At 36.9% G+C, this 1,153,433-nt stretch overlaps 4 protein-coding genes and 6 pseudogenes across 4 annotated transcripts; 2 read left to right on the top strand and 8 right to left on the bottom strand.

Annotated features, from left to right (window-relative positions):
• The first annotated feature begins 251,125 nt into the window (after positions 1-251,125).
• On the top strand, positions 251,126-257,246 carry LOC149218688 (caffeic acid 3-O-methyltransferase 1-like). Its single transcript, XM_089382449.1, has 5 exons — positions 251,126-251,855; positions 251,955-252,017; positions 252,099-252,208; position 252,618; positions 257,056-257,246. The coding sequence occupies exons 1-5, from the start codon at positions 251,126-251,128 to the stop codon at positions 257,244-257,246; spliced, it is 1,095 nt and encodes a 364-aa protein (XP_089238575.1).
• A 116,103-nt stretch (positions 257,247-373,349) lies between these two features.
• On the bottom strand, positions 373,350-373,956 carry LOC149218687 (isoflavone 3'-O-methyltransferase 4 pseudogene; annotated as a pseudogene).
• Positions 373,957-465,826: 91,870 nt separating this feature from the next.
• Positions 465,827-466,132, bottom strand: LOC149218686 (isoflavone 3'-O-methyltransferase 4 pseudogene; annotated as a pseudogene).
• A 387-nt stretch (positions 466,133-466,519) lies between these two features.
• LOC149218685 (caffeic acid 3-O-methyltransferase 1 pseudogene) lies at positions 466,520-467,086 on the bottom strand (annotated as a pseudogene).
• Positions 467,087-517,634: 50,548 nt separating this feature from the next.
• On the bottom strand, positions 517,635-519,483 carry LOC149218684 (caffeic acid 3-O-methyltransferase-like). The gene is made up of 3 exons (XM_089384113.1): positions 518,413-519,483; positions 518,262-518,326; positions 517,635-518,164 (listed from the first exon to the last, which is right to left on the bottom strand). The coding sequence occupies exons 1-3, from the start codon at positions 519,113-519,115 to the stop codon at positions 517,865-517,867; spliced, it is 1,068 nt and encodes a 355-aa protein (XP_089240239.1). The 5' UTR covers positions 519,116-519,483; the 3' UTR covers positions 517,635-517,864.
• Positions 519,484-768,275: 248,792 nt separating this feature from the next.
• On the bottom strand, positions 768,276-768,806 carry LOC149218683 (uncharacterized). Its single transcript, XM_089386612.1, has one exon. It carries the CDS (start codon positions 768,804-768,806, stop codon positions 768,276-768,278), a length of 531 nt encoding a protein of 176 aa, XP_089242738.1.
• Positions 768,807-775,240: 6,434 nt separating this feature from the next.
• LOC149218682 (caffeic acid 3-O-methyltransferase 1 pseudogene) lies at positions 775,241-775,813 on the top strand (annotated as a pseudogene).
• Positions 775,814-834,855: 59,042 nt separating this feature from the next.
• Positions 834,856-842,465, bottom strand: LOC149218681 (caffeic acid 3-O-methyltransferase-like; annotated as a pseudogene).
• Positions 842,466-943,837: 101,372 nt separating this feature from the next.
• LOC149218680 (caffeic acid 3-O-methyltransferase-like) lies at positions 943,838-945,112 on the bottom strand (annotated as a pseudogene).
• Positions 945,113-1,022,649: 77,537 nt separating this feature from the next.
• Positions 1,022,650-1,024,368, bottom strand: LOC149218679 (caffeic acid 3-O-methyltransferase 1-like). The gene is made up of 3 exons (XM_089382448.1): positions 1,023,415-1,024,368; positions 1,023,264-1,023,328; positions 1,022,650-1,023,167 (listed from the first exon to the last, which is right to left on the bottom strand). Exons 1-3 carry the CDS (start codon positions 1,024,142-1,024,144, stop codon positions 1,022,868-1,022,870), a joined length of 1,095 nt encoding a protein of 364 aa, XP_089238574.1. The 5' UTR covers positions 1,024,145-1,024,368; the 3' UTR covers positions 1,022,650-1,022,867.
• Between the last annotated feature and the right edge of the window lie 129,065 nt (positions 1,024,369-1,153,433).

The following is a 1,153,433-nucleotide window of genomic DNA, read 5'->3' as shown; positions in this document are numbered from 1 at the left end:
TGCTGCCTCAGCAAAGAAACAAAAAGAAAAACAGAGTGCACAAAAAGAAAAACAGAGTTCCCAGAAAGAGAGCACTAGTCCACATGTGAGGAGGAGCAGTAGGCTCAAAGGAAAGAAAGTGACCCAAGAAAAACAATCACACTTTATTGACTTAGGTGAAGGAACACCTGAAAAAGGTCCAGCTCAGCAAGACATTGAGGCAAGTCCTCCACGTGAGGAAAGTCCTTTTCAGCTGGAAAGAGAAAACAGTCCTCCTTTACAAGAATTTGAGTTCAGGCCGAGACAAACACCTGAGGTAGATTCCACCCAACAAGAAGCATATAACTACTTAGAGTCCTTGGAACGATCAGCTGCAGGACCAAGCACTACCTTGCCACTTGATGCACAAGTACAGTCTTTAAAACAGGAAGTGTTTGAGCTAGAAGTCTTAAACAGGCACATTAAATAAGAAAATGAAGCATTAAAAGAGAAAATTAAGATGGACAAGATTGTCCATGACAATACCATGCTTCACTTAGGACTGTGGCAGAAGAAGAATAGAAAGTTGAAGAAAAAGTGTAAGAAGCTGAGCAGGGCATTGATTAATTTGAAGTTTAGGTGTCTAGTCAAGAAACCAAGGACCATTTTGGCATCAAGGAGAAAGAGAAGAAGGCTGGATGTTCTTGCAGAAGCATCAGAGCACATGGATTGAGGAAAAGAACTAAGTTTTGGTTGCATGAGGACATGCAACACCTTCACAGTGGGGGTATGTAGAGCCTTGAACCTGTACCTCCTTACACACCCTCTCAGCCTTCTTTTCCCATTCATTTCCTCCTTTTCCCACTCATTTCATCCACCAAGTTGATTAAATCATTGTATTTTAGGACTTTTTACATGGTTTTCTAACTATGCTAAGTGACTGTCGTTTGGTTTATAATTTTGGTTCAGTGTGCTGCGTTTCCGCAGCCAACACAGGTTTCCGTAGCTGATCCAGGTTTCTGCAGCCAACACAGGAGTCCGCAGCTGTTTTATTAAACGATATGTTACAGGTGTCTTCCGAGAAGATGAGCCACATGGGCAAGTTCCAGGGGTCAAGGACATGGTACGTGTCCCTCCAGATCACCCAGAACAGCCATAAAAGCCCGCGGTCAACGAGGAGGCAAATACCGGTCAACAGAAGTGTTCAGCGGTGGCACGACTCTGCGTTGCTCTGTTTTTGGGCACGAAAAGCTAGGTGGCATCATCCTCAGCCACGTAGACAATCTAGAAGCACGAATCCAACAGCCATATTCCCCAGATTGAATGAACACGATGACAGTTACCTAGATCCGTGGACGCAGAGGATTCACGTGTTTTTAACAGCTGGTTGAATAGCATAGATCTCGTTAAAGTAGATTGCTTTCTCCTTATAAATAAAGCATCCTTGAACGCTGTAGAGTTAATCGTTGTTGTAATCATTTTGTATGTAATTTTGAACTCCCCACTGTACTTTACATTTGTTGTCAATACATGAGAAGACTGTTCTACATTTAAGCGTATAATTGTTCCTTGAACCGACTGAAGTAGGCAGAGGGCCCCTGTTTGCTGAAGCCTTGTACAGTAACCTTTAATTTCCTGCATTTATTTTTCTTGCTTCATGTATATTAGCTGTACAGATGTTTTTTAATTGCTGCGTTTTTATTTATTTTCAACATGTATATTAGCTGTACATAAACTTTGATTTCTGTTGATTTACATTTCTGCACTTTTATGTTCATGACTGATCAGTGTGTTATGCAGGTTTCTTAGGCAAGCCCGGGACAATTTTCCTTCTTTTCTTTTCAGAACTAGTGGCATGCGTGATCATCTTGTCTATGTTGCTGACCTTTATTGTTTTGCAGTTCTGATTTTCCTTACTGTCATTTCTTTTACTTCCTGCTCTTAGATATCAAGTTGTTCATCATCTATTGATGGTTCCTTTTCCATAATCAAATAACTTTATTGGGAGCCAAAATATCATTTAGTATAGCTTGATTTAGTTTGCTTTAGAACTCACATTACTTGACTTATTCATAACTGTTTCTTACATGATAAATGCAGCTGAAAGGCAAAAGGTTAAGAGAAAGTTAAAGTATTGTGACTACTCTCTTTTATGCACTTTCACTTAGATTTCACATTGCTTAACATTTCATGATATCTTTTCATAGAGAAGATTAAGTTGAAGAGTTGAAATAGTGTGAGATAGTTGTTCTTACTTTTAGTTGGATTTAATATAGATTTCATTTTCATTTTCATTTTCATTCAGCAGCAGAGATATTGGGCCGATGTCATTAGTCTTTTATTTGATGTCTTTATTTTCCTTTAAGAGTTGATTTTATCGCAGTTGTTGTTCAAGCTTTCTTGTAGAATACTTTTTAAGTTTAGAGAAATCATTTAGAGATCATCACAATCATCCACATTCCACTTGCTTTATTACACTTCCATCACATCACAGTAGGAAAGAAACACTCGAAAACAAACTTAAAAAAAACTAAAAACGACAAAAGATTAAGAAAACGGTTATCTAAGTACATATAGTACACCTCACTTCATCAGCTTACGAGCCCCGGGTTGACATTTAAAAGTTGCAATTTAGACTTCACTAAATTGACCAAACACAGACATGGGAGCTCATGGGTAAGCCTGCATTGAAATGGTACCCTATTAAATTGAGAATGGAAAATCAACAAATGGTCCTATCAATGGGGAGACTACAAGGAGTAACTGTGGATATTGAAGGTGTGAGCGCGCTAGTCGATTTTGAAGTTATAGAGATTGTCGATGACAAAAATCCCTATCCCGTGCTACTGGGAATAGATTGGGCCACTGATATGAATAGAGTCATAAATCTAAAGAAGCACAAAATGATTTTTGAGAAAAAATCACTACGCATAGTAGTACCGCTAGATCCTACCGAAGGAGCGCAATACACTGAATCGGTGCTTGGTGATGATAGTGATGACGATCTCGATTGCATTTGTAAGATAACCACACGAGAACAAGATTGGGTGAATCAAACAGTAGATGGTAGGATTTCATGGGAGCACGAAAGCTCTTGCACTTCAGATTTAGACAAAGAAATAGAACAATGGCAGAATCAGCTACACGAAGTAACCATAATCAATTGCAACATGATGGTAAGATCATTGTGCTATGTGACAACAAAGATGAGGGATTTGCCTAGGTATGACGGGTTGACATCGATGGATGAATTTCTAAACAAATTTGAGAGCGAAGTACCAGAATAGCAGGGTTTTGATGCTCTGAAATGGGCATTGTGTGCTACGCTCGCAAGATGGTGGGGGTTCACACCAGTGGAGTTTCAGGGATTGGTGAAAATGTAGAAGGATGATGCACCTATGATTTGGGAAACCACAGATGTAGCTAGCAAACAAGTATTATAAATGAGATGATCCACATACAAACCTCGCAAAATGGACCAAGGCCTACGGAAACGATCCACAGGATGAATGGGTGCATTTGTTTTGTCATACCTTAGATATCATACCCATGAATTGGTATACTGAGACAGAGCTTCGCCATGGTACAAGCGAATGGGATATCTTTTGCGACGGATTTCTGTTAACTTTCACGTTTGAAGATTGTTGGTGGGATACTATTGATGATGTGCTACAAGCAGTAAAAGAAGTTATCCTAAAAATACCCCAGGAACCAATAGAAGTACTTCAGCCAGAATGGGCGACATAGTTGAGTTGTGCGCTCGAGTGTTACAATGTAAATGTTATGGAGGATGAGGAGGACCCACAAAATATTAACATCCCAAAAACGAAAGGATTTTGCGAGGTTCGTGGACCATTGATTAAGGACCCTGACATAATTGCGCCGCTAAAAATAAAGCAAGTAAACATTGGAACAGAGGCAGAACCAAAGTATGCAACAATTGGAGACTATTGGGGTGATGCCACGGTAGATAAGGTCGTGAAGTTACTTCGCGAATATCAAGACTTATTCCCGACCAAAATTACAGACTTAAAAGGGATCAATGACAACTTAGGAATGATGAAGATCACCCTAAAACCCGATATGAAGCCAGTCAAGTAGAGGCCTTACCACTTGAATCTTAAGTACAAGGAAAAGGTTCGTGTAGAATTAGACAAAGTGCTCGTCGTAGGAATTATTGAACCAGTGGAAGAATCCGGCTAGGTGAGTCCTATGGTAGTACAGGAGAAAAAGCAAAAGGGCGAAATAAGAATATGCGTGGACCTCAGGAAGTTGAATGATGCCTGTGTACACGATCCATTCCCAACACCATTCACAGATGAGGTGTCGGAAAATGTTGGTGGATAAGAAGCCTACTTATTCATGGATGGGTTCTCGGGGTATCACCAGATCAAGATCGTGCCGAAGGATAGGAGCAAAACAACCTTCACAATAGAATGGGGATGATTTCAATACACCGTCATGCCGTTTGGATTAAAGAATGCGCCAGCCATATTTTCGTGCATCTTTGTTGCCGCATTCAAACAATACATCCACAAATTCTTGGAGGTCTATCTAGATGACTAGACTGTCTTTGGATTGGTTAAGCACTAGGTAGCTAGCTTACACTTGATGCTAGATACTTGCTAACGACACTAGATTGCACTGAACCTTAAGAAGTGCACATTTTTGGTTCCCTTTGGGAACTTGTTGGGACATGTGGTCTACAAACAGGGGCTAATGGTCAACCCTGCGAAGATTTCTGTTATTCTAAATTTGGAAGCACCGTGAAGTGTTAAATAGTTACGCGCTACCTTGGGACATACAGGTTACTATAAGAAGTTCATCAAAATCTATGCCTAAATAACAACTTCGATGGAAAAGATATTGAAAAAGGATGTTACATTTTGTTGGAATGATGATTGCATGAAGAGTTTGGATGTCCTAAAGGGGAAATTGGCCTCTGCTCTAATTCTGGTCTTCCCAAAATGGGATGTGGAGTTTCATGTACATGTTGATGCGTTGTGTATTGCGGTGGGAGTAGTACTCACACAGGAGGGTGTAGAGGGCGTGGATCACCTGATCACATTTGCAAGTCTAATATTATCTAAGGCCGAGAAGAACTATTCCACCATAGAGCGCAAGGAGTTGGCATTGGTGTATGCTCTCCAGAAGTACCGACATTATTTGTTAGGAGGACATTTCAAGATGTATACCGACCATTCTGTGCTGAAATACCTGGTTAATAAGCATGTGTTAGGGGGGCGCATATGCAGGTTGTTTTTATTGTTCCAGGAATATGATTTTGAGGTCATAGTCAAGCTGGGATTCTTGAATGTAGGACCGAATCATTTATCACACATTGAGACAGGAGAGGAAACCACTAATCTGGAGGAAGGATTACCGGATGCACAACTCTTTGTGGTGTACGTCGCGGATAGGCACTTCAAAGATATAATCCATTTTCTAACAACATGGATTGTGCCAAAGAATATTCCATCCAACAAAAGAAGGAATTGGTGGTGCACGCGGTGGATTTTTTTGTCATTGCAGGGCACCTATACAAAATGGGAAATGATGAGATATTATGAAGATACATACCTAAATTTAAAAGAAGTCAGATCCTCGAGGAAGCACATGGGGGCACTGCAGGAGGACACTATGTAGGACGAACAACTACACAACAGATTCTCCCCATAGGGTTGTGGTGGCCAACCCTGCACCAAGATTCAAAAATCCACTGTAAGACCTGCGATATATATCAAAGGACTGGAAAACCATCACGGAGGGACGAGATGCCATTAAATCCACAGATGACACTACAACCATTTGAGAAATGGGCAATCTACTTTGTAGGACTGATCAAACCTTAGGGAAAGACAGGCGCGTGCTACATCATCACTGCAATAGAGTATTTGACATGATGGGCGGAAGTGCAATTGATCAAAGACTACACGACTGCTATGGCTGCGAAGTTTTTGTTCGAAAATGTATTAACTTACTTTGGTTGTTCGAAAATTTTAATGAGTGATTGCGGAACACATTTCTTGAATGAAACCATGAGCGTGCTCAGGGAAGAATTCCAGGTATATCACTAGAAGAGTACACCATATCACCCACAAGCGAATGGGACAGTAGAGGCATTCAAAAAAAACTGGAAACCACACTGAACAAAGGATGCAACGCTTAGCAAAGCGATTGGGACCTGTGCATCCCTACAATATTGTGGCCTTATAGAACAACGTGCAAAAAGCTAACGGGACAAACCCCTTTCCGGCGAGTCTATGGTGTAGAAGCTGTCATGCTAATGGAATATGTCATACCTAGTCTACGAATAACAACACTCATAGGGATGACAGACTGCAAAGCTCTGGAAGAAAGACTCACCCAATTTGAAGAACTTGAGGAGGAACAGTTCTTGGCAGGTTTTCATCAGCAGGTTCAAAAACAACATGAAAATGCTTGGCATGATCACCATATTAAGTTGCACACATTCAAAGTAAATGACTTAGTACTGTTATATGACAGTAAGTTTGAAAAATTTCTGGGCAAATTCAAGATGCATTGGCTAGGACCATACGTGGTTAAGGAAATCACAGACGGAGGCGAGATCTAGCTCGTCAAATTAAATGTAGAACCCTTCCTAGGCAAAGTGAATGAAAACCGCTTGAAGCCTTACACAGGTGGGCCGGCTATTTGACTAGCCGACAATAGTATAATATTCGTGCTTCAGAAAGCCAAACAAGGGCTCGGGACTATAAATACATATCGGTACAACTGTATGAGAACAGTTTAGTTATAGAGGTCTCAGAAGACAAAGTGCAACAGGTTTAGCAAACAACATCTCAATGCGTTGCAGATATCAAGATCGTTTGGGACCAGTTGAAGGGACTCCATGCCAAGATCGCTACATCAATAGAGTGACTTGAGGATGAGTCACGATGTTTGTGTTGGGGGATTTCTGGGCATGGAATCCCCCCACATCATGTTTTGGGGCTCAAAGCCCAAGTTTTGAGTAATATTGTTGTAAAGACTCTGTGAATTGCGGGCGCGGAGCATGAATTGTATGTCAGAGTCATAGGGCTGTTTGCCCTAAGCTTTGAATGTAGTGTCATCCTACCCATGGTCCACGGACCATGGGATTGTATAAATAAGAGTGAGGCTCTAAGTTGTAAGAATAAGGAATAACGGATGGAATCAGGTAGATAGAATGAGATGATGAGCATAGAGAAAAGGTCTAAGTGTCTTGGGGTGTAGTAGGAAGAGGCTTTGCAGCTGAGTGCTCAGATGCCTAGTAGAGTCCATAGCTAAGTGCGCAGACCTCTGTAGCTGAGTGTGCAGGGCAGAGTCAAGTTTGTAACCAAGGAAGAAGAAAAATAAAGAGAAGTTTTATCTGAATTCCGTGTATCTGTTCTTGTGTTATTTCCTGTTTGATATCATTTGCAATTATACTATTTATTTATTGCACGCACTTGTATGAATGGTGAATACAGTTAAATATAAATAAACACATGCAAATAAGCTAAGGTAAGTAACTAATAATGGGTTACTAATAAGGACTTGGGTAATAATGTTGTTCGGCCCCCGAGTAGGGCTGCGTAAGGGCAACATCGTAGGATGCGAGGTACTGATAGGTGTGCATGGTGACATGCGCACAGGGTCAAACCGTGGACCCCTGAAACACATCAAGACATCCCCAGTGTGTAGCACCCTCCCATACTACTTCGGGTTGCCAAAAGGGCTAGTAGTACCAGGATTTGTTTGGTTAAATCATCTCCGAACCTGGGTCAAGCCCCACTAAGCCAACAAGTGGGTTCTGTTGTTCCACTACCAGTTGGATGAGGTGGAACTGCCATTGCCATGAGACTCACGGATGGTCCGTTGGAGTGTGTTGATGCCCAGGTTTACCAGGGGCCAACATATATCCTATAAGCCTGCCTTCTTCATGTGGTTGTGATGAAGACTTATCGTAGTGGAGGATTGGTCTTACAGTGGTACCAAGTTCCGTGATGATCCAGATATGTGCTCCCAGAGGGGAGGATTATGATGATGGAGGTAAGAAAAAAACTATTTTAATTTTTAATTTTTTATTGTTTTTGAGATATATGTGTTTATGAAATTTTGATTTTATGAATACGGATAGTTGACCAGAACGCCCTGTCGGGATTTCCCCGATTGCCAGGTGTGTTGCTCAGTAGTTTGATGTCACTCCTTATTAGGAAGGAAGCGACAATGAGGAGTAGATCGCATGGAACCTTGAGGGATTGACCCATGGTATCCTAGAGTATGCCCGGATGGGTGATGTCCCACGCCAGTATCAGAGGCATATGGTGGGGGTATCAAATCAGATCTGTTGACTGCTAACTCATGTAGTGTGAGAAGTTACATGCTACCATGAGGATCATTAGTGCATAGGTCTAGAATTCCACATTTTTTAGGCCTGTGAGCCACAGATGTATAAGGCCTATGAGCCACCGATGTATTTTGAAACAAACATATTATTTTTTGGGGTTTTGATGTATGAAAAACATTATTCACACACACAAACACATACAAACACACACACACACACACACACATACATACATACATACATACATACATATATATATATATATATATATATATATATATATATATATATATATATATATATATATATATGCTATTTTTCCTTGCTTACTATGGTACAAATGTTTTGTACTTTTATTTTCACATGTTTCGTGAATGCCTATCTAACACATAATTAGCTAATGCATCTGTTAGTGTATTCATGTGTCTAGGAATATGATGATATGTAATGTATTCAAAATTTCTCTCCAATAGACAAATACATAGATATATTCTTAATATCTGAGGGTTTCTTGCAGAATATTTCCTGTTGAGTTGAAGGACGACAAGCAATGAATCAAGGTTGACAACCAATTCCCAAGGTCAAGAGAGATATTCTATGACAACAATTCGATAACTGCGTTATACTCAGTGATGTTATTAGTTGTTCGACCTAGAAAAATACCTTAAAGATCAATCAAGTCACCATGGGGGTCATAAATGGCCCAAGCAACAAATGATAGATTCTAGGTACTATAGCAAGCACCATCAGTGAAACCAATGTGAGGAGACACTGACATCTACAAAGAAGGAAGAAACATAATAAGCAAGAAAGATTATTGCAAAACAACACACCAAACCACACTGTAAAGAAATGAATAACACACTATGGTACAAAAGCAGCCATGGAAGATGACCTAAGGATATTACCTTTTGAGATAAAGCCCATTAAGGGGTTTGTCTAAGGGATTGCCCTCATAATCAATAAGCTCATAGGCCCCTTTCTATAACACATGTTTAACAATGTAGGGCCCATGCCACATGGGTTCAAACTTGCTTTGCCCCAACTTATCATTAGCCTGATCATACAGAAGAACCAAATCGCCTTCGAAAAAAGTTCGAGGAGAGATAGACTGATCAAAATGGCATTTGACCCGCTTTTTGTATGCTTTTATGACCAAAGCAACAAGATGGAGAGTCTCATCTAGTTGTTCTAGGTACAAGAGGTGCTCTTCCTGAGGTGAAGTTTCAGGGAGAAGTTTGACAGCTAGCTTGAGGGATGGAATTTTGCACTTAATCAGTAAAGTTGCTTCCAGATCGTAGACTAGATGGAACAGTGTGAATCTAGTTGTGTCCTCAGTCAAGGTTTGATAAGCCCACATAGTTGAAAATAGCCACAGAGCTGAAAATAGCATGAGATGCCAGTTTTACTTGTGCATCCCAATAGTGCACTGAAGAATTGTAACAAAGATGTTTTTCACAACTTCAACTTGGCCATTGGCCTGAGGGTAATACGAGGTTGAGCCATCGTGGCACAAACCCAATCTGGAAGTCAGCTCAGCCATCATGTAATCTTGAAAATGGAAGCCATGGTTGATGAAAATGGCCTGAGGCACTCCAAACCTAGAAATAACGAGATTGAATAGAAATTGAGCTGTCGTTTTACCGTCCATATAGTATGTAGGCATTGCTTCAGCCCATTTGGTGAAATAGTCCACAGCAATGATAATATACCCACTCCCCCCAACTAAACGAGGGTTACAAGTCATATATTCGATGACCCATTTTGAAAAAGGACCAATGGTAATAACGGGGTGTAGGTGGGGCAGGTATCTTGTGCTGATAAATTTGGCACTCATGGCACTTGTGAAGAACAAGGATGCAATCCTTGAAGATAGAGGGCCAAAAATAACTAGTGCGAAGGATTCTTTGAGGAGTAGCATATCTAGATAGGTGACCGCCACATGCACCAGAATGGAAATCATTCAAGACTCTCTCAGCCTCCTCGAGAGTGAGACAATGACAAAGAATTGAATCGACATCGATGTGGTATAAAGTGTCTCCAATGATACAGTAGGGTTGGGATTGATGCCGAATGTGTTAGCGATCATCCTTGGTCAATGCAGACTGGAAAGTAGAAGTGTGGAGATATATTATGATATCACCATACCAGGGGTCGAGAGTGCTAATTAAGAAAAGAGGCTCGTTCAGGAGTTGCTCATCGGCACCAAAAGGAAGAGAAGCAGAGGGAAGGAGAAAATTAACTCAGTGAAGATGTGTGATTTATTAGAGTTGGCAGTAGTGAACACCAAATCGAATTCTTGGAGGATGAAAATCCACTTCGAATACTTGCCCCCTAGCAACTAATGAGTCAGGATGTAGGCCATGGGGTTGCATTTCAAAATCATGGTGGTAGTGCAGAGTAGAATGTAATGCCGAATGCGTTGAACAACTTGTATGATAGCCAAAGACAAATTCTCGACATGAGCATAACGCGCTTTAGTGTTGAGGAGGTTGCGACTGAGGTAATAAATAACATGTTCATTGCCTTCATCATGGTCCTTTACCAGCACCATAGCGATGGTACTAGAGGTTGCAACTAGATAAAGGAAGTAATCACGATGATAGTTCGGGGGGTGTAGCAAAGGAGCATTGATGAGGATAGCCTTCAAGTCATCAAAATACTTTTGGGAAACCTCATCCCAAACAAACGGGGTTCCTTGCTTTAGGAACCAAGTAAACCCTGAAGCGAGCTCAAAATAGTTTGGTATGAAACGACAAAGGAAATTTACTTTTCCCTGCAGACTCTGCAGTTGATGCAATGCAGATGGAGGGGGTAAATTAACTATGGCCTCGACTTTAAGAGGATCAAGGTGAATTCCTTCTTTCGAAATGATAAAGCTGAGGAGTCATCCGGATTCAATGCAAAAGACACATTTATGCGGATTCAACTGAATGTTGTAGTGTCTACAGTGAAGAATTTTTTTCAAAAGATGATCAAGGTGATCATGGCATTTACGAAAATGAGTGAGGAGATTATCCAAGTAAGATTTAATGATGTTTCAAATGTCATGTAACGCATAAGACATCTCTCTCTAAAATGTGGCCCCAACATTATTAAGGCCAAAAAGGAGCTTTCTATATGCGAAGGTGCCCCACAGACAGATAAAGTTTGTCTTATCTTGATCAACCAACGCAATGTTAATATGGTTGTAACTAGAAAAACTGTCCATAAAGGAAAAGAATTCACTCCCAGCACATTCATCAATGATCTGGTCAATGAAGGGAGTGGGGTAATTATCCTTAGGACAGGCATGATTGAGATCATGATAATCGACGCAAACGTGAATAATACCTTGTTTCTTTGTCACTGGTATGATATTCGACACCCAATCTGTAAGAGCGATTGGATAAATAAATCCAGCTTTCAGAAGTTTTTCAAACTCACCCTTAATGGCGGCTACTTTTCTAGGGTGCACTCGATGAAGCCATTGGAAAATGGGCTTCGCATTAGGATAAGTTGGAATCTCATGCATGACTATACTTGGGTCAATGCCGGGCATTTCTTCATATGACCATGCAAAAACATCCCAGAACTCTTGGAACAAATGATTATAGATCTTGATCTCTTCTGCAGAACAAGTTACCTCGGTATGGATATTTTCAACGACACCAGGTTTGACAGAAACATCAATTGGCATCATTTGGGTAATGTTATCCATGTTCCCTTCTGACCAAACTTCATGATTCATGATAGGCGTCTGAAGTGGTAGGGACGAGAGCTAATAAGAAAACTCCTTGAGGCAAGTAGACATGACCATCAGTCTAGGCAAGAATGAGGAATGATGATAAGTGTCATTCCAAGGTACTTCCTCCAAAGACATTACTTCCATGATACTCTCATTAGAAAGAAAAGTCTCCGCTAAGGGATTAGGGGATTCTGAAGAACCAAGCCATGAGGATTGAGAATACGCATTGAGGTATGTTCTTGAAACATGATGATCAGAGGATACTAAAGGCAAAGATGAAACAATTTCCACATAATCAATTTCGACGGGACTTAACAACAGATTCTTGCCCCATGTATCAATAAGATCTAACGAAGGAATGACCCAAGGATTAGACTTGACCGAAATCATGTTGACAGAGGAAAAATGAGGAGGTGGGAGCAGAAAAATTCCCATCAAGGCAGGATCTTTAAAGAGTATTGCCCTCTGTTATACAAAATTTATGTCTACGGATAAGTATATCTTCCCTAAGTGGGTAGTTTCACTTAGAACAACTAAAGTAAATATGTTTAACCTTTTCCTACAATAAACAGATAAGCTAAAGAACCTACTTGTGATCCTTTACTTCCTTTTATCTCCTTTGAGTTTCTCCTGTCGCTCCCACTCAAACTGAATTCGCTCAATTGGTACTTGCCAACATAAAGAGAAGATGACAACAATCAAAGCATATGATCTATTTATTGTAAACAAATCGAATTGACAACATTTGAATATATAGTCATCATAGATATAGACACAAGTATTGGAAAAGGAATAAACAAATTTATTGATTGATAGAAGGAGAAGTTACACCCAATGTGGTTCGATCTTGTGTCACTCATCTAGCTTAGTCCAAGCCCTCATCACACTAATAAAAACATCAATCCAGTAGCATAGCATTACTTTGACATTGATTTCAAGTCTCTAAAGTAACAATATTTCTGTATAATATCCAAGCTCCTTGGTTCTATGATGGGAGGCCAATTTATAGATGAATGCAAGTGGTTTTATCATTAATATGGAATTGAATGGTTTTCTATAATTGGATGATTACTTTCCATGTTCAAAGGGATGAGAGGATAGAGGATTAGATGATCCAAGGCTATCCTAAATCAAGCTCATATTGATAGGATAAGAGATGGTTCCTTCTAGAAGGCTCTAGAAAGGAGGAATATACTCATGATCCAATGAACATTTCAAGGATTCTTGCCCAGTGTAGGCTTGAGTGGGATTAGGTGCTCTAGAAAGGAGGAATATACTCAAGATCCAATGAACATTTCAAGGATTCTCGCCTAGCATAGGCTTGAGTAAGCTTAGGAGCTTTGCAATGCAGCCTTGAATGGGGCTACCTGCTCTACAGAGCACTTACCCCTAACCAGGGGTGTGCTGGTGACCCAAGGAAGTAATTTAGCAAGGTTTGAAGTCAGGAAACTCTCATGGATGAAAGCACTCAATGAGGTGGGATGTTTAGGGCATGTAGCAACTAAATTAGGGTTTGATAGACCCTGTTTACACTGATCTGATCATTGAGAGTGATGTGCCCAAATAGACTTGTAAGAGCTGCCCCCTAAAGCATGAAGTCAAAAATGATAATGTTGAGTGATATGCTTTATGATGTGATGAGGAGGATTTGAAGCAGATGGTGACCTGCATCAATTACAATACATAATATCATGATATCTTTGAATTTTTCATGAATTGTTAGGGGAAGGCATACCCATGCTCAACATATAAAATTTTCATCACATGTACATAAATCAGATAGTCGTCTACAGATATATACCCATGATAAGATGACCATCTCTATAAAGACATCGTACAGATGATTTAGTACTCTCTTGAAGTCATAGCCTGAATGGATGAAACTAGATCCATGGTCCTCTATCTCATCCAATAGTTTTCTCAAGTACGAGTCTAACCATGTAAAAATTTGATCTGAAGTCAAACATGGGAAGACACTTTCTGATTACCAACCAATGATGTAAGCTATTAACAAACACAAGAGAAATCACCAATAATGATAATGATTATCAAGGCACTATAGTACATTTTGCATGGTGTGAATAGATGTTTTGATGGTGAACACCATACAACGTCTTTCGGTTGAAGGCCTATGGTGTCAACCTATCGTCAGAAGTGAGAAACTTGCCACTGATGTATGCAAGACTCAAGGTACTAGAAGGGTGTTTCTAAGTCATCTCCATGGATAATGTGTTGATGTCATCAAGAAGTGACTCATCGTAGGAGGACCTTGATGTATCCACCATCAATGACATGAAACAAGTGTAATTATTTTAAAGACAAAATATGACTGATGACACAATTTTTAGGAATGGTGGTCATGAAAATGAAGGTTTATGAGTATTGCAAAGGATGAGGTTTACTGAGTGACCTCTCTTGAACATGTCGGCGACACTGAATGAATTGGTAGCATTGACCCAAAACCAAAGTGATGGATGGTGTGATAGACCATAGGTATGATAACCATCAAGAAAATAACCTAACCCAAATAATCACAGAGATGAAGTGAAAGTGTCATGTTCAAGAGCGACTTGCTACCATAAAGTGATTTATCCCTTTTCCCACTTTCCCTAGTCATTGCTGACTAGTACCTATTTATTTTTTAACAGCTTGAGGAGGATAACATATGCTTGATGTATACTTCTACCCTTCGGGTGAATCCATCGCTATGTGATGTTTTAATGAGTCTAGCGAAGGTGAAACTCAGTCTTGTCATGATGGACAATTTTTTCGCTATTTGATGCTTTAACGAGTTTAACAACAATGAGAACTTGGTCCTTTTCATGTTTAGAGAGTTTGAAAAGGGACAAAAAGAAAACTCCACAAGTTATTTTTCGTAAATTTGTCTCTCAAGTCCGAAAAAGCATAAAATAATACAAGAGAGAACGTATTGACCATGTCTAATCAACATATTCCTTTTTCGTAAGTAATCTATCTCAGTCCAGAAAAGGGTTAGACTTATATAGAGTGGATGTCATTTCCAATCCATTTATGAGCTGAAAAGGACAAGCACTCGACAATCGTTTCATATTTTGAGTCTGAAAAGAGCTGAAAGAGGACTCTAGGGGGCTTCCTTTTTTGATGTTTAACAGAGCTTGAAAAGGAGATAAAAGTATGCTCTCTGGTAAAAAGTACATCTTACAATCATGCAAATCAAATTCACTATGTTAGTTGTAAACATGCTCAAGGAACCACCAAATGGATTAAACATACCTATTTAATTGGTACAATAGGTAAAAACTATAGTTTATTCATTTAATGAACATGGAATAACCATAAAACAAGAATTTACCAATTCATTTTACCATTTAACATTTACCATTTAGTTTTGTGCTCTGAACTAGTTTTTTACTTCAAACTTCAGTAGTTGATTGCAGGAGATTTTGTGGATAATTTTTCGTGCCATCAGGACCAGATAGGAGATATACCTCTTCTCTTTCATTTAAGGTCATTATTTTTCAATTTTAGGCAAAAATTTTAGGGTTTTGGGGTCCCTAGGGTAAATATATCACGCCCTCGGATCAGCACACCCTTATGCATCGAAAACGACACTGCAAAGTAGTCAAACAGAAGGAAAACTGCTCTGCATTGTACTGTCTAAGGATTAGGGGTGTGTTGGGCACAGTTTAGAAATTTGATTCATCATTTATACCCAAAAAATCTTCAGTTTTTTTCATGAAATGGATCCTAACTAAGCATATGGTGTGATTTCAGACTTTGATCAGATTAGAATGGCTATCACATGGTGTGAAAGAGAACATGAAGAATAGGATATGGTTGCCCTAAATGATCCTAGTATTGTTGAGGCCCTTAGAGATTGTGGGTTACTCAAATGTTTCAGGTTATCTGGGATGAGGCAATAGTTAGAACTATTTCGGTTCTTAGATAATTCATGGGATCCAGTGGAATAGGTTTTTCACATAGGGGACAAAGTGCTCCCCTATATTGATCAATGATATTTACTTTCTCACAGGATTACCAAGACACAGTGCCCCCATTTCTCTTTCAGGTTCTGCCCATGGAGGTGAATCACTGAGGGACTGCATTCAACAATTCTGCCAGCTAGGTACATAGCCCAGCAAAGATGGAAAGATAAACATCAGGGATGTTTGTGATTTGCCCTTGCGAACAATCATTTTCACTATCGTAAAGTTGGCAGGTAGTGTGACACTTCATGTCACAAATAGATCATACATGCAGTATGTGCTCAAGTGTGTCGAGCCAACTATGTTCAACTAGTGTGAGGCAATATTGTCTTTGATGAAAGGGCAACTGACTAAAGTAAAAATGGGTAAGGGGAACAATTTCAGCTATGGATCGATCTTGATCACTTTTACCTTGGAGAGAATTCCATTGATGCAACCTCAGCATGTGACACTAAGTTTAGCTGGTCCTAGATATCCACGGATGCAAAGATGGGTAGAGTTGATGGCTAGACATGTTGGTCAGTCATCAATCTCATTTTCTACTGCATTATTCAATTGGCTCCATCAACAACATATTGTCATAGAGGAGCATCCATATGTAGGGATGAATTTCCTTAGAGATCCAGATTTGAGATTACCAGTGGGTGCTCAATGGGGTGCTATAGGTAAATTTTTTTGACCATGTATTTTTTATTTTTTTAGTTTTTACATGTGTTTTGTGTTTTTTGATGTTTCCAAGACTAAACTAAAAATGTTCTCATGTATACAGATGTTGGTATTATTTGACCAATGGGTCATCAACAGGAGGTGGGTGAACCAACAGGGAGAAATGTCGGAAGAGAAGTTCTCTAGGATTTAGATATGATCGAGACATTGGCGGAGTTGCAGCATCATATAGAGTGTTTAACCCTCAGTATACTAGATGTTCAGATCGAGGAGTTACTAATGAGACTACAACGTCATTCTATTGGTGTACCTAGTCGTTGAATGAGGCTATTGTGCATGATAGCTCAGGAAGTGACCTGTTATCATGAGCATCATTAGATCTACTTAGGATGATTTACTGTATGCATTTTTAGGTTTTGAGGTCAGATGAAAAACATGTCTTTGACACAAATTTTGAAAAAAATTTGAACATCAATCTATTCTACTTTCAGTGTTTTTGTATGGTTATGTGTAATCCTATTCAACTATTGATGTGAATTGAAAATTTACTCTTTATATATGTCGTAAATGTCTGTTTAACACATAATTTGCTAACGAATCATTCGATGTGTTAGAGTTTGTGGAAATGTGTTGCTATTGAATGTAATCGAAATGTATTTCCAAGAGATGAACTCTAAGAAATATACGATGAATAGTTGGATTCCAGATGGTATAAACATTTGTAAGTTGTAGTACGACAAGTTTTCAATCTAGCCTAATGATGATTCGGTGAATTCCAAGTGAAATGGCATCAAAGAGGGGTTCGATCAATGCATTATACTTAGTGATATTGTTTGTAGAACAACCAATACAAATCAAAGCATATATACAGTGTTTTTACTATGCACAATCAAGCATAGTAACGTTTAGGATACAACTCATTTCGGGGCTGTGACAATGGAATTCCATCATAATCAACCAAATCGTAAGCGCCTTTTGCCAAAAAACACTTGATAATGTAGGGGCCCATCCATAGTGGTTCAAATTTTCTTGTTCCTAATTTATCGTCTTCCTGGTCATAAAGCAAGACCAGGTCTTCTTCTGAGAATATGCGAGGCTTGACATTGCAGTCATATTGCACCTTATTTCATTTCTTATGTGCTTCATTGGCCAATGCAGCTTCACGACATGTTTCATCTAGATGGATGAGTTCTAAGAAACGTGCTTCTTCATCAGAAGTGTTAGGTAAGAAGTCAATTGTGAGTTTTAGTGATGAAATCTCACATTGTATTAGCAATATTTCCTCAAGACCATATACCAATTGGAAAGGTGTGAATCCGGTTGTGTTTCTTACCGAGGTTCACTAAGCCCACAAAGCTAAGTACAGGATCAAATGCCAGTTTCATTTGTGAACTCATATCATTCGTTGAGGCATTATCTTAAGGACTTTGTTGATGGCTTCAACTTGTCCATTATCCTATGGATAATAAGGAGTAGAACTATCATTTGAGAGTCCTAACTTGGTAGTTAATTTAGTCATCATGTGATTGTGAAAATGTGAATCAAGATCTGTAACTATAGCTTGTGGTAAACCAAACCGTGCAACCACATGGTTGAAGGAAAAAATTGCAGCTGTCTCACCGCTGTTGTTTAACATAGGCATCGCCTCAGACCATTTCATAAAAGAGTCAACAACGACAATAATATACCCATGCACCTGACCGAGTGAGGGTTACATGTCATGAAATCAGTGCCCCTTTTTGCAAATGGTCCAACAACGACAACAGGATGTAGTGGTGTAAGTGGTAATCGAGTTTTACGGTAAAAAATCTGGCATTCATGACAACTTTTGACAGCGGTAATGTAATCGTTAAATATGGTAGGCCAAAAGTAACCAGCATGAAAATTTTTCTATGTGGTAGCATAATCAGATGATTGTACACCGCAAGCACTAGAATGGTAATCATTAGAACTTTCTCAGCTTCCTCATGTGTGAGGCACCTATGAAAAATCATATCGATACCGTGACGGTAAAGGGTGTCACCAATGATTAGATAATCTTTGGCTTGATATCGAATACGTTGCTGTTGCAAGCGAGAGGTATTAGACCATAAATTTTGGGTTTGGAGATAGATCAGTATATCTCCATACCAAGGGTCATATTACAAGATCAGAAACAGAGGCTCATCCGAAATTGATGGTTCCATTATTGAGTCGATGGCGGTAGAGGGAAGGTCGCAAAGAATCTCGGAAAAAACTAAAGAATTCTTTGACTTGGATTTGATGAATTCCAAATCAAATTCCTGCAAAATGATGATCCATTTTGAATATTTGCCCCCCAACAATTGACATGACAAGATGCATGTCATAGGGTTGCAATTCGAAATGACTGTGGTCTTTCGGAGCAGAATATAATGGCGAAATCTCTGTATAGCTTGAACAGAGGCCAAAACTAGCTTCTACACGTAAGAATACTTAACTTCCGTATCATTGAGATTACAACTAAAATAATAGATCGAATGTTTAATCCCGTATTCTTATTGGACTAAGACCATAACAATGGTTGTATCTACAGTGGTGAGATAAAGGAAATAGTCATTCTGATAATTAGGGAAATACATTAATGACACTCGAATCAGGGTATCTTTGAGAGCATCAAAGGAAGCTTGTGCAGCCTGGTCCCAATGGAAGGCAATTCCCTTTTTCAAAAGATGAGTAAATCCTTAAGCCATTTCAACATAGTTGGGAATGAATCTCCTTAGAAAGTTAGCTTTCCCTTGGAGTCTCTGTAACTGAAGTAAATTGGAAGGTGTTGGCAGATCAAGAATTGCCTTAACCTTCAAGGGGTCAAATCGAAGTCCTTATTTTGACACTACGAAACCAAGAAAATGACCAGAACCAACATAAAGCACACATTTATGTGGATTGAGTCGAATTTTATAGTGTCGGAACCATAAAAAGATGGCCCTCAAATGTTACGGGTTATCATCCCGTTTCCACGAATGAGAGGGTAAGTCATCTAGATAGGGTTGAATGATGTGTTTGATGTCATGGAAGGCATAATTCATTTCCCTATGAAAAGTTACCCTAGCGTTCTTGAAACCAAAAGGGAGTTTCCTATATGCGAATGTGCCCTAGGGACAAATAAAGGCAGTTTTAGATTAGTCTTCTGGGTGGATATTGATCTGATTATAGCTAGAAAATACATCCATAAATGAAAATATTTCACATCTGGCACATTCATAAATTATCTGGTTGATAAATGGAGTGGGATAGTTGTCTTTTGGACAAGCATGATTAACATCCCTATAATCAACACACACTCGTATTGTTACTTGTTTCTTTATGACAGGAATAATATTGGAAACCTAATTGGTAAGAGGAACGGGGTATATGAAACCAGCATGCAAAAGTTTTTCAACCTCTACTTTTATGGCAAGAACCTTCTTCGGATGAACAGGATGGAGGCGTTGTCATACTGGCTTGACATCACGATACATTTTAATCTCGTGTTCAATTATACTAAAATCAATACTTGGCAATTCCTCACTTGACAAAGAAAATATATCATGTAATTCATGAAAAAGAGCACAGTAAGTTTCAAGTTCTGATGGAGAACAAGATTTGCCAACATCTATGTTTTCTACAATTCCAGGTTTGGTCGAAATATTGATAGAAATTGTTTCTTCGGTATTCGATAAGTTTCGTTCAGAATCGATTGTGTCTATAAATACAGAATTTGAAAGGAAATCAATGCTTGAAGGGTGATTTAGTTCATTTGGAATATCTTTATGTGAAGTGGAAGATGGGATCGATGATGATAATCTTCCCATGGTTCTTCTTCTATCATCTTTGATTGGATGATTCCTTCATCAGTATAAAATGTACATGAAAAAGGATTATAGGAAGTACCATATTCTAACGAACAATCAACCCATACAATCGGTGATGATGGATTTGGATTTGCTGTGCAAGGAAAAAATATTGATTTCTATGTGAGCTTAATTGAGCTTAGTGGCATGGTTTCTTTGCACATATCAACTTCAGAATTATTGGAAATATTCCATGAGTTAGATGAAGTGGAAGATATCATGTTATAGGTTTCAACTTTTGCAACTTCCGCCATTTGTGATGGTGACGGTAGTGAAAAGGTTGATCCAGGTGGATGTTGGTGGCCACCCACCTATCCCACTTGGACCCCCACAACTGTCTCTTTCAGTTTTTCAGTTTCCTTAATTATAGCGCAGTTTACTACTTTTAGCTGTTTTTCGGGTCCTAAACTTCCGGAGCCATTTTGAGGCCCTAAACGACGTTTTTTGGAACATATACCGCTAGCAATTTTTTGAAAAAAATCATCTTTTTCGTCGTAGTCCTCGGAGAGATCTTTCCAACGGGCAATCATGCATGTCAAACGGAGATAATACGACCAATTCGCGACCCTGGGAAGTTGGCTGTCCAACCCACCCCAAAATGGGGCCCACAATTTGGCGTTTCATCTTCTAGGGTTAGGTTTTGGAATGTGAAGGGTTTCCCATTGTTTCTCAATAATAAATAGGCCTTCGAGCCTCATTGTAAACACAGTTCGGAACAGTTCAGAGGCATGTAGCTAACACATCTCTTCTCAGAGATAAGCTACCATCGCCCTAGTTGGGTTATTTCTATTTCTATTTGTAAGCATATTTCAGTATTTCCCATTAATGAAATGAAGTATTATTTCCGCTGCATATCTATCTTTATGGTTATCTCTATATTTTATTGCGTTCCTATTTAAATCCAGATCAGTGGTATCAGAGCGGCCTGCTTTTTTCTCTGTTTTTCTTTGCATGTCCCCAACGAGGTCGGGATATAAGCAGTTAGGGCTTGAATTGGTCGAACCTTTGCAAGACCAGCCTCACAAATCTCGACGACCTCCCATGGTGGATGAGAAGAAAGACGAGGTGGCAGGAGATCCTATCAGAATCTTGCTCGAAGAAGCCCTTGAGTGGCAAAGGAACGTGATGATGGATAGCTTTGCGCAGATCCTTCAGCGGCTACCCAGAGGTGACGCATCGGCTTCCAACAGCTAATCTGAAAATGCCACACCGTTTAAGGTACAAGTTAATTTTGAAATCCCCATCTTCGAGGGTCAAATAGATGCAGATGGTGTAGATAAATGGTTAAATCTGCTAGATGGGTATTTTTCTGTTCATGAATTTTCAAGTCGGGAAAAGATTGTTTTCGCTCTTCTCAAAGCAGCCCCCCACGTCAAGGACTGGCGGGAAACATACTATGAGTAGAAGGATGAAAGTACAGGCTCACTGTTTTTAGCCGCCCCCACTTGGAATGACTTCCGGGATGCCATCAAGGAGCAGTACTACCCTGTCAAAAGCTATGAGGACAAATACATCAAATGGACCACACTGTGGTAGGGACGAGACTTAGATGTGCCAGAGTTCACAAATATTTTTCATACCCTTCGCACCCAGTTGGGTATCAAAGATTCTGAGCTGCATCTGGTACTCAAATACCGCGGCTTCCTACACAGATACATCTGGGAAGAGATGGAGTTCTTGAACATCTCCTCACTCGACACAACGTACCGATACACTGTCAAAATCGAGCAAAAGTTCAAACAGAAGAAGTGAGACTTTGGATCTGCAAATCCGAAGCCCAAAGGACAAAGCTAAGGTGGGGTGATCCAAGACAACCCCTCGAGGCTGCAAGAAAATAACAACACCACAAAGCCGAGGAAGGACACAGGAAAGTGGTGTGAGTTCCACAAGAGTCCCACTCATAACACAAGTGAGTGTCAGACCAAGCAGTTGCTGGTGGCCGAGTTGAAGGCTTCGGAATCAGATGCATGTTCCGACTCTAAGCCAGAACCCGACAAGGGGGACGACAAAGGGAAGCAAATAATTGATGCGGATCCTAGTGCCACTGTTGCCACTGGCAAGATCAAGAAGAATGAGCCTGAAGAGCCAGAGGAGGGGGAACGTCTTTTCCACTCACAGATGTGGGTGAAGGGTTTTCCGCTGCAATTCATTGTCGATAGTGGCAGCCAAAAGAACCTCATTTCAGCAGAGGCCGTGAAGCGGTTGGGCCTACCAACTATGCCACACAACCAACCGTACGGTATCGGGTGGATTCACGAAGGACGAGATCAAAAAATGTTCGCCAGCAGTGTCGCCTTCCCTACAGCATCAAGCTCTTCACAGATGAGGTATTGTGTGATGTTACACCTCTGGATGTTTGTGATGTACTATTAGGCCAGCCATACTTGTGGAGGCGACATGCTGTGTATGAGTCAAGGCCTCGCGCTATCATTATTTCTTTGGATAATTCATTATACAGGATACCAGAGGTAGCTCCACCTACCGCCACCTCTTTGATCACTGCTAAGAAAGGCAGCAAGCTCATCGCACAGACTAGGAAATTTATTTTATATTTGGTTCACTCCCGAAGTAAGGGGAAGATTGTTGCTACATCCATGACCCCTGCAAAGGGTTCCTCCACGCAGCAGCAACAACATAGGGATACAGTCATGACATAACACAGGAACAACTTCTCCTTACCCAAAGGGGTACCACACAAGTTTCGGGTGGGCAACAAAGTTTGGTTACATCTGTAGAGAGAACGCCTTACCAGAACCCATCAGAAACTCAGACCACTTCGACATGGTCCTCACACCAGTAACAAGGCTGTGGGCAACAATGCTTTGAAGCACATCATTCCTCCATTCCTTCGCTTGCACCAATTGTTCAATGTGGACCATCGCCGACCATGTTTCCCACCATTTCTGGACACATCAGAGATTGCAAAACAGCTCACCAGAGACCCAGCTCAGCAGAAGCTTCCTCATCTGAAGGAGGAACTCAACGTAATGGGGACCATTGCTTCCTAAGGGGGGAGGAATTATCCATGTGGGTGTTGGTGGCCACCCACCTATCCCACTTGGACCCCCACAACTATCTCTTTCAGTTTTTCAGTTTCCTTAATTATATCGCAGTTTACTATTTTTAGCAGTTTTTTGGGTCCTAAACTTCCGGAGCCGTTTTGAGGCCCTAAACGACTTTTTTTGGGAAATCTACCGCCAACGATTGTTTTTATAAAAGTAATATTTTTCGTCATAGTCTACTAAGATATCTTTCCAATGGGCTATCATGCGCCTCAAACGGAGATAATACGACGAATTCGTGAACCCGGGAAGTTGGCTGTCCAACTCACCCTAAAACGGGGCCCACAATTTGGCGTTTCATCTTCTAGGGTTAGGTATTGGAATGTGAAGGGTTTTCCATTGTTTCTCAATAATAAATAGGCATTCGAGCCTATTGTAAACACAGTTCAGAACAGTTCAGAGGCATGTAGCCGACACATCTCTTCTCAGAGATAAGCTACCATCGCCCTAGCTGGGTTATTTCTATTTCTATTTGTAAGCATATTTCAGTATTTCCCATTAATGAAATGAAGTATTATTTCTGCTGCATATCTGTCTTTATGGTTATCTCTATATTTTATTGCGTTCCTATTTAAATCTATATAAGTGGTATCAGAGCGGTCTGCTTTTTTCTCTGTTTTTCTTTGCACGTCCCCAACGAGGTCGAGATATAAGGAGTTAGGGCTTGAATTGGTCGAACCTTTGCAAGACCAGCCTCGCAAATCTCGACGACCTCCCATGGCGGATGAAAAGAAAGATGAGGGGGCAGGAGATCCTATCAGAATCTTGCTCGAAGAAGCCCTCGAGCAGCAAAGGAACGCGATGATGGATAACTTTGCGCAGATCCTTCAGCGGCTACCCATAGGCGACGCATCGGCTTCCAACAGCTGATATGGAAACGCCACACCGTTTAAGGTACAAGTTAATTTTGAAATCCCCATCTTTGAGGGTCAAATAGACGCAGATGCCGTAGATAAATGGTTAAATCTGCTAGATGGGTATTTTTCTGTTCATAAATTTTCAAGTCGAGAAAAGATTGTTTTCGCTCTTCTCAAAGCAGCCCCCCACATCAAGGACTGGTGGGAAACATACTGCGAGCAGAAGGATGAAAGTACAGGCTCACTATTTTCAGCCGCCCCCACTTGGAATGACTTTCGGGATGCCATCAAGGAGCAGTACTACCATGTCAAAAACTATGAGGACAAATATATCAAATGGACCACACTGCGGCAGGGACGAGACTAAGATGTGCCAAAGTTCACAAATATTTTTCATACCCTTCACACACAGTTGGGTATCAAAGATTCTGAGCTGCATCTAGTACTCAAATACCGCGGCTGCCTACACAGATACATCCAGGAAGAGACGGAGGTCTTGAACATCTCCTCACTCGGCACAGCATACCGATACGCTGTCAAAATCGAGCAAAAGTTCAAACAGAAGAAGCGAGACTTTGGATCTGCGAATCTGAAGCCCAAAGGACAAAGCCAAGGTGGGGTGACCCAAGACAACCCCTCGAGGTTGCAAGAAAATAACAACACCACGAAACCGAAGAAGGACACAGGAAAGTGGTGTGAGTTCCACAAGAGTCCCACTCATAACACAAGTGAGTGTCGGACCAAGCAGTCGCTGGTGGCCGAGTTGAAGGCTTCCGAATCAGGTGCATGTTCCGACTCTGAGCCAGAACCCGATAAGGGGGACGGAAAAGGGAAGCAAATCATTGATGCGGATCCTAGTGCCACTGTTGCCACTGCCAAGATCCAGAAGAATGAGCCCGACGAGCCAGAGGAGGGGGAACGTCTTTTCCACTCACAGATGTGGGTGAAGGGTTTGCCGCTGCAATTCATTGTCGACATTGGCAGCCAAAAGAACCTCGTTTCAGCAGAGGCCGTGAAGCAGTTGGGCCTACCAACTACGCCACACCCACAACCGTACGGTATCGGGTGGCTTCATGAAGGACGAGATCTCAAAGTTCGCCAGCAGTGCCGCCTTCCCTATAGCATCAAGCCCTTCACAGATGAGGTATTGTGTGATGTTACACCTCTGGATGTTTGTGATGTACTATTAGGCCAGCCATACTTGTGGAGGCGACATGATGTGTATGAGTCAAGGCCTCGTGCTGTCATTATTTCTTTGGATAATTCATTATACAGGATACCAGAGGTAGCTCCACCTACCGCCACCTCTTTGATCACTGCTAAGAAAGGCAGCAAGCTCATCTCAAAGACTAGGAAATTTATTTTCTATTTGGTTCGCTCCCGAAGTAAGGGGAAGATCGTTGCTACATCCATGACCCCCGCAAAGGGTTCCTCCACACAGAAACAACAACATAGGAATATAGTCATGACAGAAAACAAGAACAACTTCTCCTTACCCAAAGGGGTAGCACACAAGTTTCAGGTGGGCGACAAAGTTTGGTTACATCTACAGAGAGAACGCCTTACTAGAACCCATCAGAAACTCAGACCACTTCGACATGGTCCTTACACCAGTAACAAGGTTGTGGGCAACAATGCTTTGAAGCACAACATTCCTCCATTCCTTCACTTGCACCAATTGTTCAATGTGGACCAGTGCCGACCATGCTTCCCATCATTTCTGGACACATCAAAGATTGCAGAACAGCTCACTAGAGACCCAGCTCAGTGGAAGCTTCCTCATATCAAGGAGTAACTCAACGCAATGGGGACCATTGTTTCCTAAGTGGGGAGGAATGATCCAGGTGGATGTTGGTGGCCACCCACCTATCCCACTTGGACCCCCACAACTGTCTCTTTCAGTTTTTCAGTTTCCTTAATTATAGCACAGTTTACTATTTTTAGCAGTTTTTCGGGTCCTAAACTTCCGGAGCCGTTTTGAGGCCCTAAAAGACGTTTTTCGGGAAATCTACCACCAGCGATTAATTTGATAAAAATCGTCTTTTTCGTCGTAGTCCACGGAGAGATATTTCCAACGGGCTATCATGCGCGTCAAACGAAGATAATATGACCAACTCGTGACCCCGGGAAGTTGGCTGTCCAACTCACCCCAAAACGGGGCCCACAATTTGGTGTTTCATCTTCTAGGGTTAGGTTTTGGAATGTGAAGGGTTTTCCATTGTTTCTCAATAATAAATGGGCCTTCGAGCCTCATTGTAAGCACAGTTCAGAACAGTTCAGAGGCATGTAGCCGACACATCTCTTCTCAGAGAGAAGCTACCATCGCCCTAGCTGGGTTATTTCTATTTCTATTTGTAAGCATATTACAGTATTTCCCATTAATGAAATGAAGTATTATTTCCGCTGCATATCTGTCTTTATGGTTATCTCTATATTTTATTGCATTCCTATTTAAATCCGGCTCAGTGGTATTAGAGTGGTCTTCTTTTTTCTCTGTTTTTCTTTGCATGTCCCCAACGAGGTCGGGATATAAGGAGTTAGGGCTTGATTTGGTCGAACCTTTGCAAGACCAGCCTCACAAATCTCGACGACCTCCCATGGCGAATGAGAAGAAAGACGAGGGGGCAGGAGATCCTATCAGAATCTTTCTCGAAGAAGCCCTCGAGCGGCAAAGGAACGCGATGATGGATAGCTTGGAGTAGATCCTTCAGCGGCTACCCAGAGGTGACGCATCGACTTCCAATAGCTAATCTGGAAATGCCACAACGTTTAAGGTACAAGTTAATTTTGAAATCCCCATCTTCGAGGGTCAAATAGACGCAGATGGCGTAGATAAATGGTTAAATCTGCTAGATGGGTATTTTTCTGTTCAAGAATTCTCAAGTCGGGAAAAGATTGTCTTCGCTCTTCTCAATGTAGCCCCCCACGTCAAGGACTGGTGGGGAACATACTGCGAGCAGAAGGATGAAAGTACAGGCTCACTGTTTTCAGCTGCCCCCACTTGGAATGACTTTCGGGATGCCATCAAGGAGCAGTACTACCTTGTCAAAAGCTATGAGGACAAATACATCAAATGGACCAAACTGCGGTAGGGACGAGACTAAGATGTGCCAGAGTTCACAAATATTTTCCATACCCTTCACACACAGTTGGGTATCAAATATTTTGAGCTGCATCTGGTACTCAAATACCGTGGCTGCCTACACAGATACATCCAGGAAGAGATGGAGTTCTTGAACATCTCTTCATTCGGCACAACATACCGATACGCTCTCAAAATCGAGCAAAAGTTCAAACAGAAGAAGCGAAACTTCGGATCTGCAAATCTGAAGCCCAAAGGACAAAGCGAAGGTGGGGTGACCCAAGACAACCCCTCGAAGCTGGAATAAAAGAACAACACCACAAAGCCAAAGAAGGACACAGGAAAGTGATGTGAGTTCCACAAGAGTCCCACTCATAACACAAGTGAGTGTCGGACCAAGCAGTCGCTAGTGGCCGAGTTGAAGGCTTCCGAATTAGATGCATGTTACGACTCTGAGCGAGAACCCGACAAGGGGAATGGCAAAGGGAAGAAAATCATTGATGCAGATCCTAGTGCCACTATTGCCACTGCCAAGATCCAGAAGAATGAGCCCGAAGAGCCAGAGGAGGGGGAATGTACTTTCCACTCAAAGATGTGGGTGAAGGGTTCGCCGCTGCAATTCATTGTCGACAGTGGCAGCCAAAAGAACCTCGTTTCAGCAGAGGCCGTGAAGCGGTTGGGCCTACCAACTACGCCACACCCACAACCGTATGGTATTGGGTGGCTTCACGAAGGATGAGTGTTATAGACATTTTTGTGCCTTACAGCATGAAGCATGAAATGTCGATAATCTAAGGGATCCAAAGTCCCTAAACATGTTGTTCCTACCCCTAGAGGAACAAGGTTAGCAAACCACAGCATTGAATATCAGTTCTCCACCTGAAAAAACTCAAAAACAAGCTAATTCTGGATCATGTCAGCTGCTCCACTGAGCATCTGCGCTGAATGTCAACTGCTCCACTCTGTACCTGCGCTGAATGTCAACAGTAATGAAGTCTACCTGCGCTGGGCGAGATTGGCCAAGTGGCACAATCATTCTGCAAGGTGTCAAATGCCCAGGAAGCTTCCAAAATGACACTTGGGTCAGGGAATTCACCTTGTGATGAGTAAGAGGATCTAGATCTCCAAGTGGAAGCAAGAAACTCCAAGTGGACTCAAGAATTGAAGTATAACTGAAGTGGGAGAGGACACTAGTCAGCTTCATGCCAGCCTCAAGCTGACTCATCCTTTCTCCAAAACTCCTATATATAGAGCTCTCTCATGAGGTCTAGGGAGGCTGGAATCTTGTGAATGTAAGGAAGTGCTGTTGGTTTGAGTATAGAACTATTGGGTGATTGCTTTGAAGGAGGTGAAGAGGAGATTTCTTTCTGCTGGGAGGTGTTGCTGGATTGGGCCTCTTATGGTTGTAACACTCTCAGAACTTTACTTCTTCCATTAATAAAGTATTTGAGGTTCTTCTATATGCATGTGTCTCTGTGGCGTATTGATGCTTGTATATTTGATTTATTCTAATCCTTGAATCAATTATGGGTGTATGCTTCTTGTAGTTTCCTTTTCTTGTGCTTTTGCAGGATCTTTGTGTAGCTGGGCCGGTGAAAGAGCAAGGAGCTGGGAGCAAGCAACAAAGAGGGAAGATTGGATCAATCATTAGCGGAAGATAACGATTAGTGGATCTCTTCCTCCTCTCTCTTACATCTCATAAAGAAGTAATCTTGAGCTTTTCATTCGGTTGTTGCTGAGGTACTATCACCCTTAGAGTGGGATAGGGTCATTCCGTATTGGATACTTTTCCCAACAACAATGAGATCTCAAAGTTCGCCAGAAGTGCATCCTTCCCTACAGCATCAAGCCCTTCACAGATGAGGTATTGTGTGATGTTACACCTCTGGATGTTTGTGATGTACTATTAGGCCAGCCATACTTGTGGAGGCGACATGCTGTGTATGAGTCAAGGCCTCGTGCTGTCATTATTTCTTTGGATAATTCATTATACAGGATACCAGAGGTAGCTCCACCTACCGCCCCCTCTTTGATCACTGCTAAGAAAGGCAGCAAGCGCATCTCATAGACTAGGAAATTTATTTTCTATCTGGTTCGCTCCCGAGGTAAGGGGAAGATCGTTGCTACATCCATGAACCCCGCAAAGGGTTCCTCCACGCAGCAGCGACAACATAGGGATACAGTCATGACAGAACACAAGAACAACTTCTCCGTACGCAAAGGGGTACCACAGAAGTTTCATGTGGCGACAAAGTTTGGTTACATCTGCAGAGAGAACGCCTTACCAAAACCCATCAGAAAGTCAGACCACTTCGACATGGTCCTTACACTAGTAACAAGGCTGTGGGCAACAATGCTTTGAAGCACAACATTCCTCCATTCCTTCGCTTGCACCAATTTTTCAATGTGCACCATCGCCGACCATGCTTCCCACCATTTCTGGACACATCAGAGATTGCAGAACAGCTCACCAGAGACCTAGCTCAGCAGAAGCTTCCTCATCTCAAGGAGGAACTCAACGCAATGGGGACCATTGCTTCCTAAGGGGGGAGGAATGATCCAGGTGGATGTTGGTGGCCACCCACCTATCCCACTTGGACCCCACAACTGTCTCATTTAGTTTTTCCGTTTCCTTAATTATAGAGCAGTTTACTATTTTTAGTAGTTTTTCGGGTCCTAAACTTCCGGAGCCGTTTTGAGGCCCTAAACGACGTTTTTTGGGAAATCTACTACTAGCGATTTTTTTGATAAAAATCGTCTCTTTCGTAATAGTCCACGGAGAGATCTTTCCAACGAGCTATCATGTGCGTCAAACGGAGATAATACGACCAATTCGCGACCCCGGGAAGTTGGTTGTCCAACTCACCCCAAAACTAGGCCCATAATACGACTTTTCATCTTCTAGGGTTAGGTTTTGGAATGTGAAGGGTTTTCCATTGTTTCTCAATAATAAATAGGCCTTCGAGCCTCATTGTAAACATAGTTCGGAACAGTTCAGAGGCATGTAGCTGACACATCTCTTCTCAGAGATAAGCTACCATCGCCCTAGCTGGGTTATTTCTATTTCTATTTGTAAGCATATTTCAGTATTTCCCAGTAATGAAATGAAGTATTATTTCCACTGCATATCTATCTTTATGGTTATCTCTATATTTTATTGGGTTCCTATTTAAATCCGGATCAGTGGTATCAGAGCAGTCTACTTTTTTCTCTGTTTTTCTTTGCATGTCCCCAACGAGGTTGGGATATAAGGAGTTAGGGCTTGAATTGGTCGACCCTTTGCAAGACCAGCCTCGCAAATCTCGACGACCTCCCATGGCGGATGAGAAGAAAGACGAAGGGGCAGGAGATCCTATCAGAATCTTGCTCGAAGAAGCCCTCGAGCGGCAAAGGAACGCGATGATGGAAAGCTTTGCGCAGATCCTTCAGCGGCTACCCAAAGGTGACGCATTGACTTCCAACAACTAATCTGGAACCGCCACACCGTTTAAGGTACAAGTTAATTTTGAAATGCCCATCTTCGAGGGTCAAATAGACGTAGATGGCGTAGATAAATGGTTAAATCTGCTAGATGGGTATTTTTCTGTTCATGAATTTTCAAGTCAGGAAAAGATTGTTTTCGCTCTAATCAAAGCAGCCCCCCATGTCAAGGACTGGTTGGAAACATACTTCAAGCAGAAGGATGAAAGTACAGGGTCACTGTTTTCAGCCGCCCCCACTTGGAATGACTTCCGGGATGCCATTAAGGAGTAGTACTACCCTGTCAAAAGCTATGAGGCCAAATACATAAAATGGACCAAACTGCGGCAGGGACGAGACTAAGATGTGCCAGAGTTCACAAATATTTTTCGTACCCTTCGCACACAGTTGGGCATCAAAGATTCTGAGCTGCATCTGGTACTCAAATACCAAGGCTTCCTACACAGATACATCCAGGAAGAGATGGAGTTCTTGAACATCTCCTCACTCGGCACAGCATACCAATACGCTGTCAAAATCGAGCAAAAGTTCAAACAGAAGAGGCGAGACTTTGGATCTGCAAATCCGAAGCCCAAAGGACAAAGGCAAGGTGGGGTGACCCAAGACAACCCCTCGAAGCTGTAAGAAAAGAGCAACAATACGAAGCCGAAGAAGGACACAGGAAAGTGGTGTGAGTTCCACAAGAGTCCCACTCATAACACAAGTGAGTGTCGGACCAAGCAGTCGCTGGTGGCCAAGTTGAAGGCTTCCGAATCAGATGCATGTTCCGACTCTGAGTGAGAACCTAACAAGGGGGACGACAAAGGGAAGCAAATCATTGATGCAGATCCTAGTGCCACTGTTGCCACTGCCAAGATCCAGAAGAATGAACCCGACGAGCCAGAGGAGGGGGAACGTCTTTTCCACTAAAAGATGTGGGTGAAGGGTTTGCCACTGCAATTCATTGTCGATAGTGGCAGCCAAAAGAACCTCGTTTCAGCAGAGGCCGTGAAGCAGTTGGGCCTACAAACTACGCCACACCCACAACCGTACGGTATCGGGTGGCTTCACGAAGGACGAGATCTCAAAGTTCGCCAGCAGTGCCGCCTGTCCTACAGCATCAAGCCCTTCACAGATGAGGTATTGTGTGATGTTACACCTCTAGATGTTTGTGATGTACTATTAGGCCAGCCATACTTGTGGAGGCGACATGCTGTGTATGAGTCAAGGCCTCGCGCTGTCATTATTTCTTTGGATAATTCATTATACAGGATACCAGAGGTAGCTCCACCTACCGCCACCTCTTTGATCACTGCTAAGAAAGGCAGCAAGCTCATCTCACATACTAGGAAATTTATTTTCTATCTGGTTCGCTCCCGAAGTAAGGGGAAGATCGTTGCTACATCCATGACCCCCGTAAAGGGTTCCTCCACACAGCAGTAGCAACATAGGGATACAGTCATGACAGAAAACAGGAAAAACTTCTCCTTACCCAAAGGGGTACCACACAAGTTTCAGGTGGGCAACAAAGTTTGGTTACATCTGTAGAGAGAACGCCTTACCAGAACCCATCAGAAACTCAGACCACTTCGACATGGTCGTTACACCAGTAACAAGGCTGTGGGCAACAATGCTTTGAAGCACAACATTCCTCCATTCCTTTGCTTGCACCAATTGTTCAATGTGGACCAGCGCCGACCATGCTTCCCACCATTTCTGGACACATCAGAGATTGCAGAACAACTCACCAGAGACCCAACTCAGTAGAAGCTTCCTCATCTCAAGGAGGAACTCAACAAAATGGGGACCATTGCTTTCCTAAGGAGGGAGGAATGGTCCAGGTGGATGTTGGTGGCCACCCACCTATCCCACTTGGACCCCCACAATTGTCTCTTTCAGATTTTCAGTTTCCTTAATTATAGCACAGTTTACTATTTTTAGCAGTTTTTTCGGGTCGTAAACTTCCAGAGACGTTTTGAGGCCCTAAACAACGTTTTTTGTGAAATCTACCCGCCAACGATTTTTTTGATAAAAATTGTCTCTTTCGTCGTAGTCCACGGAAAGATATTACCAACGGGCTATCATGCGCATCAAACAGAGATAATACAACCAATTCGTGACCCCGGGAAGTTGGCTGTCCAACTCATCCCAAAACGGGGCCCAAAATTTGGTGTTTCATCTTCTAGGGTTAGGTTTTGGAATGTGAAGGGTTTTCCATTGTTTCTCAATAATAAATGGGCCTTCAAGCCTCATTGTAAACACAGTTTGGAACAGTTCAGAGGCATGTAGCCAACACATCTCTTCTCAGAGATAAGCTACCATCGCCCTTGCTGGGTTATTTCAATTTCTATTTGTAAGCATATTTCAGTATTTCCCATTAATGAAATGAAGTATTATTTCCGCTGCATATCTGTCTTTATGGTTATCTCTATATTTTATTGCATTCCTATTTAAATCCAGATTAGTGGTATCAGAGCGGTCTTCTTTTTTCTCTATTTTTCTTTGCATGTCCCCAACGAGGTCAGGATATAAGGATTTAGGGCTTGAATTGGTCGAAACTTTGCAAGACCAGCCTCGCAAATCTCGATGACCTCCCATGGCAGATGAGAAGAAAGACGAGGAGGCAGGAGATCCTATCAGAATCTTAATCGAAGAAGCCCTCGAGCGGCAAAGGAACGCGATGATGGATAGCTTTGCGTAGATCCTTTAGCGGCTACCCAGAGGTGACGCATCGACTTCCAACAGCTAATCTGAAAACACCACAACGTTTAAGGTACAAGTTAATTTTGAAATCCCCATCTTCGAGGGTCAAATAGACGCAGATGGTGTAGATAAATGGTTAAATCTGCTAGATGGGTATTTTTCTGTTCATGAATTTTCAAGTCGGGAAAAGATTGTTTTCGCTCTTCTCAAAGCAGCCCCCCACGTCAAGGACTGGTGGGAAACATACTCCGAGCAGAAGGATGAAATTGCAGGTTCACTGTTTTTAGCCGCCCCCACTTGGAATGACTTTCGGGATGCCATCAAGGAGCAGTACTACCCTGTCAAAAGCTATGAGAACAAATACATCAAATGGACCACACTGCGGCAGGGACGAGACTAAGATGTGTCAGAGTTCACAAATATTTTTCATACCCTTCACACGCAGTTGGGTATCAAATATTTTGAGCGGCATCTGGTACTCAAATACCATGGCTGCCTACACAGATACATCCAGGAAGAGATGGAGTTCTTGAACATCTCCTCACTCAGCACAGCATACCGATACGCTGTCAAAATCGAGCAAAAGTTCAAATAGAAGGAGCGAGACTTTGGATCTGCAAATCCAAAGCCCCAAGACAACCCCTCGAAGCTGCAAGAAAGGAACAACACCACGAATCCGAAGAAGGACACAGGAAAGTTGTGTGAGTTCCACAAGAGTCCCACTCATAACACAAGTGAGTGTCGGACCAAGCAGTCGCTGGTGGCCGAGTTGAAGGCTTCCGAATCAGATGCATGTTCCGACTCTGAGCGAGAACCCGACAAGGGGGACGACAAAGGGAAGCAAATCATTGATGCAGATCCTAGTGCCACTGTTGCCACTACCAAGATCCAGAAGAATGAGCCCGAAGAGCTAGAGGAGGGGGAACGTCCTTTCCACTCACAGATGTGGGTGAAGGGTTTGCCGCTGCAATTCATTGTCGATAGTGGTAGCCAAAGAACCTCGTTTCAGTAGAGGCCGGGAAGCGGTTGGGCCTACCAACTACGCCACACCCACAACCGTACGGTATCGGGTGGCTTCATGAAGGATGAGATCTCAAAGTTCGCCAGAAGAGCCACCTTCCCTACAGCATCAAGCCCTTCACAGATGAGGTATTGTGTGATGTTACACCTCTGGATGTTTGTGATGTACTATTAGGCCAACCATACTTGTGGAGGCGACATGCTGTGTATGAGTCAAGGCCTCGTGCTGTCATTATTTCTTTGGATAATTCATTATACAGGATACCAGAGGTAGCTCCACCTACCGCCACCTCTTTGATCACTGCTAAGAAAGGCAACAAGCTCATCTCATAGACTAGGAAATTTATTTTCTATCTGGTTCGCTCCCGGAGTAAGGGGAAGATCGTTGCTACATCCATGAACCCCGCAAATCGTTCCTCCACGCAGCAACAGCAACATAGGGATACTTTCATGACAGAACACAAGAACAACTTATCCTTACCCAAAGGGGTACCACAGAAGTTTCATGTGGGCGACAAAGTTTGGTTACATCTGCAGAGAGAACGCCTTACCAGAACCCATCAGTAACTCAGACCACTTCGACATGGTCCTTACACTAGTAACAAGGCTGTGGGTAATAATGATTTCAAGCACAACATTCCTCCATTCCTTTGCTTGCACCAATTGTTCAATGTGGACCATCGCCGGCCATACTTCCCACCATTTCTGGACACATCAGAGATTGCAGAACAGCTCACCAGAGACCTAGCTCAGTAGAAGCTTCCTCATCTCAAGGAGGAACTCAACGCAATGGGGACCATTGCTTCCTAAGGGGGGAGGAATGATCCAGGTGGATTTTGGTGGCCACCCACCTATCCCACTTGGACCCCACAACTGTCTCTTTTAGTTTTTCAGTTTCCTTAATTATAGAGCAGTTTACTATTTTTAGCAGTTTTTCGGGTCCTAAACTTCCGGAGCCGTTTTGAGGCCCTGAACGACGTTTTTTGGGAAATCTACTGCCAGCGGAGCTTTTGATAAAAGTTGTATCTTTCGTAATAGTCCATGGAGAGATCTTTCCAACGGGCTATCATGTGCGTCAAATGGAGATAATACGACCAATTCGCGACCCCGGGATGTTGGCTGTCCAACTCACCCCAAAACGAGGCCCACAATATGGCTTTTCATCTTCTAAGGTTAGGTTTTGGAATGTGAAGGGCTTTCCATTGTTTCTCAATAATAAATAGGCCTTTGAGCCTCATTGTAAACATAGTTCAGAACAGTTCAGAGGCATGTAGCCGACACATCTCTTCTCAGAGATAAGCTACCATCACCCTAGCTGGGTTATTTCTATTTCTATTTGTAAGCATATTTCAGTATTTCCCATTAATGAAATGAAGTATTATTTCCGCTGCATATCTATCTTTATGGTTATCTCTATATTTTATTGGGTTCCTATTTAAAACCGGATCAGTGGTATCAGAGCGGTCTACTTTTTTCTCTGTTTTTCTTTGCATGTCCCCAATGAGGTCGGGATATAAGGAGTTAGGGCTTGAATTGGTCGAACCTTTGCAATACCAGCCTCGCAAATCTTGACGACCTCCCATGGCGGACGAGAAGAAAAACGAGGGGGCAGGAGATCCTATCAGAATCTTTCTCGAGGAAGCCCTCGAGCGGCAAAGGAACGCGATGATGGATAGCTTTGCGCAGATCCTTCAACGGCTACCCAAAGGTGACGCATCGGCTTCCAACAACTAATCTGGAAACACCACACAGTTTAAGGTACAACTTAATTTTAAAATCCCCATCTTCGAGGGTCAAATAGACGCAGATGGCGTAGATAAATGGTTAAATCTGCTAGATGGGTATTTTTCTGTTCATGAATTTTCAAGTCAGGAAAAGATTGTTTTCGCTTTAATCAAAGCAGCCCCCCACGTCAAGGACTGGTGGGAAACATACTTCGAGCAGAAGGATGAAAGTACAGGCTCACTATTTTCAGCCGCCCCCACTTGGAATGACTTCCGGGATGCCATCAAGGAGCAGTACTACCCTGTTAAAAGATATGAGGCCAAATACATAAAATGGACCAAACTGTGGTAGGGATGAGACTAAGATGTGCCAGAGTTCACAAATATTTTTCGTACCCTTCGCACACAGTTCTGAATCAAAGATTCTGAGCTGCATCTGGTACTCAAATACCGAGGCTGCTTACACAGATACATCCAGGAATAGATGGAGTTCTTGAACATCTCCTCACTCGGCACAGCATACCGATACACTGTCAAAATCGAGCAAAAGTTCAAACAGAAGAAGCAAGACTTTGGATATGAAAATCCAAAGCCCAAAGTACAAAGGCAAGGTGGGGTGACCCAAGACAACCCCTCGAAGCTGCAAGAAAAGAGAAATAACACAAAGCCGAAGAAGGATACAGGAAAGTGGTGTGAGTTCCACAAGAGTCCCACTCATAACACAAGTGAGTGTCAGACCAAGCAATCGCTGGTGGCCGAGTTGAAGGCTTCCGAATCAGATGCATGTTCCGACTCTGAGTGAGAACCTGACAAGGGGGACGACAAAGGGAAGCAAATCATTGATGCAGATCCTAGTGCCACTGTTGCCACTGCCAAGATCTAGAAGAATGAGCCCGACGAGCCAGAGGAGGGGGAACGTCTTTTCCACTAAAAGATGTGGGTGAAGGGTTTGCCACTGCAATTCATTGTCGACAGTGGCAGCCACAAGAACCTCGTTTAAGCAGAGGCCGTGAAGCAGTTGGGCCTAACAACTACGCCACACCCACAATCGTACGGTATCGGGTGGCTTCATGAAGGACGAGATCTCAAAGTTCGCCAGCAGTGCCGCCTTCCCTACAGCATCAAGCCCTTCACAGATGAGGTATTGTGTGATGTTACACCTCTGGATGTTTGTGATGTACTATTAGGCCAACCATACTTGTGGAGGCGACATGCTGTGTATGAGTCAAGGCCTCGCGCTGTCATTATTTCTTTGGATAATTCATTATACAGGATACCAGAGGTATCTCCACCTACCGCCACCTCTTTGATCACTGCTAAGAAAGGCAGCAAGCTCATCTCACAGACTAGGAAATTTATTTTCTATCTGGTTCGCTCCCGAACTAAGGGGAAGATCGTTGCTACATCCATGACCCCCGCAAAGGGTTCCTCCACACAGCAGCAGCAACATAGGGATACAGTCATGACAGAAAACAGGAACAACTTCTCCTTACCCAAAGGGGTACCACACAAGTTTCAGGTGGGAAAAAAAGTTTGGTTACATCTGTAGAGAGAACGCCTTACCAGAACCCATCAGAAACTCAGACCACTTCGACATGGTCGTTACACCAGTAACAAGGCTGTGGGCAACAATGCTTTGAAGCACAACATTCCTCCAGTCCTTTGCTTGCACCAATTGTTCAATGTGGACCAGCGCCGACCATGCTTCCCACCATTTCTGGACACATCAGAGATTGCAGAACAACTCACCAGAGACCCAGCTCAGTAGAAGCTTCCTCATCTCAAGGTGGAACTCAACGCAATGGGGACCATTACTTCCTAATGAGGGAGGAATGGTCTAGGTGGATGTTGGTGGCCACCCACCTATCCCACTTGGACCCCCACAATTGTCTCTTTCAATTTTTTATGTTTCCTTAATTATAGAGAAGTTTACTATTTTTCGCAGTTTTTCGGGTCCTAAACTTCCGGAGCCGTTTTGAGGCCCTAAACGACGTTTTTTGTGAAATCTACCAACCAGCGTTTTTTTTGATAAAAATCGTCTCTTTCATCGTAGTCCACGGAAAGATATTTCCAGCGGGCTATCATGCGTGTCAAACGGAGATAATACGACCAATTCGTGACCTCGGGAAGTTGGCTGTCCAACTCACCCCAAAACGGGGCCCACAATTTGGTGTTTCATCTTCTAGGGTTAGGTTTTGGAATGTGAAGGGTTTTCCATTATTTCTCAATAATAAATGGGCCTTCAAGCCTCATTGTAAACACAGTTTGGAACAGTTCAGCGGCATGTAGCCGACACATCTCTTCTCAGAGATAAGCTACCATCGCCCTTGCTAGGTTATTTCTATTCCTATTTGTAAGCATATTTCAGTATTTCCCATTAATGAAATGAAGTATTATTTCCGCTGCATATCTATCTTTATGTTTATCTCTATATTTTATTGCGTTCCTATTTAAATCCGGATTAGTGGTATCAGAGCGGTCTTCTTTTTTCTCTGTTTTTCTTTGCATGTCCCGAACGAGGTCGGGATATAAGGAGTTAGGGCTTGAATTGGTCATACCTTTGCAAGACCAGCCTCGCAAATCTCAACGACCTCCCATGGCAGATGAGAAGAAAGATGAGGGGGCAGGAGATCCTATCAGAATCTTGCTCGAAGAAGCCCTCGAGCGGCAAAGGAACGAGATGATGGATAGCTTTGCGCAGATCCTTTAGCAGCTACCCGGAGGTGATGCATCGGCTTCCAATAGCTAATCTGGAAATGCCACACCGTTTAAGGTACAAGTTAATTTTGAAATCCCCATCTTCAAGGGTCAAATAGACGCAGATGGCGTAGATAAATGGTTAAATCTGCTAGATGGGTATTTTTCTGTTCATGAATTTTCATGTCGGGAAAAGATTGTTTTCGCTCTTCTCAAAGCAGCCCCCCACGTCAAGGACTGGTGGGAAACATACTGCGAGCAGAACGATGAAAGTACAGGTTCACTGTTTTTAGCTGCCCCCACTTGGAATGACTTCCAGGATGTCAGCAAGGAGCAGTACTACGCTGTCAAAAGCTATGAGGAAAAATACATCAAATGGACCACACTGCGGCAGGGACGAGACTAAGATGTGCCACAGTTCACCAATATTTTTCATACCCTTCGCACACAGTTGGGCATCAAATATTTTGAGCAACATCTGGTACTCAAATACCGCAGCTGCCTACACAGATACATCCAGGAAGAGATGGAGTTCTTGAACATCTCCTCACTCGGAATAGCATACTGATACGCTCTCAAAATCGAGAAAAAGTTCAAACAGAAGAAGCGAGACTTTGGATCTGCAAATTCGAAGCCCAAAGCACAAAGGCAAGGTGGAGTGACCCAAGACAACCCCTCGAAGCTGCAAGAAAAGAGAAACACCATGAAGCCGAAGAAGGACACAGGAAAGTGGTGTGAGTTCCACATGAGTCCCACTCATAACACAAGTGAGTGTCGGACCAAGCAGTCGCTGGTGGCCGAGTTGAAGGCTTCCGAATCAGATGCATGTTCCGACTCTGAGCCAGAACCCGACAAGGGGGATGGCAAAGGGAAGCAAATCATTGATGCGGATCTTAGTGCCACTATTGCCACTGCCAAGATCCAGAAGAATGAGCCCGACGAGCAAGAGGAGGGGGAACGTCTTTTCCACTCACAGATGTGGGTGAAGGGTTTGCCGCTGCAATTCATTGTCGACATTGGCAGCTAAAAGAACCTCATTTCAGCAGAGGCCGTGAAGCGGTTGGGCCTACCGACTATGCCACACCCACAACCGTACATTATCGGGTGGCTTCACGAAGGACGAGATCTCAAAGTTCGCCAGCAGTGCCGCCTTACCTAAAGCATCAAGCCCTTGACAGATGAGGTATTGTGTGATGTTACACCTCTGGATGTTTGTGATGTGCTATTAGGCCAACCATACTTGTGGAGGTGACATGTTGTGTATGATTCAAGGCCTCGCGCTGTCATTATTTCTTTGGATAATTCACTATACAGGATACCAGAGGTAGCTCCACCTACCGCCACCTCTTTGATCACTGCTAAGAAAGGCAACAAGCTCATCTCACAGACTAGGAAATTTATTTTCTATCTGGTTCGCTCCCGAAGTAAGGGGAAGATCGTTGCTACATCCATGACCCCCGCAAAGGGTTCCTCCACACAGCAGCAACAACATAGGGATACAGTCACGACAGAAACAGGAACAACTTCTCCTTAACCAAAGGGGTACCACACAAGTTTCAGGTGGGCAACAAAGTTTGGTTACATCTGCAGAGAGAACGCCTTACCAGAACCCATCAAAAACTCAGACCACTTCGACATGGTCCTTACACCAGTAACAGGGCTGTGGGCAACAATTCTTTGAAGCACAACATTCCTCCATTCCTTCGCTTGCACCAATTGTTCAATGTGGACCATCGCCGACCATGCTTCCCACCATTTCTGGACACATCAGAGATTGTAGAACAGCTCACCAGAGACCCAGCTCAACAGAAGCTTCCTCATCTCAAGGAGGAACTCAATGCAATGGGGACCATTGCTTCCTAAGGAGGGAGGAATGATCCAGGTGGATGTTGGTTGCCACCCACCTATCCCACTTGGACCCCCACAACTGTCTCTTTTAGTTTTTCAGTTTCCTTAATTATATCGCAATTTACTATCTTTAGCAGTTTTTCGGGTCCTAAACTTCCAGAGCCGTTTTGAGGCCGTAAACGACGTTTTTTGTGAAATCTACACGCTAGCGATTTTTTTGATAAAAATCGTCTCTTTCGTCATAGTCCACGGAGAGATATTTCCAACGGGCTATCATGCGCGTCAAACGGAGATAATACGACCAATTCGCGACCTCGGGAAGTTGGCTGTCCAACTCACCCCAAAACGGGGCCCAAAATTTGGTGTTTCATCTTCTAGGGTTAGGTTTTGGAATGTGAAGGGTTTTCCATTGTTTCTCAATAATAAATGGGCCTTCATGCCTCATTGTAAGCACAATTTGGAACAGTTCAGAGGCATGTAGCCGACACATCACTTCTCAGAGATAAGCTACCATCGCCCTAGCTCGGTTATTTCTATTTCTATTTGTAAGCATATTTCAGTATTTCCCATTAATGAAATGAAGTATTATTTCCGCTGCATATCTGTATTTATGGTTATCTCTATATTTTATTGCGTTCCTATTTAAATCCGGATCAGTGGTATCAGAGCGGTCTGCTTTTTTCTCTGTTTTTCTTTGCATGTCCCCAACAAGGTCGGGATATAAGGAGTTAGGGCTTGAATTGGTCGAAACTTTGCAAGACCAGCCTCGCAAATCTCGACGACCTCCAATGGCGGATGAAAAGAAAGACGAGGGGGCAGGAGATCCTATCAAAATCTTTCTCGAAGAAGCCCTCGAGCAGCAAAGGAATGCGATGATGGATAGCTTTGCGTAGATCCTTCAGCGGCTACCCAGAGGTGATGCATCGACTTCCAACAGCTAATCTGGAAACGCCACAACGTTTAAGGTACAAGTTAATTTTGAAATCCCCATCTTCAAGGGTCAAATAGACGCAGATGGTGTAGATAAATGGTTAAATCTGCTAGATGGGTATTTTTCTGTTCATGAATTTTCAAGTCGGGAAAAGATTGTTTTCGCTCTTCTCAAAGCAGCCCCCCACATCAAGGACTGATGGGAAACATACTGCGAGCAGAAGGATGAAAGTACAGGTTCACTGTTTTCAGCCGCCCCCACTTGGAATGACTTTCGGGATGCCATCAAGGAGCAGTACTACCCTGTCAAAAGCTATGAGGACAAATACATCAAATGGACCACACTGCGGCAGGGACGAGACTAAGATGTGCCAGAGTTAACAAATATTTTTCATACCCTTCACACACAGTTGGGTATCAAATATTTTGAGCGGCATCTGGAACTCAAATACCGTGGCTGCCTACAGAGATACATCCAGGAAGAGATGGAGTTCTTGAACATCTCTTCACTCAGCACAGCATACCGATACACTGTCAAAATCGAGCAAAAGTTCAAACAGAAGAAGTGAGACTTTGGATCTGCAAATCCAAAGCCCAAAGGACAAAGCGAAGGTGGGGTGACCCAAGACAACCCCTCGAAGCTGCAAGAAAGGAACAACACCACGAAGCCGAAGGACACAGGAAAGTTGTGTGAGTTCCACAAGAGTCCCACTCATAACACAAGTGAGTTTCGGACCAAGCAGTCGCTGGTGGCCGAGTTGAAGGCTTCCGAATCAGATGCATGTTCCGAATCTAAGCGAGAACCCGACAAGGGGGACGGCAAAGGGAAGCAAATCATCGATGCGGATCCTAGTGCCACTGTTGCCACTACCAAGATCCAGAAGAATGAGCCCGAAGAGCCAGAGGAGGGGGAACGTCCTTTCCACTCACAGATGTGGGTGAAGGGTTCGCCGCTGCAATTCATTGTCGACAGTGGCAGCCAAAGAACCTCGTTTCAGCAGAGGCCGTGAAGCGGTTGGGCCTACCAACTACGCCACACCCACAACCGTATCGTATCGGGTGGCTTCACGAAGGATGAGATCTCAAAGTTCGCCAAAAGAGCCACCTTCCCTATAGCATCAAGCCCTTCACAGATGAGGTATTGTGTGATGTTACACCTCTGGATGTTTGTGATGTACTATTAGGTCAGCCATACTTGTGGAGGAGACATGCTGTGTATGAGTCAAGGCCTCGTGCTGTCATTATTTCTTTGGATAATTCATTATACAGGATACCAGAGGTAGCTCCACCTACCGCCACCTCTTTGATCACTGCTAAGAAAGGCAGCAAGCTCATCTCATAGACTAGGAAATTTATTTTCTATCTGGTTCACTCCCGAAGTAAGGGGAAGATCGTTGCTACATCCATGAACCTCGCAAAGGGTTCCTCCACGCAGCAGTAGCAACATAGGGATACTGTCATGACAGAACACAAGAACAACTTCTCCTTACCCAAAGGGGTACCACAGAAGTTTCATGTGGGCGACAAAGTTTGGTTACATCTGCAGAGAGAATGCCTTACCAGAACCCATCAGAAACTCAGACCACTTCGACATGGTCCTTACACTAGTAACAAGGCTGTGGGCAATAATGCTTTGAAGCACAACATTCCTCCATTCCTTTGCTTGCACCAATTTTTCAATGTGGACCATCGCCGGCCATGCTTCCAACCATTTCTGGACACATCAGAGATTGCAGAACAGCTCACCAGAGACCCAGCTCAGTAGAAGCTTCCTCATCTCAAGGAGGAACTCAACGCAATGGGGACCATTGCTTCCTAAGGGGGGAGGAATGATCCAGGTGGATGTTGGTGGCCACCCACCTATCCCACTTGGACCCCACAACTGTCTCTTTTAGTTTTTCAGTTTCCTTAATTATAGAGCAGTTTACTATTTTTAGCAGTTTTTCGGGTCCTAAACTTCCGGAGCCGTTTTGAGGCCCTAAACGACGTTTTTTGGGAAATCTACTGCCAGCGTTTTTTTGATAAAAATTGTCTCTTTCGTAATAGTCCACGGAGAGATATTTCCAACGGGCTATCATGTGCATCAAACGGAGATAATACGACCAATTCGCGACCCCGGGAAGTTGGCTGTCCAACTCACCCCAAAACGGGGTCCACAATATGGATTTTCATTTTCTAGGGTTAGGTTTTGGAATGTGAAGGGTTTTCCATTGTTTCTCAATAATAAATAGGCCTTCGAGCCTCATTGTAAACATAGTTCAGAACAGTTTAGAGGCATGTAGCTGACACATCTCTTCTCAGAGATAAGCTACCATCACCCTAGCTGGGTTATTTCTATTTCTATTTGTAAGCATATTTCAGTATTTCCCATTAATGAAATGAAGTATTATTTCCGCTGCATATCTATCTTTATGGTTATCTCTATATTTTATTGGGTTCCTATTTAAATCCAGATCAGTGGTATCAGAGCGGTCTACTTTTTTCTCTGTTTTTCTTTGCATGTCCTCAACGAGGTCGGGATATAGGGAGTTAGGGCTTGAATTGGTCGAACCTTTGCAAGACCAGCCTCGCAAATCTCGACGACCTCCCATGGCAGACGAGAAGAAAGGCGAGGGGGAAGGAGATCCTATCAGAATCTTGCTCGAAGAAGCCCTTGAGCGGCGAAGGAACGCGATGATGGATAGCTTTGCGCAGATCCTTCAGCGGCTACCCAAAGGTGACGCATCGGCTTCCAACAACTAATCTGGAAACGTCACACCGTTTAAGGTACAATTTAATTTTGAAATCCCCATCTTCGAGGGTCAAATAGACGCAGATGGCGTAGATAAATGGTTAAATATTCTAGATGGGTATTTTTCTGTTCATGAATTTTCAAGTCAGGAAAAGATTGTTTTCGCTCTAATCAAAGCAGCCCCCCACATCAAGGACTGGTGGGAAACATACTTCGAGCAGAAGGATGAAAGTACAGGCTCACTGTTTTCAGCCGCCCCTACTTGGAATGACTTCCGGGATGCCATCAAGGAGAAGTACTACCCTGTCAAAAGCTATGAGGCCAAATACATAAAATGGACGAAACTGCGGCAGTGACGAGACTAAGATGTGCCAGAGTTCACAAATATTTTTCGTACCCTTCGCACACAGTTGGGCATCAAAGATTCTGAGTTGCATCTGGTACTCAAATACCGAGGCTGCCTACACAGATACATCCAGGAATAGATGGAGGTTTTGAACATCTCCTCACTCGGCACAGCATACCGATACGCTGTCAAAATCGAGCAAAGTTCAAGCAGAAGAAGCAAGACTTTGGATATGCAAATCCGAAGCCCAAAGGACAAAGGCAAGGTGGGGTGACCCAATACAACCCCTCGAAGCTGCAAGAAAAGAGAAATAACACGAAGCCGAAGAAGGACACAGGAAAGTGGTGTGAGTTCCACAAGAGTCCCACTCATAACACAAGTGAGTGTGGGACCAGGCAGTCGCTGGTGGCCAAGTTGAAGGCTTCCGAATCAGATGCATGTTCCGACTCTGAGCGAGAACCTGACAAGGGGGACGACAAAGGGAAGCAAATCATTGATGCAGATCCTAGTGCCACTCTTGCCACTGCCAAGATCTAGAAGAATGAGCCCGACGAGCCAGATGAGAGGGAACGTCTTTTCCACTCACAGATTTGGGTGAAGAGTTTGCCACTGCAATTCATTGTCGACAGTGGCAACCAAAAGAACCTCGTTTTAGCAGAGGCCGTGAAGCGGTTGGGCCTACCAACTACGCCACACCCACAATCGTACGGTATCGGGTGGCTTCACGGAGGATGAGATCTCAAATTTCGCCAGCAGTGCCGCCTTCCCTACACATCAAGCCCTTCACAGATGAGGTATTGTGTGATGTTACACCTCTGGATGTTTGTGATGTAATATTAGGCCAGCCATACTTGTGGAGGTGACATGCTGTGTATGAGTCAAGGCCTCGCGCTATCATTATTTCTTTGGATAATTCATTATACAGGATACCAAAGGAAGCTCCACATACCGCCACCTCTTTGATCACTGCTAAGAAAGGCAACAAGCTCATCTCACAGACTAGGAAATTTATTTTCTATCTGGTTCGCTCCCGAAGTAAGGGGAAGATCGTTGCTACATCCATGACCCCCACAAAGGGTTCCTCCACACAGCAGCAGCAACATAGGGATACAGTCATGACAGAAAACAGGAACAACTTCTCCTTACCCAAAGGGGTACCACACAAGTTTCAGGTGGGCAACAAAGTTTGGTTACATCTGTAGAGAGAACGCCTTACCAGAACCCATCAGAAACTCAGACCACTTCGACATGGTCCTTACACCAGTAACAAGGCTGTGGGCAACAATGCTTTGAAGCACAACATTCCTCCATTCCTTCGCTTGCACCAATTTTTCAATATGGACCAGCACCGACCATGCTTCCCACCATTTCTGGACACATCAGAGATTGCAGAACAGCTCACCAGAGACCCAGCTCAGCAGAAGCTTCCTCATCTCAAGGAGGAACTCAACGCAATGGGGACCATTGCTTCCTAAGGAGGGAGGAGTAGTCCAGGTGGATGTTGGTGGCCACCCACCTATCCCACTTGGACCCCCACAACTGTCTCTTTCAGTTTTTCAGTTTCCTTAATTATAGCGCAGTTTACTATTTTTAGCAGTTTTTCGGGTCCTAAACTTCCGGAGCCATTTTGAGGCCCTAAACGACGTTTTTTGTGAAATCTACCCTCCAGCGATATTTTATGATAAAAATCGTCTCTTTCATCGTAGTCCACGGAGAGATATTTCCAACGGGCTATCATGCACGTCAAACGGAGATAATACGACCAATTCGCGACCTCGGGAAGTTGGCTGTCCAACTCACCCCAAAACGGGGCCCACAATTTGGTGTTTCATCTTCTACGGTTAGGTTTTGGAATGTGAAGGGTTTTCCATTGTTTCTCAATAATAAATGGACCTTCAAGCCTCATTGTAAACACAGTTTGGAATAGTTCAGAGGCATGTAGCCGACACATCTCTTCTCAGAGATAAGCTACCATCGCCCTTGCTGGGTTATTTCTATTTCTATTTGTAAGCATATTTCAGTATTTCCCATTAATGAAATGAAGTATTATTTCCGCTGCATATCTGTCTTTATGGTTATCTCTATATTTTATTGCATTCCTATTTAAATCCGGATTAGTGGTATCAGAGCGGTCTGCTTTTTTCTCTGTTTTTCTTTGCATGTCCCCAACGAGGTCGGGATATAAGGAGTTAGGGCTTGAATTGGTCGAACCTTTGCAAGACCAGCCTCGCAAATCTCGACGACCTCCCATGGCAGATGAGAAGAAAGAAGAGGGGGCAGGAGATTCTATCAGAATCTTGCTCGAAGAAGCCCTCGAGCGGCAAAGGAACGCGATGATGGATAGCTTTGCGCAGATCCTTTAGTGGCTACCCAGAGGTGATGCATCGGCTCCCAACAGCTAATCTGGAAACGCCATACCGTTTAAGGTAGAAGTTAATTTTGAAATCCCCATCTTCAAGGGTCAAATAGACGCAGATGGCGTAGATAAATGGTTAAATCTGGTAGATGGATATTTTTCTGTTCATGATTTTTCAAGTCGGGAAAAGATTATTTTCGCTCTTCTCAAAGCAGCCCCCCACGTCAAGGACTGGTGGGAAACATACTGCGAGCAGAAGGATGAAAGTACAGGCTCAATGTTTTTAGCCGCCCCCACTTGGAATGACTTCCGGGATGTCATCAAGGAGCAGTACTACCCTGTCAAAAGCTATGAGGACAAATACATCAGATGGACCACACTGCGGCAGGGACGAGACTAAGATGTGCCAGAGTTCACCAATATTTTTCATACCCTTCGCACACAGTTGCGCATCAAAGATTTTGAGCAACGTCTAGTACTCAAATACCGCAGCTGCCTACACAGATACATCCAGGAAGAGATGGAGTTCTTGAACATCTCCTCACTCAGCACAGCATACCGATACGCTGTCAAAATCGAGAAAAAGTTCAAATAGAAGAAGCGAGACTTTGGATCTGCAAATCTGAAGCCTAAAGCACAAAGCCAAGGTGGGGTGACCCAAGACAACCCCTCAAAGCTGCAAGAAAAGAGAAACACCACGAAGCCGAAGAAGGACACAGGAAAGTGGTGTGAGTTCCACTCATAACACAAGTGAGTGTCGGACCAAGCAGTCGCTGGTGGCCGAGTTGAAGGCTTCCAAATCAGATGCATGTTCTGACTCTGAGCCAGAACCCGACAAGGGGGACGACAAAGGGAAGAAAATCATTGATGCGGATCATAGTGCCACTGTTGCCACTCCCAAGATCCAGAAGAATGAGCCCGAAGAGCCAGAGGAGGGGGAACGTCTTTTCCACTCATAGATTTGGGTGAAGGGTTCACCGCTGCAATTCATTGTCGACAGTGGCAGCCAAAAGAACCTCGTTTCAGCAGAGGCTGTGAAGCGGTTGGGCCTACCAGCTACGCCACACCCACAACCGTACGGTATCGGGTGGCTTCACGAAGGACGAGATCTCAAAGTTCGCCAGTAGTGTCGCCTTCCCTACAGCATCAAGCCCTTCACAGATGAGTTATTGTGTGATGTTACACCTCTGGATGTTTGTAATGTACTATTAGGCCAGCCATACTTGTGGAGGCGACATGCTGTGTATGAGTCATGGCCTCGTGTTGTCATTATTTCTTTGGATAATTCATTATACAGGATACCAGAGGTAGCTCCACCTATCGCCACCTCTTTGATCACTGCTAAGAAAGGCAGCAAGCTCATCTCACAGACTAGGAAATTTATTTTCTATCTGGTTCGCTCCCGAAGTAAGGGGAAGATCGTTGCTACATCCATGACCCCCACAAAGGGTTCCTCCACACAGCAACAGCAACATAGGGATACAATCATGACAGAAAACAGGAACAACTTCTCCTTACCCAAAGGGGTACCACACAAGTTTCAGGTGGGCGAGAAAGTTTGGTTACATCTGCAGAGAGAACGCCTTACCAGAACCCATCAGAAACTCAGACCACTTCGACATGGTCCTTACACCAATAACAAGGTTGTGGGCAACAATACTTTGAAGCACAACATTCCTCCATTCCTTCGCTTGCACCAATTGTTCAATGTGGACCAGCGCTAACCATGCTTCCCACCATTTATGGACACATCAGAGATTGCATAACAGCTCACTAGAGACAGAGCTCAGCAGAAGCTTCGTCATCTCAAGGAGGAACTCAACGCAATGGGGACCATTGCTTCCTGAGGGGGGAGGAATGATCCAAGTGGATGTTGGTGGCCACCCACCTATCCCACTTTGACCCCACAACTGTCTCTTTCAGTTATTCAGTTTCCTTAATTATAGCGCAGTTTACTATTTTTAGTAGTTTTTAGGGTCCTAAACTTCCAGAGCCGTTTTGAGGCCCTAAACGACATTTTTTTGGAAATCTACCACCATTGATTTTTGTGATAAAAATCGTCTCTTTCGTCGTAGTCCATGGAGAGATCTTTCCAACGGGCTATCATGTGCGTCAAATGGAGTTAATACGACCAATTCGTGACCCCGGGAAGTTGGTTGTCCAACTCACACCAAAACGGGGCCCACAATTTGGCATTTCATCTTCTAGGGTTAGGTTTTGGAATGTGAAGGGTTTCCATTGTTTCTCAATAATAAATAGGCATTCGAGCCTATTGTAAACACAATTCGGAACAGTTCAGAGGCATGTAGCCGACACATCTCTTCTCAGAGATAAGCTACCATCGCCCTTGCTGGGTTATTTCTATTTCTATTTGTAAGCATATTTCAGTATTTCCCATTAATGAAATGAAGTATTATTTCCGTTGCATATCTGTCTTTATGGTTATCTCTATATTTTATTGCATTCCTATTTAAATCTGTATCAGTGGTATCAGAGCAGTCTGCTTTTTTCTTTGTTTTTCTTTGCATGTCCCCAACGAGGTCGGGATATAAGGAGTTAGGGCTTGAATTGGTCGAACCTTTGCAAGACCAACCTCGCAAATCTCAACGACCTCCCATGGCGGATGAGAAGAAAGACGAGGGGGCAAGAGATCCTATCAGAATCTTTCTCGAAGAAGCCCTCGAGCGGAAAAGGAACGCGATGATGGATAGCTTTGCGCAGATCCTTCAGCGGCTACCCAAAGGTGACGCATCGGCTTCCAACATCTAATCTGGAAACGCCACACCGTTTAAGGTACAAGTTAATTTTGAAATCCCCATCTTCGAGGGTCAAATAGACGCAGATGGCATAGATAAATGGTTAAATCTGCTCGATGGGTATTTTTCTGTTCATGAATTTTCAAGTCGGGAAAAAATTGTTTTCGTTCTTCTCAAAGCAGCCCCCGACGTCAAGGACTGGTGGGAAACATACTGCGAGCAGAAGGATGAAAGTACAGGATCATTGTTTTCAGCCGCCCCCACTTGGAATGACTTCCAGGATGCCATCAAGGAGCAGTACTACCCTGTCAAAAGCTATGAGGACAAATACATCAAATGGACCACACTGCGGCAGGGACGAGACTAAGATGTGCCAGAGTTCACCAATATTTTTCATACACTTCGCACACAGTTGGGCATCAAAGATTCTGAGCTGCATCTGGTACTCAAATACTGCGGCTGCCTACACAGATACATCCAGGAAGAGATGGAGTTCTTGAACATCTCCTCACTCGGCACAGCATACCGATACGCTGTCAAAATCGAGCAAAAGTTCAAACAGAAGAAGCGAGACCTTGGATCTGCAAATTCGAAGCCCAAAGGACAAAGCCAAGGTGGGGTGACCCAAGACAACCCCTCAAAGCTACAAGAAAAGAGCAACACCACGAAGCCAAAGAAGGACAAAGGAAAGTGGTGTGAGTTCCATAAGAGTCCCACTCATAACACAAGTGAGTGTCGGACCAAGCAGTCGCTGGTGGCCGAGTTGAAGGCTTCCGAATCAAATGCATGTTCCGACTCTAAGCCAGAACCCAATAAGGGGGACGGCAAAGGGAAGCAAATCATTGATGCGGATCCTAGTGCCACTATTGCCACTGCCAAGATCCAGAAGAATGAGCCCGACGAGCCAAAGGAGGGGGAACGTCTTTTCCACTCACAGATGTGGGTGAAGGGTTTTCCGCTGCAATTCATTGTCGACATTGGCAGCCAAAAGAACCTCCTTTCTGCAGAGGCCGTGAAGCAGTTGGTCCTACCAACTACACCACACCCACAACCGTACGGTATCGGGTGGCTTCACGAAGGACGAGATCTCAAAGTTCACCAGCAGTGCCGCCTTCCCTACAGCATCAAGCCCTTCACAGATGAGGTATTGTGTGATGTTACACCTCTGGATGTTTGTGATGTACTATTAGGCCAGCCATACTTGTGGAGGCGACATGATGTGTATGAGTCAAGGCCTCGCGCTGTCATTATTTCTTTGGATAATTCATTATACAGGATACCAGAGGTAGCTCCACCTATCGCCACCTCTTTGATCACTACTAAGAAAGGCAGCAAGCTCATCTCACAGACTAGGAAATTTATTTTCTATCCGGTTCGCTCCAAAAGTAAGGGGAAGATTGTTGCTACATCCATGACCCCCGCAAAGGGTTCCTCCACACAGCAACAACAACATAGGGATACAGTCATGACAGAAAACAGGAACAACTTCTCCTTACCCAAAGGGGTACCACACAAGTTTCAGGTGGGCGACAAAGTTTGGTTACATCTACAGAGAGAACGCCTTACCAGAACCCATCAGAAACTCAGACCACTTCGACATGGTCCTTACACCAGTAACAAGGTTGTGGGCAACAATGCTTTGAAGCACAACATTCCTCCATTCCTTCGCTTGCACCAATTGTTCAATGTGGACCAGCACCAACCATGCTTCCCACCATTTCTGGACACATCAGAGATTGCAGAACAGCTCACCAGAGACCCAGCTCAGCAGAAGCTTCCTCATCTCAAGGAGGAACTCAACGCAATGGGGACCATTGCTTCCTAAGGGGGGAGGAATGATCCAGGTGGATGTTGGTGGCCACCCACCTATCCCACTTGGACCCCCACAACTGTCTCTTTTAGTTTTTCAGTTTCCTTAATTATATCGCAGTTTACTATTTTTAGTAGTTTTTTCGGGTCCTAAACTTCCGGAGCCGTTTTGAGGCCCTAAACTACGTTTTCTGGGAAATGTACCGCCAACAATTATTTTCAATAAAAATTGTCTCTTTCGTCGTAATCCACGGAGAGATCTTTCCAATGGGCTATCATGCGCATCAAACGGAGATAATACGACCAATTCGCGACCCCGGGAAGTTGGCTGTCCAACTCACCCCAAAATGGGGCCCACAATTTGGCGTTTCATCTTCTAGGGTTAGGTTTTGGAATGTGAAGGGTTTTCCATTGTTTCTCAATAATAAATAGACCTTCGAGCCTCATTGTAAACACAGTTCAGAACAGTTCAGAGGCATGTAGCCGACACATCTCGTCTCAGAGATAAGCTACCATCGCCCTAGTTGGGTTATTTCTATTTCTATTTGTAAGCATATTTCAGTATTTCCCATTAATGAAATGAAGTATTATTTCTGCTTCATATCTGTCTTTATGATTATCTCTATATTTTATTGCGTTCCTATTTAAATCCGGATCAAAGGTGCCCATCAGGGAAGAATCTTTTAAGAGACCTACTCCAACGTTCTGAAGAGATATTGGAGATCCATGAATTAACAGAATGCTTCTAGTTTCCTGTGAACTAGAGGAGAAGAAGGCAAGTTAATCAATTACTGTGATTCCGCCTTGATGAAAGAAAGCGATCATACGAAAGTATGTTGAAACCACATCAGCCATAGTGTGAACCCACGGTCTTCCTAGTAAAATATTATAGTCAAGGGGTCTGTCAATGACCTCAACCTCAATAGTTATAGTTTTTCCCCCTAGTTCTATCTGTAGGTTACTTAAAATTCCACAAGGTGTATATGTGCGATCGTCAAAATATTTTAACGTCATAGTTGATTTTGACAAAGGTGGTGAGCCAAGTGTTTTACAGTAATTCATTGCCATGATACAAGTAGATGCATCTTCTTCAATACTAGTTCGGTGAATGTGATGATTCAAAGAATTTACTTGGATCAAGAATGCTAATTGTGCTAGTAATTGTGGCGTATAACGTGCATGATCAAAAACTACAAGATTGGAATCTGTTGGATAAATTCCACCAATTGCTGACAATAAAGCATGCTTTTGGGAGGGACAATTTTGAAGCACTTCAAGTATCAACATAGCAAAAGGTGATTGAGGCAAATCTTCTACTATGTTATAATTTTGTGCTTCTCGAGCTTGAGGGTTGAATGTAGATTTATGAATTAGGTGGTTTTATTGTTAACTTTGGTCCAATGGGTGGTGGAATGGAGTCAGAAGAAGTCGGAGTCAAAGTATTGGGTTGATCTATAACCTGTTTTTTTGATGACCACTATGGATTACTATAATCTTTACTTCGTGTAGTCACCAAAACATCAGTCTTAGGCTTAGTGGCAGAGAGCATAAGCACTTGTGAAGTGGAAGCATGACCAGTAGCAACCAAATGAGTCTCTGGGTTTGAAACGGGTATGTCGATGCAACGGATGTACTAGAAGTCTTAGGAAGTGTTGAGACTTCAGAGCAGTGAGGACAATCTCACGTAATGTGCTCCTCATTACAAATTAAGCATGGGTAACAAGGTTTCCTAGTCGGAGAACAAGAATTAGATGATTTCCCTTGAGGGGGAGAATTTTGTTTTCTTTTAGTTTTCCCGTTTTTCTTTCTTCCAAGTTACTTTTCATTTTTACCTTTGTCAGATGACACGACATTTATTTCGGAAGCAAGTGTATTATCAGGTGTATTAGAGGTTTGATTTGAAATAACAACTGTTTGACTAGATTGTCTACTTACTGTTTGAGTGCTTCATGAACCTATCACACCGTCACCAACATGAGAGTCCTTACTGGATGGAGGTGGTGGAATAGTAAAATATAGTCTAGGTGCATTTGGAATCTTATCATAGAGTGTGCCAGACTGGGTGTAAAACAAGTCTAAGTATTGGGCATGAGAAATTACTTGCTCTTTAGTAACAACTATTCCTTTAGCCATATCCTCGATGATATATGGCAACAAGGATTTAATAAACAACTCAGCTAAAAGTTGATCAGGAACAAAAGTTTTGACCATTCGACGACAACAATGCCACTCATGAATATGATCATAAATGCGAGTAGTAGTGGTCTGTTTAAAGTTGGTCAATAGTTCCATTCTAGTTTCATATCTGATGGGTAACAAGAAATGGGTTAAAAATTGTAGTGGCTAAGGTTGTGAAGTTGTCAAATGAAGCTCGTGGTAATTAAATATACCACTTCACAGCAGGACTAGTGAGAATTCGCTGGAAAAGACCTAGTCTTACTGAATCATCATTTAGGGAGTTGGATGAACACCATAAATGAAAAGTCATAACGTGATTGGACGGACCTTCTCCAGGGTTTCCATTGAACTTAGGAATATCAGAAGGCAATTTGTGTGGAATCACCGACCACCAAGCTGAATAAGGAATGGGATCATTGGTAAGCCGATTTAAATCCAGTAATTCAAGTGTTGCGACAAAAAGAAACTATCGGTTTAGGTTGAGTTGATCATAACCAAAGTAATATGGAATTGCCTAGGCAATAGACCTTTGCATACCAACATAAGGAATCTTTTGCCAGTAACCTTGATAGGGGTAGGTTTGTTGAGCATATCCAGTATAAGGTTGTTGTTGTGAACCAGGATAAATTTTCTATTGACCAAAATCAACATAGGCTTGTTGACTAGAACCTGGGTCAGTTTGTTGTTGACCAAACGTAGCATATGCTTGCTGACCAAGTCCAGGATAAGTTTGGTACTATTAGAATTGATGTTGTTGGTATTGTGCTGCCACAGTTGTTGATACAACGGTGGTTGCCCACTAGTATAAGTTTGACCACGTTGTGGATAAATTGGACCAGTATAAGTATGAGTCATCCTAGTTAATGGTAAAATGGCTTGAGGTTGTTGGATTTTAGACACAAATGGTTGTTCTAAAATGGCCTGAGAAGATTGAGTCTGTAGACCTGTAACTTCAGGATAAGAGGTTGAAGGATCAACTTGAAAAGGTTGACATACAATCAACTGAGCTTGCAACTCTAGTAAAGTCGTAACGACAAGCGTAGTAGGTATGGATGAAACAGGTTGTATTGATTGTGATGGATACACAAGCCTTGGTTAAATATGCATTCTAGGCTACCATTGACAAACAATCATTCTAGAATATGTTGGACCTAAAGATGGCAGTGTACTGTCATATGGTGGCCCTCCAAAGTATGGAGAATAAGAATATTGGGAATATTGTTCTCCATATGGAGGTAATCTAGTGTTAAGTGGATACATTGGATGGTAACTAGATGGAACAACTTGATATTGACTTGATGGATTAAACTATTCAGTATCCATAAGTGAAGAAGTAGGTAAAATTATTGTGGACGACATGGGTGAAGACCATGGATTAGAAGAAACACCGGAGTGAGTTCCAGATAATGATTGGTAAACCAATGGGATGGACAGACCGTAATACATATGTGAAATAGGTGTTGTGGTAAACATCAAATAAGTAGCGACAGTAGATGTTGTCACAATTGTAACAGATGATATAGTCTGGGGTGTTGTTTCAGCCATAGTCAAGTGACCCAATAAATGTCCTAATGAATCTACAGTAGTTTGAAAGTAAACAGGATCAAGAGGAGAAGTATAAGTTAACCGAGGAAAAGAAGGATAAAGATAAAACCCTGGTCCAAAATGAGTTGGAGTCCTAGGTGAAGTTTCTTCTTCAAATTCCTCTTCAATAGCAATCAAACCAGGTGGAAGGATGTCACCGTCAGGTCCGTAATAAATTTTTAGTGTTTGAATTTGTGGTAAAGGAGAAGTTTCAATAGTTACAGATGTCTGAGGATAAACTGGTCAATCATCTTCTGGTACAGAAACAACTTATCATTGTTCAACTTATCCAAGTGTTTTGGTAAAAGAACAACGGGTTCAGGATCAAATTCTTGAACAACTTCTAGTTGAGGATCAACTTCTTGTTGGAAAAATTTAGTTACTATTTCACTAAGTTCACTTTCAATGTCATCAGGTAATTGTAAAGGTTCCACTTTAGTAGCAGATAAACTAGTAATAGTAGGAGTACATGGAATAGAAGTACATACTAGTATAGGTGACTTTAGTAAATTAGATGAAGAACCAAAAGGTTGTGATGTACTGGACTTAATTAAATGAGACCGCTTTCATTGATTAGGTGTAGCTTCAGGCAGTAAAGGTGTTTTACTCGCTGTCCTACACGAATGATGGGGTAAAGGTTGATTTTATTATAAAAAGAAATAGAAAAAAAGGGTAATCTAGGCAAAAGAATTACCAAGTAACTGTGAACTACAATATACCATGTCGGAGGAGCCAAGGACTTAACATACGTGCAGGTAATGTCCCTGAATGTTGTTTTCTGTGTATCATAGTATACAAGGCGGTTGACTCATTTACCTATGGATGGATAGAAACCAAAAGTAGTCCTCCCAAATATACCCAAAAGTACGTGGAGGCCCAATCCGTGTTAGCAATGTCTAATGTGAAACCGCATAGTGAGAGCATTCCCTTATACGTTTCGTACTATAACACTGCTCGATATACCCAAAAGTACGTGGAAGAGCTACGATATTCTTACGTATGTGAAATGAGGTATCACACTCAGAATGTATCACAGACTGTTAGCAACAACTGCTATGTTTAACGACGTTAGAACACATATCTAGCATAGACCTCTAAATGTTATGCTTTAAGTTACAATGCTCCATTAGGTTAATTGAGATAAGTTTTAGTTGATCTTGTTCAAAAGTTTGCATTTGAGGTTCACTATGTGATGTTTATGAAACTCCTAGAATGCAACTAAGATGGGAAACATTCTTTCATTTGATTTAAACAATGAAAACTATAACTAAAAGGGATAGAGAAATCAAAATCTCTAAACAAAGAGAATATAGCACATCTAATGCAACCTTCCCTATACCATTCCTACTAGCACACACAAAATTCTAAATGCATTATGCATGCTTTTCTTTTCATTCCTTTAATGTTTAGATGAACATAATGAAACTAAATGCACAAACAATCAATCAATGCTTTTCATAAAAAATGAAGATTTTACGACAATTTCTTTTTCGAAGAAATGAAGACTTTATGACAATTCTTTTTTCTGAAAAGTAAAGACTAATCAATGTAAGCTAACTTTGGGATTGATTCAATAATGATAAAGAAAACACAAAGAAATATTCAAAAAACAAAGCTAAAGTGGGCATGGAAAAGGAATACTAATTTGGACTTCAGAGATAGAGAAACATTGACCATTCAACAAACAAGATGTGAAACAGTTTGGAAAAAATCAAGAAACAAATGTGTTTTTGACTTGACAGGGACCAACACAGCCCTGAGTGGGAGACATTGCATTGCAGAGCACTGTCTCTAGGCTAAGGCTGCTCTACAGAGCACTGTGTCAAGAAAAATAATGCATTGATGCCAGAGAGCACTATCAGCACAAAAATAAGCACACATTTTGACCAAACAAGGTTCAAAATGACTGAATATAGGTAAATTAACTCAAGAAAAGTCTTTTGGCACTGCTAAGACAAGGGATAACTACCAAGAACGATGGTCGTCCCCAGTATGGTTGCTAATTTGTTATACGAAATTTATACCTACAAATAAGTATATCTTCCCTAAGTGTGTAGTTACACTTAGAACAATTGAGTAAAGAAGTTTAATCTTTTCCTATAATAAATAGATAAGATAAAAGAACCTACTTGTGATCCTTCACTTCCTTTGATCTCCTTTGAGTTGCTCCCATTACTCCCGCTCAAACTGAATTTTCTCAATTGGTACTTGCCAACATAAACAAAATACGAAAAAAATCAAATCATATGATCTATTTATCGTAAAAAAATGGAATCAACATTTGAACATACATTCATCACAGATATATACAAAAGTATTTGAAAAGGAACAAACAACTTTATTGATTGATAGAAGGAGAAGTTACACCCAATGTGGTTCGATCTCGTGTCACTCATCCAGCTTAGCCTAGGCCCTTATCACTCTAATAAAAACATCAATCCAGTAGCATAACATTACTTTCACAATGATTTCAAGTCTCTAAACCAAAAATATTTCTCTATAATGTTCAAGCTCCTTGGCTCTATGATGGAAGGCCAATTTATAGATGAATGCAAGTGGTTTTGTCATTAATATGGCATTGAATGGTTTTCCATAATTGGATTATTAGTTTCCATGTGCAAAGGGATGAGAGGATAGAGGATTAGATGATCCAAGTCTATCCTAGGTCGAGCTCATCTTGATATGATATGAGCTAGGTTCCTTCTAGAAGGCTCTAGAAAGCAGGAATATACTCAGGATCCAATGAACATTTCGAGGATTCTCACCCAACACAGGCTTGATTGGGCTTAGGTTCTCTGCAACATAGCCTTGAATAGGGATACCTGCTCTACATAGCACTTACCCATGACCAGGGGTGCGCTGGTGACCCAAGGAAGCACTTCAGTAGGGTTTGAAGTCAGGAAACACTCATGGATGAAAGCACTCAATGAGGTGGCATGTTGTGGTGAAGTATAGTTATAAGTGTGGACACGAATGAATTCCTGAAGCCCGATAATGGGTCTAGCCGCAACAGATACATTCTATGGAAGGTTTCCTTAGGTTAGAATCAATCAAGAGGGCCTACCTCTTGGTCACTTATCCTGCTTGATGATGTCCTCTCTTACTCACTCTAGCAATCTTTCGCTTCCTTCTTCAAGCTCCTGAAACACGTAATCAATAATAGCACACAAACATAATAATAAACAAATTTCAATTCAACATACTTAATGAGTCAAGAAGCATCAAGAGATGACTATGCAATATTGCAAAACATGTAGGAAATCAATTGATAGTTGCATATATTAATATCAAAGAGAGATTAGAACCATTCGTCTTGACGTTGCAGTCTTCCGCTGACAAGACCAGGTTCCCACACACTTCTGCTAGCATTCCATGATGGCTTCAAACAACAATAGTTTAAAAGCTCTTCCCTTTAGATTTCACTCCAAACCAAACAAAATTCTCCCTCACACAACTAGAAGGCTACAACTAGTAATAGCTTGCTTGTATAATCAAAATAGTATACTCATACTTAGTGAACACTCTAACTATGACTATCCCACTAGTTTGTGTTTGGGAAGAAGGGAGGTTTATATAGGAAATATGGATGGGAGATGGATCCTCTTCTAATAGGAGGACTTATCCCTTGAGGTAGTTCCATCATTATAGGGGAAAGGAACCCAAACTATCATCCTTGACCCCATCTGGCCAAACCATTTACCAAACTTCCATTACAAAGCTTCTAGAGCTAGAAGCTTCGACTCTAATTTAAAAAAATTTCCATAATAAGACCAACATGACTGGAACAAAGCTCAGTCGCACCAGTTGGCATGGGGAATAGTGCTAATCTCTACACATCGGCATAGGGGAGACAAAGGTCATTAGCACTGGCCTTGTAAATTGGGAAAAACTTAAGTTTCAGGGGAAATGGTGCAAAAGGGATTTTATTTGCTCATGAAGAAGGACACAATGGGAGTTTCTTCATGAAGGCAAAGCATGCAAGGTTCACTGTAGAGGTCCTCCAGGATCAAGGAATGGGAGTACATGGATAGTGACAAAATGCTGTGTAACAGATGCCCCCTAAAGCGTGAAGGCCGAACTGGAGTGAGGGATGAAATGATTTATAAACCAATGTGGGAAACTGGTCTGCCATCAGAAAGCCTGCAAGAAAGTATAGATACATATACATAAACTAAGATCTCTATCAAATGATACATGAATCGTGGCATGGATGCAGCCATCCAAAGAATGATCACGTAAATGGATCTAGGTATGGGCGCAGCCATCCGTCTAAGAGGATCATAATGAAACCAAGGTGTGGTCGAAGCCATCCAATAATGAGAAGGATCACATATGATAACTCATGGTTTGGTCGTAGCTATCCATCTGATAAAGACATGCATATCATCATGATCATGTCACATCGCTTCACAACTTGGAATTTTGTGATTTGAGTCCAGGGTCTTGTGCTCCAACACAACCCAATCAAAGTATAGATTCTAACATGCGAATGGATGTGTTGACATCGAACATGCTACAAAGTTGCTTGATTACCAGTCAATGATGTAAACTGTTAACAAGCATGAGAGGAACCACCAATAATGACAATGGCCCTCAAGGTACTATCAACACAATTCACAGAATGTGAATACAGGAACTAAAGTCGAACACATGTGAAATCACCCGATTGAAAGCCAATGATGTGAACTTATCATCGAGTGCGAAGAACTTGCCATTAGGGTGTTATGAAATCAACTCACAAAAAGATAGAAAAGATAGATCAACACCTTATAAATAAGCCTCTTTAAGGGGGAAACCTCCTTTACATTACACAAATGAACAATTCTTGGATGATACAAATGACAAGACCTCCTTTCTATATATAGGAGTCTAAGGGGTCATAATATAATCAAAGCTGACATAACAATAATAATGTAAGGGCACAATAATAACAATAGTGGGTTTCTATGGGGCACAATAATAACAATATGGGGACTACATGGGCACAACAATATAATAAGGGGGTTGTACTAATAACAATAAGTCGTTACACTAGTAGTATAGGGACCTAACATGCCCCTCTCCTTCAAAAAGTGTTGTCATCGATGCTTGAGTAGTTCTTGATGCTTTTGTATAAAATTATTGTCCTCCCGTGTGGAATATTCAGAAGGTAAGTTCTTCCACTTGATGAGATACTCTAAAATTGATCAATTTCGTAGATGTCAGGTTACAAAATGATTTTTCCTTCCTCATCAAGTTCTGGTAATATTGTTTGAACTGGGATCTTCTGCAACTTTTGAATGAGTGGCCACTCTTCTTCATCCTTCTTCCATTCATCCCTGGCTTTGTTTATCCAATCTGGTTAGATAATAGAAATAACACAAAATAATGCTTGCACATCCTCATCCTTTCTTGAGAGTGCATCTGCAACAACATTTTGCTTCCCTTTTTTGTAGATGATTTCAAAGTTGTAACCCAACATATTTGTGACCCATTTTTGCTGCTCTTCTAAAGATAATCTTTGTTCTAAAAAGTATTTAAGACTATCATTATCTGTTTTTACCTTGAAGTGTCTTCCCATTAGGTAGGGTTTCCATTTCTTAAGTGCATGTAGTATTGCCAACGTTTCCTTCTCATAAATATCTTGCTTGAGATGTAGCCGTAAAAATACCCAATCTCCTACATCAAAACTTCTTTCACTACAATGTTGATCTGCCTATTGTTTCATTTGATTCTGTAGCAAAGTGACATTATCCTTTAAAAGTTGGAGAACTTATCATTGATGCTCGATGTGATATTTCACTTCTTGAATCTTTTTCTTCTTGTTATGTCCTTCTATCTTGAAAGTTTGAGGAGTGGTAATTTCTTCCAATGCATTACAAGATATGGTCGGATTCATTTCTTGATGCTCGATGTGATCTTTCACTTCTTGAACATTTTTCTTCTTGATATGTCCTTCTATCTTGATAGTCTGAGGAGTGGTAATTCCGACCAAAGCATTATAAGATATGGTTGGATTCATTTCTTCTTTCTTGATGTGATCTTTCACTTCTTGAACCTTTTTATTCTTGATATGTCCTTCTATCATTAGAGTTATCCTCTTCTTATGATGTTTCTTAATCCTTTTCTTCCTCCTCTTCATAATCTATGTAAAATAATTTCTTCTCAGCACACTTATGAAATTTAATGTATTTGTTATCACAATTGTAACAAAGCCCTTTTTCTCTTTTTTCTTCCAATTGTTGTGGTGTAACCCTTGTAGGTTGTTGAAGGCTAGGAAAAACAACACTTCCATATTTATAGTTGTAAGGGGTAGACTTCGTTGTTGCCATAATTTTGCTTTCAACTTTGTAAGAAAGCCCTTTTTCTCTTTTTTCTTCCAATTGTTGTGGTGTTGCTCTAAAGAAGGTTCTTCTCTTTGTATCCTCATAACGTGCTATCATTTCCTCTGTGAAAATTGACCACATAACAAGTTATTTACGAGAACAAAGCCCTTTATACCATAAAAATTGGTTTGGTTCTAAATATGAAGATGAAACACATACCTTTTGTAATAGTGGTACACCATGTAGATCAAAATATTGTTCCATCTGTAGTATCCAATTTACCGGATCCTTGCCATCAAACTTCCTCATATCGCCTTTTCTTGATTTTAGGAGCTCGATCTTGAAATTACCGTAACTCTGTAATTTTAGATCTCAAAGTTCTAAAATTTCTTCCTGCGGTACCTATCTACGTCCTCTTTCCAATGCCACCAGTCTGATCGAATTTGGATTCTCCAAGAAAGAGTTATGCATAATCTCCCAAGATGACCCGATTATATATCTTTTTAGAAGAGCGAAATTGTATGAAGTGCCATGTATCACTATTTTGACCTTCAGATCTAAAAAATATAAACCGGAAACTACAATCTGTCCTCTTTCTGTAACTTCTTACGAAATTTCCATTTGATGCTCAAAACAAAAGTTATGATGATTTTCCCCAATTCACCTATTTGTAATGTAATTCGAGAGTCTGCAACAATGCAAAATTCCTCAAATAATATCTCCACAAATATAGCGAGACAAGATCTGATATTTGGAATTGAAGTTTAGAATGATTTCATCCCAAATGGGTTTTTGTTTTAGCTTCTGAGACATCATAGAAAACAATTTATAGCGAAAATACCACGATGACCTGTTTGGAGCAGTGAAAACCTAGAATCCAAAGCTCTGATACCAAATGTTATGAAATTAGCTCGCAAAAAGATAGAAAATATAGATCAACGCCTTATAAATAAGCATCTATGAGGAGGAAACCTCCTTTATATTACACAAATGAACAATTCTTGGATGATACAAATGACAAGACCTCCTTTCTATATAGGAGTCTAAGGGGTCATAATATAATCAGTGCCGACATAATAATAATAATGTAAGGGCACAATAATAACAATATGGGGACTACATGGGCACAACAATATAATAAGGGGGTTATACTAATAACAATAAGGGGTTACATTATTAGTATAGGGACCTAACATAGGGCATGCAAGCTCTAAGGTACTAGAAGGGAGTCTCTCGATCAATTTCCAAGATAATGAGTTGAAGTAGACAAAAAGTGACCGTGTCAAAGGAGGGCCATAATGAATTCCACATCATCGATGCAAAACAAGAGGATGTAAAATGATTTTGGATGATACAGAGAATCATAAGTAAGTGTAGCAGCAGAAGGATAACTCTTGAACACATCGGTGATACAACTGGAAATTTGGCAGCTTTTGGGTCCACGGGATCGATGGTCATAATGACATGGTAGAGATCAAGTGGAAGGAAAAAATGAATGGCCCAAACCCAGAAAGGTCAACGATGTAAAGGAGGATGTCCCAACTTGACACGAAGCAAAGAGTGTCATGTTCAAGAGTGAGCTGTCGACACGACTGATAGATTTCCAATTTTTCCCCCACCATTTCTGGCAAGTATTCCAATTATTTTTTAATCACAAGCTTGAAGGGGATAGCATATGCTTGCACTCTAAGTTCATGCTTTAGATGAATCTGACCTAGTATGTTTAAAGAGCCCTAGTAAGGAGAAGCTCGTGTTCATCATGGTGACGAATCCAATGTCGTTTAATAGTTTAACAAGTCCAAAAAAGGTGTAACTCTGTATCTTTTCATGTTTAGAGAGTTTGAAAAAGACACGTAAAAGAAAAATCCACACGGTCCCTTTTTGTATGTTTGTGTCTCTCTAACCCGAAAAGGTAGAAAACAATACTTGATAGAACCACTTGAACATTTCAGTCCAGGAGTACATTTTTTGTAAATAGTGCCTCCCAACCCAAAAAAGGGGTAAACCTATACTGGGCGCATGACATTTTGCATCTGTTAACGAGTTCGAAATGACAAGGGCTCATCCATATTTTCACTTTTAAAGGGTCAGAAAAGAGCTGAAAGTGGAGCCCCATTTTTATTCTCTTTAACGAGTCAAAAAGGGAAAAATACTCAGCAATCTTTTCATATGAGTTTAACGAATCGAGAAAAGAGCTAAAATGTGACTCATCGCTATCGTCTAACATCCATCACCTGTTGCTACACAAGTAAGGCAAAGTGTATTATTGAGTCCTTGAGGTAAAATAGGTCAAAAATATTTATAAAACCTGATATTTTCATGAAAGATGAATAAAAAGGGGGAAAATTAAATATATTTTTACCATTTACCATTTCACCTTTGCAGTGAAGACGTTTTACCCACTTTTTCCTTAGTTTTCCAAAGCAGATTACGGGAGATCTAGGAGGTCAATCGATGAACTGCCAGTTCTAGGTAACAACTGAAGCCCTGAGCTCCATTTTCATGCCATTCATTTCTATTTTTAGCCATTTTTTAGGATCTTAAGGGAGGGTTTTGAAAAAAAAATCGCCCTTGGTCGGCATAATTTCCAGGCATAGAATCGCATCGACCGAGGGTTATTTGCATAACCATCCACGCCAATTGGTGCGACTATTTATAAAACAGGCACACCAATGCCGTGGATAGGGAAAAATCATCTTTCTTAAAAAACTGACCATTAGAACTTGAATTTGATGTGCCAAAATTGATGATTGAGTCAAATAAATGGCTTTTACAGGAGAGAAATTGCTAAAAATGGTGGATTGGAAGGAAAGAGAACACGAAGATGTTGACACCCAGACATTGAATGATCAAAATTTCCTATAAGCTTTGAGGGCTTCTAGGATCCTCAAATTTCTCCTTACACCAGTGATGCGGGCTCAGCCCATGTTGCTTCGATACTTGATAAGCCTTTGGGACATCAATCACGAGATTTCTGTCATTAGGGACCAAGAGTTGGAGTTGAAAATTCAGATATCTACTTCATCACTGGACTATCTCACAGAGGTGAGCCAGTGAACTTGTATGGGTCACGTCCAGTCGGGGCAAGCATATCTTCCCTGCTTGCTGAACATTGTCCTGAGGCCCTGAAATCCAAGAGTGGGAAGATAGAAATTTCCAGTGTGTAGGATTTGACACTGAGGGTGCTTCTATTGACTATCAATAGAGTGGCGGGGTCCTAGGTGGAATATGAGACTAACAAGTCGAAGTTCCTTTATGCTATTGACTGCACAACTCCTACAGTCTTCAACTAGGTAGAGACCATGAAGATGAATATTAAGCACCAGTTGTCCAAGGCGAAGGTGGGGAATCTGAAGCAATTTGGCTTCAGATCAGTACTTGTGACTTTCTTCTTGGAATGAGTACCACTATTCCAACATGAGTTGACTGAGGTTGATCCTCCTGCACCACGTGATTCGCGGATGGCCTGCTAGAGTCGTTTGATGCCCAGGATCACTGGGGGTCAGCATATGTGATATCGATTGACATTCTTCTCATGGATACCACAACAAAAGATCATCATGGAGGACTGACCGTACAATGACACTGATTTCCCTAGAGACCCAAATATGCCCTTACCCGATGGAGAGGACTTCGATGATGAAGGTTCAAATCAAATTTTTGATTTTGATGTTTTTTAATTATTTTTGGTATACGCATGCTTATAACATTTCTCTTGTCTGTGAAGATGTTGGACCAGAGGGGCTAGCCGAGATGTCCCCGATAGCCAGGCGCATACCTCACCCCATTGATTCTGTTGTCCCTTATCAGGAAGGGAGCGATAACAAGGAGGAGATCGCAAGGAACCTCGAGGGGTTGACTCATGGTATCCAGAGTATGCTCAGATAGGAGACATGCCTCGATGGTACCAGAGGCACATAGTAGAAGTCTCAGATTGGATCCACCAACTATTGAGTAGTGTTGCATGAGCTGTCTCGTGATATCATGGCCACCATGCTAAGTAGTTCCTAGGTCCAGTACTTACATATTTTTTGAGGCCTGCATACCACGGATGTACGAGGCCTGCAAGTCACCGATGGTATTATAGACATACATATTATTTTTTTGGTTTTGATGTATCAAACATCTCTCTCTCTCTCTCTCTCTCTCTCTATCACACAAACACACACACACACACACACACACATATATGTTGTATTTTCCTGTCTATTATGGTACAAATGGTTTGTCTTATCTTTCACATGTTTCGTAAATGTTTATCCAACATGTAATTAGCTAATGCATTTGTCAATGTATTCATGCATTTAGGAATATGATGATATGTAATATAATCAAAATGTATTTCCAATAGATGGATACGGAGATACATTCATAATATTCGAGGGTTCTTGATGGAATATTTCCTGTTGAGTTGAAGGATGATAAGCTGTGAATCCAGGTTGACAACCAATTCTCTCATGCCCAGAGCGATGGCTTCTGACAACAGTTCAATGACCGCACTGTATTCAACAATGTTGTTGGTTGTACAACCTAGGAAGATACCTTAGAGGTCAATCAACTCACCGTTAGGGTTGTAGATAGCCCATGCCATGAATGATAAGTTCCAGGTACTTCGGCAAGCACCATCGGTGAAACCAACATGAGGAGTTGCAGACATCTGGAAAGCAGGAAAAGCATAGTAAACAAGAAAGTTGTTCGAAAACTATCACACAAAACTACACTGTATAAAAGTGAATCACACACTAATGTACATAAGTATCCATGCAAGATGACCTAAGCATAGTAATTTGTGAGGGAGTCCATGCTGGGACTCGGGTAATCAATCAACATAGATGAAAGCCAGAATTTTACCATTTCCATGATGAGTAAGCATCAAATCGGCCAAATAATAGAGTAGAACTCATATAAGGCTCTTCCCTCATGCCCCATGGGTGAGGGAGGGTTACGAGTCAGAGGACAATTGATGAAAACTCAAGGAGGGTGAAAAATCCTGAATCCATGAAGGGATAAATGTGCCTTAGTTCAAAGATCTTGATCGTGTCAGGATGAACTGACACATCTATAAGCAATGGAGAAGAGGACTCTTCGAAATTGGTAGACATGACTGTCGAGTGAGGCAGGAATGAGGAGTGATGATGAGTATCGATCCATGGTGGTTCTTCGAGGGACATGATTTCCATTATACCTTCATCAGTGAGGAAGGTCTCAGCTAAGGGATCAGATGATTCCAAAGTGCCAAGTCAGGGGGATTGAGAATAAATATTGAGAGAGGTATTCTGTATATGAGAATCAGAGGATGCAAAGTTCAAAGTCGAGTAGAAGATTATAATTAAGATTTTCATCACTAATCTCTACTTCGACGTGCACTGTCTTGCCTTCTAGGATGATGGCAAGGTTAGGTAAGACATCGAAGGGTCACAAATCCTGCCCATAGAAAGCTTCCAAAGCGTTTGGAGATTTCTTTAGTGTAGAGGAACCAATAGCCTTCCAACATGAAGTTGACATGATGCAGGTGGAAGCACCTTCATCTATGACAGTGCGGTGGATGGTATTCTTGTTAATGATTACCTGAATAAGAAAGGTAATCTGATGAAGGAGCTGCGGAACATGGTTCTCTAGATCGAAATAGTTCAAATTAGAATCGGTTGAATCGATGCCCCCGATAGCCAACAACAAAGATTTCTGATATGATGGGTAGCTTTGGAGTACCTTGAGAGCTGACATGGATGACGGAGCTTGAGCCAAATCCTCAACAATATTATAGTGTTGAGCGGCTCAGGTGTTGTGATTATATGAGGATTTTCACAGCACACCTCGAGAGGGCAGCTGAGTAGTGGAATCAGGGTTAGGTTGCTCAATTTGCAGTGGGCCCGAATTCGTGGTGGAAGAAGAAGGAGAAAATTCTTTTTTCTTTCCCAATTTCCAGAGCTAGAGTTTGTTAATATTTCGATCGAGTAGCAACATTAATGGGAATGCTCATCATGAACACTTGAGATCCAGAGGAAGCAGATTAGGGTTGGTATACCATTTGAGTCTGCTGAGATAGAAATGGATCTTTAAGGACGTCAGGGGTCCCTTTGAGTAGGCGACTAACTTCGGATTGTCATGGACAATCCTTAGTATGGTGATCCTCCTCAAAAATGAGGCAGGGATAATTAGGTTTCCGTTGCGAAGATTTTCCACTAGATGATTTGGGAGGATCCTATTTTGGGGCATCGACTTTAGCTTTGCCTTTGCCTTTCTTTTTTCCTTTCGAGGATTTGTTTTCAGTGGTAGACTAGATAGTGTGGACCTCTGAGGTTTTACCAGGGCTTAGCGGATTTTGAGATGAATTACTAGAAGAAGCATTCAAGACTGACTTTTGTTTGGAAGAAGTTTTAGTGGGGGTCTGGGATACTAAACCAATAACTCCATCAATGGGAGGAACAACTAGTGACTTTGATGTTGCGAGATTGGATGATGGTTGTGGAGCATTGGATCACAATTTGTATAAGGTTCCAGACTAAGAGAAAACTAGATCCACGTATTGGGCACAGGAAATGGCTTGCTCTTCAGTGACACATCCACCCATAGCTATATTGTGAGTATTTGGGGCTACGAATGATTTGGTAAACCATTCAGTGAGTAACTGATCAACTATCTCAAACTTGATCAGGCGATGTCTACATCTCCATTCATGGATATGATCAGAGATGTGTGTCGCATTGTCTTTCTTAAGCGATGTGAGCAAATAGGTGCCAATTTCATAACAAACCAACAACTAAAAATGTGTGAGGAAATCCATGGCTAATGAATTGAAGTCATGGAAATTACTTCGAGGTAGCTCGATGTACCATTTCGCTGTAGCACCCGTGAGGTTTCATTGGAAAGGACAAAGATGAATGGATTCATCCATGTATGAGTTCGACGAGCACCAGAGGTGATATATCATCACATGGGCCTGAGGATCTTATTTATCTTTTCCATAGAACTTTGGGCAATCACTTGGTATCTTGGATATCATTGGAGGCCAGTACGACGAATGAAGAATCAGATCATTTGTAAGATGTGATAGATCTAGCAACTCAAGTGTAGACAAGAAAGGTAATTTAGTGTTAAAAGGCATAGGAGGTCGGTAGGTGGGCCCATAAGGAGTAGCCCATCCTCGCTAGTAAGGATTTTGATCACACAATGGGGGATTTTGGCCATATGGCATCTGAGGATGACCCCATTGCAGATTACCTTGATGAAAGGGAGGATTCAGACCAATACCTTGAAACTATCCATGCATAGGTCGCTGATAGGCAACGTATGGGTTAAAAGGGTGCTGAGCTTCTTGACCTTGGACATATGGGTATGGGACTTGTTGTCCTGGAACATAGGGCTGTTGAGCCTGTTGTCCCTGAACAAGAGGGTTTTATACCTGCAGTCCCTAGGCATAAGGTTGATACACTTGTTGCCTTTGGATGTAGGGGTTTTGTGCTTAGTGCCCTTGGCCAGTAGGATTCTGAACCTGTTGACCATGGACAAGAGGATTTTGCACCTGCTGCTACAGGATTTGTCCTTGACCTTGTCCCTGCAAGGGTTGACCTTGCTGATATGTATACAAGGGTTGCTGCTACCTTAGTTGGTTTTGTTGTTGCAAGGGCTGACCTTGCAGTTGCAAAATTTGTCCCTGGGGCTGCAGAGGTTGGCCTTGCAAGGGCACGGGTTGAGAGGTATGTATAGCATATTACATCTGCTGCTGTGCAGCCTTTTGCAACTGTTGAAAGGACTGACCTTGTGGTTGTTGTAGGTGACTTTACTGTGGCATAATCTGCCCTTACTGTTGCGCGGAAAGACCTTGCTACAAAAAACGTTTCCCTTGCGGTAACAAAGGCTACCCTGGTTGGTGCAAACGCTGTCCTTATTGTTGCAAGGGTACTTGAATAGTGCCTGGGAAATTACCAAACTGAATCTGGCCGTAGCCAGGATGGAAGTAATGCCCAGGTTGGCGGGTGTAAGGTTGATTAACCAATCCTTGAGAACCATATGGAACATAAGGATTTTGGAATTAGACTTGAGCCCCACAGGGTTTCTCATACTGAACATTACTCGATCCAGACGGACCACCAGGATTCTGAACCTATTGGTACTGGACATTGCTTGATCCAGTAGGGTCAACAAGGTTGTAAATAATACCAGAAGAGGGCTAGTTTATACCAAGCATGTGAGCTTGTGAGTCGCTCACATTAGTGGCACTTGACACAATAGAGAAATTTAGGTTCTCCCCCCCAGGCAGTGGCACAATCTGGCCACTGACTAATGGGATAGAAGAACTGGCAAAGACAATCTTTGAAACCGTCAGTTGAGACTGACATGTAATTGGGATCGATGATACAAGAGTGTTTGAGATGGTGGGTTGCATTGGGACTGAAGTAACAATTGGTTTGGAAGTTGTGTTCGTGACGAAGGACCTGACATAGGCCTGACATCTGACTCGTAAATAGGATTATGGTAGAGTGATGAGGCACTAGTTGTGCTTGAAAATAAGTGTCGCAAAGACACATAGCTGGGTGGAAAATTGGCAGGAATACCTTCTAAATAAGGGTAGCTGTCGAGCAGGAACTGCAACTACAATAATCCCCCTCAACAATGTGTGGAGTAGAAACTTCAGACTCATCCAGAGAAGTGACTGGGGCATCGCCTTCGGGTTCCATGTCTGAAAACAAATGATGCCGAATGGCCGAACGTGTGTTGGGGGATAGTTCCAAAGGAACACTCGGTTGGTTGTATGGACTGTAAGGACGCTGCCGTGATATCTCAACGATGTCAAACAGAGGTTTTGGAGGATAGATAACCAGTCCAAGATGATCGTCAGTGGTCGGTAAGTTCTCTAGAGTTCGAATGGGATTATCCGGAGATTTCGGGCCAAGATCAACAGATGACCTTGAGCCAAAAGTAGGCAGAGGACGAGATGACAATGGTTGAACACTCAAAACAATTGTGAGTTCAACATTTTGGTACTCAAGTGACTCTGGTAGCTCAGGAAACAACTACTCAGACAATATTTTAGATGGAGGAGAGGAAGAGGAATTGGTTGAACCAGATGGTTCAGCGACAATGACCTTGTCTTAGTCGATAGAAAAAATAACTTCAAGGTTTTTTAAAATGTCCTTTTAAGGGAACTCACGATTTGGTTAAAAAATACTAACAGGATGTTTTAGATTATGGGAAATCAATTATTAAGACCCATAAAAGACTGATGTTCTTTCATTTTTAAAGAGTTGAGAAAGAAATAAAGATGACTCTATCACTTTTGATTAGAAACGATCTCGAAAGGACACGTGTTGGAATGATCTTTTAAGTTTAATGAGTCAAAAAGATCAAATGACTACTCTGTATGACCTAGGTAAATAGGATTACTAGGCAACTGTGAACTGCAGAATACCTCTTGGTGAACCAAGAAGTACGAGCAGGAAATCTCCCCAAATGCTGTGTTCGGTGTATCACACTCGCAAGGTAGTCGACTCAGCTTCCTAAGGATGAAAGGATTGCGGCCTAGTGGGGTCTCCCATTATATACTTGATGATATGGGGAGCACAAATCTGTGCTAGCACTATCTAATGCTGAAGCTAATGACAGCTATTAGGTTTACAGACATTGAAACATGTCTCTAGCCTAAACCGTCTATATATGATCATTAATGTCAAATGTGCCTTAGGTTAATTGAATTCATTTTAGAGTTGATCTTGAGTTAAGTTTCAGTTTTAAGGTCCTAGAGATGCTACTCAAAAAACCTAAGATGCAACTAAATGGGACAAGACCTTTTCAATTCGATGAAATGCCTACACTAGAGAGGGTAGAAACTACTCAATCAAATGCAAATAATCAAGCAACCAAAAATGAAATTATCTTTCACTACTTCACTTTCTCGAAAAATAAACTAATGAAAAATGCATTCCAGTTCCTAATTTCTTGACAAGCTCTTATCTATCAGTCCTTTGAAAATGAAAACATTTCTCTTCTTATTTCAAATATTGATGCAATTCTAGTTTTTTAAGAGATGCAAATCATAATGATGTAACAAGCTAAAACTTCATATTTTATCATGAAACAATGAAACAAAATTTTCAGCATAAAATCTTTCAATGAAATTTTTTTCGAGACTATGAGCTCTTTAAGAAGATGCAAACATGAAAAGAGAAATTCATTTAGATCAATGAAACACTAACTCTACCAAACAAAAGACTGACAATGTAATCTATGCCAGAAAAAGACGTTTAAACCAGTAAACAAAACTTTTTCAAACTTGTGCAAAAAGAGGTCAAAGTCATAATGGGGACCAAAAGCAAATTCAAGGAGCAAACACACCCACAACCGGACTTGATGAGTCCACAAGCTGATGAATGGGTGACTAGCTAGATGCCCTAGCGTCGCTAGCCATCAATGAACTGATCATTCAAACAACAAGATGACAATCCACAAGAAAGAAAAACCAAATGAAAAGTGGTTCCTAATCAGGGAGAAAACAATCAAAAGGGTTCATGAGGTCAAAAACACAAGAGCAGAACACACTGGCCAAGATTGGGGTCTAGCCCTAATCTTCACTTACAGAGATCAGCGCAACCGCCTAACTGAAACCAAGCACCGGAGGCAGGTCAACGTGACTAATCCTTCGCAATTAACGCTGGTCAGAGCAAATGTCAGCTGATTAAATGCGTTTTCTGAGGGAACTAAGGAAAAAAAAAAAAAATTCAAAATAGGGACCATATCTGCTACTATGAATTATAGACATAGGCCAGTATGTAGGAGAAAAGAAATAGAATGAAAGGGAAAATATGAAGCTAGCAAAGTTCTCATGAAACCATGAAATCCAGAACAAACAAAAGATGGGATCTCCCCAGTGGAGTCGCCAATTTGTGGTGAAGTAAAATTATAAGTGCAGGCACGAACGAATTCATCTAGCCCGATAATGGGTCTAGACAAAACAGATACATTCTATGGAATATTTCCTTAGGTTAGAATCAATCAAGAGGGCCTACCTCTTGGTCTCTTATCTTGCTTGATGATGTCCTCACTTGCTCGCTCTAGCAATCTCTCACTTCCTTCTTCAAGCTCCTGAAACAAGTAAACAACAACAACACACAAACATAATAATAGACAAATTGCAATTCAACCTACTTAATGAGTTAATAAGCTTCAAGACATGAATATGTAATATTACAAAACATGTAGGAAATCAATCGATAGTTGCATATATTAATATCAAAGAGATATTACAACCATTCGTCTTGACGTCACAACCTTCCTCTTACAAGACTAGGTTCCCACACACTTCTGCTAGCATTCCATGATGGCTTCAAACAACAATAGTTTAAAGGCTCTTCCCTTTAGACTTCACTCCAAACCAAACACATTTCTCCCTTACACAACCAGATGGCCACAACCAGTAATAGCTTGCTTGTCTAATCAAAATAGTATACTCACACTCAGCCAACACTATAACTATGTCTATCCCACCAGTTTGTGCTAGGGAAGAAGGGAGGTTTATATAAGAAATATTGATTGGAGATGGATCCTCTTTTCATGGGAGAAGGACTTATCCCTTGAGGTAGTTCCATCATTATAGGGGAAAGGAACCCAAACTGTCATCCATGACCCCATCCAGCCAAACCATTTACCAGAATTCTGTTACGAAGCTTCTAGAGTTAGAAGCATCGACTCTAATTTAAAAAACTTTCCATAATAGGACCGATGCGACTGGAACATAGCTCAGTCACATCGGTCGACATAGGGAATAGCGCTAATCTCTTCAAATCAGCACGGGGGAGACAAAGGTCATTAGTTCCAGCCTTGTAAACTTGACAAAATAAAAGTTTCAGGGGAAATGGTGCAAAAGGGATTTTATCTGCTTATGAAGAAGAACACAATGGGAGTTTCTTCATGAAGGAAAAGCATGCGAGGTTCACTGTAGAGGTCCTCCAGGATCAAGGAATGGGGAGTATAGGGATAATGACAAAATGTTGTGTAACACATGTCTAGGGCATGTAGCAACTGAATTAGGGTTTGATAGACCCTGTTTAGACTGATCTGATTGTCAGGAGTGATGTGCCCAAATAGACCTGTAACACCCCCACACTCTCATAAGGAGCACCAGTGTGCTTGACATACAAAACATTGCCATCCATGGATGAAGAGGCAAAGAAGGATAGTTGGTCGATTGTGACTATCCTCCCTTGATGGCGAAAATGAATAACACAGAAAATGGAGGAGGCTACAACATGCATGGCATGGGTCCAGCTCCATCCGAGTAGAATATTTTAGTTAAGATTAGCATCAATGATCTCTACTTCAACGTGTATTGGCTTTCCCTCCAAAGTAATGGAAAGGTTGGGAAGGACACCGAATGGTCACAAGTCATGTCCATCAAAAGCTTCCAGAGTGTTATGGGACTGGTTCAAAGTAGGAGAACTAATTTCCTTCCAACAATTAACAAACATGATGCAGGTAGAAGCACCTTCATCGATGACGGTCCTATGAATGGTTTTCTCAGTTATGATTACTTGAATGAGAAAGGAAATCTGATGAGGTAAACGTGGAATGTGGTTTTCCATGTCAAAACAGATGAGATTAGAGTCAACTAGATCAATACCCCCAATAGCCGATGTTAATGATTTTTGTTGAGAAGGATAGCTTTGAAGGACCTCGAGAGCAAACATAGCTGATGGTGCATGAGCCAAATATTCAACAAGTTTATAATGTTGAGCAGCTCGTGCATTGGGATTGTATGAGGACTTTTGAAGCACACCTTGAGAAGGTGGTCAGATGCTAGAATCAGGATTAGTTCACTCTATATGAAGAGGACTGGAACTGGATGGGGCAGAAGAAGAAGGGGTACCGTCTTTCTCTTTCCCTACTATTGGGGTAGGAGTTTGATAATATTTTGACCTAGTAGCCACGTTAATCGGGGTACTCATCATGAACACTTGCAAATCTCAGGAAGTGGATGACTGAGGTTGGTCTACCATTTGAGTCTGCTGGGATGGAAAGGGCTCTTTCAAGATAGCTCAGGTCCCTTTGCGAAAATGACTAAATTTAGACTATCTGGGACAATCTTTGGTATAGTGATCCTCCTCATAGATGAGGCATGGATATTTGGGCATCTGTTGGGAAGCATCACCAGCAAATGACTTAGGAGGACCCTGTTTTAGGGCATCGACTTTACCCTTTCCTTTCCCTTTCTTCTTACCTTTAGAGGATTTATTCGCTGCAGTAGACTAGATAGCATGAACCTTTGAGGTTTTGCCAGGGATGGATGAATTGCGAGATGAATCACTGGGAGCAGTGTTGGAGACTGACCTCTGTTTGGAAGAATATTTTGCAGGGGTCTGAGTCACTGAACTAATTAATCCATCAACAAGAGGTGTATCCAGAGATTTAAATGTCGTCAGATTAGATTATGGTCGGGATGCATTGGGTAAAACATCATATAACGTGCAAGATTGTGAATAGACGAGGTCTAGATACTCAACACGCGTGATGGCTTGTTCCTCAGTGACACATCCAACCATAGCAATGTCCTCAACAGTTTTAATGGAAAATGATTTGGTGAACCACTCGGTCAACAACTGATTAGAAATCTTGAATTTAATCAGACGGTGCCTACGTCTCCATTCATGGATGTGATCAGAGATGTAGGTAGTAGTGCCTTGCTTGAGCAAAGTTAGCAGATGGGTGTCTGTTTCATAGTGAACTAGTAGCTGGAAATGTGTGAAAAGGGCCTTGGCAAGAGTGTTAAAGTCGTGATAGGTATTTTGAGGTAACTCGATATACCACTTGGCTATAGCACCTATAAGATTTTGTTGAAAAAGTCAAATATGAATGGAATCATCAATGTAGGAATTCAAGGAGCACCAAAGGTGATATGTCATCACGTGGGCTTGCAGATCCTCTTTTTTTGTTTCCTTAAAAATTTAGACAATCGCTCGGAAGATTGGATGGAATTGGAGGCCAGTAAGGCGAATGAAGAATTAGGTCATTCGTGAGTCTAGACACATCTGGTGATTCCAGTGTAGCCAAGAATGGAAATTGGGTATTGAAAGGAATTTGAGGTCGATAAGGGGGCCTAATTGGTGGGGCCCATCCATGTTGCTAAGGATTTTGTCCCCATAGTGGAGGATTTTGCCCATATGGCATTTGATTTTGCCCCCAGTGTAGGTTACCTTGCCCGTAGGGAGGATTCTAACCTTGAAAGCCTTGAAACTGTCTAGCCATAGGCTATTGATAAGCAACGTACAGGTTACAAGGTTGTTGAGCCTGCTCACCCTGGACATATGGATTTTGTACCTGATGTCCCTGAGCATAAGGGTTTTGGACCCGCTGCCCCTGGACGAAAGGGTTTTGGACCTGTTACCCTTGGACATAAGGATTCTTCACTTTCTACCCTTGGACATAAGGATTTTCGACTTGCTATCCTTAGACAAAAGGAGGCTGAGCCTGTTTCCCTTAAACATAAGGATTTTTCACCTGTTGTTGTAGGACTTGACCCTGGCCTTTCCATTGGAAGGGTTGACCCTATTTATATGAGTATAAGGGTTGTTGCCGCCTAGGTTGACCTTGTTGCTACACTGGCTAAGATTGCGGCTGTAAAGGTTGTCCTTGCGGCTGCAGAGGTTGATCTTGTGAAGGAATAGGCTGGGAGGATTACAGCGCATACTGCAGTTACGACTGCATGGTTTGCTACAACTGTTGCGAGGGTTACCCCTATGGTTTTTACAACCATCCTTGCTGTGGAATCATCTAGCCTTGCAGCAGACAGACTAGGCTGGACATAAGGTCTAGGTTGAGGGATGTAGGGCAGATAACCATCGCTTGTGAACCATATGGAACATAAGGAGTTTGGTAGTGAACCTGAGCCATATTAGGCTACTGGTACTAGAGGTTACTTGACCCAGACGGACCAACATCATTTGGCTATTGGTATTGGACATTGCTCGATCCAGCAGGACCAATAGGGTTTAGAATGGCACCCAAAGAGGGCGGGTTCATTCCAACCATGTGAGATTTGAACCACTCACATTGGTTGTAACCAGATCATACAAACATTTAGACTTTTCCCCCTAGGTGGTTACATAGCCTGTCCACTCACCAGAGGGATCGAAGAACTGACAGAGACATGACTGGAGATCGTTGGTTGAATTAGATGAGTTACTTGGACTGACGAGACAAGAGGATTTGGAATGGTAGGTTACACTGGGACTGAAGTAACTGTGGAAAGCACCGTCTGTTGAGAGGTCGGGTTCTGAATGAATGAACCTGAGGTAGGTATAGTGCGAGATGCCCAAATAGGATTGTGATATAGCAATGAGGCAGTAGGTATGCCTGAAACCAACTAAGCTAATGTCACTTAATTACACGGTAACTCAAGATCAACACTGGTCAGAAGGCTTCTCGTGTAAGGGAAACCTTGGGGAGGGAAAGGATACTCCTTCTCATCGACTATGCATGGAGTGCAAACCTCTGAGTGACCGAGAGAGGAGACTTGGATTTCGCCTTCTGATTCCATGGGTGAAAACAGGTGACAATGGAATACCGAAGATGTTCAAGTGGATAATTCCAAAGGAATATCTAATTGATTGTAAGAAATGTATGAACATTGTGGTGATATCATAACAAGGTCGAACAAAGGATTTGGAGGATAAAAAGCCGATCCAAGCTGACCTTCAGAAGTCGACGGACTCTCAGGAGTCTGGATAGGATTATCTAGAGATTCCAGGCCAATTTTAGAAAGTGACCTAGTATCTGAAGGGGGAGGATGAGATGACAAAGTTTGAATACTCAGAACAATTCCAAGCTCAACACCTTCGTCCTTAAGGGACTGCGGCAATTCAGGAAAAGGCTCCTCAGACAATATTTTAGATAGAGGAGAGTAAGAGGAACTAGGCAAACCAGTTGGTTCAACCACAATGATTTTTTCTCAAATAACCATAAGAGAGATTAATTTGAAGGCTTTAAAATGTATTTCAAGGTATACTCACGATGTGGTCTAGAAAAAGACTAGCAAGAATGTTATAAGATTGTGGGCATCAATTTTTAAGATGCAAAAACAAACTGGTGATCTTTCATGTTTTAAGATTCGAGAAAGAAGAAAAGGTGAATCTATCACTTTCAGTTTGAAACGATCTCGAAATGACAAGTGCTCAGGTGATATTCTATATTTATGGAGTCAAAAATATCAAAATGACTACTCGGGATGATCTAGGCAAAAAGGATTACCAAGTAACCATAAACTGTAGAATACCTCCCGATGAACCGAGAAGTATGGGCAAGCAATATCGCCGAATGCTGTGTTTGGTGTATCACATTTACAAGGTGGCAGACTCGGCTTCCTATGGATAATTGATTACAACCTAGTGGGGTCTCCCTTTATATACGAGATAGTATGGGGAGCATAAGTCTGTAGTAGCTCTGTCTAGTGCTAGAGTGAACTATAGCTTCTAGGTTTAAAGACGTCAGAACATGTCTCTAGCCTAGACCTTCTAAATGTGATCATTATGTTTCAAATGCACCTTAGATTAATTGAATACATTTTAGAGTTTATCTTGAAATTATGTCTCGATTTTCAGGCCTTATGGATATGACTCGAAAAAACACCTATATGCAGCTAAATGAGACAAGACCCTTTCAATTCGATGAATTGTCTACACTAATGAGAGTAGAAAACACACTCAAATGAAATAAAACAAGGAATTGAAAGAAAAATTACCTTTTCACTATTTCACTTTTGAAAACAAAGTGATGAAAAAACTCTTTCCAATTCCTATCTTTCCTATCAAACACACTTCAAGTAGTCCTTTAACTAGTAAAGATAATTCATTTCTTTTCCAATGCAAATGACAATGCAACTCTAGCCTTCAATGATGCTAATTAATGTAACATATTGATTTAGCAAACTAGAATTATGCATTTTTCAATGAAATGACGGAATGAATATTTCATAAACAATTCACACTTCAATGAAACATTTTCAATACAATCAATCACAAGCAGATGCAAAGCACAAAAGAGAATTCCTTTCAAACCAGTGAAGCTAAAACTCAACCAATAACAAGATGAGAAATGTGATCTATGCTTGAACAGACATGCTCAAATGACAAACAAAAATTTTCAAATTTTTTAAATGGAAATCAAAGCAAAAAAAGGACTAATCAAACGAAATGCAAGGAGCAACTTTAAGTATCTACTTGACTTGCTGAGCACACAAACAAGTGAATGGATGATGACCTAGATGGCCTAGGGTTATGAATCATCCAAGAACTCAAGTAACCAAGTGAAGAAAATGCAAATCAAACAATCATATAAACCAAGCTAAAAGATCTTTCCAGTCGGGGAGAACACAGTCAAAACAAGCTGAGAGACAAAAATCAGAAGGGAAAGACACACTGGCTATGATCTAGGGTAAACACTGATCTTCACCTATAGGAATCAGTGCGACTTCCTAACTAACAACAAGCACTAGAAGGGGGTTGGCGCAACTGTTTTTGAGACTCTCGTGCTAATCGGCGCGACTGTCAGAAAAATAAATGCGATGACCAACGATGCAAGGAAAAAAATAAAAAATTTCAAAGGCTAAAACCAGACTTGCCACTATAAATTTTAGGCTCATAGTAGTATACCTAGAAAATAAGAGAACACTAAAGGGAAATGGTGATACTAGAAAATTTCACACAAAACCATAAAATGAAAATCAATCAAATAGAAGGATTGGCTCCCTAGCGGAGTCACCAAGTTGTGGTGCAGGTAAATTCTCAGTGCGGACACAAAAAATTGCTCTAGCTCGAGAGAGCAAGTCTAGCCACAAAAAAACAATCTATGGAAAATCTCCTTAAGATAGAATCAATTAAGTGGGCCTACCTTTTATAAAGCTATTCCACTTGGTGATGATCCTGCTTCCTCACTCCAGCTATCTTCTGTTTCCTTTCTTCAAATACCTGAAACAAGCAAACAAACAACAACAACAAACGTGATAACATACAATATTGTATTCAACCTAATTAATAGGTCAAGGAACATTGAGCCATAAATATGTAAAAAACACTTCATGTAGGAAATCAATAAATAGTTGTATTCATGTAAATCATAAAGAGATTACAACCAATGCCTTGACGTTGCTGGTCTCCTTCGACATATCCAGGTTCCCACACTTCTTCTAGCATCTCATGGATAGCCCCAACAATGGAAGTTTTAAGGCCTCTTCCCTCTAGTCTCAAACCAAACCAAAACACACTATTCTCCCTCAAACATACACTAGAAAGCTACAAGCTATAGATGTCTTGCTGATCATTCAAACTCACTCCAAAACTAGTTTAGCTTGGGAAATGGGAGGTTTATATAGCTTGCTTGGATGGGAGATGGTTCCTATCATGATGGGAGAAGGTCTTATATATTGATTTTGTTCCATCCTAATAGGGGAAAGGAGCCCAAACTGACTTCCTTGGCTCCATCCAACCCAACCATCTACTAGACTTATGTTACGAAGCTTCTAGAGCTAGAAGCTTCGACTCCATATTTAAAAAACTTGCTAAAAGAGGACCGGCATGACTCGAAAAGGGCTCAGTCACTTCATAAGCCACTAGGGCTATTTTTAATCTTTGCAAATAGGCATGAGGAGGAAACTGGGTAGTAGTGCTGGTCTTGTGAACTGGGATAAAAGGAAGATTCTTGGGAAATGATGCAAAGGGGAATTATTTTTCTCATGAAGAGCGACATACTGGGAGTTTCCAAATGATGGGAAAGCATGTTGGGTTCACTCTAGAGGTCCTCCTGGATTGTGGATGGGGAGCACAGGGACAGTGAAAAAATGTTGTGTAACAATGCATATGTTGCTTTTCACGTGTTAGATATGTAGGGGCTGTGCATAGATGATGCTATGTAAATTTTGGATATGCAGTGCTATGTACATGTGGTTTTGCATGCATGTTGCACATGTGGTGCTATGTACATATGGTGTGGTGTGCATGATTGTAAAATGGTGATGTGTGCATGTGGTGTTGTGTACATGTTTTACAAGTGGCGCTGTATGTAGGTGGTGTTGTGTACATGTTGTGCATGTGACGTTGTATACATGTAGTGTCACACACATGTCCTGCATGTGGTACTATGTACATGTGGTATTTTGTACACATTCTACAAGTGGTGTAGTGTACATGTGGTGTTGTGTACATGTTGTGCAGGTGGCACCGTGTACATGTGATGTTGTGCACACATTGTGTAGGTGTTGTGGTGTATAGGTGGTACTGTGTACATGTTTTACATATGGTACTAGTACACGTGTGGTATTTTATGCATGTCATACATGCTGTGTTGAGGGCATGTTGTACTATGTATGTGCATTGTGTAGGTGCATGTATTGTGCGGTGTTGTACATTGGGTGTATATGTATTGTGTTGTGTTGTATGCTAGGTGTAGGTGTATGTATTATGTTATGCACTAGATGTAGGCATATGTATTGTATTATATACATTGGGAGTAGGTGTATGTGTTGTATGTCAAGTGTAGGTGCATGTATTACATGGAGTTTTATGTCATGTGTACTCGTATGTGTGTGATGCACACTATGTATGTGTGAAATTGGTTGAGGAGAAGGCACTGGGTTATTGTTGGGTGTTCCAACCGATCTGGTGTGCATAGGAAATAAGAACAAAGGAAGAATTAAGGATCGATTAAAGGATAAGTATCAACATATAATTTCATTTTTACTATGCATGCGATTTATGATTATGGTATATGATGACTACATGTGAATTATGATTCTAGTTTATGATGGTGACATGTGATTTATGACATTGATCTATGATGGTTATGTTTTGAGCTAACGTGATGAGATATTTTTATACATGTTGATTTGGTCAAATATGCTAGTTTAACTTCTTGTGATAAGAAGTGAAAAAGATTGAAAATGTACCTTATTGACAAGATAAAAATGAGGTATGATGTGAAGTTATTTCAATTTATTTTAAATCTAATGGAAGCTATGTTCTCGGTACAGGAATGCATGAATTTCTTGGTTGGGTGATTGAAAACAACTGCAAGAATTACAAGAACGAAAGGAATTGGAAAATACAACAGTATGCTAGTAAAGTATTCAAGAACAGGGCTATTGTGGGACACTGGTACCCAATAGTCTCCATTGATTTCCATGAGCATGTTATGATTGGTATGATGGTTTTGAGACAGAGATATGCCTTGGATTTTGTATCTTTCGATGCAACGAAGCCTTGCCAAGGGATGGACTTCCCAAGAGGGGGGTGCCAACAGAACTTGGAAGGCAACTAACTGCACGGAATGGGTTGACCTAATTGCTAGAGGGATTGTGTAATAGAGAAGGGAAGATTAGGATAGATTTTTTTTTGGTCATTTGCATTTCCAAATGGAATCAGATGCACATTTGGGAGTGCGCTATGGAACAATGAGCCGATAAATGTTCACTGAGAGGACAAGTGGCATAAGATTATAGCACTAGACATTGCATGCAGTTTGATTGTGGCAATGGATTCTGGACTTCCTGGGAAGGAGGTGAATGTTAGTATTACATGAGGGTGGAGGTGTGAGCCTATGGATTCCCTTGGTGTAGATGCAAACATTTTATCTTTTTATTTTTCTATTGAGAAAATGTGTATATGCATATATTATTATAAATATTGTGTCGAGCTAGATTTATAAAGCTCCATAAACAATATGGTAATTTCTTGGTTGAAGAAAATGTGTATGTGTATATGTGGTTATTGTAAATACTGTACTGAGCTATGTTATAAATGTCCAGTAAAGGGTATGTTTGTCATGTTTCAGCAATGGTCATTGTAAATACTGCAACAAGCTATGTTATAAAGCTCCATGGGAAGTATATTTTGTTTTCGGTAGGTTTTTTGGTTACAAGTGTCATTGAAAACCAATGATGGTGCTCCCCAAGGGGGAGGGTTCTGTAACATCTCTGCTGAAAATTCCATATAAAAAATATATAAGGCCATGATCGATGGGACACATATTCCAAGCTTAATGGTGGGGTAAATATCCTAATGGGTGTTGATTCTGTTTATTATGGCTAAGGAAATTGGCAAAGGCAATGCCTAAGGATTTGAAAAGGAATGAGGCATTAATTGGCATTTTATTTATGAAAATAATGGAAATTAGGAGAAAAGGAAGGTGAAAGGTCACAGGTTTCACATAAGGATGAAAATGAAGTAAAATAATGGAAAATGAAGAAAATAGAGGCCTCATTAATAAAAAGGCTTTTGAGGATCAGTGGGCATGACTTCATGGGAAAGACTTGATCAGTTCAGTTTTGGAGCTCTCTCATTATTCTCTCTATCTCTCATACTCTTAATGGATACTTAGAATTTTCTAGGAGCACTCTTGGAGGGTGTCGCATACTTGAGTTTTGGAGAAAGAAGGAAATAGAAGAGAAAGAAAGTGCAATAGGGCATCGAGATCAAAAGCTACAAATTTTTTTCTTACAGGTACCAATTTTCATGTATGTTTTCCTCAATAGTTTTGGTATGCATGACACATGCAAGTGGTTTCTTGGTTATGATCTGTCACTAGCATGGAGGATTTCCTGGACTGAAAATGGATTTGCCTAGCCTTGCCAATTCCTGGATAGCCATGGAGATTGTGGTTTATTTTCATTGTTTTTCTTTGGTTGGTTCTCATGTTCCTTAGCGTGGGTTGTGTTATTAGTTCCTGAAGCCTTGGTTGGAAAAACACTCTGGAAGCCCTATAATGGCTTGGGTTGAGTTACTAGTCCCATAGCCTTGGTTGGACAAATGCTCTAGTTCCCTCAAACTACTTGGGTTTAGTTACTAGTCCTGGTTGGAAAAATGCTTTGGAGCTCTTGGTGGGTTGAGTTACTAGTCTTGGAGCCTTAGTTGGACAAATGCTCTAGATCCTGGCAATAGTTATGGGTTGAGTTATTAGTCCTGGAAGTCGGGTCAGAGAAAATGCTCTCGAGCCTTGGATGGCTTAGATAGAGACCGATTTGATGATGGTTTTGTGATGTCCGATGATGAGTTGGAATCACTTTTTGATGGATTGAGGTGGATGACGTCTGGAAGCCCTGGATGGTTTTTGATTGATGTGCTCTATGAGATCCCACATTCATGCTTGGAATATGGCATGGGAGTGAATGGTTAAAGAGAGATTTGGCTCAACCATTCTACAATTGGGTGGAACGTGGAAGTCCCATCCCGTGTTTGGATTTTGCATCATTAATGAAAGGTCATCTCTCCTGGTATTATATGAGTATTATGGTGGATTATTTGTGGTGTATATGGTTGTGGTTTCATTGATATTTTTTCTGCTATTATGCTGGTTATGTATATGTTTTATGACAACAACCATGTGTGGCTTTCATCATGTTTTTACTTGTCATTTAACAATAAATCTATCTATGAGCTAATGGATGGAATGGTAGTTGATGTGTTGAGGCATAAATGGTTCTTAGCGATTATCAGCTAAGTATGATACCCCTATGCTCAGAACTGTTAATTACACTTGTAGATTACAAATTTGCGATATGTTTGACGAAATTCCTATCATGGCTAGTAGGGGTCCAGTCAAGGTATTAAACAAGTATTTTTTTTAGTGGTGTCATTTTCATGTGATTTTACTGATCTGAACAGATGGTTCAATTATGGGTAGTGACCTAGGCTCTGGGCCTAAAAAAGTGGCCCAAATCTCGGATTCGCTGGCATAGGATTGACAACTTTGGTCTCTGGTCACTGGCTAGAAATCCTATGAAAGAGACTTTGGGTTTCTAGTCGCCCTCATGCCTATAGCATGGGGGAAATTGAGGCTTAAGTTGTCCAAAAGTTCACTGGGACCCAAAGGTGATCTATCTAAAGTATTGGATTGGTTCTTGAGGGTACTGTAGCTGATGATTAATGTCTGTATGGTCTGTTTCCATTGGTTCGACTTCCTTAATGTGACTTAGGAGGTCTAATCATATAATCATGGCCTCTCGCCACATGTTTACCTTAGCTGTGTGGTTTCTTGGGTAGATGTGGGAGGAGGGTGTTATAGTCGATGACCCTGAACACATCTTCCATCCACATTTGAGGAGGAAGGTCTTGGAGTATTACTCGTATTGTAACTTCCTCCTATTTTTCTCAGCTCACATTTAATAAAGGGTTCCAACTTTCATAAGGAAAAGGTATGCATCGATACTCCAGTTCCTCTTGAAAACCCATCAGACAACATCCGTAGTGTCAAACAACAACATAAACCAACTATGAACCAAAACTATAACTTCAACCTCTTTAACCAGGGAATTGACCCAATATTGTTTAACCCATTTAATGATAACATCTCCGTTCAAATATCTCCCTTTTTCCCCTCTGACCACAATATGTTTAGTCACCCATATTACAGAATCTAGAGAAATGTATCACCAAAAACTGAATTATAGTCTTTAAATTTTGGGAGAATGCACTTAATGTTCTTTCGCTTCAAGCCAACTTATCAAATCTCCCCACCTTCAATTTTTGTAGCATGATCAGTCAGTCTATGGCTCCAATTAGAATTTTGAAGATCCTCAACCAAGGTCTCTTAAGAAAAAATTTCTTTGTTCCGCTAGACTCCCACCCGCTCCTTTGCACCTAGAGGGATCCCACCTCCAACATGTAGACCAGACTTCTGTAGTGGGTATCCTTCAGACCGAAAACCCAAAAACCCTAAATTGTGATTACTTCTTGCATTAGAGTTTTCCCTTGACTAAATAGAGTTACCCTCTCTCATATATTCCCGAAGCCCATCATAACTGCCGGAGACAAGGGTTTCAACCTAACTACACACTTCCCCTTCAAAGTTAATGTCTCCATTGCCTGATTTCCCTCATCCAACCACCGAGTCCAAACCATATTCTAGGTTTAGGGTTTCTGGCTAATATCCAACCAGTAAACTCAACTCCCAAGGCTAGATTTACAAGCTTGAAATCACACATACAAGATGCGTTGAAACCCCATAATATAGGGACAAATGATGGTTGCTAAAAGACCTAAACCTATTGCTATTTACTATATCTTCGATGCTGCCAATAAAATAATCTCTTGGGTGGCTAAGAGATATTGTCTAGAATGTTAAGGAACAAGCTGGATCAATCCCCCTCCTATCGAAGCACTATTCTAGTCTTCTCCTGCTATCGACACAACTATGCTTTCCTCCCAAGTCTAAACCACATTTCGAAGCTCCCACCATGCATGATCCACCAATGCTAGGTTTGGGCTAGAAAAGAGCCCTCCATCCTCGAAGCTGAAGATTCAACCATTTTGACAGGTGGAAAGCTAGCTGGAAGTGACACAATTTCTACATTTTGTTTATTTGGCTCTGAACCCCACACCACTAATATGTCTAATAGCCCCAAACTTAATTCAACATAGAATTCCATTTTCAATATAGTAAAAAAAAAAGTAGAAAACATTGTCGTAATGCACAATTCACCTATTAACCACACAATCTACAGCCCTACCTTTAGAAGGAATAGAGAATAGCTACTTGTGCTATAGAGAAATTGGAAAAGTGAGGATAAAGGTATTTTGAGGGAGTGAAAAGGACTGCAAGCCCACAGTCTTACATGTCGGTTGATCATCATGATAACTTCTGAGAACCTATAGGAGACCCTCACATATGTGTGAAAACCCTAGACCCGTATCATCCATTTTGTAAATGTTGTCATTTGAATCTGTCCCTATTTGACATACATAATGAGGCACTTAGTTTTAAAAATATTATTTGTAAACGATTTTTTTTTAATAAAGATAATTTTTTTTTAATCATGCATATTTCCAAAACCAATAATCATGTTAATAAGATTATGAATAAATGTTGTGTGCATTTTTCATGATGTCATATGTTTCGAGTGGTATCACCACCCATCATCAGGGAATTAAAGAAACTTATCGACATCGTCATTTATTTTAAGTACAATTTTTGATAAGATTTTGAATTTTCATTATTTAAAATGTATTTTTTAATGCATAAATGTATTTAGCATCTTGAAAATTCTTTGGAGCATTGAGATTGTGTAGACTTCCCAATTCAAATTTGTAATTCCAACAAATCCTACCAAATTTCAAACAAAATTGATTAAAAAATATGTCCAAAAGGAGCGAAACCATAGAATAATTGAACTCTAGAATTATAATTTAATATCAAATATAAATTAAGTAATACGAAATGCAAAACGAGTTTTAGCATTACTTCTAATTTTTTGTAAAAGTTTCTCAAGACTTAAAAAATGATGATATAATAACATTTTTTTTTACTAGATCACCAAAGACATTAAGAAAAACACACTTTTCAAAATATGGATAATATTGAATGCATTATTTTTACTATTCATTTAAAGAGAGTTAACATCAAATATAAATTAGGTAATTGTTAGAATCAGAATAATACTTAGAAGGGGGGTGAATCAATATTATGTAAATTTTAACAATTATTAATTATCCAAACAAATTCAACAGTGCAATAGAGTATCAATCACATAAAGCTTTGAACACGGGATGTTAATGCCGAAATCCATAAAGCAAGAAAACCATAATACTTCTTGATTTTTAAGGTAAACACAAGAAACAAATTCATTTTACAATAGATTTTGTAGGCACTAACCTACAGGAGGTATCAACTCGACTTCTCTACAAGCACCTACTTATTGTAAGTTACCACTTCCACTAGTTGTAGGCACCAACTTGTTGAGGCACCAACCTCCTAAGATTTTCAAGCACTAATTTGAAGGAGACTACATTCCCCTACACTGCAAGCACCTACTTTCTCAATCAGTTTGATCCCCTTTTCATTAATTTTCAAGGTCAGACCAATGACTCCACTTAAACAGATTCATACACATAACATAGTTCAAATATTTTAATCAACATATACTCTCACACACACACAGACACACACAACAATACTATATTTTTGACCTCTTGTGACATATATACTCTACATCGCTCAACATTTTTCCATCACTTAGTTCACACAAGTTTGACGCTCTACTGTAATTATCATAAAGTAACTCCGCTTCCTCTCCTTATTTTTACAAACTGTAATGTTTTTATCCCTTTATAGGCATTACAACCACTGATTATGCATCCATGCCAACCATTCTTGCATAGTTATCTTCTTCTTTTATGTTTTTAGCCATTTGTTTACCATGGGTATCAATCCATGGTATTTATCCATGGAAATTCTTACTTGACTGTATTAGCAAATCATGCCATGTCAACCACTGAATTTTTCAATTACACTGGAATGCTTAAAATCCGTTTCCTTTAGCTCTTTTCTCCATATAACTATAGACTGATACCATGGGTTAATTTTTTATTGGAAACAAAATCTATTATCTGAGATTTTTTCGTAGCCTTACACTTTACTAAGAAGATCCTGAATGCCCAAAGGTTGCTCTGTAGTTTTTCTTTGGCATCAATCATTGAGACCCTCTCTTCATGCAACTTGGAGATGGAACTATGCCCTCATGACTAGTAATTTAACCATTTTAACGTTCGATCACAACTTCGTAAGAGTTGGAAGTTGTGACACCTAGCCTTTGTGACCATGTACTATAACCATGTGCTAACTCAGAATCCAGGGATTCAACAATGTCACAATGCCAAACTTTTTCAAAGGCCCAGATTGATCCAATCCCGAGTAGCTTCTGATGGTCACTCCTCAACTTAACCTTGAATATGAAGAAATTTGATATAGACCTAGGTGAGTTCAGCTAACCTAGATGTATTTTTTCAGTGTGCACCAAATATCAAACTCTAGAAAAAATCATTAATAAAGAAAAAAATTGCAAAAAAATAATATTTCCAAGGATCATGATGCCTACCAAATCATCTGCCACCTTTCATGCCACATCACTACCATGTCACTTCCATATTTCACTCAAAAAGGGACACTTGGCCACACAAAGTACTAAAAATGGGTGCCATGTGTCATGTCCTCTAGTTGCCACATCATCATCGAACGTGTCCTATCCTTCGACTACCACATCATCAATTTGAGCCATGTCAACCACTCTGTCACTACCAACCATCAGTAGGTGTGCTTCCATGTCATACTGAGGTCCAGCAATTGTTTGGCATTGGGAGATCCATATTCAGTCCATTTCTTAAGTCGTTTCCTTAGGAAACACCAAATATTCAAATGCTCGGATATCATCATAGTAGCCAGATTTCATCAAAGCCTGGATGTATTTGGATAATATGGAATCTACCCATTTCAACTGTGCACTAAGTGAATGCCCCCAAATTCCTTGAATCTTTATCAAATATCGTAATTCAAAATGGTTTTACTCTTCACTCCATATTTGAAATAGTTACCTAACCAAGAATTTTCATGCTCTTTCAAATAAAGAAACTGTAGGAAAAAGCACCACAAATATAAACTAATAAGGCTACACATCCAACACTAAACAAAAAAACTAAGCTTCCAACACTCAGGAATAAAAAACAACTTCAGGTATACAACAATGAAATTAACAAAATCATAAGCTTAGCACACTCCTAAGAAATGCAATATGATCCCCTTAACTTGAAATTAATGATAGATATTGACATCAATGACAACAACTACCAATAGACTCAAAAATCTACCCCTTTGGTATTGATAGAAACCTCACCAAACATTGTTTTTCATTGATGGCCTTATGCACAACCCCCCCCCCCCCACTATAAATGTAATCATTCTCCATCTCCATGGTTTCTCACTGTCCATCTTTAATGTTCTATTTTTCTGCTCACATTTCATATCCAATGTTTTCTTGCTACCCCACATTGGCGTCAATGGAAACAATTTCTTGGTGATCAAACAAAATTGTCTGCTTATTCTCCCCTTTGATACTAATTTACTCCATTTCTAATATAAAATTAAAAAATTCATAGTAACGGTTTTTTCAAGATCCAAATTCCCCCCCTTGTCCAATATAACAAGCTATTTGAAATGAGATAAATATCAAATCAATCCCTTAAACAAAAGCTTCACTTCTTAATCTAGCAGCTCCCCCCGAGCTTATTTTGTTTTTTGTTCTTTTACCTCTTGGAATACAACAGTATCAAATTGAATTGGATAATCTCCTTTATTCTTTGTGAAGGAAAATATTGAATATATGAAATGAGACATCACTCCCAACTTTTTCCTCAAATACTTAAAGGGCTCTCCAATAAGAGGCTTGGTGAATATATCACCAACTTGTTCCCTTGTTGATATATACTCTAACCTCATGATATGGTCAACCACTTGTTCTCTAAGAAAATCATATTTTATGGCTATGTTCTTGGTTTATGAATGAAGAACATGATTATTAGACATAATTATAACATTTGTATTATTCCGAACAATAGGAATCAACCCATCATATATTACCTTCATGTCTTACAATGTCTACTTCATCCATAAAATATGAGTGCAACATGCAATGACTACTATGTACTCTGCTTCAATTGTGGACAATGAGATTGATGTTTTCTTTTTGTTGAACCAAGCCACCAAATAGTCTCCTAGGAAGAAAGTGCCACCACTTGTGCTCTTCCAATCATCTACACTGCCAACCCAATTAGCACCTGTGTATGTAGTTAAGGAAAAATTCTCACCTTGAGATACCATAAACCAAATTCCATTGTGGCCTTTAAATATCTGAAGATCCCTTTTGCAACTAATAGATGATTCTTTTTAGATATTGATTGAAACTTTGAAACTACACTAATAGATTGCATGATCTCTTGCCTTGAGGCTATTAGGTACATGAGGCAATCAATCATTGATCCAAACATCTTTTGATTAACCTCAAGTGATTCATGATATTTTCTCAACTTACAACTAGTGACCGTGGGAGTGCTGATAGGTGAACTTTCTCCTATGCCAAACTTCTTTAGCATTTCATTGAGATATTTGATTTGAGAAATAAACATTCTTGCTTCTACTTGTGCAATCTACAAACCAAGATGTTGTCGCTAAATTTTACCCCTTTAAACTAGGCTACTTCTGTGGGTCTTGCCTTACATTTCCCTTATCATATGACTTTCTCTCATATTCCTATGATCAAAATCACATACTCAAATCTTCATAGCAGAATATGCATGTCTGCTCTGCATTAGGTTTATTATTATTATGGTCATTATAGCTTATAAAAATCATTATTACACTAAATGAAAAATTAGATTAACAAAAAAATTATAACTATAAGTTATAATTATTATTATAATAATTTAAAAATAAAAGATAAAATTAGTTTTTTAAAAATAAATATAAAAAATAAAAATTAAATATAATATAAATAAAACATAATATAATATAATATAATAAAAATCAAATAGGACAAATATAAATCAAATAAAAATAAAATAAAATAAAATAATAAACAAATAAATAAAACAAACAAATAAATAACAAATAAAAAAATCATAAAATAAAAAATATCAACCTAACTACCTTATAGACTACCCTAGCTCATATGTTACCTTATTCATCCACATTTTAAATTATAAGGAACGAATATGCAGTATATTAACATACACCCTTTTAATGTCCCCATGTAATAAACCAATGACACAACAAGTGCTCATATCAAGTTTTATCGAGTCTCTCCAAGAGGATTAAACACTTACCATTTCACCATCCGAAAAGGACCATAGCCATCCATCACATGTGCCTCAACCATTGGATTTCTTTGGGCCTCACATGCCCATCACTTTCTCTCCCCTCCAACGAACCTGAATGGGCATTAATTTAATTTTATTTACTTAATTAAAACCTTATTATGGTTAGGGTTTTTTTTTTTCAAACTGATCTACATGAGCTACACTCCAAGGGTTTTATTAAATCTTGTTGATTTATTTGGTTGGGGATTTGTTCCAAATAAAATTCACCCATACGAGAACAATTCATAACTTAAGGATAGAGAAGATGTACTAGAATTTATTGTGAGAGATCGAAAATAATTTTTTTATTTAGGGTTTTGATATATTTTGAAGAGATTAACCAGAGTTTACCGCAGGGATGAAATTAAGAAAAAAGTTAAATAACTTGTCAAGAGATGAGGTTGTATATTATATGTTTATTTGAATTACTTTACCGAGAATCATTATGGAAAGTCATTAAAAGAGAGAAGTAAGAAATTCACTTATAATATTTTACTTGTGACTTTTATATAGGGAAACAAATGAGGAATTGGTTGTAAATTTGGGCATAATTAAGTACGACAAGATTAAAAAGTTCATTAGGGAATTTTTGAGGTCTAAAATGGGCCTCAAAATAAAAAGGTACAACCAAAGTAAACTTTATAAGGACCAATAAGATTCAATATCATGATGTGAACCATGGGGGATGATTCATCATTTTTGGAGTAAAAAAGTAAAAAGGTTAAAAAATAAAAAGTTAACCTTTTCAACTTGAATTTCAACTTATCGCGCTACGCTTTTACTCAAATTTTAAGTGGGAGCACTTGTTGGATGCATAATTTAAGTCCTCATCCAAGGCGTACCCATGTTGCATACTTTCAATGGACCCTGCTACATGAAAAATGAGAAATACAAGAAAAAACGTGATTGCAATCACTTTTTTTCATGTATTTCTCATTTTTCATGTAGCAGGGTCCATCGAAAGCATGCACATGGGTACTCCTTGGATGAGGAATTAAATTATGCATCCAATGAATTCTCCTTCTCAAAATTTGTGTAAAATCATTGGGTTATAAGTTTAAAATACAAGTTGAACAAATAGTATTTTTCTTTTTCCCTTTAAAATTTGATGATGAAATATAATATTATTTTATTATTTCTACTATTATTTTATAATATTCCCTAGGAAGCCCATTTTATACCTCAAAATTTGTCCAATGAGGAAAACAACTCAATAGATAATTAAACAAAACAAATCAATATATTTTTAGAAGGTTCAAGAGTATATACGAAGGTTATCCAACAATTTTTGAAAGGGTAAAACAAGCTTGAAAGCTTATTTTCGATTTCATTTGAATGATATAAATGGTTATTAAAAATAAATTATCAAATATTTTTTGTATAAAATCCTTGATTGGTTCAAATGGGGGATTGGCTTCATAAGTTATGAGACTTACATTTTAGGGTATGATTACACTTGTTGTACAAACCGATCTGTAGAGAATTAGGAAGTTATGTAATATGCATTATTAAATAAATATATAATTATATGTTCCTCTTTTCTTTCATTTTTGTTATGTGTCTTGATTTAAACCAGTGCACTATTCATTGACTTGATCAATTAATATTTTGCCAAAGGTTCATTTGACTCATACATTCTCACTGATATATATAATATCTAGGGTGTACGAATTAATTTATTTAATTGAATTGCTAGTTAATTTGACTTGCTAGTGTGTGGCGCTTCTGGTTTGATTTTAATAATTCTTTTAAGTATTATATACCATCAGTACATGTGTTTTTATTTTATCTTTATTTTCATTAGTCATCAACACTGGTTTATTTTGAGAAAATTAACAAACTAGCAACTAACTTGAGCATTGTTGGTTTGTTATTATAGTTAATGAATTCATTCCCTATCAATATATATTATTTTTAGATTGCATGATTCCTACTATTTTTTTATATGCCACTGAGAAGTGGTACAATACATGATATTGATTTTTATCTCATTGGTATTACAATGAATAGTACGATACTCGAAGTGTTGGAGTATTTTATGTTGGTTTTTATTTATTTGTTTTAATTTTTATTTTTGTTCTATGTCATGTTTGTGGTATTGGTAATTATTCAAATTATGTATTTGAATTTTTCTTTTGACTCACATGTCTTTGTTATTATAAGTATCTTTTCCATCTAAAGCTAGAACACCTTTTCTTTTAAAACTCTTTCATATCAATAACCCGGCCATATTAGATGTGGAATTAGCAAATCTATTTAAATTATAATAAATACAGTGAATACCCCATGAGGGGAAGAGAGCCTAGTTGTATTACCCTAAAGTAGGAGGGTTCTAAACCCTCATTTAATTTCTTTCTAGGTTTTCCTACATCACTGGGACAATTTGTGAACCAACATTCTTCTGGAGCCATTATCGATGAACTTATTGTCAAGGTTTTGTTTTCCTAGTAACTAAATTAACGGTTAAATCTATGACCCATTGGTGGATAGGGTTATAGTTGTAGGTACCTTATAGGGTTTCAAGTAAATATTTATTATTTATTGTTCACCTAGCGGCTCGTTGGTTTATTTTTATTGTTAATTTTTGTTTCAATGGCTTCCTCATGGGTTTCTCCATGCTTTGCTCTAAATATTTCTAACATTACAAGTTTTGCATATGAGTTATCAGACGTAGACATATGGGATGCTTACCTTCTCCGCTTTATAAATAATGAAGGTTTTGATCTAGCTCAAGACCTAATTTAATTCCATGACTACATTCCCAACATGGGGGTTCACCATGAGGATGTACTCATGAAACCATTCATGATGTTGTTGGAGGGCGCTATTCAGAAATTGTACATAAGACTTCCTCCTAGCGAAATTTATTCTTTAAATAATTTTCATACAAGCTTTCGTGAGTGTTATAAATGTATGTATCTTTTAGGGTTACTTGATTTTTATTGTTGTAAGAATTGTAATGATAATAATCATGAAAACCAATATGATGATAATGGTAAAGAACCTGAAATGCATAAGGAATTTGAAGTAGAAAGTAATATTGATGAATCTAACTCTAAACATCTTAAAATACCATATTATATCTTAGGTATTGATGAAGAAGATGTATCAAATTCCAAAAATCATAAATAAGACACTTCTGCTTCTTTAACTAAAGATCATATAATGCATTCATGTTTTGAGAAATTTCAAGATTCTATCTCTCCTACTAATTCTAACTTATCTTTGGTGTTATTTTTAGAAGATAATAATGATAATAATTATAAAGGAGAAGCTACATCTCAAATATTTGATTCTATATCTAACCAATTTGAAATTATGTTATATATTCCTAAAGGTTCTCAACAACGACTAATCGATAAATATATTCTTCAATCAATTGATCCAATTTTTTAATGATTTTGTAATACAATAGGGAAACTAATATGTGAACTAATATTTTAAAATTCTAATTCTATTCAATATAGTTCTCATGTTGACTATTCTCAGCTGCCCACTTATGATGATTATGGAGATGAATTGAATCATGAACAAGGTCTAGATTTTAATTCTTGTATTAAACACATTCTAAATACTTCTAATATTGAAAAAAATAAGGATTATAAGAACATAAATCAATTAACATCTTTCCAATATACTTCACAACAACATATCTATGATAACTTTGAGGAAGATGGGTTTTTTTAATGAAAATGAAATTGATAATATCAATTATTATCTTTTACCGCTTCCTAGTTTTCATAACTATAATCAATCTAATAGTTTGGAAGATGATAATGGTTCTAATTCATAATTTTCAGGTTATAAAACTTATAAACAAGAAAATCTAGTTTCCCCTGAATCTAATAATGAGATTTTTAGTGAAAATCTTATGATTGTTGCATCATATAATGATAAGGATACTTTGCATATTCCAAAGCATATCTTACCATTTCTTTTGAAGCATATTGAGAAATTGAATTGTGATACAATAGGCTTTAATTCAAATATGAAAATTATTTTGGAGAATAGTCTTTACCAGTTTCTAAGAAGGAATTATTTAGAGAATGTTATGAGGATTTGAATTTCCATGGGACTAACTTTGTTACCATTTCAGAAAATGGTGAGCAAGAAATCTACATAACTCTTATGAAATCATTGCAAAATGTTTTATGTTTGAAGGGATCAATAATTTGAACTTGCATATATAACACTATGACTTCATGGAATGCTAGATGGATGAGGTATTTCAAAGAACATCAAAGTATTGTTATCCATATATCTACTTAATTTTGGGAGACAAGTTAGTAAAGATAATTCATTCATTCTCAAATTTACTATTTTGGATATGTGTGAAGCCAACAATTAGAAGGTATTCCATTCATAAGTTTTTGACTTGGTTGCATTATATTTTCGATTTCTTTGATAAATATTGTTATCGAGACATGTTGTATATTGTAGGTTTTAACCCCATACATATATTACCAGCATATGAATTCTAAAACAAAGAAAATAGACAATGCCAGAGCATAACACATAAAACACATATACATAGAGATTTCCCCCTAGATCTCGAAACCGGGACTACTAGCTTGATTTTTCATTATATTCCTTTCAATGTTACAATACATATTTATACATGCCGAAGCATCCAATACCATGGACCGAAAACCATCGCGTCCAAAACCATGGACCAAAAACCATAGGTAGGTCCGCCCAACCTAATATAGGGTCCAAAAAAAAATTTCCTGGGGCATTGCCCCAACCTCGTAGAGGGGGGCTACCCACCCCCCTTAAACCCCCCGGACAGGGAGGCCTGCCATGCCCTCACTACGCAATCGGTGCAACGAAGGGGGGGCTCCTCCCCCCTCCAACCCCTCAGTTCACTACGTAGCTTAGTCATGGAAAGAATATAACACAACCCAACATTCTCTCACTTGTTGTTTTCTTTCCACTAGGGGCCATAGGAGAGCTTAGTCATTTTTCTAGCCCTGAAACACCCATTGTTTCTCTAAACTAAGATAACTTCTCAGATCTCACATACTTTTTCAATGCACTTGTAATATTCTTCAAAGTGTCCACCTTTACCAGCAACACCTTTTTGTTTTCTATCATATCCCTCACAAAGTGATACTGAACATCAACGTGCTTTGTCCTTGAATGATAAGTAGGGTTCTTTGAAAAGAAACTTGCACTTTGGTTGTCACAGTCTATCCTTATAGCTCCCTATACTAACCCCATACTTGAACAAAATCTCTAAAAACAAACTGCTTCCTTGCTTGTGTGAGTGGCTGCCATGTATTCTGCCTCTATAGTTGATAGTGCCACTACAAATTGTTTCTTACTCATCCAACTGGTTGCACCTACAATTAGGTTAAACACATACCCACTTGTAGATTTTCTCTGATCCAGATCTCTAGCCCAGTCTGCATCAACAAAGCCATGGATATCCAAAACTCTGTCCAATCCTAGTCTTCCTTGGTAGCACAAACCATAATCACTAGTGCCACGCAAATACCTAAAAACCCGCTTCACTTTTGTCCAATGCTCCTTCCCTGGTTTTGACATAAACCTGCTCAATACTCCCATTGCATGTGCAATGTCTGGTATAGTATAGACCATTGCATACATCAGGCTACCGACTGCACTTGCATATGTAACACGGGACACATCCTCTTCCTCTTCTTGTGTCTTGGGACACTTTTCAGTAGATAACTTTACACCTACAGGAATAGGAACCTTCACCAGTTTACTATCCTACATATTAAACCTTTGCAATATTGTCTCGACATACTTCCTCTGGTTTAACTAGAGATTCCTCTTTGCCCAATCTCTTTTAATTTCCATGCCCAAAATATAGTTTGCAGCACCAAGATCTTTCATGTCGAATTTGGAGGACAATTGGGTCTTTAAATCCTGGATAATTTCTTTATCATTTCCAACTAGCAACATACCATCCACATAAAAGACCAGATAAATAACACAGTCACTAATTAATTTTAAATACACACGGTGATCTGCTTTTCTTTTGGTGAAGCCATGTCCCCATATAAATGTATCAAATTTCTGGTACCACATCCTTGGTGATTGTTTTAACCCATACATAGACTTCTTTAACTTGCATACCCGTTCTTTCTTACCCTTCACTGCAAAGCCTTTAGGTTGCTTCATGTATATCTCCTCTTCCAGATCCCCATGAAGAAATGTTGTCTTCACATCCATTTGTTCTACCTCAAAATCAAAACTAGCTACAACAGATAAAAGTAATCTAATAGAAGTTACCTTGGCAACAAGAGAAAAACTATCACCAAAATCAACTCCCGGCACTTGGGAATAAGCTTTTGCTACCAACCGAGCTTTGTATTTCTCCACCTTTCCTTTTGCATTTGTCTTCTTATTGAACACCCATTTTTTGCCAATGGGTTTCCTTCCAGCCGACAACTCCACCAGATCCCAAGCCTCATTTTTGTGCAAAGATGCCATTTCATCAACCATAGCCTCTTTCCAGAGTTTTCCATCCTATGAATCTACTGCATCCTTCATAGTTCTGGGATCATCATCAGCAACAGATAAGGCAAAATTTGAACAGAAAGCAAATTGACTATACCTTTCTGGCCGCCTTCTTTCTTGAACTGATCTTCTTACACCCGGAGTTTGTGGCTCTTCATCTTCTGATTCCTCCTCTGCTGTAGTGTTTGATTCTTCCTCCTTTAGCTCAAAATCTATCTTCTCAGGTTCCTTTGGTTGGACTTCATGTTTAATAACATCTTCACCTCTATGAACACCACATCTTGGCTATACACAACCTTCCTTGTTGCTGGGTTCTAAAGCTTATAACCCTTTAAACCATCCTTATACCATTAAAGATGCACTTTTCAGATTTACTATCCAACTTGGTTCGTTTCTCCTTTGGAACATGTAATATGCATCACATCCAAATACCCTCAGATGTGAAATAGAGGGTTTCTTACTAGTCCATACCTCTTGTGGAGTCTTATCCTCCAACAATGATGAAGGTGATCTGTTGACCAGATTACATGTTGTCTCCATCGCCTCTGCCCAGAATTCCTGTCCTAACCCGGCACCACTGAGCATGCTTCTTGCCCTTTCCATCAACGTCTTGTTCATTCCTTCTGCAACACCATTTTGTTAAGGTGTATATGGAGTAGTCTTCTGTCATGCTATACCACACTTCTTACAGAATTCTTCAAAGTCCTTACTACAAAAATCTCCATCATTATCTGTCCTTAGCACCTTTATCTTCTTCTCTGTTTGGTTTTCCACTAGAGCCTTAAATTCTTTAAACCTGTCAAAGACTTCATATTTCTTCTTAAGGAAATATATCCATGTATTCCATGAGAAGTCATCTATAAATGATACATAGTACATAGACTTACCTAGTGATGGAACCTTCAAAGGTCCAAACACATCACTGTGCACAAGCTCTAATATCTGTTTCACCCTCTTACCACCAGAGGGGAAAATCACTCTATTCTGCTTCCCATATACACAATTTTCATAGAAATCAAAATCTAGAGAGCTATTACTCATACCTTCTATGATACCTTTACCATGAAGTATTCAAAGGCCCTTCTCTCCAATATTTCCAAGCCTTTGATGCCACAACATGGTGTTCTCTCCAGAGACCACTAGATTTTCTGCTCCACTTTCAGGAACCACAGAACTATTGCACCCATCAACAATTGGGCTACCTTGTAGCTTGTACAGAGTTCCAGTCTGAACACCCTGCATCAATACCAGTGATCCTTGAACCATCTTGCAAGTATCCTTCTCGAACGTTGTTTTTACACCTACATTATCTAGCTTTCTTACAAAAATCAAATTTCTAGCTAATGCAGGAATATGTAGAACACCCGAAAGTTTTCTAACCCTTCCACCTTGTAACTTCAAATTTACTTTTCTACAACCAATGATTCTAGCCTTCCTATCATCCCATAAGAAGACATCACCACCATCATATTTATCATACTCGCGGAATCACTCTCTATGGGGAGTGAGGTGAAAGGATGTACCTGAGTCAATCAACCATGCCTCATGATCTACATGTGTACTTGAAGAAGCCAAGTACACATCCCCACCTTCATCTGAGGTGGTTTTCACCTCTGCAGAAGAAGCATCATCAGATCCCTTTCCTTTGTCAGGAGCTTTAGATTTATAGTCCCTTTTGTAGTGCCTTTCCTTTCCGCATTTTTAGCACACCACCTTTACAAGATTTCCTAAAGATTTATATCTCCCTTTAGATTTAGATATCCCACTCGATGACTTTTTTTTTTGTTTCTGTTCTGGGACTGTCCTCCTACAGACAAGGCATCACCATTCTAGCTCTCCATATTTTTCCATCTCATCTCCTCCATCAGCAAGGATGAGACTATTTCATCAAACTGCAAGTCAGTTGCATTGCTACCTATTGCAATAACCTGACTATCCCACGAATCTGGTAGAGAACACAACAAACTGATGCACTTATCTTCATCTAAAATTTTAATATCAACAAATAATAACTAACTTACCACAGTATTAAATGCGTTTATATGCTCTATCACTGAGTCTCGATCTTTCATCCTCAAGTTATACATCTTTTTTTGTAGGAATAGTTTATTCACCAGAGACTTAGATTGGTACAAAGTCCCTAAGTTGTCCCACAAAGCCTTCGCTGTAGCTTCCCCTGATACATTCAGCAATACTGAATCTAAGACACACAATCGTATTGTGCTCTTTTCCTTTCGATCCAACTTCTTTCATTCTTCCTCGGATACTCCCGTTGGTTTAGTACCTAGATCTACTGCGATCCACTAATCTTTATCCACAAACATATCCTCCATCTTGAGTTTCCATAACTCAAAACTCTAACCATTAAATTTATCGATCTCTATCTTTCCATTGCTCGCCATCTTCTTTCACCACCAAAATCATCCTGTAGATCTCCCACTGAACAGGGTATACCAAAGGCTCGAGTGAAACCCCTCAGCAACGAAGGCGTCCCCTTGAAGCCAAAATAGCTATGATAACAAATGTAGGTTTTAACCCCGTACATAAATTACTTGCATATGAATTCTAAAACATAGAAAATAGACAATGCGAGAGCATAACACATAAAACACATATACACAGTGATTTTCTCTTGGATCCCAAAACCGGAACTACCAGCTTGATTTTTCATTATATTCCTTTCAATGTTACAATACATATTTATACATGCCAAAGCATCGAATACCATGGACCGAAAACAATCGTGTCCAAAACCATGGACCGAAAACCATCGTGTCCAAAACCATGGATAGAAAAGCATAAGTAGGTCCGCCCAACCTAATATAGGGTCCAATTTTTTTTTCCCATGGCACTACCCTGGACCCCGTAGAGGGGGGCTACCCGCCCCCTCAAACCCCCCGGATAGGGGGGCTGCCGCCCCCCATGGTCCCCTTGCTGTGCAATTGACGCAATGAAGGGTGGGCTCCACCCGCCCTCTAACCCCCCGGTTCACTACGTAGGTTAGTCGTGGAAAGAATATAACACAACCCAACATATATAAACTATGTACATAAATTATTTTTTTCTTACTTATGCTTCTTACATATAGACGAAATAAATATGAAACCTTTGCATCTTAGAGGATATTTACTCATAATTAATCATAGATTCATGATCCCTTAATATATTCTATATTGATGAGTTTAGAGTACGCCTTTAAAGACTTTGTTCATGTATGAGGGATGATGGGTAATTGTTTTTCCAAAAGTGCTCAGACTTGATCTTTTAACGATTTCAAACTTTATGATTGAATTATTTTCTTTGACTACAACTTTATTACACTACTTACAATAAATATCATGATGAATTGCATTACATTATGGGTACTAAACCTATAAATACAAACTTTCACTTTCACAAAATCAAATACTGAAACTATTGTTTTACTAGTTACTCACATTCATACTCCATGCATGAGACCTTCCATAATGACTATACAGTTCTTGACTACTTGAAACTAATCATTTTTCACAATGGGGGATGAAAATGACTCTGTTGGGTCTATGGACGCTTGTTTACAGTGGAGAAATATCTGTTGTACTGGTTCACCCAAACGCATAATTATCCCATTAGTTGCTTCAAAATGGGGACTGATCACATCTCCATTAGGGCTACAGACATTCACTGGAAGTGGGCAAGGTTAGTGGTATTGGGTCTAATCCCTGTGTGTGATCACCCCAAGTTAATTAATAAATGAAATAAAAATGAAGCTTTTGCATTTCATACTTATATTTGAACGGAAAGAAGGGAATTTCTTTATTCTTGATAGTAGATGACTCTGATAGGGTCATGGATTGTCATTGGAAGCAGAGCGATGTCCGATTTTGGAAATTGATGTACTAGAAATAAAAAGGGTAAATAAAATCATTGATAAATAGTCTCATGATTCCAATTGAGCTTTATTTTAAAATTATTTCCATCCTTGTGATCTTAAACTAGTACCATAATTTATGAAATCTTGCAATCAATAACTATAACAGTGCAATTATTTTCATATTGTTTTGAAATAGTCTTATGAAAGTTGAGAGACATATATCAAAATATGGTTGTTATTCCCTATTTCACTGGTGTAATTACCCTAATAGACTAAAAATATGAAAAAATGTCTTACATGTGAATAATCACAAAAATCACCAGTCTTTACTTCCTAGGATCTCATGTGATCAATATTTGTTTCATTCTTTCCCTTGATTAATTAAAACTTTAAAATGCAAAGATTTTTATTTTCTTTCCGAGGATAGAATAGAACTTATGTTCTTACATTTGAAATCTCTTTTTATCCTCCAATTAACAATGAAGGGTTTATTATTAATGTAAATGGATTCCATGCCCAATGTGAAGTCACTGGTTTTGTAGTTATTAATGCTTCACAAGGAGGCATCATCCCTAGTAGGAGCCAAATTTTGTTGCTAAATTCAACCCCCTTAAAACTAGGTTTCCTCTATGGGTCTTGACTTACATTTCCCTCATTATATGGCTTCCTCTCATATTCTTAAGATCAAAATAACATACTCAAATCTTCATGGAATAATATTGTAACAATCCACCTCACGTTTACCTACTTTTACAAGCTCACTAGGGTAGATATGTGTTGCGAGTTACTATGCATGACCCAACGTCCAAGATTCAGTTATGGAATGGGTCATTTGCTAGCTTACTCAAACCATACAGAGACACATCATCACACTTTTATCAGCCTAACTTGATCCAAAACTATTTCATTTCAGTTTTGATTCCTTAAATTTATCACCATTTTCTATTTTTGGTAGTTTTTTCAGGTCCTAAAATTGTGAGGTTGTTTTGAGGGAATAAACAACATTTTTAGGGACATTTGAGAGTCTAGAAGAATGTTATAATGTTCTACATAGATTCTCTTTTGACATCCTCATGGAGATACTTGAAACGAGGTATTATGATAGTCAAACTAAGTTCGTATGCCAAAGTTATGATCTGAGAAGTTGGTTGTCCAAAATATTCATTTATGCAAACACTTTGTGACTATGGTATCTATAGGTCATGAAGGCATAGTTTGTTCACTGTTTTCATTATTCCATCAAATATTCATCAAGAAGGCTTGTTACCCTCTCATACTAGCTACACTAAAACATAGATTAGCACATGCATTCATATAAATAAACCACGAGCCATCAAACCATGACTTAGATCTAGATCATGAGAAAATAATATAATACAAAATATAGCATGCATGTAACCATGATTTAACCATAATGAAGCCATGAAAAACCAATCATATAATCATGATTAAATCAAAACTTATGCTTATTGATCACCAATAATAAATAACACATATTAACTTATGCATAGTACCAACCAATGAGGGGATTCCAAGTACCACTTGACCATAAATTGGGCTGAACCAAATTTCATTTAACCAATCACCCCCATGCCATATTCCAAGCATTAATGTGGGATCACATGGGATAAACCAAAGTAGAGCCAACTAGGGCTTTCATAGGCTAAACCACCTCAAACCTCAACCACAATGATTTCACCTAAACCGGTCCAAAAATCACCAAAATCAAACAAGCTTGGATGCATCTGACTTTCTTCCCCATACCCAAAGGATTTTTCTATCTCCACAAGTCCATCAAGAGTTCTAGGAGAATTCTCATGTCCACCCTCGACCCTTGGGAATTTTCATGAGAGAACCTCACCAAGATACAAAATATACCGACCATCCAAAGCTAACTGAAACAAGTAATCCACTACATCATGGTTATCTAAAGAATGGCAAGGAAAAGATGAAACCACTGTCAATCTAGGAAAATCCCATGCCAATGACAACAAAGTAACCAAATGCATGTACCATGCATTCAAATCTCAACAAGGAAATAACACATGCACCCTTTTACATGCAATGTTCTCTTGTTGTAGCTACTTTTCCCACATTCTTCTTCCCTGCCTCGTTTTCCTTGCTTTCTTGCTTGCTTATGTCCAACTTCTCTCTCTCTCTCCAAACCCAAGTGGGAATGCCTCAATGTCTAAGTGAATAGTAGAATGATCCAAGAGTAACCATGAAGTGATCAAGTAAGTAAGAGTGACTAAGAAAGGCATAGAATGTTCTCCCCCTCCTTTTGTTTCCTTTTTACTTTTATTTTCCTTCAATTTCCTTCATTTTACCTTGCATGCATATTTTTGTCTCTTCATATTCCTTTTCTCCTATTTTCCTTTATTTATTTGATTAATTGTCATTTATTGCCTTTTTGTCTTTGCAGTGCCAATGTTAATTTCCGTAGCCAATAATAAACCATAAGTGATTCCCATTATAATGTTTTTCCCTTACATTCAACTTGGAATACGTGTCCCATGACCTTAGTTTAATTTATTTACATAGAAAACAAACCTGAGGTTGTTACAAATATTCATGTCCACTCTATGTTAGGTTTATTATTATAATGGTCATTATAGCTTATAAAAATCATTATTATACTTAATGAAAAATTAGATTAAAAAATAATAAAATAATAAGTTATAATTATTGTAGCAAATTTTGAAAATAAAAACTTTTAAATAATTATAAAAATAAAAAATATAAATAAAACAAAATTAAAACTAATATAAATCAAGTAAAAATAAAATAAAATAATATAAATAAAACAAATAAATAAGAAATAAATTAAACATAAAAGAAATAAACATAAGGCTAACTCCCTTATAGTCTACCCTACCTCATACGTTACCTTATTCGTCCATGTTTTAATGTTACCTTATAGTCTACCCTACCTCATAGGCCCTTTTAATGTACCCCCATAATAAATCAATGACACAACAAATGCTGATATCAAGTGTTATTGGGTCCATCCAAGAGGATTAAACACTTAGCATTTCATCTCCCAAAAAGGATCACTATCGTCCATCACACACACCTCCGCTGTTGGATTTCTTCGAGCCTCACATGCCCATTGCTTTCTCTCCCCTCCAACGGACTTGAAAGGGAATGTTAGGCCCCTATACTACTAGTGTAACCCCTTATTGTTATTAGTACAACCCACTTATTATAGTGATGTACCCATGTAGTGCCCATATTGTTTCTATTGTGCCACATAGAAGCCCACTATTGTTATTGTTGTGCCCTACAATATTATTGTTATGTAAGCTTTGATTGTATTGGGACCACTTAGACTCCTATATATAGAAAGGAGGTATTTTCATTTGTATCATCCAAGAATTGTTCATTTATTTAATGTAAAGGAGGTTGCCCCCTCGAAGAGGCTGAATTCTAAGGCGTGGATTTATCTTTTCTATCTTTTCTTGAGCTGGTTTCATAACATTTGGTATCAGAGCTTTGGATTCTAGGGTTTCGCTGCTCCAAACAGGTCATCGTGGAATTTTCGCTATAACTTTTTTTTCTGTGACGTTTAAGAAGTCGCATAAAAAACCCATTTGAGAAGAAGTGGCGCTGAACCTTGGGTCTGAATTTCAGAGCTTTTCGCGCGATATTTTCGGAGATATGATCTGAGGAAGTTGGCATTTTTGAAGACTCCTGAATTACATTCAAAACAGATGACCTGGGGAAAATCGTCATAACTTTCTTTCTAAGCATCGGATTGAAATTTCGTAAGAAGTTACAGAAAGAGGACGGACGGTAGTTTCTGTTTATATATTTTTCAGAGTCAAAGGTTGAAACAGTGACACGTGGCACTTCATACAAGTTCGCTCTACTGAACTAGTCTATAATCAGGTCACTGCGGGAGATTGTGCATAACTCTTTCTTGGAGAATCTAATTTGGATCATACTTGTGGCATTAGAAAGAGGACATAGAGGGTTACTACAGGTCACAATTTCAGAACTTAAAGATCCGAAAGTACCAAGTTACAGTCGTTTCAAGGTAGAGCTCCTAAAATCAAGATGAGGAAGTTTGATGGCAAGGATCTGGTAAATTGGATACTTCAGATGGAGCAATATTTTGATATACATGGTGTACAACTGTTACAAAAGGTATGTATTGCATCTTCATATTTAGAACCAGATCAATTTTTATGGTACAAAGGGCTTTTTTCTCGTAAAAAACTTGTTACGTGGTCAATTTTCACGGAGGAAATGATAGCACATTATGAGGATACAAAGAGCAACACCTTCTTTAGAGCAACACCACAACAATTGGAAAGAGTAAAGGGCTTTTTGACATAATGGAAAGAAAAATTATGGAAACTAGGAAGCATACCCCTCACAACTATAAAGATGGAAGTGTTGTTTCTCCCAGCCTTCCACAACCTACAAGGGTTACACCACAACAATTGGAAGAAAAAAGAGAAAAAGGGCTTTGTTACAATTGTGATAGAAAATGCACTAAAGGTCATAGGTGTGCTGAGAAGAAATTATTTTACATAGAATATGAAGAGGAGGAAGAAAAGGATCAAGAAACATCAAAAGAAGAGGATATACGTCAGGACACCACCCCAGAGAAAGAAGAAATGAATCAGACCATATCTTGTAAAGCATTGGCAAGAATTACCACTTCTCAAGCTCTCAAGATAGAAGGACATATCAAGAAGAAAAAGGTGCAAGAAGTGAAAGATCACATCGAGAAAGAAGAAATGAATCCAACCATATATTGTAATTCAATGGATGAAATTACCACTCCTCAAACTATCAAGATAGAAGGACACATCAAGAAGAAAAATGTTCAAGAAGTGAAAGATCACATCGAGCATCAAGAAATGAATCCGACCATATCTTGTAAAGGACTGGAAGAAATTACCACTCCTCAAAAGATAGAAGGACATATCAAGAAGAAAAAGGTTCAAGCAGAGAAAGATCATATCGAGCATCAACAGCAAGTTCTCCAACTTTTAAAGGATAACGCCACTTCGGTGAAAAATCAAATGAAACAACAGGTAGATCAACATCGTAGTGAAAAATGTTTTGATGTAAGTGATTGGGTATTTTTACTGCTACATCTCAAGCAAGCTATTTATGAGAAGGAAATGTTGGCAATACTACATGCACTTAAAAAATGGCGACCTTACCGAATGGGAAGACGCTTCAAGGATGAGGATGTGGAAGCATTGTTTTGTGCTATTTATATTATCCAACCAAATTGGATAAACGAAGCAACGGATGAATGGAAGAAGAATGAAGAAGTATGGCCATTTATTCAAAAGTTGCAAAAGATCCCAATTCAAGCAATATTTCCAGAAATTGAAGAGGAAGGAAAAATCATATTGGAACCTAGAGCAGTCACAGAAACAAGAACCCGACAACTACGAAATCGATCAATTTCAGAGTATCTCATCAAGTGGAAGAACTTACCCGCTGAATATTCCACATGGGAGGACAAGAATTTTATATAGAAGCATCAAGAACTACTCAAGCATTGAGGACAACGCTTTTTGAAGGAGAGGGGCATGTTAGGCCCCTATACTACTAGTGTAACCCCTTATTGTTATTAGTACAACCCACTTATTATATTTATGTACCCATCTAGTGCCCATATTGTTACTATTGTGCCACATAGAAGCCCACTATTGTTATTTTTGTGCCCTATAATATTATTGTTATGTAGGCTTTGATTGTATTGGGACCACTTAGACTCTTATATATAGAAAGGAGGTATTTTCATTTGTATCATCCAAGAATTGTTCATTTATGTAATGTAAAGGAGGTTGCCCCCTCGAAGAGGCTGAATTCTAAGGCGTGGATTTATCTTTTCTATCCTTTCTTGAGCTGGTTTCATAACAGGGAATTAATTTCATATTAAGAAGCTTTATTTAAAACCTTAATTTTCTTTGTATCCGCATTATCGTTAGGTTTTTTTTTTCAAATTGATCTACATGAAATGCACTGTAGGATTGAGGATTTATTAAATGTCATTGATTTCTTTGGCTGATGATTTCAAATAAAATTCACCTATGCGAGAACATTCCATAACTGAAGGATGGAGAAGATTTACTAGAATTTATTGTGAGGGATCGAAAAGAAATTTTCAATTTAGGGTTTTGATATATTTTTAAGAGATTAACTAGAGTTTATCACAGGGATGAAATTAGGAAAATAGCTAAATCAGTTGTGAAAGAGACCATGTTGTAAATGATATTTATTTGAATTATTATATTGAGAATCATTCTGGAAAGTCATTAAAAGAGTGAGGTAAGAAATTTGCGTATAATATTTTACTTGTGACCTTTAAATTATTTTAGGGATAATTTTTATTACTTAGTGTAGGGAAGCAAATGAGGAATTGGTTGCAAACTGAGGTGAAATCAATTACAAGAAAATAAAAAACTTGGGAAAAAAATCAATGTGGAATTACACAAAACATATCATTATACATTTTGAAGGTTCAAGAATATATGCGAAGGTAATCGAACATATTTTGAAAAGGGAAAATGAGTTTTGAATTTAATTTTCACTCTCATTTGAATTACGTAAATTATTATAAAGAAAATAATTATCAATTGTTTTGTATAACAATCTTGATTGCCCATATGTGGGGGGTTTTGGCTTCATATGTTATGAGACTTACATTTTAGGGTTTGATTACACTCATTGTACAGACCGATCTATAGAGAATTAGGAAGTTCAGTAATATGCATTCTTGGATAAATATATAATTATGTGTTTTTATTTTCTTTCATTTTTGTTACATGTCATGATTCAAATTAGTGTGTTATTCATTGACTTGATGATTTTTATAGTTTTCTGAAGCTTCGTTTGACTCATACATTCTCACTAATACACATACTAGTTGGGGTGTATGAATCAAAGTATTTAATTGAATTGTTCGTTAATTGAATTTGCTAATATGTGATGCTTCTTTTCTGATTTCAATAATTCTTTTAATTATTATATACCACAAATACACACATTTTATTTTATATTTTTTTAATCAGTGATTAGCATGAGTTTATTTCAATAATATTAGTAAACCAATAATTGACTTGAGCATTGCTGGTTTGTTATTAAAGTTAATGAATTCATTCCCTGACAATACATACTATTGTCATATTGCGTAATTCCTACTATTTGTTTATGCACTTGTGAAAAGTAATACAATACATGATATTGGCTTTTGTCTCATCCATATTACAACAAATAGTACGATACTCAAAGCACTAGAGTATTTTATGTTGGTTTTTATTTCTTTTGTTTTAATTTTAATTTATATTTTATGCCATGTTTGTGGTATTGTTAATTATTCAAATTATGTATTTGATTTTTTCTTTTAACTCATGGGTCTTTATTATTATAAGTCTCTTCTCCAAGTAAAACTAGATTACCTATTCTTTTAAAACTCTTTTATATCAATAGCTTGGCCATTTTTATTTGTGGAATTAGAAATCTATTTAAATTACATTAAATATAGGGAATACCCCTGAGGTAAAGGGAGGCCATCCCTATTCACCTAAAGTAAGAGGGTTTTAAACCCTCAATTAATGTCTTTGTATGTTTTCCTTCTTTATGAGGACAATCTCGGAACCAACATAGGAAAAAATAAAGTTCTCCTAACATAGACATTTCAAAGTCAGCTTGCATTTTAGCTACAATTTTTTGGCTCAATAAATTTGAAACACTTCCAAAGATCATGTCATCGATATAAACACCAATAATTAGAAAATTTTCATTTTCATATTTGGCATATAAATTACTATGAGTTTCCCTTGTTTGAAGCCTTGTTGTTGTACGCATTTTTCCAATTTGGAATACCATGCTCTTAATGCTTGCTTTAGTCCACACAAGGCCTTTTTGAGTTTGCATACATCATCTAGATTAACTAAAAATTAAATCCCTTCAGGATGCTCTATGTATTATTCCTCTTCAAGATATCCATTTAGAAAGGCCGATTTTATGTCCATTTGATGGAAATTGAACTTGTTGTGATAGGAAACTGATGGAAGCATTCTTATCATCTCCAATCTAGCGATATGTGCAAAGGTTTCTTCAAAGTCTTCTCATTCAACCTAGGAATACCCTTTTCACACTGATTTAGTCTTCCTCCTTATAACTTTTCCATCCTCATTTAATTTGTTCCTAAATATCCATTTTGTGCCAATGACATTTTTATTTATTTGTCTTGGGAATAATTCTTAAGTTATATTTTTCTCAATCTAATCTAATTTCTCATTCATGGAAATTAATATATGCTTATGTTGGCTTGCCTAAGAAAAATATTTGGGTTTAATAATATATAGCATGGAAATGTGTGCTTGATTATAAGTACCTATCTTCTTTCTTCTATTTTGAACTCCTACTTCCTTATCACCAACAATTTGATTTTCTAGGTGATTCTTTTGTACATACCTTCAACACATTTTTGAATGAGGGTATGTTACCTCTTCTTCTTCTTTTGCTTCTAACTCCTCATGTTGTTCATCCTCATATTAACTACTAATTTGTCTAGCTAGATTGGTATATATTGGTTGCTTCTTATTGAGAGGTAAATTTTCGTGCACCTTCACATCAATGCCATCAAGAATCTTTCACAATATTTTTTTATAACATCTATAACCTTTGCTCTTAGTTGAATATCCTAGAAATATGGCTTCATCAAATTTGGCATCAAACTTGTTAATTTGGCATCTCAGGGACAAATTACCTCCTTTGGAAAATATTCCTTATTAAGAAAGACCCCTCCTAGCCCTTAGAATAATTTAATTTGATTAAGAAAAAATGTATTTTTAATATGGAAGCTCACAGGTGCACAAAAGTACAGGTCGATTTTAAAGAGAAATTGGCAACCCTTGGAAGCATATATATACAAGCCAAGTGACCCTCATTTGGACATCATCATTAAGCATCTTATTCTTCTCTCTTCTTTATTTTGGTTCACATAGGTCTGAGGTTGTTTGTTGGATTTGGTTCGTATAGGTCTGAAATTAGAGGGTCTGAGTGAACACATGTGAATAAGTGATTTTGATCTCAAGCCGCAAGGTTGGAACTAGGAAATCATAGTTGTAGTTGCATGCATACAGAGTGTTTCATGCTGCTGGAGAGATTTAGTCACACACATGATCACTAGCTCTGTGCCACTATCCTAAGCTATTGTTGACAGTTTACCAAAAACGTTGACCATTGAGTGCAGCCTTTGGAACCTTGATTTTGATCAGTATTGTTGTTGGGTTCATTTCTTGGATAGTTTTTTTATAGGTTTTGTTAGATATCCTTGTGTATATTGAATTGGAACATTGTACTCTCTCTTTTTCATGAGTGGACTCTAGACATTTCTATAGGTACAAGGAAGTCCTCTATAGCCCAGTTAAGAGGGAGACAAGTTTGAAAATCATTCTCAGAGATAAATCTACTCATCTTGTGAAGGGTTTTGGTTCTGTCAAATTTCATTTGAACTATAGAAAATCCATTATTATTCATGAAGTGATTTATGTTCTAGCTTTAAAGAAGACATGGTATCTACTTCTTCTTTGGAAGACAAGGGTATGAGAGTAGCATTCATCAAAGGAAAAGTCATCATTGGTGAATCTTTCTTGAGAGATGATTTCACCTTGGGATATAGAGTTTAAGGACTCTATAGAGTCAAGGGAATACCTCTTATAACAATAGTCCATGACATAAATCAACAAATTGAGCTCTTGCACCGAAGGTTATCACATTTACATTATGAAGCCCTACTGAAATTGAAGAAGTTAGTCTTTGGGATTCCTAATGTTCAAGCCAATCATGATTAAGTTTGTGTGAGGTGTGCTATTGGTAAGAAGATAAGGGGACCATTCCCCTATAGTAGGAACAAGACTGATGATATTCTTCAACTTATTCATTGTGACCTATGTAGACCCATGCATGTGCACTCTATTAGTGGACATATCTACTAAATAATATTCATTGATGGATTCTTTAGGAATATGTGGCTATAGTAATTAAAGAACAAGGATGAGGATTTTGATATGATCAAGGATTTAAAGGAACTGCTAGAGAATCAAACAAGGAAGAAGATCAACTTCTTCCGATCTAAAAATGGTGGAGAATACATTTCAAGTGAGTTCATTGCCTTTTGCAAGTAGGATGGAATCAAGAAGGAAGATATTGTACTTTAAAACCCTGAGTAAAATGTAGTGGTCAAAATAAATAAAAATTCCATCGTAGAAGCTACTTGATCTATGTTAAATGATACAAAATTACCAAAATTCCTCCGAGGAAAAGCTACAAATACAATGGTATATGCTCAAAACAGGTTTCCTCATCAAGAATTGTACAACAAGACCCCTAAAGAAGTATTCATAGGTGTGAAGCCTGGATTGGAAATCTCAAGGTATTTGGTTTCCCCATATACTTTCATGTGCCGAAGGACAAAAGGAAAAATTGGAAGCTACAAGAAATAAAGGTACGTTTTCTTGTTATTGTGAAAATTATGAAGCATTTAGAATATGCATATTGGATCAAAGGAAATTCGATTTTAGTAGAGATGTAACTTTTGATGATGATGCCACTCTTGAAAAATAAAGGGACCTTCCTCCTTGAACTGAGAAGAAAGATGATTATGACATTCTAGAAGGTCCGTCTATACCTAAATTTGACAAGGATGCAATTGATTATCCCATGGAGCCTATGGACCCAGTGGATCCTCCTCTAAGTCATACACTTTCAAGAAAGAGACCTATACGACTTCATGATACTTTACAAGATGCTAAAAGACATGTTCTTTCTAGAAGGACCTTTAGAGACAATAAGAATCCATCTATATATCAAGGATACATTGCAGCTATGAGCACTATGATCCAGGATGAGCCTTCTACTTCTGAAGAAGCTGTAAAAGATAGGTACGGAAGGATTCCACGGATGAATAATATGAATCGATTATGAATAATGATGTATGGGATGTTATGTCGATACCTAAGCGAACATCCGTCATAACTTCAAAATGGCTATATAAGATCAAACACGAAGATGATGGAAGCATTGAAAGGTATAAAGTGAGGTTCATGGCCTGAGGTTTATCCCAAAAAGAGGGAGAAGAAAATGATGATATATTTTCTCCCATTTCCTATTACACTATGATTAGATTAATTGTTTCTCTTGCCGCCAGCTGCGGATAGAAACTTAAGTAGGTGGATGTAAAGACAACATTTCTTCATGGAATACTACGGAAAGAAGTATATGTTGAGAAACCTCAGGGATTTGAAGTGAGGGATAGGAATAATCACATTTTTAGGTTGAATAAAGAATTATATGGTTTGAAGAAAGCTCCTTGAGAGTGGTATGCTCGTATTTGTAGTTACCTAGTGAAGCTTGTATTCACAAGAAGCAGTGATGACCACAACCTCTACTTCAGATTTGTCTAAGGTATGTTGTATTTTTTGGTTTTATATGTTGAAGATATATTTTTTATAGGTAGTGAGCCCCTAATAATAGAATGTAAGAGGGATATGACACCTAAATTTGAAATGAAGGATCTTGGTATGATGCATTACTTTTTGGGACTAGATGTTTATCATAGACCTAGAGAGATTTTTCTTTCTCAAGGAAAGTATGTTGTGAAGCTATTGAAAATATTTGGAATGATTGATTACGAGTCCCTATCCACACCAATGGAAATTAATTTCAAGAATTTATGCAGAGATGCTACTGAACCTGATTTGGCGAATCCTTTTGTGTAATGGAAATTTATTTGGGCATTGATGTTACTTGTGAGCACTCATTTGAATATATGATTTGCAACAAACACTTTCAATGAATTCATGAATGAGCCCCTTCATGCACATTGGATTGTTTCCAAGCAAATTCTCAGATATTTCCATGGGATGATCAATCTTGGTTTGAGATATACTTCTATAGATATAGGAATACATGGATACGTTGATGTTGATTGAGATTAAAATTTTATTAATAGGAAGAGCACATCTGGGTGATACTTTAGCTTGGGATATGTGATGATATCTTAGATGAGTAGGAAACAAAAGTATGTGGCTTTGAATACAACAAAGGAAGAATGTATTACTGCTAGCATGGCTAGTTGTGAGGCAGCTTGATAGAGGGAGCTCTTTGGAGAGTTGTTTGAGTAGGTCCTAGATATGAAAATGATATATTGTGACAAGAAGAGTGGGATCTGATTGCCAGATAATCCAATGTTTCATGGCAAGTGCAAGCACATCGATATCAAATATTATTACATACATGACATGGTTCAGAGAGGATTTGTGAGACTATGTCATATTTTGACTAATAATCAAATTATATACATACTCACCAAGGCTTTGGAAAAAGGGAAGTTATTGGTATTCAGATAGTAGATTGGACTGATGGATGTGACCCTGAGCAATGCTCTTCCCCCTTGCCTGAGCACCCAGGGCGGGGAATTGAGATAAAGATCTCAAGGCATCCTAATATGCATCCTAGTAGCGAGGGAACTCACGAAAAATAAGTTCTTTTGCTCCTTACCTCACATTAAGTGTGTATCTCCCCTATTTTCATCCCAGGGCATGTCTGACCCTTACCAAATGGTAAGTGTGTATCTCCCCATGCTAATTATTATCTAGTATTCATCCTACCCACAAGTTGGGCTTGTTGGGATTGTTCCTCCCCATTTGATGAATAGATAGAGATGATGACTTAGGAATGTCTAATCCTTACCTTGTAGGGTAAGTGTGTATCTCTCCCAAGTGTGTTGGGTTGTGTTTGATCCTTACCTTGTAGAATCAGTGTGTATCTCCTACCAAGGTTATGGATGTAGGTGTTCTACGACTTGAGTCTCGAGGGTCATGATTGGAATATTAATAGATAATAAGATAGTTGTGATATTTACCTCCTATGTAAGTCATATCTTTCCTATTTCCCATGGATGGTGGGCTAAGGTCATCTCCCCTATGATGTAGGCTCAATTGAAACTCCCCTATGAAAATTATTGGATAGAGGTGGTAGCTTGAGATATCCTCTCATGTCAAATTATTCTTTTAGATTCGAGATTGTTCAACATATGAGTAGAGATGAGTAGAGATGACATTTTATTTTATATTTATGATAGGTCACATGTTACAATTGGTAATTTATTCTTAGCTGAGAGGGAGCATTAAATTGGTAGCTTGGCGACAAATTCCCTCCTCTAGGAAATCTTCCTCATTAAGAAATACCCCTCCTAGCCCTTGGATGAATTTAATGTGATTAAGGAAAAATGTAGTTTTAATATGGAACCCCACATGTGCACAAAACTATAGGTCAAATTTAAATATAAATCAGGAACCATTTGAAGCGTATAAATACAAGCCAAGTGACCATCATTTGGACATCATCATAAAGCATATTATTCTTCTCTCTTCTTTGTTTTGGCTCATGCAGATCTGAGGTTGGGTTAGGAATTTGGTTCGTATAGGTAAAAAATTGCAGGGCCCAAGCTCACACTTGTAAAGAAGGGATTTTGATCTCTAGCTTTAGGGTTGGAATATGGAACTCATGGTTGTAGCTGCATGCATACAAGGTTCTCCCAGTGGATGGAGAGATTAAGCCACATGCATGATCATTAGCTCCATGTGATTGTGACCTAGGGTATTATTGATAGTTGACCACAAACTTTGACCATTGACTATAGGCTTGGGAACCTTGATTCTAATCAATATTGTTGTTGGGACTCATCTCTTGGATATTTTTTGGATGGTCTTGCTGGACATTCTTGTGTATTTTGAATTGGAACATTGTACTCTCTCTTTGCTGAACATTTTATGATAATCTAATAAGAAGAAGAATTTGAAAGGTTTTCCCCCTTGTGGGGTTTTTCCATGGTCTTTAATCAAACCTGGCGTCTCTTATTTGTCTCTTATTATTCATTAAATTTACTGTTCTATCTACAAATTCAATTTATCATTGGAAGATTAAATTTTGTTTAAAGATTTCTAATCAAATATAAGAATTGGGCTAAAGTGATTGCAACAATATAGAACACCTAAAACTTAACAAAACTTACCCAAATTATCATCATTAATATTGATGTATTAGTTGCTACCAAAAAATTTGAAGTGTTTGATTGAGTTTGGTTTTCCATACCTCAACTCGTAGGGAGTCTTGTCACTATTTGGCCTAAGGTTTGCGTTATTTAAAATATGAATTTCTCTATGAAAAACTTCATCCAAAAATGCATTTGGATGGTTTTTTTTTCCATTTAACATTACTCTAACCATTTATTTTACTATTTTGTTTTACCTCTCCACCGCACCATTTCATTGCGGGGTGTTTAGAATTGTGAATTGTCTTCTTATTCCATGTTATTCACAATCATCAACAATCGACATAAAATATCATTCTCCACTCAAAGTTTTAGTTTTTGAAGGTCCATATAAGTCAGTATGAACAATATTTAGAGGCATGGTTGATGATGTTTCCTTGTCTTAAAGGGTACTAGAATTTGTTTACCAATTTGACATGGTTTTCAAATTGTATTGCTTGCCTTTGAAATCTTTGGAAAATCCATTATAGCTTTGGTTTTTGTTGATTTTCACCATATGATCAAAGATAAGTATCCCAACCTTCTGTGCCACAACCAAATTTCATCAAGTGTCCCCAAACAACACGTCTCGTTTTCCTCATTGAGTATGTACACATTATTCAAAGTTATTATAATCTTTGCTACTGCCGACCATGTGTTTTTTGTCTTTATCTCCCAAAAATTGGAGTTAAAAGTAACATCATACCCTTAGTGACACATATAACTCACAGTTAACAAATTAAGTTTCATCCATCCACAAAAAGAACATTATTACCCTTGCCTCCTCCATTGTCCAAGATAAATGTGCCTTTTCCCTTGAATTTTCATGGAGAATTATTACCAAAGGCAACACTACCTAAATTATATTCTCTTAGTGACAAGAATTTTGTCTTACCACAAGTCAAATTTTTGGAGCATAAATTATCCAAATACCAATGGCTTCCTTGGTTTTGAGCATACAAGACAATGCCACATTCTTATTTCCTTTCTATTTTTTTTCTTCTTCCATGTCTTAGGTTCTTCTTGTGATTTGTTGATTTGAGGAGCTTATATGACTTTTATAGTTCTATAATTACTTTATTTATGTCCATAGTTATTAAAATTATAGAATTTAATATAATAAAATAAAGTAGAAAAAGGATTGCTATCTTGGGGATCATTCCTATGTGGATTTAAAATTATGATATCTCTACTTCTTGTTGGATGAAAAAAAATAGTTATTTTATTTATGATCTGATTATTTCTAAGATAGGCTCTAAAATTTACAACCTTATGACCAAAATTCATGCATGGATAATAGTAACCATATAATATATTTTGGTACCTAGGAGCACTTTTCCTTTGAGGATATGATCTTCTGATTCTCTGATGGTTTTCTCTTTGAGGGGAATAAGCTTTCTATTGATTTCTCGATTGATATTTTTGGTTGTTCGAATTGCTATTATTTTCCCTCCTATCTTATTGGTAAGTTTTATTAATGCTTGTTATTGCCTTGTTTCCATTTTCTTCTCTTTGCTATTGTTGAATTTAACCATTGTTGTCCTTAGTTGCCTTTATGTCATTCACTTTTCTTTGTTGTTTTTTATTGTTATGACTGTTATGTGCTTTAAGTGCTTCAAGGTAGTTGTTAGGTTATTTTCCTTCAACTTTCTTGGTGCGTGTATCTCCTCCATAATCAAAACCATTTTAAATGAGGGGAGATCTCTAAACACTCTCGATTTTGTTTAATTTATAAGATCCTTTAACAAATCTCAGATTCTGGTTGAGATGACATTAGGTGATTTTTGACGTCTAAAATGGGCCTCTTGCTATAACATATTTTTCGACTCTTATTCATCAAATGATCTTGACTTTCCTAGGAAGATTCCTTTTCCCTTGCATGCTTTTCCTTATCTTAAATAAAATAATTTAAAATATATATGCAATCTACCCAATGTAAAATCGCCTATGTATGTAGCTCTTATGAAATATTGCCATGGATAGATTTTTAAATTGAAAAAGTATACAAAATACCTATTTTTTAGGTGGGGTTTATGAGTTAGACCAGAAACCTACCAACAAGAGCCCATGGCCTAACTAAACTATATGGTTTTTGGTGGTATAAATACACCCTATGGCTTGGCCTAAAATAATTATTATGATTGGCACCCTTAATATACCAAATTATCCTCACGAACCCCTGCAGCAGATGAGCATCACCACTGCTGCTGCTGCTATTGTCATAGGCGAGCCCGGGCGACCCAGCTCCCCATTAGACAATTCGTGGAGGTCGGGAGTTCCAGCGAAGGGAAGCCGGCGCTTCCTTCCTTCGGCTCTGTGGTATTCACCCTGCGAAGCTCTGAGGACAATGCAGGAGTTAATGCCCACATTTCAGTCCTATTCACCAAAATTCCGGAAGGAATTGAGGATGAAAATCCTCAGGGCACGCTGGAGATGCCACTGGAAGGCTCTGGAAAGGAAATTGAGACTGGAGAAGAAGCGGCTGCGGAAAAGGTCATTGCTACGGTGCTTCCAACGTCTGAAGCTGGAAGCATGGGGGAAAAAAGCACGCAAGACCTCTTTCCTCCATTGGGGCCAGCCCCTCCAGGCGTTGACGAGGAGAAATGGAAGAAAATGTGGGAAGGACGTGAAGAAGGTGACGGTTGGGCGTTCGTGGTCGAAGACAAGAGCCTCTGCGAAGAGGCGGATGCACATCTCGCGGCCCTCCCTCCATCTTCAGCCCGTCTCCAGGACTAATGCAGCTGCGGGTATTTTGATTTTGTTATTCGGTTATGTTTGCTGGCAATTGATACTTGTATCTCTGCCTTGTTTAAATCTGTCGAGTCTATGGTTAAGTCTCAATTCTGGGTGGTCTAAGCTGACAGCTGACACTCGTGACTCTGTCATGCTTCAATCTGTCTGGTATATGGGTCAGTCAATCTTAGCAGTAAGCCCCTGCGTGGGCAGTCATGTGTCTGGTCTATACAATGTTGCTCCTCGGGGATTCTGATAGATTTTGCTATTGTTTTGAGAATTCAGTCCGGTGCTGCCCCTGTGTGGGAGCTTTTGTTGTCATGGAAAGTTTTGGGTTGTTTTGGCGATGCTGCCCCTGCGAGGGAGCTTTTCGGTCTATAGTCAAGATTCCCAGGGTGCTACTGCAGGCCCTGGAAGGCATGTCTTTCTGTGTGTAAAGTTATCTTGTACATATAATATAAAAGTTTAGCTAGTTTTTACCGAGAAAAAAAAAATATACCAAATTATCCCCAGATAAATTCTGTATTATCCTATGTTCGATATACTTCCCTATCTCAAGGAAACCCTTCTTGCCATGCATATATGATGAGCCTCATTTATATCACATCATATTGCCTCTATTGGAGAGGAGGTCTTTTCTAACATGGGTGGGAAGGATCTGAAGGAATATTTCATCAGTTCCCAATAATGAGGATGAAGTTATAGCTTAACCACCTCTTTCTACTCTCATTTAAATGAAGAAACACATGTTCCACTCTAACTTGCATTGTTTATCTTTATGAATGTGGATTTGTAATGTATATGCTTATGATCTACTTTTTTATATGTATATGTATTTTGAATGTTGTGATCCATTTGTGTTTTATTATCCATCTTGTAGGTCTAAAACTTCTAGAGGAATAATTAGGGTATGGACCCTGCAAGATCTTAAACAAATGTAAGACCTATGAGTATTCCTTCTTTGCATACCAATGCCAATTTAAGTATTGTGCATGTCTGATTAAATATTTTTAATTGAATTATGTGTTTTCTCTATTGGCACTTTTAACCCTATCCCTAGGGAATATTTACAATGAACACCTCCTAAGTAAAATAATAAAATAATAGTTAAAATAATAAATTAAGATTTATAAATTTTTAAATAAAAAGAAAGGAAACTATTTTTTCAATTGCATTTTTGGCTTATATCCTTATGGGTTTACTCAAATGTCAAGTGTACACACCCATTGGATGTGGAGTTAAATACCACATTGAGTGAGTACCCACTTTGCATACTTTAGAGTATACCCACATTAAAAAAATGGAAATACATGAAAATAGTGTCAATCAAAAAGGGCCACTTGGCAACCGAAAAATGCTAAAAATGGGTGCCACGTGTACTATACTTTGGGAGGTTGTGGAACCAGGTTTTTGCAGCCAGAGTGATATTCGCGCTATGGCGCCTGTGTTTACTTATGTCTTAGACCTATATACAACTTCACATGCATAAATAAATTTTGGTGGCTTAAAGAGCTTCGACCCAGGTTCAAAGTGTATTGCGCACCAACAAAACCCTCAACCACTGGCCCTTTCAGAAATGACCTGCAAGAATATCATAGTCTCATCTGAAGTCATTATGGGAGGTTGCAGAACCAGGTTTTTGCAGCCAAATTGATATTCACAATTTGGCGCCTGTGTTTACTTATGTCTTAGACCTACATACAACTTCACATGTATAAATAAATTCACACTAATGATTTACTTTCCATATTTTCACTTATTGCATAAACATATCAGAAAATAGTATAACATGTATTCTGTCACATAATTTAGTAAAAAGAATGCACAAAAATATATATAAACAACGATAATAAATACAGATACATAATCTTTTGCTGAAGCTTCTTCTTATTTTATTAAGATAGATATTCAATACATACAAATTCTTTGACCTGCACACCCAGCTGTAGGTGCTTTGCACACTCAGCTGTAGACTCTTCAAGGCCTCAACACACTCACATGCAGATCCTTCTCCTAAATGCCAAAATATAGAATAAAGACAGAAGATATCAATGACTCATCTATGAATTCCCTACTATATTCCTATGTTCTACGAAGTATTACATCCCCTTAAATAGACTTCATTACTACAATACCATGGTCCACATACCATAGATCTAAAAAAAGTATGAACTAAAACCTAATACAAATTACAAAATGAGAGGCTTTGACCTACCCAAAAGCCCCAGAACATTGTGCAGGAAATATAACTTTGCAGACTCTACTCCTTAGAATGTAGAGTCTTTGACCGAAACTGGACCAAGTTGGGCTGCACCCAAGAGGCCCCCAACAGTCACATATGACTCATCCCGAGTCACTCAACTACAATTCCCTTGATCTTCACTACAATACCATTATAGACTGCATTGACCTGCTGGACTTTTTTTGCTACTTGTTTCTCCTCTTAACACACCCCCTCCAACAATGCCTCAGTAGTTAGACCAACAACCTTCTACAATATTTCTTTCTCCCTCTCCTTTAACTTCTTGAGCCTTCCATCCACCATGTGTGAAAGTTGGAGGGCCTCATCCTACCACGACTGAATCCTCGATTTCAAGATCTTCTCCTTCCTCTGAATATCTTCTATTTGTTTCTGGAGGTTCTTTGAGTAATGTTGGCAAGCCTCTGCAAGACTGGTAGGGTCTTTGTAGTTGTTAGGATCTCTTCCTTCTACTTTTTCTTCACCTATATCTCCTCCTCGATCTTCTGAACATTTGGATCCTCTTGTAGTGAGGTCAAAATTTGCATAGTGTCATCTAGTAATTTTCCACAGTTCGCCACTGTGTCGAAGATTCCTTTCAAAGCTCATTTTAAGTCCTCTTCCCTCTTCTTTCACACTTCGGGTGGCATGGCTAGCTACAATATTATTTGCAGCTCCAAAATATGCACATCACAGTCATATTTCATCTTCTCGGTCATGTTATTTGATTCTTTTATTGCAAGGGTGAGCTTCACAACCTTCTCAGATGGTGGCTCTGCTTCATGGACCTTTATGCCCAGAATTATGCTACAAGTGTATGCAATGAATTTTTCCAATTGCTACTGTTGCTACCATACTAAATCCCTTTTCTTAGCCAACTTCTCTAGCTCCTTTTTTAGCGAAACTTTCTCCTTTTCCACTTGACTGGTCCATAGTGAAGTTCATTGTTCCCCCTCCTGCAGCTCAGTTGTTATACTCTGGTGGAATTCATGCAGTACCTAAATCGACAATGTGGATATGTTCATGTTGAAGTTGCTCTAGGATTTAGCTCATTCCCTATCCTCTAGTTCTTTGAACTGTAGTGTTCCAGTTGGCACCCTCAAAATCCTAACATTGAATGTTGTCTCTATTCGTCACTCTGCCTGTAGTGGTTGAATTATCTTCTTTGGTTATTGCACTGTTTGTGGTAGTGCCTTCAACTCTGTGATTCCCTTCTTAACCTTCCACGAATTCTATAATGATCATCAATTCTATCCCAAGTTTTTGTTGTTACCTCCTAGACCTTTTCCCTGATCTTATCGATGTCCCCATCAGTGAGAACAAGTGGTATAACACCCCTAGATTTGTCCACCTCCTACTTTTTCCTCATGCATGGTGTGGTTCTTGTAGGTACCCTCCTTCTAATGATGAATGGTGACTCCTCTGATACTCCTTCATCACTGAGGGGTTCCTGAGTACCATGTTCTTGTTATGGCTCTATCTCTTCCATGCCTTGTTCGTTTTCAATATCCTTTCTAGTCGGTCCTACATCCTGCATAGTACCCTTCTCTAATACAACATCTTCTCTGAATGGAGTCATCCACTTTGCTGACCAATGATGTACTATTGCTAGTAAGTCATCCTTGGTCACTAAATATCGAAATGGGTGTAATGTCCTTGCCAAGTCCTTCCTTACCTTCACATAAACTCGATGGAAGTCTACTTTAAAGTCTGCGATGTTGTAGTATTGCCTACACCAAGTGGGTGATAGCCTTGGGTGTTGATTTACAACCATGTATAAATCCATCGATAGTATTACAAAAAAAATCTTATTTTCCATCACATGTGACAACTCCTTAGTATACAAAGAGAGACATACTTCGCTACTTCGCAAAAATCTAGTTTGATAGGAGGAAACTACGAGTCCTCTCGCTCCTCCCATGCAGTTAGCGCGATGACGATGATTAACCATGCATAATGAAATGTCCTCCATTCCTCTTGCATCTCCTTGCAGTCTCCCAAAAATTCTTTACATAAATAGGCGGACCAATTAAGTTGGACCCTAGCAATACACTGTGTAGACAAAGAAACCATGACTGCAGGGACCTAATTTTCCTTGCACTTCTGCATGATATTTCCTGCCAAGATGTGCATGGAAAAGTTCACCCCTTAGTCACTAATAGAGATGATATTGTATTTGCACAATTTCTTGACAATTTTGAGCTTATCCTTCATCATCTATGCCATCGCCTTGTCTTGATTATTTCCCACAAATTCTTCTAGGGGGTCTTTTCCTAGGTGATGTAGCCCTGTAATTCTTCTGATCAAAATTTTGTCGACCTGGATCTTCATCCCTAGCCAAAGGTATCCATCATTTACTAATGCAAGAATTTGTCTCACATGGGTTGTATTGGACGTGCTTCTATCAAAGTGTGGCACAAGTACCATATTTAACATGCCTTCTCTCTGCAATCCTATAGCCCACCTATGTGGCTCCAAACTTGTGACTCCACTTTCTGAGTAACATACATGTTGTAAGTATCTTCTCAGCTGAAACTGTGGGTATTTGCTTCAATCATTGTGATGGGCCTCTAAATTAGACATAAATTAAGGCCCATGCCTCTAAATTAAACATAAATTAAGGCCCATCTAACCATCTTTCAGAATATTAAACCTTTCTTTTTGCATTAGATAATGTATTTTTAACTTTAATATGTTCATTAGGAAGGCTTATGAATAATTTCATATTTGTGCCTAATATTATTTATTTTTGTGGAATATTATGAGAATATTAGGGAGATTATGAAGATTTAGAGGAGGAGAAAGTTAGGGTCTTTATCCATACTACAGGAGGATCAATATTAAATAATAAATCAACAAGATATTATGGAATTATGGCATAGATTGTGGAACTCCAATGATTGAGAAAATATAGGAATGTGTTCCTTGCCATTTAATGCAGATTCCTAGTATTGGGAACCAGATCAACTAATCAAGAAATTTTGGTGGGGAAAGCTTCCTACTTTCATAGGGAATGGTTCCTAATCATTTTGTATAAGTACCAAGTTGAATTTTCCTCTAGGGGTGGATTTTGATTAGTGTTCTTGTGGAGAGAACTCACATTTTTGCAGCTCCAATGTATTTTCTTGCAAGGATGTAATTGTATTAATGAAAATAATGAAGATTGGTATCATGGTAAACTTCTAAAACTTGTCCTCCTCCATAGGAATCTCATTTTCCTTGGGCTTGGCCATCCCAAGAGCCTCATAGCCCTTTTGTATTATTCATTTTTATTCTTTTCCCTTCTTATTCACATGCATCTCTTGTTGTTGTTTCTTTCTATTTATACATTTAGTATTAATGATTTCTTGTTGTAGGATTGGGTTAAATGGTTGATATAAGTTCTTTTACAGGATCACAAGAATAATTTCATAATTAGAAAATATTTGGAAGGTCATAGTAATCATTGATCTACTTGGATTAGTTTTCTTATTCCCAAATCTAGATTTCTCGAACTCCTTTGTAGCAAAGAAAAATAAAGTTCTTGTATTTTTTAGATCATGCTAGCGAGCTTCAATCCAGTTGATTCCGCTTTCATTAGATCAAAAAATCATTCTATTTAATAAAAAAAATCACCCCATTTCATTTTCACTTGATTAGGTTAGGCATTTGATAGATTTACTTGCTCACTAGCTTTCAAATTTCTCGATTTTAGACTAGTAATTTTCTGTTATTTAATAAATCTTTCCCATGTATAGATGAATTTGTGGATAGATGCATACAATAATGTTTGTTGTTTTAGGAGCTTCTACATTGAAGGGAGATCTCATCTCGTTCACCTCATTCAAGCCTGATCCACCCATGTCGCCAAAATCCACTAAAATCTCAATCCGAATTCTTGTTTTATAAGCAAAAATTGCCATTTCCATTAAGAAAGTCCACCCATATGGAAGCCCTTGCTTGATTTCTGGGTAGTGTCCACCACCTCCATGCGTTATTCTTTCATTACCCACCTTTCGCAAGCTCCTTTCCACCTTCTATACCATGTCCTAAACTTTCGTCCTATTCATGTAATAAAACAAACGATCCTATAGGAAAACTAGTACATCGTGTAAAGATCCTGTATAAATCCTGTAGGAAATCTAGTAGCAGCCTGTTTTGAGCTCGAATTGAGAAAAATCATCATTAAAGCTGGGATTATGCCTCTACTTGATATACATGACATCACAACCATTGTACCCCTCTTCCTCCACACTTGTCTCCCCTGCCAAAGAACAAGGAAAGATTAGCATTTGCATTTACAAAATTGAAAGATAAAGAAAAGTAGTTCTTTTTATTTATTAATTAACACGTGCATGGAATAGTTAATACTCCCTAGATTAGATTCCATGCTTAGCTAGTTTAAATCATCAAATGTGATAAATAGGGTTAAGTTAGGTTTCTTTTGCATTTAGTTCATGATCTTTATGCAATTAGAATATGTTTCTTTCCTTGTACTTTATTTCTTGCAATAAGTTAGGCTTTCCATTTCGAGCAGTTCATTTTACGCAATTAGTTTAGGATTTTATTTTAGTACATGCACTCCATTACATCATAGCAGCAAAGGAAGGACACATTGTATGCTACACATATAGTGCCGATGCCTCTTAAGTTTTTACAAACCCTGGGTTGATAATTAAAGTCGATAGCCTTGGGAGTTGCAATGTTCTTGTTGCAACACAAGGCTCATTAGTTTTTGGCACCATTGCTGGGGAGGTGTCAAAGTGCGCATTTTTCTCTTCCCTAGTTGATTTATTTATTTTTACTTTTTTCAAAAGCAAAAAAATATTTGCATTAGGCATATTTCACTTCAAAAATAGAAAAGTGCATTGCATTAGTGTTTTCATTCAATCATAAAAACAAAAAATTCTCCAACACCAACCCATCCCCCATTTGATCACGTGGTGTAGTAAGAGCCACATCACCATCCACTTTTGCAAGTAAAAGAACAAGAGATGGCAAATAATGTAGAAGAAATGGAGGGAGGTGATGAAAATGAGGAAGATCATATCGGATTTCCCATTCAAGATACTAATGTTAGTGTGAACATGAAGAACATCACTCCATATTTTCTTCCAAAATTTGATGGTCTAAGGTTAGAGGATATGGAAACATTTCTCTTTGAATTTTAAATCCTTTGTAGATCTTATGGTTAATTATTGAACACTCAAAAATTGATATTCTTTCCAGCAACATTGAAGGATAGAGCTCTTAAATGGTTCATGAGTTTAGGGACTAATTCAATAATATCATGGAGTGAGATGCAGAAGATATTTCTAGAAAACTATAAATAGCATGATTTTAAAGAAGAAATCTTTAGAATGAATTAAAAGGAATATGAGAGCCCTGAGGATCTAATAGAGAGGTTCATGTATAACGTTAAGAGGGAAACACTACATCATTTAGGATCCGACACACTAAAAACCCTCTTACTTATAACAATTAAGGACGAGTTGATTGATCTCCTTGATCTCATGAGTGGAGATGACGTAGACCAACTATCATTTGAAGAAATTTGTAAAACATGCAAACACATATCAAGAGAAAGGGCAAGAGTAAGTAAATCAACATCAAGATCAGTAAGTCAAGCTAAACTTGGAAATTTTCTTGATAACTTTAAAACATAAATTCTTAGCAATCTAAGTGAACAAGTAGAAATGTTAAGAATTCAAAATGAGAAAAAAGAAGATGCTGATATTTGTGTCATCCATGTAGAATGACATGATGTTAAATATTGCCCCTCATTACCAAGGTTGAAGGAAGTTTACCAAGAGGACAATGGAGCAAGTGAATTGCCAATGCAGCAATGTTATGTAGCTCCAAGAGGACCATGGCAGCCTATTCAACCTAGTATGATGCAGGAACCTAATTCACAATTTCAATCTTATGCACATCCATCTCAAATTAATTGGAACACACCATTTCCTTGGAAACATTGGCCAACTCAACCCTAAAACCAATCTTGGTAACAAGGTTTGCAAGGAACTTATGGGAGCTATCCACAATATCCTCAATATTTTCCTCAATATCCTCCATACACAACTCCATGTTATCACTACCATTCACCTCCACCACAACCACAACCCCAACCACAAACCCAACCACAACAATCTAAAATATCTACTCCCACTCAACTACCTGTACCACCATTTCCAGACCCACACATTGAAGTAGCTCAGCCCACTTACAATGATGAGGTACAACACTTCCAAACATCTCTTATTGAGCTCAATGGTATTCACCATAGCTCAGGAAGAGTATTGAAAAATAGAGTTTATCTTGATATCATTAAAGGACCACATCCAGAAGAAGAAGATTCAAATGAGAAGAATAAAGAATCATGGGCTGCACTTGATGAAGACCAAACATCAAAAACAAAGATTGAGAAATCTCCCTCATGGTTACCATCAAATCCTCAATGTATTCAAGAGAACAATCAACAAAAAGAGGAATATTTCAAGGTCATTGTAGAAGAAGACATGAAGAATGATCAATATAAGTAAGAAAACCAAGGACATAAAAGTTATATTGAGGTTTGGTTCCGGAAAATCAACAATATGGAGCATCACTCTCATCTTCAACTATGCTTGATCCTTTCAAAGTCAAATCATTTGGTCTCTGAAATCTAGGTACATGTCAAATCATATATTACAAGCCTGCACATTAGTTTGTCTGTTATATTGATGTGCTCATGGTTCCATTGGAAGTATTGTTATACTTGAAAGTGATTTCGTTTTTCAATTAGAGTAGGGTAGAAAAAAAATGAAAAATAAGAGAAAAATTTAAAATCCTAGGTGAAAACCTCCTTTGAGGCGCTTGAGATTGGCTCATTGATTGAAAACCTCCATGATGCAGATAATGGGTTGAAAAAAAAAAGAGAAAAAAAGAAAAGATCCTAGGTGAACACCTCCTTTGAGGCGCTTGGGCAGACCTACTAGTTGAAAACCTCATTGAGCCGGATAGTAGGCCTAGAAAAAAGAAAAGAAAAGAAAAAATAATAAATATTTTCTCCATGTATCTATTTGATGAATGTAGGTGCTCTCGAACATCTGCAAGAAACAAAAACAAGCTGGCACCAAAGAAAAGAAAAAATAGGTCAAACCTAGTCAGCAATCAAATTTTGACTTTCCCCCTTTGCTCAAATGCTCCAACAGGACTAAGGCCACACCAATCCATCACCCTTGTCTATTTCCACCATACACTCATCATTCCCAAGATTCTACCACTCATTTTCCTTGCTGTCCCAAAATACTATAGGAAGGCTCAATTTGACTACAAGAAACAAAAATACATAGAGAAGAAAACTGTTTTTTCCATACCTTGCAAACCATGCATCCATTTGCCAAGTTTTTTCATTGGGAGATGCATATGGATGACATTAACATGTTCAAGCAATTTCAGCAAATTCCAGTGCACAATTTTCGAGAAATCAACCTCCATCACATACAACCATTTTTGAATTTTCTCAATATCCGTGCATCCATTTAAAAAGTTGTTTCATGGGGAGATGCATATGGATGGTTTTAACATGCCCAAGAAATTTCCAAAAATTCCAGTGTAAGGTTTCTAATAAATCAGCCTCCATCACCTTTAGCCATTGTTATTTTTTCTCAAGATTCGTGAATCCATTGGCCAAGATTGTTTTATGGGGAGGTGCATAATGATGATGACAACATGCTTAGAAAATTTCAGGTCATTCATTTTTTTTTTTTTGGGATATATGGACAAAACAAGTCTGCTACAAGAGGTTATCTTGAATTACTACAAGATCTCTATAGGAAGGTCGAGAAGAAGCTACAAGAGGCAATATGATGGAGAAATGGATCAAAAGGTCAGGTATTCTTTAGGGAAGGTTGATGTAGGTCCCCCAACACTTGCACATCAACAAGAAGACAACCCATCAGCAAAATGATATCAACAAAAAAGAAAAGTGTAGTCAAGAAGATGTACCTGAGTCCTTAGCAGCACAACAACATCAACTCAACAGTAGCATGCATGTCTCTCCAACAACCATCAGGTAGGTACACGTATGCAAATATTCTTGACCTCTTCTCTTGAGCATATTATAGTTAGAAATTTCTTGTCAATGCATGAGAGATGAGGTTTGATAAGCTAAGGATGTGTCAGCAGTCTTGACCACCTTGAACTAGTTAATTTCAGCTCACCCATTCACTCATGCAATGTGGAAAAGTAAAATTATGAAGGGTGGTGATTTCAAGGAATGAGGAAAACATTTAAAAGAAGAAGTTTTTGCAAAGGCCAAGTCACCATAGCACTCCAAGACCTCCATCCACTTCATATTCACTATCTATCCATCATTCATCCATCCCATTTCATAATTTCAAGAACAAACCCTACACTCTGTCTCACCCTAAATTTCTTGAAAAAGAACAAACAAAGCATCCTCTCCATTTTCAAAAACCTACACTACTCCCTCTAAGCCCTAGCATCATCCTACAAACCCTCTAAATCATTTCTCATTACTCCCATCCAGTTAAAAGACTCTGAAAGAGAAGGAATGGCTACTACAGGAAGACAGAATGTTGCTACAAAAAGGAAGAAAGGAAAAAATGGTGCTCAAACAAAAAAAAAAGGCAGTGCCTAAGAGAGACCAAATCAAAATAAAAAAATCCAAGGCCATTAGGCAATCATCTAGGCCACAAGAGAAAAGAAGAAGGAAAGCTAATGGTTTCAAGAAATAACGATTTTTCTATGCACAAATATATTTTTGGGCTTGTCCTTGTAGAACTTACAACCAAGATTCTTAAGAGAAAGGATTGAGGAATGCATAAGAGAGAGGCCACCACGGCCACAAATGAGGAACAATGTGGTCACTAAGTTTCTCAGAGGATTGATGCAGCAGCATTGGCTCTCAAAGATCAAGCTCGAAGTATCTAGTCAAACCTAAAGGTCTAGACGTCAACCCAAGAAGGGGCCATTGCAAAATTTCATGTAAAAAAAATGTTTATTTCTTAGCAAGTGTAGATAGGGAATCTATTTAGTTGTTAGGTGTCAGTTAATGATATCCCTGAAGAAATGGGATGACTCGAAAGAGTAGTTGTTGTTTGTAGTTAGTAGTTGAATGAGTCATAAGTTAGAGATAAGGGTACTTTTATTAAAATAGAAGTTGTTGCATTAGTCTAGGAACTAATTACAGGTTTGTAGGAGTTGGTTGTGGGAGTTGGATAAGATCAGATTGGTAGTAGAAAAATAAGGAAATGAGATCAATGAGAAAAAAATGATCCTTAGATAGGATTAGAGAGGGTTGGATTGTATCCTATGGGCAGTAAGAAGAGAGAGGCCACTGATATAGAAAATCAGGTCGAGAATAGACTAATTACTGTAAATAATTGTAATTTAATATAAAATTCAATTCTGAGTTCGCGTGGGATATTGAAGTCGATTTGTGTTATCTTAGAATGAGATTAAGATTTATTGATTTAGGCATGAATATACATTGGTTTTAATTAATTAAAATATATAATGCCTATGTGAATGTTATATTGTATTGAGATATACAGGGATCCAAGAGCTAAGCCATAGTCACAAATCTAGAGCATTCGAAAAAGTCGACTGTTAATCATAGGAGAAATCGACAATGAATCCATAGGTGAGCCAGATTACTGTGTGAGAACTGACAGTTGAGTTTGTTTGACTAAAAATTGTGGAAAGTCAGATTTGTTCAAACTTTGTGTGGAATGTATTGAAGCCCAATCCAAATTTGTGGCTATTGAGAATTGATTAAGCTTGGTACATTGGATAAGTAATTGACAACATTGGGCTACGTTATTTGACAAAGGGAAGACTCTCGTTCATCGCTAGAATAGAATATTATAAGAGATCCACTTGAGGAGATTAATTTTCATATATAAGAAAGGATCGATATTCAATTAAGGAACCAGAGCTAGTTAGAACCCATCTCTGTAACCTGATAATTGTCCTTAAGATGGTTGGCAGTATTACTGGTGTTTACAATTGGAAGACATTTAATCAGACCGAAATCTAGCCTGAGATGTTTGACCATTATCTGGTCGAGTTTTCTATTTCTGTTCAGGCCGTTCAACCCCCATGACTCTGCGTGAATATGGTTAACACTACTTCTAGTAAAGGATCATGTGCGGAGACTACGTGAATGAGAACTTTTCCTGTTTAAGGTGTTGGAATTGTCTAAGGAAAATGCGTTGAAGTACTGTTGCAGAATTGAAAAGTGGTGCAATGGGAGTGTTAAATGTTGAAAGTTCTGCATCATTTATTTGTTTATTAATGTGAAGTGGAGGAGCAAGTTGTGGGTAGTGCAATGGATGGTTTATTTGGTGTTGGCAGCCATATTGGCTGCATCAAGTATGAGCAACACTTTCAGCACAGGGATATGATGGGCATCTAAATTAGACATAAACTAAGGCCCATGCCTCTAAATTAAACATAAATTGAGGTCCATCTAACCATCCTTTAGCATATTAAACCTCTCTTTTCATAATGTATTTTTCACTTTAATATGTTCATTAGGAAGTTTTATTAATAATTGCATATTTGTGCCTAATATTATTTATTTTATGGAATATTATAAGAATATTGGGAAGATTATGAAGATTTGGAGGATGAGATAATTTAGGGACTTTCTCCATACTAGAGGAGGATCAATATTAAGTAATAAATCGACAAGATATTATGGAATTATGGCACAGATTTTGGAACTCCAATGATTGAGAAAATCTAGGAAAGTGTTCCCTGCGAATTAATGCAGTTTCCTAGTATTGGGAACTAGATCCACTAATCAAGGGATTTTGGTGGGGAAATATTCCTCCTTTCATGGGGAATGATTCCTAATCATTTTTTTTAAGTGCCAAGTCTAATTTTCCTCTAGGGGTGGATTTTGATTAGTCTTCTTGTGGAGAGAACTCACACTTTTGCAGCTGCATTGTATTTTCTTGCAAGTATGTAATTGTATTGATGAAAATAATGAATATTGGTGTCATGTTCAACTTCTAAATATTTTTATCCTCCATAGGACTCTAAGTTTCCTTAGGCTTGGGCTTCCCAGAAGCCTCAGAGCCATTTTATATCGTTTGTTTTTATTCTTTTCACTTCTTATTCACATGCATCTCTTGTTCTTGTTTCTTTCTATTTTTGCATTTGTTATTAATGATTTCTTGTTGTGAGATTAGGTTAAATGGTTGATGCCAATTCCTTTGTAGGATCACAAGCATCATTTCATCCTTGGAAAATCTTTGGAAAGTCATAATAATAATTGAGATACTTGGATTAGTTTTTGTTATGAAACCAGCTCAAGAAAAGATAGAAAAGATAGATCAACGCCTTAGAATTCAGCCTCTTCGAGGGGGCAACCTCCTTTACATTACATAAATGAAAAATTCTTGGATGATAATAAATGACAAAACCTCCTTTCTATATATAGGAGTCTAAGGAGTCACAATATAATCCAGCCGACCTAACAATAATAATATAAAGCCACAAAAATAACAATAGAGGGATTCTATGGGGCACAGAAATAACAATATGGGGGTAATAGGGGCACAACAATATAAATAAGGGGTATAACTACAATAGTAATCGGGTAATCACTAGTATTATAGGGACCCAACATGCCCCTCTCCTTCAAAAAAGTGTTGTCCTCAATGCTTGAGTAGTTCAAGATACTTCTGCATAAAATTCTCATCGTCCCATGTGGAATCTTCAGCGGATAAGTTCTTCCACTTGATAAGATACTCTGAAATTGATCGATTTCGTAGCTGTCGAATTCTTGTTTCTATGACTGCTTCTGGTTCCAATATAATTTTTCCTTCCTCGTCAAGTTCTGGCAATATTGTTTGAATTGGGAGCTTGTCACCTATAACCTTCTTTAAACATGAAACATGGAAAACTGGGTGCAATCGAGAAGCTGCAGGAAGCTCCAATTTGTATGCCACAGTACCAATCTTTTGCAACACCTTGTACGGACCATAATACTTTGGTGATAATTTATTATCCTTCTTAGCTTGCTTTAGGGACATTTGCTTATATGGTTGTAGCCGTAGGAATACCCAATCACCTACATCAAAACTTCTTTCACTGCAATGTTGATCTGCCTGTTGTTTCATTCTATTTTGTGCCAACACGAGGTTATCCTTTAAGAGTTGGAGGACTTGTTGTTGATGTTCGATGTGATGTTCCACTGCCTGAACCTTAGAATTTTCTCTTAAATATGATGTGATGGATGGTGGTTGATACCCATAAAGTGCCATAAATGGGGTCATTTTTGTTGTTGTATGGAAGGAAGTGTTATACCACCATTCAGCCAGAGGCAACCATTTGATCCATTGTGTATGTTTATCATATACAAAGCAACGAAGATATCCTTCCAAACATTTGTTTACTATCTCAGTTTTCCCATCAGATTGAGGATGATAAGATGAGCTATGAGCTAATTGAGTACCAAGACAAGAAAATAATTCTGTCCAAAAATTTCCAGTGAAAATGGGATCTCTGTCACTTACAATAATCTTTGGGTTTCCATGTAGCTTTTGAACTGTTTCCATAAATGCAGTAGAAACTGTACTGGCTTTAATTGGATGTGATAATGCACAAAAGTGTGCATACTTGGTAAGTCTGTCAACTACCACCATGATGACACTCTTTCCCTCAGACTTGGGCAAACATGTGATAAAATCCATTGAAACATCCTCCCAACGTTGGCTTGGAATGGATAAAGGTTGTAATAGACCCGGTGTCTTAATTGTTTCAACTTTATTTTGCTGGCAAACCAAACATTCTGCCACAAACTTTTGAATATCTGATTTAAGGCCATCCCAAAAAAATTCCTTCTTAACCCTGTGGTAAGTTTTTAAAAATCCTGAGTGCCCTCCTAAGGGAGAAGTGTGCAATTCCATAAGAATCTTTTGTTTTAGCTGGGAATTCTTACAGAGGTATAAGCGATCTTTGTACCATAACGAATCATTTTGCCAGCTAAATGTATCAGATGTACTGGAATCTTGTTGTAGCTTTCGAATAAGTGCCCACACTTCTTCGTCGTTCTTCCATTCCTCCCTTGCTTCGTTTATCCAATCTGGTTGGATAATAGAAATGGCACACAACAATGCTTCCACATCCTCATCCTTTCATGAGAGTGCATCTGCCACCACATTTTGCTTCCATTTTTTGTAGATGATTTCAAAGTCATAACCCAACATCTTTGTGACCCACTTTTGTTGCTCTTTAGAGGATAATCTTTGTTCTAAAAAGTATTTAAGGCTATCATGATCCGTTTTTACCTTGAAGTGTCTTCCCATTAGGTAGGGTCGCCATTTCTTAAGTGCATGGAGTATTGCCAACATTTCCTTCTCATAAATAGCTTTTCTTAAAAACTTTCACTTGATTGGACGACTTTCAAAAGCAATGGGTCTTTCATCTTGCATTAGAACAACACCAATTCCATTTCTTGAAGCATCACATTCCACAATAAAGGTTTTTGTGAAGTCCGGCGTAGCTAAGACCGGTGCTTGGCACATTACCTCTTTAAGATGTTCAAAGGCCTTTGTTGCTTCCGGAGTCCATGAAAATGAATCTTTCTTCAATAATGTTGTTAGAGGTGCTGCTATTCTCCCATAATTCTTAACAAACTTGCGATAATACCCTGTCAACCCAAGGAATCCTCGCAGATGCTTTATGTATGTAGGGATTTTCCATTCCTTAATGGCCTTAATTTTGCTAGGGTCTACCTTAACTCCTTCATGAGATACAATATGACCCAAATATTCCACCTCCTGGACTCCAAAGAAACATTTGGATCTTTTTGCATATAATTGTTTCTCCTCCAATAGTTGTAGCACCCTGTCAACATGTTCAAAATGATCCTTCGAAGACTTGCTGTAGATTAGTATATCATCAAAAAGTACTAACACAATTTTTCTAAGGAATGGTTTGAAAATTGAATTCATCAAACCTTGAAATGTTGAAGGTGCACTGGTAAGGCCAAAAGGCATGACCAAAAATTCATAATGACCCTCATGAGTTCTAAATGCCGTTTCGGAATGTCTTCAATCTTCATTCTGATTTGATGATATCCCGAACGAAGATCCAACTTGGTGAAGTAAATTGATCCATGCAATTCATCCAATAATTCATCAATAACAGGAATGGGGAACTTATCTTTAATAGTGAGCTTGTTGAGCTCCCTATAATCCAGACACATGCGCCATGATCCATCCTTCTTGTGCACCAATACTACTAGAGCTGAGAAAGAACTTTGACTTGGTTGAATTATACCAGCCTCTAGCATTTCTGCAACCATACGTTCAATTTCACTTTTTTGGGCATAGGGATATCTGTACGACCTGATGTTTGGAGGAACACTTCCTGGAATCATATGAATAGCATGATCATGATCACTCATAGGTGGGAGACCTTTGGGAGTCTCAAATACCTTGGAATGATTGTCCAGGACATTTTGGAGATCTGGAGAAATAGATGATTCTAATGTGGAAACATCTAGCGAACATAATTGTGCAATTATACCTCTTTGCTCCTTTTTAAGAAGCTTAGTCATGCCATTAGAGCTGATTATCTTTCCTGGTTTCCCTGCAATACCCCTTAATTCAACTTCCTTTCCTTCCATAGAAAATTTGATGAAAATTTCTTGAAAATTAAAAGCTATTATATCCAAGGATTGTAGCCATTGGACTCCTAGTACAACATCAGCACCTCCCATTGGAATGGAAAGCATTGGGCTAGTCAATACATATTCTCCCATGGATAGCTTGATATTATGGCACTTTCCAGAGAAATTTATTGTTCCTCCATTTGCAATCATCACTTGACACTCTGGTGTTGGATATAGGAAGCAATTCAATTCTTTTGCTACCCTACAATGAATAAAATTGTGGGTGCTTCCTGAATCAATCAACACTATTACCTTTTTCTTCTTGATTTGTCCTTCTATCTTGATGGTTTGAGGAGTGGTAATTCCCGCCAATGCATTACAAGATATGGTCGGATTTATTTGTTCTTCATCTAGGCTTTGTTCCTGGAGTATATCTTCTTCTTTTGACCTTTCTTGCTCCTTTTCTTCTTCCTCTTCAGAATCTATGTAGAATAATTTCTTCTCAGCACACTTATGACCTTTAGTGTATTTGCTATCACAACTATAACAAAGCCCTTTTGCTCTTTTTTCTTCCAATTGTTGTGGTTTCAACCTTATAGGTTGTGGAAGACTAGGGGCAACAACACTTCCGTCTTTATAGTTGTGAGCGATATGCTTCCTGGTTGCCATAATTTTGCTTTCCATTTTTCTTGCTAACCTGAATGCCTTCTCTAATGAATCAGGTTCCCAAAGGCGAACATCATGTTGGATATTATCCTTTAAAGACCCCATGAACACATCAATCCTATGCTCCTCTGGAATATCTTTTACCCTTATGTTCAATTTTTGGAACTCCTCAATATGCTCCATTACTAAACCCTTTTGTTTGAGACTTATCAATTGGCTAAAAAAAGTGTTGCTTTTTGTATCTTAATAATGTGCTATCAATTCTTCCGTAAAAATTGCCCAAGTGATAAATTGTTTACGAGAGCAAAGCCATTGATACCATACAAACTGATTTGGTTCCAAATATATAGTTGCCATACGTACCTTTTGTGCATTTTGCACATTATTGAGATCGAAGAATTGCTCCATCTGTAATATCCATGTGGTGGGATCCTTGCCATCAAACTTCCTCATATCGATTTTTGGAATATGGTGATTCTTCAATCCAACATTAGCATCTATGGAATCATGATTAACATTTCTTTTGTTCTCATCATGAGTTTCCTTTACTACCTTTTCACCATCAGTGACCCTTTATTGTAGCAACTTCTTCAATTCTTCCATGCCTGTCTTCAAGTCTATCTTCAAATCTGCCATCGAATCCTCCATCTTAGATTCCATGCCCTTTATCTTAGATTCCACGCCATTTATCTTAGATTCCACGCCACTTATCTTAGCTTCTGTTAGCTTTTGTGAGTGTGACATTTCTTGTACTTGTTCTTGTAATTTTGATATATCATGTAGCATTTCTTCCTCTTCTTCATGAGTCATGCTAGAGCTTTCAGGTTCCTTACTAGGTGTTTGCATTTTCTTTCCTCGGGGCATCAGTTACTGATAATAATGCTTTACTATGCCCTTTGAATTCCATTAAACCAAGCTTACACAAAAATAAAAATAAAACTACACACCTTTTTTTCACTTTATAGAAGCCTGATATTGAATCTGATGTATCTCTGTAATTTCAGATCATCCAGTTCTGAAATTTCTACCTGTAGTAGCCTTCTGTGTCCTATTTCCAATGCCAGAAGTCTGAGCCAAATTGGATTCTCCAAGAAAGAGTTATGTGAAATCTCCCACAGTGACTTGCTTTTAGACTAGTTCAGTAGAGCGAACTTGTATGACGTGCCACGAGTCACTGTTTCAACCATTGAATCTGAAACACACACCCAAGAAACTACAGTCCGTCCTATTTCTGTACCTTCTTACGAAATTTCAATCCGATCCTCAGAGAGAAAGTTATGATGATTTTCCCTAGGTCACATGTTTTGAATGTAATTCAGGAGTCTGCAAAAAGACCAACTTCCTCAGATCATATCTCCGCCAATATCGCGCGAAAAGCTCTGAAATTTGGACCCAAGGTTCAGCGCGATTCCTTCTCAAATGAGTTTTTTTTGCGACTTCTGAAACGTCACAGAAACAAAGTTATAGGGAAAATTCCACGATGACCTGTTTGGAGCAGCAAAACCCTAGAATCCAAAGCTCTGATACCAAATGTTATGAAACCAGCTCAAGAAAAGATAGAAAAGATAGATCAACACCTTAGAATTCAGCCTCTTCGAGGGGGCAGCCTCCTTTACATTACATAAATTAACAATTCTTGGATGATAATAAATGACAAAACCTCCTTTCTATATATAGGAGTCTAAGGAGTCACAATATAATCCAGCCGACCTAACAATAATAATATAAAGCCACAAAAATAACAATAGAGTGATTCTATGGGGCACATAAATAAAAATATGGGGGTAATAGGTGCACAACAATATAAATAAGGGGTATAACTACAATAGTAATGGGGTAATCACTAGTATTATAGGGACCCAACAGTTTTCTTATTCCCAAATTAGATTTTTGGAACTCCTTTGTAGCAAAGAACAATAAATTTTATTCTATTTTTTAGAGCATACTAATGAGCTTCAATCTATTTGATTCCACTTTCATTAGATAAAAAAAACATTCTATTTAATAAAAACACTTACCCCATTTCATTTTCACTTGATTAGGTTAGGCATTTGATAGATTTACTAGTTCACTAGTTCTCGAATTTCTAGATTTTAGACTGGTAATTTTCCGCTATTTAATAAATCTTTCCCATGTATAGATGAATTTGTGGATAGATTCAGACAATAATGTGTGTTGTTGTAGGAGATTCTACATTTCAGGGAGACCTCATGTCGCTAAAATCCACTAAAATCTCAATCCAAATTCTTGTTTTATAAGCACAAATTGTCATTTCCATTAAGAAAATCCACCCATCTTAAAGCCCTTCCTTGAGTTCTGGGTAGTGTCCATAACCTCCATGCCTTATTATTCCATTATTCACCTTTCCCAAGCTCAATTCCATTTTCTAGACCACTTCCTAAGCTTTCGACCTGTTCTTGTAATAAAACAGAGGACCCTGTAGGAAAACTAGTACATTCTATAGGAAATCTTGTAGCAGCCTATTTTGAGCCCGAATTGAGAAAAAACATCATTGAAACTGGGATTAGGCATCTACTTGATTGCCATGCCATCAAACCGGTGTACTCATCTTCCTCCACACCTGCCTCCCATGCCAAAGAATAAGGAAAGATTAGCATTTGCATTTATAAATTGAAAAGATAAAGAAAAATAGTTCTTTTTATTTCTTAATTAGAAAATCCAAGCAGCAGTTAATACTCCCTAGATCATATTCCATGATCAGTTAGTTCAAATCATCACATGTGATAAATATGTTTAAGTTAGGTTTCTTTTACATTTATTTCATGATCTTTATGGAATTAGAATATGTTTCTTTCCTTGTACTTTATTTTTGCAATAGGTTCGGGTTTCCATTTCGAGCAGTTCATTTTCTGAAATTAGTTTAGGATTTGATTTCAGTACATGCACTCCATTACATCATGACATCAAAGGAAGGACACATTATATGAGGCACATATAGTGCCGATACCTCTTAATTTTGTATGAACCCCAGGTTGATAATTACAGTCGGTAGCCTTGGGAGTTGCAAAATTCTTGTTGCAATACCGAGGCTCATCACATTGACATCCCAGTCCTTCATCTCCATATTTTGGATCTTCCCCAACACTTCACTGTCAAATGGAACTTCTTTTAGTATAAATTTAGTGAATGTGCCAAACTTTGCATATTTTGGATCCTTGAATGGCTTGGTGATAGGTTTCCCTAGTGGCATGTAAGGTGGGAGAACAAAGGGAATTTTTGCACCCTCTGTCTCCATCCAGTGCACCTCAACCTCTTTCTCACTATCATGAATCCCTTGTGGTTCGTTCTACTAGATTTGTTTCTTTCCCTTCTGTGTAGGTTTCTTCCTCTTTTCCTCCATGTTCTTTTTTAGTACTTTCTTCTATGTCTTCTTCCTTGGAGATGTCTTGATTTCTATCCCAGAGGCCTCAACTAGCCTCTTTCACTATTTCTTTTGTGGCTGTGCTTATATGGGTACTTGCTTACACGATGACCTTGCATACCTTGGGGACATGGGTACATTCGCTGCTGTAGTTTGACCACCTTGGGATTCCAAGATTCCTACTAGCCCTTTCTTTCTAAATTCTCTAGCAAGTTCTTCAAAACTTCTATCCGAAATACAATAGCTTACTTCTCTCACACTTAGTTGCAAGTTCTCAAAATGAATTCTCCAAACAACAAAGTATAAAATGTGGCGTGAGATATGGTGTTTATAACGATTTGAATTTCCATCCCCATGTTTGGCTAATATCTTTCTCATTTAATACAGGTATGGTTCTAGATTCTGCGAGCTGTGCTTCATAAATGCGTTTCTCCCTTTCCCTTTAATGGCAACTTCCTTTTGATGGTAGTTTTTTCCTTCCAACAGTCATATTTCCGGCCAACTTCAGTGAACCTTCCCTTATGATGCAGTCATCCTTTCTTCATCGCAGTTCCTTTGGATTTCATCATACTCTTGAGTGTCGTGCACTAATATTCCTTCAGTGAAGTCCCATTCTGCAGAGTATTTTATAGTCCCATGCCCACTTTCAATTGCAGGTGGTACTATGTTGGGTCCCTATAATACTAGTAATTACCCCATTACTACTGTAGTTGCATCCCTTATTAATATTGTTGTCCTCCTATTATCCCCATATTGTTATTACTGTGCCCCATAGAATCCTGCTATTGTTATTTTTGTGGCTTTATATTATTATTGTTAGGTCGGTTGGGTTATATTGTGACTCCTTAGACTCCTATATATAGAAATGAGGTTTTTTCATTTGAATCATCGAAGAATTGTTCATTTATGTAATGTAAAGGAGGTTTCCCCCCTCGAAGAGGCTAAATTCTAAGGCGTTGATATATCTTTTCTATCTTTTCTTGAGCTGGTTTCATAACATTTGGTATCAGAGCTTTGGATTCTAGGGTTTTCGCTGCTCCAAACAGATCATTGTGGAGTTTTCGATATAATTTTTTTTATGCGATGCTTCAGAAATTGCAAAACAAACCCATTTGAGAAAGAATCGCACTGAACCCCGGGTCCAAATTTCAGAGCTTTTCGCGCTATATTTGTGGAGATATGATCTAAGGAAGTTGGTATTTTTGCAGACTCCTGAATTACATTCCAAACAGGTGACTTGGGGTCATAACTTTCTCTCTGGGGATCAAATTGAAATTTAGCAAGAAGGTATAGAAAGAGGACGGACTGTAGTTTCTTGTATGCATTTTTTAGATCCAAAGGTCGAAACACTGACTCATGGCATGTCGTAGAAGTTCGCTCTACTGAACTAGTCTATAATCAAGTCACTGTGGGAGATTTCACATAAATATTCCTTGGAGAATCAAATTTGGGTCAGACTTGTGGCATTGGAAAGAGGACATGGTGGGCTACTGCAGGTCACAAATTTAGAACTAGATGATCAGAAAGTACAGAGATACATCAGAGGCAATATTGAGCTCCTATAAAGTGAAAAAAGGTGTAGATTTTCTTAAATTTTTGCTTAAGCTTGGTTTGAAAATTTATTTTGAAGGAATTCAAAGGGAATTGTAGAGAATTATTATCGGTAACTGATTCCCCGAGGAAATAAAATGCAAACACCTAGTAAGGAACCTGAAAGCTCTAGCATGACTCATGAAGAAGAGGAAGAAATGCTACATGATATATCAAAATTACAGGAACAAGTGCAACAAATGTCACTGTCACAAAAGCTGACAGAAGCCAATATAAATGGCATGGAAGCTAAGATGAATGGCATTGAAGCTCATATGTACAACTTGAAGATAGATTTGAACATAAATTTGAAGACATGCATGGCAGATTTGAAGATAGATTTGACAAAGTTTTTACAAGAAATACTTACCAATGGTGAAAAGGTAGTAAAGGAAACTCATGATGTGAACAAAAGAAATGTTAATCATGATTTCTTAGACTATAATGTGGGATCAAAAACCCACCATATTTCAAAAATCGATATGAGGAAGTTTGATGCCAAGGATCCCGTAACATGGATATTACAAATGGAGCAATTTTTCGATCTCAATAATGTGCAAAACACACAAAAGGTACGTATTGCAACTTTATATTTGGAACAAAATCAGTTTGTATGGTATCAATGGCTTTGCTCTCATAAACAAATTATCACTTGGGCAATTTTTAAGGAAGAATTGATAGCACATTATGAGGATACAAAAAGCAACACTTTTTTTAGCCAATTGATAAGTCTCAAACAAAAGGGTTCAATAATGGAGCACATTGAGGAGTTCCAAAAATTGAACATAAGGGTAAAAGATATTCCAGAGGAGCATAGGATTAATGTGTTCATAGGGACTTTAAAGGATAATATCCAACATGATGTTCGTCTTTGGGAACCTGATTCATTAGAGAAGGCATTCAGGTTAGCAAGAAAAATGGAAAGCAAAATTATGGCAACTAGGAAGAATACCACTCACAACTATAAAGATGGAAGTGTGGTTGCTGCTAGTCTTCCACAACCTATAAGGTTGACACCACAAAAATTGGAAGAAAAAAGAGAAAAAGGGCTTTGTTACAGTTGTGATAGCAAATACACTAAAGGTCATAAGTGTGCTGAGAAGAAATTATTCTACATAGATTGTGAAGAGGAAGAAGAAAAGGAGCAAGAAAGGTCAAAAGAAGAGGATATACTCCAGGAACAAAGCCTAGATAAAGAAGAAATGAATATGACCATATCTTGTAATGCATTGGCAGGAATTACCACTCCTCAAACCATCAAGATAGAAGGACAAATAAAGAAGAAAAAGGTACTAGTGTTGATTGATTTAGGAAGTACCCACAATTTTATTCATTGTAAGGTAGCAAAAGAATTGAATTGCTTCTTATACCCAGCACCAGAGTGTCAAGTGATGGTTGCAAATGGAGGAACAATAAATTGCTCTGGAAAGTGCCTTAATATCAAGCTATCGATGGGAGAATATATATTGACTAGCCCAATTCTTTCCATTCCAATGGTAGGTGCTGATGTTGTACTAGGAGTACAATGGCTACAATCCTTGGGTACAATAGCTTTCAATTTTCAAGAACTTTTCATGAAATTTTCCGTGGAAGGAAAGGAAGTTGAATTAAGGGGTATTGCAGGGAAACGAGGAAATATAATTAGCTCTAATGGTATGACAAAGCTTCTAAAAAAGGAACAAAGGGGTGTGATTGCACAATTATGTTCGCTAGATGTTTCCACCTTACAATCATCTATTTCTCCAGATCTCCAAAAAGTCTTGGACAATCATTCCAAGGTATTTGAGACTCCCAAAGGTCTCCTACCTATTCATGATCATGATCATGCTATTCATTTGATTCCAGGAAGTGTTCCTCCAAACATCAGGCCGTACAGATATCCCTATGCCCAAAAGAGTGAAATTGAACATATGGTTGCAGAAATGCTAGAGGCTGGTATAATTCAACCGAGTCAAAGTTCTTTCTCTGCTCCAGTAGTATCAGTGCACAAGAAGGATCGATCATGGTGCATGTGTCCGGATTATAGGGAGCTCAATAAGCTCACTATTAAAGATAAGTTTCCCATTCCCGTCATTGATGAATTACTGGATGAATTGCATGGATCAATTTACTTCACCAAGTTGGATCTTCGTTCAGGATATCATCAAATTAGAATGAAGACTGAAGACATTCCAAAAACAACATTTAGAACTCATGAGGGTCATTATGAATTTTTGGTCATGCCTTTTGGCCTTACCAATGCACCTTCAACATTTCAAGGTTTGATGAATTCCATTTTCAAACCATTCCTTAGAAAATTTGTGTTAGTATTTTTTGATGATATACTAATCTACAGCAAGTCTTGGAAAGATAACGTTGAACATGTTGATAGGGTGCTACAACTATTGGAGGAGAAACAATTATATGAAAAAAGATCCAAATGTTTCTTTGGAGTACAAGAGGTGGAATATCTGGGTCATATTGTATCTCATGAAGGAGTTAAGGTAGACCCTAGAAAAATTAAAGCCATTAAGGAATGGAAAATCCCCACATCCATAAAGCATCTGCGAGGATTTCTTGGGTTGACAGGGTATTATCGCAAGTTTGTTAAGAATTATGGGAGAATAGCAGCACCTCTAACAAAATTATTGAAGAAAGATGAATTTTCTTGGACTCCAGAAGCAACAAAGGCCTTCAAACATCTTAAAGAGACAATGTGCCAAGCACCGGTCTTAGCTACACCAGACTTCACAAAAACCTTTATTATGGAATGCGATGCTTCAGGAAATGGAATTGGTGCTATTTTAATGCAAGATGAAAGACCCATTGCTTTTGAAAGGTGTCCAATCAAGGGAAAGTTTTTACACAAAGCTATTTATGAGAAGGAAATGTTGGCAATACTCCATGTACTTAAGAAATGGCGACCCTACCTAATGGGAAGACACTTCAAGGTAAAAACGAATCATGATAGCCTTAAATACTTTTTAGAACAAAGATTATCCTCTAAAGAGCAACAAAAGTGCGTCACAAAGATGTTGGGTTATGACTTTGTAATCATCTACAAAAAAGGGAATCAAAATGTGGTGGCAGATGCACTCTCAAGAAAGGATGAGGATGTGGAAGCATTGTTGTGTGCCATTTCTATTATCCAACCAGATTGGATAAACGAAGCAAGGGAGGAATGGAAGAATGACGAAGAAGTATGGGCACTTATTTGAAAGTTACAAGATTCTAGTACGTCTGATACATTTAGCTGGAAAAATGATTCTTTATGGTACAAAGATCACTTATACCTCTGTAAGAATTCCCAACTAAAACAAAAGATTCTTATGGAATTGCACACTTCACCCTTAGGAGGGCACTCAGGATTTTAAAAACTTACCACAGGGTTAAGAAGGAATTTTTTTGGGATGGCCTTAAATCGGATATTCAAAAAAATTTGTGGCGAAATGTTTGGTTTGCCAACAAAATAAAGTTGAAACAATTAAGACACCGGGGCTATTACAACCTTTATCCATTCCGAGCCAATGTTGGGAGGAGGTTTCAATGGATTTTACCATAGGTTTACCCAAGTCTGAGGGAAATAGTGTCATCATGGTGGTAGTTGACAGACTTACCAAGTATGCACACTTTTGTGCATTATCACATCCATTTAAAGCTAGTATGGTTTCTACTGCATTTATGGAAACAATTCAAAAGCTACATGGAAACCCAAATATTATTGTATGTGACAGAGATCCCATTTTCACTAGAAATTTTTGGACAGAATTATTTTCTTGTCTTGGTACTCAGTTATCTTATAACTCGCCTTATCATCCTTAATTTGATGGGCAAACTGAGATAGTAAACAAATGTTTTGAAGGATATCTTCGTTGCTTTGTATCTGATAAACAGACACAATGGGTCAAATGGTTGCCTCTGGCTGAATGGTGGTATAACACTTCCTTCCATACAACAACAAAAATGACCCCATTTATGGCACTTTATGGATATCAGCCACCATTCATCACATCATATTTAAGAGAAAATTCTAAGGTTCAAGCAGTGGAACATCACATCGAACATCAACAAAAAGTCCTCCAACTCTTAAAGGATAACCTCGTGTTGGCACATAATAGAATGAAACAACAGGCAGATCAACATCGCAGCAAAAGAAGTTTTGATGTAGGTGATTGGGTATTCCTACGGCTACAACCATATAAGCAAAGGTCCCTCATGCAAGCTAAGAAGGATAATAAATTATCACCAAAGTATTATGGTCTGTACAAGGTGTTGCAAAAGATTGGTACTATGGCATACAAATTTGAGCTTCCTGCAACTTCTCGATTGCACCCAGTTTTCCATGTTTAATGTTTAAAGAAGGTTATATGTGACAAGCTCCCAGTTCAAACAATATTGCCAGAACTTGACAAGGAAGGAAAAATTATATTTGAACCGGAAGCAGTCACAGAAACAAGAACTCGACAGCTACGAAATTGATCAATTTCAGAGTATCTTATCAAGTGGAAGAGCTTATCTGATGAATATTCCACATGGGAGGATGAGAATTTTATACAGAAGCATCCAGAACTACTCAAGTGTTGAGGACAACACTTTTTTTGAAGGAGAGGGGCATGTTGGGTCCCTATAACACTAGTAATTACCCCATTACTATTGTAGTTGCATCCCTTATTAATATTGTTGTGCCCCTATTATCCCCATATTGTTATTACTGTGCCCCATAGAATCCCACTATTGTTATTTTTGTGGCTTTATATTATTATTGTTAGGTCTGTTGGGTTATATTGTGACTCCTTAGACTCCTGTATATAGAAAGGAGGTTTTGTCATTTGAATCATCGAGAATTGTTCATTTATGTAATGTAAAGGAGGTTGCCCCCTTGAAGAGGCTAAATTCCAAGGTGTTGATCTATCTTTTAAATCTTTTCTTGAGCTGGTTTCATAACACACTAAGACTTTCTTCCCTTCATTTTTTGGTACGAATTTCTAGGGACATAATCATCCCTGTATAATTTCAATATGCTACCATTCACTCAACTTGGAATCAACTAACCATTTAACTTCACAAGATGAATTGTACCACCATCAAAGATGCCCTTGATGATATATGGCCCTAACCAATGTGTTTTAAATTTTCCCGGGAACTTCAGGAATTTGTTGTCATATAATAGTACAAGTTCTCCTTCCCAGAATGTCTTCTTCTTAATGTTCCTGTCATGCCAATCCTTCTTCCTTTCCTTTTTCACTTGTTGATGGAACCTTGCTATGAGCTTGTCTTCTTCTAGAGCCAGTAACTACGACATACTTTCCTTTATAATGTTAGGGCCTACCATATCTATGAACGTTGCAATCCTCAAGCTTCACATAATGTACTCCATAGGCATAATTGCCTCTTATCCATATACCAACCTAAAAGGTGTCTGCCCTGTCAATTTTTTTCATGTTTTCCTATATGCCCATAATACCACTGGAATCCTGATATCCCCATCATCTTTGTTCACATTGCACACCTTGGTGAATGCATTCTCCAAAATATTATTGAAATCTTACATTGTTCCATTTTCTTGAGCATGATAGGGAGTGATCTTTTGATGGTAAACCTGAAATGAGTGCTAAGTGAACTATTCAAATCATGAGAAATTAGTCACTTATGACTACCTCTCATGGAAATGGTCATACGTGAATGACTTAATTGACGCTATGTGATTTATTTCACCAGTTTCAATCCCACTTCTTCACCCCTGTGAGCGTCACCCGATGCAATGAGTGCTAAGTGAACTATTCAAATCATGAGAAATTAGTCACTTACGACTACCTCTCATGGAAATGGTCATACGTTGTTGTTGGGAAAAGTATCCAATACGGAATGACCCTATCCCACTCTAAGGGTGATAGTACCTCAGCAACAATCAAGGCAAAGCTATCTAAGATTTCTTCTTTATGAAAGTAAAATAGGGGAGAAAGGGATCCACTAACCGATGTCTTTTGCTAATGGTTGATCCAATATTTTCTCCTTGCTGCTTGCCCCCAGCTCCTTGCTCTTTCACTGGCCCAGCTACACCAAGATCCTGCAAAATGGCAAGAGAGGGAAACTACAAGAAGCATACATTCATAATTGATTCAAGGATTAGAATAAATCAAATACACAAGTATAACATTACATCATTGAGACACATGCATATAGAAGAACCTCAAATGCTTTATTAATGGAAGAAGTAAAGTTGAGGAAGTGATACAACCATAAGAGGCCCAATCCAGCATCACCTTCTCAGCAGAAAGAAATCTCCTCTTCACCTCCTTCAAAGCAAATCACCCAATAGTTCTAAACTCAAACCAACAGCAATTCTTTACATTCACAAGATTCCAGCCTCCTTAGACCTCATGAGAGAGATCTATATATAGGAGTGTTGGAGAAAGGATGAGTTAGCTTGAGGTTGGCATGAAGCTGACTAGTGTCCTCTCCCACTTCAGTTCTTCTTCAGTTCTTGAGTCCACTTGGAGGTTCTTGCTTCCACTTGGAGATCTAGAACCTCTTACTCATCACCAGTCGAATTCCCTGATCCAAGTGTCATTTTGGAAGCTTCCTGGGCATTGACACCTTGAGGAATGACTGTGCCACATGTCCAAACTCGCCCAGCCCAGGTAGCGTTCTTTGCAGTTGACATTCAACGCAGGTAGAGAGTGGAGCAGTTGACATTCAGCGCAGATGCTCAGTGGAGCAGTTGACATGATCCAAAATTGCCTTGTTTTTGAGTTTTTTCAGGTGGAGAACTTTTGTTCAGTGCTGTGGTTTGCTGACCTTGTTCGTCTAGGGGTAGGAACAACATGTTTAGGGACTTTGGATCCCTTAGATTATGGACATTTCATGCTTCATGTTGTAAGGCACAAAAATGTCTATAACAGTTGTCCCCTAAAGTATGAGGTCGTTTATTGGGTGAAATGCTTTATCAGGAGGATCCGAAGTTCATTCAATCGCTGAGAGGTGACCTGTAATAAGATACAATACAATACATTATTTTTCATACTGCTTTCATGATCTAGCTAAGGCGGGCATTCCCATGCTCAGCTTTATAAATACATTTTGGTACATAGAACAGACGATCGTCTGATGGTAGACTGATAATTTTGGTGAAAATTATCATCCTTTGAGTAGGATGATCATCTGTTGCAATGATGTACATGTCAAATGTCTTTATATTTCCTGAATATATATCGCAGCCCAGATGGATGAAACTAGATCCGGGGTCTTCAAACTCGTTCGATCTTCACTCTAAGTACAAGTCGATCCATGTGAGAATTGCGCTGAAGTCGAACATGGAAAGACATCGCTTGATTACTGGTCAATGACGTAAACCGTTAACAAGCGCGAGAGGAATCACCGATCATGGTAATGACCCTCAAGGTACTGCAGTACAATTCACGTGGTGTGAATATAGGACTTGGCGTCGAACACCACGCAAAATCTTCTGGTCGAAGGTCATTGATGTATACCTATCGCCGGAAGTGAGAAACTTGCCATTAAGGCATGCAAGCTTCAAAGTACTGAGGGGGTTGTCCCTAGATCTACTTCTTGGATAATGAGCTGAAGTCGACAAGAAGCGATCCGTCAAAGGAGGGCCTTAATGAATCCCACATCAGTGACACGGAACGGAGCTAATGATTTTAGTGGAGGTGAAAACAATCTGTGAAATATGATTCAGGGTGGCGGTCATGAAAGGATGAAAGATGATGTATGGTAGTGGATGGGACACGGTTGACTCTTTCTGAACAACATCTCTTGAACATATAACGACACTGATGTGATGGATCGGTAGCATTACCCCAAATGTGGATGGTTTGGCGAGACCATGGTGATGAGACCGGTGAATGAAGCAACCCAACCCGATGTGGTACGGAGGAAAAGTGTCATGTTCAAGAGCGACTTGCTACCATTAAAGCTTTGAGGTTATCCCAATTTTTCCCCAGTCATTTCTAACCAGTACCTCTTTATTTTTGTCAAGCTTGAGGAGGATAACATATGCTTGTTCTATAACCTTCCCTTCGGGCAAGCCCATCGCTATGTTTTAACGAGCCTAGCGATAGGGAAACTCGTTCTCGTCTAAAGACAAGTTTGTCACTATTTAATCATTTTAACGAGTCTAACGACAAGGAAAACTCGGTCCTTTTCATTTTTAGAGAGTCTGAAAAGGTACATAAAGTCAACTCCAAAATTCCTTTTTCGTCATCTAATCCCTTAAGTCCGAAAAAGTATAAAACAATACAGAAGGGATGAGTTTTCGATAACTTTAACGAGCCGAATAAAACAAGCGCTCGACCTTTTTGTGCAATAATCCCTCAGGTCCAAAAAGATTAAAATCTAGAGGAGGGATAGCTCTTCCAGTCCTTTAACGAGCTGGAAGGCCAAAACTCGGCAATCTTTTCATATTTTACGAGTCATATGAAAAGAGCTTAAAGAAGACTCGTCTTTTGAGGAACGAGTGATAAACAGGGATAGCAACTGATTCCAGGTACAGGTTGGAATTTTCCAATCACGGCAGTGTCACAAGGAGGGCTAGGTGAAATCACTCTTTGCAGTTGTTCCTCAAAATGGGTAAACAATCATATGGAGGTGAACGATCGGCCAAATGAAAGTGGAGGTGGCAGGTGCAAACACGGCCAAGGCTTTTTATGGCTGATAAATTTACGATCACAGTGGTTATTTACCGGGATAGGTTTATTTTTTAGTTAAAAATGAGCTTAAACTCTGGAGGAAACATTGCTCACTGCTTATATTTATTTTTTAACGAGCATGAAGACCGCGTTAAAACTGCTCGGATCTTGCGTTTATTTTTTAACGAGCATGAACTTTATGCTAAAACTGCTCGATATACCAGTCATAAGATAAGAAATGTCTCCTGTGAGATCTCTATTTTTTAAGGAGTTTCATCTTCACTAAGCTTTACTCCATATCCTTTCTTTATGCAAGTTCAGAAACGGCTAATCCTAAAAACAGATAAATAACCGCTCTTAGCTTGCACTCCAAAAGGTTTGCATGCCCCCAGGTATAAAATACAATTTCAAGGTTGCCCCTCCTCTCTCCCACCTCTGCCTTTCTTTGGGTGTTCACAGCTACTTGTCATCTTGCTAGTCTAATGTTAACGATACTTGTCTTCTCGTTATTTTTAACGGGTCTATACGATACTTGTCTTCTCGTTAGCCCATCTTTTAACAGATCTTTCGCAAGATCGCAAGAGAAAAACTACTTGCGACAAGAGAGCAGCTACTTGCGACAAGAGAAGAACACTACTCAAAGACAAAACATTTGTGTTATTGAGGGAGGCTTACCTCTTTCTAGTTACCCAAAGATTGTCTCGTTAATCTTTCAAACAAAACACTTCCTCGGCAATGCCCACCGAAATAGACAAGGGTGAATGACTGGTGTCAAACACGTAACTTTGACAAAAGAATCCTATTCTAGAGCAACCCCTCTTCCATCCACGGATGGGGTACGGACTAGTCATATTCTCTCGCGGAAATTCTACCTTATACCCAAGGTTTTCTGTGCCTAAAGCAGACCAGGATGCATGCCCCCTGGGTTCCAGTCCCATCTTTCCGAATCACTCGCACTCATCAGGAAGGAGGACTAGGGGTGGAGACATTTCTTGATTGAATAGACCATTCAGGGTTGGTATGTGACTATTTGCGATGCGTGATCCCGGAAATGAAAGTTGGTCTACGAGCTTGACCATCCTTCCTTCGTGTGGAAACCACATTACTCTAAAGAGTGAGGAGACTATTGCTCCCATGCAATATATATAGTCTCGTCCAAGGAGTAGGTTATAATCCAAGGGTCCTTGAATGACCATCACGTTCATTTGAACGGCCTTCCCTTTCAATGTAATAGGCACATTGGAGAGGATCCCTACTGGTCGACTTGTTCCTTTATCGAAACCCGAGAGATTTCTTATCTCAAGCAAAAGCGCCGGGGAACCCAGTGCTTTCCAAGCAACAGAGGAAAGGATACTCACAGATGCCCCTTCATCAATGATAGTGCCAGCCATTACCATTCTGTATATTTGGACCATGATTCTGAATGGTATACTGGCTGGCAACCGGGGTCTGCCTAGTTGGTTCCAATCAAAGGACACAACCAGGTTGCTTGGTGGTGGGACCGAATACACGGCCGGATATGACCCTGACGATGTTCCTTCCTGCGATAAAGGAATGGGCACATTGCCCTGACGCTCGTCAGAGTCTGTGTTGATGAAAAGAATCTGGATGGTGTCATCCTTATTATCTTCAGTGAGGGTGTCATTTGAAGATGAATCTTCAGTGACGGTGTCATTTGAAGATGAAACTTCTGAAGGGAGAACCGGGTCAACTGCCGTTTCGACCTTTGGACTTTCGTTCGGTTTGGATTCAGTAGGTTCATTTTCAATCACTGACGCTTCAGCTAACCACTTGATCGGGCCAGCTGTATTCTCAACTAACGAAGGACTTGGCACGAGTTTTTTTTATCCAGGAGGAAGTCTCAACAGTGAAACCGGACGATCTTCCAAAACTCTCTTCGCTTCGTCTAAGAAGGGACAACGGTGGATGGCGTGATCGCCTTCACACAGTCTGCAGGGAGATCTTGCTCCCCCTCTTTGTCTTGAACCTTCACTTTCGCTGGTTGACGGTAAGCATTCAACATGGCTATCAGAGGTTGATGCTCCCGAACTGTGCAAGCGAGGGGACCAGTCCCTTAGTATCCGGGGAATACAGGGACAATCTCTATGGAAGTGGTCTCCTCTACATATGACACATGGCGATTTAGACCCGGTCTGTGCTGTGTGTGGATTTTTGTCAGATGTCTTTTGCTTGCCCCCAGTCGCCTTAGGCTCCTTCTTCTTCTTCTCTCTCTTCTTCTTCTCCTTCTTCTCCATCGGAGCTTGGATTTTGCCGGCTCTACCTTGCGAAGATGAAGGATTGGAGGAAGAGTTATAGGAAGTAGAAGGCTGGTGGGCAGCTCTAGACTGATCTAACTGTTGACTCGACTGTTCAGGAACCATGGTGTTCTGAACTACATTGGTTGAGAGTAGCCATATTGGCAGGCCAATTTTCAGTCCTGGAAGCGACAATGTGGCCATGTGGGGCGCACCAACTTCTCCCCAAGAGGAGAAAGGACTAGGATTTCCATCATGGGGAATTCCTTGGTTGGTGCGTTCCATGTTCTCAACCTACAGATCAACGCAGGAATAGGAGGTGATTATGTTCCGTTTAAAATAAATTTTATAACGACGCTTTAGACACAACTTGCTTTTTCACTTTTTAAGAGTCGAGAAAAAGCTAAAGATGACTCTAGTCTCCTACGATGTTTTAACGAGCCCGAAGTGACAAATGCTCGGATGGACTTTTTCAGTTATAGAGTTTGAAAAAGGCCAACATAAACTACTCTGGAGATCTAGGCAGAGGGTGTGCCAAACTTTTCGCAAAACCACAGAATATGTTTTACGGTACGGGTGGTCGATCTTCGTGAATGCTGTGTTCACTGCATTGCGATCAGTAGGGCAGCCGACACGGCTTCCTATGGATAAAGGCTTTGTTCCTATAGGGGTCTCCCAATATATACGCGACGGTACGTGGGAGCACAAGTTCGTATTGATACTTATCGCTTCACTGTGGAGGAATCACCCAACCACTCAACGCTAAGATATCACGTTTAACGACGCCGGAACACGTCTCTAGCTTAGACCTCTATGTGTTTGCGTTATGTTTCAAAGTGTTGTTATGTAAATTCAATTTATTTTAGGTTGATCTTGTTTAGTAGTTTGCCTTTATGGATCACCACGAGATGTATGGTACAACTCCTAAATGCAGTCTAAAGATGAGAAGCAAGCTTTTTCAATCTTTTCAACTTATGAAAATCTTAACTATTGAGGGAAAAGAAAGACACCATCTTTTCACACAGATCATAGAGCACACACTAATGCACTTTTTCCTAAATCAACATGCAAGCTGTCAAAATGCACATGCAAAATGCAGGTATTTCTTTTCTCTTTCTTAATGTTGATGTACTACAAAAAGAAAGTTGTTGTATAACTTTGAATTCAATTTCAAGTGAAAGCAAACAAGCTTTTGTCCAAAATCAAAAGACACCTTAAGATTTACTTGTTTCGACACTAGAAATACATAAATTCAAACCATATGACGAAAGCAAAAGCTCAATCAGCTATGAACAACAAACAAACTAACTCTTAAGATCAGAACGACACTTATCACAGGTCTAGATCTAAGAGGCCACAACAAGACTAGTTCACTTTTGTTATGGGAAACTGCAAATGATGTAAGAAATACACAAAGAACAAATACATTTTCTTTATACAACCGAGGCGGAATAGTGGCAAAGAAAGGTGGTTTCAGATAGGTACATTGACTGATAACAGGCTGCAAAAACAGGGATGAAAACAAGGCAACAAAAAGCAGAGAACCCCAGTTGCACAAGGCCACACTGGTTCAGCGCAGGTAGAACACTGTCAGTTTGACATTCAGCGCAGGTAGCCCCTTCGGGACCTGCGATGAAATGCAGACTGCCTTCACAGTACCTGCAATGAAGAGAGAAACTCTCGTTTTTCTCAGGTTCTGGGTCACAGATTGCTCAAAAATCAACAGTTTTTGGCCAAATCAAAGCTATCAATCAAGTACACACTAAAGGATGAAAAGGAGGATGAAAAGCTATCACTAAGAGCTATTCAGAGTCCTTGTGGATCAGCTCTTCAAATCATAAACATGCCCAGAAACTGAGCTAGAGTAGCTGCCCTCTACTTTGCATTTGAAAGATCCAAATGCAGTTCGATTCGGTACTCCCTGTGTTTAGGAAATGAATAGCAAAAACACAAACAACCAACAAGATACGGTCCCCAGTGAAGTCGCCAATTTGTTGTTGGGAAAAGTATCCAATACGGAATGACCCTATCCCACTCTAAGGGTGATAGTACCTCAGCAACAATCAAAGCAAAGCTATCTAAGATTTCTTCTTTATGAAATTAAAATAGGGGAGAAAGGGATCCACTAACCGATGTCTTTCGCTAATGGTTGATCCAATCTTTTCTCCTTGCTGCTTGCCCCCAGGTCCTTGCTCTTTCACTGGCCCAGCTACACCAAGATCCTGCAAAATGGCAAGAGAGGGAAACTACAAGAAGCATACATTCATAATTGATTCAAGGATTAGAATAAATCAAATACACAAGTATAACAATACATCATTGAGACACATGCATATAGAAGAACCTCAAATGCTTTATTAATGGAAGAAGTAAAGTTCAGGAAGTGATACAACCATAAGAGTCCCAATCCAGCATCACCTTCCCAGCAGAAAGAAATCTCCTCTTCACCTCCTTCAAAGAAAATCACCCAATAGTTCTAAACTCAAACCAACAGCAATTCTTTACATTCACAAGATTCCAGCCTCCTTAGACCTCATGAGAGAGATCTATATATAGGAGTTTTGGAGAAAGGATGAGTTAGCTTGAGGCTGGCATGAAGCTGACTAGTGTCCTCTCCCACTTCAGTTCTTCTTCAGTTCTTGAGTCCACTTGGAGGTTCTTGCTTCCACTTGGAGATCTAGAACCTCTTACTCATCACCAGTCGAATTCCCTGATCCAAGTGTCATTTTGGAAGCGTCCTGGGAATTGACACCTTGAGGAATGACTGTGCCACATGTCCAAACTCGCCCAGCACAGGTAGCCTTCTTTGCAGTTGACATTCAATGCAAGTAGACAGTGGAGCAGTTGACATTCAGTGCAGATGCTCAGTGGAGCAGTTGACATGATCCAGAATTGCCTTGTTTTTGAGTATTTTCAAGTGGAGAACTTTTGTTCAGTGCTGTGGTTTGCTGACCATGTTCCTCTAGGGGTAGGAACAACATGTTTAGGGACTTTGGATCCCTTAGATTATGGACATTTCATGCTTCATGCTGTAAGGCACAAAAATGTCTATAACATACGTGAATGACTTACTTAACGTAGTTGAATCCCAAAAATGATATCTAATATAATGCACTGCGTAAACCCCCTATACTTAAATTCAAGAAGGGTGAAGGGATCTCTACTTGAATGGTTCATGAGGCACAATACTTGCTAAGGTTTTGCAAATGGGGTAGCAAGCTAAGTGGGCTTGATTGTGGGGAAAACTCCACAGTTAAGCGCGCTTGAGCCAGAGGAGATCTGGGATGGGTGACCTCCCGGGAAGTCCTGGTTACTGGGTGCAAGCCCCGGAAGTGAGGATTGACGATATGTGATTTATTTCACCAGTTTCAATCGCACTTCTTCACCCCTGTGAGCATCACCCGATGCAATGAGTGCTAAGTGAACTATTCAAATCATGAGAAATTATTCACTTACGACTACCTCTCATGGAAATGGTCATACGTGAATGACTTACTTAACACAGTTGAATCCCAAAAATGATATCTAATATAATGCACTGCGTAAACCCCCTATACTTAAAAACCTAAAATTCCTCTATTAATGCTTCAATGGTATTATTCAAGAAGTGTGTTCCTTGGTCACTCATCAAAATCTTTGGGTAGCCAAATCTGGATAGTGTATATTGAAAGATGAACATCGTCGTAGTTTCTACGCTATAATCCTTCACTGGTTGTGCTTCGACCCACATTGTCAAATAATCAGTTGCAATGATTATATACCTAGCACAATTTCTTTTCCTTGGTGGATTGATAGGTCCAACAAAGTCAATAACCCATTTGTCAAAAACCTGCAAATTTACCTATGGTACTAGTGGCATCTCATCTCTCTTAGATGACTTTTCTATTCTTTGACATACATCACTTGCTTGGAAGAATTATTTTTCATCTGTTGTGTTCAGGAATGTATCTGCATAGTATTTCATGCAACCCCATTTTGTACAAGCATTTGGAAATCAACAAGAAATCAACTACTCTAACTACCAATTCATTCTTTTTGCTTCATAATGTACTATGCGAGTGCCATTCTTGGCCAAAAACTGAATAATATCCATGAAGTGATCATCTGTGACTCTTTTTGAAAAGAACTATGCATCAGGTAGGTTATCTCCAATACTTCTAGCTTCTTCTCTTGTCTTTATCCTTGATAGATGATCAGGCTTGACATTCAATCTTCTTGGCTCCATTATAACCTCAAAGTCATACTCCTAAGAAAATAACAACCATTGACATAATTTTCCTCCTAAAAAAGGCTTATTCACCAAATATTTTAGCGTGGAGTGATAAGTGAACATCTTGAAATGCACTCACAACAAATAGTGCCTAAAATTGTGTAATGAATATACCATAGCTAACCCTTCTCTTTCTTGTGCTATAGTTGTTCTCTGCCTTGGAGAGTTTTCTCCTTGCAAATTCTATGGGGTGATCAATTTCTCCTGCTCCTGGTTGTGCTAGTACTATACCCAATGCTATGCAAGCTGCATCAACATGCACATGAAACTCCTTATTCCATTCTGGAAAAACCAGAATAGCCATAATCACCATCTTCTCTTTTAGTACATACAAACTTTTATGGCACTCTTCGCTCCATTGAAAATTCACATCTTTCTTTAGAAATTTCTCCATTGATGTAGCTACCTGTGCATACCCCTTTATAAACTTTTTGTAATATCTAGTGTGTCCCAGTGTCGTGCATAGTTGTATTACTATTTTCGGTGCTGGAAAGTTCACAATAACTACAATCTTCACGAGATCCACAAATAGTCCGTTCTTACAAACTACATGTCCCAAAAATATACCAAATCGTGCACAGAGGATACACTTTTTCAAGTTCATTGATATCTAGTATTGTCTATATGTATCCATCATCAATGTCAAGCTCGGCACATGCTTCTTCAACATCCCAAAGAATGTCCAATTGTTGAAGTAAACTTCCAATTTTTTTTGTATATTCGCTACAACTACAACTCTGGAAAAGCTGGCAGGAGAATTCTTCAAACGAAAAGGAATCACTGTGTACTAGTAAGAGCCCCATTTTATAGAAAAGGTTGTCTTATGTTTATCCTCCAGTGTAATTATGATCTGATGGTACCCTGAAAATTCATCTATGAATGAATAGACCTCCTTTCCTCCTACATTTTCCAATACTTCATCTATAAATAGTGTAGGGAAGGGGTCATGCAGACATGCATCATTCAATTTTCTCAAGTCCACACAAATTCTAATTCCCCTTTTTCCTTCTTTTCCTGAACAAGCATGGTACTTACCCATTCAAAATCTTCGATAGGTTCGATGATCCCAACTGCTATCATATTGTCTAATTATTCCTTCACCTTTTACTTATATTTTGGATTTAGTCTATAAGGTCTCTTCTTGACAGGATTCATGTCGGGTTTCAGAGGAATATTCATAACTCCCAAGTCTCCTACTATGGCCTTCATATATGAGAACTTAGTGGGAAAAAACTATTGGTACTCATGAAAAAGAGACGTTGTCTTGCTAACTGTGTCGTCATCCCACTAATCTCCTCTTGTTGCAAACTTCAGCGCATCCTCTAATCCTATATTCACCCTCTTCGTCTTTAGTGTCCTCTATATAAAGCTTGAAGGAAACTAATTATTAATGACATTTGATTCCCATTGTTCTATGAAAACTCCATAATGTGTATATAATCCTCCTACTTGGATGGGATATCCATCACATACATGTGAAGCACGTCTTCAATAACTTGATTTACTCTTTCAATGTAACCATTTGTTTCTGGATAATAAGTTGTACCCAAATTTAGTTTTGTCCCTAACCCTTTGAATATACTATTCAAAACCTTTGATGTAAACTTTGTTTCCTTGTCTAAAATAATCATTATGGACATCCCATGCAATCTAAACATTTATCTCAGTAAAATTTTTGCAAGGTGCACGACATTGTGAGTAGACTTTATGGGAATATAATGGGCTACTTTCATCAATTTATAAAATACAACCATTAAGGAATCTTGCTAATTCACTTTATTTGGTACTTTATTTATGAAATCTATTTTTATTAATTCTCATTTCCATTTTGATAATGGAAAAGACTGTAAAAATGTACTAGGTGTTGATGCCTAACTTTGATTGCAAACATTAAATACATATAAAAATGTATTTGACACCAAATTTTTTCAGGGCCAACAACATTTATTCCTTGTTGTAGTAATCATTTTTGATATCATGGATGGCAAAAATATGGTTTCTTGTAGTTTTCATACTAGAGCATTGTTCTCAAATCTATCACATTGGGAATATACATCATATTTCTGTAAACAAGAAGTATTCCATCACTTATCTAGTAGTGGTGGCCAGATAAATTGATGTTGCAGACAAGACCGATCTCCCTAGTATCAGAAGATAGTCTAGCAACAAAAAAAAAAACAAACCTATCTTTCTCTAGACATATGCGATTTATAAGTAAATACTACAAAGGTGTTAAGATCCTACCTTAGATCCAGTGCTTGTTCGTAGTAGTCGTCCTCCAGTAGTTCGAAAGAGTTATCTTTGAAGACCTACAATCACAAACAAGAAAACATTAAATAGCACCTGCATAGCAAATATTATAAATCATGCCTATTAAGTTGATCAAGGAATCCATAAAATAAACCATGAATTAATAGCTTATTGATAAAAATAAATATATTTGTATTAACTTTGAATAGTAGATGAACTTTACAACCTTTTCAACCTTGATGTTGAACAAGTTCTTCCTGGGGTCTAAAACATGAATTTCCTTTATTTTGACAAGTCTTGCACTCTTCCAAATGAGATTCATAGAGGTATGTAATCTCTCCTCATAAAAACGCAACTAAAGAAGACTAAGTTCCAATAGAATTTTCCCTCAAAAGAATAGTAAGCTTCTAACTCTAACAAGTTAACCAGCTCAATGCTTCTTTTTATAGTGTAGAGGAGGAGGTTATAGGTCCACCTATGAAGGGATAGAATCCTCTTTCAAAGGAACAAGATCCTCACATCAAGGAGTAGCTCCTTAAGGTATGGAATACATGAACCTTAAAAGAGTGAACTTTCCACCTCAAGATTCCTTCCAGAAGCTTCTAGAAATAACTAAAAGTGAGTTTTTCAGAATATATTTGCGCCTTTCTAACTTTTACAGGGGTCCACACCTTTAACACAGAGACAGTGCAGTCAAGTGCGTTGGAGATAGACCATTAGGTGCGGAATTGCAGGTAAGACAAAGAGAAAGTGCGGAACTAGAGTTTTAAAAACTTTTGAGAGCTTTTCTCTTATTTTCAAGGCTTGATATGAGGAACTGATGTTTTAGACTTACAAAGGAGGAAAGTATGAGTGGTAATGAACTCACACAGATAGAAGAATGTCAAGGTGACAATTTTTAGTGCAACAAGTAGCTATTATACTTCTTCTCTAGGTTCTCTTATTTGTGTCCATCCATCATTTAGATATAATGCTTGAATTCAATAAGGGACTCGATGACTCTTTTCTTTAAATCGAATTTCCACATACTGGCAACTACCACGTTCAATTTCGTTCTAAGTATGTATGCAAGCCTATTTTATTTCTCAATTATGTGTTTAATTTCAAATTAAAATTCACAGAGAAATTCCAACCATCTTTCTTACTTTGCGGTGAATTTGGGTTTCTCAAATAAATACTTCAACCCATTATGGTCCATCAACAATACAATTTTTTTTCCGATCAAATAACATTGCCACATTTTCAATTCAAATACCACAATAACAAGTTCAAAGTAATAAGAAACAAAGTTTTTATTATGTTCCTTTAGTTTCTATAACTTACAATAGACAACATGTTTATCTTGCATGAGTACTCTATGAATTCCATATTTGAAGGGTTTTATGAACACAATAAAATATTTATTTAGGTCTATGATTTTTAGAGTTTGTGTGCAAGTAAATAGGTTTTTCAACTGCTGAAAATTTTCCTTATATTATTAGGACCATTTCAACTAATATCATCATTTCCTTTGCTAGGAGATGATGATATATGTGCCAATTCTATAAAATCCCTTAAGAATCCTTTGCTAATAACCAACATTATTGATAAATTTATTTCATATATAAAATTGTGTCGAGTGGCCAAAACATTATGTTCTTGATATTTCTTTGATCCATTGTATTATTGCTTCTAAAACAATGTGACCCAAATATTGAATTTATATTTGATAAAAATTACATTGGCTAAGTTTTACATACAACTTGTACTCTCTTAACACTTTAAATTCACAAATAATCCTGAAATGTACTCTTTAACTTGATGTCGACAAATGTATGACAATATATTGTTGGATGAGTCTCTTCTAGCTCTAGATATTATGACGATTCCACTTCTTGATCTTATTCATATTCACAACCTAAGTAGAATAATTTCTTCTCACTACATTTATACTCTTCATTGTAGTTTCTATCACAATTGAAACATAGTCCCTTTTCTCATCTTTCATCCAATATTACTGAGGTTTCAATGTTGTTGGTTTAGGAGAGGGAGCATTTTTTTCTATGGTTGTTAGTAACTAGTTTTATAATGGACATAGTTTTAATTTCACCTTTTCTTGCTAGACTAAATTAATGCTATAGATATTTAGGCTTAGAGAGATGAGCCTCATTTTAGATGTGTTCATTTAAATTTCTTACAAATAGGTCTAACAAATTCTCTCTGAAATATTCTTTACCCTGAGAAATTTTTTGGAATTCTTGAATGTGCTCTGTAAGTAGACCCTTTTGTTGAATATTTAACAATTGATTAAAGAATTTATTCCTCTTAATATTTCCATAATGTGCTATCAATTCATATATAAAAATGGACCAAGAAATAATAGAATCATTTTTCCTTTAACAAAGCCATTGATACCATACATATTGATTTTGCTCTAAAATCATGGTTGTAATATTAAATTTAGTAAGAATGCCACTTGGTGTAGATTGAATTATTTCTTCATCTGGAATATCCTTGTTAAATGATTGTTAACATAAATATTTGAAATGTATTAGTTCCTTGGTACTGACTTTACACCCCGACGATGAGGATCTTAGAGTGAAAGATCATGATTATGCTTGTGGGATTCACCAATTGTATTATCCAGTTGTGAGTAAGTATTCCCCATAAGTGATTGAGTTCTAGTGAAATTATTCTCCTTATTTCCATGATTTCCTTGGATCTCAATATCCCTTTTTGGAAGCCTCTTCAAGAGAAGCTTTTCCATGGTACTCATGGATTTTTGTATTTCTTTTCCATTTCATCCATGATTTCTCTTTTAAGGTTTTTTTGAAAACATGAGGAATCCACCTTATTGAACAAAGTAAAATCCATTTAATTAAATTTATTCTCTAATTGGAAGAACCTAAATTATAAGCCTTCACTTCCTTCATGAGTCTTGGATGAGCCTTCAAAAGGTTTAGTTGGTGTAGTAGCTTTTTTTGGAAGAATTTTGGAAAATAATAATAGTACTCTTTATTAGAACATTCAATCATAAAAAAAATTGGATCTTCTAATCAAAAGTTATGTAACTTATAAGTTGTCCACCTTTAAAATCTTAATTTGGAAAGTATTTGAATTGTTTTCCTTTTTCCTTATATATATAAATTTTTAATAAAATTTTAAACTTGTGTTCCTTCAGATCTCTCCTTAATATCCTCAGAGTTTCACCATTAGAACTGTTCCCAAAAAAATCTATAGTGAAAATGCCATGATGAAACATTTGAATCAACAAAACCATAGTTTTATGTGCTATGATACCAAAGGTTATGAAACTTGTGCCTTAAAAACAAAAACAAACTAATACTTTTACTCCAAACAACGTAACATATCAAATAGGAACTATATCAAGTTCTCTCTTTTTAGAGGTAGTAAAAAACCATTTGATTTTGAAAAGTGTTGATTCAGAATACAATTTTCTTTGGAGCATATTATTGACATTTTAAATTTTGTTCTATATCTACTATAAACAATTTTCTTTTTAAATGTTAGTGATTTTCATGCTGATTTCGAAAAGCATTAATGCAACATCAACCCCCTTTTTTTTTTTTGGGGGGGGGGGGTGGTGTTACTTTTGACAATTTAAATTTTCTAATGCATTAAGTGTAGATAATTATTTTTTAAATTTAACAATTTTTCAAGTTGTCATCATCTTCTTCTTCCCTGAGATACTTGTTTTTATTTTCAATTTTTTTCATAATTAAATCTTCATTTTTTTGCATAGTTAAAAAAAGGCCAATATTTTAAAGTTATGATTTTCTATATATTTATGTATCGTTAATTAATATTTCAATGTACAAAAAACAATTGTCACTAAAAAAACAATAATTTTAAACATTTTACAAAAGAATACACATTTTGAATATAGATATAATAAAAAAATTACACATTCTCAAACTTTTTTGCTAAAAATGACATGTCAAATAAATTATTTTTATGGGAAGTTTTTAACAATTTTTTTTGAAGAATAGCATATTTTTATGAATTTTACATAAAAGAATAATAATATTCACAATTTGTTTTAGAAAAAATGATTCACATAAAAATTAAAGTGAAAATCAGTTAATACAAATATTAAACATATAACAACAATAATTGAATATTTATTTTTCTCATAAAATCTCGAAGTCAAAACATTACAAGTATAATTAATGAATAGTCCTCAAAATTGAGCTTGATTTGCAAGCATAACTTAAATTTAATCAACAATATCATATAATCCATGCTCAACGTCTTCTAAAGCTTCATTATTGTCTTCTTCCACAATATATCATGCTTTGGTTTGGTCATTTTCCTCTTCTAAATGATATTTGATGTCTGAAAATCTCACAAAGTATCCCTTTCCAATCTTTCCATCTAACGGTGGTCGATGTTATTTTCCCTTCTTTTCCACTTGCGATTCTTTAAAATACCCTTTTCTCAAACCAACTTATTGCATTGCGTTTTGAATAAATTGAATAGCATTAATTCTTTGTTGAATAAAACTGCATTATAGTGAGTCTCTTTTAGTGGCTATGCAATTTCTTCATTTTTGCAGGCAACATGCTAATGTTGTACCTAATCATCATATAGAAAAGAAACAATTAAGTAAATTAGTATAAACACATAAAAACTAAAAAAGAAAATATTGAAATTCAATGTTATATACTAAAACTTACATTAACTTTAGAATAAATCCAAACCCCAATTTCCATCATTTGAACATAATTTTATAAGATAGTTGATCAATGACTATGGATTTTAATAAATGTTAACCGTCTCTCCTTTTGCAGCTTTATATTCATATGTTAGTTTTCTTACAACAATATAATGCTTTGTACTTGACTATGACTCTTTATCTACTAGATTCAAAAGAATAGGCTTATAGCTATCACCTTTTGTCCAAGATTTCACATTAATGAACTCATAATTACTTATATTTGGTTGATCTATGCAACCAATAACATTTAAATTTTTCCTATAATATGACATAGTAAAAGTTAAATTAACTTGTACATATGTAGTTTTTTTAACATTAATCAAACATACAATTTCAATGTCTTACGATGTATGTTGAATCCTTTAGTTCGTTTTTCCCTTGAAGCTTTATAATATCATTGCAAATTCCGTGTCTGAATGAAATGTCACAAATATCCAAAGTGGTGATGTTATGACTTCTTGAAATCATATAACCACTTTATTAAAAGCTTGATAACAACAATGTTCACTATCATACCCGACGTTTATGAAATTGAAACCATGAGGAATATTTTCAATAACTGGGGAATATTCCCTTTTAGGTAAGAGATTGGCATTGTCTACAAAATCATATTTTATTATTTGATATTGGATAGTGACGATTCATTCCAAATGTAATGATTAAGACAAGGACCAATTTCAACATTATTAAGACGTTTCTTTCTAAGTCTTTCCAACTTAATTATTACAATAAAGGTTTTGAAATTATTCAATACTCCATTTGCATCCTTCTTCGACATCTTTAATCAAATAAAAAACTATATTTATAAGTACTATAGTAAAAATAATTTACGTACAAATAAAATGAATGTACAAATCAACATACATTTTTCGATGCAAGATAAAAATCTCTTAGTGTTGTTGTAGAACTGGAATGAGGGTAGTTGCGTGCAACATCATTCCAACTCTCTTCATTCAACATTTTAACCATTTGTTCTTGCATTTACATAAACCTTATGACTAATTAAATAAAGTAAAAAATGTTAATATAGTGATATGTATAACAAATACTACCAACAACAATATGTTATATTTAAAAGAAAATTATAATAAAAAAATAAGTAAAAATAATTCAACAAACTTACTTTGAAATTCCTCGCACATTTCATCCAAGTATAATTCCCTTGACTTCACATGAGATAATTTTGATTTGACAAGTATTTCATCCTTCACTCCTTGTGTTTCTCTCGAAGGCGCAATAGTCACATCCTATAGAATATTCTTGATTTCAAGACTTGTCTTACTGTTGGTACATATTAAGGGTTTAGACATTTTAACCTTTTGATTTTTTACGCCAATATTCTCCTACATGTTGAAAATATTATCAGTCAATTCCCACATCTCTCTAGTTCTAAATGTTATCCATACCTATGAATAAATTTGAACTTAATTTTCCACCTTTTGCATTGATTTTTTCCTCAATTTGATAACTTTTTTCCATACAACGTTCCTTCTGAAAGCTTAGAGTAACATTTTCCTTATCTCCACCACATTTTTCTTCCAATTCATTATGAATAAATATGACCCTTTGGATGAAATTCATAGACGTACTATACTCATTATCTATATTATGATCCCATTCTAATAACTTTTCTGGTAAACCAACATAAATGATACATTTCACTATTTCAAAAAGAAATTTATTATTATATTCCTCCTTCTATCATTTGCAAAATGGTTCACCCCAATTACATAATATTTGTATTCAAAACATCTTAACCTGACAAATTCATCTTTGTTGGGAACTTAAATTGGATCAATGAGAACAACATCATTAACCACATGTGAGTGTACCTAATCAATGTTTTCAAGTTATGAACATATAGGTGGTGTGGCCTTCTAATTTGATATTTATATTGTCCTTCATTTGGCTTATAGAATGGGCTAACATTAAGTTGAAATGTATGTCCGCCATTTTTTAAGTTTCAATTTTTCAACTGATTTCAAATGGAATTTCATTTTTTTTTTAATGATTCCATCCTCTAAATAAACAACTGGTGTTATGATTTCCCTACTACCTTTAGAGATTTCACTACGATATTCACTAGTGCCCATCATTTTTTCAAAATGACCAACTATTGATTTCTTCCTCGTATTTTTTAATCTATTTTCTTCTAAATAATCAATCTCCTCATCATCAACTAGAAGAGAGACATCCGTGGAATTTTTTTTTTTTCTTTTGTATATTTTCTCATTTTCAACAACAATTCTAATCTCATTGTCACTAATAGAAACATATTCTTTAACTTCAGCTTCCACATCTTCAAAAGTAAAATGTCTAGCTTTACTAGATTGATGCACTTTAGCCATTCTTTGTTGATCCCCTATATATACTCTTGTAGTTTCATGAAAAATTATATTTTTTTTCTTTCTCCTATCTTCTTCTATCTTTATGTGGAAATTGTTGATCACAATAATAATATTTGGATCTATATAATAAATTCCCTCCAACATTACTGAAAGGAACTTAGAAAAATCGTATCAAACAAAATATAATATGTTAATTATAAATAAGTTATGAAGAATATAATGATACTTACAATAATGAATAGCATATAAATATAAATAAGAAAACTTAACATGTTTTTTTCAATGTTTATTTTTATTTCTTCACAAATCTTTGTAGAATCTTCATCCATGTCATACTTGATATTTAAGAGATGATATCTAGTCTTATCACGTGTCTTGGAAAATTTTGAAAGAGCATAAACAGTATTTGTATTCGACACTAAACATATTTCTCGTACTTTGTCCACCACCTCATAATTTTCACCATATTAAACTATACCATAATATAGATATATTTGTACACCTTCGTTGCTTTCTCTATCTTTAACATGTCATGGAAATTTTGTTTTATTTATTTCTCATGCCATCTTCCATTCTGAAATAATTTTCAATGGATTTGATGACCTACTTGCTTGAATTTTACCATGTGTTCGAATTTGGTTTTGTTCAATAGTATTCATAGAGGGTGTAACTGCAACTTTTGATGATGTAATTACTACCCTTGTTCTAGAAACATTCACATATACCTTCTTTGATGTCATTTTTCTAATAAAAAAATAGAAAAATATAAGTTAATACTTTATTGTCATAGGAAATTCTACTACTGTTGTTAGGATATTCTGACACGTAGAAAATAGTTAAGTATAACTTGGTCTAGTGTAGATTTAGGTAAAGTGTGTTTCTTTACTATGTACTTTTGTAACATGCAATCCAACGGTCACGATATGTAGTGATTCGACGGTTCATTCTCTCCTCGATATTACTGACAGTTGATCTGTGGCTTAACACCTGAGTGGTCCATGCTATATATTTAAAAAGCATGGAGGGTAATTTGTAGGGTAATCATTCATGAGAGAAGCTTATGTAAATTTTCATTCTTTTACTAATAAATTTCCTGAAGTGGCCACATTTGCTCAAGTCATGGACTGTTTCCTTCTTTCAGGGTTTTAACCATGTCAAGAATATTGGTGTATTGATATGTGATCTGTTTGTGAGCGGTGTCCTTTGGTGTTATATCTGAGGAACTTACCCTGTAAATTCCTACCTCGTATCAAAGCTATTTGAGGGCCGCATCTATTGGTGATCCAAATCTGAAGCTGATAGAACTACATCTGACTGTCATTTCCTAGATCTATTGTTTGTGATTGCTTTCAAGCTGAGAGGACTACTCTATTGTGTTAGGAGCATTTGTCGAGTGAGGAACCCCTTTATTTTGACGTGAAAACGTTTTTGGTAGCCCTAGCTACATCATTTTTAAGATATGGAGGTATATAGTGTTTATTTGCAGTTTTTAGTTATTTTCTCTCTGTTTATTTCAATTTATTTAGCTCTCTGTTTCTTTTATTACTGGACCTATACCTTTCATTTATGCTTATTCTCTTTACCTCGTGCCCTGTGCGATCTGGGCAAATCAGAAACAAAAAGGAGGCATTTTTCTCATGGGTATGCTCTTTTTCGTCGCGTCTTAGTGTGATCTTGGAAAATCAATAAATTTGAGGAAAATATTTATTTTCCAGGTAAAGCTAACTTCAAGCCAGAAGGTTTGATTTTTTTGTATGTCCGTGTTGGCTTTTGTGTTTTTTGTTTTTCAGGAAAAAAGAGCTTCTCAAGTAAGCACACACCCCAAAGCTTCAATGACTAAAAAAAAAACCCTTCCTCCTTTCTAAAAATTACTAACCTTTTAAACTAGCTCACTTGGTCCAAAGTTACTTTATGAGAATAGAGGTCTTGGGTTCAAGTCTTTCTTTTTGTTGAGTTACTTTTTCAAAAAGCACATGTAGCTTATGTTTTAAAGTTATTTTATGTAAAAGTGTTCTCACCCATTATAAAAAGTGAGTCACTGATAATTCTAGAGTATCTTTATCTTTTATTTAAGTTACAATTTAGTGGGTAGCTCATAAAGTACCATTGTAAAAGTGACTTTCACCTATCTATAAAAGTGAGTCACATAAATTTCTTTTAAGAGTGAGTTAATTAGATTTATGTTTGGAAAAGGGGTGAGATTTTATTATAAATATAACATTATCATTCATTTCCACACATTCACGCACTTCGTTAGCATCTTCAACAACTTTTCTTCAAAAAGCCATAACGTCTTCATGCGGAAGCCATTTTCAGAGCCATTTTTTTAATCAACCTAATTTTTTGAGATATTTCCATTAGAACACTTATTTTCAACATATACAACTTCAATTTTTGTTAAAATGGAAAGTCCATGCCAAGTTATTCTTGACATCACCAACTACTTCCAATGGTGGTCGTACATTGTGGATTTACTTAGAAGTAAAGGTTTTTACAGAATAGCCTCAGGCCAAGAAACCAAACCTCAAGATGAAGATAAGACAACCAAATGGGAAAATAGTGAAGATCAAACACATGGGTTGATAGGGATGTCTATTTCTCCAGATCTTAGATTCCATATCACATAACTTGATACCCCTAATGAGGAAATGAAACAACTCACCAAAAGTTTTTGGAATTAAAATGAAATTAGAGCCCATCAACTCGAAAATGAGTTACTTACATTGGATCCCAATAATTCTTCTTCCATTGAAGATTTTTTGTCTAAGTTCAAGACCCTTAGACTTCTCTTGGAAGGTGTTAAAGTTAAAAATAAGATGGTAGCCATATGTATTCCATTCTTACTAAGTTGGGACCACCATACTCTGTGTTTGTTTCCACCTTCCATTCTACAAGAGAAGCCTTGATTTCTCAAGGACAAGACTACAAGTCCCCTTCCTTTGATGCCTTTTATGATTCTTTAATAAGTGAACAACAAAAAATCTTACATCTTGGTCTTCATAATCTTGGAAACTCTTCTAAGAAAGTCATAGCCACCCAACAACAACCAAATTCAAAGAATCCTAAGAAGTTGTATCCTAAAAAGAATGATCCTAAACCAAGCAAGGGTCCTAAGCAATTTCAGTCTCAAAATCAAAAATCATTTCAACAAAATGATAAGGTAAACAAAAACAAAGGGAAGAACATTGCCACTTTTATAATAGAGATGGCCACTTAGAATCCAAATGCTTTAAGAAGATGGAAGCCTTGGAAGTAGCAATGAAGAAGCATAACATCCATTTGGAGCACTCTTCAACTTCAACTTCATCTTTAGGAATAACACTTTCTGCTTGTGGTTGTCAAGCATCTCGGTCTGGATATGCACTAAATGTATCTTATTCTTTTCATTGTCATGAGTGGCTCATTGGTACTGGAGCTTCTTATCACATGGCCAAAAACAAAGCCATGTTTTCTTCTTTAAATGATTATAACACCAAAAGTATATATGTTGGTGATGATAGATCTCTTAGTGTTGTAGGGACTGGAACTGTTCATATAGACAATGGTAAATTTAATGATGTATTATGTGTTCCAACCTTATCTTGCATCCTTCTATCTGTATATCAGATAACTCATTCAGGTGAAGGTAAAATTGTTGAATTTTTGCCTCACAATGTTGTAATTAAGGACCTAAGAGATCCTAGACAAATTTTAGCTACTAGTATTGCGGATGATTCTACAAGGTTGTATAAGTTTAACAAATTTGGGTCATCAAATCTTCCCTCGGTGTTTGTTGCTCATAATGATGAAGTGAGCAAACTTTGGCATGAGTGATTTGGTCACTTAAACTATCACTCCCTTCAGAATCTATGTAAATAAAATATGGTGACGGGTCTTCCAATGGTATCTTGTAGAGATGGTTTTTGTTACGGATGTGTACTCGAAAAAAATCATCAGGATAGTTTTGAAAAACATGCCTCTTGGCACGCCTCGGCCCCTTTACATCTTGTGCATAGTGATTTATGTGGTCCACTTCGAGTTGTTTCATTCTCTAGCTACAAGTATTTCTTAACTTTCATTGATGATTTCTCCAGACGCACTTGGGTATACTTCTTAAAACTCAAGAGTGAAGAATTAACATGTTCTTGGCCTTTAAGGCCTTTGTTGAAAAACGATATGGACATCAAATTTTTAAGCTAAGATCTGATAATGGCAGAGAATATGTTAACAAAAAATTCATCAACTTTTGCACTGAGAATGGAATTCAAATGCAACATACTATTTCATATACTCCACAAAAAAATGGTGTAGTTGAAAGGAAGAATCGCACCTTAAAGAAAATGGCTAATTGTATGCTTCAATCTAAAGGACTTAGTCTTAATTTTTGGGCAGGAGCAATTAACTGTGCAAATTACATAGTAAATCGTACTCCTACTAAGGTTTTAAAGAATATCACTCTAGAAGAAGCATGGAGCTCAAGTAAATCAAAAGTAAGTCACTTTCATGTTTTTGGAAGTGAAGCATAGGCCCATATTCCAGATGAAAAACATAAATCTTTAGAACCTAAGAGTGAAAAATGCATTTTTGTTGGATATTTTGAAGATGTCAAAGGATAGAGATTATTCCACTTAATTCAATAAACGTTATCATTAGAAGAGATGTAAAGTTTGCTGAAAATATATCGACCTATGAACCTAGTTCAGTGGATGTGCCACCTCTCTCTATCCCTTATACTTTTGAAAATATTTATTCTTCAGATGATGACAGAGAGGATGACAATCCTCCCCCACCTTCTCAGGATCCTCCTTCAGCTCCTCAACTTCCAAAATGGGTCCATGCTACTCGGGATGCAGCCAGTGCTCTTTCTAGTGATCATATAGATCAGCAACGTACACATTCTCAGTTCGATAGAGCCTCTTCATTACCAGCTCAAGCTTCAGTGAATTATGATCCTGACACCTTTGCAGAAGCTTCTAGCCATCCAGATTGGGACGCATCTATGAATGGAGAATATCATTCATTATTGGAAAATGATACATGGGATCTTGTTCCTCTACCAAAGGGACACAAACTTGTTAGATGCAAATGGGTTTACAGAACCAAGTATGGACCAGATGGAAAAGTTGATAAACATAAAGCTCCTCTTGTTGCGAAGGGTTTTTCACAAGTATAAGGCATTGACTATATTGAAACCTTCTCCCCTATTTCCAAAATGAACTCTATCGACATTGTTCTTTCCCTTGTTGCCTGCTTCAAATGGGAAGTCCATCAGATGGATGTTAAATCTGCCTTCTTGCATGGGGAATTTCATGAAGAAATCTATATGGAACAACCTACTGGATTTATACAAATAGACTCCAGCCTTGTATGCTGGCTTAAGAAATCCCTTTATGGTCTCAAGCAAGCCCCTCAAGCTTGGTATGCCAAAATTGATAGCTTTCTTTTAGAAACTGGCTTTCTAGGTGTCATTCTGACAATACTGTCTACACCAAGAAAGTGGGGAAGTTTCTTATCATTCTTTTTCTTTATGCTCATGATATTATCCTTACTGGTAGTGATCCAAACTTATAAACCATGTGAAGTATAGCCTTAAAAAGAAGTTTGAAATGACAGACTTAGGACACTTGCATTACTTTTTTGGTCTTCAAGTCTTATAATCCAAGGAAGGTATTTCCCTTTCCGAGTCCAAGTATGCCTGTGGTCTTGTACACCATTTTCAATGGAAGACTGTAAGCCAGCCCCTTCTCCCTTTCAGTATGGAGCCAAAATTTCAGTCACTTGTACTTCCCCTGAAGCTGCTACTACCTTATACTGTTAACTTGTAGGAAAACTTTTGTATTTGATCCATACTCGTCCTGAACTTTCCTTTGTTGTTGGCCTTATTGCTCAATTTATGCGAAACCCACATGAAAGTCATTGGAAAGTAGCTAAAAGAATACTTCATTATGTTCGAGGTACAATTAAATTTGGGATTCATTATAGTGCAGTAGGATCTCCTCTATTGGTTTGTTTCACTGATTCCAATTGGGCTAGTGACCCTGTTGATCGAAAGTCTACTTGCGGTTATGTGTTCACTCTTGATTCAAGGCCTATTACATGATCTTGTAAGAAAAAAAGTGCCATTTCTCTTTCTTTAGCAGAAGCAAAGTATCATGGTGCCATAGAAGCTAGTAAGGAAGCCCTGTGGCTTTGTCAGATCCTATCAGAGTTTTGCTTTCAGAAACAACATCCGACTACACTTTGGTGTGGTAATCGAAGTGCCATTCAACTATGCAAAGATCTAGCCCAACATTAGCACAGAAAACACATTGAACTTCACATGCACTTCATCAAAAAGCTCATTCATGACCATGTTCTTGAAGTGCAATATTATTCAACAGATGATCAAGTTGCAGACATCTTTACAAAGGCTCTCATAGAGGCAAAGTTTACGAAACTTTAAGTTATTGTTGGAGTTTAGGAAACTGTCACTAAGGGGGGATAGGCTTTAATGCCTCCTTCCCTCTCTTATTGTGTCATATTTGTACATCCTTCAATCCTATCCCAAGTTGTTCTTAAGGGGGGATGTTAGGATATTCCGACACATAGGAAATAGTTAAGTATAACTTGGTCTAGTGTAGATTTAGGTAAAGTGTGTTTCTTTACTATGTACTTTTGTAACTTGCAATCCGACGGTCATGATATGTAGTGATCTGACAGTTCATTCTTTCCTCGGTATTACCAACACTTGATCCATGGATTAACACCGTATTGGTGCATGATCTCTATTTAAAGAGCATGGAGGGTCGCTTGTAGGGTAACCATTCATGAGAGAAGCTTATGTAAATTTTCATTCTTTTATTAATAAATTGCTTGAAGTGGCCACATTGGCTCAAGCCATGGATTGTTTCCCTCATTGAGGGTTTTAACCACATCAAGGATACTGGTGTATTGATCTGTGATCTATTTGTGAGCGGTGTCCTTTGTTGTTATATCTAAGGAACTTGGCCTATAAATTCCTACAATTGTTATATTAAAAAATAAAGAAATAAATACATAATTATCTTAACTACACAAGGAAAAAACAAAACAAAATAAAAAATTTAAATATTTAAACTACAATTTAATTAAAAGAAAAAACTAGAAAACTCCATATATCAAAAAATAAAAAACAAAAACAAATAAACAATTAAAAGAAGATTAAAAATAAAATAAAATATAATTTTAAAATTTTGAAATACAAAACTACAAAAAAAAAATAATTAAAATATGATTTTAAAATTTGAAAATGAAAAATTACAAAAAAAAACAATAAAAATAAATTTAAAGAAAAAAATTAAATAAATTGTTCGATCGATGACCTTTTCGTCCTGACTGGATGGAAAGCCAAAATGCATGCCTGTTTGTGGCCTTTCAACCTTTGGATGGGTGAATGGTCGATTACTAGAATGAACCCTCCACCTAGCTAGGGACCAAAAGGCCTCGAGCGGTTAGTGCACAGGCCTGTCCATGACCTTCTGACTCTGAGCTCGGTATAGGGTTGATTCTTGGAATCAAACCTCCGCCTAGCAGGGGGCTGAAAGGCTGCTAGTGGCACAAGTTTTTAAAATTTTTTAATTTACAAAAAATGATTCTCTATTTTTTTTCACAAGTGTAAAAAAAGGAAATTCAAGTAACATGTTTTTTTTTTTTTTTAATATCTTGGAGGAACCAAAAAACCTAGTTGACATATAACTACAAGAAAACTTCTAGGGGTTTACAACCTGTCATCCTTTCCATAAACCAGCTAACCTTAGGGGGATTTGAACCTTGGTCAACCTTGTTTCAATGGTTTCATAAATTTTGAATTAATGAATTAAGCTACCCCCCAAGACGAATAATTTTTTGTTTTGTTTAAGATGATTTAAAAAAATAAATAAACACTAGTTTTTACATTTGAAGGGCCTTAAAAATAGGTTTCTTCTTATTTTCTCTCTTAAAACACCTAAAAATATGAGTTGTTTTTGCATATTTCCCTATAAAAATCTAAAAAATGTGTTATTTTTATGTGTTTTTTCCCCTATATTATATTAACAAAAAAATGATTTGAAAGAAAAGAAAAACAATAAAAAAGTATTATTTTTCTGACACAAAAACAATAAAGCAACTTTTTTCCCCAAATTCCTCTTTAAATGGTCAAAATAGAAGGAAAACTAATCTTTGAATTGCGAAAATCTCGAGTTGAATGTCTTCTCGATAACAATGTAGCTCCTCTGCAAAATTGCTCGAAGATTTTTATCAAATTCTCCATAAGACTTGATGTGATGTAAGGAATAAAAACAATGAAAGTTATTATATAGTGAAAATTATGGGATTACTTTAATGTTTCTTGAATGTGTGATTAAAATTAAAATTAAGAAACATATATATATATATATATATATATATATATATATATATATATATATATATATATATATATATATATATATATATATATAAGAAAAGAAAAATAATAAAAAAGTATTATTTTAAGGAATTTAGACTTCTGTGATCCATAACATTGTTTAGAATCTTCGGCAAAATCACATAATCAATCTTTTGTCGACGCGTTTCGAACCAACCAATGTGGTTCATCGTCAGGACAAGTTGAAGAACTGATCCGGCTCAGCTTGAATAAATAGAGTGTGCAGAGACCCCAACGGCTATATTGCAACGGCTAATTTTGACCTGATGATCAAAGTCAAACTAATAATTTTATTATTAACAGAAACATACTATTGTTAGTTAATTGAAAATAATAAATATAATGTTTAAATATAATGGTCATTATATTTAATAAAAACCTATATTTATTATTATTCCTAAATTAATTAATTATAAATAAAAAGTATTAAATTACTATTAATATTTAGAATTTAGTTACAATGGTAACTTTGTATTTATTTAATAATAATTGTTTATATCTGAGGATCCAATGGTAAAGATATAATGGTTATTAATGAATTATGGTAAATTAGTCATGGTAAACTACATATAATGGTCATTAATAAATTATATCTTTATAAAACCTATATTTATTAATATTCCCAAATTATTTAACTATAACTAAATGGTAATAAATTGCTAATGTTCTTAGAGTTTAGTTACAATAGGTAAAGGTATAAATCCAATAAATTATTATAAATTAATTTTTTTTTAATTGTAAAGGCCCATTCGAAATTAAAATAATAAGTAATAAACAATAATCTATATTTTCTTAATGATTTATAGTTCTAATATTCTTAAAGAACAATAAATAGTATTCTAGTTAAATCCCTAAAATTCTAGAATATAGTTACCTAAGGTAAATGCCATAATTAATGTACATGTTTATTAATAATAGTATATTCATTTAATGTTATTGGTATAACCTATATTTCTAATAACTTCTTGTTTATCATTTAAACTTGAGGGTCATTTGGTAGAATTGGATAATAATTTATATCATTAATTAACCAATAATTATTTACTCAATTTTTTTAAAACTTAACTATGTTATTAGTTAATTATCTTATCACTTATAAGGTTTAGAAAAGGAAGGCCTTTATTAATACGATATAAGGAAATTAGCTAAAAGTAAAAATCAATGAAACAAACTAATTAAATTCTAAAAATAATACCCCCTCGAATAAGGTTAATACCAACATATTAATACCTCAAGCACTCCAAAATAATAAGACAATTCCGCCAAAACCAGAACTTGAGGAGAGGGAAGACAGAAACCCAAAGATGGAACAAAGAGGGAGGGAGGAGGCTAGGAAGACAAGGCTGGGACCCAGCAACTGCTAATCTTCCAGCTATCATCCCTATTAAGACTGTTCGGCCTTTTCTCAATCTCCAGGGCCTCTCTAAATTTACGATGGTGAAACTGTGCAACTTTGGCAATGACTTGAGCATCTTATATACAAACATGATGCATAGTCTTCTGGGCATGCTCAGTCAAGGCTGAGGACTTGGTCCTACCATGTCTTAAGTCAGCCGAATGCTCGCTAATTCGTTGATTGATAGAGCGACCAGTCTCACCAATATAAGGGGTCCCACAGGAACAGGGAATGACATAGACGCCTTTCATGTCCTTAGGGTCAATAGGGTCTTTCACAGACCTAAGGGAGCTACAGATAGTGCGGAGGGGTCTAAACGTTGCGGGCACATCGTACCTCCTCAGAACCCTCGCAATCTTATCTGTGGTCCCTTGGATGTAAGGAAGGTTCACACCCAAGACATGGTCTTTGGGAACTTTCCGGATTGAAGGCTCCTTCTTGGCCCTGAGGAAGGCTTTTTGACCAAGGTGCCTATTATAAACATTCTTCTCAAAGACATCAAGGAGATGAGCCTTCTCCGCTTCCAGGCTCTCCTCATCCGAAATTATTACGGCACGGGTGGCAAGCGTGCTAAGGACCCCTAACTTCTGAGCGGGGAAATGATGCGACGATGCATGCAAGTATTGCTCAGTATGCGTCTTCTTTCTAAACACCTGATGAGAAAAGGAACCATCCACCTTCTTAGAGATGAGAACATCTAAGAATGGAAGACAACCATTATCTTCTTTTTCCTTCGTGAATTTAATGGCGGTGGACTGGTTATTGAGGTGACTGAAGAAACGATCCAGCTCGACCGGACCATGAGACCAGACAACACCAGTGTCATCGACAAATATTTTCCAAAGCTTCGGTAAGAGACGAGAGGAGGCCAAAGCCTTAGACTCAAACTCCTCCATGAAGAGATTAGCGACAACAGGGGACAAGGGGGAGCCCATGGCAACTCCGCAAGTCTGCTCATAGAATTCTCCCTCGAAGCTGAAAAAGGTGGAGGTAAGGCAAAGCTCAACTAACTTAGTCGTATCAGGGTCAGTCAGCTTATTAATTACCTTCATGGCCTCATTTATAGGAATACAAGTATAAAGAGAGACCACGTCGAAACTTACCAGAATGTCCTCAGGCTCAAGTTTAATTTTCTTAAGATCCTCAATAAAGGAAGCTGAGTCTTTGACAAAGGACTCAGTCTGTCCTACCAAGGGTCTCAATTTAGCAGCGAGGAACTTGGCCAGGAGGTAAGTCGGACCACCAATGGTATTGACAATGGGTCTAGAATTTTCTTAGAAGAATTTAAAAAACTATTAGAGATACATATGAGTACTTTGATGTTGTCTATTCTGTTTGGTGGGAGTATTTTTTCAATAATCAAAGTGATATCATTTCAAGATCAAGAAATTAAGATATATTTTGAAGACTCCATTTATTTAGCCACAAAATATTCCAAATGAACATGAGGAAAGAAACATTGTTGAAAAACAACAATCTCAAGGTATTATTAATACCTTGAGAATTTTAGCCACAAAATATTCCAAATGAACATGAGGAAAGAAACATTGTTGAAAAACAACAATCTCAAGGTATTATTAATACCTTGAGAATTTTCTTAGAAGAATTTAAAAAACTATTAGAGATACATATGAGTACTTTGATGTTGTCTATTTTGTTTGGTGGGAGTATTTTTTCAATAATCAAAGTGATATCATTTCAAGATCAAGAAATTAAGATACATTTTGAAGACTCCATTTATTTAGCCACAAAATATTCCAAATGAACATGAGGAAAGAAACATTGTTGAAAAACAACAATCTCAAGGTATTATTAATCCTTCATAGGTAGAGGAAAGAGATATGTATATTGTTTTTAGAAGATACGGTGCATAAAGTGAAGCCATGGAAGACCTTTATAGAGGTTTTGTGTAGGATGTCAAGGAGGGTTGTGTGATCAAAGTATTAGCAGATGGAGATCCACATGGCTATCCATTATATATTTCCAAGGTTCTAAAGGTAATTAAAGAAAATGAATTTGTTACAATTGTTGAATTACATTGGTATGCCATAAATACACACCCATTCAATAGTTTGTACAATCTAGAAATGATAGTAAATAAACAAATTGGCAGAAAGAGAAAGAGAAAGGGTACAATATAAATCATTGCTCCACAAACATCTTAAAATTGGAGGATGTTGTCATACTTGTTTATCACTTCAATTTAAAAAACAGAGGAACTCTTCACTTCAAAAACATAGATATTATGAAGAGGGTGCTACCAAAAGAACCAATGTTAAGATGGGAGTCTGTTGAACCCAGTCATAGATCTAGAAGACTTTTGAAGCCTAAAAGGGTGGAATTGCATGTTGGCTCAGATGGGGAACTAGTTGATGAAAGAGAAGAATATGGGTCATCTTCATTTGCATCCAATCATTCATCTGACGATGTTGTAGATTTTAATGGTGTGCCAGAACCTATAAGTGACTTTGAGTAATTGTCTAATACATTTTATGTAAATTATATTTGCATGGTAAGTTGAAATAAATATTTTAACCTCCATATGATCTTACATGAAGATATGTTTCATTTCTATGTTTGTTGGATTATATGTTTTAATTATGAATAATTCATTTGTTTAGAATATCCACAATGCAACAATAGTTTAGAGAAGTAATTTATGTTTTATTCAATCTACCACTATTGATATTTTGATTAAAACTAAAAAAATATTAGAAATGAATTTTGAATTTTTAAATTATATAGTGATATTGCGTATTATTTCCAAGATATTATTTATTTTTATCATTTGATATATGATAGTTAAAAAAATGTTACAATTTGAATGCCTCATTAAAAGGGGATTCTTCATTTCCATGGTTGATTTTAAGGTTTTTGTTGCAATGGGATAAGTTGTCTTACACTAAGATTTGAAAAGACCTATGATTTATCCTTTAAAATAAAAATCACTTTTGGAATACTAACATTTTAATTCAGGTGTTCATTTTTAAAGATTTTTTTAGTCATATAATTTGTCCATAATGTCATGGTTGAAATATGTTGAAAACTTAAGGGTTTTAATTACATGGTTAAAAAACTGTCAAAATTTTAAGGTTTTTTCTGGGTTATGATATTTTATTTTAAATGTTATGGTTGAAATTAGTTATAATTTTAAGGTTTTTTGGAGTCACAATATTTTATCTTTAACGACGTGGATGAATTTTTTTGGAATTTTAAGGATTTTCAGAGATGCGATATTTTATCTTTAATGTCATGCCAAAAAATTGTTGGAATTTTAAATTTTTTCAGAGTCCTAATATTTTATTTAAAATTTCATTACTAAAAAATGTTGAAATTGCACTGTGATTTTTTGTTGATAATGTTGGAATAGCATCAACAATTTTTGTTTTCAGGGTGTTTTTCATCCATTTTGCACAAAAAAAAATGGTTTTTACTACAAATTTTAAAAAATGTTAAAAAGTTACCCTTAAAAAAATTCATTCCGACATACACACTTTTCGTTTTTGGGCTATTTTTTCATGTTCTTTTGGGTTTCTTGGCTAGAGTTCTCATTTTGAGGATACAGTTCCCATTTTATAGGTTACTTTGTTTCCAATTTGAGGGGAAAACCTCCTATTACAAGAATGCAATGTACACAACATGATTTGATTATCCTACGGCTAAGTTTCCTTAGTGTATATATAGGAGACAAAAATCATAATTATAATAATATGGGACCATGAAAAGTCCTATGTTAGGTCCCTATACTACTAGTGTAACCCATTATTGTTATTAGTGCAACCCCATTATTGTATTATTGTGCCCATGTAGTCCCCATTTCATTATTATTGTGCCCTATAGAAGTCCAATATTGTTATTGTTGTGCCCTTACTATATTATCGCTATGTAGGCTCTGATTGTATTGAGACCCCTTAGACTCCTATATATAGAAATGAGGACTTGTCATTTGTATCATCCAAGAATTCTTCATTTGCGTAATGTAAGGGAGATTTCCCCGGGGAAGAGGCTAATTTTGAAGTCGTTGATCTATATTTTCTTCTATTTTGTGAGCTAGTTGCATAACATTTGGTATGAGAGATTTGGATTCCAGGGTTTCCCTGCTTCAAAGAGATCATTGTGGAATTTTTTCTATAACTTCCTTTCTACGAAGTTTCAAAAGATAAAATGAAAACCCATTTGAGTGGAAATCTTAATGAACCTTGGGTACAAATTTCAGAACTTTTCTAGATATATTTCAGAGATACGATCCAAGGAAGTTAGGGTTTTTGTAGACTATCGAATCATGTATCAAACATGTGACCTTTGGAAAATCGTCATAACTTTATCTCTAAGAATTAGATTTAAATTTCTTAAATAGTTACTGAAAGGGGATGGACTTTAGTTTTCTACATATTGTTTCCAGGTCTGAAGGTTGAAACCGTGACACGTGGCACTTTGTACAAGTTTGCTCTACTGAGCTAGTCTATAATCTGGTCATCTTGGGATATTTGGAATAACTCTTTCTTGGAGAATCCAATATTGATCAGACTTGTAGGGTTGGAAAGAGGAATCAGAGGGCTACCACATGACTAAATTTCAAACAATGGAGATTGATGGGTGTAGGCGTTTTGCATATTTTGGACACCTTTCCCCCCCATCCTTGATCATTTCACCTCTGAACCTGTGGGCTTTATATCACAATTACTTTTTCATGTTTATAAAAATCCAGTTTTGTTATGACATATTGTTTTGCCATTTTTGTTAAATATGAATGAGGTGATATATGTTTTATGGCTAACCAAGGCAAATATGGGAAAAGTTCTCTAGCTTTGGTTCTTTCAAGTGATGCTCCAAAGTCCTTGGCCAAAGGATGAACAACAGTGTGATAATTCAAAAATGGGTTTTGAGTACTTGATGTTTAAGTCCATTGATGTTACATCCCGAATTATTGTTACACCTCAAGCATTGTTACACCTCGAATTGCTATAACACCATGGGATGTTGACTACACCACAACTGTGTAGGACCGTGGGTACTATTCCACAGGACAACTATCGCAAAGATTGTATTATCTATCAGTGGCTAAGGAGTCAAGGAAGTTGTGATTTCTAGAAATTATGTAACAAAAATAGTCCTTATATTTATAACTTGTTGTAAAGATTTATATTCTCTCTCGATATTGATCACCATGAGAATCATGAGATTATCATGACTGATCTGTTTCTTATTTATGACATGTAAATCGTATAAAGGGGACTCAGTTCCATGTAAACAGGATGGACAATATCATCATTTTTCTTCTGTAATTCATAACCATTTTAATACAAAGAATAACATTGCTGATGTTTTTATAGATGTGGTGTTGAGACTTTAGTAATTCACATTTAATCCCCGTGCCCTGCTAGGGAGGAAGGGCCCTCCACTTTAGTAGGGATTGCAGCAACAACAATAGCATAATAGTAGACTAATTATTGTTCCTTTCATTAAGTGTGAATTTATTTATGTCACCATGTAATTTTCATAATGGGTTTATTTTTGTTTCCATATTTTTTATATGTTGTCACACAGGATTGATTTGAACATAATATTTAGCCAACTGCCTTAGTTAGTGGTGTGGCATGTGGTGCACATTTTCCCTGATAACATGAAGTGTGGTTTCATTTTTGTAGAATTTTTTTGATTGCCACATGAGTGTTACCTTTTGCAATTAAATTGAGTGACATTTGTTATGTCTTTTATTTTTACTCTTGGCTGAAGTGTATCGACACAGATAATGCATACTCCTTTGAAATAAATAGACCTACCCTGGGTTGATAAATAATTATTACGATTCAATAATATTAACAATGATTAATTCAACTAGACATTTTGGTTCTGTTGCCGAGGAAGGCAGTCGATGGTGCAATCAACCAAGTGTGTTTTGCTAACAAAGTGTTTCTAGTGAACAGGTGTTGGGCAGTGAGACGAGAGGTAAGAACAGGTGCATCACTCTAATATATCTGGGTGGGGTCACCACTGTGGTCACTAAAACACTTAGGTTGTATGAATTCATTAATTCTTTAGATGAGTTCTTAGCTGTACATCTGTTGGGCGGTAAGACGAGAGGTAAGAACCTGTGCATCGCTTTAATATACATGAGCGAGCTCACTACTATATAAGATGAGACACTTAGGGCATGAATAAATATGCATAGGGTCCATGTGTAAAGTGTAGGAATAATGGAAATCCCAAAGTACAACCACTCTAATAAATCATAGGAAAAACAGGTCATAAAATAAATAAGAAGAGCACATATTTGGGGAGGATAACATTTATTCATGAGCTGATCTCAAAAGTAGAAAAAGAACAATAAAATTCTCAGAGGGACACAAGGAAAATAGGGCCATAAAAAGTTGTTACTCCCTTAATAAGAACAAAAGAATCTGGTTTCTTTGTCTCTGGACCGTATCATCCTAAAACTAGTGTAGCCACTCATAAAACTAAGTATCCAAATCAGGAGCAACAATGGAAGGCTCGTGATCAAGACCTTAGGGCTCAGGGTCAAGGGGAAACCGATGTGTAACATTAGGAGCATGATATGGAAAAGAATTTATTGACTTATCAATATCCCGATTCGGGTAGCGTAGTGGAACAACCAGACCTGAAACAACCTAAGCTATTAATTAACAAATCTTCACCCACAAGATAATCACTAAAACAGTCTAAAGAAGACCCATCACAGTAATGATTAGGAGGATTAGCAATGGGGGACAACAATAAAAACAACACTAAAGAAAATTCCACCATTACCACCTTTGAGTTTCCAATAAGGGATATCAGAGGAGAGGCTCCCATGAAAAACATTCCTTTGTCACCTCTCCCATCTTTTCAAGGAATGATTATCCAAGACCCTGACACCTCCTTTTTTGAATTTGATGTCTTGTGTAGGAGATATTATTATATTTCATATGCTTAGAAGCTGAAATTATTCCTTGATACTCTAAAAGGAGCAGAATTGAGATGGTTCATGGGATTAGGCTCTACTGCCTTTCGAACGTGGAATGACATGAAAGAGGCTTTCCTATCTAAGTATCAGGATTATTGCAGAACTAGGGATTTGAGGGAAGAAATATTTAGGATGACACAAAAAGAGGAAGAAGGCTTGGCGGACTATGTGGAGTGATTCCATTACAATTTGTAGAGATCAAATCACAGTGACTTAGATCAAGAAATCTTGAGGACCATATTCATAAGGGAAATGAGAGATGACTGCCTTGATACCCTAAAGCTACTAGGGAAGGGGGACATATCTCAAGAACCATTTGCCGAGATAATAAAGATTTGTTTCAGATTATCTAGAGGATCATCGAAGGGGAGAAGCATGGTATGAGATGCCTCTGCTGAGATATAAAAATCTACAAATGGTTGTGTGACTAGGGTGGATATCAGAAATTTGTTCGAGAATCTTAAAACTAATCTTCTCAACACCTTGTTTTCTCAAATAACGACAAAACAAGTGAAGAAATCATAGGATGAGGTTGATTCAAATTTAGTCGTGTTTTTCCCAATATGCAAAGACAAGCATTCCTGGAAGGAATGTAGGATAAACAAGATCACCCCATGCAACATTTGTGATCTAGAGAATTCCACAAGTCATTTCTCGAAGCTTCCCAGATTGAAATCCATGCTTAAGGAATCAAGGGAGGAGATTCAATCTTCCTACTTCATTGGATCTAGGAAACCATGGAAACCACAACCCCCCAGTTATGTCTCAAGACTTCTCTTATTTCAATCCATGGAATAATACATATAATGTTCAACAATTTCCATGGTAGTACTCTGCCCCTCCTCTGCCACAGTATCCTTCACCTTGGAATCAATGGTCTCCCTCATCAACTTTCCAATTCCCTCCATCAGAACCTTATCCTTGGACTCAGAATCAGAGAGGAAATTCCCTAGGTCTAGTTCCCCCTATAATACCAGTACAACAACAGTTATAACTACCACCTCTTCAAACACTTGTTGCTACATCGTCTATACAACCCTAATTACATTTGCAACCTAATCCTAGCCTGAACAATAAGGCAACCCAGAACATTGAACCTTCGACTACCTTTTAGAATTATTGTATCACTCATGTAGGGTATAATGAAATCCATGTTCGGTCAGGGAAAGTGGTTAACCCAAAACTCTCCTTTTTTATAACTAAAGAAGAATGTGAGTAACCCTAGGGGGTCCTACAAATTTTGAATCTATTGTCACACCTGTAACAACTTATTCAGAAAGGGTTATTACGCCTGCAACAGCCAATTTGAGTAAATCAGATACACCTGTAACAACTGATTTGACTATAACAACTAAAGACCCTCCATATCCTCGAAGGCTAGCAGAAACTAGTGTGACTTCACAAATGGAATAAGATTTTATAAAGGAGTTGAGGAAATTACACATATAAATTCCTCTACTACAGGATATCAAAGATGTGCCTATTTATGCAAAAAACAGTAAGGGATCTGTGTGTTAAAAAACCTGGAAGGAAGCCTAAGGAGCCTACTACTATTCATGCGATGGGAAAGTTGTCCGCGTTAATGATTGATCAACCCCTTTTAACCAAATAAAATGATCCAGGGAATCCTACTATCACTGTTTACATCAATGACAAGCCCATTACCAATACATTGATTGATTTAGGAGCAACAGTTAATGTAATGATGAAAGAGCTCTTCATCACCTTAGAGTTACACGAGGTAAGACACACACCTACGGTGTTGTAATTGGTAGATAGGTCCCATGTCAAACCTGAGGGGATGTTAGAAGATGTAGTGATTACAGTATATTATTGGTGATATCCTACTGGTTTACTTATTTTACAAACTAAATCAAACATGGGGGGGCATCCTTTAATCTTAGGAAGCCCGTGGCTAGCCACTGTGGATGCATTCATAGGATACAGGTCTGGATCTACGATGATTTCTGATGGCCAGGCCACCAAGAATCTTAGCCTTTATCCCCCAACGAAACCAGATATGGATTCATGAAACCCTTTGTGGGATGAATTTGAACCCAAGTTAGATCAGTCACATCCACTTCTCAACCTCGGGAAGGCACAATACTTTAAGAATGAAATGAAAGATGATATCGTAAGTGGTTTTAGTAGTAATTCAATTTTTATTACTTCCATTGAAGACTTGGGGGAGGAAGATGTTATAGAATATTTGAGCCTTGAACAGATGAAGGCCCCTCCAAGTATTAACAACAGTCCTATTGAAATAGAACTAGGAAAATATATTTATGTTAATCTAAACTTAACTGTTGATCAGAACAGATTGTTGTTACAATTGTTATAGAAATACAAAAAGGAATTTGCATGGGATTATACAGATATGAAGGCTATCAATCCCATACTATGCACTCACCACATCTATTTGAACGATGGTTGCAATCCAGTGAGACAACCACAACGACACATGAACCCCACATTAAAGGAGGTAGTAAAAGAAGAATTATAGAATTTCTTGAATGCCAACTTCATTTATCCCATTTCTGATAGTCAATCGGTATCTCTTCTTATCATTTTCCCCAAAAAGAATGGAAAGTGGAGGTTCTGTGTGGATTATAGAGAACTTAACAAAGGCACTCAAAAGGACCATTTCCCCTTTCCATTTAGAGACCATGTCCTTGATACCCTGTCCGGAAAGAAATGTTTCTCATTCTTAGATAGATTTAGTGGGTACAACTAAATACAGATTGCCCCATAAGGCCAAGATAAAATGTCCTTTACCTACCCTTGGGGAACTTTCGCATACAGGTTTCTTCCTTTTCGACTCTATAATGCACCAGTAACTTTCTAAAGGGAGATACTGGAAATTTTCTCGGATCTGTTGAATGATTGTCTATAAGTTTTCATGGATGAATTTACACCCTATGGGGATGCCTTCGAAACAACATTAGTTAATTTGGAAAAAGTATTAGAACGATGTGAATAGACTAATGTTTCTTTCAGTAAAGATAAATTTCACATGATGATGAATGAAGGGATTGTGCTTAGACATCTTATTTCAATTGATGAGATTAAAGTGGACCATGCTAAGATAAAGGTAATCATGAAAATCCCAATCCCTAAGACACAAAAATAGGTATGTAGCTTCTTCGATCATGTAGGGTACTATAGGAGGTTTATAGAAAAAATGTCAAAGATTGCATCTCCTTTATTTTATTTACTTATGAAAGATGAAGAGTTTGTATGCACAGGAAAATGTGAGCAGGCCTTTCCGAAATTAAAAGACTTTGTATCAGCAGCTCCTGTTTTGCGAGGTCTGAACTAGAATATGTCGTTCCATATAGTTACAGACGCATCTAATACTGCTATGGGAGCTATTTTGGGCTAGATAGAGGACATGAGACCATATGCCATTTATTATATAAGCAAAAACTTGACTCCAACTAAACACAATTACATAGTGATTGAGAAGGAATTCCTTGCAGTAGTGCATGCCATCAAAAATGTTAGCACTATGTCATTGAATATCAAGTGTTTGTACACACTGACCACTTTGTCATTCTTTTTTTTATGAACAAACCAGTCACATATGGTAGGATTACATGGTGGTTATTGTTGTTACAGGAATTTGATATAATTATCCTAGATAAACCTAGGAAAGATAATGTGGTGGTTGATTTTTGTTCTAGGATGAATGTTGGTAGTGAAATCATGCCTACTGTAGATTCTTTTCCGGATGAATATATTTTTACTATTTCAGTTCACTCACCATGGTATGCAGACATAGCTAATTATCTCATTGCATGAAAAATTCCCCAACACCTATCCTACAAGGAAAAGAAAATGATTGTCCAGGAAAGTGCTAGATACTCATGGATAGAAGGAAATCTCTATCACACTGGGCCAGCTCATCAGATCAGACATTTTGTAAGGGATGATGAAATTTTTGATATCCTTCGAGCTTATAATGAGGAACCTTACAGAGGACACTTTGTAGATAAGAGAACATAATATAAAGTTCTCTCAATAGGGTACTACTGGCCCACAATATTCCAGGATGATAAGAAATTTGTGAAGGTATGTGATAGCTGCTAGAGAATGGGTCAACCAATCCAATTAGATGAGATGTCGTTGCAACCTCAAATAGTCTTAGAACCATTTGAGAAATGGGCCCTAGATTTTGTAGGACCAATTAACCCACCATCTCAATAGATATCCTACATTTTGGTATGCACAGACTATGTCACAAAATGGGTTGAAGTGAAAGCATTAACAAGAGCTATAGAGCATGTTATTTCATACTCCTTGTTTGAAGATATTTTTTCCTCTTTGGAGTACCCAGAGAAATAGTGACAGATGGAGGATCCCAATTTACATCTCATTTGATTCAGAACCTAGTTGAGAAATACAAAATAGAATCATTTTGCCTTATCATCTGCAAGAAAGTGGCCAAGTAGAAAACACAAACAAGGTTATTAAGGGAATTCTTACCAATATCTTAGCTAGTCATCGAAGAAATTGGGCTGATAAACTTCGAAAACAGCTATGGGCATATTAGATTACATGGAGGAATAGTACAGGGTGATCATCATATGAATTAGTGTATGGTAAAAATCCTCTGGTTCCTATAGAATTTGAAATTAATACATTAATAACAACACTACAAATAAATTTGGATCTCGCAACAACATAGAAACAACGGTGGAATAAGATTAATGAACTATATGAGAAGCATTTAGCTTCCATTCAACAAACAAACATTGTCCAGCAACAAAGAACTAAGTGGCATGAAAAATTCATTAAAAAGAAGAAATTTCGAAAAGGATATTGGGCTCTATTATATGATTCAAGATTTAAGGATTTTAAAGGGAAGCTCTACACTAGGTGGCTTGGTCCTTGTGAAGTTGACACACTCTTCGACAATGGAACTATAAATTTAGTAACCATTGATAGTGATAGGACACCATTGTTTGCTAATGGGCACCATCTTTGGCTATATCACAAACCTACTTCAAAGGAATCATTCATCAACACTGCCACAGATTCTAACCTTCAGATTATGAAGGCAGGGAATGATTCCCCTATGCTACCAATTTCTTAATCCTCCAATAAGTTTAACAATTGAAAACTAGCTTCTGTTGGCAGCTGTTACACCCATCAGTAAAAAAAAAGGAAAAAGAAAAAAGAGAAATAATAATATATAGATAAAAGTTTGACTGTGAAAACTATTCTGGGGCACAGAAACACTGATTGTGACAGCTAAAAACCACTATGTGGTAGTTGTTTCCCATTTATTTTTCCTCTGTAACAACATTATGTAACTCATTCATATTCTATTTTTTATGTTGTTATAGGTTCTATTAGAATAGGTTTGTAGATTCTTTTTTGTAAGTATTTTAAAGAATCACGTAAATAAGAAATGACTGTAGAAATAACATGGAAATTGGGTCTGCTGTTACATGTGTAATAACTATCAACCTGTAAGCAATCACATTAGTGAAATCATTAGCCACAATATAGAAAGAGAGGGTATTCATCAGCACTATGCCGCAGGAGCAATTCATACAACTAGCACATCATCGTTGGAATTAATTATATCATTGATCCTTGTTGCCAGTCCTTTCTTGCCACATCATATCAGGTACGTCATACAAAGGTATATCACTTCTTCCCTCTATTTAACAATCATGGCAATTAATATGGTACCTCTTCAGATGGTCGAGGATGAATGTCACATTAAACTCGGGGGAGAGGATGAATCATTTCGTAATCTATGATATCGAATTTTAAGCAGTAATCATTATTAAAAATGTCGTGATTATCCCTTTATTTCGATCATGCCAAGAATTAAAACACATTTAATGCGATATCTCCATGATCCAGACCAATAATGAGACTATATTGTGTGTAGTACGATCCTCCCTAACCCAAAATCCTCGTTTTATTTCTTATTTCACTTCCATAACATAAACCTCAATGAAGAATTGCACCTTCATTCCAAAATTCTTAAAGCAAGAGCAGAATACAGAGTGTTGGGATAGAGATGGGAGAAGCAACAGTCCAAGAAGGGCCCAATTCAAATGAAGCATTGGAGAATTTCTGTGAGGCATTCTAGGTCTTTAAGGAAGCAGGTTGGTTCGATTTTTTCGAACAGCTCAAGGGATCAGAGGACTTGATGGCCATGGAATTAGCTCAGAATCTCCATAGAAACTAGACAAAAGTTCAGGGGTTAAAGCTAGAAGTGACAAAAGAAGCGATTTCCCATGTGACGTCCCTATAGACAGTGGGGAAATGGTCGTTCGGCAAAAAAAGCAATGACCCTTCTCTTAAGGCAAAATTCGTTCAAGGAGAGGAACAACTAGAGAACAAGAGTAGGGGAATTGATAGATTGTCACTTCCTCGGCCATGGGGAGATGTTTCCCTATACATTATCAAGTACATTACCTGTGAAGGAAGGGAAACGATCATGTTTAACTACCATTTTTCACTACTAAACCACCTGTGGCACAGACATCTGGTTAACCTTCCATATTTCTAGTTAGAAAACATTAGGCACATGTTTGCAGCTGTAAAAAATGTTGCACGCCTAGAAACTAGTGTCACTAGTCACGGTCTTATTAAATTGATCATACTGGATGCATTGGAATGACAAGGCAGAAGATGGAAAGAATTCATGAGTAGAAAGACAAGGACCAACGGCAAGAGGCAAACTAAAATCCCTATTGCCCCATAGGAAGCAAGGGAGACTAAAGAATGAGAGAAAACTTCAAAGGGTATGATCAAGAAAAGATCACTGAAGAAGATGATAAATGGTAGGATACCGAAGAAAATGGTAAAAGTTAGTTCATGGCAGGAACCTTCACCTCCATCTAGCAAAGAACCAAGCAAGGAAATGAGGAAGCAGAAAGAAGGAGAACAACCCCATCCAGAAGAAGACCCTATGCCAGGTAAGGATGAAACTCTATTTGCTGCTTAAAGTGAAAAATTTAGAAGAAGAAAATGAAAAAATTAAGGCAACAATTAGAAGGAATTAGAGCAAAAGAAAGGGTCCCATGCTTCGATACCTTGGCATAAGCAATGGAGAAAATGAGGGCAGATTATACACGAGGTCCTGTGTGTGCAGTTTGCACCATAAACCTAGTAGAAATTAGATACAAAGTCTATGTTGCAAGAACCATCTCGATGGAAACTCAGACTGAACCCTAGGAAGCTGTTACACAAGAACCTGTTGACGACGTGACTGATACAAAAGAACTGACAACTGAAATAGAGCATCCCATGGGTAGCACCCTAGGAGATGATACAGAAGAAATTGCCGATGACACTATTGTTACACAAGAACAAATAGTAGAGGAAGAAGATACCGAAGGAAGAAAAGAAGAGGTTGTTGCATAAGAACTCGTTAATGACGCTACTATTACACAAGAACCAGCAACCAAAATAGAGCATCTCAACCCTTGGGATGTTGTTAGACGCCCAAGTGATATTGCATGTGAGGGAACAATGGGTCCTGAATCATGATGGTGTTGAGAGAAAATTTTATTGATATCAAAGTTATAAAAATTGAAACAACAGGCACTCTTGTTGTAGGAAGTAGTGATATCACTAGCGGCACACTAGAAAGTAGTAAAACCACTCAAGGAGAAATGGGATAAGAAGGAATTGGTAGAGAAATGGGAAAGATGGGGAAAATAGGCAATTATGAAGAAGAAATAAGAGAAGTTATAGTTGTTGCAGCAGTAGTTTCGAGATTTAACAAATGATAAACACAAGCTACATGAACTCACCCAAAATATGTTAGGGTGTAGAAGACCCTCTTCGTCCTACCCAGTTTTTTTGTGGGAATGATTTATCTTGTTTCAGTTGAAGACTATCAATGAAAATAGATAGTATTTGGGTAAATTCTATGCAAACCGTTTTGAATGTTTGTCATGCCTATGATTTCGATGATCAAAGCTTGCTTTGTGAGATTTTCCTCCATATTATAATTTGTGAGCATACTAGTATGCACATGGTTGTGTGTGTTCATTCTTACATGGGTGATTTGTAGTTGTGTTCCTTTATTTATTTTATGAAAATTTAGATAGAATGGCACATGGCCATGAATTCAGTGGATGCAAATTAAGATAAAGCAACATTAATGATCTAGTATGAACTAGGTATGACCACAAAATTAAGATGACTTTTTAGGAAATTTTTGGGTGTTATGGAATAGGCAACCATCTACAGGAGAGGAATTGTGAAGCTCTACCTCAACCTTTTTGTGTAGATGAAGATTTGTGTACTAACAGTGTGCCATAAATGCACATAGGTTAGTAGTGCAATACTAGAGGAGAGCGACCCATTTGGATTTCAAAATTTTGTGGTTGCTATTGTATGGTTCCCAAAGTATGCCTAGATTGTGGATCTATTGGGCGCCTTTTGGATAGGACTTAGGTTTAAGTATCCTTTGATTTGACAACTAGTGGAAGAGTACCAACCTCAGTATCAACTATGTGATTAGTAGGAGGAATCTTGGCCACATCAGATGATGGCCACTCAAGACTACAAAACTACTAAGGAGGACACTGTGAATGCCTATAATATGATAGAACTACTTATGAACTATAGCAGTAGGCTCTGAAGTATTTTTGCATGAGGACATACAATTGCTTCAACTTGGGGGAGACATTGGGTGCAGGTTTTGTGCATTTTTTGGACACCTTTCCCCCTCATCCTTGACCATTTCACCTACGAATTTGTGGAATTTATATCATAATTACCTTTTTCCTGGTTATAAGAATCCATTTTTGTTATGACATATTATTTTTTCCATTTTTGTTAAATATGAATGAGGTGATATCTTTTTTATGGCTAACCGAGGAAAATACGGAAAAGGTTCTCTGGCTCTATTTCTTTTAGGTGATTCTCCAAAGTCCATGGCCAAAGGATGAACAGTGGTGTATTATTCAAAAAGGGGTTTTGAGTACTTGATGTTTCAGAACATTGTTGTTACAGCCCGAATTGTTGTTACACCTCAAGAATTGTCGTTACACTATGAATTATTGTTACACCATGGGATGTTCACTACACGACAATTGTCTAGGACAGTGGGTACTATTCCATAATACAACTATCATAAAGATTGTATTATCTATGGGCGGCTAAGGAGTCAAGGCAGTTGTGACTTTAAGAAATTATGTAATGACAATAGGCCTTGTATTTAGAACCTGTTGTAACGATTTCTATTCTCTCTCGATATTGATCAACATGGGAATCGAGAGATTATCATGACTGATATATTTCTTATTTTGAACATGTAAATCTTATAAAGAGGACTTAGTTCTGTGTAAACATGATGAACATTATCATCATTTTTCTTCTGTAATTCATAACCTTTTTAATACAAATAATAGCATTACTAATGTTTTTACAGATGTGGTGTTCAGACTTTACTAAATCACATTTCATCCCTACACCCTACTAAGGAGGAAGGGCCCTCCTCTTTAGTAGGGATTTTAGTAGAAAAAGTATTGTTGCGTTGTGTTATATTCTTTCCATGACTAGCCCACATAGTTAACTAGGGGGTTAGAGGGGAGGCGGAGCCCCCCTTCGTTGGGCCGATTGTGTAGCGGGGGGCTGGGGGCGGGGGGGGGTTCACAGGGGGTTTGAGGTGTTACACTAAAAAATGTCCCCATGGCTATTTACAGTCAGTATGGCTCAATCAACAGTCATACTACCCTTTTGAGCAAGTCTTAGGCCTCTGCTATTCATGTCAAAATCCAAGAAAGAGAGAAAGTCCTTGTAAAATATGTTTATCTCTGGGTACGCAGGTTCTCTCAAGCCTTGCCTGCGGGCACGCACCTTTTGTTCACAAGGTCTGCGTCCAAGGACGCTCTGTATCTTAAGGGGCAGGTGCGTCCCTCTGAAAAGGTTAAAATGCGCGAGTTTCATCTTCAAAAACTTACTTGTGGTCACTTCTAGAGCTTTCTAGAAGATTCTTGGATGAATATTGAGCGCCTCCAGATGGTTCATGCACCCCTATCAAAGAGGAACTTATCCCATCAATAAGGGAGTGATCCCATCCAAAGAGGGGACTATCCCATTGATGGTGGACCTGATTAACTTCCTCTTGAGCACTATAAAAAGAGGCATTGAGCCAGAAGGAAGAAGGTTGAAAGCTATAGATTTATAAGGGTAAATGCTGCAGGAATTAGGACTCCCATTTAGAAGTTTGTGAGGAGAGATTGTCACCCTTACTTGTTCTACTTGGAAGTGGGTGAGCTTTGTCAAAGTAGAGGAAGACTCTTGTGGACCCTGGAAGGAGCTTGCACAACACCAAGGCTCAGGTTGTAATGGTTCCTTTTGATTACCTTTAATGCAAATTGGTCCATTCTTCTCAATAGCTTATTGTTAATGGGTTATTTCATGTACTCCTTGGTCTATATGTTGAATATGCTTTGTTTTATGTTATAATCAGGTGCTATTTAATTGTTTGAACTGTTGGTGATTGCAGGTTTTGGAGAACGGGAGGAGCTCATCCGGATCAACAAAGCTTGGACTTCTACAATAGCGTTTGGACAGAGGTAAGAACGAAACACCTTGATTTCTCATATCATAATGTATGTTTAGAGAAGGATAGCTCCAGTTTGTTTTGTTTGTCATTAGAATGTCTTAGACTTCTAGGAAGGTCAGCTGTGTCCGCACCCTTGACTGATTCCGTGTGACAAATTGGCGACTCCACTGGGGATAGTTTCCATTAATGAAAAGAGTCCTTTCTTTTATTTGAACTTTGCTTTGAGAAAATTGATTTCTTTTTCTGGTTTTGGCTCTGTGATCTTGTCTCTGGGTGGGTTAGCTTAGGATTAGTTTGATTTTTGGTTTCTTGAGTTTTTCAGTAGGACGCACCCTCTGAGCGCTGCACAGTGCGTCCCTGGACGCACTTTTGCTGTGTACACAGAGCGGGCCCGCACCTGTGCTAACGGGTTGCCTGCGTCCCCTGCCAAAATTTAAGAAAATTCCATTTTTTGCCTTTTTTGCTCTTAGATTTTGTTTTTGCTTAGTTTTTTCTACCCAGATTCATCAGTCCCTTGTCCAGAATCTTCACCTGAACTGGTTTCATTAGTATTAAGTGTTTTAGTGGATTTCGTCGAAGTGTAAGCCCCAGGGTTTGATTTTGAGTAGGTCTTGTAGTGACTTTAGCGGTAGGAATTGTCAAAGCCTTAGATCTCTCTGGTTTTGTCAACTTTCTAAGAAGTCAGACCTGTTCTAAAAGCCTACCTATAGAAGTAACTTACCATCAAGTTGTCTTTTGGGCCATTTTCGAAGTGCTTGTTATTTAAGTCTTGAATTCCATTTTACGAAAAGAACAAAAAGATTTGAATTTTGTTTTGGCTAGTCTTTTGATTCTGCATTAGCTAGCCCTTGATTTGTTTTTGATCAAGTAAAACATCCTAGAATCGCCTTTATGAGCTTTTGCCTTGTTAGGTTTATTTAGAGTAATCTCTTTTTTGGTTTGCTTGTGAGTTAAAATTTCATAGTTTTATAGCTTTCGAGATTGTTTTTGTTAAAGGTAGGTTTACATGCTTTATTGAAAGTAGAAAATACAAAAATATCTCCTTTGAATAGTTTTGTTTCAAGTAGCTTTAAAAGTTTTTGAAAGAAAAAGAGTTTTTCGTGCAAGTAAAGAGTGGTTATGTTTGTATGCTCGAAAAGAAAGAGAATTGTTTCTTTGATTGTCTTTTCTAAAGAAGTTGTTTTCTTTAAAAATTGCATTCTCTCAACTCTTTTAGTTAAAGACTTTCATTGAAAAAGCAAAAGTAGTCTAGATCATCTTAGGTGCATCTTTATAGTGGTTGGAGTCGAGTCTATACACCATCGGTTTCACTTCCATCACCTTGTGACTTTAAAGAACAACCTTAAAAGTAACGCTTAAAGTAAAATTGAACTAGTAACTTTTATTTTCTAGGGCTCTAAAGCACCAACATAGCTTAGGCTAGTGTCTTGGAATAGGTGAGTACTTAACTCTCCAAGGCAGTAAAACAAACAAGTAGTCGATCTTGTGATAGAATCAAATCCAATTGTTACATTTACACTCTGGGAAAGCTCCTCTTAAAGGAGAAGCACGAGCTCGTGTCCGAACCAGTGAGGGGATCATTCCCCCCTCGTTGGGAACGACGCCAGGCAGTACGTATTACAAACGGTAAACCTCGGATTAACCATTGTCGAGGAGCCAGGGGTCACTTATCGGTAAACCTTGGATTACTATCAAGGAGCCGGTAAGGGGATTGAGCTTGCTACTCTGCCCTTGCGTGCTGTCGGAGTTTAGACTGTTCCCCCAGGTGTACTTGTGGCCGTTGGTAACCTTAGTGACCATAATCTCTAGGATTCTACCCAAGGTGACGGTGGAGGGAAGGTCCCACTGTACCTAGAGCAGACGTCGGCTATACTCACTTGGATTTTCTGGGGGGTTCACTTCACTTCGAGACGGTTAAAGTGGAGGAACTTGGTCCAGTCTATTCATTAAGCAGGTTGTCGGCGTAACTGTTCCACCCGCCATTTCTGTACTGAATCCTGCGAGGTTGGACCTAATCACCAACTAGCGCTTTCGGTCCGGAAGATACTGTTTGTGTTTGGTTTGACGCTCTAGATTCTTTAGGCGTGTGATTCAATTTGTTTGGTTCTTTAGAGGCTTTAGGTGGTTTGATTTGAAATTTTATTTTGTTTTCGTGTGTAGTAGTTAAAAGTTTTAGCTGTGGCGGAATTACCGAGACAGTCCCGTAGAATTCGGGGCAAGTCTCCTGAGATTGTTACCGGAATAGATTTGTTAAGAAAACTCCGTAAATCGCGGGGTGAATCTCCTGAAGACATTCCGGGTCAGTACGAAGGGTTAAAGGTCCTTGTAACTCCTCCTAGTGACAGTAGAGTAGGTTCACCTGAAGAAGGAGAATCTTCCTTGGTAGTCCATCCAGATTACCAAAGTTTAGAAACAGGTTACAATCCCGAAACTGTTACAGTTTCCGAGCTTGCTGGTAGTTTTTCATCTGCCAGTGAAACAGGCGAAGAACCTGAAATATCCGAACCTGTTACTCCAACTCCTAGTGTTCCTGATTCACCGAGAATAGAAAGAATTATCACCGAAAATCTTCCTGTTGGTTTAATTGCTATAGAAGAACTTGTTCCAGAGGAAGAAATAGGCGTCTCTGATCCTGAAGATCAAATTACCCTTGATCTAAGGGAGTGTGAATCCATCTTTTACAGTCCTCCTAGAAGTACTACTTGGTACCTCTCATTGACCAATTATTTAGACAACTTTGGTTTTTCCACACCTCGAACTCCTTTTCCACCTAGAGGAATTCATACTCCTGTAAATATGTCTGGTCAGTCATCTGTGTTTACACAAAGTCCTGAATCTTTTTTACATGGCGGTCCTTCTGTTCCTACTGGGTATCAATCTCTTTCTGGTACCTTTGCGGGAGCATCTCCTCAACCCATTGATCATGGGTTATTAGTTGGAAACAGTGGTAATGTACCATTGAGTATAGGTGACATTTACATGATGTCAGGTTCAGTTCCCGTTACCCAACCTCAAGGTGGCCAATTACCGCCTGGGGGGCAACCTTCGTTAATGCCTGCGGGGCAACCTCAAGGTACTTCATTCGTGTCTGGGGGGCAACCTCAAGGTCAGTACGCTCCTATGGGGCAATACATACCTCAAGGTCAACCCCAGCCTCAATATGTACCCCAAAGTCAACCTCAGTATCAATATCAACCTCAAGGATGGCAACCTCAAGGATGGCAACCCCAAGGGTATCAACCCCAAGGGTATCAACCTCAAGGATACCAACCTCAAGGTCAAGGTCAACCCCAGTACCCGTATTTACCTCAAGGTTATCAACCTCAGGGTCAATACTCTGGTCAAAGTTATCAACCACCTCAAGGGCAATCATATGGGACTGCACCTTACAATTATCAACCCTATCCTCAATCCGGCTATGGATCTCAGTATCCTCAACCTGTTATGGGTCAATACCCTGGAATGTTAGTGTGGGATCCGTCACAGGGTCAACAGATGTTGCAACCAAGTATACAGTCGGTACCTCAAGCAGGACAACCTGTAGTTCCTGGTCCACCCCAGCAACCGCAACCTGTCCAGTCAAGTGTTCAGACCCCTGTAACTTCGGCAGTTACTCAGCCGCCAGTTGCACCTGGGACTCCATCTCAAACGGCTGCAGCAACTACCGCCACATCTACCATACTTACTTCTGGAGTATCGGCAGCTCCGGTTTCTACTGTCCCTGTAACCACCCCTCAGACATCTATACCGTTGTCTAGATCTACGATTCAAACTACAGTCCAGATGCCTGTAGGCCAACCTGGTATAAGTACGGTTGTTACTACTCAACCTCAATTTGTTCAACCTCCGTACCAGGGACAGTATCAACCTGGGCAAGCTGCCCAACAACCGGTTTACCAGTATCAACCGTATCCTGGGTACACTTATCAACAACCTCAGCAACCCCAGTACGGTCCGGTTAATCCTGGTTTTCCAGGAGGATATAATATCCCAAATGCGACTCCTGTTCCTAGTTATCCTGGATATCCTCCTCCTAGGGCCGGTATTGTGACCCAGAGTTTTAGAGATCCTAACCGGCAGTTACCGTTTATCGCAACTTTAGATTTACCAGACTTGACGCGCCTAACGAACGATCCAATTCAATATCTTCCGTTCTGGCCGTCAATGCCAAATAAGTTGCCCAGCGATATACCCAAGTTCGAAGGTAAGTCTGGAGAGGATCCGTCCAATCACGTGATGACTTACCACCTCTGGTGTGCTTCAAATTCCATCTCGGATGATTCGATCCGTTTACGTCTTTTTCAGCGTACGCTCATTGGTCTCGCGGCCAAGTGGTACATTGAGTTACCACGGGCCTCTTTTTACAATTTTAGCCAGTTAGCTACTTCGTTCTTAACTCATTTTCAGTTACCAGTCAGATACGATAACGGTACAGAGTTATTAACTTCACTAAAACAATCGACCTCCACGTATATTTCAGATCACATCCATGAGTGGAGACGTCGAAGAAGACTAGTGAAAGTTTTTATCCCGGACCAAATCTTAGCTGAATGGTTTGTTAAATCACTATTACCAAGAATTACTGAAGATGTAGCTAAGGCCGGAGTAGTTACTGAGGAGCAAGTCATTGCTCAGGCACAATACCTAGACTTAGTTTACACGCAGTCGGGTACATTACACGAGAAGATTCCGGATCTTCCAAAGGCGAACCAAATCGCTGCTGCTCCTTCGGGATCTCATGCCGCTGATGGTATGATTGGTATCGTGACTACAAAGAGCAAGAAGAAGTCTTCCAAGGCTTCAACTACTCCTATTATCACTTTGCCCGATTCCCCGACAGGAGAGTCTTCTCCTGAACTTACCGCCGATATTCACGCTGTAGAGTCATCTACGGCCAAATCAAAAAATGGTGGGAAGAAGAAAGGAAAGAAGAAGGCTAAAGCAGACAAGGCTCCAAAGGAGAAAACTGAAAAGTCGGAAACCAATGACGAAAAGCGCAAACCTCGATATCCTTGTCTCATTTGTGAAGAGGATCATTTTACGAGAGACTGCCCTCATCGGGCCGAGGTAGTGAAAATAGTCAAAGGTTCTCCCACTCCTGCTGTGTTAAAAAATCCATTTCCGGAGCAGGAAAATAAGATGATAGGTTCTTCCTCGAATGCCAGTGAAGAACCCATTTTGATGATGTCTCATGTGAGGATTGCGACTCGATCGCAAGATTATGGTAGTAAGAATCCTGTTGATGGCAAAGAAGCAGAATCTTCTCACTCTAACCCATCAACCTCAGCTCCTGGTTCCGATCCACTACAGATCGAGAAACCTAACCCAGACTTAGTAATTAAACCGCCCGCCAAGGGTGTACTTCGAAGGTCTGCTTTTAATCCACATGCGAGAGCGGCCCAGAATTACAACATTGTTGAGGACTTAGCTGTTTCACCCTCAGCAATGTCGGCGTTAGAAGTGCTGCAATCATGTCCAGCACAACGAAAATTGCTTTTGTCGGCTATAAGAGCTGTTGACGTTCAGGATCCGAATCTAATGATCTTCGATTTAGAAAATAGTACACCACGACTCCCCCATCAAATGGCTTTCCAAATTCCAGTGATAGTCAAAAACAGGCCTATTCATCGCACTGTGATTGATGAGGGAGCTTCTACGTGTATTATGTCCATTCAATGTTGGAGATCCCTTGGTTCTCCTTCGTTGAACCAATCCCCCACCATCCTTAAGGCCTTTGATGGCCGTGGGTTCCGTCCGTTTGGTATTCTACAGGAATTGCCTATAGGGGTAGAAGGTAAAACCGTTAGTCTGGATGTGGAAGTGGTTGATGCCCCTCTAGACTACAACCTTCTTTTGGGTCGAAGTTGGTCATATGCTATGACAACGGTCGTTTCATCGGTCTTCAGAGTAATTAAATTCCCACACAACGGTAAGATCGTGACAATTGATCAGCTGACATACTTTTCATCCGACCCAGCCTCTTCAGAGAGTATCCAGAATGTCGGTAAGACAACAATCCCTTATAAGGACGTTGGTGTAGGTTTAGTTAAGGATTCCGGTTTACTGGGAACTTTTCCTCTCCCTCCACTCAGCGTAGAACCTTCGTTTGCAACAATTCATATGATCACGTCAGAAAACATTATTTATGATGATCCTTGGTATGTTCCATCTGACTCTGAGTTAGACTCGTTCGGTGATGTTATGCCGTTGAGTCCGTATGAAATTGCTTATGAAGCTCTTATGTCTTTTACCGACTTTCATTCAACCGAAGTCGACCAAATGAATGTGGTCAGTGAAGAATCACTTTTCACCTCAAACTTAGAACGGATGACGTTTCCCGAAGTCGTGTCATCTGACGAACAACTTCGCGAAATCCTAAATGTAGACAATCTACCATGGGAGGATCTCCATCACAGATCTTCGTTTTTACCTAAGGATGATGCATTTGAAAATGATTTTTCATCTATCTTTACCGCTGAATATGTCAAAGACGCTCAGGATCCAACGAAACATTCTGATTCAGAGCTGAATTTAGGGAATATTTCTCGTACTATTCCCATTGATATTTCAGTGAAACCCGGAATTGAGGAGAACATTCATATAGGTGCCTCATGTACAGAAGAAGAAATCCAAACTTACAAGGCCCTATTCCAAGAATTCCGCGATGTGTTTGCATGGTCTTACGAGGAAATGCCGGGAATCGATCCTGCCATTGTTGTTCATGAAATCAAAACCTACTCGGATGCTAAACCCATTCGGCAACGGTTGCGTCAGATTCACCCTCGAAAAGCGGCTGCGATTAAAGCAGAAGTCGAAAAGCTGTTGAAAGCAGGTTTCATTTATCCGATCCCGTTAACGGATTGGGTATCGAATATTGTTCCCGTCAATAAGAAACAAGGAACAATAAGAATCTGTATCGACTATAGGGATATCAATCGAGCTTGTCCAAAAGACAACTATCCTACGCCTTATATCGATCAAATTATTGATGATTGTGCCGGAAGTGAAATGTTTTCCTTCATGGATGGTTTTTCGGGCTATAATCAAATCAATATTCTACCTGCCGACCAACCAAAAACGGCATTCATTTGTCCATGGGGGACATTTGCTTATTGCAAATTACCTTTTGGGCTTAAGAATGCCGGAGCCACTTTTCAACGGGCAATGTCTTACGCATTTCACGACATCAAGCACATTGTGCAACCGTATCTCGATGATTTACCTGCTCATTCTTTACGACGAGCTGATCACCTTGACCACCTACGAGCAATCTTTATGAGGTGTAGGCATTATCGAATTCGGTTGAATCCCCACAAGTGTGTTTTCTGTATAGAAACAGGTCGATTGCTGGGATTTGTTGTTTCAAAAACCGGCATTCGCGTCGATCCCTCGAAAGTCGAAGTGATCATCAAATTGCCTCCTCCTTCGAGTTTGCGCCAACTCCAAAGTTTGCAAGGGAAAGCGAACTTTTTACGTCGATTCATCCCAAACTACGCCGAGGTCACTAAAGGTTTTACACGGTTGTTGAAACAGAACGTTCAATTCTTTTGGGACGAGATTGCCCAACAATCTTTTGATGCACTTAAACACGCGTTGACCCATGCACCGTTATTGCATCCTCCCAACTACAACCAGGACTACTTCTTATACCTCGCAGCTTCACATTCCACTATTGGGATGGTGTTAGTTCAAGAAGATGAATTCGGAGCTGAACATGTGATATATTATCTTAGTCAAACCTTAAATCCCACTGAGTTAAAATATTCACATGTGGAGAAATTGGCCCTGGCAGCCGTTCAAGCTGTCCAGCGTTTTCGTCACTACATTCTTCTCCGTAAAACTACAGTCATTTCGGATTGCAACCCTATGATTTACATTTTGACAAGACAATTGCTAGGGGGCAAGTACTCTAAATGGATAGTTATCCTGCAAGAGTTCGACTTGGAGTTCGAGAAGTCCAAGTCTAAGAAATCTTTAGTTTTTGCGGAATTGATGTGTGATTTCCCGCGTACTGACACAGAGACTGTGGCAGAAGAGTCCATTGCGGACGAATCTTTGTTTCTTATCAGTACTTTAGATCCGTGGTTCGGGGATATAATCATCTATCTCCAAACCCAAACCTTTCGGCCTGAAGCTTCCAAAGAGGAACGACGAAAAATTAGGTTTCAATCCCAGCAATACAAAATTATTGGAGATACACTTTATCGCCGGGGGGCAGACTTAGTTTTTCGACGTTGTCTAACTCACGAAGAGGCTGAGAGAGTTTTGAATGATTGTCACTCTGGAGCATGTGGCGGTCATATGTCTGGGTATGCCACAGCTCAGAAGGTGTTGCGCGCTGGTTACTTCTGGCCATCTATGTTTAAAGATTGTATCATTGCAGTCCGGAAGTGCCACAACTGCCAAGTGTTTGATCGAAAGATGCGCGCACCACCTGCTCCTCTCCACCCTATAATTGCCGTTGGTCCATTCGCCAAATGGGGTATCAACTTTATTACTTGTAACCCTCACTCGGCCGGGGGGCATGTGTATATCATCCTCGCGGTTGATTATTTCACTAAATGGGCCGAGGCGATGCCTACATTCGACGCAAGCGGCAAAACAGCTGCAGTTTTCATATTCAATCATATAATAACTAGGTTTGGTGTCCCACAAGCAATTATTACTGACCATGGAAGCCATTTTCGAAACACCATGATGACTGAACTTACAAGCCAGCTTGGTTTGCGCCATGACAGCTCTACTCCTTATTATCCGCAAGCCAACGGTTTAGTTGAGTCTATCAACAAAGTTCTGGTTATCATGATCCGACGAACCATTGGTATTCATCGGTCAAATTGGCATAACATGTTATTTTCGGCGCTATGGGCATACCGAACCTCAGTAAAAAACTCAACAGGGTTCACTCCTTTCCAGCTAGTTTATGGCTTAGAAGCAGTGTTACCCATTGAATGTGAAATCCCATCACTTCAAATGGCTGTCGAATTACTTCCAGCTACTTCCGAAGAGGAGAAACGTTTATTGTACTTAGCTAAATTAGATGAGACTCGACGTGACGCTACATTGGCAATCGAGACTCACGCAAAGCGAATGAAAGCTCAGTATGATAGAAATGTAACCCCTCGAAATTTTTTAGAGGGAGACCTAGTGCTCTTATATGATCAAGCTAACGATAAGCTAGGTGCTGGAAAATTCGTTCCTATGTGGCATGGACCCTATATTGTAAAGCGAAAGCTAGCAAAAGGGGCTTATGAGCTAGTAGATTTTGATGGGGACTCTTTGGATAAACCTAGAAATGGGCTTTACCTAAAGAGGTATTATGCTTAAATGGTGGGTATGGAGATTTTTAGTTAGGTTAGGTTTTCTTTCTAGCTAGTTTGATTGTTAGTTAGTCAGTGTGCTTAGTTTAGTGAGTGTGTTTCGTCGTTATTATGGCTTATCTTGGTTTTGCTCTTGATATTGTAGATGTCGACGCCCCTCCAAACATACATTGGATTCGCTGATGGTGCTTGTCGTAATACACGGAATATCTCTTCCGCAGCTTGGGTTATCTATTCACCCTCTGACGAGTTAGTTTCTATGCATGGGGTAAGCCTCGGTCAAACAACGAATAACATTGCAGAATACAGTGCAGTGGTTGAATTATTATCCGAATCTATTTCATTTGGAATTCGACGTTTGATAGTGAGGTTAGATTCTGAACTTGTTGTATTACAGCTTAATAGAGTTTATGCCATTAGAAATCCTGTGTTATTAAGGTTGTTTTTGAGAGTGCGTCTCTTGGAACGTGAATTTGATTACATTGAATATCAGCATATTCCAAGGTCCTTGAATACATTAGCAGATGCAATTGCTTCTCGAGTGTTGGACAGACATTTACGATAATCATGCAAGTAAATTTAAAAAAAAACATTTCATCATACATGTTAAACAAGATAAGCCGGTAATAATGATATATATATAGATAGGAGTGTGTCAAAAAATATACATCGTCTTCGATCATAGGTTGAAAAACACCTTATGATCGGCAAAATGATAAGTACAAAAAGTCAAAATGTCACATGTGTCCACAAGTGACTAGCTAATCACTGGTGGTGCTCCCTGTACGACACCACTGCACGAGCTACCTTGCGCAAAAATCTCCTCAACGGTCCAGGGACCGCGACTACGTAGCGCTGTAGTCTGATAGGAATGTCATCCATAGATGTCTCTGGTATATCTGCCGTCAGACGCTGTAGATCATGCTCCAACTCAGTCAGTACCTCCGCAGCCGCCGCGTCCTGTGGGGCCGGTAGCGGTGCAACTGGATGTCGCCTCTCAAAAAGCCGGAGATTGGCTGGACGTTGTGGACCAACATCTGCATTTTGAAAATTTTACTGTCAGTTTGAGACGATATATATAAAAAACAAAAAAAAAAAATACATAATTTGAAAACTCGTGAAAAATAAAGTACCTCTGTCATCCCATTGTTCTCCCTGTGGAAGAACCATGTCCGGATCACCTCGAAAATCTATTCCGGCATACGGAAAATCCTGGATCGCAAACACCTGGTCCTCTAACCAGTGAAAATAACTGTCAGTGAATCGAACAACTGCCGCACCCTCATCCGGATGCCGGGCCATCACAGCAACCCATCGTACCAGCTTTGGCTCCTGAGGACCCGAAATATCAACAGTGAGATGCTGAGGGATCAGCATTGGTACCCTCTCTAAGGCAAAGCTCACGACTATAGGCCCATATCCAAAGGTCTTTAGTCTGCCGGTCTTTGCCTTGGTCAGTTGGACTTTCAAGTTAGCCAACAGTGCATCACACCAGTTGAAAATGGTGCCTTGGAGACAATCAATTGCCATCCGAAATTGAGACCCAGTAGCAATATGTAAAGTGGCTGAGCCACAAATTCTGGTCACAGTGAAAGCCAAGACCATGAGTTCACGTTGAGAGACATATTTGATCTCTATGCCTTTCTTGTGCTCTCGATCAGGTACGCACCAATCTGCTCGGAGACTATCAAGGGATTGGCCACCCGGTCTAGTCCCAGCCAGATTGAGTTGCTCACCTCTGTTCGGGAAGCCAGTAAGAAAGTAAATGTCAGCAGGCTCTATCTCGAGTTTTTGCCCGCCGATATAAAAGCATTGTTCCTGAACGTTCCATCTCTCAACCAGCCACTCCAAGAACCTTACCTGAGCTCTCATACCGGGAATGGACCAGTATTTATATAAACCACATCCTCTTAGGGCATCGAGGGAGGGTTGATGATTGATTGCAGCTTCATCAACCTCCTCATGCTCTCTTTCTCTCCAATCCAGCATGATAAAGTGCCCTATACATGATAACACAGGCATTAAAATTAGTTTTGAGAAATTTCATTGGGTGATTTGGGAGTTTGGGGTTTCAAAACCCGCGTTTTGCGGGGGACGCACCCCGCGTTTGGCACACAGTGCGCCGGGACGCAGGTGGACTGAAGGCAACCTGCGTCCCCCGACCTTTTCCCTGTGTAGGAAAAAGTCGGGGGACGCAGGTCAGCCTTTAGGAAAGCTGCGTCCCCCGCAAGGCGGTTTCCAAAACCCAAAACCCCCTAAAAATAAAAAATGAAACTTGAAACAAAATTCTAAACGGATGAAATTGACAAGGAGGATGTTGTGAAATACCTGGAAGAGACGGCGTTCAATTCTAACGGTCAGATTTTCCGCAGCGACAACGGGAAGTTTCTTGTCAAAAGCTCTTTTTTCAACCTCAACAGTCAAACGGTAAAAATGACATGGTAAAAAGTCTTTTTATAGGTTTTTTGGATGAATTTGTTCATTTTTCACCATGAAAAGATGTTTTTCGATGAATTTTTGCCTATCTTAAACAGGTATGAGTAATGTGTCGCTTTTGTGCAGGACAAAGGGACTTATAGGGAAAATTGTAATTTTTCACAAACAAAATATCAGAGTCATCTTTTAAGCCCTTTTCTGACTCCTAAAACATGAAAAGATTGCCGAGCGTTTCTTTTACACTCGTTAAAACGTAATTAAAAGACGGTCCCCTTATAGCTCTTTTCTGACCGTAAAATCAGGAAAAGATTGCCGTGTTTTTGTCGTTTCAAACTCGATACGGAAATAAAACGACGTGTCCTTGATCGCTTTTTACTTTTTAGGTCATTGACACTAACTATGAAAGTATTCCTTGGTCGTAAGATCAAGCGGTTCCCCCAGGTATTATTTTATACTTTTTCGGGCTTGAGGGACACAAATTTACGAAAAAGTTCAACTTGGAGTTTCCTTAAGTTTTTCAGACTCTCTAAAATTGAAAAACGCCGAGTTTCTCCTATACTGGGCTCGTTAAACATTTCACAGTAAAGGACCTGTTCAATTACAAACAGGAACGAACCACTCCTTCCTAGGGTTCGAATCAAAACTAGGTTGGACTCATCCGAAGGATGAGCTTATAATCAAGCATATGTTATCCTCCTCAAGCTTGTTAAAAATAAAGAGGTACTTGCCAGAAATGGTGGGGGAAAAGAGAGAAGAATGAGCCTATTTGTTACCTTTTGTCTCAAAAGAAACTTTATTACCACTCTTGGACACGACACTTTTCATTCACCTGGGTTGGGAAATCTTTTACCTCACAGTCAATCAAACCACTTTTGAAAGTCTTTAACCGGGTTCTGGGGATTAACTTTGAGTTATTTAGCACCAAACCATCTGTCGTGTCGTTATGTGTTCAAGAGGCCTGCAAACAAAACCTTCATCTGCAAAATACTTGTCATCCATTTGACCATCCCTGAGTCAGTCCTTAAAGCAATATTTCTTCAACTTGAACAATGATTTCGTGTTGTGGGCTTGCCTGCAACGAGTCTCTTTCTATCGACATCAACACATTATCTAGAGAGATGACTCAGAAATCATCAGTGCCTTGAAGTCTGCATGCATCAATGGCAGGTTTCTCGCCTTTGACGTCAGTTTACATCATTGACTTTCGATCGAAGGATTCCGTGAAATGTTCGACACCAACTCATTCATTCACATCTCATGGATTGTACTGGGTACTTTGAGAACCATTGACATTACTGGTGGTCTCTCTCACGCTTGTTAACAGTTCACATCATCGACTGGTAATCAAGTGGTTTCTACCATGTTCGACATCGACTCATTTATTCGCATGGCTAGAATCGTACCAATTCGAGAAGTAGGAATGAAGACCCTGGATCAAATCTTTACCGTCCAGGCTGCGAGGAGTTTTGTATTCATTATCTGAGTAGACTAATCATAAACAGATGGCTGCGCCCATACTGTGTCTACAAAAGTCTATGATTGTGATGTACTACAAAATCATTTCTGTATCAGAGTAGTTTAGTCTGTTAGTTAAAGTTTTTATCTGAGTATGGGAATGCCTACCTCAGTGATGATATAATCTTATCCATGTATTTTGTGTTGAAAATTGCAGGTTCCAACCAGGTTCTCCACGAGATAATCCTCGAAATGATAAAGCGCTTCACCCTTCCTAGATAATACAAAACCCTAATCTATTCAGGCTTCGCACTTTAGGGGGCAATCTGTTACACTAAAAAATGTCACCATGGCTATTTACAGTCAGTATGGCTCAATCAACAGTCATACTACCCTTTTGAGCAAGTCTTAGGCCTCTGCTATTCATGTCAAAATCCAAGAAAGAGAGAAAGTCCTTGTAAAATATGTTTATCTCTGGGTACGCAGGTTCTCTCAAGCCTTGCCTGCGGGTACGCACCTTTTGTTCACAAGGTCTGCGTCCAAGGACGCTCTGTATCTTAAGGGGCAGGTGTGTCCCTCTGAAAAGGTTAAAATGCGCGAGTTTCATCTTCAAAAACTTACTTGTGGTCACTTCTAGAGCTTTCTAGAAGATTCTTGGATGAATATTGAGCGCCTCCAGATGGTTCATGCACCCCTATCAAAGAGGAACTTATCCCATCAATAAGAGAGTGATCCCATCCAAAGAGGGGACTATCCCATTGATGGTGGACCTGATTAACTTCCTCTTGAGCACTATAAAAAGAGGCATTGAGCCAGAAGGAAGAAGGTTGAAAGCTATAGATTTCTAAGGGTAAATGCTGCGGGAATTAGGACTCCCATTTAGAAGTTTGTGAGGAGAGATTGTCACCCTTACTTGTTCTACTTGGAAGTGGGTGAGCTTTGTCAAAGTAGAGGAAGACTCTTGTGGACCTTGGAAGGAGCTTGCACAACACCAAGGCTCAGGTTGTAATGGTTCCTTTTGATTACCTTTAATGCAAATTGGTCCATTCTTCTCAATAGCTTATTGTTAATGGGTTATTTCATGTACTCCTTGGTCTATATGTTGAATATGCTTTGTTTTATGTTATAATCAGGTGCTATTTAATTGTTTGAACTGTTGGTGATTGCAGGTTTTGGAGAACGGGAGGAGCTCATCCGGATCAACAAAGCTTGGACTTCTACAATAGCGTTTGGACAGAGGTAAGAACAAAACACCTTGATTTCTCATATCATAATGTATGTTTAGAGAAGGATAGCTCCAGTTTGTTTTGTTTGTCATTAGAATGTCTTAGACTTCTAGGAAGGTCAGCTGTGTCCGCACCCTTGACTGATTCCGTGTGACATGAGGTGTACCCATAACCCCAAATTATCGAGTCTGGGGCATTGCCCCAGAAAATTTTTGTTTTCGATGCGATGGTTTTCGGTCCATGGTAGTGGATGCTTCGACATGTATAAATATGTGTTTTATGTGTTATGCTCTCGCATTCTTTATTTTCAATATTTTAGAATTTGTATGCAAGTAATTTCTGTAAAGGGTTAAAACCTACATTTGGTATCGAGGCTGTTTTGCCTTTAAGGGGATGCCTTTGTTGCTGAGGGGTTTCACTCGGGCCTATGGTAGACCCTATTCAGTGGGAGATCTATGAGATCAATTCTGGTGGTGAAGGAGGATGGCGAGCAGTGGAAAGATAGAGATAAAAAAGTTTAATGGTCAGAGTTTTGAGTTGTGGAAACTCAAGATGGAGGATTTGTTGGTGGATAAATATTAGTGGATCGTGGTAGATCTGGGTACTAAACCAACGGGAGTGACCGATGAAGAATGGAAGAAGTTGGATCGGAAGCCAAAGATCACAATGTGATTGTGTCTCTTAGATTCAGTATTGCTGAATGTATCAAGGAAAGCAACAGTGAAGGATTAGGGAATTTTTACCAATCTAAGTCTCTGGTGAACAAGCTATTCCTACAGAAAAAGCTATATAACTTGAGGATGAAAGATAGAGACTCGGTGACAGAGCATCTGAATGCATTTAATACTGTGGTAAGTGAGTTAGCATCTATTGATATCAAAATTTCAGATGAAGATAAGTGCATTAGTTTGTTGTGTTCTCTACCAGATTCGTGGGATAGTCTAGTTATTGCAATAGGTAGTAATGCAATTGCCTTGCATTTTGATGAAATAGTCTCATCCTTGCTGATGGAGGAGATGAGATGGAAAAATATGGAGAGCTAGAATGGTGATGCCTTATCTGTACGAGGACGGTCCTAGAACAGAAACAAAAATAAGTCATCGAGTGGGAGATCTAAATCTAGAGGGAGATCTAAATCTCTAGGAAAACATGTAAAGGTGGTGTTCTAGAAATGTGGAAAGGATGGGTACTTCTAAAGGGACTGTAAATCTAAAGCTCCTGATAAAGGAAAGGGATCTGATGATGCTCCTTCTGTAGAGGTGAAAACCACCTCAAATTAAGGTGGGTATGTGTACTTGGCTTCTTCAAGTACACATGTAGATCGTGAGGCATGGTTGATTGACTTAGGTGCACCCTTTCACTTCACCCCCCATAGAGAGTGGTTCTGCGAGTATGATAAACACAATGACGATGATGTCTTCTTAGGGGATGATAGGAAGGCTAGAATCGTTGGTCGCAGGAAAGTAAAGTTGAAGTTGCAATTTGGAAGGGTTAGAACACTTCCGGGTGTTCTGCATATTCCTGCATTAGCAAGAAATTTGATTTTTGTAAGCAAGCTGGATGATGCAGGTGTAAAAAAAGTGTTCGAGAAGGATACCTACAAGATGGTTCAGGGAGCACTGGTATTGATGTGGGGAATTCAGACTGGAACTATATACCAGCTGCAAGGTAGCACTGTTGTTGATGGGTGCAAAATTTCTATGGTTCCTGAAAGTGGAGCAAAAAATCTAGTGGTATCTGGAGAGAAGGCCATGTTGTGGCATCAAAGGCTTGGACATATTGGAGAGAAGGGCCTTCAAATACTTCGTGGTAAAGGTATGGTAGAAGGTATGAGTAATAGCTCTCTGGATTTTGATTTTTGTGAAAATTGTGTATATGGGAAGCAGAATCGGGTGAGTTTCCCCTCTAGTGGTAAGAGGGTGAAACAAATATTAGAGCTTGTGCACAGTGATGTGTTTGGACCTGTGAAGGTTCCATCAGTAGGTAAGTCTATGTACTATGTATCATTTATAGATGACTTCTCAAGGAATACATCAATATATTTCCTTAAGAAGAAATCTGAAGTCTTTGATAGGTTTAAAGAATTTAAGGCTCTAGTGCAAAACCAGACAGAGAAGAAGATAAAGGTGTTGAGGACAGATAACGGTGGAGATTTTTGCAGTAAGGAATTTGAGGAATTCTATAAGAAGTGTGGTATAACACAGCAGAAGACTACTCCATATACATCTCAACAAAATGGAGTTGCAGAAAGAATGAACAAGATGTTGATGGAAAGGGAAAGAAGCATGCTCAATGGTGCTGGGTTAGGACAGGAATTCTCGGCGGAGGCGGTGGATACTGCATGTTACCTAATCAACAGGTCACCTTCATCAGCGTTGGAGGATAGGACTCCACAAGAGGTATGGACTAGTAAGAAAGCCTCTCTTTCACATCTGAGGGTATTTGGATGTGATGCATATGTACATGTTCCAAAGGAGAAATGAACCAAGTTGGATAGTAAATTTGAAAAGTGCATCTTTATTGGGTAGAAGGATGGTTTAAAGGGTTATAAGCTTTGGTACCCAGTCACACGGAAGGTTATGTACAACTGAGATGTGGTTTTCAGAGAGATAAAAGATGTTATTAAATATGAAGTCCAACCAAAGGAACCTGAGAAGATAGAGTTTGAGCTTAAGGAGGAAGAATCACACTACATCAAAGGATGAATCAGAAGATGAAGAGCCACAAAATTCGGGTGTGAGAAGATCAGTTCGAGAAAGAAGGCAGCCATAAAGGTATAGTCCATCTACTTTCTATTCAAATTTTTCTTTATCTATTACTGAAGATGATCCTAGAACTGTGAAGGAAGCAATAGATCCAGAGGATGGCAAACTTTGGAAAGAGGCAATGGTTGATGAAATGGCATCTTTGCACAAAAATGAGGCTTAGGATCTGGTGGAGTTGCCGGCTGGAAGGAAACCCATTGGTAGCAAATGGGTGTTTAAGAAGAAGACAAATGCAGAAGGAAAGGTGGAGAAATATAAAGCTCGGTTGGTAGCAAAAGGTTATTCCCAGGTACTAGGAATTGATTTTAGTGATATTTTTTCTCGTGATGCCAAGGTAACTTCTATTATATTGCTTTTATTTTTTGCTGCTACTTTTGATTTTGAGGTAGAACAGATGGATGTGAAGACAAAATTTCTTCATGGGGATATGGAAGAGGAAATATACATGAAACAACCTGAAGGCTTTATGGTGAAGGGTAAGAAAGAACTTGTATGTAAGTTAAATAAGTCTCTGTATGGGTTAAAATAGTCACCAAGGATGTGGTATCATAAATTTGATACATTTATACGGGGACTTGGCTTCATTAGAAGAAAAGCAGATCACTATGTGTATTTTAAATTAATTGGTGACTGTGTTATTTATCTGGTCTTGTATGTGGATGATATGTTGTTGGTTGGAAATGACAAAGAGATTATCCAAGATTTGAAGACCCAGTTGTCCTCCGAATTCGACATGAAATATGTTGGTGCTGCAAACTATATTTTGGGCATGGAAATTAAAAGAGATCGGACAAAGAGGAAGCTCTGGTTAAACCAGAGGAAGTATGTCGAGACAATACTGCAGAGGTTTAATATGCAAGATAGTAAACCAGTGAAGGTTCCTATTCATGTAGGTGTGAGGTTATCTGCTAAACAGTGTCCCAAGACATAAGAAGAGGAATTGAATATGTCCCGTGTTCCTTATGCAAGTGCAGTCGGTAGCCTGATGTATGAAATGGTCTGTACTAGACCAGACATTGCACATGCAGTGGGAGTGCTAAGCAGGTTTATGTCAAAACTAGGAAAGGAGAATTGGACAATAGTGAAGCAGGTTTTCAGGTATTTGTGTGGCACTAGTGATTATGGTTTGTGCTACCAAGGAAGACCAGGATTGGACAAAATGTTGGATATTCATGGCTTTGTTGATGCAAACTATGCTGGAGATCTGGATCAGAGAAGATGTACAAGCAGGTATGTGTTTAAACTATTTGGAGGTGTAGTCAGTTGGATGAGTAAGAAACAATCTATAGTGGCACTATCAACTATAGAGGTAGAATACATGGCAACCGCTCATGCAAGCAAGGAAGCAGTTTGGTTGTAGAGATTGTGTTCAAGAATGGGGTTAGTGCAGGGAGCTATAAGGATAGACTGTGACAGCCAAAATGCAATTTTCTTGGCAAAGAACCCCGCATATCATTCAAAGACAAAGCACATTGATGTTCAGTATCACTTTGTGAGGGATATCATAGAAGACAAATAGGTGTTGCTAGTAAAGGTGGACACTTTGAATAATATTGTAGATGCATTGACAAAATTTGTGAGCTCTGAGAATTTATGTTGGTGTAGAGAGACAATGGGCATTTCAAGGCTACAAAAATGACTAATCTCTCTTGTGGTCCCCTGTGGAAAGAAAACAACAAGTGGGAGAATGTTGGGTTGTATTATATTCTTTCCACGACTAGCCCACATAGTTAATCGGGGGGTTTGAGGGGGGGCAGAGCCCCCCTTCATTGGGCCAATTATGTACTAGGCGGGGGGTCACAGGGGGTTTGAGGTGTACCTGTAACCCCACTTCATGGAGTCCAGGGCAGTGCCTCGGAAAATTTTGGTTTTGGACACAATGGCTTTTGGCCCATGGTAGTGGATGCTTTGGCATGTATAAATAGGTATTGTAACATTGAAAGGAACATAATGAAAAATCAAGCTGGTGGTTCCGGTTTTGGGATCCAAGGGAAAATCTCTGTGTATATATGTTTTATGTGTTATGCTCTCGCATTCTTTATTTTCTATGTTTTAGAATTCGTATGCAGGTAATTTCTGTACGGGGTTGAAACCTACAAGTAGCATAGTGGTAGACTAATTATTGTTCCTTCTAGTAAGTGTGAAGTTATTTATGTATCTGTGTATTTTCTAGAATGAGTTTATTTATGTTTCCATATTTCTGATATGTTGTCACACAGAATTGATTTGAACATAATATTTAGCAAGCTAGCTTAGTTAGTGGTGTGGAGTATGGCACACCTTTTACTTGGTAACATGAAGTGTGGTTTCATTTCTGGAGAATTTTTTTGATTGTTGCATGAGTGCTCCTTTCTAAAATTTGTTCTGTCTTTTATTTTTACTCTTGGCTGAAGCATATCGGCAGAGACAGTACATACTCCTTTGAAATAAGCAGACCTACAGTGGGTTAAAAATTAATGGTTGCGTTTCACCCATATTAAATGCGATGAAATTTACTCAACATAGATCTGAAATTATAGATATACAACAGATTTAACATCGAGCTCCGATAAAGCGAAAAAATGGTGTGTAGTATTTTAAAAAAATTGCGTAAGTTTGGTTTGAAAAATTAGTTTGAAGTAATTCAAAGGGCATAATGAAGCATAATTATCATTAATTGATTCCCAAAAGAACAAAAATGGAGACACCTAGTAAGTAACCTGAAAGATTTATCATGATTCATGAAGAAGAGGAAGAAATGCAACATGATATATCAAAATTAGGAGACCAAGTGCAACAAATTTCACTCTCCCAAAAAGTAACAGAAGCTAAGATGGATGGTTTAAAGAAAAGAATGGAAGCTAAGATGAATGGATTGGAAGATAATATGGATGGCATGGAAGATAAGATGGATGGTGTGGAATCTAAGATGGATCGGTTAGAAGTAAACATTAAAGATTTGAAGAAGGACATGGAAGGTTTGAAAGGAGGTTTGTCAAGATTGTTTCAAGAAATGCTTCCTAATGGAGAAAAAGTAGTAGAGGAAACTCATGATGACAAAAAAAGAAATGTTAATCATGATTCCATAGAATCTAATTTTGGATTGAAGACCCACCATGTTCCAAAGATCAATATGAGGATGGCGAGGATCCCATAACATGGATACTAGAGATGGAGCAATATTTAGATCTCCATAATGTGAAAAACACAGAAACGATACATATTACAACTTTATATTTAGAACCCTATCAGTTGGTATGGTATTGATGGATTTTCTCTTGTAAACATATTTTCATATGGTCCATTTTTATGGAGGAAATGATAGAAGATTATGAGAATACAAAGAGAAACACCTTCTTTAGCCAATTGATAAATATCAAACAAAATGGTTCAATGGTGGAGCACATTGAGGAATTCCAAAAATTGAATATAAGGGTAAAAGATATTCCGGAGGAGCATAGAATTGATATGGTCATAGGAACTTTAAAGGATAAAATCCAACATGAGGTTCGCCTTTGGGAACTTGATTCATTGGAGAAGGCATTCAGGTTGGAAAGAAAAATTGAAAGGAAAATTATGGCAACAAGGAAGCCTACCACTCATAACCATAAAGATGGAAGCATTTCTACCCCTACCCTTCCACAACCTACAAGGTTGAAACCACAAAAATTGGAAGAAAAAAGAGAAAAATGGCTTTTTTACAGTTGTGATAGCAAATACACTAAAGGTCATAAGTGTGCTGAGAAGAAGTTATTTTACATAGATTATGAAGAGGAGGAAGAAGAGGAACATGAAATGTAAAAAGAAGAGGATATACACTAGGGACCAACCCTAGAGAAAGAAGAAATGAATCTTACCATATCTTGTAATTCATTGGTAGGAATTACCACTCCTCAAACTCTCAAGATAGAAGGACATATCAAGAAGAAAAAGGTAATAGTGTTGATTGATTTAGGTAGTACCCATAATTTTATTCATTGTAAGATAACCAAGGAATTGAATTGCTTCCTATATCCAACAACAGAGTGTCAAGTGATGGTTGCAAATGGAGGAACCATAAATTTCTCCCAAAAGTGCCATAATATCAAGCTATCCGTGGGAGAATATGTAATGAATAGTTCAATGCTTTCCATTCCAATGGGTGGTGCTGATGTTGTACTAGGAGTCCAATGGCGAAAATCTTTGGGTACGATAGATTTTAATTTTCAAGAACTTTTCTTGAGTTTTTTGGGGAAGGAAAGGAAGTTGAATTAAGGGATATCATAGGGAAACCAAGAAAAATAATTATCTCTAACAGTATGACAAATATTCTAAATAAAGAATAATGTGGCATAATTGCATAATTATGTTCACTAGAGGTTCCCACATTGAAATCATCTATTTCTCCATATCTCCAAAAGGTTTTGTATAATCATTTCAAGGTATTTGAGGCTCCCAAAGGCCTACCACCTATTCATGATCATGATCAAGCTATTCATTTGATTCCAAGAAGTGTCCCCCCCAAACATCAAGCCTTACAGATATCCATATGCCCAGAAGAGTGAAATTAAACATATGATTGTAGAAATGATAGAGGCTAGTATAATTCAACCTAGTCAAATTTCTTTCTTTACTCCAGTAGTATTGGTACACAAGAAGGATGGATGATGGAGCATGTGTCCAGATTATAGGGAGCTCAAAAAGCTCACTATTAAAGATAAATTTCCCATTCCTGTCATTGATGAATTATTGGATGAATTACATAGAGAAATTTGCTTCACCCTGTTGGATCTTCGTTCAGGATATCATTGAGAATGAACTCTGAAAACATTCCAAAAAAACATTTACAACTGACGAGGGTCATTATGATTTTTTGGTCATGTCTTTTGGCCTTACCAATGCACCTTCTACAATTCAAGGTTTGATGAATTCCATTTTCAAAAACTTCCTTAGAAAATGTGTTTTAGTATTTTTTTCATGATTTACTAATCTACAACAAGTCTTGGAAGGATCATGTTCAACATGTTGACATGGTGCTCAAACTATTGGAGAAGAAACAATTATATGAAAAAACCTCCAAATGTTTCTTTGGAGTACAAGAGGTGGAATATTTGGGTCATATTGTATCTCTTGAAGGTGTTGAGGTAGACCCTAGCAAAATTAAAGCCATTAAGGAAAATCCCCACATCCATAAAGCATCTGCAAGGATTTATCGGGTTGATAGGGTATTATCGCAAGTTTGTTAAGAATTATGGGAGAATATCAGCACCTCTAACAACATTGCTAAAGAAAGATGCATTTTCTTTGACTCCTAAATAAAAAAATTCCTTTGAACATCTTAAAGAGGTAATGTGCCAAGCACCGGCCTTAGCTAATTGTGACTTCACAAAAAACTTTATTATGGAATGTGATGCCTCGGGAAATGGAATTGGTGTTGTTTTAATGCAAGAAGAAAGACCCATTTCTTTCAAAAGTCATCCAATCAAAGGAAATTATTTACACAAAGCTATTTTTTAGAAATAAACGTTGGAAATACTACATGTACTTAAGAAATGGCAACCTTAACTAATGGGAAGACACTTCGAGGTAAAAACAGATCATGATAGTCTTAAATACTTTTCAGAACAAAGATTATCTTCAGAAGAGTAGAAAAAATGGTCCACAAAGATGTTGGGTTATGAATTTGAAATCATCTGCAAAAGAGGGAAGAAAAATGTTATTGCAGATGCACTCTAAAGAAAAATGAGAATGTGGAAGCAGTGTTTTGTGCCATTTCTATTATCCAACCAGATTGGATAAAAGAAACAAGGGATGAATGGAAGAATGATGAAGAAGTGTGGGCACTCATTCAAAAGTTATAGCAAGATCCTAGTAAATATGATACATTTAGATGGAAAAATGATTTGTTATGGTACATAGATCGCTTATACCTCTGTAATAATTATAAGCTCAAACAAAATATTCTTCTGGAATTGCACACCTCTCCCTGAGGAGGGAACTCAGGATTTTTAAAAACATACCACGGGGTTTAGAAATATTATTTTTGCGATGGAATTAAATCTGATATTCAAAAGTTTGTGGCGGAATGTTTGTTTTTCCAAAAAAATAAAGTTTATACAATTAAGACCTGAGGTCTATTACAACCTTTCTCCATTCCAAGTCAATGTTTGGAGGAGTTTTCAATGGATTTTATCACAATTTTACCCAAGTTCGAAGGAAAGAGTGTCATCATGGTAGTCATTGATAGACTTACTAAGTATGCACACTTTTGTGCATTATCTCATCCGTTTAAAGCCAATACAATTGCTACTTCATTTATGGAAATAGTTCAAAAGCTTCATGTGAAGCCAAAGGTTATTGTAGGCGACAAATATCCCATTTTCACTAGAAATTTTTGGACATAATTATTTTCTTGTATGGGTACTCAATTAACTCATAACTCATCTTATCATCCTCAATCTGATGGGAAAAATGAGAATGGGAATAAATGTTTGGAAGGATAACTTTGTTGCTTTGTTTCTAATAAACGGACACAATGGGTCAAGTGGTTTCCTTTTGGTTGAATGGCAATAGAACACTTCCTTCCATACTGCAACAAAAATGACCCCATTTATGGCACTTTATGGATATCATCCACCCTCCATCACTTCATATTTAAAATAAATTTCTAAGGTTAAATCAGTGGAAAATCACATCGAGCATCAACAAAAATTTCCCAAACTCTTAAAGGATAGCCTCACTTTGGCACATAATAGAATGAAACAACATGCAGATCAACATTGCAACAAAAGAAGTCTTGATGTAGGTTACTGGGTATTTCTACGACTATAACCATATAAATAAATGTACCTCAAGAAAGCTAAGAAGGATAATAAATTATCACTAAAGTATTATGGTCTGTACAAGGTGTTACAAAATATTGGTACTATGGCATACAAATTGGAGCTTCCTACATCTTCCCGAGTGCGCCCAGTTTTCCATGTTTCATGCTTAGATAAGGTTATAGGTGAGAAGATCCAAGTTCAAACAATACTGCGAGAACTTGATGAGCAAGGAAATATCATATTGGAACTTGAAGTAGTCACAGAAACAAGAAATCGACAGCTACAAAATCGATCAATTTCATAGTATCTCATCAAGTGGAAGAACTCACCCGCTAAAGATTTTACATGGGAGGATGAGAATTATATACAAAAGCATCCAGAACTACTCAAGCATTGACAACAACAATTTTTGAAGGAGAGGGGCAGGTTAGGTCCCTATTCTACTAGTGTAACCCCTTATTGTTATTAGTGCAACCCCATTATTGTATTATTGTGCCCATGTAGTCCCCATGTTGTTATTATGGAGCCCCATAGAGGCCACTATTGTTATTGTTGTGCCCCTACAATATGATTGTTATGTAGGATTTGATTGTATTGGGACCCCTTAGACTCCTATATATAAAACAAAGGCGTTGACATTTGTATCATCCAATAATTGTTCATTTGTGTAATGTAAAGGAGGTTCCCCCATCGAAGAAGCTGATTTTGAAGTGATTCATCTATCTTTTCTTCTATTTTGTGAGATAGTTGCAACATAATAACCTAAATATAAATATAAAAATAGACATGTAATCTAATATCTAGGAATTAATAATGTGTTTTATTGTTAACATGGGGCTTATATAGGCCTTAATAAAATATCCTTCTCCTAACCCTAGCAAGGCAAAATTCATTGCTCAATCACTCCAAATCTCTTACAATGGAGTGATGCATCACCCTATTGCAATTAACATTGATAGATGAATTTTCCTCCATTATTCCAAACACTTTACAATAGAGAAAAGGAGGGTCAATATTCTGGAAAAGTGTTTTTCCAAGGACATATTTGACTTAGGAGGTGATGAAATGTTAAAAATCTAATAATTAATTCCTAATGCTAAGTTCTCCTAGCCATAGGTATCTAAATAGATCCCCCCTTCTCCTTGAGAGGCCTACATAAGAAGTACTTTCCTACAGGAGAATGAGAGATAAAGAGGCATATTATAGGAAATTGTTGGAAAATTTCTCAAGGGGCCTCCATGCATGTCCAAGTGAGCCTGGATTTGAATTATCAACTAAGGAGGGGAAAAGAATAAGGAGCTGAAAGGGAGTTCTTGCATCCAAGATAAATATTGTAAGAATTCTATATTATTTACTATGGATTTTAGTATATTTACCCAAAAATTTGTTTCACTTGGAGGAATTTGATTGTATTTGGATTTACATGGAAGGTATAAATTATACCTAGTGAATTACTCTAATATATATTTGGTAGGAGAGAAATTATAGGTTCGTTGTTTATGATGCATGCATGATACAAGTGTGATAAACAAGGATGAGTTGTCTAGGAGATAGAGTGGGATTCTTAGCCGCTACAATATTTAATATCTACATAAAACGTTAGGGGTAAACACATGCAAGATAATTCTATCTCCTCTTAGTTATCAATGCTTAATAGAGTCTAGATCTATGGAAATGTATTAAATGTCCCAATAATATTTCTATACAGATATTATGTATATTTGTAAACTATGAACGCTTACCTAATGGGAGGAAACATTGCGATGAAGCTAGCTTAATCTCTCATTGTCCAATGTAGCAAAGCAATGCATCACTCCATTAAAATCAAACTAGAGTGATGAATTAATGAATGTTTTTTTAATATGGTTGGGAGAAGGATATTCAAACCCTCCAATTGTAGTAATTTTAGTTAGGATTTCTCCTCCATTTCTAGGGTTTCAAACAAAATACAACACCAATATTTCTAACTAGACAAATGAATCTAATTAAGGATGCAATACATTCCATCAATGGCATAGATGTAGTTGGTGCATTACATAAACCAAAATATATTATCCTCGATTCATATAGACCATGTATTTATTGAATGTAGTCATCCAAGTGTCTTATTCCTTAAATTGTACATGGTGGTATCTTTATTTGAGGTCCCGTTGAAGTACTTGACATGTTTCAATTGATCTAAGAAATCATCAATCTTATTCAAAGGCTATTAATTCTTAAGTTTGACCTTGTTCAAAGCTTTGTAGTCAATACTCTTCCATTAAGTTCCATCCTTTTTGGTTATTGTGATGATAAGTGGCCCACAAGGTGAGCTGCTTGGTAAAATTAATTCCTAAGCTAACAATAGGTACAACTATTTCATCACTTTGTCCACTTCTAGAACAAACTATTTATACAATGCAATATTTAGTAATGAGGAGTCAAGCAACAACTATATCTTGTGTTCCACTTCCTTCTTACGTGGAAACCCTTTAGGATTTTGGAACATTTCTCTATATGCTTGCAAAAAATCCTACATATATTATTTCTACTTTTTGCTACATCCCTTTAGGGATTCCTTTACTATTATTGGTTCATCCCATGACTAATTATCTCTTACAAAAAGGAACACAAATTTCTACTAAAAATGATCACCTTTTTTGGTTTCATTAGCACTTACTAGAGATATATTTGGTTTACTTTTAGATGCTTTAATGATGGAATACATATGGCACTAGTTTTATCTCCTCATTAATATCACATCCCTCATACACATGCAATGGATTTCAAACAACACAATGCACACATCAAGGGGTACTACATCTAAATCCATTTCATCAGTAATATATATGCACCTACAAAAAAAATTATTTTAAAATATTTAGTGAATTTGAATTTTGCATACTTATTCACCCATCCCAATGGATGCACTCAAACGAATGGAATTCAACCCTAAGGTTGTTGACAATATCGTTTCATATGAATTTGATCTATGAACTAGAATAACACATAGTATCCACCCAAGTATTTTTGACCTAGAATTTAGTGTGGAAGTGTTTATCCATCTCCTTCTCTTCCTTGTGTTGAAGGCTACTTGGATTCCCCTCCTTCTACACTAAGGTGCATAAAATATTTTCATCCACATCTAAGTTACTCTCTACTAGGTTGTTTAAATTCATTCCTAGTAGGTACATCTTCTCAACATCCTTCTTTTGGTTCTTTGTATTTATATCTAGATGTATTTTCCACCACTTATATTTGGTGTGACCATTGATATTAAAATGGTTCCATTGGTTGTTTGGATATTTTCATTGATGTGTAGTGTCTATCATTTTCATGTATTTTCTTTCCACTTCTTCTTCCACTCCTTGGAAGAACCTTGGTGGTATTTCTATTTAGAACTACTTGCGTATCCTTCGTTATGGCCTATGTTCTCTAGTTACTGTTATTACACATAGAACTCATCAACATTCCTATGTTTGATGATATTGACTTGTTTTTGTAGATGGATACATAGACTCACATAGTGGAGGGAAACCAATAGTTAATTTTGGCAATATTGCAAGTAAAGTACTCATAATGAGAATATAACTTACACATTAACTTTCAATATGATATATATGTAATAAAAGGGTAAAATCTAAAAAAATAAAATACCAATTCAAAAACATAGTACAAAATAAATAACATGGAAAACAATAGTCTTCCTAAATTTCTTTAGAATTTAGCCGAAACCACCTTTTACTAAAGTACGGATGGCATATGGATGTGTGACATCAGCTATACCATTGGGGAATAAAGGAAGATATAATTTTGTGGAATAACGATAGTATTAAAAATATTATTATCTCAAATTTTAAGGAGAAATTATGATGTAATAATGAGTTAGATGGAGAAAGGGAATTAAGATTTATAAGGAGTTGATAAACCAAAATATTTAAAATCAAAAGTATCGCTCTATCTTGATTATTGTAAAAAAAAATGTGCGTTAAAATAAAAACAAATTCTCATGAGCCCCACAACAAAGCACGATGTTGATTAGTTCCATAATCCCATTTGGATGTCAGAGTTTGACACATTTGTGACACTAAGGGGGTTTAAGATGAAAAACACTTTATCTTAGATTTCCAATAATGTACTCAGATTAAATCTATATTTCAAAATATTTGTCATACTATCAACCTTATTTACCTTTCAACTCAACAAAACTATGATGATCTTGGAACAGTTTTCTTAATGTTTTTTTAGCATAGAAATAAATTTCTAAAGAATTCCACATAATATCTTACCTTCTTAAGGTCCGACAAAAATTTTTTAATTTAAGTTGACATTAATCATCATCATCATTATTATGTTAGTTGTATTATGTGGGATACTTGGGTTTCGATTTCACATTAGTGTGCACATGCGTTCATGAATTATGAGTTATTTCATTTAATTAAAAATTATATCATATATGATATTAACTTGATTAATATATGTTTACTCATAATGTGTAGGATACATGGATTGAGTCCATATATTATATCAATTTAATTAATATATGAATTACATGGTATACCACTCACCATATATTAATTACTTCAATATACGTGCCTATTTTGGAATAGGGTTTCCAAAATTTTAATTTAATTACTAATAATTATTAGTGAGATGGTAGGGATTTAACCTCCAAGAAATACACATGGAATTTTTTTAGTAGTATTTGGGATAGAGGGTTGGGATTTATCTCAGTGATAGCTATGCCCTTTTTTATTTTGTGTTTAATTTAAAAAATTACATGTGTACAAGTGTTAAATTATGTTATAATGGCATTGGACCCTTATTTCTTATTGTTTCATTATTTGTTACATGTTTTCTTTAATATCTATATGTTTAGTTAATGTATTACTTCTATTTAATAATAATAATAATAATAATAAGAATAATAATCCGATGATCAAGGTGCGAGCTTGAAGGATCAAGTCCCATACATGTCAGTCGATCATGATGAAGGTTGAAAAGCGAAATTGTACCACCCTCCACATGCACGAGGAACATGGAGCGATGGCCTCAGGCATGCAACCATTTAATTTTAATAAGGAAGGTGGCATGACAATAATAGTGGTGAGGTTCTCTGGCTTTTTCGTTGGTGAGGTAAGGAAGTTTCATGTATTCAAAGGTAATTCAGAATGAGTTTGGTTTGCGACAAATTGCGACTCTAGGGAGGCACTCCTCGTGGTCCTTCACCTAGTATTGGTCGACTTACAACCTGCTCTGGTCACTTTTTTTAGGTATGTTCTTCATCTTAGTTCTTGTTACCCTCATCCCATGCTTAGCTACTTAATATTGCTTGATTATTGGAAGAACGACTATGTTTTGAAATGGAAAGTTTGGTAGAAGCACCACTGGATTTTAGAATGGAAATTAAGGATTTATATGATGGTTTTTTTGTCTTCTATAATCTTGTCTCTTTTTACTATGGTATTTTGTTGTCTCACATGGGAAGTATCTGGGTATGGAAGATATGTTATTCGCGATCTTCTTTTTGTTATTGTCCCTGGTGCCATGGCTTTGGTTATTTTATGACTGTCTATTGTTATAGCCCCGCGCTTACATGGTTTTGGAATGTGTGTGGTTTGTTGCAATCCTCTGCCATCAACCATTCATGGTAGGGGTGAGAATTTTTTTTTAGGGATTTGGGACTGGCTTCATTCCCAGTCTTCTGTTTAGAACAAGGTAAGATGATGGTCTATTTATAGGTTTTGGCCCTTATACATTGATAATTTGGCAAGTCCTTTTGTCCGATGTGGTCTGGCGAAGCATACAACTCTCGGGTATAGGCTTACCTTGGGTTTGCTATCGGTGAGTGAGTCAGATATCGCTATCATTTTTAGTCATTCTCAAGCCATGGATCATGCTTCCTCTGGGAAGGGAAATCTCACCTAGGATTCTCATGGCCATGGTAAGCAATAAATGACATCTCCTAATATTTGTCAAATCAATTCTCAAACTAGTAAAGCTTGTGGTCAAAAATATCCTCACACATCATAAAAGCGGTTTCCACTACATATCACGAGGGAAACTCCACCGAGGTTCATCAACTTATAGTCGGGTGGGAAGTAAGACTCAATCAACAAGATGGTGTTATGGAAATTGACTTGGGATATTAGTAGGCCCTGGTGCCTAACCCCAGTCAATCTCGAGGTTAGTATAATCAGTATAAGAAAACTATCCATTTGTATTGGATGACGAAGTACCTTCTAGCTAAAGCATTGGTGCACATCCCTTCTGGCTCACCCTTGTCCTCTCAAGGGCTCCCACATTTTAGCAAGGTTCTACATCATATTTAGTTTTAGCTTCAAATGTATAATGGTTGCCTCTTCCACATCGAGCAACATATTCCTTTCATCCTGCAAAGTAAGCTTCCAAGCTCTAGTGTGAAGGATCCTACTCGCATGGACTCAACTGATGATTAGATTTGATGGTTTAATCTATGTTTTGTATTTTATTGTATGAGGCATTTACAAAATTTATAGTATGTTTATAGTTATTTAGAGTATTGGAAGTATAACGACTCTAAAACTCATTTAGTGTGGCTTGACAGGCTTATAACATTTTATTTTTGGATGGCTTATCATATAGTTAGGTAGCCAACATATTTAGTTTCCCTCTAGGTAGGTTGAGGCCACCTAACCATTTGATTCTAGTTATAACTTTCCTTTTTTGAAAGATAATGGATACAAAGGTACTTAGTCTCACATACCAAGAAGCTCTCTGTAAGGGCTTAGTGTCATAATTCTATCGACAACTATGTTGAGGAATTTTGGACCAATAATTTTTAAAAACTGCATAACGTCATTGTTACCACCAATGGGATGCCAATGATAGACTAAAATAGGGATTTTCTCCTTCAACCTTGTCCATGATTTTGAAACCCATTCATAATGGTAAAAACCTAAAAAATTCCACTAGGTTAATAAAAGTATTCCTAATCAAATAATCAATTCTAAATTCAAATAGATTTTACCATCTACTTTATAATTGTAATAAATTAAAAATGATTTTCTTTAAATATTTATTAAAAATAATTTGATAATGAAAAAAAAACTATTGTGCTGTGAGGCATTATATATCATATTAGAGATGAGATGTTGTCCCATACATACTTTTACATTAAGAAATAAAATTTGACCCTAAGACAAGTAAACAAATGTAAAAATATCAAACAATTGGAATTAAATTCATATTAAAACAATTGCTCAATCTTTATTAATCTATAGACATAATAAAAGAAAGAAGTCATTTTGGTAATCTGAATCCATACATGATGGTAAGAACATCTGGGAATCCCTTTGATTAAATTCAAAAATATGCTTTCCACTTCCATGAAGTCTTATGAGGACATACGAAGGCCATCGAATTGCTCCATTGGCCAACAAGAAGAAATTTTTTGGTTATCCATAAGACCTACACCATTAGAACAACATGGGTAGTAGAACTTACTAGTGCCATTCTAGTCACAACCACATAAAAGAGATATATTTCCCCATAATTTTTATTCTCACTTTTATTTCAAGTGGACTAATCCAAAATGGAAGGCGGTATATCATGAATAATAAAAGAATTGGATAAAGGGTTTATGTTTATAGATATATATATATATATATATATATATATATATATATATATATATATATATATATATATATATATATATATATATATATATATATCATCCACATGCTCCTCACAATACTGCCTTCTTTCCTTATGCAGGCAAGGATAATAAAGGTATTGCATTTTCCTTTCGATGCAATTGCATTCATATCTATCCTACTATTAACATTGAACCTAACCCTAGCTCTCTCTGACCATATTATCCACAACTCGACTCTCTTCTCTTATACCAATTACTTATAACCCTAGCCCACATTTCCATCCCGATGATATTCCACTTTCTTTGCTCCTATAATTAACTTTATCTCTTGGGAAAATTTTAAGGATGAAGATTTATTGGAAATTTTAGAAATCTTGGTGAATATTTGTAGTCCTTAATATGCAAATCGTAAAATATTTGGCGATAGTTTAGTAAAATAATCAAATTCTTAATGATTTTTTATAGTCTCTATAAATCTTTTGGCAATTATTAAGGTAAAATAATTTTATACTACAAAATTTGGATGAATCATTTTTATAAAAAATCGAAAGCGGGGAATATTTCTTTTGGAAACACCATGGAAAATTATCCCACCTGCAAATATTAGCCCATAAAATTTCCCCTTTATAGCTCTTATCTCAATCCACAATGGTACAAAAATGATAATCATATGATGTCTTTGGAAAGTTTAGTGCATGCATTTTTAGGATCTATATCTTAAATTCATATTAATCTCCATCTAGACTATATTAAAAGATTTAACTATCCAAATTATCTATATCATGCATCTTAGATCCATCCAATGTACCATTATATTTTAGTAAAGGACTTGTTGTGGTAAAACATTATAGAAAATAAATTGTAATGTTATTCAATGCAATTATACATAAAATATAATTAAATATAGAAATAGAAATAAAATAGAAATGAAATAGAAGTTGACATTGAATAAAAATAGAAAATAATATGTACACTAAAATCAATATGTTAGAAATTGACATGTACATTGAAAATAACAATTATATAGATGCATATTAAGTAGAAATATGAATCAACATATACATTGAAATCAATGTGATGCACACTAAAGCCAATGCATTAGAAATTGAATAAAAATATAAATAGAAATATAAATATAAGCTCACATGTACATTGAAATCAATATGTTAGAAATTGAATGGAAATTGAAATAATAATAAAATTTGACATTGACATTGGATAGGATTTAAATAGAAATTGAAATTAATTTGTACACTAAAATTAATGCAGGTATACATAACACATACACTAAGATAAATGTGTTAGAAATAGGAATAAAAATATAAATTGAAATTGAAAGAGAAAGAGAAAGTGCAATAGAAATAGATATTAAAATTGAAATTGACATTTAATTGAAATTGAAATTGTCATGTACACTGAAGTCATTATAAATTGACATGTATAATGGAATCATTATTTTAAAAACTATATAGAAATAGACATGTACACTAAAATCAATGCATCTATAATTGATATGTGTATTGAAATCATAGCATATGGCAATTGACATGTATGCCAAAATAAACACATTGATTTCAGTATACATGCATTTTTCATCATTCAACATTGTTACATTCTTTCCATTCAACTTATTTCTCATAGAACTCTTGAAGCATACTTCTAAATAATACTCTATAATTTAAAGAAACTAAGTAAATTTAAAATGACCAGATTCATCTCAAACATATACTTAATTTTGATCATCTAAAAATTATGTTATTATATTAACAAATGAAAATAGAACACTAACATTGATTCTTCTCATTAATACTCTCTATACATTCAACTCGTTGAGGAAAGTTAGTAAAATTTAAGTGATCAAATTAATCATAAACATATACATATGCATAATTTTGTTAATTTACAAATTGTATCACTATAAGAGAAATTGAAAGATGTAGTTTGATAATGAAGCTTCTCAATAATACTTTGTATATTTTGAATCAACTAAAAAGAGTGAATAAATTTTAAATGGTCATTTTGATTTTAAATCTATACATAATGTTGATTATCTGTAAATTTTGTGCACCTTTTGGTTAAATATAGCCTAAATCCACCTTAATCCTAAATTTATCAAGCATTAAAAGGGATCAAACCTTTTGGGTTGCAACCATTTCCTCAAAATAAGAATTTATTTATTTAAGTTGAAAATAAACATAAAAAAATAATAATAATTTAATTTGATAAATTTCAAACTAGATATCTTTATAATGTATCGACGAATACTTAATTTTTTGAATAATATAAAATAAAAAGTTCTTGTTTGTTTAAGTAACTTAAAAAATAAATGTCTATTGGGGTTATCTCAGGTGGTTGGGCGGAATGTCTATTATCTTCCCCACCTAGGTTGAAATCCTTGTTAATGACACAATGAACTATAATTCCTTGAGCCCTAATTTGATTAGGCTTCAAAAACTATAAGGCTTTAGATCATGAGATAGATTGATTCAACTGGGACTGGGAAATAGGACTCGGACTAGCAACTAGTAATAGGAATATACTGATTGGACTGGAAAGGGGAGGTGATTCCACTTGCATATATTCCACTTTCCTCTACTGTATAGAGTTGTAGGCTCAATATCCTCATCAATAATTAATTTTCCACTATCTAGAAGAAGCTTAGAGTGACCATCATTGACTAAAGCATGTGAGGGTATCATCTACAAACTATAGATGGGTGAGATGACTGAAGAGGAGAGACTAGCCCGCAACCTTGAATGATCTTCCCCTCCAAAATAGATGTAGTGTGTTTTGCCAGAATAGAGGTAGGGCCAACCCACCTACGCAAGCCCAACCCAGTTCTCTCCATTTCCCCAATGGTATATTCATGTTGATTACCCAACTCCCCATTAGAGAGTAGGGGGAATCGATAAGGGAAAGCTCTGGTCAAGTTCTCCCCTCTATTATGGTTTGGGCTATGACTATATGGTATTGTCAAGTTCCTATCCCAGATAAGATAAGGGGTGATTCACGTGTGTCTAGCGCAATGCACACGTGGCATGCTACAATTATTTGCGAAGAAAGGTATGGGGAGCTCTTGCCTTGAATCGCTTGTATGACTAAGGTATAATGGTTGGGTTTCTGCATATAATTAGTTAGAAGGAAGAAAATCCTAAGTAATTTGGATAGGCATAAAGTGAAATATTTTCAGTCAATTGTTACCCACATCTCTCAAGGTGGTAGATCTACCACTATAGCTATTAATATAGGTACCCATGCTTCTAGGCGTGGTGATTCTAGCTCTAGATTTTCCCTTGGATATGCTAATGCTATAGATGTTTCTCCCTTCTTACTGTGGTGCTTCTTAACCTCCTGTTATGGATGCTTCTAATGATCTTGCTAGTAGTTCTACTATATTTACTTCTACTGGTGGTGTTGGATCGACTTCTTAACCGAATGGATCAACTAGCTCTACTTCTGGCTCTATCACTAATTGTATTACTGGATTTAGTTATGAAACTGAGTCAAGGCCAATAACATAATATACTACTGAGTCACCTAAACCACCTTTTTCTACCCTTTCTTCTGTTTCTATTTTATTTATAGATGATGCTGGCTTGGTTGCCTTCATTGTTGTTGGTGATGGAGGTAGTGGTAGAGAAGTTGTTGGTCTTGAGTCATTTTCTGGGTCTAGATATCAAGATCTATGGGTTCTATAAAGACTGAAGGCTAGGTGGCTGGATTGGAGGAATGGAGTGGCTTGTGTGTTTTGGTGCTTCAATTGGATATGATGTGTTTAACTAGTGTTTGATCGAGCCAGTAAATAGATGCATGTAACCGTAAGAGAAGAATGAAATGTGCATATATAGGTGTGAGATGATAATAGAATATACACTAAGAAAGAGCATTAAAAACCCACTGAGAGCCAATAAGAAAATGAAAATCAATTATGGTAATCTGGTGATAAATTAGAAACTAATGACAGGGTAGGTAGTGAGAACATGTGCTCATTGTATGATTTAAAGGTATATGCTCTACGAGATCTCAGTTGGATAATGTGAAGTCGTGATAGATGCGTATGGGGGTTATAGGTTAAAAGAGAATGTGATTACTTGATGGATGTGTATAAGACTATTTACTAACTTTATGAACCATGTAAGGGAAGAATTATCTAGGGTGAGCATTCCCTTACCATAAAATTGTACCAAAGATAAGGATTTTAGCTTCTACTAGAAACTCTCTTATGGGCTATGCTACACTCATCGGCTTCAGGATTCCTTCATTCAAGATAGACAGGGCCTTAAATAAATAATTGTTATCAATGGTAGGGTAAATATAAATTCATGTTCCTGCAATTTGAGGAAAGGAAGAAGGGGAATAAGTTTCCAATAATTGCATGAAAAGGGGGGTAGACATTGTCTCTTATTAGAGGATTTGACCTTAACCATTGAGTGATTGGGTGGTTGTGCTCATTCATTGTGATAGGATGGAGAGGAGTCATAGCCCTAAAGTGAAGACAAACCAATCCCATCTAAAACAACAATGTCACAAAATCATTATCTTTCCACGAAGTGGGTAGGCTATACCACCTTATAAGTGGTTAAGTTTCCCTTCAATTGAAAAATATAGTACGTTACCATAGATAAGGCTTTTAGTAGCAGTTCAACTAGAAGGAGTACTTCATGGATATAAGTTAGTTTCCACAAAATTCCTTAACTCAAGGAACTTGGATCCAAGAACTACCTTCAGAGATCAAACACTCTTTCCTTCTTAATTGAGCTTGGTTATAGGCCCTATCTAAGAGAGATATGGGAACATGACATGTACCTTGGCCATGTACCTTGACCATTGAATCTAATTCTTTGAGGTCTTTTATTGATTAAATTCAATACATATATATATATATATATATATATATATATATATATATATATATATATATATATATATATATATATATATATATATATATATATATATATATATATATATATATATATATATATATATAAGTCCACCTTCTCCCTCTTCAAGGAAGTATTCTATGACCTTCGTCTTTGGTCAAACACTTTCCCCGCTCCATGAAGGTTTGCCTATAAATAAAGTAAAATATGCACTCAAAAATTAAGTGTTTGTGCCAGGATATTTGAGTTCAAATCTCCTCATCTTACTTGTGTATGTGGAAGGAGAATACATAGGCACCTAAGGGTTATAGTCGAAATAGAACTTGGAATCGACACCATGTCATAAAAGTACAAAACTGACTGGGTTGTTGATTCCTCTAGTCAGAAAACAAAACACAAAAATAAATAATTGAGTTGAGTTATTTAGAAAATAGTTATTTATAAATTTATTGAAATTGTGTACATTTATTATTTTACTACAACCCTTTCTAATACCATTAACAAGTTCTCTATTGAGGTGTCATATAAAAGAATATTAGAACTTCCAACGCTTGGTATGATAATGATTATAAAAGTGCTAGGAAAGCCATTAGAGATGCTCCTAAAGAAATTGCAAAGATTGAAAAAATAAGTATGTACAATGCTCTTATCAAAAGAAAGAAAAGGTCCTATATAAATAAGAGGAAAGAGCATCATTTTTACCTTTCTAAAGTTCAGTGTAGAAAGTTTTGGAGGAATCTGATTGTTTGTAAAATGAAAGAAAATTATTGAATCCCGTTAAAGAACTCAGATATCTATCTTAAGAATATGTATGATTTCGTGTACACCATGGGAAATATCTTAAAAACGCCTATAGAGGAGGATATATTTTCTTTGGAAGATGTGGGGTTCAGGATTACGAAGCTCTCTAATGTGAAAGCTAGGGATATTGAAGGCTACCAAGATGAAATTCTAAAAATGGGAAGGTCAATCCTCTTCTCTCATATAAACAAACTCCTCAATTTGGTAGTGAAACATGACTTCCCTAAGAGTTGGATGCAAAGCCTTATTGTGCCTATCTTTAAAAGTGGGGATAAAAACTTTCCCTCTAAGTATAAGACCATTATGATTAGCCACATTTTAGCCAATATGTGTGGGCTCATTTTGGAAAATAATATTAGCCTTTGAATTAAAATCCATTGTAAAAGAGCTCAAGGGAAAGCTATTTTTATGAAAGATCACTCAACTATTAACCATCTCGTTACTCTTAGGATCATTACGAAGCATATATATATATATATATATATATATATATATATATATATATATATATATATATATATATATATATACATGTGTGTGTGTGTGTGGCTTAAGAAAATATTTTGACACAATTCCTGAGGATAAGCTATGACAAAGACTTCAAGGAATAATGGTTCCTCTTGAGTTGAGGGTTTTTTTTATTAGGCGCTATGAGAATGTTATTACCAAGATTATTGAGGGTTGGTTTGAAGGAATGAAATGCATTATTGGGGTTAAGTAAGGGTGTCCCCTATATCCTACCCTTTTTAGCATTTATATTGAAAAACTAGAAGAGTATTTCGAAGTTGTTGAATGTGATGGTCCTAAGCTCATTAGTATGGAAATTATTCTTCTCATTTATATTGATGAGATTGTTATTCTATCGAGAATCTATGATGATCTTGACAAGTAGCTTAACATCCTTGATGATTTAGGCTCCAAGATGGGTATGATTGTTAATATTGATAAGACTAAAGTCATGATAATTAAATTCAAAGAGACTAATTGTGATAATTTTAATTATGATAACAATTACTTGGAGAAGGTTTCTTCATACAAATATTTAGGTATTTACATTTATCAAAAACTCAAATAGAATTATAGCATTGAAAAAAGGATTATAGGAGGCTGGAAAGGTTATTATGAGATTGAAAAAACTTGTAGGTGAACTGATGTTTGGGTATGGAGTAAAAAGAAGTTCCTCTTTGAGAATTTCACCACCCTTGTTGTTTTATATGGATATGAGGTTTGGGGTAGCAATATCTATAGAAAATCTTAGAGGAATATAAAGCTAATCCAAAAGAAATTTATAACCTGCAACCTCAAGATTAAAGGAAATATGCCCTACCTTATCTTTTTGATTGAAGCCAACCCTTTCCCCATTGAAATCATGGCAATGTTTAGGTATCTAATGTATAATAAGAAACTCTACAACATGGAAGCCAAGAGTTCCTCAAAATAGCTTCTAACACTAGCGAAAATCCACACCTCTGGCACAAGTGGAGTTGGCATAACGATGCCCAATATTGGCTTCACAATTGGGGGATAAAGGAGGAGAACATCTTGGAAAGTAAGGATAATATTAAATATACAATTATTTCTAAATTTATGGATAAGTCGTGGGATGATAAGGAATTAGAGGGAAAAATGAAGATAAGGTATTATAAGGAAGTGATCGACCTAAATCTTGCTAACCAGAAGTATCTTTCTATATTGACCAATGCCAAGAAGAAAACAAACATTACAAAGATAAGAACTAATTCTCCTAAGCATCGAAGTGAAACTAGATGTTGATGTATTCTAGAAACACCTTATGAGGAAATGGTTTGTTACCTTTGTGATACTAAGAGGGTTGAAGATAAAAAACACTCTTGTGAAATGCTCGACTCGTAATCACATCCGATCTCATTTCCAAAACCTTTGCCACACTACCAACCTTGCTGACTTGTTAAGTCAACAAAAATACCAGGAGTGCTTCTCTCCCTTCTTTTTAATTATAAAAATAAAATCTTAAAGAGTCTCAATTAATCTCTTACTTTCTTAAGGTTCAATAGGCCATATTAGTTTTAGGGGATGTTAATCATCATCATCATCATTCTTTTCTACAAAATAAACAATTAAAATTAATTATTTACAAAATAATTATTAGTAAATTTGGATCATTTATGGTGCCAAACTTCATATATAAATAATACAAATATATGTATCTAAATAATATAAAAAATAAACATTTAAACTAAATTATTTACAAATCAAATGTTAATAATATATAAAAAAAAACTATAATACATCAAGTTCCACTAGCACAAGTGGTTGAGGATGGGTCTCGTTAGCAAGGGGACCGAGGACCAAACCTCACGGAGGCTGCTTTTCCTGTGCTAGGGGGAGGAGACATTCTAAAATCCAATGACCTTAGGGCTAGTGTGGCCCACGTCGGGTGCGATCCCTGAGTGATTTTGATATCTTAGATGTCCCTTAGTCGCACTTTCTCAAGCCACAGGTCAAGCTTATTTCAATAATAAAAAAATAATAAAATTGAATTATTTACAAAATAATATTTTGAATAATATAAAAACAAATAATAAAATTGGATTTTTTGTTTGTTTGTGAAGTTGTCTATGATCTGGCATTGACTTGTGGCTTGAGGACAAGTGACCCAGGGGCATTTACACCATCGTTAATGTCACCGGGGATCACACTCGATCTTAGTGACATGGATTTTTTAGCATGTCTTCTCCTCCTAGCAAAGGGCACAACCACCCCGGTGAGGTTTGATTCTCGGACTCATAAAGCCCATCCTCAACGAGTTGTGCTAATCCAATTTGACAAATAATAAAATTGAAATATTTACAAAATAATAATTTATTAATTATATTTGTGAATATTTATTCTTAAAAAATCAATTTAAATTTTTTGTTAAATAATTAGTCATGAAATTATAATATCGAACTCACTAAACATTTAATATTTAAATAAAGTAAAAAATAAATATTTAAATTAAGATTTAATCTTTACATTTACCTAAATATTAATAAATGTTGCCACCATTTTGACATTATGGTTTAAACATCTCCACTTTAACACCACAAAAAAATGTAGGTGGTGTTAATATTATCACTTTAAAATAGTACGGTGGGTTATATAGAGTATTGTCCATTTAATATTGCTGGGTGCTTTCGATCGAGTGTTTTCTATTAGAAATTAGCCATGACGCTGCCATTAGTATTACTCTTGACCCGATCCTGAGAGTGCAGGCCAGCCATTTGGTTCTCAGTCGCCATACATGTATCCAATACAGGTATCGTGCAAGCATACTTCTTATGGTGAACACCTTAAATTATAGAAGTAATTGGTATGGTCCTATAATGGCGAAAAAGGCCAATATAAGTTGATCAATAAGTAAGTATAATCTAAAACTACATAAGGTGTAGCATTGAATAGTATATAACCCATAATGAAGTGTAAGTGCATGTGAACCACAATAAAATAATATTAACTTATATGTTTACTATCCATTCATGGGAGAAACAATAAAAAATACAATTATGGATTGAGAAATTTGACATATGACAATTGTATACTTGCCTATTAATCAAAGAGAAGCATGCACGTAAATTGTAAGGTCTAGAAGAAGCTAGTCATTCAAAATTAAATAAGTGCATTTCCACAAGGCCCTCGGTCGTGTAAACATTATACATGAAATAAACATAGTAGTGTTCTAAGTATAAAAAGTCCTCAAGGAATAGACATCTCTAATTATAAAATGTCATTAAGGAATAGACTTCTGTTCATGATAAAGTAAGTCATAATACACCAACTTTATGTATTTGTTAGACACCATTCACAACACTTCTCATTTACATAGATGAGAGGTAGTCATTGAAGTGATTATGGCCAACCTATAAGAGTCAGTGAATGGAGTTGAATTAGTTTTGGATGTTGGGGAAAATTGCCCAAAACGAATAGAGCACAGTGCAAGCGTACTCCAATTAAATCCATTCCTAGGTCAAACAAAAATGTAAAAATCAAATTTAAATATAAAATTGATGATGAATCATATGTTAAGGGAATCAAAATTAAAACATATAATGACTTAAATTTAAATATAAAATTGATGATGAATCATATGTTAAGGGAATCAAAATTAAAACATATAATGACTTGAATAAAAGAATAATGAACTTTATAGAAAATAGAATAAAAGAATAATAACCTTTATAGAATATAAAAAAAGAATAATGGCCTTCATAATGACCCGTATAATGGCTTGAATAAAAGAATAATGACCTTTATACAATATAGAACCCTAACGATTTAGTGAAACGAGAAATCGATATATAACCCTAAGCAATTCTATATTCAATTAAAAGAGTTAAAAAAATAATAACTATGAATCTCGGTTTCTGAATCTAGGCTTAGTAAATAAGAAACTTAGATTTTTGTTAGATGTTTTTACTAAGTCTGGGTTCTCGTCTCCAAGTACCGGATTCGGGTTCGGGTGCTTCTGAGAAGAACCCATAAAATTGGGATCTTATGTCTTGACGGGTATGGAGAACCCTGATGATGGGTACTTGGAACCCCAAAATCATGTTCTTTTGGGTTCTTTGGGGTTCATTTTAGCATTTATTTTTTATTTTTTAATTAATTTAATGGGCTTTCCCTAATATTCTGGGTAGCTAGTTCTTCATCTTGGCAGAGGAATTGGAGTAGTTATACCTTTATCCATTTAGTAAAAAGAAATATGTTGGGCTCAAAGAAAGAAGAGAACTTAGTGTACGTTCATAGCACTCTTTGTCTCATATCTCGAAAAGACCGAGGGTCCTTTCAAGAGATGGGACCAATACACAAACGATGCTATGTGTGTGGACGAACCAGATGGCCTATTAAGCTACGTCTAATTGCTATGGATGAACTAGAGCCTCAAGATGAGAGTCATCCCTACCTGGAGAGCATGCTAACTAAAAATTTGAGTGATGTTGATGACATCGCTTGAGGAAACCATTGTTCACCATTAGATATTGTTATTTTAGTATTTTAAAATTTGCCAGTTCTTGTTTGGAGATGCCTTAAGACAAATTTTGAATGTAGTATGACAATGGACATATATCATGATTCTTATTAATATGTAAACTCCAATTTGCACTTGATATCAAACTAGAAATTTTGAAATTTCATTGTGAATGTTGAATGTTCAATGATGTGCATGTTTAAATATTTAAAGTTTAAATCATAAATATTTTAGTTTTCTTATTTAAAGTTGAAAAATATACAAATTCATATATATTATAATTTATAAAATACAATATATATATACCCACGAACCCGCACCCTGTTTCGAAAAATAACATACCCGTATCCGTACCCGTCCACATACCCATACCCGTACCCGTCCCCGTCCCCGTCCCCGCACCCGAGTTTCCTGGCAACATAGTGTAATGCCAATCAGCTTATTTTTTAACACAGATCTATGCAGTTCTGCCACTATGATACAATAGCCATACCACATAATCATCAAGCAATGGTGCACGCTGAGGCAATAATGGAACTTGGGAAACTAGTCAACAAATGGTACACGTCTTACCACCCCAGCATTATCACGAGCAGGTTTCCCAGGCCACTGTCTCGTGGACCACGAGAGTTCTGAGAGGGTACCGATGCTTTTTAACATGATCTGCGTTCATTCAAACTTGAACTTGTTTTTCCAATAGCAGCCTTGAATTTTTTGTCTGCATTCTCCCACAGCGACAGCAAAAAGGTGGCGGCCCAGATGCGAAGAAGTCATCGGTCAACATCCTTTACCATTTGGTACAACATATGGGATGACATGTGGGAAGAAGCCGAGATTGAGTGTTTTGAGTGGCCTTCACGCACAGTGCCAATTTCTACGCCTCCTGATTATCATGATCCCACAGGAGCAAATGTCGATCCAAGGACCAAGTGCACAATATTTTTCTTTAGATCAGATTAGCAAGGCCCACAGTCATTAGAATTAATTCGGGCAGAGAAGATGGAACTAGATCTTCAGACTACACAGATCCAGAAGTTTCGACAGCGACCACTTAACATTAGACAAAAACCAAGGAGGCACTTGAATTGTCCCTTGCGAATGTTTTAATACATATTCGTCAGATTGGCATCCTGGACGACAAATAACCAACCATTAAAATAGTGCACCAGACTGTCTTGCCTGTGATATTGCTGGACTGATTGTTGAAAGGAATAATAAACCTGATCCGCATATAGGGCTATCTTCTTGCAAGGAAGTTTATTTTCATAAAATTGGTGGCCACAGTAAATAAATCTTAAAAAAAAAAAAATTGCTCACTCACACCAACAATATATATCGACACTCTCTTACCCTATTTATTTACATAGAAATAAACCAAGGTTCTCTGACATTTTCCTGGTCCTCCTTTGAGGGAGTCAAACCAGTATAGTGTTCGAAAATTGAGAGATTAAAGAGACGTTGATTGTACACAACAAATCATAATATATTTATTGATTACTATAGATCATAATATATTTATTGATCACCATAAGTATAAATACTTAATTTCTATAATATATTTATTGATCACCATAAGTATTTACTATAGATCATAATATATTTATTGATCACCATAAGTATAAATACTTACGATATAAATTAAGGAACAAATAAATCATGATTATGACTCATATATGAGAAACAACAATTTCTAAATTAACTCTCTGTCGTTTTTAATAAAAACTACATGAAAATATTAATTCCAAACACCACATCTCCTGCGTTATTTCCAAGAGGAACAAACGCATGAGTTACGTGAGAAACCATATAAAGGAAGCAGTGAAAGAATAAATAGATACAGTGCAAACTATAGAGTTAGTAAATCTCACCCCCAATGGAAAGAAGTATCTCCTCTATGTAGGCACGTCAACAGCCTAAACAAACAAGCATGTTAGTGGTAAAAGGGACGGATGGTGACTAGAATAACCACTGAAACTCGACACAGAGCCGAGCAGTGCTTTGACCACATAACACCAAGCGAAATGAACCAAATGATCATTAGTTTGGTGTTTTTAGACTATTAAAAACCTATAAGATATCAACTATTCGATTTCTAGACTAACATCAAACCGTCGATATGGAAAGGGCGCTTGACAAGTGAAAACATGTGTAGTCACATGGTCTGGCAATACGTGGCCTATCCGTGATGCACCATATGTATTGGAGGGCCCATTGGCCTATCCATGATGGACCATATGTATTGGAGGGCCCGTTTTATTACCTTATGAACCAAGTGAATGAAATCTTATTTTCATAGGTTTGAGGCCTTGGTAATGAAATACTACATGTGGTTCAATGAATTATGTTGGAGGGCATGACACTATAATGATTTTGTGATTGTGAAAAGGTCATTATATCGTATGTATATAGGAATAGAGTGGCATTAATAGGTCGAATCATTAAATTAAATAATATACCTTTTATTTTTGTGGATAAATGATTATAAGATATGATTTAGTCATAAGACTTGTTCCATACAAAGAAAGTAAACATGTATATATGGCCAATGGCTATGTAAAGAAAACTTTGTGGATTAGAGTAAATATGAGATTGCATATACGGGAGTACTAAGACCATATTGAGGATCAATAAGAGAGATATTGTTAATCACATTATAAGTACAATATCAAATATTGCTCATGATATTATAAGTACAATAAATTGAGAATTTAAAGAAAGTGCCTTGATAGAAAAAATGTAATTGAGAATTTAAAGAAAGTGATTAGGATGACGATATTGGAAATATTTAGAAAATATTTTCATAGTTAATTATAGCTATATTCTTTTTTTCTTTTGTAAATGAAGTATGTTACAATTTTTGAATAAGTGCAATCTTATAAACACTTAAAATTCAATTTTCAATTAGCATCTCAACTTGAATAGTAGTATCTAGAAAAACATAGTGACTCCAAAGCTTATTATCATTTTGAAAGTAAATAAAGAAATGCTGAATTTTATGAGAAAAGTTAAAAGGATTTTTTTTTTTAAACACTTATTATTTAATTGATTATTTTTTATCTGTGTGAAGCTTGAGCTTGTAATAACTTTATTGATACTTAGTATAAAATTGAGAAAACCCCAAGCCCCAAGGGATAACTCAGCTGGTTGGTTGAGTTCTCGTTGCTAGGTACTTTTATTTCTAGTCCTATTATAAGAATATTTTTTTAGTAATTTCTTTTTTGTGAATAAGATAGATTATATTACTACACAAAAGATGTATTTACAAAAAGTTGGGTTGTGTGAGGAAAACGCTCCAACACTAGAGCCACCAATACAGGACTTCCAAGCTTCAGATGGAGAAATTTTACATTGAAGCTTACAAAAATCAATTTCTAAGATTTTCTGAGAAAAAAAAAAAAAAGACATGCAGATACTATCTCCCGTGATGCAGAAGGGAGGGGTGACAGTGATGAAGGCATGACTGTGCAAAAGTTCCTTATTGTTGATACTTTGCCTGCCGATGAGATCAACCCTTCGACAAATGAGAGCCAGAGAGTAACATAGCAGAAAGGAAGTTCGACCTGGGTGCTAAGGATTTCCCTCCACAGGGTCGTTATCAAGTTGATGGGTAGCTCTTGGGCATTGCCTTCTTGCCCAAGGGAGGCCATTGGATGACTACAAGAAGCGCCTAATACCTCCTTTTTTACGCTAGAAGATGCATCGACTGGCAAGCAAACACACATGGAAAAAGATTTCTTGAACATTGTGTAGTGCGGAGATTCCCTTGTGACAAAGAGACAATAGTGCACTGATTCCACATAGACAACAAGCTTGTCCACAAGAATATCATTTTTTTCTTCCACAACCTTTGCCATTTCTTCCTACTCCTGCATCGCAAGATCTACGATCATTTTAAGCTGTGAGGAGAGGTCAATTTCTCGAGTATACAAATTCTCCCTAGCCCCAGTGGGACTCGAGTCAGGGATCCACTCAAATTCCGCTGCCACCTCTTCCGAAGACACCTTGTGTCTAAGGACCCTCAATTGAGATTCGAGGTTAGAAATCCTTTCCTGCATCTTTGGGTTAACAAAAATGACATAATTCAGGGTCACTTCCCGATCAGGAGATTTGACTCTAGAGGTAGGCGGAGTATTGAGGTTGTTCCAGCGAGAGGGGTCACAACCATGGTCTCTACCACACCAGGGATCCAGGATAAAACCTCGTTTGGGCACCATGAGAGGGGGAGAGGGGATCAATAGGTAGACAATGAAATGGGGGCAGGAGAAACAAGATGCAGTAGTAGTCAGGGTGACAGGGAGGAGAAGGTGGGAGGAGGTATACATAGGGGCTGGAGAGCATTGAGGGGCAGGATGTCCTAAGGTGGGTAATGAATGCGGGCCATGGGAGGTACGAAAGGATGGTGAGGGAGGATGTACCAGAGAGGGTTGATAGGATGGATATACGATACCCTTAACAGGATGCATAGTTTCTATTTGCATCCGTAGCAAGGCTAGCATTGGGATTGCAACACGTTGTATATTTCCTTTAGCAATGCCTCTGACCGAGCAACTATTATCATTATTATTGAGACTAGAGGTCTCAAAGTAGTTGGAGATCGTTATTATGATTTTCCTTTTCATTTATGGTCTCGCATTGCTGACACAACATACCATTCTCCAAGTCAATCCAAGCCAATGATCGAAGATGATAGTTGATCACCGTACCCTCATTTGCTAGCCTGTCAGTGAGGTCATTCCCTTTACGCATGAAAACTTGAAAATGCAGTCCCCTAACCCTCTCTATGTGGCCTTTTATCAATTGAAGGATTATGTTTAGGCGCTAGTTGTTTGACACCTGAGCAACTTTGATGCCTTGTTCTAATTTGTGGCTAGCGTGAGTTGCTAGTGTTGAATCCCCTTCAATGATCAGAGGCCCAAAATTGTGGAGTTTGGTTATGGCCAACCCATGTTCCAGGGCCTATAATTTCGTTGTGTTGTTGGTAGTGTTTCCAAGGTCTCCCACATAGATCCATTTTATTTCCCCTTAAGAGTTCCGCGAAACACCCCTGAATCCTTCTCTGCTCAAGTTTCCTTTCGCTTCCACGTCATAGTTTAATTTGAGAGTGCTTGTCTATGGGGGAGACCAATGGTCTACATTTCCTAGATTCTCTGAAATCCTTGAGGCCTTGGAGTAATGGGTAAGATGAAGATCCAGGAGGGTTAGAATATGTTGTTCCAAACAACTGGGAGGTTCGTTGGAGCTCTCAAGAGAGGAAGAAGCCACAATTTCCCTAATAGTTTGCTTGACTATGGACAGAACAACCTCTTCTGGATTGTGGATTCCCCTGAAAATTCTTGCATTCCTCTCCTTCCACAGAGCCCAGCAAATGATACCTGGTATAAGGTTCCAAGCTCTATTGACCAACGGATTAGGGGATAAGGAGGATCTCCAATTCTCAATGGTATTGAAGATGGAGGAGATATCCCTATCTGAAACTTTGAAAACTAAATAGACCCAATTCCACAACTTGTTTGCAAAGGGGCAATCGTTCAACAAATGGTTAGTTGTTTCTTCACTTTGCTCACAAAGATTGCATCTAGAGGGGCCAGTGAACCCTTTCTTCCTTAAGTTATCCTAGGTTAAAAAAAAAAATTGTGCATGATGAGCGATAAAAATAGGGTGATTTTAGGCCAGTGATTTCTCTCCCATAGAGTCTTCCATTTTCTCTCTAGTTGACACTAGTCTTGGAGCGCAATGTAGTTGTAAGCCTCCTTTAGGTTGAAGTGCCCAACCAGATTCTTCTCCCATCTAACCTTATCCTCATCGGTTTCAAATTGAATTTGTCTTTCCTAGAGTTCGAGCGAGAGCTCCTACCGCTCTGAAGGGTTTGGTGGGGGCTCCAAGTCTTTTTCATCCAACCATTCCCTCTAGTTGTCACTACCATTGCTTGGCTTCCTGTAGTGGTTGACCATGTTCTTGCCCCTGTTTTTCATGTTTATCTGGATCTGTCTGAATTGATCTTCATTTATATCTAGCCTTTTTCACTAAGCGTCTTCCCAAAACAGAGCTTTATCCCTATTGCCAACCTCCCAAAAATTGTGATTTTGTATTACTACTCTATTGTCCCAAGACTGGTTCCAAATGGTAAAACCCTTGATGGTCCCATTAAGCTTGATGAGATGCTCGTGCGAGTGGGTAGGAACATATTTCACTTTCCAAATGATTCCTTAGGGGGATTTTGGGTTTGAAATCCATCTCCACCATGTTTTGGCTCCAAGGGTTTGCCCTAAGAGTTCATGGTCCCCCAACTGAGACCTTATGCTTTTTTGGGTTTACACAACTTGTCCCAAGCCACCTGCGCCCACTTCAATTTTTTCTGAGCCCCTCCACAAGAAATTAATCTGGAGGTTTCTAAGAGTGTTGGAGATAGATTTGGCACCCGCAAGGGAGGAGTACAAATATTGGGAATGACCTGTAGCATAGACTTGACTAAAGCTATATGACCTGCCAAATTGAGAGATCTGAAGGTCCAGTTGGCTAATCATTTTTCCATTTTGGTGATAATATCTTCCCATATTGAATGAGCGAGGGGCACGTTTGTAAGAGAGAATCCAAGATATTTAGAAGGGAGGTTGCATATTTGAAATTCCATAATTCTAGCAATGTTTCTTTGGATAGCTCGAGGGGTGTTAAAGAAAAATAATTTAGACCTTTCATGGTTTATGGAGGTGTTAGAATAATTAGAAAACTTGGAGAGGATGGATTTGAAGGATATGGCTTCTTTGATAGTGGGGAGGCCCATTAACAAGGTATCATTAGCAAATTTCTAATGTATGGAGGGAGGAGCAGAGGCATAAATCTTGAGGGAAGATAGGGCATTGTTGGTAGAGGAAGCCATGATGGATCTATTGAGGCCCTTGGTCATAATGACAAAAATGAAGGGAGAAATGGGATCCCCCTATTGGATACCTCTGGAGGGGAAGAAGTGTTGAGAAGGGGATACATTAATTCAAATCGAGAAGAAAACCCCACATACCATTGACATTATCCATTTATTGTAGTCATTGTGACAGCCAAAAGCTGTTAGGATGTCTTTCACGTAGTCCCAACTGATTTTATCGAATGCTTTGGACATGTCCAACTGTATCATCATTCCAAGATTTCTCCGAAATTTAAGGGAATGAATCAATTCATGGGAAAGAATGATGTTATCCATGATTTTCCTTCCTTCCACGTAACCAGCTTGGTGGAGGGAAATCAATAGAGGCGGGATGGTTTTTATTTTATTAGCCAAGATTTTTGAGATGATCTTGTATATGACGTTGCAGAGGGCCATAGGGAGAAATTTATCTAGGGACTTATCACTCTCATCCTTGGGAATAAAGGTTATAGAGGTGGCATTTAGATATTTTAGAACAATTTTTTGCATTCTAAACTCCTCCACTAAGGCGTGAACCTCATCTTTTATCGAGGGCCAAGAGGCTTTGTAGAAGTCTATGGTGAACCCATCCAAACCCGGTACATTACCATTGGACATAGTCATAACTACTTCCTCCACCTCTTGCATTCATATTGCTGTCAAGAGCATTTTATTGTGATCCTCGGTGAGGATAACTGGAATGTTGTTGGTTAGTTCCTGAATAGCCCTTGTCCTCACTGTTCTAGGCTTAGTTAGTAGATTGTTGAAGAACTAATTTAGTTCGACGACCATGTCCTCATGAGAGTGGATAAGGTTTCCCTCTCTATTTTTTAGGGCCAAAACCCTATTGTGTCTTCTGTGTTGTATCATCGAATGGTGAAAGAAGGCCGAATTTCTTTCCCCACAATTAAGCTAGTTTATGCGCGATTTCAGATGTTAAAGTTTCTCTTCTTGAGAGACCCTTTCCTCCCAACTTTTTTGAATATTAAGCTATTCCTACTTACTTTGTTTCGTGATGCCCTCACTAATGATTTGTTGCTGGAGGATTTCCATTCTAAGTTCCAGGTTCCTTTTGTCAGTGACAATGTTGCCAAAAGTTTCCTTGTTCCAAAATTGATCTCATTTTTTATGAATTTCAGTCTATGTTGGAATTCATATATCTTGTTTCCAGTTTGAGGCATTGGGTTACTCCACCATTATTTCATTTTTTCCATGAAATCCATATGTTCCATCCAGAAGGATTCAAATTTGAACAGTCTATTCTTTGGGCCAGTCTAGGAAATGTGAACCTTGAAGGATATTGGCCAATGGTCAGATCCTAATTGAGGAAGAATTCTGGCCTCCATTTCCTAGGAGGTGAGATAGATCTCTTCTGAAAGAAGGAAATGATTAAGCCTAGAAGAAATTTTCCAATCTCTCCCTTGTTTGTTATTCCAACTAAAGATTCCATTGTTCATAGGGATGTCAATTAGACTAAGGGCCTTGATGGTGGGCTAGAAAGCTTCAGAGTCCTTGTCTAGTTTTATGATGCTTCCCTTCTTTTCGCCAAGGTTTAGTTCCATCTTAAAGTCACCTTCAACAATATTGAAATGCTAGTGGATAGAATCAAGGAGCTTACTTATGCTCTACAACATCTTTATTCTTTCAACTGCTCTGTGTGGAGCATAGATGTTTATGACACAAATGCTATCATTGGTGCCAATGATTTTCAAAACAGTTGTGATCGAGTGTTTTGTGGAAACTAAGGAGGTTAGATCATACTGAGAGCTTTTCCACATAGTCATGATCCCCCTACAGATCCTGTGGTCAAGTTCTCTATATAGTTGTAATGCCTGAAACCATTTTTTTGAAGGAGGGTGAGGTTAGCCATGTCAAGTTTGGTTTATTGAATTAATAGGAGATTCGGTTTATCAGTTATAAGTCTTTTTTTCAAGATTCTCTTCTTTCTAGGACCATTGAGTCCTCTAATATTCCAAGAGATGCAATTCATTAATAAAGAGTGGGAGTTAGGGCTATGGCCTTTACCTTTCTTTCATTAATGAGTCTGGCCTTGAGTTCCTGAAGAAGTTAACTGGTTGTTCTCCTTGCTCTTTCCCTACTTGGGCCTTTTGGCTTATATTTTCCTACTGCCATATTTTCCAGAATGTTGTTAGCAGTGATCTTTCCACGTGGTGTTTGGCTTGAGATTGTTTTAATTCCTCCTCTAAGAGGTAAGCTACTTCAATTTTTTTGATTTGGTCTTCAGAATCACTGCAAGATCATTTTTCTTCCATTCCTCTGCCACTGATATGAGGTCGACTCCTTACAGCGCCTCTTCTTTTGTGTTTTCCTCCACGGTAGAGTCCACCAGAACTTGTTCCATTTCTATGTCTTCTTGTATATTCTCATCTTCAGTGTTGTTGTGTTCCATGTATTGATCCTCTTGCCTATGGTTTGTTGCGTTTTGTTTACCTATTTGGCCTCCTCGTCATTTGAGCAGTATGAGAGAGGTTGTTCTTGCATTTTTTTCAGAGCTTCAAATTTATTCAGGTTGGCTGCCTCATGCTACTCTTTCTTTGTGTGTGTCTTCATGGTATTTTTGTTCCTTGTGCTTACTCTGGTGAAACGTTGTTGATCATTTTTCTTGTTGACATGCTCACTGCTTTGAGGCGTTTTATTTTTTGGACAGTCCCTAAAGAGGTATCCATGTTTGTGGCATTTTTTACATTGGAATGGGATGTGTTCATAATCAATGCTCTAGAGCCAGACGTCATCCTTGAATATTAGTTTTATGGCCTCCAAAAATTCTCCTGAGATGTCGATATAAATGCATATATTGTTATATGAAACATAGTGTCTATTTCATGTGCCCTCAGACATTTTTATATATTCAACTAGCTGGTCTCCAATGCCTTTAAGGACTGATGAAGCCCAATAATCCATTTGCAGGGAGTAGATGTGAACCCATACCGAGACCCTAGTGAAGTACGCTTTCTCTGGAGTGAATTTTTCTTTCCAGAATCTCATATAAAGTCCTGTAGAGTTGAAGAAGTAGGGTCCTCCCTCAAATATCCTGTCTCTGTCTTCTAAGAGATCAAATAAGACTGTAAAAACCCCCTTTGAGCCTATTTGTAGTCTGATTTCTCCCTTTGGTTTCCATTTGGATTGAATCCACCAGTTTAGTGATTTCTATGTGGGCCAGATTCCCATAAATGTACATATTATTGTGTGTTCTTTCATATAGTCTCTATATGCAGCTACCCCCGGGTCTTGAATTTCCAACTCCTGAATTTTTGTGGCTTTTAGGTTGCAAATGCTTCTTAGTTTTGTTCCTTCCTTATGCATTTCTTCCTTTGTGGTTCCTACCTCCAACATTGTTAATGCATTTGCAAAGGCCTATAGTTGGTTGATCCTATACATTTTTCCCTTTTTCCTTCCGTTTTTACCTTGCTTTAGGGCTTGTTTTGGAGGAGTGAAAAGTTGTGCATGAAGCTAGCTTGGTGAAAAATAAGACTCCTAGTTCTTTGGTTGACCAGTGACCATATCACGAAAGGAGGGGACCTCAAGGCCATCATTCGACTGCTCCATGGAATTAGTAGAGGTGAGGGTTAATCCCTGGTAGTCGAGCACTGCAACACTCTGAGGGGAGCTATTGGGAGAGCACAAAGGAGGCTAGACCTAATGTGCCTGCATGTCATATCTCCTGTCAAGCCCGCCCGAAGTTGAATTCAACCATTCTTTTATACTAATTTTATTCCTAAACATTTTTTCAATTTAACTTAACCATACTTACATAAATTTGTAAAAATACATTTCCCACAATATTACTAACTCGTAAGAAGATATAGTGCATGAGGCTATCTGTGTAAATAATATGACACATACGTAACAATGGACCGCCTAATGCTCAAACTATTATAGTGACACACATATTTCCACTTGGAAGATAAGGATTCCCTTGAATAGTTTGTCTTTTCTCTTAGACCTATATGCCAAGAAGCTTTCTTTGTGGACATAGTCTCATGATTATACCCACAACTATGTTGAGGGATTTGGGACCCATAACTAGTGCTGAAAATTATTTGAGTTTATGAAGGGAATGCCATGAAATACAAATTACTAACCAAAAATAAGGAGATACATACAAAATAGACTTCAATTAAATGATGAAAAATGTAGAAAATTGTCTACATGTAGAAGGAAAGCAAACTAGCTTGAACGATGGTAGCTTATCTCTGAGAATAGATGTGATAGTTATATGTCTTCCTCAAATCCATTACAATGAGTCACTAAGACCTTCTTATCATGAATAAGAAAAAAGAAAAACCCCAAACCTCCAAAATCCTTTCCCTCGGAGATGAAGCACCAAAGACTAATTGGCCCCGATGGGGTTAGATGAAATTTCAACTTTCTAGGGTCATAAGTTTGGCATATGATCTTTAGTTGGTGTGCATGATAGATCGTTGGAAATTTTTATATGAGTAGTCAAAGTTATGATTTTCGATATATTGCATGGATATTATTAGTCCATTTCCCCAAAAAAATGTTGTTTGGGGCCTTAAAACGACTTCATAAGTTTAGGACTTGAAAACTACCAAAATAGGAAATTATGCTGCAAAATAGGAAATGGTTCTATGAGCCATGTGGAATAGGTGGAAATGGTGCTATGAGCCATGTGGAATAGGTGGGTGGCCACAAATGTCCACTCGGACCAATCCCCCCTGCTTTTTAGGAAACAATGGTCTCTGTTGCATTGAATGCCTTCATTAGACAGGGAGCTCATGTTGAACTTGGCCCCTAGTGAGTCACTTGCCTTGGTGCAAAAGCTAATGTGCTTTAACAATTTGATATAGTTGGATCCTATGCTGGCAAGTGCTATTAAGTTATGTGCCCACAATCTAATCAACTATGGCACACTCAATGCAATCTGGGTTGAGCTATATCTATGCCAGCTACTTTGTGAATGTGTCCAACAGTGTAGTTAATATGGCCAAAAGTGGTCCACATTGAACACTGGGTGTAGGCCAAGGAAAGGGGGATACTTACATCGAAATAATTATCCCTCATAGCCTTGGTGATGGTGTAAGGTCCATAGTAAAATGGTTGAAGCTTTCGATTGGCCCTTATAAGACATTCCTTCTGAAAATGTAACTAGACCTTATTTCCCACCTAAAACTTATGTGGCACCAATGTTGATGATGGCATTGTTTTTACCTAGTGTTGGACTTTTCCAAGATATGATGGAATTACTAGTGGATGTGTTGAATTTTTTCAATAAACATGGTAACTTTGTTGGCTCCACATTGAAGATTTGTAGATTCTTCCTATGTACTTTCAAAGGGAAATGCGACATCGATGGGACCCAATCGTTGAAATCCCATGCACACTTAAAAGGGGTTGTGGTCAATTGAGCCATGGAGAGCTCTATTGTAGTTGCGCTAAACATAAAGGAGGATATGACCCATGTGCATGTATTCTTGGAGTTATACATGTGAAAAATGTGCAATACCATCCTTTTAACGACCTCTATTTGTCCATCTGTCTCGGGGTGGAAGGAAGTTGATTTGGTGATTTGGGTGTCCAATAATGGCTCAAGGCTCGACTAGAATGTGATTAGGAAGATTTTTTTCTAATATGATATGATGGTATGTGGGATTCCAAAAGGTACTCATATCCATTCGAAGAAAATCTTGGAAGTGGCTTCTCATGTGACACTCTTCTTATATGTATTCATAATGGCTATTTTAGAAAATCCACCAATGACCACAAACACATAGTCATTACCATGCTTGGTAGTAGTAGAATGGCTAGGCATATAATCCATCAAGATGTATTCCCAAGGTCAGCTAGGATTAGGTAGAGGGGTGTACATGCCTTGCTTCTTAATGGTTAGTTTGGGAATAACATAGGTAGTGCATGACTTGATATGCTTGTCAATAAAAATACTTCTATAGTATCGTCATTATTTTCTCCACACCAAAGTGTCATGTTATTCGACTATAATATGTGTCCAAAATCAAATTGGCACACTCGCTTGAAGGAACACAAAGGCATCCTAGGTAGCATAACAATGCATCCTTGAGGTGAAAGTCTAGAAGCTTCTTTCCTTCCATCAACATCTGATATGTGGTAACAAATTACAGGTCACTATCTTATAACTATGGCTAGCTAGAGATCTAGTGCCCACAAGAGTTGAGAACTATAGTTACTGCCACAACAGGGGGTTGAAAAAGGCAATCTACAACATGATTGTTGCTACACTTCTTTTCTCTCATGCTCACATGAAATTAAAGAGGCTTGGGATTGGTGAGGATGTACATCTCCTTCCCTAGAATACAATGTTTCAATTGGTTCTTCTATGAAGGTTTTGTATATCTAAAGTCTCAATTCTTTTGTTTAAATTTTTACTTAATTTTGACAATGTATCAATAACGTTGCACCAAGTGAGGAGATGTCTAGGGACTCCATTTCCATCTAGATGTACTTGTGCATACAACCATGGTACTTGAGCACCAGATGTCACTCAGAGCCTTTGATAGGTAACTTGGTGTACAAGGTATGAAAGACATTTTTGAAATCTAGTACTACATGGCCCCTTTCCTACCGTAGTGTAGTGAATCTCATGTATTGGCCTTCATTGCTTCCAACAAGGTAATATTGTTCCTTAAGAACATATCTAAAGGAATCCCAAGTGTGTGTGACTGCAAATACTGAGGTTTACTCTATGGTCTTTTGTTCATGGTGTGTTTTCCACCAATCTGTGACATGGGGAATGGCCTTTAAGGAGTGCCAAGGTAGAATTTTCTTTGTTAGCAACTTATGGACTCGAAAATACCCATTTAGTATATTTAACCATTTTTCTAGAGCATCTATATCAATTTCAAATTCAAATGTAGGAATATTAAAATTAACTTGTACCTTAAAGGGGGTGGTTCCTCCTAGATGGCGACTTGATGAAGATGCATCATCTACTAGCACTTGACGAAAGATATGGGAAAAATTAAACAACATCTTGTTCCTTTGTTGGTTAAGGGCTTCTTCAAGCAATAGTTTAATATGATCTCTTACTCCCTAATATTTCTCTTCTTCCACGATTGGAGGTAATTGGGGTTGTAGAGGATGGCCTTGCAAGGGCTCAAGTACTTCAAGTCCCCACACATTATATCTCAATCTCATTGGGGTCATGCACAAAAAAATGGAGGAAGATCAGATTGCTATGATACCAATGATGACAATTTATGAAGGGAATGAAATGAAATATATAGTACTAGCGAAAAACACATAGATAAAATAAAACTTGACTTGAACTAAATAGTGGAAAATGTTGAAAATTGTATACAGGTAGGATGAAAGAAAACTAGTTTGAATGATGACATCTTATCTCTGAGAAGAGATGTGATAGCTACACGCCTTCCTCAACTCTATTACAATGAGGCTTCAAGGTATTTTTATCATGAAGAAGCAATACGGAAACTCTAAACATCCAAAGACCTTACCTTTGGAGGTGAAATGCCAAAGGCTTATGGGCCAAGATGGGGTAAGCTAGAATGCCAACTTCCCGACATGGTAACTTTGTCATATGAACTACTTTTGGTGCACATGATAGCCCATTGGAAAGGTTTATATGAGGAGTACAAATTTTCAACTACTGAAAGAGTCAATGACTATCCTTGGTGTGTTTCCCCAAAGGAAAGTCGTCAAGGGCCTTAATACAGTTTTGGAAGATCATAACCAAAAACCTCGGAAATTTGAAAGTTGCCAAAATAGAAAATTATGCTACATAATAGGAAATTATGTTGTGAGCTAGGTGGAATAGGTCGGTGGCCATCGATATCCATGTTGATAAAAAAAGCCTCATCATGTCATTGATATTAGAACTGGGATGCCAATGATGCCTTATATAACGATTTTCTCCTTCAACTTTGTCCATGATTATAAAACCTATTCATAATACTAAAAACATAATAAATTATGTTGGATTAATAAAGGTATTCTTAATCAAATAATAAATTTTAAATTCAAATAACTTTTATATTCTACTTTTTAACTGTAATAAATTAATATTTATAAAAAATAATTTAATAACAAAAATTTATTATATAACATATCATTAAGAGATGCCATCACATACATCATATTACATTAAGAAATAATAAAAACACAAGTGGAATCTTATAAACCACATACATAATTGACTAATCTTACAAACACACATATTTCAAATAGACTTATCCTAGAAAAAAAGAAGAAGAGATGAAACATAAATAATATAGACATTAAGTACAAAAACGATAATAGTTATATATATATATATATATATATATATATATATATATAAATATAAAATCCACATCATCCTCACAATATTTAGTTTCTTCATTGTGAAGAGTATTATTAAAAACCATGAAATTAATTTTTTAAATAATAAAAAATAAATATTTAAATTTAATTATTTATAAATTTATAATATGAAACTCACTGAATATTTGTTTATTTAAATAATAACATTTTAATTTAATTATTTATAACTTCATAATATCAAAATCACTCAACTTTTATTTATTTAAATAATATAGAAAATAAACATTTATGTAGGAAACCATTAATTATAATTTTTTGTGCTTATTTTTTTTTTTTCTTACCGTGCATGGTGAGTTGTAACATTGACATTGCGTGTGATGCTGAGTTATAATATTTACATTAAGAATGATAAATATCCCCGCCACTTTGACTTAAACATCACCACTTACTTTAACACAAAAGAAAATGTAGGTGGTGTTAATATTATAACTTTAAAATAGTATGGCCGGTTAAGTAGAGTCTCGTCCATTTAATATAGGTAGCTTGGTCGATTCGATCGAGTTTTGTCCCTTTGCAATTACTCTGAAAAATGAAGAGCATAAAAGAGACCTTGCCTTAGACTGTGATCATCCCCGACCCAACAAGAAGCGTGTCCAAATGGCGTCAATAGCTGCTGAAAACTCAGAATCCATTATGAAGATTTTGAATGAGGATGAATGGCTTCTGGGCACGGAGCTCGCATATTTCTCATGCCTTCCCATGGCGATGACGACAGCCGTCGAACTCGATGTTCTCCAAATCATAGCAAATGCCGGCAATGGCGTCCAACTCTCGTCCAGACAAATCGTTGCCTACATTGCCACGACGAACCCCGACACCGCCATTACTCTTGATCGGATCCTCAGAGTGCTCGCCAGCCATTCGGTTCTGAGCTGCTCTGTCACCACGAACGAGAACGGGAAGGCCGAGAGGTTCTATGGTCTCACTCCCCTCTGTAAATATCTTGTCAAGAACCGGGATGGAGTTTCTCTGGCTCCATTTTTCTGGATGAGTAAACCGTTGATAGAGTCCTTGCATTACCTCAAGGACGCTGTTTATGAAGAACGCTCGCAGCCATTCACCAAAGGCCATGGAATGAATCTGTTTGAGTACCACGCCATCGACCCAAGATTCAACACGCTTTTCAACAGGGCTATGTCTGCGCATTCTACCATGTTGATGAACAAGCTTTTGGATACTTACGAGGGTTTTAAGGAGGTTCAGGAATTGGTGGATGTCGGAGGAGGAGTTGGGTCGACTCTCAATCTCATAGTCTCTAGGTATCCCCACATCTCAGCAATCAACTTTGACATGTCCCATGTGGTGGCCGATGCTCCTCATTATCCAGGTAAAACTGAATCCCCATTTTTCAACCATTGAAAAACATTAGAATCTAATATTTGTGTAGGTGACCGAATCTAAATCTGGTTAATGTGTCTTTTTTCAGCTGTGAAACATGTGCGTGGAGACATGTTTGATAGCGTACCAAGTGGCCAAGCTATTTTAATGAAGGTATGGCTATGGCTTTCGATTGTTGAGTAGTTTTAATTATATTGGTTGAATGCTTATATATCTATTAATTATTTTTTTCAATGGATTCTGCATGATTGGAATGACGATGATTGCGTAGAGCTATTGAAGAATTGCCACATGGCATTGCCAGAGAAGGGGAAGGTGATTGTGGTAGATACCATTCTCCCTGTCACACCCCCAAGCCTACGGTGGTTTTTCAACCGTGTCGGCGAGGTGCGGCACCGTCGTGCACTTTCTTTTCACCAATACTCGTACACATGGACTACGCCTAATTCACTTGTCCTTACTTAGTTTGTGTTTCGCAACCAAGTAAAATGCATTTATCCTTTATACTTAATGAAGCCCATACTCATTCATTATCCAAAGGCAATTAAACCGAGAACAATAACAATTGCACACAAGTATAAAAGGAGGGGCAACTCCCGAACAAGTCTGCCCAACAATAATATATTATAACAGTTCTTCAATAATACATCATACAAGTGTGCTTGACAAACTTCAAGCCAACACTTAAAATAATTTACAATCAAGGCAAGACAGCCTTTACAACATATGTGCCAACCTCATATGGTAGGAGGGTGCTCACCCGAGACACCAAGAACTCCTTCTTTCAGTTCTGCACATAAATCCACCTTAAAACCGCACTCTATCAACCTACGACTGCTCCCGGTAAATATGCGCACTTCCTCTTTGAGCGCATGAGTTATGCGCACAAATCTACGCCCTTTTACCGCTGCTCGATGTGTAGAAGAGATAGCGAGTTCGATGGATGAACTTCGATGCTCCAAATGAGCTCTGTGTTCATGTATATATACGCTAGCCTGCTCATATGTGATGGGGTGTCCAGCCTTAAGGCCGACCCCATAAACTGTGTTATAGCGCCCACACTTTAACCAAAGTGTAAGTCGGCTTGCCCATATGTAAGTCTCTCCAAATCGTGGTATAAAGCCTTTTGCTCCACTTCATTATTTCGCACTAAGTGTTATATCGTCGCACTTAGCTCCAAACGTCGCATATTATCGTCGCATGAGGTTCGGATGACCGTCGCATAACCGCACCCGCCCATCGCATCGTCCGCCCGCTCGTCGTGCACGGAGCACCCGCTCGTCGTGCAAGGGCGCCCGCCTGTCGCGTGCCTGCCCGAATCGCGAAGGCCTTACATCCTCCTCCACCTGAAATCGTTGTCGTCCTCGACAACATACCATCCTGGTAGCTCTCCACCAAGATCATCATCAACCATGATGTCAACTCCTCCACATAAGGCAAACATCCCTGCAACATATGTAGAATCTCATCTCCATCATGCTCCACCTTAGCAACCAACTGTCACCAAGATACTCCATACTAATGTATGTTATATATCAGATGTCCATGACCACCTTGTCACAATCTCCCCATGCTGCTCTCCACCATGGAAGGTTGATCCCTCCAACTCAAGCTACATGTCTACCGCAACAATGTGTCAAGCTCCATCATATCACCATCACCATGTGCAAAACTGCCCATGCTATGCCAACAAGAAGTCATCTCAATCCATGATGATCAATCATCATGTGTCGTCCCCACGTGAATTGCTGCCATGATACTTCCAACACAATGCCAACATACCTCTGTACACTACTAGTCCCCATGTTTGAACTAGTCGGGTGATCAGTCCAACTGTCATGCTCAAACTATGAGAATGCACATCCTCATGTCACCATCAGTCAGTTCTCAAAACATACTGCCACATCCTGAACTCGATCAAGAATCCATCCATGTAAGTAATCCCATGCTCAGGTCCATGAAGTAGTCTTCATCTCATGTGTAACATGTCATCCATGATGTTTGGTGTTAATGTGCTACACGAAGTCAGCCACATCCTCTTCAACATCATCCATATGTGTGTCTCCTCCATATGAAGAGACCAACTCTCCATGTCACATCAGCAACTCCATCTGCACAACATCTTTGCCTTGGCACTCCTCATTGGATGCCTATAAGTGACACCTCTACAAGTGCTCCACATAATGTCCCTGCATAAGACTGCCATGCTCCATGTCTCCAACCTGATGTCCATGACTCTAGTTGTCCATGATGCCCAACCCATGTAGACTCCATCTCAACCTCTGGTCATCTGTATCCAAGTTCTCACTTGTCATAAAGAAGCCTCCTCCAAGGCCCCTTGTAAAGTTGATGTGGTTCCTCCCTACCAAGGCCTCCACACCAACCTTCCTCCAAGGTTATCTATAGAGAAAGGAGGGCCAGGAAGTTTCCTCCCTGACTCTCATCCACCCATGTGTCAGATTGATGTTGTGTCCTCAAGTATCTATGCACAGCTTCAATCTCTTCACATGTACATCCAAGCTCACCTAGCTTGTTCTTTGTCAATTGAAAGTCATATATGCCCATAGCATACCTGCAAAAGTCCACTATCCCAGCAGGATCTCTACCCTCATAACCCTCATCAACCACTGCTTCTGAAGTAGCACTCGGGCTCCCTTCATTTGTAGCTCCATTGTGAAGATCATCAGTATAAGATGCTCCTACTAAGTGCCTCCATGTTCGTGAGGTTTCCCTCTCACTTCCTTCATTCTTCTTTCCGGCTCTTGCAACGAAGTCAACAAGCTTCCTTTCCTTCGTTGTTTGAACCACACTCCCAAGTCCTCTTTGCTCCACATCCTCATGTTTTACATTCGGATCTTTGGGATACAAAGTCATAGAAGCCATCCTTGGTCTATACCCCAAGCAACTTCTTCTATTCATCGGTACCATCATGTTCTTCCCTTCAGCTGTGATCAAGAGAATGTCCCGGGTCACCATTGGTATGGCTTGTGCAAGCTCCATAAAGTCCAGCCCCAACACCATAGAATGATCATCCATGTCCACAACTCTCAAGTCCAACTTCCGGAACCATGATCCTACTTTCACCTGAGTGTCCTTCAACACACCATCAACACCTCTAATGGAAGAGTTAACTGCTTTGAAAGCACTACATTCCCTCTCCATCTTTGCTTTCTTCCCAAAAGACTTTGCTGCCTTCCTGCTCACGAAGCTATGAGTAGCCCCCGTATCTACCAAAGCTGCAAATCTCTTGCCCTTCACGGTCACCTGCACAAAACTTAACTTCAAGGAACCATCTTCCTCTATCGGTTTTGTCTTGCACCTTATCTCAGCAACCTTCTTCAAGAATTCGGCCTCAGAAGTGTGAATAGGCTTATGCTCCTTCTTGACATTCCTCTTAAGATACCTTACTTCCTTGCTTGGCCCTTCTAGGGAACTTGGCCCTGGTCTAGCTTGACTTACTTCAAGCTTTCCTTCCACCGTATTCTGCTCAAGTGCACCAACCAAGTGTCCATCGACCAAGTTCATGGAACTAAAATTCCGAACGTCCTCTGGATGCTCTCAGTAGTGAGTCACCAACTTGTCAATGTAATCGAGCTCCTCCTGCTCAATCACAACAACCTTCTTACCAAGAAGTTTCTTCTTTATTTCTTCCTCAATTTGCTTGATTTCGGCTTCCACTTTGGCACTTTCCTTCCTCAACCGGGCTGTTTCATCAAAGAGCTCTTGAAGACCAAGTCCACTTCGTTGGATCTCCTCATCAAGTTCATTGAGTTCAACATCTGTCGTACTTCCGCATTGGCTCCTAAGTTCTTCAAGTTCTCTCCTTAGTTCCGAACAGCTCTCTCGAATCTTCATGTTCTCAGCTTGCATCGCAACCCAGTTAGAACTCCATCGACTCATGTGTTCCAATACTTCGTACCGGAGAGCCTTAACCGCATTATGGCTGGATTCACCATCATCCACCATCACTGCCTTTTCAGCCTTCTCCATATTTACCAAGTCACCTGCAATTAGAACCAATCCTTGTTCCACTTGTGTGAAACGATTTCCTTCACCTGCAAGTACCTGTCACGGGCAACCCTGCTCAAACCGAGTCCTGAAACCACCTTCAAGGTGTGTATCAGCTTCAATGCTTCAACACCTGAACCTTGTTCAAGTCTCAACCAGGATATCTGCTCTGATACCACCTGTCACGCCCCCAAGCCTACGGTGGTCTTTCAACCGTGCCGGCGAGGTGCGGCACCACCGTGCACTTTCTTTTCACCAATACTCGTACACATGGACTACGTTTAATTCACTTGTCCTTACTTAGTTTTTGTTTCGCAACCAAGTAAAATGCATTTATCCTTTATACTTAATGAAGCCCATACTCATTCATTATCCAAATGCAATTAAACCGAGAACAATAACAATTGCACACAAGTATAAAGGGAGGGGCAACTCCCGAACAAGTCTGCCCAACAATAATATATTATAATAGTTCTTCAATAATACATCATACAAGTGTGCTTGACAAACTTCAAGCCAACACTTAGAATAATTTACAATCAAGGCAAGACAGCCTTTACAACATATGTGCCAACCTCATATGGTAGGAGGGTGCTCACCCGAGACACCAAGAACTCCTCCTTTCGGTTCTGCACATAAATCCACCTTAAAACCGCACTCTATCAACCTACGACTGCTCCCGGTAAATATGCACACTTCCTCTTTGAGCGCATGAGTTATGCGCACAAATCTGCGCCCTTTTACCCCTGCTCGATGTGTAGAAGAGATAGCAAGTTCGATGGATGAACTTCGATGCTCCAAATGAGCTCTGCGTTCATGTATATATACGCTAGCCTGCTCATATGTGAAGGGGTGTCCAGCCTTAAAGCCAACCCCATAAACTGTGTTATAGCGCCCACACTTTAACCAAAGTGTAAGTTGGCTTGCCCATATGCAAGTCTCTCCAAATCGTGGTATAAAGCCTTTCGCTCCACTTCATTATTTCGCACTAAGTGTTATATCATCGCACTTAGCTCCAAACATCGCATATTATCGTCGCATGAGGTTCGGATGACCGTCGCATAACCGCGCCCGCCCGTCGCATCATTGACCCGCTCGTCGTGCACGGAGCGCCCGCTCGTCGTGCAAGGGCACCCGCTTGTCGCGTGCCTGCCCGAATCGCGAAGGCCTTACACTCCCAGTGGCTGCGGAGACATCTCCGTATGCTCGACAGGCATTTTATTCAGATTTAGTGATGTTGGCATACTGTCCGGGGGGCAACGAGCGGACTGAGCAAGAATTTCAAGAGTTGGCTCATGCATCAGGATTCGTAGGAGGTGTTAAGCCCATTTGTTGTGTCAATGGATCGTGGGTGATGGAGTTCCACAAGTAACTTTGATGTGATTCCATATCACTTTGTTTATCTCCATCAAGTTTGGTCGAATGTGCAGTTTGAAGACAAAATAAAATCTCAGTGAAACTTTTACCTATTTTATTGTGCACGGATAAAAGTGATTTTATTATCCGTTGCCAAAGAATAAAAATAATGATAATATACGTTGTTCTGCTGATTTTTAAAATACCTTTCTCATTATCTTGAAAGTTGATAGTTGATAGCTAACTATTGTATTTTATTATTTTTTTATTATATTTAAATTTTAAAGTGTTAGAATAATGTAGAAATGATATGTTTAAATAGAGTTGATGAGTTGTGTTGTAGTAGTTAATATTTGAATTTATCTCTCATGAGTTGTGTTTTTTCGTAATTTGTGCTGTGAGTTGGTGATCTGAATTATTTGGATCTGGATAGTTTGTGATGTGAGTTGGTGATCTGAATTATTTGGATCTATATTGTCCAAAAAGTTTGATTAATGAAATTTGATTTCATTAGTTAGTGAATTGAATTATTTGGATCTAAATTGTCCAAAAAAATTGATTAATGAGATTTGATTTCATTATTGTGCATCTCTATTTTGTAATATGTAATATGGTAGAGCGACAAAGCTACCTAGATCTGTGAGGGTTGTGAAATAAAAGGCTGTGACATCCTATTAGTGCTACTCCCAATTTTTTTTATGTTATTTGGTTGAGGAATATTGCGAAACGGTGTTGTGAATAATGTATTGGTCAAAGTCACATTGTGGTGGAGGATGTGGATTACAATTAATTGGAAAGTGAATATTTTATTCACCATCATTCGTGCTCGTGGTGCCTAAGTTTAAAAGCATGATTTCATTTTTTAGATCAAGCGAAGCCATAAGTTTGATGTTAATATCTCGTGGAGGAGTAAATTGGAGTAATAAGGATTACAATTAACTCGAACTTGAATATTTTATTCATCCTGGTGGTGCCTAAGTTGAAAAGTATGATTTGATTTTATAAATCAAGCCAAGTAGTAAGTTTGAGGTTAATTTCTCATGGAGGAGTAAATTGGAGTAATAAGGAGCTATCTAAAAAACGTGAATTCTTATCCAGTATTCACTTATTTCAATTTTTTTTATTTTTTGTTTTGAGAGAAAATTGCGGATGACGTATGGAGGCATGAGTTTAAAATTGGGTGAAAATTTTGTTTTTATTTATTGGTGAAAATTATTTTTATTTTTGGTGAGGAGAGTTAAACAGGGATTGAGCTTTTTTTGTTTGGGTGGAAGAATTTATTTGAAATTTTTTTTGGGAGGTTAAATTGTGTTGGGTGAAAAGGAGAAACAAAGAGTATTTTTTGGCTTTGTTTATTATAAACAATATAGAGTCTTGTTTTTTTTAGATCCTTTGGTGAAAATTTTGTTTTTATTTATGGGTGAAAATTATTTTTATTTTTGGTGAAGAGAGTTAAAAAGGGATTGGGTGTTTTTTTGTTTGGGTTAAAGAATTTATTTGAAAGTTTTTTTTGCGAGCTTAAATTGTGTTGGGTGAAAATGAGAAATAAGGAGTATTTTCGCCTTTGTTTTTTTAAGCAATATAGAGTCTTGTTTTTTTAGATCCTATGCACTTGGTTGTGGATCTTGTGAATTTGGGTGCATTTTGTTGATTCGAGACAATTGCAAAAACTTATTTGAATGAGTCCACAAGGCTTCATGGAGGAAATTATGGAAATTGGAAAGTCAAGGTATTAACAATTTTAGAGGGAAATAATTTGTGGTCCATAATGAGTGGGGTGGAGCACAAACCCATTGTTGCTACAACTATTCCACTTTGGGAAAAAAGGGAAATGAAAGAAAGGTGTTGCTATGAATTTAAGTTAAGAACAACATCATTCCTCATATTAGGGATTGTAAAACATCCAAAAAAATATGGAATGTTGTCAAAAGTTTGTATGAAAATCTAATATTAACCGGATTTTGTTCTTGAAGACCAATATTTTGTCAATTAAAATGGAGGCCAATGAAAGTATAAGAAATTTCATTTCCCGTGTTAAAGATCTAAGTGATAAGTTATGAGACATTGGTGAAAATGTGTCCAACACTAACTTGGTCGCCATCACATTAAATGGTTTAGTGCAAGATTATCAAAATTTTGTTTCAAGTCTTTCTGCTAGAGAGAAGCCTCCTATTACATATATTCTTCTACAAGAGGAAGAGAGGATGAAGAACTTCAATTTGAGCTCAGACGATCCAAATTTGGCATTGGTAGCCAAGGGTTTTAAAAGCATGCTACTATGTCTCATTATATGGCAAAAGCAAAAAAGTACTCAAATGAAAAAAGATAAAAAAAATAATATAAAAATATCAATTAAATGAGTTGAGTTTCATACTTGTTAATTATAAAAAATAAATGTTAAATTTGTAACAAAGCTAACTCACAATAAATTTTAATAAAAGCTATAGTGAACCATTTAATGGGTCTAGAAAATATAAATAATGTTATAAAAAGTAAATACTAAATTTGCAAATAAGTCAACTGATAGTAAATATTGGTAAAAATTATGGTTAGTCACTCACAAAATATAAATAACTTTATGTAAAGTTAAATGAAATGCTAAAACTCTTTAAAAATATATATAAAAATAGAATTAGAATTTCTAAACAAATAATTTTATATATTATATTTTGAATAATATAAAATATGTTATTATAATCACAATTAAAAAATTTATTATAAAAAATTTAAAATATATTTTAAAAATTTTCAAAAAATAATTTTAACATTTTGTTATATCTTATTTTCAAATTTATATTAAAAAAAATTGATTTTATAAACTTGAAAGGGTAGTTTCTTGGGTCGCGGTTTTATATATATGAAAAGATGATCATTTTTACTAGTATTTTAATAACAATTAAAAAATATGCTTAATTTTTATTTTTAAATTTGTTTAGGAATCTTTAGAATGTTTACAACATATCTCTTAAAGAAATTGGAATTGAAAAACATAAATCAATAGAGAAATGGGGGGTCGCAGTTTTGTCACTACTTAAAAAATTATGTAAAATATTAATGATATCTTTTAAAGAAAACGAATAAATTAGATTAAAAGTATATTTTAAATTTTAGAAAAAATATGACATGAAATTGAATTTAAATTGACATGTTTTGTCTTCTTTTACCACCACCTAATTTTTGATGATTTTTTAAATTTAAGAGTAAACTTTCCAACTCCATTTATTTTTATAAAACTTCTTTGCCAGAAAAAGGGAGAAAGTGATACAACAAGAATAAATTGAAGTTTGAAGCCATGGAACAAGAGAAAATGAGGAAAGTTTCAAACAAAGCAAAAAGGTATGGCACAATCCAAATTTCCAGTTCATGATAAAATAAATGATGATTGTTATTATTGTGGAAAACCTCGACATCATGCTAAAGATTGTTATAAAAGAAAATATAACGAGTCTAAACAAAGAAACATAAGGCATAATGGAAATTTTGTGGACAAAGAAACCTCAACGAATGATGGATTTAAAAATCTCAAAATGTTTGTTTTTTATGTTACATTAGTTGCTAAAACTCATGATGTGAATGCTTGGTTCATTAATTCTAGTGCATCATTCCATATGTCTTGTAATAAGGATTGGTTTGATGAATATCCTCACAACATTGGTGAAACATGTTGTTAGGTTTGGTAGCATCAGAAGTTCTTTAGCCTTGAAAATTGGTGGAGAGGCTAAGGTATATGATTTCTAAAGAACCCGGAAACTGTTTGGTGAAATTTCACCATAATTATCTTTTATTAAAATAATTAATATTTTTAATGGGGTTCCTAAGTCTAAAAGTAGAGAAATTAAAATATTAATTGGTATTAATCAAAATATGGGTGAAGATGATCTAGAAGGCGGATCAAGTCATTATTTAATCTTAGACATTGCTTAGAGACTTAATCTTGGCGTTGAAGACTCAACAGGAAAAGTGTAAAATGGAGGCTTGGGGTTCATTTGGAAACACACACAAAGATATTGAGGAAATAGATTTTCTAAGGTGAGAAGTTCTCAGGAGAAATATATTGCAAATGAGAGGTAGTGAGAATCCATAAGGAATTTCCAAAGAATATTGACAGAGAAGTGGAGAGAACTTGTAGAGAGGCAGCGCAGAAATTGGGAAAGTTGACGTAGAGAAACTTCCTATCACGTAGAATCTGGAACCGTTGAAACTGCCGAAATAGCCTAGAGAGCTGACGTAGAGGGCAGAGAAGGTGATGCAGGACTAACACAGAGCCAATGCAGAATTAGACGAGGTTAGCTAGTCTTGTGCTGGATCAGCTAAAATTCTGCCAAGTGAAGTGAGGTAAAACTAACTCAGATTTATGCCAGTATTTTCTTTTTAAAGGATTGCTAGATGATCCTAGATTTGTATTCATATATTTCTCTTGCATCATAATAAACCCTCAGAGCTGCTGCACTTGTTTTCCCGAATTAAGGTTTTCCAAGGACCATTGGGTCCAAAAATAAGCATCTCCTATGTATGTTGTTCTTTTCTTTGTGTTCAGTTTCATGAGATCAAATATTTAATTAGTGTAGTGTGCAGAAGTATTTTACTTCAATATTTAGAAGAATAACTTGATCAATATAATTTAAAAATTAGGTAGGTGAAGTAGATTCAAATTTGTTGTGGTAGGGATTCCTTTGAGTCTAGGAATTTTCACATGGTATCAGAGCATTGATTTTGAAACAGGAAGAGAAAATCAAGTGCTAAGTAATGAGGTTGAAAGTTGCACTTGGAAATAATTTGAATCTCGTTGAAGGGATTGCGCTATCCTTGCCGAGAAGCAAAACTGAGGAAATCTCTCTCTCAGAGAGACGACAGAGAGGTATGATTTCCAGTTCATGAGTTTGCAAAGGTAGAGGGAGTGATGCAAAGCCTCAACACAGTGCTTGAAGGGTGCAAGTTTCTACCGAGACAGAAATCCACTGGAAAAGAAAGAAGACACGTAGAAGGGGAATTTTCTCCTCAGAGAACTTTCAACCAGAAATTTCGAATTTCTCACTTACGGAGTAGCTAAGTAGTGCTAAACACTGATTAGTGGAGTCAGTTTGACAGTTGGGTGAGATGGCATCACATGGGCTTAGAGATCAAGACAGGTTGGAAGGTGCTTCGAATTACATCATATGGAAGACCAAAATCTTATCTGTTCTAGAGGAATATGATCTCAAGGCCTATGTCAGAAGTGTTGTAGTTGTTCCTACTGATAACGATCAAAAGAAGAAGTACAAGGCCGAGCAGGGGAAGGAAAAGAGGCTCATTATTGATGAAATTCGAGATAATGTGGTCTCACACTTGCAGGGTAAGGATACAAACCGAGATATGTGGGCAACTTTGTCTTCTCTATATGAAGGCCCTTCAGAACAGCGAGAGATGTATTTGGAGTAGAAATTGCAACAAAATTTGATGCAGAAAGGAGAAGGGGTGAACCTCTATCTTCAACGTCTTCAGGACACTAGAGACCAACTTGCTGCAGTGGGGTCCACTCCTTAGCCAACTACAACAGTGAGGATAGCCTTGAATGGAGTCTCACATGAATGACAAGTTTTCATCCAAAGCATATTGGGCAGAGAAAAACTACTTGCATGGGAGGAGATGTTGACAACTCTTCAACAGGAAGAGTTAAGAAGGGACCTAGCAAAGGTCAACCTTAATGGAAACAGTGCGAGTGGCACAAAGCTGAATGAGGGGGAGGAGAATGTAGCTCCATCATCGAAGCGAAGGAAGGAGGTTTCAAAGCTGAAATGTTTTAGTTGTGGTGTGATGGGCCACTATGCATCACAGTGTCCCTTGAAGAAAAAGGACAACCATGAGAAACATGATCCTAAGGCTTCTTCATCAAATATTGATGAGGAAGAGTATGCCTTGGGTTCCCACGCATCTCCAGGAGGGAGATGGGGCAATATTCAGCTATAGTCAAGAGGACTACATGTGGGAAGGATCCTTGTGGTGTCCACCTCTTTGATCAATTCCTTACTATGGGAGCCCAAGATTCAATAGTGGCAAGATGAACTTAGTGTCAGATGATGCAATGGAGAGTTTGGAGGACATATACAACAGTTGGGGACGAGAGACTGATCAGTGTAGAGCAAGGTTGGCAGCAATGCAGTTGGCATAGTGCAGGAGTCAACAAAAATGCAAAAGATTCAGAGGGTTAGAATAAATGACAGTCAGATTCCAACATTCATTGTATTATGTTGAACACCATTAAGTTCAACTAATTTTGGATGTTTATTACTTGCTTCTCTCAGTGACTGAGTTGTAGTACGGATGCAATATTAGCAGTGGTAGTGCTAGCAATATATCATATCAAGCGTTTGAGAGGGAGATGGAGTACAGATGCAGCATTGGCAGTGGAAGTGTCATGGGTAGTAGTACAGTAGGAGCAATAACACAATTTTGGTGGTAGTAACAATGCAGAAAGGAGGTGTTTCAGAAATAGAGTAGCATGCAGGTGACCATTGTTGCTAGAGAACTTTCCTCGCGAAGAGGGAGTGTTAGTTTCTAGTAGCATCTGAAGTGATCTAGCATTGAAAATTGGTGGATATACTAATGCGTATGATTCCTAAATAACCCATAAACCGTTTGGTGAAATTACACCAAGATTGTATTTTATTAAAATATTTAATGTTTTTAATGGGGTGCCTAAGTCTAAACTTAGGGAAATTAAAATATTAATGGGTATTAATCAAAATATGGGTGAGAATGATCTAAAAGGTGGATCGAGTCATATTTTAATCTTAAATGTTGATTAGAGACTTAATCTCGGTCGTTGAAGAGTCAACAAGAAAATTATAAAATGGAGGCTTGGGGTTCATTTGGAAACACATAGGGGGGAGATTGAGGAAATCAATTTTCTGAGGTGAGTTCTTAGCAGGAAAATCAATTGGAGACAACTTGCAGCTGAGGGGCATTGAGAATTCAGAAGGACTTTCTGGAGAAAATTAATAGAGAGGCATAGAGAGGTTACAGAGAGGCGGTGTAGAAGGCGGGAAAGCTGACGCATAAAAGTTGTGTGTCATGCATAATCTAGAACTGCCGGAATAAACGAAACTACTGAGAACTATTGGAAGAGCTAGAAGAGCTGACGTAGAGGCAATGCAGTAGCAGGATAGCTAACACAGAAAAGTTGACTTTCACATAGAATCCAGAACTGTCGGAACTGTTGAGAACTGTTGGAATAGCTGGGAGAGATGACACAGCGGGCAAAGAAGGTGACACGTGGCTCACACAGAGACAATGCAAAAATAGCTAGGGTTAGCCAATCTTGTGTCGGATCAACTGAAATTCTTCTAGGTGAAGTGAGGTAAAACTCACTCAGATTTTCCGCCAGTATTTTCTCTGTAAAGGATTGCTAGATGATAATTCTAGATTTGTATTCAGATATTTCTCTTGCATAATAATAAACCCTTAGAGTTGCTACACTGGTTTTCCCACATTGGGTTTTTCTGGGGACTATTGGGTCCAAAAATAAGTGTGTCATATGTATCTTGTTTTTTGCTCTGTTTTCTGTTTCATGAGATTAAATATTTAATTAGTGTAGGTTGTAGAAGTAATTTTCTTTAATATTTAGAAAAATAACTTGATGAATATAATTTAAAATTCAAGTAGGTGAAGTAGATTCAGATTTGCTGTAGTAGGGGTTCCTTTGACCCTAGGAATTTTCACATGTTTTTATCTAGGAGAGAACGTATCCCTTCAAGTTCAATTTTATGGAACGATAGGTGTGATTTTACCTAAAGGAAAAGAGAGACAAATCCAGGATGAGATGAATGTTCCTCGTATAAAAAATAATTTATTTTTCATTAATACTATTATTGATCAAGATCTAAAGGTGGAATTTGTCAAATCAGAGTGTGTTATTAAAGATATCCAGGATCACTACAAGGTTATTGCCATAGGTACCAGATTTGGAGGGTTGTATAAGCTGAATGTGACAAAGATAGGGCATCAAGAATTGACAACTACAACAATGTCAACATAAAATTTGTGGCATCAAAGGTATGGGCATTTAAATCACAATGATTTAACATTACTTCAAAGAAAAACAATGGTTGTAGGTCTTCGTGTTATGAATAATAATCATGTTGAATGTGAAGCATGTGCACTTGGAAAGCAACATAGAGAGGAATTTTATATACATGAAGAAAAGAGGCAAAGGGAAATACTTGAATTAATTCATAGTGATGTATGCGGACCTATGAAAACTAGATCTCTTGGAGGAGCATTGCACTTTCTTATTTTTCTTGATGATAGATCTAGATACACTTGGGTCTATTTTATAAGAAAGAAAAATGATGTTTTTGAGTAATTTAAGGAATTCAAAAACATGGTGGAAAAAAAAACTGGGAAATACATCAAAATTATCATATCTGATCATGGGGAGAATAGAAATCAAGAGTTTTTAATCAATACTGTAAAAGTCATGGGATTCTACAACAATTTGCAGTGCCTCATACACCTCAACATAATGGAGTTTCTGAGAGGAAAAATAGAACACTAGTGGAATGTGCATGGTGCATGCTTCAAGGTTAAAATATCTCTAATGGTTTTTGCACTGAAGCCATTAATACAGTTGTTTATTTTCAAAATAGGAGTCCAACCAAAAGTTTAAATCTGGAAATAACTTTTAAACCATTTTATGGATATAAACCAAAAGTGAATCATTTAGGAGTTTTTGGATGAAAGGCATTTGCACATATTCCAAAAGATGAAAGAAGAAAATTTCATGCAAAATCAATTAAGTACAAATTTATTGGTTATTGTGATGATCGAAAGACATAAAAGTTGTTTCATCCTAGTTCACATAGATTTCTTGCAAGTAAGGATGTGGTGTTTAATGAAAATGTAGATGAAGGTGATAAAATGAATAACATAGGTGTATGGCATGATATTGGTGATTATGTCAAAGTAGAAGCAAGTTTAGAACATGAACAAGAGTAGGTACAACAACATGTATAGGAACAAGTACAGGTTCAAGAGTAGGAATAATCCAATAGTCGTGACACTCCAAGAAGAGAACAAGAGACTCCACAAAGCAAAAAGAAGGATGAAAGCAATACAACTCTAATGAGGTCATCATATAAAATTCAACCACCTATAAGGTATAACGATTATGAATTTATGTCTCATGTAATGAATGTTGTAGAACATTCAAGTTATGAAGAAGCTAAAGAAAATAAAGAATAGAGAGATGGAATGAATGAAGAATATAGCTCCATAATGAAGAATGAAACATGGGAATTAACAAAATTTCCCAAAGAAAAAGTTCCCATAGGATGCAAATGGTTGTTCAAACCAAAGTTTAATGTTGATGGTAGTATTCATAAGAATAAAGCTAGATTGGTTTCAAAAGGATATTCGCAAAAAAAGGCATTGATTATGAAGATACTTTTGCACATGTAGCTAAACTTAATACAATTAGAATCATGATTGCATTAACTAAAAAACAAAATTGGAAAATCCATTAGTTAGATGTCAAATGCTCTTTCTTGAATGGTGAAATAAAATAAGAAGTTTATTTGGTTTAGCCTAAAGTGTTTGTAAAGTAGGGACAAGAGCATCTTGCTTGCAGGTTAAAGAAAGCTTTGGATGGTTTGAAACAAGCACCAAGATCTTGGTATGTGAAAATTGATTCATTATTGTATGAAAAAGGTTTTGTGAGAAGTGAAAGTGAACCTAAATTGTACATAAAGAGAGATGAAGATGGGAATATTGCCTTGATATCTTTGTATGTTGATTATCTTATCATAACAGACAATGCACTCAGATTGATTGAAGAAATTAAAATTCAGTTGTCACAGGTATTTGAAATGAAGGATCTTGGTGAATTTAATTATTTTTTGGGTCTTGAAATTTGGAGGGAACATGATAAGACAATAATTGCACAAAGAAAATATGAAGTGACAACCTTGAAAGATTCCATATGTTTGAATGTAAAGCAATGTCTACTCCTTTGGAATAGAACGCCAAGTTATACAATGATGATGGATCTAAAGAAGTGAATGGAACTTTGTATCCTCAATTGGTGGGAAGTTTGAACTACCTCACCACTACCAAGCTAGATATAGTATATTATGTCAACATCCTTAGTAATTTTATGGCTAAGCCTTGTGAAATCCATTAGAAAGCAGCAAAGAAAGTCCTTCGATATCTCAAAGGAACACTTTATTTTGGTATTTTGTATATTGATGAATTTGTGTTAGGTCCCTATAATACTAGTGTATTCCCTTATTATTATTGTCATTGTAGCCCCTTGTTATTTTTGTCCCCATAAGCCCACTATTACTATTGTTGTGCCCTTACATTATTATTGTTATGTCGCCTTTGACTATATTGTGACCCCTTAGACTCTTATATATAGAAAGGAGGTCTTATCATTTGTATAATACAAGAATTGTTCATTTGTGTAATGTAAAGAAGGTTTCCCCCTTGAAGAGGCTTATTTTGAATTCGTTTCTCTATCTTTTCTTCTATTTTGTAAGCTAGTTGCATAAAAAAAGGTATCAGAGCTTTGGATACTAGGGTTTTGTGCTTCAAACAGGTCATTGTGGAATTTTCACTATAAATTTGTTTCTACGATGTTGCAGAAGCTAAAATAAAAAATAATTTGAGCATAAATATTTATGAACCTTGGGTCTGAATTTCTGATCCTTTCTTGCTATATTTGTGGAGATATGATCCAAGGAAGTTAGGGTTTTTGTAGGCTCCCAAGGTATATCTCAAAATAGGTGAGCTAGGGAAAATCATCATAACTTTCTCTCTGAGTATCATATTGAAATTGCATAAAAAGGTATAGAAAGAGGAAGGATTTTAGTTTTTTGTGTATTGAATTTAGGTTTGAACGTCGAATCTGTGATATGTGGCACTTTGTACAAGTTTTCTCTACTGAACTATTCTATAATTAGGCCATCATGGGAAATTTGGAATCGCTATTTCCTGGAGAATGGAATCATGATAAGACTTGCATGGTTGGAACGAGGATGTACAGGGCTACCAGAGGATGAAATTTAAGACCTTAGTGATCCAAAATTACAAAGATATAACAGATTCAATATCAAGCTCCTACAAAGCAAAAAAAGGTGTGTAGTCTTTTTAAAATCTTGCATAAGTTTGGTTTCAAAAATTAGTTTGAAAGAATTCAAAGGACATAGTGAAGCATAATCATTAATAGTGGATGCCCTGAAGAAAGTAAATGGAAATACCTAGTAAGAAACCTAAAATTTCTAGCATGACTCATGAACAAGAGGAAGAGGATTACAAGACCAAGTGCAACAAATTTCACTCACAAAAAGTAATAGAAGCTAAGATGGATGGTTTAAAGAAACGCATGGAAGCTAAGATGGATGGTTTAAAGAATGGAATGGAGGCTAAGATGGATGGAATGGAAGTTAAGATGGTGGTTTATAAGTAAACATTGAAGATTTGAAGAAAGACATGGAAGGTTTGAAAGGGGATTTGGCAAAGTTGCTACAAGAAATGCTTCTTAATGGCGAAAAGGTAGTAGTGGAAACTCACGATGAGAACAAAAGAAATGTTAGTAATGATTTCATATACTCTAACATTGGATTGAAGACCCACCATGTTCCAAATATCTATATGAGGATTTTTGATGACAAGGATCCCGCAACATGGATACTACAGATGGAGTAATATTTCGATCTCCATAATTTGCAAAACACACAAAAGGTATGCATTGCGACTTTATATTTGGAAGCCAATCAACTTGTATGGTATCGATGGATTTGATCTCGTAAAAAAAAATGTCACTTATGCAATTTTTACGGAAGAAATAATAGCACATTATGAGGTTACAAAAAGCAACACCTTTTTTAGGCAATTGATAAATCTCAAACAAAAAGGTTCAATGGTTGAGCACATTGAGGACTTCCAAAAATTGAATATAAGGGTAAAAAATATTCCAGAGGACCATAGTATTGATGTGTTCACATGGATATTAAAGAATAACATCCAACATGAGGTTCGCCTTTTGGAACCTGGTTCATTGGACAAGGCATTCAGGGTGGCAGGAAAATTGAAAGAAAAATTATGGCAACAAGGAAACCTACCAATCACAACTATAAAGATGGAATTCTTGTTGCTCCTAGCCTTCCAAAACCTACAAGGTTAACACACAAGAATTGGAAGAAAAAAGATCAAAAGGGCATTGTTATAGTTGTGATAGAAAATACACTGAAGGTCATAAGTGTGTTGAGAAGAAATTATTTTACATAGATTATGAAGAGGAAGAATAAAAGGAACAAGAAACATCAAAAGAAGAGGATACACACCAGGAAAAATGCCTAGAGAAAGAAGAAATGAATCTGATCATATCTTGTAATGCATTGGTCAGAATAACCACTCCTTAAACTATCAAGATAGAAGGACATATCACGAAGAAAAAGGTAATAGTATTGATTGATTCAGGTAGTACCCATAGTTTTATTGATTGTAAGATAGTGAAGGAATTGAATTGATTCTTATATCCAACACCGGAGTGTAAAGTGCTAGTTGCAAATGGAAGAACCATAATTTTCTCTCGAAAGTGCCATAATATCAAGCTATCCATGGGAGAATATGTGTTGAAAAGTCCAATGATTTCCATTCCAATGGGTGGTGTTGATGTTGTATTATGAGTCCAATGGCTACAATCTTTGGGTATGATGGCTTTTAATTTTCAAGAACTTTTCTTGTATTTTTTTTCATAAGGAAAGGAAGTTGAATTAAGGGGTATCATAGGGAAACCATGAAATATAATTAACTCTAATGGAATGATAAAGCTTCTAAGGAAATAAAAAAGTGGTGTAATTGCACAATTATGTTCACTAGAGGCTCCCACATTGAAATCATCTATTTCTTGAGATCTCCAAAAAGTCTTGGATAATCATTCCAAGGTATTAAAGACTCCTAAAGGCATCCCAAAGGCCTCCCACCTATTCATGATCATGATCATTCTATTCATTTGATGAAGTTTTCATCCAAACATCACGCCTTAGAGATATCCCTATGCGCAAAAGAGTGAAATTGAACATATGGTTGCAGAAACGCTAGAACCTGGTATAATCCAACCTAGTCAAAGTTCTTTCTCTGCTCTAGTAGTATTGGTGCACAATAAGGATGGATCATGGCACATGTGTCTGGATTATAGGGAGCTCAACAAGCTCACTATTAACGATAAATTTCCCATTCCTGTCATTGATGAATTATTGGATGAATTACATGGAGCAATTTACTTCACCAAGTTGGACCTTTGTTTAGGATATCATCAAATCAAAATGAAAACTGAAAACATTTTGAAAAAAACATTTATAACTCACGAGGGTCATTATGAAGTTTTGGTCATGCCTTTTGGCTTTACCAATGCACCTTCTACATTTCAAGGTTTGATGAATTCCATTTTCAAACCCTTCCTTAGAGAAATTGTGTTAATATTTTTTGATGATATACTAATCTAAAACAAGTATTGGAAGGACCATGTTCAATATGTTGATAGAGTACTCAAACTATTGGAGGAGAAACAATTATATGCAAAATCCTGCAAATATTTATTTGGAGTACAAGAGGTGGAATAGTTGGGTCATATTGTATTCTCGTGAAGGTGTTAAGTTATAGCCTATAAAAATTAAATTCATTAAGAAATGGAAAATCTCCACATCCATAAAGCATCTGCGAGGATTTCTTGGGTTGACAGGGTATTACCGCAAGTTTGTTAAGAACTATGGGAGAATAGCATCACCTCTAACAACATTACTAAAGAAAGATGCATTTTCTTAGATTCCAAAATCAACGAAAGCCTTTGAACATCTTGAAAAGGCAATGTGCCGAGCACCGATCTTAGCTACACAAGACTTCACAAAAAAAAATTCTGTGGAATGTGATGCCTCAGGAAATCAAATTGCTCCTTTTTTAATGCAAGAAGAAAGACCAATTTTTTTTTAGAAAAGCGTCCGATCAAAGAAAATTATTTACAAAAAGCTATTTATGAGAAGAAAATGTTGGAAATACTACATGCACTTAAGAAATGACAACCTTACTTAATGGGAAGACAATTCAAGGTAAAAGAAAATCATGATAGTCTTAAATACTTTTTAGGAAAATATTATCTTAAAAAGAGTAGAAAAAATGGATCAAAAAGATGTTGGGTTATGACTTTGAAATCATCTATAAAAAAGGGAAGAAAAATGTTGTTGCATATGCACTCTCAAGAAAGGATAAGGATGTGGAAGCATTTCTTAGCTCCATTTCTATTATCCAACCGAATCAAGGGATGAATGGAACAATGACGAGGAAGTGTGGGCACTCATACCAAAGCCACAACAAGGCCCCATGACATCTGATACATTTAGCTACAAAAATGATTCATTATAGTACATAGATCGCTTATACCTCTGTAAGAATTCCCAACTTAAACAAAATATTATTATGGAATTGCACACCTCTCCCCTAGGAGGGCACATTGGATTTTAAATACTTACCATAGGGTTAATAAGGCATTTTTTGGGATGGCCTTAAATCTAATATTCAAAAGTTTGTGGCAAAATGTTTGGTTTGCCAACAAAATAAAGTTGAAAAAATTAAGGCCTAGGTCTATTAGAACCTTTATCCATTCCAAGTCAATGTTGGGAGGATGTTTCAATGGATTTTATCATAGGTTTAACCAATTCTGAAGGAAACAATGTCATCACGGTGGTTGTTGATAGAATTACTAGGTATGCTACTGCATTTATGTAATCAATTCAAAAGGTACATGCAAAGCCAAAGATTATTGTACGTGACAGAGATCCCATTTTCACTGGAATTTTTTGGACAAAATTATTTTCTTCTCTAGGTATTTAGTTAGCTCATAGCTCTTCTTATCATCCTCAATCTGATGGGCAAAATGAGATAGTGAATTTTTTTTTTGGAAGAATGTATTCATTGCTTTGTATCTAATAAATAGACACAATGGGTCAAATGGTTGCCTCTGGTTGAATGGTGCTATAATACTTCCTTCCATACTGTAGCAAAAATGACCCCATTTATGGCACTTTATGGATATCATCCACCATCCATCACATAATATTTAAGAGAAAATTCTAAGCTTCAAGTAGTGGAAGATCATATCAAGCATAAAAAACAAGTTCTCCAACTCTTAAAGGATAACCTTAATTTGGCACAAAATAAAATGAAACAACACGTAGATCAACATTGCATCGAAAGAAATTTCGATGTAGGTGACTGGGTATTTATATGGCTACAACTATACAAACAAATGTCCCTCAAGCAAGCTAAGAAGGATAATAAATTATCACCAAAGTATTATTGTCTGTACAAGGTGTTGCAAAAGATTGGTACTATGTCATATAAATTCAAGGTTCCTACAACTTCTCGAGTGCACCCAATTTTCTACGTTTCATGCTTAAACAAGGTTATATGTGACAAGCTCCCAGTTCAAACAATATTGCTAAGACTTGAGGAGGAAGGAAAAATCATATTAGAACTTGAAGGAGTCACAGAAACAAGAACTGAACAACTACAAAATTAATCAATTTGAGAGTATATCATAAAGTGGAAGAACTTACTTGTTAAAGATTTCACATGTGAGGATGATAATTTTATACAGAAGCATCGAGAACTACTCAAACATTGAGGAAAACACTTTTCTGAAGGAGAGGGGCATGTTAGGTCACTACAATACTAGTTTATTCCCTCATTATTATTGTCATTATAACCCCTTATTGTTATTGTTGTGCCCATGTTGTCCCCATATTGTTATTATTGTGCCCCATATACACCCACTATTGTTATTGTTGTGCCCTTACATTATTATTATTATGTCGTCTTTGACTATATTATTAACCCATAGACTCTTATATATAGAAAGGAGGTCTTGTCATTAGTATCATCCAAGAATTGTTCATTTGTGTAATGTAAAGGAGGTTTCCCCCTGAAAGAGGTTGATTTTGAAGTCGTTTCTCTATCTTTTCTTCTATTTTGTGAGCTGGTTGCATAACAATATAATGTTGAGTTGATTGGTTTTTATGATTCAGATTGGGTAGCAAATCTTAATGATAGAAGATCAACCTCTAGATATGCATTCAATTTAGGATCGGGTGCCATATCATGCAACAGCAAGAAAAAACCAACTGTTTCTTTGTCATCCACAGAAGTTGAACACAAATCCTCCACCCATGCAACTTGTGAAGCTATTTGGTTAAGGAGGATTCCTAAAGATGTTGCAAAAAAACAAACAGGACCAACAAGCATCAAATGTGACAACCAGAATTCCATGAAGCTAGAAAATAATCTAATTTGTCATGCCATAACTAAACATATTGAAGTCCAACATCATTTTGTAAGAGAAAAGATACAATCAAATGAGATTCATTTAGTCTATTGTAATACAAGTGAGAATGTAGTTTCCATCTTTACCAAGCCTCTTGGAAAGATGAACTTCGAAATATGTGGACAACAACTAGGCATTGTTGAAAATCCATTTCTCTATTGAGGGGGGATGTTGGAATAATGTAGAAATTATATGTCTAGATAGAGTTGATGAGTTTTGTTCTCGTAGTTAGTGTTTGAGGCTATCTATCATGAGTTGTGTCTTTGTAGTTTGTGCTGTGAGTTGGTGATCTGAATTATATCGATCTAGATTGTCTTAGAGGTTGTGTATGTGTGCCTATATATTTTACTAGTTGTCCAAGAAGTTGTATTAATGAGATTTGATTTCATTATCTTGCATATCTCTATTTTTCTAATATAGAGTTGAGCTAGTTACTATATTTTACTGCATTATTGTGATTCTTGAGCTATTCCGTTTCAGTTAAGCTAGTTACCATATTTTACTACATTATTATGATGCTTGAATTATGCCCTTCAAAAGGTAAAAAAAATATTTGCTATTTTTATTGGTTGTTATTATATTTTAATAAATGTTTAGGATGCATTATAATAATGAGTAATTTATTAGTGTATATTGAGTTTTTCTTTTTATTCTTTTCTATATTTATTTATTTTATTTTTTTTAAGATAAAATTGAAAAATATTTAGAAAAATTATTCATTAATATCAATATATTTATTTTCGTACAAAAATTATTAAAAATTTTCATTATCACTTTAATTTTCTTTTTTAATTTAATGAAAATTTTAGAATTTACTAAACTCAAAATAATAATAATTAAATTTGAAAGAAAAAAATAAATAAATCATCTCCTAATTTTTATATTGATAACATTTTGAGGAAATGCAACCTTAAAAATACATAATTTAATTTTCAAGTGAGGAAACCAAAAAATCCTAGTCCATTCACTTTTGTGAAGTCTAAAGACATGAATGATTATCAATTCAAATGGTTGAATATGGGGAAGATCAACTCTCTAATATTTCTTTCTATAAGGAAAGTATTTGTCACAATTTTAAAAAGACCTAGCTCGAGATTTTGAAATAATTGAAAATTAAAAAAAAAACCAAATAACAATATTTACCACAAGGTTAATAAAGGTTAGGTCATATATTAAAAAGAATAGGTTAAATACTGGAATGTGAAATAAGAAAATCAAATTGATAATATCTATAATACTAAATAATGAGATCAACATAATGAAATATCATAGCAAATCATAGCAAACCATATTTACATGATAAAGTGGGGTGAATCTTTATATTTAAGAGTCTTGTCACATATTTTTTAAAATGTATATATATTTAAACCATATATTAATTATTTTTATAATCAATAATAATAACATTATATACATTTAAATCATAAATTAATAACTTTTATAACCAATAACAATAATATTTTAAAACAAAATTATAATTTAAATGGTTATACTTGTTTTCTTTTTAAAGTTTTGTAATCTGAGATGTATCACGAGCTCTAATGTCTATGGACCTTTTTCAACCTATTTAATTTATATATATTTGTTAATTATTTTTCTCTCTGTAATTACAAATTGTATAATTTGTTAAGATGAATTTTGAAAACTTATTTTAATCTGTTGTATGTGTGAGAATAAGATATCTCAGTATATATATATATATATATATATATATATATATATATATAATTTTTGTCTTTGTTTACTCATAATTTTTTTGTTTTTGTTTTAATTTTAGTTTATTAATATTATTAATGATAATGATTATTATAGAATCAATGATCATTTTAATCTATACATTTAAATTCACCACCTTCACTCATTAATTTATTCTTTTGACTAAATGTTTCATCATAATTATGAGGAACAAATTATTAGATACAAACATTTCCATAAATTGTGATATCTCTTAGTACATTATAGACATGGAATTCTAATAGATTTTCAATAGTCTTTAACATGGCATATTTCATCTATCTTTTGTTGAGCATATGCTCTGAATTAAACATCCCCTCGTACATAGCAATAAAACATTTAATTATTTTAAACATCATGTAATGTGATATATCAAATCCCTAGAAATACTAACACATAATCAAATGTTCATTTTTAGATACCTTATAGATTAGGAGTTCAAATGAGTTGAAGTGGGTTCCTAAAATTCCATGTAGAAATCCCATACTAATCACAAAAGGGATTACAAATCTGAAATCTCCCTCATGGTGAGTAACACATGTTAAATTTCTTTATCGATGAGAGTTTTGTACTTTTACATGATGTTTATGTGTAAATCTCCCTCATGGTGAGTAACACATGATCAAATTTTATATCATTTTTGAACTTTTACATGATATTTGTGTATATATTGTGGTTTATCTCGTATGGATTAAATAATTTCTATGAAGTTTGGTTGAATGTTTGAAGAGTATAATCGAATCTTATAATCTCAAGTTGAAATTGTTTAGTGAAATTTTGTCTATTTTTATCATCCATAATCTAAGAATGCATAAATGAAAATGATTCTATTAATCTTCTCTCAAATAATAATAAATTTTGTGGTTTTGCTCATGTTTAAAAGACCTTTCTCATTATATATAAAATTGAGCTGTTCAAAACCTCACGAAAATTTAGTATTCTCATAAATTGTTACTATATTTGACTAAATTATTATGGTGCAAATAATAATAAAATTTGTGTTTTTGCTCAGGTTTAGAAAACCTTTCTCATTATATTCGAAGTTGAGCTATTCAAAACCTCACGAAAATTTAGTATTCTCATAAATTGTTACTATATTTTACCAAATTATTATGATGCTTGAGTTATTCAAAAGATAAGGAGAATTTTGCGATTCTCATTCATTGTAATTATACATCACTAAATTATTATGATTCATCACAATAATGATTGATTTATTAAAATTAATAAATTATTATGATCCATTACCATAATGAGTGATTTATTAAAATTAATTATAATATTTATAGTGTTCTCGTTTCCATATATATATAAAATAAAATTGAGCAATATTTAGAAAAATCATTCATTAATATCAATATAATTGGGTTAGTTGTCATATTTATTTTAATATAAAATATTTTGTTTTCTTTACAAAAATTATTAGTGATATCTATGATCACTCATAAAATCAAAATAAAAATAATTAAATTTAAAGAAAAAATAAATATATCTTCTTCTAATTTCTATATTAATGGAATTTTTGAAAAAATTTCACCTTAAAAATACTTAAAATTTAATTTTAAATTAGCAGAATCTTATTGTAGTATCTAAAAAATAAGCATACTCACTATAAAGCTTATTATAATTTTAAAAGAAAACAAATAAATGATGAACTTTACAATTGAGGAAAGTTTAAGCCTTTTTTTTAAAGAACATTTAAGTTAATTCATTAATTACTCTTTATTTTTGTGAAGCTTGAACTTGCAATAACTCGGTTGATATTTATATTTGATTTAAAATTGGGAAAATCCAAAAATTATTCCTAAACTATAATTTTAGAATTGAAAGTAGTATTTTTTCATTCATTCACATTTGTGAAGACTACTCATTCACATTTGTGATGTCTAAATTCATGAATGATAATCAACTCAAATATTTGAATACAAGAGAATATTAGCTCTCTAATATTTCTTTTAGTAAGAAAAGTATTTGTGGCAATTTTTAAAAAGATTGAGTTAGAAAATTTGAATTTGAATTAAAAATTGAAATATAACAGAGGAAAATGAAATAAATAATAACAACAATTTTAAATGATGGAAAAATATTTATGAAAACGCTAATAAAGGTTGGGTCAACTCAAATTTATGAGAGACATAATATGGAGGAAATAAGCATCTCACAATTGCGTCTAGCTCAACCTGAAGAGTGCCTCACATGACACTATCATACAATCAATTCAAATGTTCATACATATATAAGATAACTGATATATTGAGGATTTAGAAAAACTTCCTCATAAATAGGATACAAGAACTATATATGACCCATAATCTCAATGAATAGCTAATCTATAACACCTTATATTTCTCAATTATTTCCAAGTCTCCCCCTTAATGGAGAAATGGATCAAAGAATAACATGAATAACATGCCCGCTGGTCTCGATCTCAGCTAGGCTTACAACGATACATAAAAAGAAACTTGACAACAAAGCTTTAATTTTTTCCTTCTTGCTAAAGGGGCCATGGTTATTCATTTTCTTGTGCTATTTCATATTCACCTTTCTTTCCATTAGATAGTGGTGGAGCTTCTCCTATTTTTTATGTTTTTTGCGCCAAAGGTGGAACACTTGAACTCTTAATCTCCTCTTTCTTAAGCTTGATTGATTTTTATTCAACATTGTTACAGGTTTTTGGGACTTATACTTGTCCTTAATGCTTGCAATTTCTTCAAGTTTTGTTTCTTTCCTTTCTTCATTTTTCTCTGCTATCATAGTTGATTGTTTCATGCCTTCAACCTCTTTAATAAACTCCATTGTTTCAAACATGTTTCCCTACATTTTATTTGTGTATGGAGATATTCATATCGTCTAACCAAAAAATAACTCATCAATAAGATGATTTTTATGCATTAGATTAAACCACCCTTCATGAGATACATAATTCTCATCAAATTTGACTTCATACATCTCTGCATCAGAGAGACTTCATAAAAATATTCAGAGTCTACATCAATGGTTGTTTTTACATCATCACATGTTTCAATATTAATTATAGGAACACATTCATCATCCATCATTGTAGCTTCAAGTTTTCCATATTTAGTTTCACAATAAGCCAAGCTTGGCCTCCTCAAACTTTCGTTGAGTAGCTCCACACTACACCAGTCAGACATGCTCAACAATTCCATGCAGTTGGCCACAAATTTAAAGCCAAGTTGGCCAATGAGAAATCAACACCATCATGCATACCACTCCACATGCTTCTCATTCACCACAAGTGTCTCTAGCTCCAATAAGAAGCCACCTATTGGTCCGCTCTCCTTCACAGTATACACAACTTCACACCAACTACATGCAGCGAAAGACTGTTCAGAGTCACAATAGCCCACACCCTTTCTGAACACTTCGTTGGAAAACAAGGTATCAACACACATGTTTCAAATTATCCTTCAAATAAATCTTCTACCATCACTGGATTCCACTCTGATGTACAAAGAAACCCATAATAATCACTGACCTCCCCCTTCAACAATAATACTAGACACTCACTGCACCAGTCACTAATAACAACAACACGCCTTGTACATAGGTCCATAGGATTCCACACACTATTCTCTATCCCATAGAATCCTCCCACAGATTGTCAGTAGGGAATTTTAAAGCACAATAGTAAACACACAGACCATTTCTGGTTTCCACACTAGACAAAAATTGTTGGGTCCCTTACAATAAAAAATGCACGACAAAGTCAACCTCTGCACAAAATCACCTATGTTTCACTTGACATGCTAAGTGGTGTTGGAAATAATACTAAGGGGGGGGGGGTGAATCAGTATTATCAAATCAATAAAGCTTTTTCATTTCCATACTTAGATACATATACGCTACTTCAGTTAATGGAACCCGCGTGTATACGCAACTGTGTCTAATGAAACTAGCGTATATCCAGAATACTTATGATTTAGTTAATCCATTAAATGTTGATCTTTAGGTAGTGCATCAAAACTTCATTAACCATATGTATAGTAACAAGTGCAGTAAAATAGAACAAATCATTACATAAAAGAAGCACACATGAACACCATGACATAAGGTGGAAACCCAATGTGGGTGAAAACCACCTGCTGCAATATGTCTCTATCTTCTTTCAATTAGAAACTTCTTTTTACACTGATCCTGTACTGGTGTAGTCCTTTACCAGCACGCGGGCTACAACCTGCAGAGGGCTACAACCCTCTCTCGTTTTCCAGACTCTCCTGGATGGGAGCTACAACCCCCTTAGCTCTTGTACTAGCTAATGTACTAGTACATAGGCGCCGGCCTACAATATCCTTTCATCCTCAAGGGATCACATTTCATACATTTTCAGACTGGATACTCCTGAAGCACAACACTATAATTTGAAGGCCACGTTTCATCCAATTTTCATACTGGACCCATCAATATCATTGAAGCACAAAATCAATCAATACTAGCATCATCAATCTCTGAATCACTAAAACACTAAAACCCTATCAACAACACAGTCACTAGAACACAGAGCAGACAACAGAACTCTGCAATAACAATCAGACCCAACTGCAACTTCAAATATCATACTTCATAATGTATATGCTACTACGATGAACCAAACCTGCGTATATACGCGCTTTCACCAATGCCAAACCGTGAACAGATCTATAAATATTCAATCATGACTTTGCGGCTGTTTCAGACATCAGTCATACCCAGATCATAACATTCGTACAATAAAACATGTGTCAATAATTCAGATCTAGTCTATCCATAATCAAACCATATAAAGATGATTCATTCCAAACCATTTGATCCCGATCTATCCTTAGATCTTGTTCTCCATCAATCAGTGAGATTCCTCCTTAGCTCAGATCAAGCAATGCATCATGAACCCGTAACCTGCATACTGGATCTCATACTTCATCAGATATTCAAGACTTTCTCCATACCTTTGCCTAATGATCTTCTTCTCCTTTTATAGTCTTAGGCCTTACTCAATACCATGGTCCAAAACCATGGAGAACTAATACTAGGGACCCAATACTTGGGTTCAATGCTTCGACGCAATACTAAGGACCAAAACCATAGGTCTAAATACCACGGACCCAAAAATAAGCTTTCCCACATGTACACGTTTTTCTGTGCATGAAAGTGCATGCATACGCGACTTTTGATTGGCAATCCTGTGTGTATACGCGCCTTTGTACTAGTGAAGCTGCGTGTATAACCTACTTGTATACCCTACTTGTTATATAGAAAACCTCGGTATATACGCGACTTGGTACATAGTGAACCTGCATATAACCTGCTTGTATACCCTACTTGGTATATAGTGAACCTGCGTATGTACTCTGAACCTGCATATATACTCTCTTTTCATCATTCTTTGTGGTATAATCATCAAATCTTTGCTACTGATCTGCTGCAATATGATCTGTCATCTATGTGAGTTGCAATCAAGGAAAACACTTGTATCATAATGCCAACAATCTCCCCCTTTGGACTTGATGGCAAAGCTAATTTGTCATTCTGAGAACTGTCATCTGATTCCTTAGAGCTGTCCTGCTTCCCATGTATTCTGTCACATGTAATATCTCTTCTGTAGATTCATCTGGTTATGTATAAGTGAGATGTTCTTCTACAAGTGGGTTGCCATCAAGTACAACACATGCATCATAATGGAAGCAAGTGGAAGCACAACAAACATCTACTGAAAAATGTTGTCTCCGCATGCAGTTCGCAAGTCAAATAAATGTTAATCTCTCCATCCCCTCACAGGTGTCACACGCTCCTTAACCCATCCATTCACTCCTCAAACATTCACATTAGCTTTCGATTAACGGAAACACTGTCGCAAATACTCCTTTTTGAGGATCCAAATGCACATTGATGATAAGAAACCTAAATCACAGCAAAAATCACCCACTTTCTCAGACACTACAGTCTTTAGCTCCAACCGATGCTCTGGTACCAACTAAACTTTAGTAGAGACATAATATGGAGGAAATAAGCATCTCTTAGGTGAGAATAACTCAACTTGAAGAGTGCCTACACATGACACTACCATCCAATCAACCTAAATGCTCATACATTTATATGATTACAGATCTATTAAGGAGTTATATAAAATTCCAAATAAATATGATCTAAGAACTAATTATGACCCAGAATCTCAACCAACAGGTAATCTAGAACACCCTATATTTCTCCATTATTTCCATGTGGTCATATATTAAAATCTTAGGTTAAATATTGGAATGTAAAAGAAGAAGATCTAATAAAGAATATATATAATTAAGAAAAGTCTTTCGGTAGAAATCACATAAGGTGACTTCAACTTTTAGGCTTTAAATACCACGAGGAGCCCCCTTAGATCTGTAAAATACCTAGTGGACCCCAATAACATGAAGGGTGTTTACATTATCCCATGCTCTTATGGGACTCCCTACATTGGTGAGACTGGTTGCTCGATTAATCAAAGGATTTGTGAGCATGCCGCTGACACCAAGCATTGCAACGCCCTCTCCTCTACTTTAGCACAACATGGAGATAAGTCTAAGCATCAGATCTACATTGAGGAGGCCCAATTCGTTACTAGGGTTAGTCATTTCCATGATCGTAAATTGAGGGAGGCCCTAGAAATTGAAAAAATACCTAATAAGTTGAATAATGAGGATGGTTGGATTATTAGTAGAAGTTGGGTCGGTGTCCTGTCCTCCTAGTTTTTAGGTTTCTTTTTGGGATTTATTTTGTTTGTTTATTTATCTATGTAGGTATTGGTGTCTTTTTTATAGTATTTTTTGTTAATTTATTCATCATTAGAGTTTATATTCTTGATTATTCGTGTTTTCTTAAGTATTTTATCATCCTATTTTGTTCTTAACTCATTTTAGTAGATTTGTTATTTGTTTAATGGGCCTCAGTCCCATATTTTATTATTGACCCTGTTTTATTTATCGATTAGTTTTCTTTGTATATATATATATATATATATATATATATATATATATATATATATATATATATATTGATTTGTGTATATTTTTGTTTTCTTTTATTTATTTTCCATTAATTATTTTTATTTTAGTTTATTTTATTTCCATTAATTATTCTTATTAATTAAATGATCTTGTCTCGATTAGTGTCTTGACTCCGTTTTATAATTTTTGAGTCCTCTCCTTGTTTGGAGTTTGAATTTGACTTTTTGATTCTTAAGCAAAGTATTTCAGTAGAAATCATGTAAGAGAAGTTTTTGGCTGAATGTTTCGAACCAACAAGTGTGGTTTATCATCAGGACCATATGAAGAGGAAGACCGCATCAAAGGCTTAAATAGAGAGCAATGTAGAGACATAATTTCAAGTAATGATTATATTTGAACAATAATATTTAAATTATGATATTAATTTATTAATATATTAGAGAAAAATATTATTAAGTAACGGATATATTAAACGACTAGTTTTTGAAAAATAATATTTAAATAATGATATTAGTTTATTAATTTATTAAAAAATATTAATAGGGAACGATTATATTAAATGAATAGTTTTGTTTTGTTTTTTTGGATTATTTGTGAGCAATTGAATTTTTTTAATAATATTTGATTTTAATAAATTAATTTAAATATTATTTTTCAAAAACTAGCTGTTTAATATAGAAATTACTTGTTAATATCTATTTTTAATAAATTAATACCATAATTTAAATATTAATTTTCAAAAATAGCCGTTTGATATGACCATTAATAATATTTGTTTTTAAAGCCCACGGGGCTTTGGATTGACGGTGAATGGGTGTGCTGTTAAGGCACTCCTTGCGATAGGTCACCGGTTCAAATCCCCCGTGGGTACTTAGGTTAGTCTTAACTAGAAAAAAAAAATAATATTTGTTTTTAATATATTGATAAATTAATATCATAATTTAAATATTAATGTTCAAATATAGGCATTACTTGAAATTATGGTCTCTACATTGCTCTCTATTTAAGCCTTTGTTATGGTCTTCCTCTTTATCTAGCCCTGATGATGAACCACATTTGTTGGTTTGAAATGCATTAGCCAAAAATGTTTCTTATGTGATTTCTACCGAAATACTTTTCCTAATTCATTACGAATCACAAAAGCCCAAATTTAAAAAATATCTACAATATTAAATATTAAAATCATTAATAAGTGTACAATGAAATATTATAAAGACTTTTTAAATTTTAATTTGTTTTAATTAAAATTAATTACTCAATTAATTTTTGGTTTGTATAGGGTAACAAATCTTATTTACATGATAAGGTGGGTGACTCTTTATGGTTAATAATATTATTACCTGTTGTTGGACATTGGATAAACCAATTCTCCCCATGTGTTTCACATGATGGACTAGTTGCCTCTCGTGGATCCCTATCTCTCATGATACGATCATTAACTAACACCTAGGGATTTGGTCTAACCACAATCATCGTTCCTTAGAAGTGGTATCAGAGCCAAGTTATGAGTTTGATACACACTCGACTCGCATTGGGGGGGAGATTGTTGTACATTGGATAAGCCAACGCTCCTCTTGTTTTTTGCGACATGGACTGATTGCCTCTCATGGATCCTTATCCATGGCAATGCGATCATTGACTAGCACCTACTGATTTTGTTCTAATGACAATCGTGATTCCCAACGCCTGCTTATATATATATATATATATATATATATATATATATATATATATATATATAATAACAATAAGTTAAAATAAAATTGTATTTTAACAAATTTTTATAATTTTTTAAACTTTAATAATGTGAGATGTATCATGAAGTAAAACTATTGATGTATATGAACATTTACTAAAATATTTAATTTATGTAGATGTGATAATTGTGTTTCTTTCAAATTTGTAAATCATAAGAGATCAATGATTATATTTTCTATTTGTAAAGATGAATTTATAGAATTTATTTAAATTTGTTGTATGTGTGACATTGAGATATCACTATGATTCATAATGATGAAATTAGAAAGCTTAAGTTAGTTTGTGAGAGTAAAATATCAAAATATAGGTCATTGTTATTATATTTTCCTTTCTATATAGTTCTTATTTTTGTTTATTCATAAAAAAAAATCATTTACTTTATTAACGATAAATTTTATTATATGTGAACTTAAATGCACTATGTTGATTTATTATTTTTTGGACTAAAAATTTTATACTAATTATGATGGATTAAATCACTGAAGGTAAATAATTCCTTAATTTTTGATGTATCTTAGCACGTGATAAACATGGAGTTAGGATGGATTAGAAATCATTCTTAATGTGGCATGTTTCATTTATATGTTGAGCATAAGAGGAATTAAACATACTCTTGTAATTACTAACCAATATTTGAATTGTTTTAAACAACCTGCAATGAAATTGATCAAATCCTTAGAAATGCTAACATTTCATAAAATTTGAATTTCTTTTAGTGCATGATATATTGGGATTTCAAATCGATTTGGATTGGTTCCTAAAATGCCATGTGGAAAATCCCTATTTATCTTGAAGTAGATTACAAATCTAGCTCAATGTGAATAACACGTATTCAAATTTTTTATCCTTACGATTTTTTTAAATTTTAACTAATGTGCTAATGTGTATGTGTTGTGTTCGTGTTATATGGATAAATAATTTTTATGGAGCTTGGTCAAATGTTGGAAGGCTATAATCAAATATCATAACTTCAAGATAAAATGAATTAATGAAAAGTTTACCTATTTCAGTATTCATTACCGAAGATTTTATGGATTAAAATAGTTTTTTCCATTGCGAAAGATAAAGAATAATGATAATATATGTAGTTTTGTTGATTTTTAAAAAACATTTCTCGTTATGTTTAAAGTTGAGCTATTCAAAGCTTTCAACATGACCAATTAGTAGGCCAAATTCTCGATCAAGGTGCAAGTTGATGGATCACCTCATTAAGGCGATGATAATGGAATGCACTGCAAGCTAACACGCTCAAGGCGATGGGTGCGGTGGCCCTTTGCATGATGATGGACAATGTATTAAGGAAAGGTGCCAACGAGAGGAGGGGAAGAGTTTTAGCCTATAATATCCCTTGAGACAATTGTTGTGAGCACCAGAATGACCTAATGCAAGGAGATTGGAGTGACGGGCTAGTACAATGGGGCCACGAGTAGCAGAGAACCCACCATCTACAAGTGAAGGAAATCAGGTATGTTATTGTCAATCTCTCTCATCTCATTATGCTACCCTCTTTCTAGTTTCATTTCAAGGAGATGGAAATAATATTGGGGAAGGAGTGTAAGGATGTTAGAGGTTAGGGGTGTAGGCTAGTGGCGATACTATGCTTTTTCCTTTGTAATCCATCGTACATCCTTACCATCTCACTCTACTTTGAGAGACTCCTATCCCGTATGGGAATTATGTTGGTTTTGGGTAGGAAGCATAGTGTAGGAGCATGCAGTTGCCTCATTGGAAAATCCAGACGGTTGGGCTATGGGGATAATTTCTGCTTGTACACTCGCATTCTAGGAGGAAACCTCTCTCTTGTGACCATGCACAGCCAGAGGGGAGATTATAGGGATCTAGGAATTAGGGAGAAAGAGGAGACTCGAAACGGGCATGAAACCTGACAGGGAATTGAGACTGCTATGGAATAATGGGAAGGAGGGTAGATGATAGCTCTCTTATGGGGCTCAGGGATGGCTGGGTGCCTGTGTTGGGCTCCCATTTTTCTTTTCGGGCTAGTAGCAAAGGGCAAGTCAATCAGGTTGGGCCAATGGCCAAAAGGCAGTTGGCTCTCTCTAACTAGGACTGGAGGGATATTGAATGCATGAGCGATGCTAAGGGGGGGATTCAATTGGAAGTTGGAACCACTTGTGGAAGGTATGGGTAGGGCCTCTCAGTGGAACCCACCTACAACCATGAGGCAAATGCAACTGAAAACGTCACAGGGGGCGGGGGGGGGGGGGGGAGGGGGTGGGTGTGAAGTTGGGGGGATGGAGCAACACGGTCTTACCACTCATATACATGAATTCTACAATAACACAATGCATATTAATTGGTTAATTGAACCTTTTGTATGTAAACCAGGTCTGCCGCGTGGTAAATCCACCTTGACACAATGAAATTCCAGGATAGAAAAAGTTACAGTTTGTCGCATTGCAAAGGAATAGGTTGGTGAGACCATGGCTCGACTGGCAAAGACCCAAGGCCGAGGTAAGAGGCCTGGAGAGACCAAGCACAACATGGAACCTGGTTCTTCAGGTGATCGACGAGGTCAGAAGTCTGTTGAACATTTAATCAGTGAAGTGGCAACCGCCTACAGGGGGGAACCAATGAAGAAATTAGAAAATTGTTAGAAGAATGGGAGGCAGAAGTTAAACAGGAGAGTGAGAAGGATACGGAGCTGGAGGCCTAGAGAGTCCTCCTCCCGAATCCTGGGAACACAAGAGGGAGAATCACCAAGTTCAAACAAGATCTCTACTTGTATTGGTTGATGAAAAACCTATTGGGAAAGGTGATGGAGAAGATCTTGGTAGGCATGGTAGTCACGGTTAAGGGAATGCCAAACTACAAGCAGGAATTTTAGAAGGTGTATTTTCAACTGCAAAAACATGACATCCACCTTGGTCAAATTGAGCAACACTTGCCATACATTTTGGTTCAGACAGAGTTGCCCAGAAGGAATGCGAAAGATCCAACACCGGTGGAATTAGCATCAATTGAACAACATGATTAACATGCCAACTTTTTGATAATTTTGTTAATATGAGGCTAGCTTTTAAATTTTTCTGTGCATTTACATATGTATGTAGAACTCTAGAGTATGCAAGTGGACAAGAAGCTGAAACTTATATATTTTGGATAGAGAGACTTAAGATTTTTTTTCTACTGGATGGCATATAATGTGGATAGGTGGCCAACAAACTTGGTTTCCTATTGGGCAAGTCAAAGCCACCTAGACAATTCTACATGGTGTTAATTTGCTTTATATTAATTAAAAAAGAGGATCTACCAATTTTAACCAAAAAAAGGTTGAACTATGAAAAGCATTAATGTTAATATAAGTTATTATATTTTATTAAATTATTACAATGTATAAGTTATTGAAAAGGTTAAAAATAAATTACTATTTTTACTCGTTGTTATTATACATTATGATGCATTATAATATAGTGTTCTTGTTTTTTTCTTATACATGTTTTACTATTTTAGGAAAATATAAGTAGCATTTAAAAATGGCTTATTTGAGCTAATTTTCATATTTGTTTTAATTTAGCATGTATTCTTTTATTTTTAAAAAATATTGGATTTATGCTGACCTTAAAATTCTGTAACTTTGTAAAAATAAATAAAATTTACTAAAATCAAAATAATAATAATTAAATTTCAAAGAAAAAATAAATCGTCTTTTGATTTTTTATTAATACTATTTTTCAATATATTCATTCTCACAAATACTCAAAATTCAATTTTCAAGTTATATCCAAGTATCTAATAAACAAAACTTATTTTTGTTTTTTCCTTTTTGAACACTTGAGTTAATTCATTAATTACTCTTTATTCGCTTATTCTCTGGATACCTGGTAACTTATTCTCTGGATACTAGGTATAAAATTGAGAAACCCCAATAACCATTCATAAACTATAATTTTAAAATCCATTCACATTTGTGAAGTCTAAATCCATGTATCATTATAAACTCAAACAGTTGAATATGAGCGAAGATTATCTCTCTAATATAAGAAAATATTTGTGCCTATTAAAAAAAATTTGAGGTAGAGATTTTGAATCTTAAATAAAAAATTGAAATATAATATAAGAAAATTAAATAAATAATATCAAAACTATTAAATCATGAAACGATATTTATGACAAGATTAATCATGATTTAGTCCTATATTATAAACTTAGATTAAATATAGAAATGTAAAAGGTAAAAAATCAAATAGATAATATCGTCAATGTTAAATAATGAAATTATTAAGAAATGTACAGCATAATGTTATAAATATTTTGTAAATTTTAATTTATTTAATTAAATCTAATTTTTCATTTTTTTAACTAGTATATGGTAATAAATCTAATTTATATGATAAAATGAGAAATGAATTTTTATATTAAAAAATCTGCTTACATATTTGTATATATATAACTCATATATTAATTTTTTTTATAATTAATAATAAAATAAATAAATATTTTAATTTATATAGAAATGTTAATTATGCTTTTTTCAAGATTATAAATTACAAAGGATAACAAAGATCATTAAAATTTGTAAAGATGAATTTATAAAATTTATTTTAATTGGTTGTTTGTGAACTTGAGATATGCCTATGATTTATAACGATGGAAATATGAAGTTTATTTGTAGTTTGATTTTTGATTAAAACAAAAGGTTTGAGTTGGTGGATTAACAGACTGCTGCCATTGTAAAACAACCGGGAATAAGGAGGGGGAGGATTATCTAAAGGCTGGTGCTCGGTGGAAGATTAACCAAGGTGTTAATATTATTGGAGTTGTATAAAGAAAAAAAGCACCACAGAAGGTGCAGCATGTTAGAAAAATAGAAAAATAGGAAAGCTGAAAAATAAGGCTTTAGCAGTTGGTCATGGGAAAAACCAAGTCGCTCTAGCATTGAAGAAAGAATTTGCTTCGGCTAGTTTCAATGATCAATTTATATATATATATATATAGTGAGATAGAAATTCAAATTTCTAGAAATGATATAATCTGTTTTAATACATGATAAATGGTATAGTGAGATAGATCAAATTTCTAGAAATGATATAATCTGTTTTAATACATGATAAATTGAGAGTTAAAATACATTTAAATTGATTCCTGAAATGCTATGTAGAAAATCCATATTAGTCATGAAAATGATTCAAAATCCCTTTCATGGTGGGTCACCCATATTCAAGAAAATCCATATTAGTCATGAAAAGGATAAGAAATCTTTCTCATGGTGAGTCACCCATATTCAATTTTTTTATCGATAATTTTTCTGAGCTTTTAATTGATGTTTGTGCGTATATTGTGGTTCATGTTATATGGACTAAATAATTTCTATGAAGTTTGTTGAAACTTTAGAAGACTAAAATCAAATCTCATAACTTTAAGTTGAAATATCATAGTAAAACTTTTACTTGTTTTAAAATATCATAGTGGAACTTTTACTTGTTTTATTATCCATGATCAAAGATTGTATAGATAAAATGATTTTATTATCCATTGTGAGGGGACAAAAATAATGATGATATATGTAGTTGTGTTGATTTTTAAAAAACCTTTCTAATTATGTTTAAAGTGAAGCTATTGAAAAGGTTATGAAAAATTGATTTTTCTTATAAGTAGATACTATTTTACTTTATGATGTTTGAACTATTTAAAAAGTTAGGAAAATTTTACTATTCTTATTATTTGTTATTATACTTTATTAAATTATAACGTTATAATAGTAATTAATATATTAATATTCATAATAATATGGACAATATTTTATTTATTTATTTTCAATATTACTTTTCTATTTTATTAAAATTCAGTGATATTTGATAAATGACACATTAATATTTTTATAATTGGGGTATTTTTCATGTTTATTTTACTATAGTATATATTGTTTTCTTTTTAAAAATTAGTAAATATATGCACGGTGAACAAAGTCAAAATAATAATAATTAAATTTGAAGGGACGAAAAAAACATCTCCAAATTTCTATATTGATAACATTTATGTGACACCACTATGTTTTGTTTTTTGAAGAAATGACTAATTTTAGACTATTGAATTATTGTTTGAACGTAATGGCTATGGAAGCTAGGATTGAAATTATTTGATGATATAAATACCATTTTTCTGAAGCTAGGGTTTGCAGGTCTCGCTAGGATTCTGAGAAACCTGACCTTGTAGGCTTGTACACCATAAGATAACAAAGATCAACTGTCACAAATGACAACACTGACGGAAGAGATGAATTCCACAGCAAGCGGGCGAGATCCCCTCCTACCAAAATATAGTAACTGACGAAGGAGGTGCACAGGGCACATAGGCAACCAACAGAAAAAACAAACATGGAAAAGGCCCTTCTATCCTTGGTGCTCAATGGTAGAACCGGACGCACAACTAGTGCCTTCCAAGGGCTACGAAGAACCCTTAGTTTGTCATACATAGAAATCAACTTGAAGACTACAGGAAATATATGAAAGACTACTCAATGATTTGCAAATTTATAGGAGTTTGGAAACATGAAAGGGATCTAGTGAAGTGGATCCAGCATAAATGGAAACCAAAGGGGCACATCAAGCAAAAAATAGGCATGAGGGGATTCTTCACAGTGATTTTTTCCATCCTGGTGGATAAAGAAAAGGTGTTTGATGGTGGGTCATACTTTTTTAACAAAAAAGGGTTATTTATGACACACTGGGAGGAGTGTTATAAGCCAAATATGGAAAAATTCATAGCAACTCTGGTATGGGTACACCTCTTCGGCCTCCCAATGGACTTTTGGGATCCTGACATCTTGGAAGGTATCAGAAACTCCATTGGAACTTTCATGAAAGTTGCAGACTCGACAAGAAAAGGAAGGTAAACTTCCTACACTCATCTCTATGTTTATATGAATATAATTGAACCCCTGCTAGAGTCCATTAAATTAGAATACCAAGAGGAGGTTTGGCAGCAACCCATTGATTAGAACATATACCCTTCTGATGCCAGCACTACCATGGATATGGGCATCTATTCCAGGAATGACCGCTGAACCAACCCAAAACTCAATAGTCATCCAAAAGAAATAATGCTGGGAAAAAGAAAGAAGGCGAGGAGGAGGGTTTCGAAGAAGTCGAGAGGAGGAGGCAGAACCAAAAAACCCACCGTAATCCATCCCAGTTACATCCAAACAAAGGATTGCAAGTTAATAACTAATTTTACATCCAACAGGAACAACAAGAGATAAGAGAAGTGTGAACAGAACTATCAAACAACCATCCAACTTCGAAAAGGGGTGGTAACAGTGCCAAAAGAAAAGTGAAAGAGGTAATAATGGAAAAGGAGACTATGGAATAGCCAGTACAACATTCCAAGATTAAGATCGATAGCCAAAGAGAAGAGATAAGCAATGAGGAGCAGGTCTTACGCAGACTGTTAAGTGAGTGGAGGCATTTGGATTAACGATTGATACTAGAACATTTGAAGCAAATCTACAAAGAAACATTCCAATAGTACAATGAAAAATAGGGCACAAGGGCATCAATTCAATTAGAACAAATAGGATGTCAAAACAGTTGGGGGGGACTAGGGACCCCCAAGAAAACGAGGGAAGAAACAAGGCTGGAGAAACTTAAAAGTGACCATCCAAATGATAGGAGAAGCATTTGTGAACTCTAGAAGGGTAATACCGCTATCTGTCGTCTTCCAACAACACAAAACGTCTAAATGATAATCACATCTTGGAATATTAGAGCCCTTAATAGCAAAGGCAAACAACACTATTTGAAAGAGAGACTCAAGAAAGATAAGCCTAGCATCATGGTGGTTCAGGAAACCAAAATCTTGGAAGCCAAATATAAATACATTCTAAAGACCTTTAAACTGTAGTATGAAATGGTAGCGCAGGATGCCTGGGGTAGTTCAGGTGGACTAGCTATCATATGGAACCTGACAGAGGTAGTTTTTGAGGATTGGGTTAGTAGGCCTAGAATCCTTTCAGGGATATTTAGGCATATAGGATCTTGAAACTGGGTCTTACTCACAGGAGTTTATGGACCGCATATTCTAGGAGAAAGAGGGGTTTTTTTTACAAAATCTAGAAAATATGAGAGGATATTATCGAGACGACCTATGGATCATTGCAGGAGATTTCAATATGATCACATCCCAGAGGAGAAAAATGGAGGAAACTGAATCTAGGACATAGACATGGAAAGGTTCATGGACATGATCACTTAGTCGACATGGAGACCAACAATGGAATCAACACTTGGAATAATAGAAGGGGGGACCTCATCAGATCGCTTCTAGGCTAGATCAATTCCTAGTACCTGAGCAGATAGTCAGCTGTGACATATTCTTTGAAGCTTGCAACCAACGTGGGATGGGTTATGATCACTAGCCAATCCGTTTGGAAATAGACCTGAAAAGAGGCCCCAAAACCATACCCTTTAGATTCGAATCCTTTTAGATCAGAGAGCCGTAGTCGATGCAGAATGTGGAAACCTGGTGGAAGGACAACAAGGAAGTGGGAAGAAATCATATGCACGTGTTCCAATTGAAAATCAAGGAAATGAAAAGAAAGATTAAGAAATGTAATAAGGAAGACTTTGAGTATATTATGAGAGACTTGCATCAACTGAGCAAGAAGATGGAAAAGATCCAACAACAAATCATAAGCCAAGGTAGGGATGAACATCTAGTGGAGGAATAAGGGAGGATCATCAACCGGTTGGAAGAACAAAGATAACAGGAAGAGATCTTATGGAAACAGAAATCAAGGATTAATTGGCTAAGAGAAGGGGAAAAAAGATTCAGTTCTTCAATAAAGAAATGGTACAACACTGTCATCGCAACCAGTTATTCTTTGTAAAGGACGAGGGTGGAAACATAATTGTCAAGCATGAGGAAATTAAGGACCTGGTCATTAACCATTTCCACAATCTTGTTATGGAACAAATACAATGACAGGTCAGAGGCAATTCAAAGAATTACCTAAAACATACCCCACTTAGTTCTAGAGATCCGAACCTAGGGCTTAAGAGGGTGGTCCCTTTGGAGGAAGTGGAAGAGGTGGTTAAAGGAATGATGAAGAAGAAATCCTGTAACGTTGGTGGATTCATAATGGAGTTCTTCCAAGCTACCTGGACCTTTACTCGAAAATATGTACTGGTAGTGGTGGATGAATCAATATGCAACCAAAAGGTATTTCCAAGCTTGAATTATACTTTTATCGTTGTAATCCCTAAAACAACCAAATATGAGGACCCACAAAGGTTTATACCTATAGCCTTGTGTAATGTGATATACAAAATCATAGCCATTGTAATAGTGAAGCGCCTCAACCCCTGCTCCCTAATCTCTTCTCACTAAAACAAACAGGATTTGTCAAGGGCCGTCAAATTTTGCGTGTCTTCATAACTTTGCAAGAGGAAATCCATTCTTTAAATCAACTCAAAGCATTGAGTATGATGATCAAGCTCAAAATTTCCAAAGCTTACAACCGTATTAGATGGACTTTCCTCAACAACATCCTTAAATCCTATGGCTTTGATCAGAGATGGATCAGTTGGATCTCAAGAATGGTGTTCTCTCCTATTTACTGTATCCTCTTAAATGGTTCCTTAACTAGAAATTTCAACCCATATAAAGGTTTGAGGCAAGGTGATACTCTCTTGTCATTCCTCTTCATCTTAGCTGCTAAACAATTGGGTCAATATTTGAAAAAGGAAGCCCAATCCCTTAAAATTTGAGGTCTCAGACTTTGTGGAAATGACCTACCGATCACCCACCAGTAATTTGTTGAGGATATTATGCTCTCTTTCCACATATCCATGAAAGAAGCTTGACGTATCAAATCAATTCTCAAAGAATTCATGGACGCCTTAGAGACCCTGATAAAAAGGGATAAATCCTGCATCTTCTTCTTCTTCTTCAATATACCTATAAATATCCAAACCTTTTTAGCACGTGTGCTAGGGTTTGGAATCAGCTCCCTACCCTCCAAATAGTTGGGAATGCCCCTGTCGTTGAATTCTTTAAGAACCTCCTACTGGATATATCTCCTTCAGAAAATTTAGAAGAGGTTCAGTAACTGGACTTTTCAAAATCTCAACTTGGCTAGTCAAACTATCCTCCTCAAAGTTGTTTTGCAGAACATCCCAATATAATAGCTATTAGGTATTTCTAATTCCAAAATATATTATTCTAAAATGGTTGAGACTTTCAAGAAATTCCTTTGGGGAGGAGCTCAACAACTCAAGAAATGGGCTCTAATCTCATGGCCCAATTTATCGAAGCACAAAATGGAAGGGGGATGGGGGTTGCATGATCCTCTCATATTAAACCAAGGCATGGGAGCTAAATTATGGTGGAGATGGATAAGAGGAGGTGCATATCTATGGAAACAAATTTGGACCCAGAAATACACTATGCCAATCTGCACCGAAGATATCCTTAGGTATTGGGATTAGCCTAAAGGATCGTCAATCTGGAACTTGGCTGCTCAAAACAAAGACCTTATTCACCAACATTTCATCTGGGAAACCAGATATGGGGCTACTGCTCAATTCCAGTAAGAATCATGGAAATGAAGGGGAAATATTTTTGCTAGACAGGACCTGAGTGACCTATTCCTCTACGCCTGAGAAAAAAACTATCAAATAGTAAACCAATACTGGAAATAAGGCTTGGGAATTGAAGAATGGAGAAAATGGAAAACTCGAGAGGATTGGCCTCAACCACCAGACTCAAACCAATGAATGCAGTTAGAAAAAGAGATGGAATCCAGAAGAATAACCAGATAGTAAGGGCCAAACATCTTAAGATGGGTATACACAAAAAAAGGCACATACATGATCTAGGAGGCCTACAGATTAAAGCCATGTTGGGTCATGAGAAGCAAAAAACAATTTGGAAAATAATATAGGGAGGAAAATGGTGGCCAAAAGTGGCTACCTCTTTATGGCTAGTGTGCAGAGGCGAAATTTTAACATGGGATCAACTTCAAAAGAGAGGCTTCTATGGACCCTCCTACTACATCCTATGTGGACACCACACTAAGGAGTTGGAACATCTAAATACATGCTCGTTTGCCACACAAAAATGGGATCAAGTAGAGGATCTTTTCGATCGAATGGACCAGGATCCCCAAAGCATTAGATAATCCATCCTTTTGTGGCAACAAGGCCTATACTCCAACTCGATACTCAACCGAGCCTAGAATTTAGTCCTTAGCCTTACACTTTGGGCTATTTGGAAGGAGCGAAACCATAGGATATTGAAGAACAGAGCTCAGACCTAAGAGCTAGTTTGGGAATGCATTGCCCAAAATATATGTGAAACTATACTGGCATAGAAATTGTCACCAAATGATTGGAAAGATAGGCCCCAACAAGCTAGAATTCTTAAACGTCTTAAGCTGGCATTGAACATGATAGCCCCCAACTCTTGGAAATTATTCTCAGGGTGAGCGGAATCAACTCAAACCTTGACCACTCCACCTGAGGGATTCATTACAATAAGTTTTTATGGTGCTTCGAAAGGAAACCCAGGCCCTGTGCGGTTTGACAGGTTATTCAAGAATCACGGAGTTGAGACTAGGTTTATATATGTGGATTACTGTGGACAGGCAAGCAACAATGAATAGGAATTCACATGAGCTTGTAAAGGTTTAATCCTAGCTACTACAATGGGACATAGAAAGATAATAGTGGAGGGGGAATCCTAACTTTTAATCATCACTCTCAGGAATCTAAGCCAGGGGACTAAATGGGATAAGCTTAGTCATGGTTGGAGAACTTCCAGGGTGGTGCAGGAGCTGGGGGAGATAATAAAGAATTTCAACTATATAATCACAAATAATGTAAAGAGGGAAGGAAATTGTTCAATTGGTTTCCTGGAAAATTGGGGTTGTTCTCACTAAACTGAACCCCTTGAATTCATATGGCCTCCCCAATAGAAGGAAGGTAGGTTGAAACCAATGGATCAAATTCTCAACCAAGATAAGGCAAACAACTCATGTAGTATATTAGCACTGGAATAGAATCCCTGATCAGGGTCAAATGTTTTAATGGGAAGGGCCTCGAAAGATATACCCACCACCCTCCACATGCATGCAAATTCTAGCAGGGTCCCGTCAAGTAGATGGAAGAGAAATATGTCTGTTGGTGGTGGAAGGAGGCGTATTCAATTTCACTATGTGGTATTGGGTGATTGCATGAGGTTAGAAGGTTGGAGGTTGCAAGGATTTCGTACTTGCAGAGAGAGGATGGAACACGGGCGAGCTCAACTAGCCATTGCATGTGTGAATCAATATGTTGTCCACTCCATATCCATTTTTGTAATGTTGAAAGTATATTGGATTTACATTCTGCGTTGGCCGGGCATAATTCAGTGGGGTTCTCAGAGTCCAGGTCTTGCACTGTCTGGGTTTATGTCAAGTCGATGGGCATATATATGGAATTGGTTGGGAGGCGCCACAATTTCTACGTAATTTGGCATATGGTTGTCCCGCTAGGATATTTTATTAGCTTGGAATGCAGGGAGGGTTGGAAGGGTTAGGTAATTGCATGCATGCAACCTGTTGGGCTTTTAGCCAAGTGGCCTTGGGAAATGGTTTATGCTAGAGGAACGGGTGTGTTAGGCCCCTATACTACTAGTGTAACCCCTTATTGTTATTAGTACAACCCACTTATTATATTGATGTACCCATGTAGTGCCCATATTGTTACTAATGTGCCCCATAGAAGCCCACTATTGTTATTATTGTGTTCTTACATTATTATTGTTATGTCTGCTCTGGTTATGTTATGACCCCTTAGACTCCTATATATAGAAAGGAGGTCTTTTCATTTGTATCATCCAAGAATTGTTCATTTATGTAATGCAAAGGAGGTTGCCCCCTCGAAGAGGCTGAATTATAAGGCGTTGATCTATCTTTTATATCTTTTCTTGAGCTAGTTTCGTAACATTTGGTATCAGAGCTTTGGATTCTAGGGTTTCGCTGCTCCAAACAGGTCATCGTGGCATTTTCGCTATAACTTTGTTTCTGTGACGTTTCAGAAGTCGCAAAAAAAACCCTTTTGAGAATAAATCACGCTGAAACTTGGGTCCTAATTTCAGATATTTTGGCGCGATATTTGCGGAGATATGATCTGACGAAGTTGGTCTTTTTGCAGACTCCTGAATTACATTCAAAACAGGCGACCTGGGGAAAATTGTCATAACTTTCTCTCTGAGCATTGGATTGAAATTTTGTAAGAAGGTACAGAAAGAGGACAGACTGTAGTTTCTTTTATGCATTTTTCAGATCCATAGGTCGAAAAATTGACACGTGGCACTTCATACAAGTTCGCTCTTCTGGAAAGGTCTATAATCAGGTCATCTTGGGATATTGTCCATAACTCGTTTTTGGGGAATCCAATTTGGATCAGACTGGTGGCATTGGAAAGAGGACACAGAGGGCTACTGTAGGTAGCAATTTCAGAACTTAAATATCCACAAGTGCAGAGTTACAGCTGTTTCAAGTTCGAGGTCCTAAAATCAAGAAAAAGCAAGATGAGGAAGTTTGATGGCAAGGATCCGGTAAATTGGATACTTCAGATGGAGCAATATTTTGATCTACATGGTGTACCACTGTTACAAAAGGTATGTATTGCATCTTCATATTTAGAACCAGATCAATTTTTATGGTATAAAGGGCTTTGTTCTCGTAAAAAACTTGTTACGTGGTCAATTCTCATGGAGGAAATGATAGCACATTATGAGGATACAAAGAGCAACACCTTCTTTAGAGCAACACCACAACAATTGGAAAGAGTAAAAGGGCTTTGTGACATATTTGAAAGTAAAATTATGGCAACAAGGAAGTCTACCCCTCACAACTATAAATATGGACGTGTTGTTCCTCCTAGCCTTCCACAACCTACAAGGGTTACACCACAACAATTGGAAGAAAAAAGAGAAAAAGGGCTTTGTTACAATTGTGATAGCAAATGCACTAAAGGTCATAAGTGTGCTGAGAAGAAATTATTTTACAGAGAGTATGAAGAGGAGGAAGAAAAGGATCAAGAAACATCAAAAGAAGAGGATATATGCCAGGACCTGACCCCAGAGGAAGAAGAAATGAATCAAAACATATCTTGTAAACTATTGGCAAGAATGACCACTCCTCAAACTCTCAAGATAGAAGGAAATATCAAGAAGAAAAAGGTGCAAGAAGTGAAAGATCACATCAAGAAAGAAGAAATGAATCCAACCATATCTTGTAATTCACTGGTCAGAATTACCACTCCTCAAACTAGCGAGACAGAAGGACATATCAAGAAGAAAAATGTTCAAGAAGTGAAAGATCACATCGAGCGTCAAGAAATGAATCCGACCATATCTTGTAAAGGATTGGAAGAAATTACCACTCCTCAAAATCTAAATATAGAAGGACATATCAAGAAGAAAAAGGTTCAAGCAGTGAAAGATCACATCGAGCATCAACAACAAGTTCTCCAACTTTTAAAGGATAGCGCCACTTCGGTGCAAAATCAAATGAAACAGCAGGTGGATCAACATCATAGTGAAAAATGTTTTGATGTAGGCGATTGGGTATTTTTACTGCTACATCTAAAGTAAGCTATTTATGAGAAGGAAATGTTGGCAATACTACATGCACTTAAAAAATGGCGACCTTACCGAATGGGAAGACTCTTCAAGGATGAGGATGTGGAAGCATTGTTTTGTGCTATTTCTATTATCCAAACAGATTGGATAAACGAAGCAAGGGATGAATGGAAGAAGGACAAAGAAGTATGGCCACTTATTCAAAACTTGCAAAATATCCCAATTCAAACAATATTTCCAGATATTGAAAAGGAAGGAAAAATCATATTGGAACCTGGAGCAGTCACAAAAACAAGAACCCGACAGCTATGAAATCGATCAATTTCAGAGTATCTCATCAAGTGGAAGAACTTACCCGCTGAAGATTCCACATGGGAGGACAAGAATTTTATACAGAAGCATCAAGAACTACTCAAGCGTTGAGGACAACGCTTTTTGAAGGAGAGGGGCATGTTAGGCCCCTATACTACTAGTGTAATCCCTTATTGTAATTAGTACAACCCACTTATTATATTGATGTACCCATGTAGTGCCCATATTGTTACTAATGTGCCCCATAGAAGCCCACTATTGTTATTATTGTGCCCTTACATTATTATTGTTATGTCGGCTCTGGTTATGTTATGACCCCTTAGACTCCTATATATAGAAAGGAGGTCTTTTCATTTGTATCATCCAAGAATTGTTCATTTATGTAATGTAAAGGAGGTTGCCCCCTCGAAGAGGCTGAATTCTAAGGCGTTGATCTATCTTTTCTATCTTTTCTTGAGCTGGTTTCATAACAGGGTGAATCCCCGTAACCATAAAGAATAGATTACTCATTAAAACTGTGGCCTCGACTCTGGAACTAAGTGGGAATGACTCGATAAAGAACTGGGTAATTATAGCGAATCCTATGTATGACTCATGTTGAAATTCTGTGGGAAATTAGGTCGAGGGAGAGCAAGGTAACCGAGTGCATGGGGATATTTTTGTGGCTGTAACCTCCTGTTAGCATGGGTAGGTTATTCCCTTGAGTCACACTCAAGCGAGGTGGAATACATGGAGCCAGGTGCCTAGCAACCACAATTCTAAGACTGAATTTGCATGTGTCACTTCTAGAAGTTAAATTAAAATATATTCTGAGCCTCAGATGGTTGGTAAGAAATTATTTCAAGTTTTATGTATGCTTGTTTCTCTCTGTATAGGTAAGCAGGTTGGAAATATTTCTTGGTATTCTAAAGGTTGGGGACTCACTCCTCCGGAGAGCATCCACCACCATAGAACACCTTGCAGGAAGTGGGATAAGATGGCTTGTGTGAAAACTAACTCTCACATCCCAACCTTGTGTCGCTTTGGCCAATGATGAGCCTCATCATTTAGTAATTATATGGGCCTTAATTCACCTCCTAGCTTATTCAAACCAACTCTTCTCACAACTTATTACATGTTTTGATTATATTTTGTTTAATGATATGAGTTAAAGTGAGATATTATGCCTAATGAACTAATATGCATTGAATGCATGTTTGAAAGAGAAAATGAAGGAATTTTGGCAAGACTAAGGTTTGAAACTCGAATGGGACAAGGGGGAGAGATTGTAGGAGGTAAATCCTCCTCATTTACTCCTCCTCCACTTGAATATTCCTCCATCAATAACACCAGCTCGGAGTGCAAGGAGCCAAGTCATGAAGATCAAAAGGCAACTGAGCAAGTTAGAGACAAAGAGTTAGTTCATCTCGAGTTTGGGAGCTGAGCCTCCATAGATTTAAGGAAGTCGTTGGATACTTTAGTTGTAAAAGTAGAGAGGCCCAGAGCCTCATTAGGATTCAAAATTTTATTGAAAAAATACTGGTTATTTTTGAGCTCCAGACTTGTGGAAGAATTCGATGTAATTTTTTGTTTTGGTAATAAGAATGAGCTTTTTCTTGATCTAGTACTGAGTTGAACTCAAAGGGATGAATATCTTGGGTTAGGGCCCAACCCTAGAAGAAAAGGCTCCTCTTCTTGTATCTTTATGCTTAGCTTAGTTTCATAGATTCATGGTTAAACTCTTTTTAGAAGTATTGGCTTTGGAAGAGCGAATGCATCAAATTCAACAAACAATAGATCAATGCGATGTGGACCTCCAAGCAGCTCAAGGACAGTTGGTGGTACTCTGCGCAAATATTGCCGCACTGACAGAGTGACTCAAGGGCGAGTCATGATGCTTGTGTTGGGGGCTTGTTGGGCATGGAATACCCCCAAGGCATTTTTTGGGGCTTAAAGCCCAAGTTTTGATCGGATTTTGTTGTAAAGCTCCGCGAATTGTGGGCAAAAGGCGTGAAATTATGGTAGAGTCATAGGGTTGTCCACCCTTACTTTTGTAATGTAATGTTAGCCTACCCATGATCTGCGGACCATGGGATTGTATAAATAGATCAAGGCTCTCGGTTGTAAGAAATAACTGGAGGATAATGGATATAATGAGGGCATAAGGTCGAGTCTAAGTTCGTAAGTGTATTTCTGGGTCATAGAGTAGGAAAACGCTCTGCAACTGAGTATGCAGGGCAAAGTCAAGTATGTAACTGAAGAGGGAAATAATAAAGAGAAGCTTTATTCTAATTTTGTGTACGTGTTCTTCGGTTAATGCTTGATTTTTATTATTGCAATTATATGGTTTATTTACTGCATGCATCTGTATGAATGGTTTATGCTGTTAAATATAACTTAAGGCACTTAACGAACTAATATTGGAACATACACATAAGATCTTGGTTAATAACATAGAGTGCAGTGTTCAGCCCTGAGTAAGGGCTATGCAAGGGTTGAATATGAGGGAAGTATGCGAGACAAGTTGAGCACATACTAGTTGACCTCATCAGAAATCTCCAGGTTGTGGAAACCTGGTTCTATTACCCTCCCATACTACTGACAGTGAGACCTCAGTCCGCGCTCTACGGACTATTGCCGAAAGGGCCGATCGTAATGACATTTGTTTGGATAATTAACTCTAAACTTGGGTCAGGCCCCAACAAGCTAGCAATGGGTATTTTTGATCTTCCTTCTTATGTTGCTCGAATAAATGCCATTTCATCATCCAAGACTCCTTCTAAAAGAGTCTTTTAGAACTCATTAGTTTTTGGATCCTTGACCATTACCCTGTTCTACCACCACATTAGAAGTAGGGAAAGTGTGTGGAATGTCACATCCTATGTCTGTAGCTAAAATTTCTTATCAATTTATTGTCAATACTGGAGATTCTGATCCTGCTCCTTTTTCATCAGAGTAATTGGATGAAGATGTAGCTCCGGCATGGAATGTTGACTCTACTTATTCTATGGACTAACTTGATATTGTTTTACCATCTGACGAAGAAATCCTAGAACCATGACGAGTATAGAGAGAGCATGTGAGGGTTTGCAACATCAACCATACCTTCTCCCAGACTGGCATGAAGCAGAATCATGTTTTTCTAATCCTTCATTGACTGGTGATGTTCACACAGTTTTAAACCGTTTGACTCTAACAATGTTTTCTTTCGAAGGTAACATGTCTATTATTTCAAAAACTATTATGGTGAACATCTCCAAGAATCCTAATATAATCGAGAATTTTTTCATCGGAGCAGAATGCTCCCCTAAAGAAATTCAAATATTTAATGATATTTTTAAACAATTATGTGACGATTTTACTTGAGCTTATGAGGAAATTCCTGGAATTTATCCATCAATAATCTAACATGAGATCAATACTTACGCAAATGCGAAACCTATATGAAAAAATATTTGGTTGGTAAGCCCTAGGAAAGTGACACCTATCAAAGCTAAGGTTGAGAAGTTGCTCATGGTGGTTTTTATGTACCCTGTTCCATTGACTGAGTGGGTCTTGAATCTAGTTTTGGTTGATAAGGAACAAGGAATTATACGTGTACTCATAGACTTTAGGGATTTAAATAAGGCTTGTCCTAAAGATAATTTCCCCACACCGTTTATTGATCAGATTATCGATGGATGTGCGGGAAATGAGATTTTCTCCTTCATGCATGATTTTTCAAGTAATAATCAGATTACTATTTGTCCTGAAGATCAACATACAAAAATTTTTATCGGCTCTTGGGTTATTTTGCATACAAAAATATGTCTCTTGGCCTTAAAAATAATAGATCTACTTTTCAGTGGGCCACGTCTTACATTGTCCATGATATCAAACATATCATCGAAGATTATTTGGATGACCTATCTACTCTTTCATGAAAGATAATTGATCATCCTCATCATCTTCAATTGGTTTTTGAGCTATGTCATTTTTACAAAATCTAATTGAATCCAAAAAAATGAATTTTCACTATCACGTCCAGTTGATTATTGGGACTCATCATATCTACTGAAGGGATTTGTGTAGATCCTTTCAAGGTTGAGGAAACACTTCAGTTGCCTCCCCTATCCACCATCCATCAACTTCTAAGTCTCCAATTTTTATTCCAATTCCTTGAGTTGATATACCATCAATTACGGCGAGATTACAAAAGGATTTATGTGATTTTTGAAGAAAGGAGTTATGTTTCTATGGGATGATTTTGCACAGTTCTCATTCGATGCTTTGAAAATAGCATTGACCTCTGCTCCATTACTGAGTCCAACCGATTATAGTAGGGATTTTCTCTTATATCTCGTTGCATAAGAATCAACAATTGGTATGGTTTTGGTTTGGGAAGATGATGCTCTCCATGAGCATGTAATTTATTATCCGAGTCAAGCCTTAGTAGGTCCTGAACTACGATATTCTCCTGTAGATAAATTAGCTTTGACAATAGTTCATGTTACCCAGCGACTTAGACTGTTTATTCTTCTTAGGAAAACTTTTTTCTTGGTGGTTATCAATCCATTTTAGTTTGTTCTTAGTAGACGAGTGATTGGGGGAAAATATAATAGCTAGATTGTTATTTTACAAGAGTTTGATCTTGAGTTCTTATCAATAAAATCTAATGAGTCATTAGTATCTGCAAAATTAATCTCAGAGTTGCCTTGTGAAGAATAAATAGTTTATGAGGAATCATTCCCTAATGAACATATTTTTCTTATTTATTCAAGCTGGGTTAGCGTTGAATGATTTCCATATTGGAGCTTGTGGTGGTCATCTATATGGGCTTGCTACAACCCAAAAAATCTCGCGTGCAAGGTGATAAGCCCCTAAAATGGGTAACTATATGGGCTCATTTTGTATTATTCTCATTTAATCAACCATTCTCCATAGTTTTATGTTGAGTGAATGGGAATAGTCACTTGACCACAAAGTCTAATACGTGCTTATTGCATATTTTTGAACATTTTTGGACCAAGATTAGGCATTTATGAGTAGATTCGCAGCCAAATTTGAAGAAACAAGGCTGAGGATTTATAGGAGAGGTTTCTCCTACTCTAAATGACCCATTCCTTGAGTTCTCCACCATCAACTCGGAGTTCAACAGCCCACCAAAGATGATTTCAAGGGGCAGCCGAGCAGGTCTAGTGAAGTGGCTGTTAACTACAGGTTTGGGCAGTCAAGCTCCTAAAGTTAAGGAGGAATGTTGGGAGTTCTTGTGGGCATAAATAGGAAGGCTTCAAGCCTTAGTATTTTAGCCATTTGATAGTCTATTTTCGCACTTTAGTGTAGCCCTGTATCAGCAAATTTTCTAGCTTCTTCTTGCAGACAGTTTTTGTGATATAACTATTATTTTTTGATCAATGAAGATGAATTGAGCTTTGCACCAGCTCTGATATTTCTTAGGAGGCTGTAGCCCTTGGGGTTGGGCCCAGACCAAGTCCCCAATACCTCCTTTGTGTACTTTTATGTGCTTTTCTTGCATTCATAGAATAATTTCTGTTATTTAGGTTAAATATTGCTTTGTTACTTAGGTTGTTTTTGCTGATTAAGATAGTTGTTCTTGCTTTAGGTTCATTTGATAGTTTGGTAATAGAAAAGATCCACAAAATGGCTACCAAGTATTCCTTGATCTCCTTTCTCCCTCCTAGGGACCATGAATTGAGACCAAGGCACACTTGTTGCCACAAAAACACTATTTTTGTCTTCCAATGCAATTCCTAGTGTTAGATTTTGAGTTGGCAAAGTTGATATCAATTGTGTATTCATGCTTAGATCTATTCTTGATTAGTTTCTGTAGCTTTCTTTCATGATTTCCTGTCTACAAACTTTTGTTCATCATGCTTCTGGTTCTTAGGTCAGATTAGGTCAAAATAAATAAATCTCTCCTTTTTAGTCTTTGCTTGGATCAGTTTTGAAAAGTAGTGTGCAGAACACTTGTAAGACTCTCCAGCCTATCATTCCTCCATCTTACAATCTACTGCAGTCCCTCGCTCAATATTTCTTTCCCTCATTCGCCACACTTTCCCAACTTTCCATAATTTCTACATTTTTGTGCAACATTGCTTTCTTCACCCTTGAACAAATCTAACCATATTCATCACTCCTGAGCTTGATGTACTAGGTCCTAGATCCATTAACATCATATCCACTCTTAATTTCCACTTTCCCACCATTTTTCCACCTTCAACCCTCTAAAAACCACTTTCAGCCTCTTCCTGTAGAACTTCCTATAGAATTTGTTGTAGATCCCCTGCAGCCTCCTGTAGAAGATCATGTGAAAAGTTTTTCGAAGTGTGATCGTGGTGGAAATCTCCAGAAGGGTGCTAGGGACTCCTTAGGTCCTCTCCACACCTTCCCAACCTCCTACAAATGCCCACTCCATTTCCTTTCACCTATAAACCTCTGCAGAGTCAAAAATAGTTAAAACACATGCATAGTAATTCTGCATAAATTGCTCAAAAATACAAAAAGATGAGTTTTCCATATTTTCATTCAGAAGTAGCTTAAACACATGCATTTTACCTTTTCAATAGTCAATGGAATCCATTTCAGTAACTTACATCTCTTTTCTTGCTTAAGTAGGGTTAGTCAGTAAAACTAGGGTTTTCTAGGGTTTGCATTTCCTTTCAACTTTCATCTTCTTTTTGCAAGTAGACTAGCCTCTTTTGAGTTAGCTTTCATCCATCACAGTTAAAAGCTTCTTTTGAGGACTCATAGAAGTTGGCTTAAGCTCCTAGCGAACTTGTGCTAGCTAATCAAGTGATAGCCTGCAGTAAGAGCAAGTACTTGTGCATATAGCGCCGTCAATTCCAAGTTTGTTACGAACTACCAGCTTGATAAAAGTAAAGTGGGGAGTCCCAGGAGTTGTAGCATCACTGCTGCAATACTGGAGATCACCATATTTTTGGCACCATTTCCATGGAAGCGTCAGAGTATTTTGTGATTACTCCTTTTCTTTTATTTTCTACTACAACCTTCTGCTAGAGTAGTTTATTTTAGCAAAAGTAGAATAGTTGTTTCATTTCAATTCTACAAAAGTAGATTAGACCATTTTTTGCTTTCATTTCAATTCCATAATTTCATTTTAGCAAGCGTAGATTAGCATTTCCTACTTTCATTTCAATTCCGCAATTTCATTTCAGCAAGCGTAGATTAGTATTTCCTACTTTCATTTCAATTTTGCAATTTCATTTCAACAAAATAGATTAGTCCTTTCCTGCTTTCATTTCAATTCTGCAATTTCATTTCAGCAAGATAGATTTTAGTTAGTTTCATTTTGCAGTTCAATCTATTTTAGCTTTTATAGGTACAAGCAGAAAAAAGAAACAAAAATCACCCAAAAAAGAGATTTCATTTCATGCCTTGTAGGAATAAATACAATTCAAGAAAATTCCTACCCAACACCCCCCCACATCACCGAGTCACCCTTCTCTCTTCTTTGGTGGCAGTGATCCAGAAGAACTGATAGGTGAACCTCCAGAGATATATGAAGATCCTATAACAAAATAAGAGCAAGAAATCATTCCTCCTGAGACCATGGTTGAAAACAGAAATGGTAGAGGAAATGGGGAGAGAGTAGAAGGTGCCCTTCCCATATGAGAGACCAATGGGGACACAAAAATGAAAAACATATGTCCCTCAGTGTTACCTCACTTCCATGGATTGACTACTAAAGACCCTGATACCTTCTTGTTAGAGTTTGCTATCCTTTGTCGAACTTATCACTATGTAGAAGACGAGAAAAAGTTGAAACTCTTTCCTTCTACCCTCAAGGATGCAGCACTACGCTGGTTCATGGGGCTACCTAGAAACAATATCACAAGTTGGGATCAGATGCAGCAAGCCTTTAACAAAAAATACCAGGACTATTGTAGGTCAAAAGATACAAAGGAAGAAATCTTTCGAATGACTATGGGAAGTGATGAATCTTTAGAAGACTATGAAGAGAGGTTTCAACTGAGTTATAAAAGGGCCAGGTGCACACTTGACCCCAAATCTCTGAAGTTGGTTCTGATCAGAGGAGTGCCTGAAGACGTTCTAGATACCCTCCATTTGCTAGCCAGGGGAGACATCTACAAGCTATCTTATGATGACATGAAGACTGTGTTTAGAAACCATTCTAGGGCAGCCAAAAAGAGAGGTAGGGGAAGTCAAATCTTAGCTAGTACCCCCTTATCTAGTTCATTCCTTAAAAATGAGTTTGCAAATAAGATGGAAGATTTCAAAAGTGAGATGAGACAGACCATTTCCATGCAAATGGATACCTTGCGAATCCAAAAGAAACAAGAGGAAGTCGAGAGGGCTTTGGCCATCTTTTGTCCTAGGTGCATGAGAAAGCATCCTAGGAATGGATGCCGATTGCACTCTATAGAAGTTTGTTTTTTCTGTGAAGAAGACCATCCTACAAATCAGTGCCCTTCCTTGCCCGAATTTAAATCTATGTACCAAGGGCCTGAAGGAGCCACTAAACAACCCTACTTCATGAACTAAAGGAGGCCACATGGACCCAGACCTTACTAGCATGGAATGCAAGGGGCATCCTAGACTTATTACAACCCCAATCAAGCCACTTCCATGTCTTCTTAAGGCCCCCATGCTCATCCTTCCTTGTCCACACCCCCTCCTTGATCATATCCTCATCAATACCATACTCAACCAGCGGCTCACTCATTTCATTCTCACTCTCAGCCACAACCTCAATGGAATGCACCTCATCAGGGGTGGATGCGCCAATACAACTCTCCTCCCACTATTTTGCCTCCACCACATGATAAACCACAACCATTACCTCCTGCTCCTCCATGACAACCCCAGATACCTGCTCAACCGAACCTGAACCCCAATAACGGACAGGCCCAACAAGTATATACTGGAGAAACCACATGCCCTACCAATGTTGTGGAGATTCAGGAGATCAACCTATGATCTGGGAAGGTCCTCCTAGATATCCAACCTCCTCTTAAGGAGGATGGGGAAGAGAAATAAGAAAGTGAACCCAAAGCCATTCCACCCTTTCCTGAGAGACTGACTGGAACCACGCAACCAAACCCAAAAGAAACTGAACTTCTGGGAGAACTTAAATAGTTATGTTTGAAAATCCCACTTCTCCAGGCCATAGAAGATGTACAAATCTACAACAAATTGATCAAAGAGAAGTGTTTCAGGCACCCAGGCACGCACAAGAGAGATGCCCCAACTATCACTGTCATAGGACAACTATCTGACCTGACGTTGGGACAGGTAAGCTGTCCAAAATATCTGGACCGTGGTAGTCCTGTAGTCGATGTCCACATTAATGGCACCATAATCCCCCACACCTTGATTGATTTAGGGGCTACCATTAACGTAATGACCAGGGACACTATGCTTAAACTCAACCTTCAGAGTTCCCTAAGAAATACCTCAACAGTACTGTAGTTGGTAGACCGTTCCATTGTGACTCCTAAGGGGATTGTGGAAGATGTCATGGTCTTCGTTGATTCGTGGGAGTACCCTGCTGACTTCTTAGTCCTTCAGCAAAAGGCAAAGCTCACTGTGTATCCCCTCATCTTGGGAAGGCCTTGGTTAGCTACTGCAGATTCTTACATCAGTTGTCAAGCTAGGAGCATGACAATCAAGAATGGGCATATGCCCAAACAGCTAGTCCTATATCCTCCTACACAACCTCTGCTAGAACATGAATTACCTCTCTGGTTGGAGGAGGAAGATGGGGATGAAGTCTACTCTACACCATTGTGCATAGTGGAAGCCACTAGGGGAGGTCCTCAAACCGGGGATGATCTTATTGAGAATTTGATTCAAAATCCACCCCTAGTGTGTTGCCATTAGAAGAATTGGTGGAAGAAACCCAAGCCAGTGATTTATTTAATCTCTGTGTGGCTAATCCGACCTCTCTCTGAGTTAAGAATGTTGAATTTGGCCCTGAAAGAACCTTGAATATCAACTAATGCCTATCCAACTCTTAGGAGAAAGAGTTGTGTAGCTTATTGAACAACCATTTGGATGCTTTTTCTTGGAGCTATAAGGAGATGAAACGAGTCCACCCTTCAGTCTGTACCCATCACATTTACATTAAGGAGGATTGTCAACCAGTCAAGCAACCTCAAACGAGGATGAATCCAGCCCTTAAGAACATTGTCAAAGAAGAACTGCAAAAGTTGCTAGATGCAGGATTCATCTACCCCATCTCTAACAGTGAGTGGGTTTCTCCTTTGGTGCTTGTATCCAAGAGAAATGGGAAGTGGAGAATCTATGTAGATTATCGAGAACTTAACAAAGCCACCAAGAAGGACCATTTCCCTTTGCCTTTCATAGATCAAGTGCTAGATGGCATGGCAAGGAAGAAGTTCTTTTCCTTCCTAGATGGCTTTAGCAGGTACAATCAGATCCAAATCAGCCCCGAAGACCAAGATAAGACTACTTTTACTTGTCGATGGGGTACCTTTGCCTACCGGATCCTTCCCTTTAGGTTATGCAATGCTCTTTCCACTTTCTAGATAGCAGTATTGAGTATATTCACTGAGCTAGTTCATGATTCAGTGGAAATCTATATGGATGACTTTACCCCATATGGTTCTAACTTCCAAGAAGCTCTAACTAACCTGAGGAAAGTTTTAGCCAAGTGTATTGAAATGAACCTGTCCCTCAGTCCCGATAAATGTGAATTCCTAATGACTAAAGGGACCATGCTAGGTCATACAATTTCTCAGCAAGGTTTATAGGTGAATCCCAATAGGATTGCTATCATCGAAAGGGTCTCGCCTCCTCAAAAAGTAAGAGATATTCAGAGTTTTCTAGGCTTAGCAGGATATTATAGAAGATTCATTAAATATTTCAGTAAGCTAGCCTCTCCATTGTTTGGCATTTTGGGAAAAGATGTTGAGTTCATATGGACTAACAACTGTCAAGAGGCACTGGATGCTTTGGAAGGTAAGCTAATAACTGCCGCAATCTTGAAAGGTCCAAACTAGGCCCTACATTTCCACATTCACATAGATGCCTTGAACAAATCCATAAGATCAGCCTTAGGACAAGTTGATGAGAATCTACCGTATGCCATATATTTTGTCAATAAAACTTGTCCAAGGCAGAGTTAAACTATACTGTAACCGAGAAAGAGCTCCTAGCTATAGTCCATTCCCTAAACAAGTTCAGACACTACATCACTGGCTATCAAACATTCGTGCACACTGATCATGCTGGAATTAGGTATTTGATGAATAAACCTTATGTAAATGCTTGTATCATTAGATGGTTACTGTTATTGAAGCAATTTGATTTGACCATTGTTGATAAGCCAGGTAAGGAAAATGTTGTTGCTGATTTTCTGTCTAGACTAGATTTGCCTACAAGTGAAGAAGGGATGGTGGATGATCAAATTCTAGATGAACACCTATTTGCTATTTTAGTACTCTCTCCTTGGTTTACTAATATAGCAAATTATTTGGTTTCAACACAGTTTCCGCCATACCTGTCCTCAAATGAGAAGATAAACATCGTGAGGAAAAGTGCTCTGTTCACTTGGATTGGGGGTAATCTTCTTAAACTTGGCCTAGATCAGATTTTGAGGTAGTGTGTCAAGGAGGAAGAAGTTTTTGACATCCTCCTAACCTATCATGATAGGCCCTGTGGAGGCCACTTTGCAGCAAAGAGAACCGCCTTCAAAATTCTACAAGCAGGGTACTATTGGCCCACTCTTCATCAAGATGTCAGGAGATACATCAGCCAATGTGATAGATGTCAAAGGATGGGAAACCTACTCCAAAGGATGAGATGCCCTTGCAGCCTCAAGTGACTTTCAAGCCATTTGAGAAGTGGGGCATGTACTTTTTGGGTCCTATCAACCCTCCTTCAAAATAGAAATCCTACATCATTGTGTGCACGCATTACCAGACAAAGTGGGTAGAAACAAAGGCAATCAAAGTAGCAACAAGAAAAGGTGGCTAAGATTTTGAGGGAAAATATCTTCTTCAAGTTTGGCTACCCAAGAGAATTAGTCACAGATCAAGGAAGTCAGTTTACATTTAACCTGGTTGAAGACCTGCTCACTCATCACAAGATTAAGCACAGAACTTCCACCCCTTATCATCCACAAGCAAATGGAAAAGTGGAAGTTACTAACAGAGCTTTGGAAGGGATTTTGACTAAGGTAGTGAGCAGAAACATAAAAGATTGGGCAGATCACTTGGTTGAGGCCACCTGGGGCTATAACACTACTTGGAAAACTACAACAGGTTTCACATCCTATGAGCTGGTCTACCGAAAGAAGGCTTTGCTATCCATAGAATTTGAATATAACGCATTGATGTTGGCAGCTCAGCTGGACCTAGATCTCAGTCATGCACAACAGGAAATATTGCTTCAACTGAATGGATTAGATCAACAGAGAATGCAAGCCCTTCTCCACTTAGAGGTACTCCAACTTCAAAGAAAGATATGGCATGACTGGAACCTCAAACAAAAGTAGTTTCAACCAGGAGATTGGGCGTTGCTATATGATTCAAGATACAAGGATTTCAAGGGTAACCTGAGAAGAAGATCGTTGGACCATATACAGTGGAAACATGCAATGAAAATGGTTCAGTCCTTATTTATACCATTGATGAAGAAGCCATCCCCATGCTCGTCAATGGGCATAGATTGAAGATCTACAGGAAGCCCCTTTCCAAGTAGGAGTTCAATAAGACTCTTGGTAAATCAGTATTGGCAGTGGAGCAGGTCCCTGTCTCCACTCCACCTACACCATGAGAAAAAAAAAAAAACAGAAAAAAAGAAAAAAAGGAATAAAAGATCCTTGGGTGAAAACCTCTTAGAGGTGCCCAGGGTAGATAGTGAGGGTGATAACCTCCTGGAGGCACCCCATCTGTCTTAGACAAAAAAAAAAGAAAAAAAAAATAAACCTAATTTCTGTTGAATAAATTGCAGGTTGCAGGAAGGTCATTACAGGTTTTAGGACGATCGCACAAGACAAAGACAAAGGACATGACCAGGTTGCATGCATCCCTCATAGTCCAGTACCCCATCACTGTTACCCTTTCCTGAGATTTGGTCTCATTTGGTTTGAAATTTCACCACCTACGGGAAGTACTGTATCTTCTACAGGAGGATCCTGTAAAAACTACAAAAAAGCCAAAATCGATCTCAGAGGAGGGCCTGAGGGTTTGAAATCTATCTATGAGGCCTATGAACGTCCCTACCTCCATCCATCACCATATGTTGCCCTTTTCCATCTCTGTACACCTTCATTGCACTCGTTTTTATGTCCCTACACAATCACACACAAAAATTATGTTTCCTTCATGTTGCAAACAAAAAATTAATGAAAAAGAAAAGCAGTAGCTTTTTTGCTCACCATACCTGATACCTTCCATCTATGATTCCTTATCAGTCGAGACCCTCATCAGTAGTTGTAGCCCTAATCAGTTATTAGCTTGAATTTCAGAAGGAGAAGCAATTACAGGAAATCCTACAGGATTCCTGTAGCAGCTGATCCCTCTGAAAGACATACTCCAGAGACAGGGACAACAAAGTATGGCATACAAAACATGCATGGAGATTTGTTTGAACATGAGAACATCAACAAAAGCCTGAGGCTGAGCATGTAGAGTGCAAGCAGCAACAACAATGAAGAAATGGTTTCCAAAATCCGAAATATGCATAACACGGCCGCGACTGCACAAGTAAGTGCCTAAACCTATTCCTCAATTACATGAATCATATTCCAAGGCTGCATGACTATGGGAATGGTTTGGATTGAATGGAATCAGTGCCCAGTTAACTGGCCACCTTCGTTCAGTTACACATCCTCGTGGAATTGACACGAACCCTTTCAAATTCAAAACTTTCGATCAAATACGCAGCCAACACGTGTGGTATGTACATTTAGGAAGAAATATTTGGGACTGGTAGTGGTGGCAGCGGATAATGGGAGTAAGGGAGGTGATGGCAGTCAAACAACATGCAGAAAAATTATGACCATGATGTAGGTTCAATAGTCCACTCCGGCCACCTTATCTCCCCACCATGAATCATGCCAACAATTAAAAGAAAACTCCGTTGGAACATTCACCACCCTTTGTTCATTTTGCATTCACGATGTTCTCGACTGAAGTACACACCTACAACTTCCAAAGTAGCTAACCAGTCATCCTCTGCCACTTTTCTGCTTGTTTTTAAAAAATCTCCTGGCTATCGGGCTCTACAGGAGCAGTTTCATTCTATAGGAGCTGGGTGACTTCTACAGGAAGGTTTCTATAGGAAAGGCATAGAACAACTTTGCAGAAAGAAAACCTGGGATTTTAGTCGAATTTCAAGCTCAAAATGAGGTAGGCTCGGGAAAACTTCTCTGTGCATGATATGTTTGAGTAAGGTGGTGAATTGAACACGACATTAGGTTGAAAAAGAGAGTAAAAGTCTGCCTGCATATTTCACTATCTACACAGTTTCTTTTTTTTCTCTGCATCTGGAATCTCCTCATCATTTTTCAAATTCTCCTATAAGGGAGATACATGCAACAGTAGAGGCTAGTCTGTATGTTTGAAAAAAACCGAATTTGCATATCTATCTATGTGCTGAGAAAAGACCCTGTGTCCTTATACTCTGTTTTGTAGATTTTTTTTTTTGCATAAACAGATAGTCAAATTTAGGGTGACAGCGGTTTAAAACAGGGGAATTATTGCCATTTGATGTTGTAAGGAAGCACACAGGAAACTGATTCTTGGGTTCAAAAAAAAAACCGAATTCAACTATCCTCTGTTTCAGTGATTGACTGGTTTTTTTTCCCACCTAAGCATTTTTTTTTCTAGTTAAAACACAAAAATAAGCACTCAACACCATGCCAGGAGAATTCACGAGAAAAGAACCCTTAAACTCTATCAAATTGTATGAGCACCCTGAGGTGGTGGACCTTTTCACTAGGGCAAACTAGATATCCTTCTTTGACAGAATTCAGGGTTATGATGAGGAGGTAACTGAAGAGTTTTTAATGTCCCTAAGACCACATTCGAAGACACATGCCACAGTTAGTTTTAGGGATTTGACCCTAGAACTTACACATGATTTCATCCGTAGAATTACCGGTCTCCCATTGGGGATCCCTTGGAGCAAAGAGGAGAAATCATTGGGACAAGTTGCCAAGAAGACATTTTTTCTACCTGAGGAGCATCCTGTAGAAGATAAAAATGGGGTCAAGAGGACAAGCTTGCCTCCTCTCTGGAGTGAAGTCAGTTACCAAATAAGGAAGTATATCACATGTGAAGGGAGGTTTAGCATCAATTATGGTTATCATTTCAGGTTGTTACATGAATTGAGGTATGGAATGGACTTTCCTCTAGCTAGAAAACTGAGTATCACATATTTCCTCCTTCAGTCTTTAATTGAATGTGGTACAAAGCTAAATGCAGGAGTCCTAGATCAGTTAGCCCACCATGGTCCCATCAAACCATTAGTGGAATATGCTTTACACACCTATACTGTCCCCATAGCTTGGGAAATCTTCAGATATATGTCCACAGATGATAACATCAGAACTTTGACTGAGAACATCAACCCATCCAGGAGTGATGAGGGGGAGAAAACTAAAGAATTTGAGAAGAACAAAGATGAGGGAGTACAAGACATTCAAGTTGAGGGAAAAACAGAGGAAGAACAGAAGGAAAAAGAGGAATTTGACAAGACTACTGAGCTGAAGGCAGAAAAGGAGACAACAACAAAAACAGAGAAGGGAAAAAGGACAAGGATTGGAAAGAAAAAGGGCAAGAAAGCCCAAAAGAAGACTGCATAGCCAAGGTAGGGACCCAATAGGAGAAAGAAAAGACGCACCTTGAGATATCAGTGACTCAAGAAGAAGCAGTGGGCATAGAGATTTCTACAGGAAGTGAAGGAAAAGAACAACAGAAAGAAAAATCCCCTGAGATGTTGGCAAGGGAAGCAGCAACTATGCTTGCTGCATTAAGCACACCTACAAAACAAAAAGGAAAAAGAAAATGGAAAACCTCCATGTACTTTAAAGCTAGAAAAAGTACAAGGATCAAAGTGGGAAAACCCCAGCCACCATCCAAGGAACCAATTGTCATTGAGGACTCACCCACTAAAAATAAGGAAGAGTCTCCTTCCAGGATATCTATCACCTATGAAAGAGGAAGCCCATAAACCTCCACATGGAAAGAGAAAATTAAGTTGATGGACTCAAAGGTAGTTCTACAGGAAGCTGAAATATCTCTACAGGAAACTCTATCCAAGTTAAAAGAGATTGAGAAATTGGAGGAGAAGGTAGCCAAAGGGTCACAGGGGGAGAGAAAGGCCAAAAAAATACTTAAACCAACCCCTCAGCCTAATTTGGGCTCATATTACAATCTGTTAAAGGGTGGGAAAATCATCCCATAGAAATTTGTTGTACTTTTATTCTTCGAATTAGAAAAAGAGAGGGTGAGAACCCACACATGTATGAAAATCACCAAATCTAAAGGATTTGAGGGCATAGGCCACATGGAGGACAAGCTAAAGGAATTAAGAGGGGAGTTGGCCATGGTGAGGCACATAGAAAGCAATAAAAGAAACCAGCTATAGGAGGAGAATGAACTGCTAAAAAAGCAGTTACAGGGAGTTCATAAGGGAGATAGGCTGTCCATTTTGGGAGAGCAGTAGCAGCAAGAAAATCCCCTAATAGACAACAAAACAATAGAGAAACAACAGTAAGAGGGAGAGCCACAAGCTGATGTTGAAATGATAATGAAACTGCTACGAGAAAAGGAGTCCCAGGCAGCAGAATAAGTGCAAGTTTTAAATAGTAGTTACAAGAAAAAGAAGCCCAAATGGCCTGCATGGCTAGCTGGGCAATCAAAGCCTTACAATGTAGGCAACCTGCTAAATATTATGCATTATATCTTAAAGACCAACCATTGCAATTTCAAATTAACACATTGGCCGAAAGGGGCATAATCCCATTCCATAATTACAATCATTTTATGCATTTGTGTGACAGTAGCTCAGCTAAAGATAAGGCCAAGTTAGCAGAATTCTATTTACACAACTTGGCGCTTCCTAACATGAATCTATGGGACCCAAACACTGCATTATGATATCTACAACTCATGGCCATGGCTTCTTGGTTAAGCCATGAGGAAAAGAGGGCAGTAGAGATTCAAAAGATTATGGCCAGGGAGCTAAGTGAGCCACTTATGATAAGAGTAGAACCAGAAGACCCCTCGACTCTTATATATTCCCATCAGCACCTTGCAGACAACTCTCACATTGCTCTTGACTATGTTGAAAGGCAAGCTCAGGCCATTGCTCACTTTGTGGATATGGATAGACTGTTTGGTAATAATTGCATTCATCCTTGCACAAGGAGATGGAACACATTGTTTCATAGTTTGAAAATAAGAGAGTACCACTCCCCAACCAGAATGAGGGAGAATATGAGAAGAGTGCCCCTATACAAATGATCAATGCAGAACTTGCAAGCCAATTGGATTGGCCTTAAGTTTAACCCTCCACTACTGCTAGGGCTGTTGGAAGGGGTCAAGGAAGAAGAGGAACATAGAAAATGGGAGGAAGTAGACAGAAAGGTAGGTTTTCATGATAGAGAAGAGGGAATCACCTCAGAGGCTTGGGATGTCAAAGAGGCCGTCAAAGCAATCAAAGATAATCAACTGGATTAGTTTCTCAGAGGATGAGCAACACATTCAGCAGGGGGTGATAATGAGCCCAGATAAAGGGTAACTACATGGGTTCATTTTTCCAATTATTCTCATTTAATCCACCATTCTCCATAGTTTTATGCATGCTTTTGAATATATTTATGTTAATTGAGTGAATGGGAATAGTCCCTTGACCACAAAGTCTAATACGTGCTTATTGCATATTTTTGGACATTTTAGACCAAGATCAGGCATTTATGAGCAGATTGGTAGCCAAATTCGAAGAAACAAGGCTGAGGATTTATAGGAGGGGTGTCTCCTATAATAAATGAACCCTTCCTTGAGTTCTCCACCATCATCTTGGAGTTCAACAGCCCACCAACGATGATTATGCATTCTAGCCTCCACATTGTGATATATTGACTTGGGGTTGACCGCATTATGTTATGATTCTTAAAACCATTTTCACACGCCGACTTATAAAATCATTACACGATGGTAGAGCCTTCATCTACATGGGATTCCTAGTTAGATCCTCGTTGACATATGTGGCCCATGTTGCAAAGATTGAATAGGCCCGGGAGTCCTCTTTTTTCCCACCATGACTTTTTGTGATGACGCTTCATTATCCTTCTTCTTCGTTGTCTTTCTGGCTTTATACCATAGAGGATACTACATGTTGGTTGTAATTTTTCATTTCATGTTGACTATTTGTACATTTTCGAGTTAAGCTAGCTTCACTTAGACTCGTATACAAGCCACTTTTCAACCATGTATTTTTGATAAATAAACCTTGCAATCACTTAGCCTCTACATCTTGGCACCTTTTACCCATGGAAAGAACATTCCCTTGAGTGTCAATGACTAGTTTCGTGACCTTGCATTCAACATAGGAACTAGCGCATTTAATTTGAAGACTCTTTCTTTCCATTGTAGCATATGCATTATTTTATTAATTTTCAAGCTTTCCAGATATGAAAAAGACAAAAAAATAATATATTCCAAAAAAGAGTGGGATCAAAACTTTACTTTCATCATTGTTGGCAGCAAGAATCAGTTGTGTCACCCTTGAACAAAGCACTTGAAACGAGTCTTTCCTCCATTGGGATAGGCTTTAGTCTGACCTAGAAGAGCCATATCCTTGTTATTGAGTTAGTACTCCTATTTGGGTCAATTATAGACTTATAATTTGATAGACATAAATCATCAACCAAGGGTAGGTAAGCTTATGAGACGTTGCACAAAATATATGTAGCCTAATAACTTGAATGATTTTCTGATTAAACCACTCATACACACATCTCTAATATCTCTTTCTTGCATCAACACTTGGTAACAAAGGCTATTGAGTGGATCCAATCATCCCTCTACGGCTCTTGATATTGTTGATGTTGATCAGAAAATATAAAAGACCAAACAAACAGTCATAAAAATAAAGAAGCTAAAACCTAATTAAATGATTCCAATGCATTTATCAAATAAAATTCTTCATCCAACCATTCCACATATGCTACTAAAATTCAGAAAACAGAAACACTAGCTATGCAAATAAGTTATTGATGCATAAAAATAATCAACAAAAATACAAATACTATAGCTAATGGAGTTGTGAGAAAAGGGGGTCCTCCCTGAGTCACAACCCCTATACTATTGAAGGATTTCACACCAGGAGAGCAACAGAACAAATAACTTTCTATTAGTTTGAAAAGTATTACAAAGATGTACGGGTCTGATATGTTTGACCAACCAGCTCCTTTGCAAATGAAACATATTGAAGCTTATACAAGTTCAAAGGCATATGTTTGCCTGAATTAGGAAAACTACTATGTTGTAGTTACTTGCTATCAATAACTAAATAAAATGACAAAATAGCTATGATGTGTTTAATTCATGATTGAAATCACGGATCAAACTAATTTCACTACATCGTTGGAGCTTTTTCCCAATACGACCATCGAGAAGAGGACTGAATATCTGGGTAGTTTCAATGATGAATTTGAGGCAACTAATAGGACAATGCCCATGTAAGTGGATTTCATCATAAAACACATGTTCCTGTTCTTCTTGAAACTAAGTGGAACATATCCAACCACTGATTCTTCTGCAAGAAATCTAGGCAGTTACAAGAAATCAAGGAGTGTCTGTAGGAAATCATGGAGCTACTTCAAATCTTGACTAATCTGCATAATATTTTGATCAGTCAATCTTCATAATTCGATTAGGAAATGATTAACTTTAGGAAATACTTAAGAACAAGGTAAAATAACAAATTTTAAGATAATTTGCATACCATGATCACATAACACCCTTGTGGTCAAAACTTAGGTGATATAGGAAAAATAGGATTAGTTAGGAATATAAAATAGTCCAAAAAGGGGGCAACAAGGTCTTATGAGGCTATAAAAAAGTGAGAAAAATGGGACTCAACATCTCCCCCACACTTATTTTCTTGCATGTCCCTTATGTAAGAAAAGCATGTTGCATCCTCAGGAAAAAATAAGTCAATGCCCTGTGCTATAGCTACTCCAGCCAAGTGGTCTAATTGGGCTCTACTAGACTCTTCCCTCATTCTTTTTCTGCAAGTGCTCAATTTGGACCTGTTTCTTCTTCATAATCCGAGCTTCTTTATGATGTCAGTCATCGTACTCCTTCTGCATGCATAGCCTATTTTCCCTTAGGGTTTTGTTCTCCTTTCGAATGACCCTCTCATACAAAGTAATGTCAACAATGGCTTCCTCCAATTCCTTCCGATATTGTTTCTTCTTAGAAGCTCCCTCTCCATCATGTTGTCCTTGAGAGCACTCGGGCAAACTTGGTTCCTCTCCAACTATTTCCTCTCTACTTTCCTACAGTAGTGAATTCTGAAGAGACGTGTCCTCGACTTCTTCTCTATTAATAAATTTAGCCGACTCCACCTTCCCTTTCCTTTTGCACAGGTCTCAGGACCTGCTACTCTTTTTATTAGTTTTAATTTCTAGTACCCCTTCCTCTGCATTTTCCTCTGTTTCCAGCTTCACAGCCTAGCTTCTTTTAAAGTGCTTGGTAGGGGTAGAAGGGCCCTTCAACTTGGAATTTTCCCCTAAGTTCTCCCCAATCACCACCATTTCCTCTTTTGTCAACGGACCATGGGTTCGAGGTTTCGTTTCTAGCTTTTCTGTTGGCTCTTCCTCCTTATATTTTGATCGAATAGGGTCCTTCTCATCCCCCACAAAGTAATTCTCTAACAAGAATTCTTCCCATGTTTTATTCTTCTTCCACAGAACCTCTGTCATGATACCTTTTATTAACCCATTGTGATAGAGGTTTTTCTCTATCTGGGTATCCCTTTCCCTAGCATCAATGGACATTTTCATTGAGAACATTCTGAAATAGTAGGGAAAATCAAAAGGCCTGTCTTGGAAGTGGCCGAGAAGATGCATATGAAACAAAAATGATAGCTGAAAGCGGCCTTTACAGGTTATGTATTTCTGCAGACAAAAAAGGGTTTTCATACATACTTCTAAGGAAATCATGTGGGATTCCCTTGCTCCAATCAGGATTCGCATGTTCTTTCTGGAGGAAGCATGCAAAAATTTATTTGTTAAACCATTGATTCTTGAACCAATGCTCCCCTTCCTATGGGATACCGCAAGCTTGAGCTATTAGCTCCTCTTTCAACCTGAATTGAACATTCCCCACTTGTGCTTTGTCGCCATTTAGATTCAGGGAAAAGGACTTTGTTACCTCTGAATTATGCCCAATAAATCTTAGAAATAGAGGAAGTCCCCCTACCTTCTCCATTCTTACTTTACTTTAGTGGTCAATGTCCAAAATTGCGGGACCCTGAGGTTCAAACTTGACAGTAGAACACATGTTTTACATAGCTAGGGACATGAGAGAATATAGTTGATTTATCTCAAAGAGAGGCCTCTAAGGCTTAGCGCAATAAAAAAACTTGACAACGATAGTTTAAATTTGGAAGTATTTAGGAAATATGGCATTTTTTGAAAAATGAAGGATGTGATCATGATTGCCATTATGATCTGTCCCGCAAGATAAATCTTGAGAAAATAGCTAAGGGACATGTCAGAGCAATGATGGTCAGGAATGGAACTCGACTTATGACATAATGCCTTGTAGCCACCTTCTCTCGCAAGGGTTACCATGAATTACATTCATGCAAATTTTAAGAATTAAAGTATTAATACCTTTTACCTTAAGCATCTTGTCGCTAATTGTACCTTACTGACCTTACCTTTCGATGGTATGGTACTTATATGATGACTGATGTTGGTCTTTAAATGATAAGCCACCTTGAAATCACATCATATGCACAATTGTATAGCTCATGGTCTCAATTAATAATAAAAATGACTACTACTTTTCGGATTCTATAAAATATGCTCTGTTTGTTCTTTGTTCTTCAGGAATTTAGTGTTGTTTCAACAACAGATAGAACCATAATTGTTGAAATTCTATAGGAAATTGTTTCTTCCCCTTTTTGTATAGTTCATTGCACATGAATGGAGGTGTTGATGTCGAATGTGCAATGATCTCACTGGATTACCAACTATTTGTTCAGTTGTTAACTAATGCGAGGCCCATCACCATTAATGAGAACGAGGACCATGGTACATCTAATGCATCCTATTAGGTATGAATTTATGTTTTTTTGTCAAACACCCTATAGAATCTAACAGTCAAGGAGCCATAACGAATCCCCATTACTACTGGTGAGATAGCATGTCATTAGGGCATATAATCCTCAAGGCATCACAAGACTTTGATCTTGCACCCAGATAATTTGTTGATGTTGATAGGTCAAGATTATTGGAAGGAAGGCCTCAAAAAATCCCACATCAATCCAACATGAGAAAGCCAAAAAATTAACTGAAGACATAATTTATTGAGAGGATCCCAAAGGATCTACTGACCTATGATTTTAACAAGCCCAAGGCAGTCCATGCTAGTGAGATTTCAATTTTAGAGAGTGTAAAATACTGAAAAAGAAGACTCCAAGGGGCTCATTTTCTGTAAATATTTCATTGGGCCCGAAAAAAGGAATAAACTTGTACCCAATAGACATTCCTCTCATAGTATATTGAGCACGAGAAGGAACAAAGTAAGCTCAATTTATTATGGTAGAAAATCAAGAAGAGGTAGTGAAAGGAATTACTTCCTTCTCCACCATTTCCAACTCCTTATTCTTCACAATCTCTTCCACAAATTCCTCAGATTAGGGTTGTTGATATAGCTTGAGTCTGTGCCCATTCACCAAGAAGGTAACATTTCCATCATCAGTTGTTTTAACCCAAATAGATCCATTATCAAAAAATTTCTCAACTTCATATGGAGCCAGCCAATGTGTGTTGAATTTCCATTTAAAATTCTTAAATTTCAAATCAAACAACAATGCCTAGTCTCCCTCCTTGAACCACTTTTTATTAATGTATCTATCATCCCATTTAGCCTGTTTTTGTCTAATCATATGGGTATGCTTAAAATTATCTTGCCTAATTTCATCCAACTCATTGGGTTGGAGGATTCTCTGTTGTTGTGCCTCATTAAGTTCTATACCCAAATTTGTTGCCATCATGAAAGTCTTGATTTGAAATTAAATGGGCAGTAACACTTGTTTTCCATACACTAATTCATACAGAGAGAAGCCAATGGTATTCCTCCATGTAATCTGATAGGTCCATAATGCCTCAAGAAGTCTATTAGCCCAACCCTTCTTATGTAATTACACCGACTTAGTGAGGATTGTCTCCAGCACCTTATTTGTTGATTCCACCTTCCCATTGGACTGTGGATGGTAATGGGTGGACTACCAACGAGTAATATGATATTTCTATACAATTCCTTGCATAATATTTGACACAAACTGAGTACCCTAATTAGTAACAATTTCTTAGGGTACCCAAAATCTTATAAAAACACTAGGAAAAATAAATTATACCACTTCTTACTTTGTTTCTCTAGGTAGTGCTCTTTCTTCCACCCACTTTGTCTCATAATCAGTACAAACTAAAATATACTCCTTACCTTTCGACATAGGATTGATGGGACCTACAAAATAAAGATCCCACCTCTTAAAGGGTTCTATGAGAACTTGTGGCTGTAAAGGCATTTCATACGATTGGATAGGTCACCATATTCTCTAGCAGCTATCACATTTATGCACATACTCATTTGAATCTTTAAAAGGACTCGACCAATAGTACTTGAAATGGAGGATCTTATAGAATTTCTGCTTATCTGAAAAATGTCCTCCATAGGGTTAATCATGACAAGCTCTCGAGATATGATACATCTCATCCTCCCTGACACACATGTGAATAATCAGGTTAGGTCTGGTGCAAAAGAGGTCTCTTTTTATCCAAGAGTAATTAACACTCTTCCTAATAATTATTTTCATCTAACTAGATGAAAAGTAGAGGGGTAACTTTCTTGCAGCAAGGTATTTTGCCATATCTACAAACCAAGTTTTTTTAATAGAGATAGTAAACAAATTTTCACTAGGAAAGTTATCATTAACAGGAACATCCTCACCTACTTGGTTGAGCCTATATAGGAAATCAGCTACCTAAATTTGTTTTCCGAGCCTGTCCAATACCGTGACATCAAATTCCTGCAATAGAAAAATCCACCTAGTAATCCTCCCATTAGTGACTGGGTTGTTCATGAGATATCAAATAGCAGCATGATTAGTATGTAAAAAAAATTCATAAGAAGTGTAATCAATAAACGTATTTATAGCATAAATTACAACAAGAAATGCTTTCTCAGTTACGGAGTAATTCAATTTTGCAGGAGTTAAATTTTTACTAACATAATAAATACCATAGGTTACAAGATTTTCCTTTTGGCCCAATACCACTCCTATAGCTGAATTAGAGGCATCAGTGGAAATATGAAAGGGAAATATCCAATCTGGACCTCTCAAGACAGGTGTTGAAGAAGGTTTTTCCTTGAGTGTATCAGATGCATCTTGACACTCATCACTCCAATGAAATTTAGATTCTTTGGTCAAAAACTTAAACAATGGCAAGGATATCTTTGTAAAATTTTCAACAAACCTTCTCTAGTAACCTGCATGTGCGAGGAAACTTTGAACTCCCATTTGATTAGTTGGTGGAGACAACTTTTCAATTACTTCAAATCTTAGCCGGATCAACTTTAATTCCTGCAGCAAAGACATGATGACCCAAAACAATAACTTCAGTCATAATCATGAAACATTTTTCATTACTCAATGAAAGATTAGTTTCTCTACATCTATGCAAAAATCCCTTAAGCTTATGTAGAGTTTCTTCAAAAGTATCACCCATTACTGTAAAATTGTTCATGTAAACCTCTACACATGATGCAAAAGATCAAAGAACATACCAAGTATCACCCTTTCAAATGTGGATGGTGTGTTGCACAAACCAAATGGTAGTACATTATATGCATAGGTTCCCTAGGGACTTGTGAATTTTTTCTTCTCCTGGTCCTCTGGAGCTATCCTAATTTGGTTGTACCCACTGAACCCATTTAGGAAAGAAAAATACCTCTTTCCTGCTAGAGCATCTAACACTTGGTCTATAAAAGGGAAAAGAAAGTAATCTTTTAATTTATCTTTGTTTAGTTCCTTGTAATCCACACACACTCTCCATTTACCACTTTTTAGGGACGATAACCAGTAGGGATACCCACTGGCTGTCCAAAATAGGATAAATGAACCCTACATTTAACATTTTCTGCAACTCATTTTTTACAATTTCTCCAAAAGTGGGGTTCATTCTCCTTTGTGGTTGTCTCGCAGTCTTGGAAATTCCCTCTATGTAGATATGATGAATGCATGTATCCAAGTGAATACCCCTCATGTCTATGTATTCCCAAGAAAATCTATCCGAAAATTCTTTCAATTTTTGAATTCGTTGCTCCTCATGTTCAGGAGTGAAGGAAGAATTGATATTTAGGGTTTTTCCATATGAAATTTGAATTATCTTACCTCCACATTCAATCATTGAATATGCAGGAAATGTAGATAAGAGGGCCAAATGTAATTCAATTGTTGTATTATATTTATAAGATTTTTTCAAGTTAGTAATGATATCTAGATTAGGACTACACTGCCCCTCTAAATGCTGTGAAAAATCATGATTAGAAATATGACAATTTATCAAATTTTCCTCCAAATTTTTCTTAAGGCTCATGGCTTGAGCTATTGTCAATACTGGGTGAGTAGTTTTTGAATCATGTTCTTCATCATCCCAATAGTTATTTTTTGACTTTAGGAGATTTTCTTCAGGGAGTATAGGTTGATATGTTTAGTTGCAGCCCCATGAGAAATGGTCATGTTTACAAACCTAAACCCTATGTAGTCATCAATGGTAGCCATCCAAGGTCTCCCCAAGATCCGATCATGCTCTCCTAAGTTGGTCCTAGGTTGAAGAACATACAAATATGTAGGGTATTCTGAGGAATCCAATGAAATGACAATGTCTTTTAATACACCCTCTCGCTTTACCTTAGACTTATCTGCAATTCTAACATGGTAGGAGTAGGAAGTAAGTCGAAGGATCCTATGTGAGAGAATTTTTCCATGTTCATCACATTGATGGTTGCACCTAAATTGATTAGAGTGTTTCTTATTCGATACCCATTGATAAAGGTGGTAACCACATGGATCCCATGTTCTGCATATTTCTCAGTAACAAATCGGTGGACACAAGACTTGCAAGTTTTCCACCTACTTGAATTGTAGAAGGTTCCTTATGCTATCTCCATAGTTTCCTAGTACATAACTCTCTCACTGTTTTGGCATAAATAGGGATATCCTTAATTTCTTGCAGTAATAGTATCTTAATGCATACATTTCTTAGTTCAGACAAAAAATCGAACTCGAGATATTTTATTTTCATCTCCATGAACCATTTGAGAGTTGCATCCTTTAATGTGGTAGGAAACAACTTGAACTTTTTAGGATTTGAAGAGTAATTGTAGCTCCTACACAACACACCAAAGTTTAATAAGAAAGCATTGGTATCTTCCCTAGAGGTAGCACGAAAATTAGGGAAAGAAGAGGGAGGATTTTTTTTCATTTGACCAGTCCCAAAATAATATTTGATAGGAAATTTGAATGTAAAAGGTTCCCCTTCCTTCCCATGATAGTCCCCATCTGTAGTACCAATACCCTCTAACTGAGCCATATTAAACCAAAAAGGAGTGGGACCCTAGTAAACTATAGATTCTTCAAAGTCGGCTACCTGAAACTCTGGTTCTTGAATATGATTGAAAAGGAATTCTTCTTTAGGTCGACCACTAAACAATGATGATGTACTCCTGGTAAGAGGAGATTCTTGATGAGAAGAAATAGATGATTCTCTGTCAGAAAGATTCCTCTACACTATCGAGGTATTTCTCTTCTTCGGATTAGTTTTCGACCCATGTTCAGAACTATCAGTCCTTGGTTCAGATTCCCCCTTATTCTTTGCAAGCTTTTTTCTCCCTGCTAGTTTATTAGTTAATGAAGTGGTGCTCACGACACCACCAAAACTTCTTGAAAATTTATATTGGCCCCTATACAAAATTCAAAACTTATACTTACCAAACAATTAGGATGTGGCTTTGGCAAATTCTAATCTCTGTAGGTTCGTAAGCCTTACCCCATGTCTTACCACTTCGACTCCCCCAGTCTTGAAAATGTAAAACAAAAAGAAATCATACTAAAACACTTTTAGTATCATCATTTAGCACCTCCCCAACAATGATGCCACAATGTTTGGGAAAATTATAGAATTATAATTTGATAGACATAAATCATTAACCAAGGGTAGGTAATCTTATGAGATGCTGCGAAAAATATATGCATGCTAATAGCTTAAGTTATTTTCTGATTAAACCATTCATACACACATCTCTAATGTCTCTTTTCTACATCTACACTTGGCAATAAAGACTATTGAGTGGATCCAATCATCCCTCTACAACTCTTGATATTGTTGATGTTGCTAAGAATAGATAAAAGACCAAACAAACAATAAGAAAAATCAAGGCGCTAAAACCTAATTAAATTATTCCAATGAATTTATCAAATAAACTTCTTCATCCTACCATTTCACATATGTTGCTAAAATTCGGAAAAGAGAAATAGTGGTTGCACAAATAACTTACTGGTGCATAAAATAATCAACATAAATACAAATACTATAGCTATTGGAGTTGTTAGCAAATGGGGACCTCCCTTACTCACAACCCCTTTACTATTAAACAAGTTTAAACTAGGAGATAACTAGAACACATAACTTTCTATTAATCTAAAATGTATTACAGAGATGTACAATTCTAATATGTTCAACCAACCAACCCATTTGCAAATGAAACATACTGAAATTTATACAAGTTCAAAGGCATATCTTAGCCTGAATTAGGAAAACTACTATGATGCAACTACTTGCTATAAATAACAAAAAAACATGACAAAATAACTTTGTTGAGTTTGATCCATGACTAAAAACATGGATCAAACTAATTTCGTTACATCACTGGAGCTTTCTCCCAATACGGCCATCGAGAAGAGGACTGGATATTTGGGCTGTTTCAATGATGAAGTTGAGGTAGCCAATAAGACCACGTCCATGTAGGTGGATTTCCTCATAAAGAAAATGTTCTTGTTCCTCTTGAAACTAAGTGGAACATATCCAACCACCAATTATGCTACAGAAAATCTGGGCAGTTACAAGAAATCCGCATCTACAGGAAATCATGGAGTGTTTGTAGGAAATTGGCGACAATGGTTGTCTACAGGAAATCACAGAGCTTCTTCAAATCATGACTGATTTGTATAAGATTTTGATCAGTCAAGCTTGATAATTCAATTAGAAAATGATTAACTTAGAGAAATACTTAAGAACAAGGTAAAATAATCTTTTTAAGATAATTTCCATATTGTGAGCACACAACACCCTTGTGGTAAAAAATTAGGTAATATAGGCAAAATAGGAGTATTTAGTAATAAAAAAGAGTTCAAAAAGGGGGGAGAAAGGTCTTAGGAGGCTATCAAAAAGTGAGAAAAATGGGACTTAACAACTCCTTCAATTAGTTATCTCTTCCAATCATATGGAGAGTTTGTTTATGCCTCCTGCATGATAAACTTATACAAAGTTATCATATGCTGTCATATAGTCACAGTTGAGTCATGCTTTTGTGCAAGGGAAGTTAACCTGAGTCGACCTTTTTACAATGTCTCTGGACTCATATTTAGTCTTCCATATCGAGTCTGTCATAGTTATCTTCAATATCACATCAACTATTTGGTCTTTCCCTCATACTAGTTTGGGAAGGTGTCCATTGACTTCTTGCTGACATGTCTGATCTTATTGACATCGACATATTTCTCCCAGAGTAGGCCTACATACGCACCCTCACCCTATTGCGATCATTAATAGGTGACCTTCTTCTCAACATTGATTAGTATTATGGGTCTTTGAATGAGTAGTTTCCCTTATGTTTGACGTCAGCTTATATTATAACACATTGGCATTTATGCAGTACCTTGGTTTCCATTTGACCCTATTGGTGGATTCCTCACCCGTTTGTCAGCTTTCATTATTGGTTGGTTTATAGGGTTGATGCCATGCACTTGCCACTTCTTGTGTACACCGAAAACGTGCTTTCCTTTGGTTACTTAATCATTATTCATCCAATTCCCTCCACATTATTGGACTATGGGTTACACTCGCGCTGGATTGATGTAGAATTCCTTAATGCCTACCTTCCAGCAGATCGTTTCCCATTGACCCCAACTCATTTCTCTGGGAATGAGATCTAGATTCATTTTTTCGGTACCCTAGGATTTGTAGTCATTAGTGGGAGACTCCTTCTCTATTGACAGTGAGAATACATCAATTTCTCCTGATCGATAAATTCACTCAAGTGTTGGAATTCAACTCATTTATTCACACTTGTTAGATTGTACTAGGGTACCTTGAATCTCATCATCATTATCACTGATTTGTCTCATGTTTATTAACAATATACATCATTGAACGACAATCAAATTATTTCTCACATGGTCAACTTTAGCTCATTTATTCCCATAGTGTAGAAATGTACCATGGTATTCGGTGAAGACCTCAGGTTGCATCAGCATTTCATGGTTCACTTGTCAATCCCTTTAGCTTATTGCGAGTGACACCATCTACCTTATATGTTGCATTTCATCACAACGACATCCTATATGTTGGCACTTGAGTTTCATGCAGTACCATTATTCCACTTTTTGATTTGGTCCTTTTGAGGTTCATTTATGTGGCTTCAATGAACATATATCTACTTCAACATCGTTGATAAGTTCTTCTATATGTGATATTGTGACATGGCCTTGATATGTGCTTTTCTGGTTGTGATTAGATTATCCACTATGCATTTCTGAGTGTCCTTTGTAGTTGTATACATATTGGATCTAATCTACACTTGATATGAGGACATGATTTACTATCTATGAGCAAGGGTATGCTCACCTCAGACATGAGCTCTCTTTTTGATCTCTTCTTCTAGTTTGGCAGGCTAGAATCTAGTGATCTCCTCCCAAGTCCTCGCATGATTATTTCTATATAATTAATACATTTCGGTCATCATGTACCCCTTCTGACCTCATATATTAGGGGGAATCTATTATAGAATCATTTACCACCTTTGTATACTTGATGCTATGAGTCACGACCTTTGGCATCCCTTTCCCTTCAGATTTGGTCCAAATATTACATAATGTTATTTTAAGTTCCATATGCGACATTGCCCTATAAAAAGTGTGTGCACACGCAGGTTCAACCATACCCAACCCACATATATGATTTAAAATATGAAAATAGTATAAAATCCCTATTTTTTTGGCGAGGTTTACGGGTTACACCAGAATCCTACCTACAAGATCTCATGGCCTAACTATTTCTCAACTGAAAAAACCATTTTGAGGTCATATAAATACAGCTCATGGGAAAGGCCTAAGGGGAGAGAGAGATAGGATATTGATATTATATCCAACTTATCCCTAATTAAGTCTGATTTTATCCCTATACCTCTTACACTCCCAGCTATAGGAAACTCATCCTTCCTCATTGTGATGTCCATCTCCTTTATATGGCATCCATGTGTATGTGTTTGAAAGAGGATTGTTAACGCTAAGGCTGGATGGATCTAGAGGAAGGTTTCGCTTGGAGCCAGAGAAGGATCAAGTTGTATTCTTCCATATTATTTTGTTTTCATCAATAAATAAGCATTTCTTGTTCCTGATGATTAGATCTTAATGCTTTAATTCAAGTTTTAATCTAGCTGATTTATGATTTCATGTTTTATACTTATATGCTTATATGATCTAACACTTACATCATGAACATGCTTTCTGTTATGAAACCAGCTCAAGAAAAGATAGAAAAGATAGATCAACGCCTTAGAATTCAGCCTCTTCGAGGGGGCAACCTCCTTCACATTACATAAATGAACAATTCTTGGATGATACAAATGACAAAACCTCCTTTCTATATATAGGAGTCTAAGGAGTCACAATATAATCCAGCCGACCTAACAATAATAATATAAAGCCACAAAAATAACAATAGAGGGATTCTATGGGGCACAGAAATAACAATATGAGGGTAATAGGGGCACAACAATATAAATAAGGGGTATAACTACAATAGTAATGGGGTAATCACTAGTATTATAGGGACCCAACATGCCCCTCTCCTTCAAAAAAGTGTTGTCATCAACGCTTGAGTAGTTCTGGATACTTCTGCATAAAATTCTCATCCTCCCATGTGGAATCTTCAGCGGATAAGTTCTTCCACTTGATAAGATACTCTCAAATTGATCGATTTCGTAGCTGTCAAGTTCTTGTTTCTGTGACTTCTTCCGGTTCCAATATAATTTTTCCTTCCTCATCAAGTTCTGGCAATATTGTTTGAATTGGGAGCTTGTCACCTATAACCTTCTTTAAACATGAAACATGGAAAACTCGGTGCAATCGAGAAGCTGCAGGAAGCTCCAATTTGTATGCCATAGTACCAATATTTTGCAACACCTTGTACGGACCATAATACTTTGGTGATAATTTATTATCCTTCTTAGCTTCCTTTAGGGACATTTGCTTATATGGTTGTAGCTGTAGGAATACCCAATCACCTACATCAAAACTTCTTTCACTGCGATGTTGATCTGCCTGTTGTTTCATTCTATTTTGTGCCAACACAAGGTTATCCTTTAAGAGTTGGAGGACTTGTTGTTGATGTTCGATGTGATGTTCCACTGCCTGAACCTTAGAATTTTCTCTTAAATATGATGTGATGGATGGTGGTTGATACCCATAAAGTGCCATAAATGGGGTCATTTTTGTTGCAGTATGGAAGGAAGTGTTATACCACCATTCAGCCATAGGCAACCATTTGACCCATTGTGTCTGTTTATTAGATACAAAGCAACGAAGATATCCTTCCAAACATTTGTTTACTATCTCAGTTTTCCCATCAGATTGAGGATGATAAGATGAGCTATGAGCTAACTGAGTACCAAGACAAGAAAATAATTCTGTCCAAAAGTTTCCAATGAAAATGGGATCTCTGTCACCTACAATAATCTTTGGGTTTCCATGTAGCTTTTGAACTGTTTCCATAAATGCAGTAGAAACTGTACTGGCTTTAAATGGATGTGATAATGCACAAAAGCGTGCATACTTGGTAAGTCTTTCAACTACGACCATGATGACACTCTTTCCCTCAGACTTGGGTAAACCTATGATAAAATCCATTGAAACCTCCTCCCAACGTTGGCTTGGAATGGGTAAAGGTTGTAATAGACCCGGTGTCTTAATTGTTTCAACTTTATTTTGTTGCCAAACCAAACATTCCGCCACAAACTTTTGAATATCTGATTTAAGACCATCCCAAAAAAATTCCTTCTTAACCCTGTGGTAAGTTTTTAAAAATCTTGAGTGCCCTCCTAAGGGAGAAGTGTGCAATTCCATAAGAATCTTTTGTTTTAGCTGGGAATTCTTACAGAGGTATAAGCGATCTTTGTACCATAATGAATCATTTTGCCAGCTAAATGTATCAGAAGTACTGGAATCTTGTTGTAGCTTTTGAATAAGTGCCCACACTTCTTCGTCATTCTTCCATTCCTCCCTTGCTTCGTTTATCCAATCTGGTTGGATAATAGAAATGGCACACAACAATGCTTCCACATCCTCATCCCTCCTTGAGAGTGCATCTGCCACCACATTTTTCTTCCCTTTTTTGTAGATGATTTCAAAGTCATAACCCAACATCTTTGTGACCCACTTTTGTTGGTCTTCAGAGGATAATCTTTGTTCTAAAAAGTATTTAAGGCTATCATGATCCGTTTTTACCTTGAAGTGTCTTCCCATTAGGTAGGGTCACCATTTCTTAAGTGCATGGAGTATTGCCAACATTTCCTTCTCATAAATAGCTTTGCTTAAAAACTTTCCCTTGATTGGACGACTTTCAAAAGCAATCGGTCATTCATCTTGCATTAGAACAGCACCAATTCCATTTCCTAAAGCATCACATTCCACAATAAAGGTTTTTGTGAAGTCTGATGTAGCTAAGATCGGTGCTTGGCACATTGCCCCTTTAAGATGTTCAAAGGCCTTTGTTGCTTCGGGAGTCCATGAAAATGAATCTTTCTTCAATAATGTTGTTAGAGGTGTTGCTATTCTCCCATAATTCTTAACAAACTTGCGATAATACCCTGTCAACCCAAGAAATCCTCGCAGATGCTTTATGGATGTGGGGATTTTCCATTCCTTAATGGCTTTAATTTTGCTAGGGTCTACCTTAACTCCTTCATGAGATACAATATCACCCAAATATTCCACCTCCCGGACTCCAAAGAAACATTTGGATCTTTTTGCATATAATTGTTTCTCCTCCAATAGTTGTAGCACCCTGTCAACATGTTCAACATGATCCTTCCAAGACTTGTTGTAGATTAGTATATCATCAAAAAATACTAACACAAATTTTCTAAGGAATGGTTTGAAAATTGAATTCATCAAACCTTGAAATGTTGAAGGTGCATTGGTAAGGCCAAAAGGCATGACCAAAAATTCATAATGACCCTCATGAGTTCTAAATTCCGTTTTCGGAATGTATTCAATCTTCATTCTGATTTGATGATATCCTGAATGAAGATCCAACTTGGTGAAGTAAATTGATCCATGCAATTCATACAGTAATTCATCAATAACAGGAATGGGGAACTTATATTTAATAGTGAGCTTGTTGAGCTCCCTATAATCTGGACACATGCGCCATGATCCATCCTTCTTGTGCACCAATACTTCTGGAGCTAAGAAAGAACTTTGACTTGGTTGAATTATACCAGCCTCTAGCATTTCTGCAACCATATGTTCAATTTCAATTTTTTGGACATACGGATATCTGTACGGCCTGATGTTTGGAGGAACACTTCCTGGAATCAGATGAATAGCATGATCATGATCACGCATAGGTGGGACACCCTTGGGAGTCTCAAATACCTTGGAATGATTGTCCAGGACTTTTTGGAGATCTGGAGAAATAGATGATTCCAATGTGGAAACATCTAGCGAGCATAATTGTGCAATTACACCTCTTTGCTCCTTTTTTAGAAGCTTTGTCATACCATGAGAGCTGATTATCTTTCCTGGTTTCCCTGCAATACCCCTTAATTCAACTTCCTTTCCTTCCGTAGAAAATTTGATGAAAATTTCTTGAAAATTAAAAGTTATTGTACCCAAGGATTGTAGCTATTGTACCCAAGGATTGTAGCCATTGGACTCCTAGTACAACATCCGCACCTCCCATTGGAATGGAAAGCATTGGGCTAGTCAATACATATTCTCCCATTGATAGCTTGATATTATGGCACTTTCCAAAGCAATTTATTGTTCCTCCATTTGCAATCATCACTTAACACTCTGGTGCTGGATATAGGAAGCAATTCAATTCTTTTGCTACCCTACAATGAATAAAATTGTGGGTGCTTCCTGAATCAATCAACACTATTACCTTTTTCTTCTTGATTTGTCCTTCTATCTTGATGGTTTGAGGAGTGGTAATTCCCGCCAATGCATTACAAGATATGGTCGGATTTATTTGTTCTTCATCTAGGCTTTGTTCCTGGAGTATATCTTCTTCTTTTGACCTTTCTTGCTCCTTTTCTTCTTCCTCTTCACAATCTATGTAGAATAATTTCTTCTCAACACACTTATGACCTTTAGTGTATTTGCTATCACAACTGTAACAAAGCCCTTTTGCTCTTTTTTCTTCCAATTGTTGTGGTGTAAACCTTATAGGTTGTGGAAGACTAGGGGAAACAACACTTCCGTCTTTATAGTTGTGAGTGGTATGCTTCTTGGTTGCCATAATTTTGCTTTCCATTTTTCTTGCTAACCTGAATGCCTTCTCTAATGAATCAGGTTCCCAAAGGTGAACATCATGTTTGATATTATCCTTTAAAGACCCTATGAACACATCAATCCTATGCTCCTCTAGAATATCTTTTACCCTTATGTTCAATTTTTGGAACTCCTCAATGTGCTCCATTACTGAACCCTTTTGTTTGAGACTTATCAATTGCCTAAAAAAAGTGCTGCTTTTTGTATCTTCATAATGTGCTATCAATTCTTCCGTAAAAATTGCCCAAGTGATAAATTGTTTACGAGAGCAAAGCCATTGATACCATACAAACTGATTTGGTTCCAAATATACAGTTGCCATACGTACCTTTTGTGCATTTTGCACATTATTGAGATCGAAGAATTGCTCCATCTGTAATATCCATGTAGCGGGATCCTTGCCATCAAACTTCCTCATATTGATTTTTGGAATATGGTGATTCTTCGATCCAACATTAGTGTCTATGGAATCATGATTAACATTTATTTTGTTCTCATCATGAGTTTCCTTTACTACCTTTTCACCATTAGTGACCCTTTCTTGTAGCAACTTCTTCAATTCTTCCATGTCTGTCTTCAAATCTATCTTCAAATCTGCCATGTCTCTCTTCAAATCTGTCTTCGAATCATCCATCTTAGATTCCATGCCCTTTATCTTAGATTCCACGCCACTTATCTTAGCTTCTGTTAACTTTTGTGAGCGTGACATTTGTTGCACTTGTTCTTGTAATTTTGATATATCATGTAGCATTTCTTCCTCTTCTTCATGAGTCATGCTAGAGCTTTCAGGTTCCTTACTAGGTGTTTGCATTTTCTTTCCTCGGGGCATCAGTTATCGATAATAATGCTTTACTATGCCTTTTGAATTCCGTTAAACCAAGCTTACACAAAAGTAAAATAAAAAACTACACACCTTTTTTTCACTTTATAGAAGCCTGATATTGAATCTGACGTATCTCTGTAATTTCAAATCATCCAGTTCTAAAATTGCTACCTATAGTAGCCTTCTGCGTCCTCTTTCCAATGCCACAAGTCTGAGCCAAATTGGATTCTCCAAGGAAGAGTTATGTGGAATCTCCCACAGTGACTTGCTTTTAGACTCGTTCAGTAGAGCTAACTTGTACGACGTGCCACGAGTCACTCTTTCAACCTTTGAATCCGAAACACACACACAAGAAACTACAGTCCGTCCTCTTTCTGTACCTTCTTACGAAATTTTAATCCGATCCCAGAGAAAAAGTTATGACGATTTTCCCCAGGTCACCTGTTTTGAATGTAATTCAGGAGTCTGCAAAAATACCAACTTCCTCAGATCATATCTCCGAAAATATCGTGCTAAATTCTCTGAAATTCGGACCGAAGGTTTAGCACGATTTCTTCTCAAATGGGATTTTTTTGCGACTTCTGAAACGTCACCGAAAAATCGTTATAGTGAAAATGCCACGATGACCTGTTTGGAGCAGCGAAACCCTAGAATCCAAAGCTCTGATACCAAATGTTATGAAACCAGCTCAAGAAAAGATAGAAAAGATAGATCAACGCCTTAGAATTCAGCCTCTTCGAGGGGGCAACCTCCTTTAAATTACATAAATGAACAATTCTTGGATGATACAAATGACAAAACCTCCTTTCTATATATAGGAGTCTAAGGAGTCACAATATAATCCAGCCGACCTAACAATAATAATATAAAGCCACAAAAATAACAATAGAGGGATTCTATGGGGCACAGAAGTAACAATATGAGGGTAATAGGGGCACAACAATATAAATAAGGGGTATAACTACAATAGTAATGGGGTAATCACTAGTATTATAGGGACCCAACACTTTCAGTTACCATTTTTGTATATGATTTTCTTAAATGAGTTGTAGGTTTTAAGGCATTGGACAAAGCAGAGGGCTTGGACCCTACGAGAATGACCTCAAACCTAGGACCTTTGAGTAATACTTTTTCTTCCTACTTTACTAGTTTAAGTATTAAGGCTGCTTGTTTGTCTGCTTCTTGTTGGTGTATTTCCTCTACTCTGTTGGGGTGCTCAACCCATACCGTATGGTGTATTATTCATGTAACATGCATCAAATGGAGCACCACCTACATCTAAAGGTAATCATGCCATAATTGCGTTGGTTCGAGGTGACACGCCAAGGGGTGGTGAACATAGAATTCATACACGATGATCAAATTAGAGATATGAACAAAATATTTTCAATCTACCTGAAATATGTCCATAACATGGATAATACAATGGGGTAGGAAAATGAAGATCTGACAAAATTAACAAAATACAAGGTTAGAGAGGTAATTGGAGCCAATAGTAAGAAATCGATAACGTCGAGAGCGGGGACAATTGATTCAACAACTCCAGTAGAGAAAACTACACCTTTGTCTAGATCAAATGTGGTGGAGGCTCCATCATTGTCCTTGGATAAGTGATCACGTTTCTGTGTCTAATTTTGTTATATTTTGTCAAATGGATGTGTATACCAAATCATAGTAACAGGATAGTAGGGATGTCCAGGTCTTGAACAAAATGTTAGAGATTCACACACACCTCCTACAAGTCATAAATGGTTAAGTAGAAGTAGAAAAGTTATTTTTTCTTATATGCCTAGGAAATACCATAGACATGAAGTTCTTTGGGAAATTTTAGTTAAGTTATGGAACAAGGCTATATTTTATTGAAACTCATCTTGTTTCATGTCTGAAAGACCAACAAAACTATGATTAATGTTTTTTCTATCGTAATATAAGGTTTTTACTCACACTTAAAAAAAATATATATTTTAAATTCAAATTAATTTATATTTTAAATATTTTTTAATAATAAATATAGCGTATGATTAACTTTAATGAATTGCTTACATAAATAAAATATTATCTTTAAAGTTAAAAATCCAAAAATTGAAAATTTTGTTATTTAATTAACAATATATAGTTCTTGAGATTAACATGATGAATATGGTTTGTTATGGTGAACCTAAAATTTTATCCCATTTAAATATTTTAAACTTAAATTAATTTCTATTTTCAATTATTTTTTATAATAAATATAGTGTACGATAAATTTTTAAAAATTAATTAAAGTTAAAATTCCAAAAAAGAAAATTGAGCAATTTAGTTAATTATATATAGATATATATATATATATATATATATATATATAACTTAACTTAACTTAACTTAACTGTAGCTATAGTTCATAACATAACTATATAAATATATAATTGTATAACTATATACATTATAATTAGAACATCACATAGCTATATATTATAGTTCTATTTATATAACATGTAACATAACATAGTTCTATAACTATTTAATGTGCGTACACACACACACACACACACACACATATGACTATAAATAACTATAAATTATGTAGAACATAACATTACAACTATAACATAATATAGTGGAACATGTACATAATATCTATAAGATCATATAACTATAACTATGACATTTCATAGAGCATAAGTATTTAAAACATTAACACGCACATGCACATATATATGGAATTAGATAATCCATCAATTACTTTATTCATGGTTCCAGGAATGGTAGATCTATTGGAACGAGAATGGATATGATCGAACATGTTCTTCACATATTTTTATTTTGTACCATATTCAATTCCAAGTATATCAAGTCTATTTTCTATAGAATCATAGTAGTAGTAGTCAAAAGAAAGTATCAGGATAAACCCTCATTCAATAAATTCATTATGAAATCTATGACCAAGATGAATGAGGGTTGATACAATGAGGGACCAATCAATGTGAGGACCAATCTTACCCTCAAATAAATAGGTCAATATCTCTCACTCCCCCTATTACATGGGAATCAGTCCCTATATGCATCTGGTTAGTGGTGGTAATTGACCCAATTACGATTGCCACATCCGTTGGCACGTGACTTTTGGACATAGATTTGAGTCCTTGTAAATGGGTAGAGAAAACTGCTCTTATTCTACTTATATATAAAATTTATCGTTTAACTAATATATAGGTTCAAGTTTCAATAATGCATCAGTGGTAGATACATTAAATCCATCATGAAAACTGCACTTAAAGTGAATAAAACCATTTTGACTCTTTTCTAATTTGTATCATCTTGATATTGTAGGTTATGAATTTCTTTTGAATCATCACAATCTTTCTCCATGACTTTGTGGATATACTACAACTCTAGACTTCACAACCGTATAGGCCAACAAGCTTGATGAGGGTCTTGAAGAGGAACCTTTTTTTAACTCCAAATACAAATATCGATAGCCTTACAATTGTTTTCAAGATCATAATAAGCTTTCTAGCCTCCAATAATCATTTTCTCAATGTTGTAATTCCAATTAAGCTGATTAGGAATCTTAATACCGAAATATTTATAGGAAGAGATCTATTCCGAACAACTATTATCATAAACGAAATTTCCATGGGTGATCTTTTTATATTTAATTATCATGATTTTAGTCTTGTCGGTATTAAGTGTCATACCCATCTTGGATAAAGAGTCATGAAGAGCCTTAGTTTTTCCTGTCCAAGTCCTCATGAAATCTAGAAAGAAGAGCGATATCATCAACATAGAGGAGAAGACTAATGATAATACCAACAAGCTTGGTCCCCTTGTACCCCATGATTTCCAAACTCTCCTCTAGCTTATCGATGCAAATACCAAAAAGGGTATGGGAAAGCGGACACCCTTACTTAAATCCAATATTGCATTTAATATCTTTAGACCACATTTCAGTGGTCTTAAGCTTCGAAATAATTATCTCGTAGAGGCAAATCATAACAATGTTCAACCTAGGATGAATCGTTATTTCATCAATTATCTTCCAAAGCTTATCCTGAGAAGCAATGTCAAAGGCTTTTCTAAAGTCCACAAAGCAACAAAATGGATCATCTTCACTATTTTGACATTCCTCGGTAATGATCCTGAGAGTGATAAGATGGTCGATATTCTAGTGGTATCTCCTAAATCCTACTTTCCCTTTAACTCTTTTACCGTGGATTTCAAGCCAATAGATAATCTTCTTTTCCAAAACGAGACCTTAAATATTGGCTAAGATATGGCTAACCATAACAGTCATGTATTTAGAAGGAATAATTCTATCCCCATTTTTAAAGATAGGCCCAATAAGGCTTTGCATCCAAGGCTTAGGGAAACCATGCTTTACAGCCAAATTGAAAATATTGTGTAGATGGGAAATGAGGGTAGATCTTCTTATCTTTAAGATTTTATCTTGGTATCCTTCAATATATTTAGCTTTCTAGTGATCTTAATTATCCCAGACTCAATGTCTTCAAAAGAAACTATATCTTCCTTAATAAGAGTGCTAACGATCTTGTCCATGGTGTTTGGGGAGTCATACAACTTCTTAAGATAGATGTCGCACTTTTCTAAGGGGATCAAATGATTACCACTATATTTACGTATAAGCACATTCCCCCAAAAAAATTTGGGTGAAACTATAAAAAGGTGAATAGGATGCTCTTGTCTCTTATTAATCTATGAATTCTCTGTATCTTTAATGAGGGATTTGTATATACTAATATTTTGGAGCATTACAATATCGTTAGGAGCCTCTCAAATATTTTTCCTGACACTTTTACAGTCTTTTTCATACCAAGGGTTAGAATTATATTAACCTTCTTATATGAAACCTCTTGTTATTTGTAGTGAAAAGGGTAGTAGTAAAATAGTGATAAATTCGGTCAATAGTTTTATTATAAGTCAAGCAACTTAAATCCATTTTTAACTCCTTTAAGTAAAGGTCTATATTACTCAAATGAAACAGGTGTGCCTTTGGATTTCACTACTAACTTGCATGTGGATGGTATGCATAAGATAATTGAGGCTTGAACACAAATTTATGTGGTCAGAGTGAGGCTTGAAATATTTAAGAAGCTCAAAGTCGATAATTTGGTTAAGGAAATGGGTATCCAAAATCGCATATTCTATAAGACTACTACCCAACCCATGTAAAAATGTCATCTAACTAGAGGAATCCTAGTTGCTAATACCATTACAGATAATCATGTGTTGGGACTTGAAAACCCTGAGGATCTTGGTGCTAAATAATTTCTCATTTATGTCATCAGAGGATCTCTTGAATCTATTAGGTAAGTCGTCATCTTCATCAAACCACAAGGCATCAGGGTTAGAGTTCTTACTTAACATAATATCTTGGTCGGTAGAAATTCCAGCATTGAAGTCCCCAATAAAAAGGATATTACCTTCATTCGTCGGGTTGTGAATGTCTTTTTCTAAGGTAGTGAAAGGACAATTCTTATCTAAGTTATTTTTGTCTTACAAGAGGTAGAGTTCATAGGAGTGAATTAGCCGATTGCAAGAAAGCTCCTATTGGAGGAAGAATCATAGCCCTTGATCCAAATGTACTTATTGAAGTGGTGGATACTATGAAGTTGGATGTGAGAAGAAACAATGCTCTTAATATAACAAGATATACCACCAAGGCCCCTTCGAGAGGATTTCTTGTTCTAGGAAGACCAAAGAATGAGTTCGTCATGCTGAGGAATCCTAGATTCGTCTTGTTCCCAAGTTTGAAATAGAGAAAAGGGTCAATATCACTTGGGATCCAACTTAACTTAGGACCTCTAAACAATTGAAAACAAAAGTAGTTCCAGAAGAGCGTCCTCTGTGATACTGATCCCTATTTATCAATCATATATTGGACTCTATCTTAAATACTAGCTTTCCTATTCCTAATGATGGCACATTTGCCTTCTTTTCTTGCCTCCTTGACCTTTTAGACTTCCTTCCTTAGTTCAACATGGTCTTATGGAATTAGATCTTCAGTTCTAAAGATTATGGTTCCCTTTAGGCTCACGGATTTTTTGAGTATATAATTTGTGGCCATTGGAACTTACCTTAATACAAATTAGTCTATGTTTATTCTCAAGTAACTTTCCTACCTGGATTGCTTCTATGATATAAGTTGTTTGAATTAGAAATTTTGTTTTTAATTATTCTTTTACTATTTCTAATGTGTCATCATTGTTTGTTATTCTATACCAACAACTATGAGGTGCAAGGATCCTTTATGGTTCTCATGGTCAAGTTCAATTAATTTGTTAATTTCCTCTTTTATGGGATTATTATTTAAATTAGTCTTTGTGTTATTTAGGATTGATTTATTATCTAGTTGTTCTTTTAGACTTTTAATCTCACTTTTCAAGGCATCATTTTCTTCAATCATTCATCGTTTACTATGTTCTATCTTGAATCCTCATTCTCAAGTGAGATTATTCTATTTTATAGCAATTTGTGATTATTTTCAAGCAATGTGTTTTATTCTATTTTAAATTAGTTTTGTCTCTCTTCTCTTCATCTACCTAAATATTAAATGTACTCATAAAGACTATATAGAATAATTTTATTTGGTTGCTCTTCACTAGATGGGTGAATAGATATACTCATAATGTAAGAAAGAAAAACTTAACAAAATATGGTGAGAGGGGACATATGCGTCTTTCAAAGTCTGAGTAATTGAGGTCACCCATAGAAATATGTAGAGTGCACTGTAGAGATTATTTTCACCGAATCGAGGAAGCTTCAATTAGTCCATGAGTTCTTCATCAGAGATCCTTAAAACTTAAACGATTATATAATGACGATTTATTAATTAATTCGTAGATATATGAGGTTAGGTAATATCATATTTAGGGCTTCATTGTATTCGACTGCTTCCAAAAGGAAACACAACCATTCTTTTGATGTCTTAGAGGACCAAAAGCTTCATCTCAATTTTAAGAACTTGATGTGCCCTAGTGGTAATTATTGGATCAATTTTAGACATGAGATTATGAAATTAGGTCTTCTAGCCTAGGTAATCAAACATTGAGACCTAAGATTTTTAAGTCTATATGTATTGCAAAGAACCCTTAAGTTGTTTAAAATTGCATTGTCGTGGGGATCAAGTATAATGTATATTTCCATAGAGATCACTGAAGTTTATATGGTCATAGAGTCACCAAGGTAGTAAAAGTCCCAAGTTGCTGAAGTTTATATGGCCACAGGGATCACCCAAGTTGTGAAACTTTATATGAACCATATATAACTTTTAATTCATTTCAAATTGCATTGATTTGAAGATCAATATAATGAATTCATCGAAGTTTATATGCACCACAAAGATCACCAAAGTTTATATGCATCACATAAACTCTGAGTTCAGTGAATAAATTACACTCCAGACCCGCACCACAAAGACCCGTAGTGTGTTGTCATAAACATTGCCTTTATGTGCTTGCACCTAGTACATGTCATGCGTCAAATTGAAACATTATAAGATGTTATAGTCTATTGGTGTAATTAATTCGCATGAAATTTTATTAGTTTTACAAGTAGTTTTATTTCAAATTTTAAAACATATATTTACATATTATTCCCTAAGAACAAAATGTATTATTTGGAAATGGGAAAAAATATGAAGGTAGACTTTATATCTTCTTTCAATTGTTAATACATGGAACTCAATACTTTGGTTGATAAGTTATCAAAATATGGACCCTAAGTTTTAGGACTCTAGGCTAAAATATTCTAGTTGAGTTTAGAAATATCTTTCTTATCAACCTTCTTTCTAAGTCAAAAAATTTCATGGATTTGTTTATAGGTATTGTATGTAAAAGTTTTGTATTATACGTAATACTTTAGTCAACATTTTTTTTGAACTCGGTTATATGTATTAAATATGAATTATATGTAATATGCAGGCCCATATCCTCTATGCCCCCCAACCATAGGCCATTGGAGTGTGGGGGATTTGTTATACATGTTCGGGCTCATGATAAATCATGTATCCAAACCAAAGTGTAAGTCCACTTGTATATCGCACCTCTGACACTAGTAGGAGTGTCAGAAGTAGTGTTTTTGTCTGTGTTGACAATCATGTTATAGATAGTTGACCATCTTCACCTGCTACAAGTGCATTTCTAAATACTCTTTAAATTTTATATGTTTATTTCTTTAAATTCTATTTAATTTTTAAATCATGTTCAACTAATTTGTTTGAATTTAATGTATCATAGTTATTATGCTTCTAGTTTGTTAAATGTATATGTTAAAGTATGTTTATGATTTGCAAATCCTCAATAGGGTGAAGCTGAGGATCACAATTCAACATTGATCACTCTGTTGGATGATGCTAGAACTAGTATCATAATGGAGGATGGTATGACCCAACATAAATGGATCACACGAGAACTGACTAAAATCCCTTCTAGTTCACCTAAAGGACATAGTTCGTCTTTGATCTTGGATAAGCATGAATAGGTTGATCAAGACATACCAGAGGTCAGGGTTATAGAACCACCTCCTACACTAAATACATGAGATTAGGAGGTAGAAGGTTATATTCTCACATACTCAACTGTTGGGTGTGGAGCCTGATTATCTTCTGTATTCAAAGGTATCGCTGCATTGGACCCCAGTTTGTAATGGGGTAGCAACGCCACCCATAATATATTCATTGTAGGGGGGGTTGGGGGGTGGGGCGCAGTTGCGACCTTTGGGAGGCCCCCCTTGGTGGGGGTATTGGGGGCAGCACCCCTGAAGCTAAAAGTAGATGTAAAATTGCTTTGTAAAATGTTGTAGTTTTGTAGTCAGTCTAGGCTGTTCATTAGGCAGAGATCTGACAGTAGAATTTATGTTTAATTTAGTGTTTTTTACCCTAGAAGGCAACTCCTCGCTATATATGAGGGAATTTTATTGTGTCTATGTAGATTTGTATTTTGAGTTAGGAAGAGAGAGGAGATTGAGAGTAAAAAGGGAATTACAACGAATCTGCTGTAGGTTGTATCTCTTCAGTTTGCTAGATAATATAAAAGGGAAGGACTGGTTGTTTCTCCGTGGACATAGGCCAAACTGAGTGAACAACGCATATCTGTGTCTCTCTTGTTTTATTCATTTTCTATGTTTATATTTTTTCAATATTTTATGTGTTCCATTGCTACGTAATATATAATTTTCTAACAACTAGTATAAGAGTCAAAGGTCTATTTAGCTGATAAACTCGAAGGAGAAAAGGGTTCCTCATTTGAGTGGGAGCAATGGTGGAATATGGTAGGTTTAGGGTCGAAAATTTAACGACCAAAACTACCATCTGTGGAAGATCAAGATGGAATATTATCTGTATTAAAGAGATCTATACCAACCATTGAGAAGAAAGGAAAAGAAGTCAACGAGTATGACAAATAGAGAATGGGATATTCTGGGTAGAAAGGCACATGGAACAATACGACTGTGCCTAGCGGCGTCGGTAGCATTTAATATTTCAAAGGAAATGACAACGGATGGTTTAATGTTGACATTGGACAAACTATATGAAAAACCCTCGGCCTCAAATAAGGTATTTCTTATGAAGCATTTATTTAATATGAAAATTTCAGAAGGTGGATCTGTCACTGTTCATTTAAATAAATTTAATACAGTTACCAGCCAGTTAAGTTCTGTAGGGTTAACTTTTAATGATGAAGTTAGGGATTTGTTATTTTTGTGCTCATTGCTAGAAAGTTGGAATGGTTTATCTATGGCCATTAGTAACTCTATCTCTGGATCTAGTACTTTAAAGTTTCATGATGTTGTCGGTGCAATCCTTAGCAAGGAAATGCGATGGAAAAAGCTCTGGTGAGACATCAGGTAATGCTTTGACTGCAGAGATTAGGCGAAAGAAATGGAAAAGGAAAGAGCTATGGATATCATAGTAAGTCAAGAAAAGGTAGATCTAATTCCATATTAGGGATAGTGTGATGGAAATAAGGGAAGAAAGGTCACCTAAAAAAAGACTGCAAGTCCCATAAGGGAAAAGGAGGAGACATGCAACAAGAAAATAATCATGAAGCGAATGTAATAGGTGATGTGTTGCAAGATGCTTTGATTCTTTCTCTAGAAAATATTATTGATGCCTGGGTGGTAGATTCAGGGGCCTCATTCCATGCCATAGTTGATAGGAAACATTTTCATGATTATGTTCAAGGAGATTTTGGACAAGTTTGATTGGGTGATGTTAAACCCTGTAAAATCATTGGAATGGGTATAGAGTTCATAAAACAATAGAATGGAAATCAATGGCTATTGAAGGAGGTAAGGCGTGTTCTAGATCTGAAGAAACATATGATTTCAATAGGGCAGTTGGGAGGTGAATGCTGTGTGACTACTTTTACAGATAAAACTTGGAAGGTCACTAAAGGATCCCTAGTAATAACAAAGGGAGAAAAGGTTGGTACATTGTATTTTAAAAATGGTATTTCTAATTCTATTAATGCTTTAACCTCTAGAGGAGAAGATATGACATTGTGGCATCATAGGCTCGAGCACATGAGTGAGAAGGGGATGCAGATTATTCACACAAGAAATTTATTGCCAAGTTTGAAGCATGTTGATTTAAGATTCAGTGAGAATTGTGCTCATGGAAAATAAAAGAGAGTCAGATTGCTTAGAGTTGGGAAAGAAAAAAAGAGCGAAAAATTAGAGCTTGTGCATACAAATGTATGGGGACCTGCTCAGGTATCATCTCTTGGTGGATCTTATTATTATGTTACTCTTATTTATGATGCAACCAAAAAAACCTGGATTTATTGTATTCGAAATAAATCTAATGTATTTGATACTTCTAAGAAATGGAAAGGTTTAGCTGAAAATGAGACAGGAAAAAGGTTGAAATGTCTCATATCAAATAATGGAGGTGACTATTGTAGCAAAGAGTTTGATATATATTTTTTAGAGAATGGAATTTACATGGAGAATATAGTTCCATAACACCACAAGGAAATGGTGTGTCAGAAGGGATGAACAGGACAATCACGAAGCGTGCAAGGTGCATGAGATTGTATGCAGGATTGCATTTACAATTCTAGGCATATGCTATATATACTGTTTTTTATCTAATAAATAGAGGGCCTTCAAATTCCTTAGATGGTGGTTTTCCACAGGAGGCATGGACAGGTAAAAAGGTAAACTACTCTTTTTCAAAGACTTTTGGTTGTGCAACCTTTGTCCACATTAATAAAGAAAATAGAACAAAGCTTGAGGCAAAATCAAAGAAATGTACCTCTATTGGACATGGTGTTAATGATTTTGGTTATCTCTTTTATGAATGTGAAAAACACAAAATCATTGGGAGCAGAGATGTCATATTCAATGAAAAGGTTTTGTATAAGTATCATCTCCAGGAAAAGAAACAGGAAAAAGAGAACAAAGAATGCATAGTGCTTGACGAGATCGTAGAAAATGTGATGGTGCCTAAAAATCATAACGATCAACATCCAGATCAATAACCACAACAGCAAAAAGCACCTCAAACACCTGAAAGTGGTGTTAGAAGATCTACCAGGATAAGTATACCCCCTGAATGATACTCTCCTTCATTATATTATGTATTTTTGACTGATTCTGGTGAACCAAAATGTTATGAAGAAGCATTATAGGTAGAAACCAGGAAGAAGTGGAAGCAAGCCATGAAAGAAGATATGGACTCCTTAGCACATAACCAGACTTGGGACTTAGTTAGGGTCCCTACAGGTAAAACAACGTTGCAGAATAAATGGGTTTACAAGTTGAACAAAGAAGATGGAGGTAGAAAAAGGTATAAAGCTAGACTTGTGGTGAAAGGGTTTGCAGAGAAAAAGGATATAGACTTTCATGAGATATTTTTTCCTGTTGTTAAAATGACTTCAATCAAAACTATTTTAAGTCTAGTAGCAGCTGAAGATTTTCATCTTGAGCAGTTAGATGTAAAGACAACCATTCTCCATGGAGATTTGGAGGAAGATATATATATGCAATAGTCATAAGGATATGAGGTAAAAGGAGAGGAGAAGCTAGTGTGCAGGTTGAAGAAGAGATTGTATGGCTTAAAACACGCTCCAAGGAAATGGTATCTAAAATTTGACAGGCCTATGTTTGAACAAGGTTATACTAGATGTCACTCTCATCATTGTGTTTATCTCAAAAGTCAAAATGATGGAAGCTATATTATATTGTTATTGTATGTAGATGACATGCTTGTTGTAGGTTCTAACATGCAAGAAATAAATGTGCTCAAAAGAAAATTGGTGAACTCATTTGCAATGAAGGATTTGGGTGCTGCAAAACCAATCCCTTGTATGAGAATAACTAGAGACAGGAATAATTGAAAATTAACATTATCTCAAAGTGAGTACATAAAAAAGGTGTTGAAAAGGTTTAATATGCAGAATGCAAAATGGTTAGTATACCTTTGGCTAGTCATTTAAAATTAAGTAAGGAGGAGTGTCCCAAGACTCAGGAAGAAATGTCTCATATGTCTAAAGTTCCATATGCATCAGTAGTTGGAAGCTTAATGTATGCAATGGTCTGCACAATGCATGCTATTGCACATGTAGTGGGAGTTGTAAGCAGGTACATGAATAATCCAGGAAAAGAACATTGGATGGTGGTGAAGGGGATTCTCAGGTATTTGAGAGGTACCACAAATCAAGCATTATGCTTTGGTGGTTCAAACATTTCTCTACAGGGATATGCTAATGCGAATATGGTGGGTGATAGAGATAACAGGAGGAGCACAACAAGGTATGTATATACTGTAGGTGGAACAGCTGTCAGTTGGGTCTCAAAGTTGCAAAGTGTTGTTGCACTCTCAACGACAAAAGAAGAGTATGTTGGTACCATAGAGGTTAGTAAAGAAATGATTTGGTTACAAAGGTTTCTGGATGAATTGGGTAAGAAGCCGGATTTGGGCAGGTTATATAGTGAAATCCAAAGTGCCATACATCTTGCAAAAAAATCTGCATTTCATTCCAAGACTAAACATATACAGCTCGAGTACAATTTCATACGGCCAACGTTGGAAGATGGACAGTTGACACGGGAAAATATAAACACTAGCCATAATCCAGCAGATATGTTAGCAAAAGTTGTAACCATAGAGAAACAGAGAATCTACTCAGTTTCAATTGGTCTTCAAGTACAAAGAATAAGATGAGAAACAACTAGGTCCAAAGTCAAGTCATTGTCCAGCAAATGAAGCAGCAGCGGAGTTGCTATAATCAGTCTCCAAGTGGGAGATTGTTGGGTGTGGAGCCTAATTATCTTCTGTATTCAAAGGTATCACCGGATCAGACCCCAGTTTGTAATGGGGTAGCAACACTGCCCATAATATATTTGCTACAGGGGGGGTGCAGGGGGGAGACTTCGACCTTTGCGAGCCCCCCCCTCCCAGCGGCGGGATCGAGGGCAATGCCCTCGAAGCTAAAAATAGATGTAAATTTGCCTTCTAAAATGTTGTAATTTTGTAGTCAATCTGGGTCATTCATTAGGAGGAGATCTAACGGTAGAGGTTATTTTTAATTTAGGTTTTTTTCCCTGGAAGGCAACCCCTCACTATATATGATGGAATTGTATTGTGTCTATGTAGATCTGTATTTTGAGTGAGGAAGAGAGAGGAGATTGAGAGCGAAGAGGGAATTATAGCAGATCTACTGTGGGTTGTATCTCTTCAGTTTGCTAGATAATATAAAAAGGAAGGACTTGTTGTTTCTCCTTGGACGTAGCCCAAACTCGGTGAAGCACATATACCTGTGTCTCTCTTATTTTATGCATTTTTGTGTTTATATTTCTGCAATATTTTATGTGTTCCATTGCTCCATATTATATAATTTTCTAACAACTAGCATCAAAGCCGAAGGTCTATTTGGCTGATAAACTCACAGGAGAAAAGGGTTACTGGTTTGAGTAGGAGAAATGATGGAAGATGGTAGGTTTAGCGTAAAAAATTTAACAACCAAAACTATCAGCTGTGGAAGATGTAGATGGAAGATTATTTGTATTAGAGAGATCTGTACCAGTCATTGAGCATAAAGGAAAAGAAGTGGATGAGTATGACAAACACAAAATGGGATATTCTCGATAGAAAGTCACTTGGAACAATACGGCTGTGCCTAGTAGCGTCGGTAGCATTTAATATTTCAGAGGAAAGACAACAAAGGGTTTAATGTCGACATTGGCCAAACTATATTAAAAACCCTCAGCCTCAAATAATTTATTTATTATTAAGCGTTTATTCAATATGAAAATGTCAGAAGGTGGATCTGTTGCTAATCATTTAAATGAATCTAATACAGTTACTAGTCAGTTAAGTTATGTAGGGGTAAATTTTGATGGTGAAGTTAGGGCTCTGTTATTTCTGTGCTCATTGCTAGAAAGTTAGAATGGTTTAGTAATGGCCATTAGTAACTCTATCTCTAGATCTAGTACTTTAAAATTTGATGATGTTGTTGGTGCAATCCTTATCAAGGAAATGTGACCGGAAAGCTCTGGTGAGACATGAGGTAATGCTTTGACTATAGAGACTAGGGAAAGAAAAATGGAAAGAGGAAAGAGCTCTAGATATTGCAGTAAATCAAGAAAAGGAAGATTGAAGTCTAGATTGTGGATAGTGTGTTGGAAATGTGGGAAGAAAGGACACCTGAAGAAAGACTTCAAGTCTCGGAAGGGAAAAGGAGACACGCATCAAGAAAATAATCATGAAGCGAATGTAACAGGTGATGTGTTGTAATATGCTTTGATTATTTCTTTAGAAAATATTATTGGTGCCTAGGTGATAGATTCAAGGGCCTCATTCCATGCGACACCTGATAGGAAAAAATTTCATGATTATGTTCAAGGAGATTTTGGATATGTTCAATTGGGTGATGATAAACCCTGTAAAATAATTGGAATGGGTACAGTTTTCATAAAACATTAGAATGGAACTGAATGGCTATTGAAGGAGGTAAGGAATGTTCCAGATTTGAAGAAAAATATGATTTCACAAGCGTAGTTGGGAGGTGAAGGTTGTGTTACTACTTTTATACATAAAACCTGGAAAGTCACTAAGGGATCCCCGGTAATAGAAAAGGGAGAAAATGTTGGTACATTGTATCTATGCAATGGTATTTCTAATTATGTTAATGCTTTAACCTCTACATGAGAAGATATGACATTGTGGCATCATAGGATCGGGTACATGAGTGAGAAGGGGATGCAGATTCTTCACTCAAGAAATTTGTTACCAAGTTTGAAGCATGTTGACTTAAAAAATTTTGAGAATTGTGTTTATGGAAAATAGAAGAGAGTCAGATTCCTAAGAGTTCAAAAAGAAAAGAAGAGAGAAAAATTAGAGCTTATGCATATATATATGTATGGGGACCTGCTCAGGTATCATCTCTTGGTGGCTCTCATTATTATGTTACTTTTATTGGTGTTGCAACTAGAAAAACATGGATTTATTGTATTCGAAATAAATATGATGTATTTTATACTTTCTAGAAATGGAAATCTTTGGCTGAAAATGAGACAGGAAAAAGGTTCAAGTGTCTCAGATCAGAAAATGGAGATGAATATTGCAACAAAGAGTTTGATAGGTACTATTAAGAGAATGGAATTCATAGACATAAGATAATTCCAAGAACACCACAAGAAAATGGCGTGTCACAAAGGATTAATAGGACAATCATGGAGCGTGCAAGGTGCGCGAGATTGTATGTATGATTGCCTTTACAATTTTGGGTAGATGTTGTAGATATTTGTGTTTATCTAATAAAAAAAGGCCTTCAAGTTCCTTGGATGGTGGTATTCCAGAGTAGGCATGGACAGGTAAAAAGGTAAGCTACTCTTTTTTAAAAGCTTTTGGTTATGCAGCATTTTTCCACATTAATAAAGAAAATAGAACAAAGCTTGAGGTAAAATCAAAGAAATGTACCTTTATTGGATATGGTGTTAATGATTTTGGCTATCTCTTTTATGATTATGAAAAAAACAAAATCATTAGGAGCAGAGATGTCATATTCAATGAAAAGGTTTTGTATAAGGATCAGCTACAGGAAAAGAAACAAGAAAAATAAGACAAAGTATACATAGTGCTTGATGATCACAAAAAAATTGATGGTGCCTAAAACTCATTATGATCAACATCTAGAACAACAACCACAATAGTAACAAGCACCTAAAACACCTGAAAGTGGTGTTAGAAGATATACCAAGATAAGTAGACCCCTTAAACGATACTCTCCTTCATTATATTATGTATTTTTGACTGATTCTGGTGAACGAGAATGTTATGAAGAAGTAGTACAGGTAGAAACTAGGAAGAATCAGCGCAAACCATGAAAGAAGAGATGGACTCCTTAGCACATAACCAGACTTGGGACATAGTTAGGTTGCATGCAGGTAAAACAACATTGCAGAATAAATGGGTTTTGCAAGTTGAAGGAAGAAGATGGAGGTATAAAAAGGTATAAAGTTAGACTTGTGGTGAAAGGGTTTGCACAGAAAAAGGGTATATACTTTGATGAGATATTTTGTCCTGTTGTTAAAAAGACTTCAATCAGAACTATTTTAAGTCTAGTAGCAGCTGAAGATTTGCATCTTGAGCAGTTAGACGTAAAGGCAACCTTTCTCCATATGGATTTGGAGGAAGAGATATATATGCAGCAACCACAACTAGATGAGGTAAAAGGGAAGGAGAAATTAGTGTCTAGGATGAAGGAGAGCTTGTATGGCTTAAAACAGGTTTTAGGGCATTGGTATCTAAAATTTTACAGGTTTATGTCTGAACAAGGTTATACTAGATGTCACTCTGATCATTGTGTTTATCTTAAAAGGAAAAATCATGGCAACTATATTATATTATTATTGTATGTATATGACATGCTTGTTGCAAGTTCTAACATGCAGGAAATAAATGTGCTCAAAAGCAAATTGGTGAACTCATTTGCAATGAAGGATTTGGGTGTTGCAAAACAAATCCTTGGTATGAGAATAACTAGAGACAAGAAGAATCACAACTTAACATTGTCTCAAAGTGAGTACATAGAAAAGGTTTTGAAAAGGTTTAATATGCAAAATGCAGAACCTGTTAGTATATCTTTGGCTAGCCATTTCAATTTAAGTAAGGAGTCGTGTCCCAAGAATCAGGAAGAAATGGCTCATATGTCTAAATTTCGATATGCATCAATAGTTGGAAGCTTAATGTATGCAATGGTCTGCACAAGCCCTGATATTGCACATGCAATGGGAGTTGTAAGCAGGTACATGAATAATCAAGGAAAAGAACATTGGATGGCAATGAAATGGATTCTCAGGTATTTGAGAGGTACAAAAAATTAATCATTATGATTTGGTGGTTCAAACATTGATCTACAGGGATATGTTGATGCATATATGGTGGGTGACAAAGATAATAGTAGAAGCACAATAAGGTATGTGTACACTACAGGTGGAACAAATGTTAGTTTGGTCTCAAAACTGCAAAGTGTTGTTGCACTCTCAACAATAGAAGCAGAGTATGTTGTTGCTACAGAGGCTAGTAAAGAAATGATTTGGTTACAAATATTTCTAGATGAATTGGGTATGAAGCAGGAGTTGGGAAGGTTATACAGTGAAAACTAGAGTGCCATACATCTTGCAAAGAACTTTGCATTTCATTCCAAGACTAAACATATACAACTCAAGTACCATTTCATACAGCCAAGGTTAGAAGATGGACAGTTGAAGCTGGAAAAGATACACACTAGCCAGAATCATGCAGATATGTTAGCAAAAGTTGTAACCACATAGAAAATGAAAATCTTCTCAATTTCAATTGGTCTTCAAGTACGATGAATAAGATGAGAAATAGCCAGGTCCAAAGTGGAGTCATTGTCCAACAAATGAAGCAGCAGTGGAGTTGCTATAATCAATCTCCAAGTGGGAGATTTTTGGGTGTGGAGGTTGATTAGCTTCTGTATTCAAAGGTATCGCCGCATTGGACCCTAGTTCATAATGTGGCAGCAACACTGCTCATTATATATTCACTACAGGGGAGGTGCAGTGGGGCGGTTACGACCTTTGGGAGCCCCACCCCTCGAGGGGGATCGGGGGCAACGCCCCCGAAGCTAAAAATAGATGTAAATTTTCCTTATAAAATGTTGTAATTTCGTATTCAATCTACGTCGTTCATTAGGTGGAGTTTGACAGTAGAAGTTATGTTTAGAAGGCAACCCCTCGCTATATATATGAGGGAATTGTATTATGTCTATGTATATCTATATTCTAAGTGAGGAAGAGAGAGGAGATTAAGAGCAAAGAGGGAATTACAACGGACCTGTTGTAGGTTGCATATATTTAGTTTTCTAGATAATATAAGAAGGAAGGACTGGCTATTTCTCAGTGGACGTAGCTCAAATTGGGTGAACCTTGTATATATTTGTCTCTCTTATTTTATGTGTTTTCTGTGTTTATATTTCTACAATATTTTATGTGTTCTATTGCTCTGTAATATATAATTTTATAACAACTGGTAACAGAGCCAAAGTTCTATTTTGCTAATAAACTCACAAGAGAAAAAGGTTCCTAGTTCGAGTGGGAGCAATGGCGGAAGATGGTAAGTTTAGGGTAAAAAATTTAACAGCCAAAACTACCAGTTGTGGAATATGTAGATGGAAGATTATCTGTATTAGAGAGATTTGTACCAACCATTGAGTGGAAAGGCAAAGAAACCGATGAGTATGATAGACACAGAATGGGATATTTTGGATAGAAAGGCACTTGGAACAATACGACTATGCCTAGCGACATCGGTAGCATTTAATATTTCGAAGGAAATGACAACAGAGGGTTTAATGGCGACATTGGCCAACCTATATGAAAAAACCTCAGCCTCAAATAAGGTATTTCTTATGAAGCATTTACTTAATATGAAAATGTCAGAAGGTGGATCTGTTGCTGATCATTTAAATTAATTTAATACAGTTACCAGTCAGTTAAGTTCTGTTTGGGTAACTTTTGATGATGAAGTTAGGGCTCTGTTATTTCTATGGTCATTGCTAGAAAGTTGGAATGTTTTAGTTATGGGCATTAGTATCTTTGTCTTTGGATCTAGTACTTTAAAGTTTGATGATGTTGTCGGTGCAATCCTTAGCGAGGAAATCGGATGGAAAAGCTCTAGTGAGAGATCAGGTAATGGTTTGACTATAGAGACTAGGGAAAGAATAATGGAAAGAGGAAATAGCTGTGGATATCATAGTAAGTCAGGGAAAGGTAGATCCAAGTCCAGATTGGGGATAGTGTGCTAGAAATGTGGGAATAAAAGACACCTGAAGAAAGACTGCAAGTCTCGGAAGGGAAAATAAGGAGACGAGCAACAAGAAAATAATCATGAAGAGAATGTAACAGGTGATGTGATGCAAGATACTTTTATTCTTTCTTTAGAAAATATTATTGATGCCTGGGTGGTAGATTCAGGGACCTCATTCCATGACACACCTGATAGGAAACATTTTCATGATTATGTTCAAGGATATTTTGGACAGGTTCGATTGGGTGATGTTAAACCCTGTAAAATCATTTGAATGGGTACAGTTTTCATAAAACAACATAATGGAAATCAATGGCTATTGAAGGTGGTAAGGCATGTTCTAGATCTATAAAAAATCTAATTTCAACAGGGAAATTCAGAGGTGAAGGCTAAGTGACTGCTTTTACAGATAAAACTTGGAAGGTCACTAAAGGATCCCTGGTAATAGAAAATGGAGAAAAGGTTGGTACATTTTATTTATGAAATGGTATTTCTAATTTTGCTAATGCTTTAACCTCTACATGAGAAGATACGGCCTTGTGTCATCATAGGCTTGGGTAAATGAGTGACAAGGGGATGCAGATTCTTCACTCAAGGAATTTGTTGCCAGGTTTGAAACATGTTAATTTAAAATTACGTGAGAATTACATTTGTGGAAAATAGAAGAGAGTTAGATTTCTCAGAGTTGGGAAATAAAAGAAGAGCGAAAAACTAGAGCTTGTGCATACAGATGTATGGGGAATTACTCAAATATCATCTCTTGGTGGCTCTCGTTATTATGTTACTTTTTTTGATGATGCAAACAAAAAAGATTGGATTTATTGTATTCGAAATAAATCTTATGTATTTGATACTTTCAAAAAATGGAAATCTTTGGTTGAAAATGAGACAGGAAAATGGTTGAAGTGTCTCAGATTAGACAATGGAGGTGAATATTGTAGCTTAGAGTTTGATAGGCACTGTTCAAACAATGGAATTCACAGAGAGAAGACAGTTCCAAGAACACCACAACAAAATGGTGTGTCAGAAAGGATGAACAAGACAATCATGGAGCGTGCAAGGTGCAAGAGATTGCATGCAGGATTTTCTTTACAATTTTGGATAGATGTTGTAGATATTTCTCTTTATCTAATAAACAAAGGGCCTTCAAGTTCATTGGATGGTGGTATTCCAGAGGAGGCATGGATAGGTAAAAAGGTAAACTACTCTTTTTTAAAGACTTTTGGTTGTGTAGCCTTTGTCCACATTAATAAAGAAAATATAACAAAGATTGAGGAAAAATAAAAGAAATGTACCTTTATTGGATATGGTGTTAATGATTTTGGTTATCACTTTTATGATTATGAAAAACAAAAAATCATTAGGAGCAGAGATGTCATATTCAATGAATCATAAATTAACATTTTGTCAAAGTGAGTACATAGAAAAGGTGTTGAAAAGGTTTAATATGTAGAATGCAAAACCGGTTAGTATACCTTTGGCTAACCATTTCAAATTAAGTAAGGAGTAGTGTCCCAAGACTCAGGAAGAAATGGCTCATATGTCTAAAGTTCTATATGCATCAGTAGTTGGAAGCTTAATCTATGCAATGGTTTGCAGAAGGCCTGATAATGCACATGCAGTGGGAGTTCTAAGCAGGTACATGAATAATCTAGGAAAATAACATTGGATGGTAGTGAAGTGGATTCTCAGGTATTTGAGAGGTACCATAAATCGAGAATTATGCTTTGGTATTTCAAACATTTCTCTAAAAGGATATGTTCATGCCGATATGGTGGGTGATAGATATAACATGAGGAGCACAATAGGGTATGTGTATATTGTAGGTGGAATAGCTGTCAGTTGGGTCTCAAAACTGTAAAGTGTTGTTGCACTCTCAACGACAGAAGCAGAGTATGTTGCTGCTACAGAGGCTGGTAATGAAATGATTTGGTTACAAAGGTTTCTAGATGAATTGGCTAAGAAGCAAGATTTTGTTAGGTTATACAGTGACAACTAGAGTGCCATACATCTTACAAAGAACTCTGCATTTCATTCCAGATTAAATATATAAATCTCAAGTACCATTTCATATGGTCAACATTAGAAGATGGAGAGTTGAAACTGGAAAAGATACTCACCAGCCAAAATCCTGCAGATATGTTAAGAAAAGTTGTAGCCAGGGAGAAGCTAAGAATCTGATTAGTTTCAATTGATCTTCAAGTATGATGAAGAAGATGAGAAATAACCAGGTCCAAAGTGGATTCATTGTCCAACAAATGAAGCAGCAATGGAGTTGCTATAATAAGTCTCCAAGTGGGAGATTGTTGGGTGTGGAGCCTGATTATCTTCTATATTCAAAGGTATCGCCGCATTGGACCCCAATTCGTAATGGGGTGGCAATGCCACCTGTAATATATTCACTACAGGGGGGGTCCAGGGGGGTAGATGCGACCTTTGGGAGCCCCCCTTGGTGGGGGAATCGGGCGCAGCGCTCTCGAAATTAAAAATAGATGTAAAATTGCCTTGTAAAATTTTGTAATTTCGTAGTCAATCTGGGTCATTCATTAGGAAAAGATCCGAAAGTATAAGTTATGCTTAATTTAGGGTTTTTTGCCATACAAGGCAACCCCTCACTATATATGAGGGAATTGTATTGCGTCTATGTAGATCTGTATTCTAAGTGAGAAAGAGTGAGGAGATTGAGAGCGAAGAGGGGATTACAATGGATCTATTGTAGGTTTTATCTCTTAAGTTTGTTGGATAATATAAAAGCGAAGGACTGATTGCTTCTCTGTGGATGTAGCCCAAAGTGGATGAACCACCTATATCTATGTCTCTCTTGTTTTATGTGTTTTCTGTGTTTATATTTCTGCAATATTTTATGTGTTCCATTGCTCGTAATATATAACTTTCTAACATTAAGAGGTGGTGAAAGAGGCCACCAAGAAAGACAATGTATGTGGGGAGTTGTTAAACATCCCTCCAAAGTGCCCTGTTAGACGTAACGATATAATTCCACTCAAATACTTTAAGAATGTTAATGAAACCCATTTTGTTTATGATCTCTTCATTGGAACTTTGGGCTAGTTCCTCGAGAATGACCAAGTCTTTACTTTGTAAAGCATGCAAGGTCCATGGTACATATGAGACCATATTACACCAACACAAGATCCTTGACATGTATCACCACGTCCGAGGTTATTTCCACTATCGTATCAAAGCATGGTATTTCTGACAAAGCTAGAGGAAAGGTATTAACATGCACACAATCCATGTGTCAACATGCCAACTTTTATTTATTTGTTTTATGTTTTATTTTTATTAATTTAACTCTTTCTTATTTTATTCTTTTTTACTGTTTTTCAACTTTACTCATTCTTATTATTTTTATATTTTATTTATATATATATTTATTTGGAACTTCAATTTATTATTTACTAGTTTATTTATTTACTATCGTTATCTTTTCTTTATTATTTATTTACTTATATGTTTTTTTTTTGTAAGCTGAGGTGGTACTCTTTCTATTACTATATAGAAAATAAAACATTACATAGTATCAAAAACATTGTAAACTCGCCCGCATGGGGAAACCAAGTATTTAAGCCATCTATAGTTTTTAATGGTCGACCAAAAATAAAAGGCCCAAAGTCTGATAATCCTAGCAAGATAAACAAGACAGTCTTGAGATCTGCTAATTCTACTAGTCTGCAAGAAATAAACTTCTCTATCTAAAACATGCAAAAAACTATAATTGATAATACTATGAGCTTTCCTAAACATATCTCTTTTCAAACATCGCCCATTGCTGGTGGCTGATTTGCTCCTTTATCTGCACCCTGGTGAACTCCCTTCAACAGCTGTTGTATTTCATCTAATTTCTCCTCTTGCCTCTCCAGAGCAATGCAAATGAAACTCAATTCTCTGCGCATATCAGGGCCACCCTGCGCAATCTCCACCATCTCTGTAGCAACTTGCTCTAGAACCTTTGCCAGCAGCCTTTTCATAACCCAGTAAATATGCAGAGATTGTTTAAACAGGGACATTCTTCCCCTGGTGTGGCCTGGATCATGCCACAGGAATTCCCAGTCCTCCATTTCTTCATCAGATTGGTCTTGGAGAGACTCCTCCTCCAGGTGTTGCATGATTCTTCTAACTTCTGGATTGGTGTTATGCTGATAAGCCCTCTCTGCCCAACGAACTCTCTGATTCACCGTCCTTCTTGTTTTTTTGGCAGGTCCTACGTCCTGCCTGGAGTTCTCACCTTCCTCATGCGTCTTCCTGCTCTGTCCCCGACCTCTTTTCCTGCCCGAATCGAAACCGCTGCCAAGACCCCTGTCTCTTCTTCTCATGCCGTAACGCCTAACCTTCGCTTCTTGCAGAGCAGGGTGGTCGTCCTTCATCTGCTGCTGCTCCTCGTCTGCTAATCCATCCTGAGAGTAAGACCTCTTGCTCCCCTCGCCTCGGGGCGCCTCCTCCTCGGACTCCTCCTCAATCTCCCAAATCTCAGTTGGGTGGTCCTCGTTCATAATTTCCTTGCCTTTCCGACTTTTATTCCTGACAGTTGCATTATGCTGCTCCTCTGTCATCCTGGTTTTCAGCCGGGTTTCCATGTTACCACCGGTTCTGCCGCAGGGAATACTCTGGTGCCAGGTAAACTCTATCCTATATTGTTGTCTCTCAGCGGTGTTGTCCGCTCCTCGCCAAATTGGGAAACAACTAAATAACTGCTCTTCCTTCCCCGTTTGGATATATATCGGATCTCTGCCCTCATCGTACGCCTTTGAATCAAATTTTCCTTGCCGCCGATTGCTTTCCGGGGTGACGTCTCCTTTGGCCATCATTCTTTGATTAATTTCAGCTGTCGGGAGATCTGCCATGCCGCTCCACCCTCCTCTCCGATCGCGAGCATTTATTGTTTCACATTGGGGATGATCCTGTGCCATTCTCCACACACGCTGCCAATGTACTACTCTGTACCCTGTCATCATAACGCCTCTCTGTCCAGACTGACCTATGTTCATTACGCGGGATCTCCACGCCCTCTCATCATTCCAGCTCATTGATCCCCGCATTCTCGCTCGTAGCTTGATCATGGTCTTCATTAATGATTTTTGCCAAGTCCGCCCACTCCCTGCAACCGCACACCGCTCACCATTGGTTGTCTACCGTGCTGCCACGACCTTTGCATCCCCAATTCGCCATGAAATCGGCCGCGCGATTCCCTTTCCTTCTGACGTGATTTATTAGTTTGTATTCAATCCTTTTCAATAAATCCGCTATCTCCTAGACAATTCCAGCCGTTTGCCAGCTGCTTGTGATCTTCTCCCAATCTCTTCCATTGCTGAGCTTCTTCAGCATTTCAACCGCAATCTAGGAATCCCCAACAATTTCTGAATTGGTGTATCCATTTCTTATAGAAATTCGCAATCCCTGGTGAATTGCCCAAAATTCAGCCTCATTGTTCGTCATTTTTCCACCCCAATCTGCGTAAATCCACCTTACCTGCTTATCACTGTCCCGGAAAATGCCTCCAAAACCAGCTTCGCCCGGGTTCCCTTTCGAAGCTCTGTCGAAGTTTAATTTGATGAATTTTTCTCTGGGATAGCTAAATTTATCAGGGCTTTGGGTGCGCGCATTATGTCTGGAGTTCTGTTTATGATGAACCATCTCAAATTTTAGGTTTAAATTGTTCAAGATTCCCTCCTCAAACTGTTTTGCCTTCCAATCCTCCACGTCCCACTTCTCAACCAGGATTGTTTCCCTCATTAGTTTGGCTGCTCGTCCCAAAATTATTTCCGAATCCTTTAATTTATTCTAGAACACTCTGCGATTCCTCTCTTTCCATATCATCCATAGCACGAACCCTGAGATGAGATTCCAAGCTCTGCTGACAACTTTACATTGAAATTCATCTTTATTCCACTGGAAAACAATTTCATTGAAATCTCTGGGGCCTATCTCAGATTTACCGAATATTCTTCTAGTATCCATCCAAAGTTTCTTTGCGAACGAGCAGTTAATTAGTAGGTGATTTCTGGTCTCCCCTTCAGTGTTACAGAGACAACATCTAGACGGGCCACTAAAGCCTTTTTTTTGAATTTTGTCCCAAGTTAAGATCTTATTCTTAGTTGCAAGCCATATGAATAGGGATACTTTCGGCCACCAGTTGCTTTCCCATATAATCTTCCAATCTAGATTCTCCTCAGCTATGGCTTGCGTATCTGTTAAGTAGTATGCCTCTTTGGTGGTGAAAGATCCTTTCATGGAGTTCCCCCACCTAAGGAGATCCTTTCCAGTGTGGGCTCTAATTTTCTTGGAATCCACCTCTTTCATGTAAGCTTCTTGTTGATCTTGACTAAGCTCCCTGTCCCACTCGGTCGGTTCGGTCCATTTTCTCCAGATTCCATCCAGATCATTTGCTTTCCAATAGTCTCTGACACATTTTCGATCTCCTTCTATTCTTTCCTGAAGTTGTTGTACCCTCTGAATTCTACTCATTCTTTCTTTCTACTGCCACTTATCATCCCAGAAATTGTGTTCCTCTCCACCTCGAATCTGCCAGAATGTATGATTCTCAACCAAATCTCTGTTTTGACGAGCTAGGTCCCAGATTGCTGAACCTTTGGGGGCTTCTCTCTGTCTTAAAATATCAACTGTTGAGTCAGGCATATTGTATTTAGTTTTCCATATGGCTTTCCACAGATCATTGCCCTCCCTTAACCAGCGCCACCAGAGCTTTGCTCCTAACACTTTGTTGAGTTTTTCCGGGTCCCTTAAACCCAATCCTCCTTTTTCCTTTCTCTCTGTTAAATGATTCCAAGAAACTAGGGCCCATTTTTTCTGTTAGTTTGTCCCTCCCCAAATAAAATTTCTTATGATCTCTCTAATCTTCGCACAGACTCCTAAAGGGGCCGCCATTATCGACAAGGGGTAAATGGGGATATCTTGGAGGACTGATTTTGCCAGAACCACCCTTCCTGCTATGTTTAATACTCGAAAGGCCCAGTTTGCCACTTTGTTTCTCAGCTTATCTAGGACTCCTTGCAAATTTTTCATCTTTTTGGAAGTAAAGTCCAATAAATTTCCCAAGTATTTCGTAGGCAGCTCTCCTCTCTTAAAGCCCAACAATCTTATAAGGTGAGTTTTGACCTGTTCCACTGTATTAAAAATGAAGATACATGACTTATCTCTATTAATTGCCAGTCCAGAAGCTTCAGCAAATAAATCCATGATTCTTTTAAGGTGTCTCACTTCCTTAACAGTTGGTTCCCCAAATAACATGATATCATCAACGAATTGCTGATGAGTTAAGGGCAAATTATTTCCCCAAAGCTGTAAACCTTTGATTCTGTTCGCTGCTCGTTCTTTTTAATAAATCGACTCAGACCTTCAGCTGCTAGAATGAAAAGAAACAGAGATAATGGGTCTCCCTGTCTAATTCCTCTAGACACATTAAAGGTTTTCGAGGTAGTTCCATTAAAAAGAATGGAAAAATTCGGAGAAGAAATCAAACTATGAATCCACTTAATCCACCTCCTGTTGAAGCCAAAACTTTCCAGGACTTCTTCCAAATAGTTCCAGTTCAGTCTGTCATAAGCTTTCGACAAATCTAATTTAATCATCATACCCTTTTGCTTTTTCATTTTTAGAGAGTGAATAACTTCTTGAGTTACTACAAGGCCATCTAGAATTTGTCTACCTTCAACAAAACCCGTTTGTTCAGCAGATATTAACTTATCCAGAAGGGGTTTTAATCTTTTGGCGATCAAGGATGTTATGATCTTGTAAATAACATTACACAAAGCTATGGGTATAAAACCATTGGCATCTTCTAAATTATCGCCCTTAGGAATCAGAGCATAGAAAGTAGAGTTAATGGCAGGCCATACCTTTTGGTTCATCCGGGATTCTTCTATCAGATCTAGGATCTCTTTTCCCAGAAAGTGCCATCCCGCCTGATAGAAATCAACTGTGAAGCCATCCAGACCTGGAGCAGTACCTTTCTTCATTGATTTTACAGTTTCCTCTACCTCTTCTAAGTTAGCAGCTCTCATCAGTGCCTTATTTTGGTCTTCTGTAACTAAACGAGGAATGGCCGAACATATTTCCTTTATTGCTCCCATTCTATCAGCTTGAGGTTCTGTTAGGATACCTTTATGATGATCCACCAGAACTTGCTCAATCTCAGCTTGCTCCACTACTCTATCACCATTTTTATCTTTGATGGATAGAATCCTATTTCTTTGTCTGTGTTTGATCATAGCCTGATGAAAGAATTTTGTGTTCCTTTCTCCCTCCCTTAACCACTTTATTCTTGATTTTTGCCGCCATAGAACTTCTTCCTGCTTTCGTCTTTCTTCTAGTTTTCCAAGAATTATCCCTTCTTCTCTAATGCTCTCCTATGTTCGGCCTTCCATTATCATCTTTTGTTGAAGAGATTCCATTTCCCCCTCTAGTTTTTGTTTGTCTTCCATAATGTTACCAAATTCTTCCTTGTTCCATTTCTTAATTCTCCCTTTCAACTCCTTCAGTTTCAATTGGAACGTATGCATCTTTCCTTTTCCCTGCACAGTACTTTGCGTCCACCATTCTTCCACTTTCTTTATGAATCCTGGGTCCCTTAACCAGAAGGCTTCAAATCTGAATGGTCTCCTTCCACGATTTCTTTTAATATCCACCTCTAGTCTAATAGTCCAATGATCAGATCCAAGGGATGGTATGATCTTTTCTTCGACGAAAACATCCTTGTTCATAATAGCTTCTGATACTAGGAAGCGATCAAGTCTTGATGCTATTTGGTTCTTGCCTCCCCTCCTGTTGTTCTAGGTGCATATCCCATTAATAGTCTGGATGTCTACTAATCTTAAATCTTCTATCATTTCATTGAACATATCCATGAAGTGGTCTAACTTCCTTATCCCTCCTTTTTTCTCCTCTAGGGATCTGATTAAATTGAAATCGCCTCCTATGATCCAAGTAGCCTCTGGATATATTCTACGGATTATTTTCATGTTATTTATAAAACTTTCTTTTTCCCCTGGGGAAGGAGGGCCATAAACCCCTGAAATGACAACCTTTTCCTTTGTTCCTACTATCCTACCAATGCCTGTAAGGATTCTATTCATGCTGGTCCAGCCTTCTAGGATGATATCGTTTGGATTCCACAAAATTGCAATACCTCCCGCAGAGCCAATAGCGTCTTGCCCCATAACTTCGTATTGCAGTTTATTTTTGTCGATTATTCCTTCCAGCTGCTGTACTGTAATTTTTGTCTCTTGTAAAATCATAATACTGGGCTTCTCTTTTTTCAATTTCTCTTTCATATATCTCTGTTTACCTTTACTATTCAAGCCCCTAATATTCCAACTGATGACAATCATTTAAAACTTTTGATAGGAGGGGAAGAATACCTCTGATAGAGGTATCACTTTGCCTGAGTTTATCAACGTTTCTCCCACGGTCTGAATGGGTTCGCTCATTGTTTTCCGACCTCTTTTCCTACTGTTCTTGCCAGAGCCGTCCATTCCCACCTGTCCATTCCCCTATCCATTTCCTATAGTTATCTGCTTATCCATGTTCTCCCTTTTTTTTTTCCTTGTACTTCTGAAATGCTTCTTTATATAGTTGTTTCTGCTTCTCAGGTATGAATCTACTATCTAGATATTTCCATTCCTGAATTAACTGTTTCATGATTCTCTCCTCCTCCACCTCACTTTCTAACTGGTTTTCCACTTCCATCTGGGATTGCATTGTTGCATTTTCTGCCTTTCCTTCAGCCGGTTCTTCAATTGTTTTCCCCAAATTTGCGTCTTTTCCTTTATTTTCACTTACAATTTCCATTGGTGTGTTTCCAGGGTCTTCATCATCCTCCAGATTTACTTCGTAGTCCACGTTCTCGTTCTGTAGAATTTGAAACTTGTTTTGACTTGTTGTATGGATGGGCTTTTCTTGTGGCTAGGATTTGGGTCCCTCCTTGCTCTGTTTCTTTCTTCTTGTGACCTGTTGAAAACCCCTATCTGCCTCCTCTATTTTCTAGAATTTCTCTGATATTCCTCTTGATTTCTCTTTGACTCCTCTTCCTTATTCAGAGGGCATTGCCGATATAGATGACCATACTCATGGCATTTGTGGCACCTGAACGAAATATGTTCATAATCTATTGGTTGTTGCCAGATTTCGTCATGATATTCCAGCTCGATATTCTTCGGGAGGGGTTTTGCTAAATTCATGTATACACAGATCCTTGCGTATGAAGTATATTTGCCTCGTTTTGTAGCTTCTGCAATTTTAACAAAACCCCCAATTGTGTTCCCGATTCCCTCTAGAATTTCAGGGTCCCAGAATTCATCTGGGAGCCCGAACAGTCTAACCCAGATTGGGGTGTCAAGAATTTTTTCCTTTTCTGGGTTATATCTTTCTTCCCAGTATTTCATGAACAGGCCCGCATTATTCATGAAGTACGGTCCTTCTTCGAAAACCCTATCCTTGTCCTCCAGATTCGTGAAGATGGCTGTGAAAAACCTTTTGCTCCCAGTTTCAGATCTATATGGCCTTTTGGTCTCCAACTTTGGTCAATCCATCTGTATAACTCCTTCTCAGTTGGGCAGTAGCCTATGAATTTACATATCAGGGCATGGTCCCTCATATAGCAGTTGTATTCCTCAAGTTTGTTGCAGGGAATGACATATCTAGGTTGTTTTTGTGCCCTTGGTAGGAATTTTCCTCCCATCCTTTTCTGCCATAGGTTACCCATCACGGGTGCATAGCTTTCCTTCTGGTTATGCTGCATTCCGCTTGCATTGGTCTCTCCTGCTACCACATTTTTAAATGAGGGGATCTCTCCTCTCCCTTGTGGGTTTTCCATTTTCCCTTCAGCTCTTGTCTCTTATTATTTACCCTCACTTCGCTGCTGAAAAACTGTTTGCTTGAGACGCGGGTGTTTCGAAATTACCTTTCTCAATCTACCTTCTTTTCCTTCCTTCGCCCTCTGTCCCGCGATTTTCGCCTGTCAATCCCGTCTGCTGCGCCGTCTGCAAACCCTAGCTGCGCGCGTCCGCATCTTCTTCCGAGATCGAGAGCCCAATTAAAAAACAATTCATTTATTTACTTATATGTTAATATTATCTTATTTATTTATTTATTTATTATTATTATTATTATTATTATTATTATTATTATTATTACTACTACACAACATTACATACTTCCCCCTCTTTAAAGAACTTTGTCTTGAAGTTAATTTGAATCATTTAACTTCATATTTTATTTTAGTTTAGTTATTTATTACTTCACATTTTCCCTAGATCCTCTGATGAACTAGTATACCAAAAGGCATAAAAATTTTGCACATTATGAGGGAAATCCTTTGTCCTTTTTCCGAATGTTTAGATCCAAGAATAAAGCCTCATTAGTCTATACCATATCCAAAGGCTGGCTACAAGGCTTGTATCTCATCTTCCCCAAGACATGCATCTAGTCCTGGTACTCATTGAATTTGGGTATCTCGCAAGGCTGACCCACTCCCTCCACACTCACTAAGGTGCACAACCCTAGGAATTGAAATTGTCATGCCCCCTTAGTACTTCAACATCCCAATCCAATATCAGCCACTCAGCCTCCTTAAGATGGCCCCATATCTTTACAAGAGCTATCCATCAAGAGAAATACAAGACAAGGAACCACTACAATATGTAGTGTTGATCGACTGTATTATATTTTCTTTATTATTTGTTATCTATTTAATATTATTATCTTTTATTTATTATTTATTTACTTGTATATTAATGTTATTTTATTTATTTATTATTATTATTATTAATACGAGGTATTACATTATAGCCCAACATATATTTATCAGACAAGACCTGAATAAAATTGTTTCTAGTTCACCTACTAGGCATAGATTTCCTTCGATCTTCGATAACATCAAAAGGTTGATCGAGACACACCATAGGTCTAGCACATAAAACCACCTCCGAAAATCCATACAGAGGATTAGGAGGCACAAGGTTAGAGTCCCACATACTTAGTAGGTGATGAAAGAGGCCACCAAGAACATTGATGTTCATGGGGAGTTGTTCGACATCCCTCTGGAGTGTCCAGCTAGACATAGAAGTCTGATTCCACTGATATATTTTGAATGTTGATGCAAGCTCTTTTGTTTATGATTGATTCATTGGAGCTTAAGGTTATTTCCCATGGCATGACTAGGCCCCCCTTTACTTCTTAAAGCATATATATTCATGGCTCATGTGACATATGAGGTCAGATTACACTAGCACAAGATCTTAGTTTTATGGATTCGACAAGGGATGTAACTATGATTATGAAGGGGCTTGTAGGGACCCTGGTCATGTAACACCACCTCCAAGTTTGTTTCCACTATCATCTCAGAGAGTGGTATTTCTAAAAAATTTAGAGGAGTTGTTGTAACTAGGCATTGAGACCAGGGATACCATTGCATCTGAAATGAAAACGACATTCACCAGTGCACATGTCACATTGAATGGAGATATGAGCATACCACTACCATTTCCCTTTGGCCTACTAGTTCCTTTATATGATGATTAATGTGAGTCTATCCATTGACTAGTTTCTTTCATATGCATCTATGTGTTGTGATGGCATCCTTCACACTTGGAGGGTGCACGACCTACATGACACTTTTGACTTTTATCATAAAATTATGAATAATTATTTCAATTATTTAGTTTGTATTATATTTCACTTATAATAATGAGTTCGTGATAACATGTATAGACGACCTAACTACATGAGTGAGCTTATGAGGTCATTTGATGGGTAGTCGATCATCCAACCCATCCTCTACTAGTGTATGTTTCCATGGATTCTCCTCCACCTCAACCTCATAACACTCATGCGGAGGAGAGTCACTATGTACAACCACATGGGCCAGTAATTCAGGTAAACAATATTTTTCCTAAGATTTCAACTTATTCTTTCTTCAAGTTACATGCATTCTAATTAAATCGTAGACTGATTATAATTTTTCCTTATGACTATGTACACAGGCCCATATGCAGAGTGTTATCGATGTCATAGTTATGTGGATGCTTGAGTGGGATGTTTTGTATAGATCCCTTGATAATGCAGTTCCATTTGTGTGGGTCGTAATATATAAGCCACATGCAAGGGAGCACCAATCCTAGGTTCATTAGACCCCCATCCTAGATGACTTGCATTTGGACACAAGTTATGCTAGTAGATTCTTATATGTAATTAAAATTTTGGTTCAAAATTGTTTATTTCCATATTGTTTATTTTGTACAAATAATGATCTAATTAGTTTGAATTTGAATGTATTGCAGTACTGGATTATGGGTGCTTAGTTTGTGCAATATAACTCACATAAGAGTTTTGGTGGTACTTAGAGTCAATAGTTTGCATATTTTTAGGCCCATTTCATACCTTTCACATTTACATGTGATACATACTTAGTATATTTTCATACATGGACAATTTATGGAATATTATGAACATCAGTTTAGTTTATGGATGTTCATGTAACATTTATAATTTCTATATATTTTCATATGGACAATTTATTAACACATTCATTATTTCATTTTATGGATTGTTATTAATCTTGTTTAGGGATGTTCATTATTTTTTTAAGTTTATGGATATGTTAAAATGATTTCGCTAGTTTCAATTTTATTCCATATAGTATAAATTTATTAAAAAATATAACAATTTTGGTTTCTAGTTTCATAGACTAAGAAAATAAGTACAATCTATAGTTATGATGCCAGTCACTTTGATACTTACAATGAACTAAAATATATGATGGTTGAAATAAAAAACACAAATAGAATTGAAATAATTTTTAAATTCAATTTTAAAAGATGTCTCGTAAACAACAAATAAGTTATATTCAATTTTTTATTTGAGGTCATATACAAGAGCTTAGTTATAACTTGATACTTAAGCCATATGTATTGGAATTTAATATACCAAAATATAATTAATGATATATGTTTCTATTATTTTATAAATAATTAAATATGAACTTTCCTAAATTTACTTGGCTATCTCAGTGTCCAATTAAAAATCAAAAATGAAATAGAAATAAGTTTTATCCAATTTTATAATATGTCTTGAAAACAAGAAATAAGTTTTATTGAATTTTATTTCTTTTGAGGTCAATTACAAGAGCTTAGTTATAACATGATATAATTATAATCTTAATATGATGCAAGTCACTTTGATACATAAAATGAACTAAAATATATTGTGTATCAATTTAATATTGAGCATAGAAATAATTACAAATATGCTCTATATTGGCTTGTATGAAGTCCCTTTTAACGAAATAAGCATGTATGTTAATAGAATGGTTTTAAAAATTAATTACTTAAATTCTAAAGTCATCTGTATTATATATATATATATATATATATATATATATATATATATATATATATATATATATATATATATATATATATATATATAATTATAATTTTGTAATGCACCCAAATGTAATTGCATGGCCAACACTTTTAAGTATCTCTCAATAAATTCCTTATGATTGAAATATTTTTTATTTAATTTTAAAAGATGTGGAGATGTAAAAGTTACAAATAAGTTTTATTCAATTTTATTTCATTTGAGATTATCTACAAGAGCTTATGTGTGTGTGTGTGTGTTCTATTTGTTGCAATTTTTACAATCCAATATGAATCATGGAAAATGAGAATAATAGTAATGTAGTTAATTACAAATTGTTTATATTTTGAAGAAGCAAACATTTCAATTAAGTGAACATTTTATTTGAGATGAAAGTTGAATTATTTAATTTATGGCTAAATTACTGTAACATAGAAATGCATCATCAATAATTTTTTTGTTCTTACACTAAAATCAATGCACAATGTTAATCTAATTACCTTGAAATTAATGTACAACATACATCTAGCTACATCAAGTAAGAAATTAATATATTCACTAAAATCAATGCATCTAATGCAAGAAATCAAATAGGATGAGAAATCAACATCTACATTGTAATAAATGCGTCTAACGTAAAAAATATAGGATTAGAAATAAACATCTACATTGAAAACAATACATATAATCCTTGTAATCAAATAGGATTAGAAATAAACATCTACATTGAAATCAATGCATCTAGTGCTAGCAATAAAATAGAATTAGGAATCAAAATATATAGTAATGCATTAATTCAAGCATTAAAATAGGATTATAAATTAACATATTTACTCAAATCAATGCACCTAAAGAAAGAAATCAAATACAATTACAAATCAATGACTACAAGGAAAACAATGCATCTTGTGCAAGAAATCAGGTAGGATTAGAAATCAACATCTACACTAAAATCAGCGCATCTAGTGCAAGCAATATTCTTCCCTTTCTCTTCTCCCTTCATCTATATCTATATCTTATTCCAACTCTCCTTCTTTGTCTCCCTATATCACCCGCCGAAACAAACACTTTCTCTCTTCTTTCATCCCTCCCTCTCTCTCTCTCTCTCTCTCTTCTTCCCTCTATCCCATTTCCATCTATATTTCTATACACCTTTTCCTCTCCTTATTTGTCTCTCTATATCACCCCAAAAACATACACATTGTTTCTCCATATCTATATAAATTTCCCTCCCGCTTCCTCTCTCTCTCTCTCTTCTTCCCTCTATCCCATTTCCATCTATATTTCTATCCACCTTCTCCTCTCCTTATTTGTCTCTCTATATCACCCCAAAAACATACACATTGTTTCTCCATATCTATATAAATTTCCCTCCCTCTTCCTCTCTCTCTCTCTCTTCAACTCTCTTTGTCTCCCCTTCTATATATCCTTCTTCCTACTCTCCTCTCTCCATCTCTGTCCATCTCCCTTGTTGCTCCCTCTCTCGGTCTCTCCACCTTTCTCTCCCTATGTATTTCTTATTACCTCAATCTCTCTCCTTCCATCTCTCCTTATCTCTCTCAAGTCCTCTCTCTCTTACTTCATCTCTCTCCTGTTCTCTCGCACCTCCCTTTGTCTCCCCTCCCTCTCTCTCTTTGTCCTCCAACTTTTTCACTATCTCACTCCATATATTATTCTCTCTCCCTCTTCTCTTTATCTATCCTTCTTTCTATTTCTATCTCACCCATACACACTCTCTCTCCATCTCTCCCTTGTAAATCCCTCTCTGTCTCTCCACCTTATCTCTTTATACCTCTTTCGTCTTCCCTGCCTATCTCTTTATTCAAAACCATCTCTATGTACCTCTCTTTCTTCTCCACTCTCTCCTCCTCACCCTTTTAAAATTTTTGTGTCTCACTCTCTCTCCCCTCCCCTTCTCTCCCTCTCTCTCTCCTCTCCTTATCTTTTTCTTCACTCTTCTTCTCTCTCTCTCACTTTATCTGAATCTCCTCCATGTCACTCTGTGTATGTCTCCACCTCTATCACGCTAGGTATTTTTTATTCCCTCCCATATATATTTGGAGCTAATATACATCCTAATATATTAATATAATTATAATGTAACAAATTTAATATTATATTAAAGTTAATATTATATTAATGAAAATGTATTAACTTTAATAATATTAATATTAAAATTTTAATATTAATATCGGATTTAATAATAATAATGGCATATTTAATGATTTTTTCACATGAGACGATGACAAAAATTATAATAAAGTTACATCATATTAATATTTCAAATATGAAAACTTTTATGCACGGGGTCTTAGATAGACACTCATCGAGTGGTTTGGTAAGGAACTCCTTGATGTGAAGTCACTGGTTCAATTCCCCACCCTGATAAAGCTGTTATGTTAGACATGATGAAGATGTAGTCCTGTGAAGCTTACCAAAAAAATATAAAATGACAAATTTTATAACAACTTTTACCTAGAAATATTTTGTCTTTAAAAGTTCTAATATATCGATAAAAGATGGGTTTTAGTTTTAAAGATCCAATTTATAAATATTTAACTAGAATAAATATTAAAAGGCTTTGGAGCCATTTTATATAAAAAAATTTAAGGATTTTTTATTCTTTGTGTTAAATTAACCTTTTTCCTCTGATTTAAGAAACAATATTGAGTTTAATAAAGAGAAAAGATGTTTGGAATTTTTCATGTGGTATAAACATTTGTGAAAGGAAAATTGATGATCCATTCAAATTCAAGGTATATGATAAGTTATATTTTGAGCACAAAGATACATACTTACACATTTCCCCCATATCGAGTTGTAGAATATCCCTTTCGATGCAATAACATAAAAATTTTCTAATGTTGTTCATAACCTAGATCTAGTAGAATTTTATTTTTTAGTAAAATAATATCCTATCAATTTAGTTAAATTATTAATTGACTAAATTTTAGATCTTTCTTGATTCTAAATATATGGTGTTGACATAAGTATTATATCCTCAAAATATTATTTTGAAAATACTTGATCAAGCTGAATATCTCAATCGAGCCATATAGCTCAATTGAGCCACATATCTTGATTGAGCCATATAGCTCAATCGAGCCATATACCTCGATTGAGCCATATATTTTTATTGAGCCATATAGCATAATTAAGCCCATATTTAACCATGTAAGGTTGAGATATTTGAATTTATAATTTAAGCGCTCAATCGAGTGTTTTAAACACTCCATTGAGCTTTGAGGTTCTAAAAGCCACAATTTTAGCACCCCTTGTGCAAATTTCCCTGCAACACCATTTTGTACATCATTAAGTTGTGGAGTTGGTCATGTTGGTCTCCTGAAGGAATCCTCTATACAATGGCACATGAGTTTAACATTTTTCAATTCATATGATATTTTTCATCTAATTTATTTTAAACATAATGTTTGAATTTTTTTTGGATATTTAAAAAGAGGTTCAATAAAAAATCAATAACATAAAATATACACAATGAAAAGTTTTCAAAAAATACCACTATCTTTGTTTACAAGTCCTCCTCAAAACGATACTCTCTCTTTCTCAATTTAATTAAATAGCTGAAAAAAATTATGTGAAAATATGTGTATGAAAAATGCAATCGAAATATTACTTTTACCTCTTCCAAAAATAATAAAACATATAATTTTGCGTTAAAAATTAATTTTCGAATATAAAAAACTTAACACTCTCCATGTAAATCATGGTCATATCTATATATTCTAAAAAGTTACACATTTTAGACTAAATTATGCTACACAAACACACCCATACGTCTTAAGATGTGAAAAAATATGCAAGGACAATCATTTCATTTATTGGAAAATTTACATATTATGTGATACTAATTTAAAAAAAAAAAATACCATTAGGACAAGAACATAATTTTCCACAAATTGTCTTTTTACTCTAAATCAAATATTATATAATTTTCAATGTCTAAAATGAGCCTCCTAGGGAATATTATAAAGCAAAAGTGGAAATAATAAAACAAGATTATATTAGATCATAAAATTTTAGGGGAAAAAGAAAAAACTAGTTTTTCAGCTCATATTTTCAACTTACCTCCATATGGTTTAACTCGAATTTCAAGTGAGAAGACTCTTTGAATGCAAAATTTGATTCCTCATCCAAGGAGTAGCCATTTCACATACTTTCAGTGGATCCCACTACACAAAAAATGAGAAATACATTATTACAATCAATTTTTTCATGTATTTATCATTTTTCATGTAGAAGGGTGGATCAAAAGTATGAAACATGGGTACTTCTTATATGAGGAATTAATTTTGCATCTAACAAGTTCTCCCTCTTGAAAATTTTCTAAAACCGTAGGGAGATAAGTTAAAAATATGAGTTGAAAAACTTGTTTTTTATCTATTTTTTATTTTTTTATATTTTTTCTATTTTACTCTAAAAATGGTAAATCACTCCCCATAGTTTACATCATCATATTGAATCCTATTATGTATTATAAGTTTGATTTTGGTTATACAATTTTGTTTTAAGTCCCATTTTATAGCTCAAAATTTCTCTAATGATTCACACCGCTTATATGAATTTTGTGGGCTCCAGTTTGATATAGGAGTAAAATTTTGAAATATCATCACAAAATTTGGCCAAAACTTGTAACCAATATTCATGCTTTCACCCTAGATGTTGATGTGATTTACATTGAATTGGACCATTGGCCTCCTAGAATAACTTGGCCTCATTGTGTGAATACTCCCCTCTCCTTCAAAGACCTCTTCATTCTACCTCTTCTCTTACAATTATAAAAAAGCATTTTGAAAACAAAATCTAGTCCAAATGGACTAGTCACTCAAGAAGCCCCTATCTCTAGACCCGTCCACTGGCAAGGCCTTGTGGTAGTTCTTCAAAAGCCCTATGCAATCATCATCACTCCAATCATGCATAATCCACTGAAAATATAATAATCGATAGATATATAATCATTCATCCAATATAAAGCTACCCAACAAAAGAAAACCATAGCCATAGCCATTCCTTGATTAAAATAGCTTGGCAACTTGGTACTCTATCAAACATGTCTCCACTCACATGTTTCACAGCTGAACAAACACACAGTAACCAGATTTTGTCAACTGCATAGATATTACATTCTAATCATGTTTTTCAATGGTTGAAAAATGGCGATTCAGACTTACCTAGATAGTGAGGAGCGTCGGCCACCACATGGGGCATGCTGAAGTTGATTCCTGAGATGTGGGGATACCTAGAGACTATGAGATTGAGAGTCGACCAAACTCCTCCTCCCACATCCACCAATTCCTGAACCTCCTTAAAACCCTCGTAACTACACAAAAGCTTGTTCATGAACATGGTAGAAGGCTCAGACATAGACCTGTTGAAAAGCCTATTGAATCTTGGGTCGATGGCCAGGTACTCGAACGCATTCATTCCATGGGCTTTGGTGAATGGTTGCAGAGCCTTCAAGCACAACGTCCTTAAGATAATACCAGGACTTCATCAACACCTTATCTTGATTCATCAACACCAGTGGAGCCACAGAGACTCCATCCTGGTTATTCACAAGATAAGTTTATGGATATGTTAAAATTATTTCGCTAGTTTCAATTTCTTTCTATATAGTATATATTTTATTAAAAAATATAACAATTTTGGTTTCTGGTTTCATAGACTAAAAAAATAAGTACAATTTAAATTTATGATGCTAGTCACTTTGATACTCAAAATGAACTAAAATATATGATGGTTGAATTAAAAAACATAAATATAATTGAAATAAGTTTTAGATTCAATTTTAAAATATGTCTCGTAAACGAAAAAAAAGTTATATTCAAATTTTTCTTTGAGGTCATATACAAGAGCATAGTTATAACATGATATTTAGGTCATATGTATTGGAATTTAATATACCAAAAATCAATTAATGATATATGTTTCTATAATTTTGTATATGGTTAAATATGAAATTTCCCAAATTTACTTGGTTATCTTAAGGTTCAATTAAAAAACAAAAATGAAATTGAAATACTTTTAGTCAATTTTAAAATATTTCTTGTAAACAACGAATAAGTTTTATTCAATTTTATTTATTTTGAGGTAGTCTACAAGAGCTGAGTCATAACATGATATCTAAGTCATATGTATTGGAATTTAATATACCAAAAAAAATTAATGATATATGTTTTTATTATTTTATAAATAATTAAATATGGACTTTCCTAAATTTACTTGGCTATCTCAAGGTCCATTTAAAAAATACAAATTAAATAGAAATTAGTTTTATCTAATTTTATAATATTGCTTGTAAACAAGAAATAAGTTTTATTCGATTTTATTTATTTTGAGGTCACTTACAAGAGCTTAGTTATAACATGACATAATTATAATCTTGTATGATGCAAGTCACTTTGATACTTAAAATGAACTAAAATATATTGTGTATCAATTTAATATTGAGCATGGAAATAATTACAAATATGCTTTATATTGGCTTGTAGGAAGTCCCTTTTAATGAAATAAGCATGTGTGTTACTAGAATGGTTTTAAAAATTAATCACTTTAATTCTAAAGTCATATGTATTATACTTCAATATATATATATATATATATATATATATAGATATATGGAAAATTTTGTAATCCACCCATATGCAATTGCATGGCCAACACTTTTAAGTATGTTTCAACCAATTCCTTATGTGAAGGTCCAGTTTAAAAAACACAGATAGGATTGAGATAAATTTTATTGAGTTTTAAAATATGTTTTGTGAACAATAATATATGATAACATTTCTATAATTTTATAATGTTATCAACTTTCCTAAATTTACTTAGTTATCCAAGTATATCAATAATTTCCTTATGATTGAAATATTTTTTATTTAATTTTAAAAGATGCAGAGATGTAAAAGTTACAAGGGAGTTTTATTCAATTTTTTTTCATTTGAGATTATGTACAAGAGCTTCTCTGTGTGTGTGTGTGTGTGCGTGTGTGTGTGTTCTATTTGTTACACTTTTTACAATCCAATATGAAGCATGGAAAATGAGAATAATAGTAATGTAGTTAATTACAAATAGTTTACATTTTGAAGAAGCAAACATTTCGATTAAGTGGACATTTTATTTGAGATGAAAATTGAAGTATTTAATTTATGGCTAAATTACTGTAACAAAGAAATGCATCATCAATAAATTGTTTGTTCTTACACTAAAATCAATGCACAATGTTAATCTAATTACCTTGAAATTAATGTACAACATACATCTAGCTACATCGAATAAGAAATTAATATATTCACTAAAATCAATGCATCTAATGCAAGAATTCAAATAGGATGAGAAATGAACATCTACATTGTAATAAATGCATCTAATGTAAAAAATAAAGTAGGATTAGAAACAAACATGTACATTCAAAACAATGCATATAACGAAAGCAATCAAATAGGATGAGAAATCAACATCTACATTGAAATCAATGCATCTAGTGCTATCAATAAAATAGGATTAGGAATCAAAATATATAGGTAAATAAATGCATTAATGCAAGAACTAAAATAGGATTATAAATTAGCATCTTTACTCAAATCAATGCACCTAAAGAAAGAAATCAAATATAATTGAAAATCAACATCTACAAGGAAATCAATGTACCTTGTTCAAGAAATCAAGTAGGATTAGAATTCAACATATACACTAAAATTAATGCATCTAATGCAAGAAATATTCTTCCCTTTCTCTTCTCCCTCCATCTATATCTATATCTTATTCCAAGTCTCCTTCTTTGCCTCCCTATATCACCACCCGAAACAAACACTCTCTCTCTTCTTTAATCCCTCTCTCTCTCTCTCTCTCTCTCTCTCTCTCTCTCTCTCTCTTATTCCCTCTCTCCCATTTCCATGTATATTTCTATCTACGTTTACCTCTCCTTCTTTGTCTCTCTATGTCACCCCAAAAACATACACATTGTTCCTCCATATCTATATGTATATATATATATATATATATGTTTCTCTCTCTCTCTCTCTCTCTCTCTCTCTTCAAATTCTCTCTCTTTTTCTACCCTTTTATACCTCCTTTGTCCTACTCTCCTCTCTCCCTCTCTGTCTCTCCACTTTATCTCTTTATAGGCCTTTTGTCTCCACTACCTATCTTTTCATACAAACCGATCTCTTTGTACCTATCTTTATCCTCCACTCTCTCCTCCTCTCCCTTTTTCAATCTTTGTGTCTCACTCTCTCTCCCATACCCTATCTCCCTCTCTCTCGTCTTCTTCTCTTTTTCTTCACTCTTCTTCTCTCTCCCTCACTTTATCTCCATGTCCCCCATGTCACTTTGTGTATGTCTCCACCTCTATCACTCTAGGTATTTTTTATTCCCTCCCATATATATTTGGAGCTAATCTACATCCTAATATATTAGTATAATTATAATATAACAAATTTAATATTATATTAATGCAAAAGTATTAAAGTTTTAATATTAATATCAGATTGAATAATAATAATAGGATATTTAAAGAGGCTTTCACATGAAATTATAATAGAGATTATAATAAAGTTACATCGGATTAATGTTCCAAATATGACAACTTTTATCCATTGGGTCTTAGATACACACCGATCGGGTGGTTTGGTAAGGAACTCCTTGATGTGAAGTCACTGGTTCAATTCCCCACCCTGATAAAGGTGTTATATTGGACATGATGAAGATGTAGTCCTATGAAGCTTACAAAAAAAATAAAAAAATGACAACTTTTATAACAACTTTGACCTAGAAATATTTTTTCTTTAAAAGTTTTAATATATCCATTAAAGATGGGTTTTCCTTTTAGAGATTCAATTTATAAATATTTAACTAGAATAAATATTAAAAAGCTTTGGAGCCCTTTTATATATAAAAAAAATTAAGTATCTTTTATTCTGTGTTAAATTAACCCTTTTCCTTTGATTTAAGAAATAATATTGATGTTAGTAAAGCGTAAAGGTGTTTGAAATTTTACATAATTTGGAATTTTTCATGTGGTATAAACATTTGTGAAAGGAAATTGATGATCCATTCAAATTCAAGGTATATGATAAGTTATTTTTGAGCAAAAACATACATACTTACACATTTCCCCCATACTGAGTTACAAAATACACCTCTCGGCGCAATAACATAAAAAATTTCTAATGTTGTTCATAACCTAGATCTAGTGGAATTTTATTTTTTAGTAAAATAATATCCTATCAACTTGGTTAAATTATTAATTGATTAAATTTTAGATCTTTCTTGATTCTAAGTCTATGGGGTTGAAATAAGAATTATATCCTCAAAATATTATTTTGAAAATACTTGATCGAGCTCAATAGCTCAATCGAGCCATATAGCTTAATTGAGCCATATATCTCAACTGACCCATATAGCTCAATTGAGCCGCTATTTAAAAATGTAAGGTTGATATATTTGAATTTATAACTTAAGTGCTCAATCGAGTGTTTTAAACACTTGATTGAGCTTTGAGGTCCTAAAAGCCACAATTTTAGCACCCCTTGTGCAAATTTCTCTGCGACACCATTTTGTACATCCTTAAGCTGTGGAGTTGGTCATGTTGGTCTCCTGAAGGAATCCTCTATCCAATGACATATGAGTTTGACATTTTTCGATTGATATGATATTTTTCATCTAATTTATTTTAAACATAGTGCTTGAATTTTTTTTGGATAGTTCCAAAGAGATTCATTAAAAAAATCAATAACATAAAATATACACAATGAAAATTTTTCCAAAAATACCACTATATGTTCTTACAAGTCCTCCTCAAAACAGTACTCGTTCCTTTTCAATTTATTTAAATAGTTGAAAAAAACTTACATGAAATTATGTGTATGAAAAATGCAATTGAAATATTACTTTTCCATCTTCAAAAATAATAAAACATAAAATTTTTCATTAAAAATTAATTTTCGAATATAAAAAACTTAGCACTCTCCATGTAAATCATGCTCATATATATATATAATAAAATGTTACACATTTTAGACTAAATTATGCTACACAAACACACCCATATGTCTTAAGATGTGAAAACATTTGCAAGGACAATCATTTCATTTATTGGAAAATTTATATATTATGTGACACTAAATTCTTTTACAAAAAATACTGTTAGGACAAGAACATAATTTTCCACAAATTGTCTTTTTACCCTAAAGAAAATATTATATCACTTTTGAGGTCTAAAATGAGCCTCCTAGGGAACATTATAAAAACAAAAGTGGAAATAATAAAACAAGATTAGATTAGATCATAAAATTTTAGGGAAAAAGAGAAAACTAGTTTTTCAACTCGTATTTTCAACTTATCTCCATACAGTTTTACTCGAAATTCAAGTGAGAATGCTCTTTAAATGCAAAATTTAATTCATCATTTAAGGAGTAGCCATTTCACATACTTTCAATGGACCCTGCTACACAAAAAATGAGAAATACATGGAAATACATGATTATAATCAAATTTTTCATGTATTTATCATTTTTCATGTAGAAGGGTGGATCGAAAGTATGCAACATGGGTACTTCTTATATGACGAATTAATTTTGCATCGAACAAGTTCTAGCACTTGAAAATTTATTAAAACCATAGGGCGATAAGTTAAAAATATGAACTGAAAAACTTGCTTTTTTATCTGTTTTTTATTTTTTAATCCTTTTACTATTTTACTCTAAAAATGGTAAATCATTCACCATAGTTGACATCATCATCTTAAATCATATTATTTATTATAAAGTTGATTTTGGTTATACAATTTTGTTTTAAGTCCCATTTTAGACCTCAAAATTTCTCTAATGATTCACACTGATTATATGAATTTTGAGTGCTTCATTTCGATAATGGAGTAAAATTTTGAAATATCATCACAACATTTGGCCAAACATTGTAACCAATATTCATGCATTCACCCTAGATCTTGACATGATTTACATTGAATTGTCCCATTGGCCTCGTGGAATCACTTGACCTCACTGTGCGAATACTCGTCTCTCGTTCAAACACCTCTTCATTCTACCTCTTCTCTTACAAATATAAAAAGGATTTTGAAACCAAAATCTAGTTCAAATGGACTATTCACTCAAGAAGCCCCTATCTCTAGACCCTCTAGATTCACATTCCTCTGAAGAGATCTAACGAATACTCTAATCTCTCTAACTCACTCAAACATTCTTGAGATATAATCTAATTAGTAGATCTTATTAAAACATATTCAGTCCTATACAATTCTTCTAGAATTATAAGGAAACATAGGAAACTAAATTTAATCTAAAGAATTAAACTCAATTAGGGAACTAACTCCCTTAGTAAATGAAAACCCCTAGATCTAGTCAAATGTGCTTGAATTGGAGGTTAGATGTTCTTTAATCATTCTAGCATGGGAGGCCTTCATAGTTGGTAGGGATGGACTTCCAAGGGTTGAAATAATTCAAGTCCCAACTCCCTATACCTCAACCTCATTAAGGACATGCACGGAAAAATAAAGACTAGACCATTCTGATATAACTAATCCAAGTTTATGAAGGGAACAAAATGAAAGACATATTACTAAAAAAAAACATAGATATACAAAATAACTTGAATTCAACTAAATATTGGAAAATGTTCGAAAATTGTATACGGGTAGACTGAAAGAAAACTAACTTGAATGATGGTAGCTTATCTCTGATAAGAGATGTGATAGCTACACACTTTCCTCAACTCTAATGTAACAATGATTATGTGAGGCATTTTTTTCATAAATAAGCAATATAAAACCCTAAACATCAAAAAGCCTAACTCTAGGAGATGAAGTGCCAAAGTCCTATGTGCCCCGATGGGGTAAGTTTGAATGTTAACCTCCCAAGGCCGTAACTTTGGCATTTGATCTCTATTTTGGGCACATGATAACACATTAGAAAGGTCTATATATGGAGTAATTGTTTCAACTAATGAAAAATTCTATGACTTTCATCAAATCATTCCCCCAAAGCAACCATTTAGGACCTCAAGGTGACTCTAGAAGTTTAGGACCAAAAAACTGCCAAAATAGGAAACTATGCTCTCAAATAGGAAAATGTGTTATGGAATAGGTGGTATAGGTGGGTGGACACTAATATCCACAAAGATTGTAAAGCCTCATAATATCATATATATCACCACTTGGATGCCAATTATGCCTAATATAGGGATTAAATTAAAAATGGATTTCTTTACATACTTACTAAAGCTATTTTTTTAACAAAAAAATATTGTATAGCATATCATGAGGGATATGTTATGAGGGATATGTTGTAACACACATAATGTTACATTAAAAAATTATAAAAAAAAAAGTCTACTCTTACACACACATAATTGATGGAATTCAAAAATATTACACAATTACTTTATCTCTATTCATTTAGTCGTATAATAGAAAAAGGAAGTCATTTTGGATAGGGTGATGTGAATGCATACATGATTATAAGCACATTTGTGATTGCCTTGAATTAACTTCAAAAACATGCTTCCCACTTGAGTACATAAGAGGGACATCAAATTGCTCCACCTACCAACAAGAACGAAATATTTGGCTACTCAAATGACCTAAACCATTAGAACATCATGGATAATAAAACTTACTAGTACCATTCTCATTAAAAAATAAATAAAACATCATGGATAATAAAACTTACTAGTACCATTCTCATTAAAAAATTCATTAAAAAATAAATAAAAGACGTAGCTTTCCCCATAATTTTTATGCTTGCCATTATATAAAGTAGACTAACACAAAATGGAAAATAATATAGGAATTAGATAAGGGGTTTACATAGAAGAGGATAGTAGAATTTATATATATTGTCAACATGCTCCTCGCAATATCTCCTTTATTCCTCGTGAAAATAATTATACTAGAGGTATCGCATTTACCTTTCCATGTAATTACAATCACATCAATCCCTACCATTAACACTCACGCTAACCTTATCTTGCTTGCATCACTTTCTCACAACGTTATGCACAATTCCACTCTCTTCTCTCCTACTAATTACCTGTAACTCTAACATTAGCCTGCATTACCATCTTGGATCATATTACACTTTCATTGTTCCTGTGATTAACTCAAGCTTTAATGTCAATATACAATAATTATAATCATATCATGTCTTTAGAAAGTTGATCATTTATGATCTACATCTTAAATTAATTTTAATCATCAAATTGTACTAAAAGTCTTAACTATCTAAATGGTTTGCACCATACATCCTACATTACATTTTAGTGAAGGACTTGTTGTAGGAAAATAGTCTAGAAAATCAATGGTAATGTTATTTTGTAAAATTACATAAATAAAATAACTAAAACATAGATGTATAAATAAAAATAGAAATTATAGAGAATATTGTATTGAATAAAAAATGAAGTTAATTTGTACACTCAAATCAATATGTTAGAAATTGACATGTACATTGAAAACAACAATTATGTATATGAATATTGAATAGAAATAAAAACTAACATTTGTTTTGAAATCAATGTGATACACATGGGAATCAATACATTAGACATTGAATATAATTGAAATAGAAATATATATTGACATTTACTCTAAATTAATGCTTTGGAAATTGAGTAAAAATAGAAATAACAATAAAAATTGAAATTGGAATATATATATATATATATATATATATATATATGGGGAAATGCACAATAAAATCAGGTATTATGTATATTTATATTCTGTAAAAGTAGAAGTTGTTAGTTACATTAAAATCAATGTAAGGAGAAATTAACACATACACTAAAATAAATGTCCTAGAAATTGAATATGAATATAAATATAAATTGATATTGAAATAGAAATGAAAATTGTTACTTACATTGAGATCGATGCATTATTAATTGATATGTATACTAGAGCCAATTTACACTAAAAATTGAATAGAAATAAACATTTACACTAAAATCAATGCATTTATAATTAACGTGTGCACTACAATCATATCATATGGAAATTGACATGTATGCTAAAATCAAGACATTGATTTCAATATATACCCATTGATTTGAGTGTACATTTTTCTTTTTAAAATCAAGACACTAATTTCAATATATATCCATTGATTTTAGTGTACATTGTTAAATTGTTAAATTTTTTTACATTGTTACATTTTTTCATAATTCTCTATATACATTCAGCCAAGGAAAATAGACGACTTTCAATTGATGCAATTAATCTTAGACATCTACATATACTTAATATTAATGATTTACAAATTGTGTCACTATAAGAAAAAATCAAGAAAGTAGATAGGTAATGGTTCTTCTCAATAATATTTTGTACACTTTCAATCAACTAAAAAAAGTGAATACATTTCAAATGATTATATATTAATTTTAAATACATACATAATCATCTTAGTCTACAAATTTTGTAGTCACTCACAACTAAAGCTAACCTATATCCAAAATATGGTGGCACTGGATCACCAATCCAGAAAAACCCTGGGCAAAAATTTGGACAGCAAAATATGCTAATAATTGACCTCAGGAGGAGCTAGTCTGGTTTACCCCCACGGAAAAAGGATCGCTAATTTGGAACGCAGCCAAACAACACTTTCAGTTAATACAACAGCACAGTTTTTGGGAGGTCAGAAATGGCAAAATGGCTAGATTTTGGACAGATGCATGGAACCAGCAGCCAAAGCTTACCCACATTCTTCATTCTCCTCTGGACCTGGCAAGGCTGGAGCAGCAGCAAGAAAAGATCCATCACTTCTGGATGCAAGAATCGGAGCACGGATTCAGGAAATGGAAACAGGGTAATCAGCTAATCAACTTCACAAACCTTCAGGATACAGGGGAACTGGAGAAGGAGCTTGGAAAAAGAAGAATCAGACACGACGAAGGCAATGACATCCTAAGATGGGGATACAGACCAAAAGGGGACTTCTCCACTTCAAACGCCTACAAGTTAGTTTGCAACAGCAATAACCCCTCTGATCCTATCTGGAGCAAAATATGGGGTCTTGGTTCCTGGCCCAAAGTCTCTTACTTCCTATGGCTGGTCAGTCACAAAAGAATCCTCACTTGGGACAAACTAAGAAGAAGAAATTTTCATGGTCCATCGATGTGCCCAAACTGCAATCAAAATGAGGAAACGCTCCAACACCTCTTGGACTCCTGCACCCTAGCCAATCTACTCTGGGAAAAGGCTAGCTTCAGATGTCAAAAAAGATGCAGAACAAAGAACGATATAACCGACTCCCTAAGACATTGGCCGCAGAATCCTTACAAGAGCGAGCTTCTCAACTGCTTGTGGAACCTGCTCCCTGGATTCATCTTATGGGGGATATGGAAGGAAAGGAATAAACGTATATTCAAAAATCAAAGCTCAAGGATTGAAGACATATGGACCAGACTATGTGGGAACCTCAATGAGACGCTGCTGCTCCACTCTTGGACCCCGAAAGATCTACCATCCCTAGATGTCGAAAAAGGTATTCTAAGCAACTGGCAATTGCGCCTACCTCAGACCCAACACAAGAACAGCTCCTCCACAAGTAGCAGTACAATCAGAGACTCTTGGATCACCCCTCCTAAACACTCCTATAAGCTCAACTTCGACGGGGCTTCCAAAGGTAATCCTGGAAAGGCAGGCTTTGGAGGAATTCTTAGGAATCACGAAGGCACTCCCCTGCAGATATACTTCGGATCCTTGGGTTGGGACACCAACAACTCGGCGGAGATTGAAGGACTATGGCAAGGACTCCTTCTCGCTTGGAACCTCAATCTTCAACCCTTGATTGTGGAAGGAGACTCCCAGATTCTAATAAACATGGCCAAGAGACTGCAGAATGGCTCAGAAGCGAAAAATATCACAAACAGCTAGAGACTCGCAGCTAGACTAGAAGCCATTGAACAAGCTCTCCGCAGCAATAGGGCCATCACCTTCATCCATACAAAAAGAGAAGGAAACAAGGTCGCTGACCTCTTAGCTAACATAGGAGCAGATAAGGATCACAATCTCCTCACAGGAACTTCGGCCATTATACCAGATAATGCCCAGGCTCAGGACTTTGATAGGCTGGTCCAAAGCGATGCTGCCTCCCCAGATGCGGGTGACACAACAGCGGAGAAGGCGGTGCCACATGGTCACCATGGGCAGCTCCATGCATAAGCCGCGCATTAACTGCGAACCGCCGCAAGGGTACTCAAGCGTGGGTGCAGAGGCGATTAGGGACGGCAATTCATTGTTGCGTCCGCGGTTCAATCGAGCATTCAGTGAGCAGTTATGGCTTGTGGAGATCGAGGAAGAGCAGAGGCGCATAAGAATGGTGCGGCTTGGGAAGGTCAGGTGTTCGGTCGAGTTCAGATCTCGGGAGTGGGCTTATGGTCGACGGCTCTCAGAGCTGGAGCTCACGTCGTCCCTTTGGAAATTGATAGAGGTTTCAGGTCTGAGAAGGGAGTTCCAGGTCTCAATTTCTCTGTTAACTCTTGTCCTGCTCTGTCTCGTTTTCCTGCTAACAGTGGCATCATGGTCAAGCCCCGTCAGCGCCTCCTCAGCTGGCGAGGCTCTGGCAGAGGCGGGTCCTCTCGTCCCTCAGTGGCAGCTCCCCCCTCCCGCTGCTGTAGATGTCTATGCCACCAAGTGGCCGAGGCTAATCCAATCCAGTCGAGCCACTTCCTGGACACCAGCGATCCCAATCCGGATTCAGCTCCGCTACTTGCATTTGGAACCGCAGTCTTCTCCTTCAACAATTCTCAGGGCAATTCTCGCATCAATGCCCATATCTCAGTCCTTTTTCTGGAAGAACCGAAGGAAGAGGGCGAGGAACAACCCAGCTCAAAGCCGCACCAAGCTGGAAGATCTGGGGTCGCTGAGGGTTTGCCAGAGGACCGCCCAGAGCATGCTGACATACCACCTTCGACCCAGGCAGCACCCTCACCATCGACTCAGGCAGCACCTCCGCCTGAGAAGGATAAAGCCGCATGGGACCTTCTCCCGGAAGGAATGTGCTGGATCATCGAGGAGGAACCGGACGAATAGGGCTCCTTTCGCTCCGGTCTTCCCCTTCAGGCGCTGCTCAGGTTCTCTTTTGTTCTGCTTCGTTTGTTATCATGGACCTCTGTTCACTGTCGTTATTCCTGTGTGGTTCGAGAATTTTCATGTTCAATGTTTGTTAATGCCCATGCAAGGGCTCCATATGATAGTTTTCTTTCTCCTTTTTGTGCCCCTGTGTGGGATGTCAATTATCGTTTTTGCTGCTCCTAATCGGTTTACCGCCCCTGTGTGGGTGTTCTGTATCAATGGTGGCGCCCCTGCATGGGTGGTTTTGTTCAATGGTGATACCCCTGTGTGGGCGATTTATCTTAGTGGTGATGCCCCTGCGTGGGTGAATTGTCTACGTGTTAGGGCCCCTGCATGGGTGATATGTCCTGAAGCTATGGCACAGGTGTGGGAGGTTTTTCTGATTACTGTCAGTCCAGAATGCCATTCTTGGCTTCTGGCAACATGACCGCATGACTGTAAATGTTTTCCTGTTTATGTACATAATAGAATAGCATAGTCTTAACGAGAAAAAAAAAAACTAACCTATATCCATCTTAATCTTAAATATATCAAACATTGAGATAGATAACATACAAAAGCATTTTAATCTTAAATTTATGAAGCGTCCAAAAAGATCACATATTTTATGGTGGGAACATTCCCTCAAAATAAGCATTTATTTACTTAAAGTGTAAATAATAATAATAATAATAAAGATAATTAAAGTGGATCGTTTCCCAACTAGATATTTTTAAAATAGTGTAAAATAATTTCTCTCTTTTTTGCATAACTTAAAAAAAAAAAAAAATTGAGTTTAAATGACATAAAAAAATAAATTTTGAAATATAGTCCATCAAGAGGTGGACAAATATTAACATTGGACATATTTTGATGGAGCACCTTCATAAAATGGAGATTTTGGGGGCAATGGTTGGGGTTGTCCTTTACATCCATGAAAATCATTTTTTAAATCTTCCGAAGAGTCTCTGGAGGGGAACAAATAATTTTGCAAAACTTCTTGGCCTTAAACTAATTCTCCATTTTGCAACTGAAAAATATTGTCATTCTCTACAAATATTCGGTGATTCTATGTTTATTATTAATTGGTTTAATGAGTTTCAATGTTGTCACATTCACATAGTTAGTCCGAATCTTGAGGTTTTACAACTTGGACAATGTTTTGATATGTTTTCCTATCCCTATATTTATAGGGAGCACAACCATTTTTCACATGTATACTCTAATGCTATTTCTTCAAAGGCTTTGTGGGTTGGGAAAGTCATGGAGCACCTGAATGGGATATTCATAGAATATTATCATATACCCTTCATTATGGGGCTTCACATTGACACCCATGGTGATCTGATAAATATTTTTGGATATCTTATGTTTTTGTTGCAGGTTGATCCCTTTATGGCACTTTCCGTTTTTAGTGGAAACTAAAAAGGTCTTAGCCCAATTAAGTATTTAGCATAACAATAATTTGTTGGTCCTTTATTTCTGGTTTTATGGTCTGGCTTTTGGCTCAACCAACCAATTATAAACCTTTTTGGATATGGGAAAACATTATGTTAATTTAGAGTGCTTTATGCACTTATATAATTTACTTTTTTTACTGAAGCAAGAGACTATCCTTCTATTCCGATAAACCAAAAATAATGTTACGATATATAAAAAACTAGACTTAATCATGGACTCCGAGAAAATCAAGGCCATTTTGCGATGAAAATAACCCTCCAAACTAAGTAAAGGACAAGCTAACCTCAAAAATGGGACCCACAGTTAACTATTAACCCAAAGTCAAACTCCACAATCCTTCCAAAATTAACTCACAAAGTTTGATCATACGAGTGGCCCCATAAAATTGCACGACCAAATCAGAACATTGAAACCATTTACACAAACGAACGGCTCAAAGAAATATCAGAGAGCCAAGATGCTCAAGCCTTATGGCGTGATGGACGGTGGTAATTCGTACCCCACCCTTACCACGTGTTGAGAGCCTAGTGGAATCGCTATACAAAATTCCCAAACCACTTACCATTCCAAAGCCCAACGATCGCCTGGATACCACCTGGAAACTGCTTTAAAGCCTGGTTATCCAACCTGTAATAGGAATGCCTGAGAATTTCCATCGCTGGGAAGATCCAGCCGTCCATCCCGCGATAGCTTACATCAGGACTCACAACTAATGCAACCATTGTCTGTACATTAAACCCTGTGTTGCAATACGAAGGAAGAAGGAAACTGGAAAACTTACGCCAAAGGATAATGAATCCACTCGGAGTTTTCCCTTCTGCCAGGTACTGACCAAAGAACTGTGTTTGAACTTGCATACTAAGCTTCATATTGTGCCTATCCTTCTTGCCAAATGTCTAAAAATTTCTCTGTCCTCTACTACTTGTTCATAGCAGAGAGTTTTTAATCTACTCTGCAACGCATCTTGCCACTTCATCTCAATCCTGCTTTCTGAATTAATCACTCCATGGTTGGCCAGTAAATTCGCTAGTTTATTGGCTTTCTGGAAAACATGATTGAAGCTAATAGTTTGAAGACTCAGGATATGTTTTTGAATTCTTTGTTACACTTGTAGTAGTCTCCATTGTTTTGAGACCCTTTCTGGCACTTTTCCACAACTGATTCTCTTAACCGCATTTATAGAGATCTCTGAGTCTGCTTCGATAATTACATTTGAGCTGTGATTTAGTTTAAGAAGCTCTAGACATTGTTCCAAAGCCATTAATTTAGCCATATTATTGGTCGGCCTAAATTGCAGTGGAATGTAAAGATTGTATTTCCTTCTTCATCTCTTAACACCCCTCCATAGCCTACTGTTCCAGGGTTGCTTTTTGAAGCACCATCAATATTGCATTTCAGATCACCTTTCGGTGGAGGCTGTGAGACCTCCTTATCCATTTCCAAATCTCTTTCGTTTCTGTTAAGTCCATGGTAAATGATCTCCTGCATGCCCAGATTCTTGAGGGATCTCAATTCATTCGAAGTGGGGGGGTTCTTGGGATAACTGTGTATAGTGGTGGAAATTGTCTCCTTAATATGTTTCAAGATCAGATCCAATGGTGAAGAGGAGCAGTTTTTTCTTCCTTGAAAATTATCTTATTCCTTTCTTTCCAAACATTCCAGATAATGAAACTTGGCGTAATGGTCCAGGCCAAATTAAGGATCTCATACTCCGAAAAGTTTTTCTCCACTTGTTCAAGGTATTAATGATACTATCCTTATCTCTGTTTGTCTGTTGGAAAATGGTGTAAAAAGAATCCCACAGCTAGGTGGTATAGGTGCAGCTGTTGAGAATGTGCTCCATAGTCTCCTCTTGAGCTTCACATAACTGACATTTAGAAGGACCAATAACCCCCCTCTTCCGCATACTGTCCCAAGTTAATATTTTCTTGTGAAGAACTAACCACATGAAGAGCTTGATCTTCATCCACCCTTGGTGACTCCAAAGTTGTTGCCAAGATTTCACCAAAACACATGGATCAAGGTTCAGGATAAATCTCTTTGCTTCCTTAATATTAAATGTACCTTCTTTGTTAAGGCCCCATCTTAACTGATACTGCCCATCTGTAACCAAGATTTTCCTTTTTCTTAACATGCTCATGAGTTCCTCTGCTTTTGTTTTTGTGGGGTTGTCGTCTCTGCATTCTATATTTCTCTAGTTTCTCCACTTTTCTGAGCGATGAGGAAGATTCCAGAAATCTTTAACTTTTATTAATCCTTGGGACTCTGTTTCTTGCTTGAGGCTTATAAAGTCCTCTCTTATCAGTGTTGGTTCTTGTTGCCATTTGTCTTCCCAGAAGAGAGCTAGATCCTCCGCTATGATTTCCCAGAAGCTATTGTTTCATACTAGGTTTTTGTTTTCCCAGGCTTTATTCCAGATGTGAGATCATTTTATGTTTCCAGACATTTTTATAAGATCATTTGTTTGCGAGGAGCTTGCATATTTGTCTTTCCCGATTTTAGCCCATTAAGCTTCTAGTTCTTTAACCCACCTCCACCATAGCTTAGCACCTAAAAAATTACTTAGAATCTCCTGATCATCTAATCCTAGACCTCTGTGACTCTTGGGTTTATAGATTTTATCCCAAGAAACAAGGGCCCATTTCTTCCTTGTTTCCTCCTTGCCCCAGAGGAAATCTCTCTGGATATTCCAAAATTGTTGTAAGACCCCTTTGGGAGCTGTAAGGGCTGTTAAAAAGAAAACAAGGATAGATTGTAGAATGGCCTTTGTCAAAATCAACCTACCAGCAAGGTTCAATGATCTGGAAGTCCATTTTTTGACTTTGTCTTGCATCTTGTTGATCACCAGTTCCCAAATAATTTTGTGAAATGGTTTAGCTGTAAGAGGAATTCCCAAATACTTTGAAAGGAGGGAATCCCTTTGAAAACCCAAAATTATGGAGATGTTCATCTGAATTGAAATGTTAGTATTTAAGAAAAAAAAATTATTTGGAGAGATTAACTTCCATACCTGAAGCCAAGGAAAAGTCATTTAGGATTTGTTTGTATGCTGAAGCTTCTTTGACTGTGGGGATACCCTGTAGCATGGTGTCATCCACAAATTGTTTGTGAGTCATTGCTTGACCATTCTCCGTTAATTGAAGTCCCTTGATCTTTCCTCAAACTTTGGCTTGTTTAATGGATCTGCCCAATCCTTCCATCATGAGGATAAAGAGAAATGGAGAGATTGGGTCTCCCTGCCTGAGGCCTCTGGAAGGAGAGAAGATCTCTGAGGGCGAGCCATTCACCAGAATTGAAAAGCTGGAAGAAGTAACTAGAGCCATAACCCATCTGACCTGATTGTGATCAAACCCAAAAGCAATAAGGACCTTCTTGATGTAAATCCAATTCACCTTGTCATACGCTTTTGCGATATCTAATTGCATGACCATATTGGCCTACCTTTTGCTGGTAAGCAATTGAACTACCTCGTGGGCTTGTTTAGGATTTTTCTTCCTTCCACATAACCGAATTTTCCCCTGAAATTAAAGAAGGAAGAAGAGGTTTGAGTCTGTTAGCCAAAATCTTGAATATGATTTTATACACCACATTGAATAAAGCAATGGGTCTGAACTTATCAGGAGTCAGGGCTGAATCCTCTTTGGGGATCAGGGTGATGAAGGAGTTGTTGAGGGCTTCCAGAATGGTGCTTTGTTGGGTCCCTATAATACTAGTGATTACCCCATTACTATTGTAGTTATACCCCTTATTTATATTGTTGTGCCCCTATTACCCCCATATTGTTATTTCTGTGCCCCATAGAATCCCTCTATTGTTATTTTTGTGGCTTTATAGTATTATTGTTAAGTCAGCTGGATTATATTGTGACTCCTTAGACTCCTATATATAGAAAGGAGGTTTTGTCATTTGCATCATCCAAGAATTGTTCATTTATGTAATATAAAGGAGGTTTCCCCCTCGAAGAGGCTGAATTCTAAGGCGTTGATCTTTCTTTTCTATCTTTTCTTGAGTTGGTTTCATAACATTTGGTATCAGAGCTTTGGATTCTAGGGTTTCGCTGCTCCAAACAGGTCATCGTGCCATTTTCACTATAACTTTTTTTCTATGACGTTTCAGAAGTTGCAAAAAAAACCCATTTGAGAAGAATTGGCTCTGAACCTTGGGTCCGATTTCAGAGCTTTTAGCGCGATATTTTCGGAGATATGATCTGAGGAAGTTGGGTTTTCGCAGACTCCTGAATTACATTCAAAACAGGTGACCTGGGAAAAATCGTCATAACTTTCTCTACAAGGATCGGATTGAAATTTTGTAAAAAGGTACAGAAAGAGGACGGACTGTAGTTTCTTGTATATGTGTTTCAGATCCAAAGGTTGAAACAGTGACTCGTGGCACGTCGTACAAGTTCGCTCTACTGAACTAGTCTATAAGAAAGTCACTGTGGGAGATTTCACATAACTCTTCCTTGGAGAATCCAATTTGGGTCAGACTTGTGGCATTCGAAAGAGGACACAGAGGGATACTACAGCTCACAAATTTAGAATTATATGATTGGAAAGTACAGAGATACATCAGAGGCAATATCGAGCTCCTACAATGTGAAAAAAGGTGTGTAGATTTTCTTAAATTTTTGCTTAAGCTTGGTTTGAAAATTTATTTTGAAGGAATTCAAAGGGAATAGTAGAGAATTATTATCGGTAACTGATGCCCCGAGGAAAGAAAATGAAAACACCTAGTAAGGAACCTGAAAGCTCTAGCATGACTCATGAAGAAGAGGAAGAAATGCAACATGATATATCAAAATTACAAGACCAAGTGCAACAATTGTCCCTTGCACAAAAAGGAACAGAATCTAAGATGGATGGTTAAAAGAAAGATGTAGAAGCTAAGATGGATGGTTTAAAGAAAGGTGTAGAAGCTAAGATGGACTGTTTAAAGAAAGGCGTAGAAGCTAAGATAATTGACGTGGAAGCTAAGATGGATGATTTGAAGATAGATTTGAAGACAGACATGGACGAATTGAAGATAAATATGAATAAGTTGCTACAAGAAATGGTCACTAAGGGCGAAAGAGTACTAAAGGAAACTCATGATGAGAACAAAATAAATGTTAATCATGATTCCATAGACTCTAATGTTGGATCGAAGACTCACCATGTTCCAAAAATCGATATGAGGAAGTTTGATGGCAAGGATCCCGCCACATGGATATTACAGATGGAGCAATTCTTCGATCTCAATAATGTGCAAAACACACAAAAGGTACGTATGGCAACTTTATATTTGGAACCAAATCAGTTTGTATGGTATCAATGGCTTTGTTCTCGTAAACAGTTTATCACTTGGGCAATTTTTACGGAAGAATTGATAGCACATTATGAGGATACAAAAAGCAACACTTTTTTTAGCCAATTGATAAGTCTCAAACAAAAGGGTTCAATAATGGAGCACATTGAGGATTTCCAAAAATTGAACATAAGGGTAAAAGATATTCCAAAGGAGCATGATGTGCGCCTTTGGGAACCTGATTAATTAGAGAAGGCATTCAGGTTAGCAAGAAAAATGGAAAGCAAAATTATGGCAACTAGGAAGCATACCATTCACAACTATAAAGACGGAAGTGTTGTTGCCCATAGTCTTCCACAACCTACAAGGTTGACACCACAACAATTGGAAGAAAAAAGAGCAAAAGGGCTTTGTTACAATTGTGATAGCAAATACACAAAAGGTCATAAGTGTGCTGAGAAGAAATTATTCTACATAGATTGTGAAGAGGAAGAAGAAAAGGAGAAAGAAAGGTCAAAAGAAGAGGATATATTTCAGGAACAAAGCCTAGATGAAGAACAAATAAATCCGACCATATCTTGTAATGCATTGGCGGGAATTACCACTCCTCAAACCATCAAGATAGAAGGACAAATCAAGAAGAAAAAGGTAATAGTGTTGATTGATTCAGGAAGCACCCACAATTTTATTCATTGTAGGGTAGCAAAAGAATTGAATTGCTTCCTATATCCAGCACCAGAGTGTCAAGTAATGATTGCAAATGGAGGAACAATAAATTGTTCTGGAAAGTGCCATAATATCAAGCTATCCATGGGAGAATATGTATTGACTAGCCCAATGCTTTCCATTCCAATGGGAGGTGCTGATGTTGTACTAGGAGTCCAATGGCTACAATCCTTGGGTACAATAGCTTTTAATTTTCAAGAACTTTTCATGAAATTTTCTATGGAAGGAAAGGAAGTTGAATTAAGGGGTATTGCAGGGAAACCAGGAAAGATAATCAGCTCTAATGGCATGACAAAGCTTCTAAAAAAGGAGCAAAGAGGTGTAATTGCACAATTATGTTCGCTAGATGTTTCCACATTGGAATCATCTATTTCTCCAGATCTCCAAAAAGTCCTAGACAATCATTCCAAGGTATTTGAGACTCCCAAAGGTCTCCCACCTATGCGTGATCATGATCATGCTATTCATTTGATTCTAGGAAGTGTTCCTCCAAACATCAGGCCGTACAGATATCCATATGTCAAAAAAAGTGAAATTGAACGTACGGTTGCAAAAATGCTAGAGGCTGGTATAATTCAACCAAGTCAAAGTTCTTTCTCAGCTCCAATTGTATTGGTGCACAAGAAGGATGGATCATGGCGCATGTGTCCAGATTATAGGGAGCTCAACAAGATCACTATTAAAGATAAGTTCCCCATTCCTGTCATTGATGAATTACTGGATGAATTGCATGGATCAATTTACTTCACCAAGTTGGATCTTTGTTTGGGATATCATCAAATCATAATGAAGATTGAAGACATTCCGAAAACGGCATTTAGAACTCATGAGGGTCATTATGAATTTTTGGTCATGCCTTTTGGCCTTACCAATGCACCTTCAACATTTCAAGGTTTGATGAATTCAATTTTCAAACCATTCCTTAGAAAATTTGTGTTAGTATTTTTTGATGATATACTAATCTACAGCAAGTCTTGGAAGGATCATGTTGAACATGTTGACAAGGTGCTACAACTATTGGAGGAGAAACAATTATATGCAAAAAGATCCAATTGTTTCTTTGGAGTCCAGGAGGTGGAATATATGGGCCATATTGTATCTCATGAAGGAGTTAAGGTAGACCCTAGCAAAATTAAAGCCATTAAGGAATGGAAAATCCCCACATCCATAAAGCATCTGCGAGGATTTTTTGGGTTGACAGGGTATTATCGCAAGTTCGTTAAGAATTATGTGAGAATAGCAGCACCTCTAACAACATTATTGAAGAAAGATTCATTTTCATGGACTCAGGAAGCAACAAAGGCCTTTAAACATCTTAAAGAGGCAATGTGCCAAGCACCGGTCTTAGCTACACCGGACTTCACAAAAACCTTTATTGTGGAATGTGATGCTTCAAGAAATGGAATTGGTGTTGTTCTAATGCAAGATGAAAGACCCATTGCTTTTGAAAGTCGTCCAATCAAGGGAAAGTTTTTAAGCAAAGCTATTTATGAGAAGGAAATGTTGGCAATACTCCATGCACTTAAGAAATGGCGACCCTACCTAATGGGAAGACACTTCAAGGTAAAAACGGATCATGATAGCCTTAAATACTTTTTAGAACAAAGATTATCCTCTGAAGAGCAACAAAAGTGGGTCACAAAGATGTTGGGTTATGACTTTGAAATCATCTACAAAAAAGGGAAGCAAAATGTGGTGGCAGATGCACTCTCAAGAAAGGATGAGGATATTGAAGCATTGTTGTGTGCCATTTCTATTATCCAACCAGATTGGATAAACGAAGCAAAGGAAGAATGGAAGAATGACGAAGAAGTGTGGGCACTTATTCGAAAGCTACAACAAGATTCCAGTACTTCTGATACATTTAGCTGGAAAAATGATTCGTTATGGTACAAAGATCGCTTATACCTCTGTAAGAATTCCCAGCCAAAACAAAAGATTCTTATCGAATTGCACACTTCTCCCTTAGGAGGGCACTGAGGATTTTTAAAAACTTACCACAGGGTTAAGAAGGACTTTTTTTGGGATGGCCTTAAATCAGATATTCAAAATTTTGTGGCGGAATGTTTGGTTTGCCAACAAAATAAAGTTGAAACAATTAAGACACCGGGTCTATTACAACCTTTATCCATTCCAAGTCAACGTTGGGAGGAGGTTTCAATGGATTCTTTCACAGGTTTACCCAAGTCTGAGGGAAAGAGTGTCATCATGGTGGTAGTTGACAGACTTACCAAGTATGCACACTTTTGTGCATTATCACATCCATTTAAAGCCAGTACAGTTTCTACTGCATTTATGGAAACAGTTCCAAAGCTACATGGAAACCCAAAGATTATTGTAAGTGATAGAGATCCCATTTTCACTGGAAATTTTTGGACAGAATTATTTTCTTAGCTTGGTACTCAGTTAGCTCATAGCTCATCTTATCATCCTCAATCTGATGGGCAAACTGAGATAGTAAAAAAATGTTTGGAAGGATATCTTCGTTGCTTTGTATCTGATAAATAGACACAATGGGTCAAATGGTTGCCTCTGGCTGAATGGTGGTATAACACTTCCTTCCATACAACAACAAAAATGACCCCATTTATGGCACTTTATGGGTACCAACCACCATCAATCACATCATATTTAAGAAAATTCTAAGGTTCAGGCAGTGGAACATCACATCGAACATCAACAACAAGTCTTCCACTCTTAAAGTTTAACCTCGTGTTGGCACAAAATAGAATGAAACAACAGGCAGATCAACATCGCAGTGAAAGAAGTTTTGATGTAGCTGATTGGGTATTCCTACGGCTACAACGATATAAGCAAATGTCGCTAAAGCAAGCTAAGAAGGATAATAAATTATCAGCAAAGTATTATGGTCCGTACAAGCTGTTGGAAAAGATTGGTACTATGGCATACAAATTGGAGCTTCCTGCAGCTTCTCGATTGCACCCAGTTTTCCATGTTTCATGTTTAAAGAAGGTTATAGGCGACAAGCTCCCAGTTCAAACAATATTGCCAGAACTTGACGAGGAAGGAAAAATGATATTGGAACCGGAAGCAGTCACAGAAACAAGAACTCGACAGCTACGAAATCGATCAATTTCAGAGTATCTTATCAAGTGGAAGAACTTATCCACTGAAGATTCCACATGTGAGGATGAGAATTTTATGCAGAAGTATCCAGAACTGCTCAAGCGTTGAGGACAACACTTTTTTGAAGGAGAGGGGCATGTTGGGTCCCTATAATACTAGTGATTAACCCATTACTATTGTAGTTATACCCCTTATATATATTGTTGTGCCCCTATTACCCCCATATTGTTATTTTTGTGCCCCATAGAATCCCTCTATTGTTATTTTTGTGGCTTTATATTATTATTGTTAAGTCGGCTGGATTATATTGTGACTCCTTAGACTCCTATATATAGAAAGGAGGTTTTGTCATTTGTATCATCCAAGAATTGTTCATTTATGTAATATAAAGGAGGTTGCTCCCTCGAAGAGGCTAAATTCTAAGGTGTTGATCTTTCTTTTCTATCTTTTCTTGAGCTGGTTTCATAACATCCTTCTTTTGGAATCCTCTACAACATTCAAAATATCCTGTTTCAAAACATTCTAGCAGGCCTTGAAAAAATCTACATTAAAACCATCTCGACCTGGAGCTTTGCCATTCTGCATGTCTTTTATAACCTCACTGATTTCTTCTTCGATTATTGGTTTATTCAGGTTAAAATTGTCCTCTCTAGACACCATTTTAGGGATATTTTTTGTAATTTCCTTGATGCATTATTCTCTGACTAGATTATTTTCCTTTATGATGCCTCTGAAATGTTGAACCAGCACAACTTCGATATTCTTATGAGTGGTCTAAAGCTCCCCATTCTCATTCAATATCGAAGAGATTCTATTGTGTGCTCTATTGGCCATGGTAGATCTATGGAAAATTTTGGTATTTCGTTCACCTTCTTTGAGCCATTGCGCTCTAGACTTTTGTCTCCAAAAGATTTCCTCTTGTTTTCATAAATTCCCCCATTCTTGGTCATATTTATTAACTTTCTCACTTTTGACTTTATCAAAACCCTCTATGACCAATGCTTGGTTTAGTTCCTGTAGTTTAATTTCCACTGATTTTTTGTCTACGAAAATGTTGCCAGAATCGTTCTTGTTTCATTCTTTGAGTCTGAGTTTTATGTGCTTCAGTCTTTTATGAAGGAGGAACATTCTGGTGCCCTGGATTTGCAGATCTTCGGACCACCATTTTTTATGTTGCTAGTGAAATCTGGATGGGAGAGCCAGATATTCTCAAATCCGAAGGGTCTATTCCTGGGAGAATCAATCCCCTTGATTTCTAGTTGAATCGCCAGTGATTAGAGCCTCCAAAGGGGAGAACTCTAGCAGTTATTTCTTTATTAGTGAGCATCATCTCCTCTGAGATAATGTTTTTATCTAACTTGGAGGAAACCTAGGCGTCACCTCCTCTTTTGTTATTCCAAGTAAAAAGGTCATTGTTCATTTCAGAGTCAACTTGTTTCATCTCTTCAGTGAAGGATTGAAACGCTACTAAATCTTTACTTAGCATTCTGGTAACTCATTTTTTCCGAAAGAGATTTAATCATGTTAAAATATCCTCCCATGACCCAAGGTATTTCTACATGTCTACTTCTAAGATCTACCAAGGAATCAAGAAATCTTAGTTTCTCATCTATTCGTTGAGGACCATAAACATTCCTAACCAGGAAGGTCTCTGACACCCCCACTGGTTGAATGATAACTGATAAATAATTCCTCAATGCCTCCGCATCTATTATGATGACTTTTTGGGGATTCCGTAGAGTGAGAATGCCTCCAGTTGTGTTCTCTACTTTAATTTCTAGAAACTCAAATCTGTTAAGCCATTTGCTATGTATTTGTTTTAGTTTTTGAATGGAGCATTTTGTTTCTTGAATGAAGATTATGTGTGGTGTTGCTAGTTTCATTCTGTTAATTAGCATTCTTTGTTTCCTTTTACTACCTAGACCTCTGATATTCCAAGATATGAACTTCATGATTAAATATTTGTAAAGGAGTAACTGGTTAGATCTTTCATCTTACCCAAATCTATCATTAGCTTTCCAAACTGCATCAAGAGCTCATTGTGTTTTTTCCTACCCCTCTTTTTTCCTAGATTTCTAGTAGCCAATCCTGGAGTTGATTTCATTGTTTTCAACACTCCGTTATCCTATTTGTGAATGTTTTTACCTTTTTCTGGCTCTGGTTCCTGATTTTTCCATAAAAACAGTTGTTGTATTCTATTGCATTCTTCTTTAGGTAGTGAATCTATACCTCCTTTGGTTCCCTGCATCAAGAATACTTCCAAATCTAGGTTTTCCTTGTCGAGAATTTCTTGTAGTTCATGTTCTTTCGGATCTGTTTCACTTTGGGTCATTTCCTGGTCCATCTCCATTTTTGTTTCACTTATCATCGCTTCTTTTTTAGAATCAATATCTTGCGATTGTTTTTTGTCCTCTTCTTTGTCTTTTTCATTAGTGCCTTCCTCCTGATATTGGTTCTCTCTTGTGATTTCTTCATTCTCTTCCAGCACTTGAAACTTGTTCTGACTGGCCTTCTGCCCCTCGTTATGTTGTTGCTTAAGCCCCTTTTTTCCTCCTTTTCCTTTACTTGCCACTTTCTGAAAGTTTTCTGAGTCCTTCGTTGTATTAAGTTTATCTTTGTTGTCTACTTTACTAAGAGGGCAGTCTCTGAACAGATGTCCATGTTCATGGCATCTACGACATCTGAAAGGGATATGCTCGTAGTCCACTGTCTGTACCCGTTCCTCATCAAAAACTTCCAGGATGACTTCATCTGGAAGCGCACCTGATAGATCCATTTCCACGCATATCCTAACAAATGAGGTATATTTTCCTCTTCTTATGGCTTAAGAAGCTTTGACAAAACGTCCTAGTTTATTTCCAATGGCAGCTAGCGATTCAGTTTGCCAATAATCAAGAGGTAGAGAATAGAGCCTTACCCACAGAAAAACCGAAGAGAACATTTCTCGCTCTAGGACAAAGTTCATCCTCCAAGGCCTCATGTGGAGACCGTCTGCTGCAAAAAAGTAGGGTCCTCCTTTGAATATTCTATCTTTATCTTCGATGTTTGAGAACACCACTGTGAAGAATCTCTTTGACCCAAGATGTAGGTCAATGCTTCCTTTGGGTTTCCAGTGATACTTGATCCACGTTTGTAACGCTTTTTCCGTGGGCCATAGTCCCATGAATTTACAGATAACGGCGTAGGTCCCCATATGTTACCTGTGTGCCTGCCGAGCGGGATCATTTAATATTACTCTAGGAGTGATTTCTGCTTTTGGTTTGCAAGGTCCTTTTTTTTTGTCTCTTGTACCCTGACTTTTGTCTTCTTCCTCTTTGTCCTTTGTGATACTGTTTTCCTTGGTTTTTGTCCCATCTTTTTCCTTTTCATTATCCCTGATCATTTCATTCGTACAATCTTTGTTATTCCCCATCGGTAATTTACTTCTATTAGCAACAGCTTCTTTGTACGAGGGAGCCAAGCTCCCTCCTCTACCGCCCACCATTAGAGACTAACTCTGTTGTTTTGAGAAACCTTGGTCACTTCGGCTCTCCCGCGTTCTGCCTCCGCAAAAAACTTCTCTACATTGTGTAAGTTATCATTCCTAGAGATCTATGGTTTCTCGCACTTATATAAATTTTATTTTCTTAATAAAAGAATATAATTTTTTCAAAAAAAACACAATTTTTCCACACTAGAAAAAATTAATTCAATTATGTTATTTAAAAAAATAGTAATAAAATTATAATGATTGTATAAATTTTTTTTTTCAATAAATAAATAATTAAATTTAATTATTTAAAAAATGTATTTATAAATTTATTTTATATATATAACAATTCTCTTTATCTTAAATATTCACCCCACTTGTGTAAAGAGGATATGCTAGGACGTACATACCAAAAAGAAATAAGAGTATTTACAATAATGGTTGGTTGATATATTAAAAGCTTAGATTAAATGTGGTACTTTTATAGTTTATAAAGAGTGTTTGAGCTTATAACGTATAGTTATTATATTGGTATGTTAGAAATGCTAAGGTAAAATTTAATTTTATGAATGTGTGAGATTGTATGTTTTGAAAAATATATTAATATAAAAATTAGGAGAGATTTGTTTTTATTTTTTTTTAAATTTAATTATTATAATTCAGATTTTGATAAAATTTAAAGAAATTTAGAAACTTGAAAGAGAACTTTAAAGTGGTAGTTTAATAATGTTTGCAAAGAAATTTATGTATGCTAAAAAAAATAAACATCACTATTAATCTAATTATATTGATATTAATGAGTCTTTTATTAAATATTTGTCAATTTTATCTAAATAACAAAATATATATATAAAGGAAAAAAAAAAACAATGGTTAAGAGCATATATATACCTTGAACGAGGTTAATGGGTAAGACCATGTGTTTATTCTTAAGAGGTCATGGGTACAAAACTAGAGGGAGTAGAGCATGTATGTCTTCCTAGACTTAAGAATCAAAATCACTAAAAAAAAGTGGGTCTCTTGTCCCGCAAACAAAGGTTCTTATACACCAATATAATGTCTAGCTTAAGTATAAGTTTTAAATTAAATAATAATAATATAATTAATAATAAACAATCACATCATAATTATTTAATAAAATATAATAAAAAATAACAAAAATATTAAATTTTTTTTATAACCTTTGAAATAACTTAATCATCGTAAGAATATTAATTTAGAGAAATCATACCATAACAGCTTTTAAAAATACTAAAATTTTCCTTGCCTTTTGAATAGCTCAAGGTTAAGAATAATCAGAAACGCTTTTTAAAAGTCGGCAAAACCGGATATATTATTATTATTGTTATTCTTTCACAACGGATAGTAAAATCAGTTTTGTCCGTGCAATCGTCGGTAACATTTTGTGGATAATAAAATGTAAAAGTTTCACTAAGCCATTTTGACTTGAAGTTGTGAGATTGGATTTGATCTTGAAAGAGAACGTTCTGCCAAACTTGACGGAAATTATTTAACCAATACAGCATGAGAGGAAGAAATCAAATTAAAGATGAACCATATGAATCATAGGAAAGTTACTTGTGGAACTTCATTACACATGATCCATTTATACAGTAAATGGGCTTAACGTCTCGTACACTCTGTTCGTTTCAAAAGTCTCACTAAAGACAATTCCTAAATAAAGTCACTAACACAAACTGTTGAGAATAAACATTATCCACAAGGCAACCTAGGATCAAATGTTACCACACATACTAAAGAAATAAATATAAACAATTATTAAATATTTAAATAATTATTTTAAAAATAACTCAATTCAATTATTTATTTTTTATGTTACTTCGTTTAATAAATGTTTTTCATTTTTATATTATGTAAAAATGGTGAGTATTAAAGATAGTATTATAAAAAATAACTATTTGGGAAATTATCTAATCTAATTGTTTATTCTAACATTTTTGGTCACCTTAAATAAAGAAACACTTAGTTTGAGTAAATCTTTGCAACTTGAAAGATGTGATAAATTTAACATTACGATGGATTTAAGATGTCATCCTTTTCCACTCTTGATAAATTGAAAATAAAGAATGATTTAGGCTAGCTTTAATCATGGGGTACTACTATTATTTATGAATATTATTATGTATGTACTTAAATTTGATATAATCATTTAAAGTTTATCCATTTTTCATAGTTGATTGAAAGTATTACTTTCTTTAATTATTTTGAAACTAACACAATTCGAAAATCATCAAAATTATGTCTATTTAATTCAGTGATTTAAATTTTACTTATTTTCCTAGATTGAATATAGACCATTATTTAGAAGAATGAATTTTAGTGTATCTTTTTCATTTTTGATATATAACAAAATTTTTAGAATAAAATTATGTACAATTTTGAGATGAATCTCATAATTTTAAGTTTACTTATTTTTCTTTGACTAATTCAAATGTATGTATCAAGAAATATATGACAAATAAATTGAATATAGAATGCAACAATATTGAATGATGAAAATTATACACTAAAATTAATGCATATATATTAAAATTGGTGCGTTGATTTCAGTATACATTTCAATTTTGGCATGCTATGATTGTAGGTCACATGCTAATTATAAATTCATTGATTTTAGTGTACATGTTTATTTCTATTAATTTTTAAAAATTTTAACACGTTAATTCTAGTATCTATGTCAATTTATAATGCATTGGTTTTAGTGGAAATGGCAATTTTATTTTCCTTTATTTCAATTAAATCATTTTCTATTTTTATTCAATATGATATACATAATCAATATATATATATATATATATATAATCATTGATTTTCTTTTTATAAGCTTAGGTAGATCCTCCTTTTCTATTTATGTATAAACAAACTGAAACCACATATAATTAATAGGTGGCCTCAACTTGCCCAGTGGGAAACGAAGTCTATTGGCCACCAATGCATATTGTAAGCCATCCAAAAACAATAAGTTATCAGTATTTCTACCCAAGAAATATATACATAACTATTTAGGAAATATTCTATAGCATTAGATACCATAAGCATGCATGTAAAAGAAAGCTAGCTGCTAAAAAATGAAAACTTGAGCTATCCTTGTGCTCAGCTTTTCTTTGAGCTCTTCCAGTTCTGACTCAATTGTCGCTGGATCTTCAGCTAAATCTCCAGGAGCTGGTGTCATTTCGATAATGCATGGAATGTGTTGTTGGATATGATTCAGTCTAATGTCATGCGTACAAAGTTGGAACTAGATAGTTTGCAGGTCCTTTTTGTAGTCTGGCATGTCTCTAATGATCAGAGCCATCCCCATGGACACCTATTCTATTGCTTGTCCTAGCAATCTTTTCATGAGCCAATATAGATGCAAGGTCTGTTTGAATTGGGATAGTCTCCCTCTGGTGTTCCTAGGATCTGGAATATGTTCTTTCCATTTCTCCATTTCGTCCTCGAAGTCCTTTTCCATAATTTGGTCCTCCATTTCCTCTATAGTTTTTCAAATCCCTGCATCTGTTCCTTCCTTATATGCTTTCATTGCCTCCCAATCTCGTCTATGGATCTTCTCCCTTTCCTCTATTATGAGGTTCCTAGGTCCTTTGAATAAGGACTAGATTTTCCTCATCCTCCGCAGCCTCTTCCTTTGGCTAGATGCACCATGTCACAGTTGTCTACTACATGTTCACAGTGATCACAGTTCAATGTCAGGATAATAAAACCATTACCAGTCCAAATGTTGATTGCCTCATGGACTTCTGTTCTCCATCACTAACTCCCCTCTGCCAGCACTCTGTTTCTCCCAAGCATTCAGGTGAAACAGGGGTGGGCTTGACTTTCTCCCTGTGCAACCCATCCTGTCCCTTAGCCAAACCCAACATGGTCTTGGTCAATCCCCCACTGTCCCTTCCTTCTGCATTGAGTCCCTCATGCTAACCCATTCCCTGTTCGACCCCGGTAAAGCGTGCAAAGGTATCTTCGCACTGAGACTCTCCTCCCTCCCCCTGCCTTGCATGGCATCGCCACTCCCTACCCTCACAGCGCTACCACCTCTGTATGCCACCCATTCCTTACATAGCTTCCTGCATAGTTGCCCCTCCTAGGCTTGCTCTTCTCTGCTACCATATGTCCCCCTATGTACCTAGAAATTTGGCCTGAAGAAATTTGTTGGACCCTCAATCCTCCATTCCACCCGGATAAAATCCTCTCTAGCCTCACTAGCCTTTTCCCTGAGCAAAATGTGCCACTCCCTATTAGCTTCTATGCCCTCAAACCTAACTAGCAGTGATGCAGAGCTAAAGGGCCACTCTTTCTTACTATTTCTATGATGCAGGAGCATCCAGATAAGGGCATCATGACCGGGTGTTGGTCTCAGCGAAGAAGGACAGGTTCAAAAACTTTTAATTTCATTTATGTTTGATGAATAAAATATTGTCTAGGAATTAGTTTGTTTTATTATTAATTAGTTAAGAAACATTAGAAAGAGTACAGTTAGGGTAGTGTCACAATAGTTGCATTGTTTTGTCGTTTTCTTAGTCCATCTTATAGGTGTATGTTCATAAATAAAAAAATGTGATATTGTAACTCCTACAGTACAAGAAAACCCAACAAGATTACCAACTATGTAACTATAAAGGTTAACTGTATAGAACCGAGAACTGTTTGAGTAACTGTTCCAGCACAATATAAAATCAGATGTAATACAATCATGGAGGGGTTCAGCATATGAGAACATATATACAATACAGAGAATAATTTATTTCATTCAAGTCCTTCGGTAACAGTTATTGAAATATTTACTTATTTTTCCCTTAACCATTGAGTAAGCTAAACTAAGAAAATACTGCACATTCCTATACTTTTTAGTTATTTCCTTTCTTAAAGAACAGAACGCAGACAAAGGAAATCACACAAATATTTCCAGTACGAAGGCTAGCAATCAACATACCGAGTTCATGAACAAAAGCAAAGCACATTACGAACAGTTCGACCAAGAACAAGATTACAAATGCTAAGCAACAATACCCAGGACAGAGGTAACGAAACATAACCAAATACACTGTTATTTCCTTTCATTCCAACAAAAAAAACATTTGTATACATATAACAGTCTAGGGATAACCCTTTGAACAGATGAAGAACCAAACGAACCAGCGGAACCCTAAGGGCGAGGGTTTTGGTCGACCACCCTCTTAAAAAAAGGGTTACAATTACAAAATTTCCAGAGCAAAGATGAGGGTTTGTACAAGACTAACTCAGGTCGCATAGCAACAATAGAGAAGTTCAAGTGGACAAGGACTGGGACTCTTCCCAGCAACTTGATAGTGACCAACTATTAAAAGCAAATTGATAACAGTAGCAGAGCCTATCAGGACAAAGCCATAGCGTTTACATTAACCACGCCAAAGAACGAACTCCCAACCTGCGCAATCAAAACAAGGCAACATTGTGAGCCCAAATGTTTGCATAGTAAAGGGCAAGAAGCAAGCAAAGAGTAAGGAATTGTCTGTATAGTGAATGAATTGTTTACCTGGAGGTTTGGTCGCGTAGAAAGAATGCAAACCCACTGAGCCAAAATCCATGGTGACAATCTAAGATGAAGGAGACATTCTTGTTAGAACCAGAGGAAGGCAGAAATGGAAAACAAATCATGGAGAGATAGCATACCCGAAGAGAATTGCGAGCAGAAGGAGGCCACCATGACTGTGACTTGTAGCATGAAAACCCATTAATCAAATTTAACAAGCAGAAGAACCTCAATAAAATGAGAACGGTGGAGCAAAAACAAGTTTAGCAACCGAACAAACAAAGACAGTAGCCATTCTCTTACACAGACAAGGGGAACCATCACACTGTGCCCCAAGAACCAAAAAATGAAGCCACTAGAACAAACGAGGGTGCCATACCAAGAAGTAGCACAACCCATAGCTAGGTGCATGCAGAGCCCGTGGCTCACCTCCATACATTTGAAGCACGAAACCTCACTTCCAGACCAAACCCTCAACATAGCAAAGTCACAAGAACAAAATGAAGAAATGACATAGAAGGCAGGCTTTTGGCATAAACCAAAGAGCGAGAAAGGTAACCGAGGCAAGTACTATGAGCACTGCAGAATTAAAGTCTAACATAAATGCCATCCAATGCAATCTAGAGCCATCCTACGATTAAACCCTAATCACAAATGTTAAGTCCCAAATCATTCCTCAAATCATTTAATTGTTGATTAGCACAATCAAATATTATTGTCAACCATTATAGTGTGGCATTGTGGGATGGTCCCACCATAGTGGTATCAGAGTAGGATTTAGTGTTTTTTTCCTAAGAAATGGAAGTTGGAAGACAAGGACATGGAAGAGGTGCTCGGAGAGCAGTAGATGAAGGATTGCGAGAAAAAATCAGGATCCTTACTGCCCGTTTGGAGGCAGTTGAAGCAGGAAGGAGAAGGGATCCAGAGGTAGGAGATGACAGCAAAAAAGAAGCCATAATGACTGCAAATGGCTCAGATTAAGAAGGGCCAGAAATTAGATTGTTGAGGTCGGTCTTCTTGGCAAGTAGCAAGCCTAAACCATAAATCCCAAATTATGACGACAGCTTGTCCACAAAGGTTTTGTTGGATTGGATTAGCGAACTGGACAAATATTTTGAGTGTGAAGAGGTCAGTTAAGATTAGAGAGTTAAGTTCACTGCAACAAAGCTGAAGGGACACACAGCACTATGGTGGGACAGTGTCCAAACAGAGAGAAGGAGGATGAACAAGTTGCCAATCAAGAAATGGTCAAGGATGGTAGCCAAGTTGAAAGGTAGATTTCTTCCTAATGATTACCATGTTGCACTACATCGACAAGTGTAGAACCTAAAGTAGAAAGGGATGACAGTAAGAGAGTACACTAAAGAGTTCTACTAGGTAAATTTAAGAGTCGGTTATACAGAGGACACCCTGGAGAAAACAACAAGGTATGTAAATGGTTTAAGGTTAGATATATTAGATGAAATCAACATTCTTTCCCTGAAGAACATAGAAGAAGCATATCAGAGTGCTATGAAAGCAGAGGAGAAGATCACCAGAAAACAAAATGCGAGGAGAGGACGGGGAACCGGCAGAGGAAGAGGATAGTCTTATGGCAGAGGGCAAACTGCCAGTAATAGTGAAGAAGGTAGCATTTCCAAAGCTTCTGGAAGAGAAGAGAAAGGTGACAACATGAGAGGTGACAGGCCTTATCAGCAACAAAGAGGAAATGGCTGAGACAGAGGAGCCAATTATCAATGCTACAGGTGCCACAAGTGGGGGCACAGATCTTTTGAGTGTCCTGAGGCAGAACAAGTTGCACAGAGGGGTGCGTATGTTGCACATCCAGAGGAAGCAGAGGCACCTCCCCAAGAAGCCAAAAATGTGCTGGAAATAGGGGAAACCTTAGTTTTGAACAACGTGTTACTAAAACCAGCCAAGGAAACAACTGAACAAACTCAAAGGAAAGCCTTGTTCCGAACAGTTTGTAAGTCACACGGTAAATGTTGAAAGTTGATTATCGATAGTGGGAGGATAGATAATCTGGTTGCCATGGAGATGGTGCAGAAGTTGGGGTTGAAGTGGTTGAAGCACCCGACTCCTTATAAGGTATCATGGCTGCAAAAAGGCCATCAGCTGTTGGTGGATGAGCAATGCGAAGTGGAGTTCCATATTAGCAAATATAAGGATAAGGTAATTTGTGATATAATGCCGATGGATGTATGTCACATACTACTAGGTAGGCCCTAGTAGTCTAACGGGAAGGTAGTACATGACAGGAAGGAAAATTGTTATAAGTTTATCAAATATGGGATTGAGCGCATGTTTATGCCTATCAAGGAAGAAGAGACAGCAGAAACAAGCAGAACAAGAGTGTTACTAATGGGCGAAATTTTTTTTTGAAGCAAATTGAAGATAGTGAAGTAGGCTATGCTATTGTAAGAAGAGAAAAGATGGTGCTACTACACACAGAGGTGTCAGATTTTCCCACGGAAATTTAGCAGATGCTACAGGAGTTCAGCGATATAGTAGTGGATGACTTTCCAAATAAATTACCTACCAAGAGAAGTATAAGTCCTCATATTGGCTTTATACCCGGAGCAAGTCTACCAAATAAGGAAACGTATCGGATGAACCCCAAAGATAATGAGGAGATCAGAAAATAGGTATAGGAATTGCTAGATAAAGTGTTGATAAGGGAGAGTTTGAGCCCCTACACAGTTCCAACAGTTCTTGCTCCCAAGAAAGGAGGAGAATGGTGAATGTGCACAGATTCGAGGGCCATCAACAAGATTACCATCCGGTACAGGTTTCCACTGCCATGGATGGACGACATGATGGGCTGCCTGAGAGGAGTAGCATATTTTTCAAAGATTGATCTAAAGAGTGGGTATCATCAGATTCGAATCCGAGAAGGGAATGAGTGGAAGATAACCTTCAAAACTAATGAAGTACTATATGAGTGGCTGGTAATGCCATTCGGAATGAGCAATGCACCTAGTACCTTTATGCAATTAATGAATTAAATGCTGAAAGAATTCATTGGGAAGTTTGTAATAGTGTACCTGGATGATATATTAATTTTCAGCTAGACGAGGGAGGAACAATTTTGACATGTTTGCAAAGTGCTGGAAAAATTGCAGCAAAATAAGCTATTGATAAATCTTAAAAAATGTATTTTTCTGTAAAAAGAATTAGTTTATCTAGGTTTTGTGATTACAGAAAAACGAGTTGAAGATGGCCCCAGAGAAGATTGCAGCAATTGTCAACTGGCCATCCTTGAAAATTCTATTTGATGTACATATTTTTCATGGGCTGGCAAGTTTTTACCGAAAATTTATAAGAAATTTCAGTGAAATCTGCGCGCCTATGTTGGATACTATAAAGAAGGCAAGTCAGCCTTTTCGTTGGACCGAGGTAGTAGAAAGGAGTTTTCAGCTACTGAAGAAGAAGATCACAGAGAGACCAATCTTGAGATTGCCAGATTTTAAAAAGATTTTTCAGGTTCGCTGTGATGCAAGCAATATGGCCATTGGAGCTGTACTTAGCCAAGAAGACAAACCTATTGCATTTTTTAGTGAAAAGTTAAATGAAAGCAGGCAGAAGTATTCATCCTACGACAAGGAATTCTATGTTTTCGTCCAAGCACTGAAGCATTGGAGACACTATCTACTGGGGAATGAGTTTGTTTTATTCTCGGATAATTCCGCACTGCAATATGTGATGCAACAGCACAAGCTGAATCACAAGCATGCTAAGTGGTTCGAATATTTGAAGAGTTTCACCTTTGTGTTGAAACACATCAGTGGACAGGCCAACAAGGTGGTGGATGCGTTGAGCAGAATAGCCTTAATTTTAGAGGAGAGTATGATATAAGTGTTGGGCTTTGAGCATTTGAAAGACTTGTATAAGACTGACAGGGATTTCAAGGAGGCTTATGAAGCTTGTGAGAATCATTTGGTAAGAATCAATAGTCCATGGTTGGACTATAATTTACAGGAGAAGCTGTTGTTTAGAGGGGGAAAGTTATTCATCCTCGACTGCTCAATGAGAGAGAATATCATTCGGGAGAAACATAGTGGAGGTCTAGCCAGACATTTCAGCATAGACAAAACATTTGAGCAGCTCAACCATTTTTATTATTGGACAAAAACGTGAAGGGATGTGCAGAGATTTGTGACCAGATGTAAAGTGTGTCAGTTGGAAAAAGGACACAGTTAGAATATGGGACTTTACACGCCATTGCCCATTCAAGTAGACCATGGGACTCAGTCAGCTTGGACTTTGTCTTGGGTCTACCAAGGACACAATGGGGTTATGATTCAGTGATGGTAGTGGTGGACCAGTTTTCGAAGATGGCACATTTCATCCCTTGCAGAAAAACCAACGATTCCACTCATGTGGCCCACTTGTTCTTTACAGAGATCATCAGTCTACATGGTCTACCTAAGTCCATTCTCTCTAACAGGGACGTGAAGTTTACAGGGCACTTTTGGCACACCTTATGGAAGAAGATGGACACATAGTTAAGTTTTAGCTCTGCTTATCACCCGTAGACCAACGGGCAAACAGAGGTGGTAAACAGAAGTCTCGGAAACCTGCTACGAAGTTTGATCAGTGAAAATTCGTGGATGTGGGATCGAGTACTTGCACAGGCGGAGTTTTCTTACAATGAGCTGCCTAATCATAGGAGAGGTTACAGTCCTTTTCAGATCTTATATGGTATGCATCCTTGCGGAGTACACAAATTACGAGATCTAGGATAGCAGGAAAGACAGAGTGCTGATGGAGAGGATTTCACTAAAGCGATGAATGCTTTACACAAGCAGGTGAAAATAGAGTTGCAAGATAGTAGTCAAAAATATAAGCAGCGAGTAGATTTGAAATGGAGAGAGGTGCAGTTTAATGTAGGGGATGAAGTCCTTGCACATTTGCACAAGGATTGTTTTCCTAGAGGTGCATATAACAAGTTGAAGTACAAAAAGATAGGCCCTTGCAAAGTTCTCCAGAAATTTTTAGAAAACGCTTATGAATTAAAGTTGCCACAAGGAATAGGCATCTCGCCCATCTTTAATGTAGTATACTTGCTTCCATACACTGCTGATCCAGAAGAAGATAGTACCACATGGCCTACATGGAACACACAGGATGGAAGTGATACTTGGATGAGACAAATGCCTTACGCTCAGCCCTTCGAGATAGAGAGGATCCTCAATACTCAGTGTTAGCCTCCTGCTGCGGCAGGTTAATCATCTTTCATGATCGATATTTTTACATGCCAAATATGTCATACTTTGCTTGCTGCAATGCTCCATATTTGCTACAGATGACCAGAGAAGTATCCGTGAAAGTGAGCTAATCTAAATGCCACTTCTTTGTTCCAGTCTTGATGAGTAATCCATTTTGATCAATTTTCAAGTATGGGAAGGCCAAACAGCTTAATCTTGGCTTCCCTGGGTTTCAATTTCATGTTGTAGAATATAGAGAATGAACATCTGTCCAAACAGCTTAACCTTGGCATATTTGTAGTTAGGTAGAGAAACAAGGGTGCTCAATAGCTTAATCTGAGCCCCTGGCTGAAATAAGTGTAGAAGTAGATAGGAGCACAAGCAACAAGGAAAAAATGAAAAGCTGGGTATGCTAGTTCAAGTGCACCCAAACCAAAAGAAGAGAAAATGCTAGGTGAGTAGGTCGGGTAGGTAGATTTGTGGTTGCAGAATCATGGCTTGTGATCCATTTCATATTGTCAAGTGTCATATCTATCATATCACAAGTTGAAGGCAGTTGTTCAGTTGGAGGACTTCAAGAAATGCATGACTAACTTCCCCTTCTTCCTTTTTCCCCAAATCACTCACTAACTTCCCCTAAAGAGGTCAAGATCTGCTTGATACCTCTTAGATTCATCATTCTCCATATCATTTGCCTTGGTGGAGATCTGCTTCACTCAAGGAATGTTCACACTTCTTCTATCAGTCATTTTCCCCCATTGATAGCCTAAGACATCATTCTTAGCGCTTTTTCTCATCATTATCATATTAACTATTAACTTTACTACGTAGCTCCCTATCTATTTCCCCTTCCCCTACTAAAACTATGTATATAACTCCCCTATATATTTATCCCTCCCCTTGGTTGAAAAATAACCATATATATCCTCGGGAATTGCTAAGTTTATCTTAAACTCAACAAAAACCCTCATTGACCCCTCTAACCATCTTCCAAATGAAAAAGGAATCATTCCTTTGCATAGTTTACCTTCATATGTATAAAAATCATCCCTTTGGCCTTGGTTTGCCTTTATAAGGCATGAAACCCTCTTTGGCCACTAAACCCTCTAAAAACACATCACATTCCTCTTAAATGCCTTTGGACTCCTTCCAAGGCATGAAAGTTGCCAAAAACCATGCAAAAATCATTAAAAACCTTCTACAAATGAAAAAATCCTCCCTTTTTTTGGCCATCAGACCCCTTCCGATGCCTTAGAATCCATCCAAAACACCAAAGGCTACCCCTCCGAATTCATTTTTCCTTTTCATTTTAATAAAATGCGTGGTCTGATGAGAAAGAGGTCTTTTTGGTCCCGCTCTGATCCGATATCGCTATCGGGAGGGGGCAGTGGCATGTTACAAGCCATATGTGCATCTTTCCGAAGGCAGGTGCCCTCCCTCCGACGCGATATCATTGTCAGAGGTCGGGCGATTTTATGTGTTAGCATTATTTTGTATTGCTGACGGGCTCCAAGCCGATGACCCATCGCCGATCGCAAGTCGGCGATCGGGTTTCACAGTGTTTTATTGCATATATATATATATATGTATATATATATATATATATATATATATATATATATATATATATATATATATATATATATATATATATATATATATATATATATATATATATATATATATATATATATATATATATGACCCTCCGCCCCGCCGATTAGCGAAATGCCGATTGGATCGCAGCGGCCCATTTTGGGCCCCCAGATCAACAGCTAATGTTTTATCGCAGCGTCTGTTATAGACATTTTTGTGCCTTACAGCATGAAGCATGAAATGTCAATAATCTGAGGGATCCAAAGTCCCTAAACATGTTGTTCCTACCCCTAGAGGAACAAGGTCAGCAAACCACAACACTAAATATCAGTTCTCCACCTGAAAACACTCAAAAACAAGCAAAGTCTGGATCATGTCAACTGCTCCACTGAGCATCTGCACTGAATGTCAACTGCTCCACTCTGTACCTGCACTGAATGTCAACTCTAATGAAGGCTACCTGCGCTGGGCGAGATTGGCCAAGTGGCACAGTCATTCCTCAATGTGTCAGTGCCCAGGAAGCTTCCAAAATGACACTTGGATCAGGGAATTCGCCTTGTGATGAGTAAGAGGATCTAGATCTCCAAGTGGAAGCAAGAAACTCCAAGTGGACTCAAGAACTGAAGAATAACTGAAGTGGGAGAGGACACTAGTCAGCTCCATGCCAAGCTCAAGCTGACTCATCCTTTCTCCAAATCTCCTATATATAGAGCTCTCTCATGAGGTCTAGGGAGGCTGGAATCTGGTGAATGTAAGGAAGTGCTGTTGGTTTGAGTATAGAACTATTGGGTGATTTGCTTGAAGGAGGTGAAGAGGATATTTCTTTCTGCTGGGAGGTGTTGCTGGATTGGGCCTTTTATGGTTGTAACACTCTCAGAACCTTACTTCTTCCATTAATAAAGCATTTGAGGTTCTTCTATATGCATGTGTCTCAATGGCGTATTGATGCTTGTATATTTGATTTATTCTAATCCTTGAATCAATTATGGATGTATGCTTCTTGTAGTTTCCCTTTCTTGTGCTTTTGCAGGATCTTTGTGTAGCTGGGCCAGTGAAAGAGCAAGGAGCTAGGAGCAAGCAGCAAAGAGGGAAGATTGGATCAATCATTAGCGGAAGACAACGGTTAGTGGATCCCTTTCTCCTCTCTCTTACATCTCATAAAGAAGTAATCTTGAATAGCTTTACATTCGATTATTGCTGAGGTACTATCACCCTTAGAATGGGATAGGGTCATTCCGTATTGGATACTTTTCCCAACAACAAATTGGCGACTCCGCTAGGGAGCGTATCTTGTTGGTTGTTTGTGTTTTTGCTATTCATTTCATAAACACAGGGAGTACCGAATCGAACTGCATTTGGATCTTTCAAATCCAAAGTAGAGGGCAGCTACTCTAGCTCAGTTTCTGGGCAAGTTTATGATTTGAAGAGCTGATCCAAAAGGACTCTAAATAGCTCTTAGTGATAGCTTTTCATCTTCCTTTTCATCCCTTAGTGTGTACTTGACTGATAGCTTCTGATTTGGCCAAAAACTGTGAATTTTTGAGCAATCTGTGACCCGGAAACCAAGAGAAACGAAAGTTTCGTTCTTCAGTGCAGGCTGTGTGAAGGCTGTCTGCATTTCAGCGCAGTTCCCGAAGGGGCTACCTGCGCTGAAGGTCAAACTGCCTGTGTACTACCTGCGCTGGACCAGTTTTGCCTAGTGCTACTTGGGTTTCCTGCTGTTTCTTGCCCTGTTTCACTCTTGTTTTTGCAGCCTGTTACCAGTCAATGTACCTATCTGAAACCAACTTTCCTTGCCACTATTCCGCCTCGGTTGTATAAAGAAACTGTATTTGTTCTTTGTGTATTTCTTGTGTCATTTGCAGTTTCCCATAACGAAAGTGAACTAGTCTTGTTGTGGCCTCTTAGATCTAGACCTGTGATAAAGTGTCGTTTTGATCTTAAGAGTTAGTTTGTTTGCTGTTCATAGCTGATTGAGCTTTTTCTTTCGTCATATGGTTTGAATTTATATATTTCTAGTGTCGAAACAAGTAAATCTTAAGGTGTCTTTTGATTTTGGACAAGCTTGTCTGCTTTCACTTGAAATTGAATTCAAAGTTATACAACAGCTTTCTTTTTGTATCGCACAAACATTAAGAAAGAGAAAAGAAATACTTGCATTGTGCATGTGCATTATGACAACTTGCATGTTGATTTAGGAAAAAGTGCATTAGTGTGTGCTCTATGATCTGTGTGAAAAGATGTTGTCTTTCTTTTCCCTCAGTAGTTAAGATTTTCAAAGTTGAAAGATTGAAAAGCTTGCTTATCATCTTAGGCTGCATTTAGGAGTGTTACTATACATCTCGTGGTGATCCATAAAGGCAAACTGCTAAACAAGATCAACCTTAAAATAAATTGAATTTACATAACAACGCATTGAAACATAACGCAAACACATAGAGGTCTAAGCTAGAGACGTGTTCCGGCGTCGTTAAACGTGATATCTTAGCGTTGAGTGGTTGGGTGATTCCTCCACGATGAAGCGATAAGTATCAATACGGACTTGTGCTCCCACGTACCGTCGCGTATATATTGGGAGACCCCTATAGGAACAAAGCCTTTATCCATAGGAAACCGTGTCGGCCGCCCTACTGATCGCAATGCAGTGAACACAGCATTCACGAAGATCGACCACTCGTACCGTAAAACGTATTCTGTGGTTTTGCGAAAAGTTTGGCACACCCTCTGCCTAGAACTCCAGAGCAGTTTCTTTTGGCCTTTTCCAAACTCTATAATTGAAAAAGTCCATCCGAGCATTTGTCACTTCGGGCTCGTTAAAACATCGAAGGAGACTAGAGTCATCTTTAGCTTTTTCTCGACTCTTAAAAAGTGAAAAAGCAAGTTGTGTCTAAAGCATCGTTATAAAATTTATTTTAAACGGAACATAATCACCTCCTATTCCTGCGTTGATCTTTAGGTTGAGAACATGGAACGCCCCAACCAAGGAATTCCACAGGATGGAAATCCTAGTCCTTTCTCCTCTTGGGGAGAAGTTGGTGCGCCCCACATGGCCACATTGTCGCTTCCAAGACTGACAATCGGCCTGCCTATTTGGCTATTCTCAACCAATGTAGTTCAGAACACCATGGTTCCTGAACAGTCGAGTCAACAGTTAGATCAGTCTAGAGCTGCCCACCAGCCTTCAACTTCCTATAACTCTTCCTCCAATCCTTCATCTTCGCAAGGTAGAGCCGGCAAAAGCCAAGCTCCCATGAAGAAGAAGGAGAAGAAGGAGAGAGAGAAGAAGAAGAAGGAGCTTAAGGCGACTGGGGGCAAGCAAAAGGCATCTGACAAAAATCCACACACAGCACAGACCGGGCCTAAATCGCCATGTGTCATATGTAGAGGAGACCATTTCCATAGAGATTGTCCCTGTATTCCCCGGATACTAAAGGACTGGTCCCCTCGGTTGCACAATTCGGGAGCATCAACCTCTGATAGCCATGTTGAATGCTTACCGTCAACCAGCGAAAGTGAAGGTTCAAGACAAAGAGGGGGAGCAAGATCCCCCTGCAAACTGTGTGAAGGCGATCACGCCATCCACCGTTGTCCCTTCTTAGATGAAGCGAAGAGAGTTTTGGAAGATTGTCCGGTTTCACCGTTGAGACTTCCTCCTGGATACAAAAAACTCGTGCCAAGTCCTTCGTTGGTTGAAAATACAGCTGGCCCACTCAAGTGGTCAGCTGAAGCGTCAGTCATTGAAAATGAACCTACTGAATCCAGACCAGACGCAAGTCTAAAGGTCGATATGGCAGTTGACCCGGTTCTTCCTTCAGAGGTTTCATCGTCAAATGACACCCTCACTGAAGAGAATAAGGATGACACCATCCAGATTCTTTTCATCAACACCGACTCTGATGAGCATCAGGGCAATGCGCCCATTCCTTTATCGCAGGAAGGAACATCGTCAGGGTCATATCCGGCTATGTATTCGGTCCCACCACCAAGCAACCTGGTTGTCTCCTTTGATTGGAACCAACTAGGCAGACCCCGGTTACCAGCCAGTATACCATTCAGAATCATGGTCCTGCGAGAGCAAGAGTTTCCTCCAGAGTTTCCAACTCCTTTTTAACGAGCAGTTTTACCGCGGAATTTATGCTCGTTAAAAAATAGAAAAGCGTGAGCAAGAGTTTCCTCCAGAGTTTAAGCTCATTAAAAAATGAACCTATTCCGGTAAATAACCATTGTGATCGTAAATTTATTAGCCATAAAAAGCCTTGGTCGTGTTTGCGCCTACCACCTCCATTTCATTTGGCCGATCGTTCACCCCCATATGATTGTTTACCCATTTTGAGGAAGAGCTGCGAAGAGTGATTTCACCTAGCCATCCTTGTGACACTTTCGTGATTGGAAAATTCCAACCTGTACCTGGAATCTGCTGCTATCCCTGTTTATCACTCGTTCCTCAAAAGACGAGTCTTCTTTGAGCTCTTTTCTCCTGACTCGTAAAATATGAAAAGTTTGCCGAGTTTTGGCCTTCCAGCTCGTTAAAGTGACTGGAAGAGCTATCCCTCCTCTAGATTTTAATCTTTTTGGACCTGAGGGATTATTACACAAAAAGGTCGAGCACTTGTGTTATTCGGCTCGTTAAAGTTATCGAAAACTCATCCCTTCTGTATTGTTTTATACTTTTTCGGACTTAAGGGATTAGATGACGAAAAAGGAATTTTGGAGTTAAATTTCTGTACCTTTTCAGACTCTCTAAAAATGAAAAGGACCGAGTTTTCCTTGTCGTTAGACTCGTTAAAATGATTAAATAGCGACAAACTTGTCTTTAGACGAGAACGAGTTTCCCTATCGCTAGGCTCGTTAAAACATAGCGATGGGCTTGCCCGAAGGGCAGGTTATAGAACAAGCATATGTTATCCTCCTCAAGCTTGACAAAAATAAAGAGGTACTGGTCAGAAATGACTGGGGAAAAATTGGGAGAACCTCAAAGCTTTAATGGTAGCATGTCGCTCTTGAACATGACACTTTGTCCTCCGTATCACATCGGGTTGGGTTGTTTCATTCACCGGTCTCATCACCATGGTCCTCGCCAAACCATCCACATTTGGGGTAATGCTACCGATCCATCACATCAGTGTCGTTATATGTTCAAGAGATGTTGTTCAGAAAGAGTCAACCGTGTCCCATCCACTGCCATACATTATCCTTCATCCACCCATGATCACCACCCTGAATCATATCTCACAGACTGTTTTCACCTCCACTAAAATCATTAGCTCCGTTCCATGTCACTGATGTGGGATTCATTAAGGCCCTCCTTTGACGGATCGCTTCTTGTCGACTTCAGCTCATTATCCAAGAAGTTGATCTAGGAACACCCCCCTCAGTACTTTGAAGCTTGCATGCCTCAATGGCAAGTTTCTCACTTCCGACGACAGGTATACATCAATGACCTTCGACCAGAAGATTTTGCGTGGTGTTCGACACCAAGTCCTTTATTCACACCACGTGAATTGCACTGCAGTACCTTGAGGGTCATTATCATTATCGGTGATTCCTCTCACGCTTGTTAATGGTTTACATTATTGACCGGTAATCAAGCGATGTCTTTCCATGTTCGACTTCAGCGCAATTCTCACATGGATCGACTTGTACTTAGAGTGAAGATCGAACGAGTTTGAAGACCCCGGATCTAGTTTCATCCATCCGGGTTGCGATATATATTCAGGAAATATAAAGACATTTGATATGTACATTATTACAGCAGATGATCATCCTACTCAAAGGATGATAATTTCAGCAGAGAATTATCAGTCTACCATCAGACGATCGTCTGTTCTATGTACCAAAATGAATTTATAAAGCTGAGCATGGGAATGCCCACCTCAGCTAGATCATGAAAGAAGAATGAAAAATAATGTATTGTATTGTATTTTATTACAGGGCACCTCTCAACGATTGAATGAACTTCGATCCTCCTGATAAAGCTTTTTCACCCGATAAATGACCTCATACTTTAGGGGGCAACTGTTATAGACATTTTTGTGCCTTACAGCATGAAGCATGAAATGTCAATAATCTGAGGGATCCAAAGTCCCTAAACATGTTGTTCCTACCCCTAGAGGAACAAGGTCAGCAAACCACAGCACTAAATATCAGTTCTCCACCTGAAAACTCTCAAAAACAAGCAAAGTCTGGATCATGTCAACTGCTCCATTGAGGATCTGCGCTGAATGTCAACTACTCCACTCTGTACCTGCACTGAATGTCAACTCTAATGAAGGCTACCTGCGCTGGGCGAGATTGGCCAAGTGGCACAGTCATTCCTCAATGTGTCAGTGCCCAGGAAGCTTCCAAAATGACACTTGGATCAGGGAATTCGCCTTGTGATGAGTAAGAGGATCTAGATCTCCAAGTGGAAGCAAGAAACTCCAAGTGGACTCAATAACTAAAGAATAACTGAAGTGGGAGAGGACACTAGTCGACTCCATGCCAAGCTCATGCTGACTCATCCTTTCTCCAAATCTCCTATATATAGAGCTCTCTCATGAGGTCTAGGGAGGCTGGAATCTGGTGAATGTAAGGAAGTGATGTTGGTTTGAGTATAGAACTATTGGGTGATTTGCTTGAAGGAGGTGAAGAGGAGATTTCTTTCTGCTGGGAGGTGTTGCTGGATTGGGCCTTTTATGGTTGTAACACTCTCAGAACCTTACTTCTTCCATTAATAAAGCATTTGAGGTTCTTCTATATGCATGTGTCTCAATGGCGTATTGATGCTTGTATATTTGATTTATTCTAATCCTTGAATCAATTATGGATGTATGCTTCTTGTAGTTTCCCTTTCTTGTGCTTTTGCAGGATCTTTGTGTAGTTGGGCCAGTGAAAGAGCAAGGAGCTAGGAGCAAGCAGCAAAGAGGGAAGATTGGATCAATCATTAGCGGAAGACAACAGTTAGTGGATCCCTTTCTCCTCTCTCTTACATCTCATAAAGAAGTATTCTTGAATAGCTTTACATTCGGTTGTTGCTGAGGTACTATCACCCTTAGAGTGGGATAGGGTCATTCCGTATTGGATACTTTTCCCAACAACAGCATCCACATATGGCTCCAACTAGCGGAGTTGAAATAACAAAAAGAAGGGGCCAATAAAGCATTTCGGGTCTGGTGGCGTTTCGGCGATTTTATGTGGCCATCCCCATGACCCCGCCGATAGCGAATTGCCGAGTTAATCTCAGTCGCCCATTCAGGCCCAGAGATCAACGGCCCATATTTAATCGGCGATCACCCCTTGTATATGGCTCCGACCGGCGGAGCCGAAATATTATAAAGGCACAACTTATGAGGTTTTTGGGTCCGTAAGGGCCCCTTGTGCAGCGAAAGGAAGGCTCCTCACGAGCCGGAGCCGAAATGGTATGTAAATGCAGTGTTAAGGGTTTCGGGTCTGGAGACCCGTTTTAATTGAAAATCCGCCGATATGCGGGTCCCGATGGGTTGGACCCGGAAAGAGATAAAGTGGGCCTGTAATGCATTTTGGGTCTGCCATATTTCGGCGATCACATATATGTTACCCCCCGGTCCCTCCGACTGCCGATCCACCGACGGATCTAGGACCGTTGGATCGGGCCCCAGATCTGACAGTCCAGATCTTATCGCACAGCCCCCCACTTCGCATTGCCCCATATATTGCTCCGACTGGCGGAGCCGAAAAGTTATAAAGCACAGTGTAAAGGGATATCGGGACCTCTAACTAATTTTTTGCAAATCCGCCGATTGGGTTCCGCCGATGGGCCGGACCCGATTTCAAATGAAAAGGGCCTCAATGCATTTTCGGGTCCGCTTGTTTCATCGCTCGTCGGAGATGTTATGTGTTGGGACCGCTGGTCCGCCGATTTGCGATTTAGCACCAGCCGTTGGATCGGCCCGCGCCGGATCCAACGACCAGCGTTTAATGTTATGAATAGTGATTCGCTAAGCGCCATTTTTCATCAAAATTTGCAGTTTTAAAGGTATTTTGCCTGTTTCAAAGGGAGGGTTGGTTTATGCAGGTTTCTATGCAGCGCCTCCACCCGCTCAAATCTAAGGCAAGCACGAATTTTCTCGGCCCATTGTACATTGCTTGTGGCTCTATTTGTGCCAAAATTCATGATTTTGCCTTGGCAAATCTGTGGGCGATCCCTTTTTCATCACTTTGCAACATTTTATCATTTTAAAGAATATTTTCTGATCGGAAAAGACTGATGACGACTCCAAAGGCGGCAGAAGGCCAATCAGCGGCCATAAATGGGTGATTGGACAGTTCAAAGGCATTCGGAGGTTAAGAAAGGACCAGGTGCATGCCAAAGAGTATCAGGAAAATGCCGAAGAGTATCAGTATTGCGGTTTAAAGCACATGAATTCAAAATGGCCCCAGTAGTTATAGCAAAGCATCATTGAGCTGTAATGGCTCACCAACTCACAGATTTTGGCCATTTAAGGCAACAGGACCACTTGAAGGCAGATTAAAGGATTTCAATGCAGATTTATGACAAGTGCAATGGTCCCAGTCACATTTTGGAGTAGCGCTGCTTCCTTAATTGTGCAGTTATCACACAGAGGACAGCGCATGGCTCAAGGCACTCTTTCAGTCCATTTTTGAAGATGCAGGACCCTATGCAGCCCTAAAAGATCCATTTTGATGAGGTTGTTCCCTCATGCGCAGCTGTTTTAAGTTATTTTATGCATTCATTTCCAACAGAACTTAGCATTAGAAGCAGTTATTGCACATATATTTTTTGATCTATTTTGATAGATATTTTGTAGACATTTCCTCTATATATACCACCCTTTGCACTGTTTTAAGGTTGGTTGGTTGTATGACTCCTCTAGAGACTCGCTCTGTATCTGATATGATTTCTTTAATCAAAGACTACTTAAAGCTTGGAGGATGGACTGTTTGAAGTTTTTTTTTAATGTTTGAAGAGTGAATGATGGAATTCATGTGCTGCTATATGGATCAATAAGTGTTTCTCACCTCTGTTGTTTCAATTTCATACATGCTCAAGTCACAGAACAAAAGATTGGTCTAGAATTTGCTTAGCTGCACTCTATGCTCAGTTTCTGTGGCTTCTTAATGTTTTCCTCTTGATTTAGGCATAAATATGAATTCCTTTATGGCTCATGTTTGATCTATTTCACATATGAATGACTGTTGTTTAAGAATTCTTAGCTGCTCCTAGATAGAGCTCATTCATCTTCCCTCTGTTAAGCTGAGTGAGAGATTCTTTGTTGCCTCTCATTCCTTAGCCCTCATTCTATCCTTTTAAACTTAAGTGTTGTTTCACGAGCAGCTACCTTTCTCCTCATTCCTCTTGTGACCAAGAAAACGCACCAGCAGTCCTACTCCATGACTCCATGCCCAATGGTTTGAAACTTACCACACTATGCATTGCCTCTCTACTTGAAAACATCCTCCTTCCAACCAAACATAAACAAAACCCCTTGAACTCAATAACTAGCCTAATATCATCTTCAACAAAGCTAAATCATAAAGAGAGAGCCCTCTCTGACTGTAGGTAGGCTAGGACCTGCAGTCCAAAGATTGGTTTGTGGTTACCTTGGCCATATCCCTTTAAGGAGCTTTAGGGACATCCTGAGTGATAACATAATGGCGACTCCACTGGGGACATCCTCAGATAATTTCGTAAATCAAGTTGGAAAGCTCCACTGGGAAAGAACCAGACCTTCAAAAGTTTCTTTCTAACCCATACATTCTTAGAAAATCCCCAAAAAAACAAGCCAGAAGCTGGCTCCCAGGAAGAATTCACGCTATAGAAGGTCAAATCCAGACCCAAATCCCACAGCTGCCTTTGAAAATCTGAATTTGATCCAAAGAAACCTCAAAAAATTAGAACTAAAGGAGGATTTTGTTGATTCTACTCCTGTGATAATTCAGCCAAACTATGGCCCAACCCCTGTCAAAGTGCTATTTCATTCAACCCCTAGTTCCCCTTGTTCATCATCTACGTCTCAAAGCACTCCTTCCACACCTCCATTCACTGCACATACTACCACTACTACTCCTATTATCCCAGTTGTTCCTATTGTCCCTCTTATCCCTGTGAATATGGCTAACAAATATGCACCTTTGCAATTACCTGCTAATCCTGGAGCTATGCCTCAGGATTACCAAACTAAAATCACATATTTTGATGGCACAAGTGCCTACACAGCCCTTCAGCATACAAAGAAAATGCAGCATTATTTTGAAAGCTATGAGATTGACGATGATAGTGTGAGAATGAAGATTGTTGTCCAGAGTTTGACAGGCGATGTCAGGACTTGGTTTAGAGAACTCCCAGCTAATTCCGTAGCAGACCCAGAAGCCTTATACTAGTCATTTATCAACAGATGGGAGAAAAATAAAGACCCCTTGCACATACTAGCTGAATATGATACAATCAAAAGAGGTCCACAAGAAACAGTCTTGGACTATTGTGCAAGGTTCAATAGCATTTATAATGCTATCCCACAAAACTTAAGGCCCCCACCTGACCTTGCCTTATATAAATTCCCTGATGGATTCGACCCAGATATGGCCTACCAGTTAAAAGAAAGAGCCCCTAACAGCCCTGCAGACATGCAAAACGTGGCTGTCACTGTGGAGGCCAATTTAATTGCAAAAAGAAACAGAGCTAGAACTGAGAGAAGAACCACTTTCAAGGAAGAGCCCTCAGCCTTAGATAAAAAGCTAAATGCTATTATCAATGGCATGCACAGGCTGGGAGACAGAGTAGAGAGTGTTGAGAGGAAATCATCATGGGTCGGGCAGCAAGCTAACACTGTCAGGAACCCGAATTTCAGGAAAAATCAAAATCCAAATGCTGGTAGGTCTAGCCTAGACCATGATATAAGACCTCCTTTTCAAGAAAACTACGCAGAGGCATCCACTTCTAATGAACCCATAGAAGACACTCACATGAACTTAATGGATTTGAAGGGTGAGCAACAAATTTTTCTAACCCAAGAAGACCAAGATGACCATGAGATAAATCAATTTCAGACTAACTTTGGTGAGTCTTTTGACTTTAAACAAGGTTATGATTCAGCTATTTATGAAGTCCACAAACAGTATAAGCTGAGGACAAGAACCATAGATGTGCCCAAAAAAGTTAAACCAAAGGAGGGCAAACAGCCCAACCAGATTATAGGCAAGGCTATTATAACAGAAACAACTGATATAACTGTCCCAAACCCGCACCAAGTGACTGTAGAGGACATAACAGACATACAACCTTCTGTTGATCAGCCTCTGCCACCTTCTTCCTCAAAAGAGGACTTGAACAGCGTTCCAAAAATCCCTCTTAAAACTGAAAAACCGCAAGCAATCAATTCCCATAACGTTGATATACAAGAGCAAATTGCTGATAATTCAAATGAAAAAGAAAAAACTGCCGTCATCAACACCAAGACTCCATTGGAAAAGCCATTTAATTTAGAGGAAGAGATTGGAAAACTTAAAATATCCATCCCCCTCTCAGAACTTGCCAAACATGATGTGTATAGGCAACAAATTCAAAGATCACTTCAAATGCCAGAGGTCAAGGATGATGTAAATGTTTTAGATGATACCCCTGAGCTGCTGTTCCGTCCTGAAGTTAATGGAAAATCAACATATGGATCTGTTCCACCCTTTTATGTCAACTTGCACATTCATGACAAAGTCTTGCACAATTCTATGTTTGACTAAGGTGCCTCACACAATCTTATGCCCAAAGCTGTAATGGAGAAACTAAACCTTGATGTCACAAGACCCTACAAAGATCTATTCTCCTTTGACTCAAGTCAGGTCAAGTGTTTAGGCTTAATCAAAGACTTATGTGTCTCCTTAGTCCAATTTCCCAACAAGAAAATACTAATGGATGTGGTGGTTTCTGACATCCCACCAAAGTATGGCATGCTCTTGTCAAGATCTTGGGGGGAAAAACTCCAAGGATCTCTCCAATTAGACCTCTCCTATGCCACTATTTCAGTCTTTGGGAAACCAAAGAGACTATATAGAGAAACATTGATGAAGTATGTGGTAAGTAGTGAGGTAAAGCCCCAGAATTTCCCTATCTATTCAATCCATTCTGATATGGATTCTTTTATTTTGTTTAATGATGAAACAAGTCCTCCAACTGATGATAAGCCTATGGCTTTAGTACAACAAGTGCACATCAATGAAGAATCGGTTGCACATACCCATGAGACTGTTACAACAGCCAATGCAACCAGCACACAAGAAAAACCTCCCGAAACACAAGACTCAGGTCTGCCCAATCCTAAAATGACTGAAACTCTTAATACTAACCACAAGCAAGAAATCACATGGTATTTAGAGTTTGATGGCTCTATTAACAAGTTAGGAGTAGGGGCAGGAATATGGATTCACAATACACATAACAACCATGCAGAGGGTCATGCTTATAGACTGAATTTCAAATGCACCAACAACATGGCTGAGTATGAGGCACTCCTCTTAGGCCTTAAGCTGCTCAAAGCTTTAGGAGCTGCCAAAGTTTCCATTCTAGGTGACTCAGACCTAGTAATCCAACAAATTAAAGGCAACTTTGTTACCAATGATAGAAGGCTAAGAGCTTATAGGACTGCTGCCACTGCAATACTTGATACATTCACTGAATCCAAGCTTGCCAAGATTTCAAGAAATCATAACATTCATGCTCACAGCCTAGCCACTTTCGGTAGTACATGCAAACTTCTCTTTGAGCCAAATCACCATTTCACTGCTGAAATAAAACATAGGCATGCTGTCCCAAATAACATTAAATACTGGCAAGTGTTCGAGGATGATGCTCAAATATACAATTTTCTTACCTTACAACATGAATTTGCAGGCCTAAACATTGATGAGGATACTATGGAGGACCCACAACAACAAGCATTAAACGAAAATCAGCAAGCTGTAACAGTTGTAACAGCCAGACAGATCCTAAGCCCAACAGTCTTTGACAATGCAAACATCAAAGAGCTGAAACAAATGCATTTGGAGGAAATAGATAAAACAGAGGCCGAGATCATTGATCTAAAAGACAATTTTCTCCTGGTTGGCCTCACTCCACTAGAAGACATGTTTGATGCAAATGATGTGCCCAAAAAGCCAAAAATGCAGCCTATAAACACTGCCATAGAAGAATACAACATTGGAACAACAGAGAAGCCCAAAATGATCAAACTGTCTAAATCTTTGCCTCCTGATAAAAAACCAAAGTATGTGGATTCGTTCAAAGAATTCCAAGATGTCTTTGCTTGGTGTTATGAGGACTTGAAGCCCTAGGATACATCAGTAATCCAACACACCATTCCCTTAAAACCAAATCAAAAGCCTTTCAAACAAAAACATAGAAGAATCAACCCCGTGCTCCTTCCCTTGGTTGAGAAGGAGGTAAAGAGGATGTATGAGGCAGGAATCATAGCACCAATCAGATTTTCCGAATGGGTGTCAAACTTAGTTCCCACAAGAAAGAAAATAAATGAGATCAGACTTTGTGTAGATCTCAAAAATCTAAATCAAGTCTCCCTAAAGGACCACTATCCTTTGGCCAAAATGGATCACATTCTACAAAGAGTAGTGGGGTCATCACGAATTTCCCTGCTCGATGGCTTTTCAGGTTTCAACCAAATACTTGTTCACCCGGATGACCAAGACAAGACAGCATTTACCACACCGTGGGGAACATTCAAGTATGTTAAAACGCCTTTCGGCCTAAAGAACGCTGGTGCCACCTTTCAAAGGGCAATGGACATTGCATTCGCCAAGGAAATCCATGATTTCCTAGTTGTCTACCTTGATGACTTAACCCCTTTCTCCAAATCTGATAAAGAGAACCTCAAACACCTAAGGCAAATATTCATCACATGTAGGAAATATGGCATTTCCTTTAATCCCAAGAAGTCTCTCTTTGGCCTTGAAGAAGGCAAATTACTTGGACATATCATCTCAAAGGATGGTATTAGAGTTGATCCGGAAAGGATCCAAGCCATATTGCAGATACCATATCCTAGAAATATAAAAGAATTGCAAGCGTTCCTTGGGAAAATCAATTTCCTAAGGAGGTTTATTCCAAACTTGGCTGAGCTAATAAGAATGCTAAACAACATGCTCAAGAAAGACGCCAAGGTAAAGTGGTCTCTAGAGGCCAAGCAAGCATTTGAGGATATTAAATCAGCCTTAACTCAAGCCCCAGTCCTCACAAGTCCAAAATTTGATAGGGACTTTATCATATTTTCATTTGCATCTGATAATACTATAGCTGTTGTCCTTTTGCAAAAGGATGATCAAGGAACTAAAAAGCCAATTGCATTTTTCAGCCGAGCCTTAAGAGATGCACCCCTGAAATACCCAATCATGGAGAAGCAAGCCTATGCCCTTGTTAAAGCAATCAAGGAATTCCGAATTTATATTTTATATTCACATGTGATTGCTTATGTGCCAAATGCTATTGTAAAAGACATATTAACCTAAGAGGTGTTAGAAGGCAAAAGAGGCAAGTGGATTGCTAACATTCTTGAGTATGACATAGAAATAAAACCAAACAAGCTAATAAAGGGACAAGGTTTAGCTAAACTAATGTCCGAAACAAACTTTCCAGCCTTAGACATCAACCAACTGGACAATGAACAGGAGCTGGCGACTCCACAGATCAGTGACACCTTTTTGAAATCCCCATGGTATGCTGATATTTGCTTTGTATTGTTAAACCTGTGTGCTCCTCCAGGATTGTCCAGGACCAAGAAGAGATTTTTAAGAATGAAGGCTTTGAAATTTTGTGTCTTAGATGGTGCATTATTTTGGAAAAATCACGAAGGTATATTGCTTAACTGCTTGATTGTGAATGAAACTAACAATGTCATGAAAGAATTCCATGCAGGGGACTGTGGAGGACATCTATACTAGAAGTCCACTACTGATAAAATTCTAAGGGCTGGTTTCTATTGGCCCACTTTGTTTGCAGATGTAAAGAAGTTTGCCACGTCATGCCACAATTGCCAAATCTTTGAGGGCAAGAGAAAGCTGCTCCCTCTGCCTCTTAAACCCATCTCAACCGAGAAGCCTTTTCAACAATGGGGTCTTGACTTCATTAGAGAAATCCATCCCTCTTCCTCAGGCCAGCATAAGTGGATCTTAACAGCTACCGACTATTTCACTAAATGGATTGAGGCCATCCCATGTAAGCAAGCCAATGACCACCATTATCCAATTCCTTGAGTGCAATATCCTTTCTAGATTTGGCTGCCCTGAGAAGATCATCACTGACAATGCCACTGCTTTCAAATCCAAAAATATGATCATTTTTTGCCATAAATTCCATATCACTTTAGGCCATTCCACAGCCTATTACCCTCAAGGTAATGGCTTAGCCAAGTCATCCAACAAAAGCATGATCAATATTATCAAGAAGACCTTAGAAGAAAACAAGAAGAAATGGCATAAAAAGCTCACCAATGCCCTATGGGCAGACAACCTTTCAACAAAGAGATCCATTGGAATGAGCCCTTTTGAGCTAGTATATGGCATGGAAGCAAGATTTCCATCTTCTTTAGGCATTCCTGTTATCAAGCTGCTGCAGGAGGTTCAAGCTGAACCAAATGATATTCAACGAAGGATCAATCAGACCATTCATCTTCAGCAAACCAGAGAGCAGGTGTATGACAGAGCTCAAATGTTACAAGAAAGGCTAAAGAAGGCATTTGACCAGAGGGCTAAAGCTGAGGATTTCTTTATTGGCGACAAGGTTCTAAAGTGGGACTCACGAAGAGAAGACAAGGGAAAGCATGCAAAGTTTGACTTTCTGTGGAAAGGCCCATTTGTCATCAGCGCTATTCAAGGCAACAATACATATTTTCTCAAAACTCTAGATGCCTGCGCAGCTGAAGAGGGCCCTGTGAATGGCCGCATGCTGAAGCATTACCTTGATCCAGTGATCTAAGGGATACAGGGTTCTGATGTATATATTTGTATATTAATGCGTGTACATATAAGCGTTTTCTTTTATGTTTTTATAAGCAATCTGATTGCTTGGAACCAAGCAGCGAAGTTATGGAGGCAGAGCAGCGCAAGTCCCCCATTTCAAAGCTCTCTCATTGCATTGATTTTGGGAAAAGAGCGCAGTCCTGAAGAAAAGACCCAAAGGAACGTGACATTCGAAGCCTCTGTTCTTTTGAAGTGAAGTTCGAAGAGAAGCACATCAATTTTTGCCCACGGCTATGAACTTACTTCAAAGGGTGCACAAGGCAGGTTTTGATATACTTTAAATGCTCTCAATGGTAAAAGGGGCAGCGCTGTTATTTATAACAGCGAGTTCAAATAAAAATGCTGCATTCATGCTTCCAGCTCTTCAGTCAGTAGTATCAAAATAGAGGAATGTTTGTCTTTTTTAGTGTTACATCTACAGCCTGTTCAAAGACAAAATTAAGAGGAGTTTCTCCAGTTGGTTCCCTTTTTGTGTTTACTTCAAAAATGCAGTTCTCAAACAAAAGTGGATGCAATATCAAGAATGTTGGAAATAATACTGAGAGGGGGGGGTGAATCAATATTATCTAATTCTTTTAATAAATCTTCCTTATTTGTTCTTTGAATTAGTTTTGCATGTCAGTACCATAAAATAATGAGCATGAACAAAAAAAAACAGATAGTCACACCAAAGAACACAAGATGTAAGGTGGAAACCCAATGTGGGTGAAAACCACCTGCTGCAATATGTCTCTATCTTCTTTCAAATTAGAAACTCCTTTTACAATGGTTTTGTACTGGTGCATTCCTTTACCAGTACGCAGGCTGCAACCTGCAGAGAGCTACAACTCTCTCTCGTTTTCCAGTCTCTCCTGGAAGGGAGCTACAACCCCCTATTTCTTTTCTTACAAGGACCACTTTTCATAAATTTTCAAACTGGATCCATAAGCATCAAATGATCATCAAGTACAAGAGAATCACCCAATCAACTATAGTAACCAGATCAACAATAATAGGACCAAATCCAGAACACAGCAATGATAAACAAAGATTTTAAGAGAAGTAAGCACCCTGTTCAACTGCTCGCCTGCTTACGTAAGCACCCTGCTCAACTGCTTGCCTTCTTACAGTACTCACCCTGCTCAACTGCTTGCCTGCTTACAGTACGCACCCTGCTCAACTGCTTGCCTGCTTACAGTATGCACCCTGCTCAACTGTTCGCCTGCGTACCTCGCTCTGAGTCCATTGAACTGCCTGCAGACCTCCGCACCTGCAACCCTTCTGTGCCTGCGTACCGGCGCACCTAAAACCCTTCTGTGCCTGTGTACCGACGCACCTGAAACCCTTCTGTGCCTGCGTACCGACGCACCTGAAACCCTTCTGTGCCTGCGTACCGGCGCACCTAAAACCCTTCTGTGCCTGCGTACCGGCGCACCTGAAACCCTTTTGTGCCTGCGTACCGGCGCACCTGAAACGCTTCATTCCTGCGTATGCACGCACTTTTCTTTCACTGTACCTGCGTACCTTCGGGCATAGATGATTTCAAGACTTCAGAAATAACCCAAACAGTCAGATCTACAGATCTGAACATGCGCCGAAGAGATCTCAGTCCATCAATAGATTCACCTTATTTAGATGTAGACCAGATCTAGCCCTCATAAGATATTCAACCCAAAACATACACAAGCCAAATGATCTCCTTTGCTTTATATAGGAAAGCTCTTCCTTAAAACATGGATCAATACCATAAGCCGACACCATAATAACCCAATACCGTCGGCTAAATACCAAGAGTAAAACATAAGGAAACCCCACATGTGAATTTATTTACCTTGAAATGTGTGCACTGGGGGTACGCACCTCCTGAACGGGATAACTGCGGGTATGTACACACTTTATGTAACAGTGACCTGCGTGTACGCACCTTATGTAAGGTGTACCTGTGTACCCCTTATTTTCTTCAATATTTGATAGCTGATCATCACTCTCTGCTACTGACTTGAAGTATTGTGATCTATCACCTGAATGGGTTGACATCAAGGACAACACTTTAGCCATAATGCCAACAATCTCCCCCTTTGGACTTGATGGCAACCTCAAAACTTCAGCTTCATTCTCCCCCTTTGACATCAAGGGCAAAGGGTTATGCCCCCCTAAGAACATGCTCCCCCTGAATATGAACCAGATCTGCAACGAAGAACCATAATCCACCATGAAAGAGATAGAGACATATTGCAGCTACTTCCAAGATCTCCTTCTGCACATCCTCCATAATGCCAACAATGCATTATATGCTCCCCCTGAACCTGTACCATCAATGAGAAGAGGTTCAGCAATAAGATGATGCATCAACAACCCCCAGCTTTTGCCTGAGGTATTCAAAAGTGTCCCTGGGCAATGGTTTGGTGAGAATATCAGCAACTTGTTCCTTGGAAGGAACATACTCCAACTTGACCTTCTGTTCAAGCACTTGTTCCCAGAGAAAATGATACTTGATTGGTATGTGCTTGGGTTTTGAATGCATAACTGGATTCTTTGAGATGTTGATTGCACTTGTGTTATCACATAAGATGGGGATAGGTGGCGTACAAGTGATTTGAAAATCCTGCAAAGTCTGCATCATCCAAAGGAGTTGGGTGCAACAAGATGCAGCAGCAACATATTCCGCTTCAGCTGTAGACAAGGCAATCGAACTCTGTTTCTTGCTGAACCAAGATACCAGTCTGGAACCCATAAAGAACGCACCACCACTTGTGCGTTTCCTATCATCCACGCTTCCGGCCCAATCTGCATCTGTATAAGCATGAAGTGTAAGATCTGTATCTCTAGGATACCATAAGCCATAATTTTGAGTCCCTTGAAGATATTTTAAAATTCTCTTCACTGCCTGAAGATGAGTCTCCTTCGGATTTGCCTGAAATCTTCCAACTATTCCAACTGCATGCATGATGTCCAGTCGGGTACCTGTCAAATAAAGTAAACTTCCAATCATAGATCTGAAGGTTGGTTGATGTACTGCTGCAGATTCATCATTTGCACTGAGGCTACATCCTGTGACCATGGGTGTACATACTGGTTTTGCATTTTCCATACCATATTTCTTCAAAATCTGTTTGAGATACTTGGTTTGAGATAAAAAGATTCCTCCTTCTTTTTGTTGGATTTGCAAACCAAGGAAATATGTCAGTTCTCCTAGCAAGGACATTTCAAATTCTTTCTGCATGACCAAGGCAAAATTTTGACTCATAGCTTCTTTATTGCTCCCAAAAATAATGTCATCTACATACACAACAAGTATTAGCAATTTGTCATTTTCAACTTTTATATAAAGATTGCTATCTGCTGATCCTTTTGAAAAGCCTTGTTGATGAAGATATTTGTCCAAACGGTAGTACCAAGCCCTTGGAGCTTGTTTGAGACCATAGCGAGCCTTCTTCAATCTGCATATAAGATTTGGATCATTTCCAAGAATGAACCCATCTGGCTGTTCAATGTACACTTCTTCTTCCAAGTCTCCATTCAGAAAGGTTGATTTCACATCCATTTGAAATACTTTGAAGTTTTGAAAACTTGAGAGAGCAAGGAACATTCAGATGGCCTCAAGTCTTGCAATAGGAGCAAAGGTTTCTTCAAAGTCTATTCCTTCTTGCTACACATACCCTTTACAAACAAGTCTGGCTTTGTTTCTAATTACTTCTCCATCTTCATTCAATTTATTTTTGAAGACCCATTTTGTTCCGATAACATTCTTATCTTTTGGTCTAGGAACCATCTCCCAAGTGTTGTTCTTTTCGATCTGCTCAAGTTCTTCATCCATTGCTTTCACCCAACATTCATCTTCGCATGCCTCTTTCACATTTTGTGGTTCAGTAGAGAAGAGTAATGCCAAATAGCTTGAAGCTTCTGCAACTGTTCTTCTTGTTTGTACACCTGCTTCTTTCTGCCCCATAATCTGAGATTCTGGATGATTCTTCTGAACATATCTGGATGGAGTCTTTTCTTCTATTCTTGTTTGCTCCTCTGGTTCTTCTTGAGGTTCTTCTTCTTCATCATTTTTTCGTTGGGGGTAGCCTTCATCTTCTTCGATGTCTTCATGATGTACTTTCCTAGGAATGTATCCCTTCTCATCAACCACTACATCAAAGCTGTCAACAATTCCGCCAAGTCTTTTATTGTAGCATTTGTATGCTTTGCTATGTGGAGAGTAACCAAGAAGAATGCCTTCATCTTCTCTAGGTTCAAGTTTGCCAAGCTGCTCATCAGTATTCTTGATATAGCATTTGCTCCCAAAGATTTTGAAGTGCTTTACCGAAGGAGTCCTACCACTCCAGAGCTCATGAGGAGTTTGAGTGCTATTCACCTGGACATTTGTTTTGTTGAGAATAACAACCGCAACATGTGCAGCTTCACCCCAGAAAGTTGCGGGAGTTCCTGACTCATCAAGCATAGCACGAGCCATTTGTTGGACTGTTCTGTTCATTCTTTCCACAACTCCATTTTGATGAGGGGTTCTTGCTGTAGAGAATTCTCTTCTTATCCCATGTTCTTCACAGAAATCGAAAAATTCATTTGAAGTAAATTCCCCACCTCTGTCGGATCTGAGGCACTTAATTTTGTGACCTGATTCATTTTCAACCAAGGCTTTGAAGGATTTGAATTTTTCGAATGCTTCATCTTTGTGCTTCATAAGTCCTAACCAAACAAGCCTGGAGAAATTGTCAATGAATAATATCAAGTATTCTTCTCCTCGAGGTGTTCTTTTCCTGAAAGGACCACATGTATCTGTATGTACTAGCTCAAGAGGCATGCTAGCTGAACCTTATTTCTCTGGAAAGTTAGTTCTGGTTTGTTTTCCAAACTGACATGATTTGCATATGGTGTTGTCAGGAATTTTGATATCTGGAAGATCGTGAACTGCCTGATATTTGCATGCTTTCCTTATTTGTGAAAAGCTTAGATGTCCCAACCTCCGATGCCATAACCAGTGCTCATCATCCTTGCTCAGATAGCATTGTTGTTGTCCTTCTTCAAATATGTACAGATTATTTGGAGTTCTTTTGCCTTTGATCATTGTTTTACCTGTATCAAGATCACGAACAAGACATCCATTTGATCTGAATATAACCTCGGTTCTTTGATCACACATCTGGCTGACACTTAGAAGATTATGCTTCAATCCATCAACATACAAAACATTTCCAGCCTTGACCTTTTCTTTTAACTGAGCAATGCCTTTTCCTTTTATAATTGCAGGAGTATCATTTCCAAAAGAGACTTTCTTTCCTTTTTCTAGAGCAGAAAATGACTCAAGTTTTTCTTTATCACCTGTCATATGCTTCGAACATCCACTGTTAATGTACCATAGATTTTCTTGTCCCTCTGCATAAAATGCTATCCCACATCTTTTTGTTTGTGGTTCCTTTATTCTCCATGTTTTGGTGCTTGAGGCTTGTTCCTTTTTCTGCTGAAACCTTCTCCTGCATTCAGAGTCTTCATGACCAAAGTTATTGCAAATAGAACATTCAACTTCATTTTCAAGAACCGAAAAGTTGTTATAGGTCCTTTTTGTGATCCCGGTCATACTTCTTTGTTTTTGAGCTTCCCTGGTCATGATTGTTTTATATGCAACACATTGAGCTGCTTTGTGACCAAAGTTATGGCAAGAAAAGCATTGTCCATTGAAGAAACTTCTGCGGTTATCGAATCTACCAGCCAATTGATTGTAATTTCTATTGTCATCTATTCTTGAACCAAATTGAGAAGATTTTACCTGTGGCTGGTTGTAGCTCTTGTTCACCCTTAAGATGGATTGCCCCTGATATTTTTTGTTTGTAATTCATCCCTGCTTTGTTGCATCAAGATAACTTTTTGAGGTGGATGCTTGAGAAGTTTCTCCATTATAGCCCAGACCTGTCTTGTTTAGTGGAGACCGCTGCACATTGATAATCTCATCCAAAGTTTCAGATCCTTTGACAAACTTGAGATTAATAGCTTTTGTTTTCTCAATCTCTTTTCTAAGACCAACAATTTCACCTTCTAATTTTTCAAGATGTTTTTCCTTTTCATCAATTTGAAATTGTAGAGTATCAATGATCATGTTCTTTTCTTCTATACATCTCTTGAGTCTAGTAATTTCATCATAAAGGTTATCCACATCTATAGCATCCATATAATCATCATCTTCAAATGCCATTAACAACTTATATTCGTTACCTTGTTCATCTTCATCATTGTTTGATAGACCATCACTATCTTCATGAGTGTAGTAGCTTTTCTTATTTGCGTTATGTTTCTTGTTCCATCTAGCAGGTTCCTTTCCTTTATCCTTATAAGGACATTTTGCAGCATAATGACCTACTCTTCCACAAGCAAAGCATTTAAAAGGTAACTTACCTCTGAACCTTCCAGAACCCCTTTGAAGATTTCTGACAAAATTTGATTCTTCTTCCTCTTCTTCTGGGACGTGGCTTGCTTCATAATAATCTCCTTTTCCTGATGCCTTGAAAGCAGCTTCTCTTCTGTCTGATGGACCTCCCTTTCTCATTTCATAAGCAGTTAGAATTCCATGTAGCTGAGACATAGTAAGAATTCGTAGATTTTCCTTTTCTTCTATTGCAGATACTTTAGATTCAAACTTGGGGGACAATGATCTTAGAACCTTTTCAACCACAATAGCCTCTTTTATTTCTTCACCCAAATTTTTCATACAATTAACAACCTCATCTACCCGAAGAAAATAGTTGGCCACACTTTCATCGTTATACATTTTGAGAGTCTCATACTGAATTCTGAGAGTTTGAAGTTTAGCACGCTTTACCTGTTCATCTCCTTCATAGCTCGTGACAATTTTGTCCCATATTTCTTTTGCGGATTTATAGTGCATTACCTTCATGAATTCTGATTGAGATATACATCCTAATAGAGTACTGACTGCTTTCGCATTTGTTTCATACTTCTTTTTCTCGGCTGCATCTGTAGGAGTAGCTGAAGGAAAAGCGTAGCCTGTCTCTACGATGTCCCAAACTTCTGTACCAAGAGATTGAAGATAGGCAGTAACTCTTACCTTCCAATAATTGAAGTTTGTCCCATCAAAAACCGGTGGCCTGATTAATGCTTCTCTCTCATAGTTGCTCATGATGAACGATCTACCTTCAAGCGATCAAGCTTCTTTGAAGGACCTGCTCTGATACCAATTGTTGGAAATAATACTGAGAGGGGGGGTGAATCAGTATTATCTAATTCTTTTAATAAATCTTCCTTATTTGTTCTTTGAATTAGTTTTGCATGTCAGTACCATAAAATAATGAGCATGAACAAAGAAAACAGATAGTCACACCAAAGAACACAAGATGTAAGGTGGAAACCCAATGTGGGTGAAAACCACCTGCTGCAATATGTCTCTATCTTCTTTCAAATTAGAAACTCCTTTTACAATGGTTTTGTACTGGTGCAGTCCTTTACCAGTACGCAGGCTGCAACCTGCAGAGAGCTACAACTCTCTCTCGTTTTCCAGTCTCTCCTGGAAGGGAGCTACAACCCCCTATTTCTTTTCTTACAAGGACCACTTTTCATAAATTTTCAAACTGGATCCATAAGCATCAAATGATCATCAAGTACAAGAGAATCACCCAATCAACTGTAGTAACCAGATCAACGATAATAGGACCAAATCCAGAACACAGCAATGATAAACAAAGATTTTAAGAGAAGTAAGCACCCTGTTCAACTGCTCGCCTGCTTACGTAAGCACCCTGCTCAACTGCTTGCCTGCTTACAGTACTCACCCTGCTCAACTGCTTGCCTGCTTACAGTACGCAACCTGCTCAAGTGCTTGCCTGCTTACAATACGCACCCTGCTCAACTGTTCGCCTACGTACCGGCACACCTAAAACCCTTCTGTGCCTGCGTATTGGCGCACCTGAAACCCTTCTGTGCCTGCATACCAGTGCACCTGAAACCCTTCTGTGCCTGCGTACCAGCGCACCTGAAACCCTTCTGTGCCTGCGTACCGGCGCACCTGAAACCCTTCTGTACCTGCGTACCGGCGCACCTGAAACGCTTCTTTCCTACGTATGCACGCACTTTTCTTTCACTGTACCTGCGTACCTTCAGGCATAGATGATTTCAAGACTTCAGAAATAACCTAGACAGTCAGATCTACAGATCTGAACATGCGCCGAAGAGATCTCAGTCCATCAATAGATTCGCCTTATTTAGATCTAGACCAGATCTAGCCCTCATAAGATATTCAACCCAAAACATACACAAGCCAAATGATCTCCTTTGCTTTATATAGGAAAGCTCTTCCTTAAAACATGGATCAATACCACAAGCCGACACCATAATAACCCAATACCGTCGGCTAAATACCAAGAGTAAAACATAAGGAAACCCCACATGTGAATTTATTTACCTTGAAATGTGTGCACTGGGGGTACGCACCTCCTGAACAGGATAACTGCGGGTATGTACGCACTTTATGTAACACTGACCTGCGTGTATGCACCTTATGTAAGGTGTACCTGCGTACCCCTTATTTTCTTCAATATTTGATAGCTGATCATCACTCTCTGCTACTGACTTGAAGTACTGTGATCTATCTCCTGAATGGGTTGCCATCAAGGACAACACTTTAGCCATAGTGCCAACAAAGCACGCATAAGAAAGCAGTCGATGCTTTATTTTTCACAGTGTTTCAGTTAAGGAGGAGTGTTGCATTCAGAAGTTAAGGTTCTAGTCATTCATCAGTTAGCACAGAAGAAATTTTCAATTAACAGCAACTACAGAGGATCAAGGCATTATGACCTGCTGTACTTGGCTTGTCACAAGGAAAAGCCATCCCCAAGTAGAGCCACTGTTAGCCTCCTACTGCGGCAGGTTAATCATCTTTCATGATCGACATTTTTACATGCCAAATATGTCATACTTTGCTTGTTGCAATGCTCCATATTTGCTACAGATGACCAGAGAAGTATCCGTGAAAGTGAGCTAATCTAAATTCCACTGCTTTGTTCCAGTCTTGATGAGTTATCCATTTTGATAAATTTTCAAGTATGGGAAGGCCAAACACCTTAATGTTGGCTTCCCTGGGTTTCAATTTCATGTTGTAGAATATAGAGAATGAACATCTGTCCAAATAGCTTAATCTTGGCAGATTTGTAGTTAGGTAGAGAAACAAGCATGCTCAACAGCTTAATCTGAGCCCTTGGCTGAAATAAGTGTAGAAGTAGATAGGAGCACAAGCAACAAGAAAAAATGAAAAGCTGGGTATGCTAGTTCAAGTGCACCCAAACCAAAAGAAGAGAAAATGCTAGGTGAGTAGGTCGGGTAGGTAGCTTTGTGGTTGCAGAATCATGGCTTGTGATCCATTTCATATTGTCAAGTGTTATATCTATCATATCACAAGTTGAAGGAAATTGTTCAGTTGGAGGACTTCAAGAAATGCATGAATAACTTCCCCTTATTCCTCTTTCCCCAAATCACTCACTAACTTCCCCTAAAGAGGTCAAGATCTGCTTGATACCTCTTAGATTCATCATTCTCCATATCATTTGCCTTGGTGGAGATCTGCTTCACTCAAGGAATGTTCACACTTCTTCTATCAGTCATTTTCCCCCATTGATAGCCTAAGACATCATTCTTAGCACTTTTTCTCATCATTATCATATTAACTATTAACTTTACTACGTAGCTCCCTATCTATTTCCCCTTCCCCTACTAAAACTATGTATATAACTCCCCTATATATTTATCCCTCCCCTTGGTTGAAAAATAACCATATATATCCTCAGGAATTGCTAAGTTTATCTAAAACTCGGCAAGAACCCTCATTGACCCCTCTAACCATCTTCCAAATGCAAAAGGACTCATTCCTTTGCATAGTTTACCTTCATATGTATAAAAATCATCCCTTTGGTCTTGGTTTGCCTTTATAATGCATGAAACCCTCTTTGGCCACTAAAACCTCTCAAAACACATCACATTCCTCCTAAATGCCTTTGGACTCCTTCCAAGGCATGAAAGTTGCCAAAAACCATGCAAAAATCATTAAAAACCTTCTACAAATGAAAAAATCCTCCCCTTTTTTGGCCATCGAACCCCTTCTGATGCCTTAGAATCCATCCAAAACACCAAAGGCTACCCCTCTGAATTCATTTTTCCTTTGCATTTTAATAAACTGCGTGCTCCGATGAGAAAGAGGTCTTTTTGGTCCCCCTCCGATGCGATATCACTATCGGGAGGGGGCAGTGGCATGTTACAAGCCATATGTGCAGCTTTCCGAAGGCAGGTGCCCTCCCTCTGACGCGATATCACTGTCGGAGGTCGGGCGATTTTATGTGTTAGCATTATTTTGTATTGACGACGGGCTTCGAGCAAATGGCCCATCGCTGATCGCAAGTCGGCGATCGGGTTTTGCAGTGTTTTATTGCACATATATATATATATATATATGGCCCTCCGCCCCGCCGATTAGCGAAATGCCGATTGGATCGCAGCCGCCCATTTTGGGCCCCCAGATCAATGGCTAATGTTTTATCGCAGCACTCCCATATGGCTCCAACTAGCGGCGCCGAAATAACAAAAAGAAGTGGCCAATAAAGCATTTCGGGTCCGGTGGTGTTTCGGTGATTTTATGTGGCCATCCCCATGACCCCACCAATAGCGAATTGCCGAGTTAATCTCAGCCGCCCATTCAGGCCCAGAGATCAACGGCCCATATTTAATCGGCGATCACCCCTTGTATATGGCTCTAACCAACGGAGCCGAAATATTATAAAGGCGCAGCTTATGAGGTTTTCGGGTCCGTAAGGGCCCCTTGTGCAGCGAAAGGAAGGCTCCTGACGAGCCGGAGCCGAAATGGTATGTAAATGCAGTGTTAAGGGTTTCGGGTCCGCGGACCTGTTTCAATTGAAAATCCGCCGATATGCGGGTCCCGATGGGTCGGACCCGAAAAGACATAAAGTGGGCTTGTAATGCATTTCGGGTCTGCCATATTTCGGTGATCACATATATGCTGCCCCCGGTCCCTCCGACTGCTGATCCGCTGACGGATCCAGGACCGTTGGATCGAGCCCCAGATCTGACGGTCCAGATATTGTCGCGTGGGCCCCCACTTCGCATTGCCCAATATATTGCTCCGACTGGCGGAGCCAAAAAGTTATAAAGCACAGTGTAAAGGGATATCGGGACCGCTAACCAAATTTTTGCAAATCCGCTGATTGGGTTCCGTCGATGGGCCGGACCCGATTTCAAATGAAAAGGGCCTCAACGCACTTCGGGTCTGCTTGGTTCATCGCTCGTCGGAGATGTTATGTGTTGGGACCGTTGGTCCGCCGATTTGCGATTTAGCGCCAGCTGTTGGATCGGCCCGCGCCGGATCCAACGGCCAGCATTTAATGTTATGAACAGTGATTCGCTAAGCGCCATTTTTCATCAAAATTTGCAGTTTTAAAGGTATTTTGCCTGTTTCAAAGGGAGGGTTGGTTTATATAGGTTTCTATGCGGCGCCTCCACCTGCTCAAATCTAAGGCAAGAACGAATTTTCTCGACCCATTGTACATTGCTTGTGGCTCTATTTGTGCCAAAATTCATGATTTTGCCTCGGCAAATCTGTGGGTGATCCCTTTTTCATCACTTTGCAACATTTTATCCTTTTAAAGAATATTTTCTGATCGACAAAGACTGATGACGACTCCAAAGGTGGCAGAAGGCCAAGCAGCGGCCATAAATGGGTGATTGGACAGTTCAAAGGCATTCGGAGGTCAAGAAAGGACCAGGTGCATGCCAAAGAGTATCAGGAAAATGCCAAAGAGTATCAGTATTGCGGTTCAAAGCATATGAATTCAAAATGGCCCCAGTAGTTATAGCAAAGCATCATTGAGCTGTAATGGCTCACCAACTCATAGATTTTGGCCATTTAAGGCAACAGGACCACTTGAAGACAGATTAAAGGATTTCAATGCAGATTTATGACAAGTGCAATGGTACTAGTCACATTTTGGAGCAGTGCTACTTCCTTAATTGTGTAGTTATCAAACATAGGACAACGCGTGGCTCAAGGCACTCTTTCAGTCCATTTTTGAAGCTGCAAGACCCTGTGCAGCCCTAAAAGAGCCATTTTGATGAGGCTGCTCCCTCATGTGCAGCTGTTTTAAGTTATTTTATGCATTCATTTCCAGCAGAAATTAGCATTAGAAGTTGTTATTTCACAGATCTTTTTTGATCTATTTTGATAGATATTTTGTAGACATTTCGTCTATATATACCACCCTCTGCACTGTTTTAAGGGTGGTTGGTTGTATGACTCCTCTAGAGACTCGCTCTGTATCTGATATGATTTGTTTAATCAAAGACTGCTTAAAGCTTGGAGGATGGACTGTTTGAATTTTTTTTTAATGGTTGAAGAGTGAATGATGGAATTCATGTGCTGCTATATGGATCAATAAGTGTTTCTCACCTTTGTTATTTCAATTTCATACATGCTCAAGTCACAGAACAAAAGATTGGTCTAGAATTTTCTTAGCTGCACTCTATGCTTAGTTTCTGTGGCTTCTTAATGTTTTCCTCTTGATTTAGACATAAATATGAATTCCTTTATGGCTCATGTTTGATCTATTTCACATATGAATAATTGTTGTTTAAGAATTCTTAGCTGCTCCTAGATAGAGCTCATTCATCTTCCCTATATTAAGCTAAGTGAGAGATTCTTTGTTGCCTCTCATTCCTTAACCCTCATTCTATCCTTTTAAACTTAAGTGTTGTTTCATGAGCATCTACCTTGCTCCTCATTCCTCTTGTGACCAAGAAAACGCACCAGAAGTCCTACTCCATGACTCCATGCCCAATGGTTTGAAGCTTACCACACTATGCATTGCCTCTCTACTTGAAAACATCCTCCTTCCCACCAAACATAAACAAAACCCCTTGAACTCAATAACTAGCCTAATATCATCTTCAACAAAGCTAAATCATAAGCAGAGAGCCCTCTCTGACTGCAGGTAGGCTAGGACATGCAGTCCAAAGATTGGTTTGTGGTTACCTTGGCCGTATCCATTTAAGGAGCTTTAGGGACAACCTGAGTGATCACACTCAGGTGGCCAAGCGAACTCAGTGGAAAGAGTATTTGTAATATCTAGTCAATTGGAAGAACCATCCTATTAAGGACAGTTCATGGCTTAACGCTAAACATATAGAGTAGGCGGGTTATTCAGTCGAGAAGCTCATGGACCAAAGTCATGAATTTTTCTTACCCCGGGAGCTTGATGTAGGAGGATCTAGTTAGGGGCATCATGACCAGGTGTTGGTCTCAGCCAAGAAGGACAGGTTCAAAAACTTTTAATTTCATTTACGTTTTAGGGTAGTGTCACAACAATTTTAGGGTACAATTAGGGCAGTGTCACAACAGTTGCATTGTTTTGTCGTTTTCTTAGTCCATCTTATAGGTGTCTATTCATAAATAAAAAAATGTAATAGTGTAACTCCTACAGTACTTTTGTAACTCCTACCACATAAGAAAACCCAACAAGATTACCAACTATGTAACTATAAAGGGTAACTATATGGAACCTAGAACAATCTGAATAACTGTTCCGGCACAATATAAAAATCAATGTAATACAATCATCGAGGGGTTCACCATATGAGAATAAAAATATAATACAGAGAATAATTTATTTCATTTGAGTCCATCTGTAACACTTACTGTAATATTTACTTACTTTTCCCTTAACCATTGAGCAAGCTAAACTAAGAAAATACTGTGCATTCCTATACTTTTCAGTTATTTTCTTTCTTAAAGAACAGAATGCAGGCAAAGAAAATCGCATGACTATTTCCAGCACGAAGGATGGAAATCAACATACCGAGTTCACGAACGAAATCCAAGCGCAATTATGAATAGTTCAACCAAGAACAAGATTATAAATGCTAAGCAACAAAACCCAGGACAGAGGTAACGAAGCATAACCAAATACACTATTATTTCCTTTCATTCCAACAAAAAAAGAAATATTTATATACATATAATAATCCAGGGATAACCCTTTGATTAGTGGAAGAACCAAATGAACCAGTAGAACCCTAAGGGAGAGGGTTTTGGTCGGCCACCCTCTAAAAAAAAGGGTTACAACTACAAAATTGCTAGACCACAGACGACGGTTTGTACAAGACTAACCCAGGTGCATAGTGACAACAGAGAAGTTCAAGTGGACGAGGACTGGGACTCTGCCCAATAACCTGACAAAGACCACCTATTAAAAGCAAATTGATAACAGTAGCAGAGTCTACCGGGACAAAGCCGTAGTGCTTACATTAACCATTCCAAAGAACGAACCCCCAACCTGTGCAATCAAAATAGGGCAATATTGCTAGCCCAAATGTCAGCAGAGTAAAATGCGAGAAGCCAACAAAGAGTAAGGAATTATCTGTATAGTGAACGAACTATTTACTTGGAGGTTTGGTCGCGCGAAAAGAATGCAAACCCACTGAGACACAATCCATGGTGACAACCTTGGCCCAAGGAGTCATTCTTGTTAGAACCGGAGGAAGACAGAGAGGGAAAATGAATCATGGAGAGATAGCATAACTAAAGAGAATTGCGAGTAGAAGGAGGCCACCGTGACTGTGACCTGTAGCATGCAAACCTATTAATCAAATTTAACAAGCAGAATAACCTCAAAAAATGAGAACAATGGAGCAAAAACAAGTTTAGCAACCGAGCAGACAAAGACAGTAGACATTCTCTTACACAGACAAGCAGAACTGTCACACTGTGCCCCAGGAACCGAGCAACGAAGCCACTAGAACAAATGAGGGTGCCATACCAACAAGCAACACAATCCATAGTTGGGTGCACGCAGAGCCCATGGCTCATCTCCATACATTTGCAGCACGAAACCTCACTTCCAAACCAAACCCTCAATGCAGTAAAGTCACAATAACAAAGTGAAGAAATGACATAGAAGGTAGGGTTTTGGCATAAAACAAAGAGCAGGAAACAGTAACTGAGGCAAGTACTACCAGCATTGCAGAATTAAAGTCGAACATAAATGCCATCCAACACAATCCAAAATCATCCTAAGATTAAACCCTAGTCACAAATGTTAAGTCCCAAATCATTTAATTTTTTATTAGCACAATCATATATTATTGTCAACCATTATAGTCTGGCATTGCGGGCTGGTCCCGTCATTCTGCTCTTTTTGCTCAACATAATCTATCCCCATGGTATTTCCTTACCGACAAGGCACAATTCTCTTCCCCCAGCTAGCATGCTAGACTTTCCTTTACTAATTACAAAAAAAAACAGTTAATGTACCCATGGTTGCTATGCTTGCTTGCTGAATGCGAGTATGGCTAGTCCTCCACTCTCATTCTCTCGCTACCCTACAATCTATCCATCCTCCCTTCTCTATGCTCCCTCTCATAATTTTCCTTACCTACCTGCCATCCCATCCACCTTACGCAGCCGTCCTTACCACCTCTTCTCTTACCTGCATACCAAATGCCACTTCTCCCTTTTGACATCGCTATAGACATGCGGGATGCCACCACGCCCCGTGGTATAAGAGTGTGGGTACTGGTAGGTAGTCCTCTCACCTCCTGGCCCATGACATCCATTATTACATTGATTACCCACTCCGTCACCTCGAGCGGGGGATATATAATCATTGATTTTATTGGACATGTTAATTTCTATTTCTATTCAATACACATATACATAATTGTTTTCATCAATCCATATGTCAATTTATAACATATTGACTTCAATGTACATATTAGCTTCAATTTTTATTCAATATCACCTTTATTAATTTCTATTTTATTTTGTTTCCATGAGTATTTATATTTTTCTATAATTACACCAAGTAAGATTACTATTGATTTTCTGTATTTTTTTGACAGGATAAGTCCTTCACTAAAATATAATGTAGGATGTATAGTGTAGATAATTTAAATAATAATTTTTTTTAGTACAACAAAGATGACCATTAAAATCAATTTGGGATGCGATCCTAAATGTATGGACTCAAATTCCCAAAAACAAGTTATGATCATCAATATTGTACTACTTTGAATTTAGATTAAAGCTAGAGTTAATCATAGAAACAATGAAAGTGTAATATTACCCAAAATGTTAATGCAAGCTAGGTTTATAAGTAACTAGTAGGAGAGAGGAGAGTGAAGTTGTGGGTAATGTCACTACTACATTAAAGAGGGGGTTTTTAAGATATTAGTTTGAGAAGAAATCACAATTTCATCTCAACTTACCTTTTTAATCTTTCTTATTTATTTTAATTAATATCTATCAACTCTGTAGTGACGTAACAGAAATCAATAATGGTAGCCTACTTCCTTCAAAACTTATTTTCGTTATGTAAATAAAAAAAAATTATTCGAACTTGCTGATGCAGAAAGGGCAAAAAACAAAGCAATTTCAAACTTGTGGATAGAGAAAGAGGGAGAAACAAAGCAATTTCAATAGATTAAATCCGTTTCTTAACATTGGGAAAAGCTCTACCTTTTTCATCTTGTGCCAAGTGCAATGTTATTCACTTTCTTCTACTACATGCTCATTCTCGTGAACCTTTGTTTCCAGAGTTCCTAGCACCCTTACCGAGAGAAGAAAAACATAGTTTCCTCCCGCAACCTGTGAAAATGAAGTAGCCAAGCAGTGCATAAGAAAGAGAAATTGCGCATTTACATTTACTGTGGAAATTTTAGCGTGTTTGAAAGGAAAAATGTTCATGGAACAATGTACAATTAAGGCCCTTGCTCTGTCTCAGTCAAGGTTTTGAAACTCTAGCATTTTGTCTCAGTAAGGACGATGAAAAATGATGCTACTATATTCCATACTATCCATTACTAGGGATTCCAACTATGAGCTATCACGGATGGGGTCATACTAAAAAAAGTCGAACCTAACTTGGGGAGCATGATGATAGTGTGAAAATAGGCAAGTAGCAGAAAGGGCACCATCTGCCCTCCAACCAAACTACAAAGGTTCCATAAAATCTCTTGCAATGATGCAACATCAAACACGGAGGAACTAAATAGCACCAAAAACCTCGCAAATAACCCAAGTCCAAAAGGATGAGGGTATCAACTCCAAAAAGGCACATAAGTGTCGAAAAACCCCAGTGCAATAGGTTTGACACCAAGTAATTGGGAGCAACGACGAGAGACATGGTTCAATAGCAGCTAGATCTCCCCGTATGCCTACCCCATCTTAGAGAACCAACTCAAAGTATTTCCGTGATCAAATTTGAACACGTCAGAGCCCTTTAAAGGCCTTCTCGCATGTCGCAAAAGTAGGGAGAAAATTTTACTTTTCAAAAAAAATAAAATTGAATTTTGTCATTTAAAAGTAAACTATAATAATATTATAAAAAAATTTAAGAACGACTCTTAAGTTGTGAACTTGTCCATTTTTTTAATTTCATTTTTTTTGAAATCTAGGCTTTGAGAATTCTAATTTCCAAACTGTCAGTGCACTGTGCGCCTATCACAAATTACAATGGTTGAAGTTGTGAATTTCCTTTCTCAACTAATGTTAAATCCCATTTCAAAAACAACAGTTTCCAAATTCTTAGTTTCTCGCATTTCAAAAAGAACAATTTACTTTTGAATTACCTTTTCTAGATGTAAATTGTGCATATGATGCAAGTTAGCAGTTGTGCTTGCAGGTTGCCCCTAAAGCAAAGTTTGGCTACGATTTACGTTAGATGGGAGCATAGATTCATCATTTAGTAAATGCATGTCAAGCAAGGTTTGAGCACTACTTATGCTTGGAGAGGAGCGCATTCAACAGACTTCATAAATTCATAACATACTGGATTTCACAAAATTTCACATTATGCTCCAATATATATATATGTGGGTCATGTTGTTTATGCGGTGTGAAGGAGCAAGACTGAATACAAATAGATCTGTAAGTTAGTCACTCTGCTTTGATATCTATATTTTTCACTTATTATGATCTGTGTAGAAAGCGTTGGGGTTTTTCAGATGAATTTATAGATTCTATAATAGCCAATAGTTCTTTTATGGGGTTCTTCCATGATCTAAAGTATTTAAATTGTGTTTGGACTATTTCCAAGTGATTTTCCTTTCCCTGCTTCAACACCCACATTTCATTTTTTCTTTTTGCTATGATCCATGACAGAAAATAACATATAAAATAGCGGAACCATTTTCCCTGCAATTACTTCAATACCAACATAGGGAACCTTTGTCTTCTCATATTTTGGTAATTAAATGATGAATTTCATATTATGGATTTTGAAATTATTTTAAAAAATTAGATTGTCCATGGAAGCCCGTCACTTACATATTTGATTTTTTTGGCTCTTTTTCCATACTTTCTTCGATGGTTCAGGCCTAAAACTTCTAATTTTATAATCAGGTTGACTTAAACCTTAATGTATAGAGAGAGACATAGTACACTAATTGCTTCCTATTAATAATATTCTCTCCAACTAAACTCTCTTGGTTGTTTTAGAGCATTCCAAGATTTGGCCTTTCTGTGTATACTTTTAATCTTTTTCTGCCCAGACTTCATGGCTTGTGCTGGTCTGCGTCCATCCTGAAATTTCATAACAAAATATGCATGCATTATAGAGTGACATGCAGTAAATTTCATGGCTGACACTGCAAAGGCTTGGTATTCAAAACTGCTAGCTATACCCTTGTTGAATCCTACAAAACATATCCTAGGCAATGTGCATTCTTACGCTCTGAATCCTCAAAAATAACATGCTCCCAATTTCCTTTGCCATCTCTTTTCGAGGTAGTTAATATGGACATTACTTTCCTCCAGCCTCCCCCACCCCAACGGTGGTCAATGTGGGACTCGTAATCTAGATCGGGGGATAATTTTTTATTTGATATATCATCAGTGATAATACAGATAGAAGTTGACCACTTGTGAATCACACATGTCTGCTCCACCATGATATTATAGAATGAAACTTATGTTCTATGCCTCATTCTCAAATACGTAGTTGGCACATTTCTCTCTTCGATTTTCTAAAGATCCACATTTAAATACCCCATAACAACCCTACTTGGATTGATGGACATTCAAATCCCTAACCAAATGCATGAAGTTAATGTTAGATCATCGGAACTAAATCTTATTCTTTTCCTCTGGTAAAATTGGATCTGAGATATTGGGTAGTCCCGTAATTCCCATTTTAGATGGGATCACAATGCTTGTGGATCATCATTGTTGTTCTTGCTCGCCTCTATTTCTGCATATATCTTCTCCGTTTTCTTCCTCAAATTGGTTCTTCTCATTTCTAAGAAGTCCTTGCCCTTGGGCCCAATCCCAGTAATTTATAATTTGGCACTTCTAGTGATTCGAGTCGCCATTTTTGTGGGCCGCTTGGTGGCAAATGCTATGGAAATAAAGGAGACGAGGTGGATATGGAGGAAATCCATGAGTTCTGCAGAGTGGGTGTTCTATTTTTCTCTAGGTACTCATTATGCTCGACAAGTATTCTCGTGGTCATATCTCTTCTATCTCACCAAATACTGTGAATTCATAATTAATTTTATCTGAATTTTGAGTGATGAGCCTGTTGATTTTGTTCACATTTTTGACCACTTGATTCGGGTTTTTGTGTGCTTTTCCTAGCTATAATTCTCACAATCTCTTCAGGTTTTAGGGATTCTGACCAACACCTTAATGAAGCCAATTGTGTGAAGTTAGGAATTTTTGCGACTGGCCTATCAAACAAATCTGGCATCCATGTTTCAATTGGTTGAGTCCTTCATAATGGTTGCAGGTCTATTTGGAAGTTAAGATTGAATTTCACGAGGGAGGGATGCAATGGCATGGGCTCCTAGAGTTTCAATGCCTGTGCATATTTTCTTCTCTTTTTAGTTCTCTGGAATTCAAATCGCAAACAAAATTTCAAAGCTCCTACTAGGTTCAATCAATTAGTTTAGCAAAGTGAAGCAAAACAAAATTAAATTGAAAGACTAAATACCCGAGGGAATGAATAAGACTGAACTCCATCATTTGAGGAATTCAAGGAAGCATTTGTAGACATTGAAATATACCATTCATTTAGGTACTTTGGATATTGAAAAACGTTGGTAATATGGTTCACTTAAATTTTTTATTTTTCCACCATGTCCCTCAGTAAGGAGATGATGTATAATACAATTTTATTTCTTCTTGCTTGGCCTTCTACAATAACTTTGAACAATTATCCCTCTGGAGTGCCTAGCTAGACATATAGGTCCGATTCCACTCATATATTTTAAGAATGTTGATGCAAGCTCTTTTGTTTACGATCGATTCATTGGAGCTTGGGGCTATTTCCTATAGCATGACTAGGTCCCCATTTACTTCGTAAAGAATATATATTCATGGCTCGTGTGACATATGAGGCTAGATTATACTATAATAAGATCTTATTTTTATGGATTCGATAAGGGACGTAACTATGATTATGAAGGGGCTCGTAGGGACCCTGGCACGTACCACCACCTACAAGTTTATTGCCACTATCATCTAAGAGAGTGGTATTTCTAAAAAATTAGAGGAGTTGTTGCAACTTGGCATTGAGACCAGGGATACCATTTCATATAGCATGCAAACGACATTCTCCAGTGTACATGTCACATTGAATGGAGATATGAGCATACCACCACCATTTCCTTCTAACCTTCCAGTTCTTTTATATGATGATTCATTTATCATGAGTCTAACCATTGAATAATTTCTTTCATATGCATGTATGTGTTGTGATGGCATCCTTCACACTTGGAGGGTGCACGACTTGCATGACACTTTTGGTTCTTATCATCAAATTATGCATAATTATTTATATTAATTTAGTTCGTATTAGATTTCACTTATAATAATGAGTTCATGATAACATGTAGAAATAAAATAACTACATGTGTGAGCTTATGAGGTCATCTGAGGGGCAGTCAATCATCTAGCCCATCCTCTACCATTGTATGTTTCTATGGATTCTCCTCCACATCAACCTCATAACACTCACGCGAAGGAGAGTCACTATGTACAACCACATGGACGAGTAGCCCAAGTAAACAATTTTTTTCCTAAGATTTCCACATTTTCTCTCTTCAAGTTACATGCATGTTAATTAAATCATAGACTAATTATAATTTTTCCTTACGATTATGTACATGGGCCCATATGTGGATTTTTATCGATGTCATAGATATGTGAATGCATGAGTGGGATGTTTGGTATAGATCCATTTATGTTGTAGGTCCATTTGTGTGGGCCGTAATATTTAAGCCACAAGCAAGCGAGCACCAGTCCTAGATTCATTAGACCCCCATCCTAGATGAATTGCATTTGGACTCAAGTTATATTAGTAGATTCTTATATGTAATTAAATGTTTTGTCTAAAATTGTTTATTTCCATATTGCTTATTTTGTACAAATAGTGATCTAATTAGTTTGAATTTGAATGTATTGCAGTACCAAATTATGGGTGCATACTTTGTGTAACATAACTCAAATAAGAGTTTTGGTGGTACTTAGAGTGAATAGTTTGAATATTTTTAGGCCCATTTCATACTTTTCACATTCACATGTGATACAGACTTAGTATATTTTCATACATAGACAATTTATGGATGCATATGAACATCATTTCAGTTTATGGACGTTCATGTAACATTTATAATTTCTATATATTTTCATATGGACAATTTATTGACACATTCATTATTTCATTTCATGGATTTCTATTAATCTTGTTTATGAACATTCATTAATTCTTTATGTTTTTGGATATGTTAAAATTATTTCGCTAGTTTCAATGTTTTTGTATATAGTATATCTTTTATTAAAATATATATCAATTTTGGTTTCTAGCTTCATAGACTAAGAAAATAAGTACAATCTAAATTTATGATGCTAGTCACTTTGATACTTAAAATGAACTAAAATATATGATGGTTGAATTAAAAAACACAAATAGAATTGAAATAAGTTTTAAATTCAATTTTAAAAGATGTCTGGTAAACGAAAAATAAGTCATATTCAAATTTTTCTTTGAGATCATATACAAGAGCTTAGTTATAACATGATATTTAAGTCATATGTATTGGAATTTAATATACCAAAAAACAATTAACGATTTATGTTTCTATAATTTTATATATGGTTAAATACAAACTTTCCTAAATTTACTTGGTTATCTTAATGTTTAATTCAAAACAAAAATGAAATTGAAATATTTTTTATTCAATTTTAAAATATTTCTTGTAAGCAATGAATACGTTTTATTCAATTTTATTTATTTTGAGGTAATCTCCGGGAGCTAAGTCATAACATGATATCTAAGTCATATGTATTGGAATTTAATATACCAAAAAATAATTAATGATATATGTTTCTATTATTTTATAAATAATTAAATATGAACTTTCCTAAATTTACTTGGCTATCTCAAGGTCCAATTAAAAAACACAAATTAAATAGAAATAAGTTTTATCCAATTTTATAATATGGCTTGTAAACAAGAAAAAAGTTTTATTCCATTTTATTTCTTTTGAGGTTAATTACAAGAGCTTAGTTATAACATGATATAACTATAATCTTCTATGATGCAAGTCACTTTGATACTTCAAATGAACTAAAATATATTGTGTATCAATTTAATAGTGAGCATGGAAATAAGTACAAAAATTATTTTTATTGGCTTGTAGGAAGTCCCTTTTAATGAAATAAGCATGTATGTTACTAGAATGGTTTTAAAAATTAATCACTTGAATTCTAAAGTCATATATATATATATATATATATATATATATATATATATATATATATATATATATATATATATATATATATATATATATATATATATATATATATATATATAGATATATATGGAAAATTTTGTAATCCGCCCATATACAATTGCATGGCCAACACTTTTAAGTATCTTTCAACCAATTCCTTATCTGAAGGTACAATTTAAAAAACACAGATAGGACTGAGATAAATTTTATTCAGTTTTAAGATATGTTTTGTAAACAATAATATATGATACCATTGCTATAATTTTATAATGTTATCAACTTTCATAAATTTACTTAGTTATCCAAGTATATCAATAAATTCCTTATGATTAAAATACTTTTTATTTAATTTTAAAAGATGCGGAGATGTAAAAGTTACAAATAAGTTTTATTCAATTTTATTTCATTTGAGATTATCTAAAAGAGCTTGTGTGTGTGTGTGTTCTATTTGTTGCACTTTTTACAATCCAACATGAAGCATGAAAATGAGAATAATAGTAATGTAGTTAATTACAAATAGTTTACATTTTGAAGAAGCAAACATTTCAATTAAGTGAACATTTTATTTGAGATGAAAATTGAAGTATTTAATTTATGGCTAAATAATTATAACATAGAAATGCATCGCCAATAATTTTTTCGTTCTTACACTAAAATCAATGCACAATGTTAATCTAATTACCTTAAAATTAATGTACACAATACATCTAGCTACATCGAATAAGAAATTAACATCTTCACTAAAATCAATGCATCTAATTCAAGCAATCAAATAGCATGAGAAATCAACATCTACATTGTAATAAATGCATCTAATGTAAAAAATAAAGTAGGATTAGAAATAAACATCTACATCGAAAACAATCCATATAATGAAAGCAATCAAATAGGATTAGAAATCGACATCTACATTGAAATCAATGCATCTAGTGCTATCAATAAAATAGGATTAGGAATCAAAATATATAGGAAAATAAATGCATTAATGCAAGCATTAAAATAGGATTACAAATTAACGTCTTTACTCAAATCAATGCACCTAAAGAAAGAAATCAAATAGAATTGCGAATGAACATCTACAAGGAAATCAATGTACCTTGTGCAAGAAATCAAGTAGGATTAGAACTCAACATATACACTAAAATTAATGCATCTAATGCACGAAATATTCTTCCCTTTCTCTTCTCCCTCCATCTATATGTATATCTTATTCCAAGTCTCCTTCTTTGTCTCCCTATATCACCCCCCGAAACAAACACTCTCTCCCTTCTTTAATCCCTCCCTCTCTCTCTCTCTTATTCCCTCTCTCCCCTTTCCATCTATATTTCTATCTACATTTTCCTCTCCTTCTTTGTCTCTCTATAACACCCCAAAATCATACACGTTGGTTCTCCATATATATATATATATATATATATATATATATATCTTCCTCTCCTCTCTCTCTCTCTCTCTCTCTCTCTCTCTCTCTCTCTCTCTCTCTATATATATATATCTTCAACTTCTCTCTCTTTTTCCACCCTTTTATATCTCCTTCATCCTACTCTCCTCTCTCCCTATATATCCATCTCCCTTGTCACTCCCTCTATCACTCTCTCCACCTTTCTTTCCCTATGTATTTCTTATTACCTCAATCTCTCTCCCCCTCTAACTCCATCTCTCTCTCTCTCCCTCCCTCTCTCCTTATCTCTCTCAAGTCCTCTCTCTCTTCCTTCATCTCTCTCCCTTTCTCTCACACCTTCCTTTGTCTCCCCCCACTCTTTCTCTCTTCGTCCTCCAACTCTTTCACTATCTCCCTCCATATATTATTCTCTCTCCCTCTTCTCTTTATCTGTCCTTTTTTGCATTTCTATCTCACCCACAAACATACACGCTTTCTCTCCATCTCTCCCTTCTAACTCCCTCTCTATCTCTCCACCTTATTTCTTTATACGTCTTTCGTCTTCCCTACCTATCTTTTCATACAAACCCATCTCTCTGTACCTATCCTCATCCTCCACTCTCTCCTCCTCTCCCTTTTTCAATCTTTGTGTCCCACTCTTTCTCCTACCCCTCTCTCCCTCTCTCTCCTCTTCTTGTCTTTTTCTTCTCTTCTTCTCTCTCCCTCACTTTATCTGCATCTCCCCCATGTCACTTCATGTATGTCTCCACCCCTATCACTATAGGTATTTTTTATTCCCTCCCATATATAGTTGGAGCTAATATACATCCTAATATATTAATATAATTATAATATAACAAATTTGATATTATATTAAAGTTAATATTACATTAATGCAAAAGTATTAAATTTTTAATATTAATATCGGATTGAATAATAATAACAGGAGATTTAATGAGGTTTTCACATGACATGATAACAAATATTATAATAAAGTCACATAAGATTAATGTTTCAAATATGACAGCTTTTATCCATGGGGTCTTAGATAGACACCGATCGGGTGGTTTGGTAAGGAACTCCTTGATGTGTAGTCACTGGTTAAATTCCCCACCCTGATAAAGGTGTTATATTGGACATGATGAAGATGTAGTCCTACGAAGCTTACAAAAAAATTTAAAAAAATGACAACTTTTATAACAACTTTGACCTAGAAATGTTTTGTCTTTAAAAGTTTTAATATATCCATAAAAGATGGGTTTCCCTTTTAAAGATTCAATTTATAAATATTTAACTAGAATAAATATTAAAAGGCTTTGGAGCCATTTTTTATAATAAAAAATTAAGTATTTTTTATTCTTTGTGTTAAATTAACCTTTTTCCTTTGATTTAAGAAATGATATTGACTTTAGTAAATAGTAAATGTGTTTGAAATTTTACATAATTTGGATTTTTTCGTGTGGTATAAACATTTGTGAAAGGAAAATTGATGATCCATTCAAATTAAAGGTACATGATAAGTTATATTTTGAGCACAAACATACATACTTACACATTTCCCCCATACTGAGTTGTAGAATACGCCTCTCGGCGCAATAACATAAAAAATTTCTAATGTTGTTCATAACCTAGATCTAGTGGAATTTTATTTTTTAGTGAAATAATATCCTGTCAACTTAGTTAAATTCTTAATTGATTAAATTTTAGGTCTTTATTGATTCTAAGTCTATGGGGTTGCCATAAGAATTATACCCTCAAAGTATTATTTTGAAAATACTTGATCAAGCTCGACAGGTCAATCGAGCCATATAGCTTAATTGAGACATATATCTCGATTGACCCATATAGTCAATCATGTGTTTTAAACACTTGATTGAGCTTTGATGTCCTAAAGCCACAATTTTAGCACCCCCTGTGGAAATTTCTCTGCAACACCATTTTGTACATCCTTAAGCAGTGGAATTGGTCATGTTGGTCTCCTAAAGGAATCCTCTATCCAATGACATATGAGTTCGACATTTTTCAATTCATATGATATTTTTCATCTAATTTATTTTAAACATAATCTTTGAATTTTTTTTCGATAGTTCCAAAGAGGTTCAATAAAAAATCAATAAAATAAAATATACCCAATGAAAAGTTTTCAAAAATTACCACTATCTTTGCTTACAAGTCCTCCTCAAAACGATACTCATTCTTTTTCATTTTATTTAAATAGTTGAAAAAAACATACATGAAAATATGTATATGAAAAATGCAATTGAAATATTACTTTTCCGTCTTCAAAAAATAATAAAACATATAATTTTGCATTAAAAAATAATTTTCGAGTATAAAAAACTTAGTGCTCTCCATGTAAATCATGCTCATATATATATATATATATATATATATATATATATATATATATATATATATATATATATATATATACGTCTTAAGATGTGAAAAAAATTGCAAGGATAGTCATTTCAATTATTGGAAAATTTATATATTATCTGACACTAATTTTTTTTTACAAAAAATACCATTAGGACAAGAACATAATCTTCCACAAATTGTATTTTTACTCTAAATCAAATATTAGATCATTTTTGAGGTCTAAAATGAGCCCCCTAGTGAACAATATATATATATAAAAAAAAGTGGAACTAATAAAACAAGATTAGATTAGATCATAAAATTTAAGGGAAAAAGAGAAAACTAGTTTTTCAACTCCTATTTTCAAATTATCTCCATGTGGTTTTACTCAATATTCAAGTGAGAACACTCTTTGAATGCAAAATTTAATTCCTCATCTAAGGAGTAGCCATTTCACATACTTTCAATGGACCCTGCTACCCAAAAAATGAGAAATACATGGAAATACATGATTATGCAACATGGATACTTCTTATATGAGGAATTAATGCTGCATCGAACAAGTTCTCCCACTTGAAAATGTATGAAAACCATAGGGAGATAAGTTAAAAATATGAGTTGAAAAACTTGTTTTTTAATCTATTTTTTATTTCTTAATCCTTTTACTATTTTACTCTAAAAATGATAAATCATTCCCCTCAAAATTTCTCTAATGATTCACACTGCTTATATGAATTTTGAGGGCTTCATTTCGATAAAGGAGTAAAATTTTGAAATATCATCACAACATTTGGCCAAACATTGTAACCAATATTCATGCACTCGCCCGAGATCTTAACGAGATTTAAATTGAATTGGCCCATTAGCCTCATGGAATCACTTGGCCTCACTATGCAAATAATCCCCTCTCGTTCAAAGACATCTTCATTCTACCTCTTCTCTTACAATTATAAAAAAACATTTTGAAACCAAAATCTAGTTCAAATGGACTAATCACTCAAGAAGCCCTTATATCTAGACCCTCTAGATCCACATTCCTTTGAAGAGATCTAACTAATCCTCTAATCTCCTTAACTCACTCAAACATTCTTGAGATATAATCTAAGAAGTAGATCTTATTAAAATATATTCAGTCATGTACAATTCTTCTAGAGTTATAAGGAAACAGAGGAAACTACATTTAATCTAAAGAATTAAACTCAATTAGGGAACTAACTCCCTTGGTAAATAAAAACCCCTAGATTTAGTCAAATGTGCTTAACTTGGAGGTTAGATGTTCTTGAATCATTCTAGTATGGGAGGCCTTCACATTTGGCAAGGATGGACTTCCAAGAGTTGAAGTAGTTCAAGTCCCAACTCCTTATACCTCAACCTCATTAGGGACATGCACAGAATACTAAAGAGTAGACCATTTTGATATAACTAATCCAAGTTTATGAAGGGAACAAAATGAAAGACATATTACTAAAAAGAAACATAGATATACAAAATAACTTGAATTCAACTAAATATTGGAAAATGTTCAAAAATTGTGTACAAGTAGAGTGAAAGAAAACTAACTTGAATGATGGTAGCTTATCTCTGAGAAGAGATGTGATAGCTACATGCGTTCATCAACTCTAATGTTACAATGATTATGTGAGGCATTTTTTCATGAACAAGAAATATAAAACCATAAACATCAAAAAGCCTAACTCTAGGAGATGCAGTGCCAAAGTCCTATGTGCCCCAATGGGGTAAATTTGAATGTTAACTTCCCAAGGCCTAACTTTGGCATTTGATCTCTATTTTGGGCACATGATAACACATTAGAAAGGTCTATATATGGAGTAATTTTTTCAAATAATGAAAAATTCTATGATTTTCATCGAATCATTCCTCCAAAGGAACCGTTTAGGGCCTCAAGTTGACTCGAGATGTTTAGGACCAAAAAAATGCCAAAATAGGAAACTATGCTCTCAAATATGAAAATATGTTATGGACTAGGTGGTATAGGTGGGTGGACACTGATATCCACCTAGATTGTAAAGTCTCATAATATCATATATATTGCCACTTGGATGCTAATGATGCCTCATATAGGGGTTTTCTTCGTCAACCTTATCCATGATTATGAAACCCATTCATAATGATCAAAGCCTAATAAATTCCACTATATTAATAAAAGTATTCAAATTAAATAATAAATCCTTGATTCAAATAAATTTTATCATCTACTTTATAATTGTATTAAATTAAAAATGAATTTCTTTACATATTTACTAAAACTATTTTTTTAACAAAGAAATATTTTATAGCATATCATGGGGGACATGTTATAACACACACAATGTTACATTAAAAAATTATAAAAAAAACAAGTCTACTCTTACACACACATAATTGATGGAATTCGAAAATATCACACAATTGCTTTATCTCTATTCATTTAGTTATATAATAGAAAAAGGAAGTCATTTTGGATAGGGTGATGTGAATGCATACATGATTATAAGGACATTTTTGATTCCCTTGAATTAACTTCAAAAAAGTGCTTTCCACTTGAGTACATAAGAGGGCCATCAAATTGCTCCACCTACCAACAAGAACAAAATATTTGGCTACTCAAATGACTTAAACCATTAGAACATCATGGATAATAAAACTTACTAGTACCATTGTCATTAAAAACTAAATAAAAGATGTAGCTTTCCCCATAATTTTTATGCTTTCCATTATTTAAAGTAGACTAATACAAAATGGAAAATAATATGGGAATTAGATAAGGGGTTTACATAGAAGAGGATGGTAGAATTTATATATTTTGTCAACATGCTCCTCACAATATCTCCTTTCTTCCTCGTGAAGAAAAGGGTACTAGAGGTATCACATTTACCTTTCCATGTAATTACAATCATATCAATCCCTACCATTAACACTAATGCTAACCTTATCTTGCTTGCATCACTTGCTGACAACGTTATGCACAATTCCACTCTCTTCTCTCCTACTAATTACTTGTAACTCTAACATTAACTTGCATTACCATCCTGGATCATATTACACCTTCATTGTTCCTGCGATTAACTCAAGCTTTAATGTCAATATACAATAATTATAACCATATCATGTCTTTAGAAAGTTTAGGATTTATGATAATACATCTTAAATTCATTTTAATCGTCAAATTGTACTAAAAGTCTTAACTATCTAAATGACTTGCACCATACATCCTGCATGTTATGCTCTTAACCTGCAAAGCAATACCCAAACATAGAATTTGCGAAGAAAAGATACCGAGAACACTAAATATGCGAAGAAAATATACCTAGAGCACAAAATAGCAATGATTTTATTATTCAGAGAGAAATGTTCACAGGCCTCTTCGAGGGGGCAACCTCCAATAGAGCAGAGCTCGATTACAAAACAAGACACAATGCCCTCGCAGGGAGTCTCTATCCTTTATATATGACTCATACATGCAATACCACGAGCCAATATCGTGGGTTTTATTAATATCATCTATCTAATACTACCGCCCATTTACCATCTATCTAATACTACCGCCCATTTGCAACTAACTATGGTCCCGTCATTAATTGCGGGTTAACCACTTACAAATATTAATATGGGCTTTATTGACTCTTGACTATGACGTGATCCCATGACATAAATAAGGGGGTTAGGGTGGGACCCTAACATGCCCTCCCCCTTAAGACTAGCCTTGTCCTCAAGGCTGAAGCCGCGGAAACTGCTGAAGAATAGTGGCTGGTTCCCAAGTTGCATCTTCCGGCGAGGTGTCTTTCCATTTGACGAGGACCTCCTTCATCATGCGGCCGCGCAGGTGCTTGTCTCGTGTGTCTAGAACCTATTCAGGTTGAAGCCAGATTGACCCTTCTTCGTCTAATTCAGGTAGACTGGTTTGAACTCGGCAATTGTTCCCAATCGCTTTCTTGAGGCACGATACATGGAAAACTGGGTGGATTTTTGTTGTAGGTGGAAAAGCCAACTTGTAAGCCACTTCTCCAATGCGCTGAAGTACTTGATATGGTCCGTAGAATTTTGGAGAGAGCTTTTGACAACCCTTTTCTTTGAGTGATGTTTGCTTATATGGTTGCAACCTCAAAAAGACTTGATCCCCTTCTTGAAATTGGCACTCTGAGCGATGTTGGTCGGCCTGTTGCTTCATACGGTTCTGAGCTTGATGAAGATTCTCGCGCAGGTGGACAAGCATGGTTGCACGGTGTTGTAGGAGTTGATCCACGGCTTGTACTTTGGAGCACCCCGTGAGATAAGAAGTAGGGGAAGGCGGAAGTTGTCCATAGACGGCTTCATAGGGAGTCATTTTGGTGGTGGCATGATAGTTGGTGTTATACCACCATTCCGCCAGAGGTAACCACTGTACCCAAAGGTGTTGTTTTTTTGAAGTGAAACACCTAAGGTAGGTTTCTAGACATTTGTTGACGGCTTCGGTTTGACCATCTGTTTGCGGATGATATGAAGTATTGAGTTTGAGTTGAGTGCCTTGTATTCTGAAGAGCTCCTGCAAAAAATTACTGGTGAAGATTGGGTCGCGGTCGGACACAATAGAAGTGGGCATGCCATGCAATTTGAAGATCTGATCCATGAAAGTTTGAGCAACCAAAGTGGGTGTGAATGGTTGGGTTAGGGCGCAGAAATGAGCATACTTCGACAGTCGGTCCACAACCACCATGATGACTGATTTGTTTCCAGACTTTGGAAGACCTATAATGAAATCCATGGAGACCTCTGTCCAAATTGACGCCGGAATGGGCAATGGTTGTAATGTGCCTGGTGTGTTGACGGTTTCCCCTTTATGGCGTTGACAGACGTCACATTCTGCTACGAAAGTAAGGATGTCCTGTTTCATGCCAACCCAAAAAAATGATCTTCTGGTGCGAGCATATGTCTTCTGAAAGCCCGAATGTCCTGCAATGGGAGATGAGTGCAATTCTGCCAAAATGCGACTTTTGAGGGTGGATGTTGGTGATATTACGACTCTGTCCTTGTAGCGAAGAATATCATTCTGCCACGAGTAGCCCTTGCTGGAATTAGGATCTGTCTGCAATTGAGAAATGAGTTGGGAGAGCCTGGGATGTGAAAACCATTCCCTGCGAGCCTCTTCAATCCAGTCTGGAATGGGGAGGGATATTGCGAGCAGAGTACTTTCCTCCTCAAATTGGCACGACAATGCATCTGCTACCCTGTTGTCTTTCCCTTTCTTGTAAATGATCTCATAATCATATCCCAGCATTTTGGCAGAATTGCAAATCGGCGGACCAACGGTCCCAACACATAACATCTCCGACGAGCGATGAACCAAGCAGACCCGAAAATGCATTGAGGCCCTTTTCATTTGAAATCGGGTCCGGCCCATCGACGGAACCCAATCTTCTTTGATCGCCTCTGGTTCCTCAAGTGGTGGATCTTCCTCGGTGGAGCTGTAGTCAGTGGCATCTATTTGAAAAAACTTGTGCTCTTTGCATTTATGACCCGGGGAATATTTTTCGTCACAGTAGTAACATAGTCCTTGCTTCCTTCTTTCGGCCATTTCCGCAGGTGACACCTTTTGAATCTTAAGTGTTTGAGTCATATTGGGAGCCTGTGAGGGACGACCTTTAGCGGGGAAGTTGGGGCGGCTGGATTGGGCTGTTAATGCACGTTCCACCTTACGGGCTACCTGGCAAGCCTCGGTCCATGTGGGAGGGTGGTGGAGTAGAACCTGAGCTTTGATGGCTTCTTTAAGACCACTGATAAAGCATTCCATGTAGAACTCATCTGTGAGACCCTTAGTGCGGAAGGCTAAAGCTTCAAAAGCAGTCATATATTCCTCCACTGTACCCGTCTGTCGAAGCTTAGTGAGACGCCCCAAAAAAGAGTCTTCCTGTTCAAAGCGACTGCGAAGAGTTTTGGCAAATTGGGCCCAATTCTGAAAATGTCCATTGCAACGTTGATGCCATTCCTTCCATTGCCATCTTTCATTGTCCAAGTACATGGTGCCCACCATAAGCTTAGTCCCCTCATCTGTGATATGATTCAATTGGAAATACTGCTCCATTTGTGCTAGCCATGCTGGCGTGTGACAACCGTCAAATTTCTGCATATCCAACTTAGGAGTACGTTGATTGGGTGGTGGACAGGAGTGCCAAACGTGAGGAGAGTGGCTAGACTCACCCTCATGGTAGTCATGGCCATTATACTCCTCCTCGTGGGCTGGCTCCTTGCCTTTTGGGAGTGCCTGCTGTATCTGGTTACTCATTCCTTGAAGCTCATGTTCGATCTTGTTCATCGCAGTTTGGAGGGACTGCATATGGTTTTCAATTTTGTCGATCCTTTCATTGGCCATCGCTTGGGCACGAGTTTCTACCATACACCAACCTGATGAAAAATTGGGACCGCCGAAAATTTTTTACTAAGAGATTGAATGGTACCACCTTGGTCAGCTCGTCGTCCTGATATTGATGGGCTAGGTCACCAATAAGAGTCCCGGAAGAGCTCAGACTTTTTTTTTTTTTTGGAAAACTCCAAACGGAGTTTTACTCCTTCCTGATCAATACTGCAGTCGCCAAATCCTCAAAATGTTAATGCCGCAAAAAGTCCTGCGAAAATTATATCCAGGTACAGGAACCCTTCACAACTACTCCGATCTGGTGCGGTTGCTGATCTGGAATATCCGATCTGGTGGATCTGAGAGATTTGTATGGTGGAACAACTGCGGCTGCTGATCTAGAATAGATGATGTGTGATCCCCCGATAGAAAGGGAACTATGGTCTTGGGGAGTGTCAGGTGCTACAGATCGCAATATACATAAGGGTCTGACAGTAGTACTCGGCCCAATGTTTCAGGGCTCTAACTAAGGAGGATCGACCGTACCCTTAGCCGTACAACCCGACTACCCTATCGTACGGGCGAGTAATCTCTCCGAGTGCTGTTCTCGGTGTATTGTAGCCACAAGACGGCCGAAGGTTTATCTATGGCGAGGTTTCAAGGGAGCTAGGGGGCTTCCTATATACCCAGAAGGTACGTGGAAGACAGTCCGTGCGCGGTTCTGTCTAATGCGCTACTACTCGAAGGGGTACCCACAGGGGTTACAAGAGAGTCCAATAGACGTGACCACCTCTTGTATTTCCTGCGTGCATGCCTCCCCAAATCCGCAGTTTATGCGCTTAACGACAGATCCCGTGGTTTAAAGACGTCGGAACACGTCTCTAGCCTAAAAAAAAAATTGCTAAAATTTGGAGATCCCACCAAGCCCTGGAAAGTGCTCTGATACCACTTGTTATGCTCTTAACCTGCAAAGCAATACCCAAACATAGAATTTGCGAAGAAAAGATACCGAGAACACAGAATATGCGAAGAAAATATACCCAAAGCATAGAATAGCAATGATTTTATTATTCAGAGAGAAATGTTAACAGGCCTCTTCGAGGGGGCAACCTCCAATAGAGCAGAGCTCGATTACAAAACAAGACACAATGCCCTCGCAGGGAGTCTCTATCCTTTATATATGACTCATACATGCAATACCACGAGCCAATATCGTGGGTTTTATTAATATCATCTATCTAATACTACCGCCCATTTACCATCTATCTAATACTACCGCCCATTTGCAACTAACTGTGGTCCCGTCATTAATTGCGGGTTAACCACTTACAAATATTAATATGGGCTTTATTGACTCTTGACTATGACGTGATCCCATGACATAAATAAGGGGGTTAGGGTGGGACCCTAACACTGCATTACATTTTAGTGAAGGATTTGTTGCAAGAAAACACTATAAAAAATCAATGGTAATGTTATTCCATGAAATTACATAAATAAAATAACTAAAACATAGATGTATAAAAAAATAGAAATTAAATAGTATATTATATTGGATAAAAATTGAAGTTAATTTGTACACTGAAATCAATATGTTAGAAATTGACATGTACATTGAAAACAACAATTATGTATATGAATATTGAATATAAATAAAACTTAATATGTGTTTTGAAATCAATGTGATAGACATGGAAATCAATTCATTAGAAATTGAATATAATTGAAACAGAAATATATATTGACATTTACTCTATTAATGCTTTAGAAATTGAGTAAAAATAGAAATAACGATAAAAATTGAAATTAGAATATATATATATATATATATATATATGGAAATGCACAATAAAATCAAGGATTATGTATATTTGTATTCAATAAAAGTAGAAGTGGTTAGTTATATTAAAATCAATGCAAGAAGAAGTTAACACATACACTAAAATAAATGTGTTAGAAATGGAATATGAATATAAATGTAAATTGATATTGAAATAGAAATTAAAATTGTTATTTACATTGAGATCGATGCATTATTAAGTGATATATATACTAGAACCAATTTACATTTCAAATTGAATAGAAATAAACATTTAGACTAAAATCAATGCATTTATAATTAACATGTGCACTACAATCGTATCATATGGAAATTGACATGTATGCTAAAATCAAGACATTGATTTCAATATATATCCATTGATTTTAGTGTACATTGTTAAATTGTTACATTTTTTTACATTGTTACATTTTTTCATAATACTCTATATACATTCAGCCAAGGAAAATAGGCGACTTTCAATTGATGCAGTTAATCTTAGACATCTAGATATACTTAATATTAATGATTTACGAATTATGTCACTATAAGAAAAAAATCAAGAAAGTAGATAGGTAATGGTTCTTCTCAATAATACTTTCTACACCTTCAATCAACTAAAAAAAAGTGAATACATTTCAAATGATTATATATTAATTTTAAATACATACATAATCATCTTAGTCTACGAATTTTGTAGTCACTCACGAACTAAAGCTAACCTATATCCATCTTAATCTTAAATTTATGAAGCGTCCAAAAATATCACATATTTTATGGTGGGAACATTCCCTCGAAATAAGCATTTATTTATTTAAGTGTAAAAATAATAATAATAAAGATAATTGAAGTGGATCATTTCCCAACTAGATATTTTTAAAATATAGTGTAAGATTTTATTTTATTTTGTAATATAAAAACAAAAATTCTTGTTTTAGTGTAAATAACATAAAAAATAAATTTTAAAATATAGTGTGTCATTAGGTGGACAAATATCAATATTGGACTTATTTTGAAGGAGCATCTTCAAAAAATGGAGATTGTGGTGGCAATGGTTGGGTTGTTGTTTACATCCATGAAAATCATTTTTTAAACTTCGGAGGAGTCTCAGGAGGGGAACAAAATTTTTTGCAAAACTTCTCGGCCTTAAACTAATTCTCCATTTTGCAATTGAAAAATATTGTCATTCTCTACAAATATTTGGTGGTTCTATGTTTATTATTAATTGGCTTAATGAATTTCAATGTTGTCACATTCACGCACATAGTCTGAATCTTGAGGTTTTACAAATTAGACAATCTTTTGATATGGTTTCTTATCCCTATATTTATAGGGAACATAACCATTTTTCACATGGATACTCTAATGTTGTTTCTCCCAAGGCTTTGTGGATTGGGAAAGTCACGGAGCACCTGAATGGGATATTCATAGAATATTGTCATACACCCTTCATTATGGGGCTTCACATTGACACCCACAGTGATCTCATAAATATTCTTGGATATCTTATGTTTTTGTTGCAGGTTCATCCCTTTATGGCACTTTCCTTTTTTTTGTGGAAACTAAAAATGTTTTAGCCCTATTAAGAGTTTATCATAACTATAACTGGTTGATCCTTTATTTCTGGTTTTATGGTCTAGCTTTTGGCTCAGCCAACCAATTATAAACCTTTTTGGATATTGGAAAACATTATGTTAGTTTAGAGTGCTTTATGCACTTATATAATTTTTATTTTCTTAAGAAAAGAATACAATTTTTTCTTTAAAAAACACAAATGTTTTAGACAAAAAAAAATAATTCAATTATGTTATTTAAAAAAATAGTAATAAAATTATTATAATTGTATAATTTTTTCTTCAATAAATAAATAATTTAATTTAATTATTTAAAAATGTATTTATAAATTTATTTTATATATATATAAATTTTCTTTATCTTAAATATTCACCCAACTTATGTAAATAGGATTTGTTAGGACCTACATACGAAAAAGAAATAAGAGTATTTACAATAATGGTCTGTTGATATATTAAAAGCTTAGATTAAATGTTGTACTTTATAGTTTATAAAGAGTGTTTGAGTTTATAATGTATAGTTATTATATTTGTATGTTAGATACCAAACTATACAGAGTGTTTGAGTTTATAATGTTTATAATGTATAGTTATTATATTTCTATGTTAGATAGAAATGTTAAGTGAAAATTTAATTTTAAGTATTTGTGGGATTGTATTTTTTAAAAATATATTGATATAGAAATTGGGAGGGATTTATTTTTTTTTTTTTTTTTTAAATTTAATTATTATGATTCAGATTTTGGTAAAATCTAAAAAAAATTACAAACTTGGAAGAGAACTTTAAAGTGGTAGTGAAGATCTTTAATAATGTTTGCAAAGAAAATGATGTATGCTACAATAAAATAAACATTACTGTTAATCTAATTATATTGATATTAATGAGTCATTTTTTTAAATATTTGTCAAATTTATCTAAATAGAAAAATATATATAAAGGAAAAAAACACAATGGTTAAGAGCATATATATACCCTGAGTGACGTTAATCGGTAGGAGCATGTGTTTCTTCTTAAGAGGTCATGGCTTCAAAAGTAGAGGGAGTAGAGTTTGTATTCCTTCCTAGACTTAAGAATCAAATCACTAAAAGGAAATAGATCTCATATCCCACAAGGAAAGATTCTTATACACCAATATAGTGTCTAGCTTAAGTGTGACCTTAAAATTAGATAATAATAATAATGTTATAATTAATATTAACAAATCACATCACAATTATTTAATAAAATATAATAACAACCCACTAAAATTGTAAAAAATTTATAACCTTTTAAATAACTCAAGCATCGTAATAATATTAATTTAGAGGAAAAAATTTATAACCTTTTAAATAACTCAAGCATCGTAATAATATTAATTTAGAGATATCATAGCATAACAGCTTATAAAAATACTAAAATTTTCCTAGCCTTTTGAATAGCTCAATGTTAAGCATAGGTTTTTTCAAAATCGGCATAACCTATATATTATTATTATTGTTGTTATTCTTTCACCACGGATAGTAAACTCATTTGATCTTCAAAGAGGACGTTCCGCCGAACTTGACGGAAATTATTTAAGCGATAAAGCATGAGAGGAAGAAATGAAATTAAAGATGAACCATACCATATGATAAACAAAGTGCTATGGAATCATATCAAAGATACTTGTGGAACTCCATTACCCACGATCCATTGACACAGAAAATGGGCTTAACTCCTCCCACGAATCCTGCCGCACGGCCTAACTCTTGAAATTCCTTCTCTGTCCCTTCCTTGGCCCCCTGAAAGTATGCCAACATCAATAAATCTAAATGAAATGCCTGTCGAGCAGACGGAGATGTCTCTGCAGCCACTGGGAGGATGGTATCTATCACAACCACCTTCCCGTCCACTGGCAAGGCCTTGTGGCAATTCTTCAAAAGCCTTACGCAATCATCGTCACTCCAATCATGCATAATCCACTAAAAAATAATAATAGATAGATATATAATCATTCATCCAATATAAAGCTACCCAACAACAGAAAAGCATAGCCATAGCCATACCTTGATTAAGATAGCTTGGCCACTTGGTACGCTATCAAACATGTCTCCACTCACATGTTTCACAGCTGAACAAACACACATTAACCATATTTCGTCAACTGCACAGATATTGCATTCTAATCATGTTTTTCAATGGTTGAAAAATGGGGATTCGGACTTACCTAGATAGTGAGGAGCGTCGGCCACCACATGGGGCATGTCGAATTTGATTCCTGAGATGTGGGGATACCTAGAGACTATGAGATTGAGAGTCGACCCAACTCCTCCCACATCCACCAATTCCTGAACCTCCTTAAAACCCTCTTAACTATCCAGAATCTTGTTCATCAACATGGCAGAAGGCTCAGACATAGCCCTGTTGAAAAGCCACTCGAACGCATTCATTCCATGGGCTTTGGGGAATGGTTGGGAGCCTTCAAGCAGAGCGTCCTTGAGAAAATACCAGGACTTCATCAACACCTTATCTTGATTCATCAACACCAGTGGAGCCAGAGAGACTCCATGCTGGTTCTTCACAAGATATTTACAGAGAGGAGTGAGACCATAGAACCTCTCGGCCTTCGCGTTCTCGTTCGTGGTCACAGAGCAGCTCAGAACGGAATGGCTGGCCACCACTCTGAGGATCCGATCAAGAGTAATTGCGGCGTCGGGATTCGTCGTCGGAATATGGGAAACGATTTGTGTGGTCGATAGTTGGACGCCATTGCCGGAATTTGCTATGATTTGGAGAACGTCGAGTTCGACGGCTGCCTTCATCGCCATTGGGAGGCATGAGAAATGTGCGGGCTCCATGCCGAGAAGCCATTCATCTTCATTCACAATCTTCATATTCATAATCGATTCAGAGTTTTTGGCAGCTGTGGACGCCATTTCCATACACTTCTTGCTGGGTCGGGGATGACCACACCCTAAAGCAAGGCCTCTTTATCCTCTGCATTTTTCACAGCAATTCTAAGCGACCAGACTATCGAATCTACCCAGCTATATTAAATGGACGAGAATCTATATATTAAATTGTACCATACTATATGATAAGACTCTATGTAACCTATTCTAAAGTTATAATATTAACACCGCGTACATTTTCTTGAGCTCTTTAAGTGGTCATCTTTAATACATAATGTCAAAGTGGCGGTGATATTTATCAATCGGAATGTAAATGTTATAACTTCCCATGCACAGTGGTAAAGATAATTTAAACACAATAAATTATAATCAATGGATTGATCAATTTGAATGTTCATTTTTTATATTATTTGAATAAATAAATGTCTAGTGACTTTGATACTATAAATTTATAAATAATTAAAGGGGAGAAATAATTTAACCACAATAAATGATAAATAATTTCATTTATAAATTTATAAATAATTAAATTTTAATATTTGTTTTCTAATATTTTAAATTTATAATTAAATTTTATTTTTTCTCTTAAAAAAATAATTGTCCAAGACTATAATAATTTTATAAATGATTATATTATTAATAATTGAATTGAATTATTTATTTTTAACATTAATCAAATATGCTGATATTTGACATATGTAAAAGTAGATTATAATTTTTTTTAAGATTATTAATAATTTATTTGTAAATAATTTAATTTAGATGTTTATTTTTTATATTATTTAAAGAATCGTATTTGACTTATTTATATATAAAGTTTATAATTTAAAGTTTATGATTATAAATAATAGAAATTTACAAATAATTTTTAAATTTAGATATTTTTTAGAAAGGAATAAATATACAGAGTTGTCTTTATCAGAAAGTCTAAAAAGTTGCACTAAAGACAACTTCTAAAGTATTACTTTCTTCAGTTTTTTAAAAACTAACACAATTAGAAAATCATCAAAATCATGCATATTTAATTCGATCATTTAAAATTTACTCATTTTCCTAGATTGAATATATAGAGCACTACTCACAATAATTAATTTTAGTGTATCTTTTCATTTTTGATATCTAACAAACTTTTTAGAATAAGATTGTGTACATGTTTGAGATGAATTTCATAATTTGAAGTTTACTTATTTTTCTTACACTACAATGTATAATTCAAACATATGCATCAAGGCATATATGAGAAATAACTTGAATATAGAATGCAACAATATTGAATGATGAAAAATATACACTAAAGTTAATGCATATATACTAAAATCGGTGGGTTCATTTTAGTATGCATCTCAATTTTGATATGCTATGATTGTAGGACACATGTTAATTTTAAATTCATTGATTTTAGTGTACATGTCCATTCCTATTAAATTTTTAAATTTTTAACACATTTATTCTAGTGCCTCTGTCCATTTATAATGCATTGCTTTAGTGTAAATGACAATTTTGTTTTTTTATTTCAATTAAATACAAATTTTAATTTTAATTTCTATTTCTATTTATATTTAAATAGAAACCTATTTAATTTCTAATTTGTATGATAATTTCTATTTTTATTCAATATAAATATACATAACCAATAATTGATCTATATATAATCATTGATTTCATTGGACAAGTTAATTTCCATTTCTATTCAATACAGACGTACATAATTGTTACCCTTCCATACATATGTCAATTTCTAACATATCGACTTCAATGTATATATTAGCTTGAATTTTTATTCAATGTCAACCTTTATTAATTTCTATTTCCATGGTTATTTATATTTTTCTATAATTACACCAAGTAACATTATTATTGATTTGGTATATTGTTTTCCCACGATAAATCCTTCACTAAAATATAATGTAGGATAAATCCTTCACTAAAATATAATGTAGGATGTATGGTGTAGATAATTTAAATAATAATTTTTTTTTAGTACAACCAAGATGACCCTTAGAATGAATTTAGGATATAGATCCTAAATGTATGGACTAAAATTTCCAAAAACAAGTTATGATCATCAATATTGTACTAGTTTGAATTCATATTAAAGCTAGACTTAATCATGCGAGCAATGAAAGTGTAATATTATCCAAGATGGTAATGCAAGTTAGGGTTATAAGTAACTAGTAAGAGAGAAGATAGTGGATTTGTGGGTAATTTGACTACTACATAAAAAGGGGGCTTTTTAAGATATTAGTGTGAGAAGAAATCACATTTTCATCTTTACTTAATATTTACTCTTTCTTATTTATTTTAATTAATATTTATCATTTGTGTAGTGACATAACAAAAACCAATAATGGTACTCTACCTCCTTCAAAACTTATTTCCATTATGTAACTCAAAAAAAATTTATTGGAACTCACTGATGCGGAAAGGGGCAAAAAAAGAAATTTCAAACTCGTGGATAGAGAAAGAGGGAAAAACAAAGCAATTTCAAAAGATTAAATCTGTTGCTCAACAATGGGCGAAGCTCAACATTTTTCATCTTGTGCCAAGTGCAATGTTATGCACTTTCTTCTACTATGTGCTCATTCTCGTGAACCTTTGTTTCAAGAGTTCCTAGCACCCTTATCGAGAGAAGAAAAACTTAGTTTCCTCCCTCTCCCTATGAAAATGAAGTAGCCAAGCAGCGCATAAGAAAGAGAAATTGTGTTTTTACCTTTACTATTCAAATTTCAATGTGTTCGAAGGGAAAAATGTTCACAGAACGATGTACAATAGAGGCCCTCACTCTGTCTCGGTCGAGGTTTTGAAACTCCAACATTTTGTCTCAATGGGGAGGATGAGAAATGATGCTACTATATTCCATAGTAGCCATTACTAGGGATTCCAACTATGAGCTATCAGAGATGGGGTCATACTTTAAAAACTCAAACCTAACTTGGGGAACATGATGATAGTGTGAAAATAGGGAAGTAGCAGCAAGGGCACCATACACCCTCCAACCAAACTGTAAAAGTTCAATAAAATCTCCTGGAATGACGCAACATCAAACACGGAGGAACTAAACACCACCAAAAACCTCGCAGATAACCCAAGTCGAAAAGGTTGAGGGTATCAACTCCAACAGGGAACATATGCAAAAGTGTTAGGTCCCTATAATATTAGTGATCCCCCGATTACTATTGCCGTTGTATCCCTTATTGTTATTATTGTGCCCCTATTGTCCCCATATTGTTATTATTGTGCCCATAAAATCTCTCTATTGTTATTTTTGTGCTTTTATATTATTATAGTTAGGACGGCTTGGTTATATTGTGACCCCGTAGACTCCTATGTATACCTAAGAATTGTTCATTTCTGTAATGTAAAGGAGGCTTCCCCGTCGAAGAGGCTTATTTATAAGGCATTGATCTATCTTTTCTATCTTTTTGTGAGCTGGTTTCATAACATTTGGTATCAGAGTTTTGGATTCTAGGATCTCACTGCTCCAAAGAGGTCATCGTGCCATTTTCGCTATAATTTTTTTTCTACGACGTTTCAGAAGATAAAACAAAAAAACCATTTGGGCCGAAATAGTTATGTACTTCGAGTCCAAATTTTAGAGCTTTTCTTGCTATATTTACAGAGATATGATCTGAGGAAGTTGATTTTTTTGCAGACTCCCAAATTACATTCCAAACAGGTGACATGGGGAAAATCTTCATAACTTTTATTTTCATCATAAAATTGAAATATCATAAGAAGTTTTAGAAAGAGGACAACCTCTAGTTTTTTGTGTATCAGTTTCAGGTATTAAGGTCGAAACAGTGACACGTGGCACGTGGTCACCATGGGAGATTTGGCTTAGCTCTTCCTTGGAGAATCCAATTTTGATCAGACTAGTGGCATTGGAAAGAGGATGCAGAGGGCTACTATATGTCATGATTTCAAAACTGGGAGATCCAAAATTACAGAGGTACATCAGATTCAATATTGAGCTCCTACAAGTGAAAAAATGTGTTTTTTTATTTTTTTATTTTTGCATAAGCTTGGTCTGAAAAATTAGTTTGAAGGAATTCAAAGGGCATAGTGGAGCATTATTATCGGTAATTGATGCCCTAAAGAAAGAAAATGGAAAATGGTAGTAAGCAACCTGAAAGCTCTAGCATTACTCATGAAGAAGAGGAATAAATGAGACATGATATATCAATATTACAAAATCAACTACAACAAATTTCACTCACACAAAAGGTAACAGAAAATAAGATGGATGATTTAAAGAAAGACATAGAAGCTCAGATGGATGGTTTATAGAAAGGCATAGAAGCTAAGATGAATGACTTGGAAACTAAGATGGATGGCGTAGAAACTAAGATGGATGGCGTGGAAGCTAAGATGGATGGCATGGATGCTAAGATGGAAGCTAAGATGAATGGCATGGATGCTAAGATGAATTTCATGGGTGATAAGATGGAAGAATTGAAGATAAATTTGAATAATTTGCTACAAGAAATCATCACTAATGCTGAATGGGTAGTAAAGGAAACTCATGATGAGAAAAAAATAAATGTTAATCATAACAGAATGGCTGGATAGCACTTTGAGGATCCAATCAAGAGTAATGGTGGTGTCAGGGTTCATCATCAGAATATGGGAAATGATCTGTGTTGGCAAGAGTTGGACACCATTGCCGACATTTGGTATGATTTGGAGAACGTTGAGTTCGATGGCTGCCTTCATCGCCATGGGGAGGCATGAGAAATGTGTGAACTTGATACGATTAGCTGCTAGCTGTGGATGATCATCATTGGTCTCCTGTTGTACGTGTCCCAGATAGTTCTAGGCATGCTCCAGACGGTTCCATACATGCTCCGAATGCTCCTTGGCCTTATGGTTATGAAAGGGTGACGGCTCCTGCTCTCTAGGCTTTAGGCTGCTGACCAGTAGATGAAACTTCTGGTTCCTTTCCCCTCCTCCTATTAAGGTATTATATTCTCTTAGCAGGGTCATATCTTGTCTTAATTTTTATTTATTAGGCCCTCATATTACTCTCTAGGTCTTTGACATAACTCAACAACCAAAGACCAACAAGCTTGACTCAACCAATAGAAGCTCCGAAGTGGGTATGGCTTGACCAATACTGCTTCATCATAGGCGGGTTTCTATCTCCCATCCTAACATGGCGAGAATCCATTCATCTTCATTCACAATCTTCATATTCTTAATCGATTGAGAGTTTTTAGCAACTATTGATTCCATTTCCATACACTTCTCGCTAAGTCAGGAATGACCACACTCTAAAGCAAGGCCTCTTTATCTTCTTCATTTCTCACAATAACTGCTAAGGGACAAGACTATCGAATCTACAAACCTATATTAAATGGACGAGACTCTGTCTATTAAATGGACCATACCATATGATAAGACACTATCTAACCTATTCTAAAGTTATAATACTAACACGCGTACATTTTCTTGTGCTCGTTAAGTGGTCATCTTTAATCCGTAATGTCAAAGTGGCGATGATATTTATCAATCGTAGGGTAAATGTTATAACTCCCCATGCACAATGGTAAAGATAATTTAAACGCAATAAATTATAATAATGGATTGATCAATAATTTCATTTCAATGTTCATTTTTTATATTGTTTAAATAAATAAATGTCTAATGACTTTTATACTATAAATTTATAAATAATTAAAGGAGAAAAATAATTTAAACACAGTAAATTATAACCAATGAATTGATCAATAATTTCATTTGAATGTTCATTTTCCATATTATTTAAATAAATAAATGTATGGTGACTTTCATAGTATAAATTTATAAATAATTAAATTTTATATTTGCTTTATATTATTTTAAAAGTATAATATTTTTTTTATTAAAAAAATAACTGTCCACTACTCTAATAATTTTATAAATGATTGTTTTAGAAATAATTCAATTGAATTACTTATTTTTAACATTAATCAAATAGGCTGATATTTTACATATTTAAAAGTAGATTATAATTTTTTTTAAGATTATTCCTAATTTATTTGTAAATAAGGTAATTTAGATGTACTATACAAATAATTATATTTACATTATTAATATATAAATTTTATAATTTTAAATAATGCAAATTTACAAATTATTTTTTTAAATAATTAGATTTAATTATTTTTTTAAAAAAAGAATAAATATAAGTTTCACTAAGGATCAGCCCTATTAACAAGGCAACCTAGGATCAAGTGTTACCTTTGATCAAGTGTTACCTCACATTCCAAAGGAATAAAAATAACCAATTACATTAAATTTTTACGCAACTAGTTTGAAAATAACTCAATTCAATTATTTACTAGTGTTACTTAGCTTAATACATATTTTTTATTTTTATATTAATTAAAAAAGTGAGTATTCAAGGTAGTATTATAAAGAATATCTATTTGGGAAATGATCTAATTTAATGGTTTATTTTAACATTTTTTGTCACTTTAAATAAAGATTTAGTTTGAGTAAATCTTTGTAGCTTAAAAGATGTGATAAATATAACATAAACATTAAGATGGATTTAGTATGTGATCCTTCTTGACTCTGGACAAATTTAAGATAAAGAATGATTTAGGATAGCTTTCAACATGGGCCACTACTATTATGTATGAATACTATTATGTATGTACTTAAAATTGATATTATTATGTATGTGCTTAAAAGTGATATAATCATTTAAAGTCTACCCATTTCTCTTAGTTGACACAAAGCATTACTTTCTTCAAATTTTTTTAAAACTAACACAATTGGAAAATAGTCAAAATTATGTATATTTAATTCGATCATTTAAAATTTTCTCATTTTCGTACATTGAATATATAGAGCATTATTCGAAGAATCAATTTTAGTATATCTTTTTTCATTTTTCATATATAACACAATTTTTAGAATAAAATTATATACATGTTTGAGATGAATCTCATAATTTTAAGTTTACTTATTTTTCTTAGACTACAATGTATAATTCAAACGTATGCATGAGGCCCTATATGGGAAATAAATTTAATATAGAATGCAACAATATTGAATGATGAAAAACATATACTAAAATTAATGCATATATATGTTAAAATCCATGTGTTGATTTTATTATGCATCTCAATTTTGATATGCTATGATTGTAGGACACATGTTAATTATAAATTCATTGATTTTAGTGTACATGTCTATTCCTATTAAATTTTTAAATTTTTAGGGATTTCTCTTTAGTGCGACTTTTTGGAGATTCCGGTGACGGAATCCGGTGGAAAAAATTGAGGTTAAATCTTGATTTGTATTATTTAAAATGGTTTTTTAACTGCATATCTGGATTCAACACCCTGAAAAACCATTGGGATGCTTTGATTCTACAGAAATTAGCTATCAAACTTGCGATTACAATAAATTGCTACCACATTTTGACCGGAAAAACCAACCGGAAAAGATTTCAAAAATTCTCTTTAAAGACAACTCCATTTTTAACACATTGATTCTAGTGTTTATCTCAATTTATAATGCATTGGTTTTAGTGTAAATGACAATTTTATTTTTTTATTTCTATTAATTACATTTTAATTTTAATTTCCATTTCTATTTAAATAGAAACCTATTTAATTTCTAATTTGCATGACAATTTCTATTTTTATTCAATATAAATATACATAATCAATCATTGGTCTCTCTCTCTCTCTCTCTTTCTATATATATATATATATATATATATATATATATATATATATATATATATATATAATCATTGATTTTGTTGGACATGTTAATTTCTATTTCCTTCACTAAAATATAATGTAGGATGTAGTTCATTTAAATAATAAAAATATTTTAGTACAACCAAGATGACCATTAAAATGAATTTAGGATATAGATCCTAAATGTATGGACTGAAATTTCTAAAAACAAGTTATGATCATCAATATTGTACTACATTGAATTCAGATTAAAGCTAGGGTTAATCATAAGAGCAATGAAAGTTTAACATTATCCAAAATGGTAATGCAAGCTAGGGTTATAAGTAAGTAGTAGGAGAGAAGAGATTGGAGTTGTGGGTAATGTCACTACTACATAAAAGGGGTTATTAAGATATTATTTTGAGGCTAAATCACAATTTCATCTCAACTTACCTTTTCTCTCTTTCTTATTTATTTTAATTAATATTTGTCATTTCTTTAGTGACATAATAGAAATCAATAATGGTACCCTACTTCCTTCAAAACTTATTTTTGTCGTGTAACTCAAAAAAAATTATTGGAACTCGCAAATGTGAAGAGACAAAAAAATAAAGAAATTTCAAACTCGTGGATAGAGAAAGAGGGAAAAACAAAGCAATTTCAATAGACTAAATGCATTACTCAACATTGGGAAAAGCTATATCTTTTGCACCTTTTGCCAAGTGCAATGCTATGGACCTTCTTCTACTACGCACTCATTCTTGTGAACCTTTGTTTCAAGAGTTCATAACACCCTTATCGAGAGAATAAAAACTTAGTTTCCTCCCTCTCCCCATGAAAATGAAGTAGCAAAGCAGTGCATAAGAAATAGAAATTGTCCGCTTACCTTTACTGTGAAAATTTTAGCGTGTTTGAAGGGAAAAATGTTCATGGAACGATGTACAATTGAGGCCCTTGCTCTGTGTCAGTCAAGGTTTTAAAACTCTAGCGTTTTGTCTCAGTAAGGATGATGAGAAATGATGCTACAATATTCCATACCAGCCATTATTATACTATCCATTACTAGCAATTCCAACTATGAGCTATCAGAGATGGGGTCATACAAAACACGATATGCTGCTCTTCTATTAATCACACAAAACATGATGATTATAATGAACTCGGTTAAGGATATTTAAATGTTTTCCAACTAGATAATTGCCTAAAATATCTTGACATGCAACTACATGGAATCACACACTCAAAGTCATCTATCACTTGACTTCACTCAACACTCAACCACTCAATCATTCAGTTAATTGACTCTCTATGTTTAACTAACTCCTTATACCAGAGTAGTTATCTTATTTTAACACTCCCCCTTAATTACGACTACTAAACCAAAACATGACCCATGACAATGCAAACATGCTTGCTGGTCTGTGTCTCAACCAGGCTTACAACACCCAAGTTTCCTCTATGAAACTTGAACACATATTGTGCTAATGACTTAGTAAATATATCAGCCAATTGATCACTAGATTTACAAGGCTTCAAGTGAACTTCTCCATTGCTCATAGGTTCTCTAATAAAGTGATATCTAGTATCAATATGTTGCTCTTCTCATGAAACACACTACTTGGATAATGTAATCGCTAATGTGTTGTCACAATATATTATTGTTGATCCTTGTTCTTTCTTCTTGAGTCCATCAAATACTCTTCTTAACCACATTGCTTGACATGTTGCTCATCTTGTTGCTACATATTATGCTTATGCTGACGAAAGTGTCACAATGGGCTCCTTCTTAGATGCCCATGAAATGACGCGTGAACCAAGATGGAACACAAAACTAGAAGTGCTCTTCCTATCATCCAAACTTCCTACAAAATCACTATCTGTGTATCCAATAAAATCTTTCCTTTCTTTGCTTGCATACATTATGCCACAATCTCTAGTTCCTATTATGTACCTTAGAATTCTTTTTCTTGCACTCCAATGTGTGTCTTTTGGAGTCTCCATAAATCTGGATATCAAACTCACTCCTTGCATGATATCCTGCCTTGTAGTTGTGAGATACATGAGGCAACCAACTAACCTTTTGAATAAATTTGGATTGACATATGATCCTTCATCATCCTTGCTTAACTTTGTACCTGTTGCAACTGGTGTAGGGACATGTTTGCAATTTTCCATCCTAAATATTTTCAGGAAATGTTTGGAATATTTATTTTGACAAATAAAAATTCTTTTTTCAGATTGCTCAACTTCTATTCCAAGAAAATATTTCATGAGACCAAGTTTTTTGATCTCAAATTCTTTCATCATGGCTTGTTTAAATTCATCTATGTCAAAATCACCTGTAAAAATCATGTCATCAACTTATAAGCAAACAATCAAAATTTGTCCATGCTCATTTACCTTTGTGTATATGGTAGGCTCAATGTTGCTTCTGCGAAATTCATTCTTATTCATGTAGTTGTCAATTCTGTTGTACCAAGCTCTAGGCACTTGCTTCAGTCTATAGAGCGCTTTCTTCAACTTGGAAAATTTCTCTTCATTACTCTCAAGTTCATATCCTCGAGGCTGATGCACATAAATTTCTTCTTCTAGAATTCCATTCAAGAACATTGATTTCACATCCATTTGATATACTTTCCACTTGTTCTGAGCTAGTGTGGCTAGAACTGCTCCTACAGTATCTAATCTCGCTACCGAAGCAAACATTTCTCCAAAGTTTATTCCGAGTTGCTGCAAGAATCCTTTTGCTACAAGTCTAGCTTTGAATCTATCAATTTCACCTTTCTCATTCAACTTTTTCTTGTACACCCACTTCATACCATTGAGATTTTTGTTCTTTGTTAAATCAACCAAATCCCATGTATCATTATTTTCAATAGCTTCAATTTATTCATCCATGGCTTGCACCCAATTTTTATCTTTGATTACTTCTTCAAACGAAGAAGGCTGGAATGACGACAATGAAAAAATTGAACTAAAATCCAAATCATCATAAATATCTTTCAAACTTCTCATCTTTCTCTTACCATTGCTTGATTCATCACCTGATTGATTGCTGGGAGAATCTTGATCTGTTGATCTGTTTCAGGATCCATGCTGCTCTGAAAATCTTGGAGTCCTTATTAGTGTGTCTTTCTTTGGTGTATTTACCTGTGATTCTTGTTGCTCCTTTTCTACTACATCATCTTCTTCCATCACTGGCACTTGTTCATCAACTATTTTGTTTATAGTTCCATTCCATGACTCTTGTTCCTTGAACACAACATCTCTACTAGTTATGGTCTTGTTTGTGACAAGGTTATACAATTTGTAAGCTTTTGATTGCTCACTATAACCAATGAATATGCATTTTTCACTTTTATCATCCAATTTGCTTCTTCGTTCATTAGGCACATGTGCATAAGCTACACATCCAAATACTCTAAGAAGAGATATGTTGCAATACATACTTGACCATGCTTGTTCTGGTACATTGTTCATTACATTCTTTCTAGGAGATCTATTGATCACATAAATAGCACATGCAACTGCTTCTGCCCAATACTCATTAGACAAGTTTTTGCCTTTCAACATGCTTCTTACCATGTTCATAATTGTGTAGTTCTTTCTCTCTGCTTCACCATTATGCTGCAGTGTGTACCTGGTTGTAAACTGTCTTTTGATCCCATGTCATTTGCAGTAATCATGGAATGCCTTTGAGTCATATTCTCCACCAAGATCTGACCTCAATACCTTGATATGTTGATCACTTTGGTTCTCTGTTAAGGCTTTGAATTCTTCAAACTTCGTAAAAGTTTTAGACTTTTGCTTCTAGAAGTAAACCCAAGTCTTTCTGTTGTAATGATCAATGAAAGTGAGGAAGTAACAACTTCCACCAATTGACTGTGTCCTCATAGGTTCACACAAGTCTCTATGCACTAGCTCAAGAGGTTGCTTTGCTCTATATGCAACTACCTTTGGAAAACATTCACGGTGTTGCTTTCCCAAGATGCAACACTCACAAGTACTAGCAAGTTCTTTGATGGGAGGTAATCCTTTGACCATTTGCCTCTGCTGCAACAATCTTAAACCAAAAAGTGCAAGTGTCCAAATTGTAAGTTCCATAACCAATAATCATCAGAACATGGAACTGTAAAAGAACTCACATGACAACTGTAATTCACAATTAGAGGAAAGAGTATGTTCCTCGTCATCTGCAACTTTGCTATCAGTTTCTTTCTTGGGGGCTTGTCATATGTAACAACTTCTTGACCTTGAAAGATAACTTTGTATCCTTTCTGTGTCAATTGACCAACAATTAACAAAGTATGTTTGAGACTAGGAACATAATATACCTCAAAGATTGTCTTCGGCTCCCCCTACTTGGTCAAAATGTTGATCACTCCTTTTCCTTCTACTTCCACAGTCTTGTCCGTCCCCAACTTTACATCTGTTTTCACAGATTGATCGAAATTTGTGACCAAATCCTTGTTGCCTGTCATGTGCTTACTGCAGCCACTATCTAACAACGACACACTAACAGAAGGTTCATCCATGGTATGGCAATGTAGGAACATGGAGTTATTACTCTTGGCAGTGACATTAGCTCTTTGGATCCCTTGATCAGCTATCTTCTTCCTGTAATCACTAGCATAGTGACCAACTTTATTACAATAATAACATCTCACCTTTGATTTGTCAACTCTTTTATTATTGTTGAAGCTTTTTTAGTTGCTTCCACTTGCATGTTCATGCTCTTCTCGGCCATGTTTCTGACCACCATATCTTCAACTTCATCCTCTGCCTCTCGATCTAGTTCTGTCTCGACCTCTATATCTTGAAATAGAAACTTGACTTTTCAAAGTGGTCTCTAAAGTGGAATCTTGATTTCTTTCTATCCTTGCCTCATGTGATAGAATTGATCCCATCAACTCATCAACTTTCAATGATGCCAAATCCTTGGCTTCTTCTATGGCTCCTACCACAATATCAAATTTGGTAGACAAAGATCAGAGGACCCTTCTCAACCACTCTTTGATCTTTTATATCTTCACCATAAATATTTAACGCATTTATGACAGTTATGACCTGATTCATGAAAGAATCGATGTCCTCTGTCTCCTTCATCTGCAGATTTCCCAAATCTCTCCTAGTATTCTAAAACTTAACAATATTGACTTTGGCCATACATTTATAGTTTGTCACCAAAGTATCCCATGCTACTTTTGCTGAAGATGTAATCATAATCTTTTTGAACACTTCTCAATCCACTCCCTACTGAATAAGATACAACGCATGTGCATTCTTCTTCTTGTCTTTTTTTCCATTGTTCCCTCTTTGTATTACTAAGACTCTGTTCTTCTTCTTCATTCTTAGGTTCTGAAAACCCAAACTTGACATAATCCCAAACATCATGTGCCTACAACGTGGTCACCATCTTAATGGCCCACACATCATAATCTTGTAAATGATAGGAACTGGGGCTATAAATTTGAGAAAACCACATTTCTCTAAAAAAATAAATTAACTTCAAAAAACCTTTATTATTTTTTAATATAAAAAATTCTTTATATAAAAAATATTCATATAAAAAGACATCTTTATAAAAAAATATTCTTTATAATCACTCTTTGAAAAATCACTACTTCATAAAACATTTTAAAAAATATACCATTCACCATACACCTTTTAATAAAACTTAAATAAACTCTTTCCATTAAAAAAAACCTCACTTCACATATTCCACCCCCACGTTTATGTGAAATATTTAAAAATAAAATTGAAACCTTCTATAACTTTGACTTTGCTAACGCCCGTGAAAGGTAGTTAGGGCGTGTGATAACACTATCCACGGTGATAACGACAAGAGTTGGTGTTCTAACCTTCAGGTGTAGCCAAAAAACCTGCAAGCTTCTATTCACTTCTTCGATAGCACTTCGCGATGGGTGTTCATGGCAGCTGCGACTGCTTTTTCAAAACACACGAGTTTTCTACGTTGTATGTGGACTAAACGGGCTCGGCCACTGAGAAAATTTAGATTCTTTTATAACTCACACAATACTGCTTTTAAAGCTGTAGCTGTAGATTTTCTCTGTCCCACACCTTGCTCTAAAACTAATTTGTTGGAAATGTGGAGGAAATAAAGCATGAATTCACACAAAACAAGAGTGGTTATTTTTTTATTGATCACACAAAACATGATAATTACAATGAATCCGATGAAGAGTTTTTCAACGTTTTCTAACTATAATTGGCTAAAATATCTTAACATGCAACATGCAATCACACACTCAAAGTCATCTATCACTTAACTGGACATAAGTCAACACTCAACCACTCAATCACTCAATTCCCTGACTCTATATTTAGCAATAATTATATTATTTTAACCATACTGAAAGAAACTCGAACCTAACTCGGGAAATGGGGGAGTAGCAGCCAGGGCACCATCCTCCCTCCAACCAAACCGCAAAAGTTCCATAAAATCTCTTGCAATGACGCAACATCAAACACAGAGGAACTAAGCACCATCAAAAAGCTCGAAAATAAGCCAAGTCGAAAAGGTTGAGTGTATCCACTCCAACAAGGAACATATGTAAAAGTGTCAAAAAAACCCCAGTGCAATAGATTTGTCACCGAGTAATCGGGACCGACGACCAGAGACATGGTTCAGCGGTGGCTAGGTTTCCCCATATGCCTACCCCATCTTAGATAACCAACTCAGAGTATCTCTGATGGTAATTTATATCGATGGAAAGAAACTTATTTGTTACATACTAAAACTAATTTTATCTTCAAGGATTTGGTGAGAATTGGTAAAACCCCTTGGGAATTTATTCTATTTTAGTTTGATGCATATTTTATTTATAGGCATAATTCTACTTTGCGTTGATATTATCAATTATTTATTGTAAGAGGTCAAGCTTAGTGTAACTGTGAAGTATAATGAAATTGCAGTTTTTGAGGCCAGTTTGACTGGAAATCTTCTATTTCTTGATGAAACCGTGCAAATTTTTTGATTTACTTGAGATATGCTTGAACTTTTGATGGTGAACTTTTGATGGTGAAGGGGTCTGAGCTCGAGTAATTCAACATGTAAACGAAGAAAAGGAGCTTGGACGCGGTGAGTGAAAATAACCATCTTAGAAAGTGCTTGATTTGAACTTTTTTGTTATATGAAATGAATTTTGAAAAGGTTTGAAGTATCTTTGTTTTAAGAAAAATATGTTTCTTCCAACTCTCTGGTCAGCATGGAATGTTAAATATTTTATGTGACGTTATCGTTGCTTTGAGGTCATCTGTGAATTTGATTGAAATCTAAAGATTTTTTCTTTTATAAGAACATTTGTGATTTAGTTATTTGTAATATAAAGCCTCCAATAACATGGAAAGTGATTTCGCATTATAAATTTAGTTATTTTCAATTTAGGATTCTCCTTAAAATCATCTACATAACTCTCATTTGCTTCTCCATGTTATTTCTCTTTTTGGTAATGAGTAAATTTTCTATTTAGATTATTAAAAGGGGAGGATTGTGGTAGCAAAGTATAGGCTTAGACCAAGCATTAGAAAAATAATGAAAGCCATTTTGCTGGAGCAGATTTCAATGAAGCTTGTTAGTTTAATTAGAATATCAAAAGTGGGCGATAAAGTCAGCAAAATGCTCCATAATTTTGAAGAGGGACTGTATTATTTCATTCTTTCGTTACACACAGTCTTAACCATTTTCTCATGGAATAGGTAACACACTCTGAATCATAGTTTACAAAAACTATTACATGGAGTGATCACTCTTGAAAAGATAAAAAATGAAAATGTTGATTCAAGGATATTTCTCTACACAAGGAGGTATTTTAAAAGTCAACCATATACATATTTTTAATAAAAACAAAAGCTAAAAATGAACCTTTAAAACTTAGCATGTCATTGGAAATTGATATATAACAATAATACATTACATATTGTGGATTATTTGGAGTCTTGAATGGGTTTTCAGTTCCGTGAATCAAATTATGTGCATAGAATGAATTGTATGGCATGGAGGGGAATAATTTATTTGTCTGGAAACCCTCTTGACTCTGTTTCTTGTTTCATCGTTGTCTCATGCTTCATTTTCCTATTTTTATTTCTGGTAACATAGATCCAAAAATTATTTCAGAAAATCTCTACCAGATAGGATTGAAATGCCAAGGCCATGCAATTTAGTGGAAAGCATGAACGTTATGAGTTGTAGAGAGAGAATGTTTTTTCTTTCTAAACAAATGCAGGTGCTACATTGTCTTGTTTCTCTCTCCCACTCACATGTTTCTTATGTTTTTCCATGAATGCTTACTATTGGTAAACACAGAATTACTACTTTTTTATTTGTTTTATTAATCTACTAAGATCCAATGACAATAATTTAAGATTTCATACATGTAAAATTTCCTATATAGTTTGAATCCAAAATCATTATGGATAATATTTCTCACTCCAGTGAAGTTATAGTTTTGATTGTTTTCTAAGGAGGGTCACCATATGGTCTTAATTTATACTTTTGCATCTTTAATCCACATCTTTCAGTTTTTGTTGATTCATTTAGAATTAACTTATATTGAATGATTCTTAATTCTATAAGAATGTATTTTCTATCAAAATAAGACTATTTACCAAAGTTATTTCAATACTAGACAAGGCACCATCTGACCTTGGATAGTAAAATATAATTCATCTTCTTCACTCTTTATACAAAAATATGTTAAGCGTTTTCTTCAAACAATAGTGTTGCTAACAAATATCCACAACATGACTATTAAATAACATATATTTTGATATATGTCATAATTTATAAGTCTAATGAAGCTAATAATAGTGGTGTGACCTCATAGAATCCTCATTCATTCAGTGAGGTCGGTGTGGGGCAACCCTTATACTTGCTGAGATAAGATACTTAATGCACTCCATACAATTAACTATCAATTTGAACAATTGAAAAGTTCATCAACACTCTATCAGGTGCATTTCAGTGTAATGCATAATTCAAATTAATTTTGTTGACAAATTATCACCGTACCTGTTAGGTTAATGTACAAGTAATTTGTATATCAAATTTACCCTCTTAGCATTTCATTACAATAGAAATGTCCACCAAATAGACAAGTTTATCTTTGTGTTTATGGTGGTGTTTATAAGAGACAAGAAAATAATCAAACTAGAAAACGCGTAGATTTACTCTGTTGTGTTTCTCAATACACCAGTCAAGGAAAGAAAACACTAAATTGTGAAATAGGAAAAAATACTCAATTTTTGATGTAGTGTTCGATTGCTATAATTTCAAATAGTGAGATAGAGATGCTTGGCCTTGAAAATGGTCATATATTCCTCATGAGATAATAACAGGTACCTGTATTATAAGATTAGTAAATGAACAACAAATTATTCAAATGAATACTTGTAGCTTGACCTTGATGTGCCTTTATAAATTCAGGAGGATCAAAAATGGTGCGACTATATTGTAGAATTGACATTACCAAGGATTCCAACTATTAGCTATGAGAGGTGGGGTCATACTAAAGAAAATCGAACCTAAGTTGGGGAACACAACAACAATATGAAAATAGTGGAGTAGCAAAAAGGGTATCATTTGCCCTCGAACCAAACCACAAAAGTTTCATAAAGGCTCCCGCAATGGTGTAACATCAAAAACAGAGGAACTAAACACCAGTAAGAACCTCGCAAATAACCCAAGTCGAAAATGTTGAGGGTATCAAGTCCAACAAAGCACAAATAAAAAACTGTTGAAAAACACCAGTGCAATACATTCGACACCCAGTAAATGGGAGAAATGATTAGAGATAGGGTTCAGCAGTGGCTACGGTTCCCATGCCCCTACCCCATCTTAAAGCACCAACTCCGAGTATCTTTTATGGTGAATTATATCAATGAAAATAAACTTTATTTGTTACTGACTAGAATTGATTTTATCTTCAAAGATTCTGTGAGAATTGGTAAAACCCCTTGTGCATTTCTTCTATTTGTTGGAAATAATACTGAGAGGGGGGGTGAATCAGTATTATCAAGTCAAATATTCCCTTTTTCAAATTCAGATGATATACGCTACTTCAACTAATTAAACCCGCGTATATACGCAACTATGTCGAAATAAAACCGTGTATACAATGCAAACTTATAATTTACTTTATCTCTCAGATTTTGATTGTTAATCTGTGTATCAGAATCAATTAACTAATAACCAGGAACAGTAAAAACAGAGCAAAAGACATTCACACACAAGAACACAAGATATAAGGTGGAAACCCAATGTGGGTGAAAACCACCTGCTGCAATTCGTCTCTATCTTCTCTTTAATTAGAAACTTCTTTTTTTACAATTGTACTGGTGCAGTCCTTTACCAATACGCAGGCTACAACCTGCAGAGAGCTACATACCTCTCTCGTTTTCTAGCTTCTCCTGGAAGGGAGCTACAACCCCCTTAGCTCTTGCACTAGCCAAGATTCTAGTAAGTAGGTGCTGGCCTACAGAAGGCTACAACCTTCTCTTTCTTTCAAGGACCACGTTTCATAAATTTTCAGACTGGATCCACAAATAACATCAATCAAACATCAAGAATTTCTGCATCAACCAATCACGTTTTCACCAATCAAAACTGAATCAACATAAACACTTTTCTGATGACTGTACCCAGATCACAGTAACAGTACCAAACACCAAATCTGAACCCAGAACACTGTAGCAATAAACAGAAGCAGCAAGATCACAACTTAAAATATATACACTACTTTAATAACCTGAAACCTGTGTGCATACGCTTCTGCGTATGGAACAACCTGCGTATATATGCGCCTTTGCTTCTCTGAACCTGCGTACAGATCTATAAAGGATAATTCGCTCTTTTAGATATAAATAACCCAGATTATTAGTTTTATAGATCAAGCCACAAATACCAGATCAAAATCATACAAAGATACTATCATTCAAGCTTAAAGATTACGATCCATCAATAGAACTTATCCTTCTCTTTGCGCTAAGGTTCCTCCTTCATCCAGATCTGCACCATAACCCAATTTCTAGTATTCCAGATCTAGCACTTTATCAGATATTCAATAATAATTCAGATGATACCTTGCCACATGATCTCCTTCCTCTTTTATATTTTTAGGCCTTCCACAAAACCACGGTCCAAAACCATAATAAACCAATACCACGGACCCAATACTTGGGATCAACATGTCTGACGAGGTATCATGGTCCAAAACCATAGGTTCAAATACCAAGGACTAACTACCACGGACCAAAGGTAAGTTTTCCAACATATACGTGCTTTTCCTTGCATGAAAGTGCGTGTATACACACACGCACCTTTGAAACGTCTAACCCGCGTGTATAAGTGACTTCGCCTAGATGAACCTGCGTATATGTCTTTTCCTTCATTCTGAAAGCCTAAACTGAGATCTGTTACCAAAGAGAGTTTCCATCAAGGACAACACATGTGCCATAGCTCCAAACCAGTGTCATAATGCCAACAATCTCCCCCTTTGGACTTGATGGCAACCCAAAATCCTCAAAGTCATTCTCCCCCTTTGTCATCAAGGGCAAAGGGTTGTGCTCCTCCTGAGAGCATGCTGAACTTTCTGCCCTGCTATGCTGACCATGCTCCCCCTGACTGTAGGCAAGATCTACAAAAGATATTCTTTAAGAAGAACCATGACTTATACATCATAAAAGACCTTCCTATCACCAAAAGACTCAATACATACATCCATCACCCAACCAAGTGGGGATCATCCACCCAACCATGTGGGGATACATAAGAAATTTACATATGACAACCAAGTTCATTACATGTTCATCCCAGGCATAGTGGGGAAACCAAAATAGGTCGTTACATGACCTTGACACCATAAAAGAGATACCACAAAAAGAGATACATGACATAGAGACGAATTATCTAGAACAAGACTTATGAAAGTCACAAGCAGCAGCATCTGTCCATCATTATTCAGATCAGCAACCAAGATTTCCTTCTGTTCACCCGCTGCCTCTGTTCCACCAACAACAGCTGTGAACTAGAACCAAAAGCTTCTAAGATAATGCCAACAATGCATTATTAGAAGATTATCTGCTCCCCCTGAACCTGTGCCAGATGGTCTCCATTAGACCCATATCAGACTCTCTTCAACCAAAGTCTGTCCTTGCTGATTTTCTTTAGAACTCCATATATGCGACTGCACCTACATAAATCGGCGTATGTATGCGGATCTTCCTCATTCAACTCGCGTACACCCATTTTTCTCTGAAACAGACAAGTTTTAACAGCAAGATGATGCATCAACTACTCCCAGCTTCTGTTTGAGGTATTCAAATGCCTCTCTGGGCAGTGGTTTGGTGAGAATATCAGCAACTTGTTCCTTAGAAGGAACATACTCCAATTTGACCTTTTGTTCCAACACTTGTTCCCGGAGAAAGTGATACTTGATCAGTATGTGCTTGGTCTTTGAATGCATGACTGGGTTCTTTGAAATGTTGATTGCACTTGTATTATCACATAACATGGAGATCAGTGGTGTACAAGTGATTTGAAAATCATGCAAGGTTTGCATCTTCCAAAGAAATTGAGTGCAGCAAGATGCAGCAGCCACATATTCCGCTTCAGTTGTAGATAAAGCAATCGAACTCTATTTTTTGCTGAACCAAGATACTAATCTGGAACCCATAAAGAATGCACCACCACTTGTGCTCTTCCTGTCATCCACCCTTCCGACCCAATCTGCATCTGTGTAAGCATGAAGTGTGAGATCTGTATCTCTAGGATACCATAAGCCATAGTTTTGAGTTCCTTGAAGGTACTTGAAGATTCTCTTGAATTCCTGAAGATGAGTTTCCTTTGGATTTTCCTGCAATCTTCCAACTATTCCCACTGCATGCATGATGTCTGGTCGGGCACCTGTCAAATAAAGTAGACTTCCAATCATAGATCTGTAGGTTGGTTGATGCACTGCTGCTGATTCATCATTTCCACTGAGGCTACATCCTGTGACCATGGGGGTACATATTGGTTTTGCATCATCCATGCCATATTTCTTCAAAATCTGCTTGAGATACTTGGTTTGAGACAAGAAGATACCGCCTTCATTTTGTTGGATTTGCAAACCAAGAAAATATGTCAGTTCTCCAAGCAAAGACATTTCGAATTCTTTCTGCATCAAAAAGGCAAAGCTTTGACTCATAGCTTCTTCATTGCTGCCAAAGATAATATCATCTACATACACAACAAGTATTAGCAATTTGTCATTTTCAATTTTTATGTAAATATTGCTATCTGCTGATCCCTTTGAAAAACCTTGTTGATGAAGATATTTGTCCAAACGGTAGTACCAAGCCCTTGGAGCCTGTTTAAGACCATAGGGAGCCTTTTTTAGTCTACATACAAGATTTGGATCATTCCCAAGGATGAAACCATCTCGTTGCTCAATGTGCACTTCTTCTTCTAAGTCCCCATTCAGAATGGCTGATTTCACGTCCATTTGAAAAACTTTGAACTTATGAAAGCTTGAGAGAGCAAGGAACATTCGGATGGCCTCATGTCTAGCAACGGGAGCAAAAGTTTCTTCGAAGTCTATTCCTTCTTGTTGAGCATACCCTTTACACACAAGTCTGACCTTGTTTCTAATTACTTCCCCATTTTCGTTCAACTTATTTTTGAAGTCCATTTTGTCCCTATGACATTCTTATCTTTTGGTCTAGGAACCAACTCCCAAGTGTTGCTCTTTTCGATCTGCTCAAGTTCTTCATCCATCACCTTGACCCAGCATTCATCTTTGGATGCGTCTCTTACATTTTGTGGTTCAGTGGAGGAGAGCAATGCCAAATAGCTTGAGGCTTCTGCAATTGTTCTTCTTGTTTGTACACCTACTTCTTTCTGTCCCCAAATCTGAGATTCTGGATGATTCTTTTGAATGTACCTGGATGGAGTCTTCTCTTCTATCCTTATTTGCTCCTCAGGTGCCTCTTGAGGTTCTTCTTCATCATCTGTCTGATTTGGAGAGTAGTCTTCATCCTCTTCGATATTTTCATGATTTACTTGCCTAGGGATGTATCCTTTTTCGTCAACCACTACATCAATGCTGTCAACAATTCTTCCAAGTCTTTTATTGTAACACTTATATGCTTTGTTGTGGGGAGAATAACCAAGGAGAATGCCTTCATCTGCTCTAGGTTCAAGTTTGCCAAGCTGTTCATCAGTGTTGTTAATATAGCATTTGCTCCCAAAAATTTTGAAATGCTTTACCGAAGGAGTCTCACCATACTAGAGCTCATGAGGAGTTTGAGTGCTGTTCACTCGGACATTTGTTTTGTTGAGAATAACAACCGCAGAAAATGCAGCTTCACCCCAGAAGGTTGCGGGAGTCCCAGACTCATCAAGCATAGCACGAGCCATTTGTTAGACCGTTCTGTTCATCCTTTCCACCACTCCATTTTGCTGAGGAGTTCTAGCTGTAGAGAATTCCATTCTTATTCCATGTTCTTCACAGAAATTGAAAAATTCGTTTGAGGTAAACTCCCCACCTCTGTCGGACCTGAGGCACTTAATTTTGTGATCTGATTCGTTTTCGGCCAAGGCTTTGAAAGATTTTAATTTTTCGAATGCTTTGTCCTTGTGTTTCATAAGTCCCAACCAAACCATCGTCAATGAATAATATAAAGTTATCTTCTCCTCGAGGTGACCTTGTCCTAAATGGACCACATACATCTTTATGGACTAGTGCAAGAGGCTTGCTGATCCTTCCTTCTCAGGGAAGTTAGTTCTGGTTTGCTTACCAAACTGACATGATTTGCATATGGTGTTGTCTGGAATTTTGATATCTGGATGACCACGAACTGCCTGGTATTTGCATGCTTTCCTTATTTGTGAAAAGCTTAGATGCCCAACCTCCGGTGCCATAACCAATGTTCATCATCCTTGCTCAAATAGCATTTTTGTTGTCCTTCTTCAAATATGTATAGATTATTTGGAGTTCTTCTGCCTTTAATCATTGTTTTTCCTGTATCAAGATCATGAACACTACATCCATTTGATCGAAATATTACCTCTACTCCTTGATCGCACATCTGACTGACACTTAGTAGATTATGCTTCGAGCCATCAACATACAAAACATTTCTAGCTTTGACCTTTTCTTTCAACTGAGCAGTGCCTTTTCCTTTTATGGCTACAGGGGTATCATTTCCAAAAGAAACTTTCTTACCCTTTTCTAAAGCAGTATATGATTCAAGTTTTTCTTTATCACCTGTCATATGCTTCGAACATCCGCTGTTGATGTACCATAGATTTTCCTGTCCTTCTGCATAAAAAACTATCCCACATCTTTCTCGTTGTGGTTCCTTTATTCTCCATGATCGAGTGCTTGAGGGTTGTTCCTTTGTCTGTTGAAACCTGCTCCTGCATTCAGAATCTTCATGACGAAAGTTATTACAAATAGAACATTCAATTTCATTTTCAAGAGCCGAAAAGTTGTTATAGGTCCTTTTTCGTAATCCCGGTCATACTTCTTTGTTTTTGAGCTTCTCTAGTCATGATTGTCTTATAGGCAACACATTGAGCTGCTTTGTGAACAAAGTTATGGCAAGAGAAACATTGGCCATTGAAGAAACTTCTGCGATTATCAAATCTACCAGCCAAATGATTGTAATTTCTATTGTCATCCATTCTTGAAGCAAATTGAGAAGTTTTTACCTATGGCTGGTTGTAGCTTTTGTTCACCCTTATGATCGATTGCCCCTGGTTTACCTGGTAGTCTCTGTTTTTAGTTCGTCCTTGCTTTACCTGATGATCTCCATTGGGCTTTTTCTCATTCCTCCTTGCTGCATCAAGATAACTCTTTGAGGTGGATGCTTGAGATGTTTCTCCATTATAACCCAGACCTGTCTTGATTAGTGGAGAACGTTGTACATTGATAATCTCATCCAGAGTTTCAGATCCTTTAACAAACTTAAGATTAAGAACCTTTGTTTTCTCAATTTCTTTTCTAAGGCCAATAATTTCACATTCTAACTTCTCAAGAGATTTTTCTTTTTCATCAAGTTGAAATTGCAGAGTATCAATGATCACATTCTTTTCTTCTAAACATGTATTGAGTCTAGAAATCTCTTCATAAAAGTCATCCACATCTATAGCATCCCTGTAATCATCATCTTCAAAAGCCATTAAAAGTTTATAATCATTACGTCGTTCATCTTCGTCACTATTTGATAGGCCATCACTGTCTTCATGAGTGTAGTAACTTTTCTTAGTTGCATTCCATCTAACAGGTTCCTTCCCTTTGTCAATCTTATCCTTGTGAGGACATTTGGCAGCATAGTGACCGACTCTTCCACAAGCAAAGCATTTGAAGGGTAACTTACCTCGGAACCGTCCAGTACGCCATTGAGGATTTCTGAAAAAAATTGATTCTTCTTCTTCTTCTGACACGTGTCCTGACTCGTAGTACTCGCCTTTGCCTGAAACCTTGAACGCAGCTTCTCTCTTGTCTGATGGACCTCCTTTCCTCATTTCATAAGCAGTTAGAATTCCGTGCAGCTGTGACATTTTAAGGCTTTGTAGATTCTCTTTTTCTTCTATTGTAGAAACTTTAGATTCAAACCTAGGGGACAAAGATCTTAGAACTTTTTCAACCACAACAGCCTCTTTTATTTCTTCACCCAAATTTTTCATACAATTAACAATCTCATCTACACGAAGAAAATAGTTAGCCACACTTTCATCATTATACATCCTGAGATTTTCATACTGAACCTTGAGGGTTTGAACTTTTGCTCATTTTACCTGATCATCTCCTTCATAGCTCAGAACAATCTTGTCCCATATCTCTTTTGTTGATTTAAACTGCATTACCTTGACAAATTCTTATTGAGATAGGCATCCTAATAGAGTATTGACCGCCTTTACATTTGTTTCATATTTCTTCTTTTCAGCCGGATCTATAGGAGTTGCTGATGGAAAAGTATACCCTGTATCTATGATATCCTAGACTTTTGTACCAAGAGATTGAAGATAGGCAGTAACTCTTACCTTCCAATAAACGAAGTTTGTCCCATCAAAAATCGGTGGCCTGATTGATGCTTCCCTCTCGTAGTTGCTGATGATGCAAGATTTTTCTTCAAGTGATCAAGCTTCTTCTAAAGAACCTGCTCTGATACCAATTGTTGGAAATAATACTGAGAGGGTGGGTGAATCAGTATTATCAAGTAAAATATTCCCTTTTTCAAATTCAGATGATATACGCTACTTCAACTAATTAAACCCGCGTATATACGCAACTATGTCGAAACAAAACCGCGTATACAATGCAAACTTATAATTTACTTTATCTGTCAGATGTTGATTGTTAATCTGTGTATCAGAATCAATTAACCAGTAACCAGGAACAGTAAAAACAGAGCAGAAGACATTCACACACAAGAACACAAGATATAATGTGGAAACCCAATGTGGGTGAAAACCACCTGCTGCAATTCGTCTCTATCTTCTCTTTAATTAGAAACATATTTTTTTTAAATTGTACTGGTGCAGTCCTTTACCAGTACGCAGGCTGCAACCTGCAGAGAGCTACATCCCTCTCTCATTTTCCAGCTTCTCCTGGAAGGGAGCTACAACCCCCTTAGCTCTTGCACTAGACAAGATACTAGTGCGTAGGTGCTGGCCTACAGAAGGCTACAACCTTCTCTTTCTTTCAGGGACCACTTTTAATAAATTTTCAGACTGGATCCACAAATAACATCAATCAAACATCAAGAATTTCTGCATCAACCAATCACCTTTTCACCAATCAAAACTGAATCAACATAAACACTTTTCTGATGACTGCGCCCAGATCACAATAATAGTACCACACACCAAATCTGAACCCAGAACACTGCAGCAATAAACAGAAGCAGCAAGATCACAACTTAAAATATATACGCTACTTTAATAGCCTGAAACCTGCGTGCATATGCTTCTGCATATGGAACAACCTACGTATACGTTGTTTTCTTTCAATGAACCTACGTATGTATGCGCCTTCGCTTCTCTAAACCTGCGTACATATATATAAAGGATAATTTGCTCTTTCAGATATAAATAACCCAGATTGTTAGTTTTATAGATCAAGAAAGCGCCACAAATACCAGATCAAAATCATACAAAGATACTATCATTCAAGCTTAAAGATTATGATCGATCAATAGAACTTATCCTTCTCTTTGCGCTAAGGTTCCTCCTTCATCCAGATCTGCACCATAACCCAATTTCTAGTATTCCAGATCTAGCACTTTATCAGATATTCAATAATAATTCAGATGATACCTTGCCACATGATCTCCTTCCTCTTTTATAGTTTTAGGCCTTCCACAATACCACGATAAAAAACCATAATAAACCAATACCACAGACCCAATACTTGGGATCAACATGTCTGACGAGGTATCATGGTCCAAAACCATAGGTTCAAATACCAAGGACTAACTACCACGGACCAAAGGTAAGTTTTCCAACATATACGCGCTTTTCCTTGCATGAAAGTGCGTGTATATGCACACGCGCCTTTGAAACGTCTAACCCGCGTGTATAAGTGACTTCACCTAGATGAACCTGCGTATATGTCTTTTCCTTCATTCTGAAAGCCTGAACTGAGATCTATTACCAAAGAGAGTTGCCATCAAGGACAACACCTGTGCCATAGCTCCAAACCAGTGTCATAATGCCAACACTATTTTAGTTTGAGGCAACTGTTAGTCATAGGAATAATTCTATTTTACATTGATATTGTCATTATTTATTGTATGAGGTCAAGATGAGTGTAATTGTGAAGTGTAATGAAATTGCAGTTTTTGTGGCCAGTTTGAGTGGTTATCTTCTATTGATAGATGAAACCGTCTAGATTTTTGAATTTACCTGAGATTTGCTTGAACTTTTGACAGTGACGGGGATTGAGATCAAGTAATTCACCATGTAAATGAACAAGAGAAGGGGCTTGGAGGAGGTTAGTGAAAATAACCAGCTTAGAAAGTGCTTGATTTGAAATTTGTTGTTATATGAAATCAATTTTGAGAAGGATTGAAGCATCTTTGTCTAAAAAAAAATGTTAGAAGAAAATGGTATGTTATGGGTATGTAACTGGTTTTTTTTTTTAATGAAGAACATGATTCTTATAGATACTTATAGCATTTGTATTATTACGGACAATAGAATTGACCCATCATATATTACCTTCATGTCTTGCAATGTCTACATCATCCACAAAATATGAGTGCAACATGCAATGATTACTACGTACTCGGCTTCACCTTCACCTGTGGACAATGAGATTGATGTTTTCTTTTTCTTGAACCAATCCACCAAATAGTCTCCCAGGAAGAAAGTTCCACCACTTGTGCTCTTCCAACGATCTTCATTTCCAACCCAATTAGCATATGTGTATGCAATTAAGCAAAAATTCTCACCTTTGGGATACCATAAACCAAAGTCCATTGTGGTGTTTAAATATCTGAAGATCCTTTTTGTAGCTAGTAAACAATTAGTTTTAGATGTTGATTGAAAGCGTACTACTACACCAATAACTTGCATGATATGTATCCTTGATATTGTTAGGCACATGAGGAAACCAATCATTGATCTAAACATCTTTTGATTGACCTCCACTGATTCATCACCTTTGCTCAACTTAGAACTAGTGACCATAGGAGCGCTTCGAGGTGAAAATTCTTCCATTCCAAACTTCTTTAACATTTCTTTGAGATATTTGATTTGAGAAATAAAAATCCGCCTTTCTACTTGTGCAATCTAAAAACCAAAATCTTGTCATTAAATTCGACCCCCTTTAAACTAGGCTACTTTTGTGGGTGTTGCCTTACATTTCCCTTGGCATATGACTTCCTCTCAGATTTCTAAGATCAAAATCACATACTCGAATCTTCATAGGAGAATATTGATGCCTCCTCTACATTAGGTTTATTATTATAATTGTTATTATACCTTATAAAAATCATTATTACACTAAATAAAAAATTAGATTAACAAAAACAAAATTATCTCTTATATGATTTTTACCAAAAGATACTATTATAGGAAACTCTATAATGATAAGTTATAATTATTATCATAATAATTTGAAAATAAAAAATAAAAATATTGTTTTAAGATAATTATAAAAATTAAAAATTAAATATAATATAAATAATACGTAAGAAAAAAACAAAATTAGAATAAATATAAATCAAATATAAATAAAACGAACAAATAAATAATAAACACATAAATCATAAAATAAATAAGCATCAACGTAACTACCTTATACACTACCGTACCTCATATGTTACCTTATTCATCCAAATTTTAAATTTTATAAAGAACGAATATGAAGTATATTAATATACACCCTTTTAACCTCCCCACATAATAAACCAATGAAACAACATCTGCTCATATCAAGTGTTATCGGGTATGTTATCAGGTATGTCCAAGAGGATTAAACAGTTATCATTTCATCGCCCGAAAAGGACCATAGTCATTCATCACACATGCCTCGATAATTGGATTCCTTTGGGCCTCATATGCCCACCCCTTTCTCTCCCCTAATCTGAGAGAGCATTAATTTCATTTTATTTATTTTTAATCAAAACCTTATTTTGTATCTATATTATGGCTAGGGTTTTGTTTTTGTAAATTGGCTTGCATGAAATACACTCTAGGATTATGGGTTTATTAAATCTCATTGATTTCATTTTGTGGGGTTTTGTTCCAAATAGAATTCACCCTTCAAGGAACATTTCATCACTTAAGGATGGAGAAAATTTACTAAAATTTATTGTGAGGGGTTGAGAATAATTTTTCAATTTAGGGTTTTGATATATTTTGAAGAGATTAACCAAAGTTTATTTTAAGGGTGAAATTAAGAAAAATGTTAAATAATTCATGAAGAGACCATGTTGTAAATTATATATTTATTTGAATTATTTTACCAAGAATTATTATTGAAAGCCTTTAAAAGATTGAGGTAAGAAATTAACTTACAATATTTTACTTGTGAATTTTATGTAACTATTTTAGGGTTATTTCTTGTTAGTTAATACATGGAAACAAATGAGGAATTCATTGCAAATCTTGGCCAGATTAATTATGGAAGATTAAAAACTTCATGAGAGAAATTTTGAGGTCTAAATTGGGTCTCAAAATAAAAATGTACAACCAAAATAGATTTTATAACAAAAAATGAGATTCAATAAGATGAGGTCAGCCATGGGGGATGATTTACCATTTTTGTAGTAAAAGTGAAAAAGGTTGAAAAAAAAAAAACAACTTTTCAACTTGTATTTTCAACTTATGTCCCTACATTTTTACTAAAATTTCGAGCGAGAACACTCGTTGGATGCATAATTTAGTTCTTCACCCAAGGAGTACCCGTTTTTCATACTTTTGATGGACTCTTCTACATGAAAAATGAGAAATACATGAGAAAATGTGATTGCAATAATGTTTTTTCATGTATTTCTCATTTTCCACGGAGCAGGGTCCCTCGAAAGTATGCAAAATGGGTACTCCTTGGATGAGAATTAAATTACGCATCCAATGAGTTCTCCTACTTGAAATCTGAGTAAAATCGTTGGGGGATAATTTGAAAAAGTGAGTTCAAAAAGTAGTTTTTTCTTTTCTCCCTTAAAAATTTGATGATGTAATCTAATCTTATTTTGTTATTTCTACTCTTTTTTAATAATATTAATTAGGAGGCCCATTTTAGACCTCAAATTTTCTCTATTAGGGAAAACAACTCAACAGAGAATTACATAGAACAAATCATTATATTTTTTGAAGGTTCAACAGTATATGCAAAGGTCATCTAACAAATTCTGAAAAGGGAAAACAATGTTCATAATTTATTTTTACTTTCATTTGAATTATGTAAATGGTTATTAAAAAACTTATATATATATATATATATATATATATAGAAAATCCTTGATTGCTTCAAATGGCGGGTTGGCTTCATAAGTTAGGAAACTTACATTTTAGGTTTTGATTACAGTTGCTCTACAAATAGATTTGTAAAGAATTAGGAAGTTATGTAATATGCATTATTAAATACATAGATATTTATCTATTTTTGTTTTCTTTCATTTTTCTTATGCACCCTTATTTAAATCAATGCACTATTCATTGACTTCATCAATTTATAGTTAACTAAAGGTTAATTTGACTCATACATTCTCACTCATAAACATACTATCTATGATGCATGAAGCAAAGTATTTAATTGAATTGCTAGTTAATTGGACTTACTAGTGTGTGAATATTTTTGTGTGATTTCAATAATTATTTCAAGTATTATATATCATCGGTACATCTATTTTGTTTTATCTTTATTTTCATCAGTCATCAACACTAGTTTATTTTGAGAAAATTAACAAAGAAATAACTAACTTGAGAATTGTTGGTTTGTCATTACAGTTATTGAATTCCTTCCATGTCAATATATACTATTGTCAAATTGCATGATTCCTACTATTTTTTTATGCACAACTGAGAAGTACTTCAATACATGATAATGGTTTACGTTTCACTGGTATTACACTGAATAGTATAATATGCGAAGTGCTAGAGTATTTTATGTTGGTTTTATTTATTTTGTTTTAGTTTTTATTTTTGTTCTATGTCATGTTTGTGGTATTGTTAATTATTCAGATTATGTATTTGAATTTTTATTTTGACTCGCATGTTTTTGTTATGATAAGTCTCTTTTCAATCTAAAGTGAGATCACCAATTATTTTAAAATCTTTCATATAAATAACCTAGCCATATCGATTTGTGGAATTAGAAAATATATTTAAATTACATTAAGTACAATGAATACCCTGTGAGGTGAACAAAGGATAGGTATATTCACCTAATGTGGGAGGGTTTTACACCCTCATTTAATGTATTTCTAGGTTATCCTTCGTCGTTGGGATAAGTTGGGAACCAACATTATTCTGATGCCATTGTCGAGGAACTTATTTTCAAGGTTTTAGTTTCTTAGTAACTAAATTAATGGTTAAATCTATGACCCATTGGTGGATAGGGTTATAGTTATACATGCCTTATAGGGTTTGAAGTAAATATTTCTTATTTATTGTTCACCTAGTGGGTCCTTGGTTTATTTTTATTTCTAATTTTTATTTCAATGGCTTCTTCATGGGTTTCTTCATGCTTTTTTCCTTTAAATTTTTCTGACATTACAAGTTTTCCACATGAGTTAGCAGACATAGACATATGGGATGCTTACCTTCCTTGCTTTAGAAATGATGAAGGTGATGATCCAAGTTAACATCTCATTGTACTCCATGATTGCATTCCCAAGATGGGGGTTCACCATGAGGATGTACTCATGAAACTATTCATGGTGTTGTTGGAGGGTGATGTTTAGAAATGGTATAGAAGAGTTCGTCATAGTGCAATTTATTCTTTAAATATTTTTCATACAAGATTTTGTGATTATTTTAAATGTATGTATCTTGTAGGGTTACTTGATTTTGATTGTTGTAAGGATTGTAATGATAATAATCTTGAAAACCAATATGATAATAATGGTAAAGAATCTCGAATGCATAATGAATTTGAAATAGAAAGTAATATTGATGAACCTAACTCTTAACATATTCAAAGACCACATTCTATCTAAGGTATTGATGAACAAGATATATCAAATTCCGAAAATCATAAAGAAGACACTTCTCTTTATTCAATTGAAGAGCATACAATGCATTTCTATTTTGAGAAATTTAAAGATTAATTAGTACAAAATGACTAATTAGTTACTAAAAAAATGCCTACAATTTTCATATAAATGAATACTTTTCAGTAGGTGGCCAATAGTAGCTATTTTATAGTATATTCTAATGTGATCTACTTTTAGTCATGTTTAGGCTACTCATTAATTGGTTGTCTCAATTTTATCATCTAGTATTATATTTAGTCATAAATTTGTTCATTAATTTAATCATTGACTTAGATATAATTGCTACAATTAATGACGAAATATACAACAAAATATATTACTATGTAAGCACCCAAGAAAAGTAATTAATGACGAGAGAAATATGACCAAAATGTTGGTCGTGTTATAAGATACTATAAATTAGCTACTTATAGTCATATGTATGCAAATTTTAGTCATCGTTTGAAACAAATTAATGACAAGAGAAATATGACTAAATTTTGTTTATGTTATAAGAAATTGTAAATTAGTTACTAATAGTCGTATATATGCAAAATTTAGTCGTCATTTATAATAAAAAATTTATTATTTGCAGTAGTAATTTTAGATTGATTTTATGTGTTCATTATTAATCAACATAAATTAATTAGTATGATTTTGTGACTAAATTAAAAAAATGTCATACAATGTGCATGTTTATATAATATGAAAACACAAAGTTACATATTTTAATTGATTACCAAATAATATTAAGTGCAACTACAAATAATCTCAACCACAAATTATATTATATCAAATGTGAGGTATTACAATATGAGTTTCCAACTTAATATTGGTTGGATTACAACTTAGACATGAAATATCACTTCAAAACATTATCATTATGTTGCTGAGGAAATGACCTAAAAGCATCATACTATAGTTGATCACATGATCCAGGTGGCTCCAGACACATGCAATGGCCAAGAGAGGCTTAGAAATGGTCAAAATTTAAAGTGTTTATAATTCAACAAACTCAACATCAGATCAAAGTGCTCGTCGCCCTAATTCCAACAGCATGAACGACACCGATATCTGAGTTCGTGTGAGGGAGATAGAACTCTTTAAATAATGGCACAACATGGGAAAAGAGGGGCCCACAGTGTGCCACATGGCATCCTAGTGAGCAAGTGGGACTCACATGGAATCCCATCAGCCATTGACACATGTCACCCTTACATTGACCTCTTTACTCTTGCAAAAAGACAAAAAAAAATATAATATTAAAATATCTCATATAAAAAAAATCACTTAATATATAGTTGTTAATATAACTATATAAAAACCAAAAAACCAAAAAAAAAAAGAATCCATATGAGACAAATATTAAAATTAATAATTATGGAGACAAAATATTAAAATTCATATGAATCCAATGCATGTATTAAAAATTTGTATGGTTATGGTTATTATATAACTATAATGTCAATATGTATCATTTACTAAAGTTTGAAAACCATATAAATATGGTATATGGTATATGTCACATTCAAAAGGATTGGGAAAGGGCCTCGTGGAGTGGACCCCATCCACCAATTACGTACCATGCATATCATCAAAACATCTGCCAAAATAACATGCGCAATAACAAATTTAATGACCAAATATTCTGGGCAGCTACGAGGGTTAGAACCCAGGTGGCGCCTAGCTCATTTTGGGCATCAGGCAACACACCCATAGCAGAAGATTTTGGAACTCTACCGAGGGTTTAATATTTAACCTTGGCCATTCATTTGCACAAAAAATGAAATCGTGATGTGAAACGAAGGTGGATTGGAGGCTGAGTTTGGCGAGCAGAACGCTGAGTGACAGAACGTTGATCCAGGTGGAACCATGATTTATAGGTCAGAGGTAGAACCGCGATGGCACATTTTCTGAGAGGGATATATTTTGCAGAGAATATTCATTCATGCCTCAAATATTCCATGAGGAGGTAAATTTTCATTTTGTGAGAATGATATGAAGTTTACAGTCGTTTTAACCAGAATTTTGCAGGGAATGTGATGGTGAAATCAGAATCATCATTTAAGAAGAATATTTGCAGATTCCCATTAGAGAAAAATCTTTGAAGAATATTGAGGGAATATTTTAGATTCCTTAGAGGCTTGAAATTGACCACAATCATAATGCAACCAACATTATACTCGAAAGTCTCAAAATCTTGCAAGGATCATCATGGCGAGATCATATTTTTGATCTGAGTTGCAGATCTCTAGTAAAGCTAAAGAACAGAATCTTTGGAGAATCACAAGGAATCTAAAAGATTTCCATAGGCCTAGATTTTGACGGTGTCAAAATTCGACAAATGGATACAAATTCAGTTGTGTAGTCATATCTTCCAGCTAATCCTTCCATTTTTTGGCCAACTTTAGAGGAGAAGGTACATGAATCAATCATGTCATGTTTTCCTTCATAATTGTTGAGATGATGTATTATCATTTGAGATCATTTTTTCCACATTAATTGAGATGTATTTAGCTTTGCATGATATGTATTGTTGTTGAGATGCCTATGTAACTATGTTGAAGGGATACTCATTACCACATTGTGTGAGATCATGTGATTTTGTTATGCTGAGAGGAATCCTTCTTGAGTGAGAATTCTTGTAAGCGGAATATTTCATGGAGAGACAAGCCACTCTGGTTTGAGGGTAGATGTCCTTGTTATGACATAAAGTATTCCATGTACATCTTCATCTTTTTCCAACATTATATGAAGCGGCCAACACCACCTTAACACCGGTCCCAGAGACGTAGTCCACGCTAGATGAACTTCGTTATCAAATTTCTCCTGTTTTGACTTGTTGATCATTGTGATGATTCCTCTTGTTTAGCAATGCACATATGTTCTTCCATTCTCTTTATAAATGAAATTCTAAGAACATCACAAAAGTAAAAGTTCTTGGATGATTCTGATAGCTGAAGGAGCCCGAATCAAGTTTGGTATCAGAGTGATCTTCTCGCTGACGTGAATTGTGAGCATGAACAATTGAATGTGCAACAATGGAGGACAAGAAAGACATGTATGATACCATGCTCAGGATGTCCAAATTTATTATATTATTAGATTATGCAGTCTCTTAAAGATAGAACCTTTAGGAAATAAAACAAGAAATATTAATATTGAAGGCATATATTATCCTACAACACCGTTGGTAGAGAAATTGAGAAATGAGAATGACACTTACCTTTTTGTAAATGTTCATCGTTGTTTTTACTAACCTACATGGAGGAAAATGCATAAAGATTAGCTTAACTTTGCTTAAGCTAAGGAATCCTCCAATTGTCCATCTAGTGTACTTATTATAGACTCGTCTAATAGTAATATGCTCAGATTCTTTATGATTCCCTCCCAATAATTGGACTTCTCTATCTCCATAGTTGTTTTTGCAACCCACAATTGCATAGTTTGTAACCCACAGCTGCATAGTTTGTTTTGCAACCAACAATCAAGGAAGAAGGCTAAATAAATGGCATGTGCCCAAGAATTTTTATTTTATGGGTTCTTTTAAGTGAGTAAATTTTAGGGATGTGGTCTAATAATAATATATAAAATTCTCATTTCAATCTTAAAAAATATAAAAATATAAAAGTTATAGAAACTTCGCACATATCAATTTTTTGTGTGTTCAATTTGACAAGATTAATGGTGCAAGCCAAAAAAAAATAGTCTCTTTTGTAGGAAGGGACTAAAAAAATATCTACTAAATGCGTCTAAAACATTTTATAGATAAGAAACAAAGGAATCTCTCGTTATAACCAAATCTCAAGTTTGGAGTTCTTGAAACAAAATAGCAAAATTGATATCTTTTATTTCTTAATATTCAACCATATTCCTTCACAATCTTCATGGAAATAATCCACGTTCATGTCAATGTTGACATCGACATCATTAATATGTTCTTCACTTACACATTTTATTTCTTGAAAGTCTACAATCTGTGACAAATTTGCATACTAAGGTTCATATGATGTATTATTTCTGAATCCTTTTTTAGGACATGTTAACACTACATACCAGTTAGCCTCAACTAGATCTTGTACATAGAATACTTGTTTATCTTGCAATGCTGGAATAATGGATCATCTTGCCAATGATTTTGACTTAAGAATTTCTTCATATGCAACATTATAAAACCCAAATCATCAGTCTCGATCCCTCTCTTATTATATACATCAATCCAATTACATTTGAGCAATGTGTTCTCCATACAAAAATAGTCCAATGTAATTATTTTTCTATCACTCCATAAAATGTTGTGTTTTGAAGTACATGGCTTGCATCTTTGGATATTAACCTCATCATTGTTTGAGCTTCCATACACATGCCACTATTTTGGGTGGTTCTCTCATTATCTATGATTTTTCTATGGAGTCTATAACCATTGAATAGGAATCCCTTGTACTTATTCATGAATTTCCAGGGGCCACGTCGTAGCCATTTAAGTGTTTTTGAGAAATTTGCAAAAAAGAGGCCAAAAACCACCTTTTTTCGCCTCTTTTTCTATTTTGTTGTGCACATGGAGACACCTTGAGAGAATGTCCATATCTTAGCCAAACATGGGTCATTTTGAGTGCAAAAATAATCTAAAGGCATCTACACTCTCCCATATTTCCAAAAAAGGCTTCATATCTAGATTTGGACTTGATAAACGAACTCACAAATGGCCTCCAATAACGCGTTGCACACTTGGAAATTTGTGAGATTTTTGTAAAATTTTCACTGTGTAATTTTTTGTAATTCCTAGTTTGACTTTGGTAAAAGTCAAAAGGGTGAAGTAGATGAATGTGAGGGGTAAAATTGAATGTAAATAATGGTTGGTTAGCCTTTGTAAGCTATTTTGATGTTAATTTGACCTCATTTATGAGATAGGTTGGAGTCAAAGTTAATTGTAGAAGTTGTCTTTAACATCCCTAGACATTAGGGTTTGGTTAGAACACCTCATGGAATAGTTCCTAGAGTCATGGATTCAACCCTTGGGAATGGGGAGATGTTTGTTTTGGTCTTATGTATCAGTTTCTTAGTGATAGAAAGGGTTGGATTTCAGAGGAGAGAACTATTGTAGCTTGTAATTGGACATTTTCTGGAAAACAAAGGACACAGTTTGCAACTATTATCTAGGAATTCATGTGTAGTAAGTTTGTGATTTTATTTTTTCTCTGTTATAGCTTTATATGAAATATATTCATCTTCTCTTTCCATTCATCAATTCTTCAATGGTTTTCCTTACAACTTATAAACAAAATTCTTTGCATAAAGCTCTGTTTTGATGGAAAAACCATTATGTGTTACTTTAATCTTTCCTTTTGAATGAATTCATGTTTCATGCTCATCAAGACCTTATTCTTCTTCCAAACACTACACTACACTACACCGAAAAACCCTAAGATCCATCACAAAAGTAATGCTACATTTCTCCTTTATATCTTTTCTATTGTAACCCTTTCATTCTCTGACATAGCTACCTGGTTTTCCTCCCTTATCCACCAACAAAACCCTAAATTTTCCAGAAACCGACCTAGGCCTAGCTATCTATCCTAAAATCCTTTATATTCCAGTCATTTGTTAGTTATAATTTCATAGAGAGAGCCCTTTATGGTTTGTTATGGCTAGTTACCAAACTAAAAGATTGATTTGTGGTTACCTTCGTTAATCTCCTCATCAACCTGAGACATTATGAAGGATAATAGAGGGTATGACAACTAGGGAGTGCCAAGGTGTTCTACTAAATGTAAGGTTCCCAACTAATGGAAAAATATAATGTTATTTGTGAGGTCATGACTGCTAAGGTATGTTAGCGAATTCTATGGCATGCTAACATGTGCCAGATAGTATGAAGACATGTCAAACAAGTTAAGATGTGCCAAGTGCTAAGGCATGCCAAGATGTATAAGGGTAGCACAATGCATGCCAGGGACCATCAAGGCAACAAAAGGGAGGAGCAAGTTAAACTACAAGGAAATGAGCACTCAATATGGTTAATAACTCATCAATTTACCATTTCCATGAGGGGCATGCTAGGCATACCAACACTAGGTGCCAATAGGTGCTAAGTGCCAAGTGTCAATGCATTCTAACTGTGAAATATTCCTTAGTTTCTTCTAATCTAGTTTCCGATAATTTATCTCAAGTAACTTTAATATTTAACCATGCCAAAGCATACCAAGTCATATCAACGCATGCCAAACATGCTAAGACTTGCCAAGTGCCAACACGTGCCAAGCTCCAATATGCGTAAGGGAGTGTGATGCATGCTATGAAGTGGTAGAGCATATTTAAGAGTGCTAAGGTGTGCTAGAGAGTGCCAATGCATGATTAGGAGTGTTAGGGAGTACTAGGACAACACAAGGGAGCACCAGGTCAAAATGCATGGAAGTGAATGAATATGAGGGTTTGTTGGGGAGTGTCAATGAGTGCTAGCTGTCATGCCAAGGAGGGAGTGATAAGGTATGCTAAGCACGGGTAAGCCATGCCAGGAAATACCAGGGAATGTCAAGAAGTGCTCAAGTGTGTTAGGTAGTTCTGGGATGTACTAACATGTGCCAAATAGTGCCAAGGCATGCTAGGATGTGTAGGGTGCCAAAGTATGCCAATATGCATCAAGGAGTTTCAAGGCAACAAAAGGAATAACCAAGCTAATATTCAAGGAAATGAACACACAAGAGAGTTAATAAGTTAGGACTTTATCTTTTTCAAAAGGGCCATGCTAGGCACACTAATAATATGTTCCAATACATGCCAAGTGCCAATGTGTCCCAAGTGCTAATGTTTTTCAGTGCAATATTATGACAAGGTGTTCCAGGGCATGTTAGGGACTACAAGGCATGCCAACACATGATAGGGGAGTGGTATGCTATGCTAGGCCATGCCAAAATGTGCTTGGGTGTCCTACTCATGGCAAGATGTTCTAGGTACAAAGATCCTCCAAGAAATGCGAGGTGCCAAGGAATGTCAGTGTATTGTTTCAAAGCATGTTAAGGTGTGCCATGAGTGTTGAGGAGTGCTAGGTCTCTCTCATTAATAGAATTGACAGAGCTTGATTATGTATTAAATAATATAGTTCCTACACACACTAGTGGAACTTTATTTAAAGGAAATTTGCTAGATAATAAGCCTAATAGAGATGAATCATGTGTTGACTCATAGGAAAACTATATTCTTATGACTTGGGGGAAATGATACACACTAATTACTTCTTAAAAAATTGACTGACTATTATAACCACTATGACCTTGGACACATAATGAAAACGACTCCACAACAATAGTCTTAAATCGTTATCTTTTGAAAAAAATAAGTAGCAGGTACATAGCATCATCAAAAACTCATTAGAATGATCAATGATGATGAAAATTTTCTTACCATCACGAAAAGTAACCAAAACAAGCATTGGTGAGGGTCAATAAAACATCGTCACTAGAAGTGTCACCAAAGAGAGAGCCTTTAACGACCCTCACCAAAAGTGTCACCAACGAGAGACTTAGTGATGGGAATTTAATGAACCTTACCAAAAGTTTCATTGAAAATGGATTTGGTAACTAACCTTAAAGGACCATCACTATATACACTTACAACAATGATTTTTTAAAGACCATCACCATATGCGACATTGGTGATGGACCTTAAAGGTCTGTTATAGGCATGAAGCATCATAAAAAGGAGTGTCACCAAAGAGAGAAATAGTGATGGGCATTTTATGACCCTCACTAAAAGTGTCACTAAAGAGAGAATTAGTGACGAACCTTTAACGAACCTAACCAAAAGTGTCATTCAAAATCGCTTTGGTGACAAACCTTAAAGGACCATCACTATGTACACTTACAATAACGTTTTTTAAAGACCGTCACCGTATGAGACATTGGTGACAGACCTTGAAGGCCTGTCACAGGAATGACCGTCACCAATGACATTTTCTCTTGTAGTGTTAAGATCTCATGCATCATTTATCAATTTCACACTTGCATATTAAGTAATTTCCAAATCTATGATCAAGGAACTAATGTTATTTTCTTTTGAAGTAAAGGAAAGGAAAGGAAGTGAATGGCCTAGGTGGCATCTCTAATCATGGAGTCCAAGATGGGGCATTAACCTACTCCTAAACTAACCTACACTAGTATTACAAGTCAAAAAAAGGGAAAAATAGGCTACTACAAGTGTGCTACAGGAAGTTTCTATAGGGTTCCTATATTGCTACAAGAAGTCCTGAAATGCTATAGGAAGTTTCCTGATAGGGTTTGGAGTTTAAGGATGATGGGATAAAGTGATTGAAACATGGGTGAAGTTTGTGGGAAACGTATGGAACGTGACCAAAACCCCTAGCCAAAACCAACACTCCAAGAAGGTCAACTTTGGGTTATGAGGGCTTCTCATGGTGACCTAAAAATAGAGATCAAGAAAATTGGTTGGAATTAATCAAAAGAGAGTGGAGAAGTCGTAGATGGGGGTGGTGAAAATATCCCTTGCTTACAGATCCAACATTCCTCCAACATCACATGCAATTATTCTTCTTTTCATTGGAAAAATATTAAATCAGTGGTTGAAAAGATGTGTTGAATATGGAAACTATCTAACCAATCCTAAGAATTTTATCTATGCAATGAATTAAATTCTAAGCTACAACAATCATATCTAAAACAAGATACGAAATGTAGACTTTTCCAAGAAATCATAAACAAGAAACCATAGAATGTTTTTGGGTTGTGATGGTGGAGTCCTCTAATCATGCTCCCATGAGAGAGATGAGATAGAGGCCACAACCACAAACGTTTTGAGGAACTATACTCTACTAAAATGCAACAACTAATAAAAAAATCTAAACTAAAATAAGTATAAATACATAAGAGGGACTTAAGCTACAGGGGTTGGTCCTAAATCGAAGATATTCAAACCTCTGCACTAACTCAGTGATGGATCAAAAAGAAACTTCTCATTATCATTGTAGAAATGTCAAAAACATCATCAAAAATAGTGGTCACAAGTGCTTGAGATCAATAGCCTCTTATCTACAACACAAATTAAAATCCTAATCAGTTCCTTAGCATTTTTATTTATACAAAATTGTAGCTACCAACATCTCCCTAGAAAATAGATATGTTTGTTTCCCAAACTCGAGAATGGTGGATCTAGATCTTCCTTGAGCCGCCAATGACCTCGATTTGGTGAGATATAGAGTAGTGATGTTTGACAGATTGGAGGAGTCAAGGAGGTGGAAAAACTCCTATAATCTCTAATTGTTGTTTACTCCAACCTCCTACACTCAAATTATCTCAAAACTACTCCAATTCGTACATTTAAGACAGATCAGGTCACATGACATAGAAACACATATTTTACTCCTCACACTAAGCATAATATAATAGAATTGGTAAATAAATGTGAGAAAGAGATGATTTTAAATATAGAGAAAGAAATTGTGATCCTTATGATACACCTATTGATGAGCCTCATCACTTGTACTAGACATGGTGAAGGAAATGGAGAAAGAACTGCTCCATATTAGGCAAGAATTGAAGGAAAACCGGGATAGGAAAATGAGTTATGCGGATCAATAGAGAATGCATAAATAATTCTGAGTATAAGAGCATGTATTTCTCTACATCGGACCAAGGAAGAGTTGATTAAAAGTGGGGTCCTGTGCTAAGTTGGGACCCATATTTTGTGGACCATTTCATATTTTAGAAAAGGTGGGGCCAGTGGCTTGTTGATTAACCTTACCATCCATATTGAAGGAACATAATCCTTTAACATTTATTTTTTTAAGAAGTATGTACATGACACTAATCATATTTTCCATTGGTATGTGATACTTGTGGAACTCGAGGGATATTTCTAACTAGAACCATTGTGCATCTTGGAATAAAGGTGGGACATGCTCCAATATCGAGTAATAAAGCGAATCAAAGTGTAATGGAAATGCTTTGGACTATATGAAGCAATTTGGGAAATGATAGATTAAATGAGGAGATTCTACCCATTTTTGTTTAGTGTATAAGCAAATGTGTCAATTCATAAAGTGGAGTAAATGATTTAACGTTTATTTTTTCAACCTATGTAGGTAACTATGAGGTGAAACACAAGATGTGTATACTCAGTATTTAAATACTTTCTTATGAAAAAAATGAAGCACAAACCAAATACAAGTAGATCTTATAGTTGATTTCAACTTACAATAGTTTTTATACTTCTAAATTCAAATCTAAATTGATTGAAACAAGTTTGAAGATTCACATAGATGTATCAAAGTTTCTTACCAGATACTCTTCTTGAAACTAATTTTTAGCCAAAATTGGTTTAAGATTGTAATAGAAAATAATCCTATGTGAAATTAGTGTTTAGATTTTATAAACTAATTCACTCAAATACAATAATAATTCCTTTTAATCTGAAATGAAAAATACTTTAATTTATGTTCCTAATCATTCATTAGGCATAATGAATATGATTATTTCCAATGATTTAAAATTTAAAAACACAATGAATACTAATTAGAGAAACCAATATAACCTAACTTTGTTCACTAGCTATGTTTCTTTATTAGACCAAACTAATATATTTACATAAATTATGTGTGATCATAGGATCACTACATGAAAATACAACAAGAATTACAGGAATTCTTGTGTGAGTAAAGGATCACTACAAGAAAATACAACAATCATTACACAAAAGTATGGTATGCTTATTTTTTAGTTATATAATAAAAATAATGAACAAAAACTACTCGAAAAAATAATAGAACTAGTAAAATACATAAAAAAAAAAGATATGAAACACATACCATGGGACCCTCATGCTGTATGTTTCCAATGAAACACTCAAATACTACAACAAATTATCATGATGGCTTCACTCAGTGAACCTATGACATAGCACATTGTTCGTGGAATACTAAAACAATACTATTAATTTGATTACATACTGGAAAATACCTCTAAAAATAACTTCATTTAAGCCCTACCAATATGAACCTAATACACCTTCCGAATTTAAAAACCCTCTATTTTCACTAGATATTGTGCTATCCAGTTTTTCAATAACATTTTTTATACCCCTTTATATTTTTCATAAATTTTGAGCTTCATTTCTTATACACAACATATACAAACACTTTACTCCCTATTATATGCTCAATATATTATGTCATATTTTCCTCAATAGATATCCCCCCATATGAATGCAAGTGGTATGGTATTTCTCCCGTAGTGAAGCCCCCGTGCAACTTGTCCACAATATCGGAGAAATCATCCTTATATTAACGAAAATTAGAAAAATAATACAAAAGAGATACTTTGTTCATGTAAAATAACTATAAAATAAGTCTCTCTAAAACATATTATTCCTTATACATTAACTTTTATAAATTTGCAATGTTAAACTGACTTGCAAAAAAATAGGGTCATTTCTTCATTTCAAGCTAAAAATACAAAAATACAAAGGAAAGATAGTGATTCCTTCATAGTCTCCTTGATCTGTCATAACTCATATGTTGTCTTCTTGGTACAACAGACTCATTTCCAAGTATTGGAGAAGATTTCGGAAATTTCCCAAAATGGCCTACACGATTTGTCGATTAGATATGGCTCGTTGGCCATGCTTTGAGTCATGGGTTGCGAGCAACTACAAAATAGTTAAATAGTTATTCTTCGATAGATGAACGTGTTGATCATTCTCCATGTCTCAGGATCATATTTGCTAATTTGGACCTCCACAAAACTTTGACAAATTACAGGAATTTTGTGTTGGTTAAATTCTTGTGATTACAAGAATTTATGTAATTGACTATTTTACCCATTATTTCATGAGATAAATGCATTTTATAAATATTTATTAATTAACAAGAAAATATAATTTCCATAAAAGACCGTTACCTTTAATTCTATCCTTTTACACCATTTCCTTCATCAAATTGACTAAAATATAAGGATTAAGGTGCAATATGGAGGATATGAGATCAAAAACAAAGTGGCCAGGGATATCAAAACTTAAACCAAACATCTCCCCCAAGATTAGATTTTTGCAAGACCCTTACACAACAAAAAATGAATTTTTCTTTTCACTATCTCATAAAAGCTAGTCAAAATTACACTTTTCTACCTCACAAAACATGGTCAAAATTGCAAAACATGTTGCCTTATATATCTCTTCCTGCTTGAGTGAATATATTTAAATTAGTGTTTAAAGGTTCAGGTGTTTCTCTCAACTATTCCTTTAACCCTTTTATCCTTACTATTAAACTCTTCTTGATTTTAATGTTCTTTATGTTCTCATCATACATGACTACGTATTTTTGTTTTAGAGCCTTGTGCTTTTCATTTTTCTTATGATATTGATCTATAGTCTTTCATTATTTTCTTTTACCATGGGGTCTTCACTCAATGAACCTCTAACACATCACATGCATCGTAACACATTAAAAAATACCCTTATTTTGACTACATATTGGAAAATACCTCTAAAAACACATTTTTAAACCCCTACTAATATGAATCCAATACACTTTCTCAATTTAAAAATCCCCTATTTTCACTAGAGATTGTAGGTATCCTATTTTTCATTAACATTTTTATAGCCTTTTATATTCTTTCATTAACTTTGAGCTCAATTTCTTATAGCTGCCAATATAAAATCCCTTTACCCCTATATATCCCCTAATATATTATGTCATTTTTACCTCAATATATATCCCCGAATATGAAGCCATGTGGTACTATATTTCTCCCCCGATGAAGGCCCCGTGGATTTTACTAACTCAATCACTATTTCAATCTCATGGAATTCCTGCTTCAACTTTTTAACATTTTGTCATTTTTCTTCAATTTTGTGAATGAAGTGTTGATTTATTGATCCTTACAATCCATTTCTTCTTGAGTTTCTTTTGGTGGTTAATGTTTTTCATAGAATTCTTGTTCTTACTGAAATGGATGACTTTGTTCAATGTATACCTCCTTAGTGTAACCCTCTCCAATATCAATTCCGTGTTCTTTTTTAATTTCTTCAGATTTTTTAACATGCACCTCTTGCAGTGCCTCCTCGTAAAAAATATGAGCTTTGGCTTTAGGTTTCTTATCCTAGTTCTTATCGTTGAGTATGATTGTAATTATCTCCATAGGACTCTTTGAATAATTGTTCCATTCATGTTGTTAACCTACTATAGGTTGTGGATGTGACTCTAGTACTGCTTTTCTTTTATTTTTAGAAGGAAGTTGAACCTACAATTTCTATAGAAGGTGGGGATTATTTTTCTTGCTCTAATTTCTCTCCCTAATCCTCTCCATAATTTTGTTCAAGTTGATGTTTGATTGAGGACACTACTCAAGTTCTACATTTTCTTTCACTTCAAGTGTAGGTTTATTGGTGTTTTGGAGATGTTTTGTTTAATATTCATTCTCTTATGTGTTGGTTTCATATTTGAACTATTATGAATGTTTAATGAAAAATTTCCCTTTCATACCTTTTTGTTGGATACCTAATCTACTAAGGGATATGGTGTGGAAGTTGAAGAATCAAGGGAAGTCCCGAAGACCTTGGAAGATGAATCCAAGAGTCACTTCAATGTATTATACATGTATATCATGTGAATAATATCTGGCATTCAATGCTTATCTTTCACACTCTTTTCTTCCCCATGGTTGTGTTTAACATGGTATTGGAGCGAGTTCATTCGTAACCTACTCAATCTTGGGTGAGCCACTTGTTTTGTAGCTTGTATGAATCTGTGCTTCTATGTCTCAATGAAGCTTGTGGGTTTGCATCTTTCTAAGTATTTGTCAATATGGAGGTAATGTTTCTCAGCTCCATCATTCCTTTGTCTCCAACAGACCTACACTAAGATTATAGAGAGGAATATTACCAACTCAGTCTCTCTTCTTCCCTAATGATTATCGCTTTAATGACTATCCCTTCGCTTGCGTTGTTACCAATATAATGGCTCATCTCCATGAGAAGTTTCAATTTACTGGTGCATTGGTTCTTTTCAGTTTGAGCCACCTATTTTATGACCTCTCTCTTTGCATGTCATTTCTGATTTTGTTCTTGTGAGAAATGCAATTATTATGTATTTATCATGGTGTTGTTCATAACCTGCTTCTAGTCATTGAAACTTTATGTGTCTTGAAGTTTGAGTGCCAGTGTATTCTTGGTATGTGTGTTACTCATTATATTACTTATTTGCATTGAATGGCATATGATTGAACGATGATTCATTGTGCCTCCATTCTCTGCATTGAAGCTTGTAAGAATTCCATATGCACTTCTAACTCACAGGTTCAGTCTCTATAATATTGCACTGTAATAGGCATTTCTTTCCTTTTCTAATGTTCATGAAGGCCCATTAATATATTTGTGGATATAAGACATAACCATTTCTATATATCTATATGTTCTTGCATGCATTCTTTACATTTCTCCATTTAGAGTGAATAAACGCCTTTGAAACCGTTCATTGTCCTATAGAAAATACAATTTTACTAGTGGTACTTTCTAAAGGTTGTGACCTAGTATGTTTTCTATTTATCTGAGCATTGAATGTCATAATCTATGCATTGGCTATGGTATACATAATTTTTTGTATAATGGAGGGGTGAAATTTTTTTATATGTATTGGTGTTAATATATTTCCTCTGTGTTGGCCATTTTACTTCAATGCATGAATACCGTGTGTTCTTTCTTAAGGCTAGTGTATATTGATTGTTTGTGCTAAAATATGATTAAAGCTCTATGTCAAAATCCATTGAATATTGTGAGTGTTGGTTGGAACATAGAATGTATGGTGAAGCTTATGTTCAGAGCTCTACGTTGAAGTAGTTATGTATTATGTACATTAAATGGAGTGAGTCTATGTGTCGTATGCGTTGAAGGGAGTAGCATCATGTCTATTGTGTTGATCGTCTACATTAAGCATTGAAGTCAAGTTTGTGGTATTGAAGTAGACTAACATGGACTAAGGATGAGAGTTTGTGCCTATGGTTGGAGTCAAAACTTTGTATTTGACCTCGATGTTGTGTTATATTCTTGGCCTTGAGTGTGGAGTGAGTTGGCTATTTCTCCTGCCTTCGTTAAACTATATGATGCCTTCTACTTTCATTGAAAATGCCAACAAAACATTTTGCATTACGCTGGGAATATAAATAACATGTATATCTTGAGGTCAAAGGGATACAAACATTTTATTTTGTATGAGGTGGTGAGTTTTTCCATTTGAAGGTGTGGTCTATACAAAATAGAGTTATTATCGGTCACGATGAAGTATATGCATGGGTATTATTTGTATGTGCATTATTCAAAACGTGAAGTGGAAGCATCTTCCACCATCAAAAGCTGAAGTGAAATAACATCAATGCTAGTTGTTTTCCTTTTGAGTCGAACCAATTAACATTTATGTGGGGCATGATCACTACTTGCTCATCAATACCACTATCAACACATACATATTGACTACTAAGATTCCCTGAGAATTTTGTGCCACTATCTATGTGCTCCTTCAATTTCGTGCTAGTGTGAGAGTGTTTTGCAATATCTATGAGGAGCATATTTAGGTGAAGAGATTTGTTGGAGAAGAAACCTTTTCACAAAACGGAGCTTGAATCTCAACTTCAGCAAAGTGAATTAAAATAGAAGAGTTGTCATTCTAAACTTGTTTTTGTTCAGAACATTGAGACAAACACCCATGAGCAACAAATCAATAATGTTAAAGGTTATTTAGATCTAGTGCCCAATTAAGGAGCAAATTTTCAAAAAGAAGTAGAAATCCATCATACACTTCCCAAGCCCATCCTCAGACCTTGGGAAGAGCTTGTCCATAACAAGCATAGAAATGGTCTTAGATATGACAAGGATGTGTCCTTTCATATTCCATATTACTCAAAGCCCATCAAGTTCCATAGTGTTGGGTTTCTTCATGACAGTTCACCTTTAGTTGTTCCAGATTCTACTCCTATTTCGCACAACTAGAATAGATTAGTAAATGAAAATATTGTGACAGTGTCGACCATATGAAAGATCACTGTTTTGATATTCATCCATGTGAGAATTGTCATAAAAGCACTTATTCTTCAAACATATGCTTTAAAAACAAGCCTCCTGCAAGAACAAAGATTCACCTTGGTTGGATCTCTTCTTGGCAATGAGATTCAACGGCCAAGAAGATATTTTAGTCATATGTCAGAATTTGTTCTAAAGTACTGAAAAGTTTTGCAGTTGAGTTTTCTCCATCATCTCACCTTGTATCCGACGGGAGGATAAGTGATGCTCATTTACAAGCTTCAAAGCCATATGAAGCGAGCCTGAGCCATAACCTGAACCTACTACCTAATTCAGAGTTGTATCTAGAGACAAAAAAATTCAAGAAAGCCTGAGCCACAACTTGCCATACCAGATTCAAAGTTGTAGCCAGAGACAAAGATTCCTCTAAGCATGCATTTGGTTGGTAGTCAGCCTTAAACCATCTATGCAGGATTGAGAACTCCCTTTTCAAGTTGAGCTTCTCCCTCTTTAAAGAATTGGGGACACTTCCTCTAGCAGAAGACTTCATATTCTTTCTAGTTCTAGAAGAGCTCTATGAATTGCATAAAGAATTCTAGAGTTGGTCGGAATCCTTAAACCATCGTAGGTTGTAGACCTCCATTTTCTAGTTTGAAGGTCTCCCTCTTGAAAGAGTTAGGGACAGTTCCTCTAGCAGAAGATTTTAGCTTCTTGCCAAATTTGGAAGAGTTTCGGGAACTGCACCAAGCGTTCTAGTGTCAGTGATCATATTTAAACCACCACCTTATACCAACATTTCAGAAAGCACATTCAACCTAGTGATGCCATGCATTTTTTCACATTTTGTATTACAACTCTCTTCTTGGACTCACACATACCTCTTCAGATTAAGATAGAGAATATTAGACATCTAATCTACTAAGGTTTATGGTGTGGAAGTCGAATAGTTAAAGGAAGTCCAAGAGACCTTGGAAGATGAATCCAAGAGTCACTTCAACGTATTATAAATGTATATCATGTGAATAATATATGACATTCAATGATTATATTTTACACTCTTGTCTTCCCCATGGTTGTGTTTAACACTTTTTTTCAACTAGAAAGAGTGTATTATGTAATTTTGAGTGGTTCACAATAAATACATTAGGTATTATAGAGTTAATTCATCAATTTTTTCCAATTGTTTTCTCCTTTCCAATAAGAATACATGGTTTTCTTGAGGAGAATAAATCTAAGCAACAAGAAAGAGGGGTTTATAGGTGAATACCTTACAAAAATACCCCAAGAAAATGCACAACTTACAACACATAACACTATTAATTGATTATGAAATATTTCATAACTATGAACCTATTGTTTTCCTCAAGAGGTTCATTTAAGCCCATGTAATAAACAATTGTTTGAGTGTAAGGCTTCATCCGCCATTAGGGAATTCTCGGAGTGAAAGAATCCATCTTCTATTAAGGAATTCTAACATGCCTAATTTGGCCATTAGTATTTAATTCACCTATCCTCAATTTTTATCCCTTGTTAGCATACTTGGTTGCTTCTCTATTCAATTCTCTTAGGACAAGGAAATATGATTTATATGGATTATCTTTCACAACTTTCCTAATTCTTTTCATGATGATTTCCATATATTTCACTTTTGTAAGGGAGCATTTGACTAGATGGTGCAAGATTGGGAGAGAATCTCACATAATCATAAGTGTTTCCACCTCATGTTCTTTGACTAACAAAAGTTCTTGGTAGAGACCATATATCTATACTTTATTATTTGTCATGCGACCAAGACCCCATGAGTATGTGAGCACTTTATCCTTCTTGGAGCCATTGAGCACCTTTTCCCCTCCTGCCACCCCTATCTTTCCCTTTCATACTAGGTAGAACACAAATGAATAAGAAATATTACTATTTCTAAATCCAACTTTCCTTTCATAGTTCACCCTAATGTGCTGAGTTTATTTTTGAATTATGATGAATGTACATTGAAAACAATCATTTTCATACCAAAAATAATATGAATGAACAAAATAAAATGGCATGGAAATATTACTATTGATAACTCCAAGTTTCCTTTTACAATTCACCTTTATGTATTGTATTCATCTTTGAATTTGGATGAATGTATAATGCAAATTTCCCTTTCATACTAGATAGAATCCAAATGACTATAATAAAATGAAGAGATAACACTACTATTCATAACTCAACTTTCCTTTAACAACTTATTCTTTCAACTATGATCAATGTATAATAGAAATTCTCCATTTCATATTGGACCCAAATAACTATACTAAAATAATTACACAACATTCAAAATACTAAATGAAATGTTTAAGAATTATGTAATTATTAAGTTATTAAAAAATAATAATACAATAATAGATCTCATGGCCATCACTATCACTATCACCACCTCTAATTCAAGAGTTTTTATGCCTTAAATCATTCATATTATTCTTAATACAAATTGAGTTGATGATTCAATGTATGAATAATTATTATCAAACATTAAATTTAAACATGTTTACATTATTTACATTATTTTGTAGTGTTTTATTCATTTTCTAGGTCTATTTGTTAGAGAAAGGGACAAGGGACAATGTTAGCGCCATGTAATAAGTCTATGGTTGTTTCATTGTTTTTCCATCTTATTAATTGAATATCACACTATTCTCATTTAATGAACAAAATGGAAAAATAATGAAACAATCCTCAAATAACAACACAATGCTTAATATTTAACATATTAAATAGCTTCATATATATTTTAAATATTTTAGAATTCTCTTATTGTAACTTTAAATATAAACATAACTATAACATTTCTAAATGATATCTGCGAATGTATAATATTTTTCCCAAAAAGAATGCTTACTACTAATATTGTAGTAATATTTAGAAACGCCCCTATGATAGCCTGACAAACATGAACTTATTCAATATATGATACTAATAGGAATTAACTTAAAAAAATGAGAGAGCATTGTTCACACACCAAAACAAATCCCACTATATTATAGAAGTTATATATATTTTATAGGTTACCAATTTCTAGCAATCTAGATTTAAAGATAATAGCCTATAAACTCATAATTACAACTTATAATACACTTCTAACTCATACAAACTTTACTTCCAAATAATTATTCAAAAAATAACAAGCAATCTATAAAGTTTTCCAAATTGTGATTCCAATATCAATAATCCAAATCTGCCCATGTACCCACCAGTTATTTGTACATGTTTTAACTACTTTGCATTTAGAAAACCAAAAAACAATCCCGATCAGCCGGAAAACCATAATTGTAGTCGGGACTTGACTAACTATCAATCTATCTTATTCAAATCATTGCTTTAACAGACGTTGAAGAAAATCCAACTGACATCTAATGAAGAGTTACTTGTGGAATTCCATTACCCAAAATCCATTCACACAACATATGGGCTTAATACCTCCTACGAATCCTGTTGCATCGGCCAACTCTTGAAATTCTTGCTCTGTCCGCTCCTTGCCCCCCGGAGTGATTGTCAACATAGTCAAATCTAAATCAAATCCGTGTCGAGCATGGCGAGACGTGTCTGCAACCAATGGGAGAATGCTGTCCACCACAATCAGCTTCCCTTTCTCTGGCAACGCCTTATGACAATTCGTCAAAATCTTCCTGCAATGATCATCGCTCCAATCATGCAGAATCGTCTGCAATCAAACAACATTGATACAACCAATCCCAAGTCAAATTTCAATTTCCATATCAAACTACATAGTACCCAACAGCAAAAACCTATTACAATACCTTAATAAAAATAGCTTGGCCACTTGGTACACTATCAAACATGTCTCCACCCACATGTTTCACAGCTGAACAAGCACACATTAATCAGATTCGGTCATATACACAGATGACAAAATTATTTCAATAGTCAAAGTTGGGGATTCGGACATACCTGGATAGTGAGGAGCTTCGGCCACCACATGGGGCATGTCGAAGTTGATTCCTGACATGTGGGGATACCTAGAAACTATGAGATTGAGAGTGGCCCCAACTCCTCCTCCCACATCCACCAATTCCTGAACTTCCTTAAAACCCTCGTAAGTATCCAGAATCTTGTTCATCAACATGGTAGAATGCTCAGACATTGCCCTGTTGAAAAGCGTGTTGAATCCTTGGTCGATGGCGGCGTAGTCGAAGGCGTTCATTCCATGGGCTTTGGTGAATGGCTGGGAGCCTTCAAGCACAGCGTCCTTCAGATAAAGCCAGGACTCCATGAACAACTTCTCCTGATTCATCAACGCCAGTGGAGCCAGAGAGACTCCATCCTGGTTATTGACAAGATATTTACACATAGGAGTGATACCATAGAACCTCTCGGCCTTCCCGTTCTCGTTTGTGGTGACAGAGCAGCTCAGAACCGAATGGCTGGCAAGCACTCTGAGGATCCGATCAAGAGTAATGGCGGCGTCAGGGTTCGTGGTCGGAATATGGGCAACGATTTGTGTGGGCGAGAGTTGGACGCCATTCCCGGCATTTGCGATGATTTGGAGAACATCGAGTTCCACTGCTGCCTTCACCGCCATGAGAAGGCATGAAAGATTTGCGAGCTCCATTCCCAGAAGCCATTCATCTTCGTTCACAATCTTCGAATTCATCTCTGTTTTTTCAAAACCCTACCCCATTTAGAATCTGCGGGTTTACTGCTGAAATTCTGAGAGGAGGAGAAAATTGTAAGAATGAAAAGATTTTGGGGGATGGGGCTTTTATAATGTCTTGTTGGGAAGCAAAGTCCTTCAGACCTATTACTCAAAGAAAACGTTTTGAGAAAGTTATTCTTCATTCCCAGGACTTTGTTGGGTTTGCGGGAGATGGGCAGGATGTAGATTACAGCAGGGGAGCGCACCAATATGAATGGAGTTGTTTATAATGTGATTTTTGGAGATTTTGGTGATGGAATTCAGTGGAAAAAATTAAGGTTAAATCTTGATTTGTTGCAGTTAAAATGGTTTTTTAATTGCATATTTGGATTCAGCACCCTCGAAAATCCCTAGGACGGTTTGATTGTGCAGAAACTAGCTATCAAACTTGCGATTCCAATAAATTGCTACCAGATTTTGACCCAAAAAACCCACCGAAAAAAATTCCAAAAAATTATATTATATACAACTACAATATGAATGACATATAAATATAATTTTTTCTCTTTAAGTCTCAAATTAAATATCTATGTCCACTCAGATATGACAAATTTTCCGATTGGTTCCAAAAACACTCCAAGTATTTGATACGTCAAAAAGAAGAGTCAGTCTCAAATTAAATATCTATGTCCCACTTAGATATGACAAATCTTCCGATTGGTTCCAAAAACACTCCAAGTATTTCGTAAGTCAAAAAGAAGAGTCGAAAAAGTATCAAACACTCCAAGTATTTGATACGTCAAAAAGAAGAGTCAGTCTCAAATTAAATATCTATGTCCCACTTAGATATGACAAATCTTCCGATTGGTTCCAAAAACACTCCAAGTATTTCCTAAGTCAAAAAGAAGAGTCGAAAAAGTATCATTCTATCGATAAAAAACGACAAGTACAATATTCGTGGTTGAGTTCAAAAATTCACTAAAAAGATATTTAATTATGATCCAAATTATAAAAATATTTAACTATAATCTAAATTATGAAAAGATATGAAAAGATATTTAACTATGATGTAAAGTAGTTAGGGTGTAGTTTAATTTATAGACGAAATGGTTTTTTCATTATTATTATTAAAAGTTTACAATACAATTTTAAGATTTTTAGTTATTTTTGAATAACTAAAAAGGATAATAATAATAATAAGATATATTCCTTAATAGATAAATAAAATTAATAAATTAAAGTGTATAATATATAAAATAATAATATATATAAAAAATTAGTTACTAAAAACTAATCAAATAAATAATAATAATAAGAAATAAGTAAATAAATATTTGTTATAACAATAATAACTAGAGAAAAGAGGACGACTCAACAATAAAAATAAGCAAATGAAATAATAATAATAATAATAATAATATATAAATAATATATATATATATATATATATATATTAGCTAAGATAATAGATACCAATAGCACCCAGGGAAAAAAGGAGCGACACAAAATAAAGAGGAGACGGACTGGAAAGAGTCTAGAGCCAAAAAGGATAAACCCTAGGAGATAGGAAGGCTCCATGGGAATGACGAAAGCGAAACAGATGAAAGAGGGGGGGGAGACTAAGCTGAAAGGGCAGGGATCCAACATCTACTGATCTTCCAACTGTCATCTCTCTTGAGATTGTTAGGCCTTCTTTCAATCTCAATAGCTTCCCTGAGTTTCCGATGATGGAACTGGGCAACCTTGGCAACAACCTTAGCCTCCTCAACACAAACGTGATGCTTGGTCTTATCCACATGCTCTGATAGCGCTGAAGACTTGGTTCTCCCATGTCTTAGGTCAGCTGCATGTTCGCTAATCCTCTGATGGATGGAGCGCCCTGTTTCCTCTATGTAGAAGGTCCCATAAGAACAAGGGATCAAGTAGACACCCTTCATGTCCTTGGGGTTAACGATCCCGATCTGTTAAAGATCCCGATTGGCCATAACATCCCCTAATTCATCAACTATAATTTATAAATTTATATTTGTTTCTAATAAAACATATATAGTGGATAAAACCCCGGATTCATTTACTATATTTCAGGTATTTTGAATAACTTTATATTTATAAAACAATGTGATTATAATATTTTCCTCTCATAATACAATTTAAAACTTAAAGTTAAATTCATAACTTAGATTGCGAGAGATTTTCGTGCTTTATATATGGATTCAATTTCAATTTCATGTGTTGTTTTTAATTAAAACCTAACCTTAAATTATAAGGATTGAATTTTATGTCTTGCTTTTAATTAATTCTGACTTCATTTTGAATGATCGACAAATAATCAATAAAAATATTTTTAGGTTTTTTAAATTAGAATAATAATAATAGTAAATATGGTTAATATATATTTATTGGTGTTATTTTTATAAATTTATTGACATATAAAAATAGAAAATATGTTATTTTTATAAACTAATTAATATTTAAAATGCATCATACTTTTTCTTTTGATAGATAAGTACTCACTGCAAAAAATACTTTTAACAGTGCACCTATTCACTGTCAATCCAAAATTCTATAGACATATGTATCAATCATATTTATTAATATAATTATACTAATATTATTTAAAAAATAAAAAAATCAAACAATTTTACATATATCAACTACATTTATTTTTTTTGTAAGCTGGGGTGGGACTCTCCCATTTACATGTCCATTATGTACCCCTCTACGGGGGAAGGGTAGCCCAAGATTTGAACCCAAGACTTCCGGTTCGGTGAGACTTCATTTCCACGGCCCTTGCCGCTTGAGCTACCCCATGTGGACCATATATCAACTACATTTAACCATATAATTATAATAAATAAAAAATAAAACAATCCTCCATATATGAACTACATTTAACAATATAATTATAATATTATTATTTATATCACCATTGAGGAAAAATTTACACACTGCACCATCAATCGATAACTATCGCTCTTCCGATATAAATGATGATTCGGTTCCTCTCTCTTTCTGGACAACCCGCGTTTGACAAATAATATATATTTTGTGGATCATATGGATTTCACTTTTCATTAACAATGACAATTTATAGGCCGTCAATTACATCATTATTTTAAAAAAGATTTCGACAATGGTTAGATCATTAAATAATGCAGTTCATGGATCATAAATTTATATACATGTAAGACAATAGGCAATTATATCATCACTTAATAATGTCAATTTATATACATGTACGTCAATGGTCAATTATATCAAGATTTGAAATTTAATACTGACAATTTATATACATGTAAGTGAATAGTCAATTATATCAAGATTTGAAAAAGCCTTCGAACAATGGACTTGATTTGAAGTCATTAAATATAAACTTGCTGGATCATATCGATTTGACACCTTTTATGGATGGCATTTAAGTCAATTATATCAATATTTAAAAAGGCTTTCGAACAATGGACTTGATTTGAAGTAATTAAATATATATTTGGTGGATCATATCGATTTCAGGACTTTTCGAACTTATAAAGTTGTGTAAGTTATTGTTTTAGGAGTAGTTATAAAGTTGTGTAAGTTAATGTTTAAGAAGTAGTTTTTAGTGTTAAGTTTTTGGATGGTTAGTTATTAAAATTAAGTAGATAAATTTGAAATGAAATTTTGATTTGTGTTATTTAAATTAAATTTTTTTATTGTATATATGAATTCAATATCTTCAAAAATATTTAAAGTATTTAGATTATATCAAAATTTACTTATCAAATATGTAATATTAATAAATTTCTGAAAAGTATTAGAAAAATTAGACAAGGAAAAAAAAATACTTAAAATAAACCTTAAAATAAATATGACGAGAAATAACTTAATTGTTTTAAAATAGACTTTACGCTACAAATTTCGTAGACAACATTTTTGATATGTTTTGATTTTAGTTTATAGAAAATTTTCTTAACCCACCTAAGACATATTTAAAGGTGAAATCGATATGTTTTGATTTTAGTTTATAGAAAAATTTCTTAACCCACCTCTTACATATTTACTAGAAAGGCGAAATTGGATTTGGAAAATGTGCATATCGTTGACTTAAACTCAATATCATGAGTTTTGCGGGAGGATGGATTGAATTCATTCATTTTTTTAGTGCACTTGGAAGATTGAATGACATGGAGCAATGTGACACAACGTTGTTCCTTGTTTTCCTTTTCTTCTTTCTTCCTTTGCTTCCGTACTTCCAAGCGGCTATGTGGAACTATTATTTTAGTGTGAGCTCACTAAGCTCAAGGATCAGATCTAATTTCATCCCTCTTAGGCAACTGGCAACTGCATTCTCAAGCGTTGAGTGGGAGGTTTGCATAGCGTTGAGTGGGAGGTCTGCATATAGCAAGACCCTCTGAGCGTGAAAGTAACATAGAACAATGTTGAAATATTAATTTCAACCTGGTGTGCAACAGCATTAAACGATAATCGAAAACCATTCCTGAAAACTGCTGAGCCTTATCGCACTGCCTTTTGGCAAAGGTTGTTTTTCCCTGGAGGCCTCCGACACAATCCGCTACTGCCACGCGTCTTCAGTACGAACCGAAAACCACCGATCTCCCGGGCATTAAACTTCGATTAGGTTGTGTGGCTGAAGGATGCGAAATGCGTCCGATCAGGTCAACGCACATGGATTTCCTTCAACCTGCCAGAACGTTTCCTATTTATTTTACCGCCGGCTTTTATTAAATGCATTTATTGAACTGTCATAGTCTTAGGTAAAGTATTTAAAGTTTTTACGGCATGTAATTTTTTTTTATTGTTAACCCATATGGTATGTAGGCAATATAGTTTTGGTTGTATGCGTTGACTTTGTATTGTTATTGCACACGGGAGGAGAAGGAACTGGGGTTCGCAGCAGCGAGGAATGAAAAACTAGAGGTTTGCACAGCAGTGCAAGGGTGAAGGTAAATAAAACGCAGACAAAGACTTTGTAATGTAATGAAATTGTGTTTAAAGCACAACAGTGCGAAACATAAAAAAACCGAGGGTTGAAATTTGATTTTTGTGTATTGCTCAAACGAAGGGAAGCAAGAGCTAATGAAGAATGACCGTGTGAGTTTTATTTTTGAGATTGAAATGTAATGTTTTTACAGCATATGTAAGAATTTTTTTACAGTTGTAAATGTAAAAGCCCTTTTTACAGCAATAAATGTGAATGAAAATTTTACACAGCACTGTAAAAATCATTTGTAAAAGAGGCAAAGTATTTAGCTTTTGGTAAAAGTTTGAGAGAGAGGAAGAAAATTGTATTAGGCTGTTTATAAATTAATACAAGTTTGTTTTGGCTGAGAAACTCTGCTTTGCTCAGAATTTTTTTTTTGGGCTTCCCGGTGCAAAAGATCCTGTGGCAGAAAAAACAGAGCATTGCTCTGTATTCAGTTAATTTGTGTTTGAAATTGCCAGAAATTTCCAACAGTGGTATCAGAGCAGATCCAGGCTCTTTGAATGTGATAAAGAAGCTGAAGGAAGGTTCCTTTTGTTGCAGCAGTAAATCCTCTCTAGCAAAGTGAAGTTTCAGGCAAAAGAATCCAGGCATTCCTCAAAGTTTTTTTGTTACTGCTGAAAAAACAATTAGTATTTTAAATATACAGTCAAGGATTTAGAGGCATAGTTGAGAATGCAAGGAATGGCTAGCACAAGCATTGGCATGGGCATGTTTAATACTTAGCTCCCACAATTTAATGGGAAAAACTATGACTATTGGGCAATAACCATGAGAGCCTTGTTTGTCTCACAAGATCTATGGGAACTTGTTGAATATGGGTTTGAAGAACCAACATATGAAAATCAGTTTAACAACTTAACTCAGGGAGAGAAGGATCCGTTGAAGAGCAATAGGAAGAAGGATTCAAAATCCCTTGTGTTTTTGTATCAAGCAATAGACCAGAGTGTGTTTCCAAGAATAGCAACAGCTAAGACATCCAAAGAAGCATGGAAAACCCTCAAGACAGCCTATCAAGGCATGGAGAAAGTGAAGACTGCAAAACTACAATTGCTGAGGAAAGATTTTGAGAATCTGTGCATGAAAGAGTCAGACAATATTGACTCTTTCTTCACACATGTAATTGGTCTGGTCACACAGATAAGGACTTATGGAGAGACTCTTGAAGAAAGGAGGATTGTGGAGAAAATATTGAGAGTCCTACCCTCAAGGTTCCATGTGATTGTCACCACCATAGAAGAGACAAATGATCTCTCAAACTTTTCAGTTGATGAGCTACATGAATCACTGATAATACATGAACAGAGGTTGAGTAGAAATGAAAACTCATCTCTAGAGCAAGCATTCAAGACCCAGATGTCCTTTGGAAGAGGAAGAGGTCAAGGCAGAGGAAACAAGAGAGGAAGAGGCAGAAGCCAAAATAGAGGTGGAAGGAACAGTCCAGTGAATGCTCAAAGAAGAAACAACGATCCAAATCAGAACCAAGGCCAAGGCAACAACCAACAAAGAGGACAACATCATGCTCAAGGACAAAGGTATGAAAAATCCAATGTCCAATGTTATTACTGTAAAAAATATGGGCATTATGCAAATGAATGTAGGAAAAAGCAGCATGATATGAGTAATAGACCAAATGCAAATATCACTAGAGAAAATATCAGCCAAGATAATGTGTTTTTAGCTTGTAACATGGCTGAAACAAACAGTGATGATATATGGTTTTTAGATTCCGGCTGTAGTAACCATATGACAGGAAACATAGCCCTGCTTTCAAACTTAGATCAGAGTGTGAAATCACAAGTCACACTTGGGACTGATAGCAAAATTTCTGTTATGGGAAAAGGAGAAGTAAAAATATTTACAAAGAAAGGTGAGAAGAAAACCATAGCAGATGTCTACTATGTCCCTGGAATGAGATGTAACCTCTTGAGTATTGGACAACTTGTTCAGAAGGGGTACAATGTTTTCTTTGAGAATGATGTATGCACCATCATGGATAGAACACCCAGCAAACGATGCATTGCTGAAGTGAAGATGACAAGGAACAGGATGTTCCCTCTCAGAATAAGGGCAGATTTGAAAAACAAAGAAGTAACTGTAGCAGTTACCCAAGAGGCTTTCCAAAGTGTACCAAAGGATGACAATTGGTTGTGGCACTTGAGATTTGGACATCTCAACTTTGGATGTCTTAACGTGTTGAGAAGAAAAGGAATGGTAAGAGGATTACCATTGATAGAAAAACCGGACAACCTTTGTGAAGGGTGTATCTTGGGAAAACAACACAGATAAAGTTTTCCATCAAGGAAAAGCATAAGGGCAAAGACACCCTTAGAGATTGTCCACTTAGATTTATGTGGACCGATGCAAAGTCCATCACTAGCAGGCAGCTAATATTTTATAACATTCATTGATGACTTCACCAGAAAAACTTGGGTCTATTTCCTTAAGAACAAAAGTGAAGAGTTTGAAAAATTTCGAAATTTTAAGGCACTTGTAGAAAATCAAAGCGGGCTACATATCAAAGTTTTGAGAACTGACAGAGGAGGTGAGTACATCTCCAAGGAATTCCTACGGTTTTGTAGAGAAAATGGAATACACAAACAGTTTACAACTAGGTACACCCCGCAGCAAAATGGAGTTGCTGAAAGGAAGAACAGGACCATCATGGATATGGCGAGCAGCATGTTGAAGGCAAAGCATTTGCCAAATGATTATTGGGCTGAATCTATACATTGTGTAGTATATATCTTGAATAGGTGTCCTAAAAAAGCAGTGATGAACAAAGTGCCGGAAGAAGCATGGAGTGGGAGAAGGCAAGGAGTCACCCACATGAAAATTTTTGGGTGTGGCCTATGCACACATTCCGGATCAGCTAAGGAGGAAGTTGGACAGCAAAGGGGAGAAATGTATTTTCATTAGATACAGTGAGGAATCCAAAGCTTACAGGTTGTATATCCCATCCACCAAGAATTCTTTTGTGAGCAGAGATGTTCAGTTCATTAAAGAGGAAGCTTGGGATGGAAGCATAGAGAAAACAGTGAATGTTAAAAATTGTTTGTCTCATGATGAAGATGATGAGGAGTTGGCTGAAATACATCCCCAAACAGAAGTGCCAACACAAGGACAGCAAGGAACACCCTTGAGGATAAATGGAAGTGCTTCTCCAAGCACACCACAAGGAGGAAATTCAAGTGCATCTTCAAGCACTTGCACACCAAATGAAAGAGGTAAGAAGTTCAGAAATTTAAGTGACATTTATGATGAAGGTATGAATTCCTTGTTTGGTTTGTATTGTCATGTTGATGACCCTATTCATTTCGAAGATGCAATTAAGGATAGGAAATGGATAGAAGCTATAGATGAGGAGATGAATGCCATAGAGAGAAACAAGACTTGGGATTTGGTTGAGCTACCAAAAGGTAAAGAAGTCATTGGAGTCAAATGGGTCTACAAGACCAAGTATAATGCTGAAGGCAAGATAGAAAGGCACAAGGCAAGACTTATTGTCAAGGGATACAAGCAGCAGTATGGGAGAGATTATGAGAAGACTTTCGCACCGATTGTAAGAATGGAAACCTTGAGAGCAGTGCTATCCATAGCAGCTCAAAACAAGTGGAAAGTTTATCAGATGGATGCGAAATCAGCATTCCTAAATGGAGTGTTGATGGAAGAGGTTTACATTGAACAACCTCTAGGCTATGAAAAGAAAGGCGAAGAGCACAAAGTGTGCAAATTGAAGAAAGCTCTTTATGGGTTGAAGCAAGCGCCAATAGCATGGTACAATAGGATAGATTCCTATCTACTGGAGAATGGATTTGACAAATGTGAGGGAGAACCCACTGCCTACGTCAAAGAAAAGGATGGTAAATTGCTAATTGTTGTGTTATATGTTGATGATGTGACTTTTACAGGTAGTGATGAGTACCTCATTGAACAGTTCAAAACAGTCATGAAAGAAGAATTTGAAATGACTGACATGGGTTTGCTGAGATACTTCTTAGGAATAGAAGTAGATCAAAATGAAAATGGAATTTTTATCTCACAGGCAAAATATGTAAATGAAGTGTTTGAAAGATTCCATATGCCAGAGTGCAAGGCAGCAATCACTCCCATAATAATGGGATTAAAACTCAGCAAAGAGGACAACAACAAGGACTTTGATCCTAGTTTGTACAAGAGTATAGTTGGCACCCTAATGTATTTGACTGCAACTAGGCCTAACATAATGTTTGTTGTTAGTTTAATTTCCAAATTCATGGAGGGGCCAAAAGAAGCACATTGGCAGGCAGCAAAAAGAATTCTGAGGTATGTTAAAGGTACTAAAAGGTTTGACATTTTATATACAATCTCAGAATGTTCAAATTTGGTTGGATACACTGATAGTGATTGGGCTGGAAGTGTAGATGATCGGAAAAGCACTTCCGGTTATGTTTTTGACATGGGTTCAGGAGCCATTTCATGGGTTTCTAAGAAGCAGTCCATTGTAGCATTGTCTACAGCAGAGGCAGAATATGTGGCAGCTACAGCAACGGCATGTCAAGCAGTTTGGATGAGAAGGATGTTGAGGAGCTTAGGCCAAGAGCAGGCAAAAGCAACAATGATTTTTTGTAACAATAGCTCAGCTATTGCATTATCCAAGAATTTGGTGTTTCATAAGAGAACGAAACACATTGACACAAGATTTCATTACATCAGGGAATTGGTAAGCAATGGAGAAATTGTTCTACAACATTGCAGGACTCAGGAACAGGTTGCAGACATTTTGACAAAGCCATTGGACCAGAAACGCTTTGAATTTTTGCGGAAGTGTTTGGGTATGACTGAATGCCCAGCAGTTACAATTAAAGGGGAGTGTTGAATTATTAATTTCAACCTGCCGTGCAGCAGAATTAAACAGAAACCAAAAACCATTCTCGAAAACCGCTGAGCCTTATCGCACTGCCTTTTGGCAAAGGTTGTTTATCCCTGGAGGCCTCCGACACAATCCCCTGCTGACACGCGTCCTCAGTACGAACCGAAAACTGCCCATCTCCCAGAAATTAAACTTCGATTAGGTTGTGTGGCTGAAGGATGTGAAATGTGTCCGATGAGGTCAACGCACATGGATTTCCTTCAACCTACCAGAACGTTTCCTATTTATTTTACCGTCGGCTTTTATTAAATGCATTTATTGAACTGTCATAGTCTTGGGTAAAGTATTTAAAGTTTTTACGGCATGTAATTTTTTTTATTGTTAACCCATATGGTATGTACGCAATATAGTTTTGGTTGTATTCATTGACTTTGTATTGTTATTGCACACGGGAGGAGAAGGAACTGGGGTTTGCAACAGCAAGGAATGAAGAACTAGAGGTTTGCACAACACTGCAAGGGTGAAGGTAAATAAAACGCAAACAAAGACTTTGTAATGTAATGAAATGGTGTATAACGCACAACAGTGCGAAACATAAAAAAAACCCAGGGTTGAAATGTAATTTTTGTGTATTGCTCAAACGAAGGGAAGCAAGAGCGAATGAAGAATGACTGTGTGAGTTTTATTTTTGAGATTGAAATGTAATGTCAGAAATTTTTATAGCATATGTAAGAATTTTTTTTACAGTTGTAAATGTAAAAGCACTTTTTACAGCAGTAAATGTGAATGAAGATTTTACACGACAGTGTAAAAATCATTTGTAAAAGAGACAAAGTATTTAGTTTTTGGTAAAAGTTTTTGGTGAATCCCTCTGAGAGAGAGAGGAATAAAATTGTATTAGGCAGTTTATAAATTAATACAAGTTTGTTTCAGTTGAGAAACTCTGCTTTACTCAGAAATTTTTTTTTGGGCTTCCCTGTGCAAAAGATCTTGTAGCAAAAAAAAACAGAACATTGCTCTGTATTCATTTAATTTGTGTTTGAAATTATCATAAATTTCCTACAAACAACACAACAATATGAACCAAAAAAAACAAAAACAAGAAACCATAATGATAACATAATTTTGGATTGGATATTGTTATCTGTAATGAATATATTCCTAGTCATAAAAACCATACAAAACTAACATAATTACGAACATAATTACGTTTTAGGTTTCGATTCCATACATTAGATTTTGATGTTGTTTGATATTCATTTCCATATTTTGTTCTCAACCTGGAATTTTTCTAAGCGCTAAATTTAGTCAAGCGGCTAATTTTTTTATATATTATATATGAAAAGAGTGATTTGGTTAACCATATTATATATATACATATACATATAGATAAAAGAATGATTAAATTAATAATATTTGTTAAAAATTTATTACTTTTAATTTGACTTAATATATATTTAAGTTTTAATATATTTTTTTCTTGTTTATAGAAAAAATCTTCTTAGCTGCCATTCTGTACAGTTCTTTAGCATTTGATGAAGTGTGAGACGATTGAAAAATGTTAACCATTAGATCCTACTTCAATTGTGAACCAACTGCTTGTGTCAATTATCAACCTACTTCTTCTGTTTACTTGTGCTTAGGGTTTATCAACTAACTCCATGCTCCTCTGGTTTTCCAACTTCTCTGGTTTTCCATCTTCATCGACAGACAAGGTTCTTCAACAGGAGGCTCAACCGTGCTTAGAATATGCCAAAGCCAAATAAGATATGGACGTCACCCTCTGAATATTGCTTTCCAGTAAATTTTGATATCAGGCCAGCTGTAAACAAAACATTTAATAAGTAATTCCGCTGCAACAGGAGCAATATGTGTACATAATTAATTCGGCATATAATACTTCTTAGCCCGCTCATGGATCTCCAACCCAAAAGAAAAATCAGTGTATCGGAACATGGTGTCAACTGAACATGTGGAGACGATGATGTTCCAGCCCAAAAGAAAATCAGTGTATTGGAACCTAGTGTCAACTGAACATGTGGAGACGATGATGTTCCAGGTCAGAGAAAGAAAATGAAACTGTTAGCATTTCTCTTGTATGGCATTAACATGCTTACATTGCCAGCCAGATAAGTAAAATCAATGTACAATAATAAATTATAGATATGAATGTGTTGTATTACATTTCGCCTTAGTATTAAGACATTATGACATGCTTATAAAATCAGGCTCATGCATCTTAAACTGGAATCTTTCAATTACATATGGTAGGGTTTCACGTTCTACTCATCCCATCATTTTTTTATACATATTATATGAAGCTTCAAAATGTTTGCCTGTCATCTTGTGGTCCTTTTCCTTTTAACAACGCACCCAATACATCCTTCACTTCATTTCGTTTTGTGATATTGAATTTAACAAGTTTGTATATGTTAAACTTATTTTTAGTATAATTTTAATTTATATTTAAAAAAATAAAAGGAAAGATATTAATGGGCCATGGTCATGCTTATATTAAGATTAAATTTCATCAATCAGCAAAGTTAAATATTAAATTTTAGTTATTAAATTTTTGAGATATTTTAAAAAAATTAAGATTTAAATAATTTTATGATTAATTTTTGAAATTTTTATTAACCATTACTTTTTTAACTCATGAAATATATTTGCCAGATAAAAACCTCGAATTCGTTAATCACAATTTATAATTTTATATTTGTTTCAAATGAGATATATTTGGCTGATAACATCCTCTTTATCTTTGGTTTCAAATGAAACATATTTGGCCCATAACATTCTCTTTATCTTTATTTCAAATGAAACATATTTGGCCATAACATCCCCTAATTCATCAACTATAATTAGTCCCTGCCATCTGGCAATGGCCAGGGACTATAGGAATCAGTTTTGTTTGATTTAGCATTAATTCGAAGCACTGTTTCATCGAATGCGTTGGTTAGATCAAGGTTTTAGAATGGTATGTGCCCTCCGTGCTAGGATGACCAAGGTGCTCTACACTGCCATCTTATTTGGCCTCTTCCCGAGGCGGGAGAGGCCAGACCTTAGGATAAGGGAAATAGGCCTGTATATTATTGCTGATCGTCAAAGGAATTCGGGTATTAATGTTAGCATTTCTTAGCATTAGTTTGGAGTGTTTGGAATTTTAATTGAGTCTTTGTAATTTTAATTGATACCAATTTTGATTCGAGCGTATTTTCGCGCAGGTGTTCTGCATGTAGGGGCTAAAGCTGTGCAGTTGTCCGTGCATGGAGCTTAATCTGGATCAGGTAGGGTATAACCTCACGGGCGGTTTCACCTTGCTCTCCCGATGGTCTTCGTGCAGGTCAAGTTATCCGGCGTTCCTTCGATTGCCCTTACAAGATATTGGATATTGGAACTGATTCTATAGGGGGGTGCCCGTGCTATAACCACCACGAAGACAGGCAGATGCGTGCCTATGAGAAATCTTTTCCAACACTTGCAAATACTGTTCAGCCAAATACTGTTCAGCCAAATCCATGTACAGTGGGCACAGAAAGCAGGGATTGCGCCGAGATGCACAATGGCTGAACAAGACAAAGGCAGAGCATCGCAGAGGTGAGTTAAAACCCTCGTTGTGAGAAGCATCACGTCTGGAAAGGCACAAAAGACTCGATGGAGAAGCCGGCGAGACTATTCTCGATCGCCATGGACAAAACACTGCACAATTCAATAAGTGAGATTTCTTGGACGAAAATTTGGAGTTCCTGAGGATCGAAAGGAGAACTGCGAAGAGGTATGGGATTCTGTTAAGAGGCACGGCCACGGCCATACCCTACCATTCTCATTCCCGGATGGATTATAGTGAAGAGAGGGTATGCACATTGCTGGAGCAGCAGCAGTTCTCTGATACCAAGCTCCAACACCTAGTGGACAATATCTGGATCAGGTAGGGTATAACCTTGCGGGCGGTTCGACAAAAACCTAACAGATGCAGCTACGCGGTTATTCTCTTATATATATGTTGTTGCGGTACAATAGAATTTCCCTAAATGGTCTAGTATTTGTTGGCCGGGGTGTTTTTAGCCTGACGCTCCCGCTCTTTGCCTGAATACAGATATCTGAGCGCGTCGAGGCCGGCATAATAGGGCACAAACACAACGTCGGGCTGAGTCGGGTCGGGCGTTAAGCAGCGTTGAAATCTGACTATCTGTTGATGCGAGCTAAGCTGATGCCTTGTTCAAGTAACAGATCTGGTTGCCCTGGTCCCATAGCCCGCTACTTCCCTTTGTACGGCTCCAGATTCACCACCATCACTTACAGCATATCCAGGCGCAGATAAAGATCCATATGCATATCCTACAAGGACATATCCTGTCCCGGTTGTGGTTGACAGGTCAGACTGGGATGACAAAGTACCTGTTGTTCTTGTTGCAAAATCAATTTCCATTATGAAACAAAAAACTCACCCTTGTGCAGGTTGTGCAGGCTGGCTAGATTGATGGCTTGAAGAACATGGTCCTTGCTCCTTCCACCATGAATTATCAGTACTTTCACCTGAAACCTCTTCCTTTCATACCTACGTTGGTTCACGGGCAATATTGCACACTTTGCATGCACTGCTCCACTTGTCCTCACTTCAAGGCAATATTCCACTATTCTTCACTCAGTAAGCAGTAATAGAGCTTAACATTCCCATCATTGAACGCATTGCAAAACTGTAATTTCTTGATTTAATGGTCGCAGGTCAGTCATCGGCAGGTATCGCTCTGATTTTGCAGTCGAAAGAAGCTGTTTATGGTATCACTGCTCGCAATCCAGATTACGATGCGCAGAAATCAGATGGTTACATGACGCATCAAGTGCCTGTGACATGTAAGCATCCCAATCGATCTTAGTATCTGTTAAAAAATGAACGTCTGGGTTAAACTTAGACGCCGCTCCCATCTGGTTTTATTTTGACATTGCTGCAGCTGATGACACCTTCGGGGCGCGTACTGAGCCTCCATGGGCGTGGCTGGTGCAGCAGACGACACCTTCGTTGCGGGTACTGAGGCTTCAAGGCCACACGTCTTCCTTCTCATTTTCGAAGTTCAGGAAGTGGGAGGTCGTTCCCTGGAGTACAAGCTGAGCGTCAAGAGCAAGCAAGACAACATCTGTCAAAATGCATGTAAGCGAAGTTGTTATTATAAATAATTGAAACTTATTTTTATATTATATATTAAATTGTTTATAAAATTTTGTTTTCCCCTTTTTCATATATTTTCATTGTTCGAGCGTTATAATGCTACTCCTTGCATCCTTTCTCATAACAGGTTTACGCACGATTTCTTCCCTTCTAAAAGGCCTCTTCCTCCTTTACTAAATCGGGTGTGGTTTCATCAATTTTCTGCACAAAATCCCTGAGGTTCTCTTAATTTTTTCGAGGGTTGGCTTTTTATAGTGTTATATACGGTTAATATCAGGGAAGGGCCAGAGGAAGATTTGTCCTATATTAAATTTATGCCAAATTGTTTTCACGAGGCTCCTTCAGGCACTATGCAAGGTAATGCAGGTCGACATTTTATTTAGTTTTTGCTGAGACCTTACGTTTTCCAATTTCATTAACTAGCAACTTTGCCTGTCTTGGTTGCAAACAGGGTTGTTGCGGCTCTCATGTCGTTCTTGGTGATGCCCAATATGATGCTAAGTGCCTCCTCTGAGGTATTGGTTTCTAATGTCATATGTTCCATACTGATTCTATAAAATCTTATCTCTGATCGGGTTCTTGTTTTGAGCAAGGCTTACATCGAGGTAATGATTCGCGCTTCCTGCTTACTCAGCTTCTAGTTCCGCCGTTGGTTTTTCCTATTGTCCGGATGCCATGGCACCCCAAACTCCAGGTGCTGAACATTTCTTGAGCTTTGTGGCGAGGTTTAGACTTAAATGATTGTTGTAATCTATTTTTTCATGACGACAACCTCATCACGTTCTGTAACAATTGGGGTTTTGTTTTTAGTTAATAGTTTCCACTTATTGTAAGAGTCTGAACCGGATTTGGGCCATGACCCTCTTGGAAACATTCGTTTCCTGAACACCCATTTTGGGTTCTTCTTTTCAGCTTCTAAAACGTTTTTAGTTTATATTATAATGCTCAGATTTCCCAGTTTGCTACTTGTTTACTTAAGATAACAAAAGAAAGTCTTCTCAAGCTGTCGAATGGTGTTTCTGAACATATTATAATAGTCCTAAAAGTGTAAATATTTATTTCCTTTTAGCAGTGCAAGTATTTCCGCCAAGAAATTTGTCTCCTAATTTATTCTAGTTCTTTTATGTATCAGAAGATTGTGTTAAAAGCATCTTTGCAAGTTCTCTCTGCCTCTCTATCATTATTCTCCAAAAATTCCTTTTGGATTGTCACTACCCCTCAGCTAAAAGTTCTCCCCAATCTATTTTCCTCGTTGGAACCTCTCACCTCAAAAAATCAATTTCCTCAATCTCTGTATGAGCATTTCAAAATGAACCCCAAACCTCCATTTCATACTTTTCTTGTTAAGCATTAAACGATCAATATTAAGTCTCTAATCCACAACTAAGATTAGAACATGAATTGATCCACCTTCTAGATCATTCTCACCCATATTTTGATTAATACCAATCAATATTTTAATCTCCCTAAGTTTAGACTTAGGAACCCCATTAAAAACATTAATTATTTTAATAAAATACAATCCGGGTGGAATTTCACTAAAAGATTTCTAGGTTCTTTATAAATCATGTGCCTTAACCTCTCCACCAATTTTCAAGGCTAGAGCACTTTGGATGATACCAAAAACTAACACTCCCCATTAGCGAGGAAAGTGCTCTAGCAACAATGTGCACCTACATGCTGCTCTATTTCTGAAACACCTCATTTCTGCACTATTGTTGCCACCAAAATTGTGTTATTGCTTCTATTGTATTGTTTCTCATGACACTGCCACAGCCATTACTACATCTGTACTCCATCTCCCTCTCAAATGTTGCATCTGCTATGCTGTTAGCATTGCCACTACTGACACAACATCCATACTGCAACTCAGTTGTTGAGAGAAAAAACTGAAAAAAAAATCCAAAATTAGTTGAACATAATTGTGTTCAACATAATATAATGAATGTTGGAATCTAACTACTATTGATTCTTACCCTCTGAATCTTATGCATTGCTGTTGACTCCTGCACTATGCCAACTACACTATTGCCAACCTTTCTCTATGTTGATCAGTCTCTAGTCCCCAGCTACTTCGTCTATCCTCCAAACACTTCACTTTATCATTTGACACTAACTTCATCTCACTATTGTTGAATCTTGGGCTCCCATAACAAGGAATTAATCTAAGAGGCAGACTCCTCAGGGATCCTACCCACATGTAGTCCTCCCGACTAACACTGAATATCAGCCCATCTCCCTCCTGGAGATGCGTGGCAAATCAAGGCATACTTTTCCTCGTTAATATTTGATGATAGGATCATGTTTTCCATCCTTGTCCTTTTTCTTCAAGGGACACTGGGATGCATAGTGGCCCATCTCCCAACAATTGAAACATTTCACCTTTGAAATGTCCTTATTTCACTATGGCTTCTGTTATCCCTTCGATGCTAGAGCTACATTCTCCTCGTCCTCCTTCATCTTTGTGCTACTACCACTACTGCCATTGAGGTTGACCTTCACTAGGTCCATCCTTAATTCCTCTTGTTGAAGAGTCGTCCACATCTCCTCCCATGAAGGTAGTTTTTCTCTTTGCAATATTCTTTGGAGGAAAACTTGCCACTCATTTGAGACTCTATTCAGGGCTATCCTCACCATCGTGGTTGGCTACGGAGTGGACCCCACTACAAAAAGGTGGTCTCTAGTTTCTTGAAGACATTGAAGATAGAGGTTCACCTGTTATGAAACCAGCTCAAGAAAAGATAGAAAAGATAGATCAACGCCATAGAATTCAGCCTCTTCGAGGGGGAAACCTCCTTTACATTACATAAATGAACAATTCTTCGATGATACAATTGAAAAGACCTCCTTTCTATATATAGGAGTCTAAGGGGTTATAACATAATGAGAGCCGACATAACAATAATAATGTAAGGGCACAATAATAACAATAGTGGGCTTCTATGGGGCACAATAGTAACAATATGGGCACTACATGGGTACATCAATATAATAAGTGGGTTGTACTAATAACAATAAGGGGTTAGAATAGTAGTATAGGGGCCTAACATGCCCCTCTCCTTCAAAAAGCATTGTCCTCAACGCTTGAGTAGTTCTTGATGCTTCTGTATAAAATTCTTGTCCTCCCATGTGGAATCTTCAGTGGGTAAGTTCTTCCACTTGATGAAATACTTTGAAATTGATCGATTTTGTAGCTGTCGGGTTCTTGTTTCTGTGACTTCTCCAGGTTCCAAATTGATTTTTCCTTCCTTTTCAATATCTGGCAATATTGTTTGAATTGGGATCTTTTGCAACTTTTGAATAAGTGGCCATACTTCTTTGTCCTTCTTCCATTCATCCCTTGCTTCGTTTATCCAATCTGGTTGGATAATAGAAATAGCAAAAAACAATGCTTCCACATCCCCATCCTTGAAGAGTCTTCCCATTCGGTAAGGTCGCCATTTTTTAAGTGCATGTAGTATTGCCAACATTTCCTTCTCATAAATAACTTGCTTTAGATGTAGCAGTAAAAATACCCAATCGCCTACATCAAAACATTTTTCACTATGATGTTGATCTACCTGTTGTTTCATTTGATTTTGCACTGAAGTGGTGCTATCCTTTAAAAGTTGGAGAACTTGTTGTTGATGCTCGATGTGATCTTTCACTGCTTGAACCTTTTTCTTCTTGATATGTCCTTCTATCTTTAGAGTTTGAGGAGTGGTAATTTCTTCCAATCCTTTACAAGATATGGGTGGATTCATTTCTTGATGCTCGATGTGATCTTTCACTTCTTGAACATTTTTCTTCTTGATATGTCCCTCTGTTTTGCTAGTTTGAGGAGAGGTAATTCCGACCAGTGAATTACAAGATATGGTTGGATTCATTTCTTCTTTATTGATGTGATATTTCACTTTTTGCACCTTTTTCTTCTTGATATTTCCTTCTATCTTGAGAGTTTGAGGAGTGGTCATTCTTGCCAATAGTTTACAAGATATGTTCTGATTCATTTCTTCTTTCTCTGGGGTCAGGTCCTGGCATATATCCTCTTCTTTTGACTTTTCTTGATCCTTTTCTTCCTCCTCTTCATACTCTATGTAAAATAATTTCTTCTCAGCACACTTATGACCTTTTGTGTATTTTCTATCACAATTGTAACAAAGCCCTTTTGCTCTTTTTTCTTCCAATTGTTGTGGTGTCAACCTTGTAGGTTGTGGAAGACTATGGGCAACAACACTTCCATCTTTATAGTTGTGAATGGTATTCTTCCTAGTTGCCATAATTTTGCTTTCCATTTTTCTTGCTAAACTGAATGCCTTCTCTAATGAATCAGGTTCCCAAAGGCGCACATCATGTTGGATATTATCCTTTAAAGACCCTATGAACACATCAATCCTATGCTCCTCTGGAATATATTTTACTCTTAGGTTCAATTTTTGGAACTCCTCAATGTGCTCCATTATTGAACCCTTTTGTTTAAGACTTATCAATTGGCTAAAAAAAGTGTTGCTTTTCGTATCCTCATAATGTGCTATCAATTCTTCCGTAAAAATTGCCCAAGTGATAAATTCTTTACGAGAACAAAACCATTGATACCATACAAACTGATTTGGTTCCAAATATAAAGTTGCCATACGTACCTTTTGTGTGTTTTGCACATTATTGAGATCGAAGAATTGCTCCATCTGTAATATCCATGTGGCGGGATCCTTGCCATCAAACTTCCTCATATTGATTTTTGGAACATGGTGAGTCTTCGATCCAACATTAGAGTCTATGGAATCATGATTAACATTTCTTTTGTTCTCATCATGAGTTTCCTTTAGTACTCTTTCACCCTTAGTGACCATTTCTTGTAGCAACTTATTCATATTTATCTTCAATTCTTCCATCTTATCATCCATGCCATCAATTTTAGCATCCATGTCATTCACCTTAGCTTCCATGCCATCCATCTTAGCTTCTACGCCTTTCTTTAAACAGTACATCTTAGCTTCTACACCTTTCTTTAAACCATCCATATTAGCTTTTACATCTTTCTTTAAACCATCCATCTTAGATTCTGTTCCTTTTTGTGCAAGGGACAGTTGTTGCACTTGGTCTTGTAATTTTGATATATCATGTTGCATTTCTTCCTCTTCTTCATGAGTCATGCTAAAGCTTTCAGGTTCCTTACTAGGTGTTTGGATTTTCTTTACTCGGGGCATCAGTTACCGATAATAATGCTCTACTATTCCCTTTGAATTCCTTCAAAATAAATTTTCAAACCAAGCTTAAGCAAAAATTTAAAAAAATCTACACACCTTTTTTCACTTTGTAGGAGCTTGATATTGCCTCTGATGTATCTCTGTACTTTCCAATCATCTAGTTCTAAAATTGTGACATGTAGTAGCTCTCTGTGTCCTCTTTCCAATGCCACCAGTCTGATCCAAATTGGATTCTCCAAGAAAGAATTATGCACAATCTCCCAAGATGACCTGATTATAGACCTTTCCAGAAGAGTGAACTTGTATGAAGTGCCACGTGTACAATTTTCGACCTTTGGTTCTAAAACAAATATACAAGAAACTACAGTCTTTCCTCTTTCTATACCTTTTGACGAAATTTCAATCCGATCCCAAGAGAGAAAGTTATGATGATTTTCCCTAGGTCACCTGTTTTGAATGTAATTGAGGAGTCCGCAAAAAGACCAACTTCCTCAGAGCATATCGCCGCACATATCGCGCGAAAAGATCTGAAATTTGGACCCAAGGTTCAACGCGATTTCTTCTCAAATGGGTTTTTTTTGCGACTTCTGAAACGTCACAAAAAAAACGTTATAGTGAAAATTACACGATGACCTGTTTGGAGCAACGAAACCCTAGAATCCAAAGCTCTAATACCAAATGTTATGAAACCAGCTCAAGAAAAGATAGAAAAGATAGATCAACGCCTTAGAATTCAGCCTCTTCGAGGGGGCAACCTCCTTTACATTACATAAATGAACAATTCTTCGATGATACAATTGAAAAGACCTCCTTTCTATATATCGGAGTCTAAGGGGTTATAACATAATGAGAGGCGACATAAAAATAATAATGTAAGGGCACAATAATAACAATAGTGGGCTTCTATGGGGCACAATAGTAACAATATGGGCACTACATGGGTACATAAATATAATAAGTGGGTTGTACTAATAACAATAAGGGGTTACACTAGTAGTATAGGGGCCTAACATCACACTTTCTCCTTTCTGGATGAAAGTTTGATGCAATTTCTGCTTTGAATACATCTTATGATGTTTGTAAGGGCCTTCATACAAAGAAGACAAGCATTTCCACATCTCTCTGGTTGTATCCTTGCCCTGCAAGTGTGATACCACATGATCTCGAATTCCATCAAGAATGATCCTCTTTTCATTCCCTTGCTCGGCCTTGTACTTCTTCTTTTGATTGTTATGAGCACAGACAACTACAACTCTTTTGATGTAGACCTTGAGATGATATTCCTCTAGAAAATATAAGATTTTGGTCTTCCATATGACATAGTTGGAAGCACCTTCCAACCTATCTTGATCTTTGAGCCCATGTGATGCCATCTCACCCAACCGTTGAACTCACTCCTCTAGTAATTTCTTAGCACAGCTCAACCGCCCAGTAAGTGAGAAATTCAATATTTACGGTGGAAAGTTCTCTGAGGGGAAAAATTCCCTTCTACGTGTCTTTGTTCTTTTGCAATAAATTTATGCCCCAGCAAAAACTATGCCCTTTAATCACTCTGCTAAGGCTTTGTGTCATTCCCTCTGCCTCTGCAAACTCACGAATTGGAAACTGTACCTCTTTGTCATCTCTCTTAGAGAGAGATTTCCTCGGTCCTGCTTCCCGACAAGGACTGCACAATCCTTCAATGGGATTCAAATTGCTGCCAAGTGAGGCTCTTAGCCTCACTCCCAATACTTGATCTTCTCTTCCTGTTTCAAAATCAATGCTATGATCCCATGTGAAAATTCCTACACTCAAAGGAACCGCAACTGCAACAAATCTGAATCTACTTCACCTACTTTATTTTTAAATTACATTCATCAAGTTATTCTTCTGAATATTGAAGAAAAGTACTTTTGCAACCTACACTAATTAAAATATTTGATCTCATGAAACAGAATATAAATCAAAGAATAAGATACATAGGACACACTTATTTTTGGACCCAATTGTTCACATTATGATACAAGTGTTGTCCTTGACGGCAACTCACTTAGATAAAATTTCACAGTACAGCAGGTCAACAACAAAGGATTACGGATCAGACACCAAGGAATAAGGAAAGAGAGGTATACACTACTTCACTTTGTCCAAGGAGCGTATACATGCAGTTTAACATAACAAAAGTAGCATATAACATCTACACGCACTTTCACACGAGGAAAAGTGTGTACGTGTTGGAAAACCAATTTTTTTGGTCCAAGGTATTTGATCCAAGGTATTTTGGTCCAAGTCAATTGGTCCGAGTTATTTGGTCCAAGGTATTGACCCTAGGTATTGGGTCCAAGGTATTGGTCCTAAGTAGTTTTGGTCCAAGGTATTGGCCCTAGGTATTGGGTCCAAGGTATTGGTCCTAAGTAGTTTTGGTCCAAGGTATTGAGAAAGACCTAAGAGTATATAAGGAGGAGAAGATCATTAGACCAAGGTGTGCAAGCAATGAAATTTTAATGAATACTTCTATCTAAAGTATATATATTATGTTGCATGGTTATTTTTGGGATTGGATCTGAAATTTTCATGTGCACCTTGAGTTCAACATTGGATCAGGAATCACGAGACTTGAAATGACTTATTCTTGAATGATCTAATATTGGTTGAGACCAGATCTGATGTTTTGTGTTTGTTCTACTTGTTATCTATCATGATCTGGGTTTGTCTCAAGTTTGAAATTGCAACAAAGTTTTGAGTCAAAATTTATAGATCTGTACCGAGGTTCGTCTTAGCCAATGCGCATGTACATGTAGGTTCGACTCTTTTAAGTAGTGTATACAAAAATTAAAGCTTTTGTTGAGATCTGACAGATCTATCTGATCAAATTCTAATGTTTTGTTATTGTCTGTCAATGAAGCCCTCTTAGATCTGAACGTAGAACTGTTGTATAAGGAAATTGACTCTAATTGATTGATTGATTGAGAAGGAAGATTGATCCTTGATGCTATCTATTTTTGAACTTTGTAATAGGACAATAGATCTTCATAATGTCACTAATTGGTACAGCCTGTGGTTCAGAATTTTATGATTCAGTATCTTTTGAAGTTACAACTGGTTTTGGATGATGATGTAGGGTTCTGGGTTCAACATAGTGTTCTAGTGTCAGTGAGCTGGTTGTTCAAATTAATTGAATATTGGTTGATGCAGTTTAAGTTTAAAAAGATTTCATGGATGCAGTGTGAAAATTTGATGAAACGTGGCCTTCAGCTTGTGGTGTTGTCATCCAGGAGTATCTAGTTTGAAAATTCATGAAACATGGTCCCTGGTGGAAGAGTGGAGTTTTCTATAGGCTGGCACCTACGTACTAGTAAACATATTGGCTAGTACAAGAACTAGGGGGTTTTATCTCCCTTCTAATGGAAGCTAGAAAACGAGAGAAGGTTGTAACCTTCTGCAGGTAGAAACCTGCATACTGGTATGAGTCTGCACCAATGCATGATTGTAAAAAGATTTGCTTATTATTAAAAAAGACAGAGATGACAGTAGTAGGTGGTTTTTACCCACACTGCATTTCAACCTTAAATCTTGGTGTTCATGTGTGTTGCTTACGTGTGATGCTTTCTTTTGCTTTTACTACACTGTCTAATAAATATCTGATATACTGGTTTAAGCTCAACACATGATAAGCTGTCTAAATCATAAGTTCTTTACATATATGCTAGTTTCATTAAGCGCAGTCTCATGTACACACTAGTTCACTTCACTGAAGTAGCGTATATAAATCTGTTTGGGAAATAAAACTTTTGATCTGATAATACTGATTCACCCCCCTCTCAGTATTATTTCCAACACCAATAGTCCTTATAAAACCAAATTTTGGAAAACGGGTGCAGCAACTCTGAGGGTTTATTATTATGCACAAGAAATATATGAATACAAATCTAGGATGCTCATCTAGCAATCCTTTATAGAGAAAATACTAGTGGAAAATCTGAGTTAGTCTTACCTCACTTCACTAGGAAAAAATTCAGCTGATCTGGCACAAGACTAGCTAACCCCAATTATTTCTCCACTGGCTCTACGTCAGTCCTGCATCACCTTCTTATCCCTCTGCGTCAACTCTCTAGGTTGTTTCAGCAGTTCCAGCAGTTCTAGATTCTAGGTGACAGGCAGCTTTTCTATGTCAACTTTCCCGGTTTCTGTGCTACCTCTTTGCAAGTTCTCTCTGCCTCTCTTTCAATATTCTCTGGAAAGTCCTTCCTGATTCTCACTGCCCCTTAGTTGCAAGATCTTCCTCCTCAAAACTTCTCACCTCAGAAAATTGATTTCCTCAATATCTTTGTGTGTGATTCTAAATGAACGCTAAGCCTCCATTTTATACTTTTCATGTTAAGTCTTCAATGGACGATATTAACTCTCTAATCAATGTCTAAGATTAAAACGTGACTTGATTTTCCTTCTAGATCATTTTCACCCATATTTTGGTTTATACCCATTAATATTTTAATTTTCCTAAGTTTAGACATAGGAACCCCTTTAAAAATATTAATTATTTTAATAAAATACAATCTTGGTGAAATTTCACGAAACGGTTTTTGGGTTCTTTAGAACTCATGTGCCTTAGCCTCTCCACCAATTTTCTATGCAAAAGAACATCCGATGCTACCAAATCTTAACAACATGTTCCATCAATGTTCTCATGATATTCATCAAATGAATCCTTATTACAAGACATATGGAGTGATGCACCAGAATCAATGAACTAAGCATTCACATCATGAGTCTTGGTAGCTAATGTAGCATCAGAAACAAACAATTTGAAATTTTTAAATCCATCATTCATTGAGGTGTATTTGTCCACAAAATTCCCATTATGCCTTAGGTTTGTCTATTTTCTCTCGAAAGTCCTTCCCGATTCTCGCTGCCCCTCAGTTGCAAGATCTTCCTCCTCAGAACTTCTCACGTCAAAATATCGATTTCCTCAATATCTTTGTGTGTGTTTCTAAATGAACGCCAAGCCTCCATTTTATACTTTTCATGTTGAGTCTTTAATGGACGAGATTAAATCTCTAATCAACGTCTAAGATTAAAACATGACTTGATCTTCCTTCTAGATCATTTTCACCCATATTTTGGTTAATACACATTAATATTTCAATTTCCCTAAGTTTAGACTTAGGAACCCCATTAAAAATATTAATTATTTTAATAAAATATAATCTTGGTGAAATTTCACCAAAACGGTTTTTGGGTTCTTTAGAACTCATGTGCCTTAGCCTCTCCACCAATTTTCAATGCAAAAGAACTTCTGATGCTACCAAAAAGTAACAACATGTTCAATCAATGTTCTCATGATATTCATCAAACGAATCCTTATTACAAGACATATAGACTGATGCACCAAAATCAATGAACCAAACACTCACGTCATGAGGCTCAGTAGCTAATGTAGCATCAAAAGCAAACAATTTGTAATTTTTAAATCCATCATTCATTGAGGTGTATTTGTCCCTAAAATTCCCATTATGCCTTATGTTTCTCTATTTAGACTCATTATATTTACTTTTATAACAATCTTTAGCATGATGTCAAGGTTTTTGAGAATAATAACAATCATCATTTCTTTTATCATGAACTGGAAATTTATATTGTGCCATACTTTTCTACTTTGTTTGAAACTTTCCTCCTTTCCTCTTGTCCCATGGCTTGCCTTTGTATGGTGTCTTACCCTTGGCTACCAATGCCAAATTTGAATTTTTTGTGCCCAAATTGAAGTTCTTCATCCTCTCTTCCTCTTGTAGAAGAATATCTGTCAATTCATCAAAAGTAGGAGGCTCCTCTCTAGTAGAAAGACTTGAAACAAAAATTTTATAATCTTGCACTAAATCATTTAATTTCATGGTTACCCAAGTCAGCGTTGGACACCTTTTCACCAATGTCTCATAACTTATCACTTAGATCTTTGACAAGGGAAATGAAATTTCTTATACTTTCATTGACCTCCATTTTAATTAACAAAATCTTGGTCTTGAAGAACAAAATTTGATTAGTATTAGATGTTTCATACAAAATTTTGACAACATCCCATGTTTCTTGGATCTTTTACAATCCCTAATATGAGGAATGATTTTTCCCTTAACTCACATTCGTAGAAACACCTTTCTCTTGTTTCCATTTTTTCCCAATGTGGAATAGTGGCAACAACAGTGGGTTTGCGCTCCAACCCACTCATTGTGGGCCACGAATTATTTCACTCTAAAACTATTAATACCTTGACTTTCCAATTTGCATAATATCCTCCATGAAGCCTTGTGGACTCATTCAACTAAGTTTCTACAATTACCGTGAATCAACAAAATGCACCCAATTTCACCAGATCCAAAACCAACTATATAGGATCTAAAAAACCAAGACTTTATATTGCTTCAAATAAAAAGCAAAGCCATAAAATACTCCTTATTTCTCCTCTTCACCCAACACAATTTAAGCTCCCAAAATACCTTTCAAATAAATTCTTTCACCCAAACAAAAAAACGCCCAACCCATTTTTAACTCTCTTCACCAAAAAAAAATTTAATTTTCACCAATAAATAAAAGAAAAATTTTGACCATAATTTTTTTTCACCAAATTTTTAACTCATACCTCCATACATTATGGGCAATTTTCTCTCTCTAGAAAAAAACAATTTGAAATAAGTGAATACTTGACAAGAATTCACATTTTTTACACAGCTCCTTATTACTCCAATTTACTCCTCCATGAGAGATTAACCTCAAACTTATGGCTTGGCTTGATTTAGAAAATAAAATCATACTTTTCAACCTAAGCACCACGAATGATGGTGAATAAAATATTCACTTTCTAGTTAATTGTGATCCACACCCTCCACGATGGTGAATAAAAATATCCACTTTCTAGTTAATTGTAATCCACTCCCTCTAGATGAATAAAATATTCACATTCCAGTTAATTGTAATCCACACCCTCGAGATGAATAAAATCTTCACTTTCGCGTTAATTGTAATCCGCAACCTGTAGTGTGATGAATTACACCCTCCAGCATGATGAATTACATAATGTGACTCTGACCAATAGACTTTGCACAATTATGATGCTTGTCTCGGCTATATATTTCCACATTTGGCAACTATATATTTCCATGGGCTTCTCACTTACGGAGAATATTTCCACGGTATTCTCACTTAGGGAGACTGAAGTTACATACACACAAGGACTGTAGACAACACCATATAAGGACAAAACAAGGGCTATAGACAACATCGTTTAGCAATATTCCTCCACCAAATAACATAAAAATAATTGGGAGCAACACTATAACAACATGATCTCATAGCTCTCTATTTCAAAACCTTCATGGATCTAGGCTTCTCTTTCACTCTGAGAGTACGATACCATATTATGAAATAGAGATATGCACAATAATGAAATCAAATATCATTAATTAAATTTCTTGGACAATCTAGATCCAAATAATTCAGATCACTAACTCACAACACAAACTACGAAAACACAATTTATGACAGATAAACTTAAACACTAACTACTACAACACTACTCGTCAACTCTATCTAACACTAACCACTACAACACAACTCATCAAATCTATCTAGACATATAATTTCTACATTATTCAAACACTTTAAAGTTTAAACATAGTGAGAAAAGTAGAAAAATATAGTAATTTTCTGTCCACTTTCAACATAATGAGAAAGATATTTTAAAAATTAGTGTAACATATTATCATTATTTTTATTCTTTGGTAGCGGATAATAAAATCACTTTTATTTTTTCTTCAAACTGAACATTCAACCAAACTTTATGGAGATAAACAAATTTCTATGGAATCACATCAAAGTTACCTGTGGAACTCTATCGCCACGATCCATTGACACAGCAAATGGGCTTAACACCTCCTATGAATCCTGCCACATGGCCCAACTCTTGAAATTCTCTCTCAATCCACTCCTTTCCCCTCGGACAGTATGCCAACATCACTAAATCTAAATCAAATTCCTATCGAGCATACAGAGATATCTCTACAACCACTAGGAGAATCGTGTCCACCACAATCACCTTCCCTTTTTCTGGCAATGCCTTGTGGCAATTCTTCAAAATCTCATCATCTGTCCAATCATTTAGAATCCACTAAAACAAATAATGAATAGATATATAATCATTCAACCAATATAATTAAAATGATCCAACAATAAAAATTCATAGCCATAACTTGATAAAGATAGCTTGGCCACTCGGTACCTGTTATGAAACCAGATCACAAAAAGATAGAAAAGATAGATGAACACCTTATAAATCAGTCTCTTCGAGGGGGCAACCTCCTTTACATTACACAAATGAACAATTCTTGGATGATATAAATGACAAGAGAGGAGTCTAAGGGGTCATAATATAATTAGAGCCGACATAACAATAATAATGTAAGGACACAATAATAACAATATGGGGACTACATGGGCACAACAACATAATAAGGGTGTTGTACTAATAACAATAAGGGGTTACACTAGTAGTAGAGGGACCTAACATGCCCCTCTCCTTCAAAAAGTGTTGTCCTCAACGCTTGATTTGTTCTCGAGGCTTCTTTATAAAATTCTTGTCCTCTCCTATGGAATCTTCAGTGGGTAAGTTCTTCCACTTGATGAGATACTCTAAAATTGATTGATTTCATAGCTGTCATGTTCTTATTTATGTGACTGCTCCAAGCTCCAATATTATTTTTCCTTCCTCGTCAAGTTCTGGCAATATTGTTTGAACTGGGATCTTCTACAACTTTTAAATGAGTGGCCACACTTCTTCATCCTTGTTCCATTCATCCCTTGCTTCATTTATCCTTGTTCCATTCATCCCTTGCTTCATTTATCCAAATCCTCATCCTTTCTTGAGAGTGCATCTGCCACAACATTTTGCTTCCCTTTTTTGTAGATAATTTCAAAGTCATAACCCAACATCTTTGTGACCCATTTTTATTGCTCTTAAGAGGATAATATTTGTTCTAAAAAGTATTTAAGACTATCATGATCTATTCTTACCTTGAAGTTTCTTCCCATTAGGTAGGGTCACCATTTCTTAAGTGCATGTAGTATTGCCAACATATCCTTCTCATATATAGCTTTGTGTAAATACTTTCCTTTGATTGGATGACTTTTGAAAGCAATGGGTCTTTCATCTTGCATTAAAACAGAACGAATTCCATTTCCTAAAGAATCACATTCCACAATAAAGGTTTTTGTGAAGTCTGGTGTAGCTAAGACTGGTGCTTGGCACATTGCCTCTTTAAGATGTTCGAAGGCCTTTGCTACTTCTCAAGTCCATTAAAATACATGTTTCTTCAATAATGTTATTAGAGGTGTCGCTATTCTCCCATAATTCTTAACAAAATTTTGATAATACGCTGTCAACCTGAGAAATCCTCGCAAATGATTTATGGATGTGGGGATTTTCCATTCCTTAATCGCTTTAATTTTGCTAGGGTCTACCTTAATGCATTCATGAGATACAATATGACCTAGATATTCCACCTCTTATACTCCAAAGAAACATTTGGAGCTTTTTGCATATAATTTTTTCCCCTGCAATAGTTTGAGCACCCTGTTAGCATGTTGAACATGATCCTTCCAAGACTTGTTGTAGACTAGTATATCATCAAAAAATACTGCACAAATTTTCTAAGGAAGGGTTTGAAAATGGAATTCATCAAACCTTGAAATGTAGAAGGTGCATTGGTAAGGCAAAAAGGAATGACCAAAAATTCATAATGACCCTCATGTTCTAAAAGTTGATTTTAGAATGTCTTGAGTTTTCATTCTGATTTGATGATATCCTGAACGAAGATCCAACTTGGTGAAGTAAATTCATCCAATAATTCATGAATGATAGGAATGGGAAATTTATCTTTAATAGTGAGCTTGTTGAGCTCCCTATAAGTTGGACACATGCGCCATGACCCATCCTTCTTGTGCATCAATACTACTGGAGCAGAGAAAGAACTTTGATTACATTCAATTTCACTCTTTTGGGAAAAGGGATATCTATAAGGCCTGATGTTTTGAGGAACATTTCCTAGAATGAAATGAATAGAATCATCATGATCATGAATAGGTGGGATGTTATGAAACCAGCTCACAAAAAGATAGAAAAGAGAGATCAACGCCTTAGAATTCAACCCCTTCGAGGGGGCAACCTCATTTATATTAAATAAATGAGAAATTATTGGAAGATACAAATGAAAAGACCTCCTTTCTATATATAGGAGTCTAAGGGGTCATAACATAATTAGAGTCGACATAACAATAATAATGTAAGGGCACAATAATAACAATAGTGGGCTTCTATGTGGCACAATCGTAACAATATGGGCACTACATGGGTACATCAATGTAATAAGTGGGTTGTACTAATAATAATAAGGGGTTACACTAGTAGTATAGGGGCCTAAGATGCCCCTCTCCTTCAAAAAGCGTTGTCCTCAACGCTTGAGTAGTTTTTGATGCTTCTATATAAAATTCTTGTCCTCAGCGGGTAAGTTCTTCCACTTGATGAGATACTCTAAAATTGATCGATTTTATAGCTGTCGGGTTCTTGTTTCTATGAGTGATCCAGGTTCCATTATGATTTTTCCTTCCTCTTAAATTTCTGGCAATATTGTTTGAATAGGGATCTTTTGAAACTTTTGAATAAGTGGCCATACTTCTTTGTCCTTCTTCCATTCATCCCTTGCTTTTTTTATCCAATCTGGTTGGATAATAGAAATAGCACAAAACAATGCTTCCACATCCTCATCCTTGAAGAGTCTTCCCATTCGGTAAGGTCGCCATTTTTTAAGTGCATGTAGTATTGCCAAAATTTCCTTCTCATAAATAGCTTGCTTGAGATGTAGTAGTAAAAATACCCAATCACCTACATCAAAACGTTTTTCACTACGATGTTGATCTACCTGTTGTTTCATTTGATTTTGCACTGAAGTGGCATTATCCTTTAAAAGTTGGAGAACTTGTTGTTGATGCTCGATGTGATCTTTCTCTTCTTGAACCTTTTTCTTCTTGATATATTGTTATAGACAATTTTGTGCCTTACAGCAACAGCCATGAATTGTCAATAATCCAAGGGATCCAAAGTTCCCTAAACATGATGTTCTTACCCCTAGAGGAACAAGGTCAGCAAACCAACAGCTCTCAGATCAGTTCTCCACCTGAAAACACTCAAAAACAAGCAATCCTGAAATCAAAGCAGGTGCTCCACTAGGCTTCTGCGCTGAAACACAACTCCTCCATGGTGTACCTGCGTTGCAAAGCAGGTAGAACAAAGGCCACCTGCGTTGAGCGAGTTTGGACATGTGGCACACTGAGTCATTGCTCTGGAATCTTCCAAAAATGACACTTGGATCAGGGATTTCGCCTTGTGATGAGTCAGAGGCTCTGTTTCTCCAAGTGGAAGCAAGGTTCTCCAAGTGGACTCAAGAACTGAAGATCAACTAAAGATTAACTAAAGAGAGAGAGGACACAAGGCAGCTACACATCAGTTGCAAGCTGACTCATCCTTTCTCAATTCATCTATATATTGAGCTCTCTCCTATGAGCTCAGGAGGCTGGAATTTTGTGCAAAGTAATGATATGATGTTGGTTTCACTATAGAGCTATTGGGTGATTGCTTGAGAGAGGTGAAGAGGAGAAATTCTTTCTGCTGGGAGGCGTTGCTGGATTGGGGCCTTCAATGGTTGTAACGCTCTCAGAACCTTTACTTCTTCATTAATAAAAGCTATTGAGGTTCTTCTATATGCTCTTGTTTCAATGATATATTGTGATAATTGTATATTTGGTTTACACTAATCCTTGAACCAGTTATGATTGCATGCCTCTTGTAGCTTCCTTCTGTGTTATTTTGCAGGATCTCATTGTAGCTGGGCCAGCAAAAGAGCAAGGAGCTAGGAGCAAGCGGCCAAAGAAAAGAGTTTGGATTCGACATTAAGCGCAAGGCAACGGTTAGTGCATTTCTCCACTCTCTTTTGCTTTCATAAAGAAGTAAACCTTAAGTAGTTTGCTTTACAGTTGTTGCTGAGGTACTATCACCCTTAGAGTGGGATAGGGTCATCCGAGTCGGATACTTTTCCCTACAACAAACTGGTGACTCCACTGGGGATCGTATCCGTTTGATTGTGTTTGTAGTATTTTGCTATTCATTTCCTGAACAAAAGAGTACCAAATCGAAAAGCTTTTGACTATATCAAAAGCGAAGTAGAGGGCAGCTACTCTAGCTCTTTTATGAGCCTGTTCATGATTTGAAGAGCTGATCTACAAGGATCCTTGTAAGCTCTTAGTGATAGCTTTTCACCTTCCTTATCATCCCTTTGAGTGTGCTTGAATGATTGCTTTTGATTTGAGCAAAAACTGTGCATTTTTGAGAAAATTGTGACCCGAAAACTGTGAAAACGTAACTTTCGTTTTCCAAAGCAGGTAGTACATAGGCTACCTGCTTTGCAACGCAGGTCCCGAAGGGGCTACCTGCGCTGAGAGCCAGACTGGCTGTGCAGCACCTGCGTTGGCCCAATTTTGCCTAGTGCTGTTGGGGTTTCCTCCTTTTCTCTTGCCTGTTTTCACTATAGATTTGGCTGCCAGTTACCAGTCTTGCACCTGTTCTGAAACCAACATTACTTGCCATCATTCTGCCTCTGTTATATAACGAAATTGTACTTGTTCTTTTGTATTTCTTAATCATTTACAATTTCCCATAACGAAGAGTAAACTAGTCTTGCTTTTGGCCTCTTAGATCTGAACCTGTGTTAGGCATTTTGCTGGTCTAAAAAGTTAGCTTGTTTGCTGTCCATAGCTGATTAGTCATTTTACTTTCGTCATTATGGTTTGATTTCATGTATTTCCAGTGATTAAACAAGTGAATCTTAAGGTGTCTTTTGATTTTGGACAAGCTTGTTTGTTTTCACTTTAAATCGAAATCAAAGTTATATAACAACTTTCTTTTTGTAAAACATCAACATTAAGAAAGGGAAAAGAAAATACATGCATTGTGCATTTTGAATTTGAAAAAGTTTGCATGATGATTTAGGAGAAAGTGCATTAGTTTGTGCTGTATGAGCTGTGTGAAAAGAATTTTCCTTTCTTCTCCCTCAGTAGTTAAGATTTTCATCAGTCAAAAAGATTTGAAAAAGCTTGCTTCTCATCTTAGGCTGCATTTAGGAATTTGTCATATACATCTCGTGGTGAACCTTGAAAGGCAAACTTTAAAAAGATCAACTTAAAATATACTGAATGAACCTAACAACGCATTGTAACATAACGCAAACATCTAGAGGTCTAGGTAGAGACGTGTTCCGGCGTCGTTAAACATAGTGACTGTCGATCTCTACGAAGGTGGGTGATTCCTCCGGAGAGTCGATGGCACTAATACGGACTTGTGCTCCCACGTACCGTCGCGTATATATTGGGAGACCCCTATAGGCAATTATCCTTTATCCATAGGAAGCCGTGTCGGCCGCCCTATTGATCGCGATGCAGTGAACACAGCATTCACGAAGATCGACCACCCGTACCGTAAAACGTATTCTGTGGTTTCGCGAAAGGTTTGGCACACCCTCTGCCTAGATCTCCAGAGCAGTTTCTTTTGGCCCTTTTCAAACTCTATAACTGAAAAGGTCCAACCGAGCATTTGTCACTTCGGCTCGTTAATACATCGAAGGAGACTAGAGTCATCTTTAGCTTTTTCTCGACTCTTAAAACATGAAAAAGCAAAGTTATGTTTAAAAGCGTCTAATAAAATTCATTCAAATCGGAAACACAAATTTTCCCCTTTATATTTTAGTTGATCGAGTAATCCACAATCGTGGAAGAAAGTCAATTGAATATCCGTCGTTCTCGGAGGCTTGCGAGTCAACCGTCTTTGTCTCCGGAATCGAAAACAATCCGGGCAAAGCGAACTCGTCGAACCAGTTCAAAATCTCCTTTAAAAGTTAGAACAAGTGTTCCAACAACATCTGAGATTCTGGTTACTCCAAACATTTCCGGAAACCCTGCCTCCATAGAAGAAGTTCAACCGCCACAGAGGGACAGTAATACTGATCCTAGTCTGGGGGCAAATACTTGTAGGATTGAACCAGTTCCATCTGTAACCGGTCCAGAGAGTTTTGTTCCTCAAACATCTGTCGCTGTCGTTACAACCCCTTCTTCGGCACCGGAAATCTTTTACGGACCTGACGGTCTTCCTCTTCCACCCGGTCTGATTGCGATAGAGGAAATTATAGAGGAACCGCAAGTATCCACTCCAACTCATTTTGGAGTAGGGGTCACTCTATTTCCTGCTACAACAGAAGTTTGTCCATCACCAGTGGAAATTCCTGTAGAATCACTAGGCAATCAATTGGATAGACTAAAAATGTCTGAACAACCATCGACATCTAGGACTGTGTCAAATGACACGGTGACGGCAGAATTACTGCTGCAAATCCAACAATGTTCGCCGACATACCATATGTCCCAACTAGCTCTCAGTCGCTAGAAGGAGTCCACCAAGAGACTATCTCGACAGTATGGTCTGTTCCTGTTTGTTCCGGAGTAATGTCTGGTAGCTCTCATGGTGAGACTCATCAAATTGACCCTTTTGGGAATCTAATTAGGCCATCCAGTCCTCCAGGACAATCAATTGCCCTGAGTTCTGGATTGCTACGGTATGGGGGGCAATATGCCCTTTCATTACCCCCTCCGGGAGGGTACCCATACGAGAGTTCTCAACCTTATTCAAGTTATGGTGGAATTGCAACGAGTAGTTGGGTACCTATGCTATCCCAGCCACCAAGAGTTGTATATTCTATGCAACAGTGTGTACCTGTGACAAACATCCCAACTACACCGGCTATTGTGACCGTGTCGCAAGTTCAAACAATGCCTGTTGTATGTCAACCTCAGATTTCTCAGGTTCTCATGCAACAACCCCTTGACCCTGCGACCCAACCACAATCGCCTACTGGTGGGGCAACACAAGTACAGTCGGGTACAACTACCCCACATCTTGGTCCAATGGTTAGTATAGCGCAACGACCCATGGTGTCGCAACCGTGGATAGTGCAATACCAACAGCCGCAATTCCAACAAGTGTACCAGGGTTCTGAACAGCAAATCTTTGCGAATACGGGACAACCATATATCCAAAATGGTCAAAATCAACCACTTTATAGTGGTCAAGTCCATCAACCGTATCAGTCATACCAACATCAACTCCATTATGCTGGTATGCAAAGACCAACTATTCAAGCGATTCCATCGTACCCTGGTTACGCTTCACCTAACTTGAATCAACAGTTACCATTCGTGGCGACTTTAGAGTTGCCTGATTTACATCGGTTAACCAATGATCCAATTTCTTACGCCCCATGGTGGCCAGTGATCCCACACAAACTTCCATCCGACATTCCTAAATTCAATGGAAATCCAGGTGAAGACCCGTCGAATCATGTGATGACATTTCATCTATGGTGTTCGTCGAACACTTTAAATGATGATTCGATAAGGCTTCGCCTCTTTCAGAGGACATTGACAGGTCCAGCGGCAAAATGGTATATAGAATTGCCTAGAGCTTCGTTCGACAATTTTAGCTCCCTTGCCACGACATTCTTAACCCACTTTCAATTACCAATAAGGTATGAAACGGGAACAGAGATATTGACCAACTTCAAACAGACCACCGCAACTCATATATCAGATCATATACATGAGTGGCGACGTCGACGAAGAATGGTTAAAACATACGTTCCTGATCAGCTTTTAGCTGAGTGGTTTATAAAGTCGTTACTTCCGGCCATAACGGAAGATGTGGCAAAGGGGAAAGTCGTAACAGAAGAGCAAGTTATTGCTCGTGCACAATATTTGGACTTAGTATATACTCAGTCCGGCACGCTCTATGACAAAATACCAGACGCCCCTAGACCAAAGTTTTCAATCCCTCCTCCTCCTAAATCAAATAGTGACTCTCATGCCGGCGATGGCGTGATTGGCACGGCAAACGCGAATCCGAAAAGGACCAATCAAAAGAAGGCCCGTAAGGATTCGAATCAAAATGCGCATGAAGAAGTTCTTGCTTCGGAAGTAAATGCCGTATCGACAGATAAGGGCAAAGAAACCAATCAACCAGGAAGCAAGAAGAATCAAAACGAAGGGAAGAAAGATCAAAGAAAGTCACCTCCTCGAAAAACTCCTCGTAGAAAGGAGAAAACACCTAGGAGATGTCACATATGTGACGATGATCATTGGACAGCAGATTGCCCGTACAAAGCTGAGTTTAAAAGATTCGTAAAGAATCCGCATACTCCAGCTGTGTTGACTGATCCTTTTCCCGACTCAAGTCAAAATCTGGTTGATAGTGGAAATGCTTCCCCATCACAAGTTATGATGTTGTCAAGTTTTAAGCGCCAAGATGATGCTTTAATTTCAACATTAAACAAAAACCATGGGAATTCACAGTTGTTGGATGGCAAGAGAAAAGGTCGATCAGGCAGTTCGACAACAACTTCGACAGAAGCTGTGCCGCCATCCAATACAAGAAGCATTCCAACGATCCATGGGGGCAATCATCCTCTCCAATATATCAGAGTAATTTTCCTAAAAGGCCCTTCTTTAATGGGCACTTTTGCCCCACCACCACCAAGTAATCTTACGGAGATGGGTGCAACGGAATATGAAGGCTTCTATTTTTAATGGATCTAAAAGTTTCGAGGATAGTTCCTATCTCAAGTCAACCTCGTTTAAAAAATGAAATAAAGAGTAAAGAGGATAGTTCTTTACGATGTCAACCTCATTAAAAAATGAAATGTCCCCTTAAGAATTAGAGGACATATGCCTCGTCCGCATTTTTATGCTGGGGGCATCAAGATTGAGCAAGGTTTGAACGCATTCAAGCTCGTTAAAAAATGAACTGCCCCTTAAAGTTTAAGGGGCATATGCCTCGTCTGCATTATTATGCTGAGGGCATCCATAATCAAGCAGTTTTTGTATAGAGTTCATGCTCGTTAAAAAATAAACATAAGTTGTGAGCAATCTTTCCTTAGCAGTTCAAGCTCACCCAAAAAAATGAACCGGTAAATAACCTTGAGAAATGTAACCTTTGATAGCCATATTAAAAGCCCTTGGTCGTGTTTATATTCCATCACCTCCATCCGTTCATTTGGCCAATCGTTCATCTCCATATGTTTGTTTACCCATTTTGAGGAACAGCTGCGAAGAGTGATTTCACTTAGCCATCCTTGTGACACTACCGTGATTGGAAAATTCCAACCTGTACCTGGAATCTGCTGCTATCCCTGTTTATCACTCGTTCCTCAAAAGACGAGTCTTCTTTGAGCTCTTTTCACTGACTCGTAAAATATGAAAAGTTTGCCGAGTTTTGGCCTTCCAGCTCGTTAAAAGGACCGGAAGAGCTATCCCTCCTCTAGATTTTAATCTTTTTGGACCTGAGGGATTATTGCACAAAAAGATCGAGCGCTTGTTTTGTTCGGCTCGTTAAAGAAATCGAAAATTCATCCCTTTTGTATTGTTTTATACTTTTTCGGACTTAAGGGATTAGATGACGAAAAAGGAATTTTGGAGTTAACTTTCCGTACCTTTTCAGACTCTCTAAAAATGAAAAGGACCGAGTTTTTCTTGTCGTTAGACTCGTTAAAATGATTAAATAGCGACAAACTTGTCTTTAGACGAGAACGAGTTTCCCTATCGCTAGGCTCGTTAAAACATAGCGATGGGCTTGCCCGAAGGGCAGGTTATAGAACAAGCATATGTTATCCTCCTCAAGCTTGGCAAAAATAAAGAGGTACTGGTCAGCAATGACTGGGGAAAAATTGGGAGAACCTCACAGCATTAATGGTAGCAAGTCGCTCTTGAACATGACACTTTGTCCTCCGTATCACATCGGGTTGGGTTGTTTCATTCACCGGTCTCATAACCATGGTCCTCGCCACACCATCCACAATTGGGGTAATGCTACCAATCTATCACATCAGTGTCGTTATATGTTCAAGAGATGTGGTTCTGCAAAGAGTCAACCGTGTCCCATCCATTGCCATACATTATCCTTCATCCACTTCATGGCCGCCACCCTGAATCATACATCACAGTTTGTTTTCACCTCATCACAATCACTAGCTCCGTTCCGTGTCACTGATGTGGGATTCATTAAGGCCCTCCTTTGACGGATCGCTCCTTGTCGACATCAGCTCATTATCCAAGGAGTTGATCTAGGAACACCCCCTTCAGTACTTTGAAGCTTGCATGCCTCAATGGCAAGTTTCTCACTTCCAGCGACAGGTATACATCAATGACCTTCGACCAGAAGATTTTGCATGGTGGTCGACGCCAAGTCCTTTATTCCCACCATGTGAATTGTACTGCCGTACCTTGAGGGTCATCATCCTTATCGGTGATTCCTCTCGCGCTTGTTAACGGTTTACATCATTGACCGGTAATCAAGCGATGTCTTTCCATGTTCGACTTCAAAAAAAATTCTCACATGGATCGATTTGTACATCGAGTGAAGATCGGAAGAGATTGAAGACCCCAGATCTAGTTTCATCCATCCAGGCTGCGATATATATTCAGGATATTAAGACATTTGATATGTACATCATTGCAGCAGATGATCATCCTTCTCAAAGGATGATAATTTCAGCAGAGAATTATCAGTCTACAATCAGACGATCGTCTGTTCTATGTACCAAAATGTGTTTATAAAGCTGAGCATGGGAATGCCCGCCTCAGCTAGATCATGAAAATGTATGAAAAATAATGTATTGTATTGTATCTTATTACAGGACACTTCTCAGCAGATTGAATGAACTTCGGATCCTCTCAATAAAGCATTTCACCCGATAAACGACCTCATACTTTAGGGGGCATCTGTTATAGACAATTTTGTGCCTTACAGCAACAGGCATGAATTGTCAATAATCCAAGGGATCCAAAGTTCCCTAAACATGATGTTCTTACCCCTAGAGGAACAAGGTCAGCAAACCAACAGCTCTCAGATCAGTTCTCCACCTGAAAACACTAAAAAACAAGCAATCCTGAAATCAAAGCAGGTGCTCCACTAGGCTTCTGTGCTGAAACACAACTCCTCCATTGTGTACCTGCGTTGCAAAGCAGGTAGAACAAAGGCCACCTGCGTTGAGCGAGTTTGGACATGTGGCACACTGAGTCATTGCTCTGGAATCTTCCAAAAATGACACTTGGATCAGGGATTTTGCCTTGTGATGAGTCAGAGGCTTTGTTTCTCCAAGTGGAAGCAAGGTTCTCCAAGTGGACTCAAGAACTGAAGATCAACTAAAGATTAACTAAAGAGAGAGAGGACACAAGGCAGCTACACATCAGTTGCAAGCTGACTCATCCTTTCTCAATTCATCTATATATTGAGCTCTCTCCTATGAGCTCAGGAGGCTGGAATTTTGTGCAAAGTAATGATATGCTGTTGGTTTCACTATAGAGCTATTGGGTGATTGCTTGAGAGAGGTGAAGAGGAGAAATTCTTTCTGCTGGGAGGCGTTGCTGGATTGGGGCCTTCAATGGTTGTAACGCTCTCAGAACCTTTACTTCTTCATTAATAAAAGCTATTGAGGTTCTTCTATATGCTCTTGTTTCAATGATATATTGTGATAATTGTATATTTGGTTTACACTAATCCTTGAACCAGTTATGATTGCATGCCTCTTGTAGCTTCCTTCTGTGTTATTTTGCAGGATCTCATTGTAGCTGGGCCAGCAAAAGAGCAAGGAGCTAGGAGCAAGCGGCCAAAGAAAAGAGTTTGGATTCGACATTAAGCGCAAGGCAATGGTTAGTGCATTTCTCCACTCTCTTTTGCTTTCATAAAGAAGTAAACCTTAAGTAGTTTGCTTTACAGTTGTTGCTGAGGTACTATCACCCTTAGAGTGGGATAGGGTCATCCGAGTCGGATACTTTTCCCTACAACATATATCCTTATATCTCTAGAGTTTTAGGAGTGGTAATTTCTTCCAATATTTTAAAAGATATGGTCGAATTCATTTCTTGATGCTCGATGTGATCTTTCACTTCTTGAACATTTTTATTCTTGATATGTCCTTCTACCTTCATAGTTTTAGGAGTGGTAATTTCGACCAATGAATTATAAGATATGGTTGGATTCATTTCTTCTTTTTCGATGTGATCTTTCACTTATTGCTCTTTTTTCTTCTTGATATGTCCTTCTATCTTGAGAGTTTTAGGATTGGTAATTCTTGCCAATGTTTTACAAGATATGGTCTGATTCATTTCTTCTTTCTCTGGGGTGGGGTCCTGGCGTATATCCTCTTCTTTTGATGTTTCTTGATCATTTTCTTCCTCCTCTTCATATTCTATGTAAAATAATTTCTTCTCAGCACACTTATGACCTTTAGTGCATTTTCTATCACAATTGTAACAAAGCCCTTTTTATCTTTTTTCTTCCAATTGTTGTGGTGTAACCCTTGTAGGTTGTGGAAGGCTGGGAGAAACAACACTTCCATATTTATAATTGTGAGGGGTATGCTTCCTGGTTTCCATAATTTTGCTTTCCAGTATGTCACAAAGCTCTTTTACTCTTTCCAATTGTTGTAGTGTTGCTCTAAATAAGGTTTTTCTCTTTGTATCCTCATAATGTGCTATCGTTTCCTCCGTGAAAATTGACCACGTAACAAGTTGTTTACGAGAAAACAACCCTTCATACCATAAAAATTGATTTGGTTCTAAATATGAAGATGCAATACATAGTTTTTGTAATAGTGGTACACCATGTAGATCAAAATATTGCTCCATCTGAAGTATCCAATTTACCGGATCCTTGCCATCAAACTTCCTCATCTTGCTTTTTCTTGATTTTAGGAGCTTGATCTTGAAACGACTGTAACTCTGTACTTTTGGATCTTTAAGTTCTAAAATTGCGACCTATAGTAGCCCTCTATTTCCTCTTTCCAATGCCACTAATCTGATCCAAATTGGATTCTCCAAGAAAGAGTTATGAACAATCTCCCAAGATGACCTGATTATAGACCTTTCCAGAAGAGTGAACTTGTATGAAGTGCCACGTGTCACTGTTTCAACCTTTGGCTCTGAACAATACCTACAAAAAACTACAATCCGTCCTCTTTTTGTAACTTTTGACGAAATTTCAATCTGATGCTCAGAGAGAAAGTTATGATGATTTTCCTCAGGTCACTTGTTTGGAATGTAATTTAGGAGTCTGCAAAAAGACCAACTTCTTCAGATCATATCTCCACAAATATAGCGCGAAAATATCTGAAATTTGAACCCAAGGTTCAGCGTGATGTCTTTTGAAATGGCTTTTTTTTTTTAGCTTCTGAAACATCGCAGAAAAAAATTTATAGCGAAAATTCCATGATGACCTGTTTGGAGTAGCGAAACCCTAGAATCCAAAGCTCTGATACCAAATGTTATGAAACCAGCTCACAAAAAGATAGAAAAGAGAGATCAACAACTTAGAATTTAGCCTCTTCGAGGGGGAAACCTCCTTTACATTACACAAATGAGAAATTCTCGGATGATACAATTGAAAAGACCTCCTTTCCATATATAGGAGTCTAAGGGTAATAACATAATCAGAGTCGACATAACAATAATAATGTAAGGGCACAATAATAACAATAGTGGGCTTCTATGTGGCACAATAGTAACAATATGGGCACTACATGGGTACATTAATATAATAAGTGGGTTGTACTAATAACAATAAGGGGTTACACTAGTAGTATAGGAGCCTAACATGGGAGGCCTTTGGGAGTCTCCAATACCTTGTAATGATTGTTCAAGATTTTTTGGAGATCTGGAGAAATAGATGATTTCGATGTGGGAACCTCTAGCGAACATAATTGTGAAATTACACTCCATTTTTCTTTCTTTATAAGCTTTGTCAGTCCGTTAGAGCTGATTATCCTTCCCGTTTTCCTTGTGATACCCCTTCATTCAACTTCCTTTCCTTCGAAAGAAAATTTCATGAAAGGTTATTGAAAATTGAAAGCTATTGTACCCAGGGATAGTATCCATTGGACTCCTAGTACAACATCAACACCACCCATTGGAATGGAAAGACTTGGGCTATTCAATACATATTCTCCCATTGATAGCTTGACATTATGGCACTTTCCATAGCAATTTATGGTTCCTCCGCTTGCAACCATCCCTTGACACTCTGGTGCTGGATATAGGAAGCAAGTGAATTCCTAGGCTATCTTGCAATAAATAAAATAATGCGTACTGCCCGAATCAATCAACAATATTTCCCTTTTTTTCTTTATAGGTCTTTTTATCTTGATAGTTTGAGGAGTGTTAATTCTGGCCAATGCATTATAAGATATGGTCGGATTCATTTCTTCTTTCTCGATGTGATCTTTCACTTCTTGCACCTTTTTCTTCTTGATATGTCCTTCTATCTTGAGAGTTTGAGGAGTGTTTCTTGGAAAACTAGTGTCTTTTCGACCTGCTAGTCCCACTAAGATTGGCAGCTATCTTAAAAATAAACAATCAAATCAATTTGCGATTTCCTTTATGTATGATAGATAAGAGAGAAGCAAGGAGGACCAACCTAGATCTTCCGCTTTACTCCTTGCTTGATTTCTCTCTTCCTCGATAGAGCTTGCAACTCCTCTTCTACTTGTCCCGCTTTAGAGAATACATGTAGAGGCAAAGTAACAAAACACCATCAAAGCATTTTGATCTATAATATCATAAACAATGCATAATCAGAAATACATTGAACATACAATTGCATTCACAAATACACGATTGTATGGAGGAAAACTCAAAGAACTTTACTAATAGTAGAAGAGAGGATTACAACCCAGCTGTCTAATCCAACATCATCCTCCCAGCATCAAAGCCCTCTTCACCTCATAAAAAACAAGATTGCGCAACAATACAATGCTTCTTCTCAAAGACAAACTAACAACACTTCTTTACAAATTACAAAATCCTAGCCTCCAGATCTCCCAGATGAGGGATCCATTTATAGATGTTTGCAGAGGTGTGAGTCATCTCTTGGTTTTTGATTAGTGTCATTCCACTTGTAGTTCTTAGTTCCACTTAGAGATTTCTTGGATCTCTTACTCATCCTTGGGCGAATTCAGAGAGGCAAGTGTCATAGGAGAAGATTCTAGAAGATTCCATGAGCATCCACTTAGCAAATTGTCTCAGACATGTGTCCATTGTCGCTCATCGCACCCCACAGAAGGCTTCTTCATTATGCATCACACCTGGCTAGTGTAGTAGCCAGTATGCATCGCACCTTGACCATGGAGCAGTTAGTATGGTCCAGTTCTGGCCAGTTATGAGTGGTTTTTCAGGTGGAACTTTTGGGAAATGATGTAATCAGTTGTCCATGATCCTTTAGGGTATGAAACAAAACTTTTAATGGTTAAAGAGACGTTGGTTTATCGACATACATGATTGGGGTTGAAGTGCTAAAATATGTCTACAACAGTTGGCCCCTAAAGCATGAGGTTGTAAATCTTTTGATGTCAGGTGAAATGCTTTATCATGAGGATCTAAGGTATTCGAAATGGAAGGTGACTTGTATAAAATACAATAGAATACATCATCATCATATTAATTTCATGATCTAGCTGAGGCAGGCATTCCCATCCTCAACGTTATAAATTCATTTTCATGTACATATGACAGATAACCGTCTGCGGTTGCAGACGAGTGATTCTCTGTATGTAGAGTTATCATCCCTTAGCTTGGATGATCATCTGTGTAGCTTCTGTGTACATTTGATGTCTTTATACTCTTAAATATATTGAAGCTTGGATGGATGAAACTAGATCCGGGGTCTTCAAAACTTGTTAAATCTTCGCCTGATGTACAAATATATCCATGTGAAAAGATGTCCTGAAGTCGAACATGGAAATACATCGCCTGATTACCAGCCAATGATGTGAGTTGTTAACAAGTGCGAGAGGAATCATCGATAATGATAATGACCCTCAAGGTACTACAGTGCAATTCACGTGGCATGAATATATGATCCGATGTCGAACACCATGTAAAATCTTTCGGTCGAAGTTCATTGATGTAAACCTGTCGCTGGAAGTAAGAAACTTGCCATTGAGGCATGCAAGCTTCAAATTATTGAAAGGGTTGTTTCTAATTCAGCTTCTTGGATAATGAGCTGATGTCAACAAGAAGTGACCCATCATAGGAGGGCCTTAATTTATCCTACATCTACGGCACGAAATGATGCAAATGATTTTCTGGAGGTGAAAGCAACTTGATGGTACAAGGTTTAGGAATGGTGGTCATGAAAAATGGAGGGTGAAGGTATTGCAGTGGATGAGGCATTAGCTAGATGGTGAAATCTCTAAATGACTTCTCTTGAACATATCGGCGACACCGAGATGGATTGGTAGCATTAACCCCAAAAGATGGATGGTGTGGAGGACCAATGGTGATATGACTAGTGAAGGAAGTAACCCAACCTGACTCAATCATGGTGATGGAGTGACAGTGTCATTTTCAAGAGTGACCTACTACCAATAAAGTTCTTCAACTTTTCTTCCCTTTTTCCTAGTCATTGCTGACCAATACTTCTTTATTTTTGTTAAGCTTGAGGAGGATAACATATGCTTGTTATGTCATTTTCCCTTCGGGAAAATCTGTCGCTATGTTTTAGCAAGCCAAGCGATAGTGAAACTCATTTTTGTCTAGGTGGACAAGTTTGTTGCTATTGTTTTAACGAGTTTAATGAAAAATATAACTCAGTCCTTTTCATGTTTAGAGAGTTTGAAAAGGGACAAAAAGGAAACTCTAGCAGTCCTTTTTGGTAGCATAATCCCTTAATTCTGAAAAAGTATAAAATAATACGAAAGGGATGACTTTTTTATTTCTTTAGCAAGCCGAAAAGGACAAGCACTCGATCTTTTTATGGGATGATCCCCCAGGTAAAAAAAGATTAAAATGTAGAGGAGGGACGGCGCTTCCCCTTACTTTAACGAGCTGGAACGGCCAATAGCTCAGCAATCTTTTCATTTTTAACAGGTCTAGAAAGATCTTAAAAGAGACTCATTTTTTAGGAACGAGTGGTGTTTTTGGGTGGCAATTGGTTCCAGGTAAGTTTGGAACTTCTCAATACAAAGCGATGTGAAGAGGGTGGCTAACAGAATTTCCTAAAAAAGGTAAACAATAAAGTGGAAGCATATGATCGGTCAGACGAATGGAGGTGATGGTAGGAACACAACCAAGGCTTAAAAGACTAATAGCATGGCAATCAAAAAGGTCATTTACTGAAGTCAGGTTTATTTTTTAATGAGCTTGAAACTTGAGTTAACATATGCTCAGTGGCGGGTTTATTTTCTAATGAGCTTGAACCTTGCGGAAACATTGCTCATCATAGTGGACACAAATGTTCAATTCATCATTTAACACATTAGATTCTTTCGTAGGTCGTTCAACCTGCTGTTGAAGCCCCGAAAATTGGGTCGCCAACAAGGGGGATACCCGCCCGGTCCAGACCTTGGTTGGAAGCTCCTTATTCGTTTGGTATAGCGGGTCCGACTGGGGATAATGGGACCAGTTTCCCAATCTATGAGTGTGTGTGTGTGTAGAATTTGATGTTGCTGATCTAACAGTTCCTATCTAAGATATTCTAATTCAAAATTTAATCTAATTCTATGCTATTGTAATCTAATAAACATCACATCTAAATCTATACTAACCTGGGATGTAATTCTTCTTTTATGCGATCTAAAGAGATTTCAAATAACAACTAGTAATAAAGATCATTCAACGATTATAAGAAAGGAAATCAATCAAGATGAACCACTTCGAATAAAAAGTTAGACGAAATAGTTGTGAAAAGCATATCGCATAATGAGCTATTCATATACTAGGCATAAATAAATAGATATCACCGTACAAAAGAGCCAAATGATAACTCAAGCATTCATGCAATAATACATAAACAACTAGAAACTGTATATCACTTTAACATATAAGCAGAAATGGTCAAGAGATAAAAGTACCATTTATGACTAGTCCTACTCATAAGCTTCAAGCAACAATGATTTATCTCTCCTTGATCTAACATCCACTAAGAGTACAAAAGTGCAACATCAGTAGCAGATACCAAATGCAAACATCAACAAATCTTGATCCTTTCATTCACCAAAACCTCCTCTGGGGGTGCAAAAGTGCATGTTCTGAGGACAAGTTTTTGATAAATTTCTGGACCCTTCTCTAAATGCAAGAGAAGGGTTTAAATACTACTTACTAAATAACTTAATTACACAGATTCAGGATACAGTTTAAATGACCGCCCTTTTTCTAAGCAAAACTATTTCGAAAAATTGAATCTAAGATCTAACTATTTCTACATTTGCTCCTTAATGTTGCAAGCATTCAATATTTTCCTGGGTAGAGTCGGCTGACTGTCGTCCGCTTTTGGTTGAGCTAAGCAAACAGAAATGGTAAGATCTGGCACCATCTTTTCAGCAAAATCGATAATATACTCGAGAGTCATCCTCTGGCTATGTGGATTTACTGTGTATGACCAGTAATAATCCAAGTTCCACTTGGTTAATCCTCGAATTGCTTCTGCCTCTTCTTTCAGCTTTATGTTTCCAGTTTGTTCTTTACCATTGCTTTCTTGCGTTTTCCGGGCTTACAAGTGGCTGAGCAGTTAGAGGCTTTACTTTTTGAGTAATTTTCTCAGCGATGTGCGATTAGCGCTAGGCGCTAATCGTGCATCAGAAACTACATCCATTCTTTGGTCTTGGCATCTCTGATGCGTTTTTTGCCTTTATCACCTTTTCCTTCACCGGGTATAAGCTTCAAAATTTGTAAACATACTACTTTCGTGAGCTTCTGACCTTGAATGTTAAACCGCCTGTTGATATAAACATTGTTCAACTACTCATTCAACCATGGTTTTGAATGAAAGATCTGTAACGGATAGCTCAGCAACGTTTTATGAATCTGTAGCTCTGTTGCATGTGGTATTCATTTATGATGGCATCTTTTCTCTGTCTCTGAGCATTGGAGCTTTACCCTTTTCCTTCATGGCTTCCTGCACATTTCTTTGTGTTACTTTTGTTTTTCGTTCCTGCAGTTCACACATGAGGAGAGAGTAATGATAATATAAATCGACAAGAAAGCTTTAAGCTCTACGGATGTACAAAAACATGCCACCTGACGTAACCTGACTCTTCGAACAACCCAGAACCATCTTTCATTAACAACTGGCGTATCATTCATTAATTATCATTAAAGCACGTATCCAATTCTTGGTTTATGGAAAGCTTTTCTTGAATGTTGAGCCGGGGAAAATTTGCGATGGAATGTTTCTATGATTCGCATCGCAGCATCGCAGTATCACATTATCGCATTACCACAAATTTCATTAAGATGTGTTATCACAGGGTTGCTCGATCGCGCTATCGCAAAATTGCGGATCGCAGTATCGCGCTATCGCAAAATCGCAGATCATTACAATTGTTAAATGGTTATGTGTTTTTCATGCGACATTGCGATATGCGATATGCGATATCGCATATCGGATATCGGCGACTTTTTAAGGTTTTCCAATGTGAGCATTTCTTAATGCATGCGATGTGATGGAATTCGCGTCGCACCTTCGCAGTTTATCATTTTTACTCATAAGGAAATGTCCTATCATTCTTTGCACGATGCGATGTTTTCTTAAGGAGTAAAATATATGAGCCTTGAATTTTTTGAATTTTTTACTAAGGGTCCCCACTTATCTAGTGTTATTGCTAATACTAAATAAGGAGGGGGGTTGTTGGCGGCCACAACAATTGGCGATTCACTTGGAAGAACCAGTTATCTCTGCTTTTCTATTGAATTTTTTCATACTTCCAAAACAAAAAATGTTTCAGAAAATTAAACTTTGCTATGGAAAGATAAAGTACGTTACGCTCTAAACCATCAATGATATTTTGTTTCAACCATTTTCTACTTTGATTATTTGCTTCCTCAGGCTAGTCCTTGTATTTACATCAGCCATTACTTGGTCTTGTAAAGATAAAACAAAGTCTCCTCTGTAAAGCAGTTTTAAATATGCTCATTTGTCGTAGGTAGAGCCTCTTCTACCAGCAGGCATTTATAGCCTCGACAAGGTTCCCTGTTACCCAACAATGATCCTGTATCCTACTTAAGGTGGCCTACAACTTTCAAAGAAAAATCCATATCCACACTTATTTCTTTGATTTTCTTTTTATTCTTAAAGAACAATGTCTTGGTTTGGTAGCCAAATTATGGCACAATCATTCACTTGATATATAACTTTGCTGAACAAGCTGGCTCGTGATGAGACCCCTTGTCTTTTGATTGCAACAATCTTGAGTCATTACCCTGTTGTGGTGTACAGTATTGGAAAAGTCAACAAGTTATAATATCTGTGATAATGATAAGCCGGCTCGTGATGAGACCTCTCATTATTCAAGATAATGTGTATCCTTGAATCATTCCTCTGAAAGTTGTGATTTCCTTAGTAGGGAGGAAGTCATTGCTTCCTTAAGATAGCTCTGGACGACAATAATAGAGTTTTTGGAAACAACTGTTTTACAGAGAATCTTTATTTTGTTATTGATACCTTTCATTGTACTGAGATAAAACAATTTATTCACTAAAAGTTGCTTTCATCAATTTTTTTGAAGTTTAAACTAGTATCATATCTAGGCTAACGTTTTTAACTGTATCTATCAATAATAAAGATCAGTTTTCCAAAAGATTTTCTATTTATACAAGAGAAAAGTTCAAAATCTGAAAGAGAATTGGTGTCTTTTTCGTAAATGCCTAATGTAACCACTCACAACGGGTTTTATTATGAAAAAGAAAAACAACTATTCTACAAAAATAGAAGGATAATCTTCTATGGAAAATATTTCTTGAGAATTTGTCCATTAACAGGCAAAGTATCCCTCTTACCTGCTAAATCCGGTAACACAAACGTTGATGGACCTACGACTTCTACAATCTGAAAAGGACCAAGCCACATCCTTTGAAATTTTGTATGTTTTCCCTTTTCTTCATGAGCCTTGTCCCACTTTAAAACTAAATCTCCCATCTAAAAATCTTTTCTGGTCATTATGTTTGAATCAGAAGAGGATTTTACTAGTGCTTGATGATGAGCATGCATTTTCCTATCTTGTTCTCGTTGTTCTTCTAATTTAATTATTTCCATTTGTCTTAGATGTAAGGAGGAAGTGGGTACTTCATCAATGTATTGTATTAAATACAAAGAGGGAATTGCTAAGTGAGTCGGAAGAACCACTTCTTTCCCATAAACTAAATTAAAGGAAGAAGTGCTGCTAGAAGCTTTTTTCATTATCCGATCTGCCCATAAAGCATATATCAAAGCCTTGTGCCAATTTCTTTGATTTTGATCAATTGTTCTTTTAATAATCCTGATTAGGTTTTTATTTTTTGACTCAACTAACCCATTACCTTGTGGGTAGTAATTGGCTGAATATTTAAGTTTGAATCCACTTTTAAGTACAAATTCAGTGATTGCATTTCCAGAAAAGTATGATGCATTATCAAACATTAAAGCGGATGGCAATCCAAACCTGGTGATTATAAATTGATCTATGAACTCAATGATATTTTCAGAATTAGCAGTATTGAGCGGAACTGCTTGTACCCACTTAGTAAAATAATCTATTGCTGTGAGGATGTATCTATGCTACTTAGAAGAGTGAGGAACGATCTCACCTATTATGTCCAAGCCCCATTGACTGAAAGGTTTCTCGATGTTTACTGGTTTTAGTGGCAGGGACGGCTTCTTTTGTCTTCCAGCAGTAGTTTGGTAGACTTGACATCTTCTCACGTAACTGTGCGAGTCTTTAAACAGCGTGGGCCAGTAATATCCTGTGCGTAAGATTTTATGTGCAGTAGCATCTTTAGCATAGTGTCTGCTTGTCGGCCCATCGTGGAGTTCCTGCAAAGCTTTTTCAGCTTCAGCTTTCTCAAGACACCTAAGAAGAATAGAATCATAATTTTTTCTATAAAGAATATCATTTATGAGCTGATATTGTTTAGCTTTCAACCTTAGAGCTCTTTTCTTAGTATGATCAAGGCGTGAAGGAGCATACCCGTTCTTAAGATAATAAATGATATCAGCATATAATGATTCTGCATCGTTTAGGCATACCTCACACATTTGTACCTCTTAAGATGGAATTTCATAAATTTGTGATGCTCAAACCAACATTTTACAGAAGCCTTGACCTCTTACAATGTTTGCTGGTTTGATCTCAATGTCATATTCCTATAAGGAAGTAACCCAATTGGCCCTTTTATCACCCACATCCTTCTGTACTAGAAGATTCCTTACCGCTGGAAATGGTACTATGATCTTAGTATGGGTTTTAAGTAAGAAAGGTCTATAGTATTTGACCGCTTTGAAAACAACATAAGCCTGTTTCTCCACGTCTGAATAATTTAGTTCAACACCTTGTAAATTTGAGCTAAAAAATGCAATTGGAGCTTCCACTTTTTCTTGATTTGCTTGAGTTAGAATCGCAACAGATGACTTATCTGAGGCAAATGTGTATAAATAAAAGGCTCTGAAAAATTTGGAGTTGCTAAAGATGGAGCATTAATAATAGCTTGTTTGATCAGATTGAATGCTTCATATTCATCTTCACCCCATTTAAATTGAATTCTTTTTAATCATGGTTTGCAAAGGAGACACGATTCGTGAAAAATCTAGAACAAATCTCTTTACAAAGTTGATCTGACCAAGGAAATATTGCATGGCTTTTTTGTTATGAGGTAGGGATAATTCAGAAATTTCTTTGATTCTGTCGGGATCAATGTGAATACAGGATTTTGACACTATGAATCCTAGAAGTTTCCCTTCACTTAGCGTGAAAAAAGATTTCTTTGGGTTAAGTGAAATTCCATACCTTAAACACCGTTGAAAGATTTGTTTCAGGTCTTTGAGATGGTCGCTTCGCTTCTTTGATTACACTGTTATATCATCCAAATAAATTACTACAGATTTATTGACTAAACCTTTGAATGCGATGTCCATGGCTCTCTGAAATGTGGCACCAACACTAATCAAACCAAATGGCATCTTTTGATATGCGTATGTGCCCCATTTAGTTCTGAATGTAGTTTTCAATTGATCATCAGGATGTACCAACACTTGATTGTATCCTGAAAATCCATCCAAGAAAGACATTAATTCTGAACCCACCACTACTTGCAGTATCTGTTCCATAGGTGGTAGAGGAAAATTATCTTTTTGACAGGCTTTGTTACGGTTCCAAAAGTCAATGCAAATCCTAATATCTTCGTGTTTCTTTCTAACGGGTACCATGTTGGAGACCCATTTGGAATGTCTGCCGGGAAAGATTATTCTGGCTATCAATAACTTATTGAGCTAAGTTTCTATCTGATTTTCTAAATTGGGGTGGATCTTCCTCAGCTTTTGTTGGATAGGTTTTTCATTATCGATCATGGGAATAGTATGCTGGATGATGGAAGTGTCGTATGTTTTCAGCTCATCATAATTCCAGGCAAAAACATTTTTATATTGTCTCAAAAGACAAATATATGCTAGTTTCTTTTCAGGGACTAGGCCGAGGCCTAGATTAATGTTTTGTGGTTTAGCATCAGTCCCTAGGTTTACTAATTCGTAGTTCAAGGTTGAACTTTGGAGTTTTGAATTGGTAGACCTCTTAAACCGATCTTTCTAATCGTACAAGTCTTCTAACTTGACCACCGACTTAGGTATAGAATTATTAGTGCTATTTTGTTGCAATTGTCGATCGTGCTGGTCTTCATCAATTATTTGATTGGAATAGGATCCTTCAGATGTGAGGAAATTTACAATATCAGGGTCGTCATTGAATACTCTACAATTTGTGATGTTGTCAGGAATGGATGGTCTAAAGATTAATTCTATTGAGAATCTATATGGACTAAAATCTTCGGACAGAATAAGCTTAGAAGCTACATTAGCCAAAAGGTCTGCACTTGCGTTTTGGAGTCTGGGGATTGAAGAAATATTAAACGCTATGAAATGCTCAGTCAGATCTTGGACTAAGGATTGATAATGTTTTAAATGACCTGATAAGCAATGTGTAGTGTTACATACCTGTTTAACCACAATCTCAGAGTCTCCAAAAACTTGAAGATACTTGACGTCTAACCTGATTTCTTTGTACAGGCCTTGGACCAAAGCCTCATATTCTGTTGTATTGTTTGTGCATTCGAATTCGAGTCTGCATGTGAGCATGATTTTATCTCCTTCTGGACTAATCAGAATGCATCCTACTCCTGCTCCTTCGTTAGATCTAAAACCATCAAAAAATAATTTCCAAAACAAAGATTTATTTACAGGTTTATCTAAAAAATTGATACATTTCGAACTATCAGTTCGAGAAAAAATTTCGACTAGGGACAAAACAAAGTGTTCTAAATAGGGTGATGCATGAGCATTGGAATTGTCGAGGAAAGAATCTACCGACTAATTGCCAATAATGATGTTGTTATACGCTACTGGTTCATTTTCTCCCTCTAACTCCGTTACTATGTAATTCTGGTGTAGCTCTCATTCAACTTTTATTTGATTTGGTTTACTGTTGTAGGGCAGCCACATGTGCGACCAGTCGGTTGCGAAGTATCCATGGAGTTTTTTTGACCAATCCCTGCTAAGAATTAAGCCATATAATTATGGGATATCGGCAACTAGAATGTCAATAACCTGACATACCTTCGGGTTGGATGACAATCTTAGAGTTACTTGATTTAGTTTGCCAATCACTTCGACTTGAGATCGATCTAGCTGTACTATGCACACTGTGGATTTCTTTGGTTGAACATTTAACTTGGCACATATAGATTTCGGTAAAATATTCGATGAAGCACCAGAATCTACCAAACAATTGTGCACATTTTTATTGAAAATTTCATAAGTAAGGAGAAACGGGGGAGTGTGAGATCTTGATCTTCCTCCAATTAGGGCGATGTCATTTGGATCAATCTTATTGATCGCGTTAGTTGGAGGTCTTCCCATGTTACTTGAAGCTTGAGAAAGTACAGCGGCAGGCAAAGGTGCAACTGGCACGGCATCTAATTCTTTCATCATTATCTTTTGTTGATGTTTCAACTTGCTCAGTTCGTAAAGGGTGATGTTAGCCCTGTTCTTCTTCATGTCTTCAATAATATTGTACTCCATTTCATCCGACACTATCAGTGTTTTAGATGGATTCGTTTCATCTGTTTGGACTGTGCTGGTTTGAGTCGCTTTAGATGTCTTTTCTTTGTTGTGACTTTATCCTTTATTGCAGATCTTGCACTCTTTGGCTTAGGGGTAGTTTAGGGAGGATCAAGCTGATTTTTTCTTCGTGTGCTAACTGGAAATACTTCTTGATCTTCTTCTTGTGGGAGGTTGAAATCACACATTCCTTATAATTCCACAACTTCTTCATCATCAGTCTGCCCTTCAGTGGCAATTTCCTCTTCCTCTTCCTCGAATTCAACATTTGAAATGGCATTAGGTGGCTTTGAATCCGTTGAAGGACCTCTTTTAAAAGCTCTGTAGGGATTTTTTGAAGAAGTTTCTGCTACTTGCTTTTTTATGTCGACCATTTCATTGGACATGTTCTTTAGAACTTTCTGCAATCCTTCCAAATCAAATGGATCTTTTGCTTGTTTCTTCTTGGAGTCTTCCTTCAAGGTGACCTTTTTGGATTTACGTTCCTTTATCGTGGATTTCTTTTCAAGGGCTATTATTCATTTTTTTACTGCTATTGCTTCTTTCATGTTCTCAGCTAAGGTTATTTTATTGGCCCTGTCCACGAAGATTGCTATGTTTGATGGTAGATCGATGATATACCATTCACATCGTACTTCTTCACTGGGCTGGGAGGCAGTAGGAATTTTGTTGAAAATTTTGTTGAAACGTAAATTGAAATCCTTGATAGGCTCTCTAGTTTCGGCTTTAAGATTGGATAGGTCATTGATTAATGTTTTTGTAGACCTGTCATCACCAAACTTGGTTAGGAATTGCTCCTGGAAGATGTCCCAACTTGTGATGGATCCGGAGGGTAATGAAAAGTACCATGACCGGGCTGTTCCTTGCAGTGTATAAGGAAAAAGCCAAACAACAACATCTTCATTAGTAACCCCATTGAGATTAATGGAAAGCATGAAGTTGTTTATGTGCTCTTCTGCTAGCATGCCTACCTCAGGATTGAATTTAGGCAACCATTTCTCAGGATGGGCCGGTATCTGACTCAAGGGTGCATGCATTAATACTGCCCCAGGTTTATTCCATGGAGACTGGGCCATTATTGAACTGCTAACAGAGGAAAGTGCAGAAGATGATCCCTGCGACTGGGAGGATGAGGATACTATGATTGTAGATGATTGAACAGGGGTTGTGGGGGTTCCAGTGGATGGATGGACGATGCTATGGAGTGGAGGAGTGGATAGTTGACTTCGCGGTGAAGTAGTTGAGATGGACGACATTGACAAAAGAGTCCCACTGTCAGACTCTTTAGGTGATTTCCTCGCTCTTTTCTTGGTGGGAAGAGGTAATTCGGTTGGCTGGACGCCAAAGTTTTCACTCTTTAGCCTGGTCAGGGGATGAGCAGGGTTGTACTGCGAACTCACGCTGCATTGAGATTTATCAGACCTCGGAGGAGAAATGGAAAATCGCTTAAGTTTGTGAATCAGGGATTCGACTTCAGGAAGTTCAACGGTAGATTGTTCTGAAATATCAGGGTGTGTAGCAGCGGTTGATACTCGAGCGACTTCTAACTCTGGATTTAAATGTAATGGAGAAGTTGGGGGAGATGATGAGGGCGATTTACTCTCAGAATGGTATTCAGATTTGGATTTATTTGCCATTCGGAGGTTCAAGCCCTCCTTCTAGCACCAAATATGTTGAAGCCTCGAAAGTTGAGTGGACAACAAGGGGGATACCCGCCCGGTCCGGACCTTGGTTAGCAACTCCTTATCCGTTTGGTATAGCAGGTCTGACTAGGGATAATGGGACCAGTTTACCAATCTATGAGTGTGTGTGCGTAGAATTTGATGTTGTTGATCTAATAGTTCCTATCTAAGATATTCTAATTCAAACTTTAATCTAATTCTATGCTATTGTAATCTAATAAACAACACATCTAAATCTATAATAACCCGGGATGTAATTCTTCTATTATGCGATCTAAATAGATTTCAAATAGCAACTGGTAATAAAGATCATTCAGCGATTATATGAAAGGAAATCAATCAAGATGAACCACTTCGCATAAAAAGTTAGACGAAAAAGTTGTGAAAAGTATATCACATAATGAGCTATTCATATATTAGGCATAAATAAATAGCTATCACCGTACAAAAGTGCCAAATGATAACTCAAGCATTCATGCAATAATACATAAAAAACTAAAAACTGTATATCACTTTAACATATAAGCAGAAATGGTCAAGAGATAAAAGTACCATTTATGACTAGTCCTACTCATAAGCTTCAAGAAACAATGATTTATCTCTCCTTGCTCTAACATCCACTAAGAGTACAGAAGTGCAACATCTGTAGTAGATGTCAAATGCAAACATCAACAAATCTTGATCCATTCATTCACCAAAACCTCCTCTGAGGGTGAAAAAGTGCAAGTTCTGAGGACAAGTTTCTGATAAATTTCTGGACGCTTCTCTAAATGCATGAGAAGGGTTTAAATACTAATAGCTAAATAACTTAATTATACAGATTTAGGATACGGTTTAAATTACCGCCCTTTTTCTAAGCAAAACTATTTCTAAAAACTAAATCTAATATCTAACTATTTCTGCATTTGCTCCTTAATGTTGCGAGCATTCAATATTTGCCTAGGTAGAGTCGGCTGACTGTCTTCCACTTTTGGTTGAGCTAAACAAACAGAAATGGTAAGAGCTGGCACCATCTTTTCAGCGAAATCGATGATATACACGAGAGTCATCCTCTGGCTATGTGGATTTACTGTGTATGCCTAGTAATAATTCAAGTTCCACTTGGTTAATCCTCGAATTGCTTCTGCCTCTTCTTTCAGCTTTATGTTTCCAGTTTGTTCTTTACCATTGCTTTCTTGCGTTTTCCGGGCTTACAAGTCACTGAGCAGTTAGAGGCTTTGCTTTTTGAGTAATTTTCTCAGCAATGCATGATTAGGCGCTAATCGTGCATCAGAAACTGCCTCCGTTCTTTGATTCGGGCCTCTCTGATGCATTTTTTGCCTTTAGTGCCTTTTCCTTCACCGGGTATAAGCTTCAAAATTTGTAAACATACTACTTTTGTGAGCTTCTGACCTTGAGCGTTAAACCACCTGTTGCTATCAGCATTTTTCAACTACTCATTCAACGATGACTGTGAATGAAAGATCTGTAACGGATAGCTCAGCAGCGTTCTGTGAATCTGCGGCTCTGTTGCATGCGGTATCTGTTTATGATGGCATCTTTTCTCTGTCTCTGAGCGTTGGAGCTTTACCCTTTTCCTTCATGGCTTCCTACACATTTCTTTGTGTTACTTTTGTTTTTCATTCCTATAATTCACACATGAGGAGAGAGTAATGATAATATAAATGGACAAGTAAGCTTTAAGCTCTACGGATGTACAAAAACATGCCAACTGACGCAACCTGACTCTTCGAACAACCCAGAACCGTCTTTCATTAACAATTGGCGTATCATTCATTAATTATCATTAAAGCGTGTATCCAGTTCTTGGTTTATGGAAAGCTTTTCTTGAATGTTGAGCTGGGGAAAATCTGCGATGGAATGTTTCTGTGATTCGCATCGCAACATCGCAGTATAACATTATCACATTACCGCAAATTTCATTAAGATGTGTTATCGCAGGGTTGCTCGATCACGCTATCGCAAAATCGCGGATCGCAGTATCGCGCTATTGCAAAATCGCAGATCCTTACAATTGTTAAATGGTTATGTGTTTTTCATGCGACATTGCGATATGCGATATCGCATATCGGATATCAGCGACTTTTTAAGGTTTTCCAATGTGAGCGTTTCTTAATGCATGCGATGCGATGGAATTCGCATCGCACCTTTGCAGTTTATCATTTTTACTCATAAGGAAATTTCCTATCATTCTTTGCGCGATGCGATGTTTTCTTAAGGAGTAAAATATATGAGCCTTACTTGAATTTTTTGAATTTTTTACTAAGGGTCCCCACTTATCTAATGTTATTGCTAATACTAAATAAGGAGGGGGGTTGTTGGCAACCACAACACCTGCTTAACTCCTCCATAAAATTGATTAGAAATACATATACATGCCCAAAGAAAAAAGAGTTAAAAACCACCATTTTACTTGAAGTACGTGAATAGTAACATAAAAAGTAGTTCTACCTCTCATTTTACCATTTCATTTCAAATTTGGGATTTTGGAGCTCTGGAGTGGTTTTCACCATCAAATATCATCAGTTGATTTCGGGATATCTGGTGGACTATTCTCCACACCGTCAGGACCATGTAGGAGCTAACCCTAAGCTCTTCATTTGCATTCCATCCTTTTCTGATTTCGAGCAAGTTTTTCCTTGCTTCTGGGCCCTTGGGTTTTAAATAATTAGTTCTTCCTCCATTGCACCAGGCCTACATAGAAAAGTGTGATGCATACTTAGCTAGACACTCGCTAATCAGTATGCATCTCACCTTGGGCATAGGCAGGGTGCGATGCGCGCATAAGGGAAACTTTGCACAATGATTTTACATGTAAATTTTTCATGTTTCTGCTAAAAAATGGATCCTAATTCATCTCTTATTTGTGTTTCAGAGATTTATCGGATCAAGATGGTCATCACATGGCGTGAACGCAAGCATGAAGAAGAGGACTTGATTTCCTTACATGATCAGGGTACAATTACTGCACTGTGAAACTGTGGCTTGCTAAAATTCTTCCGCATATCCAACATGAGGCAACAAATCAGTTTGTTGCAATATTTCCTCGTTGCATGGGATCTGATCAACCAGGTATTCTAGATTAGAGGCAAATCCATTCCATTGATAGTTTAGGATATCTACTTTTTGATGGGGTTATCGACGCGTGGTGCCCCCCTCTCACTATCAGGATCCATCCGTGGGGATGAATTTGTGAGGGATTATATTTGCTAGTTTTGTAGAGATGGATCTCAACATAGTAGGGATGGCAACATGAATATCTGAGATGTCACTGATTGGCCCTTGAGGACCACTTTATTCACCTTTTCTAGATTGGCTGGTAGCGCGACTCTTCATTTGGCCAACAAATCTTATATGTAATACACCCTGGAATGCCTGGAACCAATCGTATTCAACTGGTGTGAGTTGTACTTTCGGTCATAAAATAACAACTCTCCAAGGTAAAGAATGCAAGATCTAAAAAATTTGGCTATGGTTCCATTTTGACTGCTTTTTCCTAGGAGAGGATTCCACTGATGCAGCCACAATACATTTCACTAGGATTTCCAGCACCGAGGGAACCACGGATGCAAAGATGGGTTGATCTCATGGCCAAACATGTTGGTCAGTCACAAATTTGTTTCTTTGATGCCTTCTTTGAGTGGTTCAACCGTCAAGAGATGGTCTTTGCAGAATATCCATACGTTGGGATGGATTTCTGAGGCAACCCAGATTTAATGTTATCGGCTGGCGAGCAGTGGAGTGTTATGGGTAAAAATATTTGACCATATCTTTATTTATTAGTTTTATAATGTTTTTGTGTTTTTAAATGTTATGAAGACTAATCAAACTCATATATTTGTGCAGATGTTGGGCCAGCACGACCAATAGCATGCTCAAGGGCGGCAGCTAACGTTCGAGCAAGAGAGGCTATAGGGAGGGTTGTCCTTTATGATCTGGACATAGTGGATACCCTGACAGTGCTACATGATCAGATCGAGGGTCTCACTCTTCGTATTCAGGATGTGAGGATCGATGAGTTACCTCTGAGGTTATAGCGACATACTACTGGCATGCCGAGTCGAAGGACTAGGCTCTTGCATATGATCACATAGGCGGTGACATGCTATCACCAGCACCATTAGTCTAGGGTGCTTTTCTGCATCCATTTTTTGAGTTTCTTGTTCATATGACCAATTTTGTCTTGGACAAAAAACATTTTTTAAAAGCTATAAACAGTTATATATTTTTGAATTTCGGAGTTTTATTTTTGTTAAGTCATGTGATCCTGATGCAAATGTTAATGTGAAATGATTTTGTATACAAATGCTCCAAATATCTATCTAACACACAATTTGCTAATGAATCCATTAATGTGTTTAAGTTTCTGGAAATGTGTTGATATTGAATGGAATCAAACTGCCTTTCCAAAATCTTGACTCTTAGGAACATACGGTAGATAGTTGGGTTCCGAACGGAATGGACGCCAGTAAGCTGTAGAGTGACGAGTTACGAATCTAGCCTGACAACATGTCGGCATATGCCATGTGAAATGGCATCATAGAGAAGCTCCATCAATGCACTGTACTCAACAATGTTGTTTTTTGAGTGACCAATACATATCCCTCTGAATCCCATTAACTCGCCGCTTGCAGCAACCCAGGCTACAGAAGATAGGTTCTACATATTACGACTAGCTCCGTCGGCATACCCAACAAATGTTTCCAAACAGTTCGACATGTGCAACAAATGAAAAGTGGATTACCTAATCAAAATGACAACTCTTAACGAAAATAAAAATGTAACAAAAGCATATTTACTAAGAGATTACTACACTTAATCAAACATAGTAATGTTTAAGATACAACCCGTTTCGGGGTTGCGACAGTGGAATCCCATTGTATTCTACCAGCTCGGAGGCTCCTTTTACCAATACTCATTTAACAATGTAGGGGCCCATCCATAATGGTTTGAACTTACCTTCTTCCAATTTGTTAGAGTCCTCATCATACAGCAAGACTAGGTCACCTTCTGAGTTGATATGAGGCTTGAAAGTTTTATCAAATTGTGATTTGACACATTTCTTATGTGCTTCATTAGCCAATGTGGCATCATGATGGGTTTCATCCAAGTGGATTAGTTCCAAGAAATGAGCCTCTTCCTCCCAAGTTTTGGGAAGTAGATCGATTGCGAGCTTGAGAGATGAAATTTCACACTGAATCGGTAAGACAGCTTCTAGGCCATACCAATGTCCTATATTCCCACAGAGCTGAGTATAGGATTAAGTGCAAATTCTATTTGTGGACTCCAATCACCCTTTGTATCATGCGCTCCAAGACTTTGTTGATTACCTCAACCTATCCGTTAGCCTATGGATAATATGGAGTAGAACTATCGTGGGACAGTCCTAATTTCACGGTCAATTAAACCATCATGTGATTGTGAAAATGTGATCCATGATCTGTGACTATAGCTTGTGAAACACCAAATCTATAGACTACATGATTAAAAAAGAAAAGAGCAGCCATTTCGCCGTTGTTGTTTAATGTTGGCATCGCCTTGACCCATTTTATAAAATGGTCGACTGTAACTATGATATAACCATGCCCCCTGGCTGAGGTGGGGTTACATGTCATGAAATATATGCCCCATTTAGCGAATGGTCCAACAAAAACTACAGGATGCAGCAGTGCAGGTGGTAATCTAGCTTTCTGGTCAAAAATCTGACAATCATGGCAACATCTGACTGCAATTATGCAATCTTTGAATATAATCAGCCAGAAGTAACCAACTCGTAAGATCTTTTGTGTCGTAGCATAACCAGATTGATGCCCCCCACATGCACCTAAATGACAATCATTAAGGACTTTTTCAGCCTCCTCTTGCATGAGGCACCTTCGCAAAACTGTATTGAGACCATGATGGTAAAATGTATCACTGACGATCATGTAGTCTTTGTGTTGGTATCGAGTACATCGCTGATCAGATTGAGAGGTGTTAGGCCTAAAGGTTTGGGTTTGGAGATAGATCATTATATCTCCATACCACATATCATTTGACGATATCAAAAACAGAGTCTCATCCATGATAGATTCTTTAGATGTTGAATCATTGGATGATGATGGGAGGTCACAAAGTAACTCCGCAAAGACTAGAGATTTCTTTGATTTGGATCTGCTGAATTCCAGATGAAACTCTTGCAAAATGGCTATCCATTTAGAATATTTTCTCCCTAGAAATTGACGAGATAGAATGTAGGTCACGGGGTTGCAATCTGATAAAATGGTAGTTTTGCAAAAGAGTATATAATGTCAAAATCTTTGTATTGCTTGAACAACTGCTAGAGCCAGTTTTTCAACATAAGAGTACTTTCTTTCTGTACCATTTAATTTGTGGCTTAAATAATATACCGGATGTTCTATTCCATTCTCTTCTTGTACTAAAACCATTGCAATGGTTGTATCTGTAGCATCGAGATACAAGTTAAAGTCTTTTTCATAGTCTGGAGCGTGCATTAATGATGCTTTTACTAGGGAATCCTTTAAAGCATCAAAGGAATCTTGCGCAACATAATCCCAGTTGAAGGGTACTTTTTTTGTCAAAAGACACGTATAACCTTTAGCAAGTTCGATGTAATTTGGAATAAACCTCCTTAGAAAGTTTGCTTTCCCTTGGATTTTCTGAATCTGAAGCAAATTTGAAGGTGGAGGCATGTCAATAATTGCATGAACCTTAAATGGGTCAAGTCGAATTCCATCTTTAGAAACTACAAAACCAAGTAATCGATCAGAGCCAATGCAAAACACACACTTGTGCAGATTGAGTCATATCTTGTAGTGTCGACAACGTAGAAATATAACTGTCAAATGTTGTGGATGATTAGTCCGATTTCATGAATGAGCCAGTGGATCATTGAGATACAGTTGAACGATGTGTTTGATGTTGTGGAAGGCATAATTCATTTCCCTTTGAAAATTTTCCCCTGCGTTCTTCAAACTGAAAGGTATTTTATGATACGTGAATGTGCCCCACAGACATATAAATGCAGTCTTTGACCGGTCCTATGGGCGGATATTGATTTGATTGTATCCGGAAAATCCATCCATAAATGAAAAGATTTCGCATTCGGCACATTCATCAATTATCTAGTCAATGAAGGGTGTAGGGTAGTTGTCTTTTGGACAAGATTGCTTTACATCCCTAGAATCGATGCATACTCTGATCGTTCCTTGATTTTTCATCACAGGAACAATATTTGATACGTAATCAGTTAGAGGAATAGGGTAAATGAAACCAGCATATAAAAGGTTTTCAACTTCTGCCTTAATAGCAGCGGCTTTCTTTGGGTGAAATGGTCAAAGCCATTGTCGTACTGGTTTGACATCTGGATACATCTTGATTTCATGTTCAACGATACTCGAGTCAATGGCTGGCATTTGTTCATATGACCGTGTAAAGAAATCTCTGAATTCGTGAAAGAGAGCATAGTATATATCCAATTCTGAAGGAGAACAAATTTTTCCAACATGAATATTTTCTACAACATTAGGTTTGGTTGAGATATTAATGGCGATAGTTTCTTCAATATTGGACAGATTTCGCTCGGAATCCAATGAATTTACAGTATTTGATAGAAAATCAAAAACTAAAGGATGATTAAGGTTGCTGGAATAATCTTCATTGTTATCTTGAAGATGAGAATAATGGTGGTATTCTTCCCATGGTGCCTCTCCTATCATCATCAACTAAATGATTCCTTCATCTGTAGAATGTATATGAGACCAAGGATTAGAAGAGGTGCCATAATTTAGAGACCTGTCTATCCAAACACTTGCTGAGTGTTGATTTGGGTTCACCGTCGAGGCCCTGAAAATTGATTGCTACAGAATTTCTATGGGGCTTGGGGGCAACACCACATGATGATCCATACTATCAGAGTTCTTATTGATCTTTGATGATATAGAAGATATCATATGACAGGCTTCCACTATGGCCACTTCTGCTAGATTACTCAGAGGCGGGAGGGAAAAAGTACCCATTAAGGCGGGGTATTTTAGGAGACCTACTCCAACATTTTGAAGTGATTGAGAGCTTCCATGGATCATTGGAATGCTTCCAGTAACTTGTGAACTGTTGGGGAAAAAGGTTACTTGGTCAACAATTGTAATTCCACCTTGGAAGGGAAATGTAATCTTTCTAAAATATGTTGACACAACAGTAGCCATGGCATAAATCCAAGGCCTTCCCAATAATATATTGTAGTGAAGGTTTCTATCAATGACCTCGACCTCAATTTCTATTTGTTTGCCCCCCAGTTCAACTTGCAAGCTACTTAAAATCCCATACGGTGTGTATGTTCTTCCATCGAACACTTTTAATGTCATTGATGATCGTGACAGGGGTGGTGAGCCTAAAGTTTTCCAGCAACTCATTGACATAATGCAGGTAGATACCCCCTCATCAATGATTGTTCGATGAAAAATTTTGTTGAGGGTTTTTACCTGTATAAGGAAAGTGAGTTGGGTTGGTAACTGAGGTTCATATCCTTTATGGTTAAAGGCCACAAGATTGGAATCCGTTGGATCAATCCCACCTATTGTTGATAACAAAGCCTGCTTTTGGGAGGGCCAATTCTGCAGTACTTAAGTGTTGACATAGTGGATGGCGATTGAGCTAGATCCTCCATTATATTATAATTCTTTGTTGCTCAGGCACGAGGATTAAATGCCAATTTATGTACTACTCCCATTGGTGGCATTATAGTTAATTCAGGAATGATGGATGGAACAACTTCTGGGAAGTTGTTGTCGAACTACTCGGTTGATCTGTAGTCTTGTTGTTCAACAATTGTGGATTCCCATAATCCTTATTTATTGTAGATATCAACGCATCATTTTGTTGTTTCGAGATGGATAACATAAGCACTTGGGATTGGGAACCATGATCAGTAGCAACCAGATTAGTTTCTAGGTTTGGAAATGGATTAGTCAATACCACTGAGGTATTTGAAGTCTTTAAAAACTTTGCAACCTCAGCTCAGTGTGGACAATCTCTCATGAAATGATCCTCATTACATATGAAACATGGCTAATTAGGCTTCTTTCACCCAGTAAGGTTTCCAGAAGGTTTCTCAGGAGTCGAATCTTCCTGTTTCTTCTTTTTGTTTTTCCCTTTCTTCTTGCCCCTTGTTTTATTTGGTTCTTTGCCCTTGTCAAATGACATGACATTAACCTTCAAGGCAAGAAATTTGTCATTTGCTTTTTGACTAGAAACTGCAAGGGCTTTACCAGATGGAGCCTTTGCAATTTGTGTAGTTGAGGTACCAATCACACCATCACCAGCATGAGAGTCCCTGTTTGATTTAGGAGGGGGGCGAATAGAGATTTCTGGTCTAGGAGCGTCAGGGATTTTGTCATAGAGTGTGTTGGACTTAGTATATATCAAGTCTAAATATTGTGCATGAGCAATGACTTTCTCTTCAGTGACAACTCCTCCTTTTGCCACATCTTCAGTAATAGAAGGTAATGATGACTTAATAAACCATTCAGCTAGAAGCTGATCAAGAACATATATCTTTACCATTCGACAACAACATTTCCACTCATGAATATGATTAGATATGTGAGTGGTTGTTGTCTGTTTAAAGTGGGTAAGGAGTTCCATTCCCATATCGTACCTTATGGGTAACTGAAAGTGGGTTAAAACAGTAGTGGCAAGGGTGTTGAAGTTATCGAATGAAGCTCTAGGAAATTCAATGTAACATTTTGCTACCAAACCAGTTAGCATTTGCTGAAAAAGGCAAAGCCAATCGAATCATCGTTGAGGGTTTTAGATGAACATCATAAATGAAAATTCATTACGTGATTCCATGGATCTTCACCAGGATTTCCATTGAATTTAGGAATATCAGAGGGAAGCTTATTACATGATTCGACGGATCTTCACCTGGATTTCCATTGAATTTAGGAATATCAGAGGGAAGCTTATGAGGAATCACTTGCGACCAAGGGGCGTAAGCAATTGGATCATTTGCTAGTCAGTTAAGATCTGGTAATTCTAGAGTTGCTATAAAAGGCAACTGTTGATTCAGGTTTGGGGAAGCATAGCCAGGATAAGATGGTATCACCTGAGCAGTAGGTCTTTGCATACCAACATAATGTATTTGATGTTGGTAACTTTGATAAGGTTGTTGGACATAACCGTTATAGTATGATTTTTAATAATCGTTTTGAAAATGTGGTTGCCCATTACCTACAAAGTCTTGTTGCTCAGGTCCTTAGTAACTTGCTGGAATTGTGGTTGTTGATATTGCACCAGCCATGGTTATTGTACAATTTGTTGTTGCCCAATACTGGATGATTGACCAATATGTGGATTGATAGTACCCATTTCAACTTGAGTCATTCCAGTTAAGGAAGCATTAATCTGAGGTTGTGATTAGGTCGTAGTGACAAGAGGCTGTTGTATTGCAACCTGAGAGACTTGAGGTTCACATACAATAGGCAGTGCTTGTACTTGCGACACAGTCACAATAGTAGGTGTAGTGGTAATATTCGACACAGGTTGGGCTAGTTGCATTTCATAGACAACCCTTGGTTTTTGATGTAGTATTGGTACCCAACCACTGGATGTAATTCTAGTTTGACTTGAATTTTGTTGTGAACTCTGATATGGTTGTTCTCCAGGAGGGAACAATGAAAAAGCATACTACCCCCCATATGGTGGCAATCCAGTGCTCAAAGAATAGATTGGTCTTTGAAGATTGGGCTGCCCAAATTGAAACTGGTATGTAGGATCAATTTGCTAAGTTTCAACATAAGAAATGCTAGATAGGATTCTAGATGAACAAATAGGAACAGACCATGTCGTCGAAATAGTCCCTAGGTGGACTCCATCTAGGGGTTGATAACTAGTTGGGATAGATGGTATACCAGAAAACATCATCAGAGTGGTAGCAAGGAGTTTTGCTGTGGCTATATCAGATGACACAGTGCTATATGTTTATGGTTGCTTAGACATATTTAGTCTATCCAAAAGATTTCCTAACAATTCGACAGGAAATTGCGATGAAGGATGATTACAAGAACCAACTTTAGTAGTAGAAGGATATAAGTGGATCCCAGTTAAAAAGTGCAATGGGGTACTGGATTGAAGATCTTCTTCTATCTCTTCTATAGCAATCAGTCTAGGTGGAAGAGGTAGACTGTCAGGTCCGTAAAATATTTCTGGAGCCGAAGAAGGTATAGCTTCTGCAGTAACAGACACTGGAGGGGTGACACCTTCTGAATTCTAGAACTCTACTCCCAGATGATCAGGCAAGTGAATTTCATTTTCTAGATTAGCTCTAGATGGAGTTGTTTCAGGTATAGAAGTGTCTACCATTACACTAGGATCAGTTCTAATGTCCTATTCCAATTATAGCACTTTTTCTGTAAAGGAAGATGTACCAGAAATGATGGGAGTAACTATAGTCTCTGATGATGTTGAAACATAAGCTTCAAATAAACCAGCAGAATTGTACTCCTTAAACGAGACTGCTTTTCCTAGAATGGTTTCGTTTCTGGAGTCAAAGACAGTTGACTCACTAGTCTCTATGAACGAAGGGGTTTTGATTGACATTCTTCCATGATTGCAGATTACTTGATCAATTCAAAATTAAAAAGGGGAAAATGCTATTTTGAAGTAAATAAATTTTAATGGCACTTTGACACAACTTTGCCTTTTCAATTTTAAGAGTCGAGAAAAAGCTAAAGATGACTCTAGTCACCTTCAATATTTAATGAGCCTAAAGTGACAAGTGCTCATATGGACCTTTTCTTTTAAGAAGTCGAAAAGGAACCAAAGTGACTAGTCTGGAAATCTAGACAGAGGGATTACCAAACCAATTACAAAACTACAAAATACACCTTGGTCATAAATTAAAGAGAAATTACCAAGGAGTTATGTACGGCAGTCAATCTTCCTGAATGTTGTGTTCAGTGCATTGCGATCGATAGGGTGACAGACATGGCTTCCGATGGATAAAGGATATCAGCCTATTTTGGTCTCCCAATATATACTCAACGGTATGGGGAGCACAAGTCCGTACTAGCACTTGTCGTATCAAATATGAGGAATCACCCAACCTTCGATGAAAATGTTAGTTACTAGGTTTTACGATGCTGGAACACATCTCTAGCCTAGACCTCTAGATGTGTTGTGTTAGGTTCCAAAGCGTTGTTAAGTTCATTGAGATTTATTTTAGAGTTGATCTTGTTTAGAAGATTTCCTTTCAAGGTTCACCACATGATTTAGTTTTAAAATTTCTAAATATGCAATCTAAAATGATAAACCGTCGTTGTTTTCTTTTAGCAATGAAAATCCTAGCTATTAAGGAAAGAAGATAATGATTCTTTCAACAGAGAGCAAAGAGCACACACTAAATGCACTTTTTCTAAATCATTTTCTGCACACGGTCTAAATGCAAATGCAAATGCATGTATTTGTTTTTCATTTCATTAATGTGATAATTCCAAAAACGAAAACTAAGTACAAATCTGAACTATTTTCTTCAAAGTGACATTTCAACAAATTTCTTTTCAAAATGAAAGGAAGACTAAAACGAAACTTTTCTATTTTGAATAGAAAACTGCTTTTGACACTTCAAATATTAACAATTCAAAACAAATACAATGGAAAAATTACAATCGACTATCTAGACGAGGAAGACTTTATGACACTCTTCTTTTTTACTCAAAATGACAGTTACGACACTTTTTGCATAAAAAATGACAGTTCAATTTAAGCTACTTTTGACGAAGAACTGTAAATGATGGACAAATACATAAAAAAATTTACTAATCCTAATCAATGGAGGTTGAAAAATGTAAAGGAAGGAGGCTTCAGCAATGAGATACTGATCATAAGTGGCAAAACAACAGAATAGAGCTAAAAACGAGGGAAAACCCAAATTTCAATGAGAGAAATAGTATTACTCAGTCATCACATCTGTGCTTCTCAGAAACAGGGATGCATCTCACCTGCTACACACGGGAGGTGCGATTCATACTAGTTTCTAGTTACAGACAATGCGATGGGTCAGGGATCGAAACAAAGTTGGGTTTTTGCTCAAAATTTTCAACTAAGTTCAGTGATTTAAGCTAAGCTATGATGGATAGTAAAAACAAAGTACAGGGGTATGATCTTAGGAGGTTATTGAGCTACCACAAGCGCATTTAGAATGCTTGTAAGTCAGAGGTTCAGTTCATAAACTAACCCAGAGATTGACTAAAGTAGCATTCATCTACTTTGTAATTTCATAGCAAGAGTAGTTTGAAGGCTATCTGCCTAACTTCAGGCTCCATCCGTAGTTTATAAAGCAAACAACAATAACAAACAAACAAACTAGTCAGTCCCCAATGGAGTCAACATTTTGTTTATGGGAAAACTAGTGTATTTTCGATCTTCTAGTCCGACTATGATTGGTAGTTATCTTAGAAACAAACAATCAAAGAAATTTGTGATTTCCTTTATTTATGATAGATAAGAGAGAAGCAAAGAGGACCAACCTATATCTTCTGCTCGACTCCTTGCTTGATTTCTCTCTTCCTCGATAGAGCTTGCAACTCCTCTTCTACTTGTCCCACTTTAGAGAATACCTGTAGAGGCAATGTAACAAAACACCATCAAAGCATATCGATCTATAATATCATAAACAATGCAGAATCAGAAATACATTGAACATACAATTACATTCACAAATAACAAGATTAAAAAATACACAATTGCATGGAGGAAAACTCAAAGAACTTTATTAATAGTAGAAGAGAGGATTACAACCCAGCTATTCAATCCAGCATCATCCTCCCAGCATCAAAGCCCTCTTCACCTCATGAAAAGCAAGATCACCCAACAATACAATGCTTCTACTCAAAGACAAACTAACAGCACTTCTTTACAAATTACAAAATTCCAGCCTCGAGATCTCTCAGATGAGGGATCCATTTATAGATGCTTGCAGAGGTGTGAGTCACCTCTGGGTTTCTGATTAGTGTCATTCCAGTTGTAGTTCTTAGTTCCACTTGGATATTTCTTGGATCTCTTACTCATCCCTAGGTGAATTCAGGGAGGCAAGTGTCATAGGAGAAGTTTATGGAAGATTCCATGAGCATCCACTTAGCAAGATGTCTTAGACATTTTTCCATTCTTTCTCATCGCACACCACAAAAGGCTTCTTTAGTATGCATCACACCTGGCTAGTGTAGCAGTCAGTATGCATCACACCTTGACCAAGGAGCAGTCAGTATCGTCCAGTTTTGGCCCGTTATGAGTGGTTTTTCAAGTGGAACTTCTGGGAAAGGATGTAATCAGTTGACCATGATATACCTTAGGGTATGAAACAACACTTTTAGGGGTTAAAGAGCCCTTGGTTTATGGACATATATGATTGGGGTTGAAGTGCCAAAATTTGTCTATAACAAGGAGTGGTAATTCTTTCCAATTCTTTACAAGATATGTTCGGATTCATTTCTTATTTCTTTGGGGTTGGTTCTTGGTGTATATCCTCTTCTTTTGATGTTTCTTGATCCTTTTCTTCCTCCTCTTCATAAACTATGTAAAATAATTTCTTCTCAGCAAACTTATGACCTTTCATGTATTTTCTATCACAAATGTAACAAAGTCCTTTTTATCTTTTTTCTTCCAATTGTTGTCATGTAAACCTTGTAGGTTATCAAAGGCTAGAAGAAAAAACACTTCCATATTTATAGTTGTGAGTGGTAACATTCGTTGTTTCCATAATTCTGCTTTCAATTTTTCTTGCCAACCTAAATGCCTTCTCCAATGAATCAAGTTCTCGAAGAGGTACCTCATGTTGAATGTGATCCTTTAAAGTCCCTATGAAGACATCAAACCTTTTCTTCTCTGGAATACCATTTACCATTATATTCAATTTTTTGAAATCCTCAATGTGCTCTGTCATTGAAACATTTTGCTTGAGATTTATCAGTTGGCTAAAGAAGGTGTTAGTCTTTCTATCCTCATAATGTGCTATCATTTCTTCCATGAAAATTGACCAAATGACAAGTGCTTTATGAGAACACAACCCTTTATACCATAAAAATTGATCCAGTTCTAAATATGAAGATGCAATACATACCTTTTGTAATAGTTGCACCTCACGTAGACTAAAATATTGCTCCATCTGTAGTATCCAATTTACTGGATCCTTTCCATCAAACTTCGTCATATTTCCTTTTCTTGATTTTAAGAGCTCGATATTTAAATGACTGTAACTCTATAATTTTAGATTTTCTAGTTCTGAAATCGCGACCCACAATATCAATTTGAGTCCTCTTTACAATGCCACTAGTCTGATCGAAATTAGATTCTCCAAGAAAGATTTATGCACAATCTCCTAATATGACCTGATTATATACCTTCTCAGAAGAGCGAACTTGTATGAAGTGCCATGTGTCATTGTTTTTACCTTTGGATCTGAAAATTATAAATAGGAGACTATAGTCCATCCTATTTCTGTAACTTCTTATGAAATTTCAATTGGATGCTCAGAGATAAAGTTATGATGATTTTCCCAAGGTCACTTGTTTAAGATCTAATTTTGGATTCTACAAAAACCCTAACTTCCTCAGATCATATATCTGAAAATATAGCAAGAAAATATCTGAAATTTGGACACTAGTTTGAGACTACTTTCTTCTCAAATGGGGTTTCTTTTTTTCTTTTGAAACTTCATAGTGAACAAGTTATAGAGAAACTTCCACGATGACCTGGTTTAGATGAAATTCTAGAGCTTGAAAAAACCATAACTTCCAAAGCCCTGATACCAAATGTTATGAAACCAGCTCACAAAAACATAGAAAAGATAGGTGAATGCCTTATAAATCAGCCTCTTCAAGGGTGAAACCTATTTTACATTACACAAATGAACAATTCTTGGATGATACAAATGACAAGACCTCCTTTCTATATACAGGAGTCTAAGGGGTCATAATATCATCAGATCCAACATAAGAATAATAATGCAAGGGCACAATAATAATAACAGTGGGCTTCTATGGGGCACAATAATAATAATATGGGGACTACATGGGCACAAAAATATAATAAGGGGGTCATACTAATAATAATAAGGGTTTACACTAGTAGTATAGGGACCCAATACTATGCTATCAAACATGTCTCCACCCACATGTTTCACAGCTATAAAAACACACATTAACCAGACTTAGAATCAGTCACCTGCACATATATTACATTCTAATGTTTTTCGATGATTGAAAAATAGGGGTTCAGTTTTACCTGGATGGTTTCCTAAATAAATGTTTATTTTTTATATTATTTAAATAAATAAATGTTTAGTAATTTTGATATTATAAAGTTATAAATAATTAGATTTAAATATTATTATTTTATATTATTTAAACAGATAAATATTTAATAAATTTGATATTATAAATTTATAAATAATTAGATTTAAATGTTATTATTTTTATTATTTAAATAAATAAATATTTAGTATGTTTTATAGTATAAATTTATAAATAATTAAATTCAAATATTTATTTTTCTATTATTTAAAAAATAAATTTCATGGTCTTGTGTGATATTCATTTGCACAATTAAGAAACCAAATATTGTGAAGATATATATATATATATATATATATTATTTTTCTTTATTTAAAATTTTTATTTAATATCTATATTATTTATGTTACTTCCTTTTCTATTTTGGATAAGTATATTTGAAATAATGGTGAGAATAAAAATTACCAACCAGAGCTATTCCTTTTATTTAGTGGTGGATGATGTTGGAAATAATACTGAGAGGGGGGGTGAATCAGTATTATCTAATTCTTTTAATAAATCTTCTTTATTTGTTCTTTGAATTATTTTTGCATGTCAGTACCATAAAATAATGAGCATGAACAAAAGAAAACAGATAGTCACACCAAAGAACACAAGATGTAAGGTGGAAACCCAATGTGGGTGAAAACCACCTGCTGCAATATGTCTCTATCTTCTTTCAAATTAGAAACTCCTTTTACAATGGTTTTGTACTGGTGCAGTCCTTTACCAGTACGCAGGCTGCAACCTGCAGAGAGCTACAACTCTCTCTCTCTCTCGTTTTCCAGTCTCTCCTGGAAGGGAGCTACAACCCCCTACTTCTTTTCTTACAAGGACCACTTTTCATAAATTTTCAAACTGGATCCATAAGCTTCAAATGATCATCAAGTATAAAAGAATCACCCAGTCAACTGTAGTAACCAGATCAACAATAATAGGACCAAACCCAGAACACAACAATGATAAACAAAGATTTTAAGAGAAGTAAGCACCCTGCTCAACTGCTAGCCTGCTTATGTAAGCACCCTGCTCAACTGCTAGCCTCCTTATGTAAGCACCCTGCTCAACTGCTTGCCTGCTTACAGTACTCACCCTGCTCAACTGCTTGCTTGCTTATAGTACGCACCCTGCTCAACTGCTAGCCTGCTTATGTACGCACCCTGCTCAACTGCTAGCCTGCGTACCTCGCTCTGAGTCCATTGAACTGCCTGCGGACCTCCGCACCTGCAATTCTTCTGTGCCTACGTATGTACGCACCTGCAACCCTTTTGTGCCTGCGTATGTACGCACCTGTAGCCCTTCTGTGCCTGCGTATGTACGCACCTGTAGCCCTTCTGTGCCTGCGTATGTACGCACCTGTAGCCCTTCTGTGCCTGCGTACCTCCACACCTTCAACCCTTCTGTGCCTGCGTACCTCCGCACCTGCACCCCTTCTGTGCCTACGTACCGACGCAACTGAAACGCTTCGTTCCTGCGTACGTACGCACTTTTCTTTCACTGTACCTGCGTGCCTTCGGGCATAGATGATTTCAAGACTTCAGAAATAACCCAGACAGTCAGATCTACAGATCTGAACATGCGCCGAAGAGATCTCGGTCCATCAGTAGATTCACCTTATTTAGATCTAGATCAGATCTAGCCCTCATAAGATATTCAACCAAAAACATGCCCAAGCCAAATGATCTCCTTTGCTTTATATAGGAAAGCTCTTCCTTAAAACATGGATCAATACCACGAGCCGACACCATAATAACCCAATACCGTCGGCTAAATACCAAGAGTAAAACATAAGAAAACCCCACATGTGAATTTCTTTGCCTTGAAATGTGTGCACTGGGGGTACGCACCTCCTGAACGGGATAGCTGCGGGTATGTACGCACTTTATGTAACACTGACCTGCGTGTACGCACCTTATGTAAGGTGTACCTGCGTACCCCTTATTTTCTTCAATATTTGATAGCTGATCATCAATATCTGCTGCTGACTTGAAGTACTGTGATCTATCACCTGAATGGGTTGCCATCAAGGACACCACTTTGGCCATATTGCCAACAATCTCCCCCTTTGGACTTGATGGCAACCTCAAAGTTTCAGCTTCATTCTCCCCCTTTGACATCAAGGGTAAAGGGTTATGCTCCCCCTAAGAACATGCTCCCCCTGAATATGAACCAGATTTGCAACGAAGAACCATAATCCACCATGAAAGAGATAGAGACATATTGCAGCTACTTCCAAGATCTCCTTCTGCACATCCTCCATAATGCCAACAATGCATTATATGCTCCCCCTGAACCTGTACCATCAATCAGAAGAGGTTCAGCAATAAGATGATGCATCAACAACCCCCAGCTTTTGCCTGAGGTATTCAAAAGTGTCCCTGGGCAATGGTTTGGTGAGAATATCAGCAACTTGTTCCTTAGAAGGAACATACTCCAACTTGACCTTTTGTTCAAGCACTTGTTCCCGGAGAAAATGATACTTGATTGGTATGTGCTTGGTTTTTGAATGCATAACAGGATTCTTTGAGATGCTGATTGCACTTGTATTATCACAGAAGATGGGGATTGGTGGTGTACAAGTGATTTGAAAATCCTGCAAAGTCTGCATCATCCAAAGGAGTTGGGTGAAACAAGATGCAGCAGCAACATATTCCGCTTCAGCTGTAGACAAGGCAATCGAACTCTGTTTCTTGCTGAACCAAGATACCAGTCTGGAACCCATAAAGAACGCACCACCACTTGTGCTTTTCCTGTCATCCATGCTTCCGGCCCAATCTGCATCTGTATAAGCATGAAGTGTAAGATCTGTATCTCTAGGATACCATAAGCCATAATTTTGAGTCCCTTGAAGATATTTGAAAATTCTCTTCACTGCGTGAAGATAAGTCTCCTTCGGATTTGCCTGAAATCTTCCAACTATTCCAACTGCATGCATGATGTCTGGTCGGGTACCTGTCAAATAAAGTAAACTTCCAATCATAGATCTGTAGGTTGGTTGATGTACTGCTGCAGATTCATCATTTTCACTGAGGCTACATCCTGTGACCATGGGTGTACATACTGGTTTTGCATCTTCCATACCATATTTCTTCAAAATCTGTTTGAGATACTTGGTTTGAGATAAAAAGATTCCTCCTTCCTTTTGTTGGATTTGCAAACCAAGGAAATATGTCAGTTCTCCTAGCAAGGACATTTCAAATTCTTTCTGCATGACCAAGGCAAAGTTTTGACTCATAGCTTCTTCATTGCTCCCAAAAAAATGTCATCTACATACACAACAAGTATTAGCAATTTGTCATTTTCAACTTTTATATAAAGATTGCTATCTGCCGATCCTTTTGAAAAGCCTTGTTGATGAAGATATTTGTCCAAACAGTAGTACCAAGCCCTTGGAGCTTGTTTGAGACCATAGAGAGCCTTTTTCAATCTGCATACAAGATTTGGATCATTTCCAAGAATGAACCCATCTGGCTGTTCAATGTACACTTCTTCTTCCAAGTCTCCATTCAGAAAGGCTGATTTCACGTCCATTTGAAATACTTTGAAGTTTGGAAAACTTGAGAGAGCAAGGAACATTCGGATGGCCTCAAGTCTTGCAACAGGAGCAAAGGTTTCTTCAAAGTCTATTCCTTCTTGCTGCGCATACCCTTTACAAACAAGTCTGGCTTTGTTTCTAATTACTTCTCCATTTTCATTCAATTTGTTTTTGAAGACCCATTTTGTCTCGATAACATTCTTATCTTTTGGTCTAGGAACCAGCTCCCAAGTGTTGTTCTTTTCAATCTTCTCAAGTTCTTCATCCATTGCTTTCACCCAACATTCATCTTTGCATGCCTCTTTCACATTTTGTGGTTCAGTAGAGGAGAGTAATGCCAAATAGCTTGAAGCTTCTGCAATTGTTCTTCTTGTTTGTACACCTGCTTCTTTCTGCCCCATAATCTGAGATTCTGGATGGTTCTTCTGAACATATCTGGATGGAGTCTTTTCTTCTATTCTTGTTTGCTCTTCTGGTTCTTCTTGAGGTTCTTCTTGAGGTTCTTCTTCTTCATCATTCTGTCGTTGGGGGTAACCTTCATCTTCTTCGATGTCTTCATGATGTACTTGCCTAGGAATGTATCCCTTCTCATCAACCACTACATCAATGCTGTCAACAATTCTGCCAAGTCTTTTATTGTAGCATTTGTATGCTTTGCTATGTGGAGAGTAACCAAGAAGAATGCCTTCATCTGCTCTAGGTTCAAGTTTGCCAAGCTGCTCATCAGTATTCTTGATATAGCATTTGCTCCCAAAGATTTTGAAGTGCTTTACTGAAGGAGTCCTACCACTCCAGAGCTCATGAGGAGTTTGAGTGCTGTTTACCCGGACATTTGTTTTGTTGAGAATAACAACTGCAGCATGTGCAGCTTCACCCCAGAAAGTTGCGGGAGTTCCTGACTCATCAAGCATAGCACGAGCCATTTGTTGGACTGTTCTGTTCATTCTTTCCACAACTCCATTTTGCTGAGGAGTTCTTGCTGTAGAGAATTCTCTTCTTATCCCATGTTCTTCACAGAAATCGAAAAATTCATTTGAAGTAAATTCCCCACCTCTGTCGGATCTGAGGCACTTAATTTTGTGACCTGATTCATTTTCAACCAAGGCTTTGAAGGATTTGAATATTTCGAATGCTTCATCTTTGTGCTTCATAAGTCCTAACCAGACAAACCTGGAGAAAGCGTCAATGAATAATATCAAGTATTCTTCTCCTCGAGGTGTTCTTTTCCTGAAAGGACCGCATGTATCTGTATGTACTAGCTCAAGAGGCATGCTAGCTGATCCTTCTTTCTCTAGAAAGTTAGTTCTGGTTTGTTTTCCAAACTGACATGATTTGCATATGGTGTTGTCAGGAATTTTGATATCTGGAAGATCGCGAACTGCCTGATATTTGCATGCTTTCCTTATTTGTGAAAAGCTTAGATGTCCCAACCTCCGATGCCATAACCAATGCTCATCATCCTTGCTCAGATAGCATTGTTGTTGTCCTTCTTCAAATATGTACATATTATTTGGAGTTCTTTTGCCTTTGATCACTGTTTTACCTGTATCAAGATCACGAACAAGACATCCATTTGATCTGAATATAACCTCGGTTCTTTGATCACACATCTGGCTGACACTTAGAAGATTATGCTTCAATCCATCAACATACAAAACATTTCCAGCCTTGACCTTTTCTTTTAACTGAGAAATTCCTTTTCCTTTTATAGTTGCAGGAGTATCATTTCCAAAAGAGACTTTCTTTCCCTTTTCTAGAGTAGAATAAGACTCAAGTTTTTCTTTATCACCTGTCATATGCTTCGAACATCCACTGTCAATGTACCATAGATTTTCCTGTCCTTCTGCATAAAATGCTATCCCACATCTTTCTGTTTGAGGTTCCTTTATTCTCCATGTTTTGGTGCTTGAGACTTGTTCCTTTTTCTGCTGAAACCTGCTCCTGCATTCAGAGTCTTCATGACCAAAGTTATTGCAAATAGAACATTCAACTTCATTTTCAAGAACCGAAAAGTTGTTATAGGTCCTTTTTGTAATCCCCGTCATACTTCTTTGTTTTTGAGCTTCCCTAGTCATGATCGTTTTATATGCAACACATTGAGCTGCTTTGTGACCAAAGTTATGGCAAGAAAAGCATTGTCCATTGAAGAAACTTCTGCGGTTATCGAATCTACCAGCCAATTGATTGTAATTTCTATTGTCATCTATTCTTGAACCAAATTGAGAAGATTTTACTTGTGGCTGGTTGTAGCTTTTGTTCACCCTTAAGATGGATTGCCCCTGATAGTTTCTGTTTGTAATTCGTCCCTGCTTTACCTGATGATCTTCATTGTGCTTTTGCTCATTTCTTCTTGCTGCATCAAGATAACGTTTTGAGGTGGATGCTTGAGAAGTTTCTCCATTATAGCCCAGACCTGTCTTGTTTAGTGGAGACCGCTGCACATTGATAATCTCATCCAAAGTTTCAGATCCTTTGACAAACTTGAGATTAATAGCTTTTGTTTTCTCAATCTCTTTTCTAATACCAACAATTTCACCTTCTAATTTTTCAAGATGTTTTTCCTTTTCATCAATTTGAAATTGTAGAGTATCAATGATCATGTTCTTTTCTTCTATACATCTCTTGAGTCTAGTAATTTCATCATAAAGGTTATCCACATTTATAGCATCCATATAATCATCATCTTCAAATGCCATTAACAACTTATATTCATTACCTTGTTCATCTTCATCACTGTTTGATAGACCATCACTATCTTCATGAGTGTAGTAGCTTTTCTTATTTTCATTCTGTTTCTTGTTCCATCTAGCAGGTTCCTTCCCTTTATCCTTATAAGGACATTTTGCAGCATAATGACCTACTCTTCCACAAGAAAAGCATTTAAAAGGTAACTTACCTCTGAACCTTCCAGAACCCCTTTGAAGATTTCTAACAAAATTTGATTCTTCTTCCTCTTCTTCTAGGACGTTGCTTGCTTAATAATAATCTCCTTTGCCTGATGCTTGAAAGCAGCTTCTCTTCTGTCTGATGGACCTCCCTTTCTCATTTCATAAGAAGTTAGAATTCCATGTAGCTGAGACACAGTAAGAATTCGTAGATTTTCCTTTTCTTCTATTGCAGATACTTTAGATTCAAACTTGGGGGACAATGATCTTAGAACCTTTTCAACCACAATAGCCTCTTTTATTTCTTCACCCAAATTTTTCATACAGTTAACAACCTCATCTACCCGAAGAAAATAGTTAGCCACACTTTCATCATTATACATTTTGAGAGTCTCATACTAAATTCTGAGAGTTTGAAGTTTAGCACGCTTTTCCTGTTCATCTCCTTCATATCTCGTGACAATTTTGTCCCATATCTCTTTTGCGGATTTATAGTGCATTACCTTCATGAATTCTGATTGAGATATACATCCTAATAGAGTACTGACTGCTTTTGCATTTGTTTCATACTTCTTTTTCTCGGCTGCATCTGTAGGAGTAGCTGAAGGAAAAGCGTAGCCTGTCTCTACAATGTCCCAAACTTCTGTACCAAGAGATTGAAGATAGGCAGTAACTCTTACCTTCCAATAATTGAAGTTTGTCCCATCAAAAACCGGTGGCCTGATTGATGCTTCTCTCTCGTATTTGCTCATGATGAATGATCTACCTTCAAGCGATCAAGCTTCTTTGAAGGACCTGCTCTGATACCAATTGTTGGAAATAATACTGAGAGGGGGGGTGAATCAGTATTATCTAATTCTTTTAATAAATATTCTTTATTTGTTCTTTGAATTATTTTTGCATGTCAGTACCATAAAATAATGAGCATGAAGAAAAGAAAACAGATAGTCACACCAAAGAACACAAGATGTAAGGTGGAAACCCAATGTGGGTGAAAACCACCTGCTGCAATATGTCTCTATCTTCTTTCAAATTAGAAACTCCTTTTACAATGGTTTTGTACTGGTGCAGTCCTTTACCAGTACGCAGGCTGCAACCTGCAGAGAGCTACAACTCTCTCTCTCGTTTTCCAGTCTCTCCTGGAAGGGAGCTACAACCCCCTACTTCTTTTCTTACAAGGACCACTTTTCATAAATTTTCAAACTGGATCCATAAGCTTCAAATGATCATCAAGTATAAGAGAATCACCGAGTCAACTGTAGTAACCAGATCAACAATAATAGGACCAAACCCAGAACACAACAATGATAAACAAAGATTTTAAGAGAAGTAAGCACCCTGCTCAACTGCTAGCCTGCTTATGTAAGCACCCTGCTCAACTGCTAGCCTGCTTATGTAAGCACCCTGCTCAACTGCTTGCCTGCTTACAGTACTCACCCTGCTCAACTGCTTGCCTGCTTACAGTACGCACCCTGCTCAACTGCTAGCCTGCTTATGTACGCACCCTGCTCAACTGCTAGCCTACGTACCTCGCTCTGAGTCCATTGAACTGCCTGCGGACCTCCGCACCTGCAAGTCTTCTGTGCCTGCGTATGTACGCACCTGCAACCCTTCTATGCCTGCGTATGTATGCACCTGTAGCCCTTCTTTGCCTGCGTATGTACGCACCTGTAGCCCTTCTGTGCCTGCGTATGTACGCACCTGTAGCCCTTCTGTGCCTGCGTACCTCCGCACCTTCAACCCTTCTGTTCTTGCGTACCTCTGCACCTGCACCCCTTCTGTGCCTGCGTACTAGCGCACCTGAAACGCTTCGTTCCTGCGTATGTACGCACTTTTCTTTCACTGTACCTACGTGCCTTCGGGCATAGATGATTTCAATACTTCAGAAATAACCCAGACAGTCAGATCTACAGATCTGAACATGCGCCGAAGAGATCTCGGTCCATCAGTAGATTCACCTTATTTAGATCTAGACCAGATCTAGCCCTCATAAGATATTCAACCAAAAACATGCCCAAGCCAAATGATCTCCTTTTCTTTATATAGGAAAGCTCTTCCTTAAAACATGGATCAATACCACGAGCTGACACCATAATAACCCAATACCGTCAGCTAAATACCAAGAGTAAAACATAAGAAAACCCCACATGTGAATTTCTTTGCCTTGAAATGTGTGCACTGGGGGTACGCACCTCCTGAACGGGATAGCTGCGGGTATGTACGCACTTTATGTAACACTGACCTGCGTGTACGCACCTTATGTAAGGTGTACCTGCGTACCCCTTATTTTCTTCAATATTTGATAGCTGATCATCAATATCTGCTGCTGACTTGAAGTACTGTGATCTATCACCTGAATGGGTTGCCATCAAGGACAACACTTTAGCCATAATGCCAACAGATGAGAATGGTATTACTAACTTTTATTACCTATGAGATTTTAAGAGTGTAGGTCGTTTGGATAGCTAAATATTTTCTTTTTGATGGTAGGTGAGCAATTTAATGGCTTTCTTATTTTCTTATCAAACTTCATGGAAGTGGAAAGATTGTATTTTAAGTTAATCCAAGGGAATTACAAATGTTCTTACCATCATGTATGTATTCAGAGTGTCTTATCCAAAATGATTTATTTTTCTATTATATCACTACATGGATAAAAATAAAGCAAATATGATATTTTTGAATTTGATCAATTATGTGTGTCTATAAGATTCAAATTGTGTTTTTTATTATTTCTTACTGTAAAATTATGTATGTGAAGATATCTACTTACGATATGCTATATAATAAATTTTTGTTATCAAATTATTTTTTATACATATTAATTTATTACAATTATAAAGTAGATGATAAAAATTATTTTAATTTAGAATTTATTATTTTGTTAGGAATACCTTTATTAATCCAACATAATTGATTAGGTTTTTACCATTATGAATGGATTTCATAACCTTGGACAAGCTTGAAAAAGAAAATCCTTATCTCAGGCATCATTGGCATCCTAGTGCTAATATCAATGACATTATGAGGCATTTTTGGTCGAGGTGGATATGGTGGCCAACCACCTATTCCACCTTGCTCACAACACAATCTCCTATATGCATCATAGTTTTATATGTTGGCAATTTTAAAATTTCAGAGGTTTTTGGTTCTGATCTTCTAAAGCTGTATTAAGGCCCTTAATGACTTTTCTTTGGGGAAACATGCCGAGGATAGTCACTGAATCTTTAAGTAGCCAAAAAATTGTACTCCTCATATAGACCTTACCAATGGGATATCATGTGCACCAAGAATAGATCATATGCCAAAGTTACCACATCAGGAAGTTAGCATTCCAACTTACTGCATCTAGGCCCATAAGACTTTGGCGCTTCACCTCCTAAGGTAAGGTATTTCGATATTTAGGGTTTCCTTATTGCTTCTTCATGATAAAATGACCTTGATGCCTCATTGTAATAGAGTTGAGGAAGGTGTGTGTCTATCACATCTCTTCTCAGAGATAAGCTACCATCGTTCGAACTAGTTTTCTTTCATTCTACTTGCATACAATTTTTAGAATTTTCTACTATTTTGTTTTATTGTATCTGTCTTTTTAGTGAGTAATGTATATTTCATTTCATTCCCTTCACAAATTACGATCATTGGTATCATAACAATCTGACCTTTCTCTATTTTTTTGTGCATGTCCCCAATGAGATTGAGGTATAATTAGTTGGGCTTGAACTACTTGAGCCCTTGCAAGACAATCATCTGCAATTGTGATTACCTCTAGTGTTGGAAAAATAGTAATATTAGAGAGTAATAGATCATATTAAATTGTTTCTTGAAGAATCCCTCGAGAAGCAAAGGAGCGAGAGGATGTATAATTTTTCCCATATATTTCGACAGATGCCAGTAGATGATGCATCTTCATCAAGTGGCCATGTAAGAGGACTAATATAAAGTATTCTTCTCCTCGAGGTGACCTTTTCCTAGATGGACCACATACATTAGTATGGACTGGTTCAAGCAGCCTGCTAGCTGATCCTTCCTTCTCAGGGAAGTTAGTTCTAGTTTGCTTACCAAACTGACATGATTTGCATATTGTATTGTCTGGAATTTTGATGTCTGGAAGACCACGGACTGCCTAGTATTTGCATGCTTTCCTTATCAATGAGAAGCTTAGATGCCCCAATCTTCTGTGCCACAGCCAGTGTTCATCATTCTTGATTAGATAGCATTGATGTTGTCCTTCTTTGAATATGTATAAATTTTTTGGAGTTCTTATGCCTTTGATCACTATTTTTTCTGTATCAAGATCATGAACACTACATCCATTTGATCGAAATATTACCTCAGTTCCTTGATCGAACATCTGACTGACACTCAATAGATTATTCTTTAATCCATCAACACACATGACATTTCCAGCTTTGACCTTTTCCTTTAACAGAACACAACCTTTACCTTTTATGAGAGCAGGGGTGTCATTTCCAAAAGAGACCTTCTTCTCCTTCTCTAAGGCACTATATGAATGAAATTTTTCTTTATCACTTGTCATATGTTTCGAACATCCACTGTCAATGTACCATTGATTTTCTTTCCCTTCCGCATATAAAGATATACCACATCTCTCTGGTTGTGGCTCCTTCATTCTCCATGTTTTGGCACTTGAGGCTTGATCCTTCTGAATTGTCTGCCGAAACCTGCTCCTGCATTCAGAATCTTCATGACTGAAATTGTTACAAATAGAACATTCTATTTCATTTTCAAGAGAAAAAAAGTTATAGTAGGTTCTTTTCATGATCCTAGTCATACTCCTCTATTTTTTAGCTTATCTAGTCATGATTGTCTTATAGGCAACACATTGCGCTGCTTTGTGGCCAAAGTTATGACACGAGAAACATTGGCCATTGAAGAAACTCCTGTGATTATCAAATCTACCAGCCAAATGATTGTAGTTTCTATTGACATCCATTCTTGAGGAAAATTGAGAAGGTTTTACCTGAGGCTGGTTGTAGCTTTTGTTTGTCCTTAAGGTAGATTGCCCCCGATTTACCTAGTACTCTTTGTTCATTCTTGAGGTAAATTGTCCCTGATTTACCTGGTGATTTCCATTGGGTCTTTGTTCACCTCTCCTTGCTGCATCAAGATAACTTTTGGAGGTAGATGGTTTCTGTGCTTTGGTTTTTTCTTCATTATATCCCAGACCTGTCTTGATTAGTGGAGAACACTGCGCTCTGATAATCTCATCTAACGTTTCAGATCCTTTAACAAATCTAAGGTTAAGAGCTTTAGTTTTCTCAATCTCTTTTCTAAGTCCCACAATTTCACATTCTAACTTTTCATGATGTTTTTCCCTTTCAGCCAGTTGACATTGCAGAGTATCAACAATCATATTTTTCTCTTCTAAACAAATTTAGAAATATCTTCATAAAGACCTTCTTCATTTATAGCATCCATGAAATCATCATCTTCAAAAGCCATTAAAAGTCTATAATTATTAGCTTGTTCATCTTCATCACTATTTGAAAGTCCAACACTGTCTTCATGAGTGTAATAGATTTTCTTATTTACATTCTGTTTCTTGTTCCATCTAACAGGTTCCTTACCTTTGTCAAGCTTACCTTTATGAGGACACTTGGCAACATAGTGATTGACTCTTCCACAAGCAAAGCATTTGAAAGGCGACTTACCTCTGAATCTTCGAGCACCCTGTTGAAGGTTCTTAACAAAATTTGATTCTTCCTCTTCTTCTGACATATGTCCTGACTCATAGTAATCTCCTTTGCCTAAAGCCTTGAGTGCAACTTCTCTCCTATCTGATGGTCCTCCTTTCCTCATTTCGTAAGTAGTTAGAATTATGTGCAGCTGTGACATGATAAGGTTTTGTAGATTCTGATTTTCTTCTATTGCAGAAACTTTTGATTCAAACTTAGAGGACAAAGATCTTAGAACCTTTTCAACCACAACAGCCTCTTTTATTTCTTCACCCAAGTTTTTCATACAATTAAAAATCTCATCTATACGTAGGAAATAGTTAGCCACACTTTCATCATTGTACATTATGAGATTTTCATACTCAATTCTGAGGGTTTGAAGTTTTGCTCGTTTTACCTGTTCATCTCCTTCATAGCTCAGAATGATCTTATCCCATATTTCTTTTGCGGATTTGTACTACATAACCTTGACAAATTCTGATTGAGATAGACATCCTAATAGAGTATTGACAGCCTTTGCATTTGTTTCATATTGCTTCTTACTAGTCGGATCTATAGGAGTTGCTGAAGGAAAAGTGTACCCTGTATCTATGATATCCCAGACTTCTGTACCAAGAGATTGAAGATAGGCTGTGACTCTTACCTTCCAATAGACGAAGTTGGTCCCATAAAAAATTGGTGGCCTCATTGATGCTTTTCTCTCGTAGTTGCTCATGATGATAGATCTTCCTTCAAGAGATCAAGCTTCTTCTGAAGGACCTGCTCTAATACCAATTGTTGGAAATAATACTAAGAGGGGGGGTGAATCAGTATTATCAAACTCTTTTCAATCTATACAAATATTTGCAGTTCTGACTAATGAAACTTGTGTATACCTTCCAGAGTTATAACTTTGACTAATGAAACCTGTGTATACCTTCCAGAGTTATAGTTTAATATATTCTTCAGATGTGGATCATTAATCTGAGTGTAAAAACCATGTAACAGTAAACATGAACAAGAAAAATAGAGCAACCAATCACACCAAGGAACACAAGATATAAGGTGGAAAACCAATGTGGGTGAAAACCACCTACTGTAATATGTCTCTATCTTCTTTCGATTAGAAACTTATTTTTACAACGCTTCTGTAATGGTGTAGTCTTATACGAGCACGCAGGCTTCAACCTGCAGAAGGCTACAACCTTCTCTTTTCTCTCAATGACCACATTTCATGAATTTTTAGAATGGATCCATGAATATCAATCAAGCTTGAAATAGATCTGCAATTAATCAACTTCCTTGTGGAACTACAAAATCAATAACTTCTCAAAACATAGTACTAGTAACTAGACACTAATTCAAAACCCAGACAACAGTTGTAAAAGAAAGAAGCATTTAAAACAGATTTCAAGAAAAGTCTGCAACTTCACCAATAGAAACCTGCGCACATCTGTGGCTTCTCTGAGTCTAATCTGTGGGTCTCCGCGCCCACACTGTGTCAGTCCTGCGAACTTCGCACCTGCGGTGTGCAAAACCTGCGAACCTCCACACCTACAGTGTGCAAAACTTGCGAACCTCCACACCTTTTCCTTGATATACCTGCGGATATCCGCACTTTCTCCTTCACTAGCCTGTGGATCTCCGCACCTGCAACGTGTCGCACCTGCGGTCCTGCGGTTATAGAGTTTTTCAAACTTCAAGTATACCCTAGACTATCAGATTTACAGATCTGATCATGCGCCAAGGAGATCTCGACCCATCAGTAGATCCGCCTTATAAAGCTCAGGTTTCTCCTTGATTCAGATCCAGCTATCACTCACCAACTGATCACCAGAATTTCAGATCTTTCTCTCCTTAAGATATTCAACACATGAGTGCTTAGCCAAATGATCTCCTTTCCTTTTTATAGAAAAGCCCTTACTCAAACCATTGACCAAAACCATAGAAATCCAATACAAGGGACCCAAAATCGGGGTTTAATACTTTAGAAACAAAAACCACAGACCAAAACCATAGGATCAAAAATGTCAGACTAAATACCATGGATCAATCATAAAATTTCCCACGTTTGCGTGCTTCTCTAGATGAAAGTGTGTGAATTTCACATCTGCACTTTTTGTTCGGAGAACCTGTGGGTATGTCCGCACCTCTTGTTTGGAGCACCTACTGGTCCATGGCTTTTGTTTGGTTCACCTGTGGGTATCTCATTTTCTATTATTTTGAGAGTCTGAACTGCGATTTTCCACTTGAGCGAGTTGCCATTAAGGACAACACTTATGCCATAGCACCACACATGTGTCATAATGCCAACACCATCTATGAGAGAGAAAAACTTTTTCCCCACCAGACAGTCTAACACTTGATCTATGAAAGGTAAAGGAAAATGGTCCTTTTTAAAGGCTTTGTTCAATTCCCGATAGTTGACACAGATTCCCACTTATCATTTTTCTTTGGCACTAGCACCAAAGGAGAGACCCATTCACTATCAGAGATGGGATAGATGAATCTTGCATCAAGAAATTTCTACAATTCTTCCTTAACAATATCTTTAAGTTCTAGATTCATTCTCCTTTAAGGTTGCCTGACTAGCTTGCAACCCTCCTTGATGTATATATGATGAGTACATACTGAAGGGTGCACTCCCTTCATCTCCTTATAACTCCAGGCGAAGGCATCTAGGTTGTGGAGTACTAAAAAGGTATGTTTTTGATGGTCATTTCAGTGGATTTTCAGTAGAATTTGTAAACCTTTTTGTATCATGAACTTGGAAAACAATATAGAATTATGACAAAACATGTGGGATTAATATGCAAGACTTAACCACTGATAGTTGTCATTCTCCTGTGCAGGAAAGGGTGAAAATGAGGAGCTGCTGTTCCAAAGAAAAAGACAAGAATAGGGTAACTGTTGTCCCTTTGACGGGGGACCGAGTGCAAACAAGGCTAAGTAGATCAAAGCAAACCGGCTCGGAAAAAGAGGAGAAGACACCAGCTCGGCGAAGGAGAAAAGAAGTGATTAAGGATTAACAGTTTGATGAATCCCTCAGGATCTTTGATCTTGAGGGATCGTTGCTTTATCTATCTTGTTACTTAGACATCTCCGCCATCACCCTTATATAAAGGGACGACACTGTTAGCTTTGGGGGGATTATGCTTTAGGTAATTTTCTGTTAAAGATCAAACTTTGATCATCGAGTCTCGTTAAGAACTGGTTCATTGTACTTTTCTTTTATGCATTAATATAAACTTGGTGATTATCTTATCTCTACGTCTGGATTAACTTAAAGCGGTGTACCCTTGGAGGCTAAGGGCCTAGCCCCGAAGGACACTTGCTTCTGTATCACTATGATTTGATTTCTGCGTGGTTTGCTCATCGTCGTTATTTGGTAATCTGATATGCTTTATAAGTTTCCATCACATTCTCTGTTAAAGATTAGTCTATTAAGGTTTTTTACAGACAGAATTGTGTATTGACTCTGCATTATATTATTGATCTTTTCAGAGTTGATTGAATGTTATTAGTCTTGACCAATTATTATTACTGTTCTGTTACAGAGCTTTTGTTATCAAATTCATCTGAAAGTTGTGTTATTTACGATTGTTTGATTCAGAAGTAATGCTATTCTATTTGGAAACACAGTCATATTCCTATTAATTAAGACTGATCATATTACTATTCCAACGTGTTGCGTGCGTATATGATTTATAGGTGCGGTTCCATAACTTATCTGTAGTTAGTGTTGTTCCATTAGTGTGTGCTGCTTGATTTGCCTTACGAATGAAAGATTGTTGTTTAAGTACAATGAATGCATTTGAGTTAGCAGATTAAGTTTGATTACTGCTCGCAAGACTTAGTTACTTGATTGCTATTCCATTTCAAAATTGTTGTTCCATTCTAGATTTGTTGTTCCATTTTGCTATCTGTTGTTCCATTTACTTGCATTTGTTGTTTTGGTGCGAGAGACGATCTAAGGCTGTAGTGAGCCTCGGCATTTACTGTCTAGCTCCCAGACCTGTGGTCCATGCTCTAATTTCCTTTCCATCAGTTTCCAAAGGGATGGGTTATCACTGCCGAACCCTTGACTGATAAGTTTCCTAACTTTCTGAGTGTGTGATTTATTCCTTTGAAGTAACTTAGTTATAGATAAGCATCCGTTTACTCTTTTATTTTTGAACGTTGTACTACTAGCATTACTCTAACAAATGATAGCCTCAGACTGAGACACTCTTTGAAATAACAAAACGCTCCTGGATTGACATATTAATGTGAGTTAATTCGAGGTGAAAGAGACCCTTTTTATAGCTCTACATTTTAGCGCCGTTGTCCGGGAAAGAGTGTAGCCATTTGTCTTTTTCAGGGTAGTGTACGAACCTGCTAGGGAAGAGTTGGATCTTAAAAACGGAAGGTAAGAACCTGCGTGCGGAGCATGTAAAAGCCCTGCTCCACTGTCCGCTTTCCTAACAGATTTGTTGTTTCTTTGTTTGAATAGAATTTAGTAGTTCAATTGAGTGCATGACTAAGCAGAAAAAACCAGAAAAGAATATCAAACCTCCACTGAAACCTGATAAAGCTAAGGGGCTGGTGACCCTTGGCCGAATGACCTTCATAGATGAAATCTATAAGAAAGCAGAATCTCAACCATCAGTAGGCCCCAGGAAAACCATTTCTAAACAACCTACTAGTTCCCTTCAGGCCACAGGATCACCATCTGTAGCCTTTGCTGAGGTGCATAGTCAAACTGAAGAGCAGTACTTTCAAGAAATTGAAAATTCTACTCCAGAACTATTGCAGGAAGGGAATTTCAGCAACTTTTGTGAAGGAGAAGGAGAAACAGGGGAGACCGAGGAACCAAAATCTCCTATTGGAACAAATCAGCCATTAAATAGCCTAGATAAGGGGAGCACTGCAAAAATCATTGTTGAAGGAACCCAATCTCCTCAGAAATCGGGTATTATCGTTATCCTAGATAAAGGAAGTGCTATTAAACTATCCCTGTCAAAACCATTCCCTCTCAACCTAGGAATACCCTCCTAGATATCCCAGAAGGTTATTGGCATATATTCGATCCTATGGCTCAGAACCAGCCAAATACTCAAACCTCTACATTACAATATCCTATAGTGGATTCTGCAGCAAATGCGCCCATGAAAGCTATCCCTCTTCAACATATCCCTACATTTCACGGTCGCACATTAGAAGATCCTGATGCATTTTTATTTGAATTCGATGTGTTATGCAGGGGATATGATTACACTGCCGATCCCCAGAAATTGAAATTATTTCCCTCTACATTAAAAGGGGCTGCTCTAAGATGGTTTATGGGACTAGGTGGTGGGGTTATAAACAATTGGGATCAAATGAAAGAATCCTTCTTGAAAAAATATCAGGATTATTGTAGGTCTAGAGAATTGAAAGACGAAATATTCCAAATGACAGCCAAACCGAATGAAACATTAGAGGAGTATGTGGAACATTTTCAGTACAATTTACAAAGATCTCCTTATGCATCACTACCTTTACCTGATAATGTGTTAAAAACTGCATTGATAAGGGGCATGAAGGAACAATGGATTGAAACATTAAAAATTATGGGAAAAGGGGATATTTATCAAAAAGAATTTTGCTGATATCATTGATTTATGTATCAGAAGTTCGAGAGGCAGCACAAGAGTAAAATCGGCAGAATATGATCGGTTTGTAAGAGATAATAAAATACCAATAGAAGGAGTAACACGTGTAGAGATTGGAAATTTATTGGAAAATTTTAAAACTGATATTCTGGGGACACTGACTACACAACTTGATATTATGCAGGCTAAACAAAAGTAGATGGAGGCAGAACAGAATTTGGTGATCTTCTGTCCCCGATGCAGGAAAAATCATAGTCACAAGGAATGTCCACTGGATATAGTCCAAACATGCGCCATCTGTACAAAAGACCACCTTACAAAAAGTTGTCCCTCACTTCCTGGATTGAAAGCAGTATGTAAGGAAGCGGAAGAAGAACCAGAATCGGTATACTTGATCAACCAGCGCCGCTAGTGGCAACCGAGACAATCTGGTATGTTTCCAGACCCAACTTCTTCTTTTCAGCCTTCACAGTATAATGCCCAACAATATAGTATGTGGCAAAATCAATCTCAACCCCCATTTTCAAATTGGTCACCACAGTCGTTTCCTTCTTCAAACCCGTGGCTGAATCAGACAAGCCAATCTGGGTGGCCGAATTTCCCTTACACTCCACCATATCGGCAAAATGGCCCATATCCTCCACAATGGACTCCCCCTACTTCAAAAAGTTCACCCTGGCAGACAAACTGGCAAAGACCGATGCACCAACCAGTAGGAACTATTCCACTCCCTCAACCTAATCTGCCAGCTTTACAACAAAATCCCCAGTCCAATTTGAGACCGAAACTCCCAGCCCAACCCAACCCCAATCCAAATAATAGATCGATCCAATCTCTTCAAATTATAGAATCACCAGAAATAGGACCCAATCTGAGGGAGTGTAATGATCTTCAGTTACGATCTAGACGTATTATTGAAACTGAGGGAGATAAAACAATTCATAATGAAGATCGGTTACCAAGAGAACATCAGTTGCAACAAGAGGATGTAAATAAGCAGCAGACTCATAATCAAGCAACCACATCCTCTCCTCTATTCCCAGAACAATTAGTCATACCTCGACCTCTACAGTATCCTGAGTTCGACATTCTGGAAGAATTACAAAATATGTACATAAAAATCCCATTCCTCCAAGCCATTCAAGACATTCCTATATACACAAAAACTATCAAAGAATTGTGCATAAAGAAACCAAGGAGGAATATAACAACTAATCCAAGAGTCCAAGTAGTCAGCACCTTATTTGATTTACTATCCGGGAAAGAAACACCCATTAAATATGAGGACCCAGGAAATCCAATTGTAACTGTTCAAATTTATGGTCAAACCCTGTCTAATGCCTTGGTTGATCTAGGAGCTGCAATTAATATTTTAACAACCACTACTTGCCAAAAGCTCGGCATTATATATGTAGAACCCACCTCTACTTTGTTAGAATTGGCTGACCGATCTGTGGTTAGACCAGAAGGTACTCTACATGATGTCATTGTCTCTGTAGATTCCTAGGAATATCCAACCAATTTCCTGATAATTAATCCAAAAACCCGACTTGACTGACACCCGTTAATCCTAGGTAGACCTTGGCTTGCCACTTCTGATGCTTACATTGGTTGCCGGCAAGGAAATATGACCATAACCAAAGGACCAAATATCAAGAATTTAGTTCTATACCCTCCAGCGCAGCCAAGTGTCACAATAATCAAAACTAACAAACACCCTGTATCATACCTTACTGATAACATTAGATCTCCATTGACTATACAAGAGGCACTTGATTTTAAAGATCAAATGGAAGATGATGCCATTAACAAATTCATTAGTCAAACTGAATCCGGATCCTGCACACAGTGTCACATGATAGAAGCAGCATTTGATAATGAATTAGAAAAAGATCCTCTGAAAGATACGCATGACCAAACAATACCTGTTACTTCTGTTGCAAATAGAAAAATTGTGGAAATTGAACTGGGAAAAACTTTAAATATCAATGCCAACCTCACACATGAACGAGAAATGAAGCTCATCCATTTGTTAAGAAAATATCAAGAGGCATTCACATGGGATTATCCTGATATGAAAGGAATCGATCCCTAATTATGTCCACACCACATTTATATAGAAAAAGATGCCATACCTGTTCGTCAACCGCAAAGGAGACTTCATCCTCATCTAAAGGATGTGGTAAAAGCTGAACTTTAGAAAATTTTAGATGTCAATTTTATCTATCCTATTTCTAATAGTAAATAGGTCTCTCCGCTTGTAGTGGTACCAAAAAAGAATGGGAAATGGAGAATTTGTGTGGATTACAGAGAACTCAATAAAGCCACACAAAAAGATCACTTCCATGTCCCATTCATAGACCAAGTATTAGATACTTTAGCAGGAAAGAAATTCTTTTCTTTCCTGGATGGCTTCAGTGGATATAATCAGATTCAAATTGCCCCTGAATACCAAGACAAAACTACTTTTACTTGTCCTTGGGGAACATTTGCCTGTCGAGTCCTACCTTTTGGCCTATGTAATGCTCCTGCCACATTCCAAAGGGCTATCCTTAGCATTTTTGCAGATTTAATAAATGATGGACTTGAAGTATACATGGATGACTTTACACCATATGGAGATGATTTTGATCTAACACTAGACATCCTAGAAAAAGTCCTACAATGTTGCATAGCTACCAGGCTTTGCTTAAGTCACGAAAAATGTTACATGATGATGACTGAAGGACTTATCCTAGGACACTATGTTTCAGCAGCCGGCATTCAGGTAGACTCGGCCAAAATCCAAATACTTTTGCTTATTCCCACTCCTACTACTCAAACAGAGGTACACAGCTTTCTTGGATTTTCTGGTTATTATAGATGATTTATAGAACATTATTCGCACATTGCTGCACCTTTATATGCACTAACTGGTAACGTTGATTTTCTTTGGACAAAAAAATGTGAGCGTGCTTTCAAGGATTTAAAGAAGCTCATATCCACAACCCTAGTCCTTCGAGGACCAAACTGGGATTTTCCATTCTAGATATCATCTGATGCCTCAGGTACAGCCATTGGCGTAGTCCTTGGGGAGGAAGAGGATAAAAAACCATATGCTATCTATTACATTAGCAAAAATTTATCCCATGCTGAATTAAATTACACTGTTACTGAAAACGAATTCCTAGCTGTAATACATGCTGTCAATAAGTTTAGACATTATATTACAGGCTATCATGTTATCTTGTATACAGATCATTCTGCCATAAAATATTTAGCAAATACGCCTATCACAAATGCCAGAATAACTAGATGGTTGATTTTATTGCAGGAATTCGATATCACAATCAAGGATCGACCTGGCAAAGAAAACCCTGTAGCCGATTTTCTCTCAAGAATGCCAAAGGCAATCGATGCAGCAGCAGTGGAAGATCAGTTTCCAGACGAACATCTATTTGTTGTTGCTGTTCAAACACCCTGCTATGGAGATGTTTCCAATTACCTAGCAGTAGGAAAACTACCAAAACATCTAACCCCTAATGAACACAAACAGATTGTTTAGAAGAGTACTTGATTCTCGTGGATTGGGGGCTATTTGTTTCACACAGGGGCATACATGCATATCAGGACATGTGTTCAAGAAGATGAAATCTTTGACATCCTAAAAGCCTGTCATGATGGACCATGTGGTGGACACTTCGCTGAGCGTAGAACTCGACATAAAGTATTGCAGATAGGATATTATTGTTCCACGATTTCCAGAGATGCAAAGAAATTTGTCTAAGCCTGTGACATCTGCCAGCGAGCAGGACGTCCTGGTCAAGCTGACGAGATGCCTCTGAAACCATAGTTAGTCATTGAACCATTCGAGCAATGGGCTCTTGATTTCATTGGACCCATCAACCCATCATCAAATCAAAAAACATATATCTTGGTGGCAACAGAATATGTCACCAAATGGGTTGAGGTAGAAGCATTGCCAAGAGCCACAGAGGACTTTGTCATTCAATTCCTGTTCCATCTATTTGTACGTTATGGCCTTCCAAGGGAAATAATTACAGACGGAGGACCACAATTTGCTGGGAATAGATTAGCTGCAACACTCAATAATTATCACATCCAACATAAAATCACTACTCCATACCACCCACAGGCGAATGGACAAGTAGAAAGTAGAAATAAGGTAATAGAATCAATCCTAACGAAAACCATTGCATCACATAGGCGTGATTGGGCTGCCAGACTACCTGAAGAACTCTGGGCCTATGGAACAACATGGAGGAGCACCACTGGTTACTCACCTTATCAATTAGTGTTTGGAAAACAACCCATTTTTCCCATAGAATTTGAAATCCAAACATTACGAACAGCACAGGAAGTTGGCTTAGATCTAAGCGAGGCACAAATCAAGCGACTACAACAGATCAATGAATTGGATGAAATTAGGCCCTCTGCACTACAAAATATAGCACTGATTCAACAGCAGCGAGCTAAATGGCATGATGCGCTCATCAAAAACAAAGTCTTCCACGAGGGAGACTGGGCTCTGTTGTACGAATCTCGGTTTCAAGACTTCCCTGGGAAACTCTAGAATCGTTGGTCGGGACCATACAAAATCCAGAAGGTACATGACAATGTGACCCTTACTCTAATCACCATTGACGGTTCTGGATATGCCTTCAAAGTAAATGGCCACCGCGTTCGTCTCTATCGTAAACCACTCACTCGGGAATCCTTCTACCAGCAGCTACGCCGAGACATTGATATGGAGATTGTAGGAGAGGAAGAGAAGTCTTCATCACTAGTAATTCATTAAGGAATTCATTTCTTTCTACAATTTGTAGATAAGTTCTTTTCCTTGGGTCGTTCTTGTACATATGTTTGAACTAAATGTTTTCCTGTCATTTTTGTTGTTCCTTTTTTCAAAAGAACAACATTTCGATTTTTTCCATTCCTTTTCCAAAAGGATGGCATTTGTGTGTTTCTGCTGTTCCTTTTCAAAAGGTACAACATTATTGATTTTCTGTTGTTCCTTTTCAAAAGGAACAACATTCTTGATTTTCTGCTGTTCCTTTTCAAAAGAAACAACACTCTTGATTTTCTGCTGTTCCTTTTCAAAAGAAATAGCATTCTTGATTTTCCGCTGTTCCTTTTCAAAAGGAACAACATTCTTGATTTTCTGCTGTTCCTTTTTCAAAGGAACGACATTTGCTTGTTCTACTGTTCCTTTTTCAAAGGAACGACATTTGCTTGTTCTGTTGTTCCTTTTCAAAAAGGAACAACATTTTGATTTTTGTTGTTCCTTTTTCAAAAGGAACGGCACTGCAGTGTGTTTACTGTCCCTTTTCTAAAGGCGCAGCATATTTTTTATTTCTGCTGTTCCTTTTTCAAAGGAACAACATTTTTGCATATTTTGCTATTCCTTTTTCAAAGGAACAACATTTTTCATGGCTGTTGTTCCTTTTTCAAAAGGAACGGCATTTGCACTTTTGAGATCTATGCTCCTTTGTTGTTCCTCTTTCCAAAAGGAACACTTCTAGCCTACTTTTTCTCTCCTTTTGAAATAGCTTATCCCTTTTGCTGATCTAAATTGAGGATGCTTCTTGCTCCTGTTCTTTCAAAGTCTTTAAGAGACACCTATGCACTTATGCAATGAACACAAAATCACAACATACTGAAATTCGCAAATTATAAATCGCTATCTTTATAATGCTCTGTATTAGTAATAGGACAAAAGGAAGGACACACTTATTCATCATCTTTTTCTGCCATTGTCTTACTAATTTTGCTTTGATTGGTTATCTTTATCATGACATTTCCTTTAATCCTCTTTGATTATTGTTTAGGAATAAGAGCAAAGGGTTTATATCTTCCTATTGAGATGATAAGACTTCTTCCACCATTCCTACTCTTAAGGAGTGTTGAACCACCCTTTGTGTATAAGTAAGGAAAAGTGCTTTATGAAAAAGAAAAAGGTAAAAGGATGAATTATAAGTTGTCAAATGCAGGATAGGGGGTCTCATCAAGAGCCAGCCTACCATGATCATGAGGATGGAAGTGAAGTGGCATTCCCACTATGGCCACCACACCAGGGATATGGTCCAAAAGGTATATCAAATAAACAAACCTTGGAACAGGAGGTCTCATCACGAGCTGGCCTGCCCACCTTTCGCTCCTTCCTCGTGAATGGCATTATGATTCACTGGTTACCAAGCCAGCATAATCGCCTACACTATTGACATTACATTCCTTAATATAAAAATAAAGGATCATGGTTCCAGAGGTGAAATAAACAACTCTGCGAAGGTTATGGACACCTGTCGGCAGTAGAGCACTGTTAATGGTATTGAAGTCACATTGGTTCCACCAATAGGTAAGCTACTAATACTCTTTTGTTTCTTATATCCTAGGCACTAATCATATATTATTTCCTGACTTATATATCGCATGAACATTTATTACCACCAATCATGGCAAAGGAAGTGACAATGACGACTTGAGATTTGGCAAGTACGACAGATGTCCTATTCCCCAGCCTTGCATCATATCACAACAACCTCTTACGTAATACGCGATCCAGCTTTATGCCTCGATTTCGGTAATTCGTTGTTTTCCTAAACATGGCATACTTTCATATGTTGTTCCTTTATGACTTTGTTGCAGATCGAGTGCTGCTCCTTCCTTTGACGGCTGGGACAGCCTATCACATTGTGGGGGGGGGAGGTTAACCTCATTATTCCCTGGATTATGTGTCAGCTCACCATTCGGGAAAGATAGTGTACTAGGGTATGGCACGGCTTAACGACATGATATTTCTATTTTTTACACAATTTGTTGTTCATAAGCCATTTCTGCTGCATACTTTGTGTTTTTTCGAAATCTTGCGATTATTACCCTCTCTGTGTTTCAAACTGCACAAGAAGGTGATGTTCCATTGAGAATCCACAGTGAAACCATAGGAGGAAGGGCAATCCAAAGGGAACCTCAGGTGTTGACTGTCTCCGCTGCTACCCGGGAGATCCTGGAAAGAGCAGGGTGGCTGACTTATCTCAACCGCTTGCAGGAGTCTAATGAAATAGTGGCGATTGAATTCCTACAGAATTTGTAGGAGAACTACTCCATAGTAAGGGGGAAGCAGATAGCAGTCACCGACGATACAATCGAAGAAGTCTCGGGACTACAAGCCACCGGACCTGTATGGACACTGAAGAAGGAAAGATTACAGAAGATTATAGAAATCTTCCAGGACGAAGGCCAGAGCTTGACGATCAAAGGGAAGGGTGTTTTGCCGGCAACGCTAGGAGAGCCCTAGGCAGAATTAGCAAGAACCATGCAAAGCTACATCACCTGCGAGGGTAGAAAAGATGTGGTAAGACCATGACATCTTAAACTCTTAGCTGTTTTAAAGCAGAAATGCTCTGTAAATCTGCCTGCACTTTTGAATTCGTTACTTCATGACGTTGCACGAAGCTTAAAAAAGGCACAACATATAGAGTTGGTCGTTAGTCACCACGAGTTAATTCGATTAATTGTTAGTCATAGCCTCACCCAGTAGCAAAGCAGCTGGGAAGAGCTAATTGCAATAATTGAGGGAAGGGCGACAACACCATCCCCAAAACATAAACATACTACAAGCACACCAGAACGCCCGGAAAAACGTAGAGAATTAGGAAAACAGAAACATGTTGCTAGTACATCTGAACAACTAGAAACACGACAGGAATCGGCAAAGCGTAAGCATGCCACTGGTACACCCAAATAGCTAGAGAAACGCAGAAAATCAGTCCGGTTAGCTTGGATAAGAGGAAGGCTGGAAAAGCTCCAGGAAAGCACTAGCCAGCCAGTGGAAATTGAGGACGAGCAATCCTCACGATTAGAAGTAGAAGTAGAGCAGGCTAAAGGAGAAGAGAGAAAATAGCCCGAGCAAACCGAAGAAGAAAACGAGGAAGAAACTGAGCGTTCTGAAACAGAAGCTGAGCATTCTGAGGTAGAAGCTGAACAATCCAAGCAGGAGGAGGAAATGGGACAGTAGGAAGGTAGCCCACCACAGGACCCAGTGGGAGAAGATGAATTGGCTACAATTTTGGCCAATATGGGTGAGTATGGCCAACCTTCCAGTCCAGCAGACCTCCACGACAAAGCCCAAGAAGAAAATGCATCTGAAAAACCACATGCAGAAGAGGCAGAAGAAGGAAATCTACTTGTTCATGAGGAAGAGGAGATAAGAGATACTGAATAGGAACAATCCGTTCCCAAGGCACCAGAGGAAATTCCAGAGGAAGTAGGAGCGGAGAAAGAAGTTGCCCAGGAAGTGATGAAACCAGCTAAGGTTCCTACCCCAGAACAGCAAGAGCAGAACAGCGAAGAAACACCCCAGGAGAAAGATCCAGGGACTAGTCACGGTCCAAACCGCAGCAGACAGCCTGCTGTTCCTTTTAAGGAAACACTGGAAATTAAGGAATTGTGAAAGGAATAGGAGAGATTATTGAGCATAATAGCCCAACTCCACCAGTAGATCAGGATCCTGAAAGCAAGACAGAGGGTAAGGAAGACCGCAGGGAAGAAAAAGGTGACCATTCCAGTAAAACTCCGCAAGGTAAAAAGGCGGAGGACTAAAAATCGCCCTGCTGTTCAAAACCCTACTGAAAATCCAGCAGCTGCTCCAAACGATGCTGAGGAACAGACTATTGTTCCATTTGAAAAGGAACACCAGCAAGCTGATATTCATGTTAAAATAGAAATGGATGATATGATGAATTATGACAAGGAAATCCAGACGGAGGCACCACCCTCAGGGGTGATAAGGGTTTTGAACTGAAAACAACGCAATAGGAAAGTTTAGGTAAAACTCTCGGCCTCCACTACTGCATGGAGAAGAGATCCAAAGACAGTGACCTTGCGCAAGGGATTGAAACAGGCTCAGCAAGAAGCAGAAAGGCTTAGAGAGAAAACGGTCCCTCGCGAAAAGTATGAAGAACTCCAACAGCAACTAAGGAATGTCAATCAATTCGAAAGCCAGGCCTTTGAAGGATGGCGAAAGGAACAAGAGAAGGTTGCAAAGGTAACTCATAGGCTAGATACTGTTATCAAGCAGATGGATACCTTGTGTTCTTTATACAATGAAGTTTTAACATGTGGGGCCCCTACCAAAAACTATGCTCTATTTTTACTGGAACTGTATTTGCAATTAAAAATAAAATCTATTAAAGCAGGCGCCCCTATACAAATTAACACTGTCAATGACTTTATAGACTGTTTTAAACATTATGGGGTGAAGGTCCAAAGATTGTTGTGTGAATTTTATTTGCATAGCCTCGTGCTAGATCAGGAGACTGAGTTGAACCCTGGCCCTTTTGTTGGAGACATCCAATTGCAAGCATTCATCTCATTCGGGGTTAATCAGATTAAATGGCTCAAAGCCTATAATACTTTCCAGAGGCAGGAAAATGGCCTAGACTTGTGGGTAAGGGCTGAGCCTAGGGACCCAGTGCAGTTGTGGAAAGCACATAGAAACCTCATGAGGATTTCGGGTGTCATTGAAACGTTAGGACCCATGCACGAGGCACTCATTCGACAAAGTTTAGAATATTTTCTTTCTATCAAAGACCTCGCCATTGATGCAGCCAAATTTTGGTACCGAATCTCTAATCCAAACATCCAGCTTAGGGAACCGTTTAAGTATGAGAATTTTGAATTAGCTGCCAACCGTTTGAACCTCTATGGCAAAAGAATTTTGAAAGCAGGGCCATCTTGGTTAGGATATAGATTCCGCAGTCCAATTATTTGGCACCCTGCACCCAAATATCAAGCCCTGTATGAGATGCCTGAGGGTCAAACAGGCCAGTTCTTTGACTACCTAGTCACTCACCATGACTGTAGGCCTCCGCATGAGATTCCTTCTCCAGCCTATTCTCTCACTACCTTGCATGTTAATTACAACGTTTTCATGAGGGCATGAAACAGGGTAAGTAGGGGGGTGTGTGGAGTACTAAAAATGTATGTTTTTGATGGTCATTTCAGTGGCTTTTCAGTAGAATTTGTAAACCTTTTTGTATCATGAACATGGGAAACAATAAAGAATTATGACGAAACATGTGTGATTAATATGCAAGACTTAACCGTTGATAGTTGTCATTCTCCTGTGGAGGAAAGGGTGAAAACGAGGAGCTGCTGTTCCAAAGAAAAAGACAAGAACAGGGTAACTGTTGTCCCTTTGACGGGGGACCGAGCGCAAACAAGGCTAAGCAGATCAAAGCAAATCAACCTGGAAAACGAGGAGAAGACACAAGCTCGGCGGAGGAGAAAAGAAGTGATTAAGGATTAACAGTTTGGCGAATCGATCCTGAGGGATCGCTGCTTTATCTATATTGTTACTTATACATCTCCGCCATCACCCTTATATAAAGAGACGGCACTGTTCGCTTTGGGGGGATTATGCTTTATGTAATTTTTTGTTAAATATCAAACTTTGATCATCAAGTCTCGTTAAGAACTGGTTAATTGTACTTTTCTTTTATGCATTAATATAAACTTGGTGATTATCTTATCTCTATGTCTGGATTAACTTGAAGCAATGTACCCTTGGAGGCTAAGGGCCCGACCCTGGAGGACACTTGCTTCTGTATCACTACGATTTGATTTCTGCGTGGTTTGCTTATCATCGTTATTTGGTAATCTGATATGCTTTATAAGTTGCCATCAAATGCTCTGTTAAAGATTAGTCCATTAAGGTTTTTTACAGATAGAACTGTGTATTTACTCTGCATTATATTATTGATCTTTTCAGAGTTGATTGAATGTTATTAGTCTTGACCAATTATTATTACTATTTTGTTACAAAGCTTTTATTATCGAATTCATCTGAAAGTTGTGTTATTTACGATTGTTGGATTCAGAAGTAATGTTGTTCTATTTGGAAGCACAGTCGTATTCCTGGTAATTAAGACTGATCATATTACTATTCCAGCGTGTTGCGTGCGTATATGATTTATAGGCACTGTCCCATAACTTATCTGTCGTTAGTGTTGTTCCATTAGTGTGTGCTGGTTGATTTGACTTAGGAATGAAAGATTGCTGTTTAATTACAATGAATGAATTTGAGTTAGTAGATTAAGTTTGATTACTACTCACAAGACATAGTTACTTGATTGTTGTTCCATTTTAGAATTGTTGTTCCATTCCAGATTTTTTGTTCCATTTTGCTATCTGCTGTTCCATTTACTCGCATTTGTTGTTTTGGTGTGAGAGACGATCTAAGGCTGTAGTGAGCCTCGGCATTTACTGTCTAGCTCCCAGACCCGTGGTCCATGCTCTAATTTCCTTTCCATCAGTTTCCAAAGGGATGGGTTATCACTACCGAACCCTTGACTGATAAGTTGCCTAGCTTTCTGAGTGTGTGATTTATTGCTTTGAAGTAACCTAGTTATAGACAAGCATCCGTTTACTCTTGTATTTTTGAACATTGTACTACTAGCATTACTCTGACAAATGATAGCCTCAGACTGAGACACTCTTTGAAATAACAAAACACTCTCAGATTGACATATTAATGTGAGGTAATTATAGGAGAAAAACACCCATTTTATAGCTCTACATAGGTGTTTTCTCAGCAGGCTACATAGTTCCTTCGCCTGGAAAGTGGATAGGGATGGATTGATTTTCAAGGTTCTTTCTGGGCTAAACTCTATATCCTTAACACAGAGAGAGGTGGAGTCAACTATGCAAATATCAGTTTAGGGGTTTTTTTTTGTTTCTCTTACTATGTCCTCTAAGGGCGATACACTAGGAGGTAGATTATGAATCAGATTTTCAATCATATCATACTCATCTTGTTGTTTTCACCCCATGGTGATTCCTAATGCACAAAGCGGTGCAGAATATATTTAATCCTCATCTTCCTCCTCCAACCAGAGAGGTAGATCATGTTCCAACAAGGGTTGGGCAGGAGGATATATGATTAACTACTTCGACATATGCTCATTCTTTATGGTCATCTTCTCAGCTCGACAGCTGATGTAAGCATTGGCAGTAGCCAACTAGGTATTCCCAGAATGATAGGATACGCAGTGAGCTTTGCCTTTGGTTGGAGAACTAAGAAATCAACAGGGTACTTGCAAGAATCAAAGGAGACCATAACATCTTCCACAATCCCCTCATGGGTCACAGTGGAGTGGTCTGCTAACTGTAGCATGGTCGTGGTCTTCCTTAAGGAGCCCTGGAGGTTGAGTTTGGGCATTGTGTCCTTTTTCATCACGTTAATGGCAGCTCCTAGATCAATCAAGATGTGTGGGATCATGGTGTCAATGATGTTTACATCGATTACTGGGCTTCCAGGGTCCAGATACTTTGGATAGATTGCCTACCCCAAGGTCGGATCGGACAGTTGCCCTATGACATTGATTGCTGGGTCATCACTCTTGAGCCTTACTGGATGCCTAAAGCACTTATCTTTGATCAACCTATTGTAGATAGGCACATCTTTTATGGCTTGGAGAAGTGGTATCTTCAAACATAAATGTTTCAATTCGCCCAAGAGTTCAGTTTCTTCTAGGGTAGGCTGGACTGTCACAGATAGTGTCTCAGGAAAGGGTGGATTTTCTTTAGGTTCGCTTTCCTCTTTATCCTCAATCTACCTAGGTGGAGGTCGGCTATCTGGGAGAACTTTCCCAGATCGCAAGTTAATTTCCTGAATCTGCACAACATAAGTTGGGCATGATGGTTCCCCACTATACACTTTCTAAGCCTGTCTGTTGTTTAGGTTCGAATTTGGCTAGGCAAGCATTTGGGGTTGCTTTGGAGGAGCAAGAGGTAATGGTTGTGGCTCGGCGGGTGGTGGAGGTAGAATAGCAGGAAGAGAGTTGTAATGGGGCCTCCACTCCTAATGAGGTGCATTCCACTAAGGTGGTGGCTGAGCGTAAGATTGAAATGAATAACTGGATGGTTGGGCATGGTATTGAGATTTCAAGGACCAAGGAGGATGCATGGACAAGGAAGGATGAGCAGGGGGGCCCCAAGAAGGTATGGAAGTGACTTGGTTAGGGTTGTTGTGTGCCTGAGATGTCCCTTGCATCCCCTGTTGATATGGTCTAGGTCCATGCGACCTCCCTTGGTTTATGTAATAGAGTTGTTCAGTGACTCCCTCAGCGCCTTGATATATAGCTTTAAGTCTGGATAAGGAAGGACACTTGTTTGTATAATGATTTTCTTCACAGACTGAACAAACTTCTATAGTGTTCAATGTGCATTCATTCCTAGGATGCCTCCTGGTGCACCTATGGCGAAAAATGGCCAAAGTCCTCTTTGCTTCCTCTTGTTTCCTTTTCATATGCAAGGTATCCATTTCCATGGCAAGAGTCTGTAGCATCTCACTCTTGAAGTCTTCTAGCATGTTTCCAATTTCTCCTTTAATGGATGAGTTAGAGGAAGAGGTACCAGTTATGTCTTGACTCCCGCTACCTTTCTTTTTAGCCGCTCTAGAATGGTTTCTAAAAATAGTCTTTATGTCCTCATAGAATAGTTGGTGGATGTCTCCCATGGCCAGTAGATGGAGGGTGTCTAAAAGATCCTCCTGAATTCCCCTGAGCAGGACCAGCTTCAGAGACTCAGGGTCAAGTGTACATCTGGCCCTTTTGTAACTGAGCTGGAACCTCTCCTCATAGTCTTCTAGCAACTCATCACTTGCGATAGTCATCCAGAAAATTTCTTTAGTATACTTTGACCTACAGTAGTCTCGATACTTGTTGTTAAAGGCTTGCTGCATCTGATCCCAAGTTGTGATGCTATTGCCAGGTAATCCCATGAACCAGCGTAATGCTACATCCTTGAGAGTAGAAGGGAACAATTTCAACTTTTTCTCATATTCTGCATAGTCATAGGTTCGATAGACAATAGCGAACTCAAACAAAAAGGTGTTAGGATCCTTTGTAGCTAGACCATGGAAATGAGCTAGGGTAGAAGGGCTTATATTCTTCATTTTGGTGTCCCCATTGGTCTCCCGAATGGGAAAGGTACCCTCTATTCTTCCTCCATTCCCCCTAGCATTAATGTGTTTAGCCATTGGCTCCAAAGGAATGTTTTCTTCTTCTTCTTCCCCTATAGGTTCTTCAAATATGTCTGGCTATTCACCTAAGGGTTCTTCTTGATCGCAGCCACTGAAGAAGAAAGAAGGTTGGCTGTGTGAAGCAGTGGGGGTGTTGGGAAATTTTTTTCCTAAGTTATCTCTATTCCTACGAGGCATGAAAGGAAATATTTTTGGTTGGCTTTTGTGCTTTTTTCCCCACACTGATAGTACTTGCAAAATTGAAATTTGATTGAACAAAACAAATTGAAACTAGCTGAAATGAACTTGCTGAAATGAAATTTGAAAAATTGAAGAGGAAAGAAAGGAAATGCAGAACTTGAAAGAAAAGAATGATTAGTCTACTCTTGCTGAAATGAAATTTGCAGAATTGAAAAGGAAAGCAAGGAAATGCAGAACTGAAGGAAAAGAAAGGACTAGTCTACGTTTGCTAAAATAAAATATTAGCAGAATGTTGCAAGAAGAAAATAGAAGAAAGCAGTAATCACAAAATAGTCTGATGCTTCCCTTGAAACGACGCCACAAAAGTGGTGAGCACCAGTATTACAGCAATAATGCTACAACTCCTGGGTTGCCTACTTTACTCTTATCAACCTGGTAGTTCGTAACAAACTTGGAAGGGACGGTGTTGTATGCATAAGTACTAGTTCTTACTACAGTTTGTCACTTGGTCAGCTGGTGCAATATCACTAGGAGCTCAAGCCAACTTCCACGGATTCTAGAAGAAGATCTATATGTGATGAAAGGAGAGAAAGACTACTCTATAGATACTACTATAACTATGGAAAGGAAAAAGACTGAAATGTAAAGCAAACCAAGTAAATCCTAATTAACCAACTAATCCTAGTTTTGCAGAAAGCACTTTGAAAACCATGAAAATAATGCCATTACCTACTCAAGGAAGTAAATAACATCTAACTAAACTATTTCTGGAAGTAAATGAACAAAAAACATCTTTTTGGAATTTTATGTATTTTTAAGTGAATTCATCATGCATGTAATTTATTTGTTTGTGAATGTGGCATCGAATAGGTGGCATTAAAGGGTGGTTTAGGGACTTGAGAGGATGTAAGATGGTGTGGATGGGTCCTAGGAGGTCTTAGGTGGCCTTCTGGAGGCTTTTCCCATACTCATCCTTCAAAAGAAAGCCTACAGGAAAATCTACAGGAGGACACAGGAAATCTATAGGAGGAAAAACAACATTCTGTAGGAGGCCTATAGGAGGAGGCCGAGAGAAGTTTTCACTATTTTTAAGGTGTGAGAGTGGGTGGAAAAGGTGTATGAAGGTTGGAATGAAGTGTTGGGGCACTTAGGGTCTACGAAGAATCATTAGGACAGAGAAAGATGATTGGATTTGCTCAAGGAGAGAGGAAGCAATTCTATGGAAAATGCAGGAAACTAAGGCAGAATTAAGGGGATACTTGGACAACCTATAGGGCATGGATCAGATGGAGGATGGGATGGTCGATAGGATGACCTGCTACTAGAAGATATCTGCTACATAAAAAACTGACAGTCAACCAATGAGATTAGGCAAGCAATGAAATAAGTGCATATAAAAAATAGAGTTTTGCATCAACTAGTATAAACTATGATCTATGAAAGGAAATGCTGATAACTGCTGCAAGACAGGATAGAATAAAAGAATACTATTGTAAAATGAGAAGTGAACATGATGAAGAAGTTGTGAAGCAAAGAAAAACTAGACTATTAACCACCCAAAAGCTGCAAACACTAGAATTACTATGAATGAGGAAAATCTATGTTTTTGGGGCAACAAGAGGGTCTTTGCCTCAAATTATGGTCCCAGAGTGAGGAAGAGGGTCCATGGAACTATTTCTATCCTTCTGAATCTCTTATTTACCACTACTTAACCTGCTATATAAAGCACAAATGGAAGCAAACTACTGAATCATCAAAAGCAACCTATTCTTAACCATAAAAGAAATACATCTAACAACAACCTAATCTACAAACTGAAATAAAACATACAAATACAGGTAAAGACGATTTTGGCTACTTGGATTGGGGCCTAACCCAAGAGCTTCAGCCCTTTGAGGTAACTCAATGCTAACTCAAAAGGATTCCATCTTTATTTCCAAAACAATAACAACATTACATGAAACTATCAAAATAATAAGCTCGAAGTTGGAGCAGAGTTTACATAAGAAAAAATACAAGAAAAAAAAACAAAAATCCAATCCTAGTGAGGCCCTAGGCCTGTCTACTTATACAAATGAAGCTACCAACAACTTCGTTAAAATCAAGGAGGCTTGGCTCCCAAACTCGAGATAATGATCAATCATCCTCCACTTGCTTGGCTGCCTTCTAGTGCATGACTTCGCTGCTTGTACTCTAAGCTGAATGAAGGGGAATTCGAAGTGAGGAGTAATAAATGAGGGTGATTCCCTCCTACAAGTCCTCTCCTTTATCCACTTCGAGTTATTTTTTCCATTTGTCCACTGGATCTTTGACTTTGACTTCAAGATTCATCAATAATATGCATTAAACACATATTAGACCACATGGCATCATAACTAACACAACTCACTCTATAAGCATAAATATAATCATAAAATCATACAATAAGCTAAGAGAATGGTTGATTTGACTAGGTTAGGAGGTAAAATGAGCCCATATAATTACCCATTTATGAGGCTCATCGCTTAGGCCTCCTAGACTTGAGTTGAAAACCTATGGCCTCAATATCTTCTATATTTATGACAGTCTTACCCTTGGCATCACCTTTTTCTATCTCTATTTTAGGTTTCTTTAGCAAGAATCGCTTGACCTTGAGTTGTTTATTCTCCTCCTCAAGGACTAAATTCACAAAGTCATCCTTTGACAACTTATCTCTCAACTCTCCGATATCACCCTCTTTCTCTTGAAGAATCTTCTCCAAAGATTTGGCCTCTTCATGCATCTCCATGGCTACCATATTAGTGTCAAAATTACCCTCTATTACCTCATCCAATAATGTCTCATGCTATTGTGATGATGTAGGCTTGGCCCTTTCAACAATGTCTTGAGCAAATACAATCCTTTTCGCTCTTGTGTATGTCTAAGTGATTTCTTCCCTAGGTGTCCCCTTGACTAAAAGTATGCTAGATGAGCCAAGCTCCCTTGGTTTCGATGATGTTGGTGGTGGCTAGTAGGGTGACTTGTAGAAGGCAAAAAAATTGTGGATTGCATGAAGGATTCCCAAGATATTTTCATATGTTCAAGCTAGTGTAAGACAATTATTTTAATTAAAGAATGGTGGTAGAGACTAGCTTGGTGATCACCCTTTCTGTTTTTCACTTTCTTTCCTTCTTAACTAAATTTTTGTATAGGTAGTGAGGTAGGTTGGGAGGCTCTATACCGATGAAGTGCATCAATAATATGATATGATACTTATACATTGTTGAAAACCTACCCTCAAATGTAATAAATTTCATTTTGAACTCCATTAATGGAGAAACGCTTTCGAGTAATAGTCCAAAAGGAAAAACACTCATGGGACCCTTTTTATATCGAATTTTTGTGAAAGATTTATCACTTAGAACATCCAAATATGAGTGTTTCAACCATTTTTCTCCACTATTTGGTATCCATATAGTTGTAGCTATGGCCTCATTTGAAATGATGAAGTTGAAGCTTGCAATGCTGACCTTATCACTCATAGGGTTTGTGGCAAAAGCACTAGTTAACTTGGCATGATATCCTACTTGTTGAATTTTCTCACAAAATTCTATATGACACACCTTTTGGAAACATTGTCTTCCAAATGTTGAAGACCTTTATCCTTTGGTGTAAAGTGGTGCAAACCTTTACAACTGAACTCCTTTCTTGTATGGCTTCTTTCCTTCCTCCACTATTTATAATTGCAAAGCAAAACCCTTGTGTAAGAGATGGGAAAAACAAAGTTGTTAGAGGGAGGAGGGAATTGGGATCAGTATATTTAGGTGAGGGAATGAAATGATTAGGGAAGAGATATGTGGGTAAGAAAAATTTGGGAGTTAGGGATGTGTGTTAAGAAACTTAGGGAGGTGGAAAATAATGAAAAGAGTGATGGGAATGTTGTAGGGAATTTAAAGTGACTCCTAAGCCTAAAACTGCCAAAAATGCAATGTAGAAGCTAGGGTTAGGTCTAGAACATAGGGAAATGAGGAAGGAGGGGTAAGGAAAGCTTAGGAGAGACGTGTGTAGTGCGAGGAAGAGTTAAAATGAGTAGGGAACCAGGTTTTATTGTATTCAAATCAAACAATAGTGTTAAACGACAAAACGTTGTGTGGACCCTAGAAGACGGTTCCTCACTAAAATGCTGGAGTAACTAATGAAACGTGGTGCCTGTAAAATTTCACTTACTTGTATGAATGATTCTAGAAACCTTTCTTGCTGATGAAAATCCTTGGAGGTTCCCCTTTTCTCTGAAAACTGAAAACGTAGCGTATAAGAGAAAGCACAACATGGAGGGAGAAAACACAACATGAAGGAGAATAAATGCTTTTGAGGGTGCAGTTGGATGTTGAGTTTGATTGGAAGGAATTCGATGATAGGTAGGAGCTTGATATGAATTAAATGAGTAGGGAAATGTTATAATGAACTTTTATAATCTCGAAATTACTTTTGTGCATATGTCTTGGTATGGCATCACTGATCTTCTTTAGAATCTGAAAAGAAATATAGTGTGCAACAACTTTGACATTTAATTATGGAGTATTAGATCTTCATAAATAATAAAATGTACTTCAGGTACCAAATAGATCATTTATCCCTATTATTTCTCTCTTTGATGATCACCTAGGTGGAAATTATGACTTTTTACATGATATTTTATATGGATCACCTAATTGGATGATGAGGAGAATGATGACCAAGACACACTACTGAGAAATGATGACCTGACCATGATATCTTTTATTGACCATGATAATGGAGAGAGTAGTAATGACCTAGAAACACCAACGAATGATAAAATTTTTATTTGAAGACCTACTAAAACCTTTCTCTCTATATGTATTTACTCATACATCCCTCTCTATTTCACCCCAGCTCCATTTCTCTCTCCCTCTCCCTCTCTCCTCTCTCTCACATTCTCTCTCTATGTATTTTTTTGTACCTCCCTCTTTCTCCACCTTTCTCTCTCTATGTATCTATTCATACCTTGCTATCTCTTGCCTCCCAACTCCATCTCTCTCTCCCTCTCCCTCTCTCCTCTCTATTATGCTCTCTCTCTCTTCCTTCATCTCTCTCCCTTTCTCTCTCACCTCCCTCTATCTCTCTCCCCCCTCTCCCTCTTCACCCTCTCTCCCCCCTCTTTCACTCTCTCTCTCTCTCCACTTTTCTCTCTGTATATCTTTCTTATTCACTCCCTCCCCCCCCTCCAACTCCATCTCTTTGTCCCTCGCTCTCCATCGTTACCTCTCCCCCCCCCTCTAAATTCCTCTTTCCAGTCCTCTCTCTAGTCCTTCCCCTCTCTCCTATTCTCTCCTACCTCCCTCTCTCCCCCATCTCTCTATCACTCCCTCTTCTCTCCAACCTTGTCCCTATCTCTCGTGCTCTCCCCCTCCATCATTGTGTCCCCCTCTCTCTCTCTTACCTTTCTTTCCCTCTCTCACTCCTCTCTTTCTCAATCTCTCTCTCTCTCTCTCTCTCTCTCTCTCTCTCTCTCTCTCTCTCTCTCTCTCCTTCATTTGATCTCCATCTCTCCCTTGTCACCTTCCTATATCTATTCGCCTCTATCACTTTATGTATTTGTTCTTCACTCCATATATATATATATATATATATATATATATATATATATATATATATATATATATAGAGATATAGAGATATAGATATAGATAGAGAGAGAGAGAGAGATATATATATATATATATATATATATATATATATATATATATATTATAATATAAAAAATTTATATATCATATTAAATTTATATAATAAATTAATATTATATTTAATATGTTTTTTATGGCATGATAATAAATATTATAATAAAACTACATCATATTAATATTTTCAAATATTATAACATCGATGTGGAAATACTTATGTCTTTAAAGACTTTAATATATCCATAGGATATGGTTTTTACCTTTAAAGATTCATTTTACAAAGATTTAATTAAAAGAAATATTAAAAGTTGTTAGAGTCTTTGTGTTGATTAACCTTTTTCCTTTGATGTAAGAGATGGTATTGGCTTTAGAAAGTCTTGGAAAAGATGTTTAATATTTACCTAATTTCAAATTTGAATGTGGTAATTTTTTTTGTTAAAGGTAAATTTATCATCCTTTCAAATTAAGGTATATGATAAAAGGAACTACTAAACATATGAGATACTTTACTCTCCATTCAAATTGTATATAACAATACATAGTTGTATTTTAATAATTAATCTTAATCCATTAATAAGATTAGAAAGTTATATGTAATCTAAAGATTTGAGTTATATATAATTTAAGATTCAAGCTAATGTTTTGGCGGACATTAATAAAAATTATTTTTATTATTTTTTGAGAACATGACATACTTACACGTTTGGGTGCAGTGCAATAAATAAATAATTAAATTGAGATTTTTGCAAAATAATTATTTAAAAATTTAGTGTAATTGTCTACATTTATTCCTTTTTATAAGGGAATAATTAAATTTAATATATGTGTGTGTATGTGTGTGTGTAAATTTGTATTATTTAACCTACTAAACTTCATTAATGAATAAAAGAATTAATTTTATTTAAATAATATAAAAAAACATCTAAATTAAATTATTTACAAATGAATTATTAATAATATACAAAAAAAAAAATATAATCAACTTTTAAATATCTTCATATTTGATTAATATAATAAATAAATAATTAAATTCAATTATTTACAAAATAATTAGTTATAAATTTATTAAAGTGGGGAACATTCATTCTTTTAAATAATACAAATTAATTAGAAGTGGACATTGAATAAAAATTAAGCTAATATGTACAATGGAGCCAATATGTTAGAAATTGATATCTATATATTTATATTGAATAGAAATAGAAATTAACATGTCCAATAAAATCAATATATATATATATATAGTAGATTCAATGATTGATTATGTATATTTATATTGAATAAAAATAGATATTGTCATGCGCATTGAGATTAATGAACAATAGAAATTTACACATACATTAAAACAAATATGATAGAATGTTAGATCTTAGGCTTTTGAGATTCATAATTTAGTAAGCTTGTCACTAATCACATGACTATTGTTTGATCGAAATTGACCAAACAATACTAATGTGATTAATACGAAAGACATGCTTACTAAAATATGTTAGAAATTAAATAGGAATATAAATATAAATTAATATTGAGATTAAAATTAAAATTCATATCTAATTGAAATAGATATGAAAAGTGTATCAGTGAAATCAATGCATTCCAAATTTATATGTACACTATAATCAATGTGTTAAATATTTTATAGGAATAGAAATGTACACTAAAACCAATGCATTTGTAATTAACATGTGTGCTATAATCATAGCATATCAAAATTTACATACATATTGGTTTACATACATACTAAAATCAATGCATTGATTTCAATATATATGCATTAATTTTAATGCACATTTTTTCATCATTTGACATGGTTGCATTCTATATTCAGTTTATTTCTCATATAACTCTTAATGCATATGTTTGAATAATGAGTGAATTTCAAATTTTTGAATTAAAACTATACAACATAATTTTGATGATTTTCCAATTGTGTTAGCTTCTAAAAAAATTTAAGAAAGTAAATTGTTAGTGGTATTTCTAAAATATTCTTTGCACACTTCCAGTCAACTAGGAAAAGTGAATAAAATTTAAATGATTATACTAATTTTAAGTACAAACATTATAGTGTTCATCTACATTTTGTAGTCACCATGTTTCAGGTGTAATAATGTCTAGCCATGTGCCTTTGCAAGTTCGTGGCCCTGTTGACCCTTTGAACAACTTTATCCAAGTGATCATTAACATTTTCTAACAAGTATATCATATTTGTCTGAAAATATGCCTCAAAGCACTTGGTAAAACTTGGCTACGTCATTGGAGAAGATGGCTCATTGATGTGCTGTTTTTTCATTCTCAATCCTCTTGTCTCATGCCTCCTAGGCTTGAGCTAGAAACATGTGGCCTAAATATCTTCTATATTTATGATTGCCTTACCCTTGGCATCACCTCTTTCTATCACTATTTTAGGTTTGTTTAGAAGGAATTTCTTGACCTTGAGTTGTTTGTTCTACTATTAAAGGAAGAAATTCCATAAGTTAGCCTTTGACAACTTATCTCTCAACTCTATAATCTCAGCCTCTTTCTCTTGAAGAATTTGCTCCAAATATTTGGCCTCTTCATGCATCTTCAAACCTTCCATGTCAGTGTCAAAATGACCCTTTGTTTCTTCATCCAATGGTGTCTAGAGAAAAGCACAATCCTTTTCCCTCTTGTGTAGATCTAAGTGATTGCTTCACTAGGTGTCATTTTAACTGAAACTATGCTAATTGAGACAACCTCCCTTGGTTTGAATGACACTGACGGTGTACTATGGCTATTAGACTAACTAGTAGAAGGCAAAAAAAATGTGGACTACCTGAAGGTTTCCCAAGAGATTTTCATATGTTCACGCTGGTGTAAGACAATGATTTTAATTAAAGAATGGTGATAGATACTATATTGATGATCACCCTCTCTAATTTTCACTTTCTTTTTCATCTTAACTAAATATCTGTATAGGTATGAGGTAGGTTGAGAGGCTTTACACAGTTCAAATGCATCAATAATCTAATATGATACATATACATAGTTGAAAACCTGCCCTCACATGTAAAATATTTCATAATGAACTTAATTAACAGAGAAAACTTTTCAACCAACAGTCCAAAAGGAGAAACACTCTTGGGAGCCTCTTTACACTGATTCTTTGTGAAAACTCTATAATTTAGAACATCCAAATCTATGTTTTTGAAACATTTTTCTCCACTATTTGGTATCCCTGTAGCTATAGCTATGGCCTCAGTTGAAATGATTAAGTTGAACACTACAATTTTAACCTTATCACTCCTAAGGTTTGTTGAAAAAATACTAGTTAACTTTCCATGATATCCTACTTGTTGAATTTGCTCACAAAACCCTAAACAACCCACCTTTTGGAAACATTGTCTCGTAAATGCTGAAGAACTCAATTCTTTGGTGTCAAGTGGATTAAGACCTGAAACGTGACTTCCTTTGTTGTATGGCTTCTTTCCTCCCTCCATTGTTTACAATTGCAAAGAAAAACCCTAGTGTAAGATATGGGAAAACAAATTTTTTAGAGGGAGGAGGGGATTGGGATTAGTATATTTAGGTGAGGGAATAAAGGGGTTAGGGAAAATATATGTGGGTAAGAAAAATTGGGGACGTAGGGAGGTGTCTTAGGAAACTTAGGGAGGCAAAAAATAATGAAAATAGTGAAGTGATTGCTGTAGGGAATTTAAACACAGTCCTAACCCTAAAACTGCCAAAAACGTAGCGTAGAAGCTAGGGTTAGGTCTAGAACTTAGGGAAATGAGGAAGGAGGGGTAAGGAAATATTAGGGGAGGTGATTTTATTACAGGGAGGACGTAAAATGACTAGGGAGCTAGTTTTTACTATTTTCAAATCAGACAAGAGTGTTAAACCACAAAAACATAGTGTGGACCTTAAAATAGGGTTCCCCACTAAAAGGTTGGAGTAACTCATGAAAGGAGGTGCCTGTAGTTTTTCACCTACATGTATGAATGATGTTGGAAACCTTGCTTTCTGATGAAAACCCTCAGAGGTTCCCCTTTTCTCCCAAAACTGAAAAGGCAGCGTATAGGAGAAAATACATCGTGGAGGGAGAAAACGTAATGTGGAGGAGAAAACATGCCTTTGAGGGTGAAATTCAATGATGAGGTTGATTGGAAGGAATTATATGATAGGTAGGACCTTGAGACAAATTAAATGAGTAGGGAAATGTTTGAGTGGCCTTTTATAAGCTCAAAATTACTTTTGTGCATATGTCATGGCATGACATCATTGATCTTCATTAGAATTTGAAAAACAATATAGTGTGCAACAACTTTGACATTTAAGTATGTAGTATTAGATCTTCATAAAGGATAAAATGTACTTTGGGAACCCAATATATGATTTACCCCTATTACAACTCTCTTTTATGATGACCAAGGTGCAAATTTTGACTTTTTACATGACATTTTGTATGCCTGACCTAATGGAATGACGAGGAGCATGATGAGAAGGACACACTATTGAGAAATGATGAACTGACCATGATAGCAATTTTTACCATGAGAATGGAGAGATTAGTAATGACCTAGACACACCAACCAATGATCAAATTTTTATTTGAAGACCTACTGAACCATAAACGTTTTTTACCTAACACCCTAGAAAAAACTTTGAAAGAGCACATTTGATCACTGGTGACTGGTAGGACTGACATACACTAGAATTGGCTCTAGCTGGGGATGGTAGGTCCTTTAGGAGGATTCAAGAAAACCACAGATTAAGTAGCCTAATCCATTGGCCGTGGAGTAAAAAGAAAAAAGACTAAAATCAAAACTAAAAACTGACCGACAAACTGAACTGAACTGACTACTGATTGAGCTTAATTATGGCACAAGGCCATCAAGATCTTAGGACCTTCACCTTGGGCTTCAAATCCTAATTATAACTGCCCACCTACTGAAGATATATATACAATCATGCGAAATGATCCCTCTAGTGTAACCAATTTAGAAAATGGCTACCTATTTGAATCCTACTTGTTCTTTCCTTGAGCAAGCAGAAAAAACAAAAACAAGGCAACTCCATGTATCCACTGAATATGTGCTCATGATCCATAAATACAAGAAAATACATCTTCCCCGTTCACTGTAGAAAAATAGTGTAAGGATCCTTAAAAAGCTAAAATGTTACCTTGTCATCAAATCCAACAAAAATACAGGTACTCCTTTCATTTTGATCTAAAATAATACTTGGTTGTCGATCGTTAGGAAGGCACAGGGAAGTATGAATTTGTGATTCCTGAGTGTTGGATGTAAATTCCTCAAGCATGAGCAACTCGAATTCTATCTCTAGAATATTATATTTCTCAGACTCATACTCTTCCAATTCATAGCGTAAATCATCCTTGAACATAATTTTTTTTCAATATTATTAAACATGCCAACCCTATTCTCTTCATGAAAGAAAACAATCCATGTTAGTTTATCTCCTTGTAAAAAATGCACATCACAAATTGGCTTACTCATAAAAACTTTCGATATAGTCTCATCAGTGTCATGAATGTCATCATTTAAACCCATATTTTCATTTTCAATAATGGAATAAATTCAATCACACACTCTTGACTATGTGAGCACTGCAAACCTACCTTAACTGGGGCTGTAACATGGATTTTCAGGAGCTGATCTATTTCATCTTGAGATAGAGGAGAACACTGAGTTTTATAGAAATCAACATTGACTTGGTGATTTTCATTTTCAATATCAGGAATAGGCCTTTCTCTATTTTGATCCCTGTCTGTTTCATTCAAGGAGAAAGTTGTTGATTCTTTTAGGGTAGAAAAATCATAAAGGGCTTCTAATATATCTTATTTCATACATTCGTCAGAAACCTTATCTTGGTCCTCACAAACTTGATCTTCAAATAAAAACTTAGAGAAAGAACAATTTGAAAAATCAAGTGAATGACTATCTTCATACCTCTCATCCAAAAGATAGGGTTTTGGATGCTCATGGAAAACTTTAAATGCAACAACCACTTCAAGTATATTTGATTCCTAATGTGCTTCAACAGGAGGAATATCAATTTGATTGTCACAAGAATCAACGAAAACAACTTCTTGTTCACTATTTCCTTGCAAATATAGATGATCATTTCCATAAGATGGTTCACTCCTTATGTTTTTTGTACATGCAATTTGAGAATTTTGAGTTGGAGCAATATTTTCTTGACTGTTAGGATGCAGATATAGATCAAGACTTCAAGTGAAGAAAGAGTTGATGTGTGCTATGAATGATCCTGTGTATCGAAGAAGCTAATCTCTATTATTTTCTGTTGGGAAGAGAATCATAAAGGGCCTCTATGATCTCATAATCAACACATTCTTCATCACCAAAAGTCTCTTCAAGGTGTTGAATGAAGTTTTCATAGGATTCACAATAGTCTTAGAACAACAAGAATGAATGATGATATTTTCCATAAAAGTCAAAGAATGTTGTGTAGAATTCTTTAAGAGAGAATAATCTACCTACCTTCAAGCCTTCATACCATGGTCTTGCTTTTCCTTCCAGGGTACTCATAAACATTTTCATCAAACAATCTTCATGAAACCTAATCCTGTGCGTTTGTATATGCTAATGAAATATTATTTGATGCATAATAAACTCATCCTCATTTCCATCTATGAATTTGGGAAAATTAGTTTGCCAATCTATGCAAGGAATTCAAGTTGGAAAACAAGGAATGTGAGCATGATTCATAAGAGCATACCTTTAAGTAGTTGCATCCATGTTGAAAACAATTAAGTCACCAAGAATTTCTTCAAACTACCACTTTTTGAACAATGGAGTTGCAATGAGAAATCTAAACCTTTGGATTTGTTGACACTAGAGTTGCCAAGTGAATGATTTCAGCCTTGATATGTGTCTGACCATTGTCCATCATCAGCAAATAAGATCTGATCCTTGTCATTCTTTCTCAGGGAAGATATGATCTTGCATTCCACAGAAATGACGCCAAAATGTTATCCTTCACAATATCCCAAGGCTGAGAAGGTAGATCGACGGAGGTAACCTCAAACCACTTAGGGTCTAGCAATTAGCTCTGGTAAACCAAAGAGGGCTCTCTATAAAGCTCACAGCCAAATATGACTAGAGTGGGAAAAATATATTAGGCTAGGTATGTTTCAGCTCTAGGGTTTTGAAATTTGTGGTTTGTTGGATGAAGAATGAGCCACAGAAATAGAGCTAGGGTTTCAGAGAAGTTAGTTGCATAAATATGGAGGAGCAAGGTAGGTATGTTTCAGTGACACTTGAGGCTTTATCAGTGTAGTGTAGGGTAGAAAAGAAAAGGATCAATAGCTCCACTAGGCTCTAAAATATCCAACCCTTTATATGGCTTAGATTGGGTTACATATATATCAAAATACCAATTTCCCCCTCTCAGGGGTCGAACCCAACATTCAAGAAACTACTTACAATAATATCTCCAACCATACATAAGATTATGGAGGTTAGAAACGAACTCGTAATTTGGTGCAAAACTTATTCATTTGACCATAAAAACCTATACACGCATGAATCTACTTAATTTTTACTTTAAAAAACTAAATTACACCTCAATGCATCATCGAATCCCCTAAAATGATAAATTACATTAGAAAAAGTTGGAAAAGTTGAACAATGAGTTCTAGGAAAAAATGTAGCGAATTGCCTGATAACACAACGTGCATGGAGAAAACGGAGGGTGATGCTTGTAAGTGAGTTATGGAGGGATTCCTGAGTTCCAAATAAAGATATGGAAAATGATGGAGAAATCTTTGCTTTTCTACTACACCGTAGAATCTTCAAGCACTGAGAAAAATTGCTTCTATACCTCTAAAAACCGTTTCTCCCACAACTACTACAAAAACGCAGGATTCCTTTGAAAAACATGGGAGAAAGGTGTTTTTTTGAGCTTATTTTACTCTTTGACCCAGAAAAATCTACTAACATGGATCTCTTGTTACATAAATTTAATGTGGAGGTCATAATGAATCCAAAAATGCAAAATTTTCGTGATTTGGAGGCCTCCAACAAAAATGTTGCATGGGACATGCTACCTTTTCTACCCAAAAACTGTGTAAAATTTACAAAATTTCCAAAATCATAAAAAAATTCCAAAATGTGATCAAAATGATTTTAATTAGCTCCTTGGATCTAGGTAATGATTCTTCAAGCTATGACTGAGCCTCAGAAAACAACTCAAGATTTTCCCCTTTATTTTGTTGAATTAAGGTTTCCCTTATTTTTCTCTTCAGGTTTTGAATTTTGATTTGGGAAACCCTGTTTTGGGTGTAATAATGTCTATCCATGTGCCTTTGCAAGTTGGTGGCCCTGTTGGCCCTTTGGAGGAGTTTCTCTAGGTGATCATTAAACTTTTCTAATAAGTATACCTTATTTTCTGGAAAATCTTCCTCAAAAGACTTGGTAAAACGTTTTTTCTTCATTGTAGAAGATGGCTCAGTTATGTGCTTTTTTTCATCCTCAATCCTCTTGTCTTAGGTCTCCTAGACTTGAGCTGAAAACCTGTTGCCTCAATCTCTTCTAGATCTATGATTGTCTTACCCTTGGCATCACCTTTTTCTATCTCCGTTTTAGGTTTGTTTAGCAAGAATTACTTGACCTTGATTTGTTTGATCTCCTGCTGGAGGGACAAATTCAAAAAGTCAACCTTTGACAACTTATCTCTCAACTCTCTAATCTCAACCTCTTTCTCTTGAAGAATATGCTCCAAATATTTGGCCTCTTCATCCATATCCAAGTCTAACATGTGAGTGACAAAATGACCATGTGTTTCTTCATCCAATGATGTCTCATGCTATTGTGATGATGTAGGCTTGGCCCTTTCAACAATGTCTAGAGCAAACACAAGCCTTTTCCCTCTTATGGAGGTCTGACTAATTTTTTCCCTAGGTGTCCTCTTCACTGAAACTCTACTAGATGAGCCAACCTCCCCTGGCTTGGATGATGTTGGTGGTTTACTGTGGCTACTAGGCTGACTAATGGAAGGAAGAAAAATTGTGGAGTACATGAAGGTTTCCCAAAAGATTTTCATTTGTTCAAGTTGTTGTAGGACAATTATTTTAATTAAAACATGGTGGTAGATACTAGCTTGGTGATCACCCTTTCTATTTTGCACTTTATTTTCCATCCTAACTAAATTTCTATATAGGTAGTGAGGTAAGTTGAGAGGCTTTACACACGTGAAGTGCATCAATAATCTATTATGATACTTATACACTGTTGAAAACATGCCGTCACATGTAAAATATTTCATAATGAACTTCATTAATGAGACAAACTTTTTGAGCAACAATCAAAAAGGAAAAACACACTTGGGAGGCTCTTTACACTGATTTTTTATGAAAGCTCTATAGTTTAGAACATCCAAATCTCAGTGTTTGAACAATTTTTCTCCACTATTTGTTATCCCTCTACCTGTAGTTATGGCCACAGTTGAAATGATGAAGTTGAAACATACATTTTTTACCTTATTTCTCCTAAGGTTTTAGCAAAAAAAATGGTTAATTTGGCATGATATCCTACTTATTGAATTTGCTCACAAAACCCTAAAAAACCCACCTTTTGGAAACATTGGCTAGAAAATTCTCAAGACCTCAATTCTTTGGTGTCAAGTGGCTCAAATATTGACACCTAAGATCCTTTATTGTATGGCTTCTTTCCTCCCTCCATTGTTCACAATTACAAAGCAAAATTCTACTGTAAGAGATGGGAAAAATAGAGTTTTTAGAGGGAGGTGGGGATTGGGATTAGTGTATTTAGGTGCAGCAATGAAGGGGTTAGGGAAGAGATATGTGGGTAAAGAAAATTTCGTAGGTAGGGAGGTGTGTTAGGAAACTTAGGGAGGTGGAAAATAATGAAAGTAGTGAAGGGATTGTTGTATGGAATTTAAACACAGTCCTAACCCTAAAACTGCCAAAAAAGCAACATAGAAGCTATGGTTAGGAATAGGACATAAGGAAATGAGGATGGAGGGGTAATCAAAGCTTATGGGAGGTAATATTAGTGCAGGGAAGAGGTAAAATGTTTATGGAACTAGGTTCTATTGTTTGCAAATCAAACAAGAGTGTTAAACCAAAAAAATATAGTGTGGACCTTAGAAGAGGGTTCCTCGCTAAAATGTTGGAGTAACTGATTAAAGGAGGTGCTTGTAGGATTTCACTTACTTGTATGAATGACATTGGAAACTTATCTTGCTAATGAAAACCCTTATAGGTGCCCCTTTGATCCCAAAACTTAAAATGTGACGTAGAGGAGAAAACATAATGTGTAGGGAGAAAACGAAGCATGGAGGAGAAAAAATGCATTTGAGGGTGCAATTATGAAACCAGCTCAAGAAAAGATAGAAAATATAGATCAACGCCTTAGAATTCAGACTCTTCGAGGGGGCAACCTCCTTTACATTACATAAATGAACAATTCTTGGATGATTCAAATGACAAAACCTCCTTTCTATATATAGGAGTCTAAGGAGTCACAATATAATCCAGCCGACCTAACAATAATAATATAAAGCCACAAAAATAACAATAGAGGGATTCTATGGGGCACAGAAATAACAATATGGGGGTAATATGGGCACAACAATATAAATAAGGGGTATAACTACAATAGAAATGGGGTAATCACTAGTATTATAGGGACCCAACATGCCCCTCTCCTTCAAAAAAGTGTTGTCCTCAACGCTTAAGTAGTTTTGGATACTTATGCATAAAATTATCATCCTCCCATGTGGATTCTTCAGCGGATAAGTTCTTCCACTTGATAAGATACTCTGAAATTGATCGATTTCGTAGCTGTCCAGTTCTTGTTTCTGTGACTGCTTCCGGTTCCAATATAATTTTTCCTTCCTCGTCAAGTTCTGGCAATATTGTTTGAATTGGGAGCTTGTCACCTATAACCTTCTTTAAACATGAAACATGGAAAACTGGGTGCAATCGAGAAGCTGCAGGAAGCTCCAATTTGTATGCCATAGTACCAATCTTTTGCAACACCTTGTACGGACCATAATACTTTGGTGATAATTTATTATCCTTCTTATCTTGCTTTAGGTACATTTGCTTATATGGTTGTAGCCATAGGAATACCCAATCACCTACATCAAAACTTCTTTCACTACGATGTTGATCTGCCTGTTGTTTCATTCTATTTTGTGCCAACACGAGGTTATCCTTTAAGAGTTGGAGGACTTGTTGTTGATGTTCGATGTGATGTTCCACTGCGTGAACCTTAGCATTTTCTCTTAAATATGATGTGATGGATGGTGGTTGATACCCATAAAGTGCCATAAATGGGGTCATTTTTGTTGTTGTATGGAAGGAAGTGTTATACCACCATTCAGCTAGAGGCAACCATTTGACCCATTGTGTCTGTTTATCAGATACAAAGCAACGAAGATATCCTTCCAAACATTTGTTTACTATCTCAGTTTTCCCATCAGATTGAGGATGATAAGATGAGCTATGAGCTAACTGAGTACCAAGACAAGAAAATAATTATGTGCAAAAATTTCCAGTGAAAATGGGATCTCTATCACTTACAATAATCTTTGGGTTTCCATGTAACTTTTGAACTGTTTCCATAAATGCAGTAGAAATTGTACTGGCTTTAAATGGATGTGATAATGCACAAAAGTGTGCATACTTGGTAAGTCTGTCAACTACCACCATGATGACACTCTTTCCCTCAGACTTGGGTAAACCTGTGATAAAATCCATTGAAACCTCCTCCCAACGTTGGCTTGGAATGGATAAAGGTTGTAATAGACCCGGTGTCTTAATTGTTTTAACTTTATTTTGTTGGCAAACCAAACATTCCGCCACAAACTTTTGAATATCTGATTTAAGGCCATCCCAAAAAAATTCCTTCTTAACCCTGTGGTAAGTTTTTAAAAATACTGAGTGCCCTCCTAAGGGAGAAGTGTGCAATTCCATAAGAATATTTTGTTTTAGCTGGGAATTCTTACAGAGGTATAAGTGATCTCTGTACCATAACGAATCATTTTGGCAGCTAAATGTATCAGAAGTACTGGAATCTTGTTGTAGCTTTCGAATAAGTGCCCACACTTCTTCGTCATACTTCCATTCCTCCCTTGCTTCGTTTATCGAATCTGGTTGGATAATAGAAATGGCACACAACAACGCTTCCACATCCTCATCCTTTCTTGAGAGTGCATCTGCCACCACATTTTGCTTCCCTTTTTTGTAGATGATTTCAAAGTCATAACCCAACATCTTTGTGACCCACTTTTGTTGCTCTTCAGAGGATAATCTTTGTTCTAAAAAGTATTTAAGGCTATCATGATCCGTTTTTACCTTGAAGTGTCTTCCCATTAGGTAGGGTCACCATTTCTTAAGTGCATGGAGTATTGCCAACATTTCCTTCTCATAAATAGCTTTGCTTAAAAACGTTCCCTCGATTGGACGACTTACAAAAGCAATGGGTCTTCCATCTTGCACTAGAATAGCACCAATTCCATTTCTTGAAGCATCACATTCCACAATAAAGGTTTTTGTGAAGTCCTGTGTAGCTAAGACCGATGCTTGGCACATTGCCTCTTTAAGATGTTCAAAGGCCTTTGTTGCTTCTGGAGTCCATGAAAATGAATCTTTCTTCAATAATGTTGTTAGAGGTGCTGCTATTCTCCCATAATTCTTAACAAAATTGCGATAATACCTTGTCAACCCAAGAAATCCTCGTAGATGCTTTATGGATGTGGAGATTTTCCATTCCTTAATGGCTTTAATTTTGCTAGGTTCTACCTTAACTCCTTCATGAGATACAATATGACCCAAATATTCTACCTCCTGGACTCCAAAGAAACATTTGGATCTTTTTGCATATAATTGTTTCTCCTCCAATAGTTGTAGCACCATGTCAACATGTTCAACATGATCCTTCCAAGACTTGTTGTAGATTAGTATATCATCAAAAAATACTAACACAAATTTTCTAAGGAATGGTTTGAAAATTGAATTCATCAAACCTTGAAATGTTGAAGGTGCATTGGTAAGGCCAAAAGGCATGACCAAAATTTCATAATGACCCTCATGAGTTCTAAATGCCATTTTCGGAATTTCTTCTATCTTCATTGTGATTTGATGATATCTCAAACGAAGATCCAACTTGATGAAGTAAATTGATCCATGCAATTCATCCAGTAATTCATCAATGACAGGAATGGGGAACTTATCTTTAATAGTGAGCTTGTTGATCTCCCTATAATCCGGACACATGCGCCATTATCCATCCTTCTTGTGCACCAATACTACTGGAGCTAAGAAAGAACTTTGACTCGGTTGAATTATACCAGCCTCTAGCATTTTTGCAACCATACTTTCAATTTCACTTTTTTGGACATAGGGATATCTGTACGGCCTGATGTTTGGAGGAACACTTCCTGGAGTTAGATGAATAGCATGATCATGATCACGCATAGGTGGGAGACCTTTGGGAGTCTCAAATACCTTGGAATGATTGTCTAGGAATTTTTGGAGATCTGGAGAAATAGATGATTCCAATGTGGAAACATCTAGCGAACATAATTGTGCAATTAGACCTCTTTGCTCCTTTTTTAGAAGCTTTGTCATGCCATTAGAGCTGCTTATCTTTCCTGGTTTCCCTGCAATACCCCTTAAGTAAAATTCCTTTCCTTCCGTAGAACATTTCATGAAACGTTCTTGAAAATTAAAAGCTATTGTACCCAAGGATTGTAGCCATTGGACTCTTAGTACAACATCAACACCTCCCATTGGAATGGAAAGCATTGGGCTAGTCAATACATATTCTCCCACGGATAGCTTGATATTATGGCACTTTTTAGAGAAATTTATTGCTCCTCCATTTGCAATCATCACTTGACACTCTGGTGTTGGATATAGGAAGCAATTCAATTCTTTTGCTACCCTACAATGAATAAAATTGTGGGTGTTTCTTGAATCAATCAACACTATTACCTTTTTCTTCTTGATTTGTCCTTCTATCTTGATGGTTTAAGGAGTCGTAATTCCTGCCAATGCATTACAAGATATGGTCAGATTTATTTGTTCTTCATCCAGGCTTTGTTCCTGGAGTATATCCTCTTCTTTTTACCTTTCTTGCTCCTTTTCTTCTTCCTCTTCACAATCTATGTAGAATAATTTATTCTCAACACACTTATGACCTTTTGTGTATTTGCTATCACAATTGTAACAAAGCCCTTTTGTTCGTTTTTCTTCCAATTGTTGCGGTGTCAACCTTGTAGGTTGTGGAATACTAGGGGCAACAACACTTCCATCTTTATAGTTGTGAGTGGTATGCTTCCTAGTTGCCATAATTTTGCTTTCCATTTTTCTTGCTAACCTGAATGCCTTATCTAATGAATTAGGTTCCCAAAGGTGAACATCATGTTGGATATTATCCTTTAAAGACCCTATGAACACATCAATCCTATGCTCCTCTGGAATATCTTTTACCCTTATGTTCAATTTTTGGAACTCCTCAATGTGCTCCATTATTGAACCCTTTTGTTTGAGACTTATCAATTGGCTAAAAAAAGTATTTCTTTTTGTATCCTCATAATGTGCTATCAATTATTCCGTAAAAATTGCCCAAGTGATAAATTGTTTACGAGAACAAAGCCATTGATACCATACAAACTGATTTGGTTCCAAATATACAGTTGCCATATGTACCTTTTGTGCGTTTTGCACATTATTGAGATCGAAGAATTGCTCCATCTGTAATATCCATGTGGCGGGATCCTTGCCATCAAACTTCCTCATATCGATTTTTGGAATATGGTGATTCTTTGATCCAAAATTAGCGTCTATGGAATCATGATTAACATTTCTTTTGTTCTCATCATGAGTTTCCTTTACTACCTTTTCACCATTAGTAAGTATTTCTTGTAGAAAATTTGTCAAATCTGTCTTCAAATCTGCCATCCCTGTCTTCAAATTTGTGTTCAAATCTATCTTCAAATTGTCCATATTAGCTTCCATGCCATTCATCTTAGCTTCCACACCATTTATCTTAGCTTCTGCTAAATTTTGTGAGCGTGACATTTGTTGCACTTGTTGTAATTTTGATATATCATGTAGCATTTCTTCCTCTTCTTCATGAGTCATGCTAGAGCTTTTAGGTTCCTTACTAGGTGTTTGCATTTTCTTTCCTCGGGGCATCAGTTATCGATAATAATGCTCTACTATTCCCTTTGAATTCCTTCAAAATAAATTTTCAAACCAAGCTTAAGCAAAAATTTAAAAAAATCTACACACCTTTTTTCACTTTGTAGGAGCTCGATATCGCCTCTGATGTATCTCTGTACTTTCCAATCATCTAGTTCTGAATTTGTGACCTATAGTAGCTCTCTATGTCCTTTTTCCAACGCCACCAGTCTGATCCAAATTCGATTCTCCAATAAAGAGTTATGTACAATCTCCCAAGATGACCTAATTATAGACCTTTCCAGAAGAGCGAACTTGTATGAAGTTCCACGTGTACAATTTTCGATCTCTGGTTCTGAAAAAGATATACAAGAAACTACAGTTCGTTCTCTTTCTATACCTTCTTACGAAATTACAATCTGATTCCCAGAGAGAAAGTTATGATGATTTTCCCCAGGTCACCTATTTTGAATGTAATTCAGGAGTCTGCAAAAAGACCAAATTCCTCAGATCATATCTCCACAAATATCAGGCAAAAAGTTCTGAAATTCAAATCCAAGGTTCAACGCGATTTCTTCTCAAATGGGTTTTTTTGCGACTTCTGAAATGTCACAGAAAAAAAGTTATAGCGAAAATTCCACGATGACCTGTTTGGAGCAGCGAAACCCTAGAATCCAAAGCTCTGATACCAAATGTTATGAAACCAGCTCAAGAAAAGATAGAAAAGATAGATCAATGCCTTATAATTCATCCTCTTCGAGGGGGCAACCTCCTTTACATTACAATAATGAAAAATTCTTGGATGATTCAAATGAAAAAACCTCCTTTCTATATATAGGAGTCTAAGGAGTCACAATATAATCCAGCCGACCTAACAATAATAATATAAAGCCACAAAAATAACAATAGAGGGATTCTATGGGGCACAGAAATAACAATATGGGGGTGATAGGGGCACAACAATATAAATAAGGGGTATAACTACAATAGTAATGGGGTAATCACTAGTATTATAGGGACCCAACAACAGTTCAATGTTGCGGTTGATTGGAAGGAATTCAATGATAGGTAGGACCTTGATACAGATGTAATGAGTAGGGAAATGTTTTATTGGCCTTTTATAAGCTCAAATTTTCTTTTGTGTGCATGTAATGGCATGACATCATTTATCTTCTTAATAATCTGAAAAAAAATTATTTTGCAGCAACTTTGACGTTTAAGTATGCAGTATTAGATCTCCATAAAGGATAAAATGTACTTTAGGAACCTAATAGATCATCTATCTCTATTACTATTCTCTTTGATGATGATCTAGCTAGAAATTATAACATTTAACATGGCATTTTCTATGCCTGACCTAATGGAATGATGAGCAACATGATGACCAAGACACACTAATGAGAAATGATGACCTGACCATGATAACATTTATTGACCATGAAAATGGAGAGAGTAGTAATGACCTAGACACACCAACCAATGATCAAATTTTTATTTGAAGACCTACCAAAAGCATTAAAAAAATTGACCTGAGAGCTTAGCAAAAACGTTGAAATAGCAAATTTGATCACTCATGACTGGCAGGACTGACAGACACTAACATTGGCTCTAGCTGGGGATGATAGCTCATTTAAGAGGTGTCAAAAAAAATTTAGGCCAAGTAGCCTGACCCATTGGGCATGTAGTCAAAAACAAAAAGACCAAACTCAAAACAGAAATCTAACTGAAAAATTGAACTGAATTAACTCTAAAACATACTTCTGACTTGTTGGGAACGGGTCCCCTGGGATCAGTGTTGGGGCAAAAAGCCAATTTTTTTTAGCAAAGAATGTAAATTATTTGCATTTTATGGCCATGGTGCATGAAGATTTAAAGAGTTACTAATGGTTTTTGGCCCTTCTTTTGTAAAAGTCATGTTGACTTTAGAGATCTAACCATGATACACGGAGCATGGGATTGTATAAAAAGGGAGTCTTAGAGAAGTCTAATGTATTTTAGTAGTCAATAAGAGTTCTGAGTAAGTTTATGGGTCTATGAGAGCTAAGAGTGAAGAGTGTTAGTGTAGAGAGAGGCTCTACAGTTGAATGCACAGACCCCTGCAGCTATGTGCGCACGGTAGTTAGAGTTTGTACTAGAAATCTAGATTATCAATAGAGAGAAGTATTCTGGAATTATGTGGGTATGCATTATTTTACTTTTGTTATGAATGTTGCGATTATGTTATATTGACTACTAGGGTTATGAATTAATGCCATATTTATGTGCGAATTTACGTATTTTACTTTGGCATATGAACGCAAGTAAGAATATATGTTTATGTGAAGATAACTATAATGCATGTTAAATTTAACTGATATTTAAGTGAATTTGAGTAAATAAAGAAGTAAGAGTAATTACAGAGGCATGTAAGTGCTTGATATATCTATTTAGGGTATGTGAAGGATGATTTGAGACTTTCGCGGAGGCTTCAGGGATGGATAAGACGCGTACTGTGGTAAGCCTAAAGGGCTTATAGGTCTACGTGAAGGAAGGTTAGGGCATATAACTAACATCACAACCATCTCAAGGTGCGGAAATTCGGTTCCTACATCCCACCATACTGGTTCGGGTGAGACTTTAGTCTGCGCTCTCTAGATTGATACTGAAAGGGCCAGTAGTGTAGGGATTTACTTGGCTACTTAAGGCTAAACCTGGGTCAGGGCCCATCAAGCCAACAAATGTTTTTGTTTCTAGGACTAGGATTTGCATAACGAGATGCGTGTTGTATCATCATTGGAATCCAAATAAGAACGAGATTAAAGACTAGTTGAATAGAAAAATCCACGAATTTGCTGTGGAAGAAAACAGGAATCTACGACTAACGAAAGAACAGTGGTTGGATAGATATATATACATAGAGATACACAAAATTTTATTTTGTTCCTTCCCAGTTGAATTATACGAGTGGATTGCGAAGTTCGCAGACAACCAAGGGAGGTGGAGGCTTGACGATCCAACTTTTTGGACCCCATAGTTAGTATGGAAATTTAAGCCTTTGAAGATAAGATCATGCGCAATGTCGATCATTGGCTCAGCCATATCATAGGAGGGTTTGTGATAGACTTTGTGGTTGATACTTTGGTTAGCTACAATGAATCAGAGTGTCACTTCTTCAAAGGCCTGCGAGGTAAGTATTTGAAATCGTTAAATACTTGGAGTAAGATGATGTTGTGTGAAAAGCGAGTTATGCAGTTACCATGATGTTTGGGACTATGCGAAGTGGAAGGAATTTCAAGGACGAAGGAAGAAAAGGCCATGAATATAGCCCACTGATTGAACCTCCTATGGGTGATGAGGAGGGAGCAATACAGGCTTCTCTGCTCAGTGATATTTACATGATAAGACAAGGATTCCCATGAATACCTCATCCACCCACACCTTCTCCATCCTCACCTCCACCACTTACCCCCTCACCCACACCATGGCCACCTCAACCACCATTCAACATGGTGAACTCTGTAAAGCTACCTGTGTTCAAGGGTGTAGGAAATAAAGATCTGGACGAGTTTTGGTTTGTTGCGAAGGTTGTATGGGAAGCTGAGGGTATCAGGGATGATCAAATGGAGAGAGTGACATTGGTTAGTTCTTTGCAAGACCATGCACTAACGTGGTACATTAAGTACTACACTGACCTAAGTTTGAACCATAATCAATTGTGTCATCAAAGAGACCATGATGTCACCCAGTGAGACACCCTGGGAATTGGACCAGAGATTGAAGCACAAGATCCATGAATCTAAATTGAATCTGATAGATGGACAGTAGCACAAATGGTTTGTGGTTGCGCTCCTGCCTCATCTCAAGGTTGCGCTATCACAACAAAAGATTGGGACTCGCGCGGAAGCTCTGGAGATTGCAATGAGATTGCATGACACACCAATGCCAGATGCTAATATAGGGGTTCAATAGATTCACACATAGTTGCAGAAACACTACTTGGAGATGTAGAGCTTAAAGAATGATACAATAGTTTAGCCAGAGGTATGGGAAGAAGTATGGTGCCTGAAATGCAAAGGTCAAGGGCATGACAATGAACATTGTCTAGTCTTCGTGAATTATGTTGTAGCAGGGGGGCCAATGCCTCTGAGGTTGGAAGCTATAGTGGGGCCAAGTATAGGGCCCAAGCTATGGTTTTCTATCTCTTCGGTAGTAGGGAAACATGTGACAAAAAATTGCCATTTGCTGTAGAAATTCGTACAGACGCCGCAACATCTCTTCTGCAACTTTTGTCAATCTGTGGGTCATGATGAGCACAATCGCCAAATATATGAATTAATGATGGAAAAGACACCTCCATACAGGGTGTAGGTAGAAATGTGGCCTCCGAACGAAGGTGATGGAGGAGCATGAGGTGAGTATCAGTGGCGCGACCGAGGCCAAGGTGGAGGAGGACTTGGTGGAGGTGGAGGGCATATTATTAGGTGAGAGTGATAGAGTGATGGTGTTAGCGAGTGGAGGTTGGGGTAGGGGGCTATGGTGGGTGAACTACATTGGATATCGAGTGGATTATCCCATTGGAAAATTCTGCGAAGTGAAAATTCCACAAAGGAACCCTCCAATTCCAATCATAGACCAAGTGTTATCCTTTAGGGATATAGTATTGGCCATCAACAACTCCCTAAAAATGTTGGTTTTTTATAGGCAGAACGCCATCAAGGATGGAGTACTTAACACCAAAGTCTTACCCTTTATGGATATGTTGTTGGCAATCAACAACACTATAAAAATGGTGGTTTCTCATAGGTAGAACTCCATCAAGGTGTCCCTGAGGAGCCCCTCAAGTCAAGTCAACCCTCAAGCTGAAGGAGCCCCTCAAGTATGGTAATCCTTAGACTCACTCACTAGGCCCCATCAAGATAGGTAATCTATAGACTCACTCCCTAGGGTGAGCCTCAAGGAGGTCATCCCTTAGGTACATCGATCCAGGTCGCCCCTTGTCTTTAGTGATGGCTAGGCCTCTCAGCTCAGTTAACTCGCCCCCTCAAGGGCTACGATGAAAAGTAGTTCCTATAGGACTAAGGAAAGGTGGTCCCCTCAAGGTGCCCCTAAATGGAACCAAGCATCCGAAAGCCACAGGGCAGCTTTGCTCAACTTCTTAGCTTGATGTTTCACCTCTGTAGCTAAATACAGGATGGTAGCTTTGACCCCACTAGGGGTTGCTTCGCAGAATTTTAAATTTTCACCTTTTCGATAAATTTTTAATTTTTTTTGTTCATAAGGAACCTTTTCAAGAAAGGTAGACTTATCTAAAAGGTCTCAAGGCTTGGGACTCCATCAAGGCTCAAGGAGGGGCCTCATCAAGGATCAAGGCTTGGGACCCCATCAAGGATAAAGGAGGGACCCCATCAAGGCTTCAACCAGTTGGGAAAGTTCTTATATTCATTACAGTGGTCCTGCCCAATGGGTTGAAGCCTTGATGGGGCCCCCCCTTGAGCCCTGAGCTATGATCCTTGATAGGGCCCCTCCTTAAGCCTTCAGCCTTTTTAGATAAGTCTACCTTTTTCGAAGAGGTCCCATATGAACAAAAAAAGTTAAAGAATTCTTGAAAAGGTAACAAGTGCAAAGTCTGAGAAGCAACCCTCCATTGGGATAGAAACTACCATCCTGTATCTATCTACGGAGGTGAAAAATCAAGCTAAGAATTTGAGAAAAGCTGCCCTATGGTTTTATGATGCTCGATGTCATTTAGGGGCACCTTGAGGGGACCGCCTTGCCTCAGTCCTCTAGGAACTAATTTTCATCGTAGCCCTTAAGGGGGTGGGTTAACGGAGTTGAGGGGGTCAGCCGCCTTGCTACCACTAAATATGAGGGGAACCTAGATCAATGTACCTGAGGGTTGACCTCCTTGAGGCTCACCCTAGGGAGTGAGTCTAGGGATTACCTAACTTGATGGGGCCTAGGGAGTTAGTCTAGGGATTACCATACTTGAGGGGCTCCTTCAGCTTGAGGGCTACCCTAACTTGAGGGGCTCCTCAGGGACACCTTGATGGAGTTCTGCCTTTGAAAACTACCATTTTTAGGGAGTTTTTGATGGCCAATAGTATATCCCCAAAGGGTAGCACTTTGGTGTATGTACTTTACCCCGATTAACTTCGTTAATCCCCTTAAGTAATTTCATACTATAGTCCTTACTAACCTCGAGAAATGCATGTATTTCTATATAGACTGACGCTTTGGGTAGGATTTTTAAATTTCCCCTGGACTTATTGAGTCCACCTAGATTGGTGTACCTGAGGGCTGACCTGTTACAATTGTGGATGAGTAGGAAACTATGTGAGAGACTACCTGAATTTGATGCGACTTCCATGTCGTTATTATACTCAGTCTGACCATGCGCGGAGGATTTCCCTATATTGTTAGCTAAGATACGAGAGAAGGGTGCGCAGCCTCAGCAACCGACCCAAAACCTGTAGATGGTGAGGGCTCAACCTCGCAAGGAAGACCCTAAGGTAAGCATTGTGTTGCGGAGTGGAGCAACGACTGGTGAGGATAAGGGGAAGCAACCTGAAGAAGGTGAGTGGGTCTGGAAAGCACCAGAAAAGGAGACCATGTTTGATCTAGAATGCATGAAAGAAACATTTATGGAAGTGAAGAAAAGTTTCGCTGAGGCCTCTACCTCAAGGAGTGAAGAGAAGTTGGTTGAAGAAATGCACCCATCCATGATTACCACATTCTTGGAGACCTACATGAAACTACTTTGTGATAGCAAGGCTATGAAGTGACTGTAGTAGCTGATCAATAGGTGCGTTAGCAAGGAAAAATGATACTAACACACCACACATAGTTAGAAAGCTTGGTAAGCATAAGGAAAGGACTGGACGTGAGATGAGACTCACCGCGCAGATAGGAGAATACAAAATGGACCTTGTTAACTTCTACCTAGAGTCTGACATGAATGTTTTTCCTAAATAGACATGAGAGAAATTGGGGAGACCGACAGTACATTGGTCTTTGATTCAGTTAAGGATGATGAATTAGTAGAAAATCATCCCGATGGGAAGGTCGCAGGGGGTAATAGTTGATATTGAAGGCACGAGTGCACTAGCTAATTTTGAAGTGATAGATATTGTGGATGAAAAAAATCCTTACCCCACACTCCTTGAGGTTGATTGGGCCACTGACATGAATGGGGTAATCAATATAAAGAAGCGAAAGATAATATTTGAGAAGAAACCGCTCCACGTAGTGCTGCCACTGGACCTTGCAGAAGGACCGCGCTACACTGAACCAGTCCGCGATTGTGAATGTGATTACCATTTGGACAAAATTTACAATATCACAATGCGGGATCAAGATTGGTTGAATCCAAAAGTAGATGGATGTATTTCATGGGACCACGAGAGGTCCAAGGATAATTTTAGGGGCGAATGTTCGCCCTTTGGCGAAATTAAGGGGTTTTAAATTTTTAGTGGGCGAATATTTTGTATCATAGTACATTTTTACAAATCACCTCAAATAGCCCACCTTATTTTAAGGGAGAGGGTAAAAAAGGTAAATTTAGCCCTTGAAATTAGGACTTACAACCTTCCATTCGCCCATTTTCAAGAATAGGTTTTATTCAAGTGAATCCATTCGCCCATTTTCAAGAATAGGTTTTATTTAAGTGAATCCTATGGGCCAAATACCATATTTATAAAAGAGGTATGGTAAATTAATAAAAATATAAATAAATGAGAGGTATGGTTAATAAATAAAACATTTTTTATATTTACTCCATAAGTCACCTTATATACATGTAAGGGTGTAAACAAATAAAAATATAAGTAAAGTGGAGGTATGGTAAATAAATAAAACGTCTTTTTATACTTACTCAAAAGGTATGGTAAATAAATAAAAATATAAATAAACTAGACGTATAGTAAATAATTAAAACCTCTTTTTATATTTATTCCATAACCCTCATTCTATTTATGAAGGCTCCAGAAAGAGGTTTTATTTAAGTGAGTCCTATGGGCCGAATACCATATTTGTAAAAGAGGTATGGTAAATTAATAAAAATATAAATAAACGAGAGGTATGGTAAACAAATAAAACATTTTTTTATATTTACTCCATAAGTCACCTTATATTTACGAACACTCAAAAAATGGGTTATATTTAGGTGAAACCTATGGCCAAAATACTATGGGACAAATACCATGGACTAGATTGTTATTTATACCATGCAAAAAAACCATTATTAACCCTAATATTAGAATTAATAAAAATAAAAATGGCACATGGTATTGACCCATGGTATTCACCAAAATGGCACATGGTATTGACCCATGGTATTCACCAAAATGGCACATGGTATTGACCCATGGTATTCACCTGGAATGTAGCCTATTTAAATAGGGGAATTAAACCAGCATGTAGCCTATGCTAAGATTCACTAGGACTTTACAAAGTTTTATTATTTAGTGAAAGACTCGCCAAGATAAGATCTTACAAGATTTTATAGTTGAGTAAAATATTCGCCATGCCTAGTGAGAGATTCGTCAAAAAATTATATATACATATTATATTATTGATAAAATCGCCTTTCATTTTTCCTATATACCACGGAGATTCGCCCATTTATTATATTTATAAATTTAGGGGGGGTTCTTAAAATTTTCCCTGGAGAGGTCCTGCACATCAGATTCAGATGAAGATCTATAACACTGGTAGAATAGATTACATGAACTATTTACGCTGTGTTGTAATATGATAACCAAGTCGTTGCACTATGTATCATCACAGGTAATCAATTTTCCTTACTATCATGGGTTAACTAATGTTGATCACTTTTTGGATGCAAAGGGAAGTAATAGAGAAGCACCACCTCCAGGCATTGGATTGGGCATTGTGCACTATGGCCACAAGGTGGTGGGGTATGCATAATGATAGTTTTGAAGATTGGCACAAATATAAGAGGATGATGAGGGTCTCCTTTGTTCATATGAACGTTCAATTAATACAAAAGTAAGATGGAAGAAATGATCCACACAACCATTTGGAAAAATGGACTTAAGTGTACGAAGTGAAGCCTCAACCAAAGTGGGTCAATTTTTTTTGTCATATGCTGGATGTTATACCAATGAATTAGTACATGGAGACAAAACTCTGCCATACAACTGAAGAATGAGATATCTTACACCAAGGATTTTTGATGATGATCAGTTTTGAGGATGTATTTGAGTCTATCGATGAAGCATTGCAAGAGGTTAAGACAACAATTTTTAGGATACCACATGATCCTTTAGATTTGATTCAACGTGATTGGACTACCTAGCTAAGCCACATGCTGGAGTGCTGCAACGTGACAATGGAAGAAGAATATGAAGACCCGAGGAAGATTAATATCCCAAAGAATGAAGGCCACTGCAAAGTTGAATGACCACAACTAGAGAGCCCTGACAAAATGAGCTACTAAAAACTACACAAGTGAACATTGGCATAGAGGCAGAGGCGATGTTGGCAAAGATTGGGGACTATTGGGATGGCGCTATAGTAGATAAGGTCCTTGAACTACTCCTCGAATATAAGGCTCTGTTTCCCACGAAGTTTTCAGATCTGAAAGGGATAATAGGGGACCTAGGTGTCATGAAGATCACCCTAAAACTGGATGCGAAAACCGTGAAGAAAAGGCCTTACTACCTCAATATGAAGTACAAAGAAAGGGTTTTCTTAGAGTTAGAAAAGATGCTCGGGGCAAGTATTATTGAACCGCTGGAAGAATATGATTAGATGATCCCAATAGTGGTTCATGAAAAGAAGTAGAAGGAATAAATAAGGATATACATAGATCTAAGGAAGTTGAATGATGCCTGCATGCATGATCCCTTCCAAAATCCATTCACCAATGAGGTTGTGGATAATGTTGGCAGGAAATAGGCATATTCGTTCACTGATGGGTTCTCTGGGTACCATCAGATCAAGTTCACGCTGGAGGATAGAAGTAAGATGAACTTCGTGATTGAATTTGGATGCTTCCAGTATACGGTGATGCCTTTTGGGCTGAAGAACGCGTCGATGATATTTTCGGGCATATTCATCATGGCATTCAAGAATTTCATTCATAAATTTATGGAAGTATACTTGGAAGATTCAACAGTGTTTGGACTGGTAAAGAGCCATGTGGCAAGTTTGCGCTTGATGCTAGACACATGCAAAGGTACTAGATCATGCTGAATCTGAAGAAATGTTTGTTTTGTGTCCCTTTTGGGATCTTGCTAGGCTATGTGGTATGCAGACAGGGCTTAATGGTAGACCCAACAAAGATTACGACCATAATCAATTTGGAGGCGCCAAGTGTGTGAAGCAGTTATGCGAAACACTGGGGCATACAAGATACTATAAGAAATTCATCAAGAGCTATGCCCATATCACCACCCCGATGGAAAAAATGTTAAAGAAGGATGTTACGTTATGTTGGAATAAATAATGACCGAAGAGCTTGGATGTGCTAAAGGACAAAATGGTCACCGTGTTGATCCTAGTCTTCCTGAATTGGAAGAAGGAATTTCATGTGCATGTGGACACATCATGTATTATGCTTGGAGAAGTACTGACACGGGACGGTGAATGGGACTTGGATCACCCTATATCATTTGCAAGTAGGAAGCTATCCAAAGTTGAGAAAAATTATTCCACGATAGGGTGCGAAGGATTATCTATGGTGTACATGCTCCAAAAGTTCAGGCATTATTTGTTGGGTGGACACTTTAAGATGTATATAGACCATTACATTGAAATACCTGGTCAACAAGCCTATGTTGGGGAGGGAAATATGTAGGTGGTTGTTGTTGTTCCAGTAATATGATATTGAAGTCATTGTGGAACTGGGACGACTGAATGCGGGATGTGATCATCTATCGCACATTGAAATTGGCGAAGAGCCTAGTAATTTGGAGGGAGGACTACCGACGTGCAACTCTTTACAGTGCGCATTGTAGAAAACCACTTTCAAGTTGTTATACACTTCCTAACAATAGGTATGGTCCTGGAAGGCTATACATGTCAATGAAAGATGGAACTAGTGGTATGCACAACAAACCTTTTTGTCATTGCAGGACATTTGTACAAAATGGGATAAAATGAAATATTGCGATGTTATGTGCCAGAGTTTGAACGAAACAACATCCTCACTTAGGCTCATGAAGGAACCACAGGAGGTCATTATGTAGGAAAAGAAATAGCTGAGAATATTCTACGCGTTAGGTTTTGGTGGTCGACCTTGCATAAGGATGAAAAAGTGTATTTTAGGGCATGCAACACATGCCAAAGGACTAGAAGACCCTCGTGTAGGTATGCATTGTTGCTGAATCCATAGATCATGTTACAACCATTTGTGAAATGGGTGATTCACTTTGTAGGACCAATTCAACCTCTAGGGAAGAGGACAAATGCACGGTACATCATCACTGCAACTGTGTACTTAACTAGATGGGTGGAGGCACAGCCTGTGAAGGACTGTACAAGTACGACAGTATCCAAATTCATCTTTGAGTATGTACTTACAAGGATTGGTTGTCCAAAAATTTTAATGAGCAATCGTGGTACACACTTTCCTAATGAGAGTATCAGTGCGATGATAGAATAGTTTCATGTTTACCATCAGAAGAGGATAGCCACTAAAAGAAAAAAGGACATTGGTGAGGGGTGAAAAATGTCACTACAATCTCATTGGGGATGGTCAAAAGAGCATTTTTCACCAAAAATTGAACATCACCAAAGGTGGCATCACCAAAAGTATAGGAGTTGTAGTGACATACAAAGTCTGTCACCAATAATGATTTATAATGACAGATAGTGACTTTCACCATTTCATATGAGCAATGGTGATGGACCATAGCCTCCATCACCAAAAATGGAACATCACCAAAGGTGGCATTGCCAAAAGTATAGGTGTTGTAGTGACATTCAAATTTCGTCACCAATAATGACTTATAATGAAGGATAACAACCGTCACAATTGCATATGAGCAATGGTGGTGGACCATAGCCTTGATCACCAAAACCTGAACGTCACTAAAGGTGGCATTGCCAAAAGTATAGGTGTTATGGTCACATTCAAGGTCTGTCACGAATATTAATTGAAATTATGGATAATGACCGTCACCATTTCATGTGAACAACAATGATTTATTGTGATGGAACTTTAATGGCCATCATTATTGGTGCATATATATTGTGACATTTGTTGACTATAACCGAAAGCCACATTGATAGAAGTATAGGTGTTGTGGTGACATTCAAGGTCTTTCATGATTAATGACTATAATGATGTAAAACGACTGTCACCATTTCATATCAACAACAATGATTTATGGTTACAGACCTTTGAGGGTAGTCACTATTGATGCGTATATATGATGGCATTTGTTGACCGTCACCATTTCATGTTTTTGGTGAGGGTTGAAAAATATCACCAAAGATCATTAGTGATGGTCAAAATAGCCTCCATCACCAAAAATCGATCGTCACCATTCCATATGGATGTTAGGCCACAATGGAATCAAACTACCAACCTCTTGCTTGTAAAGTAGGTTCTCTTCCATTGAGCTAGCACGCTTTAAAGAATTATACTTTTAAAAATTAGACCTTGAAACTTCATAAATTGTAGATTCTACAAATTTCAATAAATTAAAGTCTCAGAAATATTTTACTAAATAGGAAAAGCAACATCAAAGTTGTTGGTCCCTACCTAATGGTTATTGAAGTTATGAAAAGTGGGTGGACAGAAAAGTAGTTTTGTATAAGAGAATCAATATGTTCAGTTGAATACTCAATTATAAGTGAAACTCTAAAGACATTTATAATCTATAAATGACATATAACTAGAATATGCACCAAATATTGTAAATGAAATGTCATAAGTGGATATCATACGAAAGAAGAGGAGGCAGGGACTTGGAACCCTTGTACATCTTGGCATTCCTTAGCACTTGGCACATCTTAGCTTGTTTGACATGTCTTTATACTATCTGGCACATGTTAGCATGCCCTAGCATTCCCTAACACACATTGGTAGTCATGACCTCACAACTAGCATTACATTTTTCCATGACTTGGGAACCTTACATTCACTAGAACACCTTGGCACTCCCCAGTTGTCATGCCCTCTATTATCCTCCATAATGTCCCAGGTTGATGAGAAGTTCTATGGAGCTAAAAACATACCAAGCTTTTAGTTTGGTAGCTAGCCCTACCAAACGAGAGAGGGCTTTCTATATGAAATCATAGCCAAGAGATGACTAGAATGTAAAGGATTTTAGTCTAGATAGCTACTCTCAGGTGGGGTTTTGTAAAATTTAGGGACTTGGAACTCTGTCCACCAATGTCTTGTCTAGCAGGGACTTTGTCAAGGAGGTAGGGACTTGGAACTCTTTCTAGGATAAAGAACCTAACATGCATGATAGAAGCTCCCTAGAATAGAGTACCTCCTACCTAGAAGAGTGTCCCCTACTTAAAATATAGAACCCTTCTCTACTATGCAATTTTCTTAAAGATAAATCTGTGTATAAAGTAGTACTAAGAAAAACACCTAAATTAAGAAAAGTCATCAGCGAAGTCAAACTATAAAAGTATACTAAATATGGCTCTATATATGTTTGGGAAACACTAGACAAGCATGCTTGCATAAAAAAACCATAAGATGCCTAAAATCGATGTGATTCTCTTATCGTCGCTATACACTCACAACGAGAAAGGAACCTATAGCATGTACCCCAAGGTTGTATGCATTTGCTGAAGGTGTTGATTGAAAGGAACTACTGAGATAAAGTACTATTCAAGGAGAAACACTGTTAAAATAATAGATAAAGTCTACTATGAATTCAACACATTTTCACACAGACTAAGGCTTCTACTAGGTACAGTTCTTTGCTGAACGGAAACTGCAATGTATTGTAGTGTTGCTGAAGAAAAAAAACCTTTAGTGCAACACAGATAAAACTATAATAGATATTTTCACTATGGCCTCGGTTGTAGATGAACTTTGATAATTGAAAAACCAAAAGGTAAGATGCATAGATCATTTGAAATGACAAATTTGGGCATACTTTATTATTGTTTAGGAGTGTTAGTATAGAAAATGCAAGGTAGCATGTTGTGTATTTATGTCACAGGCGAAGGATGTGAAGAAATACATAAAGTATTAAATAGCATGGTATAGGTCAATTGTAGGTTCTTTTGAAACGTGAATGGAATTCTCCTTGTGCGGGTTCTAATCTAGTGGGTATAGCTTTCAATAAGAAATTAATAGTTGTGGGGTTGAAATTGTCTCTCAATTCATGAAAATTCCAAAATTTGTTCACTAGAGAGAAGCAAAGTGAGTTGTCAGGTTTATGGAAGGGAACACCCTATTCGTAGGAAGATAACTTGAAATTAGACTAGCATATTATTTCTCATCTTCTTGTATGTGTGTGCTTTGAAAAGATAACCACATCTAAAGACTCAATAACAACTCTGGTAAAGTTTATAGATGTGAAGCACTTATGAGAAAACCCATCGCTTAATGAAAATTGAGCGAGGAATATTGTGAAGGATTCAATTTTGCACTCAGCCATAAAAAGGGAGTTGGGGTATCTAGCATCTTGCCAACAAACCGAATCCAACCATAATGTGAAAGGAAAACTAACTGTGAAACCTCTTTCCCACTTTGTAGTATTGTTGCCCCTTTAATTCCAGAAGGTATCTGGCTTCTTAGATCCACAAAGCTCGTGCCTGTTAAACTCTGCATGATATAATTGTGATTTGCAAGCTTGACAGGGGCTCTAGTTTCCCTATAAAAGAGGTTAAGTCAAAATATTATGATAATCTTAACTATAATTTGATCATACACTATTGAGGTATTGCATGGAATAAACAATATACTATCAATGCACTAATGAAGAACTAAAAATAAACGAATTTCTTACTGCTACAATAGTGCCACTCTTGGGATTCTCAGATAAAGCACCTAACTTGCATGGAAAAAGCTTCCTACAATAGAGTACCTCATACCTAGAAGTGTGTCCCCTACTCAAAATATATAACCCTTCTCTACTGTGAACTTTACTTAAAGATACATTTGTGCATAAAATAGAACTAAGAAAAACTTCTAAACTAAAAAAAGTAAGCATCTAAGTCAAACTCTAAAAGCATACTAAATATGCCTCTGTCTATGCTTGGGAAACATTAAAATAACATGCTTGCATACAACAACCACAATATGCCTAAAATTTATGCACTTCTTTCATCTTTGCTACACCCTCATAGGAAAACTATAATCTACAACATGTATCCCAAGTTTACATGCATCTACTGAAGGTGCAGACCGAAAGGATCTACTGAGATGAAGTATTGTTTAAGGATAAACACCTTCAAAACAACACATAAAGTCTAATGTCCATTCAACCCATCTGCACATAGGCCAAGGTTGCTACTGGGTACACTTCTCCCCTAAATGGAAATTGCAGTGTATTATTGCTCTATTGAAGGAGAAACACCTTCAGAGCAAAACAGATAAAAGTATAACATATATTGTCACTATGGTATCAGTTGTAGAAAATCTCATAAATATAGGTAACAGCTTCAATAATTGAAAAACCAAAAGGTGACCTACATAAACCATTTGAAATGATAGATTTCGGCATATTTTATTATTGTTTAAGAGCGTTAGTATAAAAAATGTAAGGTATCTTGTTGAATATTTATGTTACACACCAAGGATGCAAATAAATATAGAAAATATCTAATAGCACAGTAGAAGTTGATTGCAGGTTATTTCGAAAGAAGAATGGAATTCTCCTTGTGCAGATTCTAATATAGTGGGTTTAGATTTAAATAAGAAATTTATAGTTATGGGCTTGGAATTGTCTCATGATTCATGGCAAGTCCCAAAGTTTTTCACTAGAAATAAGTAGAGTGAGTCATCATGTTTATGAATGGGAACACCCTATTTGTAGGGAGATAACTTCAAATTGGTCGGGCATATTATTTCTTGTCTTCTTGTTCTTGTGTGCTTTGAAAAGTTAACCACCTTCAAAGGCTAAAAAAAAACCCTGGTAAAGTTTATAGGTGTGAAACACTTATGATCAAAACAATCACTTAATGAAAATTGAGCGAGGAATATATTGAAGGATTCAATCTTTCACTAAGTCATAAAAATGAAGTTGGGGTATCCAGCATATTGCCTCCAAACTCACTCCAACCATAATGCGAAAGATAGGTTAACTGTGAAACCTCTTTCCTACTTTGTAGTATTGCTGCCTCTTGAATTCCAATAGGTATCTCTCTACTTAGATGCACAAAAATTGTCCCAAGTAAACTCTGCATGATACAATTGTGATGTGCAAGCTTGACACACACTATAGTTTCTCTCTAAAAGAGGGTAAGTCAAAATATTATGACAGGCTTAATTGTAATTTGATCATACAGTGTCGAGGTATTGTATGGAATAAACAATATACTATCAATGCACTAATGAAGAACTCAAAATAAATGAATTTCTTGTTGCTACAATAGCGCCACTCTTGGGGTTGTCCAAGGAGCCACTAACTTATACACATGGAATCTTTACTTGGTCCGCAAAAAGAATAAGCAATGTTAGTGATCACTCTTTTCCCTCCCATGGAAGGTCTATACAGAGTCAGCAATAAATTGATTTAAAATTGAGGTATATGCCTGACAAATAGAACTCTCACTCTTCAACTCTAATATAGTGGCAAGGAAATATTCAACTATAAATGCCTGATATTCTACAATGTAAATTTCTAGATAAATGGCTAGCCTAAATCTGTCCATTTTCTGCATATCCCAAAAAATGATGTATGTCTGGACTCCGGTTGTGTATCATGGGAGATCGCATAAATAATCCATTATCAAAAGAAAAAGTTAAAGCACAACATTGTATGGATAAGTTTTTTAAAATTTTATTACATAGCTTAGAAAGTTTGAAAGGACATAACTGAAGCTTTCCTCTCCTTCCAAACTTCACTAGATATGCCCTTTCTCCAATGTAGATGTGGCTTGTAGAATCACAATCAGCAAACATAATATGAAAAGTAAGTTTAATGAATTAAAGTAGATTTGTTATACCTCAAGCAAATGGACACTGAGAAATTGTATTCATTCTCTACAAAAGACAATATAGCAAGATCTAATCACATTTTTAACTGAAACAAAGGTAAATTAGGTTCATGCTCTGCAATAGACGATATAATGAGATCTAATGACATTTTCAACTCAAAGAAAGATAAGTTGAGTAAGATCAGGCTCCAAAATGATGGCATCCAACTTCTGAGTTGTAGTTACTATATATATCTAGCTAGAGGCTATAACATAAAGATATTTGTTATATGTGAAGATAAAAAAATGAAACGAAAGTGAAATTTTGACCATCAACTATAAGTTCCTTTCAAGGACTAGATCAAACCATAACATTGTTATCAAGATAATCAACTCACCCATGCTAGTATGATTCTTGTAGTTTCATTACAAAACTCAAACTCAATAAAATTCAAACAACATAAATTAACCAACAATATGTCTGAGGTTGGTTACCTAAGGATTATATCATACTAAATTACCTTTTGCATCTAACATTGAAAATGACTGTGAAGGAAATGAAGACAAATAAGTGATTATGATGGATGCATGCGATGAAATAAAATTAAAAAATAACTTTCTTCTTGCTACTAATGAACCTTCTAGGGGATTCTTGCATGAAGTTGATCCTGGTCTACTTTCTGAAATCAAAGAGACACTTTCTAGCTACTCTGATTTGACAGACAACAACCTTAATGCTTATGATAATGCATATGGGAGGAAATAAACATCGATGAACTTGGTCTTGAAGAAGGTGTCCCAAACTATAATATGGATTAAATTTCTACAACTAACAGAGGGTTTTCCGAGTTGGGTTCTATAGAAATTTTTGTTTTTTTTGCTATAGTGTGACTCTGGTTTATTTTTGTTCTATTCCACTGCAAATTGGTAGAGATATTTTTTGTCGTGGTGCAATAATTAGTTTTAGATTTATTCATTCAAGTAGTAGTAGAATTTTGAGTAAACTCTATAGAAGGGACAATTAATCTATATTTGCACTTATATCTTTTGCAAGTAAAATTCACAACTAAATTTTCATCCAAAGTGTTTAGGTTACTAACAAGTGGTATCACAACATGTTGAAAAGTGGCAACAAGAAATTTCTAAAAATAGAAGTGCTAAAAATAGCAGTTTGGGTACGAGTGCTAGATTGGGCAACAAGGAATGAAAAATGGAATTGATAAAAATAGAAGTTCTATTTTTAGCAGTTCAATGTGGATTCCTATTTTATTCAGTCCCTAGCCTAGAAATAGGAAGTAAAATTCGAATTTGATATTAACAACAGTTTCAAAATTAATTAATCAATTAATCTTGACTTAATTAGTTAACGAAAATCAAACTTGAAGTCTATGTGGGGACATGCAACAGTTTCTCTATTAATTGAGGAATTTATCCATCAGTTAAAGAGATAAGTTTGAGTTCTAATTTGAGTAGTAATTAGTTGGCTCAGTTAATTGAGTCAAGTCCAGTTATAATTGATTTAAACAATTTTTTTAAATTAAGTAAGTTTAGTTAGTTAATTCATGCTAGCATATAACTGCTGCACTTCAAATAACTGAAGATTATCTCATGAATAACTCATGCATGTTAGTTCAGACAGAGACCCACTTGAGATCAAAGAAGGGACAATGTACTATCATTTGGATGAATATTTTTCCTATAAAAGAAGCTCATACATGATGAGGATTCATCTCCTTCAAGTTTGTGTAGTTAGACCAGAGGTTAGTGAGTGTGTGAAGAGGCCAATTCACACAGGTGGAAGCATTGGACCCCAAGGAAACTGCACAAGGAAATAAGAGGCTTGGAGGGTAGAGGAGAAGGTTTGTGAGAAGCTTTTGACCATCTATGAGCAGCAAAGGGATGTACTAAGAGCTGGATAGCTTCCGAGCTAAGGCTTTATGTAATCCGAACTATATTTCCACTTGTATGATAATACAGAGATGGGGTTTTAGGTAGGTGCTTTCCCCGGGTAAATTCTTCTGTGTTATGTGTGATTGACTCCTTCTTATCAGTTATATGTGTTCTTATTGATGTTGCTCATGGATTGTTAAGCTTCCGCTAAATTGTTTGTAGAAGTAGATAAAGTGTTTTGCTTTAGTATATTGCATTACTAGGTTGATCTATAGGTGGGAAATTTCTACATGGTATCAAAGCACTGTAGCTGATAGGAGATCGAGTAGAGACATCTACTCATGCGGAGACCTCCAGTAGGGGGAAACTTCGAGCCAGTTCAGTAGAGGGATCACATGTAGGCATACCTCCAGGTACGAGGTGGGGTGATGTGGAGTGATCGTCGCAAGGAGGAGGGGCAGGATCCTTGAGTTACCCAACCTCTTTGATTCGACTTTTCTATGGGAGCCTCGATGAAGAGTAGTAGAATTGACTGATTGGGTAGAGACATATGCGGATGGAGTGGTAGAGAGAGCTATAGTGTAAGGAATCCCAAGATAGTGCAGAGCATGCAGCCTGCAGCAATGCGAGAGGCACAAGTGTGTTGCATAGTGCAGGGTAGCACAGAGAGGTGTGTAATGATGCAATATGCATGGAGATTTTGTAGTAGCGAAGAGTGCAAGTTTTAACTCCGTACAAAAATTACCTGCTTACGAATTCTAAAACACAGAAAATAAACAATGCGAGAGAATAACACATAAAACACATATACACAGATATTTTCCCCTAGATCCCAAAATCGGGACTACCAACTTGATTTTTCATTATGTTCCTTTCAATGTTATAATACATATTCATACATGCCGAAGAATCCAATACCATGGGCCGAAAACCATCGCGTCCAATACCATGGACCAAAAACCATCGCGTCCAAGAAACATGTACGAAGATCATGTACAATACCATAGGTGGGTCTGCCCATCCTAACATAGGGTCCAAAACATAGGGTTCACCCATAAAGTGGGGTTACGGGTATGCCTCAAACCCCCTATGACCACCCCCCCCCCCCCCCCCCCCCCGTGCTATACAATCGGCGCAAGGAAGTGGGGCTCCACCCTCCCTCTAACCCCCTAGTTAACTGCATAGGATAGTTATGGAAAGAATATAACACAACCCAACATTCTCCCACTTGTTGTTTTCTTTCCACATGGGGCCACAAGAGACCTTAGTCATTTTTCCAACCCTGAAATGCCCATTATCTCTCTACACCAAGATAACTTCTCAGAGCTCACAAATTTTGTCAATGCATCTGCAGTATTCTTCAAAGTCTCCTCCTTTACCAACAACACTTTTTTGTCTTCTATCATATCCCTCAAAAAGTGATACTGAACATCAATGTGATTTGTCTTTGAATGATATACGGGGTTCTTTACCAAGAAAATTGCACTTTGGCTATCTCAGTCTATCCTTAAAGCTCCTTGTACTAAGCCCATACTTGAACACAATCTCTGCAACCAAACTGCTTCCTTGCTTACATGAGTGGCTGCCATTTACTCTTCCTCTGTAGTTGATAGTGCCAATATAGATTGTTTCTTACTCATCCAACTAACTGCACCTCCAAATAGGTTAAACACATACCCACTTGTATATCTTCTTTGAGCCAGATCTCCAGCCCAATCTGCATCAACAAAGCCATGAATACCCAACATTTTGTCCAATAATAGTCTTCCTTGGTAGCAAAATTGAGAATCACTAGTGCCACACGAATACCTGAAAACCCTATTCATTGTTGTCTAGTGCTCCTTCCCTAGTTTTGCCATAAACCTGCTCAATACTCCCACTACATGTGCAATGTCTAGTCTAGTATAGACCATTGCATACATCAGGCTATCGACTACACTTGCATATGGAACATGGGACATGTCATCTTCCTCTTCTTATGTCTTGGGACACTGTTCAGCAGATAACCTCACACCTACAGGAATAGGAACCTTCACCGGCTTACTATCCTACATATTAAACCTCTACAATATTGTCTCGACATACTTCCTTTGGTTTAACCAGAGCTTCCTCTTTACCCAATATATTTTAATTTCCATGCCCAAAAGATTGTTTGCAGCACCAATATCTTTCATGTCGAATTCGGAAGACAATTGGGTCTTCAAATCCTGGATAATTTATTTGTCATTTCCAACCAGCAACATATCATCCACATACAGGACTAGATAAACAACACGGTCACCAATTAATTTAAAATATACACACTGATTTTATTTGCTTCTCATGAAGCCAAGTCCCCCATATAAATGTATCAAATTTCTGATACCACATCCTTGGTGATTGCTTTAACCCATACAGAGACTTCTTTAACTTGCATACGAATTCTTTTTTACCCTTCACCACAAAAGCCTTTAGGTTGCTTCATGTATATTTCCTCTTCCAGATACCCGTGAAGAAACGTTTTCTTCACATCCATCTGTTCTACCTCAAAATCAAAAGCAACAACAATAGATAAAAGTAATCTAATAGAAGTTACCCTAGCAACAGGAGAAAAAATATCACCAAAATCAATTTCCGGCACCTGGGAATAACCTTTTGCTACCAATCGAGCTTCGTATTTCTCCACCTTTCCTTCTGCGTTTGTCTTGTTTTTGAACACCCATTTGCTGCCAATGGGTTTCCTTCCAGCCGAAAACTCCACCAGATCCCAAGCCTCATTTTTGTGCAAAGACACCATTTCATCAGCCATGGTCTCTTTCCAGAGTTTTCCATCCTATGAATCTACTACTTCCTTCACAGTTCTGGGATCATCATCAGTAATAGATAAAGAAAAATTTGAAGAGAAAGCAGATGGACTATACCTTTCTGGCTGCCTTCTTTCTTGAACTGATCCTCTTACACCCAAAGTTTGTGGCTATTCATCTTCTGATTCCTCCTCTACTATAGAGTTTGATTCTTCCTCCTTTAGATCAAACTCTATCTTCTCAGGTTCCTTTGGTTGGACTTCATGTTTAATAACATCTTTTACCTCTGTGAACACAACATCCCGACTGTACAAAACCTTCCGTGTGACTAGGTTCCAAAGCTTATAAACATTTAAACCATCCTTATACCAAATAAAGATGCACTTTTCAGATTTACTATCCAACCTGGTTCATTTCTGCTTTGGAACATGTACAAATGCATCACATCCAAATATGCTCAAATGTGAAAGAGAGGGTTTCTTACCAGTCCATACCTCTTGTGGAGTCTTATCCTCCAACGCTGATGAAGGTGACCTGTTGACCAGGTAACATGCAGTATCCACCGCCTCCGCCTCCGCCCAGATTGGTACAAAGTCCCTAACTTATTCCACAAAGCCTTCGCCGTAGCTTCCCCTGATACATTCAACAATACTGAATCTGAGACACACAATCATATTGTGCTTTTCCCCTTCTGATCTAACCTATTCCATTCTTCATCGGACACTCCCATTGGTTTACTACCCGGATATACCGCAATCCACTAATCTTTATCCACCAACAGATCCTCCATCTTGAGTTTCCACAACTCAAAACTCTGACCATTAAATTTCTCGATCTCTATCTTTCCACTACTCGCCATCTTTTTTTACCACCAGAATCGATCTCACAGATCTCCCGTTGAACAAGATCTACCATAGGCCCGAGCAAAACCCCTCAGCAGCAAAGGCGTCCCCTTGAAACCAAAACAACTCTGATACCAAATGTAGGTTTTAACCCTGTACATAAATTACCTACTTATGAATTCTAAAACGTAGAAAATAAACAATGCGAGAGAATAACATGTAAAACACATATACGCGGATATTTTCCCCTGGATCCAAAAACGGGGACTACTAGCTTAATTTTTCACTATGTTCATTTGAATGTTATAATACACATTTATACATGCCAAAGAATCCAATACCATGGACCGAAAACCATCACATCCAATACCATGGACCAAAAACCATCGCGTCCAAAAAACATGTGCGAAAATCATGCACAAAACCATAGGTGGGTCTGCCCATGCTAACATAGGGTCCAAAACCAAAATTTTCTGGGGCATTGCTCCAGAAACCATAAAATGCAGTTACGGGTACCCTCAAACCCCCTGTGAGCCCACCCTCCCCACTACACAATCGGCGCAATGAAGGGGGGCTCCAACCCCCTTCTAACCCCCCGGTTAACTACGTCGGCTAGTCGTGGAAGGAATATAACACAACCCAACACAGAGGTCAGAGAGGGAGCACTTGTCAGTGGTAGGTAGAGCTTCAACATTAGAGTATGTTTCTAGCCAAAGAGAGAGGTCAGTTGGCTGTTTTTTTTGTTCCAAGAGTTGCTGGAGCAACCACACTTGGTAGATGTGTTGCATACAAAACATTCCAGAGGTACAGTATCAGGTTCGAGAGGAAACCTTTCTTGTTGAGAGGGAGTGTTGAAAAGTGGCAAGAAAAATTTTCTAAAAATAGAGGTGCTAAAAATAACACTGCTAAAAATAATAGTTTGGGTACCCATGCTGGATTGGGCAACAGGGAATGAAGAATGGAGGTACTAAAAATAAAAGTTCTATTTTTAGCAGTTCAGTTTGGATTCCTATTTTAGTCAGTCCCTGGACTAGAAATAGGAAGTAAAAGTCGAATTTTATATTAACAGCACTTTGAAAATTAATTAATTAATCCATCTTGAGTTAATTAGTTAAGGAAAATCAAACTTGAAGTCTATGTGGGTACATGCAACAGTTTTTCTATTAATTGAGGAATTTATCCATCAGTTAAAGAGATAAGGAGGAGTTCTAATTTGAGTAGTAATTATTTGGCTCAGTTAACTGAGCCGAGGCCAATTATAATTGATTTAAACAGTTTGTTTAAATTAAGTAAGTTCAGTTAGTTAATGCATGTTAGCATATAATTGCTGCACTTCACATAACTAGAGATTCTCTCATGAATAACTCATGCATGTCAGTTCAGACAAAGACCTAGTTCAGATCAGAGAAGGGACAGTGTACTATCAGTTGGATGAATATTTCTCCTATAAGGGAAGCTCATTCATGATAAGGATTTATCTCCTTCAAGTTTGTGTAGTTAGATCAGAGGTTAGTGAGTGTGTGAAGAGGCCAATTCACATAGGTGGCAGCACTGGACCCCAAGGAAACTGTACAAGGAAATAGGAGGCTTGGAGGGTAGAGGAGAAGGTTTGTGAGAAGCCTTTGACTGTCTATGAGCATCAGAGGGATTGTACTGAGAGCTGGATAGCTTCTGAGCTAATAATTTGTGTAATCCGGACTATATTTACACTTGTATGATAATACATAGATGGGGTTTTAGGCAGGTGCTTTCCCTTGGTAAATTCTTCTGTGTTATGTGTGATTGATTCCTTCTTATCAGTTATATGTGTTCTAATTGATGTTTCTCATGGTTGATTAAGCTTCCACTAAATTGTTTGTAGAAGTATATCAAGTGTTCTGCCTTAGTACATTGCATTACTAGGTTGATCTACAGGTGGGAAATTTCTACATGGTATAAGAGCTAGCTGATTTGTAGACAAAGTTATACATGGTATCAAAGCTAGCTGATTTGTAGGAAAAGTTCTAAGAAATTCTACACAACATATCTCAACATTACAAGACATAGATCATACTGTTTAATAGGGTTGAGACTTGAGATACAAAAATCTTCCCAAGTTATGCAAGAAAGAAAACTACTGATTTTGAGTTCTAAATCTATCCAACCAAAAAAAAATTATGCTGTTTTCAACACCCTCTAGTCAAAGATATTCCTAGCCTCATTCAACTCAATTAAGAATATATCAATCTCCTTGAGATTTCTTCTTTAGTTCATGCTTCTAAGTTATATATTTATGCAACCTAATATATCATTTATGTTAAGTGATTATTCATTCAAAATTATTTAGTCCGTCTGACACATCTACCTAATTTTCTGATCAGTTTCTTGGCAGACTCTACCAAAAATTTGCAGCAAAAAATAGAAGACTATTTTAGTACATAGTGTTATAAAACTCTAATCTGCAAAAAGTATTTAGGGTTTGTTCCCTAAAAATATTTACAAAATTTTCAATCCCAAAGCCATTTCAAGGAGAATTTTAGTCATGGAGAAATTTAGAATTATTTTTGGAAAATTTAAATGCAACTAAAAGAAATTATTTCCATTTTCTCAAAAGATTCCAGCACCAAATATGAGTGAATTCACAAAACTTAAGATTTGCAAATAATTAAATTTCACTTCACTTTTCCAGGACTATATATGAGAGAATTCAAAAAACCTGATATTTGTGTTCTAGAAAACTTAAATTTCACCTCATTTATTAGGATTGGAAGTTCCTTGTATACATTCCTGACACAGTTCGTTGATCACGAGTAATGAAACTGAACTCCATCAATACATAACATACCAGTTAGAATGTAAGAGAGCATATACTTTTCAACATATACTCTAACAAAAATAAACATCTATACGGTCATATAAAGTTGTCACCACACCAAAAAAGGAATTAAAAACCAAAATAAAAATAGGAATGGGCTTGGATTCTTATGGTTACTCTAGAAAAATGTTAAACAGGATCAATATGTTAATATGGCAAATAGTGTAGCTAATAATGATTTATTGAGCGCAAGGGGTTAGCCCAACCAAATTTCATTAATGTTACTGGGTATCTGGCTAGTTCTGTGCTGGCATGTGCCCTCTTCAAAATCCCTTGGGTGAGGTGCACTAGTCAATTCCAATGGGTTTACCAGCGATGCCATCCATGAATGTGGGAAACATCCATTGGGATTTCCTACAGAGTTTTTCTTGGAAATAATAAAAATAGGATTTCCTAAAGAGAAATTTTGAGATGCAACAGTGTACACCCAATAAAATCAATTCTATAGAGACAAATCATGAAATAAAGAAAAATATAGATGCATTTACCTATATTCCCTTGTGAGTGTGCACTTCATGTTAGATATTACCATGGATATCACCTTTTCCTTTGCACCTTCAACTTTGCAGACTCCATTTTCATGAGGTTTGCTAAATGAACTACCATTGTTTAGCTGATGATGTAAACTGTTACTTCTTTCAGATAATCTTATACCCAATATCTCATTAGAAGCACTAGGTGCTGGCAGCCTATTATTTCCAACATCTCTACATGAGATCTCCTTTTTTATCCTTTTTGGATTTTCCAAATAATTAGTAGTTGTAGAAATGTGTCTATCTTGAATATATCTAGTTCTTGATCATACATGAGAAGTTAAGATGCTTCTGATCACAAAAATTGACCTTGCATTGCCCATCAATTCTGATAAATCATTTTTTTATAACCAGAAGATGATCCTTGCTAATGTCTTCCATCTTTATGAGAATTAGATGGACATATATTATCTTCTCTTCATGCTAAAGTATGTTCCATCATTGCCCACGCTTCATCAACATCAGATTTAACTGTATAATTTTCCATCTATAAAACAGGGGATAAATTACTTCTCTGAGTTGATTCACGAAAGAGAAGAAATATGTTGTTGGGTTTTGGTTGCACAATTGCATCAATCCCATATCTAGCCACAAATATGTCAAAGGGAAGAGCTAGGTGAAAACTGCTAAAAGCCTCTTCCTGGTGTAGAACAATTGTCATTGTACACGCTCCTAAAGTATGTGCTATCCTGAGAGAGTTTTTGTTTGTACAATGGATACTTGGGATGTCGACCCAGATACTTCAGTTTGCCTAAGTGAAGCCCTTACTGCATCTAGCAATCTAGGATATGGATTTGGAGTGCTTCGTCGCAAATTCCTTCCGTGAATTGTTCTTACATGATTTTTCCTTGTCTCTGCGAGAGGAGAAAAATAAGAAGAAGGTGGTGATAAATTGAGCTCTAAGTTTATTCTTTCTACAACCATCCCAACTAGATCATCTTCCACAAATCCTCTGATTCCTAAGCCTCATCCCCGTTGTTAAAATCAAGCACAAAATCCTCAACATCTTCATCATGTGTACTGGACTCTCCAGGCATAAATATTTGATAACCTTGACAATACCAATCTCCTTCAGAGATAGCCCTTCAAAGGCTAACACAATATGTATGATATGTTGAATCATAGTGATCACACAATAATAAAAGATCACCATCACCAGCCTCATTACAATCTAATAAAACTATATTTACATAGGGATCAAGAAATCCCATCACTTCTTCTTCTGAAGGTTGATATACATGTCAAATAGAACCAAATCATATAAGAAAATCATCCTTCAAATGCAAAACCAACTTCTTAAACTTCAACCCTATGTATGAAAATAAATAATCATGCTTCGTAGGAAAGATAGTAAGATAAAAGAAATGAAATATCTTTAAGAAATCCAATAAGGTGTTGCAGCTAGAAACTGATGTCACCAAATTGTAAATCGCCAACAAACACAAGGATTGATCGAATAAAAGAATGAAATAAAACGAAGTAGACCCAGGGGAACTGAAATGTATATGTCTTTAAACATGAACCTATAATTTCAAAGAACCCTAATAAATAAATATTACTGTTGCAAATAGAACATAAACTACTCCAAATAGTTATTGGGAAAATAACTAAATTCTAGTATTCAAAGAAGGGGATAAACATGTTGTCAAAATGGAAAAATTGAAAGTAGTTAAAATCATCAGGGGCATGTTGCAAATCCAATTCCTATCATTGAAATCAAGAAAGCTACCATTGGAGTCTGAGGCTTGGATCCACTTCTCTATTGAATCTATTCATCTACCTGTCTACTAAATCTGTTATAACTACATGAAATGGTGCCACATGATAACTAAATTGTAACTGCAACATATGCTTTCAAACAAAGGCTATCTGTTGGACATTGGAATGAGTGATGCAAGAACATCCCTAGTCCATTAGCATTCTTGCATCAACAAAAACATGTTTAAATTCTAGCATCTCGTTCAGGTTTAATCATCAATTTTTGCTTGTGAGACTTACATGAGCCCATAGGAGATCACTCTTAGTTTCACTCACTCCCACTTTAAACATGAAATTTCTAAAAATAGTTGGAAGGAAAGGCAAGATACAATGTACTTAGTTTATTCACCCGTTACACTAGAACCACAATAAAAACAAGAGGAGTTGAGATGACAGATTGTTGCTACTGGAGAAATAAGACAAAAATAAAGAGATACTGAATTAACAAAAATACAATAGGGTGCAAAGGGATGGCATCACAGATCTTGCAATTTCTTGAAACATCTTGCTAAATGATGAAACAAAAATCAACTCCAGTGATAATTAAGACATTCATTGCAAAGGATAAGATCACTGAGAAATGAATTTTAACACAAACCAAAAATCACTAGGCTAAAGTGGAAGAATTCATTGAGGAAAACAAATTAAGAGAAGCAATAGACTCTCTCAAGAAGAACGAACCGACTTCCACAAAAATTGAGCACAATAATTGGGAAAGAAGATCCTTAGAGTAGTTGAGGCATATCACTAGGCAATTGAGGAAGATCACTCCACTGAATATGAAGGATATTGTTAAGGAATAATCATTGAGCAACAAGAAGGGTATATTCCTGGAAAGAAAACTAGGATGGAATTTGTGCCTAAACAAGAAACCGTGCAACCCATTGTTTTGTGAGAAATAGATTATTTATTTTTATTCATCCTTTCTTAATCCCGTGCATGAGGATCAATTATGTTGCCGAGTGAGCATAATTGAGTAGCATCACTGGTATTTCACCGATTTACTTGAATTTTATAATACAAGTTCAATGATAAAATCATCATGTGGAATTAGTTGGCTTTTGTTTAGTGATGTACATTGATTTTGATTAACACCACCCATCAGATGGGTAGTAAATTTTATTTCTTATCTACCTACAACATATTAGTATACAATTGTGTAGGTTTTGCATTTTCCAATACCCATTGATTAGTATTATAGCAAGAATAACCTGCAGTGAGGCAAATCCAACAAAGGAGGGAGAAAAAAATTTAGGCCTTTCTTGTATGTGAGGAAAAACCAAGTAGCACTGGGGTTTGTAAGGTTTCTCTAATTTTGGGAATGGGACGGTTTAAGTTTATTGTATGTTTGATTCTTCTGATTGATCTGTGTTCCTCTGTTTTGGTTGAATAGTAGCCCCTTGTTATAACTTATCACAATGGTCTATTGCTCACCAGTAGTCCTACTATGGATGTTCATCTTATTTGGTACAGAAGATTCAACCTTGCTTAACATTCCATCGTGGAAGATTTTGTTTATTCCTTGGAAGATAGTAAGATCCTAGATCCCTCTTTGTATAGCTGGTGTAAAACCACTTAGAAATACCATGGTCAGTCCAACAAGGCCATCTCCATGGAAAATACAACGTTAGGAAAGCAGAAGCTGGATGTTGGTTATTCCCTCAGCATATCTCTAAAGTGGAGCCAAATTATAGCTCTATTGCAGCGGGAAATTGCTTTTAAATCTCCGCTGGAGAATGGAAATGTCGTGTATTTGGTACTCACTTGTAATGATGTTATTATAGAGGACGTTTGTATTCTCCATAACAGCAATTGAGCATAATCATTGGGAAAGAAGATTCTTGGATCAATTGAGGCATATCACTAGGCAATTGAGGAATATCACTCCATTGATAATGAAGGATATTATTAAGGAATAAACACCGTGTAGTAAGAAGGGTAAACTCCTGGAGAGAGAACTAGCATGGAATCTTTGCCTAAAAAAGAAATTGTGCAACCCATTGTTCTGTGAGAAACATAGTATTTCTTTTTATTTATCCTTTCTTAATCTTGTGCATGAGGATCAATTTCTGCTACAAAGTGAATGTAATTGAGTAGCATCACTTTCATTTCACTAATTTACTTGAATGTTATAATACAAGTTTAATCATAAAATCGTCAGGTGGAATTGTCTGGCCTCTATTTAGAGAAATACATTGATTGTGATTGACACCATCCACTGAGATGGGTAGTAAATTTTATTTCTTATCTATAGGTTTTGTGTTTTCCAGTACCCATCAATTGGTATTAAAGTATGAAGAACCCTGCAGTGAGGCAAATCCAACAAAGAAGATTTTTTTCTCCCTCCTTTGTTGCAAATCCAACAAAGGAGATTCAAGAGAGAGAAGTAGCTCCAGGATGAGAACTGGAAATATGATGTCCAGAAGCCTGTTGTGAAAAGAGAGAGAGCATGGTATGTGGAGGAGTGGATGTGAATTAAATAAGCATATATTGAAGAAATGCAAACATTAGGGAGATGTTGAGAACAATTACTACAACACTAAAACCATAGAAACAACCTAGCTGAGAAAAAATATAGCCAAAGTAAATGATGGAATTGAACATGAAGGGAAACAAGGAAGCCTCGGAGGAACTGTGAGAGAAGAACTAGAGGACTCTCTTTTAAAATAAAAATGTGATAGAAAAATTAAGGCTGCTAACTCTGTTGTCTATCTAATAAAAGCTCAGTTGTTTATATAGATAGTATGGAAAGGCCCATCAATATGTATATACCATTGCAAGAGAGCTTAGACACTAGGAATTAGAAGCTGGACATAAGAACGTCAATTGGAGCCCTATGAAGTTGGTGGGTTAATTTATCAGCCTTCATTAGAATATTTCTTCCACATAATAGATCAATGTCATGGAAGGTGGAATAAAACAAGAATAACGCGAGACATATGAGGATCATTATTTGAAGGAAGGATTATATCTACTAACACTATGGGATCATTAGTTTTGGAGCTAGTGATCAATAACAAATCTACGTTCTAACTAATTTTACAGCTCTCTTTCACTTTCTTGTTCTTGTCCATAAGTTTGTGCACAACAACACAAAGGCACTTCTTCAGATTATTCACCAAGTATTAAGTGTTTTTTTTTGTATTGTTAAAAGAGCTACTATGCCTTGTTTGAAGCATAGACTTACAAATAATAATATGAAGGAAAGAAGTGCATCTTGTTCTTTTGTTTGTACCTATCATCCAGGAAAGGTCTGGGAGGAATATTTATAAGAAAAATGGCGGTGAAATTACTGCCTATCCTTCGCAAAAATTAATCTTTAATTTAGAAACTGCTTAGCTCCAATATAGTAAAGGCCATCAATTATACTCATGAAGAGATTATATTTCAGGGATGCTTATGGACAGTAAGACAATTTGCCTACATACCCTTATGTATGGTCTATTGTCAAACAAAGATAGACCAAGTGAAATAGTGATAATGTCAATGATGAAGCGAGTGATCGAGTAAAATATTAACCTTGATTGATCTTTGATTATATGGTTGTGATCTTACTTCCCTCTTTTGCAACTAATTGTTGAACAATTCTAGACATATAAGTATTCCTAAATGTATATATGAATTGTACTGAATTATTATTAATTTTTTATGGTTTATTTCGTGGCTGAATTAATTTCTAGGTTTTCGCTCTAACTGCGATTTATGGATTTGTGAATAATCGAACAGTTGTGTTCATTTAGGTTGCATAAATATATAGTTTCATTCATGAAAATAGTAAATAGTTAATAAAAGAAACAATTCACTAATAAATAGTTAATAATAAAAACAATTAAGTTCAGTTACTTCATAAATTTGTGTGAATTTAGGTTCAGTTTTTGTGTGAATTATTCAATTCAATAGTAAATAGTTAATAACAGAAAAAATTTAGTTCAGTTACTTCGTAAATTTGTGTGAATTTGAGTTCAGCTTCTGTGTGAATTATGTAGGAATTTACAGGGTAAGTTCCTTAGAAAGAACACCAAAAGGACACCGCTCACAACCAGATCACAGATCAATACACCAGTATTTTTGACGTGGTTAAAACCCTCAAAGAGGGAAACAGTCCACGGCCTGAGCCAACGCGACCACTTCAGGCAATTTATTAATCAAAGAATGAAAATTTACATAATCTTCTCTCATGCACGGATTACCCTACAAATGACCGTCCATGCGCTTTAAATAGAATTCATGGACCAATCGGATGTCAAGCCACGGATCAAGTGTCGGTAATACCGAGGAGAGAATGAACCATCGGATCACTACATATCGTGACCATCGGATTGTATGTTACAAAATGTACAACGGTAAAGAAACACGCTTTACCTAACTCTATACCTAACTCTATACTAGACCAAGTTATACTTAACTATTTCCTATGTGTCGAAATATCCTTACATCCCCCCTTAAGAACAACTTGGGATATGATTGAAGGATTTACAAATATGACACAATAGGAGAAGGAAGGAGGCACTAGAGCCTATACCCCCTTAGTGACAACTTCCTGAACTCCAACCATAAATCAAAGTTTAGTGAACTTCGCCTCTGTGAGAGCCTTTGTGAAGATGTCTACAACTTGATCATCTGTTGAACAATATTGCACTTCAAGAACATGGTCGTGAATGAGCTTTCTAATGAAGTGTATGTGCAGTTCAATGTGTTTGCTGCGTTGATGTTGGATTGGATCTTTGCATAGCTGAATGGAACTTTGATTATCACACCAAAGTGTAGTCAGATGTTGCTGCTCAAAGCCAAACTCGGACAGGATCTGACGAAGCCACAAGGCTTCCTTACTAGCTTCTACGGCACCACGATACTATGCTTCTGCTGATGAAAGAGAAATGGAACCCTGTTTCTTGCAAGCCCATGTAATAGGTCCTGAACCAAGAGTGAACACATAATCGAAAGTAGACTTCCGATCATCAGGGTCACCAGCCCAATCAGAATCAGTGAAACCAACCAATAGAGGAGATGCTTTGGCACTGTAATGAATGCCAAACTGAACTGTACCTCGAACATAACGAAGTATTCTTTTAGCTGCTTTCCAATGACTTTCACGGGGGTTTTGCATGAACCGAGCAACAAGGCGAACAACAAAGGAAAGGTCAGGACGAGTATGGGTTAGATACAAAAGTTTTCCTACAAGTTGACGGTATAAGGTAGCATCAACTTCAGGAGAAGTACAAGTGACTGAGAGTTTGACTCCAGACTGAAAGGGAGAAGGGGTTGGCTTACAGTCTTCCATGTGAAAATGGCGTAGAATATCACAAGCATATTTGGACTGGGAAAGGGAAATACCCTCCTTGGATTGCAAGACTTGAAGACCGAGAAAATAGTGTAAGTGTCCTAAGTCTGTCATTTCAAATTTTCTTTTGAGGCTAGACTTCACATGGTTTATAAGGTTGGGATCACTACCAGTAAGGATAAGATCATCAACATAAAGAACAAGGATGATAAGAGAGTTGCCCACTTTCTTGCTGTAGACAGTATTGTCAGAATGACACCTAGAAAAGCCAGATTCTAAAAGAAAGCTATCCATTTTGGCATACCAAGCCCGAGGAGCTTGCTTGAGACCATAAAGGGATTTCTTAAGTCGAAAAACAAGGCTAGAGTCTGTTTGTATGAAGCCAATGGGTTGTTCCATATAGATTTCTTCATGCAAGTCCCCATGCAAGAAGGCAGATTTAACATCCATCTGATGGACTTCCCATTTGAAAGAGGCAGCAAGGGAAAGAACAAGGCGGATAGAGTTCATTTTGGAAACAGGGGAGAAGGTTTCAGTGTAGTCAATGCCTTCAACCTGTGAAAATCCCTTAGCAACAAGACGAGCTTTATGTTTATCAACTTTCCCATTTGGTCCATACTTGGTTTTGTAAACCCATTTACATCTAACAAGTTTTCATCCCTTTGGTAAAGGAACAAGATCCCATGTATCATTTGCCAATAATGAATGATATTCTTCATTCATAGCTGCTTCCCAATCTGGATGGCCTGAAGCTTCTGCAAAGGTGTCAGGATCATAATTTACTGGAGCTTGAGCCAGTAAAGAAGAGGCTCTCTCAAACTGAGAACGTGTGCGTCGCTGATCTGTAGGATCACCGGTAAGATCACCTGCTGCATCTCGAGTAGCACGAACCCATTTTGGAAGCTCAGGAGCTGAAGGAGGATCCTGAGAAGGTGGGGGAGGATTGTCATCCTCACTTTCATCATCTGAAGAGGAAATGTTTTCAAAAGTAGAAGAGATAGCGAGAGGTGGCACATCCGCCGGACTAGGCTCGCAGGCCGATATATTTTCATCAAATTTTACATCTCTTCTAATGATAACATTTTTGGACTTAAATGGAATAAGTCTATAGCCTTTTACATCTTCAGAATATCCAACAAAAGTACATTTTTCACTCTTAGGTTCTAAAGCTTTATGCTTTTCATCTAGAATATGGGCCCACGCTTCACTTCCAAAAACACGAAAGTGACTTACATCTGGTTTGATTGAGCTCCATGCTTCTTCTGGAGTGATATTCTTTAAAGCCTTAGTAGGAGTGCGATTTATTATGTAATTTGCACAGTTAATTGCTTCTGCCCAAAAACTAAGACCAAGTCCTTTAGATTGTAGCATACAATTAGCCATTTCCTTTAAGGTGCGATTCTTCCTTTCAGCTACACCATTTTGTTGTGGAGTATATGGAACAGTATGTTGCATTTGAATTCCATTCTCAGTGCAATAGTTGATGAATGTGTTTTTAACATATTCTCCGCCATTATCAGATCTTAACTTAAGAATTTGATGTCCAGATTGTTTTTCAACAAAGGCCTTGAAGGCCAAAAAGGTGTTAAATACTTCACTCTTGAGTTTTAAGAAGTATACCCAAGTGCGTCTGGAGAAATCATCAATGAAAGTTAAGAAATACTTGCAACCAGAGAATGACACAAATCGAAGTGGACCACATAAATCACTATGCACAAGCTGTAAAGGGGCTGAGGCGTGCCAAGAGGCACATTTTTCAAAATTGTCCCAATGATTTTTTCCGAGTACACATCCGGAACAAACACTATCTCTGGAAGATACCATAGGAAGACCTGTCACCATATTTTCTTTACATAGATGCTGAAGGGAGCGATAGTTTAAGTGACCAAATCGCTCATGCCAAAGTTTGCTCACTTCATCGTTATGAGCAACAAATACTGAGGGAAGATTTGATGACCCAAAGTTGTGAAAATTATACAACCTTATAGAGTCATCAGCAATGCCAGTAGCCAAAATCTGTTTAGGATCTTTTAAGTCCTTGATTACAACATCATGAGGTGAAAATTCAACGATTTTACCTTCACCTGAATGAGTGATCTGATAGACAGATAGAAGGTTGCAGGATAAGGTTGGAACACATAATACATCATTAAACTGACCATTGTCTAGATGAACAGTTCGAGTCCCTACAACATTAAGAGATCTATCATCACCAACATAGATATTTTTGGTGTTACAATCATTTAAAGAAGAAAACATGGCTTTGTTTTAGGCCATGTGATAAGAAGCTCCAGAATCAATGAGCCACTCATGAGAATGAGAAGAAGAAGATACATTTAATGCATAACCAGACCGAGATGATTGACAACCACATGCAGAAAGTGCCATTCCTGAAGATGAAGTTGAAGTTGAAGATTGCCCCAAATGGATGTTATGCTTCTTCATTGTTGCTTCCAAGGCTTCCATCTTCTTAAAGCATTTTGATTCTAAGTGCCCATCTCGATTACAAAAATTGCAATGTCTGTCAGTCTTCTTCCATTTGTTTTTATTGGTCTTATCATTTTGCTGAAATGATCTTTCATTTTGAGGCTGAGTTTGCTTAGGACCCTTGTTTGGTTTAGGACCATTCCTTTTAGGATATGACTTTTTAGGATTCTTTGAATTTGGTTGCTGCTGGGCGGCTAACGCTTTCTTGGAAGAGTTTCCACGATTAAGAAGACCAAGGTGTAAGAGTTTTTCTTGTTCTCTTATTAAAGAATCAAAAAAAGAGTCAAAGGAAGGGGGCTTGTAGTCTTTTCCTTGAGAAATGAAGGCTTCTCTTGTAGAATGGAAGGTGGAAACAAATACAGAGTAGGCTGGTCCCAACTTAGTAAGGATGGAATAAATAAGGTTACTATCTTCTTTCTTAACCTTAACACCTTCCAAAAGATATCTAAGGGTCTTGAACTTAGACAAGAAATCTTCAATGCAAGAAAAATTATTAGGGTCCAATGTAAGCAACTCATTTTCAAGTTGATGGGCTCTAATTTCATTTTTAATCCTAAAAACTTTATTGATTTGTTCCATTGCTTCATGAGGAGTTTCAAGTTCTGGAATATGGAATCTAAGATCTGGAGAAATAGACATCCATATCAAACCACGTGCTTGATCTTGTCTATTTTCCCATTTAACAGCCTTGTCTTCATCTTTCGGTTTATTTTCTTGGCCTGTGGCTATTCGGTAGAGACCTTTACTTCTAAGTAAATCCTCCATGTAGGACAACCATTGGAAGTAGTTGGTGCTGTCAAGGGTAACTTGGTATTGAATTTCCATTTCAATAGAAACTGAAGCTGAATATGCTGAAAGTAAGTGTTCCAATGGATAGATCTCGAAAAATTAGGCTGGTTTAAAAAAAACGGCTCTAAAAAAGGCTTCTGGATGAAGAAGTTATGGCTTTTTGAAAAAAAGTTGTTGAAGTTGCCGACGAAGTGCAGGAATGTGCGGAAATGAAAAAGTCCGCCCCCACAAAATGGAGACTTGAACCCAAGACCTCTACTCTCTTAAAATAGCTTTGAACCAATTGATCTATACAAAAAATTTGAGAGACAGAGAGAGAGCGGGGGGGGGGGGGGGGGGCCTTGGGTTGTGTGCTTGCTTTGAGAAAACTCTTTTTCCCTACAAAACAAAAAACACAAAACCGAACATGGACATGCAAAGAAAATGAACCTTATGGCTTGAAGTTAGATTTACCAAACAAAACTAAATATTTTCAAAAATTGAACCTTGCGGCTCAAGGTTAGCTTTAGCCGAAAAACTAAATATTTTTCTCAATGTTTCTGATTTTCCGAAATCACACTGAGGTGCAGGGAAAAGAGCATACGCATGAGAAAAATCCTTCCTTTCTGTTTCTGATTTGCCCAGATCGCATAGAGTCGCAGGGAAAAGAGCATACACAGAAATGAAAGGTATAGATCCGGTTAAAAAAAAAAGCTAAATAAACCGAAACCAAAATAAGCAGAGAGAAAATAACATTAAACTGCAAATAAACACTGTATACCTCCAGATCTTAAAAATGACGCAGCTAGGGCTACCGGAAACCTTTTCGTGTGAAACGAAAGGGGTTCCTCACTGGAACAGATGCTCCGAACACAACAGAGCAGTCCACTCAGCCCGAAAGTAGTCAGAAACAGCAGACCTAGGAAACGGCAGTCGGATGCAGTTCTACCGGCTTCAGATTTGGATCACCAATGGACGCGGCCCTCAAATAGCTCTGATACCATGTAGGAATTTACAGGGTAAGTTCCTCAGAAAGAACACCAAAAGGACACCGCTCACAACCAGATCACAAATCAATACACCAGTATTTTTGACGTGGTTAAAACCCTCAAAGAGGGAAACAGTCCACGGCCTGAGCCAACGCGGCCACTTCAGGCAATTTATTAATCAAAGAATGAAAATTTACATAAGCTTCTCTCATGGACGGATTACCCTACAAATGACCCTCAATGCACTTTAAATAGAATTCATGGACCAATCGGGTGTCAAGCCACGGATCAAGTGTCGGTAATACCGAGGAGAGAATGAACCGTCGGATCACTACATATCGTGACCGTCGGATTGTAAGTTACAAAATGTACAATGGTAAAGAAACACACTTTACCTAACTCTATACCTAACTCTATACTAGACCAAGTTGTACTTAACTATTTCCTATGTGTCGGAATATCCTATTTAGTCCAGTTGCAAATTTGTGTGAATTTGGGTTCAGTTTTTGTGTGAATTATTCAGTTTAGTTACTTCATAAATTTGTGTGAATTTGGGTTTAGTTTTTGTGTAAATTTGGGTGGTAAATTCAAGTACCACATCCTTAAAGTGCATAGAAGTTACATGCATGAACCAATACCATGTAGCTATGTTTGACATGTAGGCCCTAAAAATTTATCTCCTATAAAATGGGATAACTACTTTAAATATAAAGTTCTCGAAATCTAACTAAAATGATTGTGTCAAGCTCTACCCACAACTAAAACAAAGATTGACCTATCAATGGAACCAACATGATGGAATATGGAACATACAAATCTAGGTGTTGAAATTCCCTTCATACACATTAGACATCCAATGATCCAAACAACATCTGAACATATTCACCAATTTTAAGAGCTTTAGTATGCAGACATCGACATATGTACAACATCTGGCTCATTGGGCATTTAGGTTTGTGAGTAGATCATAGAGTATTCGCTTATTTCAGTCTTGACAGAAAATTTAAGTAATTTTTAGTTAAGAATCATACAAGTTTAAAGTAAATTCTACTAATTTTCATAATTTAAGGGCAGTTTCACTGATCTAGAAATAGAGAATGAATAAAAGGAATAGGAGCTTACTGATGATGACATCACCGCATGGATTCTAGAGCATCATTTTTATTCCTTTGGAGTCCAGTGAAGTGTGTAGTATTCTCAAAATAGCCCTGGTGACCATAATGTAAGACATTTTGAACATCTAAGCCCCTCATTTGGGCTTCTGCCTCTACTTCCTTATTACGATAAATGGCCTCCAAAATTCATCAAATGCCAATGCCATCTCTCCAAATAGTAACAAAGTGCAACACAGATATTAAAGCATAAACTTAAGAGTGAGCATGAAAAAAATAGTGAATTTTGAACTAGAGATCTGAGGTGTGTGTACTCCTCCTTGTGTGGAAGAAGACTAAAATTTGAGTGGAAATGCAGCGACATTAGAAATGAAACATACCTGGGCACCATTAATGGACTGAAGATCCAATCATGGGGTTTGGTATCAGTCTGCTACTGGTAAAACCTTAATTCACAACTCTCTTCAATCTCTTTTTCTGTCCTGCCCTATGAAAAGTGAAAATGTGCTACTCATTTTCCCTTCACCCTATGAAAAGTGAAAATATACTACTTGTTTTAATCTCAATTTCTCTCCCGCCTTGTGAAAAGTGAAAATGTGCTACTCATTTTCCATCCACCCTATGAAAAGTGAAAATATACTACTTGTTTTAGAACGTAAACGAAGATTGGATTTGGGAGTGCTTTGTTACATCAAAATTAAGGTTGAATTTTTCCAAAAATGTTAAACTTTTCCTCCCTAAAAAACAATAAATACAATAATTATAGATTATAGAGTAGATGTGTAGGTGCAATGTAAGTACATAAAAAATTCTAAATATGGGCTTAGTTAAATAATAATAGTAATAATAATAATAAAAGTCAAAAGTACGGGGATGAGTGCAAAAATATAAATGTTGGCTCAATTAATAATAAAAATAATAAAATTCAATTAAAACAAAGTCTTTCGGTAGAAATCACATGAGAGAATTTTTTGGCTGACACGTTTTGAACCAACAAATGTGGTTCATCTGGTCCTAATGATGAACCACAATTGTTAGTTTTAAATGCGTCGGCCAAAAAATTCTCTCATGTGATTTCTACCAAAAGACTTTGTTTATTCATTATGGATCACAAAAGCTTGAATACAAAAATCCAATTTGTTATATTTTTATTTTGTTATTAACTTTTGAATAGGTTTTGTTACAATACCATGAGCCCATACCATGGCTTATCAATAGCTCAAGCCCAAAAACCATAACTTATTTCACAACCAAAATATTTTATAACAATATGACAAGATTCTTAACCATGGATATTCACCCCCCACTTTACAATGGATATTATTACATCGTAAAAATTTGGCTTTGTTATAATACCATGGGCCAATACTATGGCTTATCAATAACAAATTCTCTAAGAACATAACTTATTTGACAATCAAAATATTTTATAACAATATGAAAATATTCTTAACCATGGATATTCGTTCTCACTTTACCGTGGATATTATTAACTTGTAAATAGACTTTGTTACAATACCATGGCTTACCAATACCACATTCCCAAAAAACATAAACTATTTCAAAATCAAAATATTTTATAAGAATATGACAGGATTCTTAATCATGGATATTCACCCCAGCTTTCTCAATGATATTATTAACTTGCGAGTAGGCTTTTTTATAATAGCATGGGCTAATACAATGGCTTATCAATACCACATGATTCTTACTCATGGATATTCACCCCCATTTTGTAGTTGATATTATGAACTTGTGAATAGGCTTTGTTACAATAGCATGGGCTAATACAATGGCTTATCAATACCAAATGCCAAAACAATCATGTCTTATTTCACAATATTAATATTTTATAACAATATGAAAAGATTCTCAACCATCGATATTCACCCCCACTTTACCATGGATATTATTAACTTGTAAATAGGCTTTGTGACAATACCATGGGCCAATACCATGGCTTATCAGTACCATATGCTGAAAAACCATAACTTATTTCACAATAAAAATATTTTAATTTTATAACATTTTATAACATATTTTATTTGAAGATATTAGAAAAGGGTTGCAATTAGTTTCGAGAGATATATAAACCCTCTATCCTCACGGCTACTAAAATTATTCCCATATAAATTCAATTAAGGTTTCAATAAAATTAAAAATGAGAATACTTTTATATTCAAAAATGCGAAATGTATCTAATACAAATATTAGTAAGAACCAACATAGATTGATGTTAAATAAAGATCCAAGTGATGATGGCAAGCAAAGTGAAGGGAAGAGATGGGGAGGGAGATAGTGACAAAGATGGAGGGTGGAGAGAGAGAGAGAAAAAAAAAGAGAGAGTGAGAAAGTGATGGGGGGAGACAGAGAGAAGGAGGTAGGAAGAGAGAGAGGGGAGAGAGAGAAGAAGAGAGGGGTTGGGAAAGAGATATGGAGTTGGGGGTGAGAGAGAAGAAAAGAGGGGGGGAGAGATATATGGAGTTGGAGGGGGAGAGAGAGAGGGAGTGACAAGGGATAGATGGATAGAGAGAGGGAGAGAAGAGAGGAGGGAAGAGAGAGGTTAGGTGGGGATAAATATAGGGAGAGAAGGGAAATAAAGAGAGAGAGAGAGAGAGGCACAGAGATGGAGGGGATAAATAGAGAGAGAGAGAGAGAGAGAGAGAGAGAGAGAGAGATGGGGGGAACACAGGGAGGTGAGAGAGAAAGGGAGAGAGATGACTAAGAGAGAGGAGAGAGAGATGAAGTTGGAGGGGGAGAGAAAGGGAAGGAAGAACAAAGAAATAGAGGGAGAAATGTAGAGAGATAGGGAGTGACAAGGGAGCGATGGAGAGAGGAGAGATAGAGGGAAGAGAGAGTGTGTATGTTTGGGGGTTGAGATAGAGAGGGGATAAGAAAGCGATGCATAGATACAAATATAGATATTATATAGTTTTATATAACTAGCGTAGATCCATCTTAACCTGGATCTATCAAGTGCCAAAAAAGAGGTTTACACATCGAGAGATTGGATCCCTCTTGGCGCTTGATAGATCCAGGTTAAGATGGATCTCAGATGGTTTAATAAGTTTGTAGTTGTATTTGACAAACTAACACTTTTTTTATCGTTGTGTTTGAAAACATTTTTTCCATATTTGGTGTATTTATCATAATAATAATAATCTAATTTTAATATAATTTTAAGCTTACCCTTTTTATGCAATGATTTTGTTGTTATTTTATAGAGATAGACATGTTATACTTTTGGAATTTGAAAAGGAAACACATTCTCTTAACTTGGTTGTATTGAAAACACTTAAGTGTAAGAAAGAAACATGCCCTCTTAACTTGGTTGTATTAAAAACATAATTGTTCTTTTATACTAGGTGGGTGCAAACAAAAGAGAGTATATGGTAAGTGGATTAAATAGTTTAAAAAAGTGTTAGTTAAGGAGAAAGTTACAAAAATATAACAAATAGGCTATATTGGGTTAGGATATTACTGTTTTGGGACATCTAAAGTTGAAGGTACATTTTATGGAGGCGTAGTCTAAGCCCTTGGGTGTAGGGCACATCTTACGAGTATCTTGGAGTTTTGGTTGTGTTAGTGGTGTCAACTAGAGGTGGAGAGTCCAACAAATGAGTAGGCAAAGTTGTTCATTTAAAAGGTTGGCATCAATCAAGTATTCTCCCTCTCTACCCAACTCTATGATGAGGAGTGTGCATAATGGACTTATTATTGTAACAAATTGAAAATATTTGATTATCTTTAAGTTAAAGGGCTTGAAGTCGTTGCCTCAACCTTCAAATATTTAAAGGAACTATTTTCTTTTCAATTAAACCCTTGTGGTCAAGGAGATGCAAAAGAGGAAGGCCTTATGGCTATTTTTAAGGGGTTGTAATGGCCCTCGTCTTGTGGTAAGTATGTAGATATGATGCTAATGGTCTTGATCTTAGTAAATTCATGTATATATTGTAAATATTTTCCTATCACCTTGCATTTTATAAATACGATAAATATTTTTTGGTTACCCTGATGTACAATTTGATGTTCCACTTGCATGATTATGGGAAACACTTCTCAGTTATCATTGTGTACATGGGTAAGATCATAATTACTCTATGCCCACAAATATAATAATGAATAGTGTCTAACTGAATCAAAACCTTAACCATCAACCCAATCTCCATTGAGGAAGCTTCAACCAATGGTACTTCCTTGAGGTAACCACTTATAATTATTGATGGCACATTTTTCTAGCTCAATGAACCTTGTATTAACTAGGGGGACATAGATGGAACTTCAATGAATTAAAGGTGAGCATAATAACCAAAGTTCAACATATACCATAATAACCTATACATATGTCTTTATACCAGGGGCATGATACAAGTATAAGTAGCTCTATGTTGGGCAACAGATCGCCCCCACAACATGTTTTGGGGGCTTAAAGCCCGAGTTTTGGTCAATGTAATGTAAAGACTCCATGAAGTTTGAGTGTAGAGTGTAAAAGTCTAGGATGAGTCATAAGGTTGTCTACCCTAAGAATTGTAAAATAATATAAAGTTGTGTCCGCCTACCCATGGTCCGCGGACCATGGGATTGTATAAATAGAGTGAGGCTCTAGGTGTAAAGAGCGTTTTTGGTAGGAAAGTAGTAGATAGATGTGAAGGCATGGTTAGAGGAAAAAATGGATCTGAAGTGTATTGGGTCATAGTAGTAGGAAGAGGCTCTACAACTGAGTGCGCAGAGACCTACTAGAGACGCAGCTGAGTGTTCAGTGCAGAGTTGGGTCTGTAATTGAACTGAACTTGAAAAGGGTTATTAATAAAGAGAAATTTGATTTGGAATATTATGCATCTATGGTTTTTTTTATATTTATACATTTATATTGTTTTTTATTACGTGCACTTACTTGAAAGTTGAATAAGTAATAAGAATATTGGGCCAACACAAGCTAAGTCAAAGCACAATAATAGCATAGTAAGGATCTAGATTAGAATAGTACTGTATTCGCACCCCTTACAGAGGTGCACATAGGTTGTTGTGCAGAATAGTGTGAGCATGCAGGTTCAGACCGCAAACCTCCAGAACCTTCATCAAGACATCCCTAGGGTGTAGAAACCTAGTTCCAACACCCTCCCATACTACTTTGGGTGAGACCTCAGTCTGCACTCCACGGATTATTGTCGAAAGGGCCAGTAGTACCAGGATTTTCTTGGCTAAATCACTTCTGAACCTGGATCAAGCCCCACGTAGCCAACAAGTGGTTCTGTTGTCAAGATCAGGATCTGCCTAAGGTATGTTTGATGTCTTGCCACTAGAAACCAACAAAGAAGGAAATTTAAGTGTGGTTGGACAAGAAGATTCACGAGTTCATGACACAAGAAAACAAAACTATGCAAGTATCTGAGAAAAAGTGGCTGGATCGCTACGTGCATATGAAAATCCACGATATTTTCTTTACATCCTTTCCCTCTAAACTGTATGAAGGGATAGCAAGGTTAGCTGATAGCCAGGGAAGGTGTAGGCTTCACCAACTGATAGTGTGGACTCCAAAATTAGTACATAGATTAGAGGCATTAGAAGATAAGATCGCACAAGTTGTGGACCATTGGCTCAGCTGGATAATAGGGGGATTTATCACTAAGTTTGCGATAGACATGACCATAAGCTACAACGAAGTAGAATGACGCTTTCTCAAAGGACCACTAGGTAAGTATATTAAGTCTTTAAATACTTAGGTTAAGATGCTATTGTGTGAAAAGAGGGTCATGCAAATACATTAATGTTTGGCACAACGCGGAGTGGAAAGATCTACAAATGCAGTGAAGCATTAGGAAATAGTCCCTTATTTTCACCTTTACAAGAGAGTAAGGAAGAGCTCACTAAGGTCTCTCCGAGACGCATGGTCAGTTTGATAAGGCAGCACATTCTGCAGTTACCACCTCAACCCACGCCACCACCCACTTCACCTCCCTCACCTCCATCTCCACTACCTCTATAGTTCAGTATGGCGAGCACGATCAAAATACCAGTATTGAGAGGGGTAGGGAATGAAGATCTGAACCAATTCGACTTCGTGGTAAGAGTAGTAAGGGAAGCGCAAGGTGTCACAAACGACAATATTAAGAAAACTACATTGGTGAGCATGCTACACGATCGCGTATTGACATGGTATATAAAGCACTCTAACAACCACCCAAATGCAAAAATCTAGAATGTGTTGAAAAGAGAATTTAGTAGGCCAAAATCAGAGAAACAGTCAATCATAGGGTTTAAAGAGATCGTGATGCTTCCCGGTGAGACCCCTTGGGATCTAGACCAAAGGCTAAAGAGTACGATCCATGAGGCCAATATGATGCTAATGGATGCATAGCACGTGCACGGTTTGTGGCATCTCTGACACTGCACTTGAGGACGACGTTGTCACAAAAAAAAGATTCCACCCAGGCCCAAGCATTGGAAATGGTGATGAGATTACATGAGAGCCTGATACAAGACCCTGGGTTGGGAGTTCAGCAAATCCATGTGAAACTATAGAATATATGCCTAGAAATGCAAAGTTTCAAGAAGGATAGGGCACCATGGCCATAGGCATGTGAGGAAGTATGGTGCATAAAATGCAAAGGCTAGGGCCATGACAAGGATCACTGTCCAGTGTTCATGAACTACTTGGCAGGAGGGCGGCCAATGCCATTGAGACTAGAGGCACAGGCAAGGCTGAGTGCGGCACCCATGTTATGGTGCACGATCTATCAGATAGGAGGATAACACACGATGAATAGTTATCATTTGTTGCAGAAGTATACACCGACACCCCAACAACTGTTTTGTAATTTTTGCTAGTCGGTAGCCCATGGCAAGCACACTTGTCACAAGTACAAGCTAATGATGGATTGGACCCCAGCCTATAGGATGCAAATAGAAACGCAAGCCCTCGACCTAGCTATGGGGGTCGTGCGCACTGGATTTCAGGGGCGAGGTCGAAGACGAGCAGGAATGGGACTAGGAAGGGGCCATGAATATTTAATTTGCTACAATTATGAAGGACCAGGGTGCTATGCCCATGATTGTACCAGCCCAACGAGGACATCTTATTCGTACTATGCTCAATTTGATCAAGAAACAATAGATTGCCTTAGGATGATAACATAGATGCATGAAAAAGGGGTATTCCAGCCTCCTTCAACTCAGAATATAAAAATGATGAGGTCTGAACCATGCGAAGAAGACCCAGATGTGAACATGATGCTTAGAAGTAGTGCAACCACGAGGGAGGATAAGAGGAAGTAGCCCAAGGAAGATAGATGGGTTCACAAGGCTCATGTAAAGGAACCTATGTTTGACTTAGAATGCACAAATTAGACATTCATGGAAGCTAAGAAGAGCTTTTTGGAGGCCTCCAGCTCAGGTAATAAGGATCAACCAGAGCTAGGAATGGATCCTTCAATGCTTACTACCTTCCTAGAGACATGCATGAAACTGCTACGTGACAATAAGGTAGTTAAGGGACTACAGGAGCTGATCACCAAGTCCGTGGGGTTAGGAGAACCACACATAGTCCAGAAATTGGGAAAGCATGCATTGCACACTAGGAGGAAAATGTGATTGACTGCATAGATTGGTGAGTATGAAATGGATCAGGTAATCCAAGATCTAGGTCCGGACAAGAATTTGCTACCAAAGAAAACATGGGAACACATTGTTGGAAATAATATTGAGAGGGGGGGTGAATCAGTATTATCAGATCAATAAAACTTTTTCATTTTCATACTTCAGAATCATATACGCTACTTCATTTAAGTATACCCGCGTATATACGCTACTGTGTCTATTGCAACTAGCGTATAACCATTAAACTCATGATTCAGTTAATCCATTAAATGTTGATCTTTAGTTAGTGCATCAGAAATTCATTAACCATATGAATAGTAAGCAGGTGCAGTAAAAATAGAACAGATCATCACACACAAGAAGCACACATGAACACCATGATATAAGGTGGAAACCCAATGTGGGTGAAAACCACCTGCTGCAATTCGTTTCTATCTTCCTTTATTAAGAAACTTCTTTTACAATGTACTGGTGTAGTCCTTTACTAGCACGCAGGCTACAACCTGCAGAAGGCTACAACCTTCTCTCGTTCTCCAGACTCTCTTGGAAGGGAGCTCCAACCCCCTTTGCTCTTGTACTATATAATATACTAGTACGTAGGCGTCGGCCTACAATCTTCTCTCCTCCGGGTACCACGTTTCATACATTTTCAGACTGGATACTCCTGAAGCACAACACATAATCTGAAGGCCACGTTTCATCCAATTTTCATACTGGACCCATAAATATCAATGAAGCACAAAACAATCAATACTATCATCATTAATCTCTGAATCACTGAAACACTGAAACCCTTTCAACAACACAGTCACCAGAACACAGAGCAGAACTCTGCAATAACAATCAGAACCAACTGTAACATCAAATCATGCATCAGAGTGCATACGCTACTTGGAAGTGTTGAACCTACGTGTATACACAACTTCATCAATATGAACCAGCGTATATGTCATTAATCACTTATTCATAACTTTGTTGCACTCCCTGACTTCAGACATAACCAGATCATGACATATACAAGGATAATATATGCGTTAGCACCCATATCTAGTCCATCAGATCTCATAAATATGAGTCATTATGATCCTGATCCAATATTAGTTCTCATCCATCAATACTGAAGCTAAACACAATCAGCCAAACAAGATATGCAGAATACTGACACCATTAAACAGACATCAGAACTCATCAATAGTCAGAGCTACTTGTAACTTCAGACATCATAGCTCAAATGGTATACTCTACTATGATGAATCAAACCCACGTACATACACGCTTTTGCCAAAGGCAACCCGCGTATAGATCTAAAAATATATTCTTATAAATTTGCAGTTGTACCAGACATCAGTCATACTCATAACATTTATAGAACATTACATGCATCAGTATGCAGATCTAGAATAAGCATAATCAACCATAGAAAGATAGTTCATTTCAAACCATTTGATCCCGATCTCTTCTTAGATCTTGTTCTCCATCCACCGGTGAGATCCCTCCTTAGCTTAGATCAAGCAATGCATCATCAACCCATAACCTGCATACTGAATCTCATCCTTCCTCAGATATTCAAGACTTTTTGGATTACCCTTGCCTAATGATCTTCTTCTCCTTTTATAGTATTAGGCCTTGCTCAATACCATGGTCCAAAACCATAATAGATCAATACCAAGAGCCCAATACTTGGGATCAACACACTTGTCGAGATACCATGGTCCAAAACCATAGGTTCAAATACCGAGGACTAACTACCACGGACCAAAAGTAAGCTTTCCGACATGTACGAGCTTTTCCGTGCATAAAACTGTGTGTATACCCTACTTGGTATATAACGAACCTGCGTATATGTGACTTGGTATATATTGAACCTGCTTGTATACCCTACTTGGTATATAGTGAACCTGCGTGTATACCCTACTTGGTATATAGTGAACCTGCGTATATACTCTTCTTTCTTCATTCTTTGTAGTCTGGTCATCAATTCTTTGCTACTGACCTTCTACACTATAATCTGTCATCTGTGTGATCTGCCATCAAGGAAAACACTTGTCTCATAATGCCAACAATCTCCCCCTTTGGACTTGATGGCAAAGCTAACTTATCACACTTAGAACTATCATCTGATTCCTTTGAGTTGTCCTCCATCAGTCACATCTGATATCTCTTCTGAAGATTTATCAAGTTATAAATAAGTGAGATGTTCTTCTATGAGAGGGTTGCCATCAAGTACAACACATGCATCATAATGCCAACAATCTCCCCCTTTGGACTTGATGGCAACAACACCAAATCACTCTCCCCCTTTGACATCAAGGGCAAATGGTGGACCAAGATATTCTCTTTCCTTGATAAACATTCTGTTGTCCATACTCCCCCTGAGTACCTGCTAAAATCTCCAAATGTGCTCCCCCTTTGCATATGCCAAAGTGTACCAATCTGTCCATGCTCCCTCTGAGTACATGCCAAGTCTCTGTACTACTGAAGTGTGTTGTTCATGCTCTTCCTGACTGAAGGCAAGATCTGCAAAAAGATGTTCTTAAAGAAGAACCATGACTTATACATCATAAGAGACCTTCCTATCACCAAAAGAATGAATACATACATCCATTTCCAAACCATGTGGGAATATACTAGAATTCACTCATCCACCCAACCAAGTGGGGATACATCAAAAGTTTACACATGATAAAGCAAGAACATTACATCTTCATCCCAGGCATAGTGGGGAAACCAATATAGGCCGTTACATGACCTTGACACCATGAAAGAGATACCACAAAAGAGATATATGACATAGAGACGAAATATCTAGAGAAAGACTTATGAAAGTCACCAATAACTGATATCGGCAGCATCTGTCAATCACCATTCAGATCATCAACCAAGAGATCCTTCTATTCTCCTTTTGCCTTTGTTCCACCTGAAACCAACAACAAATGTGAAATAGAACCAAAAGCTTCTAAGATAATGCCAGCAATGCATCATTGGAAGTTTATCTACTCCCCCTGAACCTGTGCCAAATGGTCTCTGTCAGACCCATATCAGAATCTTATCATTCTGAGTTTGACCCACTGATTTCCTTCAAATTATCATATACGTGACTATATCCACATAAACAAGCGTATATACGCAGATAGTCCTTATCCAACTTGTGTACACTAATTTCCATATCAGCAACCTGTAAATGTCTTGTAACAAGGTATGTCTGAACATAGATGTCAACTCATCCTTTTAAAACATCATCATGAAATCATTCACATTATATCATATGTGAAACCACCATAGCCATTTCATCAACATCAAGCTCTACATGATCCAAGTATCATTACTTGGGAACATCTGCATCAATCAACATATGTAAGTATCAACCTATGATCATATAGATACGAACTCATCATCATGTCTCCAACAAAGCGACTTTGAGTAGTCATCCATGTATCATCACTATGTATCTTGAGCTCAAGCTCTATCATCAACAACAACAATCCTTATCCACATGAGTGCCTGCATCATGACTGTATGATCTTTATGCATATGACAACAACAGTATATGAGTGACTCATCATCAAGTGAGGAAGATGTGTATTCAAGCTTTGTACTTCTCCTTATCCAAGGACTATTAATCCATAATGCCAACAATGCATTGTTAAAGGCATATGCTCTCCCTCAACCTGAGCCATCTGTTTACTGTTAGATCTGATCATGCATATATCAGTAATAAGAATCAAGACATCATCATCAAGTTAGGATCAAATCCTTCTAAACATCCAGATATTTCCACACATCCTCAGCAGACTATAAATATTATCAAACAGAGAAAATAATGGACTGAAACATAACAAATCCTTTTCCTGATCCTATCCCTACTGCATTTCTTCAGATGGTCATATACGCGACTATGTAGCATCCAACTCACGTATATACGTGACTTCCCTTTATGGAACTTGCCTATGAGATTCAGAACACTGAAGTTTTATACTTTCAGCTCCCTCTGAGTCTGTTATGTCTGTGCTGTGCTGTATCTAAGTACATTGTGTTGTGCCACATCTGTCTGACTGTACTTCCTTCTTCTTCCATATCTTCAAGTGTGATGATGTTTTCTCCTTTTGGTGTGATGTCCGTCCTTTGTTCCTACATTCCTTTGCTATATGTCCAAGCTTGTTACATGCATAACATCTTACATGTTTCATATTCCTCCTGTAGCAATCAGCAGCTTTGTGACCAAACATATTGCAAGAAAAACAATATCCATTAAAGTACCTGGAATGTGATGATATTTTTGTGTGATGATCTTGAACCATCCTTCTTCTGCATCTAGCTGCAACATGTCCAAGATTATGACATTCATAACATTCAATATTATTCATCTGAGTAAATCGTCGACCATAGTTAGGAGTAAGACATTTTCTTTGAAGAATCTCTTTCCTTGATTGTTGATGAGGTTGACCTCTCATCTCCTTGTTGATCATTTTGGGTTTCTCTTTAGAGTTCCTTGCCTCACCTTGTGAACTAGATTCACCTTCAACAGATTCATGAAAACCAAGGCTAGTCTTGATAGCAAGAGACCTTTGACTACTAAGAATATCATCCAAGGCTTTAGTACAATCTTGAAATCGCAACAGTTTATCCTTTTCTTCTAATTTACCTTTCAAGATATTTACCTCAACTTGAAGTTGTTCTTCCTTTTCTAGACATTTCTTCTTCATGTCTTCTTCAACTTTCCTTCCTTCTTCCGACTGATGCCTCAGTTTGAGAATCTCCTTTTCTTGTTCTTCATTCACATCCTGCTGCATTTGACGAATTCTGAAGGCACATTCTAGCTGAGATTTTAAGCTGATAACTTTGTTTTCCTATTTTTCATTAGCTTGGAGTAGATATTTATTCTGCTTCTTTGTTTCTTCAAGTTCTTCCTTTAGCGAGAGGGTCGTAGATTCAAGACTTTCATAATAACTGGATCAATATATGAGCTCCTTGATTGTTGTATTATTTTCAATGGCTTCATTTCTTAGAGATACTACTTCATCCTGCAACTTTTGATATTTGTCCTTGAATAACTCTCGTTGAGTCTTTAGATGAGTAGCAGCTTCTTTGAAGGCACCATCCTTTATGTTCAAAAGTTTTTCTTGAGTTCTAATTTTGTTTGTCAGACTTTTAAATTCTGCCTCTATTTTATATCTTTCTTGTTCACCCATAAGAGAAAATTTAGTTGTTTCGCTATCACTTTCATCTTTTCCAAATGGATAGATAGCTGGAGCATCAGAGGATATCAAGTTCATACCTGATAGTTCATCTTCATTCTGAAATGATTCTGAATCTGATTCTGAATATGAAGAGCTTCTTATTCCTAATCCCCAATCGATTCTCCCACTGTCATAGTTCTTCTAAGATGTCTTCTTCTTCTTAGGTGCTTTCTTCTTAAGCTTCTTTCCCATTGTTCCACGGATCTCCTTCAAGCGTTCAAGCTTCTACCAACGGACCTTCTCTGATACCAATTGTTGGAAATAATATTGAGAGCGGGGGTGAATCAGTATTATCAGATCAATAAAACTTTTTCATTTTCATGCTTCAGAATCATATACGCTACTTTAGTTAAGTATACCTGCGTATATATGCTACTGTGTCTATTGCAACTAGCGTATAACCATTAAACTCATGATTCAATTAATCCATTAAATGTTGATATTTAGTTAGTGCATCAGAACTTCATTAACCATATGAAAAGTAAGCAGGTGCAGTAAAAATAGAATATATCATCACACACAAGAAGCACACATGAACACCATGATATAAGCTGGAAACCCAAAGTGGGTGAAAACCACCTGCTGCAATTCGTTTCTATCTTCCTTTATTACGAAACTTCTTTTACAATGTACTGGTGCAGTCCTTTACCAGCACGCAGGCTACAACCTTCTCTCGTTCTCCAGACTCTCTTGGAAGGGAGCTCCAACCCCCTTTGCTCTTGTACTAGCTAAGATACTAATACGTAGGCGCCAGCCTACAATCTTCTCTCCTCCGGGTACCACGTTCCATACATTTTTAGACTGGATACTCCTGAAGCACAACACATAATATGAAGGCCACGTTTCATCCAATTTTCATACTAGACCCATAAATATCATTGAAGCACAAAACAATCAGTACTAGCATCATTAATCTCTGAATCACTGAAACACTAAAACCCTGTCAACAACAAAGTCACCAGAACACAGAGCAGAACTCTGCAATAAAAATCAGAACCAACTGTACCATCAAATCATGCATCAGAGTGCATACACTACTTGGAAGTACTGAACCTGCGTGCATACGCAACTTCATCAAGATGAACCAGCGTATATGTCATTAATCACTTATTCATAACTTTGTTGCACTCCCGAACTTCAGACATAACCATATCATGACATATACAAGGATAATATATGCGTTAGCACCCAGATCTAGTCCATCAGATCTCATAAATATGAGTCATTATGATCCTGATCCAATATTAGTTCTCATCCATCAATACTGAAGATAAACACAATCAGCCAAACAAGATATGCAGAATACTGACACCATTAAACAGACATCAGAACTCATCAACAGTCAGAGCCACCTGTAACTTCAGACATCATAGCTCAAATGGTATACGCTACTATGATGAATGAAACCCGCGTACATATGCACTTTTGCCAAAGGCAACCCGCGTACAGATCTAAAAATATATTCTTACAACTTTGCAGCTGTACCAGACATCAGTCATACTCATAACAGTTATAGAACGTTACATGCGTCAGTATGCAGTTCTAGAATAAGCATAATCAACCATATAAAGATAGTTCATTTCAAACCATTTGATCCCGATCTCTTCTTAGATCGTGTTCTCCATCCACCGGTGAGATCCCTCCTTAGCTCAGATCAAGCAATGCATCATCAACCCATAGCCTGCATACTGAATCACATCCTTCCTCAGATATTCAAGAATTTTCAAATTACCCTTGCCTAATGATCTTCTTCTCCTTTTATAGTCTTAGGCCTTGCTCAATACCACAGTCCAAAACCATAATAAATCAATACTAAGAGCCCAATACTTGGGATCAACACACTTGTCGAGATACCATGGTCCAAAACCATAGGTTCAAATACCGAGGACTAACTACCACGGACCAAAAGTAAGATTTCCGACATGTACACGCTTTTCTGTGCATAAAACTGCGTGTATACCCTACTTGGTATATAGCGAACCTGCGTATACGCGACTTGGTATATAGTGAACCTGCGTGTATACCCTACTTGGTATATAGTGAACCTGCGTATACACGACTTGGTATATAGTGAACCTGCGTGTATACCCTACTTGGTATATAGTGAACCTGCGTATATACTCTTCTTTCTTCATTCTTTGTAGTCTGATCATCAATTCTTTGCTACTGACATGCTGCACTATAATCTATCATCTGTGTGATTTTCCATCAAGGACAACACTTGTCTCATAATGCCAACAATCTCCCCCTTTGGACTTGATGGCAAAGCTAACTTATCACACTTAGAACTATCATCTGATTCCTTTGAGCTGTCCTCCATCAGTCACATCTGATATCTCTTCTGAATATTTATCAAGTTATAAATAAGTGAGATGTTCTTCTATGAGAGGGTTGCCATCAAGTACAACACATGCATCATAATGCCAACACACATGGGCAGGCCCACATTAGAATGGTCCCCGATTCAATTACGAATGGAAAACCAACATAATATTTTGCCCGTGGGGAGGTTGGAAGCGGTAACGGTTGTTATTGAAGGTGCGAGCACACGGATGGATTTTGAAGTGATAGAGATTGTTGATGACAAAAATCCCTATGCTGCGCTGTTAGGAATTGACTGGGCCACTGATATGAATGGAGTCATCAATCTAAAGAAGCACATAATAATCTTTGAGAAAAATTCGCTACACATAGTAGTCCCATTGGACCTAGCCAAAGGAGCACGCTACACTGAACCAGTGCACAACGATGAGATGGATTGTATTTACAAGATAATTGCATGAGACCAGGATCGGGTGAATCTGACTACAGATGGGAGAATCTCATGGGAGCATGAAATCTCCTGCACCTCGAATTCAGACAAAGAGGTAGAACAATGGCAGAATCCGTTGCACGAAGTAACAACGCTGAACTGCAACATGATGGTTAGATCACTACGTTGCATGACAATGGAGATAAGGGAACTAGTGACATATGATGGATTGACAGTGGTGGATGAATTCCTGGGAAAATTTGAATGTGTAGTACCTGAACAACAATGGTTCAATGCATTAAGATGGTCACTGCGCGTACCACCTACACAGTGGTGGGGCACACATCAAGGCAATTTTTTGGACTAGCGTGGATGTAGAAGGACGATGCGCCTACGGTTTGGAAGCCCTCACCCTCGAACGAGAGTTGGGTAGCCAGGACAAAGTAGCTTGCTCTCCCACTTGCGTTGATAGGTACAGACATGTGTTGTGCAGCCCACACGAACACACCCCAAAATAAGGATCAAAAAGCAGAACAGGACATAGCAACAGGGAAAGTGACGAACACCACAAATGTTCCACATAGAAGCATTCAGGAAGGTATGTGGAATCGTGAACATGGTTTACAAGGTGAGACGAACTGATTGGGACCTGCACGTACCAGTGGTCCGATGGGCCTTTAGGATGATGTACAAAATCCTAAGCATGAAGATGATCCCAAAGCTAAGGAGCAAGGTTGAGGCCACAGTTTTGAAAGGAAGGAATCCTCATATAGTAGCTCCCACAATTGGGACAGTATGCGAGGACCAGGATGAAGGAATTATGTAGCCACACGAGGATGAACATATGGAAATTCAGAAAGCTATTCGGCAGGGGAACCTTAAGCTTCATGAACTTAAAGATCGGGTAGGACTAAGGAAGAAAAGCGTGTTAATAGACACAGAGAGCAAAGAATTGGAAAATGAAATTGTGCAAGCCTACGGAATTGATAAACTAAGAATGATAGGACAAGATATGGGTAGCCATACTACTGTGTTAGAAGATTTCCACTGAGAATTTGCGGCGTGCTACCATGGCTGCAACCACACCTTACCAAACAAAGTAACAATGGGAGTGCACCACATAAGGAAGAACACATGGTGCTGACTGTCAGGAGAGTAATTAAGGAGTGCTTGCGGACTAGGCTGGAAAGTGAATTGAAGCATCGCACAAGTGGTGCAACCACCTGACTATCCATATGGAGCACATTCTTAGTGCTCGAGGCAGATAAAAGAGAGTGTGAGACTATAAAAGAGTCTATATGGGAGCTACATGATAAGGAGGTTGCACACAAGATCAATATGTCATAGGGGTCACGATCGTGTATAGGGAGTTGTGTTGCCATGCAGGTATCTTGGGAGGTGATAGTTGGTGTCACTGTTCATGAAAAGAGGTCCAATTTAAGGCAAAAAGGAGTGGGCGGTGGGCAATTAAGACACGAATTAAGAGCTAGATTTGGAACGATCTGCCGCCAAGAAGGCATTAATGACTTAGAAGTGGGGGGAATGGTCGAATTCAAATTCAAAAGGTGCTATAAAATCCCTAGGGATAGCCTCAAGGCAACACTTGGTTGTGTGAGAATTGAGTAGTTGCAGAGCAGTGAGCACTGTGTACTCTTACTACCTTTGACTATAAACATGATGACGACTGCTAGAACAAGAGTACGATTCGTTGAAATTACCGCAGAGCCCCATATGGCTCATGAGGAGCCTAGAGAAGCGGCAGCTATGCCAAAAGTTCCAAAATCACCACGAATTCCGTTGCCGCAGAAAGATAAGAAGACTATGGGCCCAGTTCATGTATCCCCAAGAAACCCACGGTTTAGAAAATTGTCAATGGCAGAAAAGGGAAAAGCGTCACCATTGGATCAGACGCGAAGGAGGAAGACTTGCAATCTCTAATCGCTCGAATTGAGGTCCAAGACGATGAGGTGGAGGATGTCTCACCAATGATTTTCACAACAAAGTTACCTACGTATGTCCCCCTGTGGAAAGAGAAAGCCAAGATACAAAAAGACCTATAGGCCACGAAGAGTGCGCTCTAGACCCCGCTCCTCCCCGATGGTATAATATTTGAAGGTCTGCCTTAGGACGAATACAGACCATGAAGTTCGAGGATTGTGACCTCGTGGATGATGAGAAGTTCCCACACCTAGCCATGGAAAGGTTAATGAAGCAAAAATGGTTGCGCGGTCTGGACAAGGTTGGGTTACTCCATCTGTGATGGATACCGTACTACCACTGCGCACCCATCACCACTTTCGTCATCAGGTAGCTATTGTTCTTGGTGCATGATGGGTATCTCTGGCTAGAGGAGCCTATTCCCATCACGGCCGACCTAATTCACATAATTTCTTGATTGCCTTTCAAAGGACACATCCCCATGGCCATAGAGAGAAAAAGCAGCGACGTGGCCCTCACAAAAGTCATGAAGGCCAGTATAAACTAGAGAAGAAAAAGTGGGGGTATGCAATTGCAAGCATTAAGGACAAAGGGGTGTGCGTAGCCACCTAGCTACTTGCTAGAAAACTGATGAGGAAATTTCGCGTCAACGAAGTACTAGCATCTGTGATTACGCTGGAAGAGCAATGCGGGGAGAGGGTCCAATTCAACTGGGTGTAGTTCCTTTACAAGGAGTTTCTGATGAACTACAGGGAGGCCTAGGAGCAGGGTAAGACCTTCCACTACGCGTGGTTTCTCTTATCCATCTTGTTGGTTGCAGGGGAGCTGCCAGAGGACAACCAATTCCCCAATATTGAGCATGATTTTCCAGAAGCCATGAGGTACTCCTCCCTCTGGGATACCAAAGATGTGAAGAGGATTCACTAGACGAAGGTGTTTTGGGTATTCATGTAGGTGAGCATCTGAATGTGGATCCACCGAAGGCTGTAGATGTCTCGTATGGTTCATAACAGCTTGTAAAGCGTGGCAGAGTTCAAGGTGGATATGGATATCCTCTATATCAGGGAGCACAAGGATCCCATGCAGAAGTGGGTGAAGCTTCTGTTCATCACAACGGATGATACGATCTTCGTAGCAAGGGAGTCATGGCCTCCGAAGTGGCGCGCTGAGGACTTTGAAGAAATGGAGAAGGCTATAGCCCAGCAAAGAAATAAGGACACCAAGCTACACATCAAGCAGCTAGCTAAAAAGAGGCGCCAGGAAAAGAAACCAGCCATGCAATAGAAGATAGCTGATGTAGCAGCAGTAGCACAGACAACAGACACCACAACAACACCAACAAGAGATCCCGAGGAAAGCTAAGAGATTTCCATGGGGCAGCAGACCAGGGAAGTGGATAGGATAGAAGAACGCGCGTTCTCTGGTTCCACATCGAAACAACTCAAGTGGCCGTACGACCCTGAGAAAACAACTCCCAGGAATAACATAAAAACAACAAAGATGTCCATCGACCCAATCGCACTCACAAGAGGTGATCTGTTTGACATTAGTGAAACAATTTGCGAGGTCACGAAGGATGCGTTCTAGGAACTGAGGATGGAGCAGAACACTATTTTGGGGGCACTCATCACGTAGCTACAAGACTTACAAGTACAACCCCGCCAAATAGGTGTAATGGATCAGTACATCGTAGCAGGAACCGTTGAGACTGAACAGACGTTGCACGCCCGTATGGACAAACCTTTCGTATTGCTCGAAGGCACACCAGCAGTAGCAAGCGAGGGTGACAGGGCTACGATGAGTAGCATGAAAGGAATTGGCTTGAAGTTGCAAGCCCTGCCGCATGAAATTCTATACCAACTGCAAAATGGGGTCATTGCAGAGCTCCACGCTTAGGAAGGCCACGCGATCCAGGTCTTGAACGAGCAGAAAATTAACATGGAATAGCTGAGCCTCCAACATAATGAGTTGGTTACGTAGGCTCGCGGACTAGGGCAAGCAGTAGAGGATGCATGTAGGAGAGTCCTAGAGTTGGCCGTGCTGGAAGAACTACCAGTAGAAGAGCAGGTCCATAGATTGGTGGCCAAAGTTTGCGAGGCCAGGGAGGAAACAATGAAGGTTCAATTGGAGTTGAACGTGTAGATCATCAAGCTGCGATTGAAGGCACAACCCTCCACACCGCTATAAGTGAGAGAGCAGTGTGCCCGCACTATCCAAATAGGGTTGGACCAAATTGGCTAGGCGACATACAATTGTACCAGAATGTTGGAGCGAGCACTAACCATGCTTACGCACCAGTGCAAAGACCTGAACCTATAGCGCCCAGAGATAGAGGTGCACAAGTTGTAGCAGGAGTACGACAATTTCTAGGGCAGGGTGTAAACGGTTGTCCTTACTCAATGACTCTCTAGGCTACAGTAGGCAAGGGAACTAGAGGACCTATTAGACACCGCGCACCAAAACGAAGCCCTGCTTAAAGCACACATCCAACCATGGACCAATGAAGCTTTCACAATTACAACTACCACTAAAGGGAAGCTGGCATAAATGCAAGAACTTTATGCAGTTAGACAAGAATGTGACCTTGCTCACGAAATTTCAGAGATACGTGTGCAACAAGTACAATAGACAACGAAACAGTGTGTCATGGATGCACAAGCTGTGTGAGACCTACTGGATGGACTTCACACAAAGAGCATCGCACCAGCACAGTGACTCGGGACAAGTAATAATGATTGGGTTGGGGGTCTGTTGGGTAGCAGATGCCCCCCACAGCATGTTTTTGGGGCTTAAAAACTGAGTTTTGGTCAATGTAATGTAAAGACTCCACGAAGTACAAGCGCGGAGCGCGAAAGTCTAGGATGAGTCATAGGGTTGTCCACCCTAAGAATTGTAAAATAATGTAAAGTTGTGTTGTCCTACCCATGGTCCATGGACCATGGGATTGTATAAATAGAGCGACACTCTAGGTGTAAAGAGAGTTTTTTGTAGGAAAGTAATAGATAGATGCCAAGGCATGGTTAGAGGATGGAAGTGGACATGAAGTGTATTAGGACATAGTAGTAGGAAGAGGCTCTACAGCCGAGTGCGCAGAGGCCTAGTAGAGTCCGGAGCATAGTGCACGGACCCCTGCAGCTGAGTGCATAGTGCATAGTCCAGTCTATAATTGAACTAAACTTAAAAAGGGTTATTAATAAATATAAGTTTGATTCGGAATATTGTGCATCTATGGTTCTGTTTATCTTTATGCATTTATATTTTTTTTTACTATGCACACTTACTTGAAGGTTGAATAAGTAATAAGAATATTGGGCCCACAAAAACTAAATCAAAGCCCTAATATAGTAGCGCAGTAAGGATCGAGATCAGGATAGTATTGTATTCGCACCCCTTATAGAGGTGCACATAGGATGTTGCGCGGAACAGTACGAGCATGTAGGTTCAGACCGCGAACCTCCAAAACCTTCATCAAGACATTTCTCAGATGTGGAAAACTGGTTCCAGCACCCTCCCATACTACATCGGTTGAGACCTCAGTCCACACTCCACGGACTGTTGCCAAAAGGGCCAGTAGTACCCGGATTTGCTTGGCTAAATCACTTTTGAACCTAGGTCATGCCCCATGTAGCCAACACTCTATCAATGGGGGTCTTAAAGAGCATATAGCTTGACTCATATAGCTAAAAGAGAAACAATAATTCAACCCAAGACCTAAGAAGAGACTCATAGACACTCAAAGGCATAATATTTATAGGCCTTGATGCATTCAATTAGGGCAGGGAGATATTTTGCAACCTATTAGCACACATGAATGGATTTTTCTCCTCCCTCACACCTTGTCGATTCTAGAATAGACCTAGGAAGAGGGCGAATGACAGATGTGGAGAAAATGGGAGGCAAAATGGTAGGAAAGGGAATATCCAATTAGCCAAGCCCTAACTAATGAGAAGGATGGAGTGAGAAGTAGAAAGAGAGGAGAAATTGGGGTAAGGAGAATAGGAAGCCATAGAGCACAGTGAGAGGAGAGTAAGTGAGAAGGAACTGAGAGTGAATAAGACGAGGAGAGGCAAATCAAAGGAAAGGAAGTGACTGGGTAAGTACTTGAAGGGTGTCACACTTGGACATCATGGGGTTTGTGCCACAAAGATAAGAAACTGAATTCTGATATCAGGGGTAAGCCTCCATCATGTTGTTCAACTGTACATTTAAAATTTACAGCATCAAACTACCACTTCTCTACATATAATTAACAATCAAGTTCTCGAGCCTAGTGCAATGGGAAAATCACTACCATTAATCTCTTTAGAGAACTACAGTTTCCCAAAGATCTTATAGTCATATATTTGTTGGTTAGTTTTGCAGTCCAAGATTCAAAAACCTTAACATCATGCTTGTGGCTTAGCCAACTTCTAACTAATGCGATAAAAACACCTATTAATATTTTCACAATGAACACTATACAATAAATCCAACCCTAATATCTTAGTGAAGAACAAGTAACTAGGTAGAATTTGGAAGGGTTTTTGGATTGATTATTAGGGAAACTCATTGTACTTAGGTGTGCCAATGTGTGCTAAGTGTTAGCGAGTTCTAGGGAAACACAATGGAGTAATAGGTCAAAATGAATGGAAATGAATGAATAAGAGTGTGTGACAGGGAGTTTCAATGAGTTCCAGGTGTGGTAAGAGGGGAGTGACATGCTATGCTAAGTAGTGCGAAATAATTCTAGCATGCTAGAATGACATGCAACCAATATGTGTTAGGTGCCCAAGTGTGCCAAATAGTTCTAGGAAGTGTTAGGGAGCATCTGGGAAACACAAAGGAACATTAGGTGAAAATAATGCATGTAAATGAACGATTAAGAGTTCATGATAGGAATTGTCATTGATTTCAAGGTGTGCTAAGGAGGGAGTGACAAGGTATGATAGCAGTGCTAAGGCACTCTAGAGGCCAGGGAAACATGCTAAGATGTGCTAGGTGCTAAGGTATGCCAACGCATGCCAGGGAGAGTTATGGAGTGTCAAGGAAAAACAAGGGAGCACTAGTTTCAAATGCATGGAAATGAATGAATAAGAATGATTGACAAGGATTGTCAACAAATTATATGTGCGCTAAGGAGGGACTGACAAGGTATGCTAGGTAGTTCCAAGGAATTCTAGAGTGCGGGGTGACATGCCAAGATGTGCCAAGTCCTAGGGTGTGCCAATGTGTGTCCAGGAGTGCCACGAGAACACAAGGGATAACTAATTCAAAATGCATGGAAATGAATGGATAAGATTGTGTGATAGGGAGTGTCAGTGAGTTCCAATTTTGTTAAGGAGGGAGTGACAAGGATATATGCTAGGAAGTGCTAAGGCTAGAGTGTTAGGGCATGTGAGGGAGTGGTAGGGTCTTCTAGGGAGTGACAAATCATGCCAAGGAATGCAGGGGATGATAATGTGTGCCATGTAGTGCCAATGGATTGTTATACATGCCAGATGTTATGGCATGTGAAGATGTAAACTATGTTGCTTAGTTGTTTTATGGGCACGGTTTGATATGACCCTTGACTTGGTAACTTGTTAAGTGAGATGAGTTAAGATTGGACATGAGAAGCCTAAGATGAGTTATATGCCATTAGGGGAACAAGGCATATTCTAGTTGTAGTAAATGTAACTTCGTATAGTTTTTGTAGTCGAGGTTGGACTTGATTGGATTCCTATGTCTATGAGAAAATAAGGGTAGTTATGAGGCCATGATAATTGAGTGCCATGGCTTGCCAAGGAATGAAAAGGCATGCTGACATATGCCAGATATTGTCAATGCATGTCAAGGAGTGTTTGGGAGTGTTAGGGAATCACAAGGGAGAACTAGGTCAAAGTGCATGGAAATGAATGAATAAGAGATTATGTCAGGGAGTGTGAGTGAATTATAGGTGTCACATGGACGAAGTGTGTTAGGATAATTTCATATTAGGAATTGTAGGAGGAAAGCCTATGATTGTGATAAGAGGATGAAAAAATAAGTTTCAGACAAAGGGAGACTTTGGTCTAGGCACAACACTACTTTTTCAATGAGTTGGATGAGTTCCCAAGTCACAAAAAAAGTAAGGCTATCTATGCATACTAGAGAAGGAAAACTTTGTAACTAAACCAGCATACTGCCTAATCAGCTGAATGACCAAGTCATGAAGTCTCGAAAATCACCCTAAGGTATGCATGCAAATACTTACATGTCTGCCTACATCCTAGATGCAGTTTGTGCCCGACATGTGTTCTCAGGCTTGGAGTGGGTATGGTCACCAACGGGGACTGTTGAGAACACATATTTCAAGTTGTTTTTTGAATGCATCTTCAGAGGAATAATCACATAGTTGCCATACCATTTTGTCACCCCAGTGTATAAGATGATATTCGAAGAAGATTCATCCTTCATGTCAAAGGAAGCAATTGAGGCATTGTTAGGCATTGCAGATTGGTATGCCTCACTGTCTGACACTTTCATTTGAATGTTCATTGCAAAGAAGCCTCCGCATGTTCTGACCAATTTTTCCTTGGACATACCTTTCATGCAGGAAGTAGCATATCACATCTCATCCAGATTACAGCAAAAGATGAAGGTACGTTGGCCCGCTATTCTGTTCCATAATGGGTTATATGTGATTTGAAGTATCAAGTAAGCGGATGTCAAAGAAGAACAAATGAAGAAGTACCCATTTGACCTCCAAAGCTTGAATCCGTATGACACACATTTCATTGTGAAGGATCACTACACGAGAGTTTAGTTCAACTAGATCCATGGGGCATTTCATTGGACCGAGGAGGACTCATGGAGGTATTGCTACAATTCCTCCAGACACAATGAATAGGTTAGCTTCGTTGTGGAGTGGTTAGTGAAGCAACATGAAGCACCATCATGGAGAGCACCAATATTAGCAGCAATAGAGGAAACATAGCCAAGCATACTTGTGCACGACAAATGGAAGAGGAAGATTTTTGATCACATGGAGGAGGAACTTTTAGATCGCATGGAGGAGGAACAAAGTTGCAAGGTTCAAGTAGATCCACTTGTATAACAAGAAGTTATGGCTATTTAGGGAAAGAGGCAGCAACGTGACAAGTGAATCATGCAAAAGAAGAGGGATATGAAGAGAATGAAAGAAGTAGAGGAGGAGTTACATGAGCTGAGGGAGCAACTCCAAAAAGAACAAGAGTTGCAGAAATGGGAGAGGGAAGCACAACAACATCAGATACAATAGGGGGAGCAATATGTGGAGATAGACAAAGCAACTCCCATACAAGTAGTTGATTCATCTGAACAACTGGCATCAGGAAAATAGGGTGATCCATCATAGGAGCAAGACTTTGCTCATGAGATAGAACAAGCACTTCAATAGCTGGATGCAGACATGGAGTAGTAGGAGTTGGAACAGGACACCAAACTCATACCTCACCACAAAGAGGTCAACTCACCCACTTCAATGCATCCAGATGATGAGAAAGTCACGAATGATTAAGGAGGAACTAAGATCCTTGGTGGTCAACTAGAAGGAGAGATACACAACATCACTTTTGATGAATCTCATCATAAACTTGTGCAGTCTCACAGAGTACCAACTTTGGAGGATCAAACATCTATTGTGAAAGTTGAGGCATGAGTGTACATGATTGATGTGCCCAAGCATCTAGTTGCCTTGGCCGATGCAACCAAAGTGTATGCTCAAGCCACTAGCTCAAGTGTTCACTTTCTAATAGATGAGAATGAGCGAATGGCAGAGGAACTACAGGTGGAAAAGCAAGGAGGAGACTTGGTGACAATGTCTTCCTGAGCTGAACTGAAGAAGCCAATATTAGATGAAGTATTATCCCTTGACACAGTTATGGTAGCATTGTGCTCCAAGTTTGGTATTGTTCACAAGGCAGTCATCCATCTTAGCAATGTCCTAGAAGAGCACACATCTTAATGAACATGCATGTTGTTGTTGATAACATGCAAACATGGATGATGAAGTACAAGGGAGCCCCGCTTCACTTGCCAAAGATGATGAGGACCAACGCAATCGAGCTGCAAGAATGTATCTGGAGTCAGGTCCATAACTATGAGGACCTCCCACAACTCATCACTAGCATACAAGCTTCCCACGCATAAGTATTCAACAACATGGATGTTTTCATGCGCACACATGCGATCCCATCACTTGGGAATCTCACCCAAGAAAAGACTAAGAGGCATGTCTAGCTAGAGCTTACCTCATACTTTGATGAGTTGATGCACATCACCACCAGCCCAAACATGCCTATAAGTGCAGACATCATGTGCAAGTATGTTGTTGGTCCGTCCATATTGAAGACAATGATGAGCATGCTTTTAGTCGAGTTGGACAGAGGAGTCTAAGTAGTGTACCTGGATGATATGGAGGCAAGGTTGAGGTTTCAGACAGATGTCACAGTGGAACACACAGAAACTATCAAGGACTACATATCTTGGAATCAATATGTTATTGTTGATCAACATGAGGATGTTGAGCAGTTGGACTTCTATAGTTGTCTAAGTCAGAGTGATGTCTAGTTTGGCTTCCTCAAGCCATTTTTATTCAGATGGGTACATGTGCATTGTAATTTTAAGTCATTTCAAGTGTAACTGAAGTGTAAATAGTGGATGTAACAATCACAGAGTAGGTGAAGAGTCATGAGGGTAGTTGAATGGTCATAAAGGATACTGTCAAGGGTCACCCCACCCTTTTCTATAAATAGTATTGGGTGTGGAGCTTGATTATCTTCTGTATTCAAAGGTATCACCGCATTGGACCCTAGTTCAAAATGAGGCGGCAACGCCACCTATAAAATATTCACTGCAATGGGGGTCTAGTGGGGGCGTCGAAGATCGGACGGTAGAAGTTATGTTTAATTTAGGGTTTTTTTCCCTAGAATGAAACCCCTAACTATATGTGAGGGAATTGTATTACGTCTATGTATATCTATGTTGTAAGTGAGGAAGAGAGAGTAGATTGAGAGCGAAGAGGGAGTTACAACGGATCTACTGTAGGTTGTATCTCTTCATTTTGCTGGATAATATAAAAAGAAGGACTAGCTATTTCTTCATGGACGTAGCCCAAACTGGGTGAACCATGTATATTTGTGTCTCTTTTGTTTTATGCATTTTTTGTGTTCCATTTCTCTATAATATATAATTTTCTAACAAATAGTATTAGAGGCGAAGGTCTATTTGGCTGGTAAACTCACAAGAGAGAAGGGTTCCTTGTTCGAGTGGGAGCAATGGCAGAAGATGGTAGGTTTAGGGTCGAAAAATTCAACGGCCAAAACTACTAGTTGTGGAAGATGCAGATGGAAGATTATTTGTATCAGAAAGATCTGTACCTACCATTGAGCGGAAAGATAAAGAAGCCGACGAGTATGACAGAAACAAAATGGAATTTTCTCAACAGAAAGGCACTTGGAACAATACAGCTGTGCCTAGTAGTGTCAGTAGCGTTTAATATTACAAAGGAAATGACAACAAAGGGTTTAATGTCAACATTGGCCAAACTATATGAAAAACCCTTGGCCTCAAATAAGGTATTTCTTATGAAGCGTTTATTTAATATGAAGATGTCAGAAGGTGGATTTGTTGTAGACCATTTAAATGATTTTAATAAAGTTACAAGTCAGTTAAGTTATGTAGGGGTAACTTTTGATGATGAAGTTAGGGCTCTATTATTTCTGTGCTCATTGCCAGAAAGTTGGAATGGTTTAGTTACGGCCATTAGTAACTCTATCTCCGGATCTAGTACTTTAACGTTTGATGATGTTGTCGGTGCAATCCTTAGTGAGGAAATGCGACGGAAAAGCTTCGGGGATACATCAGGTACTGCTTTGATTGCAAAAACTAGGGGAAGAAAAATGGAAAGAGGAAAGAGCCCAGGATATCCCAGTAAGTCAAGAAAAGCCAGATCCAAGCCTAGATCGGGGATAGTGTGCTGGAAATGTGGGAAGAAAGGACACCTGAAGAAAGACTGCAAGTCTCATAAGGGAAAAGAAGGAGATGCACAACAAGAAACTAAGCATGAAGCAAATGTAACATGTGATGTGCTGCAAATGCTTTGACTCTTTCATTAGAAAATATTGTTGATGCATGAGTCGTAGATTCAGGGGCCTCACTCCATGCCACACCTGATAGGAAACATTTTCATGATTATGGTCAAGGATATTTTGTTCAGGTTCGATTGGGTGCTGATAAACACTGTAAAATTGTTGGAATGGGTACAGTTTTCCTAAAACAACAAAATGGAAATCAATGGTTATTGAAAGAGGAAAAGCATGTTCCAGATCTGAAGAAAAATCTGATTTCAACAGGGCAGTTGGGAGGCCAAGGTTGCATAACCACTTTCACAGATAAAACGTGGAAGGTCACTAAAGGATCCCTGGTAATAGCGAAAGGAGGAAAGGTTGGTACATTGTATTTATGCAATGGTATTTGTAATTTTGTTAATGCTTTAACCTCTACTAGAGAAGATATGGAATTGTGGCATCATAGGCTCAGGCACATGAGTGAGAAGGGGATGTAGATTCTTCACTCAAGAAATTTGTTGCGAGGTTTGCAGCATGTTTATTTAAAATTATGTGAGAATTGTGTTTATGGAAAACAAAAGAGAGTCAGATTCCTTAGAGTTGGGAAAGAAAAGAAGAGTGAAAAATTAGAGCTTGTGCATACAGATGTATGGGGACCTACTCAAGTATCATCTCTTAGTGGTTCTCATTATTATGTTACTTTTATTGATGATGCAACCAGGAAAACCTAGATTTTTTGTATTCAAAATAAATATGATGTATTTGAAACTTTCAAGAAATGGAAAGCTTTAGTTGAAAATGAGACTGGAAAAAGGTTGAAGTGTCTCAGATCAGAAAATGGAGGTGAATATTATAGCAAATAGTTTGATAGGTACTGTTCAGAGAATGGAATTCATAGAGAGAAGACAATTCCAGGAACACAACAAGAAAATGGTGTGTCAGAAAAGATGAACAGGACAATCATGGAGCGTGCAAGCTGCATGAGATTGCATGCAGGATTGCCTTTACAATTTTGGGTAGATGCTATAGATACTGTTAGTCATTTAATAAACAGAGGGCCTTCAAGTTCCTTGGATGGTGGTATTCAAGAGGAGGCATGGACAGGTAAAAAGTTAAGCTACTCTTTTTAAAAGACTTTTGGTTGTGAGGCCTTTGTTGACATTAATAAATAAAATAAAACAAAGCTTGAGGAAAAATCAAATAAATGTACCTTTATTGGATACGGTGTTAATGATTTTGGTTATCGCTTTTATGATTATGAAAAGAAAAAAATCATTAGGAGTAGAGATGTCATATTCAATGAAAAGGTTTTGTATAAGGATCAGCTACAGGAAAAGAAACAGGAAAAAGAAAACATAGAATACACAGTTCTTGACAATATCACAGGAAAGGTGATGGCACCTGAAAATCATAATGATTAACAGCTAGAAAAACAACCACAATAGTAAAAAGCATCCCAAACACCTGAAAGTGGTGTTGGAAAATCTACCAGGATAAGTACACCCCCTGAACGATACTCTCCTTCATTATATCATGTATTGTTCACTGATTCTGGTGAACTAGAATGTTATGAAGAAGTAGTGCAGGAAGAAGCTAGGAAGAAGTTGGAGCAAGCCATGATAGAAGAGATGGACTCCTTAGCACATAACGAGACTTGGGACTTAGTCAGGTTGCCTGCAGGTAAACCAACATTGCAGAATAAATGGGTTTACAAGTTGAAGGAAGAAGATGGAGGTAGAAAAAGGTATAAAGCTAGACTTGTGGTGAAAGGGTTTGCACAACAAAAAGGGTATAGACTTTGATGATATATTTTCTCCTGTTGTGAAAATGACTTCAATGAAAACTATTCTAAGTCTAGTAGTAGCTAAAGATTTGCATCTTTAGTAGTTTGATGTAAAGACAACCTTTCTCCATGGGGATTTGGAGTAAGAGATATATATGCAGTAGCCACAAGGATATGAGGTAAAAGGGAAGGAGAAACTAGTGTGTAGGTTGAAGAGGAGCTTGTATGGCTTAAAATAGGCTCCAAGGCAGTGGTATCTAAAATTTGATAGGTTTATGTCTGAACAAGGTTATACTAGATGTCACTCTGATCATTGTGTTTATCTCAAAAGGAAAAATGATGGCAACTATATTATATTGTTATTGTATGTAGATGACATGCTTGTTGCAGGTTCTAACATGCAGGAAATAAATGCGCTCAAAAGGAAATTGTCATACTCATTTGCAATGAAGGATTTGGGTGCTGCAAAACAAATCCTTGGTATGAGAATAACTAGAGATAGGAAGAATCGCAAATTAACATTGTCTCAAAGTGAGTACATAGAAAAGGTGTTGAAAAGGTTTAATATGCAGAATGAAAAACCAGTTAGTATACCTTTGGCTAGCGATTTCAAATAAAGTAAGGAGGAGTGTCCCAAGACTCAGGAAGAAATGGCTCATATGTCTAAAGTTCCATATGCATCAGCAGTTGGAGGCTTAACGTATGCAATGGTCTACACAAGGCCTAATATTGCACATGCAGTGGGAGTTGTAAGTAGGTACATGAACTATCCAGGAAAAGAACATTGGATGGTGGTGAAGTGGATTCTCAAGTATTTGAGAGGTACCACAAATCAAGCATTATTCTTGGGTGGTTCAAACATTACTCTATAGGGATACGTTGATGTAGATATGGTGGGTGATATAGATAACAGGAGGAGCAAAATAGGGCATGTGTTTACTATAGGTGGAATAGCTGTTAGTTGGGTCTCAAAACTGCAAAGTGCTATTGCAATCTCAACAACAGAAGTAGAGTATGTTGCTGCTACAGAGGCTAGTAAAGAAATGATTTCATTACAAAGGTTTCTGGATGAATTAGGTAAGAAGAAGGAGCTGGGAAGGTTACATAGTGACAACCAGAGTGCCATACATCTTCCAAAGAACTTTTCATTTCATTCCAAGACTAAGCATATACAACTCAAGTACCATGTCATACAGTTAGCATTGGAAGATAAACAGTTGAAGCTGGAAAAGATACACACTAACTAGAATCTGGCAGATATGTTAACAAAAGTTGTAAGTAGGGAGAAACTAAGAATCTTCTGAGTTTCAATTGGTATTCAACTATGATGAAGAAGATGAGAAACAACTAGGTCCAAAGTGGAGTCATTGTCCAGCAAATGAAGTAGCGGTGGAGTTGCTATAATTAGTCTCCAAGTGGGAGATTGTTGGGTGTGGAGCCTGATTATCTTCTGTATTTGAAGGTATCACCGCATTGGACCCCTATTTGAATTGGGGTGGCAATGCTTCCCGTAAAATATTCGTTATAGGGGGAGTCCAAGCGGGGCTGCTATGACCTTTGGGAAGCCCCCTCTTGGCAGCGGGTTTTGGGGGCAACGCCCTCAAAGCTGAGAATAAATGTAAAATCGCCTTGTAAAATGTTGTAATTTCGTAGTCAATCTTGGCCATTCATTAGACAAAGATTTGATGGTAGAAGTTATGTTTAATTTAGGGTGTTTTTTCCTAGAAGGAAACCCCTCACTATATATGAGAGAATTGTATTGCGTCTATGTATATCTGTATTCTGAGTGAGGAAGAGAGAGGAGATTGAGAGTGAAGACAGAGTTACAGCAGATCTGTTGTAGGTTGTATCTCTTCAATTTGTTAGATAATATAAAAAGAAGGATTGGCTGTTTCTTTGTGGACATAGCCCAAACTGGGTGAACCACGTATATCTGTGTCTCTCTTGTTTTATGCATTTTCTGTGTTTATATTTCTGCAATATTTTATGTGTTCCATTACTCTGTAATATATAATTTTCTAACAAATGGTCCCTCATAACTCATTGTATAGGATTTTAGTCAGCCAAGCTTCTGATAAGACTATCTTGGAAAGAGATTGGATGGTATTGTAATGTGCCTTGGCTTCTCCACTGCACGGAGCTAGTTCATCTCTTTGGAGGAGCAGGCAGATGTGGCTATACTGTTCCAGTGCTGGGGCTAGTAGGTTTACATGGATGTATTGTCTAATTGGAACTTACACTTATTTATTTAATAAGAGCCAACACATTTTCATGCATATGTTGTTATTGTAGTTCGACTGTTCCAGTTGCTGTAATGATGTATGTTGTTTAACTTACATAGTTGTGTATGAACTACTTTGTATGCAATTATATGAATCTTGTTGCAAATGTTCTTTTGGTTTAACCATCAATTTGGATTATCGGCTGAACTACTTTCCAGCTTGTGATGCATCTTCACTCATGTGTTCCCTTCCCAGATGAGTACTGAAGCAGTCACACCCTTGCTATTGAAAGATTTATCTTACTTGCCTCTATGCGACATCGCAGTGAAGGAATTGCTTTACAACCCACTGTTGGGAATCCTACACCAAACAACACATATTTTATTAAATTTGGAATTAAATAGTGGATCTATAATTTCAAAATAACTAAAAAACTCAATTCTAGTGATGTCCTTGTAATAAAAAATTTCCAATTTTAATGAAATATGGGTTAAACACTCTAAGGTCTAATTGGGACTTCTTACTGGGGAGATCCCCTTGACATGTTGGTAGGTCCAGCACCATCAACAGAATCCTTTGTTAAAAACTAAGTAGAAAATCCTCCTTGGCATACAATTGTATCCCTTCTTTGATAGGAGATCTCCCACTTGATTCTACTCTCTATAGACATTATTAGAGGACACTCTTTGAAAGGTATTCATCAAATATCTTATGCATTGCATCCAAAAAGTAAGGGAAGGCGGTACAAATTTTGTTCTCAATTGTACCCAATCTAGGATCATCTTGGAATCTCCAAACACATGTAAATTTTCAATTGAAAGCCAGTTGGCACATAGAAAAGCCCCCAAGAGTATGATTAACTCAACTCTATTATTTGACCCTGTGCCACTATACCAACTAAAATGGATGGTGTTGTTGGCTTCAAAACCAAATGTGTCCCACATCCACAAACCCCATTTGTGGATGCTCCATAAAAATAAAAATAAAAAATAAAAAGTAAAAAAATAAGGTATGACCATAGCTCCATGAGTCGAAAATGTCTTCTAGGTTGTTCCTCCTTCATTAGCCATATCTCCATAAAATATGCAAAGATATTTAAATAGGCATCTCTAGTATCTAGTTCTATTTGTTCCAAAATATTCTCATTCTTGCTTCTCCATATGTACCAAAAAATATAGAAAGGCAAGGAATGATATGTCTTGAAACCTTCAAACCATTGAGTGAGACATATCTAAATGGAAACCATGTTCTATATTACATTTATTTTATGTGTTTGAATAACCCCACTCCATACCAAGATCACAAAAGGACATGTTAGAAAAACATGTTCCATGTCTTCTAAATCTTCTTTGCATAAAGAACATCTTCCATGATCCTGAAAGACCCTTTTATGGATATTATCCCAAGTTAAAATATTATTGTGGACCACCAGCCATATAAAACACTTTAATTTGAGAGGTATATCCCATCTCCACATGTTATGAAACCAAAAAGCATTATCATTCAAGCCACGTCCATGAGAAATATATTTATAAATCTCTTTAACCGAGATTTGCTCATTATACATAACACCTTCCCATTTTAGATTTTCTTTCTTCTCAGTGAGTTTTAAACCTGTTAGACTTAACTATGTTATGAAACGTGCCCATTCCACAAATAGATCCTCTGGAAATCCAAGTTCAAATGCGTTAAGCCAATAGATTGTAACAGAAGAAGATCCTCAATCACAAGAGATTTAGTTCATAAAGTAAAGCCTTTTCTTATGTAAATGCTCAAGGATGCGAATAGAAGGAGTATGTATTCCCTCCACTCCTTTGATATCATCTAGTCCTATTGCTATCCTATTCGCCCTTCCAACCTCCCATCTTAGATTTCGTAGTAGCCAATATTTGTTTCTCGTCATGATTCTATATATATATATATATATATAAGATGTCACCTTCTTCTTTAGAGCCACCTCTTTAATCCATTCCTTAAGCTATCTAATCTTTAGATATTTCTCTTTAATAACCTATTACTAAATACCTTTTCCCTGGAAATTTTTCCATAACTTCTTGACAATCAAAGCCTTACTAAAACATTATGTGTCCTTTATATCCCACCCTCAATCATTCTCATTTCTCGCAAGCACCTCTAAATAGACCAAAAGTATCTGATTTGTGGATTTAGGACTATCCCAAAGGCACCTAGCTATAATACCATCAATTCTTTTGGTCTAAAGATACTGAGGGGGAGAAGATAATGAGTTTTTAACCCTCTAATTGAAATGAAATAACCTCCTCCCCATTTGTCATGAAATGCTTTGAAGATGTGAGTTGTTTAGTGATTTTTCAAAGAGTGTAGGGAGTAGGTTACCATGAGCATCTCACATGCATATTTTCCCTCAACATGAAGGAAGACAAGATTAGCATTGCAGGGACTGATTTCATGTTTTCAGTGGATGCCATCCCTCAAGCTACATGCATACCAAACCATGGTGAAAACTAGTTAAAAGGCATGAACCTAGACCTAGAAGAGTACAAACCCTACTTGAAATCACAATACAAAGGAGCTCACTCACATTTTTTCCCATTCAGATACTTGTTGGAGAGATATGCACCATTGATGAAGGCTATCATGAAGTTATTCACATGTGAGGGAATATTTTCTAGGCCATATCAATACCACATAAGACTGCTCATGCACTTTACAACTCCCAAGTCTCTAAATTTTTCCAGCTACTTGTATATGAGCCTAACAGAAATGTCTGAAAGGGTGCAATTGAAAGGGAAAGTGCATTGTCCAAGCCTCTTTCACCATATCCTGATAAAGTTTATAGTACTCCATCGATTGAAAGAGAAGAACATGACGTGGAACACCTTCATTGAGGCAACATTGAAAACACATATAACCACTTCACAAAGCCATCAACAAACCATGTCAGTACAACCGATGGAGGTGGGGTCATCAAGCAAACATGATGAGCCTAAATTTTCCAAAAAACACCTAAGCCTATCTGACTAGCCTAGAATCCTTTACATTCCAGTCACCTCTTGGTTTTGATTCCATAGAGAGAGCCTTCTATGGTTTGGTAGGGCTAGCTACCAAACTAAAGCATGATCTGTGGTTACCTCCATCGATCTCCTCATCAACTTAGGACATCCTAGAGGATAATAGAGGGCATGGCAAATAGGGGGTGCCAAGGTGTTGTAGTGAATGTAAGGTTCCCAAGTCATGGAAAAATGTAATGCTAGTTGTGAGGTCATGACCACCAAGGTGTGTTAGGGAATGCTAGGGCATGCAAACATGTGCCAGATAGTATGAAGATATGTGAAACAAGCTAAGATGTTCCAAGTGTTATTACATGCCACCATGTACAAGGATGTGACAATGCATGCCGGGGATTGTCAAGACAACAGAAGGGAGGAACAAGGTATACTACAAGGAAACGAGTACAAAATAGGGTTAATAAGTCATCATATTACCCTTTCCATGAGGGGCATGCTAGGCACACCAACATTAGGTGCCAATAGGTGCCAACTGCCAAGTTTCAATGCATTCTAAGTGCCAAATCTTCCTCTGTTTCTTCTCATCTAGTTTCTACTAACTGATATCAAATAACTTTAATATTAAACCATGCCAAAGCATACCAATTCACCTTAACACATGCCAAACATGCTAATAAGACTTGCCAAGTGCCAACACGTGCCAAGTGACAATGTCCGTTAGGGAGTGTGATGCATGGTATGAAGTGGCAGAGCATATCGAAGAGTGTTAAGGTATTCTAGATAGTGCCAATGAATGATGAGGAGTGTTAGGGAGTACTATGAAAACACAAGGGAGCACTAGGTCAAAATGCATGGAAGAGAATAAATATGAGGGTGTGTCAGGGAGTGTCAATGAATGCTAGTTGTCATGCCAAGGAGGGAGTGACAAGGTATGCTAAGCACGGGTAAGGCATGCCAGGGAACATCAGGGAATGTCAAGGAGTGCTAGAGTGTGCTAGGTAGTTTCGGGGTGTGCTAACATGTGCCAAATAGTTCCAAGGCATGATGCTAGGATGTGGAGGGTGCTAGAGTATTCTAATATGCGTCAAGGATTTTCATGTTAACAAAAGGAATAACCAAGCTAAAATGCAAGGAAATGAACACATAAGAGGGTTAATAAGTGGAGACTTTATCCTTTTCAAAAGGGGAATTCTAGGCAGAATAATAATATGTTCCAATACGTGCCAAGTGCCAATGTGTGAAAAGTGCTAATGTTTGTTAATGCAATACCATTCCAAGGTGTTCCAGGGAATGGCAGGGACTACAGGGCATGCTAATACCTAATAGGGTAGTGCTATGCTATGGTAGGGAATGCCAACATGTGCTTGGGCGTCCTACTCATGGAAAGATATTCTAGGTACATAGATGTTCAAGGTACAAATATGTTGCAAGGCATGCGAGGTGACAAGGAATGTTAGTGTACCATTCCAAAGCATGTTAAGGTGCGCCATGAGTGTTGAGGAGTGCTAGGTCTCTCTCATTGATAGAATTGACAGAGCTTGATTATGTATTAAATAATATAGTTCCTACACACACTAGTGGAACTTTATTTACAGGAAATTTGTTTGGTAATAAACCTAATAGAGATGAATCATGTGTTGACTCATAGGAAAACTATATTCTTATGACTTGAGAAAAATGATACACACTAATTTTTTCTTAACAAATTGACTAACTATTATAACCACTATGACCTTGGACACATAACGAAAAAGACTCCACAAAAATGGTCTTAAATCATTATATTTTGACAAAAAATATAGTAACAGGTGCATAGAGTCAACAAAAACTCATTGGAATGATAAATTATGACGAACATTTTTTTACCGTCACCAAAAGTAACCGAAAAGAGAATTGGTGAGGGTCAATAAAAGATCGTCACTAGAAGCGTCTCAAAAGAGAGAATTAGTGATGGGCCTTTAATGACCCTCACCAAAAGTGTCACCAAAGAGAGAGTTAGTGACAAGCCTTTAACGACCCTCACCAAAACTATCATTGAAAATCGCTTTGCTGGAGAACCTTAAAGGACCATCACTATATACCCTTACAACAACAATTTTTTAAATACAGTCACCATATGAGACATTAGTGATGGACCTTATATGTCCATCATAGGCATGAAGAATCATCAAAAAATAATTGGAATGATTAATTATAACAAAAATTTATTGACCATCACCAAAAGTAACCAAAAAGATCATTAGTGTTGGTCAATAAAAGATCGTCACTAGAAGTGTCACCAAAGAGAGAATTAGTGATGGGCCTTTAACGAACCTCACCAAAAGTGTCACCAAAGAGAGAATTAGTGACGGGCCTTTAATGACCCTCACCAAAAGTGTCATTAAAAATGGCTTTGTTGACAAACCTTAAAGGACCATCACTATATACACTTACAACAATGCTTTTTTAAACACCGTCACCATATGTGACATTGGTGACAGACCTTAATGGTCAGTCATAGGAATGACCCTCACTATTGGCCTTCTTTCTTGTAGTGACCCTATCGCTCACAGGCTAATGGAATGATAGAAGAGTTTAATAAGATACTGGAGAACGCGTTAACAAAGGATTTCAATGCTCGAAGGAATGACTAGGATGTGTGCATACTCGTGGTACTATAGGCTTACAGAACGACTTGCAAGGAGTTGTCTAGAAAAACACCATTTAGGCTGGTCTATGGCATGGAAGCTATGATGTCAATGGAGTACATTTCACCTAGTCTATGCATAATAGTGTTCACAAGAATGATGGATCGCGGAGCCCTAGAAGAAAGGCTTGCGTAGCTCACAGAGCTTGAGGAGGATAGATTTCTAGCTGGATTCCATCAACAAGTTCAAAATGAGTGAAAAAAGGCATAGCACATTCGGCACATCAAAATATGCACCTTCAAGGTAAATGATTTAGTTCTATTATATGACAACAAGTTTGAGAAATTTCTAGGAAAATTTCGGATTCATTGGCTGGGGCCATTTGTCATCAACAAAATTACCGATGGTGGAACAGTTCAGTTGGTAAAGTTGAATGGAGAACCAATCCCATGGTGAGTAAATGGCAACTGATTGAATCCATACAATGATGATTCGGCTAGATGACTACATGATGGAAGCACAATATTAGCACTCCAGGCAACTAAAAGGAGGCATGGGAATATAAAGTACACTGCCCAAGTTGGGGAGATGTGCGATTGGGGAACTGTGAAGAATGAAGTAATGTCATAGTGTCAGCAGAAATGGGCGAGGAGCTATGCTATCTAAGAATGGATGGCACAGGGCAACCAGAAAGTGACCTTTATGGTCATTGTTCATGACTTGACAGGGAGAAAATGGCTAAATGGAGTGGGGGGAAACATTTAAGTCAGAATTTAAGGGCAAGATCTGTGAAAATATGCCACCAATATAGCATTTATGAAGTAATTTTGGGAGAAACAGTCGGATTTGAATTCAAAAATCCTATGAGTTATAGGTGGCTGCCTAGCAGAAAGCACTTGGGATTTTGAGAATTGAGGCGTTGATCTTTCAAGCACATATGAACCATGATTACTTTGAAGCTTTGACAGTGAGCTCAACTTTTCAGAAGTTTCCAAAGGAAATGTAGTAGTTGTTGTCTAGTATCATGTCAGTTCCTACAAAAACCACAATTAGTAGAGAAGAAATGGCAGCTAAGGGAGTTGCCCCGAAGGTTGTGAGTGTCGAAGTACCAGCAGAAGTTCCCAAATCATTAGGTCACCCATGAGAAGGCCTACATAGACCAAAGAGTGTCCAAAATCAAGGAAATATAAGCAAAAAGCACCACAGTCGGTCCGCGCATCACCTAGAAAGCACCCACAGAAGGAAAAGCACACCATGCACGAGAAGGGCAAGCTAGTCTACCTAAAGCATGAAGAGGATGTTGAAGGAATCCATATGGATGAGGAAGATATTGACAAGGGGGTATAGGACGTTGACATTGAGGGGTTTGACCGTATCTCTAAATTGCCCGAGTACATTCCTCTGCACAAAGGCAAGAAAAAGGTTTTGAAGGACATTGATGAAAGGAAGTTCATGCTGGATACACCCTTGATTCTGAAAAAGATAGTCTTTGAAGGACTATGCCTAGGGTGCATCCCCCATTCAAAATTAGAGGATTGGGACTTGGCTAATACAGAGCATTTTCCCCACTTAACGACTAATCAACTCATGCACTGTGTCTTCTATAAATACTCAGGTGTGACCATATTGGAGCCAAGAAAGTGGGTAAACGTGGTGGATAAGGCTGGTCCGTTAAACATGATATGGGTACCGTATTATAACCACACACCCATAACCATGATAGTGATCAAGTAGCGGTTGTGCTTAGTGCACGATGGGTGCCTGTGGCTAGAGGAGTCGATACCGATCACTAACATGCTAATCCATAGGATCACTTGCTGCAGCATGCAGGAGAAAATTCGGCCATGGCATTTGGCAGAAAGACAAGTGAGCGCGACCTCACTAAAGCAATGAAGGATAAATTTAAGCTCACTAAGAAGTCTCATGGCTACTCCATCACTAGCATAACCAACCCTACATTCAAGGTAGCCGATCAGATCCTGGCATGAAAGATTATGAGGAATTGTCGTGCAGATGAAGTGTCGGCACCAGTAGTGTCATTAGCAGCCCAATAGATAGAGAACATATAGTTAAACTGGGCACACTACCTCTGCAACGAGTTCCTCGTGAATTGTAGAGAGGTGAAGGATCAAAGAAAAACATTTCAATATGCATGGCTACTGCTATCCATAGTGTTGGTCATGTGGGAGTTACCAGATGATAATCAGTTTCCTCTAGTCATGTAGGACCTCCCGGAAGTGACAAAGTTCAGTTCACACTAGGATACGAAGGACCCCAAAAGGTTCAATGATAACAAGGTCTTTTGGATCTTGATGGAGATGAATATCCACATGGCAATCAACCACAAGTCGTGGTTGTCTCCAATAGTTTTTGATCAGTTGACAGAGTTTGTGGAGTTCAAGGTGGATTTCCACCATTTCTCGATGCACGAGCTAAAGGATCCTAAACAAAAGTGGTATGACTTTCCATACTTGGCCATAGATGATGTTATCACAACGGTCCTCGACCACTGGCCGACAGATTGGCACACCGCTTCAGACTTGACAGTTTCTTCTAGCAAGTCTACAATGAAGCGAAAAATGGAAGAGGCCAGGATGAAGATGGAATAATTGGCCAAGAAAAGAAAGAAGGAGGCTAAGGATAAGACCAAGGCGGAGTGTGCTATCGCGAAGAGAATAAGAGGATAGGAAGAAGAGGACGAGCACGACTCTCACAGGAGTTAGAAGTCGCCTTCCCCGAAGGCAGAGGAGGAAGAACAACAATCAAAGCAAGGAGGAGTAAACTGGGAGACTATTCCATTACCGATTAAGTGCACTAGGGAATAGGAGAAAGTAGGGTCATGGAAGAATTCCAAGGCCAAAAAGACATCCCTCGACCCAATCACCTTGAGTGAAGGTGATTTGAATGACATTGGTGATGCAGTATGGGATGCATCCATGGAACTGCTGCAACAGTTTGAGCAGCAGTAGAAGCAACCATTGCGTGCCATTTAGATCGGTTTGCGCTATCTGTAGATCCATGTGTGACAGGTACGAAACAATGTGGGATGGAGCAGCACAACATCAACTCATTTTTCCCCTGGCACCTTAGAAGCTGCAGGGATAGTGTGGACACTAGATCCTCGGGCAATAGCGCTAGTGGATGGAGCACTAACTATAGAAGTAGAAGTTGACAAGGCCATTGTCAGCGCCCTCAAAGGGATTGGACTCAATTTGGCCATGCTTCCAATTGAGGCCCTTCACACTTTGTAGGATGGTGTGATCATAGAACTTCGGGCCCGCGAATATCACGCACTACATGTTATCAGTGAGTAGAGAATGAACAACACTCAGATGGTTATAGAGAAGAATTCTATTATTGATCTTTAAGGCCATCATGGACAAGAATGAGTGCATGACCGAGGTAGTGGCTGAGGCATGCAAGTCTATCCCAGAACTGGAAATTCCCAAAGATGAGCAAGTGGATGTGAGAATATGGAAGCTCACTGCCAGAATGTGCGACGTGAGAAAAGAGTTGGCAAAGGTTCAGTTTTAACTAAACCTTAATATTACAGAACATGAGTTGAAGGCCTAGCCTTTGACTTAGACAGAATTCAGAGAGTAGCATGAGGCAGTTGTTAATGACATCGTTGAAGCCATAGATACCACAGTAAAGGATTGTACTGCACTCTTTGAGCAGTCGCCCAAGGTTGTCACTAGATTATAGGAGGATACCAATTTGTAGAGGTTATAGATAGAGGCGTGGGAGCTGCAATAGTGATATGATGAGGTTAAACTGATGGTGCGGACCATCGCCATTACCCAAAGGCTAGCGAAGTTGCAAGAACAAAAGTTGCTGAAAGAGTAGGTTGACACAGCACATCATAGGGAAGCATGATTGAAGGCTCAGTTGAAGCCTTGGCTAGACAAAGCATATGTGCTCATGGCCACCATTGAAAGAAAACTTGCTAGTTTGTAGGAAATGCAATAGAAGGTATAGGTAGCTGGCATAGGGCCAGTGATAGAGCAGCTGGTTGAGCAGATGAAGCAGGTGGCAACATAATGCACCACCGAAGTCGTAGTGGTACAAGTGGAGCTTAGAGTCTTTCCGACAAGATCCCCATGCCAACAAAGTGACTAGAGGGCACATTGCCAGATTTGTGTTGGGGGGCTATTGTGAACATGTCCTTGGGGTCAGTGTTGCGGCAGAAAGCCCAAATTTTGTAGGAAAGAATGTAAAGTCTCCACATTTTTTGGCCGTAGAGTGCAAATATGTAAAGAGTTACTAAGGGTTTTATGCCCTTCTTTTTTATAAGTCATGTTAGCTTTAGAGATCTACCCATGGTCCGTGGAACATGGGATTGTATAAAAAGGGAGTCTTAGAAGAGTCTAAAGCAGTTCAGTAGTTAATAAGATTTCTCAGTAAGTATATGGGTCTCTAAGAACTATGAGCAAAGAGTCTTAGCGTAGGGAGAGGATTTGTAGTGTAGTGTGCAGAGGACTAGGGCAGAAGTCCGTAGCTGAGTGTGCAGACCCTACAGCTGTGTGTGCAGGGTAGTCAGAGTCTGTACTAGAAATATGGATTATCAATAAAGAGAAGTGATCCAAATTGGATCCTTAAACACTCTTATAGTTTCTTGAACTCTATAAAACTTGTACCAAAGTTTCAAAGTGCTATGGATGTCGAGCTTATCAGAAATAACCTCTAGACAATGGAAATTTGTGGTTAGCATGGAGCAACGAGGACCCTCGGTCAAAGCGTGTAGACCGTTGGCCCATGGTAACCGCGTGTTAGCACAAACTAGCAAAACATGAAGTCATATATAGAAATGTAGGCAGTTTCTGATACAGGATTAGTGCTAATCGCGTATCGCAGAGCATCCCCCTCAGTGAAGGAAAGCCTGGAGCACTTGGTCACGGGGAAAAGCATAGATCGCACAAAAACTGTCGATTCCATTAGAAGGAGGGCCCCGTGCTAAAATCGGCAGGATATCAGAAGGCCCTTAAGCGGTAAGAGGATTTGGCCCAATCCTGCGCGATTCCATACAAAGGGTGACATGCATCCAGTAGATGATAGAGAAAACCGCTCTCATCATGTAGGTAAAGGGCATGCTACTTACCTGTGCGATATGGACAAAGACCGTAGGATCTGGAGGCCCCAGATCAACAGTGGATAAGTAACCCGATGGATGACCAGATTCGACAGGAAAATAGGCTGAGGCGGATAAGATTTTAGATCTTGCATGACCGATGAGTTGGCAAAGGGAACAGTTTCATGGGCGATCTTCGAGCAATGGAAATAACGACCGTTCAAAGAGAATTGACACTCGGTTCATGAGGGAAACAGGTGGCCACCTCTTTGTGAAGCGTTACAGTGGTGATGATGTAGAGTAGGGGAATTCCAGTGGACAGAGATAGGAGGTCCAGAGAGCTGGGAAGCAAAAAAGAACAGTCAGGGAGCAGATTGGATTTAAGTCATGAATAGACGAAGAAAGTAGAGAGGGGAAGAAGGAGTAAAAGAGAGAAAAGAGAGGGAGAAGCAAAAATTGAAGAGAACAGAGAAGCTGAGCTGAACTGCAGGGCAAAGGAAACATCGAGCAGATAGAGACAGAGAGTGTTTGAGAGTCTGTGAAATCTAGAGAAGGCTTGAGAGGTTCAAGCAACTCCTCTATATATACGTGTCAGGTATTGAGTACCAAATTGGACTCATACCACTGAGACCTGTTGAGGTTGAGTTTCAGTAAGGGGATTCTGTGTACTCTAGAGACTTGGGGGATCCAAGTACAACCCTATTGATCATTATCTGTTAAGTGAGACTCGATTTGAGCTCACTGTTGTAAAACTCTACATTTTAAGACATAATAGAAAGGACACCACTGAAGGCTAGACCAAGAGACATAGCCCAGGAGGATTGGGTGAACTCCTTATTAAATTTGTTGTGTTTATGTGCTTGATTGCTGTGTTCTCTTACTGTTTCAGTGTCTGTGTATTTCGCAAACTTATCAATCCGTTGCATAAAATAACATAGACAACCCCTAGCACATAAGTCTGTAATACCTTCATTAATTAACTAAGATCATTTACGAGTGATTTCAGATCAAGTGGTATCAAAGCTCGTAGGTTGTTAAGGTTAGACAAGCTTGTGCTGGATGTTGTTGTTGAATGATAACTAGATCAAAGCTTCAATTAGGAGAAGGCAAGGTGGTTGAAACTAAATCAGAAATTGGAAGTGTTTGTCCTAATAAGAAAATGTGAGAAGAAAGTCCCTTGGGACCAGATCCCCAATTCATAGATAGTTTCCTGGACATGAGGTCCATGGTAGAGGGAATGTACACGGAGTTTAACAAAGGTAAAGATGAAGATTCATCGCGCTCCAAAGAAAAAGGAGAAGAAGAATCTCTCCTCCATGAGCACTCTAAAGGCAAAGGGAAAGAAGAAAACTTTCTCACACCTCTTAATAGCCTTGAACATAAAATGAAGACATCTTTGATTAAATTAGATGTTAAATTTGATTTACCAATATATGATGAAGAGTTTAATGTAGATGATTTGGATAATCGGATCAGGCAAATTGATGTTTATTGTAGAGTGCAGAGTATCAACTCAGACAAGAGTAAGATTCAGTTGGCCAGCCTACACCTTGGACGCACTGCCTTGGTATGGTGGGAAGGTAGGACACATGCTAACATGAAGAAACATGGTAAGATTCCTTCTATCTAGAGTGAATTTGTTTCTTCAATAAAAAGCAGTTCTATCCACTAGCTTACATGCAACAAGCCATGATGAGCTGGAAAACTCTTCCCCAATTGAATGGGCAAAGTGTACAATGTTACACCCAAGAATTTAGGAAAAGAGATTTGATTCTAGGAATTTCATTAGACTCACCTCAAACTCTGTTGAAGTACATAGGTGGTATACACATCTACATGAGGCACACTATCCTCATTTTTAATCCCACTAGTATAGATTAGGTATCTGTTCAAGGTACGCATCTAGAGGCTAGAGGAAAGAATGGGAACCCAGAAGTTGGAGTATATTCCAATCCCATTGCAAGAAAGAATAGGGAGAAAAGAAAATAGAAATGGAAAGAGAGGAAGGCCAACACTGCATAGAAAAGAAAGTCTTCATGCACTCACTGTAAGAAGGATGGGCATGATGATAAGAACTCTTGGATTCTGCATTCGGAGCTAATACCTAAGAAGTTCAATGGCAAGAAGAAGAAGACTGTTATAGCTATTCAGAAAGATTTGGGGTTAGACTCAGGAGATGAAACAACCATTGCAGCCACAAGTACAAAAGGTAAAAATTCTGAACCATCTTCTAGTAATTCTGCACAATCTATTAATGATGAAGAAAATGAGAGAAAAAGACATGAGCTCTTCCATATTCTAGTTATTTCCAAACATCAAAAGATTGATACTTTGTTTGATAATGGGTCACAAGTAAATTTAATTTCTGAAGAAATTGTAAAGAAGTTTGGATTACTGACTACACCTCACAAGAAACCATACCCATTAGGTTGGTTAAGTGATAAAGCACAACTACAATTGACTAGACAATGTAAAATTAAGTTTTCTTTTGGGTCAGCATTTGTATATGAGGTTGAGTTAGATATAGTTCCTTTGGATATATGTGGAATTGTTTTGGGAAGTCCCTACTTGTATGATAGAAAAGCTATTTTCTATAGAGCTAAGAACAAGTACCTACTCATTAAAGATGGAATCGAATACTTTGTAAGGGCTCATAAGTTCGAGAATAATTATACTCTCATAAACTCAAGACAGATGAAACAAATTGTGCATTCATACAAATTTTTTTTACTAATGGTTGTGAAGGAAAAGAAACCTGATAAAACCAATGTATTTGAGGGTTGTGATGCTAAACAACGAGCTAATTTAGAAAAAGTTGTTTCAGAATATGATATCTTCTTTCAAGAACCGAAAGGTCCACCACCCAAAAAGGAAATACTACATGATATTAATGTGCAGCAAGATGCTCCATTGCCTAACATGAGAATGTAGAGGTTGTCTGCTTTAGAGAATGCATAAATCAAGAAGCAGGTGCAGGAGTTGCTCGAGAAGGGGTTCATCAGACCTAGCACATCACCATGTGGGTCTCCAATTGTTTTGGTGAAGAAGAAAGATGGCTCATGGGCAAGGTGCATTGATTACCGATAATTGAATAAGATAACAATAAAAAATCGTTATCCCGTTCCTCACATAGATGATCTATTAGATCAGTTAAAGGAAGCTGTTTATTTTTCCAAGTTATACTTGCATAGTGGATATCATCAGGTCAGAGTTGCAGAACAAGATGCATGGAAGACTGATTTCAAAACAAAGCAGGGATTGTATGAGTGGCTGGTTATGCCTTTTGGCTTAACTAATGCTCCTGCTACTTTCATGAGAATAATGAATGATGTACTCAGACCTTTCCTTGATGATTTTGTTATTGTATATCTGGATGACATTCTTATATTTAGCAACACGTGGGAAGAACATTTAAAGCATGTTAAGTAGACACTAGATGTTTTTAAAAGAGAAAAACTTTATGTTAAACTCTCAAAATGTGAATTTGGTAAAACATCTTTGAATTATTTGGGACATATAGTAGGGGGTGGTGAATTGAAGATAGATCCCTCTAAGGTGGTAGTCATTGTAAACTGGCCTAGACCAAATCTGCTACAGAAGTTAGAAGCTTCTTAGGAGTAGCACAATATTGGAGAAAGTTAATTTCTAACTTTTCCTTAATTGCAACTCCCTTACATGCTTTAACAAGATTGAACAAGGTGCTTTAGTGGGCAGACAAACAGTAGGAAGCCTTCGACACCTTGAAAGAAAAGATTAGTACAACACCAATACTAGCACTGCCTGATCTTCAAAGACCATTTGAGATCCAAATGAATGCGAGTGACTATGCCATGGGAGCAGTGTTGATACAACATGGTAAACCCATATGTTATCATTATGAGACATTTAATTCTACAGTAGTTAACTATCCCACATATGATAAAGAATTGTATCCATTAGTACAGAGTGTAAAAAAGTGGAAACATTACTTAATGGGCAAAGAGACAGTTATACATACTGATCATCAACCACTTCAATATCTACACTCCCAAACTAAGTTGCAGCAATCAAGACACTATAGATGGATGGGTTTTCTACAACAGTTTCATTTAGTCATCAGATATAAATAGGGCATACACAATAAAGTTGTAGATATGTTATCTAGACTTATTATAAATGCACCTACTATACTTAAGCATAACTCAATATTGCATGAGAGCTACATTGAACAATATGCTCAAGATATAGATTTCAAAGATGTATATGCAACTTTAAGTCAAGGCAAACAAGTAAAATAATTGGATTATCACATTAAGGACCAACTCTTGCATCATTGTGGGAAGCTATGCATTCCACAAACTGAAAGAGTAAAGATAATTAGAGAAGCACACACTTCTCTAATATCAGGTCACTTTGGGCTAAGTAAAATAGTTTCACAGTTGCAAAGATTTTTTTATTGGCCAAAAATGAATGAGACAGTTTCTAGATATGTAAGAGGGTGTACCATGTGTGCTAAAAGCAAGCCCAACAAGAGAAAACTAGGCTTGTACACTCCACTACCAGTTCCTTCTCATCCTTGGGAAAGTGTTTCCATGGACTTTGTTGGAGCACTGCCTAAATATAGGAAAGGTCATGACTATCTATATGTTGTTGTGGATAGGTTTAGCAAAATGTGTATTTTGATACCTTGTAATAAACATATTACAGCTGAACAAACTGCAAAGCTCTTCTTTCAGCATGTATGGTTTCATTTTGGATTACCCAATTCCATTGTATCTGATCGAGACACCCAATTTGTTGGGAAGTTTTGGTCGAGTCTGTGGGAACTTATGGACACCAAACTGAAGAAAAGTACAGCCTTTCATCCACAAAACGATGGCCAGATAGAAGTGGTCAACATGATAGCGATCCAGTTGCTTAGAGGCTATTGTATCAAGCATACCAGACATTGGGATGAACATTTGTGTTATGTACAGCATGCTTACAACCGAGCAAGACATTCTTCTACATAGAGATCTCCTTTTGAGACCTGTTTTGGTTTCACACCAAGGTCTCCCTTAGATTTTGTCTTTGGTAAAGACATAGTAGTTGATGGACACAGTGATGTGGACAAGGCAACCAAGTTCATTAAACAAATCCAGGGGATTCACCAGGAAGTACAGGAGCAACTGGAAAAGGGCTAAGCCAAATACAAGGCAAGGCATGAAAAGCATCGGATGGAGCATAGTTTCCAAGTTGGTGATCAAGTCTGGCTATATATCAGCAAAGACAGAAGGCAAGGTGAAGGTAAAAAGCTAAAGCTAATAAGGTATGGAATTTTCAAGATAATTGAGAAAATTGGTGAGAATACTTTTCACCTTGATTTACTAGCTTACATAAACATCTACTTAGTCATTAATGCAGAAAGCTTGAGAATATTTGAACCTTCATTAATTGAAGATCTTGAAGAGCAGAGTCAATTGCCTTCTATTGATCATCTGTTACTTGAATATCTCAATCAATTGTAGCAAGATATAATTCTGAATAGGAAGGTGAGGACGACAGGCAGTGGAGATGTTGAGTACCTCAGGATTAGACTGAAGAGTTCAAAGCCAAGTAGTGAAAAATGGATAGAGATTAGACAAGTGAGACCACTATACCCTCAGCCAATGCTTGAAAACCAACTTTTGGTGGTCCAAAAGCTTTTTCAATGGGAAGGTCATGATCTAAATTGGATCCTTAAACACTCTTATAGTTTCCTAAACTCTGTAAAACTCATACCAAAGTTTCAAAGAGCTATGGATGTCGAGCTTATTAGAAATAACCTCTAGATAATGGCAATTTGTGGTTAGCATGGAGCATCGAGGACCCTCGGTCAAAGTGTGTAGACCGTTGGCCCATGGTAACCGCGTGCTGGCACAAACTGGAAAAATGGGAAGTCGGATCTAGAAACGGAGGCAGTTTCTGATATGTGATTAATTGTGTATCATAGGGAATCCCCCTTACTGAAGGAAAGCCCTGAGTGCTTGGTCATAGGGAAAAGAATAGAACTGCATGGAAATCGCCAATTCCATCAGAAGGTGGGCCCCACACTAAAACCGGTAGGATATCGGAAGGCCCTCAAGCGGTAAGCGGATTTGGCCCAGTCCCACATGATTCCATATAACAGGTGACATGCATCCAACGGATGAGAGAGAAAACCGATCTCATCGTGCGGGTAAAGGGCATGCTACTTACCCGTGTGATATGGATGGAGACCGTAGGATCTGGAGGCCCCAGATCAATGGCAGAGAAGCAACTTGATGGGTGACCAGATTCAATAGGGAAATAGGCTGAGGTGGATAAGATTTGAGATCCAGCATGACAGATGAGTTAGTAGAGGGAAGGGTTTCATGGGGGATCCTGGAACAACGGAAATAACGACCGTTCAAAGAGAACTGACACTCATTTCACGAGGGAAACAGGTGGCCACCTCTCTGTGAAGCATTATAGTGATGATGAGGTAGAGCAAGGGAATTCCAGCAGACAAAGGTAGGAGATCCAAAGATCCAGGAAGCAGATTGGCTTTAAGCCACGAACAGACAGAGAAAGAAGAGAGGGGAAGAAGTATTAAAAGAGAGCAAAGAGAGGGAGAAGCAAAAATTTGAGATAATAGAGAAGACGAGCTGACCTCAGGGCAAAGGTAACATCAAGTAGACATAGACAAAGAGAGTCCGAGAGTATGTGAACTCCAGAGAAGGCTTGAGAGATTCAAGCAACTCCTTTGTGTATACTTGTCAGGCATTGAGTACGAAATGGGACTCATACCACTGAGACCAGTTGAGGTCGAGTTTCAATAAGGGCAGTTTGTGTACTCTAGAGACTTGGGGGATCCAAGTACAATCCTACTGATCATTATCTATTAAGTGAGACTCAATTTGAGGTCACTGTTGTAAAAATTTACTTTTTAATACACAATAGAAAGGCCACCACTGAAGGATGGACCAGGAGATGTATCCTATTATGTGTTTTCTTGTTGTGTTCTCTTATTGTTTCAGTGTCTATGTATTTTGCAATCTTATTCATCTGTTGCATAAACTAACATAGACACCCCCTAACACATAAGTCTGTAATACCTTCATTAATTAATTGAGACCATTACGAGTGATTTTAGATCAAGAAGCATTCTGGAATTATCTGTGTATGCATTATTTTACTGTTATGAATGTTAAGATTATGTTATATTGAATACTGGGGTTATGAATTAATGCTGTATTCATGCGCGAATCTATGTATTTTAATTTTTCATACGAACACAAGTAAGAATATCTATTTACATGAAGATAACCATAACACATGTTAAAATTAACCGATACTTAAGAGAATCTAAGTAAATACGGAAGTAAGAGTAATTACAAAGGCATGTAAGTGCATGATCTATCTATTTAGGGTCTATGAAGGATGATTCAAGACTTTCACGGAGGCTTCAGGGATGAATAAGAGACATACTGTGATAAGCCCTAAAGGGATTATCGATTTGTGTGAAGGAAGGTTAGGGCATATAACAGACATCAAAACCATCTTATGGTGCTAAAACTTGAATACTGCATCCCCCCATACCTCTTCAGGTGATACTTTAGTCTGCGCTCCGTGAATTGATGACGAAAGGGCCAGTAGTGTAGGGATTTTCTTGGCTACTTAACGCTGAACCTGGGTCAGGGCCCATCAAACTGTTGGGTCCCTATATTACTAGTGATTACCCCATTACTATTGTAGTTGTACCTCTTATTAATATTGTTGTGCCCATAGTGTCCCCATATTGTTATTATCGTGCCCCATAGAATCCCTCTATTGTTATTTTTGTGGCTTTATATTATTATTGTTAGGTTGGTTGGGTTATATTGTGACTCCTTAGACTCCTATATATAGAAAGGAGGTTTTGTCATTTGAATCATCCGAGAATTGTTCATTTATGTAATGTAAAGGAGGTTGCCCCTCGAAGAGGCTGAATTTTAAGGCGTTGATCTATCTTTTCTATCTTTTTCTTGAGATGGTTTTATAACATTTGGTATCAGAGCTTTGGAATCTAGGGTTTCGCTGCTCCAAATAGGTCATCGTGGCATTTTCTCCATAAATTTTTTTCTGCGACGTTTTAGAAGCTAAAAAAAAAATTGTTTGAGAAGACATTGTGCTGAATCTCGGGTCCGAATTTTAGAGCTTTTCGCGCTATATTTGTGGAGATATGATCTGAGGAAGTTGGTCCTTTTGCAGACTCTTGAATTACATTCCAAACAAGTGACCTGGGGAAAATTTTCATTACTTTCTCTCTGAGCAACGGATTGAAATTTCGTTAGAAGGTATAGAAAGATGACGAACTTTAGTTTCTTGTATATGTTTTTTAGAGCCAAAGGTCGAAACAGTGACTCGTGGCATGTCGTACAAGTTTGCTCTATTGAACTAGTCTATAATCAGGTCACTATGGGAGATTTCACATAACTCTTCCTTGGAGAATCCAATTTGGTTCAAAATGGTGACATTGGAAAGAGGACACAGAGGGATACTGTAGGTCGCAAATTCATAACTAGATGATTCGCAAGTACAAAGATACATCAGAGGCAATATCGAGCTCCTACCAAGTGAAAAAAGGTGTGTAGATTTTCTTAAATTTTTGCTTAAGCTTGGTTTGAAAATTTATTTTGAAGAAATTCAAAGGGTATAGTAGAGCATTACTATCGGTAACTGATGCCCTGAGGAAAGAAAATGCAAACACCTAGTAAGCAACCTGAAAGCTCTAGCATGACTCATGAAGAAGAGGAAGAAATGATACATGATATATCAAAATTACAAGACCAGGTGCAACAAATGTCAGTCTCACAAAAGCTAATAGAAGCTAAGATAAAGGGCGTGGAAGCTAAGATGGACGATTTGAATATAGATTTGAAGATAGATTTGAAGAGAGACATGGCAAATTTGAAGACAAATTTGACAAATTTTCTACAAGAAATCCTTACTAATGGTGAAGAGGTAGTAAAGGAAACTCATGATGTGAACAAAAGAAATGTTAATCATGATTTTATAGACTCTAATGTGGGATTGAAGACCCACCATATTTCAAAAATTGATATGAGGAAGTTTGATGGAAAGGATCCCGCAACATGGATATTACAGATGGAGCAATTTTCCAATCTCAGTAATGTGCAAAACACACAAAAGGTACACATTGCAACTTTATATTTGGAACCAAATCAGTTTGTATGGTATAAATGGCTTTGCTCTCATAAACAAATTATCACTTGGGCAATTTTTATGGAATAATTGACAGCACATTATGAGGATACAAAAAGCAACACTTTTTTTAGCCAATTAATAAGTCTCAAATAAAAGGGTTCAATAGTTGAGCACATTGAGGAGTTCCAGAAATTGAACATAAAGGTAAAAAATATTCCAGAGGAGCATAGGATTGATGTGTTCATAAGTACTTTAAAGGATAATATCCAACATGATGTTCGCCTTTGGGAACCTGATTTATTAGAGAAGGCATTCAGGTTAGCAAGAAAAATGGAAAGAAAAATTATGGCAACCAAGAAGCACACCACTCACAACTATAAACGTGGAAGTGTTGTTGCCCCTAACCTTCCACAACCTATAAGGTTGACACCACAACAATTGGAAGAAAAAAGAGAAAAAGGGCTTTGTTACAGCTGTGATAGAAAATACACTAAAGGTCATAAGTGTGCTGAGAAGAAATTATTCTACATAGATTGTGAAGAGGAAGAAGAAAAGGAGCAAGAAAGGTCAAAAGAATAGGATATACTCCAGGAACAAAGCCTAGATAAAGAAGAAATGAATCTAGCCATATCTTCTAATGCATTGGTGGGAATTACCACTCAAACCATCAAGATAAAAGGACAAATCAAGAAGAAAAAGTTAATAGTGTTGATTGATTCAGGAAGTACCCACAATTTTATTCATTGTAAGGTAGTAAAAGAATTGAATTGCTTCTTATATCCAGCACCAAAGTGTCAAGTGATTGTTACAAATGGAGGAACAATAAATTGCTCTGGAAAGTGCTGTAATATCAAGCTATCCATGGGAGAATATGTATTGACTAGCCTAATGCTTTCCATTCCAATGGAAGGTGCTGATGTTGTACTAGGAGTCCAATGGCTACAATCCTTGCGTACAATAGCTTTTAATTTTCAAGAACTTTTCATGAAATTTTCTATGGAAGTAAAGGAAGTTGAATTAAGGGGTATTGTAGGGAAAGCGGGAAAGATAATCAACTCTAACGGTATGAAAAAGCTTCTAAAAAAGGAACAAAGAGGTGTAATTGCACAATTATGTTCGCTATATGTTTCCACATTGGAATCATCTATTTCTACAGATCTCCAAAAAGTCTTAGAAAATCATTCCAAGGTATTTGAGATTCCCAAAGGTCTCCCACCTATTCGTGATCATGATCATGCTATTCATCTGATTCCATGAATTGTTCCTCCAAACATCAGGTTGTATAGATATCCCTATGCCCAAAAGAGTGAAATTGAACGTATGGTTGCAGAAATGCTAGAGGCTGGTATAATTCAACCGAGTCAAAGTTCTTTCTCTACTCTAGTAGTATTGGTGCACGAGAAGGATGGATCATGGCGCATGTGTCTAGATTATAGGTAGCTCAAAAGCTCACTATTAAAGAAAATTTTCACATTCCTGTCATTAATGAATTACTGGATGAATTGCATGGATCAATTTACTTCACCAAGTTGGATCTCCATTCAGGATATCATCAAATCAGAATGAAGACTAAAGACATTTTGAAAACAGTGTTTAGAACTCATGAGGGTCATTATGAATTTTTGGTCATGTCTTTTGGCCTTACCAATGCACCTTCAACATTTCAAGGTTTGATGAATTCAAGTTTCAAACCATTCCTTAGAAAATTTGTGTTAGTATTTTTTTATGATATACTAATCTACAGCAAGTCTTGGAAGGATCATGTTGAACACGTTGACAGTGTGCTGCAACTATTGGGGGAGAAACAATTATATCCAAAAATATCCAAAGTTTTTTTGGAGTACAAGAGGTGGAATATCTAGGTCATATTGTATCTCATGAAGGAGTTAAGGTAGACCCTAGCAAAATTAAAGCCATTAGGGAATGGGAAATCCCCACATCCATAAAGCATCTGCGAGGATTGCTCAGGTTGACAGGGTATTATCGCAAGTTTGTTAAGAATTATGGGAGAATAGCAGCACCTCTAACAACATTATTGAAGAAAGATGCATTTTCATGGACTCCAGAAGAAACAAAGGCCTTCAAACATCTTAACGAGGCAATGTGCCAAGCATCGGTCTTAGCTACACCGAACTTCACAAAAACCTTTATTGTGGAATGTGATGCTTCAAGAAATGGAATTGGTGTTGTTTTAATGCAAGGTGAAAGACTGATTGATTTTGAAAGTCGTCCAATCAAGGGAAAGTTTTTACACAAAGCTATTTATGAGAAGGAAATGTTGGCAATACTCCATGCACTTAAGAAATGGTGGCCCTACCTAATGGGAAGGCACTTCAAGGTAAAAACGGATCATGATAGCCTTAAATACTTTTTAGAACAAAGATTATCCCCTGAAGAGAAAGAAAAGTGGGTTACAAAGATGTTGGGTTATGACTTTGAAATCATCTACAAAAAGGGGAAGCAAAATGTGGTGGAAGATGCACTCTCAAGAAAGCATGAGGATGTGAAAGCATTGTTGTGCACCATTTCTATTATTCAACCAGATTGGATAAACGAAGCAAGTGAGGAATGGAAGAATGAAGAAGAAGTGTGGGCACTTATTCGAAAGTTACAACAAGATTCCAGTACATCTGATACATTTAGTTGGAAAATTGATTCATTATGGTACAAAGAACACTTATACCTCTGTAAGAATTCCCAGCTAAAACAAAAGATACTTATGGAATTGCACACTTCTCCCTTAGTAGGGCACTCAGGATTTTTAAAAACTTACCATAGGGTTAAGAAGGAATTTTTTTGGGATGGCCTTAAATCAAATATTCAAAAGTTTGTGGTGGAATGTTTGGTTTGCCAACAAAATAAAGTTGAAACAATTAAGACGTCGGGTCTATTACAACCTTTATCCATTCCAAGCCAACATTGGGAGGAGGTTTCATTGGATATTATCACAAGTTTACCCAAGTCTGAGGGAAAAAGTGTCATCATGGTGGTAATTGATAGACTTACCAAGTATGCACACTTTTGTGCATTATCACATCCATGTAAAGCTAGTACAGTTTCTACTACATTTATGGAAACAATTCAAAAGCTACATGGAAACCCAAAGATTATTGTAAGTGAGAGAGATCCCATTTTCACTGGAAATTTTTGGACATAATTATTTTCTTGTCTTGGTACTCAGTTAGCTCATAGCTCATCTTATCATCCTCAATCTGATGGGAAAACTGCGATAGTAAACAAATATTTAGAAGGATATCTTCGTTGCTTTGTATCTGATAAATAGACACAATGGGTAAAATGGTTGCCTCTGGCTGAATGGTGGTATAACACTTCCTTCCATACAACAACAAAAATGACCCCATTTATGGAACTTTATGGGTATCAGCCACCATCCATCACATCATATTTAATAGAAAATTCTAGGGTTCAAGCAATGGAACATCACATCGAACATCAACAGCAAGTCCTCCAACTCTTAAAGGATAACCTCGTGTTGGAACAAAATAGAATGAAACAATAAGCAGATCAACATCGTAGCAAAAGAAATTTTGATGTAGATGATTGGGTATTCCAATGGCTACAACCATATAAGTAAATTTCCCTCAAGCAAGCTAAGAAGGATAATAAATTATCATCGAAGTATTATGCTCCATACAAGGTGTTGCAAAAGATTGGTACTATGGCATACAAATTGGAGCTTCCTGTAGATTCTCGATTGCACCCAGTTTTCCTTGCTTCATGTTTAAAGAAGGTTATAGGCGACAAACTCACAGTAAAAACAATATTGCCAAAAATTGATGAGGAAGGAAAAATTATATTGGAATCGGAAGCAGTCACAGAAACAAGAACTCGACAACTACGAAATCGATCAATTTCGGAGTATCTTATCAAGTGGAAGAACTTATCCGCTGAAGATTCCACATGGGAGGATGAGAATTTTATATAGAATCATCCAGAACTACTCAAGCATTGAGGACAACACTTTTTTGAAGGAGAGGGGCATGTTGGGTCCCTATAATACTAATGATTACCCCATTACTATTGTAGTTGTACCCCTTATTAATATTTTTGTGCCCCTATTGTCCCCATATTTTTATTACTGTGCCCCATAGAATCCCTCTATTGTTATTTTTGTGGCTTTATATTATTATTGTTAGGTCAGCTGGGTTATATTGTGACTCCTTAGACTCCTACATATAGAAAGGAGGTTTTGTCATTTGAATCATCCTAGAATTGTTCGTTTATGTAGTGTAAAGGAGGTTGCCCCCTCGAAGAGGCTGAATTTTAAGGCGTTGATCTATCTTTTCTATCTTTTTCTTGAGCTGGTTTCATAACACAAGCCAACATGACTGAACTTACTTATGGCAACATACCATCGAGATATTAGGACCTTCACCTCAGGCTTCAAATCTTGATGATAACCACCCACATGCTGAAGATATATATACAATAATGTGAAATGATCCCTCCAGTGTAACCAATTGAGAAAATGGCTACCTATTTGAATCTTGCTCATAATTTCCTTGGGCAGGCAAAAAAAACAAAAAAATAGGCAACTCCAAGTATCCATTGAAAAATGTGCTCATGATCCATAAATACAAGAAAATCTATCTTCCCTGTTGACTATAGCAAAATAGTGTAAGGATCCTTAAAAATATGAAATGTTACCTTGTCTTGAAATCTAGAAAAATTACAAGTACTCCTTTCATTTTGTTCTGAAATAATACTTGATTTTTGATCCATAGGAAGGCATAGGGATGTATGACTTTCTCCTTCCTAAGTGTTGGCTATATATTCCTCAAGCATGAGAAAACCTGATTCTATCTCTAGTATACTGTCTATCTCAGACTCGTACTCTTCCAATTCATAGCCTAAATCATCCTTGAACAAAAAATATTTTTCAAGATTATTAAACATGAAAACCCTATCCTCCTCATGAAAGAAAACATTCCCTATTAGCTGATCTCCTTGTAGGAAATTCACATAAAAAATTGGCTTACTCACAACAACTTCTTGTATAGTTTCATAAGTGTCGTGTCTGTTATCATTTAAACCTAGATTTTCATTTTCAATAATGGAAGAAATTTCAATTGCACATTGTTGATTGTGCGGACACTCCAAACCTGCCTTAACTTAGGCTGTAACATGGATTTTCAGTAGCCGATCTATTTCATCTTCAAACTGACGATAACACTGAGTTTTATAGAAATCAACATTGGCTTGCTGATTTTCATTTTTGAGATCAGGAATAGGCATTTCTCTATTTTGATCCCAGTCTATTTCATTTGATAAGTAAGAGACAAACATTCTATTAATCAAATTTACATAATATACAAAAAGATATAGATGGTAGGGTGGCAAGGATCCAAAAAAGGACAGAAGCCTCCAGGCCACTGAAGCACTAACTCCAGCCTCTCAAACATGCACAATAACAATAGAACGAGAGTCCTAGAACAGAGGGCAGAGAACAGCTAGCACAAGAAAACCCCGTCGAGGAGGACAAGAAACCGATCCAAAGGTCAGCGTGGAAATCATAAGAGAGTGGTTTCCCCTCTTCTCAAAACGCCACATGTCAACCCCCGAAAGGAACCGTGAGCACTGACCAATCAAAGGTAAGGGATCCAATCTCGAGGAGAGGTGGAGTACTGGGCCCACAGAGGGACACCCTAGGGCGAAATGGTACCAGGCTGACAATCCCACCAGCAACTCAAGATGGGAACCATCAACACAGAATGGGTATGAACCTTTGAGTAACCTACACAAAAAATCCTAATTGTTAAGAGAGGCGACCTGATCCAATGCTCTTTGACGATATCACATAGCCGAGATGCATGGGGGTTAACTGTGCAATGAGAGCGGTTTTCTCTCTCATCTCGATGCCACATGTCATAACCTAACTGGAATCACAAGCCCCATCCTCTAAACCAAAAACTGTCCAGAGCTTGCATGAAGAACCACTTGTGGTTTCATGATCACGAACTCGTCAAAATAGGTTTGTTCGAGCAATCCCACCAGTCAATCTAAGTCCGACCTAACCAAGCTTACTAAAAGGAGTCTCCATTAAATACTCGCTGAGCCAAGAGAGTAACGGTAGTCCAATTGTGTCACTAATTGACTCAAATCCTACATCCATAATCGCTTTGATTGAAACCCGAAGTCGAGTTACGCGATGTCTTCACCACCCTTGTCCCCAGTGTCAGTCCTATCCATCCACAAACCCAATCTCCATTCGCCATGGCGACACAGTCCTGCCGCAACTTCCCTGCCAAAAGTAAATCCCATGCATACCTCAAATCCCTCTCTCCATTGGCCACGCCTTCATTGGCCAACCTATTTGCAAGCATATTAGCCTTCCTCCTAACATGGAAAAATCTTATCATTTTAAGGATTCATAAGTAAGACTGGATATGCTGAAACACCTACAGCAGCTTCTAGTGCTTTAACACTTTGTTTGGCGAGGCTCCATTTCGAATCTTCTTGGCTGCTTTGATGACCAATTCTAAATCTTCTTCAATTATAACATTCTGTAAATTTGTTTCCACCAAGATCTCCATACATTGATCTAGTGCCAAAAGTTCGGCCATGTTATTGGTGCCCTTTTCTAGGTGGCCATGGAAAATGTATTTCGTCAACCCCTCTAAATCCCTTAAGGCACCCCTGAATCCAGCTTCCACAGGATTTCCCTTCGAAGCTCCATTAATATTAACTTTGAAGAAGCCTTGTTGGGGGGGCTGCCAACCCCAATCCCCAATGTTAATATTTCTCACATACTTCTTTATTTCTTAAGGATTGAGGGATTGAATATTTAGATTGCTAAGAATGTGCACCTCATGAGGTAGAGGAGGGTTTGAAAGGTTTGTTCTCATAATGCTTCTAGCTGATTCCTTGAGTTGTTTGAAAATCTGATTGATAATAAGCAGGAGTTGTCTGGCTTTATCTTTCAAGATTCCCATGTTCCGTTGTTTCCAAATATTTCAGATGAGAAAGCTTGGTGCAAGCATCCAGGCCTTGTTGATGATTTCATTATCTGAGAAGTTCTTTCTCCAGTTTGTTAAAGTGTTGGAAATGCTGAGCCTATCGTTGTTAGTTTGTCTAAAGCTAGAGGTTATCCAATCCCAAATTTTAGCAGACACAGAAAAAATATTTAGAAGGTGTTCGATCGTTTCCTCGTGTGAGCCACACAGGTGACATTTAGAGGGTCCAATGAAACCTTTCTTGAGAAGGTTAGCCGATGTGAGAATTTTCCTTTGATGAACTAGCCAAATAAATAGTTTGACTTTCATCCACTAAGAAGTTTGCCACAATTCCTGCCAGACTTTCTCGGCATTTACAGAGCTCAATCCTGTGATTTTCTGTTTGTCTTCTTTGAGATTATAGTTGCCTTCATTATTATTTCCCCATATTAATTGGTCTGGTAAGGGGGAGACTAGAATTCTTCTTTTCTCTAAATCCTTGGTTAGAACCTCTACCATAGCCTTTAAAGGCCTCTCCTCAGTATAACTTAGGTTCTTCCATTTCCTCCATTTATCCTTGTCCCTCCACTGATCCTAGAAATATTTTACAAGTGACAGCCCTTTGTTGTCTATGTCTCTCTTGAGTGCTGCCAATTCATTCCTTATCAATATGGGTTCCTGTTGCCAGCTGTCTTCCTAGAAGTGAGCCTGATACCCTGCTCTAATTTCCCAAAAACAGTGTTGTTGAACAATACTTTTGTTCTCCCACGCAAGGTTCCAGATGTGTGAGCCTCTGGTTTTTCCTGTCATTATAATATGATCCTATTCCTACCAGTGCCTTGTATACTTTTGTGTCCAAATCTTGGCCCAAGGTTCTCTCGGCTCCTTGATCGAATGCCACCAGAGTTTGGCTCCCGAAGCTTGACTTAGAGTTTCCGAATCCTCCAGCCCCAAACCACCATGGATTTTGGGCTTGCAAATCTTGTCCCAGGAAACAAGAGCCAACTCATTTTTCTTTTCCTCTCTGCCCCATAGGAAGTTTCTTTGAATGCTTCTTATTGTTGCTTAACACCTTGTGGAACAGGGATAGCTGCAAACATAAAGATGGGAATGGCCTGCAAAACCACCTGAGTGAGCACCAGTCGCCCTGCGAAGTTTAAAGCCAGGAAAGTCCAATTTCTAAACTTGTCCTGAAGTTTGTTTAAAATTAGTTCCCATATTTTCTTACATAGAGGTTTGTTAGTAAGAGGTACGCCCAGATATTTGGAGGGCAACTGATCCCTTTGAAAACCAAGAATCCTAGTGATGTTTCTCCATATATCAATATTATTGTTAAAGAAGAAAACTTTGGACTTGTTTTGGCTTACCTCAATGCTTGTCGCCATATTGAAGTCGTTTAATATCTCTTTGATTGAGTTTTCCTCCTTAACTATTGGTACACCCTGCAACATAGTATCATCCACAAATTGTTGATGAGTTTTTTCCTCCCCATCCGGGGTGAGCTCGATTCCCTGAATTCTACTTTCAAAATTTGCCATTTTGATTGCCCTACCCAACCCTTCCATCATGAGGACAAAGAGGAAGGGAGAAAGTGGATCACCTTGTCTGAGCCCTCTAGAAGGTATAGTAGTAGTAGAGGGAGCTCCATTAAGCAGAATGGAGAAACTGGTTGAGGTGACTAGTGCCATGACCCATATTACCTAGTTTTGTTTAAAGCCAAAGGCTTTTAGAATAGCTCTTATGTAAGACCAGTTGAGTTTATCATAGGCCTTCGCTAGGTCCAATTGAATGCTAATACTTGATTGCTTATTACTTTCGACAAAGTGAACCACCTCGTGTGCTTGGATGATGTTGTTAAGAATCTGTCTTCCTTCCACATAGCCTGTTTGCTCTTTTGAGATGAGCAAAGCTAGCAATGGCTTGCGGCTATTGGCTATCACTTTGGAGATAATTTTATACACCACATTACATAAGGCGATGGGCCTAAATCCCTCTAGAGTCATAGAATTCTCCTTTTTGGGGATCAAAGCTATAAAGGTCACATTTAGAGATTTCAGAATCTTTTTGTGTTGTCTTGAGTCTTCCACCACCTCAAGGATGTCCTGTTTGATTGTATCCCAGTAGGCTTTGAACAAATCAACATTGAAACCACCTAGGCCTGGTGATTTTCCATTCTGCATATCCTTGATCACCTCACTGACCTCCTCTTCTGAGACTGACCTATTGAGATTATGGTTGTCCCCCCTTTTGACCAACTTGTGAATGTGCTGAGTAATCTTATCGATGAACCTGGTTCTATCTTCCATTGGCTCCTTTGCAATGTTAGAGAAGTGTTGTACTAGGGTTGATTTGATGTATTTTTGACCGACAAGCTCAATGCCTTAAGAATCCTTTAGCTTTGTAATTCTGTTGTGTGCCTTGTGGGCCATAGTGGATTTGTGGAAGAACTTGGTATTCCTTTCTGTTGGACACCTAATCCTCTATGGGCTAGTGTGGAAGCCGAATAGATAAAAGGAGTCCAAGAGACCTTGGGATGTGGAACCCAATGGTCACAACATGTACTATAAATGTATATCATTTGTTAATAAAATTGTATTCTCATGTTTTATCTTTCAGATTATGTTGCTGTCCATGTGTGTTTAACATGGTATTAGAGCCATGCTGTGTGGCTTGTGTAGTTTTCTTCCTCACAGTTTATCCCTTAGTTAAAAATGACATGTTTTTATTCCCTGAGCAGTTGATGTAAGCTGCCTTGAATAGTGTTGTCCCGGTCTTCATTACCTATAACTTTCCTGACTACCTAATGTGCCTGAGAACCTGAAACGTTGAAGCTGAGCGCATCAGACCTGCGACGTCCCAAATTAGCGGTTGTGTTTGTAGGCAATGTACTCCTACCTGCGCCCTGTCAAAGTCTATGTGCATATTCCATTCTATGAGAATTGCATGATTGCATGTGGCATGTCGAAATTTTTATGACTTGAGCTGGTTAGTGTTATTGGTGGTATTACATAGTATTATGTTGAGTAGTGTGGTATTACTGTGTTATTGGTGTCAAACCATTTTGTATTTAATTGAATAATATAATACATCGCATACACCTCCCTCCATTGGTTGATTACATAAACCACCTCCATACCACCATACGTTGTTGCAGTTTGGCTAACGCCCGACCTATACCACCTCCTCTGCCTGCATTTGGTTTAACGTTGGACTGTTCTCTGGCAGCTTTTCCATTATGAAATTCTTTGTCGGTTGAATGTTGGACTATCCTCTAGTAGCTTTTCCATTATGAAATTCTTTGTATTACATACCATCCATGGCTACTTCTCTGCGAAAACAAATTGGGAATGATGAAGCTAAAGCAAGGCAGAGCGGTTTGGGGTGGGATGGAATGTCATCCACTAGACTAGCTAGAGAGAATTAGAAGACAGGAACCCAAAGTACTCTCTTGCTTTATGAAAGTGTTTTGACTCGTACAAAAGCTGCATGTAGTTCCTAAGAATAAGATATTTTCCAGGATTCTTCTTGAGTATTCTCTGATAATGCTCCTCAATATTATCAGGCCCAGCTCCAAGAAGAGTTTCTGCCACTGCCTCCCATATCGGTTTGAGTATCTATGACATTTGGTATATGATGTGGATGTTAGATATTGATGCATAAACGTTGGAAACTGCAACATCCCTCCTCCATTCTCTGCCCCTCCTCCATACACACCTCCTCTTCGGCTCCCCTATCCCATACCTTGTCTTTGATGTGGCATCAAACCACACTTCCTCTGCTACAACTTCCGTTTACACCCCCATTACAATTATCTACGACCCTGTACACATGCAGGATCTGTTAAGATAGTAAGATCTTCATCTTCAAAAATTTCTGTGGAAAATGTAAATGTTTGATGGGTCTCCAGAAAAATTTCAGATTTGGCACATTCTAATTCTTTTGCTTTATAACACTGAAATGAAACTGACATAACATTAGAAACATCTGGTAAGATACAAAGACTTCTATCTTCTGATACCTTTGGTGAAATATGGCCTATGAAATGCCATTCCGGTCGTTTGTATACACAGTGCAACTGAAGGTTCTAGAGAGACGTCTACATATTCATTGGAATTATATCGGAGAGATTCAAAGGTAACAACACAAAGGCTTGCTTTTAAGACTGTGGACATTAATGAACTTGATGAACTATTTGTTTATGGAATGCTAGAGTATGCAGATTATGACTTTGATATTTACGATTATCAGCAACATGCAGGGATCTGCTTTGTTTCCATAACACTGTCTGTGGTCTGTTAGTAAAATTGATTGATTAGATGTTATTTCATAGAAATGGGCAAACATTGGTTTTACTTGGCCCAAGTGTATCAGAATCTCTAGCATTTGGAAAAGAACCAATGTATATTGGGGTTTGTTTTACATGTTTGAAGTTTAATACATGAATGGTTGAGGAGTGGTTCTCTTATTAAAAAAAAATAATCTGATAGTGGCATAGATAAAGACCAACTATCATATCAATATTAAGTTATATGTTACATGAGTGCATTTGACAGTGTGATAAGGATAAAAGATTTTCTATGTTTTAACTATAAGTGCTCAACAATTTTCTTGGTAAAAGAGAATTGCAAGGGTGCATCAATTTTTCAATGTGGATAAGAGACTCAGCCAGGGTAATGTGAAGAATATTGATATTACACACTAGGATGTCATCAATGATGTGATCAAGCCATCGATGAAATTCTCAATTTCTCAAGTCGTACATGAAAGTCAACAAGTATTAAAATTGTAAAGATTCATTTCAGAAATCCATCACTGCAATGCATTTTTTCTCTTGATATTTGGATCTTGCACCACTCTTACATTTGGTGTTTGTGCTAGTATTTTGTAACATTCAGATACATCTTATTTTTAAGAAAGTAGCAATTCCTTATTTTGTTTTTAGAGTGCATTTGGATTCAAGAATTTAAACCCTTGGAAAATGGCTAGATTTGATGATGCATTAGAGTTACTGATACACTAATACATTCCACTATTGGTGGGATCATAAATGTCAGCAAAGACACTGTCTATGACATTCGGACCTGCCTACATAATGCACAGGAAAAGATCAATTTTTTGTAGCTTGAATGACACCTACAACAAGAAGAGCTACATCAAAGTAGACATCATTTTGAACTTGTTTTTGTTCAGAACATTGAGACAACCACCCATCAGTAACAAGTCAATAAAGTTATAGATCCAATGTCCAATAAAGTAGTAGTTGTACATGCAGATGCAGAAGTTCAGTCTGCACTTTCCAAGTCAGTCATCAGACCTTGGGAAGAGCTTTTCCATAACAAGCATAGAATTTCTCTTGGATATGAAAAGGACTTGTCCTTTCATATTCCAGATTACTCAAAACCCATTTAGTTTTAGAGTGCTAGATTCCTTCATGACAGTTCACATCTAGCTGTTCCAGATTCTGCCCCTCTTCCACAACAGCCACAACAAATTGTGAAATACAAACACTGTGACTGAGTCAGCCATTTGAAATATCACTATTTTGATATTCATCCATGCAAGCACTATCATAAACCAGTCATTCTTCAAACAGATGCTTCAGAAACAAGTCTCCTACAAGAACAAGGATTCATCTTGGATGGATCGCTTCTTGGTAATGGGCATCAATAGCTAAGAAGATATTCTAGTCACATGTCAGAACTTTCTCCAGAGTATTATACAATCTTAAAGTTGATTTTTCTCCATCATCTCACCTCGTATCTGACAGGGGGGGAAATGATGGTCATCTACAAGCTTCAAAGTCACATCAAGTGAGCCTAAGCCATAATCTGCCATACCAGTTTCAGAGTTGTAGCCAGAGACAAAGATTCCCCTGAGCATGCCTTCATTTAGTAATCCCTCTTCAAAGAATCTAGGACAATTCCTATAGCATAAGACTTTAGCTTCTTGCAAGTTTAAGAAGAATTCCAGGAACAAAATTGGGGACACATCCTCTAGCAAAAAACTCCAGCTTCTTGCCAGTTTTGGAAGAGTTCTAGGAATTGCATTAAGCATTCCAGAGTTGTTGGTCATCCTTAAACCATCACAGGTTGAGACTTCCCTTTTCAGGTTGAAGTTCTCCCTTTTATACAGGGTGAGACCTCCCTTTCATGGTTGAAGGTTTCCCTCCTCAAAAAAATAGGAGCACTTCCTCTAGCAGAAGACTTCAGCTTCTTGCTAGTTTTGGAAGAGTTACGAGAACTACACTAAGCATTCTAGTGTTAGTGGTCATCCTTAAACCACCGCCCTTTATACCAACATTTCAGAGAACACATTTAGCCTAGTGTTGCCATGCGTTTTTTCACATTTTGTATTACAACTCTCTTCTTGTACTCATACATAACCCTTCGGATTAAGGGGGGAATGTTGGACACCTAATCCTCTATGGGTTAGTGTGGAAGTTGAATGGACAAAAGGAGTTCAAAGGACCTTGGGATGTGGAACCCAATGGTCACAACATGTATTATAGATGTATATCATTTGTTAATAAAATTGTATTCTCATGTTTTATTTTTCAGATTATGTTGTTGTCCACGTGTGTTTAACACTTTCTCCCTCTTTGATCCATTGAATTCTGGATTTTTGTCTCCAAAATATTTCCTCTTGTAGGCAATTCTCTTTCCACTCTTTTTGTAGAGAATCAGTTAGGTTTCATCTTTCCTCATTAAAGCACTCGTGATGTTGATCTAATTGATTTCTTGGAGTTTCTGTTCCATACCTTTTCTAGCCTTGATGATATCCCCAAATTCTTTTTTGTTCCAGTCCTTAAGTTTGGATTTGATATGTTTTAGTCTCTGTTGGAGCATGTACATCTTGGTACCTTGAATATTCAAATCCTCCTTCCACTAAGTGGCAATGTAATGGGTGAAATTGGGATGAGAGAGCTAGGCCTTTTCGAATCTGAACGACCTATTTCTCAGAGTGCCCATAAAGGACGCCTCTAGCTGTACAGGCCAACGATATGAGCCTCCAAAGGGCAGAATAAACCTATCCAGTTTTGAAGCCACTTGAGAAACACCTCCTCTTTTGTTGTTCTAAGTGAAGGTTCCATTTAAAGTCTTCGTGTCCACCAATCCCATGTTCATAAGGAAATATTGGAAAGCTTCAGAGTCCCTACCAAGTTGTCTTGTGCCTCCTTTTTTTCTGAAAGAGATCTTATCGTATTGAAATCCCCTGCTAGAACCCAAGGTATATTGGGGTAACGTGCTTTGAGCCCTTCCAAGGAGGTGAGAAACTTGAGTTTATCTACTTGTTGTTGAGGGAAATATAGATTAGTTACCATGTAAGTCTCCTTGTCACCTACAGGACTACACACCAAAGAAAGATAGTTCTTGGATTCTTCTGCATCCAGGATCCCCAATTTCTATGGATCCCACAATGTGAGAATCCCTCCTGGAGAGCTGTCAACTTTAACCTCAAAATAATCATACTTGATTAACCATTTATTGCGAATTTCTCTTATTTTCTCCATTGAACATTTTGTCTCCTGAATAAATACCATATCTTGTTTTACTTCTTTTATTCTATTACTAAGATTTCTCTATTTCCTTCTACTACCTAAGCCTCTAATATTCCAGGTTGTAAGCTTCATTAAGAAAGGTTGGTAAAAGAATAGCTGGTAAGATCTTTCATCTTACCTGAGTTAATCAATAGTTTCCCACATTCGGTTAGCAGTTCATTTTATCTTTTCCTTCCTCTTTTCCTTCCTAAAATTTTTGGAGATAGTTTCTACTAGTTCTCCATCATTATGATCCCACTTTGCTCTTGGCTTCTGTTGTTTCCTTTAACCCCATTTCCATTCGATTGTGCCCTCCATAGATAGAGTTGTTGGACTCGATCATAGTCTTCTTTTGGAAATGAGTCTACTCCTTTGATTTTCCTTGCTCCAGAAATTGTTCTAGATCCAAATTTTCCCTATCTATAATCTCCTACAGTTCATGATCCTCCATACCTACTTCACTTGCGGTCATCTCATGGTCCTTTCTGATCTTCATGCAGTTTTGTATCTCCTGTGTCTGCTAGTTGTTTGCTGGGATGTCCTCCATTTCAGCTTCCATATCCTGCTCCTTGGGGATGTTCTCCTTAACCTGGGCTATCTCCATGCTCTCCTCCATATCCTCTAAGATTTTGAAACTATTGTATTTTGTCTATCAATCTTCACTCGTTTTCTTATGCAATCTTTTACCCCCTTTCCCTTTACTCCTAACCTTGGTGAAACCCTCATGATCTTTGTCCACAGAGGTTTTCCCATTGCTTTCTACCTTGTTTTTGGGACAGTTTTTGAATAGATGTCCATGTTCATGAAATTTGTGGCATCTGAATGGTATGTGCTCATAGTCTATCATTTGCACCCATTCCTCTTCATAAAATTCTAAGGTTATTGCTTCCAAAAGGGCTCTAGATAGATCCCTTTCCACACATATTCGGGTGAAGGAGGTATATTTACCTTTGAGAGTTGCCTCTGATATTTTCAGAAAATGCCCCAGCTTGTTTCCAATAGTTTTCAAGGACTCTAGTATCCAGTAGTCAGAATGTAATGAGCATAGTTTGATCCAAACCAGTACAGATGTGAATGTTTCACGTTCCATAATGAAGTTCATCATCCATGGGTGCATGTAGAGTCCCGTCGGAGCGTAGAAGTAGGGTACCCCTTCAAACACTCTATCTTTGTCCTCTAGGCTCGCAAAAATGACTGTGAAGAATCCCTTAGAACCCAGATTCAAATGTGGTTCTCCCTTGGGCTTCCAATGGCTCCTGATCCAGATGTATAGAGATTTTTCCATTGGCCATAACCCCATAAACTTGCAGATGATTGCATGTTCTTTCATATGGTCCCTATGCAGTTGAATCACTAAATTACTTAATATGACCCTGGGGATGATGCTCGATTTGGGTTTGCAGACTCCCGTATTTTCCATGTGAGGCATTTTCCTTCTATTACCTTCCTTCTCCCTTTCTTGATTCACTATCCGTTGTTTTTCTTACTTATTTTGGATCTCATTAGTTCCCACTATTTCCTTGCCTCTTGCTTCTGAGCTCTTTTCCATTGGTATTTTGAACTGATTCCCTTCTGCCTCCTTGCCTCCCTCTATGAAGGCTTGACTGTAGGAGGGAGCGGCGCTCCCCCCTGCACGACCTGCCATAGAACCCTAAAACCAGACTTGGTGCAGACTTCAAACATTTTTTAAGCTTCATAGCTCCAAAACCTAAGATGATCCCTGTCTATTTAGGAGAAAGTTGCTCATTCTTGTTTGGAGGAAAAATCATAAAGGGCTTCTAATAGATATTCTTTCATACATTCTTTAAAAACCTCATCTTCGTCCTCAAAAACCTAATCTTGAAATAAAAATCAAAGAAAGAACAATCTGAAAAAACAAGTGAATGACTATCTTCATACCTCTCATCCAAAAGATAGCGTTTTAGATGCTCATGGAAAACTTTAACTGCATCAACCACTTCAAGTATATTTGATTCCTTGTGTGCTTCAACATGAAGAATATTAATTTGACTGTCACAAGAATCAAGGAAAACAACTTCTTGTTCACTATTTCCTTCCAAGAGTAGATGATCATTGCCATAAGATGATTCAATTCTTAAGTTTTCTATACATGCAATTTTAGAATTCTAACATGGACCAATTTTTTCTTGACTATTAGGATGCAGATCTATTTCATATTCAACCAAAGAAGGAGTTGATGTGTGCTGCGAATGATCCTTTATATCAAAGCATCTAATATTTGTTATTTTCTGTTGGGAAGAGAATTTGTAAAGGGCCTCTATGCTCTCATAATCAAGACATCCTTCATCACCAAAAGTATCTTCAAGGTACTGAAATAAGTTTTCACAAGATTCACAAAAATATTTGAACAACAAGAATGAATGAAGATATTTTCCATAAAACTCAAATAAAGTTTTGTGGAATTCTTTAAGAGAAAATAAGCTACCTGGCTTTAGTCCTTCATACTGTGACCTTGCTTTTCCTTCCAGGGTAGCCATAAACATTTTCATCGAACAATCTTCATGAAACCTAATCTTGTACTTCTGTATATGCCTATGAAATTTTATTAGATGTAGAATAACCTCATCGTCATTTCCATCTATGAAATTTGGGCAAATTAGTTTGCCAATCTATGCAAGGAATTCGATTTGGAAAACCATGAATGTGAGCATGATTCATAGGAGCATACCTTCGAGTAGTTGAATCCATCTTGAAAACAATTAAGTCACCAATAAGTTCTTCAAACTACTAGTTTTTGAACAATGGAGTCACCTTGAAAAATCTAAACCTTTGTATTCGTCGACACTGGAGTCATCAGGTGAATTATTTTAGCCTTCATATGTGTTTGACCATTGTCCACCATCAACAATTTAGAAACAATCCTTGTCATTCTTTCCCATGGAAGATATGATCTTGTGTTCCACGACAACAACGCCAAAATGTTATCCTCCACAATATCCCAAGGCTGAGAAAGGATATATATGGAGGTAACCTCAAATCACTTAGGGTTCAACAGCTAGCCGCACTAAACCAGAGAGGGCTCTCTCGATAAAGCTCATAGCCAAATATAACTGGAGTTAGAAAAACATGTTAGGCTAGGTAAGTTTCAACTCTAGGGTTTTGAAATTTAGGGTTTTCTAGGTGAAGAATGAGCCAAGGAACTAGGGATAGGGTTTCATAGAACTAAGTTGCAGAAATATGGAGGAGAAAAGTAGGTATGTTTCAGTGACACTTTAGGCTTTGTCAGTGTAGTGTAGGGTAGAAAAGAAAGGGATCAAAATGAGCAAGGGAAGCATGAATTCATTTATCAGAAGATGAATAATAAAAACATGAAATTGCTACCAAAACAGGGCTTAAACTTAAGTATTATTTTTATTAACTCATAAGAAGATCACTGAAAATCAAAGAGATGGAAAGAAGATGAATTATTCATTCATGAAAGGGAAATACAAAACAAAAACACTGCCACAAGATCACACCACATGAATTCCTGAATAATAGTTGCAACTGGCTTGTATTACTACAAAATGATCAAGTACAATAGCTCCACTAGACTCTCAAACATCCAACCCTCTCTATGGTTTATATTGGGTTACATGTAGATCAAAATATCAGTTTCCCCATCTTAAGGGTTGAATCCAACATTCAAGGAACTGCTTACAAGAATATCCCCAACCATACCTAAGACTAGGGAGGTTAGAAACGAACTCCCAATTTGGTGAAAAAATGATTCATTTGACCATAAATACCTATACAAGCATGAATCTACTTGATTTTTACCTTGAAAAGAATAATTACACCTCAACGAATCATCACAACCCATAAAATGAAAAATTACATAAGAAAAAGTCTAGAAATGAGAAAAATGAGTTCCAGGCAAAAATGTAGCGATTTGCCTGAAAATGTCGCGTGTGTGGAGAAAACATAACGTACTTCTTGTAAGTGTAGTTTGGATGGGTTCCTGAGCTCCAAATCGAGATCTGAAAAATGATGGAGAAATATCTGCCTGTCTAATACACCATATAATATTCAAGCATTAAAGGTGCTTCTTCTAGAGCTCAAAAAAACATTTCTCCCACAGCTACTCCAAAAACGCAGCGTCCCTTTGAAAAACGTGGCAGAAAGGTGTTTTTTTGTACTTTTTGACTTTTTTACCTAGCACAAGCTATTAACATGGATCTCTGGTTACATAAATTTAATTTTTAGGTCATAAGGAATCCAAAAATGTAAAATTTTCATGATTTGGAGGCCTCCAACAAAAACGTAGCGTGGGACACACTACCTTTTCTGCCCAAAAACTATGTAAAATTTTCAAAATGCCCAAATTAAAAAAATTCCAAAATTTGTTCCTTGGTCCTAGGTAATTATTCTTTAAGCTATGAGTAAATCCTCGGCCAAAAACTCAAGTTTGTACCCCTTGTTTTATTGAATTAGGGTTTCGCTTAGTTTTCTCTTCAAGTTTTGAATTCTGATTTGGGAAACCCTGTTTCTGGTGTAATAATATCTAGCAATGTTCCTTTGCAAGTTGGTGGCCTTGTTGGCCCTTGGAAGGAGTTTCTCCAAGTGATCATTAACCTTTTCTTACAAGTATAGCTTATTTTCTTGAAAATCTGCCTCAAAAGACTTCGTAAAACTCGACTGCTTCATTGGACAACATGGCTCAGTGATGTTATATTTTTTCATCCTCAATCCTCTTGTCTTAGGCATCTTAGACTTGAGCTGAAAATGTGTGGCCTCAATCTCTTCTAGATTTATCATTATGTTGAGCCTTGAAAATGTCATTCATTTCCATTACACTTTCACTATTATGTCCATTATATCACCTCCATTTCACTTCCATTTCACTACTATGTCACAACATTCATCCCACTTTCATTATCATTGGGCCACATTTATGTTTCTCCAAAAATGATTAATTCTAAGATTTTTAAGTGAATTTGTGGTTAAAAATTAGAAAATAATGTGCATATGCTTATACCTAACAAATGGGTTGAGATTTTTGACATGTGAAGGTTGAAAGGAGGCTTCTAGAAGACCCTTATGTGGCACTCTAAGGCCAAATTCGAATTTGAGTGGAAAGAATCATGGGATCATGAGGATATGTTTCACATCTCCTAATTATATTGTAAATCTAAGAAGACATGTGTCTTATCAGTTCCTATTTTGATTAGGACTCTAGAGGTAGAGGGAGAGATTCATGGACTTTCATTCATGAGATGGCTTCTCATCTTTTTGTATAAATAGGAGATCTCTCTCCTTCATTCGTTAGTTCTTAAGTCTTAGCTTGTTAGTTCTTAAGCTTGTTAGCTTGTGAGATGGCTTTGGAAAGCTTTGGAGAGCTTTGTTATACTTTGTAATTTTGAAGAATTTGAATAAAGCTTTGATGTTATCAACATGGAAGGAGATGTGAAGTAGATGTCATGGAGCATATTAAAATGTAAGGTAAAGTAGACTTCATTTTGTAATTTTGATTTGATTTCATTGTGTCATTTGATTGCTTTCAAGTTTGATATATTAGATTTTCCACTCATGGAATTTTAATTCATGTAAGTGTGTTCAAATGTTTGATTGTAGATTAGTTTTCCTTTATATGTTTTTTCATCAACTAGTGACATGAGATTAACCTCTCTGCTGGCTTTGCTTTTCTTAGTTTTTTTTTAATTCCAGTTCTGTTTTGATTTCAGTCTTCTTTACTTGCTTTGTTAGTTAGTTTAGAAATCAACTTGCTCATATCATTGACGGTTACCTCCGAAAGCCATAGCTAGACTACTCGCAAGGGATTGAATTATGAATGTGTGATTTGATTTTAGTTTTACTTTTCTGTAATTAGATATTAAATTTCTCATATCATTGACGGTTACCTCCGAAAGCCATAGCTAGACTACTGGCGAGGGATTGGATTACGAATGTGTAATTTGATTTTAGTTTTACTTTTCTGAAATTAGATATTCAATTGCTCATATAATTGACAGTTACCTCCGAAAGCCATAGCTAGACTACTGGTGAGGGATCGAATTATGAATGTGTAATTTGACTTTAGTTTTACTTTTCTACAATGAGATATTTAATTGCTCATATCATTGATGGTTACCTCCAAAAGCCATAGCTCGACTACTGGCAAGGGATCGAATTATGAATGTGTAATTTGATTTTAGTTTTACTTTTCTGCAATTAGATATTAAATTTCTCATATCATTGGTGGTTACCTCCGAAAGCCATAGCTGGACTACTGGCGAGGGATCGAATTATGAACGTGTAATTTGATTTTAGTTTTACTTTTTTGCAATTAGATATCAGATTGCTCATGATATTGATGATTACCTCCAAAAGCCATAGTTGGACTACTGGTGAGGGATCGAATTATGAATGTGTAATTTGATTTTAGTTTTACCTTCCTTGCAGTTTTTTATTTCTTTGAGTGCAGTAGCTTAAATCTCTTTTCTGTATTTAGACAACAATAGAGATAATAGTTTCATGATCAGTAGTTCATTATTTACTTGTTTAAATAGCAACACATTTTCCATTCTCGTTCAAGAATTACTATCATCACTAGTACATTCTAAGACCTTCTGAAGTGTTATGTTCTGGAAATCATTATAGAGGACATAATTGCCTTAAAATCTGTATCCATACTTGCCTTCTAGTGACTTAGGAATAGGATTTCCATTTGCATAATTAGACACTTTAGGAGATCAACAAGAACAAAACCCCAAAACAAAACAAGAACTATAAAACAACAAAGTAAGAAAAAGATTAACTAAGCACATATGGTTCACCACGCTTCATCAGTTTATGATACCCGGATTGATAATTTATGTAGAGCAATTTAAGACGTTAAATTGACTAGACATTTTAGCACTATTGCGGGGAAGCATAATTAGGAGACCTTATTTCTTACATCTAAAAAAATTTAATAATTTTTGAGTATGCTCTCCTCCTGCACTTTGTGTGATCTGGAGGATCAGAAAATGGATTGTTATGTAAAAAAAGAAAATTAATAATTCTTGAGTATGCTCTCCTCCCGCACTTTGTGTGATCTAGAGGATGAGAAAAATAATTGTTATGTTAAAAAAAAAAAAAAAGAGGGACAAAATCAACTTCATCATTTCATTTGATTCAAAAAAAAAAAAAAGAGAGGAAAAATAAAAACCCAACTGCTTTGATAGATTCAGCTGACTAAGATTGACTGGTTATGGTTTATAGTGGTCGTCAAAACACTGTATCTTGTTTTAATAAGATTTTGCAACTTAGCTGCGGAATGTGGCCTGATTCCAAAGCTCATTTCAAGGTTTAGCAAGTTACAAGCATCTAATGAGGAAACTGACCACATGGGCATCTCCGGAATTGTCCCGACATGGATCCTATCTTAGTCACCTAGCCCAGATCGATAAAAAACTAGCCTAAGACTTCAGTCAAAGTCCTGTTTTTAGCATATTTTCCTTGAAGCCTTTGTTGCCTAAAATTGAAAATCATCAATCATTTTTATAAAAATTTACAATTTCAGAGAAAAAAAGAAAAACAATCTATCACTATCTTCAATCCTAGATTTCACTGTGGCCTCAGTAGAAAATTTGCATTCCTGCTTGAGCTTTGGTCTTGAAACAAACCTGCAAAAACATTTAAAAAATCAAAAGTGCAAATTCAACATGTCAAATTGCATGGATTGTTTTAAAGAAAATAAGATGAGGTCAATTGAAATAAAAAAAACCCCTTGTGTGGCTTTCAAAAGAGTGTATGTGGCATCCAATTTATGTGAATTTTTTTTTGAAACCTCGCAATGTCAAAATCTGAAAAATCTGCATACACATTGATTTGATGTTTTGGCCTCTTCATGATTTCGTTTCAGTGCATCCTCAACCCTTTGTAAGAAATCCATTTGCATTCATTTGGACTATGCATATTACTCATATAGGAAGCTTTTGGTTTTGGAAAGTTTTTGGAAAGCCAACATATGAAAATTCTCGATAATAATAGAATCTGAAACCTATGGATGGCCTACATAAACTGTGCAAATGGATTAAAAACAGAGGCTTAAGGCATGCCGTGGTCACCAATACTCCTAGAGAAAATACTGAGCACATGATATCTATTGAAGGCCTCATAGACTTCTTTGAGTTCTGGTTATTGGCAATTCACTCACCACATTTGCTGTTGATTGCATCTGAAAATAATCTTTCTTTGAAATCGATTTTATAGAGAATTCCACTTCACGAATTTCATTTATATCCCCGAGGCTAAAACCAAATTACATGTTTTGAAATTGTGCATACTACTACTGGAAAATAAAGATGTATCTTCCTACCTCTGAATTTGAAAATTTTACAGCTAAATGCAACAAATTCATAAAATGCAGAAAAATAAAAACATTAACTCAGAAAAATGCAAATAGAGAAAACGTCAAACTTTGAGAGCACAATTTGGCCAAACGGAGGTGAATTTGGAAAAACTAAAACATGGGTTTTTTCTCCAGTAGGGTCAGTTAGGTAACTTGAAAACGATTTTTAGAAATTCATGGCGGTTTGGGAGATATAATTAGTTCTTTGGAGCACATTTTTTCTTGCCGTGTGAAAAAAAAGGAATTCCAATTGATGAATTGATAGTTTGATGTTTGATTTAATTCGGCTGTCTTGGGTAGGGGATTCTAATTTGGGTATCAACTGTGCAGTGGCATCCAACTCTTGGTTACATGTCTCCCGCCCTTAATGAAATCATACTTCATCACGTGCCTGTTAACAACAATCCCAGTTGAAGACGACTCTCTTTAGTGAGTAACTCCATTACGTGAACCGGTTGGATACGGCTCTTCACAGCCGATTGATAGACGTGGCATGGAGCTTTTTAGAATTTAATTTTGAATTTAATGTATAATGACACTTCTCCAAGCACCCATCTAACGGCTATTCCTATGATTCGACATTTTACGTGCTAAAATATCGACACAGGTGTTGATACTCATGGATTTTGTCTCCATTGACAAGTATTGTGTACGTGCTTAACTTTATTATGACATGCTTCGCAGTCTGACCATACTTTCAACCAAAAAATCTGCAATAAAACAACCTCTATCAACCCATAATCCCATTAAAAGCATTGATCAAGCTCATGTTTATCAAACTGCACAGCGAGGGTGGATTATATGCTCTCGTTTTAAGTAATTTGAGTAAATCAATAATTAGCATATGGCCAAATCCAGTTTCTAGAAGTCCTTTAATCAGTGGCCTTAAGAAATATGACTTCGTACCAATTGATCTTGCTACTGATCATACAAAAATTGGAGGATTGTGTGCTGAATATCAAAACTGATGGTTGACTATCTTTTAGCTGCGGAATGCAGCCACTTTCCGTAGCTGATTAAACTTTCCGCAGTTGTTTTTGTTAAACTCTAGGTTGCAGGTGTCATGAAGCAAAAGAAGCCACATGGGTAGCTGGGAAAATGTCAGTACATGGATGATGCCCTATTCATCTGATCCAATTCGATGAAAAAGACTCCGGTCAAAGGGAAGTCAAGTTGTGTGTTATCAGTAAGTCGCCACACTAAGTTGCCACACTAAGTCGTTGCATGTCAAGAAAAAATAATAATTTTGAATCAATGAAATGAATAAGTTATTTTTTCACTTTTCTAAAGGTATTGATTAATTTTGGACTGATGATGAAAGATGAATGGCTAGCTTTGTATTCAATATTTTTAGCTACAGAAACCACCACATTCTGCAGCTGAAGTCCAATTCCACAGCTGAAAGAAAAACCTTATTGTTCAAATCAGCCTAACTTTTTCATTTGAAATCATATTTTGATGATTTAAGTACCACTGGAAATATCCCAACAACATCTACATAATGAGAAATCCATCATTAGAGTTTGAAATGGAAAATAATGAAATAAATTGCTGAAAAGAAGCAACATTCAACTTGGGGCACCAATTCCGAAGCGGGTATAAATTCTTTTGATTTTTCCTTTAAGAACTTGTTTCATTAATACAAATTCTTTGTCTTGTATGTAAATATCATAACTAGAGAGATTGGTCGCCTCTCTCCTTTGATAATCTTACATTCCATTGCAGAAGAATTATTAGTTTTTTGCAAGTTCCAGGAGGAAGGACAAATGACTACAAGAGAATGGTGTCTCTCTAAGAGACCAATTTATTTAATAAGAGGATGATCAACAACAAAGAGGAAATATGCTGATGCAAAATCAAATCCAAACACTTGAAAAACTTTCAGATACTACTGTCTCCATCACATCCATACTTGATAATAAACCATTCACCTCATTTCACTCCATATTTTCCATTTAAATTCACTTACACTTTCCATCTCTTTTGTCCATTCATAACCTACAAATAAAAGCAAGAGGCTCATTCACATGCTTATTTCCCATTGCCATTTCTACTCTCCATTTCCATCTTCCATTCCTTGCCATTTTGATTTCGCAAATAAGCTCTGCTTCAATGTAAATTATTGAGTCCATAGTCCTTTGAGTCTAAGTTCTTTGTAAAAACACCTTGATGCTTGCATGCCTTAATGGCAAGTCCTCATGATGACAAACAATGGGAATACATTAATGTCCCTTGTTCGTTAGATCTTCTAGGTGACTCGACAACGGCAAAATCATTCGTACCTAGCAAGATGTGTTTGGGCATCTTGAATCTCATTGTCATCAATGGTGAGAGTTCTCATGTTCACTAGTGGCATCCATTAATGGCCACTAAGTCAACAATTTCCTACTATGTTCGACATCAGAACATCTTTTCACATAGTAGGAATTGTGTCAATGAGTTTTGAAGACATGAAGACTATTATTTTCAGCATTTTGGAGCAGATTCAACAAGTTTTAGTAGAAGCAATAAAAGGTCATGTTAACTCTTTATCCATGACACCTCTTGTTCAGCCACTTGAAGAAGAATATGATCAGAATTTTGCAGCCACCACACATACAACTCATCCATTTCAAAGGGTAAGTTAAGGTACGTCATTTTCTAACTTTTGACCATATAATTCCATAAAAGGCTAGAATGATAATTGTTGGAAAAATATTTCTCTTCCTCATTTCATAAAATTGCTAATACTATCAGTTGGTGGGGGGGGAATACATTCATATTCATACCTTTTCATGTCCATACCATACTCAGGAGCCCACATACTTCCAACATATATTACCTATTACATTGTTATTATGAGCATACAATGGCTTCTGAAAAAGTGCTTAAAGGATAAATTGGATACAAACAAAATCATGGTTGTCACACAAGAACCAACCATCATGCAATCCAATAAAGATATAATTTGCAACAATAATCGAAATATCATTATGCAAAGTTCAAAGATCAAAATAGAATGAAAAAAAAAATATTGGTTGTAACACAAGAACCAACCATGTTGCAATTCAAGTAAAACAACTTTGCAAAAATATGAAGTTATCAAATGATATCATGCAAAGTTAAGCCAAAGCTCAAGGATCAAAAGATTTAATATAATATATATTGCATGAGGACATGCAATAGCTTCAGTTGGGGGTATGTTGAGTCTTGAAAATGTCATTCATTTCCATTACACTTTCACTATTATGTCCATTATATCACCTCCATTTCACCTCCATTTCACTACTATGTCACCACATTCATTCCACTTTCATTATCATTGGGTCATATTTATGTTTTTCCAAGATTTATTAATTCTAAGCTTTTTAATTGAATATGTGGTTAAAAATTAGAAAATAATGTGCATATGCTTATACGTAACAAAAGAGTTGAGATTATTGACATGTGTAGGTTGAAAGGAGGCTTCTAGAAGACCCTTATGTGGCACTCTAAGGCCAAATTCGAATTTGAGTGGAAAGAATTATGGGATCATGAGGATATGTGTCACATCTCCTAATTATATTGTACCTCTAAGAAGACATGTGCCTTATCAATTCCTATTTTGATTAGGACTCTAGAGGTAGAGGGAGAGATTCATGGACTTTCATTAATGAGATGGCTTCTCATCTTTTTGTATAAATAGGAGATCTCTCTCCTTCATTCGTTAGTTCTTAAGTCTTAGCTTGTTAGTTCTTAAGCTTCTTAGCTTGTGAGATGGCTTTGGAAAGCTTTGGAGAGCTTTGTTGTACTTTGTAATTTTGAAGAATTTGAATAAAGCTTTGATGTTATCAACATGGAAGGAGATGTGAAGTAGATGTCATGAAGCATATTAGAATGTAAGGTAGAGTAGATTTCATTTTGTAATTTTGATTTTATTTCATTATGTCATTTGATTGCTTTCAAGTTTGATAGATTAGATTTTCCATTCATGCAATTTTAATTCATGTATGTGTGTTCAACCGATTGATTATAGATTAGTTTTTCTTTATATGTTTTTGCATCAACTAGTGACATGAGATTAACCTCTCTGCTGACTTTTCTTTTCTTAGTTTTTTTTTTTCTAATTCCAGTTCTATTTTGATTTCAGTCTTCTTTACTTGCTTTGTTAGTTAGTTTAGAAATCAACTTTCTCATATCATTGGCGGTTACCTCTGAAATCCATAGCTAGACTATTGGCGAGGGATCGAATTATGAATGTGTGATTTGATTTTAGTTTTACTTTTCTGCAATTAGATATTAAAAATTGCTCCTATCATTGATAGTTACCTCCGAAAGCCATAGCTAGAATACTGGCGAGGGATCAAATTATGAATGTCATTTGATTTTAGTTTTACTTTTCTGCAATTAGATATTAAATTGCTCATATCATTGATGGTTACCTCTGAAAGCCATAGCTAGACTACTGGCGAGGGATCGAATTATGAATGTGTAATTTGATTTTAGTTTTACTTTTCTACAATTAGATATTAAATTACTCATATCATTGATGGTTACCTCTAAAAGCCATAGCTGGAATACTCGCGAGGGATCGAATTATGAATGTGTAATTTGATTTTAGTTTTACTTTTCTGCAATTAGATATTAAATTGCTTATATCATTGACGGTTACCTCCGACAGCCATAGCTGGACTACTGGCGAGGGATCAAATTGTGAATGTGTAATTTGATTTTAGTTTTACTTTTCTGGAATTAGGTATCAGATTGCTCATGACATTGATGACTACCTCCGAAAGCCATAGCTAGACTACTGGCGAGGGATCGAATTATGAATGTGTAATTTAATTTTAGTTTTACTTTCCTTGCAATTTTTTATTCCTTTGAGTGCAGTAGCTTAAATCGATTTTCTGTATTTAGACAGTAGCAGAGATAATAGTTTCATGATTAGTAGTTCATTATTTACTTGTTTAAATAGCAGTACATTTTCCATTTTTGTTCAACCATTACTGTCATCACTAGTACATTCTAAGACCCTCTAAAGTGTTAAGTTATGGAAATCATTATAGACGACATAATTGCCTTAAACTATGTATCCATACTTGCCTTCTAGAGACTTAGCAATAGGATTTCCATTTGCATTAGACACTTTAGGAGATCAACAAGAACAAAACCCCAAAACAAAACAAAAACTATAAAACAACGAAGTAAGAAAAAGGTTAACTAAGCACATATGGTGCACCACACTTCATCAGTTTACGATACCCGGATTGATAATTTATGTAGAGCAATTTAAGACGTTAAATTGACTAGATAGATTGTCTTACCCTTGGCATCACCTTTTTCTATCTTTGTTTTAGATTTGTTTAGAAAGAATTGGTTGACCTTGAGTTGTTTGTTCTCCTGCTGAAGGAACAAATTCAAAAAGTCAGCCTTTGACAACTTATCTCTGAACTCTCTAATCTCAGCCTCTTTCTCTTGAAGAATATACTCCAAATATTTGGCCTCTTCATGCATCTCCAAGTATGCCATGTCAATGTCAAAATGATCCTGTTTTTCTTAATCCAATGGTGTCTCATGCTGATGTGATGATGTAGGGTTGGCCCTTTCAACAATGTCTCGAGCAAACACAATCCTTTTCTCTCTTACGTAGGTCTGAGTGATTTCGTCCATAGGTGTCCTCTTCACTAAAACTCTTCTAGATGAGCCAACCTCCCTTGGTTTGAATGATGCTACTGGTGTACTATGGCTAGTAGGCTCACAAGTAGAAGGAAGAAAAACTGTGGACTACATGAAGGTTTCTCAAGAGATTTTAATCTATTCAAGCTGGTGTAAGACAATGATTTTAATTAAAACGTGGTGGTAGAGACTAGCTTGGTGATCTCCATTTCTATTTTTCACTTTCTTTGCCATCCTAACTAAATTTTTGTATAGGTAGTGAGGTAGGTTAAGGGGCTTTACATTGTTGAAGTGCATCAATAATCATATATGATACTTATAAATTGTTGAAAACCTACCCTGAGATGTAAAATATATCATAATGAACTTCATTAATGGAGAAAACTTTTTAAGAAACAATCCAAAATGAAAACGACTCTTCGGATCCTCTTTATACTGAATTTTTGTGAAAGATTTATAGTTTGAAACATCCAAATCCAAGTGTTTGAACCATTTCTCTCCAATATTTGGTACCCTTGTAGCTATAGCTATGGCCTTAGTTGAAATGATGAAGGTAAACCCTACAATGTTGACCTTATCACTCCTAAGGTTTGTGGAAAAAAGACTAGTTAACTTGGCATGATATCCTACTTGTCGAATTTGCCCACAAAACCTTAAAAAACCCACCTTTTGGAAACATTGTCTAGAAAACATTGAAGACCTAAATTATTTGTTGTAAAGTGGCTCAAACCTTGACACCTGAACTCCTTTTTTGTGTGGCTTCTTTTCTCCCTCCACTATTTACAATTGAAAAGAAAAACCATATTGTAAGAGATGGGAAAAACAAAGTTTTTAGAGGGATGAGGGGATTGGGATTAGTATATTTAGGTGAGGGAATGAACAGGATAGCGAAGAGATATGTGGGCAAGAAAAATTGGGAAGGTAGGGAGGTGTGTTAGGAAACTTAGGGAGGTGAAAAATAATGAAAATATTGAAGGAATTGTTGTAGGGAATTTAAACACAGTCCTAACCCTAAAACAACCAAAAAGGCAATGCAGAAGCTAGGGTTAGGTCTAGGACTTAGCAAAATGAGTAATTAGGGGTAAGGAAAGCTTAGGGGAGGTGATTTAGTGTGGGGAAGAGGTCAAATGAGTAGGTAACTAGGTCTTACTATTTTTGAATCAAACAAGAGTGATAAACCATAAAAAATTAGTGTGGGCCCTAGAAGAGGGTTCCCCACTGAAACACTGGAGTAACTGATGAAAGGAGGTGCATGTAGGATTTCACATACTAGTATGAATGATGATGGACACCTTTATTTCTTATTACAACCCTTATACTTGAACCTTTGCTCCCAAAACTGAAAACACAATGTACATGAAAAAACACAACATGGAGGGAGAAAATGCAACGTGGAGGAGAAAAAACACCTTTGAGGGTTCAGTTCGATGCTCAAGGTTATTGGAAGGCATTTGGTGATAGGTAGGAGCTTTATACAAATGAAATGAGTAGGTAAATGTTTGAATGGCCTTTTATAAGCTCAAAATTACTTTTGTGCATATGTCATGGCATGACATCATTGATCCTCTTGAGAATTTGAAAAGCAATATAGTGTGCAACAACTTTGACATTTAAGTATGGAGTATTAGATCTTCATAAAGCATAAAATGCACTTTAGGAAACCAATAGTTAATTTATCCCTATTGATACTGTCTTTTATGATGACCTAGGTGGAAATTATGACTTTTTACATGACATTTTGTATTCCTGACCTAATGGAATGATGAGCAACATGATGACCAAGACGTACTACTGAGAAATGATGACCTGACCATGATAGAATTTATTAACCATGAGAATGGAGAGAGTATCAGTGACCTAGATCCACAAACCAATGATCAAATTTTTATTTGAATACCTACTAAAACCATAGAAAAAAATTCCCTAAGACCCTAGAAAAAACATTGAAAGAGCATATTTGATCATTGTTGACTGACTGGACTAACAGACACTAACCTAATCGAGGAAAATGAATAAATTTCAAAAGATCAAATTAATATTATACATATAAGTGTACATAAATTTGATGATTTTCCAATTGTATTAGTTTTAAAGAAATTGAAGAAAGTGGATTGATAATGGTCCTCCTAAAAGATACTTTTGATACTTTTAGCCAGCTCAGAAAAGTGAATAAACATTAAATTATTATATCAATTTGAAGTACAAACATAGTAGTGTTCATCTACAAATTTTGTAGTCATCTAGGATTAAAGCTAGCTTAAATCATTCTTTATCTTAAATTTGTCAAGAACTAGAAAACATCAGATGCTAAATCCATCTTAATGTTTAATGTTAAACTTATCAAGGGTAGAGAATAATCACATATTTCAAGGTGAAAACATTTCCTCAAAATTCACATTTATTTATTTAAGGTGACAAAAAATGTAAAAGGAAACAATTAAATTGCATCATTTCGCAAATAGATATTTTTTTCCTCAAAATTAACATCTATTTATTTAAGGTGACAAAGAATGTAAGAGAAAATAATTAAATTGGATCATTTCCCAAACAAATATTTTTATAATATGGTGTTGAATACTCACTTTTTTTAGATAATATAAAAATAAAAAGATTTTATTAAGCTAAGTAACATAAAAGCAGCTTAGATCCAACTAAAATTGGATCTATCATGCACTGAAAGGGATTAAATCCCCCGAGGTGCAAACATTCTTTTTGGTGTGTATAACTTTAGTAAAGGTTTTCACCTCGAGGGATTTGATCCCTCTTGGCACATGATAAATCTGGTGTTAGATGGATCTAAGATGGTTCCATTTGAGGGAAACAATGTCACATTTTTATATTATCATTATTATGCATATGTTTGAGATAAAACTCAAAATTCACATAATTATTTCTTTTCTTCGCATGAGCATATCATTATCTCCTTTATTTTGGTATGTGTTGCATTTCTTGAATGGTTTGTATGTCTGTGTTTGGACGCTTTCAGTGGTTTGTGTGTTTATGTGTTTGTATTTGAATGGTAATCTTTGTGAATGTATAGTTGTTGTGTTACATTTTTAGATGTGTGTGTAATTGTTTATTAGTAATTAGTTAATGATGAAGAAGGGAGACAATGTTGTCCATAGTTAGGAGGAAGATTGATATTGCACATCTATTTCATCTAGTTTTAGGTGTCACAACTTTTGACAACTAAGAAGTTCTAAATAATGTTCCTTCAAATATTACAACCTATATCATGAAGAGTAGTTATAATAATTTACTGCATCAATATTACCTTTGAAATAATTTATTTCTTTGTTTATGTTTGAAATACTTTATTTCCTTCAAGAATATTTTGATGATTGTTTTTTTATCTATAGTCTATTTTCAAAAGTTAAGAAATAATGTATTTTTGATTTTTTTTATGAGTGGCCACATTTGTAAAATATTTACATTATTTGTTTCTCCAAAAAATTATCACATCTCCTCCGAGAATAATCTGATTTTTTTTCATGTTTATAAATATACATTTTCATCTTATAAATATTTTGAATACATTGTTGTATGGAATTACTCTATTAGTAGTTTTGAATATATGTAATTTTGAAATATGTAATTGTATATTAGTAATTATTTGGTGATGAAGAAGGGAGATGATCTTGTCAAGGATCAATTTCCACTTTGCAAGAGGATTGATCCTGCAGATCTTCTTCATTTTAATTCTAGGTATCGCAACTTTTGACAACTAATTATTTCTTAATAGTCTCCCTCTACATATTACTAACATCTATTGCATCTAATGTAAACAATCAAATAGGATTAGAAAACAACATCTACACTGAAATCAATGCATCTAATGCAAGCAATCAAATGAAATTAGAAATCAACATCTACACTGAAATAAATGCATCTAGTCCAAGCAATCAAATAGCATTAGAAATCCACATCTACACTAAAATCCATGAATCTAGTGCAAGCAATCAAATAGGATTAGAAATCCACCTCTAGTCTGAAATCAATGCAACTAGTGCTAGCAATCAAATAGGATCAGAAGTCCACATCTACATTCAAATCAATGCATCTATTACAAGAAATCAAACATAATTAGAAATCAAAATCTGCACTGCAATCAATGCATCTAGTGCAAGCGATCAAATAGAAATAGAAATCATCATCTACACTGAAATCAATGCATCTAGTGCAATCAATCAAATATAATTAAAAATCAACATGTACACTAAAATCAGTGCATTTACTGCAAGAAATCAAATCATATTAGAAATCATCATCTATGTTGAAATCAATGCATCTAGAGCAAGCATTCAAATAGTATTAGAAATCAACATCTAAACTAAAATCAATGCATCGAGTGCAAGAAATCAAATATAATTAGAAATCAACATCTACACTTAAATCAATGCATCTAGTGCAAGAAATCAAATATGATTAGAAATCACCATCTACACTGAAATAAATTCATATAGTACAAGAAATATTATTCCCTCTCTATCCCTCCATCGATATCTATATATCCCTCCATCTCTCCTTCTCTCTATATTTATATATCCCTCCCTCCCTCTCTCTATATCTCTCTTCTTCCCTCTCTTGACCTCCCATATATACCACTATCTCCCTTTCCCTCTCCTTTTTCTCTTTATATAACCCCAAAAACATACACACTCTTTCTCGATATCTATATATCTTCCCCCCCCTCTTCCTCTCTCTCTCCTCCCCTTCTCTCTCTCTCTCTCTCTCTCTCTCTCTCTCTCTCTCCCCCCCCCCTTCTACCTCTCTTCCCTCCTCCTCTCATCTATTCCTCTCTCTCTCTATCTCCCTTATAACTCACTCTCTCTCTCTCTCCACCTTTCTCTCAATATGTATTTCTTCTTACATACCTCTCTCTTTCCCTCTAGATCCCTCTCTCTTTCCACCTTTCTCTCTCTATGTATTTATTCCTACCTCCCTCTCTATTCCCCCCAAGTCAATCTCTATCTCCCTCTCCCACTCTCCTCTCTCTCATGTTCTCTCTCTCTTCTTTCCTCTCTCTCCCTTTCTCTCTCACCTCCCTCTGTCTCTCTCCCCTCCTCTCTTTCTCTTCAGCCTCCACCTTTGTCACTTTCTCCCTCCCTCTCCCCTTCTCTCTCATTCTCTTCCACCTTCATTCCATCTCTCCTTCTTTGTCTCTCTATCTCACCTAAAAACATACACACTCTCTCTCCTCTATTCACCTCTATCACTTTATGATTTGTTCTTCCCTCCATATATATACATATAGAGTTAATATATATCATGATATATTAATATATATTATAATATAACAAATTTAATATTGTGCTAATCCAAAGATATTAAATTTAGTAATATTAATATTAGATTTAATATGTTTTTTGTAGCATGATAATGAAATTTATAATAAAACTACATCAAATTAATATTCTCAAATATTATAACTTCCATGTTGAAATACTTATGTCTTTAAAGACTTTAATATATCCATAAGATATGGTTTTCCCCTTTAAACATTCATTATATAAATATTTAATTAAAATAAATAATTAAAAGATTTTAGAGCAAAATTATATTCTTTCTGTTGATTAACATTTTCTCGTTGATTTAAGAGATAGTATTGGCTTTAGTAAATCTTGGAAAAGATGTTTAATATTTTACATCATTTCGAATTTTAATGTGGTAATTTTTTTTGTTAAATATAAATTTGTCATCCATTCAAATTGAGGTATATGATAAAAGGAACTATTAAACATATGAGATAATGTACTCTCCAGTCAAATTATACATAGTAATACATAGTTGTATTTTAATAATTAATCTTAATCCATTAATAATATTAAAAAGTTAAATATAATCTATAGATTCAAGTTATATATAATTTAATATTGAAGGTAATGTTTTGGCGGACATTAATAATTTATTTTTTTATTAGATATAGAATTAGTGCTGCAATAAATAAATAATTGAATTGAGTTATTTACAAAATAATTATTTAAAAATTTAATGTAATTCTCAACATTTATTCCTTTTTATAAAGTAATTAAATTTAATTCATATATATATATATATATATATATATATATATATATATATATATATATATATATAGATATATATATATATATATATATATATATATATTTCTAAAGTTGTATTATTTAACCTGCTAAACTTCATTAATCAATAAAACAAATATTTTTATTTATATAATATAAAAAACATCTAAATTAAATTATTTACAAATGAATTATTAATAATATAAAAAAATTATAATCAACCTTTAAATATCTAGATATTCGATTAATATAATAAATAAATAATTAAATTGATTTTTTTCCCCTGGAAAAATCGTAATCTTTCATTAATGGTTGAAAAATTACATGTTGTAGATGCCTCATGGCATATGCTGTAAACAGATTTCAAAAAAAAAAAGATGCTGAAAATGATGCATAGATCCTTTCACACCACACAGGGTGTATGGATTTCATGAAAATAAATTGATAAATGCAAAAATATTTTGTACAGGTGGGGAAAAGTCAAGCTTTTCTCCATTTTTTCTTCTCAACCTTTCTCGAGTTCTCTTGTGATTCTGTGGGAGCTATGAGTGCTAATGCATTTTCAACCACATGTTTAGGGTTATCAGAGTCTGATGTGTCTGATGTATGTAGATGTTTATTTCTGCCGATATCCATTTTTCATCTTGTTGCCAAAGCTGTCTCTATATTTTCCGGTGGATTTGTATCTTCTGCTACTGGTTATTTATCCATCTGATTGTTCTCATTTGGGTTGGCATAATCCATCTCATCTTCCTCCTCGTCCTCCGGGGGAGGTGGTGGAATGTACCATCCCTTTGCTTGTTTTTCCATTTTCTTCTTTCGGCGATTGTCTTTTTTAACGGCTGGACACGTGTTTTGTAAGTGTCCTGTTTTTCTACATGTTCGACATCTGAATGCAGTGTTTTCATAATCTATTACTTGAGTCCAGCTGCTATGTCTGTGCTTTCGCTGGATTTGGTCTTGCAGGCCTTTGCTGAGGTCTACTTCCACACATATTCGTGAAAAAGTAAAAATTCTTTCCTCCACTCGCTGGGTATCCAATTTAATGTAACGCCCGATTGTGTTTCCAATTCCAGTGAGTACTTGCTGATTCCAAAGATGTATTGGGAGGTTGTGTAGCCGCACCCAAACTGGCATCTTTGAGACAACCATTGTGTTTGCATCGAATCCTTGGAACCATGGTGTAATGAAGAGTCCAGTGGATCCCCAGAACCAAGGTCCTTCATGCATTACTATGTCTTTGTCTATTGCTGATAAAAATTTCACAATGAAAATCCCCTTTGAGCATAGGTTTACTTCACAGTTCGTGGTCCGGTTCATGTAGATCCAAATGAAAAGCTCGCCGGTTTGGGCCAATAGCAGTTAAATCTGCATATTATTGCTTGTCTTTCATATATGGTGCATTTCTCATCTATTTCTGGCGTATCTATGTGGTATTCTGGGGTGTTTTCGAGCTGTTCCACTATGTATGGCCTTGCATCAATACCAGTTTGGTTCAGTGCTGCTCCTTTTGTGTTTTTCCCTTGTAGGACGTTTTTGAAAGATATGCTGCCTGGTTTTTTCCCAATTGAACCAGTGCCACTTCCTCCGGCCCTGTCTGGATTCTTATTATTGTTGGTTGCACCTCCTCTTAACCTCAGGTTGAGGACAATTGTTGACAGAGGTGTGATTTTGTATTCCCAAAGATATTTTGTGTCCTGTAGCACTCTGCCCCCACGTATCAGGTTTTGTATTCTGATGGGGTAACCCAACTATTGCATAATAATTTCCTACATTTTCTTAACAGTATCTGTGTCTTTTACCCATATTATTTTCGATTTTCCTTAAGGATTTTTTATAAAGACTTGAAAAATGGGATCTCTTACCAGGATTCCAGGTGTTGTTTTTGGCAGATCTAAGCCTGTGATTCTGCTCTGCTCCTTCAATTCGTCTCGGCACAGCGTATTCGGTGAGTGGGCTTCCCGAACTCACCTGTTAGAGGGTCGATCTACCACAAGAGGGTTTGTATCCATAAGCATGAGATGCGTTCTGTGCTCCATGCCGCAGAATGATGGATTTAGTGCCCAATCAGGGTTCCAAGGAAATTGGATATCTAGATCTGCGTCATAAAAGGACAGAATGACATTTTGATAGGCAAAGATCTGGAGATTTTCCTCGGACCTTTGACAGTGTCGGCGGAGGGCTCCATTTTTGTTATAGACCGCTTCCATACCAAGCATTTTCTCGCTTGTAGCTATGGTCTTTTGGCAGGTTGCCAAGTGGTCGATCTGTATAGCTTTCCTCTGTCTTCGCCGCTTGAGGGAGGCCTGTATTCCCCAGATCTGGGCCGATTCGCGTCTCCGTTTTGCTTGTTCACCCTCACTGCTGCAAATAACATGGGGGTCTTGTTCTCTGCGTGCCACTGTTAACCCACACAGGTCGCAGCGCTTTCAGCTTGTTGGATTCTCCAGAAGGTACGCCGAGGCGTGAGAGAGGCATTGCAGGTCGAAACCCCAAGTTGCCGAAGTACTTGAAACTATTTACTTAAAATAATTAAATTGAATTATTTACAAAATAATTAGTTATAAATTTATTATAATGGGGGACATTTATTCTTTTAAATAATACAAATTAAATAGAAGTCGACATTGACTAAAAATTGAAGCTAATATGTACAATGGAGACAATATGTTAGAAATTGACATCTATATATTTATATTGAATAGAAATAGAAATTAACATTTCTAATAAAATCAATAATTATATACATGTGTATAGTAAATTCAATGATTGTGTGGTGGCTAAATCTTGTACCATGTAGCACAAGTGCAGCAGGAGGCAAGGAAAGCTCTGTAGAGCCAACCTATGGGTTAATTGCAGATTAGTGCATAGGACATCTTAAATAGAGGAGTGCTTGAAAGGTTATATATGATGGGTTGCAGTACTCCAATTCTCACATAAACAAAGAAAATGAAAGGAGGGGATTGGTTCAATAAGATTTCAAAGAGGAAGATTCAAGTCAACTCATGGATCCAAATGCTAGGGGGTATTTGGCCCATCTCAAAGAGAAATGACTTCTCCTTCTAGTGGCCTACACATGAAAATGAGACAGCTAAAACTAAAGTTGTGTTGATGGTGGAGAGGAGGAAATGAGGGAGAAAACTAGATGTATAGGGCTGTAACAAGAAGAATCCTATGTAGCAATGTTGCAGAAGAAAGGGGAATTCAACGGATAGGGTTGTAAGCAAGACAAAATACTAAGCCATGGTTTTCCAATGAGATGAGAGAAATAGAGGAGAAAAGAAGGTTTCAGATCAAACATAACATGGGTATCGTTCTCTGTAAAATCAACAAAGATAAATCCATAGATTGAAGAGGAACCTACTACGTTCATTAAACTATTTTAGGGAAAGAAAAACACATGTGAAATGAGCTTAGCAAGAGGAACCTGCTGCACATTAATCATGCTTGGAATCAACAAGGAAACACCATTTATCCCAAAGGGCCCAATAACTTGTCCACACACTTAACCATGATATGAGTGAAGTCCCATAAAAACACAGAGTTCAACCCTCACAGTTATGAAAATCAAAAACCATACTATTATGTTTCATCCCCCTATTTATAAGAAGAGGGGTAGAGCTTTGAATTACAATCAAAATATCTGAGCCTGAGGCTAAGCTGTCATGCTAGACTAGCTATCTTGGCTCTGTCAAGATTTGTTATCACCTACCAAAGATTGCAATAGGGATCAAATTCATTTCTTGGAAAAATATAGAAATAAATGCTTAGAGAAAGAAAGTCGAGAGAGGAAGGAGGAGGTGTCGCCTGATTGGTTCAGTGGAGGCCTTAGATAAAGCCACATCCCTGCAATCATCCTACTCTTTTCGGCTACTTGAGATGGTTCATTTCTGCTCGGCCGACTTATGTCAATTCTACCTTTACTATGTGGTTGAGTTGTTCGATGAAGAAGGAATGGAGCATTTCTAGGTTGTGTTGTGTTGTGCAGAGGAGAGAGACTCCATGTCGAGGCATTAAGTCTCTGTAGAAGCCCCTCATACTATCATTTATGCACTACCCCCTTCTTCATTCAATACTAGAGCTGTCGACCCATACATCCTTTAAAACTACTACAGTACACTATCAAAGCAAAACGGTAGTAGGTATTTAATGTTTAAAACAAATGAATAGGTGGGCAATCTTAATTTCCCCTATAGCCCCCTTATTACATCACCTTTGTGATTTTCTTATCATATGACCAAGGGCTATGACCAGTGGCTTAGAACTTTGGGCTCTAATGCCTTTGGACTCCTCTGTGGGGGCTTCTTTCCTCTGTTGTTATGAAATTTTGCACTTCAACATGTTATTATGTTTTTCCTATGGTGCTTCCCTTTATCCTTGCGATCATCGATCTGTGGGGTTGGGCCTGCCAAAATATATCTCAATCGCAATCACGGGGAGGGGGGAGTCATTACCTTTTTCTTTGGAGCAGACTAACAATATGGATGCAATATCTTTATACAATACAACACATAGCCTAATGCATCTACGATCCCCTTTCCTTATCACAATTGCAGTGAGGCAAAAAACACAACTAAAGAGAAAGCTTTGGCTTGAATGATCACTAATCACCAATTGCAATGGGTGACATCATCACTGACATGTGACATGTGGTACCCAGAAATGGCCCCATAGGACCCCTGAAAATGGCGAAAATGAGAGACACATGTCCACCCACCACATCATCATTTGTACACGCCACGTCATCAGTGACACCATGTCAGCTCCGAGGAGCCATTAGAGGTCGCGACGTGGTGCCATTTGAAGAGAGAAAAAAGGCATAACAACCCTTTTTTTAATGCGTTTCCTTTGTATTAAATTGCAAAATCAAACCGTTGCGAGGTATTTTCAAGAGTGAGCCCTCCACTTTGCCGATAGCCGATATGTGATGCCTTGGTTCTACCGATAGCTGATATGTGATGATCCATACCACCATGTGGAGGAGAGAGGAAGGGGAGCAGCCACTCCTATTTTCCCTTCGATTTCCTTTATTAGTAGGATTTCAGGCCCCCAACCCACCCCCACTCCCCCGGTGGTTTAATACTAAGGTCAAGTTCTTCAGCGGTCCCCGCGATATCAGCATTTCGTGATGGTTCCGGCCCTACATTGGTGTGCACCCCTTTGCGTCTACGATCATCGATCTGTGATATCGATGCTCGGCCATGAAACCCACCAATAATCATAAGTATGTGCCCTGGGACCCTGCCGATAGCTGATCGCTGATAAAAGTTTTGCGCTGACCCGCCAAACACCGATATGTGATAGAGGCAATCGGCGGATCATTGTTTCATGCTCCACCAATATTTCATACCTATCTAAATGTCGATATTTGAAATGCAATGAGCCTCCTGGGTACCAATTGCGATTGTTCTCCATACTTAGCCAGTTTCCTTGTTTTCTGAGTTTTTCAAAGGAATTCTTTAATAGGGTCTAACTTTCGACCCAAGAACCCTTTTTTGGACTTTTATATACCACCAAAAAGCTTATTCTGAGGACTACACCATGGAGAGGGTAACCTCAAGCTCTGATAGCTTCTGTGACTCAGAATTTGGCATGAAACATCACTTCTATTTGGCTCTTGAATAATTGAGTGACTGAAAAAGAAGTGGGTGACAAAAAATTGATTATGTATATTTATATTGAATAAAAATAGAAATTGTCATGCACATTAAAATTAACAAGCAATAGAAATTTACACATACATTGAAACAAATATGTTAGAATGCTATATCTTAGGATTTTGAGATCCATAATTTAGTAAACATGTCTTTCGGATTAATCACATCACTATTATTTGGTCGAAACATAGACCAAATAATATTGGTGTGATTAATCCAAAAGACGTGCTTACTAAAATATGTTAGAAACTAAATAGGAATTAAATATAAATTAATATTCAGATTAAAATCAAAATTTATATTTAATTGAAATAGAAATTAAAACTGTCATTTTCATTGAAATCAATGCATTGTAAATTTATATGTACACTATAATCAATGTGTTAAAAATTTAATAGGAATAGACACGTACACTAAAGTGAATACATTTGTAATCAAAATGTGTGTTACAATCATAGAATATCAAAATTTACATACATACTAAAATCAACGCATTGATTTCAATATATATACATTAATTCTAATGCATGTTTTTCATCATGCAACATTGTTGCATTCTATATTCAATTTATTTCTCATATAACTGTTGATGCATATGTTTGAATAATACAGTGTAATCCAAGAAAACTAAGTAAACATAAAATTATGAGCTTCATCCCCAAACAGTACATAATTTTATTCTAAAAATTGTGTTATATATTAAAAATGAAAAATGTACACCAAAATTGATTCTTCTCGATAATACTTAAGATATTTAATTGACTAAAACAACTAAATTTAAAATTATGGAATTAAAACTATATATATACATAATTTGGACGATATTCCAATTGTGTTAATTTTAAAAAAAATTGAAGAAAATAAATTTCTAATAGTCTTTTTAAAAAATTCCTTACATACTTCCGATAAACTAAGAAAAGTGAATAAACTTTAAATCATTATATCAATTTTAAGTACAGCATTATAGTGTTCAACTACATTTTGTAGTCACCCATGACTAAAGCTAGCCTTAAACTTTCTTTATCTTAAATTTTTCAATTAGATCCTAAATTCATTTTAATATTTAATGTTAAATTTATCAAGCGTAGAAAATGATCACATTTTTCAAGGTGAAAACGTTTCTCTTTATTTAAAGTGACAAAAAAATTGCAAAAGATAATTAAATTGGATATTTCCCAAATAATAGGGCGTTGAATACTCACTTTTTTAAATAATATAAAAATAAAGAACTTTTATTAAGAAAAGTAACATAAAATAAATGAATAATTATGATTTATTTACAAAATAATTATTTAAAAATTAAATGTGATTATCTAGATTTATTCCGTTTCATAAAGAAATAATTAGATTTAATAACTTAAACAAAAATTCTGTGTAAATTTATTTTATATAAGGCCCTAAACTTCATATATGAATAACACCAATATATTTATTTAGATAATATAAAAAACAAACATTTAGATTAAATTCTTTACAAAATAAATTATTATTAATATAAAAAATATATGATCTTTTTTTAAATATATAGATACTTGATTAATATAATAAATAAATAGTTATATTGAATTATTTACAAAATAATCACTCATAAATTTATTATAATCATGGACATTTATTCTTTTAAGTAATACAAAACAAATATTTAAATTTAATTATTTATAAATTTATAGTATCAAACTCACTAGAGATTTATTTATACAAATAATATAAAAAACGTTAAATGAAATGAAATTATTTATTATTTTTATTATTATAATAATGAATCCGTTAATTATAATTATTATAATTTATTGCGTTTAAATTATTTTTCCCAACGTGCATGGTGAGTTATAACATTTACATTGCGATTGATAAATATCACCGCCACTTTGACATTATGGGTTTAAAGATCACCACTTACACACCAGAAGAAAATGTGGATGGTGTTAATATTATAACTTTAAAATAGTATGGCCGGTTAGATAGAGTCTCGTCCATTTAATATATAGCTTGGTAGATTCGAGAAAAATGAAAGAGGATAAAAGAGACCTTGCCTTAGAGTGTGTTATCCACGACCCAGCAAGAACTGTTCAAGACTCTGAATCGATTATGAATATGAAGATCGTAAATGAGGATGAATGGCTTCTCGCCATGGAGGTCGCAAATTTCTCATGCCCCCCATGGCGATGAAGGCAGCCGTCAAACTCGATGTTCTCCAAATCATAGTAAATGCCGGTCATGGCGTCCAACTCTCGCGCACACAAATCTTTGCCCATACTCCGACGACGAACCCTAAGGCCGCCATTACTCAGAGTGCTCGCCAGCCATTCGGTTCTGAGCTGCTCTGTGACCACGAACGAGAACGCGAAGGTCGAGAGGTTCCATGGTCTCACTGCTCTCTGTAAATATTTTGTCAACAATGGAGTCTCTCTCACTCCACTGTTGTTGATGGAGTCCTTGTATTATCTCAAGGACGCTGTGCTGGAAGGTTCCCAACCGTTCGCCAAAGCCCATGGAATGAGTTCCTTCGAGTACCTGGCCATCGACCAAAAATTACCAAACTGTTACCAAAAATTAGTAAAGAATTTATTATTACTTTAATGTTCTTTCTCAAGTTTGCAAAAAGTTTTGATTTTACTAAAGTCTGAATAATGTAAAATAATTTTGAAAACAAAAATAAGTAAATTCCTGATTTCTATATTAATAGCATTTTTGAAGAAGTGAAACTTTACAAATACTTAAAATTAATATAATAATTTCAAAAAAAAACAAAGAAATGTTTCATATTTGGTTTAAAATTGAGAAAACCCAACAAATTTTTATCAACTGTAAATTACAATATTTAATCAAAGCTTTTAACATATAACCCAACCACTATTAATATTGTGGTAAAAATATTATTACATTTTTTTGAAATGTATATATATTTAATTTATATATTAAATTTTTTTTTGTAATAGTAATTCGAATAATAATAATAAAGTTATAACTTAAGAGTATGTGTTTCCTCCTAAGAGGTCACAGGTTCAAAACTAGAGGGGATAGAATATGTATGCCTTAGTAGACTTAGCAGTCAAATTGTTGGGCAGAGGTGGGTCCCTTGTCCCACAAACAAAGGTGTCTCATACACCAATTTGGTGTCGGGCTTGGTTGTGACCTTAAAAAAAAATGGATTAATAATAATTAATTTGGAAAGAAAAATAAAATTAAGTCATCTCGTAATTTCTATATTTATAGCATTTTTGAAAAGGTGCACCACTACAAATACTTAAAATTAATACTATAATTTCAAAAACAAACAAAGAAACTCGAAGTTGTTTTTTTAGGACATTCTTTATTTTTATAAAGCTTGACCTTGCAATATCTCTATGAGTACTTGGTTTAAAATTGAGAAAATCCAAAAAATATTTATAAACTATAAATTTCAATATTTAATCTAAGGCTTTAACATATAACCTAACCATTATTAATATTGTCTTAAAATATTGTAAATTTTTTTAAATGTATACATATTTAATTCATATATTAATTCTTTATAATAATAATATAAAATAATAGAGTTAAAACTTAATTGATTTTTATGATTTTTTTAAATTTTGGTAATGTGGGATGTATTATGAGGTAAGGGATTTCCTGTCTATTGAATTTTAATAGTCTTTTTAATTTATATAGATTTGTTAGTTATGTTTCTCTCAAATATATGTTTCTCCTTGTAGAAGAAAGGGTGTAGAAGAAAGGGTGTTCCTCCCTCAATCTCTGACCCTGAAACGTGCTCCAGGCATTCCCTCAGCACCAAACCCTACATTGAACCCTCCAAGGAATTCTGATCAGGCGTCATTGCTGCTCCTGTTACAGAAATCGAAGTATTTCTTGCCCTTGGTGCTCGGTTTGCAAGGTTGGGTCAGGGGTCTTCCTCTCAAATCCTCGTTATTTTCCCCTCCTCGCCTCCTCGCCTCATGTTTTCAAACTCTACACCTCCCTCTTGTCACCCCTCTGTTACCTCTTCAACAACCCACCACCATGGGGAAGATTCCTTTGCGCATTTCATGACCTTATGAAGGCTCAACTCTTTTGACCTCTCAAGTCAATCCCCTTCCTCTTTCTTGTCCCTCTCCGTTAAGCCATACTTACTCTCTAAGAGCAGAATTCCCCATGGCATTTCCTCTTCAGCACCTAGGCATAATATAACCAGGTTCACTTCCTCTTTTACGTCAGATTTGAATTATTCGAATCTGAATGAGGGTGGTTTGATCATCAACAGGAATAAGAATAATTCAGTGTATAAATATAACTCTAAACTTATTATTACTAAAAATAATAACTTGACTTCCTCAACTCCAATTAGAAATAATAATAATAATAATAATTTCCATCCTAGTTTTAGGAATGTCATTAACCTCTCTAGCAAAAAAAATTGATTCTTCTCTTTTAATCTCCTTAATAAGGAGCTTAATTTTTCCTTGCTCCTAAAAAGATTCCTATTGATGACATTATTTGTAACATCGACCATAATATTAAAAACCTGTTAGATAATATCAAGAAATCCAGGATTGTACTATTGTCCTAGCGGTGAGTAACACATGCTCAAACTTTCCATCAGTAAGAATTTTTTAACTTTTAATTAGTGTGTATATATGTTGTTGTTCATGATCAAATCCTATAAATTCAAGTTCAAATGACTTTGTGAAACTTTTACCGAATTTATTGTCCATTAACAAAGATTGTAAGTATAAAATTGATTTTGTTATCGAGTGGAAAGAATAAATGTAATGATAATATATGCACTTTTGCTTATTTTTAAATAACCTTTCTCATTATATTTAAAGGTTAGCTATTCAAAAGGTGAGGAAAATACAAGTATTCTTATTGGTTGTTACTAGATTTTGCTAAATTATGATAATGTTTGAGCTAGTAAATTATTATTCTAACCTAGCTATTCAAAAGGTTATGAAAAAATTAGTATTCTCATATATTGTTATTATTTTATTAAATTATTATGATGTATTATAATAAATTTTATTTTTTTCGTTTTTGAGATAAAGTTGATGAATATTTAGAAAAATGGTTCATTAATCAATATAATTGGGCTAGTTATCATATTCATTTTAATGTAGCATATATTGTTTTTTCTTGCAAAAATTATCAAATATCTTTATGAAGTTTGTAATTTTTTTATAATTTACTAATGTCAAAATAATAATAATTAAATTTAAAGAAAAAAATCATCTACTAATTTCTATATTGATAACATTCTTGAACATGCACAACCTTACAAATACTTAAAATTAATTTTTCAATTAGCATTTCAAATTGAATGGTAGTGTCTAAAAAGCAAACATAATGAATGAAATACTTATTATAATTTTTAAAAAAAATTAAGGAATGTTAAACTTTACAATTAAAATGTTTTTTTAGTTTTTATTTTTTTTTTAGTTTTTAATTGGAACACTGAAGTTATTTAATTTATTACTGATTATTTTCATGAAGCTTGAACTTGAAATAACTCTAATGATACTTAGTCTGAAATTGAGAGAACCCAAAAGCTCTTTATAAACTATAATTTAAAATTGAAAGTAGCACTTCTCAATCCAGTCACATGGGCCTTCATTAGTATTACTATATATCAAATTTAGCTCTTTGGAATGTTTAGTTTCAATATGGTATGGTCGAGAATGGTACAATGGATTGTTTTCTAAATTGATAGTACTTTGAGTATCACATTTGATAATTGTTAAGTCTTTTTTCTTCTCTCCAACACCTTCAAGAACTCTTCTTAACCACATAGCTTTACAGGTAGTGTTGCACAATGCCTTGTATTCTTCTTTAGTGGATGACATGAAACAGTAGGTTGATTTTTATTGCTTCACAATATTGTGCCAAAGCCTAAGTTGAATACATTGTCGTATGAAAACCTCATGATGAAGATCTCCTTCATAGTCCGAGTCTGAATAACATGTTAACTAAACATCATAATCAATAGAAAATTCAATTTCATAATTATATGTTCCTTTCAAATAATGAAGGACCACTTTTGCAGCATGTCAAAGACTCTCACAATGCTTGGCCATATATTAACTGAGAATACTAATAGAGTATGCAATATTTATTATGCTATTGGTGAGATAATTGACACTTCCCACAATATCTCTATTTATTGTACCATCCACTTCTTTTCTTTCATCATATCCATTGAGTTTTTCATTTTGTAGTATTGGAGTAGATGTTGTCTTCCATTCATTCATCAAGAAACTTTTGAGAACATTAATTGTATATTTTTTTTGGGTGATGACATTCTTACCTTCGTGTTTCCACAGCTATAGACCCAGAAAATAATGCATTTGTCCTAAATAATTCATTTCAAATTCCTAAGACAATTGCTCCTTTATGGATGTAATAAGTCCATCATGACTTCCTATAATAATGAGATCATCCACATACAAAGAAATAAAGTCTATCCTCCCTTTTCCATCTATCTTTATATACAACTCAGGTTCATTGTTACTTCTTTGAAACACCCATTTAATGATGAAATTATCCATTCTTGCATACCATGGTCTCGAAGCCTATTTTAGACCATATAAATGTTTCTTTAATTTGCAAACTAAATTCTCTTGACCTGGCTTAACAAACAACTCTGGTTTAACAAGATATATTTCCTCCTTCAATTTACCATTTAGAAAAGTTGATTTCACACTAGACTAATGTGGCACCAAATCATATTTAGTGGTTATTCCTATCATCAATAGGATTGTGTTCAATTTTTCTATGCATGCAAATGTATCTTCATATTCTATACCTTCTATCCGTGAATAGCCTTTAGTAACAAGTCTAGCTTTATATTTATCAACAATACCATCAACATTAACTTTTTGTTTATAAAACCATTTACATCATATGGGGACTTTTTTTTTAGGTAGCTCTTTCATATCCCATGTATTATTCCTTATTAGAGGTTCATACTTTTAATTAATTTCACATTTCCACTCTTTGTGTTCTTTAGCCTCTTCATAATTTACACACTCAATAATATTTAAAACATGAGTGAGTAATAAATAGTATTTTTACATTAAGGGTGGATGTGTTAGTCGAGATGACTTCATAGTGGTTTGTTTCCGTAACCTATCATCCTACTATGGGGTGTATCGTCTTCTCTTCTTGGTGTGTTGAAATTGATTTCAGTATCCATGTTGCTTTCAACCTGTCACTTTTCTTGTTCACATTTCTTCTCCTCTTCTTTTTCAAGTTTTGTTTCTATTATGATATGGTCATTAACTGATGAGGAGCTCAAGTCCAAGCCATGGAAAATGCTCAAAAATTGAAATTGTTCAAAAACACTTGCAACCTAAATGACCGGATAGCCCTCGTCGATACGATCCTATTGCCATGAACAACACTCAAATCTGACACCGTATGGAGAAGTTATTGCATTTTTAGAATGCCCAATAAACTACAAAATTTGAATTTAAAAAAAGAATATTTTGAGGAATATTCCTTGGAATATTTTGAGGAATATTCCTTGAAATATTCCATGGAATATTCCCCAAAATATTTGCTAGAATATTCTATTTTGGATGACCAATCAAGAGCTGACACGTGACCTACTCGGAGGCCACCACATGGCCCCTCGAATGCAAATTTCTTTTGGAAAAATTTTATGGAGCTCGGAGAAATCGACCCTGGGTCGGGTGGCCGCTAGCCCACAGGCCCGACCGGCCCACCTACATATGGTTCTTAACAGCCTTAGGGTGAAGTTTATATTTAAAGTTGATTAAGGTTCAACTTGGGTGGAAAAGGGTCCAACCCCTTATTTACATGATAAGAATGTGGGAACCACACCCCAAACTCGGTGGATAAATGTTAACCCCGATGGTTAAGCAACTAGGTGGTCACATGTGCGCCCAAAGCCAATATTCACGGTCATTTAACTGGTAGTTAAGTTGGTGGAGCATGCCAAATCTGGTAGAGTTGGCCAAAACGGCAGTGTTAACTGCAGTCCCTCCACATTTAGTGGAGTTTCTTTAGGCCAGACTGCAGAAAACTTCAGTGAGTCATAAATTTTGAGAGGGAGAACCTTTTTGGATGGTTTTTTCTTTTATTTCATATCTTGTCATCAATCTGGAGCCATTGGTATAGGTTGTAGAGCCATTGGTGTTCATCTTTAGGCCCATTTGCTTCAGGGAAGCCAAGAGAGCCATTACGGCCAAGAGGGAGTTAGAGCTGTGTTAGGCTATGCTTAACCATTTGAATTGAACCAATAGTCATTTTCAGCTATTTCCAGCATTGCAGAGCTATTAAGATAGGTTCTATAGGTAGTAGAGGTGTTCTACAGCCATTTTAGCTTTAGGGAAGCCTTTTGAGCCATTAGGGCCATTTGGGAAATGGAGTTGTTTTGAGTTGTACCTCTCTATTTGAGGCGAACCTAAGATCATTTCCTACCATTTTCGACCTACTGAACCTATTGGAAGAGGTTTCAAATCTTCTTGAACACATTCAAAGCCCGAAATGCTTCAGGAGCGTTTTGAGAGCCTATAGGGCCATTTGGAGAAGGCACTGTATTGGGTAATATTTCACTATTTATTGATTTTGGAAAGGCATTCCTAGCTTTTTTATGTCTTCTGAATCTATTTTTTGCATTCACGTTTTCCTAATGAGGGACTTTTACGCTTGTATTAGCATTTTGAAGCATTTTAATACAAGAGGACAAGATCATTGTGGGAGGCTTGATCTGGCAGACGTAGCCCAAGAGGGGTGAACAGCTCAACAAACATCTGTGTCATTTTATACTGAAGATATCTTTGAGAACAAATCTAATTTGATATGTTAAACAACAAAAATACATATTTGCACCTATTTGTACTTGCAATTAAAAACACTGTTTAACCTCCTGAAACATATTGGTTTCTTTTGAAACATCCAGCATATGTTATACACACTCCATATTTTCTGATGGGACATTTAGAATAGCAAGCTAATTGACCTCACAAATAAATTTGTAACAGTTACCAAAAATCACCTTGTTTATTCCGCAAGACAAGAAGTATTTTGCACACATTTAAATTAATGCAGATGGATACCCTGCACACATTTTCAAGTACTTCCATTTTTATATTAGATGGTATCAAAGCTCAGGTTTAGAGCATTAGAAGTTAGAGTTTTTACTCAGCATTTCCTTTTCGTGCAAAAAAATAAAAAATGTGCTAAACCAGTGTAAGAGATTGATTGTTTTATGTGTTGCAAATGATTGCTTGAATGAGTTTGCTTGAGTTGAAAAGATAGTTGTTGATAGCTAAGTCTTGGAAAGGGTAGTCTTCAATAATACTTTTTCCTTATTCCAAATTATGTCAAGATTACCTTTAAAAAACAAACTCACTTGATCAGTGTTTTCTGTAAAAGCTATTGGGGTTTGTGTTGCAGCTATCACACAAGACACTGCTTGAATAAGAAGGGGTTTTTTGTTTGACATTTGGTTAAAGCTTGTCATTTGATTGAAAGCTTTGAGAACTCTTATTTGGAAGTTCCTTTTGTTTATTTGACCATTTACATAATGTCAACTTCTTCTATAAGTGAACACTCCTCCTTCAAGAAATTCTTCAATGATGACATGAAGAAAGAGCTCATTAAGGTGAAGAACATGGTGCAGATTCTCATACTGGATCAAAGAGAAAGTGTTAAGCTTCATGCAAAATTGTTGGCTATGAAGGAAGAGAAGGAAGAAATTCTCCAAAGGTTGTATGACATGGAGAAACAACTCCTTCAAGCTCCAGAAGATTTGTCCAAGAAAATGTCTGATGAGGAGGTAAACCATTCAAACTTGTCTTCAATTTCCTCTATTGAAAAGTGTGTTGGTTCTTTTGAAAAACATATGAAAGGTATAGGGTCCAAATTAATGTTTAAGATGGAAATTCCATGCAACAAAAGAGGTATAAACATTCACATGATCAATTTGATTATGTTTCAGCAAAGAATGATAATTTTACTTATTCAAATGAAAGAAAGTTTTGTTGCACATTTTTTGGTGGATTTAACCATGTTCCTTCAAGTTGCTGGTTGAAAAAGAAAGCACACAAGAAGCAGAAGAGGAAAAGAAAAATTTCACAAAAAGTGATGGAATGTTGCACATTTTGTCAAAAGAAGGGACATCATGTTTCTCATTGTTGGACATTGCATCCAACTCATCGTCGAAAGAACATGCAACTAGAGGACAAAAAGATTGGCGCAAATGGATCTATGGATGCCATTATCGATGTGGAAATGAAAGATTCACATGAAGAACTGTTGTTACAACAGAAGATGCCATGGAGTTGGCTTGGTAGGAAGTGGACTAACTTCTTACTGCAGTAAGTCATACTCATTTTGTACATGCAAATTTCAGATTGGTATGCATGTATTTCAGTTGAAAAGTTTGATGCAAGATTGCATGTGAAAGCAGTTTCAGTTGAAATTCCTTCAATTGAATTTTCCTTGTTGTTGCAAAAGTTCGCCATGAAGGTGTAAAAGATGGGTATGATACTCACTTATATTGCAGCAATGTCATTTTGGTTCAGCTCTTAGTCACCCACATGTTTTTGGGATGATGTACCTATTGTTGGTATTTGAAAAGAAGAGTTGAAGTTGCACATGTACATAGAGGTTGTTCATTATGCGCTACAAGCAAGCCTAGCAATAGGAAGCTTGGTTTTTATATGCCATTTTCGGTACCTTCTAGACCATGGGAAAGTGTTCTATGGATGTTGTTGGAGGGTTACCATTCTCTATGACAAGAATTCTAAATTTGTGGAGAATTTTTGGTCCAATTTATGTAGGATGGTGGACACCAATTTGCAGAAGCGTACTGATTTCCATCCACAAAACAAATGGCCAAACAATGGTATTGAACAAAACCATTGTACCTCACTTTGAGAGGTTGTTGCAACAAGCATCTCAAGCTTTGGGATGAGCCTTTGCATTACATTCAGCAAAATTTTCCATGAGGATAGTTGGCAAGTTAGGAAAATTTTTGGAGGCTACATAAAAGAGGATGATGTTGTTATTCTCTCATTTACTGTTCAGTTCAGTTTCATCACTTTAGTGAGCTTTTGGGGGCGAAAAGCTTCTCATTTGGGAGGTGTGATCAGAAGCTCAAGTCCAGGCCATGGAAAAAGCTCAAAAATTTAAAGTGTTTAAAAACACTTGCAACCTGAGTGACCGGATAGGACTCATCCAGACGATCCTACTGCCTTGAACAACACTCAAATCCGACATCGTATGGAGAAGTTATTGCATTTTGAAAATGCCCAATAAACTGCGAAATTTGAATTTAAAAAAAAAATAAAAAAAGAATATTCTAAGGAATATTCCTTAAAATATTCCATGAAATATTCCCCAAAATATTTTCGGGAATATTCTATTTTGCATGACCAATTGGGAGCTGGCATGTGGCCTTCTCGAAGGCCCCCACGTGGCCCCTCGACTATAAATTTGTTTTGGCAAAATTCTATGGAGCTCGCAGAAATCGACCCTGGGTCGGGTGGCGGCCAGCCCACAGGCCCGACCGGCCCGCCTTCACATGGTTCATAACAACCTTAGGGTGGAGTTTATATTTAAATTTTATTAAGGTTCAGTTTGGACCTAAAAGGGGCCAGCCCCTAAGGGCCAAACCACTAATCACATGACCAGAACGTGGGATAAACGTTAACCCCGAAAGTTAAGGGACCACGTGGTCACATGCGTGCCAAAAGTCGACGGTCACGATTAATTAATTGGCAGTTAAGTTGGCAAAGCGTGCCAAATCTGGCGGAGTTGGCCAAAATGGTGGAGTTAACTGTAGTCCCTCCACATTTAGTGGAGTTTCTTTAGGCCAGACTGGAGAAAACTTCAGTGAGTGATAAATTTTGAGAGGGAGAACCTTTTTGGATGATTTTTTTTTTTATTTCATATCTTCTCATCATTCTGGAGCCATTGGTATAGGTTGCAGAGCCATTGGAGTTCATCTTCATCCCCGTTTGCTTTAAGGAAGCCAAGAGAGCCATGAGGGCCAAGAGGGAGTTGGAGTTGTGTTAGGCTATGCTTAACCATTTGAAGTGAACCAATAGTCATTTTCAGCTATTTTCAGCATTCTAGAGCTATTGGGATAGGTTCCAGAGGTAGTAGAGGTGTTCTACAACCATTTTAGCTTCAGGGAAGCTTTTTGAGCCATTAGGGCCATTTGGGAAATGGAGTTGTTTTGAGTTGTACCTCTCTATTTGAGGTGAACCAGAGATCATTTCCTGCTATTTTTGACCTTTTGCACCTATTGAAAGAGGTTTCAAATATGTTTGAAAACTTTCAGAGCCCGAAAAGGTTCAGGAGAGTTTTGAGATCCTGTACAACCATTTGGAGAAGGCACTATATTAGGTAGTCTTTCACTGTTTAGTGATTTTGGAAAGACATTCCTAGCTTCTTCATGTCTTCTGAATCTATTTTTTTCATTCATATTTTCCTATTGAGGCACGTTTACGCTTGTATTAGCATTTTGAAGCATTTTAATACAAGAGGACAAGCTCATTGTGGGAGGCTTGATCCAACCGACATAGCCCAAGAGGGGTGAATTGCTCATCAAACCTCTGTGTCATTTTATGTTGAATATATCTTGCTGAACAAATCTGATTTGATATGTTAAACAGTAAAAATACATATTTGCGACTGTTTTCACTTGCAATTAAAAACATTATTTAACCTCCTGAAACATATTGGTTTCTTATGAAACTTCCAGCATATGTTATACACACTCCATATTTGCTGACGGTACATTTAGAATAGCAAGATAATTGACCTCACACATAAATTCATAACAATTACCAGAAATCACCTTGTTTATTCCGCAAGACAAGAAGTACTTTGCACACATTTAAATTAATGAAGATGGATACCTTGCACACATTTTCAAGTACTTCCATTTTCAGATCATTAACATAAGTGGACCATGTACGAGTATTATTAGTTTCAACAACATTCTCGTGAAACACTACATCTCTACCTGCAATCAACTTATGTGAAATGGTATCAAACAATCTGTATGCCTCATGATCATCACAACATCCAATCAAATACACTTTCTTGAATTGGCATCAAGTCTTCTTCTTTCATCTTTTGGAATATGAGAAAATGCATCATGTCCAAGTAGTATAAGATAACTAACTTTAGGTTTGTAACCATGGAAAAAATCAAATGGTATCTTATAATCTAAACATTTAGAAGGACTCATATTCTTTACATAACTAGAATTTTTAATGGCTTCTTCCCAAGAACCACTTGAAATGTTTTTACCTATCAACATTCTGCAACCACATTCTACCAATGTCAAGTTCTTCCTCTCACAATAAATCGTGGCCTTTCTGGTAGTTGGAGCTCTAGTTTAAAGTTAAAGTGCTTCCTATGTTTTTCACTATTGTCATTTCTCAACTATTCATAGCTACATGCAACAAATAATTTGAAATTTGAATATTTAGTGCTTAAGACAATAAGTTACAAAAGAAAAACAGAAAAAATTAGATGACTAAAATACTAACTATTTATTAATATAACTTATATTTGAGAATTATTATCATGGATGAAGACTTTGTAAAATCATTTGCCATATTTTGCAATAATAGCAAACACCATTTACTTGATATCATCATACAGTTGGTAAAAGGAGTCATTCTCTGACATTTCAATCCAAGTTTTAGATTTCCTACATTCAAGTGACACCTTCAAATACTCCTCCATGAATAGACAACACAGGACTATCAAACAATGGTTAAGAACATGGACGATCTGATGAGTATGGAGTTGCATTTGAGAATTGTGCTTCACCTATTCAAGGTCAAAGTCACCTCTTTTATTAGTTTTTGGGACCTTGTCTATTTTTGTTGTTTCATTGTAGTGATTTCGCGATGACTTAGTAATTTCCTAGGTCAAAAGTCACAAACAAACTTTTCTAGTCAACTCCCAAACTATTGACTCATCAAACACCTGACAATATTCGTATGTGCATATTGCAATGCCACTTGTCAGCTCCAAATAGATGCAACTCGCATATATAACTCTTGAAAATGGATTGCAAGCCCCACTTGCGTGTTACATGTTTGAATTATCTCATAAGAGTTTCAACAGTTAATAGAAAACACCTTTGGTGTAAAATCAACATGAACATGCCATAGAGTATCTCATGTCATTTTTCTACACTAATAGAGTTAAAAGTTGGAATTTCAAAATCAATAGAAAACCCCTATGGTGTGAAATCAACATGAATTTACCATAGAGTATCCCATGTCTCTTTTTCTACACTCATATATGTGTCTTTTTTGGAGTATGGATTCTAAACTTATATTTTAATTATAATTATTTATTAGGTAGATGGTTCTGATTTAACCTCCATGAAATATTCCAGAATATTCATAGTAGTATACAAAAATCAAAGGTTGAGATTTATATTATGAACAAGTGCCATATCTAGTGAGTTATAGCTCTCTTGGAATATGGTATTCATAAGTCATGGTGTTGACCCATCATATTGTAACAAAGCCCTTTTACAATTATGAATTTGCATGGTAAAGTGGGGGTTAATCCTCATAGTTAAGAATATTGTTTTAAGTATTTTTAAATGTATATATGTAACTTATATATTAATTCCTTTCATAATTGACAACAATAATAATAACTTAAATTAAGGTTATAATTTACTTATTTTTTATTTTAGCAATACTACATGTATTTTGAAGTGTTTTGATGGTTATCATGAATTGATGTCTATCCATGTTTACAAGCTAGTTAATTTATATTGCTGCCTAATCACATTATACATACACATTACATTTCTACCACAAAGTGCCTGGACATAACACCTTCTCACCATATTACTTGTTAAAAATTTTATAATTGAAAAAATAGTAAATTATTCCTATCTAAAAAGATTGATATTTATAATTTTATTTTGTTTGAAAATTATGTTAATAATTCCCTCCAATGTCATACCTTATAGAGTTGATGTATTACTAATTTTACATTATATTTTCATTGTAATATTGGTTGTAATTAGTGAAATGTGTTTGCGCTTATGGGAAAGATATTGAAAAGCCCAAATCTACATTCATACTTTATCTTCTTCATATTTTTGTAAGTGCATGGCCACCTTTATTGTTACATTTTCATAGTTATTTTTCATTAAAAACATTTAAGGAAAATCGTATTTCATATGGAACCATTTATTTACTTTTTTAAATGCTAACGTTGTTGGTCTTCCGACATAAAAATTTGGCAAGCATATCGGGCTTGTGAGGCCATTTTTTATGGTGGAAATTTCATAACCATGTTGGGTCAGTCTTGTAACAACACTTCCGCTGAAAAAATGTTGAAGCCATGGCAAGGTCATCACAATAGGTTTTAAAAAAATTGGTCGACACATGAACGGCAAATAACGGTCTCAAATTGTCTTAGTAGTGTTGGTTCTATTAGGATATTTTCTCCCCTAGCTATACCAGTGACATTTTTAGCCACCCCATATAATTTATCTTTCTGTTCGATCTCAAGCAGAATCACACCAAGATCAACCCACACTAGGTCTTGAGGCAACGCTTTCTCGCTCACACCCCCTCTACCTTTCCCCTACTTTTGCATTTAGACAGAACCCAAGACAAGAAAAGCAAAGTATCATCCAATTGTGATTCAATATCAAGAGGAAATGTGTTGGAAGAATCACCCCACCTCTATGGAATCTGTAATTTCCACCCTGGGGATCCTAGTTACTCATTTGGAACATTTTTCAACACCTGCAGGTTTTGGTGTAAGGGAAAACCTCTTCATGGTATCAGAGCCAGGTTTGATTCCCCAGAGTTGTGTTTGACGAGTGGTGGTGAAAGAATCACTGCACCTCTATGGAATTCGTAATTTCCACCCTAGAGATCCTAGTTGCTGGTTTGGAACTTTTACCAACACCCGCAGGTTTTGGTGTAACAAAAAACCTCTTCAAAATGGTCCCAAAAGACTATGTGGGGGAGGATCCACATGTTTAGTTATTGGTATAGGACCATAATTTTGTATAACCATGTAAATCACCTCCTAGCTATTTCCCCTTGGCACATTCTGAAAATTTGGTGACCATGTAACTACCGGAGTCCCCTCAAATAAAAACCCTAAGGTATCCTCATTCACTACCTCCAACCACACCACCCAAAGTTAGTGCAGAAGTGTGTCGTTTCTACTCTCCATGCCATTTGTATTCCAAATAGCCACTTCGCCTGTCTGAAGCAACCACTGTGTCGAGATATGACCCATGTGATTGGGGTTGGCTTAGCAATTGACTTATTCATCCATCTTACAGTTCGCCCAAACTGCAGTCTTCTACCATGACCACTTTTTTTTGGTAACCCTACTATAGTGGCCTCATTCCAAAAACTGCATAGTCGAACCCTCTTTATCAATATTCCTTTACTATAATTACTTGAGCACTCTTAGGATTTACTGTATTCTTGCAAATGATAATGGTAGAAAGGGTAGTTCATGGAAGTTGTTTACATATGAATCAATTGTTAAATCTATTTGGCCTATTGTTTCTAATGTTATATCTATAATAAATCCATCCTCAACTCGAAGTATTTTATTTATCTTTTGTTTGTTATTATAGGTTAATGTAATTAACGAGGTAAATTTATAATAGAAAATATACTAAATATTTACTTATATAAATAATATAAAACATAAACATTTAAATTAAATTATTTATGTAACTATTAATTATAATCTATTGTGTTTCAATTATTTTTAGTAATTTGAATATTGAGTTATAAATTTTTTATATTAAGATTGATAAATATCACTGCCACTTGACATTATTGAGCCTAGAGGCTCATTCTACATCTCAGTATGATGTGTATGATGTGTAACTAGTCAGTCATCAAAATTGAAATGAAATTTTGAAAATTATGTAAAATCTAAAAAAAAAAAACTATACAAAGCATTTAACTAATGTCTACTCATAAAAAAATTACAAGTGACAAAATTGGATCTCTCTGAACTGATGTTAGATCGATTTTTAAGATAAATTTATACTCATGGTTAAATGTCACCAGTTCAATTTATATCTTTGTGGAGTCATGTTAAATCAGTATTTAAGATAAATTTATACTAATAATTAAATTTCACCACTTCAATAAGACAAAAAAAAACATGCATCTTGAATTATAACTTGAGCATGACAAAACAAACCTGCATCTTGAGTTATAATGTTTACATTAAGATTGATAAATATGACAGCCACTTTGACATTATCGTTAAATGTCACCACTTTAACATCACAAGAAATGAAAATGTAGGTGGTCTTAATATTATCTTTTTTTTTATCAAGTAAGAGTAGGACCTTCTATTAATCTAGCCAATAGTACATAATTTACATGTAGCCACACCCGCTCTATGAGAGTTCAACAGACAGCAGGGTAGGCAAAATCTGAACCACACACCCAAAACCATGAGAAGCCTGAGCAAGAAAAACCGGTGAGATCCAGCCAAACACATTGGGCAAAAATCAAGTAATCGACCATCTGGTCATACTGACGTGCACCAAATGAACCCTGAACTCCTTGGAAGACACATCCAAAAAATTGAGGCCCACAAAAATACCACAAATGACCCTCCGAGGGTCCACAAGAATACCAACAATAAACCACACTTGAAACTTTCTTACGGACTCAAAAAAAACTTAAGGCCCAACTCTCTAAAATATTTCGCGTTTGAAACACCAAACCAACTAACACGAACAAATCTCCATCGTTGATCACCTAACTTGGATCTGATGGTCTTCATCGATATTTGGCGGACAAGTAGCATGAGGTTTAACCAACTGATGAGGGCGATTTTCTCTCACCTGCTCGCTGCAACGTGTCACACGAAGAGTGGAATTGGGGGCCAACCTCAAAAAACCAGAAACCACTTAGACCCTGCCCGATATACCACTTGTCGTTCTAGAATATCTCGTCTCGCGTGAAAGCATGTGCGCTCTTTTCGCCAAGCAGAAACTATTAATCCAATCTGGCAGACGGTTCTTGAGCCTTCCTCCCATATTATCTATCAAAAACCATCTAAGAAATATAAAAATGGATGACCAAACCTGTGGTACTTCCCGAGTCAGTCCTTTCACCAACCAACCAAAAGAAAATAGAGCTTTGGATTGCAGCCAAAACCAAAAATGGCAGACGGTTTAGGGTTCTCCATTCTCCTGCCTATCTTCTTAACCCCTTCGATCCATCTTGTTAATCCATAGCTCCATATCTATGTTCGTGTGATAGAGACAATCCTTCCACAGTTTGCGTGGAGGTGACAAATTCCAAGCATGCTGAGAATCCCTGTCCCTCTTAGTGACTCCTTCGTTTGCCAAACGATCCACTAACATGTTAGATTTCCTTTTCACATGGACAAATCTAACAATTTTTATGGTTTCCAAGTGGGAGTAGATACGGTGAAAGACCTAAAAAAGCTTCCAATGCTTTGACACTTTGTCTGGAGAAGTTCCATTGCATATTTCCTTGGCTGCTCAAATGATCAATTCTAAATCTTCTTCAATGATAACATTATGTGAATTTGAATCCACCAGAATTTCCAAGCATTGCTCTAATGCCATGAGCTCTGCCATGTTCTTAGTAGCCTTCTGCAAGTGGCGATGGAAGATCTTCTATATTTGCCCCTGATCATCTCTTATGGCACCCCCAAAGCCAGCTAGTCCTGGGTTGCCCTTAGATGCTCCATCTATATTAACCTTCAACAAACCATAAGGAGGAGGCTTCCAAATGTTAACATCTATATTTATTTGGATCACTCTCTTTATTATTCCCTGTGGGCTTATGGATTGGAGATCCAAATGAAGATAAACATATATCTTTTAATAAACATATTGATTACTTATTCTTTCTCAGGGAGATCGAAAACCTAATCTTGTCTTTCCAAAGTGTAAAGTGTCCATCTGACAACCTACTCATCATGAGATCCATTTACTTCGTTGATATAAAGGAGGACCTCAAGAGATACAACACTTGGATCTGCCCATATAATCAGCCCAACAACTTCGTGTGATGCATTATGCATCGTCTTATTTTAATGAGTAGCTATTCATGAAATTTGTTTGACTCAAGGCATATAATTTATAATTGAGAGGCAACATCAATAGCTATATAGTTCCTTTGAATATTGAGAATGTGACCAACTGATATTAATCTGGGGACTTTGTGACTCCCTCTTAAGGTGATCTTCTAATGATCTTCTAAAATGAGAGATGAGACTTATCATGAGGTTATGACTTCAAGGAAGTTGTACCTATTATCTAATATGTTGTAATTTATGTTTTTGGCAGATCACTGTAGATTTTTCTTAATAGGAAACTTTTTGAAAGATAAGTTATCTTGTTCACAACTTCGATTGTGAACAATACCATAGCTACAAGATTGTAACGAAATTGTTCAAAATGCTAGACTAAAAGGACAACATAAATGATGATGATATCATATATAGGATAGAGCTACACATAGTGAAGGTAACCAAGAATATCTACACAATTCTATCTTGGACTAACAACTAGGTCTTCATACTTTCTAGAAGATTATTCCTCCTTGGGTGATTCCGGTAAAATTTTGAACTTGAATTATTATGCTCTTTTTCTATTGCAAATTTTACCAAGATGATATGAAAACCATGGTTTAGGTGTACTAAGTTGATGTAAGTAAGATCAAAACCAAATAACCCAAGATCAATCACAATTCATACTTTACTTGGTCACTCACTTCATCATTGACATTGGCACTATTTCACTTAATCACAAGATCCATTGTTGTTAAGGTATCTTGTTTGACAATAGAGAACACATAAGTGTATGCAGGCATGCTGTTTTACTATCCATAAAAATCCTTGAAATATAATCTCTTCATGAGTATAATTAATGGCCTTTACTATATTGGAGTTGAAAAGTTGCTAAATTGAAGATTACTTTTTGCAAAGGATAGTGAGTAATATCACTGCCCTTTTTTTTTATAATTCTTCCTCCCATACCTATAGATGTTCTTGGATGATAGGTACAGAAAAGAAAACATGATGCACTTCTTGTCTTCACATTACTGTTTTTCAAGTCTATGCTTTGAACAATAAATAATGTCTCTTTTGACGATACAAAAAAAACACTTAATACTTGGAGAATTATCTAAAGAAGTGCTTTGGTGTTGTTGTGCACAGAGTTATGGAAAAGAACAAGAATGTTAAAGAGAGATCTAAAATTTGTTATAACATATATTTGTGACTTATCACTACACCCATAACCAATGATCCCACAATGTTAGTAGATAATCCTTCCTTCAAATAATGATCCTCATATGTATCAGGTTATTTTTCTTTTATTCCACCTTCCATGGCGCTGATCTGTAATCTGGAAGAATTGTTTTGATGAAGGATCCTAAATTAAACCACCAACTTCATAATGCTCCAATTGACTTTATTCTATCCATCTTCCAATTTATAGTCTTTAATCTCTCTCACAATGGTATATGTATATGATGGTCCTTTCTAGACTATTTATATCGACAACTGAGATTTCACTACATAGACAACGGAGTTGGCATCCTGAAGTTTTCTCTCACATTTTTATTTTAAAAGAGAGTCCTCTGGTTCTTCTGTCATGGTTCCTTGTTCCCATTAATGTTCAATTCCATCGTTTACTTTGGTTATCATTTTTCTCAGTTGGGTTGCTTCTATGGTTTTAGTGTTGTAGTAATTGTTCTCAACATATCCAATTCACATCCACTCCTCTACATACCATGTGCTTTCCCTTTTTGCAAATGCCTTATGGAAATCATCCTACTAATTCTCATCTTGGAGTTTCCTCTCTCCCATGAACCTCTACACAAACAATCTCCTATATTGGATTTGCCTCACTACAAGTTCTTCCTGCTTTAACACCAATTGGTGGTTGCTAGAAAATCAAAAACCTGAACAAATGAACACCAATCTATTGTAGGTAGATAAGAAATAAAATTTACTAGCCATCTGAGTAGATGGTGTCAACACAATCAATTTACTTTGCTAAACATAAGCTAGACAATTCCACATAAGGATTTTATCATTAAGCTTGTATTATAACATTCAAGTAAATCAGTGAAATCACAGTGATGCTACTCAATTACATTCACTCCATAACATAAATTGATCCTCACGCATGAGATTAAGAAGGGACAAATGAAAATAAATACCTTGTTTTTCATACAACAATGGGTTACACGGATGCATTATTGAAGATAGACGAGTCGAATTACATGGAGGAGAGGATGGAGTCATGGATGAGAACCCTGGCGCGACTGTAACCTAACATGGGGTAGGGCCTCTACAGTATAGCTAGTGCAGGCCTTCACTAGACTAGGCCTGTTTCTAGCAGGTGCTTGGCTACACTCCATTACACTACTCTCGTTCGATGTGCGCTTGCCTTACTCCCTGCGACCATGACTGAAACCTTATCATTTATCGGATATTTGTAGCTATTGGTCGTCTCCTGTGATGGTTACTCTGGAAAATGGTGGTATCTGGCGTAGTGCCTAGGGAAACAATGGAGACCCACCTAATAGAGTTGGTCACCTCTACAAATATCTCCCTCTTCTAGGGAAATTGAAGATTAGAAACAAAGGGAAGTCGTCTCCCTCAATGAAAGCTTAAACATAGGTGGATCACTCGGAGGAGGCAGAGCATATATACACTGAAGCAGCTAGATCCAGGTTGGTCTCGACAACACCGAAGAAGCGATGGAAAAAACCTCTCCAGCCTCCTTCACCTCCACTAACCAGGTCTAAGGCGGCTGTTGGAGCCACGCTATCTTCAAGTATGTCAAATTTTTATCCCCGCTCTATAGCATTTACTATTTCTTTGGCATATAATGATAAAGTTATGGGACCACACCAGAGCCCTGTTACCTTGTAATCCCATCCCAGTCACCCCGAATGTCCCCTGATTCCCCGTCCACCTACCATATCATGTATCCCCCGTTCTTTTCTAGAGGAAGCGCCTTCTAATTTGAGACCTAGAATTGATCCCATCCCCCATTGATACCATCTTCATTCACATTCTTAGTTTTGGGCACCAAATGTTATAGGAATTGGACTAGTACCTCCCCCCACATCTTCAACACTCCCTCGAGGTAGACCATCCTCCCTGTCAAAAGCTAAACAATAGGGACGGATGGAGATTACCACAGGGAAACAACTTACTCTTGACAGGGTCCTTAGAGCACAACATCCCTTGGATCCATGTCCACCATGAAGGTCCTCTCCTTCAATTGCAAAGGGATTGCTAGTCCTGAGAAAAAACTAGCACTGCGAAGGCTCCTCTAGACTGAGCCGACCGATATAGTCTTCCTACAAGAAACCCTAGGTGTTATCGATGCCATTTCCCCTCTCTTGGAATACATGCTTCGTGGATGGAATTTTCATGTCATATATGTAAATGGCCACTCTAGTGGAATTTCCCTAGGATATAATCCACACTCGATAAATTTGATCAACACCTGGGGTTGAATTGGATTTATAGGGGCGAATACCTGCTCTACCGAACTAGGAACTGATATCGGACTGATAAATGTATACGGGCCTTGCCATCATCAGGAGGACCTCTGGGAGCATCTTCTGAAATCCAATATCCTGCAACTAGATAATATCATTCTATGTGGAGACCTTAACTTCTCTCTTGTTTTTTCTAAGTCATGGGGGCACCATGCTCAAGTCGATCCTCTATTAGCTTTCTTTGAACACCTCCTAGAAACCCACAGTTTTATCGACGTACCCTCTGCAAAGTTAGTCCCAACTTGGAGGAATAGAAGATGTGGGGAGAATAGTCATGCCAGAAGGCTTGATCGCTTCCTCATCAAGGAGTGATTCCTGGAGAGAGGATATACATACTGCTAGTGGGTTGGCTTGGGAGGATTATCAGATCACTTGCTGATATACCTTGATATTCGGGAGATATAAGTAAACCACGAGCCCCCTTCAAATTCAACTCCACCTGCTTGAAGGATAATTCCTATATCTTCCTTGTCACAGACTTTTGGAAGGCCCACCCACCTGCTAACAGAAGGAACATTACTGATGGTTCCGTCGACAACCTAAAAGAACTGAGGAAGCTATCAAAGATTTGGGCTCATAACAAGAGGATACTAGAAGAACAAAATCTAAGAGACATTGAATTAGAAATTGTTGATATGGAGGATGAAAGTGGGGGACTCTTCCCATCAAATGATCATAGGGATAAGCTCACCACCTTCATAACCAAGAGGGGAAACATCTTCAAAGGAAGGGAGGAAACTTGGAGATTCAGAAGCATAGAAATATGGTTGAAGGAGGGATATGAGAACTCAAAATTATTCCATAAATTTTAAAATGGAAGAAAGGTAATCAACACTATCTAGAAACTGACAAATGAGTAGGGTATTGTGGTGGAAACCTTCCATCATTTGGGCACTCTTTCCACCTCACATTTCAAACAAGTCTATCAAGCTTCTCCCAATGCCACCCTAGCAGAGATCATAAGAGTAACACAACTTTTCCCCCGGTTCGTCGATGAGGAGGATGCTATGGATCAGAACAAACAAGTCACTCTTAGGGAACTAGAGGCCACCCTAAAATGGTTTAAGGGACACAAGCGCCCTGGTCTAGATGGCTAGTCGGTGGAGTTTTATTTGGATTTTTTTGATATCCTAGGAGAAGGTTTACTCAAGGTCAGCAAGGAATGCAGATATGGGGGGGAATGAATGGGGCCATCAATTCCACTTTTAGAACCATCATCCCCAAATCAGACAATCTGTTAACTTTCAGTGACTTCCGACCCATATCACTGTGCAACTGCATATACAAAATCATCTCCAAAATCATTGCAAATCACCTCCCTCCCATTATTTACACCCACATCTCCTCAGAACAATTTTCCTTCCTGTGAGATCGACAGATACATGAAGCTATAGGGATGGCCCAGGAAGTATTGCACTCAATACAGACAAAGAAGATCAAAGGTATGATTCTCAAAGCTGATGTACCTAAGGCATTTGATCAAGTAAGCTGGTTATATATCAGAATGCTCCTAACACATTTAGGATTTCCTGTGGGAGTTATAAAATGGATAATGTGCTACATCACTAATATATCCTTTAGTGTCCTGATAAATGGTGCAGCTTCTCCTTTCTTTTACTCTAAAAGAGGAATCAGGCAAGGATGTCCCTTATCACCCTTACTCTTCCTATTGGCTATGGAATGGCTCAGCAGACTAATTAAGGATATCCACCTCAGAGGCAGGCTCACAGGAATTAGGATCATAGACAGATACACGATTACAAACCTCCTCTTTGTGGATGATGTGTTAATCTTCCTCAATGGGGGATTAGGAGATTTGACTACTATATAGCACTCTATCAATCTATTCCAAACTACAACTAGCATGATTATTAATAACAAAAAATACACCATTACTGTATCTGACTTCTCCCCACATGAGATCCAGTTCACACTGTAAAAGTTTCCTTTCACCCTATTATAGCTGGAAGAAGGCCTTCGGTACCTAGGATACAGGCTGAAGCGCTTGGCTACAAAATAGTAGATTGGACATGGTCGATCTCTAAACTAGAAAGGAGAATTAATATATGGTATCACAAGTATCTCTCCAAAGCCAGAAGACTAGTGCTTATCAAAGCTATTCTTGAGGCCACCCCATTATACTAGATGTCACTAGCATGGATCCTAAGGGGCATCCTAACAAGAATAAAAAATCTCTGTTGCAAATTCCTTTGGAAAGGAAAACAAACAGGGAGGATTTTGGCATGGGAAAAATAGGATCTGTTGTCCATACCAAAGAAATGGGGAGGTCGGGGCATTAAAAAACTGGAAGATTTCTCCACAACACTAGTGAACAAGCTAGGATGGTAATTAATCACTTCTAGCAGTCTCTAGACCAAAGTAGCCTCATCAAAATACATTGATCCATTAAGGCTAATGGATTGGCTGAGACACACAAGCTAGAACAAAATAGGGATCTCGAACATTTGGAAATCAGTACTGAAATCATTTTCACTGATCCGTGACAGGCTCATCTAGAGAATTCATGATGGGACATCTGTTCATATAGTCCTTGACCCTTGGATAGGATGCAAGAATGCACATTTATTACCAGAAGGACTAAAACAACACCTTAAAGAGTTTGGCATCACCCACATCAGTCACATTGTTGACTAGGAGAGATCTACCTTCCTACACCAAGCTTGGAAATCTACCCACAACCTACACTTACCACATCAATGGTACCATCTCTGGATGGCATACACAACGGCTCTAACTGAATCTCATATCCGAATCTTGGAAGGGGAGGAGTAGATTATATGGGCAGTTGCAAAAAACATCTCGTACTCTCCAAAAGAGGGATATCTTCACCTCGCCAATAGACATAGACCACAACATATTGATACATGGTTGAAAGGTATATGGAAGCTCAAAGCCCCCCTTAGAATAAGACTTCTCATGTGGTCAATTTTGAAAAACAAAACCCTGACTGGAGACAACCTAATCAAGAGAGGTCAGCGTGGGCCTTTTTTGTGATGCCTATGCAAATACAGTATAGAAATAGTGGATCACCTATTTCTCACTTGCCCCGTCACTGTTGACCTCTGGAATACTACGCTCTCACATTCCCCTACACCTAAATCATGGAGAGGTCAAGCTATTAGTGAGGTTTGGGCCAATTGGTGGACAATATCATCCCCACTAAAAGCAAGCAACCTCCCCCTCCTCATTAGCTGGAAAATTTGGATTTCCAGGAATAGCATCATATTTCTGGATATCGCCCCACATTGGCCCTCCATATCAGCTCGAATCCTAGTTGACTACAGTAATATACTTGAAGATGATGATAACACACCCCTTGGACATATCATTCCTGAAACCATTGATCACTCCCAACCTTGGGCATATTTTGACGGATCAGAGCAATAGGCAGTATGTGGTGGGGGTGACGTACTTTACTTAATTGACACTCATTACTATCACATACAAATGGGACTTGGAGGAGGTGCAAACAACTATTCAGAACTCATCACAACCAAACATCTCATTCATTTTGCTATTGAAAAAAACTGCGGGAATCTACAAGTGTTTGGTCACTCAAAAATTGTTTGCAACTGGATAAACAAAACATCAACATGTCATGCTTACACTCTGCGACACATTTTGGATGAGATTCATACATATATATAATCTTTTTATAGTTTTGAATTCCATCATATCTATAGGGAATGAAACTCACTTGGTGACCAACTTTCCAAAGAGGTAGTGATCCGGCCACATAACATCTAGATGATACAAGAACAAAGAGATGGGGAGCACTACCAATATTGCCACCGCCCTTATATGGACCATGCTACACAGGCTCACCAGGAGCCTGATATCATAAGATATGCGACTTCTTTTCCTGTTTATATTTATTTTTCTTATAGATCTATAACTTCATGCTACATAACATACTCTCCGCGTAGAGTAATTGAAATTTTGAGAACTAAACAGTACCTATCTAAGGAAATGTCTCCTTGCATGCAGAACATATATATATCTGCTTTTATGTTTTGACAAGCTTACAGTATTTTAAAACTGCATATGCACACAACATCTACAACATGTAATTTTCCTTAAAATTAATGAAAATTACGATTTTTCCAACGGGAAAAAACAATGGGTTGCATGATTTCTTCTTTAGGCACAAATTCTATGCTAGTTCTCTTTCCGAGAATTTACCCTTCTTGTTGCGCAGTGATTATTTCTTAACAATCTCCAAGTTCATTTTGAGTGGAGTGATCTTCCTCAATTTCCCAGTGATATGCTTCAAATTCTCCAAGGAACTTCTTTCCAAATGATTGTGCTCAATTGCAGTTGTGGAATTTGCTACCTTCTTCTCTAAAGAGTCTATTGCTTCTCTTAATTTTTTTTCCTCAAAGGATTCTTCCACTTTAGCCTAGTGATTTCTGCTCTATGTTAAAATTTATTTCTCAGTGATCTCCTTTGTAATGAATGTCTTAGTTATTCCTAGAGTTTATTTATGTTTTATCATTTAGCAAGATGTTTCTAGAAACAACAGGATCCATGATGCCATGCCATCGCACCGAGTTGTATTTTTATTAATTCAATATCTCTTTATTTTTGTCTTATTTCTCCAACAGAAGAAATCCATCATCTCAACTCCTCTTTTTTTTATTGTGGTTCCAATGTAATGGGTGAATAAACTAAGTACATTGTATATTTTCTTTCCTACCTACTATTTTTAGAAATTTCATGTTTAAAGTGGGAGTCGATGAAACTAAGAGTGATCTCCTGTGGGCTCATGTAAATATCGCAACCACAAATTGTTGATTAAACATGAACGAGATGTTGGAATTTAAACATGCTTTTGGTGATGTGAGAACACCAATGGACTGGTGTTGCCACTACATCACTCATTCCAATGACCAATAGATAGCCTTTTGTTATAGACATATTTGGGCACTACAACCCCAATCACATATGTCCATAAACTAAGGGCCTCTAAGTCCCTAAAAGTATTGTTTCATACCCTAAAGGAGCAAGGTCAACTGATTACATCATCTCCCAGATGTTTTCCATGAAAAACCACTAAGAATTGGTCAAAACAGGACCATACAGATTGCCTAGAGCAAAGGGTGTGATGCATCTCACCTACCACATGCAAAAAGTGCGATGCATACTGGAAAGCCATTCTGTACAGTGCGATGAGCGAGAGCAGACAAATGGCACAAGAAATTTACTAGGTGGAGACTCTGAGAATCTTCTAGAAGTTGCTCATTTGACACATACCTCCGTGAATTCACCCAAGGATGAGTAAGAGATCATGAAATCTCCAAGTGGAACCAAGCACTATCAGAGAGATGACACTAATCAAAATCCCAGAAGCTGACACACCCCCTGCAAATATCTATATATGGATCCCTCATCCCAGAGATCCAGAGGTTAGAATTTAGTAATTTGCAAAGAGGTGCTGCTAGTTTCTCTTTGAAGACATTGTTGGGTAATCTTGCTTTGTATGAGGTGAAGAGGGCTTTCAAGCTGGGAGGATGGCGCTGAGTCAAACCAAGTGGTTGTAATCCTCTCTTCCAGTACTTTTATCAATATAACTATTTGAGTTTTCCTCCATATTCTTGTGTATCTCTGAATATTGTGTTGATATATGCATGTGTATGGTCAATATATATCTAATCCTATATTGTTTACAGTGATAGATCTCTATTCTTTGATGGTATTATGATGCCATGACCCTATAGGTACTTTTTGAAATGGGACAAGTAAGGAAGTGGTGGTGAGATTCTGTTGAAGGGGAAAGGAAACACGCAAGGAGCCAAGCGAAATACTGAGGTTGGTACTCTCTACTTCTTTCTCATCTATCTCTCGTAAAGGAAAGCACAAGTGACTTTGGTTTGTTTGTTTCTAAGATAGCTACTCGTCTTAGTGGGACTAGTAGTTCTGAATAGACACTAGATTTCCCAGTAACAAAATGGCAACTCCGTTGGGGAGCGATTAGTTTGATTGCTTGTCTCTATTTGTTTGATTCATAAACCACAGACGGAGCCTGAAGTTAAGACAGCTAGCCTTCGAGCTGCATTTACTATGCAAGTGCAAAGTAGATCAACGTTGCTTCAGTCAATCTTTGGGTTTGTTTATGAACTGAAAAATTGACTTGCAAACATCCTAAGTACCCTAGAGGTAGCTCAAGTAACCTCATTAGATTAGCCCTTATACTTTGTATTTACCGACTATCATTAGCTCAGCCTAAATCCCTAAACTAAGCTCCAAACCGTGACCAAAAACAAAGTTAAAGTCTCATCCCTAGACCATCGCACCTTCTCCTCTTGGAAATTTGGATGCATCGCACCTCCCATGTGTAGTAGGTGAGATGCCTCCCTGTTTCCCTATGTTACAGGTGCGATGATCAGATAAGACTGTTTCCGCCTCCAGATATTGGTTTTTTCTTCACTGTCTTCATCATTATTCAGGAGTTTTTCTGTCTGTGATCAGTAGACCACTGTTGAAACCCCCTTCCTTTGCATCATCCAACCTCCATTGTATAAATATTTGTGAATGTTTTTATGTATTTTTTTCCATTCACAGTTCTCATTTACAAAATAGTAGCTTAATCGAACTGTCATCTTTTGATTTGAAAGTGTCGCAAGTGTTGCTTTCAGTCAAGGAAAAGAATCCTTCTCTTTTTTATAGTTGATTACACTGTTACTCTTGTATTTGATCTGAATTAATAGTATTTCAAGTGTCAAAAGTAGTTTTCAATTCAAAATCACAATGTGTCGTCTTGTCTCCTCATTTTTTGAACATAAAATCGTTAGTACTGTCGCTTTGAAAGAAGATATGATTCAAATTTGTACTTAGCACTCTTTTTGTCATTCAGACATTAAGAAAGTGGAAAAAAAATACATGCATGTGCATTTGCATTTAGACTGCTTCTTGATTTTGATTTAGGATAGTGCATCTAGTGTGTGCTCTATGCTCGATGTTGAAAGGATTTCATTTCCCTTTCCTTAGTAGCTAGGATTTTCATTGCAAAAAGAAGAGTAAACGACTGTTTATCATCTTAGATTACATATTTAGGAGTTGTATATCTACATCACACGATGAACCTTAAAGGAAAACTTCTTAAGAAAGATCAACTGTAAAATAAATTCAATGAACATAAAAATGCTTTGGAACCTAACGCACAACATCTAGAAGTCTAGGCTAGAGACATATTCTGGCATCGTAAAGCCTGGTAACTGTCGCTTTCATCGTAGGTTGGGTGATTCCTCCTCCTTGAGATGACAAGTGCTAGTACGGACTTGTGCTCCCACGTACCGTCGATTATATATTGGGAGACCACAATAGGCCTTATACTTTACCCTTAGGAAGCCATGTCTGCCGCCCTATCGATCACAATGCACTGAACACAGCATTCGGGAAGGTTGACCACCATACCGTAAAAAGTATTCTGTAGTTTTGCGATTGGTTTGGTAATCCCTCTGTCTAGATTTCCAGAGTAGTCTCTTTTGTTCCTTTTCAGACTCCTTAAAGGAAAAGGTCCGTCTGAGCACTTCTCACTTCAGGCTCATTAAAAATCAAAGGCAACCAGAGTCATCTTTAGCTTTTTCTCGACTCTTAAAAATCGAAAAAGCAAGTTGTGTCAAAGCGTCTAAATTTTATTTTAATCAGAATAACGTCCCTGTCACCTCGTTGATCTTAAGTTGAGAAAATGGAGTCCACCAACCAAGGATTTCCCCTTGGGGGAAATCCTAGTCCTTTCTCCTCTTGAGGAGATGTTGGTGCACCTCATATGGCCACATTGTCCCTTCCATGACTGACTATTGGCCTACCGGTATGGCTTTTCTCGACCTCTGTCGTTCAAAGCACCATGATTATTGATCAATCAAATCAGCAACTAGATGATACTAGAGTTACCCCCCAACCTTCTACTTCATTTGTTTATCCCTCTCCTTCTTCCTCTTTTCTTGGTGAAGATAGTAAAACTAAAAAACAAGTAACTGAGAAGAAGAAGAAAGGGAAGGAGAAGAAGAAGAAGGAGCCAACAGAAAAAAGGGGCAACCATACATCGTCTAGCGAAAATCCACACACTGCACCATCCAAACCTAAATCTCCATGTGTCATCTACAAAGGGTACCATTATCATGGAGATTGTCCTTGCATCCCATAGATCTTAAGGGACTGGTCTCCCCACTTGCACAACCCGGTGTTATCAACCTCTGACGATCATGTTGAGAGTACACTGTCAACTAGTGAAAACGAAGTCACTAGACAAAAAGGAAAATTTAAATTTCCTTGCAGACTGTGTGAAGGCGATCATGCCCTCCACCATTGTCCCTTCCTAGACGAAGCTAAAAGAGTCTTGGATAACCATCCTGCATCACCGCAGCGACTCCCTCCTAGATACAAGAAACTCTTGCCGAATCCATTGCTAGTTGAAAACCCAACTGACGCACCTTTATTGTTGGTTGAAGCACCTATCATTAAAGATAAACCCTTTGATTCCACATCAGACCAAAGTCAACAGGTCGAGATGGCAGTCGACCCCATTTTGTCTTCGGAGGATTTACCTTCAGATGATACAGTCGCCAAAGAGAATGAGAATGACATCGTTCAAATTCTTTTTGTAAACACAGACTCCGATGAACATGGGGGAAATCTACCCATTCCTTAACTACAGGAAGGAAGTTCGTCAGAGATGTATTCGGCCATTTATTCGGTCCCACCTCCAAGAAACCTAGTTGTCTCCTTCGATTGGAATCTACTAGGCAGACCTTGTTTACCATCTAATGTACCATTCCGAATCATAGTGAAAACTTACAAAATGGTCATGGTTGGTACCATCATAGATGAAGGGGCTTCTGTGAGTATCCTTTCCTCAACTGCTTGGAAAGCGCTTGGTTCGCCATCACTTTTGCCTGAGATGCAATATCTGACAGGCTTCAACAAGGGAACTAGTCGACAGTTAGGGATCCTTCCAAATTATCCTATAACTTTGAGAAGGAAGACCGTTTATCTGAACGTAATGGTAGTCCAAGGACCTTTATATTACAATCTACTCCTTGGGCGTGACTGCATTTATAACATGGGAGCTATTGTTTCCTCACTCTTTCGAGTGATGTGTTTTCCACATGAAGGCAGAGTGGTCCAGCTCGTAGACCAGCTTTCATTCCCCGGATCACACATAGCTAATAGTCAAGTGCCATCCCTAACTGGTCTTTTTGCACAGGGAATGTCTCATCAATCTCCAGTTCGTCCACCTGATGAATGTGAGTGATTCGGTGGTTATGACTAAAACCCAGGGGGCATGCACCCTGGTCTGCTACGGCAGAAAAGCTTCAGGTATAGGGTAGGTTTCCGCAGAGGATATATGACTAGTCTAACACACCCGTCCGTTTATAAAAATGGGATTAGAATAAAATAAGATACCTCTGTCAGAAGGTATGCCTTTCCTGACAGAACAAATGCTTTGTCTACAAATTGAGGCATAACCTAGGAAACTCTACTTCAATATACCTGGGGGCATGCAAACCTTTTGGCATGAAAGTGAAAAGAGACCATTTATTTTCATAGTTTGTACATTCTTAAACCTTTAAAATCGTAGGATTGGTCATTCCTAGCTTACATAATAAAAGGAGTCAGAGCATAATTTCGAATGGTGCAAGCTCCCTAAAAAATGAACCTATCGATGGGACATCCTTATTATATGACTGGCACGAGCAGTTTTATGCGAAGTTCAAGCTCATTAAAAATTAAACCTAGCAATGAGCACATGTTCCACCAGAGTTTAAGCTCATTAAAAAATGAACCCACCTTCGGTAAATAACCATTGTGAATGCATTATCATCAACTTTTCAGCCTTGGTCGTGTTCTTACTATCACCTCCACTCTGTTTTAGCCGATCATTCGCCTCCATTTGATTGTTTACCCCTTTTGAGGAACAACTGCGATGAGTGATTCTATTAGCATATTCTTAACACTGCCATGATTGGAAAGTTCCAACCCTCACCTGGAACCAACTGCTACCTGAAATATCACTCATTCCTCAAAAACAAGTCTCCTTTAAGCTCTTTTCATCTGACTCATAAAATATGAAAAGATTGCTGAGCAATTGGCCTATCCAGCTCATTAAAGTGATTGGAAGTGCCATCCCTCCTCTAGATTTTAATCTTTTTGGACCTAAGGGATTATTACACAAGAAGATTGAGCGTTTGTCTTGTTTGGCTCGTTAAAACTATCAAAAAGTCATCCCTTTCGCATTGTTTTATACTTTTTTGGACTTAAGGGATTATACTACGAAAAAGGAATATTGGAGTTTCCTTTCCGTATCTTTTCAGACTCTCTAAAATTGAAAAAGACCGAGTTATCCTTGTCATTAAACTCGCTAAAATAATGGCGACAAACTTGTCCATTCGGACAAGAGGGAGTTTCACTGTAGCTAGGTTCGTTAAAACATAGTGATAGGTTTACCCGAAGGGAAAACTATAGAACAAGAATATGTTATCCTCCTCAAGCTTGATAAAAATAAAGAGGTACTGGTTAGAAATGACTGGGGAAATTTGGGAAGAAAATTTGAAGAAACTTTATTGGTAGCAGGTCACTCTTGAACATGATACTTTCACTCCATCACCATGATTGAGTCGGGTTGCGTTATTCCGTTCATCGGTCATATCACCATTGTTCCACCGTACCATCCACTTTTGGGGTTAACGCTACCAATCCATTTCAGTGTCACTGATATGTTCAAGAGAAGTCGCTCAGAGAATTCACCTACTCAGCTTGTGTCTCATCTGCTGCAATACCTTCACTCTTCATTCTTTCATGACCGCCACCCTGAACCTTGTATCATCAGATCGTTTTCACCTCTACAAAATCATTTGCTCCATTCTGTGCCGTAGATGTGCGATCTATTAATGCCCTCCTATGACGGTTCACTTCTTGTCGACATCAGCTCATTATCCAAGGATCCGACCTAGGGACAACCCTTTCAGTACTTTGAAACTTTCATGCCCCAATGGCAAGTTTCTCACTTCCAGCGACAGGTTTACATTAATGGCCTTCGACCAAAAGATTTTGCGTGGTGTTTAACATCAACTCATGTATTCACACCACGTGAATTGTACTGCAGTACCTTGAGGGTCATCATCATCATCGATGATTCCTCTCGCGCCTGTTAATAGCTTACATCATTGGCTGGTAATCAGGCGATGTCCTTCCATGTTCAACATCAAAACATCTTTCCACATGGATCGACGTGTACTTTTGGGCAAAGATTGAATGAGTTTTGAAGACCCTGGATCTAGTTTCATCCATCTGGCTACGATATATTCAGGAAAATAAAGACATCAAATGTACATCATTGCTGCACAGATAATCATCCAAACCAAGGGAAGATGGCTCTACCAGAATCATCAGTCTGCACACAGATGGTTGTCTGTCCTATGTACATGAAAATGAATTTATCAAGCTGTGCATGGGAATGCCCACCTCAACTAGATCATGAAAATATTATGAAGATAATGTATTGTATTGTATCTTATTACAGGTCACCTTCCAGTTGAAAAACCTCGGATCCTCATTATAAAGCATTTCACTCGACACCAAAAGATTTACGACCTCATGCTTTAGGGGGCAACTGTTATAGACATATTTGTGGACTGCAACCCAAATCACATATGCCCATAAACCAAGGGCCTCTAAGTCCCTAAAAGTGTTGTTTCATACCCTAAAGGAGCAAGGTCAACTGATTACAACATCTCCCAGAAGTTTTCCATGAAAAACCACTCAGAACTGGTCAAAATAGGACCATACAGACTGCCCCGAGCAAAGGGTGTGATGCATCTCACCTGCCACATGCAAAAATTGCAATGCATACTAGAAATCCCTTCTATAGGGTGCGATGAACAAGATCAGACAAATGGCACAAGCAATTTGCTAGGTGGAGACCCCGAGAATCTTCTAGAAGCTGATCATTTGACACTTGCCTCCCTGAATTCACCCAAGGATGAGTAAGAGATCATGAAATCTCCAAGTGGAACCAAGAACTATCAGAGAGATGACACTAATCAAAATCCCAGAAGCTAACTCACCCCCCTACAAATATCTCTATATGGATCCCTCATCCCAGAGATCCAGAGGTTGGAATTTAGTAATTTGCAAAGAGGTTGTATTGGTTTCTCTTTGAAGACATTGTTGGGTGATCTTGCTTTGTATGAGGTGAAGAGGGCTTTCAAGCTGGGAGGATGGCACTGGGTCAGACCAAGTGTTTGTCATCCTCTCTTCTACTACTTTTATCAATAAATCTATTTGAGTTTTCCTCCAAATTGTTGTGTATCTCTGAATATTGTGTTGATATATGCATGTGTATAGTCAATATATATCTGATCCTATATTGTTTACAGTGATAGATCTCTATGCTTTGATGGTATTATGCTGCCGTGACCCTACATGTACTCTTTGAAGTGGGACAAGTAAGGAAGAAGTGGCGAGATTTTGTTGAAGGGGAAAGGAAATAAGCAAGGAGCCAAGCGAAATACTGAGGTTGGTACTGTCTCCTTCTTTCTCATCTATCTCTTGTAAAGGAAAGCACAAGTGACTTTAGTTTGTTTGTTTCTAAGATATCTACCTGTCTTAGTGGGACTAGTAGTTCTGAATAGACACTAGATTTCCTGGTAACACCTTCTGTTTCAAACTATCTATTGAATTTACAATTTATTTATCACATGGCACCATTTTGTGCAGTTATAACATATTGAGTAGACAAGTAGATGAATAGATTCAAGAGAAAAGTAGATCCAAGAATGATATTCCAATGGTAGTTGGCCTGATTTTAATGATAGGAATTGGATTTGCAACATGTGCTTAATGTTTTAAAATGCTTTTAACTTTTACATTTGAAAACATGTTTATTCCCTTGTTTGAACACTGGAAGTTTGTTATTTTTCCAATAATTGTTTGGAGTAGTTTATCTTATATTTGCAGCCATAATATTTATTTATCTCGATTCTTTGAATTTATAGGTTCATGTTTAAAGACATATGCATTTGAGTTCCCCTTGGTCTAGTTAATTTTATTTCATCCTTTTCTTCTATCTCTACATGTCTTTGATGGTGATTTACAATTTGGTGATATCAGTTTCTAGATGCAACACTTTGTTGGATTTCTTAAAGATATTTCCTTTGCTTTGTCTAACTATCTTTCCTGCGAAGCGTGATAATTTATTTACATAGGTAGGGTTGAAGTATAAGAAGTTGGCTCTACATTTGAAGGAATATTTTATTATATGATTTGGTTATGTTTGGAAGGTATATCAACATTCAGAAAAATAAGTGATGGGATTTCTTGATACTTGTGCAAATATAGTTTTCTTCGATTGTAATGAGGTTGTTGTTGATGATATTTTATTATCGTGTGATCATTGTGATTCATCATATCATACACATTGTGTTGGCCTTAGAAGGGATATCGCGGAAGGAGACTGGTATTGTCAAGGATGTCAAACATCTCTTTCTGGACAATCCAACACAGTTGATGAATATGTTGAAGATTTTGTGCTTGATTTTGACAATGGTGCTGAAGTCTTAGGTATCAGAGGATTTGTGGAAGATACTCCAATTGGGATGGTTGCAGAAAAAATAAATTTAGATATTAATTTATCACCACCTTCTTCTTCTTCAACTCCTCTCACAGAGAAAAGGCCAACGCATGTAAGAACAATTCACAAAAGCATTTTGTGACGAAGCACTCCAAATCCATCTCCTAGATTGCCAGATGCAGCAAGGGATTCACTTAGGAAGATTGGAGTATATGGTTCTACATCCAATGTATTCATTGTACAGGAAATAACTCTCTCAATTCAGCAAATAATTCAGGAGCATGTACAGGCTTTACATGAAAATTGGTTTGCAACAGAAAGACGCTTTCATCAGTTTCACCTAGCCCTTCCCTTGACAAATTTGGGGTCAGTGATCAGACTGATGCAATTGTACTTCCCACAACCAATATAATGTCACTTCTCTTTCATGAATCATCTCGAAGAAGTAATTTAGCCCCTATTTTAGAGATGGAAAATGATGCAATTAAGTGTGATGTTAATAAGGCGTGGATAACGATGGAATGTACTCTAGCATCAAGAAAAGATAATATAGGTCCAACTAATTCTCATGAATATGGAATACATTGGCAGGGATCATATTTTGGTCATAAAAAAATGATTTATTAGAATTGATGGGCAATGCAATGTCAATTGTTCTGAGTGGAAGCATCTTAAATACTCTTGTATGACCAAGAACTAGCTATAGTTAAGATAGACACAATCCTATAACCGCTAAGTATTTGGAAAATCTAGAAAGGGTAACAAAGGTATCTCATGTAGGGATTTTGGAGATAATATGTTGCCAACACCTAGTGTTTCTAATGAGATATTGTGTATAAGTTTATATGAAAGAGGTAACAATTTACATCATCAACTAAACAATTCAATTCATTTAGTAAACCTCATGAAAATGGAGGCCGCAAAGTTGAAGGTACAAAGGAGAAGGTGATCTCCACAATAAAATCTCACATGAAGCACACAGTCACAAGGGAACATAGGTAAAATAATCTATATTTTTCCTACTTTTATGGTTTGTCTCTATAGAGTTTATTTTACTTGATGTACACTAGATGCATCTCAAATTTTCTCTTTAGGAAATCCTATTTTTGTTCTTTCCAAGAAAAGGCTCCGGGGAATCCCAATGGATGTTTCCCCACATTAGTGGATGGCATCCTTGGTAAACACATTGACATTGACTAGTGCCCCTCACCCAAGGGATTTCGAATAGCGTACCTACTAGCACAGAACTAACCAAATACCTAGTAACATTAATGACATCTAGTTGGGCCAACCCCTTGGGTTGAATAAATCATAATCAACTACACTATTTTCCATATTAACATATTGATCCCACTAAACAATTTGTTAGAGTAACCATAACAATCCAAGTGTGTTCCTATTTTGATTTTGGTTTTTAATTCCTTTTTTAGTGTGCTAACAACTTATATTATTGTATAGATGTTTATTTTTGTCAGAGTATATGTTGAAAAGTAGATGCTCTCTTACATTTTTCCTTGTTTTTTATTTATTGATGAAGTTCGGTTTCATTAGGTGTGACGGAAGAACTGTGTCAGGAATGTGTAGAATGATTCTTGTATCACTATTTATAAATTGAACATTGTCCTTGAAGAAGAAAAGTATATCCTTAATGCTACATGTTTTCATCTCAGGGAACTTCCAATCCTAATAAATGAGGTGAAATTTAAGTGTTTCTAGAATCCAAATCTCAGGTTTTATGAATTCACTCATATAAGGTCCTTAAAAAAAGAAGTGAAATTTAATTATTTCCAAATCTTAAGTTCTGTGAATTCACTAATTTGGTGTTCGAATATTTTGATAAAATGGGAAGAATTTATTTCAGTTGCATTTAAATTTTCCATAAATAATACTAAATTTCTCCCTGACTAAAATTCTCCCTGAAATGAGAGCCAACAAAAAAATAATATTGTAAGGGCACACCAATAACAATAGTGGGCTTTGAATATAGATGGAAGAAAAATTTGATGGATGAAACATTTAGCCAGGACTGCAACTTGAGCTAGGGTTGGAGTTGGCGCTAGGTTTTTGACTCAGGGTACCATGGCGGGATGCGCAGGGGGGAGTGATGCTCCATCCTACAGTCAGATAGTTATAGAAGGAGGTAAGGAAGTGAGAAAGAAGCATTTCAAAAAACCTCTAGAGAAGGTATTAGAGGCAAGAAGCAATGGAGCATTTGGAAGAAACAGACTTCAGGATCGGGAAGGGGATCAATAGGAAACAAGTAAAGAAAAGGAGAATGGAAGTAGCAATGAAAAACTGAATTCAATAAGGGCAACGAGGGTCTTCAAACCCAAGTCGAGCATTATTCCCCGAGTCATATTGAGCAATCTGAGGATACAAGCACATAGGGATCATATGATGGAACATGCGATCATATGCAAGTTCAGGGGGTTATGGCCGATGGAGAGGGTGTTACACATCTGGATAAGGAGCCATTGGAAGCCAAAGGGGGAAAAACATCTACATCTGGGTTCTAAGGGCTTCTTCACAGTTGTGTTAACAAGCCTAGAGTATAAAGATAGAGTGTTCGAAGGGGGGCCATATTTCTATGCTGCGGCAGGACTCTACATGAGGCCATGGATGATGAACTTTGTCCCAGAGTGTGAAACATTCACATCATTACCAGTTTGGATCAGAATTCCTTCCTCTGGATTATTAGCTACTAGAATCCTTGAAAACAATAGGTAACAATTTGGGGCATTTTCTAAAGATCTCGGAGGCAACTCTGAAAGGAAAATATACCTCCTTCGCACGAATATGTGTGGAAATGGACTTATCTGGAGCCCTTATGGAAACGATAATTTTAGAAGTGTATGATGAAGAATGGGTGCAGACTGTGGACTATGAGCACATCCCATTCAGGTGCCGCAAATTCCATGAACATGGGAATCTATTAAGAGATTGCCCAATAATCAATATGGAAGGTAGTGTGGAAAATGCTATGGATAGAGATCACGAGGGTTTCACCAAGGTTGGGGGCAAAGAGAAAGGGGGTAAACATCCATACAAGAAGATAAATGAGGATAGACATACAAGACACAACAGTTTCAAGATCCTAGAGGAAGAACAAGGGAACAATGATATAGTCTAGGACATGGAAAATATAACCAAGGAGAATGATGAGGAAGCTAAAATGGAGGATATCACAATAAAAAAATAGTGAAGGGATGATCTACCAAGTCGCATGGAGATCAGTAGGGACCATGATATGGCTCCAAGTGAAGCAGGAATGAAGGACCACGAACTATAGGAGATTCAAGATAGGGAAAATCTAGATCTAGAGAAATTTCTAGAACAACGAAAGAACATAGGAGTGGACTCCCTACCGAAAGAGGATTATGACAGAGTACAACAACTCTTTCTATGGATGTCACAATCAAAGGGAGCTAGAGTCAAAAGAAATCATGAAATCCAAGAACCAAGTGGGGTCAAAATGATGGACAATTCACAGGCACAATCTCCAAAGAGCTTAGGAAGGAAAAGGGGAAGAAAAAGACAGAATGAACTACTGAACGAATGTGGGAAACTATTGATTAACTCATGTAAGATGAAGGATCTCACCATTTATTCCTTTACAAACCTTTCTTAATGAAGCTCACAACCAGGAATATTAGAGGCATGGGAAATAGAAGGAAACAAAGAAATCTCAGTAACAGAATGAAAGAAGAAAAGCCAGATATGGTTTTTATTTAGGAGACAAAATTTTCAATGGATAAGATAAGAAAAATTCATAATAAGTGGTTAATCAAGTATGAGTATCTAGAGGTTAAGGCAAATAACTCGGCGGGGGGGGATTCTCACACTGTGGGATCCACATAAATTTGGAATCCTGGATGCTGAAGCATCTAGGAACTATCTTTCCTTGGTATGTCAACCTGTAGGTGATAAGGAGATATAGATGATCACAAATGTTTATGGACCTCAAAAGCAAGCCGACAAACTCAAGCTTCTCACCTCACTAGAGGATCTAAGAGCAAGACATCCCACTATGCCCTGGATTGTTGTAGGAGATTTCAACATGATAAGATCTCTTTTAGAGGAAAAAGGAGGTACTAGACAACTAGGTAGAGACTCCATGGCCTTCCAGAACTTCATTATAAACATGGGACTAGTGGACACTGAAACAATAAATGGAATCTCCAGATGGAACAATAAGAGGGGAGGAGCTTCTCAAGTTGCATCCAAACTTGATAGATTTATTATTTTAGAGGACCTACTTCCCACAAGCCCTGCATGATATCTTTCATTTTTCCCTTTGGAGGATTAGATCACTGGGCAGTACAGCTAGAAGCCACCTTTATGGGCACACCAAGAAACAGACCTTTCAGGTTTGAAAATGCTTGGTTCTCACACCGTGAATTCACTAGTAACATTGATAAATGGTGGAGAGAGGAGTTGAACATTCAAGGCACTAAAATGTTCATGCTCCAACAAAAACTTAAACATATCAAATCCAGACTTAAAGCTTGGAACAAAAAGGAATTTGGCGATATCTTCAAAGCCAAAAGAGAAACTGAGCAGAAACTCCAGGAGATCAATCAAATCAACATCACATATGGCTTCACCGAAGATTGGAAAAAACTAACTGACTCTTTGCAGGAAGAATGGGAAGATCGATGCTTACAATAGGAATTTTTCTAGAGGTAGAAATTGAGGATACAATGGATTAGAGAGGGAGAAAGAAATACAAAGTTCTTTCACAAATCCACTATGGCTCACAGGGCTCACAACAGAATCACGAAGATCAAATATTCTCAAGGGATTGAGCTTGTCTCTCACAATGATATGGAATCAGTCCTTCTTCAACACTTCTTCAATAATGCAAAGGAGCCATTGGAGGATAGATCAAGGTTCATTGACCATTCACTTAGTTTATCCCTCAGCTGGTTACCAGAGAGGACAAACACAATCTTAACAAGGCAGTGTCGGAAGAGGTGGTCAGTGAAGTAACTAATGAAATGCAGAATGGAAAAGCACCAGGCCCATATGGATTCAATGTAGACTTCTTCAAATCCTTCTGGAAAATAGTCGAACAGGATATCCTCGAGGTAGTGGAAGACTCAAGAAAGTCCAAAATGGTTCTGAAGGCTCTTAATGCTTCCTTCATAGCTCTGGTCCCAAAATAGGAAAATGCCATGACTCTGGATGGTTTTCAACCCATAGATTTATGTAATGTGGTGTATAAAATTGTTTCCAATGTAATAGCCAATAGACTCAAGCCCCTTGTACCTTATCTCATCTCCGAGGAGCAGACGAACTACATGGATGGAAGACAAATCCTCAATAATATCATCTAAGCTCATGAGGTGGTACACTCTCTCAAAAGCAACAAACAAGAAGGTATGATCATTCAGTTGGACTTGGCAAAAGACTATGACAAGCTAAGCTAGTCTTACATAATAGAAATTCTAAAGGTGTATGGCTTTGACCAAAATTGGATAAGATGGGTTATGGCACTAGTCACTACGACCAGTTTTTCCATACTACTTAATGGAGCTTCATCAAGAACCTTCACACCCTCCAAAGGACTCAGACAGGGAGATCTGCTGTCACTGTTCCTCTTTGTCCTCCTGATGGAAGGGTTGGGTAGAGTGATCAAAAGGGAAAACGTGGATAGATGAATCCAGGGCATCAAACTGACCTCGGATGGAGCAGCAAACACTCATCAACAGTTTGTGGATGATACAATGTTGCAGGGCATACCCACAGTCAGGGAAGCCAAAGCAATCAAAAACATCTTAAATGACTTTTTTATGGTAGCAGGCACTGAGGTAAGCATTAATGAGTCCAAATTCTTTTTCTTTAACACTAATATTGCTATTCAGAGAAATTTTACTAGAATTCTTGGATTTCAAAGGGAGCAGCTACCTTCCAAACATCTTGGCATTCCTCTCACTGACAAACCTCTAAGCAAGAAAGTGTGGGAGCCAATTTTAAATAAACTTTAGGACAAGGTCAGAAAATTGACATGTAGGTCACTAAATTTGGTAGGGTGCCTTGTGCTCACACAGGCTATCTTGCAGGCCATTCCCATTTTCATGTTTTCAGCTCTTCCTACTCCTCAAGGCATTAAGCATCACATAAGAAGCATACAAAGGGAATTTCTATGGGGAAGAGGGGAAGAGAAAAAGAAGTGGGCTTTAGTAGCCTGGGACAAGCTCCACAAGCCCAAAAGCCACGATGGCTTAGGGCTTCATGATCCTGAGACCCTCATTAGAGTTTTGGGAGCCAAGCTTTGGTGGAGATGGATCAAGGAGTCGAATGCCCCCTGGGCTAAGCTTTGGAAACAAAAGTATGCCAAGTATTGGAAGGAGAAGGATCACATTAGGATGTCAGGGAAAATTAGGGGCTCTCATATTTGGAATCTTGCCTGGGAAAATAAAAGTATTGTTCAACAACACTGTTTTTGGGAAATCCAAGCAGGGGACCTTGCTCGATTTTGGGAGGGCAACTGGCAACAGGAACCCAACCTTTATAGGGATGAATTACCAGATGTCAAAATTGACACAGGTAGAAAAGGTCTATTTTTGGTAAAATACTTTTGGGACCAGGGAAGGAATAATTGAAAACGGAGGAATTGGAAGGTTATAAGATACAGTCATGAGAGTCCACTAAAGGCCAAGGCAGATGCTCTCAGCCAGGATCTAGAGCATAGAAGGATTCTAGTTTCCTTTTCACCTCACCAATTAAGATGGGGAAAGAACACCGAAGGTAACTTTCACCTCAAAGAGGACAAATAGGAAGTTATAGGATTTAACTTTATGAATCCTGATCAAGTCTGGAAGAAACTATGGCAAAGCCCCCACTGGACGAAAATAAAGTTATTTATCTGGCTAGTGCATCAAAGGAAGATCTTAACTTGGGATAATCTCCTAAAGAAAGGCTTTATTGGTCCTTCCAAATGTTACCTCTATGGCTCACATGAGAAGATGATTGAACACCTTCTCAACCTCTGTCCTTTCACTTCCAAGGTGTGGGACTGGGTGGCCTGAATCTTTAGACAAACTAATAGGGATAGTCTCAGCATATCCTACACTTTGAAGAACTGGAGGAAGAATTTCTCAGGGAATGAGATTATTAATAAAGCCTGGATTCTGGTTCTAGGCTTTATCATCTGGAATGTTTGGAAAGAGCAGAATAGTCAGATCTTCAAAAACAAAACAAGCCAACCCCAACACATAATTGATCAAATTCTAAGGCAACTCAAAGACACAGTAAGAAGCTTGTTGAGGACTCTTCCTAAGGATCCTCCTCTGCCCCAAGAGGAGAGTATTATACTTCACTTGGGTCTCCAGTCCATCAGTTCTCTGGGAATAATAAAGGAAGTGAGCCTAATAAATACAACTGTTAACATTTGGAAGCCCCCTCCTTATGGTTTCTTAAAGGTTAATATTGATGGAGAATCTAAGGGCAACCCAGGATTAGTGGGCTTTGGGGGTGCCATAAGAGATGACCACGGGAAAATAAAGAAAATATTCCATGGCCACTTGGGGAAGGCCACTAATAACATGGCTGAGCTCATGGAATTAGAGCAATGCTTGGAAATCCTCGTAGACTCAAATCACACAATGTTATAATTGAAGTAGATTTGGAATTGATTATTAGAGCGGCTGAGAAAATATGAAATGGAACCTCTCTAGATAAAGTGTCGGAGCATTGGAAGGTTTTGCAGCTTTTTCACCATATCTATTCCCACCTGCAAACCCTTAAAACTGTCAGATTTGTTCATGTGAAAAGGAAAGCTAACATGTTAGCGGATCAGTTGGCGAATGAAGGAGTCACCAATAGGGATAGGGATTCTAGGTATGCTTTGGATTCGTTACCTACAAGAAAATTGTGGGAGGACTGTCTCTATCAGGTGACCCAAGATATGGAACTATGGACTAACAAGATGGATCGAAGGGATTCAAGAGATAGGCGAGAGGATGGAGAACCCTAAACTGTCTGACCCTTTTTGGTTTGGCTATTTTCCAAAGCTCAGAGCACTTTTGTTTGAATGCTGAAAAGATCGACTCGGATAGTACCACAGGTTTGGTCGTCCATTTTCATACTAGTTTGTTGGTGTTTAACAGAGAATCTAGGTGGACTAGAATGGCTCAAGAATTGTCCGCTGGACTAGACTGATGGACATCAAGTAGCAAAAGAGCGTGTTTGCTTTTCCATGAAACAACCGATTCAAAACCACAAGTGGTATATCGGGCAGGGTCCAAATGGTTTCTGGTTTTTTGAGGTTGGCCCTCGATTCCACTCTTCGTGCGACACGTTGCGGCGAGAGGTGAGAGAAAACCATCCTCATAGGATGGTTAACTCTCATGCTTCTCATCCTCCCGATATTCACGAAGGCTGTTGGATCTAAGTCAGGTGATCAACAATGGTGATTTGTTTATGTTAGTTGGTTGGGAGTTTCAGACCCAAAAAAGTTTAGAGTGCTATGCTTATAATTTTTGTCGAGTTTGTTTGAAAGTTTTAACTGTGGTTTGTGGTGGGACTTCTTTTGGACCCTTGGTGGGTCATTTGTGGCCTTTTTGTGGCCCCCGATTCGGTTGAATTGTCTTCCAAGGAGTTCAAGGTTCATTTGCTACACATCAACACTACTAGATGGTCTTTTGCCCTAATTGTTTGGTGGTTTCTCCCCAGATTTCCCTATTTAGGATTCTCTTGGTTTTGGGTGAGTGGTTTGGTTTCTACGTGCCCTGCTCACTGTTGAACTCTCACAGAGCGGGTGCGGCTTCATGTAAATTATGTATAATTGGCTAGCTTAATAGAAGGTCCTACTCTTAATAAATAAATAAAAAATCTCCTTGAAATGGCCTTGGGATTGAAAATTTTATAAATATTTTTAGGGATGAAACCCGCATTTTTTCATATCAGAGTTTTCTAACACTAGGTACTAAAATAGTCATCTATTTTCTACTACAAGTGTCTAATAGAGTCTACCGATAAACTGATCAGAAAACTAGGTAGATGCGTTGGATGGAATAAATAATTTTGAAAGAATAATCACTTCACATAAATCATATATTGGGTTGCATAAATATATAAGTTTGGATAATCAACCAAAGAAGAAATCTCAATAAGGTTGATATAGCTGTAATTGACTTGAATGACACAAGGAATAACTTTGACCAGAGGGTGTTGAAAATGGAATAATTTTGTTATGCTTGCATAGCTTTAGAACTGAAAATAAGTAGTCTTCTTGCTTGCATAGCTTGGGAAAATTTTTGTATCTCAAGTCTCAAACTTACTGAATAGTACGATTTTTGCCTTGCAACGTTGAGATATGCTGTGATAGTATTTGCTAGTAACATAAACAATCTAGATGAAAATTTAGTTGTAAATTTTACTTGCAAAAGATATAAGTGAAAATATAGATTAATTGTCCCTTGTGTAGAATTTCATTAAAACTCTACCACTGTTTGAATGAATAAATATGAAACTAATTGTGTCATAAAGACACAAAATTTATCTACCAATTGGTGGTGGAATAGAATGCAAATAAAACACAATCACTCTACAACAAAACAAAACAAAAAACATTCTAGGGAAACCAACTGGGAAAACCCTCTACTAGCTATAGAAATTTAAAATACTATCCATATTAGAGTTTGAAACACCTTCTTCAAGACTGGGTTTATTGATGCTTATTGCTATTGATATTCATTTTCATAATAATTAGGGTTGTTTTCCATCAAATCAAAATAGCTAGAAAGTGTCTCTTTGATTTCGAAAAGTCGATCAGGATCAACTTCATCCAAGAATCCCCTAGAAGGCTCACTGGTAGCAAGAAGAAAGGTTTCTATTTGTATTTCATCACATGCATCCATCATAATCAATGATTTGTGTTCATTTATGTCACAATCATTTTCAATGTTATATGCAAGAGGTAATCATAATATGCTTGCTCGACCTTGTCTCAATGAATCGCAAATTAACATTGTCTCAAAGTGAGTATATAGAAAAGGTGCTGAAAAGGTTTAATATGTAGAACGCAAAACCGGTTAGTATACCTTTGGCTAGCCACTTCAAATTAAGTAAGGAGGAGTGTCCCAAGACTCAGGAAGAAATGGCTCATATGTCTAAAGTTCTATATGCATCAGTAGTTGGAAGCTTAATGTATGCAATGGTTTGAACAAGGCCTGATATTGCACATGCAGTGGGAGTTTTAAGCAGGTACATGAATAATCCAAGAAAAGACTATTAGATGGCGGTGAAGTTGATTCTCAGGTATTTGAGAGGTACAAAAAATCAAGCATTATGCTTTGGTGTTTCAAACATTTCTCTACAAGGAAATGTTGATGTAGATATGGTGGGTGATAGATATAATAGGAGGAGCACAATAGGGTATGTGTATACTCTAGGTGGAACAACTGTCAGTTGGGTCTCAAAACTACAAAGTGTTGTTGCACTCTCAACAACAAAAGCAGAGTACGTTGTTGCTACAGAGGCTAGTAAAGAAATGATTTGGTTACAAAGGTTTCTAGATGAATTGGGCAAGAAGCAAGAGTTGGTTAGGTTATACAGTGACAACCAGAGTTCCATACATCTTAAAAAGAACTTTGCATTTCATTCCAAGACTAAACATATACATCTCAAGTACCATTTCATATGGTCAGCATTGGAAGATGGACAATTGAAGGTGGAAAAGATACACACTAGCTAAAATCCTGCAAATACGTTAAAAAAAGTTGTAATCAGGGAGAAGCTGAGAATCTTCTCAGTTTCAATTGGTCTTCAGGTATGATGAAGATGATGAGAAATAACTAGGTCCAAAGTGGATTCATTGTCCAACAAATGAAGCAGCGATGGAGTTGCTATAATCAGTCTCCAAGTGGGAGATTGTTGGGTGTGGAGCCCGATTATCTTCTATATTCAAAGTTATCACCGCATTGGACCCCAATTCATAATGGGGTGGCAATTCCGCCAGTAATATATTCACTACAGGGGGGTCCAGCGGGGTAGCTGCAACCTTTGGGAGCGCCCCCCTGACGGTGGGATCGGGGACAACACTCCCGAAGCTAGAAATAGATGTAAAATTGCCTTGTAAAATGTTGTAATTTCGTAAGCAATCTGGGCCATTCATTAGGTGGAGATCTGATGGTAGAAGTTATGTTTAATTTAGGGCTTTTTGCCCTAGAAGGCAACCCCTCGCTAATATATGAGGGAATTGTATTGCATCTATGTAGATCTATATTTTGAGTGAGAAAGAGGGAGGAGATTAAGAGCGAAGAGGGAATTACAAAAGATCTATTGTAGGTTGTATCTCTTAAGTTTGTTGGATAATATAAAAAGGAAGGACTGGCTGTTTATCTATGGACGTAGCCCAAAGTGGATGAACCACCTATATCTGTGTCTCTCTTGTTTTATGCATTTTTTGTGTTTATATTTCTACAGTATTTTATGTGTTCCATTGCTCGTAATATATAACTTTCTAACATTAAGAGGTGGTGAAAGAGGTCTCCAAGAAAACCGATGTATGTGGGGAGTTGTTCAACATCCCTCCAAAGTGCCCTGCTAGACATAATGGTATAATTCCGCTAAGATACTTTAAGAATGTTGATGAAACCCCTTTTGTTTATGATCTCTTCATTGGAACTTTGGGCTAGTTCCTCGAGAATTACCAAGTCTTTACTTTGTAAAGCGTGCAAGGTCCGTGGTACATATGAGACCATATTACACCAACACAAGATCCTTGACATGTATCACCACGTCCGAGGTTATTTCCACCATCATATCAAAGCATGGTATTTTTGACAGAGCTAGAGGAAAGGTATTAACATGCACAAAATCCATGTGTCAACATGCCAACTTTTATTTCTTTGTTTTATGTTCTATTTTTCTTAATTTAACTCTTTCTTATTTTATTCTTTTTTACTTTTTTTTCAACTTTACTCATTCTTAATATTTTTATATTTTATTTATATATATTTATTTAGAACTTCAATTTATTATTTACTAGCTTGTTTATTTACTATAGTTATCTTTTCTTTATTATTTATTTACTTATATGTTAATATTATTTTATTTATTTATTTATTATTATTATTACTATTACTACACAACATTACATACTCCCCCCTCTTTCAAGAACTTTGTCCTGAAGTTAAGTTGAATCATTTAACTTCATATTTTATTTTAGTTTAGCTATTTATTACTTCACATTTTCCCTAGATCCTTTGATGAACTAGTATATCAGCAGGCATAAAATTTTTGCACATTATGAGGGAAATCCTTTGTCCTTTTTGTGAATGTTTAGACCCAAGAATAAAGCATCATCAGTCTATACCATATCCAAAGGCTGGCCAAAAGGCTTTTATCTCATCTTCCCGAAGACATGCATCTCGTCCTAGTACTCATTGAATTCAGGTATCTCGCAAGGCTAACCCACACGCTCCACACTCACTAAGGTGCACAACCCTAGGCATCAAAGTTGTCACGCCCCCTCAGCACTTCAACATCGCAATCCAATATCAGGCACTCAGCCTCCTTAAGATGGCCCCATATCCCCCCAAGAGCCATCCATCAAGAGAAATACAAGACAAGGAACCACTACCATATGTAGTGTTGATTGAGTGTATTATATTTTCATTATTATTTGTTATCTATTTAATATTATTGTCTTTTATTTATTATTTATTTACTTATATATTAATGTTATTTTATTTATTTATTATTATTATTAATACGAGGTATTACATTATAGCCCAACATATATTTATGACACAAGACTTGAATAAAATTGTTTCTAGTTCACCTACTAGGCATAGATTTCCTTCGATCTTGGATAACATCAAAAGGTTGTTCAAGGCACACCATAGGTCGAGCCCATAAAACCACCTTCGGCAATCCATACAGAGGATTAGGAGGCAGAAGGTTAGAGTCCCACATACTTGGTACGTGATGAAGAGGCCACCAAGAACATTGATGTTCATGGGGAGTTGTTCGACATCCCTCTGGAGTGCCCAGCTAGACATAGAGGTCCAATTCCTCTCATATATTTTAAGAATGTTGATGCAAGCTCTTTCATTTATGATTGATTCATTGGAGCTTGGGGTTATTTCCCATGGCATGACTAGGCCCCCCTTTACTTCTTAAAGCATATATATTCATGGCACGTGTGACATATGAGTCCAAATTACACTAGCACAAAATCTTAGTTTTATGGATTCGACAAGGGATGTAACTATGATTATGAAGGGGCTCGTAGGGACCCTGGGCATGTAACACCACCTCCAAGTTTGTTTCCACTATCATCTCAGAGAGTGGTATTTCTAAAAAAGTTAGAGGAGTTGTTGTAACTAGGCATTGAGACAAGGGATACCATTGCATCTAGAATGAAAATTACATTCACCAGTGTACATGTCACATTAAATGGAGATACGAGCATACCACTACCATTTCCTTTTGGCCTACCAGTTCCTTTATATGATGATTAATGTGAGTCTACCAATTGACTAGTTTCTTTCATATGCATCTATGTGGTTTGATGGCATCCTTCACACTTGGAGGGTGCACGACCTACATGACACTTTTGACTCTTATCATCAAATTATGAATAATTATTTATATTATTTAGTTTGTATTAGATTACACTTATAATAATGAGTTCTTGATAACATGTAGAGACAACCTAACTACATGAGTGAGCTTATTAGGTCATCTGAGGGGCAGTTGATCATCCAGCGCATCCTCTACCAGTGTATGTTTCCATGGATTCTCCTCCACCTCAACCTCATAACACTCATGCGGAGGAGAGTCACTATGTACAACCACATGGACCAATAATTCAGGTAAACAATTTTTTTCCTAAGATTTCAACATTTTCTTTGTTCAAGTTACATGCATTCTAATTAAATCATAGACTGATAATAATTTGTCCTTACGATTATGTACACAGACCCATATGCAGAGTGTTATCGATGTTGTAGTTATGTGGATGCTTGAGTGGGATGTTTGTATAGATCCCTTGATAATGCAGGTCCATTTGTGTGGGTCGTAATATTTAAGCCATGTGCGAGGGAGCACCAATCCTAGGTTCATTAGACCCCCATCCTAGATGACTTGCATTTGGACACAAGTTATGCTAGTAGATTCTTATATGTAATTAAAGATTTTGTTCAAAATTGTTTATTTCCATATTGTTTATTTTGTACAAACAATGATCTAACTAGTTTGAATTTGAATGTATTGCAGTACCGAATTATGGGTGCTTACTTTGTGCAATATAACTCACATAAGAGTTTTGGTGGTACTTAGAGTGAATAGTTTGCATATTTTAGGCCCATTGCATACCTTTCACATTCACATGTGATACATACTAAGTATATTTTCATACATGGACAATTTATGGATGATTATGAACATCATTTCAGTTTATGGATGTTCATGTAACATTTATAATTTCTATATATTTTCATATGGACAATTTATTGACACATTCATTATTTCATTTTATGGATTGTTATTAATCCTGTTTATGGATGTTCATTAATTTTTGAAGTTTATTAAAATTATTTCGCTAGTTTCAATTTTATTCTATATATTATAACTTTTATTAAAAAATATAACAATTTTGGTTTCTAGTTTCATAGACTAAGAAAATAAGTACAATCTAAAGCTATGATGCGAGTCACTTTGATACGTAAAATGAACTAAATTATATTGTGTGTCAATTTAATATTGAGCATGGAAATAATTACAAATATGCTCTCTATTGGCTTGTATGAAGTCCGTTTTAACGAAATAAACATGTATGCTAATAGAATGGTTTTAAAAATTAATTACTTAAATTCCAAAGTCATCTGTATTATATATATATATATATATATATATATATATATATATATATATATATATATATGGAAAATTTTGTAATCCACCCAAATGTAATTGCATGGCCAACACTTTTAAGTATCTTTCATCAATTCCTTATCCAAAGGTTAAATTTAAAAACCACAAATAGGATTGAGATAAATTTTATTTAGTTTTAAAATATGTTTTGTAAACAATAATATATGTTAAAATTTCTATAATTTTATAATGTTATCAACTTTACTAAATTTACTTAGTTATCCAAGTATATCAATAAATTCCTAATGATTGAAATATTTTATATTTAATTTTAAAATATGTGGAGATGTAAAAGTTACAAATAAGTTTTATTCCATTTTATTTCATTTGAGATTATCTACAAGAGCTTATGTGTGTGTGTGTGTGTGTGTGTGTGTGTGTTATATTTGTTGCACTTTTTACATTCCAATATGAATCATGGAAAATGAGAATAATAGTAATGTAGTTAATTACAAATAGTTTAGATTTTGAAGAAGAAAACATTTCAATTAAGTTAACATTTTATTTGAGATGAAAATTGAAGTATTTAATTTATGGCTAAATTTAACATAGAAATGCATCATCAATAATTTCTTTTTTCTTGCATTAAAATCAATGCACAATGTTAATCTAATTACCTTGAAATTAATGTACACCATACATCTAGGTGCATTGAATAAGAAATTAACATCTTCACTAAAATCAATGCATCTAATGCAAGCAATCAAATAGGATGAGAAATCAACATATACATTGTAATAAATGCATCTAATGCAAAAAATAAAGTAGGATTAGAAATAAACATCTACATTGAAAGCAATACATATAATGAAAGTAATCAAATAGGATTAGAAATCAACATCTACATTGAAATCAATGCATCTAGTGCTAGAAATAAAATAGAATTAGGAATCAAAATATATAGTGAAATAAATGCATTAATGCAAGCATTAAAATAGGATTATAAATTACCATATTTACTGAAATCAATGCACCTAAAGAAAGAAATCAAATAGAATTACAAATCAATGTCTACAAGGAAAACAATGCATCTTGTGCAAGAAATCAAGTAGGATTAGAAATCAAAATCTACAGTAAAATCAACACATTTAGTGCAAGCAATATTCTTCCCTTTCTCTTCTCCCTCCATCTATATATATATCTTATTCCAACTCTCCTTCTTTGTCTCCCTATATCACCCCCCGAAACAAACACTCTCTCTCTTGTTTTATCCCTCCCTCTCTCTCTGTCTCTCTTCTTCCCTCTATCACGTTTCCATCTATATTTCTATCCTCCTTTTCCTCTCCTTATTTGTCTCTCTATATCACCCCAAAAACATAATTGTTTCTCCATATCTATATATATTTCCCTCCCTCTCCCTCTATCTCTCTCTCTCTTCAACTCCTCTCTCTTTGTCTCCCCTTCTATATCTCCTCCATCCTACTCTCCTATCTCCCTCTCTGTCCATCTCCCTTGTCAATCTCTCTCTCACACTCTCCACCTTTCTCTCCCTATGTATTTCTTATTACCTTAATCTCTCTCCCTGAATTTCTCCTTATCTCTCTCAACTCCTCTCTCTCTTACTTTATCTCTCTCCCTTTCTCTCGCATCTCCCTTTGTCTCCACGCCCTCTCTTCATCCTCCAACTCTTTCACTATCTCCCTTCATATATTATTCTCCCTCCCTCTTCTCTTTATCTCTCCTTCTTTGTATTTCTATCTCACCCATACACCCTCTCTCTCCATCTCTCCCTTGTAACTTCCTCTCTACCTCTCCACCTTATCTCTTTATACATCTTTCATCTTCCCTACCTATCTTTTTATCCAAAACCATCTCTACGTACCTCTCTTTCTCCTCCACTCTCTCCTCCCCACCCTTTTAAAATATTTGTGTCTCACTCTCTCTCCCCTACCCTTCTCTCCCTCTCCCTCTCCTCTCCTTCTCTTTTTCTTCACTCTTCTTCTCTCTCCCTCACTTTATCTCCATCCCCCCCATGTCACTCTGTGTATGTCTCCACCTCTATCACTCTAGGTATTTTTTATTCCCTCCCATATATATTTGGACCTAATATACATCCTAAGATATTAATATAATTATAATATAACAAATTTAATATTATATTAAAGTTAATATTATATTAATGAAAATGTATTAACTTTAATAATATTAATATTAAAATATTAATCTTAATATAAGATTTAATAATAATAATAACAGATTTAATGATGTTTTCACATGAGATGATAAAAAAATTTTATAAAGTTACATCATATGAATATTTCAAATATGAAAACTTTTATCCACGGGGTCTTAGATAGACACTCATCGAGTGGTTTGGTAAGGAACTCCTTGATGTGAAGTCACTGGTTCAATTCCCCACCCTGATAAAGCTGTTATATTGGACATGATGAAGATGTAGTCCTGCGAAGCTTACCAAAAAAATAAAAAAATGACAACTTTTATAACAACTTTTGCCTAGAAATATTTTGTCTTTAAAAGTTTTAATATATCCATAAAAGATGGATTTTACTTTCAAAGATCCAATTTATAAATATTTAACTAGAATAAATATTAAAAGGCTTTGGAGGCATTTTATATAAAAAAATTTAAGGATTTTTTATTCTGTGTTAAATTAACCTTTTTCCTTTGATTTAAGAAACCATATTGAGTTTAATAAAGAGTAAAGATGTTTGGAATTTTTCATGTGGTATAAACATTTGTGAAAGGAAAATTGATGATCCATTCAAATTCAAGGTATATGATAAGTTATATTTTGAGCACAAACATACATACTTACACATTTCCCCCATACTGAGTTGTAGAATATGCCTCTCGGCGCAATAACATAGAAATTTTCTAATGTTGTTCATAACCTAGCTCTAGTGGAATCTTATTTTTTAGTAAAATAATATCCTATCAACTTAGTTAAATTATTAATTGATTAAATTTTAGATCTTTCTTGATTCTAAATCTATGGCATTGACATAAGAATTATATCCTCAAAATATAATTTTGAAAATACTTGATCAAGCTAAATAGCTCAATCGAGCCATATAGCTCAATTGAGCCATATATCTCGATTGAGCCATATATTTTGATTGAGTCATATAGCACAATTGAGCCCCTATTTAACCATGTAAGGTTGAGATATTTGAATTTATAATTTAAGTGCTCAACCGAGTTCTTTAAACACTCGATTGAGCTTTGAGGTCCTAAAAGCCACTATTTTAGCACCCCTTGTGCAAATTTCTCTGCAACACCATTTTGTACATCCTTAAGTGGTGGAGTTCGTCATGTTGGTCTCCTAAAAGAATCCTCTATACAATGGCATATGAGTTTGACATTTTTCAATTCATATGATATTTTTCATCTAATTTATTTTAAACATAATGCTTGAATTTTTTATGGATAGTTTCAAAGAGGTTCAATAAAAAATCAATAACATAAATTATACACAATGAAAAGTTTTCAAAAAATACCACTATCTTTGTTTACAAGTCCTCCTCAAAACGATACTCTTTCTTTCTCAAATTAATTAAATAGCTGAAAAAACTTACGTGAAAATATGTGTATGAAAAATGCAATTGAAATATTACTTTTCCATCTTCAAAAAATAATAAAACATATAATTTTGTGTTAAAAATTAATTTTCGAATATAAAAAACTTAACGCTCTCCATGTAAATCATGCTCATATATATATATATATATATATATATATATATATATATATATATATATATATATATTCTAAAAAGTTACAGATTTTAGACTAAATTATGCTACACAAACACACCCATATGTCTTAAGATGTGAAAAAATATGCAAGGACAATCATTTCATTTATTGGAAAATTTACATATTATGTAACACTATTTTTTTTTAACAAAAAATACCATTAGGAAAAGAACATAATTTTCCACAAATTGTCTTTTTACTCTAAATCAAATATAAGATAATTTTCGATGTCTAACATGAGCCTCCTAGGGAATATTATAAAGCAAAAGTGGAAATAATAAAACAAGAATATATTAGATCATAAAATATTAGGTGAAAAAGAAAAAACTAGTTTTTCAACTAGTATTTTCAACTTATCTCCATACGGTTTTACTCGAATTTCAAGTGAGAACACTCTTTGAATGCAAAATTTAATTCCTCATCCAAGGAGCAGCCATTTCGCATACTTTTGATGGACCCTGCTACACAAAAAATTAGAAATACATTATTACAATCAATTTTTTCATGTATTTATCATTTTCCATGTAGAAGGGTGGATCCAAAGTATGCAACATGGGTACTTCTTATATGAGGAATTAATTCTACATCCAACAAATTCTCTCACTTGAAAATTTATTAAAACCATAGGGAGATAAGTTAAAAATATGAGTTGAAAAACTTGTTTTTAATCTATTTTTTTATTTTTTTTTATATATTTTTACTATTTTACTCTAAAAATGGTAAATCATTCCCCATATCTTACATCATCATCTTGAATCCTATTATTTCTTATAAAGTTGATATTGGTTATACAATTTTGTTTTAAGTCCCATTTTATACCTCAAAATTTCTCTGACGATTCACACCACTTATATGAATTTTGTGGGCTCCAGTTTGATATAGGAGTAAAATTTTGAAATATCATCACAACATTTGGCGAAAACTTGTAACCAATATTCATGCATTCACCCTAGATCTTGACATGATTTACATTGAAATGGCCCATTGGCTTCATTGTGCAAATACTCCCCTCTCATTCAAAGACCTCTTCATTCTACCTCTTCTCTTACAATTATAAAAAATAATTTTGAAAACAAAATCTAGTCCAAATGGACTAATCACTCAAGAAGCCCCTATCTCTAGACCCCCTAGATCCACATTCCTCTGCAGAGATCTAACTAATCCTCTAATCTCTCTAACTCACTCACACATTCTTGAGATATAATCTAACAAGTAGATCTTATTAAAATATATTAAGTCGTGTACAATTCTTCTAGAATTATAAGGAAACATAGGAAACTACATTTAATCTAAAGAATTAAACTCAATTAGGGAACTAACTCCCTTGGTTAATGAAAACCCCTATATCTAGTCAAATGTGCTCGACTTGGAGGTTAGATGTTCTTGAATCATTCTCGTATGGGAGGCCTTCACAATTTGTAGGGATGGACTTCCAAGGGTTGAAGTAGTTCAAGTCCCAACTCCTTATACCTCAACCTCATTAGAGACATGCATGGAAGAAAAAAGAGCAAACCATTCTGCTATAACTAATCCAAGTTTATGAAGGGAACAAAATGAAAGACATATTACTAACAAAAATCATAGATATACAAAATAACTTAAATTCAACTAAATATTGGAAAATGTTCAAAAATTGTATACAGGTAGACTGAAAGAAAACTAACTTGAACGATGGTAGCTTGTCTCTGAGAAGAGATGTGATAGCTTCACGCCTTCCTCAACTCTAATGTTACAATGGTTATGTGAGGCATTTTTTACATGAATAAGCAATATGAAACCCTAAACATCAAACAGCCTAACTCTAGGAGATGAAGCGCCAAAGTCCTATGTGCCCCGATGGGGTAAGTTTGAATGTTAACTTCCCAAGGCCGTAATTTTGGCATTTGATCTCTAATTTGGGCACATGATAACACATTAGAAAGGTGCATATATGGAGTAATTTTTTCAACTAATGAAAAATTCTATGACTTTCAACGAATCAATTCCCCAAAGGAACCATTTAGGGCCTCAAGGCGACTCTAGAAGTTTAGGACCAAAAAACTGCCAAAATAGGAAACTATGCTCTCAAATAGGAAAATGTGTTATGGAGTAGGTGGTATAGGTAGGTGGATACTAATATCCACCTAGATGGTAAAGCCTCATAATATCATATATATTGCCACTTGGATGCCAATGATGCCTAATATAGGGGTTTTCTTCTTCAACCTTATCCATGGTTATGAAACCCATTCATAGTGATCAAAGCCTAATAAATTCCACTATATTAATAAAATTATTCCTAATTAAATAATAAATCCTTAATTCAAATAAATTTTGTCATCTACTTTATAATTGTATTAAATTAAAAATGGATTTCTTTACATATTTACTAAAACGTATATCATATCATGGGGGACATGTTGTAACGCACATAATACTCTTACACACACATAATTGATGGAATTCAAAAATATCACACAATTGCTTTATCTATATTCATTTAGTCATATAATAGAAAAAGGAAGTCATTTTGGATAGGGTGATGCGAATGCATACATGATTATAATCACATTTGTGATTCCCTTGAATTAAATTCAAAAACATGCTTTCCACTTGAGTACATAAGAGGGCCATCAAATTGCTCCATCTACGAACAAGAACAAAATATTTGGCTACGCAAATGACCTTAGAACACCATGGATAATAAAACTTACTAGTACCATTCTCATTAAAAACTAAATAAAAGACGTAGCTTTCCCCATAATTTTTACGCTTGCCGTTATTTGAAGTAGACTAATACAAAATGGAAAATAATATAGGAATTAGATAAGGGGTTTACATAGAAGACGATAGTAGAATTTATATATATTGTCAACATGTTCCTCACAACATCTCCTTTCTTCCTCGTGAAAACAAGGATACTAGAGGTATCACATTTACTTTTTCATGTAATTACAATCATATCAACCCATACCATTAACACTCACTTTAATGTAAATATACAATAATTATAATTGTATCATGTCTTTATAAAGTTTAGTATTTATGATCGACATCTTAAATTCATTTTAATCATCAAATTGTACTAAAAGTCTTAACTATCTAAATGATGTGCACCATACATCCTACATTACATTTTAGTGAAGGACTTGTTATAGGAAACCACTATAGAGAATCAATGGTAATGTTATTCCGTGAAATTACATAAATAAAATAACTAAAACATAGATGTATAAATAAAAATAGAAATTAAATAGAATATTGTATTGAATAAATATTGAAGTTAATTTGTACAATGAAATCAATATGTTAGAAATTGACATGTACGTTGAAAACAACAATTGTGTATGTGAATATTGAATAGAAATAAAAATTAACATGTGTTTTGAAATGAATGTGATACACATGGAAATCAATACATTAGAAATTGAATATAATTGAAATAGAAATATATATTGACATTTTCTGTAAATTAATGGTTTAGAAATGGAATAAAAATAGAAATAACAATAAAAGTTGAAATTGGAATTATATATATATATATGGGGAAATGCACAATAAAATCAAGTATTATGTATATTTATATTCAATAAAAGTAGGAGTTGTTAGTTACATTAAAATCAATGCAAAGAGAAGTGAACACATACACTAAAATAAATGTGTTAGAAATTGAATATGAATATAAATATAAATTGATATTGAAATAGAAATCAAAATTGTTATTTACATTGAGATCGACGCATTATTAATTGATATGTATACTAGAACCAATTTACACTAAAAATTGAATAGAAATAAACATTTACACTAAAATCAATGCATTTATAATTAACATGTGCACTACAATAGTATCATATAGAAATTGACATGTATGCTAAAATCAGGACATTGATTTCAATATATACCCATTCATTTCAGTGTACATTTTTCTTTTTAAAATCAAGATAGTGATTTCAATATATATCCATTGATTTTAGTATACATTGTTAAATTATTACATTTTTTTATATTGTTACATTTTTTCATAATATTCTATATGATGCAATTAATTTTAGACATCTACATATACTTAATATTAATGATTTACAAACTGTGTCACTATAAGAAAAAATCAAGAAAGTAGATAGGTAATGGTTCTTCTCAATAATACTGTGTACACTTTCAATCAACTAAAAAAAGTGAATACATTTCAAATGATTATATATTAATTTTAAATACATACATAATCATCTTAATCTACAAAATTTGTAGTCACTCACGACTAAAGCTAACCTATATCCATCTTAATCTTAAATTTATCAAACATTGAAAAAGATAACATACAAAAACATTTTAATCTTAGATTTATGAAGCATCCGAAAAGATCACATATTTTATGGTGGGAACATTCCCTCAAAATAAGCATTTATTTATTGAAAGTGTAAAAAAAAAATAATAATAAAGATAATTAAAGTGGATCATTTCCCAACTAGATATTTTTAAAATATAGTGTAAAATAAATTTTTTTTATAATATAAAAACAAAAAATCTTTTTTGAGTTTAAATAACATAAAAAATAAATTTTGAAATATAGTCGATGACGAGGTGGACAAATATCAACATTGGACTTATTTTGATGGAGCATCTTCAAAAAATGGAGAGTGTGGGGGTCAATGGTTGGGGTTGTCCTTTACATCCATGAAAATCATTTTTTTAAACTTCGGAGGAGTCTTGGGAGAGGAACAAATAATTTTTCAAAACTTCTCGGCCTTAAACTAATTCTTCATTTTGCAACTGAAAAATATTGTCATTCTCTACAAATCTTCGGTGATTCTATGTTTATTATTAATTGGTTTAATGAGTTTCAACATTGTCACATTCACACACTTAGTCTGAATCTTGAGGTTTTACAACATAGGCAATGTCTTGATATGGTTTCTTATCCCTATATTTATAGGGAACATAACCATTTTTCACATATATACTCTAATGCTGTTTTTTCGAAGGCTTTGTGGGTTTGGAATGTCATGGAGCACCTAAAGGGGATATTCATAGAATATTATCATATACCCTTCAATATGGGGCTTCACATTGACACCCATAGTGATTTGATAAATATTCTTGGATATCTTATGTTTTTGGTGCAGGTTCATCCCTTTATGGCACTTTCCTTTTTTGTGGAAACTAAAAAGGCTTTATCCCTTAAGTATTTATCATAACAATAATTTATTGATCCTTTATTTCTGGTTTTATGGTCTAGCTTTTGGCTCAACCAACCAATTATAAACCTTTTGGATATTGGAAAACATTATGTTAATTTGGAGTGCTTTATGCACTTATATAATTTTTATTTTCTTAATAAAAGAATACAATTTTTTTTAGAAAACATAATTTTTTCACACTAGAAAAAAAAATTCAATTATGTTATTTAAAAAAATAGTAATAAAATTAGTATAATTATATAATTTATTTTTTTCAATAAATACTTTTTCTCAATAAATAAATAATTAAATTTAATTATTTAAAAAATGTATTTATAAATTTATATTTTATATATATAACAATTTTCTTTATCTTAAATATTCACCCCACTTATGTAAATAGGATTTGTTAGGACCTACATACCAAAAAGAAATAAGAGTATTTACAATAATGGTTGGTTGATATATTAAAAGCTTAGATTAAGTGTTGTAATGTATAGTTTATAAAGAGTGTTTCAATTTATAATGTATAGTTATTATATTTGTATGTTAGATAGAAATGTTGAGTGAAAATTTAATTTTAAGTATTTGTGAGATTGTATTTTTTGAAAAATATATTAATAAAGAAATGAGGAGAGATTTGTTTTTATTATTTCTTTTAAATTTAATTATTATAATTCAGATTTTGGTAAAATCTCAAAAAAAATATAAACTTGAAAGAAAACTTTAAAGTGGTAGCCAACATATTTAATAATGTTTGCGAAGAAAATGATGTATGCTACAATAAAATAAACATCACGATTAATATAATTATATTGATATTAATGAGTCATTTTTAAAAATATTTGTCAATTTTATCTAAATAGCAAAATATATATAAAGGAAAAAAACACAATGGTTAAGAGTATATATATACCTTGAGTGAGCTTAATGGGTAAGACCATGTGTTTCCTTAAGAAGTCATGGGTTCAAAATTAGAGGGAGTAGAGTATGTATGCCTTCCTAGACTTAAGAATCAAAATCACTAAAAAAAAGTGAGTCTCTTGTCACACAAACAAGGGTTCTTATACACCAATATAGTATCTAAATTAAAATGTAAATTTAAAATTAAATAATAATAATAATAAAATTATAATTAATAATAAACAATCACATCATAATTATTTAATAAAATATAATAACAACTAACTAAAATATTAAATTTTTTTATAACCTTTTAGATAACTTAAGCATCGTAATAATATTAGAGAAATCATACCATAACCGCTTTTAAAAATACTAAAATTTTCCTACCTTATAACCTTTTAGATAACTTAAGCATCGTAAGAATATTAACTTAGAGCAATCATACCATAACAGCTTTTAAAAATACTAAAATTTTCCTAGCCTTTTGAATAGCTCAAGGTTAAGCATAATCAGAAACGTTTTTTAAAAGTCGCCAAAACCGCATATATTATTAGTATTGTTATTCTTTCACAACGGATAGTAAAATCATTTTTGTCCGTGCAATCGTCGATAACATTTTATGGATAATAAAATGTGAAAGTTTCACTAAGCCATTTCCTCTTGAAGTTGTGAGATTGGATTTGATCTTGAAAGAGAACGTTCCGCCAAACTTGACGGAAATTATTTAATCGATACAGCATGAGAGGAAGAAATCAAATTAAAGATGAACCATACCCTATGATAAACAAAGTGGTATGGAATCATATCAAAGTTACTTATGGAACTCCATTACCCACGATCCATTGACACAGCAAATGGGCTTAACACCTCGTACAAATGCTGCCGCACGGCCCAACTCTTGAAATTCCTGCTCTGTCCGTTCCTTGGCGCCCTGAAAGTATGCCAACATCAATAAATCTAAATGAAATGCCTGTCGAGCAGACGGAGATGTCTCTGCAGCCACTGGGAGGATGGTATCTATCACAATCACCTTCCCGTCCACTGGCAAGGCCTTGTGGCAATTCTTCAAAAGCCTTACACAATCATCGTCACTCCAATCATGCAGAATCCACTGAAAAATTAATAATCGATAGATATATAATCATTCAAGCATAGCCATAGCTATACCCTGATTAAAATAGCTTGGCCACTTGGTACGCTATCAAACATGTCTCCACTCACATGTTTCACAGCTGAACAAACACACATTAGCCAGATTTCGTCAACTGCACAGATATTGCATTCTAATCATGTTTTTCAATGGTTGAAAAATGGAGCTTCGGACTTACCTCGATAGTGAGGAGCGTCGGCCACCACATGGAGCATGTCGAAGTCGATTCTTGAGATGTGTGGATACCTAGACACTATGAGATTGAGAGTCGACCCAACTCCTCTTCCCATATCCACCAATTCCTGAACCTCCTTAAAACCCTCGTAAGTATCCAGAATCTTGCTCATGAACATGGTAGAAGGCCCTGTTGAAAAGCCTATTGAATCTTCGGTCGATGGCCAGGTACTCGATGTTGGGAATTTTTGATGCAAAATACCAAAAACAAACAATATGTTTACCACAAAGCCAATGCTCTGTTTACTCTGTCCAGGATCTTTTGACAGAGAACCTCTTAAAAACAAAATGACTCAGATGACACCATTAAACTGACACAAAGCATTTCTATTCAAAAATATATTGCCTCATACATATTCATCCTCTGTTAGTGAGAGGGATTCACCACTGTAAAATCCTTTTTATATTCACTGCTGTGAAAAACAACTTACTGTTGTAATAAAAGTTTACATAAGTTTACTGCTGTAAAAAAAATTTACACAGGCTTACAAAAATTCGCTCATGGATTTTACAAAACCTTCAGCACATAAAACATTACGGGTTTTGTTCTCATTTCACCTTGCATTTTCACCGTTCCATTACAAAGGGTCAAAACAAAACATTACCAAATATTTCTTGTGCAGTGCTGCCTCTGGTTCTCTTTCACGCTGCTGCGAACACCAACATTCTTTACCTCCCGTGTGGCATACAAAAAAAATGTCAACGCAACAACATTGAGCACATTTTTCATGGCTCATATATATGAAACTTAATACAAAAAAAACATATTAAAACATACAACTAACACATATAAAAGAAAACTTCACGTGCCGTATGTGAAACTTAAGTATTCACCTAATCCTATGACAATGCATTAAAAGAAGTATGGTCAACGAAAATTGAGGAACACTCCACGCAACTTGATTTAATGCTGGTCGTATGCAGGTTCAATCGATCAACGGCGGAGAACAATCAATTAAATCGGACGGTGGACAACAATATCGGAAGGCACTTTGTCACCTAACTTTATCGCCCGAGAAAACTACGTTGCATTACGTCAGTGGTGAACCACGTGTCAGCTCCATATTATATCGGAGCTCCTTGCCGGATTATTCCTTCGTCGGCAAATTGCTCCGAGAAAATTCCGGTGAACAGTTTCTGGCTTGGTACATCGGCGTTGAAATTAGATTTCAACACTCCCATTTAATTTCAACAGCTGGGCATTCGGTCATACCGAGACACTTCCTCAAAAATTCAAAGCTCTTTTGATCCAGTGGCTTTTTCAAGATGTCTGCTCCCTGTTCTTGAGTCCTGCAATGTTCTAGGACAATTTCTCCATTGTTCACCAATTCTCTGATGTAGTGAAACCTTGTATCAATGTGTTTCGTTCTCTTATGAAACACTGAATTTTTTGACAATGCAATAGCTGAGCTATTGTCACAAAAAATCACTGTCGCTTTTGCCTGCTCTTGGCCTAAGCTTCTCAACATTCTTCTCATCCACACTGCTTGACATGCTGCTGCTGTAGCTGCCACATATTCAGCCTCTGCTGTAGACAATGCTACAATGGACTGCTTCTTAGAAGCCCATGAGATGGCTCCTGAACCCATATTAAAAACATAACCGGAAGTGCTCTTCCGATCATCTACACTTCCAGCCCAATCGCTATCTGTGTACCCAACCAAATCTGAATGTTCTGAGGCATGATATAAAATTCCAAACATTTTGGTACCTTTGACATACCTCAAAATTCTCTTTGCTGCCTGCCAATATGCCTCCTTCGGCCTCTCCATGAACCTGGAAATTAAACTAACAGCATACATTAAATCAGGCCTAGTTGCTGTTAAATACATAAGACTGCCCACAATGCTTTTATACAGGCTAGGATCAAAATCCTTGCTGCTGTCCTCTCTGTTGAGTTTTAATCCCATCACTGTGGGAGTGATTGCTGCCTTGCATTCTTCCATCTTAAATCTGCCCAAAACTTGATTTACATATCTTGCTTGAGATATAAAAATTCCTTTTTCATTTTGATCTACTTCTATGCCTAAGAAGTATCTCAACAAACCCATGTCAGTCATTTCAAATTCATCCTTCATGACTGATTTAAAGTTCTCAATAAGATAAATATCATTTCCAGTGAAAATAACATCATCTACATACAAGACAACAATTAAAATTTTACCATCCTTTTCCTTGATGTAGACTGTGGGCTCTCCTTCACATTTGTCAAATTCATTATCTAATAGATATGAATCTATCCTGCTGTACCATGCTCTTGGCGCTTGCTTCAGCCCATAAAGAGCTTTCTTCAACTTGCACACTTTGTGCTCTTCACCTTTCTTCTCATATCCGAGAGGCTGTTCCACATAAACCTCTTCCATTAACACTCCATTTAGGAATGCTGATTTCACATCCATTTGGTAGACTTTCCATTTGTTTTGTGCTGCTATGGACAGCACTGCTCTCACGGTTTCCATTCTTGCAACCGGGGCGAAAGTCTCCTCATAATCTCTCCCATACTGCTGCTTGTAGCCTTTGACAACTAGCCTTGCCTTGTGCCTTTCTATCTTGCCTTCAGCATTGCTCTTGGTCTTATAGACCCATTTCCCACCAATGACTTCTTTGCCTTTTGGTAACTCAACCAAATCCCATGTTTTGTTTCTCTCTATGGCATTCATCTCCTCATCCATAGCTTCTATCCATTTCTTATCTTTAATAGCTTCTTCAAAATGAATAGGATCATCAACATGACAATACAAGGCAAATAAGGAATTCATTCCTTCATCATAAATGTCACTTAGATTTCTAAATTTCTTACCTCGTTCACTTGGTGTGCAAGTGCTTGAAGATGCACTTGAATTTCCTCCTTGTGGTGTGCTTGGAGAAGCACTCTCATTGATCCTCAATGGTGTCCCTTGCTGTCCTTGTGTTGGCGCTGCTGTTTGGGGATGCATTTCAGCCACCTCCTCTTCATCTTCATCATGAGACAAACAGTTCTTGACATTCACTGTTTTCTCTATGCTTCCATCCCAAGCTTCTTCCTCAATGAATTGAACATCCCTGCTTACAAAGAACTTCTTGGTAGATGGGATGTACAGCCTGTAGGCTTTGGATTCATCACTGTATCCAATGAAGATGCATTTCTCCCCTTTGCTGTCCAACTTCCTCCTTAGCTGATCTGGTATGTGTGCATAGGCCACACACCCAAAAACTCTCATGTGGGTGACTCCTTGCTTTCTCCCACTCCATGCCTCTTCTGGCACTTTGTTCGTGACTACTTTTGTAGGACACCTGTTCAATATATAAACTGCACAATGTACAGCTTCAGCCCAATACTCATTTAGCAAATGCTTTGCCTTCAACATGCTCCTTGCCATCTCCATGATGGTTTTGTTCTTCCTTTCAGCAACTCCATTTTGCTGTGGGGTGTACCGAGTTGTAAATTGTTTATGAATTCCATTTTCTCTACAAAACTTTAGGAATTCATTGGAGATATACTCACCTCCTCTATCAGTTCTCAATACTTTTATGTGCAGCCCGCTTTGGTTCTCCACAAGTACTTTGAAGTTTTGGAATTTCTCAAAGACTTCACTTTTGTTCTTGAGGAAATATATCCAAGTCTTTCTTGTAAAATCATCAATGAATGTCAAGAAATATAGGTTGCCTGCTAATGATGGATCTTGCATTGGTCCACACAAATCTGAGTGGATAATCTCTAAGGGTGCCTTTGCCCTTATGCTTTTCCCTGATGGAAAACTTTCTCTATGTTGTTTGCCCAATATACAACCTTCACAAAGGCTGTCCGGCTTCTCTATCAATGGTAATCCCTTTACCATTCCTTTTCTGCTCAATAAGTTTAGACCTCCAAAATTTAGATGCCCGAATCTCAAGTGCCATAACCAGTTCTCATCCTTTGGCACGCTTTGGAAGGCCTCTTGGGTGACTGCTGCCATTTCCTTCTTGTTCTTCAAGTTTGCCCTGATCCGGAGAGGGAACATCCTGTTCCTTGTCATCTTCACTTCAGCAATGCATCTTTTGCTGGGTGGTATGTCCATGATGGTGCACACATCATTTACAAAGTAAACATTGTAACCCTTTTGGACAAGCTGTCCAACACTCAAGAGGTTACATCTCATTCCGGGGACATAGTAGACATCTGCTATGGTTTTCCTTTCTCCTTGTTTTGTAAATATTTTTATCTCCCCTTTTCCCATAACAGACACTTTACAATCAGTTCCTAGTGTGACCTCTGATTTCAAATTCTGATTTAAGGCTGAAAAGAGAGCTATATTCCTTGTCATATGGTTGCTACAACCTGAGTCTAAAAACCATATGTCCTCGCTATGTGTTTTAGCCATGTTACAAGCTAACAATACATTTTCTTGACTGTTGTTTTCTCTTGTAACATTTGAATTTTGTCTGTTGTTCTTATCATGTTGTTTCTTTCTACAATCACTAGCATAATGTCCATACTTTTTGCAATAATAGCATTGAACATTAGATTTATCATACCTTTGTCCTTGAGCCTGATACTGATCTCTTTGTTGGCTGCTGCCTTGACCTTGGTTCTGATTTGGATTGCTGCCTCTTCCTTGTGCATTTGATGGGCTGTTCCTTCCACCTCTGTTCTGGCTTCTGCCTCTTCCTCTTCTGTTTCCTCTTCCTTGACCTCTTCCTCTTCCAAAGGACATCTGGGTCTTGAAGGCTTGCTCAAGAGATGAGTTTTCATTCCTACTCAACCTCTGCTCATGTGTTATCAGTGATGCATGTAGCTCATCAACTGAATAGTTTGAGAGATCCTTTGTCTCTTCAATGGTGGTGACTATGGCATTAAACCTTGAGGGTAAGACCCTCAATATTTTCTCCACTATTCTTCTATCTTCAATTGTTTCTCCATGAGTTCTCATTTGTGTGATTACACCAATCACATGAGTGAAGAATGATTCAATGTTGTCTGACTCCTTTATGTTCAAGTTTTCAAAATCCTTTCTTAGCAATTGTAGTTTTGCTGTCTTCACTCTCTCCATGCCTTGATAGGCTGTCTTGAGGGTTTTCCATGCTTCATTTGATGTTTTAGCTGCTGCTATCCTTGGAAATATACTCTGGTCTACTGCTAGATGCAACAATAAAATGGCCTTTGCATCCTTCTTCCTATTGCTCTTCAGGAGATCTCTCTCTCCCTGAGTTAATGCATTGAACTCAGTTTCATCTGCTGGTTCTTCAAAACCATCTTCAACTATTTCCCATAAATCTTGAGAGGCAAACATGGCTCTCATAGTTATTGACCAGTAGTCATAGTTCTTCCCATTAAACTGTGGGAGCTGGGTGTTAAACATACCCATACCAGTGCTTGTGCTAGCCATTCCTTGACTGTGTATTTAAAACTGACTGTCTCTTTAGTAACTAACAAGATAGCTGTGAAGAATACCTGAATCCTTCGTTGTCTGAGTCTTCTGTCTGCCTGAGAAGTTTTGCTGCAGCTACAAACCTTCTCCCTTCAGCTTCTTTAACTTCTTTAAAGAGCCTGGTCCAGCTCTGATACCACTGTTGGGAATTTTTGATGCAAAATACCAAAAACAAACAATATGTTTACCACAAAGCCAATGCTCTGTTTACTCTGTCCAGGATCTTTTGACAGAGAACCTCTTAAAAACAAAATGACTCAGATGACACCATTAAACTGACACAAAGCATTTCTATTCAAAAATATATTGCCTCATACATATTCATCCTCTGTTACTGAGAGGGATTCACCACTGTAAAATCCTTTTTATATTCACTGCTGTGAAAAACAACTTATTGCTGTAATAAAAGTTTACATAAGTTTACTGCTGTAAAAAAAATTTACACAGGCTTACAAAAATTCACTCATGGATTTTACAAAACCTTCAGCACATAAAACATTACGGGCTTTGTTCTCATTTCACCTTGCGTTTTCACCGTTCCATTACAAAGGGTCAAAACAAAACATTACCAAATATTTCTTGTGCACTGCTGTGCATACACCCTCTGGTTCTCTTTCACGCTGCTGCGAACACCAACATTCTTTACCTCCCGTGTGGCATACAAAAAAAATGTCAACGCAACAACATTGAGCACATTTTTCATGGCTCATATATATGAAACTTAATACAAAAAAAAACATATTAAAACATACGACTAACACATATAAAAGAAAACTTCACGTGCCGTATGTGAAACTTAAGTATTCACCTAATCCTATGACAACGCATTAAAAGAAGTATGGTCAACGAAAATTGAGGAACACTCCATGCAACTTGATTTAATGCTGGTCGTATGCAGGTTCAATCGATCAACGGCGGAGAACAATCAATTAAATCGGACGGTGGACAACAATATCGGAAGGCACTTTGTCACCTAACTTTATCGCCCGAGAAAACTACGTTGCATTACGTCAGTGGTGAACCACGTGTCAGCTCCATATTATATCGGAGCTCCTTGCCGGATTATTCCTTCGTCGGCAAATTGCTCCGAGAAAATTCCGGTGAACGGTTTCTGGCTTGGTACATCGGCGTTGAAATTAGATTTCAACACTCGAACCCATTCATTCCATGGGCTTTGGTGAATGGTTGCGAGCCTTCCAGCACAGCGTCCTTAAGATAATACCAAGACTTCATCAACACCTTACCTTGATTCATCAACACCAGTGGAGCCAGAGAGACTCCATGCCGGTTTTTCACAAGATATTTGCACAGAGAAGTGAGACCATAGAACCTCTCGGCCTTCGCGTTCTCGTTCGTGGTCACAGAGAAGCTCAAAACGGAATGGCTGGCCAGCACTCTGAGGATCCGATCAAGAGTAATGGCGGCGTCGGGATTCGTCGTCGGAATATGGGCAACGATTTGTGTGGGCGAGAGTTGGACGCGATTGCCGGCATTTGCTATGATTTGGAGAGCGTCGAGTTCGACGGCTGCCTTCATCGCCATGGGGAGGCATGAGAAATGTGCGAGCTCCATGCCGAGAAGCCATTCATCTTCATTCACAATCTTCACATTCATAATCGATTCAGAGTTTTTAGCAGCTGTTGACGCCATTTCGATACACTTCTTGCTGGGTCGGGGATGACCACACTCTAAAGCAAGGCCTCTTTATCCTCTTCATTTTTCACAGTAATTGCTAAGGAACAAGACTATCGAATCTACCGAGCTATATTAAATGGACGAGACTCTATCTACTAATCCATAATGTCAAAGTGGCGGTGATATTTATCAATCGTAATGTAAATGTTATAAGTCCCCATGCACACTCGGAAAAATAATTTAAACACAGTAATTTATAAGCATTTGATTGATGAATAATTTCACTTGAATGCCCATTTTTTATATTATTTGAATAAATAAATGTATAGAGACTTTGATACTATAAATTTATAAATAATTAAATTTTAATATTTATTTTGTATTATTTTAAATTTAGATATTTATTTGTATTTAAAAAATAATTGTCCACCACTATAATAATTTTATAAATGATTAGTTTGGAAATAATTTAATTGAATTAGTTATTTTTAACATTAATCAAATATGCTAATATTTTACATATTTAAAAGTAGATTATAATTTTTTTTTAAGATTATTAATAATTTATTCGTAAATAATTTAATTTAGATGTTTATTTTTTATATTATTTAAATAATTATATTTGTGTTATTTATATATAACGTTTATAATTTTAAATAATAACAATTTACAAATAGTTTTTAAATCTAGTTATTTTTTTAGAAAAGAATAAATATAGGGAGTTGTTTGTAGTGCCATTTTTTGAAAGATTTCACTGTGGGTTTTTCCGTTCAAATTTCTCTAAAACCCTGCAACAATTTATTGAAATCACAAGCTTGGTAGGTAATTCCTGCACAATCAAAGTGTTTTAGGGGTTTTTCACGGTGCTGAATCCAAATATGCACTTAAAAAACTAGTTTAAATAACACAACCAGAAAGTCCAAAAAGTCCCACTAAAGACAACTCCTAAATAGAGTCACTAGCACAAACTGTTGAGGATGAGCCTTATCTACAAGGAAAACTAGGATCAAGTGTTACCACACATGCCAAAGAAATAAATATAAACAATTACATTAAATTTTTAAATAATTATTTTAAAAATAACTCAATTCAATTATTTATTTTTTTATGTTAGTTAGTTTAATAAATGTTTTTTATTTTTATATTATGTAAAAAGGGTGAGTATTCAAGGTAGTATTATAAAAAAATAGCTATTTGGGAAATCATCTAATTTAATTGTTTATTTTAACATTTTTGGTCACCTTAAATAAACAAACACTTAGTTTGAGTAAATCTTTACACCTTGAAAGATGTGATAAATTTAACATTACGATGGATTTAGGATGTGATCCTTTTCCACTCTGGATAAATTTAAGATAAAGAATGATTTAGGCTAGCTTTAATCATGGGGTCTTACTATTATGTATGAATACTATTATGTATGTATTTAAATGTGATATAATCATTTAAAGTTTTTCCACTTTTCTTAGTCGATTGAAAGTATTACTTTTTTCAATTTTTTTAAAATTAATAAAATTAGAAAATCATCAAAATTATGTATATTTAATTCTATCATTTAAAATTTACTTATTTTCTGACATTGAATATATAGACCATTATTCAAAAGAATCAATTCTAGTGTATCTTTTTCATTTTTGATATATAACAAAATTTTTAGAATAAAATTATGTACATGTTTGAGATGAATCTCATAATTTTAAGTTAACTTATTTTTCTTCTGCTAATTCAAATGTATGCATCAAGATATATATGAGAAATAAATTGAATATAGAATGCAACAATATTTAACGATGAAAAATATACACTAAAATTAATGCATATATATTAAAATCTTTGCGTTGATTTTAGTATGCATCTCAATTTTGGTATGCTATGATCGTTGGAGACATGCTAATTATAAATTCATTGATTTTAGTGTACATGTCTATTCCTATTAAAATTTTAACACATTGATTCTAGTGTCTATGTCAATTTATAATGAATTGGTTTTAGTTTAAATGACATTTTTTTTTTTTTTTTTTCAATTAAATACAAATTTTAATTTTAATTTTAATTTCTATTTCTATTTAAATAGAATCCTATTTAATTTCAACCCGGATGCAGGTGTTAATAAATGTTATTTATGAGAGGCCGCACAAAGCAGGCAGCTGGCCCTGCACCTGGCTAGCGGACGACCCCCATAGCATGCACCTCTGGCTGGCGGACAATTTCAAAGGCACACGCATTTAATCATCTCCAAAATGGTATGTTGGTCGCACAATTCGACATTTATGAGCGCCTGGTTCAAGAGCTCTTGCGTAAGGTTTTATGTATGGATCCATATCTGATTTACGCCATTGTAACTGGTTTGTTCTACCTCCGCTCGGGGTTCTTCCCGCACCCTTGCCTGGCTCAACTTGTTTGGAAGCTCGCATGGTTAACTGGTGTTGTTGGGCTCCTCTGCGCTCAGATTCTCTCCCATCAGCTCTGCCTTCTTCCCTTTCTCAGTTGCTCTGTCATTCAGAGAATGCCTCACCATCGAGGAGTCCCGCGTAGAGGAAGTAACACTGAGAACAGAGGAAGAACCTCTCAGCCTGCTCTGCAGAATGTCATACCCATTGCGTCGGCCTCCCCTTCCTCACCGCCCTCGGGTCAAGCTGGGCCTCTTCCGCACAATTCCTTTCAGACTACCAGGTTCACCTTCCACAGTAGGCTCAACAGGCCCGTGTTGTTTGCTAGCATCACAATCATTCTTGATGAGGAAGAGAGTAATCCTACCAGCTCGGCTCACACTACCTCCTCTCAATCTCAGGAAGATAGTGTCCTTCAGGGGGAAAAGGCTGGGGTGGTGTCTAACATTGACAATATGCAGGATGACACCCTTGTTTCTGGAGCGCCTCTGCATCCGACCAACTCAACACAGAATGAGATTCTTGCCTGTGGACCGACTCATCGTGCAGGCAACATTCTCAACCTGGTAACTACTCCTGAAGGCGGCATTGAAGGAATTGATGACAATGGCTTCGTCACCTGGGTCGCTTCGTCCAGCCAGGTGGATAAGGACATGCCTTTGCTCTGTGTATTTTTTGCTATGTGTCTTCGTTTCTAGGTCTTTGGTCCTGTGTCTGGTTTATGTTCCTGTTTAAGCTCGTGGCGCTAGCCAACCTGCTGTCTGTTTGCAGTTACAACTATGGGTTTGATGGGTACTATTTTGTCATTTTTGTTCATGGCGGGCATGATAGCATGCGTCTTAGTAAAACCTCTGAAGGTGTTAGCTATGTCATGTTAGAATCAGAACAGAAATATTTCAGTGGGTCATGGTCTAACACAAAATCTTTTGAAGTATGTAATCTGAAAACGACAGAAAGCACGAAATGTATGTCTCTGAATCTCTGGCTGAGGGTTGGCATCTACCCCCTCTGAGGTCTCGACCTCTATGTACATAATTTTCTCTTTTTAGTAGAATTAGAATTTACGCAGAAAAAAAAAAAAATAGAAACCTATTTAATTTCTAATTTGTATGACAATTTCTATTTTTATTCAATATAGTATACATAATCAATCATATATATATCATTCATTTTATTGGACATGTTAATTTCTATTTCTATTCAATACACCTATACATAATTGTTACCATCAATCCATATGTTAATTTCCAACATATTGACTTCAATGTACCTATTAGCTTCAATTTTTATTCAAACTATCACCTTTATTAATTTCTATTTTATTTATGTTTCCATGATTATTTATATTTTTCTATAATTAAACCAAGTAACATTACTATTGATTTTCTATATTGCTTTCACAGGATAAGTCCTTCACTAAAATATAATGTAGGATGTATAGTGTAGATAATTTAAATAATAATTTTTTTAGTACAACCAAGATGACCATTAAAATCAATTTAGGATAAGATCCTAAATGTATGGACTAAAATTTCCAAAAACAAGTTATGATCATCAATATTATACTACTTTGAATTCAGATTAAAGCTAGAGTTAATCATAGGAGCAATGAAAGTGTAATATTATCCAAAATGGTAATGCAAGCTAGGGTTATAAGTAACTAGTAGGAGAGAAGAGAGTGGACTTGTGGGTAATGTCGCTACTACATTAAAAAGGGGGTTTTTAAGATATTAGTTTGAGAAGAAATCACAATTTCATCTCAACTTACCTTTTTACTCTTTCTTAATTATTTTAATTAATATTTATCATCTCTGTAGTGACATAACAGAAATCAATAATGGTAGCCTACTTCCTTCAAAACTTATTTTCGTTGTGTAACTCAAAAAAAATTATTCGAACTCACCGATGTGGAAAGGGGAAAAACCAAAGCAATTTCAACAGATGAAATCCGTTGCTCAACATTGGGCGAAGCTCTACCACTTGCATCTTGTGCCAAGTGCAATGTTATTCACTTTCTTCTACTACGCGCTCATTCTCGTGAACCTTTCTTTCCAGAGTGCCTAGCACCCTTACTGAGAGAAGAAAAACATATGTTCCTCCCCCTCCCTATGAAAATGAAGTAACCAATCAATGCATAAGAAAGAGAAATTGCGCATTTACATTTACTGTGAAAATTTTAGCATGTTTGAAAAGCAAAATGTTCATGGAATGATGTAAAATTAAGGCCCTTGCTCTGTCTCGGTCGAGGTTTTGAAACTCTAGTATTTTGTCTCAGTAAGGACGATGAAAAATGATGCTACTATATTCCATACTAGCCATTACTAGGGATTCCAACTATGAGCTATCACAGATGGGTTCGTACTAAAAAAAGTTGAACCTAACTTGGGGAACACGACGATAATGTGAAAATAGGCGACTAGGAGCAAGGGAACCATCCACCCTACAACCAAACCACAAAAGTTCCATAAATTATCTTGCAATGACGCAACGTCAAACAAGGAGGAACTAAACACCACCAAAAACCTCGGAAATAACCCAAGTCCAAAAGGTTGAGCGTATCAACTCCAACAAGGCACATAAGTGTCGAAAAACCCCAGTGCAATATATTTGACACCGACTAATTGGGAGCGACGACCAAAGACATGGTTCAGCGGCAGCTAGGTTTCCCCATATGCCTATCGCATCTTAGAGAACCAACTCAAAGTATCTCTTGATCAAATTTGCACATGTCAAAGCCCTTTAAAGGGCCTCTCCCATGTTGCAAAAGTAGGGAGAAAACTTTACTATTCAAAAAAGAAAAAAGAAAGAATTTTTTCATTTAAAAGTAAATTAGAATAATATTATAAAAAAAATTAAGAAGCACTATTAAGTTGTGAACTTATCCACTTTTTTTTTTTTTTAATTTCATTTTTGCTGAAATCTAGGCTTTGGGAATTGTAATTTCCAAACTGTCAGTGCACTGTGAATCTATCACAAATGACAATGGTTGAACTTGTGAATTTCCTTTCTCAACTAATGTTAAATCCCATTTCAAAAACAATAGTTTCCAAATTCGGAGTTGCTCACATTTCAAAAACAACAATTTCCTTTTGAATTACTTTTTCTAGTTGTAACTTGTGCATATGATGCAAGTTAGCGGTTGTGCCTGCAGGCTGCCCCTAAAGCAATGTTTGGCTATGATTTACGCTGGATAGGAACATAGATTCATCATTCAGTAAACACCTGTCAAGCAAGGTTTAAGCACTATTTATGCTTGGAGAGGAGCGCATTCAACAGACTTCATAAATTCATAACATACTAGATTTAACAAAATTTCACATTATGCTCCAATATATATATGTGGGTCCTGTTGTTTATGCGATGTGAAGGAGCAAGATTGAATGCAAGTAGATTTGTAAGTTACTCATTATGCTTTGATATCTATATTTTTCACTTATCATGATCTGTGTAGAAAGAATTGGGGTTTTTCAGATGAATTTATAGATTCCATAATAGCCAAGAGTCCTTTTCTGGGGTTCTTGCCTGATTTGAAGTATTTAAATTGTATTTGGACTCTTTCCAAGGGATTTTCCTTTCCCTGCTTCAATACCCATATTTCGGTTTTTCTTTTTGCTATGCTCCATGGCAGGAAATAACATACAAAATAGCGGGACCATTTTCCCTGCAATTACTTCAATACCAACATAGGGAACCTTTGTCTTTTCATATTTTGGTAATTAAACGATGCATTTCATATTATGGATTTTGAAATTATTTTAAAAAATTACATTGTCCATGGAAGCCCACCACCAGATAGATTTGATTATTTTAGCTCTTTTTCCATACTTGCTTCAATGGTTCAGGCCTAAAACTTCTAATTTTATAATCACGTTGACTTAAACCTAAATATATACAGAGAGACACAGTACACTAACTGCTTCCTGTTAATAATATTTTCTCCAACTAAACTCTCTTGGTTGTTTTAGGGCATTCCAAGATTTGGCCTCTGTGTGTGTGCTTTTAATCATATTCTGCCTAGACTTTATGACTGGTGTTGGTCTGCTACTATCCCGCATTTTCATTACAAAATATGCATGCATTAGAGAGTGACATGCAGTGAATTTCACGGCTGACACCGCAGAGACTTGGTATTCAAAACTGCTAGCTATACCCTTGTTGAATCCTTCACAACATATGCTAGGCAATGTGCATTCCTACGCTCTGAATCCTCAAAAATAACATGCTCCCACTTTCCTTGGCCATCTCTTTCCGGGGCAGTTAATATGGACATTGTTTTCCTCCAGCCTTCCCCACCCCAACGGTGGTCAATGTGGGACTCGTAATGTGGATCGGGGGATAGTTTTTTATTTGATACATCATTAGTGACAATATAGATAGAGGTCAACTACTTGTGAATCACACGTGTTTGGTCTGCCATGATATTATAGAAAGAAACTTATGTTTTGTGCATCATGTTCAAATATGTAGTTGGCACGTTTCTCTCTTTGATTTTCTAAGGATCCCCATTTCAATACCCCATAACAACCCTGCCTGGCTTTATGGACATTCAAATCCCTAACCAAATGCATGAAGTTAATGTTAGATCATGGGAATTAAATCTTGTTCTTCTCCTCTAGTAAAATTAGATCTGAGATATTGGGTAGCATAGCATCCCATAATTGCTCATTTTAGATAGGATCACAATCCTTGTGGATCATCATGGTTTTTCTTGTTGGCCTTTGTTTTTGCATATATCTTCTCTGTTTTCTTCCTCAAATTGGTTCTTCTCATATTTAAGAAGAGGTCCTTACCCTTGGGCCTAATCCTTGCAATTTATAATTTGGCACTTCAAGTGATTTGAGTCGCCATTTTTATTGGCTGCTTGATGACAACTACTATGGAAATAAAGGAGACGAGGTGGATATGGAGGAAATCCATGAGTTATGCAGAGTGGGTGTTATGTTTTCCTCTAGGTACTCGTTCTGCTAGGCGAGTATTCTCGTGGTCATATCTCTTCTATCTCGCCAAATACTGTGAATTCATAAATAATTTTATCAGAATTCTGAGTGATGAGCCTGTTGCTTTTGTTCACATTTTTGATCACTTGATTAGGGTTTTTGTGTGCTTTTCCTGGATAGAACTCTCGCAATCTCTTCAGGTTTAGGGATTCTAACCAGCACCTTAATGAAGGCAATTGTGTGCAGTTAGGAATTTTTGAGTCCAGCCTATCGACCAAATCTCGCATCCATGTTTCAATTCATTGAGTCCTTCATAATGGTTGCAGGGTCTGTCTGGATGTTGAGATTACATTTCATGAGGTAGGGATGCAATGGCATGGCCTCCTAGATTTTCAATGTGTGTGCATATTCTCTTCTCTTTTTAGTTCTCTGGAATTCAAATCTCAAACAACATTTCAAAGCTCCTACTAAGTTCAATCAATCAGTTTAGGAAAGCAAAGAAAAACAAAATTAAATGGAAGTACTGAAAGCCTCAGGGAATGAATAAGATTGAACTCTATCATTTGAGGAATTTAGGGAAGCATTTGCACACATTGAAATATACCATTCATTTAGGTACTTCAGATATCAAAAAACGTTGGTAATATGGTTTACTTAAATTTTCTATTTTTCCACCATGTCCCTCAGCAAGAAGACGTTGTATAATACAATTTTATTTTCTTCTTGCTTGGCCTTCTAGAATAATTTTGAACAATATCCCTATGGAGTGCCCAACTAGACATAGAGGTCCGATTCCACTCATATATTTTAAGAATGTTGATGCAAGATCTTTTCTTTACAATCGATTCATTGGATATTGGGGCTATTTTCTCCGGCATGACTAGGTCCCCATTTACTTCCTAAATCATATATATTCATGGCTCACACGACAAATGAGGCCAGATTACACTAGAACAAGATCTTACTTTTATGGATTTCACAAGGGACGTAACTATGATTATGAAGGGGCTTGTAGGGACCCTGGGCATGTACCACTACCTCCAAGTTCGTTGCCACTATCATCTGAGAGAGTGGTATTTCTGAGAAAAATTAGAGGAGTTGTTGCAGCTTGGCGTTGAGACCAAGGATACCATTGCATCTAACATGCAAATGACATTCGCCAGTGTACATGTCACATTGAATGGAGATATGAGCATACCACCACCATTTCCTTTTGACCTTCCAGTTCCTTTATATGATGATTCATTTATCACGAGTTTACCCATTGACTAATTTATTTCATATGCATGTATGTGTTGTGATGGCATCCTTCACACTTGGAGTGTGCATGACCCGCATGACACTTTTGACTCTTATCATCAAATTATGCATAATTATTTATATTAATTTAGTTCGTATTAGATTTCACTTATAATAATGAGTTCACGATAACATGTAGAAATAAACTAACTACATGAGTGAGCTTATGAGGTCATCTGAGGGGCAGTCGATGATCCATCCCATCCTCTACCATTGTATGTTTCCATGGATTCTCCTTCACCTCAACCTCATAACACTCATGTGAAGGAGAGTCATTGTGTACTACCACATGGACAAGTAGCTCAAGTAAACAATTTTTTTCCTAAGATTTCCACATTTTATTTTTTCAAGTTACATGCATATTAATTAAATCATAGACTAGTTATAATTTGTCCTTACGATTATGTACACGGGCCCATATGTAGAGTTTTATCGATGTCATAGTTTTGTGGATGCATGAGTGGGATGTTTGGTATAGATCCATTGATGATGCAGGTCCATTTGTGTGGGTCGTAATATTTAAGACACAAGCAAGGGAGCACCAATCCTAGGTTCATTAGACCCCCATCCTAGATGACTTGCATTTGGACTCAAGTTATATTAGTAGATTCTTTTATGTAATTAAATTTGGTTCAAAATTGTTTATTTCCATACTTTTTATTTTGTACAAATAATTATCTAATTAGTTTGAATTTGAATGTATTGTAGTACCGAATTATGGGTGCATACTTTGTGCAACATAACTCACATAAGAGTTTTGGTGGTACTTAAAGTGAGTAGTTTACATATTTTTAGGCCCATTTCATACCTTTCACATTCACATGTGATATAGACTTAGTATATTTTCATACATGGACAATTTATGGATGCATATGAACATCATTTTAGTTTATGGATGTCCATGTAACATTTATAATTTCTATATAGTTTCATATGGACAATTTATTGACACATTCATTATTTGATTTTATGGACTTTTATTAATCTTGTTTATGGATGTTCATTAATTTTTTAAGTTTATGGACATGTTAAAATTATTTCGCTAGTTTCAATTTTTTTCTATATAGTATATCTTTTATTAAAAAATATAACAATTTTGGTTTCGAGTTTCATAGACTAAGAAACTAAGTACAATCTAGATTTATGATGTCAGTCACTTTGATACTTAAAATAAACTAAAATATATGATGGTTGAATTAAAAAACACAAATAGAATTGAAATAAGTTTTAAATTAAATTTTAAATGATGTCTCGTAAACGAAAGATAAGTTATATTCAAATTTTTCTTTGAGGTCATATACAAGAGATTAGTTATAACATGATATTTAAGTCATATGTATTGGAATTTAATATACCAAAAAACAATTAATGATATATGTTTCTATAATTTTATATGTAGTTAAATACGAACTTTCCTAAATTTACTTGGTTATCTTAGGGTTCAATTAGAAAAGAAAAATGAAATTGAAACACTTTTTATTCAATTTTAAAATATTTCTTGTAAACAATGAATAAGTTTTATTTAGTTTTATTTATTTTGAGGTAATCTACAAGATTTGAGTCATTACATGATATCTAAGTCATATGTATTGGAATTTAATATACCAAAAAATAATTAATGATATACGTTTCTATTATTTTATAAATAATTAAATATGAACTTTCATAAATTTACTTGGCTATCTCAAGTTAAAATTAAAAAACACAAACTAAATAGAAATAAGTTTTATCCAGTTTTATAATATGGCTTATAAACAAGAAATATTTTTTATTCGATTTTATTTCTTTTGAGGTCAATTACATGAGCTTAGTTATAACATGATATAATTATAATCTTATATGATGGAAGTCACTTTGATACTTAAAATGAACTAAATATATTGTGTACTGATTTAATATTGAGCATGCAAATAATTACAAATATGCTTTATATTGGCTTGTAGGAAGTTCCTTTTAATGAAATATGCATGTATGTTACTAGAATGGTTTTAAAAATTAATCACTTGAATTCTAAAGTCATATGTATTATACTTCAATATATATATATATATATATATATATATATATATATATGGAAAATTTTATAATCCACCCATATCCAATTGCATGGCCAACACTTTTAAGTATGTTTCAACCAATTCCTTATCTGAAGGTCCAATTTAAAAAACACAAATAGGATTGAGATCAATTTTATTTAGTTTTAAAATATGTTTCATAAAGAATAGTATATGATAACATTGCTATAATTTTATAATGTTATGAACTTTCCTAAATTTACTTAGTTATCCAAGTATACCAATAAATTCTTTATGATTCAAATATTTTTTATTTAATTTCAAAAGATGCGGAGATGTAAAAGTTACAAATAAGTTTTATTCAATTTTACCTCATTTGAGATTATCTAAAAGAGCTTATGTGTGTGTGTGTGTGTGTTCTATTGGTTGCACTTTTTACAATCCAATATGAAGCATGGAAAATGAGAATAATAATAATGTAGTTAATTACAAATAGATTACATTTTGAAGAAGAAAACATTTCAATTAAGTGAAAAACTTATTTGAGATGAAAATTGAAGTATTTAATTTATGGCTAAATTACTGTAACATAGAAATGCATGATCAATAGTTTTTTTGTTCTTACACTAAAATCAATGCATAATGTTAATCTAATTACCTTGAAATCAATGCACACCATACATCTAGCTACATCGAACAAGAAATTAACATCATCACTAAAATCAATGCATCTAATGCAAGAAATCAAATATGATGAGAAATTAGCATCTACATTGTAATAAAAGCATCTAATGTAAAAAATAAATTAGGATTAGAAATAAACACCTGCATTGAAAACAATGCATATAATGAAAGAAATCAAATAGGATTAGAAATCAACATCTACATTGAAATCAATGCATCTGGTGCTATGAATAAAAGAGGATTAGGAATCAAAATATGTAGGTAAATAAATGCATTAATGCAAGCATTAAAATAGGATTATAAATTAACATCTATACTCAAATCAATGCACCTAAAGAAAGAAATCAAATAGAATTACAAATCAACGTCTACAAGGAAATCAATGTACCTTGTGCAAGAAATCAAGTAGGATTAGAATTCAACATATAGAATAAAATTAATGCATCTAATGCAAGAAATATTCTTCCCTTTCTCTTCTCCCTCCATCTATATCTATATCTTATTCCAAGTCTCCTTCTTTGTCACCCTATATCACCGCCCGAAACAAACACTCTCTCTCTTCTTTAATCCCTCCCTCTCCCTCTCTCTCTCTTATTCCCTCTCTCTCTCTCTCTCTCTCTCTCTCTCTCTATCTCTCTCTCTCTCTTCAACTTCTCTCACTTTTTATACCCTTCTATATTTTTTTCATCCTACTCTTATCTCTCCCTCTCTATCAATCTCCCTTGTCACTCCCTTGTCGCTCTCTCCACCTTTCTCTCCCTATGTATTTCTTATTACCTCAATCTCTCTCCCCCTCTAACTCCATCTCTCTCTCTCTCTCTCTCTCCCTCTCTCCTTATCTCTCTCAAGTCCTCTCTTTCTTCCTTCATCTCTCTCCCTTTCTCTCACACCTCCCTTTGTCTCCACCCTCTCTCTCTTCATCCTCCAGCTCTTTCACTATTTCCCTCCATATATAATTCTCTCTCCCTTTTCTCTCTATCTCTCCTTTTTGTATTTATATCTCACCCCCAAACATACACACTCTCTTTCCATCTCTCCCTTGTAACTCCCTCTCTATCTCTCCACCTTATCTCTTTATACATCTTTTGTCTTCCCTACCTATCTTTTCATACAAACCCATCTCTATGTACCTATTTTTATCCTCCACTCTCTCCTCCTCTCCTCTTTTCAATATTTGTGTCTCACACTCTCTCCCCTACCCCTCTCTCCCTCTCTCTCCTCTTCTTCTCTTTTTCTTCACTCTTCTTCTCTCTCCCTCACTTTATCTCCATCTCCCCCATGTCACTTTGTGTATGTCTCCACCTCTATCACTCTAGGTATTTTTTATTGCCTCCCATATATATTTGGAGCTAATATACATCCTAATATATTAATATAATTATAATATAACAAATTTAATATTATATTAAAGTTAATATTATATTAATGCAAAATTATTAAATTTTTAATATTAATATCGGATTTAGTAATAATAATAGGAGATTTAATGAGATTTTCACATGACATGAGAACAAAGATTATAATAAAGTTACACCAGATTAATGTTTCAAATATGAAAACTTTTATCCACGGGGTCTTAGATAGACACCGATCGGGTGGTTTGGTAAGGAACTCCTTGATGTGGAGTCACTGGTTCAATTCCCCGCCCTGATAAAGGTGTCATATTGGACATGATGAAGATGTAGCCCTGCGAAGCATAAAAAAAAATAAGAAAATGACAACTTTTATAACAACTTTGACCTAGAAATATTTTGTCTTTAAAAGTTTTAATATATCCATAAAAGATGGGTTTTCCTTTTAAAGATTCAATTTGTAAATATTTAAATCGAATAAATATTAAAAGGCTTTGGAGCCATTATATATAAAAAAAAATAAGTATTTTTTATTCTTTCTGTTAAATAAACCTTTTTCCTTTTTTTAAGAAATGATATTGACTTTAGTAAAGAGTAAAGATGTCTGAAATTTTACATGATTTGGAATTTTTTGTGTGGTATAAACATTTGCGAAAGGAAAATTGATGATCCATTCAAATTGAAGGTATATGATAAGTTATATTTTGAGCACAAACATACATACTTACACATTTCCCCCATATTGAGTTGTATAATATGGCTCTTAGCGAAATAACATAAAAAAATTCTAATGTTGTTCATAACCTAGATATAGTGGAAATTTATTTTTTAGTAAAATAATATCCTATCAACTTGGTTAAATTATTAATTGATTAAATTTTAGATCATTCTTGATTCTAATTCTATGGGGTTAACATAAGAATTATATCCTCAAAATATTATTTTGAAAATACTTGATCGAGCTCAATATATCAATCGAGCCATATAGCTTAATTGAGCCATATATCTCGATTGACCCATATAGCTCAATTGTGCCCTTATTTAAACATGTAAGGTTGACATATTTGAATTTATAATTTAAGCACTCAATCGAGTGTTTTAAACACTCGATTGAGCTTTGAGGTCCTAAAATACACAATTTTAGCACCCCTTGTGCAAATTTCTTTGCAACACAATTTTGTACATCCTTAAGCGGTGGAGTTGGTCATGTTGATCTCCTAAAGGAATCCTCTATCCAATGACATATGAGTTTGACATTTTTTAATTCATATGATATTTTTCATCTAATTTCATTTTAAACATAATGCCTGAATTTTTTTGGATAGTTCCAAAGAGGTTCAATAAAAAAACAATAACATAAACTATACACAATGAAAAGTTTTCAAAAAATACCACTATCTCTGCTTACAAGTCCTCCTCAAAATGGTACTCGTTATTTTTAAATTTATTTAAATAGTTGAAAAAAACTTCAGTTAAAATATGTGTATGAAAAATGGAATTGAAATATTACTTTTCCATGTTCAAAAAATAATAAAACATATAATTTTGCATTAAAAAATAATTTTCGAATATAAAAAACATAGCGCTCTCCATGTAAATCATGCTCATATATATATATATATATATGTATGTATGTATGTATGTATGTATGTATATGTATATTCTAAAAAGTTACACATTTTAGACTAAATTATGCTACACAAACACACCCATATGTCTTAAGATGTGAAACAATTCGCAAGGACAATCATTTCATTTATTGGAAAATTTATATATTATCTGACACTAATTTTTTTTTACAAAAAATACCATTAGGACAAGAAAATAATTTTCCACAAATTGTCTTTTTACTCTAAATCAAATATTAGATCATTTTTTAGGTCTAAAATGGGCCTTCTAGGGAACATTATAAAAACAAAAGTGGAAATAGTAAACAAGATTAGATTAGATCATAAAAGTTTAGGGAAAAAGAGAAAACTAGTTTTTCAACTCGTATTTTCAACTTATCTCCATATGATTTTACTCGAAATTCAAGTGAGAACACTCTTTGAATACAAAATTTAATTCCTCATCTAAGGAGTAGCCATTCACATACCTTTGATGGACCCCACTACACAAAAAATGAGAAATACATGGAAATACATGATTACAATCAATTTTTTCATGTATTTATCATTTTTCATGTAGAATGGTGGATCGAAACTATGCAACATGGGTACTTCTTATATGAGGAATTAATTCTACATCGAACAAGTTCTCCCGCTTGAAAATGTATTGAAACCATAGGGAGATAAGTTAAAAATATGAGTTGAAAAACTTGTTTTCTTATCTATTTTTTTTTTAATCCTTTTACTATTTTACTCTAAAAATGGTAAATCATTCCCCATAGTTGACATCATCGTCTTAAATCATATTGTTTCTTATAAAGTTGATTTTGGTTATACATTTTTGTTTTAAGTCCCATTTTAGACCTCAAAATTTCTCTAGTGATTCACACTGCTTATATGAATTTTGAGGGCTTCATTTTGATAAAGGAGTAAAATTTTGAAATATCATCACAACATTTGGCCAAACATTGTAACCAATGTTGATGCATTCACCCTAGATCTTGACATGATTTACATTGAATTGGCCCATTGGCCTCGTGGAATCACTTGGCCTCACTGTGCAGATACTCCCCTCTCGTTCAAACACCTCTTCGTTCTACCTCTTCTCCTATAATTATAAAAAAGCATTTTGAAACCAAAATCTAGTTCAAATGGACTAATCACTCAAGAAGCCCCTATCTCTAGACCCTCTAGATCCACATTCATCTGAAGAGATCTAACTAATCCTCTAATCTCTCTAACTCACTCAAACATTCTTGAGATATAATCTAGGAAGTATATCTTATTAAAATATATTTAGTTGTGTACAATTCTTCTAGAATTATAAGGAAACATAGGAAACTACATTTAGTCTAAAGAATTAAACTCAATTAGGGAACTAACTCCCTTGGTAAATGAAAACCCCTAGATCTAGTCAAATGTGCTTGACTCAAACATTCTTGAGATATAATCTAGGAAGTATATCTTATTAAAATATATTTAGTTGTGTACAATTCTTCTAGAATTATAAGGAAACATAGGAAACTACATTTAGTCTAAAGAATTAAACTCAATTAGGGAACTAACTCCCTTGGTAAATGAAAACCCCTAGATCTAGTCAAATGTGCTTGACTTGGAGGTTAGATGTTCTTGAATCATTCTGGTATGGGAGGCCTTCACATTTGGCAGGGATGGACTTCCAAAGGTTGAAGTAGTTCAAGTCCCAACTCCTTATACATCAACCTCATTAGGGACATGCACGGAAAAATAAAGAGTAGACCATTCTGATATAACTAATCCAAGTTTATGAAGGGAACAAAATGAAATACATATTACTAACGAAAAACATAGATATACAAAATAACTTGAACTCAACTAAATATTGGAAAATGTTCAAAAATTGTATATAGATAGACTGAAAGAAAACTAACTTGAACGATGGTAGCTTATCTCTGATGTTAGAATGATTATGCGAGGCATTTTTTTCATTAGTAAGCAATATAAAATCCTAAACATCAAAGAGGCTAACTCTAGGAGATGAAGCGCCAAAGTCCTGTGTGCCCTGATGGGGTAAGTTTGAATGTTAACTTCCCAAAGCCGTAACTTTGGCATTTGATCTCTATTTTGGGCACATGATAACACATTAGAAATGTCTATATATGGAGTAATTTTTTCAACTAATGAAAAGTTTTATGACTTTCATCAAATCCTTGCCCCAAAGAAACCATTTATGGCCTCAAGGTGACTCGAGAAGTTTAGGACCAAAAAACTACCAAAATAGGAAACTATGCTCTCAAATAGGAAAATGTGTTTTGGACTAGGTGGTATAGGTGGGTGGACACTGATATCCACCTAGATCGTAAAGCCTCATAATATCATATATATCGCCACTTGGATGCCAATGATGCCTAATATAGGGATTTTCTTCTTCAACCTTATCCATGATTATGAAACCCATTCATAATGATCAAAGGCTAATAAATTCCACTATACTAATAAAAGTATTCCTAATTAAATAATATATCATTAATTCAATTAAATTTTATCATCTACTTTATAATTGTATTAAATTAAAAATGGATTTCTTTACATATTTACTAAAACTATTTTTTTAACAAAAAAATATTGTATAGCATATCATAGGCGACATGTTGTAACACACGTAATGTCACATTGAAAAATTATAAAAAAACAAATCTACTCTTACACACATATAATTGATGGAATTCAAAAATATCACACAATTGCTTTATCTCTATTCATTTAGTCATATAATAGAAAAAGGAAGTCATTTTGGATAGGGTGATGTGAATGCATACATGATTATAAGCACATTTGTGATTCCCTTGAATTAACTTCAAAAACATGCTTTCCACTTGAGTACATAAGAGGGCCATCAAATTGCTCCACCTACGAACAAGAGCAAAATATTTGGCTACTCAAATGACCTAAACCAATAGAACATCATGGATAACAAAACTTACTTGTACCATTCTCATTAAAAACTAAATAAAATATGTAGCTTTCTACATAATTTTTACGCTTTCCATTATTTAAAGTAGACTAATAAAAAATGGAAAATAATATAGGAATTGGATAAGGGTTTTACATAGAAGAGGATAGTAGAATTTATATATGTTATCAACATGCTCCTTGCAATATCTCCTTTCTTCCTTGTGAAAACAAGGATACTAGAGGTATCATACTTACTTTTCTATGTAATTACAATCATATCAATCTCTACCATTAACACTCACGCTAACCTTATCTTGCTCGCATCACTTTCTCACAACGTTATGCAAAATTCCACTCTCATCTCTCCTATTAATTACTTGTAAGTCTAACATTAACTTGCTTTTCCATCTTGGGTCATATTACACTTTCATTGTTCCTGAGATTAACTCAAGCTTTAATGTCAATATACAATAATTATAATCATATCATGTCTTTAGAAAGTATAGCATTTGTGATCTACATCTTAAATTCATTTTAATCATCAAATTGTACTAAAGGTCTTAACTATCTAAATGATTTGCACCATACATCCTATATTACATTTTATTGAAGGACTTGTTGTGAGAAAACACTATAGAAAATCAATGGTAATGTTATTCCGTGAAATTACATAAATAAAATAACTAAAACATAGATGTATAAATAAAAATGGAAATTAAATAAAATATTGTATTGAATAAAAATTGAAGTTAATTTGTACACTGAAATTAATATGTTAGAAATTGACATGTACATTGAAAACAACAATCATGTATATGAATATTGAATAGAAATAAAAATTAACATGTGTTTTGAAATCAACGTGATACACATGGAAATCAATACATTAGAAATTGAATATAATTGAAATAGAAATATATATTGGCATTTACTGTAAATTAATGCTTTAGAAATTGAGTAAAAATAGAAATAACAATAAAAATTGGAATTGGAATTATAATTATATATATATCAGGAAATGCACAATAAAATCAAGTATTATGTATATTTATATTCAGTAAAAGTAGAAGTTGTTAGTTACATTAAAATCAACGCAAGGAAAGGTTAACACATACACTAAAATAAATGTGTTAGAAATTGAATATGAATATAAATATAAATTGATATTGAAATAGAAATTAAAATTGTTATTTATGTTGAGATCAATGCATTGTTAATTGATATATATACTAGAACCAATTTACACTAAAAATTGAATAGAAATAAACATTTACACTAAAATCAATGCATTTGTAATTAACATGTGCACTACAATCATATCATATGGAAATTGACATGTATGCCAAAATCAAGGCATTGATTTCAATATATACCCATTGAATTGAGTGTACATTTTTTTTTTTTTAAATCAAGACATTGATTTCAATATATATCCATTGATTTTAGTGTACATTGTTAAATTGTTATAATTTTTCATAATCCTCTATATACATTCGGCCAAGGAAAATAGGTGACTTTCAATCGATGCAATTAATCTTAGACATCTACATATACTTAATATTACTGATTTATAAATTGTGTCACTATAAGAAAAAATCAATAAACTAGACAGGTAATGGTTCTTCTCAATAATACTTTTCACAGTTTCGATCAACTAAAAAAAATGAATACATTTCAAATGATTATATATTAATTTTAAATACATACATAATCATCTTAGTCTACAAATTTTATAGTCACTCACGACTAAAGCTAACCTATATCGATCTTAATATTAAATTAATAAAAAAATTAAAAAGATAACATACAAAAACATTTTAATCTTAAATTTATGAAGCGTCCAAAAAGATCACATATTTTATGGTCGGAACATTCCCTCAAAATGAGCATTTATTTATTTAAAGTGTAAAAGAAATAATAATAAATACAATTAAAGTGGATCATTTCCCAACTAGATATTTTTAGAATATAGTGTAAAATACCTTTTTTTATATAATATAAAAATAAAAAAACTTCTTTCAGTTAAAATAACATAAAAAATAAATTTTGAAATATAGTCCTTTAGGAGGTGGACAAATATCAACATTGGACTTATTGATGCAGGAGCATCCAACTCCGAGGAGACATATGATAGTTGACTAACTCACGGAAGAAGAACAAAAACAAGACAAAGATTTCGGGCTTGGGTGGACAGGTCACTAAGTTGGTGGTTGTATTTTTCTTTAATTATTGTTTGCTTCATTTTATTTCAGAGAATTTTTAATTACAAGTTGTTTATCTTAGGAAAGGAATAGTGTTTAGTTAAATCTTTGTTAAAAGAAACTAGATGACAGTTACAGAATTCAGGTTGAACAGTTCAACTGAAATAGGGGAAGCAGTTATGCTCTCCATGTAATTTAAAAACAGAAAAGAATAGAACAAGGGAAGGGACCCCTTCAGGACGAGAGTAACAGACAGCAAGACAAAAACCCCTGTAACAGAGTTATACTATTTACAAATGAAATAATCTACTGCCGATATTTTCCATACGTTGTATACAATCTTTACTGTGTATTTTAAGAATGAGTTTGGAACAAATAGACCCTAACTGTAACAGGAATTGAATTAACGAAGGACGTTACATACATCTAGTTGAAATCAAGTCTACAACCAGCATTATACAGACAACCAATATACCGAAGCACGAAAGAAGCGCTGCGGACATACATCTCCAGCAAACGAGTTTACAGAACCTTACAAAGGAAAACAGGTACCAATAAACACAATCACTGTTTCAATTTACTTTCATAAAAAAAAAACATAGACATTGTATACAGAAAGGAAGGCTAACTGAGCAAAATCTGCCACAAGATTGTGGACTATTACTGTGTCATACAATTTACAAAACCCTTGCTACTACAAAAGTACTAAACGCCTTTCCAAGGCCGAAACCGCAAATTTGTTGCATAAGGAATAGAGACATAGAAGTTACAAACGCCGGAAAAGGCACAGCCGAACCCACACAACCGATGCAGGGTAACACTTAAGATGTTCAAACCCTCCACAATCTACAGCTATACCAAAGAAATCTACAAATATATTGAAGCAGGAGCAAACCCTACCAGTTTGCGAAGAGAGACAGGGTTGAATGGAGCCGGAGGTTGTACGAGCCCAAAACCCTCGATAGTTAGCCACCAGATCAACCTATGTACAGAGCAAAGCAAGGTTAGATAGAAAATAGCAATCAGGGTTATAATGAAACCAGAGAGCCAAGAACAAGAGATGTGCAGTGTAAGGAAGTCATAAAACATACAGACAAGTCGACCAGGAGACCGCCGAGACAGAACCCAATAACCCTAACTGAACAAGGCACAAGAGCTGTGAGTAGTTGTAGCAGAAACAGGAGCAGAGTAAATCATAGAACGATAAATTACCTCCGAAGGCGAAGAGGAACTCAGCAAAGCGGGAGCGCCGAAGTTGCAGGCCATCTGTACAGTAACCACAACTAAGTAACGAAAGCCGAAAGAACCAGGTGACAGAGAGCTCATATAAACACCAGAAACTTACCATTACACACAGGTGAAGACCAGCAGAATCATGCGCGCCCAAACAACTCATTAACCCAGCAACGAAAGCTGGAGACACAGCATATCACCAGAACCCGCAACAGGGTGAAACCCAAGACATGGACAGAGAGTAAGGTCCATCGAAAAGACCGAGGAGCAGACCAAGTTCGAGCCCGGAGAGCGACGCCAAAAGAAACGCAGAGCAAAACTCGACTGAGTGACAAAGAGTAAAATGACCTGAAGCTCAACAATTAGGGTTTAACAAGAGTGGGAAGCATATAGATCGGGTGAACCGGCAGGTGGCCTTACCAACCGGAAGAGGGGGTGTAATAATTAGCTGCAGATTGAAGGTAGGTCGGATCTACGGAGATTTGACCTTAAACACAACAGTGACAGCCGAGGGCCTGTAGAGTGACCACGTGGTTACGTTGTCCACGTCACCGTAGGGCTGGGCCATCAAAAGTGGTATCAGAGCAGGTTTTGTTGAGTAGGAGAGAATGGAGGTTGGCAGAAGAGGAAGAGGAAGAGGAAGAGTCCGAAGGGTAGCAGAAGAGGGACTCCATGAGGAGATCTGTGTCTTGCGAGAACGATTAGAAGCAGTAGAAGCTGGGGGAAGGAGAAACCCAGCAGATGACAGTGACGAAGATGTGGCAGAACCAGAAGATGAATTTGAGGGGGTGACACCGGAATTCCGACTGTTGAAGTCAGTTTTGCTGTCGAGTCATAAACCAAAACATGAGCTGTCTACTTACGACGGAAGTCTGTCTACAGACGTATTATTGGATTGGTTAAGTGAAGTCAACAAATATTTCGAATTTGAGGAAACTAGTGAGGATAAACAGGTGAAGTTCGCCGCCACCAAGCTGAAGGGACATGCGTCCTTGTGGTGGGACAGCATTCAGGTGGAGAGGAAGAGGCTTCACAAACAACCTATGAAGAAATGGTCCAGAATGGAGGCCAAACTGAAGGAAAAATTTATGCCGAAAGATTATCAGATTATGTTGTACAGGCAGGTACAGAACTTGAAACAAAGGGGAATGACTGCTAAAGAATTTACAGAGGAGTTGTACAAGTTGAATTTGCGGGCAGGATATGTGGAAGACACCCCGGAGAAAACAACCAGATTTGTGAATGGTTTGAGGGGGGAAATCCTGGATGAAATCGGTATCCTTTCACCCCGGACATTGGATGAAGCCTATCAGTTTGCACTGAAGGCAGAGGAGAAAATTAACCGGAAGCAAAATGCCAGGAGAGGAGGTGGAACTGGCAGGGGGAAAGGTAAGATGTTTGGAAGAGGCCGAGGTACAGGTTCAAGCGAAGAAGGCAGCAGCTCTAAGTCTGCTGGAACAGCAGAAAAAGACAATAGCACTAGAGGAGGACGACCACCTCAGCGAGGGTGAGGAAATGGTCGGGGCAGGGGAACTGTCCAGTGCTATCGCTGCCACAAATTGGGACACAAGTCGTATGACTGTCCTGAAGGTGAACCAGCAGGTGGAAGAGGAGCTTATGTTGCTCAGCCAGAGGATGCTGAGGCAACACCTCAAGAAGCAGAAAACGCACCAGAGACAGGTGAAGCTTTGGTGTTGAATAAAGTGCTGTTAAAACCAGCAAAAGAGGTTGCAGAACCGGATCAGCGAAAGGCTTTGTTCCGCACTGTCTGCAAGTCACGGGGTAAGTGCTGCAAACTGATCATTGACAGTGGGAGTACCGACAATTTAGTGGCTGTGGAGATGGTAGAAAAGCTGGGATTAAAAAAATTGAAGCACCCTACTCCCTACAAAGTGTCATGGCTGCAGAAAGGACATCAGCTGTTAGTTGACGAACAGTGTGAGGTGGAGTTTCAGATAGGTAGGTACAAGGATAAGGTTCTCTGCGATGTCATGCCAATGGATGTCTGTCACCTACTGCTGGGACGACCTTGGCAGTTTGATAGAAGTGCAGTTCATGACGGAAAAACCAATTGCTATAAGTTTGTTAAAGATGGGATCAAGCACACGCTCGTACCCATCAAGGAGGAAAATACAGCAGAAACCAGTGGGGTGAAGGCATTGCTGATGGGCGGAAAGGAATTTGTAAAACAGATTGAGGACAGCGAAATAAATTTTGCTGTCATAAGAAGACCAAAGGCAGTGGTACTACATACACAGATTTCAGATTTGCCCGAAGAAGTTCAAAAGTTGCTGCAAGAAGTTGGGGACATCGTGGTGGATGACCTTCCAGATGAACTACCACCAAGGAGAGGTATTAGTCACTGTATTGACTTTATACCAGGGGCAAGCCTGCCAAATAAAGCAGCTTATCGTATGAGTCCTAAAGACCATGAGGAAATCAGGAAACAGGTCCAGGAGTTATTGGACAAAGGGTTGATTCGAGAAAGCATGAGCCCCTGTGCAGTACCAACCGTTTTGGCTCCAAAGAAGGGAGGAGAATGGCGAATGTGCACAGACTCCAGAGCCATAAACAAGATTACTGTTAGGTACAGGTTTCCCTTACCAAGAATGGACGATATGATGGATTTCCTGAGCGGGGCAGCTTATTTCTCGAAAATTGACTTGAAGAGTGGATATCACCAGATTCGAATTCGAGAAGGAGATGAGTGGAAGACAACTTTCAAGACAAACGAAGGCTTATATGAGTGGCTGGTGATGCCATTTGGGTTGAGCAACGCTCCCAGCACATTCATGCGCTTGATGAATGAGGTACTGAAGGAATTTAATGGTAAGTTTGTAATAGTTTACCTAGACGATATTTTGATTTTTAGTAAGACTAAAGAGGAACATTTCAGGCATTTGCAGAGTGTGTTGAGGAAGCTGCAACAAAACAAGCTGCTAATTAATCTGAAAAAGTGTACCTTTTTCCAGCGAGAATTAGTGTATCTGGGCTTTTTCATTGCAGAAAATGAACTGAAAATGGACCCAGAAAAAGTGGCAGCTATAGTTAGCTGGCCTTCTCCAAAAAGTTTATTTGAAGTCCGAAGTTTCCACGGACTAGCCAGTTTTTATAGGAAGTTTATCATAAATTTCAGCGAGATCTGGGCACCTATGTTGGATACGATCAAGAAGGTGAATCAGCCTTTTCACTGGACTGAAGCAGCAGAAAGTAGTTTTCAGATTTTGAAAAAGAAGATTACTGAAAGACCGATATTGAGGCTGCCTGATTTCAACAAACTTTTTCAAGTTCGTTGTGATGCCAGTGGTACAGCCATTGGGGCAGTCCTTAGTCAGGAGGACAGACCGGTCGCTTATTTCAGTGAAAAGCTAAACGAGAGTAGGCAGAAATACTCAACCTACGACAAAGAATTTTACGCAATTGTACAAGCCTTGAAGCATTGGCGACATTATCTGTTAGGTAACGAGTTTGTTTTATTTACACATAACTCTGCATTGCAGTATATTATGCAGCAGCATAAATTGAACCATAAGAATGCTGCTTGGGTTGAGTACCTGCAGAATTTTACGTTTGTACTAAAACACATTAGTGGGCAAGCAAACAAGGTGGCGGATGCACTGAGTAGAAGAACATTGCTTCTACAGGAAAGCACGATGCAGGTCTTGGGCTTTGAGCACTTAAAAGAGCTGTATCAGACCGATACCGAATTTAAGGAGGCCTATGAGGCTTGCCAAAACCCTCTGTTAAGAAATAACAGCCTGTGGTTAGACTATAATCTACAGGAAGGATTGTTGTTTAAGGGAGGGCAGTTGTGTATTCCCAATTGTTCTATGCGGTAAAACATTATACAGGAAAAACACAGTGGGGATCTGGCTGGACACTTTGGTATAGACAAAACAATTGCTTAGGTACGGCATTTTTATTTCTGGCCAAAATTGCAGCGGGATGTGCAGAGGTGCGTGAGTAGATGCAAAGTTTGTCAACTGGCAAAGGGTCACAGTCAGAACACTGGTCTTTATTTGCCGTTACCTATTCCAAGCCGACCATGGGATTCAGTGAGCATATCATTAATTCAATTAAATTTTATCATCTACTTTATAATTGTATTAAATTAAAAATGGATTTCTTTACATATTTACTAAAACTATTTTTTTTAACAAAAAAATATTGTATAGCATATCATAGGCGACATGTTGTAACACACGTAATGTCACATTGAAAAATTATAAAAAAACAAATCTACTCTTACACACATATAATTGATGGAATTCAAAAATATCACACAATTGCTTTATCTCTATTCATTTAGTCATATAATAGAAAAAGGAAGTCATTTTGGATAGGGTGATGTGAATGCATACATGATTATAAGCACATTTGTGATTCCCTTGAATTAACTTCAAAAACATGCTTTCCACTTGAGTACATAAGAGGGCCATCAAATTGCTCCACCTACGAACAAGAGCAAAATATTTGGCTACTCAAATGACCTAAACCATTAGAACATCATGGATAACAAAACTTACTTGTACCATTCTCATTAAAAACTAAATAAAATATGTAGCTTTCTACATAATTTTTACGCTTTCCATTATTTAAAGTAGACTAATAAAAAATGGAAAATAATATAGGAATTGGATAAGGGTTTTACATAGAAGAGGATAGTAGAATTTATATATGTTATCAACATGCTCCATGCAATATCTCCTTTCTTCCTTGTGAAAACAAGGATACTAGAGGTATCATACTTACTTTTCTATGTAATTACAATCATATCAATCTCTACCATTAACACTCACGCTAACCTTATCTTGCTCGCATCACTTTCTCACAACGTTATGCAAAATTCCACTCTCATCTCTCCTATTAATTACTTGTAAGTCTAACATTAACTTGCATTACCATCTTGGGTCATATTACACTTTCATTGTTCCTGAGATTAACTCAAGCTTTAATGTCAATATACAATAATTATAATCATATCATGTCTTTAGAAAGTATAGCATTTGTGATCTACATCTTAAATTCATTTTAATCATCAAATTGTACTAAAGGTCTTAACTATCTAAATGATTTGCACCATACATCCTATATTACATTTTAGTGAAGGACTTGTTGTGAGAAAACACTATAGAAAATCAATGGTAATGTTATTCCGTGAAATTACATAAATAAAATAACTAAAACATAGATGTATAAATAAAAATGGAAATTAAATAAAATAATGTATTGAATAAAAATTGAAGTTAATTTGTACACTGAAATTAATATGTTAGAAATTGACATGTACATTGAAAACAACAATTATGTATATGAATATTGAATAGAAATAAAAATTAACATGTGTTTTGAAATCAACGTGATACACATGGAAATCAATACATTAGAAATTGAATATAATTGAAATAGAAATATATATTGACATTTACTGTAAATTAATGCTTTAGAAATTGAGTAAAAATAGAAATAACAATAAAAATTGGAATTGGAATTATAATTATATATATATCAGGAAATGCACAATAAAATCAAGTATTATGTATATTTATATTCAATAAAAGTAGAAGTTGTTAGTTACATTAAAATCAACGCAAGGAAAGGTTAACACATACACTAAAATAAATGTGTTAGAAATTGAATATGAATATAAATATAAATTGATATTGAAATAGAAATTAAAATTGTTATTTATGTTGAGATCAATGCATTGTTATTTGATATATATACTAGAACCAATTTACACTAAAAATTGAATAGAAATAAACATTTACACTAAAATCAATGCATTTGTAATTAACATGTGCACTACAATCATATCATATGGAAATTGACATGTATGCCAAAATCAAGGCATTGATTTCAATATATACCCATTGATTTGAGTGTACATTTTTCTTTTTTAAATCAAGACATTGATTTCAATATATATCCATTGATTTTAGTGTACATTGTTAAATTGTTATAATTTTTCATAATCCTCTATATACATTCGGCCAAGGAAAATAGGTGACTTTCAATCGATGCAATTAATCTTAGACATCTACATATACTTAATATTACTGATTTATAAATTGTGTCACTATAAGAAAAAATCAATAAACTAGACAGGTAATGGTTCTTCTCAATAATACTTTTCACAGTTTCGATCAACTAAAAAAAATGAATACATTTCAAATGATTATATATTAATTTTAAATACATACATAATCATCTTAGTCTACAAATTTTATAGTCACTCACGACTAAAGCTAACCTATATCGATCTTAATATTAAATTAATAAAAAATTTAAAAAGATAACATACAAAAACATTTTAATCTTAAATTTATGAAGCGTCCAAAAAGATCACATATTTTATGGTCGGAACATTCCCTCAAAATGAGCATTTATTTATTTAAAGTGTAAAAGAAATAATAATAAATACAATTAAAGTGGATCATTTCCCAACTAGATATTTTTAGAATATAGTGTAAAATACCTTTTTTTATATAATATAAAAATAAAAAAACTTCTTTCAGTTAAAATAACATAAAAAATAAATTTTGAAATATAGTCCTTTAGGAGGTGGACAAATATCAACATTGGACTTATTGATGCAGGAGCATCCAGCTCCGAGGAGACATATGACAGTTGACTGACTCACGGAAGAAGAACAAAAACAAGACAAAGATTTCGGGCTTGGGTGGACAGGTCACTAAGTTAGTTGTTGTCTTTTTCTTTAATTATTGTTTGCTTCATTTTATTTCAGAGCATTTTTAATTACAAGTTGTTTATCTTAGGAAAGGAATAGTGTTTAGTTAAATCTTTGTTAAAAGAAACTAGATGACAGTTACAGAATTCAGGTTGAACAGTTCAACTGAAATAGGGGAAGCAGTCATGCTCTCCATGTAATTTAAAAACAGAAAAGAATAGAACAAGGGAAGGGACCCCTTCAGGACGAGAGTAACAGACAGCAAGACAAAAACCCCTGTAACAGAGTTACACTATTTACAAATGAAATAATCTACTGCTGATATTTTCCATATGTTGTATACAATCTTTACTGTGTATTTTAAGAATGAGTTTGGAACAAATAGACCCTAACTGTAACAGGAATTGAATTAACGAAGGACGTTACATACATCTAGTTGAAATCAAGTCTACAACCAGCATTATACAGACAACCAATATACCGAAGCACGAAAGAAGCGCTGCGGACATACATCTCCAGCAAACGAGTTTACAGAACCTTACAAAGGCAAACAGGTACCAATAAACACAATCACTGTTTCAATTTACTTTCATAAAAAAAAAAAACATAGACATTGTATACAGAAAGGAAGGCTAACTGAGCAAAATCTGCCACAAGATTGTGGACTATTACTGTGTCATACAATTTACAAAACCCTTGCTACTACAAAAGTACTAAACGCCTTTCCAAGGCCGAAACCGCAAATTTGTTGCATAAGGAATAGAGACATAGAAGTTACAAACGCCGGAAAAGGCACAGTCGAACCCACACAACCGATGCAGGGTAACACTTAAGCTGTTCAAACCCTCCACAATCTACAGCTATACCAAAGAAATCTACAAATATATTGAAGCAGGAGCAAACCCTACCAGTTTGCGAAGAGAGACAGGGTTGAATGGAGCCGAAGGTTGTACGAGCCCAAAACCCTCGATAGCTAGCCACCAGATCAACCTGCGTACAGAGCAAAGCAAGGTTAGACAAAAAATAGCAATCAGGGTTATAATGAAACTAGAGAGCCAAGAACAAGAGATGTGCAGTGTAAGGAAGTCATAAAACTTACAGACAAGTCGACCAGGAGACCGCCGAGACAGAACCCAATAACCCTAACTGAACAAGGCACAAGAGCTGTGAGTAGTTGTAGCAGAAACAGGAGCAGAGTAAATCAGAGAACGATAAATTACCTTCGAAGGCGAAGAGGAACTCAGCAAAGCGGGAGCGCCGAAGTTGCAGGCCATCTGTACAGTAACCACAACTAAGTAACGAAAGCCGAAAGAACCAGGCGACAGAGAGCTCATATAAACACCAGAAACTTACCATTACACACAGGTGAAGACCAGCAGAATCATGCGCGCCCAAACAACTCATTAACCCAGCAACGAAAGCCGGAGACACAGCATATCACCAGAACCTGCAACAGGGTGAAACCCAAGACATGGACAGAGAGTAAGGTCCATCGAAAAGACTGAGGAGCAGACCAGGTTCGAGCCCGGAGAGCGACACCAAAAGAAACGCAGAGCAAAACTCGACTGAGTGACAAAGAGTAAAAATGACCCGAAGCTCAACAATTAGGGTTTAACAAGAGCGGGAAGCATATAGACCGGGTGAACCGGCAGGTGGCCTTACCAACCGGAAGAGGGGGTGTAATAATTAGCTGCAGGTTGAAGGTAGGTCGGATCTACGGAGATTTGACCTTAAACACAACAGTGACAGCCGAGGGCCTGTAGAGTGACCATGTGGTTACGTTGTCCACGTCACCGTAGGGCTGGGCCATCAAAAGTGGTATCAGAGCTGGTTTTGTTGAGTAGGAGAGAATGGAGGTTGGCAGAAGAGGAAGAGGAAGAGGAAGAGTCCGGAGGGTAGCAGAAGAGGGAATCCGTGAGGAGATCCGTGTCTTGCAAGAACGATTAGAAGCAGTAGAAGCTGGGGGAAGGAGAAACCCAGCAGATGACAGTGACGAAGATGTGGCAGAACCAGAAGATGAATTTGAGGGGGTGACACCGGAATTCCGACTGTTGAAGTCATTTTTGCTGTCGAGTCATAAACCAAAACATGAGCTGTCTACTTACGACGGAAGTCTGTCTGCAGACGTATTATTGGATTGGTTAAGTGAAGTCAACAAATATTTCGAATTTGAGGAAACTAGTGAGGATAAACAGGTGAAGTTCGCCGCCACCAAGCTGAAGGGACATGCATCCTTGTGGTGGGACAGCATTCAGGCGGAGAGGAAGAGGCTTCACAAGGCGGAGAGGAAGAGGCTTCACAAACAGCCTATAAAGAAATGGTCCAGAATGGAGGCCAAACTGAAGGAAAAATTTCTGCCAAAAGATTATCAGATTATGCTGTACAGGCAGGTACAGAACTTGAAACAAAGGGGAATGACTATTAAAGAATTTACAGAGGAGTTCTACAAGTTGAATTTGCGGGCAGGATATGTGGAAGACACCCCGGAGAAAACAGCCAGATTTGTGAATGGTTTGAGGGGGGAAATCCTGGATGAAATCGATATCCTTTCACCCCGGACATTGGATGAAGCCTATCAGTTTGCACTGAAGGCATAGGAGAAAATTAACCGGAAGCAAAATGCCAGGAGAGGAGGTGGAACTGGCAGGGGGAAAGGTAAGATGTTTGGAAGAGGCCGAGGTACAGCTTCAAACGAAGAAGGCACCAGCTCTAAGTCTGCTGGAACAGCAGAAAAAGACAATAGCACTAGAGGAGGACGACCACCTCAGCGAGGGTGAGGAAATGGTCGGGGCAGGGGAACTGTCCAGTGCTATCACTGCCACAAATTGGGACACAAGTCGTATGACTGTCCTGAAGGTGAACCAGTAGGTGGAAGAGGAGCTTATGTTGCTCAGCCAGAGGATGCTGAGGCAACACCTCAAGAAGCAGAAAACGCACCAGAGACAGGTGAAGCTTTGGTGTTGAATAAAGTGCTGTTAAAACCAGCAAAAGAGGTTGCAGAACCGGATCAGCGAAAGGCTTTGTTCCGCACTGTCTGCAAGTCACGGGGTAAGTGCTGCAAACTGATCGTTGACAGTGGGAGTACCAACAATTTAGTGGCTGTGGAGGTGGTAGAAAAGCTGGGATTAAAAAAATTGAAGCACCCTACTCCCTACAAAGTGTCATGGCTGCAGAAAGGACATCAGCTGTTAGTTGACGAACAGTGTGAGGTGGAGTTTCAGATAGGTAGGTACAAGGATAAGGTTCTCTACGATGTCATGCCAATGGCTGTCTGTCACCTACTGCTGGGACGACCTTGGCAGTTTGATAGAAGTGCAGTTCATGACGGAAAAACCAATTGCTATAAGTTTGTTAAAGATAGGATCAAGCACACGCTCGTACCCATCAAGGAGGAAAATACAACAGAAACCAGTGGGGTGAAGGCATTGCTGATGGGCGGAAAGGAATTTGTAAAACAGATTGAGGACAGCGAAATAAATTTTGCTGTCATAAGAAGACCAAAGGCAGTGGTACTACATACACAGATTTCAGATTTGCCCGAAGAAGTTCAAAAGTTGCTGCAAGAAGTTGGGGACATCGTGGTGGATGACCTTCCAGATGAACTACCACCAAGGAGAGGTATTAGTCACTGTATTGACTTTATACCAGGGGCAAGCCTGCCAAATAAAGAAGCTTATCGTATGAGTCCTAAAGACCATGAGGAAATCAGGAAACAGGTCCAGGAGTTATTGGACAAAGGGTTGATTCGAGAAAGCATGAGCCCCTGTGCAGTACCAACCGTTTTGGCTCCAAAGAAGGGAGGAGAATGGCGAATGTGCACAGACTCCAGAGCCATAAACAAGATTACTGTTAGGTACAGGTTTCCCTTACCAAGAATGGACGATATGATGGATTGCCTGAGCGGGGCAGCTTATTTCTCGAAAATTGACTTGAAGAGTGGATATCACCAGATTCGAATTCGAGAAGGAGATGAGTGGAAGACAGCTTTCAAGACAAACGAAGGCTTATATGAGTGGCTGGTGATGCCATTTGGGTTGAGCAACGCTCCCAGCACATTCATGCGCCTGATGAATGAGGTACTGAAGGAATTTAATGGTAAGTTTGTAATAGTTTACCTGGACGATATTTTGATTTTTAGTAAGACTAAACAGGAACATTTCAGGCATTTGCAGAGTGTGTTGAGGAAGCTGCAACAAAACAAGCTGCTAATTAATCTGAAAAAGTGTACCTTTTTCCAGCGAGAATTAGTGTATCTGGGCTTTGTCATTGCAGAAAATGAACTGAAAATGGACCCAGAAAAAGTGGTAGCTATAGTTAGCTGGCCTTCTCCAAAAAGTTTATTTGAAGTCCGAAGTTTCCACGGACTAGCCAGTTTTTATAGGAAGTTTATCAGAAATTTCAGCGAGATCTGCGCACCTATGTTGGATACGATCAAGAAGGTGAATCAGCCTTTTCACTGGACTGAAGCAGCAGAAAGTAGTTTTCAGATTTTGAAAAAGAAGATTACTGAAAGACCGATATTGAGGCTGCCTGATTTCAACAAACTTTTTCAAGTTCGTTGTGATGCCAGTGGTACAGCCATTGGGGCAGTCCTTAGTCAGGAGGACAGACCGGTCGCTTATTTCAGTGAAAAGCTAAACGAGAGTAGGTAGAAATACTCAACCTACGACAAAGAGTTTTACGCAATTGTACAAGCCTTGAAGCATTGGCGACATTATCTGTTAGGTAACGAGTTTGTTTTATTTACACATAACTCTGCATTGCAGTACATTATGCAGCAGCATAAATTGAACCATAAGAATGCAGCTTGGGTTGAGTACCTGCAGAATTTTACGTTTGTACTAAAACACATTAGCGGGCAAGCAAACAAGGTGGCGGATGCACTGAGTAGAAGAACATTGCTTCTACAGGAAAGCACGATGCAGGTCTTGGGCTTTGAGCACTTAAAAGAGCTGTATCAGACCGATACCGAATTTAAGGAGGCCTATGAGGCTTGCCAAAACCCTCTGTTAAGAAATAACAGCCTGTGGTTAGACTATAATCTACAGGAAGGATTGCTGTTTAAGGGAGGGCAGTTGTGTATTCCCAATTTTTCTATGCGGGAAAACATTATACAGGAAAAACACATTGGGGGTCTGGCTGGACACTTTGGTATAGACAAAACAATTGCTCAGGTACGACATTTTTATTTCTGGCCAAAATTGCAGCGGGATGTGCAGAGGTACGTGAGTAGATGCAAAGTTTGTCAACTGGCAAAGGGTCACAGTCAGAACACTGGTCTTTATTTGCCGTTACCTATTCCAAGCCGACCATGGGATTCAGTGAGCATGGATTTTGTTCTGGGTTTGCCGAAGACACAACGGGGTTTTGATTCAGTAATGGTTGTGGTTGACCGATTTTCGAAGATGGCACACTTTGTACCTTGCAAGAAAACCAGCGATGCCACTTATATAGCACATCTTTTCTTTACTGAAATCGTTCGGCTGCATGGACTTCCAAGATCCATTATCTCTGATAGGGATGTAAAGTTTACCGGTCATTTTTGGAGAACTCTGTGGAAAAAGTTGAATACCCAGTTGCAGTTCAGCTCCGCTTATCATCCGCAGACTGATGGTCAGACGGAAGTAGTAAACAGAAGTCTGGGAAACTTACTTCGGAGTTTAACAGGTGAAAATTCCCGGACATGGGACCGTGTACTTGCTCAGGCGGAATTCGCATACAACGATTCACCTAACCGCAGCACTGGTTACAGTCCGTTCCAGATTTTGTACGGCATGCATCCACGAGGAGTGCATGAATTACGAGATTTGGGGAAACTCGAGAAACGAAGCGCTGATGGAGAAGATTTCGCTCAAGCGATGAGCAATTTACACGAGCAGGTCAAGCTGAAATTACAAGACAGTAGTCAAAGGTATAAACAGCGAGCTGATACAAGGCGTCGGGAAGTTCAGTTTAACGTTGGGGATGAAGTCCTTGCGTATTTACGTAAGGAGAGGTTTCCAAAACGGGAGTACAACAAATTAAAATTCAAGAAGATCGGTCCCTGCAAAATCATCCGAAAATTTTCTGCGAACGCTTATGAGTTACAGTTGCCACCCGGGATTGGTATTTCTCCCATTTTTAATGTGGCAGGTCTGTTTCCCTATGTCGCTGATTCGGAGAGTGATACAACAGCAACAACACCGCGGGACACCAGCTATGGAGAAAATTCATGGACGAGACAGTTGCCAACGGCACCACCCCTTGAGATTGAAAGAATTCTGGATACACAGGTAGCTAGGCACACACGCAGGAAGGAATATCTGCGGTATTTGGTCAAGTGGAAGAACCGTCCAATAGAGGACAGTTCATGGCTCAACGCAACGCAGATACAAAAAGCGGGCTATTCTGTTGACGACCTCATGGAACGGAGCCATGACTTCTTACCACCCCGGGAGCTTGATGCAGGAGCATCCAGCTCCGAGGAGACATATGACAGTTGACTGACTCACGGAAGAAGAACAGAAACAAGACAAAGATTTCGGGCTTGGGTGGACAGGTCACTAAGTTGGTTGTTGTCTTTTTCTTTAATTATTGTTTGCTTCATTTTATTTCAGAGCATTTTTAATTACAAGTTGTTTAGCTTAGGAAAGGAATAGTGTTTAGTTAAATCTTTGTTAAAAGAAACTAGATGACAGTTACAGAATTCAGGTTGAACAGTTCAACTGAAATAGGGGAAGCAGTTATGCTCTCCATGTAATTTAAAAACAGAAAAGAATAGAACAAGGGAAGGGACCCCTTCAGGACGAGAGTAACAGACAGCAAGACAAAAACCCCTGTAACAGAGTTATACTATTTACAAATGAAATAATCTACTGCTGATATTTTCCATACATTGTATACAATCTTTACTGTGTATTTTAAGAATGAGTTTGGAACAAATAGACACTAACTGTAACAGGAATTGAAATAACGAAGGACGTTACAGACATCTAGTTGAAATCAAGTCTACAACCAGCATTATACAGACAACCAATATACCGAAGCACGAAAGAAGCGCTGCGGACATACATCTCCAGCAAACGAGTTTACAGAACCTTACAAAGGCAAACAGGTACCAATAAACACAATCACTGTTTCAATTTACTTTCATAAAAAAAATAACATAGACATTGTATACAGAAAGGAAGGCTAACTGAACAAAATCTGCCACAAGATTGTGGACTATTACTGTGTCATACAATTTACAAAACCCTTGCTACTACAAAAGTACTAAACGCCTTTCCAAGGCCGAAACCGCAAATTTGTTGCATAAGGAACAGAGACATAGAAGTTACAAACGCCGGAAAAGGCACGGCCGAACCCACACAACCGACGCAGGGTAACACTTAAGCTGTTCAAACCCTCCACAATCTACAGCTATACCAAAGAAATCTACAGATATATTAAAGCAGGAGCAAACCCTACCAGTTTGCGAAGAGAGACAGGGTTGAATGGAGCCGGAGGTTGTACGAGCCCAAAACCCTCGATAGCTAGCCACCAGATCAACCTGCGTACAGAGCAAAGCAAGGTTAGACAGAAAATAGCAATCAGGGTTATAATGAAACCAGAGAGCCAAGAACAAGAGATGTGCAGCGTAAGGAAGTCATAAAACTTACAGACAAGTCGACCAGGAGACCGCCGAGACAGAACCCAATAACCCTAACTGAACAAGGCACAAGAGCTGTGAGTAGTTGTAGCAGAAACAGGAGTAGAGTAAATCAGAGAATGATAAATTACCTTCGAAGGCAAAGAGGAACTCAGCAAAGCGGGAGCACCGAAGTTGCAGGCCATCTGTACAGTAACCACAACTAAGTAACGAAAGCCGAAAGAACCAGGCGACAGAGAGCTCATATAAACACTAGAAACTTACCATTATACACAGGTGAAGACCAGCAGAATCATGCGCGCCCAAACAACTCGTTAACCCAGCAACGAAAGCCGGAGACACAGCATATCACCAGAACCCGCAACAGGGTGAAACCCAAGACATGGACAGAGAGTAAGGTCCATCGAAAAGACCGAGGAGCAGACCAGGTTCGAGCCCAGAGAGCGACGCCAAAAGAAACGTAGAGCAAAAGTCGACTGAGTGACAAAGAGTAAAAATGACCCGAAGCTCAACAATTAGGGTTTAACAAGAGCGGGAAGCATATAGACCGGGTGAACCGGCAGGTGGCCTTACCAACCGGAAGAGGGGGTGTAATAATTAGCTACAGATTGAAGGTAGGTCGGATCTACGGAGATTTGACCTTAAACACAACAGTGACAGCCGAGGGCCTGTAGAGTGACCACGTGGTTACGTTGTCCACGTCACCGTAGGGCTGGGCCATCACTTATTTTGATGGAGCATCTTTAAAAATGGAGATTGTGGGGGGAAATGGTTGGGGTTGTCCTTTACATCCATGAAATTCATTTTTTTAAACTTCGGAGGAGTTTCAGGAGGGGAAAATATAATTTTTTAAAACTTCTCGGCCCTAAACTAATTCTCCATTTTGCAACTGAAAACATTGTCATTCTCCACAAATTTTCGATGATTCTAAGTTTATTATTAATTGGTTTAATGAGTTTCAACGTTGTCACATTCACACAATTATTCTGAATCTTGAGGTTTTACAACTTATAGAATCTTTTGACATGGTTTCTTATCCCTATATTTATAGGGAAAATAACCATTTTTCACATGTATACTCTAATGTTGTTTCTTCAAGGGCTTTGTGGGTTGGGAAAGTCACGGAGCACCTAAATGGGATATTCATAGAATATTATCATATACCCTTCATTGCGGGGCTTCGCATTGACACCTATGGTGATTTGATAAATATTCTTGGATATCTTATGTTTTTGTTGCACGTTCATCCCTTTATGGCAGTTTCTTTTTTTGGTGGAAACTAAAAAAAAGTTTTAGCCCTATTAAGTATTTATCATAACAATAATTTGTTGATCATTTATTTCTGGTTTTATGGTCTAGCTTTTGGCTCAACCAACCAATTATAAACCTTTTTGGATATTGGAAAACATTATGTTAGTTTAGAGTGCTTTATGCACTTATATAATTTTTATTTTCTTAATAAAAGAATACAATTTTTTCTTATAAAAACACAATTTTTTCAGACTAGGAAAAAATAATTCAGTTATGTTATTTAAAAAAATAGTAAGAAAATTATTATAATTGTATAATTTATTTTTTTGAATAAATAAATAATTAAATTTAATTATTTAAAAAAATTGTTTATAATTTTTTTATATATATATATAAATTTTCTTTATCTTAAATATCCACCACACTTATGTAAATAGGATTTGTTAGGCCCTACATACCAAAAAGAAAGAAGAGTATTTACAATAACGGTCAAGTGTTGTACTGTATTATACTGTATAGTTTATAAAGAGTGTTTGAGTTTATAATGTATAGTTATTATATTTGTAGGTTAGATAGAAATGCTAAGTGAAAATTTAATTTTAAATATTTCTAAGACTGTCTTTTTTGAAAATTATATTAATATAGAAATTAGGAAAGATATTTTTTTTAAAATTTAATTATTATAATTCAGATTTTGGTACACTTCTTGCTGGGTCGGGGATGACCACACTCTAAAGCAAGGCCTCTTTATCCTCTTCATTTTTCACAGTAATTGCTAAGGGACAAGACTATCGAATCTGCCAAGCTATATTAAATGGACGAGACTCTATCTATTAATCCATAATGTCAAAGTGGCGGTGATATTTATCAATCGTAATGTAAATGTTATAAGTCGCCATGCACACTCGGAAAAATAATTTAAACACAATAAATTATAATCAATTGATTGATCAATAATTTCACTTGAATGTTCATTTTTTATATTATTTAAATAAATAAATGTCTAGTACTTTGATACTATAAATTTATAAATAATTAAATTTTAATATTTATTTTGTATTATTTTAAATTTAAATTTATTTTGTATTGTTTTAAATTTAAATATTTATTTGTATTAAAAAAAAAAAAATTCCACCACTATAGTAATTTTATAACTAGTTAGTTTGGAAATAATTTAATTGAATTACTTATTTTTAACATTAACCAAATATGCTAATATTTTTACTTATTTAAAAGTAGATTATAATTTCCTTTTAAAGACTATTAATAATTTATTGGTAAATAATTTAATTTAGATGTTTATTTTTTATATTATTTAAATAATTATATTTGTGTTATTTATATATAAAGTTTATAATTTTAAATAATAACAATTTATAAATAGTTTTTAAATTTAATAATCTTTTTTGAAAAGAAATAAATATAAGGAGTTGTTTTTAGTGCGATTTTTTGAAAGATTTTAATGTGGGTTTTTTTGGTTAAATTTCTCTAAAATCCTGCAGCAATTTATTGAAATCACAAGCTTGATAGGTAATTCCTGCACCATTAAAGTGTCCTAGGGGCTTTTCACGGTGTTGAATCCAAATATGCAGTTAAAAAATCAGCTTAAATAACACGATGAGAAAGTTCAAAAAGTCCCACTAAAGACAACTCCTAAATAAAGTCACTAGAACAAACTGTTGAGGATGAGCCTTATCCACAAAGCAACCTAGGATCAACTGTTACCACACATGCTAAAGAAATAAATATAAACAATTACATTAATTTTTTAAATAATTATTTTAAAAATAACTCAATTCAATTATTTACTTTTTTATGTTACTTAGTTTAATAAATATTTTTTATTTTTATATTATGTAAAAAGGGTAAGTATTCAAGGTAGTATTATAAAAAATAGCTATTTGTGAAATTATCTAATTTAATTGTTCATTTTAACATTTTTGGTCACCTTAAATAAAAAAACACTTAGTTTGAGTAAATCTTTGCACCTTGAAAGATGTGAAAATTTAACATTACAATGGATTTAGGATGTGATCCTTTTCTACTCTTGATAAATTTAAGATAAAGAATGATTTAGGCTAGCTTTAATCATGGGGTACTACTATTATGTATGTACTTAAATTTGATATAATCATTTAAAGTTTATCTACTTTTCTTAGTTTATTGAAAGTATTACTTTCTTCAATTTTTTTAAAACTAACACAATTCTAAAATCATCAAAATTATGTATATTTAATTCGACCATTTAAAATTTACTTATTTTCCTAGATTGAATATATAGACCATTATTCAGAATAATCAATTTTAGAGTATCTTTTTCATTTTTGATATATAACAAAATTTTTAGAATAAAATTATGTACATGCTTGAGACGAATCTCATAATTTTAAGTTTACTTATTTTCTTAGACTACAATGTATAATTCAAACGTATGCATCAAGACAAATATGAGAAATAAATTGAATATAGAATGCAATAATATTGAATGATAAAAAATATACACTAATCATCATAATCATTGATTTTATTGGACATGTTAATTTCTATTTCATAATTGTTACCATCGATATATATCATATATATATATATATATATATATATATATATATATATATATATATATATATATATATATATATATATATATATATATATATATATATATATATATAATCATCGATTTTATTGGACATGTTAATTTCTATTTCTATTCAATACACATGTACATAATTGTTACCATCAATCCATATGTCAATTTCTAACATATTGACTTCAATGTACATATTAGCTTCAATTTTTATTCAATATCAGCTTTATTAATTTCTATTTTATTTATGTTTCCATGATTATGTATATTTTTTTATAATTACACCAAGTAACATTACTATTGATTTTCTATATTGTTTTCATAGGATAATTCCTTCACTAAAATATAATGTAGGACGTATGGTGTAGATAATTTAAATAATAGTTTTTTTTAGTACAACCAGGATGACCATTAAAATCAATTTAGGATACGATCCTAAATGTATGGACTAAAATTTCCAAAAACATGTTATGATCATCAATATTGTTTTACTTTGAATTCAGATTAAAGCTAGAGTTAGTCATAGGAACAATGAAAGTGTAATATTATCCAAAATGGTAATGCAACCTAGGGTTATAAGTAACTAGTAGGAGAGAAGAGAGTGGAGTTGTGGGTAATGTCACTACTACACTAAAGAGGTGGCTTTTAACATATTAGTTTGAGAAGAAATCACAATTTCATCTCAACTTACCCTTTTACTCTTTCTTATTTATTTTAATTAATATTTATCATCTCTATAGTGACATAACATAAATCAATAATGGTAGCCTACTTCATCCAAAACTTATTTTCATTGTGTAACTCAAAAAAAATTATTTGAAATCGTTGATGCGGAAAGGGGAAAAAACAAAGCAATATCAAACTTGTGGATAGAGAGAGAGGGAAAAAAAAAGTAATTTCAACAGACTAAATCTGTTGCTCAACATTGGGCAAAGCTCTACCTTTTGCATCTTGTGCCAAGTGCAATGTTATTCACTTTTTTCTACTATGCGCTCATTCTCATGAACCTTTGTTTCCGGAGTGCCTAGCACCCTTACCAAGAGAAGAAAAACATAGTTTCCTCCTTCTCCCTATGAAAATGAAGTAGGCGAGTAGTGCATAAGAAAGAGAAATTGCACATTTACATTTACTATGAAAATTTTACCGCACTTGAAAGTAAAAATGTTCATGGAACGATGTACAATTAAGGCCCTTGCTCTGTCTCAGTCGAGGTTTTGAAACTCCAGCATTTTGTCTCAGTAAGGACGATGAAAAATGATGCTACTATATTCCATACTAGCCATTACTAGGGATTCCAACTATGAGCTATCAAAGATGGGGTCAGACTAAAAAAAGTTGAACCTAACTTGGGGAACACGACGATAGTGTGAAAATTGGCGAGTAGCAGCAAGGGCACCATTCGCCCTCCAACCAAACCACAAAATTTCCATAAAATCTCTTACAATGACGCAACATCAAACATGGAGGAACTAAACACCACCAAAAACCTTGCAAATAACCCAAGTGCAAGAGGTTGAGGGTATCAACTCCAACAAGGCACATAAGTGTCAAAAATCCTGAGTGCAATAGATTTGACTCCAAATAATCGGGAGCGATGACCAGAGACATGGTTCAACGACGGCTAGGTTTCCCCATATGCCTACCCAATCTTATATAACCAACTCAAAGTATCTCTGCGATCAAATTTGAACACGTCAGAGCCCTTTAAAGGGCCTCTCGCATGTCGCAGAAGTAGGGAGAAAATTTTACTATTCAAAAAAAAAATTAAAATTTGAATATTTTCATTTAAAAATAAATTAGAATAATATTATAAAAAAATTTAAGAAGGGTTGTTAAGTTGTGGACTTGTCCATTTTTTTTTTAAATTTCGTTTTTTCTGAAATCTAGGCTTTGGGAATTCTAATTTCCAAACTGTCAGTGCACTGTGCGTGTATCACAAATTACAATGGTTGAACTTGTGAATTTCCTTTCTCAACTAAGATTAAATCCCATTTCAAAAACAACAGTTTCCAAATTCGGAGTTGCTTGCATTTCAAAAACAACAATTTCCTTTCGAATTACTTTTTCTAGTTGTAACTTGTGCATATTATGCAAGTTAGCGGTTTTGCCTGCAGGCTGCCCATAAAGCAAAGTTTGGCTACAATTTACGCTGGATAGGAGCATAGATTCATCATTTAGTAGATGCCTGTCAAGCAAGGTTTAAGCATTATTTATGCTTGGAGAGGTGCGCATTCAACATACTTCATAAATTCATAACATACTGAATTTCACAAAATTTCACGTTATGCTCCATATATATATATATATATATATATATATGTGGGTCCTGTTGTTTATACGATATGAAGGAGAAAGACTGAATACAAATGGATCTGTAAGTTACTCATTCTGCTTTGATATCTATATTTTTCACTTATCATGATCTGTGTAGAAAGAGTTGGGGTTTTTTAGATGAATTTATAGATTCTATAATAGCCAAGAGTTCTTTTCTGGGGTTCTTGCCTGATCTGAAGTATTTAAATTGTGTTTGGACTCTTTCCAAGTGATTTTATTTTCCTTGCTTCAATACCCACATTTTGTTTTTTCTTTTTGCTATGACCCATGGTAGAAAATAACATACAAATAGCGGGACCATTTTCCCTGCAATTACTTCAATACCAACATAGGGAACCTTTGTCTTTTCATATTTTGGTAATTAAATGATGAATTCCATATTATGGATTTTGAAATTATTTTAAAAAATCAAATTTTCCATGGAAGCCCGTCACCTGATAGATTTGATTTTTTTGGCTCTTTTTCCATACTTTCTTCGATGGTTCAGGCCTGAAACTTCTATTTTTATAATCAGGGTGACTTAAACCTAAATGTATACAAAGAGACACAGTAGACTAACTGCTTCCTGTTAATAATATTTTCTCCAACTAAACTCTCTTGGTTGTTTTATGGCATTCCAAGATTCGGCCTTTGTGTGTATGCTTTTAATCTTTTTCTGCTCGGAATTCATGGCTCATGCTAGTCTGCTGCTATCCTGCATTTTCATAACAAAATATGCAGTGCAAAATTTTCATAACAAAATATGCATGCATTAGAGAGTGACATGCAGTGAATTTCACAGTTGACACCGCAGAGGCTTGGTATTAAAAACTACTAGCTATACCCTTGTTGAATCCTTTACAACATATGCTAGGCAATGCGCATTCTTACGCTATGAATCCTCAAAAATAACATGCTCCCACTTTCCTTGGCCATCTCTTTCCAGGGTAGTTAATATGGACATTTTTTCCTCTAGCCTTCCCCGCCACAACAGTGGTCAATGTGGGACTCGTAATCTAGATCGGGGGATAGTTTTTTATTTGATACATCATCAGTGACAATATAGATAGAGGTCGGCTACTTGTGAATCACACGTGTCTGCTCCACCATGATATTATAGAAATAAACTTATGTTCTATGCCTCATTTTCAAACATGTAGTTGGCACAATTCTCTCTTTCATTTTCTAAGGATCCCCATTTCAATACCCCATAACAAGCTTTCCTGGATTAATGGACATTCAAATCCCTAACCAAATGCATGAAGTTAGTGTTAGATCATGGGAATTAAATCTTATTCTTCTCCTCTGGTAAAAATGGATCTGAGATATTGGGTAGCATAGCATTACATAATTGCCCATTTTATATGGGATCACAATCCTTGTGGATCATCATGGTTGTTCTTGCTGGCCTCTTTTTCTGCATATATCTTCTATGTTTTCTTCCTCAAATTGGTTCTTCTCATATTTAAGAAGAAGTCCTTGCCCTTTGGCCCAATCCCTGCAATTTATAATTTGGCACTTCTAGTGATTCGAGTCACCATTTTTGTGGGTTGCCTGGTTGAAACTGCTGCTGAAATAAAGGAGACAAGGTGGATATGGAGGAAATCCATGAGTTCTGCAGAGTGGGTGTTCTGTTTTCCTCTAGGTACTCGTTCTGCTCGGCGAGTATTCTTATGGTCATATATCTTTTATCTCACCAAATACTGTGAGTTCATAAATAATTTTATCAGAATTCTGAGTGATGAGCCCGTTGGTTTTGTTCACATTTTCGACCACTTGATTAGGGTTTTTGTGTGCTTTTCCTCACTACAACTCTCACAATATCTTCAGGTTTTAGGGATTCTAACTAGCACCTTAATGAAGGCAATTGTGTGCAGTTAGGAATTTTGGTGTCTAGCCTATCGACCAAATCTGGCAGCCATGTTTCAATTGGTTGAGTCCTTCATAATGGTTGCAGGGTCTGTTTGGATGTTGAGATTGCATTTCACGAGGGAGGGATGCAATGGCATGGCCTCCTATATTTTCAATGCCTATGCATATTCTCTTCTCTTTTTAGTTCTCTGGAATTCAAATCTCAAACAACATTTCAAAGCTCCTACTAAGTTCAATCAATCAGTTCAACAAAGCAAAGCAAAACAAAATTAAATTGAAAGATTGAATGCCTGAGGGAATGAATAAGACTGAACTCTATCATTTAAGGAATTCAAGGAAGCATTTGTAGACATTGAAATATACCATTCATTTAGGTACTTCAGATATTGAAAAATGTTGGTAGTATGGGTTACTTAAATTTTCTATTTTTCCACCATGTCCCTCAGCAAGGAGACGTTGTATAATATAGTTTTATTATCTTCTTGCTTGGCCTTCTACAATAATTTTAAACAATTATCCCTCTAGAGTGCCTAGCTAGACATAAAGGTCCAATTCCACTCATATATTTTAAGAATGTTGATGCAAGCTCTTTTTTTGCGATCGATTCATTAGAGCTTGGGGCTATTTCCTGTGGCATGACTAGGTCCCCATTTACTTCGTAAATCATACATATTCATGGCTCATGTGACATATGAGGCCAGATTACACTTGAAAAAGATCTTATTTTTATGGATTCGACAAGGGAAGTAACTATGATTATGAAGGGGCTTGTAGGGACCCTGGGCATGTGCTACCACCTCCAAGTTTATTGCCACTATCATCTAAGAGAGTGGTATTTCTGAAAAAATTATAGGAGTTGTTGCAACTTGGTGTTGAGACCAAGGATATCATTGCATCTACCATGCAAACAGCATTCGCCAGTGTACGTGTCACATTGAATGGAGATATGAGCATACCCCCACCATTTCCTTTAGACCTTCCAGTTCCTTTATATGATGATTCATTTCATTTGCATATATGTGTTGTGATGGCATCCTCCACACTTGGAGGGTGCATGACCTGCATGACACTTTTGACTCTTATCATCAAATTGTGCATAATTATTTATATTAATTTAGTTCGTATTAGATTTCACTTATAATAATGAGTTCATGATAACATGTACAAACAAACTAACTACATGAGTGAGCTTATGAGGTCATTTGAGGGGCAGTCGATCATCTAGCCCATCCTCTACCATTGTATGTTTCCTTGGATTCTCCTTCACCTCAACCTCATAACACTTATGCGAAGGAGAGTCACCATGTACAACCACATGGACTAGTAGCTCAAGTAAACAATTTTTTTCCTAAGATTTCCACATTTTCATTTTTCAAGTCACATGCATGTTAATTAAATCATAGACTAATTATAATTTGTCCTCACAATTATGTACATGGGCCCATATGTAGAGTGTTATCGATGTCGTAGTTATGTGGATGCATGAGTGGGATGTTTGGTATAGATCCATTGATGATGCAGGTCCATTTGTGGGGGCTATAATTTTTAAGCCACAAGCAAGGGAGCGCCATTCCTAGGTTCATTAGACCCCCATCTTATATGTAATTAAAAGTTTGTTTCAAAATTGTTCATTTCCATATTTTTTTATTTTGTACAAATAATGGTATAATTAGTTTGAATTTGAATGTATTGCACTTCCGAATTATGGGTGCATACTTTGTGCAACATAACTCACATAAGAGTTTTGGTGGTACTTAGAATGAATAGTTTGCATATTTTTAGGACCATTTCATACTTTTCACATTCACATGTGATACAAACTTAGTATATTTTCATACATGGATAATTTATGGATGCATGTGAACATCATTTCATTTTATGGATGTTCATGTAACATTTATAATTTCTATATATTTTCATATGGACAATTTATTGACACATTCATTATTTCATTTTATGGAGTTTTATTAATCTTGTTTATGGATGTTCATTAATTTTTTAAGTTTATGGATATAACAATTTTGGTTTCTAGTTTCATAGACTAAGAAAATAAGTACAATCTAAATTTATCATGCCAGTCACTTTGATACTTAAAATAAACTAAAAAATATGATGGTTGAATTAAAAAACACAAATAGAATTGGAATAAGTTTTAAATTAAATTTTAAAAGATATCCCGTAAACGAAAAATAAGTTATATTCAAATTTTTCTTTGAGGTCATATACAAGAGCTTAGTTATAACATGATATTTAAGTCATCTGTATTGGAATTTAATATACCAAAAAACAATTAATGATATATGTTTCTATAGTTTTATATATAGTTAAATACAAACTTTCCTAAATTTACTTGGTTACCTTAAGGTTCAATTGAAAAACCAAAATTAAATTGAAATACTTTCTATTCAATTTTAAAATATTTCTAGTAAACAACAAATAAGTTTTATTCAATTTTATTTACTTTGAGGTAATCTACAAGAGCTAAGTCATAACATGATATCTAAGTCATATGTATTGGAATTTAATATAGCAAAAAATAATTAATGATATATGTTTCTATTATTTTATAATTAATTAAATATGAACTTTCCTAAATTTACTTGGCTATCTCAAGGTCCAATTAAAAAACACAAATTAAATAGAAATAAGTCTTATCCAATTTTATAATATGGCTTGTAAACAAGAAATAAGATTTATTCGATTTTATTTCTTTTGAGGTCAATTACAAGAGCTTAGTTATAACATGATATAATTATAATCTTATATGATGCAAGTCACTTTGATACTTAAAATGAACTAAAATATATTATGTACTGATTTAATATTGAGCATGAAAATAATTACAAATATGCTTTATATTGGCTTGTAGGTAGTCCCTTTTAATGACATAAGCATGTATGTTACTAGAATGGATTTAAAAATTCATCACTTGAATTCTAAATTCATATGTACTATACTTCAAAATATATATATATATATATATATATGGATATTTGGAAAATTTTGTAATCCACCCATATGCAATTGCATGGCCAACACTTTTAAGTATGTTTCAACCAATTCCTTATCTGAAGGTACAATTTAAAAAACACAGATAGGATTGAGATAAATTTTATTCAGTTTTCAAATATGTTTTGTAAATAATAATATATGATAACATTGCTATAATTTTATAATGTTATCAACTTTCCTAAATTTACTTAGTTATCCAAGTATATCAATAAATTCCTTATGATTGAAATATTTTTTATTTAATCTTAAAAGATGCGGAGATGTAAAAGTTACAAATAAGTTTTATTCAATTTTATTTCATTTGAGATTATCTACAAGAGCTTGTGTGTGTGTGTGTTCTATTTGTTGCAATTTTTACAATCCAATATGAAGCATGGAAAATGAGAATAATAGTAATGTAGTTAATTACAAATAGTGATGCAGGAGCATCCAACTAAGGGTGAACAAGAGGAAGTGTTTGTCTCACAGGTTGACAGGTTCACCTGTCACTGTACCTGAGTTTTTTTTAAATTTTCTTAGTTACTATCATCTAGGACATGATAGCAAGTTCTGTTTTATTTTCGTTATGATGTTTTTTTTTTTAAGAAAAAAAACTTTCTATTTTCAAATTAATTCTAGAATTTAGACAAACGGAAATTAACAGTTACTCGTGGTAACTACATGTAACTGTTGACAGGTTTTAAAACTGTTCAAAAAATCATACAGAAGGAAAAAATGAAACATTGTAAAGGTTGATTTCCATTACAGCCAAAGAAGAATAGAAACATACAAGAGATTTTCGAAATCATCTAAGTCCATTTGTAGCAAGATTATATTTCCTTTCTATTCTTAAAATGAATTCAGTGTATTTCTAAACAGTGACAAGAATTGGCAGATTAATCTTTTTAACGGGCATCTAGAATATCAGAGTCAGCGAAACAGAGATCTGGTGGAAGCATTATAACAAACACACAGAAGAAACAATTGTCAAAGAACCAACAATTATTCGCAACAACTACCTACAGTTCTTGAAGAGCATCAAGCATGTGATAAAGAAAATTAACAAAGGGTTTCATAACAACCACAACCAAATTTCTAGCGAAAAGAAAACATCTACGACCAGGTACCACATAAATTAACATGCATTATTTTTCCTTGCAAATATTGTTTGAAGCAAATCTACAGAAGTATTTAAATTCATTTGCAATCCAAAGTTAGAACAAGTTCATATTACAAAATAGACAAAGAAACTTGGGTTTGAAACCCTAAGGACGAGCTCAATTCTCACAATTCCAAGTTAAAACCAAAAAACCTGTGTACCCAATACAATGACAGAAGTGTTGACATAAGCGATCGACAGAGAGGCCGAAGCCTATAAGCAAGACTCAAAACTATCAACAGATGCCAAACATAAGTTTCATGGAAAGACCCTACCCGGTCTAGCAAGTCGCAAGAGGAGCCAAAACCCATAGCTGTAGCACTGAACATCCACCTGCAACCACAGTTCATAATAGTTAACAGTGGGAAGAATAAAAACCCTAACTAAAGAATAGGAACAAAGCAAGGGTTTGTAACCCACACTTACCAGAGGAGGAGCCGAAATCGTAGGAGGAGAGGTCTCGACAAGCCACGAATCAACAAGGAACCCCTGCTCACAAGGAGCACAACTTGTTAGCACCAAAAGAAGATGAGAAGTGGGAACTGAATCAAAGAGGGAAAGCTTACCTGTGTCTAGCCGACGAGCAGAGGGCGAACAGTAGGTCACCTCATGGCCACAACGTAGAAACACAATGACCAGTGGACAAATTAACCAGTGAATCCATTGAACCAACAATTATAAACAACAGTGACACAAATACACTCAAGAGGAGGGAACCATTAACCGCGCCCATAGAGCCTTTGGAATAGAGGAGGCCACTTGCAGAATGCCGAGAGATGAGTTCGAAAACCCTCAAATAGATCGGCAAATAGAAAGCCACAGATAGCGACATTACACTAGAAGAGCCCAACCAACGGAGCAGAGCCATGCCCGAGGAATACAAATAGAGTGCCACAAGGAAATCCTATGAAATCGCAGGTGAAAACTGAAGTGCAAAACCTTTTAGCGCAACCGAGTGAAAGTAAAAAAAGACAGGGTAAGTGGAGTGTTAGAGTTACAAGCATAGCAAAAGGCGGGAGGAAAGAATCCCAGGTAGAGACAGGTATCTCCCTCACAGCCAAAACTTGTACCAAACAATTAAACACAGCAAAATATCAAACAACCGTCGAATATCCCCACAAATCATTCCATTAATAATTCAGTTAATCAAACATTTACATCCGGACAGAAGGACGAGGGTTGGTCCCTCAATTTTGGTATCAAAGCAGGAAAAATTAACTAATTATCTTATAAAATGGATGTTGGAAGAAGAGGTCGTGACAGAGCTATTCGAAGAGAAGTAGATGAGGGATTGAGGAAAGAGATTAGGATCCTGAATGCCCATTTGGCGGTAGTAGGAGTAGTAAGGAGAAGGGATCTGGAAATAGGATATGACAGTGAGGAAGAGGCTGTAGTTACAATGGATGGATCAGATGAAGAAGGACCTGAGATCAAATTGTTAAGGTCAGTCTTGTTCGCTAACAGTAAGACAAAGCCTGAAATTTTGAATTCTGATGGAAATTTGTCCATAGAAGTGCTATTGGACTGAATTAGTGAGATGGACAAGTATTTTGAATGTGAGGAGGTTAGCAAGAATAGGAGAGTTATATTCTCTACTACCAAGCTGAAAGGACACGTGGCCTTATGGTGGGATAATTTCTAGGTAGAGAGGAGAATATTGAATAAGTTACCACTTAAAAAGTGGACCAAAATGGTCACCAAGATGAAAGGCAGGATTTTTCCCAAACATTACCAGATTGCTCTACATCGATAGGTACAAAATTTGAAGCAGAGCAGAATGACGGTGAAAGAATATACTGAAGAATTCTATTGGGTTTGAGAGCTGGTTATACTGAAGACACCCCAGAAAAGACAACAACGTTTGTGAATGGCCTAAGGCTGGAGATATTGGATGAGATAAGTATTCTTTCTCCAAAAACCATAGAGGAAGCATACCAGAGTGCCTTAAAGGCAGAAGAAAAGATCACATGAAAGCAGAATGCCAGGAGGGGACGAGGAACTGGTAAGGGGAAAGGACAATCCTTTGGCAGAGGGAGAAATACCAACAACAGTGAAGATGGCAGTAGTTCAAAGACCTAAGGGACAGCAGAAAAGGAAGGCCATACCAGAGAGGAAGAGGAAATGGCAGAGGTAGAGGAGCTGCCTACCAGTGCTACAAGTGCCACAAGTGGGGGCATAGCTCCTTTGAGTGTCCTAAAGGAGAAAAGGCTAGTCAAAGAGGTACATATGTTGCTTGGATAGAAGAAGCAGAGGCACCACCTCAGGAGATAGAAAACATGCCAGAAATAGGAGAGGCCTTAGTCTTGAACAAGGTAATGCTGAAACCGACAAAAGAAACAGTTGAACAAACCCAAAGAAATGCATTATTCTAGACTATGTGTAAGTCGCATGGAAAATGCTACAAATTGATTATAGACAGTGGAAGCAATGATAATCTGGTTGCAACAGAGATGGTGGTGAAGTTGGGTCTAAAACGACTGAAGCATCCAACCCATTATAAGGTGTTGTGGTTACAAAAGGGTCACCAACTACTAGTTGATGAGCAGTGTGAGGTGGAATTCCATATTGGCAAATATAGGGAAAAAGTTATTTGTGATGTCATGCCCATGGACGTGTGTCATATTCTACTAGGTAGACCATGGTAGTATGACTGAAAATTTGTTCATGATGGGAACACAAACTGTTACAAGTTTGCTAAGGATGGGATTAAGCATGTGATAGTGCCCATCAAGGAGGAGGAAACAACAGAAACTAGTGGAACAAAAGTATTACTGGTGGGTGGAAAACAATTTTTGAAACAGATTGAATATGACAAGGTGAAATAGGTTGTTGTAAGGAGACCAAGAATAGTGCTATTGCACACTGAAATTTGTGATTTACCTGAAGAAATCCAGGAAATTTTCTAGGAATTTAGTGACATTGTGGTGGACGATCTACCAGATAAATTACCACCAAAGCAGAGTATCAGTCATCACATAGATCTCATCCCTGGAGCTATTTTATCGAAGAGAGCTGCTTACCAGATGAGCCCCAAAGGAAATGAAGTGATTAGAAAATAGGTGCAGGAGTTGCTAGATAAGGGACTGATTCAAGAAAGCTTAAGCCCATGCACACTTCTGACAACTTTTGCTCCCAAGAAAGGAGGCAAGTGGCAGATGTGCACAGATTCACGAGAAATAAACAAGATTACAATTAGGTACAGGTTTCCATTGATGGATTGTTTGATCAGGGCAGCATATTTTTCGAAGATAGATTTGAAGAGTAGATACCACCAGATTAGAATCCGGGAAGGGGACGAATGGAAAACAACTTTGAAAACTAATGAAGGGTTGTATGAATGGCTAGTGATGCCATTTGGGTTGAGTAACGCCCCTCGTAGTTTTATGTGCCTGATGAACAAGATGTTGAAGGAGTTCATTGGGAAATTTGTGATTGTGTATCTTGACGATATACTGATTTTCAGCAAGACCAAGGAGGAACATTTTTCGACATGTTCGATATGTTCTAGAGAAGTTGTAGCAAAAGAAGTTGCTGATAAAAATGAATAAATGTACTTTCTTTCAGAATGAGTTGGTCTATTTGGGTTTCGTGATTGCAAAAAATGAGCTGAAAATGGACCCAGAAAAAGTTGCAGCTATACTTAGCTGGCCATCCCCTAAGAGTTTGTTCGAAGTTCTAAGTTTTCATCGGTTGGCAAGTTTCTATCGCAAGTTTATAAAGGGTTTTAGTTGAATCTGCGCACCTCTGTTGGATACAATCAAGAGGGCAAGTCAACCTTTTCAGTGGACTGAAGATGCGGAAAAGAGCTTCCAAATATTGAAGAAGAAGATCACTGAGAGGACAATTTTAAGGCTACCTAACTTTAACAAACATTTTCATGTTCGTTGTGATGCCAGTGGTACGGCCATTTGGGTCATACTCAGTGAGGAAGACAAACCAGTAGCTTACTTCAATGAAAAACTAAATGAAAGTAGATAGAAATACTCGTCTTATAACAAGGAGTTTTATGTTGTCATCCAAGCATTGAAACATTGGAGACACTATTTTCTGGGTAATGAGTTTGTTTTGTTTTATGATAATTCGGCATTGCAGTATGTTATGCAGCAACATAAGTTGAACCATAAGCATGCAAAGTGGGTTGAGTACTTGCAGAGTTTCACGTTTGTGTTGAAGCATATTAGTAGACAGGCCAACAAGGTAGCAGATGTGTTGAGCAGGAGAATTTTTCTCTTGTAGGAGAGCACGATACAAGTACTGGGTTTTGAACACCTGAAAGAATTGTATCAGATAGATGCAGATTTTAAGGAGGCTTATGAAGCCTGCCAAAACCCTTTTTTGAGAAATAATAGTCTGTGGATGGACTATAACTTACAGGAGAAGCCGCCATTTAAGGGACTACAGCTATGTATCCCCGACTGTTCGATGAGGGAGAACATCATCCAGGAGAAGCATAGCGGAGGTCTAGCCAGACATTTCAGCATTGACAAGACCTTCGATCAGCTTAATCACTTTTATTACTGGCCAAAGATGCGAAGAGATGTGCAGCGATTTGTAACCAGGTGTAAAGTGTATCAGTTGGCAGAAGGACACAGTCAAAATATGGGACTCTACACACCACTGCCTATTCCAAGTAGACCGTGGGACTCAGTCAGCTTGGACTTTGTCTTGGGTTTGCCAAGAACACAGTGAGGTTATGATTCTGTTATGGTGGTAGTGGACCAGTTCTCAAAAATGGCACATTTCATTCCTTGTAGGAAAACCACTGATGCCACTCATGTAGCACACTTTTTTTTCTTGGAGATTGTTAGGTTGCATGGCTTACCTAAGTCCATTGTCTCTGACAGGGATGTGAAATTCATAGGACATTTCTGGTGCACCCTGTGGAAGAAACTGGACACACAGTTGAATTTCAGCTCTGCTTATCACCCACAGACTAATGGGCAAATGGAGGTGGTGAACAGAAGTTTAGGAAACCTACTGCGAAGTCTAGTGGGAGAAAATTCACAAATGTGGGATCGTGTACTTGCTCAAGCAGAATTCGCTTACAATGATTCACCAAATCGAAGTAGAGGAAGTAGTCCTTTTCAGATCTTGTATGGAATGCATCCCCGAGGAGTGCATGAGCTACGTGATTTGGGACAGTTGGAGAAAAGAAGTGCTGACAAGGAAGACTTTGCAAGAGCAATTAATGACCTACATGAGTAGGTGAAGATGAAGTTACAGGACAGTAGTCAGAGGTACAAACAGAAAGCTAATTTGAAATGATGTGACGTACAATTTAATGTAGGGGATTAGGTCCTAGTGCATTTACGCAAGGAAATATTTCTTAAGGGAAAATAAAATAAGCTAAAATTCAAAAAAATTGGACCTTGTAAAATTCTGCATAAGTTTTCTGCCAATGCCTATGAACTGCAATTGCCTCTAGGTATAGGAATATCACCCATTTTTTAATGCGACAGATTTATTCCCATACACTGTTAATCTGGAAGAGGACAATTCAGCATAGCCAAAGCGGGACACCCAGGAAAAGAGTAGTTCATGGATGAGACAAATTCCTTCGGCTCAGCCACTCGAAATAGAAGGAATCCTCGACACACAAGTGGCCAGGCAGACACAGAAGAAGGAGTACCTATAGTACCTCATCAAGAGGAAGAATAGCCCTATTGAGGACAGTTCGTGGCTTGATGCGGGACAGATACAATGTGTAGGGTATTCTATCGAGGAGCTCATGGACCGGAGCCATGAATTTTTGTTACCCTAGGAGCTTGATGCAGGAGCATCCAACTAGGGGTGAACAAGAGGAAGTGTTTGTCTCACAGGTTGACAGGTTCACAGGTCACTGTACCTGAGTTTTTTTTTTAATTTTCTTAGTTACTAGCATTTACGACATTATAGCAAGTTCTGTTTTATTTTTGTTATGATGTTTTTTTCATAAGAAAAAAAAACCTTTCTATTTTCAAATTAATTCCAGAATTTAGACAAACGGAAATTAACAGTTACTCATGGTAACTACATGTAACTGTTGACAGTTTTTAAAATTGTTCAACAAATCATACAAAAGGAAAAAATGGAACATTGTAAAGGTTGATTTCCATTACAGCAAAAGAAGAATAGAAACATACAGGAGATTTTCAAAATCATCTGAGTCCATTTGCAGCAAGATTATATTTCCTTTCTGTTCTTAAAATGAATTGAGTGTATTTCAAAATAGAGACAAGAACTGGCAGATTAATCTTTTTAATAGGCATCTAGAATATTAGAGTCAGCGAAATAGAGATCTGTTGAAGAACCAATGATTATTCACAACAACTACCTACAATTCCTGAAGAAAATCGAGTGCATGATAAAGAAAACTAACAGAGGGTTTCATAACAACCACAACCGAATTTCCAGTGAGAAGAAAACATCTATGACCAGGTACCACATAAATCAACACGCAGTATTTTTCCTTGCAAATATTATTTGAAGCAAATCTACAGAAGTATTTAAATTCATTTACAGTCCAAAGTTAGGACAAGTTCATATTACAAAATAGACAGAGAAACCTGGGTTCGAAACCCTGAGGATGAGTTCAATTCTAACAATTCCAAGTTAAAACTGAAAAACCTGTCTACCCAATACAATCATAGAAGTGTTGACATAAGAAACCAACATAGAGGCCAAAGCCTATAACCAATACCCAGAACTATCAACAGATGCCAAACAGAAGTTTCATGGAAATACCCTACCCGGTCCAGCAAATCGCAAGACGAGCCGAAACCCATAACTGTAGTGCTCGATATCCACCTAGAACCATTGTTCATAACAGTAACAGTGGGAAGAATAAAAACCCTAACTAAAGAATAGGAACAGAACAAGGGTTTGTAACCTGCACTTACCAGAGGAGGAGCCAAAATCGCAGGAGAAGAGGTCTCGACAGGCCACAAACCAACAAGGAACCCCTGCTCACAAGGAGCACAACTTGTTAGCACCGAAAGAAGATGAGAAGTGGGAACTGAATCAAAGAGGGAAAGCTTACCTGTGTCTAGCCAACAAGCAGAGGGCGAACACTGAGTCACCTCGTGGCCGCAACCTGGAAACACAACAACTAGTGGACAAAGTAACCAGTGAAGCCATCGAACCAACAATTAAAAACAACAGTGACAAAAATACACTTAAGAGGAGGAAACCATTAACTGCGCCCATAGAGACTTCAGAACAGTGGAGGCCACTTGGAGAACACCGAAAGACAAGCTCGGAAACCCTCAAATAGACCGGCGGAAAGAAAGCCACAGACAACGACATTACACTAGTAGAGCTCAGCCAACGGAGCAGAGTTATGGCCAAGGAATACAAACAGAGTGCCACAAAGAAACCCTACGAAATCGTAGGTGAAAACCAGAGTGCATAACCTCTTAGCGCAATCGAGTGAAAGTGAAAAATGATAGGGTAAGTGGAGTGTTAGAGTTACAAGCGTAGCATAAGGTAGGAGGATGGAATCCGAGGTAGAGACAGGTGTCTCCCTCACATCTAAAACTCATACCAAACAATTAAACACAACAAAATATCAAACAACCGTCTGATATCCCCAAAAATCATTCCATTAATAATTCAGTTAATCAAACATTTACATTGGGACAGAAGGACGAGCGCTAGTCCCATCAAATAGTTTAAATTTTGAAGAAGCAAACATTTCAATTAAGTGAACATTTTACTTGAGATGAAAATTGAAGTATTTAATTTATGGCTAAATTACTGTAACATATAAATGCATTGTCAATAATTTTTTTGTTCTTACACTAAAATCAATGCACAATGTTAATCTAATATATTGAAATTAATGTACACCATACATCTAGCTACATCGAATAAGAAATTAACATGTTCATTAAAATCAATGCATCTAATGCAAGCAATCAAATATGATGAGAAATCAACATCTACATTGTAATAAATGCATCTAATGTAAAAAATAAAGTAGGATTAGAAATAAACATCTAGATTGAAAAAAATTCATATAATGAAAGCAATCAAATAGGATTAGAAATCAACATATACATTGAAATCAACGCATATAGTGCTATGAATAAAAGAGGATTAGGAATCAAAATATATACGTAAATAAATGCATTAATGCAAGCATTAAAATAGGATATAAATTAACATCTTTACTCAAATCAATGCACCTAAAGAAAGAAATCAAATAGAATTACAAATCAACGTCTACAAGGAAATCAATATACCTTGTGACGGAAATCAAGTAGGATTAGGATTCAACATCTACACTAAAATTAATGCATCTAATGCAAGAAATATTTTTCCCTTTCTCTTCTCCCTCCATCTATATCTATATCTTATTCCAAGTCTCCTTCTTTGTCTCCCTATATCACCCCTCGAAACAAACACTCTCTCTTTTCTTTAATCCCTCCCTCTCTCTCTCTCTCTCTTATTCCCTCTCTCCCCTTTCCATCTATATTTCTATCTACCTTTGCCTCTCCTTCTTTGTCTATCTATATCACCCCAAAAACATACACCTCGTTTCTCCATATCCATATATATATTGTTGGCATTATGAGTCAAGTGTTGTCCTTGATGGCAACTCACACAGATGGTAGATCATAGTGCAACAGATCAGTAGAAAAGAATTGATGATCAGACTACAAAGAATGAATAAAGAAGAGTATATACGCAAGTTCACTATATAACAAGTAGGGTATATACGCAGGTTCACTATATACCAAGTCGCGTATACGCGGGTTCGCTATATACCAAGTAGGGTATACACACAGGTATACGCAGGTTCACTATATACCAAGTCGTGTATACGTAGGTTCGCTATATACCAAGTAGGGTATACACGCAGTTTCATGCACGGAAAAGCGCGTACATGACGGAAAGCTTATTTCTGGGTCTGTGGTATTTATACCTATGGTTTTGGTCCGTGGTATTGCACCCATAAGTGTTGATCCCAAGTATTGGGTCGATGGTATTGTTTTATTATGGTTTTGGTCAGTGGTATTGAGCAAGGCCTAAGACTATAAAAGGAGAGGAAAATCATTAGGCAAAGGTATTCAGAAAGTCTTGAATATCTGATGAAGTATGAGATCCAGTATGCAGGTTATGGGTTGATGATGCATTTCTTGATCTGAGCTAAGGAGGGATCTCACCGGTTGATGGAGAACAAGATCTAAGGAGAGATCGAGATCAAATGGTTTGAAATGAACTATTTTTATGATGCTTATTCTAGATCTGCATACTGACGCATGTAATATTCTATAAATGTTATGAGTATGACTAATGTCTGGTACAGCTGCATGTAGGTTGTCTTTGGCAAAAGCGCGTATGTACGCAGGTTTGATTCATCGTAGTAGAGCATACATTATGAAGTATAGTATTTGAAGTTGCAGATGGGTCTGATTGTTATGGCAGAGTTCTGTAGTTTTCTCTGTGTTCTAGTGACTGTGTTATTGACAGGGTTTCAGTGTTTCAATGATTCAGAAATTGATGATTCTAGTAGTGATTGTTTTGAGCTTCAATGATAGTTATGGGTCCATTATGAAAATTTGATGAAACGTGGCCTTCAGATTATAGTGTTGTGCTTCAGGAGTATCCAGTCTGAAAATGTATGAAACGTGGTACCTGGAGGAGAGAAGATTGTAGGCCGGTGCCTACGTACTAGTATCTTAGCTAGTACAAGAGCAAAGGGGGTTGGAGCTCCCTTCCAGGAGAATCTGGAGAATGAGAGAAGGTTGTAGCCTCCGTGCTGGTAAAGGACTGCACCAGTACATTGTAAAAGAAGTTTCTTAATAAAGGAAGATAGAAACGAATTGCAACAGGTGGTTTTCACCCACATTGGGTTTCCACCTTATATCATGGTGTTCATGTGTGTTGCTTATGTGTGTTGATCTATCTGTTTTACTGCTACTTTTCACTGTTAATATGGCTAATAATGTTCTGATGCATCCATTGAAGATCACATAATTGAATCATGAGTTTAATGGTTATACGCTAGTTGCAATAGACACAGACGCATATATACAGGGATATACTTAACTGAAGTAGCGTATATGAATCTGAGTATGAAATTGAAAAAGTTCAATTGATTAGATAATACTGATTCACCCCCCCTCTCAGTATTATTTCCAACAATTGGTATCAGAGCAGGTCCTTTGGTAGAGGCTTGATCGCTTAAAGGAGATCCATGGAACAATGGGAAAGAAGCTTAAGAAGAAAGCACATAAGCAGAAGAAGACATCTCAAAAGAACTATGACAATGGGAGAATCGATTGGGGATTAGGTGTAAGAAGCTCTTCAGATTCAGAATCATTTTAGAATGAAGATGAACTATCATGTATGAATTTTCTATCCTCTGATGTTCCAGCTATCTATCCATTTGGAAAAGATGATGAAAGTGATAGCGAAACAACTAAATTTGCTCTTATGGGTGAACAAGAAAGATATCAAATAGAGGCAGAATTTAAAAGTCTGACAAACAAAATTAGAACTCAAGAAGAACTTTTGAACATAAAGGATGGTGCCTTCAAAGAAGCTGCTACTAGACTAAAGACTCAACGAGAGTTATTCAAGGACAAATATAAAAAGTTGCAGGATGAAGTAACATCTCTAAGAAATGAAGTCATTGAAAAGAACACAACAATCAAGGAGCTCAGAGATCGATCCAATTATTATGAATGTCTTGAATCTATGACCCTCTCGCTAAAGGAAGAACTTGAAGAAACAAAGAAGCAGAATAAAGATCTACTCCAAGCTATTGAAAAACAAGAAAATGAAGTTATCAGCTTAAAATCTCAACTGGAATGTGCCTTTAGAATTCGTCAAATGCAGCAGGATGTGAATGAAGAACACGAAAAGGAGATTCTCAAACTAAGGAAACAAATGGAAGAGGAAAGAAATGCTAAAGAAAACATGAAGAAAAAATGTCTGGAAAAGGAAGAACAACTTCAAGTTGAGGTAAATATCTTGAAAGGTAAATTAGAAGGAAAGGATAAACTATTACGATTTCAAGATAGTACTAAAGCCTTGGATGATATTCTTAGTAGTCAAAGGTCTCCTGCTATTAAGACTAGTCTTGGTTTTCATGAATCTGTTGAAGGTGAATCTAGTTCACAAGGTGAGGCAAGGAACTCTAAAGAGAAATCTAAAATGATCAACAAGGAGATAAGAGAGATGAGAGGTCAACAATCAAGGAAAGAGATTTTTCAAAGAAAATCTTTTACTCCTATCTATGGAAGTAATAGTCGGCCATTTACTCAGATGAATAATATTGAATGTTATGAATGTAATAATCTTGGACATGTTGTAGCTAGATGTAGAAGAAGAATGGTTCAAGATCATCACATAAAAAGATCATCACATTCCAGGTACTTTAATGGATATTGTTTTTCTTGCAATATGTTTGGTCACAAAGCTGCTGATTGCTACAGGAGGAATATGAAACATGTAAGATGTTATGCATGTAACAAGCTTGGACATATAGCAAAGGAATGCAGGAACAAAGGACGGACATCACACCAAAAGGAGAAAACATCATCACACTTGAAGATATGGAAGAAGAAGGAAGTACAGTCAGAAAGATGTGGCACAGCACAATGTACTTAGATACAGCACAGCATAGACATAACAGACTCAGAGGGAGCTGAAAGTATAAAACTTCAGTATCCTGAATCTCATACGCAAGTTCCATAAAGGGAAGTCACGTATATACGCGAGTTAGACACTGCAAAGTCGCATATATGTCAGTATGAGGAAAGCAGTGGGGACAAGCTCAGAAAAAGGATTTGATATGATTCAGTCCATTATTTGCTCTATTGGTTAATAGTTACAGTCTGCTGAGAATGTGTGGAAATGTTTTGATACTTGTAAGATGTCTAGAAGTGTTTTGATCTTAACTTGATGATGATGATGTCTTGATGCTTATTGCTGATATATGCATGATCAGATCTAACAGATGGCATAGGTTGAGGGGGAGCATATGCCTTTAATAATTCATTGTTGGCATTATGGTTAATAGTCCTTGGTGATGATGCTTATATGGCTAAATGATATATCTTGCTATGATGTGGTTATGAGTTGTCCATGATAAAATCTCATATGATTCTTGGGGTTACATAGTTGATGTTCATATCAGATTTATGGTTGATTTTTTGATGATGCATATATGGTGCTTACATGGTGATCTTCATAAGGATAAGGAGAAGTACAAAGCTTGAATACACATCTTCCACACTTGATGATGAGTCACTCATATGCTGCTGTCGTCATATGTAGTTATGATGTAGGCACTCTTGTGGATAAGGATTGTTGCTGTTGATGATATCAAGAAGTTTTGTCAAATGAGCTTGAGCTCAAGATACATAGTGCTGATACATGCATGACTACTCAAAGTTGCTTTGTTGGAGACATGATGATGAGTTCTTATCTATATGATGATAGGTTGATACTTACATATGTTGATTGATGTAGATGTTCCCAAGTAATGATACTTGGTTCATGCAGATCTGGATGGCTATGGTGTTTCTCACATATGATAGAATGTGGATGAGTCTGTATATGCAGAATTCTGTTCAAAAGGATGAATTGATGCAGACATACTTTATTATAGGTTGATGAATTATACTCTATAGGACATTTACAGGTTGCTGATATGGAAGTGGTTGTACACGAGTTCTATGAGTAATATCCGCGTATATACGCATGTTTCTGTGGATACAGTCGCGTATATGTTGGTCTGAAGGAAATCAGTAATAAGAGTTTGATATGGGTCTGGCAAGAGACAAGTGGATTGGCTGCAGAAGGAGAACATGATTGCTGATGATTGACAGATGCTGCTGATATTAGTCTATCGTTGACTTTCATAGTCTTGCTCTAGATATTTCGTCTCTATGTCATGTATATCTTCTTTTTATCAAGGTCATGTAACAACCTATTCTGGTTTTCCCACTATGCTTGGGATGTACATGTAATGATCTTGGTTGTCATATGTAAATTTCTGATGTATCCCCACTTGGTTGGGTGATGGATGTATGTATTGAGTCTTTTGGTGATAGGAAGGTATTTTATGATGCTTAAGTCATGGTTCTTCTTGAAGAACATCTTTTGCATATCTTGCCTACAGTCACGGGGAGCATGATTATCACACTTCAGCAAAGTAGAGATTCAGCATGTACTCAGGGGGAGCATGGATAGATTGGTACACCCTGGCATATACAAAGGGGGAGCTCATTCAGAGATTCCAGCAGATACTCAGGGGCAGTATGGATAGCAGAATGTTTATTAAGGAAAGAAAATATCTTGGTCTGCCCTTTGCCCTTGATGTCAAAGGGGAAGAGTGATTTGGTGTTGTTGCCATCAAGTCCAAAGGGGGAGATTGTTGGCATTATGAGTCAAGTGTTGTCCTCGATGGCAACTCACACAGATGGTAGATCATAATGCAGCAGATCAGTAGCAATGAGTTGATGATCAGAATGCAAAGAATGAAGAAAGAAGAGTATATACGCAGGTTCACTATATACTAAGTAGGGTATATACGCAGATTCACTATATACCAAGTCGCGTATACGCAGGTTCTCTATATACCAAGTAAGGTATACACACAGGTATACGCAGGTTCACTATATACCAAGTCGCGTATACGCAGGTTCGCTATATACCAAGTAGGGTATACACGCAGTTTCATGCACAGAAAAGCGCGTACATGTCGGAAAGCTTATTTTTGGGTCCGTGGTATTTAGACCTATAGGTTTTACTCCTGTACAGAAATTACCTGCATACGAATTCTTAAACAAAGAAAATAAACAATGCGAGAGCATAACCCATAAAACACATATGCACAGAGATTTTTCCCTGGATCCCAAAACCGGGACTACCAGCTTGATTTTTCGTTATGTTCCTTTCAATGTTACAATACATATTTATACATGCCGAAGCATCCAATACCATGGACCGAAAACCATCGCGTCCAAAAAACATGTGCGAAAATCATGCAGAAAACCATAGGAGGGTCCGCCCAACCTAACATATGGTCCAAAACCAAAATTTTCCGGGGCGCTGCCCCGGACCCCATAAAGTGGGGTTACGGGTGCCCTTCAAACACCCTATTAACTACGCGGAAAGAATATAACACAACCCAACAATCTCCCACTTGTTGTTTTCTTTCCACAGGAGAGCTTAGTCATTTTTTCAACCCTGATATTCCCATTGCTTCTCTACACCAAGAGAACTTCTCAGAGCTCACAGATTTTGTCAATGCATCTGCAATATTCTTCAAAGTGTCCACCTTTACCAGCAACACCTTTCTGTCTTCTATCATATCCCACAAAAGGTGATACTGAACATCAATGTGCTTTGTCTTTGAATGATAAGCAGGGTTCTTTGCCAAGAAAATTGCACTTTGGCTGTCACAGTCTATTATTATAGCTCCATGTACTAACCCCATACTTGAACACAATCTTTGCAACCAAACTGCTTCCTTGCTTGCATGAGTGGCTGCCATGTATTATGCCTCTGTAGTTGATAGTGCCACTATAGATTGTTTCTTACTCATCCAACTGACTGCACCTCCAAATAGGTTAAACACATACCCAATTGTAGATCTTCTCTGATCCAGATCTCCAGCCCAGTCTGCATCAACAAAGCCATGAATATCCAACACTCTGTCCAATCCTAGTCTTCCTTGGTAGCACAAACCATAATCACTAGTGCCACACAAATACCTGAAAACCCGCTTCACTGTTGTCCAGTGCTCCTTCCCAGGTTTTGACATAAACCTGCTCAATACTCCCACTGCATGTGCAATGTCTGGTCTAGTACAGACCATTGCATACATCAGGCTACCCACTGCACTTGCATATGGAACACGGGACATGTCCTCTTCCTCTTCTTGTGTCTTGGGACACTGTTCAGCAGATAACCTCATACCTACAGGAATAGGAACCTTCACCGGTTTACTATCCTGCATATTAAACCTCTGGAGTATTGTCTCAACATACTTCCTCTGGTTTAACCAGAGCTTCCTCTTTGACCGATCTCTTTTAATTTCCATGCCCAAAATATAATTTGCAGCCCCAAGATCTTTCATGTCGAATTTGGAGGACAATTGGGTCTTCAAATCCTGGATAATTTCTTTGTCATTTCCAACCAGCAACATATCATCCACATACAAGACCAGATAAATAATACGGTCACCAATTAATTTAAAATACACACAATGATCTGCTTTGCTTCTGGTGAAGCCAAGTCCCCGTATAAATGTATCAAATTTCTGATACCACATCCTTGGTGACTGTTTTAACCCATACAGAGACTTCTTTAACTTGCATACCAGTTCTTTCTTACCCTTCACCGCAAAGCCTTCAGGTTGCTTCATGTAGATTTCCTCTTCCAAATCCCCATGAAGAAATGCTGTCTTCACATCCATATGTTCTACCTCAAAATCAAAAGCAGCAGCAACAGATAAAAGTAATCTAATAGAAGTTACCTTGGCAATAGGAGAAAAAATATCACCAAAATCAATTCCCGGCACCTAGGAATAACCTTTTGCTACCAACCGAGCTTTGTATTACTCCACCTTTCCTTCTGCATTTGTCTTCTTCTTGAACACCCATTTGCTGCCAATGGGTTTCCTTCCAGCCGGCAACTCCACCAGATCCCAAGCCTCATTTTTGTGCAAAGATGCCATTTCATCGACCATGGCCTCTTTCCAGAGTTTTCCATCCTCTGAATCCACTGCTTCCTTCACAGTTCTGGGATCATTATCAGTAACAGACAAAGCAAAATTTGAACTGAAAGTAGATGGACTATACCTTTCTGGCTACCTTCTTTCTCGAACTGATCTTCTCACAGTCGGAGTTTGTGGCTCTTCATCTTCTGGTTCCTCCTCTGCTTCAGAGTTTGATTCTTCCTCCTTTGGCTCAAACTCTATCTTCTCAGGTTCCTTTGGTTGGACTTCATGTTGAATAACATATTTTACCTCTCTGAACAACACATCTCGGCTGTACACAACCTTTCGTGTGACTGGGTTCCAAAACTTATAACCCTTTAAACCATCCTTATACCCAATAAAGATGCACTTTTCAGATTTACTATCCAACTTGGTTCGTTTCTCCTTTGGAACATGTACATATGCATCACATCCAAATACCCTTAGATGTGAAAGAGGGGGTTTCTTACCAGTCCATACTTCTTGTGGAGTCTTATCCTCCAACGCTGATGAAGGTGATCTGTTGATCAGGTAACATGCAGTATCCACCGCCTCTGCCCAGAATTCCTGTCCTAACCCGGCACCACTGAGCATGCTTCTTGCCCTTTCCATCAGCGTCTTGTTCATTCTTTCAGCGACTCCATTTTGCTGAGTTGTATATGGAGTAGTCTTCTGCCATGCTATACCACACTTCTTACAAAATTCTTCAAATTCCTTGCTGCAAAATTCTCCACCATTATCTGTCCTCAGCACCTTTATCTTCTTCTCTGTCTGATTTTCCACCAGAGCCTTAAATTCTTTAATCCTGTCAAAGACTTCAGATTTCTTCTTAAGGAAATATATCCATGTATTCCTTGAGAAGTCATCTATGAATGATACATAGTACACAGACTTACCCAGTGATGGAACCTTCACAGGTCCAAACACATCACTGTGCACAAGCTCTAATATATGTTTCGTCCTCTTACCACCAGATAGGAAAATCACCCGATTCTGCTTCCCATACACACAATTTTCACAGAAATCAAAATCCAGAGAGCTATCATTCATACCTTCTACCATACCTTTACCATGAAGTATTCGAAGGCCCTTCTCTCCAATGTGTCCAAGCCTTTGATGCCACAACATGGTCTTCTCTCCAGAGACCACTAGATTCTCTACTCCATTTTTAGGAACCATAGAACTATTGCACCCATCAACAACAGTGCTACCTTGCATCTTTTACAGAGTTCCAATCTAAACTCCCCACATTAATATCAATGCTCCTCGAACCATCTTGTAGGTATCTTTCTCGAACACTGTCTTTACACCTGCATCATCCAACTTGCTTACAGAAATCAGATTTTTGGCCAATGCATGAATATGTAGAACACCCGGAAGTGTTCTAACCCTTCCACCTTGCAACTTCAACTTTACTTTTCCCCGACCAATGATTCTAGCCTTCCTATCATCTCCTAAGAAGACATCACCACCATCATATTTCTCATACTCGCAGAACCACTCTCTATGGGGAGTGAAGTGAAAGGATGCACCTGAGTCAATAAACCATGCCTCGTGATCTACATGTGTACTTGAAGAAGATAGGTACACATCCCCACCTTCATCTGAGGTGGTTTTCGCCTCTGCAGAAGGAGCATCATCAGATCCCTTTCCTTTATCAAGATCTTTAGATTTACAATCCCTTCTGAAGTGCCCTTCCTTTCCGCATTTCCAGCACACCACCTTTGTAGGTTTTCCTGGAGATTTAGATCTCCCTCTAGATTTAGATCTCCCACTCGATGACTTATTTTTGTTTTTGTTCTGGGACCGTCCTCGTACAGACAAGGCATCACCATTCTGGTTGTCCATATTTTTCCGTCTCATGTCCTCCGTCAGTAAGGCTGGGACTATTTCATCAAACTGCAAAGCAGTTGCATTGCTACCTATTGCAATAACCAGACTATCCCACGAATCTGGTAGAGAACACAACAGACTGATGCACTTATCTTCATCTGAAATTTTAATATCAACAGATAATAACTGACTTACCACAGTATTAAACGCATTCAGATGCTCTGTCACCGAGTCTCCATCTTTCATCCTCAAGTTATATAGCTTTTTCCGCAGGAACAGTTTATTCACCAGAGACTTAGATTGGTACAAAGTCCCTAACTTGACCCACAAAGCCTTTGTCGTAGCTTCCCCTAATACATTCAACAATACTGAATCCGAGACACACAATCGTATTGTGCTCTTTGCCTTCCGATCCAACTTCTTCCATTCTTCATCGGTCACTCCCGATGGTTTAGTACCCGGATCTACCGCAATCCACTGATCTTTATCCACCAACAGAGCCTCCATCTTGAGTTTCCACAACTCAAAATTCTGACCATTCAACTTCTCAATCTCTATCTTTCCATTACTCGCCATCTTCTTTCGCCACCAGAATCGATCTCGCAGATCTCCCACTGAACAGGGTCTACGACAGGCCCGAGCGAAACCCCTCAGCAACAAAGGCGTCCCCTTGAAGCCAAAATAGCTCCGATACCAAATGTAGGTTTTAATCCTGTACAGAAATTACCTGCATACGAATTCTTAAACAAAGAAAATAAACAATGCGAAAGCATAACCCATAAAACACATATGCACAGAGATTTTTCCCTCGATCCCAAAACCGGGACTACCAGCTTGATTTTTCATTATGTTCCTTTCAATGTTACAATACATATTTATACATGCCGAAGCATCCAACACCATGGGCCGAAAACCATCGCGTCTAATACCATGGACCGAAAACCATCGCGTCCAAAAAACATGTGCGAAAATCATGCACAAAACCATAGGTGGGTCCGCCCAACCTAACATATGGACCCCATAAATTAGGGTTACGGGTGCCCTTCAAACACCCTATTAACTACGCGGAAAGAATATAACACAACCCAACAAGACCTATGGTTTTGGTCCATGGTATTGCACCCATAAGTGTTGATCCCAAGTATTGGGTCGATGGTATTGTTTTATTATGGTTTTGGTCAGTGGTATTGAGCAAGGCCTAAGACTATAAAAGGAGAGGAAAATCATTAGGCAAAGATATTCAGAAAGTCTTGAATATCTGATGAAGTATGAGATCCAGTATGCAGGTTATGGGTTGATGATGCATTGCTTGATCTGAGCTAAGGAGGGATCTCACTGGTTTATGGAGAACAAGATCTAAGGAGAGATCGGGATCAAATGGTTTGAAATGAACTATCTTTATGATGCTTATTCTAGATCTGCATACTAACTCATGTAATATTCTATAAATGTTATGAGTATGACTGATGTCTGGTAGAGCTGCAAAGTTATAAGAAAATATTTTTAGATCTTTACGCGGGTTGTCTTTGGCAAAAGCGTGTATGTACGCGGGTTTGATTCATCGTAGTAGCGTATACATTATGAAGTATAATATTTGAAGTTGCAGATGGGTCTGATTGTCATGGCAGAGTTCTGTAGTCTGCTCTGTGTTCTAGTGACTATGTTATTGACAGGGTTTCAGTGTTTCAGTGATTCAGAAATTGATGATGCTAGTAGTGATTGTTTTGAGCTTCAATAATAGTTATGGGTCCATTATGAAAATTTGATGAAACGTGGCCTTCAGATTATAGTGTTGTGCTTCAAGAGTATCCAGTCTGAAAATGTATGAAACGTGGTACCTGGAGGAGATAATATTGTAGGCCGGCGCCTACGTACTAGTATCTTAGCTAGTACAAGAGCAAAGAGGGTTGGAGCTCCCCTCCAGGAGAGTCTGGAGAACGAGAGAAGGTTTTAGTCTTCTGCAGGTTGCCGCCTCCGTGCTGGTAAAGGACTACACCAGTACATTGTAAAAGAAGTTTCTTAATAAAGGAAGATAGAAACGAATTGCAGCAGGTGGTTTTCACCCACATTGGGTTTCCACCTTATATCATGGTGTTCATGTGTGTTGCTTATGTGTGTTGATCTATCTGTTTTACTGCTATTGTTGACTGTTAATATGGCTAATAATGTTCTGATGCATCCATTGAAGATCACATAACTGAATCATGAGTTTAATGGTTATACGCTAGTTGCAATAGACACAGTCGCGTATATACGCGGGTATACTTAACTGAAGTAGCGTATATGAATCTGAGTATGAAATTGAAAAAGTTCAATTGATTAGATAATACTGATTCACCCCCCCTCTCAGTATTATTTCCAACATATATCCCTCCGTCTCCCTCTCTCTTTTCAACTTCTCTCTCTTTTTCTACCCTTCTATATCTCCTTCGTCTTACTCTTCTCTCTCCCTCTCTATCCATCTCCCTTGTCACTCGCTCTGTCACTCTCTCCACCTTTCTCTCCCGATGTATTTCTTATTACCTCAATCTCTCTCCCCCTCTAACTCCATCTCTCTCTCTCCCTCCCTTTCTCCTTATCTATCTCAAGTCCTCTCTCTCTTCCTTCATCTCTCTCCCTTTCTCTCACACCTCCCTTTGTCTCCCCCCCCCCTCTCTCTCTTCGTCCTTTAGCTCTTTCACTATCTCCCTCCATATATTATTCTCTCCCTCTTCTCTTTATCTCTCCTTTTTTGTATTTCTATCTCACCCCCAAACATACACATTCTCTCTTCATCTCTCCCATGTAACTCCCTATCTATCTCTCGACCTTATCTCTTTATACGTCTTTCATCTTCCCTATCTATCCTTTCATACAAACCCATCTCTCTGTACCTATCTTTATCCGCCACTCTCTCCTCCTCTCCCCTTTTCAATCTTTGTGTCTCACTCTCTCTCCCCTACCCCTCTCTCCCTCTCTCTCCTCTTCTTCTCTTTTTCTTCACTCTTCTTCTCTCTCCCTCACTTCATCTCCATCTCCCCCATGTCACTTCGTGTATGTCTCCACCTCTATCACTCTATGTATTTTTTATTCCCTCCCATATATATTTGGATCTAATATACGTACTAATATATTAATATAATTATAATATAACAAATTTAATATTATATTAATGCAAAAGTATTAAATTTTTAATATTAATATCACATTTGATAATAATAATAGGAGATTTAATGAGGTTTTCACATGACATTATAACGAAGATTATTATAAAGTTACATCTCATTAATGTTTCAAATATGAAAACTTGTATCCGTGGGGTCTTAGATAGACACCGATCGAGTGGTCTGGTAAAGGACTCCTTGATGTGAAGTCACTGGTTCAATTCCCCACCCTGATAAAGGTGTTATAGTGGACATGATGAAGATGTAGTCCTTCGAAGCTTACAAGAAAATAAAAAAATGACAACTTTTATAACAACTTTGACCTAGAAATATTTTTTCTTTAAAAGTTTTAATATATCCATAAAAGATGGGTTTTTCTTTTAAAGATTCAATTTATAAATATTTAACTAGAATAAATATTAAAAGGCTTTGGAGCCATTTTATATAAAAAAAAATTAAGTATTTTGTATTCTTTGTGTTAAATTAACCTTTTTCCTTTGATTAAAGAAACGATATTGACTTTAGTAAAGAGTAAAGATGTTTGAAATTTTACATAATTTGGAATTTTTCATGTGGTATAAACATTTGTGAAAGGAAAATTGATGATCCATTCAAATTCAAGGTATATGATAAGTTATATTTTGCGCACAAACATACATAATTACACATTTCCCCCATACTGAGTTGTAGAATACGCCTCTCTGCGCAATAACATAAAAAATTGCTAATGTTGTTCATAACCTAGATCTAGTGGAATTTTATTTTTTAGTAAAATAATATCCTATCAATTTAGTTAAATTATTAATTGATTAAATTTTAGATCTTTCTTCATTCTAAGTCTATGGGGTTGACATAAGAATTATATCCTCAAAATATTAAATTGAAAATACTTGATCGAGCTCAATAGCTCAATCGAGCCATATAGCTTAATTGAGCCATATATCTCGATTGACCCATATAGCTCAATTGAGCCCCTATTTAAACATGTATGGTTGAGATATTTGAATTTAAAATTTAAGCACTCAATCGAGTATTTTAGAAAGTTGATTGAGCTTTGAGGTCCTAAAAGCCACAATTCTAGCACCACTTGTACAAATTTATCTGCAACACCATTTTGTACATCCTTAAGTGGTGGAATTGGTCATGTTGGTCTCCTGAAGGAATCCTCTATCCAATGACATATGAGTTTGACATTTTTCAATTCATATGATATTTTTCATCTAATTTATTTTAAACGTAATGCTTTAATTTTTTTTGGATAGTTCCAAAGTGGTTCAATAAAAAATCAATAACATAAAATATACACAATGAAAACTTTTCAAAAAATACAACTATCCTTGCTTGCAAGTCCTCCTCAAAATGGTACTCGTTCTTTTTCAATGCAATTGAAATATTAATTTTCCATCTCAAAAAAAAATAAAACATATAATTTTGCATTAAAAAATAATTTTCGAATATAAAAGACTTAGCACTCTCCATGTATATCATGCTCATATATATATATATATATATATATATATATATATATATATATATATATATTCTAAAAAGTTACACATTTTAGACTAAATTATGCTACACAAGAACACCCATACATCTTAAGATGTGAAAAAATTTGCAAGGACAATAATTTCATTTATTGGAAAATTTATATATTATCTGACACTAAATTTCTTTACAAAAAATACCATTAGGACAAGAACATAATTTTCCACAAATTCTCTTTTTACTCTAAATCAAATAATAGATCATTTTTGAGGTCTAAAATGAGCCTCCTAGGGAACAAAATAAAAACAAATTGGAAATAATAAACAAGATTAGATTAGATCATAAAATTTTAGGGAAAAAGAGAAAACTAGTTTTTCAACTCGTATTTTCAACTTATCTCCATATGGTTTTACTCGAAATTCAAGTGAGAACACTCTTTGAATGAAAAATTTAATTCCTCATCTAAGGAGTTGCCATTTTGAATACTTTCGATGGACCCTGCTACACAAAAAATGAGAAATACATGACATGATTACAATCAAAATTTTCATGTATTTATGAATCGTAATGTAAATGTTATAACTCCCCATGCACACTCAATGTTATAATCAATTGATTGATCAATAATTTCACTTGAATGTTCATTCTTTATATTATTTGAATAAATAAATTTCTAGTGACTTTGATACTATAAATCTATAAATAAATAAATTTTAATATTTATTTTGTATTATTTTAAATTTAAATATTCATTTGTATTAAAAAAAATAATTTTTGACCACTATAATAATTTTATAAATGGTTAGTTTGGAAATAATTTAATTGAATTACTTATTTTTAATATTAATCAAATATGCTAATATTTTACTTATTTAAAAGTAGATTATAATTTTTTTTTACAATTATTACTAATTTATTCATAAATAATTTAATTTAGAATTTAAATAATTATATTTTCCTTATTTATATATAAAGTTTATAATTTTAAATAATAACAATTTACAAATAATTTTTAAATTTAGTTATTTTTTTTTAAAAGGAATAAATATAGGGAGTTGTTTTTAGTGCGATTTTTTGAAAGATTTTACTGTGGGTTATTTTGGTCAAATTTATCTAAAATCCTGCAGTAATTTATTGAAATCACAAGCTTGATAAGTAACTCCTGCACAATCAAAGTGTCCTAGGGGCTTTTCAAGGTACTGAATCCAAATATGTAGTTAAAAAATTAACTTAAATAACACAACAAAAGAGTCCAAAAAGTCCCACTAAAGACAACTCCTAAAGAGAGTCACTAGCACAAACTGTTGAGGATGAGCCTTATCCACAGGGCAACCTAGGATCAAGTGTTATGACACATGATAAAGAAAAAAATATAAACAATTATATTAAATTTTTAAACAATTATTTTAAAAATAACTCAATTCAATTATTTACTTTCTTATGTTACTTAGTTTAATAAATATTTTTTATTTTTATATTATGTAAAATGGGTGAGTATTCAAGGTAGTATAATAAAAAATAGCTATTTGGGAAATTATCTAATTTCATTGTTTATTTTAACATTTTTGGTCACCTTAAATAAACAAACACTTAGTTTGAGTAAATCTTTGCACCTTGAAAGATGTGAAAATTTAACATTACGATGGATTTAGGATGTGATCCTTTTCCACTCTTGATAAATTTAAGATAAAGAATGATTTAGGCTAGCTTTAATCATGGGGTACTACTATTATGTATGTACTTAAATTTGATATAATCAATTAAAGTTTATCCACTTTTCTTAGTTGATTGAAAGTATTACTTTCTTCAAATTTTTTTATAACTAACACAATTTGAAAATCATCAAAATTATGTATATTTAATTCGATCATTTAAAATTTACTTATTTTCCTAGATTGAATATATAGACCATTATTCAGAATAATCAATTTTAGTTTATCTTTTTCATTTTTGATATATAAGAAAAATTTTAGAATAAAATTATGTACATGTTTGAGATGAATCTCATACTTTTAAGTTTACTTATTTTCCTTCGACTACAATGTATAATTCAAAGGTATGCATCAAGACATATCTGAGAAATAAATTGAATATAGAATGCAACAATATTGAATGATGAAAAATATACACTAATCATCATAATCATTGATTTTATTGGACATGTTAATTTCTATTTCTATTCAATACACATATACGTAATTGTTACAATCAATCCATATGTCAATTTCTAACATATTGACTTCAATGTACATATTAGCTTCAATTTTTATTCAATATCACTTTTATTAATTTCTATTTTATTTATGTTTCCATGATTATTTATATTTTTCTATAATTACACCAAGTAACATTACTATTGATTTTCTATATTGTTTTCACAAGATAAGTCCTTCACTAAAATATAATGTAGGATGTATAGTGTAGATAATTTAAATAATAAATTGTTTTAGTACAACCAAGATGACCATTAAAATCAATTTAGGATAAGATCCTAAATGTATGGACTAAAATTTCCAAAACAAGTTATGATCATCAATATTGTACTACTTTGAATTTAGATTAAAGCTAGAGTTAATCATAGGAACAATGAAAGTGTAATATTATCCAAAATGGTAACGCAAGCTACGGTTATAAGTAACTAGTAGGAGAGAAGAGAGTGGACTTGTGGGTAATGTCGCTACTACATTAAAAAGGGGGTTTTTAAGATATTAGTTTGAGAAGAAATCACAATTTCATCTCAACTTACCTTTTTACTCTTTCTTATTTATTTTAATTAATATTTATCATCTCTATAGTGACATAACATAAATCAATAATGGTAGCCTACTTCCTTCAAAACTTATTTTCGTTGTGTAACTCAAAAAAGATTATTCGAACTCGCCGATGCGGAAAGGGGAAAAAACAAAGAAATTTCAAACTTGTGGATAGAGAAAGAGGGAAAAACAAAGCAATTTCAATAGATTAAATCCATTGCTTGACATTGGGCGAAGCTCTACCGTTTTCATCTTGTGCCAAGTGCAATGTTATTCACTTTCTTCTACTACGCGCTCATTCTTGTGAACCTTTGTTTCCAGAGTGCCTAGCACCCTTACCATGAGAATAAAAACATAGTTTCCTCCCTCTCCCTATTAAAATGAAGTAGCCAAGCAATGCATAAGAAAGAGAAATTGCGCATTTACATTTACTGTGAAAATTTCAGCGCGTTCGGAAGGCAAAATGTTCATGGAAATATGTACAATTAAGGCCCTTGCTCTGTCTCTGTCGAGGTTTTGAAACTCTAGCATTTTGTCTCAGTAAGGACGATGAAAAAATGATGCTACTATTTTACATACTAGCCATTACTAGGGATTCCAACTATGAGTTATGAGACATGGGGTCATACTAAAAAAAGTCAAATCTAACTTGGGGAACATGACGATAGTGTGAAAATAGGTGAGTAGCAGCGAGGGCACCATTCACCCTCCAACCAAACCGCAAAAGCTCCATAAAATCTCTTGCAATGACACAACATCAAACACGGAGGAAATAAACACCACCAAAAACCTCGCAAATAACCCAAGTCCAAAAGGTTGAGGGTATCGACTCCAACAAGGCACATAAGTGTCGAATAACCCCAATGCAATAGATTTGACACCGAGTAATCAGGAGTAACAACCAGAGACATGGTTCAGCGGCGGCCAGGTTTCCCCATATTCCTACCCCATCCTAGAGAACCGACTCAAAGTATCTTCGTGATCAAATTTGAACACGTTAGAGCCCTTTAAAAGGCCTCTCGCATGTCGCAAAAGTAGGGAGAAAATTTTACTATTCAAAAAAAAATTAAAATTTGAATTTTTTCATTTAAAAATAAATTAGAATAATATTAAAAAAAAATTAAGAAGGGTTGTTAAGTTGTGAACTTGTCCGTTTCTTTTTCTTATTTCATTTTTTTCTAAAATCTAGGCTTTGGGAATTCTAATTTCCAATCTGTCAGTGCACTATGCGTCTATCACAAATTACAATAGTTGAACTTGTGAATTTCCATTCTCAACTAAGGTTAAATCTAATTTCAAAAACAATAGTTTCCAAATTCAGAGTTGCTCGCATTTAAAAAACAACAATTTCCTTTTGAATTACTTTTTCTAGTTGTTTGTGCATATGATGCAAGTTAGCGGTTGCGCTTGCAGGCTGCCCCTAACGAAAATTTTGGCTACAATTTACGTTGGATAGGAGCATAGATTTATCATTCAGTAAACACCTGTCAAGAAATGTTTAAGCACTATTTATGCTTGGAGAGGAACACATTCAACAGACTTCATAAATTCATAACATACTGGATTTCACAAAATTTCACGTTATGCTCCAATATATATATATGTGGGTCATGTTGCTTATGCGGTGTGAAGGAGCAAGATTGAATACAAATAGATCTTTAAGTTACTCATTCTACTTTGATATCTATATTTTTCACTTATCATGATATGTGTAGAAAACATTGTGGTTTTTTAAACGAATTTGTAGATTCTATAATAGCCAAGAGTTCTTCTATGTGTTCTTGCCTGATCTGAAGTATTTAAATTGTGTTTGGACTCATTCCAAGTGATTTTCCTTTCCCTGCTTCAATACCCACATTTCATTTTTTCTTTTTACTATGATCTGTGGCAGAAAATAACATACAAAATAGCGAGACCATTTTCCCTGCAATTACTTCAATACCAACATAGGGAACCTTTGTCTTTTCATATTTTCGTAATTAAATGATGAATTTCATATTATGGATTTTGAAATTATTTTAAAAAATTATATTGTCCACGGAAGTCCATCACCTAAGAGATTTGATTTTTTTGGCTCTTTTTCGATACTTGCTTTGATGGTTCCGGCCTGAAACTTCTAATTTTATAATGAAGCTGACTTAAACCTAAATGTATACAGAGAGACACAGTACACTAACTTATTCCTATTAATAATATTTTCTCCAACTAAACTCTCTTGGTTGTTTTAGAGCATTCCAAGATTCAGCCTTTCTGTGTATACTTCTAATCCTTTTCTACCCAGACTTCATGGATCGTGCTCGTCTGTTGCTGTCCTACATTTTCGTAACAAAATATGCATGCATTAGAGAGTGACATGCAGTGAATTTCATGGCTGACATCGCAGAGGCTTGGTATTCAAAACTGCTAGTTATACCCTTGTTGAATCCTTCACAACATATGCTAGGAAATGAACATTCCTATGCTCTAAATCCTTGAAAATAACATGCTCTCACTTTCCTTGGCCATCTCTTTCTAGGGCAGTTAATATGGACATTGTTTTCCTCCAGCCTTCCCCACGCCAACGATGGTCAATGTGGGACTCATAATCTGGATTGGGCGATAGTTTTTTATTTGATACATCATTAGTGACAAGACAGATAGAGATCGACCACTTGTGAATCACACATGTCTGCTCTGTCATGATATTATAGAAAGAAACTTATGTTTTGTGCCTCATTTTCAAATATGTAGTTTTCACATTTCTCTCTTTGATTTTTTAAGGATCCACATTTAAATACCCCATAACAACCCCACCTAGATTGATGGACATTCAAATCCCTAACCAAATGCATGAAGTTAATGTTAGATCATGGGGACTAAATCTTATTCTTCTCCTCTGTAAAATTGGATCTGAGATATTGGGTAGCAGAGAATCCCATAATTGCCCATTTTAGATGGGATCACAATGCTTGTGGATAATCATATTTGTTCTTGTTGCCCTCTATTTCTGCATATATATTCTCTATTTTCTTCCTCAAATTGGCTATTCTCATATCTAAGAATAAGTCATTACCCTTGGGCCCCATCCCTGCAATTTATAATTTGGCACTTCTACTGATTTGAATCGCCATTTTTGTGGGCTACTTGCTGGAAATCGCTGTGGAAATAAAGGAGACAGGGTGGATATGGAGGAAATCCATGAGTTTTGCAGAGTGGGTGTTTTTTTTCCTCTAGGTACTCGTTATGCTCGGTGAGTATTCTCGTGGTCATATCTCTTCTACCTCACCAAATACTGTAAATTCATAAATAATTTTATCAGAATTCTGAGTGATGAGCCCATTGGTTTTGTTCACATTTTCGACCACATTATTAGGGTTTTTGTGTGCTTTTCCTCACTAGAATTCTCGCAATCTCTTCACATTTTAGGGATTCTGACCATCACCTTAATGAACGTAATTGTGTGCAGTTAGGAATTTTTGCATCTGGCCTATCGACCAAATTTGGCATCCATGTTTCAATTGATTGAGTCCTTCATAATGGTTGCAAGGTCTGTTTGGATGTTGAGATGGAATTTCACAAGGGAGAGATGTAATGGCATGGAATCCTAGACTTTAAATGCCTGTGCATATTTTCTTCCCTTTTTAGTTCTCCGGAATTCAAATCTCAAACAACATTTCAAAGCTCCTACTAAGTTCAATCAATCAGTTCAGCAAAGCAAAGAAAAACAAAATTAAATTGAAAGATTGAATTCTTGAGGGAATGAGTAAGATTGAACTCTATCATTTGAGGAATTTAGGGAAGCATTTGCAGACATCGAAATATACCATTCATTTAGGTACTTTGGATATCGAAAAACATTGGTAATATGGTTTAGTTAAATTTTTTATTTTTCCACCATGTCCCTCAGTAAGGAGATGTTGTATAATACAATTTTATTATCTTCTTTCTTGGCCTTCTACAATAATTTTGAACAATTATCCCTCTGGAGTGCCCAGCTAGACATAGAGGTCTGATTCCACTCATATATTTTAAGAATGTTGATGCAAGCTTTTTTGTTTATGATCGATTCATTGGAGCTTGGGGATATTTCCCGCGGCATGACTAGGTCCCCATTTACTTCATAAAGCATATATATTCATGGCTCGTGTGACATATGATGCCAAATTACACTAGAACAAGATCTTATTTTTATGGATTCGACAAGGAACGTAACTATGATTATGAAGGGTCTCATAGGGACCCTGGACATGTACCACCACCTCTAGGTTTATTGCCACTATGATCTGAGAGAGTGGTATTTCTGAAAAAATTAGAGGATTTGTTGCAACTTGGCATTGAGACCAAGGATACCATTGCGTCTAGCATGCAAACGACATTCGCCAGTGTACATGTCACATTGAATGGAGATATGAGCATATCACAACCATTTCCATCTGACCTTCCAGTTCCTTTATATGATGATTCATTTATCACGATTCTACCCATTCACTAATTTCTTTCATATGCATGTATGTTTTGTGATGGCATCCTTCACACTTGGAGGGTGCACAACCTGCGTGACACTTTCGACTCTTATCATCAAATCATGCATAATTATTTATATTAATTTAGTTCGTATTAGATTTCACTTATAATAATGACTTCATAATAACATGTAGAAACAAACTAACTACATCAGTGAGCTTACGAGGTCATCTGAGGGGCAGTTGATCATCCAGCCCATCCTCTACAATTGTATGTTTCCATGGATTCTCCTCCACCTCAACGTCATAACACTCATGATCACTATGTACAACCACACGGACGAGTAGCTCAAGTAAACAAGTTTTTTTCCTAAGATTTCCACATTTTCTTTCTTCAAGTTACATACATGTTAATTAAATCATAGACTAATTATAATTTGTCCTTACGATTATGTACAAGGGCCCATATGTAGAGTGTTACCGATGTCATAGTTTGTGGATGCATGATTTGGATGTTTGGTATAGATCCATTGATGATGCAGGTCCATTTGTGTGGGCCGTAATATTTAAGCCATAAGCAAGGGAGCACCAATCCTAGGTTCATTAGACCCCCATCCTAGATGACTTGCACTTGGACTCAAGTTATATTAGTAGATTCTTATATGTGATTAAAAATTTTGTTCAAAATTGTTTATTTCCATATTGATTATTTTGTACAAATAATGATCTAATTAGTTTGAATTTGAATGTATTGCAGTACCGAATTATGGGTGCATACTTTGTGCAACATAACTCACATAAGAGTTTTGGTGGTACTTAGAGTGAATAGTTTGCATATTTGTAGGCCCATTTCACACCTTTTACATTCACATGTGATACAGACTTAGTATATCTTCATACATGGGCAATTTATGGATGCATATGAACATCATTTCAGTTTATGGATGTTCATGTAACATTTATAATTTCTATATATTTTCATATGGACAATTTATTGACACATTCATTATTTCATTTTATGGATTTTTATTAATCTTGTTTATGGATGTTCATTAATTTTTTAAGTTTATGGATATGTTAAAATTATTTCGCTAGTTTCAATTTTTTTTCTATATAGTATATCATTTATTAAAAGATATAAGAATTTTGGTTTCTAGTTTCATAGACTAAGAAAATAAGTACACTCTGAATTTATGATGCCAGTCACTTTGATACTTAAATGAACTAAAATATATGACGGTTGAATTAAAAAACACAAATATAATTGAAATAAGTTTTAAATTCAATTTTAAAAGATATCCCGTAAACGAAAAATAAGTTATACTCAAATTTTTCTTTGAGGGCATATACAAGAGCTTAGCTATAACATGATATTTAGTCATATGTATTGGAATTTAATATACCAAAAAACAATTAATGATATACGTTTCTATAATTTTGTATATGGTTAAATATGAACTTATGTAAATTTACTTGGTTATGTTAAGGTTCAATTAAAAAACAAAAATGAAATTGAAATACTTTTTATTCAATTTTAAAATATTTCTTGTAAACAACGAATAAGTTTTATTCAATTTTATTTATTTTGAGGTAATCTACAAGAGCTGAGTCATAACATGATATCTAAGTCATATGTATTGGAATTTAATATACCAAAAAATAATTAATGATATATGTTTCTATTATCTTATAAATAATTAAATATGAGCTTTCCTAAATTTACTTGGCTATCTTAAGGTCCAATTAAAAAACACGAATTAAATAGAAATAAGTTTTATCCAATTTTATAATATGGCTTGTAAACAAGAAATAAGTTTTATTCGATTTTATTTTTTTTGAGGTCAATTACAAGAGCTTAGTTACTACATGATATAGTTATAATCTTGTATGATGCTAGTCACTTTGATACTTAGAATGAACTAAAATATATTGTGTATTGATTTAATATTGAGAATGGAAATAATTACAAATATGCTTTATATTGGCTTGTAGGAAGTCCCTTTTAATGAAATAAGCATGTATGTTTCTAGAATGGTTTTAAAAATTAATCACTTCAATTCTAAAGTCATATGTATTATACTTTAAAAACACACACACACACACACATATATATGGAAAATTTTGTAATCCACCCATATGCAATTGCATGGCTAACAATTTTAAGTATGTTTCAACCAATTCCTTATCTGAAGGTCCAATATAAAAAACACAGATAAATTTTATTCAGTTTTAAAATATGTTTTGTGAACAATGACATATGATAACATTGCTATAATTTTATAATGTTATCAACTTTCCTAAATTTACTTAATTATCCAAGTATATCAATAAATTCCTTATGATTGAAATATTTTTTATTTAATTTTAAAAGATGCGGAGATGTAAAAATTACAAATAAATTTTATTCAATTTTTTTTCATTTGAGATTATCTACAAGAGCTTGTGTGTGTGTGTGTGTGTGTTCTATTTGTCACACTTTTTACAATCCAATATGAAGCATGGAAAATGAGAATAATAGTAATGTAGTTAATTACAAATAGTTTACATTTTGAAGAAGAAAACATTTCAATTAAGTGAACATTTTATTTGAGATGAAAATTGAAGTATTTAATTTATGGCTAAATTACTATAACATAGAAATGCATCGTCAATAATTTTTTTGTTCTTACACTATAATCTATGCACAATGTTAATCTAATTACCTTGAAATTAATGTACAACATACATCTAGCTACATCGAATAAGAAATTAACATATTCACTAAAATCAATGCATCTAATGCAAGCAATCAAATAGGATGAGAAATCAACATCTACATTGTAATAAATGCATCTAATGTAAAAAATAAAGTAGGATTAGAAATAAACATATACATTGAAAACAATGCATATAATGAAAGCAATCAAATAGGATTAGAAGTCAACATCTACATTGAAATCAATGCATCTAGTGCTATCAATAAAATAGGATTAGGAATCAAAATATATAGGTGAATAAATGCATTAATGCAAGCACTAAAATAGGATTATAAATTAACATCTTTACTCAAATCAATGCACCTAAAGAAAGAAATCAAATATAATTGCAAATCAACATCTACAAGAAAATCACTGTACCTTGTGCAAGAAATCAAGTAGGATTAGAATTCAACATATACACTAAAATTAATCCATCTAATGCAAGAAATATTCTTCCCTTTCTCTTCTCCCTCCATCTATATCTATATCTTATTCTGAGTCTCCTTTGTCTCCCTATATCACCCCCGAAACAAACACTCTCTCTCTTCTTTAATCCCTCCCTCTCTCTCTCTCTCTCTTAGTCCCTCTCTCCCCTTTCCAGCTATATTTCTATCTGCCTTTCCTCTCCTTCTTTGTATCTCTATATCACCCAAAAACATACACACTGTTTCTCCATATATATATAGATATATATATATATGTATATATATATATATATATATATATATATATATATATTGTATATATATATATATATATATATATATATATATATATATGTATATATATATATATATATATATATATATATATATTATATATATATATATATATATATATATGTATATATATATATATATATGTATATATATATATGTATATATATGTATATATATGTATATATATATATGTATATATATATATATTATATATATATATATATATATATATATATATATATATATATATATATATGTATATATTATATTTCCCTCCCTCTCTCTCTCTCTCTCTCTCTCTCTCTCTCTCTCTCTCCTTATCTCTCTGAAGTCCTCTCTATCTTCCTTCATCTCTCACCCTTTCTCTCGCACCTCCCTTTGTCTCCCCCTCCTCTCTCTCTCTTCGTCCTCCAACTCTTTCACTATCTCCCTCCATATATCATTCTCCCTCTTCTCTTTATCTTTCCTTTTTTGTATTTCTATCTCACCCCCAAACATATAGATGCTCTCTCCATCTCTCCCTTGTAACTCCCTCTCTATCTCTCCACCTTATCTCTTCATACGTCTTTCGTCTTCCCTACCTATCTTTTCATAAAAACCCATCCCTCTGTACCTATCTTTATCCTCCACCCTCTCCTCCTCTCCCTTTCTCAATCTTTGTGTCTCACTCTCTCCCCCTACCCCTCTCTCCCTCTCTCTCCTCTTCTTCTCTTTTTCTTGACTCTTCTTCTCTCTCCCTCACTTTATCTCCATCTCCCCCATGTCACTTCGTGTATGTCTCCACCTCTATCACTCTAGGTAATTTTTGTTCCCTCCCATATATATTTGGAGCTAATATACATCCTAGTATATTAATATAATTATAATATAACAAATTTAATATTATATTGAAGTTAATATTATATTGATGCAAAAGTATTAAATTTTTAGTATTAATATCGGATTGAATAATAATAATAGGAGATTTAATGAGGATTTCACATGACATGATAACAAAGATTATAATAAAGTTACATCAGATTAATGTTTCAAATATGACAAATTTTATCCATGGGGTCTTAGATAGACACCAATCGGGTGGTTTGGTAAGGAACTCCTTGATGTGAAGTCAATGGTTCAATTCCCGACCCTGATAAAGGTGTTATATTGGACATGATGAAGATGTAGTCCTATGAAGCTCACAAAAAAAATAAAAAAATGACAACTTTTATAACAACTTTGACCTAGAAATATTTTGTCTTTAAAAGTTTTAATATATCCATAAAAGATGGATTTTCCTTTTAAAGATTCAATTTATAAATATTTAACTAGAATAAATATTAAAAGGCTAAATTGGAGCCATTTTATATATATATATATATAAAAGGTATTTTTTATTCTTTGTGTTAAATTAACCTTTTTCCTTTGATTTAAGAAACGATATTGACTTTAGTAAAGAGTAAAGGTGTTTGAAATTTTACATAATTAGGAATTTTTCGTGTGGTATAAACATTTGTGAAAGGAAAATTGATGATCGATTCAAATTCAAGGTATATGATAAGTTATATTTTGAGCACAAACATACATACTTACACATTTCCCCCATACTGAGTTGTAGAATACGCCTCTCGGCGCAATAACATAAAAAATTTCTAATGTTGTTCATAACCTAGATCTAGTGGAATTTTATTTTTAGTAGAATAATATCCTATCAACTTAGTGAAATTATTAATTGATTAAATTTTATATCTTTCTTGATTCTAAGTCTATGGGGTTGACATAAGATTTATATCCTCAAAATATTATTTTGAAAATACTTGATCGAGCTCAATAGGTCAACTGAGCCATATAGCTTAATTGAGCCATATATCTCGATTGACCCATATAGCTCAATTGAGCCGCTATTTAAAAATGTAAGGTTGAGATATTTGAATTTATAATTTAAGCACTCAATCGAGGGTTTTAAACACTTGATTGAGCTTTGAGCTCCTAAAAGCCACAATTTTAGCACCCCTTGTGCAAATTTCTCTGCAACACAATTTTGTACATCCTTAAGTGATGGAGTTGGTCATATTGGTCTCTTGAAGGAATCCTCTATCCAATGACATATGAGTTTGACATTTTTCAATTGATATGATATTTTTCATCTAATTTATTTTAAGCATAATGCTTGAATTTTTTTTGGATAGTTCCAAAGAGGTTCAATAATAAATCAATAACATAAAATATACACAATGAAAAGTTTTCAAAAAATACCACTATCTTAGCTTACAACTCCTCCTCAAAATGGTACTCATTCTTTTTCAATTTATTTAAATAGTTGAGAAAAACTTACATGGAAATATGTGTATGAAAAATGCAATTGAAATATTACTTTTCCATCTTCAAAAAATAATAAAACATATAATTTTGCATTAAAAAATAATTTTCGAATAGAAAAAACTTAGCGCTCTCCATGTAAATCATGCTTTTATATATATTATATATATATAATATATATATATATATATATATATATATATATATATATATATATATACATACATACATATATACATATATATATACATATACATATACATATATATATAAAAATACACATATATATACATATATATATAGATATATATATATATATATATATATATATATATATATATAGATATATATAATATATATATATATATATACATACATACATATATATATATATATATATATATATATATATATATGCTAAAAAGTTACACATTTTAGACTAAATTATGCTACATAAACACACCCATACATCTTAAGATGCGAAAATGTTTTCAAAGACAATCATTTCATTGATTGGAAAATTTATATATTATCTCACACTATTTTTTTTTACTCAAAATGCCATTAGGACAACAACATAATTTTCCAGAAATTGTCTTTTTACTCTAAATCAAATATTATATCATTTTTGAGGTCTAAAATGAGGTCTAAAACAAGATTAGATTAGATCATAAAATTCAACGGAAAAAGAGAAAACTAGTTTTTCAACTCGTATTTTCAACTTATCTCCATATGGTTTTACTCAAAATTCGAGTGAGAACACTCTTTGAATGCAAAATTTAATTCCTCATCTAAGGAGTATCCATTTCACATAATTTCAATAGTCACCGCTACAAAAAAAATAAGAAATACATGGAAATACATGATTATAATCAATTTTTTCATGTATTTATCATTTTTCATGTAGAAAGGTGGATCCAAAGTATGCAACATGGGTACTTCTTATATGAGGAATTAATTCTACATCGAACAAGTTCTCCCACTTGAAAATGCATTAAAACCGTAGGGAGACAAGTTAAAAATATGAGTTGAAAAACTTACTTTTTATTTATTTTTTATTTTTTAATCCTTTTTCTATTTTACTCTAAAAATGGTAAATCATTCCCATAGTTGATATCATCATCTTAAATCATATTATTTCTTATAAGTTTGATTTTGGTCATACAATTTTGTTTTAAGTCCCATTATATACCTCAAAATTTCTCTAATGATTCACACCGCTTATATGAATTTTGTGGGCTCCAGTTTGTTAAAGGAGTAAAATTTTGAAATATCATCACACCATTTGGCTAAAAATTGTAACCAATATTCATGCATTCACCGTAGATCTTGACGTGATTTACATTGAATTGCCCCATTAGCCTCGTGGATTAACTTGGCCTCGTCGTGCGAATACTCCCCTCTCGTTGAAACACATCTTCATTCTATCTCTTCTCTTACAATTATAAAAAAAAAGCATTTTGAAAAAAAAATCTAGTCCAAATGGACTAACCACTCAAGAAGCCCCTATCTCTAGACACTCTAGATCCACATTCCTCTGAAGAGATCTAACTAATCCTGTAATCTCTCTAACTCACTCAAACATTCTTGAGATATAATCTAAGAAGTAGATCTTATTAAAATATATTTAGCCATGTACAATTCTTCTAGAATTATATGTAAACATAGGAAACTACATTTAATCTAAAGAATTAAACTCAATTAGGGAACTAACTCCCTTGGTAAATGAAAACCCCTAGATCTAGTCAAATGTGGTTGACTTGGAGGTTAGATGTTCTAGAATCATTATTATATGGGAGGCCTTCACAGTTAGCAAGGATGGACTTCCAAGGGTTGAAGTAGTTCAAGTCCCAACTCCTTGTACCTCAACCTCACTAGGGATAGGCACGGAAAAATAAAGGGTAGACCATTCTGATATAACTAATCCAAGTTTATGAAGGAAACAAAATTAAAGACATATTACTAAAAAAAACATAGATATACAAAATAACTTGAATTCAACTAAATATTGGAAAATGTTCAAAAATTGTATATAGGTAGACTGAAAGAAAACTAACTTGAACGATTGTAGCTTGTCTCTAAGAAGAGATGTGATAGCTACACGCCTTTCTCAACTCTGATGTTACAATGATTATGTGAGGCATTTTTTTCATGAATAAGCAATATAAAACCCTAAACATCAAAAAGCCTAACTCTAGGAGATGAAGTCCCAAAGTCCTATGTGCCCGGATGGGGTAAGTTTGAATGTTAACTTCCCAAGGCCGTAACTTTGGCATTTGATCTCTATTTTGGGCACATGATAACACATTAGAAATGTCTATATATGGATTAATTTTTTCAACTAATGAAAAATTCTATGACTTTCATCGAATCATTCCCCCAAAGGAACCATTTAGGGTCCAAAAATTTAGGACCAAAAAACTGCCAAAATAGAGAACTATGCTCTCAAATAGGAAAATGTGTTATGGACTAGGTGGTATAGGTGGGTCGACACTGATATCCACCTAGATTGTAAAGCCTCATAATATCATATATATCGCCACTTGGATGCCAATGATACCTAATATAGGGATTTTCTTCTTCAACCTTATCCATGATTATGAAACCCATTCATAATGATCAAAGCCTAATAAATTCCATTGTATTAACAATATTATTCCTAATTAAATAATAAATCCTTAATTCAAATAAATTGTATCAACTACTTTATAATTGTATTAAATTAAAAACGGATTTCTTTACATATTTACTAAAACTATTTTTTTAACAAAAAAATATTGTATAGCATATCATGGAGGGACATGTTGTAACACACATAATGTTACATTAAATAATTATAAAAAAACAAGTCTACTCTTACACACACATAATTGATGGAATTCAAACATATCACACAATTGCTTTATCTCTATTCATTTGGTCATATAATAAAAAAAGAAGTCATTTTGGATAGGGTGATGTGAATTCATACATGATTATAAGCACATTTGTGATTCCCTTGAATTAACTTCAAAAACATGCTTTCCACTTGAGTACATAAGAGGGCCATCAAATTGCTCCACCTACCAACAAGAACAAAATATTTGGCTACTCAAATGACCTAAACCATTAGAACATCATGGATAATAAAACTTACTAGTACCATTCTCATTAAAAACTAAATAAAAGACCTAGCTTTCCCCATAATTTTTATGCTTGCCATTATTTAAAGTAGACTAATACAAAATGGAAAATAATATAGGAATTAGATAACGGGTTTACATAGAAGAGGATAGTAGAATTTATATATATTGTCAACATGCTCCTTGCAATGTCTCCTTTCTTCCTAGTGAAAACAAGGATACTAGAGGTATCACATTTACCTTTCCATGTAATTACAATCATATCAATCCCTACCATGAACACTCACGCTAATCGGATCTTGCTTGCATCACTTGTTGACAATGTTATGCACAATTCCACTCTCTTCTCTCCTACTAATTACCTGTAACTCTAACATTAACCTGCATTACCATCTTGGATCATATTACACTTTCATTGTTCCTGTGATTAAATCAAGCTTTAACGTCAATATACAATAATTATGATCATATCATGTCTTTAGGAAGTTTAGCATTTATGATATACATCTTACATTCATCTTAATCGTTAAATTGTACTAAAAGTCTTAACTATATAAATGATTTGCACCATACATCCTACATTACATTTTAGTGAAGGACTTGTTGCAGGAAAACACTATAGAAAATCAATGGTAATGTTATTCCATGAAATTACATAAATAAAATAACTAAAGATAGATGTATAAATAAAAATAGAAATTAAATAGAATATTGTATTGAATAAAAATTGAAGTTAATTTGCACAGTGAAATCAATATGTTAGAAATTGACATGTACATTGAAAACAACAATGATGTATATGAATATTGAATAGAAATAAAAATTAACATGTGTTTTGAAATCAATGTGATACACATGGAAATCAATACATTAGAAATTGAATATAATTAAAATAGAAATATGTATTGACATTTACTCTAAATTAATGCTTTAGAAATTGAGTAAAAATAAAAATAACAATAAAAATTGGAATTGGAATTTTATATATATATCTATGGGGAAATGCACAATAAAGTCAAGTATTATGTATAGTTATATTCAATAAAAGTAGAAGTTGTTCGTTACATTAAAATCAATGCAAGGAGAAGTTAACACATACACTAAAATAAATGTGTTAGAAATTGAATATGAATATAAATATAAATTGATATTGAAATAGAAATTAAAATTGTTATTTACATTGAGATTGATGCATTATTAATTGATATGTATACTAGAACCAATTTACACTAAAAATTGAATAGAAATAAACATTTACACTAAAATCAATGCATTTATAATTAACATGTGCACTACAATCATATCATATGGAAATTGAAATGTATGCTAAAATCAAGGCATTGATTTCAATATATATCCATTGACTTGAGTGTACATTTTTCTTTTTAAAATCAAGACATTGATTTCAATATATATCCATTGATTTTAGTGTACATTCTTAAATTGTTACATTTTTTTTACATTGTTACCTTTTTTCATAATACTATATATACATTCAGCCAAGGAAAATAGGCGAATTTCAATTGATGCAATTAATCTTAGACATCTACATATACTTAATATTAATGATTTACAAATTGTGTCACTATAAGAAAAAATCAAGAAAGTAGATAGCCAATGGTTCTTCTCAATAATACTTTGTACACTTTCAATCAACTAAAAAAAGTGAATACATTTCAAATGATTATATATTAATTTTAAATACATACATAATCATCTTAGTCTACAAATTTTGTAGTCACTCACGACTAAAGCTAACATATATCCATCTTAATCTTAAATTTATCAAACATTGAAAAAGATAACATACAAAAACATTTTAATCGTAACTTTATGAAGTGTCCAAAAACATCATATATTTTATGGTGGCAACATTCCATCAAAATAAGCATTTATTTATTTAAAGTGTAAAAAAAATAATAATAAAGATAATTAAATTGGATCGTTTTCCAACTAGATATTTTTAAAATATAGTGTAAAATACTCCTTTTTTTGTATAATATAAAAACAAAAAATCTTTTTTCATTTTAAATAACATAAAAAATAAATTTTGAAATATAGTCCGCGAGGAGGTGGACAAATATCAACATTGGACTTATTTTGATGGAGCATCTTCAAAAAATGGAGATTGTGGGGCCAATGGTTGGGGTTGTCCTTTACATCCATGAAAATCATTTTTTTAAACTTCGAAGGAGTCTCGGGAAGGGAACAAACAATTTTGCAAAACTTCTCAACCTTAAACTAATTCTCCATTTTGCAACTAAAAAATATTGTCATTCTCTACAAACCTTCGGTGATTCTATGTTTATTATTAATTGGTTTAATGAGTTTCAATATTGTCACATTCACTCACTTAGTCCGAATCTTGAGGTTTTACATCTTAGACAATGTTTTGATATGGTTTCTTATCCCTATATTTATAGGCAACATAACCATTTTTCACATGTATACTCTATTGTTGTTTCTTCAAAGGCTTTGTGGGTTGGGAAAGTCACGGAGCACCTGAATGGGATATTCTTAGAATATTATCATGTACCCTTCATTATGGGGCTTCACATTGACACTCACGGTGATCTGATAAATATTCTTGGATATCTTATGTTTTTGTTGCAGGTTCATCCCTTTATGGCACTTTCCTTTTTTTTTTTTTTGTGGAAACTAAAAAGGTTTTAGCCCTATTAAGTATTTATCATAACAATAATTTGTTGATGCTTTATTTCTAGTTTTATGGTCTCGCTTTTGGCTCAACCAACCAATTATAAACCTTTTTGGATATTGGAAAACATTATGTTAGTTTAGAATGCTTTATGCACTTAAATAACTTTTATTTTATTAATAAAAGAATACAATTTTTTCTAAAAGAATACAATTTTTTTTAAAAAACAAAATTTTCCCGACTAGAAAAGATAATTCAATTATGTTCTTTAAAAAAATAGTAATAAAATTATTATAATTGTATAATTTATTTTTTTCAATAAATAGATTATTTTCAATAAACAAATAATTAAATTTAATTATTTAAAAAATGTATTTATAAATTTATTTTATATATATGTATAAATTTTCTTTATCTTATATATTCAGCCCCACTTATGTAAATAGGATTTGTTAGGACCTATATACCAAAAAGAAATAAGAGTATTTACAATAATGGTTGGTTGGTTGATATATTAAAAGCATAGATTAAATGTTGTACTGTATAATTTATAAAGAGTGTTTGAGTTTATAATGTAGAGTTATTATATTAAGAAATAAGAGTATTTACAACAATGGTTGGTTGATATATTAAAAGCTTAGATTAAATGTTGTACTGTATAGTTTATAAAGAGTGTTTGAGTTTATAATGTATAGTTATTATATTTGTATGTTAGATAGAAATGTTAAGTGAAAAAGTATGTGTGAGATTGTATTTTTTGAAAAATATATTATTAGCATTTGCACCTTATGTTGCAAAGGAAACGCCGTAAGGCATAGAGTGGGGAAGAATAGCGACATGTGAATGGACATTGTTGATCGCAAGGGTGGATGATAATGTGTATTCTGAAAATGGATATTTTGTTATGGTCAACCTAATGCATTCATTAATTAGATGACAACAAAAAAGTTTCGGGCCCAAGCTGAACCAACACAAATCTTTTCTACAAGATTGAAATTGCCTAAATGATTCCTCAATCAATGGGGAAATAACCGTTTCCCTCTTCTAATACCTAAAATACATTGTAGGAGACCGATTTTTCAAGTAACCTAATATAACTAGCAATTGGCCCAAAAGGTGCAAAGAGAGGCCGATAGAAATGTTAAATTGAAAGAATTGTATTTTGGTTCAAAATAATAAATATTATAATAATTCAATCATTCAAACTAAACCTAGTCAATAAATTGCCCAAAAAAAATAAATCCTTAAATCAAAATTATACAAATCATCATTCAAACTAAACCTAGTCAATAAATTGCCTAAAATAAAATAAATCCTTAATCAAAATTATACAAATTATTATTCTTCATTTCTCTCAATTATTTATATAATAAAATCCAATCAATCATTCAAAATTGGGCACATCGGGGCAGGCCAGTCCGCTTTGCGCACAATAAAACTCACTGGGCTTTCAGACCCATAGGTTGAGATTGAGCCCCCGCCTTGCCCACAATAAAACTCATTGGGCTTTCAGACCCATAGGTTGAGATTGCACCCCAGCCTGTTGCTGCTGGTTTTGCTGGTAATTCAAAGGTCTTCGAATAACATGATGTGTGGCTCAGGACGATGAATGGCATAGTGCACCCACCCACGAGACTGCTGAACTCCAATGACTCGCCATTCGTTCTGGACCAAAAAGAATATCAATTTGGTTAAAATTATTATATGTTTATAATAATAAAAATAAAATATAAAACAAACAAACAGATTATCGCATTAAAAATGGCATTTGAAAACAAATTAGGTGCTGATCACCACATTGAGAAGTTGGAAAAACAGATGCTTTTGCATTAAAAATAGCATTTGAGAACAAAAATGCGGTGGTTACCTCATTGAGAAGTCGGTTCTTGTAAAGCAATTTGGCAGTTTCTGGAGGGAGAAACACATGTCTGGGGATGATACATAACGCCAAATCATCAAAATAATCGATTTGGGTGAAATAAAACCCTAATTACAGATATTCACTCACCTCGTATGTGACGCCATCGGTGTGCAAGGATTGGTCTTCTTTGCCATACGTGCCTTGGGCAATACGCTCCTCCATGTCATTACAATGAGGTCCATATTACATAAACAATTAGTATACGTGGCCTCTGTCAAGGATGTATGTGCTCCCTGTCTCTGTTAAAAGGAGTAGAAGCTGCTTAGCAAATTCAATCATGCATTTTCATACTTTCAGTAACCTTTTTTCGTATGAATATTTTCTTTTCCTTTTTCTTCGTTTGCGGACAATTAGTGTGAACAAACATCATTGCAATTTCAAACATTTTAATCTCTAAAAAACGCATTGAGATATCATTTCTTTATCGAGGGAAAACATTTATGTCTCATGATTTTTATAGTGTGCATAACATACCCATTTATTTTGGCAATGTTTTTACCTTTTTTAAGATAGAAAAGATTCAAAACATGTACCTGAGCAAAATTCTATTTCTTGCTCTATCTCTGCAAAATTATATATATCAGTCAAACTCAATTCTTCCAGCCTCTGAGGCATTCTTTATATATCCGGATATTTGCACCTCTGGAAAATTTTAAGCGAGTTTTGAGTTATTTGTTTTTCATTGTTTGTGTTTCAATTAATTTTGTCGATTTTCCAATGCAACTCCCTTCAAGCAGGTCTAAAAACAAAGGCTTGTCCAACAAAGAATGAAAAGCTCAAAATTGGATGCAGGGTCTGCCCCTAGCTTAAGGCCTATTCTACGACTAAGAATACATGTTAATTCATGACCGGCATCACTAACACTGTTTGATAGTGTTGATAAACTCACTGGGCTTTTAGACCCATAAGTTGAGATTGAGCCCCAGCTTGTTGCTGTCGGTTTTGCTGGTAATTCAAAGGTCTTCTGAATAACATGATATGTGGCTCAGCACGATGAATGGCATAGTGCACCCATCCACGAGACTGCTGAACTCCAATGGCTCACCATTCATTGTGGACCAAAAAGAATATCAATTTGGTTAAAATTATTAATATGTTTCTAATAATAAAAATAAAAAACAAAACAAAAAAACAGATTATCGCATTAAAAATGGCATTTGAAAACAAATCAGGTGCTGATTACCACATTGGGAAGTTAGCAAAACAGATGCATTTGCATTAAAAATGGCATTTGAAAACAAATTAGCTGCTGATTACCACATTGGGAAGTTGGCAAGACAAATGCATTTGCATTAAAAATAGCATTTGAGAACAAAAATGCGGTGCTTACTTCATTGAGAAGTCGGTTCTTGGGAAGCAATTTGGCAGTTTCCAGAGGGAGAACCACATGTCTGGAGATGACACATAATGCTCAATCATCAAAATAATCCATTTGGGTGAAATAAAACCCTAATTACAGATATTCAACTCACCACCTAGACAGCCAGCAATCAAGCATACCCACACTCAAAGATAAAACTATAAATATCTCAAAGAAACTTTGATATGCATTATCTCAAAGAAACTTTGATATGCATCTGATTGTAACTGACCAAAAGCAGTTATCGGGCATTTATTTAATATATGCCCAAACTTCCAGGAAATGATTTGCAATGTAAGAACAACGTGGACACATCGTCTCCTTCTCTGCATTTATTTAATTACCTGGCCTGCAAAGTAGACAGAATACCAGTACCTGGAGATGAGATATTCCCATCAAGGTTAGGCAAAGGAATTTGCATAGAAGACAATTTACCACCAGAAGTGGAAACATCCTGCTCTGTTGGTTGATACTCGGGGCTCTTCCGCTTTTGATCATTTGTTCCTGTATTACATCATAATTGCAATAAAAAAGATCTTATTCCACATTAATAAACCGAACAACTTTTCTGCAACCAACACATGAATCTACATGTCTAGACATTTGCAGAATTTGTTGCATGGGACGCTGTAAAATACACTGAATATCAGTACCTGGAGAAGAGATATTCCCGTCAAGGTTAGGCAGAGGAATTTGCATTTGGTCTAAAATTCTTTCTCTGACTCAGAATTCGAACAAATGTAGCGAGACTTAATAATATATTTTTTATTGCTCATAAAATTGCAAGTCTTGCTGCATGAAAAAAAAATGAGGGTTATGTCAAAATGTTTAAGTATCTTTTGTTCCAAAACCAAGTTTTTCACATTGTATCCTTGCACATTATAGTGTGAGCCTTCCAGGTTAATCCTTAGGCACAGAACACCTAACACCTCCTTCAAAGATCCAAGATTAACATGCATTCTCACGAATCATTATAATCTTTACTCATGGTTTCTCATGCAAAGGTGGGAACTCTATTTGTTTTAAAATGGTTTAAACTCCACTTTTTATTCATACGATGAGCACTATCATATTTTAGTCAAAGAAATATGTATTTTTCCTTGCCAAATATTTAGTGAGGGGTTACTTAATTTTGAATTCAGTTTTTCATTCATTAAAATTTTAATTAAGATTAATAAGGGTTTGTTACATGATTTTTATTAGTAAAACCCTAAAATCGTGAATATCTAACCTAACCCTCATCCATGGGAGCCTTTGAGATTGCATTGTCCTAGGAAAAAAACTATTTGACGCCATCGGTGTGCAAGGATTGGTCTTCTTTGCCATACGTGCCTTGGGAAATACGCTCCTCCATCTCATTAAAATGAGGTCCATATTACATAAACAATTAGTATACGTGGCCTCTGTCAAGGATGTATGTGCTCCCTGTCTTTGTGAAAAGGACCAGAAGCTGCTTAGCAAATTCAATCATGCATTTTCATACTCTCAGTAACCTTTTTTCGAATGAATAAATTTTTTTTCCTTTTTCTTCGTTTGCGGACAATTAGTGTGAACAAACATTACTGCAATTTCAAACATTTTAATCTCTAAAAAACGCATTGAGATATCATTTCTTTATCCAGTGCAAACATTTATGTCTTGTGATTTTTATAGTGTGCATAACATACCCATTTATTTTGGCAATGTTTTTACTTTTTTTGAGATAGAAAAGATTCAAAACATGTACCTGAGCAAAATTCTATTTCTTGCTATCTCTGCAAAATTATATATATAAGTCAAACTCGATTCTTCCAGCCTCTAAGGCATTCTTTATATATCCAGATATTTGCACCTCTGGAAAATTTTAAGAGAGTTTTGAGTTATTTGTTTTTCATTGTTTGTGTTTGAATTAATTTTGTCGATCTTCCAATGCAACTCCCTTCAAGCACGTCTAAAAACAAAGGCATCTCCAACATAGAATGAAAAGCTCAAAATTGGATGCAGGGTCTGCCACTGGCTTAAGGCCTATTCTACGACTAACACGGTTTCTATCAGACCCATAAGTTGAGATTGAGCCCCAGCCTGTTGCTGCTGGTTTTGCTGGTAATTCAAAGGTCTTCTTAATAACATGATGCTCAGGACGATGAATGGCATAGTGCACCCATCCACGAGACTGCTGAACTCCAATGGCTTGCCATTCGTTCTGGACCAAAAAGAATATCAATTTGGTTAAAATTATTAATATGTTTATAATAATAAAAATATAAAATAAAACAAACAAACAGATTATCGCATTAAAAATGAGGATTATGTCAAAATGTTTAAGTATCTTTTGTTCCAGAATCAAGTTTTTCACTGTCTCCTTGCACATTATAGTGTGAGCCTTCGAGGTTAATCCTTGGGCATAGAACACCGAACACCTCCTTCAAAGATCCAAGATTAACATGCATTCTCACGAATCATTATAATCTTTACTCATGGTTTCTCATGCAAAGGTGGGAACTCTATTTGTTTTAAAGTGGTTTAAACTCCACTTTTGCTCATACGATGAGCACTATCATATTTTAGTCAAAGAAATATGTATTTTTCCTTGCCAAATATTTAGTGAGGGGTTACTTAATTTTGAAGTCAGTTTTTCATTCATTGAAATTTTAATTAAGATTAATAAGGGTTTGTTACATGATTTTTATTAGTAAAACCCTAAAATCGTGAATATCTAACCTAACCCTCATCCATGGGAGCCTTTGAGACTGCATTGTCCTAGGAAAAAAACCATGTGACACCATCGATGTGCAAGGATTGGTCTTCCTTGCCATACTTGCCTTGGGCAATACGCTCCTCCATGTCATTACAATGAGGTCCATATTACATAAACAATTAGTATACGTGGCCTCTGTCAAGGATGTATGTGCTCCCTGTCTCTGTTAAAAGGAGCAGAAGCTGCTTAGCAAATTCAATCATGCATTTTCATACTTTCAGTAACCTTTTTTCGTATGAATATTTTCTTTTCGTTTTTCTTCGTTTGCGGACAATTAGTGTGAACAAACATTAATGCAATTTCAAACATTTTAATCTCTAAAAAACGCATTGAGATATCATTTCTTTATCCAGGGAAAACATTTATGTCTCGTGATTTTTATAGTGTGCATAACATACCCATTTATTTTGGCAATGTTTTTACTTTTTTTTAGATAGAAAAGATTCAAAACATGTACCTGAGCAAAATTCTATTTCTTGCTCTGTCTCTGCAAAATTATATATATATGTCAAACTCGATTCTTCCAGCCTCCGAGGCATTGTTTATATATCCAGATATTTGCACCTCTGGAAAATTTTAAGAGAGTTTTGAGTTATTTTTTTTCATTTTTTATGTTTGAATTAATTTTGTCGATCTTCCAATGGAACTCCCTTCAAGCAAGTCTAAAAACAAAGGCTTGTCCAACAAAGAATGAAAAGCTCAAAATTGGAGGCAGGGTCTGCCCCTGGCTTGAGGCCTATTCTACGATTAAGAATACATGTTAATTCATGACAGGAATCACTAACACGGTTTGATAGTGTTGATAAACTCACTGGGCTTTCAGACCCATAGGTTGAGATTGAGCCCCAACCTGTTGCTCTTGGTTTTGCTGGTAATTCAAAGGTCTTCTGAATAACATGATGTCTGGCTCAGGACGATGAATGGCATAGTGCACCTATCCACGAGACTTCTAAACTCCAATGGCTCGCCATTCGTTCTGGACCAAAAAGAATGTCAATTTGGTTAAAATTATTAATATGTTTATAATAATAAAAATAAAAATAAAACAAACAAACAGATTATCGCATTGAAAATGGCATTTGAAAACAAATTAGGTGCTGATTACCACATTGGAAAGTTGGCAAAACAGATGCATTTGCATTAAAAATGGCATTTGAAAACAAATTAGCTTCTGATTACCACATTGGGAAGTTGGCAAAACAGTTGCATTTGCATTAAAAATAGCATTTGAGAACAAAAATGCGGTGCTTACTTCATTGAGAAGTCGGTTCTTGGGAAGCAATTTGGCAGTTTCCGGAGGGAGAACCACATGTGTGGAGATGACACATAACTCCCAATCATCAAAATAATCCATTTGGGTGAAATAAAACCCTAATTACAGATATTCAACTCACCACCTAGATAGCCAGTGATCAAGCATACCCACACTCAAAGATAAAACTATAAATATCTCAAAAAAACTTTGATATGCATTATCTCAAAGAAACTTTGATATGCATCTAATTGTAACTGACCAAAAGCAGTTATCGGGCATTTATTTAATATATGTCAAAACTTCCAGGAAATGATTTGCAATGTAAGAACAATGTGGACACATCATCTCCTTCTCTGCATTTATTTAATTACCTGGCCTGCAAAGAAGACTGAATACCAGTACCTGGAGAAGAGATATTCCCATCAAGGTTAGGCAGAGGAATTTGCATAGAAGACAATTTAGCACCAAAAGTGGAAACATCCTGCTCTGTTCGTTGATCCTCGGGGCTTTTCTGCTTTCGATCATTTGTTCCTGTATTACGTCATAATTGCAATAAAAAAGATCTTAGTCCACATTAATAAACCAAACAATTTTTCTGCAGCCAACACATGAATCTACAGGTCTAGACATTTGCAGAATTTGTTGCATGGGATGTTGTAAAATATACTGAATACCAATACCTAGAGAAGAGATATTCCCATCAAGGTTAGGCAGAGGAATTTGCATTTTGGTTTGAAATTCTTTCTCTGACTCAGAATTCGAACAAACGCACCGAGACTTAATAATATATTTTTTCTTTCTCATAAAATTGCAAGTCTGGTTGCATGAAAAAAAATAAGGGTTATGTCAAAATGTTTAAGTATCTTTTGTTCCAGAATCAAGTTTTTCACTTTGTCTCCTTGCACATTATAGTGTGAGCCTTCCAGGTTAATCCTTGGGCACCGAACACCTAACACCTCCTTCAAAGATCCAAGATTAACATGCATTCTCACGAATCATTATAATCTTTACTCATGGTTTCTCATGCAAAGGTGGGAACTCTATTTGTTTTAAAATGGTTTAAACTCCACTTTTATTCATACGATCAGCACTATCATATTTTAGTCAAAGAAATATGTATTTTTCCTTGCCAAATATTTAGTGAGGGGTTACTTAATTTTGAAGTCAGTTTTTCATTCATTAAAATTTTAATTAAGATTAATAAGGGTTTGTTACATGATTTTTATTAGTAAAATCCTAAAATCGTGAATATCTAACCTAACTCTCATCCATGGGAGCCCTTGAGACTGCGTTGTCCTGGGAAAAAAATTATGTGGTGCCATCGGTGTGCAAGGATTGGTCTTCTTTGCCATACGTGCCTTGGGAAATGCGCTCCTCCATGTCATTACAATAAGGTCCATATTACGTAAACAATTAGTATATCATTAAAATTTTAATTAACATTAATAAGTGTTTGTTACATGATTTTTATTAGTAAAATCCTAAAATCGTGAATATCTAACCTAACTCTCATCCATGGGAGCCTTTGAGACTGCGTTGTCCTGGGAAAAAAATTATGTGGTGCCATCGGTGTGCAAGGATTGGTCTTCTTTGCCATACGTGCCTTGGGAAATACGCTCCTCCATGTCATTACAATGAGGTCCATATTACGTAAACAATTAGTATACGTGGCCTCTGTCAAGGATGGATGTGCTCCCTGTCTCTGTGAAAAGGAGCAGAAGCTGCTTAGCAAATTCAATCATGCATTTTCATACTTTCAGTAACCTTTTTTCGAATGAATAATTTGTTTTTCCTTTTTCTTCTTTTGCGGACGATTAGTGTGAACAAACATTACTGCAATTTCAAACATTTTAATCTCTGAAAAACGCATTGTGATATCATTTCTTTATCCAGGGCAAACATTTATGTCTCATGATTTTTATAGTGTTCATAACATACCCATTTATTTTGGCAATGTTTTTATCTTTTTTTTAAGATACGAAAGATTCAAAACATGTACCTGAGCAAAATTATATTTCTTGCTCTGTCTCTGGAAAATTATATATATAAGTCAAACTCGATTCTTCGAGCCTCTGAGGCATTGTTTATATATCAAGATATTTGCACCTCTGGAAAATTTTAAGAGAGTTTTGAGTTATTTGTTTTTCATTGTTTGTGTTTGCATTAATTTGGTCGATCTTCCAATGCAACTCCCTTCAAGCAGGTCTAAAAACAAAGGCTTGTCCAACAAAGAATGAAAAGCTCAAAATTGGATGCAGGGTCTGCCCCTGGCTTGAGGCCTATTCTATGACTAAGAATACAGGTTAATTCATGACAAGCATCACTAACACGGTTTGATAGTGTTGATAAACTCACTGGGCTTTCGGACCCATAAGTTGAGATTGAGCCCCAGCCTGTTGCTGCTGGTTTTGCTGGTAATTCAAAGGTCTTTTGAATACCATGATGTGTGGCTCAGGACGATGAATGGCGGCATAGTGCACCCATCCATGAGACTGCTAAACTCCAATGGCTCACCATTTGTTCTGGACCAAAAATAATATCAATTTGGTTAAAATTATTAATATGTTTATAATAATAAAAATATAAAATAAAACAAACCAACAGATTATTGCATTAAAAATGGCATTTGAAAACAAATTAGGTGCTGATTACCACATTGGGAAGTTGGCAAAACAGATGCATTTGCATTAAACATAACATTTAAGAACAAAAATGCGGTGCTTACTTCATTGAGAAGTCGGTTCTTGGGAAGCAATTTGGCAGTTTCCGGAGAGAGAACCACATGTCTGGAGATGACACATAACCCCCAATCATCAAAATAATCCATTTCGGTGAAATAAAACCCTAATTACTGTTATTCAACTCACCACCTACACAGCCAGCAATCAAACATACCCACACTCAAAGATAAAACTATAAATATCTCAAAGAAACTTTGATATGCATTATCTCAAAGAAACTTTGATATGCATCTCATTGTAACTGACCAAAAGCAGTTATCGGGCATTTATTTAATATATGTCCAAACATCCAGGAAATGATTTGCAATGTAAGAACACATCGTCTCCTTCTCTGCATTTATTTAATTACCTGACCTGCAAAGTAGACTGAATACCAGTGCCTGGAGAAGAGATATTCCCATCAAGGTTAGGCAGAGGAATTTGCATAGAAGACAATTTACCACCAGAAGTGGAAACATCCTACTCTGTTGGTTGATCCTCGAGGCTCTTCCGCTTTCGATCATTTGTTCCTGTATTACATCATAATTGCAATAAAAATTATCTTAGTTCACATTAATAAACCGAACAACTTTTCTGCAGCCAACACATGAATCTACAGGTCTAGACATTTGCAGAATTTGTTGCCTGGGACGCTGTAAAATATACTGAATACCAGTACCTCGAGAAGAGATATTCCCATCAAGGTTAGGCAGAGGAATTTGCATTTGGTCTGAAATTCTTTCTCTGACTCAGAATTCGAACAAATGCACCGAGACTTAATAATATTTTTTTTCTTGCTCATAAAATTGCAAGTCTGGCTGCATGAAAAAAAATGAGGGTTATGTCAAAATGTTTAAGTATCTTTTGTTCCAGAATCAAGTTTTTCACTTTGTCTCCTTGCACATTATAGTGTGAGCCTTCCAGGTTAATCCTTGGGCACAAAACACCTAACACCTCCTTCAAAGATCCAAGATTAACATGAATTCTCACGAATCATTATAATCTTTACTCATGGTTTCTCATGCAAAGGTGGGAACTCTATTTGTTTTAAAATGGTTTAAACTCCACTTTTATTCATACGATGAGCACTATCATATTTTAGTCAAAGAAATATGTATTTTTCCTTGCCAAATATTTAGTGAGGGGTTACTTAATTTTGAAGTCAGTTTTTCATTCATTAACATTTTAATTAAGATTAATAAGGGTTTGTTACATGATTTTTATTAGTAAAACCCTAAAATCGTGAATATCTAACCTAACCCTCATCCATGGGAGCCTTTGAGACTGCGTTGTCCTGGAAAAAAACCATGTGACGCCATCGGTGTGCAAGGATTGGTCTTCTTTGCCATACTTGCCTTGGGCAATACGCTCCTCCATGTCATTACAATGAGGTCCATATTACATAAACAATTAGTATACGTGGCCTCTGTCAAGGATGTATGTGCTCCCTGTCTCTGTTAAAAGGAGCAGAAGCTGCTTAGCAAATTCAATCATGCATTTTCATACTTTCAGTAACCTTTTTTCGTATGAATATTTTCTTTTCCTTTTTCTTCGTTTGCGGACAATTAGTGTGAACAAACATCACTGCAATTTCAAACATTTTAATCTCTAAAAAACGCATTGAGATATCATTTCTTTATCCAGGACAAACATTTATGTCTGATGATTTTTATAGTGTGCATAAACATACCCATTTATTTTGGCAATGTTTTTACTTTTGTTAAGATAGAAAAGATTCAAAACATGTACCTGAGCAAAATTATACCGTGATCAATTCAAAGCCTCAAATACAGAAATTTAAAAAGGCTTTTTGTAGATAGAAAAAATGTGGGTAAAGGGTTAGTTAATGCCAACCTGGAGGATAACAGACAGGTCGAATTCCGCCCTGAGAACTTGAAATGCCCTGCAAACAGCGGTGGAAAGCTCTGATAAAACCTTTGACCAGAAAATTAGTGAGCAAGAACCTAAGTTGGGCGAATGAGATGGCGTGTAAAAGGTCGAAATGACGAACTTAACGAGGAATAAGCTAAACAGCTCGCAAGGGTAGACGGAATACAACAGGAGAATGACAGGAAAACTGCTTTTAATCGTTCGGCTTCCCATTCAATTCGACACTGAGAACTCTGGTCCACTGCGATTTGCACAAGGAACAATCTTTGAATTGCAAGAACCGAGAAGCACGGAACACGCTTCTTCATTAACCGTTTTCATAATTTTCTTTGAATCGCAAGAACCGAGAAGCACGGAACACGCTTCTTCATTAACCGTTTTCATAACAGTTTTGAATCAACGATCGAACTTCGTTCAATCGTCTAACACCACAAATCCATGGTCGACAATAGGACACGGCGTCGACTGGGGCAATTCACTTCAAAAGGAAACGCCTTACGGCGTAAATATAGAAATTAGGAGAGATTTGTTTTTATTTATTTTTTTAAATTTAATTATTATAATTCAGATTTTGGTAAAATCTAAAAAAATTTACAAACTTGAAAGAGAACTTTAAAGTGGTAGTTAACATGTTTAATAATGTTTGCAAAGAAAATGATGTATATTACAATAAAATAAACATCACTATTAATCTAATTATATTGATATTAATGAGTCTTTTTTTAAATATTTGTCAATCTTATTTAAATAGCAAAATATATATAAAGGGAAAAAAAACACAATGGTTAAGAGCATATATATATCTTGAGTGAGGTTAATGAGTAAGACCGTGTGTTTCTTCTTAAGAGGTCATGGGTTCAAAACTAGAGGGAATAGAGTATGTGTGCCTTCCTAAACTTAAGAATCAAAATCACTAAAAGGAAGTGGGTCTCTTGTCCCACAAACAAGGGTTTTTATACACAAATATGGTGTCTAACTTAAGTGTAAAGTTAAAATTAGATAATAATAATAATAATATTATAATTAATAATAAACAATCACATCATAATTATTTAATAAAATATAATAACAACTAACTAAAATTGTAAATTTTTTTATAACCTTTTAAATAACTTATGCATCGTAATAATATTAATTTAGAGAAATCATACCATAACAGCTTTTAAAAATACTAAAATTTTCCTAGCCTTTTGAATAGCTCAAGGTTAAGCATAATCAGAAACGTTTTTTAAAAATCGGCAAAACCGCATATATTATTATTATTGTTATTCTTTCACAACGGATAGTAAAATATTGTTGTTCTTTCACAACGGATAGTAAAAGTTTCAGTAAGCATTGGATTTGATCTTGAAAGAGAACGTTCCGCCAAACTTGACGGAAATTATTTAACCGATACAGCATGAGAGGAAGAAATCAAATTAAAGATGAACCATACCATATGATAAACAAAGTGCTATGGAATAATATCAAAGTTACTTGTGGAACTCCATTACCCACGATCCATTGACACAACAAATAGGCTTAACACCTCCTGCGAATGCTGCCGCACGGCCCAGCTCTTGAAATTCCTGCTCTGTCCGTTTCTTGCCCCCCCGAAAGTATGCCAACATCAGTAAATCTAAATGAAATGCCTGTCGAGCAGACGGAGATGTCTCTGCAGCCACTGGGAGGATGCTATCTATCACAATCACCTTCCCGTCCACTGGCAAGGCCTTGTGGCAATTCTTCAAAAGCCTTACGCAATCATCGTCACTCCAATCATGCACAATCCACTGAAAAAATAATAATCGATAGATATATAATCATTCATCCAATATAAAGCTACCCAACAACAGAAAACCATAGCCATAGCCACACCTTGATTAAAATAGCTTGGCCACTTGGTACGCTATTAAACATGTCTCCACTCAGATGTTTCACAGCTGAACAAACACACATTAACCGGATTTCGTGAACTGCACAGCTATTGCATTCTAATCATGTTTTTCAATGGTTGAAAAATGGGGATTCGGACTTACCTAAATAGTGAGGAGGGTCGGCCACCACATGGGGCATGTCGAAGTTGATTCCTGTGGGGATATCTAGAGACTATGAGATTCAGAGTCGACCAAACTCCTCCTCCCACATCCACCAATTCCTGAACCTCCTTAAAACCCTCCTAAGTATCCAGAATCTTGTTCATGAACATGGTAGAAGGCTCAGACATAGACCTGTTGAAAAGCCTATTCAATTTTGGATCGATGGCCAGTTACTCGAACGAATTCATTCCATGGGCTTTGGTGAACGGTTGCGAGCCTTCAAGCACAGCGTCCTTAAGATAATACCAGGACTTCATCAACACTTTATCTTGATTCATCAACACCAGTGGAGCCAGAGAGACTCCATCCTGGTTCTTCACAAGAGATTTACAGAGAGGAGTGGGACCATAGAACCTCTCGGCCTTCGCGTTCTCGTTCGTGGTCACAGAGCAGCTCAGAACGGAATGGCTGGCCAGCACTCTGAGGATCCGATCAAGAGCAATGGCGGCGTCGGGGTTCGTCGTCGGAATATGGGAAACGATTTGTGTGGGCGAGAGTTGGACGCCATTACCGGCATTTGCTATGATTTGGAGAAAGTCGAGTTCGACGGCTGCCTTCATCGCCATGGCATAAGAAATGTGCGAGCTCCATGCCGAGAAGCCATTCATCTTCATTCACAATCTTCATATTCATAATCGATTCAGAGTTTTTAGCAGCTGTTGACGCCATTTCCATACACTTCTTGCTGGGTCGGGGATGACCACACCCTAAAGCAAGGCCTCTTTATCCTCTTCATTTTTCACAGCAATTGCTAAGCGACAAGACTATCGAATCTAACAAGCTATAATAAATGGACGAGACTCTATCTATTAAATGGACCATACTATATGATAAGACTCTATCTGACCTATTTAAGACCGCGTACATTTTCTTGTGCTCTTTAAGTGGTCATCTTTAATCCATAATGTCAAAGTGGCGGTGATATTTATCAATCGGAATGTAAATGTTATAACTCCCATGCACAGTGGTAAAGATAATTTAAACACAATAAATTATAATCAATGGATTGATCAATTTGAAGGTTCATTTTTTATATTATCTGAATAAATAAATGTATAGTGACTTTGATACTATAAATTTATAAATAATGAAGGAAAGAATAATTTAAACACAATAAATGATCAATAGTTTCATTTGAATGTGCATTTAATAGATTGATCAATAATTTCATTTGTATGTTCATTTTCCATATTATTTGAATAAATAAATGTACAGTGACTTTCATATTATAAATTTATAAATAATTAAATTTTAATATTTTAAATTTATAATTAAATTTTTATTTATTTTTTTTAAATAATGGTCCAAAACTATAATAATTTTATAAGTGATTATATTAGAAATAATTGAATTGAATTATTTATTTTTAACATTAATCGTATATGTTGATATTTTACATATATAAAATTAGATTATAATTTTCTTAAGATTATTAATAATTTATTTGTAAATAATTTAATTTAGAGGTTGATTTTTATATTATTTGATGATGATGGTGGTTAACGTCTGCTGAGACCAAACATTTGTTTATTGGACCTAAAGAAACAAATCTTTTATTTTGATTTAAGATTTTATTTCTATGCTCAAAAAGCTTGGAGAGAAGCCTCTCGAGCTCACTATAATTTTGACATTGTAAAAGGCTAGGAAGATCAGTATTGTAACAAAGATTGTGAAACTGAGATCTAATGTGGTTGTACGCGGGGCACTCTAAGAGGAAGTGGTTTTCATCCTCGATGTTCCTATTCTCACATATATGGGAGATCCTTTCCATCCATGGTGTTTTAGGAACTGCCCAATGACCTGTATCACTATGGAGCTCATGAGAATTCATTCTAATCTTTGCTATAATAATTTTCTTCTTTGAGCTAGTTAAAATAGAGAGATACTTTTGATCTTCTAGGGTGGGGTTGATGACCTTCTTATAATAACTTAATTTTCTTTTAGCCGCTAAATCTGTCTCACACCACATTTTTTCTTTGAACTTAAAAGTAACAATATCTTTAATGGTATTAAAGTTTTGCAATCCATCATTCTCGTTGATCTCCCAATAGTTTAATGAGGCCCTTGTGTCTTTATGCCACCCTCGATTGAGCCTTAGGTGGTTTTGGCTGGAACTTAAAGCTAGCTTAGTAAGTCTATGATCATCTATGTTATTGAGTTTGTGCTTGTACAGCAGGAACCTAATCATAGCTAGGCTCTCAATATGGGAAAGACCTGCTTCTATATGGAGAATAGGATAGGGTGTATTACTTTTAGTTTTCATGTTATAAGTTATAAAATGCTTTTGGATTTACTCAATCTTTCTCCATGATTCTCTGGAGATGCTGCAACCCCAAACCTCACAGCCATATAAGATAACAGGAGTGACTAAAGTTTCAAAGAGGAACTTCTTTTTATCGCACATTACGAGGTTTGTTGTTTTACATTTATTTTCAAGACCAAAATAAGCTTTCCATCCCCCATTAATCCTTTTCTCAATGCTATGGTTCCAGTTGAGCTTGTCATGAATATCAATTCCTAGGTACTTCTAAGAATACACTTCCTCCAAGTTATTATTGTCAGACATAAAATTAGCTTTAGTGTCCTTCTTCGATTTGATAATCATAACTTTTGTTTTGTCAGTGTTAACAGTCATACCCATGGTAAAGCAGAAATCCTTAAGAAGCTGAGTTGCTTATCAAGATCAGATGGGCACCTTGCGAAAAGAACAATATCGTCAGCATAGAGAAGAAGGATGATGACTATCCCAGCTAAGATCGTGCCATCACATCCTGCTTCCTCTAAATAGCCTTCGAGCTTATCGATGTAAATGCCAAATAGGGTAGGGGAGAGGGGGAAACCTTGTTTAACTCCGATGTTACACTTAATATCTTTCGACCACCCCTCATTGCTCTTTAGCTTGGCAATTACATTCTCGTATAACCTTATAGCAGTAGCTCTCAACTTGAGAGGAACCTTTAGCTCTTCTAATCTATTCTAAAGGTTGTATCTAGGAACCGTATCGAAAACCTCTCTAAAGTCCACAAAGCAACAAAATAAATTGGATTTATCATTACGACATTCCTCCGCAATGATCCTAAGCATAACGAGGTGGTTTGTTGTTGAGTGATGCCTACTGAAACCTGCTTGGCCTTTAGCCAGCTTATCTTCACTTTCAAGTCATATGCTTAACTTATTTTCCAAAATACTACCATATAACTTGGCTAATAATTAGAGGGGTTATTTGTATCCCCACTTTTAAAAATAGGGATAATGAGGCTCTCAGTCCAAGGTTTAGGGAACCCTTTCTTGACTGCTTGATTGAAAAGCTTGTGGATGTGGGGGATGGGGACAGGACCTCTAATTTTTAAGATTTCCGCCTGGTAAACTTCAATGTCCTTAGATTTCCCATTAGTGAGGCGACTAACCCCAAACTTAATTTCCTCTAAAGAGAAAACTTATTTCATTGTGAGCAGGGTTTCCAAATTATCCATGACATTTGGAGATTCATAAAGCTTTTTAAGATATGAATTCCGATCGTGAAGAGCAATTTTATTATTATCTTTAGTCTTACTAGTCAAAATCTGCCTCCAAAATTTCTTAGGAGCTACCTTAGAGAGGTGTACGAGATTCTACTGTCTTTGACAAATGTACTGCCTCTTTTTCCTTTTATTTAAGGTTTTGTATATTTTTATCTTGTCCAGTTTAAGAGATTCATCAACAACTTCCTTAATTTCTCTCCTCGAATTTTACAATCTTTTTCATACCATGGCTTGGTTTTGCGATTTCTTTTATATTTGAAACTTCAATTGAGAACTTGTTAATAGAATATGAGAGGGTTGTAGTAAAATTATGATAGAGGTCTTCTATGTTGTCTATAGTAGATAAAGGAAGCAAATTAATTTTTAATTCTTTTAGAAAGAGATCTTTTTTGTTTCTATCAAATATTAAGTTCTTTTGGTTGTAAGTATTATTTTCTATGGGAACTCTATGTATGACAAAATTGAGAGTTATAAGTAAAGGTTTATGATCAGAGTCACGTTCGTGGTCGTTTAAGATGTCAAAATTTAAAGAATTGTATTTGCATTATTTATATATAAAGTTTATAATTTTAAATAATACTAATTTACAAATAATTTTTAAATTTAGATTTTTTTTAGAAAGGAATAAATATATGGAGTTGTCTTTACCAGAAATTCTAAAAAGTCGCACTAAAGACAACTCTGAAAGTATTACTTTCTTCTGTTTTTTTAAAATTAACACAATTGGAAAATCATCAAAATTATGTATATTTAATTCGATCATTTAAAATTTAGTCATTTTCCTAGATTGAATATATAGAGCATTATTCACAATAATCAATTTTAGTGTAGTTTTTTCATTTTTGATATATAACAAAATTTTTAGAATAAAATTATGTACATGTTTGAGATGAATCTCATAATTTTAAGTTTAAATATTTTTCTTAGACTACAATGTATAATTCAAACGCATGCATCAAGGCATATATGAGAAATTAATTGAATATAGAATGCAACAATATTGAATGATGAAAAATATACACTAAAATTAATGCATATATACTAAAATCGGTGGGTTCATTTTAGAATGCATCTCAATTTTGATATGCTATGATTGTAGGGCACATGTTAATTTTAAATTCATTGATTTTAGTGTACATGTCCATTCCTATTAAATTTTTAATTTTTTAACACATTTATTCTAGTGTCTCTGCCAATTTATAATGCATTGGTTTTAGTGTAAATGGAAATTTTATTTTTTTTATTTCAATCAAATACAAATTTTAATTTTAATTTTAGTTTCTATTTCTATTAAACTAGAAACCTATTTAATTTCTAATTTGTATGACAATTTCTATTTTTATTCAATATAAATATACATAATCAATCATCGGTCTCTCTATATATACAATCATTGATTTTACTGGACATGTTAATTTCTATTTCTATTCAATACACATATACATAATTGTTACCTTCAATCCATATGTCAATTTCTAACATATTGACTTCAATGTACATATTAGCTTCAATTATTATTCAATGTCAACCTTTATTAATTTCCATTTTATTTCTATTTCCATGATTATTTATATTTTTCTATAATTACACCAAGAAACATTATTATTGATTTTCTGTATTGTTTTCCCACGATAAATCCTTCACTAAAATATAATGTAGGATGTATGGTGTAGATAATTTAAATAATAATTTTTTTTAGTACAACCAAGATGACCATTAGAATGAATTTAGGATATAGATCCTAAATGTATGGACTAACATTTCCAAAAACAAGTTATGATCATCAATATTATACTACATCAAATTCATATTAAAGCTAGAGTTCATCATGCGAGCAATGAAAGTGTAATATTATCCAAGATGGTAATGCAAGCTAGGGTTATAAGTAACTAGTAAGAGAGAAGATAGTGGAGTTGTGGGTAATGTCACTACTACATTAGAAGGGGGATTTTTAAGATATTAGTTTCAGAAGAAATCACAATTTCATCTCAACTTACTGTTTACTCTTTCTTATTTATTTTAATTAATATTTATCATCTCTATAGTGACATAACAAAAGTCAATAATGGTACTCTACTTCCTTCAAAACTTATTTCCGTTGTATAACTCAAAAAAATATTATTGGAACTTGTTGATGCGAAAAGGGGAAAAACAAAGCAATTTCAAACTCGTGGATAGAGAAAGAGAGAAAAACAAAGCAATTTCAAAAGATTAAATCCATTGCTCAACAATGGGAAAAGCTCTATCTTTTGCATCTTGTGCCAAGTGCAATGTTATGCACTTTCTTCTACTACATGCTCATTCTCATGAACCTTTGTTTCAAGAGTGCCTAGCACCTTTATTGAGAGAAGAAAAACTTAGTTCCCTCCCTCTCCCTATGAAAATGAAGTAGCCAAGCAACGCATAAGAAAGAGAAATTGTGCGTTTACCTTTACTATGCAAATTTCAATGTGTTCGAAGGGAAAAATGTTCACAGAATGATGTACAATAGAGGCCCTCGCTCTGTCTCGGTCGAGGTTTTGAAACTCTAGAATTTTGTCTCAGTGGGGAGGATGAGAAATGATGCTACTATATTCCATACTAGCCATTACTAGGGATTCCAACTATGAGCTATCAGAGATGGGGTCATACTTTAAGAACTCGAACCTAACTTGGGGAACACGATGACAATGTGAAAATAGGGGAGTAGCAGCAAGGGCACCATCCGCCCTCCAACCAAACCGTAAAAGTTCCATAAAATCTCTTGCAATGATGCAACATCAAACACGGACGAACTAAACACCACCAAAAACCTCACAAATAACCCAAGTCGAAAAGGCTGAGGGTATCAAATCCAACAAGGCACATATGTAAAAGTGTTAGGTCCCTATAATATTAGTGATCCCCACATTACTATTTTCGTTGTATCCCTTATTGTTATTATTGTGCCCCTATTGTCCCCATATTGTTATTATTGTGCCCCATATAATCCCTCTATTGTTATTTTTGTGCCTTTATATTATTATCGTTAGGTCGGCTTGGTTATATTGTGACCGCGTAGACTCCTATATATAGAAGGGAGGTTTTGTCATTTGAATCATCTAAGAATTCTTCATTTTTGTAATGTAAAAGATGTTTCCCCCTCGAAGAGGCTTATTTCTAAGGCGTTGATCTATCTTTTCTATCTTTTTGTGAGCTAGTTTCATAACATTTGGTATCAGAGTTTTGGATTCTAGCGTTTCGCTACTCCAAGGAGGTCATCGTGCCATTTTCGCTATAATTTTTTTCTATGATGTTTCAAAAGCTAAAACAAAAAACCCATTTGGGCAGAAATAGTTCTGAACTTCGGGTCCAAATTTCGATCTTTTCTCACTATATTTACAGAGATATGATCTGAGGAAGTTGGTGGTTTTGCAGATTCCCGAATTACATTCCAAACAGGTGACCTGAGGAAAATCGTCTTAACTTTTGTTTTGAGCATCAATTTGAAATCTTGTAAGAAGTTTCAGAAAGAGGACGACCTCTAGTTTTTTGTGTATCAGTTTCAGGTTCTAAGGTCGAAACAGTGACACGTGGCACATGGTCACCATGGGAGATTTGGCATAACTCTTCCTTGGAGAATCCAATTTTCATCAGACTGGTGGCATTGGAAAGAGGATGCAGAGGGCTACTACAGGTCATGATTTTAGAACTAAGAGATCCAAAATTACAGAGGTACATCAGATTCAATATTGAGCTCCTACAAGTGAAAAAATGTGTGTAGTTTTGAAATTTTTGCATAAGCTTGGTCTGAAAAATTAGTTTGAAAGAATTCAAAGGGCATAATGGAGCATTATTATCGGTAATTGATGCCTCGAAGAAAGAAAATGGAAACACGTAGTAAGAAACCTGAAAGCTCTAGCATGACTCATGAAGAAGAGGAATAAATGAAACATGATATATCAATATTACGAAACCAAGTACAACAAATTTCACTCGCACAAAAGGTAACAGAAAATAAGATGGATGGTTTAAAGAAAGACGTAGAAGCTAATCTGGATGCTTTAAAGAAAGGCATAGAAGCTAAGATGAATGACTTGGAAGCTAAGATGGATGGCATGGAAACTAAGATGGACAGCGTGGAAGCTAAGATGGATGACATGGATGCTAAGATGGAAACTAAGATGAATGGCATGGATTCTAAGATGAATGTCATGGATACTAAGATGAATCTCATGGACGATACGATGGAAGAATTGAAGATAAATTTGAATAAGTTGCTACAAGAAATGGTCACGAATGGTTAAAGGGTAGTAAAGGAAACCCATGACAATAACAAAATAAATCTTAACCATAACAGAATCGCTGGATAGCACTTTGAGGATCCGATCAAGAATAATGGCAGTGTCGGGGTTCATCGTCGGAATATGGGAAACGATTTGTGTTGGCGAGAGTTGGACACCATTGCCAGCATTTGGTATGATTTGGAGAATGTCGAGCTCGACGGCTGCCTTCCTTGCCATGAGGAGGCATGAGAAATGTGCAAGCTCGATACGATTAGCTGCTAGCTGTGGATGATCATCATTGGTCTCCTGTTGTACGTGTCCCAGATAGTTCTAGGCATGCTCCAGACGGTTCCATACATGCTCTGAATGCTCCTTGGCCTTATGGTTATGAAAGGGTGACGGCTCCTGCTCTCTAGGCTCCTGACCAGTAGATGAAACTTCTGGTTCCTTGCCCCTCCTCCTATCAGGGTATTATCTTCTCTTAGCGGGGTGATGTCTTGTCTTAATTTGTATTTATGAGGCCCTCATGTTACTCTTCAAGTCTTTGACATAACTCGACGACCAAAGACCAACAAGCTTGACTCGACCAACAGAAGCTCCGAAGTGGGTATGGCTTAACCGAGACCGCTTCATCATAGGTTGGTTTCTATCTCCCATCCTAACATGGCGAGAATCCATTCATCTTCATTCACAATCTTCATATTCATGATCGATTCAGAATTTTTAGCAACTGTTAACGCCATTTCCATATACTTCTTGCTGGGTCAAGGATGACCACACTCTAAAGCAAGGCCTCTTTATCCTCTTCGTTTTTCACAGTAATTGCTAAGGGACGAGACTATCGAATCTACCAAGCTATATTAAATGGACGAGATTCTATCTATTAAATGGACCACACTATATGATAAGACTCTATGTAACCTATTCTAAAGTTATAATATTAACACACGTACATTTTCTTGCGCTCTTTAAGTGGTCATCTTTAATCCATAATGTCAAAGTGGCGGTGATATTTATCAATCGTAGGGTAAATGTTACAACTCCCCATGCACAGTGATAAAGATAATTTAAACATAATAAATTATAATCAATTGATGGATCAATAATTTCATTTCAATGCTCATTTTTTATAATATTTAAATAAATAAATGTCTAGTGACTTTGATACCATAAATTTATAAATAACTAAAGCGGAAAAATAATTTAAGTACAATAAATTATAACCAATGAATCGATCAATAATTTCATTTGAATGTTCATTTTCCATATTATCTAAATAAATAAATGTATGGTGACTTTCATATTATAAATTTATAAATAATTAAAATTTAATATTTGCTTTCTATTATTTTAAAATTATAATAATTTTTTATTAAAAAGATAATTGTCCACTACTATAGTAATTTTATAAATGATTATTTTAGAAATACTTCAATTGAATTACTTATTTTTAACATTAATCAAATACGTTGATATTTTACATATTTAAAAGTAGATTATAATTTTTTTTAAGATTATTAATAATTTATTTGTAAATAAGGTAATTTAGATGTTTATTTTTTATATTGTATATATAATTATATTTACATTATTTATATATAAAATTTATAATTTTAAATAATGCAAATTTACAAATATTTTTTTTAAATAATTAAATTTATTTATTTCTTTGTAAAAGGGAATAAATATAGGTTTCACTAAGGATCAGCCCTATTAACAAGGCAACCTAGGATCAAGTGTTACCTGACATTCTAAAGGAATAAAAATAACCAATTACATTAAATTTTTAAGCCACTATATTAAAAATAACTCAATTCAATTATTTACTTTTTTTTTTATGTTTTTTTTTTCTCAGTAAAAACTAATTCTATTAAGAGGATGTATAGTACAATATGAAGTTACAACCAAGAGAGCAAGAAAACGGGCAGCCGAAAAGGATAGACTATCCACCTCGACCCCTAAGAGAAAATGAGAAAAGAGCGGAAGTAAGCAAGAAGAAACAAGAAGAACAGAGGAACAAGAGCAGAAGAGAGGATTCTACTCAACATGGGAAGAATCAACTATTCGGCATTTTTTCCCTTTCTTTTTACCAACTTTGATCCAGCCAAGATGACTCTGCTGGGCTGGTAAGATTTGCAAACTGAGCTGGTCTGACGGTGAGGTCTCCTTGTCTGAGTCCGAGGGAGAGGACTCAAAAGTTCTTTTATGTGAGTTTGGAGGGACAGGCGAATCCTCAGGACCAGTCGAGGGTGGATCCTGTGCCATCTTTGCGTCCAGTCCTTCCTCATCCCCTTCCTCTTCATCTGAGCTGAAATCAAAATCATCCATTGGGGGAGGATCATGAGGCTTCCAGATTTTGGATTTTTGCTTAGGATTGGCTTTCTTCTTTTGGGTAGGCATCATGGGACATGAGCTCTGAAGGTGCCCTGTGTGATGGCAATTTCGGCAGCGAAAGGCTGTGTTATCATAATCCAAGGGCTAAGTCCAATGGAAGTCTCCAATTTTGAGATTAATCTGATCAGGGAGACCTTTGCTCATGTCTATTTCTGCACAGATTCTGACAAAGGTGTATAAGCCCCTTTCCCCTCTAGAGGTGTCTGTGTCTAGAAAGCGGCCTAGAGAATTGTCGATCCCTTGGAATACATCAAAGTGCCATAGATGCGCCAGGAGATTAGGAAGTTGTTAGGATATTCCGACACATAGGAAATAGTTAAGTATAACTTGGCCTAGTATAGAGTTAGGTAAAGTGTGTTTCTTTACTATGTACATTTTGTAACTTACAATCTGACGGTCACGATATGTAGTGATCTGACGGTTCATTCTCTCCTCGGTATTACCGACACTTGATCCGTGGCTTAACACCCGATTGGTCCATGATCTCTATTTAAAGAGCATGGAGGGTCACTTGTAGGTTAACTGTTCATGAGAGAAGCTTATGTAAAATTTCATTCTTTTATTAATAAATTACCTGAAGTGGTCGTGTTGGCTCAGGCCGTGGACTGTTTCCCTCTTTGAGGGTTTTAACCACGTCAAAAATACTGGTGTATTGATCTGTGATCTATGTGTGAGCGGTATCCTTTGGTGTTCTGTCTCAGGAACTTACCCTGTAAATTCCTACATGGTATCAGAGCTATTTGAGGGCTGCGTCCGTTGGTGATCCAAATCTGAAGCCGGTAGAACTGCATCCGACTGTCGTTTCGTAGATTACTGTTTTTGACTACTTTCAGGCCGAGAGGACTACTCTATTGTGTTGGGAGCATCTGTTTCAGTGAGGAACCCCTTTCGTTCCACGCGAAAAGGTTTCCGGTAGCCCTAGCTACGTCATTTTTAAGATCTCGAGGTATACAGTGTTTATTTGCAATTTACAGTTATTTTCTCTCTGTTTATTTCGGTTTCGGTTTATTTAGCTTTTTGTTATTACCGGATCTATACCTTTCATTTCTGTGTATGCTCTTTGCCCCGCGACTCTGTGCGATCTGGGCAAATCAAAAACAGAAAGGAAGGATTTTTCTCATGCATATGTTCTTTTCCGCTGCACCTTAGTGTGATCTCGGAAAATCAGAAACATTGAGGAAAATATTTAGTTTCCAGCTAAAGCTAACTTCAAGCTGCAAGGTTCGTTTTTTTTGTATGTTCATGTTGGGTTTTGTGTTTTTTGTTTTGTAGGGAAAAAGAGCTTTCTCAAAGCAAGCACGCAACCCAAAGCTTCACCCCCCCCCCCCCTCTCTCTCTCTCAAACTTTTTGTATAGCTCACCTAGTCCAAAGCTAATTTATGAGAGTAGAGGTCTTGAGTTCAAGTCTCCTTTTTGTGGGGGCTAATTTTTCATTTCCGCACATTCCTGCACTTCGTCGACATCTTCATCAAATTTTCTTCAAAAAGCCATAACTTCTTCATCCGGAAGCCGTTTTCAGAACCGTTTTTTTTAAACAACCTAATTTTTCGAGATCTTTCCATTGGAACACTTAGTTTCAGCATCTATAGCTTCAGTTTCTGTTAAAATGGAAAGTCCATGCCAAGTTATTCTTGATAGCACCGACTACTTCCAATGGTGGTCCTACATTGTGGATTTACTTAGAAGTAAAGGTCTCTACAGAATAGCCTCAGGCCAAGAAACCAAACCGAAAGATGAAGATAAGGCAAGTAAATGGGAAAATAGGCAAGATCAAGCACGTGGGTTGATAGGGATGTCTATTTCTCCAGATCTTAGATTCCATATTGCAGAACTTAATACTCTTGAAGAAGCAATGAAACAGATCACTAAAGTTTTTGGAATTAAAAATGAACTTAAAGCCCATCAACTTGAAAATGAGTTGCTTACATTAGACCCCAATAATTTTTTCTTGCATTGAAGATTTTTTTTGTCCAAGTTCAAGACCCTTAGAATTCTCTTGGAAGGTGTTAAGGTTAAGAAAAAAGATAGTAGCCTTATCTACTCCATTCTTACTAAGTTGGGACCAGCCTATTCTGTGTGTGTTTCCACGTTCCATTCTACAAGAGAAGCCTTCATTTCTCAAGGGCAAGCCTACAAGTCCCCTTCCTTTGATTCCTTTTGTGATTCTTTAATAAGAGAACAAGAAAAACTCTTACACCTTGGTCTTCTTCATCTTGGAAACTCTTTTAAGAAAGCGTTAGCCGCCCAGCAGCAACCAAATTCAAAGAATCCTAAGAAGTTGTATCCTAAAAGAAATGGTCCTAAACCAAACAAGGGTCCTAAGCAATTTTAGCCTCAAAATGAAAAATCATTTCAAAAAAATGATAAGACAAATAAAAACAAAGGGAAAAAGACTGATAGACATTGCAACTTTTGTAATCGAGATGGCCACTTAGAATCCAAATGCTTTAAGAAGATGGAAGCCTTGGAAGCAGCAATGAAGAAGCGTAATATCCATTTGGAGCACTCTTCAACTTCAACTTCATCTTCAGGAATGGCACTTTATGCATGTGGTTGTCAAGCATCTCGGTATGGCTATGCAATAAATGTATCTTCTTCTTCTCATTCTCATGAGTGGCTCATTGATTCTGGAGCTTCTTATCACATGGCCAAAAACAAAGCCATGTTTTCTTCTTTAAATGATTGTAACACCAAAATATATATGTTGGTGATGATAAATCTCTTAGTGTTGTAGGGACTGGAACTCTTCATATAGACAATGGTCAATTTAATGATGTATTATGTGTTCCAACCTTATCCTGCAACCTTCTATCTGTATATCAGATAACTCATTCAGGTGAAGGCAAAATCGTTGAATTTTCACCTCACGATGTTGTAATTAAGGACCTAGGAGATCCCAGACAGATTTTAGCTACTGGCATTGCTGATGATTCTACAAGGTTGTATAATTTTCACAACTTTGGGTCATCAAATCTTCCCTCAGTATTTGTTGCTCTTAACGATGAAGTGAGAAAACTTTGGCATGAGCGATTTGGTCACTTAAACTATCGCTCCCTTCAGAATATATGTAAAGAAAATATGGTGACAGGTCTTCCAATGGTATCTTGCAAAGATGGTGTTTATTCCGGATGTGTACTTGGAAAACATCATCGGGATAGTTTTGAAAAACGTGCCTCTTGGCATGCCTCAGCCCCTTTACAGCTCGTGCATAGTGATTTATGTGGTCCACTTCCATTTGTTTCATTCTCTAGCTACAAGTATTTCTTAACTTTCGTTGATGATTTCTCTAGACGCACGTGGGTATACTTCTTAAAACTCAAGAGTGAAGTATTTAACATTTTCTTGGCCTTTAAGGCCTTTGTTGAAAAACAATCTGGACATCAAATTCTTAAGCTAAGATCTGATAATGGCAGAGAATATGTTAACAACAAATTCATCAACTTTTGCACTGAGAATGGAATTCAAATGCAACATATTGTTCCATATACTCCACAACAAAATGGTGTAGCTGAAAGGAAGAATCGCACCTTAAAGGAAATGTTTAATTGTCTACTTCAATCTAAAGGACTTAGTCTTAATTATTGGGCAGAAGCAATTAACTGTGCAAACTACATAATAAATCGCACTCCTACTAACATTTTAAAGAATGTCACTCTAGAAGAACCACGAAGCTCAATTAAACCAGATGTAAGTCACTTTCGTGTTTTTGGAAGTGAAGCATGGGACCATATTCTAGATGAGAAACATAAAGCTTTAGAACCTAAGAGTGAAAAATGTATTTTTGTTGGATATTTTGAAGATGTCAAAGGATGTAAAATTTTTCCACTTAAGTCCAAAAATGTTATCATTAGAAGAGATGTAAAGTTTGCTGAGAATATATCGGCCTACGAGCCTAGTTCGGTGGATGTGCCACCTCTCCCTATCTCTTCTACTTTTGAAAATATTTCTTCTTCAGATGATGAAAGTGAGGATGAAAATCCTCCCCCACCTTCTCAGGATCCTCCTTCATCTCCTCAACTTCCAAAATGGGTCCGTGCTGCTCAAGATGCAGCAGGTGATCTTGCCGGTGATCCTACAGATCAGCGACGTACATGTTCTCAGTTCGACAGAGCCTCTTCTTTACTGGCTCAAGCTTCAGTGAATTATGATCCTGACACCTTTGCAGAAGCTTCAGGCCATCCAGATTGGGAAGCAGCTATGAATGAAGAATATCATTCATTATTGGCAAATGATACATGGGATCTTGTTCCTCTACCAAAGGGACGAAAACTTGTTAGATGCAAATGGGTTTACAGAACCAAGTATGGACCAGATGGGAAGGTTGATAAACATAAAGCTCATCTTGTTACTAAGGGTTTTTCACAAGTTGAAGGAATTGACTACACTGAAACCTTCTCCCCTGTTGCCAAAATGAACTCTATCCGCCTTGTTCTTTCCCTTGCTGCCTCTTTCAAATGGGAAGTCCATCAGATGGATGTTAAATCTGCCTTCTTGCACGGGGACTTGCATGGAGAAATCTATATGGAACAACCTATTAGCTTTATACAAACAGACTCCAGCCTTGTATGTCAGCTTAAGAAATCCCTTTATGGTCTCAAGCAAGCTCCTCGAGCTTGGTATGCCAAAATGGATAACTTTCTTTTAGAAAATGGCTTTTCTAGGTGTCATTCTGACAATACTGTCTACACCAAGAAAGTGGGCAAGTCCCTTATCATTCTTGTTCTTTATGTTGGCGATCTTATCCTGACTGGTAGTGATCCCAACCTTATAGACCATGTGAAGTCTAGCCTTAAAAGGAAGTTTGAAATGACAGACTTAAGACACTTACATTATTTTCTTGGTCTTCAAGTCTTGCAATCCAATGAAGGTATTTCCCTTTCCCAGTCCAAGTATGCCTGTGATATTCTACGCCATTTTCACATGGAAGAATGTAAGCCAGCCCCTTCTCCCTTTCAGTCTGGAGTCAAACTTTCAGTCACTTGTACTTCTCCTGAAATTGATGCCACCTTATACCGTCAACTTGTAGGAAAACTTTTGTATCTAACCCATACTCGTCCTGACCTTTCCTTTGCTATTGGCCTTGTTGCTCGGTTTATGCAAAACCCACGTGAAAGTCATTGGAAAGCAGATAAAAGAATACTTCGTTATGTTCAAGGTACAGTTCAGTTTGGGATTCATTATAGTGCTGAAGCATCTCCTCTATTGGTTAGTTTCACTGATTCCGATTGGGCTGGTGACCCTGATGATCGGAAGTCTACTGCAGGTTATGTGTTCACTCTTGGTTCAGGACCTATTACATGGGCTTGGAAGAAACAAGGTGCCATTTCTCTTTCTTCAGCAGAAGTAGAGTATCATGGTGCCGTAGAAGCCAGTAAGGAAGCCTTGTGGCTTCGTCAGATCCTGTCAGAGTTTGGCTTTCAGCAGCCGCATCCGACTACACTTTGGTGTGATAATCAAAGTGCCATTCAACTATGCAAAAATCCAGTCCAACATCAGCGCAACAAACACATTGAACTGCACATGCACTTCATCAGAAAGCTCATTCACGACCATGTTCAAGAGGTGCAATATTGTTCAACAGATGATCAAGGTGCAGACATTTTTACAAAGGCTCTCACAGAGGCGAAGTTCACTAAAATTCGATTTATGGTTGGAGTTCTGGAAGTTGTCACTAAGGAGGGATAGGCTCTAGTGCCTCCTTCCTTCTCCTATTGTGTCATATTTGTAAATCCTTCAATCCTATCCCAAGTTGTTCTTAAGGGGGGATGTTAGGATATTCCGACACATAGGAAATAGTTAAGTATAACTTGGTCTAGTATAGAGTTAGGTAAAGTGTGTTTCTTTACTATGTACGTTTTGTAACTTACAATCTGACAGTCACGATATGTAGTGATCCGACGGTTCATTCTCTCCTCGGTATTACCGACACTTGATCCGTGGCTTAACACCCGATTGGTCCATGATCTCTATTTAAAGAGCATGGAGGGTCACTTGTAGGTTAACTGTTCATGAGAGAAGCTTATGTAAAATTTCATTCTTTTATTAATAAATTGCCTGAAGTGGCCACGTTGGCTCAGGTCGTGGACTGTTTCCCTCTTTGAGGGTTTTAACCACGTCAAAAATACTGGTGTATTGATCTGTGATCTGTGTGTGAGCGGTGTCCTTTGGTGTTCTGTCTGAGGAACTTACCCTGTAAATTCCTACAGAAGTCTGACCCAGATGGGGAGCTTGGTGATGATTGTTGTAGAGGGATCGAAATCTGGGAACCAAGGGGTGAGGAATAAACCTGCTGATCCCCAAAACCATGGGCCTTCAGTTAAAGCTTTTTGGTAGTCCTCACTGAGAGCAAACACTACAATGAAGAAGCCCTTTGAGCATAAAAGAACCTTGCAGTTGTTGGTCCAGTTAGAGTGAATCCACTGGTAGAGGTCTGCTGTGTGTGGCCATAGCCCATTGAACCTGCAAATAATGGCATGCTTTGCAAACTTTTGGATTTGCTCATCCAGCGTTGGATGCATTATTTCAATAGAGGGGGTCTCCTCTAGTTTGTCCACCAAAAAAGGTTTGGGAGCCTGAGTTGGTGGAGCTGTTTTCTTGGGCATCTGAGCATGGACAACATCTTTGTATGAAAAATCTGCAGCTGAAGATGACTGTCCAACAGCTTCCCCTCTCAAACGAAGGGTAAAAAAGATGGAAGCATTTATTTTAATGTTGTAGAAAGAAAGGGGATAAAGATCCTCAAGTTGTTTACCTTCGTGGAGGAGTCGTTGAGATGCAAAGGGGATACCCAGCTTGAGTTCCAGAGTTTGCTTGAGATCCTGCACTAGATCCGAAGAGCTCACCCATTGTAGTAGAGTTTTGTTGGAGAGGAGCACAATCTGGTTCTGGAACGAGGTAGAGGGATCAGACTTCTACTTTCCTCTGCAGCTCTGAGACGAGAGGAAGTTGGTACTTTGGAGGGCCACTTTTTCCTGGACTTGCTGTTGGGGCCTGTGAGAAGATGTAGAGAGAGTCCAATGGTCATTGAGTTTCTCATTTCTTTCTGCCCTGAAGAGCTCCCAGATGCTCCATTCAGGCAGATCCAGGAAGCTGAAAGAGTTCTGAATATGAAATACAGAGTATCGACCATTCTAGGGAGACAGAGGAGGTGCTAATGGGGATGAGAAGCCTTCCTGAGCGTAATGTTTTTTCCCAAGAGCCACAACCTGAGGAAAAGTAGGATTATATTCTGCATTTCCGTCCTTAGCCTTTACATCTACTATCTGAAGGGGGCGGTTGTTATAATATGTGGCAGCAGAGGGCCGAGATCTGGCTACACCATTGTCCAAAGCGGAGCAGATTAGAGGGAGGAGAGTTCTCAGAAAGGAATGGAATGCAAGCGGCTCAGCATCGAAGGAAGAAGCCGGCGTTCCATGTCTGAAGCTCGCGTCGCCATCTTCTGCAGGGCCGAGGAAAGGCCAGACGGCGGCTGAAGGAAGGGCGGCTACGGCAAAGAGGTTAGGGTTCATCATGGTTCTATTTTTAACCCTGTCCTATAGAAACTACAATTTGATTTAACCTACTTTTTTTTTATGTTACTTAGCTTAATAAATGTTTTTTATTTTTATATTATCTAAAAAAAGGTCAGTATTCAAGGTAGTATTATAAAAAATATGTATTTGGGAAATGATCTAATTTAATGGTTTATTTTAACATTTTTTTTCATTTTAAATAAACAAACATTTAGTTTGAGTAAATCTTTGCACCTTGAAAGATGTGATAAATATAACATTAAACATTAAGATGGATTTAGGATGTGATCCTTCTTGACTCTTGACAAATTTAAGATAAAGAGTGATTTAGGCTAGCTTTAAACATGGGCCACTACTATTATGTATGAATACTATTATGTATATACTTAAAATTGATATTATTATGTATGTGCTTAAAACTGATATAATCATTTAAAGTTTACCCACTTTTCTTACTTGACACAAAGCATTGCTTTCTTCAATTTTTTTTAAAACTACCACAATTGGAAAATAGTCAAAATTATGTATATTTAATTCGATCATTTAAAATTTTCTCATTTTCATACATTGAATATATAGAGCATTATTCAGAAGAATCAATTAGTATATCTTTTTCATTTTTGATATATAACACAATTTTTAGAATAAAATTATGTACATGTTTGAGATGAATCTCATAATTTTAAGTTTACTTATTTTTCTCAGACTACAATGTATAATTCAAACGTATGCATGAAGCCTAATATGAGAAATAAATTTAATATAGAATGAAACAATGTTGAATGATGAAAAATATACACTAAAATTAATGGATATATATTAAAATCCGTGCGTTGATTTTAGTATGCATCTCAATTTTGATATGCTATGATTGTAGGACACATGCTAATTATAAATTCATTGATTTTAGTGTACATGTCTATTCCTATTAAATTTTTAAATTTTTAACACATTAATTCTAGTGTTTATCTCAATTTATAAAGCATTGGTTTTAGTGTAAATGACAATGTTATTTTTTGATTTCAATTAAATACAAATTTTAATTTTAATTTTAATTTCCATTTCTATTTAAATAGAAACCTATTTAATTTCTAATTTGTGTGACAATTTCTATTTTTATTCAATATAAATATACATAATCAATCATTGGTCTCTCTCTCTCTCTCTCTCTCTCTCTCTCTCTCTCTCTATATATATATATATATATATATATATAATCATTGATTTTATTGGAAATGTTAATTTCTATTTCCTTCACTGAAATATAATGTAGGATGTAGATCATTTAAAGAATAAAAATCTTTTAGTACAACCAAGATGACGATTAAAATGAATTTAGGATTTAGATCCTAAATGTATGGACTAAAAATTTTAAAACAAGTTATCATCATCAATATTGTACTACATTGAATTCACATTAAAGCTAGAGTTAATCATAAGAGCAATGAAGGTTTAATATTATCCAAGATGGTAATGCAAGCTAGGGTTATAAGTAAGTAGTAGAAGAGAAGAGAGTGGAGTTGTGGGTAATGTCACTACTACATAAAAGGGGTTATTAAGATATTAGTTTGAGGCTAAATCACAATTTCACCTCAACTTACCTTTTTTCTCTTTCTTATTTATTTTAATTAATATTTATCATTTTTGTAGTGACATAATAGAAATGAATAATGGTACCCTACTTCCTTCAAAACTTATTTTCATTGCGTAATTCAAAAAAATTATTGGAACTCACAAATGCGGAGAGAGGAAAAAACAAATAAATTTCAAACTCATGGATAGAGAAAGAGGGAAAAGCAAAGCAATTTCAACAGATTAAATGCATTGCTCAACATTGGGCAAAGCTCTATCTTTTGCACCTTGTGCCGAGTGCAATGATATGGACCTTCTTCTACTACGCGCTCATTCTTGTGAACCTTTGTTTCAAGAGTTCCTAGCACCCTTAGAAGAGAATAAAAGCTTAGCTTCCTCCCTCTCCCTATGAAAATGAAGTAGCCAAGCAGTGCATAAGAAAGAGAAATTGCGCGCTTACCTTTACTGTGAAAATTTTAGCGTGTTCGAGGGGAAAATGTTCATGAAATGATGTATAATTGAGGCCCTTGCTCTGTGTCGATCGAGGTTTTAAAACTCCAGCATTTTGTCTCAGTAAGGATGATGAGTAATGATGCTACAATATTCCATACTAGCCATTACTATACTATCCATTACTAGCAATTCCAACTATGAGCTATCAGAGATGGGGTCATACAAAACACGAGATGCTGCTCTTCTATTAATCAGACAAAACATGATGATTATAATGAACTCGGTGAAGGATATTTAAATTTTTTCCAACTAGATAATTGCCTAAAATATCTTGACATGCAACTACATGGAATCACACACTCAAAGTCGTCTATCACTTAACTCGACTTCACTCAACACTCAAACACTCAATCACTGAGTTAACTGACTCTCTATGTTTAGCTAACTCCTCATGCCAGAGTAATTATCTTATTTTCACACTCCCCCTTAATTACGACTGCTAAAATAAAACATGACTCATGACAACTCAAACATGCTTGCTGGTCTGTGTCTCAACTATGCTTACAACACCCAAGTTTCTTCTATGAAAATTGAACACATCTTGTGCTAATGACTTAGTAAAGATATCAGCCAATTGATCACTAGATTTACAAGGTTTCAAGTGAACTTCTCCATTGCTCACAAGTTCTCTAATAAAGTGATATCTAGTATCAATATGTTGCTCTTCTCATGAAACACACTATTCTTGGATAGTGCAATTGCTAAGGTGTTGTCACAATATATTGTTGTTGATCCTTGTTTTTTCTGCTTTAGTCCATCAAATACTCTTCTTAACCACACTTCTTGACATGCTGCTCATGTTGCTGCTACGTATTCTGCTTCTGCTGATGAAAGTTTCACAATGGGCTCCTTCTTAGATGCCCATGAAATCACAGATGAACCAAGGTGGAACAAAAAACCAGAAGTGCTCTTCCTATCGTCCAAACTTCCTAAAAAATCACTATCTATGTATCTAATCAAATCTTTCTTTTCTTTTCTTGCATATATTATGCCACAATATCTAGTTCCCGCTATCTATCTCAGAATTCTTTTTCCTACACTCCAATGTGTGTCTTTTGGAGTCTCCATATATCTGGCTATCAAACTCACTCCTTGCATGATATCTGGCCTTGTAGTTGTGAGATACATGAGGCTACCAGCCAATCTTTTGAATAAATTTGGATTAACACTTGATCCTTCATCATCCTTGCTTATCTTTGTACCTATTGCAACTAGTGTAGGGACAGGTTTGCAATTTTCCATCCTGAATCTTTTCAACAAATCTTTGGAATATTTATTTTGACAAATAAAAATTCCTTTTTCAGATTGCTCAACTTCTATGCCAAGAAAATATTTCATGAGACCAAGATTTGTCATCTCAAATTCTTTCATCATGGCTTCTTTAAATTCATCTATGTCAAAATCACATGTAAAAATAATGTCATCAACATATAATAAAATAATCAAAATTTGTCCATGCTCATTTACCTTTTTGTATAAGGTAGGCTCAATGTTGCTTCTACAAAATCCATTCTTAGTCATGTAGTTGTCGATTCTGCTATACCAAGCTCTAGGCACTTGATTCAGTCTATAGAGCACTTTCTTCAACTTGCAAAATTTCTCTTGATTACTCTCAACTTCATATCCTCGAGGTTGATGCACATAAATTTATTCTTCTATAATTCCATTCAAGAATGTTGATTTCACATCCATCTAATATACTTGCCACTTGTTATGAGTTGGTGTGGCTAGAACTGCTCTTATAGTATCTAATCTGGCTATCGAAGGAAACGTTTCTCCAAAGTCTATTCCTGGTTGTTGCAAAAATCCTTTTGCTACAAGTCTAGCTTTGAATCTATCAATTTCACCTTTCTCATTCAACTTTGTCTTGTACACCCACTTTATACCAATGAGATTTTTGTCCTTTATTAAATCAACCAAATCCCATGTATCATTCTTTTCAATAGCTTCAATTTATTCATCCATGGCTTGCACCCAATTTTTATCTTTGATTGCTTCTTCAAATGAAGAAGGCTGGAATGACAGCAATGAAAAAATTGAACTAAAATCCAAATCATCATAAATATCTTTCAAACTTCTCATCTTTCTCTTACCATTGCTTGATTCATCACCTGATTTATTGCTGGGAGAATCTTGATCTGTTGATCTGCTTGAGGATCCATGCTGCTCTAAAAATCTTGGAGTCCTTATTGGTGTGTCTTTGTTTGGTGTCTTTACCTATGATTCTTGTTGTTCCTTTTCTACTACATCATCTTCTTCCATCACTGGCACTTGTTCATCAACTATTTTGTTTATAGTTCCATTCCATCATGACTCTTGTTCCTTGAACACAACATCTCTACTAATTATGGTCTTCTTTGTGACAGGGTTATACAATTAGTAAGCTTTTGATTGCTCACTATAACAAATGAATATGAGTTTTTCACTTTTATCATCCAATTTGCCTCTTCGTTCGTTAGGAACATGTGCATAAGCTACACATCCAAATACTCTGAGATGAGATATGCTGCAATACACACCTGACCATGCTTGTTTTGGTACTCTGTTCATTACATTCTTTGTAGGAGATCTATTGATCACATAAATATCACATGCAACAGCTTCTGCCCAATACTCATTAGACAAGTTTTTGCCTTTCAACATGCTTCTTACCATGTTCATAATTGTGTACCTAGTTGTAAATTTTCTTTTGATCCCATGTTGTTTGCAGTAATCATGGAATGCCTTTGAGTCATATTCTCCACCACGATCTGACCTCAATACCTTGATATGTCGATCACTTTGGTTCTCTGCTAAGGCTTTGAATTCCTCGAACTTTGCAAAAGTTTAAGACTTTTGCTTCAATAAGTAAACCCAAGTCTTTCTGTTGTAACCATCAATGAAAGTGAGGAAGTAACAACTTCCACTAATCGACTGTGTCCTCATAGGTTCACAAAAGTTTGTATGCACCAGCTCAAGAGGTTGCTTTGCTCTATATGCAACTCCCTTTGGAAAACATTCATAGTGTTGCTTTCCCAAGATGAAACACTCACAAGTACTAGCAGGTTCTTTGATGAGAGGTAATCAGGGAAAATTTTAAGAACCCCCCCTAAATTTATAAATATAATAAATGGGCGAATCTCCATGGTATATAGGAAAAATGAAAGGCGATTTTATCAATAATATAATATGTATATATAATTTTTTGGCGAATCTCTCACCAGGCATGGCGAATATTTTACTCCATTATAAAATCTTGTAAGATCTTGGTGAGTCTTTCACTAAATAATAAAACTTTGTAAAGTCCTAGTGAATCTTAGCATAGGCTACATGCTAGTTTAATTCCCCCATCTAAATAGGCTACATTCCAGGTGAATACCATGGGTCAATACCATGTGCCATTTTGGTGAATACCATGTGTCAATACCATGTGCCATTTTTATTTTTATTAATTCTAATATTAGGGTTAATAATGGTTTTTTGCATGGTATTAATAACAATCTAGTCCATGGTATTTGTCCCATAGTATTTTGGCCATAGGTTTCACCTAAATATAACCCATTTTTTGAGTGTTCGTAAATATAAGGTGACTTATGGAGTAAATATAAAAAAATGTTGTATTTGTTTACCATACCTCTCGTTTATTTATATTTTTATTAATTTACCATACCTCTTTTACAAATATGGTATTTGGCCCGTAGGATTCACTTAAATAAAACCTCTTTCTTGAGCCTTCATAAATAGAACAAGGGTTATGGACTAAATATAAAAAGAGGTTTTATTTATTTACGATACGTCTAGTTTATTTATATTTTTATTTATTTACCATACCTTTTGAGTAAGTATAAAAAGACATTTTATTTATTTACCATACCTCCACTTTACTTATATTTTTATTTGTTTACACCCTTACATGTATATAAGGTGACTTATGGAGTAAATATAAAAAATGTTTTATTTATTTACCATACCTCTCATTTATTTATATTTTTATTAATTTACCATACCTCTTTTATAAATATGGTATTTGGCCCATAGGATTCACTTAAATAAAACCTATTCTTGAAAATGGGCGAATGGATTCACTTAAATAAAACTTATTCTTGAAAATGGGCGAATGGAAGGTTGTAAGTCCTAATTTCAAGGGCTAAATTTACCTTTTTTACCCTCTCCCTTAAAATAAGGTGGGCTATTTGAGGTGATTTGTAAAAATGTACTATGATACAAAATATTCGCCCACTAAAAATTTAAAACCCCTTAATTTCGCCAAAGGGCGAACATTCACCCCTAAAATTATCCTTGGAGGTAATCCTTTGACCATCAGTTTCTGCTACAACAATCTTAAACCAGAAAAGTGAAAGTTTCCAAATTGTAAGTGCCATAACCAATAATCATCAGAACATGCAAAGATAAAAGAACTCACGTGACCATTGTAATTCGCAATTAGAGGAAAGAGTATGTTCCTTATCATCTACACCTTTGCTATCAATTTCTTTCTTGGGGGCTTGTCATATATAACAACTTCTTGACCTTGAAAGATAACTTCAATTAGAGGAAAGAGTATGTTCCTTATCATCTACACCTTTGCTATCAATTTCTTTCTTGGGGGCTTGTCATATATAACAACTTCTTGACCTTGAAAGATAACTTTGTATCCTTTCTGTGTCAATTAACCAACACTTAACATAGTATGTTTGAGACTAGGAACATAATATACCTCTAAGATTGTCTTCAGCTCCCCCTGCTTGGTTAGAAAGTTGACCACTCCTTTTCCATCTACTTCCACAGTCTTGTCAGTCCCCAACTTTATATATGTTTTCACAGATTGATTGAAATTTGCAACCAAATCCTTGTTGCGTGTCATGTGCTTATTGCAACCACTATCTAACAACGACGCACTAACAGAAGGTTCATGCATGGTATGGCAATCTAGGAACATGGAGTTATTACTCTCTATAGTGACATTAGCTCTTTGGTTCCCTTGATCAACTATCTTCTTCCTACAATCACTAGCATAGTGACCAAATTTATTACAATAATAGCATCTCACCTTTGATTTGTCAACTCTTTTATTATTGTTGAAGCTTCTATAGTTGCTTCCACTTGCATGTTCATGCTCTTCTTGGCCATGTTTCTGAACACCATATCTTCAACTTCGTCCTCTGCCTTTCGATCTACTCTTGTCTTGACCTCTATATCTTGAAATAGAAACCTGACTTTTCAAAGTGGTCTCTAAAGTGGAATCCCGATTTCTATCTATCCTTGCCTCATGTGATAGAATTGATCCCATCAGCTCATCAACTGTCAATGATGCCGAATCCTTGGCTTCTTCTATGGTTGCTACCACAACATCAAATTTGGTAGACAAAAATCAGAGGACCTTCTCAACCACTCTTTGATCTTTTATATCTTCACCATAAATCTTTAACACATTTACGACAGTTATGACCTAATTCATGAAAGAATCGATGTCCTCTATCTTCTTCATCTGCAGACTTCCAAAATCTCTCCTAATATTCTAAAACTTAACAATATTGACTTTGGCCATACCTTTATAGTTTGTCACCAAAGTATCCCATGCTACATTTGATGAAGACGTGATCATAATCTTTTGGAACACTGCTCGGTCCACTCCCTACTGAATAAGGTACAACGCATGTGCATTCTTCTTCTTGTCTTTCTTCCATTGTTCCCTCTTTGTATTACTAAGGCCGTGTTCTTCTTTGTTCTTAGGTTCTGAAAACCCAAACTTGACATAATCCCAAACATCATGTGCCTACAACATCGTCGCCATATTAATGGCCCACACATCATAATCTTTCCCTATAAATGATGGGAACTGGGGCTATAAATTTGAGAAAACCTCATTTCTCTAAAAATATATTAACTTCAAAAAAACCCTTTATTATTTTTTAATATAAAAAATATTCATATAAAAAGACATCTTTATAAAAAAATATTCTTTATAATCACTCTTCGAAAAATCACTACTTCATAAAACCTTTTAAAAACTATACCATTCAACATACACCTTTTAATAAAACTTTAATAAACTCTTTCCATGCAAAAAAACTCACTTCACATATTCCACCCTCACGTTTATGTGAAATATTTAAAAATAAAATCGAAACCTTCTGTAACTTTGACTTTTCTAACGCCCTGTGAAAGGTAGTTAGAGCGTGTGATAACACTATCCACGGTGATCACGACAAGTGTTAGTGTTCTAACCTTCTAGGCGTAGCCAGAAAACCTGCAAGCTTCTATTCACTTCTTCGATAGCACTCGGCGATGGGTGTTCATGGCAGCTGCGGCTGCGTTTTCAAAACACATGAGTTTTCTACGTTGTATGCGGACCAAACGGGCTCGGCCACTAAGAAAATTTAGATTCTTTTATAAGACACACCATACTGCTTTTAAAGCTGTAGATGTAGATTTTCCCTGTCTCACACCTTGCTCTGATACCAATTTGTTGGAAAGGTGGAAGAGATAAAGCATGAATTCACACAAAACACGAGCTGTTGTTTTTCTATTGATCACACAAAACATGATGATTACAATGAACCCAGTGAAGGGTATTCAAACGTTTTCTAACTAGCTAATTGCCTAAAATATCTTGACATTCAACTAAATGCAATCACACACTCAAAATCGTCTATCACTTAACTCGACATAACTCAACACTCAAACACTCAACCACTCAATCTCTCAGTTAACTGACGCTCTATGTTTAGCTGACTTCTCATGCAAGAGTAATTATATTATTTTAACAATACTAAAAAAACTCGAACCTAACTCGGGGTATATGATGACAGTGTGAAAATAAGGGAGTAGCAGCAAGGGCACCATCCTCCCTCCAACCAAACTGCAAAAGTTCCATAAAATCTCTTGCAATGATGCAACATCAAATACGGAGGAACTAAACACCACCAAAAAGCTCGCAAATAACCCAAGTCGAAAAGGTTGCGGGTATCCACTCCAACAAGGCACATATGCAAAAGTGTCAAAAAACCCCAGTGCAATAGATTTGTCCCCAAGTAATCGGGACCCACGACCAGAGACTGTTGGAGATCAGATGCACAACAAACAGTGAAATATAAACACAGCAATTAAAATCATGCACAGGGACACAGCTTTTAACGTGGTTCACCCAACCATTCTGGGTTACGGCCACCAAACTAAGGCATCGGCAATTCTCATTAATCAAACAGGAGATTACATCAATGAAACTCTCACACTCTCTCAGCTATCCGTATGACCACCTATTTTATAGCAATGAGAATCTAACTACTTCTCACATCAAATTTAGGATGCATTAATTTGCTCCCAACAACCTGGAGCTAATCCAGCAACAGATATCTATTGTTGTCACACACTGGGATTCTTTCCTATTTTGTCTAAAACAAAAAAAATCTCAACAATCTCCACCTTGACAACAATTAGCCTGATGCCCTGCTTGTTTATTATTTTCATCTTTTCTGCAAGCCAAGAGAAGCCAAACACCAACGTAGCTTCTCTAACAAAACTGGTTTCGTGAACATGTCTGCACAATTTTCCTTTGTATGCACCTTTTCAAGAGAAACTCCCCTTTCACTGATAACCTGTCTTACAAAATGATATTTGATTGGAATATGCTTTGATTTACTATGATAGGCCGGATTCTTAGCCAAATGTATTGCACTTTGACTGTCACAAAGTAACCTGATGTTGTCCTGTAACCTACCAAACTCACCAAGCAAACCTTTCAACCAAACCGCCTCTTTGCAAGCATGCGAAGCAGCAATTTATTCTACTTCAGTAGTGGATAAAGCAACAATGTTTTGTAGCTTTGACATCCAGCTAATAGCTCCACCTGCAAGAGTAAAGACATACCCTAAAGTTGACCTTCTCTTATCCAAGTTACCTGCAAAATCAGAATCAACATATCCGCAAACAGATTCACTACTTTTATTGTAAGTAATACAATAACTACTTGTGCCTCTCATATACCGAAGCACCCATTTTACTGCTGACCAGTGCTCTTTACCAGGATTTTCCATGTACCTGCTGACAACCCCAACTGCATGTGAAATATCTGGTCGCATACAGACCATCGCATACATCAAACATCCTACTACATTTGCATATGGAATTCGAGACATATAATCCTTTTCTTCATCTGTATTAGGACATAAACTGGAAGAAAGCTTGAAATGGGAAGCTAAAGGGACTGACACAGGCTTCACATTATTCATACCAAACCTCAAAAGTATTTTCTCAACATACTTATGTTGTGAAAGCCACAACTTACCATTACTCCTGTCTCTGAAAATCTCCATGCCCAAAATCTGTCTTGCCGCTCCTAGATCTTTCATATCAAACGTCCTTGCCATCTGAGTCTTCAACCTGTTGATTTCTTCAATGCTTTTGCTTGCTAAAAGCATATCATCAACATACAACACTAAGATAATGAACATGCCATTATTTAACTGCTTAAAGTAAACACAATGATCATATTCACTTCTTACATATTTCTGACTCAACATGAAAGAATCAAACTTCTTATACCACTACCGAGGCGACTGCTTCAGGCCATATAATGACTTCTTGAGCCTGCAGACAAATTTCTCATTGCGATGCTGAACAAACCCTTCCAGTTGTTCCATATAAATTTCCTAATCTGAGTCTCCATGTAGAAATGCAGTCTTAACATCTAATTGCTGCAACTCTAAATCAAACAAAGCCACTAATGCTAACATAATTCTAATTGAAACAATTTTAACCACTGGTGAAAATATCTCATGAAAGTCTATGCCAGCTTTCTGAGAAAACCCTTTTGCAACCAGTCTCGCTTTGTACCTGTCTTCCGTATCATTCACACCTCGTTTCACCTTGAACACCCACTTACATCCAACAGTTTTCCTGCCTTTGGGAAGTTCAACCAGATCCCATGTGCCATTCTTAGCTAAGGCCATCATTTCTTCCTTCATGGCTGCTTTCCATTTGTCACATTTTGAACCTTCCACAGCTTCCTGATAACACAAAGGTTCATCATCATTAGCGGTCAAAGCAACTGAAGTAACATAATCATCATACCTTCTCGGAGGACGTTTGATCCTTGTAGACCTCCTTAAGGTTGATTCTGGTGCTTCCACAATTGGCTATCTATCATCTGTAGGAACTTCTTCCTGATCGCCATCTGAGACCTGTTCATGACCTCCATCTGAACCCTATTCATAATCTGATTCTGAAACTTGTTCATGACTAGAATCTGAACTATGGTCATTATGACTATCATTAGAAATGCTATCAAACTGAATATGCTGGAAATCAGATACATCATCCTGTTTCAATCTACTATTTACATCTAATTGTACAAGAGAGGATTCATCAAACTTTACATCTCTGTTGATGATGATTTTGCAGGTAGTAGGATCCCACAATCTAAATCCCTTTGTTCCATCACCATACCCAACAAAGACATACCTTTTCGATTTCGGATATAGTTTAGTTCGCTGATTTTTAGGCACTAGAGCATATGCATCACAACCAAACACTTTGAGTTTAGAATAGTCACAAGGGTGTCCTTTCCATACCTCTTGCGGAACCTTGCAGCCTATCGCCATTGATGGAGATCGGTTTATCACATAACAAGCTGTTGCCACTGCTTCCGTCCACAACTCCTTCTGCAACCCGGCATTACTCAGCATACACCTTGCTCTTTCTAGAAGAGTCTTGTTCATGCGTTCAGCAACTCCATTCTGCTGAGGAGTATAAACCGTGGTCTTATGTCTCTCGATCCCTGAATCCTTGCAATAGCTGTCAAACTCCTTGGAAGTAAACTCACCACCATTGTTAGTTCTTAAACATTTTATAGTTCTACCAGTGTTGTTTTCTACCAATGCTCTAAACTGCTTGAAAACTGTAAAAACATCAGACTTCTTTTTCAACATGTAGACCCATACTTTCCGAGAAAAGTCATCAATAAACGACACAAAATACGACGAGCCACCATACGACGCTATAGGGGCTGGACCCCAAACATCTGAATGAATATAATCAAGTATCCCTTTACTAGTATGTTTGCTTGTTTTAAACTTTTGTTTACTTTGTTTTCCAAACAAGCAATGTTTACAGAAATCTAACTTTCCAGATCTTAGATTAGGAAGTAACTTACGGTCAGCCAAAATTTTCAAACCTCGTTCGCTCATATGGCCCAACCTTTGATGCCATAGGCGAATGGAACTACTGTCATGTTCAGAAACTGGCACATGATCTGACCCAATTCTACCTTCTAATTGAAAAAGATTTCCTACCTTCTTAGCCTTCATCACTAGTAAGATACCTTTATAAATTTTCATAACTCCACCTTGAATTACAGTTTTATATCCATTCGTATCCAGTGCTCCTAATGAAATTAGATTTTTTCTTAGATCTGGTACATGTCTCACATCAGTTAACATTTTGGTTGTGCCATCAAACATTTGTAGTTGTATACTTCCTATTCCAACAATACTGCAAGTGACATCATTACCCATGTACACGACTCCATCCTCAACTGATCTATATGTCTTAAACCAATCTTTATGAATACACATGTGGTTAGATGCCCCGGAATCTAACAACCAATGTTGATCATGTTTTGAAACATTAACAGACAATACCTCATCACTCATACCTGAACCAGATACTGAACCTGTATCTGTGGTGTTGGCTTCCTTCTTTTTTGTCGAAGAGCCTTCTTTAACAGCCTGCTTTCGCTTCTAGCAATCCTTTTTCAGATGTCCAGCCTTGCCACAATGCCAGCACTTCACCTTTTTCTTCTTTCCTTTGGACTTTGAACGAGAGTCACTATGCTTGCCCCCGGAGTGTCTCTCTCTTGAGCGACCTCTGGCCATCATTACCTCTGATGTAGAGGTGTCTGCATTCGACCTCTTCCTCGTCTCCTCAGCCAACAAGGCTCCAACAACATCGTCAAACTCAAGGATGTCTGTTGTACTAACGCTTATGGAAGTAACAAAGTGATCCCAGGATTCGGGAAATGAACACAATAGAGTTATTGCCTTATCCTCTGAATCAAATTTCACATCTAGACTGTCTAATTGCACCAGTAAGGTATTAAAAACATTCAGGTGATCAGTAATTGAGGTACCTTCTTTCATCCGCAAACCATAAAGCTGCCATTTCAGGAGAATCTGATTTGTCAAAGATTTCGTCATATAGAGTTTCTCAAGCTTCGACCATAGGCCTACGGCTGTTTTCTCTGACACAATGTTGAACAGAACATCGTCCGCCAGACATAACCGAATTGCGCTCAGAGCTCTATCGTCCATCTCATCCCATTCATCCTCCGTCATGGAAGGAGGCCTTTTGTTTTTCCCCAACAGTGCTTTCGCCACACCTTGTTGAACCAGCAGATCGTGCATCTTTACCTTCCAGATCTCGAAATTATTTTTGCCATTAAATTTCTCGATTTCGAATCGGGCACCTTGAGTTTTCGCCATCTCGTCTAAAACAAAGAATCTCCAATTTCAATTTAATAAAAAACAAAATTGAATCTCAATAAATGCCTGTGCCTCAGTTTACATTTAATCTCAAAGAAAAAAAAAATTAAACCTCTGTGCTTCGCTGTATAAAACTCAGATTTCCATGTAAAAATACAAATGGCGCTTGCTAATAATTACAAGAACCGCGCCAATTAAAAAACGCTTTAAGTGATGACAAATTGACGCGTTTATACCTTCAAAATCCGCGCTAACCAGAGAATTGGCGCATTGGCGCACTTAATTAAATAAAATTCGCGCTATGTCATGAGGTTGGCGCGACTGTATTCTTAAATCCCGCGCCAATCCCAAAACATAAAAAAAAAAAAAATAACACTGTGTTGCGCACGCTGTACATCAAAAACAAAACTGGAATACGCACGTTGTGTTCATACCCACGCAATTCGCCGTTTTATATGATATATTCATGCTATTTTGAAAACATACCCACGCTGTTTTTAAATAGACATCCACGCCCTTTTAACTATGAATCAATGTTTTTGAATGCACATACCTTTGAATGCATTATATATCTTTACTTTTTGAATGCGCATACCTTTGGGTTCAACGTATAAGCATTACGATATATAAATTGGAATATATTGCATTATAAGAATCCACGCACCAGCGCGTAACAACAAACAGAAAAACTTTTCGCAGATTTTCCATCACTATACCTCCAGCGCCTTGGCGGTCCACCAGCGCTCCGGCAACAGCTGCTCCATTTTTATACGCACCAGCCCCAGGTCTTCACGCAGAACTCCACTAGGTATATCAGCTCCAGCACACACACGCAGCAAGGGACATACCGGCACACCAGCGCTCCAATGTGCCACGTCCACACAACACGAGGCACCAGCGCTCCACCTACAGCACGCAATTCAACTTGCCTCCAACATGCTCTGATACCAATTGTTGGAGATCAGATGCACAGCAAACAGTGAAATATAAACACAGCAATTAAAATCATGCACAGGGACACAGCTTTTAACGTGGTTCACCCAACCATTCTGGGCTACGTCCACCAAACTAAGGCATCGGCAATTCTCATTAATCAAACAGGAGATTACATCAATGAAACTCTCACACTCTCTCAGCTATCCGTATGACCACCTATTTTATAGCAAAGAGAATCTAACTGCTTCTCACATCAAATTTAGGATGCATTAATTTGCTCCCAACAACCTGGAGCTAATCCAGCAACAGATATCTATTGTTGTCCCACACTGGGATTCTTTCCTATTTTGTCTAAAACAGAAAAAATCTCAACAGAGACATGGTTCAGCGGTGGCTAGGTTTCCCCATATGCCTACCCCATCTTAGATAACCAACTCAGAGTATATCTGATGGTAATTTATTTCGATGGAAAGAAACTTATTTGTTACAGACTAAAACTAATTTTATCTTCAAGGATTTGGTGAGAATTGGTAAAACCCCTTTGGAATTTATTCTATTTTAGTTTGAGGCATATTTTATTTATAGGCATAATTCTACTTTGCGTTGATATTATCAATTATTTATTGTATGAGGTCAAGCTTAGTGTAATTGTGAAGTATAATGAAATTGTAGTTTTTGAGGCCAGTTTGAGTGGCAATTTTCTATTTCTTGATGAAACCGTGCAAATTTTTTCATTTTCTTGAGATATGCTTGAACTTTTGATGGTGAAGGGGACTGAGCTCCAGTAATTCAACATGTAAATGAAGAAGAGAAGGAGCTTGGACGCGATGAGTGAAAATAACCATCTTAGAAAGTGCTCGATTTGAACTTTGTTGTTATATGAAATGAATTTTGAAAAGGTTTGAAGTATCTTTGTTTTAAAAAAATTATATTTCTTCCAACTCTCTGGTCAGCATGGAATGTTAAATATTTTATGTGACGTTATCGTTGCTTTGAGGTCATCTGTGAATTTGATTGAAATCTAAAGATTATTTTTCTTTATAAAAACATTTGTGATTTAGTTATTTGTGATATAAAGCCTCCACTAACATGGAAAGTGATTTCACATTATAAATTTAGTTATTTTCAATTTGGGATTCTCCTTATTATTTTCAATTTGGGATTCTCCTTACAATCATCTACATAGCTCTCATTTGCTTCTCCATGTTATTTCTCTCTTTGGTAATGAGTAAATTTTCTATTTAGATTATTAAAAGGGGAGGATTGTGGTAGCAAAGTATAGGCTTAGACCAAGCATTAGAAAAATAATGAAAGCCATTTTGCTGGAGCAGATTGCAATGAAGCTTCTTAGTTTAATTAGAATATCAAAAGTAGGCAGTAAAGTCAGCAAAATGGTCCATAATTTTGAAGAGGGACTGTATTATTTCATTCTTTCGTTAACCCAGTCACACATTCTTAATCATTTTTTTCATGGAATAGGTAACACACTCTGAATCATAGTTTACAAAAACTATTACATGGAATAACCACTCTTCAAAAGGATAAAAAAAATGAAAATGTTAATTCAAGGATGTTTCTCTACCCAAGGAGGTATTTTAAAAAATCAACCATATACATATTTTCAATAAAAAACAAAAGCTAAAAATGAACATTTAAAGCTTAGTATGCCATTGGAAATTGATATATAACAATAATACATTACATATATTGGATTATTTGGAGTCTTGAATGGGTTTTCAGTTTCGTGAATCAGATTATGTGCATAGAATGCATCATATGGCATGGAGGGGAACAATTTATTTGTCTTGAAACCCTCTCGACCCTGTTTATTGTTTCATCGTTGTCTCGTGCTTCATTTTCCTATTTTTATTTCTAGTAACATAGATCCAAAAATTATTTTAGGAAATCTCTACTAGATAGGATTGAAATGCCGAGGCCTTGCAATTTAGTGGCAAGCATGAACGTTACGGGTTGTAGAGAGCAAATATTTTTTCTTTCTAAACAAATGCAGATGCTACATTGTCTTATTTCTCTCTCCCACTCACATGTTTCTTATGTTTTTCCATGAATGCTTACTATCGGTAAACATAGAGTTACTACATTTTTATTTGTTTTATTAATCTACTAAGATCCAATGAAACTCATTTAAAATTTCATACATGTAAAATTTCCTATATAGTTTGAATCCAAAATCATTATGGATAATATCTCTCACTCCATTGAAGTTGTAGTTTTGATTGTTTTCTAAGGAGGGTCAGTATATGTTCTTAATTTATACTTTTGCATCTTTAATCCATATCTTTCAATGTTTTTTGATTCATTTTGAATTAACTTATTTTGAATGATTGTTAATTCTATAAAAATGTATTTTCTATCAAAATAAGACTCTTTACCAAAGTTATTTCAGTACTAGACAAGGCACCATTTGACCTTGGATAGTAAAATATAATTCATCTTCTTCACTCTTTGTACAAAAATATGTTAAGTGTTTTCTTCAAACAATAGTGTTGCTAACGAATATCCACAACATGACTACTAAATAACATATATTTTGATATATGTCATAATTTATAAGTCTAATGAAGCTAGGAATAGTGGTGTGACCTCATAGAATCCTCATTCATTCAGTGAGGTCGGTGTGGGGCAACCCTTATAGTTGCCGAGATAAGATACTTAATGCACTCCATACAATTAACTATAAATTTGAACAATTGAAAAGGTCCTCAACACTCTATCAGGTGCATTCCAGTGTAATGCATAATTCAAATTAATTTTGTTGCCAAAGTATCATCGTACTTGTTAGGTTAAGGTACAAGTAATTTGTATATCATATTTACCCTCTTAGCATTTCATTACAATAGAAAATGTCCACCAAATAGACAAGTTTATCTTTGTGTTTATCGCGGTGTTTAGAAGATACAAGAAAATAATCAAACTAGAAAACACGTAGAGTGTTTCTCGATACACCAGTCAAGGAAAGAAAATATTAAATTGTGAAATAGTAAAAAACACTCAATGCTTGATCTAGTGTTCGATTGCTATAATTTCAAATAGTGAGATAGAGATGCTTGGCCTTGAAAATGGTCATATATTCCTCATGAGATAAGAACGGGTATTATAAGCTTAGTAAATGAACAAAAAATTATTCAAATGAAGACATGTAGCTTGACCTTGATGTGCCTTTATAAATTCAGGAGGATCAGAAATGATGTGACTATATTGCAGAATTGCCATTACTAGGGATTCCAACTATTAGCTATGAGAGGTGGGGTCATACTAAAGAAACTCGAACCTATGTTGGGGAACACAACAACAATATGAAAACAGTGTAGTAGAAAGGGTAACATTTTCCCTTGAACCAAACCACAAAAGTTTCATAAAAGCTCCCGCAATGATGCAACATCAAAAACGGAGGAACTAAACACCACTAAAAACCTCGCAAATAACCGAAGTCGAAAATGTTGAGGGTATCGAGTCCAACAAAGCACAAATAAAAAATTGTTGAAAAACACCAGTGAAATACATTCGACACCTAGTAAATGGGAGAAATGACTAGAGATAGGGTTCAACGGCGGCTACGGTTCCCATACCCCTACCCGATCTTAAAGCACCAACTCCGAGTATCTTTGGTGGTAAATTATATCGATGAAAATAAACTTTATTTGTTACTGACTAGAATTGATTTTATCTTCAAATATTCTGTAAGAATTGGTAAAACCCCTCGTGCATTTCTTCTATTTTAGTTCGAGGCATCTGTTACTCATAGGAACAATTCTATTTTGCGTGGATATTGTCATTATTTATTGTATGAGGTCAAGATGGGCGTAATTGTGAAGTGTAATGAAATTGCAATTTTTGTGGCCAGTTTGAGTGGTTATCTTGTATTGATAGATGAAACAGTGCAGATTTTTGAATTTACCTGAGATTTGCTTGAACTTTTGACGGTGACGGGGTTTGATATTGAGTAATTCACCATGTAAATGAACAAGAGAAGGGGCTTGGAGGAGGTTAGTCAAAATAACCATCTTAGAAAGTGCTTGATTTGAAATTTGTTGTTATATGAAATCAATTTTGAGAAGGTTTGAAGCATCTTTGTTTAAAAAAAAAGTTAGAAGAAAATTGTATTTTATGGGTATATGACTGGTTTTTTTTTTAATGAAGAACATGATTCTTATAGATACTTATAGCATTTGTATTATTATGGACAATAAGAATCGACCCGTCATATATTACCTTCATGTCTTGCAATGTCTACATCATCCACAAAATATGAGTGCAACATGCAACGACTACTACGTACTCAGCTTCACCTGTGGACAATGAGATTGATGTTTTCTTTTTCTTGAACCAATCCACCAAATAGTCTCCTAGGAAGAAAGTTCCACCACTTGTGCTCTTCCCACGATCTTCATTTCCAACCCAAGTAGCATATGTGTATGCAATTAAGGAAAAATTCTCACCTTTGGGATACCATAAATCAAAGTCCATTGTGGCGTTTAAATATTGGAAGATCCTTTTTGTAGCTAATAAATGATTATTTTTAGATGTTGATTGAAACCTTGCTACTACACCAATAATTTGCATGATATGTATCCTTGATACTGTTAGGTACATGAGGAAGCCAATCATTGATCTAAACATCTTTTGATTGACCTCAATTGATTCATCACATTTGCTCAACTTAGAACTAGTGACCATAGGAGTGCTTAGAGGTGAAAATTCTTCCATTCCAGACTTTTTTAACATTTCTTCGAGATATTTGATTTGAGAAATAAACATCCACCTTTCTATTTGTGCAATCTACAAACCAAAATCTTGTCATTAAATTCCACCCCATTTAAAGTAGGCTACATTTGTGGGTGTTGCCTTACATTTCCCTTGGCATATGACTTCCTCTCAAATTCCTAAGATCAAAATCACATACTCAAATCTTCATAGGAGAATATTGATGCCTCATCTACATTAGGTTTATTATTATAATTGTTTTTTTTTTCTAAGTTAGGCTAATTCTATTACTAAAAAAATATTGTACACTGAGGCCTTAGCCTATACTTATCCATGCCTGAGTAATGGAAAAAAAAAACAGAATCAAGTTCTAGACTGCCCATAATGGGAAACCAGTCCTAGTCAAAAAAGATTTCAAAATTTAGCTTGCTACCCATGCAAGGGAAACCAATAATATTCACAGTTTGTTATCAATTTTCATAGTGAGACAAAAACCAACTACAGAACCTAAAACCAACAGTTTTTTTCTTTTCCAGAACCCCATAAAGGAACTAGAAAGCAAAGTTCCAAAAACCTGAGAGAAAAGACTCGTGGTAGGCTGAGCAGCAAACACGAGGTAGACTGTGTGGCTATCACGCACTAATCAAAGTGGCTGACTAGGAGCGAGGTAGAGACGATGGGTATTCCTCCACTATGAAACACCTGTAATCCTCCATGTCGCCACTTGCCTATTGCAAGGCCTCCGTGTTACCAGCCTGCTGCTCCGGATGTTCTTCCTTGATGAAATAGCGATAAGGGTCCATAACCTCGTCTGCGTGCTAGTCTTTGTCCACCTCCTTCCCTGCTCGTCCTATCTCTTTCTCAGTGTTCTTCTTCCCTACATCGTGGGTGCTCGTCTAAGCCATTTCTGGCTCGGCTTTGGTGTGGCTACATCCTTCAGTGGTGCATCCACCACCCACAGTGTCTTGTCCCTCAATAACTTTGGTGCTACCACCACCTGCAGTGGCCTGGTTCGCAATTGCTCTGGTGTTACCACCACCCTCAATGGCCTATCCCTCAATTACTTGCTCCCTCTTGTGAAAGAGAATGGAGATAGTGGCAGTGATGATGGGCCTGTTCAGGGCAGAATGTAAAGTGAATTGGGCATTTTGGGGATGCAGCTGTGGATGGGATGGAGTGCCGCTTGGAGGTGAAGCAGAAATGGAAGGAAAGCTACTGGGAGGCGAGGCAGGGGGCATCGAATGGAGGCGGTAAGATTGAGAGCGACCTCTTCCACTGCGGGTATTTGGGTACCACCCAGGGGCCTGCTCGGCCAGGGAGGAAGTGGTATCTGAAACAGGAGAGTGCTGGAAGGGAGTCAGGCTTCCTCTACTTCCGCCCCTGCAATTGCGCATACGGTGTCACATTCTTGGCATATTGTCTTTAGGATTTTGAGAATTCCTTCCGAGATTGGGCTTAGAGTGATGCAGAGACTCAGTTGAATTTGCGGACTGCTCAACGGATGGATTAACGGCAAAGGCTGAATGGAAAACAAAATGGCATTCCAGGCTCTGGGTGAAGTGAATGTCGAAGCTGAAATCAATGCAGCAAAGGAGGTGGCAGCGTCTTCCGATGGTTGCGTGGGAGCTCGGTGCTGCAGCAGCTTGAGGGCAGAGGCATTGCAGTGGCATAGGATGATGAACATGTGCAAAGGTGAAATTATCCCGGGAATTCATATTTGCACAGAGCCAAGCAGGGAGGTGGCCTACATGTTGGAGACAGCGCCCTCTTAAATTGCATTTATGGCTATGGTGAATGCCATTTTTAGACCACTGTGCCAGTCTACGGAAAGTCATATGGTCTAGCCACATGACAACCCAATCGACCACCACCTCATTGTCCTTGTTGATCATCTGCATCCGAGATTATTATTATTATAATTGTTATTATACCTTATAAAAATCATTATTACACTAAATAAAAAATTAGATTAACAAAAACGAGATTATCTTGTATGTGATTTTTACCCAAAGATGCTATTATAAAAAACTCTATAATGATAAGTTATAATTATTATTATAATAATTTGAAAACAAAAAATAAAAATATTGTTTTAAAATAATTATAAAAATTAAAAATCAAATATAATATAAATAAAACAAAATTAAAACAAACATAAATCAAATACAAATAAAAGAAACAAATAAATAATAAACACATAAATCATAAAATAAATAAACATCAACATAACTACCTTATAGCCTACCGTACCTCATATGTTACCTTATTCATCCCAATTTTAAATTTAATAAAGAACGAATATGAAGTATATTAATATACACCCTTTTAACGTCCCCACATAATAAACCAAAGAGACAACATGTGCTCATATCATGTGTTATCGGGTATGTTATTGGGTATGTCCAAGAGTATTAAAGACTTATCATTTCATCACCCGAAAAGGACCATAGTCGTCCATCACACATGCCTCCACCATTGGATTTCATTGGGCTTCATATTCCCACCCCTTTCTCTCCCAACAACGGATCTGAAAGCGCGTTAATTTCATTTTATTTATTTTTAATCAAAACCTTGAAAGCGCGTTAATTTCATTTTATTTATTTTTAATCAAAACCTTATTTTGTATCTGTATTATGGTTAGGGTTTTGCTTTTGTAAATTGGCTTGTATGAAATACACTCTAGGATTGAGGGTTTATCAAATCTCATTGATTTCTTTGGGTGGGGATTTGTTCCAAATAGAATTCACCCTTGCAAGAACATTTCATAACTTAATGATGGAGAAGAATTACTAAAATTTATTGTGAGTGATCGAAAATAATTTTTCAATTTAGGGTTTTGATATATTTTGAAGGGATTATGTAGAGTTTAGTGTAGGGGTGAAATGAAGAAAAAAGTTAAATAATTCGTGAAGAGACCACGTTGTAAATTATATATTTATTTGAATTATTTTACCGAGAATCATTCTCGAAAACCATTAAAAGATTGAGGTAAGTATTTTGCTTGTGAATTTTATGTAATTATTTTAGCGCTATTTCTTGTTACTTAATAAAAGGAAACAAATGAGGAATTGATTGCAAACCTTGGCTAAATTAATTACACGAAAATTAAAAACTCCATCAGAGGTCTAAAATGGGTCTCAAAATAAAAATGTATGACCAAGATAAACTTTAAACAACAAATGAGATTTAATATGATGATTTCAACCCTGGGGGGTGATTCACCATATCTATAGTAAAAAAGTAAAAAGGTTAAAAAGTAAAAAAAAATCAAAAGGCAACTTTTTCAACTCGTATTTTCAACTTATCTCCCTACATTTTTACTCAAAGTTCGAGCAAGAGCACTCATTGGATGCATAATTTAATTCTTCACCCAAAGAGTATCCATTTTTCATACTTTTGATGGACTTTTCTACATGAAAAATGAGAAATACATGAGAAATTGTGATTGCAATCATGTTTTTTTATGTATTTCTCATTTTTCATGGAGCATGGTCCATTGAAAATATGCAACATGGGTACTCCTTGGATGAGAATTGAATTATGTATCCAACGAATTCTCATGCTTGAAATTTGAGTAAAATCGTTGGGAGATAATTTGAAAAAGCAAGTTCAAAAAGTAGTTTTTTCTTTTTTCCCTTTAAAATTTGATGATGTATTCTAATTTTATTTTATTATTTGTACTATCTTTTTATAATATTTCTTAGGAGGCCCATTTTAAACCTCAAATTTTCTCTAGTGGGGAAAACAACTCAACAAATAATTACACAGAACAAATAATTATATTTTTCAAAGGTTCAAGAGTATATGCGAAGGTCATCTAACAAATTTTGAAAAGGTAAAACAACCTTCATAATTAATTTTTAATTTCATTTGAATAATGTAAATGGTTATTAGAAAAACAAGTATCATCTTTTTTTGTATAAAATCCTTGATTGCTTCAAATGGGGGGTTGGCTTCATAAGTTATGAGACTTACATTTTAGGGTTTGACTACACTTGTTGTACAAATATATTTGTAAAGAATTAGGAAGTTACATAATATTAATTATTAAATACATATATTATGTGTTTTTGTTTTCTTTCATTTTTGTTATGTGCGCTAATTTAAATCAATGTACTATTCATTGACTTCATCAATTTATAGTTCACTAAAGGTTAATTTCACTCATACATTCTCACTCATAAACATACTATCTATGATGTACAAATCGAAGTATTTAATTCAATTGTTAGTTAATTGGAATTACTAATGTGTGACTTTTTTTGTGTGATTTCAATAATTATTTTAGGTATTATATACCATCAGTAAATCTATTTTATTTTATATTTATTGTCATGAGTCATCAACACCAGTTTATTTTGAGAAAATTAACAATCAAATAACTAACTTGAGCATTGTTGGTTTGCTATTATAGTTAATGAATTGCTTCCCTCTTAATATAAACTATTGTCAAATTGCATGATTCCTACTATTTGTTTATGCACAACTGAGAAGTAGTTAAATACATGATATTGGTTTCTATTTCACTGGTATTACAACGAATAGTATAATACGTGAAGTGCTAGAGTATTTTATGTTGGTTTTATTTCTTTTGTTTTAATTTTTATTTTTTTTCTATGTCATGTTTGTGGTATTGTTAATTATTCAGATTATTTATTTGAATTTTTGTTTTGACTCACATGTTTTTGTTATTATAAGTCTCTTTTCCATCTAAATCTGGATCACCAATTATTTTAAGGTCTTTCATATAAATAACCTAGCCATATTTATTTGTGGAATTAGAAAATTTATTTAAATTACATTAAGTACAACGAATACCCCGTGAGATGAACGAAGGCTAGGTGTATTCATCTAAAGTGGGAGGGTTTTAAACCCTCATTTAATGTCTTTCTAGGTTATCCTTCATCATTGGAAGAATTTTGGAACCAACATTATTCTAGCGCCATTGTCGAGGAACTGTTTGTCAAGGTTTTGTTTTCCTAGTAACTAGATTAACGGTTTACTCTATGACCCATTGGTGGACATGGTTACAGTTATACATGCCTTATAGGGTTTCAAGTAAATATTTCTTATTTATTGTTCACCTGGTGGGTCCTTGGTTTATTTTTTTTGCTATTTTTTATTTCAATGGCTTCTTCATGGGTTTCTTCATGCTTTGCTACTTTCAGTTTTTCTGACATTACAGGCTTTACACATGAGTTAGCAGACATAGACATATGGGATGCTTACCTTCCTTTCTTTAGAAATGATGAAGGAGATGACCCAAGTCAAGACCGCATTGCATTCCATGACTACATTCCCAAGATGGGGGTTCACCATGAGGACATACTCATGAAACTATTCATGATGTTGTTGGAGGGTGATGTTTGGAAATGGTATAGAAGACTTCCTCCTAGTAAAATTTATTCTTTAAATATTTTTCATACAAGATTTTGTGAGTATTTTAAATGTATATATCATGTAGGGTTACTTGATTTTGATTGTTGTAAGCATTGTAATGATAATAATCTTGAAAACCAATATCATGATAATGATAAAGAATTCGAAATGCATAATGAATTTGAAATAGAAAGTAATATTGATGAACCTACCTCTTAACATATTCAAAGACCATATTATATATTAGGTATTGACGAGCAAGATATATAAAATTCCAAAAATCATAAAGAAGTCACTTCTCCTTATTCAATTGAAGAACATACGATGCATTCCTATTTTGAGAAATTTCAAGATTAATTAGTACAAAATGACTAATTAGTTACTAAAAAAAACGACTACAATTTTCATATAAATGACCACTTTTCGGTTGGTGACCAATAGTAGCTAATTTATAGTATATTCTAACGTGAGAAACTTTTAGTCATGTTTAGGCTAGTCATTAATTGGTTGTCTCAATTTTATCGTCTAGTAGTATATTTAGTCATAAATTTGTTCATTAATTTAGTCATTGACTTAGACATTAATTGCTACAATTAATGACCAAATATACAACAAAATATATTACTATATGATCTGCTGCAGGAGCGTCCGACTAAGGGAGGTCATGGCTGGAGTATTTGTCTTTGCAGACAGAAGGAGTTTCAATTAGTTTTTTTTTAAATTCCATTTATATTTCTAGCTAATAGCATTTAGGACCTTATGTTAAGTTTAACGTTGTCTTAGCCACTATTTATTTATTTATTTATTTTGTTTATCGTTCTTTTATTTTGTTTCAAATTAACTTAAGAAATACAGACAAGGATGAACAGTTATTGATGAATAACTAAAATGTAACTACTGACAATTTAAATAACTGTACAATATCTTTAAGTGAAAAAGGGAAAAAACCACTGTAATCATCATCATAGTATTGAATAGAAGCAAGCATGCAATCATTCTGAAAAACAAGAAAGTCTGAATCCATATATTGCAGCCTAAAGTTATTTTCTTCCTAACTTAATTAAATTCATGTATCCATTCCATAACGGTGATAGAGAGTGAATAATTAACAAAGAGGCAAGAAGAGTACGGGGACGAGTTAAGCAAAACAACAGAGAGGGTTGTAGAAGAGTCGAATACCACCAAACATCTGTAGGTATCCACAGAACTCGTAACATTTCCAATTACCATTTACTTTTCAAAGATTTGTGTATATATATAGATATAAAAAATTTGCAGTCCAAGAAACAGTTATAAAAACAAGTTATGACACAGAGGCCCTCCGTAACAATGCCAAAAACAATCACCATAGATCCGACATAAATACAGTTCATAAATTAACAACCGGGAGGCATAAATAAATAGGCCATAACACAATAAGGCCGAAACCACAAACCCTCGACAACAGAGCCAGAGAAGACTGCCAACAACAAACACTTCGAATAGACAGATAGAGAAACAACAAGGAGCGACCCTACCTAATACAAGCATAGGTGTCACGGCATGAGACCAGCAATCGGTGAGCCCAGCCATTTACCTATGTGGCCACAAAACAGGGCCATTAGAACTCAACAAATAGAGCCATAAAAAAAATTAATGAAAATAGAGGCAAGGGTTTAAGGGGGGACCACTTACCAAAGGAGTCAAGCCCATGCGAATGAGGAAGGAAGCCATGGACTAAGGTTAAAGTTGGATAGCAGCCACTGCTCACAGGGAATAAGAACAATCAATAATGGTAGAAAACGAGGCATATGTTTATGGAATGGAAGGAGAACTTACGTCTGGTTGAATGACGGATGAGAGTTGAGAGTCGAGCCACCCCATGACCATGACCTGTAACAAAATGCCAAGTAAATAGTCGAACAATGAGGCGAACACTTTGAAATCAATAGCATAATCGAAACCAATGTACAACAAAGACCCACAACCAAAATCATAACCAGAGCCGAACAGACGGAGACCAGAGACTGAGACTAGGGGTTCTAGCCCGAACCTTCAGAACCATTCTCAGAACAGGGAACATCATCAAAGCGTGCAAGTAGAAACTCGCTCGGCAAACCATACCCAAAGTTGGATAAGCAAAACCCTCGTGGAGCAGCAACCTAATACTAGAAGCTGAGACGTCAACGAGGCGGTAGAGCATCAGAGCAATAATAGAATGGTCAGGGTTAGGGTTACATTGGGATAGTGAAGAGGAAAGAGAAGCAAACCCGAGGAGAGGAGAGTTGTCCTCACGACATTAACTTCCTGTACCATGCCAAAAAGTCAACCAACCATAAAAAAAATCATCCATACAATCAACATTTAAATTATATGTCGTAAGTGATCAGGGCTGGTCTCATCAATTTTGGTATCAGAGAAGGTTTAAATTTTTTTCTTTACAAAATGGAAGTCAAAAGAAGAGGCGTGGTGGAGCTATTCGAAGAGTAGAAGATGAAGGATTGAGAGAAGAGATTAGGATCCTGAATGCTCATTTGGCAGTAGTAGAAGTAGGAAGGAGAAGGGATCCAGAATGGGGAGATGACAGTGAGGAAGAAGCTGCAGTTACGACAGATGGATCAGATGAGCATGGACCTAAATTTTGATTGTTGAGGTCAGTTTTATTGGCTAGCAGTAAGCCAAAGCCTGAGATTTCAAACTATGTTGGTAGTTTTCCATAGAAGTGTCGTTGGATTGGATCAGTGAGTTAGACAAACACTTTGAATTTGAAGAGATCAACGAAGATAGAAAAGTTAAATTCGTTGCCACCAAGTTGAAAGGACATGCAGGCTTATGGTGGGATAGTGTTTAAGCAGAGAGGAGAAGAGTAAATAAGCTACCCATTAAAAAGTGGGCCAGAATGGTCGCCAAAATAAAGGGTAAGATTTTGTCTAAAGATTACCATATTGCTCTGTATCAGCATGTGCAAAATTTGAAACAGAGAGGAATGATGGTGAATGAATATACCGAAGAATTTTATGGGGTGAATATGAGAGCAGGTGACGTTGAAGATACCCCAGAAAAAACATCAAGGTTTGTGAATGGCCTAAGGCAAGAGATATTGGACGAGATAAATATTCTTTCTCCAAAAACCATAGAGGAAGCATACCAGAGTGCCTTGAAGGTAGAAGAAAAGATCACGAGGAAGCAGAATGCGAGAAGAGGACGTGGATCTGGCAGAGGGAAAGTACAATCCTTTGGCAGAGGAAGGACTGCCAACAACAATGAAGGTAGCAGTTCAAAGACCTTAGGGATAGCAGAGCAGGAAGGTAGCACTAGGGGAGCAAGGCCATACTAGAGAGGAAGGGGTAATGGCAGAGGCAAAGGAGCTGCCTACTAGTGTTACAAGTGCCACAAGTGGGGGCACAGGTCCTTTGAGTGTCTTGAAGGTGAACAAGCTAGACAAAGAGGACCATATGTTGCTCAAACAGAGGAAGCAGAGGCACCACCCCAAGAGGTCGAGAATATACTGGAGACAGGAGAGGCCTTAGTCTTAAATAAGGTGCTGCTGAAACTGGTAAAGGAGATAGCTGACCAAACCCAGAGAAAGGAATTATTCTGGACTATGTGTAAGTCACATGGAAAATGATGCAAACTGATTATAGACAGTGGAAGCACTGATAATCTAGTTGCGACAGAGATGGTGGAGAAACTGGGTTTGAAAAGGTTAAAGCACCCAACTCCCTATAAGGTGTCTTGGCTGCAGAAAGGACATCAACTGCTTGTTGATGAGCAATGTGAGGTGGAATTCCATATTGGCAAGTATAGGGACAAGGTGATTTGTGATATCATGCCTATGGATGTGTGTCATATTCTACTAGGTAGACCATTGCAGTATGACCAAAAAGTTGTTCATGACAGGAAAACAAATTGTTACAAGTTTGTCAAGGATGGGATTAAGCATACACTAGTACCCATCAAGGAAGAAGAAACAAAAGGGACTAGTGGGACAAAAGTGATACTAATGGGGGGAAAATAATTTTTAAAACAGATTGAAGAAAATTAGATAAAGTATGCCATTGTAAGGAAACCAAGAGCAGTGTAGTTGCATACTGAAATTTATGACTCACTGGAAGAAATCCAGGATTTGTTACAGGAATTCAGCGACATTGTGGTAGATGATTTACTGCATAAGTTACCACCAAAGCGAAGTATCAGTCATAACATAGATTTCATTCCCGGAGCTAGTTTACCAAACAAATTTGCTTACCGGATGAGTCCTAAGGACAACAAAAGAGATCAAGAAGTAGGTATAGGAATTGTTTGACAAAGGTTTGATATGGGAAAGTTTAAGTCCCTGTGCAGTTCTGACAGTTTTAGCTCCCAAGAATGGAGGCGAGTGGCAGATGTGTACAGATTCGAGAGCAATAAATGAAATTATTATCAAGTGCATGTTTCCATTGGCACGAATGGATGACATGATCGGCGGCTTGAGTGGAGCAGCATATTTTTCGAAGATAGATCTAAAGAGTGGATACCACCATATTAAAATAAGAGAAGGGGACGAATGGAAAACAACTTTCAAAACCAATGAAGGTCTGTATGAATGGTTGGTGATGCCATTTGGGTTGAGTAACACACCTAGCACTTGCATGACCCTAATGAACGAGAGTTGAAGGAGTTCATTGGGAAATTCGTGACTGTGTATCTTGAAGATATACTAATTTTTAGCAAGACCAATTAAGAACATTTTCGATACGCTAGACATGTTCTGGAGAAGTTACAACAAAATAAGTTGCTGATAAATTTGAAAAAAGGTTCTTTCTTTCAGAAGGAGTTAGTCTATTTGGCTTTTGTGATTGTAGAAAATGAGTTGAAAATGGACCCAGAAAAAGTTGCAACTATAATTAGCTGGCCATCCCGTAAGAGTCCATTCGAAGTTCAGAGTTTTCATGTGTTGGCAAGTTTCTATCGCAAGTTCATAAAGAATTTTAGTGGAATCTGTGCACCCATGTTGGATACCATCAAAAAGGAAAGTTAGCCTTTCCATTGGACTGAAGCTACAGAGAAGAGTTTCCAGATATTGAAGAAGAAGATCATTGAAAGGCCAATTTTCAGGTTGCCTAATTTTAACAAACTTTTCCAAGTTCATTGTGATGCCAGTGGTACAACTATTGGAGCCGTACTCAGCTAGGAAGATAAACCAATAGCTTACTTTAGTGAAAAATTAAATGAAAGCAGGCAAAAATACATGCCTTATGACAAGGAGTTTTATGTCGTCGTCCAAGCATTGAAGCATTGGAGACATTATTTGTTGGGTAATGAGTTTGTATTGCATTTTGATAATTCTACGTTACGGTATGTTATGCAGCAGCATAAGCTAAATCATAAACATGCAAAATGGGTTGATTACTTGTAGAGTTTTACATTCGTACTGAAGCAAATCAGTGGTCAAGCAAACAAGGTAGCAGATGCACTAAGTAGAAGAGTTTTACTCTTATAGGAGAGCACGATACAAGTGTTGGGTTTTAAACACCTGAAGGAATTGTATCAAACAGATGCAAATTTCAAGGAGGCTTATGAAGCCTGCCAGAATCCCTTGTTGAGGAATAATAGTCCATGGTTGGACTATAACTTACAGGAGGAGCTATTAATTGAGGGAGGATACCTGTGTGTTCCAGAATGTTCGATGAGGGAGAACATCATCCGGGAAAAGCATAATGGGGGACTAGCTGGACATTTCAGCATTGATAAGACCTTGGGTCAACTCAATCATTTTTATTACTGGCCGAAGATGCAAAGAGATGTGCAATGATATGTAACCAAGTGTAAAATGTGTCAGTTGGCGAAAGGGCACAGTCAGAACATAGGGTTGTATACACCCTTGCCTATTCCAAACAATCCATGGGACTTAGTTAGTCTGGACATTGTCCTGGGTCTACCCAAAACACAGTGGGGTTTTGATTTCATCATGGTGGTGGTGGACAGTTTCTCCAAGATGACACACTTCATCCTCTGCAGGAACACCAGTGATGCTACCCATGTAGCACACTTGTTTTTCACTGAAGTCGTCAGACTGCATGGCTTACCAAAGTCCATTGTTTCCGATAGGGATGTGAAATTCATAGGACATTTTCTGGCGTACCTTGTGGAAAAATATGGATACAAAGTTAAATTTAAGCTTTGCTTATCACCCACAGACCAATGGGCAAAATTGAGGTGGTGAACAGGAGTTTAGGAAACTGCTATAGAGTCTAGTTGGGGAAAATTCATGAATGTTGGATCGTGTACTTTCCTAAGATGAATTTTCTTACAACGATTCACCAAATCGAAGCACGGGAAGTAGTCCTTTATAGATATTGTATGGAATGCATCCCAGAGGAGTGCATGAGTTACGAGATTTGTGACAGTTAGAAAGAAGAAGTACTGATGGGGAAGATTTTGCGAGAGAAATTAACGACCTACATGAGTAGGTGAAGTCAAAACTACAGGACAACAGTCAAAGGTACAAACAGAAAGCAGATTTGAAATGACTGGAGGCACAATTTAATGTAGGGGATCAAGTCCTAGCGCATCTGCGTAGAAAAATATTACCTAAGGGTGAATAAAATAATTTGAAATTCAAGAAAATTGGACCTTGAAAAATTCCACGTAAGTTTTATGAAAATTCCTATGAGCTGCAATTGCCTTCAGGTATAGGAATATCGCCCATCTTTAATGTGGCAGATTTATTCCCATACACAACCAGTCTTGAAGGGGACAGTTTGGCGCAGCCAAAATGGGATACCCAGGAAGAGAGTAGTTCTTGGATGAGACAAATGACTTCAGCTCAGCCACTTGAGATCGAAGGAATCCTCGACACACAGGTGGCCAGGCAGACACGAAGAAAGGAGTACCTACAGTACCTCACGAAGTGGAGGAACCATCCCATTGAGGATAGTTCATGGCTTGACGTAGGTCAGATACAACGTACAGGGTATTTTATCGAGGAGCTCATGGATCGGAGCTATGAATATTGATCTACCCCAAAAGCCTGATGTAGGAGCATCCAGCTAAGGGAGGTCATGGCTGGAGTATTTGTCTTTGCAGATAGAAGGAGTTTCAGTTAGTTTTTTTTTTAATTCCATTTAAATTTATAGTTAACAACATTTAGGACCTTATGTTAAGTTTAAGGCTGTCTCAGCCACTGTTTATTTTTTTATTTTTTTTACCCTTCTTTTATTTTGTTTCAAATTAACTTAAGAAATACAGACAAGGATGAACAGTTATTGATGAATAACTAAAATGTAACTATTGACAATTTAAATAACTCTACAATGATCTTTAAGAGAAAAAGGGAAAAAGCCATTGTAATCATCATCATAGTATTGAATAGAAGCAAGCATGCAATCATTTTGAAAAACAAGAAAGTATGAATCCATATATTGTAGCCTAAATTTATTTTCTTCCTAACTTAATTAAAATTCATGTATCCATTCCATAACAGTGACAGAGAGTGAATAATAACACAGATGCAAGAAGAGTACGTGGACGAGTTTAGCAAAAGAACAGAGAGGGTTGCAGAAGAGTCGAATACCACAAAACATCTACAGGTATCCATAGAACTCGTAACATTTCCAATTACCATTTACTTTTCAAAAATCTGTGTATATATATAGATATAAAAAATTTGCAGTCCAAGGTACAGTTATAAAAACAAGCTACGAAACAAAGGCCCTCCATAATAGTGCCGAAAACTATCACCATAGAGCCAACATAAATACAATTCATAAATTAACATCCCGGACGCATAAATACATATGCCATGACACAGTGAGGTTGAAACTACAAACCCTCGACAATAGACCCAGAGAAGACTACCAACAACAAATGCTTTGAATATATAGATAGAGAAACAACAAGGAGCAACCCTACCTGATACAAGTGTAGGTGTCAGGGCACGAGACTAGCAATCAGTGAGCCCAGCCATTTACCTATGTGGCCACCAAATGGGGCCATTAGAACTCAGCAAATAGAGCCATAAAAACAAGTAACGAAAACAGAGGCAAGCGTTTAAGGGGATACCACTTACCAAAGGATCCGAGCCCGTGTGAACGAGGAAGGAAGCCGTGGACCAAGGTCACAGTCGCAGAGTGCCAACTGCTAACAAGCAGAAAGAACAGTCAATAACGGTAGAAAACGGGGGAGAGTTTTATGGCACAGAGGAAGAAATTACCTCTAGCTGAATGCCAGATGAGATTTGAGAGTCGAGCCACCCCACAACCATGACCTGCAACAAAATGCCAATTAAACGGTTAAACAGCGAGGCGAATGCTTTGAAATAAATAGCATAATCGAAACCAACGTACAACAAAGACCCACAATCAAAATCATTACCAGAGCCAAACAAACAGGCCAGAGAATGAGACTAGGGTTTCCAGACCCGAAACTTCGGAACCATTCTCAGAACAGGGAACATCATCAAAGCGTGCAAGTAGAAACCCTCTCAGAGAACCATCCTCAAGGTCAGACAAGTGAAACCCTCATGGAGAAAACAACTAGGACCAGAAGCCAAGACCTCAACAGAGCAATAGAGCATCATAGCAATAATAGAATGGTTAGGTTTAGGGTTACATCAGGATAGTGAAGAGGTGGGAGAAGAGAACCTGAGGAGAGGACAGTTGTCCTCATGACATTAACTTCCCGTACTGTGCCATAAAGTCAACCAACCATAAAAAAATCGTCCATACAATCAACATTTAAATTATATGCCGTAAGTGATTAGGGTTGGTCCCATCATGATCATCCAAGAAAAATAATTAATGATGAAAGAAATATGACCAAAATGTTGGTTGTGTTATAATATAATTTACATTAGCTACTAATAGTCATATGTATGCAAATTTTACTCATCGTTTGAAACCAATTAATGACAAGAGAAATATGACTAAATTCCGTTCATGTTATAAGAAATTGTAAATTAGTTACTAATAGTCGTATATATGCAAAATTTAGTCGTCATTTGTAATCACAAATTTATTATTTGTAGTAGTAATTTATCTTGCTTTGGTAGTTTCATATTCATTATATAAATGACTAATTTGGTAGTTTATATCCACTTCATTTACTTTCACTAATAATGATTATGAACAACTAATTTGGTAGTGTATTCATTTTATTTGTGTTCATCATTAATCAATATAAACTACTAATTTAGTAATCTTAGATTGATTTTATGTGTTCATTATTAATCAACAATACTTAATTAGTATGATTTTGCAACTAAATTAAAAAAATGTCATACAATGTGCATGCTTATATAATATGAAAACACAAAGTTACATATGTTAAATGATTACTAAATAATATTAAGTGCAACTATAAATAATCTCAACCACAAATTATATTATATGAGTATTACAATATGAGTTTCCGACTTAATATTGGTTAGATTACAATTTACACATGAAATATCGCTTCAAAACATTATGATTATGTCGCTAAGGAAATGACCTAAAAGCATCATACTATCTTCGGTGGATCACATGATACAAGTGGCTCCAGACACATGCAACAGGCCAAGAGAGGCTTAGAAATGGTCAAAATTCAAAAATTTTATAATTCAACAATCTCAACATCATATCAAAGTGCTCATCGCCCTGATTCCAATGGCATGAATGCCACTCAAATCCGAGTTTGTATGCAGGAGATAGAGCTCTTTAAATATTGACACGACGTGGGAAAAGAGGGGCCCACAGTGTGTCACATGGTATCCCAGTGAGAAAGTGGGACCCACATGGAAGCCCATCAGCGATTGACACATGGCACCTTATATTGGCCTCTTTACTCCTGCAAAAAGAAAAAAAATATATAATATTAAAATATCTCATATAAAACAAAAATCATTTAATATATAGTTATTAATATAACCATATAGAAAAAATACCAAAATAAAAAAGAATCCATATGAGACAAATATTAAAAGTCATAAGTCATATGAATCCAACACATGTATTAAAAAATTGTATGGTTATGTTTGTTATATAACCATAATGTCAATACGTATCATTTAATAAAGATTGAAAACCATATAAATATGGTATGTGATATATGTAACATTCAAAAGGACTGAGATGGAGCTGCATGGAGTGGAAACAGACCACCAATTACATACCATGCATATCATCAAACCGTGTGCCAAAATAACATGTGCCATAACAAATTTAACGACCATATATTTTTGGCAGCTAGGGGGGTTGGAACCCAGGTGGCACCTAGCTCATTTTGGGCATTAACCAACACACCCATAGGAGCAACTTTGGGAACTCTGCCAAGGGTTTAGTATTTAACATTGCCCCTTCATTTGCACAGAAAAGGGAACCGTGACATGAAATGAAGGTGGATTGGAGGTCGAGTTTGGGGATCAGAATGCTGAGTGACAGAACCATGATCCAGGCATAACCATGATTTAAAGCTCAGAGGTAGAACCATGATGGCATATTTTTTGAGAGGGAGAATATTTTGCAGAGAATATTCATTCATGCCTGAAAGATTCCATGAGGAGGTAAAATTTCATTTTTTGAGAACGATATGGAATTTATAGTCATTTTAACTGGAATTTTGCAGGGAATGCGATGGTGAAATCAGAATCACCATCTGAGAAGCAGATTTGTAGATTTCCATTAGTGCAAAATCTTTGAAGAATCTTGACGGAATCTTTCAAATTCCTTAGAGGCTGAAATTCACCACAGTCAGAATGCAACCAACATTATACTCAAAAGTCTCAAAATCTCGTAAGGATAATCATGGCGAGATCATATTTGTGATCTCAATTTCAGATCTCCAATCAACCAAGAAAATAGAACCTTTGGAGAATCACAGGGAATCTAAAATATACCTACAAGCCCAGATTTTGACGGTGTCAGAATTCGACAAATAGATAGTCAATTTTAGACCTCTCAACGATAGAAATTCAGTGGTGTAGTGAGATTTTGCAGCCGATGCTTCCATCTTTTTTCCAATTTCAAAGGAGAAGGTACATGAATCAATCATGTCATGTTTTCCTTCATAATTGTTGAGATGGTGTATTATGTTTTGGGATCCTTGTTTGATGTTATGTTGTGGGATCATTCTTGCCACATTATGTGAGATGTATTTAGCTTGTCATGCTATGTATTATTCTTGAGATACCTGTGTAACTATTTTCAAGCGATGCTCATTTCCACATTGTGTGAGATCGTGTGAGTTTGTCATGCTGAGAGGAAATCTTCTTAAGTGAAAATTCTTGTAAATGGAACATCTCATGGAGAGACAAGCCATTCTTGTTTGAGGGTAGATGTCCTTGTTATGAAATAAATTCTTCCATGTAATCATCATCTTTTTCCAACATTATATGAAGCAACCAACACCACATTGACACCGGACCTGAAGACATAGTCCACACTGGACGATCTCTGTTATCAAATGTCTCCTCTTTTGACTTGTTGATCATTGTCATGACTCCTCTTGTTTAAGCATGCAAATATGTTATTTTATGCTCTTTAAAATGAAATTATAACAACATTATAGAAGTAAAAGTTATTGGATGATTCGGGTAGCTGAAGGAACCAGGATAAAGTTTGCTATTAGAATGGTCTTCTCGCTGATGTCAATTTCGTGCATGAACAATTGAACATGCAACAATGGAGGACGACAAAGACATGTATGAGGACATGATTAGGATGTCCAAAATTATTAAATTATTAGATTATGCAATATCTTAAAGATAGAACCTTTAGGAAATAGAACACGAAATATTAAGATTGAAGGCACATATTATCCTACAACAATGTTGGTAGAGAAACTGAGAAATGAGAATGACACTTACATTTTTGTAAATGTTCATCCTTGTTTTTGCCGACCTGCATGGAGGAAAATGTAGAATGATTAGCTTAACTGTGCTTAAGCTAAGGAATCCTCCAATTTTTCATCTAGTGTACTTGTTGTAGCCTCATCTAACAGTAACATGCTTGGATTCTTTATGATTCCCTCCTAGTAATTGCACTCCTCTATCTCCATAGTTTGTTTTGCAACCCATAGCTGCATAGTTTGTTTTGCAACCAACAGTCACAAAAGAAGGTTAAACAAGTGGCATGTGCCCAAGAATTTGAATTTTATGGGTTCTTTTAAAAGAGTAAATTTTAGGGCTTTGGTCCAACAATAACATAGAAAATTCTCATTTCAGTCTTAAGAAATATAAAAATATAAAGGTTACAAAAACTTCACACATATCAATTTTTTATTTGTTCAATTTGACAAGATTAATGGTGCAAGATGAAAACAATAGCCTCTATCGTAGGCAGGGACTAAAAATAGATATAATTAATGGGTCTAATTTTTTTTATAGATAAGAAACAAAGGAATCTCTCTTCATAACCAAATATCAATTTTGCAGTTCTCGAAACAAACTAGAGAAATCAATATCTTTTGTTTCTTAATATTCAACCATATTCCTTCACAATAAGAATGGACATAATCCACATTCACATCAACGTTGACACTGACATCATCGATATGTTCTTCACTTACACATTTTGTTTTTTGAAAGTCTACAACCTGTGACAAATCTGCATACTCAGTATCATATGATGTATTATTTTAGAATCCTTTTGGAGGACATATTAACACTACATACCATTCGGTCTCAACTGGATCTTGCACATAGAATACTTTTTTAGCTTGTAATGCTAGAATAAATGAATCATCTTGCCAATGATTTTGACTTAAGAATTTCTTCATATTCACCACTGTAAAACCCAAATCATAAGTTTTGATCCCTCTCTTATTTATACATCAATCCAATTACATTTGAACAATGTGTACTCCATACAAAAATAGTCCAATTTGATTATTTCTTCTACCACTCCATAAAATGTTGTGTTTTGAAGTATAGAGTTTGCATCTTTAGAACTTAACCTCATCATTATTTGCGCTTCCACACACATGCCACTATTTTGGGTGGTTCTCTCATTCTCTATGATTTTTGTATGGAATCTATAACCATTGAGTAGGAATCCCTTGTAATTATTCATGGATTTCTTGGGGCAACGCACTAGCCATTTATGTGTTTTTGAGAAATTTTCTAAAAAGAGGCCAAAAATAACATTTTTCCCCCCCTTTTTCTATTTCGCTGCACACATGGAGACACCTTGGGAGAATGGCCATATCTTAGCCAAACATGGGTCATTTTGAGTGCACATATAATCTAAAGACATCTACACTCTCCCATATTTCTAGAAAACACCTCAGATCTAGATTTGGACTTGATAAAGGCACTCACAAATGGCCTCCAACATCTCGCTGCGCACGTGGAAATTTATGATATTTTTGTAAAATTTTCACTGTCTAATTTTTTGTAATTCCTAGTTTGACTTTGGTAAAAGTCAAAAGGGTGAAGTAGATGAATGTGAGGGGTAAAAGTAAATGTAAATAATGGGTGGTTAGTTTTTGTAAATTGTTTTGATGTAAATTTTACCTCATTTATGAGAAAGGTTGGATTCAAAGTTAATTGTAGAAGTTGTCTTTAACATCCCTAGACATTACAGTTTGGTTAGAACACCTCATGGAATAGTTCCTCGAGTCATGGATTCGATCCTTGAGTGGGGAGATATTGTTTTGGTATTTATGTATCAGTTTCTCAGTAATGGAATGGGTTGGATTTCACAGGAGATAACTATTGTAGCGTGTACTTGGACATTTTCTAGAAATCAAAGGACATAGTTTGCAACTATTATCTATGAATTCATGTGTGGTAAGTTTGTGATGTTATTTTTTCTATGTTATAGATTGATATAAAATATATTCATCTTCTCTTTCCATTCATCAATTCTTCAATGGTTTTCCTTACAGTTTATAAAAAAAATTCTTTGCATAAATCTCTGCTTTGATGGAAAAATCATTATGTGTTACTTTAATCTTCTTCGCTTAATGAATTCATGTTTCATGATCATAAAGACCTTTTGCTTCTTCTAAACACTACACTACACCAAAAAACCCTAAGATCCATCACAAAAGTAATGCTACCTTGCTCCTTTATATCTTTGCTGTTGTAACCCTTTCATCCTCCAACGTAGCTACCTAGTTTTTCTTCCTTATCTAGCAACAAAACCCTAAATTTTCCAAAAACCCACCCGAGCCTAGTTATCTAGCCTAAAATAATTTACATTCCAGTTATCTCTTAGCTATGATTTCATAGAGAGAGCCCTCTATGGTCTGGTAGGGCTAGCTACCAAACTCAAAGATTGGTCTGTGGCTACCTCCGTTAATCTCCTCATCAGCTTGGGACATTTTGGAGGATAACAGAGCGCGTGACAACTAGGGAGTGCCAAGGTGTTCTAGTGAATGTAAGGTTCCTAAGTCATGGAAAAATGTAATGGTATTTTTTAGGTCATGAATTCCAATGTGTGTTAGGGAATGCTATGGCATGCTAACATGTGCCAGATAGTATGAAGACACATCAAACAAGCTAAGATGTGCCAAGTGCTAAGGCATGCCAATATGTACAAGGGTGTGAAAATGCATGCCAGAGACTGTCAAGGCAACAAAAGGGAGGAACAAGTTAAACTACAAGGAAATGAGCACACAATAGGGTTAACAAGTCATCAATTTACCATTTCCATGAGGGGAATTCTAGGCACACCAACACTAGGTGCCAAGTGTTGTTGGGAAAATTATCTATTCAGAACGCCCCTATCCCACTCTAAGGTGTGATAGTGCCTTAGCAACAAACAAGGAAACTTATTTGAGTATTTCTTCTTTATGAAATGTAAATGAGGAGGAAGGATGTAACTAACCTGTGTCTTCTGCTAGTTTGTTGATCCAATCGTTCCTCTCTTTAGTGGCTTCCAGCTCCCTGCTCCCTCACCGGCCCAGCTTCACCGAATTCCTGCAAGATCACAAGAGAGAGAGACTACACGAAGATATAGATATACATTCATAAAAAGCTCAAGATAAGATTAAGCTAAACATGTAAGTATAAAAAAACATCATTGATACACAGCATGTAGGAGAAACTCAAATAGTTTATTGATAGAATAAGAAAGTTCAAGAGGAGATACAACCAAGTGAGTTCCGATCCAGCATCTACCTCCTAGCAAAGGAATCCCTTCCTCTCCTCCAACAAAGCATAAATCACCCAATGTACTAATCTCAATCTCAAACCAACAACAATTCTCTGCAAAGTACAAAATTCCAGCCTCTGGATCTCTGGGATGAGGGATCCATATATAGATGTAAGCAGAGAGGATGAGTCAACTTATGTTTTGACTTGTGGCTTCTCTCTGTCATTTCTTGCTTCCACTTGGAGGTTGAGAGCCTCTTACTCATCACTAGTCGAATTCATTGAGGCAAGTGTCACTGGAGAAGATTCTGGAAGCTTCCATGGTCTTTCCACCTCGTTGAATGAGCTTGCCATTTGTCATTTCCCGCTCAGCGCACCTGGGTAGTGTATCCAAGTGCGTTGCAACGCACCTAGCTAGTGCATTTGGGTGCTTTGCAACGCAGGAAGCTAGTAGAGCATCTGAATTGATCCTGAATTGACTGTTTCTGAGTGGTTTTTGGTGGAGAACTTCTGGGAGAAGCTGTAATTGGTTGACCTTGTTCCTTTAGGAGCTGTAACAACATCTTTAGGGACTTTGGATCCCTTGGATTATGGACATTTCATGCTTATAGCTGTAAGGCACAAAAATGTCTATAACAGTTGCCCCCTAAAGTATGAGGCTATTTATCGGGTGAAATGCTTTATTAGGAGGATCCGAAGTTCATTCAATGCTGGGAGGAGACCCGTAATAAGATACAATACAATCAGGGATAATTTTAAGGATGGAGATTTATCTTAATGTTTAGAAACCTTGGCGAATCCCACTAGTCCATAATATGAAATCTATAAAATGTTTGGAGATATTTTTGTAAAAATATTCAAATTTATAATATTTTTATATAGTATATATATAATTTTTTGGCGATTTTTAGGGTAAAATAATTTCATTCTATAAAATTTGGGCGAATCATTTTTACAAAAAAATGGAAATTAGCGAATCTTTTTTTTGGAAAAAGTATAGAAAATTAGCCCATGGGCGAATATTAGCCCCTAAAATTTTCCCTGAATACAATACATTATTTTTCATATTGTTTTCATGATCTAGCTGAGGCGGGCATTCCCATGCTCAGCTTTATAAATTCATTTTTATGTACATAGGACAGACAATCGTCTGATGGTAGACTGATGATTTTGATGAAATCATCATCCTTTTGGTAGGATGATTATCTGTTCTGCAGTGTTGTACATGTCAATGTCTTTATTTTTCCTGAATATATATCGCAGCCCGGATGGATGAAACTAGATCCGGGGTCTTCAATCTCGTCCGATCTTCACTCTAAGTACAAGTCGATCGATGTGAGAAATGTTTTGAAGTCGAACATGGAAAGACATCGCTTGATTACCAGTCAATGATGAAAATTGTTAACAAGCGCGAGAGGAATCACCGATAATGATAATGACCCTCAAGGTACTACAGTACAATTCACGTGGTGTGAATAAAGGACTTGGCGTCGAACACCACGCAAAATCTTTCGGTCGAAGGTCATTGATGTATACCTGTCGCCGGAAGTGAGAAACTTGCCATTGAGGCATGCAAGCTTCAAAGTACTGAAGGGGGTGTTCCTAGATCAACTTCTTGGATAATGAGCTGATGTCGACAAGAAGCGATCCGTCGAAGGATGGCCTTGATGTATCCCACATCATTGACACGGAACGGAGCAAATGATTTTGATGGAGGTGAAAACGATCTGATGATATATGGTTCAGGGTGGCAGTCATGAAAGAATGAAAAATAATGTATGGTAGTGGATGGGACACGGTTGACTTCTCTGGATGACTTCTCTTGAACTTGTGTGATGGATTGGTAGCATTTACCCCAAAGGTGGATGGTATGGCGAGACCATGGTGATGTGACCGGTGAATGAAACAACCCAACCCGACTCAGGCACGGAGTGGAAGTGTCATGTTCAAGAGCGACTTGCTACCAATAAAGGTTCTTTGAGTTTCTTCCCAATTTTTCCCCAGTCATTGCTGACAAGTACCTCTTTATTTTTGTAAAGCTTGAGGAGGATAACATATGCTTGTTCTATAATTTGCCCTTCGGGAAAACCCATCGCTATGTTTTAATGAGCCTAGCGATAGTGAAACTCGTTCTCGTCTAAAGACAAGTTTGTCGCTATTAATCTTTTTAACGAGTCTAACGACAAAGATAACTTGATCCTTTTCATTTTTAGAGAGTCTGAAAAGGTACGTAAAGTTAACTCCAAAAGTCCTTTTTTGTCATCTAATCCCTTAAGTCCGAAAAAGTATAAAACAATAGAGAAGGGATGAATTTTCGATAGTTTTAACGAGCCAAACAAAACAAGCGCTCGATCTTTTTGTGCAATAATCCCTCAGGTCCAAAAAGATTAAAATCTAGAGGAGGGATAGCTCTTCCGGTCGCTTTAACGAGCCGGGAGGCCAAAACTCGGCAATCTTTTCATATTTTACGAGTCAGATGAAAAGAGCTTAAAGAAGACTCGTCTTTTGAGGAACAAGTGATAAAATGGGTAGCAGCTGATTCCAGGTAAGGGTTGGAATTTTCCAAACACGACAGTGTCACAAGGATGGCTAGTGAAATCACTCTTCGCAGCTGTTCCTCAAAAAGGGTAAACAATCATATGGAGGTGAACGATCGGCCAATGGAAAAGTGGAGGTGACGGTGCAAACACGACCAAGGCTTTAATGGCTGATAATGTTACATTCACGGTGGTTATTTACCGGAGGATAGTTCATTTTTTAACGAGCTTAAACATGGGTTGAAACATTTGCTCGATCTTATGTTTATTTTTTAACGAGCATGAACTATGTGCTAAAACTGCTCGATAATCCAGTCATATGATAAGAATGTCTCATGTATGATTCCATTTTTTATGGAGCTTGCACCTTACAAAGCTTTGCCCCGCATCCTTTCGTTATGCAAGTTCGGAAACGACTAATCCTACGAGTTTAAAGGGTTAGACCTACGGGTTTAAAGGGAGGACCTAAAAATTTAAAAAAATAAATAGCCGCTCCTTGCTTGCACTCCAAAAGGTTTGCATGCCCCCAGGTATAAAGTATGGTTTCAAGGTTACCCCTTCTTTAGTCCGTTAAAACATTTGTTTTAATGAGAGAGGCCTACCTCTTTCAGGTTACCCAAAGATTGTTCTATTAATTTTTCAAACAAAACACTTCTTCAGCGATGTCTACCGAGGTAAACAAAGGTGAGTGACAACGAGCACCGAACACATAACTTTGACAAAAGAATCTTATTCTAGAATAACCCCTCTTCCAAGACGGACGGGGTACAGACTAGTCATATTCTCCCACGGAAACCTACCCTATACCCAAAGTTTTCCTGCCGAAGCAAACCAGGACGCATGCCTCCTGGGTTCCAGTCATATCCCTCCGAATTACTCGCGCTCATCAAGAGGACGGACCGTGGATTGAGACATTTCTTGCGTGAAGAGACCATTTAGGGATGGTATATGACTATTTGCGACGCGTGATCCGGGAAATGAAAGCTGGTCCACGAGCTTGACCACTCTTCCTTCGTGCGGAAAACACATTACTCTAAAGAGTGAGGAGATGATGGCTCCCATGCAATATATATAGTCTCGTCCAAGGAGTAGGTTATAATCCAAGGGTCCTTGAACGACCATCACGTTCATTTGAACGGTCTTCCCTTTCAATGTTATGGGCACATTGGGGAGGATCCCTAAAGGTCGAATGGTTCCTTTATCAAAGCCTGTCAGATTTCTCATTTCAGGCAAAAGCGCTGGCGAACCAAGCGCTTTCCAAGCAATAGAGGAAAGGATACTCACAGATGCCCCCTCATCAATGATGGTGCCAGCCATGACCATTCTGTATATTTGGACGATAATTCTGAATGATATGCTTGCTGGCAAACGGGGTCTGCCTAGTTGGTTCCAGTCGAAGGAGACAACTAGGTTGCTTGGTGGTGGGACCGAGTAGACGGCCGGGTATCGCTCTAACGAACTTCCTTCCTGCGATAAAGGAATGGGGGAATTGCCCCCATGCTCATCGGAGTCTGTGTTGATGAAGAGAATTTGGACGGTGTCATCCTTATTCTCCTCAGTGACTGAGTCATTCGAAGATAAGTCCTCTGAAGGCAAGACCGGGTCAACTGCCGCCTCGACCTTTTGACTTTCGTCGGCTATGGATTCAGTTGGTTCATCTTCAATGACCGGCGCTTCAGCTGACCACTTGAGCGGGCCAGCTGGATTTTCAACTAACGAAGGACTCGGCAAGAGTTTTTTATATCCAGGAGGAAGTCATAACGGTGAAACCGGACGATCATCCAAAACTCTTTTCGCTTCGTCTAAGAAGGGACAATGGTGGATGGCGTGGTTGCCTTCGCACAGTCTACAGGGAGATCTAGCTCTCCCTTTTTGTCCAGGGACTTCACTTTCGCTAGTTGACGGTGTGCATTCAACATGGCTATCAGAGGTTGATGCCACCGGATTGTGCAAATGGGGAGACCAGTCCCTTAGTATCCGGGGGATGCAGGGACAATCTCTGTGAAAGTGGTCTCCCTTGCATATGACACATGGCGATTTAGGCCTAGTCAGTGCTGTGTGTGGATTTTCGTTAGACGCCACTCGTTTGCCCCGAGTCGCTTTTGGCTCCTTCTTCTTCTTCTCTTTCTTCTTCTTTTCATTCTTCTCCTTAGGAACTTGGTTTTTATCTTTACCAGTCCCTTCAAGCGAAGAGGAAGGAGGAGAGGAAGAATTAGAGGAAGTAGAAGGCTGGTGGATAACTCTGGACTGGTCTAACTGCTGATTCAACTGTTCAGGAGTAGTGGTGTTCTGAACAACATTGGTTGAGAAGAGCCAGACCGGCAAGCCAATTGTCAGTCCTGGAAGCGACAATGTGGCCATATGGGGTGCACCAACATCTCCCCAAGAGGAGAAGGGACTAGGATTTCCCCCAAGGGGAATTCCTTGCTTGGTAGGCTCCATTTTCTCAACCTAAAGATCAACGCAGGAAGTAGGGTATGAATATTCCGTTTAAAATAAATTTTAACGACGCTTAGACACAACTTGCTTTTTCAATTTTAAAGAGTCGAGAAAAATCAAAAGATGACTCTAGTCTCCTTCGATGTTTTAACGAGCCCGAAGTGACAAATGCTCGGATGGACTTTTTCCGTTATAAAGTCTGAAAAAGGCCAAAAGGAACTGCTCTGGAGTTCTAGGTAGAGGGTGTGCCAAAATTTTCGCAAAATCGCAAAATACTTTTTAAGGTACGGGTGGTCAATCTTCCTGAATGTTGTGTTCAGTGCATTGCGATCACTAGGGCGGCCGACACGGCTTCCTATGGATAAAAGTTTTATGCCTATAGGGGTCTCCCAATATATACTCGACGGTACGTGGGAGCACAATCCGTACTGGCGCTTATCGTCTCTCAAGAGGAATCACCCAACCATCAGCGAGATCGACAGTCACCAGGTTTTACGACGCCGGAACACGTCTCTAGCCTAGACCTCTATGTTGTGCGTTAAGTTACAAAGCATTGTTAAGTTCATTCAATTTATTTAGGTTGATCTTTCTTAGAAGTTTGCCTTTTTGGATCACCACGAGATGTATGATACAATTCCTAAATGCAGTCTAAAGATGATAAGCAAGCATTTATCTCTTTTCAACAATGAAAATCCTAGCTACAAGGGGAAAAGAAAGACACAATCTTTTCTCAAAGAGCAAAGAGCACATTGTAAATGCACTTTTCCTAAATCAAAGCATGCAAACTATCAATATGCAAATGCACAAATGCATGTATTTGTTTCCGCTTTCTTAATATTGATGCCTAAAAAGAAAGCTGTTGTACAAATTTGAATTCGATTTCAAGTGAAAACACCAACAAGTTTCTTTTTTAAATCAAAAAGACGATTACGACACTTTGTGATTTTGAAGTAAACACTTGTTTCGACACTAGAAATTCATAAATTCAAACCAAAAGACAAAAATAAAAGCGTAATCAACTGTGAACATCAAACAAACTCACTCCTAAGATCAAAACGACACTCACGACGGGTCTAGATCTAAGGGCGACAGTATGACTAGTTTACTTTTGTAATGGGAAACTGCAAATGATGTAACTAATACACAAAGAACAAATACAGTTTCTTTATACAACTGAGGCGGAATTAAGGCAAAGAAAAGGGGTTTCAGATAGGTACACACACTGATAATAGGCTACAAAAAACAAAGACAAAACTGAGCAAAAGGAAGCAGGGAACCACAGCTGCACAAGGCAAGGGCTGATCAGCACACCCCCAGCACAGAGAAACTGAACTTCAGTGCAGGTAGCCCTCTCGGGACCTGCGTTGAAATGAAGAACCTCTTCACAGAGCCTACGCTGAAGCAGAAACGAGAATTGTCTCTGGGTTCTGGGTCACGGTTTGCAGTTTAATCTACAGTTTTTGGCCGGATAAAAGCTATCAATTAGGTACAATTAGGAGGATTATTTAAAGGAGGACTAAGATCTATCACAAAGGGCTGTTAGAGCACTTGCGGATAAGCTGTTCAGATCATAAAGAGGCCCAGTGAATGGACTAGAGTAACAGATCTCTACTTTGCATTTGAAAATGGCAAATGCAGTTCGATTCAGCACTCCTAAGTTTATGAGAAGAACAACAATAGAAACACAAATAAACTAACTAGATACAATCCCCAGCGGAGTCGCCAATTTTTTGTTGGGAAAAGTATCTATTCAGAACGCCCCTATCCCACTCTAAGGTGTGATAGTGCCTTAGTAACAAACAAGGAAACTTATTTGAGTATTTCTTCTTTAAGAAATGTAAATGAGGAGGAAGGATGTAACTAACCTGTGTCTTCCGCTAGTTTGTTGATCCAATCGCTCCTCTCTTCAGTGGCTTCTAGCTCCCAGCTCCCTCACCGGCCCAGCTTCACCGAATTCCTGCAAGATCACAAGAGAGAGAGACTACATGAAGATATAGATATACATTCATAAAAAGCTCAAGATCAAATTAAGCTAAACATGTAAGTATAACAAAACATCATTGATACACAGCATGTAGGAGAAACTCAAATAGTTTATTGATAGAATAAGAAAGTCCAAGAGGAGATACAACCAAGTGAGTTCCGATCCAGCATCTACCTCCCAGCAAAGGAGTCCCTTCCTCTCCTCCAACAAAGCATAAATCACCCAATGTACTAATCTCAATCTCAAACCAACAACAATTCTCTGCAAAGTACAAAATTCCAACCTCCGGATCTCTGGGATGAGGGATCCATATATAGATGTAAGCAGAGAGGATGAGTCAGCTTATGTTTTGACTTGTGGCTTCTCTCTGTCAGTTCTTGCTTCCACTTGGAGGTTGAGAGCCTCTTACTCATCACTAGTCGAATTCATTGAGGCAAGTGTCACTGGAGAAGATTCTGGAAGCTTCCATGGTCTTTCCACCTCGTTGAATGAGCTTGCCATTTGTCATTTCCCGCTCAGCGCACCTGGGTAGTGTATCCAAGTGCATTGCAACGCACCTAGCTAGTGCATTTGGGTGCTTTGCAACGCAGGCAGCTAGTAGAGCATCTGAATTGATCCTGAGTTGACTGTTTCTGAGTGGTTTTTGGTGGAGAACTTCTGGGAGAAGCTGTCATTGGTTGACCTTGTTCCTTTAGGAGCTGTAACAACATCTTTAGGGACTTTGGATCCCTTGGATTATGGACATTTCATGCTTATAGCTGTAAGGCACAAAAATGTCTATAACACCAAGTGCCAAGTGTTAATGCATTCTAAATACCAAATATTCCTTAGTTTCTTCTCATTTAGTTTCCAATAATTGATCTCAAATAAGTTTAATATTAAGCCATGTGAAAGCATACCAAGTCATATTAATGCATGCAAAACATGCTAAGACTTTCCAAGTGCCAACACATGCCAAGTGCCAATGTGTGTTAGGGAGTGTGATGCATGCTCTGAAGTGGCATAGCATATCAAAGAGTCCTAAGGTGTGCTAGAGAGTGCCAATGCATGATGAGGAGTGCTAGGGAGTACTATGACAACACAAGGGAGCACTAAGTCAAAATGCATGCAAGTGAATGAATATGAGGGTGTGTCGGGGAGTATCAATGAGTGCTAGCTATCATGCCAAGGAGGGAGTGACAAGGTATGATAAGCACAGGCAAGGCATGCAAGGGAATACCGGGGAATGTCAAGAAGTGATACAGTGTGCTAGGGAGTTTCGAGGTGTACTAACATGTTCCAAATAGCGCAAGGCATGCCAGGTGCTAAGACATGATAGGATGTGCAGGGTGCGAGAGTACGTCAATATGCATCAAGGAGTTTCAAGGTAACAAAAGCAATAACCAAGCTAAATTCAAAGAAATGAACACATAAGAGGGTTAATAAGTCAGGACTTTATCTTTTTCAAAAGGGTCATGCTAGGCACACTAATAATATGATCCAATACATGCCAAGTGTCAATGTTTGCCAAGTGCTAATGTTTGTCAATGCAATATTATGACAAGGTGCTCCAGGGCATGCTAGGGACTATAGGGCATGCCAAAATGTGCTTAGGTTTCCTACTCATGGCAGGATGTTCTAGGTACAAAGATATTCCAAGACATGTGAGGTGCCAAGGAATGTTAATGTATTGTTCCAAAGCATGCTAAGGTGTTCCATGAGTGTTGAGGACTGCTAGGTATCTCTCATTAATAGAATTGATAGAGCTTGATTATGTATCAAATAATATGTTTCCTACACATACTAGTGGAACTTTATTTAAAGGAAAGTTGCTGGACAATAAACCTAATAGAGGTGAATCATGTGTTGACTCATAGGAAAACTATATTCCTATGACTTGAGGGAAATGATACACACTAATTACTTCTTAACAAATTGATTGACTATTATAAACACTATGACCTTGGACACATAATGTAAAAGACTCCACAACAATAGTCTTAAATCATTATCTTTTGAGAAAAAATATAGTAATAGGTACATAGTGTCATCAAAAAGTCATTAGAATGATCAACGATGACAAAAAAATTTTGACCATCACCAAAAGTAACCAAAACGAGCATTGGTGAGGGTCAATAAAATATCACGACTAGAAGTGTCACCAAAGAGAGAATTAGTGATGGACCTTTAATGACGCTCACCAAAAGTGTCACCAAAGAGAGAATTAGTGATGGTCCTTTAATGAACCTCACCAAAAGTTTCATTGAAAATGGATTTGGTGACAAACCTTAAAGGACCATCACTATATACACTTACAACAATGATTTTTTAAAGACCGTCACCATATACGACATTAGTGACGGACCTTAAAAGTTCGTCGTAGGAATGAAGTGTGATAAAAAACTCATTGGAATGATCAATGATGACGAACATTTATTGACCGTCACTAAAAGTAACCAAAACAATAATTGGTGATGATCAATAAAAGATCGGCACTAGAAGTGTCACCAAAGAGAGAATTAGTGATGGGCCTTTAACAACCCTCACTAAAAGTATCACTAAAGAGATAATTAGTGATGGGCCTTTAACGACCCTCACCAAAAGTGTCATTGAAAATGGCTTTGGTGAAAAACCTTAAAGGACCATCACTATATACACTTACAACAATGTTTTTTTAAAGACCATCACCATATGAGACATTGGTGATGGACTTTAAAGGTCCATCACAGGCATGACCCTCACCAATGACCTTTTTTCTTGTAGTGTCAAGAATTCATGCATCATTTATCAATTTCACACTTGCAGATTAAGTAATGCCTTAATTTCCAAATCTATGATGAAGGAACTAATGTTATTTTCTCTTACAGTAAAGGAAAGGGAAGGAAGGTAATGGCCTAGGTGGCACCTCTAATCATGGAGTCCAAGTTGGGGTGTTACTCATAAACTAAGCTACACTAGAATTACAAGTCAAAATAGGGGAAAAATAGGCTACTATAGGTGTGCTAGAGGAAGTTGCTATAGGGTTCTCGTATTGCTACAAGAAGTCCTGAAATGATACACGATGTTTTCGGAGAGGGTTTGGATCATAAGGATGATGGGATAAAGTGATGGTAATATGGATGACGTTTGTGGGAATGGAAGGTGACCAACACCCCTAGCCAAAACCAACACTTCAGGAAGGCCAAGTTTGGGCTATGAGGGCTTCTCATGGTGACCTAAAAATAGAGATCAAGAACATTGGTTGGAATTCATCGAAAGGGAGTGGAGAAGTCCTAGATGGAGGTGGTGAAAGGATCCCTTTCCTACAGATCCAATAGCCCTACAACATGACATGCAACTATTCTTCTTTTCATTTACAAAATATTACAATCAATGGCGGAAAAGATGAGTTGAATTTGGAAACTATCTAAGAAATGCTAAGAACTTGATCTATGCAATGAATTAAATTCTAAGCTAAAACGATCATATCTAAAACAAGATAAAAAATGTAGACTTTTCCAAGAAATCACACAATGTTTTTGGGCTGTGATGGTGGAGTCCTCTAATCATGCTCCCATGAGAGAGATGAGATAGAGGCCATAGGCACAAAATTTTTGAGGAACTATACTCTACTAAAATGCAACAACTAATAAAACAATCTAAGCTAAAATAAGTATAAATACATAGTAGGGACCTAAGCTACTAGGGTTGGTCCCAAACTGAAGAGCTTCAACCCTCTGGACTAACTTAGTGATGGATCAAAAATAAAATTCTCATTATCATTATAGAAATGTCAAAAACGTCATCAAAAATAGCAGTCACAAGTGCTTGAGATCAGTAGCCTCCTAGATACAACACAAATTCAAATCCTAATGCGTTCCTTAGCATTTTTATTTATAAAAAATCGTAGCTACCAATAACTCCCTAGAAAATAGATATGTTTGTCTCCCAAACTCGAGAAAGGTGGATCTAGATCTTCCTTGAGCTACACTGACTTGGTTGCCAATGACCTCTATTTGGTGAGAGATAGAGTGGTGACATTTGACTGATTGAAGGAGTTAAGGAGGTGGAAAAACTCCTATAATCTCTATTTTTTGTCTACTCCGAGCTCCTACACTCAAATGATCTCAAAACTACTCCAATTCCTACATTTAAGACAGATTACGCCACATGACATAGAAATACATCTTTTTCTCCTCACACTAAGCATAATAGAACAAAATTTCTAAATAAATGTGAGAAAGAGATGATTTTAAAGCTAGAGGATGGAATTATGACCCTTGCGATATACCTATTGATGAGCCTCATCACTTGGACTGGACATGGTAAAGGAAATGGAGAATGTATAAATAATTCTGAGTACATGAGCATGTATTTCTCTACATTGGACCAAGGAAGAGCTCACTAAAAGTGGGGTCTTGTGTTAAGTTGGCACCCATATTTTGTGGACCATTTCATATTTTAGAAAAGGTGGGGCAAGTGGCTTGTCGATTAACTTTACCATCCATATTGAAGGAACATAATATTTTAACATTTATTTTCTTAAGAGGTATCTACGTTACACTAATCATATTTTTCATTGGTATGTGATACTTGTGGAACCCAAGGGATATTTCTAACCAGAACCATTGTGCATCTTGGCATAAAGGCAAGACATGCTCCAATATTGAGTAATGAAGTGAATCAAAGTGTTATGGAAACACTTTGGACTAGGTGAAGCAATCTAGGAAATGGTAGATCAAATGAGGGTATTCTACCCATTTTTGTTTAGTGTATAAACAAATGTGTTAATTCATAAAGTGTAGTAAATGATTTAACAACTATTTTGTCAACCTATGTAGGTAACAAGAAGGTGAAACACAAGATGTGTATACTGGCTATTTAACTACTTTCTTATGAAAAGAATTAAGCACAAACCTAATATAGGTAGATCTCAGAGTTGATTTCAACTTACAATAGTTTTCATACTTGTAAATTCAAATCTAAATTTGTTGAAAAAAGCTTGAAGATTCACACAGATGTATCAAACTTTCTTACCGAATACTCTTCTTGAAATAATTGTTAGCGAAAATTAATTTAAGATTGTAATAGAAAAGAACCCTAAGTGAAATCAGTGTTTAGAGTTTATAAACTAATTCACTCAAATACAATAATAATTCATTTTAATCTAATGCAAAATACTTGAATTTATGTTCCTAATCATTGTTTAGGCATAATGAATCTGATTATTTCCAATGATTTAAAATTTAAAAACACAATTAATACTAATTAGAGAAACCAATCTAACCTAACTTTGTTCACTAGCTATGTTTTGTTATTAGACTAAACTACTATTGGAAAACAGAGCATGCATTTACATAAATTATGTGTGATTACAGGATCACTACATGAAAATACAACAAGCATTACAAGAATTCTTGTGTGATTAAAGGATCACTACAAGAAAATACAACAATCATTACACAAAAATAGGGTATGCTTATTTTTTAGTTATATAATAAAAATAATGAACAAAAACTACTTGAAAAAACTAATAGAACTAGTAAAATACATAGAAAAAAGATATGAAACACATACCATGGGACCCTCTTGTTGTTTGTTTCCAATGAAACACTCAAAAACTACAACAACCTATGATGATGGCTTCACTCAATGAGCCAATGACATAGCACATGTGTCCATAGCATACTAAAACAATACCCTTAATTTGATTACATACTCGAAAATACCTTTAAAAATCACTTCATTTAAGCCCTACCAATACGAACCTAATACACCTTCCCAATTTAAAGAACCTCTACTTTCACTAGATATTGTGGTATCCAGTTTTTCAATAACATTTTTTATACCCCTTTATATTTTTCATTAATTTTGAGCTTCATTTTTTATACACAACATATACAAACACTTTACTCCTTATTATATGCTCAATATATTATGTCATTTTTTCCTCAATAGATATCCCACCATATCAATGCAAGTGGTATGGTATTTCTCCTGTAGTGAAGCCCCCGTGAAAATTGTGCACAATATCGTAGAAATCCTCCTTATACTAATGAAAATTAGAAAATTAATACGAAGAAGATACTTTGTTCCTGTATGATAACTATAAGGTAAGTCTCTCTAAAACATATTATTTCTTGTTCATTGACTTTTATACATATATCAATGTTAAACTGACTTGCACAAAAATAGTGTCTTTTCTTCATTTCAAGATAGAAATAAAAAATACAAAGGAAAGATAGTGATTCTTTCATAGTATCCTTGATCTGTCATAACTCATATGTTGTCTTCTAGGTACGACTCACTGATTTCCAAGTATTGGAGAAGATTCAGGAAATTTCCCAAAATGACCTACACGAGTTGCTAATTAGATATGTCTCATTGGCCATCCTTTGAATCATGGGTTGCGAGCAACTAAAAAATAGTTCAATAGGTATTCTTCCATTAGATGAACATTTTTATCATTCTCCATGTGTCAGGATTGTATTTGCTAATTTGGACCTCCACAAAACTTCGACAAATTACAGGAATTTTGTGCTGGTTAAATTCTTGTGATTACAAGAATTTATGTAATTGACTATTTTACCCATTATTTCATGAAAAAAATGCATTTTATAAATATTTGTGAATTAACAAGAAAATATAATTTCCATAAAAGATTGTTACCTTTAAGTCTGTCCTTTTACACCATTTTCTTCATCAAACTGACTAAAATATAAGGATTAAGGTGCAATATGGAGGATAAGAGGTCAAAAACAAAGTGGCGAGGGATATCAAAACTTAAACCCAACATATCCCCCAAGATTATATTTTTGCAAGACCCTTATGCAACAAAAAATGAATTTTTCTTTTCACTATGTCATAAAACCCAGTAAAAATTATACTTTTCTAACTCATAAAAACATGGTCAAAATTGCAAAACACGTTGTTTTATATAGCTCTTGTTACTTGAATGAATATATTTAAATTGGTATTTAAAGGTTCAGGTGCGTCTCCCAACTATTCCTTTAAGCCTTTATCCTTACTATTAAACTCTTCTTGATTTGAATGTTCTTTATCTTCCCATCATACATGTATACGTATTTTTGTGTTAGAGCTCCGTGCTTTTCATTTTTCTTATGATATTGATCTGTAGTATCTCATTATTTGATTTTACCATGGGGGTTTCACTCAATGAACCTCTAACACATCACGTGCATTCGTAACACATTAAACAATACCGTTATTTTGACTCCATATTGGAAAATACCTCTACAAAACACATTTTTAACCCCCTACCAATATGAATCCATTACACTTTCTCAATTTAAAAATCCCCTATTTTCACTACAGATTGTAGGTATCCTCTTTTTCATTAACTTTTTTTATACCCTTTTATATTCTTTCATTAACTTTGAGCTCCATTTTTTATAGCTGCCAATATAAAACCCCTTTACCCCCTATATATCCCCCAATATATTGTCATTTTTTCCTGAATATATATCCCCCAATATGAACCCATGTGGTATAATATCTCTCCCTTGATGAAGGCCCCATGGATTTTACTACCTCATTCACTATTTCTATCTCATGTACTTCCTGCTTCAACTTTTTAATCATTTTGTTCTTTTTCTTCAATTTGGTCAACAAAGTGTTGATTTCCTGATCCTTACAGTCCATTTCTTCTTGAATTTCTTTTTGTGGTGAATGTTCTTCATAGAGTTCCTGTTCTTACTGGAATGCATGACTTTGTTCAATGTATACCTCCTTAGTGTAACCTTCTTCAATATAAATCCCCTGTTCTTTTTTAATTTCTTGAGCTTTTTTAACATGCACCTCTTGTAGTGCCTCCTCATAAAAAATATGAGCTTTGGCTTTAGGTTTCTTATCCTAGTTCTATCGTTTAGTAGGATTGTAATTATCTCCTTAGGATTCCTTTAATAATTGTTCCATTCCTGTTGTTATCCTACTATAGGTTGTGGATGTGACTCTAGTACTGGTTTTCTTTTAGTACTGTAGTAGGATTTCTCTCCCTACTCCTCTCCCTAATTTTTTTCAAGTTGATGTTCTATTTGAGGATGTTACTCAAGTTCTACATTTTCTTTCACTTCAAGTGTAGTTTTACTTGTGTTTCGGGGATGTTTTGTTTAATATTCATCCTCTTATGTGTTGTTTTCATCTTTGAACTATTATGAATGTTTAATGAAAATTTTCCTTTTCATACCATTTTGTTGGACACCTAATATACTAAGGGATATGGTGTGGAAGTTGAAGAATGAAAGGATGTCCAAGAGACCTTGGAAGATGAATCCAAGAGTCACTTCAATGTATTATAAATGTATATCATGTGAATAATATATGTCATTCAATGCTTATCTTTTACACTCTTCTCCTCCCCATCGTTGACTTTAACATGGTATTGGAGCGAGTTCGTTCATAAGCTACTCAATCATGTGTGAGCCACTTGTTTTGTGGCTTTTGAAAACTTGTGCTTCTATGTCTCAATGAAGGTTGTGGGTTTGTGTCTTTCTAAGTATTTGTCAGGATAGAGGTAACGTTTCTCAGCTCCATCATTCCTCTGTCTCTAGCAGACCTACACTGAGATTGCAGAGAGGAATATTACCAACTCTGTCTCTCTTTTTCCCTAATGACTCTCCCTCTATTGACTATCCCTTTGCTTGCATTTAACCGATATACTTGCTCATCTCTGTGAGAAGTTTCAATTTACTGGTGCATTGGTTCTTTTCAGTTTGAGCCACCTATTTTATGACCTCTCTCTTTGCATGTCATTTCTGATTTTGTGCTTGTGATAAATTCCATTATTGTGTATCTATCATGGTGTTGTTCATCACCTGCTCCTAGTCATTGAAACTCTATGTGTCTTGAAGTTTCAGTGCCACCGTATCTTTGTTATGTGCGTTACTCATGATATTAATTACTTGCATTGAATAATATATAATTGAATGATGATTCATTGTGCCTCCATTCTCTGTGTTGAAGTCTGTAAGCATTCCATATGCTCGTCTAACCCACTGGTTCACTCTCTGCAATATTACACTATAATAGACATTTCTTTACTTTTCTAAAGGTCATGAAGGCCTGCTAATCTGTATGTTGATATAAGACATGACCATTTCTATATACCTATATGTTCTTGCATGCATGCCTTCCATTTCTCCACTGAGAGTGAAGAAATTCCTTTGAAACCGCTCATTATCCTATAGAAAATGCAATTTTACTACTGTTACTTTCTAAAGGCCGTGACCCGATATGTGTTCTATCCATATGTGCATTGATTGTCATAGCCTATGCATTGGCTATGGTATGCACTAATTTTTTGTACAATCGAGGGGTGAAAGTTTTTTATATTTATTGGCATTAATATATTTCCTCTGTGTTGGCTATTTTACTTCAATGAATGAATCGTGTGTGTTGCTTTTTTAGGCTAGTGTATATTGATTGTTTTTGCTAAAATATGATTAAATATATGTGCCAAAATCCATTGAATATTGTGAACATTGGTTGGAACTTTGAATGTATGGTGAAGCTTATGTTCAAATCTCTACGTTGAAGAAGTTATGTATTCTGTACATTAAATGGAGTGAGTCTATGTGTCGTATGCATTCAAGGGAGTAGCATCCTGTCTATTGTCTTGATCGTCTGCATTAAGCGTTGAAGTCAAGTTTGTGGAATTGAGGCAGAATGACATGGACTGAGGACGAGAGTTTTTGCCCGTGGTTGGAGTAAAAACTTTGTATTTGACCTAATTGTTGTGTTATATTCTTGGCATTAAGTGGGGCTGAGTGCCTCTTGAATTTCGTGCGTGGACCAAGATAGCTATTTCTCCTCCCTTCGCTAAACTATATGATTCCTTCTACTTTCATTGCAAATGCTGGCAAAATATTTCGCATTACAATGGGAATATAAATAACATGCAAATATGGAGGCGGAAGGGATAAAAACATTTTGGTTTGTATGAAGTAGTGAGTTTTTCCCTTTGGAGGTTTGTTCTGTACAAAATAGAGTTGTTATCAGTCACGGTGAAGTATATGCACGTGTATTATTTGAATGTGTATTTAATCAAAATGTCACACCGAAGCATCTCGGACCATAAGAAGCCGAAGTGAAATAACATCGATGCTAGTTGTTTCCCTTGTGAGTCGAACCAATTAACATTTACTTGTGGCATGGTCACTGCTTGCTAATTGATACCACTGTCAACACATACATATTGACTGTTGAGATTCGCTGAGAAATTTGTGGCACTATCTGTGTTCTCCTTTAGTTCTGTGCGAGTGTGAGAGCATTTTGAAAGATCTATGAGGAGCATATTTAGGTGAAGATATTAGTTGGAGAAGAGACATTTTCGCAAAATAGAGCTTGAATCTCAACTTCAGCAAAATAAATTCAAATAGAAGAGTTGTCATTCTGAACTTGTTTTTGTTTAGAACATTGAGACACACTTCCATGAGAAACAAGTCAGTAATGTTAAAGTTGATTTAGATCTAGTTCCCAATTAAGGAGCAGATTTGTAGAAAGAAGTAGAAATGCATCATACACTTCCCAAGCCCATCCTCAGACATTGGGAAGAGCTTGTCCATAACAAGCATAGCAATGGTCTTCGATATGACAAGGATGTGTCCTTTCATATTCAACATTACTCAAATCTCATCTAGTTCCATAGTGTTGGGTTTCTTCATGACAATTCACCTTTAGTTGTTCCAGATTCTACTCCTCTTCCGCAACTACTAGAATAGATTAGTAAATGAAAACGTTGTGACAGAGTTGGCCATATGAAAGATCACTATCTTGATATTCATCCATGTGAGCACTATTATAAAAGCACTTATTCTTCAAACAGATGCTTAAGAAACAAGCCTCTTGCAAGAAGAAAGATTCACCTTGGTTGGATCGCTTCTTGGCAATGAGCTTCAACAACCAAGAAGATATTTTAGTTGTATGTCAAAATTTGTTCTAAAGTATTGAAAAGTCTTGAAGTTTTGTTTTCTCCATCATCTCACCTTGTATTTGATGGGAGGATAAGTGATGGTAATCTACAAGCTTGAAAAGAACATGAAGCAAGCCAGAGCCACAACCTGAATCTACTCCCTAATTCATAGTTGTATCCAGAGTCACAAAAGTTCAAGCAAGCCTGAACCACAACCTGCCATACCAGATTTAGAGTTGTAGCGAGAGACAGAGATTCCTATGAGCATGCCTTGGGTTGGTGGTGAGCCTTAAACCATGTATGCGGTATTGAGACCTCCCTTATCGAGTTGAGCTTATCCCTCTTTAAAGAATTGGGGACACTTCCTCTAGTAGAAGACTTCATCTTCTTTCTAGTTCTGGAAGAGTTCTACGAATTGCATAAAGAATTCTAGAGTTGGTGGTAATCCTTAAACCATCATAGGTTTTAGACCTCCATTTTCTAGTTTGAAGGTCTCCCTCTCGAAAGCATTAGGGGCACTTCCTCTAGCAGAAAATTTCAGCTTCTTTCCAGATTTGGAAGAGTTTCGGGAACTGTACCAAACATTTTAGTGTCGGTGGTCATATTTGAACCACCACCTTATACCAACATTTCAGAGCACGCATTCAGCCTAGTGATGCCATGCATTTTTTCACATTTTGTATTAAAACTCCCTTCTTGGACTCACACATACCCCTTCGGATTAAGGGGGGGAATTTTGGACATCTAATCTACTAAGGGTTATGGTGTGGAACTTGAACAGTTAAAGGAAGTCCAAGAGAACTTGGAAGATGAATCTAAGAGTCACTTCAATGTATCATAAATGTCTATCATGTGAATAATACATGTCATGCAATGCTTACCTTTCAGACTCTTGTCTTCCCCATGGTTGTGTTTATCACTTTTTTTCAAATAGAAAGTGTATTTCTATTATATAATTTTGAGTGGTTCACAACAAATACATCAGGAATTACAAAGCTAATTCATCAAAATTTTCCAATTGTTTTCTTCTTTCCAATAAGAATACATGGTTTTCTTGAATCTCAGCTAAAAAAAGAGGGGTTTATAGGTGAATAGCTTACAAAAATTCCCCAAGAAAATGTACAACTTACAACACATAACACTATTAATTGATTATGAAATATTTCATAACTATGAACCTATTGATGCCCTCGAGAGGTTCACTTAAGCTTGTGCAATAAACAATTGTTTGAGTGTAAGGCTTCATCTGCCATTAGGGAATTCTCGGAGTGTGAGAATTCATCTTCCATTAGGAAATTCTAACATGCCTAATTTGGCCATTAATATTTAATTCACCTATCCTCAATTTTTACCCCTTGTTAGCATACTTGGTTGCTTCTCTGTTGAATTCTCTTAGGACAAAGAAATATGATTTATATGGGATATCTTTCACAACTTTCCTAATTATTCTCATGATGATTTCCATATATTTCACTTTTGCGAGGGAGCCTTTGACTAGATGGTGCAAGATTGGGAGGGAATCTCTCATAATCATAAGTCTTTCCACCTCATATTCATTGACTAACAAAAGTTCTTGGTAGAGACCATATATCTATACTTTATTATTTGTCATGCAACCAAGACCACATGAGTATGTGAGCACTTTATCTTACTTGGAGCCATTCAGTACCCTTCCCCCTCCTGCCACCCCTAAATTTCCATTTCATACTAGGTAGAACCCAAATGAATAAGCGATATTACTATTCCTAAATCCAACTTTCCTTTCATAGTTCACCCTAATGTGCTGAGTTTATTTTTGAATTATGATGAATGTAGAATGAAAACACTCATTTTCATAACAAATAGAATATGAATGAACAAAATAAAATGACAAGGAAATATTACTATTGATAGCTCCAAGTCTCTTTTTACATTTCACCTTTATGTATTGTATTCATCTTTGAATTTGGATAAATGTATAATGAAAATTTCCCCTTTCATACGAGATAGAATCCAACTGACTATAATAAAATGAAGAGATGACACTACTATTCATAACTCCAACTTTCCTTTCACAACTTACCCTTTGAACTATGATGAATGTATAATAGAAATTCTCCATTTCATATTGGGCCGAAATAACTATACCAAAACAATTAGACGATATTCAAAATACTAAAAGAAATGTTTAAGGATTATATAATTATATAATTATTAAAAAATAGTAATACAATAATAGAGATCATCGTCATCACTATCACTATCACCACCTCTAATTCAAGAGTTTTTATGCCTTAAATCATTCATATTATTCTTAATACAAATTGAGTTGCTCATTCAATGTATGAATAATGATTACCAAACATTAAATTTAAACATGTTTACTTTATTTTGATCAAATAATATCTATATAGAGAGAGGGGATGATTTACATTATTTTGTAGTGTTTTATTCATTTTCTAGGTCTCTTTGTTAGAGAAAGGGACAAGGGACAATGTTAGCACCATGTAATAAGTCAATGGTTGTTTCATTGTTTTTCCATCTTTTTCATTGAATAGCACACTATTCTCGTTTAATGAACAAAATGGAAAGATAATGAACCAATCCTTAAGTAACAACACAATGCTTAATATTTAAGATATTAAATAGCTTCATATATATTTTAAATATTTTAGAATTCTATTATTGTAACTTTAAATATAAATATAACTATAAATTTTGAAATGATATTTGGAAATGTATAATATTTTTCCAAAAAAATGCTTACTACTAATATTATAGTAATATTTGGCAAAGACTCCATGATAACCTCACAAATATGAACTTGTTCAATATATGATACTAATACGAATAAACTTAAAAAATAAAGAGCATTGTTCACACACCAAAACAAATCTCACTATATGGATCAAATAGAAATTATACATATATCTTATAAGTTATACATATATCTTATAAGTTACTAATTTCTAACAATCTAGCTTTTAAAAAAATATGTTTGATTAGCTAAAGATAATAATCTATAAACTCACAATTACTAGCACATAAAAATTTACTTGCAAATAATTATTCAAAAAATAACAAAAAAAAAAAAATTGTTATGCCAATATCAATAATCTAAATGTGCCCATGTAGCCACCCATTATTTGTACATGTTTAAACTACTTTGCATTTAGAAAACCAAAAAACAATCCCGGTCAGCCGGTAAACCATAATTGTAGTCGGGACTTAACTAACTATCAAACTATCTTATTCAAATCATTGGTTTAAGAGACATTGAAGATAATCCAACTGACATCTAATGAAGAGTTACTTGTGGAATTCCATTACCCAAAATCCATTCACACAACATATGGGCTTAACACCTCCTACGAATCCTGCTGCATCGGCCAACTCTTGAAATTCTTGCTCTGTCCGCTCCTTGCCCCCCGGACTGTTTGTCAACATAGTCAAATCTAAATCAAATACGTGTCGAGCATGGCGAGACGTGTCTGCAACCAGTGGGAGAATGGTGTCCACCACAATCACCTTCCCTTTCTCTGGCAACGCCTTATGACAATTCGTCAAAATCTTACTGCAATGATCATCGCTCCAGTCATGCAGAATCGACTGCAATCAACAACATTGATAGAACCAATCCCAAGTCAAATTTCAATTTCCATATCAAACTACATAGTACCCAACAGCAAAAACCCATTACAATACCTTCATAAAAATAGCTTGGCCACTTGGTACACTATCAAACATGTCTCCACCCACATGTTTCACAGCTGAACAAACACGCATTAATCAGATTCGGTCATATACACAAATCACAAAATTATTTCAATGGTCGAACTTGGGGATTCGGACTTACCTGGATAGTGAGGAGCTTCGGCCACCACATGGGGCATGTCGAAGTTGATTCCTGACATGTGGGGATACCTATAGACTATGAGATTGAGAGTCGCCCCAACTCCTCCTCCCACATCCACCAATTCCTGAACTTCCTTAAAACCCTCGTAAGTATCCAGAATCTTGTTCATCAACAAGGTAGAATGCTCAGACATTGCCCTGTTGAAAAGCGTGTTGAATCTTTGGTCGATGGCGGCGTAGTCGAAGGCATTCATTCCATGGGCTTTGGTGAACGGCTTGGAGCCTTCAAGCACAGCGTCCTTGAGATAATACCAGGACTCCATCGGCACCTTATCCTGATGCATCAACAGCAGTGGAGCCAGAGAGATTCCATCCTGGTTCTTGACAAGATATTTACAGAGAGGAGTTAGACCATAGAACCTCTCGGCCTTCACGTTCTCGTTCGTGGTCACAGAGCAGCTCAGAACCGAATGGCTGGCGAGCACTCTGAGGATTCGATCAAGAGTAATGGCGGCGTCAGGGTTCGTGGTCGGAATATGGGCAACGATTTGTGTGGGCGAGATTTGGACGCCATTCCCGGCATTTGCGATGATTTGGAGAACATCGAGTTCCACTGCTGTCTTCACCGCCATGAGAAGGCATGAAAGATTTGCTAGCTCCATTCCCAGAAGCCATTCATCTTCCTTCACAATCTTAGAATTCATATCTGTTTTTTCAAAACCCGACCCCATTCAGAATCTGCGGGTTTACTGCTGAAATTCTGAGAGGAGGAGCAGAAAATTGTAAGAATGAAAAGATTTTGGGGGATGGGGCTTTTATAATGTCTTGTTGGGAAGCAAAGTCCTTCCGACCTATTACTCAAAGAAAACAATGGAGAAAGTTATTCTTTATGACCAGGAATTTGTTGGGTTTCGGCAGATGGGCAGGATGGAGATTACAGCAGGGGAGAGCACCAATATGAATGACATATAAATATAACTTCTTTTTCTTAGGTCTCAAATTAAATATCAATGTCCCACTCAGATATGACAAATTTTCCGATTGGTTCCAAAAACACTCCAAGTATTCGATACGTCAAAAAGAAGAGTCGAAAAAGTGTGATTCTATCGATTTGTTCGGTGAAGAAAAAGTGTCTTTCATGGAATAGTCGTTAAAACTTTAACTGCCTTGATTTATGTGGAGTAATAGAAAACGACAAGAACTACAATATTCGTAGTTGAGTTCAAAAATTCATTAAAAAGATATTTAATTATGATCCAAATTACAAAAAGTATTTAACTAAGATCTAAATTATAAAAAGATATTTAAGTATGATGTAAAGTATATATGGTTAGGGTGTAATCTAATTTATAAACGAAATAGTTTTTTCATTATTATTAAAAGTTTAAAATTTTAGTTATTTTTTGAATGTATAAATAGATTTGGCTTTCTGAAATTTTTTTGGGATATTGGAATTATGCATATTAAATAATTTAAAGTCAATTTTTTAAAAATCTTTTTCAGATTTTGATTAAAATTAAGCAAAAAAAGTGGTGGTAAAAAAGGATATTTTGCCTATAAGTTAGACTACATCAAAAAAAATTCTATGATCATAATAATTTAGGTTTTGTTACGATACCATAGCTTATCAATATTACATGTTGGCATATCAAACACAAAATATTTTATAAATATTTTATTTTAATTTAATTTTTTAACATTTTTAAAATTAAAACTTAATATTTACAATATAACAAATTCTTAACCATAGATTTTTACCTCATTTTTTCATAAATGTTATTAACTTATTTTGTTACAATACCATGGCCCGTACCATGGTATTATTGGTACACAATCTATACACTATCTATTCACTAAGTCTTTGATGAGATAAATACACAATCTCTAACCCGTTTATAATCTATTAAATTTTTTAAAATTTAAAATATAAATTTAAATCCAAAATAAAATGTGATATATATAATCTAAATCATAAATAAAAAACAATAATTTATATTAATTTAAAATTATATATATATATATATATATATAAAAAAAAAATTTGCCAAGGCCACATATTACATTTTATTTAAATCCAAAAATTCAAAAAAAAAATGCATTTCACTTTTTCTTATACCTTTCATATATATATGAATCACAAAATTACTCAATTTTTTTTTATCAAATTTAATTTTAATCACATAAACTCTTATTTTCCTAAACAAATTATCATAACAGTGAATTGATTTGCTTTGGGCTTTTCCTATCCCTTTGGCATATATATCAATAAACAAAATTACTCAATTTTTTTTATCAAACTTAGTTTTAGTTATATAAAATCCTATTTTCCTAAACAAATTATCATAAAAGTGAATTGATTTGCTTTATGTTTTTAATGAATATAAGAAAAATGCTTCAATGAATCATAATGTAATCAATGTAGTGGATGAAATTATATCTCATAAATTCATTATTAAAATTACGATTGACATAAATCTTAGTAAATTTGTTAAAGTTAGCGTCATCCCATTCAAATTTGTTTCGAATAGTTCGTTGATGTTCGATTCATTCCGTTCAAATATGTTTTTTTATGATTTTGGCTTGGATTTATTTGACATAAACCTGACTTCCAAAATGAATTAAGAAATGAAATAACAACACTTTTTATACTAATTTACTACATCTTCACACCTCCTTGACGAATGGAATCTATTAGTTCTTCGAACCCGCAAAAAAGTGAGTCTAATATTTGACGAATGGAATATATTACTTCTTAAAACCCCGTTTCATTTACGAAAATATATTATTACGCTAATTGGTTTTGGAAGAGGGATTTGAAATATCTAATTATTTATAAGAATAAATTAATAGGCTAAAAATCAAAGGTATTTGGAAGAGTGATTACTGGCTACTAGCTGGTTAATTTAACTGATATAATTTTTATTTAGTGACAATAATTTTTTTAAATAAAAATGATGAGTTGATTTTTGACAATTAAATTATGATAAAAAATTTTAATATATATTTTTTTTATATAATTTAATAATTAAAATAAAAAAATTTGTAGTTTCAAAGTTACTCTTTTGACTATACAGATTTTAAAGAATGAATTGAAATTTGAAACGTTTGACTGTTCAGATATGTTCTCACCAGTAAGGTTTCACATTCATAATTAATGAATAAATGACAGCTTTCCCACCAGGTATGTGGAAGAACAAATGGTAGAGTTTCACGTTCTACTCATCCCATCATTTTTTTATACAGATTATATGAATCTTTAAAATGTTTGGCTGTCGTCTTTTGGTCCTTTTCCTTTTAACAACGCATCCATCATTAAACAATTACAATTCATCCTTCACTTCACTTCATTTTGTGATATTGAATTTAGAAATTTATATATGTTAAACTTATTTTAGTATTATTTTAATTTATATTTTAAAAAATAAAAGTAAAGATATTAACTGGTCATGGTCAGGCTTATCAGTGTAGATTTCATCAATGAGCAAAGTTAAATATTAAATTTCTAAAATATTTTAAAAAAAAATTTAAATAGTTTAACATCGTCCAATTCATTAAGCACAATTTATAACTTTATATTTGTTTCAAATGAGACATATTTGGCCAATCACATCTTCTTTATCTTTGTTTCAAATGAGACATATTTGCCAATCACATCTTCTTTATCTTTGTTTCAAATAAAACATATTTGGCCCATAACATCCCCAATTCATGAACTATAATTTATAAATTTATATTTGTTTCCAATAAAACGTATATAGTGGATAAAATCCCCGGATTCATTAACTGTATTTCGGATATTTTATTGAATAACTTTATATTTATGAAACAATGTGATTATAATATTTTCTTCCTATAATACAATTCAAAACTTAACGTTAAATTCATGACTTAGATTGCAAGAGATTTTTTTGGTTTAGATATGGATTCAATTTTATGTGTTGTTTTTAGTTAAAACTTAACCTTAAATTCGTGACGTAGATTGCCAGATATTTTCCTGGTTTATATAAGGATTCAATTTTATATGTTGCTTTTAGTTAATTCTGATTTCATTTTGAATAATGGGACAAATAATCAATGGAAATAGTTTTAAGTTTTTCAAATTAGAATAATAATAATAGTAATTATGGTTAATATATATTTATTGGTGTTATTTTTATAATTTATTAACATATAAAAGATAGAAAATATGTTATTTTTATAAATTAATTAAAATTTAAAAAGCATCATATTTTTTCTTTTGGTAGGTAAGTATTCACTAAGGGATTTAATCTAGTAACATAGTGTAAATAGTACCTTAAGAGTGCACCCTTTCACCTGTCAATCCAAAACCCCATGAACATATGTAACAATCATATTTATTAATATAATTGTATTAATATTATTTAAAAAATAAAAATTCAAACAATTTTACATATATCAACGACATTTAATAATATAATCATAAAAAATAAAAAATAAAACAATCCTCTATATGAACTACATTTAACATATAATTATAATAATATTATTTATATTACCCTTGAGAAAACTTTTTATACTAACCATCAATCGATAACTATCGCTCTTCCGATAAAAATTATGATTCGGTTCCTTTCTCTTTCTACACGATAACTATCGTTTCCGACAAATAATTATATTTTGTGGATCATTCTCTTTCTACTTTTCATTTGTTTGACAAATAATATATATTTTGTGGATCATATGGATTTCACTTTTCATTTACAATGACAATTTATAGACAGTCAATTACTTCATTATTTTAAAAAAGATTTCGGACAAGAAGCTTTTGACAATGGTTAGATCATTAAATAATGCAGTTCATGAATCATATGAACGTGAGGACTTTTTATTCACAATGACAATTTATATACATGTAAGTCAATAGTCAATTATATCAAGATTTGAAAACGCCTTCGAACAATGGATTTGATTTGAAGTCATTAAATATATATTTGCTGGATCATATCGATTTGACACTTTTTATAGACGGCATTTAAGTCAATTATATCAATATTTAAAAAAGCTTTCGAACAATGGACTTGATTTGAAGTAATTAAATATATATTCGGTGGATCATATCGATTTCAGGGCTTCCCTAACTTATAAAGTTGTGTAAGTTATTGTTTTAGAAGTCGTTTTTAGTGTTAGAATTTTTTAAAGGGTTAATTATTAAAATTAAATCGATAAATTTGAAGTGAAATTTTGATTTGTGTTATTTAAATTAATTTTTTTATTGTGTATATGGATTTACCACACTCAAAAATATCTAAATTATTTTGATTATATAGAAATTTAGTCATAAAACATATAATATAAATAAATTCCTGAAAAAGTTTAGAAAAATTAAACAAAAATACTTAACCAAAAGCCTTCCAAAAAAATATGACTAAAAATAACTTAATTGTTTTAAAATAGACTTTACGCTACAAATTTCGGAGACGGAAATTTTGATATGTTTTGATTTTAATTTATAGAAAAATTTCTTAACCCACCTATTACATATTTACTAGAAAGGCGAAATTGGATTTGGAAAATGTGCATATCGTTGACTTAAACTCAATATCATGAGTTTTGCGGTAGGATGGATTGAATTCATTCATTTTTTTTAAGTGCACCTGGAAGATTGAATGACATGAAGCAATGTGACACAATGTTGCTCCTTGTTTTCCATTTCTTCTTTCTTCCTTTGTTTCTGTAATTCCAAGTGGCTATGTGGGACTACCGTATTAGGCAACTAGTGACTGCATTCTTGTTGAAATATTAATTTCCAATTACCGCGTACATTCCAGAAAACCGCCAACTTTTTCATCGCACAGCTTTTCACGAAAAGTGGTTTTCCTCCGAACGGCAGCGATAAAACCCAGTGCTGATGCGTGTCCTCAGTGCATTTTGCAAAACAACTTTTCATCGGAGCATAAAATTCAGCAAGAAAGGGCCTCCTGATATTGCCGTCAACCGTCCGATTAAATCAACGGGCCTGCACCATTTGAACTTGGGTGAAGTGAATGTTTTGGTGTATTTTGCAAAACAACTTTTCATCGGAGCATAAAATTCAGCAAGAAAGGGCCTCCCGATATTGCCGTCAACCGTCTGATTAAATCAACGGGCCTGCACCATTTGAACTTGCGTGAAGTGAATGTTTTGGTTGACCGCTAGGTTTGTCAGAAAAAGGACGAGAAATTTAATTTTCACCATGCTGAAATAATAAATGAATTTATTATGGTCGTAGATCTTTGGTAAAGTCGTTAAGTTTATTTTTTTTGTACACGGCATGTAATATTATATGTTTTTTTTTATAGTTGTTTGTTAAAAAAAAAAACATGTAATGTTTTTATTTTTTGCATATGAAGTGTAATGTAAGTGAGGCAGCGCGTGAGAGGATATACACACAGCAGTGTGAGGTAAGTTTTTTTGGTTTTTCAATGTAATGTAAGGAAAGTGGAACGCAATTTTTTTTGGTTTTTCAATGTAATGTAAGGAAAGTGGAACGCGTAGCAGTGCGAGTGAAAGTTTTTTTTCGGTTCATTTGAATATGTAATGTGAAGAAATGCAGCAGCATAAATGAACAAAGATTTTACACACAGCAGTGTTGAATTCTTGAGAGACAGACGTGAATGAATGTAAGGTGTGAAGAAGAATATTTTTACAGCAGTGAATGTAAAGAAAATATTTACACACACAGTAGTGTAAAATTTTCAGAAGATACAGAGTAATTTTTTTGGAAGTTCTTGGAGAATCCCTCTGTGAGAGGAAGAAATTTGTATCAGGCAGTTTTAATGAATACAAGTTTTTATGTGTGTTGCTGAAACTCTGTCTTCTGGAAACAATTTTTTTTATGCTTCCCTGTGTTAAGATCCTGAGAAACAGAGCATCATTCTCTGTTCAGTCTTTTGTTTGAAATTACCAGAAATTTCCAACATGGTATTGGAGCTTGTCCAGGCTCTTTGAAGGTGTCAAAGAAGCTGAAGGAAGGATTTATTGCTATAGCAGCTTCTCCAGTAGAGTGAAGACTCAGTCAACGTATTTCTCAAGTTTTTTTGTGTGTTGTTGTTGAGAACAGTCAGTGATTTTTAAATACACAGTGATAGTTTAGAGTGCAAGAATGGTTGGCTCTAGCACCAGCACTAGCATGGGCATGTTTAATACTCAGCTCCCACAGTTTAATGGAAAAAACTATCACTATTGGGCAATAACCATGAGAGCCCTGTTTGCTTCTCAAGATTTATGGGAATTAGTTGAAGATGGATTTGAAGAACCAGCAGATGAAGAAGAGTTTAATAACTTGACACAGGTAGAGAAAGATCTCTTGAAGAGCTATAAGAAGAAGGACTCGAAAGCCCTCGTATTTTTGTATCAAGCAGTGCATGAGAGTGTGTTTCCAAGCATAGCAACAGCCAAGACATCCAAAGAAGCATGGCAAACTCTCAAGACAGCATATCAAGGCATGGAGAAAGTGAAGACAACAAAACTACAGTTGCTGAGGAGAGATTTTGAGAATCTATGCATGAAGGAGTCAGATAATATTGACTCATTCTTCACACAGGTGATTGGTCTAGTCACACAGATAAGGACTCATGGAGAAATTCTTGAAGAAAGGAGGATAGTGGAGAAACTACTAAGGGTCCTACCCTCAAAGTTTGATGTGATTGTCACCACCATAGAAGAGACAAAGGATCTGACAAATTTTTTCAGTTGATGAACTTCATGCATCACTGGTAACACATGAGCAAAGGTTGAGTAGAAATGAAAACTCATCTCTAGAACAAGCCTTTAAGACCCAGATGTCCTTTAGAAGAGGAAGAGGTCAAGGCAGAGGAAGCAAGAGAGGAAGAGGCAGAAGCCAAAATAGAGGTGGAAGGAACAGTCCAGCAAATGCTCAAGGAAGAGGCAGCAATCCAAATCAGAACCAAGGCCAAGGCAGCAGTCAACAAAGTGGACAACATCATGCTCAAGGACAAAGGTATGAAAAATCCAATGTCCAATGTTATTATTGTAAAAGGTATGGGCATTATGCAAATGAATGTAGGAAGAAGTAGCATGATATGAGTAATAGATCTAGTGCAAATATCACTAGAGAAAATATCAGCCAAGATAATGTGTTGTTAGCTTGTAATATGGCTGAAACAAAGAGTGATGATATATGGTTTCTAGACTCCGGTTGCAGTAACCATATGACAGGAAACATAGTCTTGTTTTCCAATTTAGATCAGAGTGTGAAGTCACAAGTCACACTTGGGACTGATAGTAAAGTTCTTGTTATGGGAAAAGGAGAAAATATCAGCCAAGATAATGTGTTGTTAGCTTGTAATATGGCTGAAACAAAGAGTGATGATATATGGTTTCTAGACTCCGGTTGCAGTAACCATATGACAGGAAACATAGCCTTGTTTTCCAATTTAGATCAGAGTGTGAAGTCACAAGTCACACTTGGGACTGATAGTAAAGTTCTTGTTATGGGAAAAGGAGAAGTAAAAATATTTACAAAGAAAGGTGAAAAGAAAACCATAGCAGATGTCTATTATGTAACCTCTTAAGTATTGGACAAATTGTTCAAAAAGGGTACAATGTTTTCTTTGTGAATGATGTATGCACCATCATGGATAGAGCACCCAACAAACGATGTATTGCTTAAGTGAAGATGACGAGGAACAGGATGTTCCCTCTCAAATAAGGCAGATTTAAAAAATATATTACTTCTTAAAAACCCCGTTTCATTTACGAAAATATATTATTACGCTGATTGGTTTTGGAAGAGTGATTTGAAATATCTAATTATTTATAAGAATAAATTAACAGGCGAAAAATCAAAGGTATTTGGAAGAGTGATTACTGACTACTAACTGGTTAATTTAACTGATATAATTTTTATTTAGTGAAAATAATTTTTTTAAATAAAAATGATGAATTTATTTTTTGACAATTAAATTATGATATTTTTTTTTAATATATAAAAAAAAATTACATAATTTAATAATTAAAATAAAAAATGTGTAGTTTCAAAATTACTCTTTTGACTATACATATTTTAAGGAATGAATTGAAATTTGAAACGCTTGCCTGTTCAGATATGTTCTCACCAGTAAGGTTTCACCTTCATAATGGATGAATAAATGACAGCTTTCCCACCAGGTATGTGGAAGAACAAACGGTAGAGTTTCAAGTTCTACTCATCCCATCATTTTTTTATACAGATTATATGAATCTTCAAAATGTTTGGCTGTCGTCTTTTGGTCCTTTTCCTTTTAACAACCCATCCATCATTAAACAATTACAGTACATCTTTCACTTCATTTCATTGTGTGACACTGAATTTAGAAATTTATATAAGTTAAACTTATTTTTAGTATAATTTTAATTTATATTTTACAAATTAAAAATAAAGATATTAATTGGTTATGGTCATGCTTATATTAAGTATAGATTTCATCAATGAACAAAGTTAAATATTAAGTTTTAGTTATTAAATTTTTGAGATATTTAAAAAAAAAAAATTAAATAGTTTTATAATTAATTTTTGAAATATTTATTAACCATTACTTTTTTAACGCATAAAATATATTTTAAAGATAACATCCTCCAATTCATTAATCACAATTTATAACTTTATATTTGTTTCAAATGAAACATATTTCGCCGATAACATCCTCTTTATCTTTGTTTCAAATGAAACATATTTGGCCCATAACATCTTCTTTATCTTTGTTTGAAATGAAACCTATTTGGCCCATAACATCCCCAATTCATGAACTATAATTTATAAATTTATATTTGTTTCCAATAAAACGTATATAGTGGATAAAATCCCCCAATTCATTAATTGTATTTCGGATATTTTGTTGAATAACTTTATATTTATGAAACAATTTGATTATAATATTTTCTTCCTATAATACAATTTAAAACTTAACGTTAAATTCATGACTTAGATTGCAAGAGATTTTCCTGGTTTAGATATGGATTCAATTTTATGTGTTGTTTTTATTTAAAACTTAACCTTAAATTTGTGACGTAGATTGCCAGAGATTTTCCTGGTTTATATAAGGATTCAATTTTATGGGTTGCTTTTAGTTAATTCTGACTTCATTTTGAGTTTTTTAAATTAGAATAAACCTAACAAGTAAAGACTATGTATGGAACCAGAAACTTGATTACGAAAGTGTCCTCTTCAGATGTCGATCCTGCTTTGAGACAGGGCATATAGTAAAAAATTGCCCAAAATCCTCCCAGAAAAATTCTGCTAGAAACAACCACCACAGATCTACATGGTGGGAAGGAGCACAAAAAGAACATTACACTGTCATCAAAGAAGAATACTTTGGAGAAAACTCTGAATCACAAGAAATCGGGCAGGAAAGAAACAACTCTCAAGACAGGCAGGGAGAAAGCCCCGCCCAACAAATCAACAATTATGAGGATTCGACCGCACAAAATAAGTCTTCATTTAACAGCAAAGCAGATCTCCTAGACCAAACTTCTTCTCCGACTATCTTCAAAAGGACGAACACAATAGATCGCGAAGCTAAAACACCAATGTCCCAAGAACCAGAAGAGATGAAGGGGATGCAAGATAAAGGAAGTTGGAAGACCGTAGAGAAAAAAAAGAAAGCTACAGCACCAATCTCGCCAAGAAAGACGAGGAGCCAGATAATTAAAAACTAAGAAAGTTATAGGTCCGATAGACCAATTTGGTCTCAGTGGACGTTAACCATCATCATCATCATCATCATATTTATTGGTGTTATTTTTATAAGTTTATTCACATATAAAAAATAGAAAATATGTTATTTTTATAAACTAATTAAAATTTAGAAAGCATCATATTTTTCTTTTGGTAGGTAAGTATTCACTAGGGGATTTGAACTAGTAACATAGTGCAAAAGTACCTTAAAAGTACACCATTTCACCATCAATCCAAAGCCCTGTGGACATATGTAACAATCATATTTATTAATATAATTGTACTAATATTATTTAAGATATAAAAAATTCAAACAATTTTACATATATCAACCACATTTAACAATATAATTATAATAAATAAAAAATAAAACAATCCTCTATCTATGAACTAGATTTAACAATATAATTATAATAATATTATTTATATTACCCTTGAGAAAACTTTTACACACTGCACGCGTTTGACAAATAATATATATTTTGTGGATCATATGGATTTGACTTTTCATTTACAATGACAATTTATATAGACAGTCAATTACTTCATTATTTTAAAAAGATTTCGGACAAGAAGCGTTTGACAATGGTTCGATCATTAAATGATGCAGTTCATGGATCATATGAATGTCAGGACTTTTTATTCACAATGACAATTTATGTACATGTAAGTCAATAGTCAATTATATCAAGATTTGAAAAAACCTTCGAACAATGGATTTGATTTGAAGTCATTGAATATATATTTGCTGGATCATATCGATTAGACACTTTTTATAAACGGCATTTAAGTCAATTATATCAATATTTAAAAAAACTTTCGAATGATGGACTTGATTTGAAGTAATTAAATATATATTCGGTGGATCATATCGATTTTAGGACTTTCCTAACTTATAAAGTTGTGTAAGTTATTCTTTTATGATTCGTTTTTAGTGTTAAGTCTTTTTTGGAGGGTTAGTTATTAAAATTAAGTAGATAAATTTGAAGTGAAATTTTGATTTGTGTTATTTAAATTAATATTTTTATTGTGTATATGGATTTAACACTCTCAAAAATATCTAATGCATTTTGATTATATAGAAATTTACTCATCAGACATATAATATCAATAAACTCCTCAAAAATTTTAGAAAAATTAGAAAAAATACTTACCAAAAAACCTTCCAAAAAAATATGACTAAAAATAACTCAATTGTTTTAAGATAGAGTTTACGCTACAAATTTCGTAGACGACTGTTTTGATATGTTTTGATTTTAGTTTATAGAAAAATTTCTTAACCCACCTATTACATATTGGAGTTGTCTATAATGCGACTTTTTGGAGATTCCGGTGACGGAATCCGGCGGAAAAAATTGAGGTTAAATCTTGATTTGTATTATTTAAAATGGTTTTTTAACTGCATATTTGGATTTAGCACCCTGAAAAACCTCTCGGACGCTTTGATTGTGCAGAAACTAGCTATCAAACTTGCGATTCCAATAAATTGCTGTTGGATTTTGACCGGAAAAACCCACCGAAAAAGCTTTCAAAAAGCCTCATTATAGACAACTGCATTACATATTTACTAGAAAGGCAAAATTGGATTTGGAAAATGTCCATATCGTTGACTTAAGCTCAATATCATGAGTTTTGCGGGAGGATGGATTGAATTCATTCATTTTTTTAGTGCACTTGGAAGATTGAATGACATGAAGCAATGTGACACAATGTTGTTCCTTGTTTTCCATTTCTTCTTTCTTCTTTTGCTTCCATCCTTCCAAACGGCTATGTGGGACTATTATTTTAGTGTGATCTCACTAAGCTCAGGGATCAGATCTAATTTCATCCCTATTAGGCAACTGGAAACTGCATTCTCAAGTGTTAAGTGGGAGGTTTGCATATAGCAAGACCCTCTGAGCGTGAAAGTAACACAAAACAGCACAACGATATGAACCAAAAAAACAAAAAACACAAAAACAAGAAACCATAATGATAACATAATTTTGGCTTGGATATTGTTATCTGTAATGCATATATTCTTAATCTTAAAAACTATACAAAACTAACATAATTACAAACGTAATTACGTTTTAGGTTTTGATTCCATACATTAGATTTTGATGTTGCTTGATATTCATTTCCATATTTTGTTCTCAACCTGGAATTTTTCTGAGTGCTAAATTTAGTCAATCAGCTATTTTTTGTTTTTTATATTATATATGAAAAGAGTCATTTGGTGAAAGAAAACAATTCTGTCTAAAAATTTCTTGTGAAAATGGGATCTCTATCGAACATAAAGAGCTGGAGAGGTCGGTGGCGACGATTTTTGATCTAGGGTTACAGGCTTGCAGAGTTTGTTCTCCATGGAAGGAGGTAAAGGAGGGAGCTCCACTCCCTCCTACAAGCAGGCAGTGGCCATCAGAAGTAGAAAACCAATAGAAGATGATAGAGATCCTTCAGATTAAAGGCAAAGGAACAGGGAAGAGGAGCAGGAGGGCTCTAAATCTCAAGAGAATAACAACACTAAAGAAAGTGAGGAAGCAGAAAAGAAACAGGGAACAAAAGACAAAGCACAAAAGGGACCATGCAAGCCCAAAACCACAATCACGCTGAGAGTACTTTTGAATGGTCCTACTCTATAGGAGCATAGGGACCACATGCAGAGATATGCAATCATTTGTAAATTCATGGGCTTATGGCCGACTGAAAAAGCTTTACAAACATGTATTAAATACCACTGGAAACCAAAAGGAAGCATAGAACTACATCTTGGGTCAAAGGGATTTTTCACTGTAGTCTTTGCAAATATTGAAGATAAGGACAAAGCATTTGAAAGAGGGCCCTAATTTTACGCATATACAGGCCTATATATGCGACCATGGGTTATGAATTTTGTCCCAGAGCAAGCAACTTTTACCTCAGTCCCGATTTGGGTTAGACTCTACTCTCTACCTTTGGATTATTGGCAACTAGAATCCTTATCTGCCATAAGAAATAAGTTAGGGTGCTTTGTCAAATCTTTTGAGGCCACTAGAAAGGGAAAATATACTTCCTTTGCAAGAATATGTGTAGAGATGGATCTTTTTGGAGATCTGTCGGATGACGTAATCTTGGAAGTGTTTGATGAAGAATGGGTGCAAACAGTGGATTATGAACACATTCCATTCAGATGTCACAAATGCCATGAGCATGGGCACCTATTTAGAGATTGCCCTCTCAGTAAAACAGAAAACAAGAGTAAAACCAACAACATGAAAGATGCTGAAAGCTTTCATAAAGTGGTCAAGAAAGGAAAAGGGAGCAAAAGGGGATCGAATCCACTTCAAACATAAAAGCAAACTGGCCAGTCAAAACAGGTTTCAAGCACTAGAAGAGGAAGAGGTGATAACGGAAGCAGATCATGCCAAGGGAGGCCATCCAGTGGAGGAGGAGAATGGAGATAAATTATAATGATGAGCAAACACAAAACATCAATAAATAGAAAGAAGAAATGATGAGTGACACAGAACTGGAGATGGACCAGTAAATGACCCAGAGTGAGATGGAAATGGAAGACCACGAACTTGAGGAGATTCTTGAGAATGAGAATCTAGATCTAGAAGGATTCTTGAAACAAGGAACCATGGAGGGAGTGGATTCGTTACCTCCAGAGGAGTTCAACAGCTGTTCATATGGAAAACGCAGACCATAGGGCTGGAAAGGAAAATTAAAAATGAAAGACAGGGCAGCGAAGGTGTGAAAGCTATGAAAACCACACTAGGATTGGCACCTAGAAACCTAGGAAAGAAAAGAGGCAGGAAAAAGCAGAACAAGCTTTTGATGGAATGTGGAAAGCTAATGATAGGATTAGGTAAGATGAAAGACCTATCTAGTTACTCCTTTACAAATCTTTAATATTGAAGTTCACTTCTTGGAATATTAGGGGTTTAGGCAGTAAAAGAAAACAAAGATTATTTAGTAATAGAATGAAACAAGCAGCAGCGGATGTGATCTTTATCCAGGAAACTAAATCTTCCATTCAAAAAATAAAAGAGATTCACAACAAATGGCTCAATAGATTTGAGTTTCTAGAAGTCAAAGCAGAGAATATAGCAGGAGGCATTCTCACGCTTTGGAACCCCTAAAAAATTGACATTCTAGATGCAGAGGCATCTAGGGATTATCTTTCAGTGGTCATTCAACTAGTGGGAGATAAGGATATTTACCTGGTTATGAATGTTTATGGCCCCCAAAAAATGGATGGTAAACTCAAGCTACTAGATCCCTGCAGGATCTCAGGGAAAGACATGCAAGAATCCCTTGAATCTTGGGGGGTGATTTCAATATGATCAAATCGCTGTCGGAGAAAAAAGGGGGTACCAGAATTCTAAATAAAGACTCTTGTGCATTTCAAACCTTCATAGACAATATGAAGCTAGTGGGTATTGTAATGAATAATGGGACCTTTACTTGGAACAATAAAAGAGGAGGAGATTCTCAAGTGGCCTCCAAATTAGATAGATTCATAATCTCAGAGGATCTTATGCTCAAGGACAAGGACATAGTTGCAAGAGTTCTCCCCTTTGGAGGATCTGATCACTGGCTGGTCCAACTGTAAATTCAGGGCATTGGTACCCCCAGGAATAGACCTTTCAGATTTGAAAACGTCTGGCTCTACCACCCAGATTTCAGCAACAACATTTCCATCTGGTGGGTAGAATATTTGAATATTCAGGGCACAAGAATGTTCCTTCAAAAAAGACTCAAAAATATCAAACTCAGGCTCAAGGAATGGAACAAGAAGGAATATGGAAATATTTTTGAAGCAAAAAAATATGTTGAAGGAAAAATGCAGGAACTCAAGCAAACCCTTATCATGGAGTGTTTTGATAAAGATAGAAGTGATCAGGCAACAAAATATCATCAAGAATGGGAGAACTTATGTAAACAAGAGGAGATTTTTTGGAGGCAAAAATCCAGGGTGAAATGGCTAAAAGAAGGGGAACGTAATACTAGATTTTTCCACAGATCCACTATGGCGAACTGAGCTCACAACAGGATTTCTTCGATCAAGGATGAGGGAGGTAACCTTCTCAATTCTCATGAAGAAATAGCAGTAGTGTTGGTTGAGCACTTTTGTGGTATTGCACAAGAAACCTATTCAGATAGAGAACAATCCATTAGGGGTATATCAAGACATATAGCTAAGTTGGTTTCCAGAGAAGAAGAGGAGGTGAGTGAGGTCCTAAAAGAAATGCAAATTGTTAAGGCACCAAGCCCAGATGGATTCAATGTAGATTTCTTTAAAGCTTGCTAGAATATAGTAAAACAGGACATTCTGAACGTTGTGGAAGACTCCAGGAGGGACAAGACTATATTGAAGATGCTTAATGCAACCTTTATCTCCCTAATCCCTAAACTGGAATTGGCTCAAACTTCTGATAGGTTTAGACCCATTGCCTTGTGCAATGTTGTCTACAAGATAATATCCAAAGTTGTGGCCAATAGACTGAAACCTCTTCTTCCTACCCTGGTGTCGGTTGAACAATCTGGTTATGTGGAAGGTAGGTAAATCCTCAACAACATCATTCAAGCTCATTAGGTGGTGCACTCACTGACAATCAACAGGAAAGATGGAATGATCATGCAATTGGATATAGCCAAAGCTTATGATAAGCTAAATTGGACCTATATCAGAAAAGTCCTCACTGCTTTTGGGTTTGATCATAATTGGATCAAATGGGTAATGGCCCTAGTAACTTCTCCCAGTTTTTCAATTCTTGTTAATGGTTCTCCCTCAGGCAGGGAGATCCACTCTCTCCCTTTCTCTTTATTCTCATGATGGAAGGGTTGGGTCGATCTATCAAGCATGCTAAAACAGTAGGGAAAGTCAAAGGTATCCAACTCTCTAAAGATGGTCAAGCCTTAACACATCAACAATTTGTTGATGATACCATGCTGCAGGGTATCCCCATAGTCAAAGAAGCTCTAGCTTATCAGCAAATCCTGAGAGACTTTGCCATGGCTTCAGGTATGGAAGTTAATCTCTCCAAATCTAAGATTTTTTTCTTTAATACTCATATTGCTATTCAGACAAATATTTCTAGAATTTTGGGCTTTCAAAGGGATATCCTACCTTTAAAATATTTGGGAGTTCCTCTAACGGCCAAACCTTTACACAAGAGCATCTGGGAACCAGTGATTAACAAATTGCAAGATGAAATTAGGAAATGGACTACTAGATCTTTAAATTTGGCTGGTAGGTTGGTGCTAACCAAGGCTGTCCGACAATCAATCCCAGTCTTCATGCTATCAGCTCTCCCAACACCAAAAGGAGTCCTACATCAATTTAGAACCATACAAAGAGACTTTCTTTGGGGCAAGGGGGAAGAAAAAAAAAATGGGCCTCAGTAGCATGGGACCAAATCTTTAAACCTAAAAGCTATGGAGGGCTTGGATTAGATGATCCTGAGATTGTAAGCAAGGTTTTAGGAGCTAAATTATGGTGGTGATGGGTAAAGGACCCAGAGGCTCAGTGGGCTATGATTTGGAAAGAAAAATATGCCAGCACTTGGCAAAAAATGATCTAATAAGAATGTCACGATATAGAAAGGGATCACACATTTGTAATAAGGCTTGGGATAACTGGGGCTTAGTCTAAGGAAATAGCTTCTGGGAAATTAGAGAAGGAAACCTAGCCCTATTCTGGGAGGATAGATGGCAACAAGAACCTATCGTGTTAAAAGAAGATTTGAGGGATCTCAAGGAAGAGACAGATACCAAAGGGTTGGCTAAAGTAAAAGACTTTTGGGACCAAACTAACAGTATTTGAAAATGGAGAACCTCGAGGAACTTTGATTTTAGGGATGATAGCCCCTTGAAGGCTAAAGCAGAGACTCTAAAAAAAATGGTAGAACAAAGGAAGATTTTGAGGTCAGAGGGGCAAGACCAGCTAAGATGGGGCAACAATAATGAGGGAGTCTTTGATCTCAAGGAAGCAAAACTCATTCTCCTTGACCTTAACTCATAAGCTCCGGATAAGATTTGGCAAGACCTATGGAGACATCAAGGCTGGATGAAAATTAAAGTCTTCATTTGGTTGGTTCAGCATAGGAAAATTCTGACCTACGATAATATTAGGAAGAGGGGTATCCTGGGGCCTTCCAGATGTCAGCTCTGTGAAGCACAAGAGGAAACTATGGAGCACCTTCTCAACAATTGCATTTTCACCTCCAGGTTGTGGGATTCTTTTGCCACCATTTTCCAACAGATTGATAGGGACAAAGGGTGTATCATCAATACCCTAAACAAATGGAGAAAAAACTTTTCAGATAATGAAATTCTTGTCTTAGCTTGGGCCATCATTCCAAGCTTTCTAATTTGGAATGTCTGGAAAGAACAGAACAATAGAATCTTCAAGAATGAAAAGAAGCCATCTCAATGCCTTTTTGAGTAGATCTTAAAAAAACTCAAGGAAATGGTCAACACTATTGTGCGGAATCTCCCTAAGAATCCACCTTCAGTTGCTAATTTGAGAATTCTTAGTGAGTTGGGTCTGCAGTGACTTATTCCTCAGAGAATGGATAGGACAATATTCTCCCTGGATTTTGAGCAAGATTTTTGGCATCCTCCCCCTAAGGGCTTTTTGAAATTCAACATTGATGGGGCTTCTAAAGGCAACCCGGGCACCGCTGGTTATGGAGGAGTGTTAAGGGATGAGAACAGAAGTGTCCTTTTCATCTTATACTGCCATTTAGGGAAATCCACCAATAACATGGTAGAATTAATGGCTATGGAGTAATGTTTAGATTTCCTGGAATAGGATAAACGACAAAATGTGATAGTTAAAACCAATTCTGAGTTAATCATCAAATCGGTTAAGAGGATCAGCTGGGGAACAAAGCCGGATAAATTCTCAAGGAACTGGAGGCTGATCCACAGCTTTCAATGGATTCAACAACACCTCCAGAGCCTTCGTACAATTAGCTTTAAACATGTTCGAAGATCGGCCAATAAATTGACGGATCTTTTGGCCAATCAAGGGGTGATTAGCACAGAGAACAGGATTGCAATGAGCTGGCAAGAGCTACCTCAAAGTAGGTTAAAAGTGATTTGTAATGACCAGGTAGATGAAGATAGTTTCGTGTTTTGAAGAAGAGCCATGGAGGTGGAGTCCGGTTAATTCATTGATTCCAAGTGGCAGCCAGTCTGGTGGCTCTAGTTCTTCAAAGATAGACAGGTTAGTGGGAGTTTCTTCTTTCCTCGGGTCTGGAGGAGAAGACAATTCAGAAGTTTGTAACCCGGGCACTCTCGGTGACCTCAATATCATGGGTTTTTCGACCATGCATGATACATCGGGTTGGGGGTGGTTTTCCGGCGATCGCGAGCCTCGCAAGTGGGAAATGGTATTTCCAATTTTTTAGCGATTCCATACAGAAGGCTACACATGGCAGTGGGTCAGCTAAAATACCGCCCTCATTGCATGCTAAAGTTCAGTGATATTGGCTGGTGCGATATGATCCTCGGTCATCGGATCAAGCGAGATAGATTTATGGCTGGGATTGATCGAGCAGGTTGGTTGTCTAGGCAGTAAGTATCGCACTTCTTAAATATGGCGAATTAGTCCTCTGCCGTAGGATTGGGTGAGCGGGCTCAACGGTGACGATTAAAGCGACTTGTTTGGAAGTTGGCGGGAAGAGTTATTGGTCCTTTATCTTGGCGGGAGGAAATTTTTTTTTTTTTACAGGCGGAATGCTTATTGTTTTGGTTCCGATGTGGGCTTCAAATTTGTTTTGGTTTTTAGAGTTTAGAGGTTGGGTTTTCTGGGGCAGGGGCTTTTTCCTCGGGCCTGTTCCCTGTTTTGTTTGTGGGTTTCATCCTTGATCCACAATTCCTCGTGGATTGTTGTAAATTTTGTACTTTATTAATGATATAGAAGGTCCGACTCTTGCATTACCAAAAAAAAAAAGGAGTCATTTGGTTAACAATTATATATATATATATATATATATATATAAAAGAATGATTAAATTAATAATATTTGTTAAAAATTTATTAGTTTTAATTTGATACTGACATATGTAATATATATTTAAGCTTTAATTTTTTTTTTGAGAAGAACTCTTCTTAGCCTCCATTCTTTACAGTTCTTTAGCATTTGATGAAGTGTTAGACGATTGAAAAATGTTAACCATTATATGCTACTTCAATTGTGAACCAGCTGCTTATGTCAATTATCAACCTACTTCTTTTGTTTACTTGGGTTTAGGGTTTATCAACTAACTCCATGCTCCTCTAGTTTTCTAACTTCATCAACAGATGAGGTTCTTCAACAGGAGGCTCAACCATGCTTAGAATACGCCAAAGCCAAATAAGATATGGACGTCACCCTCTGAATATTTCTTCCCGTAAATTTTGATATCAGGCCAGCGGTAAACAAAACATTTAATGCGTAATTCCCCTGCAACAGGAGCAATATGTGTACATAATTAATTCGGCATATAATACTTCTTAGCCCCCTCATGGATCTCCAACCCAAAAGAAAAATCAATGTATTGGGACATGGTGTCAACTGAACATGTGCAGACGATGATGTTCCAGCCCAAAAGAAAAATTGGTGTATTGGAACCTGGTGTCAACTGAACATGTGGAGACGATGATGTTCCAGGTAAGAGAAAGCAAATGAAATTGTTAGCATTTATCTTGTATGACATTAACAAGCTTACATTGCCAACCAAATCGTCAAGTAAAATCAATGTACAATAATAAATTATAGATATGAATGTGTTGTATTACATTTTGCCTTAGTATTAAGCGATTGTAACATGCTTATAAAATCAGGATGATGCATCTTAAACTGAAATCTTTCAACTACATATAAAGATTACATGTGATTAAAAGAATTATATGTCCGAAGGTGAAAAACATACTTTAATTTTTAAATCCATGAATCTTTTAACAATTGATAGATAAACCTCACTACCATGGGTTACCATAAATGGGAGATAATCATAACTAACATTTAATTGTTTTCCTTTTCTCCCTAACCATTTTTTTCCTTTATTTTAGTTCTGCTATAATGTTGTTTCTAGGTTGTAAAATAAAAGTTACGTTTTCATATCATTCAGCAATGTCTTATAGGTCTCTCCCACCTAGACCTTCACACCTTGTACCTCTTCACATTATAACCATAAATTGGCCTTATTTATTTTCCTAAATTGAATAATTATTTAATTTACATTATCACGAGGGATTACCCCTGTGGTGAAAGGGGGGCCAACCCTTATCACATAAAGCGGGAGGATCTAGGATCCTCAGTGATGTTTTCTTAAATTGTCCTCAGTACCTGAAACAATTTGAGAACTAGCAGTAAGGACAAAACACAAATTAGTTTTCTCATAACTAAAAGGAAACCATATCAAATTTCCTCGATTAGTGGGTGGGTAAAGAGTGATACTCTTGGAAGCAGTTCCCTTGGAAATTTTCATATTTCCAGTTCGACATCCAATATACTCATAAGCTCTGGCAAGCCAAGGCCTACCTAATATAAGAGGATTTCGTTTTAATTTGTCTTTAGGATTAAGAACTATATTTCCAGTTCCACATCCAATATACGCATAAGCTCTAGCAAACCAAGGCCTACCTAATATAAGAGGATTTCCTTTTAATTTGTCTTTAGGATTAAGAACTAGATATTCCCAAGAGTTTACTGAAAATATGATATTTTCAAAAGCTCCCTATGGTTTAATTATAGAGTACTAACATAATCAGTCTCAGTTTTAATGTATCCAATCTAAGAAGAGTGCAGGCTTTAAGAATTAATATGATATTAATGGTGGATCCAAGATCCACCAAAGTATTTGGGAAGCTAACACCATGCACATGAGTTGTGACTATGGGATCTCCAGGATCATAGTATTTTATAGAAGTATGTTTTCCTAAAATGAGATTAGATAGTTTTCATAGCACATGAACATTAGGGAGATCCTTAGGTTTTCTTGGACGCCTTTTAACTCATAGTTCTCTAATGATTTTTTCATAAATAGGCATGTCCTTAATATCATGAAGAAGAATTCGTTCATCAAAATAAAATTTAGGATATATTGCTTGCTTTCTTACGGTAAATATTTCTAGGAATGAGGGAGAAATAGTTGTAACTTTAGCTATTGTTTGATCTTTGATAGGTTCATCAAATGGCTCTAATCCACCATAGGTTACAACGGTTGAAGATTTTTCAGATTGGGTCCGCTCTTTATTATGTTCTTCACTTTCTGGGTGTTCGAGGTTTATTGAAGAGTTCTCTGTAGAAATTGTCCACCATGATCTCAATTTAATTTCATTACATTCCAGGGAAGGGGGAAATTAATCAGAAGTATCAACAATTTCTAAAAGTTGTACATGTCTATTATTCAGATTTGGATTAGGCTGTGTGGGAAATTGTGGTAGTACTGGTGGTGGAGTGTTTGTGGGTAACTAGAGTGGTGGTTGTGACTGAGGAATCACTCTTAATGATTGGTTGATAGGACAAAAGGAGCGTTACCAATTCTGTGGCCATACTAGACCTTGAGTAGCTTAATTCACCCATTAAAGAGGATATGTAAAATTTTGTGGGTTTTGCCAAAGCTACCCAGAATTCTATTGATTTTTCCGTGAAGGTTTAGGGAATGGTTGATTTGGCCAAGATGATGAAGAGTTCTATTGAGTTTCCCAAGATGTGCCAAGATATTATTGACTTTTCCATGGTGATCCAAAATATTGATGTTGGCTATATTGGCTAGGGAAAACGTAGAAGGGTCTTATGCCATACGTGGAGGGCGATAGTGCCATTGTCTTCGTTGAGCCACCAAATATGTCAGTTCAGGTTCCTCCTCATCTTCCTTAAAAACAACTTTTAATCTTGGAAGAGATGAAAAATAGTGGTTGGAATGTTCCTATACACAAATATCAGAGAATTAAATTGCATCCAACAAACATTCTTTATGGCTATGCTTTTGTCCACAACGAGGACAAGAAATCTCCATAGTTTGTTTTGTTTCAACCTGTTTTTGTTTCACTTGTAAAATCTCCATCTGTGTAGTTATAGTTAGTGTGCTCAATATATTAATTTTCAAATCTTCTAACAAATTACCAATTTCCACCTGAGTGGCTCCTCCCCCTTCAGCCTTGTTAATCATGCTTAGAGGATCACATAAGCCATGTCTAACTCTTATACTTCCACAAGAACATATGATACATGGTTTTGTAATATCATCATAATCATCCTCTGAAATTTCCCCCTACCCCATAATAGATTATGTTTTTCCAGCCATTCCTCCTCCATTCCTCTAATTAAGGTGGTTTTAAGAACTTCTTTTGGAAGATTAGTATAAGGTAATATTTGTAGATTCTGCTGAAAGCTCTCTATATATTCTTCTAATATTTCATCTTCTTTATAAGTCATTTTAAATACCTCTTCTTTTAAATGTCTAGATCAGAAATGATTTTGGTATTTAGTAAGAAAGTCATGTTTCAATGCATCCCATGAGTTAATAGTATCACCTCCTAATCCTGTGAACCATCGTAGAGATGCTCCCTTCAAAGTAGAAGGAAATAACTTTAATTTATGAGGATCAATGGTGTAATAATATTCTCAACACAAAATGTCAAATTCAAAGAGAAAGGCATATGGTTATTCTAAGGCTAATCGATGAAAATAAGGATGACCTTAGAGGGGAATTTGTTTCATGGGTACATTTTATTTTGGATCTAAAATAGCAAAATCTATTGTCAAGGTATGAGTGCCTAAGAATTTTCCCTCCATTTACTTGAAAAAAAATTAGTAACCCTTGGGAATTCCAAAATCCTGGGCTACTATCTCAAAAGGGCAGGTATAGTGACAAGACTTTAAACCCTGTCTAGGTCTTGCAACACTACTTGAGTTAGGAATTTTGATTCCTTCCTTCACAATAGGTGTTGCAGGAGGATCTTCTTGAGAAGTTTGAAAATGTGAGTCACTTGTTTCACCTATTCCTTCTTTTAAAATACAAGAGTGCCCCTCACTCATGTTAAGAGCATCAATATGTTCTTTTGATGAGACTCGAAAACTCTTCTTAGATCCCAATGTTCTATCATGAATCTCATCTTCAGTCATAACAGAATATTATTCTGCTACAGGAGGGGAAGTAATAATAGATTCCTCCCTAGATACCATTTTGGGACCTAGTGAAGCTTAAGACTCATTTTTTCGAATGATTTTGTCTATGATGATTGATCGTCTAAGGCCAACTTGACCTTGATTTTTAGTACTTGTTGAAGTATATTTTGGATCTATTTATATCTTATTCTTACCTCTAATTTTCTTCTTAGTCATGCATACTAAGTGACCTAAAGCTATCAGCTAAGGGAAAACACCACTACAAGTTTTGACTAGGGTGCGTGTGCAAGTTCTTACCTTCTATCTTTAATATCCAACTCCTAAGGAATTAGTTATGCATCTTTAGTGAGACATTAGTATAATAGCACTCTCTTTTGACAATGTCCTCGACAACAAAACCAAAATGTTGGGTTCCTAAATTGTTCTAAGATAATAATAAAGTATCAACATTAACATCAAACTAATGACTTGTCTTTTTATCTCAAGGTAATCGGTAAAATCTATGCAAGAGACTGCAAGGCTAACACTAATCCTAAAATGATCTATCTTCCAATCCAATGATAGAACTCAACAATTGAAATAAAGAAGCACTTATGTACTCTACCCAATCAATCCATACTTGAAGAAATATGGTCAACCACACAACAACTGAGATTCTAATTAAAGAAACCTACAAGAATTCAATCTACAGATAAAATTACCCTGATAAAATTACCCTAATATCCCATGAAAGAACTCTAGGCCTATTGAAATAACCACTAGAATTTTGAAAACAAAAATTGAGATAACAATTATAACTAAGGAAATAAAAAATTATAACTAAGGAAACAACTTGAATAAATATTTATTTTAGAAAAAACCATTAAACATGATTAAATACTTCTTAATGCTCCAATTCAAATGAAATACAAAGAACCATTTCAATCGATATACTAAGAGCAGATAACTAGAAAATATATTATACTAATGATACAAATTAGTACAGTGCCTCATCCAGGGAGTGGGCCCGAACCACGAGGAGTCAGACTATCGAAGAGAAATTCAGATCAACAAGGTAATTGACAAACTCGAATTAAGTAAAAGAAAATTTTCACATTAGATTATCTGAACAATTACAATCCAATCTCTCTCGTTGTTCTATCTTCAAAAGTACAATACTTCTTCATTACTCACGCAGGGGAAAAGTATTCTCATATTATAATATAGAAACGGTGATTACAACAAAAAGTATCTAAAATAAGGAACAATCTAATAATCAAACATTATCAGATCATTCATTCTTAATTGAAATCAATTTAATATATTCTCGTGAATAAACTGAGAATATTTTCTGCAATCGACTCCTTAATTTAAAACCAGTCTCTCTTGAGTTTGCCACATATGATCTCCAAATTCTATCAACTTCCAAAGAATTTTTCAATTCTCCCATAACCCCTGTTTATGATAAGGCCTCCAACATATGCATTAGCGATCCATTTATAAATAAAATAACTTTATTTAAAATGGGATTATGGATAAAAATCTTATTTCTTCGAAACTTGAATTATACGAAGTGGTGAAGTATAGTTATGAAGAAAAAGGCAGGAAATTAATATCGAAGCTCAATATTCTGAAGGAAATACATGACAATTACACGGCTCAACATCTGGGTTCTAGGAGAAAAAAACTTAGTATATATTTACTTTTTCTCACCATAGTATATATTTACTTTTTCTCACCATTGTATATTTTATATTTTATAATAATTTATTTTATATTTTATAATAATTTACTTGAAGGTAGTTTTTGTAAAGTGTTAAAACCTAAAGGTTAAATAGAGTTTTACAGGATTTGGGAATTTATCAAGCACAAGTGACTTCATTTCCCATTGATAGTTAGATGATCATTACTATTGCCAAAATTCTAGTTTTTCATTCAGAAACAAAGCATGTCGATACCAAATATCATTACATCAAGATTTTCATTTCAAAGGCATCATCAAACCAAAGTAGTATCTTTCAGAATATTATATCATAAGTATCTTCAAAAAACTGCGTCGTAAAATCAAATTTACTAAGTTTAGAGAACACATTGGTATTTTTGCTAATGTATTTTTGGATCAAAGGGGGAAGTGTTAGGTAGAATGATCCAAAAATACTTTGATTTTAATATTTTCATAAATTTAGCCTTTTATATATTTTAAGTAGATCTAGAAAAGAATTCATTACATAGTATTAAGATTGGGAAATTTGTTAATATTGTATATAATTTAAATTGACATTTTTCGTTTGTGATACATAGTCCATAAATAATTTAGTTGGAGGACATAAGCTTATTTAAGACTTATTTTTCTCCTCATACAAGACCATTTAGTGTTTATTGTAAGCTCTTGCATCTATTAGGTAAACTTGTTTTCTTTTAAAATATTTTTTTTTTGTGTTTGAGGACACACTTTTGTTATCATTAATGATATTGTTATCATTAATGATAAATTAATTAATATATAGCTTAAACATATATACGTTTAAATAAAACATATAAGAAGATTCTTAACTATAGAGATTCACTGCCACTTTACCATGTAGATTTTTAGTCTCTAAATATGCTTTGCTAAAACACCGTGGGTCAATAACATTGTGTTGGCTTGATGGGGCCTAACACAACACCTTCAATGTTATCTCCGACAACTAATAAAACCCTAACTACTGACCCTTTCAACAATAGCCCGCGTAGCGGAGGCTGAAGTCTCACCTAAAGTATTATTAGGGGATGACAAAATGAGGTTTCTGCATCTAAAGGTCAATGTGATAGGTTCTTGTGGTTCTTAGGGCTTAGATCTACCTTCGTGAATTCTAACCCCTTTAGAACATATGATTACAATAATTTCACTTGAAGAGCTTCTAGATCTTTGCGAAGTTCTTAATTATTCATAACATGGATAGATATTACTGATCTACTACTTTCATGCACAATACAAGAATTAATTCATATAAAGTTTAACACAATGAAATAATAAACACTTGAAGAAATAAGAAATAATAAACAAATGCATCAAAATTGGCTCAAAACAATCTTTATTAAGTATGATCATTTAACTACAGACTTTTTTCCCTGCGCACTCAACTGCAGGGCCCATGCACTCAACCTACGGACTTACCAAGATCTTCGTGCACTCAGTGGTAGGAGCCTTCCCCTATGCCTAAGTATAGGAAACACACCTTTCCTGCCTTAGCTTCTTGCCCAAAATAATGATCTTCTATCTTAGTTACTTTTCTAGACTCGCTATGACTAATCTATATATAGCATTTTTCTTACAATACCATCATCTGCGAACCATGGGCGGGTCTCAAAACCTTCCTATCACTTACCCACCTAAGGGACTAAAGTCCCTTTCACTTTGACTATATTCGCGCTCTACTTCTACATTTTGCGGAGACTTTACATTTTATACAAAATTTAACCCCAGGTACCCTATCCCAATAGGCCCTCAACACAGTTCGGTGACTCATCCTCGAGTGACTCAGCTAGTGCTACAATCTTTTCTTGGAGTTTGCAGAACTCCACCTTTAGAACATTCAAATCAGTTGTGCCCTACATATTTTTCTATTGGACATCCTCAATGAGCTTTTCTGTAGTAGGGCCTTCCCCCGCAAGGCCCATTGTTCTCTGTGTCTACTGCATACCCTTTAATTTGTTCTGCATAGACAAAGCTAGCTTACTAGCTTCTTTTCTCCATGGCTACGTTCTGGTCTGGAGTATTGCTTCTTTCCTGCGCAACTCCTCAATCTTAGTCTACAGTTTCTTTCCCTCTTGTAACTTCGCAAACCATTGGACTAGTTCCAACGTCCATGTAGTTCAACTGATCTCGTGAAACTACAACTGCTTGTTCCTTAAATCTATGTTGATCCTCTACAGAGTAGGGTCCTCTTGCAATGACATCCACAACTCCATTGTTTGCTCAAAAAGTTTCGTGCAGCCTATGACCGTTGGGTCCAAAGTGGCCATTCCCTCCTATATGGCATCACCATGCTGCTTTCTAACCCCTGGCAGAGTTGTTGGTTGTAGCTCTAAAATATACACTTGTAGTTCGCAATGAACTCTCCCCACTTCCTCTTTTCACTCCTTGACTATCGTGGCCAACATTTGAATTTTGACAACAGATTCTGCATCGACGTAAATATGTAGATCTGACAGCTCATTAGATGCTTGTGTAAGTGCTCCTTCCAATTTTTGGATGCGCATGGCCATTTTGTCTTTCCCTTTTAATGTCTGTGTCTTTTATGCAAATATTTATTATTGTTGGTCTTGACGTTGTTGATCACCAACAGCGCGCACTGCTCCCTAACCCTTAGCTCATCGAATACTCCTTGGTGTAGTTCATGGAGGGTTTGCATAGGTAGTGCTTCGAGATTGACACCCAGACCCATAATATGTGACAATTGGGTGTTCACTTCCTCTAACTAGGAACGCAGGGCCCCATCCGACAATTGAATGACTCAGAGGTCTAGAGTTTGATTTGTATCGAGAACGGTCACACTTGCTTGCTGGCCTATGCTCACTTGTAGCGGCCCCATTTGGATCTGCAGATCATGCAAATCCTTATGCACATTTCCCACCGCCTGCTAGTACTACTACTCAAACTGCGTCCATGGTTCTGTTGTGATGTCATGCACCTTATCCCTGATTTTGTCCAAGTCCCCCTCAGTGAGGACCATTGGATCAACATGTGCATGCTTGTCAGACTTATTCTTCTTCCTAGGGCCCGACGTTGTCTTTTTATTTAATTTCTTAACCACAAAATGAGTACGATGCTCCATGACCTCATCTCCTTCAGCCTCAGACCCTTCCTGGTATGGAGTGTGCAGTGACGCTAAATCTTCAACCTCAATGGTTGTCTCCTGCGTGACCTCTTCTTTCTCTGTAGCTTCTTTATCGACAGCTTCTTTCTCCATGACCTCTTTATTCTGTGTTGGAATTGCAGACGCCTCTTCTATTTTCCAGCTCGTCCCTGCACCTGTATCCAAGGGGATCGCCCATTCACTCAGCCATTCGTTCACGACACCCGTGACATATGCTTCGCTTAGCAAATATGGTAGTTTGTGCCATACGTTCTTCCTATATTTTCTGGAGTGGATGTAAACATTGTGAAAGTTATCCTTAAACTCTGCATATGGCTCATAATTGTCATAAACTATGCGTGACAGCCTCGGCCTCTGGCTGATAACCATGCACAACTCCATTTCAACCAATACATAGAACATTTTAGTTTTCATGACCCGCACAGGGTCCTTTGTCACCCATAGCAAAGTAGGCTTTGTAGATTCTGGTAAATCAGATTCCTATGGAGCGTGTTGACTCTCTTCTAGCAGCCTCCATGCAACTAGAGCAATTAATAGTAACAACCAAGCATAGTGAAATTCCTTGCCCTCATCTTGGGCCTCCCGGTAGTTCTCCAAAAACTTATTACAGAGGTACAACGACCAATTATACTAGACTCCCTTTGAGCATTGTGCAGCCAATGAAATGATAGGCGTTGGAACCTCATCCGCGTGACACTTCTACATGATATTGCAGGCCAACATCTGTGCGACAAGCTGCACTAATTTGTCTGTAATAGAGCGGATGGAATATCTGTGCGACTTCTTGACCAAGCCAAAATCACTCTTCATCAAGTCCGCGAGTTTTTTTTTCTTTTGATTTGCCTCCAAATGTTGTTGCAGGATCTTAACCTTGATATGGAAGCAGAGTGATCCTGCGGATCAACAAGTCAGTAATAGGGATTGTCTCTGCCAACTAGAGACACCAATAATGTATCAACATGAGAAAATTCCAGATACACATCATCTTGATGATTGTGCGGTTGAAATGTGGCACCCATAGCACATTCAAGAGGCCCATGACCTCAACACTAGTGACCCACTTCATGGGCTTCAGTCACATGACTCCAGTGTCTAGGTAGTGTATTTTCGACAAATAGTGCTTCGGCACCAACTAAGGGAACTTCTCATGATCCCCGAGATCCAATATTCCAACTTCAATGTAGGGATGCGACCTAGCAGTGTGCCCTCAAATACCACTTTTTTAGGTAGCAATTATGTGGATAACATAAATTTTGCATTATCTGGGTCCTTCGACACCTTAGCTATCCCCTTCCTAAGTAGGACATACTTTGGAAGCTTCATTATCGGTTCATCATCCTTGACATCCATCTTTTCGATGCCATCGCACACTTCTTCTTCATCCAAATTCAGCATCTTAGTTGGCTGCTATGACTTGTCAATTTTGCCCTTCTGCCTGGGCAATGACCTCACCGGAATGGACTGTGGTTTCTTTTGTTTCTTATCGGTTGTACCTGGCTTAGGCCTAGGTGACCTTGACACAATAGGTATAGAGGGTCTTGCTTCCATTGTAGGTGCGACTTCAGGGGTTGCGACTTCATAGGTTGCAACTTCGGTTGTGGGGGGAGTGGCCGTCATTCTCTCAAAGATGATCGCTCGGTGTCACTCAGGTAAGCTAGCGAATTCTGGTCGTGTCAAAATATCTTCACAAATATTTTCAGACATACAACAATCTCTTTGGTAGCAAACACATTGAAAGAAAAGTGCTCGAATATTGTTCGACCAATCCAACCATTCCCTCTAAAACCCCATCACCAATGCTCCTTTGGCAACATATTGCTAAATATTTTCCCAATAAATGCGCCCCCCCGCTCCTCTTAATAGAAAATTTACCTTCCAATCACCTATAATATCTTCAACAACTATTTTTTGAGTGGCTGGCGTGGCACCCATCCATGTAGCACAACTACCTTGGTGCAACTCCCCTTTGCACCATGCTTTCCTCCATCACACAACCGTTTTTCTTTGTCCGTTCGCGATTTCGATAGAGTATTTTAAAGTCTCGTGCCTCCTCGCAGCTTCCTGGAATACTAAGACTATCCTGCCATCAAATAGTTGTTGCTAGGGGTGGGATCACCCATGTACAACTTCAATTGATTGCCATTAACTCTTCCCGGAAACAATTCCCCATTCATCTTTGCAAGATGAACTGCGCCACCATATGTAATTTCTTTGATGACATATGACCCCAACCAATGCATTTAAAATTTTCCAAGATGCTTCGTGAATTTACTATCGTAAAGTAACACTAAATCATTTACCTGGAAGGTGGGTTACTTAATATGTCGATCATGCCAGGCCTTTTCCTGCTCAAATTTCACCTACTGGTGAAATCCTACCAAAAAAATATCTTCCTCCAATTTCATTAGCTGCATGAGAAACTCCTCCATCGTGTCGCGATCAACCATATTAGTGAGTGTTGCAATCCATAGACTCGACACAATATACTCCATGGGCATCACAACCTCTATCCCATAGACCAACCTGAAGGGAGTTTGGCCTATCAACTTTTTACATGTTGTCCTATATGCCCATAGAATTTTTGGTATGCATACATCCCAATCATTCCTTTTCATGTTGCAGACCTTTGTCAATGTGCTCTCCAGGATCTTATTGAATGCTTCAACCGTATCATTAGCTTGAGGATGATAGGGCATGCTCTTCTGGTGATAAACTTGGAATTCATCCAGCATTGCAGCAATAGTTTCGTTCAAGAAATGTGTACCCCTGTCGCTCATCAATATCTTTGGGAAACCAAACTGAGTTAAGACAAACTCAAAAAGGAACTTTGTAGCTGTAGCAATGCTACAATATTTCACCGGTTGTGCTTCTACACATCGCGTCAAGTACTCGGTTGTAGTAATAGTGTATCACGTGCTTGTCTTTTTCCCTGGTGGTTGTATCAGACCCATAAAGAAAATCACCTATTTGTCGAACACTTGCAAAGAAATATGCGGGTTTAAGGGCAGTTCATCCCTCCGCAATGGTTTTCCCGTCCTTTAACAAGCATCGCATGCCCTGCAATATGCCTTAGAATATTATGCACTATTGGCTACCACAATCATCTGCACATGATCTTCTATGCAGTTTCTCTGCTAGCATAGTGTCCTCTCGTCACTCCTCCATGTGCTTCGGTAAGGATGATGGATCATTCAAACTTCGGAACATATCGACACAGTATTTCATTGAAGCCCATCTTATACAAGTGTCCAGCAATCACAGAAAAATCAGTCGCGCAGACCATCAATTCCCTTTTTTGCTGTGTATAATATCCCTCCACGAAAGTGTGAGTGGTTAAAAACTGGATTATGCCAACAAAGTGATCATGTGTGATACGTACAACAAAGAGTTGCGCATCCGACAACCCTTCTTCCAAACTAGTAGGCTTTTCATCTGTCTTAATTCTCGATAAGTGATCCGGTCCCGCATTCAATCATCCGGGCTTTAAAATCACCTCAAAGTCATATTCTTGAAAAAGCAACAGCCACGTATAAATCTTCCCCCCCAACACAAACTCGTTGACCAAGTACTTGAGAGCAGAGTGATCTATATAAATTTTTTAAGTGTGCACCTAACAGGTAATGTATAAATTTTTGTAGCATGTACACCATCGCCAACCCTTAGTGCTCTATAGTTAAGTAGTCATTCTCGGCCTTTGATAATTTCCTACTCGCGAAGGCTATAGAATGATAAATTCCACCTTCACCTAACAAGGTTAATACCACACCTAACACGATACAGGAGGCATCCACATGAACAAGGAATTCGTTCTTCTAGTTTAGGAACACCAAAATTGGTGTAGGCACCATCTTTTCCTTTAAAACATCCAAATTGTTCTGACACTGCTCATCTCAGCAAAAATTCACGCCCTTCTTTAGTAATTTTTCCATTTGTGTAGTTATCTATGCATAAGCTTTGATAAACTTCCTATAGTATCTGGTGTGGCCTAACATTATGCATAGTTGCTTTACATTCTTTGGAGCCTCTAAATTAACAATAATAGTTATCTTCGTAGGGTCTACCATTAATCCCTACTTGCAAAACCACATGTCCTAGCAATATCCCATAGGGCACACAAAAGATACATTTCTTCAAATTCAACAAAATCTGGTATCTGTGATAAGTATCCAACATAAGGCATAGACTTGTAATGTGGCACTTTACCAACCTAAACACATTCCATTCATCAAAATAAACTTCTAAGAATTTATGGATGAACTCCTTAAAATGTGCAATTGCGACCCTTGAGAAGATCGTGGGCACATTCTTTTTCCCGAATGGCATCACTGTGTACTGGAAGCATGCCCACTCCGTCGTGAAGGTAGTCTTGCTGTGGTCTTCCAAGGCGATCTTAATTTTGTGGTACCCTAAGAACCCATTAGTGAACAAATAGGCTTTGTGCCCGCCAATGTTCTCTAAGACTTCATATGTAAATGCCGTTGGAAATAGGTCATGGATGCACGCATTGTTGAGCTTCCTAAGATCTACGCATATCCTGATTTCATCCTATTGTTTCTTCTCCTGAACAACCATAGAGCTTACCCAATCAGACTCTTCCGCTCGCTCAATGATTCCAGCCTTTAGCGTTTTGTCCAGCTCTTTACGCACCTTCTCCTTATATTTTGGATTTAGAGGGTAGGGTCTCTATTTTATGGGCTTCACATCGGGTTTTAGGGTGATTTGCATTAAACCCAGATCCCCTACTAATCCTTTTATATATGAGAACTTGGTAGGAAACAAGTCCAGGTATTTACACAGTAGTTCTGCAACCTTATCGACTGTATCTTCATCCCAATAATCACCTATCTTGGAAAAATTGGGCTGCGCATCAGATCCAATGTTTAGCTTCCTGGCCTTCAAAGCTTCTATTATATTAGGGTTTGCTGCTTTGGTTCCTTCAACCTTGCGATGTCCCTTGGACTTTGGAATGTTCATATTTCGTGGATCTACTTCTTCTTCTTCTTCTTCTACAGTCATGTTTTAGCATTCTAGCGCATGACACATTTGCGTATTCCAATCCGGTTGAACCCATTCTAGCGACTCCTCAGGCATCCTCAAGATTGTGGCCTTAATTTCCTAGGGCGCTTCATCAATACACGCAAATCCATCGTCAAAGTTGAAAGTTAACAAGAAACTTTCACTCAAGATATCCCACTCAACCTTTCCATGACATAGGTCCTTTTCGAAGTACTAGTTCATCAGAATAGTATCTATTATGCGACAAAAGATATGTACCCATTCCAGTTGAGGCTCCTCCCTCGAGGCTTTAGTCCATCACGCGGATCATCCTTTCTTGGGATATCTTAGTGTTTCATAATGATATATATATATATATATATATATATATATATATATATATATATATATATATATATATATATATATATATATATATATATATATATTTGTTTACTCATATATATTTTTTATTTTTGTTTTAATTTTAGCTTATTAGCGCATTATTAATGATAATTATTATTATAGGATCAATGATCATTTTAATCTGTACACTTAAATTCACTGCCTTCATTTATTAATTTATTCTTTTGACTAAAAGGTTCGTCATAATTATGATGGAGCAAATTATTAGATGCAAACATTTCCATAAATTTTGATCTCCCTTAGTACATTATAGACATGGAGTTATGATGGATTTTCAATAAGCCTTAATGTGACATATTTCATCTATCTTTTATTGAGCATAGGCTCTAAATTAAACATCCCCTCATGCTTAGCAATAAATCATTAAATTGTTTTAAACATCATACAATGTGATATATCAAATCCCTAGAAATACTAACATATAATCAAATGTTCATTTTTAAGTACCTCATAGATTAGGAGTTCAAATGAGTTGAAGTGGGTTCCTAAAATCCCATGTAAAAATCTCATACTAATCACAAAAGGGATTACAAATCTCAAATCTCCCCCATGGTGAGTAACACATGTTAAAATTCTTTATCCATGAGAAATTTTGTACTTTTACATGATGTTTATGTGTAAATTTCCCTCATGGTGAGTAACACATGATCAAATTTTATATCATGAGAAATTTTCAACTTTTACATGATATTGGTGTATATATTATGGTTTATCGTGTATAAATTAAATAATTTCTATGAAGTTTGGTTGAAAGTTTGGAGACTATAATCGAATATCATAATTTCAAGTTGAAATTGTTTAGTGAAACTTTTATCTATTTTAGTATTGATTATCTAAAATAAATAAATAACAATAATTCTATTAATCTTCTCTCAAAGAATAAAAATAATAATAAAATTTGTGCTTTTGCTCATGTTTACAAAACCTTTCTGGTTATATTTAAAGTTAAGCTATTCAAAACCTCCCGGAAATTTAGTATTCTCATAAACTGTTACTATATTTTACCAAACTATTATGATGCTTGAGTTATTCAAAATATAAGGAGAATTCCGCTCTTCTCATTCATTGTAATTATACTTTACTAAATTATTATGATCGATTACAATAATCAATGATTTATTAAATTTAATTATAATATCTATAGTGTTTTTATTATATATATATATAATAAAATTGAGCAATATTGGGCTAGTTGCCATATTTTTTTAATATAGAATATTTTGTTTTCTTTGCAAAAATTATTAGTGATATTTATGGCGATTCATAAAGTCAAAATAAAAATAATTAAATTTAAAGAAAAAATAAATATATCCTCTTTTAATTTCTATATTGATAGCACTTTTGAAAAGATCCAACCTTAAAAATACTTAAAATTTAATTTTAAATTAGCATTTCAACTTGAATCGTATCGTAGTATCTAAAAGTAAGCATACTCACTATAAAGATTACTATAACTTTACAATTGAGGAAAGTTTTAAGTTTTTTTTTTTTTTTTTTTTTTTAACTTCTTAGAATATTTAAGTTAATTCATTAATTACTCTTTATTTTTGTAAAATTTGAACTTGCACTAACTTTGCTCATATTTGATTTAAAATTGGGAAAAAACAAAAATTATTCATAAACTATAATCTTAGAAATGAAAGTCGCACTTTTTCATTCATTCACATTTTTGATGTCTAAATCCATGAATGATAATCAACTTAGATAGTCGAATCAAAGAGAAGATTAGCTCTTTAATATTTCTTTTAGAAAGAAAAGTATTTGTGGCATTTTTTAAGAAGATTGAGCTAGAAAATTTGAATTTTGAATTAAAAATTGAAATATAACCCAGGAGAATGAAATAGATAATATCAACAATTTTAAATCATGGAACAATATTTATGAAAACATTAATAAAGGTTGGGTCAACTAAAATTTAGGAGAGATAGAATATGGAGGAAATAAGCATCTCTCAAGTGCGTCTAGCTCAACCTGAAGAGTGCCTCACATGACACTATCATCCGATCAATTCAAATGTTCATACATATATATGATAACTGATATGTTGAGGAATTAGAATAACTTCCTCATAAATAGGATACAAGAACTAAATATGACCCATAATCTCAACGAACAACTAATTTAGAACACCTTATATTTCTCAATTATTTCCAAGTCTCCCCCTTAATGGAGAAATGGATCAAAGAATAACATGAATAGCATGCTTGTTGGTCTCAATCTCAACTAGGCTTATAGCAATAAATAAAATAAATCTTGAGAACAAAGCTTTCATTATTTCCTTCTTGCTAAAGGGTCCATGCATATTCATTTGCTTGTGCAATTTCATATTCACCTTTCTTTCCATAAGATAGTTGCTGAACTTCTCCTATTTTTTATGTTTTCTGCAACAAAGGTGGAACACATGAACTCTTAATCTCCTCTTTCTTGATCTTGATTGATTTTTATTCAACATTGTCGCAGGTTTTTGGGACTTATACTTGTCCCTAATTCTTGAAATTTCTTCAAGTTTTATTTCTCTCCTTTCTTCATTTTTCTCTGTTGTCATACTTGATTGTTTCATGTCTTCAACCTCTTTAATCAACTATGTTATTGCATACATGTTGTCCAACATTTGATTTGTGTATGGAGGTATGCATCTCTTCTAACCAAAAAATAAATCATCAATAAGATGATTTTCATGCATTAGATTAAACCACCCTTCATGAGATACATAATTCTCATCAAATTTGACCTCATACATCTTTGCATCAGAGAGACTTCATAAAAATATTCAAATTCTACATCAATGTTTTTTTTTACATCATCAAATGTTTCAATGTTAATTATGGGAACACATTCATCATCCATCATTGTAGCTTCAAGGTTTCCATCTTCAGTTTCACAATCAGCCAGGCTTGGCCTCCTCAAACTTCCATTGTGTAGCTCCACACCACACCAGTCAGACACGCTCAACAATTCCATGCAGTTGGCCACGGATTTAAATCCAAGTTCGTTGATGAGAAATCAACACCATCATTCATACCACTTAAAATGCTTCTCATCCACCACGGGTGTCTCTAGCTCCAATAAGAAACCACCTCTCAATCTGCTCTCCTTTGAAGTATACACGAATTCACACCAACTACATTCATCGAAACACTATTTGGAGTCTCAATAGCCCACACCCCTTTCAAACACTTAGTTGGAAAGCAAGGTATCCACACACATGCTTCAACTTCTCCTTCAAATAAATCTTCTATCGTCACTGGATTCCACTATGATGTACAAAGAAACCCATAATAGTCACTAACCTCCCCCTTCAACAATAATACTAGACACTCACTTCACGAGCCACTAAGAACAACAACATGCCTTGTATGCAGCTCCATGGGATTCCACACACTATTCTCAATCACACAAAATCATCCCACAAATTGTCGGCAGGGAATTTTAAAGAACAATAGTAAACACATGGACCATTTATGGTTTCCACACTAAACAAAAATTGTTAGTTAACTTACACAAAGTCATCCTCTGCACAAAATCACCTAGGTTTCACTTGACATGCTGAGTGCAAGCACAACAGACGTCTCTTTAAAAATGTTGTCTCTGAATGCAGATCACATGTCAACTGAATGTCAATCTCACCATCCCATCACAGGGCTCACATGCTCCTTAACCCATCCATACGCTCCTCAAACATTCACATTGGCTTTTGATTAATGGAAACACCATCGCAAATACTCCTTTATGAGGCTCCAAATGCACATTGATGATAAGAAACCTAACTCACACCAAAAATCACCCACTTTCTCATAGACTACAGTCTTGAGCTCCAACCAATGCTCTGATACCAACTAAAATTTAGCAGAGTCATAATATGGAGGAAATAAGCATCTCTCACGTGAGCATAACTCAACGTGAAGAGTGCCTACACAGGACACTACCATCCAATCAATCTAAATGCTCATACATTTATATGATTACAGATCTATTGAGGAGTTAGAGCAAATTCCTCATAAATAGGATCCAAGAAATAATTATGACCCATAATCTCAACCAACAGGTAATCTAGAATACCATATATTTCTCCATTATTTCCAAGTGGTCATATATTAAAATTTTAGTTTAAGTATTGGAATGTAAAAGAAGAAGATCTAATAAATAATATATATAATTAAGAAAAGTCTTTCGGTAGAAATCACATAAGGTGACTTCAACCTTTAAGCCGCTAAATACCATGAGGAGCTCCCTTAGATCTGTAAAAGACCCAATGGACCCCAAGAATATGAAGGGTGTTTACGTTATCCCATGCTCTTATGGGAAACCCTACATTGGTGATATTGGTCGCTCGATTAATCAAAGGATTTGTGAGCATGCTACTAGCATCAAGCGTTGCGGGACCCGCTCCTCTGCTTTGGCAGAGCATGGAGATAAGTCTAAGCATCACATATGCATTGAGGAGGCCCAAGTCGTTACTAGGGTTAGTCATTTCCATCATCGTAAATTGAGGGAGGCCTTAGAAATTGAAAAAAGACCCAATAATTTGATTAGAGATGATGGTTGGATTATTAGTAGAAGGTGGGTCCCTATCATGTCCTCCTAGTTTGTTAGGTTTCTTTTTGGGATTATTTTGTTTGTTTATTTATCTATGTAGGTATTGGTGTCCTTTTTATAGTATTTTTTGTTAATTTATTTTTCATTAGAGTTTATAATCTTGATCCTTTGTGTTTTCTTAAGTATATTATCATCCTATTCATTCTTAACTCATTTTAGTATATTTGTTATTTGTTTAATGGGCTTCAGTTCCATATTTTATTGTTGACCCTATTTTATTTATTGATTACTTTTCCTATATATATATATATATATATATATATATATATTTATTTTCATTGGTGTATATTTTTGTTTTGTTTTATTTATTTTCCATTAATTATTCTTATTCATTAAATTATCCTGTCTTGATTAGTGTGTTGACTCATTTTTATAATTTTTGAGTCCTCTCCTTGTTTGGAGTTTGACTTTGAGTTTTTGATTTTTAAGAAAAGTCTTTCAGTATAAATCACATAAGAGAAATTTTTGGTCGACGCGTTTCGAACCAACAAGTGTGGTTCATCATCAGGACTAGATGAAGAGGCAGACAATAGCAGTGGCTTAAATAGATAGCAATGTAGAGACATAATTTCAAGTAATGACTATATTTGAACAATAATATTTAAGTTATGATATTAATTTATTAATATATTAGAAACAAATATTAGTAAGTAAGGACTATATTAAATGATCTTTTTTGAAAAATAATATTTAAATAATGATATTATTTTATTAATTTATCAAAAAATATTAATAGGTAACGACTAGTTTTGTTTTGTTTTTTTTTTTCAATTATTTTCGAGTAATTGATTTTTTTAATGATATTTGATTTGAATAAATTAATTTAAATCTTATTTTTCAAAAACTAGTTGTTTAATATAGCAATTACTTGTTAATATTTGTTTTTAATAAATTAATATCATCATTTAAATATTAATTTTCAAAAAGTAGCCGTTTGATATAACAGTTAATTAATAATATATGTTTTTAATATATTGATACATTAATATCATAATTTAAATATTATTGTTCAAATATAGCCATTACTTGAAATTATGGTCTCTACATTACTCTCTATTTAAACCTTTTCTATGGTCCCCCTCTTTATTTGGTCCTGATGATGAACCACACTTGTTGGTTTGAAACGCGTCAGCCGAAAATGTATCTTATGTGATTTCTACCAAAAGACTTTTCTTAATTCATTATGGACCACAAAAGCTCGAATTTAAAAAATATCTACAATACTAAATATTAGAATCATTAATAAGTGTACAATGAAATATCATAAACATTTTTTAAATTTTAATTTGTTTTAATTAAAATTAATTACTCAATTTATTTTTTGTTTGTACATGGTAACAAATCTTATTTACATGATAAGGGGGTGACTCTTTATGGTTAATAATATTATTAACTATTGTTGGACATTGGATAAACCAATGCTCCCCATGTGTTTCGCGACATGTACTAGCCGCCTCTCATGGATCCCTATCTCTCGCGATGTGATCATTAACTAACATCTATCGGATTTGGTCTAACCACAATCGTCATTCCTTACAAGTGGTATCAGAGCAAGGTTATGAGTTTGATACACACCCGACTTGCGTTGGGGGGGATATTGTTGTACATTGGATAAACCAACGCTCCCCGTGTCTTTTGCGACATGGACTAATTGCCTCTCGTGGATCCTTATCCATGGCGATGCGATCATTGACTAAAACCTGTGGGTTTTTTTCTAATGGCAATCGTGATTCCCAACGCATGCTTATATATATATATATATATATATATATATATAGATAGATAGATAGATAGATAGATAGATAGATAGATAGATAGATCATATGTTAATTTTTTTAAAAAATAATAACAATAATTTAAAATAAAGTTGTATTTTTAATAAAAATTTAAATTTTTTAAATTTTAGTATTGTGAGATATATCATGAAGTAAGACCCTTCATGTATATGAATGTTTACTAGCATTTTTAATTTATATAGATGTGATAATTGTGTTTCTCTCAAATTTTTAAATTATTTATAAATTATAAGAGATCAAAGATTATCATTTCTATTTGTAAAGATGAATTTATAGAATTTATTTAAATTTCTTGTATGTGTGACATTCATATATCACTATGATTCATAATGATGAAATTAGAAAGTTTAATTCATTATGTGAGAGTGAAATATCAAAATATAGGTCACTGTTATTATATTTTCATTTCTATATAGTTCATATTTTTGTTTATTCATAATTTTTTTTTTCATTTAATTTATCAACATTATTAATGATAAATATTATTATAGTTTCAATGACAAATTTAATAAGTAAACTTGAATTCACTATCTCGATTTATTAAGTTATTTTTTTGACTAAAAATGTTATACTAATTATGATGGATTAAATCACTAGATGCAAACATTTCCTTAGGTTTTGATCTATCTTAGCACATAATAAACATGGAGTTAGGATGGATTAAAAATCGTTCTTAATATGGCATGTTTCATTTCTATGTTGAGCATAAGCAGATGTAAACATCCCCTTGTAATCAGCAACAAATATTTGAAATGTTTTAAACAACATGCAATGAAATAGATCAAATCCTTAGAAATGCTAACATTTCATAAAATTTTAATCTCTTTTAGTGCATGATATATTGGGATTTCAAATAGATTTGGATTGGTTCCTAAAATGACATGTGGAAAGTCCATTGATCTTGAAGTATATTACAAATCTAGCTCGAGGTGAATAACACGCATTCAAATTTTTTATTCATAGGATATTTTAAACTTTTAACTAATGTGCTAATGTGTTTATGTTGTGTTCATGTTATATGGAGAAATAAATTTTTATGGAGCTTGTTCAAATGTTACAAGAATATAATCAAATATCTTACTTCAAGATAAAATGAATTAATGAAACGTTTACCTACTTTAGTATCCATCACCGAAGATTGTATATTAAAATAGCTTTTTTCATTGTGAAAGATAAAAAATAATGATAGTATATGTATTTTTCTTTACTTTTAAAAATCATTTCTTGTTATGTTTAAAGTTGAGCTATTCAAAGCTTTCAGCATGACCAACCAGTGGGCCAAACCCTCAATCGGGGTGCGAGTCGATGGATCACCTAATTAAGGTGATGATAATGGAATGTATTGCAAGGTACGGAACCACCACCCCCCACATGCTCGAGGTGATGGGTGCGGTGGCCCTTTGCATGATGATGGATAGTGTATTAAGGAAAGGTGGCAGCGAGAGGAGGGGAAGAGTTTTAGTCTATAATCACCCTCGAGAGGTGTAGTGAGCACTAGAACGACCGAGAGTAATGTGATTGGAGCAGCACGCTGGTACAGTGGGTCCACAAGTAGAAGAGAACCCACTGTCTACAGGAAAAGGAAGCGAGGTATGTTATTGTCAACCTTTCTCATCTCATTATGCTGCCCTCTTTCTAGTTTCATTTGAGGGATTTGGAAAGAATATGGGGAAGGAGTGTAAGGGTGTTATAGGTTGGGGGCAGAGGATGGTGGCGATACTATACTTTTTCCTTTGTAATCCATTAGACATACTTACCATCTCGCTCTAATTTGAGAGACTCCTATACCGTATGGGAATTATGTTGGTTTTGGGTAGGGAGCATAGTGTAGGAGCATGCAGTTACATTGCTAGCAAATCCAGGGGGTTGGGCTATGGGGATACTATCTGTCTATACACCTGCATTCTTGAAGGAAACCTCTCTCTTGTGACCATGCACAACCAGAGGTGGGATTATAGGGATCTAGGAATTGGGGACAAGAAGTAGACTCATGGTGGGCATGAAACCTGAAAGGGAATTGAGACTGGATATGGAATAATGGGAAGGAGGGTAGATGATGGCTATGTTACACGGCTCAAGGATGGCTGGGAGTCTGTGTTGGGCTCCCATTTTTCTTGTCAGGCTAGTAGCAAATGGAAAATCAATCAGGTTGGGCCAATGGCCAAAAGTGAGTTGGATATCTGTAACTAGGACCAGGAGGATATTGCATGCATGAGCGATGCTAAGGGGGGGATTCAATTGTAAATTGGAACCACTTGTGCAAGGTATGGGCAGGGCCTCCCTACAGAACCCACCTACTACCATGAGGTAAATGCAGCTACAAACGTCATGGGGGGGTGTGAAGTTGGGGGGATGGAGAGACATAGTCTTACCACTCGTATACATGAATTATACAATAACATAATAATTGGTCAATTGAATGTTTTGTATTCAAAGCAGGTCTGTCGCGTGGTAAACCCACCTCGCCACAAGGAAATACCAGGACATAACAAGTTATAGTTTGTCGCATTTCAAAGGACTAGGTTAGTGAGATCATGGCTCGACCAACAAATACCCGAGGCTGAGGTAAGAGGCCTGGAGAGGCCAAGCACAACACGAAACCTCGTTCTTCGGGTGGTCGATGAGGTTAGAAGTTTGTTGAATGTTTAATTAGTGAAGTGACAACCGCCTACTAGGAGGGAACCAATGAAGAAATTAGAAAATTGTTAGAAGAATGGGAGGCAAAAGTGAAGCAGGAGAGTGAGACGGATACAGAGTTGGAGGGCTAGAAAGTCCTCGTCTTGAATCTTGGGAACACAAGAGGGAGAATCACCCAGTTCAAACATGCACTCTACTTGTATTGGTCGATAAAAAACATGTTGGGAAAGGTGATGGAGAAGATCTCGGTAGGCATGGTAGTCACGATCCAGGGAATGCCAAACTACAAGCAGGAATTTCAGATGGTACATTTTCAGCTGCACAAACATGACATCTGCCTTGGTCGCATTAAGAAGCACCTACCATGCAATATTGTTCAGACAGAGCTACCTAGAACAAATGCCAAAGATCCAACACCGATGGAATCAACATCAGTTAAACAACATGATTAACATGCCTACTTTTTGATAATTTTCTTTATATATGAGGGTAGCTTTTAAATTTGTCTATCCATTTACATATGTACGTAGAACTCTAGAGTATGGAGGTGGGGAGGAAACTGAAACTTATATTTCTTGGATAGAGAGACTTAAGATTTTTTGCTACTAGATGGCATCTAATGCAGATAGGTGGCCAACATACTTAGTTTCCCATTGGGCAAGTTGAAGTCACCTAGGCAGTTCTATGTGGTATTAATTTGCTTTATATTAATTAAAAAGAAGAATCTACTAAGTTTAAAAAAAAAATTTGCTCTATTCAAATTATTCAAATAATTAATATTAATATAAGTTATTATATTTTATTAAATTACTATAATGTATAAGTTATTGAAAAGGTTTTTAAAAAATTACTATTCTTATTCGTTCTTATTATACTTTACTAATTATAAAATTTAGTAATAATATAAGTAATTATATTTTATTAAATTATTATAATTAAATTATGAATAGGTTAAAAAAAATTTACTCTTCTTATTCGTTCTTATTATACTTTACTAAATAATTATGATGCATTATAATATAGTATTTAAAAAATGGCTTATTAAAGCTAGTTTTCATATTTGTTTTATTGTAGCATGTATTCTTTTATTTTAAAAAATTATTATGTTTATACTCACTTTAAAAAATTACTAAAATCAAAATAATAATAATTAAATTAAAAATAAAAATAAAAAAATCATCTCCTAATTTTCGTATTAATACTGTTTTTCAATATATTAATTCTTACCAATACTATAAATTCAATTTTCAATTGACATTTCAAGTTAAATCCGAATATCTAATAAACAAAACTTATTTTAGTTTTTTCCTTTTTTGAACACTTGAGTTAATTCATTGATTACTGTTTATTCGCTTGAATCTTGAACTTACTCTCTCGATACTTGGTGTAAAATTGAGAAAACCCAATTACCATTCATAAACTATAATTTTAAAATCCATTCACATTTGTGAAGTCTAAATCCATGTATGATTATAAACTCAAATACTTGAATATGAGGGAAGATTATCTTTCTAGAAAATATTTGTGTCAATTTAACCCAAAAAAAATGAGGTAGAGATTTTGAATCTTAAATTATATCTACAATATTAAATAATGAAATTATTAACCAATGTACAATATAATATTATAAATATTTTATAAATTTTAGCATATTTAATTAAAACTAATATTCAATTTTTTTAGCTAATACATAGTAATAAATATAAATGATATAATAAAGTGAGATAAATCTCGGTACAAAAAATCTTGTTACATATTTCTATATATATAACTCATATATTAATCTTTTTTATAATTATTAATAAAATAAGTAAATATTTTAATGTGTATATAATTTAAATAACTATTTTATTTATATAGAAATGTTAATTATGTTTTTCTCAAAATTACCTATTACAAAGCATAAAAATGATCATTAAAATTTGTAAAAATGAATTTATAAAATTTATTTTAATTAGTTGTGTGTGAACTTGAGATATGGCTATGATTCAAAATGATGGAATTATGAAGTTTATTTGTAGTTTGTTTTTTTATAAAAAAAAGAGAGTTTGAGTTTGGTGGATTCACATGATTGTCGTTGCCATTGTAAAACAACTGGAAAAAGCAAGGGGAGGATTATCTAAAGGCTCGTGCTCGGTGGAAGATTAACCAAGGTGTTAATATTATTCGAGTTGTATAAAGAAAAAAACACTACACAAGGTACAACGTGTTAAAAAGACAGGGAAGCTAAAAAATAAGGGTTTAGCGGTTGGTCATGGGAAAGACCAAGTGGCTCTAGCATTGAAGAAAGAATTTTCTTCGGCTAGGTTCAATCTTCGGCTAGGTTCAATGATCAATTTAATTTGTAAACTTAAACTCATTATCTTTATTTATTAGGCTATTTTATTTTATTTTTTTATATTGAAATGTCTTAAACATGATACAATGAGATAGATCAAATTTCTAGAAATGCTAACATTTTATCAAATTATAATCTGTTTTAGTGCATGATAGGTTAGGAATTAAAATATATTTAAGTTGATTCTTAAAATGTTATATAGAAAATCCATATTAGTCATGAAAGGGATTAGAAATCTCTTTCATGGTGAGTCACCCATATTCAATTTTTTTATTGATATTTTTTTTGAATTTTTAATTGATGTGTGTATATTGTGGTTCATGTTATATGGACTAAATAATTTCTATGAAGTTTGTTAAAATTCACAAGACTAAAATCTAATCTCATAACTTCAAATTGAAATATCATAATGAAACTTTTAACTGTTTTATTATCCATCATCAAAGATTGTATATACAAAATGATTTTATTATCCATTTTATTATCCATTGTGAAGGAATACAAATAATGATAATATATGGGGTTGTGTTGATTTTTAAAAAACTTTTTTAATTATGTTTAAAGTGAAGCTATTCAAAAGGTTATGAAAATTTGATAAGTAGTTACTATATTTAACTAAATTATTATGATGTGAAAATTTTATTATTTTTATTAGTTGTTATTATACTTTATTAAATTATTATGATACATTATAATAATAACTAATATATTAATATTCATAATCATATTGATAGTATTTTATTTATTTATTTTTCAATATTACTTTTCTATTTTATATAAATTTGAGTGATATTTAGAAAAATGACTCATTAATATCAGTATAATTGGGCTATTTTCCATATTTATTTTAATATAGCATATATTGTTTTCCTTCTTAAAATTAGTAAATATATTCACGATCACCAAAGTCAAAATCATAATAATTAAATTTGAAGGAATAAAAAAACATCTCCTAATTTCTATATTGATAACATTTATGTGACACGCCTATGTTTTGTTTTTTGAAGAAAGGAGTATTTTTAGACTATTGAATTATTGTTTGAACTTAATGGCTATGGAAGCTAGGATTGAAATTATTTTATGATGTAAACATGATTTCTCTGAAGCTAGGGTTTGCAGGTCTAGCTAAGATTCTGAGCAACCTGACATTGTAGGCTTGTACACCATAGGATAAAGAAGATCAATTGCCACAAATGACAGCGCTGGCGGAAGAGATGAATGCCACAGCAAAGGGGGGAGATCCGCTCCTAACAAAATATAGTAACCACTGAAGGAGGTGCGCAAGGCACATAGGCAACCAACACACAAAATATAAATGGAAAAGTCCCTCCTGTCCTAGACGCTCAATGACAGAACTCGATGTACAACTAGTGCCTTCCAAGGGCTACGAAGAAGCCTCGGTTCGCCATACCTAGCAATCAACTTGAAGACTACAGGAAATATATGAAGGACTACTCAATGCTTTGTAAATTTAGAAGACTCTGGCCAATAGAAAGGGATCTGGTGAGGTGGATCAAACATAATTGGAAACCAAAGGGGCACATCGAGCTGAAATTGGATGCCAGGGGATTCTTCGTGAGCCTGGTGGATAAAGAAAGGATGTTTGATGGTGGGTCGTACATTTTTAACAACAAAGGGCTATTTATGAGACAGTGGGAGGAGTGTTATAACCCAAATCTGGAAAAATTGATAGCTGCTCTAGTATGGGTACGCCTCTTCGGCCTCCCAATGGACTTCTAGGATCCTGACATCTTGGAAGTAATTGGAAATTTCATTGGAACTTTCGAGAAAGTTGCAGAATCGATGAGAAAAGGAAGGCACACTTCCTATGCTCGTCTCTCTATTTATATGAATATAATCGAACCACTGTCGGAGTCCATTGAATTGGAATACCAAGAGGAGATTTGGCAGCAACCCATCGATTAGAACACGTATCCTTCTGATACCACCACTGCCATGAATATTGACATCTATTCCAAGAATGCCCGCTGAATCGGCCTGAAACTCAACAACCATCCAAAACCAATAACACTGGGAAAAAGAAAGAAGGTGAGGAGCAGGGCTTCCAAGAAGTCTAGAGGAGGAGGAAGAAGAAAAAACACACCATAATCCATCCCAACTGTGAACAAACAAAGGATCGCAAGCTAATAACCGATTCAACATCCTGCATGAGAAGGAGGAGATAAGAGAAGTGAAAACAAAACCACCAGATAACCATCCAACTCTGGAAAGGGATGGTAACAGTACTAAAGGGAGAGTGAAAGAGGTAATAATGGAAAAGGAGACTATCAAATAGCTAGTAGAAGATGCCAAGATGGAGATCGATAGCCAAAGAGAAGAGATAAGCAATGAGGAGCAAGTCCTATGTAGACTGTTAAGCAACTTGAGGCAGTTGGATGAGCGATTTATAATGGAATATCAGAAGAAAATATACAAAGAAACATTCCAATAGTACAAAGAAAAATAGGGCACAGGGGCATCAATTCAGTTAGAACAAATAGGATGTCAAAACAGTCAGGGGGGACCAGGGAACCCTAGGAAAAGGAGGGAAGAAACAAGGCTGGAGAAACTTAAACAAGACCATCCAGATGATAGGAGAAGCATTTGTGAACTCTGGAAGGGTAATACTGCTATCTGCAGTCTTTGAACAACTTAACAAATCATCTAAATGATAATCACATCTTGTAATATTAGAGGCCTTAATAGGAAAGGCAAATAACACTATTTGAAATAGAGACTAAGGAAAGATAAGCCCAGTATCATGGTGGTTCAGGGAACCAAAATCTTGGAAGCAAAATGCAATGGCATTCCAAAGACCTTTAAACCACAGTATGAAGTGGTAGCCCAGGATGCCAGGTGTAGTGCAGGTGGACTAGCTATCATATGGAACTCGACAGAGGTAGTTTTTGAGGATTGGGTTAGTAGGCCTAGAATCCCTTCAGGGATATTTAGGCATATAGGATCACAAGTGATCCAGGTGGATATTGGTGGCCACCTGCTAATTCCACTTCGATCCCCTCTAGTGCTTCTTTTAGTTTTTTCAGTTTCCTTAATTATAGCATAGTTTACTATTTTTAGCAGTTTTTCGGGTCCTAAACTTCCGGAGCCGTTTTGAGGCCCTAAACGACGTTTTTTGGGAAATCTACCACCAGTGATTTTTATGGCTAAAAATCATCTTTTCCATCGTAGTCCTTGGAGATATCTTTCCAAACGGCTATCATGCACGTCAAACGGAGATAATACGACCAATTCACGACCCCGAGAAGTTGATGTACCAACTTACCCAAAAACGGGGCCCACAATTTGGCGTTTCATCATCTAGGGTTAGGTTTTGGAATGTGAATGGTTTTCCATTGTTTCTCAACAATAAATAGGCCTTCGAGCCTCATTGTAAGACAGTTCAGAGGCATGTAGCCACACATCTCTTCTCAAAGATAAGCTACCATCGCCCTAGCTGGTTTATTTCCATTTCTGGTTGTAAGCATATTTCAGTATTTTCCATTAATGAAATGAAGTATTATTTACCCTACATCTTTGTGTATATGGTTATCTCTGTAATTTTTTGCGTTCCTGTTTAAGTCTGGATCAGTGGTATCAGAGCGGTCTGTTTTTTCTCTGTTTTTCTTTGCATGTCCCCAACGAGGTCAAGATATAAGGAGTTAGGGCTTGAGCTCGTCAAACCTTTGCAAGACCAACCTCGCAAATCCCAACGGCCTCCCATGGCGAATGAGAAGAAAGACGAGGGAGCAAGAGATCCTATCAAAATCTTGATCGAAGAAGCCCTTGAGCGACAACGGAACGCGATGATGGACAACTTTGCCCAAATCGTTTAGCGGCTACCCAAAAGTGACGCGTCAGCTTCCAGCAGCTACTCTGGAAACGCCACGCCCTTTAAGTTACAAGTTAATTTTGAAATACCCATATTCGAGGGTCAGATAGACGCAAATGTCGTAGATAAATGGTTAAATCTGCTAGAGGGTTATTTTTCTGTTCATGAATTTTCAAGTCGGGAAAAGATTGTTTTCGCTCTTCTCAAAGCAGCCCCCCACGTCAAGGACTGGTGGGAAACCTACTGCGAGCAGAAGTATGAAACTACAGGCTCGCTATTTTCAGCCACACCCACCTGGAATTCATTCCGAGATGCCATTAAAGAGCAATACTACCCTATTGGAAGCTATGAGGACGAATACATAAAGTGGACCACGCTGCAGCAGGGAAGGGATCAAGATGTGCCGGAGTTCACCAATCTTTTCCATACCCTTCGCACGAAGTTGGGTATCAAGGATTCGGAGCAGCATTTGATACTCAAATACCATGGCTGCCTGCACAAGTACATCTAGGAAGAAATGGAATTCCTGAACATCTCATCGCTCGGCATAGCATACCGATATGCCGTCAAGATCGAGCAAAAGTTTAAACAAAAGAAGCGAGACTTTGGATCTGTGAATCCAAAGCAAGGGAAAGGTGCCCCTAAACCACAGAACAAAGGACAAAGCCAAGGCAGGGCAGCCCAAGACAACCCACCAAAGCTACAAGCAAGGAACAGTGCCACAAAGCTGAAAAAGGACACGGGAAAATGGTGTGAGTTCCATAACAGCTCCACTCACAACACAAGTGAGTGTCGGGCCAAGCAGTCACTGGTGGCTGAGCTAAAGGTTTCAGAATCAGATGCATGTTCCGACTCTGAGTCAGAACCCGACAAAGGGAATGACAAAGGGAACCAGATCATTGATGCTGATCCCAACACCACTGTTGCTACTGCCAAGATCTAGAAAAATGAACCCAAAGATCCAGAGGAGGAGGAGGGTCTCTTCCACTCCTAGATGTGGGTAAGGGGCTCCCCGCTACAGTTCATTGTCGATAGCGGCAACCAAAAGAACCTCATTTCGGCAGAGGTCGTGAAGCAGTTGGGCTTACCGACCACAGCACATCCACAACCGTACACCATCGGGTGGCTGCACCAAGGACGGGATCTTCGCGTGAGCCAACAGTGTCACGTTCCATACAACATCAAGCCCTTCACAGATGAGGTATTGTGTGACATTTCTCCGCTTGAAGTTTGTGATGTATTATTAGGACAACCATACTTGAGGAAGCGACATCTGTGTATGACTCAAGGCCCCATGTTGTTATTATTACATTGGGAAATCAGTTGTACAGGATACTAGAGGTAGCACCGCCTGCTACCATCTCTTTGATTACTACAAAACAATGCAGTAAGCTCATTTCCAAAACTGGAAAATTTGTTTTCCTGATGATACGCCCTCAAGGAAAGAAGAAGACTGTGGCCATAACCTCCAGACAAGTCCCCTCTACACGACAACTATAGTTGGACAAGGTCGTGGAGGAGTACGAGGACATCTTCACCTCCCCCGTGGGGGTTCCTCTGCACTGTCAGGTCAAGCACTCCGTCGATTTGACCCCAGGTGCGCCGCTACCCAACGGACCAATTTATCAACGCTTCGCTCTGGAGAACGATGAAATAAAGAGGCAGCTTCAGGAGCTGCTGCAGAAAAGCCACATCCATCCGATTTCATCGCCTTGCGAGAGCCCAATTGTGTTGGTACAGAAGAAGGATGGGACTTGGAGACTCTATATTGACTATCGGGTGCTGAACAAGATCACTGTCCGTAATAGGTACCCGATCCCACGGATTGATGACCTCGTGGACCAGCTAAAGGGGGCAAAATATTTCAGCAAGATTGATTTGAAGTTAGGATATCACCAGGTACCAATCGAGCCCTCTGATGTGTGGAAGACTGCCTTTAAAGCCAAGGAGGGCCTTTTCGAATGGTTGGTTATGCCTTTCGGGTTGACGAATGCTCCTGCAACCTTCATGAGGCTAATGGGTGACATCTTGCGGCCATTCAGCAACTCATTTGTATTGGTATACTTGGATGACATTCTGATCTTCAGCCAGAGTTGGGAAGAGCACCTCCACCACATCCGACAGGTTCCCCAAACGCTGCGGCAACACAAGCTATGCGCCAATTTGGAGAAATGCACTTTTGGCATGACCTAGGTTCAGTATCTGGGATACATTATTGATGAATAGGGGGTGCATGTGGATCCAGCCAAGATCAAAGTCATTCGGGATTGGCCATCTCCAACCACTCTGACATAGCTCTACAACTTTCTAGGTCTTGCCAACTTCTACCGTAGGTTTGTGTTGGGGTTTTCTCATATCACTTGGCCTTTGAGTCAAGTCACCAAGGGAGGAGTGAAGGCAAAATTCTTTTGGTCTGAATCTCAACAGAAGGCATTCATAGAGTTGAAATATCACCTCTGCATGGCACGAGTGCTCGCGTTACCAGATTTACAACAACCATTTGAGGTCGAGACAGATGCCTCTGACTATGCTATTGGGGCAGTCCTTACTCAACACGGGCATCCAGTGGCATATCACAGTGAAACACTTTCAGACACAGTCCGGAAGTATCCCACTTATGATAAAGAGATGTATTTCATTGTGCAGGCTTGTCGACAATAGAAGCATTACATTTTGGGGAAGGAAACGGTCATCCACACAGACCACCGACCCCTGCAGTTCATACAGACCCAAGGGAAATTGCAGAATGATCGCCATCAGAAGTGGTCCACATACCTGCAACAGTTCCATTTGAATATCAAGTATAAGAAGGGCAGCACTAATAATGTTGCAGATTGCCTCAGTCGACCATCGATCATGGCGTTAACCACCGTGCTCAACTCTTGTGGGAACGAGACTTCTGATTGGCCACTGCTCTACAAAAGCAACCCGGAATTCAGCCACACATACTAGAACCTCTTGGAGGGTCAGCATGTTCCATATTTTCACCTCCAGGATGGCCTGTTGTGCCACCTAGATCACCTTTGTGTTCCTTCAAGCGAGCGTGCCAAGATGATTTGGGAAGCACACTACAGTCGGGCTGTTGGGCATTTTGGGCTCAAAAAAACGGTGGTAGTATTGTAGAAGTATTTCTATTGGCCGAATCTTTGACAGGATGTCAGGAAGTACATCAGGTCATGCACTGCCTGCACCATTGCCAAACCGACCATCAAGAAGCAAGGCCTCTATACCCCTCTGCCTACCCCTAGTCGGCCTTGGGAATCCATCTCCATGGATTACATGTCAGGCCTTCCTTCCACTAAGCATGGAAATGACTATGTTTTTGTGGTCATCGATAGGTTCTCAAAGATGGCCATTATGGCCATTGCCAAACCGACCATCAAGAAGCAAGGCCTCTATACCCCTCTGCCTAACCCTAGTCGGCCTTGGGAATCCATCTCCATGGATTACATGTCAGGCCTTCCTTCCACTAAGCATGGAAATGACTGTGTTTTTGCGGTCGTCGATAGGTTCTCAAAGATGGCCATTCTGGCAGCCTGCAAGAAGAATATCACAGTAGAAGCCACTGCTAAACTCTTCTTTGAACGAGTGTGGGTACACTTTGGGATCCCACAGTCTATCATCTCAGATCAGGACTGTAGGTTCCTTGGTACATTTTGGTCCAGTCTTTGGTCGATGCTGGACACCAAACTCACTAAGTCCATAGCCTTCCATCCTCAAACTGATGGCCAGACAGGGGTTGTCAACAGGATGATCGTACACATTCTGCGCATGTACAACTCAAAGCATTCACGCACATGGGACGAGAGCCTCCCCTATGTTCAACATAGCTACAACCGGGCTCTCCACAGCTCGACTGGCCACAGCCCTTTTCAAGTGGGCTTGGGATTCCAACCACTATGTCCCATCGATGTGGCCATGCCATTTGCAGCTACTCATGTAGATTCTGCTCATGTCCAGTCCGAAACAGATAAGGAAAAAAACTTCATTGAGCACATCCAACATATTCGCCAGCAATTCCTTGACATTCTGGAGAAATCAAATGCTAAGTACAAGCAACAACATGATCAACATTGGGTGCCACACAAGTTTCAGGTGGGTGGCAAAGTCTGGTTGCATTTGCAAAAGGAATGCCTTACCGGAGCCTATCGGAAACTCAGAACACTCCGATATGGCCCTTACACCATTACCAATGCTGTGGGAGACAATGCATTTGAGCTCATCATTCCCCATTCCTTGGCCTGCACCTGGTGTTCAATGTTGACCGCCTTTGGCCATACTTTCCTCCATTACAAGACACATCCGACATTGTAGAACAACTCACACCCACAGAGTTAAATCCAGCTTGCATGGAACAAGCTGCAACTGATCGGATCATGGACACACAGATCAAGCACACTCGCCAACAGAATATCCAACTATATTGAGTTGTCAAAGTAGGACAACTCCTTCACCAGGGCAAGTGGCTCACGAGGGACCAAGTGCAACAGAAGTTCCCTCATCTCATGGAGGAACTCAACGCAATGGGGACCATTGCTTCCTAAGGGGGGAGGAATGATCCAGGTGGATATTTTTGGCCACCCGCTAATTCCACTTGGATCCCCTCTAGTGCTTCTTTCAATTTTTTCAATTTCCTTAATTATAGCACAATTTACTATTTTTAGCATTTTTTCTGGTCCTAAACTTCTGGAGCCGTTTTGAGGCCCTAAACGACGTTTTTTGGGAAATCTACCGCCAATGATTTTTCTGTATAAAAAACATATTTTCAGTCATATTCCTCAGAGAGATCTTTCCAACGGGCTATCATGCATGTCAAATGGAGATAATACGACCAATTCGCGACCCCGGGAAGTTGATGTACCGACTTACCCAAAAATGGGGCCCACAATTTGGCGTTTCATCTTCTAGGGTTAGGTTTTGGAATGTGAAGGGTTTTCCATTGTTTCTCAACAATAAATAGGCCTTCGAGCCTCATTGTAACATAGTTCAGAGGCATGTAGCCACACATCTCTTCTCAGACATAAGCTACCATCGCCCTAGCTGGTTTATTTCCATTTCTGGTTGTAAGCATATTTCAGTATTTTCCATTAATGAAATGAAGTATTATTTCCACTGCATCTTTGTGTATATGGTTATCTCTGTAATTTGTTGCGTTCCTTTTTAAGTCTGGATCAGCAAGACTAGGCCAGAGTCACATGAGTTTATGAATCACATATTCTAGGAGAAAGAGGGGGTTTCTTACAAAATATAGAAAATCTAAGAGGATATTATCGAGACGACCTATGGATAGTCGCAGGAGATTTCAATATGATCACATGCCTGGAGGAGAAAAAAGGAGGAAACTGACTCTAGGATGTAGACATGAAAAGGTTCAGGGACATGATCACTGAGTTTCACTTAGTCGACATGGAGACCAACAATGGAATCCACACTTGGAATAATAGGAGGGGGGGACCTCATAAAACACTCTCTAAGTTTCATAACTTTGAAAAATTCTTGAAAAAGTTTCAAAGACTTACAAAGGACGAGCTTATCAGAAATACCCTCGAAACAGTTGTAATTTGTGAGTAGGGCAGAGCAATGAGGACCCTCGGTAAAGCACGCAGACCGTTGGCCCATGGTAATGCACAAAACAAGAGGTCTTTTTGTAAAATGGAGGAGGTTTCTGATATGTGATTAGCGATGCTGCGAAAACCTCTTAGAGAAGAAAAATCCTCTAGCGACCAGAACCAAAAAGTCAAAAGACTATACGAAATTCGCTAATTCCATCAGAGGCAGGTCCCACACGAAAACCGATAGGATATCGAAAGGGCTTTGAGCGGTAAGCGGTTTCAACCGAGTCCCGCTCGATGCCACACATGGGGTGCCATGCGTCCGGCAGAAGAGAGAGAAAACCACTCACTTTGGATGGGCAAACGTCATGCAACTTACCCGCCCGATATGGACGAAGATCGTAGGATCTAGAGGCTCCAAGTCGATGACGGACATGTGATCTGATGGATGGCCAGATACAATAGGGTAAGCAAGCCGAGTTATATAAAGATTGAAGTCTGACATGAATGATGAGTTTGCAAAAGAATCATGTTCGTGGCCAATCTGGGAGTTAAATGGAAATAATGACCATTCAAACATTTCTAAGAGAACTGACACTCAATTCGTTATGGAATAGGTGGCCACCTTCCTGTGAAGCATTACACAGTGATGATGATGAAGAAGAGGGGAATTCAAATGAACAGAGGTAAAAGAACCAGAATGCCAGGAAGTGGAAATGAATAGTCAAAAAGCAGTTTGGCTTTAAAGTCACAAATAGACAGAGACAAAGTAAGTAGCTAGAAAGCAGTAAGTTGTGAGAAAAGAAACTAGGAAAGCTAAGAGCAGAGAACAGAGAAAGTAAGTTGAGATGACCTACAGAGCAAAGGCATCATCAAGACAGAGCTAGAGAGAGTCAGAGAGTTTGTGTACTCCATAGAAGGCTTGAGAGGTTCAATCGAACTTGTCTGTATATACCTGTCATGTATGAGTCTCAGATTGGGCTCATACCACTGTGACCAATAGAAGTCGAGATTCAGTAAGGAGAGTCTGTGTACTCCAGAGACTTGGGGGATCGAAGTCTAGTCCTACTAATTTATATCTGTTGAGTGAGACTCAAATTGAGCTCACTATTGTAAAAATTTTTCTTTGAAAACATAATATAGAGGCCGCCACTAAAGGCTGGACTAGGAGATGTGGCCTAGGAGCATTGGGTGAACTCCTTATTAAACTTGTTGTATTTACATGTTTTCCTATTGTGTTTTCTCTAACTGCTTCAGTGTCTATGTATTTCACAATCTTATCGATCCGTTGCATAAAGTAACATAGGCACATCCATGCACATGAGTCTATAATACCTTTAATTCTTTGTCTTGGATAAATTCGATATCAAGTGGTATCAGAGCTCTAAGTTACTAAGGTTAGACAAGGTTGTGCTGGATTTTGTTGTTGAATGCTAACTAGAGCAAAGCTTAAATTAGGAGAAGAAGAATTGGTTGAAGCTAACCCTAAAACTGGAAGAGTCTATCCTAAGAGGAAAATTTCAGAAGAAAGCCCCTTGGAATCAGACTCCCAGTTCATGGATGGTTTCATGACCATGAAAGCAATGGTAGAGGAAATGTATAGAGAATTTAAGGAAGGTAGAGAAGAAGATTCAACAAACTCCAAATGAGATAAAGGAGCAGAAGAATCTCTCCTCCATGACCACTCTAAAGGCAAAGGGAAAGAAGAAAAACTTCCCACAGCTCCTAGTAGCCTTGAAAATAAAAATAAAACATCTTTGATTAAATTAGATGTTAAATTTGATTTGTCGATATATGATGGAGAGTTGAATGCAGAGAAACTGGATAATTGGATTAGACAGATTGATGTTTATTGCAGAGTGCAGAGCATCGATTCAGACAAGAGTAAGATTCAGTTGGCCAGCCTATGCCTTGGAGGCACTGCCTTGGTATGGTGGGAAGGCAGGACACAAGCTTACATGAAGAAGCATGGTAAAATTCTTTATGTCTAGAGTGAATTTGTTTCTGCAATTAAAAGGAAATTCTATCCACTAGCCTATATGCAACAAGCCATGATGAGCAGGCAAATTCTTTTCCAATTAAAAGGGCAAAGTGCACCAAGATACACTCAAGAATTTAGGAAAAGAGCTTTGATTCTAGGAATTTCTTTAGACTCACCTGAAACTCGTGCTGAATTATATAGGTGATCTACACATCTACTTAAGGCACACTATTCTCATGTTTAATCCTACTAGAATAGATGAGGTATCTATTTAGGCTACACATCTAGAGGCTAGAGGCAAGAATGTGAACCCAGAAGTTGGGGGATCATAAAAACCCACTACAAGCAAGAATAAGGGGAAAAGAAAACAAAAATGGAAAGAGAGGAGGACAAATATTGTACAAAAGACCAAATCTTCATGCACTCACTGTAAGAAGGATGGGCATGACGATGAACACTGCTAGATCCTACATCTGGAGCTGAGACCGAAGAAGTTCGAGGGCAAAAAGAAGAAGACTGCTACAGCTATTCAAAAGGATTTGGGGTTAGAGTCAGGAGATGAAACAACAATCACAACCACATGTATAAAAGGTAAAAATTCTGAAGCATCTACTAGTAATTTTGCACAATCTACTGATAATGAAGAAAATGAGAGGAAAAGACATGAGCTTTTTCATATTCGAGTTATTTCCAAGCATCAAAAGATCGATACTTTGATAGTGGCTCACAAATAAATTTAATTTCTGAAGCAATTGTAAAGAAGTTGGGATTGCTAACTACACCTCACAAGAAACCATATCTGTTAGGTTGGTTATGTGATAAGGCAAAGCTACAAGTGACTAGACAATGTAAACTTAAGTTTTCTTTTGGGTTAGCATTTGTAGATGAGGTTGAGTTAGATATAGTTCCTTTGGATATACGTGGAATTGTTTTAGGAAGTCCTTACTTGTATGGTAAGAAAGTTATTTTCTATGGAGCTGAGAACAAGTATCAACTCGTTAAAGATGGAATCGAATATATTGTAAGAGATCATCAACTCAATAATAATTATACTCTCGTAAACGCAGGGTAGATGAAAAGAATTGTAAATTCATGCAAACAATTTTTACTGATGGTTGTAAAGGAAAAGAAACTTGATAAAACCAATGTATTTGAGGGCTGTGATGCTAATAACAAAATGATTTAGAAAAATTTGTTTCGGAATATGATATACTATTTCAAGAACATAAAGGTCTACCACCCAAAAAGGAAATAGTACATGATATTAATTTGCAGCAAGATGCTCCATAGCCTAACATCAGAATGTATAGGTTGTCTACTTTAGAGAATACAGAAATCAAGAAGCAGGTATAGGAGTTGCTCGAGAAAGAGTTCATAAGACCTAGCACATCACCATGTTGGTCTCTTATTGTCTTGGTGAGAAAGAAAGATGGCTCATGGAGAATGTGCATTGATCACCGAGCACTAAATAAGATAACGATCAAAAATCATTATCCCCTTCCTCGCATAGGTGATCTATTAGATCAGTTAAAAGAAGCTGTTTATTTTTCCAAGTTGCACTTGCATAGTGGATTTCATCAGGTCAGAGTTGCAAAGCAAGATGCATGGAAGACTGCTTTCAAAACAAAGCAGGGATTATATGAGTGGTTGGTTATGCCTTTTGGCTTAACTAATGCTCCTGCTACTTTCATGAGAGTAATGAATGATGTAGTCAGACCTTTTCTTGATGATTTTTTCATTGTATATTTGGATGAAATTCTTATATTTAGTAAAACATGGGAAGAACATTTAAAGCATGTCAAGCAGACTCTAGATGTTTTGAAAAGAGAAAATCTTTATGTTAAGCTCTCAAAATGTGAATTTGGAAAAACATCTTTGAATTATTTGGGTCATATTGTAGGGGGTGGTGAATTGAAGATAGATCCCTCTAAGGTTGCAGTCATTGTAAACTTGCCTAAACCCAAATCTGCTACAAAAGTTAGAAGCTTCTTAGGAGCAACACAGTATTGGAGAAAGTTTATTTATAACTTTTCCTTAATTGCAACTCCCTTAAATGCTTTAACAGGATTGAACAGGGTGTTTCAGTGGGGAGGCAAATAGCAGAAAGCCTTTGACACCTTAAAAGAAAAGATTAGTACAGCACTAGTACTAGCATTGCCCGATCTTCAAAGACCATTTGAGATTGAAACGGATGCCAGTGACTATGCCATGGGAGAAGTGTTGGTGCAGCATGGTAAACCCATATATTATCATTCTGAAACATTTAATTCTGCAGTAGTTAACTATCCCACAAATGATAAAGAATTGTATGCATTAGTACAGAGTGTGAAAAAGTGGAAACATTACCTAATGGGCAAAGAGACAATTATACATACTGATCATCAACCACTTCAATATTTGCACTCACAAACTAAGTTTCAACAATCAAGACACTATAGGTGGATGGGTTTTCTACAACAGTTTCATCTAGTCATCAGATATAAAAAGGGCATACACAATAAAGTTGCAGATATGTTGTCTAGACTAATCATAAATGCATCTACTATACTTAAGCATAATTCATTATTGCATGAAAGCTACATTGAAAAGTATGCTCAAGATATAGATTTTAAGGATGTATATGCAACTTTAAGTCGCGGCAAACAAGTAGAAGAATTGGATTATCATGTTAAGGACCAACTCTTGTATCATTTTGGAAATCTATGCATTCCACAAACTGAAAGAGTAAAGATAATTCAAGAAGCACACACTTCTCTAATATTAGGTCACTTTGGTGTAAGTAAAATAGTTGCACCGCTGCAAAGATTTTGTAATTGGGCAAAAATGAATGAGACAGTTTCTATATATGTAAGAGGGTGTACCATGTGTACTAAAAGCAAGCCCAGCCATAGAAAACTAGGCTTGTACACTCCACTACTAGTTCCTTCTCATCCTTGGGAAAGTGTTTCCATGGAATTTGTTGGGGGACTGCCTAAATCTAGAAAAGGTCATGACTATTTATATGTTGTTGTGGATAGGTTTAGCAAAATGTGTATTTTAATAACTTGTAGAAAATAGATTACAGCTGAACAAATTGAAAAGTTGTTCTTTCAGCATGTATGGGTTCATTTTGGATTACCCACTTCCATTATATCTCATTGAGATACCTGATTTGTTGGGAAATTTTGGTTAAGTTTGTGGGAATTGATGGACACCAGACTAAAGAAGAGCATTGCTTTTCATCCGCAAATAGATGGCCAAACAGAAGTGGTCAATAGGACAATGATCTAGTTGCTCAGAGGCTATTGCAACAAGCATCACAAGCTTTGGGATGAACATTTATGTTATGTGCAGCATGCTTACAACCGAGCTAAACATTCTTCTACATAGAGATCTCCTTTTGAGACCTGTTTTTGTTTCACACGAAGGTCTCCCTTGTATTTTTTCTTTGGTAAAGACATAGTGGGTGATGGACATAGTGATGTGGAAAAGGCAACCAAGTTCATTGAACAAATCCAAGATATTCACCAGGCAGTACATGAACAGCTGGAAAAGAGCCAAGCCAAGTACAAGGCAAGGCATGATAAGCATTGGATGGAGCATAGTTTCCAAGTTGGTGATCAAGTCTGGTTGTATATGAGCAAAGACAAAATGCAAGGAGAAGGTAAGAAGCTGAAGCCAATAAGGTATGGACCTTTCAAGATACTTGAGAAAATTGGTGACAATTATTTTTGCCTTGAATTACCAGCTTACATGCACATCTACTCATTTTTTAATGCAGACAACTTGACACTATTTGAACCTTCATTAATTGAAGATCTCGAGGAGCAGAGTCAATTGCCTTCTATTGATGATCTGTTGCCTAAATATCTTAATGAATTGAAGGAAGATACAGTTTTGGACTGGAAGGTGAGAACTATGCACAGAGGGGATGTTGAGTACCTTAGGATTGGGCTCAAAGGCTCAAAACCAAGTAGTGTGAAATGGATAGAAATTGGGCAAGCGAGGAATTAGTACCCTCACTTTATGGATGCTTAAAAACCAACTTTTGGTTGTCCAAAAGCTTTTTCAGTCGGAAGGCCGTGATCCGAATTGGATCCTAAAACACTCTCTAAGTTTCATAACTCTGAAAAATTCATGCCAAAATTTCAAAGGCTTACAAAGGTCGATTATCAGAAATACCCTTGGAACAATTTTAATTTGTGAGCAACGCAGAACAACGAGGACCCTCAGTCAAGTGTGCAGACCGTTGGCCAATGGTAACATGCATTTCCACAAAACAGAAAAATAGGAGGTCTTTTTGTAAAATGGTGGAGGTTTCTGATATGCGATTAGTGATGCTAGGCAAAACCCTCAGAGAAGAAAAATCCATGAGCGACTGGAATCGAAAAGTCAAAAAACCATACAGAATTAAATGATTCCATCAGAGACAGGTCCCACATGAAAACCAGTAGGATATTAGAAGGGCTTCAAGCAGTAAGCGGTTTCAACTGAGTCCCACTCGATGCCACACACAGGGTGCCATGCATCCGATGGAAGGGAGAGAAAACCGCTCACATCATACGGGTAAACATCATGCAACTTACCTGCCCAATATGGACGGAGACCGTAGGATCTGGAAGCTCCATATCGATGGTGGACATGCAATCCGATGGACAACCAGATTCAACGGGGTAAATAGGCCAAGTTATATAAAGATTGAAGTCCGGCATGAATGATGAGTTGGCAAAAGAATCATGTTCGCGGGAAATCTAGGAGTTAAATGGAAATAATGACTGTTCAAACATTTCCAGGAGAACTGACACTCATTTCGTTATGAAATAGGTGGCCACCTCCCTGTGAAGCATTACACAGTGATGATGATGTAGAACAGGGAAATTCAAACAGACAAAGGCAGAAGAACTAGAACGCTAGGAAGTGGAAACAAACAGTCAAAAAGTAGTTTGGCTTTAAAGCCACAAATTGACAGAGACAAAGTAAGCACCTAGAAAGTGGTAAGTAGTGAGAAAAGCAACTAAGAAAGCTAAGAGCAGAGAATAGAGAAAGTAAGTCAAGCTGACCTGTAGAGCAAAGGTAGCATCGAGACAGAGCCAAAGAGAGTTAGAGAGTCTGTGTACTCCAGAGAAGGCTTAAGAGGTTCAAGTGAACTTGTTGATATATACGTGTCATGTATGAGTCTGAGATTGGTCTCATACCACTGTGACCAATAGAGGTCAAGATTCAGTAAGGAGAGTCTATGTACTCTAGAGACTTGGGGGATCCAAGTCTAGTCATATTGATTTATATCTATTGAGTCAGACTCAAATTGAGCTCACTGTTGTAAAAACTCTTCTTTTAAAACATAATAGAGAGGCCACCACTAAAGTTTGGACCAGGAGACATAGCCCAGGAGCATTGGGTAAACTCCTTATTAAACTTCTTGTATTTACATGTTTTCCTATTGTGTTTTCTCTAACTGCTTCAGTGTCTATGTATTTCACAATCTTATCAATCCATTGCATAAAGTAACATAGGCACATCCATGAACATGAGTCTGTAATACCTTTAATTCTTTGTCCTAGATAAATTCCAGATCAGATGAGTTCCTAGACTATGAGTAGATAGTGAGTCGTGACATATTCTTAGAAGCATGCATCCTACATGGGATGGGTTATGATCACTAGCCAATCCATTTAGAAATAGACCTAAAAACAGATCCCAAAAATAGACACTTTAGATTCGAATCATATTGGGTCAAGGACCCGCAGTTGATTGAGAAAATGGAAACCTGGTGGAAGGACAGCAAGGAAGTGGGAAGAAATCATATGCACATGTTCCAATGGAAACTCAAGGAAATGAAAAGAAAGATTAAGAAATGTAATAAGGAAGAGTTTGGGCATATTATGAGAGACTATAAACAAATGAGCAAGAATATGGAAAAGATCCAACAACAAATCATAAGCCAAGGTAGGGATGAACATCTAGTGGAGGAAGAAGGGAGGTTCATCAACTGGCTGGAAGAACACAGACAACAGGAAGAGATCTTATGGAAACAGAAGGGGAAAAGCACTCGATTCTTCAATAAAGAAATGGTAGAACATCACCATCACAACTGAATATTCTCTTTAAAGGATGATGGTGGGAATAGAATTGCCAAGCATGAGGAAATGAAGGACCTAGTCATGAACCATTTCCACGGTCTCCTTATGGAACCAATAAAATGACAGGTCGGAGGGAAAGAAGTTCCTAAAACATCCCCCACTTGGTTTCTAGAGATCAAAACCTAGGGATTATGAGGGTGGTCACTTTGGAGGAAGTGGAAGAGGTTGTTAAATGAATGACAATGAATAAAGCCCCTAGCATTGATCAATTCCCAATGGAGTTCTTCAAAGCTGTGTGGACCTTTATTCTACAATTTTTACTGGAAGTGGTGGACGAATCAAGATGCAACCAAAAGGTATTTCTAAGCTTGAATTCTACTTTTATCACTTTAATCCATAAAACAACCAAATATCAGGACCCGCAAGGGTTTATACCTATAGCCTTATGTAATTTGATATACAAAATCATAGCCACTGTAATGGTGAAGCGCCTCAAACCCCTGCTCCCCAATCTCATCTCACGATAACAAACAGGATTTGTCAAGGGCCATCAAATTTTGGATGGCTTCATAATTTCTCAAGGGGAAATCCATTCCTTAAATCATCTCAAAGCACCTAGTGTGATGATGAAACTCGAAATCTCCAAAGCTTATGACCGTATTAGATGGACTTTCCTCAAGAACATCCTTAAATCCTATGGCTTCGATCAAAGATGGAGCAGTTGGATGTCAGCAATGGTGGCCTCTCCTGTTTACTCTATCCTCTTAAATGCTTCCTCAACTAGAAATTTCAACCCCTCTAGAGGTTGGAGGCAAGGTGATCCTCTCTCATTATACATCTTCGTCTTGGTTGTTGAAGAATTGGGTCGATATTTGAGAAAGGAAGCCCAATCCCTTAAAATCTAAGGTCTCAAACTTTGGGGAAATGACCTATCGATCACCCACTAGTATTTTATTGATTATATTATGCTATTTTTCCACGTATCCCTGAAATAGGCCCGATGTATCAAAGAAATCCTCCAAGAATTCATGGACGCCTTGGGTACCCTGATAAAATGGGATAAATCTTGCATCTTCTTCTTCAATGTAGCTAGAAATATCCAAACCTTCTTAGCATGCATGCTAGGATTTGGAATTAGCTCCCTAACCTCCAAATACTTTGGAATGCCCCTATCCTTGAATTCTTTATGAAGCTCCTACTGGAAATATCCCCTTCAGAAAATTCAAAAGAAGCTCAGTAACTGGACTTTTCGAAATATCAACTTGGCTAGTCGAACTATCCTCCTCAAAGTTGTTCTATAGTCCATCCAAATATAATAGCTATTGGGTATGGCTACTCCTAAAATATATTGTTCAAAAATGGTTGAGACTTTCAAAAAATTCCTTTGGGGAGGAGCTCAACAACTCAAGAAATTGGCTCTAGTCTCATCGCCCAACTTACCGAAGCAAAAAATGGAAGGGGGATGGGGGTTTCATGATCCTCTCATATTAAACCAAGTCATGGGAGCTAAATTATGGTGTAGATGGATAAGACGAGGTGCATATTTATGGAAACAAATTTGAACCTGAAAATATGTTATGCCAAACCACACCAAAGATATCCTTAATTACCACGATCCTCCTAAAGGATTGCCAATATGGAACTTGGTGGCTCAAAAGGAAGACCTTATTCACCAACATTTCTTCTGGGAAATCAAGAATGGGGCTACTGCTCGATTCTGGTAGGAATCATGGAAACAGAGGGGAAATATTTTATCCAGACAAGACCTGAGCGACCTATTCCTCTACGCCTCAGAAAAAAACTTTGAAATAGTAAACCAATACTGGAAAGAAGGCTTGGGCATTGAAGAATGGAGAAAATGGAAAACTCGGAAGGATTGGACTGAACCACTAGACTCAAACCAATGGATGTAGTTAGAAAAGAAGAATAACCAGACAGTAAGGGTCATACATCCTAAGATGGGGATACACAACAAAAGGAACTTACACAATTCAGGAGGCATACATATTAAAGGCAGGCTGGGGTCATGAGAATCAACAAAAAATTTGGAAAACAATCTGGGGAGGAAAATGGTGGCCAAAAATGGCTACCTTTCTATAGCTAGTGTGTAGAGGAAGAATTTTAACATGGGATCAAATTCAAAAGAGGGGCTTCTACGGACCCTCCTACAACATCCTATGTGGACACCACATTGAGGAGTTGGAACATATTCTAAATACATGTTCATTTGCCACACAAAAATGGGAGCAAGTAGAGGATCTCTTCGGTGAAATGCATCGGGACCCCAAGAGCATTATAAAATCCATACTTTTGTGGTGCCAAGGCCTATACTCCAACCTGATACTCAACCAAGCCTGGAATTAGTCCTTAGCTTTACACTTAGGGCTATTTGGAAGGAGTGAAACCATAGGTTATTCAAGAACAGAGGTCAAACCAAAGAGCTAGTTTGGGAATAGATTGTCCAAAATATATATGAAACTATACTGGCAGAGAAATGATCACCAGAATATTGGCAGGTCAAGCCCCAAGAAGCTATAATTCTTAAACGTCTTCAATTGGGATTGAACATGATAACCCCTGACTCTTGGAAACTGATTACAAGGCGAGTGGAATCAACTCAAACCTTCACCACCCAACTTTAGGGATTCATTTAAATAAGTTTCGATGGTGGATTGAAAGGAAACCTAGGCCTTGTGGGGTTTGATAGGTTATTTAGGGATCATAGAGCAGTGACTAGGTTTATATATGTGGATTATTGTTGACAGACAAGCAAAAATGAAGAGGAATTCACATGAGACTATAAAGGCTTAATCCTAGCTACCATAATGGGACACAGAAATATAACAGTGAAGGGTAACTCCTAACTTGTAATCATCACTCTCAGGAAACTAATCCAGGGGACTAATTGGGAGAATTTTAGTCATAGTTGGAGAACTGTGTGGCTGGTGTAGGAGTTGGGGGAGATAATAAACAATTTTGACTATATAATCATAAAGAATGTAAGGAGGGAAGGAAATTGTGTAGCTGATTTCCTGGAAAATTGGTGTTGTTCTAATTAAATGGAACCCCTTGAATTCATATGGTCTACCTAATAGAAGGAAGGTAGGTTAAAACCAATGGATGGAATTCTCAACCAAGATAAGGCAAACAACTCATGCAGTCTATTGGCACTAAAATAGAATCCCTGATTACGGTGCGTATGAGAATCTCAACGCAATCAAATGTTTTAATGGGAGGGGCCTCGAAAGAGATACCCACCACCCTCCACAAGCATGGAAATTCTGAAGGGTCCCGTTGGGTAGATGGAATAAAAATACGTCTGTGCGTGGCAGCAGAAGTTGTATTCAATTTCTCTTTTAGGTATTAGGTGATTGCATGACGTTAGAAACTTAGAGGTCGCAAGTAGTTCGTAGTTGTAGAGAGCGGACGGAGTAGGGGCAAGCTCAACCAGCCACTGCATGGGTGACTTGATATGTTGTCTGCTCCGTCTCCCTTTTTGTAATGCTGAAAGTATACTGGATTTACATTCTGGGCTGGTTGGGCATAATTCAGTGGGGTTCTGAGAGTTTAGGTCCTGCACTATCTGGGTTTATGTCGAGTCAAAACATCTATATATGGAATTGGACAGGAGGCAACAACATTTCTATGCAATTTGGCATATGGTTGTCCCGCTGGGGGATTTTCTTAGCTTGGAATGCAGGGAGTGTTTGCAGGGAGGGTAGGCAAGGTTGGGTAATTGCATGCATGCAACCAGTTGAGATTGTGTACGAATGGCCTTGGGAAATGGTTTATGTTAGGGGGATGGGTGAATCCCCATAACCCTAAAGAGTAGCTTGCTCATTAAAACCGTGGCCTCGACCTGTAGAGAAAAGGTAGCATCGAGACAGAGCCAAAGAGAGTCAGAGAGTCTGTGTACTCCAGAGAAGGCTTGAGAGGTTCAAGTGAACTTGTTGATATATAATGTCATGTATGAGTCTGAGATTGGGCTCATACCACTGTGACCAATAGAGGTCAAGATTCAGTAAGGAGATTCTGTGTACTCTAGAGACTTGGGGGATCCAAGTCCAGTCATACTGATTTATATCTATTGAGTGAGACTCAAATTGAGCTCAATGTTGTAAAAACTCTTCTTTTAAAACATAATAGAGAGGCCACCACTGAAGTTTGGACCAGGAGATGTAGCCCAGGAGCATTGGGTAAACTCCTTATTAAACTTCTTGTATTTACATGTTTTCTTGTTGCGTTTTCTCTAACTGCTTCAGTGTCTATGTATTTCACAATATTATCAATCCATTGCATAAAGTAACATAGGCACATCCATGCACATGAGTCTGTAATACCTTTAATTCTTTGTCCTAGATAAATTCCAGATCAGATGAGTTCCTAGACTCTGAGTAGATAGTCAGTCGTGACATATTCTTGGAAGCATGCATCCTACCTGGGATGGGTTATGATCACTAGCCAATCCGTTTAGAAATAGACCTGAAAACAGACCCCAAAAATAGACCCTTTAGATTCGAATCCTTTTGGCTCAAGGACCCGCAGTTGATTGAGAAAATGGAAACCTGGTGGAAGGACAACAAGGAAGTGGGAAGAAATCATATGCACATGTTCCAATTGAAACTCAAGGAAATGAAAAGCAAGATTAAGAAATGTAATAAGGAAGAGTTTGGGCATATTATGAGAGACTATAAACAAATGAGCAAGAAGATGGAAAAGATCCAACAACAAATCATAACCTAGGTAGGGATGAACATCTAGTGGAGGATGAAGGGAGGTTCATCAACTAGCTGGAAGAAGACAGACAAAAGGAAGAGATCTTATGGAAATAGAAGGGGAAAAGCACTCGGTTCTTCAATAAAGCAATGGTACAACATCACCATCACAACCGAATCTTCTCCTTAAAAGATGATGGTGGGAATAGAATTGTCAAGCATGAGGAAATGAAGGACCTAGTCATGAACCATTTGCACGGTCTTCTTATGGAACCAATAAAATGACAGGTCAGAGGGAAAGAAGTTCCTAAAACATCCCCCACTTGGTTTCTAGAGATCAAAACCTAGGGATTATGAGGGTGGTCACTTTGGAGGAAGCAGAAGAGGTTGTTAAAGGAATGAAAATGAATAAGCCCCTAGCCTTGATCAATTCACAATGGAGTTCTTTGAAGCTGTGTGGACCTTTATTCGAAATTTTTTACTGGAAGTGGTGGACAAATCAAGATGCAACCAAAAGGTATTTCTAAGCTCTAATTCTACTTTTATCACTTTAATCCATAAAAAAACCAAATATCAGGACCCACAAGGGTTTATACCTATAGCCTTGTGTAATTTGATATACAAAATCATAGCCATTGTCACGGTGAAGCGCCTCAAACCCCTGCTCCCCAATCTCATCTCACGATAACAAACAGGATTTGTCAAGGGCCATCAAATTTTGGATGGCTTCATAATTTCTCAAGGGGAAATCCATTCCTTAAATCATCTCAAAGCACCTAGTGTGATGATGAAACTCGAAATCTCCAAAGCTTATGACCGTATTAGATGGACTTTCCTCAAGAACATCCTTAAATCCTATGGCTTCGATCAAAGATGGAGTAGCTGGATCTTAGCAATGGTGGCCTCTCCTATTTACTCTATCCTCTTAAATGTTTCCTCAACTAGAAATTTCAACCCCTCTAGAGGTTGGAGGCAAGGTGATCCTCTCTCATTATACATCTTCATCTTGGTTGTTGAAGAATTGGGTCGATATTTGAGAAAGGAAGCCCAATCCCTTAAAATCTAAGGTCTCAGACTTTGGGGAAATGACCTATCGATCACCCACTAGTATTTTATTGATTATATTATGCTATTTTTCCACGTATACCTGAAATAGGCCCGATGTATCAATGAAATCCTCCAAGAATTCATGGACACCTTGGGTACCCTGATAAAATGGGATAAATCTTGCATCTTCTTCTTCAATGTAGCTAGAAATATCCAAACCTTCTTAGCACGCATGCTAGGATTTGGAATTAGCTCCCTAACCTCCAAACACTTTGGAATTCCCCTATCCTCGAATTCTTTAAGAAGCTCCTACTGGAAATATCCCCTTCAGAAAATTCGAAAGAAGCTCAGTAACTAGACTTTTCGAAATATCAACTTGGCTAGTCGAACTATCCTCCTCAAAGTTGTTTTATAGTCCATCCAAATATAATAGCTATTGGGTATGGCTACTCCTAAAATATATTGTTCCAAAATGGTTGAGACTTTCAAAAAATTCCTTTGGGGAGGAGCTTAACAACTCAGGAAATTGGTTCTAGTCTCATCGCCCAACTTACCAAAGCACAAAATGGAAGGGGGATGGGGGTTTCATGATCCTCTCATATTAAACCAAGTCATGGGAGCTAAATTATGGTGTAGATGGATAAGATGAGGTGCATATCTATGGAAAAAAATTTGAACCTGAAAATATGCTATGCCAAACCACACCAAAGATATCCTTAGTTACAACGATCCTCCTAAAGGATTGTCAGTATGGAACTTGGTGGCTCAAAAGGAAGACCTTATTCACCAACATTTCTTCTGGGAAATCAAGAATGGGGCTACTGCTCGATTCTGGTAGGAATCATGGAAACATAGGGGAAATATTTTATCCAGACAAGACCTGAACAACCTATTCCTCTATGCCTCAGAAAAAAACTATGAAATAGTAAACCAATACTGGAAAGAAGGCTTGGGCATTGAAGAATGGAGAAAATGGAAAACTCGGAAGAATTGGACTGAACCACCAGACTCAAACCAATGGATGTAGTTAGAAAAAGTGCTGGAATCCAAAAGAATAACCAGACAGTAAGGGCCATACATCCTAAGATGGGGATACACAACAAAAGGAACTTACACAATTCAGCAGGCATACATATTAAAGGCAGGCTGGGGTCATGAGAATCAACAAAAAATTTGGAGAACAATCTAGGGAGGAAAATGGTGGCCAAAAATGGCTACCTTTCTATAACTAGTGTGTAGAGGAAGAATTTTAACATGAGATCAAATTAAAAAGAGAGGCTTCTACGGACCCTCCTACGGCATCCTATGTGGACACCACATTGAGGAGTTGGAACATATTCTAAATACATGTTTGTTTGCCACACAAAAATGGGAGCAAGTAGAGGATCTCTTCGGTGAAATGCACCGGGACCTCGAGAGCATTAGAAAATCCATCCTTTTGTGGTGCCAAGGCCTATACTCCAACCTGATACTCAACCAAGCTTGGAATTAGTCCTTAGCTTTACACTTTGGGCTATTTGGAAGGAGTGAAACCATAGGATATTCAAGAACAGAGGTCAGACCAAAGAGCTAGTTTGGGAACAGATTGTCCAAACCAGAATATTGGCAGGTCAAGCCCCAAGAAGCTATAATTCTTAAACGTCTTCAATTGGCATTGAACATGATAGCCCATGACTCTTGGAAACTGATTACAAGGTGAGTGGAATCAACTCAAGCCTTGACCACCCAACTTTAGGGATTCATTAAAATAAGTTTTGATGGTGGATTGAAAGGAAACCTAGGCCTTGTGGGGTTTGATAGGTTATTTAGGGATCATAGAGCAGTGACTAGGTTTATATATGTGGATTATTGTGGACAGACAAGCAAAAATGAAGAGGAATTCACATGAGACTATAAAGGCTTAATCCTAGCTACCATAATGGGACACAGAAATATAACAGTGGAGGGTAACTCCTAACTTGTAATCATCATTCTCAGGAAACTAATCCAGGGGACTAATTGGGAGAAGCTTAGTCATAGTTAGAGAACTGCGAGGCTGGTGTAGGAGTTGGGGGAGATAATAAACAACTTTGACTATATAATCATAAAGAATGTAAGGAGGGAAGGAAATTGTGCAGCTGATTTCCTGGAAAATTGGTGTTGTTCTCATTAAACGGAACCCCTTGAATTCATATGGTCTACCTAATAGAAGGAAGGTAGGTTGAAACCAATGGATGGAATTCTCAACCAAGATAAGGCAAACAACTCATGCAGTCTATTGGCACTAAAATAGAATTCCTGATTACAGTGCGTATGAGAATCTCGACGCAATCAAATGTTTTAATGGGAGGGGCCTCGAAAGAGATACCCACCACCCTCCACAAGCATGGAAATGATGGCAGGGTCCCGTTGGGTAGATGGAATAAAAATACGTCTGTGGGTGGCATCAAGAGTTGTATTCAATTTCTCTTTTAGGTATTAGGTGATTGCATGATGTTAGAAACATAGAGGTCGCAAGTAGTTCGTAGTTGTAGAGAGTGGGCAGAGTATGGGCAAGCTCAACCAGCCACTGCATGGGTTACTTGATATGTTGTCTGCTCCGTCTCCCTTTTTGTAATGCTGAAAGTATACTGGATTTACATTCTGGGCTGGTTGGGCATAATTCAGTGGGGTTCTGAGAGTTTAGGTCCTGCACTATCTGGGTTTATGTCGAGTTGAAACATCTATATATGGAATTAGACAGGAGGCAACAACATTTCTATGAAATTTGGCATATGGTTGTCCCGCTGGGGGATTTTCTTAGCTTGGAATGTAGGGAGTGTTTGCAGGGAGGGTAGGCAAGGTTGGGTAATTGCATGCATGCAACCTGTTGAGATTCTGTACGAATGGCCTTCGGAAATGGTTTATGTTAGGGGGATGGGTGAATCCCCATAACCATAAAGAGTAGCTTGCTCATTAAAACTGTGGCCTCGACTTTGCAAGTAATTTGGGATGACTCAACGAATAACTAGGTAATTATAGCGAAGCATGTGTATGACGGGTGTTGGAAGTCTGTGGGAAATTGGGTTGAGGGAGAGCAGGGTAACTGGATGCATGGGGGTATTTTTGTGGTTGTAACCTGCTATTAGCATGGGAAGTTTATTCCCTCGAGTCACACTCAAGCGAGGTGGATATATGGAGCCAGGCACCTAGCAACCACAATTGTAAGTCTGTATTAGCATGCGTCACTTCTAGAAATTACAATAAAATATGTTATGAAACTCGGGTGGTTGGTCAGAAATTATTTCTAGTTTTATGTATGCTGTTTTTTCTTTATATAGGTAAGAAGGTTAGAAATAGTTCTGGGTATTTTGAAGGTCAGGGGCTCACTCCTCCGGAGAGCATCCACCACCATAGAACACCTTGTAGGAAGTGGGATAAGATGGTTTATGTGATGACTAACTCTCACAGTGCAAACCCATGTGTCTGAGGCCAAGGCCCAAAAACGAGGGCAAGCAAGACGAAGGGGAACCCAGCAACCCTCGGGGCAAGCCGAGAGGTCACAAATCGATTGTTAATATCATAAATGAAGCAATGAAAGCCTATCATGAAGGCATATATGAAGAAATTCGAACCTGATAGAGAAGTGGGAGGAAGACCTGAACCGACAGGCAGGTGCCTTGGAGATCGAAGCCAATGAATGATGGGTCTTAGTACCTGATCGAGGGCACACCCGAGGCCAAGTGACCCAATTCAAGCACACTCTTTCCATATATTGGTAGATTAAGGGAATACTCGGCAAGTACTTAGAACAAATTGCTTTGAATATGGCTAGTGCAGTGCATACATCCCCAGAATACAAAAAGGACGTCGAAAAACTCATGTTTCAGATGCAAAAGCAAGATGGTCGCCTCCAGTGAATCAAAAATCATTTTCCATGCATACTTCTAGCAGATGAACTGCCGAGGTCGAATGAAAAAGACCCTACTCTAGTTGAATCTGCCTCAGCAGAAGAAGTAGATCAGTGGCATGATGTCTCTATCTTTTTGTATATTTTGATGCAGATAGCATTTATTTTTACTTGTAATTATAGTTATGTTAGTAGGCAAGTAGTTAGAGGGATAAATATGATCATATATTCATATGTAGCTTGGACAGAAAGACTCAAAATGCATAATTTTTAGATGGCATATGATCCTATTAGGTGGCCAATAGACTTGGTTTCCCACATGACAAGTTGAGGCCACCTAAAAAATTTCATAACTGGTTGTAACTTGCTATTAAAATTAATAGAAGAATGAGGTCTTGCCGATCTTAACAAAAAAAAGAAATTATTTGATTATGTGATTAAATTTTATTTGCCGAATAAATGTGTTTTTTGGGAATAATCTGAATATAGAACATTAGTTAGAGAGAATTATTTCTATTCTAGAAAAATTTTGTTAATTATAAAGTACACATAGTGGAATTTCCCAAATATTCTCCTAAAAATTCCAAGGATAAAACTATTAATTTAAAAAGTAACATAATGAAAGATAAAGATTATGCTAAATACTTAGGTGTAGACAATTTCTAAGTTGGGTAAACATAAAAAAAGCATGATGAAAAATTGACTAAACTAAGACGGGAGCAAAGGGGGTGAATCAGTTTAGCACATTCACCGATTTCTTTTCTTCTTTTAATTTATTAACTAAAACATTAAATGAGCATATTAACCCATAATGACCAATATATTTAATATGCGAACAACAGTTAATAAGTAAAAAAAAACATCACATCATCAAATGATATCAAAACATAGGGAAACCTGATATAATTGGAAATAAATAAAGGGACAAAACAAAAAAATTGTTATTTTTGTGATGCAAAGGAAAGCTCCTACTCCCTTATTACATATGATTTTTTGTAGGCTCTGACCTATAGGAGGCTACTGCCTCAATTTTTCTGCAAGTTACAACATGAAAATAAGCTACATATTCCATAAGTTTTATGCATGTTACAACCCACAAAAGGCTCTTACTTCAATAGTCTCCAACTTGTTATTTATCAAGATAAAACTCAAAAGGAGACTACAATCCCTTGATACAAACAAGGAATAATAGTGTGCTAGTTACCTAGTATATAAATTTTCATACTTTTATTAGGAAAAATACTAATATGGGGGGTGGGGGAGGGAGTGAATCAATATTTTAAAACTTACTTCAACTTTAATTTTCTTATTCCAATTTATATATGTGAGTGATATTTAGTGTACCGACGTACATACACGATTATGATGAAAACAAACTGCATATATCCAGTCAACTATCTTTACATATAATTCATCATCTATTAATATTTAACTAGAGCATCATAACTTCATTAAAATATGTATTATGAAGAAACTATGAGAAATATAGAGTAGATATATCATTAACACATAGGAAACACATCAACACACATGAAAACCAAGATTTTAGGTGGAAACCCCATGTGGGAGAGAGCCATCGTTGTTGCCATCTCTATCTTCCTTTTAAAAATAAAATAATAATCTTACAATCTTGTATTGGTAGATACTTTAATGGATTCAAAACCTCCTATCTATAGAAGGATACAACCTTCTCTCATTTTCCAACTCCTTATAGAACGGAGCTACAACCCCCTTTATGAGGATTGTTATCCTCAACACTTTATGGATCACTTTTCAAAGTGTTTCAAACTGGATCCACTTTCAACTATTCGAAAATGAATTACTCAAATATTGAACCAAATAAATCATCAAATCAACTATTGTAACCAATGTAACTAGATCAAACTAGATGAGAATAGATTATGCCAATGCATAGCCACTCATCAATATACCAAGACAAACACTGCTACACATCATAGAAACCAACTATTTCCACTGCAGACCCTGATCAAGCATACATTAGATTGTATACACTATTTTTCTTAATCATACTTGCATATGAATGCACTTCTCCTAGACAATAGCCACATATAGATCTCAAAAATTACTGATACCTGAAACCCATTCACTGTCACACTGAAAAAATCATTGTATTGCATACTAAACACATCATAGATCACAAAATGAAATATAGATCATTATACTGTAGTATCACCACTTAGTTAACATTTAATTCCATAATCAATTAAAAACAACCAACATTGTCAAACAAAGATCATTATGAGAGAGACATCATGAAACACATTGAAACTGATCAACCATCATTAATAGTTCATGCTTCAAAACCCTAGTAGTTGTACGTGATTGTTTATAAAGAATAGATACGTATGTATGTGATTTTAATATTTTACACCTGCATACATATTGTAAAATTTTGAAGAATATATATGTGACCTACCTGAAGTAGATCCATGTATGTATGTGGCCTTTCTCAAGAAAACCTGTGTACAGAGCTGCAATTACTGAATCATTCCTTTGTTGCAACCACAAAGCATATTTCACAACCTTTATTGTCACATGTTCATGTCAGAATATCATTATCATCACAGATTTATCATTTTTAGTGATAATCATAAAGGATCAAATATATCATGTTTATTAGTCACTACAATGCTTTCAGATCTATCAAATCTGACCCTCCTTCATGCTCCTTGGTGCACACCTGTTTGAGATCAAACCTTTCATTAAAAATCCATAACTTGCACCCTTAGCTCTTTGATCTCCATCTCCTTATATAGCTTAGGCCTTAGCCAATAACTTAGGCCAATCCCATAGTAATCTTGATGGTATTCTTTGACAAGATCCAATATGCATTGTGGTGCTCATTACTGTGGGACAATACCATGATAAAGACCCTTGGTTTCTCGTCACAAGGTTTGCATATACTTTCCTTAAATTTTATTTTATTATATTTATGTCTTTGAACTGATATTCCTTTGTCCATTCTCTTTGTCACATCTGTACCAATTTGTATACTCATCGTGCTACCATCATGTTGAAATTTTTATCAAGTAGGTTTCCATCAAGGATAACACATTATTCATAATGCCAACAATCTCTCCCTTCGGACTTGCTGGAAACCACATTGGTGTTTGGGTATCACTACCTGTAAATACTTATAAACATATCTGCAAATATGCCAAGCTTCTTTCCCAAGTCACCAAGCCTTCTCCAAACACCAAGCTTCTCTCCCCCTTTGATATCAAGGGAAAATGGTAGACCAATGTTGAATGAAGAATTTATTTTCCTTTTGTAGAGATGAGCTATGTAGATCTAATGCTGATGAGTATGAGCACTAACCATGGTCCCCCTGAGCATATTCTAAAAATTCTCGAAGATATACAAAGAAGATGCTATGACTCAGCCAAATATGGCTTTTCCTATCACCAAGGACTCATGTTGACATCAATCACTCAAAACAATAGGGTTACATATTTGACTCAATATTACATAAAGTGCTCAAAATAGTCAGATTCATACATAATTGTCTTGACTCGAATAGTCCAAACATAATTGAATATTACAATTTTAAATCTTGGGTCTTTATATAACCTATACATCAAGAGACAAATATGACATTTATAACCAAAACCAAAATACCTAAAGAGAGAGGTAGCAATACCATGATAGTTGTCAACAATGATCATTCACCATATATGAACTTGTACTATGAGAATCTGCCAACAACGATATGATCATCATTATGAAACAAGGAATGCTCAAGAATTCATAATTCCAACAATGCACTATTAGAAATATAGAAAATGCCCCCCCTGAACCTATGTCATCTATTCATTGTCACGACAAAACCTCTCCTTGAGTCTGTCCCATAGTTTTTTTCATAGAGAAACATACATTACTGTTTACAACCAAACTCACATATATACATGATTGTACCTCATGTGGTCCACGTATAGAAAGTAAATTGTAGTAATTTCAGTTTCATCTCTGCCCAAACATGAATGATTTGTCAGAATAATTAACAAAGTGATGAAGCAGAGACCACTCTTAGTTTTTTTCTGAGATATTCAAAGGAATCACATGAAAGCGGCTTTGTAAAAATATTTGCCACGTCTTCCTTTCAGGTGACATAATCCAGTTTGACCTTTTGTTCAAACACTTGTTCTCTCATAAAGTGATATTTGATTCGAATATAATTTGTTTTTGGGTACATGAAAATATTTTTAGGAATACCTATGCCACTAACATTATCAGACAAAATAGGTATAGGTTGAGGAAAAGTGATTTGAGTGTCTTGTAGTGTTTGCATCATCCATACAAGTTGAGCTCATCATGATGCAACAAAAAAATATTTTGCCTCACTAGTAGATAAAGCAATAGAGAATTGTTTTTTGTTGAACCATGATACCAAGCGAGATCCCAGACAAAAGGCTCGTCCACTACTACTCTTTCAAGCATCAATATTACCTACCCAATTTGCATCTAGGTAAGCATGAAGCGAAAAATATGCATCTTTGGGATACCATAGAACAAAACCTTGAGTTCCTTTTATATACTTGAATATTCTCTTGACTGCATTGAGATGAATTTCTTTAGCATTTGGTTGAAATCATCCAACAATCCTAACTCATGTCCCAACAACATGCATAATATCTGGTATTGTGTCTGTAAGGTAGGGTAGGCCTCTGATCATAGATTTGTATTCTGGTTGATTTACTAAAGGATAATCATGATGTGAAATAATATTACATCATATTACCATTGGTGTGCATACAAATTTCGAGTCTTCCATTCCATATTTCTTCAAAATCTGCTTGAGGTACTTGGTTTGTGAGAGAAAGATACCATTGTTTACTTGATGAACTTGAACACCAAGAAAGTATGTTAGTTCGCCAAGTAAGGAAATTTAAGGGAAAAATATATGAAGATATGCCACAAAAACAACATTTATTGTCAAAATTTCGGGGGAATGGTTAGATTTGAATTCAAAACTCCCTATAAATTACGCGTGCCGGTCCAATAGAGAACACTTTTCGCTCTTAGAATTGTCATTGAAATTCATTGTCTATTGCCTCTGAACCGATTGGTTTGGGAATATTTAGTTGCAAGCCCCTCATTTTTTGGATTGCTTGAGATAAGCAAGAAGCTTGTTCTTGAGAAAATGTTTGCATCAAGTCCTATCGCAACTGTTAGTACTAGCGATGTTGTCTCTGAAACTGTTGCCCCAGAAGTTATAAGTATGGAAGCCTCAACGCCTGTGCCTACGGCGCTAAGGTCACCTAGCCCGAAGCCTACTCGTACTAGAGAAACCTAACAAGCCAAATCAAAGAAATCCATAAATGATAAGGAGAAAAATCCAGTGTCGGTGTGCGCATCCCCTAGGAAGCATATCGAAACATAGAAGCAAAAGAAAGACAAGTAGCAAAAGAAAGTAGTGGACTTGGAGGTGGAAGAATCCCAGGCAAAAAATATATTGATGCTGAAGGATCGGAACCCATAACAAAGCTACCCAAGTATGTCCCTCTATAGAAGGGAAAATAAAGGGACATGAAGTACCCAGATTCTAAGGAGTTCACCATATCTACAACCCTGCTACCTGAGTAGGTCCCTTTTGAAGGCCTGCGGCTCGCAAGGGTCCCACGGTTGAAAATGGAGGATTGGGACCTTGCATACCACGTTACGTTTCCACACTTGGTGATGGAAAAGTATGTATGCAGGGTCTATTATGTAGAATTAGGTGTTGCAGCACTAGAAATGGAGGAATGGGTCCATGGTGTGGAGCACTCAGGGCTACTCAATCTATTGTGGGTACCCCATTGTCACCACACCCCCATTAACAAAATATGTGTGCACTAGTTGCTCACACTAGTGCACGGTGAATTTTTATGGCTAGGAGGGCCTAACCCCATTACATACATGCTCATTCACAAAATCATGCACCTACGTTATAAGGGAGCGAACCTAGATAAGGAGTTTAGCGGAAATACTGGGGAAAATGACCTCGCAGAAAGGATGAAGAGGGATTATGACATCCTTAAGAAGTATCGAGGGTATTCAATTATTCATATAACAAACATGATAGTTCAATTGTCTGCCTAAATTTTAGCATGGAAGGTGATGATAAGATGTCATGCGGACGAAGTTCTGGCGCCTGTAGTTTCCCTTGCTACAAAGTGCGTGAAAGGTATCCAATTTAATTGGTCAAAATACCTCTGTTAGGAGTTCCAAGTGAATTTCTGAGAGGCCCAAGATGAATCCACGCCATTCCACTACGCTTGGCTATTGCTGTCAATTGTGCGTGTTGCATGGGAATTATTAGAGGATAGCCAATTTCCTCTGCTCAAGGAGAGATTGCCAGAGGGAGCACAATTTTCTCCCTTATGGTCTATAAAGAATGTCATGCGAATTACAAAGATGAAGATATATTGGGTTATTATGGAAATATGTCTCTGCATGGCCATCAATCAACATCCAAGTTTGTCCCCAACATTGTTCATGCAGCTGTCAGCCTACATGACATTCATGGCTTAATTCCACCAAGTATATATCTAAGCGCGAAAGGATCTAGAGGAGAAATGGCATGACTTGCCTCACTTAGTGTCAGAAAGGGAAGTCCATGAGGTTGTATCGAAATGGCCTGTAGAGTGGTGTGTCTCGTCAGAATTAGATGTTGGAATAAGTGCAGGTGTGAGAAGTTCTATTGCATAGAAAAGGAGGCAACTGAGCAAGTTGCACGTACACTTGCAGAGCAGAAAAAAAAGGAAGTCGCAGAAAAGGCTCTTGTTGAGAAAGAACGCGCTACCAAGGAGCAAGCAGAACAAGAACAATGTGAGTCACAAAAAAGTGACAAGTCACCTTCGCCAAAGACAAAGGAGGAAGAACTTTCAGGACAAGGTGATAGAGGGGATGAGCGACAGAGCACCCCATTTATTCTGAAGAGACGTGGCAAGGAGCAGTAGGGTGGAACATGGAAAAAGCAGAAATTGAATAATTCACAAGTTGATTCCATGGTGTTAACAGAAGGCGATCTTGATGAGATCGGTGATAAAATTAGGGATACCACGGCTGAAGTGCTGCAACAGTTTTAGCAGAAATACATGTAGACATTGGGGAGCATCCAAAAGGATCTTAGTGAGTTACAGATCCAAGCATGTAGAATATAGATGGGCATTGGACAAGTGAACGCGGAGCAAGCGAGCTTGGCAACTGCGATAAGCCAAGTAGCGGAGCTCATAAGGAGCCTAGACCTCAGAACTAAAACATTGCCTAATGGGTCCATTCGTGCAGAGTCCACTGTTGATCACATTATCCTAACTACAATCAAGAACATTGGAATGAATATAGCAGTCCTCTCCAATGAGACCCTCCACATGTTGCATACAGGGGTGGTAGATGAATTGAAATCCAGAGAGAAATGTACCTTCAACCTCATCAGTGAGTACAAAGTGAACAATGAGGAACTATTCGCTGAAAAGACACAGGATTTGAAGCAAAAGGAGGCACTTCAGACAGGTAGTTCAAGTCTGGATTCAGCGGTAGTAGAGGCCTACAAGACAATGCATGAGCTTCACATCCTAGAGGATGCACAACCAGAAGCCGAAAAACAACCACTCGTGTGCATGAGGCTATAGCAGATGTTGTGTAGGTAACCTTTGAGTTCAACATGAAGATTGTAGACCTGTAGTTAATGTTGCATCCCAAAACTCTGTTGGAGGTCCAGGAGCAGCACAGAGTTGTGATAAATGAAGGAATGGCTACATTGGATGCCATAGTCACTGCCTGTGTGAAATTATTTGAGCAAGCTATGGAGCTCATGAACAATCTATAGGAGGATCTGAATCAAAAGACACTCAACACAGAGGTAAGGGAGTTGGAGCAGCAATATGACGAAGTCAGGGAAACTGCATGCTCATTAGCACCAGTGTAGTAGCTTGCCAAATTACAGGAGGGAAAGCAGATCCTAGAATAGGTAGAGGAAGCACAGAAGAACGAGGCCTTGCTAAAGACCAGGTTGTATTCCTGGTTGGAGGAAGCTTATCAAGTCATGACAACCATTTAGGATAAGTTGAGAAGGTTGCAGTAGACACAACAAATGATGAGGCTAGCCATAGAAGGACCAGCCACCAAAAAATTGGTCAAGGAAGTTAAGTAGGAAAAAATGCAGATCTACCAAAGTTGTAGTTGTTCAAGTGGAGCTAGGGGATCTTCACAGTAAGATCGCAGCGTCAGTAGAGTGACTCGAGGGCGAGTCAAGATATTTTTGTTGGGGGTCTATTGGGATAGGGTCCCCTAGGTTAGTTTTGGGGTTAAGATAACCCAAGTTTTGGCACAATATTTGTAAATAATGTAAATCTCTATGATTTGTGGATGTGGAGTGCATAGATGAAGAGGAGGCAAAGGGGTTTACCCCCTTGTTTTGTGTAAAGTTTGATTCGGTTTTGAGATTCACCCATGGTTCATGGACCATGGCATTGTATGAAGAAGGCTATAAGTGTGTCTTAGAGATTGTAAGGGATAATAGTGGATAATTGATGATAATAAAAGGGAAGTGATAGTGAAGAAAAGTGGGTAAGATAGAAGAAAGACTCCACAACTGAGTGCACAGAGGCCTAGGTAGAGTCCGCAGCTGAGTGCGCGGACCCCTGAAGTAGTGTGCGTTGGAAAGTTTTGAATATGTAATCTGGAATTGAAGATCAATAAAGATAGTTTTCATAGAATTCTAGTGTATTTTTGTTTATTTCTGTTAATGCTATATGTTGTCGATGAATGATGTGTTTTATGAAATATTGGTTAAATGTTACATGATTCTCTTGAATAAGTGTTAATGATGTACGTAATGCATGCTTAAGTAATTTCGCGAAGACTTTGATGAATTCTTTGATTTTTATTAATTACTTAAGTAAATTTGTGTGAACCCTAATTTAGGACTTCTCTCTTATGCACGTAAGTAGACGAATTGATTGTTAAAGGTCTGCAAGGAGTGATCGTAGACCTTCGTGAAGGTCTGAAGGCTATTTTAGCAGAGTTGCAACAATGTGCCCTAAGAGGTTTTCTATCTACATGAAGGTATATCTAAGGCACTAGAAGACATCACACTAGTCCCTGTGGTTCTAGCATCCCCCCATTCTACTTCGGGTGATATTGGCTACACCCTGCCCAACATGGGTTGTTGCTGAAATGGTCAGTAGTGTAGGGATTTATTGGTTGGCACATCTAACTCTAAACCTGGTTTAGGACCCCTAAGCCAACAACCTAGTTGGTTATTGTCCTGAACTTAGATGGCTCTCTTACCCAGCTCTTCAAGTTCTCTCTTGAGTTCGCACTACTACTGGGATTTGTGAAGAGTGTATCCATTTTGTTCATTGGATGTGGAAAGTGATGCATATTTTGATAGTTCTCTACCCTAAATTTAGAAAGTTTTGTTCAACCGGCACTACTCAGTACCATCGTCTCTGGATTAGTATGTGAGACAATCCAGTGGATCATGTCTGCGCATGGAAATGCGGGATAGCTGCATGCAACCTGGTACAATCCTAACTTGTGTATGTTGACATAGACTTTGTAGTCCTTGAGATTCTATTCAAAGGTGCCTGGAAATATGTCATTAATGTCCTGCCATGTGATCTTGTTCTCGTTGTCTATGAACAAATTAGTATCTTCATATATGGCTGAGCTCATAGAAACTTGCTCGACCACGTCTCTAGTTGTGCTCTCAATGTTGTCCTTTGACCCTGCTCTATTGGAAGCCGTTGCAAATGTATTACTGAGAGACTGATGAACACATGTGATACCAGGAGACATAGTAAAAATCATGGCAAGAAAACTATTAGTTGAAAAAAAAAGCAACTTGAGGACTGACATGCAACACACTTGGCTGATTGATTGGGAAAATTTCTCAGATATCTCTGGGAGATGCTAGGACACTGACTGTTGGAACCACATAGAACATAGTCATGGCTACCAGTGAGATGAATGACTGTTGAAAATGTGCAGATCATAGCCCAAATTGGCCTACTGACGAATGGATCTACGCAATGCACATTTTCGGTCAGCATGACTGCTACCTAGGAAATTTCATTGCGCAATCTCGAGGGCCAACTGAGGCACTGTATCTCAAAAATAAATAGAGCACAGCCTGGGAGGCCAGTGTGACGTAGAATCTATGTAATTCCTGGGAGAAAGGAAAGGCCTTCCATCCCAGAAATGCGCAGTGCAAGTGGGGCAAGGTGAGGTCCGGGCCAAGGCAACTCAAACCTACCGACGGGTGACCGAAAACAGTAAGAACTGAACTCATGTGTAGAGATGGTGTAGACATGTGTGAATGAACATGCATGTGATTACAGTCAATGCAGGATTTAGTAAAACATAAAAACAACAAAGTGTGTGAAGCGAGTCACTGCAACGACAACCGTTAGTGTAGAAATAATGTCATGCATGTGACAACAAGGAAATGCAATGCAAAACTGGAAACAATGCTTATACACGCTAACATGCAATGAAACAATAGCAAGAGATCAATAAAACTAAGAAAACAACATTCACAAAAACCAAAATGTAAAAAGTGATAGCAAAGCAGCAAAAGACATCAAAAGTGGACTTACCCAAAAAAAGTTGTGATGAGTGTACCGAAGGTTCCTAGATGCGTTGGGAATGAAAAAGCTCCAAGATCGAATGTGATGAATGAGCTAGGAGGCATCAAACAAATAGTTTTGACAAGATTGAGGTTTATGACGCGGATGGCACAATTCTAGGAAAAGGTGACACTTGGTGGGAGGTTTCTAAAATGGATTTTCCATATAACTCTGATCTGCTAAAAATAGATCCCTAAAATCTAGGGATTCCTTTTACTTTTTTATTTTATGATTTTCCAAGAAAAATTGCCCATGCATGCAATGTAAGATTGCACAGTCCTAGTGGGAACCAATCAACCTTTGAGCACATGCAACGATCAACAAGCCTTGGGATGACTTCTGCGTAGTTTCTGGGCTGAGTGGCTCTGGCTGACCGTCAAGTTCTACACAATTTCTAGATTGAATCCAAGGCTTGCAGCCAGAACTTTGAAAATTCTAAGAGAAATCCTGGTGATGGGCTGCACTGTGCAATTTTCTTGTGGAAGGTAGCCCACTTGCTTTACGCAATTCTCGAGAAAGTAGTGTTGGTTGCCAGGATGCACTGCACAATTCCATAGAGCAAGGTTGGTTGCCCTCCAGTGCTATACACTTTTCCAATTCAGCACAAGGCTCGGTTTGAGACTAATTTGCGGGAGGTGAAATTAAACGTGAAAGACAAACACGTTACCAAATACAAGTTGTTATGCCAATGAAACTCAACTAAAAGCATAAGTACCTAAGTAGTGCAAGACATGATGCTAAGAATGGTTGCTAGGGAGGCTCCAAAATGAACCTTAGGAAACATTTTGGAGGATGGTTGTAGCCACTTCAATATTGGCGACACACTGGTAGAACTCCAACTCCATGAATGGGCATCGTTTCATGAAAAGCAAGTCCAACTCCTCTGGAAGTATTGTTTGATTCTTCGATCATCGTGGTTTCCACACTATCTTGAGTGAAAGATGTAGCACTTTCCATTCTCTTGATTGGTCAGCACACATTCCAAGCCAAGTCAACTTAGTTTTCTCGATTGGGAATGAGGGGTATAATATTGCATAAGTAATATAATTGTCAGATTTTAACTTTCATCTCTAATGTTGCTCCGCTGCCATCAGACCCAGACAGTACGTTAACGGAGTCACTCAGGAACACAAGAATCGCTCCTTTGCTAGTGAGCCTCGTTAGTAACCCAATGGAGTTACTTTCATCACCTCTCTATGCAGGAATCCTTTCTCTTCTTTCGCCTTATTCATTTTTCATTTTTTCATTTTTATTTTTCTATTTTCAAAGAACTATGCATTGGGACTTGTTTATTTCAGAGGAGGAAGAGGGATCCTTAGTTATTGAGAGAAGAAGAGGTTGTTTCTTCAAAGAAGTATTTTATATATACCTCTGACATACTTGTTAAGGTTCCCCCCCTCACCATAATCTACTTGATTGAGATGAAAAGGGTTAACCCAAACCAACAAACTAGAGTAGGCGATACTAGTTAGAGCGCAAGTGTTGTGTTTTCACAAAGATTCACTTCGAACGTAACATATTTTCCATTGGTGTATCAATGACTAAAGACAAAAAGTTAAGTATAAATAGAGAGGGCAATAGATAAACAAGTTTTGATAGTTGTACAAGTCCTCTTCTAATTTACCCTGCTGTCTTAAGAGTCCTTCACGATTTCATGTGAAACTAACCTAAAGACGTGAACAAGAAAACAAAAGAATAAACTAAAGAGCAGAATCAAATGTGAAAGCAAAGAAAGTATGAAAAGGAATAAAACAAGAAAACAAACAAATAGAGTAAGAACGAAACATGCATGCAAGAAGACAAACAAAAGAAAACACTACTCCTACACCTAAGCTAAAAGTGCATGGGCTTGATCACGTGAAGTGATATTTCCAATGTAGCCACCAGTGCATTGGTTGACCCATGTTGGTGAAGGCATTGCTTTCGAAATGGATAGTCATGTTAACCAACAAACATGAAAGATATAACAATGAATAAAAACACACTCTGAGTTTAAACACATCCACAGAAAAGAAAAGAATGAAAGCCAAGATGACCACTCTATGGACTTAACATGGTTTTGTAACACACTACGTGCAAATGATAAGTTTGCACACTCTCTTTACTATGACAGACAAGAAAACATGAGAAAGAGAGACAACTTACACCTTGCAAGTGTGCTTGTTGTATATGATTCCTCCAATGCATGAGTGATGGGATCATGTAATTCGGGTGAAGGAAGTGAAAGGAGTGATGAGTAGCCTTGGGTGTTTCAAGAATTTCCTGATCAGAAGTGAAACTAACCTCAGGATAGCGAGGACTCGACATAACCATTAGCTTGGGCTGAAGTGCCTCGACAGCCTCTGAGGTTTCGACTTCATCGATAGATAGATCATCATAAATGGGTGGCTTTGAAACATCAACATCGTGACCGAATATAGGAGTAAAGAGAAAACAACAACTATGATTAGAAAAATCAATGAGTTCATCGGCATCCTCATGATCTGATGAATCATACAGATGGGTAGATGAGAAGCAAGAATGTTCACCCTCTGCATTTCTAGAAACATTAAATGAAACTGCTAGGGTCCTATAATAATAGGATTCATAATTTTGAAATGGCTATGGTTAGTCTTGTAATATTGTACATACTTTTGCATTCTGCAAATGTTTTCCATACTAAAAATTAAAAAATGTAAATAGGGTATGTCCTAAAAGAATAATCAAAGGACAAAAGAAAAAGAAGATAAAAAAAGTGAAAAAATATGAACCCCAAACAAAAACAGATCATGAAAGTGTGCAAATTTAAGTGCCACTACTTTTACTTTACTGTGCAAAATAATGGTTGTGTGCAGGTTGTCATAAATGCCACAGCCCATGATAGTCAAGGAGCTTAATCTTGATTAATTCATGCTTTAAATTTCATGTTTATAGATATAGAGTAAAGATCTGGCCAAACTGTTTAACCTTCGTAGATCAGTAGTTAGGTAGAGAAATAAAAATGTGCTCATAAGCTTAATCTGAGCCATTGGAAGATATAAGGTTAGAATTACATAGTTTTTTTTTCAAAAGAAAAAGGAAAGAAAGGATCTGCTAGCTTAAATGCACCCAACAAAGTGAAGAAAAAATGTTAGAGTAAGTAAAGGGTAGGTACAAGAAAGGTTGTAGAAGTACATGGTTGTTAAAGCATAAGCACATTTATCATGCTTAATCCTATGTTTTAGTGTGAAGGAGAAGTTATGAAAGTGAAAGGATGTTCACAAGCTGATTTAATTAACTTATCCTCATTACATTTCATCCCCCACTACATAATTACTAATTTCCCCATTATCCCATCATTTCTTATGAATATACCCTTTTCCTTTCATTTTGACCCTTACCCCTTGGTTTCACACATTTCCCTAGCAAATTACCCTCCAAAGTTCATCCCCCTACCCTAAACCCCTTTTCCCTAGTGTGAAACCCACTCCCCATTGAAAAATCACATTCCCCTTTATTAACTCCCCAACAGAAGCCCTTTTAACCCACCACCCTTGGTGCAGTTAAGAAAACCCGCCAGAGGACGTGAGACCTCTGTCAACCCATCACCTGGACATTGACCATTTGGCACTGGCAGACAACACCCTAGCTAACCTTTTGAGGCTCCATTGCTGAGTAAGGACAAATTTCTGAACCATGCTAATGACATCCACCTTTGGGAATCCAATTTTCCCAAACACACATTTTCAGAAGTTCACCCATTCCCTGATATAGTACATTTTTTTCATTCCTGTTATATCCCTAGCTAGAGGGCTATTGTTACCACAGACTAGAAGTTATTAGTTACCATTACACCAGAGTCCATCAACCAAATGCTACAAATCCAGCCTAGCCCTAATCAAACCCCTCTACCCATTGGAAATCTACTGGACCTATATGTCACATTGGACCTGGTTAAGATAAGGAAAATCTTCTAGACTTCCATCATTGAAGACTGCCATACTCCTACAGATACTCCACCCTATGCTGCCACCACTTTCTCAGAGACTGGAAGACACATAATCACCATGCTCTCAGGCATCCTAAGATACACTTCAGATGAGCATGTGGATAAGGTCATCCTGGCCTTCCCGTACATTTTACTCCAGGCAAGATTGCTGCTATCATATACAATTATGCTCAGTTCATTGTAGATAGAATGCATGAACAATTCCCCAGACCGCCCACTGAAAGAGTCTTCAAATACTCTTTACCATTGTTTTATATTTTTTTGCATTACCGAATAGATAAGTTCCCTGTAAGTATCTAGAAGTTGGAGACCAAGGAAAAGGAGAGATCAGTGGTCTATTGGACACCCTTGGTCCAGAAATTTTCCACAACATTCACCTACAAAGACTTCATAGACTCCTTTATATACCCAGTCATGAACATCATGACTTCTAACACTCAACCTAGTATCAACCAAGAGATCAAGAGGCTGCTACAATTGGCTAGAAACATCAATGTGGGAGACTGTTACTTCTACTAGAACCACACTGAGATCAGAGTTTATGGTTGCCAACTAGCCCCCTATAAGTTGCCCAAGTACCTCCCTATGAGGACATTTTCACTTGAGTACTTCATGGAAATCATCAACACTGATCAGGTCCACTTCCTATCTATTGGGAAGAAAACCCAGTTTAAGATGAAAAACCAATTGGGCCCATTCATTTGCAACAACAGAGACGCTGGACCAGAGGTTGAAAAAATACTACAGCAAATGAGGATAAGAATCTAAAAAGGAACAGGGAAGAGGGATCCAGCTCAGGCATGGAGACTATAGATGAGTTGTTTGAGCTATGGAAAAGGCCCAAGTTGAATCTTGTGTCTAAACAGGAGGAGAATATTGAATTAGTGGAAATAACTGACACTGAAAGAATGGGGCAGAGGAGGAAAGATATAGCTGCATCAGGTGAAACACAGTAGGCATCAACCTCCAACATCCAAATGATAGAGAGACAACAAAGTGTTGAGGTTTCTTCCTTTGTCAGGCTAGCTGACGAGGAAAAGGATATTGAAGGCAGGTTCAAACAAATAAAGATGAGGAATGAGAAGTTAAAAGCAGAGACATATGCCCAATACTTCAAACATACACCACCCAACCAGAGCATATTGATGTCAACCTTTGACATCAAAGAAGGAAAGATGCATGTGTCATTTTTACAGCCCACTGTGCAGCAACCAAAGACCTCGGCTGACAATAAAAATACTAATTTTGAGGTGATGGCCAGGGATGTTCATCCGATTGACCAAATAGAGTTCCACAAATAGGCCGGAGAAATTGTTTACTCCACCCTCACAGGAAAGGCCATGGCTGCCCATAGGTTGCAGGATACAATAGATAATGGCATCTCAGTACAAATTAGAGAAGGCCTCTTCACAAGCCAAAGACAATAGGATAAATTCATTGGAGGACTTGGTCATTGAGATGGGCCATGATCCTACTGACATTAAGGCCACTGAAAAATTAATCGAAAAGAAGAATGAGGATATAGCAGCCCTCAAGAAACAACTCAAGCTGCCACATTTACAACACCCACAGAAAAAGGAGGTTTTGGAGAGCCAAACCAATCATGAGGAAATAATGGACCCAGTGTTACAGATAAATGATCAGTTAAAGGAGATGAAGAAAGAATTGGATAGCTTGATTGAGCTCAAACAAGCTAGTCTTGATGATGCTCATGCAACTGTCATCTGAACAATTACCATTGTTGTACCTTCTACTTTGGCAGCATCCTTAGCTCCCACTGCTCGAATGGCCACAACACTGTCGACATCTACACCAACTATATCAGGAACATGATCAACAGTAATAGGCTCTACAGGTGACGAAGCAAACAAGCTAGTCAACACAATGGAAGAAATGTCCATTCAGACCACTGAGATGAACAGGCTTCAGGAGAAAGTGACCAACCTGGAGACAAATTACAGACTTGCCCAAATCATGCAAAAAGAAGAAAACAGAAATCTACAAGGATGACTCGAAGAATCAAAAGCCTGGAGAAGGAACTAACACTAAATGAACCTTTAGGCCAATCTAAGGAGAAACTGTGGGCCAATATCATTGAATCTGTCAATGATATTTGTCCATCCATCCAGGTTATTTTTGAACAAATCGATTTGATAAAGCAAGCTACAGAAGCCATTCAGAGGGTTAAAGCAAGACATGGAGACATGCCAGAGGAAGTTGCAAGGATCATTCACTTCCTCAAATCCAAGAACAAGTATGAGCTACAAGAATTAGAGATACCTGACAGAATAGGTACAATTTTGGAAGTTAAAAAGGTCCTCACCAAGAGGAATTTCATGTTGAACTTAGAGGATAAGTTTTAAACCATGCAGCTGGCCATTGACAAATTCATGGTGAAGTTTGAAATTTTGAGGCAAAAGGGTTTACTAATTCCCTTGGTTATAAATGACAAACTAATGACACAGAGAAATATAATAAAAAGATCCGAGAAGTGGCCAAATATCAGGTAAATACTTCATCCATAAAGGGTATACCTACTAACAAAGTATTGTATCAAGCTTTTGAGAATTTTTTTTACGTCCAGCATGAGGTAAAACACCTTTTTGTTGATAAGCCTACTTTTGCCAAATATACAGAGGCAGATGAGATCTACAGAAATATGCTCACTATCCAATTACCAGATGCCGATACATAGGAAAAACTAAATGATTTACTATAGAAATACACAGTAAGAATCTAAAATGTACAATAAACGTAAAAGGGCACAGTAAAAGGATATTGACAGGTCAGCCAGGTCAAAGTGTATCAGATGAAAGGTCAAAGTAAAAAGAACATCCATCGTGAATACCAGACAACAAAGCACATTAAAGTGCAAAATATCAAAATATCAAAGCCAATAGAACCTAAATAACAGGGACAACAAGCAGCAGATGAATAGCTGTCTCTATCTTCTTGCATCTAGATATTTCTTTCTCCCAGATTAGTTCCCAAGACAATTTGGGATATTTTGTAAATTATTTTTGTCTAAATACTTCATAATTCGAAGTATTGGGTGTGGATTTCTATGCATTTGTAGAGTTATTTTTCTCTTAAACCTAAGGGTTATTGTACCAATTTTCAAGTCAACAGACTGGAGCAAGTAATAAAAAGATTGCACTATAGGATTCATGAGATGAGATATTGCAGTGAAGTATCTTCTTTGTCCGATTTTGTTACTCTTATGTGTTTCATAAACCTAAACGTTATCTAAATTTGAATGAATTAGATAGAAATTTAAGTCATAATTTGTTTAAGTACACTCTGGTTTGCACAATTAATCATTTATATGTTTTTCTCTGATATCTGGCTTTGAGAACCCTTAATTTCTCTCTCGTCTTGGTTGACCTCTTTCATTTCTCTTCATAACCTAGCCTAGGGAACCCTTAATTGCTCCATGGATCCGATTGGAAACCATTTCATTATCAAGCCTTTGAGATCTGCAATAACTCCTCTATCTTTCCCTGTAGACTATTTTTAGAACTTAATCTTTTTTCCACTGGAAAAATCAGTAATTTTCATTAAGATTAGAAAATTACATATAGTAGATGCCATTGGCATTGCTGTAATGTTCATAATATCAAAACTTGTCCTGCTAATCAGGAGCTAAAGTCAAACAACTAGACAATCTAGACTTTCCTACCCTTCTTTTTTTCCACTTTCCGCCAACCTTCATTGTTAGGCGGAGCTGTTACAATAATCATTTGTGTTTCATTTGTGGCAGCCATGATATCCTTTTCAGAATCTGTACTTGTTGGCGAGTAAGCTCGCTTGCTGCCTCCAATTTCCTGCCTGGTGTTCTCATATTGCTGCTGTGGGTTACCTGCATTTGTGTCTATTGCTCCTTCGATCAGATATTCATTGTTCTGTAGGTGGTGTGGATAGCTTGCTTTGCTGATTTCTGTATTTATCTTTCCGTCTTCATCTTCTTGTATATTGCTGTTGGTTCCCTCATTCCTTTCCTCTTCTTTTTCTTCTTCTGCATCCTCTGTCCATGTGGCTGAAAATTGCCATCCTTTCGGTTTTGGTGGTTGTCTCCTTTCCCGATCTTTTTTGTTTTGTGGGCATGTACTCTGTAGATGACCTGTTTGTCGACATATGCGACAACGAAAGGCGGTGTTTTCATAATCCACTAGTTGTGCCCATTGTTTTCCATTGTGAATTAGGATAATGTGCTCTGGTAGGCCTTGACTGAGGTCTACCTCCACACATATCCTGGCAAATGTGTAGATATCCTTAGATAGGCGTTCATGATCTGCTTTTAAAAAAGATCCCAGGGTATTGCCTATTCCTTCCAGTACTTTGTAGTGCCAGAAGTGTATAGGAAGATTAAACAGTTTTACCCAGACTGGCATTTTGGTGACCACCATGCTGTTTGGATCGAAATCCGGGAACCAAGATTTCACGAAAAGGCCAGCGTTACCCCAGAACCATGGCCCTTCGTTCAAAGCATAATCTTTGTCCTTTATGGTGTCAAATTTGACAATAAAGAATCCTTTTGAACAGAGATGGATATCACAGTTTTCTGTCCATATGGAGTAGATCCATTGACGAAGGGCTTCCGGTTTGGGCCAAAATCCATTGAACCTGCATATCACTGCTTTAGTTAAATAATCAGTTTGTATTTCATTTACCTCTGGTGTGGAGATTATTAATGCAGGGTTCTGTGTTGTCTGCTCAACAATGTATGCCCCTGGTGCTGTAGCTTGCTGTTCTGGTTTCTTTTGTGGTTCCATCTTCCCTTTGACTGCATCTTTGAAGGAAGCAGGTCCTTTTGAACTTGAGCTGGGGCAGCCTCCGCGCAATCTTGAGCTGAGACAGATTGTAGAGTCTTTTGCTATACCGTAATCCATTAGTTTAAACCCCTCCTGAATTACCTTCCCTGCGTAGAGGAGGAGTTGTTTGTATGGTGGGATTCCCGTCTTTTCATGTATCCTCTGTTTGAGGATTTCTGTTGCCTCCCATAACCCTATTTCGATGCATATTGTGTGCCCTCCCATAGATCTGATAAAGAGAGGGCTTTTTTTTCCCTGAATCTTCTTTTCCAGTGGGTGTGTTTCCAGCTCTGATCTGCATGGGGTTAGATCTGCTCTATCGAGGTCTAGATCTAGAATTTTATGTCCCGATCTGAGTCCAAGTACTGTGGCTCGCAGGGGATCCAAAGCCAAGGTCTCGTCCCATGCTTGATCTGCAATCAAATTAATTGACAGCTGCCAGAATGTGTTAGATCGGGCTCGCTGCTCTCCGAGAGGGGGTATAGGAACAGCCTGCCGGATCGTTTTCCAAAAGACGCAGGCAGTGCTTCCTATCCCGGGCATATACCTCTCTGGGGGAAACGCACCTATCCGAATCTGATTGGGATCCGACTGTATTGATTCAAGAAACCAAGAGCGTTGAGACGTGGTAACCAGATCCGTCCTGCATGAATCATTCTGAGCCGAGAAGGGAAGGAATAATTCCATTCCCTGTTTGCTTTGTTCCGAGCCTTGAGCCTGCTTTCCGATAGTGGATCCGGTCCAGAACCAATAGTAGAGGTTATACGCTGCTAATCCGTCTGCCAGGCTCCCATCCGCTTCTACGCAGTGTAGATCTATGAGTTTAGCGGCAGGGTAAACCAGATCTGAAGCCCTGATCTCTCGAAAAGACGTCATCACCATCGCCTTCATTCTATACTGGTTCGGATCTGTCTGATTTGTTGTATGCAGCCGCACGCATCGATAAATGGCACCCAGATCCATCTTGAATGAAACATCCTGAGCCGAGAAGGTAAGGATAAACTCTGGTTTTTGTTTTCCCTGTTCCGAATCTTTGAGCGTCTTTTCGGGTGTAGTTCTGGGCCATATCCAAAGGGAGAGATCTTGCCCAGCGACTGCGTTTTCCATGCATCCCTTCGATTCTACACAGCGCCGATCTGTTAGGGCAGCGACGGCATCGAGACATTCTGAAACCCTGCTCTGAAGATACGCCATCGCCTTACCTCCGGAGAAATACATGTCAAACTTCTTAGAACTTAATCAAGTCTTGTTTGTGTGACATTTGACCCCATAGCCCAATGGTAAAAGACAACCCTTTTTCATCTAAGTAAATGATCCCACCACCCAAATTCAAATAAATAAACCCAAGAACAATCATAACTAGCCTAAAATAAATTAACTAAAACAAAGTTAAATTAAAAGGAGAGAGCCCTTTTTGATATTAGGAAGGCTAGATCCTGATCTCCAAAGTTGGTTCGTGGTTACCTCTATCATTTCTTTTTCTAACAAATTAGAAGAAATTTTGGAGTGATAACACAATTGGCGACCATACTGGGGACTTCAATTCTCCGTCAAATAAAACTTTAAGCAAACCTTAAAATTTCATCTTGAGCCCCTTAAGGTCATTTTTATAAGATTTTCTTAAAAAATTTCATAAAAAACAATTAAAAACATAAAATTCTAGCTCCCAAAAAGACTCACTATACTAGGGAAAACCCAGATCCAAACCCTGCTAATATAGTTGATGACATGGGCAGGATTTTAAGAAAACCAAAAAGTTAGAAACTCAAGAAAGTAGTAGCATGTTAGTTAAAGCAAATTCACTCCCTAAAGAATTATCAACATTAGAGGAAATTCCATTTGATTTGTCATTTGATCTCTCATTGTTTAGAACTAAATCAGAGAATGCAATTCATGAAACTATGTTAGACCCTAATTTTATTCAACTGATTGAATAAAAAAAGGTGCCTATACATCCAGATTTGGATAATTTTGTGTTGGATACTTTTTTCAAGTTAGAAGCTTTAACCTCCACATTAATAAGCCATATAAATGACGCTTACCTTCAACAATTTGTTGAACTAGTTTCCCTTACTGTTGTTGCCTATGAAATTTGTGCACAATCTTTAATCACTGTAAATACACCTACATTTAATACCACCTCACCGATAGTATCCACCACAGTCCATTCCCCTAAACCAGTTATTTATCATCCAAACACCTCATCCTCATCTAGTTCATCTCCATCCATTTCAAGCCCTTCCCTAAGTACCAACACCCTACCCCCTAGTCAAGCTAGAATCCAAGCCATGGTAGACCGATATGCACCCCTGGTTTTACCAGCACAACTCCATGTCATGCCCCAAGATTATCAAAGAAAAATATTTTTGCTTGATGTTATTGGTCAATACACTACCCAACAGCATGTGAACAAAATGATTGACTATTTTGAGTTGCATGAGATAGATGAATTTGATGTCAAAATGAGCTTGTTTGCCCAAACATTAACTGGCGATGTTAAGAAATGGTTCAAAGTTTTGCTAGCTAATCATATTGTAGATTTAGCTTCTTTTAATAGATTATTCATTGATGGATGGGAGACAAAGAAAAACCCTCTGCAAATACTTTATGGACATGATAACATTAGAAGATAACATGATGAGTCTGTTCAGGATTATCATACTAGGTTTAGTAGCATCTACAATGCAATCCCTGATAATCTTAAGCCTCCACCAGACCTAGCATTAATTAAATTCCCTAATGGTTTTGACACTAACATTTCATACCAGTTAAGGGAAAGAAACCCTAAAACATTGGAACAAATGCAAATTAATGTTGTTAGTGTAGAGGCCAACCTATTAGCTAAGAAAGCTAGAATGAGAAATGAAAAGAGGGTTGTAATTAAAGAGGAAACTTCCACTTCTGATGGTAAAATAGATAGTTTAGAAAAGAGTGTAGAGATAATAAATGATAGATTAGAAAACATGGAAAGAAAAACTGAATGGGAGAACCAATAGCCAACCCCAATAAGAAACCCCAACTTCAGGAAGAATCCTAATGTTGGAAAGAATGTTATACCAGATCAGCAAATTAGGACTCCCTTCAAGGAAAACTATGCTGAGGGTTCACAAAGCCATGAAGGAGAGCATGACACATAGAGAAACTTACTAGGAATAAAGAATGAAGATGTTGTTTTTCTTACTCAAGAAGAATAGGAATTGTACATGTTGCAACAATTGTAATTAGAATCTGGGGAAGCCTTCAAATTTAAACATGGTTATAGGTCAGCTATATATGAGTTTCAAAAACAGTAGTGCTTAAGAAGTAAAAAGAAAAATGAAGCTCCCACTAAAAGATCAATCCATACCCAAACTAAAAAGATAATAGAATCTCCCATCACTAAAATTTTACAAATCCTTCCTAGGGGAACACAGGAGACTTCTACCCCAAAAATTGTAGATATAACTTCATCCGAAACTCAAACTGAAGCAGTCACTCAAAACATTCCAAATAGGAATAATCAAATAAAAACTGCTGAAACACAAAATTAAATGCCAAGTACTGAAAAAAAAGATAAAAACACACAAAATGCATTTGTTAAGGAAGATCCCATCCAAACAAACAAAGCTCAACTGCCTTTCAACCTCAAGACTGAAATAGAAAAATTGAAAATATCAGTCCCTTTGACTGAGGTAGTAAATAATGAATCCTATAGATCACAGATAACTGAAACTTTAAATATAGGAGAGGGAGAAGATGTTGTCAACTTGAATGATGATCAACTTGAATTATTGTTTGGCCCTGAGGTTAATGGTACTCATCAGCAAGGGGGAATCCCTCCTTTCTACATTAGCCTAAACATTCATGACAAAATCTTACATAATGCTATGTTAGACTCAGGGGCATCCCATAACTTGATGCCAAAAGCAATCATGGAGAGACTAAACATAGACATTACCAGACCATATAAGGACTTGTTTTCATTTGACTCTACCCAAGTTAAAAACCTTGGTTTGATTAAGGATTTATGTGTAACTCTAGTCCAATGCCCAGTAAAGAGTATTGTAATGGACATAGTGGTTGCAAACATCCCATCCAAATATGGAATGTTGTTATCTTGCTCACAGGGAGAAAAATTGCATGGATCCTTGCAGTTAGATATCTCATATGCCACCACATCTATTTTTGGCGAACAAAGGAAATTGTATAGAGAGACCTTGATGAAATACATGGTGAGTAGTGCAGAAAAACCACAAAAATTCCCTATATACTCTGTTCATTCTGATATGGACTCTTTCATCCTGTACAATTCAGACCATAACAAAAAGGAAATCATTGCTGAAGAATTGAAATACAAAACAGTTGACAGTGAAAACATTTTTTATGAGTCCCTATGGCATTTGGATTTTGATGGATATGTGAATAGGTTAGGGGCATGAGCGGGAGTGTGGATCCACAATATGGAGAATAATCATGCCGAAGGTCATGAATTTAGGTGAAATTTTAAATGCACAAACAACATAGCAGAATATGAAGCTTTTATCTTAGGATTACAAATGGTTAGAAAACTTTGAGCCAAGAGAGCTTCCATACTTAGATACTCAGAATTGATTATTAAACAAATTAATGGTGAATACTCTATAAGCAATCCAAGACTGAGTCAATATAGAGAGACTGTCCTAGATTTGATCGAAGACCTTCTGGAAACAAATTTTGTTTTCATTCCTAGAAAGCAAAATATGCAAGCCCATAGTCTAGCCACTTTTTCCAGTACTTGCAAGTTGTAGGTTTTAACCCCGTACAGAAATTACCTACATATGAATTCTAAAACACAAAAAATAAATAATGCAAGATAATAACACATAAAACACATATACACAAACATTTTCCCTTGGATTCCAAAACCAAGACTACTAGCTTGATTTTTCATTATTTTCCTTTCAATGTTATAATACATATTTATACATGCCAAAGCATCCAATACCATGGACGGAAAACCATAGATAGGTTCGCCCAACCTAATATAGGGTCCAAAAAAAAAAATTCAAGGGGGGCTACCCACTCCCCTCAAACCCCTGTGATAAGGGGGGCTATCAGCCCCCCTATGACCACCCCCACTGTGCAATTGGTGCAACGAAGGGGGGGCTCTGCCCCCCCTCTAACCCCCTAGTTCACTATGTAGGTTAGTCGTGGAAAGAATATAACACAACCCAACATTCTCCCACTTGTTGTCTTCTTTCAACAGGGGGCCACAGGAGAGCTTAGTCATTTTTCCAGCCCTGAAACACCCATTGTTTCTCTACACCAAGAGAACTTCTCATAGTTCATAGATTTTGTCAATGCGTCTGCAGTATTCTTCAAAGTGTCCACCTTTACCAGCAAAACCTTCTTGTCTTCTATCATATCTCTCACAAAGTGATACTGAACATCAATGTGCTTTGTCTTTGAATGATAAGCAGGGTTCTTTGCCAAGAAAATTGCACTTTGTCTATCACAGTCTATCCTTATAGCTCCATGTACTAACCCAATACTTGAACATAATATCTGCAACCAAACTGCTTCCTTGCTTGCATGAGTGGCTGTCATGTATTCTGCCTCTCTAGTTGATAGTGCCACTGCAGATTGTTTCTTACTCATCCAACTGACTGCACCTCCAAATAGGTTAAACACATACCCACTTGTAGATCTTCTTTGATCCAGATCTCCAGCCCAGTCTGCATCAACAAAGCCACGAATATCCAACACTCTATCCAATCCCAGTCTTCCTTGGTAGCACAAACCATAATCACTAGTGCCACGCAAATACTTGAAAACCTGCTTCACTATTGTCCAGTGCTCCTTCCCTGGTTTTGACATAAACCTGCTCAATACTCGCACTACATGTGTAATGTCTGGTCTAGTACAGACCATTTCATACATCAGGCTACTGACTGCACTTACATATGAAACACGGGTCATGTCCTCTTCCTCTTCTTGTGTCTTGGGACACTATTCAGCAGATAACCTAACACCTACAGGAATAGGAAACTTCACTGATTTACTATCCTGCATATTAAACCTCTACAGTATTATCTCGACATAATTCCTCTGGTTTAACCGGATCTTCCTCTTTGCCCGATCTCTTTTAATTTCCATGCCCAAAACATAGTTTTCAGCACCAAGATCCTTCATGTCGAATTTGGAGGACAATTGGGTCTTCAAATCCTGGATAATTTCTTTGTCATTTCCAACCAGCAACATATCATCCACATACAAGACCAAATAAATAACATGGTCACCAATTAATTTAAAATACACACAGTGATATGCTTTTCTTCTGGTGAAGCCAAGTCCCCATATAAATGTATCAAATTTTTGATACCACATCCTTGGTGACTGTTTTAACCCATAAAGAGACTTATTTAACTTGCATACTAGTTCTTTCTTACCCTTCACCGCAAAGCCTTCAGGTTGCTTCATGTAGATCTCCTCTTCCAGATCCCTGTGAAGAAATGTTGTCTTCAAATCCATTTGTTCTACCTCAAAATCAAAAGCAACGGAAACAGATAAAAGTAACCTAATAGAAGTTACCTTGCAACTGGAGAAAAAATATCACCAAAATCAATTCTCGGCACCTGGGAATAGCCTTTTTCTACCAACCGAGCTTTGTATTTCTCCACCTTTCCTTCTGCATTTGTCTTCTTCTTGAACACCCATTTGCTGCCAATGGGTTTCCTTCCAGCCGGCAACTCCACCAAATCCCAAGCCTCATTTTTGTGCAAAGATGCCATTTCATCAACCATGGCCTCTTTCAAGAGTTTTCCATCCTCTCAATCTACTGCTTCCTTCACAGTTCTGGATCATCATCAGTAACAGATAAAGCAAAATTTGAACAGAAAGCAGATGGACTATACCTTTTTGGCTACCTTCTTTCTCAAACTGATCTTCTCACACCCGGAGTTTGTGGCTCTTCATCCTCTGATTCCTCCTCTGCTGTGTTAACACTCAGGTTGTTCCCTTTGACTCCCAAGGGAATACGGTCGAGGTAACCACTAACCAATCTTTGGGTCACAGGTTCTAGCCTACCCGTAACCAGAGAGGGATCTCTCTTTGTGATTTAACTTTGTTTGTATAATATTATAGGCTAGTTATGATGCTCAAGGTTTTGTTTTGAATTTTGCTGGATGATGATTTCAGTCAGAACAAATATATGTTTGCAGGGTGATTTAGGCCATTGGGCATGGAGTCAGTGATGTTTAATTGCTTGATATGTCTGCGTTGATACAACAGTGATGCTACAGAGCCAGATAAGTGTCCAAGGAACAATTCTTTAAATCTGTAATTGGATGTGATGGAATCAGGGCGTGAAAGGCAACTAAGGATCTTTCAGTAAGCTGATATGGAGAACAGTGGGAATATTACTCAGGAGCACTGAAGAATTCCTGTATAACATTCATATTTATAGAATTGATACAAACATGAGCAATTAAGAATTCATGTTCATGATTAATTCTGAAGAAAACATTTTCAACAACAGAGATTGAATACAGGGTGTAATCAAACATATCCTGTACTATTCTTTTTCTCTATTGTTAGATTGGTGAAACATGCATATGATTCAAACAAACATAAGAAGATAATACATAGATTGAGAAAACTTATTGTTCCATTAGACAGCACAGGAATTCTGCAACAGCACGCAGAGCATCATTGAGACATCAAGCATTCAGGAAACACTGAGCTTTTCCAACCTTTTTCATTAGATCATCTGAAAATATGCAATATATTGCCTTAGAATGAAAATCACCAACCCCAAATACATTGCCAGGGGAGGTATATATACAAAATTTACATCAGAAAACATCTAGCTGGTGAGTTAATGGCTCATTAATATTGTGCCAACTCCTGGAGGATTGCAGCTGAGAAAATAAATGTTGTAGTAACTGCTTAGTGTATTAGCTGTCCAAAATGGTTAGAGAATGTTGACTTTGTGACCGATGGAGTCGGCTGAAGCCGTGCTGCCCAAAATTTGCGCATTTCCTATGTTTTGGCTTGTTGTCGCTGTCTTCATGCTGAGTCACCCTTTTTTGGCCGCCTTGTATGCTGTCCAGATTCTGTTCTTTGACTTTGGCTGAGTTGAAGCTGACTAGGACCGACCAACTGAGATTACTGAGGCAAAATTTGCAGCATTGCCTGCCACCAATCCTCTTTGGGCAGTTGGTGTCTTCGTATTTTTACCAAGGTTTCATCTGCCTCTGTATACCTATAAAAAATTGGTGGAACCTCAAATAAGTGATTGATCTCATGTTCAATAAAAAATAGATTTTCAAGCTTGTCGTAGAGGCCCTGCCCTGTTGGAGGCCTTGTGTCTTCAGAAGTACTGGCGGATGCAGTGATTTGATTTTCAATAAAAATTTTCATCCTGGTAGCATATTGCTCACGGGGGAGTAGTCTTCCTGTGCTGGTTAGTAGGCTTGGCAATCCCTTTTCTTGCAGTTGTCCCATTTTGAGCTTGTATTCATCCACCTTAGCCTGCATTTCATGACATTTTCTTTCTACAGTTTGTACAAAATTTCTGAGGGTGAGCACTTTTTTAGTTGTAAGGACAACATTTGTTCTGTTAATGATGTTCAGGGCTGCCAGTTCCTCCTTGGTCCGATTGTTGAGAAAATTTATCATTCTGTTGGCCTGCTCAGGCCTGTTCCCTAGTGTTGTTCTGGCTTTCTAGCTCTCAATTTGTGCTTGGCCAATCAATTCCATTTGTTCATGCACTGTTTTGATTGACTTCCATTGTCTAGTAAGGGAGTGGTCAATCCAGGCCCACAAAATCCTCTTTATTTCTGCCAGAGTATTTTCAAGTTTGAGCTCTTTCTCTAAGGCCTTTATTTTGTCTTTGAGGGCCTTAATTTCTCTAGTCTGCTCTGCTACAGTCATCTTTGATTTGTCATATTTAGCCTCCAGTTCTGCCAATTTTTCCTTGGCTTGCTTGATCTCGGTCGCCTGAAGTTCCAGCTCTTTGATAACCTTTGTCAATTCATCCATGTTTAAGCTGGACTCAGGAGCTGTTGTTGTTGCTGTTGCTGCTTCCGTTGTTGCTGTAGTTGTTGCAGGGGTTACTGCTGCCTCTGTAGTTGTGGCAGTGGTTGAGGTAGTTTGAGGAGGTTGGGAGGTTGATTCTCCCTGTTTGTCTTGCAGTGCCCCTTCTAGCTCCTTCTCCAGATCAATAACTCTTTGATTCAGCTGCATTATTAGATCGAGTTGATCTTCAGACTCCTTTTCCTTTTGCAATTCTGCTGTTTGGGGGTGCTCAGTGGGAAGCAGTTTCAGTCTTTTCTTCAATGCAGCAATACCATCTTCTTTCTTTTTCATGAGGGCTCTCACACCCTTTGGATCCTTGGGATCATGTCCTAGGTCCACAATTATGTCCTCCAGTGTTTTAATCCTGTTGTCCTTGGCCGTGGAGGAGATTCTCTCGAAATCTAGTTGAATGTTGGTGTTCTTCAGCGATTCTTTCAATTCATGGGCCATTGTGGCCCTGTCTACCAAGGTGGCATAGACCATTTCCCCCGTTTGCTTGTGCAGCTCTATCTGGTCCATGGGGTGAATGTCCTTTGCCATGACTTCCAGCTTTTTTTTTACAAAATCTGCAGCTGAGTGAGGCTACAGTACCTTGGGTTTGAAGTGGCTGAGGATTATCTTTTCCTCTTGTATATCATACACTGACATCAACCTCTCTTGTTTAGTTGGTGTTGCTTTGAGGAATTGCTTGTATACCTCCACTCTCAACAGCTCATTTTGTGCCTTTATCTCTTTGAAGGAAGCCTTGGTGCTTGAAGGCTTCTTGCTCTGCTGAGTGGAGGAGGACACCTCCATGCCAAGCTGTACTCCTTGCTCTTGTTGAAAAGAGCTTGTAGCTGTTTGCTGACTGTCTCCTCTTTCTTTCCTTGGGCTCTCAAGGATTTCCTCGCTTATTTCTTCTATGACCGGGGAGTCAACCTTTTGCCTCTTGGCTTCAGGTAGCTGGGAGGATCCACTAGCAGGTGTGGACTCTTCTCGGTCCCGTTTCTTGCCCCTTTCCTCATGTGCAGGGGTCTGCAATGCAGGCACTGTTGGTGGTTCTGTTTGTGGTGGAGGGGTTTGCTCTTGTTGCTGCCCAATTGAGGAGGCAGGCTTTTCTCTTACTATCTCTTCTTCAGCACCCATTATTCCTTTGCCCTTATCTGTGCCTGATGCTGCTGTAGATGGCGCCTGGGTGGCTGGTGCAGTTGTAGTAGTTGAGGTTCCTTCTCCAATTGGATGCGGCTGCTTGAAAATTACCTGCTACACAGAATCTAAGTCAAGAGTTTTTTCCAAATCCTTGACATTTCTTTGCATTATTTCTTCTTGAGTTAGTTCCTCAATTAATGTGTCTTGCAACCATTCTTACTGATTGGCATACTACTCAATTTGTGGAATTTTACAGTGCTCATAGCCTAGCAGCCTGTACTTGACGCTTCTAGCACTGATGAAGCCTTCAGGGTCATAAGGGACCCACCAGAAGCTTCTTGATAGCTTGTATTTATCTTTCAGGATTTGCTCAGCCTCTTGCCATCCCTCTTTTTTGTTCATGATAAATGGGCCCAGGTGGTGTTTGAACTTGAGGTGGGCTTTCTTCTTGGCACTATGAAAGTGGGTGAGGTCAGAGTTAATAAGCTGCCTATAGTACTCCAAGGCGAACAATCTCATTGGTACATATCTTGGGAGCCTATATGGACAGAGCTCGCAGCCATAAATTCTGATGACTGTATGATTTTGGTATAGGTACCAATCACCTATTTTATAATTTTTGGATAGCTGCAGAGTTTTCTGGATTTCAAATGACAATCTGGGAGGAGGGGATCTCATCAATAGGCAAGAGACTGGGTAGACAAATTGGTCAATAAATTCACAATATGAATATGGTGAATCTTGGACTTGGTGGAAAACTGATGACCAGAAGATGACAGACCTTCTTTCTCCCCTAGAATCCATCTTCTTGATAGGGCATTGAAAGGCCTCGGATTGATAATACATGAACAAGTGGTAGATATATGATGAATATTTGAATATACCCTCCCTGTCCACTTTGAAGAGTTGGTCATGTATTTTTTTGGCTATGAATTTAGCAAAGTTATATTTGTAAGCAGGAGGTTGGCCTGGGCTGTAAGCAGCTAATAACACCAGCACTATCTCATCAACGTGCTCACTGGTTTTATAGCCCAACACATAGGAAATCATGTCAACCAGAAGTTGGCCTACATCAGTAAAATGGACATGCAAGAAAGGAGGTGGCCCTGTGGGCTGGCGGTCAGCTCTCATAAATGTCTTGGTGATCTTCTCAATGTCAGCAGTGGAAAGCTTGGCACCTGTATCCAGTAGATAGTTCATGGAGAAGGGAAACAACAGCTGAGTTTGCTTGAAGTTGAGCATCTGGTTGATGGAGTCAGGATTGATGTGGAAGAGTATGCTCCCAGATGGAGACTTGACAGCTCTCTGAGTTGGATCATAATTCTCAGCACATAAGCGGATGATTTCTGGAAAAATGTTAACAGATGGGAGAAAATAGTGAGGCAGATTGGATTCCCATATCCCATATGTGTCATTGTTGCTCAAATAGTTGTCCCTCAATTCCCGGAAGGTCTGTAAATGGTTCCTGTCACCCACAAGGTCTTGGATGAGGTAATCTCTGTCAGCAAGAGGCATGGCCTCAAGCTCTTTGTTAGGTGGATTTATGGGGGCAACACTGAGAGCTGTGGGTGCAGCCATTGTATAGCCTTCAGGTGTTATCTTTAGAATGCAGTTTCTGAGTGTAACAGTGTGAATGTAATAGCTTGTAAGGCTTTTAGAAGTCAGGTGGCAGACTGAATGCAGATGATGCCAGATATATCTTCAAAAAGGAGTAAGTAGAATAAGCAGACTTGACTCTGATTTGCTCTGGTAAATTCACAAGGATTATGGATAGTGAGGATAAATTGCAGAGGGGGGGTAGGACTATAACCTGGTGAAATGAAGTTCTTGAATTATATGCTCGGCAAAAGGGAACAATGCCGGGCAGTTGGAGGGTAAATTGCAAATTAAGGCCGAGAATGATTGTTCAACAGTGAATTTTGGACAAGGGGACAATGTGGATTATTTTGGGCCAGCATTTACTGAATGACAACATTTAATTTAGGAATTACCAGGTAATTAGTGGAGAACTTTGCAGAGAAATGGCAAGAACACGGGCAAATGGGTAAATTTTGGCAAATACCTGGATAATTAGCGCCGAGAGCTGCCGGGTTGAGCAATGGATGAAGAATGTAGCTGAATTGGTGAGTGGCGGTGTCCCAAGCTTTGAATTCGTAGTGTGGAGGCAATTTTTGGAGTAAACGAGCAGAACGGCTCCCTCTCTTTTCCAGCGAAAATGACAAAAAACGGTTCAATTGCGCGTTTATAACGACAAATTCGGCACATATGGGTTTTGGCGCTTTTCCGCGATGACGTCAGCATGATGTCATCAGCGGGGCCCGGGTACGGATGATGACGTGGGTGCTGAGTTGGAAGCCAGCGTGGCGGGACACGGTGGAGGGACGTGGGGGCGGCAAGATGGCGTGGAGGGTGATGTGGCGTGGTGGTGGGAGCCTTGGCCATGATGTCATCATGATGCAGGAGTGACACGACAGGGGAGGCAGATTGCGGGAGAGCGGTTTCCGGTTTCCCCGCACCGCCATTGGGGAAGGGTGGTATTGGGGAGAGGGGTTCCGAACAACCCCAGTGGCCACCACGCGTCCAGCGTATGGGAGCAAAACCACCCGCTCCCCGGAAGCTAAACCGCGACAGGTCCAGGACTGAAATTGACCGCCCACCTTTGGATTGGGGGCAGCGGAAGATCAGCGGCTGGCGGGCGCCCCGACCCAGCGTGCAAGTTTGGGTGGGGACCCGCCAGATAATAAAATAATCATTTAAATACTGTGGGTTTAGAACTTTGGGTTAGGAGGGTTTAATGGGTTTCAAAGCGCATAAGGGTTAATGTGTCGGGGTCGAACAACATTTAAACATTAGGTTTGAGCACGGGGGGGGTTTTCATAGGTTTTTTCGGGAAAATGGTAGGTGAGGGTTTAGTGTAGGCTATTAATCTAACCAGGGGTTAGAGTAATTCCAGAGTAAGGGTTGACTAGAGTCCCTGATGGACTAATGTCTCCCATAGAAGTGCTAGTTAGCTATAATGCTAAAAGGGGGGGGATATTTATATATTTTCTGGGTTCTTTGCATAGAATGCTATAATAGTAGGGGGAGGGGTAGCACTTAGGGATTTATATAGTAAAATTAGAAATTAATATGGATTGGGGATGTGAGAGAGGAATAGAGAGCTAAGTTTAATGAGTAAACTTAGATTTAGAAGCAGATGGGAGTGAAGAATGATTTTACACAGGAAATGTGGCTTCTTTTCAGAGAGAGAGGTCACAACTTGACATGAAATTTACAAATGAGAAATGTAAGGAGGACTGTTTAGGCAGATCCTGCAGTGCTCAAGGGGATGTTAGTAAGAAACTTTTGAAGGGGATGAGGGAAGTTAGTGATGGTTTGGTAGTTTGCCAAATAGGCCATTGCTCTTGCCTTTCTCCTATTTGTGAGATCAGATGTGATTTTTCCCATGTCATATGCTTAGATCTTGTTTTCTGCAACCTTCAACTGCCTACCCTGCCTAATATGCCTAACATTCTTTCTTCCTTTGGATGGGTGCACTTAGCCTTGCAAACCCTGATAATTCTCTTTTCCTCTTGCTGTCCTGCTATTTAAGTCTACCCTTATGACTTCCAAGGGCCCAGATTAAGCAGTTGGGCTCCTTCCTTTCTCTATCCACCTAGTCATCTGTCAAGCTTGAACTGTTTGAGCAGGTACTTCCTCTCTAGTCTAAAACATGCAATTTAAAACATGGTATGGCCCAGCTTGAGCTGTTGGACCACCCATAAGGGTAGCAGTGGCATTTTGGATTAGCCACTTTCATGGTCTTTATTTGGGGTTCATTTCCTTTATTTTTTCTTTGACCAGTTCATTTTCTTGCCTTTTGATTATTCTTTTAAGGCATACCCTCTTTACATTTTTTAACTGTCTGTTCCTTTCACAAAAATGGAACCTTAGTACCACGGAAGATGAACATTTTTTGGCACTTCCACTGTTAATCATGAGAAATGAAAACCTATTGGTATAGGAGGCTAACATGCTGTAGAGTCTAATTCTTCCTCCTTTAGCTCAAACTCTATCTTCTTAGGTTCCCTTGGTTGGACTTCATGTTTAATAGCATCTTTCACCTCTTTGAACACCACATCTTGGCTGTACACAACCTTCCTTGTTGTTGGGTTCCAAAGCTTATAACCATTTAAACCATCCTTATACCCAATAAAGATGAACTTTTCAGATTTACTATCCAACTTGGTTCTTTCCTCCTTTGGAACATGTACATATGCATCACATCCAAATACCCTCAGATGTGAAAGAGAGGGTTTTGTACCAGTCCATATCTCTTATGGAGTCTTATCCTCCAACACTGATGAAGGTGATCTGTTGACCAGGTAACATGTTGTCTTCGCTACCTCTGCCTAGAATTCCTGTCCTAACCTGGCACCACTAAGCATGCTTCTTGCCCTTTCCATCAACATCTTTCTCATTCTTTCTACAACTCCATTTTTCTGAGGTGTATATGGAGTAGTCTTCTGTCGTGATATACCACACTTCTTACAAAATTCTTCAAATTCCTTACTACAAAACTCTCCACCATTATCTGTCCTCGGCACCTTTATCTTTTTCTCTATCTGGTTTTCCACCAAAGCCATAAATTCTTTAAACCTGTCAAAGGCTTCAGATTTCTTCTTAAGGAAATATATCCATGTATTCCTTGAGAAGTCATCTATAAATGATACATAGTACACAGACTTGCCCAGTGATGGAACCTTCACAGGTCCAAACACATCACTGTGCACAAGCTCTAATATCTGTTTCGCCCTCTTACTACTAGAGGGGAAACTCACCTGATTCTGCTTCCCATATACACAATTTTCACATAAATCAAAATCCAGAGAGCTATTAATCATACCTTCTACCATACCTTTACCATGAAGTATTTGAAGGTCGTTCTCTCCAATGTGTTGAAGCCTTTGATGCCACAGCATGGTCTTCGCTCCATAGAGCACTAGATTTTTTGCTCCACTTTCAGGAACCACAGAACTATTGCACCCATCAATAATAGTGCTACCTTGCAACTTGTACTGAGTTCCAATTCGAACTCCCCACATCAATACCAATGCTCCCCGAACCATTTTGCAAGTATCCTTCTCGAACACTGTTTTTACACCTGCATCATCCGGCTTTCTTACAGAAATCAGATTTATGGCCAATGCAGGAATATGTAGAACACCCAGAAGTGTTCTAACCCTTCCACCTTGCAACTTCAACATTGCTTTTCCATGACCAATGATTCTAGCCTTCCTATCATCCCCTAAGAAGACATCACCACCATCATATTTCTCATACTCGTAGAACCACTCTCTATGGGGAGTGAAGTGAAAGGATGCACCTGAGTCAATCAACCATGCCTCATGATCTACATGTGTACTTGAAGAAGCCAAGTACACATCCCCACCTTCATCTGAGGTGGTTTTCGCCTTTGCAGAAGGAGCATCATTAGATCCCTTTCCTTTATTAGGAGATTTAGATTTATAGTCCCTTTTGTAATGCCATTCCTTTCTGCATTTCTAGCACACCACCTTTACAGGTTTTCCTGGAGATTTAGATCTCCCTCTAGATTTAGATCTCCCACTCGATGACTTATTTTTGTTTATGTTCTAAGACCATCCTCGTATAGACAAGGCATCACCATTATGGATCTCCATATTTTTCCGTGTCATCTCCTTCGTCAGCAAGGATGAGACTATTTCATCCAATTGTAAGGTAGTTGCATTACTACCTATTGCAATAACCAGACTATCCCACGAATCTGGTAGAGAAAACAAAAAACTAATGCGCTTATATTCATCTGAAATTTTAATATCAACATATGTTAACTGACTTATCAAAGTATTAAATGCATTCAGATGCTCTGTCACCGAGTCTCGATCTTTCATCCTCAGGTTATACAACTTTTTCTGCAAGAATAGTTTATTCACCAGAGACTTAGATTGGTACAAAGTCCCTAACTTGTCCCAGAAAGCCTTCGCCGTAGCTTCCCTTGATACATTCGAAAATACTGAATCTGAGACACATAATCATATTGTGCTCTTTGCCTTCCGATCCAACTTCTTCCATTCTTCATTAGATATTCCCGTTGGTTTAGTACTGGGATCTACCATGATCCAGTGATCTTTATCCACCAACAAATCCTCCATCTTGAGTTTCCACAACTCAAAACTCTGACCATTAAATTTCTTGATCTCTATCTTTCCACTGCTTGCCATCTTCTTTTACCACCAGAATCGATCTTGCAAATCTCCCACTGAACAGGTTCTACCACAGGCTCGAGCGAAACCCCTTAGCAACGAAGGCATCCCCTTGAAGCCAAAAACAACTCTGATACGAAATTTAGGTTCTAACCCCATACAAAAATTACCTGCATATGAATTCTAAAACACAGAAAATAAACAATGTGAGAGCATAACACATAAAACACATATACACAAAGATTTTCCCTTGGATCCCAAAACCGGGACTACCATCTTGATTTTTCATTATTTTCCTTTCAATGTTATAATACATATTTATACATGCTGAAGCATCCAATACCATGGACCGAAAACCATCGCGTCCAATACCATGGACCAAAAACCATAGGTAGGTTTGCCCAACCTAATATAGGGTCCAAAAAAACAATTCTGGGGGCGCTGCCCTAGACCTCGTAGAGGGGGGCTACCCGCCCCTCTCACACGCCCCTGTGACCCCCCCCCTACACAATCGGTGCAACAAAGAGGGGGCTCCACCCCCCTCTAACCCCCCGGTTCACCACGTAGGTTAGTCATGGAAAGAATATAACACAATTGTCCTAGATTTGATCAAAGACCTTCTGGAAACAAATTTTGTTGTCATTCCTAGAAAGCAAAATATGCAAGCCCATAGTCTGGCCACTTTTGCCAATACTTGCAAGTTTCCCTTTCAACCCAACCATCAATACACTACAGAAGTTTGACGTAGGCCTGTCATACCAGGAAATTTGAAGTATTGGAAGATTCTCTCACAGCATTCCCAAATTTATGACTTCATGAATGTTGAAGGTGAGTTTCATAATTGTAATATAGATACACACTGTATAGTAGACAATGACATAGATAGTGACATAGATGTAAATATTTTAGATATAGGTAAACCTACTAATTTCACTACATTAGAAGTAGATAACTTAGGAAATGTGGAAGTAGATGTAATAATGAATGATGATCCTCAAATTCTTAATCTTAAAAATAATTTTTTTCCTAAGGGATTAGTCCCCTTAGAAGATTTGTTTGATACCAACGATGTAGCTAGGAAACTGAAAATGGAACCTTTGAGAGCAGGTATAGAAGAATGTAACATAGGAACTGAAGAAAAACATAAGCTCATTAAATTATTAAAAGCCTTACCTCCAAATGAAAAGGTTAAATACATAAATCTATTTAAAGAGTTTCAACATGTATTTGCATGGAGTTATGAAGACCCAAAATCTTATGACACCAGCATCATTCAACACAAGATACCAATCAAAGAGGATCATAAACATTTTAAACAGAAACTGAGGAGGATTAATCCAATTCTTATGCCATATATTGAGAAAGATGTTAAAAGTTTGTATGATGCCCAAATTATATCTCCCATTATATATTCAGATTGTGTTTCAAACTTAGTCACTAGTAGGAAGAAATCCTTTGTGTTGATTTTAGAAATTTAAACAAGGTCTCATTAAGATACAACTATCCTTTACCAAAAATGGACCATATCCTTTAGAGGGTAGTAGGCTCATCCAGAATTTCATTGCTTGATGTATTTTCTGGATATAACCAATTCTTAGTTCAACCAGAGGACCAAGCCAAAACTACATTTACTACTCCTTGGGGTACCTTCATGTATTTCAAGATTCCTTTTGGATTAATGAACGCAGGAGCAACATTTCAAAGAACTACGGATATATCTTTTGCCAAGGAGATCCATGACTTCCTAGTGGTTTACCAAGATGACATCACAGTATTTTCTAAATCTGATAATGAACACCTAGATCACCTGAGAAGAGTTTTTATCAAATGCAGAAAATTTGCGATTTCCTTAAATCCCAAAAAGATACTCTTTGCTCTAGAGGAAGGAAATTTGTTGGGACATGTAATATCCAAATATGGAATTAGAATAGTTCCTACTAGAATCGAGGAAATCTTTACCATCACCCATCCTAGAAACATCAAATAAGAGTAGTCATTTTTAGGCAAAATAGATTTTCTTAGGAGATTCATTTCAAATTTAGCAGAATTGATTAGAGAACCAAATAACATGTTAAGAAAGGATTCAACAATTAAATGGATAGTGGAGGAAAAACAATCCTTTGAAGCCATCAAGGAAGCCCTAACCAAAACTCCAGTCCTTATAAGTCCTGATTTTCAGAAAGATTTTATAATTTTTTCTTTTGCTTCAGAACATACTATTGCAGCAGTCTTGCTACAGAAGAATGACCAAGGATATGAACAACTAATTGCATTTTTTAGTAAATCCTTAAGAGATTCCACTCAAATACAAGATTATGGAAAAACAAGAATTAGCTTTAGTAAAGGCTATTAAAGACTTTAGAGTGTACATTTTGTATTCTCATGTCATTTCTTCTGTTCCAAACTCAGTAGTAAAGGAAATTTTGACACAAAATGGGCCTGAAGGAAAGAGAGGCAAATGGAATTCCACTCTTTTGGAATATGACATAGAAATAAAGCCTACTAAACTTATCAAAGGCTCAGGTTTAGCCAAACTCATGGTTGAATCGAACTGTCAAGCCCTAGATATTAATTTCATCGATGCCCTTGATGATTAGGAAGAGATGGCGACTTCGCAGATCAGTGAGCCTTTTACAGATTCACCTTGGTATGCAATTATCATATTTGCATTACTGAACTTACAAGATCCTCTTGGTTTAACAAGAACTAAAGCTAGATTTTTGAAAATGAAGTCGTTAAGATATTGTATTGTAGATAATGCTTTGTTTTGGAAACAAAATGGTTATATTCTTTTGAATTGTTTACTGAAAGATGAAGCTGATAAAATTATACAAGAATTTCATGCAGGAAATTGTGGAGGACACTTGTATTGGAAGACTACTACTGACAAAATTCTAAGGGTTGCTTTTTACTGGCCCACTCTTTTTGTAGATGTTAAGAAACATGTGACTACCTGTCATAAGTGCCAGATATTTGAGGGAAAAATAAAGATTTTACCTTTACCTTTCAAACCCATCTCCACAGAAATGCCATTTCAACAATGGGGGTTAGACTTCACTGGAGAGATACGCCCAGCCTCCTCAGCCCAACATAAGTGGATTTTGATAGGCACTGATTATTTTACCAAATGGATAGAAGCCATCCATTCTAGACAAGCTATAGACTCTGTCATTATCTCCTTCCTGGAAAACAATATCCTGTCAAGATTTGGATGCCCCCAAAATCTCATGATTGATAATGCAGTTGCTTTCAAGTGTAAGAAGATGTTATACTTCTGTAACAAATACCACATAACCCTTAGCCACTCCACTCCCTATTACCATGAAGGTAATGTAATTGCAGAATCCTCTAACAAAAGCCTTGTCAATATCATTAAGAAATGTTTGGAAGACAACAAAAAGAAATGGAACAAAAAGTTGGTCAATGCCTTATGGGCAGACAGACTAACTACCAAAAAGTCCATTGGTACATCTCCCTATTAGTTAGTATATGGGATGGATGTTTTTTTTCCATCCTCTTTGGGAGTGCCAGTGATGAAGTTCGTCCAAGAGTTGCAGGTAGAACCAAATGATATCGAGAGAAGGATAAATCAGACCATACACTTGGAGTAGACTAGAGAAGAAGTATATGTAAAATCACAAGTAATCCAGGACAAAATCAAAAAGATATTTGATAAAAAGACCAAAGATGATGATTAATACATAGGTGATAAAGTGCTTAAGTGGGATTCAAGAAGAGAAGACAAGGGAAAACATTGAAAATTTGACTTCTTATGGAAAGGCCCTTATGTCATTTATGGTTACAGAGGTAACAATGTTTTTTTCTTGAGAGAGATAGATGGATCAGATCTACCAGGGGGACCTGTCAATGGTAGAATGATGAAGCATACTTTTCCACAGATTAACAATAGTTCACTTTACTTTACTCATTGTATATAACATTACAGAGTTTAGATTGGAGTGGATGGTAATCTTTTGAAGTTGAAGCCCGGAGAGAAGGCCCTAAGCTTTGAAAGTTTCACCACCATAAGTATGAAGAAATCAGAATCATAGAATAATAGTTTACAAGGTAACTTCAGTCACATTTTCAGAGGCTACTAATCATAAAGTTCTTGAAATTTCACCAGGAAATGCCATCGCTATGTGGAGCCACTATTACAGTCCTATAATAATAGGATTCATAATGTTGAATTGGCTATGGTTAGTCTTTTAATATTGTATATACTTTTCCTTTCTACAAAATGTTTTCCATATTAAAAATTAAAAAATGTAAAGAGGGTATGTCCTAAAAGAATAATCAAAGGAAAAAAAGAAAAAGAAAAGTGAGAAAAAGTGAAAAAATATGAACCCCCAAAAAAAATAGATCATGAAAGTATGCAAATTTAAGTGCCACTACTTTTACATTACTGTGCAAAATAATGGTTTTGTGCAACTTGTCATAAATGCCACAACCCATGATAGTGAAATAGATTAATCTTAACTAATTCATGCTTTAAATTTCATGTTTATAGATAGAGAATAAATATCTGGACAAACTGTTTAACCTTGGCTGATTAGTAGTTACGTAGAGAAATAAAAATGTCCTGATAAGCTTAATCTGAGCCATTGGAAGATATAAGGTTAGAATTACATAGTTTGTTTTTCAAAAGAAAAAGGAAAGAAAGGGTCTGCTAGCTTAAATGCACCCAATAAAGTGAAGAAAAAATGTTAGGGTAAGTAAAGGGTAGGTATAAGAAAGGTTGCAGAAGTACAAGTTGTTAAAGCATAAGAACATTTATCATGCTTAATCTTATGTTTCAGTGTGCACGGGCAGTTATGAAAGTAAAAGGATGTTTACAAGCTCATTTAATTGACTTCTCCTCATTTCCTTTCATCCACCACTACATACTTAATAATTTCCCCATTATCCCATCATTTCTTATGAATATACCCTTTTCCCTTCATTTTGACCCTTACCCCTTCCTTTCACACATTTCCCTAGCAAATTACCCTCCAAAGGTCATCCCCTACCCTAAACCCCATTTCCGTAGTGTGAAACCCACTCCCCATTGAAAAAATCACATTCCCCTTTATTAACTCCCTGACGTATACCCTTTTAACCCACCATCCTTGGTGCGGTTAAGAAAACCCCTCCACATTCAATCCTAGTCCCACTTTATTAATCCCACTCATTGTATTTTAATCCCCACTTTATTCATTAATTAATTACAATTAATTGTAATTAATTCCTCGGGCCTTGCAAATATCCACCCCTATTCCCTCCGTGTTGTTTTACCATGTGACATCCATTAGATCTTTCACCCCCAGATTTGACGGCACACATCCATATCGTGTTGATTCTTTTTCCGATCTTTACCAACCTGAGAGCATGCGAGATTCGCGGTTTTTCTTGGACCCTTTTCGGCTACGTGGCAGCTCCACGTGAAATCGCGTGCTATCAGGGAAATATCGTCTGACTTTTGGTGGGCTCCAGTATTACAGCAATGATGCTGCAACTCCTGGGACTCCTTTCTTTACATTTATCAACCCAGTTGTTCGTAACAAACTTGGAAGCGACGATGCTATATGCACAAGTACTAGCTCTTGCCGCAAGCTGTCACTTGATCAACTGGCACAAGTTCACTAGGAGCTTAAGCCAAATTCTATGAGCTCTTAGAAGAAGCTTTTAACTATGATGGATGACAGCTAACTCAAAAGAGGCTAGTCTACTTGCAGAAAGAAGCTGAAATCTCAAAGGAAATGCAAACCCTAGCAAACCCTAGTTTTACCGACTAATCCTACTGGTGCGAGAAAAGAGATGAAAGCTACAGAAATGGATGCCATTGACTCTTGGAAAGATAAAATCCATGTGAATAAGCTACTTCTGAAGTAAAATATGGAAAAAAACATCTTTTTCTATTTTTGAGTAATTTCACAGAATTATTATGCATGTGCTTTAACTATTTTTGACTGTGCAAAGGTTGATTGGTGAAAGGAAATGGAGTGGATGCTTGCAGGAGGTTAGGAATGTGAGAAGAGGGCCTAAGGGGTCCCTAGCATGCTTCTAGATAATTCCATAGTGATCAGATCTCGAAAAATTACTCGTGTGAACTTCTATAGGAAGTCTGTAGGGGTTCTACAAGAAGTTCTACAGGAAAGTTTACAAGAATAGCCGAAAGAGGATTTTAGAGGATTGATGGAGGAAAAATGGTGGGGAAGTGGAAATGAAGGATGGATAAGGTTGTTAATAGGTGTGGGACCTGGTAAATGAAGCTCAGGAGTGATGAAGATGGTTGGATTTGTTCAAGGATGGAGAAAGAAATGTTGCACAAAAATATAAAAATTAGGGCAAATTGGGAATGTGTGGCGAACGAAGGGAAGGAATCATGGATTAGGGGCTGGAATAGGTTGGATGATGGAGGAAGGATAGGTAGGAATGTATTACAGGTGCTCTACACACTATTTTCCAAAACTGATCGAACAAAGACTAGAAAAACCAGTGATCTATCTATTTTGACCTAATCTGACATAAAAACCAGAAACATGATGAACAAAAGTTTATAGATAGGAAATCATGCAAGATAGCTATGGGAACTAAGCAAGAATAGATCTAAACATGAAGACACAACTGGTATCAATTTCTCTAATTCCAAATTTAACACTAGCAATTGCATTGGAAGACAACGTTTTTGTGGCAGCAAGTATGCCTTGGTCTCAGCTCATGTTCCCAAGTTGGGAGGGATGAGATCAAGGACTGCTTGATGGCCTTTTTGTAGATCCTTTATGTTACCAAACTTTCAAATCGACCCGAAGCATGAAAAGCTATCTAAATCATAAAAAATAACCTAAGTAACAAAAAAACATAAAAGTACATAAAGGAGGTACTGGAACTTGGGTTGGGCCCAACCCCAAGAGCTTCGGCCTCCTAAGAAAGCTCAAAGCTGGTGCAAAGTGAAATTCATCTCCATTACTCAAAAAATAATAGTCATGTCACAAAACTGTTTACAGCAAGAGTTCGAAAATGAGCTGAAATGCAAAGCTGCACTAAAGTGCGAAAAACAACTATTCAATAACTAAACTACTAAAGCTTGAAGCCTTCTTACTTATGCAACACGAGGACCCCCAACAGTCCTCCTTAACTTCAAGAGCTTGGCTGCTCAAAACTGCAGTTAATCAGCCACTTCACAAAACCTACTCGGTTGCCCCTTGAAATCATCTTTGGTGGGTTGTTGAACTGTAAGCTGATGGTGGAGAACTCGAGGAAGGGGTCATTTAGTGTAGGAGACACCCTTCCTACAAATCCTCAGCCTTGTTCCTTTGTATTTGGCTGCCAACTTACTCATAAATACTTGACCTTGGTCCAAAAGATGTCCAAAAAATTGCAATAAGCATGTATTAGACTTTTTGGTCAAGTGACTATTCTCATTCATTCAATTAGCATAAATATATTCAAAAACATGCATAAAACTATGAAGAATGGTGGATTAATCGAGAATAATAGGCAAAATGAGCCCATAAAGTTATCCATTTTTGGGGCTCATCATCACCCCCCTGCTGAATGTGTTGCTCATCCTTTGAGCAACTAATCTAGTTCATCATCTTTGATTGCTTTGACTACCTCTTTGACATCCTAGGCTTCCGAGGTGATGTCCTATTCTCGGTCATGAAACCCTACCTTTCTTTCTACGTCCTCCCATTGCCTGTGTTCTTCTTCTTCTTTGACCCCTTCCAGCAGTCCTAAAAGTAATGGAGGACTGAACTTTAGGCCAATGTAGTTGGCCTTCAGATTTTGCATTGATTGTTTATAAAGTGACACTCTTGCCAATGCCTCCCTCATTCTGGTTGGGGAGTGGTACTCTCTTATTTTCAGACTATGAGGTAATGTGTTCCATCTCCTTGTGCAAGCACGAATGCAATTATCACCAAACAGTCCTTCCATGTCCTCAAAGTGAGCAATGGCCTGAGCTTGGCTTTTAACGTAGTCTGGGAGAACCTGAGGGTTGTTGGCAAGGTGCTGATGGGCATATACTAAAGCTGAGGGATCTTCTGGTTCTGCCTTGATCATGAGTGGCTCGCTTAGCTCCCTATCCATAACTTTCTGAATTTCTACTGCTCTTTTTTCCTCATGGCTTAACCAAGAAGCCATGGCCATGAGTTGCACATCTCCCAATGCAGCATTGGGGTCCCATAGATTCATGTTTGGAAGTGCCAAGTTGTGTAAATAGAATTATGCTAACCTGGCCTTATCTTCAGCTGAGCTACTGTCACACAAATACATAAACTGATTGTAATTCTGGAATGGAATGGTGCCCTTTTGGGCCAATGTGTTAATTTGAAATTGCAACCATTGATTTTTAAGATATAAGGCATAATATTTAGCAGGTTGCCTACATTGTAAGGCTTCTATTGCCCAACTGGCCATGCAGACCAATTAGGTCTCTTTCTCTTGCAACTGCTGTTTCAAAACTTGTATTTCTTTTGTTGCCTAAGATTACTATTCTTTCAGTAGTTTTGTTATCATTTCCACATTAGCTTGTAGCTCTTCCTCTTTCTGCTATTTCTCAGTTTTTTCCTTGTCTGCTGGAGGTCCCTCTTGCTATTGTTGCCCTCCCAAAATGGACAGCCTATCTTCCTTGTGGACTTCTTGTAGCTGCAACTGTTTTTTCAGCTGCTCATTTTCCTCCTGCAACTGGGCTCTTTTGTAGCTTTCTACATGCCTTATCATGGAAAATTCTCCCCTTAATTCTTTTAACTTCTCCTCCATGTGGTCTATGTCCTCAACTCCTTTAGATTTGGCAATTTTCATCCATGTGTGTGTTCTGATCCTCTCTTTCTCTAATTCGAAAAATAATGGTACAACAAATTTCTGTGGGATGATTCTCCCACCCTCTAACAGATTGTAATATGATCCCAAATCAGGTTGAGGGGTAGGTTTAGGTATTTCTTCAATTTCACACTCCCCTTGTGATTGTTTATCTACCTTCTCCTCCAATTTCTCCGTCTCCTTTAACTTGGCTAGAGTTTCTTGCAGAGATGTTGCAGCTTCCTGTAGAATTTCCTTTGAGTCCATCGACTTAATTTTCTCTTTCCATGTAGAGGTTTTTGGGCTTCCTCTTTCATAGGTGATGGATATCTTGGAAGGAGACTCTTCTTTCTGTTTAGTGGGTGAGTCCTCAAGGACAATCGGTTCCTTGGACGATGGCTGAGGTTTTCCTACTTTGATCCTTGTGCTTTTTCTAGCTTTGAAGTACATGGAGATCCTTTTTCTTTTTTCCCCTTTGTTTTGTAAGTGTGCTTAATGCAGCAAGCACAACTGCTGCCTCTCTCACCAACATTTCAAGGGATTTCTCTTCCTGCTATTCTTTTTCTTCACTTCCTGTAGAAATCTCTATGTCTGTTGTTTCTGCTTGTGTGACTGATATCTCAGGGTGTGTTTTTCTTTTTCTTGTTGGGTACCTGCCTTGGCTGTGGAAACCTTCTTTTGGGCCTTCTTGGGCTTTTTCTTCCCAAACTTTGTCTTTCTACCTTTCTCTGTTTATGCTATTTTCTCCTTCGTTGTCTTAGGTTCAGCAGTCTTATCGAATTCCTCTTTTCCCTTCTGTTCTTCCTCTATTTTAATGTCCTGTGTTCCCTCATCCTTGTTCTTCTAAATTTCTTCAGTTTGTTCCCCCTCATCACTGCTGGATGGGGTGATGTTCTCAGCCAAAGTTCTAATGTCATCATCCTTGAACATATTTTTGAAGATCTCCCAAGCTATGGGAATAGTATAGGCGTGTAAAGCATCTTCCACCAATAGTTTGATGAGCCCATGGCGGGCCAACTGATCTGGGATCCCTTCATTTAGCTTTGTACCACATTCAATTAAGGACTAAAGTAGGAAATATGGGATGCTCAGTTTTTTGGCTCGAGGCAAGTCCATCCCATACCTTAATTCATGTAGCAACCTAAAATGGTATCCATAAATGATGCTAAATCTCCCTTCACATGTGATATACTTCATTATTTGATAATTAACTTCACTCCAGAGAGGAGGCAAGCTTGTCCTTCTAACTACGTTTTTTTCTTCTACAGGATGCTCATTGGGTAGAAAAAATGTTTTCTTAGCAAGTTGGCCCAATGATCTCTCTTCTTTGCTCCAAGGGAGCCCCAATGGTAGATCCGTAATTCTACTGATGAGCTCAGGGGTAAGTTCTAGGGTCAAACCCCTAAAACTAACTGTGGCATGTGTCTTTGAATGTGGCCTCAAGGACATTAAAAACTCTTCAGTTATTTCCTCATCATAACCCTGAATTTTGTCAAATATGGATATTTAATTTGCCCGAGTGAAAAGGTCCACTACCTCAGGGTGCTCGTGTAACTTGATAGAGTCTGAGGGTTCTTTCCTTATGAATCCTCCTGGCATGGTGTTGAGTGCTCTTTTTATGTTTTAACCAGAAAGGAAAATGTTCATGTGGAAAAAACAGTCAATCACTGAAATAGAGGATAGTTGAATTTGGTCTCTTCTGAACCCAAGAAGGAATTTGCTAAGTTCTTCTTTGTAATATTAAATGGCAATAATTCTCCGGTTTTAAACTGCTACCACCCAGAATTTGAATGCCTGGTTTTGAAAAGAAATAATTTTTCTATAGAACAGAGGATAAGGACACAGGTTCTTTTCTCAGCACGTAGATAGATATGCACAATCATTTTTTCACACACTCACACCAGCGGGCCCTTATTGCTGCATGTATCTTTTTTACAGGAGAATTTTGAAAAGGTATGGGGAGATTTCAAATGCAGAGAGAAAAAGAAATTGTGTAGACTCAGGGAAATATGCAGGAAGACTTTCACTTTTTCAATGCACAGGCAGACTTCCACTTTCTTTCTTCAATCTATTGCTGTGTTCAATTCACCGCCTTGCTCAAACAAATCATGCACAGAGGAGTTTTCTTGAGCCTACCTTGTTTGGAGCTTGAAATTCAATGAAAATTCTAGGTTTTCCTTCTGCAGATCTGTTCTCTACCTTTCCTATAGAATCCTTCCTGTAGAAGGCTCCTGGTTCCTGTAGACTGAAACTGTGCTTCTGACAGAGCTCGATAGGTGGGAGATTTTCGAAAACAGGTGGAAAAATTTGTGGAGGATGACTGGTTAACTGTTTTGGAAGCGGTGGATGCGTACTTCAGTCGAGAATGTCATGAGTGAAAAATGAACAGAGGGTGGTGCATGTTTCAACTGAGCATCTTTTAACTGTGGTGTGATTCGTGGTGAGGGGATGAGGTGGCCAGACCGGACTGTTGATTCGATGTCACAACCATAATGTTTCTGCATGTTTCTGAATTCCATCACCTCCTTTCTCCCGTTATCCACCACCACCACTACCAGTCCCTATGATTTCTTCCTGAATGGACACTCCACACGTGCTAGCTGCACATCTAATCAGTAGTTTTGAATTTAACGGTGCTCGTTGGGATCCCACGAGGATGTGTAACTGGCCAGGGGTGCCCAGTTGACTGGCCACTGATTCCGCTCAATCTGAACCATTCCCATAGTCATGTAGCTTTAAAATATAATTTATGCAATTGAAGAACGAGTTTAGGTACTTACCTGCGTGGTCGCGGCCGTGTTATGCAGATTTTGGGTTTTAGAACCCATTCCTTCGTTTGCTGTTGTTGCATTCACACGGCATGCTTGGCCTCAGCTATTGCTAATGTTCATACATTCAAGTAGATCTCCATGCATGTTTCTTCTGCCATACTTTGTTGTCCCTATCTCTAGAGTATGCCTTTAAGAGGGATCAGCTGCTACACGATTCCTGTAGGATGTCCTGTAGCTGCTTCTCCTCCTGGAATGCAAGCTAGAATGAGTAGGGCTATATTGTTGATGAGGGTCTCAGCTAATGAGGAGTCTAGATGGGGGGTAACATGTATGGTGAGTGAAAAATTGCTGCTTGATTTTTCATTAAAAAGTTTTTGCTGGCAGTATGAAGAAAACAGGATTTCTGTGTGTGACTGTGCAGCGAAGAAAATGAGTGCAATGAAGGTGTACAGAGATGGAAAAAGGTGACATATGGCGATGGATGGAAGCAGGGAGGTCTACAGGCCTCATCAGCAGATTCCCAACCTTCGAGTCCTTTTCAAAGATCGATTTTGGCTTTTCTATAGGTTCTACAGGATCTTCCTGTAGAAGATACAAAATTTCCTATAGAAGGTGAAATCTTAGCCCGAATGAGACCAAATCTTAGGAAAGGGTGATGGTCATGGAGGAATGGATTGTGAAGAATGCTTGTAGCCTAGCTGTGACCTCTGTTTTTGTCTTTTACAATCCTCGTAAAACCTGTAATGACCTTCTTACAACCTGCAATTTATCCAACAGAAATTAGGTTTATTTTTCTTTTTCTTTTTCTGCTTTTTTTTTTTTTTTTTGAGATAGCTGGGGCGCCTCTAGGAGGTTTTCACCCTCACTATCTGCCCTGGGAACCTCCAAGAGGTTTTCACCCAAGGATCTTTTATTCCTTTTTTTTTTTTGTTCAAGGTGTGGGTGGAGTGGAGACAAGGGCCTGCTCCGCTACCAACACTGATTTATCCATAGTTTCAATGAAATCCTGCTTAGAAAGGGGCTTCTTGTAGATTTTCAATCGATTCCCATTGACGAGCATGGGGATGGCTTCTTCATCAATGGTCTTGATAAGGACTGAACCATTGTCATTGCATTTCTCCACTGTATATGGTCCCAGCCATCTTGTCCTCAGCTTTCCTTTGAAATCCTTCTATCTTGAATCATATAATAGCACCCAATATCCTGGATGAAATTGCTTTTCTTTAAGTTGTCGGTCATGCCATATCTTTCTTTGAAGTTGGACCACCTCTGAGTGGAGAAGGGCCTACATTATCTATTCATCTAGTCCATTCAGCTGCAGTAATCTTTCCTGTTGTGCATGGCTGAGATCTAGATCCAGCTGAGCTACCAACCTCAATGTGTTATATTCAAATTCTATGGACAACAAAGCCTTCTTCCCATAGACTAGCTCATAGGGTGTGAAACCTGTTTCAGTTTTCCAAGTAGTGTTATAGGCCCAGGTGGCTTCAACCAAGCGATCTGCCCAATCTTTTCTGCTGCTGCTCACCACTTTAGTCAAAATCTCTTCCAAAGCTCTGTTAGTGACTTCCACCTGTCCATTTGCTTGTGGATGATAAGGGGTGAAATTTTTGTGCTTAATCTTGTGATGAGTGAGCAGGTCTTCAATCAATTTAGAGGTAAACTAACTTCCTTGATCTGTGACTAATTCTCTTGGGTAGCCAAACTTGTAGAAGATATTTTCCTTCAAAAACTCAGCTACATTTTCCTCTATCGCTGCCTTGATTACCTTTGTTTCTATTCACTTTGTCAGGTAGTCCGTGCACACAATGATGTAAGACCTTTGTTTTGAAGGAGGGCTGATAGGACCCACAAAGTCCATGCCCCACTTCTCAAATGGGTTGAAAGTCACTTGAGGTTGGAGATGCATTTCATCCCTTGGAGTCGATTTCCCCATCCTTTGACATCGGTCACATTGGCTAATGTATCTCCTAACATCTTGATGAAGAGTGGGCCAATAGTAGCCTGCCTGTAGAATTTTGAAGGCGGTTATTTTTGCTGCAAAGTGGCCTTCACAGGGCCCATCATGATAAGTTAGGAGGATGTCGAAAACTCCCTCCTCCCTGACACAACGCCTCAAAATCTGATCTGGGCCAAGTTTAAACAAGTTTCCCCCAATCCAAGTGAATGGAGCACTTTTTCTCATGGTCTTACTCTTCTCTTTTGAGGATAGGTGTGGCGGGAACTGTGCTGAAACCAAGTAATTTTCTCTATCAGCAAACCATGGAGAGAGTACTGAAATAGCAAACAAGTGTTCATCTGGCATTTGATCATCCACCATCCCTTCTTCACCTACAGGCAGATCTAGTCTAGACAGAAAATCAGCAACAACATTTTCCTTACCTGGCTTATCAACAATGGTCAAATCAAATTGCTGCAATAAAAGTAACCATCTAATGATACGAGCATTTACATCAAGTTTATTCATCATATACCTAATTGCAGTATGATCAATGTTTATGAATGTTTGATAGCCAGTGATGTAGTGTCTGAACTTGTTTAGGGAATGGACTACAGCTAGGAGCTCTTTCTCGGTTACAATATAGTTTAACTCTGCCTTGGACAATTTTTTACTGACAAAATATATGGCATATGGTAGCTTCTCTTCAACTTGTCCTAAGGATTCTCCTATGGCTTTGTTTGAGGCATTTGTATGAATGTAGAAAGGTAGGGCCCAGTTTGGACCTCTCAAGATTGGGGCAGTTACCAGCTTACCTTTCAACGCATTCAGAGCTTCTTGACAGTTGTCAGTCCATATAAACTCAACAACTTTCCCCAAGAGACCAAACAATGGAGAGGCTAGCTTACTGAAATCTTTAATGAATCTTCTATAATATCTGCTAAGCCTAGAAAACTCCGAACATCTCTTACCTTTTGAGGAGGTGGAACTCTTTGGATGATAGCAATCTTGTTGGGATCCACTTGTAATCCTTGGTGAGAAATTGTATGACCTAGCACGGTCCCTTCAGTCATCAGGAATTCACATTTTTCAGGATTGAGGGACAGGTTCATTTCAATACACTTGGTTAAAACTTTTCCCAGGTTAGTCAATGCTTCTTGGAAGTTGGACCCATAAGGAGTAAAGTCATCCATATTGATTTCCACTGAATCATGAACCAACTTAGTAGATATGCTCAGTACTGCTCTCTGGAAAGTGGCAGGGGCATTGCACAAGCCAAAGGGAAGGACCCGGTAGGAAAAGGTACCCCATGGACAAGTGAAAGTGATCTTATCTTGGTCTTCCAAGCTAATTTGGATCTAATTGTACCCGCTAAACCCATCGAGGAAGGAAAAGAACTTCTTCCCTGCTAGGCCCTCTAACACTTGATCTATGAAAGGCAAAGGGAAATGGTCCTTCTTGGTAGCTTTGTTAAGTTCTCGATAATCTACACAGATTCTCCACTTCCCATTTTTCTTGGGCACAAGCACCAAAGGAGAAACCCACTCACTATCAGAGATGGGGTAGATGAATCCTACATCCAGCAACTTTTGCATTTCTTCTTTGAAAGTGTCCTTAAGGGCCGGATTCATCCTCCTTTGAGGCTTCCTGACTGGTTTACAATCCTCTTTAATGTAGATGTGATGGGTATAGACTAAAGGATGGACTCATTTCATCTCCTTATAGCTCCAAGCAAAAGCATCCAAATGGTTGTTCAATAAGCTACACAGCTCTTTCTCCCGAGAGGTGGATAGGGATGAGTTGATCTTCGAGGTTCTTTTAGGACCAAATTCCACATTATTAACTCAGAGAGAGGTTGGATCAGCCACACGGAGATCCACTAAAGCACTGGCTTGGGTGTCTTCTACTAACTCTTCTAATGGCAGCACACTGGGAGGTGGATTTTGAATCAAATTTTCAATAAGGTCATCCTCGGTTTGAGGACCTCCCTGGTGGCTTCCACTATGAACAATGGTGCAGAGTAAACTTCATCCTCATCTTCCTCCTCCAACCAGAGAGGTAAGTCATGTTCTAGCAAAGGTTGGGCAAGAGGATATAGGACTAGCTGTTTGGACACAGGCCCATTCTTAATGGTCATGCTCCCAGCTCGACAACTGATGTAAGCATCTATAGTAGCTAGCCGACGCCTTCCAAAAATGAGGTGTATCCAGTGAGTTTTTACTTTGGTTGAAGGGCCAAGAAGTCCGCAGGGTACTCCCAAGAATCAACAGATACCATGACATCTTCCACAATCCCTTCGGGGGTCACGGTGGAGCGTTCTACTAACTGCAGTGCTGTCGAGGTCTTTCATAGGGAACTCTAAAGGTTGAGTTTGAGCATCGTGTCCCTGGTCATCACATTAATGCCAGCCCCTAGATCGATCAAGGTGTGGGGGATTATGGTGCCATTGATGTGGACATCGACAACAGGACTCCCAGGGTCCAGATATTTTGGATAGATTACTTGTCCCAACATCAGGTCAGACAGTTGTCCTATGACATTGATAGTTGGGGCATCTCTCTTGTGCATGCCTGGGTGCCTAAAACACTTACCTTTGATCAATTTGTTGTAGATTGGTACATCTTTTATGGCTTGGAGAAGTGGTATTTTTACACATAACTGTTTAAGTTCTCCCAGAAGTTCAGTCCCTTCTGGGTTTGGTTGCATGGTTCCATTTAGTCTCTCAAGAAAGGGTGGAATGGCTTTGGGTTCACTTTCCTATTTTTCTTCCTCATCCTCCTTAGGAGGAGGTTGGCTATCTAGGAGGACCTTCCCAGATCGTAGGTTGATCTCCTAAATCTCCACAACATAGGTAGGGCATGTTGTCTCTCCAGTATACACCTACTAGGCCTGTCTACTATTAGGGTTTGGGTTCGATGTAGTAGGCATTTGGGGTTGTCTTAGAGGAGTAGGAGGTAATGGTTGTGGTTGAGCAGGTGGTGGAGGCAAAAGAGTAGGAGGAGAGTTGTACTGGGGCCTCCACCCCTGTTGAGGTGCATTCCACTAAGGTTGTGGCTGAACATGAGAATGAAACGAATGAGCAACAAGTTGAGTATGGTATTGAGATGGATATGACCAAGGAGGGGCTGCGGACAAGGAAGGATGAGTAGGGGGACCCGAAGAAGGTATGTGAGTGGATTGGTTGGGGTTGTAATAAGTCTAGGATGTCCCTTGCATCCCCTGCTGGTAAGGTCTGGGTCCATGTGGCCTCCTTTGGTTCAGGAAGTAGAGTGGTTCAGTGGCTCCTTCAGCCCTTGGTACATAGCTTTAAGTACGGGTAAGGTTGGCCATTGGTTTGTAGGGTGGTCTGCCTCACAAACGAAACATACCTCTGTGGAGTGCAATGGGCACTCATTCCTTGGATGCTTCCTTGCACATCTGGGACAAAAGATGGAGAAAGCCCTATCAGCTTCCTCTTGCTTCTGTTGGATTCGGAAGGTATCCATTTGCATGGAAATGGTCTCTCACACCTCACTTTTAAGGTCTTCCATTTGATTTGCAAACTCATTTTTGGATAAGGTGGCACTGGCTGAAAGTTGACTCCTCCTACCCTTTTTTCGGGCTACCCTAGAATGGTTTCTAGACACAGTCTTTATGTCATCATAAGGTAGCTGGTAGATGTCTCCCCCAGCCAACAAATGGAGGGTATCTAGAATGTCCTCAGGGACTCCTCGGAGCAAAACCAGCTTTAGAGATTCGGAGTCAAGTGTACACCTGGCCCTTTTATAACCGAGTTGGAACCTTTCTTCAGTCTTCCAAAGATTCATCACTTCCCATGGTCATCCGAAAGATTTCTCCCTTTGTTTCCTTTGACCTACAGTAATCCCGGTATTTGCTGTTAAAGGCTTGCTAAATCTGAGCCCAAGTTGTGATACTGTTTCTAGGTAACCCCATGAACCAGCATAGTTCTGCATCCTTGAGGGTAGAGCGAAAGTGTTTTAACTTTTTCTCGTCTTCTGCATAGTCATAAGTTCGATAAAGGACATCAAACTCAAACAAGAAGGTATCAGGGTCTTCAGTGGTCAATCCATGGAAGTGAGGTAAGGCTGAGGGACTTATGTTTTTCATTTTTGTGTCCCCATTGGTCTCTCGGATGGGAAAGGCACCTTCTATTCTCTCCTCATTTCCCATACCGTTTATGTGTTCAGCCATAGGCTCAGGAGGAATGTTTTCTTGCTCTTCTTCTATTATAGGATCTTCATATATCTCTGGAGGTTCACCTATAGGTTCTTTTGGATCACTGCCACCAAAGAAGAGAGAAGGGTGACTCAGTGATGTGGTGGGGGTGTTGGGTAGGAATTTTCCTGAATTGTCTCTGTTCCTACGAGGCATGAAAGGGAATATTTTTGGTTTATTTTTGTCTTTTTCTCTGCTGGTACCTACAAAACTGAAATTGATTGAACAAAAAATTGCAATTAACTAAAATAAACCTCACTGGAATGAAAATTGCAGAATTGAAATGAAAGTAGGAAATGACTAATCTATGCTACTGAAATGAAATTGCAGAATTGAAATGCTAATCTATGAAAGCAGGAAATGTCTAATCTAATTTTGCAGAAATGAAATTGCAGAAATGGAAATGAAACAACTACTCTACTCTTGCTGAAATAAACTACTTAGCAGAAGTTTGTAGTAGAAAATAGAAGAAAAGCATCAATCAAAAATACTCTGACACTTCCCCGGAAATGGCACCAAAAATATGGTGGGCTCCAGTATTGCAGCAATGATGCTGCAACTCCTGGGACTCCCTTGTTTACTTTTAGCAACCTGGTTGTTCGTAATAAACTTGGAAGCGACAGTGCTATATGCACAAGTACTAGCTCTTGCTGCAGGCTGTCACATGATTAGCTGGCACAAGTTCGCTAGGATCTTAAGCCAAATTCTATGAGCTCTTAGAAGAAGATTTTAATTGTGATGGACAAAATCTAACTCAAAAGAGGCTAGTCTACTTGTAGAAAGAAACGGAAAGTTCAAAGGAAATGCAAACCTTAGCAAACCCTAGTTTTATCGACTAATCCTACTGGTGCAAGAAAAGAGATGCAAACTATGGAAAGGGATGCCATTGACTCTTGGAAAGGTAAAATGCATGTGAATAAGCTTCTTTTGAAGTAAAATATGGAAAAAATATCTTTTTGTATTTTTGAGTAATTTTGCAGAATTATTATGCATGTGCTTTAACTATTTTTGATTGTGCAGAGGTTGATTGGAAAAAGGAAACGGAGTGGGTGCTTGCAGGAGGTTAGGAAGGTGAGAAGAGGGCATAAGGGGTCCCTAACACCCTTCTAGAGAATTCCACATTGATCAAATGTTGAAAAATTTCTAGCGTGAACTTCTACAGGAAGTCTGCAGGGGTTTTACAGGAAACTCTACAGGAACAACTGAAAGAGGATTTTAGAGGATTGATGGAGGAAAAATGGCAGGGAAGTGGAAATGAAGGATGGATAAGTTTTTTAAGAGGTGCGCGACCTGGTAAATGAAGCTCAGGAGTGATGAAGATGGTTGGATTTGTTCAAGGATGGAGAAAGCAATGTTTCACAAAAATATATAAACTAGGGAAAATTGGGAAAGTGTGGTGAATGAAGGGAAGGAATCTTGGATTAGGGACTAGAATAGGTTGGATGATGGAGGAAGGGTAGGTAGGAATGTGTTACGGGTACTTTGCACACTATTTTCCAAAATTGATCAAACAAACACTAGAAAAACAAAGAGATCTATCTATTTTGACCTAAAAGCTAGAAACATGATGAACATAATTTTATAGACAGGAAATCACGCAAGATAGCTATGGGAACTAAGTAATTACAGATCTAAATGTGAAGACACAACTGGTATCAACTTCACTAATTCCAAATATAACACTAGCAATTGCATTGGAAGGCAAAAACAGTGTTTTTGTGGCAGCAAGTATGCCTTCGTCTTAGATCATGTTCCCAATGAGGGAGAGATGAGATCAAGGACTTCTTGATGGCCTTTTTGCAGATATTTTCTGTTACCAAACTTTCAAATCAACCCGAAGCATGAAAAACTATCTAAATCATCAAAAACAACCTAAGTAACAAAGCAAGATCTTAACCCAAATAACAGAAATTATTCTATGAATGTAAGGAAAACACATAAAAGTACACAAAGGAGGTACTGGCACTTGGGTTGGGCCCAACCCCAAAAGCCACAGCCTCCTAAGAAAGCTCAGAGCTGGTGCAAAGTGAAATTCATCTCCATTACTAAAAAAATAATAGTCATGTCACAAAACTGTTTATAGCAAGAGCTCGAAAATGAGCTGAAATGCAGAGTTGCACTAAAGTGCGAAAAACAATTATTCAATAGCTAAACTACCAAGGCTTGAAGCCTTCCTACTTATGTAACATGAGAACCCCCAACATTCCTCCTTAACTTTAGGAACTTGGCTGCTCCAAACTGCAATTAATTAGCCACTTCACAAAACCTGCTTGGCTGCCCCTTGAAATCATCTATGGTGGGCTGTTGAAGTCCGAGCTGATGGTGGAGAACTCGAGGAAGGGGTCATTTAGTGTAGGAGACACCCTTCCTACAAATCCTCAACTTTATTCCTTCATATTTGGCTGCCAACTTGCTCATAAATGCTTGACCTTGGTCCAAAAGATGTACAAAAATCTGCAATAAGCACGTATTAGACTTTGTGGTCAAGTGACTATTCTCATTCATTTAGTTAACACAAATATATTCAAAAACATGCATAAAACTATGAAGAATGGTGTATTAATCGAGAATAATAGGTAAAATGAGCCCATAAAGTTACCCATTTTTGGGGCTCATCAACTGCCAAAAGCGGTGCGATGGCCCGTGAAACCACCTTGTCGCCAAAAGTTAAACCATCCACTGTTCATTATGAATTCCCCGCCAAGTTGTAACCGTTGCAGGTCAAATGGCCGAAGAAGCCCATTTCAACTCTTTTCGCTCATTTGCACTGTGAAAGCTGCCTAAGCATTCCTCCTCCACCTTGAGCCTATGCAACCAAATTTGACAGCCGATTGCCTTCCGAACATGCTCTGGATGCCAAATTCAGCTATCCAGTGCATAGCTAAAGCAATCATACACTCCTCAATCACCTTTGAAACCAGTTTGCAGCCTGAATCACCAATTTCCAGGTATTTTGAGAATAAACCAGAACGACCCTCTCAAATTTGAAAACATACAGTCATTTCAAACATTAATTAATTTAATTTAATTAATTTTCCTGAACTTGGGAGTATTTCCACCTGAATACCAAAACCCCTATTTTTCAAACTGCAAATTAACCTTTTAATCCACCAGAGTCTTCAAAGTTTCACTTCTACAACATGTATAAGCCTAGTTCACACCTTTCCTCCTAAAAAATGGTTGCCCAGACTTCTCTAGACGTGAGACCTCTGTCAACCCGTCACCTGGACATTAACCATTTGGCACTGGCAAACAGGGATTTCCAAATAAAAGACATTACTACCCCAACCATCCTTCTAAGGCTCCACTACTAGAGTAAGGATAGATTCCTGAAGCATGCCAATGACATCCAACTTTGAGAATCCAATTTACACAAATACACATTTCTAGAAATTCACCCATTCCCTAATATAGTACATTTTTGTCATGCCTGTTATATCCCTAGCCAAATGGCTATTGTAACCCAAAACCAATAGTTGTTATTTACCATTACACCAAATTCCATCAACCAAATGATACAAATCTAGCCTAGCCCTAATCAAACCCTTCTATCCATTGGAGACCTGTTGGACTTATATGTCACATTGGACCTAGTTAAGATAAGGAAAATCCTCTAGGATTTCATCATTGAAGACCACCATACTCCTACAGATACTCCACCTTATGCTGCCACCATTTTCTCAGAGACTGGTAGACACATAATCATCATGGTCTCATGTATCCTGGGATACACATTAGATGAGCATGTGGATGAGGTCATCCCGGCCTTCCTATCCATTTTTACTCCAGACAAGCCTTCTTCTATCATATACATTTATATTCAGTTTATTGCAAAATAATGCATGAACAATTCACCAGACTGCCCACTGAAAGAGTCTTCAAATACTCTTCAGTGTTGTTTTATATGTTTTTGTATTACCAAACAGATAAGTTCCCTATAAGTATCCAGAAGTTGGACACCAAGGTAAAGGAGAGTTTAGTGGTCTACTAGACACCCTTGCTCCAAAAATTTTCCACAAAATTCACCTACAAAGACTTCATAGACTCCTTTGTATACCCAGTCATGAAC

The sequence above is a fragment of the Pinus tabuliformis genome, chromosome Q (genome assembly GCF_031772625.1).
Source record: "Pinus tabuliformis cultivar Carrire ecotype Pingquan chromosome Q, CPIR1, whole genome shotgun sequence".
Classification (NCBI taxonomy): domain Eukaryota; kingdom Viridiplantae; phylum Streptophyta; class Pinopsida; order Pinales; family Pinaceae; genus Pinus; species Pinus tabuliformis.
This window is presented reverse-complemented; position numbering and strand designations above follow the sequence as displayed.

Bases quoted from the DNA above. Each gene is read 5' to 3' on its own strand.
- LOC149218683 (XM_089386612.1), bottom strand. From the start codon at position 768,806: ATGCATGAAGGACCTTGGTTCTGGGGATCCACTGGACTCTTCATTACA.
- LOC149218684 (XM_089384113.1), bottom strand. From the start codon at position 519,115: ATGAATTCGAAGATTGTGAACGAAGATGAATGGCTTCTGGGAATGGAG. The intron at 518,327-518,412 runs GTATGTCCGAAT...GTGCTTGTTCAG, and splicing joins CGAAGCTCCTCACTATCCAG to CTGTGAAACATGTGGGTGGA. The intron at 518,165-518,261 runs GTATTGTAATAG...GTTTGATTGCAG, and splicing joins GCCAAGCTATTTTTATTAAG to ACGATTCTGCATGATTGGAG.
- LOC149218679 (XM_089382448.1), bottom strand. From the start codon at position 1,024,144: ATGGGGTCGGGTTTTGAAAAAACAGATATGAATTCTAAGATTGTGAAG. The intron at 1,023,329-1,023,414 runs GTAAGTCCGAAT...GTGTTTGTTCAG, and splicing joins CGAAGCTCCTCACTATCCAG to CTGTGAAACATGTGGGTGGA. The intron at 1,023,168-1,023,263 runs GTATTGTAATGG...TGTTGATTGCAG, and splicing joins GCCAAGCTATTTTTATGAAG to TCGATTCTGCATGACTGGAG.
- LOC149218688 (XM_089382449.1), top strand. From the start codon at position 251,126: ATGGCGTCAATAGCTGCTGAAAACTCAGAATCCATTATGAAGATTTTG. The intron at 251,856-251,954 runs GTAAAACTGAAT...GTCTTTTTTCAG, and splicing joins CGATGCTCCTCATTATCCAG to CTGTGAAACATGTGCGTGGA. The intron at 252,018-252,098 runs AGGTATGGCTAT...ATTATTTTTTTC, and splicing joins TGGCCAAGCTATTTTAATGA to AATGGATTCTGCATGATTGG.